General features: G+C 40.4%; 54 protein-coding genes, 1 long non-coding RNA gene and 2 other non-coding genes across 106 annotated transcripts; 23 read left to right on the forward strand and 34 right to left on the reverse strand.

Annotated features, from left to right (window-relative positions):
• Positions 1-590: 590 nt before the first annotated feature.
• Positions 591-11,303, forward strand: cnih2 (cornichon family AMPA receptor auxiliary protein 2). 2 transcript variants are annotated; one of them, XM_063894575.1, is made up of 6 exons: positions 591-1,521; positions 3,587-3,655; positions 6,528-6,575; positions 8,501-8,613; positions 8,692-8,835; positions 9,002-11,303. In XM_063894575.1, exons 1-6 carry the CDS (start codon positions 1,441-1,443, stop codon positions 9,027-9,029), a joined length of 483 nt encoding a protein of 160 aa, XP_063750645.1. In that variant the 5' UTR covers positions 591-1,440; the 3' UTR covers positions 9,030-11,303. The 2 variants fall into 2 exon arrangements, with proteins under 2 accessions (XP_063750645.1, XP_063750644.1); XM_063894574.1 differs by having other exon boundaries at positions 8,692-11,303.
• A 5,379-nt stretch (positions 11,304-16,682) lies between these two features.
• On the reverse strand, positions 16,683-28,449 carry tm7sf2 (transmembrane 7 superfamily member 2). Its single transcript, XM_063895682.1, has 11 exons — positions 28,357-28,449; positions 26,996-27,078; positions 26,597-26,793; positions 25,479-25,533; positions 24,808-25,002; positions 23,547-23,650; positions 19,777-19,896; positions 19,031-19,199; positions 18,858-18,938; positions 18,576-18,698; positions 16,683-17,305 (listed from the first exon to the last, which is right to left on the reverse strand). The coding sequence occupies exons 1-11, from the start codon at positions 28,398-28,400 to the stop codon at positions 17,145-17,147; spliced, it is 1,332 nt and encodes a 443-aa protein (XP_063751752.1). The 5' UTR covers positions 28,401-28,449; the 3' UTR covers positions 16,683-17,144.
• A 214-nt stretch (positions 28,450-28,663) lies between these two features.
• Positions 28,664-35,414, reverse strand: vps51 (VPS51 subunit of GARP complex). The gene is made up of 11 exons (XM_063895680.1): positions 34,753-35,414; positions 34,251-34,380; positions 34,009-34,155; positions 33,708-33,927; positions 32,080-32,977; positions 31,308-31,523; positions 31,087-31,170; positions 30,866-31,000; positions 30,634-30,755; positions 29,656-29,743; positions 28,664-29,581 (listed from the first exon to the last, which is right to left on the reverse strand). The coding sequence occupies exons 1-11, from the start codon at positions 34,930-34,932 to the stop codon at positions 29,321-29,323; spliced, it is 2,481 nt and encodes an 826-aa protein (XP_063751750.1). The 5' UTR covers positions 34,933-35,414; the 3' UTR covers positions 28,664-29,320.
• A 786-nt stretch (positions 35,415-36,200) lies between these two features.
• Positions 36,201-47,193, reverse strand: frmd8 (FERM domain containing 8). Its single transcript, XM_063895549.1, has 11 exons — positions 47,005-47,193; positions 45,705-45,796; positions 45,388-45,555; positions 44,054-44,155; positions 43,480-43,538; positions 43,174-43,340; positions 41,292-41,507; positions 40,560-40,683; positions 40,223-40,372; positions 39,210-39,438; positions 36,201-39,086 (listed from the first exon to the last, which is right to left on the reverse strand). The coding sequence occupies exons 2-11, from the start codon at positions 45,787-45,789 to the stop codon at positions 38,974-38,976; spliced, it is 1,413 nt and encodes a 470-aa protein (XP_063751619.1). The 5' UTR covers positions 45,790-45,796; positions 47,005-47,193; the 3' UTR covers positions 36,201-38,973.
• Positions 47,194-47,778: 585 nt separating this feature from the next.
• Positions 47,779-51,998, reverse strand: rom1a (retinal outer segment membrane protein 1a). Its single transcript, XM_063895593.1, has 5 exons — positions 51,909-51,998; positions 51,447-51,686; positions 49,803-50,233; positions 49,008-49,254; positions 47,779-48,688 (listed from the first exon to the last, which is right to left on the reverse strand). The coding sequence occupies exons 2-5, from the start codon at positions 51,594-51,596 to the stop codon at positions 48,482-48,484; spliced, it is 1,035 nt and encodes a 344-aa protein (XP_063751663.1). The 5' UTR covers positions 51,597-51,686; positions 51,909-51,998; the 3' UTR covers positions 47,779-48,481.
• Positions 51,999-52,660: 662 nt separating this feature from the next.
• On the reverse strand, positions 52,661-56,793 carry si:dkey-273o13.3 (uncharacterized). The gene is made up of 6 exons (XM_063895866.1): positions 56,587-56,793; positions 56,187-56,215; positions 55,373-55,534; positions 54,777-54,843; positions 54,492-54,596; positions 52,661-54,353 (listed from the first exon to the last, which is right to left on the reverse strand). The coding sequence occupies exons 1-6, from the start codon at positions 56,668-56,670 to the stop codon at positions 53,607-53,609; spliced, it is 1,194 nt and encodes a 397-aa protein (XP_063751936.1). The 5' UTR covers positions 56,671-56,793; the 3' UTR covers positions 52,661-53,606.
• Positions 56,794-58,355: 1,562 nt separating this feature from the next.
• Positions 58,356-60,944, reverse strand: LOC134872178 (uncharacterized protein DDB_G0271670-like). The gene is made up of 3 exons (XM_063895351.1): positions 60,394-60,944; positions 58,551-59,638; positions 58,356-58,498 (listed from the first exon to the last, which is right to left on the reverse strand). Exons 1-3 carry the CDS (start codon positions 60,531-60,533, stop codon positions 58,356-58,358), a joined length of 1,371 nt encoding a protein of 456 aa, XP_063751421.1. The 5' UTR covers positions 60,534-60,944.
• A 3,773-nt stretch (positions 60,945-64,717) lies between these two features.
• On the reverse strand, positions 64,718-69,331 carry zfpl1 (zinc finger protein-like 1). 2 transcript variants are annotated; one of them, XM_063896208.1, is made up of 8 exons: positions 69,103-69,331; positions 67,612-67,719; positions 67,413-67,524; positions 67,049-67,242; positions 66,313-66,388; positions 66,009-66,200; positions 65,741-65,864; positions 64,718-65,624 (listed from the first exon to the last, which is right to left on the reverse strand). In XM_063896208.1, exons 2-8 carry the CDS (start codon positions 67,711-67,713, stop codon positions 65,438-65,440), a joined length of 987 nt encoding a protein of 328 aa, XP_063752278.1. In that variant the 5' UTR covers positions 67,714-67,719; positions 69,103-69,331; the 3' UTR covers positions 64,718-65,437. The 2 variants fall into 2 exon arrangements, with proteins under 2 accessions (XP_063752278.1, XP_063752279.1); XM_063896209.1 differs by having other exon boundaries at positions 68,725-69,266.
• Positions 69,332-82,407: 13,076 nt separating this feature from the next.
• flrt1a (fibronectin leucine rich transmembrane protein 1a) lies at positions 82,408-127,689 on the reverse strand. Of its 2 annotated transcripts, none has more exons than XM_063895707.1 (3): positions 127,465-127,689; positions 99,045-99,273; positions 82,408-86,568 (listed from the first exon to the last, which is right to left on the reverse strand). In XM_063895707.1, exon 3 carries the CDS (start codon positions 86,495-86,497, stop codon positions 84,440-84,442), a length of 2,058 nt encoding a protein of 685 aa, XP_063751777.1. In that variant the 5' UTR covers positions 86,498-86,568; positions 99,045-99,273; positions 127,465-127,689; the 3' UTR covers positions 82,408-84,439. The 2 variants fall into 2 exon arrangements, with proteins under 2 accessions (XP_063751777.1, XP_063751778.1); XM_063895708.1 differs by having other exon boundaries at positions 127,461-127,689.
• A 24,402-nt stretch (positions 127,690-152,091) lies between these two features.
• On the reverse strand, positions 152,092-154,311 carry LOC134872180 (poly(A) polymerase alpha-B-like). The gene is made up of 5 exons (XM_063895354.1): positions 154,304-154,311; positions 153,216-153,269; positions 152,912-153,031; positions 152,548-152,684; positions 152,092-152,462 (listed from the first exon to the last, which is right to left on the reverse strand). The coding sequence occupies exons 1-5, from the start codon at positions 154,309-154,311 to the stop codon at positions 152,092-152,094; spliced, it is 690 nt and encodes a 229-aa protein (XP_063751424.1).
• Positions 154,312-154,419: 108 nt separating this feature from the next.
• LOC134872181 (poly(A) polymerase type 3-like) lies at positions 154,420-157,188 on the reverse strand. Its single transcript, XM_063895355.1, has 11 exons — positions 157,181-157,188; positions 156,738-156,890; positions 156,447-156,513; positions 156,140-156,331; positions 156,010-156,063; positions 155,788-155,899; positions 155,548-155,637; positions 155,229-155,367; positions 155,053-155,125; positions 154,821-154,941; positions 154,420-154,594 (listed from the first exon to the last, which is right to left on the reverse strand). The coding sequence occupies exons 1-11, from the start codon at positions 157,186-157,188 to the stop codon at positions 154,485-154,487; spliced, it is 1,119 nt and encodes a 372-aa protein (XP_063751425.1). The 3' UTR covers positions 154,420-154,484.
• Positions 157,189-159,313: 2,125 nt separating this feature from the next.
• On the reverse strand, positions 159,314-172,528 carry rps6ka4 (ribosomal protein S6 kinase, polypeptide 4). 2 transcript variants are annotated; one of them, XM_063895875.1, is made up of 19 exons: positions 172,005-172,528; positions 171,418-171,539; positions 170,197-170,268; positions 169,662-169,729; positions 169,287-169,437; positions 168,978-169,093; positions 168,167-168,274; positions 167,940-168,020; positions 167,090-167,193; positions 166,742-166,892; positions 166,480-166,641; positions 165,926-166,051; positions 165,299-165,432; positions 165,078-165,171; positions 164,097-164,267; positions 162,830-163,021; positions 162,584-162,743; positions 161,707-161,870; positions 159,314-161,609 (listed from the first exon to the last, which is right to left on the reverse strand). In XM_063895875.1, exons 2-19 carry the CDS (start codon positions 171,503-171,505, stop codon positions 161,349-161,351), a joined length of 2,403 nt encoding a protein of 800 aa, XP_063751945.1. In that variant the 5' UTR covers positions 171,506-171,539; positions 172,005-172,528; the 3' UTR covers positions 159,314-161,348. The 2 variants fall into 2 exon arrangements, with proteins under 2 accessions (XP_063751945.1, XP_063751944.1); XM_063895874.1 differs by having other exon boundaries at positions 171,418-171,768.
• Positions 172,529-173,195: 667 nt separating this feature from the next.
• Positions 173,196-182,014, reverse strand: stip1 (stress-induced phosphoprotein 1). Its single transcript, XM_063895876.1, has 14 exons — positions 181,865-182,014; positions 178,613-178,822; positions 178,373-178,514; positions 177,923-178,064; positions 177,410-177,575; positions 177,180-177,306; positions 176,802-176,904; positions 176,173-176,293; positions 175,934-176,030; positions 175,087-175,211; positions 174,959-174,995; positions 174,763-174,866; positions 174,260-174,435; positions 173,196-174,176 (listed from the first exon to the last, which is right to left on the reverse strand). Exons 1-14 carry the CDS (start codon positions 181,871-181,873, stop codon positions 174,104-174,106), a joined length of 1,632 nt encoding a protein of 543 aa, XP_063751946.1. The 5' UTR covers positions 181,874-182,014; the 3' UTR covers positions 173,196-174,103.
• Positions 181,173-188,320, forward strand: LOC134872527 (spermatogenesis-associated protein 22). Of its 4 annotated transcripts, none has more exons than XM_063895879.1 (8): positions 181,173-181,448; positions 184,896-184,989; positions 185,732-185,869; positions 186,062-186,251; positions 186,521-186,893; positions 187,006-187,129; positions 187,217-187,314; positions 187,907-188,320. In XM_063895879.1, the coding sequence occupies exons 2-8, from the start codon at positions 184,923-184,925 to the stop codon at positions 188,096-188,098; spliced, it is 1,182 nt and encodes a 393-aa protein (XP_063751949.1). In that variant the 5' UTR covers positions 181,173-181,448; positions 184,896-184,922; the 3' UTR covers positions 188,099-188,320. The 4 variants fall into 4 exon arrangements, with proteins under 4 accessions (XP_063751949.1, XP_063751948.1, XP_063751947.1 ...); XM_063895878.1 differs by lacking the exon at positions 181,173-181,448 and adding an exon at positions 183,936-184,792; XM_063895877.1 differs by lacking the exon at positions 181,173-181,448 and adding an exon at positions 184,443-184,471.
• Positions 188,321-188,395: 75 nt separating this feature from the next.
• LOC134871716 (LHFPL tetraspan subfamily member 7 protein) lies at positions 188,396-292,861 on the reverse strand. Its single transcript, XM_063894545.1, has 4 exons — positions 292,660-292,861; positions 292,119-292,579; positions 265,226-265,364; positions 188,396-190,557 (listed from the first exon to the last, which is right to left on the reverse strand). Exons 2-4 carry the CDS (start codon positions 292,473-292,475, stop codon positions 190,331-190,333), a joined length of 723 nt encoding a protein of 240 aa, XP_063750615.1. The 5' UTR covers positions 292,476-292,579; positions 292,660-292,861; the 3' UTR covers positions 188,396-190,330.
• Positions 292,862-294,386: 1,525 nt separating this feature from the next.
• akap10 (A kinase (PRKA) anchor protein 10) lies at positions 294,387-309,754 on the reverse strand. Of its 2 annotated transcripts, none has more exons than XM_063896054.1 (15): positions 309,505-309,754; positions 306,318-306,365; positions 305,490-305,675; positions 301,500-301,988; positions 300,587-300,685; positions 300,384-300,468; positions 300,115-300,238; positions 299,610-299,746; positions 298,395-298,539; positions 297,296-297,463; positions 296,969-297,078; positions 296,496-296,575; positions 295,781-295,833; positions 295,599-295,691; positions 294,387-295,516 (listed from the first exon to the last, which is right to left on the reverse strand). In XM_063896054.1, exons 1-15 carry the CDS (start codon positions 309,524-309,526, stop codon positions 295,511-295,513), a joined length of 1,845 nt encoding a protein of 614 aa, XP_063752124.1. In that variant the 5' UTR covers positions 309,527-309,754; the 3' UTR covers positions 294,387-295,510. The 2 variants fall into 2 exon arrangements, with proteins under 2 accessions (XP_063752124.1, XP_063752123.1); XM_063896053.1 differs by having other exon boundaries at positions 296,496-296,578.
• A 1,500-nt stretch (positions 309,755-311,254) lies between these two features.
• Positions 311,255-315,672, reverse strand: c11h11orf54 (chromosome 11 C11orf54 homolog). Of its 2 annotated transcripts, XM_063894494.1 has the most exons (9): positions 315,255-315,672; positions 314,557-314,625; positions 314,376-314,474; positions 313,463-313,536; positions 313,272-313,373; positions 312,759-312,935; positions 312,338-312,487; positions 311,792-311,908; positions 311,255-311,664 (listed from the first exon to the last, which is right to left on the reverse strand). In XM_063894494.1, the coding sequence occupies exons 2-9, from the start codon at positions 314,621-314,623 to the stop codon at positions 311,491-311,493; spliced, it is 960 nt and encodes a 319-aa protein (XP_063750564.1). In that variant the 5' UTR covers positions 314,624-314,625; positions 315,255-315,672; the 3' UTR covers positions 311,255-311,490. The 2 variants fall into 2 exon arrangements, with proteins under 2 accessions (XP_063750564.1, XP_063750563.1); XM_063894493.1 differs by lacking the exon at positions 315,255-315,672 and having other exon boundaries at positions 314,557-314,734.
• LOC134871677 (uncharacterized) lies at positions 315,348-322,039 on the forward strand. 2 transcript variants are annotated; one of them, XM_063894492.1, is made up of 5 exons: positions 315,348-315,717; positions 316,332-316,605; positions 316,691-316,824; positions 320,480-320,522; positions 320,601-322,039. In XM_063894492.1, the coding sequence occupies exons 1-5, from the start codon at positions 315,644-315,646 to the stop codon at positions 321,807-321,809; spliced, it is 1,734 nt and encodes a 577-aa protein (XP_063750562.1). In that variant the 5' UTR covers positions 315,348-315,643; the 3' UTR covers positions 321,810-322,039. The 2 variants fall into 2 exon arrangements, with proteins under 2 accessions (XP_063750562.1, XP_063750561.1); XM_063894491.1 differs by having other exon boundaries at positions 315,349-315,717; positions 316,329-316,605.
• A 1,007-nt stretch (positions 322,040-323,046) lies between these two features.
• aspa (aspartoacylase) lies at positions 323,047-331,673 on the forward strand. The gene is made up of 6 exons (XM_063894495.1): positions 323,047-323,434; positions 325,918-326,113; positions 327,925-328,018; positions 328,114-328,221; positions 330,285-330,394; positions 330,569-331,673. The coding sequence occupies exons 1-6, from the start codon at positions 323,193-323,195 to the stop codon at positions 330,758-330,760; spliced, it is 942 nt and encodes a 313-aa protein (XP_063750565.1). The 5' UTR covers positions 323,047-323,192; the 3' UTR covers positions 330,761-331,673.
• An 83-nt stretch (positions 331,674-331,756) lies between these two features.
• On the forward strand, positions 331,757-334,198 carry LOC134872182 (poly(A) polymerase type 3-like). Its single transcript, XM_063895356.1, has 5 exons — positions 331,757-331,801; positions 333,087-333,188; positions 333,264-333,317; positions 333,428-333,539; positions 333,695-334,198. The coding sequence occupies exons 1-5, from the start codon at positions 331,757-331,759 to the stop codon at positions 333,907-333,909; spliced, it is 528 nt and encodes a 175-aa protein (XP_063751426.1). The 3' UTR covers positions 333,910-334,198.
• Positions 334,199-335,609: 1,411 nt separating this feature from the next.
• Positions 335,610-469,444, forward strand: abr (ABR activator of RhoGEF and GTPase). The gene is given in 24 exon segments (XM_063894530.1): positions 335,610-336,654; positions 391,181-391,248; positions 391,250-391,363; positions 399,355-399,453; positions 401,346-401,531; positions 406,361-406,468; positions 407,777-407,837; positions 413,140-413,192; positions 413,863-414,003; positions 415,005-415,126; positions 417,266-417,434; positions 421,359-421,478; positions 421,711-421,786; positions 421,910-422,014; positions 424,559-424,633; positions 429,290-429,387; positions 430,077-430,208; positions 461,613-461,672; positions 462,097-462,206; positions 462,295-462,434; positions 463,273-463,407; positions 463,776-463,881; positions 466,079-466,232; positions 468,081-469,444. Coding segments are annotated over 24 exon segments (3,315 nt in total). The 5' UTR covers positions 335,610-335,849; the 3' UTR covers positions 468,159-469,444.
• LOC134871681 (protein FAM200A-like) lies at positions 451,540-454,413 on the forward strand. Its single transcript, XM_063894497.1, has 2 exons — positions 451,540-453,839; positions 453,978-454,413. The coding sequence occupies exon 1, from the start codon at positions 451,776-451,778 to the stop codon at positions 453,834-453,836; it is 2,061 nt and encodes a 686-aa protein (XP_063750567.1). The 5' UTR covers positions 451,540-451,775; the 3' UTR covers positions 453,837-453,839; positions 453,978-454,413.
• On the forward strand, positions 461,227-461,299 carry trnav-aac (transfer RNA valine (anticodon AAC)). Its single transcript has one exon. It is a non-coding gene; the product is annotated as a tRNA-Val (tRNA).
• Positions 469,445-471,097: 1,653 nt separating the features above from the next.
• On the reverse strand, positions 471,098-474,172 carry timm22 (translocase of inner mitochondrial membrane 22 homolog (yeast)). The gene is made up of 4 exons (XM_063894537.1): positions 473,897-474,172; positions 472,839-473,035; positions 471,654-471,726; positions 471,098-471,563 (listed from the first exon to the last, which is right to left on the reverse strand). The coding sequence occupies exons 1-4, from the start codon at positions 474,153-474,155 to the stop codon at positions 471,487-471,489; spliced, it is 606 nt and encodes a 201-aa protein (XP_063750607.1). The 5' UTR covers positions 474,156-474,172; the 3' UTR covers positions 471,098-471,486.
• On the reverse strand, positions 472,196-472,303 carry LOC134872822 (U6 spliceosomal RNA). The gene has a single exon (XR_010166869.1). It is a non-coding gene; the product is annotated as a U6 spliceosomal RNA (small nuclear RNA).
• A 632-nt stretch (positions 474,173-474,804) lies between the features above and the next one.
• Positions 474,805-549,550, forward strand: specc1 (sperm antigen with calponin homology and coiled-coil domains 1). 4 transcript variants are annotated; one of them, XM_063894531.1, is made up of 15 exons: positions 474,805-474,917; positions 491,122-491,306; positions 491,416-491,551; positions 512,724-514,243; positions 517,098-517,305; positions 518,125-518,198; positions 519,317-519,492; positions 523,589-523,752; positions 524,510-524,610; positions 524,712-524,787; positions 525,914-526,058; positions 531,563-531,665; positions 542,350-542,466; positions 545,207-545,266; positions 547,665-549,549. In XM_063894531.1, exons 2-15 carry the CDS (start codon positions 491,145-491,147, stop codon positions 547,752-547,754), a joined length of 3,132 nt encoding a protein of 1,043 aa, XP_063750601.1. In that variant the 5' UTR covers positions 474,805-474,917; positions 491,122-491,144; the 3' UTR covers positions 547,755-549,549. The 4 variants fall into 4 exon arrangements, with proteins under 4 accessions (XP_063750601.1, XP_063750602.1, XP_063750603.1 ...); XM_063894532.1 differs by lacking the exon at positions 474,805-474,917 and adding an exon at positions 484,581-484,679; XM_063894533.1 differs by lacking the exon at positions 474,805-474,917 and adding an exon at positions 487,996-488,107.
• On the reverse strand, positions 542,924-574,388 carry zswim7 (zinc finger, SWIM-type containing 7). The gene is made up of 6 exons (XM_063894538.1): positions 574,256-574,388; positions 573,009-573,030; positions 571,734-571,836; positions 566,179-566,283; positions 564,015-564,132; positions 542,924-544,294 (listed from the first exon to the last, which is right to left on the reverse strand). The coding sequence occupies exons 1-5, from the start codon at positions 574,338-574,340 to the stop codon at positions 564,022-564,024; spliced, it is 426 nt and encodes a 141-aa protein (XP_063750608.1). The 5' UTR covers positions 574,341-574,388; the 3' UTR covers positions 542,924-544,294; positions 564,015-564,021.
• On the forward strand, positions 551,306-563,727 carry adora2b (adenosine A2b receptor). The gene is made up of 3 exons (XM_063894536.1): positions 551,306-551,430; positions 551,589-552,054; positions 560,450-563,727. Exons 2-3 carry the CDS (start codon positions 551,735-551,737, stop codon positions 561,177-561,179), a joined length of 1,050 nt encoding a protein of 349 aa, XP_063750606.1. The 5' UTR covers positions 551,306-551,430; positions 551,589-551,734; the 3' UTR covers positions 561,180-563,727.
• Positions 574,389-575,378: 990 nt separating the features above from the next.
• Positions 575,379-635,894, reverse strand: ncor1 (nuclear receptor corepressor 1). Of its 11 annotated transcripts, XM_063895908.1 has the most exons (47): positions 635,742-635,857; positions 632,340-632,541; positions 631,970-632,145; positions 627,121-627,215; positions 626,515-626,722; positions 624,939-625,121; positions 623,920-624,033; positions 622,420-622,476; positions 622,213-622,265; positions 621,083-621,149; positions 619,196-619,368; positions 618,037-618,127; positions 617,043-617,221; positions 616,860-616,914; positions 616,398-616,505; positions 608,317-608,450; positions 606,983-607,278; positions 604,346-604,411; positions 601,641-601,777; positions 601,452-601,557; positions 599,171-599,603; positions 598,956-599,079; positions 598,128-598,305; positions 597,355-597,522; positions 594,516-594,682; positions 593,395-593,509; positions 593,012-593,097; positions 592,719-592,887; positions 592,266-592,391; positions 592,101-592,184; positions 591,767-592,017; positions 590,816-591,119; positions 589,992-590,219; positions 589,603-589,791; positions 589,055-589,195; positions 583,218-583,415; positions 582,617-582,752; positions 581,453-582,093; positions 581,193-581,309; positions 580,301-580,440; positions 579,968-580,182; positions 579,729-579,872; positions 578,985-579,130; positions 578,706-578,759; positions 578,420-578,614; positions 577,869-578,045; positions 575,379-577,768 (listed from the first exon to the last, which is right to left on the reverse strand). In XM_063895908.1, the coding sequence occupies exons 3-47, from the start codon at positions 632,078-632,080 to the stop codon at positions 577,482-577,484; spliced, it is 7,446 nt and encodes a 2,481-aa protein (XP_063751978.1). In that variant the 5' UTR covers positions 632,081-632,145; positions 632,340-632,541; positions 635,742-635,857; the 3' UTR covers positions 575,379-577,481. The 11 variants fall into 11 exon arrangements, with proteins under 11 accessions (XP_063751978.1, XP_063751982.1, XP_063751981.1 ...); XM_063895912.1 differs by lacking the exon at positions 632,340-632,541 and having other exon boundaries at positions 579,027-579,130; positions 635,742-635,894; XM_063895911.1 differs by lacking the exon at positions 632,340-632,541 and having other exon boundaries at positions 580,301-580,437; positions 616,404-616,505; positions 635,742-635,893.
• Positions 583,910-587,900, reverse strand: LOC134872551 (uncharacterized). Its single transcript, XM_063895919.1, has 2 exons — positions 586,918-587,900; positions 583,910-585,641 (listed from the first exon to the last, which is right to left on the reverse strand). Exon 2 carries the CDS (start codon positions 585,586-585,588, stop codon positions 584,206-584,208), a length of 1,383 nt encoding a protein of 460 aa, XP_063751989.1. The 5' UTR covers positions 585,589-585,641; positions 586,918-587,900; the 3' UTR covers positions 583,910-584,205.
• On the forward strand, positions 635,814-650,362 carry pigl (phosphatidylinositol glycan anchor biosynthesis, class L). Of its 2 annotated transcripts, XM_063895921.1 has the most exons (8): positions 635,814-636,323; positions 636,636-636,769; positions 637,512-637,611; positions 643,963-644,053; positions 645,142-645,209; positions 646,643-646,674; positions 648,981-649,114; positions 649,940-650,362. In XM_063895921.1, the coding sequence occupies exons 2-8, from the start codon at positions 636,697-636,699 to the stop codon at positions 650,066-650,068; spliced, it is 627 nt and encodes a 208-aa protein (XP_063751991.1). In that variant the 5' UTR covers positions 635,814-636,323; positions 636,636-636,696; the 3' UTR covers positions 650,069-650,362. The 2 variants fall into 2 exon arrangements, with proteins under 2 accessions (XP_063751991.1, XP_063751990.1); XM_063895920.1 differs by lacking the exon at positions 635,814-636,323 and having other exon boundaries at positions 636,448-636,769.
• cenpv (centromere protein V) lies at positions 649,523-653,467 on the reverse strand. The gene is made up of 6 exons (XM_063895922.1): positions 653,393-653,467; positions 652,667-652,707; positions 651,584-651,676; positions 651,263-651,332; positions 651,071-651,185; positions 649,523-650,528 (listed from the first exon to the last, which is right to left on the reverse strand). The coding sequence occupies exons 3-6, from the start codon at positions 651,673-651,675 to the stop codon at positions 650,374-650,376; spliced, it is 432 nt and encodes a 143-aa protein (XP_063751992.1). The 5' UTR covers position 651,676; positions 652,667-652,707; positions 653,393-653,467; the 3' UTR covers positions 649,523-650,373.
• Positions 653,468-653,558: 91 nt separating this feature from the next.
• On the forward strand, positions 653,559-660,603 carry ubb (ubiquitin B). The gene is given in 3 exon segments (XM_063895923.1): positions 653,559-653,813; positions 654,409-656,247; positions 659,845-660,603. Coding segments are annotated over 2 exon segments (2,529 nt in total). The 5' UTR covers positions 653,559-653,813; positions 654,409-654,416; the 3' UTR covers positions 660,543-660,603.
• A 1,548-nt stretch (positions 660,604-662,151) lies between these two features.
• On the forward strand, positions 662,152-669,941 carry p2rx5 (purinergic receptor P2X, ligand-gated ion channel, 5). Its single transcript, XM_063895259.1, has 12 exons — positions 662,152-662,369; positions 663,160-663,310; positions 664,055-664,126; positions 664,252-664,327; positions 665,085-665,169; positions 665,360-665,440; positions 666,569-666,710; positions 667,839-667,972; positions 668,057-668,150; positions 668,240-668,305; positions 668,913-669,001; positions 669,109-669,941. Exons 1-12 carry the CDS (start codon positions 662,176-662,178, stop codon positions 669,359-669,361), a joined length of 1,437 nt encoding a protein of 478 aa, XP_063751329.1. The 5' UTR covers positions 662,152-662,175; the 3' UTR covers positions 669,362-669,941.
• Positions 669,942-672,413: 2,472 nt separating this feature from the next.
• shpk (sedoheptulokinase) lies at positions 672,414-679,205 on the forward strand. Its single transcript, XM_063895260.1, has 7 exons — positions 672,414-673,045; positions 673,141-673,282; positions 673,722-673,896; positions 674,009-674,161; positions 674,306-674,481; positions 675,278-675,478; positions 675,757-679,205. The coding sequence occupies exons 1-7, from the start codon at positions 672,908-672,910 to the stop codon at positions 676,170-676,172; spliced, it is 1,401 nt and encodes a 466-aa protein (XP_063751330.1). The 5' UTR covers positions 672,414-672,907; the 3' UTR covers positions 676,173-679,205.
• Positions 679,206-694,553: 15,348 nt separating this feature from the next.
• On the forward strand, positions 694,554-706,347 carry trpv1 (transient receptor potential cation channel, subfamily V, member 1). Of its 2 annotated transcripts, none has more exons than XM_063894948.1 (16): positions 694,554-694,749; positions 697,039-697,272; positions 697,431-697,585; positions 698,080-698,232; positions 698,352-698,489; positions 699,567-699,865; positions 700,358-700,534; positions 700,624-700,779; positions 700,851-700,946; positions 701,031-701,101; positions 702,170-702,335; positions 702,419-702,485; positions 703,133-703,470; positions 703,553-703,674; positions 705,320-705,432; positions 705,521-706,347. In XM_063894948.1, the coding sequence occupies exons 2-16, from the start codon at positions 697,061-697,063 to the stop codon at positions 705,613-705,615; spliced, it is 2,358 nt and encodes a 785-aa protein (XP_063751018.1). In that variant the 5' UTR covers positions 694,554-694,749; positions 697,039-697,060; the 3' UTR covers positions 705,616-706,347. The 2 variants fall into 2 exon arrangements, with proteins under 2 accessions (XP_063751018.1, XP_063751017.1); XM_063894947.1 differs by lacking the exon at positions 694,554-694,749 and adding an exon at positions 694,866-695,226.
• Positions 706,348-706,674: 327 nt separating this feature from the next.
• On the reverse strand, positions 706,675-735,997 carry fam222ba (family with sequence similarity 222 member Ba). 5 transcript variants are annotated; one of them, XM_063894953.1, is made up of 4 exons: positions 735,867-735,972; positions 716,575-716,702; positions 714,241-714,572; positions 706,675-710,284 (listed from the first exon to the last, which is right to left on the reverse strand). In XM_063894953.1, the coding sequence occupies exons 3-4, from the start codon at positions 714,299-714,301 to the stop codon at positions 708,588-708,590; spliced, it is 1,758 nt and encodes a 585-aa protein (XP_063751023.1). In that variant the 5' UTR covers positions 714,302-714,572; positions 716,575-716,702; positions 735,867-735,972; the 3' UTR covers positions 706,675-708,587. The 5 variants fall into 5 exon arrangements, with proteins under 5 accessions (XP_063751023.1, XP_063751019.1, XP_063751021.1 ...); XM_063894949.1 differs by lacking the exon at positions 714,241-714,572 and having other exon boundaries at positions 735,856-735,997; XM_063894951.1 differs by lacking the exon at positions 714,241-714,572 and having other exon boundaries at positions 735,867-735,947.
• Positions 735,998-741,054: 5,057 nt separating this feature from the next.
• eral1 (Era-like 12S mitochondrial rRNA chaperone 1) lies at positions 741,055-747,221 on the forward strand. Its single transcript, XM_063895993.1, has 11 exons — positions 741,055-741,281; positions 742,267-742,425; positions 742,548-742,675; positions 742,759-742,836; positions 742,916-742,962; positions 743,056-743,117; positions 743,234-743,346; positions 743,873-744,172; positions 744,699-744,848; positions 745,536-745,616; positions 746,860-747,221. Exons 1-11 carry the CDS (start codon positions 741,176-741,178, stop codon positions 746,980-746,982), a joined length of 1,347 nt encoding a protein of 448 aa, XP_063752063.1. The 5' UTR covers positions 741,055-741,175; the 3' UTR covers positions 746,983-747,221.
• Positions 747,222-748,461: 1,240 nt separating this feature from the next.
• Positions 748,462-749,353, reverse strand: LOC134872615 (uncharacterized). The gene is made up of 2 exons (XR_010166830.1): positions 749,191-749,353; positions 748,462-748,785 (listed from the first exon to the last, which is right to left on the reverse strand). It is a non-coding gene; the product is annotated as an uncharacterized LOC134872615 (long non-coding RNA).
• A 9,765-nt stretch (positions 749,354-759,118) lies between these two features.
• On the reverse strand, positions 759,119-777,200 carry LOC134872096 (flotillin-2a). 2 transcript variants are annotated; one of them, XM_063895225.1, is made up of 11 exons: positions 776,982-777,200; positions 772,953-773,034; positions 770,347-770,437; positions 766,629-766,752; positions 765,766-765,884; positions 765,554-765,667; positions 765,322-765,441; positions 765,028-765,242; positions 763,959-764,142; positions 762,726-762,875; positions 759,119-761,802 (listed from the first exon to the last, which is right to left on the reverse strand). In XM_063895225.1, exons 1-11 carry the CDS (start codon positions 777,028-777,030, stop codon positions 761,752-761,754), a joined length of 1,299 nt encoding a protein of 432 aa, XP_063751295.1. In that variant the 5' UTR covers positions 777,031-777,200; the 3' UTR covers positions 759,119-761,751. The 2 variants fall into 2 exon arrangements, with proteins under 2 accessions (XP_063751295.1, XP_063751296.1); XM_063895226.1 differs by lacking the exon at positions 770,347-770,437 and adding an exon at positions 770,934-771,024.
• A 3,062-nt stretch (positions 777,201-780,262) lies between these two features.
• Positions 780,263-787,879, forward strand: si:ch211-283g2.1 (sodium- and chloride-dependent GABA transporter ine). 2 transcript variants are annotated; one of them, XM_063895223.1, is made up of 13 exons: positions 780,263-780,442; positions 781,402-781,536; positions 781,616-781,820; positions 782,897-783,029; positions 783,107-783,241; positions 784,014-784,117; positions 784,221-784,345; positions 785,227-785,339; positions 785,435-785,575; positions 785,667-785,766; positions 786,285-786,385; positions 786,478-786,645; positions 787,123-787,877. In XM_063895223.1, the coding sequence occupies exons 1-13, from the start codon at positions 780,316-780,318 to the stop codon at positions 787,273-787,275; spliced, it is 1,740 nt and encodes a 579-aa protein (XP_063751293.1). In that variant the 5' UTR covers positions 780,263-780,315; the 3' UTR covers positions 787,276-787,877. The 2 variants fall into 2 exon arrangements, with proteins under 2 accessions (XP_063751293.1, XP_063751294.1); XM_063895224.1 differs by lacking the exon at positions 783,107-783,241 and having other exon boundaries at positions 787,123-787,879.
• Positions 787,880-787,885: 6 nt separating this feature from the next.
• dhrs11a (dehydrogenase/reductase 11a) lies at positions 787,886-806,524 on the reverse strand. The gene is made up of 7 exons (XM_063895228.1): positions 806,157-806,524; positions 791,851-792,060; positions 790,510-790,604; positions 790,082-790,211; positions 789,531-789,623; positions 789,379-789,444; positions 787,886-789,288 (listed from the first exon to the last, which is right to left on the reverse strand). The coding sequence occupies exons 1-7, from the start codon at positions 806,286-806,288 to the stop codon at positions 789,247-789,249; spliced, it is 768 nt and encodes a 255-aa protein (XP_063751298.1). The 5' UTR covers positions 806,289-806,524; the 3' UTR covers positions 787,886-789,246.
• A 736-nt stretch (positions 806,525-807,260) lies between these two features.
• ggnbp2 (gametogenetin binding protein 2) lies at positions 807,261-813,944 on the reverse strand. Of its 3 annotated transcripts, none has more exons than XM_063895833.1 (15): positions 813,820-813,944; positions 812,904-813,028; positions 812,318-812,398; positions 811,984-812,237; positions 811,565-811,663; positions 810,683-810,796; positions 810,381-810,590; positions 810,090-810,264; positions 809,813-810,001; positions 809,562-809,697; positions 809,192-809,236; positions 808,966-809,091; positions 808,705-808,853; positions 808,411-808,620; positions 807,261-807,975 (listed from the first exon to the last, which is right to left on the reverse strand). In XM_063895833.1, exons 2-15 carry the CDS (start codon positions 812,994-812,996, stop codon positions 807,772-807,774), a joined length of 2,085 nt encoding a protein of 694 aa, XP_063751903.1. In that variant the 5' UTR covers positions 812,997-813,028; positions 813,820-813,944; the 3' UTR covers positions 807,261-807,771. The 3 variants fall into 3 exon arrangements, with proteins under 3 accessions (XP_063751903.1, XP_063751904.1, XP_063751905.1); XM_063895834.1 differs by lacking the exon at positions 813,820-813,944 and adding an exon at positions 813,224-813,244; XM_063895835.1 differs by lacking the exon at positions 809,192-809,236.
• Positions 813,945-814,324: 380 nt separating this feature from the next.
• On the reverse strand, positions 814,325-816,863 carry pigw (phosphatidylinositol glycan anchor biosynthesis, class W). Its single transcript, XM_063896245.1, has 2 exons — positions 816,724-816,863; positions 814,325-816,317 (listed from the first exon to the last, which is right to left on the reverse strand). The coding sequence occupies exon 2, from the start codon at positions 816,312-816,314 to the stop codon at positions 814,839-814,841; it is 1,476 nt and encodes a 491-aa protein (XP_063752315.1). The 5' UTR covers positions 816,315-816,317; positions 816,724-816,863; the 3' UTR covers positions 814,325-814,838.
• Positions 816,864-817,285: 422 nt separating this feature from the next.
• On the forward strand, positions 817,286-832,103 carry LOC134872441 (unconventional myosin-XIX). Its single transcript, XM_063895737.1, has 24 exons — positions 817,286-817,521; positions 818,907-819,054; positions 819,763-819,911; positions 821,415-821,528; positions 822,244-822,376; positions 822,683-822,752; positions 822,838-822,940; positions 823,030-823,126; positions 823,205-823,281; positions 823,615-823,705; positions 824,298-824,463; positions 824,678-824,751; positions 824,863-824,984; positions 825,178-825,291; positions 826,114-826,290; positions 826,376-826,513; positions 826,624-826,731; positions 826,835-826,905; positions 827,633-827,712; positions 828,806-828,963; positions 829,135-829,264; positions 829,482-829,567; positions 830,185-830,508; positions 830,592-832,103. Exons 1-24 carry the CDS (start codon positions 817,459-817,461, stop codon positions 830,703-830,705), a joined length of 2,907 nt encoding a protein of 968 aa, XP_063751807.1. The 5' UTR covers positions 817,286-817,458; the 3' UTR covers positions 830,706-832,103.
• A 76-nt stretch (positions 832,104-832,179) lies between these two features.
• On the reverse strand, positions 832,180-834,983 carry znhit3 (zinc finger, HIT-type containing 3). Its single transcript, XM_063895751.1, has 5 exons — positions 834,602-834,983; positions 833,568-833,599; positions 833,396-833,452; positions 832,652-832,726; positions 832,180-832,494 (listed from the first exon to the last, which is right to left on the reverse strand). Exons 1-5 carry the CDS (start codon positions 834,667-834,669, stop codon positions 832,316-832,318), a joined length of 411 nt encoding a protein of 136 aa, XP_063751821.1. The 5' UTR covers positions 834,670-834,983; the 3' UTR covers positions 832,180-832,315.
• Positions 834,984-836,756: 1,773 nt separating this feature from the next.
• Positions 836,757-847,874, forward strand: vkorc1l1 (vitamin K epoxide reductase complex, subunit 1-like 1). Of its 12 annotated transcripts, none has more exons than XM_063895748.1 (6): positions 836,757-837,589; positions 840,864-840,973; positions 843,270-843,328; positions 843,440-843,519; positions 844,048-844,204; positions 844,538-847,874. In XM_063895748.1, the coding sequence occupies exons 1-4, from the start codon at positions 837,267-837,269 to the stop codon at positions 843,494-843,496; spliced, it is 549 nt and encodes a 182-aa protein (XP_063751818.1). In that variant the 5' UTR covers positions 836,757-837,266; the 3' UTR covers positions 843,497-843,519; positions 844,048-844,204; positions 844,538-847,874. The 12 variants fall into 12 exon arrangements, with proteins under 12 accessions (XP_063751818.1, XP_063751819.1, XP_063751817.1 ...); XM_063895749.1 differs by having other exon boundaries at positions 844,055-844,204; XM_063895747.1 differs by having other exon boundaries at positions 836,758-837,589; positions 844,052-844,204.
• A 4,051-nt stretch (positions 847,875-851,925) lies between these two features.
• On the forward strand, positions 851,926-854,683 carry LOC134872289 (poly(A) polymerase type 3-like). The gene is made up of 9 exons (XM_063895528.1): positions 851,926-851,989; positions 852,105-852,296; positions 852,372-852,425; positions 852,536-852,647; positions 852,798-852,887; positions 853,068-853,206; positions 853,310-853,382; positions 853,494-853,614; positions 853,841-854,683. The coding sequence occupies exons 1-9, from the start codon at positions 851,975-851,977 to the stop codon at positions 853,948-853,950; spliced, it is 906 nt and encodes a 301-aa protein (XP_063751598.1). The 5' UTR covers positions 851,926-851,974; the 3' UTR covers positions 853,951-854,683.
• A 3,630-nt stretch (positions 854,684-858,313) lies between these two features.
• Positions 858,314-867,637, reverse strand: gusb (glucuronidase, beta). Its single transcript, XM_063895839.1, has 12 exons — positions 867,363-867,637; positions 866,314-866,499; positions 865,984-866,165; positions 865,595-865,737; positions 865,247-865,434; positions 864,324-864,476; positions 863,982-864,160; positions 863,080-863,226; positions 860,558-860,642; positions 860,059-860,235; positions 859,763-859,898; positions 858,314-859,078 (listed from the first exon to the last, which is right to left on the reverse strand). The coding sequence occupies exons 1-12, from the start codon at positions 867,585-867,587 to the stop codon at positions 858,927-858,929; spliced, it is 1,953 nt and encodes a 650-aa protein (XP_063751909.1). The 5' UTR covers positions 867,588-867,637; the 3' UTR covers positions 858,314-858,926.
• Positions 867,638-881,195: 13,558 nt separating this feature from the next.
• Positions 881,196-884,722, reverse strand: LOC134872476 (uncharacterized). The gene is made up of 5 exons (XM_063895796.1): positions 884,516-884,722; positions 883,516-883,710; positions 883,346-883,425; positions 883,206-883,260; positions 881,196-883,057 (listed from the first exon to the last, which is right to left on the reverse strand). The coding sequence occupies exons 1-5, from the start codon at positions 884,615-884,617 to the stop codon at positions 882,881-882,883; spliced, it is 609 nt and encodes a 202-aa protein (XP_063751866.1). The 5' UTR covers positions 884,618-884,722; the 3' UTR covers positions 881,196-882,880.
• Positions 884,723-907,529: 22,807 nt separating this feature from the next.
• ca4a (carbonic anhydrase IV a) lies at positions 907,530-917,047 on the reverse strand. Its single transcript, XM_063896177.1, has 8 exons — positions 916,841-917,047; positions 913,255-913,299; positions 912,377-912,541; positions 912,156-912,301; positions 910,864-910,956; positions 910,698-910,764; positions 910,444-910,607; positions 907,530-909,724 (listed from the first exon to the last, which is right to left on the reverse strand). Exons 1-8 carry the CDS (start codon positions 916,902-916,904, stop codon positions 909,545-909,547), a joined length of 924 nt encoding a protein of 307 aa, XP_063752247.1. The 5' UTR covers positions 916,905-917,047; the 3' UTR covers positions 907,530-909,544.
• A 3,228-nt stretch (positions 917,048-920,275) lies between these two features.
• mtmr4 (myotubularin related protein 4) lies at positions 920,276-962,962 on the reverse strand. 6 transcript variants are annotated; one of them, XM_063895510.1, is made up of 20 exons: positions 962,916-962,962; positions 959,096-959,196; positions 942,738-942,827; positions 937,879-937,995; positions 936,829-936,858; positions 936,204-936,286; positions 934,058-934,224; positions 933,348-933,444; positions 931,901-932,014; positions 930,033-930,214; positions 928,613-928,741; positions 927,945-928,056; positions 927,242-927,437; positions 926,406-926,591; positions 926,078-926,248; positions 925,225-925,379; positions 923,579-925,055; positions 923,318-923,428; positions 923,095-923,183; positions 920,276-922,029 (listed from the first exon to the last, which is right to left on the reverse strand). In XM_063895510.1, exons 2-20 carry the CDS (start codon positions 959,096-959,098, stop codon positions 921,852-921,854), a joined length of 3,687 nt encoding a protein of 1,228 aa, XP_063751580.1. In that variant the 5' UTR covers positions 959,099-959,196; positions 962,916-962,962; the 3' UTR covers positions 920,276-921,851. The 6 variants fall into 6 exon arrangements, with proteins under 6 accessions (XP_063751580.1, XP_063751579.1, XP_063751581.1 ...); XM_063895509.1 differs by lacking the exon at positions 962,916-962,962 and adding an exon at positions 960,179-960,348; XM_063895511.1 differs by lacking the exon at positions 962,916-962,962 and adding an exon at positions 960,229-960,272.
• Positions 962,963-965,223: 2,261 nt separating this feature from the next.
• hpda (4-hydroxyphenylpyruvate dioxygenase a) lies at positions 965,224-971,962 on the forward strand. The gene is made up of 14 exons (XM_063896201.1): positions 965,224-965,360; positions 965,496-965,522; positions 965,797-965,859; positions 966,802-966,906; positions 966,996-967,038; positions 967,134-967,216; positions 968,150-968,239; positions 968,322-968,428; positions 968,541-968,618; positions 969,417-969,579; positions 970,147-970,218; positions 970,302-970,424; positions 970,521-970,637; positions 971,677-971,962. Exons 1-14 carry the CDS (start codon positions 965,358-965,360, stop codon positions 971,788-971,790), a joined length of 1,188 nt encoding a protein of 395 aa, XP_063752271.1. The 5' UTR covers positions 965,224-965,357; the 3' UTR covers positions 971,791-971,962.
• A 1,074-nt stretch (positions 971,963-973,036) lies between these two features.
• On the forward strand, positions 973,037-974,634 carry LOC134872505 (general transcription factor II-I repeat domain-containing protein 2A-like). The gene has a single exon (XM_063895845.1). It carries the CDS (start codon positions 973,079-973,081, stop codon positions 974,348-974,350), a length of 1,272 nt encoding a protein of 423 aa, XP_063751915.1. The 5' UTR covers positions 973,037-973,078; the 3' UTR covers positions 974,351-974,634.
• A 6,091-nt stretch (positions 974,635-980,725) lies between these two features.
• On the reverse strand, positions 980,726-1,064,582 carry LOC134872612 (E3 ubiquitin-protein ligase RNF43). Its single transcript, XM_063895992.1, has 9 exons — positions 1,063,135-1,064,582; positions 1,011,211-1,011,324; positions 987,370-987,444; positions 987,133-987,267; positions 986,579-986,680; positions 986,295-986,465; positions 986,107-986,209; positions 984,116-985,618; positions 980,726-983,776 (listed from the first exon to the last, which is right to left on the reverse strand). The coding sequence occupies exons 1-9, from the start codon at positions 1,063,354-1,063,356 to the stop codon at positions 983,751-983,753; spliced, it is 2,451 nt and encodes an 816-aa protein (XP_063752062.1). The 5' UTR covers positions 1,063,357-1,064,582; the 3' UTR covers positions 980,726-983,750.
• A 1,190-nt stretch (positions 1,064,583-1,065,772) lies between these two features.
• On the reverse strand, positions 1,065,773-1,070,071 carry hsf5 (heat shock transcription factor family member 5). The gene is made up of 7 exons (XM_063894380.1): positions 1,069,937-1,070,071; positions 1,067,889-1,068,375; positions 1,067,348-1,067,673; positions 1,066,737-1,066,828; positions 1,066,235-1,066,609; positions 1,065,913-1,066,009; positions 1,065,773-1,065,810 (listed from the first exon to the last, which is right to left on the reverse strand). The coding sequence occupies exons 2-7, from the start codon at positions 1,068,365-1,068,367 to the stop codon at positions 1,065,791-1,065,793; spliced, it is 1,389 nt and encodes a 462-aa protein (XP_063750450.1). The 5' UTR covers positions 1,068,368-1,068,375; positions 1,069,937-1,070,071; the 3' UTR covers positions 1,065,773-1,065,790.
• A 24,974-nt stretch (positions 1,070,072-1,095,045) lies between these two features.
• Positions 1,095,046-1,096,627, forward strand: supt4h1 (SPT4 homolog, DSIF elongation factor subunit). Its single transcript, XM_063894496.1, has 5 exons — positions 1,095,046-1,095,229; positions 1,095,858-1,095,964; positions 1,096,046-1,096,101; positions 1,096,232-1,096,285; positions 1,096,447-1,096,627. The coding sequence occupies exons 1-5, from the start codon at positions 1,095,161-1,095,163 to the stop codon at positions 1,096,512-1,096,514; spliced, it is 354 nt and encodes a 117-aa protein (XP_063750566.1). The 5' UTR covers positions 1,095,046-1,095,160; the 3' UTR covers positions 1,096,515-1,096,627.
• Positions 1,096,628-1,102,313: the final 5,686 nt, after the last annotated feature.

A 1,102,313-nucleotide genomic window follows, 5' to 3' on the forward strand; every position in this document is an offset into this window, starting at 1 on the left:
ATCAAGCGTGATAGAAATATTTCACTCGCAGTCTAAGAAATTGAGGTAGAGACAGACGGAGACAGCAGACTCAGGAAACACAGTCAGAAAGAGACTAAACGAAAGAGGACAAAACAAGGAAAGGGGGAAAAGGGAGAAAGCTGGACTGATTGACTTCTGACTTCTGAAAGCTTTGGACCTTTTTGCTTGAGAACAGAAGAGATTTCAAAGTCAGAGTAAATGCGGCTCAACATGTAGATGTTCTGCACGTTTCTGGTTAAATCTCCCCCTCCTTTCCCTCTTCCCCAGACTTGAATAATTTACCCTGCAGGCCCGTCAGCAGAGACAAATCTAAATGTGTTTGGATAAATCTGGGGGATGCGTCTGAGAGAAAGATGCACAGAGAAGAATTGTGACATGGTGCCGACCCAAATTGACAGAGACGAGGAAAAAGTGGACTGTTCAGTGGCAGACACGTCTCCAACCAGACACAGGTATTCTCTATTTGACACTACAACCAGTGACCATATTATAAATGTTTGCTCAAACTACACTCAATATTTTACTCTAATCTCGAAGTCCTTGATGTGTGTAATTGGCATTGAAATGTAAAATAGTTCTTTCATTTGAAATTCAGATGTTTGCTGCTTTATTTGTTTTATTATATATTGTATTTAATAGCAAAATCAACAGTAATTTGATTTGTCAAGTGCAAAGCAATACCTTGTATCTTTAATAAATTCTCAGATTTGTGTTCCCATAATTGTAGTAATAAAATAAGTCATACTCAAGGAGGCTGTCTCTGTAAACTATAACTCACAAATAAACTGCCACCTCTGGTTGTTTACAACTGGGTTAAATGCGTCATTAATGGTGTTCTTGATTTAGAGCAACAGATGAAGTGAAAGCCATACGACTAACTGCTGAACTATCACAAGCCATAACGGTCTGAGACAATTATCCTCACTGTTTTTAAAACGCAGTGCTGTGCTTAGTATTGATGAGAATCCTGTGCTCCGGTTGTCAGCGTGTCAGTCACACACTTTGTTACTGTGAGGAGAAAATGTGTAGGCTCTGTCTAAAGACAAACTACATGAAGATGGAGGAGGAGGAGACAGACATTTTGCCTGTCAGAGACTAAAAAAAAAGGAGCATCGGGCAAACTACAGACAACTGTGGCTGCGATCAGACGTATAAGTGCTTCCTAAATCAAAGGGGTCATCCTGCTGTCAGATATACAAAAAGAGACAAAGACATGACTGGAAGCAAAGCTGGGTATTGATTGTGACTGAGTGCTCTACCTACTTGGAGCATACAGCCCCTGCTCGCAGCAGAGGAGGGGAAAGAGAAAATAACCTCTACCTAGGAGGGAGGCAATTGCCACAGAGAGATAGAGAGCAAGGGGAGAAATCCTCTTCCTCTCTCTCGACCCATCTCGTCTTCAGGCTGGCGGGCTCAGCCATGGCATTCACCTTTGCGGCCTTCTGCTACATGCTCACCTTGGTGCTGTGCGCTGCCCTCATCTTCTTCGTCATATGGCAGGTGAGTAGCACTGGAAGCAAAAATGTATGGCCTGTTAACGCTTCCTCCCACGCAGGCAGACAAACACATCCGCCTACACAAGGTTGTACAACACCAACAGGCATACTGACACCTCGCTCAGGTATTCAGGAGGCACAGTAATGGTATGGATAAATGTTCCCAATCTCGCCTAATTGTACCTTATATCTGACTGACATTTAAAATTGCCTTTTCGAAGTCAACAAATGCCACTTTATACCCTTCAATTTCAAACACCTACACGAAGCAGGAAATACATAATTAGTTGAGACAGACCACAGAGTTGCAGGAGTTGAAAAACATTGTGTTTAGTCTGAATTTGTTCACCTATTTTCATACAGTAACATGCTGGTTCATCAACAGTATAATTACCTGGAGCTCGTCTGACAGACAAATAGCCGGTGGCTCCATCCCTCTACAGTAAAGGCGAACTGTCATCCCAGAGAACTGACCAACAGTTTCTCAAACAAGATGTTCAGGCTTCAGCAAACTGCACCAAATGAGTACAGGGAGAAGGCAAAACACAATCATTATATTTCTCTCTGCCAGACTGTTGTGAATCTGTCTGCCGGCGGCATTTAGAGTGAAATTTGTACAGATATTGGCGCACACCGTTGCACTTGGACTGAACAAACACTTGCGGCTTTAATCTGCCACCTTTCAGCATTTGAATCCACGGAGGCAGGAATAATGTGAAATACAAAACGCATCATTATGAACATTAGACTTGAAATGACTAACGTACCAATTGACTAAGTGGGTGAGACTACATGTGAGTCAGTCAGTGTGTCTGTGCGAAAGAGAAGTCTAGCTCAGCGTTCAACCATGTGATTGAAACGCTTATCAAAGTATGATTATGTCCACCCCTTCCCCCAGTCTGCCTCTACCCACTGGTACAGCACCCCAAATCTACGTGGCTCTTAACCAATCAGAACGTTTGTTCAGTGCTATAGTAACCATGGAGCCCACTGAGGGGCTCACCGTGTAGCCATGGAAACTGCATCTGTTTACAACAGTGTGAAGGAACACGAGGGAGAGCCCTATAGACTCGTATGTGGAAATTACCAGCAGGGCTTTCTTCTATTTGAAACTGTATCAGTCATTGTTGACGCAAATCAGACACTCACTTATCTGCAAATAATGTCTGCTTTTCTATTGCTTCTCAATGAGCCGACAAAGATAAGCTCCTATATTTAAAGGCTCAGCTGATGATAAGCACAGCGGGTGGCCTTTACACCAAGACTTATTAGTATTTTTATTGAGCCATTAATCAGGGAGAGCTGGTGAGAACAATTACCATTCATACTCCCACACGGGGAGCAGGGACAATGATCGAAACATATATGAACAATTGAGTTATGTTCTCTACAGTGACGCTCAATTCAATATGAATGGTTAGTTGTTCTCAAACGGATGAAGAAACTAAATTGCTCAAGATTTTATACAGACCTCCAAAAGACCATAATCGTTTTAATTACAAACCACCAAAAAAATACTTATTCTTAGTCATATGACACAGAGTTTAATTTTTTCGATGTGAAGTGATGTTTAATCATCTCAGATTATGAATAAATAAATGATTTTCCCTGACAATGTCTGTGTATTTTCGCATAATTTCCAATGTGAACAAAATGTTCAGACTTTTTCAAAAGAGACAGGTTTATTATATTTTTAGAGTAGATGAAAAACAGGAATAAGCATTCATTTTAGCTCCTTAAAGGGACTTCATAATGACACATGACGCGTGTCAGGGGTCTGACAATCACAGTTTGTATGCATTTAGTATTCAATCAGCATGTGTGCTCGGGCAGAGAGAGCGATGTGGCTGCAGCTGCACAAGAAGCAGTGGGTGTGCAGAGCAGTAAACTGTTCTAGGAGAGCTACAGTGTTGTACAACAGGCTGAGACAGGAATATTTCTCGAGAGTGTGGTGTTGAAAAGACACCAACTATGCCTCTATTTGATGTACAATTACAGTATATGCATTCATTAGTGCCCTGAAGGAAACCCATTGAAAAAAACAAACTAACACGTCTGTTGTTTTTCAGATCATTGCATTTGATGAGCTTCGCACAGACTTCAAAAACCCCATTGATCAGAGCAATCCCACCAGAGCGGTAAGAACCATGCTGTTTCACTTCTTTCAAGACTGATCAAACCCTTGTGTGCACATAAGAATCCCATCTTCTAATTTCCAAGAAGAACCTTTACTGAAATACACATAAATGCTGTGAACAAATCCAGGGTTTTACCCCAAAAATGTTGCATTTGACCTGTACTCTATCAGCCAATATTACAAATAACCAATGCAGAGAAAAACACAAGTTTTGAAAGATTTTTTTTCTCGCAATCAGCACTTGTTAGCCTTTTATTTCCCTAAAAGGCTAACACCCTTTTATTTAAATGCAGTTTTGTGATTTTGGAAGGAAATCTATTTAGCTGCAGTTAGTCGTTTAAATGTTTGTACTTGCAGGTGATTGCCAGAGCAGTCATTTGCCTTGAACACTTGTTTGTATGCAGATTGAGACAATCAACCTTCTTTAAATACGGCCCATCGGCAAGATCAAGTACAAAGAGAAATGAAAATAAAGCTGCTGATGATATAATAAAATTCTCACAAGCACATATACATGGTTTCCCTCAGTGTAACAAAACTCGAGTTCCATCCGAAAACCTCTGTGTCATTCCTTCGCAAGCACAGACAATATCAGCATCATGAGTCAAGAACCACTGCCATTATTCATTTAGCAAGTTAACAGCAGCTGTGAATGTCTTTTTCACAAGTTAGCTAATGTTCTAGCAATCATGTGAACCTGCATCTGAACTGCAAAGGGAGAGTGATGAGGAGTGGGAGAGGAAACTGTGAAAGCAGACCGGGGGTGTGTGGAGGCACGCCGCCAGCTACAGGGGGGTGGACACAATAACTGCAACACCTGTAAAAAAATATAAAGCAACTGAAAACAGAAGCTCTCGAAATGCTGATGTTAAGTTTAGTTATTTCTGACAAATATCAAACATTAGAGGACAGGTTTGTTTTTAAAGGGACCCTATTATGCTTCTTCTGAGTTTCCCTTGCCTGTATTGTGTTCTATACAGTAGGTTTGTGTGTATGTAAATAGTCTGCAAAGGTTCAAATTCCAAAGTTTCTCTCCCAAACACTCCCCTCCTCCCCAAAACACCTCCATTGGACTCTGTTTATTTCCGTAACATAGTGGCATCACTATGTTACACTCACGTTTCTATTGGCCAGAGCTCCAACACATTGTATGTGATAGGCTCAGGGGAGGCACATCTACATGTAGGAACACAACAGACTCAACAACAGGTTTACCTCAGGAGGTTCATGTGCAAAGCCTTCGATTACAGTTGCAATAAAAAAGGAGACAAAGTGAACAAAACTCTGTTTGGCAGGTTGACGGAAAAGTGACTGAAATGTAGTATTATATTCTCTTGAAAAGCCTTCGGAAAAATAGCTGCTGTATTTTACCTCTCTCCATTAAATAGTCAAGCCCTTGACATTTCCTTCATTTAAAGCCTTCTGTCAGTGAAATCAATTATATTGTTCTCACCTGGTACTTAAATAGAGTATTAGTACGTATTATTCTCTATTCGTGACGACTCTCTTTGCCATTTATTTATTTTACTTGTTATGCATACTGTGAAATGTTCCCAATGCGTGTGATTAATGTCTAAAGTCATGTTTCCCTTGTTGAAACAATTACAAATTCATAGTGCATTGGATGACCTCTAACTAGACAGTTTCCAAGTTGCAAAATCCAAACAAAGTTACAGAAGGAAAGCAATTTGTAAGTTCAATTACCAACCATATAATGTAAAATAATTTAGCCGGCATGTCATATGAAATTCTAAAGACATTGTCTCAAGGGTAAAATTGAAGAGGCATGTAGTACAGTGATGGAAATTCAGACAGAAATAACGTCTGAAAAGGAAAGAGCTAACTGTACATATCAGTCCATTGGTGTGGTCTTTACATTTCAAAGTGTCATTGAAGGACATGCAAGCAGAAACAAAAGAAATTGACCATCACCAACAACTGCAAATAGACAGTGATGCTGGAAAGCCAGTGTCTGTCCTGCATGCTGGATGTTGTAGATTCAGGGCAGAATCTACTTTCAGCTCACCCAGGGAGTATGAATATATGTCCACAGTTTGAGAAAAGGTGCAGTGTGCCTCAGGCAAAGGGGAATCGACTTCACAAGGGCGTGATACCGGAAGCCAACATTCTGTAACCAAGACAGATGTCTTAATATGTCAGGAAATGAGTAAGAGAGTCCTTCCAGCTGATGCTATCTATAGCATATCAATGCTGCTTATCTAATCACAAAGTGAATGAAGCAAAACAAAAGAAAGATCCATCTGTTAAATACCTGGAATATTGGTACTTTTGTTTGCTATTGGGCACAGACTAATGCAGCTTGATGAATTACAGCATAACATATCATTGGCCTTGCTAGCTAATCAATAAACACCCAAATAGAACATCACCATAGAGGCCCTTAGGTGCTTGAAAGTGGAAGACAAATGGCTTTCATTTAGAAAAAATGATCACTGAGCCCTTTCACAGCTCACAAGAGACAAGAAAAGGTAACCTTTACTGAGAAGGGCTGATGTTCTTTATGTGCTGATGGAAAATTACCATTAAAAAATGGAAAACAATTTAAGAATTTTAAATGTAAAATTGGTGTTGTTTTGTCATTAAGTTATTATTTATTACAACTACTTCCCAGCCATATATTTTATCATAGCCATTAGCACTGACATTTAGGCAGGATTCTCTTGGTATTTGAAAGCTCTCATCGGATCTAGCTTTTGCATATTCTTGATGCATCACTAAAATGTGTCAACAATTGTCAGCTTCAAACAAAAGCATGAGTTATCTCAGCCTGGAGATTATCAGGGGCAGACACAATAAGTAAGTAGGATGAAGAACTATTCAGACGATTAATCAGACTCTCTTTACATTTGCAGAGGGAAAGGATTCTCAACATTGAAAGAATCTGCAACCTGCTCCGCAGAGTGAGTAATCGTTCTTTTTTTTTTTGCTGCTGGTGGATGACTAAAACAGAGTGGCTTCTACATGACCATTTGACTTTCGAGCCATTGTGACGACCATGATGCACTCTCATTAATGTCAAATGTTCTGTACAGCCCACCATCAGGGCTCTGCATTCACACTGATATGGACATTCAGTGTCACTGAGAAGGTTTTGTTTGTTGTGATGGGGTTTTTCATATCAAGGCATTCAGAAAGAGAACTCGATGTCCCTGAAAATAAATGTGACTTGCTGTGAAGGCCATTTTGACAATTTATGTGTTGAAAAAAGTTCAATAGGAAGGCTTACTTTATTATTAATTATAACATACAACAGAAGCTTTGATTTATCAGAGATGGGAGCATGCTAATGGTATTGGGCCAGGATAGAGGATTGAATCACAATTTGAACCATAACACATTTTAACTGCGTGAAAATGTGTTTTTTAAGGATTTCAATTAAGAGTTGTCATGGGATACACTGGGGTTATCAGATAATGTTTCAACATAAAGAATACATGAATGAGTTTAACATAACAACAATTTCTTAACTTACAAACATATTTATTTTGAAATAATATTTTTATGTTGTAAAAGAAATGGAGGTAACAATTGGCATGGACATTTCTGAGTATTGTGGAATTAAATAGTTATAACAGCTTATATAAAGTGTTGTAACCTACCACCATAACTATTCAATGAATATTAAGTTGGTTCAACTAAATAAAGCTTTTAAAGTTCAAAGCAAATTATGTTAGTTGTAGTAAACTAGTTGAGTTGGACAGAAATACTCTAAACAAATTAGAGGACGTGTGTTAATCATATTCTATGTAGGGGAAATGTTATTTGTAACATTAGCCTTTAACTGTTCTAGAGAGAAACTATTTGAAAAGAGGTACACATTACATATTCAACATTGACTTCTTTTTGTTGTACTTGGACATTTTGTATTTACTACTATTCAGTTTCAGACCCTGTTAAAGCCAACCTAGCCAGGAGGGTTATTTTTTTTATTAACCAATCAGATTTGTCCCATCAATATTGCCAATAAGAGCTGTAACGATCTATTGGAGCCAGGGTCGGTTCTGGAGGGGTAGCAACGGGAGCAATTGCACCCGGGCCGGTCTGGAGGGGGGCCCTAAAAAATAAAATAAAAATTAAGATTTCTCTCTGATCCTGCATTAAGTGTATCGCGCGATGTTGCTCCCGGGCCCAGAATAGCGCAGGACCAGCCCTGATTGGAGCAGTTAAAAGTTGCTGTTTCAAACAAAAACAATATTGCCAATTTAAAAGATGTTGTTTGTGAAATCTGTAATCAACATCAACCAAACAGCAGACAAAGTTAACAACTGGTTTGTCAATAAATTGTATTAAAAAGTTGACTCCACCGTGATGTTGTCTATTGGTTTGTGGCCTCATTTTGTGAAACTAAGTGAGGTCATCCAGCAGCGAGTCTGCCTACAGTTTTTCTCACATTATTGATAAAGGGTCACCATTGGGCCATGACCCATTTTGGCCATCGATCAAATAGATTCTGCAGCCAGAACTGAAGTAAATAACATACAGGTCTTTGGCAGATCTGCATTGGCTTTACTTTTCAGACCCTCAGGCTATGTCCACTTATTCTACCAACATCTCAAAAACAGTGAACATGTACGTGAAACTATATTTTATCCAATACTTTACTATATCTGCATTCGCAACTGCAAGCTATTAGTAACATTTACACCTTCTGTGTGAAAGTCTTTGCCTAGCAGTGTGATTCTTGTTTTATCAAGTGTAGTTTTATCCCAACATCCAGCCCATGCATTTTTCAGTATTTTCCCAGCAGTTGTTGAAGAGCAATTACTCATTAGTGTTATAATATGCAGACCTGTTTAACCTGACTTCCTGTGCCTGTTCTGGTTAGTTGGTGGTACCGGAGTACTCGATCCACGGGCTCTTCTGCTTGATGTTCATGTGTGCTGCAGAGTGGGTCACACTTGGCCTAAATATTCCACTTCTCTTCTACCATCTCTGGAGGTATAGTCCCGTAACAGATGTCTGACATGCTTTTGTATATCTGGTGCGAGCGTGAGCCAAAACTCTCCTTTTTTTCAGGTTTTTCCATCGGCCAGCTGACGGCTCAGAGGTCATGTATGATCCTGTCAGTGTGATGAACGCAGACATTCTCAATTACTGCCAGAAGGAGTCCTGGTGTAAGCTAGGCTTTTATCTGCTCTCTTTCTTCTATTATCTCTACAGGTCAGTACAAATTCATAATCTTGTCAATACACAGTTGCTTGATTAGGTTTCAGTGATGGCTTTCAGATTTCTTGCAATGTTCTGTGACCTTGGTTGCAAAAGAGCAGCACAATTACTGTTTTCTCCGTATTTTCCATCTGTTGCTACGGACTTTTTCCTGCTGAAGTATGGTCTACGCCTTGATAAGCTTCTAGCAGACAGGATATCTGGAGAAATAAAAGGAAGTAACAGTAAGAAAGACTCAGAGGAACAAATGGAGATATAAACTCTTCCTCTCTCCACGTAACTTTCCCAACACTGGTTTGGGTTGCCAACATTCTAAAATTGGACACACACAAGAAGACTAATCTGAGTGATCATTTGAATGATAAGGACTTGATTGTATCACTTTGATCCATACACTGCTGTTGGAAGACTGGACAAAGTTTTAAAGGAATAAAACAAAACAGAACGAGGACGCATCAGGTGTGTTGCCTTTGACCCATTATACGAATCAACAGTACATCTCTGAAGGGCTGGAGTTTTCCCATGCTGCTCTTATTGATCCAGTTGCTCAACTCACTGTGAATCTCCCAACACTTAGGGGCTGGACAAATTAAATAATATGTCTGTATTCTTTGACTTTGAAAATGTGCTCAGAGCAGGGTTGTTTTAGTAAGATTACATGTGCTTAAGATGAGAGACATCTGTAATACCAAACCACTGCTTTGATTGTGTTAGACGTACATATAACTGTAAGAAACAGGTTAGCTTGTATAGGAGGACTTTAAAGCACTGTAAGAAATGTACACAGCTGGCAGGGGAATAGAGATGAACCAACACAACATCTCCTTGAAGCCATCCCCTACCAAAAGTCCCATCTCGCACTGTATCTAAACAAAAGGAATAATTATAACTTTAACTGCAAGGGTCAGTGCTTGTGATGTACATTTCATAATAAGTATGTCCATAGCTGTAAGGATGTATTTTAGCTACAGGTTAATGCTTTCCAAAGAGTTTCATGCTCAGACATTTAATGCCAAAATCTATATCTGAAAAAAATATTGTGCCAAATTAAACGTCAATCGGAGCAAGTGAAAAGAAAGTGTGGCTTTTTCAACTATATGCTAAGGCCCTGTCAAACCTGTTCTTTATTTTCACTTTCTGTAACACACATTTCATTTTGGCACAATGTTTTTTTAATTGATGAAAAATTGAAAAAACATGTAGATCTGTTGTGGGTTTCTTTTAGTGACCTTTTTCCAGTTTATTCTAACTTATCAGCCTCTATACTATTGTCGTTTTTAGCACAGCAACTTTTCTCTGATATGAGGTAGAATTTTGCAATCTCATGTACAAAAAGCAATTAAAAACAGCAAACAAGCAATGTGATTCGATTGAGAAGACTTATCCATGCAGTGTTATTTGTGTATGTAATAATGGCGAGTGGGATACAAGTGGCAGACGAGACAATTAATGCCTATGACAATGTTTGAGTTTTTTCACAAGTGTAAAGGCAGTGATGTCCTCATCAACAATCATACAGACAGAAGTTAAATGTTGCTGATGATCAAGATTCGTAAGCAGTAAAGCCTTTCTTCGACTAGCCTTTGCTACCATGTGTTCATTAGTTTGATCTATGAGTAGATAAGTGATGGTTAAAATGTGTGATTTCAACGTCAGTAGAAAAGACAGAAGACACTGGAGCCCGAAAACAAGCTGTGTTTGTCATACGCCAGAAAATTCATTGATGCAAGTTTTTGTATCACCTATATTCAGGATTTTCATTCAACCCTAAATGCAGATCCCAGTTAAATAAATATTATTACTATATCTACAGAAATCATTTTCAAATTGTGTGTTTGTTAGCGTATGACAGGCCCAGCTACATTTCAATTGGAAGCAGACATAGAATAAGGCTGGCCGATTTATATATATTTAGCTGGTGTCAATAAATCCATTGAAAAGACTTGATACACCTATTCTGTCTGTGGCCCTTGGCCCCAAAATGTGTAATAAAAGTGTGAAAGAGGTTAAACATATATTATTTAACCTTGAAAGGTAAATAGTTGCCAAGCTGGGCACTATTGTTTTCAGAAGATGTCACTAATAGAAATGACAATTAGAGCATTTCACAGGGCCTATTTGTAGCAGCCGATTGATACACATTGCTGCACTAGTGAGTATTCACGAGTGACTTTATTTGCAGCAGGATCCTGATCCAGCACACATCCTTCCTATCTTAATGGTCTTTTCAAAGGATTTGTTGACATATAAAATATCCCCATTCTTGTCTTTTTAAATGATATTCATTACCAATTAAACAAGGTTAATGCACACACATTGCTTTCAAACAATATTCAAATGTACATGCTTCACCTTCCAGGACAAATAAAACCTTCAGTGTGGAAGATTCTCAAGTTGGAAATGTTACATTCTTGATCCCTTCAGAAATGATATTCCACCAGTTAAGGGATCTCTGAGGTAGAGCTTCACCACACACACACACACACACACACACACACACACACACACACACACACACACACACACACACACACACACACACACACACACACACACACACACACACACACACACACACACACACACACACACACACACACACAAAGAAAGTCCTGTGTCAATCACAGTTGTTTTTTATGTCACTTTGGAACAAATGAAGTGTTTTAAAAGAAACTGCTTTTGTAAATTTCAACCAAACTGCAGCAACTTTGATAATCTGTGAGTGTTCTTTCGCACAGTACACGCTGTGCCAAATAAGTGTTCCCATGAAGGTAATCACAGGACCCTGAAACCTCTGCCAACAATATGAGTGTATGAAGTCTGGACAATCACTATTAAAGCACAGTAACACGAGGAAAAAATGAGAACTGCCGCTTGGTTGAATGTCATTATGTAGTTGCTCTAAACAAAGCATTTTAGAAAAATTGTATTTGAGTATATCTATTTGTATCTGTCTTTTATACATTTGTCATCAATGTATGCTACAGTAAATTTGGTGGATTATTTTATATATATTAGGTTACACTATGACGTACAGTTAACAAAGCGATTCTCATGCCGTATTCTAATAAAACATTAATGCCAAAAAAAAATCATCTCCAAGTTTCTTACTTCCTGTCTGCTGAGGGTCAGTGTTTTTTCGCCATCTGTTAGGAGTTTTGCAGACGTGATGCTCTGCCAACACCAAAGATGAACTGAAAGATGAAAATATAACTCTGAGGAGGATGGGGGTTATTGGAAAGTGAGAATTCTGAGTGTTGCATTAGACGGGGGAGAGCACACAAAGGGCCACATCAAAAGCTGTCGAGAAACAGCTGCATTCAGAAGTGGTTTCAGAGACATTCGCACAAGCTCTTAAAAAGCACCAAAATAACTGCATTCCATGAACAGTCTCTTGCTGATGTGAAAAGAGCTTCTAGTGGAGAGGCAACAAAATGAGACTGATAGCCTTTCATTAATGTCTGCATCTCATAAACACTATACAGAATATCAAATTATAGAGCATGGGATTGGGTTGGATGACAAAAGTAATTTGACACAAAAGTACGTGTATATCTCTACAGAAAGAGATCACTTGTGAAATGAACAATGCAGTTCTATAAAAAGTAGTACATGTTCTTTATTCTGGATGGAAGTGGATGAAAGGAGACGCTGCGGTTAGTTAGCAGTTGAGTCATTTGTAGGGTCTGTAATGTTTGCCAGGTCTAAACAATGATTCAGACAGAGCAACACCGATGGCGTTTTCCCTCTGTTTGAAAAGGACATATCATTCCCTGTCCATTTGCTGTCACCATGGAAACTAAATTGTATTAGAAAGTCCTGTTGACTCACTCTGAGGCTCTCACTCAAAACGGACAAAAAAAACTATTCAAGTTTCACATGCCTGGGAGCATTTCTTTACTGCCTTTTAAAAAAATAATTCATATTCCATCCGATACATACGTACAGTATGTAACAGGTACATTTTTAAGGACATTTTTTTCTATGCATGACACCTGTTTCGCCCAGGATACATAACTGAGGCGATGCACAAGGAGGAACTAAATTAATAATGGAGAGCCTCCACACACACACACACACACACCCCCACAAACACACACACACACACACACACACACACACACACACACACACACACACACACACACACACACACACAAACACACCCATCTTGTCTCATCCCACGGTTCGCACTGTTTCACACTCACAATCCTGGGCTCTTCCTTTTTCCAGCACCCTCCACCACCATAATTGTCTCAGTGCCTTTCCCCTCTCTCCTACGTCTGTGCTCTCAGAAAGGTGTTACCATGGAAACTGGCTACAACTGATGGGGCTGAAACGTCACGATTGGCATACACAATTGGCAAGTGCACGCACAAGGCAGAGTTGCATGCATGCAGACACACACATTTTGCCTATTCATTATTATGCAAGACACTCCAGGATGTTGCATAGCATTATGGATGTTTAGAAATGCGTACATAAGAACATACAAGGTATAACGGCGACATAAACGGCGACAGAAAGCACACTGTCAGAAATGGATTCTGTTGAATAAGTGTATATATTTTGTCAAAGCTATTTTGAGCTGAAAGGTGAGAATGGGAAAAGTAAAAATGACCACCCTATTCACAAATCAAGCCTGCTTATTAAATTAACATCACATCTATTTTCCTTTTTTTTTTGTTGTGTTAGCTTTTTGGAATCCTAAAATAAAGGAGCAGATGTGCTGGCTGTCTGTGTCCAGGGATGTGTCAAACCTGTTCACACTTGTGTTTTTTATTTCGACAGTGGATCGTCTGTACAGACAGAAAGTTGTGACATTGACTCAGATGCTGTCTCATTTCTATAGAAATTCATTGCTTCTATCTGTAACAAGAAATATTCATTATTTGTTTTACAAAGCTTGACATTTGATTTGTCAGTAATTTGCTAATTTCCTTTCAAAACAAATCACAAAAAACGTCCTTTAAAATGTGTTTCACCTGAACCAAATCAGCACTGCCATTTATAAACTACCCCGATGTGTCTGTAGTCATGCTGGTGCCTTTGGTTAAGACAGGTTGAAGGTTGTTGATATATGATTAAATTCCTGAAGCTTTTTCAAAGCTGATTTTAAAAATATTATAATGATCTTTCTAAGATCACTGGTCTGCTTACAACTCAATTTAATATTACATAACAAGACCAAATCAGAACACATTTATAATGGAGCTTTTATATCGGAGGTTTCGCTGTGCTCCTTTTGTTCTCAGTAAATGTTATGACAGTGATTCATTTGAGGGACAACTCTAAAATAGTGAGTAACATCTAGGAAGATTTGGAGGATTTTATCCCTGACATTTTTAAAGTATTATTTTAATGAAACCAATCCATCTCTGAAGTCAAAAATGTGATTTATCTTTACAAATGTATGGTATGTCATGATATTATTATGTGTTAATGCTGTGTAAAGTAAAAAAATGTGTGGAAAAATGTCTCACACAATACAATACTAGGTTTTCAAAAAAAAAAGACAAAAAATGAAATAAATAAAAATTAGCTATGGGCACTACGGCGGGTGCAACAAGCGTTATAAAGTATCATAACATATCTTCATCCACTTCCTTTAGAACAATGAATCACAAGTTCTTATAAAACCTGTAATGGCAACATTTGCAACAATGACGATTTTTGTACTCTCCAGTCTGAGTGAGAGTCTTGCGCACCAACAGTCCTCCTCTGCTCTCAGTTCAAGTTCCCTGCTGTTGATTTTCATTGCATTACAGTCCTCTCAGCCTCTCGGCCCCACTATAACCAGTCCCTGTTTCCATTTCACAGTGACTTCGAACAGATACAAACATCAGAAAGGCCTCATTGAAGGCTCCTGAGTGAAGGCTGAGCCTTTAGCATGTCGGACCCAGCATGCATCTGTGTGTTTTTAGGAGTGCTTAATAAGTGGTTCATTAAAGCTGTGATAAATGAAGAGAGATTTAACCTTGTTTTTGAATATTGCATTGTCATGCTGTTCACAAACTGCTAGCCCCAACCCAGGTGTGACCACACCCCCCACACCATCTACCTTTATGTCAGTGAGTGTACTGAACATGTCTTTTCTCATGTGTCGCCTCTCGAGCTGTGATATACCTGCAGCCGCAGACACACAGCTTGTTCTCTGCTGCAGCTGTTAATACATCCAATTTCTTGTCATCAATTTCATGTGTCCTTTATGCAGAGGTGGAAGAAGTACTCTTCTGTACTTGAGTTGAAAGTAGAAATAACAGAGGTCAGGAATACTCTGTTTCAAATAAAAGTCCTGCATTCAAAAAGTTAGTCAAGTAACATACAAAAGTATTACCAAAAAGAGAAGTACTAATAATGCAGATTGATCCATTTCAGGATAATATCTCTGATATGTTTGTATAATTATTGATCATTAAAGTGTTCTCAAAGCTGGTAAAGGTGCAGCTAGTTTTATTGACTTTGTATACTGCAGGGTAGCTGCTGAATTTATTCAAGGTTTAACTAAAGTCTGATTTAACTGTTGATTATATTTCACATCATTAACCCAAATCTGTAACTAAAGGTATTAAACAAATGTAATGGAGTAAAATTACACAATTTAGCTCTGAATTTTAGTGGAGTAGAATTACAAAGTAGCATTAAGCATGGAAATACTCAAGTAAAGTACTAGTACCTCAAAATTGTACTTAAGTACAATACTTGGGTAAATGTACTTAATCACTTTACACGACTGCCTTTATGTGACTTAAATTCTTACTCTGAAACAGACGCAACGTAAAAATGAGCAAAGCATAAAACCTCAAACTTGTATAATAGTTTAGTAAATGCAGCTATTTGATTATTTTCCTTCATTGATCAATGGCACCATCAAAATTAACTATTGGTATCTGCATTATTATCTGCCATGTACCGCTGCTATGATAAACCAAATCAGGGAAAATAAATACACAAAGCGTACATACTTTACACACCTAAAACCCTAGAATATTATTAGTTTTTTCATCATGAATCCAGCCACCATGTAGGCAATGGCAGCATTATACTAAGCACATCCCTAATTAGCACTGAGTAGCATGAAAACAACACAAATAGCTTGAGTGCTGTGTAAACAAGGCTAGGGGTGTGCTGTTAATGGGCTTAAAGAGTAAATATTTAAGGTGTGCATTAGTGGAGGGCCCTTTCTTCAGTATGCGCACACCTCACTGACATATTATTTGCTGTGTATATGCACAGGGTTATAATTCAAAAGGGACAATTTATTGCAACAAATTGGGGGTCTTTTGCAACAAGTTAGGGGACTAAATCTGTATAAAAAAGGCAAACTCTTCCATTAAAATGATTTACTTCTTAGTAACCACCTATTCAAAAAACCTTCCTCAAGGTGATGCAGCATCCATTAACAATATGACCACTTACCTCCCACACAGTCAATCAACCTGCTCTGATTCAATGCTTCAAGTAGGAGCACGGCTTTAATGATTATTGAAGCCTTTTTTTTAACGAGACTCTGACAGCAGTTAATAATGCAGCCCATATACTTATTGTTCCCTCAGAGTAATTAGGGAACAGAGCATATTGAAAGCTGGAGCCTGCCAGATAAAGCCCAGCGGCTGAGAGAACGTTTGCCATTAGGTCTGAGCGCGGGACAGAGAAGCCATTTAAGCAGGACGATGATAACTAGTTGGAAAGGGTTATTAAAAACTGACATAGCTGTAAGCAGCTATCTTCACAGACTCAAAAAGGCTTTCATATAAATATCCATACAAACATTTGAGCCCAACGGAGGCTTTTCCCGGACATTCACTGTCTGTGAAGTAAATTAAATGATGATTCAAGTGTCATTTTGTGTTTTGTTTATTTTAAACAAATTTTACAAACAAACAAAAGTAGGCATTATTAAAAAAACAAGCATGGTAAAAATGCCTTTTATTTAAAAAAGGCACTGATGTTTTTATGGAAATTCATTTCATTTGTAATTTTTCTAGAGTTTTATTTTCCAATTAAATATTCCCATAGTTTTACTTTCTAACTTTTACAAAAACTAATTTTCTCCTCTGATTTTTATGAGAAAAGAATCCCAAGGCCTGTGCTGTTCAATATTCAACAACTTCAGAAATAGTCATCCATTGAACATCATGTCATATTTAAACCTGCAAAAGCACCAGATATTATTTGTGGTCTGTGAAAGTGAAAATGGATTCACATTTCAGGTTATTGCTACGTGAACTTGAAAATACAAAGGATGTTGTGAGACAGTTTTGAGACAGTTTTGGTCGTGTTCCAGCCTCCTGCTCTCCTGTTTAGTAGACATAAGGGAAGATCCTGTAGGGGACACGTCGACAGTATGTGTCCCACGCTAGTCCGTATTTGGACCTACACTGTCTCTCATCGCGGTCCTCTCGGTGAATCAGCAACACGGTGAAATATATAACATAAAAGTAAGGCAGGAGATGTGAGAATCCTAAAGAGAAGACAAGAAAACATGAAGCATTAGCAAGAATGACACCTTTTTCCACTAATAATATCATTGTTCGTGATGTGAATGGCATCAGAGAATATGTAATCAAGTGTGCCTCCTCCTCTGCAAATATCTGAACATTTTCTTTTGAATCTGTATTATACAAGAGCCCTGAACTGAATACAATTTAATTACGCTCCAAGTGTTTATTCTCCTAAATGGTCACAGAAAAACACCTTTCTGTCCTTCAGTCAGGGCCAGGATGTGACCACTGTTCCTCGTCAGTGCAGCTTTCATAAAGTCTTTTTCATTCGATTCCTTTTCTTTTTGATTGTATCATTTAGCAGTTTGTGACTTTTTTACAGTAGCATTTAAAGGCAGACAATACAGTATATCTCAATTGCAAAAGCAGCTACACAAGTGAGTCATATAGTTTGAATACCGATGAGCAGAATGTGTCAGCTGTGACAAAAGTCTGACAGCAGCCAGAAGAGGATGTGAATTTTCAACGGAACATAAGGCAGCTTACGGAGGAACAGAGAGAACACATTGTTGCTACCTCTAAGGCTTCTGCATCACTCCCAAACAGGGTATAATTATCTAATAAGGAAAGGAAGGAAATAGGATACATTTTGAGTTGCTACTGAAATGTCTTTATAGCACCGAATATCGTAAAAGGAAACTGAAGGCTAGCATATGAAGAATATCAGGTTTTACATTTTGTTAGCCTTTATTTTAGTCATGTCGTTCCTGATTTAAAGCAATTATGAATTTATATTTTCATACACAGTAATGGATCACATAATTATTTGAATGTGGTAGGGATAAACAAACAGAAACCTACCTTATTGAAAATAGCAATATTGATTTTACTTGTAAAATATAGACCGATATTTTTGTTATTACAGCTATAATACAACAATTGCTTTTTAGGAATTTATGATACTAACCATTAGGAAACAAATGTTTAATATTCTTTCTTTGAACAAACAATAAACTGTACCAAAAGGCACAAAGTAAAAGTAGGATTTTACATTTCAAAATGCTGTTTTTAATCAAATGACTGTATATATAAAAACCCTATTTTGCACAGCCCTAATTTACACATTGGTGCGTGTGCACGTAAAAAACTGGGTTTTAAACAGGTATTAGATGTAATACCCAGTCTGAAATCATCTTTATTTTTTTCTAACTGAGACTCAAAGACACTGTGTTGTGTCAGTGTGTCCTGCATGCAATAAGAGCCTTGCACAGGCTTTTAAAGATCTCTTACCACATGGCAGGGACCACGCGAGGGCCATGAGGAGGTCCCCAAGGTAATTGGGATGACGAACGAGACCCCACCAGCCAGACACCAGCAGCCGTTTCCCTGTTGCTGTGGCGATGGTCTCCAATCCTAAAAAGAAACAGGTAAATATTTAGATTTCGAGAAGTGCAAGTCACTTTAGAGATCATACCCAATATCATTCTGGTATTTAAAGCATGAGTTGCAGAATTCAGTTGTGAAGACAAGTGGTAGAATTTGTCGTGTTTTACGTTAAAAAGAAGGACTGACTTGCGACACTTGGATGCGTAGGGTCTCGTCTGAACTGGTTCTTCTGTGAGTTGGATTTTCTGAAAACATAATATCCAATACCTTGTGGCAAAGAGACAAATGTTAACATCAGCATATCTTCCCATGAATAAAACATGTTACAGCCAAATAAATAGGCGAGCAAACATGATTACCATTCAGTGCTATAATCGCTGCTGCTCCCAGTGAACTGAGGGCCTGTGGGTGCACAACCAGGAAGGCCGCCTGCAGGCCGTACGTGAAGGGAACCCAGGCCAGGTCCCCAAACACCAGCATGAAGCCAAAACCATCGTGCACTATGTCCATGGTGGTCAAAACTGCCTCCTGTTTAAACACAACAGTGCATGGCATGAAGGTTTTTTTTTGTTCAGGGACAGTACACATTAATAGCAGTTTCTGTAAATGCGACAGAGTTAGCAAAGAGATTATTTTTCATCGGTCATCAAGGACAGATGTTGTAAAGCATGGGGAGGCTAACAGGGGCCAGTGCCTCTATAACATAGAGCCTGGACCGCCCTGTGGCCCCCTTCCAAAAGAAGAAACTATGATAATACAATTTGTGACAGTGTTGCAGCAAAGACTGTGCTGGAACCTGGGCTAAAGTTTTTTATCAAGTAATGCATTTTATTGTAATTGAAACTAAGTCACTGCAACACATTTTGTTTCTAAAACAAATGCCAACAGATATTAGGAGAGAAAAAATAAGCTAGGTTAAGCTACATAAATAATGTATTTAATTAGGCGTTTCTGGTGTTACAGCAAACACTGTGCTGTACTTGGGCCACAAACAAAACTTAAATTGTGCACTTTGACTTTATATTGAACAGTGTTTCAAGTACTACAATCTTGAACACTGTCTTTGTCTCCTTTGTCCCCCAAATGTGCCACTTAGTTCTGTTACCTCATTCCATAGAGCGTCTCCCACATACAGCAGCTGGAAACTGTTGACCAGAATCATGGCGAGAGAAGGGGAACCTCGAAGCTCCACCTCCTTCATCAGCATGCCCAGGTTAATGACCACCTGAGGGTTCAAAATATTTATGAGCATCACGAGTTAGGACACATTTTTCACTGCATTCACTAACAGTATCATTATGTGAATCATGGATAAGAGTGAAAAAAGTTGTCATCAGGTCATAATAAAGTAACTATTACAATAGATTACAAAAAATATGTTTTCCCAAGATTCCAGCTGTAGGACCTGTTGCATGTCACCTCCTCACTGCCATCCTGCTTCTACACAGTAAAAAGGCCCAACATTTCCTTAAAAATGACATTTTACTATTACAAGCAACTTATAATGAGTGGAATAATATGAAGATACAAAAAGCAAGAGACAATATTACAATTTCATCTTAAATGTACAGGGTCAGTTTCTTTAGGTAAAGATTACTGTCAAATGTTTCCATGACTTGCAAAAATCAGCTCGCTGCATGTCATTTTTACTTTAGCACATTGTGAATTATTATTTTACATTTCATTTAAATAAAGACAGGCTGTTTTCTTTCTCTGACCCTTTGACAACCATTCAGAATGCAGCATTTAATAAATGGTGTTTTCATCTGTGATCCTGGAAGGGACTATCCTCACACATGCCTAGATAAAATGCAGGCAGAGTAAAAATTGAATTCTCCATTTATAAAAGGAGCATGTTACTCTGACCTGGCCTTGAGAAGACTATGAACTTAATTAGTATTTTAAACCAGATAATTTAGGAGATTTTTAAACATTCAGAAGGAAGCAAAAGAACTCCCACACACTGTCTGTAGCCAGTTGGTGGAAGCTTTTTCTGTCCTCTCCTACGCACCTGGCTTTATAACATTCACATGTGCAAAGGTTTTTAAAAAAATGTAAATAAAGGACTTTGATTATTTTACTGCCTCCAATAATGTCGCTATGTAATTTTTTTGTAAGTAGTGAAGATAAAGAGAACCTTGTTGTAATAAAAATTGTATCTGAAAAAGAAAAACTGAACAGGCTTTCAGTGGAAGACCATTTAGCACTCCCACAGGCATTTTACATTATCATTCATTTAGATAGATGACTCAGACTCAGGTAATGATGCCTGCCCTCCAACAAACGCTCACTGTGTCAGGTCATCAGGGAGAAAAGTTCTGATTCCGACTGCTGATTATTACGTGAGTTTAGAGGAGAACAACATCGCCCCCTGTGGGTCTTTTGGGGCTCTATTTAAATCACCATTAGAGTTATTAAATGTTCACAATTACAGTATGTCATTTAAGGTTTTAGTTTTAAACATACATTTTAAAGAGCAGGGTTTTTTTTTTCTTTTAAAATAAATTCTTGAAGTGATTTCTATTTGGAATATACATGTTTTCAGCTGGGACTGTATACATTTTCTTAAAGGTCACCTATTGTGCAAAATCCACTTTTTCATGTCTTTTATACATAAATGTGTGTGTCCCTCTGTGTTAAGAGATTAGGAAAGTCTCAGGAACAAAGATGCTCTCTCTTTTTTTGATTGATCCATCTATTCAAAAACCTGTGTGAAAATGAGCTGATCTGATTTTGATGTCACAATGTTTTTTTATCACCTGAATCCCCTCCCAGAGCACCATTGTGTTTTTTCAAACCAAATATCTCACAGAGGGGCATAGGGAGTGGCGGATCATTTTCATTTTAAGCTACAGACACAGAATCAGCACTTTTGTAACAGGGCTGAAACGGATTTATGGCACTACCATGCATGATCTGTTCGGTATTTCAGCCAAACACTCCAGAGCCATGTTTTGTATATATCTGAGACCTGTAATATATTGTTGAAAAAGAGTATAATATGGGACCTTTAAAGTAGTGGTGGCGAGGTCCATAGCGACTTGGCTTTGGAACCGGAAGTTCACGTGCCCAAAAGACCAAGTGCTACCTAAGTGTCACTGAGCAAGGCACCTTTCCCTACACTGCTTCCCTGGCGCCGTACATATGGCAGCTCACTACTCCTACTAAGATGTATCAAATGCAGAATGCCATGGTTTATACGTATACAGTGGGGCAAAAAAGTATTTAGTCAGCCACCAATTGTGCAAGTTCTCCCATTTAAAAAGATGAGAGAGGCCTGTAATTTTTTATCATAGGTATACCTCAACTATGAGAGACAGAATGAGAAAAAAAATCCAGGAAATCACATTGTAGGATTTTTAATGAATTAATTGGTAAATTCCTCTGTAAAATAAGTATTTGGTCACCTACAAACAAGCAAGATTTCTGGCTCTCACAGACCTGTAACTTCTTCTTTAAGGGGCTCCTCTGTCCTCCACTCGTTACCTGTATTAATGGCACCTCATTATCAGTATAAAAGACACCTGTCCACAACCTCAAACAGTCATACTCCAAACTCCACTATGGCCAAGACCAAAGAGCTGTCAAAGGAGACCTGAGACAAAATTGTAGACCTGCACCAGGCTGGGAAAACTGAATCTGCAATAGGTAAGCAGCTTGGTGTGAAGAAATCAACTGTGGGAGTAATTATTAGAAAATGGAAGACATACAAGACCACTGCTAATCTCCCTCGATCTGGGGCTCCACACAAGATCTCACCCCGTGGGGTCAAAATGATCACAAGAACGGTGAGCAAAAATCCCAGAACCACACGGGGGGACCTAGTGAATGACCTGCAGAGAGCTGGGACCAAAGTAACAGAGGCTACCATCAGTAACACACTACGCCGCCAGGGACTTAAATCCTGCAGTTCAAGACGTGTCCCCCTGCTTAAGCCAGTACATGTCCAGGCCCGTCTGAAGTTTGCTAGAGGGCATTTGGATGATCCAGAAGAGGATTGGGAGAATGTCATATGGTCAGATGAAACCAAAATAGAACTTTTTGGTAAAAACTCAACTCGTCGTGTTTGGAGGAGAAAGAATGCAGAGTTGCATCCAAAGAACACCATACCTACTGTGAAGCATGGGGGTGGAAACATCATGCTTTGGGGCTGTTTTTCTGCAAAGGGACCAGGACGACTGATTCGTGTAAAGGAAAGAATGAATGGGGCCATGTATCGTGAGATTTTGAGTGAAAACCTCCTTCCATCAGCAAGGGCACTGAAGATGAAGCGTGGCTGGGTCTTTCAGCATGACAATGATCCCGAACACAGCGCCAGGGCAATGAAGGAGTGGCTTCGTAAGAAGCATTTCAAGGTCCTGGAGTGGCCTAGCCAGTCTCCAGATCTCAACCCCATAGAAAATCTTTGGAGGTAGTTGAAAGTCCGTGTTGCCCAGCGACAGCCCCAAAACATCACTGCTTTAGAGGAGATCTGCATGGAGGAATGGGCCAAAATACCAGCAACAGTGTGTGAAAACCTTGTGAAGACTTACAGAAAACGTTTGACCTCTGTCATTGCCAACAAAGGGTATATAACAAAGTATTGAGATGAACTTTTGTTATTGACCAAATACTTATTTTCCACAATCATTTGAAAATAAATCCTTTAAAAATCCTACAATGTGATTTTCTGGATTTTTTTTTCTCAATCTGTCTCTCATAAAAATTACAGGCCTCTCTCATCTTTTTAAATGGGAGAACTTGCACAATTGGTGGCTGACTAAATACTTTTTTGCCCCACTGTATATGTACTGTTTACAACTTTTGTATCATTAGCTTTTTTAAACTTTTAATATCAGGACTGGAATTGTTCTGCTCTCCTGCAGGATGACTCACCCAGCCGATCAGACCCGGTCTGAGCTCACAGAAATACTTAAGGTCAAAGTTTCCAATCCGGGGGTTTAGCTCTCGTCCGATGAAGAAGTCATAAAGTGGATTTCCTGGAAGAACAGACAAATTAATGCTTTTAAAAACTCCACAGGAGAATTTGACACATGAAGTTATTGTGTAATGTAAATGTCTGCAAAAAGCAAGAAGACAATTACCATAAGGTTTACACGTGATGCAAGTCTGTGATGTCGTTAACTTCATCAGCAACTTTTTAAACAATATCAGCGGTCAGTTTATTTGCCTTTTTCTGAAACCAATTTTCAGTCGAAAGCTGTTTAGTTCTATTAGCTTGCATTGTCATATTACAATGCTTCTTTAAAGCAGACATTCCGTCATTGGAAAGCACATCAACATTTATTGCATTAATAAGGCTGCATTCCATTTAGATGTACAAGTTCAATGGTTACATGTCTGAGGCGAAAAATAGCCTGTGATGTTCAATCTACTGCATCTGTTACTAGGCAATGAGAAGTGTTCTTTGTGTAGCCTCATACCACCTGCCTGTCTCTGCTGTCTCAGTTATTTTCAGCAATTTCCTAATATTCTCAGAATGCCTTTAACAACAACCAGTAAAAGAGAGATATTTTTTTGCACATGTGACGCAAGCAGCTCTGCAAAGCTGTACTTAGCCACAGCATGCTCTGAGCATAATGTAGAATAATCACTCAACAGGTAAGTATAGAGCATAGGCTTAGCTGTCAGCAGAGAGTTAAATGTTAACTCAGGATAACTGAAATTAGCACCAAACACCAAGTACAGCTGAGGCTTGTTGTTACTAGTTGAAAAATGCATCTTTTTAGCAGGGATATATGCAGCCAGTGTGGTTAAATGTGCATCTTTCTTTCATCCATCCCTACAGCCAATGTATTCTGCTTACACCAACCTACATTCATACTAAGAAGCAGCTCAATAGCATGGTAGTTTGGCCTTGCTGATATCATCTCTTCACAAACTGGAATGTTAGCTAGCTTAAGCTGAATCACAATGATGGATGTTCTCGTGTTTCTTCCTACAGATGCGGCTGAGCACAGCGCAGCAGGTGTAGTGGGGTCAGCTTACTGGAAAGAGTGTTCACTTGATGCTGTTGGATAATTACCCCCAGGAATACCAAAATCCTCCAACAAACATTAAAAGAGGCCTACGAATGCATCTCCGGTAAGTGTATCAAAATAGTACTTTAAGGTGGGATTTCAACCTCCACTCTCACCTGTGTTGCCTCCCAAAGCAAGAGCATGAGAAGGAACCCAAAAGGAGCGGATGTAGAGGTAGAGGGAGAACAGGTATGACCCTGCTATTGCACACGCCGCCAGAGGCAACAACAGCTCAAACAGATACCCCAGAGGAGCCCCGAGCCCCAGTAACAACATCAGCAACACGCCGCAGATGCACAGGCTGTGGAAACCTGAGGGACAGAAACAAACAAAGCTCAATGCTGTGGCCCGGGGGGAAAGGGATAAGAGACTGACACAGGCCAGTGTGAAAAAAAGGTAAAAGTTGGGAAAGACGGAACCTTAGACTGTGTAACTAAAGTTAACTTTAGCCCAAGGTTGGATCAGTGTCGAGGTTAAAAGAAGATAGATAAAACACAAGATTAAAACACATTTTTGCATTGGACTACAGTAAAGTATTAAATGTGAAAAAGCATTTGTACTCAAAACTTGGGTAAAGATGAATTTCAAAATAATACAGCTACAATAATATTTCTACTAGATTAATGTAGACATATGTTTGCGGCACACTGATCCTCCATTACTATATACAACATGGTCATCAACAATTCTATATTTAAAATATGAGTACAACTTAAATCTTCAAAACAATACAATACAAATGGTGTTTTGTAACTCCCATGAATTTAAGAATGAATTATATAAATACCGTTTATGGGATACTTGAGACGCGTTCCATTCCTCAGCACTAATCCTTCAGACACCTGCAGGTAGATTCAGTCATTTTAGATCAGAACACATAAAACAAATCCTTTGTATGTGTTAATAAAGGGAACAGAGTCAACATTTGAATTAGTATTTAATCATTTCAATCTGCTGCTCTCTGGATCTCATGGGTGGGAAGATCATCCAAGGTCCGGGTAATTTTATCCTCTGCAGTCCAACTATTTTACTTTATCTCGCCACTGAAAAATGTTTAAGGTAAACGCTGAGTCCAGTACTTTTTAAACATCCATATGTCTCTATGTGCCCCTACTACGTTTTAGCATGCTACATTTAAACATGAATGTGACTTTATAGTCCGACATTTTTGGTAAATACTCCTTTTGTCTTTCTTGCAGAGTCATGAAGATTAATATCACTCTAACGCATTGTTCAATATGAACAAGCAGCAGGTCGGTTTGACTTACATTCAACACATCTTTCTTGACTCTGTTTGAAGGTAACTGTTAAAGCCAGACATTTGTTTGTGTAAAAAACACCAAATATTGTCACCTAATCATGACCTCTGTAGAGACTATAAAGACTACATTTCCCACAGCGCCAGCCTTTCAAGAGACATAGATATGGGAAACCTGAGAGGAAGAGACGTTGAGACACAGTTTTTAACTTAAGATATATTAGCCTACACAACATAAAGAAAGTAAGACAATCTTAGTTGTTTGTTCTTTAATTTGCCTATTTTGTTAGACTATTGGAAAGGCCTATCATCTTTATCGAATGTGTGTGGAAACATTTTTATTTTATTTTTATCACCTCAGTGGCACGACATCAACACATCATTGGAAGCCTAACAAGACATCATAACTGTAGGTAAAACTAATACATTGAAAGATAACAGAACTTTCTGTTTAAGGCGTTTAAGTGGACTTGATGGAAACAAAGGAAGGAAGCCGTGACAGTAACACATCCAGAGAAAAGCATCTTAATGATCGGGTCACATCTCTTCTTTGCTCTTCGAGATGCAGGACCTTATTGGTGTTTTCCTCACCACAGCTGGTTTTAATGTAGGTTGAAACTTGACCCCGGCTGCTGAGCTTGTCTTACCTTTCCTAATGGCAACACATAGAGGAGGGCGTGCAGAGAGATCCAGCCCAGCAGAAGCACAAGGGCCAGAGGGTCCCACAGTTGGTCAGTGGAGGGGAGGGCCGGGGGCCACTGTAGCAAACTGGCCTCAGGGGATCGACTCACACATATCAGGAACATCACCGTCAGCGGGAGAAAGATGGGTATGCATAATGCACCTGAGAGACGATTACAGAAAAGAGATGAATCATTGCCGACATACTGTCATTTTGTTAAGGTGATCTGGTAAGGTCGTTCTTAGCGGTGGGAAATGTAATAAGACAATAAAGTATACAGTTTAGAGCTAATGGTTATGTAGAGATCAAAACATCTTGAATAAAATGAAGGTAGGTGTATTGTGTTGGTGCTGCTGTCACTCACCCAGGGTTCCTCCAAACTCCCTCTCAGTGTCATGTGAGGGTCTTTGTTTGAGCACTTGACCGTTTGGTTTCATTATTTGTTTCCTGGGAAAATATTATGATGGATCAATGATGGTCAAAATAAAGACATTTGCAAAAGTAATTAAATGGTAATGGAAATTAGTAAGAAAGACAATAACAGAGGTTCATCATGACAGTTTAGTTGGTTACATAACATTACAACAGTAAACTGTAAAAAAAAACTAACTTTACACAGCGTAATATGAGGTATTATTACTGATTAAAGGCCGTACATATCCACACAGGGGTTTTTAATCACTATGAAGACACTAAACTGTACTGACAAGAAAGTTTTATCAGCAAAGTGAGAGTGAGACGCCAACACCCAACAAGTCATAAAATAGTTCAGTTAAATAACATGCAATAATGATATCTTCAAATCCAAAGTTTTTGATAATGTAAGGATCCCCTCCTGTGTGTTTGCTTGAACTTTTGTCTTAAGTATATTTCAATATATATTTAACAGAACAGGTGGAAGAAGTACTCAGATTGTGTACTTAAGTAAAAGTAGAACTACCAAAGAGCAGGTATAGCCTACTCTTTTACAAGTCCGACATCCAAAACTTGTCCCATTTCAGAATAATATATATTATATATTTTGCTTATAATTATTGATGCATTAAAGCGTTATCAAGACAAATGTGTATTTCCTCCAGTTATAATATAACATTTAAGAATTTAAGTGTTGATTATATTTCATATCATTAATGCAAACCTGCAAAGTAACTGAAGGGATACAATATGTAGTGGAGTAAAAGTACACTATTACCTCTGAATTGTGGTGGAGTAGTAAGCAAAACGCCATTCTGCCACTTGGGCCAATGGGCCACTTTCAATACTTAAAGTACCTTCGCTAATAATACTTCCATTGACATTTAAAACAGAACTGATTATATTTTTCCTGTCTTATCTTTGAGCAAAGACGCATCAGAAGCCATAGACCATTGCCAAAAATAATTAATAAAAAAGGCAAAGGGAATTAACAGTGTGAGGTAAAAGTGTGGGAAACTTGTAAATATTCTCTAATTTAGCGCATTTTTCAAATGTCTTGACATCACTTCAATTACCTCTTATTGTGACTGTGTTAAAGCACAGAGTTAAACTTCAGGTCACACCGCTGTTATTTCCTGTGTGGCCATACAGCTACATTTCTATTATGAAACATGAGACGAAAGGCCGTCTAGTTGTTGTCCCATCAGCTTGTGAAATAATCACAGCGCAAGAAACATTAATTGCAGAACAATAAGGCGCATATAAAGAGCAGAAATGATTGTTTGAGACTGAGTAAATGCAGTGTCTTACCGGCTAAGAGGTGTAGATGGGACGGTATTCCTTTTCTCATGCATCCATCCAGCAGCCTGCAGATGGATACGCCTCCAAAACACGTTGAATAACACAATGATGTCTCTCAGCCAATCAGATCACTCCGTGGTCATCAGAAGAGGGTGGAGAGAATAAGGCTTAGCCAATCAAATGAACGCTTCAGGTGGCGACAGATATACTGGGAGGAATGGCTGCGGACGTTGCGAAATACACCTGAATTACATTGATATTAATAAATGCGTGTGAATATTATTTAAAACGGGTATTGAAAAGGAAGAACACACAGTTTTGAATCTCACAATCATACACTTTAATTGAATACATACACATTATATCATTCCTACACTTATCTGTGGAAAAAATGCACAGAAAACAGAAACCAAACCAAACTGAATGCAAGAGTTACAGTAAAACTGCTGCAGTTACTTTAGTGTTAGACATGGACTAATCATTCTGCAAAACATCCCTAAAATAATGTATAAATTACAAGAGATTTCCACTTTTTCACTATGTTAATTTTCTGTAATGACATTAAATGTTATTCCTTTAAGGCATGCTTAAAAGTTTCGCTTTATCATGAATTATTTGTTTTTCCAACCTTGCAGATAGAGGAGATGAGAGGGGGTGTTTTCTTATAATCTATGTTTTGGAAATGACTTTTATATTATTACAATTAAGAACTGTGCACTTTGTATGTTAAATGCCTGAAAAATAATGTTTGTCAAATTCGTCAGTCAGATGTTTTATTTTCTTCAGACTCCTACAGTAATAAAAGTGCTATCCAAATTCCATATAACAGTATCATTTGCATCTGAATCAATACATTAAACAGTAATTGTGTCACAGAGTGTTATATCTCCGATACACGATTCCAGAGTTATTCTCTCTGTGTTTGTGATCTGGCGTTTGGAGAGGACTGTCTGGCAGTGCCGCACTTTGAGCTTTAACCCCGCTCACAGATGACCTCGATCACACTCTGCTCCATCGGAGCGGGATCCAGGCAGCGGTGGGCGGAGCTTCCCACTATCTCATCCAGCAGAAAGTGTACGAGGTTCTCGTCGGAGACAAAGCGCCACAGGTACATCTGCAGGTAGTGGCAGTCCACCTGGATCTGCTGCAGCCCATAACGGCCAAAGGTGCGCAGGCGGACACACTCCAGGAACGTCTTTAAACTGATTTTGATAATTCCCGTCATCACGGAGACCTGGAACAGTGAACATGTGTGTGAGAGATGTTTTCCACTAAAGACTAATCAGAAAAACAAAGACTTGCTCTCACCTTGTTGAACTCCACTGAGCTGAAGATGTCAATCCTCTCAGAAAACAGCTTGTGTATGTTGCTCAGTAGATTAGTATCCATGGGAGCGCTGCAGACAGGCGAAAAAGAAATTACTCAAGTGCATCCACAATTAAAACAATCTCCCTTTTGTTATGATTGAAGAAAACTCAGTAAGAATCTAACCCCAGGAGGTGAAAGTGAAGGATGTAATACAGATTAGCTGACTGCTTCCATTTGTATCTTACCCAGCCACTTGTATATGGAGAGAAGAATGCACAAGCATTAATGGTGGATATGTGATACGGGTGAAAATGTCAAGAGTCATGAGGAGTGATGTATTTCACCTTTTGATTTAGGAAATGTACATATTCTACATCCAAAGTATGCATTATTCTCCTATCGGAGAAATTAGAAAACAAAATGGACTCTTTAACAGCCAAATAATCAGGTATATGCTGTTTTTAAACACAGGAAACCACGCCTAAAATAGGCTTTGCACTCCTGTCCCAAGGCTAGTAGACGAGCATGCCTTTCTGTTGTATTTTGAGTCTGTCTTCAAAGACTAAAACCAGAGTTAGTGATTGTTGGAAGAGGGGAAAGACTAGATTCTTTATGTATTTCTTTCGAGTATGATTAGTTAGTAAGTTTCCGTTAATGAACTCTGATGTCTTTGAGGAGAGAAGATTCATTGTATGTATTGTACATTTATAGGCTACAATATTTGTTAAAAACTATGTTGGTAATTATAATCGAGGTGGAAAAGGGATCAAAATAAGGGTCATGTTTCCCAGTGATGACAAAAAGCCGATGGGTGTCAGTCGACTTTTGTCCAGTGGGAAAAAGAATAAAAACATCATTTGATCATCCTGTCTCTAACAGAGTCGGATCTGCTGTAAATGTATAAGAATGCAAACAAAACCAAAGTTGCTAGACATTCCCTTTTTCTTTTTTAATCGTGTGTATTTGCAGCTTTATTACCTGGGAGTGTAGCTGGCAGCGTAGCGGGCCTGCTGCCTGGAGCTGCTGTACACAGAGAAAGTCCTCTTGCTGGAGTCACTGCTGTGAGCTTTCCTCACTCCTTCCTCGTACAGAAGACCGACCTGTAGTAGAGCAGAGATGGTTCATACGACAGCGCACTCGCACACACTGATGAAAGCATAAAGAGTGGACTTGAGTTCATCACGCAGATGAAGATATTGTAAACCGTGACCTGCACATCTATCGAGGTGGTGTCCTCTACTACTCTCTTCATCACAGCTCGGACGTTTCGTGGCTCGATGGTGTTAACCCAGTCTCGTGTTTCAACGCTCTTTCTTAACATTTGGGAGATGATCAGGCCCTGAACCTGCAAAGACAATCAAGATAATATACACACTTGTTAGAAAAAGGTTACGTGTAGTAAGTAGGTGAATGTCACAGGTGAAGACCTACCTTCACATAGTGGTTCAGCAGTTTCTGGGCTGCCTCCCTTGCTTCTGTACATAAAGTTGTGACGGGTGTTACGGGACTGTGGTGCTGGGAAAGTACACAAAGACAAGACATGTAGTTAGATGGCAGTTAAATAGACAAGAAAAAAAACTGTAAAATCCTTTTATATTTACAGTGTAATGTGGAGTCATGCCGCTCGGTTTCAAGGTCCCGAGTTTTTTTACCTGCACAAGGAACTGTTCGTCTGTGAGAGTGAGTATGTAGGAGATAGTCGAGGTTTCATAGTCCAAGCAGAGGCGAGAGAGCAGCAACAGGAGGGCAGGAGGAGTCGAACCTCCCTTGTCGCCCGCAGTCTCACAGAACTGGCGAGAACACTGGCAAATAAACTTTATAAAGCTCACCACCAGGCTCTCACGCACACCCTGGCTGCAGAATTCACCCTGCGAGGAGAAGACACACAGCTGTCAATCTCAATATTGGGTAGAAAACACCTTTATGGGGGGGGGGGACAGCTGTTAAAGGGATAGTTTGGATGTTTTGAAGTGTAGTTGTATAAGGTACTTGTGTTGAGTCTGTGAATAACCTACAGCAGATGGAGGTCAGGAAGCCCCAAGCTGGGAGTGGACAAACAGGAGAACCGGCACAGAAGCTAAACAAGGCAAAAGCTTGTAGCCACCTAAACAGAAACTCAATCTCAGTTCAAATGTCGGCCTCAGTTCCCCGTCAGAAAGGGCTGCCCGACTGCAATAAAGAAATTAAAATATTCTAAATGAGTACACTAATTATTACTGATGAGCCTTTTTGTACGTGGCTCAAATGTGTGTTTTGCTGATGTCCCCATCTATAGCAGTACATTGCTTTTCATCTGTGCCATAACTCTTGCCTGTTTCTCGCTACTGTAGGTAATACACTGACTATGGAGAAGTACCTCATACAACCCCACTTCAGAACAGCCAGACCATCCTGTTAACTGTTAAATAGAAAGAAACTATTCACCTTAAAGTACGGCTTGTTGGAGAATGTAATGTCCTTAGCTGTAAAGAGATGCACTGATGCCAACACTGATTTAATCTGGTTGAGAATAGAGGCCGACAGGGAGGAGAGTAGCTCTGGCAGGCTGTTCGGACCATCTCTAGAAGACCCCCCTCCTCCGCCCACTGAAGCACCGGCCACAGAGAGCCGAGGTGTGGCCAGGGCCTGCCTCACATCCGTCAAGCTGTCCATGTAGAAGCTCTGCAGGGCAGCCAGGTACTGCTTCACTCGCTCTGTGGCTGCACGTATCACGATCTCAGTGCCCTTGGCTGGCACGGTAGAGCCTGGCAGCAGTTTGGTCACAGCCTGAAGTCTGCGGTGGAAGCGATCGAGGGCCCGGACCAGGAGGGAGTTATCTCCAACCCCCTTCTCCTCCTGTATCCTCCGCTCCACGAGCGAGAAATACCGAGCGGCCAGATCATCCACAAATGTGTGCAGTTTACCGTTTGCCATTTCTGGAATGTTTTTGGATGCGAGCTCACCTGTCTGAGCATGGCTGACAAACAGTTCTTGATAAGATGTGATTACTAGACATAAGCTGCTGACAAATTCATTGCAGCCTCTGTCAATGAATTCCAGGATGTCAGTGTTTGAGGTTGGAGAAAAGATAGCGCTGGCTTTAGGGGAACTATCAGCCGGAGATCCCAGGGATGCAGGGGATGACACTCTGCGTGCAGAGGCATTTTTCACGGCTGAGGCATACGGGTACGGTCTTATCTCTGCCTCCAGACCCTGGAGGTCCGACTCAAGTCGAGACCGCGCATGGCTCAGGAATTTATCACAGAGTTCCTCCGCTGGCTCATCCAACTGTAGCAGTAGCTCCACACACTCTGATAAATCTTTAGCGCTCGACCCACCATCCCTGAGAGACAAAATCAAAACAGGCAGAAATAGTTGATTCACAGAGAATCAATGTGTCTTTTAGCATGTTATGACGAATGATGAAATAGCTGTATTTGGGCACGTGTTTTCCTAATTTACTTTTTAGTTGAGGAACATCTGCAATAAACAGTGTAACAATTAGTTGAATCTCACTCAATTGTCCCCCCCGGATTCCTTACAAGGGACAAAATAGCAGCAATATCAAAAATAAGAATTTATTCATCTAGTTTTGTGCCTAACTTTAGATACATATCGGGTATAGCATTAATGTACAGATGTTGCCTTAAATGGCTTTTCGCTACCAAAGCAGATGTTGATCATCCTAACCCCTAACAACTAGTTAAGAGGAGTGAGAGTCAGTCATCAATGGAGGTGTAATACAATTAATAAAAATGTGTTTATTAAAAATTGTGAATCACTGGAAACACAAGAGGCTCGAGAGCATGTAGTCATTAATATGAACGAAATATATTAGGCTGAAGGGTCCTGTAGTGTGGGAGAAAAGCACAAGACCAAATATGACACCCCTTGGAGGAGATAACAATGGCAACGGTCTAAATAAATGTCATGTCATTTTCTATTTATTTAATCCTTCTGTATTTCTATACTTTTTACTTGTTCATGTCTTGTAAGCAGTAAACGTGACTTTTAATTGTAATGCTCTCTTGCAGTTGCATCTCTAATCTGAATGTAAATTGAGAGATTCCTACCTGAACTTCTGTCGAAGCTCCTGTGCCAGCTTGTCCATGATGTCGTGACAGTCATCCTGAATCCCTTTGAAGGAGGGCAGGTGGCTGTACTGCTGCAGCACACAGCGGGCAAGGCGGTGGGATCTCACTGCCTGAGCATAGGCCTGCATCTCCAGACACTTATTCAACCTGGCAGGCAGTTCAAACAGAAACTGCAACTTCCTTAACAGAGTGTGAACCCCTGGGGTGGAACAAGACAAGAGACAAATGTGACACAGAGTCCTCACAACTGACTCACAAAAACTGCCAGTTGGGGTCTCACCTGAGAGCTTTGTAATCTGTGCATGCTGGTCTTGAAGAGTACCACTGATCCTAGCGCTGAACTCAGTGATTGCCGACATGTTAGCAGACAAGCAATCCATTTCATCCTCCATCTTTTTGAAATCATTCTTCATCTTTCTTATGGTGTCTGGAAAAACAAGACGAGATGGTTTAACAATCAATCTATGCACATTTTAATGAAACATTTCAACAAGTGGAACAGTTATCCAGGCGTTCCCTCACCGGTGGCAGATATGAACTTGTTGTAGTTTTCATACACCAGCGTTTGCATGTCACTGTCCAAAGAGCGGATCTGCTTGACCATACAGGTCTCCTGGTCCATCAACTCCGCCAGAGAGCACTCCCTTCTTAGCTGCCATTGAACACAAAAGGACAGTCACAAACTGTTACACTGTTCAGTATGCATTACTTTACACTACTGGGTAACTTAACCTATAATAATGTGTGTGGATTTATACTTTGTATTAATAACCTAAGTTAAGTGTCCATATTGCCTGCATGTGATGGTCACACACTTACATGTGGAAGTCAACAATGATTGCTGAATGGGACTCTTCTTAATTCATTGGGTTCATTTGAATGTTTTGTATATTAATCAATATAATCGTATATAAGTATCCGAGGCCTTCACATTAGAAGCTTCGGGTAACACTGCCATTGGCACAGCGTTAGTAACATTATGCGTCACAGTGTAAACAGTGCACATCACAACAGTGGTCCTCACCTTGTTTAAGAAATGCTCGGGGTCAAAATGGGGCCCGTTGATGTCGCAGGGATCCAGGGACTGCGCCTCCTCCTCGGCCTTTCCTTCCTCGTTCAGTCCATAGTAGAGCTTCAGCATGCCGTGCACCCTGCGTTTCCTGTCGGCTCCCGAGTCCTCCGACACCAGCGCCTCACCGTCCATACTGTACCCCGGACAGCTGACGAATAAAATGATGGTAAACAAAAACAAATGGCAACCAGCTGGCAGGAGAAGGCTGACAACCACCAACCGAAAACGTTTTCTTCTTGCTCTAAAGTGACAGCTAATCGTGAAGCTAACCTGTTCTTGATAAGAAGGCTGTTAAATGATAATTAATTGGCAAATTTCGTTATTTGCTGTGACACTGAAGCAGCTAGCTTGAAAACGTCACTGTTCCGGGTTTGTAGCCTATCATGTGTTACGTTTTCAAAGAGTAAGTGATGTCAAGAGAAATGCCTACACTCACTGTTGTGGGGAATGTTCTTGTCTGACAGCACAAAAGTACGCTACTGCGCATATCCTAGCAATTAAATAACTAAAACAAGAAATAAGAGGGCTTTTTAAAAAAAAAGATTAGCTTGCTAATCTTAACTTTCAACCGAATTACAAGCAGCTAGATAAAAAGAAAGTCACTGTTTCCGGGTCGGTGGCCTAACCGGTGTTCTTCTTCTTCTTTTATTTTTATTGCGGACTACAAAATGTTACAGGGGCATGCCGCCACCTACTGTACCGGAGTGCGTCACGTCAAGCCGAAAAGACTATTTCTTTTAACGATTAAATTAAATAAAAACTGTTTCTAACGCTAAGTCTGTGTATTTTTTTTCTCATTGGCTACTTTAAACTCAGATATGCTATAAGTGGCATATTCAATCTGCGATGATGTATAATAAACGTTGTGTTAGTTACTTTCATGTGTGCTGGAAATCAGCCTCAACCAATATTTAGGGCAGTGAAGATATTGTTTACTATGGAAGAATGTTATCCTCACTGAATGTTGTTTATGTATTCATAATGTCGCAGAATAAATGTATAAATTGGATTAGTATTTTGTTTATCTATTTGGAATGGATTAGTGTTGGATCCTGTCTGGCCAAGAGGGGGCGACAGTCAGCGTTTGTAACTGAGGAAACACCTGTAGGCAGGGACTTCTAGTGTCTCTGAGTGACCTTGTATGTTGGAGTGGAAATAAGAAATGGAGACATTTGAACCCAGTATAAAGGAAGGGCAACAATCTTTATCTAGAAAAACCCTTTTCTTTTATTGGTCAAAGACTGAAAATCTGAAAAAGGCCATATAATAATAAAATAATAAAAGGTTTTCGGAGAAAGAGGTTAAGTGTGAGACATTTCTTTCTTCGGAGGTATAAATGTAATGCCTCAATAACAAAAAAGTAGGTGAAGAATTAAACACAACTTAAAAGATAGATAGGCCCACTTTGCATCAATTTATTTAAAAAAAAAAGCAAATTATACATATGTTAATGAAGGCAAATTGACCACTCCATTGAGAGGAATCACACTGTTCAACAGCAGCCCAGTGTAGTTATCCACTAAATCAATATACTCACATCAGCTACAGTATGAAATACGAAATGTGTGGTCTAGCTGAAAATGTGGAAATATATTATAAAACACAATTATATATATTTTTTAAACCATAGCAATAATATCCATTCCTGGTTTGCAAGCACCAAAAACACTCATTCAGACGCCAAGTGAGTAGAAACAAAAAGGCACTTAATGCAAAGTGACTGCTTGAGAAGACAATGACCTAATTATTCGCTTCCTTCTTGTGTACGAACAGTGACAAGAATATGAAAATGAAAAACAAATATTTTCTTGGAAAAGCTCACAAACCATGGAAAAACAAGTTTATAAACAGTGTATTAGTATTAATAGTGCAGTATCAGGTGTGTGTTGTCTGATGTGGAATGCCTATTCTACAATGTGACATGCATAGTGTAAGTTAGCAACATTAAGTGGACTGCTGCAGGTAGGTTACACACATAGCTGACATAATGAGTAAAAGAAAAGTACAAATATTCATCAGTTTGCATGCTGTGGAAAAGTCAGGAAGAATACATAATGTGGAAGGTAGTATTTGAAATGGCCATAAGTGATTAGAGCTTGTTTGTTCAGTTCACGAAAGATAGACAACGGCCTATATTAGTATTAAGGTGAAGTTCAGAGGCAAACGGAGGACTCTGACATGTTGTGGAGACTGAGGTCTGTCTCTGGAGCATTAAGGTAGCATACTGTGTTGCAGCACGTTAGAAGGCTTGCTTTGGTGTATAGACTGAGATTTCAACAGCATAGTCAAAAGTTATTGGTCAGGTGGTCTTCCCCATACAGTAGCCCTGTACTTTCAAAATCTATCTTAGACACTTCTACTGCTCCTGAACACGGTTGGAAAAGTGTCCTATTTCTAAACAAAAACAAATTAAAATGCAAAAACAGGAGTCATAAACCCATGCTTGTGTTTGCAATGGAAACAAATATTTCCACAAGGAGGTCCAAAAGTAGTAGAGTGGTAACAGTAAGGTAGTTTTGCATCGGTTTTACCGTGATAATCATGTCTGAGCTGTGCATGGATGATGTATTACTTTGACCATCGAAAAGAGAGGTTAAATTGTACTTAGCTCTCTGTCATTCCAAAAAAAACCCCATAGAACGGCTTCAAGAGAATCAGAATGCCCCTTACATATGGGCTTAATGCCTTCACAAATAAACGTAACGTCTCAGAAGGGCATGAAGAAGACTTGAGTTGACTCTACTTTTTGGTCTCGTGATCCAAAGAGCCTGTTCTCCTTTTAAACATGCTTACCATTCAGTAGCATAACTATAGTGATTTCATTAATAATCACAAGACTTTTTATTACCTTTTTTAAATTTCATTTCACTAACTTACTGTATGTGTGGTCTTTGACTAACTTGTTATTGCTGCAAATAAACTTATGGCCCCAAAGAGGCCTTGAAACTGTGGATGTGTACATTTAGATACAACTGGATGCAGTTAAATGTCCGTTTTATCTAATTCCTTTTTACATTCACATCAGTATTATTTTATATTCATTATAACATCTTAAAACAATGTACTGACAAGATGCTTCCCCAGCACAGACAAAGTGCTCCCATACGGACTCAGTAACAGCAACCACTCTACGTTTCTCCCAGTACTTTTCTAGCACTCCACCCTTAGATGAGGACAAGGCACAGGCAATTTGAGAAAGCAGAATAGTGAGAGCAGGCCCCTATATTGTCCTCTCAAAGTGTTTGTCATGTTGTCTGAGTGTGTTAACTTTCACAAAAAAGGTTGCATTGTGATATCAATGTGTTATGTCAAAGTCCCCCAAAAGAGGGTAAGCAGTGGTTATACTCTAACGAGGTTTACATTTTTGAATAGCAGTAAACGCAGCTCCCAAGTGCTGCAGAAATGGCAAAACGGTCATGAGATATACAGTCATCAACTGAGTCATGCTGTAGTGCCTAACTTAGACTCATGAAGTCTGATCATCCTATGTTGCTCAGAGAATGCTTGATTACCTCCGCCAAGGATTTTTCGAGGATAAGTTTGTTTATCTGTCAGCAGGATTAAGGGAAAACTGCTGGCCACATTTTCAGGAAATGTAGTGGAAGGGCTGTATCATGTGCTAAAGAAAAACCCATTCCATCCAAATCACAGGGTGGAAACATTTGTGCTGCATTCATAAAGTGTTTGAAAACTGAAAAAAACTTGTTCCAAATTGGGAAAATTCATAGAGACAGCTTTCACCCTTAAACACTGCTAGCAATAAACTACAACGCATCGTTGCTAATAAACATACTGCAGCTTTCCCAACACTGGAAACAGGATACTTCAGGTAGCATGTGAATGCTCCATAGGCCTTGGTGGGGGTCTGCCCTTTTTGAGTGTCATTATAGTTTCTTTATGTAAGGCTACCTAATAGAATAGTCACTTCAGTTCAACCTCAGAAGCGTAGCGGTTATTAGACCCTTTTTGTTTTTCACATGTCTGTATTCTCTTAATATAAACACAACTTCAGAAGATAAACATTGTTACTCACACCTAGATCCCTCACTTGGTCCTTTGCATGTTCATATATTATCAGTTAAATGTCTCCGGCTTGAATCAAGTCTTCTCCTTAAGTGTCAGTGTAAAGTGTTCAGGTTTGGTCTTTGAGAGGCATGGGGGCCTCTCGCGAGTTTACCCCTGCTCCAGACTCTCCGTCACCTGCACAGCAGAGTACGTGGCTACAGACGTCTGACGGCTGAAGAAGGACGCGGCTCGTTTGGGTTTCAAGCGTTTGATTTCTTTTCCTGAAAGACAATGGAGAAAAATAAAAACTTCTAAAGGGAGACTTTCTTGGTAGAGAAGTAGCTTATTCCAGAAAGGTTACACTGCAAGAAGTATTTACTACTATAGTCAAGAATTAGACTGACCATTGTCCACGTAGCTGATGGTGTTCAGTGAATGGACCCGACTGCACACCACGCTGCTTTGCCTGCGCAGCATCCCGCGCCGTCCTCCACGTCCGTTCTTGTTGTTGCCGTCTTGCCCCCCAGGCTGCTGATGTGCACCCACCTCTCCATCCATTTCAGCTGCAGCTCCTCCCTCAGACGCAGACCTCAGCTCCACACAGAACTCGATGAAGCCGCTCATTAGCTCTGCCTGGTAGACAAAAGAAAGAAGATCTAATATTTAAAGAGGCCCTATTACATTTCTTTGTGGTGTTCCCTTTCCTGTAGCGTGTTATATATGTAGGTTTCTGTGCATGCAAATGGTCTGTAAAGGCTAAAATCCCTGTTCCCTCCAGCGGGAGTTTCTTTCTCACACATACTGACGGAAAAAGCTGTTTTCAGCCTCATAAGTGTGGAGTTTTCTTGCTTTTCTCTGCTTTATATCACATTAAAGTGAATATCTTATCTACTAAATAAACAGCAGATACAGAATCTCGATATTGAAGATAGTAGTGTTTTGCCGCCCTACCTAAACTTTACATAAACATCATTGCCAGCCTTGGATTAGGTGTGATTATTTATCCTGTCTCAACCATTATGTAACCTCTCTTCACCATCTGTCGTCTTTTCAACCCAACAATCGTCGAACACGGATGACACATAAGAGTACAACAAAACATTTGAACTCCATTAGGTTTTAACACTTACATCGAGTATTGGGTTAAGAAAATATATGCACAGCAGCTGCACCTGATACTACAGCTCTCAACAACACCAGGTGCTGTGCGCTGTGACACACATAAAAGGACTACATCTGTTACAGCAGCAATACGTTTCTGAATTAATGATCACAGGGAAAAAAAGAAGCTGAACAGTGGGGCGATGTCAGTACCCATGCTGGCTGGTGACACTGTGTGGGCAGGAGTTAAATATAGTCTTATCAGATGATTACTAAATTCAATCTTATTTCACAAATATCTTCTTTTCTATTTCACCTGTTTTGAATAGATCTTCAGCAACTTGTTTACAGGAGTGCCGTCTTCCTCTCCATCAAACTCCAGCCACAGGATGTGTGAGTCCCCCTGCTCCTCAGGGTAGCTGTGGTCCCAGGACAGCTCGTTGAAATGCAGACCCAGTAGCACATGCTGCAAAAACATGTGTTTAACAGGAGAAATCAGATTAGTTTTCATAAAGAGAAATGCTCTCAACGCTTAAGCATTTCATTCGGGTGACATTTTCATTTGAACAAATATAACATAACGGGAAAAGGGAGGTAAGCATTGATTATCAGGGACATTATATGGGACGACAAGTTGATAAATGTGTGCTCACCTTCTCTTTTACATCCATCACATAAACCCCCTCCAGGCAGATCCCAACGTTGACAGTTTTGCGTTTGGTCCTCTGGAGAATCCCTTGCACTGGTTTGTCGATCTCTCCGCAGAAGAAAGCGCACCTGTTAGTGTAGTGTGTGTTAATAAAACACCTAATAAATATGAAGTTAGAGATAAAACCTAACATTTGAGGAGAAATTCAGAGTATAACTTAGCATTAATGTTGCTAACAAAAACTATGACTTTCAGCAACAGACATCAACTTTTAAAAAGGTAAATGAAGAACTGAAATGTAGCTCTAAAAATTAACAGTGAGTCTTTCCTATCAGAAAGTGATATGTATATTATACAGGACTACTTATTTTTTAAAAAGAGGACAAAATAAAGAGAGTAAACCTTTCAACTTCATGTATAACACTATGAAGAATAAAAATGACACTTTTGATACATTTTTCCTTTAACATTCTATGTTTTTATACATATTTTATTGTCTATTTTATTTTATCTCATCTTTTATTGGACATTTTACGTACACTTTTTAATGGCCCATGCTACTTATGTTTATATCATTTTTTATTATTTTATTCCCTTCTAAAATTGAGGAACTGTTATGAAACCTGGCTTCGATAAAATATTCAGATTCTTATTGATATAAAGACTAAAAAGACTAAATTTAAACTAGCTGCCAAAACTAACACTGGTGTAAATGGCTCATCACACAACTTCTTACCCATAGTAAGGGAGATTGTGACATGTGTTGAGGTACTGGTGTAGGAGCTGTGTGGGCTCTGGAGAGGTTCCAGCAGGTGTGCTGATCTTTCTGTACTCATCCAACAGGTTCTGCTCCAGCCCTGTCTGACGGCTCGACTTCCCTCTCAGAGTGGAGAGCAACCCCCCACTGCCCATGGCAACATGTACGGGCAGGAAAGAAGACAGCTTCTTCCCTCTGTGGAAAGCACAGGAGAAAAGGTTGTAGGTGCATCTGAGGAATTGTGGGGTTAAGATTACATTCAATTCACAAATGATTTATCAAAAAGTACGGTTTAATCTCGTGTTTTACAATGCTTTGGTTGCTCTGTATGTAGGATTTACAGGATGCAAGATGGAAACCATTAATTGCATCAATGCAATCCTTTCATGTGCAATTATGAATAGATTGATCAATTTCTCCTTAAATAATCTGTTCTGTTCAAGTCTGCAAGGCGTTGTAAAACTCAATATACAGGTTGTTGTCTCTCCTAAATCCCTCAATTGACTGTTTTTCATTCAAACTTATTACATTTATTTGTGTTTTTTTTGTTTCTATCATGACCCTGAAGAAATTAAAAGGTGCTGGTTTCACAATAACTTTCTTTCTTCTCAGCTTTGTTTTTTCAGGGACATAAAAAACAAATCCACTGATCATTGCCAAGAGTTCTTCTTAAAATGACCTCTTGGTCTTAAGTAGTATCTGCAACCAGTACTTAAAATACAAAGCATGTCTTCATCAGTAGACAATGATTATCATGTTGTTTTTCTCTTTTCCACAATAGTCCAATAGCATCGTCATTTGAGGATTTTATTTGAATGAATAATCAAAGATGTGTAGAAGATAAACAAAGGGCCCTTTCTTAATTCCTCTGCCGTTGGGAAAGCTTGGAACATTATGCTCAGTTTCATGGTCAGAGAAGAAAGACTAAACAGTGACAAACCACACAAAGGCGAATACACTGATACCCTGAGCAGAGCGATGAGACATTATCATAAATATCTAATCTCACATTTTTATTACCGTGTGCATATCCCACTTCAATCAAAAATGTCCTGTGCATTCTCTATAAATCATGAAGTAACACTGCCGTAGCACATTATCATCAACCTTTTTAGAAAAAACAACACCCCCTCAAACCTTTTCTTCAGTATTCCGGTTGATTTTCTTTGAATTTCAACATGTAGTCAGTGATTGTAATTTTACTTTAACTGTTTGTTAAAAGGACAAGATTTTTGCCACTTGTCCTTTTTCAGTGTCCATTTTTATTCTGGTACTTTAAGATGAATCGAGGCGACCTTTCACCATTTGACAAAATGGCAGATGGGGCCAGTACTTACTATTTCCTTAAATGTCAGATGTCAACTTTAAAAAAATGTCAATCTAAGCAAGTTCTGGTCTCACACAGAAAGAAGTCTGGGTGTGTTGATTATCCTAGTAGAAATTAGCATTTATACTCTTAAATGAAATTGTTTTTCTAAAAATCTTTTTTTTTTCTCGATATGTTTCAATGCCAACTAATTTAAATTGGCTTATTGGCATATTTGGAAATACCATACGAAGATATGACAGTTAGGCCTGTGAGATCAATATGAATCTATAACCAGGAGATCAGTCTAGCTTAGCATATACACTGGAAGCAAGGGGAAGCAGCTAGACTAGGTCTGAACAAAGGCTCAAGACATTTTATTTTTAGTAATATGCATCTTCTCATCTAGGAAAATGAGTGTAATTCCAAAAAGATCAAACTGTTGCTTTAAGAAACCAAGGGTTCAACTATGTACTTACCTGTACAATTCAAAAGCATTAGCAAACCCAAATCAAGACTTTGGTCAAACATTTGTAATCATCTTTTCCAGCTTACCTTATAGTAGTAGTGATTTGTTGCGCTTCAAGACCAGTTCCCTCATCGATAGCGAGAGATAAGGCTCCAAGTGTCGTCCAGTGCTCGGGGTCGCACGGGTATCGACCCATGAGGATGTTGCCCCTGGCCTCCTCATACAGGAGCCTGAGCACTCCCTCATCCTCTATCTGCTCAGTAGTGGGACAAAGACAACATTTATCCTTCAATTATCAGGAAAATAGGACTCTTAAGCAACCCTGTGTTGAATGACACGCGTTTAACAATTAGCTTACATCAAAGATTACTGAACGTGTTTGATAATAATACCTGAAGCTCTTTAGATTTAGGATAAAACACGTTCCGCCGGTACTGAAGACATGGTTCATCTGAAGGAGAAGCACAGGACCATGATTTATTAGGGTGGAGGCACCTTGTGTATTATAAGTTAGTACGATCGTCACTGTGGGAGAATTAGCCCAGCCTCCCGGAGTGGAGGAGTGATGGTATTAAGACAAATACTGTGGTAGACGCAGGAGTATCTAGCATCAGTCAAGCACTCTTAAAAAAACCCTCTTCTCTGACTCATAATCCTGCACTCCACAAAGATGCATAACAGCATTTAATTGATTAGGTAATATATTTGTGATTCTATTTTCGTTTTGTTCGTGTTAAGCTATCACTGTTGTGTTTTGTGACATTTGCAATGCCACATGGACAGCTTTGTATGCTAGGCTAGAACTTTATTTTAAAACATACACTGTATCCTTGGTAGACAGGATTTGCCAACATAATGTAGATACCACTTAACTGTTCAGTGTCGCTGAACATCCATAATCCCAACAACGTAAGCTGACATTGCTGCAGTTATATAAACACAGCATTAAATTGACCGAAAGCTCACCTTGTGAAATGTCTTCCTCTGAGGCTTCAGTAAAGCGATACAGCAAGTCCTGCCACTGACGGCACAGCTTGTATGGTTGATGCCTAGCCTTTAACTGTAATTCTGCGGATGAAAATGTAACAAAGTGAGATGTCTGTGTTTTCCTGCTGTAAATATTGTGTTGTTTGCAGTGGTGATACTTGAGCTGCTTACGTCAAAGTAAAGTTATCTTATTTTAAGAGTAAAGTTCAATTGTAATGGCAAAACCACAATCAATAGTTTGCTGTGACTGACTTGAGTTGTAAACCTTATTCTTCATGCCTTGAACATTAATTAAACATAGTGTATTGAACCTGCTTGTAGCATTGTATTGGTAATCCAAGCAGTATTGTATTGTGTAATGGATTTTTTTATTTCTGCTTGTTCAGGCACCAGATTTTACACAGAACATCCCCCACACAACATCCTACCAAAAATAACCTATACTCAGTAATATATTGTAGCCAGAATGTGATGTTTTGTTCAAGAAAGTAGGATTAGTATACACTAGGACTGTCAGTCCATTAAAATATTTAATTGCGAATTAATCAAACATTATTTATCTGTTCTAAATATCTTAAAAAGGATATTTTTCAAGTTTTTGTAGGTGGATAAATATGATTGCTTTATCGTAAATTATGTTTGTAATAAATAAACAATGTTTATTTATTATAAGTTATAATGTTATAATTATTATGAATTATAAATAATGTAATTATATTTATTCAAGACAGTAAACATCATTGTTATTGCAACTAAGTTAGGAATCTTTGTTACAGTGGCGGCTCTCCAAGGCTCCTAAGAAGGTCGTTTTGATTCCAGCAGAGCCTCATCCTCCACAGTGTTTACAGACCTACAGTCTGTAGCCACCATTTAGCTATTATGTTGTCCTCTGTGGGGTCTCTGAATCAGCGCTATACTTGGTCAGTGAGTGATATTTTAAACTCGGCGTACTCCGGAGGAAACTTAATTCATTTTGCAGCACGTACATATTACCTCGGTCTTTTCGAGGAAACCACCCGGCAGGGCTTTATAGCTCAACTTTCCATTCAAAAGTGACTTTTCTTTCTCCATTTGTGGTGTGTTTCTTCTGTGATCCACAACGTTACCATGGTTTGCTGATATTTTCTTAAACTATGGAGCGGGCCGAGGGTCACAGAACGCACACACGTTGAAAAAAATAGTTCTGTTAAACGGAAGGTGCGTTAACGCCGTAAATAACGCATTTAACTGACAGCCCTAGTATACACACATTGCCAGATGAAGAGTCACAGCCTTAAATTAGTGTAGAAGGTGTGGGGAAAAAAAGTCCTTACCGAGCAGGGGAGAAGACAACCAGAGAGCAAAAGCATCCTGTGCAGTCTCAGGAATATGGAGAGCCTCACGAACACTGCGGCCCAACTCCTGCACAGAGACACTGCCAAGCCCTTCTACTGTTAGGTGCACAGCGCTGTCACCACAGAGGTAAATAAGCACATCTTGAGCTGTGTGAACAAACACAAATAAACAAATATAAAGACACAATAAGCAAGAGAGAAAAAAACAACATAATGAAATTATGCATATTAGTTATCACTGAGGAGTGATTTTACCCTCCATGAGTTACATTATTAATATATAAGCTGCTGCCTACCACGTGAGAGAGTTGCAGAGGAAGCAACACTTCCTCTTTGCGAGTGACCATCCGCTGAATCAGGAGGAAAACTGCAGTCCTCCATCTTTACTCTGCAACACAATGGCCAATTCAAAAGTGATCACTATATATACACAGCAGTATTGCATGTACAATACAACACATTGTATTAAGGTCTTCAAAAAGTGTGAAAACATGAACTGGAAAAGTAGTCTATAGAAATGTGGGAGATGGGAGGAGGGAAAAAACCCTTAGTTAGTAGTTAGTTAGTATTTTTGTATTCACATGAACACTCTGCATATGTGGTAGTTTTCAGGTTTACACTTGTTATCTAAATGCATTAATGCAACAATCTTTAGCTCACTTCTACTTAGCCATGCATAATGCATTACCCACGCATGCTCCTAAGCTGCCTGATGTGGGACATTAGATCCGGAGGGACTACTTTTATGTACATGGGTGATGGGATTGAACGACAAAAGTGTGGCAATTCTCAGTAACTTTATAATGTTCAACAATCACAACAATTATCCATGTACAGTAAATAGGTGTTTGAGGTACTCATATCAACATTAGTCTCATATACCATAAAATAAGTGGCTAGTAACTTTTCTAGAGATTACAGATATCAGGAATATTTCTGGTGGGGTCTTCCACACGGACAAATGTAACATCATCCATGACCTCCACTCATATCTGAATAAACAAGTAATAAAGCAAATTTAGTTTCACTATGCACCAGCCCCCCCATGTGGCAGTAGCCTAAAAAAACAAAGACCCTGTGTACAATCACAACACCCGAGTCGACTACTGTTGACCTCACCCTGAGAAACCAAACGTGTAGTGTCCCCGACAAGTCAATGTTATTCAGAAGCATTTATATGGTACGTGAATGGGCTATAACTTGATTTATGATAGCCTAAATACAGAAGAGGTATATATAAAGAGACATATCACCAAAACGATAGCCCGTGGTACAAGGGCTAGCTAGCTAACTTCGTCCTATAGCTAGCTTTACATGCCCGAACCTTCTCAAACAATGTTTAAAATACCTACCCAACTAAATTCACGAAATATGCCTTGGCTTTAAGGCGAGTCAAGCGACCGTGCTAGCTAAAGGCGTATTAAGACACATAAAACATTATAGTGACACTAAGATAAAACAAAACGGTTCAGTCATCACTCCATGACGAGTTTGTTACTTTAATGGGTAGTTAGCTCCCTAATGGTGTTTTCCCCAACAGTCTGACATTATGTTATTAACAAGTAAAGGAACAAAATGTCTCTGCTTTCAACCTACCTGCCAGTTTAAGTAGATTCCCCTCCACTTGCTGCTTATGCGGATGGGAAGGCTAATTGTGTAAATACTGCAGCTATACACATCAGCTAATCAACGGTTAGATGAAACTCTCCCACTCACCGCTAGCCAGTTGTCTACAACTAGCTTTCCGGGCAACCGCAACAGTTAGAAATTGTGTGACTGAAGAATGATTCGCTCACTCTGAACGGCTCTTTACTGGGTGTGACAGTAACTCTCAAAGTCTTGAAACACCCATTTTAAAGAGGTATGCATACACGTAATAGACAATAAAACAGCTAAGAGAAAATATGTTCAAAGTGTGAGTCGGGGGATGATTTCAAATGATATGATTTCCAGACGGTGTACATTTTGAACGCTTTTACAAGGAACCGGTTCAAAAAGGAAGGATCTCAAAAATGTCTCCCTTCGTCATCAAAACGTCATTACGTCTGTATACGTGCGCACCGAGACAGATTCAAGTAATTTATTACCAGCCTAAGCTGCAGCCTTACTGTTAAATAGCACAGAACCTTTATAACATTAATACTTGTCTTTAATATACCTCAGTCCATAAGTCATGCATACCTTTCATTATAATGCTAGTAACCAGGGGGTTTTGTGTCGTTGTAGCCTCCCATAGGTGGACAGAAACATATAATACATGGGAGGTCTTACGAATGTTATGGTGATATTACACTTAAATATGATTTACTACCTACTTTGAGTAGAAGACTAAGAGGTATGCATGGCTCCAGAAAATCATTCAAGACCTGGTCATGTTTTTAAATTAATCTTTATTTAAGCTATTTACATGGGTTAATATTACAAATAGATTCCAGCGATCAACCAATAGTTTTGATTCTGGTAATAAAGAAAGTGTAGTATATTTATCTTTTAAATGAAATGACCTGCCCAGGGACATGGGTGTGGAACACAGACTTCTCGTCCAAATTTGAAAAGTCAGATCTCAAAATTATAATTTTTCCTGTTCTCAAATTTTCATAAGCAAACAAAGCAGTGGCACAGTTAACTGTCCATACATTCACCTGACGAAGGAGTCCAACTGCAAGGGCAGCACGTTGAGTATTAACAAATGGGATCAAAGGCTTTAGCAAGGTTTCCTAACAGGGGACACACTTAATGGCTTTAAATGCATTACTGACAATGATTATGTCAATCCTCATAATCCTATTGCTTTCACTAACAGGGAGAAGAAAGGCAGGTAGAGATATGCAACTTGAAAAAAAGTTTTTAGGGTGGGTATCTTTTCTGATGTTACACAGTATGTTGTTATAAAGAATGTATAGTAAATATGTATTTTACCATTTGATGGCTACAAAAACAATTGTTTTCTCTTTATATGTTCAATTCATATGAATGTTAAATAAGTATTGTCTTTATATTGAAGTCATACATTATCATTCATTGGTTGCGCTCTCGGTGTATAAAATATTCACATGTGTGTTTTCTGTGTGGTTTAGGGGGCAGCTGGGGCTTCAGAAGAGTCCTCATCCACCTGGTTCTTAAAAAGGAAGAACTTCATCACAGGATCGACAAATTCCATCACAGTGTCTTTCACTGATTTCTCCAGCAAGTACCCTTCTGTCTCAATCTCTGTGTTTTCATTCCCTTCCACTGCCTCCATGGCAGTCTGCAGGAATCGCAAGCTCATCAGCACAGAGCCCTGGGAGAGAGGAAGGTGAAGAAATGGGGGGAGAGGGTTGTAAAGGAGATTCCATTGGTGAGCATCATCAAGGACCCAAATTGCAGTGGCAATTGATAAATATACATAGATGTACACATCAGACCCAAATAATTGTGTGAGCAATGAATTGAGGTTCACTATCAAACAAGATTCTCATTAAAAACATTAAACAATGTTCAATACTGGTTTTAAAACAACTTGGTTGCGTACCAATGGATAGGACTTGGTATTATTCCTCCACCACCACCAACTTTGCTGAAATCCCTGTGAACATCACTTTAATTCTTGTATCGTATACCTGTAAGAGGAAGACTGACAGTACTCCAGCCCCAATGGTGTTCATCAAGCCCATGAAGTAGCTGGCCAGGGCCTCTCTGCAGCCTCGGAGGTACAGGTTGAGTTCCTCCGTTTGGTATTCATAGTTATAGTGAGCTGAGTTGTTTGTGAGCTGATATTGGATGCATGGCCTCGGAGAGCTGGGGTTACAGCAACTGAATGGGACTCCATCCACCAAATAACGACCATCGACGTTGCTCTTGATGCGACTAAGGGAAAAAAAGTTGTTTTTCAGCGTACATATGTTTTTTTTTTATATATATGCGTCCTCAGATGGGAGACCCATTAAATTGAACTCTATATAGTTCTGAACAGCATTGCATTGCACATTTTTTGCATTTCTGGTTCCTTTGTCTAGAAGAAATTGGGTTTTTTTCATAGCTTGTGTTTTTTTTCTTGGTTGGATGCCTGACATAATGTCTGTGCTCAACACAAGTTTAAGTGACTTTCACATTTAATTTGGACACACAGGGACCCTCATCTACTAAGGGGTATTGATGTTGAATTCATGCAATTGTGTTGTATGTTTATACGCTAACACTTGTTTCTTTTGACATGTACACAATGAAAGACATTTCATTTGAGAAGATTATCTTGCAGAACAAAATGTTCCAATCTCATAAACATGTGTCTGCCTCATAGCTTATTTTCTTCAATAATTCAAAATCCCAAAGAAAAAAGTGTAATGCTAACTTCGGGTTGGCCTACAAAGTCAAAGACAACTGTGCAGCACTCTATAATATTGTGCTAAACTTACTCTTTTACTTCCTTGCAGCTGAAATCAAGGTAGCGGTTGCTGATCCACTGGACCTCAAACCAGTCCCTGAAGTCATTGTTTCCACAACACTGGAATTCCATCTGCAGGCGATCGATGTTCTGTTTCTGGAAGCAGCGGCCCGGGGTGTCTGTGTCCTTGTAGAAGCGGATGCCGTTCCTCAGGCCGATCTTCAGAGATGACTCCAGACTGCCCTTCATTGCAAAGCTCATGATGACAGCCAGCAGCATGAGGACAGTGAAGAAGCAAGAGATGGCAAAATACGGCTTTAGCATGTTCTTCCAGCGAGAAAATCTCCCGGCGTCCAGAACATCCTGACAGATCTTTGAAGCAAAGAAGTTGATACCCAAAGAGGCCAGGCCAACAATCATGAGAGTGTTGGGCACAACATGTACGTTTGAGTTATCCATAACCTGTAAATAAGTCAGACAATAAATACATAAAAAAATTGCATTTGTTTGCTGAAAGGAAAAAAACATCAGCCTTATTAAAATGAAACACAATCTTTAAACAGACCTTTAGAAACACGCTGTTACTTTAAACTATAGAACCTGACAGAAATAAAGGGTGCTATTTGCCTTAAATTCCCCAAATTTCACCTAAAATACATACATTTTCAACCAACTACAAAACAATAAGATTCTACCAGACTTTAGACAGCTTTGTCTTTACAACTAAAGCTATATGTTACAGGTAACGTATAACATTTTCAGACTTTTCTTATCCTCATTCTTACTAAATATGCTAACTTCAGTGCAGATGATAAGATACAATTAAGTGTAAACTACAATGCAATATACATTTTGATATGAGAATGATTATATAAGCTTCATGGATTCTTTCATTTACATTTACATTCATTACATCAATCAAAGAAGATAACATATTGTTTTTCTTGTCGCAAAATCCTTACAATTTGAAATAATTATTTTGGGACAATATCTAAAAAAAATGCAAATAACGTAGTGAACGTTGTGAATGCATAGTTGTGCAAAGATTATGTTTTTGAGGGTGCAGATAATTAATAGTAGCAATAAGCAAAACAAAACTATGTAGGTTTAATACATATTATGTGATGACAGCATTCAGGAGAAGGGATTAGGGTGACTGAGAGTGACAAAGCCTGGTTTATTAAATTATGAGTCAGAATCCAAAGTAGGTCACAGGTGTTTTATCACTTGTTAGTCTCCATCAAGGACATTTCTTTGACAGTATGTTATATTTAATTTATCTGTTTAAGACATTCATTTCAAAATATCATGTTTTTAAATTGTCACAGTTTTAAGGGACGGCAGGCACACAGGGTATCTTGAGGTTATTCATGAAAATCTGCAAATTACAGTGTAATCACAAATCTCCTTTTCCTCAATATGTACTGAATAACTTAGAGGTTAGCTAAATAAATTGTCAAGAAAGTAATCAGACAAAAAACAACTTGGGCGTTTCGATTTTCTCCAAAGAAAAAACACAGGCTGACTACTTGTGCTGAAACATCAACACGTCACTCACTTATTTAACCATAAGTCATTGCTCTACTGATTATTGTATTTGGTTGATAAGTCACTTGTTTAAAAAAAATCTACAAAAACTTTAGAATCATAGGCTTTAAAGTTAAATCTTGAATACCTCTTCCCTCCTGCGGAGCTCCGTCTTGAGGATGCAGCCCAGGCTGAAGGTGAAAGCCCCGGCCAGTGTGGCACACCAGGAGAGGAGCCACAGTCCCTGAGCTAGCTTCACCCTTTTCTGAAAGGTGAACTTCATCTTCATCACCACCATGGTTGCAGCTTGGGAATCCGGGTATTACCGGGGGAATAGGGGAAGGAGAAGGGACCAGGCAGCGAGTGCCGATGCTGCGTTGCTTTGTCTGCGAGGAAGAAGGAGAGGTCAGAGGCAGGACGCTGAGGCTGAAAAAGCGAAGTTCAACACTAAATGCACAAAATTAAACTCAATAAACACACAGCCACAGGAAAATTGTTTTCTGAGAGATTCCCCCCCCCCAAAAAAAATGATAAAACCTGGTAGAGTAAAGTTTTACAGCTACAGAAGTGGTGCATCTCCTAAACATATGTGAGAGCATGACAATTCACCTTTTTTGTGTGCCCAAAAATAGCTGAAAAAGTCCAGTTATCTCCACTGACTGCAGTGTACCATCCAGCATGCCACACAGTGGGTTTGGCACACTGGATTTGGCATACCTTGATGCAGGGAGCTTCTTACCACTAATACCTACCTATCCAATTAAACTGGTCTCTGAATCCAGGCCATTGTCTGCTCAGCATCCATCACTCACCAGAGGGACATGGGTGACAAAACAAATCCAACCAGACAGGAAGATGGATATTTATATGCAGTATATATTACCTGTGTAACACTTAGCATCATGACCCAATTTTAAATGGAACTGGAATTGATTTGATATTATACAAAAATGCAATATGTTATGCGATATATTCATATTTTATTTTAAAATGTTATTTGTTACCCATAGTTTTTAGTGAATCTTTAAGAGTTAAAAGTTTTAAAAAATGTCAATGGTCAGCAAAAATGTTTAACAATGATGAAATGTAAATTACTCTTTGCTAAATTAAGGCAAGTTTCGAGCAGAATCGAGACAGCACAAGGGAGCTCTTTTCAACACACTGAAACTGATCCTGGTACAATGCCCGTTTTTTGCAAACCAAAAGCAGAATTCTATGTGATTTTAAAAAAAAAACGCGGTTCCGAACAAGTTGGCCAACAAAATACAGCATCACTTTATTGTCCATCTTCTATCATTCTATGCATTTATCAAGACAAACTTTCCAAAGAGAGTTGATTCAAAATAAAACAAACAGCTGAAATTATGTTTAATTATTTCTTCATTTGGTTTATTAAATGTTACATTGAGCATGGTACATGGATGATTTACATAAGCTTGTGAAATGTGTTTATTTGCAAGAATTTATTTTAAAAGGTTAATGAGTGTAACCTGAGGAAATAAGTTTTGCATGTACACATATTTAAAGCAATATTATATTTATAAGTTTACATTTTGTTATACACGCTAAGACAACAAGAAATTGATTAATAAGAGAGCACTGGATTTCTTTTCTTTTAGAATACGTGAAGCATACAACTTTATATAGCATTCAACAATACATCATTGAGGCTAACTACAAAAAATATATTTTATGATTACATAATGTTACATGCAAAAAAGCAAACAGATTAAAGACATGAACGAACAGGAAAGGACATGGTTATATTGATGATTATACAAAAAAAAAATACAAATCTATAATTTTCCATTAAAGGACAAAATCTAAAGGGATTATTTTTTTTCAAGAATAGGGGTTGAATTTATACACTGTTATAATTGTCTATCTTAGTCTTAATCCCTTTTGAGAATCAAATGAGGAAGCCCAAAAGTGTTAAAGGGGACATAGTGGGTTATAACTTGTATTTTGCATATTTACTGAAACATTTGATCATGCTTTAGTGTTCAAATGACATGTTATTTCTTTAACACTGCATGTCTGAATATACCTCCATTCACCCTCTGGCCTCTTACCACTCATCTTTAGCACCTGTCTCTTTAAGGAAGTCCTCAAGCTGTGGGTGGAGCTCTTTAGAAAACTACTAAATATTTGTTTTAATTAAAAGGTAAAGTTGAATCAAAACACATGTTAATTAGTGGGGCAGAAGCACTGATCCTGTGAAAGAAAGAGCTTATTGAACACTACTAATAAATAAAGCTAAAAGGAGTATAAGGTTTCAGACACAGTGAGCAGGGCCCTCATGTTTCTGTCACAGCTTTGTTCGTTCTGCTTTTATCCCGTCATTTGAAACCCCTCCTGTCCAGGCGTGCACCTCAGCCCTGCCCTGCCCCTGCTCTACACCGGCCTGTGTTCCACCTATAAAGTGGTTGAGCATCCGCTCTGCTGACTGCAGGCCGGCTAGATCTGCCTCTGACGGCCTCACAATGGCCACGTCCCTTTCGCTGCTGGTTCTCCAGTGATGAATGATCTCATTATCTAAATCCTCGGCGGCCTCGCCCCCTTGGTGGTGGAGGTCCATCATGGCCTCCGTTCCCCTTAGCTCCTTCTGCATATGATGACGTGCCAGAGGGATTTCCTCAAGGCTAGCGGACCGTATCAGCATGGCGGAGCCAACGTTTGGACTGGTGGTGATCCTATACGTGCCTTCACCTGTCAAAGCTTCAGACAGATTCTCATTGTGGATGGTGAACTGGAGATGAGGTATCTGCATTTGGCGCGCAGAGTGACGTCTGAGAATTTCCTCACCACCTGACTCGCTGTCTTTGTCCAAATCTGCATCGTGGTGTCTCCATACCTGACCTCTGTTGGATCCTGTCAGTACAAATCGTGGGGTATCATCTCCTATCTCTGACCAGTCGGATTCTTCCTCCTCTGGAACTGGCCCCAGACATTGGTCCTGCCCTCCAGGATTGGTGTTGTCGTACTCGTGGCTGTCCATGAACTCAGCTGGAGGTGGGGTGATGGGAAGAACCACCTGATTCATGGCATCACCTAACTGAATTAGAGTTCAGGGTGGTGTAGCACAGATGTTATCTTCAGTAAGTAGAGATTGCAAATAGATTTTTATTGATTAAATAATGCAGAGGTAACATATATCTTTCATTATGTGTATTTACTGAGGTAAAGATCTTACATTCAAGTTTTCCACACTGTTGGAAAATTTCGCATCAGCAAGGTGCTCCGTCAGTGCAGAAATACGCCGGTTCAACCGCTCACGTTCTCCTTCCATACCCTGAGCCTGACACAGAGAGCAGAGGATGCACGGTTGTCACAGGTCAACCTTTAGTAAGGGGGCAATGTACGTCACAATATCCCCTCCCAATAATTGTAATAACTTTCACATGTTTCTACAATCATGTTGATGTTTCTAATTACTTAAGCTCATGCACAAGAAACTTAGAAAGTCTTCCAATCTTACCACTGACTGAAGCTTATTCTCTCGAACACTATTAGTCTGTTGTGTTGATGAGCATTTTTCATGCAGTCTGAAATAATGTAAAGAAAGAGAGAAAAAGTTACTCAACAATAGATTGCAGTATACACACATGCTAGGGTTAAGTAATAACTGTGCATCATCTATTCTTTTAAGGAAAACAGATGATGGTTGGCTGATGTGAGTCTTATTCACATTTATTTGAATATTAACTCTTTCAGATATCTGAAATTGCTTATATTTCCATTGTATGAACAAATACATTACAACTACATGCTTTTAAAGGGAGTTGCATGTGCCCAACCTCATGGTTAATTGATTAAGCTTATTAAATATGATTTATGGAACCCCAAACCATCTATAAAAGAGTATACACTGACCGTTTGCTAATTAAGAAGTTTTAAATGTTTGGCACCATAGAAATAACATAGTGTGGAAAAAATAATCAAAGGGTTATTTTTGTATTTCCCTTAAGGAAAAAGACCAAGATGATTGATGTATAGTACATATGACTTATGATATGTGGGGAGCAAAGGGATTAAACTCAGAAGAACAACATTTGTTTTCTGCACATTCATTACCTCCCAAACTTCTCTGTAATGGTGCCTAGCTCCATACGAGTCCTCTGAAGTTCTGCCTCCAAAAGCTTCTGGCTGCTCATGAATTCCTCTCCTAAAGACTCCATCCTCACTGCGGTCTTCATCAAAGTCTGATGCAGACCTTCATTCTGCTCCTGTAGGATCCTATCAGGACATTTTCACAAAAGAGAAAGAGAAGTGAAGAAAATGTGAATCAGCATTTGATGGATAAATTTAATAATTTCCCAAAAAGTTTTAATAATTTTAAAAGGGGCCCTTTAAGCTTTTGGGGTTTTGTCCAAGTTTTCTACAGAGGGAGTTTCTCTCCCACACACCCCCCTGCCTGAAACGCCTACTTTGTCGACTTCCACGACATAATGGAATCATAATCGTAACACTTGTGCTACTATTGGCGAGGGCTCCAACATATTGCATCTGATTGGGGGGGTGGGACATCTCTAAGTGGTTGACCAATTACAAAAGAGCCAAGTCAGCTAACCGATCAGAGCAGACTGCGCTTTGGTTTCAGAAAGAGCGTGAACAGATGTGCTGCAGAACAGGCAGGATGAGAAAAATAAAAACTTTTTGGAACTTAAAGCATAGAAAAATGTCAGAAAAAGGCACAAAATAGAAATATAAACCTAAAAATGAGCATAATATGTACTCTTGAATCTATTTCGTCATCACTCACACTCTAATTTTATACATCCAAAACAATTTGAGTGAGCATCCAACAGGTCTATGGACCCTATCATGTTCATGGTTGTTATTTGGAATATTACCATTCACAATCTCAAAATAACTATATCACACTTACATGATTTTACCCAGTCCATGTATCTTTTCCTGCGTGAAAGAGAAAAAAATACTTTAAACGCTACATCAGAAATAATATTGATCATGACAAAAGAATAAATTGAACAAAAATTTGGAAAATAAAAGAAACTCCAAATCACTTTGGAATGTCAATTATGATTACCATTAGTTTGATGACCAATCTACTGTTCTGTAATCTAACTGTAATTTAGAGTTCATGGTGACATGCACACTGGTTCCCAAATCAATAAGCAAGCAAATGAGTGGAACATTATTACATAAGAATTTTATCCAGCATGTGTAACACAAGGAACTATTGATTACCAATAATGAGTTTATGGAAATACAGTTATACGGGATTTAATGAATGAGTATATGCTTAACCCAAGAGAAGGCCATACTTTTTGTAACGATGAGCCAGTGCAGCTTGTCTGTTCCTCGTCATGACTCGAGGGGCTGCTAGTACACCTGGGTAAATCCGCCATGCTGGAGAGAGTTGGGCTGCCAGCAGTATGCCACTTTAAATGAGCGTTGTGATCATCAGGATCATTAAGGTCCTCATGCTCAACAACTTTAGTTTTGGAGTGGGGATGGTTGAGATGTGGTTCAGTGTGATGTCCTTGGTTATGCCTTGCGCTATGGTCATCTCCATGGTGATGTGGATGCGATTCATTGTGGTGATCTTGATGGTGATGTCCTGTACTGTGGTGGTCTCCATGGTGATGCTGATGCGATTCACTGTGATGGTCTCCATGGTGATGTGGATGGGATTCATTGTGATGGTCTCCATGGTGATGTGGATGGGATTCATTGTGGTGGTCTCCATGGTGATGTGAATGGGATTCATTGTGATGGTCTCCATGGTGATGTGGATGGGATTCATTGTGGTGGTCTCCATGGTGATGTGGATGGGATTCATTGTGATGGTCTCCATGGTGATGTGGATGGGATTCATTGTGCTGGTCTCCATGGTGATGTGGATGGGATTCATTGTGATGGTCTCCATGGTGATGTGGATGGGATTCATTGTGGTGGTCTCCATGGTGATGTGGATGGGATTCATTGTGATGGTCTCCATGGTGATGTGGATGGGATTTATTGTGCTGGTCTCCATGGTGATGTGGATGGGATTCATTGTGCTGGTCTCCATGGTGATGTGGATGGGATTCATTGTGATGGTCTCCATGGTGATGTGGATGGGATTCATTGTGATGGTCTCCATGGTGATGTAGATGGCCTGAACTGTGGTGGTCTCCATGGTGATACGATTCATTGTGATGGTCTCCACGGTGATGTGGATGGCCTGAACTGTGGTGGTCTCCATGGTGATGCGATTCATTGTGATGGTCTCCATGGTGATGTGGATGGCCTGAACTGTGGTGGTCTCCATGGTGATGCGATTCATTGTGATGGTCTCCATGGTGATGTGGATGGCCTGAACTGTGGTGGTCTCCATGGTGATGCGATTCATTGTGATGGTCTCCATGGTGATGTACATCGCTTGAACTGACGTCTCCCTGGTGATGGGATGCACTGTGCTGGCGATGCAGAGAGCCTGAACTATGTTGGTCTCCATGGTGATGCGATTCATTGTGATGGTCTCCATGGCGATGCAGAGAGCCTGAACTATGTTGGTCTCCATGGTGATGCTGATGTGATTCACTGTGGTGATCTCCATGGTGATGTGATTCACTGTGTTGATCTCCATGGTGATTTGATTCACTGTGGTGGTCTCCATGGTTACGCGGAAGAGTTTTATTTTGATGGTCTCCATGGTGACGCGGAAGAGTTGTGCTGTGATGGTCTCCATGGTCACGCGGATGGGATTCACTGTGGTTATCTTCATGGTGGTGGGATTCACTGTGGTGGTCTCCATGGTGATGCAGATGGCCAGAACTCTTGTGGTCTCCATGGTGATGCTGATGTGATTCAATGTGATGGTTTCTATGGGGAAGTTGGTTTGCTTCACGGTGGTGGTCTCCATGGTGATCGGGATTTGAATCACTGTGCTGGTCCCCATGGTGATCTGGATGCGGTTCACTGTAATGGTCTCCATGGTGATGCTGATTCATTTTGCTGCGGTCGTCTCTTTCGGGGTGCCAATGAAATTTACTGTGGTGATTTCCATGGTGACCTTTAATGTTGGGGTGTTTGGTATGGTGATTGTGACTTAAACTGTGGTGATGGTGATGAGCATGGTCATGCTGGTGGCCATGGTGATGATGACTAGAAGGGCTACGATGTTTGCCTCGGTGATGTTGAAGAGTCGCACTGTGATGCTTTCCATGGTGTTGGTTTGGGCTGTAGTGGTCCCTGTGATGATGGTCACCATAGTGATGGTGACGGGATGAGTGATCATGGTCACCATGGTGGTGCCTTGTTTTCTGGGGAGTTTTGTGATGATGGTCATAACGTTGGGTGTTGCGGTTAGCATGGTGGTGATGATGATGACAAGAACTGTGATGGTCTCCATGGTGACGGTGATGGTAGTGTTCATTAGATGGTGATTGGCAGCGACTCAAGTTAAGGGGTGAGTCTGTAGAGCGGTGACGTCTATGGTCTTGAGAGTGAGAAAGACGAGCGGAGTGCTTGCTGCTACGGGAGAACCTGCTGGAGGTAACTGAGCCTCTACTGACAATCCGACTCCTTGGCTGTCTATTTGTCTCAGTGTTAGCTGCCCTACTTGATCTAACAGAGACATGTCCTGGTTTTTTGGCATCTGTTACCCCAAGAGTGGTGAGTCTCATCGGGCTGAGCACCTGTCGAGTGATCTCATTCAGAAAGGCAGAGAAATCCTTTTTTTCCTTCATTACATTCGTCGTAGCTTCACCTTTGTGCCTATCATGTTCAGTTCCATCTTCTTTTCCATGCAAGTCTCTCTTTTTGGGTCTACTGAGAGCCTCCATTGATTTTGCTTTGCGCAAACTCCCATCTTTTCCTAAGCCTTTTGTAGCCCTCTGTTTCTTCTTTAGGGTGCCCTGGGTGGAGCCACTCTGAGAGGACTTGTCTTTCTCCTTTCTTTGTTTGGCAGAGAGCCTGTTTTGATTACCTCTTTTATTTATCAGAGGGGCTGTGTCGTCTCCTTCAAAACACTTCTTGGAAATGTCAGTGCAAGACTGTGAATGCTTCTGAATTTGATGTCTATCTGAACACTTACTGCTGGTGTCAGAGGAAAGGCTAGTGGAAGAGGATGATTTTGAAGAGGAGGAAGAAAAGGAAGAGGAGGAGGAAGAAGAAGAAGACGGTGTAGATGTTGATGATGATGATGATGAAGGTGAAGAAGATGAAGAAGAGGATGAAGATGAGGAGGAACCAGAGGAGGAACTCAAGGACGATTCTGAAAGAGAAGCATGACGATGGTTGTGCTTGTGATGGTGATGAGTCTTGTCCTCAGCACGCTGATGGTCGGGCGGATGATCAGTGAAAATGCTGTCCTCTGCTGTTGATTGGGTGCTATTTCAAAAAGAAACATTATGTAAACACATGTTATAAAGAATCGCAGGGATACCAAAGCGAGGATATGTCAATAGTCATTAAACATCATTGATGTGACTTATTGAATGAACTACATAATGGTCTTTAGACTAGTTATAAACTGGACAGATAGGGTTTATATTACATTATGACTACTAATACTCACACACTTCAACAATCAACTCTAATAGGAAGTAAAAACGTACTGTATGCATCTTTAATTGTGCATGCTTCCTCATAACATTATATTGCTGATGGTCAGTAAAGTGCAATGCCTTTTCACACCTAATAATCCCTATGATGCAGCCTAGATTATTTTTAATGCGTGCAAATAAATTACACCTTACTTACCACCAATAATAAAAAGTTATGAGGTAGTTTGCATTATTATGGATGCAGCAGTGTGATCTTCATTTACTTACCTCACACATTAAAATTAATATTGCGCTTAAAGTTCATTATTGAGGTGTGTGTAGTTTTGTACTACAAAAGTGAATCAATTAGACATTCAAATTACAGTGTTTGGTTGATGAAGTGCATCAGGAAGCATTATTTGATCATGAGTAAAGAATTATGAGTGGATTTTAATTCACTATGGATGCTCTCATAATGCAGTATTGACACAAAGCAAACAAAATACAAGGAAAATATTTAAACATCATCGTCTATTCTAATATTAATCCCATCATTTATACACAAGGAAAGGCAATATATAATAAAAAAAACAGACTTACTCAGGGCTTTCATTGTCATCCGACTGAAGGAGCTTTTGGTGATGACGATGGCCTTGATGTTGGTGATGGGCCTTCATTTGTTTAGATTTGGAGGAAGCGGTCTTTCCGTGCCTGTGGTCTTTTTGTTGATGGTCGCCCATTTCAGATTTGTGCCCTTTAACTCCACCGGTGTCTTTAATGAAGATGTAAAGGTCTGAAATATTTTTCCATCAACTGGTGCTGCGTGTGCTGAGCGTGGTCCTTTAGAAACTGGCACGATATTGATCCCTGGGGAAATGTCATATAGTTTAGTTGCCTGTGACCTTATTGTCTATCTATCCACAGAAACAGTTCATTGAAGTAATTTAATACATATTTTTGTATTTTGTACTCAAAAATCACTATTTGAAAGTTATACGTTATTTTATAAAATACTTAATGCAATGCTACATACAATAAAAAGGCAAATTTAAAAAAGTAATCCCATGCAGTACGTATGTGCAAAATGCAGTCTTTTAAAAGGACAAGAAATAACATTGAACTCCAAAACCAACTACTAAGTTACTAATGCAAGTTCCTTCTAGTCCAGCAGCTATAGTGAATTAAATTCAGAGACACTATGTACATCTATCATGAAGCCAACATCTGTACTTACGTCATCAAAGAAGCCACAGGAATGAGACAATGGTGTTCAGTGAAACACAATAACTCCCTCTCATCATGCACTGTCTGATTGAACTGGGAGGAACGAATGACACCCACACACATCAATATATACTCCTGTGCCATCCAATGACAGAGGGGACCCTTCTTGCACGTAACTCCACTCTATAATGTTCTTTACACGATGGCTTATGCAAGTATGTTAAAGTTACCTGCACGAATGAGTAACATCATTTACTATACATGCTTCAAAACCAAAAAACAGATCAAACATAAAGACTATGGAGACCATGGCTGGCTGACACACATGGTTTGAAGGTCACGAAACAAAAATGGAATGAGAAGTAAGGAAGTTGTCTGTGGAATAAACACATAATAATGGTGTATGTTAAAGATGTTGGAAATGTCTTACTTTTAGTTGATAAACAAAGGAATAGCTCACATCATTTCATCACAGAGTTGGATCAAGTGGCAGCTGGGCTTGTTTGAACACTGATTTGGGGATTTGTTGGCACATTTGGCCACAAAGGAAACTGTTTATGTATAATTTTGAGGTGACATTTTGAGATATTCAAAACTGTTTTGAAGAATTAAAACCAACATTTATATCGTATTGATAATTATTATCTTTGTAAAATGGTCAAAAAGGCTAAAAACATTAGACTTTCTTACTGGAAAATTGCTTGAAAATATCACTTGTTTATATTTCCGGTACTTGATTGAATAAAATGTTCAACCTGTTTAAGTTTGTTGCTTTAGTTACATTTTTCCTGGTTAGACAAAAAATAACTAACAAACATCATGCCAGACAAATATTGCAGAGAGACAAGTGTGCCAACTAACCCCGTTCTCCCTGCAAAGCTTCCTGTATTTGCATTGCTGTTGATCATAACTCGAAATAACAACCCATATCCGTTTTCTTATATTACTTTTCTCAAAGTAATAATTTAGGATTGTGTTAGTCTCACGAACAGTGACGCACCATTATGTTCACAGTTTTGCTTTCCAGAGATCTCACCAAATCTGCGTGATGTTTTTATTTGGAAATGCCCTCAGCACATAATATGATTTAAGATTAAGATTCAAGATTCAACTTTATTGTCATTGCACAGAGTTCAAGTACTAGGACAACGAAATGCGGTCTCTGCATTTGACCCATCCTAGTGTTAGGAGCAGTGGGCTGCCATTATGTACGGCACCCGGGGAGCAGTGTAGGTAACCAGTGTCTTGCTCAGGGACACCACGGTGGCACTTGGTCTTTCGGGGACTTGAACTGGTGACCTTCCAGTTCCCAGGCCAAGCCCCTATGGACTTTGCCACCACCGCCACATTTATGAATATCTTAAAGGTCTAGAGTCAATGTACCAACACATAAAAAGACACTAGCTAGTGTTGTATAACGCGACTTCTACAGGGATCTTTTCAGTGCTCTTCTAAAGAAGCAGAAACGCTTCTGTATAACTTGAGGCATGTTCGTGGGTGGGTGCCAGGTGTCATGCAAATCTCCTCGTATAACTTTTTAGAATATAAAAAAATTCTCTCTTTAAAGTCAGAAAATGTTAGTGCTTGGCTTGCTTTGCGTTTAAGAAAATATTCCTGGCTGAAGGTCACGCTTAAAACCAGGCACTTTGCTGGAAAACAAAAAGAATAACACTCAGAATGTCATCAGGAAGACCATTTTTCAAACTATCAGTGTCATAATGTGAACAGGGCAGTTGAAAAGAATGACTGTGCTGCTTACAGTATTCATTTTATCTACGGTGTCAAGGTATTGATCAGGATGTTCCTATTATGTCAGTGCAATGGGCAACCTAATAACTCAGAGTTATTGAGAAAGACATCGAACTCCAATAGTGTGACCAAGGCTATTACATATCACTACGCATTGTGCCAATATATTCAACCACTTGTGATTCAAACCACTGTGCTATATCAAGAAATATATTAGGCAGTACAAAACAAATCTTTGTTGTGCATAGAAGAGACATATCCGTCATATTTTTTTTTATTCTCGCATCACGTCTATTCATTGCCGCCGGCAGGTTTCCCTGCATCAATGTAATATGGCTCAGAGCGCCCACCAATCAATGGGTGACACACACTGTGTGACTGTTTGGCAAACGCAATGGAAAGTCGGAAGAGGAAACTAACATTCACACGTAAAGACAGGATGTATTGGTGAATATTTAGAACACAGATGTCTACACTTGAAAGGGGGTTGTTACGAGGATTCACAAGGACAGCATGTGACAACATCACTTATAGTGAATGCAGTTCTTTCAGTACTGAAACAATCTTCCAGTGTCAAATGGAAGTATTTGCTGATCTTTCTCAAGCAATTTCAACAACTTTTAGGTGAATGAATGATGCTTTTTAATTTTCAACATAAGAAAAAAGGAAATGGGCAATGGGGTACAGTTTAAACTGATTATTAACAACAACAACAAACACAAAAAACATAAACATTGTTTTACTAGAGGGGTTACTGATGCATTTTAAGTAGTATGCAATAGGATCATATATTAGTAATAGAATGACAATATAAGATGAATGATTCTATGAATATTTACTAAAATGTCATTATTATTTTATGGAAGCAAATGCAGTATAGTCATTGTAGGCTCAAATTGACTAAATGTGAACAATGTCATAGATATACAGTAAGTATAATACATGATTCAAAGCTAAGCTCAAGCAGCAGAGCTAGTTCCCCCTGGTCTCCCACAGGAAATAAGGCTCCTGAGCTGGACTCACCCACAGGGAATGATGTTCAACAAAGTTGTAGAGAAGTTTCTGTCATTTCAAACCTACAGTTTTTTAGGTTTTTACTAAGGGACAGGTCGGTCTGCTTTTTAAAATAGTATAATATCCAATTTCCTCTCAGAAAAATAACTAAACAAGAGATATACAGTACTGTATGCAAGAACTTTTCACATCTGGTATAAGGCAATTACATGATGCAGAAAATCGGTTTCAAACAAGGCTGAAGATCAAAAACACTTTTCCCTATCTGATTTCCCTATTTGCATTCCACCACTGCATCTTTGGACAATGTTGAAAAGTTATCAAATAAAGATGGAGTTTGATCTGCAGATTAGGATCACAAATCAAACAAGAACTTGATAAAAATGTTTCATTATGTAACTACTCCCATTGTGTGGTGCATGCAAGTTATTCAGAGGTGGTCTGAGCCTGCTGCGACTGAGTGAAGCCCTTTACCTGCTACCAGTTGGGATACAACCTGCACCTCTTTCAATGTACATGTTTTTTTATGTTTGAAGAGAGACACAAGCAGGTTCCTGCTGTAGTGAACCACTATATCAGCGATTAATAAACAAGTAATGTTGTCAATGCAAAAGTGCAGTAGTTTCAGTATAGTATACAGAGACCCAGACACTGCATTTACTCCATTGAATATTCTTTACTTTGATAAAGTCTGTGATAATAAGCAGCATCATGCTTATAGCGGCTTTATTAGAACTAGGCAATAGAATAACATTTATGTTTGAGCAACAGCACTCAAATGTAATGAATAATTATAATTATTTATAAATATTCCCATATTTTTCTGACATTCTCAGTGAAGCAAAACGCAACTGACAATCCTTCACTGTAGCACTGTGCCCTTTGCACATCAGTATATAAAGAACATGATTAATGGACTTTAATAAAAACATAATACTTAAATTCTGCAGTTTTTCCCATTTTATTGACAGTCAAAAACATCAGGAAATGTACATACAATATTTGTGGCAAACCTAAAAACAATGCACTCAATTTCAGAAGTGATGTAGACACCCATAATAAGTTATGTATTAATATAGTTTGGAGCATTTAATTCCAGTTGTGAGGGCCACATCTTCTCTAAAGGAGAAACACAGCCACTGAGAACCAATCAGCAAGTGGAATCTGTTTGTCACCGTGGGACATTATTAAACGTATCATTTACATCATGACTTTTCTGCCAGCTAGAGATGTTGTTTCAACATCAGAAGTGTTTATTTAGTGTCTACAGAACTTAAAAAAACCAACTAACAGAGATCACTGACATATGTTAGCTGGAATTGTAAATATAAATGCTACCCCTCTTCTTCTTCATAAGCTTTCAAAAGCAACAATAACCGGGTCCCCCTCATCTTTGCACCGCGCCTTGATCACCTTCAGAGATTTTTTTGGAACGGGCCCTTCCCGCCGGGTCCCACAGCCTGATGTAAATGGAGGCAGAGATTGCCTCCATTCTCAAAAAAGGTGCACCATCTCTTCTTCATTCTCATTTAAGGTGGGTAAACGGCTCCCTCTGTTGGGCTGCCCATGACACTGAGAGTCCCATTTCATTTTGCTCTACAAAGTCATACTGTATATTCTGTTACACAGAGGAAAAAAAGGAACCAATGCTTGTTTCTCAGTTTTTACCCACACGGATGTTGGGGTTAAGAAGAGGATCTAGGTTTGGGTCGGAGCCGGCGGAGGCCCGTCCCAGTTTAGCCATGATGATGATCAACGTAAAGAAACCCAGAACTCCGACCACAAGGAGCATGAACACCCGCTGTTTCCAGGAAAGAGATGTCCGCTTTCCGCCTGTGCGATTTCTGAAAGGATAAACCATGTCAGAAAATCAGGGATTGCAATTACATTGTAGTGACTTATTCTTTGTGACAAAGCAGGAAAAGAGATCTGCAGTTCCACAGCAGATCATGATACTTACTTGAGAATTTGAGCAAACCAACTTAAAGTCGGTCGTCGCCGGTACTTGTCATCGTCAAAATCAATCTGTGTGACGGAGCTGTGACCAATGTCCCGCGTGTCGTAGATCTTTCTTGGTGATGATGCTGGAGATAAACAACAGATAATTATAGTATGTTAACAGCTTGGTTTGTGCAAAAAGGTGACTTAAAAATATACTATACCTTTAAGAGAAGCTGTTTTAAGAACAGTAGGCGATAACAGGTTAAGAGGGCTTGCCATTGCCTTACCTGTGTGTAATGTAATTGTGTCACGGGTTGTAGCAGTAGAGAAGTTGACCACAGACTGCTCCTGGATATTTGGATCCCCATTTTTACGAGGGACTACAACTTCTTCCTGTGCAGGAGATGAGACAGACTCTGGTGGTGGGTTGAGGCTGGGGTTGTAAGAGTTGCTGGGGTAAATATTACTTTGCTCTTGTGCTGTGGAAAGGAAGATAGTCAGATTAAAACACTTAACAAATACTGTAGATTAATCTTGTACAAAACAATAAACAGGCACATGTTGTTAAAACAAGTTAGCATCAAGGCTCACCATCAAGTGACCAGTCAGTATAATCAGTGACATCATGAGCTGTGGTCTCCTCAAGGACCCCAATGGGCTCTTCAATCTGTCGGTCAAATACAGCATTTTATTCAGACGATTCTTTGACCATTTCACCCAGGGAGCTGTCTCACAGTTGAATCATTGCAGTGGCGGAAAAAAAATGTAATATGGAAAAAAGGATCATTCCATTTGGGCTATTTTGCGGTACTACACTACTGTATGTGTTTACATGTAATTACTTACTTTCTACCAGTAAATCATTATAAAGTATCCAACCTATTTTATTGTAAATATCAGCAGATTAATAATGCTGTTATAAAAAACATTTGTTCACATCTCATGTCCTTTTAATATCCTTAGTGTGCATGAATAAATCACAATGAAGACTTAATTGAACTTAGCCTTAGAAAGGCTATACAACCACAACAACAACAACAACAACAAAAACAACAACAACGGTTTTGAATGAATATATTAATCTGAGAGCAATTGTATAATAACTATCAAACCACCCAATACCGATATGGACAGTTTCACATATGTGTCTAAACTTAACTGGGGCCACCCCCATTTTTTTTTATATTTCATACGTACAACAAACAACCAGTATACAAATTATTTTGAATGTGTACTTTCTTGTCACTACATTTGTGGTTGTTAAAGGTTGTGAGATCACTAAACAACAGATATAAACATGGCAACATAGCAATAAAAAGGCCTTTACCAGCGGCAGCCCTAAACCAGCTCTGGCCCAGTTAACAGATGACAGCTGTTCTTTCAGCACATCAGCAATCGGGCTGGCAAGGTTGGTAGGGGGAAACAGTGGACTCTGACAGGTGGGGCACTGATATCCCGCTGGAGCCGTGTGGAGGGGCAGTCGAGAAGCCAGGTTATTGAGACAGGACCAGTGAAACACATCTGTGAGAGGGAAAAACTGTTTTACATCACAGCAACACAACTCCAATCTTCACAGTTGTTATTTTAGAAACAAGTGTTTTTAATTCTATTGAAAAATGTGTATTTCTTTGACACAGTTGATCACGTATTTTCCAATGAGATTATAATAGACAGAAACCTGATAATCTTACCATAGCAGACCAGCCTCACAGTGTCTTGAGCATTCAGTGGAGTACTACACAGAGTACAGTTTGGATTGTAATCGCTGTCCTGAAGCCATTGCAAATATGACTGCACGATACACTGAAGGGCAAAGGGATATACAGAATATTATAAATGTTACACATTTTGTACAAACATAAATCGTCTGATACTTTTCCACTCACTGACCTTGTTGTGGTTGGAGACCAGGCAATGCTCGCACACATTTACACGATGTTCGAAGCAGAATAAATTGGTGACCTTTCGCTTGGGACACTTGCAGAGACCCATAGTCACCTGAGTTGTGGACAAACAAAAAAAGGGCAGGATTGTTATGATTGTATACAACTACAATTCCTTAGACAGACAATCTTAGTGCGCATCATTTTGTAAATTACTCAATACCTTTGTGTTTAGTATAACAACAGTTAGAAGTAAGAAAGATCTGTCTTGAGAAAAAGCATGCGACACTAAAAGGTAAAAATTCACTTATCCTGATTATTCAAATTGTACAGACTTAAATGAAACAATAGAGGCAAAGATTGCAAGGACTGTATATCTTCCCTTTACCCTGTAAGCATTTTCCCCCAAAAAAACATGGCTGTTTACATAATTGTTCTTATGACCTTCCTTCTATTCTTAACACAAAGTCATGACAAGAGTTTGAAGCCAGAGTGTTGTACACTGTGTATAACTGCCAAATCCGTTATAAATATGTATCATGAAGATAGTGAAATAATCAAATACGCTATAGAATCTTCATGTATTTATGCAGTTTACATATTGAATTGTTGTTCTGGTCTGGTAAAAATGAATTACATGTTACTAAATTGTTGTTGTGTTGCTGGTGACTGAAATAGCTTTACAAATGACCCACATTTATACCCAATAAGTAATTAGTTACTCAAAAAGTATGTGAAGTGTCATTTACAATTATATATGGATATAACCCAGCTATGTTTATTTCATCGTTATATGTGTCAAGATGAAAACAAAGATAAACATGTCTTTATGTTATTTATCACCAGACATAGTGCATAGTTGTTTTTTTACAACTGTACCCATACCAAAATGTTACGAAAGGGATCGATTAACCATGAATTTATAATGATTTTGAGTTAGTGCTCTTTAAGGAAGACCTAATGAAAAATAAAAACGTATTCCATAGCAAATAACACAAGATTTCGCTGGGCCAGTCCCAAACGAGGCTTGTAACCCGGTAAAGTATAATGTGGTTATAAGCAGCACATTTTGACACTTAAATCATGCATCGTTAAAGACCAATCAATTAAGTCAACATACCTATTATTGACTTATTAGGCAGTTATTGATGGCACCCCGCAATAGCTGCTCCTCATACTGTCCGTGGGCGTGATTTGTACTTCCTTGACTGTCTGGCTACTGATCTAATGGTGTGGTTTTTGCTAACTTCAAATAAGTTATCCTTCACATTTCGGTAAAATCGTTCTGGCATCCCTTCATTCTTCAACACAGATTAACACGTATTTATAAACGAAAACACAAGATCAGTCCCTACATTGATGTGAGCTAACATTAGTTAGCTGCTACCTAAGTTATCAGGTGAGGTAACATGGAGGTAGCGTTAGCAAGCTGATTAAGCTAGCTAGCAGTTATAGTGAAGGGAGTTCCAACGCAAACAATGAATAAATGACATTTTACCTGTCACACAGACTTCAATGAAACCCCGTTCGTTTTAGCTAATGTTGTAAACTGTCATTTAAGCTTCCTTGTCGAAATGACGTGGAAGGCAGGTCCAGAAGCTGTCATCAGTAAACTTCACTGCAGCTAGCTTCCTCTCTCTGTTTATGTGCCACGTCTCTTCCGCTTCTGCGTCTTCTTCGTGTGTTTCATTACAAACCAACATGTCCACTCTGCCACCTTCTGAGCCGGAGTGTTCGTTTAGATACAAAAACAAATGAGATAAAATGCCGTTATTTTTCAATTAAGTTATTTCAGAGTATGCTTTTTACGTAACCATAAAACTCTGTTGGATCGATGACCCACGTTTCAACTACATGTATTGTAGGCAAGTATTATAATCTCAACACCGCCATTTTATTTATTTCTTCTTCTCTTGTAAACTGCATATCCTCAATCAGTGTGAAAAAGCATATCACTCCACTTCTGTACTGGAAGGGATCTGCTTAATTATATGTGCACAGGCGCTTCATAGCATTCTAAAAGACACTTACACTGAGTTATATTAATGAATGTCATATGTGACCTCATTAATTGTGTGCTCAAGTTTCCTGAAGCCTTCTGACTTTGTGTATTCACAGAGATATGCACTATATGATGTCCTTATAACTTATTGGCTTAATGACAACACAAAATTGACAGCTTAGTGAAAATATATGTTTTCTGCACTTAATTAAAAACCACACTCGTATTGTTGTCACTGGTGTTACTTCAATTTAGGAATAGTAGCCTACGCTTTTCTCAATCTCTTCAGCACAGTAGATGTATCATTCCATCAAAGTTTATGATAAAGCGCATTTATTTATTTTAATCATTTTTGTTAAAGTGTCATTACCTGTTTGAACACTTGTATTTGCTATAAAACTTACATATTAACATGCGGTTATAAAACTATTCTTGAAGCAGTCCTTTAAATCCAAACTTCAATGACTGTAAAATTATAATCATGTCAAATGTGACACATGCATCTATTTACGTGACCATGTTTATGAGCTTAAGTGTGAAGAAGAGGCAGCTAGACAGCAAAAGAAAAAAGGATTGTGTTTGTTTTGTTGTGCTCTTGCCCTTTTGTACTTGGCACGTTTGTGTCAGATTGCAGTTAGTGTGTTTAGTCAGCAGATGGTGTACAAACTGACAGCCAATAAAATATTGGTTATTACCAAGAGTACACAGAATGCTGTTCAATCATTCAGCAATCAGCTTTGCCTGTGTAAATAAAGATAATAACCTTTCATCACAAAGTCAGATATAAATAATTTATGGGTTTGTGTAGATAAAAAGATGATCATAGGTCTATGTCTACAGGCCTATGAGTTACGGCAATGGTTTAATTAAAAGTAGTAAAAAGGCAGAGAAGAACAGATGTTATAACTATGTGTAGTTTTTCTTGTCAGAAGCAGATCACTGGGACTATCTGAATGGAGCAAAATGTGTCTTCATTAGATCTGATGGTATTGTCTTAATGAGAACATTTGAAGTTGGTCTCGCAGTCAAAGCCTGCCAAATTTCTCCAATAAAGAATGTAAGGGTCTGTAAATGCAGGAAATTACTTTTGGAAAACCTATAGGCCATCCATGATAGACATAAACAGTGTAACATAAATTCAGAGACGCTGCTTTAAAAAAATTGGGACTGGACCGCGTTTACTCTCAATCCTGCCATGACAAGCATTTTTTTAATGCATGGTAATCACTTCGATGTTAGCAGCAAGCTGCCTGTTCATGCATAATAATGACTTTTTATCTTAACAGTAGACCATGCATCTATGCTTGTGTGTGTAAATGGCCATGCATGTATTAGAGAGGGTTCCATTTTTTTTCCTTCACAGTCCACTGAACATGTGAATTGCCTGTAGAGGGATGTGGCGAGAGTACAAATGGGAAAATGAAAAAAAAGAAACAGCTATCGTCCAAGAGGGGATAAAAAGGAGGCAGATATGTTCTCAGCATCTTACAAGGTCTAAGGCACTGAATCAAATTAATGCCGCATAAAAATAAAAAGTGCTTAATGAACCATTGAATGTAAAATCCTTCTTCAAATTTGCTTAGCAGTGAAAAAAGAGTTACTTGCAAACTAATTAACTTGCCTAATTCTTTTAATAAAGTGACATTTAACAATTAAGTAAAGCATACTTAAACAACTCTGGATTTATGTGGGATTATCACACCGCCAGTGGCAAATTGTTTAATTTCTTTGAAAAACTCAAAACTAATATGAGACTTAATGACTTGCTGTGCAAATGAGCATACACTTGTACTGTCCTCAGTGATGACCAGACACATATAAATCACTGACAGGGGGTAAGGACATGTGGAGAGGGCATTTGAAAAGCACTAGAGCTATCAGATGGAAGGGAAATCTAAAGACAAATGACAGAGGCACTGGAGGACAAATCTGCCCTGGAGCTGAGGCAGCAGGGTCTGAAGGGGTCGTCTGGTTGGTTGGGAGGATGGTGATTGATTTAGTCTGGCAACTATTGATCAGCTATCAGCTCTATCTGTGAGGGACAGCGTGAAGATTTGGACATGGCTTGTTTAATCAATCAGTTCCCTGATGTTACTGTAAATGGATTAGCCCTAAATCAGAGCAGTGTGGTGGCTGATGCTTACTTGAATTATGACAGTTGGATGTGTAATACATACAACACATGTTGCATTGCCAATAAAGAAAAAAAGTCAGAAATGTAAACACTGTTCAAAAACACATGCTTGTTGACAAGGACATTTTATTCTCATTTTCAGGTTCATATTAGTATTTTGTGCCTCTACTGTGACATTTTTAGATAATTTTCAAAAAGGTATTTTTTCTCATACTGCCTGTGCTGCAGCACCTCTTTTCATCCTCTGTCTGAAACCAGAGCCAAGGGTGCTCTGATTGGTTAGCTGGACGGCACTGTTGATACTGTTAAACTGCCTAGAGATGTCGGAAATGTCCTGCCGCTTAGCCAATCACGTAAAATGTGTTGGAGCACTAGCCAATAGAACGACGAGCATTACGTTGCGATGTCAGAGAAGGAAACAATTTAATCCAACAAATTTGGTATTTTTAGCCTTTGCTGACCATTTACATGCCCAAAAACCTACATCTCACACTACAGAAAAGAGAAACCCAAAAATAATAATATGGCCTCTGTAATTAAACTCAGTTAGTTTAGTTAGTAACAATGATTCAGGTTTCTCACAGAAGATACTTTTAATACATCATAACATCTTGGTTTCTAAATAGCCTTAAATTCAGGCTTGCACATTTACAATAGCCCTGCTATTCTCTTCACATCTGCTCTACACACACATGCACCATGTGCTGGACACAATCTGGATGTGTTTCTTTCCTTTTGGGTCAACAGTACAGTAACTTGTTATTTTAAATAGGGCTTAACATATCAATTGGATTGGTTCAGCACTGAGGTGTTTATTTTGTTTAGGTAGATCTATTTTTAAAAACAGATAATGCAAATATTATTGACTGACCACATTTGAATTAGCTCAATCTATTTTAGCAGTGTAAAAAAATCACGTAAAGTGCTGTTGTTCCCTTTTGAAAAATTCAGAAAAAGTAAAAACAATAAACATTTATCTTAGAGAAAAAAACACAAATGCAGAGTAGAAATGGGTTTTATTCCTTAATCATCTGAAGCAATCTAAAACCCCTCAGGGGTCCAAGTCTCCAGGATGAAACTACTTTGTTTACCCCATTTCTCAGGGAGCTTGAGAACTAAATGTTCCTGTTTGTAGTTGCCGTGTGCTGTGTACTTCGTTAGTTTGTAGGTTTTTTTCCTTTGCGTCTTTGAAAAATGAAGCAAAAATCTAATTCAGGGTCATAACCACATCATTTAATTCGTAATGTAATCACACTGTGGATACTGTTACTTTATCAGGATGGTGGCTCAGGATCAAATCCATCAGGATTTGCTCTGCACGAAATTGGATTGAGTGATTGATTTATGTATGTCAAGTGAAGGGCAAAGTGCTGGACAAAAAGAAACCGCAGAGTGTGAGAGTGGGTCAGGGGAGGGGAGTCGCAGATATATGGATGAAGCATGGCCCCCTGATGGGGGACGGAGAGCATTGAATCAGACAGAGATAAATGGAGTGTGAGAGACAGAGAGAAAGAAATTCAGACATATGCCTGCTGACCTAAACCCTTTTTTACTCAACTAATCAATACAAGGAAATGCATACAGTGTGTGTGTGTGTGTGTGTGTGTGTGTGTGTGTGTGTGTGTGTGTGTGTGTGTGTGTGTGTGTGTGTGTGTGTGTGTGTGTGTGTGTGTGTGTGTGTGTGTGTGTGTGTGTGTGTGTGTGTGTGTGTGTGTGTGTGTGTGTGTGTGTGTTTGTACGTGCTTGTTTGGAGGGAGGAGGTTCTGTCTGTCGCTCCTAATAAAGATCAGAAACACAGTGACATTACCTCGGTCCTGACTCCTCCCTGGCCTTCCAACCTTTGCACATCCCTCTATTTAATTCTGTGCCCTGTAATCTTATAGAAGACTGAGAGGTCTGGAGCACTTAGACAGTCATCGTCACTGAGCTCGGCGAGGAAATTCGGAGTTAAAACGTACAACATCACTGCTGCACTATGCATCCTCAGGTTGTGAATATAATAGAAAGTGCATTTGTGCATTTGCTTTACTCGTGCATTTTAAAGAAATTAATAAGAACAAATAAAAATAAACAGTATATTTTTCTGTCTGGCAGACTCTATTTACTCTGTTCCTTTGGCTAAGACACAAAAGGCACCAGCTTTTTCTAAAGAATCATTTCTTTGACAGATGCCTTGTGCATTCAATTACTCTGAGCAATGCTTTTTTCCAGCAATCTCCATTTTCATTCCACTACAGCAATCAGCTAAAATGTGCTATATTCCACCTAGAAGACATCCCCTATGAGCCCTATTATTGGTTCCTCCTGCCGTTTAAGACATAAAAAAATTCCATACATTCCAATTAGGGAGAAGCCCCAGCATGGCTTTATGCAAATCCAAGGTGTGTAACGACCAGATTGATCCAACGTTCAACTATCCAGACTTCTTCAAATTACAGACACAGAGAGTGAAAATGCAAGCCCTGCATAATAAAACAAACAAAATGTTCCCCCGTTTTTTCTTTGAAATCAAAACAGGGACACACAAATAGCCACCTGAATCAGATAAAGCAGTACCTATAGTTTTTAAAGCAGAGAAACAGCATGCCTGCACGGATCAAGTGCTCTGGCTGAAAGGGAGTGAAGGTGTGCAGAGGATAAAGGCATCCTCCCTATCCAAACACTCAGCTGTTATTGGTCCACTGGATGGCCTGCAATCACTGTTTAAGTCTTCTGGGATTTATGAGATAGTAAATTAAACTGACACTCCCCAGAGTGAGATCCACATTGAGTGCGAGATGGCGCTTCCACTAAGATCTCATGATGGATAAAGAAACCTTGAGCAGGGTGTAGGAGATTGTGGTCCACCCACTTGATTGATTATTACCAGAATTAGACATTTATGACATTTGATGTGGTGCAGGGTGTATCCATCACTGTTAACTTGTCTGTAATTATAACACAACTAAAGCCCCCTAGAGGCTATAGTTGTGGACAAACTGATGCTTTGAGAATAATGCTAACATCAACATGCTTACATGCTCACAATGACAATGTATACATGCTGATTTGAAGGAGGACCAGTGTTGACTATCTTAACCATCTTAGCGTGTTAACATTAGTTGTGTTCTAGCATTTAGAATGCAACTGTTAGCATTTTCTGGAAACCAAGAAAGTCTGGTATAATGAGCCCAGTTTAGTAGATGTAGCACCAGGATTGTTGCCCTATGAGTCAAGCTCACTGTGAATAATTTGTGGAACTAAGGGCCATAAACCTGCATACTTTCAAGCAGGGGCAACTGGTCACAAATGAAATGTCATTGTATAGGAGTCTATGAAAACAATTCAAGTTCTTCTTATTTATTTTGACCTCTGCAAAGAATTTTACAACAAGTTAATGGTCTCGATCGCTTTTGTTCATGTGAACTTAAATTCAGCATGATGTTTATTGAGTATAGATTATGGTCCAATTTAGAATAAAATAGAAGATGAAAAAGGATATGCTTTAACGCGCCGATGGACCGGCCACTACCTGTGTTTTTGTCCAGGACTTTGACATTATATTGTGTTTTCAGTTCACACAACCAAATTATGAAATGTTGGTCGCTAAATGCTCTTCTAATGTTATAGTTGTACTTATCTTCATCCTCATGTCACTTGTGGTTGGAAAGAAATCAGATGGCTGTATCCAAAAATGTCAAACTCAAAACCGTGGTCTAGACACCAACAGTTGATGTGACTTTAAGGTGATATTCTATTTCTTTATATTTATAGACTTTAAGAAGGAACAATTGATTAATGGTAATAACATTGGTAGCTTTGTAGTGTTTCTTTCGATATGGGACAAAGGGACAATGGTAGGGTTTACAGGCTATAATCTATGAACTCTTTGTTTCGATGCAATGTCCAGCAGCTGTCTGAGAGTTAGTGAGCCATCTGTGACCGTCCTCACCCAATGGCTCTGGATGACCCTGTTTAACCGAGCTTAAAAGGCATTTGACCATTCAATGTCAAAGCTTGAACACCATATACATGTCAAGCCAAAGCCATGCTGAAACCCTGTGCATGTTTTTACATATACTGTATGTCCACCACACCATCAGATGCTTCATGGGAAGTACAGGAAAAAGGATGTGAGCCAAAACCCAGAGGATACTGTGGTTTCATCACACTTGACGACAATGATTTGAACATTGTAATGGAAATGTTCAGTCAGAGCGGACGGAGATGAATCATTAAAGTGATGTGTCAGCATGACGTACTCCGGAGGTGTTTGATCAGAATGGTTTGTCAAAAAGTCAAAAATGATTTATCATAAAGAGAAAATAACTCTTGATATAAAGATGAGTAGTCACTGTGAATGTGTCACAGCAATGTATGACTCAGGGCCTTGTTACAAAACGGTTGAAAGATCTACCTGCCAATGTAAACAGTGTGCCAGTTGCTAATGTCATTATGATTTAGTTTTTCATCTTTTAGATAATTAGATATTTGCCTTCTAGTTAACAGTAACATGTTTTGTTCTTCATGAATGAAGGTAAAAGATAAAGATATTTAATTGGTAATGAGGTTATAGGAGTTAGAATGTTGTTGGTTGCTGGGCTGCTGTGTGATATCAAGGCAACTGAGAATAGCAATGCAAATCAATGGATACTCTACACACTCCACCATTTTCTTTTCAGCAATTCATCAATGCAAATAAGAGAAAAGTGACAGGAAACACACTGAACAATACAGTCACTGCATCCTGAGAAAATACAACAACGTTCATACTTACAGAACAACAGATTGCTGTATTCAGCAGTTAATTACAAAGGCGGGTCAGGGCCATTTAAGGTAAAAAAAAAAGGCAAAATTATGCCGGAGAAGGGGGGGGGGGGCGTTATTCCGAGAAAAATACTTTGGAGAATATCCAAGCCTTTTTTCTTGTTAATTTACGACTTGCAGCTCGAGTGTTTTCTCAAAATATCTCTCCCCTGGCTCCGTATCTTGTTTGCCGTGACCTCCATCTTAGAAGAGCTTGTTGGCATAGTAAGAAGGCTACAGCGAAGTGTTGGTAATAAAGCTTTGTAAAACTAAAGTTTGATCTGGGGATTTTGCTCCATGAAGGGTCAGACAAACAGCTGTGAAAATGTAAAAAATCATTAGCTTTTATGGACAAACATTTCAAAGGGTAAGGTAAATGTGTTGAATTGTAATAGCACTAAACAAAAAAAATGTGAAAAATAAACCTTACATTATGTAAAGAATAAAGTGTTTCCCCGTCCAACAGCACTTAATCACCTGGAAACAAGACATCCTTTCTAAAAATATTTATTTTCCCACATTATTTTACAAAAATCCATTCATCAATCTGTACCGCTTATCCGAAGTCGGGTACAGTTCCAGTAGAATACATTTACAAAAACATACACAGGAAATATGATAGAAATCTTGACCCTTTGAACAACAGCAGATGTTTTTTTTTTACATATTAAGAACTTTAAGCAACCCGAATTCCGCAAGCAGGCAAATAAGCTTTCTCTTAATGGCATTAGTTTTATTAAGTGTCCTGCAGAGTCTATTTACTATATGAGCCCATCCAGAACAACCAAAGTAATATCCCCCTAATCTAATTGTAAAACAGCTAGGCTAAATTGTTTTACACAATGTAATTGTATTCCATCTGGAGGAGCCCTACCTTAGTAATTTGAGTCACATCACCGTGATTACTGCCACTTCAAAATAAATACTTCATAAGGATGTCAGGTTACCTAGAGTAGATGGGTGCAAACACATTCTTCCTTGTTATTATTTTTGATTCAATACACTCCGGGAGAAAAAACTCACACCTACACATTCTGTTTCCATTAAGTAATTCAATAAAAGCGTTATGACTTCGTACAAGCAAATCAAGAATAAGATACATGTTGTCTGCAGGTTGAAGTTGAACATATCTGAGAATCTTTGCAACACGTTGACTTTGAGACCTTGTAGCAGACAAGAAGAACAGGAGTGGGCTGATATGGTTATTACTGTAGGATCATTGTGTCTGAATGCAGGAAATTGTGGCTGATACATTTTGTTCACAGGCTATTATAAAAACTAAAAAAAGAACTGGCAGTTTAACTGTGTATCAACACTACTAACAATGACAATGAACAATGAATGTCACTCTGAAAGCGGAGACATCTGTCAATGCCAATGGTGAATACTTCTACGATGGTCCAATATATAGGAGGTCATTATTTTTGGTGAGTTTATGAGAATCAAGATGGACACTACTTAGAAAATGTGATGTAGAGTGTTTAAACAACATGTTAAATCTGTGTCGGAGATCATGTTAAACATGAGCAGTTGGCACTAATTGTTCGACAACAAATGAATGTGAAACATAAACCATATATCGAAATATTAACATAAGTGACACATAATTAGTTTGAACACCCCATCGTTTGGATGCCCTCCAACGTTTTTTCATCAAGTAATGGGTATATCAGGTTAGTAATTTTCTCCTGCTGACTGACCAACAGACAAGCCAAGGATAACCATTACCTTCCCCTTTGGAGGAGGTTATAACACTTTAAGCGCAGTTAAAACAGGTTCAAAAACATATACTGCAGTCCCAATACTTAGCGACAGGGTCATATTAATGCCACAGTCTCATCACTAAACTCAAGCTAAAGCGCTCAGCATGGTCTCTTGGGGACAGGGATTATGTCTGCCTCCCAATCTGCAGATGTTTATTGTTTACACGTCAAATTGGTGGTTTGTGTCGAGAGTGAAATGACAGTTCCACTTCTTTCCAGTTTCATCCTCATGACATCCTTCTGGTTCATCATAATCAGGTTACTCCTCATCATTTCCATCTCACATATCTGTGTGTCATTCACTTACAGACAATTTAGCATAGAGGATATTTCTTGGAGATTGGACTGCTTATTCTATTTATGCTGCAGGGCTTTGAGTTGTGATTCGATTTGTGAAGATGTAGCAACAAGAGTCTTGATTTAATGACTTGCAGCGACTTCTTTAAGTCTAGTAATGTGATATTCTCCAAAAAATAAAAACTTGTTACGCTGCTGAGTTTCGGAAAACGATGTAGCTTACTGCATTAAGCTACCGATACAGTTTGTCTCTCTGCTGAAAGAAATGTTATTGTAAGTGTAGTCAATGAATTATCCTCAGGAATTATCCAAGGCCTTCTTTTCGTAAATACATGCAGTATTATATTGCTCTTATCCAGGATGATCAGACTGCTAGCTAAACAAGCCTCGACTGTTGAAATCTTGGAAAATCATTATTAAACCATCTGCGTTAGAAACCGAGCAAGCCCATCTGCTCTGAGACTCCTCAATGACTCACACCGCCAAAATCTCCACCATCTCTTTCTGGCAATATACCCTCTTTTGGCCTCATTTCCTATATCTTATTTCTCATATTTAATTCCCCTAGCGTTTTTTCTCCATGGACAATAAGATTTAAAAGGGGCAGTCTTAAATCGTCCAGGAGAGAGACAAGAAAGAGGTTACTGCCCAACCTTCAGGTCACAGTTATTTGAGTTGTGATCCGGCTGACTGTTACAAAAGGATACTTTTTCATTTCTGTGAGCACAAAAGGGCCTCGAGAGGCTGAGTGCACTGTCAAAAGATCTGCAAAGACATATATACTGGTGTTATCTAAGATAACTATCAGGTCAGGAAGGGCTTTTCAATTATATAAAGGCTGTTCTAGAGCAAAGAATGGTCTTTGTTGTTGTACAACTCCCCACACTTATCATTGGCTGTTATACAACTGATTTCCAGTGGAAGCATCTTTTACATTACATGTCACTTATCAAATGCTTCTACCCAAAGTGACTTAAATACATTACAAACTTTGGACAATCCCCACAGGAGCAATTTGGGGTGAAGTGTCTTGCCCAGAGAAACAACAACATGCTGACTGCAGTGGGACTCAAAGCTACTCTCCCCTGATTTTAAGATCAGCACACTATCCCCCTGCGCCGTAGCCTCCCTTCTTCATCTTCATCTCCAAGGCAATGCGACTCTAAATAAGTCAATCTCGATTTCTCTGACTCAAAAGGGTACTTCACGATAAAGTAGGAGTATCTTCGTTCAAGTTTCCATAACTTTAAAGTAATAGTACTCCAGAAATATATTTCACAAACTCACAATTGACAGTTCAAAATAACAGGATAAAAGAAAAAGAATAAGAAAGGTAATCTCCAGATGCACCACATGTTCTTACCCAAATATGTTCTTACACAGGTGTGCTGAATGATGAGTCATTTGGAGGCATATGGCTGGTTGTTAATTGTTTGGGATAGATGGCCCCAAAAAAGACTGTAAGAAGAAAAAGAACATCAACAGTAGTGAAATCAGGATACTGTTAAATAAATCTAAAGAAAGGAAACATGATTTTCCATACCATCCATATTGGTATTACAGGAAACAAAAAAGATATCTGAGAGCTGCATGTTAGCCATTCAGAACCTAAACGCAACACATTTTACCAATGTTGTCTTCTTAATCAGGCAAAACATTTGTATGTTCTTGATTAAAAACATGTTTCCTGCTGTTGGACATACAGAACATTTAGTGGACTGTGAAAACAAGATGCTCTTTTCTCATCTTGGTATGTTGGATCCTATCTATGATTTGGTCAAAATCATTATGGGCCCATTCTCTTTTTTTATTCACACATTTCTTTTTTTATGTCAAAACCCGATGCTTACATTACCCACTAAGCAACTCAGTACAATGTTTGGTTATAGATTTGGGTTTGTAAACTCAGACTTCATTCGGCTCTACAAAAGGCTGTAGTAAAACCCCTTAAGATGTTAAGACACTTTGATGTGTTTCATAGGTAAACTTACCCTTTAAATGATATGGGATGTAAATGCATTTGTGTGCTTTTTCATTCAAGCTAGTTCTACCTCAACTCCACCTGTCTAAAGCCAATGACCGGATTCAGAGGAAAAGATTTGACGTTCCAGTGTTTTGCTCCCTCTTGGTTGTTCATTAGAGCCTGAGAGGAGCTATATATAAAAACTTTATATAAGCCCCTTGACATTAATTAACTTGTTTTAGATTGACTGACAGATTCAGCATGTATGAGGGAGGGGGTAATCCAATAGTCTTCCGTTGCTCTGCATTGGGAATTTAACTGCCTTTACAAACTGTTCTCAATGCTTCACAACAGCATGTGACATTGTTGATCCGTGCAGATACTCATTAAATATACCACAGACCTACCACCATCCCATGGTGGTAAAAAAGTGGCAGCACATTGCAGCTCTTCAGCAATCGAGAAATTCAAGTTGCATCTAAGAAGAAAGATGAAGCAAAATAAAAACAATGGCGGTTTTAAAATGTATAACTTAAGTTCGGAATCTGTGGTTCGCTGCGGTCCTGTTTTTTTTTTTACTATTCCAGAGGAACCCAAGCTAAAGCTGCATTCTTGATACGCGATTTTCTCTTTGCTCATCGTAAGGGTTGGGCGTGGGGCCTTGCGTTAGTTGCTGGTCCCCTGCTAGCTGGCTCCATTTCACATAGCTGTCATCAGATGGTCACACGTCGAAATGTCAGCGGTAAACAAGGTCATAGTTAAAATAATTATGACTTCGTGCACAGGGCATAACGATAATTTTGAGATGTGCGTGACAAAAAGGTGTGGCGCTTCCGCCTAGTCGTGAGGCACCGCTCTCTATAAAAACACGTTAGCTCAGAGCTGTTTTACTGCTTGCCATGTGAATGCAGATTAAGTGATTGTTGTTCAGAGAGGCTGCCTATGGGTTTTACATTCTCATCTCAATCAATGTTTGTTGTTTTCAAGGAAAGGATGTGAGGTGCTGTTTCTGTGTCTACAGCTTGCAATGACAAAATGTTTTACTTCTTTTCTTCCAAGCACAACAGCCAAAAATATTGTGAGCCCCAATTTCACTCCACATTAGTGGATGAATCTATTTTTTGGCACACGTCTCATTCCAATTTACAATGAGATATTGAAATTTCCAAAAGCAAATCGAGATAAATGTGTTTGTCTATTGGTAATAGAGTAATTTAAAGCCCGATGAATGTTTTTGCTTGCCACTGGATTCACCTCTGTTCTCTCCCGGTGAAAGATTAAAAATTCTAAAGAGAGCACATTACCCCATCTTTAATTAACAGGTTGGTCCTAACTTTGTTTTGCAAATGAAATAACTTTTCGTTTAATTAGGTAGTGGCTGTGTCATAGGTTGATGAAATTAAGAGTTAACAGGAGAGTATCCTGCTGAAACAAAGGCACAGTCCTATACGGATCTGAAATTCCAACCCAGGAGAGGCTAATTACTTGATTTCATCTTCCTTGATGAAGTTGTTTATTCAGAGTTGAGCTCGTACATCCTTGTGGAGTTCCAGGCTGCATGTAAACGTCAACTGAGCACAGCAGCCTGTTGACTCTTCTAAGCATCATTTTTAATCTCTGCTGGTTCCAAGTGTCCAGCCTTAGGCTGTAGCTGCAATGTTTTGTCCCAGAGCTACTCCAAACACTCGTCAAAGTAAAACAAAAAGTAAGGTTAATTTTTGGGAGAAAGCTGGATGGATTTTATCCCCTATCAATGCCTCTGTGAGTAATAAAATATTCAGTTTCCTCAGGCATGAGATGAAATGAAAGGTTGCAGTAATAACAAGATTATAAAACTTTTTTATTGATCCCCTCTGAAGATGAATTCATAAAGCAAATTCCACACATATCTCAGGTTCACATTTCTTTTTTTTTACGCAAAGTTATGGCACCGTTACTTTCTATAATTTCACCAGAAAAAATATTGATGTGGCTGTGGCCATTGTTTTATTTTATACAAATGATGAAGTACATGTAGACCCACTGTAAAATAGCAATTACACTATATCAACATTCCCCAAGAAAAAAAATTAGCCGGGCCAGTAAGATGTCGAAGCTAGTGATATCGGATGCAAGGAAAAATATACATTCCACTGACAGGTTGTCTGACACCATGGTAAACTCCGGCGGACACAACAGTCGAGGAAGCACAATTGGTTTCCCCTTTGGAAGCAACACAGTGATAAACAACTGATGGACAATATTAAACCCAAGGGGAGAAGCTGAGTATGACAAACAGATTTATGCATGGATGAACTCCACTGCGCCAGAGCCATCAATTCTCCATCTCTCGAAGTTTCTTTAGCCTCCGTCTCACCGCGCCTGTCATAACATTTATCCCTGCTAAGTGCTAATACATTTACATTTTTAGTGCTGCTCAGTAATAAAAGAGGTGGGATGCGTGGAGGCCTTTTACCATTGCTAAAACAAACATCACTGAACTCATCCTCGGAGGAGCCACCCCACCTTCAAAACTCCCCCGATAGTCCATCCACCACCCACTCTCAGCTTGGCCACCGCTCCACAGTGCAGGTCAACAGTGCTGCGGTTTGAGTCTCCTCAGTTTCCCTCACAGTTCTTGACATAATTTCAGGGTTCACTCACAAGAGTCTGCCTCACACAGGAGGATCCACATTTGTCCAGACTGGATTCTCTGTGCACGCTGTTGTCGTTTTAGGTTTGTGGAGGAAACATTTTGTAACCAAAAGTTATCAACTGAAGTCACAGGTTAAGCACACAGGCACAACATGGGGAAAGGGGGGTACAGGCTGGTCTCTACTGTCTCAGTTGACTTACATGCTAGTCTTTTGGGTGGGGTCTAATTTTCAAATGACATTTTATAAACAGTCTGAATCAAGAATTAACTATGCAGTATTTCATTAAACATGATCACATCTCCTATTGTGTTGATTTAAATCCACTGTCTTCAAATCAGGGTTTCATCAGTTACATGAGGGCAAAATATTAAAAGCAAATTTAGTAAAGACAAAACCATCACATACGGGACAAAATAAATAAATAAAAAGCTGTGCATGATTTGATTACTAACTAACCACGGATAAAAATAGCAAAGCATTTTTCAAACACAGCCCAGTTGGTACCTAAGTAAATTATCTACACGCTTGTGCTGCATCTGATCTGACACAACACTAAAATACTGATCTTAGGTGAATGATCTGGAGAGGTATAACCAAGGCTGACCAGCCATGATAAGATCTTCACTCTTCCAACTACTCAGTAAGGTAATAACAAGCCTACTTTAAGACAAGTGGTTATTGGGTTGTTTGAAATAGAACAATTCACAGCTTTACAAAGCCCTTTCCTTGGATAGCTGGTAGGGCACATCAATATAGTTGAGGCATTTTGAAAAATGACTTTATAAGACTACATACTGTGTAGGACCAGTGAGCAAGAAAATACTACCAAAAATGTTAGGTCATCATTTCTTAATCCATTTTGAATTGCCTGCTGTGGTGCCTGCGTGTGAGAGGAACCCTACCTGTACCTATGCTAAGTTTGACCTTTCCACAGTGTATACATTCTTTTCTTACATGCCACATGGAAAGAGCAGAGAAGAAAGCATACACAGGCCTTTACTAAGATGGTAAGGAAACAGTCAGCTGTGCATTTACACCTGGGACGTGGCTGCTGCTTCCTGCAGTGATCTGTTCCCACAAGGTTTCAGTTCCAGTTAACCACAAACAGTACTCTCAGTGCAGTGAACAGCAGGTATTTTGGAATGGGATACCAGTAGAAGAAGGCACAGAGGGGTGCTTCATAAGTGTCCATGCTAACGGAAATTGTGCATCCATACAGTTTACCAATAACACTGTGAACTGGATATATAGTACATCATGTGTAACAGTAGTCTATATCTGGGATTTCTCCTTCTCTATAGCCGCGGTTGGTGCCATGACCTGCATTCGAAACATTGTTGTCACCTTTGTACAGGCCAGTGCCATTAGAGGGGTATATGGTATGAATGATGTAATCCTCTCGTAGGGGTTTAGGCTGCATTGGCTGGCAGGCAGCCAGTGGCGTCATCTGGAACCCTGGACTGCGGATCTCCAAAATCGTATTGTCCTTCTTAGTGCCTGACTCAATGTAATCATCACAGCTCTTCTTTTTTCGCGAGTTGCTGCGAGTGTAGTGGTCACGGGTGCATAAATGCCCAGTCCTATGTCCATACCAGCAGAATATGCCAAAAATAAGAGCCAAGGACACAATGGCGGTAGCCCCACCAACAATCCCTGCCAAGGGCAGAACTGTCATGTGCTGTGAGTCTTCATTCTCATCCTCCTCCAAAGGGGTGAGGTCAGACGTTTCAGCTTTTGCACACACTTGAGCTTCATCGGAGTCAGCATCTCCAGAAATTGCTCCCTTGCTTTCAGAACTTGCAGCCAGTGGCACCATGCAAATAATGTAACTGGAGCGTGGTTGGAGGGAGGTAAGCAGGTACTCACGACGGTCCCCCCGCACCAGAGTCTCTGTAATTGATCCCATGGCGTTACCAGTTCCTAGTCGGAGCCAGCTCAGCCTAAAGGACGAGCTGGGTTGGGCCACGCTCCAGGTAACACGGACACTGTTGTGCGAGAGAGGCTTCACATTGAGGGCCAAGCTCTTCCCCACTCCACTGCTGCTGAGAGTGTAGTCTAAGCTAGAATCAGGAAGCCCTAGGCCAGGTCGCTTGGATCGAAGAGTGAAGAGAGAGCCTTGTGGAGGGGTGTGAGTGGTAGAGGTGTCGACTCCACCTCCGCCCATTCTGTCTCTGGTCCCTGCAGTCCTCACCATCTCACACTCCTCCATCTCGCTGGCCAGGTCTTTCAAAGCCATGTCACGCACTCGGTCAGGTCCATGGCAGCTGAGGCCTCTGACAGTGATGGTGTTACCACGGGCATGCAGCCAGTCATACAGCCAACGCAGGTTGCAGCCACAGTGCCAGGGATTGCCTCGCACCAGCAACTGGCCCAGGCTGTCAAGGTCTTTGAACAGTCCCCTTGGTAGGGTGGTCAGGTTGTTTCCTGACAGGTCCAATCTTAGCAGCCTGTGCATACCATCCAAGGAACCACGTGGCATATGAGTCAGGGCATTTTCCTGTAGAGACAGGCGCTGCAGATGGGCGCTGGGCAAGTTGACCGGTGGGGTCTGGAGGGAGTTACGGACTAGGGACAACTCAGTTAAGTTTGCAAGGCGGGAGAACGTGTCATCGGCAATGCGCTGGTTTGCCAAAAGGTTCCCGTCCAGGACGAGACACCTAAGTGAGGAGAGCCCTCTAAAGGCGTGAGTTGGGATTGTGGAGATTCGGTTGTCATCTAGACGGAGTTCTTCCAGGGAGGCAGGCAGCCCTGAAGGGATACTGGACAGGTGATTGCGTGAAAGGAAAAGCAGGCGCAACCGTGGGTTGTCAGCGAAGGCCTGGTCCTCGATGCTAACAGTGGAAATAGAATTGTCATCCAGGTGGAGCTTCTCTAGCAAGGGCATCCTAGCCAGTGCACTACGAGGAATAGTGCGTATGTTGTTGTCCTGCAAATGCAGTTCACGGATGGATGGTGGCAGGTGCACAGGGAATTCATCCAGTTCATTATCATACAGGTAGACCACACGGATGGCAAGCTGGCGCTCCAACGACGTGGGCAAACCTGGGTTGTTAATCTGGTTGTTCTGAAGGTAGAGGACAGATGCCGAAGGAGGAAGCGATGGGATGGAGCTCAGACCACGATCGTTACAGTAGATAAAGTCCTCATCGCACCTGCATACGGATGGGCATATCATGTCCCTGTCTCCAATGTACCCTTGTATCGTGGCTGAGGCAAACTGGAGCATGCCAGCACGTAGTGTCAAGCAGAGAAACAGCAGGAAGAGCCGAGCCCGCAGCTTAGCCACACCTACAGGTGCCATTATGGTGAACATAAGCACTGTCTCACTTCTCCAGGTGTGTTGTCAATCCTCAAATTCTCCCAGTGATTCCTGTGACCTCCATCCTGTGAAAGAAAGAGAAATTAGAGTTAGAATGGATGCACAAATGATTTAGTTAATAGGTAGGTAAGCACGTGAGGGTATTTCAGTTAAACGTTGCTGATTATTTTCAGACTGTACTTTTGTTCTTGTCTTTGTTAACAATATAAGTGTCTAAGAAAATGCTACAATTATTTTATCTTAACATAACACAACACACATCTTGCACCCATAACAAGATAGTTCTTGCTTTATAATTACTGGTCATATCATCAAGTTGTTCACACATGGCAAGGTCTTTGCAGAATCCTCTCAGCTTCTCAAACATTTATTCAAAGCAGAAAATAAACAAAGAAGAGAGACCTCCACAGTAACCCATCATAATGAGGAATTAGCAACAGTAATCCCTGATAACAGACAGTTAGACTAGACTTGAGCATGTCCTGTAACAAAAAGTTTGGAAAAGCAAATCTGGAATTGACAAATCAAATCCTACATTTAGAAATAAGCCTTGTGCATAAATATGTTCTCTGCTGCTGAATTATGTAGATAGATCTGGAGAGGTTCTATAACTCCATTAGGAGTTTCCAGCAGATGGCTGCATTAGCCAGACAGAGCTGTAGATACTTTTCATTATCAAGACAGAACAACATGTTTCAGCTCAGAGCCGTCATCTTCAATAGCTGAATTCTCATCAGGGAGTCAAGATGAACACAAATCATGTCTTCCTAATTTAGTTGCATCAAATTAAGTACCATAAAACAGTAGAGGAAATATTTAATCTGAAGTGAAATGCAGCGATGCGACAACTAATGAACTATTTGACCAGAACTGCTCTTTGGGAGTGTTCGTGAGTTTTACTCAGAACTTGATTGGCATCACAGTTTGCTGCTTTTATTGAATAAACTAATACGTCATAACATTAAAAATGTTATTGAATACAGAGATTGGAAAACTGGTAAACTGCAACAGAATGACAACATGAGCCCATTGCAGTGTTCGATAACCAGAGCCATTAGTAGAACCATTAAGGCCCACACAGCAGCAAACATGGTCAGGCTGTGTTATTGATTTCCTCACGAATCTGAGGTGATCTGCCACAGCCAGTCGGCTCTCATGTAAATTACAGGATTCCCAGGAGTGTAGGTCACGACAATTAACCAAATGAATAACAATTCTGCTGGAGGTTGACTTTGGTGAAAATAAATTTGTAAATATTTATCACAATATTGAAAATGATGAGAGAAATGATCGTTGACATTGCAATCATTTTCAAGAGTAAGGAATCGCTGTTCGAGAAACCAAACCCTCTTACAGTAGTTTAACAGTTTAATTCTGAAATAATTACTGTTCATTTGCTTTTAAAGAATTGATTTGGTTACAAGGCATACACACAATACAATAAATAGCTACGTTAGAATCCACAATTGAGAAAAAGAGAAGAAATAAAAAGAGAAAAAGGGAAACGATTAAAAAACAGATTGATAATACCTAATAAAATAAAGATTTTAAAAAAAAATGCATACCACATTACATACCACACTAGATACAACACATATACAAACATTTTCACATCCTTCAACCGTGTCATTATTAATGTATTCTATAACTAACCCATTTTCCCCATCTCTCATAAGGATATGAACTTGGTTTCTTGTTCTTAAGGTTATTATTTCCATCATAAATTTCACTCATCAGATTCTTCCATTGGTCAGGTCAAATTCTGATCATGTTTTTGTCAGGTGAAACTTAAATACATTTTGTGTACAAATAGAGGATTGTATTTTATTTTCCAGTGAGAGTTGATATGATATACAACCTTGTCTTTCACCATTATAGTATATTTCAAAGTAAATAAAGCCTATTGAGGTGCCAGTATGCTAATGTAGTTGGCAGTAAATGCAGTATAATGCACATTACAAGTGCTGTTATTAACAAAACTATTTGTAACTGCATTATTTTCCAAGTTCAAGCCTTACTATTACATATTTCTTCTTCGATTTATGGTCATCACCAGCAGATACAACATTTCCCAACACACTGATCATTGATTGCCTCTCTACTTCCATCCTTTTCAAGACACTGAAGATGGGTCAGTGCACTTTCATTGGAGCTTGAGGAGTACCATAATTACTAAAATATATAAAAAGATAGTTTTGTTTATAAACTTTGTGCAGTGGTTGATTATATGTCTATGCACCATATTCTGTGGTGCATTTTCACAAGATGGTGTATATGTGTTTGGCTGAGTAGTGCTAAAGAATGGATGACTTTTGATTCCCAGGGGCTTCAGCAGAGAGATCTTGAACAGTACAGTATTTGGGTCAGCCCTTTAAAAACAACAAAGATGTGGTGTGAGATTGAAGTGGTGCTGACTAGAGCCTGAGGGATTAATAGAGCATGTTGAGCTGTGAGTCTCTGGATTAATCAGGTGCTACTAAGAATGGCAGACGGTCATTTCAGGATGTGTTTGCCCTGTGGTTGCTCATTTTTCTTCCTCTATTAGAAAATGAAAGTATAAAAAGCTCTTCAGTGCTCTTTGTGTTTGTGAATTTTTCTGCTTCAGATGTGCCGTGTGTTTGTCTGTCCATGCACGATCAAATTGCAAAACATTAACCCATATGGGAACAATCTATAAGGTCACAGTCTACATTTCAGTTATCTTTAGAGGGGAGTGAAGCGGGGATGTGGGGCAATGTGTTAGCTAGACAGCCAGCCGCCTCAGGCACAGTACAACAACCCCCCAATCTAATACTGGAACCCAAGACTGGATCGATTTACATAAAAGAAAAAAAAAACAGGGAGGGAGAGAGAGGGACAGAAAGCAGCTTTGAGCAAGACCTTTGAATCCCATTTCACCATGAAGTCACCCACAGAGGAATAGGACTGGGAAATCTGGAAAAGCAGATTTTGGATTGACCCAATGGGCTGCTGATGTATCAGGAAATCCATTTTACTGATGGCTGGGAAAAGATAATAGTGGCCCACAGCTTATCTTACATGGCATGCCCATGGATCGCATTTTAGATCTAAAGATTGGACATGTGGAAGGGATGACGCAAAACATGATGGTTATGGTGACGACAGAAATAACGGATCTGAGACAGAAAAAAAGAAAAAGAGGCCAGACAAGCATAGCCTATTCAATCTGGTTAATCATAGAGGGTTTTATTTTTGTAATCATTCTTGAAATACTCTAGCTAAGACACCCTTTCTTTGCAATAATGTACACTAATCTTCAAGCTTTTAAAACATGGAGTTAAAAAAAATGCACTTTAATCCCTGAAAGAAACAAATAAGGCATTAATATGCAAAGCAGCATGGACAAAAAATGTTTTGCTTCCTTCAAAAATGCAAAAAAATGTGAACTTCATTGACACTGTTGCATCAAATAAACAATATGGTAATCATCATAAATTACTTTCAAGTGTGTTCAAGACAGCCCTCTGTATTCATCGCCTCACACAAATCAGTTTTTGCGTTCGTGGCTACAAATATATTTAAAAATATTTGCTTTACAATCCTTTTAAAATATCTTATTATCTTCTATACTTTGAAAATATGCCATGTGAGTATGCTACAGAGGCAGATTGAATGACATGTTAAAGGCAGATAAGAACAGATTTCATCCTAACCATACTAAGTCATTTTCGTCTTGGTTTCAGCACCAATTTCCTGCCATGTGGGAGTGATTGGATTTGCACTAAGCAGTTTCTCATCTAAACTGCTGACACACAGACCCAGGGTATGTGACATATGTGACATACATAGAGATTTGTGTTTCCGGATGAAATAACTTTTCCTATTTTTGTCATAAAGTATATGTAACCCAACCGAAGAATGCTGTATTTCCTCTTGTGTGAAAATGGATTACGATTTGAATTAAAAATTCCACCAAGAGCTTAAATTCTTAAATAACATGTACAAAAAAACAACTGTTTAATTTCATTTATAATAAATAACACACATTGGATCTGGCTCTCAAAAATTAAACCAAATCTTTCAATATGTACGAATATGAGAAGGCAATGTACTTTGAGGGAGCATGTTTGCAATCTATTGCCATTTAACATGAAAAACAGAGCAATAATAATCAATATTGGCCCTAAAAAGTATTCATATTGTACTTTTTCTTTGTCAATATTGCTTTGAAATGATCCTGCAGCAGAGTGATAGAGATAGTAAAGGAGCAAAGGAATTCTTGACATAATTCATATTAGGGGAAGTACTATTCTTTCAGCTTGCCTTTTGTTTGCTGTTTGTTATGCGGCTCACAGGGCCCTGATATATATAGCGCTGCAGCACTATAACATGTTTATTTCTACAGCACTGTAACGTTCTGTTGTGGTACCAGTCTAAGTCCCTATCCTTTCCTCTGCTGCTACTGCATCGGAATTATTTTAGTTTGGTGTGTCTTTCTCCATCAGCCAGATTACAGACCGGTTTGGGGAGTAACGAATGACATGTAAGGGGAAAAAATGTAACTGTATCCCTTTAGTTAAACAAAAAAGCAACTGATACCAGAAAACTATAAAGAACATATTGTGTTTGTTGTAAAAAGATAAGATCTGAGTTCTTCTCCCAAAAAGCATTATAGGGCCTTTTCTAAGGGCACCTCATGCATTTCATTTTGCAATCCCGTATTGTATAACAACAATAAAGCTCCAACCTTAAACATGCCTTTCTCATATTAAATAACTTCCTCTTCCTTTGTATGCCAATTAAGGAAGCAAAACAACAGGAAATCTTTGGAGCTATTCAAGAAAAAGGTCTTGATCTTAATGGAAGTGATAGCACAAGCTAGCTGTAAACTGAACCTCAGATGTGTCAGTCTGTGTCAGTGATCATAAAGCAGGCTTTGATCAACGCCGCGCTGACTTCTTAAATCATCTCCCCTGCTTTTAATCGTGATGCTTCTTCCAGTAATGTTGGTGCAGCATTAAATAGAGGAAACAGTTTATTCCTAAGAAGAGTCCTCTCCATTTTGAGAAACATACTTGATCACTTTAATGGGACTTTAAAGGCAAATTGATCTTCTGCCTTTTGAGTCAAGGAGTCGGGCTGTGGGTGTCACACTTGAGCTTGGGCTCAGATTTCTTTTTTGGGGAGGAGAGAGGGAGTTTTGTTAGCTCAATTGGTTGAATTTAAATGAAATCGTGACGACTTGCTAAATGCAGGGCTCTGGGGGGCACAAGCGACTGAGTCACATGACAAGGCTGTGCTTCCAAGGTTTAAAATTCACCCACATCAGAAAAACATCACGTGCAATAGAAAGATAGCAGCACTGTCAGGTTATGTCTGGCAGCCATACTGGAGATTAGAACGGCTGTAATCTCACCACTGCTAAATGCTGTGAGAAATGTATGAGTGTAAACCGAACACTTCACTGCCGCTAACTCTACCCGTCATGAAGGGAAAACACCTTCACGCATCAACAGCAGCAGCCCAGGAAACTTTGAAATATTAACCACTGCATCTTCCCTCTTTTTATTTGTTTTAATTTCATTTAATCATGCATTCTATATCCTTATCCTTTTGGTGTTGATTGAAAATGTAATCAGATGTGGCTGTATACTTTTAATTTATTTGCTCAAACAAATTATTTTTTCCTAGTGAGGAACTCAAGTCAGGTCTGTGTTTCTGTTTTGTGTCTAACTAAAAGTGATGTTCCCATAAAAGAAAATTTGATGTGTTTTTCTATATAAAGAGCCACATCATTTTTAGGTTTTTATTTATGTCAAAGGAAATGTTTTTGGTTATATTCCAGCAAAGGGAAATGTAACATTTCCAATACAGATATCGACAGTAAAGATTGGTTTATGTGTGTAAGAAGAAGGCTGATCTATTACATTATTACATTACATGTCACTTGTGAGACACGCTTATCCAAAGCGGTTTACATAATTTCAGTACTGTGGTCTATCCCCACAGGAGCAACTTGGGGTGAAGTGTCATAGCAGGGACACAACGACATGCTGACTTCAGTGCGACACAGCCTCCCTATATCAACTAATATTAGATTATTGCAGATTTATCACTATATTTAGTTTTTAGTTAGATTTATCTACAATTTGTACTTAGCTCTTTAAGTGCACTTTCCCGATAAGCAATTTGACTCAAGTAACATCAATGCATGAGTCTTATTTGTAACTGACTAATGTGTAAAACACACTAAAGCAATCGATCTGAATATTTGCTTGTGTTTTACAATAAAAAAGGTTTTATAATTGGTAGTAAAGGTAAGTTGTTATGCATGTTCCTTTTTTGATCTGTGTTTTGTTTTTATGTTACCTTAACACATGTTTTATTGTATTCATGTTTTTGTGTTCTTATTTTGAACTTTCCTTTTTTATTGTGAAACACTTTATGCTTCACAAAATGCTTACATTTTATTTCTGTGAAAGGTGCGATACGTTTTATCATTATTATCATTATTATTACAAGTAAGGTGAAGGGCTTTTTTTATTGACACAATTATAATATTTGAAATACATTTTCTTTGCTGTACATCCTCTCATACAGTCAGGCCACAAGGACATTTTACATCAAATTCACATTCACATTCTACAACCTCATCCACCCAAATAGAAAGTACAAGCAGATCTGTTTCCATCACATGTTGCTGCCATGATCTCAGCCTGCTGCTCCCAATCAACTGTATTACTCACCTCCCTGTCAGCTTATTCATATTCTCATTTCCACCCTCCAAAGCACAATTTACACTTACTTCAAATCCCACATGGTACTCCCCAAAATCAAAACATGTTCGAGCATGTTCTCATGCGTGCAGTGTGGATGTCTGAGAAACCAATTTCCACCTGCTTTGACTGTAAAAAGTACTTGTGTATCTCAGGGTTCTTCTCGATCTCTTTTGTATGTGTGACATGTGGAAACAATGAGGATGCTGCCTGAGAGCCACTTATCCTTCATCCTCACACCTTCCCTTACAATCCCTTTCTATCCACTGTTGCCCTTAAGGGATCATATTCTGCTCATTTTCAGGTTCATATTTGTATTTTGTGCCTCAACTGTGACATGTTCCCATATTTAAATGTTCAAAAAGCTCTCGATGGACCAGACCCAGGCGGCAGAAGCTGGCTTTGGGGACGTGGAACGTCACCTCTCTGGGGGGGAAGGAGCCGGAGCTTGTGCGGGAGGTTGAGCGTTACCAGTTGGATCTGGTGGGGCTCACCTCTACGCACAGCGTCGGCTCTGGATCCTTACTTCTGGATAGTGTTTGGACACTATTCTTCTTCGGAGTTGCCCAAGGTGTGAGGCGCCGAGCAGGTGTGGGGATACTCACAAGCCCCCGGTTGAGTGCCACTTTGTTGGAGTTTACCCCAGTGGACGAGAGGGTCGCCTCCCTACTCCTGCGGGTCATGGGGGGGAAAACTCTGACTGTTGTGTATGCTTATGCACCAAACAGCAGTTCAGAGTATTCAGCCTTCTTGGAGACCCTGAAAAGAGTCCTGTATGGGCATCCCGAAGGGAACTCCTTAGTCTTGCTGGGAGACTTCAACGCACACATGGGCAATGATGGAGAGACTTGGAGGAGTGTGATCGGGAGGAACGGCTCCCCCGATCTGAACCGGAGTGGTGGTTTGTTACTGGACTTCTGTGCTAGTCATGGATTGGCCATAACAAACACCATGTTCGAACATAAGGATGCTCATAAGTATACGTGGTACAAGAGCACCCTAAGCAGAAGGTCCATGATCGATTTTGTTATCGTATCATCGGACCTGAGGCCGCATGTTTTGGACACTCGGGTGAAGAGAGGGGCGGAGTTGTCAACTGATCACCATCTGTTGGTGAGTTGGGTTGAGTGGCAGGGGAAACCTCTAGACAGACCTGGTAAGCCCAAACGTGTAGTGCGGGTGAACTGGGAACGTCTGGAGGAATCCCAAGTCCAGGAGGCCTTCAACTCACACCTCCGGCGGAGCTTTTCAGGCATCCCTGTGGAGGCTGGGGACATTGAACCAGAGTGGGCGTTGTTCAAAGCCTCTATTGCTGAAGCTGCGGCGGGGAGCTGCGGTCTCAAGGTTTTAGGTGCCTCAAGGGGCGGTAACCCTCGAACCTCCTGGTGGACACCGGTGGTCAGGGAAACCGTCCGACTAAAGAAGGAGGCCTTTCGGGATATGTTATCCCTGGGTACTCCTGACGCAGTCGCAAGGTAACGACAGGCCCGAAGGGCAGCAGCAGCGGGTGTGGGAGAAGTTCGGAGAAGCCATGGAGAAGGACTTTCAGTCGGGACCAAAGTTGTTCTGGAAAACCGTCCGACACCTCAGGAGGGGGAGCAGGGAACCATCCAAGCCGTGTACAGTAAGGATGGGACGCTGTTGACCTCAACTGATAGTGTGTTAGGGCGGTGGAAGGAACACTTTGAGGAACTCCTGAACCCGACAACTCCGCCCTCTATGTTAGAGGCGGAGCTGGAGTATGAAGGGGGATCAACTCCAATCTCACGGGGGGAAGTCACTGAGGTAGTCAAACAACTCCACAGTGGCAAAGCCCCGGGGGTGGATGAGATCTGCCCAGAAATGCTGAAGGCTCTGGGTGTCTAGTGACTGTCATGGTTGACACGTCTCATCAACATTGCGTGGAAGTCGGAAACAGTACCGAAGAAGTGGCAGACCGGGGTGGTGGTTCCTCTTTTTAAAAAGGGGGATCAGAGGGTGTGTGCCAATTACAGAGGCATCACATTACTCAGCCTCCCCGGGAAAGTTTACTCTAAGGTGCTGGAAAGGAGGGTCCGGCCGATTGTCGAACCTCAGATTGAGGAGGAACAACGGATTTCGTCCTGGTCGTGGAACGACGGACCAGCTTTTTACTCTTGTAAGGATCCTGGAGGGGGCCTGGGAGTACGCTCATCCGGTCTACATGTGCTTTGTGGAATTGGAGAAGGCGTATGACCGGGTTCCCAGGGAGATACTGTGGGAGGTGCTGCCGGAGTATGGGGTGAGGGGGTCTCTACTCAGGGCCATCCAATCTCTGTACTCCCAAAGCGAGGCCGAGTGTGAAGCGGCTGGGATGAGGATCAGCACCTCCAAATCTGAGGCCATGGTCCTCAGCAGGAAACCGATGGACTGTCCACTCCAGGTAGGGAATGAGGCCTTACCCCAAGTGAAGGAGTTCAAGTATCTCGGGGTCTTGTTCTCGAGTGAGGGAACAATGGAGCGTGAGATGGGCCGGAGAATCGGAGCAGCGGGAGCAGTCACTTTACCACGCCGTTGTGACGAAAAGAGAGCTGAGCCAGAAGGCAAAGCTCTCTGTCTACCGGGCCATGTTCGTTCCTACCCTCACCTATGGTCATGAAGGATGGGTCATGACCGAAAGAACGAGATCGCGGTTACAAGCGCCGGAATGGGATTTCTCCGCAGGGTGGCTGGCATCTCCCTTAGGGATAAGGTGAGAAGTTCAGTCATCCGGGAGGGACTCGGAGTAGAACCGCTGCTCCTTCACGTTGAAAGGAGCCAGTTGAGGTGGTTCGGGTACCTAGTGAGGATGCCACCTGGGCGCCTCCCCAGGGAGGTGTTCCAGGCACGTCCAGCTGGGAAGAGACCGAGGGGTAGACCTAGGACCAGGTGGAGGGATTATATCTCTTCGCTGGCCTGGGAGCGCCTTGGAATCCCCCAGTCAGAGCTGGCTGATGTGGCCAGGGAAAGGAAAGTTTGGGGCTCTCTGCTGGAGCTGTTACCTCCGCGACCCTGACGGAAAAGCGGGAGAAGATGGATGGATGGAAAAAGCTCTTTATTTTTGTCATAGTGCAGCACCTCTTTTCACCCTCCTGTTTTGATTGGTTAGCTGGCCGACTCTGTTGTGACTGGTCAACCGCTTAGAGATGTCCCGCTGCTTAGCCTATCACATACGCTAGTGTCTGGGAGAAACTCCTTCTTGTTGGAACTTTGGGATTTCAGCCATTGCAGACCACTTACATGCACACAAACCTATATAACACACTACAGGAAAGGGAAATCTCAAAAGCGCATAACAGGGCCTCTTTAATGTTTCCATCTGCTGTGTTTTTCTGCATATTTCATTCCAGAGCATTACATCTGTTCCCTCTACCTAACTCCTGTTGATGCAATGCTTGCTTAATCCCATTTATACAGTCTTTATATCGCCACCATAGAAATCTAAAAAGGCAAACTAATGCTTTCCTTTCTTTCACTGATTAAAATAACAAATGTTGGCAAATCCCATCTTGTTAAAATCCCCTTTTTTCAAATCAAATCTTGCAGCAATTCAATTTTGCTAAATGAATTACACAACCAACAAATTAACGGATTGAAGAAAATGTGAGCCGGCGTTTTTTTCTTGTGAGATGGAGGTGCTGTTTAAAAGTACGATTATGCCTTTGTTTGGGTTTGAAGCTGTATAAGTTTGTCTTTCGCCATATGAGAAATCACAGTGGATTGATAGATACAGGCCGCCTCCAGGGCTCAGAAAATATCCTCCACTTTGGCTCCTCGATGTGTGTGTGTGTGTGTGTGTGTGTGTGTGTGTGTGTGTGTGTGTGTGTGTGTGTGTGTGTGTGTGTGTGTGTGTGTGTGTGTGTGTGTGTGTGTGTGTGTGTGTTTCTCCTGCATGAAACATCAGCTGAGGGAGTGTTTAGATCTTAAGACGCCTCACACAGTCATGCAAACTCTTCACACTTTATTGACTTCACACTTTTACCTCAGAAATCTGGTCATACCGGGCTCCAAAAACAAATTGCATTATTGTTGATAAATCTTTTACATGGCATATATTCGAAAATCAGTACTGGGATGTCACAAATTACATTTACTCACATACTTTTATTGTAACTCATATACTGTACTTTTTATTCTGACAGCTTAAATTACTTAAATTAGATTTAGATTATTAATTATTATGACATGTAAATCAACCAAAAAATAAAGATTAACCTTTAATATAACTATTATTAGCGTTTTGATTATAAGCATTTATGTTGCGTATTTGTTCTGATTGTAGTTATTTGTTTTTTACATCTGTTAACAGATGAAAAATAACCTCTTGGCTAACTAATTTAATAATGTGCAATCTCCCTGTTAATTTAACTAAATAAAAAATAACGTAACATAACACTGAGTACTTTCACTTACGGTACTTAAGTCAACTTTGATGCCAAGGCCTCTGTACTTTTACTTAAGGAAGATCACAAATGCAGGACTTTTACTTGGTATAAAGTATTTTTACTATTTAGAATTGCTACGTTAACTTAAAATAAGAGCACTTCTTCCACCAATGTCGAAACAAATAAATCAAGAAAACAAAATTCCTGTCCTTGTAAACTAATATGTGTTGGCTTTGGAACTGAAAAACAAATGGATGTATCATGGAGTTAGTCTATTTCATTAATGGTGTCGGATTTTGGAGCAACCTTTACTGATTGCTTTTTTTGGCCTCCTGCCCAAAAGGAGAAAATGAGGGGGATAATCTGTTTAACCGTTGATAAGTGATAGTTTGTTTAACGGCTTCAATTACCTCTTAATTAATTACTGGCACCATTAAGAAGGTGCTACAGCCAAGGCGCTCCTCTGGATTTATTTCCATTGGCTTTAGATTTAAGGTCTCGTAACTGTTGGAGTTAAACCAGAGGAACTTCCTTTATTCTATAGAAGAAAGGAAACTGCGGGTGTAGAGACAGTTGCCTTATTCTCGAGCGGAAATTATATTGCATTTTGTGCTTTTCATAGAAGCAAGTCTGTTGTAGGCTAATGCTTTAGAAATCTTGATCCTAAAACAAAGGTTCATTGAGTTAGCTTCACAATAGATGGTGTTTAAATAGCAGAAGCTCATTCATTCGAGACACAGCACTAAGCTTTCATTACTCATAATAAGTTCCTATAAGTTCTCATCTTTAAAAAACCCAGATTCTAAAGGGACTTCCCTTATCAGTGAGTGAAAAAACATTCCTTTTGCAGTAAACATTTATTTTTAAAATATAATTAGAACTAGTTGCGATGGGTTTTTGTACAATATTTTCCCTCTTCTGTTGTAAAACAAAAATATTAGGCATTATTAGGTATTAAAATACCAACATATAGGACAGAAACATTAGCATAACTGTTCATAAAATGTTGAGTTCTGGTCCAAATTGATCAGAAAGATATATTTTTTCATCGAGATGGACAGAAAAGTAATTTTAGGTTCTGGAAAAATCCTATTATTTGTTGAGGATTTACTTTCAGCTGACTCCTGGTATTTATTTTAAGAAAAGCACATGCTTAGTCTGTCTTAGCCAACAGACACAACAATCTAATTCCTTGTATGTGTAAACGGACCTGGCAATAAACTTGATTCTGATTCTTAGCACTCTTAAATGTTCTGTTACTTCATGAGGGGCTACATTTTAATAGCATTAGGAGACATACTGTACAACACAGGTGAGCATTTCAAATACAAAATACTTTGCTATGGATTGATGACAGAAAAGGGTATAAACTCTTGATATTTCAAATGCATGGACAGGAGGGATAACTGTATATGTGCTTACTCTTTGAAGTGGGGCTCCCAGGGAAGGAGGTGCTGTGACACCATTTGCCCAAACTTCCCAAGACGGCTCCTTCAAAGTCTGCAGGCTGTATTTTCTCTGGCTTTTGTTGACATGCAGTCCATAAACTCTGGTGCGTAGGGGTGCGTTTTTAGAAACAACTCCTTCTTCTGTGTTTTTATGTTCAGCCTTGGTGTCGATCAGTTGTCACAGCTGGCTTCAGATCGGTTCTCTGTGCAGAAGAGTGACAGAAAAATCAGAAGTGAACGCGGCTGACCGTCACTGCCAATCACATGTCAACTTGGTGTGATGAATCTTTAATGGCATTACAGATTTTTTTCTGTGTGACTGCCATGCGTGTCCTTTCTGTTTGGTTACTTGTATGCAGTGTTGCAATTTTTATCTTTATTACGTTTCGTAATCTCATCTTGGTTAGAGGATTAAAGATGTGATGTTTATTTGCCAGACTTTCATTACATTTATTAAAAAAAACAGATGTGTATTTGCAATCACAGAGAGTACATTTATTAGAAAATAAACCCCAAAAAGAAACTGAAATTGCTTGAAGAGATTTCAATGCCAAATATAAAGTTAAAATCTGCGAAAAAAACAAAAGAGAACTTTAAACTTAATGGCATCCTCATTTATGCTAAATCAATACCTTCATTAGCATAGCAATTCCTAGTTTTTGCTTCTAGCCTCACAAAATGACTACCTTACATATCTTGTATTTTACCCAGATGAGGTCTTAAAACTCCACCCTCACCCCACACTCTCCCCTGTCCTAATTCCACTGCCTCTCCTGCACATCGATGCCGATCGTGTTTCTTTCTCACAGCTAACATCGACTGCTTTGTGACATGAGACAGCCTGCCATCTTCCTTTGAGTCAGTTCCATTTACTCCTCTTGTCATGAAACCTAAACTCATCTGATCAGAGATCTCAAACTACAGAGTGGTATTGCTCCTTTATCATCTATTCCTTAACATGCTGCCTCCAACAAGCTCTTTAAAAGTGTTTACCAAGATATATTCAAAACGTATCCTTGGATATTGGGTTTTTAAAGTCTGACAATGTGGGGCTTCCTGCCTCAGAAAATAAATCGAGACAACTGCGAGTAAAGGTATGTCGAATTAGCTATTAGTATTTTCTGTTTGCCTTTTACCCAGACAGCTGTCACTGGATTACCATTATACAGTGATGGATAGAAACAAAGAACTTTTACTCAAGTACTGTAGTAAGTGCAATTTTGAGGTACTTGAGTGTTCTCAGATTATGCTACTTTATACTTCTACTCCACTACATTTTAGGAGCCAATATTGAACTTTTTACTCCACTACATATTTTTGTATGAGATACTTTTTAAGTTAAAGGTGCCATAGAATGCATCTATCTGGTATTTTGAATTGTTCTCTAATGTCTACAAAGAAGGTATATAACTTTGGATGATCCAAAAAATGTCCAGATGCGGTTTTACAGGCCCATTTACAACCCTATGATTTGGTCCTAGAATGAAACAAGCTGAATTGGCTGGTTTACAAGGAGCAATCCATGGCTGCCTCAGAGCCCATAGAAGCAAGTGAAGTTAGCGAAACTGTGAGAGATGAACCATGGAGGCTATTGGCATCCAACCTTACATGTTTGAGCCTTTATCAGAGGAGGAAACCGATGAATTTGAAGAACCGTTTATTAAAGTTATTCAAATGAGTTCTACATTTACCAGTTGGGATAAAAACACATCTTTTCATAATAGTAAATCAACACATTTACAATTCTGAAATGGGACATTACGCATAAGTAGTACTTTTACTTTTTGTACATTTAAGTATATTCTGATGCTGATACATTTGTACTTTTACTTAAGTTCAATTTTGAACGCAGGACTTTTACTTGTAACAAATTACTTTTACTTAAGTAACAAATCTGAGCACTTCTTCCACCACTGCTTTTATACTTAAGAAAACGTAAAAACTGTTGTGTTTCTCAGTTAAGTTCTAAAGAAATTCTCCTTGTTAATTATGACTTCTACGTTGATTTAAGAAAATGATTAGTGATTACATTTGAGTTTCTTTATATTTCTCTGAAGTTTAAAGTCAAGCTGAATCTAGAGCTATTTGTTCACATTTGATTTAATTTGAGTTATGACTCAGAGTGTAATTTTTTAAGCTAATTGCAAAGAGTTGTTATGTTCCTTAATTGCCTCTGTGGGCTGTGTGTCACAACCGTTGCAGCAAAACTGTTGATTGTGTTGGTGATTGGGTCAAATCAGTGAGATGAACTTAAATAACTATTATCATTGTTTTCTGTCACCTGTCGCGACACCTTTCACTTTCCCCCTCACACTTCTCATATCTTCTCTCATGTTTCTCCCTCTGTGTCTCCCTTCAAATCTCCCACTACCCCCTGGAAACCTCTAATGAGGATGTATGGACTTTTATTTGATATTGCAACTAAACTGCACCTGAAACAACAGCTGCATAATATTTGTGTAGTTAGAGTGCATCTCGCCTATGATTTAATTCCACTATACTATCAGTAATACAATGAGCTGTGATTAACCAATCTTCCATGCCAGGTGGCAGAGCAGCAAACTGAGTCAAATTAAAGTGACAAACAAGGGCATTACAAGGGTGTGGTTAGATGGTACTTATGTTAAACATAGATGTCAGAGAAAAAGGGCAACTTTTAACATCTGTTACAGCGAAAAACAAACACATTGTGAGGACATCAACAGATTTATAATCATAACTAAAACTGCACTCGGAGAGTGCTCTTTGCAAAATCTGCATTCGCATGCTCCTCTGACAGTTTTGACCTGGGTTTGTTCATGATCAAACCCTGTTCATGGAGCAGGTTTGGCCAATGAGAATGAGCAGTCATCACCAATGGGAGGGTTCGCTCACCAGCCCCTGCAATCAACATGTCAAAGTGTCCTTGTGCAAGACACCAAATGATGGCGCATGCATGTGAAAGTGGTCTCCCTTGATAAGCAGGTTGTATGGTAGACTCTGACTATGTATGTAAGTGTGTGCGAATGATGTCTGGTGTTATTGTAAAGTGCTTGAGTGGTTGCAATCCTTTTACCATTTTATTGTTCAGATAGAAAGTCCTTTTTTTCCTTATTTTGACATTACATGAATGTAGCACAAAGACTCTATCTTGCAATTGTAACAAAAGGGGATCTTGAACTGATTCAGATCCACTGAATTGAATAGGTTCTTCCATGGCCAATGAAACATCCTCCAAACAAGTTTCATGAAAATCTGTCCAGTAGTTTTTATGTCAGACCAACAAGCCTCCTTGGCGGCGGTAATAACCTTGTAACTCACTTTGGCTTGTAAGAGAAGTATTTCAAATAAACACAGTGGCATTTTGTAGGCGCTATAAGCTGAGATTGGGGAGGTACATGTAAAGGGTCTTCCTCTCCACGGAGGTCCAATGGGGCCAAACTGTGTCCTTTGAGTACACTAAGTCCCTTGGCACTGTCACCACATCCCATAATTCCTCCTATCTTTGCCATGACACTTAACTGACCTTTAGATTTCCAGCTCTGACACACAGGTTGGGTTGCGTATCTCCAATTTTCTTGCTGAAATCTTCAATTGGATTCCTGCCAAAGACCTCTCGATTGACCTTGACAAGCCTGAGCTGCTGTTCCCTTCCTCCGAAATCCCGCCCTTAACAAGAGCCGTCAATCACAGTGACACCCACACAGTCCCACCTTCCCAGACGGATGTTTGGTTTGATCTTAGACAACCAATTGCTAAAGCTGCTGTTGCAGATCTGCTGTGTGTAAAATCTGCTGAGTCAGGTGCAGCTTGTACAAACACTCTTTGTCTTCCATCTGGACTGCTGCAGTTCCGATCTGGCTGAGCAACCGGAAAATAACTGCAACATAACAGTTGTCAAACTCAACTTCAAAATGTGCTCGAGCTTCCAATTACAGCGATGAGTGGTCATATAGTGTATGCAGGGTAAGATACTTGAAACAGGCTTCACGTCAACATATTTACACTGCATTACCCACGTCCAAGTTTTGAGGCTTCAGATTGTTTTTCTCTAATGAGGAATTTACCAGCAGATCTAAAGTGCTTATAAAAGGCCTTTTGTTGTGTTCATGTTCAAGATACCAAATGATGGCGGATGCATGTGAAAGTGGACTCCATTGATAAGAACGTTGTATGGTAGACTCTGACTATGTATAAGTGTTTGTGAATGATGACTCATTTTAAAGAGCTTTGACGTGTTGTGAAGACTAGAAAAATATAGATGTAGTCTTTTTACCTTTTATTACTTACACAGGATTCATTTTGTGATAATCTTGACTCAGTGAATTGTAAGGAATGTAAAGGCCAAGTGATTTGGATCCACTTTGGATCGCCAAATCATACATCCTTCAAACTATTTTCATGAAAATCTGTCCAGTTTTTTTTAAATTATAAAATCGCGCTGAGAAACAGAACCTCCTTTGCGCAGGTAATTATATAATAATAGCTTTTATTATTCATTATCGCGTGTAAGAGGAGTACCTTAAGGTACATGAAAAGGGTCCGCATCTTCCTCTCCAGGTCCCTTGGCACTGTCACTATATCCCATAATTCCTCCTATCTTTGCCATGCTGATTTCCTGTCAACATGTTTACTCTTAATTACCCAACTCAAACTTTGATGCGTCAGATTAGTCTTTCTCAAATGAGGACTCAAACTGCATTTCTAAAGTGCTGATAAAAGGCTTCTGTGTAAATTTAATAGGCAGTATTTCCTGCTAGTTTATCCCCCCTTTTATCTGGTGAATAATAAATGCATGGTGAGGGATGGGGGGGCGTTAAGTAATAGAAAAAACCTAAACATTTTGGGAAGTATGGTTATTCACCTCTTTCCAAAAGTTATAGGAGAAGATTGTTACTCTCATGTCTGTGTACTAAATGTGAATGTATAGCCAGTAGCACTTTTATCTGAGTTTAACAGGAAGAAGGGGGCAACCTGTAAACCTCTAAAGTTCACTAGTCAACAAACTGTGTCTATTTACATGCAGAGAGGACATTTCAAAAGGTGTTGCTGAATGTATTTCTTAATTCAAACAGCCACAGGCTAGCTGTTTCCCTTGGTTTCCTCTATGCTAATCTAGGCTCTTATGTGTCTTAGTTTGGTACGGAGTATAAATACTGAAATCTGGATGACTGGAATTTGGGAAACAACTGCTCAGTCCAGAGTTTAATACACATTTACCAATAACTAAAATGTTCTTTTTGCATGATTTATATTCTATGTATGACCTGAAATATATCATGTCAGGCTTTAAGTAATGCATTGTTCAAAGGACCAGTGGACAAAGTCGACAATCACCGTGTGACAATCATGTGTGTGAAAACATGGGGAGGCGACTGCTTCTTAAGAGGTTAGCGTATACTGTACATGTATGCTGCAATAGCACGAGTTATGAAAGAGCTGAAGGAGAATTTCTTCATTGAAACAAGGGAAAACAGGCTGCGTGCTTCTTCCTTCATCCTATCAGCTACCAAGTGGTTTTTTTGCAAACAGTTTCCAATGACAGTTGATCAAATGGTTCTTCAATCTCTCTATTATCGTGTAAAAGCACTTAAAATTGTGCGTCATATACAATCATTTCTCTAAAATGTGGGGTATGGATTCAGTAAGACAATCGACCTGCGAGTTGCTTTTTAACACACAAGACATGTACTCTTCTCAGCTTACTTCCAGGAAGTAAGCAAACAAGGATATCTCCCAAACATTATCTATTATTCAAAGTCTAGAAAAATATGTATGCCACAAAGTAAAAAAAACAGCTTATGATCAATCATGTAGTGAACAAAATTGGGATCAGGTTACAATTCTCTGTTGCTTAGTCACTGACTCCATGTGGATACAAATAAAAGATTAAAATTGATGTGTTTTAACTTGTTTTTACCCCACTGTGATTTAATTGTGATAGACATCAAAGGTGCAGAACCTGACAGTGAAATGATTTGAAACACACACACACACACACACGCACACACACACACACACACACACACACACACACACACACACGCGCGCGCGCGCGCACACACTGCGCACACAGATACCCTGAGATGTGATCGGACTTTCAATGCAGCTGCACATAATGTCTATTCACCGACAAGGAGGTGGCGGGGGGCGGAGTACGCTGGGATGACAAAGATGACAGATAATTGAGACAAAGCTCGCTAAGTGAGATGATTTCACATGAACAGTTAGTGCAGACCTTCTTTCTCCATAACTGTCCTGAAGTTGTACTAGGTCTTTCACATTCAGTGCTCTCCCTTCTCCCTCTGAGGCCCGACTCAATGACGACTGAAAGAGCATTCTCTACTCCTTGTTAACTGAGGACTGCATCAGTCCTAATAAGAAAGCTTTTACACGGTTAATTAAGAGACCCTGTAATGCTCAATTTACTCATCTCATTCTCCTCTTGTCTTCTTTAATTTCAATCAGAATTAATCTATCTCTTTTTCCCTTATTATGTAGAGTCTTTGACATGTGCGTTGTGTGCATGTGCACTTTGCTCACTCCGGCTTCATTCTGAGCCTTTCTAATATTTTCCCTCATCAACTGCGCTCTCTGATCGTCTATTGCTTTCAACCCTCTGCCTTGTTGCTTACCCACGAGAGAGGAGATGGTGGGGAGAAAACTTGGACGAAATGGACATAGGGAAACAAATGATCTAGTTGGAAAGGATATTAAGATGATAAAAAGTTTCAAATAGGGGCCACAACACAAATATTGGCAGGGACTGAGCTGCTAGTGAATTATACACAGGAAGGGAATATAGAGAGGAAAATAGGGGCTGTGGAATAAGAGTGGGATGGTGTGAAGTGTAACACGGATGAGTAAATAGACCTACCAGCATTTAAGGAAAAAGAGGAAAAAGAAAAAGAAGAGGTGGGTATTTTAGCAGAAGAAAAAGGAGGTGGAGGTCGAGCTGAGGTTGTCGTTTTAAAACTCTGCACGTTTGAACGTTAATTTAAATGTATCCTCTGATGAATTGCCCTGAGATGATTTGTTTCCCTTACCATAACAACTGTGTATGCATCCCAGAGGGGCAGAAGCAATCCCCTAAATCTGTCAGCCATGTTTTTCATGCTCTCTGCTTTTGACAGTAATGAGTCGGGCCAGTATGATTGGCTGCTCAGCGGCTGATTAAAAGTAGTTTCCTCTAATACATGGATTTACTCTGACATTTCTAACACAGGGAATCTAATTGCTTCATAACAGTATAGGAAGTTATAATAATTTTCATTTGCAGTTCATCTTTTAGCTGTTTCACTGAATATTAAAATAATAGTTTCATCTTTAAAAGGTTAAAGAATTGTGAAAAAGGAGAACAAGGTGACAGATAGAGCCGATGTTCTATTTTGAAGGCTGAAAATAAATGTGAAAATAAAATGGGTAGCTCGTAGAGAAAATTATTGCCTGGATCTGCAGAGCATGATTTGGCAGTTCGGCCCACCATTTCACTGTTTTAGTTCACGTTTATATCTTGATTTAGCTGCAGCAGGCAGCTGTTTTTGGAGAAAAAGCTCAGATAAACCCACTGCACACTTCCTGCTCAGCATCAAAAAGCAAATGACGCATAGACACTAGCTGGTGAACACAGCGGAGCGTTTAGCAGCTAGAGATAGAGCAGGTATTTCCCTCAGGAGGTGGTGGAGACCAAAAACAGGGCTAAAAGAGATCTTTTAGAAGCTGGAGGCAGTACAATTCTGGCTTCTTTAATTTTAAAATGTAGCTGAATATTCTGAGGCTAGAATGAGTCAAGTCATCTATTAGCTATTCGATGGAGAGACTATTTGTATAATTTAATTGATTTTTCTGGTTCCACCTTTTCAATGTGAGGATTTTATACCTTTAAGAATCTTCAACAAAACTAAACTAAATATCTTTGGGTTTGGGATAATTGGACACAGCAAGACCCGAGATCGGAGATGAGACCTGTGATAAATTGTAGAAGATATTTTTCTGACATTTTATAGACTAGAAGAAAAATCGTGAATACAATTGGCAGGTTGATCAATAATGAAAATCATCCTAAATTGCAGCCCCACAAATTGGCTTATTGATTCACCTACAATTTGTTTCAGCAATTCTTCATAATGTCCTCAAAGGACACAAAGACCTCCTGAAAGTCTTCTAAAGCCCACAGAAGAACTGAAGTACACGTTACATTTGTTTTATTAAGAGGAATACTATACATCTTCCTGTAGTAAAAAGCTCCTTGTCGTAACACCGTTCATGAATTCAAATATTCCTATAGGAGGATAATCAGAAATGCACAAGTCAGGGCACACTGAATGTTGCAAGCGCACACAAGCGAGCCGCATTGGAGGCTGCTATATGACGCGTAGTGGGAGACAAATTGCAGCGTTGCAGACCGAAATGGTTCATGGCCTCGGCTGAGTCTGATAAATTCTACCCGCCTAGCTCCACTAATCACTGCAGCCTGTCACAGACACGCCCCCCTTCCCCAGAGAGACGACGAGCGAGCTCCTGATCTCAGGCCGGCTCAATGCCACACACACTCGCATGCATGAATTTCCTGCTAGACGGGTCACAAACTAATTTCCTCTGTTTTTCTCCCTGGTAACACAGCCCCCTGTTTTTTGGGGACTCATATGAAACCAGAAAATGCATAGTACAGCAAAAAAATCTCTGTATCTATCATTCGTAATTGTTTCTCTGGTCAACCCCTGTCCCACATATACACACAAACACACTCAGCTTGGCCGTTTGTAAGCTGTATTGGTGTAATTGATGCAATGACTGGAAATAAACAGGCAATTTAAGTGCTGGACACCTCACTGCTCTCTCTCTCTCTCTCCACTGCTCTCTTCAACCTTTCCTCTTTGTCTCCTCAAACACACACACACACACACACACACACACACACACACACACAACACACACACACACACACACACACACACACACACACACACACACACACACACACACACACACTGCAATATCTCACAATCGAACAAGCTGGAATAAAGGACAAGGTCAACAGGCTGGGGGAAAAAAAAAACGTGTGAGATGGAGGAAATTAGAAAGGATAAGAATAGAGAGGGACAGAGGGCATGCAGTAAAACAAAGACTAATCTCACAGATGACTCATGTCTGGATGGCCTGTTTAATGACAAATTAACAGCCCAGTGAGAAAGAGAGCAACAGAGTGTGATATAACCAAACTACCATTTGAACCATTTTCAGTTTCTGCAGCTGCTAGCTTCAGAGGCCTGCAGCTCACAGGAGGGGCAGTTCAGTGAGAGCTTTCACCTTCCAAAATGTATCTGGCAAAAAAAGTCTTCTCTCTTTGTATGATGGGTCGCCCTCACTGGACCACTCGGCCGAGCAGACAGTGTTCCAACCTCTCCTGCCTGCAGCAACACCAAAAAAAGAAGAAGACAGAAATAGCCAAAACTGATCTGGCTGCAGCACATAGTAGACTTCATCTTTTGTATGTGTTATGTGCATCTATATCCTGACCCATAGCAGCACTTGTAAATAAAAAAAGCTACATGTTCTTTCTTGTCATACTGTTTGTTATGTAATTCTGCATTGTCCTGTTAGCATCCCATCATGCTGCATGAATATTAAGAGGTGGCAGCCAGTTGTCTAAGCTACAGAGTTCACAATAAACAAGGTCTAATGATTTAATACGTCCTCATGTTGACATATCCCATGGGCGGCCATGCTGCCTGTACCTGAGGTAATGGGAAAGAGAGTCAAGCATAAAATGATAGAGCAGGACTTGACAAATGTATAGCAGCAGAAACCATAAACACATGGAAAAAAACAAGAGTTAGGGTTGCCATAATTTCTCCTTAAGGTTGCTCCATCCTTGTGAAAAGAGCCTTAAAGAACACTTTTATGTTCGTATGCAGGATGTTCTCATACACTGTTAGTACCGATGGCAATGGGCTCTGGCTTTTTTAGACGGAGGGTGAAGAGGTACTGCAACATAGGGAGTGAGAAAAAGAAAAAACCGTTATGAACATGAAATCATGGAAATATGTCACAGAAGAGGCAAAAAATACAAATGTCAACCTGAAAATGAGCTTAATATTTCCCCTTTAAGTAAAGACAACTGTGGTGTCATTTTAACCCAAATGTTGATTTATCGGTCAATTAACCTCCAAACTTCCGTAGCTTTTTTTTACCCAAAACCATAATATTTTTTTCCAAAAATCACAAAGTAGTTTATTTTGAGAAGACCGTATGAATTTAGCTACGCAGAAGAATGACACATTAAAAATGAGGATTTCTTGCATATCATATCATATAACAGTTGTGAGAGGACACAATGCACAATGAAAGGAAAATCTCAAATTAAATTAACAATATAAACATTCCCAGGACATTCTTTTGATAAAACTATTTTCGAGGTTGGAGCAGTGCGTATTATTGTTGTTTTTTGGATGGTAAGATTTATATCCCTGTATATGGGGAGTTCATTAAGAGGTCAATATGTGAGATCAATCTATGAAGTCGAACAAGTTTTTATGTCTATCATTAAACCTGTTGACCTCCATATAATCATCATTTCGTTTCTGGGAGGAAGAAAATCTCTATGTGTGAACACTGTCTCTCTCATGACCTTTGACCACAACACTGCGGCTCTGCCATATTTTCAGGACTGATGACATTTCCTCTCCTGCTATGGAAAATGTAGTCGTCATCCTTCAAAATGCCTGCCTTTGAGTCAACCTACAGAGCAACTCAACCTTGACTTTCTGTCTGAACATTACACCGACAGCAATTTTTCAGAACTAAATAAAAATGCATTTCTTTTACAAGATAAATCGTTTCAGCATAGCCACATTCTTGTTTTTAAATGCTTTATTTTTCCATTTTGACGCCTGTTCTTGAACTGCATATATATTTAACTGAGAAGTGTGTAAGGCTTAAGGGCACCAACAACACACCACACTTTAGCAATGATTTCAGTAAACCTGCTTATTAAATGGAGATGAGAAATGTTGGTTTAACCTCTGATTCACGGAGTTTCCAGAAGGACTAAAAGCACCTGTCGCATAATTTGTGACTCTTCACAAAGGAGATAACATCGCAAACTCTGATACAACACTTCAACACTTTTATGACACTTTAAAAATTTTAAGAGACACCATTTTCTGTGTCCTAAAATGCTGGTTAAGCATGGATAAAAAAACAAAACGCATGGAAAAAGCTTCTGTCTTTGTCAATCGGTGCCCAACAGATGAAAATGTGAACTGGTTAGGTTTAAATTCAGTTGAATAAATAAAGATTTGAGTCTGAAAGACAGGTTTGCAAAAACACCCCCCGCAGAAACAAGCTCTAAACACAACACTGCCATATTATCACCTTTTATGTTTTTTATTAACACATCCAACACTTACTGAGCAACATTAGTTTTCTTTTGGAGCAGGGACTGAAGTCTAATATTCACTCTCCTTTAGGCCTGTTTTTGTCTCCACCACCGCCTTAGGTAAAAATTGCAAGCTAAATACTCAACTAAATTCACCATCTACTGCAGTCTGTAAATGTGTGTGTCTACGCTTTGGTGCTCAAGAATAACAGTTTTGTTGGAGGCTAAAAAACAAAACGATGAGCTGAAAGAGGCTAAAAAGCTCTGTAAAATTGAGGACACTTGGCTATGAATCTAAATTATTATTTTTTGTGAAAAGCAGTCTTGTAAGATTGTCTAAATATTGATTATAGCAGCTTCAAGTTTGTATTGATTGGATCTTGCTTTTCAGAGGCATCATGGTGTTCCAGGATGCAACGAATGAGGTAACCAGGGTCAGGATCAATTCAAATATTTATAAAAGGAATACAGGCTTACTGACAGGTCCATGGTAGACAGGCAGAGTAAACAGATTAAGGACGGGAAAAATTAAAAAGCATTTTATAACTCACAATATTCTGGAACAAATCCCCTCATATTGTTATTGAAGAAAATATGGTTGGGATGACCAATGTCACAAAATATTCACACAATGATAATTTTGATAAATAATCATCAGTATTGTGAGTACAATAACTAAGCCGGTAAAGGAAAATAATTGAACAGCTAGAGGAGGTGTGACACTTTCCAAAAACAATGGGAGTAAATCGCATAACATTGCCAGTGGAAATATAATGTCAAGATAAACTATGTTTTTTGTCATGCCCTTCTGCTTCCAATTGTGTCTGTTACATCTGTTTTATGTCATTTCTATTCCACTTTAATCCACTCCTTTCTTTCTGACGTACATCCTCATTCTCCCTTGAAAGACTTCACTTCCTGATTGCAGCATTATAACTGCAGCCCCCTGAAAAACCACCCCCCCCCCACACACACACACACACACACACACACACACACACACAAACACATCCATAGGCTTTCTGCAGTGCCTCTACCTCATTGACCACAGTATAATACTTCATTAGCTATATGGCAGATTTTACCGTCTAAGTGAGATTAGCTTCCTTTGTCTCCCTTTATCCTCTGAAAAGCTGCCTGCCATAAAGCTTCACTCCAGTCACAAAGCCAATAACCTCAAAGTCAAGAAATCTTATGTTTTCCTGTCCTTCGTTTTTTTCATGCGCTTTTCATTCCTTTATTCTCAGAGAGTGTGCTTTCTGGAAGAGATCCGTGGCCATATGACTGATTGCGACTCTGACACTGTAAAAACACATGTAAGACTCCCAGAGGGGTCAAACGCTACAAATGTTATTAGTTAGAAAGTAAAGAAAGCAGACACTTGTATAAAAAGGGTATGATGTAATTTTCTAAAAAGCTCATAAATTATAAGTGTAACGTGTTTATATATTTAACAACTACCTACTGTAATATTTAACACCTACAGTATTAACAATCAAACTGCTTAAGGCTGTTCCATAAAGGGCAGCCATTTGTCTTTCTGTGCGGAGGAAAGTTAAAAGATTCAGGAGGCCGACCGCGGCCACAGAACTCCATTTTAAACCTTCAGAGAAATGTTAAGCGCAATTGATCATCGCACTTCATTTCACGAGGCACAAAGCCTGAAGCGTGGAGAGAGGACAGCTCAATGGCAGAAGGAGGGAAGGAAATCAGAAACAGTAAACCTGTCCATCTGGGCGCCGTGTGTGTGGGCTGCTGGTTATTGCACCCTGGTGGGGCTTCCACACTGCGAGTGGCTGATGTGTTGCTGTTATCTGACCCGGTGTGGGCGCTGCAACAAGCCAAGATTGCTTCTGTTCGCGTGAAGCTACGAAGTTTAGAAAAGGAGAGTTATTAATGTGTTTCTATACTACTTTACCATAGCAATGACCATAGCCGACTGCTCACAAGCACTAAATGGGAAGCATCAAACTGAAACGACAAAAAGAAAAACTACAAAAGAGCAGTGAACAAAAACATTTTCACTTTTATGATAAAGCGGGAATGGTTTTATGTCAAGACTGAAACGTTGTTTGCCATGTCCGAATGTCACATTTGTAGCGTACAAAGTGAACACTACTACTGTATAATAACTACTGTTGCACACCCAAGTTAAGCAACAGTACATCTTTAAACAAATATACAATTTCTTACTTTTTGTTTTATTGTTATTATTTCTGTCTTAATTGTTCTTATATTTTCGTTATTTATTTCCCTTTTTTTTGTATTCTTGATTTTTCTTTCATTTATCTTTTTCTCAGTAATTTTCTATTGTTATAACTCTGATGCATTTACGTTGCTTGTTCACTACCACATTAAGTGTTTACAAATACAAAATGAACAATAAAGTGAAAAACAACACTAACGAATCAGCCCTAATGAAGACTCTACTGATTTTTGCTTGAATCAGATTGAATTGACTGTAACCAAACAAGTCACCATTACAATCCTGATTGGTGCACATAAGTACAGGATATTGCCATTTCTTAACAGAGTCCTTCCTATTCCAAAACAGTGTGGGAAAAAAGCTTAGAAAGCTAAACCATGAAATAACCAAAAACTGTCACAAGCAGACAATGTGTTGTGGAGGATCCAGTCACATTTGAGTGAAAGGAAAATAGATTTTGAGGACCATTGAAAGCAACATGGTCTCTTTTTATATGACAATGAAACGGTTAAGAAAGGTGTTATAAAATAACGATTCACTTTGAAATTGCAATCGTATGTTTTGTAATACTGTATTGTTCTCAAAAACACTGTATCATTTTTTTAAGAATAGCTTACATGCAACGATTAGTGGCAGACTGGATGAGACCGCACAAAAAGCAGTGAAATCGAATGCAGATTCCACTGTTGTATAAAAATGTCACGTTTTTTAAAATCAGATTATATGCATATGGTTCAGTGTTCTTCACACTGTTTCCTTAAATTAGATTTTTAACAACTGTATCATGGTGTGTATCGTATAACCAGATTCTTGCCAATACAAAACCCTAGTACAGAGAGGACAGAAATCACAAACTATATAAATCAATAACTCTGGCAGATTTCTGTAACATGTTGAATTGGTACTAAGAGAGTTATAAGGCAATGCACAAATGCTCCCTTTTTTTTAACTTTCATCTTAAACCACTATTTTTTTAATGATTCCTTGCAGGTCTTCTTGCAGTGTAAGGGCAGTGCCCCTGCTTGTGAGCCATTTCTGTCACGGTTTGTAAATTATTCATTTAAACATGATTGACCAGGGGATTGAATTACGGGATTGATTGATCAGTGGGCTCGTAAAAAGGAATTCCAATGACCACTGAAACCTAAGTGTGACTTAAATGACTGAGGGGCGCAACAGCAATTCTGCAGGCCGATGTGCTCAACCAGTGCTGGCTGAAAATGCATCCTCTCTGGAATGGGTTCACAACATTCCCCATTCCTGGTGAGAAAAAAGTGGTGGAAACTGTTGGATATTTGCTGGAGGCAAAATTAAAAAAGGAGTATGTTTGAAGCAATGGTGAAAAATGTGGAAATGCGCCCAATGCATATCTGGAAAACAGTTTCTGTCACTTTAATGAAGAGGGTAAAGATTAGGGCTGCAACGAGCAATTATATTTCATTATCTACTGAGTAGTTTCTTGTTTATTATACTAATGGATTGTGTTCAAATGTCAGTAAATTGTGAAAAAATACAATTTTCAAAACCCAAGATATTCACTTTACTTTGCAAGCGAAGCGGGAAGCTGTTCATTTGGACATTTTGAGTGAAATCTAAACACACATAGTGGAATGTAGCTACCAGGGGCATTGTTATGATTAAGTCAGATCCGGGGCTTAGCCCAGCCCGGAAATCATACAGTAGAAACAATATAAAGTATCCAGAGAATACACAATATAAAATATAACGAATAAATAAGAACACTGCACCAATCTACCACAAAAGCAGAAACATATAGACATAGTTACTATATATATGTTGTTTTAATGTGCAAATGTATATAGTATCACATCCATGTGCTGATTGAGGGATGGACTCAATATACTCTAGGGGGGTCCTGGGGCATACTCCCCAGGTAAGACATTTTTTTACATCTTAAAGTTAAATGCATTGATCTGGTGCACTTTGAATTAAAGACACTATATCTATGGGAACTTTTCAACTTTTTTGAACCAGTTAACATTTCTTCCTTTTATTTATGCATATCACTCCCCCTTATAAACTGTTTCATTTTCCTATAGTATACATTGGAATGATACCATACCTGTTATTATTTATTTTTGTACAATTATAATAATTATATAAAAGTGTGCCTTAGAACTATTTAATATTTAGGATATAAATGGTGACCAACACGTTTAGACCTACAGAGATTACTTAAACTTACGGCAACTAGCTAAACACTGGAAGAGTCCTGTATTTCATCGAGGCAGAGCACTCTCACTTCCTGCCTGACTCAACAGGAGAGAACGCTTCCTCCATTTTGTTGTTGAAAAAGCTTCTTAGTTCCATTAGTGTAGCTAGCTACCACGAGACAGACAGACACACACACACACACACACACACACACACACACACACACACACACACACACACACACACACACACACACACACACACACACACAAATAGCCAAGTTTGAATGATACAAAAAGTGGAACCAAAGTACTTGGTAACATATTAATTTCGAGGGGCTTTAATGTATGACAGATGAAAACATCCTAGCTATTTTCTTTATGCTCTTTGTGTTTTTTAAAAAAGATCTTGGGATCCGAGGCTATATATAAAACGTCCGAGGCTATCGATGATACTGGTGGCTAGGAATGGTTAGATTGCTGCTGCATGTGTACACCTTTAACTGGCACTAAAAGCAACTTTCGCTCAGATAGCACATTTTATGTTTCCAGGAGATTACCGCAGCTGCTGTTTCTGTCTCACTCTCTGATTCTGCCTCTGTCTGTCTCCTCCATCAAAGCAAAACAACAAATCCCTGTATTTCTGTTTTTCCATCTGCGCCTCTCTTGCTTTATCCCGTAAGGTCCAAGTCTAAGCCTTGTGTTTCATTTATTTTTTATTTTGCGCATTTTTGTGTTGCATGACGTGCTGGACATGCTCTCCTTCTGCACCTCAATAATCCCAGATTACACGTTGGGATATTGAGTGTGTGTATAAACACTCCATTAAATGGCACACAGATTCTCATACTCTGTGTACTTTATGTAATCTTGTGTTTTACAATTTCCTCTCTACAACCAGTGACCTCTACACCACCATAAATTGTTGTAAAATTCTGCAATCGGGCCTCCACAGAGCACTAATCAAATCCCGCAATTTCCAAAGCCCCAATCTACATCAATCAGAGAACCTGACCCAAATGCCACTTTCCATTTAGAGTGCTGCAATGAAAAGAAAGAGAGGTTTGGCATTGGGGAATTCATGAAAAAGAGAAAATTGTGGGAATTATTAAAGAATCACTGCTGCTCCTTTTCCAACACTTACATATTCAGGACTCAGTATCAGCTGCGCTCTCTGTAGTGTGAAGCTGCTTTTATCATATATGTGCGTTTCTGAAAAAGAAAGGCAGCACATGTAGTTTGTATAATAAAAGGTGCTGTTTGTATATTGCAGAGTCATTACAGGATATGTGTTCCTTTAGCAACGTGCTATGAAACTCCTGAATTTAAAATGGCAACGCTTTTTTATATTTTATTCAGGAAAAAGAGAAAAGGAAGGAATAAAGCCGTACCGGGAACAAAGCAGAGCTTAATTATTGCTCGAGTCAAAACAGAAAAGAAACTATTCATAGCAGCCTTCCAGAAAGAATGAATATCCTCATCATACAGGGAATCGATTTTAAGCTGTCAATCTATCTTTAGAAAAAAATCTATTTAAATTTTAAATCAGCCCACATCTAATTTTTTTTTTCTTCAATCAATTCCTCTCCACGCACTGCTGCCTTCAATGGTGGATTTTATGGCCTCTGCCAGCGTGGACTCTGCCTCGATCCCGTCCCCGCTGGATTCATTTACTGGCCTTTTGTGGATGAACTGTTGCATGTTTTAATGGCCACATAGCACTGCGGCAGGGGGAAAGGTAAAGTGTGCCTTATGTGTTTAAGTTATCCAGAATAGCAGCAATAGGAGATCCAGAGCTACAGCAAGCAGGAGTCCCGTTCAAATGTGTATTTTCTCAACTCAGTTGGCAAATATCTGCACTTGTGTTGGCATGCCTGCTGTACCCTACCGGCTGCCAGCTGTCACTCAGGAAGACAGAAAGATGGAGGATGGAGAACAAGAGGAAGGGGGGGATAAAGGGAGTTGGTGATGATGTGAGGACATGAGCCCCACGGCTTTCTTTCTCTCTTGTTTCTCATTTGTCTCTCTGATGATAACCAAAAACATGGCAGCCTGAAAGAAGAGAGGTTGACATCAGAAAGGAAGAGGAGAAAATAATGCTGAGGGGAAAGAATGAGCATGATATGGAGAGGAAATAAAAAGAGCTTTTTCCATGGTAACGGTTGAAGAAGAATCACCACAATATAGCGATTCTTAATGCATTAGTATGGATAAGTGCAAGAACCATAAAGTAAACATATGTACCAATGTGTTATTTATGAATGCTTTTTTTTGAATGCATGGAATATGATGTGAGAGGTCTCGCCTTGATGTCAACTTGGCATTGCAAAATTAATTAATTATGAAATTCTTCCTCTGTTTATATCTCCACTCTATGTGTATTTTATGTAATTGTCAAGCACTTTACATTGGATTTATTCTATGAAATGTGCCATACAAATACATGTGTAACAATATTATAATTGCACTTGAGTAAAGAAAACAGGCTGCATGCTGGGGAGTCATTCACATTGTTAGAGGTGTGCTGCTCCCATTATGCTCCAAAAACAAGGACATTGGTAAACTAGTTGCTGTGCCTTATGTAGTTATTTTATTCGCAAAAATTTAAGAAAATATTGAGATTACTTGCTTTCCACTGTTATCTATCATTTGAGCTGAAAATGGTTTGGTCTCAGATGGACAAAACAAGACATCACCTTGGATTTTGAGAAACTGGAAGTGCATTTTTTATTTTTTTATTCTGTGACATTATCGTAACAAGTCTCTATGATGTGGCTCCATCAATCAAACTAGACATCATTTTCGCTTAGAAACCCTTTTGAAGAATGTCCGCATCATGTGTGGGTGCAATATACTCTATTTCAGCACATACTGTACATTGGATTTGACATTATTTGATATTCTTTGCTCTGCTGCAGCAGATTTACAGATTAATAGATTTCCTGAAGCCTTTCATGTAACATGCTCGGCCATGACACACACATACAACTGTCATATACCATCTCATGGGAAATATTAATATTTAATACATTTATGTCATACAAAGCAAACTGCGCTGCAATCTGCAGCTAGAGTGAACCGGACAGCGTTTGTGTGGGTATTCGTCGACACATGTCAGATACAGCTTTATTACAAACAAACTGAACCGAGCATGAATGCTTCGGCTTTTCATAAGACGCTGATTTCCGTGATTTATAGAGTACAAGGGGGCTTAACAGATCACTAAATCACTGGGAGACACATTCTGTGACTTGTGCTGGATTTAAACGCTTTAGTGTCTACAAATGTCAATACTATATTGGGCCAGAGGAAGCTTCCTCCATGTCTCATTTAGAGCCTCGACATAGGGAAAGAAAAATCACTGTTTGCTGCTGTTTGAAGTTAGGATGGGAAGGTCATTAAAAATCACTATTGTGACTTTTCATTTAAATCAAGCAAACAACAGCCTTAAGTTTACCTCGAATTCCACCAGTCTCTCCTTTGTTACACAATATAATTCATATGAACACTATTTCACTACACATACAAGTTTAAATGTAGCGATTTTCAAGGCTGCATGCATGAGACTGCATTGTCAAAAAGGTATTGTTATTATATACTCAGATAAAACCACATTTGTATGTTCTTTTGTATTGAAATCCAGTCATGAGATGCACATCTCAAAGGTGTCAGTTTGGGCATAAACCCTTCAAGAATGCGTAAGACAGAGCAAATTAAGTCCAAATGCCAGAACAACACATTTCCAATGGGAAAAGCAAGCAGAATGTTTGATTTACCACGTTGATGCATCGTGATTCTCCTGCATCAATGTAGCCATGGCCTGTTTCTAAAATGAAGGACAAATGAAAATTGAGTGAGGATGTAATTTCCCACTCTCTCAACATGGCAGTGTAATGTATGAAGGAGGAAATGATATTGCCTGTGGTCGAGCAACACAGAGGCTCTTTTGAGACAGAAGAACTGCGATTTAATTCCAGCTCAGTACGCTCTCACAAGCAGCTGCAAGCTATTGATGTCTGTTCCCACAACTATTGTTATTCCACTTTCAATTCACAGACTAGGATACCACTTTTAAACCCCATATAGCACAACGTCAATGCAATGGCGACCCCCCACCCCCACCCCCATTCTCACACAGCTTTTATCTGCGCAGAGCTTTCATGTGAGGATGAACCGGTCACTCTGCATGCACAGCCCAAGTACCGCTGCACAAAGCGTTACATCGCCTGTTTTCGGAGACTTCAAGAGGCTTTTTTTCCTCATTTAAAAATGGCAGGCATTCAAAAGAGTCAGAAAGACAAATGAATGCAGGAAGCTGTGTTTCTTTCGCCTGGAACCACAGTAAATGGTTATATCAGCGCCACAGCTGATGTAATCAGGGAAAGATATGCACAGCACACACAGTCCGAGCACGGCAGAGAGGGGGAGCAGTTCCTGTCTGCTCTTTCTACGCATATCATGACACTATCTGTGATTCACTATCAGAGTGTGAGCTTGAACATTGATACTTATTTACTAGTGGTAAACCAATTCATCCGGCCGATTATAGCCATTTAGAGCTAATTGGCATCAGCCTTTAACTGCTCTCAAGAGGTTAATGATTTATTTATTCTAGTATTTCATCCAGCCACCACCAGGAGAGGCCTCTACAGACACATTGTTTGTTAATTTGTTTTATTTTAGAAATGTTTGTCACATAAATAAAGTAGTGCTGCTCTTTGCTGTTGAAGGTGGACTAAGACTTTAATGATTTATCTGTTTAATAATTGGTTTTATGTGCAGCTCTACTCAAGCTGAGACATTAACAGTGTTACATAAACATTTTTTTCAGTTCAGCAATTTGGTTTCTCATTTGTTAGTAATATTTATGTTGCATTTATCTGACCCAAAAACAACAACACAAATATTTTGGCCTTGTGTGTCTGCATTGGCCATCAATAAACTCATATTCAGTCAACCGCCAGTATTCACCAAGCGCAAAGAGTCCAGAGGTGGAAGAAGTACTCAGATCCTTTACTTAAGTAAACATATAAATACTATGGTCTTAAAATACTTCAAATAAGTCCTAAATACAAAATTGTACTAACGTTCAGAGCTATATAGATACTAAGAGTCGCGACACTCTTTGATGTGCCGCCAGGGCAGTCACGTGCATGTAAACCCCGATAGTTCCAAACAAACGCTGCGCTGTCATGTTATTCTATGAGAGACAGACAGCAGCGATTGCGCTATTGAATGGTAAATATTAAAGAAAACACACACCTAAGCAGTTTTTCAGCTGCTATTGCATTATTGCATATTTGTTAATGTCAGTTTTGTATTTGGAGAGGCAGGGTGACAACGGAAAGCTGTGTATTACTTACATTAGTTTTAAATGTTGGGGGGGGAAAGCTTAGTGTTAGCATGGGTCGCACTACTGGCTTTAGTAGTTCTAACTTAACTTTTCCTTTCCATATCATTCATCTGATGATAGACGTCTCATGATTTTCATTTTAACGTAACTGGGCTGTTTTATTGATTCGTGATTTTGCTTATAAATTCCGATTCAACCATTAACCATTAGTTAATTTATTAGCCAAAATAAATTAACCCTTCCACCCTGATAATCAATCCAAATCCTGCTTGTTAGTTACCCAACATAATTATTATAAAAGTCACTAACGATTCATTACAGATCAGTATAGGCCTAAGCATCATAAAGGGCCTGTGATACAATATAAACAGTTGTTAATTCAAAAGAGGTCAATATTTCAGCAACTTACATCTGGAACTAATCGACGCGCCGCAATGTAAGTGAACGGGGTCCAACGCCCAAATGCCAACGTTTGGAACTATCTCGATGTCCATACCCCGGAAGTAGGTGCCGCCATTTTTTACAACGGAGGTCTATGGGAGTGTCGCAACTATTAGTATCTATATGGCTCTGCTAACGTTGAAGTACAGAAGGATCATCAGCAAAGGGTAGCCTATCTAAAATATCAAACGTACGCAGAATGGATCTTTTCCCATTATTACAGAATATTAATCCTTAAGTTTTTATCCTTAACAAATATAGTTTAATGTTGGAAATTGTCTTTGGAATAATTGAGTAAATGTACTTGTTACATTCTACATTCTACCTCTGAGTTTCTATATTGTACTGTCTTTACTTATACCCGCTCTATAGTGTATCACATTTCTAAACAACTGTTTACACTCATACTATACTAAATACTGTTCATACTGTATATACCTTTGCTTTACATGTGTCATATTTATACTTATAAATTACACTGCCCTTTACTGTTTCTATTGCACTTTCTGGTGAGAAGCTAACTGCATTTTGTTGTCTCAGTACTTGTACAATGTGCAGGGACAATAAAGTTAAATCTAATCTCAGCTAACTATTTCAATATGTATTCATTACTTCACATGCAATCTTTAGATGCTCTCTCACTAGAGGTTGGGATTAACTGATGTATGCCCCGCCATCACTCATTTTATGTTGAGCTACTTTTCCGGGGAAGCCTGATGTGAACCGGATGAATTTGAAGTCATGTTTAGGGTAGGGGGGTTATTATGGTTTCAAGGTTTCAAGGTTTTATTGGTCATATGCACAGCAGATACAGCGTATATGTTGGCAATGAAAATCTTATGTCGCGTGCTCCTCCAACAACTCAACATACATGGTGCAAAAGATAAATAAAATAGTGAAAAAGAGAGAAGAATATTTACAATATCAACAATACAGATTTGAGGATGTGAAATATATACATATGTGGAATACATTGAAAGTATTTAAATACTTTACACTGTTGAATGAGGAGGTATGGACAGATGCATATATTATGTATAACAGATGTGTATAATATATAGATATGTGTACTATAAACAGATAGTATGGCAGATGTGTATAATATATATATATATATATATATATGTATGTATGTGTGTACTATAAACAGATGTGAGTAGACATTCACACAGCTCAGGAGTTGACATGCTTTGGTTACTGCTCTTCACGGTGACATGTTAATGAGAATTAAAAAAAGATAATGTTTATGAACATCCATTTCGGTCTGTTGAAATGAAGATTGACTGTGTTTTTCTCTCGGTTGTGCGCGTAGGATATTTGACGATTGACTCAGAAAGACATAACCTGTCTCTTCTCATGGTGAAACTGACACCGAGTGTGACTCATAAGCGTGGCAGCACTATTAAACAACTTGCACTGTGTAATGTACCTTGCACTGTGTATGTAATGCTTATGGTCATTATGGTCTATTTGCATGATTTCAGTGCTTGACTTAATTACATTTTGATACTTGGAAATGGCATATGAAATTACATGTTTGCATGTCAATTTCCCGATCACAGCACCTGAAAAGATGTATTGTCTCTTAGGTGGCCTCTAAATTACATGCTAGCCCACATAATTAAAGCTGGTTTAGAAAATGTTTTTATTTTACTAGACCTGCTGTCCTATGAATTTCATCGCACAAAAATGACCATAATGTCTGTTGAAAATGTAGTCCTTTTCTGATGATTAATATTGATTCCTTTGTATATCATATTTCATTCTCATTTGCAAACAGCATTACAGCTATCAACAGCAATTAGAATACAATTGGAACAGTATTCATGTCCACTTGTGTTTTATTTGCCTTGGAAGGATTTCGGTTCGGAGCGCATGTGCTGATACCGCCATTCCTGCTCTGCCAAATAAATAGCACTCATAAAACTCAGGCGTCTGCTGCATAGGATGGCAGGAAGTTTACAATAAATGTCTGGATAAATCCACAAAAGAGAGTGTTGCCAACTTTCTCCAATGAAATACACTAATGGCTGCTCAAAAAGTCTCACATAGAAGGTGCTGCAATACCAGCATTTACATATAAATTAATAGGTATTCATCATCAGAATGGAAGGATTCTCAGCATGAAAAAGAGAGAGCTGGATTAGTGAGCTAAGACTGGGCTATAGAAACGCTTCATTAGCTGGTGGTAGAGAGACACATCCTGTCACAAGCTGCCCCCTTTTCCTGTCTCCGAGCCAGCTGACTAACGCTGCTCCAATGAGCCTCAGTTTTGTCAGCAGTGCTTCATCGTGCTGTTTGCCCTGCAAATGTACAACAAATTATTGTGTGGACATGGCCAAAGTAAGAGGCTGTCCAGCTCAGCGCAGGCCTTTGGCAAGGGCACCAACACCAAAAAAAGACCTCACTGGTTCCTAAAAGACTTTCCTTTCCTTCCTTTTCCGTCTCCCCTCTAGTACTCTCCCTGGAGAAGAGAGGGACTGTGTGTCTGCTCCTGCTCCAGAGAGAAGCTCAAGAATGGCTTTGTTCAAAACAACAAAAACAGTTGGATGCAAAGAGCAGTTAAAATATGACAAATAACTTCAAATGTGGTGCATACCCACAGGCATTTTGCAATAATTCAATCTCTTAAAGGTTGAAACTATTGCGTAAAATAAGTGTTCCTTTCATTTGCACACATGCTCATGTGTTGTATTTTGTTCCTGGGTAAAACTAGTAAGTATCTTGTATCTCCTTAATCACCTTTGTTGTATCAGATAAAACATGTATTTCTTCAAAACATAGGATAAGAAGAAAGATATAGATGTATCTCTCCAGGGAGCGCAAGGTTACGTTTTTAAGTGGATGAGAACATTTGGAAAGATACACTTTCTATATACTGTACACTGTACAAGAAATTGGTCGTTCCGAGAAAAAAAAAAAAAAAACCTTCATTTCAGCACCAATTTACCTCAAATTAACCAAATTAGTCCTGAAACATTGAGGTTTGTAAATAAAATAACTGTCATTATCAGAGTAGTATTTGTGTTTTGGTAATTAGTAACTGTACAGGTGGGGTACTGCAACACGGGAGATGGCGAAAGTCTTTTAAATCTAAATTATAATATAGTCAGATTAAATCCCGACAACAAGAAGTTAACAGTCAGCACATCACAGGTAACGTAATAAAATAACGCCATTTTGTAAAAGAAAAAATACATAGACGTCCCATAGTGGACGTTAGCAGATCTGGTGACGCTGTTGTGTGGATTAGCAAATCTATAGCAAATGCGCTAACCAGATTCTCTACAGAACTGCTGATCCAAATATTTTGCTCTTAACTGCCTCCGGGTGTCAGCAACACACACACCGAACTAAGTGGGACACCCCAATAAGCTATAGGAAGCTTTAGAATAGGGGCCCATACTGACCATAAAGACACACACACACACACACACACACACACACACACACACACACACACACACACACACACACACACACACACACACACACACACACACACACACACACACACCCATCATTATAGTGTAATGAGTAAAACTGGTGCTTTCCTTCCAAATAAATCTGAACTTTATTTTTCATGAGCTGTTTTAATCCTGCTTCTCAGTCCACCTCCAGTCTGTTCTGACAGGTTTCCACTGACTGCCCACCACAGCCACTGCAAACCATCAATTTTTCAGCTGTAATGGCAACAATGGGAAGCGGAAAGGCTGTCGCTCCTATAATGACTGTGCTGTCATGAATATAATGGCTACGCTGTTATGTTTTATGGACAGAAAGTTCACATATTTCCTGTGTGAGCTGAAAGTGCTGCAGCTAAGGGCAGCTAGCCTGGTCATCATCACTATCTGAATCCGTTATGTAGCAAGAAGGAAAAAGGTGGAACAAAGCCTACGGATCATTTCATTTGTGTCTTTCTGGTAAATCTTTGATGCATGTTTTAACGTTCACAGCCGGTAGCCCTAATGATTTGAGACTGGATTACTACTGGCAGCAACAACGTGAGTCTCTGATCTGCTACAGTCACAGCAAGGTGGATATTATCCAAAGACACAATAATGAATGGCTGCCTATATATTATGCTGCCTATTACTTAGCTGCTTTCCAAAAACATTATTGAAATCTGACACGTTTTTTAACCAATCTGTTTTTTCCTTTGATGGAATAAAGCTTAGTTCCATACATTCATTCTCTTTTCTCGCTCTTACTACTGCAGCTGCATCTAATCATTTGATTATGGGATTTCATTCTTTTAGTTGGGGTTAGGGTTAGAGTTAGGGTTAGGGTTAGCCAATTACATTTAGCCATGATCTCCAACAGCCAATCATTTCTCTGCAGTTATATCTGTTCTACTACCTGCTGCCATCAGCTGTCATTAAAAGATGATATTGCATCATACCCAAGAACCAGATTAAGCTCATCAGTAGTCCACTTCTCGTCAAACACAGATCTTCATCATTGTCGTAGACGTAATGGGGGTTCCTATTATTCTTACAGCTTTGCCTTCTACTTAAAACATATAGTATGGGGCCAAATCGCAAGAGACTTTTCACATTTCTCATCACTTCAGACATGTCAATAAATATTTGTTGCCTCAGAAATAAGTCTCTCCTGATTGAATTTAAGTAATTAAAAAGACAGCTAGGTAGTGCAGTCACTGTAAAACAGCCAGAACAACAGCAACAAAAACAAATCCAACAGGACCGCCATGTGCTCTCTCCAGATAAATCCATACCCCCATGCTCTAATGGGGTCTTGCAGTATCTATGGATGACTTCAAATTAGCAAATAACACGCTGCCAAGCCACACAAAGACCCTAACATCATGAATAACTTGCATTTAAATGTGCCTGATGTGGCCACAAATGAATGGATAAGAAAACCACACTATTTAAGGATCGTGCTGGATTATTTGGCATAAAATCTTCCATGCCAGGTCATTTCATGTCTCAATATCGATATACTGTATAGCACAAAATATTTTTTTTGAAATAACCACTACTAAAACCTTTATAATATGCCCTGTGAATGTTTTTCATTTTCTCCCATTTTTTCTCATTTTACTAAGAACATTAGTGTAAAATTACATGAGAGTTTCAAAGGAAGTTACAGCGAGAGTGGCAATTCAGTTTTAAGTATGAGTTAGTATGGTTTATTTTTGTTATTTTAACATTATTGTCTATAAAGATGTCTCGATATACGATTTTGATGCAATACGACTACTTTGACAGACTATAAAATATCATTTTGAGTTGTTGCTCAGCCCTCATCATAACCCTGTCTTCGTATCATTGTCTAATACAACTTGAAGAGGCTGCATTGTGCCTGAGATGGACAACCAATTGCAAATCACAATTTCTTGCTTATGTATTGATATTTGATGAAGCCATGCAAATGAAGACAGCAACCCTCTGCAGCAGTATCAGTAACAATGCAACTACAATGATTTTTTACAATCGTTTTAAAAAGGTACAGTCAGGTCATAAAAGTGAGCAATGTAATCAGCGAGGCCATACACCATGAATGCCATCATTACTGCCAGACTCAGGCTTCTGTGCCAGCGAGTCAGAGGGCAGTCCATCCAAGAATATCTCTTCCAACTTTCACAAGATGAATTCCTCTGGAGATGCCATCTGTTTGTCTATCGCCAGCATGCCATATGCACAGGTTAGATCAAGTTATTGCAGCAGGCATGTCTCAAGTCTCTGCAGTTCCTTATTGCTATGAGTCCTCACCAGTCTGTTTTGTTTTGCTTCTGTCAAGTGCCCCTCTGAGTTTCTCAAGCCACCTTCATTCTGATCTTCAGCAAACAGGATTATTAAATTAGTTTAATTGGAAATGTGGGTTTTGCACGTCATCAATCTGTCATAATCAGATCCTTATGTTTGAAATTTGGAGTCGAAAGAGCTACTGTTGATATTGATGGAACATTTGGATTTTTGCACACAGAACAAGATTCAAAACTGTTAGAATAGGACACGTTTTTCATTTGAATTCTGGATCCGATGAAGCACTCTGTATGGACACTTCCCATGGCTGATGCTCTGAAACACAACATGTCTATGTTACATGTTTAGATTTACTGCACATTTCAGCCTGCGGCATGATTACATCCAACTGTTTTACCAAGTTAATAGCAATTTAATGGGCATTCATGGTGGGAGGCACTGCTGCAGGAGTAATATATGCTGTCATTCTATACACAAGTCAGATAACTCAATGGGAACCCAGCAGTGGGGGTTGGGAGTGTGTGTGCACGTCCAGGTTATACAGAACTCACCAACTTTACAGTCATCACCTAGCCTTAAACCAGAATATTGGGCTATCGTTTATTTCAGTACATTCAGACGGTTCACTGAAAGCACTGCTTTGATGTTCTCCTCCAATAATAGTAATTAACCCAGACATTAAATACACAGTACAAATGTGTTAGAAATATCACAATAGGAAACTTACATTTGATTGCCTTAATATGCTGCTTTTTCTCTCTCATACCCCTCACTGCCTATTATAGATGAATGTAATTATGGTCTCGTTTCCTTTTTTCTGGATTTATATCCAAACTGGGCCCTGGAACCAGAGTCCACTGCTTGTATGTGCAGCTACAAGCCAGTTTTTCAATAAAACACGTTTCCTCAATCAAGTGGTTTGCAAAGAGCCGATTGCATTGTTTCAATCACAGAGCTGATTATCACTTGCACCGAGCCTCAATCAGGGGACAAATATGAGTCAAATACTTGTTGGTGCCATCATAATCAAACATTGATGAGCTGATCAATATTATTATTATATTTTTGGACAGATCGGATGATGAACGGCATATTGGCAGTCGGTGCACATCAATCAAGGCTCACCTACCGGATGGTGCTTCGTTTGGATGCCTCGTTTTCTCTCGGCTGTGTTTGATGCAAAGTCCCTCAGCTTTTGGCCGCCCTTTTTTCCCCCGCACGGGTCCTCCGGTGTCCTCCAGAAGCAGGTGTGACCACAATCTCGCCTTGTTGTATTCCCATATGTTGTCGCCAGCGCAATTATGAATGCTCCAGTTGATCAGTGACTGGATAGCCTGTGTGATCATGTGCTCCTTTCTCTCTCCCTCTCTCTGTGTGTCTCCTCTCTGTAACTGCTCCCTCCGCCCGATTATCTCCCCGCTGCGGCACTGGCTACATGGTAATACGGAGAAATAAAAAACGTGCTCGAGTCGCTGGCGAACTTGCGCGCCTTATTATGACAATTAGTCACCCGACCGGTCCGTGCTTGCTCATCCGTGCACCTCTGATCAACAAAAAAAAAAAAACTGCTGGATCTCAACTAAATCCGCTATTTGCAGTGAATAAATTAGCCCCAAGATGCTGCTTTATTTTCTGAAAGAAAGGAGGGAGAAAAAGCTCTTCAATGTGCCGGCAGAGGCTGGAGAAGAAGAGACTGAGGCGAAAAGGATGGAGAGGATTAAAGGAGAGGGAGGAGGAGGCTGCACATTTGTGAAAGCCTTTCCTCTATATGTTATGTGAATAACAGTGAGACACGGTGCATATTTTCCCAAGTCTCTGTCTCGCTATCACTCTGCTGCTCCCTGTGATCCACCTGAAGTGTGAACTTGTACATAAGCTACACAGATCATTGATAAAGCTGTAAATGTAAAGTCAACTCTCTATCTATCTATCTATCTATCTATCTATCTATCTATCTATCTATCTATCTATCTATCTATCTATCTATCTATCTATCTATCTATCTATCTATCTATCTATCTATCTATCTATCTATCTATCTATCTATCTATCTATCTATCTATCTATCCATCCATCTATCTATCTCTGCACCTGCAGTGTCTAGAAATCAATCCTTGTGAATAAATAATATCACTGGGAGTCTCACTTGCATTTTGGAAATGTTTTTGCTCTTGCTCGTCTCAGTCTCACTCCCTCTCTGTCAGACTGATGGATGTTTTTAGTTATGGTTTTTAATTAGTCCTCCACTCTGATCTGCGCAGCATGTTGGGCAGGTTATGATTCCGTCTAATCAAGGCAGTGTTAGCCCGAGCTTTGACAGCGAGTGTTTGCAAAGTGGTACACAAATTGGTCTGACATCTGCTGCTCGGGTCCCAAGAGTGGATGCGGACCCCGGCTCGCTGTGGGATGGGGACCTGGGCCGTGTTGTGAAACCCATCGCCAAGATTAAACCAGCTGCTTACATTTCAGTTGTGCATCAAAAACAATAATAGTTGGCTTAAGAGCACTCTACACATATTCTAGTGGGTGCAGCTCTGCCACGACTTTAACCTTAAGCAGAATGTTATACATAAAAGTCAAAAATGTAAGCAAAGATCATTGGCTCCTATAATTACAATGCAGAGCGTCAGCATGTAACATCAATGATTCAGTAGGACCTTGAAAAATGAAAAATGCAACTATACTCAAATGTTTCTCCTGCTTGCGTTGCACTTAATGTTATCTTGTAAGCTTCGGAATGATGCCTGTGTTTTCTCAGTGAAACAATTACTGTAACATCTGAGAGTGCTATAGCATGGAAAATGATGATAACCTTAGCCGTTTGAACAGAAAGCTCAAGAGAGTTTGGTGTAAATAACTTACAAGTGCGTGGCTCTCCTCACTGAGAGATGAAGTTCCACAGAGTCAAGGAGGCCTGTAACCTCAAATAACCAGTTTGAGAAAAAATTGTTCCTCAGCCCAATGACAGGATTTATCTGTCTGCTTGAAGTCTATCTAGGATGCAGTTTAATAATCCCTTATAATAATCCCTTTTTATTAAAGAGGTAGTTATGAAATGGGGTTGTCTAAGGTACTTTTTCATAGTCTGTGTAAGGTCTCCACACCCCTCATTTTGGTGGAACAGACTAGAGTTGGGGCACGGGAGCAAAGCAATGTACTGACATGGGCACGGTGGTGGCAAAATGTAATTTAGCAACCGAAAGTAATCGTTTTTAGTTCAATTCAACACTTCAATGTTTTACCTTTCCATTAGTCAGCACCTAAGTGAACCCACTTTATCCATCCAGACTAAGACCAGAAAAAGGTAAAAATGACTGTGTTAGTCAAAAGCTGGCTTGATCAGTTAGTTGGTTGGTATTTTGTGTGACCTGGTGAATTCGATCTAAGCCTTAAAAACAGCAAATCCACACATTAACTCAAACAAACGTAATCATTCAGGTATCGGAAGAGCAGCAACCCCTTTGGTTTCAAAGTAAAATAGATGTTTTTGTCAACGCAGTCTGGTGTCTTCGAAGAGAGCTAATAAAGTTATAATGGCTTCAGTTCTTAGTCGGAATGACTGCTGTTGCCCGTCCTCAGACATACACTGCTTAGTTTCTGCGATTGCCATCTCCTTGGGGTAAAACACAAAATTTTGATAAGGATCTCATACAACACAACAACAAAACATCTGAACTAGCTCTTTTGGCTGCCAAAATCTTCATCAAAATGTAACAACTTTGTATGTTTTGGTTGGTGGGTAAGAAGGCTTGTTTGTTTGTGTTTATAGATGCCCCTAGCAGCCCGTTAGTTTAGCTAAATGTTCACGCTCCTGTGTTACTAGATATACAGTATATTACATTGGCTGTGAGAAAAGCTACCTGACAACATGTGCAGCCAAGTCATCGATAGTCCAATCACTGTCATGCTGGCAGGTCCAGGTTTCAGTGGCTCTGCAGGCTGACTGTTGATTTTAACCGCTGCTGTGCAATCATAAGGTGAGCTGAGCATTATGGACTCTCCCTTATTTATTTGGCTGCCTGGTCTGCATAAAGAGAGGTGGTTTTATACTGGCTAATGTCCACAACCTTGTTTTATTTCACAGCTCGCCAGCATTTGATGTGAGCGTAAAGTTTGCACATTCTCAAATGTGCTAATTAAATGTACCTGGTTCTCATACAGGCTAACTCTGTTGTTTAGCTGATGACACTGCTGTCCTTGAAGGTATGTGTATCTGGCTTTTGTTCATAGCCAGCTGTTAAGATCGTTTTGTAATAAAGTGGCTTTCAGTCCATCCAATTAACTATTGTTTTGCTAAATGGGGTTTGCCATAACCATGGCTATATTATAATTAGACTGCAGATTGAAAGAGAGCTTCAGTGTAAAATACATACATGACACTGTATTATTTTGCTGTGTTTAGTATCTTTCACGCTTTTCCTAAATAATGAATAAATGGTCGAACTGGACGTACAGTTAATGTATTGTATATGTCCATTGTTATTATATTATTACATGTGTACACGTGCAATAAGTGCAATCAACCATGATGAACTAAAATCAAACCAGTGAGGGAGTTTCACAAGTCAAGGTATGAGATGACAAGAGCCTGGATCAGAGCCTGTGCTGCATTCTGGGTAATTATGTTGTATATAGTGTATTTGTTTCGTAATTGTATCACGTCAATGTGACTTCCATCAATAACACAAATGTAACCCATAATCCTAATATTTTGATATATCTGTGTACTTGTAAAGTCAATTAATGTTAAGCAGCATCATGAACTTACCTACTTGCATTTTAGTTTTCTTATGTTGGCTACCATTAGCTAGCTAAGCTGATGTCAATACCTAGCAACAACTAAAGGAAAAAAATGACAGGTAACATTAACACTAACAACATTGTCATAGTTAGCTTACTTTAGCTAACTAAGAGGGCAACACGTTTTTGTTGCTTAACTTTAAGTAACTTTTATATTAATAATTGAGGTTATTTTGTTTACCTCTGTATTAGTGGTGTAGGTCATTTCAAATAATAAACACTTATTCTGATGATGTTTCTGGTGTACACAATTTGAGAGACTTCCGTTAACCCAAGAGGAAACTGCAGTTAGTATTAGTTCAGGTTTATACATTTGAAGTATGTTGCAGTATTTTTCTTCACGATGAAATGCGCAAAATGGTGATTGAGTTCATCTTGTTCAAAGTCACCTTTACCCCCTTTATCTCTCAGAGTGCCCAACCAGCCCGCAGGACCAACCCCCTTACCCCCCCTTGTGACATTTTGTTCATCTTTCCCTCACCCAATGCCATTGCTCTCAAGCTATGCTGCATTTCTTTCCTTATCCTTACTCTCCACGGCGTCTCGGTGGGAGTGGGAGTATAATTACGCAGTCAGACAGTGTTTACAGACGCAAAAGCGCCTTAATTTATTCTAACAGTTAGCAGTAATTCCCCACTTTAATTTATAGCTCCTCCACCCAGTGGGAAAACAAGAGAAGCAGATAGTGAGAAGACGGGGGGAGAGGGTAGGAGCATATGGACAGAATACAATGTACTTCTTCTTACACATGTTAAAGCCATCATCATTTGTTTAACTGCACAGTTTTTCCCCCTGCCAATCTATTCAGGTTTTTACCCCACTCTGTAATGGAAGATATACAAACAAAAACGATTTTGATGGATATGTTATATGTAGAGGTTTCAGTGTTACGAAGCATAATGTGTAGCAGAGGTAAGGGGTTGTTGAGTTGGTCTTTAGAGTCATTTAAACAACACTGTGACTGAATGGCAATTTAATTTAACCAATGTGATACACGTCTCCTGTTGTAAACACGTTTTCAGCCCTGGTTTTGGTGTGGTTCACCACAAACGGGGGGACTTTTCAGGCCAACAGTCGATTACTCCTGTGTTTTCTTAACATCTAAGCCTCTCTAAAGCTGTGAACACTGGTGTGAAAACTGGCATTGATTAGATTCATACTGCCGCCCCAGAACAGCTTACAAAGGTTCTTATTGACTTTTTAGTGAGGCAATGTACAAAACCTTAATGAAGGCACAAAAGACTTATGTCAAGAAACCCAAGAAAAAGAGCCTGCTGGACTGCAGCAGCTGGTGCGGGAAAACGCCTATCCAACCCCAGCATGAAAGTGTAGCATCAAGGCAGAATGGAGAATTAGGCATGGGACACATTCGGCTGCCGGTCAAATATTAAAGCTAACTGCTAAAATATGTTGCATTGTTGGAGGAGTTCAGGGCCTGATATTTTCATTGCCATAACTACTTTAGCTACTGTGCATTTCACAATAAAAACTCTTGAACCTTAACATTTGGATTTCAAGTTATCAGAAAAACACGCTGATCAGACATCCAATGACTTAAAACATTCACCAGTTAAAATATATGGTTAACACAAACAACCAACAAATAATTGCTTTAAATTATATTTAGCTTTTGGCAGACAACCACAACTCTGACGCTGCACTAAAGGGGAAATATCTCCATAGGTAAACATATAAACAAAAAAAAACATAAATCTGGTTATTCTACATATTATGTTCGCTCAAAGAAGGCAAATTGCATTTATTGTAATTCTAGAATTCCTGCCAATAGCCAACATTAGAGCGGAGCATTAGTAAGACCATTAGTAGAAGTGCAGGAGTCAAAGCCACAGGGCCATGAAAATGAGTTTAACAAATCTGTGTGGCTAGAATGCTCATTTATAGTAGAGAAACACCAGACTAATTAATGAAACAAGGAAATTTGAGTGCAAGAGGTAGAAAGAAGATTATGTAAAGGGGAATGAGGGCTGCTTCAGAGGCCACAGGGTGGTAGTGGAATTAGAACATGAAGATATTACTTTTTAGGGAAACACACAGACGCTGATTGCTGTGTTGACTGGGAGCATAGAGCTGATTTCACCAATGATGAACCACAAGGGAGTAGTTGGCGCGACGTTGGGTGTAGCCACAGTTCCGTCGCCACAGGGAATGAAATGATCCTGTGCACTTCAGTAAATAAGCTGCATCTGTCACTGGTCACACATGTCAGCACTAAAACCTAACAAATTTGGCCGAGAGTTGTCTCATCTGGCAAGTCTCTCCAGTAATTACAGCAGACTAAATGATATCACTGGGTCGTCCTGATGAGCCAGACACTATGTCACTGTGACCTGGTTTCAGTCTTGCTGTAGAAACTAGAAGAGTTTTCTTTTAAAGACAGTACAGGCAATATGCAGTGATATATTTTGGAATTTTTAGGAAGTTTATGAAAGTATCGGCGTGTTTGGCCACCGTATAGTTCAACAGGTAAATCTGGCAGCCCATGTACTGAGGCAAGGTACCCAAGCGAAGGACCAAGGGTTGAATCCGGCCCAGGACCATTTGCTGCATGACAACCCTCTGTCTCCCCAATTTGTTATAGCTGTGATCAAAAGGGTATGACTCTTGATTCACAAAAAGAAAAACCAAAAATATGTTGAAACAATATAACATTGTTGTTTTTTGTTACTACAAGATGAAAAGTATGAAAAATACAAGATGTTACTCTCACTACCTTGAAATAGTTCACCGTTGTTGCATCGCTCTCCTTTATCACTGTCTGAACAAAACTAAAAGCATTTGCCACTGAAATATATTTTTGCTTTTCTGCTTCTTCAGGACCGTAAGGGTAGGGTTTAACCTGAGACGATTGACCACACAAACTAACAACCCACAAGTGTCTGATTATAATATTGCTTAAATCTCATTGGTGCATGGAAATGCGTGACATGGCATCTTATAAACTGAGCTCCGCCCACTTCAAACCAATGAGAATAGCACAGAAAAAACTAAACTTATACAAATCTTAAGTGATATAATGAAAACGGTTTAGAACTGGTACAAAATTGTGTCCAAGTAAAAAGCTGATTTGTAATAATAATGGTCAACCTTTAATAGGTTTCATGGTCAAATTTCAGAGACAATATCATACATCTACAACACACTGCAGCCATATGTTTCCTCATTTGACTTTTTAGTGAGGCAGCCATAAGTTCCCTCATTTCAGTGCAACATCATAACCTTGCGTAGTTCAACACCTTTTCTCATCTAACAAAGACATGACTTAAGTCAGTCAGTTATGTAGTCAGAGTGTTATGTTGGTATTAAATAGGAACATTAGATAGAAGCCTATGAATCTGTAAGGAGGAGGATCAATTAATTTTGTATTACGTGGATACTTTGTTTCTTGAGGTTTTTCTACACCCTATTAGGTAAACATAGTTAGTGAACAAAGGTATAAATCATTGCTGTAAATTACGAGAAAACCCCTCAAGGCCATAAAAACACAATCATAAAACACAATATCAGAACAGTTTGTGGATATAAATTCAGTGTACAGGAAGCATACAGTGAGCCATTTCACAACCACTTATACTTTAAATGGCTCAAAGCTTTCTTCATTTTAAACACATTTACATATTCACAATTGCTACAGTAAAAAGATTAAAAACCAAAGTTTAAATTTCCCTTCCTGTCACATCATCCAATTTTAAACAACGAGATAAAACTGAGAAAATCATGTAACACTTAAAGGACTGCTTATGAACTCTGGAAATTTCAGTCGTGTAAAAGTAATAATGGGTTTTGTGAGAACAATTTGTCAGATTTCCACCGTGCTATGAAGCCTCAAACTACGACATGTTCCCTCTCCCTCATTTACAAAGAGATTTCAATGTTTATGCCTTTAAACCATTCATCCAGCTGCTTTTTCTACCCATTAAAAGAAACATAAAATGAGCTATGGATGGATAAACCACGTCAATCAGCACTTAAGCAGGAGGAAAAAGAAATAGGTACAAAAAAAGGTGATAAACAAGCGAGGAAGGGAAGAATTAAAAGATTCATTTTAGACTTTAATATCCCTTTCTCCCTTTCATGCGATCAACAATCCATCTAGCCGTACTGCAAAGGGTAGTGATCCATTACAGCGTGATAACAGGCGTTGGGATGAAATGAGTCAGACCACTCCATTAAACCTGAAGCAGCTGTCATATTCCTGCAAACTAATAGATCCATACTGCTCGGTATAGTGTCCTTTGGGGTAATTTAAATACGTTTATAAAAGTGATATTGGTCTCATCTATTACGACTGCCCTTGTTTCCCCTACTTAACCTAATATTTCTGGGACCCTCTTCCTGCTGTTGTGGCTGGTCTCCTTCAGACTGCAGTGTTAAATTGCCATAGTATTTGGAATTGCCCCGCGGGATCGACGAAGGCACAACCAAATATTTACAGAGGAGCACATTCTTTAATCCACATCCCAGCCATCATTTGTCCCCTGCAGAGGCAGATGTGAAATATTCTTGGCACAGAGCACAGCAGAACGGGCACAGAAGAGAGGTAGTGAAAGTCAGAGTTAAAGAGGCTCAGCATTACCACATTTTGGAGGTTTAAAGCATTGTATTAAGACTGTATATATTCATCAACATCAACCACTCCCCACTAACAGAGACATTTTCAGAATTCAGCATGTCTATATATTAGTATTTTTTTCCATCCCTTAACAGAACTGACGTTGTTTGCTGAAAACCAAAGTGACCGCGACAATACGTTTCTCCTCCAATTCAGATTCCCATAACGTCAGGAGATTCCTAACCCTAATTTCAGACACACAATGTCAGGTGAATCTTTCGCTCGAGTTGAGGCAATATAAAGTGTATGAAGCCGTCTATTCATGTCACTTGCTTTGAGTAATGTAATATCACCAAACACAGAAAACCCCTCCACATATGGTCTGAACAAACCTTGAGTCAATTCCACGTTCAATGTGTTGCTGCTGGAAATCCTGCATGGCAGGTGCATGAATTGTGTGTTATTTGCTCCTGAAAAAAAGTCATTTTGCACAGAATTATATGTATTACTTTTGCTATGAATTAAAGAGTAACACAGTAGGAAACATGAGGCTGAAAGGCAAAGTAAGGGTTTGGGGATTCAACGTATTGCGTGACAGACTATGGCATTGTTTTAGAGGGGGGATCAATAGCAACACTAGAAAAATTACAAATCTTATCCTTTAATAGATTATCATGGGTGAGTAATTACCAACATAAATCTCATCACCCGACACCGCTGGGGACTGTCTGAATTACTTATCAAAGATTCCTCGTTGTTGAATCCCAATTAAAGAGTTAATTTTCCACACCACTGAGCTAACTTACCCTGTCCAACCACATACGGGACGGAAACAGTAGAGGCAAGGAAGGGAGACACAATCACTACAGAGGCATATTGTTGGTGGGGGTGGTGTAATACCTTTAGATTTAGAACTATACCGTAACGTGGACAGCATACATGTTTATCACAATATGTCCCAGCACAGAGAGGAGAGAGCAGTTGTCTATGAAATGGTTTAAAGATTTTTTTTAAATAATTGAATTATAGGTAGTATAAGCACAAGGCTGTTCAAGCTCCCCCCAGTAAAACTAAAGTCAGTACTTTCAGTTTTCATTAAGGCCACGCATCAGAGACCAAAGCCGTGGCACCCTGGGGTGTCTTATGGACGAGCTCAGGGTGCTGCGAGATTTATCGTTGTTCATTGTTTTTTAGTTTTATATTTAGGCAACATTTACGTACGTTAAATGTTCCCGAACAAATAGACAAAAAAACAATTAGTCACTGCGAACTGTTTCATATTCACTTACTCTGGATCTAATGCCATGACAACACACGGTAGCCTGTTGTCATAGAAACACAACACACTTTCTTGCTTGGGAGATTCTCAGGATGTCCACAGAAAAAACAAAACTACATTTTGACAATCAGAAAAACAGTTGGAAAAATATGACACTGCAAACATAGCTAAAGGAAATGCTGACACATCTCAGCCCTCAGCACTGTCTGACAGGAGTGTAGCAGAGAACACAAACAAAACAAATAGCAGACTCAACACTTCAGCTAACGGCGGAACAAGCAGGCTTTATGGTGCCGTGTGTTCCCAATATCATACGTGTGATGTGGCTCTGACCTCTCTAGGATAAAACAAGACAAAGACGGAGGTCATCAGTGCAGCGACACCAGAGGGCTGTTTCCTCTCTGACTTTATCAACCCCAGACTTATTAAAAAGGGCCCCTATTATGGCCACTATTGGCTAGCACTCCAACACAATGTACATGATAGGCTACTGGGCAAGATATTTCCGACACATCCCTAAGCGGTTGACCAATGATAACAGAGCCAGTTAACCAATGAGAGCAGACTGGGCTCTGGTTTCAGACAGAGGATGAGAAGAGGTGCCGCAGCACAGGCAGCATGAGAAAAATAAATACTTGTTTTAATATTAAAGCATGGAGACATGTCCCAGTAGAGGCACGAAATACAAATATGAACCGGAAAAGGAACCTAACATGTCCTCTTTAGACTGCATGCACCCTTTTGTTTGTTTCAATTGTTTGTACTTTTACATCGTAAATATAAGCTCCTTATAAATCTGAAGAGAATGTAAGAAATACATTAGCATATGAGTGTAGGTGTGGTCTCAATTTGAGACTTGACCTGAAAAATCCAAGGAGATTTGGACTGGTCTCGAACTTAAACACTAATAACTTGTGACTTCATCGGACTTACATTTTGACCTGGAAATACGTCAAACCTTCCCCCAAGCTCAATATTAAGACAAATGTGTTTTGTGTGCCAAAAATCAGCACATTTATCTTAATTTCCCAAATCAACCCATCAAAATGTGTGGGTCAAAATTTGAGTATATTATGAGTAACTTGACACTCAAATGGAGGACTCTTCATCCTTGAGAGCAAAAGGCTTCAGAATGAATTGTGACATGCAAAATAATTAATTGATCACACCTCTGCATTTAAAACTATTTATATATTATATACATTTTACTTGAACGATATAAAATATGATAGAATATGGTATGATGATAATTTTTGAAATTGATGAAACCAATCAGTATGTTTTATTAGTTGCTCAGGGTGCCATGAAAACATATTTCCTTGGATGGGGGGCTGTCTTTGCTGGTGCTGTTATTGTGTCTCACAGAAGTAGACTTTTGGGGTAGTCCTTTAACCATAAATCTACTTTTCAATATGTTATTTAGTCATTAACAAAACAATGAAATTGCCAGCTTCTCCGTTCTGTATTACTCAAAATTGAATATGTTGAGCATTTTGTGTGTTGACTGATGTAGCAATTTTATCAAATATCTCTCAGGACTTTTATAACTTGTAATTAGCATGTGTTTCAAATTAGCTTTTAGACAGCAACACCCGTATTGTTTTAGATTTGTGGGTTGTTTTGAAGCTTACCAAAGCTTAAATTCTTCTCCTTATGACCTTTTTACATAAGTGAGTAAAAAAAACAAATATTAATTTTCCTGCATGGATATTGTGTTATTGGCCCATTGACAGTCACACTTGCTCAGTGTTTTACATCAATATAATTTCAGTGATCCTGAGTCGTGGATCCTGAGTCGTGGCTCTGCCTGTCGCTGCGGTCTGTCCTGATGCTCACCTTACTACTTCTTTGATGGCTACCACAGGATTGTTGACATCCACCTGGATTCATCTTATTCTTATTTATAGACACATGCATTTTTCTAGCATTTGGACTATCTGCTCTATATAGACAAAAGTATTGGGACACCTACACATTACACCCAAATGCCAAATTCTTAGGCATTAATATGAAGTTGGTCCCCTCCAGACACTGATCTTAGAGCATAAAACACATTCTGTGAAAAGTGAAAGTTTCATTACAGACAATGATTAAACAAGGAGAAAATTAAAACCACGGGGAAATGCATGTAATTGGACCTTAACTTAATCATTAGTTCTTGAAATAATAATATAAATAGGTATATGTTTGCTTAGATCGATTATCTCCTATTTCTAAGTCTTCCTATGGATGTGTGGTACCTTTTATGTCCTCTAAGCCTGTTCTTCACTTTAGTGCTTTACACCTACTCGTTGGCCTTTGGACTTGAATAATAAGAAGCAGAGCACTATCCAGGGTATTTGTATGAATTAAGAAATGATGAAGTGTTGAAATAGCCTCAGCCTTAAGCGAAGAGGTTGGCAATAACCGAACAGCAGATAATAAATGCGAGTTAAGCTGACAGAAATGAGAAGGGTGCACGCATAGCAATATCCTTATCTGTAATTTAACGGTGAAAATGGTTATTGGGCTGGAGGAGATTGAAATGTTAGGTACCTTTGAAACTGGGTTATTTAAGGAAAGAGATTCAGTGGCAGTGACGGCACTCGCTCTCCCAGCAGGAGCCACTGGGGAGGGAACCTGAGGGCAGCTATCGATCCGAGCATCTGCTCTGCATGTGGGCAGCGAGCCTCTAGTGCCATACACTCCTTTATTTCCCTCTAACCTTTGTGAAATGGTTTTATGGCAGAGGGATGCAGAAAAGCTCCAGAGTTTTCGAGGAGGTCAGAGCAGCGTCCATCTCCCTGGTGCAGTAAATGGCTTACTGCCAAGCTGAGAGAAAAGAGCTGGATGTTGCTGTCATGGATTTTCCTTTAACACCTTCTTCAACCGTCCCTCCCAGGGCAGCAACATCTGCCAGGGCAACATCTGCCAGGACCTCAACGGGATTTATACCTGAACATTTACAGTAAATTAGCCTTGGCTGAAATTGAGCTCAACGTTGGCTTGGCTAGCTAGACATTTGAAAATATATTAGGCAATTTAAATTAGACAGGCAGGCCAATGGATTATTTAAAAGTAAAACATTTTTGAAACACCTGGACACTGTAGCTTTGAGCTGACCTCTCTCAAATAGCAGTATAAAGTGATTTTTGGAAGGGACTATTTTAGATATTTTAGATAGATAGATAGATAGATAGATAGATAGATAGATAGATAGATAGATAGATAGATAGATAGATAGATAGATAGATAGATAGATAGATAGATAGATAGATAGATAGATAGATAGATAGATAGATAGATAGATAGATAGATAGATAGATAGATAGATAGATAGATAGATAGATAGATAGATAGATAGATAGATAGATAGATAGATATTTTAGATAGATAGATAGATAGATAGATAGATAGATAGATAGATAGATAGATAGATAGATAGATAGATAGATAGATAGATAGATAGATAGATAGATAGATAGATAGATAGATAGATAGATAGATAGATAGATAGATAGAATCGGAGGATGAAACCCTCTTTATTAGTCACATACATGCACACAACAGAGCACACACAGTGAAATTGGTCCTCTGCATTTAACCCATCCTAGTACTAGGAGCAGTGGGCAGCTATCGTGCAGCGCCCGGGGAGCAATGGGGAGGGGGGATTGGAGGTGTCCGGTGCCTTGCTCAAGGGCACCACAGCAGGGCCTAGGAGGTGAACTGGGACCTCTCCAACTAGCAAATGTGAGGCCCTCAAAGTGTCTTCATATTTCCAGCAGCAGGACGATGAATGAGGTATTTAAAAATTAAACTGCAGCGCCCATGTTGATTGTAATGAATAAATTCCACCCAACCATCGCCCCCCTCCACAGCAACATTTCCTAGCGCCTCCTGGGGGGTCCAGAGGCGTTCCCAAGCCAGATGTGTTGTATAATCTCTCCAGCGTGTTCAGAGTCTACCCCAGGGTCTCTTAATGAATAAATTGCTATTCTAAAATGTGTTTTATGTTATGACTACTCCATGTTCTTTTCCGAGTTTGTCAAACAAATAGAAATACTAAACATATATCTTTATATTTTGGGGGAAATGTGCCACACATGAGCGCAGTGTATCTGTTTGTACCTCTGTGCAAGTGAGGATAAATACATGAAAATAACTGAGGCGATGCACAAGGAGGAACTAAATTAATAATGGAGATGCCACAACAGAGATCTCTTTCTTCATCTTGCATTATCACTACCCTCCTCTGAACACACACACACACACACACACACACACACACACACACACACACACACACACACACACACACACACACACACACACACACACACACACACACACACACACACACACAGCAACTCCTCCTGCACCCAGTGTATGAATCCTCTCGTTGGTAATTATTATGCGTTGCTGTTTCTGCACAAGGGCAAGAATGCATTTCATGTGTCCTTCAGCAGCTTATTGTGCCAGTTTCGGCACAAATGTGTCCCATGCATGCGTTGCCGCCGAGAGGCTTGAGTGATAGCTGTAGGCGCTCTGATAGCCGCTCTGCACACACACATCGGCTAAGAGCAATTTAGTGCCTGTTAATAAGAGCGGCGCGGAGACCCACAATAGAGTTGATTGTATTTCCTCTGAAATGCTGGTCCTGTGTGCTGCATGTGGGCCTTGTGCGTGCCTGTAAATGCACTCATGCATTACAAGGGCTTGACCCAGATCACAGATAGACATAATAATGCATGACAGGTTGTCCTTTTGAAAGCCCTGTGCCCTAAAAGGCAGACTGGCCATTCACAGTCTCCATGTCTGATACCCTTGTGAATAAAGGAGCAGTCTGCTACCAATGTCAGAGTTGTTCTTTCAATATCATCTTGTGTTCATCTGAATCTTTTATTACCACATATAGCATGTACTCTAACTGGTTGTTCCAACATTTCTTAGAAGCTATATGGTACATTATTTTTGTGAAATATTTAAACAATGTTTGTTGTTGCATCAAATGGAAGTATTCTATGTGTGTTGTGCATCATGTTATACATATTATCCTCCAATTCAGAATATTTGGTATTGTAGGAAATAGGTCGGTTATGTTTTCAGATACACCAAAAATAATTCACAATAACAATATATTGGTGCTATATGTAGTAACATTTTAAATAATGCTATCAGTCAAATGTCTCTTTTGTTTGTTTATTGTGCATCTTGTTTTTTGAAAAATGTATTGGCATTGGGGCAGCGAGAAAGTGAAAACGGACAGAAACAGAAATGATATAATAGGCGTTGGATAATTTACATTATATTATGGTATCAATATTTAATTAAAGATTTTGATGTAAACTTACATATGTTTGAGCAGAGTTTAAGAGATCATATAAGAAAATGTCTTCAGATTGAGCAACCTCAATGTGGGAGACTTGGTGCCAAGCCAAGATCCTATTACAGTTGAAAGAAGAGCTAAAATTACTCCGAGGATGTGCTCACACGCCAGGATGTAAACTTAAGTACAGTTTCCGTGGCATCTGTGACTATATCCAGATTATATTTATTCATTATACATGGGGACGTGTGAGCACAACATTAAAGATGCATTTGAACTGTTTATCCCAAAGACTTTTAAGGTGCTCCTCACCAAACAAATAAAAAAACTGTACTGTATTATTTAAACAATGGAACTGTACCACACATTCCTCTAATTTGAGTTATTCAGAGTTAATGAGACTGAAAGTATCCACTGAGTGGTGTCATCTGAAGGGCATATAGGAGGGAAAGTGACAGTCTCCTGGTAGAGCATTAATATTTTATAGTTCATGAACCAACTACAGAGTGAATGGTAATCCAAAAATGTATCTGATTCTAAGTCAACAAGATTTGTGCAGTTATTAATGTTGAGGGTTTGTGGAGGAGATAGACCAGCAGGGACAGCAGGCCCGCAGAGCAGCTGATACTGTAGGCTGGGATTTCCTTAAAACTCTCTGGAGGTACAGTGAGCATGCTGGGAGAAGAAAAGTGTTCTGGGAAAAAGATAAATCATTCAAAATGCAGCTCTCTGAAATACTGAAGCCAACCAGTGTGGTGGTTTTAAGAGCTCAGTTCACTGTAACTTAAAGCAACATGATTTTGTATTTTTGTGTTTTATCACCCCTACAGTTTCAGATTGCATTTCACTTATACACCGCTGTTGTCAATAAAGCTGCTGTTAAGTTAGATGTGCACTTGTTGTGATGAGATTATGATAAAAAAAACTAACATGTCTACACTTTGGCTTACACAGCCACACTTCAAACCAGTCCAACAACACAAGAGATAGCAAGCTAGCTAATATTGCTAACCCTTTCTTCTTTCTAGTGCTCCAAGTTCTGGCGGTATGGCTAACTGAGCTAACAGCTAACTAGCTAGCAGCAGCTACAGTTAGCATCAATTAGTGTTTAGGGTTACTTTTAAAAAATTAAAGCTTTTTGTTTATATGTAAATTCTAGAAATCAGCGACATTTGAAGTAAAGGACTTCAAGGTGAAAACACAACAAATATTAACTCTCAATACAATAGAATCCAGTTTCACCAGAATCAATTTAGAGCTGTAAGCGATACACAGGAGATTGTACAAATCGCTCACCAAAGTCATAAACCAGCATCATTCTCCTTATTAAAAGTCAATGTCATTTTTAAGTAGAATAGTTACTTAATGTTGCTTTAGGAAAGTAAGGAAACAGATGAAAATCACTAAATGTTTTTGTCCCATGTAGTAATGGTACAATTCCAGAGAACGTAATCCCAAATATACCTCAGTGTATAAATTAGGAATATGAATAAACAAAGGATTGTGGGGGTTGCAACAGTTGCAGTTTGTTCAGCTGAAGTTTCAGTTTTCATGTCAGATAATTCAGTGCAATAAATATAAAATTCACAACATGAAGGCTACAATAGTCAACATTTTTCTTTCTCCGGCTCCATCTGGAATACCTGATGCATGTTAACATACTCACTGCATTTATTCATGCCACTGTCTAATGTTCCAACCAAATCTGTGTGCTGGTTAGTATTCATCTCTCTCCATAATCTAGTCTGTTAACGTTTCTCGCTGTCTCCTCAAGCGTTTAACCTTGTCAGAGATAGGCTTGGATCCATTAAGATTTCTTGAAAGGGTTGAGCATTACAGGGCTCATTTAGAATGACTTCCATTTTTAATAAACTGCAGATCAGATACCGAGGAGGTGCACTTAACAATGCCGGAGAGATAGATATGCCTCATAATTTATATTATACAAAAGCTAAGGAAAATCTTACAGTAATTTCTACCCCCTTTCATTTCATTCTGCTCCTTCCTCCTCTTTGTGCGAGCTCTTTTCACGCCACACGCACTCAGTTTAACATATTCAACAAAAACAAAAGCTGCCTCGTCATCTTTTCATGATTGGTCTGCTGAAAGTATTTCCTTTAATATGCTGCAATAATGTTTACCTTTTTGTTAACAGACTTAGGTTATTTGTTTGAACACGGCATCACCGCTGCCAACTGAAGCTATAACAGTCTGAAAGGGCTTGTTAAAGTGGATGTTACTGTCTTGCCGGTGATATTTTACAACAGATATTAGGCTGGTATTTGTATCACTGCAGAATCCTGCCTAAAGGTGGACATGCGCTGAAAGGTAATGATCATATCTAAGCTGCACCAGAAATTATGGGAGGAGAATAAAGCGGGCAGGGTTAACAGAGAGTGAGAGGGGTGATGGGTGCCAGAGGGCATCGTGAGGTTAATGGAATTGGTTGCATAAAAAGAGAGGCAGGGAAGGCTGTTTAAATGCTATGTGAATTGAAAATGCATTTTAGGCCACTGAATCAATACTTAGTTTCTCTGTTCTGATTCTGTTATTCAGGGGTTGGAGAGGGCGGGGGCAGAGAGAAGCTCAAAGTAAAGACCTTTCCATCTAATACGTGCCTCCAGTACTCTCATAACAGAAATCCCATGGAGTCGAGATAGTCATACTGCTCTTTTTTCCCCTTTCTGAGCTTCAATGCTAGCCTCCCAGTCATTAAAGCGAAGTATGCTGCTGGAGAAATATATATACGTCTTCATCCTCTCCATTTCTCCTGTGTCGACCTGCATGATTAAGTGGAAGCAGCTTTGTGCGCATCGCATGAGTCACTTTTCTGACATCTATCCACTGATGTTAGCTACTGCAAAATTGAAGTTGCTTGTGTAAATGCCACAGAGTCAGAAGAGGATAAGATAAGAAGGAAGAAGTAGATGCACATGGCAAAGGATCCTTCTTTGTCGTTCAGCCAATGATGCATTCAACAATAATACAGAGTGAAAGAGGTTTCACTCATTAGCTGAAAATGATTATTTAACATACCGGTGGTAATTTACAAACTGTCGCTGCCAGGTGAAACAATCTTAACTTGTTGTTTTTAATAACCAACTTTAATTAGAGGAAGCTGTAAGCAATGAAAATGTGTTGACCCTTGGGTTAATGAAAGCTTTTCAACGCAATGACATGAACTGTAAAAATGCACAGTCATCCAGCTCAAAACTTCGACCCTGGCATTAAGGAGATCAACTGACACACATTATTTAAACAACGTCTGCTTCTAGCATGTTTAGCGTTCCTTCTGGCTTTTTGTTCAGGCAAAATGTACCATGCTGAAGAAACTACACCCACCTGAAAATGTAAAAAAAGAGCAATACGATGACTTTGTGTTTAAAGGGACACTGCAACAACTTAACAAGGCATATCCATGTCATTGCGGGAATTCTATGATAATCAGCAAATATAAGAATGGTCAAAATTGGTACAGTAGAGGCTGAGAAATAATAACTTGTATTTACTACTTGTATAGATCCAGTTTCAAAATGGCTCTCTAAGTCCTCAAATGCAAATATATTGTATATTTACAAGATGTTTCCTACATGATTAATGTGTTATTTCTTTATGATGATGTTCTCCATTTATAATACTGTTCTTGTCCAAAAGGAAAAAAAGGTCTCAAGCCTAACTTAACATAACCATGTTAACATCACTATGACAATAATTGGGCTATTTTCTTAAAGCTTTAGAACACCATCAGAATGCCTCACTACTAGAAACCTAGTTCTGAGAATATTACAAAGAAAAACATAACCTGTATAGTCATAGTGTAGTACATCCAGTTTCCATCACAAGGCCCAAGTGGAGATAGTGTCTTGATGCTTGTGCATTGACCTGTTTAATAGAGAAATCTAAGTCCATATCTGTGTGATCCACTCTGAAGACTCATCAATAAATAAGGTACTACAGCATGATAGTGCTACTTCCACATGTTTCTGCCTTTTGTGAGCGTGTGCTTCCAACTGAAAGAAGTGCACTCAGTTCTTGGGTTACTTCCAAGACGCACATCCTGTAATTTATGATTTTGATCAAGTGCTCCATTCAGATTTGTGTTTGTCATGCTCAATATATTACATTTATTCTGCAAATCATCCACCCGGGGTTTGATTTGATTAATGACTCAATGACACATTATATTCATGTTATCCACTGCTTCTCAATTGCTCATTGTGGCTCCTGTGCTGTCAGTGCCAAGCACCCTACTGACCCCCGGTGGTGCGGAGTTAATGGTGCAGCGCTCAGGACCACGGACAGCGTTAGAGCTCAGGAAACTTATCAGTGAACTAATAGAGCAGTGTGGTTTCTTAATGGGCATCACATTACCACAAACCACATATTTTAATAGCCTGTTAAATATGTGATTCAGCACTGTCATCAGTTGAGACACTTATTGTACAGTTTTTTATGAGATGCTTACATTGGACATCTGTTCACGAGCAGATACTCTCCAACATTACGTATTTTTTATTAACTAACGTGCTCTTGAATTGTCAGTGTAACCAGATATTAGAAATATATCAACTAAACTTAATCCCTGACTTATTTAAGTGTAACCTTTTTAGAAATTGTATTTTTTTATATAACGAAAACCTGTCATGGTGGCAGGTGGCCAGAAAGTTTCACTTTTTTTTCCTCTGTCTACAGTACGCTGCTGTCTTAAATGCAGTTAATTTCCTTGCGTCATTTGAGCTGCAATTTCTCACACTACAAGGACATGTAACACAGCAAGATTTTTGTCCACAGCCTTAAATGTATTGTATCGAGACGAACATGTATTATTTGCTACATTACAAATTTACTAGAAAGATAATAACAGCTTGTATGGCACTTGCATGGGGGGTTGCAGAACTGTTAATATGCTAAAAGTGACTATTTACTCCTGGCCTGTAATTCATATTTAATTCCATACACAATTTAATCATTGGTTTAATCTACCATGACATCAGAGCGGTTTTCCCCCCCTAACAGTTTGTTGGCATTCATTCTTGTTGTGTATGAAAGTGTGAGTCTTTATGTGTTTATGAACATGTGCCTCCTCCTGCAGAGACAAAAGTAATGCCCTTCAGAAAGTGCAGCTGTTTGTTAGTGAGGCGGTGCCAAGAACAGCGGCTTTTGCCGCAGCACAGAGTCTGTAGAATATGTGAAGTGAAGAGTGTGATTAGCCCAGAGACTCAGCTGGGAATTCATCTGCTGCCAGCAATCAATGAGCGGCCTGCAAAGCATGCCAATCAGATTTATCGGTTTCTCCTTGCTTTTGTGTCATCGCATGCATCATCACCACCATATAATATCACCTTTGTGGCTCCATGGCAGGGCCGTCTGGGTCAAACACTGACTGACACACAACAAATACTAATTCAACAACTGTATGGATTGCGTGAAAATCTAGGACAAGTATTCGTGGTCGTCCAAGGATGAAGCTGTTGTGTCTCGTCAAAAATGTTAGTCTTGTCAAGTTTCTTGTTTGTGTCATCATGCCCCATGTCTATGGTTGGTCATGTTTTATGTTTTGTTTAGTCATTTTTGTCGCGTCTTCCACTTCCTGTTTTATTTTGGTACTCACCTTCTGTGTCTCGTTCCAGGACTCTTGACTCCCTGTCATGCCCTCTTTGCGTCAGCCCCGCCCCTGATTGTTTCCACCTGTTCCCTGTTACCTCATGTTTAAATAGTCCTGTCTCCCCTTGTCTTGTGTCAGTTCGTCTTGTCCTGTCTGTGGATCATTAGCCAGCGTACCAGCATTTTGTTTATTTATCCTCCATGTGAGAGTCTTGAGTTCTTGTTTTTGCATTTTTGGAAATAAAGTATTTTCTTCATGCTTTAACTCTGTCTCCTGGGGTCGTGCATTTGAGTCCTACTACCTTGTGTTTAAAGTTCGTGACAGAACCCTAATAACTGGTCATCCCCTGACATTTCATTCAGCTCACATTTATGAGCAAATAAACAAATAGCATTTGTAACGGCCTCAACTGTACAACATGCTTAGTGCAGTGGGGAAATTAAAGCCACAAGGTTTGTGAATATATTCTTAAAGCTATAGGCCTACCTACAATAATTAAAAAATCAGCATGACAGCATTATCATTTTGTTGTCATGGGATCTGATGTTCTCTTAAAGGGCAACAAATCCTTCACAATGTATTTTACGGGTTGCTGGCTTGGTGAAGCATTAGAAAGGGTGTGATTTAGTGAGAAGGTTTAATTAACTGTCTTATCCTGTGTAATGAAGGTCTCCTATCATAAGGTGGTCAATACCTCTACAACATTTTCTGTTCTGCCCTGTGTCGGCTGTCCCTCCTGTCCTGCACTGTTAATTGCTGTCTTGTCCTGAGCAGAGGTGGATAAAGAACTAGAAAGAAAATTGTAAAACTACTGTGTAGAAATACACCATTAGAAGTACAAGTTCTGCCTTTAAAATGTTACTTTACTTGAAAGCAAGTAGGTATATACCTAAACTAAAAATGTCCATGTGCACAATAATCAACAAAGGAGTCCTATGGAGGCGTTTCAGGCGGGGGGAGAAACTCTGGATGCTTGGTGTTAGTAGTAGGAAATTAAAATACTCAAGTAAAGTATTTAATGGCAACCACTGGTCCCTAGAAATGTTTCGACATTTCATGAGGTCTAATAGGGACATGTGGCCTGTCTGATGTTAGGAATTTAAAAGTATCCTAGCTCTGACTTCCAGTGAGCATAGCAACACAGCAGCCACCTTAAGTTACACACAATTATGGATCCCTGCTAGCAATAGAGAACCGTAGAAACATTATTGTAGTCATTTTTGAAAAACAACAAATCTGTAGTAACTATCCTTAAAAGCCCACACAATGACCATTTCTGCATCCCTCTATAATCATATATTATTTACAGAGGTGGAAAAGTACTCAGATCTTCTACTGAATTAAAAGTAGAAGTACCAGAGTGTAGGAATACTCTGGTACAAGTAACAGTCCTGCATTCAAAGTGTTACTCAAGTAAAAGAAGATAAGTATGACAATCAAAATATACTTAAAGTACCAAAAGTACTCATTATGCCGATTGGCCCATTTCAGAATAATATCTCTGATATGTTTTATAATTATTGATCATTAAAGTGTTCTCAGAGCTGGTAAAGGTGCAGCTAGTTTTAATGACTTTGTATACTGCAGGGTAGCTGCTGAATTTACTAGAGGGGGAAGTGTTGACTATATTTCACATCATTAATCTAAATTTGTGAAGTAACTAGAGATATTAAATAAATGTAGTGGAGTACAAAATTTACCTCTGAATTGTAGTGGGCGTAGAAGTGCAAAGTTGCAACCAATTGAAATAAGTAAGTGCAAGTCTTTCAAAATTGTACTTAAGTACAGTACAGTACTTGAGTAAATGTACTTAGTTACTTACACCACTGATTATGTATTATTGCTTCCGCAATATTATCTTGAATTGTTCGAGAAAATGTGATGCCTTCATGGTTCAAGAAGAATCAATACTCTTAGAAAAATGTTGAATGAAGCGAAAGGTGGCCACGTTTGACGACAGCAACACGTTTTCATCATACTACAGACTCTTGCACACAGTGCAGTATAATCCAAATGATCACTATACAGAAATCTGCATTTAAGTTAAAAAGGTTCAAATAAACGCGGTCCCTTTAATTCACCGGTTGTGGATCATACACGTTTTGGCACCAAACTTTAAAACAATTAAAAGCCTGGTAACTTTTAGTCAAGACAAGCTACACATTGTTAGATCGGTTAAATTCTCCACAATTAATTCTTTCAGTTTATATTACGGACACAGTGAGTCAGATTTACCAGCATGGGAAAACAAGAGACCAAAACTAAAGTGTCGACACCCTACCTCTGAAGTCGTCATAGAGTCCGATTTTGTGTCCATTCCTCTAGTATTTGAAGTCCGTTGGGGCCCACTGATTAAAATAAACAAGAGTAAAAAAAGTAATCCAAGGTGTGGATATTGTCATGAGGTCCATTGCTCCCCGTCTGTTGCATTTGTACTGACATTTCTCTTGTTCCCGCAATCTGTTGTTGGGTATGCTTGTTTCCGTCAATTGTTTAGGGCTGTGCCAGCTCCTTGCTACCTGACAGGTGGTTGTAAAATGAGGATCTCTTAACCAATATGTTATGTAATTCCCTATGTTTTTGTAAGCATCAACCATAATGGTTTAAATAAACAGTTTTTAATAAAGTTTGTGCAATAATTTAAAAACCTATCCTTTATTGATGCTTGTCTCAAACAGAGTTGGGGGAAGTACTCAGATCTTTAGGAATACTTTGTTATAGTAAAAGTCCTGCATTCAAAATGTAACTAGAAGTAGACAAGTATTGGCGTCAAAATATATTTAAAGTACCACAGGTAAAAATACTTAGATGGCTAGATTGGTCCATTTCAGAATAATATCTCTGATATGTTTTGGTTATACTTATTGATGCATTAAAGTGCTATCAAAGCTGGTAAAGGTGCAGTTGTTTAAATGAATTTGTAGACTGCAGGGTAGCTTGTGAATTTACTCCAGGTGGATGATATTTCACATCATTAATCCAAATTGGCAAAGAAACTTAAGCTATTCAATAAATGTAGTGGAGTAAAAGTACACAATTTACCTCTGAATTGTAGTGGGATATAAGTAGAAAGTAGCAAAAAGTGGAAACTTGTGGTTGTTTTGCATCTATTTCTGTTTCTCTTATGTCTCTTAGACGCTTTGTGATCATTTGAAGTGTATGTTTAGGGTTATTCTGCATTCATTTATGATTTGTAATTCATGAAGACTGTCAGGGAATTAATTGAATATACTGTAATGGTGTGGTGGCAGTGAAAATAAGTGTGTGTGATCACCAAAACTACAATACAATACAATTTCATCAAATGCACTGAAGGGAATAAAATAAATCTAGTTTTGGTTAATGTGTATTTACAAATACACATTAAATTTAATGTTGTACATTTATACAGTTATATTTACATTTATATATATAGTACAATATATACATCTATTTACAAAAATCAAATCAATGGAGGCTGAGGGGGCAGCTCCTTCTCGTTCAGGTTCAAGTGGGCTTCAGCAGCTCAGTTCTGACCCTCTTGCTCGGTGACCCTGACTCAGCAGTGTGGGGTCTCTTGAGGCCTCCACTCTTTGATTGGCTGAGAGAGACTCCCTTGCTTGGCCGCACGTCAGATTTAAACTTCTTGGTGGAAGTTTCTGAGTGAGGCGAGCGAGACCTCTTTGTCGCCTGGTGACTCATCACAGATGGAGCAGGGGCCGCCATGGTACGGCTCCCTGAGGGCTTCAGTTCTTCACTGATAACCCTTCTGCCAGTCTCCTGAGGCAGATCCCAGCTAAAGCTGAATACCGATGTCACTGAAGCGCTGGAGATTGGGGGTCAGGTCTATGGACAGGTGTTTGCCCCCCTGTTCATTGAACACAAGTCCAATCAGCCACTTGGTTCTGATTGGTGCACTGAAACAGAAATACACACTAATGAGTTGACTTGGTAAAAAAACACTAACAATTAATGGAAGTGAATATTATTGGCTTCAGGGCTGCTTAAGAGAAACAATCAGCCACCTTGTGCTGATTGTTTCTCTGAAACATGAAGAAGTACACACCAATGAGTTGACAGAGTAAAACATTACCATTACGTTATTTCAAATTCCGTTAATGAATAATACTCTAGAGATCAACCCAAATATAACCATCAGGTCAGTTGTCCTTACCTGGCGTTGCCCTTGCTGCATTCAGGGTCAAGTGGGCTTCAGGTTCAAGTGGGCTTCAGCAGCACCGTTCTGACCCTCTTGCTCGGTGACCCTGACTCAGGAGTGTGGGGTCTCTTGAGGCCTCCACTCTTTGATTGGCTGAGAGAGACTCCCTTGCTTGGCCCCACTTCAGATTTAAACTTCTTGGTGGAAGTTTCTGAGTGAGGCGAGCGAGACCTCTTTGTCGCCTGGTGACTCATCACAGATGGAGCAGGGGCCGCCATGGTACGGCTCCCTGAGGGCTTCGGTTCTTCACTGATAACCCTTCTACCAGGCTCCTGAGGCAGATCCCAGCTGAAGTCCTTCTGGGACATGTATCGAGCTGATGTGGTCATCCCCTCTCTGAACATCTGACAGCGGTTTGCCACACTGTAGACTGCAACAGCACAACATACAAATAAGATTCATAATTTCACAAGACAATGCCCCATTTCTCCTGAAAATAGAAAAGGAAAACATACCGATGTCACTGAAGCGCTGGAGATTGGGGGTCAGGTCTATGGACAGGTGTTTGCCCCCCTGTTCATTGAACACAAGTCCAATCAGCCACTTGGTTCTGATTGGTGCACTGAAACAGAAATACACACCAATGAGTTGACTTGGTAAAAAAACACTAACAGTTAATGGAAGTGAATATTATTGGCTTCAGGGCTGCTTAAGAGAAACAATCAGCCACCTTGTGCTGATTGTTTCTCTGAAACAGGAAGAAGTACACACCAATGAGTTGACAGAGTAAAACATTACCATTACATTATTTCAAATTCCGTTAATGAATAATACTCAAGAGATCAACCCAAATATAACCATGAGATCACTTGTCCTTACGTTGCGTTGCCCTTGCTGCATTCAGGGTAAGACTGGACATTAATGTGGGCCCGGGTCACCAACACATGTCTCTCCAGATTTATCACCAGGTGTCGGATTCTAGACTCCACCAGGCCAACCCTGACAGATTGAACAAAACATCAGTTTCAGAGAGCACTACATTTGGTGGAAATACAATATCAAAACAGTTTTCTCCTCCAGAGAAAATTATGCATAAGAAACATTTTCATTGTAGACTAAAATGCCTAAATCTGTTCCAGTTTTACTTAACTGGCACCTCACTGTCTCTGCTCTGTGTACTCACCATGCAGGGTGCTGCTCCTCTGTAGCTGAGGCAGCTTGCAGCAGAATGTAATGCCTTGAAACACAAGAGACAACAATTGCAATACACGTCACAGCATTGAGCCTTTAAGCACAGGCTGGCATGTTACTACATTGATCATATTCATTTGAATATTAATCCTGTTTGAACAATGGTCATCGTTGAAGGTATTTCTGATATTTAAAACAGGCCAAGCTACAGCACATGGAGTAAGTTACTAAAATCAGGTAACTAGTCTTCATTTAGACACTACCCATTTATTTTGAAAGGTAAAACCAGTTGACCCTTTAGAAAGTGAGGTGGTTCTGGGTTGAATTAGTGTTTGTGTAATTAATGTTAAATCTCAGCAGCACAACTGCTCACTTCTTATTAAAGCTGGTAAACACATCATTAGATAAATCAAGGAAACTGCCTATCCAACTGTTCCAAAGCTGTGCAAATAAAACAAGACAGATCAAATCACACGGCAGATTTATTCAACTGGACCATATTACAATTTAAAGTCAGACAGAACACGTGAACAGCTTCTTAAATCTCCACATTTTGAGTGAACAACAGCAAACGGCACAACCTGGTCTGCACATAAAACAATCAGCATTCAACTATTAAATGAAGGTCTAATATTTCTTACAGGTTAAACTATTATCCACACAAACACATGATCAACTTCTTAACACTGCTTGAACAAAAGTCTGTTTTAATGTTCAGTTAATAACAGAAAACAGAAAACCACATATACACCCTCATTAAGAAACTGGGATTCATCTTTTCAAATCAAGTACAAATTAAAATCAGTCGCGCATTACAAAGAAAAAAACTGCAAATTACAAACATTTGCACGTTCATTCACAAAAGTCATTGAAGAGTTTGTGTTCAGGTCAAAAGAGAGTCGGTTAAAAACACATCCATCAGTTACATTCAGCAATATATAAAGAGTCTGCCTTAAGGAGCTCACATTCATATAAACTCAAATACCAATTCACGCACTATAAAGCACTACGTGTGAAAACGAATACACCATTAAGAGAAGATATGCAGAACAGTATTTTATACAGAGTGAATTTTCACACTGATACATCTTCATTAAGAAAGAACACATCATGAAAAACATCTGGTATAAAGATCTGCCTTCTTTGAAAGCAAACTTATACAATTACAAAAAGCTTTAGACATCAAGACCGTCACAAACATGTATACGTTTCAAATATCAGAGCTAAGAAGGACTGATGAACTAATTGGAAATGTCCATATTTAAGAAGGGCTGTGTGTTTTGTTCATCTTTGGGCAGATTATTACATACTTGTACTTCCTGAGGAAATTGGGCTTCTCAAAGAGTTTGGACCAGCTGGCGATAGTGTGGCCTGTGAGTGAGGAAGGGAAAGCTTGTTAAAAACGAATCCTCTTCGTGCGCAGAATTTCCTGTGATATTCTTGAAGATAGGAGTTAAACATTGCTAAATGGTGGCAACCTCATCCAAGTGGCAGTGCAGTGATTGAAGTTTAAATGCTTATTTCTGATTCTAAATAACAGGACAGCTCTGAGACTCTGCACTGTGAGCATCTGATGGATGTCTGAGTGGCTACATACCGCGCTGGATCTCCTCCTTCATGATGGCCAAGGTGGAGGGAGTCACATTGAATGCAGTGTTCTGCATTGGGTATGCCGGCGTGATGATGGGCATAGTGTGGGAGCGGTCTGCCTGATTAACCTGGAGAATGCAGAAGAACACAGCATGTTCAGCTTTCATGTGCTTTTGGGCAGATTGGTTAATTAACTGGCATATTTTGTATTTATAGTTTACATTCTGCTGAGTCCTTACCCTTGGATCCCACACAGGAAGGTTGAAATGACAGTCTTTTAACTCCCTCAACATGATGGGGTTCGGCCACTTCCTGTCACAACAAAACAAGATTTTTACAAAATATGGTTTAGTGGACTTTTGTTCTTCTGTTTTATTGTAAAGAAGGCATTTACTGAAGAAATGGGACAACTCACCACATGTTGTACTCCTTGAAAAACATTGTGACCAGGGTGGAGGCTGAGGCGGCTGGGTACTCCTGGCAGATTCTGGCTACAAGAATGGCCCAGGAAATGCCGCCCAGGAAACCCAAAGAGTTGGAGTAGATGTTTCTTTCTGAACAGAAACAAGAGGATGAGAGAACAGATTAAGACCTCCATTTCACAAAATTACCTCATGATAACACTGGCTTGATCTCATTTGCTCGAACCCACTGCAGATTGGGTAAATGAGGTTTATGTCTGTTGGCAGTATTTTCTGATCTATTTAGTAATACAAGGAGAGATCTCAACTCACGTTTGGCCCAGAGCTTTATGGTCCTCAGAGCGAGTCTGAAGTTCTGAATATTGGGCACGAGCCTGAGGATCTCCTCTGTTACTCTGTAGCCTACAGAACAACAAGAAGAAAAGATGAATATCAAATAGTTCCTGTAAACAAGGCAGACCAAAATACCGGACATCACAAAAGCATTCCTGAGTACACTGTCAGGTACTAAAGCTGCAGGATTCCCCAGCAGTTCTCTGACATGATGCTTACCGTTCAGACTCCTCACGGACTGGATGTCCATCCCCTGCAACCAATCCTCTCGGAGCAGGTCCATTCCCTCTGGGACTCTATTCCTGGCCACCCTGGCAAACACTAAGTCTATCTAAGATGTATCAGGAGCACAAAAACCATGATTAATACACATGCTGACAAACCCTTGATTGAAGAATACAGCACACTGCAGAGACAACAATTCTTCTTAAGTTAAATTACCTCAATTCCTTCAAAGCTCAGTTTGACCACAGGGACGAACGCCTCTTCAATGGCCTAAAGACAACAACAGTCAGTACCTCGCAACAGGGCAAAAAAATTACTTGTCATAATGAATCTCTTATAGACGTACTCTTATGTCTTTGACCTCTCTCTGCCTCTTCAGTTTTCCAACAAAAGAGGAGAAGAAGTCCTTCCTCTGGAGGAAACCCGGTCCCACACAGAGGATGTCTATGTCGGCACCTTTCGAGGCGACCCCCAGGTGATGGGAGCCGAAAGGGACGAGCTTCCCTCCAACCCTCTCTGGGATGATGTCTGGAAAATTCTACAATAACAAAAAATGAAACATAAACTATGTTACCGAAGCAGCAACACATTTCAAGTATCATTTTAGAGTTACTTTTGAAACAACAATATATTATAAGATAAAGATGTCCTACCTTTTCCCGACACATCTCTACGAGCCACTCTCTGAACAGTGACTGCAGTCTCTGGACCACATGCTCTCTGCAGTGCAGACAAAACATGAAGAGCATTTTCAGACTTTGTACTTCCTCTGAAGCGAAGCATGTCGTGGTCTCTTTCTTCTGGGCAATTGTTTGTTAATGTTGTTTTAAAGGAATAATACCCCCCCCCCCCACCCCAGAATGACTGTACCTTAAAAAGCATAAGCCTTCTCAAAGCTGTATTAATTACATGTTAATGATGACATGTGTAAACATGCATCCTACCTGTGTCTCAGCTCCACGTTGCTCTCAAAGCATCCAAAGGACTTGAGAATCTCGATCAAGTCATTTGCTTTGGCACACTCCTCCTCACGTGTTGGTGGGGGGGGGCCATACACCTTTTGTTGAGGTCTGAATGGAGCATTCCTTGGTCTTTGTCTGAAAAGGCACATATGGACGTTAGTGCACAATTAATACAACAGTTATGACAAGCAAATATGAAGGGAGGTATAATATATCAAGAAACTCTGGTTGAAAATAAGGGGACTCAACCCCCCTTGTGATAAGAAATCTGAGAGTCTTGATGTCAACTGCTTATATTAGTGTTAGCAAGTCCAAAACATTAACTAAACACAAGTTGAAGCAAACTAAACAAAGAAGCAGACTTGCAAAGTGTATCTTGCCTAGACCTTTTTGAAAAACAAGGAAAACCAGACTCAAGGACTTACCGAGGCATTGTCGCAACAATTGAGCTCACTAAGGTTGAAGTATTTATCAAGTTTTTGGAAATGACTTAGAAAAGGCTTCTCTCTCTCTGCAAATCACAATCTGTGAGTGTTTGTGACTGATGAAAGTTGGGAACACTGCATGGAATCGGTTGGAGCACTGTCCATATGACGTCATCTTCTGGAATGGAACTTAAGAACGATAACACCTGGTCCACTAAAAACGCCACGTGACTCCGAGCAGTTTATGTTAATTTTGTTTTAATTTTTTCTTTTAATAAAACGCATCATGTTACACATTTTAATGTTTAGTCTAAATACAAATGCTTTTATTGTTTGGTTTGGAATAGCTATTAATAAAACTAATATATTTCGAAGTACGATGAACTTTATCTTTAAGATAATTTGACATTGTACTTGTAGTGTATTGTATGTAATATCATAACTGTAGTCGTGAACAATTTAGAAATTAAACACTCTTAGGCATATTCTTGGAAATGATAATAACATAACATTAATACATAATTTATAAGAAGGTAAAACAACAGTAAGATTAACAATATAGTGACTCGTTACATTTCCTGTAACGATATAGTTTCGATACAGGAAATGGATATATGCAGATAAAAAGGAAAACATAAAAGGTTAACACGAAGAAGCAATCGTCAGTCTTTTGAAATATGCTTATGAAGTACGAGAAGTTGTTCATTATATATTAGGTGTAGCACAGCTGCAGCAGCTGTTCGTTGTTTGGTTATCCCAGTGCACGCGGACTCATTAGGCTACTTGAGTAGTAGTTAAACTCAATTCACACCATGGTAAAATAATCTGTGTACCTTCGCTTCAATTCTTTTCTTTCTTTAAAACTAACTTTAAAAGCGATTGCAATGTATTGATGGAGAAAGAACGTTTTTAGATATCGTGGAAATTAGACGAGAGGAAATGTTGCTGCTTTTGAGACAAGCTTTCACCAGAAGTCGAAAAAGTACTCACATCTTGTACTTAAGATAAAGTAGCTGTAACAAAGTGTAGGAATACACTGTTACAAGTACAAGTCTTGCAATTAAAATGTTACTTAAGTAGAAAAAGTATTGGCATCAAAAAGTACAAAAGTATTCATAATGCAGATTTCAGAATGATATTTATGTTATGATTATAATTATTGATGTATTAATATGATTATCACAGCTGGTAAAGGTGGAACTCATTGTAATCAATTAATTTACTGCTGGGTAGCATGTGAATTTAGGTGTAACTAAAGTCTGTTTAAGTGTTGATCATATTTGTTATCATTATTCCATAATAGCAAGGTATGTAACTAAAGGTACTACCTTAATGTAGTGGAGTAACAGTAGAACATCTATCTCTGAATTGTAGTGAAGTAGAATTACAATGTAGCATGAAATGGAAATATTCAAGTAAATTCCTTTAAAATTATACTCAAGTACAGTACTTGAGTAAATGTATTGAGTTACTTTACACCATTAAGTTCAAATATACTGGTCCCGTGATTTAAACAAATAAATGCCTAAAAAATAAAATATGTTTGGCTATTTAAACAAATCTGCATTAACAGTCTCAGTGGCACAGTGTTTAAATGAGAACATTTGAGTTAGAATTCATATTTGGGAAGTAGATCGCTTATGACTGGATATAGTTTTGGTATTTTAAGTATTTGTTGACACTTAAGGCAGCATAGGTAGGGATACTACCACACAAAGGACTATTTTGTGGGCCAAGTAATCATTTATTGCAGTAATTATATAAGATAGTTAAGCAGCTCCACTGTGCTGTAGGAACTGAAATATCAGCAGGTTGGAGGAGTTGTTTGCTTGAAATTAAACACTGTTAAAGAGGTTGAAATTAATCCACTTATGCCTTTGCTATAACATACTGTCACTACAAAATCCACTCAAGCCCTTTTCTTACCTTTCCTCTGTGTAATATGCTAAAAGTGGTGCCAATAGTCCAAACTTTCCCTCGCTCCGTTATGAAATAGTTATGATTTTTGAACGCTTCAGTCAAATGTGAAGATTGTCAAACTCCCTGCACTTAGTATCAATAATTCAAAGTCTCACTTTAATAATCAGAAACATTACCAGACCAAAAACATCAGTAAAAAGTCACACAACCATGTATTTAAAAGTGATGTTTATTTTTGCACCAACCCAAAAACATTGGCGCAAAAGATCAAATTCCCAGTTACGACATCAGTGACAGTGCATCTCGGTAAAATGGAAAAGCTCAGAAAAAGAAAGAGGAATAAAGAAAAGTATCATTTACTACAACAACCGAATATAAACACCAATTAAAGCAGTTTCTTAAGTAAAAATGTCAAACACAAACAACCAGTTACCTTTAAACAGACCAAGGCGGCAAGCAACAACAAGAAAATAATACAGTAAATTGTAATAATGCTCATCTGGTACAGAGACATTGGTACAACTAACCTCCCAGCACCATTCATTTACACTTGTGTATCAATGTATGTTCATTTGCACTAATTAGCAACTTCTTTGTGAATGAAATCGACACACATACAAACTCACACACACAGCTGGTAAACAACAATATCCAATTTAATTATCAATCCCATTACCACGGCATTAAATCAATTACATGTAATAAATATTAGCAGATGCACCTTTAAAGCTGAAATGTGTTTTAATTGATCAACTGACTGCAACATGTAAAAAAAAAGGCCAACAACATTGCATCAGATAACTAATAAACCGTTAAGAGCATTCAAATTTTAAATCATTACATTTTTTTTGTTGTTGCTGTAAATCAAGAAAGAGTATGTACAGAAGATGCAGGATGGTCTCCTCAGAACCATAATAAAGTCATAATTAATTCTCATTCTGTAACATTATTTGTGCTTCAAAGCCATATAATGTTTTAAAACCATGTGTCAAAATAACCATGGAGCACAAGCTGAGCGTGATTCAGGGGTAACAAATTCCCTGTATCAAATCAAATCGTATTTCTGATAGCTGCATATGGTGCTGGTCTGTAGGGGAAAACTGTAACACCTTTTTTTAAATTCATAAGCCCGGTGATGAACAAAAAGTATAAAGGGATTTTGCTCCGATTTACGTGAAACACTCAAGCTGCAATCGTTAGCATAGAAAACATTGTGGGTTCCTTAGTACGCCAGAGCTACCAAAATATAGATCTCACAGTTTATCATCACGACAGATTAGCATGCTAGAAATGTTCAGAACGGCAGAAACATGCGAGTCATTTACAGCAAGTAATGAGGAAAGAACGATTTCATGACTGAACACTTACTGCCACCTTTTCAAGCTAAAGTGAGTGCTTGAAAATACTTCTTTAGAGCCATCAATCACGATATGTGGCCCACGATGTGTTCAATGAGATCTGTGGCGACTGACTGCATCCAATAGAGACAAAGATTGTCTGATAGTGTACACAAATCATATTCTTTTCCATCTGCACTCAGTCCTTCCACCAATTAGCCTTTTTTTGGACCATTTACATTCTTAGCAAATAGCCTAAGAGGACACAATTTGGATATTTACAGAGCGAAGGGCCTATATGTGGCACAGCAATTGGGGCCAGATTTCTGCCAATCATATGTGTGGCAACATTCAAAACAACTTAATACAGTCAGAGAATAAAGCCTGTGAATTCCTGGAAGGATTTTCATTTGCTTTCGTGCACATTTGTGTGTGCTCACAGCGGCTCAATAGATATCTTCACTGTGTTGCTGTATATATGGCTTCTGCTCATTTATGGCTCCTTTTTCCCTTTATCCCTATTTGGTCAGGCACTGTTTCTGAGCCACAGTGAAAACAGACACACTTCTCATATTTAACTTTTAGTGTGTAATATCAACATATTATGGTAAGTGAATACTGATTAAGAATAGTTTTCTCAAGGCCAGACATGACTGTGCAATCTTAAAGATGCCAAACTTCCTTTCTTTTCCACCCAATCCAGAGAAGTAAAGCTTGTTTTGGGGAGGAAATGGCATGATGAATGAAGTTGCTGTTAAAACATGGAATTCAATTTTGTATTGAACACTTTGCACTTACTCAAACCAGTCTTTTGGTTTGTCAGAATGTTTTTTGGACACTGAGGATTTTGTGTAGCCAGTATAAGCACATACCTCTTCATTTTCCCTCGGATCTCTCCCCTGCCATTTAGGCTAGCTCTGCTTTGGGCTCACAGTTTGCTTTGGGCTCACAGTTTGCTTTGGGCTCACAGTTTGCTTTGGCTGTACTTTCGATGCTGTTGCAGAGGCCGAGGCAGAGGCAGAGGAGGAAGTGGAAGATGAGGAGGAGGAAGAGGATGAACTCCACCGGGTCTCCACGCCTGTACTTGTCATCTTAAGCTTTCTGCGTTTTGCAAGGGGAGCATTGTCAACACTTTTCAGAAAGAAGCCCTCTCTCTTGCCACGGTTGAAAGCCTAGGGAGGGAGCGAAACAAACAAAGAACAGTAAGATGCAGTTCAGGCGATCTTCTATTTTAAAAACTTTAATAAATTGTCAACACAATGCTTTTACCTTGTAGGTGGCGTTTACGTAGGTGCGGACAGTAGGTCCACTAGACTCCAGCACATCTGGAGTGCACAGAGGAGTGGTGGACATGGAGGCTCCACCCTGCAGCCAGCTGTTCTCCTTCAGATCAGAGAGTTTGAGACGCATCTCCGGGTCCACAGTCAGCAGGCCTTTAAGGATGGAGGATGGTTCAAAACAGTTAATAAAGTAAAAAGACAAGAGAAGAAGATATGACAGTGTCTCTGCAGGTGTCAGACTTTTTAAAGACCACACAGAATGAAATCTAATACTGGTTTGTCTTTTACGGTCATCATGGCAGGAGTAAAATCAGTAGGGTAGAGCATTTTCAGGTTCATATTTGTGTTTTGTGTCTTTACTGTGACATGTCTCCATGCTTTAATGTTCAAAAAGCTCTTTATTTTTCTCATACTGCCTGTGCTGCAGCACCTCTTTTCACCCTCTGTCTGAAACCAGAGCCCAGTCTGCTTTGATTGGTTAGCTGGCCGGCTCTGTTGTGATTTATCAACCGCTTTGAGATGCCACGCCCCCTAGCCTATCATGTACAATGAGTTGGAGCGCTAACTAATAGAAGTGCAAGTGTTACATAGTAATGTCACTATGTTAACCAAGTAAACAAAGGAGGCCAATAGGGAACTTTATATTAACTATGCAATTGTACTGTAGGCCTACATTTTCAAGAATTCATTATTCATGGATGGATGGATGGATGGATTTATATCAAATCCAATATGGAAACAAATCTTATGAGCCCTACAAAACCTCCATCACAATATCTAACAGGCAGGCTACAACAAAGCACATACTGCTTTAGTGATGTGATGTGGCCCTAATAAATGTGTCACCAACTCACTATATCACATACCTTTAACAAGCTCTTTGGCATCCTCCGACACACTCTTCCAGGCCTCCCCTTCCAATGAGAAATCACCCTCCTTAATTTTTTGCATGATGTCAGCCGCATATGATGAGGTCATCCCCCGCTGCTCACTCTGAAAAGGCACCTGGCCTGACAGCATGGTGTACTGCAGAAAACACACGAAGCGAGTCATTAGTACTTCAGTTAACCTTACTGATGTGAAAGAATCAGCAATTTTTTGGTTTCAATTACCAGGATGACCCCAAGACTCCAGAGGTCACAGGCTTTGTCGTATCCTGCACTCTCAAAAAGTTCAGGAGCAGCGTACTGCAGCGTGAAGCAGGGGGTCTGCAGGGGGGCGCTGCCTGCAGGGCACAGACGGGCAAATCCAAAATCTATTACCTTCAGCACGGAGTCCTCCCCCTCATCCGCAAACAACACGTTCTGCAAGGGAAACAGATTGAGTTCTATGATCACCACCTCGTATTTTTCTCTTTTTAACAAGCAAAAACTGATAAATACTAAGAGTAAATCCTAGTACTAGCACTAAATACTGAATGTTGGTATGTTCCTAAACTTACTGTTTGCATTGCTTGGCGTTCTGTTTGGTATTTTCATGCCCAGTGCAACACATATGGTGAAAGGTGTGAGTAGAGGGCAAACAGATGGGGGTTTCATTCAAACGAGGCAACGCATAATTAATTGGTGACAAGGAGTTTAGATGCCGTAGGACAACAGCTCTTTAAACATCACCCATCTGACAGAGACTCATCATTTGGTGATTCTGCCAGCAAACTCAACACTTCAGAAGAAATGTGAAGCAATTATGGAATAATGCAGATAAACAGTTTTAATTAAACACCCTGTAGCCTGTAAATGTATTTAGATTGGCATCAAAAATAAAAGTTTATGCGTTAGCGACAGGCATCTCCGTAAAACACTCTGCGCGGAGCTAAAAGTTAATGGGTGATTCCTACCACTATCTGTCATTCACAGATGCTTTATACTATACGAAAGCCTCTCCCCTTCAGTTAATTAAATCCCAAAGCCATCTGAAGCATGGGTGTGCGATAAATCTGCAGCCTTCATTTTGGAAAGTGCTGCACCGCAGTAGAGACATTATGCACTGCTGTCCACTGTGTTCGCCTCGATTTAATGTGCAATTGATGCTACCAAAAAAAGCAACATGCATACGTCTCCACATATCAAACTAGAACTCTGTATTTAGACAGTTAACGAGAGACATCCTCGGGGCACAAAGAACACATGCAGTTCATAGAGGAAAAAAATACTGAGAGAATTAAACTTCACTCTGTTCTCAAGCTTACTAATCCTCTCTCTCACCACATTACCCTGGCCAATAATCCCACACGCCATGGCTTCCTTTCTAATATCTTACTTCTCTGGAAACGTTTACATTTTAATTACTGAAATGTTTTTTTACTCAAGATATAATGTGATACCGGAGAATTCAGACTGAATATTTTGGAATTGATCAATTTATCAAAGTCCAGCCCACCTCTGGTTTGAGGTCTCTGTGCACAACTCCGGCCTCGTGCATGAAGCTGACAGCTGAGACCAGGCTCTGTAGCAGCTGACTGGCCTCCGCCTCTCCAAAGAGTTTCTTCCTCTTGATCCTTTCCAGCAGCTCCCCCCCTCGCAGAAGCTCCATCACTAAATATGTGTGGTACTGAGAAAGAAGAGAAAGAAAGAATTCATACAATGCTTTTGTTGTTGCACAGTGCTTTCCATCATTTAAAGTGCATACAGAAGGACCACAAAATGTAGGAAAACTTTTTCAAAATTGCCATTTGGACTTTAATGATGTGAAAATATCTGAATTAAATTAAATAGGTTTTATATATGCACTTGTTCAGGTTCATATTTGTATTTTGTTTCTCAACTGGGACATGTCTCCATGCTTTAATGTTCAAAAAGCTCTTTATTTTTCTCATGCTGCCTGTGCTGCAGCACCTCTTTTCACCCTCAGTCTGAAACCAGAGCCCAGTCTGCTCTGATTGGGAAGCTGGCCAGCTCTCGTATGTGTGGTCAACAGTTAGGAATTTCCCACCCCTTTGAATATCACATATAAGTGTTAGCCAATAGAAATGCAATGGTAACGTAGTGATGTCACTATGTTACTGAAGTAAACAAAGAAATCCAATGAAGGTGTTTCAGGCAGGGAGTGGGGTGTGGGAGAGAAACTCCCTCTGGTGGGAACTTTGGGTTTTGCAGACCATTTACATGCCCAAAAACCAATATAACAATACAGGGAAAAGGTAAAAAGCAGAATAGGGTCTTGTTTATATGGTTTTCAATGAAACTGTTAAAATGTTTTAAAAGCTATCATTCCCTCTAATATCATGAATCATATTACAATTGCAATATCAGTCAAAATCATCGCAATTAGTTTGTTTTGCAGATCACATACAGTATATGAGTAACCTATATATATTCACTGAGTCATGTTATATCATGTCATTGGTTTCCTCCTCTGTACCTGATCAGTGTAGACCTCTTGCAGCTTGACGATGTTTGGGTGACTCTCACATTGCCGCAAAGCAGCGACCTCCCGCTGGGTGTTTGCCTCCATCCTAACACAGTAACATAAATTATCAGACTCAAACGGTCAGCTTGTACATCCTTACTGTAAGATAAAGTTACAGACGCAAACTCTAAGCAGTAACTAAGAGGGTGCAACAGCATCACATCTCCACTCACCTGCGGCTGACGATCTTGACCGCGTACTCGTGTCCGCTTTGCTTGTGTCGGCATTTCCTGCAAACAGAGAAGCTACCCTCACCCAGGGGGGGTCCATGGAGACACAGCTCATAGTGCTGAAAGAAGTGGGATTCCTGAACAAAGAAGGGATGTTATGAGTCACAGTGAACTATTTAAGTGCTCGGTTTGTTTCTTTCATTTGTGCAATAGCAGTGTTTACAAGACCTGGGAAGTGTAATTGAAAAGGGTTTTGTATAAAATTATGATTCATAAATTGCATTTATACTGACATTTTGGGTTTTCTATTCTATACCAAACTGTGACACATTTTGGGTTATTTAAATAAAGCGGTACAAAGATGACTTGCTAAAAAGCTGATTATCCAGTCCGAAACAGAGACATAACACTGTAAAAGCACCTGATACTTGTTACATTTCTTCCAGATTGCCTCAACGTTAAGAAAACATGACAAAAACACAGTGTGAAATAAGGATCAAGTATAGATGCAGAGGTTTTACACATCGGCTTTTCTATAGCAGTGCAAAGAACAACCACGATTGCTAAATCCTTTAAACCATAACCCAAAATGTCTTTTAACGATAAGAACCACAGGTTTAAGTGACGCACCTCTAACATGGCACTGCGTTGGACAGAGGCTGAAGCTGGACGATCCGCACCAATATGGGATTGCACAAAGTCTCCCATCACCGCATTCTTGTTGAACAGGATGGAGGGAGCAATAAAAGAGTAACCCTGAAATGACAGAGAAGCAATGTTAGGTGTATAACCAAGTAGTAAACTTTGTAAAATCAGCTTTGAGAGAAAGAGAGAAACATTTGAACTCAACCAATTTTACATTTGCAGTTCTAGTACTTGACCTTGTGGTTTGGAATAATGTAAATCATAGTGTTTGCTGTTGTTGTCTAATGCTGCTTTAATAATTTCCATCAGATTGTTATATGTTGCTGACATATGACCACCTTCATGATGTATGGCACATTTTTGAAGACACTTTGTACTGATAACAAAGTTAATGTAACCCTTTTGCTTTTGCCTTGTAATTTTGATAGTAGGTTTATTTTCACAGTGAGAGACGGAATATCAAAGAAAAAATTCACAAACGTTAAAAAAAAAAAGATATAAATTGATATGCATTTAATTGGGGGAAATTAAGGACTGACCTGGAATAGGCGATCAGTGCTTGGCGGCGTGCTTGCTGGAGAGTAGACGGGATCCATCCCAGTGAACTCCTCAGCAAAGTTCCCCACGTCCAGTTCACTCTTCAGCTCAGGCTTGAATGGACTTGGCAACTTCTTTTGTGCTAGGTCAGCCCAGTTGAGTCCCTGTTAGGAAAGAAAGCGCAGATGAGGAGAATAAGGGAGGAATGAGAAGAGGTGACAGGGAGAGGGAGATATACGAGAAACAGTGGGCGGTGGGTGGGACCTTGAAGAAGGTATGTGCTTTGATGTCTTCAGACCCCCTTGGTCCAGAGCCCAGCCTCCTGTGAGGATCCTTCACCAACAACTTCCTCAGCAGGTCCTGAGCGATTGGTCCGATCATAGAGGGGAACGGTGGGTCACAGCGCAAAATACGTCTGACAGATTAAGGGTGGAAAATAGGGACAGGGAAATAAAATAATTACCATTTTGTTAAGATACGAGACAAGCAATTCAGGATTAGCTTTGAGAATTCAAGTTTTTAAATGTCAACTACCTATACAAATATGCATAGGAAATTGGTGCTAGGAAGGTTGATCATTTAAAACATGTTTTATGGAGATGAAGCACTCACTTTGACACCTCACTCTGAGAGTTCCTCTCTCCCTCCAAGGTAAAAGGTGAAGCACCTGTCAGAAGCTCAAACATCAGGATCCCAAGGCTCCACCAATCCACTGACTGAAAGAGAAAACAGTTTCAAATGTTTTAAATAATGAAAATAGGGTGAAATAAGGGCAGAGAAGAGAACCATTGTGTATTTATTCAGTGGAACCTGGGTTGTCTGTTATGATACTGACTGCCTTCAACCACAAAAGTTAATCTTACCCTTGAGTGTTTGACAATTTATCATTGCCTTGCAAATGCACCAACGTTTTCATGACTCATCATCAGGCTTTTCATCTTTGAATAGGCTCTATTATGCGTTGGGGGTTTTCCCTTTCCTCTGGTGTGTTATATAGGTTTTGGTGCATGTAAATGGTTGGCAAAGGCTACAATTGCTAAAGTTCACCCTATTGAACTCCTTTGTTTACTTCTGCAACATGTTGACATCCCTATGTAGCTACTCTGCTTCTATTTGTAGGCAATCCAACACATTGTACATGATAGGCTAAGGGGCGGGACATCTCTAAGCGATTGACCAATCCCAACAGAGCTAACCCATCAGAGCAGACTGGGTTCTGGTTTCAGACAGAGGGTGAAAAGAAGGGCTGCAGCACAGGCAGCATGAGATGCAAACATGTCACAGTGGAGGCACTATACACTATTAAGAAGCCTAAAAATGAGCATAATAGGGCCTCTTTAATTGCATATATTTCTACTGCTAAATGTGCAAGTCATGTGGATCTCAATGGAACAATTACTAAACTGTTACTTCTTTGACGTGCCCAAAACAACATGAACAAGACACACAATGATTTATTTACCTTGCCATGCCCAGATTTCCCCCTGATGATTTCAGGCGCCATGTACTCAATGGTGCCACAGAAAGAGTATGTCCTTCCCTTCTGTACAGAGGAGCAATGGAAGATAGAGTATCACCACAAAAACAAGTCTTATATAAATCAAATATTGTGATAATTGCTTGAACAGATGTTTTACGTTCCATGTATCACTGTTCACATGTTTAGGTTCTGGTATGATGTTTACGTACCTCTTCTTCCAGAAACTCCTTGCTGAGCCCGAAGTCTGTCAACACCACATGCCCTTCACTGTCTAGCAGAATGTTTTCCAATTTGATGTCTCGGTACACAATCCCAAGCTGAACAACAAACACAGTCAAACAATTAATCACCTAATGTAGTTGACAGTCACAGGAGAACATAGTAAACTTTTTTACAAACAACAAAACAGTATGAGCTATTATCAACGGGTTATTGTTAGTAATTGCCGCATTTCCCAATTCTGTAATTCAAAATGAGGATACTAGTCAGTAAAGATGCTTTTGTTTAGATTGCTTTATTTGAAGCTATCTAAAAAAGGTACAACTCATAAAAGTCAACAATCTACTATCTCAGTGTTTTGCAATCTCAAGGTTTTTATTTATTTAAATGCTGAACTGTCTAGCATCAAGGTCACAACTTAGAAAGCTACGGACTGCTGTTAATATTTAAAAACAGTGAACATGCTCATAAAGTTCTCAAAGTAAACTACATCCCTTTTATCCAGCTCCAAATGACAGAGAGTTATGGAAAATCTTGTAAAAAGTCAGGGAGTTGGTGTCTACCGACTCATTGATAAAAGACCACCAAAAATGGGACTTGAAAGATAATGTGAATTTCTGCTAAATTTGTGTAATTACAGTAAAACAGTTTGTTAATTCGTAAGGCTTCACAAATTATAATAGAATAAGTTGGTGTCTCTGTAAGTGTGCTTTGTCTTTTTTCTGAATCTTTGTATTTAAAAACTACTAAAATCTATAAATGTAGATTAAAATCACAGAGCCGGTGAGGAGAAACACCCACCTTGTGCAGGTGCTCCAGAGCCAGGATTATTTCCCCAATATAAATCTGCACGGCCTCCTCAGGAAAGTGGTCCCGCTGGTATAAATGTGTGAACATCTCCCCGCCGCTCACATAGTCTGTACCCAAACACACATGCAAATACACAGGGAGCTTAAATAGACAATTTACGAAACTTACCCAAGCATAAATGATGCCAACAAACAGACAAACAGTAGACCGAAACATGAAAAGAACATCTATTCAGCACTTCAAGACTGACGATCAGGAGTTCTTCATGTATGGCTGCAGTGTGTGTCATCACTCACTCACCCAGGATGAGGTGTAGTTTGCTCTGCGTCTGAAAGGCATAGTGGAGCGTGACCAGGAAGGGAGACTGGCGTATGTGCTCCAGCACCTGCCTCTCGGTGCGAGTATGCTCTGTGGTCTTTGCCTTTTGAACAATAGCTGCTTTCTTTAACACCTAACGGTAGTGATCAAAATCAAGTTCACATGTCAAATCATCATGAGCTGTGCAAGTAGTCACTATACAATACACAATACAGTGTGTGGAAAAGCAAAAGCAGTCATTGATTTACAATAAAATAAATAGTTTCTCCCTCCTTGAATAGTATTTTAAAGTTGTATCTCAGAAGGAATTGTTTTGTGATCCTAATTAGGTGAATCAGTTTAGAGTAATTGTCTTACCTTCATTGCATATAGCTGGCCCACATCGTGGCCGGTGTTCTTTCTGACCAAAAACACTTTTCCATAAGCTAGACAAAGACAAGGAAATACATCAGTAAGGCATTCAAATAACTTGTAGTAAAAAAAGGAGACTGAACTGGAATATATTCATAAGCATTCCTGCACATTAACTTTATTCAGGTGTTGTTTTGTTGATTAAAACAGCGTTTCACTTTTCTCATTGGGATTTATTGTGCATGACATTTAAAGCGTAGACATTGACAGCCTACCTTTGAACACACTGATAAATCCTATGCGGTCTTGATGATTTGCAATTCCCATAGCAGGATATGAATGTTAAAAAAAGTTTTACCAGAGCATCAAGTCATTAGGGATGTTTTTCATACAAGCTACCAAAAAAATCTATTAAAACTTTTAATTTTACCTAATATAATTATCCACAGCACGAAAATAAATGATGTCTGCTTTGCGTACATCTACCAAAGTTTTAACTCGGTTACTGCATCTATTTTTAATGCTTCATTTAGACACTTACCTCCAGTGCCCAAAACTTTGAGCAGCTCAAAGTTCTCCATGCCGACTTTCTCAGTGTGACCTGTGAGGTTGGCTAATGGCAGAAAGAAAATACTAAGATTAAAACATACACTCTTTATACCTCTGTAGCCTGCAACCACATACAGTACATTGTGGTTTAAAAACAGGGACAAGCAGACACATTTAAAAAAAAAAAAAAAAAGCATTAGGATCTCTAAAAATATGCCAAAAGACCCATATTCTTAAGAAGTACCATGTTTAAAAAGACCTACTTGCACTACTGTCAAACTCTGTTGATTGTGTCTAATATATGTATATATTACTTAGATTTGTTTGTATACCCCTTTTTTACTCCCACATTTTTTTTCTACGCTCTTATCTTTTTATGTTATATGTTCTTGTTTATATTTGCACTGTGGGACTGCCAGAAACGGTATTTCAATTTTCTGTATGTATAACACATGTGGAAACTTTGACAATAAAGTGGACTTTGACTTTGTGAGGGAATGAGTTTAACACAAAGTAATTCCTGGTTGTGACATTCAGAAGTGGACAAAAATAACATGTAAATGGCAAAGATATAATGAGAAGAAGAAGAAGAAGAACAAGAAGAAGAACAAGAAGAAGAACAAGAACAACAAGAAGAAGAAGAAACACATTAATTTGAAATAATGATTCAGTGTGTTGAAGATGTATTTAATTTGTAATGGCTGTATCCTAAAATGATTTATAAAATGTTTTCTTTCTTTGCAGATTTGCATCTATCTGGGATACAAATGTCCATTTGCAAACTATAAGCCAACAACCATTTTTAAATTTCGCCTCTCCTCTGGTCTGACAGTGATACTCTGAAACCATGATGGTGTGTAACACCATAAAGTACTAAGTAATGACTGACATTAAGTATTTTAATTGATAATATGATTTTTTGTATTAACCCAATCAAACAGAGAAGCAAGCATAGTTAGAAACAACTTACAGTATCATGCAAGTCAATCAAACATTACCATAAGATTACCATTATCAGATGATATTAAGTGTAGTGTATTCATTTCTAACTCTGCAGAGTTGAATAAACTGTCAACAAATCCACAATATAAAAAGAATATGTATTACATTAATGTTGAATAAATTGAATTATGGAATTAACTACAGTGTGTTGGGGTTTCTATAGGTTGGGTTACATAGCGTGTATTACGTGTTGATTACAAACTTGACTTACCATTGGTGATTTGATGCTTGACCGTGCAGGCCTTTTCATTTGTTTTTGTGTCGGAGTCATCACTACTGTCAGATGCGTCCCCAGACATAACTTGAAACAGGGTATAATATAGCCTATACAGACTGTTAAAGGTACACTTGGTAGTTAAATGTGTCTTGGTATATACAGGACGTTAAACTTATCGTTCAGCAATTACAAACATCTATTGTAGCTGCATTACGAAGAAAACGGGGATTACCGAAATGACCGGACAGCTGTGTTTTCTAGACAATACTGCTGTCCAAATGTTAATCCCCAAGCGTTCAACATCCTAATGTTTTGCATTATTTATCCCGTGTGATTGGATGAAATCTAGTATAAAACACAGACGAGAAGCTTTAGAATAACAACCTCTTACTGGCTGCTTTATTTCACTATTAGCAATGAAAAATATGATCACAACGGTAATTGAATATGTTAGTTACAATGAAGTTTAAGTGGCTAGCGTTAGCATTAGCTGCTTCACATAAGTCATTATTCATAAGTTAGCTCACGTTATTTAGGAATAACGTTAACGCCAGTTTTACAGAAAGGCTGGTAAAAATTACCTGTTGGTCGGTGCGTAAACACCTCCGTCGCTAGTTAGTTAGCATAATTGCTACAATAACAAGATATGTTACCTGTCTAACTAGGATGGCCGTAGTAATTTGGCAGGCTAGCAGCTAGCTAACAAATTGCTGCTTTTGCCCGTCCCAAGTTTGGACGTTAGCTTACGCTAATGTTTAGTTAGCAATGTCAGCTGGCTTCTTCTGATATCTATCAAACCACGCTGGAAAGGGTCAGTTAGGGTAGGTCCGTGTCGTCTTTGTCAACGCCACGTTAATAATTCGCCAATAAAAATATTAAAATCCTCACTTTATATTTTTTATCAGAGGGTAGCTAACTGCTAAAACCAGGATGCTTTCGACACAACCTGGGCGACGGTCAGTCACGTGAGCCGCCTGTGTAGGCGGAGCGACGTTCGAGTCCTCAGGAGAACAAGTTAGATCAGATCCTGTTTCAATTCTGGTGTAAGGATAATATTCCCATTCATTTGACCTCTGAGAAACAACTCATTCAACTCAACTCGGAAATGCCTTCTCTGGAAAGTGAGATTTGCCATACAAACTACAAATATCTCTCAACACTAAGCATTTACATTTACACAGGTATTTGTAGATACAATAATATCTCATTGCACTTTTTAATTTATGTATTGTAATGTTTTAAAATCAAACAAAACTAGACCTTAAAAAGCAGGTCTCCTACTGCATTGAGTCATTGTTTAAAGCCACCTTTAAATTACATAAAGTAACTATATTTCACTGTACATCTGATTTCTTTAAGTAAGTTTATTTTTCAATGACAGTTCTGTATCACCCTGTGAGAGTTCCTTGGTCGTGTGAAGTTTATCAGAATGGGACTTTAATGTAAAAATGACCCACACCTCTTTTTCTGCTGTGTTGTTCCCAGTGTGTAATTTGAAGCGTCAAACAATAATGATGTATAACAAAGTGAGATAATTGGGACCCCGGTTACACAACCAATAGCTGATAGTTTGCAGATGTAAATCCACCATTTGAGACCAGTCAAAAGCATCTACCACATGAATTAAACGTATTTCCTACTGCCTGCGCTAAAGTTAATCATGATCAGCAAATCAAAACACTGCAAGGACTGCTGTGCTAGGTCAACACATCACAATCTCTCTAACAGGGTTTTTCCAAAGTACTCTTGCAGAAAGCAACTGGCACAAAAACTTTGCCTCCAACATTTTAATTTGTGACTAACAGTATAATAGTACAAAACAATAACATGGCTGCCTTTATTCCTGTATCAACCTTGTTAATAATCAATCTTAAATCACTCATCAAGTTCCCTACTCTTAATAGAATCATGTAATGCACTTCCACTCCCAGTTACCAAGATCCATCCTCGAGCTACCAAAATGAAGGAAATGCTCCACACATTTCTGATATTAGCTGTGCACACATTATACATTCAACCAAAGTCCGCAAGGCTGAAAAACTAACCTGAAATATGTCAGATAAGTATAAAAATAATACCATACATGTGAGTGGCCAATAGATTTAGCTCTGTGCCGGCTGTGGGAGAAATCCAGGAAGGAGGTGAGCAAACCTGACAGCTCAGCTTTAAAGCACCATGTTTAGTCAAACTTAAAGAAACAAAGTAGCTAACAATGACTTTTGTTGACAACTTCAATTTGTAATCTTCATGATTGTTTATTTTTAATTAAGTTTTGTTTTAACTGTTTATTCCCTTAAACCCTGAATCATTAGTAATATAATATAGCAATATCTGCTTTTAGGGAGGATTTCCCATTTAACATGGCGTCTGCTGCTGCTGTAAATTGTGCCATTTTTTTTAAAGATGTAATGGAGCATCTGTACACATGAATCCAGATTTTTTTTCAGATAGTGTTTCCTGGAGCCCAGTTGAGTTTTCCAGTTGACACACAAGACGCTTTTTTTTAATACATTGAAAAAGTTGTGAAACTGATTTAAAAAAAAAAAGAAACCATACATACACAGTCTCAGGGAGACTTAGGACAATATAATGTTGAATTTGAAGGCAAGAAAGGAGGATGTAATATTCTGAATGTATTTGCACGTTGTTCCACTGTTGTCTTGGAGTCTCTTGGTTCTCGTCAACGAATGGCTATCAGTCCGACATCAATGAGTTTCTGAATCTTCTGAGCAATCACTGGATTCTTTAAGTGGCTGAGGAACGAGAGAGGAAGAAAAACATTAACTTATCTGCACTGAGAAACAGAAAGCGATACAAAAGAAGTTGCTAGACTTACTCGCTAAGCGCCTGAGGGTCCTTCTGCATTTGCTCAAGGATCATGCGCATGGCGGGGTCACTCATAATCTGCTGCACCTCGGGGTCAGACATGGCCCTTTTCTTCACGTCCTCGGGACTGTCGTTCCTTACAGACGACTGATTGATCATACAGCGCTGTATTCCCTCTGTGGCCTCCTGAATGTGGAGTAATGGAAGAAAAACAATTGATCATTAGCAAGCAGTCGTAAAGTAGTTTTATAGATTTAGGTATTCAGCATTTGCTCAGATTTGATTTGGTTGTTCCCCTAATCAATGCCTACAGATAACAATTAATTACTATGTTACCGCTTTTGAGAAAGAATATTGATTCCATTATAAATGAGCAAGTGCAATTAAGTCACACCTGAAAATTGAATAGACCCATCATTGGAATTGCAAACAAGGCTAGCTCTACTGGAATATGTATAATCACCTCAATATTTATTATTTTCCCAGGATTTGAGCAAGTAACCTGTGAAATACCTTTGAAGTAGGTTCAAGCTCCAGTGCTTTCTGGTAGACATCCATAGCTTTAGTAAAGTCTTTCATGGCCTCCAAGGCAGCACCTTTACGCGTGTATCCTTTGACTGTGGAAAGATGTATTTGAATTAGGTGCAAAAAGGAATTAATATAAAATGTGACAAATACAAGTATGTAAAATGTGAAGTTTTCTACTTACTGAAACTAGGCTCAAGTCTGATGCACTCTTCACAGTCCTGACAAACATAAAGATTATCATAAGGTCATTTCTTTGCTACTGGCGCTTTTAACCGACTTAAGAAGTAGTGTGGTGAGGATATGGTCTACCTTCAGGGCAAGTTGAAACTCCAACAGCTTTGTGTAGCAGGCAGCTCTGTTACTGAACAGTTTGGCATCCTTGGGGTTTCTCCTGATGGCCTCTGAGTAATGTTTCATGGCTAAGGGGTAGTCTCCTGTGGAAAGGAAAGTAGGAGTTCACCTTTAAACAAGTTCTTGAAGGTCCCTTATTTTGCAAAATGCACTTTTTGATGTCTTTTATACATAAATGTGTCCCGGTGTGTAAGGAGACTCACAAAGTATCAGAAAATACAACCATCTCTCTGTTCCTCCTTACCCACATCTCTAAAAACGGGGGTACAAACAAGCTGATCCAGATTTGCTGCTGATATGACATCATAACTGAAATGTGGGCTGGCTTTACATTGAACTCTCTGTCTTTGTGTATTCAGCGGGATGTCTGCAGGAGGGACTTGGAGTTGTTTTATATATAATACATATAATGTCTCTGTTCTAGTGGTAAACACTGAGAAGTGTTTCAGAAGCAATGCTTGATGTGGTTTGGAACATAATATGGGGTTTAATCACGACAGCATTTAGCTGAGTATCTCCTTTAGAAACTTCTCTCTTCAGACAGAGAGCTGCATGATACTGCAAAGGGGCGTGGCCAGCTTCAGCTCAGCTCAAATATAAAGCTACAGTCACAGATTCAGCACTTCAGGAACAGGGCTGAAATAGAGGGGGATGAGGCATGCTACAATGACTGATCTGTTTTGTATTTGGAGCACAACACTTCAGACATGTTTTGTATAGATATTGCCCTACAATATATTGTTCAAATATAGCATAATAGCAGACCTTTAAAAGAAGAATTAAAGGATTATCCTGTTACACATACCTTTTTGGAATGACTCATTGCCCTTGTTCTTCGCTTCCAGGGCTAAATTGGGGTCGATGTAGGCTACTTTTGCCTGCTCCTTTAATATCTTCTCGGCCTGCGGATCCAATCACAATATCAAGGTATAAGTCAAATGCCCAGTTATGTTTTTTTCCATCAGCTTGAAACTAAAATAATACTGTCCAATGCTGTGAGTGACAATAACGGTTCTTTCAGTTGGAAATCAGCTTTCACTGCACCTGTTGGCACTTCTTCAAGACGTCCGGAGTACGATGCTCTGTCAAACTCTTGTTGAAATACTGAACTGCTTCTTTGTATTGTTCCTGCTTGAAGTACGAGTTTCCAATCCTAGCCAAGGCCCTATACAAAGAGAAGGACGAGACGGAACAAGATAAACATGTTATTACATCAGAGCTGGAGTGCTTGCTTTCTTAATCAAAGAATCAAAAACAACCACCCAAAGTTAGGGAGCTTTTCATTCAAGTAGAGGACAGTTCAGAAATAATCATTCGTATGAAACAAAAAAAATAGAACAACCGTCCTACATCCACCTTTGTGCTTGTGACCAAAAATATTACGTTAAGTAGAAAGATTATTTGTGTCCTAATTAAACATCACTATGTCTTCTTTGGCAAGTCTGGAATAATAGAGGAACACTGACACCTCATGGTTCTTATACAACTCTTTTTTTGGGGGGCAAATGCCATCCAAATCCCAACCAGAACAGCACATTTATAAATTAATAAAGACCTTTTTTCCATACAAAATACAGGTCCTGCCCTCTCTGTTATGAGCCAGTGTGTGGCCACATTCACTCAAGTAAAGACATAAAAGAGAAAAGAACAAAAATACTTTTTACAGAACTCACTTTGCAATTTGTCTGTAGTCTTCCCGGTTCTCTCTGCCAACATCGATGGCCTTCTCACACAGCTCTCGGCACTTCTCAAAATCTCCCTTCTCAAAGTAAACAGCTGAAGGGACAACGAAACAGAGTACACATTTAAACGTGGTTGAAATTAAAAAGGTCATAGTAATCATGGCAGTTCCTACATTTTGGTTGAACTGAGATCAACTATTAGCAAGTTTAATGGGTCAATATATCAAGAACCAATAGTAAAGTGTGATTGGAACGGAGATTGAATACATTTTCAAATTTTATATCCAATGAATTCTGAATAGTCTGTTTCTGCACTTTATGGGTTAGTGAGCTCAAGTGTGAGGCCATCTTAAGTGTGCGAATAATTACCTCCTTGATTAGATATATACGTCATGTTGGTGGGGTCATGTTTCACTGCTTCTTCGTAATGTTTCAGCGCAGCTTCAAAGTCCTTATTCTTATATGCAGTATTACCAAGTTCCTTCTCCTTCAAGGCCTGTTATAAAAAGGAAATTAGAGATTTTTTTTAAAAAAAGAGATAAAAGGCTTGAAACTCATTAAATGTGAAACACATAATGAATCGGTTCATCACATTTTACCTTTCTCTTGTTTTCAGGAAGGTCTTCCTCTCTGGGAGGAGGGGGCTGAGCCTCTTTGGGTTTAGGGGGAGGAGGGGGAGTGGTCTCCTCTTCTTCATCCATCTCAGAGAGGTTCAGTCCCAGCAGCACAGACAGAGTGGTCATCACTCGGGGATCCTGCAGCTTCCTGCAAAACGGTCCACAGTATTCAGGGCTACCGCACGTTTTATTAAAATGTAACTTCAGTTTCTGATTTATTAAGATTTCATTAAAAAGGCTCCTCGAGTATAATGCTTGCGAAGGATTTTTGAGCTTCAACATAGAAGACGATCTTCCGCAAAATCAAAAAAATAAATGGAAATGACAGTGGGCTTACAACTACTAAGTAACATGGTACTGCTTTATCAGACTGTTTGTGCAAGTCTACCTGAAGTAAGTATCTTCTTGTTTATCTGTACTGCCTCAACATATCATTTGTCTGTCATTTATCAAAGAAAGTTTTTTAAAGTGAGACATTTCTGAAAATACACATACGTGCCAAGCTCTGATGGTTTGCTCCTGAGCTGCTCCAGCAGTTCTCTGTAGCTGGGGTCTGACAGAAGCTCACGGGTCCTTGAATCAGTCTCCAGCTTCTGATACAAGTTGGGCATGGCGAAGGGGTTCATCATTGATTTCTCTGGTAGAGCAAAAATGGATAAGTGTAATTGATATGAAAATATGATGCTAACATATTTTGCACGGAGCCAGGATTAAATACACCATAGCTTCCTCTGTAACCCCTACTACTTGTCCATTGTCTGAACGAATCACATTGCTCGAAACACAAGTGGACTGCCAACTCTGCTTTGGAGCGCTGACTATGCTATTAAAGCAGCCATCTTTATATCGACCCACGCACAAGGTAAAAATGACTCGCAGAAATCTCACATCATAGTACCATTTTTTCTGTAGAATAAAAATCATCAGAAATACGACAGTTTGTACCTGCAAGCCGGGCCTCAATGTTCTGTAAACCCTCCTTTAGCTGCTGGTTAGTTGGCTCTTGCCGGAGTCCCTCCTGGTAAGTTGCTTTGGCATCATCCAATCGGCCAAGAAATTCCAATGCTGCAGCTTTGCGGGAGTAGCCCTGGATGATTCGAAATGAAAAGAATATAGATTGCCTTCACAATTTTATTTGTTACTTATTTGGTTAACAGAATAATAGCAAAACAATTGACATCTCACCTTGCCCCAGTCAGACTTGATCTTGATGGTCTGACAGGCGTCCTGAAGAGCGTTCTCGTAGTTGCCTTTCTTGGCGTAGGCAGCGGAGCGGTTACTGAACAGGACATGGTTTGAAGGGTCAAGAGCCAAGGCCTCGGTGTAGCAGCGTACAGCCTCATCAATATTCCCAGCACTTAGCGCCTTGTTGCCCTGCTCTTTCAATGCTGAAACCTTAGAGCCAGGAAGAAAAAAAATCAAAGTAAGCAATGAGATAATTCACAAATCACCAGGAAGCTCTCCTGCTTTAACTTCTCCATCACGGTTACAAAAAGAAGTAGTAGGGAAGGCCTCTACAAAACTGAGGGGGGGTTAGTGTAATAAAGATCGGTAAATGAAATCCAACATTTAGAGAGCATTTTCGACTTCTGATCACTTTGCTGGCAAAAATCTTTCAAAACTTTGTCTGAAGTGGCCCTGCTGGCAGCGGAGCGCTGCAGTCTCTGCAACCAGAGAAAAATGAACACGGCACGGAGAAGTGTTCTGTCCGAGGCCAACACACAAACACCAACCTTTTAAATTGCGTTGTTCATATTTGACTGTTCAGGCCCAATCGTAGCAGTGTTATATGTTTTCCTCCGCTGTCACTGCAGCGGGAAAATAAACTGTAGCTATATACATGTTTTCATGTTGACAGGAGAAATGAGCATGCAGTCTCTGTTCATTTTTCCTGAGCATGTGTTTATAAATTCATAAACCAAACAATGGAAATGCAATGCTATTTATTATCATCAATGACAGGTAATAATGAATTATCACGGACAACAAGAACCAAAAGGCAACCACTGTCTGATGGAAATTTAAAATCTCCTTAATACGTAGCTGATAGTACAGCAGAGGAAAGAGATTTTGTAAAAATGATCTCTTAATATCAGCATTGACCATTACAAATCATATAGATGGAATGCCTAAACAAAAGCACTTCCACACATTCCCCCTAAAGATCGGATTACAGAGAAGACACTTTTGCGCAGCTGCCATGGCAGAACTGAAACAAGTAATGACAAACACTCAGCTATTAATTTCAGACAGGTGCAGCAAAGAGAGGGTCTGTTTATCTTCTTTATGTAGATTACAGCACTCCAGGAGCAGCGTACTCTTTCAGCCGTAACATAAGATGACTTGGTGGTTAGCTTATAGCCTCACAGCAAGATGGCTTCAATTGCTTAAGATGACCACGCATTTTTTAAAATGTACATCCCAGAAAAATAAAACAGATTTTTGTTCACATCTAAACCCAGTTAGGATACAGGTCTGAAAAGCATACTGATGATGCTCTAGAGAGCGGGAGATATTGAATATGTCAGCAAGATTGTCTTCCAACAACTTGTCACTAATACTACTTATCACACTGCATCTCCACAGCAGGTGACAGAATAAATTACACGCTAGCAGGAAAAACAAGCACTCGGATCCAAACAGAGGCTCTTGATGTTCAAACAATAAATGTGCATTATCATCATTTATTTAATTGAACCATTTCAATCCAAACCCTGCCGAAGAATGTGTAGTGTCGAATGGACAGCCTCACACTTCAAAAACCAGGTTCTGTATTATAAATGTTACGGGGAAAAACAATAAATAATTGTTCTCAGAATAGGTCATGCAAGGAAGGTACAAAAATATGCATTTTAATGAGGTCTGGTTATTCATGGTGATGCTTTCTTTTGGATTGTGCCATATGTGCATAAGAAATACCCAGCTTAGTCAATTTAGCCATAAGATCCATACATTAAAATGAGTCTGGAAGGATATTATAGTATAGTGGGGTTTTTTTTACCTATAAAAGGGTGATGCATATTAGTTCCTGTAATCTTAAGTAGCATCTACAGATAAGTTATGATGACTTGCCAGCAAAGGCATTAAAATATAACAGTGGTAGAAAGTAAGTTAGTCCATTTACTCAAAAACTGTACTTAGTATAATTGTGTGGCCCTTGTACTTTTCTTGAACATTTTCGGCTCATTTAAACTTCTATTCTACGAATAGATTCTAATTTTGAGATTCAGACTCAAAAATATATAAATTAACTAATAAATCATAATAGTATATTATTTTAAGTTTAGCAACCCAATAGTAAAGTTGTTCAAATTAGCTCAAGCTTTACCAGTTGCAGAATGAAGATGACAACAAAAAAAGCTAACTAGTCACTCATTATGTTCCAATGATAAAATACTGTGTGGCTATAAAATGGGTAATTCTGTAAAATTATAGCTTTCTTTACTTTACTTGCTCAAGTACGTTTTAATTCTAATATTTTTACTTTTACTTGATGCAATGAATCATAGTAATTTTACCTGTGATGTGACTCATTTTAAGTAAAATATATTGACTTCTTCCACCGCAGTATATTTATTTGATCGATGATATAGTTGAACAGAACAGGGACGGACGCGGCAGTTGACGACAAACTGCGGCTGTAGCCATGACAGCGGCGCCGTGTGCATCTAGAATGATCCCTGGTCTGAGTGCAGGCTGCTGAGGAGCCGATCCAAAAATACTCTGCAGCATGTGCTACTGACGGACCGACGCAGTTTAGCTGTCGGTATCCTGACACATCTCTTTAAACGGATATAACACTACTGGCTCCATGATTTGTATTTGTCCATTTGTCACCTTATCAATGATAGAGTTCACATGTGAGCTAATATGAGCTATGACACAATGATTACTAACTCGGGAGTTATTCAAAGCCATTATGCCGGTGATTCGTACGAGTTAGCAAGGCAGAGACAATGGCTACAGTGGCTGGCAAAAACCTCAGTGTGATATTTTCAACGATAGAGCACCCGTAAGAAGGGTAAGTCATATGCGCTAGCTTAACGTTAGCTAACCTTACAGCGTGCAATTACAAATGAGCGAGAACCTCACGCGGATGAACGATCAGTTAATCTAGTGGAATTGGAACGCTTTGAATTCCAGTCTAGTAACACTGCAGACTAGCATTGTCACAATATGGTGTGTTGGTTTGGTTAAAACCTTAATCAACTAACATCAGCCAAACAGCTACATCACATTACTACCGGATTGACGCTAAGCTAACGAGCTAACTAGCCGACTGATAAAGGCAAACAGTGTCCAGTTGTAGAAAGGTGTGTACATTACACTACTTAAGTATTTAACTTCATTAACCTCTACTCTACTCTAAATAGTATTGTAAAGATAGGGGAAATGTAAGGAAATAAAAAAATATGAAGATAGTTCTATGCCACTCACTTTCTCCATGGTGCAAGCATGAGGTTCCTTCCAGAAACGACTGCGTACAAGCACCTCCCCCGGAACAACACGGAGGTTGCCAGTTTGTGATGTAGGAAATACGCGATCAACGCTCAGATTTATGTCTCACCAGGAAAATTTCAGAAATTTCTGGAAGATCATGGAACAAAACAACAATCTGTTACACAACATGTGTTTCATGGTATAATTCTAAGAAGTACAGAGCTGGGGAATTGGCTGATAATAGTTATCGGTTAGTTGATCATCATGGCAAGACATTGGAGGGCAAACCTCACACATAATAACATAAAGGTCAATCATTAGGTCTTTCATGCCAGGTGGAAGAACCATTAATATTTTAATACTGTCATGAATGAAATATAAAGATGGTACAGTGTGGGGATTTATGGGAATGTATAAGCTTCAAAAATAACATAAAATGTTATAGTCATTAATCGATACTCATTATTTATAGGAGTTTATTTTACTTTTTCATTATATATGATGTACAGTACAGAAGGCCACCTTTAAACAGAAGGTGCTATGGCCATTGAAGACTACTTATAGGTTTTCCAATTGTATTCTTGTAATACAAGAAGTGTAAAGTGTTAAAAATTCATTAAAAGAATCTGAAAATCTAAACCCAAAGTAAACAATGCCTGTAGTCAAAATTACGACCACACATCCAAAATATATTAAAGAAATAATACCTGGGTTTTACCCCACCACAATTTTGGGGGATCTAGTACCCCCCTATATTACTTTCATTATGACTAAACGATGGAGTATTTCAGATACGTTTTTTGGTCAAAGCATAGTTTTCTTCTGGAACAAACTGCATAAACCATCTCCATAAAGACATCCTATTTTGTACCTTTTAAAAAAAACTTAAATTGATATACTCAGCTTCACACCTTGTTTGCTGATCCATAGTTTCTCAGAGGCAAATGATGTAATGGAGTCCAACCTGAATAGAACATTCATGCATCTGTTGCCATGGATTCATCGACCGACGAAACACAAGACAGAGAAGCCATATGTGACAAGTTCAGAGAGTGGCCTTTGGGCTCTCAGCAAGGATGCTATACAGACACACAGCTGAGGTTAGCCTCAGGCTCTGTGTGCAATGAAAGGCAGAAGTGAGTAGCCTTTGCTCTTGTCTTTACCCTATAGACCTTCTAGTGAGTTGTCCACAGCTGATGCAAATATGTTCAAACTGTTCTCAAGGCCTGGCTAAGTCAATGTCATCTGGTTCAGTGGAGTATGAAGGCTTGAAATACAGGATGACAAATTTAAACTACAGTACGTCAAAGTACAGCAGACTTTGCGTAGACTAATTTACCATTTGCATGAGGAATCAGGGTGATTTGATTACCTCTTTAATACATATTCCTCTAGAGATGATTAATCATAATATGCAGTCAGCAAAGAGGTGAGCCTGTAGTTTAGATGCTCTTTAAGAAAGTGAATTGGTCTGCTATATGTTATTGTTAAGCCAATAATCAGTGGATTAAAATGTTTCAACTGATTTATTTTTAAATTAGAGAATAACGCTTTTCTGTTTCTGAAGGTTTGTGTGCAGTGAATGTTTTTGTTAAAGACTCAAGGTTTTGTGCATCCTGTGAATTCTGACAAGAAAATCGAAAGGATGCTGACTATAAACATAACAATTTGACATAAAGATTTTTAAAAAATACTTATAAGGAATAAATATTGAATTCATATGCAGCCGCGGAACATATTAAGAGACCACTTTAGCCTTATCATTTTCTCTCGTTTTATTATTATATTATTTTGAGTTAAAGGTTTTTATTGTTTTTTGTTATTGTAATTCTCTAAAGTAGTGACCATTTTTCTCTGTGTTTGAATTCAACAAACACTGTACTGGCTGCCATACATGTAGAGATAAAGATTTAAGAAAAATTTGGAGTGGTCACTTCATTTTTTCCGGAGCTGTATTTATTTTAGTTCATTCAGACAGACTAGGTAAAACAACCAGCTGGCTGTGTGTTGTGTATATACTGTTTTGCCTCTTGCAAACAAAAGAAAGAGATTACAGATTATACATGCCAGTCTATAGAGAGACTAATACAATGAAATGTATAGTACAAAAAAACAGTATCCAGGTTCCATGCGCATAAAATATCCATATTTAATGAACGTAATATCTATTTCTGCTTATTGGCTAGATACCACCTACTCTTTGTTCATTCAAAAACTCTCAAGATGTTTTTGGTTCATTTTCAATTGTCTCAAAGAAATGAATAAACGTGATGGGAGGGTGTAAATTGTAAACGAACTTTGAAAATATGTCAACAAATAATGGGGACGATAGAAGCATACACTGTGAAGAGTACAATACAATTAGTGACGTGCCTGGAAGGTGGTGTGTTTATGCATTCTAAAAATGCACCAAATATTGGTGTTATACGTTACATAAACTAATGGTGTTAATATTTTCAACCAAAATTCATGGACTATTAAATCCTCTCTGATTAATATGGAGGAGCTCCGACTTTGCTTGAGGAACCTGAAGGCAACACCTATTTTGGCGCGTGTCGCTTTCCAGGGTGCTGAACGACATCTTACGGGAACTTTCTCAATTAGGTAGCAACTTTTCTTATTTTTGCCGATAGATATTTAGTAATAGATTTATTTACAATTTTCCTGGAAAATAATGTGGGCATGTAAGAGCAAAAGACAGTTAAAAACTTAGTTGTACGCTAGGTTACTTTACAGCTGTAACAGGAAGCTAGACGAGTTGTATAGAAAACAAGCTAACATTAGCTAACTATCATAAAGCTAAGCTAGCCAAAAAGCTGTGTACAGTTATTGCTAAACTGACCAAGCAATAGAACATAAACTGGCTTGACTCTTCAAGTCTATCCAACAGAATTAACCCAGCACCTGTTGACTTTCGAGAACAAAGTGAGTGACCAACATAAACCAGGACAGTTTTAGTGTATTATACTTCATACAGTCTATGGTATTGTGCAGTAAAAACGACTTGCATCTCTTCGTGTACCTTCAGGTAATACCCCCCTCTGAGGTTAGCTGGATGAGCTATTTTTCTCAAGCCACCACAATGAGGAGACAGGAAAACCAGCCACCCAGGCAAACAGCAGGTTTGTAAAATAGATACTTTACAACCTCTCACTGTTCAGCTCCATATAATAATGTCCTGTTGCATTACGTTAAATACGAACAGTATAGGAAAGTAACTAAGTCCATTTACGGAAATATTAACGTAAGTACTTGTTTGACAACATTTGTACTTTGGTGTTTCCATTTCAAGCTACTTTCTACTTCTACTACAGAACATTCCAGGGGCCAATGTTGTACTTTTACTCCACTATACATAAATCACATGATATGCTGATATAGTATACACAGTATTTCATGTATATACATCTGGTAAACATTGACAAACAAAAATACTAAAATGCTCTTACATGTATAAAAACAGGATAATATAATAACAAATAATAATATCATGCTGTGAAAATATCAATAGTGCGACAAATACTTTACTTAAAGTACACTTAACTGATACTACTTCTGTAGTTCATTTAATTCTGAAATGGGTGGCTGTGCAGAATAAGTACTTTGACTTTTTGCACTTTGAGTATATTTTGATGCTCATACTTTTGTACTTTTACTTATGTAACATTTTGAAATCAGGACTTTGACTTCTAATGGAGTACTTTAAAACCATATTATTTGTACTTTTACTAAAGATCTGAGTACTTCTTCTAACACTGAATACAAATAACTCAATACAAAATATTGTAACCCTAAAATTATAAATATTAACATTGCATGAGCAATCTGATATGTTGAGATGTGTCCCTCTGCTGTGTTCATCAGTCTGCCTGTCTGTGCCGCTGTTCAACCAAAAGAAAAGAAACAGGGTTCCTCTGACTTCTGCTCCCTCTGAGAACGAATTCTTCTCCCACAGTGAATACAATGCAAGCACCAGCTCAGCTGCACCTCACAGCACTTCAGGTGAAGCATTCAGACAGGCACTTTAATCTTACACTGTATTTCAGTCACTAGGTGGCAGTATACCCAAAGAAACATATATTTTAAAAAGCAATTGTTGCCTTTGTTGTTTAAAGCCTGACTGCTCAAAATCACAAGCTTGCTTTAACAAGGCTGCTATAAGATTTCCCACTGAGAATGTATTTTTTCCCTCAGGTACATTTGGATGTTACCAGGCCTCAGGTACGGCCTCTAGTGCTGCACAAAGCCACCAGTGGAAAAGGCAGGACATCCCACAATCTGCTCCACCCCAGCAGTATGTCAGCAACAGACCTGCTCCAGGCCCGGCACCTGCAATAAGAACATTTAAACCCATACCACATCCATACAAAGTTGGAGGCACAAGGTATCTTTTTATTTTTATTTGGTGACCGTTAGTGTAGGCAGGTAACCATAAATATGGGGACCACCACTGCTGACACAAACAAGCTGTCAATACGAGCCATAATTTCACTATAAATTGATTTGCTCATGACCAAAAATAATGTACCTGGCTAGCATGGAATATGTTTAAAAACACAGATCAAATAAACTAAAATGTTGTCATTTCAAACGTTGAATGTGACTGGTGTTTGGTGTGTGCTTGTTTTTTGATTTATATATTTACATTTTCAGCTCTCAGATGGGACAGCCCAGCAACTCAGGGAGAGCGAGGGAGTTCAGCCCGAGTGTAAACTCCACACAGAGCAAATTTAAAGATCACCACATCAGTGCGAGTGCACCAATGAAGCCAACGCCCCATACTGGGTTCTCTCCAATGGCTCAGCAGTCATCCTACAGACAGCCCTCTCCCACAAATCAGTATACCAAACAGCCGAGACCTCTGCCTGCTCCTGTCCCCCCACCCAGCAGGCCCTCTGCTCCACATGCAGCGCAGCCACAAAAAAACTCCTGGAACTTTACCAACAGCTTTGGCCCGCAGAGACTGCTCTTTGAGGAAAACAGCAGCACAATTAAATCTCAGGCTGCAAAACAATCTCACAACCAGGTAGAAACAATATCTGCAAAGTGTATAACTGATCATTTACATTTTTTAAAAATGTGCCAGTGATGTGTTATAGTATTGTCCTGATCACTGCAGCATTTGTATTTGTGCTCAGCAGGACAGATTTCCGACGAAGCCGGCCTTCGAGAACTCACTGAGGATCCTGACTTCAGTCATTAGTGGCATGAGACACTGGAGCCAGTTTAAAGACAAAGTCCCATACTTATTTGAGATATTTGGTCAGTTGAATCAGAATTGGCAGTTGATGCGACTATTAAGTATCTCTAAACACATTTCATCTGACAGGCTGTGCTCTCTTCCCTCAGCTACTCTAGACTCTGCGGTCACACTGGGTCGCCACGGAGCCAAGAACTTCCTCATGAGAGACGGGAAGGCGGTAGTGCAGTGTTTCTTCTATGAAACTGTGAGTTTCCCTTAAGCAGGGAATTATAATTTGTCTTGAGGTTTTTTCAGAAGACAATGTCCCGTTGTGCTGAGTCTACTCAGCATTCCACACTATAGTATCACTTTTTTCAAAAAAATGACTTGGTGTTATCCACGTTATAATGATGATTATGCTGAATTTTGTTATTCTAATTATATACTCAACAAGTTGCCCTATTAGTATGTATGAATACTATCATCATTATCCTTGGTTTGATTTAGAGGCTTTCACATCTATTCATATAGAGAAATCTGGAGGAATTACTGAATTATTTTGGATTCTAATTCTGGAGCTATGTTTCTCTTCTTCCTTTTCTCTTGACATTGTTTCCCAATGGTCCAGTGTTACTGTTATTTTGATTAGATAAATCTTGCATCAATGTTTTGTTCATTTAGTTTGATTCGTAATGCTTGGTTGATTGTACCTGTGAAGTGAGGTGTCAGGTTTAGTTGGTTAGGCTTCCTCGGGTGAAACTTTCTCACCTTAAATGAATGTTTCGGTTAATTAATGGCCCTTTTTTTTTAAGCTGCTGGAATTTGACTTGACTTAATTTACGTTATTGTTCCAACAGGAACAGGAACTGCCCCGTCTGATCCGTGGTCAGGTGCATCGCTGTGTCGGAAACTATGACCGCAGCAGAGATGTCCTGATGTGTGTGTCCGTCCGACCCGGCCTGCCCTCAGAGCTCAGGAACGCTCAGGAGGCTGTGAAGGCCTGCGATGCAGAGATGAGAGTGCTGGTCAAATTACTCACTGAGGTCTAAACTAAATTACTGGAGTACAAGACCGATCAGGAGAAAGTAAACTAGTATTTGATGAGGTGCTATATAGTAATAGATAACGGTAGTTAAAGGTAGTCGTTTAAAAAGAATGTTTTATGTATTATTAAAGTTAGTTTTACCTGTAAAGAGTGCTGTTGTGCTGTTATACTGAACTTTAATAGTTGAATTCTTTTGCAAAGGCCTGGCATTGATGTTCTTGTAATTCTTAAGCCCAAAATGAAATAAAAGCTTCTTTTTTTGTAAGTTCTGAAATATTTTTTATTAAAAAGCAAAGTCACAGAACAGCAAACATCATTTGGAGGTTAATGCAGTTAAAGCAAACACGAAGAGGTAATATCTCAAAATATATCTTTGAAAAACGGGGCAGTTAGGAATAATGTGATATCAAGTACAGTTAGTTTATTTACAGTCAAACACCACAATGGAAAAAAACAATCATACTACTCTACCAAAACAGCTTCACCAGTGCTGAGACTTTACACACAATGGATCACCAGATATCAGTCCAATGCAGTCATTCCCGCAGTCAGCACAGTATGAGGTCCAGGACAATACCAACACTCTCCTGACCTTCTGGCAAACATGGCAACATAATCACAGTCGCTGTCTTCATGTCAGGACATCATGGGAACCCAAATCCGGGATATATTCAAATATCAACTAATTAGCATAATCCAACCCGTAACTCAACACTAATACACACATAAACACCATCTAGAAGAAGCAGTCTAGCTTGATGAACTTGGCAGTGAACAGGGAGAGTAAGTGGAGAAGAAGACATTTTGTCCTTGGAATATGACAGGAATGGTGCCAGCGCTTTAAAGGAGAGGTGGATTGACTAAAACAAAAAAAAACCTTAGCTTACTTGAGGAGCTAATTATTATAAGCCACGTTTTACACATGTGAATAATGTGTCAGCTCAGCACAGATAACCAAAAGTTCACATCGTACAGCGCCCCTCCTCTGCCACTCAATTATCAAATCATGTAAGACTAGGATGCCAGGAATTAGTCTGTTAGCTGTATGTCACAACCTTTATTATAGCAATTCAAGGGACTTTCCTCTTATAGATAATTGGGGAAAATGTCTCAAGGCAAAATTAAAGACACTGCTTTCCTTTTTTCTCTGCCGTTATTCCTCCAAGGACATCACCTTTTTTTTTTTATCCTCCAGAACATTTTCTCAAGTTAATGAGATCATACTGCATCAAGTACAGGAGAAACACTTAACCTCTGAGGGGAAACATATCATAGAAAGAAAACACGTCACACAACACGATCCAACAGTTTCAGCAGAAAAAGATGACAACCTGATAATTGTATTAAACATTTGTCTTGGTTATGTTAAAAGGCACAAGTTGGTCAGATCACATTTAAAATCTAGATCAATTGTTTTACCATTAACAAAGCCCATCTTATCATGCATTTATTTTGACAAAAATCCTACACCTCCCTGCCTTTTGCAATCATTTTTTTCCTGAATTAGAGAGTTTAGTATTGTGTGTTGTAGACAGACAAACAATTGTTTTTTTAGCAAGCGAGTTACACTACACAAAACATTTCTGAGGAAAACGGAAAAGAAAGCAGTATCCCAACATAACATTTCTACAGATTTCCATTCGTCCTCTCGGCAGTTCTGATGCTGTGTCCTTTTCCTGAAGACAAAATTCTGAATTTGTCTTCTTCAGTCCGGCTGGTTCACTCCCCGGTTTCGATAACAGGGAAGGCAGAAAAAGTCTGCAGTGCCAAGATCCCTCAAAGCGTCAGATTTCTTTTTTCTTATATCAGTTGTGTTAAATCCAGACCATATATACAGTCCAAACGCTTGAGCACAATACATCCTCACTGGATGCATCTTCATTAATATTCTCAAAGTCCAAAACACTGCCACAACATCTCATGCGTCCACTCTCTTTAAGCGGCCAGCCTCCAGTCTGTTTTGGAATGTTACACATGTTGATGTCACAAAGGTAACCAAGGGGGGGAACACAATTTAAGCAAGTCCTGTTAAGTTGGTAGTGTTTTTCGTAAATCCTGGGAGGTCTTGATGAACATGATAACCCACAGAGTAATATTGTAAAACATTCCATTTAATGTCACAGAGCAGATGCAGGAAGACAATGTTCGAACAGCATCGCTTCGGGACGCAGGTGTCTCCCCTTGACATCGAGCCCGGGTTAGAGAGAGCAGGAGGGAATTAAAACAAGACAATGCACTATAAAAGCGTGGGCAGCGGGGTGGGGGACAGGTGCTCCTTCGGTGCATATTTGGCGAAAAAGGGCAAGAAGACGGTGAGCATTACTCCCACGATAGCCAGCATGTAGCCCCAGCCGATCCCGCACTCGCCGGCATAGTAGATGTCGGAGTCCCCGCAGAAGGACCGCACCAGGGAGGAGTTCAGGCCGAACGGGTAGACCAGCAGTCCGGCCCCCATGATGAACACTGAGGAGAAGAAAGGCAGGGTTAGATGGAGAACAAAACTAAACTAAAACACTTTAGTTTTAGAACACAGCATAACACAAAACAAAATACTGCCATATAAAGGTCAGCTGGCACAGTATATCAAGCCTGTTGCAAAATAATCTGGGAATGTGTTTGGTAGTTATTTATACTTTGAGCAACATATCATAAAGCTTGTCCAACCACCTCAATAATAGTAATACTTTAAAAATGCAGAAACTGTTGCATGCTTTTATTTCCTACCACTTTGATTATTTCTTTTGATTATATTTGACTTGTATTGTTAGCCTTCATGTGGTTTATCATTCACATATTTTAAAACATTTTCTAATTGTGAAGCACCTTCTTTGTGTTCACAACTGCTCTATAATTATACAGTTGTTGTTTTTTTTTAAGTGTACTCTTTTTATATTCCTATATGCACTGGATAATTACTTTAACACAGAAACACAAAGATATAAAACATGTTTACACAGCTAAAATTATAATTCAAAAGTTGGATCTTGCATAGGTAAACTCTTGTGGCTTCATTCAGAGTGAATATATTTAAAAGCATGTTAAATGATTGATTTCCTTAATAAAACACACATTTCTTGAGGTATCCAGTGTACTGCTGGGCCAGCAGAGAGCCACATGGGGGGAGTAGAGCTGTTGCAGAGAGAGCTCAGCTGCCTGACAGTTAAGTGTGAAATTCAGATACTTCATCAGTGCTGAAGTGCCTCCATTTGCACTCATGATTTGTTGCCTTGTGTTGCACATATGCAATAAATCATGACCTAGATAGTTTTATAAGTCCTGCAGTGGCCGAGCTTTTAATGTATTGAACAACAAAAGCGCTGATGACCTTTAACTGCCAGAAACTTCAAATGCAAAATGATTCATGTCTATAAAAATCCATTTGCACTCCTCATTTAAAAAATTAAAAAAGAAGCTCCTGGTGCACTTCTGCGATCAGCTTTCTCTTCCTCTCTCCTCAGCAGGCGCTCACTTTTACAAATTGAGTCTCGGGGCCCCATGCTGCCAAGCTGTTATTGACTCTGCTACGGGCTATCATTGCTGCTCTTAGTCATTCTGAGTGCCGGCTGGATTTCCATCACAATGCCAGGTGTCAGGGTGGTTTTTAGCTGAGGAGCGCTGGGGTTACTGGGGAAGCTTGAACTTGTAAAAGTGAGTAGAAAGCACAACAAACATATATATTAGTTTTGCTATTGATTTCAGAGGATGTCGGTTTTTCCAACTTTCAAGGGGGCTCATGTGAGGAGGACTCGGCAGAATCTGTTTGAGGATCACATCGATGGTTTGTGTGGGCAGTGAGGAGGAGAGGAAGCGTTCCCTCATGCTTTAGTTGCACACTGGGGGCTTTGAGATTGACTGTTAGGAGTGGAAAAAGGATGATAGGGAAGTGCTGTCTCACCTGGTGCCTCTCTGCGGACTTCATTGAGGGTCTTCCTAACCCTGCTCTCAGTGAGGCCCCATGTTTTATCTGCAGGGGCCCTGCCTAATGACACCTTAATGACCTTCTTTATCAAGCTATCATTGGCTTTTGTGGAAGAAACATAAAGCAAGTGCGCGGAACCCCAAGTCCTTTTCCCCGCTTGTCTAAAAACTGGGACACAAAATGGATAACTGATGAACAACGCAGCATAATATAGAGGACTGGGATCCAGGCAGCAGTGTCTAACAAGTGTCAGGTAAGCAGGGCGACTGTCTGCATCAGATAAGCTACAGCTCGAGCTCACTGGATCTCTGCAAGCTTTTAATGAGGAAGAGAACTGTCGAAAAAGCTGCAAGAGGCTAACTCCAAACGGATCAATTGCATCCTTCAGATCTGAGAGGGAGTGAAACCAAGCCGAATCATTTACACGTCTTAAAGGCGATTTTACACATCAAAGTGTGTTTACATGTCTTGTGGTGCAACACTGTTGGAGAAAGCCGCCTTCGGCTCCAGTGGGAGCTGTGTGGAGCCTGATAAATCGCCTTCAGTGATCGCACACGGGCCAAAGACTACAAGCTTACACAGAATCTCCCACAGCACTGATCACAGTCAAAGTTTGGGCAAAAAAAACAAGAACTTCTACAATAAAAAAGCCTCTTTATCAGTCATTTGAATGCGCTGATTCCAGACGTTACTGCACTGGATGCAAAATGCAGAACAATGAGGTCTACATTTTGTGACAAACGTTTTATTAAAAAGGTAGAGAAAGCAGGAAACGTTCTCACTGCAGGGTGGATCAACTTCATTTCAACAGGGTCTGACATGGCCCGGTAATCTAATCCTATGAGGATGGGCCGGGTGATGAAAGAGCCTGACATGACACCCAGATGCCATGCAGCGAGACTAAAGCCTCAGAGTGATTATTACTTGTGTAGCGAGGAGGCTGATTTACATGTGGACTGCAAGAAGGGAACGCCTCTGTGTTATTGGCAACGTTGTCTAAGTTGACAAAGGGACAATGTTTTCTATAACAGTACTTATGTTATGATAAAAATCAGCAAAAGACTATATTAAGCTTTAAAAAGTGATGATTAGTCAAAGGGGAAAGTTAATTAAAGAGGCCCTATTGTGCTATTGTTCCCCCCCCCCTTTCCTGTAGTGTGTTATTTAGGTGTATGTGTATTTACATGGTCTGCAAACGCTAAAATCCCAAAGTTTCTCTCCCACGTCCTCATGCAATGAGATCCAACTCCCCATTACTTTGAACAATCCCTTACAGCGGTTTTAAAGAGCAGTCCACAGGAGCCACCAGGCAGTAAAAAAATTACAAGTGCTTCCATCTATTACGCTGTACTTGACCACACGAGCGGACAGTTTATCCAACGCCCAATTATCGGCTTGCATTTGTAAGAATCCGAAACAGGAAGCGAAGTGCGGTCCTTTCTCCAAAGAGAGGATTAAAAGTGAGAAGGAGTGAGGAGAGTGTCAGCCTCAATCACATGAGCGCTGCTGAGTAACCGCGGCTATCACAATGGCTCAGAGATTATGAGGCTGGGCAGTGCACTAATGTGTCCCAGTTTCCATGAAAACTTTAAACGTAGCGACAAAGAAGGGGGGGTAGGATTCCAATTTGATTAGAAGTTCAACCTAAACCCAATAAAATGTTGTGCAATATACCCTCGTGCAAATTAAGCTTTACTTTTCATTCATTTTACTTACAATCTGTAAACAGTACCAGATACTTCTATCATTTGAAGTGGTCACTCACTAGCCACGTTATTAGGGACCCCTGTTCAACTGCTCGGTAACGCAAATATCTTATCAGCCAATCACATGGCAGCAACTCAATGCATTCAGGCATGTAGACAAGGTCAAGACGACCTGGTGAAGTTCAAACAGAGCATCAGAATGAGGAAGAAAGGTGATTTAAGTGACTTTGAACCTAGCATGGTTGTTGGTGCCAGATGGGTTGGTATGACTAGTTCAGGAACTGCTGATCTACTGGGATTTTCACGCACAACCATTTCTAGGGTTTAGAGAGACTGGTTTGAAAAATAGACTCTGAGCGTATATACTTAGTATTTTTTTCCAATGGTTTACTTATTTGTGATTTGTTTTTACTTATTGTCTTTTTTATTATTAAGAGCATGCCTACTTTGTTATTTTTTTATATGTAAGCCTATTTTCTTGCTTTATCTGCACTATACTTCTGCTGTTGTAGTCCCGCAAATTCCCCCGTTGAGGGACAGATAAAGGAATTCTGATTCTGACCAGTAGTTGTTTCGATAAGTTTCTCAAATCAAAATGTAATTGTTAATATCGTCCTTGATGTTTAGCTTGGATTTCTTTGAATGCAGCTTTGAAGTGCGCGCAGGCTTCGGATTGAGGGAGCAAATTATATCGACTTGGAAAAGGAAAAACATCCAGGAGCGTCCGAGAGAACTAGATTATATTTTTCATCAGCATCTGCCTTTTTTTTGTTACACCTAGCTGCAAGGCTGTGCAGCCCTTTGTGAACGCCAATGAATAGCAAACACCTTTATGTGCCTGTCTTTCAGATTTTGTAGAAAGGTTTTTTTGCATGTAGCAAGCCTCGTAGAGAAGAGAAACATTAAATGAAGCAGAGGGAGAAACATTGTGCCACCATACAAAGCCTCCACTTGTACAAAGTAAACTAACCTTGAATCTGGGTGAAACAGAAAGCCGCTCCCAGAGAGGGCGAGGAAGTTTCACAGCGGTGTGAGTGAGAGAAAGAGATTGAATGTGTTTGTGGGGACGGGAAGGTGTATGATAACCTGGCGCCCAAGCGTGACACTGAATCACTTTCATCCCAGAGCTCTTACACCGGCTTAGATTATTACACAAACCGAGACACACCAATCATAGGCTTACCCGTGTGTCGTATTCCGACATGTACCCCGGACTCCAGCTGCTGAAATCAGGTATGTCTGGAATGTGCTCTTGAAAAATGTCAGGAATCAAATATAGTGCAGCACCAGACATTCATACACCTTGTATCTTTTACAAAAACTCATTCTCCCCTAGATATAACTAATAAGAAATGCAATTCTGTGAGCTGCGGGGAGGCTTTCATTACGATGCTGAGGACCTGTGCTTTGGATCCAACTCGATTGCCACCGTGAGCTGACTGTCAGTTAGTGATGGGAAGGGTTGGATCAAACTAAACAGGAAATTTGTTTCCTACCTCTTCTGTGCTCTTTAATTCATGTTTTGATAGTGTCATTTGTCTGTTTGCTACAGAAGAGTACCATGGCCAGGCGAAGGGAAAAAATGATTATGCATGATTTTTTTATTTTGCATTACAACCTAAATGGTTGAGAATTACACTGAAAGGTTGTCAACAAAAAGTGGGTAGGTTGAGAATAAAGTTATATTGGTACATACAATCCCTGGCCACTATTAGGGACACCTTTTCAACTGCTCGTTCACACAAATATCTAATCAGCTAATCACATGGCAGCAACCCAATGCATTTAGGCATGTCAAGAGGACCTGGTGAAGTTTAAACGGAGCATCAGAATGAGGAAGAAAAGTGATTTAAGTGACTTTGAACGTGGCATGGTTGTTAGTGCCAGACGGGCTGGTCTGAGCATTTCAGACACCGCTGATCTACTGGGATTTTCTCGCGCAACTCTACAGTTTACAGTAGGGGTGGGAATCACCACGAAACGATACGGTACGATACGATCGCAATACTTAGTCTTGCGATTATACGATATGCTAAGTACTGCGATATGATATATTGCGATATGATATATTGCGATATGAAATATTGCGATATGGCGCATTTCTGATTTCTTTCTCCACTGACTCCATTTTTGTTTTGACTAACTTCCTGCCAATCCCACTGACTTTACCCATGGCCATGACAACACAATAAAAAGCTCAGCATCGTCTAGCGGATTGAAAATGCAATTGTTGGCCCCGGCCGTGGCGCAACTGGCTGGGGCACCTGCACCTTACGCCGGCAACCCGGGTTCGATTCCCGACCCGTGGTCCTGCTTTCCTGTCACTCTCACTGTCCTATCCGATTAAAGGCAAAAAGCCCCCAAAAAAGAAAAGAAAAAAGAAAAACCAATTGTTACCAACAACTTTTTATAGTTTATATAATAAAATATTGATATTTGGCATCCGTTTATCAATACAATATCGCAATGCAAAGTATCGCGATACAATGCTGTATAGATTATTTCCCCCACTCCTAGTTTACAGAGAATGGTCCAGTTCTGTTGGGGAAAAAGCCTTGTTGAGGCCAGAGGTCAGAGGATAATGGCCAGACTGTTTAAAGATGATAGAAAGGCAACAGTAACTTAAATAACCACACGTTACAAACAAGGTATGCAGAAGACCGTCTATTAACGCATAACACGTGGAGCCTGAAGCAGATGGGCTACAGCAGCAGGAGACCACACCGGGTGCCACTCATGTCAGCTGAGAACAGGAAGCTGGGGCTACAATTTGCACTGGCTCAGCAAAACTGGAAATTAGAAGATTGGAAAAATGTTGCCTGGTCTGATGAGTCTCAATTTGGAGTAAGCAACATGAAAGCATGGATCCATCCTGCCTTTCAAGGTTTCAAGGTTTTATTTGTCATATGCACAGCATATACAACGTATATGTTGGCAATGAAAATCTTATGTCCCATGCTCCTCCAACAACTCAACATACATGGTGTAAATAAGATGAATAAAATAGTGCAAAAAGAGAGAAGAATATTTACAATAATAACAATAAAGATTTGAGGATGTGACAATATATACATATGTGGAATACATTGAAAGTATTTAAATACTTTACACTGTTGAATGAGGAGGTATGGACAGATGCATATATATGTATGTGTGTGTACTATAAACACATGTGAGTAGACATTCACAGAGCTCAGGAGTTCAGCAGTCTTATAGCCTGTGGTATAAAACTGTCTCTGAGTCTGGTGGTCTTGGTCCGGATGCTGCAGTACCGTCTGCCAGACAGCAGCAGACAGAACAGATTGTTGCTGGGGTGATGGGGGTCCTTTAATATCCTACCGGCCTTCTTCCTACACCGCTGGGTGTAGAGGTCCTCCATGGATGGCAGCTCCGTCCTGGTGATGTGCTGAGCAGTTTTCACCACCCTCTGTAGAGTCTTACAGTTGAGGGCGGAGCAACTGCCATACCAGGCGGTGATGCAGCCAGTCAGGATACTCTCGATGGTGCACCTATAGAAGTTGCATAGTATCCTGGAGTCCATGTTGAACTTCCGCAACCTGCGGAGGAAGAAGAGCCGCGGTCGAGCCGTCTTGGATATGACCCTGGTGTGATGTGTCCATGTCAGGTCCTCACTGATGTTTACCCCGAGGAACCTGAAGCTCCTGACTCTCTCCACAGCAGTCCCGTCGATGGTGATGGGTGTGTGTGCCTCTCTCTGCCTCTTCCTGTAGTCCACAATCAGCTCCTTTGTTTTGCTGACGTTGAGATGGAGGTTGTTGTCCTGGCACCAAGATGTCAGGGCTCTGACCTCCTCTCTGTACGCCATCTCATCGCCGTCTGTGATCAGGCCGATGACGGTCGTGTCGTCAGCAAACTTGATGATGGTGTTGGAGCTGTGTGTGGCCACGCAGTCGTGCGTGAACAGGGAGCAGAGGAGAGGGCTGAGCACACAACCCTGAGGGGCTCCGCTGTTGAGGGTCAAGATGGAGGATGTGATGTTCCCCATCCGCACTGCCTGGGATCTGCCCGTCAGGAGCTCAGGATCCAGTCACAGAGGGCGCTGCTGAGCCCAAGGTCCCTGAGCTTAATGATGAGCTTGGAGGGCACAATGGTGTTGAATGCTGAACTGTAGTCAATGAACAGCATTCTCACATAAGTGTTCCTCTGGTCCAGGTGGGAGAGGGCAGTGTGGAGGGTGAGGGAGATGGCATCATCCGTGGACCTGTTTGCCCTGTAGGAAAACTGCAGGGGTTCCAGTGAGTCAGGGAGGGAGGAGGTGATAAAAGTTTTGACTAACCGCTCAAAGCACTTCATGATGATGGAGGTGAGTGCAACTGGGCGGTAGTCATTGAGGCAGATGGGTTTTGTCTTTTTGGGAACAGGGACAATGATGGTTTCTTTAAAACATGTGGGGACTACAGACTTGAGCAGTGACCTATTGAAAATGTCTGTGAACACATCTGCCAGCTGAACTGCACACACCTTGAGAGCACGACCAGGGATGCCATCAGGTCCAGGAGCCCTGTGTCCTTTTCAGAGATCTACTGCACTGGTAAAAACCAGTGAGCAGCGATCCTAGGCCTTCTGTGCCTCCACAGCCGGGGGCCTCTCAAAGCGTGCATAAAATGTGTTCAGTTCATCTGGGAGAGATGCAGACACTTCCTCAGCACCACTCGTTCCGCTTTCAGGCTGGTGGTGTTGCTGTCATGGTGTGGGGGATATTTTCTTGCCATACTTTGGGCCCCTTAGTACCAATTGAGCATTGTTTGATCACCACAGCCTACCTGAGTATTATGCTGACGATGTCCATCCCTTTATGATCACACTGTACCCATCTTCTGATGGCTACTTCCAGCAGGAAGACGCGCCATGTCACAGAGCTCAAATCATCTCCTACTGGCTTCTTGAACATGGCAATGTACTCAAAATGGCCTCCACAGTCACCAGATCTAAATCCTATATATCACTTTTGGGATGTGGTTGAACGAGAGATTTGCATCATGGATGTGGAGCACAAAAATCTGCCACAACTGCGTTTTGTTATATGTCATGATCCTTGTTTTGTGTTTGTTGTTTCCTGTTTTATTTTTGAAACGTTTTCCCCTCTTGTTTCATGTTCAGTTTCACTTCCTGTCTGTGTTTGCCCTCCTGTGCCTGATTGTGTCATTGTGCTCACCTGTTGCCCCTGTGTTTCTCCTCCCCTCTCCAGCTGTGTTTTGTCTTGTGATTACCCTTGTGTATTTAGTCTTGGTTCCCCTTTTGTCTCTTGTCCGGTTGTCCTCTTTCATGTATCAAGTCAAGTCTTTTTCATGTCCTTGATTTCCCTGGCTTACCCTCCCTTGTCCTCCCTTGTCCTTTGGTTTGTCATAGTATTCATTTGCTACTTTTCGGTTTTGTTGTACCTTGCCTTCTTGTGTTTTGTTAACAGCTTTTATTTAATAAAGCTCGCTTTTAGTTTGAACCCCCATACCTGCCTCCCCTTGTTTCCCTGCATTTGGGTCCTGCTACCACAACCGTGACAGTTATCATGTCAATATGGACCAAAATCTCTGAGGAATGTTTCCAGCACCTTGTTGAGTCTATGCGAAATGTTGAGAATAAAGTTGGTATGTTAAGAATAAGTAAACAATTTTTAAAAAACACGCTACTAGCTAGCTAATACACTTGGTTATTCTTTGCATTTAAGTTTGGTTCTCATATTGCGAAAATAAGATCCTCAGATTTATGTTTTGGAAAGTTTAAAAGTCTCAAGATTTCATATTAACTCTTGGAATGCAAATTAAGAAAAAAGATCTGTTCATCCTCAATAGGCATAACACTCTTCCGACAGTTTGAAACCTCTGGCAACTGCTTACCTAAAATATATCAAGAGTTCCTATTAAATGGTAATTATTATAACAACAGTAGCTCAGCTGGCAATCTTCTAACTAACTGTCTTTGTGTGCTCTTCTATAAAGGACAGACACTTTAAAGAGTTTTATAATGAGGATTTGGGAAAAGAAAGACACTTAGACAAATAAGACAGAACGTGTTATACAATATACGTTCAAGTCTAGCAGCTAGCAGGAACACGAATATATTAGAAGAGACTAATGCACTGCTTTTATTCTCCAACCTTAAAGTCAGGCTGACAGTCCACTCCCCTGATATGAGCGCAGTCACACATGCAAATGCAAAAACATTTGAAGAAAGAAGCAGAGAACCACAGTGGACCTTTTGGTGTCACTTACATCCTCCGTGTCACCAGCACCCACTGCATACTCTCACCCCTGAAAGAAACTTCTCATCTGGCTGCCGTCCAAACAGGGACATTATCTGCACTTCATTTCAAAGACACACGGAAAAGTACGCACATTAGAGCGTGGCCTTACATTACCAGCAGCTTGTTTGATGTCACATTTCCTCGCATACCAAAGACATCAACACCCAACTCAGCAGGAGGAAAAAAAACACTATTTTTTCCTCTATATATAAGTAATGCCTGCGTTCTTCCAGGTAATGTTGAAGGCAAATAGAAAACAACAACAAAATGCCTCTAATAAATCTTGATTCGCCAACTCAACACTTATTTGTTTGTGTTGCCGGCCATGTTTGTCATGGATGAAACACAGTGACAGGAAACATATGCTGGAAAGAGGTTGGGTAATTACAGACGCAGGCCTACAGCTATACATCAGAAGCAGTGTTCTTCTACCATGTTCTTTATCATGTTGTCTCCGATTCGCTTTCTGCATAAGCAAGCAGTTTCCACAAATAGAACAGGTGTCTAGTCCCATGTAGACAATAACCCAGATGTGATCGCGAATGCTGATGTAAATTGAGTTGTGGATTTACAGAAACAGCCCAGGGCGATCAACTGACCGAACTATACTCACTGATATATTGTATATACCTCTATTTTCATTATTGACTTCATTGTGGTTCATATTGCTACTTTATTGAGTGACTTATGAAGTGAGAAATGCCCTCCAAGTCTCTGAAAAACCAATGTGATGTCTTAAAATGTCTTGTTTTGTCAGTCTAAAACCCAGAAATCTTAATTTATATAAACTTTAAAACTGAAAAGTCAGAAAAGCGCAATATTTCATAGGCTATACAAATGTTTTCTGCCATTTTTGCATTAAAAATACTACTTGAATATACATACTGTCCGGGTAAATTGTACAGTTAAAACACTTGGGGTTCTACGCACGGCTTGACAGCAGCAAGTAAATCTAACAGATTAGAATCTAAACTGCGTAATTTAATGTGTAAATTGTGTGTGTAAATTGGAAGTACAGACAGTGTAAGTGTGTGTCCAGTAATGAAAGCATAACAAAAGGGCAGAGCGCGTAACAGCGGTGTGTCTCGAGGAAATTGCCTTTTCCCTGGCCACACACGAGGAGTATTTCCATTTCCCTTCTCTATCAGGCGAATGGAGATGGGAATGGATAATTTTTGTTTCTCTCTCTCTCATTGGAAAAACACTCAGTGAACACACTTTTTTTTCTTGACCTTGTGTCTGGCAGCAGGGAGAAGGAAGCCAAGGGGACGTCCAAAACAAGACAGCTTTGTTGAATACTCGATTCTGTCAATTTGGGCATTTTAGAGGTTGTTAATTCATACTAAAACACTGCTGCTAAGCAGAATACACCGTCGCTAAGGAGGATCAAGGGACTATGCGAGTCATATCAACCCGCAGAAAGAGTTTTGCTCCATTGAACATGAGCTGTGGGCAACAAACATTAGTTTTCTTCGTCAGAAAAGTAGAATCATTTTTGAATATTAATCAAGCACGGAACTTTGGATTCATGAAGGCTATACTGTCCCCAGTAACAAAAAGGAAAAGAGAAGAAGAGAAGGGAAGAGGTGAAAATATGGAGTGCTGGATGTCAGAGAAATCAACAGAAGCAGACAGACAGGAAGTAAACACTAACGGGTACACGATACGGGCTCTGGCAGTGATAAAAAACTTGTTAATGGAAAATAATTTGAACAGCTACAGAATCAGAGCTGCCGAAATCTTAAGTTATGTTGCTGTCTCTGCAGATCCAGCAGTAAGGACACAGTGAAACGGACTATGTTTTTCTTGGCAAACGCAATACTTTCATTTTGAATTCCATCAAATCATTTAAAAAACAATATTGTGCTTCTCGTCGGGATCGTGATCACCATATTTGTCTTCTTTTTTCATTAATGACCGCCTCGCTGGAGATTTACATCACATACAGCCCTGTGTACAAACTGCTCCACCAGAGTATTTTGTACATTGAGTCTTCTCCGTTATTTCGACCCCGCACGAGCTCAAGGTGAGGAATTGTAAGCGTAGAAGTTAAATATTTTGGGAGTTGTACTGTGGCAGCGATGAATCTCCAGGTATTCAGTTGAGACCTGGCGGAGCGTGGGCTTCAACCACAGGGACTCCATCCTTATGTGACGAGCTGTGCTCGCGTCTGCACACGGCCATGTTGATAAATAAGCTCAGAGCGCCTCTGGGAAATTATGCTAATGACGCTCCTCTGACTACCTACATTTCTCCAGACATTTGGCTTAAGGTGATCACGTACAGCGACTAAAACACATCTCGCTATCAAATGTTGCAGAAAGAGTTACTCAGAGACAACGAGAGAACATATAAAGAGGGAGAGAAAAGTTTGAAGGATTCATTTTGGTACATGGTAGTTCTAATATGTCTATTAATGGGTGTTGGTCAAATTGGCAAGGACATCAACAGGAACTCAGTTTTATTTAGAGCCAGTGACCACAAAAGTGTTAGCAGTTAAAGCAGTTAAGAAAGTGTTTACTTTTCACTACATATGCTTTCAAAGTTGGAGATTTAGTCAGTAGTTGAAGAGGTATTTGGATTATTTACTTTACTACACAAGATTAACATACTACATTAAAAGTGCTCAATTCAGAATGTTACCGAAGCGAAAGTACAGAATTAATATCAGCAAAATGTACTGTCACTATCAAAAGCATTACTTGGAATTTCCTTTTCCCCAATCGTATATTACTAAAGAATATTATAATCAGTATCAATAACAAAAAGCATTTTAATGTTTGCCAATGTGGAATCAGTTTTAGATACTTCGTAAGATCAGCATAACATTTGATTTATATTTGATGGGTAAAAAGTAACTAGTAAATAGAAGGGTTAAATGTAACACTATGCAGTAGTGTTTGGTGTTACAGAGTCTAACATTTCTTTGTCATTTATTTTATTATATTCACATAAATTATGTGTTCTTTATCTACCTAAATTTAATACCTGACTTGTTGGGCCTCAAATCATTGGGCGTAACATCCAAAATTCAGTCCATGTACCCATATGATTATTTTTGTGGGGACTTCCCCCCTTTATATTGCTTCGCTCACGTTTTCCTCTTCCTTTTTGTTAACGTGTTTCAGTAGCAGATTTAAGTAGTGATAAAATAAAATATAAAGTACAAAGAGTTTCAACATAGTACTTAGAACAGTACATGTGTGTATGTACAAGTTATATTCCACCACTGAATTTAGTCTGATTTAATCTAACTGGTTTGATTCTTTGATGCAGTTGTGAACACACTAACAGTACGCTCATGCAGACTAAAACAGCGAGTCTGTTTATAAAGTCATTAGAGATGGGTCAAAGGGAAAAAATGTCAAAAGCAATAATTAAAAGTCTGCAATTTCCTGCTAATAATAAATAAATCTGCATTTTATTTTATTTGTTCCGCTTTCATTTGTGCACTGTGAAACCCTTACCAGACAAAAAAGAAAAAAGACCAAAAGCATCAATTTCACTCTGATTCGGACTGGCCAAATTGACTATACCTTGTGTTTGGAGGAAAAATCAATTGTTGGGCTTTTCAGTTAGCGGAGGTGAGACAACACAGGAGTGCGTGCTCAGAATGACTACACAGCTGATCAGAAAGCACAGGGGAGTTACTCGTCAGAGTCCGAGTGAAAGTGACTTGTTAAAGAGCAGATCAAACCATTTGCTGTGGAAATGGTCCACTGCTGTCAATGGAGCCAGAAACCTGTTGACCTTGAGCACTGTTCGAAGAGATAAAAGACCGATAAGGAAAGTAAAAAAACAGGGAGTTAGGGGGGAGATTAGCAGGGCAATAAAACAGCGTGTGCTATCTTCAGATTGAGCCCAAAGGCCTGAGGACTGGTCAATCAGCGCTCAGTAATAGCTCTGTTTATCACAGACTCATTCTCACTGCTATAAGAGAAGACTGCAAAGGTGGTTTAAGCCCCCATCCAGAATGCATTTGAGCATGTAAGAGCTTTGTTATGTCTTAAAGACTTCTTCCAGATAATATCAGATGATTAAGTAGAGCTTTAATGATTCCTCATGTGGCACTGCAGCAACAAAAACAATGATACTGATAAGAACACAACAGAGAACTGAAGATAAGACCATAAGGACTTACAGTATGAGACCATATTGTGTTAACTCTCAACAGACACAGAAACAAAGATTCCGGGAGGAGGGATGAGAAAAGAATTTAAAGGAATAATTCAAGATTTTTGAGAATGTGCTCATACACTTATACAAAGACAGTCTGACAGGTGTTGCAAAGAACCGGGGTCATTTGTTTTCAGGGGCAGGTAGATCATGAAACAACTGCATAAAAATGAAAGGAAAAGTCATATTTTTTTAAAGATAGCGCCCAGTGGGTACAGGGAGAATAAAATAGGCCCAAGAAGGAACCCTGGGTTACCCCATATGGGATACACTTAAATGCAATGCTTTACTCATGGTGCAACGCTGATGTTAAAATATCTTCACTCAAGGGACTTACCTTGGAAATCATGATGTAATTAATTTAATGCGATTAATTTATCACCATATCATGTAATTCATTTGATTGGCAGAACCTAATGCTTTTCATTTTTAGAGGTGATAGTAGGTGGAATTTATTTGCATTTTGGACCACAGCAGGCTTACTGTTACACCTGTTTGTAGTCTTTATGCTAAGCTAACCAGCTGCTGCCTATATGTAGCGACCATGTGTGAGACTGGTATCAATCTTCCCATTTCACTCTATGGGTTTATTTTTAAAATTGTTAAAACTATTCCTTCTAAAGGGTTTGTTCAATGATCCTGTTCACGAACAAACATATTTTCTTATCTACACAGATTATGTGTCTTGAGTAACACAGAAAAAGAGATATTACTGTGGATTTTTATATAATAGTGTAATAATAGAGTGTGCAAAAGAAAGGATGCACAGCACTGCATGCAGCTGGCTGCACAGCATTATTTTCACAGCCTCCAAACAAAGACTCCTTCAGTGCCTCTCGGCTCCCAGCGCATGATGAGCCATCTGAACTTGTGCTTATGACTGTGAAGCTCCATCCTGCGAAGCACTGTAGCGATGACACATGAATCTCACACGCTGCATCCAATCTATCATCTTAATTACTTTCATTTCCATATCACCATCTATTTTTTTAGTGCAGCAAATTAATTTACACCTTCGGACAAATTGCTTGTCCTTGACTTCCTTATCACTTATGAGGCAACCCACAGCGCACTCGGGGTTTTGTCAGTGTACGGCCTAACCAACCCTAATCACTCCCTCAATCCATCCATCCCACTCGCAGATTGAATTAGCACGGGAGACAAAGTACCTCACATGCATGGATGGGAGAATAAATAATAATATTACAAGAGAGAAAGTGGCAGATAGATTGAAGACATCAATCAAGTGTGAGAAGTTGCACTCACCGTGACGATGAGGTGTCGTGTGAGGAAACAGTAAATGAGAAAACAGCGGTTTATCCGAGGAAACCTGATGGTGTGTCCCTGTGCTGCATGTGAGAGGCTGCTAAAGGGGATGTTGGTGTGTGTATGTCTGACATTAACCCTTTGTTTGTGTTGACAGCCTACGGCTCTGAGGCTAAGCCCTTAAGCTTGGTGTCTCCTGGGTGCAGTAGCTACCTCTGATCCAATATGGGGAATGTCAGCGGTGAAAGTCAAAATAACTTGAGGACACTGTCAGTTGCCGTAGAATCAGCCAGGAGAACATGCCACAATGAATATGATAAAAAAATGTAACGTAATTTAATGTCTTGAATGTACTATGAAAGCAGATAAAGACTACTAAATAAGGAACTGGATCAGTGGTTTCTGAATACAAGGGGCAGGCGGTGATGCAGTGATGTCATATTTTAGTAGGCCAGACCCAGAAGTTAGCATCACAAGGGCTTCCTCAACAAAAAGCCATGGGATCTTTCCCTTGGATTTTTGTATATCGCAGAAAATAAGGCGTGTGGCAAAAACACACTTATGATGCTTACTGATTTTGCTCAGCAGAAAAATATCCACGTATTAAAACAACTTTGTGACCTATTGTTAGCCTATAAACAAACTACATTACGGCTGCGCATCACCACCGCTAAGCTAAGGCGGCTAATGTTCGGAGTGCTGACCTATAGTATTTATTTTGTCACTTTTGAGGAACTGTTTTTACAATATAGACATTATGTAAAATCACGAGACCTTGTTTCAGGCATATAAGCAAAAACACATTCAAAAGAACGTAAACTTGGAGATGTGGGAGAACGAAGTTGAAAAATGCGAACTAATTTCTGGGTTCCTGCACCTCTCCATAGGGGTGGCACAGACACCCTTATGGAAACAGATTGGAGCCCACCCCACCTTAAGTCATAAGGTTTTTATAAATCAGGGTCCTTGGACCAAAGCATCTGAATGAAGTGATATGATGAAGCTTCTTTTAGAAAAGCTAATCAAAGTGACACTTAATAACTGAAAAGATTCACGAAACAACATCATTGCGTTTTTAGTCGTACAAATTAAGCTGGACTACATGGTCAAAAGAGTTTTCTCAATATCTTTTTTATATGAATTAATGTTGATGTTGCGATTCTATCCATAATGATGCTCAAATTATTCCTCACAACAAGCCTGGCTTTGAATTTGAGTCTGCACACATATTTACTCAGTTTACAAATGTACCCCTGTTTGCCCAACCATATTTAAAAGTCTCTAAACCTGCCATCGAAAAACACAAGCATAAAAACCACACAAAATATGTAATGGATATGCTGAATAAATATACATTTATACATAAACACTTCGTCTATTTGATAGAATACACTAAAGGACTCATAAACTCTCGCAAAACACCCTGGGTACAGTATAATGAAAAGGGCAAAATGCATGAATTCATGAGGTGGGACAAGAACAGGGTACTTATTTTCCAATTGACTGCGACACATTTTTCAAATTGCAGAGTGTATTTGAATGGGTTTCTTACGTCCTGGGCTTACAGAGCACTTTCATCACAAGAGACTAGCCTGTAACTCCAGAGAGGAAAAGTGAAACACTCCTCTAAAGGGGTTCACCTTGGTTCTTGTAAATTATTTTCTTTAACAACCAAAGACAGCTCTAAAAAGTGACACCGTGGCATCGTGCTGTCTATGAAAGCAGTGGTTGAGTATGAAAGGGAGGTGCACAAGGCTGCTGTAGACAAAAGCAGATCCGGCACAGTGCACCTGGGCGTTGTAACTATTTACAAGCTCCCATTAATCAGTGTGTGTGTGTGTGTGTGTGTGTGTGTGTGTGTGTGTGTGTGTGTGTGTGTGTGTGTGTGTGTGTGTGTGTGTGTGTGTGTGTGTGTGTGTGTGTGTGTGTGTGTGTGTGTGTGTGTGTGTGTGTTGCGGATGTGCCTCTTTGTGTTGCTTGTGTATTCCATATCTGAACATAATAAATGAATGTCCCTGTGTATAAATCTAGATCTCTATCCATGTCTAGGTGTGTTACACTGTGTGTGTATTAAAGCTGGCGGTGTTGGATTTGCGGTGAGAGGGTGAACGCAGAAAAAGACACAGATATGCCGTTAGCTGTTAATATAGTGAACTAAAATGATTTGATTTAGTAAAATACATTTAAAAAATAAAGATTAAAAAAATAACCAGGGATTTTTGGAAAATTAGTTTTCAATATTAATGGGCATTTACTGCTTTTTTAAGGCTCATCATCTAAGTTATCTAAGCACAGTGATGTAAAAACCTTTTTTGCAATGTCTGTCAGAGTTTAGCAGTACTTTTACCATCCAATTTTGGCTCAGCAATGTGCATTTTTAGAGGGGACATTTTAAGGCACGGCAGTTCGCCAAACCGTATGTGCTTACTAGTCATATTTTAAAGGGTATAGAGTAAAGGGTAGATATGTCTACCTATCAATGGAAGTGTGCAGAAAGGCAGCTGATGCAGAGTTTCATCCTTTGAGAGTGGATGTTGCAGCACGGAGGAGTCCTGCTATACAAACCTAGAAGGCCATTATTCTTCAATATATAGAATTCTTTATGAAAACTGCACGATGTAGATGGATTCCACCTGTGTTTGTGTGAATGCGGGGGGCAGCAACATAATGAATCCCTACAAGAGACACAGGGCCCTGCAGGGCTACTGTAATGAAGCTCTGCCCTGCCATCGCTCCCTGACCCAGTGGCATTAAGGAAAAATGGAAAGCATTACCTTCAGCCTTCACAGCAGCCTACCAAGTGGGGACCTGGAGCAGGTGTGTGTGTGTGGAGGGGTGTCTAGGAATGGGAACAGGAATGAGGTTAAGAAAGGTCACAGTGGGGGATGGAGCCCAGACAGGACTCCTACTGTATGTCTGACACAACAATGACAGGCTGAAGTCTGGAGAAGGTGTGTGTGTCAAGAGAAGAATGTATCTTATAACTCTCCGAACAACCTTAGCTCGGACACACGTTATTCCCAATGAACAAAAGGCCCACTACCAACTGGCTTTTGTTTTCTCTGGAGAATATTAGAATATTACAATCGGCATCAATAGAGTTTAGTATAAAAAAATCATCAAATTAATCCCAATAAGAATCTGGGATTTATCATTATAAATCACACGTTTAAAATAAAAGGTATTTACCTGTAATTATGGAGGAGATAAAACAAATAAACGTGCATTGTTGCAATGAATAAATGCATGACACACTGCTAAGAATATATCAGAGGTTTTTTTACTTGATTAAATCAGTATTTCTGAATCATTGGCATGTCTGACAATTTCCGACACTTGGCTAAAGCATAGAAAAGCAGCTGTCATGGAGAGCTGCTTTATTATCTGGATTATTAGCATATTGCGAGCACTATCAGTTCCCACAGTGGTGACCACGTCTGCACACACCTTCTCCGCTGTCTCCCACTTTCTGTGCAACTTCAAGAAAGCGGCACATGCTGTAGCAAAATTCCTTTCCTTCGCCTTCACCACCGGTAAAAAAATGAGTGTGCCGTTACCCCGAGGTAGTTAAATATCTCCTGTGCTCTCCAGTCAATGCATTAGATGTAGCTTGCGCCATTTCCTCCGTATTCTTTGTCTTTTCACTTACATACGATTCATAGTAAATCACCAGATTTACTGCAGCACCTTTGGGTCAAACTTGGTAATGTGATTGTTTGCCTGCATTCTTTTACGTGTTGCGATTCCCCTCATTTGAATGTAAAACACATACAATTGATCTATTTACATCAAACCCACCAGACTCCAGTCAGACAACAGTAATAATACCGCTACAGAATCAAATTGACCATCTTTCAGTCCTTCCACTGTTCAAACTCTGGTTGAAGAAGTTGAAAGAGAAACATTAAGTAGCAGATCAATTACATCGAAATTGAAACATCAAGAAAAAAAAAGGAATATTAGTCTATAAAGGAGTGTAAAACTATTTTCACTATTTTTGGTGTATAAAAATCTGATCAATTTTTGGTGGAAAGGGCTGTGTTAAGAATATTGTCAGTTATATTCCAGCAAAAGTCTCTAAGATGACTAAGAAGTGCCAAGAGACCTTAACAGCTTTGTGTTGTTCAGTGAGTGTGAGTGTGTGTGAGAGTGTGTGTGTGTGTGTGTGTGTGTGTGTGTGTGTGTGTGTGTGTGTGTGTGTGTGTGTGTGTGTGTGTGTGTGTGTGTGTGTGTGTGTGTGTGTGTGTGTGTGTGTGTGTGTGTGTGTGTGTGTTTTATTTGTTATTTTATCACATTTCTCAGTCGCATCTACAAGCCTTTGTTTGGAAGTGTAGAAATCTGCGGCACCCCAGGGGGAAGAGAACAAAAGAGAGGCTTTTGTCTTAATTCTCTACAAATGTTGGTTTTGTTGGCTGCCTTGTGTCAGTAGTTGCTGCTACCCACTCCTCTGCTGGTCTCTTAAATTGGAGTGTCACTGGCTGGAGATCATTTGATCAGCAGAACTCTGGGATCAGGTTCATTACAAGAGATGGAGCACCCCAGCAACCTGTCATAGATAAACCCTTTAGAAGAGGGTAAAGGGAAAAGGGAAAAGGGCTTCTTTTCTTTTGACTCTGCTTTTCCTTTCTTCAACTGTTCCGCTTCCTTGTCTTTACCTACTAGGAAACAGGGAAGATTCAGTGTAAATCTTTAATCCTGAATCAACAACTTGATTTAACCACTTAGCATTATAGACATACCCAGCTCAGAGGACAGAATTAGTTTTAATCATTTATTGATTTTGTCAGACTCCAGGATCCGAACAAGGTGGTGGATGTTTTGGCACTGTAAACAGTAGACACCCAATGTAGGCTTTTTCTTTTTCTCCAAATCACAACTAATATTTCACATGGATGCAGAGGTTCAGCTAGCAAGGGACAGAATAGCTGTAGGGTGTGTGTGTGTGTGTGTGTGTGTGTGTGTGTGTGTGTGTGTGTGTGTGTGTGTGTGTGTGTGTGTGTGTGTGTGTGTGTGTGTGTGTGTGTGGATGTTTATTGCTCTAGATTGGCAGGTGGCACCTTACATGCCTCTGCCAGTGTATGAATGTGGGTGAATTGTTGAATGCTGGCTTGTGTTGTGTTGTTGGGGCGCAGTATCTGTAGGCTAAACTTTACTGTGTGTGCTGTTTGACGATAAAAACAGCATTCAAATTTTCCATTTTTAGAGAAGTTGCTAAGACCACAAAACAGTACAGGAAAAGGAAACCCCTAAAAAGAATAATCGGGTCTCTTTAATGTCTTCATTATGTTATAAACCAGATTCAATGTATTCTTTCAAAACTCATTGCTCTTACATCTTTAATGATCTTCTGTCTTCCCGCACACAGGTGCACAAATACACACACTTCTTAATGACTTGTCTTGATGCTAATGTAGTAATTAAGGACTTTGGCAGCTCCTCTCAACCTCACACTACTCCATCCCATCAGACCTCTGAAGTATCATGCTCAACTCAAAAGGACTCATCCTGCTCTTTGATCAATCGCATCTTTCCTTTAATCAAAGAAGCCGATCAGAAATAATTCCTCCTTCAGCCTCTGTCAGCCGATAAATGGCTTCCATCTCTGCTTCAGATCGATCACAAGCTTTCAGATCTGTAAATGAAGGCTTAAGTAACAAGAACGGCCAGAGAGGTAATCAAGAAGACCACCGAGACACAAGGGGGTGGGGGGAGGGTGCGCTAATGTGGTGAAAGCATTTCCTTGGTTACAGCAGCCTTGGTGAAAGTAGTCCGAGCACACACACAAACACACACACCGGCCTGTGTGTGGCTGAGCGACATTTGGCCCTTCTTGGGAACAGAGCCTTGGTGACAGTGTTCAGGGTCAAAGGTTGACCTCTGTCCATTCTGGCGTGCCTCTGGAGCTTAATCACACATCCTTATTGTTTCGCCCCCTGAGCATCTACCATGGCAAAACTGACAGGATCAAAGACATGAGAAAGAGTATCCAGCAAAATGGAGGCAACTTAGGAAATGCTCTCTCAGAAGTAAATAATACATTAGTGTGTATTAATATTATTAGCATTTAAAGGCGCTTAATGAAGGTTTGAGGTGTGAAAAATTGAAACACACGACAGATTCTGTATTCTAATCTGCAATTTTGCTGACAGTATGCTTATCCTCCTCACACAACACACACCCTAATGGCATCATGAATCATTTATTGAGTCGTATGTCAACACCCACATACACACAAGCGAGTATAATTGCAACACCACATTTTATGATCAGTTGCACCCCTCTGGTTCACCAACACCTGGTTTCAAAGCTCCATTTCAACAACCCCCACCCGAGCCAGTGCACACTGAATGTGAGTTCCCATCCACCTGTTTTTTGTGCATTTTCAATTTCTGCATACAGATAGCTATAAATACTTTAGAAATACGTTTGCCAAGTCTTCACTGTAGCAGTCTAGGATTGAATCCTACCCATGGCCCTTAGCTGCATGTCATCACCTCTCTTTTCTTATTCCTTTGTCAATCCATTATGGCAGAAAGGCAGAAAAAGTTGTATAAAAAAATCTTGAAACATTCTTTTTTGATGCTTTACAGAGGCAAACAAGCTAGTTATTTTTGGATTAAAAAGAAGCGGAATGCTATCTCAACAGATATAGGGTGCCTACTGTAAATGATGACGTGTGAATCACGTTACTAAATAAAATGTATTATTATTATTATCACTACAAGGACCACTGAAGCTGCAATGTAATCTTCCTTACAGTATTCCATAAAAATGGAAAAAAATCATATTTCCATCCAGCTTTCTAAGTTGTTTTTTCTATATTGAGGTTCAACTGGCTTTAGTAACACCATCTTATAAACTTTTTTTTTTCTGACTGAAAATATTGTTACAAATGCTGCTAATATCTCTATGAACCAACAGCCAATTATCACATACTGTAACCTATTGAAAGAAAAAATCCATACAGTTCTTCTTGCCAATTTTCTCAAAATGAAATAAAAAATTGCGATTCATTTGGTTGGAAACCAGGTTAGAGACTTGCTGATTATCCTTCAATCACAGCATTGAAAACACTCTCTGGGATCACTGTGAGAGGGTGTTTGTCATGGCTGCTGAATAGTCACAACAAGGTGCAAGGTTTTCTTTGTTGCACGAACATTTTCCAGAGTACAACGATAAAAGGGTATCATATTTTAATGTTTTTTTAGTGGCCTTTAGGAGTTACAGATGAGTATGTTTGTGCTTGGCTCAGTTCATCCTAAAGCTGAATAAAAACGATTTAAGTCTGGAGGTTGCTGGGTATAGCACTGGGGATAAAACACCCTCCAACACTAAAAATGTCATACCTGAATATTTATCTTCCAAGTCTGGGTTTTGGTTTCAATCGGGCATATTGTCCCTCAGTTGGTTTGTATTTCTGTGCATGAGTGCAGATGTCCTATGATTGCTACTGGTGGTAGCACTCAACTGACACGCTGAGGTGCTTACACAGTGGCAGGCAACTATTAAGTGTTATCACAAGAGAATGTCGGGGCAAGCAGGGCAGCTTCAATAGAGCTGTTATCTTTTCCAGAAGCGGGAACAATATGTTGGTATGGGTATACGCATATTGCACAGGGCAAAGTCTCACTACTTGATTTTCTGCAAGCTATAAAAGAGTCACTACTGTATATTTTCTTTATAAATGTCACAGTTTGGTCATTTAATGTTACATTTCCACATCAAAATGTAGACTTGTCTACTGACAGAATTCCATATGTTTTTAATTAATTGGAAACTAGGAGAAAACTGTCATTTCAATTTAATGTAATTCAAAGCATTAGTACAACTTTAATTTTGTGGTTGTTTGCCAGAAGCTGTAATTATTTGTTATCCACTTTTAAGAAAAATGTTTCCAATTTCTTCTATGGAAACTGCTTTATTCAGTGTATTCATGGGTTTTAATTGCAGGACTCTTTGTTCAAGAGAGGAATAGACCCAGCAAAAACTTTCTGAGCGATAGAAACTGAAGGAATCATAATGATGGCTCTGGAAGTAAACATTTCCCATGATTCCACTCTAATACACAACAACACCAAACTCCCTATTTTGTTTTGATTTGATCGGGAGACCACTATTGGTAGAAGATTACATATTGTGCTTTTAAGTTGCATGTTGAGTTATAAACCCTTTTTTAAGCGCTTGTATTGAGGACTTCGACAATCGTGTAAACACATGCTTTATCTCCACCCAAACAGTCTCTGGAGCCTCTTTGCACTTTTTCTAGCACATAAACAAAACAATCTAAAGACTTAGTCATCAGAAGGCTTTTAAACATTCCACTTTATGCTCAACAAAAGGGTCTGTGGGAGGATGAATAGGCAGAAGACAAAGCCAGGTGTAAAACTGACTGGTCATGCTGTAATGACAAGGCGTAGTCCTTGTTATTAAGGCCTCCAATCAGCAAGTATCTCTTCTCCGTGTACAAACACTGTCTCCTCCCGAAAGCATGCATGTCTGGAAAAACCCTCAGTTAGAGGATGGTGACAATGCTAACCCAGAAATATGCAGGATTTATATTATTACAGGCTGTTGTAACCCTCTACAAACACCAACACACACACAAACAAACAATAATCTCCCGATTGACATAAACACTGTGCCGGGTTCCCTTGTGTCAAATTATCATGATGACGGGGGCGTTGATCACGCAGCACAAAGGCTGGTGAACATCTTCAGTGGCCACTTTATTAACCGCTTTATCACTGAGCAACAGCAGGAAAAAAAACACCCACCCAATCTCGCTTTTACACACACACACACACACACACACACACACACACACACACACACACACACACACACACACACACACACACACAAACTGTCCCTTTAGATTTAATGGTGCTGTGTCTAATTTGGAGGGGTGTTTGACGGACAGGATTTTAATGACCCAGAGCCTGGTCGAGGTCTTAAGCTGACAGAAGCATCTATAGGGCCTCTAACATGTCAGGGAGGTCTTTGAACCGTAATAAAAATAAAATATATACAGAGTGAGAGATGGAGGGATTGATATCATCATACCATTTAATTGAAGAGCCATGAATTACAAGCGGACAGTGCTGCAGGAAGTCCAAAAACCTGGGAATGAGTCAGCATTTTTACACTACCACATCCCACGCTCTGGACACAATGGGTTAGAGGTTAACAAATTTAAACATAAAAGTATGTCAGTTAATTTCCCAACACATGTGCAAGGTTTTAGTCTTAAAATAGCCGGTTGCAACAAGTGGCACTACTTAACTTCATCACGCTGAACTTTAGCTTGGTAGTGGTGATGTTGAAGTCATGCTTTTGTGATGTAGTTCCTCTATAGCCTTACATTATATTTAACTTAAATTTTAATATTTAAAAAAATCATTGAAATAGTGTTCATTTGTGAATATAATTTTGCAAAGCAGGCCAGTATCATAAACTTTAGTCTGACACAGAGATTATTTTGTGCAATAAAACAAATCTAATAGAGAACCCCATTGCCTTTAAGTCAACATAACAAGGGTAATTCTTAGTTGGTGAATAATAATAAGTATAATAACTTTATTTATACAGCATTTTTCAAAACAAAGTCACAACATGGATTAAGAACAGGCCCTTTAGTCAGAAACAAAGCATGCGGTCCAACCCACCCAATAAAATATACAGCGTTTCAACACTAGCAGCAGTAATACAAAATAAAGAAAGGAAAACAACTAGAACATGGATGTTGGCTGGTGTCATCATTAGTTAAAAGCTTTAATAAAAAGATGAGTTTTAAGAAGTGATTTAAAAGATGTCACTGATTCTTCCAGCCTCAGATAATCTGGCAGGGAGTCTGTCAGAGTTCCGCAGCTTTTGCTCATACGGGCACAACAAGTCAGGGAAGTGATCAGGAGCCAAACCGTTAAGAGCTTTAAAAGCAATCAGTCAAATCTTAAAATCAGTTCTAAAACAGAATGGCTTTTGTACAACACTACACCATCCCTGTGGCAATCTGTACAGTAACAAAAATATAAAGCATTTAAAGTGAGAAACTGGAAACCAAGTCAGGCCTTCCCCCCCTCCTCAGCATAATGCTGACACTGTGGGAGTACTTAGTAGCATGTAATGAGAATAACCATGCAGCTTCAGTCATGAACAGCCTAATTAGCCATTAGCATGCACTAAAAAGCAGCTATGAGACCATCACTGTCTCTACTCCACAATCCCCCACTGAGTTGATTCAATACAGCACAGACTCGGAGGATCCAAACTGTCAGCCTATCCGATGTCTCCTTCGACAGTTCAGGTCCCAGCAATGAGACCATGATAAGGATTCCCTTACGAAGCGTGGGTCCAACAAGCCCACACAAACTGGGACCTCATGTTCCTCTCATTATGTGGGTTAATTACGCTGAAGCTGTCTGCTGTTTACAAGAACGCAGCCATATGTAGTCCAGATTATGCTCATCAACACTTTGTGCTCAGAAGAATGGGCTTTAGCTTAAGTACAAGTACACGATCGTACACATCGGCCAGTGCGCATGCTCTGTTTTAATGTGGATTGTGCTCCCTGTCGTTAGCAATTTCCTTCTCTCTCTGTTTCGGGGCTAATTAAGCAGCACAATTTGGCTGAGAGGCGATGTACTGAGAAAGAAAAGGGTGTGTATAATTGGAAAAGACAACACTTGTCTACTATATAGTCAAAATAATACTGTTAGCACAAAAGAGAAGTTATTTTTTCATATGCCACATCCACAGGGTGGTCAGAGGTCTCGGTTGGCTGCAGGCAAACACCAGAGAGCACCAAGGACACATTGAGGAGGATTGTGAAAGTGAATATGTGCCATCTGGTTGAGGGACAGTTCCTCTCTCCGCTCACTGGTGCACCTTTCTGCCCTCGAACAGCTCAACTGGTGTCTGTAGGTTTGCACCGAATACATTTACATTCATTAGCTTTGACATTTTGCGATTGTGGCGCATTGACGTGCAGTTTGGCTTGTTCTGGGTGTGTGATTAGTTTATTGATGTCTGAGTTTGGAAAGCACTGAGTGTGTGTTTAGCCGCTAATGACGGTGTAATTTCGCAGAAGCAGAACCCGACAGAGGAGCCGCAGGAGCGATGCATCACAGGTGGACGGCCTCGTCAGCGGCATCATGGATTGAACAGCAAAGACAAACTGAATATGCAGAGGCTGCACTCAGAGATCTGGAGAGAACAGCGTGATGAATGTGTGAACTAAATATCACCATAAAACCATCTGTAAAGTTGGTCAATGAGAATGACCGGCCAATTATTGCATGGCTGGGTTCTTCTGAGTGAGCAAAACCAACTCAACTCACATATACCTGAGAGTGTGTTAAAGATAAGATACAATTCTCCATCAACTTACAAAATTCTATTGAGTCAGTTACAACTAAATTTTTTGTTCTATTGTGGTAATGTTCTTCAGTTATTTCTTGTCATACTCAACCAATAAAAAATCAGAAATGTACTGTTACACAATCAGAATTAGTCAAATCACCTCATCAGCTAGCTTATGATAGCTAGTTTAGCCCCTATAAACTACTCATACCAGACCAAAGTGAGCTTGAAACAGCAAAACTACAAGGAAGGAAGAGAGGACTGTTTATTGTTAGGAAACTTCTGAAGCAATGGGGAAAAAACTCAGATAGACACGGGGAGAGCTGGAACTTTGATGGCAAACACTTCAGGTTTAGCAGTTAACGGCCGGAGAATTGACAAGACATTTGCTGCAGCCACGAGTTGACTCAGCAGTTGTCCGACCAATTCTGAAGATCTCTTCGTAATCCGAGGTTTTAACCAGTTCAGAATGTATAATCAGCATTCCTTATCAGCGAGACAAAACAAATATTGACCCTGAATCAAACTAAAGCTGTCGTCTATGGAAAAGAATGTGCGCCAGGGAACTTACGTTCCAGATAAGAAGGGCTTTTACATGTCCCTAAACAATAAACTATCTCATGTCAGCTTGTGCTTGGTCATAGACTGGCATCAACAAAGCGCCCAAGCTGCACTTTCTTAAGGGAGATAACAGCAACCCCAAGGCTGACAGACCTATGCCATGGGAGCGCAGACAGAGGAAGGAGAAAAGGATGAACTGTGTCAAAGGTTAGCTACCTAAGCCAAATAAACAACAACCCTACAAGATTCAAGAACTACTTTCTGTAAGGTACAAAGGCAACATCGTCCAATTCAAGGATGGAAAGACATTTCGTTATGTTTATAAGACACAAGTCTTGCCTTCTGCACATTCTATCTATTCTAATAATGACAAATTATTTAGATTGAGTGAGAACGCTTCCATCACTTTCAATCTCCGGAAACTAAGGAGAATGTGCAGATACGCTTCTCTGAAAATGTCCGCTGACCATATGAGAAAGTGTCTTATGACACATTACAGAGGATTAAAGGGCAAATTGTTCTGCTCGATGCAAATATTGTGTTGTCTGATCCCAGGGTTATGCAGAAAGCCTCCACACACCACCAATTCCCAAAGCCTCCACTTTGTCCAGCCCTATAAATGCACAACCATGAATCCTACATTACACACCCTCACTAAGTAAATATGACCAGTGCGCCCAGTGCGAGCCAAAGAGTCTCTGTGTGCTTCCATCACTGCCCATGCCCGTCTCAGGGCCAGCCTGTACCCACCCGGAGTACCATCTGCTTTGGCAGTCAACTGCACCAGACCAGGCCAGGCCTTTGCTCCAACGAGGGGTGGGTCTGTGATGCAGGGTTCTCCAGATGCTCTTCAATCCAGCTGCAGCCTGTTGGCAATGTCATGGCATGCCCCTGGATTAATGATCCCCCCCCCATGCTTGTTCCTTGGGCTGCTGTCCCACTATCTGTATGGTGCCTGCCAAGCCCATTATCCATGCACGGTTTAAGTCAAAATGCCACACGCTCACTAACTGATCGATGGGGTCTTAAACAGTGGGGAACCATTTAAACAAGGAATGGGGGTTTGTGTGTGTTTTGCTGCATGTGTGTGTGTGACAGTTTTCTTGCCGCCATCTCATCTTTCCCAACCGTCTGTATGGATTTACGTGGCTGGCCTGTGGGCCGGGCTCCATCGATTACAAACAGCCGACCAATCATTTTGACAGACAGCCGGGTCGAGAGCGCACCTTGGCTTTTAATAGCGCTGTCTGTGATGCCCATGCTCGTGTGGAAAGCTGAGAACAGATAGTAAAACACTACAACGAACACAGACTGACACCCAGCAGGCAGCCACTGTAACCTTGTGTATATGCATGATGAGACAGACAAAGACGTAGACGCAGACAACCTCAGGCAGAACCAACACACACACTTAGAGGCCAAAACAAAGCTTATTCTTACTTAATTTTTCCTTGTCCTGTGTGTGTCTTTACTAGCAGGCTAAGACGCAGCTTTACTCAGAAAGAAAATGCAAATGACCTTGTCACATTTCAAAGTAAACACTGGAAAATTTAATTAAGCCGCCCTGAGACTTGGGAAGTGCTGTTTCCTTAGCCTTTACGCGTGCGTGCGTGCGTGCGTGCGTGTGTGCGTGCGTGCGTGTGTGTGTGTGTGAGAGGAGTGGATTGGATGCTTTTCTTGGAATCTTGTTAAGCCCCATTTCAATTCTGTAATTCTTAAAACTTGTCTGAATAATAAATCAAATTTGGCCGTAGCAAATTCAATTTCCAGAAATGTATTGGTGCTTGTGTCTTTCGGTTTTGTGAGTAGTTTTGAGTGCTTACAAGAAAGGCTTCATCAACATGCGCCTTGTTTTTCCACCTTGTGTTAGGGTGCTGTCTGTGAATCAGGCTCTTTGTCTGGCCTGCTCCATTGTCACCACCACTAATAGGAATTCACAACTGTTTAATAATTCACACTGAGGTAGGCGGCTAGAGCGAACTGTCAACAACACAAGCTCCTACCGAAATCCCATTAACTGCCAATGAATTATTCCCATATTACATCTGTCCCAGCTTCTTTCAAACACACAAACACTAAAATGCATCTGCACCTGTATCACACTTCTTCACAATATCCCTAATGGCCCAACACTAAGCAGGATAACCTGGAGGTCTAGCGGGACGCTGAGGCACTTTCCATTATTAGAGCGCTGAAATGGAGACCCCATTGGCCTTTGGGACGGGGCACTAAGCCCAGGGACATTATGATAATGGCGGGTGTGTGGGGAGTAGATGCCATACATGCTAATGTGATGTCTGGTGATACTGTACAATAACCTGGCTACAGGTTAGTCTCGATCTTTCTTGAGCCAAACATTACTTTCATTCTTATCAGAATTAATGTCCTCTGCGGCATATTTACGCCTCAAGGTTTTTTCTTTACCACTGATTTGTTATTGGAAGTGAAGCCAGAGAGGGCACAAAGGAATCTGAAGATCAGGGTGAAGAAAAAAGATTCATGTCAGATTGCATTTGCATTTCATATATTTGATTATACATTGCGCACAGTGATCTGTCAATTGATTACATTTTTTAACAAATCAGTATTTGATTAAATTTCTTTGACAATTGAAATTGAATCCCATTATCATTCAATTTATTTTGAATAAATCTCTACTCTCACTTAAATGTTTAAACTGGAGTCAAGTTGATACTGTGAGGTTGACTGTGGTTGAAAAGCAAGCAGTGGATAACACAGGAAGTCACTGCTCCCGGACAAGAAATATGCCTACACATATACAACATCAACCACAAATGGTTATCCTTCTTAACAGTTGAAGTTACGAAAAAAATAAAGGTTAATTTCTTAGCTTTTGATTGGAGGCAGATTTTGTCAGGCTACTTGTTTCAGGTAGTAATGCTAAGCTAGGCTAACCACATCAAACCTTAACCCTAACCCTTAAATGGCTAACAACCGCTATTTTTAGATTAAAATTGTTTGTTTTGTATGCTTTTTCAAAGTCCTGTGAGGTGTCTCCCATTGTCAGGGTACTTACATCTAACAAAATTACAAAATGTAATCGATGGGCACCATCAATTTAAAGCAACTCTATTTATTTCCAATTAAATGTTTTTTTTATATGCTTTAAAAACAGGTTTAATCAAAGTAGTACAACAGTTCATTATTCACTATATATTTAGTTTGAAAATAAAAATCCCTAGGTCTCTAGTTGTTTTTCGGATTGGTCGATGCAGTAATAACAAGTCAAGATGAATCTTTCATTATTAACCGTTCTGGGAGAGATGTTAATTTAGACTACAAAATTGTGTATCACAGTTATATCCTGATATTGAAAAACAGGTCCCATGGAAGAAGATAAACAATAAAATGTCATATATTAGACTACATCCCCTGTGCTGTGGAATATTATTTCATTTTATGAGACAGACTCTCTTCAGTGTTTCTGCATGAAACACAACAGCATTCAACAACACACAGGGAGTGGCTCTTTGTCTGTGCCTGTATTCAGCTTGCTGTGTCACACACATTCACACACTGAAACGCTCCTCCAGCACACAGCAGACAGGCCCTATTTGTCAGCCGATGAGATTATACCTTTCATCAGGAGCAGCTCAAAGCTCATGTGAAAGCTATATGGATTTCTGTTATCAAACATGTAACAGTCCGGATGCCCCTGGTTACCCAAGTGGAAAACTGGAAACGTCTTGGAATCCCATCATTCCCGTTATAATCTCTTTGAGGTAGATTGAGATACGTTAAACATCCCAAACTGGCAGTATTGAACACTTTGGCAAAAAACCATTTTCATTTTCAGTAATTGCTAACAGTGAACGAGCTATTAAGAAGCTGCAGCTCCGTGCTGAAATTGAATGCGTTTTATAACGTAAGCACCTGCTTCAGGAGCCAAGAAGTGTCACTTTAATACTGTCCATTTGCTGTAACTAACTGCTTCAATTGAGATAATGGAGTAGGGGCAGAGGGGTTAACGGCTTACATCACAGGCCATAGTCTCCGTGAAACGGCATGTTGTTTTCCTAAGCGGATGCTAAACAGTCATACTGGCATTTATTTTGTCTTCAGTAGCTCCTCAAGGTCCTTTAAACAGTTCCCATAATTATTTTCTTTCATAACCAATGGATGAAATCTTAATTTACCCTGCAGGGCTGAGGACTCGTTTGGTAAATATCCTCTGCTAATCAAGCTAAAACGGGAGCCTCATAGCTCATTCTTTACACAAGCAGCATTAGGGTTTAAAGCACTTGTACATGCTTAGAAAATGGACACCCACTGATTGAAATGTGGTTATCCTTCCAACCAAAAGCTGCTGGAGCTGAGAAGAAGTCATGGTTAAACTAACACAACTGCTGGACCTGCTGGGTTGCTGGAGGGTTTTGCTGACCCCGGTCTGAGTGTAACCTTTCCCGCTGTGTTACAGTTCACAAATCTATCTGCACTCCGCCCGGGGCCGTTTGGCATTTGTCACAAGCACTGGCATGTTTTGAAAAAAAAAAGCAAACATGTGAAGCGCAGGCTGCTACCCCGTCTGCAGCCTTCACCCACGGCGAAACATTAGCAACCGTCTTTATTAGTGCTATTAGGACGTCGTGCATGTTTTTCATATCGAGTGTTAATGTGAGGTTAGATTGATGGTGATGATGATGATGCTCGGCGCAGAGATCTTGCATCTGATTTGCAGAGGGTGACAATGAGGGCTTCATTTCCATAATGAATTCTCAACTCCCTCTTTGATGAGCTGTTGACATTGGAGAAAACAAGTGTTTCGTCTTCAGCAGATAAATAATGGAGCAGTGGAAAATGACCCAGTCTAGTAAATGTCTCCATCAGCACTTGATGTTTTCTTCTTGGGTTTGTAGTTCAGCAAATCCAACAGAAGTTTTAAGGCCAACGCTTACAGCTACAACTATCTAGCCTAGAGCTTTCTGTCAAAGAAGACAAAGCCTCGTCTCTGTTCCACACATATCCTTACGCCGCCCTTCCCATCACCAAACAGCCAACCTTCTAGCTTTATTGCCACAGAGCGACTCTGGCTAGATGAGATCCCCACACAGCTTAACATCTGGGCGCTTTGCCGCTGATGCCCTCATAAATAAAAGATAACTCCTGCCTACCGCGCACAGTCGCACTGGTATAAATCATGTATATGGATTTTCAGTTGGCTTTCACTCTCTCTTTCTCTTACAGTCCCACAACCCCCTTCATTTTATTCTGCCCCCTTTTTCCTTAGTGTTTCGTCTCATCCCTCCGCTTCTCTCTGCCATCACAAGCCAGCATGAAGTCCACCAGCCAATAGGAAGATGGCAGGTGATTAGGAGCTTCATGATGGTGGGAAGAGAAGCCACCTTTTCCTCGTCCTCCTCTAATTCAAAATCGTTACAGCTCGCCTCCGGGGCCAGGATGTCGGAGGATTGCTATTCGCACTTCGGGGAGTTGTCGTCTGTTTATTTACATGTACCCCTGAAGTCTGAAATGATGTGAGGGCGTACAGTGTGAAATACATCTATCAGCCATACCTGTATTCATTTTGTGGCTACAATGACAATCTAAAAGTCAATGAAGAGTTTAAATAGCAAATACAGTAGAGGAAATAAGTATTTGATCCCTTGCCAATTTACCCACTTACAAAGAACTGAACAGTCTGTAACTTTTATGGTAGGTTTATTTGAGAGACAGAATATAAAAAACAAAATCCAGAAATGCACATTAAAGAAAAGATTAAAATTAATATGCATTTAATTGGGGGAAGTAAGTATTTGATCCCCTTGCAAAACATGCCTTAGGGGAAAGAGGTTATCAGCCAATATTCTACAATACATGGCCCCCTCCATCATCCCCTCGATGCAGTGAATCGCCATGTCCCCTTAGCAGAGAAACCCCCCCTAAGCATAATGTTTCCACCTCCATGCTTGAGGCTGGGGAGGGTGTTCTTGGAGGAATAGTCAGCATTTCTCTTCCTCCAAACACTTGGTCTCATCTGACCACATGCCCTTCTCATAAGCCTTCTCTGAATCATTCAGAGGATCACTGGCAGATTTCAGACGGCCTGTACATGTGCCTTCTTGAGCAGGGGACCCTGCGGGCGCTGCAGGATTTTAATCCATTACGTCACAGTATGTTACCAACAGCTTTCTTGGTGACTGTGGTCCCAGCTGCGTTCAGATCATTAACAATTCTCTCCTGTGTAGTTCTTGGCTGACCCCTCACCTTTCTCATGATCATTGATGCCCCAAGAAGCGAGATCTTAGATGGTGGAGCCCCAGACTGGGTGGGCCATTGATGGTCATTTTGTGCTTCTTCCATCTTCTGATTATCAAACCAGTTGTCTCTTTCTCACCAAGCTGCTTGCTGGTGGTCTTGTCTTCTATTCCAGCCTTGTGCAGGTCTACAATCATTAGACATTAGTTCCACCATGATCACAAGATGTCTTTGGTCTTCCCATTGTGGAGAAGTTGTAATCTGATTTATTGACTGTGGACAGGTGTCTTTTATCCAGGTAAGGAGTTGACATCCTTTCTTAAAGCGAGAGGACTTATTTAACCGGTCCGTGGGAGCCAGAATTCTTGTTGGTTGCAAGGGGATCAAATACTTATTTCCCCAAATGAAATGCAAATCAATTTATATCTTTTTATTTAATGTACATTTCTGGATTTTTTTAATTTTTATATTCTGTCTCCATAACCTACCATAAAAATTAAAGACTGTTCAGTTCAGTGAATACAGGTATGGCTGATAGATGTATATCACACTGTACCCCCTCACATCATTTCAGACTTGTAAATGATTTTTTTACAACATGGCTGTATGGATTTAGCCTTTACCGAGATACGTCATGAAAGTGAATGTCCATATTTATAAAAAATGGTTAAATGATAATCTTTTGTACATTAGAGATACACCTTTTCTTTTAAATTATTGATAAGATTACATTTTGATACTGTCAGTAAAATGTACACCACTTTATTCTGAATTGTAGTGGATTTGAAATATGAAGTAGCAGAAAATAGAATAGAAACACTCAAGTAAAGTACTACTTTACACTACAGCTGAGTACAGACACGGCCCTGCAGACAGCACACTAACCGAAAAGCATTTTGATCTTACGAGGTGACCTACCGCTGGCATTTTAAACTAGTAAAAGCAATTGTGATATTATTAATATTAAATACTTGTCTCTTTAATAAAAGAAAAATCCTCTAGGAAAAGAAAACTAAGTCTAACTGTAGATCCGTTGTAGTTCTCTCCAAACAGGCACTGCAGCGGAAGAAAATAACAGCTTAAGCCACTGGGATTTCATTTTTGATGACGAAAAAGCTAAAGACACAAAAATGGGACGTGAATCAGCGACCCTTCGGTTCCAAGGCCAAGTCCCTACCGACTGAGCCACTGCCGCCCCTAACACTTTAAAAGAAAGTTTTAGGATGGAATATTTTCAGGGTTTAGAGCTCAGCAGAAATCAACAAAATAATATTCAATTACAAAGAATAGCTATTATATTATATTGTGAAAATGAGGTCTGAGTAATGTAGCATTGCCAATAATAAGACAACTTTATTAACGTTCAGTGTGATACTTTATTGATGCCTGAGGAAATATTCTTTCTTCCCTTGCCACCCTAAACCCCCAACGTCATATTGCCATGGACGCATTGTCAGGTCATGAAGACAAAACATAGACAGCATCATTCAGAGAAAAATACAATGAACTTAGAGAAAAATAGAGTAGAGGAGCAACATAGGCCATCTAGTCTGACCATCAACTGTCCATCTCAGGGTTTGTAAGGAGACGAGTGACTGAGTGAACAATCTAATGATCGGCAGATATATGTAATCCCCAAAGACAGGAAGTCCAAATCAGCTTCACACACAAAAAAAAACTAATTATGTGAAGTCTCCTTTAGCTGATGATAAAGGATAATTACTTTTTTTATTCCCCTTGCTAAGGCCAAATACATTCCCTCAGATGTGACAATGTAACCTTTAACGAAAACCGTGTGATGGATGAGGCCCCTCATTTTCCCTCTCACAATGATTACCGATCACTGTTTCCCCCTCCTTAGACTTAGACACACACACACACACACACACACACACACACACACACACACACACACACACACACACACACACACACACACACACACACACACACACACACACACACACACACACACACACACACACACACACACACACACACACACACACACACACACACACACACACACACACACACACACACACACACACACAATAACATAATCTATCCATCTTATTGGCCGGCTACAAACAAGTTTGTGCATGACACTTGAAAACAGAAAGCATCTAATTTCAGGACTTTTCCTTACTCATATCTTCTGATACTTACATCTGCTGCGTATGAAGACAGGATACAATTACAGAGGGAAGAGAGAGGCCTCTGCTTTATCTGTCCGGGAATAACCGTTTCTGACAACAGTGTCAGCCACAGACAATTCTCTGCCATATCTATCTGTCTCCGGTGGAGATACTCGGACAGTGGGAGCCAGTGATGAATGAGACATCTCCCCGTGTTTGATGCATATTCCTCGTCTCCAGAACAAACAATACAGACATCTAAAATGAATATCGCAGGCTGACGGAACACAGGAAACACAACTCACTTTGCAGGCATAAGGACCGACACAATAAGGAAACACATGCTCTAATCCTTAAAGGTCTCAGTGACCTTTAAAAGCACCAACGCAATACTGGGTTAACTTTACAGAAGAACCTAAAGGGGAAGAAACCCATCAGGGTACCAATCAAACTCAAGACAAGTTGACTTTTTCACCCTGTTTATGTTTTCTAGACTCTGCCAAGGCCGTTGGTGCATTGGTCCCGAGTTGGGAAGTTGTTATTCAGACTTTGGTTTGCACTTGACCTTTAAGTTGTTAAAACAACATGGACATTTCCAAGATAATGTGTTGTATTTTATTGCTTAAAGCGTTTAAAAATACTTTGACATCTGCTTCCAACTACTTTTGACTTGAGGCTTTGTTCACACAAATTTATCCATTCGGGAACTTCTTATTCTGACACCACATGAGTGCAACACATATCTCACAATGTGAAGAAAAGCAAAACATAATTAGTTTATATCAGACCCTTTATTTGTATCTGCTCCAAAATGTAATGGGTTTTCCTTGGCCTTGCTACATCGAATTTCATGTGGCAAATATTTTTTTCTGTAAATCTGCTCACAGACAAAAACATCTCCTCCATAGTGGAAATAATGAGCGTTATAATTTATACAAACTGCAATACCTTTTTTTATATTCATCCTTTTTCATATGCACATCGTGTTGTCCAACTAATGATATATTTATGACAGTTAAAACTCCAAATTGAGCTTACTGTGTGTAACATTAGGTCAAATAAATAGCCATGTATTAATACATAGTTATATCAAATTAAAAAACGGGGTGAAAGAACTACATTTGTGTGGTGTGATATAGGCCCTAAAGGTTTTTCTACATGATGGTTAGGGTTAAATTATCGCATCATTGCAGCACATGCAACTCATCCTCTGGGAGGTTATCTTCTTGACCCCGTTACGTTTAAAATCTTCATTTCGGCTTAAGGAAGCCTATTAACTTGTATGTCCAGCTTGACAGTAAATGAAATGAGACGCCTCCCCCCAACAGCCTAACAGCTTGTGTGAATTCCTACGAGTCTACAGACCAAGCTTACAGTACATGTCCATATCTGGTGCCTGCGCTTCAGCACTGACACTTGACAAATGTGGTGTCCCCTCTTAACCTGGTTACCAGCAGGTTGGCCAATGACGGCGGCTTTTCGCTGTTCAATGCCACCGAAATCCGATTATGTCTTTCCGGGGTGCATTCGCCAGACGACAGAGATGGATGGAGATTATAAACCAAGGCATCGGCCGAGTATAACATTTTTTAAAAGGTAAGGAAAGACATAAAAAACAGTAGGACTCAAGGATATCTGTGGTTACATATCCGCACTCTCAAGGTCGGAAAAGTCATAGTGGAGGACATAATATAGGGAGTCTGGCAGGTTGCCGGTGCTTCATCCCGCAACACCACCAATCTGTCTAGGAGACACATATTTTTATCTGGTGGATTTACTCCTTCCTTTTTTCCAGTATTGTCACCAACATTGTAACTGATGACCTTTAAATAGAAATAAATTCAAAGGGACAAGGAATCAGAGATTAAAAGAAGGAAGGGTGTTTGTTTTCAGTTAAGTGATACCATATAGTCCCAGTGGTTTGTATCCAAAGTAGCTAAGGAGGTAATTTAATCTGTGTAGAATAGATGACAAGGACATTGACCACAGTCCCCTATGGCAAGTCTGGCTCCAGGTGTCTAAGTCTGGCTCCAGGTGTCTAAGTGAGCATTTAACACTGATTCCTCTTAGGGATCGATAGGAGGTAATCACAAACAAATCCTCACCACGGCCAGAAACCATTATCACTGAGCACTGTTAAACCCTTTCATTCTTCCGCCTGTTATTTAGTGTGAATGTTGCACCACCACACATTCAGCCAAAACAGTATCAGTTCCCAATAAGAAAGCACCAGTGAACTCTTTCAAGCGAATGTTTGCCAACACAGTGTACTCTCTGGGAAATCCAATAATCACATTCCTACTCCTGTTTTGTCTTTCTGCCATTCTAAATTTCTGGAAGGCTCCATTCAGACACTGAGGACCATTCAGGCTCCAAACCCGCGTCTCCATTCCTCAATGGCTGAGAACAGGCCGGCCCTGGCTTTCTCTGGGAAACAATTAGCCATGGAGCGTCCGGGCTCGGCCTCCTTCACATTCAGCCTCGGTTTGATGGCCAGCCAGCCCCATGGCTTCATCCAAACACACTATCAGCCTATTGCCATGCAAAACAGCAGCTTTTTCTCCAGCCCTTCACCATCTCACATCGCAGCCTGAAAGAGGTCCCCCTCTTTAGCCCTTCTTTGTCCCACAGCAACTAATGCGTGTAATTTTTGTGCGAATGAGGAATGGCGACTGTGAGCAAACATACCTCTTTCAGCTATTATAGGATTTGGCCCATGTGGTGGGAGGAAGATTGGTAATTGTGGCCCAGTGAGAAAAACGTGTGAAAGACAAGGTAGCAGAGAGCAGTATGGGAGGGCTGAGGAGTTTGAGGCATTTAGATTAAAATAGGAATCCAAAGGAAAACAAGAATTCATTGTACACAACTGTTGCCAGACTTTCTCCCATAATACCCATAGTCCAATATTTCAAACTGTGAAATAAATTAGAAAGCTGTGAGAGAAGTGCTTTAGGCTGTAGCATCCTTCTGAATATAGCTTATGAAGTTTTAGGTTTGAATCTTAAAGCAGTTTCCAGGTTAAAGAAGCATTGCTGTCCTTTGTTCTCGCCAAACTTCCACACATGATTCAAAACGCTATTTCAGGCTCAACAGCAGAGTGAAGAGAAGTGGGATAAAGAGCTGGCATGCCTTCATTGAGGGTTTGCTTTATATGATTAAAATTGACTGGCACAGGGTGGAGGCCTCCACACCCACCCATAACAGATATTGAAGACCCCCCTGAGAGGGCATGCAGCCAGAGGCCTCCCTCAAGGAATGAGACAGGTTTGTAAAAAGCATCAGGCAGCCGCCACAATAAATTCTCTTCAATTCAGTCTGCTCTGTCCTTGTACCCGGGTACAAGTCAACTATTCCTATTCCTTTAGCTCCTTAAAAACCACTCAAGCCCTCCTCTCCATACCCCCCCACCCACTCCTGGAGTGGTGTGGAAATAAATATTTATCACATCAGAGTAAAGAAAGGAAGGCAGACAGAGAGGCAGGCAGGGTAAAACAGGGAAGCATGGACGGAGAGACAGAGACAGAGTCACTTGTGGTTATGATGACAACAGCTCGGCAAAGGATAGAAACTGATGGAAATGGAGCAGACAAAAAAACAAACAATTATTAACAAGAAAAAGAGTGTGGGAGAGAAAGAAAAAAGCAGCTGAAGCCTCACAATTAACGTGGTCAGTACCCAGCTGGGCGATATGCCACTCTGGTCAATTCCTCTCAGTGAGTTCTGGGAATAACCAAGTGTTTTTCTCTGCTCTGCTCTCTAAAAAAGAATTTCACAATTTTGTGTGCGATTTCACAACTCACATTCCACTTGCCTCCTCCTTCAAGTCCAAAAAAGAAATTCAAATCCCTTCCCTTTCCAAGGAGGCTATCATAATACAAACTATTGTGTTTAATAGAGTTTTGCAAGGAAGGAGAGCGATGTCTCTGTAGTAATGCTCAAGGTTATTGTGAACGCTGAGGGTTTATGGGTGACGGATCCATTTAGGATTTAATCCGAGAGGAGGATGCTTTCCTCAAACACTAGACTCTCCACTCAGGGAGGAGCACACTGCCTTGACTGGCCCACAACCTCATGACCTTCAACCCCAAGGAGAATGAGAGTCATGTGGCCGAGTCGTGGGAAGTGGGCTCAAGATTAACACTTTATTATAGTGTTGAAACAACCAGTTGACCATTTAGTCAATTGTTGGGAAATAAAACTCCAGTTTTTAAGTTAGGTTCAAGAAAATATTTGTAATGTTATCACTTGAATCAATTTGGTTTTAAACAGTTGGACAGAGAAAGCAATATTAGGATGCTAATCATACGAATTTAAAAGTAAACCGTGGTTGCGGGAGTTTTAAAAGAAGTGAGATAGTTGGGTGTGGTGAGTTGCATTATGGGAAATACAATAAAATAAAACAATGAACTCAGGATGTCTCGGCTTTTCTGATTTAAATGTAAACAATATTTTTGAATTATTTATCTTTTTATACTGATGAAGAATTGATTTATCAAAAGAAATATAGAATAATCAAGAATGAATGAAACCCTAACTTGCACAATCACAATACCCAATTGTAGCAAACAGATAATAACCCATATGCATCAATTCAACAATAAACGTCCAGAATCAGCATTTGGTTTGATGAATTTCTATCATTGTGTTTGCCTTTCCTATCAGGGTATAAATCCACTTTAAAGTTAATAGACACTCTTCCTTTTCTGACTTTAAAAGGGGTTTTAATAATGCAAGACTATTCCAATTCAGATTGAATTCAATCGTACAAATCATGTCCTGGGGCTTTTTCTTTTCCACAAAGTTCACACTCCACATAGCCAACCTGGAAAGGTCTTTGGCACTTGTATCCATAATTCTGAGCTGGCCATAGATAAAACCATTCTCTTTCGTATTTGATCCACCTCAATCCTCTCAGTATTATATTTTCTAATTAAGAAAGGTGTGAGCGAGCCTTCCCTGAAGTCTTATTCCTGACTTTCTACTTCCCTCTGCCATCATTTTACCTCCATCCTCTTCCTGGCTGCTTTCTGTTTCTTTCCATAATCATCAGTCTCATTTTCTTCTCTCCTATGATTCTTTTCGTCTGTCAACCTCTCTTCTCCTTCACTCTCATTTCCTCTCTGACCTCCTCTTTCTTTCTTTCATGGGCAGAGGGCTCCAACAGTAGAGGATGATACTTCGATAACAAGTAAAACCCAGAGAAAGCAGCAAAGGAGGTGACATGGGTAGTGGGAAAAAGAGAGTGATTCATTGCAATGAAAAAAGCAGAGCTGGAGAGAAAACCCTAAAGTTCAATTTGCAGTAATTCTGTTATCTGAGGCAGGCAGGGCTGGGTCACGGCTTCACATACAATGGGTCCCCTTAGTCCTGTCTTCCCCTTATCCAACACGCAACCTCTGTCGTATAGTTTTCTGCTGTTGGTTTGTGTGCAACCATGAAGCCCTGCAAGTGTCTATTTGTCCTTCAGAGCTACGATTCTGTCAACAGAGAGAAAGGGATATGACTGCAATGTCAGCCAATTTCAGTAAATGGGCCATATAGATGGAAAAGATGCAGTGGAAGACTTCACCAACAACTCTTAAGATATTGTTTAAAGATATCTTCGATCTGGGTGTACATTAAAAGGGTGATTTAGCATTTTAACTCCATGAAGCTGGGAGATAAACAAGAGACAGATTCTTATAAATGAAATGGTTGAAATAGATGCTTCAGAGGCGATGATGTCCTCCAAAAACTGTGGATCCTACATTTCCCATTGTGCAACTCAATAGTGTCCGGGCTTTTTGGCCAAGTTTCGTAATGGTCATAAATACTTTTTCTACATTGTTGAATTTTCCAGTTACGAAAATAACAATGAAAGCCCATATTTTAATAATTAGGTCCTAAAAGTTGTAAAATACAACTGAAGCCAACGGGAATGTCATTGATGATGGGAATGTCATTGGAGTGAATGGGTCATAAACCAAAGAATTGAAGAAACTTAAGTATCATCTGAGAAAATGAGGATACACGTTTGTACAAAACGCTGAATATATTTCGTCCAATTGTTTTTTTCAAACTAAAATGATCTCTTTGTTCTTTGATGATAACCCTCAATGACATCACTGTGGTCATTTTCCTAGATTTGTCGAAATACCTCAAGGGCAATTGAAAATATCCCCTCTAACAGTTTTTTAGAGGCCGAGTGTTACCCTCCTGTAACATTGTGACCCTTTCAAAGTGGCACACCAGGTCCTTATATTGCTGTGACAATAAATGCAAGCCATGATGGAGAACAGATGCCATGCAACGCAGGTCTGTGCTGCGGTACGTTCTCTACAAGATACTCACAGACCGACTCGGTGGAGCTGCCGAAAATGTGTTTTCACGACTTCCAAATTGCACTCAAGACTATTTCAGCGTTCATTAAGCCAGGCAGCCAGCACAAAGGTGTGACCTTCAATTACTCCCCTCCACATTCAAATTAACCATCTTTAGCAGCAGACGGAGGGTAAGAGAGAGAGACAGAAAGAGAACAAAATCACACATAAATCATTTTAATGCCGTAATATCTAACGCAGGCTTTAATGAGCCAGGGATATAAAAAAAAAAAACCACTTGTATATTAACCAGCAAGGTCATAATTAAAAAACAGGCAGAGCTGTTAAGTAAACAAATGAATAATGTATGCGTGCAGTGAGGATTTAAATATGTATCAGTATTGGTAGATAATATATATATATTTTTTTGCATCTGCATATTGAGATACGTAGCCTTAAAGCACAAGCCTACACTTTGTTTAGAAGGAGTGGTCAGTGGGGTGAGGGGCTGCTCATAAGGGGGTTACTGGAGGCAGTGGTGTAAAGTAACTAAGTACATTTACTCAAGCACGAATTTTGAGAGACTTGTACTTAACTTGAGTATTTCAAATATTATACTAATTTGTAATTCTACAACAATTCAGAGGTAAATAGTGTAGTTTCCCTCCGGTACATTTCTTTATTATCTTTAGTTACTTTGCCATTTTTTATCAATTATTTGAATTATATTCAACCCTTAGATCAGACTTTAGTTCCACCTGGAGTAAATTCACAAGCTACCCTGCAGTATATAAAGTCATTAAGACTAGCTGCACGTTTACCAGCTCTGAGAACACTTTAATGATCAATAGAGTATATTATTCTGAAATGGGCACATTTGCATAATGTACAAGTAGTAGTAATAGTAGTACTTTTGGTACTAAATGTTTGTTCTATTGCATGTAGTAACATTTTGAATGCAGGACTTTTACTTGTAACAGAGTATTCTTACACTCAGGTACTTGCATTTTTACGTAAGTACACGGTCTGAGTATTTCTCCCTTCTCTGCCTGGGGGTGAAGAACTGATATCGTCCATTGGGCTCGACTGGTCGGGGCAATGTGTTAGAAAAAACAGCCCACTGTGGAGCGGGGATTATTGAAATCTTCTCAGGCAGGGGTGTTTTAAATGGGAAAGGGAGTAGTGGTATGTGTGTATGTGTGTATGTGTGTGTGTGTGTGTGTGTGTGTGTGTGTGTGTGTGTGTGTGTGTGTGTGTGTGTGTGTGTGTGTGTGTGTGTGTGTGTGTGTGTGTGTGTGTTTGTGTGTGTGTGCACGAGTCACGGACAAGCATGAGCGCGGTTGCTGATGACATCTCCATGAGTTAGTAAATCTGCTGCTTTGCCCTCCTCACACCGCTGCTGCTGCTGCTATACTTTTGCTAGGGCAGGGAAGGCTAACAGCTGCTGCACTTAAACACACACAGTAAGTCACACATACGTACGGACACAAGCAGCGGTGAAAAAGCTGAAAATGAGGAAGTGCAAGCTGTGACGGTGAACATTAATGGGCAGAGCAGCTGTGGAATTAATGTGGCACATCTGGGGAGGAAGGAGAGGGAGTGAAGAGGAAGAGATGGAGGGAGACAGACAGAAAGAGAAAGGGAACGAAGATGAGGACAGGATGGAGGAGGTATCTTTGAGTTGACTTTCATTAATCTTTCTTGTGTCGAAGCATCTGGCTGAAGAAACAGACATGCTTGTCCTTGCCTCGTCTTTACATCTGACTTTTATTCAGATAAGAGAAATTAACCTTGCATCACATTCATTAAAACACACTCATTATTGCATGGACACTTCTTAGACTTAGCTTTTGCTCATGCATTTTTCCAAACAATAGGTGGGCAGCATAAAACGCTTTACCCTTTAAAAATAACATGCACTGCAAACATGAAAAGATTTTGAAGTAGGTGAACAGCACGGAAGAAAAATCAGAACATCCTAACAGAGCAGTTAACCCGACGGGAGAAGTTCAATCCTCAGTAGGGGGATAATCTTGAAAACTACCACTAGGTACCACTGCTTCAATAAAGCAGGAAGGTTAAGAGGGGATTAAATACTGTAACAGATTCATAACCAATGTATGCCCCTCTACAGAGGCACAGCTTTAAGTGCTAACCTGGGAGCCCCATCAAACAGGCAGCCAGAGGGCAACCTTAAAGGTCTCAGCCTCCCATCTCCGCTCTTTGTCTGTCTGTCTCTTGGGTTTAACACCTTCATTGAGGGCCTTCAGAGGCAAGAGTGAGCAATCTCCGCCCGCCTAGAATAGGCATCTCTGCAAGGTTTTATTGGAGTTTAAAGACTCAGACAGGCTTCAACGGCCCACTAGGTGGAAGATAGAGAGAGATGTTTGAACGTCTCCCTATGTGTGTGCCTGCATGAGAGCCCTACACCATCAGCAAGCTAAAACACATCTACCGGATCCGAAAAAGCTCTGTAATGAGCCTTCACAGTCTTGGAGATCCATTTTAAACCAGGCAGCTCCGAATATCATCGGAATAAGACAGAAACAGAAACAATGAGAGAGGAGATTGTTAAGGATGGGGTGAGAAGGGAAAAATCACAAAATAAACAGCTGACACTCTCTAGATAACCTTCAAAAGCTAAACATATGGTCTGTTGCTTTTTATCCGCACCATGATGAATGAATAAGCCTCTTTATTGGATGCTCAGTATTCACCTCAGCACCCCCTGCGCTCATTATGTTTTTACTCGGAGACTGAACATGGCGGAGAAGAAAAAATGACCGTACCAACACAGAGTAAATGTTGTTTTCATAGAAAAACAAGGACTTGAACTAGAATTAGGTTTAAGGAGGATCTCTACAGCCTGTCTGCATTGCATGGTAATAAGTTGGTGCAATGGAAGAACCCAGCCAGTTTTACATAATCTCAAGAGCAGCAAAGCAGTATGTTTAACACTGAGATGTGAAGAGGTTACCAACGTTCTTGCTGCGCAACATTAGCTTGATCAAAGGGCCGACTCCAAAACCTCAGGGTATGTCTTTAATATGGAGAGTGCCGAGGAAGTGGAAGAGCTGAGAGTTCACTTAGATTAAGACTTTGAGTCTCTGATGCTTCCTTATTTCCTATTACAGAGGAGAATATTAGCATTAACTATCAACGAAGTTATGAGCCATCAGCAAGGCAAACTTAACTGAGATGTAGGCCTTATTTGAGCCCCTTTTACACATGTACTGCAACACTGAAACTGTCTATATATTACACAGAGTGGCAGTATGTGAAAACATATATGGCGAAATGACTCAGACCCGACATTAGAGGGAATTTACCTGTCAGCATACTAAATCCGTGTATGTCAGATTTACGACGCGTAGATGACGTTTCTATAGTGGCTGGCTTGAAACACAAACAAATTAAACAGCCAATGGTGAATACTCTTTTAAGACTCATTTTAAATGCTTATGTGGAAATGAAAATGATAGAGCATTATGTTAACAAAATACTAATCATGAAATTGGTAATGATTGGTTTAGGACAGTGATGAAAAGTCATCCTTTGGGGACCATGAATGTGTGCACCAAATTTAAATGGCAACCATCTTAGTTCAAATTCATCAAATTGTATCATATCCTCTAGGGAACACAATTGTCTTTACAACATGCTGCTAGGTTGGGATGACACACAGGAAATAGAGGAAATGTCATTGGATTACAAAATCCATTAGCATTCATCCTCCAACAACCATGAACTAATTCACTAAATGAAATGAAAATCCATCCAATAGTTGTTCAAACTTAAGCGAGATGAAAAATACATAATTGTTAGTTATTGTAGTCTGGAACAAATGGGGGCCAATCTGCCCTGTCTCTGGAGCTATTAGCCACTAGCAGGGCTAAAGAGCAGAAATGTTGATATTTTGACGAAAACCTTTATTTTACGAGTTATTACATCCCAGCATTTTGCCTCACTTGTTAACCTTTAAAACTTATATTTTCCCTGGGTAAATATCAAGAGAGAATGTTTGGCAATGGCAGTATATGTTTACATAATCAATTCATGAAAAATGTTTACATCTTAGGGCTTCATTCTTTTGGTCCATTAGACAAATCAATGGTCGTTTTTGTCGGATAATAACTTACTACTAAGGCTATATAATATAATAATTTTTCAAAATAGGTTGTTTTCAGAAAATGTAAACGGAAATGTCGAACTTGTGAAACGCCAATAATGTGGAAATTCTGTGGGTAATAGGCACCACCGATAACCTTGGACAAAATCAAGAAATGGCAAGAGCTTTAGTTGTTTATGACAAAAATGTTGGCTAGGTGACCCCGGTGTTATCCTCTCATGTCCTGGACACTCTACCCTGGCACCTCCCCCCCACCTTTTCAGTAAGTGAGAACACATCTGAAACGGACCATCTCCTGTCATGTGCCGAAACAGAAACTCCAAACAATGTCTGGACCTGATTCTTCAGACGGTCTCCGGAAGTAATATGAGAAACAGGCTCTAATTGGTAGATTAATGGTCTGTCACATGTGACCTGACCGAGGGGTTAGGGTGAAAGAAGAGGGGACACGTTACCTTGCCAATATCCAAAGTTGGCACAGAGCTGAGGATAGAAATGAAGGATCTCTCTCTCCTGCTCTCCCCTTCACAGATATATTGTGCCATCAATCCCCTGCAGCGGAAGATGAATAAATTAATCTGGAATAAATGGCCTCCTGCTTGACACATAATCACAGATTAGGCTGGGTCGGCTTAGAGTGATGGATTGAGCCAAGATGGAGGGATGTGGAGGGCTAAGAAAGGCGGGGTTGAGGGTCACCCACATTAACTCCTACAGTGCAAGAGCCCCAGCACTGCCACGGAGCGATGAGGTGATTTAAGCAGATCTGCTGGCTCATCCCTGTGGTGTGATTCCGTGGGAGCCAGCGGCTAATGATGTCACTAATGAGAGGTTCATTACCAGGTCAGCCCCTTGGACCCGGCCATGTTAACCCCTTATCGCTATAAATCAGCTTAACTTGAAAGGTATGAATAAAGCTCTGAAGGCACTGTGCATCATGTTTCTTTAACTCTTCAAAAATATCATGCACATCCAGCCAATTGTCATCACCTCCCCGAAAACGCCCAACAGCATCCGCAGCATCCAGCCATGGCCCCTTGCTGATTATCTGCTGAGCGTAACATAATTAAGGTGAGCGGAGAGATTCGTCATGTTGATTTATCCCATACCTTACCTAATGAAATTTTCCCACATTCCCTTTTGAGCAAGTGGCTGAAGGGGGTGGAAAAGAAATGAGATATTGAAGACGGGGCGACCCTCCGCTCCCCTCGTTCCTCTATTTAGACGAATGAATCGTACCACTGTCCCTTTCATTTTTCTCAATTAAGTGTTTGCCATTTGGAATGCTTCCCAGCGCCACGATCATTAAAACCTTTGCATGTCAGACGAGGTTGAGGCGGAGGAGGAAAGGGGGCTGAGAGGCACGCTTAATTCAATTTCACAGCCGTCAGGGCTACCTGCCCTCATCGACAGACAGCGAGAATGCGAGGGAGGGATGGTTAAAAGAGGGAGAGATAAATAATGACAATAAACACACTATTCATTGGAAAAGCGCTGCCAATACGGAGAACACTTATCGACGGTACATATCCGTGTTACTGTCTGGTGAGGAGTCTTCTTCAGATCTGGTTTTTCTTGGAATGAGTGAAAGGAAATAAACTTCTGACAAAGTTTAAAGATCTATTTAAAAAAAAATGTGTTGACTGATTTAAAAGATAGCACTTCAAACTCAACAAGAAGGTTGACTACAAAGAGGAAGATATTTCCTGATTCTTTACACTGAAAGAGTTTTAGCATAAGATAAATTGGAATTGCTGAATAGAGGAAAAAAAAGAGCCTTGAGCCAACACTCATCTTCCTCATCTCAGAATGAAGTCTCTACAGTTTCTTTATCTTCCTCCTGATGCTGCATTGACCAGTGCATAAACTCTGAACTCTGTGCGCTTCCGCAGTTAACGTGATATATTCATCTGTCGATAGCGGGAATGCAGGGGGGAAAATCGATGCTGGTATAATACACTCACATTAACATCGGACAGAGCAGCAAACCCACAATACATTGGGCCTCACTGAGAAAAAATAAATGTCATCTTTCTTAATATTTAGCAGGCAGCATACGCAACAGCTGCAACCGGCACTAAAAGATCTTCCGAGGAAGAGAAGTTATATTTGCACGGTTTTGTTCTAACCACTGGTTTACATCAGAATAGTAAGTTAATTTTTTATGAGTGGGACAGGCCACTGGAGCGGTGGTTTGTGAATCCCTTAAGGTTTCATTTAGAGGGGAATGCTAATTTGTATCGACCCCCCGGTTGAGTCTGGAAATAAGGGATGGTGGTGTAGTGCTGCTGCCTTCCCAATACCATCACAATCAGAAGAAGGGAGAAACACCTCCGGTTTAATCACATTCATGACTCCTCCACCTGAGGGAATTGCAAACTATGGTCTCTTTCCCACCTGGGGTCCACATAAGTCAGTAAACAATTTTGAATTATTTTAAGACTCATTTTAGATGTTTACCATGTGGTCATAATAACTAAAGCGCATTATGTTAACAAAATAACTATGATGAAATAACTAATGATTGGTTTGATAAGGACAGTGATGACAATTCATCGTTTGGGACCATGAATGTTTGCAACCATATCAGTTAGGAGATTATCAAAATCCTCAAATTGTATCATACCCTCTAGGGAACACAATTGTCTGTACAACATTTTGCGTTACTGAATCTAGGTTGGGATGATACACAGGAAATAGAGGAAATGTCATTGGATTACAAAAGCCATTAGCATTCATCCTCCAACAACCATGAACAAATTCACTAAATGAAATGGAAATCCATCCAATAGTTGTTGAGACATCTCGCTTAAAACAAAAAGGAAAAATAATAATTGTTATTGATATTATAGTTATTGTAGTCTGTAACAAATAGGGGCCAACCTGCCCTGTCCCTGGAGCCATTAGCCACTAGCATGTTAATATTTTGACGCAAACTTTTAATTTAAGAGTTATTACATCCCAGCATTTTGCCTCACTTGTTAACCTTTAAAACATATATTTTCGCTGGGTAGATATCAAGAGAGAATGTTTGGCAATGGTAGTATATTTTTACATAATCATTCATAAAACAATTGCTTTGGTCCATTAGTCAAATCAATGGTGGTTTTGGTCGGATACTAACTTAATACTAAGGCTACTAATATTTCTTCGGTTGATTAAGCATTTTCAATAATCAGACTTATTTCCGACAAGATTAAAAGAGGTGATTTTGCATGATTCGTTGAAGAGAAACCCAATTTTACAGATATGTCCATTAAATCAACGAATCCAATAGTCCTCATCCACAGCACTAGTACCTCGGTGACTATTGATTACCCAGCATGCATCATGAGGCCAGTCTTGGCTTGACTTGTGTTCATGTGGAGCATGAGTGAAGCTGTTGTGTTTCCAGTTTGCCTCCGATGGGACTGAAGGAGTTTCAGGAGGCGCCAACATAATGTGTGTGCTCCTGTTCTCGCGGTGACCATCTCCAGTATCGAGCGCAGTCACCCTGCCGTCATGCACACATTGATTTATACTTCCCCCCTCCCTCCGTCTCCTCTCTCCATCCCTCCCTGGATGACTATATGTCGGCACTGGGTTGTCCAGGACGTGGATCGACTTTTAATATACGTCACACACACACACACACACACACACACACACACACACACACACACACACACACACACACACACACACACACACACACACACACACACACACACACACACACACACACACACACACACACACACACACACACACACGACACACACACACACACACACACGACAGTCTCCCCACCAGGTTTGATTAATTTGGCTCGTAACGCGTGTGAGCAGAGCTATCACCGGAATCCAGATGTTCCACAGCCCTTTTGTCTGCACACCCCCACTACACACACACACCTGCTTTCAACCCCTCCCTTTGCTTCTAGTAGTCGAAGATGTGATGCGGCGTGTACCATGCTGTTGTTCTGATTATTTCTCGAGGAGCACGGTGAAGATGCCTGAATCCAATTTCCCAGTTCTCTCCCTCAGTGTGGCCCGATACAAACTGCCAGCTGCAGCGAGCTCTGACAGAGATCCTGAATCCGCTCTTCACCTCTGAACCTGCACTTATCACAGAGCTCACCTGCTTCCTCTGATCCAACCTCCCAGCTTTTACCACTGCAGGGACCAAGGGAGAGTCTTGACACAGGAGCGAGGATGAAAGTGAATAAGAAATAGGGTTTAGAGGAGGGTGAGCATGAGGAAGATAGAGGACGGAGAGGGGATGATAGATCGTAGTCATTGGGAATGCAGATCAGAGAGTTGATAGCCACCCTTATAGATGGAGGAAGGAGGTGAAGTTATTCAGCTCAGATCCTTTACGTGCCAGAAACAGGTTTCAAGTGTTTGAGTGTGATATACAGTATGGTTTTACATATTTTCTGGGTCATTTATCTTTAATTATGATGCATCTAACGCCTTCAATCATCTGCTTCCTGTTCACTTCCTGTTTTTTTCTCCATAGAACAGAAAATGTCCTGTTTACATGGTAAATTATATTTAGTGCAACAGGAGAAGTTTCATGTCATACACTGTACATGACAATTAAGCAAATATATAATTTATTTTAGCATAAAAGTTCATGTTTTTCAACGTGTCAGCAGGAAGTTGACTCACTGCCACTGATTTTCATCATGTTTTTTCACCTTGTTATTTATTGAATTGTACTGTGTCCTTGGGCGCCTCCACATTAAATGTATTTTTATAGTTATTTTTTTGTATCCTATGTAAAAGGTGTATTGTATTAAATGACAATATTTTGGGGGATTTGTGGAGATAGTGGTTTATAAAAAAGAAACGTATGTCTTTTGAGTTTTTACTGAAAAAATAACGTATAGTTATTTTTTATAACTAACGTATAGTTATTTTTTACATTGATGCATCGCAGAATCTTAAAATAAGACCATTTGTTTTTACTTTAGGATTCCATATTGCGTTTTTATAATGCTTGCTGCCTTTTATTCAAGTTAGATTGAAAATAAAACTTGTTGCTAAGTCAAGGTAGGTAAAAAAAACTAGTATATGGAAACACCACATGCATGCATGATTCTGATAAGGAAACACACACGCAGAAACCAACAGATGCTTGTACATACTCACACACGCACACAACCCGGGGGTATTTGTATTTCTGAAGCATATGCGTTTCTGTTTTCACCAGTTGGAGTTAATACGGCTCCGTATCTCTATAAGCAGCTACAGTCTGTTCTCTGATGATCTGAGGAAAGCACACATGATTAACATGCAATTCTGTGTGTGTGTGTGTGTGTGTGTGTGTGTGTGTGTGTGTGTGTGTGTGTGTGTGTGTGTGTGTGTGTGTGTGTGTGTGTGTGTGTGTGTGTGTGTGTGTGTGTGTGTGTGTGTGTGTGTGTGTGTGTGTGTGTGTGCGAAAGTACTTTTCTTAAATACAGATAAAGACAAGGGCACCGACCCGCCCCGTCTGTTTCATTCAGCCAGACACAGAGGGAGAGGGGGTTAATCAGCGCGTTTGTTGGAAGGCAATGATATGAAGCTGACGTCTTGACAGTAACATCTTCCTGCTTTAAAAGCTTTACGGCTCGCTGTGTATTATTTGCATACTGATGACGCCGAAGCTTCCAGCATTTATATCCTTGACAGCAGTAATAAAGAATGCCTGCATACACACTTTGTTTATGTGTGGGCTGGTTTAGAGGCAAACTTGAGAACATACATCACACCCGGCGAGCAAATTAAAGGCACGCACATTTTCTCACACACGCAAACAAACAGCCAAGCCGAGGACGGAGTGTGGAGAGCAGCTCTGCTAAACTAGCTATGCTTCCATCTGTCCTCCAGTTGGTGCTGGTAAAGTTGAAACAAAGTCACAGCAAATCCCACTTCTGGTTAAGTATTGATTTTGAGTTGCAAGCATTTGGTTTACAAATTCATTTAAAAAAGGGGGGGATTATAGACTGTGATGACAAGTTCAATTCTCATAAGAAGAAAAACTTAAATATAAGCATTAGCAAAATCAACACCTAATGCTACCAACTTCATGTAAGCAACTTGATGGTCTTTTAGCACCAGGTTATTATGTTATCAGCTAATTTAATGGCAGTTATCAGCCGTTCAAAGGTCAAAAGGAGCCAGCTCCACCAAATAGTGAATTTATTCAACCATTCACAAGATTCATCACCACTTACATATTTAGTTTATTCTGTTAATTTAAAATGTATTCGATAGAGATACGTACCTTTCACTGTTGATATGTATATATTCACTGTTGGTTTATTTTATATGTTTTATTTTCTATTCATGTGGAATACCTTGTACAGTACAGGCTGTAACAAAGACAACTTCCCTAATTGGAATGAATGATTATCTAATCTAATTAGACAATGTGACCCTGGCAATGCTTTTTTTGTCTTTCTGTTGAAAATGTTTCATACAAACTGAGTTATTCAAAGACAAAACATTATCTTTTTCTAAACCTTGTAGATGGTTGAGTTCAAAATGCTCAAATTTCCTTCACTTTTACATCAAGTTGCAAAGAATTGTTTCACTGTGACAACATAGTATGAAAACTTTGGCCTGGTGCGTGAATGTCGTCCTTATTGGGTAGTGAAATCTGTGACACTGGATTTCATATCACGCACTGTTCGAGAAATGTTCTACTGTATGGCAAATGGTTTTAATTGATTTTGGTCAATTAGTTCAGTATTGTTGTATATTGTCCAAAAATGACCTTTTGGTTTGTCTTCATTTTTACAGACAGAGAGACATAATGTTGCTAAATTAATGTAGTTTTGTCAAGGCTGCACAAGGTTTGGATAAGCGCCCTCTTTAGTCATTAGTGCAAAAATAGGCAACAGCAGTAAAAGTCAACGCTACAAGCCTTTGTGAATAAAACATAAGGAGATAAGTCAACTACAACTCCCAGGGAGCATTTCAGTAAGAAGCGTTCATCCAGGAAAATCATTATAATGAGATCTTTAAAGTTTGTGAATTTACTGTGGGGAAAATACTTGTGGTATAACATTGGCAGCAGCTTGCAGATGTGAAAGAGCAGGCGGTGCAAGAGTGTTGCAGTACTTTCAAAATAAATACAAGTATTGTGAAAAAAAATATGGGCTGTGACAATATTGTTTTCTAAAGACACAAAGTCATTTTTATTCTTTTTTTAGTCTTTCCCCTTGTCTTGTTAGAGCAATCAAATACATCTGTATTGTCTGTGTGTTTGTGTTTGTCTTCCGAATGTTCGTGAGAAATCTGTAATGGGCCTGTCGTAAATGGGATGTTTTTGAAGCCAAGTGTAGGCCATGCTGAGTTGAGGAGAAAATAGGGCCATCATTACAAAGATGATAACTGAATGCAGGCAATAAATGTGTGTGTCTGTGTTTCCAAGTGTGTGTGTGTGTGTGTGTGTGTGTGTGTGGCTTAATACTGACAAACTGTGTGCTTTTGCTAGATAGATTGTGTGCAGCCAACGCTAGGGGCCAAACAAAGGAGAGTTGTTTATCCTTCTTCGCTTTATAGACATTACACTGTTGCACAATGAGCCCAAATTGAAAACACACACGCACACACACACACACACACACACACACACACACACACACACACACACACACACACACACACACACTAGTAGCCTTGTCACTGTATACATGACAAAGAGAATTGGCCTCACTGGGCTCATAGGATGCATGTGTGTGTGTGTGTGTGTGTGTGTGTGTGAGAAAGAGAGAGATGTTAACATGAAGAAGGACAGATTTTGCATAAACTTGATGTGACATGTAGCCATGGGGAGGTGAATCATGTGTGTGGGGGGCTGATACAGGTGACATTGTTTGCATGTTTTTTCATTTGAATAGTGTAGTTAAGGTATATTCTCAAAATGCAGAGAACCACGTCCTACTCTAGATTTTTAAATCAATATTGTGAGTCAAATTATTGATTTTATCATTAAGTAGTAATACATGTCTAGATCCTGCATCACCTGTCAGGGATCATTTTGCAAAAAATTAACCATTTTCTATACATGATCCCTAACATAGATTATACACTTACGATTCTTCAATAGATTTATTTAAATTCCAAGCTCTGAGAGTGACAGAGTGTTGACAATAGCGGGAGGAGAAGTACTTTAAGTTGTTTTAATAAATAAAGAGCATGTAATTGTACAACATCTTTATTCAGAACCAGCTTTAACTTTACTTTTATTTTAGACGTATTGCTGTGTGTCTGTGTGTGTGTGTGTGTGTGTGTGTGTGTGTGTGTGTGTGTGTGTGTGTGTGTGTGTGTGTGTGTGTGTGCGTGTACATCCCAGGTCTGACAGGCAGCAGAGCAAGACTGAAGAGGCAGTTACACAACCCGACACACGCACACACACAAACTGATGAAATCTTGCCACTTCATTACCCCTTTAAGGATGAATTTGACACCAACAGCAACTACTCACAGACACACACACACACACACACACACACACACACACACACACACACACACATACTCTCTCACACACACACAAATACACAGAACCCACAAACCACATATCAGGTCCTATTATTAACACATAACCACAACCTGACGCTTAATGTAGACCCTCACAAACAGAAAATACACTCTGAGAAGAATCCCAAAGAAACCTGGCGACCTGACTTAGTATGTGCAGACAGTATGTGCGTGTTTGCGCGCGCATGCACGCGCGTGTGTGGGTGGGTGTGTGTGTGTGTGAAAGCAAATAAAGTGAGATTGAGTGACACTCTAAAGTCGAATAACCAGGAATAAAGCCTTTTGATCAATAACTCCGAGCAAAGATGGACACGGGCAGTGAGAGGGTGTAAGTTCATTATTTGTGAGCTCGGGGATTATCCCTCGCCATTCATCCTCTGTACAACCCTCATCACCTGGAGAACAGAGAGGCATGATGGGAGAGCTGATCTGCATACACACTCCTATCTAGGAATTAGACCTGGGAGGTGAAGCTCTTCCCCTGCCTCTCCCTCCTTTCCTCCCTGTCTCAATTTCTTTGTTGCTCTATATTTTGTGTCCATCCATTTATTCCTCTCTCCTCTGCCTGGTGTGGGCAGCAGGGAGGTTCAGATTTCAGATAGCTGGCGTGACAGTGACATCAAGGCTGTGCCTGGGATCATCAGAGAGAGAGTGAAAGGATACTGGCAGTGACACACAGATCGTCCACGCACAAACGCTAACACAAACTCGATTGCAAACAGAGCGAGTAAGACTATTTGAACTGGCAGCGAGTGTGTGTGCGTGATGCATGGCTCAGCAAGGGAGTGTGTTTGCCAGTCATATCGGAGGGAGCACAGCAGTCCCAAACCTGCCAAAGATGTCTGACATCTTTATCCAGGCAGCCTGCCCGCCGCAAAAGCCTCCACCCATCCAAGTCACCTTGATCAGGAGGGAGATCGTGTGTCATGGATACTCTACACACACAGATACAGAATAATCCCCGAAGATGGAAAATGTAGCTCATCCATCTATTTTTGATCTGGGCTTGAAAACAAAAATCCTATTAGGAAATTACAGTTTATTAAAATCTTTGTACTGGCAACTTAAAAAATGACTTCATTTTAATGATGTACAACACCAGCAGCTGTGGACCACATCATTCTCTGACTTGTTTTGAAGCAGATAGAAGCCTTGCATGGCCAGCTAACAAATTAGGCTTGCTAATTGTGAGGTAAGGGAGTCATCAGCAATGGAAACCTATGTAACTTGGCAGAAAAGGGGACTAACCAGCACCAGAAACAACAACTCTATTAAAACTCTAAATACAAAGATGCACGTCAATCCTGTTCTTTCTAGCCTCGAACCAGATATGCTATCGAAGCACAATATTGAAAGCAGAGCAGTACTTTAAAACACTGCATGGGGCTGCGTTAGTTGGAGTATGTTGTTCAAGATGGAATGCGATGAAGGAATATGTCCAGTTTTAGCACCAGATTTGTGGGTTTTAAGGCTCACATCAGCCACAGACGCCTGCAGAACAGTTTGCAATAGAGGCAGAACTTAACAACTGGTGTAGGAATAACTCTATATTCTTTAGCTGCTAACTTGTGACCCTGATGTTTTTCCAGAGCCAAATGCGCAGCAGCTCCATTGAAAAGAATGAGGGCTGTACTTTTTCACGCAGTACCTTAAACTGAATCAGGATCTCCGGACCTGAACAGTGAAGCCAATTCCCCAAACTTGCTTTCCTTTTAAAAAGGAGGAAAACTGTGTTCACAAAAATGGGTCCAATTGTGTAAAACTTTCTGAGAAAATGACCCCACCTCTCACTTGATTTGTCACCTCATTCAACTTTTCATTTTGAATGCTTACTGTTCTTCCGCATGGTAACATTCAGATGTTAAGGTATTGTCTGCCATGATCAATATCTTGCAACTTAACAGCAAGTGCAGCTGAGGCTGATCGGAACCCTGTGTGGGTATTTGAATAAGTGAAATCTTTGACCTGTTGGTAGAGAGTAAGTAAGATTCATCCTATGGGAACCATTAATGTCCATGCATTCACCCCATAGTTATTGAGAAATTTCCATCTAAATTAGCATGGCTACAAACTAACTCAGGAGGGAAATGGATTCTGAACACTTCCTTTTGATCTGCTCTCACAGGCTACGTAACCAAGAAACCAAATAAAAGGAAGAGGTGGCTGGGCGAGGTAATGATTAAAAAAGCTGCAGGTGGGGAGAGACGGCTGTATCATTATTATTTATCAGCTCCTTATGGCTTGTCTAACACACCTGGGTTCATGTGTGCTACACAGAGCAGGGAAACAATAAGCATTCCTACACACACACACACACACACCTCTGCAGACTGACACATGGAGTTGCTGTCTGGTTGGGATTCTGATTTATGTTATGATTTGACAAAACAGCAGAAAAATCTTCACTTGACTTATCAGAGGCCAATTGATTAAATCAGCCCTTCAAACAGCCCAAACAAGTCAGGCCTATGAATCAGTGAAGTCCCACTCTAGAGGAGACGCTAATTACTCTGGATCCCTCTAATAGAGCCACGCTGCACCAATTAAAGACAACAGAGACACAGCGTGGACGTACAGAGCTCATTACTCAGGCAAACAACACGGTTCTCACAGGAAAAGTAGATTAATGGCACTACTCTTAAAGTACATACAGATTGCACAATGGGTGCAGGGAGAAATTGTGTAGTAAAAGTAAATATGATACACTGTGAGAGAGTTGGAATCATCAATCGACACCAAACACAAAATAGGAGAGAGAATTCTTTCAGTCCAGAGTCCTCGTTGCAGGCTGGGACAGCAGACTCATTTTAATTTCAAAGATTCCCAAAGGGGGAAATGTGCAGGGGGGAGGGAAGATGAAGAAGGCGATGGAGAGGGGGTGGTGATGTCAGAAGAGGGAGGAACAAAAGGAAGAGTTGAAAGAAAGAGCTAAAGAACAGAGGGTGAGTGGGGAACATATCTTGCAGAAATAATGCATGCGTGTATCATTTTCCTGTTACATTTCTCTTTGAGGCACAAGCGTAAGGCATTGTGGTGATAATTGCACTCACACTCTTGCTGTCAGGAGCGCGTCTGATCTCCTCTGGAACATCTCGCTGACATTTCCCTGCTTCTTTGTTTCCTTCTGAAATAGCGGTGGTCATCATTGAGGTCTGCTGTTGTATGGAAGTGGATCATGATTTGGTCTCGATTGTTTGTTCCTCACAGTTCTGACAGACTGTAATTCTGTTTTCACACAGAAAAACTTCAAAGTGTTACATGATTTTCCTGAGTATTTCTCTCAGAATTATATGAATACCGAGCTTCTCTTCGGTCATACAAGGTGCCGATTGTCCTTGTGACCTCTCATGTGGGTCGTTGACTCCCTCTGGCCTCTGCCTGCCCACACTCTGTTGAACAGCCTGGCTATAAAAGTCACTGTCACCTCTGTTTCCCATTTAAAGTCGTGTCCCCATCACACAGACTTCTGTGTTCCCAGACAGATGACTAACCATATATACTTCTGTCATCAAATCTGTAAATCTGTCAAAAACCATCATGGAGCCAATCTTATTTTAGCCATCATGGAGCTATATTTCCTGCCTATGCTGTCGATGCCCTAGTTTCAATACATTTTATTTTGCATTTTTACCCTTTATTGCTGTTTTATTCATGTGCTTTATTAATAAAACAGAAACTTATACGTCTCTGCGTTTCCACTTCCCTTCAGGGATCACTAAAGAGTGTCCTATCTTGCAAAGCCAGCGAGATACTGTGAATATAACTTACATTTCATTTTCAGGTTGGAAACTTTACAAGTGGAGGAAAATGTTTTTAAATTCAAAAGAATATGTAAAGACAATAATGCCCTGTACCCATTTAATCATAGGTGAGATATTTAACCAAATACACATTTGTCTCAATGGGGTAACAGAGGTGCTGTGCCTTCTTACTTTCTGCATGCGCCCTCAAACCAGAATGCTGATTTTTCCCATAAAATGTTAAAGTGATGCCAGAAAACGGTATAATTACTCCAAAAATATGATTGTGCCAAATAAAGCATCAAACGGCATAGACAAGGAGCTCAAAATAAATAGGGGATGGATTTCCAAACTGTGATTTCTGAATTAGATTTTTTCTGTAGAGGAAGTAAGGAAACCGTGACTCGGGATTTAATTGTTGTTTGTGGTGCAATTTCTCAGCAGCTTTAAGAAATGAAGAAACTATAATTCTCCACTCTGCTTTAATGCATTACTTTTGCCGGAAAGTGGGCGGGGCTGTAATTTTCATGACTTTAGCGCCCTCATATTATATTTTTCTAGAAAAAAAAACCTTGTGTATATCAACAAGACTTGGAGCAGAATTTCATAAAGGTGATTTGAGCTAATTTACTAGCATATTAGCATCAAGTGGTTAGTGGTTATTCTTTGCTGAAGTAAAAACAGTGTCAAGTGCCAATCCCTTGTTTTAGTAAAAGTATAGAAGTATTCAGCCAAATGTACTCAAAGTATGAACACAAAAAGTATTCATAGTCCATTTACTGTTACATGTGGTGTTTCTGGACTAATAGGAGCAAGTTGAAATGTTAAGGGATCACCATCCTCAGGGTGACATGAATATCAGTATCAAATTGTATGGTAATCAGTCTAACGGCAGTTTCACCAAAAAGTCATTAGTATTTTTCATCTGGGCACCATGAATCTTGTAAATCCATCCTATAATAGTAAAGACATTTCACAGTTTCTTTGCTATAGTGTGGTCTAGCTGAATACACAGTGTGTGTGAATATGTGGTGACAGATTGCGGGTGCTGGGAGACACTGGGGACCGACGACACCTCTTGCTCCTGTTGCTGCTGCTGAACGTGAGCCCTCGGCAAAGAGAAGGGGAAAAAAAACTATGTTTCACTGGTTTCAAAAACTCAGCCTCTTCTCTCTCTTTCTCTCTGTCTGGCTAAGTCTCCCTCGTTTGTCTCTCTCATTTGTCCTCTCACAAGAGACGGCATGTATCGCAAAGATGTCTTCTGCCTGAGAGGCTTTGCTGCCCGGCATTAAATTGCTTCTGTGTGACAGAGAGAAAGAGGAGCAATTTGCAGTTTCCAAGCCTCATATCTCATCACAAAAGGCGCTAAAAAGGTGCAAGACTCGCCGGCAAATGAACTTTTCCCTGAATCAGAAGTCATACTCATAACTTAACACGATAACTCATCCTCTGCTTTTGTATATCGAAGATTCAGCAGATTAATATTCACAAAATCCTGAAAAACTGTGGTTTCAAATTCGGATACTTGCTTTTGCAACAAAGCAGAAATTCCACAGGCGCAGTCTTTAAGATGAGCACTGGTCTAACGAGGGGAGAATGACATCCCGCGTTTGTCAAACTCTCCCAAATAAATACTCTACCTCCTTACTTTCCATCTCTCTGACATGCCTCGGTTAGAAGTTGAGAACCTGGGGAATTCCTGGCATGATGAAAGAATGCAGCTAACTCCAGAGTAAACAGGGCGAGGCCAAAACCAAGAGACCCCGAGAGACGAATGAAATCATTAATGCATCAAAGGCTGTCATAAGAATACAGTCTGAGAGTCTGAAAGTGTAAACACAGCAGATGGCGAGCATCTTATCCTTGGACGGGGCGCTGACACAGTATTAGCCCCTACTGAGGTTGTTTGTATCGGCCTGTCAGTGAGGAGGGATAACGGGAGGATATAGCTGCATGGATGAGGAGATCAAGCTGTGCAGACTTCACAACAAACACTGTGCAAACACCTCATCACAAAATATGATAATCAGTGTAAATTCAAAATAATTATTAGTCAGGTTTACTTTTTAGAGGGTTTGTGTCCATCCATCTTGATCAACTTTACTGATATAAAACATATACAAATAAAACACTGACAGATTTAGAAAGAATCACATCCTCTGAAACCAAGAATAATATAATCTCTGAGTTTCCAAAGCTTAATAACCTCCCCAGAAAACATATTTTTTCTGTCTATTGAACTAATAACACAACTGTTATCTGGAAAAACCAAAAAGACCCTACATCAATCAGGGTCTAAATATGTCTCTTCATGTGTTGCTTTAAACCTTTGCTATCAAAGAATGACTTTTTTGTATAAAATATTGGGTAAATTCCTAAAATTCCTTAAAATAACTAGTTGCAACCTCGACAGTTTTGAATGTAAAGCTTCTTGTATAGCAGCTAACTCACTGCTAAATCTTATTTACATTTCCTATGTCTATTTACTTAAATGTGTTTAGTCATCAAACGACATTCTCTGCACACGAGCGTTATCTTCCAGCCCGAGTCATTATTGGGTTAGTTGGTGCACTGGGCTCACATGAGGACACGGAGATTCACAGTCTGCACACAGACCAGCGTAAACTCTGAATGCTGCCTCACTCTCACCAGTGAGCGCATGTCTTTTTTTACCTTGGTACTTTCTGGATTTCTCAAAAGGGAGGAAATATTCTTTGTTTCTATGCCAATATTTTTGCTGTGGTCCATCATGTTTGCTGTTTGGCGGCTCCCATAAAGTATTGACTTGAACAACAAGAGAAGAATGTATTCAAAAGCATCACTACGAATAAAATATATTAAGCAATTGTAAAAATTGTTTGACCGTATGACAGTAATAGTTCCTTATATATCAGCCACTAGTGGAAGTTGAGTGGAAGCAGCAAGACCGGCACCTATAATAAACAGTATATGTACTGTGTAGTTTTGTAATAATTTTACAGTACATGTTTATTAAAATAAAATGTCCTAATGTTCAGCTACTCTGCGGATTTGTTTTTACAGAAAAAGAATAGCCAAAACTACAAAAAAAAAGCCACATTGTAATAGACCCTCAAAAGATTGAATCAGTATGGGCTGTGGTTGCAGCAATCTGAACTTGGGTCACTGAGAGAGTGTTGTTAGGCAGATTATATCCACCAACATTCTGAAAGTTTCCCAGTGACAGCTGAGCCAGTGTCTGGTACAGAAACGAGATAATTAAACAGACAATGAAGGGTGTGGTTGGGCAATGCGGCTGTCAGGGTGATCCCTTTTTATTCATGCTTTGCTTTCTCCCTGGCAGCCTCGTCTTGACCCCGTCACACGGTGAAAGACGTGAAATGAACAAGAGAGGCTGGTGGGGGGGAGGAACGGGGCTTTAATCCGTTTTTTGGTCCCAGACTGGCTGCTCGGCCAATCCGTCTTCCTCGCCTGTCTGTCTGCTCCTGCGAGGTACCCTCTTTAAACTGTAATCACAGCGGCGAGTGAGCTGAAGGATGTGTTGGGACAGTAAGAGACGCCACTGAGGGATGTGTTGGGAAAGTAAGAGAGAAGCCTAAAGACGGAGATCTTTCCCTCTCCTATCCTCTCTATCTTCTGTGTGTTTACTTCTTCACTGTAACAAATTAGATCACAAGCTTGAAAACATCCATCCCATCGGCAGATCAATCAACATGAGCAGGTGTGTGTGTCAAGCGTGGTTGCTGGGTCCTGATTGGCCAGCAGGCGCACCGGGAAAGTGACATGGCCAACCGATTGGCTAAAAATTGCCAAACAAATATTAAATAAACATGAATAGGAAATGCAACTTAAAGAATGGCCCAAGTCCCGGCCGTGGCGCAACTGGCTTGGGCACCTGCACCGTACGCCGGCGACCCGGGTTCGATTCCCGGATCCCACCCCGACCCTCTCTCCCACTTTCCTGTCACTCTCCACTGTCCTATCCGATTAAAGGCAAAAAGCCCCCAAAAAATATAATAATTATATATTTTTTAAATGGCCCAAAACAAGTTCCTAGAGCCCAAGGTGAAACATTCACGTTAAGATTTTGTCCAGATATTCGATACGCATGATTAACTATTCAAAATGTAACTCATTTTTTCATACAATAAAGCTGAGACAATATTTGAGACTTTTTCTCGACAAACCACAATTTGAATTGAGATGTAAATGTATGCAGCTGTCAGCAAGTACGTTAAATGATTTCCCTTCCACGTTTTATGCTTTAATATGCTCAATACAGTAGCTATAAGTCACAATCTGCTTCTTAATCCATACTGCTGGCCACATGTCAGTTTCATAAAACATCTTCACACACACCTAAGACACACCTCGAGTTCCCGATCAATTGCATATGACAAGTGGATCACCTGCTGAAAACACGAGAACAGATATCATTACGAAAGTGATCGATGGAATCAATAGATTGTGTGTGTGTGTGTGTGTGTGTGTGTGTGTGTGTGTGTGTGTGTGTGTGTGTGTGTGTGTGTGTGTGTGTGTGTGTGTGTGTGTGTGTGTGTGTGTGTGTGTGTGTGTGTGTGTGTGTGTGTGTGTGTGCGCGTGCATGGTCTCTCCTGGAATACTGATTTGAGCTCTACCTTCATAGTGAAATATGAGAGCTGCTTACAGATACGCTCAGAGGAAGAAGGCACATATCATATCCTTTTCCTCCGCAGAGGCAGAGATACACATCTTCCACAACAAAAGTATGTGTGCATGTGTGTGTGATATATAATCCAGACAGAGAGCAAACATCGCATGTGAATGTGTGTGAGCTCACCTATACTTTATGTCTACCTGCCTTTATTTGTGAGCAAGAGAGCAATGAAAGAGTGTATGTTTGATATAAGGAGGCACCGTGCCAACTGTGTCAGACTAGGTATGTGGTATGTGTGTATGCATGTGTGTGTGTCAAAGGGGAAAGCATACAACTGTGGGTACCATCTATATAGTAGTATGAGAGAAACTGACTCATTCAAAAGAAGCACCTTTATAGTAATACACACACACAGACACACACCATGTCTGTAAATCTAGAAGAATCCATATGTGCCAGCCATCTTTCACTCATGTGATATATCATAGCCTGAAGTCTGAGTCCATGCACAGAGGTGTCCAACTTTCTCATACCGAACATGTGAAAGCAACTGCGTATTCATCACACCACATCAGCTCCACGAAAACAGAAAGCATGGTGCATTGTGAGCTCCTTTCAGATTCAGCAAGCAACATATGATACATGAATAAAACCGCTGATGCCCGTCATGGACTGGATTAAAAAAAGACATAGTTAATGTGATGTCACCCATTAGTTTATAGACTACTGTTTTGGCATTTGCTCCGTGGCAATCTTGTATTTTGCAACCAGAAGGGCAAGGAGAGAGTGAAGCTAAGCAGAACCGACCACTGAACAAGACGTTTTTTGGCGACTAAAATGCTACAATTAACTTTCAAGAGCTGTAAATTTAAGTTGAATGGGTTAACGTTGTAAAATAAAAACACACACACCATCCAAACGGAATTAAACTGTAGTAGCAACCTGTCGTTTTCATAGACACCCTAAAGCATAAGCTGCTTTATAGTCAATTTTTTTCTGAATGGCACCATCATTTACTAAATGAACATCATGGTGCATTGAAAAAGACTTGGAAGTAGCAGATGAGATCATAAACTGATCAGGACAATGTTTACTGGGGCAATAAATCAAGTGTGAGAAGGGTCATGTTCTCATAGACCTCTATACAAACAGACTGCAAGATAATGCAAGTTTATGACTCTTCTGCAGTGGCAGGTGATCCACTTGTCATATGCACTTAATCGGCAGTTCAAGGAGTGTGTTAGGTGTGTGTGAACATGTTTTATGAAACTGACATGTGGCAAGCAGTATGGATTAAGAAGCAGATCGTGACTTATAGCTACTGTATTAAGCATATTAAAGCATAAAATGTAGAAGGGAAATAACTTAACATCATATGGGTATTAAAATATGAAGAAGGGTACATTTTCTCATAGACATCTATACAAACAGAGGATAGATAATGCAGGTTTTTGCATTGACTTTACTTTTCTGCCATGCCTCGTGCTGTCACTCAGTTATACAAGTGCAACTTCAGTGCCCTGCCTGAGCTATCGTTCTACCACACATACAGTATTTCAATATTATGTCATTTGTCCATCCATGTTTATTTTTGCATAATGCAGGAATAAACTCCAGAAGTACAGCTGCTTGTATAGAGTAAACAGGAGTGATACATGAATACATTATCTCAATATGACATGAATCAGATGGATCATGCCTGGACCGGGTGTACTTTTGTTGCCATGGCAACATCAGAACACACCACAGTCATAAACACACAGCTAATGTGTACAATCATTTTAACACGGTCATTGCTATCCTAAGGGATTCTACTTTTAGTTTGAATCCAAAGACATTTACATTTTAATGAAAATTATATGTACTAAATAGAATATACTCCATAAACTTTAGCAATTGTAGCATATAGAACAATATACTATACTATGCTTTGAGTTTCACACTATGCTTAAAACTCTGGTATAGTAGTATATGGTACATTCGCGAAGTGAGAGTATATTCTTGTTAATACAAGGGTTTATCATTTGAATTAGATTTTTTCGTGGCTTTTGCTGCTGAAAGGAGAATAAACTTGACCGGTATTTGCTGTTGATCTGAAACAATGCACCTGCTCTTTGACACACTCACTGAATCTACCGGATCTGTGCTCTCATCCAGCTGTCTCTACAGTCAGTCCCCAGCCGCCCTGCGCTGCTACTGATGTCCTTCTGAGAAATATTCCCTCTACTGCTCACTCCCTTTGCCTTTGTTGCAGACACTTGACAGCTCAAACATGTCCTGCCTCGCTGCTGATCCTTCCTTTTCATCTGTGAAGAACAGCAACTGCAGGGAAAACGGTTCAAAACTTATTTGGTCTCAATTTTATCAGCAGTGTAAACAGAACGACAAGAAATTACTGCCTTTGAGGTATGATTGCTTTCCTTTTAGCGTATTTTCTTTTGGTTTGTCCCCTTTCTGTATATTAACATAGAATACATTTTCAAAAATAGTTCCATGTTTTGAGAAAATCATAATTCTAGTTCTCATCTAACTCTGGTAAGAGAAATAATGAGCATTTCCCAGGTCTCAAATGTTTTCTTTGACATAGATAACATTTTGTTTTCTCATTGCATCACTGCCAAGGTGATCATGAACTTTCAAATGTCTTGACAAAGTTTATTGATACAGTTATGATTGTTGGTTTTAAAAACAGGACAGAAACCCCTCCCTACAGGAATACACAATAGGTTGGTTAGCATACTACATGCATGAACACACCTGAACACCATCCCCAGCGCTTTTTTATTCACTTAGCAGAGCTGTAACAACATTTGTTTACCCCATGCAAATGAGAAAGTCATAAACACAAGCAAAGCAATAGCAATAGAGCGGCATTGCCTAATCAATCACAGTGTGTGTAAGACAGGCACGGGCGCTCTCAAGCCCTCATACTGCCTACAAAAAACTCATTCCCAACAACACAGATGGCACAAACAAAAACACGCCAAACATGGCACCAGCTCTCACTCATCACTGCGCACTCAGGAGAAGCCTCTGAGCGGAGGATCAATCACTGCGTGAGAGGGGAGAGGATAAAACGACATAAGAGAAATGAAACTGAAAGGAAAGTATGTATAAACACACACACACGCACAATTATCCAAGTGTGTGTTTGTGTGTGTGTGTGTGTGTGTGTGTGTGTGTGTGTGTGTGTGTGTGTGTGTGTGTGTGTGTGTGTGTGTGTGTGTGTGTGTGTGTGTGTGTGTGTGTGTGTGTGTACAGCTAAGGGCCTAGTGTGGAGGAATAAAGCAGCTGCAATCCAACTGCACAGACACAACAATGACTCATCCTGGCTGCTGTTCATATCAAACTTGCACTAGTGGGAATTCCTAGGAGTAACACACGCACACAAACACACTCAAGTTGTATTGCTTTCACCATAACTGCGCCAGTCTGCTAGCATGAGCGTAACCAGCAACTATCAAAAATGGTCTTTGATTTAGTAAAAAAAAACACCTACAGATCATACCTCACAGAACACCATTTTTACAGTAAAAAATCAAGCCCTGTTGCAGTGAGACTATTAGTGGAGACACAAAGCTGTTCCCAGTTGAATCTAAGTAAACTTCAGATGTTGTTTTGTCAAATGCTATTTAGGCTTGAACTTCCTGTTGATACTCCACGCCAACATGTGTATTATCTTTCGTACAACCAAGAAGGAATACATGCAGAGCTAAGAAAGATTAAAGATGAAATATTAGGCTCCTTTTCATTTTTAGGTTTATATTTGTATTTTGTGCCTCTACTGTGACATGTTCCCATGCTTAAATGTTCAAATAAGGTCTTTATTTTTCTCACACTGCCTGTGCTGCAGCACCTCTTTTCAACCTCTGTCTGAAACCAGACTCCAGAGTGTTGTGGTTGGTCAACTGCTTAGAGATGTCCCGCCCCTTAGCCTATCACGTACAATGTGTTGTTGCAATAGCAGAGTGAGTGTTGTGTACTGAAGTCACAGGTGAAACATCTTAAAGAGGCTTAAATAAGGTCAACAATCATAAGGTTCCGCTACACAAATAAAGGATCAATAAATAAATAGATAAATAGCTAAATTATGAGAGTCTATTCTCTCTCACATGATAATTCCTGTAGTTAAAACAGGCTCAGTTATTTTACTTCTTTAAAAGTCTCTCATATGAGGATATTCTTGGTCAAGGTCAACTTACTGAGGGTATTTTTTTCTATACGCAATCAAACTTTATATTATCAAACCCCTAAAGGAAGGAAAAAAACAATAGGGAAATGCGGTCTCGTTACAGACAAAACCGGCATATCAATAGACAATGGATTTTCCTAATTTCCCAGTCTCAACTGTTTACATTCATTTGAAAATGATATTACTGAAATACATATTGAAGTTTTAAACTGTACCGACTTAAGGTCACAGACTTCTTTTCCCCATGAGCAGCAGCTTCTGGTTTCTGCAGTAAAGTGAGAAAAACAGCCCTTAAGTGCAGGAACTGGCTTCCACATCATCATCTCTGCTTGTAAGTTGCAAATGAAAAAAAGCAAAGAGGCCTTCAGAGGTGGAGGACTCATGTAATATGCATAGCCACTAGTTTCTTTGAGTGTGAGTGTGAGTGTGAGTGTGAGTGTGTGTGTGTGTGTGTGTGTGTGTGTGTGTGTGTGTGTGTGTGTGTGTGTGTGTGTGTGTGTGTGTGTGTGTGTGTGTGTGTGTGTTTGCCAGGCAGGCTTTCATGGCAGGATGACGGAGGAGCAGGAAGAGAAAGGGGACATGAGAGGAATAAGAAATAGCAGAACGTGTTTTTTGGACCTTGTGACGGTTCTCTTTCCATCAGTTAAAGGGCTGAATCGGTCCAGCAGAACAAATATGAAAAAGTAGAAAGAAATATAAAGTGCTGCAATTCCCTCACCTTACGTTTCAATCTGCCTCCGTTCATCTTCCTCTTCGCCTCTGTCAACATGTCATTTGTTGCTTGCTACCGTGACACACCTCAGGAAGGCGTGACAACATGCTAGGAGAGTTTCCGTGTGTTTAGAGATAATCAAAAGGGTTCCCAGCATATACAGAAGATAAGGAAGGTTAATTAATATTGTAAAGGGCATTAATATCAGAGGAGGGTGTTTTCTTTTTAAATACTGGTACTCTTGCCCCTCACATTTGATAAAGGGGAAAATATCAAAGCATAGGCGCCCTTTCAAAAGGCAACATTAAAGATAGATTAAAAAACTGTTGATCTCAGCCTGCCGCTTCCACAAAAAGTCTATTAGAGAGCTCTCCAGTGAATGAGAAGAAAATAGATGAACTGGACAGGATGGAAGTTCAGTCTTAATTACAGTCAGACTCTAATTCACTAGTGGACCAATTACTGGGTTTTTTTGGGGAGGGTGAGCGAGCAAATTCGAGTGCAGTCGTGCCTATAATTACGGTCGACATCAGATTTGACCAATGACTGAGTTTAGCATACGCAAACACACGCAGGCTTTTGATTCATAAGTACACATTAGGCCTAGTTTATCCATTTGCAATGTTGAGAAATGTTGTAATACAGCAGGCAAACATATTACAGAATGAATCAAACATGTTTGTAAAACGCTTTGTCGAGTTTGCAGATGAAGTGGCCGTGGAGTGTTTCTCCAGTAAATATTAATTATTTCTGTGTAAATCTCCTGCCCTGTTTAATTAATGAGATTTGTTAAGCTAGAGCACAAACCCAAGGAAAAGCTGTATGTGTGTGTGGGTGCAGATGGTGAGATGTGACCAATCACATTACTGTCAACAGCGAGGGGAAAATGCAGATCGGATTGAACAGAAAGTGACACATACACTCGCACCTAAAACACTGTGACTGACAAGACACACATCTATGATTAATGTCTATTGTCAGCACGCTGTGAGTCACAGGTGAGCGGGTTACAGTGTCAGCTAAACTGGGTCACATAAACAGAACAAAAACAAAGGCAGACACACAAAACAGCTTGTGTAAGAGCTACATCGCCTTTCATCCCCTTTGGTCGATCTGTGAGATTTGTGAACATGTTCTCCCTGCAAAAATATACTTTTAAAAGGCGCTAGAGCCTTAAGACAGCCTTGCCTCATGATGAAACAGAATGAAATATCAGCGATTGACCGAAAACAAGTAAAAGTAGAAGTTTTGGTCTTCTGATTGTGCTAAAGATGTGTTTATAAGGAATACTCTCCGCAAGAGGAGAGGATGAAAGAAAGAAAAAAAAAATCGGACGGAAAATAGAGTGACAGGTTGGGTGAAGGAGAATGGATTGACTACACACACACAGCATATTAAATGAGTGGGTAGCAGCATGGAGGGCGGAGCAGAAAACTTCTGACCAGAATTGAATGACTCCAAAACATCATCTGGCAAGGAATCTTCAAAAAAGAAAGTGTGCAATCGACCTGAGGTTGCTACCATGCGCATATGAAGAACTGGTCAGGAGTGGCTAGTTTTGAGCCTGCAGGGAGCTGGAAGGAGTTCCAAGATGGCCGACATAACCAAACAAAGCCTCAGTGATGTTTGCTCACTAAGAGGAGTTTCTCTAGGTGAAAGCCTCAGAATACTTATGGTGACATGACTGATGGTCCAATTATGCTTCCTCACGCTTGATGAAAGAAAAACTCTGTAAGTGAAGTTTAATTGTCGGAGGGAGACGTTCTGCTAATAGAGTCTGGCGCTGTTATCCAGCCTGATATGGAAAATGTATTCATCTGTATCGGAGAGGTGATTGACAGCTGGCACAGGAAGCATATGGGCTCGGGCGACAACAGCAGCACTGAAATAACACAGCAGGTGCTTTGATCAAAGCAACTTCCTATTTTCATCACCTAGCTTCGGAGGACATCTGCATAGCAGCTTTGCCCAAGGGAACGCTGACACAGCAGGCCCCGGCTTCCTCGGCATCAGCACAATGGAACTGGATGTGTGGAGGGAACACACAGGAAATAAACACCAAGCAGCCAGGGTCAGGGTATCAAAATAAAAATAACATCAACGGACTCTCTCTGATGGAGACGCAGATAAGGTGCAGTTTCTAGGGTTGCACAGGGGGGAAGCTTCAAAGGGAAATATCCACCGGGTACTGCTGGGGTTGGATGGAGTTTAGCTGTAAATTAGGAATGCTTTCTTCCACCAAAAGTTGGTTTGCTAAGCGAATGATATGTTAATTAAGTTTAAGAGCAGGAAGATTTGAATACAGTGCTGTGGATGAAACAAAGTAATACGTTCAGATACCAGAAAAATCATTTAGTTGTTTTTAACCTGCCTCTCCACACACTCAGAGACAAACTAAATACTGCTCTAAATCTATGGTTGTCAACATGAGGGTCGAAAAACCCTAATAGGGTCACAACATAAATCTAAGTGGTTGCAGAACAATTAATAAACTAGTAGTATTTTTGTTAATATAGCATTATTTGATTTTTTGTGAAATACTAAACTTACAAACTAAGTTAATACTTGATCATCTTTCAAGTTTTAAGTGTAAAATAATGTAATATAATGTAGGTTTAACCCTCTTAGTGTCCTCCTGATTGCCATACACCCTTTGTCCTCTGGGGTAAATAATGACCCCGCATGGTTTGACTGTTTTTTAAAGCATTTAGTATAAATTGTAAATCAATTCTGTGTTACACCTTTAGTCTTACCTTTAGTCTTCAGTACAACCCATTATCCCACATATTTCCCTTAGTTTGGGAATTCAGGGCCAATACCCCTTATTTTATTATATAAAAAAATGTCACAAAAGAACGCTGACAAAACGACACTCAAAGTAAAGCCAGATTTCACTTGTGGTTTGGCCTTTGTGCTATTTCTCTCCTCTTATCCTTCCATGTAGGAATGAAATACCAGCAACAAAAACATCCGACTGAACAGGTAAAAAAAAAACCCACTCATATTTCTTTCAAGGGCAGAAAACATAGCTTCAGGCAAATCCCTTTCAAGTCCTCAACCCAAGTAACTCCCAAAGACTCATTTTCAAACAAAAGCATTTCACATCAACAAAGAGAGAAAACAACATGCAATCACTGCATCACTTTTTAATGTAAGCACATGATGAAAATTATCTCCTTGTGTTCATTTAGCTTTAACCCTGCAGGAAAACAGCTGAGATTAAGCCTGTGTGTGCAGCGAATTCTTGTACATTCAGCCGAGTGTGACATGTCTTCAGCGCTGAACAGATAACTTCACAGCGAGAATCTGAGCGTTGTACCACAACAAAGCCCCAACGTGCTGCTTCTGAGAAATCTGAATAAAAGGGAAAAACTGGGGAGATCGGCGAGTCACAAGGTAAAGCCCCGGTTCTTCAAAAATTGGCTAGTCATCAAAGCGCATTAACAGTCCTGCATGGACTTATTTCTCTACCCATTAGGGTGTGTGACTTCATATATGAACGTGTGTGTTCACCACACATAGTGCCCAAGCAAAGAGCCGTCCAATCCACTGGTTCCTGACCGCTAAGAAGAAGAAGCAGATGAAATATGCATGACAGGAGAAAAAAGCTCCCCGCCTCAGCACACAGAAATGCTCTACTTCCCTCTCTGAACATAAAACATTGATGGCGGCGCAGCAGCTGAACCACTGGATGGAGCGCTGGAATGACCAGGTTGTGGGTTAGCAAGTTCACATCTAATTCTGGACCTCGCCCACGGGACCAGGAAAGAGCGGGGCAGTTTTACCTCAAGAAAGGGTTTTCCTAGTTCAAACCAGCCCTAGGCTTTCTGAGTGTGTGCCGCAAGACACGACAGAATTGTTGATATGTCAGGTCATGGGCTTCTAATTCCAAGAGAAACACTCCCCGGGCGTGCCTCCAACGGTACGTTCATGCTGTGTAACAGCAGTGATGCAGCACATGGAGCAGATGCTGTTGTAAATGAAAACAAGTATCTGTTTTGATAGAAGGGAGTGATGATCACCGTTTACAGGGAAAAGATCCGACATACAAGTGATGCTGTGATGCAGCTTGGTTAAGAGTGCAGTCTGGGAATAATGCCGACATATACAGGTATAGAGGAGAGGTATCGATCACTGTTTGAGCAGTAACTGTCACATGTTCCCTCATGAAAGGCTTAAAGTGATCATCCATAAGAGAGAAATGACAGTCAGAGTTTTCATAGCGTCTATTTGCAACACACACACACACATACACACACACATACACATACACATACACACACACACACACATACACATACACATACACACACACACACACACACACACACACACACACACACACACACACACACACACACACACACACACACACACACACACACACACACACACACACACACACACACACACACACACACACACAGTGCTGGAGAGAAAATTAACTAGCTAGAGTTGAAGCTCTTCTGGGACTTTCTCGTTTTAGAATCAATACTTTTAAATGTAATTAAGCCCTTCACAGCTCTTGTAGAAACATGGAACGACTGGTACAGACCCACTGAGAATTGACTTTTGTATTCATTATATTCTTTGATTATGTCTATTCAAGGTAAAATACAATATGTGTTAAATCATTTGAATCAGCTTTTGGACATAGACCTTCAGCTGACTGACTTTAACCCTTATGATGGTAGCATAAGCCACAAAAGTGAATATTTTTGCATTTAAAATTTGACAATAGTTTTCCCTTCTTTAATTCTACACCTTGTCGAGTGTGTGTCCACTTTCTACCAATTAAAACTGGGCTTTCCGGGTCCATTAAACATTTTTCAAACATATCCCGAACCCTGAAAAAAGTTATGATCATCAAAATGTCCTCACTTAGTAGGAGATTCCTCTTTTTAGTTTTGTCCTCATAATAACGTTCAGCTGTCATAAGTAGCGAAACAAACCATCACACACACACACTGAAATCTCTTGATGCTGTAAAAAAAAAAAAAAGCATGGGAATCAAGGGGGCTTGAATATGCAAAGAAGAATTTGACAAGCTTCTCATCAGCAGTTAATTTCTTCCAATCTGCTAGAAACCACACATACACACACCTTCAAATACAACACTGACGGCACAAAGAAAACCATTGTTCTTAATCTACTCGTTTCAGTTTATCAGCACTCTTTGGTAGCTCGCATCATGCACTCACACACTTGCAATGCTGGGAAAACAAACACTCTTGTGATGTGCCCTCCTCGGGGCTTTGTGGGCTCTGTGTGAAACCTCTTTCTATCGAGACAACAGTCGACCTGGAAACGAAACAAAGGCTCGTCGCTTCGCATTGTACTTTGCAAAGTCTGTCCCTGAAAAACACAAGGCTATGCTGCACAGAGTTGGATAACACACACACATGGCCTTCTCATACTTCCCAAAGAGACATTGATCTGAATCTGGAGTCCGACAGAAAAGTATTGTTGGTCTGAAACCAACTAAAAACACACCATTAACCCCGCCCTGTAAAAAGGTGCCGTTTTGTCAGTAAGGATTTATCCCGCCCAATCTATTCAGCCTCTATTATGCTTAGTTAAATGCTACAAGCAAGGATTTAAATTAGCTACTGAATATTCTCAAGCATGGAGGCTGCTGCAGTTAAACAAATGCAAGAGGGGAAAAAATAATAATTAAGTTCAACAGAAGAATAAATTGGATTAATTCAAACTCCGGCTGGACGATATATCAATACCAAATCAATATTGTGACATAAAACTAGATATAGTTCTAGATTTTGATTTATAATAATAGTGTAATAAGTCATCAGTGATTTTAGAGGCTGTGTTACAATGAAGTGATGTAATTTTTCAATATTCATTTTTTCCCATTTGGATAATACTTACATTACTGATCAAAATATCATGATGTAAACGTTCTGTGAAAGCACCAATGATGAAGTCTAACATATTGTCGCAGATCAATATGAGGGTATTTGGTTATAATATCCTAATATTTCACATCTGCCGTATTGGCCCGTTAATTCAAAGCAGGTTGAATTGCATAAATAAAACACTAAACAAGTTTTTTAAAATCCGGAATGTAGAGAAAATGGACCATGTGATGCTGCGCTGCAACACATACGAAGATATGCTGCTCTAACTAAAGCACACACACACAAAAAACACTTGTACCAACTGCTATTAAAATGGTCTGCTGCACAATGTGAATTTGAAGGCCGGTACTGAGAAGAGACATGAGCCGTGCCATATTACAGGTTTTTTTTCTTTTAATGCCCGAGCGCTGACAAGACGGCGCTTTGTTTACGAGACTGCTCGTCTGTTTGAGTGAAAGTGTCGGCCTGATAAGCCACATGCAACCCTGAACCAATGACCTGTGTTAAGGAGGCCTAATTGTGTTTTTTACAGCAGGCTTTAAATCCATCCCCTCCTTCCCTTCGCTCGTTCACCCCTTCAAGTGCTATGCAGAGTCTGGTTGCCTAGCAGCAGCTGTCCTCGAGTTCTTTCCATTGAGGTTTTCTTTCTTTTTTTTGACTGATGGGCAACAGAGTCAGCTTTTTTTTTTATAATTCTGGTAATAGACAGCGCTATCAGTGCTTTTGCAGGGGTGAAGATTGGATAGTGAAGGACTTGAGAGTACAACATACTCAAATACATTTCTAACACAGAACAAGGACCTAAAGATAGGTTGGTTAATGCAGTGTTTTTCCACCTGTTTTGAGTCACAGTACATTATTTACATTAAAAAGAATTACTGCGGCACACTCACAACCCAAAACATTACTAAAAGACTCATTGTAGCCTTTTACACTATATAATGATGATTTAATGAAAAGTCTCTCTATTTGCCACAAGTTCCGCTAGCTTTTAAAAATCTCTCTTTGTGTTTTTTCTCTTTAAGGTTTCCTGTTTCTCAGTGTGTATACAGAGGCTAACAAAATAGTCTGTGTTCTGGTTTTGGAGTGACAGGTGTTTGCTTTGGAAATGACATTTAAGATAGCTTGGGAGCATTTTCTACTTTGCAGCAACTAAATAATATATATTTGGACCAAGTAATTAAGATTGGACAATTTCCCACAACACACCTGACGATCTCTCAGGGCACCCTGCTCTACCACACCCACGGCACAGGGGTTGAAATCACTGGGTGAATGTATTTTGAAAAAATGTTGGTTATATTTGTTGAAATTCTCTTTACATCCGAACCGCATCCAGCGTACCCATGCTAGATTCTCAAGATTACACCCCCCTATCTTTAAAATGTTCACTTTTCTCGTTCTTTGTGTGTTTCTTCTGTACGTCTATGTTTGTGTTCACATCTTCACCAACCTGAAGCCATCTGCATGTATCCGGCCAGGGTGCAGATCCTCCTCTCACATCCTCCGCTGGGCAGGAACATGGTGATGATGGCCAACAGGGAGCTGACAGCCAGCAGGGCACAGCCTCCTGAACACAGCACCGCACTGGTCTGAGGAACACAAACACAAAACCTTGTCATTTATTTTTTACAGAAAGCAGACCCAACAACACCTTGACTGACAAATCAGGAAGCACATTGGAGAAGTACATGTTCTGCCATGTAGTCACAAACAAAAAGTGGTTTATGAAGGAGTAATTGTGGTGATTCCATTCTGTCAGAGGACTCTGTAACTTGTTTAATCTTTAAAAAAATATTCTCAGAATTTCTGCCCCAAATGCTCATACCAACATTTGTATATGTTGTAGAAAAACTGGGAAATAAATGCATCACTTGGAACACTTTTAAATAAAAAATGTATGAATTATTAGACATTATGATGCCACATGTTTAATATCACCTGGTCATAAAACTGACAGATTTTTGATTCATGTTAATATTCTTTGATTTTTGTGCGCTTTTCTACAATTTTGTGATTTTGTTTTGCTGGCTGGGAGTCTCCTTAAAATATATGATATGAATCTTCAAAGTAAACTAAAGCTCAAATAAATAAGACCAGAAGCACTAAGGAGCAGGAAATTGTCCTTGAGTAATTGTACTTAGTTACTCCTCATCACTGCGAATAAATGCCTACATGTTTCACCTGTCAAATAGTTACGAGTCACAGCTACATATGAAAGCGCTGCAGGAAGCCAAAAGTGTGTTTTGTTCGGGTCAAATTGTGCAATCTCTCAGTCAATCCAGCAAACAGGTTAATGGCTCTCAGCAGGAAAAAAGCCCTCCATGGCCAAACAACAGGGATCTGTCCCTATTCATTACATCTCGGCTTAATCACACACACAACAAACGCTGCGAGCAACAGGAGCAAAACTGAAGCTGGAGGCACTCACACACAAACAGATTCATTTGCACCTTTTCTGTGGAGCTTTAAATCCCTTCGAGCAGCCATCATAGGTTAATCTCCAGTAAGTTGTTCCCCTTAGTTTTTTATTTTACTACATTTTAGTCCCCTTGCTCTGCTTTTACAGACTCCTGGGAAAATGTGGCAGCTAAGTTCAGATCCCTACAGCAAGATAGCCCCGGGAAGATGTGTGTATCAGTGTTTCCCACAACCTGTGTGTCACTTTTTCCTGCATAATATCTCCAACAAACTTCAATAAATCTGCCACCGTTGACACGTTTTAAAACTTGTGTGTCCTGGACAAGTGTGACACGCCGTCAGTCAGAAAAAACCGCGCAGCCTAAGTGATTAACATCAGTGCTGATTGGAGAGAAATGTTTAACATGCACAGGAAATGACAGCCCCTAAAACACATGTGATTATGCATGGCCCTGATGTGACTGACGTGAAAGGAGGAAGGATGAAAGCCCTGATTTCCATGCCTGACAGAAGATTTAATTAGCTTGTTCTGAGTGTTTGGCAGAAAAGCAGAGACATTAAAGTGCCATAGTGTTGGAAGCAATAATGATGATTGTTATTTTGACCCCATATTTGTCCAGGTTTCTTTTTCCTCAACCAACCGCACGCATACACAAACACGCTTTACACACACTTGGCTCCGTGGGAACTGCTGTGAGTTAATTGCCGTGCACAAGGGCACCTTGAGCGTGGAAATTAAGCAAAGGAGGAACATGTGCAGAATGAAAACAGACTCCTTCAGGAGAGTGGTTTTGCTGCACCTCATTTAGAGAAAGATGAGAAGTGAAATTTGATTTAATGTATGGTTCAAATGTCGTCATTATTCAGAACAGTGATGGCGCCTCGTAGTACAGCGGCTGGTTATTTCTTCCTGTGAGATGAAGCAGGGATATTAACTAATGGAAGCTTTACTATGGGCCAGGCGACAGCAGTAATGATATTCATGGTCCCCACAGGATGAACCCTACTGACTTTATGATCAAGATCAGGCTAATTAGATACTAAATGCCTCTTTAGCTGCTAGCTTAAATGCTCTCCTATGTTTTTTATTCATTTTTAAAAATGAAAACAGGTGTCTGAAGCCAAAATTACAAGGAAGCAATACAGTATATTACCAGTTGGTTAACAATTCACTACACTATGGTATTTGGCTCCTTAAAAGCTAAAGAATTGCAGATTTTTGGTGGTAATTTTCAGGCTTGATCCTTGTGAGCGATCTCCTCCCCTACTTTATAATTTCACAAATACAAGATTCATCCATTACATTTTCATTGAATGTGCAGTTTATTTACTTTTTGTGTCTAAAGCAGTTTTTTCTCCATAGTTGCAAATAATGATAAGGTAACTCTGGTATTATTAGTTATATACCATACTGTATGTAAAATATGATTCCAGTGTTAGCTGTGTAGGATTGTTTTCGACCCATGTGATCCAAACATGTCCAATAAATCCCGAGCGTTGAATAGTTGTAACTTTGAAAATAAAGATTGACGTCATCACTTCCAAAATGTACAACATGGTTTTACTTACCAAAATATTCATCCCTAAGAAAGGAATACACCTTCAGCCTCATTCAAAAACATCAATAGAAGCGCTGAACGTAAAAAACATGGCCTAAAGCCATGGTTAATATTAAAATAAAGGTCCTTTAATACACCATAACCGGGACATAATGATAAAAAAAACATGCTGCCAATAGGAGTTCTTATCTCAGCTGCTCCTGCCCCAGCCATTTGTTTTTCTTCTTTCGAACCTGGAGACTGGAAGAGGGCAGAAGAGAGGAAGCTCTCTCTTGAAGATACAGAAAGTCATTAACTTCAGTGGGCTTTGTTCTTCTATCTCTCCCGCTGGAATGATATTCATGTATGCAGGGGAATGTCTCCTTTCTCTCCGTTGCTTGATCTTGGCATGCCTTGTGGGCTCCCAGTGTGCAGTCTACCTCCCACCCTGCTGTTCTGAATTCGACGCGACACGTTAAAGGTGAATCATGTCTCCTATAGGGGAGTAAAGCCTCAGAGGGGGAGGGCAACCATGTTCAGGTTTCTAAAGGTTCACTCACTAAACAATAAAAGACACGTTGCGATGTTATAGTGAGCAGGATTGAGTTCGACATTGACGATTGGCATAAAAACGCATGATTGCGTGGGATAAAAATGCTAATCTCATTGCTGTAAATGGTTGTAAATCTAAATATTTTCACAAATAAGCTGTAAATTCAGCTGCTTTTTACGTGTTTCCCTCATTTTTCCACACACTTACTTATCTGCAAGTACTTATAGATATATACACATGACATTTTCCGTGTGCCATTTAAAAACAGCCCGAGAGACCAACAAAGGCTATCAGAGCACTACACAGCTATTTTTACAGAAAACAACCAACATTTCAATCAATGGTGTCCTAATTAATCAAGTCCCAATGCTGTGTGTGTGTGTGTGTGTGTGTGTGTGTGTGTGTGTGTGTGTGTGTGTGTGTGTGTGTGTGTGTGTGTGTGTGTGTGTGTGTGTGTGTGTGTGTGTGTGTGTGTGTGTGTGTGTGTGTGTGTGTGTGTGCTCTAATGAAACAAACTCATAATCCCTAACACTTTTACTTACAATGCAGAAAGAGTGTGCTGGATGTGAGCACAAGTTAATTTGGTAGAAAATGAGCTGCAACAGCTCTGGTCCTTACAGTGATGCCTCCCAAATAGATTGTAATTGTGTGTTAATAACTGGTCGAACCGCTTAAACAGCTGGAGCGGGAGGGGAGAGACCACAGACTACACAATTGTGTAGTAAAGAAATGTGTTTTTTTAGTAAAAGACAGAAAAAGATTGGTAGATTTAAAACTTTTGCTTTGGTTAGTATAATGGCCACTCAATTTATCGTGCTCCGTTATGTCTGAATATTAAGCAGTCGCAGTGATTTTGGGGGTGAAAATGTAACAACGTTTGATCACTTGACCCAATATTATTTATCAAAAACGTTTGACATTTGGAGATTTCGGCAAGGATTTACAATTTCGTTCATTTGATCGGTGAGCAGACAACTCTGTTCTGTCAGTATACTGTTTAAACACAAACATCTGAATGCCTTTTGTCAACACTTTTTGGTTTAAAAAATGACAATAGAGATCAAACCAGCTCATTTTACGTCTAGTTTCGAAGCATTTTCTCACAATAATAAAGTGTGTACTACGGGAACTATCATCATCAGCTTTCCAGTCATACCCAGTTCATCCAATTCCAAGATTGTTAAGGAACCCCAGTGCACAGAAGTATTTGATTACACCATGTTTAGAATAGCATTTATACTGCACAGAGAAAAGTGTCTGATTGTTGCAAAAATTAAAACATTATTTAGCCCCCTTCCTTATAGGCGAGCATGACCTGCTGGCACCCTGGGGGAATTTAAGATGTTAAAAGTATGCCGAGGGACCAAACACAATTTATACCCGATTCACACAATAACCCGGGGGATTTGCCCATCGAGCACCAATTAATCCTGCAATAATAGTAACCAGCCTGGAGCATACAAGTGTTACAATGCTGATAAAATTCAGGCCTAAACGCACCCATACACATGTAAGACTACCTGGCTCCACCATAAAGAAACTTTATTGGTTTCCCACAATAAATGGCCCACATCTTAAGCCTGTTGGAGACCAATAACCGATACAAAAAACCTCCATCCAGCTGCTTTGAGTAATAAAGGGACAGTCTAAAGGGGACTCTTTGATTTCCAATTACATTAAGGGAGCCGGGGATTACACAGTACGGGCCAATGAAATTTCATTGTCCCCTCAATTGGGAGTTACAAGATGGAGATGGCAAGGCAGGTCTCATTAAACGCACTTTGCCTCTCCAAGTCCGGGCTGAATGGCTAAATTGTTTCAGTGCAGGGCTGCAGAAAATGGAGGATTTCTTCTGTCTGCTCATCAGAAGTGCCATGGAGAAGACACGGCTAATGCCCAGCCTCGGCCCTTGACAGAAATAACCCCCGCCACTTTACAATCCAATGTCTCGCCTTTATGGAGGACAAGAGGTGAGGCGAGATCCGGAGATAAGCAGACGTGACCAGTTTGCCATATTGCTGGACGGCTCTTCCTTTTGCATGTCTACTTTATTGTTAATATTTACTGGCATGCCATCCTCAGCCCTCCCATCACTAATCAGCATTCAGCAGCGTGAGAGCCCAGCGGTCGCGCTGAGGCATCAGCCGTGACGTGTTCTGCCTCTAGAAGCCCATTAACACTTTAACACAGCTTTGCCAAATATCTCCGAGCCACAAGAGGTTTTTCTGCTCCATCCACCTCCCACAATGCACCAGCCCAGACTTCTCCTGTCCGGTCTACTTTCTGTTAACTTCCCCTTGTACTTTTCCCCTCTTTTGGCTCAACCCGTGTCTTCATCTTTCAGAGGAACAATGACTGCAAGAGTTATAATACAATAAAAGCCTCCGCCTCTAAATGAATGTGCTGAATAATACATCCGTCTTCCTCATTGATCGTCACTGGGCGGAGACTGGGAGAGGGATGAGTGTGTGTGTGTGTGTGTGTGTGTGTGTGTGTGTGTGTGTGTGTGTGTGTGTGTGTGTGTGTGTGTGTGTGTGTGTGTGAGCGTGACGCTCCTCTGAGTGGCTGACGAAGCCTCGTGTACAGAGTGAATACGAGATGGAGAGGAGATGAGGGAGAGCGGGGAGCGGAGATTAATCACCTGACAAGTGGATGGAGTGTCCATTTGTGCCTCGGGGACAGGCTGCAGATAGGATGTGACATTCAGGAGCACTTAAGAGGACATGGAGGAGCTCGAATACACACACTCAGGGACGCACATACAGAGTCACTCATAGTTAGCATACAAACACATGTAAGGGGACATCATATGAATGGTTGAGACTTTGTCAAATCCCACACTGAGTACGACACAAAATGTTGGTGAATGAGTGAAGGCTGGAGAAGTTTAAGATACTTTGAGATTTATGTTACGTGCCATAGTGAGTTTTAGTAGTCCAAATCAGGGCAAACTTCTTACTTCTGTTTTTTTGTAATTCTGGTTTGGTGGCACAGTGCATTAAGATTACTGCAAACCAAAAAGAAAAACTACATTTGCAGAGCACGTGTACGAAGGACACAGAAATGTACTGTCAGAATGGACCATATATGTGCCATCAGCAAATAAAGTTTTTTTAAAAGCATTATGGAACACAAGTGCGCTGAGCTGTCGACCTGCTCTGGTTATCCTTTGAGATATGGCTCCGAGACACAATCTTAAATCATCTTCTGCCCTCAGGAATGGAAATAAATCTCAGTGAGAGATGTTTTTCCAAACAGAAAAAGACAAACTGTGTGCTCTTATATGCCTATATTTTGCTCATCTGTTTACCATTTGTTGCTAGAGATTAAGTAACAGGTCGCAATCTAGCACTAATTTAAATTAAAATAAAAACAACATCTAATTACAATTAAATTCACTGATATAACATTTGCCATATAATTATTTAAGTCAAATTGAAATATGAAATATTACATGTATTGTGTTGTGATTTTTGCAGTCAACAAAGATGTCTTAAATCTGTAGAATGTTATTTTCGGGAACTCTATATAGCAGAAGAGTATTTAATTTAAAATGGTATTTTGTCAAAGATTTTGCCCTTAGCAAATATTTTAGGAGGTCGTCTTGCGGTTTAAAAATGTCATTATGTAGAGGGAGATGCGAGGATTTTTTATTAAAGTAATGACATTAAAATGAATAATTTTAAAATGTTATACTTAAATAATTAAAGCCCTGTGCTCGAAGGTTCAGGTTTCTGCAATTTAGCAGACTTTCTTATAAAAACAACGTTCTGCGTTCAACTCTGGGCTGAGTCACTGAAGCCGTTTTGTGTTTATTTAAACCCGATGAAACACAAAACAAAGTGTACACAGTCTAGTTTAAATATTATTTCTGCTGTCTTTGCGATACCTTAAATACAAGCTTCCATTCAGTTCAGGCCATGAATTGTGACATTTACCAACTTTGGAATCGCTCCTCCTTTATAGTATCGATGTCGATATCTCTAATCTTTGCCCTTTAAGAGCCAAGAAACACAGAAACACTGGAAAGATTTTTCACCCAGGGACCCACACAGGATGCTCCCTGCTGCAAAGCAGTGCTTTAATGTGGTTAAAGCCGAGTCTTCGGTGTCACATTAAATGAAAACACAGGAACCTCTAGTACAGTCAGTGTCGCTTTCATACACACAAACACACACAAACAGACTTAAAGGAACTGGGAGAAATGCGATATATGAACCTTTGCAGGAATCACACCCACCCTAATACTGCCCTTTAAAGGCTTGTGTGTATGTGGCGTGCAGGGACTTGGATCAGTTCAGGGCAGGAAGTTGGGTCAGAGTCTCGACAGGCTGCACAAAACCCAACCTGTCATTTCTGTTCTCACTGCATCTTCTGTTAGGTGGATTGTATACACCAACCAAACATAGAGGAGCGTTTGTATCTGAAGCAGAGACCCCACTGTGAGTAAACACACTAATGTACAATCCTCAAAGCCGGATTGGATTTGTGTACGAAATATGTCACACTATTTAAAATAAAGTCTTTATTAATTCAGATTCTATTGGTTGAGTGTCATTTAACCTCTGCGTCCAATAAACACCGTAGTGAGTCGCTCATATATCATGAAGTCATCCACAGTAACGGGCTCAATGAGCTTTCTGTGTTTTGAACTCGTTGGGATATTACAATAACAGTAATTAAAAAAAAAAAAACCCTATTAAAAGAAACAAACATGATTTGATATTGTGTTAAAAAAGTAAACAGTGATAATATTGTTTAAATATTTAAAATAAATTGTCTTTCTTAATGCACTCGTAAATGTCACTCACCCGTCCTAGTTATGGTTACTGACTCTCTAACACCATAAACTGAATGATTTATTTCCCGGAAAAGACACAAAACGCATAATAACAAAGTTGAACATGAATTTAACTGGTATTGAGAAAACTATTTAGAAAACTTGGTATAGATCTTGTGTGAATTACCCTTGTTTTGTAGATGGCCTCTTAAACAATGTTATACATTTCAGATTATAATGCACTCACAGACTAAATATTCTAAACTAAAGTTGTGTTTAATAAAACTGCTTCAAACCAATTGAAATCTAGAAACATAAAGATGTGGTAGTCTCCATTCCAACATAGGAGTACTGATTGCATGTGTGTCCGGGGAGTCAATAGGTGCAGAACAATCATTTTTTAGCAGGTCAATACAGCGTTTTTTCCCCCAGTGGTTCAGATTAGCTGGCCTGGTTTCAGTTTGTCCACAGCTGCACCACCTGGAGACCAAAGGGACTTCACTTCTGGGCTTTGGGCTGATGAATGAACCTTAAATTATTGTTGATCAATGGGTCAAAGCTGCACCATGTCCTCATGCCCTTACAATCGTTTCACTCTGTTCACATTGACAGCAGCTAGTGTAATGTCTACGGCTCCATTGATATACTGTACACAATTGACTCTGCACATACCGCCGGAATCAGGACTTCAACTGAATATGGAGACATTTTTCCATAAGTTTCTTTGAAGTTTATCGTCCATACTTTTTCAGGATTTAACTAAATGAGCTGTGCAGCCAATAATAATAATAATCCAGAGGTAGAACAAATGTGCTGAAACACAATATTTGATGACTCTAGTGATGTTCAAAAGGAAACAATTGCAGCCCAAATGTTCCTAAAAAGCATAAAAAAGGTACCAAAGATAACTCCAGAGAGAAATTGTTAATGGGAAAAAGCTATGCCCCATTGTGTTTTTCAAAAAGACGTTAAGAAGAAGATTTGTTTCTCAGTTGTATGAATATAAACTGCCTCAGGTACCTGCCAACCTGCCAAAAAACTTCAGTGAGCCTCCGGTCCCAGAACTGCTGGAGAAAGACAGAAACCACAGCTGTAGTTTCACATCAGCGGCGGTGCACGAAGGGGAAAGAGATGCATGCTGGTATCATCCCAAAGGAGAATCATCTTTATGAAACACTCAGGTAGAGCAGACAATGACTCATCTACAAGAGACTGTTATGGAGGGCTATAGGACGCAGATAAAAGTGTCTATTTTAGGCGCATTGCTCTGTGAAAAATACCTCTGTTCTCCAAAACTACACTGCAGCCCCACTGATTCCCTGTGAACATTTAAAAGCCAAATAAATTCCATCCCTGATTCACTGTTGATGATGAGGGCTCCTGTGATGGGTTCCCTTTATAGGTTAATCAAGAATTGTATTACAAGTGATCAAGTGTCCATCTGGCATTGCTAAGCACCACCTGCCCACACACACCGGTTTACCAGAGCAGAGATCAGAGCTGCAGGCGTTTATTTCACTGCCCGCACAACCACCCTTTAGCATCTGTATGAGACGCAACAGGCTTTCCAGTGAGTTCAATGTAAACCTATCTGTGGCGAAATTAAACAATAGCGTGATGGACATAGTATTAAGATTCCATAAGAGTGTTAAGGGAGGTTTAGGGGATGAGTCAAACAAATACAATATTTGTGCCAAGAAAAAACAAAAGTTGTGGGTCCAGTTTGAAAGCAAAAGCTGGAAATGTCATCATGCCAAGTGAAGCTTTGTCACTGAGCTTGTTTTTCACAGAAACCATGTATTATTGTTGCCTAAACTAAAGATGTTCTATAAGTAAAGATAGCGAATTACATTAGGCCCCAGTGGTATTTAAATAAGATACTTCTCCTATCTCCTTAAATAGCATTGTCTAATAAATTTGAAGGTCTCCTATTATGCTACATTTGAACAACATATTGTAGGGCGATATCTATACAGAACGTGTCCGTGAAGTGTTGTGCTCAAAATACCAAACAGATCAGCCATTTTAGCATGCCTCATCCCCCTCTATTTCAGCCCTGTTCCTGAAGTGCTGATTCTGTGACTGTCGCTTTAAATTTGAGCTGAGCCGAAGCTGGCCACACTCACCCTTTGGAGCATCATGCAGGATATCTACTCTGTGAAGGGAGTTTACAACTGGGAGATAAATAATCAGCTAAACGCTGCCGTGATTAAACGCCATATTATGTTCCAAAATACATCAAGCATTATTTCTGAAACCGTCTGGAGCTCAAACGTTTCTCTCTCGCGGGGTTTAGCACAAGGATAGTACCTTTTATATTACACATACAGTGGGGCAAAAAAGTATTTAGTCAGCAACCAATTGTGCAAGTTCTCCCATTTAAAAAGATGAGAGAAGCCTGTAATTTTCATCATAGGTACACTTCAACTATGAGAGACAGAATGGGGGAAACAATCCAGGAAATCACATTGTAGGATTTTTAATGAATTCATTGGTAAATTCCTCGGTAAAATAAGTATTTGGTCACCTACAAACAAGCAAGATTTCTGGCTCTCACAGACCTGTAACTTCTTCTTTAAGAGGCTCCTCTGTCCTCCACTCGTTACCTGTATTAATGGCACATTTTTGAACTCGTTATCAGTATAAAAGACACCTGTCCACAACCTCAAACAGTCATACTCCAAACTCCACTATGGCCAAGACCAAAGAGCTGTCAAAGGAGACCAGAGACAAAATTGTAGACCTGCACCAGGCTGGGAAAACTGAATCTGCAATAGGTAAGCAGCTTGGTGTGAAGAAATCAACTGTGGGAGCAATTATTAGAAAATGGAAGACATACAAGACCACTGCTAATCTCCCTCGATCTGGGGCTCCACGCAAGATCTCACCCCGTGGGGTCAAAATGATCACAAGAACAGTGAGCAAAAATCCCAGAACCACACGGGGGGACCTAGTGAATGACCTGCAGAGAGCTGGGACCAAAGTAACAGAGGCTACCATCAGTAACACACTACGCCGCCAGGGACTTAAATCCTGCAGTTCCAGACGTGTCCCCCTGCTTAAGCCAGTACATGTCCAGGCCCGTCTGAAGTTTGCTAGAGGGCATTTGGATGATCCAGAAGAGGATTGGGAGAATGTCATATGGTCAGATGAAACCAAAATAGAACTTTTTGGTAAAAACTCAACTCGTCGTGTTTGGAGGAGAAAGAATGCAGAGTTGCATCCAAAGAACACCATACCTACTGTGAAGCATGGGGGTGGAAACATCATGCTTTGGGGCTGTTTTTCTGCAAAGGGACCAGGACGACTGATCCGTGTAAAGGAAAGAATGAATGGGGCCATGTATCGTGAGACTTTGAGTGAAAACCTCCTTCCAAGGGCAAGGGCACTGAAGATGAAGCGTGGCTGGGTATTTCAGCATGACAATGATCCCAAACACACCGCCAGGGCAACAAAGGAGTGGCTTCGTAAGAAGCATTTCAAGGTCCTGGAGTGGCCTAGCCAGTCTCCAGATCTCAACCCCATAGAAAATCTTTGGAGGGAGTTGAAAGTCCATGTTGCCCAGCGACAGCCCCAAAACATCACTGCTTTAGAGGAGATCTGCATGGAGGAATGGGCCAAAATACCAGCAACAGTGTGTGGAAACCTTGTGAAGACTTACAGAAAACGTTTGACCTCTGTCATTGCCAACAAAGGGTATATAACAAAGTATTGAGATGAACTTTTGTTATTGACCAAATACTTATTTTCCACAATCATTTGAAAATAAATTCTTTAAAAATCAGACAATGTGATTTCCTGGATTTTTTTTCTCATTCTGTCTCTCATAGTTGAGGTATACCTGTGATAAAAATTACAGGCCTCTCTCATCTTTTTAAATGGGAGAACTTGCACAATTGGTGGCTGACTAAATACTTTTTTGCCCCACTGTAGTTGCTCTAGTAAAGCGCTAGCTCTGAGTGTTAGCGATGCTTGCTAATGTAAACGCAGACCATAGTACTTCAAAAACAGCTGCGGAGTGGTTTCACCTTGGCTACCGTAGATGGAGGACGATAGGTTGGGACGTGACACGTGCGTGGGACATTGCCAGGAGTTCAATGTAAAGCCAGCCCAAGTTTTCCTTATTACGTCGTAAGGACAGCAAAGCTGTATTGTTTGTACCCCGTTTTTAAAGATGTGGGTAAGGAGGAAAAGAGAGAGGGTTGTATTGCCTGACATTTTGGGAGCCTATTACACACCGGGGACACATATTTATGTATAAATGATAGCAATAAGTGCATTTAGCATAATAGGGGACCTTTAAATTGTGTTTGGATAACATTAGATATTTACACAGCTAACAAGTATGTTAACCATTACAAATATTAGTGAGTATAGGTTGTGGCGACCCTTTGTGGGTGTTAGCTTAACATTTGACACAGTTTGCCCAATGTTAACGCGTTGTGTTGCCAGCTCTTGAGTGTTTTGCTCAAATCAGAGAAATCTGTGAACAAAGTCAAATTTCTCGAGATTTGTCCGTCTGGAGAATCAGAATGTTCTTAAGATATGTGGCTTTTGAAAACAGATCCATTATTGACTTTTAATAAGACTGGTCCGTTCATGTTCATTTCTCCCATTGGAGTTAAAAGAGTCAGACATGCCGTTGGTCTCCGAATGCAGTACGGCCGTGGCGAAACCCATGTCACGTTTTTAGGAAATGACAGTGTGCGGTCTCTAATAGCCACATTATGTCACAACGTCAAGTGTAACATCATTAAACACGCGTGAACCTTCTGTTAATGCCAAGGCTTCTGCCCAAGTTGCAAAATATGACAAATACAGACAAGATCTTGTTTTGCTGAGACACAGCTTACATATCTGCACCTCCCTAACCAAAGGCAAGCGTTTGCTGAGGTTCAGTATCTAAAAAGTTCCTATCCTCATAAATATACCTTCTCCTGCCATCCTGTGCCTCCAAACTACAGCATCATATCATATCATCATATACCTGGTGGGTGTATGCTGACTCCTTTCTTCTCCTGCTTCTTTTCTCTGTGTTTCTCTCTGCTGCTCTCAATTAAATGCAAGTTGAGGTCCTGGTGAGGAGAGAGAAGTGATGGAGGGGGGTGTGAAGGTTGAGGTGCAGGCAGGAAAAATAAAACATCTTAATTCCGCCTCTTCTCTCTCCTCTCCATTGCACTCTTGTTCATAATAGATCACAGAAGATCAGATAGGGGGGATCAAATGGCTAGTTTGAAATGTGTGGGATCCCTCGCCGTCTGATTTAATGATGACATCCTCAGAGCCAGGGCCAAAGGTTTTTATTCAGCTCCTATAATAGGCTGGTGGTGGTGGTGGGGGCTGTGATTAGGAGAAGAGAGAGACCCCAAGGCAAAGTTTCTTCTTTCTCTTCTCTTTCAATAGACAATCTAATGAATTGTAATGCAACTGATACTTCTGAGTCCGACCTCCCCTTCCCTTTTGCTTTTCCCCCCCTGAGTCTCTTCAGAAGACACCAGCTATGGAATTTGTCTTATTTTGTTTCTTGGCTTTGAAAGCAGATGCTAACAAGAAATGGACGCGAGGCATTCAGTTAAAATTAGGAGTAAAGTGTTGAATTTAGTAGAGAAAAAGAGAGGCGATAATTGCTAATCATTCCGTTTGCTCATTAGAATAAACCTGTTTGGCATCCCAACAAACAGAAGTAATTGGTGCACATTGACGCCCAATTCATGAATGGTGGTTCATCTTTTTTACATCAAAAAATACAGCACTGCAGGAGAGAGAGAGAGAGAGAGAGAGAGAGAGAGAGAGAGAGAGAGAGAGAGAGAGAGAGAGAGAGAGAGAGAGAGAGAGAGAGCTGTGGGGAGACTTTGAGATGAGAGGATAGGGGGAGAAATGCAAGAAACGATATGGGGGAGAGGAAGGGAGGAGCACTGTGCTGTTTCAAAGTGAAAAAGAAATACTCACTCACTGTTATAATAACACTACAGCCCACATAAAGGAAGTATCCATCTGTGGAGGCATTATCCTCCCAGAAGATGAGTCTCATTTAGTGCTGTTTGTAGTCAAACAAAATAAACCGGTTCTTGAAAAGCAGCACCAGCACACGTACTACAACTGTCACAGCAGAGATGAAAAGAAAAATATCTTTCTTGAAAACCACATGGAAATTAAGTTTTCATATGTCCTGTAAGTCTAATGCAGCATTTGTACAGACTTTAAGTATCAAAGTACCACTTGTAAGTCTGATCTTTATACATGGCTAACGGGAGAAAAAGCTAGAAGACGATTTGACATGATCCATTTTTTTGTTCTTTGAAGCTGGTTTAAAAACCATTTCTAACTGTATTTAGCACTTCAAAAAGTGCAGGATCTTTCATAATCTGCTGGATTATAAGGAGGTTTTGCATAAATGTACTTATTTTTAAATACAAATTACTGTCATGATGTAAAAAAGTTAATAGATTTATGATTTATGCAGTTTATTAAGAAAAGAGATATGATCTGTTTGTGTTATTATAGTACTTTACACCATAATCAAATAACAACTAAATAAATCACAGACACATAATTTGGGACATTAACTGAAATAAATACATTTAAATTTGACATACTTGTGTCATTTCAGTCGCTAGCATTAGCGTAAACCATGCACGCGACCTTCACAACATTTCTCAGTGGTGAAGGTACCCACGCCCTCTTTGGAAAGAAGAAGTTCTTAACATTTAATACTATTTCCGCAATTTGCAAATGTGTTATCTTTTGTATAAATGCTTTTGACTCATGTTGCCTATTTAATAAAGTAATTGCACTCAAGACAATTAATTCAGGATTAACAAATCAATTTTTAACTGCAATCAAAGATCTATAAATAGCTTGGTTTAACATGATTACTTTAGCTGATCATGCGTTAGCATGGATTAGCAAGCTTTCAGACATTTGTTTTATTGCGTATGTTCATCTGTTAATTACATTATGGCGATATTGGGATAAATAAAGTGTGGTACAATATGTTGTGTCAAAGACAGATGAGTTTGGAAATTAATTAGTCTAAAAGTGTTTAATCAGCAATTTGTAGAGGAGAACCACTTCTAAAGACTGAGTTACTTTCAGCAATCCAGTTTGATCTGGGTTGACTATTCCCAGAGGCCTTGTGAGTCTGCAGAAAAAAAAGAGGTAATTTTGAGATTTTTTTCAGAAATGTCATGAAATATTAATAGCCCTTGGCAGACTCGTATTTGATTACAAGTGCAGGCCTTCCTCCAGCATGAAGAGATATGTTTGTAAAAATATATTTTAGAGGACTGGAAGAGTCTACACCTGTAATGGAGAAGTTCAAGTGAGCGTGTGGGCTTCAGCAGAGTCCGTCCTTCAGCTCTCACACCCTCAAAAATCTCACAGAGCCCAGCTTGCTCTTGCATTTATTCATGATCTGCACTACCGCTAGTCCCAAGTGCACATTTCATAATTCATGCATACTGTACTGTAGCGACTGGAAATGCTATGTGCCTGCACCACTCAGCTTCATTGCATCAACCATTGCAGATTGGTCCACTCAGATTACAGTAAACCTCCCAACCCCACAAATAAAGAAGCAGGGCCCAATTTAGAAACGTTTTTACATAACTGAATTAATATCTGTTGTTTGAGAGTCAAACCACACCTCTACGGTTTTATCCCAGGGTGCAACAGTGCTCTCTTTTAGCTGTTAAATAAGTCAGGAATGTTCTTTTTTTATGCAAATCAAAAGGAAAGTAGATATCTGCAGGGCTAATAAATAAAGTGTTACCAGGTCTGGATCACAGTTGCATCAGTGTGATAAAGTGAGAGCGTCTGTTGCATGTTAAGGAGCCCAGGGTCTGGCCTATAGTGGCTGAAGGTGAATGATGAATGAATGATGTAACTGGACAACAACATGCTGCAGACCCGCTTCATCTTACATGAGGACAGTTTGTCGTTACACAGCAGGTCACTAATTAAGCTCAGTTTTGTGATTCAACAGCTTACGGGACGAACGCTGATAAATGATAAGCCAGTTCAGCTTGTGATTAACCATTAATAGTGCTTTCTTTAATGAGAATTCAGCTAAACAATTATCTAATTGCATGATTCCATTAACAAAGTAACAATGTTTAAGAGCATAAGTGAGTTTTGCAAGCCAGCCAGGAGCTGCTGTTTGTATTAAAGTCGTTATTTTAATGTGCACTAAAGGGAATAAACATTAAATGCTGGCATCTCTAGTATTCTGGTTTTGGAGGAAGAACAAACAGTCAGAGAAAAAAATCTAAATTTTAATCTGAAATGTAACACTGATGGACAAATTGTCTTGCATCCAAATGACTTAATTATGCGTCTGCTTTTACCCGTGCCAAACTCATCTTTTATTTTCTTTCTGTTCCCACTGTGGAGCTGCACATTAGCACAGCAGCAAACGCTTCACTGTTGCAGTGACAGCAGGAAATTAACTCTTCGGTAAGGAATAATTCCTCCCCCCAAGAAAGGGAACTTGCATCACACCAAACCAATAAGATTAGTTTATCTGTTTACCTGCATGTAACCGACGCCTGCTCAAACAGGATTGGTCAATATTGAATTGACCACAGACCGAAACAGATTCAGGTGCAGATATGTGTTGGTAGAGATTATGACAGTACCTGCACTTGCATATTTCTCTGTAGGCATAACCAGGTGCTGCATGTTTGAGGGGAACACCGACTATCATAGTTCCAAAATGCTGATTTCTTTAAATGTCTTACATATTTAAACTGCGCAAGAGCTTATAAAAGTTATTTCAAAGCAGAAATGCAGTGACGTTTCCCGTTATATAACACCAATAAAAGTCCACACGCATGGGACGTGTGGATGTTTTTTTTCCCTGAAGCCACGCGACTCGCTCCGGGATTCAGAGAAGTTGTGTTTGGTGGGATCCCAGGAGCTTTATGTTTTGATGTTGCAGGATTTGTGAGAAACTGAAAAAGTGGAGCAGAAACAACTATGTGGTTGCTGTGGAAAAATCACAAAATTAGAGTTTATAGAGTGGTGCAGGGATGACATATTTTTGTAGGTCAACCCGGAAGTAAGCTGCGCATGGTTTCCCTCGTCAAAAAAGCAATGTGATTTCTCCATAGGATTTTGGAATATTGTAAAAAATAAGATCTGTGGGAAACAAACCTGTTTGATAAGTGGCCGTTGTGTTCAGCCGGATAATCTCCACATGTCCACCCTACTTTTATCATTTTCAAATCATAAATCTAATCGCCAGAAGCTAAATGCTAACGTTATGCTATAAAAGAACTACAGACGAGTACAGCAGAGTCGCACGACTTCAACGTCACGCCAACTTAAGATCGTTTCAACTGACTTTCGTGCGCTTACATATTTTAACAAAGCTTTTCCTTTTAGACACACTGAGTTTAACTAGAAGTCCTGGCTGTTTCAATTAGCTACCAGTCTGATATCGTTTTACAAGGATGACGAAAAGAGTGTAGCAACGTACAACGTCCGCGACAACTTCTGTAGTCCTATTCAGCCACTTTCAGACACGTAAACTCTTTAAAAAATCACCCGTGGGGGGGGGGGGGGGGTCACTGCTGATGTATTTAATGTTGTAGAACAAAACGTGATCCGTCTCTTAAATTTGTCCATCACCGACCTTATTTCGAACTACCTTCCAAAAACCTACGAAGAAATCCCATTGACTCTGAGACGAGGGAACCAGAAGAGGTAAAATGCTAACTCACTTCCGGGTTTTAGGACTCATTCCTGCACCACTCTATTACAATTCAAAGAGCTGTATTCACTGTACTGGTGTGTTTTACCCTGAGTTCTTGTACTTGCATTCCCTGTGCTTCGACTACTGATGGAGGCCCGACTCGAGCGGCTACAGTGCATCGAGCCAAGTGAGCCATCAGTTATGTTAAAAAATAGAGAAAGGCTCCCCGTTAAATCAATACATAAACTACCCGCAGGATCCACAGTGAAGGCAGTGAAGGTGACAGGCCGGTTAACAAATGGACGGAGGCTTCCAGGAGCCCGCTGACTCGGCTGTTTCACTGTGGAGGGAACAGTGCTCCGTAACACCATCCCCCCCCCCCAATCCCCTATCAGTCAGACTGTGTCTACCTGGGAACTGCTGATCAGAGACTCTTAAATATGGCCAAAGAGTATAATTCATAAGAGAGATAAAGGCTCACAGTGTCCACACATTAGCTGGGAAATCAGCTATTTTGAATAAACTTTTTTCTGCACTGTTGGTTGAGTATTTTTGCCCAGCACTCACTCTTACACTAGCAAGTGTTTTGGCGTGCCCACTGCTTCTGTGAGAGTGTAAAAATATCAGATATGAATAGGAAGCAGAAAATACTCACACGCCGCGGGTACCGTCCATCCATCAAGGCTGATGGGATCATAAATCCTTCTCTTTCTCAGCCAGACTTATTTCCTTCCTGCCTCACCAAGATGGGAATAAAATGCAGATCAACATGTCCCCCACCCCCCATCTACTCCTCCTACTCCTCCTCTCTCTAAAAAGACACCTGTTCTATCCATCATCTCGACAGCTGTTCCTCTGCACTTTCAATTCCCGCCTGTGTACCGCGTTGACCTCTTGACCCGCCTCGCCTGCCCACACACTCCACAGAAATCTTACATTTCTGACCAAACCTGCAGGGTACGATTGGATTGCCTTGAGGAAGAACACATCTCAAAGCGAGGCAAAAGTAATCCAAAAATAATAATACGTAACTTTTACCTGGAAATCTATGTTTTAATCATGTGGGAAAACCCTGATAGGTCAGTCTCTAAGTCAAAGTGTCCTAAAATGTAAAAACCCCTTTAATGCTATCGATATGTAGGACAAAAAAAACAATTGTATTGCTTAAATATTCATAATGTTGAGTCAATCCTACAGTATTGACTCAACATCAAGTTATATGGTCAAAAATATTGTGATATTTTGACAAATGTCATATTTCCCAGTCCTTAATATATCTGCCTGTGATTGTGTCAGTGCAGTAGTGCTGATTGAACCTTGCTGATACAAACGATTCAAATCTCCCACGGGTAAATGAACTACGAAGCCAACATTTTTTGCAATACTGCAAACAGCTTTTTTTAGAACATTTTAAAAAACATTTCCTACCCTACATTGCTTCCATCCTTCTTCAAAACAGCACTTGGAGACCTGAGACCTGAGGCAAAACATTTTCATGATTAACTACACTTTAACAGGCTAGAATAATGAAATGGTTATCAAATTTCACAAGGCTACATGAGAAAAAGCCAACCATATTTTGTGTAAAAAAACAAGAATCAGGATGCCATCCAAGTGGCCCGCCCCATTCATCCCCAAATCTATCACTGTAAAACACTCCCTTGTATACACGCTGCCTACCATTAATTTTGTCACCAGTCAGACGGTGGCCTTGAAGTAAAACCATGCAAAGTATGATAATAAGCCAGCACACTACAATTCATGCAGGACTTGCTGTCAAAAAGGACAAAACATCTATCTCTCCTTCCTGCTTCTGCGGCGCCTTCTCCTGCTCTACGCTCAAGTTTTTTAAATTTTATTTATTTTACTGGAACAAGTCAAGGTGAACAGACAACCAATTACAAAGCACCACTAAATTATAATGGGCCGAGCCAGGGATATGTTTGTCTCGTAAAGCAGCGGCTATATGCTTTGACAGCAGCGAAGAGATGATGAGTAAACCTGAAAAACTACTTGGTCGGGAGAAGACGGTAGTAAAACACAACTCTCTCCTCTCGTATGTGCTGTGCTCTTTTTTTCCAAGCAGTTCACCCATAAGAGCATGGACAACAAAAGGCTAGATTAAAGGTCAAGAGAGGGCATGGTTGGGAAATGGATTTGAGATGATAGCCGCAATTTACAGGTGGAATTCCTATTAAAATCGGCCAAAAGGAGCTGAATATATATATTTTTTTAAATGGATGAAGGATGCAATCTGGCCTTTTGGAAAGTAACAAACAAAGCAATTTTATTTAGGTTTTTTCCCTGAGCCTACTTCTTTCTCTACTCTTCTAATGTCCTTTGGCATTTCCTTTCCTGAACCTCTAATTACTGCATCAGTGCTGACATGGACAGCCAGTGTACATCACATCAGCGTCTCTTTTGATCACTCTGACGGGTGGGAGATTTTCTTTTTTGTATGTGTGCGTGAATTTGCATTCCTCTTTTCATCTCGCTGTGTAAAAGTGCGAGGGTACATCACATCATACTCGTGTTTTCTAATCATACTCATGTGTGTCGTGAACGTGCCTCTGTAGAAAGCACCGTACATAACAGAATGAGGTCGGCAAGAAAAAGCAGCCAGACAAGTCGGCCTTTTGTTTTCTCATGCATAACCGGGCAGTGGACTCCCCACAGGGCGGAGGGGGGGGGGGATACAACACGTGCATTAGACCTCATAACAGGCTGACACACTTTTACACAAATGGCTTTCAACACAGAGATTCTCCATTAGCATTAAAGGAGGGAACTTTACTGCCACAGTAAATCTTCTGGTATCAAGTGCAATTCTGTTCAGTGAAGATTTCCCAAACCTCTGCTCGTCTGTTGAGCCACTGTATTTGTCAGCAATAGGCAAAGTATACATTGACACCCTTTGGAATGTGTGTGTGTGTGTGTGTGTGTGTGTGTGTGTGTGTGTGTGTGTGTGTGTGTGTGTGTGTGTGTGTGTGTGTGTGTGTGTGTGTGTGTGTGTGTGTGTCTTTCATTGGACCTATCGTTCCCCCCCGCGGGCCAGCTCAGAGCACAGACCCTTCACTTCTCTCGTGTTGTTCGGAGAGATAAAGGCCAGACCTTGTCCATCATTCTGTTATGAGGCAGCGCACTGTGCCTCTGTCTGAACCTGGTGTCCACCATCATGTTCTGCCTGGGAGGGCACATGTCATATCTGGTAAGAGACACATTTTTAGCAACAGCGCATTTGATATATCAGCATTTCCACAATTTCTAACATTCAATATGTGATATTAGACAGAGTTTAGTGGAGTAGCGGATCATGGGAGTTTGTCACTGCTTCTTCACTGTTCATCATTCAGGAGGCGAATCATGAGGGTTCCTTCTCTCTAAAACAAATGGACCCGGAGATTAAAACTGTTAGAAACACTTATTAAAGCAATTTCACATTAAAATCTGGACACAGGAAGGAGGGGCTACAAGAACATTATGCAAGCTTTTGTCTTTAATAAATGTATATCCTGAAGTCTGGTGACTAAAACCCTAATCAGTTTAATTATTAAGCTTCAAGAGACAAAGATATCATAGGTGTATTGTCCAAAATGTGGCTTTAAATGGATGTAAAGTTGATGTTTAAAAGCTTCCAACAGAAGAAATATGGGGAAATGTCTGCATAACAGGCAACCAAATGAAATGCACCAATAACTTTATCAAAAAGAAATGTTCCTCAAGGTTTAAAAATATTTGAAAACAATTTTTGTGGATGGATTATGTAAGACCCCAACTCAACCTATACGCAATTTCTGTGGGAGGTAATATCTTGAACGTCTTGTTTTCCCTGACTAACAGTTTAATGCTCAGGGATATTTAGTTGACTATCCTAAAAGATGTAGAAAACCAGAAGATATTCTCAGTGGAGAATGTAGAACCAGAGAATTTAGGCATTTTCTTTTAGAAATTACTCAAAGCGATTAATTCATGTTGTCAGGCCTAAATTCAGTCCCAATCATGGCAGTATTTATCAGCTCCCTATAGAGCTACAAAATACTTTATACAACTTGTATTCACATTGGCAGTAAAACTCCCCAGACTTGTAAACAGACTTTGATGTGTTCAATTGGTAGAGTCTCCCTTTAAGGGTACAAACATGATCGGGCTGGTGAGGAGAGAGTAAATCTTATGTACTATTTTGTTAAAGCTAAACAGCTGTTTCTCCCCCCCTGGGTTAACACTGTTTTTCTTACACCTTCCTATTGAATTAAAAAAAAAAAACACCTTCCCACAAGATTTTTAAAATGATATATCCGTGAGAAATTGGTACAACATCTTTAACCATGTAACTCGACTCATACCTTCATACCCTAAGGGAAATTCCACTGATGTACACATGAATAAAACCCTGAAACAAATACCAAAAACTAAAGTGCATCAATTGCAAAGGAAGGATTGAACTAAAATAGGAATTTAGGATTAGAGAAAAAAAACCTCCCATTCTCACACAGAAAAGTCAGATTATTCTACCTTTGGATAAAAGAACAATAACAAAACCATTTTGAGACCTCCCCAATCATTTTACCAGTCCACCACCAACGGGCCAGCCTCTGATGCTCATTTGAGGACAAATGGTGCTAATTTTCAGGTTCATATTTTTATTTTGTGCCCCTATTGAGACATATTTACATGCTTTAATGTTTAAAAAGCTCTTTATTTTTTTTCATACTGCCTGTGCTGCAGCACCTCTTTTCACCCTCTGTCTGAAACCAGAGACCAGTCTGCTCTGATTGGTTAGCTGGAGATGTCCCGTCCCTTAGCCTATCACATACAATGTTTTGGAGTGCTAACCAACAGAAGCACGAGAGTAAGGTAGTGATGTCACTATGTTACCGAAGAAAACAAGGTGTTTTAGGCAGGGGGAGAGAAACTCCCTCTGGAGGGAACTTTGGGATTTGAGCCATGGCAGACCATTGACATCCACACAACCTATGCAAAACACTAAAGGAAATGGAAAGCCGCAAGAGCCCTAATAATGCCTCTTTAAAGTGATTTCCACTATATTGAACTTCAGTAAGGTAAGGAGAAGGTGCAAAGTTGAACGATTCTTCAAAAAGTGCACACAGATATACCGATTAAATGTAACTTACCAGCAGGTACATCAGATCCATGATGAACTCAGTCCATTTGAAGTTCCTAACAGTAACCTGCTCTACACTGCAGAACGTGCAACAAAAGCAGTGAATATTATTCCACACCACAGTTTTACTTTACTACCTGTATAATATTTCTCTCACTGAAGCAGTAAAATGCAGATTACATCCTGACTTTTACAATGCTTTAAAATCATTTTGATTACTGCCAACAAATTGAAATAGATTTTTATGTAAAATCACATTCTCACACACACACACACAAAATACCCTAAAAGTACAGCATCATGTAATCATTATTTTCCTGTTATCCCAGAGTGAAAGACAAAAGAATCACGAGTGAATCCCATTAAATGAGTTATCTATCTACTTAAAACAAGTTCTGGCTCACTGAGTGGTGAAATGACATTTAGAGCATCTAGCAGGGTTTATGCACCAGTAAGTGTTCTTCATAGGTAGCTGGCAATTAGGCATGGTGAAACATCTCCAGTAGCGTCTATAATTCATCTTCCTGGCGTGTGAGGAAGGCAACGTGGGACTACTGTTTTGTCTCTTTTGTCAGAGGATTTCAATGGTAGCCAGTCACTTCCTCTTTTTTTTTCCCCAGCCTTGAAAAACTGCCATTTTCTCCGCAGACAGACAGAAGATGAACAGGAACTCAGACATTTTCCAATCAATGTTCCTGGAGCTTGGCCATGACTCATTTAGGCTTTAAGACGACCTTGACGTTCAGTGGGCATGTACCATGTGCCACCAGAGAGCCAGCAAACACACACAGTAAACCACCTCCTGTTTACACACAGAAACACACTGTTGTGTCTGGGCTGTAGGCTGGTTAGCACAGAGGCCAGGCTAATCCAAATACAGTTTTTAGTGCTGTGAAGCAGCTGAAGCACATAAGCTGTTAACAAGGTAAGGTGAAAATGGTTTCTGGCATGCTAACCTTCTCCTCTTTCACACTTTCCCTAGCAGCAGCTCACTGTGAACCCCTCCAACCTGGAGCCAACCACAGGGCCCGCACTTTAACACTCTCACTGAATTGTGTTCATGCATGTAAACCCTCATGTGTGCCGTGCCAGGACACAAACATGTTCGCACACCGCCACTGCTCTACATCTGCTCAGATGGCAAATCAGACAACCGAGCAGAAACTAGCAGAAGTCATACAAGGAATAATTTATGGATAAAACCACAAGGAGGGTTGGATAGCCTTATTGTTGTGGAAAAGCCTGCCATGATCAACTGAATGAATGGTTCATGGATCATATCAAGTTGCAATACAGACCAACTCCCAAAAAGCATCCAAGTTGTGAGAACGACTGTATTTGAAACTTCAAACAAATACGGATGTTGCTTCAAGGCACATGATGCCTTGCTTTTTGCCTTGATGCCGGTCTTTCCTGATGCCATTTTCAAAAGGTGCCAATTATGTTCATTTGTATTTAGTGCCTTTACTGTGACATGTCTCCATGCTTTAATGTTCAAAAAGCTCTTTATTTTTCTCATACTGCCTGTTCTGCAGCACCTGTTTTCAACCTCAGTCTGAAACCAGAGTCCAGTCTGCTCTGATTGGTGAGCTGGCCGGCTCTGTTGTGATGCTGATTAGAGATGTCCCGCCCCTTAGCCTGTCATGTACAATGTGTTGGAACGCTAGCCAAAAGAGTTGTAAGTGTTACATAGTGATGTCACTATGTTACATAAAGTAAACAAAGGAGTCCAATGGAGGCGTTTCAGGCAGCTCGTGCAAAAAAAACGTTGCCGGTACTACACCTAATTGCTTTGCTTTGTTCCCTCAGCTTGCATCAGGTTTAAAATTATTATGACATCATTATATGTGCTTCCATGATAGCATTCAATTTAATATGACATGTGGGGAGTGTTAATTGTTAAGCCCCATGCGTGCAACGCACACACAAGCACTTGTATATTGGCAAAATGCTGGTGGATTGCAACTTTAACATATTGCCAAACCCCAATAAACGCTAGCCTATATTTCACTTTTGTAATTAAAAAAACACACATAAAAACATGTCTTTAGGCAGTCCAACATAACAGTAAACATTTCAACAAAATTGTAGAGCAATAAGTCCCGCCAACTACCAACACCATTGGCAAATAACAAGCAAACTAATGTAGCAAACCGAACTGCAATCATCCAATCTTGAGTTTGTCAGATAGCATAAATTGCCGCCTGACACATGGGAATCTATCCCATCTCGACCGTCCTTTCCATGTGACAAACAGGGAAAAGGCGTGTTTTTGTTTGCCTCCATCCTTTAATGGAAGCAGGGCGTGCCAGCCTCGGGACGGCCAACACTGGACTGCAGCGCGGACCGAGAAAAAGCTTTTGACAACTAAGCAACAACAAGAGAGAACGCCTGACATAAACTACAGCACAACTAGCCTCTCAGGGAGCCTCCCCCTCCTCTTCCTCCTCCCCTGTCCTGTCCTGTCTTCACCCTCCTCTGGCTCCCTATAGCACAGCATCCACAGGGCTCAGCTGGTCTTTTCACCATCAAAACAACACTATTCCACTCCACGTAGCTCAAGATACAGTTGTGTTCTCCTAACGCAAACACAGAGTGACTGCTGAGGCGTGTGTGTGATATCTGTGTGTACAACACTGCTGCAGGTTTGTGTTGTTGACGATGGAAGGAACACGACGTGCACATCAGTGAGGAGTGGAGTAATAAAGTGGCTCTGATGAAAACTTAATGGCCCCTTCACCTTCATTAATGGCAGGATGGTGCGCCCACTGTAATGACACGTGTAGCTCTGTGCAGGAAAGCAGCTCCATCACACTCACTAACAAACTGCACAAGAAGCTCATAACTGGCCCCACTAATTCAATCACTGGCAACTCGCTAACTGGCTGAAAAAACGACAGATCTTATAGCGTGCTATACTTTGGTTTAGCAAAAAGGACGTGTTAATGTATGAATATAAAAAGAGATCCCGATCTGTTCCGTGTTTGCTCACCGCTCTCTATTTGCCTCACACCTGTGCTTCCCTGTGAGAAAAATCCCAGGCATTGCATTCTTCCCCTCCTCGCCTGCACTTGTGCTACAGTAACAGAAGCAGCAACTTATTAATATCTCTCTTTCAAATGCTAATTCCTCTTCATGCATAAATCATAACTGCAGAGGTGGCTGGTGTAGTGTAGCAGCTTTACATTTTTTTTAAATTATTTTAGTAGGGGGAGGGTTCCAAACCACCTGCATGTAAAAACAAATGATATCAACCCTTGCATGAAAAGTGAGCATCCCAGTTAAATGTCTGGGTCAAGGCCATTCATTTTGGCTCTAATAAGCTTGAAACTTCTTCAGTATCAGCAAAAACTTTATAAAAATCAACTTATAAGTCAACGGCTGATCCAACAACCTCAGATGCTCTTTTTCCAGCAGGTGTTTGTTACTGAATATAACTGCACAGATGTTTGACACCATAGGTAGGGAGAATGCAGCATGCTCCAAAAGTCGCCCATCCGCTAATTGGGTTCAATTTGACTTGAATAGAAGTTCCTGCTGGTGATGGAGGAGTCCTGATGGGTGAGCAGCCTGCCAACCTACAGTCACTTTCCGCAGCTTTGTTGTGTCTTTGGTCGTGCTGTGCCGCAGATGCTGCTCTGGATGACACAGCCGCAGATCAATGAATCATTTTTTTCTGTCTGCATCATCACCAAATCTGTCCTCCTGAAAGTTGATTCAGGAGGACAATCAGAGCCATTTGAAATATCTTGTTGCTTCATTGAGTTTGCTGTGACACATATGGTGCCATGCTGCATGTTTTTGAGCGACCACAGTTTGAGTTTTATCATCTGAGGTGTTAGAGTCAGAGTCACATCAGAGTTACTGTAGCTTTGCAAAACAAAAACAGCAAAACATTTAAATGGACCTTTGTGGATGGAATAAAAGTAATTACAACTGCTATAGGTTAAAAAAAATGTATAGATATATATTTTTATGGATGCAAAACAAACTTATTTCAATTCACGTCTCAAATTAAGAGTCATTTCCTGCAATTAGATTTTCTTGATTAGGTGCAGTCATTTAGACTTGATTATGATTAAAGGCTAGATGAATTGCTCCTATTCATTCATCTTTTGCTCATAAAGCCAACTCTTCTTTTCTGGTTCTTATAATGCCATGCCATTCCCACTTATTGGCCCACATGCTCTCATCCATCCACATGTGATGGACTTGTATGGGTGTGTTTGGTCGCCTACCTGCCAGGAGCTGGAGGGGATCTCTGCGAATTTGCCCAGTCCCCCGAAGGTGTAGCATCGGTACATGTGATCCAGAGACTCCGAGCAGTGCCACAGCAAGCCGAAGCTCACAGAGTCCTTGTTGTTGTGGTGGTGGTGGAGGTGATGGTTGTTCCTTAGCTGGTCCTTAACAATCCAGGCAGGGGATATGAAGCTGAAACTGCAGACGGCGACCAGAGCGGAGGAGAGGAGCACCCAGAAGCAGCCCACACAGCTGAACATGGTGGCAGCGTGGGGCAGAAAGCCCGGAGACAGACCCAGATCGATCCCGAACCCGGCTTCTTCTTCTTTCTTCTCCCGGCCCAGGAGCGAATGCATTTGGAGCTCACACTTTCAGGAGCAAGACTTCAACTTCAGCCCCTCACCACATCAGAAAATAAATCACTGGCACGCCCGCAGCGTGTGTCCCCAGAACATCAGCCCTGGACAGACAAAGCAGGAAAAAAACGTCCAAAACACATCAGCAGTAAGAGTGATGGTGATCAATTAAAGTCATCCGCACCTCCACTCAGCCTGGATAAATGCCCAAATCTGCCATACACACGCGCAAGTTGTTTGTCACACCCAAAAACTGGGTGCGCATTGGTCATAGTAGTGCAGCTGGAACAGCAGTTTTTAATTGAAACCCACAAACAAATACATGCCCCGCTGCAGGTGCCGCTGCTCTCCTCTGCTCCTGCGAGTGCACTTGCTCTGCCTCCGCGCGGACAACAGCGCACTTTGGGTTTCAGCAGGAGTGCGTCTGGACAAAGTCAAGCTCACAGGGGTTAAATTAGGTACTTCCGGATATGATTTTCAAAGTTAAGGCATGAGCAAGGCAGCAAGGAATTGAGGCAATGCTATGAACGTTGTCGCAGGAGAATAAAGAACGTTTAAATAATTCGTATTGAAGAGTCACTACACCGGTTTTACATGTCAATGTCAGTTGACTTGCTTTATGCTAAATAGGCTACATGCTAAGCTCTAGTTTCCCAAACTTTCAGAAAATATACCCAACCACATTCTCAAAGTAGCCTGCCACTGCAGATACCAAAAGTATAACGAAAAATAGTGACCTTGCCTTTGCTGTTCTTCTGGGTCTGTGACTAGTAGAATGAAGAAGCTAGCCTTGAAGCACCTTCTCATGTTCTTGCTAGGCGCCTCCATGCTGATTCAGACTCCTAGTTCTGACTCTGGCATGACAGTTTGGGATTCACTTGTAGGCTAATGTCCTCTTTGGGTCTGTATCATTAAATGCAACAGTACATGTTGATATTATGCTTTGTAGAAGGCATGGGGCTCGCTGTGAAACCACTAAGAGCACTTGTTTCACAAAATGACTTTTATTCTGAAGGCCAAGCCCCACTTTTCCGGTGTATAGCACAAATTTAGTTTAACTTTGTCGCGGCTACTTGTCCAAATGCACCTTGAACTTTGTTAATGCAAAGTATTTTTTGCATTTGTACATCTTTCACAGCACACCAATGTAATTAAAAGACAGTCAACATGTTTACATTTACGTTTTCTTTTTTTTATATACGAATGAAATTCTTGTCTCTGCATATCAAATACCTCTCAGCATCGACATGAACAGTACAATGGGTCATCTTATTATTCATTTTTGCACTAATAGCCACTTAATGTTCAACATCTCAGCCAATCGGAGCTCAGAACAGAGACTGTTAGTTTGTATAGAGATGGGCGTTGCCTCTACACGTGTAGGTAGTACAGTCTGGAAACCACATAAACAGCATGTAGCAATACACGAAACATTGGAACAATGTTCAGAGCTGATACGTTCCTGCACTGCTGTTATTTATACTTAGAGAAGTGATTACAATAGTGTGAAAAAAAGTAATTCAACAATTGAAATGTTTTATACTTAACAGAAAACGTTTTTGCCCATTGGGTTGAACTGCACTGTACAATTTATGGATGTCAAGACCTGTATAAGAGACGACAGAGGAGCCTTCATGAAAAGTACTTAGTCTTTCTTATGTCAAAAACAATCTGCTGTGTCGTTCATGTTGCTTTTTTGAGTTTTTCCCGAACACATCAATACAGTGAATATTGCCCCCTCCTGGTGAGAGGTGATAATAGTTCAACCTTATTCTGTTGGCACCAGGCAGGTTATCATATACTAATTACAGTATGTTAGTATTGTAAAAACAAATAATAAATTAATCAAAAATAAGTACAGCTGGCTAAAATAGCAATAATATACCAACTGTCAAAAAAAGAAGACAGACACACTTCATAATATATGTATTTAAATCAAACACAATTTAAATATATTATAGATTAAGTACACATACATACATACATACATGTCAGAAAACATTAGTGGTACATAGTACCAAGAGTCTTTTCTGGTTCTTTTCCACATGTTGGTAAGGCTCTAAATGAACAAAAAAATGTATTCACTGAGCACATTTTCCAGTTGAACAGTTTGGTCATCACTGAGATTTGTATCAGCGATGCAGTAAAAAAAAAAAAAAAAAAAAAAAAAATCAGAGATCAGAGATCACCATAAAAAAGGGCTAACATTAATATATGGGATAAACCAGAAATCTACATTTACATATATAGAACATTAAGGACATGGAGTTTGGAGTTTTCCAACACAACTGGAGCACTTAAGTTCAATAATAGGAGTATTTCTTCTTCTTCTAAGCTCTGTAAAAGGTGCCAGGAGTTTCATATTATAGGAGCTGAGCCGGTCCAAGGAACAAAGCTGCTCTCCTTCTGCTTCATTGTCACATTTCCAAAAGGTTCTACAGTACGCAAAAACAGCCGAGGTGGGACAGCTCACACGAGTGAAGGGCAGACGACATTACTCCGGGCGGGCTGCGGGAAGCGTATGCAGAAAACTGTACGACACTGATTTTTCATCTGCTTAAGCCTTACGTGGCTAACCCTTAAATTTCATCTAAAAACAAGGAATGCTTAAAAAAGGTGTGGGGAGGAGTGTCGTGAGGGCAAATTCAGTCTTTTGTCACATCCTCCATAGGTCCGAGATAAGAGAGACATTATTTCAAGACAGTGTCAAGTGTATGTGTTGTAGGTTTCCTTCCTTTAGGGGTGCCTTCAGTCCGACGTAAGAGCTTCACTTTGGCGACCTCACGCGTACCTTCGTAGTATTATGGAGTTTGGAAGATTGGTGCAAAGATGTACTTCAACTTTATCATGAGCCCATTCCTGAGCAATCTCTCACCCAAGCTCACACATTCATACAGACACATTGGGGAGATGATAAAATGCCTTGTTCATAATGAGATTAATGCAGTTCATTGTGGAGTGAGCCTTGTGTACAGTTTGTCACTGGTCGGGCCAGCGTCTGCAGGGCGTGAAGGGCCTTTGGTTCCTCAGCGGGGTCATAACTGCAGACACAAGAAACGAAAGAGAGAAGTTATTACGCACATCGCCGCTGACGAGAGGGACTAGCAGGTGAGGATTCTGTACCTTGGTGGACTTTCCGGGGCTGTCGTGACCTGACTGGTGGACGACGTCGTTGACGATCATCTTTGCTATCTGCCACGCCATCTCCTCCTGCGCCTTGATGGGAATGTCATAGCACAAACGTTAACCCTAACCTGCTTTTTATTTTAATCTTGAAGAAATATTTGATCATCTTGTGTCCTCACCTCGTCCGAGTTGCCTTGGACCCATTTCTTCATGGCTTGAGAAAAGATGGAACCTGAATGAAAGCAGAGGGAAGACTGAGTGAGGCTGCACATAAAACATATTAACAGCACATTAACTGCACACACTACAGGCTACTTTCACTTCCTCAAGGTGAGCTAAACATCACATATTTACACCGTTAAAAGGGACTTTTAGTTTGGCACAGTCATTCTGTAGCCAAAATATCTTGTACTTTATTCTAGACCAAGAGAAAACTCTCTAATATAATAAAAACATGTTTGTATGTTGCCTAATATTAAAATTGTAGCAGAGAACCTTTCTTGTATATTTCAGAATGTTTTAAAGAACATGTCATGGACAATAGGATTAGGGAGAAGATTATATCATTGAAGTATTTATGTGACTCTTCAGTATCTAATTTTACTTATTCTTTTTTATAACATATATTTCTCTTATTCCTGTAACTTACTTGCACCGTTATGTTTATTTTATCATACTTTTATTATGTTTTCTCATTATGTGAAGCATATTATATGTTGCCTTGTTGGAGGAGCCGGGATTGGGAGATTTTCAGTGCTCTGCTCACTATTGTGCGTATAGCAATAGAGTATTTTAATCTGTAATCTTACGGTAAGTTTTATATTCATAGATGCATTGTAGATGTTTTACACTGCACTGATATGACAAATATGACAAAGTGTGAGCATATCATGCCTTTGGATTTCTTCACGTCTGGCTCTGGCTCTGCCTCCCTGATAAACTGGCCCATCTCGTTCACCTTCCCGAATGTCATCCTTCTGAGAGAAGAGGGGCGGGATGAAGACAGAGCAAACAGACACAACTGCAATACTACTGTGTGTCTTTAATTTCAATCCAAATTCAGTGGGTGGGAAATAAATCCAGCAGCTTTGCTTTTCAATATCATTATTCTATTGAATTGTGTTTGTTCCAGATTCTTTACAGAGTGCTCATAAAACACTTTGACAGTGAGTCAATAAAAACAAAACAGTTACAAGCATTAAAAGCCAAACGTGGGCAATCAATGCAACATAAGAATAGAAGAGAACAACTTGAGGGAAATAACGAATAGATAAATTGGAGAACAGCAAATATCTGAAGAGTACATTTAAAGAGATGATGTCAAACACAGATGTAGCCCTCTGGTGCGTGAGACACACAGTACTCACCCAGCGTAAGGCCGCTGGTACAAGGACTCGGGGTCCAGGCTGGCGACGTCCACCGTGATCGCCTCGTCAAAGTTCTTCAGGATCTTGATCGCTGCCCTTTTGGCCCCCGGCTGCAGCGTAAAGACAACATGAACTGAATGTTAGGCAGCATTACGGGCAACAGTGTTTTCTTCAAAGACAACTAAACATCTGGAATACACACAACCCTTTCGGCATTTACCAAAAAAAAAGTCTTCATTGTTAGAGTAATGAGGCGGAACGGGAGTAAATGTCAGAAGGAACATCCCCACAGGGGCGGGGAGGGGGGTTAACAGGGGGGGGGGTCACCTGAGTCTGAGAGCCCTCGCTGGCATTTGAACTTGAACGCTCGTTGTCCGTGGGCCCGCCCTGACCCGGAGTATTGACATTCACAAACTCGTCCGCCCGCACAGAGTTGATGAGGTCACTCAGGTATTTGTAGTAAAGGTTGCTGGACAGGAAGCCTGGCATGTAGACCTGAACAAACGCAAAACAACGGTGACTATGTTAGGGAATAATGAGCTGCGTGATGTATTTCTGGGCACAAGTTACAAAAGGTCTGATTCTGACATTTACGTGCCGAGAATAGGGTTCAGCTTTCATTTCATTAACTTAAGGCAAGTGCATTTGTCAGCGGTGTAATAGGACAATTTGTCAGTGACTTACAACACAAAACCTTTAGGAGCATCCTATTAAATTACAGAAAACAGTTCAAGCAGATGACATAATAATTATGGAGCTAAAAGTTTTAAAGGGCAATGTGCAGTAATTTAACTTTTTGGTAACATTTTCTATGACGCCTATGTCTTAAATGCATTATAAACACAACTAAAATGTGTTATAATCCGCTTATAGCACTGTATAATAATAGTTATAAGCTCTTATAATTACCAGTATTAACATTACATACACCATAGTCGTGTATATGACATGACAATAAACCTTTGATCTTGAATCTGGTTTTTATTTTTTTCATTTAATCAGTCACTTCTGATGATCAATGAAAAGACACAGCTTCAGAGCTTTGAAACGTTTTGTGTGTTGTTCTTATTCTAGTGGCTAATACCCAACTCTGAACATAATTATAATACTGATTATAATGCATTATGATAAGATTATAATGTATTATAACCATGGGAATCATTAAACATTATGATCTTTTTAAAGACATGTCGAGTGACCAGCAGTTATGATGATACTTGACAATACAAGCTTTATAATGTGATGTGATAATCGTTTTAAAGCATTAGAAAGTGCTTGGTACTATAATTGTTAATTGCTATAAGCATAACATAAGGCATTATAAGCATGAGTATAAGTATGTTTATTAGACATTATAGACGAGGTTACAATGTTTATTTTTCAGGGTGCTGTATTGGTTATTCTTGAATGCTTCCCATTTCCGTACCTTCTCCATGGTTGTCCAGGCCTGTCTGAGTGGAGTGGTGAAACAGTCGGGGAGCGGCCCCCCCTCTCGGCAAATATTCGACTCGATCTCCATCCGAACAGAGTCGCCGAAGCCCAGAGGGTTAGTGGCCTGCAGTGAGAAATACCTGGAGAGGAAATAGAGCAATAAAAGACGGAGTACAGATGAGGCCATCTCAATTAGGATTTGAATAAGTACCCAAAATGCAACAGAATCCAAAGTAACCTCAAGAACTTTATTGAGGAAATTGCATTGGGAAAAAAAGCTGCAGTGTCAACACCTCTGGCTAGTAGGACCATGGCATTTACTAAATCTTTTATATTATCTTAATGTTAATGAAATGGTTAATCAGGGGAAATGTAACAAAGATATTCTAAAATTGAAAAGCAAATGGTCCTCTTATCTCCTGTAACTATAGACTGGGCTTCCTGTTCTGAGTTCTTAACTGAGTGAGGCAAACTAAATAACAAACTAATTGAAATGTCTCTCAGTGGCTGCAGATAATGTCAGGAATCTTGTTGGGAATTAAGTAATATTTGTTCAACTAAAATGCAGCTATAATCATGACTATGTTTTTCCTGTGGAAATATATCCTCTGGTTCTAAAACTGAGGGAGACTGGAACAGTAGGAGATATTTGATTCAACTTTAAGAAATATATACATTTCTCTTATTATTTGTCACTTTTAATTTGTAACTGTCCATGTCGGGATACTGTAGGAATGAAGTTTCCATGTCTGACTCCCTTCAACAGAACATTAATTCCACTTCAGGGCAATTGTTTCTGATACAAAAATATGTGTCATACATTTGCCGTTTTTTGTCCTCAAACCAAAATCAAAGGAAATAGAAAAAAGCTGAAAATCAAACTGCTGCAGAGGCACCAGGCAGAAACTGGTAGGTAACCAGGTAGTTTACTTCTCAGTTTTCAACAATCAAACCTGATAAATAAATATGACTTCTACCTCCTCTTTCGTCCTAAAATCAAACCAGTGCCTGAAGTAGCTTTCAAAACAAAGCTTAAACTACTTCCTACTACTAAAAAAACGGCAAGAAAATAATTGGTAACATTTTAAATATTACAAATCAATGATTAGCTTTAACAATGACAATAACTTAAATGATCTTTCTGGCTTTTGATCACAAATAGCTTTTGAAACATCAGGACAGGACTCTTAGAAGCTGAGTGTAGACCTACTTGTCGTAGAGGATCATGGCATCATTCTGAGCCTCCTGGCCGTCGTACTGGCCCTTTTTAGCTGCTAGCTGGTTCTGGAAGTTGTCTGCTGCTAGCCAGAACTGCAGGACATTCATCGCCTCCTCCTTTTCCATGTACTGCGAGGTGCAAGAGCACAAAACAACTCAACTGAAAGTCACTGTGTTTCAGGATTTACTGTGATCCTGTGTACACACGGACACAGTAAATAAATGTTTACTCCGACAACGTTAGGGACTCCTGGTGTTAATTGTTACTTTATTATAACAATAGTTTGGGAGTTATCTCTACTGAGTCCTTAGTTTATTATTGCTGTGACAACAGAAGTTCCCTGTAGCATACGTAAACAAACAGAAAGTGGTTTTGGGGTAGTGGCAAGAGAGGAACCCTTTTTTCAGTAATGAGGAGGCGCAGTTTGTGTACAAAAACAAACAGAAATTGAACAGTACTGCAGTGAAAAAGGTGTTTAATAAATGGGCCAACTCACCTCAGAGAAGTAGAAGAGAGCTGACTCACAGAACAAGATGTCAGCCAGGAACACGGAGCCACTCGTCAACACTTCGATCTGGTATTTACAGAAATGATGGCTCCGCAGGAACTCACTAAAGTGCCTGGATAAGAAATAGCAGGTGGGAAATGAATGTGAGGCAAAGTGACAAATGACTCTGGTTGCACTTTAGTTCTACTGTGGAAACACGTCGATAGGGAAACCTCTTTCCATTAACTCCTCCGTAAAATAAATGGAGAGACACTTACTGTTGCTCCAAGATGATGAAGACTACCGATTGTGCAACGACAAAGCTGTTTGGGTCCACCATGCCATCCTCTCCACATATCTTAGCTACACAGAGAGCAGACAGGAAGGGTATTTAAGACGGATGTATTACAATTTTTGTGATTCGAAAAACCACTTTATAAAATATATCCAAAAAAGTGAATTCCTAACGAGTGCATCTTACCCACGATGTCATTTCTGATGGGTTCTGTGATGGGGATTGGCCTCACAGCGTCTGGAGAGATGTACTTGGTGAAGATGTTAACTGCTTCCTTCTCTATACCTGCAGAACACAAGGACCAATAGTTTAGAAAAAACTGAAGCAACATAGGAGTGTTTTTGTGTCATCACAGAGTGGGATTGCCATGATAAAAACACTTTCTTCCTGGGATAACTTACCGTGTCCAACACAGATTGGTAAAGCCTCTGAATTTAAGAAAGTATTTTCACAAAAAAAAGTGAAACTGTAGATTTTGTCTACAATCATTTTTTCATTGAAATCACTTTAGGAAGTGATCTATGTGTGGCCTGTAAGAACAGCAGGAACTGATTACATGTTAAAACAGAATCACTAGAATGAAAGCAAGTCATCACTTCCTTATTTCACCCTTTGGGACGTTTGAATTGTCATAATTAGCGTAGTGATTTCTTAAAAAAATAAGATCCACAGGCCACAGTGACATCATGTTTTTGCCCACCAAAATCAAAGGCTTTTGTGCCGATTTTTATATTTTTCAGTTGAAGCCTGACCAAACATCAGACAGGGGTTATTTTATCCAACCAAATCATTTTAGGCCACTGGTAAGAAATATTTTTTCTCTCCACCACCCTCAGGAAATCGCCTCAGGTCAGAGTCAGGTGTATTGATACACAGTAGGTGCTAATTCTCAAATGATTCTTTATGATGAGTGCACTAAACAAAAATGCAGAGCCTCTTTATTTTGTTACGACGAAGAGACTGCAATGGCAAGGCGAGCAAAAGGGTGCCAGTCAAACATCACATCGCTTTCATTCTGTTTCCACTGCATTAGCCACTGAGTATGAAAACCCTTAGTAGACACATAATAGAGAAAGGGGGATGTTTAAAGTTGACTCACTTTTCATGAGTTCAGAGAGGTCTTGCAGCGTGCTGTTGGGCTGCACCTTGCAGGGAGTCCCAGTCCTGGAAGGGGTCTGCCTGCTTGGGGTTTCTGCTCGAGGGGTGCCGGGGCTCAGGATTGTTTCTGTGATGGAGGAGTCCCGCCGCTCCATGTGCACCGCCGGGCCTTCACTGCTACTTTCCCTGCTGAGAACATCGGCTGTGTGTTGGCCGAGCTGCGGGAGTTCCGGAGTTCTGCCCGGGGAGGCGGGCAGGGGCTCCGCCAGAGAGCTGTGTTTGACAGAGTTCAGGCTGTGCGCTCGCACACGCGACCAGCTGGTGGCCCGGAAACTCTCCGACTCCAACCAGAAGCGAACAAGGTGGTCGGCGCCCCGGTGTTCCATGAAATGCACGTAGTGAGGGATCGCCACGCTGTCCCGCAGGACGTGCTCCACCGTCTTAGACAGCCGGGAGCGGTCCTCTTGCTGATAGTTCACACAGGAGTGACCTGGAATAAAAATGCACACACAGTTAAGCAATCAACTTATAACTTAAGGCTTCGATTACAGCTTGGAAATAAATTAATATGTTGAAATTAGGATAGATGTAATATGAGATTTAAAATGTGTTAAATCTTATATGGCTTAAGGGTCTTTTCCTTGTTTTAAAGACTGCATTACATAAGGGATGTTTTCTTTCAAATTTCTAGGCCATTTTACCTGTTTTATATGCCTTTACTCGTTAATTTACTATATTCCCATCAATGTTGCTTATTCATCATCAGTGTCATTGTGTAAATATTTTTGTTTTACCACCAATAGTCAACCCCACAATGTCTTTCTCCATATCGCCCAGCCCTATCTTCAAAATAAGTAAATGTTGAAAGTTTATTGCTAGCTTAGGGAAATTTAAAAGATATAATACACACAAATAACTTAAACTTCTTTTAAGAAAGTCACTTTCTACATTTGAAGGTAATGGTAAATATGTAATCCAAAAACTGTGATGCTTTCCAAACATAACAAATGTCAACAGCTCTATGCAATTTTATTTTTTTAGATTTCACTCTTAAGGTGTTTGATTAGTGTGGATTTGTGTTTGCAAGATCATATACACTTTTTAGAGAAAATGTACATGACTAGAAGATGTATACTGCCTTAAAGTATTTCACTGGAATAAGAGACAAAGCAGCACACTTTCTATTATTTACAGGCTTCAACTTTCATAATAGAGTTGAGTAGCAACATGAAGTGAACAATAAAAAGTGGATTCTCCGTGTTCAGGTCTCATATTTCTCCTGCACATCTGATCCAGACTGTACGAACGTGTGCCTGTAGAGGTGGCTTTAGACTGTGCAATTTCACACATGATTTCACCCAGACAAACTTTTCAGAGGCACAAGTCAACATCATACAGTCATTATTGCGTGTATGAAGAGGTCAGCAATAACTGTGGAAGCCATAGCTCCCTTCGGCAGTCTCGAACTCCTGTACGGATGTCATATGATTTCAGTGTACTCTACCTTTAACAGAGAAAGCCTGTTTGAAGATCTTTAGGGACTGCAAGCACAAACTACCAGCAATCAAAATAAACAAGGGAGCGCACTCACTGAATATATAAAAGACACTTGCTGCGTTAGGAATAGGAGCATGTCTGCTGTAGTTAGTCTGAAGTGTGGGCTGAGGATTTGTGGTGTTATGTTTGCTGCTCTTTCAAAAACAATATGTGTGCATCACCCAGCGTGAACCTCCTCGCATCATTCCTTAAGATCACACAGTGACGCCACATCATGAGAAAGCGTCTGCCTCATTTGAATATCTTTTAAAAGTCAGTCACTGCTTTTACAATGCCCCCCTTCAACCGCTGTCAAAGGAGAGCAGGGAAATCATATGATCTCGTTTTACATAATGGTTCACACTGTCACTGCACTGTAAAGATGAATGATTAACTCCCACTAATATGTATTTAAGTCTCACTTTAGGTTGAACTGCCATGGCTGCCTACAAGCACATTTCTGAGGGGTTAGTTTGAGAGAAAACAATTCATATCTTTGTGATGTAGAACCTGGGGTTACAAGAGGGAACCAAGAGTGTTAAACAAAAAGAAAGAAAAAGGTAAACAAATTGAACATCACATGCATTGCCTTTGTTAAGGTAATGTGAAACGTCCCTGCAAAGCGCCCTATTCTTATTCATACTATTACAAACCCTTGCTGTTACTCACACTCAAGCATTAATAAGTGTGTAAGTCTCTTAGTGTTAAGGGCTTAAGGCCTTAGAGGGACGTCGGAGCGGGGGTCGAAAACATTTTTTTGCTTTGTGAAATGACCCGGAAGCATCTGAGTGGCAGTCATGATAAGAGCTGTTTGAATTCTCTAAATGAAGGGTGCTTCAAGTCTTTCTTTCCTATCCGCTTTAGCATAGCATATCCATTACCGAAGGAAATGTATTATAAGGCCTTCCCATAACCCCTAGTGGCAACAACATTTAAAGCCTATATAACATCCGACGTCACTGTTTAATTGAACTCTTATGAATAAACTGATCCTTCCTACGCGATGTTCTCTTTCATTACCTGACTTGTACAGCTTTGAGATCGTCACTGTAGCCCACTCATTTGCTGCATGTTCCATAAACACTAAAGACTGCTGTCGTCTGAATGGAAATTAATTCTATCAGATCTTTCCTTGACGTTTTCAAACGAGGTCAAGGAGAAGCATCTAGAAAGTAGACAAAGGATCTGATTTGTTTGACTATTCAAATCGCAACCTGTGATTGGGCCTAACCCACTTTGCCTTTTAAATCCTCCCTTTCCTTCTTCCTCTTTCCTTCTGGTGCCGATGACTTTCCATCTGATCTTGCTGTCTGGGCAGGTTCCTCCACCTGTCTGACTCACCCTGTTATTGTCTGGGCAACTTGCTCGGGCAGTTCCTGTCAGTGCTTGTCATTCCACAGGTCCTGCCACACTAAATATTCACTTCCTTGTATGTTTGCATCTAACGTAACCAGAATCTAATTTTAGAGCACTTTGGATAAAAGGGAGGAGCTGCTTTCTTACTACGTGACCCTGAGAGAGGAGAGCGTTATCCCGTGGAATGTCTTGGTGCTCGACACAGTCAGTGCATGACGTTGTGAAGATTATTGGAGGAGTGTTTGCAACATGCATAAGAATGTTTAAGACATTTTAGTGATGCAAGAGTCGGCTCAGGTATACTATAGTAACAGCACATTATTATGAGACACCTATTTTGTCCTTTAAGGTTAAACAGGAGCTTACAAATTAAACCAATATAGATCCTTCTATTGGTTTAATTTTTATCATTTCTATAATATTGAAATTTGTATTCATTTTTTTGTGTTGAGATTTTATTATTGGGCAGAAACATGCTAAGATTTTCCTTTTGAAATATTGTTTTTTCAATAAATCTGGTATGACTCAATTAATCAGTTAATTGTCAAAAATAAACTAGCAAATAATAAGTTAGTCTTTCTGTTACTTTTTTTTTTTATGAACAACTTCTCTGATTTTAGAATTTTAAATGTACGGATTTCCTGCTTAAAATGCATTATATGATAGTAGTACAAATATGTTTGGGATTTGGACTCTTGGTCTTAATGGTTAACTGGGAGTCTGGAAATTATGACGGTCATTTTCTTACATTTTCAAAAGATATTATATACTAAGGGAGAAAATGATAATCAAATAAATCAATAAAAATAATTGTTCCTCTATTACTGCATTTTCTGTTGCAACAAATGTATACAGATGCTCAATCAATCAAAAGACTAACTTGCTAATGTGGTGGTCAGGTCACGGACTAACATCAGACAACAATTTATGTATCAAGTGCAACCATTGAGCTATAGTAGACCAATATTTGGGTTCAGAAAGGCAAAGTGCTAATATGCTAGGTAAAACTCTTAGGATATGGGACAGGATATTCCTCAAATTGTTAAATGACTTGTGTTGTTCCTTCATCACTTAAACACAAATGAGTAAGGCTCTGTACCAAGATCTCCAAAGTGCGCAGCCTCCATGTGGCTCGGCTGTTTCTTGAGGATGGCGGTGCGACCCCGGGCGAAGGAGTCCATGTTTGCGGAGATGGCGTTGATGGCCACATGGCTGGGCCCGGCGGATTCCTGGATAGCATGGTGGTTCCTCAGGCCCTGTGATGGAGACTGAGGGCTGGGTGGAGCTGTGAGTGAAAGGGGAGACAGAAAATAGGCATTTAGTTAAATAGATAGAAGAACAATTGTACAATGATATCAAAGATCTATGTGTGTGTGGCGTCAGTGTGACGTGAATGAAAAGATCTTTTTGCATGTTTTCCAAAGCACTCACAGTAAGAGTGTAGAGGCCCTGAGGGGTGATGAGAGACAGACTGCTCAGTGTTTGTTTGACTGGGAAGTGTATCACTTCCCAGTCAAACACGAGCAATGGTAAAAAAAAAATAGTAAACCAGATAACACAAAAATAAATGCAGAACCGTTCTAAGTGAGCACACATGTAGGAATGTCTTTAATATAGCTCAAATTGACCACAAATGCATCATAGAAAAGCAGATAATAAAAACACTTGTCTTTAAATGTTATTTTACATTTTAAAATATATATTAATTTTTTCCCATTTCTTTTACTTACCAAACTGCTTTTTGATTGAAGGCATAAGCTATTGCATGTTTATTTGTTTTGTTTCATTAATATTTTCCCAAATAAAAAAAAAGGTATAGACAAATGGAGTCATCAAATAAAAAGTAATAAAGAGGAAAAGAAAATGTTTCACTTCAACAACATACTCTGGCACTTTCATTTCGTCACTGAGGAGATGATCAACTCACCTTTATTGACTTTAGCTTCTGTCACTCTCTCGGGTTCTTTACTTTTGGCTGTGGGGGAGAAAGATGAGAACTGGGTTAGAATAGGTGAAGCGTTTTCATTCACAATACAGGGCGTGACCAACGAGAAGTCCAACATAATGAGATACACTGACAGGTGAGGTAAAGGGATGGTGCTGTGTGGTGTCGCAGCGGAAAAAGACTGGAACTCACTATCTAGCTACACAATGACATGGTGAGGAGACGGATACGCTAGAAAAACAAACAGATAATTCGCTGCAGACCTGCGTCCTTGCTGCTCCTGCTGACGGATGAGGAAAAACAGGGAAGCTGTGTTCCGATACATGAAAGCCCTCTCAGTCCAGCTCATTATATAGCAACATTGAGAAGGGCTTTCATACTGTAAGTCCTTTAGAAGATTTGTGACCTTGGCGTTGAGCACTGGTGGGTCCTTTAAACTGCTGTAAAGTCGAGGGGAGTTGACTGACTAATGCAATATTATACACAGCATTATAAATCACATGCATAATGCAAAACTATTCAATACTCAAGGATTTGGTACCAGTCCAAAACTCTTTGGCCAACTGTTGAATAAAAACTGAAGTATGTAGCATGCATTCGAACAAATGCAGAGTGGCAGACATGGCAGCAACCACTCATTAGGGTGACGCAACATTCATATCTTTAGATTAGGCTGTTGTTTCAAAGGGCGGTAAGGATAAGTATCAATTTCAAGTACTGACATTACAAATGGAGGGAGGCCTGGGCACAAGAGCGTCAGAGTCGGTAGGCACTGATAGGCTGTCAATCAGAGGGTGACTTCTCAAAATCTCTAAGCTCAAAAACGTCCTCTTTGCAGAAGTGAAACATGGAAGGAATAATAAAGGATGTTTTGCAACTAATACATATTCATAGAACCATGGGGATGTGCTGTAATGAATGTATAATAAAATGAAAGCTTTTCAATAGATGCACCCATGTACGCGCACGCACGCATCGATACGTTCAGCATTCCCACAGAAAGCCTCACAAACACTTGACCTCCATGCATAATGTCAGCCTCCTAGTGAGAAAACTGTGACTGCCTGAAGATGGAGAAATGTTTATGACTGGACAAGCTAAAAAAGCGGCCTGTCTCGGCTAAAAGATAATATATAATAATCAAAATGTTCTCATACTGCCTGTGCTGCAGCACCTCTTTTCACCCTCGGTCTGAAACCAGAGCCCAGTCTGCTCTGATAAAATTAGCTGGCCGGCTCTGGTGTGATTGGTCAACACTTAAATGATGAGTCGGAAATGTCCCGCCCCCATAGCCTACCTATCACGTACACTGTGTTAGAGTGCTAGCCAAAAGAAGCGTGAGTGTTACATCGTGATGTCAACATGTATTTACAAAAGTAAACAAAGTAGTCCAATAGAGAAGTTTCAGGCAGGGGGGAGAGTGTGTGGGAGAAAAACTCACTCCGGAGGGAACTTAGCGATTTTAGGGCGGTGGTGGCAAGATCCATAGGATCTTGGAGCAAGCCACCGTTCCCTAAACTGCTCCCTGGATGCCATGCATAATGGAAGACCTGTGCTCCTAACACTAGTATGGGTCGAATGTTGAATGATTATGGGTATACTCTTCTCTCCTTCTTCTTCTTTAGCCTTTCTCAGACCATTTACATGTACAAAAAATGTATACAACTGACTACATGAAGGAGAAAATTCCCAAAAGAATAAGAAGGCCCCTTTAAAGAAAACAGCTACACCATCATAAGCAGTGAAAAACTACAAAATAATAACAAATACTTCCAAGTAGCTTTTTATGTTTTAACACTATTAGAAGTGCTTTGCGAAACTTCACAAAAAACGTGCACATATCAACCATGTTATAAACTAAGGATCCATCTTCCTTCCTGTCCGTCATGAGTATCCTCCAAGTTCAGAGCATAAGTGCACCCTCTCTCATTTTTTGTCAACTGCTGTGTCAGCTGCTTTGACCGCTGTAGCCTTTCAGGAAAAAACACTCATCTTCCTCTAAAAGATGAATAACTTTGGAAGAGTTATTACAATGAAGCTACAGGCAGTATTACTAAATTAAAAAAAGATACTCCAGTAGAAAATCAGTTTTACAATTACTGCTTTGTTGTGTCTGCCCCTTCTCATCTGTGTACTTTCTTTTTATCGACGACATGATTCATAAAATGCAGAGCTACTTGATGGAGATGTATTAGCTACACAATACTAAACTGCTGTGGTCTGCTACAATTATCCTGCTATAAAGTGAATTGTTCACTATGTTATGCTTGTAGGTTGTGGTGGTCCTTGAACCTTTATATTGAGGTGACTTTGATATTTATCTACCCTAATTGATATAAAGTTTGTGCAATAAATAAAAAGATGCATCTGCACTAGTCTACAAAAATAGAGCTGAACCAATGTCAAAACGATATCAAACTGTTTCGAGAAGACTTGCATATTTCAACCTGTATGAAAGAGCATATACATGAAAGCTGACTATACTAATATTATTTTACTTGGCAGCCAGAAATATGACCTCATCATGCTTTGGTTTATAACTAGAGCTTCAGGTTCAATTCCATCAGAGCCCTCTACTTAACGTTCAATGACGCTGACCAGTGATACTACCGTTAGCTAATTCCATTTTGGTCAAACTTTTCTCAATGAAGACTAAACAAATGTTCTTATATACCCTAACAACTCTAATTCAGATACAACGGACATGTAATAGCCCTTGTCATACTGGTTTCTGGTTAAACCTGTATGGAAATGTGTTGATAAAGCTAGCTAGCTGCCATAGCAAAGTTCGACACTTGTATAAATTGATGGCTATCACAGATATTGGTGCTCGTTGGAGTTTATAACATTTAGAAGCATTATTTTATGCAAACGGTGTCATGATGATGTGTCTAATTGATATCACACACAGTTGACAGCTCTTGTGGGTGGATTTAATTCCACCCTGGCTAACACTAGGGCAAGCAGGCTAGAGAGGCCACCGCTAAGCTAACCCTGTTACAGCAGCGGCACGGCACCACAATCAACGCTGTACCGCCGATGATTTACTCTCGGCCGCAGTCTCGACCACACTTAGTGCCATGTTACCGGGGACTACTCTGTCCTCAGCTGGACTTTCTTTGCTGGTAGACACCGTTGACGTTGCAGCGTTCAGAGGGAGCTTCCTCACCTTTCCTCTTGAAAAACGACATGACGGGTTTCACACTCTGGACGTTTCCTCAGCTCACTGACACCGTCCCGTGGATTCGCGGGTCCCTTCATTCAAATGCATCTGTTCTGTACACTCCTGAGGGGGAAACGGGTGATTATCGCAGCCCCAGTGAGTGCTGTCAAATTACAAATTTCTCCAAATCCAAACCCAGCAAAGCGGCCATATTGTCAATAAACGTCTTACTTCCGGGCTGGTGCGGCAGCAGCATTGTGGGAAATTATGTGTTACGTGCTGTGGCCAGAAGAGGGAGGTGTCTTCTTCCTCTTATATTTTAATGGCGGTTGGCAAACAAGAGGGAGTTGAGACGCTAAAGGATTTACGTCCAAATATTTATCATGGTTTATACCATTTAATTAATCAATTTAGCAAAATTCACAGTGTTAATAAACCCCCTGTCAAATGAATTATTGTATGAGGGTGTAATTGTTGTAATTGCTATGCTTTGTTTTTATTTATATATTTTTTCGTTATATACTTTTGTGTTTTATTCAGCTCTCCTGTATTGTGTTGTGTAGTTGATTGACATGATATAAATGTTTTTGCCAAGTACACTTTTTTAGTTAATAAAATAACATTCTAAAATGAATCTATGTAATTATTAAATATCAATATGCCATCCTTAGACATTTTAATGGACAAATTATTTAGTATCATTATTACAAACTTATCGTATCAACTTACCTAAATGTATGGACATAAAGATTCTTTGCCTCTTTTGTTGTAAATAACTATGTATAACATGTACAAACTAAATTGAAGCAATGCTTCAATCATACATTCCTAATTGTATACTATTTATGCATACCCAGTATGTGTTTTGCTTAAATTTACATATCAGGGCAATTTCCAACACCCATGATCCAAAGGTCAGTTTTCCTCACAACAATGACTAAATGTAATATTGCTGCTGCTGCTGCTGCTGCTGCTGCTGCTGCTGCTGCTGCTGCTGCTGCTGCTGCTGCTGACCATTTCATATTGATATAACTGTAACACAAAGCCATGTTTGTTTTCTATAACCTATTGTTATTTCTCATCATCAGCTTTCATTTTTCATATCTTGGAAAAATGTGTCAGTATGAATGAAAGAATTAGGGTAGCAGAGAAATAAGTTTAATCTAATTGTGGAATGAAGTATGGTAAAAGGAAACACAAATGGGGCTCATAATGATTTCTCAACAATAGTGAGAAGTGGAAGACAGTATGCTAAACAAAACGGGTTGCTTTCAGCTTTATAACATCCACGTAGATGTGTTATATTTTCTCTAAGGAAATCCTTATTTAGTTTTGTAATAATGTAATGTCCAGTTTTGACACTTCATTTTTTTTTCTTCATAAAAGATGACAAACAAGGTCTGAGGACAGTCTGAAAATGGGATTCATTTTTTTTAACTGATGCCTATCTAAGTACCAGCACAGGTGTTTTCATTTGTTCCTGATTAAACCTCTGCTATCACACCTCACAAAGTCAACTAAAGATCAAAATATCAGCCAATCACATTCTGTAAACACCTGTGTTCTCCTTAATATAAGCCTAATAAAGCAATTAAGTGAAAACACCTGTGTGGGTGCACTGAGGGTGTGCTTTCTCTCTGTGTATACATTGCATAGACAGCATTTGCACAATGTTTTAATTGGCATGTAGTTCATGGTCACAAATGTACTATACTTGGCTTTTTGAGTGAATGAGTGATGCACACAAACTAATGCATTCAGTGAAAAACAGTCCCTCCAAAACATTTTATTATATGAAATGTATTGATTTTGTTTACAATATAGGTTTTCTTATTTTCCCAGAACCAGAAACTAATAAGAGCCTTCTTTTATTTGGTCAAAGTCAAACTGATTATCTTGAATCAATTGTTGATAAACCAACCATCCAGATTTTGATTGCCAGTAAATGCTGGACTGCAAACATGATTTATTCATTCTTCATTCTTCCATCTTTCAATCTCTTCCAACTGCATGGGTGTCTTTGGGCCTGTCGATGCGGTACACAAACTCTGCAGGCATGAAGTAGCCAAGGTACTCCACACTGTCCGGAGTGGTGTCAATGTAGTAGTGACCACCTTCTCCGTGGTGGCTGAAGCAGTGTGTGTGCTCCACGCGTAGGTCCAGACCCTGGATACACACACAGCGAACACATGAACAGAACCAATACAAAGCAGCCCACTTTGCAAATGCACAGCTGATTGATGCTCATCTCGTGTCCTCGCCTCACTGAGATGCGTGTGTTTGCTTTACTCACAGGGTCTCTGGATACCAGCACTGACTGGCAGATGAGGGGGGCGCTGACCTCAAAATGCTTGAGCCAGTTGTTGACGTCATCGTTGGTGTCGAGGGGGCAGGCAGAGAACTCTCTTGGCTGCCCATGAGCATATACAAGGAAATATAAATATACATTAAGTTTCCAAAAGTATCAGCTGATTACAAAATAGTATATATTATATTATTGGATTTTAATTAATGATGAAATTAGGTATTTATACTGCAAGGTAGCATGTGCAAATATATCAAGGGATCAATAAAGTGTTTCCTAACCTATAATAACACATCATAAATAATGTATTGATTAGATGTTTTTATTCATTTGTAATATTTTGTAGAATCTTTATAAATAAAGGTAGTAAATGTTTGCCTGTGGATTGTACTGGGCTAGAGTTAAAGTTACATTTAAAAAAACTTTAAATTGTTACTTACTACTGATTACTATTCTGTACTATAATATATTATACTGTATAGAAAGTATTGTCAACCATTGCAACTAATAATGGGGCAGATGTTAAAAATGTACCATGATGTGGATTTTAGCTTTCCCTTTCTGGATGATGAAGGTGCCTCCCAGAGCCAGGCTTTTTTCAGGGTAGTGACTCTCCAGAGTGTTCCTCATGGCCGTCACCAGACTGTGGACCCCGGTTCTCTTCTTGGCCCGCACCTCTAGGACCTGCAGAGGCACCGGGTAAAGAGGACATGCCAGCTCAGCGTGTGCAGTCACTTCTCTTCTGTTAATGTTTATCCTTCCAAATGTTGGGAGCACATGAGATGGGGCTGAAGTTCACTCACAACAACATTAGCGGGGTTACTAACTTGCAGATAATTGTGTTTAAGTTCATATATAACCCAACCTGTGTTCACTATTTGCCAAAAGTAGAAAAAAATGACAGCGTTTTCTGAAGGATTCCCATATGATTGTTTGTCTAAATAAGACACAGTACCTTTCCAGACTTCCCTTCACATGCATACAGATTGCCCAGCAGTCCAAAGTTGCAGTCAGAGAATTTGTTGCTGTATTTTTCCTGCAGACACTGGCCATCGGCAGGATTGATGGAGGCGAAGTAGCTGCTGTTTACTGCAGGCTGTCCCTCCGCTTCGGTCAGAACCAGAGGCATCAGCTGGAGACAAAAATTAGTTACAACTTCTATTCTCCATTGTGTAATATAGCAAGTGACTCTGGCTAGTATAAAGTTAGTTGCTTCAATTTCACAACCCACCAACATTCTACTTTCGTTAATCCAATATTTTCTTTGTAATTATTCAACCTGATAAAAAAAAAGGTAGCATAAAACTAAAATATCTGACAGAAAACCTCACTGGTATTAGTTTTAAAGATTTTTGTGCATGTTATGCAAGATGATAGCTTATTCTGGAAAGAACTGTAATGCTGCACCCTTCTGGAAGCAAGTGAATGTATATTAGCCAGAGTCTGTGATGTGATGTAAAAATGAAACCTCTGCGTTCATTCCAACTACTCTGGAAGGGGCAGCTGCTGCACCAAGGACGAAGGCTCCTGGCAGCTCCAGCTCCTTTGATATGGTGTTCATGTTGTATTCCTAGATATGAGGAGAGACATCTTTTTAAAACATTACATCAACACAGGCTGTGGATCAGCATTTCCATGCAGTATTTCCATAAAATCTACCTTGTGCTTCTGAACCAAGGGGACCAGGTACGGCACACCACCAACATCAGTGATGCGAGGCTTTCCACACAAGCCTGCAGTGTGAGGACAGAGGTGATGTTAAGCGAAAACCAAAAGCACATTGACACCACATATTGAACTGAAAATCTGATCACTGCAAACAGCACACTTCTTCAGCAAAAAGTGCACATGAACTGATAGGACTATCTGAATGTCAATAATCATATCAATTGCCCTGCTTATAAAACAAAGACAACTATTTAGTCATCTAATGGTTTTGCAATAAATCAATAGGATCTATTCAGTGTTTGAAATAATCAGGTTTACAGTTCTTGTACATTCCATTTTCATATTGTCTACCATGTTGTGTAATTTGTAATAGTTTTAGGCAAATATACTTTTCAAAAGACATTGGCTTTGCAATTATTACTATTTTATAGATTACCCAATAACAGTTGAATAAATGTCTTTTGACCTGACAGAAATTTCTCATTATTAGATTGTGCTTTGCTAATATAGTATATGACAACTTCACAATTCTTATGGAATTAATTTTGCAACCCCTTTACTTTTTGTAATAATCCATCATATATATCTTTAACCCAACATCAAATAAATCTCCATTTTAAAATACTTATTGTTACTCTGTAGAATAAATTCTGCAATACATCCGTACTTGAAGAATGTGAAAGACTTTTAGAGGCTGATATAACTTGAAGTAAGTAAAAACTTAGGCTTAGGTGTATAACATTGTGCATACATTGTCAAAATAAACATAGTAGGGCATGCATGAGGGATCAGATTTTCACAATGTATTGATATTACGCCACTTAAATAAATACTGTGTATATCTTTTCTTTTACTGATACTGCACAATGTTGGAGAATGCAGTGAACTTGTCTGATGGTCTTACCTTTAACAGGAAACTGGAAGGGCTCTTTGGTGAGATCTGGACATTCCACAATACTCACCTGAACTTCAGCAAAGTTATCTTCCAGTCCTTCTTGTAATACTGCAACCAGAAATAGGTCTCTACCATAAGCATACACTGTTAATGAGCATTTTGTTTCATAAACATGCATCAAAGTCCTTACCACCACGCAGCTCCTGTAAATCTGGCGCGTGCAACTGAACCTTTACAGTCTTGCTGACATCAGCCATAACTGCAATTCAATGTAAAAGTAGAATAAGACTTTGAGAGGTAAAGGAACTTATTGTTACAGCGAAAAAATCTACAGTGTTGCAAACAGACTGTATATAAGGTTGCAGGCCAGCCAAAGAGTAAACACTAACAAGAAGGTTCCGGTGCAAAACTGTGTTTCGTGTAAATTCAGATGTACCTGCTAATAAATAATGTACATCAACATTTTTGAATTAGTCAATATAGGCACACTTAAAGTTAAATATTTAAACAAACAAAACCAAGCCATTTATATCCATCTGTAAAGACAATTAATTATTATTATTATTATTATCTGAAGCGTGAAAACACATGCATTTTGACCCGTTTTTTTCTCTCTAAATGACAATACTATTATTTGGGATACAGGATTATTGCTTTTAGTAGTTCGTAAGATAAAACGATGTTATTTTTTTCACACACAAAACAGAGGAACTGATTGTTTTTAATTGAATAAGTTATCACGTGAAAACGCGTAAGGTTTCACGTTTATAACAATAGATACCATATTGTTTTGCGTCATGGCGATGCACTGTTGTGGTGCATCTATTTATGGGGGAAAAAAACAATACCGTCAATGTACAAATACCGATTGAGTAGTTTCATATTTACCATGTGGCTCTGTGCAGTTAATAAACGGAAATAGAAAGAGGGAACCCTCTCGTTTCTTTGAGACACTTCCGCCTCTTCTTCGATGATTGGTCAGATGATCTCAATCTTCCGTCACGTTGATCACGTTTAAACACTTCCTGGTTGAGACAAAAACATAGTGTTGTGTCTACTTTTCTAAATTTTCTTTGTTTGGATGCAGTTACACGTTATTATACGAAATTAGCATTATTTGGTTAATAATCTTTCAGTTTCGATGCATTGAGTGGATTTATTTCTTGGCTTTGAAGAGCTCTAACATTTTGACCGCGTTGTTTTGAAAAATATACACAATGACCTGAGAAAATAGTTCTTTAAGTTGGAAAACCACCCCTCAAGGCTACGTTGGGAAAATGAGGCGGTATGTTAAGTCCTCCCTGAGACAGGGCAGAGATCCTGTATCTGAGGGACCTGCTGAAGCCGAGAGGTAAGGGCTACCTGCCTTACTAGTTAACTAGTGACACACACTTTATCTCACACAGATTTGTTTCTTACTAGTTAACAAGTGGAGGGCATTTTTTTCTCACTAGTCAGGTTCTTTTAAGAACATGTTAGACTTTGACCGTACATGTTACACATTGTTCTTACATATAAGGCCTTTCCTGCAACTAGTTTGAGCATCTGTATGCAGCGTGTTGGATTTTGATTCAGCATGTATGACTTTTTCACATGCCACAATAAATGTTGGGTAATGGTGTTAACTAACAGTAATAAATTCAACAACCTTTATATTTGCATAGTTATTCCAATATTTAATTACCTTTTGGCAATGTTTTTTGTTTTCAATTACTCCAAATACAACAACTCTGTGTGCAGTAAAAGGATAACAATATTTTATTTTCGTTTGACTATTTATCTTCTGCTGTAATTGAACCCCATTTCTCAGGCCCCGCCCCCTTTTCTCACATTTGTTTTATTTATTTATTTTACAAAGTACTCAAACAACTCTTTCTAAGTGGCTTTACTTAAACATACTAGATCCTCTTTGTCAGTTCAAAGGGGGCAAATTAAAATCTGCCTATGATGATTGTGTTTCAGCAGTGACTCTGGAGACAGCTTGTTCATAACTCAGAAGCCAGTACCTGAGGCTGTGAGATCAGGAAGAAGTACTCGCTACAGCTGGTGGGCAAAACCCTTATCTCCCACAGATATTGAAGAAAGCGAAGAAGACAAAGAATCGTCAGACTCCTACCATGGAGAATCCCCATCTGGCAATTTGCACAGAATAAAGAAAATCAGGTTGCCAAAATTCAGTTTCCCTTTCCGTGCAGAGCGGAAGCGTGTGTTGTTACGTGTACACAACGAACGCCTTCATGTAAGGATAACAAATAATGAAATGCATACACTTAAACAATGCTTTGCAAATGTAATGCAGTTCTAAATAGTTTCCTTTTTTACAGAGTTATCTGATGGGAGGCTTCTTTGAATGTGTCAGACTTAGAGATCTGAGGATGGGCTGTCAAACAACGAAGGATGTGGAGTCATCTTTACCAACTGTTGACATGGATGGGGAGCACATATCTCCATTGTCAGAGTACGTTTTTGAATGACCCCTTAATGTACCATCTTGTTTTCAAGGGAGCACGCGTTGACAATAACACAATTTTAGAACAAGAAAAAAATATATATAAACAAGATAATGAGGAGATACCAAAAGTCCAATGATAAGAATTAGAGGATCTGGAGCTCATGCTCCAAGAACAGCATGACATGGATAATTCAACCATAGAGTATACACTAGGGGTGTCACAATGTACCGGTATTTACGGTAATCGCGATTTAAAAGAAATGAAATATTGAAGATATGTAAATAATATACATATGATAATATCGTACGTAATCCAACGCCAGCAACTGTCTGGTTCAAACTCCAACCATAACGCTCCTTAACACTGGTTGCGCCACCCCGCCATAAAACAGAAAAAAGAAGACGTGGTAACTAGCTACCTAGCAGCTACTACCACAGTGTATGCTGTGCTGTGTGGTATGGCAAGCTGTTTGAGTATTTATTCCATATCCTTGATATCAGACGGCAGTTGCCTAAACTAGTTAGCTCTTTGACAGAGCTTGTTAGATATTTGGTCACACTAGTTTGGCACTTTGTTTTACTAGTTGAACAAAACATTTTACTAGTCATTATTTTTCAGCAACTAGTGGCACTTTTGTCCGACTAGTTCCTACATAAGCCTTACAAGTGACGCCAGGAGCTGCATTAGTAGCTCTAAAGTCCCAACGTGTAAGCTTTTTGACGAACTAGTGGCCCTCTGACCGTACTAGTGACGCTAAAAGGCTTACTAGTTAACTAGTGTGCCGCAAAAACTCTGACATGTTAACTAGTTACAAAAAAGAAGCAGAAAATTGGCGAACTAGTTAACTAGTGGCATACATTTTTCTGCACTAGTTAACTAGTAACACCCAAAATCACTCACTAGTTAACTAGTAAAGGCAAAAGGTTTACTAGAAGACGGCTCTTTTGACCTTACTAGTTAACTAGTGAGGGTCAAATGGCCTACTAGTTAAGTAGTGAACCTTGTGCCCTTACTAGTTAACTAGTGAGGCTCAAATTGTCTACTAGTTAACTAGTTAACCTTGTGCCCTTACTAGTTAACTAGTGAGCTATACATTTAAATTCAACTAGTTAACTAGTGAGGCTTAAAATGTTTACTAGGAGTACTAGTGGATCCCAAATGCACACTAGCTAACTAGTTGCACTGAACGCTAATGAGGAGGAGGGGACAGAGTGCGCTGAGGTCTCCTATTGGCTCTAAGCTAGACTGCCCCCCAGCCCACATTTTAAAATAGGTTTTTAAGAATCGGAGCTTAAATACACTGTGATTTTTAAAATGTGATCATATTTACAGAAATATAAAAGAAGTAATTTGTAATTATGATCATATGACTGTATATTAATTAGGTAAGAACATTGAAGATGCTGTTAACATTAGAAAGTTGCCTTCGGACTGCATATAGATCCTCTTCAAAACATGTTATCAAGGTGCAAGTTGAAAGGTGCTTGGATAAGTGTAGCACGGTCATAACAGCGGGACCTCAAAGATGGATAGAAAGATGGAATAACCCAATCACAGCATTCCTATGAGGCAGAGAGATCGCCCTGACTTCCGTAAATATTAACTCTAAGGCAAATATGGAGAGGACGTTTATACGGGTCTATCGTTAATGCCACGAGTGGCGGTGTTCTCACACACAAGCATACGCACACCTACACAAAAACACACACAAAGCGGAACAAAGCAGAGACAGAACAAGCGTTTGGACATAAAACACACTGACTGACTTATTCTCACACTAGGCACTAAAAACCGGACTGATGCGAGACTTCAAACCAAACATCGCAGGAGAACGGCCCCAAGGCTCTCCAGCACAGAGTGGAACACTGACCAATCAAAATCCGGATCCCCCCTTCTTCCTTTGCATACAAGTGCACGCTAGTTAACGCGTAGGACATATAAAGTGACACTAGTTAACTAGTGGGTGCATGTTGCAGCTTACACGTTAACTAGTGGATGCAAAAGGTTCACTAGTTAACTAGTTGAAGCCTTTTTATGTCTTACTTAACTAGTGAGGCTCAAAGTGTGCACTAGTTAACTAGTAAGGTCCAAAATGTCCACTACATACACTAGTGCAATTGTTTATGCCTTACTAGTTAACTAGTGACACACACTTTATCTCACACAGATTTGTTTCTTACTAGTTAACAAGTGGAGGGCATTTTTTCTCACTAGTCAGCCATATTGCCATCACTAGTTAGACTTTGACCGTACATGTTACACATTGTTCTTACATATAAGGCCTTTCCTGCAACTAGTTTGAGCATCTGTATGCAGCGTGTTGGATTTTGATTCAGCATGTATGACTTTTTCTTAAACTAGTTGATATTTTAAGCCGACTAGTTGTGGTTTTCGTTGCACTAGTACAACAAAAAGACTTACTAGTTGTCATATAAGTGCAACTAGTTTACTGGTGAATTGCTTCAGCAGTCATACATGTTGACTAGTGAATTTTTGACAATTCACAAGTAAACTAGTTGCGCTTATATGTGAATTATTTTGGCCACGATAACCGTGGAGTGAAAATCTCATATCGTGACAGCCCTAATATACACGTAGTAGGGCTTGTTGTGAATATATTTCGGACATTTTCCTGTTGTTTTGTATTGTAGTAGCTATTGGATACCCAGGGCTGCATAGTTTGCCATGTCCGACTGTCATCATAATTATTAAGTAAAATCATAATTCAAATTAAAGCTGCGAGCAGCGATGAGTGGGACTTTGACGATCTACGCAGGTTTACGCGTGTGTGTGCATATCTTTATATGTGTCTATGGTGATTATGCATGTGTACGGAACCCGTAAAGGGACATGGGGAAATTTTTAAAAAACTTAAATGTTTCTCGTGCGCAAATACAGCTTAACTAATTCTTGAACTGTCATACTGTCATACATAAAGAAACACAATCCGAAATGCAGGTCCTATCTCATGCAATATTTTGTTGCAACACCCTGACAAAATACTTTCTCATGATCACACAAAGCAAGTTACGAAACACAAGCTTACACTATACAGTTGTACAGTTATACTGTTCAGAGAGGACCGCTTATGTTTGTGTAGCCCTGGTCTTCCTGAGTTACACAAAATCCATTTGGGTTTATGCATCGATCATTTTCTGGATTTATCAGTACGAGAAACTTTCCAGTGCGCACGAGAAACATTTTAATTTTTTAAATTTCCCCATGTCCCTTTACGGTTCCGTACATGTGTTTGTGTTTGTGTGTATATATATATTTTTTTCCCTCTGGATTGTGGGAAACCGTACATACAAACTCAAAGATTGACAATAAAACTAACTGTGAATAAATCTGGTTTTTTTTAGTACCAATTTAGAGAAACCCGTCTTAATGTAACAATTAAAATAATCATTAAGAAATTGCCTGTTTTGTTGGTTTAAAGTAGTATAGAACAGCTTTGTACAAGTAGCTGATTTGATTTTGATAAATCTAGATTTATTTTTATTAAAACAAATGTCTATTTGCTGTATACCTTTGTTTCATTGTATTACTTCGCACAGTTGTATGGTCCCTGTAAATCACTTTTAACTGTAACCTATATGAATTGTGCACCACAGATAAAAGTTTGATTATAGATAATAAAACGCATCTTTTCTGTTACAGAGAAGACGAAGAAAGGTTGGATGAGGAAGACATCAAAGTCGTGGTAAGCCAGCTATCAAAATCTTACATCATAGTATATATCGTTTTGGAATTTGGCGTTAAGTTATGGTGTGTTTTACAGGAGAGGAAACAATTCCTGATGTCCTCAAAATCAAGCAGAAAAAAGAAAATATCTGCGGCAGAAGATGTTAGGCAGGAAAATGTAAATGGAAGCGTGGAAACTGCTGTGAGAGTGGAGGATTATTTGGCCTCAGGGAGCTGTAACATGGAGTACAATGGTGAGGACGTTGAGCAGTTTGGAACCTTTACCGAACCTCCAGATGCAAATGTTGAGACACGGAAGAAGAAAAACAAAAAGTGGGGGGGGAGAGAGGTGATTGTTACTACAGAGGAATGTGAAGAAGAGGAGGCACCTAATCGCACTTTAGATTTGCTGCAAATATCCCCAGAAAAGTTGGAGGGATTAGAAATCTGTTCAAAAAATGCTGCAGAAACTCAGGAAAAATTCAAATCCAGGTACGTCAAAAAGAAGGAGCACAAAAAGAAGCAAGCATCACCTTCCAAAGATGCTACTCAAGAGGTAGATACTCGTTACTCTCATGAAAGAAATGAAAAGGTTGATAATACCCAAAAAACAAAGGAGGGCCTTGAAGACCAAAATGCTGATCTGACTGAAAGAAAGAAGAAAAAGAAGAAAATATTAAACAGCAATTTATTTGAAGACCACGTGCCGCAAAGTGATGATTCAGTGTCTATGAAGGAAAAGGAAGAGAAAGGCACCTCTTCCTTCCTTGTAGCTGATGCAGAAGATAACGATGCACCCGTGGAACAGAATGACAGCGACGTCAGGAAAAAGAAAAAAAAGAGAAAGATACCAGTAGCGCAGGACAGTGTTGAAATAAATATTGAGCAGAGTTTTGAGGAACCAAACAAATGGGTGAAAAGGAAAAAGAAAGAAACAGGAAATAAAACCGATTCGGTGACCCCCACGGAAAGATTGAAAAGTGCAGGTGATGGGGAATTTTCTCCAACTGATGAGGCTGTGGTGTCGAAAAAGAAACGGAAAAAGAAGAAAAGGTGTAAAGCTGACCCATGCAATGTGATACAAGAGGATCCATCTGCCACTGAAGATGTTGAATCTCTAAAGTCTTCGCTGAATGACTGTAGCTCAGTTTCACATAAGAATATAGGCAAAAATGCTCCCAGTGCTGAGACTTTTCACTCAAAAATTGAAATGTCACCTTCATACAGTATCGTGGATAGCAAAAGTAAAAAGGTCAGACGAAGACTTCACAATCCAAGCAAGGATTTCTTCAAACCCACAGATTAGGTGAAAGGTAGACACCCGAACACACAAAATCACTGATACACTTTATCTATCACTTGCATGGACAGTGTTTTCAGTGAAGTTGTGAAAATGTCGTTTCTTTTTTGTATCAAAGCATTTCACTAACAACGTTCTTTACCTTTTTGGTGTTACGATAAAATGGGAAAATAATTTCTATTCTACCTACTATCAACATAACAATAACTGAAACTTCATTAAAGGATATTCATGAATTTGTGTGATCATTCTTCAATGAAAAGCAAAACCCTTTCTTGAGCCTTTTTTGTATTTTGTTTATAAAACCTATAAATCTGAACACCTAGCCATCCTCCTAATACACATGTGGCAAAGGTTTGCACATACAGTACAAGGAATTTGTCCTGGTGATTTGGTGCATAACAAAGCACACAGTGTAAGTGAAAGATTAAAATGAATTATTAAAATTCACTTTGATTGCAAATCATATGATAGTCTGAGAGTGACTGTCAGTGTTTGTAATAGCTGTTACAAAGTGCACCATAGCTCAGAACCATTCGTGAAGTTAATAAGTAATATAGTGCCACTGATATAGGTGAAACATTGGAAACGTATCTGAATCACTGCCCTCCATTGTCTTTTAAAATAATAAAAATATAGAGCCTTACAGTGGCAGGAACGTTCCATCTATGCATTGCTTTGGCCTGACTTTACTTTTTTTTACAAATTGAGCTTACTGGCTATGCAAAACAGAAGAAGGGACTCATTATCATAAGATATCACGTCATGCAACTTTTGAATGTATTTTTGAGGCTGAACCTTTTTTTTGTACAACAAAAGGGGCATTCGAAAGTCCCTAAAAAAACTGAAAAACGCGTTGAGATTGTGGTGTATTGTGGCACTGTTGTCTATGGAAGCCAAGTGTGCCACTATTCGCCCGTTCATTTCGCCCGTTTTTACGCGACCATTTGAAAGGTTGTTTTTTTATATGATAATGAGCCCCGACTTCTGATTTACATAGCCACTAAGTTCAAAGTTTCTGTAACCAATCAGTGAAGAGTAAAGCCAGACCAAAGCAATGTGTTGATGAAAAGTTCCTGACATTGTGAGGCCGTGCTGTGAATTGTACATTATTCCAGATTCAGAGGACTAATTATTAATTTGCCTTTGAATATAATCAATATATCAATAGAAAAACCGGGCGAACTAAACGGGTGAATAGTGGCACACTTGGCTTTCCATAGCCTTCCATACAACAAGCTAGCAAACGTTACGTAAGCGCGCAGCCACAGAAGGCATTTAAACACTGAGGCTGCGAAGATCCAGCTGGAAACTTTTCCTCTGCTGCTGACGCTCCAGAGACCTGTGTGTCTTCACCTTCACGATCGGCACACATTTCATCACCCAGACATGTCCTCTTTTAACATCAGCTCGAGCTTTAAAGAGGCAAGGAGAGTAGCTATTTTCGGAGGAACGCACGGGAACGAGATGTCAGGCGTGACGCTGGTGAACCTGTGGGTGAAAAACGGCGCCGAGATCCAGAGGAAAGGGGTCGAGACCAAACCTTTCATCACCAACCCGAAGGCTGTGGAGAAGTGCACCAGATATGTGGACACGGATCTGAACCGAGCCTTCTCCCCAGAAAACCTCAGGTAAAAACACACCACGCCTCGGGCTGTCGGTGTGGCTGGGTGTTGTTGTTGTTGTTGTTGGTGTTGGTGTCACTGTTTGCTGTCATGTTGAATGGAAACATTGCCATTACACCTATTCACATAAAAATCACGTATGAAGACGTGTTTTGGCTCCAAAAAAAGCTATACTGTAAATTGTCTGAATGGTCTTGTGGACATTTCTCGTTGGGGCTGTTTTTTGAGAAAAAAAAGACTAAAATCAAGGATCTCTAGATCATTGGAGGGTTTTTTTTATTGTGAAATGTAATGACAGTGCAACTATGCAACATTATTGACACCTGCCTGACACATGCAGGATATAATAACACATCTTCCTCAGGAAAGGTGTTAACAAGAGAATGTAAAACAATGTCTGGATTCAAATGGAAAATAACGTGTTACACTAGGATGCTTTTCAAAACAGGGGTTACACTGTCCCGCAATCAAACTGTTAATATCTCAGGTAGCGTGAATGTGTGTTTACCAATAGCCATGTCTATCCCACCACCTCCCCCCACAACAGCAGAGCAGCGTGTCCCGGATTTGATCTGACTCTAAGCCAGCAGGGAAAACGTGAGCGAAACGTGACCGAGAATTAAGATGTTTTTTTTGTTCATTCGTGCCTCTTCGTGTGCAATATAGCGGAAGCTTTACGCAAATGCTGGCTCATACAGACCGCGTGCATGAACGCACAAAGCAGTGGTTGGATAACATCTATTCATAAATCACCATAGGAGTCCTATAATAACATTCCCAAGGTTATTATGGTGTGTCCTACTTGGGGAAGTTGGAAAGTAGTGCTATCACGGTAATGTATCTATATGGGCTCAAACTTGGCCTTTAAACCTTGGGCTAGGCAATATATTGATATTATATCGATATTTCTATGAGACTATATAATGTGTTGGATTTTTATATTGTTTATTTTTTTCCTGCTTCTAAAAGCCACATCGTAATAATTTTCTATCATTTTCTGAATCAACCATATTGATGTATACTGAAAAACACGGAAACGTTACCTTTTAATTAAATGTATTATGTCAACAAATTCCACATAACAGTATTATGTGAGTTGAAAGAAATAATATTAAGTTGAACATAATCTTTTTTATTTGAAACATTATTGCCTTCAACTAAGAAAGAAAGATATGTACAATTTGTTGACGTTATACATTTAATTAAAGTCAACGTTTCAGATTTTTCAGTGTAGCAGTTCCTTTATCCTTTTAGTCAATATGTAACCAATACTGGTAGTTATTTAGCAAAACTCATAATAAGTAAATATTTGGTAAAAGCACCAATTGTCCACCCTACAATATAGTAACAATATCGAAATTGAGGTATATGGATACAAATAGTATTTGACTTTTTTCTCACCCAGCTTACAGTTACCGTTCAAGTTCTGTTGTTGTTTCCTTTTTAGGTATTTTACTTTGGATTAAGGTAAAGATGCTCGGATCGTTCTGTATGTGGAACAATCTGCCACTTTTTAAATAACCTTCAAAAGTGTTTTCTATACTTTCAGTTTGGCATGTCTGGAGGAAACCTATAAGAAGATTAACCACTTGAAGAGTCTTTTCTAAAAAAAAAGCCCATGGTGTTGTTTTCATCCACTTAAAAAGACTGACAACGCCGCCTTTTCCTTTGACAGTGTTAACTGCCCTCTCACTTGTCATCTGTGTGTTTGAGACCACTTGTATCAGCTGGGGCTAACTGTGCTTGTGTACTAATGTCCCTTCAGTCCAGACAATACCAGATATTTGCTGAAAATGGGGTCTAAAGAGCAGATGTGAGGGAGGCGAGACAATATGCACAGCAGAGGTGCTATTCTACAGTAGTTAGGAGAATGTCCTAGACCAGTTGTTATTCTGAAAGGCTTTTAAAAGGCTAAGAGAAAAAAGGGGAAGCTCTCATTCTGTGCTCAGGGCTTGTTGAATGTCTGTCTGAGGGGGGGAGGGAAAAAACAAAGTTTAGACTGGGCACGAAACAAGTCTTTCAAGGATTGGCGCAGACCTACAAGGCTGCAAAAATGTGGCTGGAATTTCTTGCTAACACTCACAAAAGGGGGCCACTGTCCTGCTGAATCCAGCTTTTTTATTCCAACCTATACTGCTATGCTAATATGAGGTTGAATCAAAGTTATAATCAAGACAGAATATGCAGTTATTAATGTTTTCTGCATGTGAAGAACTGTCGTGAATACAAAGCATACACAAACATTTCTTTTTTCAGACTTTGCTCTCGCGGTGACTGTGTTCACTTGTCGGTCATAGACATTTTTCCATTTTGGCCAACAGTCAGGTGAAAGTGTTACAGAGCATGTAGGACAAGTAGACAATAATTAACACGGTTCATATTTATTGTTCCAGCAGCAGAATTTAATGATAAGCTGTTGATGTGTTACCACCTTTTTCATCGCTGTATGTGTGGGTGTGTGTTTGTTTTTGTGTGTCTTTGCCCTGAAGTGCCCCTCGAGGAGACAACCAGCCCTATGAGGTGCAGAGAGCCCAGGAGATCAACAGGATATTTGGGCCCAAAGGAAGCCCAGATGCCTACGATGTTATCTTCGACCTCCACAACACGACGTCCAACATGGGCTGCACCCTTATCCTGGAGAGCTCCAAAGACCAGTTCAATCTGCAGATGATGAACTACATCAAGGTGACGGCCTCAAAGAACTATTGTTGAATTTTAAAACTCTACGGCACACCTTTCAAGGAGCACTCAATCAGTAACATTAGCTGTTTTTCAGGAGTTCCTTTTGTAACATTTAACCCCACACTAGGCACGTTGCAAGAACTGCTTTAAAAGGACGATAGATTGTCCAAGAAACATTTGCAATAAAGATGAGAGGATTGATAGATAGATGCTTCATTCATCATGAAGTGGGAAATGATTGTCAAAGTAGCAGTGTTGTCAAGCATTACACACGTTAAACATATTAAAAGATAAAAATGTAATAAAAAGTATATACAAATTCACAATAGAAAGGACATATATCACTAGAGTATCTGAATAATACACCATATATCGAGACATATTGAATAGATAATGTCTGTGTGCAGCCAAACTTTCAGGTTCGCGTCCACCCCTCACCTTTTAGGTGTTTGCACACATGATCTTTGCACTTTAAAATAAATGTTTTGCTAAAAGGTCCCTCTGGAGAGGTTCAGTTAACCTTTGTAGATAATACAATCACCAGTTTACCTTTACGCGTTAGACACAGTCATTTGAAGGTTCAACCATCCAAATACTTGAGCCTTTTTTCGACCGTTATGAGTCTGAGAAGATGTTTTTTGCAAAAGACGGAACAAACAGTATTTAAACCACAACCTAACATTTTCTTTAAGCACATTTAAAACTTTATGACCCATACATACACAAGCTGGCATACCTGTTTGGAATGTATTGAACTGGGTCTGTTATCTGTTCTTGTTCCTCTTCTTGCTGATCAACAAAAATGAAGGCATGCAGAGTAACACCAGGGAGGGAAAGAGCTGCCAAAAGCAACACATTCTTTAATTGAAAGGAGACAAAAATAACAGATACAAAGATAGAACATTAACCTCACAAATGACGACTTACTGTAACTAATTCAGAGACTTCAGTCAATACATGAGAACAAAATGCCTGTTAATATTTACAGCTTAGGATATCAAAGATTGTTTTACTCATTAGTCTTATGATGAAGGTCCACACATGTGATGTTGACAAGAATCACAAAGCTGCTTTTGCTGAAAGTGATTGTGTGCCTTTTACTACTGACTTATACTTAACTCATGAACATGGTCACTGTGTTTGCCGTTTTGTTATTGTACATTGGGTGTGACCATAAAGCGCAATACATTTTATTTGTGGCAAAAATATTGTTTTTTCATGTATTGGTCACGTTTAAGAATTTGGACTTTTTTTTTTGTATCATGTCCTCTATCAGAAACATATAGGCGTTTATTCTTCTACACTTTGTCTATCTGCGTCTGTAGATTTTTTTCATTATTTCGCGAAAAGTTAGCATTTGCATATTTACAGACAACGTCTAATATAAAATATAATTTCCCCATACTTGAAGGACTCAAATGCTAATGATGGTGTCTATTAGTATTACCTTTTTACCCTTTTCTCCTATAGTGTCTTACAAAATGTACGTTTTTTGAGATACTTTTAGGTAAATGCAATTTTGTCCCCAAAAAAGTTTTCTCCTGTTCTGATTTAAAGTGATACAAAGACAAATCTAAACTCATAATGTAACTGTTTTTACACAGAACAATCATTTTTAACTTAGTTTCATCAAATGTTCGGATTGGTGTTCTAGAAATGTATGCAAAGGCTCAAATATGTATGCCTCAGGTGCATCATAAATCATAAAATATCATAAAAAAAGGCTCTAAACTTAAGTTCAGTAATATACTGGTGCTGTTTAGGTATGTAATTATCTGAAACTAACTTCTAGCTTATTTGACTTTTTGTTGCAGAAAGCCATCTCTCCAAGTAGTTGTCTTGTTCTGCTGAATGAACATCCTCTTTTGAAATATTCCACTTCACGCTCTATTGCCAAGCACCCTGTTGGTGAGTCTCTCTCAGGCAAATTTCCCTTGGAACAATGGACCTTCAATTTACCCTGGACAATTGCATAATGTGTCTTCTGGTTTGTTTCATTGCAGGTCTGGAAGTGGGTCCCCAGCCTCAAGGTGTTTTGAGGAGCAACATATTTGAAGCTATGAGGGTCATACTGAAACATGCACTGGACTTCATTGAACTGTTTAATGAAGGTAAGGAAGGCATACCGATACAGCTTACAATTTTAAGCTATAGCACGCCACACTTATCAACAACAGGCCACGTCACAGGATTTGAAGGACTAGCTGTGAGATTGAAAAAAAACATGATTCTTAAAGTTTGCAGGAAATTAGTGTTTTCAAGAATCCGACTCATGTTATGAATCATATGTGTTATATAAAAGAAAAAGTTGACTACTTCCATGTTTGTTAGCCTCATCTTGACGGGAAACATTTTGTGACAAAACGCCCATGGCCCAGTCTGATTCATCCAGATGTACCCAGAGATCTGAAATGTACCTGCATCCAGTTCATCACGCTTTCTCTCTGCCCCTTAGGCACAAAACAGCATTTGCAATGTTTAGGCAGCTGTTCCTTCCTCTTTTACGTAAACATCCAGTCCGTGCCAAGTGTGAGTTGCAGTCTGTTGGTTTCTGCCCAGCCTGTTGAATGGCCTGCTTGTTGTTAGAGTCCGGCTGCCAATGGTGCGTTAATCTTCTGTCGTGGGGCCTGCACTGGTGCTGATGAATGCCCTGGCTTGGTTATGAATCAGTGTTCCTGCCCTTTGAAGCTGAACAGCGCCAAGAAACAACTTGTTCAGCTGTAAGAGAATACAGTTGGAACTTTCCCTACAGAATAACAATAGATTCAGGGAGAACACTGTCGGAACATTTGTCCCTTTTGCTCTGCGCTGCCACTTGCATATTAATACAGCCAAGTGGTCTTACACTTACTGCTAAAGCCTTCACCTTTACTGACTGAATGTGCAAGCTCTGCCAAAAACCACTGCACATCCTGTTTAGCTCTGGAGTTTGAATAATGCCCCTTTGGCACTGTGTGGCTCAAAAGTCCTATAATGTAGCTGTGTAAGAGATTAACTATACAGACAATAAGTATATATATTTACACATATAATCAAACATAGACACAAATATAAATAAAATGTATCCTTTAAAATCACAAGATAAATAACGTTTTATTTAAAATGTCCTCAAACAGATGTTAAATTGTCCAGTGTTTTGGTCTATGTCTTGCTTATATATTGATATTGACATACTATATATTGGGACAAAATAACATTTTTGACATACTATGGTTGTATGTATCCTGGAACGCTCAGTTTGTAAATGCAGCTACAATGCACACTAAAAATATATATTTTTTTAAAATAGCAATTTCAAACGTTTTCATGGATTATGTCCTTTATTTTAAACATAAAATATAATTAAATAAATTAAAGCTTAACTGAACTCTTCGTCATTAATTGCAAAAATCTTATTAATAATAATAATAATAATAATAATAATACATTTATTTTATAAGTGCTATTTCAGGTGCTCAAAGTCGCTTTACAGAGGTACATATAAAAGAAAGACAACAATAAATAAAGTAAAAGTCACATTAAAATCGAGGAAAGTATCAAAAATCACACATTAAAAGCCAGTTTGAACAGGTGTGGTTTTTGTGAGTCTCTTCAAGTTGGTGAGGTCAGTGCAGTCTCTGATGGGATGTGGGAGTGAGTTCCAGAGAGAGGGGGCAGCGACGGAGAAGGCTCTGTCCCCCGAGGTTCGGTGCTTGGTGTGGGTGGGGATGGATAGGAGGTTGGCTTCTGATGAGCGGAGGCAGCGTGAAGGGGTGTGGTGGTGCAGCAGGTCTGTGAGGTAGGAGGGGGCCTGGTTGTTGTGGACTTTTTGGGTGATGAGGAGGACTTTAATATTTACATTGTACATTTATATTAAGTCTCTTAACAACTATCCACATTATTGTTACTGTATACACACTCCAAATGAATACACCAAACATATTTCTGTCTTAGTAGACTACATTCAATATGGGTCATCTCATGCAGTTTTGGTCCCCTGTAAACAATGGTACTCAAATGAAGCACGTTTTTGTCTTTTTCTTCTAAGTTGAAATTGTTAACATGCATTAGGATTGATATTGCCTATTTTTTGTGCTTGTAGATTATAATGTCTATATCATAAAAACTTTTTGGGAATGTGGATTATCCAGGATGCTAACACTATTGGGGATGTTGCATTCTGTGTGCTGTTCAGGCATGGAGTTTCCTTCTTGTACAGTAGAAGTTTTCCGGGTCTTAGAGAGGATCGACTACCCAAGAGATGCCAACGGAAACATCATAGCTATGGTGCATCCCAATCTGCAGGTAAAAGTCTGAATCATAGCCGCCTTCACCGCCCAAATGTCTGACCTATTGAACCTGTAAATATGATTATGAAAGAGGAAATGAGACATCTCTGGTCACTCTGAGACTTTATTATTATTAGTTTGAGCAACATACTCAAATTACTTTCCCCGTGGTTATTGCTTGTTGTTTCAGGACTGTGACTGGGAACCGCTGAACCCTGGTGACCCTATGTTCCAAACTTTTGATGGAAAGACCATCCGGTTCCAAGGCTCAGGCACCGTCTACCCCACTTTTATTAATGAGGCGGCCTATTATGAAAAACAACAGGCATTTGTAACCACCAGGCGAGAAAGCTTGGTGGCCAGTTCGATCAGAAAAGTATGAAAACTGTTTGTAAAGGCTTCAAGGATTTTTTTGTTGGCCACAATAACAAATCTGTGTATAGACTTTTCTCACATAATAATGACGAGATACCATTTTTTACTCACTGATTTTTTTTTCTTCTATGCTTTTACTATCTCCTAACTATGCAAAGAACCTTTTTAAGAGGCTTTGCAAAAAAATCACTGTGAAAGTCTTTGATTTAAAGGCTGGTATATTGCTGTGGTAAGTATTTATGATACTGATGTTATTTAAATAATATATTTACATTAAATCAACTAAGTTTTTATAACCTTAAATGCCAGGCCTAATTATTGATGGCTTATAAATCATCATACAACACTCTTTAAGTTTCCTACTACTGCTCAGGACAGCTATTTTGGATCATAACCTGCAACCTTTGACCCAAAACTGTTGTTTGTCCTCTTATATATATTTGTAACATCTTTTGAAGGGTGTGTTTGTGGCCTTTGATACTACCTACCTGTAACTCCAGTGGTTGCATCTGTGGTGCTGTCCTAGTTTTGCCTTAACAGAGATTTCAGAAAAACTTGCACAACAAAAATTTGAAGTGAAATTTGTAGAAAATATGTGTTGGATAACATATTTTGATACGAAATGGTCCTGTTCCTCTAAACAAATGGGATGCAGTTTCAAACATGTTTTATAATATATTTGTGTCTATTTTGATATACTTGTATTGTATGTTGACGTGACGATTAGGATTCTCGGAGGGCATATGTACTTTTAATATTTTTTACGTCTTTGTTGTGTCAATGTGTATTGCTGTGGTGTTACGGTAATTCATTTTCCAATAAGAAATATTTTTGGTAGCACTATTTATGTGATTAGTAACGTTTACTGTCTTCAAGTCCTGTGGAAATGATTCAATCAATAAATGTAGTACAATGCTAAACTGTGATATTTAATTGTTTGTAGATGCACCCTTTCATAATGAGTTGCCTTGACTCTTCATGCTTGTTCTGTCAGTTAGAGCCAATGGTTCCCAACCTGGGGGTCCCGACTCCTCCCAGCATTGCCAAAGTTTAAATGGGGGTCAGGAAGCCTTCTTGATTTAAGGGGTTTGAGAAAAGTTTTCAAAAAATATAGGCATTTCGATGTAGACGTTATTGATTGATTGATGGAAACTAACCATCTTGTTTATGAAGTTTGGCTTATTATTTAACATTTAAACCTTTATTTAAAAGTGAAGACCATAAAAAAAGCTTGTTTTCAAAGAGCCTTGCCTCTCCGTTAAAAGTCTTGTCCTGATTTAGAAATGGTGGTGTAAAGTAAGTACATTTAAATTTAATCAAGTATATATATTTAAGTACAAGGAGGCACTTCCCTTGAGTATTTCTTCTTAATGCTACTTTGTTCTTCTATTCCACAAAAATGCAGAGGTAAATATTGTATTTTGCTCCACGACATTAACATAGGACCTTTAGTTACTTACTTTGCTGATATGGAATAATGATAACAAATATGATCTTAAGTTACACCTGGTTTAAAATCACATGCTACCCAACAGTACATTAAGTCATTCAAATGAGTTCCACCTTTACCAGCTGTGATGATATCAATAATAATAATCATTAGATATAATAAATATGATTCTGAATTGGGCCAATCTGTGTTATGAGTACTTTTACTTTTGGTACTTTAAGTATATTTTGATGCCAACACTGTTGTACTGTAATTCAAGTAACATTTGAATGGCAGGACTTGTACTTGTAACAGAATATTCCTACACTTTGTTACTTCTACATTTACTTAAGTACAAGATCTGAGTACTTCTTCCACTTTTGGTGAAACAGCTGCAACATTTATATACAGAAATTGTTATAGCTCAAGTAGTCTAATGAGTTCGTGTTCACTGGTGTAACGAAACAACGAGCAGCTGCTGCAGCTGTGCTACACCTAATATATAATGAATAACTTCTCCTACTTCATGAGTAAGCATATTTCAAAAGACTGACGTGTGCATCTTCATGTAATATGTTAGCCTATTATATATTCCTTTCTATCTGCATACTGTATATCCATTTCCTGTAACGACGTACATTCCCTACTGTGGCAGGAATAAAGGATTTCTGTTCTGAGTCACTATTGATAATTGTTTATTAACAATTGTTAATCTTACTGTTAATCTTACTGTTGTTTCATTAACCCTCTTGTTTTCCATTAATGATGGCATTCAGGTGCTATACAAATAAGGAATTATTGTTGTTAGTAGAATATGCCCAACATTGTGAAATGTGTTAATTGTTCATGACTAGAGTTATGATTTTTACATACAGTAGACTACAAGGACATTTCAGAATTTTAGATCGACATCCTCTGTGTGGGACCGGGTTTCCTCCAGAGGAAGGACTTCTTCTCCTCTTTTGTTGGAAAACTGAAGAGGCAGAGAGAGGTCAAAGACATAAGAGTACGTCTATAAGAGATTCATTAGGACAAGTAATTTTTTGCCCTGTTGCGAGGTACTGACTGTTGTTGTCTTTAGGCCATTGAAGAGGCGTTCGTCCCTGTGGTCAAACTGAGCTTTGAAGGAATTGAGGTAATTTAACTCAAGAAGAATTGTTGTCTCTGCAGTGTGCTGTATTCTTCAATCAAGGGTTTGTCAGCATGTGTATTAATCATGGTTTTTGTGCTCCTGATAAATCTTAGATAGACTTAGTGTTTGCCAGGGTGGCCAGGAATAGAGTCCCAGAGGGAATGGACCTGCTCCGAGAGGATTGGTTGCAGGGGATGGACATCCAGTCCGTGAGGAGTCTGAACGGTAAGCATCATGTCAGAGAACTGCTGGGGAATCCTGCAGCTTTAGTACCTGACAGTGTACTCAGGAATGATTTTGTGATGTCCGGTATTTTGGTCTGCCTTGTTTACAGGAACTATTTGATATTCATCTTTTCTCCTTTGTTTTTTTTGTTGTAGGCTACAGAGTAACAGAGGAGATCCTCAGGCTCGTGCCCAATATTCAGAACTTCAGACTTGCTCTGAGGACCATAAAGCTCTGGGCCAAACGTGAGTTGAGATCTCTCCTTGTATTACTAAATAGATCAGAAAATACTGCCAACAGACATAAACCTCATTTACTCAATCAATCACCAAGACACAGTAAAAGAGTAAACATCAGTGGTGTAAAGTAACTAAGTAGATTTACTCAAGCACTGTAAGTTGACTTGTTCTCCACTTGAGTATTTAATTGTTTGCTACTTTGTAATTCTACTCCACTACAATTCAGAGGAAAATCGTGTAATATTCCTCCAAAACACTCAGTTAATATTTTTTGTAACTTTCCATAAAATCCCTCGGTCAGGGGACATCAGTTTACTTTGTGACAGAAAATGGGTCTGTTAAAGGAAAAGGTTGGGAACTAATTTGACACGTATGTAGGATAGCACCTCCAGCCACTAGAGGGCGTTACATACTCACTTATGGAACCCTTATCATTGTGCATAAATCTTGACTATATTACTTCTTTGCACTGATTACAAAATATACATGCTCATGCATTATGTTTTATGAATCTGGATTATTGTATTTTAGAATTATTCATTAAATATTTATTTTTTTAAATATTTAAATAAAGTTGAAGGAAGCACTGCACGGCTCTTAAGGATCAAGAACACACACACACACACACACACACACACACACACACACACACACACACACACACACACACACACACACACACACACACACACACACACACACACACACACAAAACTGAATCCGTCTAGAAATATAACAGAGTACAATACAATCTGATAAAATATATATAGGCTACCACTTCAATAGCCTAAAATCCATTGTTAAATACATAACACACGGTGTGAACATTTAAATTTGAAGTAAAGCATGGTTGTTGCTTGACTGTTATAAGAGAGAAGTTAGATTTATTGTCAACTATCAACTGCTTCCACTTTACTAGTGGATGTTGCATTCAAGTGCTGTCGTTATTATTTGCACTGATGCGCATAATAGTTGGTACTCAAATATAATAAGATGTGTGAACATTTGATGATAACTTTTTTTTTATATGGCTTTCATACACTATTATGTTCTCAGTAGAGTTCAAGATTGTTGAGCTAAATAACTGTTGTTTCTTTACTCACAATAATTCGGTTTAGCATATTACTTTCTTTATTTTAATCTGTGATAACACATCTGACGTAATGGATGTTTTAATGAAAGCAGGTCAAAGATCTGCGGATAACATCTAAATGCAGCAGTGTAAAGTAAGTAAGTAAATTTACTCAACTACTGAACTTAAAAACACTTTTAAGACACTTTTACTTTACATGAGTATTTCATTTTTTTGTTGTTGCTTATTTCTACATCTACCCCACTACAGTAGGTAAATGATGCTCTTGTACTCCACTACATTTATTTAATATCTTCAGTTACTTTTTGGATTTGAATTATATTTCGAAAAATATATAAAAACACTTAAATAAGACTTCAGTTACACCTGCTTTACCAGCTTTGATAACACTTGAATGAATAAATAATTATTATCAAAACATGTGCCAATCCGTATACTGAGTACTTTTACTTTTGGTACTTTAGATATATCTCGATGCCAATACTTTAGTACTTTTACTTGTACCACAGTAATGCTACACTCTGGTACTTAAGTACAAGATCTGAGTACTTCTCTCATATCTGTCTAAATGTAAGGCCAGAGGAAAACATTTTATTTTACCACCTAAATCTGGTATGAAGGTGTGGTGCATAGATTTGATTTTCGTAAAACTATATAGACAATACAGGTGTTCGAGCAGCTCTTGAAGGCAGCACGTCTAGATACAGGAAGTCTCGAAAGTTTTCAGCGGAGTGGCAAACTTGTTACCCGCATCTCTCTGTGCACACACTGCTGTTTATGTGTGTGGGAGTCTGAAGATGGTCAGAAAACACTCGAGTTAATTGCGACAGACTATTTTAAGTTAGAAGGAGAGGAAGGAGGGTATTTTTCACAAACATACTGCTAACTGTCGGCGAATACACGGAACATTTAGCTTTGACATTTCTGTCTGACTGTTACGAGACGGCGTTTGGCGTAGATACCGTTCCTAACATCGAAATGTGGGAACAGGAGGAATTCGCAAAACACTGGAGAAATGAATTTCCCGACGGAAAAGTACCAACAATGGACTTGCAGACTGTTGAGGACATCGAGTCGGAGCTGGAGGCGAGTAAAGCCAACCTGAAGAGGCTGCAGAAGGCTCTGGGGGAGGAGAAATTCAAGGTGATCTATCTGCAGACCACCATGGCTCGGCAGAAGAGCAACGACCCGGAAAGGTTTGAGGGCAAAGATGAAAACTTTAACGCCGAGAAATGTGCCTTTTCTAAGACGGGGGATATTAGGAAACATCGGCGGAAGGAAGATGAGGGTGGCGGGCAGAGGACCAAGGTGCCTGACGTTGGGGGCGTGTGGCTCCACGCGGCAGGTAGTACAGCGGGTGTCATGAGCTCCTTCGGGCGGGAACGGGACAGGTTCAGCGGCAAGACAGGTAAGCCCGTCCCCATCCCTGTCCCGCCACGGAGGCTTGACATTCAGAGAGCGGACACGGCCCCACCTGTCGTCACTCTACTGAATGATAACGACGTGGGGAGCGACCGAGAATACGAGGATACGGAACTGAATGAAAACTTCGTCAGGAATAACTTGTTGGCACCAAGGATATGCGGCAGGGACAACCAGAGAACGTCTGGTGCCCGGCGGCCTTTCCGCCACAGCAGGGACTTTGACTCCGGAGACGACGGCAGGCTGTCCCCGTCCTTCCCGCAGATTCTCCGCAGAGCCTCCCGCGGCTCCGGCTGCAGCACCCCGGACCGGAGGAGTGACGGCTACCTGAGCTCCGACCATGAGGACTCCTCTTCTGCAGGTAAGGGTTTTATTGTCAACACTATCACTGCTCTTGTTATCCGAGATAAAATAGAAATAAATAGAGTAAATAATATTACTACTCACAAAATAACATGGTATAACACGGTGCAATCAAAGACAATGAGACCCTTGGTGATTATAAGAGCAAATGCACTCTTAGTGTAACAAGAGAAGACAGTAAGTAATTAAATTGCAGTAATTGGTTACAGCAAAGGGCAATACATAAGGGAACTAAACATCTTACGAATGGCAGAATGAATTCAATTAATTATGGCATATTTTAATAGAAGAAATAGATTATCAACAAATGCATGTGTTGCATTGGAATTGATCACCTCAGTGTGCACAGAGTGAACAGCTTGTCAATATGTTAGCACTGCCTCTTCACTGGTCTGCAATCCACAGGACAATTGATTGAAAAGGTTATGGGATGTCTGACTGCTGCTTCCTCCTGCTGCTGCAGCCAGCTCTTCCATTTGGAGCGGACATCATTAAAACAAGAGACCCTTCCTAAATTTGGCTTGGGACCAGACCTACAGTGAACTGCTAAGTGGCTGTCTTAACAGGGCTAACGCTTCATTGGGCATGTTCAGGTAGAGGCAAAACAGCAATAACAATAGTCAACCAGTACTGTTTTAATAAGATATTTCTTGTTTCTTGCTACTCTGCTCCAGCATCACATTTTCTTGAAATCACGTGGATTAATGGTTTACCTCAGACCAAGCCCATGGTATTCTGTCTATGTGGTTTTGGTGCAGTATATAAAAAAAGTCTAACAGAATGTATGTGCTGTTTCATTAGTGTTGACATTATGTTTCGTGTGAAGCAGTCTGCATTACTGTAAGTAGTCCCATCTAGGAGCCTGAATTGATTTCTCAATTGTAGCTATGGCCCAAAAAGGAAGTGGTCTTCTGCTCTGTTAGATTAACCTGAAGAGAGCTGCAGGGTAGTTTGAAGCTAAGAACTGAGACCTCAGATTGTACTTTTACCCCCAGATTAAGGCAATGAAGACAAGTGAAAAGGAAGCTACTGCAAGATTGTTTTGCTGACATGCTTTGAGTTACAGAGTGGATTGAAGGAATAGTTCAACATTTAGGAATGCATTTTTTTGCTTGGTTGGAGGAGAAGATTGGTTCCACTCATATGTCTGTGTGGTAAATATGAAGCTTTTTAGATATGTCACTTTGGTTTATTGTCTTATTATTATCATTATGTTAACACCACACCCATTGCAATTGGCCTCTTCCGCTAATTTAACATGGGTGTGGTTTATGGTATTTATGGCCGCTGTCGTATGTTCCAGGTTTGTGGATGAAAAAGCCTGGTTTGTATGATTTTATGTTGACCATACGGTCTTAACTTGGTTATTGTTGGTTCAGTTTTTTTGTTAAATATCCTAAAACTTGAACTTCAGTACAAACTTTTTTTTAAACACAACACAGCTAGGAACCAAGTTGAACCTCTAAGCGAAATCATTTATTGGGAATGTGTCACTACAAGGGGAAAACAGCTAGCATAGACCTTTCTGATGGTAACAGAATTAAAGCCTTACACTCTAGGGACCAGACTCATTTAAAAAAAACGACACAAAAATGTAATGTGTTTATTCCATGACTTGACATTGAAAACCGGTTAAAGAATTGCAGCCCCAATATAACCTTTATTTACTTCCCTGCCCCTGAAAAGACGGTATCAATGAGTTAACACAAATAATATGAAGGCTTATCCTGGACGTAGGATTCACAGAATTGATGGTATCCACTTCCTCAAAGTGTGGCAATATGACACAGATTGTCTGCATGCCATGAGTCAAAAGTCAATGACTAGCTTGAGTGTTGAAATAGATTGAGGAAGGCTTTTTGAGCAGACAAAACATTTTTTTGTAACACATCGATGTTCCCAAAGCTTTTCTACACTTTAATATTCAAGTATTATGGAAGGCGTAGTCGTTCTGTTAGCTCATTTTTATTTTCTGGGGTTCTGTTGATGGCTTAATGGTAACTATAGGGATTTACTGGATATTAACTGGTCTGGATTATATAAAAAGGATTCGGGGAAAAGCTTGACTTAGTATTTGAACATGAATCACAAATAAAGAAACATTAGCCATAGCAGAAAGACACATCCTATCATTCCTGTCAGTGTCATTTAGTCACCAGTGAAGTAAATAGTGACGCTAAAGAGGAATTTCATGCTGAGATCATTTTATTAAGCAAACCAGGAACATCTTCAATGTCATTCTTTGTTGAAATGTGTTACTTTATCATAATGAGACGCGAATATGTGGGAAAGGACTCTCGAAGAAAGCCATTGGACATGACTCACTGTGAGAGCCTCTTACATCTCAAAAGCTAGTCTTGTTTCTGAAATATTGAATGAACCAAAATCTGAAAAGAAAACAGCTGCTTTGTTTTCTTATTATGACACACTGTTTGTCTTCAATAGTTATTAAGGGGATGCATTTCCCATAAACCTGTGGGTCAGTAAGGATAAGCAGCACTTATGGTAAGTCTCTTAATCTATTCCATCTTTGTTCTCTGGAAGGAAAATGGTTTTGATCTGAACTGGGATAATCAGTGGAAAGTCTTGATTAAACAATAGAGGGTGTGTAGAGCTGTGGGAAATAATTTTGGGGAATCTGCCCGCTTGGCTGTGGTCAAGCTTTTTAATCGGAGGAACAGCAGTTGTCTGGCTCCTGGTCACTTGGCATTATGGGATGCGGTCCTCTTTTACTCCCACACACACAAACCAGCACTGGGCTCATGCCAGGGGTCTTGCTCATGCCGAGGCCTTTGTGTGTTTGCTGGGAAGGGGTCACCCATCAGGTTATGGTGTGTGTCTGAAGCCACAGGTCCGGCCTCTCTGTATGCTGTGATTCACCTCTGATTCACACACTGTGTTTCTCTAAACCGGGAGTAATCAGCTGTTATTTTAAGCTTTGTTGAATTTCTTGTCGAAAATCTCAATGAGCAAGTCTGAACAATGAAGTAGTTTTCTTTACTGGTGTTTGTTATGCATTAGCTTAATCTAGTTACGTAGCACAAAAACAATTAGGAGTGATAGACAGACACCAGTTTTTAGCTTTCCTAACTATTTAAAGCATTCTTAAGTAGAAAAAGACATGCTATTTGAAGCATGCCATTTGTGTTATTGTTTGCAAGCAAGGTTAAGGGAGTAAGTGTCAGTTATTTTTAGCCCACAGCAAAATGAATACATTTAGATTAGCATAGAATGCATGTTTTTCTCTTTGAACGGTAAACCCCCTTCCTGTGAAGAAGTCTTACTTTCTTTTAATGGTGATAAAGTTTCATACAGCTTGTGTGATAGATACTTAAAGTTAATTCTGTAAATTCATTAAGAATTGTTTGCTTTTAAGACACAGAAAATAGAGCAAAGTTTCCAGTCCCTCCTACCTACATCGCACTCAGCTGGTAGCAGAGAAAGTAGCCAGGCGTGAAAAATAGGACAACATAGTATTCTTAAGATACTGTATGTAAATATTTAGTTATGAAATTCTAGGCTTAAAAATGCAAGGCCTGATATTGTAATAAAAAAACAAACCTGTTGGGCAACATGTTAATATGACTCGTTGCATAAATAGTAATACTGATAAGAGATGTTTTGTCCTAGCAAGTATTTTGGTTCTTGACTGTAGACGGATCATTTTGGAATTAAAGTCTTTGGAGTAAAGGTCCTGTCAAAACATAAAATTAGGAAACTACATGTTTGATGTTAACACTGCAGTGAGTAGTGGTATTTGAGATAATCCTATTAGAGCCTAAGAGTAGATGCACAGATGTATTGTTGTTGTTTGCAAGATGACTACAAATATGTGATTTGTCTACCCATTTTAGTCCTAGGAATTATTTCATAAGATTAGTAAATGAATTACCTTCCCTAAAAATGTTTTTTGCACTTGAGCTTCTTGCACCACATGCTGTGTCATCCAGCTAATACTTTTCATGTCTTTGTGTATTGTAGGCATAATGAAGACATGGTTGATTGTGATCACTTGATGTGCTCAGAAAGGAGAACTGCCACAAAAACCTGTTCTTGTCGCTCTACTACACAGGGAATGCTGCATATGACGCACATATTACTTCTTTCCCTGTGGCTGGCTCTTTCTCCACTCAGATAAGCAGAGCTTGTCTAGGCCTGCCCTAAATAGCATGTGCAGCAGGGGAACATGTCATTTTGTTTCCATGTTAACACTGTAGTGTGAATGCTACTTTAGACTATTTGGTTTGTTTGGCTTTTTTCATAAACCAGTGGATTTAAGTTTTCAGGCTTTGAGGCTTCACTGTGTACACACTCCTGGTTTGTATGTATCATTACCGGACAGTTTGACGGCTCAAGTTACTACAGCGTCTTACTGCAAAGTTTTGTGGCAGAGAGTCCTTTCAGAGTGTAGGTAGAATATCACAGTATGTTTCTCTCACAACTCTCCGGCTCATCTGAGATATTTCCCAGGCAACTCTGCTGTAGCTCAGGCTGAAATATTTCTGCTCCTGTGGCATGTCAGTGTCTTATTGCTTCTTTATGGTAGCACATAAAAGGAAACACTGTGTATTATTAAAATTCCTAATATGTTATCAGAGAATCTGGTGCTGAAAGTTATTCATTGATCAGTGAAAGAGCAATGGTAAGATGCAGCCTTAAGTTCTGTGAAATCCTCAGACATGTTTCCGCTATTTTCTGGCATTTCATACACAAATTGTTAATTTATTGACTAATTAGAAACGCATCTGCTCTAAAACAAGCAGAACTACAGTACGTGGGGGAATGTACTATAAAACACTTGCTATCAAACTATCACTTATATTATTGAACCAATTGACAGAAAATACATTTGCAAATATTTGAAATTATTAAAAGATTACATGATTTGGCAATTTTCAGCCAAAATGCTGAATATTTGCTTGTCCCAGCCGTTATAATGTGAGGATATTTTTATATTTTGATGGTAAATTGAACATCTTTAACTGATCTATGGAAATAAAAAGCAATTGGATATGTCACATTGGGCTCTCTTTTTCAGTGCGTTTTGACATTTCTCAGACTTAATAATTAATCAAGGAATAATAATCGTAAAAGGTATTGATAAAAATGTGTTGCACCTCTTGTATTGTTTGTCTCTTGCTTCTGTTTTTACTCTAAATTAGTTATGACCCGCTTTGAGAGCTTGGGTTTTATTCTGCGATGATTCAACCAAATAGTGTAGCAGTAATGTGAACAATGGGACACCTTTTTTCTCATCAAATCTAATATCGCTCCAAAGTGTTGGCAGTCAAATAATCCATGCCTTTTAATCCTTGAAAGTACTATTTATGGTCTGACTCTTCCCTGTGTTGCCTTGGTGATGAATGAGTCGCCATGGTTGTGCAGGCAGGCAGACAGGATGTCTCTGTGATGGAGGAGGAGGTGTGGGTTTTGCAGCCTCATCGCTTGTTTTCTAAGATGTTTGCAGCACTTGACCCAAGTTCTTTATCAGAGGTGTGAAATGCAAGCGTTAAACAATTTGTATATGCCCACATGCAAACATAAAGGTCGGGATCTGCTTCCAACATCTTACATATACCTATACCCTCTGTATTCTCTAAAACTCTGGTGACTGGTACTGTATGTTTGGAATGGCTAACGGCTGACTTTAAGGGCCTTTTTTCATCTTAGCAGGATTTCCCTCAGTGCAATCCTGTCAGTCTGGTAAATGTCGCCCCACAAAAAAGTCCTGTGTTGTCCGCCGAAACTGTAATGAGTGATTAAAACGGTAAGGTGTTGAACCACATTTTCATACAAGGATTAGGTTTTTACAGACACTAACGTTGTTAAAGGGGCCCTAATAGGCTCATTTTCAGGTTCATCTTTTTATTCTGTGCCTATACTGTACCATGTGTCCATGCTTTAATGTTCAGAAAGCCCTTTATTTTTCCTGTACCTCTTTTCACCCTCTGTCTGAAACCAGAGCCCAGTCTGCTCTGATTGGTTAGCTCGCCGGCTCAGCTGTGATTAGTCAATCGCTTAGAGATGACCCTCCCCTAAGCCTATCACTTACAATGTGTTAGCATAACCTAAATGTATAAGCGCTAGCCAATAGAAAAAAGCACCATAGTGTTGTATGTGTTACAGTGATGTCACTATGTTACAGAATTAAACAAAGGGTCCAATCAAGGCGTTTCAGGCAGGGAACTTTAGGGTTTTAGCATTTTCAGACAATTTACATGCACTCAAACCTTCTTAACCCACTACAGGAAAGGGACAACTCCAAAACGCATAATGAGGCCCCTTTAACAATCTCCTGCACACAAACAACAACAATACACTTATTATAGCGACTTCACTGAACTCCTGAGCTGTGTGAATGTCTACTCACATCTGTTTATAGTACACACATACATATATATTATACACATCTGCCATACATATCTGTTTATAGTACACATATCTATATATTGTACATATCTGCCATACACATCTGCTATACATAATATATGCATCTGTCCATACCTCCTCATTCAACAGTGTAAAGTATTTAAATACTTTCAATGTATTCCACATATGTATATATTTCACATCCTCAAATCTTTATTGTTAATATTGTAAATATTCTTCTCTCTTTTTGCACTACTTTATTTATCTTTTGCACCATGCATGTTGAGTTGTTGGAGGAGCACGCGACATAAGATTTTCATTGCCAACATATACGCTGTATCTGCTGTGCATATGACCAATAAAACCTTGAAACCTTGAAACCTTCAGGAAATAAACTAAGTCGCTGAGAGGCTGAGGCCGGGCCTGGTCGCAATTGTGCGACACGCTATCAGAAAATGACATGTGGTACAGAACTACAGGAAATACAAAGTCTCTTTTTGGATGTGAAATTCTTTCAGTTCAAATGTTGAGTTGAGCAGCTGCACGATACAGGGGAGGCGGAGTGGTGGTTTTCCTGTCAGTTAGCTGATTCATACAGCTCTGCTTTAGCACTACTAAGCGAACAAACCACTGTGGGTCCTACATGAAGTGACGTCAATACATTGATCTCCGTGAGGTTGATTTTTTAAATGATTTTATCTTTCAAGGTTGTCAGTCCATTACAGTGAATGTCAGTTTTCTTGTGCAGTTTGCAAATGGCAAAGTTCAAAGCAATTCCACATCTTTTTAGATTTTCTAGCAGTCATTTATTAATTACAAAGTGTGTGTGTGTGTGTGTGTGTGTGTGTGTGTGTGTGTGTGTGTGTGTGTGTGTGTGTGTGTGTGTGTGTGTGTGTGTGTGTGTGTGTGTGTGTGTGTGTGTGTGTGTGTGTGTGTGTGTGTGTGTGTGTGTGTGTGTGTGTGTGTGTGTGTGTGTGTGTGTGTGTGTGTGTGTGTGTGTGTGTGTGTGTGTGTGTGTGTGTGTGTGTGTGTGTGTGTGTGTGTGTGTGTGGTGGCCACAGTGGCATGCATTCTTCTCCAACACTGTGTGTCCATGCACACACACTGTACCAGTTCATTACTCCCAAATTATTTTGCAGCTACTCCCACTTTGACTGAAGGGGGGGTCAGCAATTTAATCATGCACCCCCAAAAAATGTTTTAGGTTGATGGGTTTTTAGATTCCCGCATGTTGTATTAAACAACAAAGTGTGCAATATTGAATAAATAAAGACACTGTGATGTAAGTCATTTGGCTGCAAAAATCGTGTGAAATATACAAATGACCAACAATTTGTAAAATAATTCAAGTAATGATTCAATGTAAACCTTATGTAATGACACGAGTACTTTTTATTAGACATTTTTATTCCAAAATTAAGTTTTTGGAAATCTTATTTTGTCATTTTTTCCAAATTCCTACCCCCTAACCTTTCAGTTAATCACATGTCCCCTACCTTTCTTAAGCAAGCGCACTCTTTTACAAAATCTGGCGCACTAGCAACTGTTAGCTGAGCAACACAAACACTTGAGTTATTCTGTAGTAACCATCTACTGGCTGTTGCTGTATATAAACACCGAAACATTAACTAAACCTCCTTTGCCATTACGACTTAATGTTAGCTTAGCATGGCTTCTCATGCTAGCTTCTTAGCCTGATGACTAGCAAGACTGGCACAAAATCTTAACCTATTGCGCAATTATCAAAGTAATAAAAAGCTGTGTTACCTAGCCCCTGAGCGACCACCGAAAAATACTCTGTCTCTGCAGAGTTGTGTCTCTCTGTGAAAAATATCTACACTCAGAACTTTGAAGATGCAACTATGAATTAGCCAGCTAATGTTGGATTAGAACATTTCAGATAGATCACATTTTTGCAGAAAGAAGTTGCCACTGGTCAGCATGTGATAACATAATCTGAACAGCAATTGGTTCATGTTTAGGGATGTTATACGAAGACTGGGGTTGGTATTTGATCACTACAAGTTCCTTATTTCTAGAGCTTAGTATTTGAAATCTCAAACTGTGTACGTTTATTTACTGTCCTTTTTAAACTAGTTGTGTTGTGATTGCATTCTTTGCTCTTGTTCTGTCCCTGAATGTCGGGCTTTGTTTCTCCCTGCTGGTGTGACAAAGTATCACGGTGGCAGTGTTACCGTGTCAGATGGCAGCCTTGGGTGGACCATCACTTGGCTCAAACTTTTGGCTTTCACAGCGCTCACAGTAGGACTAGGCTTTCATTGGTCCCTGAACACAGAAGTTATTCTTTCTCAGCACTGCAAGACATCCTTTCTTGCAAGTCTTTTGTTTCTCCTTCTCTTCTGTGTCTCTTGTTAGGAATCTATTTGTGTTCTCAGCCTCACACCGGTAAATTGAATATTGGCCTTTACTGAAGTGAGACATTTGAAGAACGCCCGTAATAGATACACAAAGCCATTCTCAATTTTCTGTCCCAGATTGCACTGTTTAATGTCTTGAGGGACTTCCTTTGCTACGCTCATAATTTTCACTTCCTTCTAGATGCAAAAAGAAACGCAACATTTAAACAGATGTTTTACAACAATTGCATAATAGAAACTAGTTGTTGTATTTATGACGCGACATCACGTTTATTCTGTCAGGGCTAGAAAGCTTCCATACTCAGTTAGAGAAAGCAAAGAGTTTCAGGTCACACTAGCTCCCAAAGTGGGTATTAAGTGTCATTGTGTGTTTGATCCCATGAGGAAACACTAGCTGCCTCGAGCCTTCAGGTGTAGTGTTAACGTATGTGCACGGCATGAAGAAGATCACTCCAGTAGTGTTAAGGGGACTTCCTGTAGGACCACAACCTGTTTTGTTGGTTTGTCGGTTATAACCATTTGGCCCTGACAGATGACACAACACGTCACTGTTTGCTCTCAGGATTAGATGTCATGCCACACTAATTCTGCTACTTTCCTCATTTAATTGGATACATTGTATTTCTGTGGCTCTTTATAATCACCTTCAAACAAATGTGTGGTACATCATGTACTTAAGTTCTTTCACAATCGCTTACAGCTGTATCTGAGTTGTGTGACTGTTGTTGAAAAACCAACTATTTCTAAGTAGGTTCGTCGTATAGAAGCTTTTTTAAAAAAATCATTTTTGGGCCTATTTGCCTTTTTTATTTATAGAACATGAGCATGGACTGCTGCAGTAAGGACTGAACAAGGGACACCTGCTCCATGAGTGAAGTGCTACCAGGGGGCCCAACATAAACTTTTTAAAGCCCCACCCCTAACACAGCAAGCCGACCGTCGTCAATAAAATCAATAGTGTTTTAATTAAGTTTTTACATTTTCCAGTAGAGATGTGTGACAAATAGGTGAGATGGTACACCATGGCTCTCTGGTTCAGAGAAATAGAATCCATACATCTATTAACAAGATTAAAACCAGCCAATTTGGATGAATGAGATCCGCTGCTTGTTCCTCAAAACAGCTTTCACTGTTTGCTTTGTAACAAGTGTTCCTCTCATCTGTCAGTGAGTGTGTATTCCTGATGACACGGATAACCTGATTTCGGGAGGTGTGTCAACTGCCCAACCAATCCCTCTGAAGCTCCAGCGTCAAACGTACCGCATTTCATTACTAAAATTAAGCTTTAATCTGTTTTTATTTACCGCTACCTTGCGGGTTTATAAACACTCTTGATGACTGCTCAGCTCTTCAGATGGTGCTGCTGTTGTTTTCTTTCCCTACACTCACAGGCAGGTAAACATGAGAAATGTCCTGCATTCTCAAACACCTGTATGACATAATGCTTGTGAGAGCACACACCCAACTGGAGAGAACTTATGGGATGCCAGCGAGAAGGACACAGCACCCTCATGTGGACATATTTTAAAATTGGGTTGTGGTGTGTTTTGTTTTCATTCTGTAGTGTCAGTGTAGTGTGTGTCTCAACAGGTGTACATGCAACTGCAGCTGGTGTGTGTGTCTCATATGGTGCGTTCAGGATCTCTTTTAAGTTACAAATCCATCACTTTTTGATAGTCACAGTTTGGTATAATGAATTTCATTCAATATTGATTATCCTGCAGATAAGCCAACTTGATTATTTATTTCATGATAAATACTTTAAAAATGTATAAATTAACGAAATAGTTTGGGATTATTTTCTGTCAATCAACTAATTAATTAGTCCACATGTCTTCAACACAATCACTGTAGTTACGATAGACTTTGAGGGTAAAAGTATTTATTCCAGCACGCGTTTACATAGGGTAAGTGACGTGAGATTCCTACTTATGTAACCGCCATCGGTTTTTCTCTCCTGGCCTTAAAAATTCCTGTACATTACACATACTGAATGTCTTTACTTGAGCCCCTGAACCTGTGCTGCCAGAAACTAACACTAGAGTGCAGTAGTTCTTTATTCGGTCAGCTGGATTCCCTTTATCCTACAAATAAAGGGGTTGTGTGTCTGTGTAAGACACACACTGTATTAAAAGCTCCCAGCTATTTTAATGTGCAGTGCAATATGTCGATCTTACAAAAATCTTTGCACATCATTGACTGATGAAGATCTCAGAGGGAAGTGCTGCAGATGTAATATTGCATATTCACTTTTAATACAGTGTTTTTTAACCATATGTAATGGTTTTCTAAATACATGTTACCTACAACCTGGTTTGCATGTGTTTGTCCGTGTTACCTGATGGTGGCTTTGCCTTTCATATGCAGACAGATCAGAAATCAATTTGTCGATTGGTTACGCGCATGGTGCCTTTGTGTTAATATACACTCTTAAACAAACAAGCTATTCATAGAAGAGCAGATTCTCTTATCTCCTCTCTAGGTTGGTTTTCAGACAGGCTCCCCTTGCATGCGAGTGTTCAGCAAAAATGATAAACTCTAGCTTTTTCTGTGCAACAAACAAACCCTAATGATGAGCAAACTGCATAAATAACACATGCGACACATCTTACAGTGTGTGTGCACACATTTGAGTGTGTGTGGAGGGGCAGCTCTCTTTATCTGGTGTCTGTCCAATCACAGCATGATTCAGATGATTTCCACATTGACCTCAATAGATCAAAGTGAATTCAGCTGGCAAAGGATGAATACTCTCTCCTTCTATCTCTTTTTCTCTCTCATCACACACACACATACACACACACACACACACACACACACACACACACACACACACACACACACACACACACACACACACACTATCCTCAATCCCTTTGTCCCTTCTTGCGTCTTTCTCCTTGACACAAACGGGCACAGGATTGTATTCAAGGGAGTTCTATCTTATCGTAAAGCAGAGGCTGGTTTAATATAGAAACAGAAAAACACACACACACACATCACAGTGGTCGGCTAGACGGGTCGATTCACCATAATTGGACAATGAAGGAGTTTGGGGGGGAGATTCAGGGCAAATGAGGTGAGCGGGGATCTTGCCTGCCAGAGCACATGCTGTGACACACAGACACACACAGCCTTATGGTTTTCTTCTTTTAGCTGAAGCTTTGTCAGTCAGATAGAATAATGTTGAGTGATTACTTCAGAAGTGTTAACCATTTAAGTCATGTTAGACTATTATTTCTCTAATTACACACATAAAACACACTTTGGAATAGAGGAAGAAGGATTGGGACGATCACACACTTAATGAATGTGCGAAAGTAAAACTAAAAAGAATGGAGAAAAACCACGGTGATGATGTCAAAGGCGGATGACTTATTTCTGTAGTCTAGATAAAAGCTAAACCTATAGGCCTTATCCCTCCATTTTACTTTTAGGAACTAGCTGACAATAACAAACAATGAAAGAAAAGCCCCGGATGATTTCAGGCATTAACAAGCAGGCGTTCATCACTAGTGCACTCTGGGCTTTTTAATAATGCATAGTCATTGCTCGTCCCTGCTGCCATCTCCCCCAACCCCCAAAACAAAAAGATACTTAGAAAACATATAGCCAGAGAATTACCGTCCTACATCTCCAATAAATGTGTCCACACTTTGTGTCTCACACAGGGGAGCATGTACGAGTCCCAAAAAAGACTTCATCCACGATAAATTGTGCACTAGCTATATGCTGCACTTTGAGTTGCATAACGCCTGTTTTCAATAGTTTCCTTCTTAAAAGATCAGCAAATATTGGCAATAGTCAAATATATTTGCATTTCAATGCCAACTTTTGCAATAAAATATAGAAAAAAGATCCAGGACTCGACTTTAAAGTAATCTTTTCATCATATTTATTGTTTTGAGTCGTGCTAATGCTATCTATTGGATGCCATGAACTTTTCTACACATCCTAAGTGTTAATTGTAATATTATGATGGTCCCTCAACTTTTTAATAAGCTCCATCATAGGGTCACAACTGTAACTTGTACTTACTTTATATTTATATTGTTAATATATTAGTACGAATACCAAATAAGGGCCTCATAGTGAACATGATAGGTCTCTGATGTTAGCATTTGGTTGAAGCTCAAAAGACACATTGAAATGTAAAATACAGTGGGGTAAAAAAGTATTTAGTCAGCCACCAATTGTGCAAGTTCTCCCATTTAAAAAGATGAGAGAGGCCTGTAATTTTTATCATAGGTATACCTCAACTATGAGAGACAGAATGAGAAAAGAAAATCCAGGAAATCACATGGTAGGATTTTTAATGAATTAATTGGTAAATTCCTCGGTAAAATAAGTATTTGGTCACCTACAAACAAGCAAGATTTCTGGCTCTCACAGACCTGTAACTTCTTCTTTAAGAGGCTCCTCTGTCCTCCACTCGTTACCTGTATTAATGGCACCTTTTTGAACTCATCAGTATAAAACACACCTGTCCACAACCTCAAACAGTCATACTCCAAACTCCACTATGGCCAAGACCAAAGAGCTGTCAAAGGAGACCAGAGACAAAATTGTGGACCTGCACCAGGCTGGGAAAACTGAATCTGCAATAGGTAAGCAGCTTGGTGTGAAGAAATCAACTGTGGGAGCAATATTAGAAAATGGAAGACATACAAGACCACTGCTAATCTCCCTCGATCTGGGGCTCCACGCAAGATCTCACCCCGTGGGGTCAAAATGATCACAAGAACGGTGAGCAAAAATCCCAGAACCACACGGGGGGACCTAGTGAATGACCTGCAGAGAGCTGGGACCAAAGTAACAGAGGCTACCATCAGTAACACACTACGCCGCCAGGGACTTCAATCCTGCAGTTCCAGACGTGTCCCCCTGCTTAAGCCAGTACATGTCCAGGCCCGTCTGAAGTTTGCTATAGGGCATTTGGATGATCCAGAAGAGGATTGGGAGAATGTCATATGGTCAGATGAAACCAAAATAGAACTTTTTGGTAAAAACTTAACTCGTCGTGTTTGGAGGAGAAAGAATGCAGAGTTGCATCCAAAGAACACCATACCTACTGTGAAGCATGGGGGTGGAAACATCATGCTTTGGGGCTGTTTTTCTGCAAAGGGACCAGGACGACTGATCCGTGTAAAGGAAAGAATGAATGGGGCCATGTATCGTGAGATTTTGAGTGAAAACCTCCTTCCATCAGCAAGGGCACTGAAGATGAAGCGTGGCTGGGTCTTTCAGCATGACAATGATCCCAAACACACCGCCAGGGCAACGAAGGAGTGGCTTCGTAAGAAGCATTTCAAGGTCCTGGAGTGGCCTAGCCAGTCTCTAGATCTCAACCCCATAGAAAATCTTTGGAGGGAGTTGAAAGTCTGTGTTGCCCAGCGACAGCCCCAAAACATCAGTGCTTTAGAGGAGATCTGCATGGAGGAATGGGCCAAAATACCAGCAACAGTGTGTGAAAACCTTGTGAAGACTTACAGAAAACATTTGACCTCTGTCATTGCCAACAAAGGGTATATAACAAAGTATTGAGATGAACTTTTGTTATTGACCAAATACTTATTTTCCACAACAATTTGAAAATAAATTCTTTACAAATCCTACAATGTGATTTTCTGGATTTTCTTTTCTCATTCTGTCTCTCATAGTTGAGGTATACCTATGATAAAAATTACAGGCATCTCTCATCTTTTTAAATGGGAGAACTTGCACAATTGGTGGCTGACTAAATACTTTTTTGCCCCACTGTATATGTCCCAGTCTTAACCCTGTCCCTGTTTGATTTGCATTTATATTAGTGAATATTAATTTGTATTTCTAGTGATGACTTAATTCCATTCTCTCTCATTACCGAGACACATTCCATTTGTCGTAAATAATTTGTATTTCTGTGAATACTGTTTCGCTCCAGTTCTTCATTATGCTTTTCTTTCTGAAGCCACTCACATGGAAACATTTCCTGTATGTGCAGCCCCACTCTCTCTCTCCCTCTCTCTCTCATGTGCAAACACTAACAGTAGCAGGAGCAAACATTTAAAAAAAAAAAAAACACCCCCGCCCAAGTGTGTGGGCGGGGGTGTTTTTTAAAAGCTGGCTTTTAACATTTCCAGTTCGCTTTATTGTCCTCTACCAGTGCAGATCATGCAAAGAGGAGAAGCAGAGTGGCACCACACACAAAAACACACACTGCCATCTCTCACAGTGGGGTGATGGCTGGAAAATTAGTGTCAACAACAACATACACCCCCCTCCTTTCAGGCCTGGGGTTAGGATCGAAATGTAGAGAAGAGTAAAAGGGGTAGGTGTGGGTGGGGTTAGTGGAGTGGGTTGTGGCCGGTGTGTCTGGTTAGAACAGAGAGGATGGAGGGCTGGGGGGGCATTTTGATTGGCTGGTGGGCTGCAACACTGCCTTTTATTATACACACAAACTCAGAATAACAACATCTCCCTCCCAGACAAAACATAATCTATAGCCTTGAGATTTTCATTCTTTCATTGCTTAATAAAATAAAGTTTATATTAGTATTTTATTGATTTGTAGTGTTGTGACCTTTAACAATGCGAGGTAGGGCATTTGGCCCTAATGGAGCACTGTGCTCTCCATGTGACCTTTGTGTTCGATTTGAATATAAAATACCTTGTTTTCCAGTAATCAATATCTGATTTACACTTTCTTTTTCTACAGCACTTAGTCCAGGATGTTTTATCCACTTTTTAATTTTGACTCCCTGCACTAGAAGCTGTTTTTCAAATGCATGAAACAGGGATTATTAAGATGGCTTACTGAACAGTGTTTGAATAGAAACAGCGCAGTGAATAATCAGGTTCCCAGAGGGAGTATGTGGAGCAGTAAACTCTGATTTGACTTTGTGGAGCCTAAACATGCCTTAGAGCATCATGCAGTACATTGAGTTGCACACAGTGGGATTACATGCATGATCAAAGGGAGGAATGGATTTTGGGCTTTTTTGTGTGATGTAGTCCTTATTTCTCGCTGCACTGAGAAGTGATTGATTGTTTTTTTGGATTCTGGTTTGTGTTTCACCCCACATTAGTTGCACACTCGCATATGATTCTTTGCAAATGTCCACCTGAGTTGGTTTTTAGACACAATGCACCTCCTTTCCTGGGAAAACCAATTTTGAAATGGAGAAATTTTAGATTAAAATAGCCTGAAGACTAGATCTTATCCATTCAATCCTCCTGCTTGGCCTTTGCTATGCACGCACGCACGCACGCACGCACGCACGCACGCACGCACGCACGCACGCACGCACGCACGCACGCACGCACGCACGCACGCACGCACGCACGCACTGTTGCTGAATGTTGTTGACCTTTAACAAGAATGAACCGTTGCTTGTGTTAAGCTTTGTTGTTGTGTTAAAAAGAGCCAGACTGCCCCCCCAACATCAGCAGCTAGATACTACAACTGCCCTTACCTGAAGCAGCTGTGAAAAGTGTGTGTGTGTGTGTGTGTGTGTGTGTGTGTGTGTGTGTGTGTGTGTGTGTGTGTGTGTGTGTGTGTGTGTGTGTGTGTGTGTGTGTGTGTGTGTGTGTGTGTGTGTGTGTGTGTGTGTGTGTGTGTGTGTGTGTGTGTGTGTGTGTGTGTGTGTGTGTGTGTGTGTGTGTGTGAATCGGTTCATAGACGGTTAGTAATGGCTCTTTATACTACACAGCTCGACTGCCTATTAATATTTGATAAATGTAAGTTTGCAACGCTCCAGGAAGACTAACATGCGGCGTTGTGTGTGTGTGAGACAGCAAGAGAGCATGGCATGTGTGTGTTTTCTTTGTTAGGCTCTGCCCCTTGAATGATGGGGCATTTGGGACAACACAGGTATATGCTCACTTTGGTGGAGTTTGGTGTGTGTGTGTGTGTGTGTGTGTGTGTGTGTGTGTGTGTGTGTGTGTGTGTGTGTGTGTGTGTGTGTGTGTGTGTGTGTGTGTGTGTGTGTGTGTGTGTGTGTGTGTGTGTGTGTGTGTGTGTGTGTGTGTGTGTGTGTGTGTGTGTGTGTGTGTGTGTGTGTGCGCGCTTTTCCAACCTTGACTTCTGCATGCTTTTGTCATGCCAGGGAGATTTTGTTCCCTCATTTCTATTCATTAATAACCCTAATGATGCAGACTTACATTAAATGCCTTGACACACACACACACACACACACACACACACACACACACACACACACACACACACACACACACACACACACTAAACCTCTGGCTAGACGAATAAATGTATGCTATGTGTGTGTGTGTGTGTGTGTGTGTGTGTGGGTTTCCTCCAGCTGGCATGTAAGATCCAGACAAAGAGCGGTGCTCGGGGCCCCGGTACTCTGCCTGCTGAGGGTGGACGAGGAGGTTGGGTGGGTGGGTAGGTGGGGGGGTTGGTGTCTCCTGTCAGCCTTTGTGTCCTAATTGAAGTTTTTCTGCCTCTCGTCTTTCCTCCCCCATGCTGGTTAGAGGGGGATGAAGGGGGGAGGAGTGAACCTGACAGGGGTTTGAGGGGAGTGTTTCATATCAGGCTTTGTTGCAGCTGGCACGATGCTCGCCTCTAATTTCTCTCCTCTGTAGCACATAAACACAGAGGGCGCGGGGCTCGATGAAAATAAATGGCTCTGTGGTGGCGCTGTCAGTGGGACGCAACAGGAGAGCTAATGTCCCCATTAAAACCTGACGGAGAGATCCTTTGAAAATCAATAAAGAAGAAATTCTTAATTGTGTAATGACAAAATGATGATTTGATTATGTTCCTCACAGGATGTGCTGGTATGTCTCTATCTGTATGTGCTCAGGTCATGATAGCGGGCATAATGAAAAGCTCATTTACAGGAGGAAAAACTGCTACATTGTTGTCCTGTATTTTACCGTATATTATTTATTGTAGGAGCTGATATTTTCAGTAGTATCTGTCCAATAACCTTTCCAACCGATCATGCTTGTGTGTCTCTATCATGTGAGTCAGTGTAGAAGACTGGGGGGGGGGGGGCAAGTGGCAAGGGGGACAGAACAAGGCGGGTTTAGGTCAAAACATGACATCCAAACTAGTCATGGATCCTGCCTTGAAGACGCTGTGGAAGGTTTAAAGAAGTTAACAAAATCTCTCCTTTGAGTATGTTAAAGATTTTAATGATATGGCCTGCGATTAAAGAGTTTATGATGCTTTACAGATAGCGTTACAAATGCTTCTCTTGGTCACTGCTTGTACTTTTCTCATTTGAATTTTTTTTAGGCCTGAATTTTTTTTATTTTATGTCCTCTGTATTTATTGGCTATAAAACATAAACATTTTAAAAAAGACGTGACACCTTTTTTTCAAATGTCAGTGAGACTTGTTCAATAAAGAGAAAGAAGGTGGTGTGAGACAGTGAGGAGGAATTTGTTCTTTAAGTTTTTATTAATTTCTTATCATACATATTCATACATAATGAAATAGATTTCGCCAATAATCCATTTTTACAATAAAACATAAAAAAATAAAATAATAAATAAAGACACAACAGAAACCCCCCTAAAAGGAATGACTCAAAGAGAATCTAGAGGGGGAATTTAAGATTTATAATCAGATTTTCCTACTGATACTAAGAATGATCTAATAAGCTGTTCACCTAAAACATAAAAAAGACAGGGAATCTTAATCTTTGGATCCATTAAATGGCATCCCTTGAAGAGAGAAGACGCTGTTCATTCACATTTTACAGGAGCATCAATGGCACCCTGCCCTCATGTATCTCCTTTGAGTTTCTCTGCTTGAAGACACACACACAGAAATGTCAGTACAGAGAGCGAGAGAGGGGCTGATGAAACATTTGTGCAGGAGAAAGAGAGAGAGGAGGGGTGGGTGGGATTGAGCGAGCAAGCCAAAGAGAGAGAGGGAGTGCTTCTCTCTTCCCCTAGCAACGGTCTGTGGTGCTCGTCTCCAGCCTGTTGTTTTCTCTCCATCTGTGTCATACACACACACACACTCGGCTCTCTCTCGCTCGTCGGTCTGTTGGACCCTGGAGGTGTCTTTTTTGACATTTTTTTATCCTAAGGATTTTTTAAGCTTCTTTCTGCGACATGAAGGCTGTTCATCAAGGATAAGGAAAGAGAAGAGGCAACGCAGCAACAGAGAAAGGACGTAGCGAACAAGAAAGTGACTGAGATAGGGAGAGAAAAGGAGGATGGAGCCCCTCAGTGCTCGTGGCCTGCCCCGGCTGTCCTGGATCGACACCCTGTACAGCAGTACGTATCCCAGCATTCATCTATTCACCCCACACTAAATCACTTCCCATTTATCTATTCCGCTCGCCGTTACCTTTAGCCTCCTTCTCCGTCTCACAGGCTGCATGTTTGCCTTACACTTGGAGCAACGATCACTTTACATCTTTCTCAGGAGTTCCAATTAACGTGCATCACTGTGGCTGTCCATAACAACACGGTCCCCCCCCATTCCTCCCTCCATTCCTTCTTCTGCCTCTGTTCCGCTCTTGTCAGCTGTTGTGGGGCTTTTAGCTGGCTACTGGGCATAGAGGCAGGGGAAAGCCTGGAGAAATGTAGTGTGTGAGTCATGCTTACAACCTGGAAGAAGAACTTTATGTTCCATCCTATCGAGGTCACGAGCTGTCTGATGTTAAATTTTTAATCTGTTCTGTACATTGCTCTTGCTGTTGACACAGTGTGACATGTCGTACTGTAAGCTGGCTAAGTTTGCTGCTGTTTTCAGATCAGGTGTTACGAAACAAGGCTGAGAAAAAAAAAAAAAACATACCCCTGCTTTCCCTCCTCTTCTAAATCAGCTTGGCTTGGATCTGTTTTTTACTGCATGTTACAAATGGAACTGCTCCAGTAAAAGGAATATTTTTGATATGGATTATTTACATAAACCCAGATTGCAGTGATTATTACACACATCCCATTAGGTGTGTGTGTGTGTGTGTGTGTGTGTGTGTGTGTGTGTGTGTGTGTGTGTGTGTGTGTGTGTGTGTGTGTGTGTGTGTGTGTGTGTGTGTGTGTGTGTGTGTGTGTGTGTGTGTGTGTGTGTGTGTGTGTGTGTGTGTGTGTGTGTGTGTGTGTGTGTGTGTGTGTGTGTGTGTGTGTGTGTGTGTGTGTGTGTGTGTGTGTGTGTGTGTGTGTGTGTGTGTGTGTTGTCAGTTTTGGGCACATGACACAGCCTTTTGGGATTTGCTCTGCTGTGTCACCTTTGTTACCATGCCTTAATCTGTACAGAGGGAGTGAATAGGGGGGTGATGGTGTTTGGGATTTCAGTAATACAGAAACAGAAAGAGCCCACAGTACAAACATATTGTCAGAAGTGCAGTCTACTTTATCAGCAGCTGTTACTGTAGTTCTTCATAGAAGCTTAGGAGTGATAATGTCATCAGCTCACTGGCCTGTTCATTGTATGCTTTACACAAAAAGAGTTTGTATTTTTATATTATAATGTGTTTTTATTGATGCATTACACTTGCTAAATGAAGTGTGAAAATATGTACTTTCAGGATAAACATGTGTGGTTGAGGTGGCAAAAATGAGCTATTTATATTTAGTTTGATGGTAATCGGCTGTTAGTTTGAGCTGTTGGGGAGATGTACTTTAGTTGTAAATTATATTAATTATGGGAATGTTTAGAACTTTTCTTTAGGGTAAGCAAATTAAAAATATTTGTCACAATGTCAAATCTATACAACATTGCAGACTGTGCCAGCTGGAAAAACACAACTGTGTTTAATCAGCTGACTACTTATCCTGGTGAACCTGGAAGCTGGAAACGTATTTCTACCAGGCGATAATCTCACATTGGACTGAATATGGGCCATCTTTGTGTCCTTCCAGTCTGACTGCTAAGCTAAGCTAGGTTGAGAGCTGCATCGATGAGTTGCCTTTGAAGCATCAAGGTTCATTCTAGGTCTGACGGTGAAGCAATATTTTATAATATTAGCTTTTTGATTATGCTCTTTTCCATTTTCAGAAATGGATCAGGTCAGTTTAACTGGACGGTAATGAGTACCTTCACCAGGCACTCTTATTCTGTGTACTATTTTAATAATTGCTATTTTGGTCCTGGCATGATGTACTTCAACAGAGTTGAGTTCAGTGAGAGGATGTGTACAATAGGAGCATTTACATTACAACAGGCTCTATGCTGGCTTTATACCAGCTCTTCTGAGGGAAAAGGGCACAATCCTTTTATGCACCTGTCATTTCATCATCCTTTTGCTTTCATACCAACCTTTATCCTTTATTATGTGTGCTTTGGATGAAAAAATTGCTACTTCAAGTGCTGGTGAAGACACGCCTTCCTTCCACTCAGGGTAGTAGCAATAAACCACTTCTGCAAGCTCTTTGAGGCGCTACTTTAGCAGGAATAAACCACTGACCCTAAACCCCCCATTCACCAGTTGAAAGGCTATCAGCACACAACAGCCCGAGGTCCCACCCTTCCCATAGTCTAGTACTGTAGTGGATTACTCAAAATGTTGTTGGCCGTAATTGCATCCTTTCTCTTGTGTTAATGGCTAAATGTTAAGCTGTGACCACACATCCTCCACTCGCTGAGTAAAGTGGGGAGTGGATGCTCAAAGCCACAGCTGCCTTTTCCCCCAGGAGGCTGAAGTCTTTCTGTTCATCCACAGCTGATCAAGGCTACATTTCCAAATAACATTCTAAACACACATGTGCATACTAACTGCAGAATAAGAGAAAAATAAAATAAAAACAGAGCTGTATGCACTCACGTTGGTGTAAGTACACAGATCCCTGGCCCAGACCTCCCATCAGTCATCCTCTGCCCCATTTGTCCAGTCAGCAGCATAAGCGGTAGACTCCCAGGCGGCTATTAGTGTTTTTGTGTTTATGTGTGTGTGTCCGTTAGAAAATACTTCTGCAAAACCCTTTTATTTCCGCTCCATTTGATGCTGTACTACCTTTTTAGTCTTTGCTCTTGATCAAAGAAGTTTATCATCACTCATCATAATGTTTTATCAGTTTTATGCTCTTCTGCAAGGGGACATTCTTTTCTTCTTTTTATGACGGGATTTTTGGAGGGTTTAATGGTTGCACTTTTTCCATTATCATTCTCTAAAAAGCTCATTGGTTAGCCCTGCATTGCATTGGTTTGTGCTGACTAAGAATCTTCCACTGCATTTGTCCATCTACTCAATACATTTGTTTTTCCCCTTGATCAAAACAGTGTTAATTTGTCTTGCCTAGTTTGCACCAAATATTCTAGTTATTATGTCTACACATTGGTCCAGAATTGGCTGTTCTTTCTGGATGCTTTTGTCAAATTGTACCCTTGCTTCACTGACTCTTTGTTGCACAACTTGTTCAGACTGAATGGGCTGTTTGGGTGTTTGCGAACAAAAGGGGCAACAGATCAGAGAAAAGAAGGCAGTCATAAATGACAAAGTGGTCAGTGTTGAACATACTCCCTGTGGGAATACACTCTTCGCGCCTTATTGGCTTCAATAGTATACTGTTTCTCATATTGCAGATACAGTGTTGAATAGTGTATTTATTTATATTGCTGTAATAAAGTCAAATTATTGGCAGCTTCAGTTGAAAACACCAGATTAAATAAACATTTAAAAAACGTTTACAATCCTATTAACTTTAACACACGTTTACCATACCATTATTTCCTACTTCTGACTGGCAGTTAATGCTTATACCTTCAGAGAAATATAGAGAATTGTGCTTGCTTCAAACCCATGTGACGCTAAGGCAACATTAAAGTTAAGCTAGATTATGTCAATATGGGAATTTTGGCATGGCACAGCCGAGGTGGGACGTGCACATGCAGAGACATGCACGTATGTCAAAACGATTTTCCCTAATCCGAATGTGGCAGGCTTTGATATGTGTGCCAGTCTGAGAGAGCATTAAAGAAAAAAAGTACATCCTCACTTCTGTACATTCTGTCAGTGTGTTGAGTACTGGTGGTCAGCCCAGCAAGCCATGCTAAAATACCACTGTGAGTCAGTTGGCCATTTCCCAGTTTGTAAAGGGTTAACATGTGCTTTGTAATTTCTTCTGATAGTATTATGGAATAACATGTTTTGGTTGTGAAATAATTTGCTGTCTGTCCTGGCGCCAACGCAGTAGTGCGCTCTAGTGATAAAATATAAGAAATGTTGTGATGACAGTTCTCAGGAAATCCGTATTTGGGCCTCAGAGGGGATCCTGTTTGGAGTAAATGTAGGAAAAAAGCTGTTATAATAATGACTTAATGGTTTACCTGTGAATCAAAACATGTTTTCATAAAATGATATTAAAGCAAACCTTTTTAAATGAACATTAAGACGCACAAAATAAATGTCATCAGCTATTTAAACTGTTAAAGTCATGTTGATTGTCTCATTATTAGAGATAGAGCATTGGTTTCATAAGTCATCCATGGCTGTGACTGTTGGAATAGTGTTAGAATTTTGATTTGATTTGTCATTTACGACTTAAAAAAAGATTAAGCGGGACACTTGTATTCAGCGCATATTGGATCAATAGAAAAAAAACAGATGCTAACAATTCTCATGCTATGTCCCTACATTTCACCACACACCGGTGGGTTTCCCTGCCTGTCAACTGTTCTGGTCCCCCTCTGCTGCTGTGATGGATGGAGCCAACTTCATTGCTGGCTCGCTGCTCCTGGCCGACTCCTATCCAGTCCCAGTTCTGTCTTTAAGTGTTTAATGTTAGTTATTTGGCTGTCACATGGCCTGCCTCAGCAAACAGAGGCACAGCAGAGTGATTCTGGATGGCTTCCCAGCAGAGTGTTAGTAGTGGAGGTTAATACAATGAGGGATGTCTCATTTATCACCCTACAAATGATTTTTCGACCAAACCAATCGCATCTCTCCCAACCGTATTCTTCTGTATTTGCATAGCCAATGGCTGTACCCTTAGTTCCAGCAGAATCGACTCTTGATCGAGATTGATCATTTGTTGCTTGACCGCAGAGAACACGCCACAATCTAAAAGGTGCTCTTAAAGATCTGGTTTAATTTGAAGAAGCCACATATTGTCGCCACAAAGATGCCGTGTTATCTAACCCGCTGGATTTAACAATTATTACAAGGGATGTGGTTCAAGACATCGTGTAATTGGATCAATATTGACTATAGATAAACACCTCACACACTGTTTTTTTTTTTTACCAGATTTGTTTCATTTTAGCCCAGAGGGAAGGTCTCTTGTTTGTCACGTTCACATATGGTGAATAATGTTTTATTGTGGGTGAAGCCCCTTAAACAAAAAAACAATACATAAATCTAAATTGGCACAAAAGATGTAAAGACAAAAATACAAACTCAATGTAATACGGTAACAAACACTGGCTGACAGTTTTCAACGGACGGATACAGTCCCTTGAGACATTGACTAGGATAAAGTATTGACTAGTAAGGAAGTGGAAATCATTAGTGCCGCAACAAAGTGCTTGATGGATGACGCAACAAAACCGAACAAACTGTTATCTGGAATCAAACCCTGGAATCCAAAGTTAGGGAGATTTTAAATGATGGATCATACCATTATGAATCAACAATTGCTGTCTACACTACTGCTGCTCCGTTGTGGCGAAGTCACTATAAAATAGCCACTAGGAATTCACTTGTGTGTTGTGTTATTTAATCTGTGTGGTATGTCAGGCCTTGAATCATTGTCTTCCCGCTCTAAAAGCTCCTCCATTACGCTGATCAATACATGATGCTGTTCCTTCCCTTTTCTCTGCTGTAGCTATAGAAACAGACAGTGAAATTTGTTCTCACACACTCTGAGCGGGAAAAAGACTCCAAGCAGTTTAGTTATGTAATACAGTCATCTCCACTACCTCTTCCATTCTAGCTTCTCTGTTTTGTGCAAGCATCTTTTTCCCATTGGGCTGGGTAAGGGGTTCATGATTATGTAATGGACTCCACCTCTCCAAAGACAAATGGGGAAACAATTGTGTGATGCTGCTAAGGGACAACCCAAGCTTTGAGTTTATCACACGGAGAGAAAGACTGAGAGTAAAGCATTTAACCGATGCTCTTAACCAGCAATAAAATTCCACATTAATCAATAGATGTCATGTAAAGCATTTACAATTGTACTATAGATATTATTTAATCAGTCAGGATACATAATGGAGAAAAAAACAAAACACCCGATACTTATTCTGGCTGCAATAGAAAGAAGCATCTAATTATCACCAGGATGAAACTGTGAGGTAGTCGTGGGGTGTTCAAAATGTCACGTTACTATTATTCTACCTAATATAATTGGAATACATTAAATATATATATATACTTTTTTTCCTTCTTAACCATTATAAAGTGCAAGACAGCTTTTTCAAATAACTATTGAGGGTGTTCATGATTGTCCCTACAAAGGGAATTCACGACGATCGACTAATAATGTTTTTTTTAAATGCCCACACACCTCCTCCGTTATCATTTCCTCAGTGTTTCAAACCCCCCAAAAAAGCACAAAGGAAGCAAGCACTCATAACATTTCTAACTAGTCAATTGATATAATAAAAGTCATGCCGTTTTGTGCAGCTATCCATTACATCAATCTCCTGTCCAACTTTACTACAGAAGGGTCTCTGGTCTACAGCTCTTTATAAAGTCACACACAATTACACAATAGTAAAGCGGCACCCCCATTTAAAAGGTGAATGGTAATTTCTCATAGTTCCAAATGAGTGAATCCAGGTGAAAGAAGTGTAACAGAGATCTGGCCCCAAGTCATAACATTAACTTAGCTGCTTGCTCAACCACATCCCTGCTCCGGTCATACTTCTCGGTGGCACGGCCGCCTGGGTTCATTCAATGACAACCTTGTGAATAATAGATGAAGCTTTTGGCTCGGTTGGACATGTTGTTGTGGCTCTTTCACACACCACAGATAATCTACTGCCAAGACCTCATGTATCACTAGGGCGCAACGATTTTTCCAACCAATATTGTAATCGTCTTGTGGAAAACCAAATGTAACCAACTGTTTTCCAGCAATCCGCCTAGGTTAGTTATGTCTGGCAGTATGCAACTACATTATGTCACTGACAACTAACAAATGATCATGATGACATATACTGTATATATGACAGATTAGAGCAGCTTCGGCTAACGCTAGCTGCTAACTGTAGCTAAAAAGATCAGAGACCTGTTATAAATCTTGTGTTGTCTTTCCATATTCATTTGATAATTGAATATCGTAGTGATTTTATGCTTATAAAAACTTTGCTGGCATAAATATAATGTTTGTGATGAAACGTTGTGGTGTGACTAGCTTGATTGATGGGATAAAAACTCAGTCTTTTTTAAAATCTGTCTCCTGGACACTGTTCTCTCTTTTATTCTAAATATCTCATGGAAAATCTTGATGAAACCATCTTTTGAAAGAACATACCATACAGACAAATACATACTGCACTGTCCGGGAATGAGATATTTATTTATTTTTAGAAGACCTCATATGCCATCATAAGCAAGATTTTCCTGGATGCCACATGTTGTTGCCAGGATGTTGCCATCTTCACGTGGGTGAACGTCTGAAATCCTTTGTTGTGCTTGATGTTAGAGGGTGTGTCATGTGTCTGAGTGTGTTTGTGTTCTGTGAGTCTGTGGGGACCTTTACAATGTCCTGAGGGGCCTGAGGTGTGTGTGTGTGTGTGTGTGTGTGTGTGTGTGTGTGTGTGTGTGTGTGTGTGTGTGTGTGTGTGTGTGTGTGTGTGTGTGTGTGTGTGTGTGTGTGTGTGTGTGTGTGTGTGTGTGTGTGTGTGTGTGTGTGTGTGTGTGTGTGGTATGTTACTATGGACAGAAGTCATCTAGTAGGGCTATGGTAACCACCAACCCCTTCTTCTTTTGCCACCCATGCCCCCTTCCCCATCAGCCAATCGAAACAGAGTAACACCACCGTGCCCAGCCAATGGTGCGGCTGGCGTGTTTACGTGCTCCCGGAAGGCAGGGGCCACGATTAAGCATTCAGGGTAGTAGAGCAGAAGAGAGGAGAGGAGGGAAAACAAGGGAGGAGAGGGGGAGACAGGAAAGGGAGATGAAACCATTATGAGTACAGAGGGCTGATGGATGCACTCGAGCAACGACCAGTCTCCCAGACAGAGTCAGGTGAGCAATCACAAATGGGTCATGCATCACCTTAGGTTTTCTTAAATGGACTTGCACTCCTAAATCAGGAATATAAAACTCACTCTATAAATCTTTTTAGAAGCTTTCAAACCAAGAATCCATAAACCTGGAGGTAGGCATCTCTCTTTCCTATTTTTTTTAGTAGTGTGTAGTGTGTGTGTAAATGTTTACATGCGTCTCAGTGGGTTTCATTTAAGATAAACGGCCCCGGTAAAGGGTGGCCCTCTGGTTTCAGTAGGTCATCTTTCTGCTTGATGTTTCACGGCAGCCGGGTTGTTTTTTGGCATTAAAGAGACCCTCATCGAGAGAGGAGGGGAAACATAAGGAAGGGAAAAAAGGTTCAGTCAGGTAGAAGGGAAATGCATCTTTTATGACAAGTTTCATGGGAAGTGGTCGGAGCATGGATGTATAGAGAACTGGGAACACTGTTGTGTATGCGGGCACCCTTTCATTCTTACGATAGTTTTTCAGTGGTGCACGAAGAACATAAATACCTGGATCTTCCCTATGGCGATCTTCAGCATCCAATGGGCCCATACAGCATTTGCACTATCATATTCCTGAAACCCTGCCTCCAATCCACTTCATAACAGCAGCGTCAGCTCTGGTCTCAGCTCAATTAATGGAGAGGGAACATAACTCTGGATTCGGATTTTAGAGCATTTAACACGTTTGAGCACCTAATGATTCAAATACCCGCTATTCAAATGTTTTTACTTGGTAGTTGTTGTTTTACCTAAAAGAAAACAACTGATTTACAGATGTGTCTTTCCAAATATAAGGGAATTGGGAACCAATGGCATTACTTGACTGACACAGAAGTTTTGGCCACTAAGAATTGGCAATTTGCTTGAACACCTGTCCCTCTTCTTGGGTGGGATTACCAGACCAAATAAAAAAATGCGTCTTACTCTAGAAGCCATCAGTTAATTCTTTTGTTCCCAGGTTTTGAAGACTCAAAAGCCTATTGACTATTGGATAGTCATAAAACTGAGGTGGTGTTGAGCGCTGAAAATAAAAGAGATTACAACGTGCAGAGAAGAACTTTGGTGGTGTGTTGGTATACAGCCATTTGAAGGGATGCGTAAGTGAGCTTCTAACCTACAGAAGAATGGATCGGTTGAGAGGTAGCAGAGAGGCTTACATTTGACTGTCTGTTGTAAATGTAAGGAGTACTCAATTACATTTATTTATTGATGTGTGTTCATCATCTCACTGTTGTTTTCTCTCATCTACTCACCCGCTCCCTCTCTACACTTTAAATAGCATGCTGTCATAGTAACAGACTATGATTGGCATGGCAAGGCCACTCTTTAAAATTACTGTCCACTTGTTATTCAGCACTTAACTGTGACCTTTTGTAGATGGATCAAACTCAAAATCAATGGAGTGGTATCCACATGGTCTTTCGCCAGGCTAGTGTGTGTGTGTGTGTGTGTGTGTGTGTGTGTGTGTGTGTGTGTGTGTGTGTATGTGTGTGCTGACACACTCATGCCAGATGGCTTTGTGTCTCTGAGTTTATCAGGCATCATGCAGCATCTCTTCGTTCAATAAAAAACCTCTGACAATAAGGTCTGAAGATAAACGTTGCTAAAGCCAGCCGCATTGTTTTTTAAATGGTTTGCATTAACGGAAAAAAGCTGGGTCGGTGACATATACTTGTAGTCTGTACTGTTTGGCAGATTGTAACAGTAGGCTAATGGGTGCAAACACTGGGAGAGTCAGAGAAAACTGCAGAGGCCTTATAACAGCAGGTGTTTCTCTTTATACGTGCACTCCTGCCATCAATGCTCCAGGGAGGAGCTGCCACAGCATTGGATTGTTTCCAGCTCTTTTTGCTTTGTTTTTTTCGTCTACTTCTGTCCTAGTCACACAGTAAGCCATTACCATTGATTAAAAGTGTGCAGTTATTTCCATTTTGTCAACTAAGAAAATGAATGTGTTCTGTTTAAACAAGGGGCGTAGAGTAGTTACAACACATGATATTGAACCGTATTGTCCCCACTTTTGATTCCCACCTTCGGGCCTTTGTTTTTATCACACACCTTTCTCTCTCTCTCTCTCTCTCTCCATTTCTACACATCCGTCCGTCGAAATAATGCGAAAATCCCCATTAAAAAAAGAAGAAGAAAACCATGACTTGGTATGGTGCAATCATGTGCAAAAGAGTTCAGATCGGTGAGTTTGATATGCGCATGCTGATGTGGTAGACTGTTGGCAGATTTCCATTTTAACATTTCCAGGTCATCACAATTACATAATTTAACAAGCAGTCGACACATTTTTAGCAGATGTTTTACAAAGGACACCTTACAAACGTCTTCCATTTTGGGGCTGAATCAAAGCATTCTGAAAACTGCCTTTTAAAATACAGCCCCAGTCTGCTTAAGTAGTTATAAACAGAAGGGAAGTTTTATGTATTCTCACTTGGAGTGTACACCCACACACTGCCAGTTAGTTTCTATATTCATGTCTCTTTTTGGCCCCAATTAGTTTCCAGATGAATTTCTTCTTTTTCACAAAATGTTCCACCAATATTTGTCCTCACTCCTGTAGTGCTGCGTCTCTCCTTTTTATATCCAGAGATGCTCTCTTCTCCTTACATTTCTGATCGCTGTAATGTGAAGCATTGATCTGAGCAGCTCATATCTGACACACCTAGGCTGCTCTTAACTCATGCTTCCAATGTGCATCATACTCCTGTAATTAGGCCGAGGAGTGCAATAAATAGACATTGCTATACCTGCCAGGGTTGCCTCGAGGGCTGTGAAGGCGCTTGCATTTTAATAGCTTCTCTCATTGTTGCTCTTTTGTTTCACTGCACGGTTTGATACACTTTCCATTAGTGCATGCCCACAAACGACTGCAGAGGGTACTGCTGCACGCTGAGGTGTAGATGCCCACACAGTAGTACATCTTCTGTGCTGTACTTCAACGTGGGCGTGTGTTCGCAGTGGTTTATGTAGAGGATTGACTTCCTAGTACAGTACCTGCTTACAAACGCATGGAGGGAGGCGCAAGGTGGGAAGTGGGGTTAGGAAATACAATTTTGTGGATTATTGGAGGTAGGGTGGGTGTTTGTGTGTGTGTGTGTGTGTGTGTGTGTGTGTGTGCACCTGAATGTGACCTCTTGTGTGTGTGGCTATGACCATGGTTGCCCTAATCTATGGAAGCAGTGGGTTGTACCCAGCCATGCCCAGCTTTGGGAATTAAAGCCAGTTTATTACAATGTATAGTGGCTGGCTGCCATGGTAACGTTGGTTGGTTGGGTTTGAGGGTAATGGCAATTCATGCACGAGGCTCTGCAGTGGAGGGGGCCCTTATCTCTCGCTGCCTACAGGCATATGGCACATTAAGATATGCAGCTGTGGTAGATGTCTTTTTATTTGAGGGATAAATGCACAATACTGCCTTTCATTGGACTCCTCTCTGGCAGGTAAGTGCTCTGGATGTGTGTGCTTGATGTGTAGAGTGGAAAATGGGTGGATATCCTCATTAACATCATCTCAGTACGAGACTGGAAACCAGTTCTAAATTGTCTGGTCCATCGGAATCGTATGCCTCAGACGTTATTAATTCCTTTGGTATGTATCAGTGTGTTTCTCCGAGAGTTGCACACTGCCACTCTTGCTTCATGATCTGAAGCGCTACAGGAAGGACATATGGCAGAAATGAAGAAACAGTTCCAAAGCGTGACAACAGCGCTACACAATTCACTGTTAAAGCCAAGTTAAGCTGATTTTTTTTTTTGACTAACAACTCCTAAATAAGAACGAGACCATTTTTAGAATATTCTTTCAGAAAGTTGAAGGAGGAAACGATAAAGAATTGGATGGGCAGAATAGGTATTAGAATCAACTACATTTGATCAATTCCCGTCACTAATCCAAGCAGAGTGTTTATTTATTTATAAAATCATCTGTCTGCGTGGGTCAGATGTTTGATGCTGGATTGGCAACTCTTCTGTCATCTTCCATCAGCGCTCAAGGTTTCGGAACCCCCCCCCCTTTCTTTTTATCCTCTTAGTCAGAGCCTCCTCTCGTCTTTCTTTCTCCCTCCAGTAACTAATGTGTGGGAGTCGTACAGCTTATTGACCTTTTAAAGTGGGCTCTGCCTATTTCCTGATCACAGTAGTTAGCTCTATCCGGGGGGCCTACCCATTATCTTCTTGATCAGTCTGAGGGGACAAAGACCACGTTTTAACGGGATGACTAAAGTCATTCCGCGTGTCCTTACAGCTCTTGAAACCGGTGTATTAGCATCAGTTAGCATCACTGTAACATCAAGCCGGTAGAAAGTCCAGGGAGGAAGTCCTATTTGTTGAAACGCAAGGTGATATACAGTGGGGCAAAAAAGTATTTAGTCAGCCACCAATTGTGCAAGTTCTCCCATTTAAAAAGATGAGAGAGGCTAAGATAATTTTTATCATAGGTATACCTCAACTATGAGAGACAGAATGAGAAACAAAATCCAGAAAATCACATTGTAGGATTTTTAATGAATTTATTTCAAATGATTGTGGAAAATAAGTATTTGGTCAATAACAAAAGTTCATCTCAATACTTTGTTATATACCCTTTGTTGGCAATGACAGATGTCAAACATTTTCTGTAAGTCTTCACAAGGTTTTCACACACTGTTGCTGGTATTTTGGCCCATTCCTCCATGCAGATCTCCTCTAAAGCAGTGATGTTTTGGGGCTGTCGCTGAGCAACACAGACTTTCAACCACCTCCAAAGACTTTCTATGGGGTTGAGATCTGGAGACTGGCTAGGCCACTCCAGGCCCTTGAAATGCTTCTTACGAAGCCACTCCTTCGTTGCCCTGGCGGTGTGTTTGGGATCATTGTCATGCTGAAAGACCCAGCCACGCTTCATCTTCAGTGCCCTTGCTGATGGAAGGAGGTTTTCACTCAAAATCTCACGATACATGGCCCCATTCATTCTTTCCTTTACACGGATCAGTCGTCCTGGTCCCTTTGCAGAAAAACAGCCCCAAAGCATGATGTTTCCACCCCCATGCTTCACAGTAGGTATGGTGTTCTTTGGATGCAACTCTGCATTCTTTCTCCTCCAAACACGACGAGTTGAGTTTTTACCAAAAAGTTCTATTTTGGTTTCATCTGACCATATGACATTCTCCCAATCCTCTTCTGGATCATCCAAATGCCCTCTAGCAAACTTCAGACGGGCCTGGACATGTACTGGCTTAAGCAGGGGGACACGTCTGGAACTGCAGGATTTAAGTCCCTGGCGGCGTAGTGTGTTACTGATGGTAGCCTCTGTTACTTTGGTCCCAGCTCTCTGCAGGTCATTCACTAGGTCCCCCCGTGTGGTTCTGGGATTTTTGCTCACCGTTCTTGTGATCATTTTGACCCCACGGGGTGAGATCTTGCGTGGAGCCCCAGATCGAGGGAGACTAGCAGTGGTCTTATATGTCTTCCATTTTCTAATAATTGCTCCCACAGTTGATTTTTTCAAACCAAGCTGCTTACCTATTGCAGATTCAGTTTTCCCAGCCTGGTGCAGGTCTACAATTTTGTCTCTGGTCTCCTTTGACAGCTCTTTGGTCTTGGCCATAGTGGAGTTTGGAGTATGACTGTTTGAGGTTGTGGACAGGTGTCTTTTATACTGATAACGAGTTCAAAAAGGTGCCATTAATACAGGTAACGAGTGGAGGACAGAGGAGCCTCTTAAAGAAGAAGTTACAGGTCTGTGAGAGCCAGAAATCTTGCTTGTTTGTAGGTGACCAAATACTTATTTTACCGAGGAATTTACCAATTAATTCATTAAAAATCCTACAATGTGATTTCCTGGATTTTTTTTCCTCATTTTGTCTCTCATAGTTGAGTTATACCTATGATAAAAACAGGCCTCTCTCATCTTTTTAAATGGGAGAACTTGCACAATTGGTGGCTGACTAAATACTTTTTTGCCCCACTGTATAACTTTTACTTTGGATATGAATCACTCAAAAACAAAGCTCTTTTTCACAGGTAGATGCTTGTTGATTATATCTAGAATGAAATTGAGCTCAATAAAGACAATTTAGTGAATCATTTCAAGTAAATTAGCTTGAGTAAAAGTTTAAATGTCCTATTACTTTTGTGAAATTTGAGCCCTGCTAGCCATCAGTGTGTGGAAGGAGAGCATTGCTCATTCACACCATTCTATGATACTGCAAATAGACATGCATTCTTGCTGTTCCTACCTACTATATCCTGCATTCATGTGAAATTCATGTAGTAGCAATAGTTGTTTTTAGAGCATTAAGCTCTAACAGCTCTCAGCTTGTATCCAGCCTAGCTTATATCATTAGAAATAGCTACTGAATAGATTCAAACTAAGTAGTCTACTTAATTAAAAAATATTCCAACAACTTCACCTGTTTCTCCCTCAAATCACTTTTACAGAATACCCATAAAACAAGGCATTTGTCTTCAATTCAATTAGCTGTAAAACAATATATGACAGGCAGGTAAAGAGCCTTTTGTTAAAGGGTGAACATTTTCTATTTCATGATAATTTACTTTTCAAGGACCCCACTTAGATTAAAACATATTTGAGACATCAAATAGACTTCAGTCTTTCAGCATCCCTCGCGTAGCGCTTTGTTGTTATGAACTATCGTGTGACAAACATCTGTTTACACCGCTAATAGCGACTTCCCAATTTAAGGCTCCAATGACAGAAACTGTCATTGTGAAGTGGGACTTCTCTCCAAACATCTGCTATCTGTACACATGTGGCTGCATGTTCCCTGGTTGTTTGAGAGTCTGTATGTGTGTGTGTGTGTGTGTGTGTGTGAGTGTGTATGCATAAGGAGGAAGGTGGGTGTGTCTGCTGCATATTGATTGCTACCTAAACTGGATTGATTCCGGTTGCGAAGGCTCCTGGGGGGAGAAGCGTGAGGAACACAGTCTGTCGCTCCACATCTGCATCTCTGGTTAGCATCTGTCTGTTTTCATCAGTTTTGCGTCTGGTTTTTGGATGTTACTGGCATGAGAGACTTCAGAGCACCTGATGATTCTTGGGGCTGGTTTACAGATTATTTTTTATTTAAAGGGGTCATTCCTGTCAAGTACAGCATGAGTAACTTAAACTGAGGTTGCATGAGCTCGCCAGCTCTCAGCAAATGATATAAAACAACTTTTTATTATCACATTTGATGTTTTACAGCTCCCACTCTAATATAAATTGATTAATCAAGAAATATCAACATCAACTTTGTTACTAATCCAATAATCGTAAAATACATTGTATTTAAAAAGTGTAGAAAATGCTGTTTTCTGCCTGTGAATTATGTAGATTTCCTAAATTCTCTTTTTAATGTTACAATAAAAAATTTTAGGTTTTAAACAAAGACATCTGAATCAAACATCACCTTGGATTTTGAGAGCATTTTTATTTTAGTCCTTGCAATTATTCAATTTTCATCCTTACGGTTTAAATCAAATCTGTCTATACACTCATCAAAGCTCAATATTACATTAATTACAAGTTCTTTCATCTGCATATGATAGAAATAAATTGTTTTCCAGTGCTGCTGTATTGCTGCTGGTAGTGTCCTCAGAGTCTCGTGTCATTGCACTGCTGGTGAAATACTTTATGTTGATGAGTGGAGTAACAGGCCCGGGCTGGATAGATAGACCTTCATAAAGGCTTTTAATTTCCCCAGTGTCGCCTCTGGATTGATGACCGCGGGACAGGGAGGTGTAAAAGCCTACATGTACTCAGTCAACACACACACTCTCACACACAATGACCACAAATCTGTCAAGCCTCTGATGTCCTGTCATTCTGTCATGGCTCCATGGGGCCAAGACGACCAGTTGCTGAGCAGGAGGCAGCACTCTTGTCTTTTTATTTTCTCTCTTTGTCTCTGGAGAATTGGATCTGTTATGGTTGAGCCGTCTTTCAGCTTTAAGAGCAGCGCTGGAGACGCAGAGGAATATCTTGTCAACAACCCAGAACACACACATAAAATCACACGTACAGTAAACAATGAAAAAGCCAATAGAAGACTGTTGAATAATAAACAAGTGCAGACACACTGAGACTCTCTCCCAAACACTTTTTCTCTTAATGGCCTCCCTAAAGAAATTTGTAGGTGAGCAACAGCCCTTGTAAACACACCTCTCTACTGTGGTGTGTGTATTTGTGTGTTTGTGCGCTCCTTCACTGCAGCTATATGCTCGACAAAGAGGCAGTTTGCAGCGGTGTCCACTCAGTGATAGCAGGCTGCGGGGCATGATGTAATCCTTCTTCTGCTGAGGAAAAAAATGCTGAGCAAGGCAGCACATTACCCTGATTAAATTCTCACTGCAGCAGGAACTTTTCCTTCCCCTGACTTTATTAGTTCTCAATTTTTACAAAAACCAATCCAAGCTCCTACAGATACACCCGGCAGAGATGGGAACATGGCGGTATACATCAGATCCTATGGGGGCTGCACACAGATTATATTGGAAGTCCACTGGTGAATAAACGGTTAAGTGTTGAATTCTTCACAGTAGTTGTCGAGCAAGGGGGAAAATATGTGATTCCTCCTCTGACACTTATCTTTTTATTACTTTTTTAGCAAGTAGCATTTTGTTACACTGTAGCTAAACAGATATTTTTGATATGGAATTTTCCCTTTTGTTCCTGTGCTTGTTAGATCATTTCAACATCTAATGTTTTTTTTTACAAAGAAAATCATGTAACAAACGAACAATTAAGGCACATATTCCCAAATGAAATATGAGATTAAATGTATAATCCATGTTTTTGTAGAGTTGTAGTTCTCTTGTAACATAGCCGAAACTATTAGCCATTTTATTAAATAGTTCAAATTTTTTTATGAATGATACTATTTAGACCATAGTTCACTAACAGGCGGACTGCAGTCCGGGTCCGGACCCTTCAGCGACCTATACAGACCCGGACCTATGGCCTAATCAATACATTAATAAGGATTTTTATTTTGACGGGGCAGTGCCACTTTAACCAGCGCCAACAGGGGGCGAAAGAGACGAGTGAGCGATACAGGGAGATAAACACAAGAAGAAGAGACAAGTTAACGGGAGAGAGAAGACGGAGAGAAGAGTGAGGGGAAGGACGAGTAAGTGGGAGACAGAGAGAGAAGGCGGAGAGAAGAGTGAGGGGAGAGACAAGTTAGCGGGAGAGAGAAGACGGAGAGAAGAGTGAGGGGAGAAACTTGTTAGCAGGAGATAGAGAAGGCGGAGAGACGAGTTAGCGGGAGACAGAGAGAGAAGGCGGTGAGTGGAGCACCAATGAGCACCTTCACATGTGTATTGGAATGGCCCTGACACCATTTCAGCCCCGATTTCAAACCCTGGCCGGACAGGCTACAGCTTGGTCCTCTCACTGAACTAAAGACAGTCAGTGAGGGAGTGGAATATAAGAGGGAAAGAAAGACGCACCTTAAAACTGTTCAATTGTTATGATGTGTTCGGACTGATATGTTATATAACTGGCTGAAACTGTTAAGATGTGAAATGGTTAACAAAGAGAAAGGGAAACTCAAGCTGCTGCTGCTGCACTTTATTGAATTTTTCTAAAATTAAGCTCTTTTAAGATGCACACATTTTCAAGCTATTTTATTTATTCGCTCTATTTTATTTTAAATGCAGCCCGAGTGGAACATTAAAAATGTCTACAGTATTATACTGTATACCCAGTGGCGATTCTAGAGTCTGTTGGGGCCCCAAGCTAAAATTCCCAGGGGGCCCTTCCGACCGGTGCCTTTTACAAATGCTGCTTACGGGCCTTGGCTTGTGCAAATGCTGACACTATGTCCTCCAGATCCACAGACCTTCGCACACTGTGCTCTATTGAAATAAGAGCCAGTCCTGCAAGTCTCTCTTGTGACATGGTTGACCTGAGATAGGTTTTGATTCGTTTTAAAGCTGAGAAACTTCTCTCTCCAGAGGCAACAGTGACTGGAAGAGTTAATAGCAGACGGAAGGCAATGCTGAGATTTCCATAAAGATCCAGAAGCTGTTCCTTGTAAATGTAATCAAGCATCTCTCTTGGGGAGGCAGATACATGATCAGGAAAGGCATAGACAGCAGCCCTGATCTCCAGAACCAAATCCTCAGAATCAATGTCATGTAGTGTGTTTTCCAGTTTCTTGCAGCTGTCTTCAAGTTTGCCACCCTGAATATTTTTTGACATATTTTCTTTGGAGAAGATAAAACCATAAAGGGCATAAACATCCTCCATTTTTGAAAATCTTTCATCCAAACGAGTGAGGGCTGTGTCCACTAGGGGCAGAAAAAACTCTCTGTTAAAGTACTCATCTGGAGTGGACTGCGTTTCTTCTCTGCCCTCATACAGGAACTGCCTGGTTGTTTTCCGCTTTCTTTTTTCAGGAAACTTCATATCAATCTCTAGGTTTTCTGCTATCTCTCTAGCATCAGTCTGAGAGGCAGCAAGTCCATTTCCCCTGAAATTCTCCAGATACACTCTCACTGTGCTTGTTTCTCTTTTAAGTGTTTCAAGAGAAACTGTGGGACTCTGGAGAATCTTGCTGACGTGGTTGATCTGATACAATATGTTGTACCAGATTACAGTGCACATTACAAAACTCCATGTCAGGAGTTCATCCTTAATGCTGGTTGCTGTGGACAATGTCTCTGAGTCCTTCTTCTGCACAGAAAGTTTTTGGAGAGCAGACAAAGCTTGTATGATCTCCGGCAGGTGGTAACGCACCACTTTCACACTGTCAATCCTGGCCTCCCATCTGGTCACTGACAAAGATTTTACTGTTAACTGTTTGACATGTTCCTGTAAAACTGCCCAGCGTTGCACAGAGGAGCTAAAAAGATTATACAGTCTCTGGAGAACACCAAAAAGTCAGTAGTTCAATAACAGTAGTCATTTACTGTTGATGTTATGCTTAGATCATTATCTGCTCCACTTACCACTCTTTCTTTTTTCTTCATCATCTTTCTTTTCTTCTTCTTCTCACAACCAGATGGATAGCTCCTCTTCATTTTCCTCCAGCTTAGTTTCCAATTTAATGAACGAAGGCATCACACAGGTTAACGTGAAGTGGGATAACTGACCCAGAGACGTCACCCATTCACTTACGTTCATTTTCGAATCCGGGCGGGAAGTTGGGTTTCTGACTCGGCAAAGCCAATATCAATCAACATTCCATCCAATCGGAATATGTGTACGAAAAGACTCCCTTTATTTACGTGATGTTGCCTAGCAACGCTGCGCATGTGCAGTTGGAGAGTAGCACGTTTAAGTTCGCGGCCAAATAGTAATTAACGTAGTTTGTTACTATACAAGTTAAGCGCCTGTAACATCAGTGTTAAATGCGTATGTGCCGGTTGGTGTGCGCCGACGGCGATAAACACTTACTTTCATAAGGTAACTAGTAGTTGGCTTAACATGCCAGCTCTTGGGGGCCCCCTAGCGGCTCGGGGCCCCAAGCAGTTGCCTGCCTCGCCTGTTCACAAGCTGCACGTCTGTGTATACCTGTATAGTTCAAGGGACAATACATATTGTTGTTTTTGAATTGTACTTTGTTTGTTTGATGAGACTTGATTGATTACATGCAGACGTTGATACAGCTACTAGGTCACAGCTAATGTATATCACACTCATTCATAACGCCAGTTAGACATTGTGATGTTCAGGACCTTTGCTTGAGGAAGTTTTGAGGAAACTGGACCTCTTTGAATTTTAGTTAAATACCCCTGATTTAGACAATCACTCAATTGTTAAAGTCATTTTTCCAGCTTCTGAAATGTTAGGATTTAGTGCATTCCTCCTAACAAAAAGATTAACTGCATATATTTGTTGATTTGTCAGATCAAACTAGGTTATTTGGCCCTTTTTTTCTTTACTGTTTTTAAAGAAATGAGTGGTCAGTAGAACACATAAGAACAATGAAAAGCATTTAAAAACAGGTTGCATTGACAGAGGACACACATCTCTACAATCGTGCTGACTAACCATTAGGTTTAAACTCAGTATTGGTTAGGGGTGTAATGATTCACAGAATTCACTGTTCGGTACATACCTCGGTTTGGGGTTCACGGTTCAGTACAACAAGGAAAAGCAAAAATAAGTCCCAAATGCAAAATTCCAGGTTTGTTGTTATTTATTTTGAAAAGTAGTGCAAGTTTCAGTATAAAAATAAGGAACTCTAACATTTTGAATAATTAACTGTGTTACACAGTTAAAAACAAACCGCAGAGAGTACCACACAGATGGCCTTATTATCTATAATGGCTGCTCAAACAAAAAGGTTCAATAAGCTGTAAAACTAAAAAGAATGTCTTGACAGTATTACAAAATAAATGTTTCTATCACTTTCAATCACAGTCAATAAAAGGCACTACAGAACTGTATAACATCTGATGTCAAAATATAAAATAAATATAATGATAAATATAAAACAAAATCAAATCTGTGCCTTTAGGAGCGATGTCTAACATTTGCAATTCTACTATAACATGAATCTTAGGCCTATATTGCATATGGGCGCATAGCCGTTGAAATATATATGCCAATAGATTCCGTAGCTGATGTTTATTGCTTATGTTATTTTCCTACCACGCGCACACTCAAGTGCCTGCTGCTATTCAGTATCTGTGTGTGTGTGTTTGTGTGATGGATGGCGCTGTCAGCCCCATTGGCCCAGTGGACGTGTTGGCTGTGTGACGTATGATTTCTGTTGTCAGCCATCACATCACGGCCCATACCACTTACCACACACAACCTGCCCTTAAAAACACAGATTAAAAAACACTTTTAGGTATGCTTCTAAAGCTGGTGTGAAACTGCCATTTGTGTTGACTCTGACTTCGCTTTAACTGAAAAAATGTTGTAGTTAAACAGCTGGAGGCTGGCCAGAACGCCGAAACAGCAGGGTTCCTGTGATGTCGCCTGGCAGACGAGCTGTCAATCATCCGCCTAGTGTTGATGATGCAACACAGCAATGATTCAAGAGTGTTTTATACTTGCATGACTGACCAACAGGAGCGTGATAGGAACTGACTAAATATTATATATTTTAATTCTAAGCTGCTTAAGCAGTTTAACCGCTTAACGCCTCTATATTATATTGAGGATGTTTCTGATGATGAACAGGAGTGAGAATATGGTCACATTACATAAAACCTGAGCCGTAATGAACATATAGATCTGGTATTACTCTACGATTGATTTCTAAAGTTGTGCCATATTCAGAGTCAGTGTGTTTGTATTCTCCCTGCAAAGGTTTGTTGTTCAGTGTGGAGGGGGTGGGTGAATGAGGCAGTTTCAAACACCCAATCAGCTGACAGTATTCTCTGTGTGTGTACCCTCTGCTAGTTTATGACTCAGGCTGTTTCAGTTTTAAAAGTTTCTCTTGTCTTCTGGCACAAATAGGAACTATGGCTCCTTCCCAACAGTTTACTGGCATGCAGGACACATTTGCATCTAAGCAGCCAGTCGTCATGGCAGCCTTTGTCCTTGCCATGGAAACGAGGGCTGGTTATTGAGAGTGACGGGTGGATGTAGAGCCGTCCGTCATTCAAGGTTATCAGGGAGCGTGATGGGATCTGACATAAGGTGGAGGTCATCGGTTGGGCGAGTGGGTGGTTGAGTAGCAGGGACGGGACTGCTGATTTAACTGAGCTGTTATGCAACTATATTTTGATGTTATGACACAGCAGGGAAGAGAGAGGAACATATCCACCCACACACACACACACACACACACACACACACACACACACACACACACACACACACACACACACACACACACACACACACACACACACACACACACACACACACACACACCTGCATTGATTCTTAGAAAAACCTAAGACCCTCAACACACTCCAGAGCATATGAGCATTGTATAGAGCATCATGTTTTGTGAGTGACAAAACTTAGGTCCAGAGAGAGAGGAACATCAAATACATGATCATGTTTCCAGTACAACAGAACAAAACACTTTCGGAATCTGTTTTTCTGTTCGTTTGTTTTTTTTCTTTCTTCTAAATCCTATGAGTTACTGACGTTAAAAGATTATGTGGGCGGGCTTAACGTAATGACGACAGAGCTGCGACCGTTCCGCTTGTAGTCCCTGCCCGTCTCTGCTACATGTAAATAAAGAAGATGGCTGCTGCTGGCGAACAGCAGTCTTTCGAATCGGCACCACCGTACGCGGAACAGTTGCCCATGGACTCTTTTCCGTCGCTCTGACTACGTCACCTTCTTCGTTGCTCTGATTGGTTGTAGCGCTATCCTATTGCGTTCAGACAGAATTTGATAGACAACCGTTTATCCCGCCCCTCGGATTGAGCCCTGCCAATTATGTGTGCCCAGACTGGTGCCCAGAACTACAGGTGCCCAGACCTACATCTTCATCAAATACAGCTTGATGTAGGTCTGGTTTGCCAGGCTAGCAATAGCTTGGACAAGGTATGAAAACATTAGATATGTCACGAAAACTTGACAAAGCTTTTGATTTCAGTAAATATGTACACCTCCTAATTCTGCAAATTCTACAAATTACCATTTTTAGTTCTTTACAACCTATAAAATGTTTTGAAACTCTGTTGTGCATAATCATTTGGAACAGTGCATTTTGAGGTTTTTATTTTTGAAAAAAATACTGTTATCATTGGGAGGTTTGGAATGCATGTATACACGGTATGGTGTTTTTTTAGGCTATTTGTGGGACTGTTAGGGCAGTCTTTGCTTTCTCTGAAGGCAACGTTGTGTCCATTTGTCAGACACTGAGCCTTTGTATGTTCTCTTAATATGACCTTTTAGTTTAACATAGAAAATATTTTTGCTGAGTTCTGTTGACCTCAGCAGTTCAATGATAGTCACACTTCTAGTTCTCTGGTATCTTAAAAAATACTTTTCTGCTTTTGGATGACAGTGCATGTCTAGTTTTTTAATAGACATTTACAAATGAGTCTGCAATTGTACCATGAATTGGATCCCTATTTTATAATGACCAGGACGTGTTTAAGTACCCCAGAAACTATCCAGACAGTTCTAAATATAGTTTACCACCCATGAGTTCATGACTTGGTGGATTCACAGACCCTTCCTGTGTTAGCTTGCAACTACATGATTTGAATCATTTCCAAATGTTGAAACTCCACTCCAGCATTTCATTGAGGCTTTCCATTTCCAACAATTACTGACTATATTAACCGGAAATGAGTTTTGGTTCTTCCCTCATATTACAGTTAATACAAGGTCTAACTACAATTCCGGCACGTTCTGTAAACACCAGCACTCCTAGTTGTATGTTGCTTCCTCTTAGATTGCGGGAGTTCTTTGAATACAGCATTGTTGACCTAATTTGAATGCGATGTTGTAAAACAGTAAAAGTGTTCAGCAGTGATCAGCTCCAAAACAACTTCACTCCCGGGAAGTACAGAAGAGTGAGCTTCAAACTAATTTTGTTTATTATTTGAAGTGAAGACCAGTGGGACTTAACTTGTGACATAATGTTCGCCCGACTGCCTTGGTGATATGGATGCCAGTGAAGGTATTTAGTTCACACAACACACACTTCAATGGCTTTCTTCTTCGAGGCCGTGTGTGTTATTCGTTCTATCCTCTCCTCCAGAAATGGTAAGACATGGTGATGTATATCTGATCAAATACCTGGGAATATATATTTTGTGTTGGTGCTTTCCTGAAAGATACAATGAGATTTTTGTATCTCATAATTAATCATAAGCCATGTGGATATATTGACTAATTGGGTAAATTAACACAACAACTAAAACTGTCAATAACCTTTCTGTGATGCCTCCTTTTGAAACCAGGGAAAAGACAACACTTACAGCATATTAATACATATATATATATATATATATATATATATATATATATATATAAAAAAAATCTTATCTCATATGAAGATGTAAGTATAATATTCATATATTACCTTCGCCATAATCGGAACACGCTTGTATTTGACAACTCGTCCCCTCTGGACACGTATGAGCATGTAGGTCCGCTTGTGGTGATTGTGCCCAAAGTTGTATTGATTTCTCAAAAGGCTCTTCTTCCAATCCTTCCTCCAGTCAATCATTTTACTTGACATGATCCCCTCTTTAATCACATGTCATGTCCCTGTTCCGTCCCTGTGAAAAGCGTGTTTGGGGACCGCTCTATTGAACAGTAAAGAACACGTCAGGGTCGGTTGGATCGTCTGCACAGAAAGATTCCCCCTGCATCGACTGATGAGCAGTATTGATCTGACTGTTTGTCACGCACAGAGTCGGCAGGGTGCATTAGCTGACAGAGGCAGCAAACATTTCGCAAACCTGACGAGAATGTGTGTGTAGAAACACATGCGTGGATTAATGCACGATGAGCGTTGTGACTGCTGTGTGATGTGTTACTGTGACATCAGAGCTTCTTGTCTGGGAAAACCTGTCTTTTTGAACTAAATACATTTGAAGCAAAGCGAGGAAGAACAGATTTGTTGCACAGCGCCGTCAATGTTATATTTAAAGATGATTGGGAGCAGTGTTTGAAAAGGATTGTAGAACCACAGTGCTGTGACAGACTTATGGAGATGACAAAGCTCCCTGTGAAATAGTCTTGAGGGTGGGCAAGAGTCACATCTCAAGGGTCCAAAAATCATTAACAGAATTGTAAACCACCTCAAAATCTAGACCAGAGATCTGATCACAACTCAACATTAAAAACAGGAACAATTTGTGCTCATGAACCAAGCCTTCGTATCAAAAACTGAAAAAAAGAATTCTTATGGTCATGCTGTTCCCTAAAGAGTTTTACTGCTGTTTGTTTGGATTCTTCTCTATATTCATATATTGTCTTCCTCTTTGTCATCTGATATGTCATACATTATGGTGTCCTGTAAATAGCCCAATCAAATGTATAGACGTCTGTCTGATTCGAGAGAATTTCACCCGTAGCTCCGTCCTTTCTTCAGTAAATTAGTTAGAATAGAACAAGTGGTCAAACTGAGATCAGCTGACTTTAGTGTAAATACACATCCGTGACAAAAATATGTTAACGCAGAACTTCAGCAGCATTATCTCTGAGGAACACAAGTGTATTTGCTTTTCAATTTCAATTTCTTTAGAAGTATATGATGTTTCCTTACACAAAGGAATGAACTTAATGTGAAAAAGCTAACTTTGTTAATACATGTCTGCTTATTGTCAGGGAAGTAAACTTAATTTAACTGTAAATGTACTTTAGTATTTCCCTTTTCATTAACTCTGAAGTAAATCTGCTGTAGATCCTTTACAGCAGAGGTATAGTCTAGACGGATTTCAGAAAAAAGGCCTTTTATAAGAAGTAAGGAGCATTTATGGGTACAAGTCGGGAACCGGCCTACCTTACATATTTCAAGGGTGCTGAGTCCAAAAAAAACGGTACCCGGGTGAAATTTTGAGGTTTTGACCTTCTAATTTGCATATTAAAATGGCCGCCAAATTGCCCATCTTGCACAGTTATTGGACCATTTCCTCCTAGTTTTTTTTGTAAGTAGGCAATCAAGATGAGGAAATTAAGTTTCTAGATCGATAGTCAAGGGTCAAACAAGGATATAGTGGAGGCTCAGTGCCTTTTTTTTGTATATATATATGCAAAATACCAACTTTTAAGGTGAAATTAAGCATTATTTGTGTCATTTTTTAAGGCCGACATAAATATTAAATAAAAGTTACTCTGAAATTTTCCCTGTTGATATGACATATGATGTACACCATATTATATGATAACAAAGAAAAAAATCCATTGCAAGTTGTCTGAGATTTCATGTTTTTTTTTTTTTTTTTTTTGCAAATTAAGCATTTGTTCTCTAAATTCTAAGACGGGAAAAACCCAGGTGAATAGGGAAAAAATATTCAAAAAGAGACCACCATGAAACGTACCAAGTTGAATATTTAGATCAGTACATAGCATGGTCAGTCCCATCGCTGAGGACCCTTTGCCTGAGGTGAATTAACAGCAAAGAGGATCGTAACAGTTTCACACGCTTTGGTAAGTTTCCTGCTTTTTGATTTTTTTAGACAAAAAATGTCAATATTCCTTAGTTATTGATTGAGCTTGTTAACCCTATTTATCCAAAATGATACTTTTTCAACCATAGTGGGTCAAAATTGTGTATTTCAATGATATTGAGATGGCTAGCAACTGGGAGAAAACTAGCTAACAGTTAGCTAACAGTTTTGGAGGGGAAAAAAACAGCTAGCTAGTTTTTTTTTCTTCCAGTTGTGCCCTAAAGATGACCACCTCTGTTGATACAAGTTTATTTCTTATAATTCCAACCCAAACATAGCCCTGTGGCAGCATAAATCCCCCTACTTTCTAGCTAGCTAGCTAGCTAACAAGCTATCATAGGGCAATGGATGCTGGGGAGTGACTGCTGTGACAGGGCTAGATTTGGGGGGAGGAATTATCAAAAATACATGTGTCAACAGAGGTGGTATATCCTCAAAGGGCCATACCAGTTATGAAACATTCATGTAACATTAGGGGTGGGAGAAAAATCGATTCACATATACATCACGATATCTTTTTTGACGATTTTTAAATAGATCTTTTTCTTCTTTATTGTGCAATGTGCATTTGTTCGCCTTTTTTACATACAGAGAGTACAGGTTTTGAAAAGGGTTTAAGTTCACTTTATAATGGAGTATGTTAATTTGGCTCCTACAGTATTTGTGTGCAGATAAATGTTAAAATGCAGACTAAAAATCGAGAGAATCGGCAATATCGTAGAATCGTAATTTAAATCGAATCGCCATCCAAAAAAATCGTAGAAGAATCGAATCGGGAGAAAAGCATATCGTCCCAGCCCTATGTAACATTTCTTCATTTTCCAATCTACAGCTGGGATGGAGCCATCAAAAGGAGGCTTTCACATGTCTGAAGCATTGGGAGTGTAAGCTGTGACTTTTATTGTCTTTAAGAGAACACATTTTCTTTAACATTTTAATTTAGATCTTCTAAAGTAAATTTAAAGTTATTTTTCTTTGATTTTGCTTTTCAGCTTCAAATGGATCCAATAACAAACCTGGGAACAGAAGATGTCTGCCTTTTTTGTTTAAGCAACAAGGGGAGTCTTAGTAATGCATCTGACCAAGGATTGGCAAAAGCTAGGCATGCTGCCAGAACCAGGAGAAATCTAAATGACTCAAAGAACAGTGTTTTGATTGATCGTGTTGAAGATGTATTGGACTCCACTGCAGCCCAGAGTGTTGTATGGCATAAAATGTGCTATTCCCACTTCACTGATAAAAGCAAATTAGAACGTTTGCAAAAGACAGTGGGTTCTGAACATGCAGGTAGCAGCAGACAAACTGCACAAGAACATGCCTCTGAACTTGCAGGTAACAGCAGACAAACAGCACAAGCACATGACTCTGAACGTGCAGGTAGCAGCAGACAAACGGCAGAAGCACAGCCTTGCAGTAGCAGGCGTTCACTGCGAATGCAAATGGATCCAGTAGATTGGAGTTTATGCCTGTTCTGCCAAACAGATGTTTTGAAGAAACCATTGAGATCAGTAATGACAACAAACTGAGTGATCAAATTATTCAAGCTTCTTCTTTAGACCATAACATTTATGTTCGGCTGGCTGGAGTGATTGATCTAATTGCAGCTGAGGCAAAATATCACTTACCATGTTTAAGAGCATTCATCAGATCTACGGACAAGACAAAGCAGGCAATACAAGAACACTCTGGAAACTCAGACTACCCAGACCTTGCGATGACATGGCTATGCAAAGAGCTGCAAGGGGCAGCAGATAAAGGACATGTACTTCTTCTCGATGATGTCTGGGAACGGTATAAGGTACTCAGTGAAAAATCATCAACCACAATTCCACTCTCTTACTGCAGTAGAAGGGCAACATTTCGTGAAAAGTTGCAGTCACAGCTGGGTGACATCTTCAACTTTTTTCAACCTCTTGATAGGTGTCCATCCGAGCGAAAAACCATACTAATTCCGACAAAGTACGCAAATACGGTGGCAAATACAGCAGTGTTGGAAATGATGGATGAGGATGAGAGTGAGAAAACATTGCCTCAGTATGTGCCTACAGATGACAGTTTCTTATCACTTGTACATGTAGCGCTGAAAATTCATCAAGAGTTGATAGAAACCCCAGGCCATAAAGGTTTCTCTGTAAGTGAGGATGACGCTATTGCATGTGTCCCAGATAGTTTATATATGCTACTGAGACTAATCGTTGGTGGTCAAGAGGCATTTGAAAATGACAATTCTGAAAAGAATGAAGACCTTCTCCGTAGAAAAGTGCTGAGCATAGCACAGGACCTGATCTACTGTGTCAGTCGCGGCAGAAAATGGACACCTAAACATATCGGACTGGCTACTACACTACATCAGGCTACACGATCAAAACAGCTGGTAGAGTTATTCAACAAGGCCGGCCACTGTTTGAACTATGAGCAGGTGATGAAGGTAGACAATGCCTTAGCTGAGAGTACCTTAAAATCTATGGACCCAGCAACCGGTGCCATTATTCCACCAAACATGGTAGCAAATCGATTCATCCACTTCACTGCTGACAACATTGACATCCTTGATGAGTCCTTAGATGGAAAGAACACCTTTCATGCAACCCAAATGGCAGCCTGGCAACGGGGAAAAAAGATATAGAACTTGACATGCTGAAGCCCTCCACTAGCCGTACACTGGTTGTGCCAGATGTCCTGGAGAACCTGCACCACGTCAATGTACATTCTGCCACAAGCAAGCCAGTATTCACATCACATGTTAACAAGACCTGGTTTACCAGACCTAAAGGAGACAGTGAGTGTGTGAAACAAGCACAAGCAACAGACATGGCTTTCTTCCTGCGACGTCAGGATTCTGAACCCAAACCTTCTTGGACCGTTTTCAATCAGTCAGTCTCGTCAAAGGAACCAGAGCAGACAGCAGTAGGATATTTGCCAATAGTCCTTGCTCCAGCTCATGAGTATGATACGCTCAATACAGTTGTGAAGAGGTGCATGGCAATATCATCACATTTTGGCCAGGAGCATACAGTCATAACAGTGGACCAAGCTCTTTACTGCAAGCTCATGGAACTGAAGTGGTGTGTTGAGGAATATCAGGGCAAGTTAATCCCTCGGCTTGGTGGACTTCATATTGCAATGAACTTCCTAAAGACTATCGGAGATCACATGGCTGGGTCTGGTCTAGCTGAAGTGTGGCTGGAGAGTGGATTGCTGGGGAGGGTGCTGTCATGCTTGTCATGTCAGGGAAAGCATACAACAAGGGTATGAGAGCTCACAAACTGACCTTACAGGCCCTATGGCAGCTTTTGTTGCCAACATTCCTCGCGTTTGCTGCAGAATCAAACAAGGAATGCCATGATGAGATCTCTGCTATGGCTGCTGATGAAAATCCTGAAATGATTCCTCAGTTGATAACATATCTGAAGCAGGAACAGTTTGACAGTCTCCTCAAAGATTTCATCGCAAGTAAATCTGAAGATGTCAACTTTGTCTTCTGGTGGAACTACATGGATATGGTCTCAACACTGTTGCAGTTTACACGAGCTCAGCGTGATGGACTCTGGGAGCTTCATCTTCACTCCTTCAGCTGGATGTTGCCGTACTTCATGCGATATGACCACCTGAACTATGCAAGATGGGGGCCAGTGTATATTGCTGAGATGCACCAACTCCCAGAACCTGTACTATCTGAGTTCCAAAGAGGCAACTTTGTTGTGAAGCGGTCCGATCAACGATTCAACCAGGTCGATCCAGACCAAGCAATGGAGTGGATCAACGGAACAGGGAAAAAAGGAGGGGGGATCATTGGCATTACTAAGACACCTTCAGCCCTTTCCAGATGGACACTCTCCTACAACATGAGGTCCCATGTAGCAGAAGAGACACATTTGATGTTCAGCAACACACCTGAGAAAACCTACGTCCACAATGAAGCTACCAAATCCCGTGAAAAGAGAGACAACAGAGACGAAATGGCATTGGTTTTAGTCTTCAAAGGGTTCAAGGTGTTTGATTCAGTCTCCTCAGGCTCATTGCAAAATCTCGCCACGAAAGACGTTGCCACAGAGGCTATCCAAAGCTCATTACTTTCTGCCAAAGACCTAGGACAAGAAAAAGTGAATTCATTCATTGAGAAAAGGATGATTGTTCCTGAGGACAAAGATAAACCAGAGGTCCCAATCCATGCAACCCTACATAAGAGCAAAGCTAAAACATTTGCATCTCTGTATGAAGTGGCCAAAAATCCTAAAATCAAAGACAACAGAACTGTCATAAAGGCTGACCGAAACATTCTCAAACGCCTTGTTACGGCCTATGAGGCAGGTCGTCCAGTTGACTTACCAGCTGTCCTAAACACGAGCTTCTGCCAGTTCCATATCCCTTGCTGAAATGAATGGGACACTTCGCACTGGAAACAAGTCTGTATTAGTAAATAAGTTAACTGAAGACATAGTCTGTCCTGAGGCTATTGAACTTCCCGACATGTCATCTTGTCTCATCATAGATGGACAGGCACTTGTGGTTGCCCTTGGAAAGCCAGACAAAGCAGTAACATTTGGGGATCTGGCCGACACATTTGTCAGAGCAGTGTTGAAAGCAGGATGTTACTATAAAAGGATAGACGTTGTGTTTGACAGATACAGAGAAGAGACCATCAAGGGTGCTACCAGGACACGACGCACAAAAGCAGCTCAACCAATCAGACGACTTGTTGAGGGTCGTGATGTGCCTCTTCCAAAAAACTGGACCAATTTCCTGTCCCTCCCTGACAACAAAGCTGATCTTGCCAATCTACTCTCTGAAGAACTATGTGCTCAGGCACCGGATGATAAAGAGATAGTAGTTGCTGGTGGGTTCAGAGACGGAGGTTAGGTCATCAAAAGCAACAACCAACCTGACTCATCTGAGAGCCACACACGAAGAGGCAGATACCCGATTGGTATTACATGCAGTGCACTGCAGTCAGACACAGTAGTCGTGTCATCTAGAGACACTGATGTACTTGTGATTCTCGTTTCCCATTTCCCACACGTAGCATGTAAAAAACTCTGGCTGTTGTCTGGTACCACAAGGAAGCCACAATATATACCAATTGATGCTGTTTTTAACAAACTGCCAAAGGATTCAGCACCAAGCCTTGTAGCATTTCATGCACTAACTGGTTGTGATACCACATCATACATTGCAAGTCACACCAAAAGTACATCATGGAAAGTCTGGAAAATGCACCATCAATTGCTCAGCAACCTCGGAATTGGTGATCTCACGGAGGAGACTCAAAGATCTTCAGAGGCTTTTGTCTGCAGAATATATGATGTGCATAAAACAGACTCTGTTGATGCAGCAAGGCATATACTTTTCTCCAGGACAGGTAAACCAGAAGCAATGCCGCCTACAAGCGATGCGCTCCACTTCCATCTGCTGAGAGTACACTACCAGGCAATGGTTTGGAGAAATGCTCACTATGCCACACCTGAGCTTCCTTCACCCTTGGACATGGGATGGAAAGATGGTGATTCAGGACTACAGCCCATTCTTATGTCACAGAACCCAATACCTGAAAGTTGCCTGGAAATGATCAGGTGTGCCTGTAAAAAACAATGCACAACACGCCAGTGCAAATGCCGAAAATCGGGGCTGTTATGCACTGCAATGTGTACATGTCAGAGTGATGACCAATGTCCTTGTTTAAATGTGGAGTTGTAGTCCTCAAGCATACCAAGGCAATGGGTAACCAAAGAACTTGGAAAAGGACTGCAGAAAGAAATACTAATCAAAATGAAATTCCAAAGACAAATGGCACACAAGCAAACTAGAAAGGTATAAAAACAATTTACCAAAACAAGTGACCTATGGAACTTACAGAAGACAGATGAAAGCAAAGCAATTCAGCTAGAAACATGAAAGAAAATATACAGAAACAAGATGTGATCTGTAGAACTGTTCAAGGGAAGTTTCATGTTTTTTTTTTCCCTATTCACTTGGGTTTTTCGATGTTTGAATTAAGAGCATTATGCTTTGTTTGCATAAAAAAATGAATTCTCAGACAACTTGCAATGGTGTTTTTCTTAGTTATTATGTAATATGGAATACATCACATATCATATATACACTGGGAACATTTAAGAGTGATATTGACTGAATATTTATGTCGGCCTTAAAAAATGACACAAATAATGCTTAATTTCACCTTAAAAGTTGGTATTTTGCATATATATATACATAAAAAAGGCACTGAGCCTCCACTATATCCTTGCTCTGACCCCAGACTATAGATCTAGACACTTAATTCATCATCTTTGATTGCCTACTTACAAAAAAACTTGGGGAAAATGGTCCAACGACTGAGCAAGATAGGGAGTTTGGCGGCCATTTTGATATGCAAATTAGAAGGTCAAAAACTCAAAATTTCGCTCGGGTACCGTTTTTTTTGGATTCAGCACCCTTGAAATATGTAAAGTAGGCCGGTTCCCAACTTGTACCCATAAATGCTCCTTACATTCACTTTTTGGGTACATCCCGTCTAGTCTAGTATCCAAACTACGGCCCGGGGGGCCAAATGCGGCCCACCGGCCATTTTGAATCGGCCCTCTGCAAATTCCAAAAGTATAATGCAATATGGCCCACAAATTAAACTATTGCTTGTCTTATATTGTACTTCTCAAATATATATGTTCAAATATATTAATGAGCCCAATTTCAAATTAATTCAGTCATTTAAAATGTAAAACATGTTCTAACAAACCTTAGTTGATAAAAAAAAAATAATAACTTATTTCTATAACAAGCTTGAGATGTAACCTTCATATCTACTCCTATTAGAATCAATCTGAGGCTTCTGTTTTAAGGAATGAGCTGCCAACACAATAAATGAAACCCTAAAGACAGACGGGATGTAGGCTGTTTTTTTCTGAAAGCGTTTTCAAGTATCGCGCATTATTCACCTACATTTGATTTGTTTTGCTAACTTATAACTTAACTTTTGAGACAATATTCACCTCTATAAGTGACCCAGCTCTCCCTATATTTTCCTGTATGTGGCCCTCGGTGAAAATAGTTTGGACACCCCTGCTGTACAGTATAGCTGATAGTACTGAGACTGATCTATGGATTCATAGATAAAGCTTTTCTGTACTCTGTTGTGTTCTGTTTTTTGTCTGATCTCGGCTTCAAGACATTAATAATCGCCCTTTTTGTCTCTTTCCTGCTTTCATATTGCTGTTGGAGCTATATTTCGATTTATATTTCTGAATAGGTAAACATTTATTTTAGTAGTTTTTATGCTTTTATTTTGAAGGCATGTTTGGGCGCTGGGGGATTAGGGCTCCTGGTGTAATTATTGGGGACAGGTGGTGCTGGTGGTGGGAGTAGAGCACTAGAAGGCACATGCTTTTTTCACCAGGGTGATTCAGGCCACAAGAAAATCCACACTAATGGTTAAAGGAGATTCTTGTCTGGACTCGCATCCCTTACCCTTCGTAAGATCTGCTAACTGGCAGTTTTACTTTAAGTTAGTTATCTGTTTATTTTCATATGATTTTGGCCGCTACAATTGCTAATAAGATGTAATGGGCAGCAATAATGACCACTCACTCACCAAACACTGAACGCATACAAAGCTGACATTATTTGCATTAGGCAGGTGTCAGTAAGATAGAGCACACTGCTCACTGCTGTAACTCTGTTTCCCAGGATGGACTCTTCTCACACAGCAGCCACTATATTTATAAATTATTTCTGCCAATAATAAGGAATCATGGCATACATTTTCCAAGAAAAGGGAACTGACCCTTATGCGTGTCTAGCCATGAGTGCATATTTGTAGGGATGCTCTATTTTTGCAAAAATCACAATATCAATATCTCCAAATTGAGATCACGATTATTACACATCTACTTTGGAAAAAAGCTGTATTTTGTACATTTTAAGACTAAAGTTAAACTTGAAGAGGCTAGATCCATGAGTTACTTTTTTGTTGTCACCCTGAAGTTAACGCTGGGAGAGCGGCTCTAAATATATCCTCCTCCCACACCGAGCAGTGTGATCAAATTGAATTTATTATGACTTTTTTTTAATCACTGAACCTTATGTTGTTGCGTGTGTTATTTTCAGTTTTCTCATGCTTACATACACTCAGCCATCTTTAGCAGATTGGGACAAACTCGCCTGTCAAAAGGCCAGAAGGTGTGCAGAAGAGTCAGAGAGGGAACAGATGGACAAGAGGCAGAGAAACAAACACACACACACTTGGATATTGGGAGGGCAGATATTTTCTTTGACAAATGACCTCACCTCAGTGTTTTAACCCCGTCCTCGCATTCACGTCTCATGTTATCCTCATGTCATCTCGCAGCGCTTCAGCACTATTCTCTTTGCACGCTTCACTAAGTGTGCTCAGACCCAAGTGTACTATTTGCCCAACAGCTACACATGAACCATATGGTAGCTAACAGATGGATGGAATTTTCTGATTGGCAGGTGGGCGGTGCAGTGGCGGGGTTACGATGCGTGTCAGAGAGTGACAGACGGCTGCATGTCGGCCACTTTAGGCCTCCATTAGCATTAGCTTGTTGATGTGTGTTGTTGTCCCAGTGGGGATTGACCCCTGCTTTTATTTTGCATTTAGCTCCTGTTTGTGGCGTGTTGAGTTTTCTAGGAATCATTTGGAGCAGTCTTTTGATCAGTTTAGAGCATTTAGAGTAGTGGATCAGACACTTTTCTACTTTAAAGTAGGCTCAGCGATGCTCCTCCCACATTGGTAGCTTTTCAAGCATTGTGTTTTTTTGTTTGTTTTACAGCTGTCAAAAATGTTTTGCACATGCTTTGGTGGATGAACCTCTCCTATTCTAAGCTCATACATAGAATAGTCTGTGCTTTATCAGGTAGATTGACAGGATTTGTATCCAATCAGGGAACACAATGAACATCCTGGACAATATGTACTCATTATTTCTTGTAGCGGACTCAAAGGATATTTCACCATTGTCTGTGGTTAGACATTAGTAATCATTTTTGTTCCTTTTCTGGGATGTTTTACTAGAACTGTTATAGTTACTCTATGTTTCCAAAGTAACACACTGACAGTTAATGTCTATTTTCTAACTCCTTCTACATGTTTTCTATGTGTACCAACTATATGTATTGCAGCTTCTGTCTGGTTATCACCCTCCATGGGACATCTCTCCTCTTATAATACCAGCTATAATCAGATAGTAAACGTGCCAACCAAATATTTGTACAGTGTTTTTGGTTTTCTATTTATTCTCCAGCGGTGTTCTTTATAAGACATGGCAGCGGTTCTTTAAAGTCAGCATGTGTCCTTCCACTTGAGCTATTGCTGTAACTCAGGCCTAATGTAGAACACCTAAAGACAGTGATACATCATATTAAACCTATATAATCACGTGTAGAGTTTGCTGCTTTGAAGCATCATTAGTTCAGCCATGCTCGATTGTTTCATGTCTTGTTCCACTCATTCTTTAGTGTAGCACCAATAAGTGTTTGGTAAAGAGACAATGCATTGCTTGCAAATTGCTCTGAAGAAGTACTAGAGATTGTTATCAGTGAGTCATGTCTGTGAGTCACGCAGTGGCCTTGTTTTTCTGGTGAAATGCTAATCAGCATCTCTGTCTCTCTGTCCTGCAGACTTCAACTACAACACAGACGGCTACGAGGGAGACGTAGCAGAGGACGGCAAGTCTCAGGACGGCTCAGGAGACGCTGCCCTTTATAGATGAGTCTCCCACCATGTCGCCACAGCTGTGCGCATCCCAAGGGCCCGACGGAGAAGCGGTCTCCCCAACACCACCGGAGAGCCTGCTGGCAGGGGTAAGAGCCCACACACATGGCATGGACATGCTTATTTAAAGGAAGGAGGTACACATCAGTTGCAACGCTCTTACCTCCACTTATACACTCCAGCCGAATATGTGAAAATCCTGAAGGTAGTTTATCACTGTGCTAATTTATTATATTGAATTCCTTCACTACAGAGCACATCATAACATATTTATTCCATTGGTCAGCGTTGTCATGGTGTTCATTGGGATAGGTTCTTTAACTCTCTTGAGATTGAAGCTTATATTTTAACATGCAGTCTATTCTTGTAGAATTGTAAAATGTTAGTATCATAGTAATTAAAATGCCATTTACCCAAGCTAAGGATGATTACACATTATGGCCGTACACTGTTCTCCAACCATGTCATTTGTATCTAAACGTACCTACATATTTATGACGCTATAAACCTACTGCAAAGCAAGAAAAAATCTTTCCTAAAAACCGAAACCAAACTAAAATATTCAAAACATTTTTTTTAAAACTGTTATAACTTGGTTTAGTTTTTAATTCAAACTTGCCTTTCATAACCTTTCTATTGAAAAAAAAAATCAATATACTGACCTTTTAATCATAGCATCCAAAAAAAGGTTTTAAAATATCTTTCACAAAGTTAAATGTTTGTTTGAAAGAAATTACTCTTTGCAATTTTCTTTAAATCTCTAATATCTCTCATCGTTCCATCCTGTAAGGAGGGTATATAAAACAGAGCTGACGTGTCATCAGGCACATTTTTTCCTTGTTATTAATAGCTATTCGTCCTGTTAGCCGGCGGATCTGGACCCTGTGTAATTGTTAGCGATTAGCAACAACAGCTAAACTGCCTGCAGCACGCTGCAGGTGGTGCATTGACAGCAGCAGGAAATGACCACTGACCCACATGGGGTTTGACGGCACCAGCACTAATCTGCCCGTCTGTGCATGGAAGCAGAATACGTTCCAGGACTGTGTTTATTCACAAAGGTGTAGTTTGTAAATTAGTCAGTGCTAAAAACACAAGGTTCCTTTTTGTATCTTTTCATTTTCAGTGAATAGCTGTAAATCACATTCTGGAGGTGGCAATGTTCCCTCTGTTTATTCTGTCACATCCCTGGGTGTGTGAATAAGAAAAAAAAGGCATCCTCTGACAAATAAACCGTTGCTGCAGGAAATATGAACTGACTGATTACCATGGACTTTCCCAGTTAGCTTCCACAGACACCAGACATTAAAGCTGACAGAAGCTTTCATGGAATTGACTGTGACTTGTGTGTGTGACTGTGAGGGGGGAGGCTCAGCGGGAGGCATGTTGACCCTGATCTGAACAGAAACATACATTCACACACACAAACAAAGAAGGTAACCGGCTTTAGATTCACCCATCACATAAGGCCTGACTGAAAACACTGATTCTGAGTGACTCAGACTGATGTGATGTAATGAAAATATAACAGCTGGTTTCTTCAATTTGACAATAAAGAGGAACGGAGGATTTAACTGGAGTTAGCTTTTCCACTTTCACACTTTTTGTAGAAATACCCCACCATTTCAACTTTCCGCCTTTAAGGTCACGGCCCCCCTATTCTCTATTTGCTTTTCAATATGCCTTCTCTCTTCCATTACAGAAACACTCTGGCCTTGACCATTGGACTTATTTATTTGGAGTTGGACTTAGTTATAAATAAATACATTTAATAAGCTTATTGCTCTTTTAAATCATTGCGAGTGTCCCAGCGTCTCGTGTGTAAATGAAAATGTGTCTCCATCTAGTGGCCAGTTCGGGTAACAACAGACAAGACTGGACATTTTCCGGTTTTGTAAAAAACATTTACAATTAAGCCAATAATTTGTAACCTACAATAGTTGCCACATTAAGAGTTAATGATATTTTAATTAAAATAAATTCAATTAAAATCATTACAAAGAAATGTAGGGGAAGGGCTCAATCACTTTCAGATCTAGTGAATCGTGCAATAAATTGGTTTTAGGTTTCAAATAAGATATGTAAACATTTTTAATCCTTAAGCAGCTCCCATTGCGTGCACACTGTTGTCAAACTGTTTAGCTAGATAACCTAGAATTACAGTTCTGCTGCTGTATTATGTATTTATTAACTCTGCCTCCTGACCCTGACACTTTAGTGGCAAGCTGAGTCAGAGCACTTCATAGCAGCCGCTGGTTTGGCACTATAAGAGAGGCTGTTATTGGAGGATTTCTGTCCAACACTGCAGCCTCCAAAGGTCTTTTCCTATGAAATCGCCCTCTCTTTCCTCACTGCCTTGTTAAGTCGGTCTTTCTTTCCGCTGAGTTTGCCTTTCATCTGCTGACTTGAGAGAGCAAACGCTGACGCCTCTGTGCCAAGATGCATAAATTCAGCATGAGGATCGCGTTTGTAGAAGCTTTGAAAGTGAAAAGAAGTTTGAGATGCTTTATTTTGCATTTTGGGATGCTTTAAAACCGTTGTACCTTATATTAAAGTTGGTTGGATGTTGTAGTTCTGTTGCAAGTTGGTTGGTTTGAGCTTCATACATGAATTACTTAGCTGATTTTCTACATTTTCATTTTATCTTCTTTGCTGGATTTATAATTTGTTCCTTTCTGTCTTTCTTTAAGTCTCTTTCAAGGTTACTTCTTGTTTTCAAGTTCCTTTCTCTTCCCATATTAAGGGTTTGCAATGGTAGTGACCTAAAAATAAAAGCCATAAGTATAGATTTACTTTTGTTTCCCCCACGCGTCCAAGTCCTCAGGCTTGTAGGTTAGCAACCTGAATATATAGCCATGATTATGCAAGATAAAGAGTGAATAATTATACAGAGAGCCTGAGAACATGGGGAGGAGAATCTAAAGGCAGGCAGACTTCCTTTAAAGTGCCATCTACAGTTCAGGAGCTGGGTGTGAGTGAACTATAGTCATTCACAAACTCGCACACACTCACTCATAGTTGAATCCAAACACATGGGACAATTCTTACTTTCTATTATCAAGAATTATATATTTTCCATGTGTCTTTACTTCTACACTAACTCAAGCCCTTGTTCTTCCTGAACTAAACGGCTGTGAACTCTGTGACCTGTAATTAGAATCAGCCGCAGCAGCACATGAGACGATCTGTGCTCCCCATCCAAGGCTCTCTGCAGATCAATAAAGAGACAATGGGCAGAGAGAGGACTCTGCAACATTTAGTGAGAAAGAGGGAAGATGTATGTTTTGAGGAATTGGCTTTAGTCTGAAGATACGGAAGAAAGAGAAGAAGAGAATGAAGCGGAGCGACTCCCTGAGCACCACAGAAACAAACGCTCTATGCAGCCATCCAGGAAGTGGCTGGAGAGCGTTTGTTATTGAGGGGAGGGGCAGACGCAGAGGGAGGGCAGACCTCATCGACCGAGGTGGAACACACGCACACTCACACACACCAGGAAGCCCGGCAGAGGAAGGGGGTGGGGTTGCGTAGGCGGGGTCCTCTCCCTTTCTCTCTCTTGCTTGCGGTGTCCAGACGACTTGCTCTGAAGGGAAAACACTGATGTGTCCGGGCAGGCCCTGAAACAGAGGGAATCTCAGGCAGAAAGAGGAGAGGAGGAGGCGAAGGAAAGCAAAGAATCATGGAGGAGGAAGAGGAGGAGGTGCTGTGCTACTTGGACAGGGTGCTGGAGGAGGAGGAGGAGGAGGAGGAGGAGGGGGAGATGTTTGAATATGGAGATGGGGAACTGGATCACATCACCCCGACACATAGACAGTTCAAGGTGAGACGGCGGCTGGAGGCAAGGGGGATACACACGCACATATGCACACACATTTTTGCAACTCACACCCTGACCAGGCTAGACAGCTTGGCTATATATAGCTAAGTGGGAAGTGTTGTTGGTGTTTTGGGATGATGTGGCGTCACTACGTGAGCCATCTGCGCTGCACGAGTGTGTGTGACAGCCATTAGTGTGTCAGCCTGACGAGGCAGCAACTCTGGAGCACATGTCTCCTCACTCTGATGCTCTTTCAACCCGGCCTGTGTGTTTCTGCTTGTAACTTCTAAACGAAGTGTGTTCTTGAGCTGTGTGCTTGAGTTGTGTGTGTGTGTGTGTGTGTGTGTGTGTGTGTGTGTGTGTGTGTGTGTGTGTGTGTGTGTGTGTGTTTACTCGCTACAGTTAAAGTGACTGTAGGGTTGTGGTTCCCAGTCACTCTTCATATCAGCTTTCTTTATCAGGCAGAATAAGAGCAGAGGGCACCATAAAAAAGCAGCTTTCTCTCTCTATAAAAAGTAAGAAGAAGCACGCACAGGAGCAGGTTGCCATGGAAAAGTCCTTTCCCCGCTCGTGTATTTCTCATCTTGCCCTCTCGCCACACAGTAGCTCTTTTGTACAGCACAGGGAAAATATTCCCACTGTTGGAAAAAAAACTGTTTTCCCCTTCCTTCCTTTTTTCCATCTTGACGTGATATGTTTGTCGCAGAAGGAGTAAACTTTACACGCCACCAACGTGACCTTCTTTACTTTCGCATCACATTGCATTTGTTTAGTAGGGCAGCTGCACACATCATATCCAGGCCTTAAAAAAAGCTATGAAATCATGTTAGCTCTGTTATTGCAATAAAAGAAAAAAACATTTGCCTGAAGATGTGGACCCACATATGGTTTATGGGGCTTAAAATGAATGGTGAGCTACAGCAGGACCTGCATATCAAACAACTCAAGAGGAAATATGACTCATTTCGAGTGCTGCATTTAGTTTGAGTTCAAGTTAGAGGGAACATTTTCTTTCACTTTGTTTCAAGTAATACCGTATTGTTACAGACGCAGAGGCTTTCTCTATAAACAGATATGTGCAGGCAGACATTGTATGCAACACGACTTCAGTATGTTGGCCGTCCTTCTATCTGTAAGCCTGTCACAATAACTCACTTTGTTGGACGATTATTGTCCAAGAAGAAATTGCAATAAAATATATTAGAAACTGCATGATGCCACTGATATAATGATAACATAACTTCACAGTAAACCCTTTAAGTCTTTTAAGAACATTCAAACATCAGAATTTTAATTAAAATGTAAATATCTTAGATAAATAAATCATAAATAAACTAAAGCACACAACCATACAGTAAATGAATTGGACTTTCAGGATGTTTAAACAGAATAGGGCAATGTCTGCACCATATGTAAACAGACCTACATGTAGTCACAGTAAAGGGCCTGAGAGCAGGAGGCAGAGGTGGGAAGTAACTAAATACATATACTCAAGTACTGTGCTTAAGTATTATTTTGAGATAATTTATTTGAGTAGTTCAATGTTATGCTACTTCTACTTCACTACAATTCAGAGGTAAATGTTTACTTTTACTCCACTACATTTATTAAATACCTTTAGTTCCACCTGGAGTAAATTAACCCTGCAGTATACAAAGTCATTACAACTTTTACTTGAGTATCATTTTGAATGCAGGACTTTTACTTGTATTCCTTCACTCTTCATTTACTGAAGTACAAGATCTGAGTACTTCTCCCCCCTCTTCGTCATGTCTATATGTCAGCTTGAAGTCAGTCAGCAGGATGTATTGAACAATCAAGTGTTGCCAAGAAATTGGCTGAAATGCAATCTAGGAACCCAATAGCTATTGCTTCATGATACTTTTGATCAGACTTTTAAAAAAAAATCATTTCATTTGCATTGTAATGTTCTTTTGAAAGTTTGTAATTGGACTGTAAACACTGATGGGGATTTTTGATTGGCTACACAATTACCCCCACGAAATATTGGCCGTTGCCCACTAGAGGTTAAATTGCCGCCAGGTAATTCTGAGGTTGAATTGACTCGAAATCTGCTCGATAATGTTCCATTGAAAACCTTTGATAGCTGACTGATGCTATAATGTGATCACACCCTGATGGTTTGAGAGTGGATCAGCTGATTGACGTACTTCAGTGGACACTTTGAACCGTGCAATTAAAAGAGAATGATCTGCACAAATCCCTTCTGGGTCTTCTTCTAATTCTCTCTAGATGGTAACTTTTACTTTAGTGAACCAATCACAGGGAGATCAAGCATCAACGCTATCACTGCCAACAGTGTGGAGATGAAGTACAGGTGCACCTGCACTAAAGACTGTTGATCTTTTACAAGTTTTAACTACTAATACATATAACATTTAGTATATTCTAAATGTTGTGTTCTTTGCAGGTAAATATCCTCAGGGAAAACTTCTGCTACGTCTCTGCTTTTCCTCAGCCAAGTCATTCTTAATCATCCTAGTCCTGTAACCAGGAACAGTAAATCTAAAGTGTTCTGTTCCTGGTTCCAGCTCCAGTCTTGGTCATGATAGGGTTAAAACTATTTGATCATGGCTCCTTCTTGTCTTATCCGGCAGGTGTGGTGATATCACTGTGAGGATCTGGTCGTGTTAAATATTAACCTTCCTTTCTGCTGTCATGGCTGTCCTTTGGCCTCCCTTAATCACAAACTGAGACTTCTTCAACGTCACTCTGACTGCACTACTCCACTTTATTGCTGTGTGCGTTGGCTCAGCAGGGGGTGAAGAGTTAATGACAGGTGTACAGCTGTTCACTCACTGTTAGGCAATATGCAGTTTTCGTATAGAGGGATATTGAATGAGGATTGCCAGTGTAGATTTCACACATTGTAATGGTTTGGGTCAACACATTTTTTTAAATTCCATGTAAATATAGTGCCTTACATTATTAACGCAATGTGGGGTTTTCCATGATAGTGTAGTCTGACTCACCCAGAAGGTGTTAACATATTATTGTGATGAGTAAATGCATGCAAAGCAATAATGATTAACTTTACACCATTGCATAGTGCCTCATTTATTTAAAGCCGCCTTGGGGGTTTTGTTTTTCAGTCTCATTTGTTTATCTGCAGGATTAACAGAAAACTAGTGGCCCTATTTTCCTAAAACTTGGCAGACGGGTCTATCAAGGGCCAAGGAAGAACCCAGTACATTTGGAATTGAATCAGTGGGCGAATACACAACAAAACACAAAATATAAGCAACATAATACATATTTTGTTATTAAAAAAAAACACTAGTTTACATGACGCCTCCTCAAGTAACATAATTAGTCTACCATACAGTTGGTGGTCCAAAAATACTGTCAACAACCTGTTAACCATTATTATTACTATTGTTCTGAATCAGATGTACAGGCATCCATACTCGCATGAATATTAAAAATAAACGTCACTCATGTAGTCCAATTATTTGGTCTCTATGCGTTCTTTTAAGTGATCCAACAAAAGTACAACATTTGAAGATCCCTTTAATCCAGTTTATATTTAGCTCTTTAATAAAATGTTTAAACGCAATCATTTTTACGTGAGGTTTATAGTCTACAATACAATAGTTACACCAAAAAATGATGAATCACACGAATGAACATCAGGTGGTTTGGATGCGATAAAATACCCCAAGGTTTGAAGTGAAGGTCTGTCTGACTTAACGGTATGTTTTTCTGCTCTGTGCCCATTTCATGCTGGGATAATAAAACACATTCACAGTAAGGATGCCAAACATTTCACCTCAGATGAACTGTCTTTAGCTCACTGCTTGCAGCTACGTGTCTCACCTCTTCCTCTATGGAGTATTCTTTCCCGAACTACTGTTTTCCGTCCTATAGGGATAACAGTGTTAGTGTGTCTTGTTTTCTCTAACTCCTTAATGTTCCCAAAACACAATTAGGGTGGTAACTTCCCTGATATTAAAATAAAACACTGCCTGGAAGCACCAGGAGAATTTCCCGCAGAGGAAGCAAGCCATTTACATGTTTTACACTAGCTTCAATTCCCCAAAAACTGCTACGCACTTCTGATGTGCCAGTTCAAATCTCCTGTTAACCTGAAGTGGCGACTGCAGGAAATGAGTCATGGCTCTGTGATGTGGCGCTGGTTAGAAATTATTCCTGGATTTAAGTTATTTTAGCCAAGTGTGTGTATGTGTGAATTGTTAACCTTTAGGTGTTATAGGTTATTACAATTATATGTGTTTTATCCTGCAGGGAGACATAGAGAAAGGACTGGAAATGAAGAAACTGGTGCTGTCTGGTTTCCTGGCCAGCGAGGAGATCTACATAAACCAGCTTGAGGCCCTGCTACTGGTGAGACACACAAACAGAAACACACACATCAAAAACACACTCCAAAAACCATAGATTGGAGAGAAAATCATTTCAGTTTCTGACACAGAACCTTGTTTAGTATGTTAAGGCTCATGTAGGTGCATGCATGTTGCAGTGCTGCTGTTTTGTTTACTGTGACAACACAATTAGTGGTTAATGGTCAAACTCAAAGCAGGCCCGCAGTTACACAGCTTCCTGGAACAAGTACTGAACATGCTTCCCCAAAGCTAAGCTACTATGTCATATCCTGTCACTATCACTATCTGGTGCACAGTTAGTTTGACATCAAACTCTAAAATTGTTAAAGGACTTCCACTACTACATCACAAAAAGCTTTATTAAGCAGTCAACTATATATACAGAACATTTTCCACTAATACTAGTAGAAATCTAATCCAACTCTCAGTTCCTTCTCTTTCAACTCACAATGACACAATAAGTCATTATTCGATTCAACCGATAAAGAATTTGTTAATTTTTCTCCTCCCGTTATTCAGTTGTTTAGAAAAAGTCTTAAGCACACATCATGATCGCACATGTGTATATGATTTGCCCTCTTTATATGTTATATATATTTTATCTGTAAGCCAAGCTCTATTTATCATTTATGTATCAGGTTAGAGTCAGGCAATCAAGTCACTTGGCCAATCATTTTTATCCCAATAATTGTAATTGACCATGTGTAAATCACAACCATTACCTACTAACAAGCGGGAAAGTGTTGGATTGTGTATGTAACCCTCTACGTTAACCCTCAGATGATACTGGTGAATATAACCAGATCTCTGGATGCTGGTGTTGATATCCGAAAGCTAGCGTTAAATAATTCTTGGTTCTTTTGTTATAACGGCAGACTGCTGTAAATTACATTCAGACACACACTTAAATACACCACATCACTGTGCTTCTAAGAGACATTTAATTCTTCTCTCTAGCCAAAGGAACAACAGATGTAAAAATGCCATTCTCTAGTTTTAGACGCTCACTAGACTAGACTATAGATGGAACTCAGGCATCATTTAATTCTGGGACAATACTTTCAAGATGAGATACAATAACTTAATTTTATCATCAGCGTGCATCATGTAACATTTCCTGGCTGATAGTCCTTCAAATGACACTGATATGGATAAGGGCTTCAAGTTTTAGTGAGATGTTGAATATCACTTTGTTAAGGTGCTCCGGCTTTTATTCTGTACTGAGCTGGGGATTCGCCATTTAATTACATACATTTCCCCAGAATGGCATTGGGCAGCACAGATAACAGTACATACTCACAGAAGTAGTTATTAATAGTCACTACTTAGATATTACCTTCACATAAGTTAATCCATAATCACATGATGTAACATAAATTCCCTCCTTGTAACATTAATGTGACATGGATAGAATTTATGTTTCCATGACGTGAAAGTGTTTTTCCTATTCACTCTAATTGAGGACACCCCCCCAGCATATCCCCTCCACACTTCTGTGAATAAGTGAGTGGGCTTACGATCTGATTCGTCAGAAACTGCTCTGACGATTACAGTCCCCCAATGGCAGAGCAGACAGGCTAAGATTACGTGCTTATCACTGGGTGACACACACTGTAGCACCAGATCTGAAAGTTTCCGTTCAGACGCTGGCCCAATTAGGCCATCGACCGGCCAAGTAGCTGCCCAAATTGTACTCGCTATCAAAGCATGCTCCTAAATTAGACACCACTTCAAGCCAATGCTTATCACTTTGAACATGACACAAATATAGGAAAACTTTTCAAAGTTACACAAAATAATTTAGCTCTAGTGTGATGCTTCTCCCTATATTTACTGTAGATAATCTCTTTTGTGAAAAATACTAACAGTTCACTTCTGTCTGTGATCAAACAGCCCATGCGACCTCTGAAAGCCACAGCCACAACATCCCAGCCCGTCCTCACCATCCAGCAGGTCGAGACCATCTTCTACAAAATCCAGGAAATCTTTGAGATCCACAAGGAATTCTACGACGCCCTCCTACCCAACATCCAGCAGTGGGACGAGAAGGTCACCGTGGGGCATTTGTTCCAGAAGCTGGTGAGTTGTGGGGACTGAAACTACAGAGTGTGGGCCTTTCCCCCCCCCCCCTCTTTCCATCATTTGCAGGGTACATGTAAATGACATGATAATCGTCTGACTCACATTCACTCTTCTAAATTACAGTGAGTGTGTGTGCCCTCCCCCGAGTCTGAAAAGTTGCAGCCTCCATTCTGTAAAGCCATCATAATTGCGCTGGATTATGTTGCCTGCTCTCAGTAGATAATGTAACTACATCATTGTTATGGGTGTGCATGTGTCTGTGTATACAATTAGCAAGGCTCCAGGCCTCAGCTTGTCTCAAACTCAGCAAGCCCTCCCTCTGTGTTGCATCATTGCATTGGCAGATTTGCAGTGGATAATGCAATTTGAACAGGGCTCCTCGGCACATAACATACTGTAAAAGCTGCTTGCATGTTTGTGCGTGTCTCTTTTAGATACTCATTACATTTCATTGGCATAGAAAGGCTGATGCAACATGCTGAAATGGAGACTCTCAGCTGATGGATGAAAAATATATAAAATTAATAATGACTTCAGTGGCCATTTTCAACATTTGAATGTCCATAGCTGTATGATGTGAAGAAATGAAACACTGGCACACTGTGTCCTGTTTACCCCGGCCACGTCTCACTGTGTGTGGGCGCGAACAGGATATTGTGCTTTATAATTTCCCTGGACTGGAAACTCGACAGACAAACTGTCCATTTAGGAAAGTGTCAGTGACCTACTGTAAGCCTTTTTTAGTAACAAGGTTAAGCTCTTAAGGCACATTTCCAAGGGATCAGTAATACAAAACAACACATTTATTTTTATTGAATTATGGTTATATGCAATATAATCGTTAATAACAAGGTAAGGCTGTTCTTGCCTAAATAAATCCCTAGTTTACTAAATCATCATATTTTGTTCACTAATACTTTACATGATTTAATCATCAGATCTGTAAAACTGAGTGTCTCCACAATAAGAAATGCAAAAGCAGTTTAAATACTTTCCTAGCATCATTCCACAGCAATACTTATCAAGTGTCATTAAACAATAACCAGATAAAGATGCTAAACTGATGTCGGGTCAGAGATTAAATATGTCCATTGTTCAGCTCGCACAATGTTTTTGGATCTTAGAAGATGTCATTGATTGTTGCTAATGAGCTGTGATTCAATCACATGCCCATCATGTGAGATCCTGTGTGACAAGTCATGATCACACTTTTGTTTTGACTAGAGCACAGCTAGAAGTGTAATGCCAGCTCAGACAAACATCAAATACAGTACCATGACTAAACAACTGGGTTTAGGTCCAGAGGACATAAATAAACGAGAGTCTGCAGCCTAACATTAGCATGCCAACATGCTTACAATGACAATGGGGCTAGCATGTGTTGATAGACCATGCCACTGATTATAATACAAAAGCAAATGTCTACTAACCACAATACCATAATACACACATTAAAGTTATAGTATTTTATTTTAGTATTAAAGTGAGTGTTAAGAAGAGCAATGCAAGTCTTCAGAAACATATTTAAAAAGCATTTCTTTCGTATCAAAAAGCTGTTTTCCAAAGCTAAACCTTTTCCACTCCAAGGAATTTGATCATTTAGTTGGTCAAATGCAATGCTGGCAGGCAGAGGCTGCAGCTGAGCCCTATTAATGTCCAGAAGAAGGTGAGAGAAGTTGGAACTGCTGCTGGCTTTCATCCTGTTTTCTGTATCTGTGCCTCTATGTTGCTTCAGTGGCCTCCATGCTGCGGACAAGAATCATTAGGGAGTGAAGCAGCTAGTTACCCTGCCATCTGCACCCTCACACTACGGCTGACTAAATGTTTAGCTGCCACATGACACGCTCATGTACGCACATATAAGCAGCACAGATGGGAGCTGATGACTACACTAATAGGTGACACTTGGTTGTGCGACTCCTGGGGTCCACAGGGAGGAGAGGGTAGAGAAGGCCCTGAAACTAGAAAAAAGAATAACATTTCTACATGAGAGCTCTGCTCCTTTACGCTGCTGCTAAATACAAGCTAATATACCATTATCAGTCGGTCTTCCCGAGTGGCTAACACATTTCAAAGCTGTACAAAACCAAATAACTTATGTATATAGAATATAGAAAAATAGTCCAACATTCATAAAGTTACAATTCAAAACGGGAAATATTCCAACAAAGAGAAACTAGATTGAATTGGATGAATTAGGAACCTGACTACATATTCAATGCTAACCTTTGGTATGTTTTCATCAAATGCTACCTAGCTAGCTTGCTAACCATAGTCTCTTTGGTAACCTGTTTTCAACACATACAGTATGAGCAGCTCCAGCAGCCGCTAGCTAACTTAGCTTTTCTTTAATCACTAATTCCTAATACTGATGGCATGACATAATACTGATGATTTACTTAGTTATGCAAGCCGGGTTGTGGTATTTATCTGTCAAAACAAAAATGGTACAGTCTGACAAACCTTTTTACATTTAAAGTTGAGAAAATGTTATGGTATGAGAAGAGTGCTTATATCAGAAGTCATTAACCTGAGCATAAACCTTCATTTAGACTTCAATTTTAAATCCAAACATCCCAAAGCAGCTTTCTTTCATTTAAGAAATACTAGAAAGCTAAAGCCCTTCCTATCCCAACATTGACATTTTTTTTTAAATGTGGGGAAAAGATGTCAGAGGGTGGCATGATATTTACTAGCACTCATTTTGAGTCAAAGTTGTTTCACTTTGAGCTTTGGATTTATTTATGAATAACGTGTGGTCACAGAGGTGCTGGCACCGTTTGAGAATGAGTATTGTAGTGAAATCTCCCCGGTTTGATTTTAATCTCAACAGTGGTTGTTCACCTGACAATGCTCATAAATTTAGTTCTAACTTCACGGGGGAACAACATATTTCTGCAACGGAAGGCGCTATGGCTCATTGCAGACAGCAGAGTGCTGCACATACTGTACAGCAGCTGTAGTCCAGCATGTGCAGATTACAGATACTGCTAATTACTAAATACTCCTTATGCTGATGTCAGCTGAACTCTTTCAATGCATGTGTTGATTGGTTGGCTGCATTCAGTCTTTTAATATATATTTACTAAAAATGGCAGTTTGTCCTCTTTTACTGATCATAACCATATGATTTGTGCTTTAACACAAAGAGGCTTCCTCTTAAATTAAAATAACAATGTATTGTGTTCAGAGCAGTAGAACTATTTAGAAGATGTTAATAGGACCGTGGTTTTTCCTGCAGCGTTTTGCTGTCAGTGAGGATGTTATAAATCCACAGGAATCTGCCTGAGAGTGTCTCTTTTCTATTCAAGGCTCGAGTACTGTCCCCCCCCCCCCCCCCCCCTCTTTCTGTTTCATACCCCCCTCTTGTTTTCTGCCCCTACATTATTTTTCATGTTCTCTCCCAGAACTCCTCTATCATCAAGGAGTTGTTCTCCTATCTGTTACTTTGACCTGTGATTCTTGACGGTTGAAGTGTAGGTGCTATGCTCGGAGGGGCGTTGCTCAAAGTCCTGCGTCACAGTGACGGATGAACATGAAGGGTTTATACATGAGTGTAAGCAACATGACCATAAATGCCTCTAAAGCTGCACCATATATCAATTTTTAACATCAATATTTTAATGTGTGCTTGTACAATAGTCACATTGCAGAGAGAGATGTCCAGTTAGGCAAATCAACTTACCATACAACTTTTTTTGTGTGCAGGGAGGTTGCTGTTGTTGTTGTTGTTGTTGTTGTTGATCAGAAACAGCTTTCTTATTTATTATTTTCTCAGCACTCTGCTGACTGCATTGAGCCATAGCGCCTTCCGTTGCAGAAATATGTTGTTCCCCCGTGAAGATAAAACTAAATTGCAAAATAAAAAAATGTAACTGTCAAGTTTGCCAATATCGTGCACCTAATGACGTAATTGTGCCTAGTTTGTACTTCCCAGCCAAGCTGCCAAGTCAAAAACCTCTATCTTCGGAAATGTGATCATGCATGCGGATCTTTCCCTTCCATCCAAGGTTTTGGTTTTGACGAGAAGAAGTCTCCAATTATCCTGACAGATATGCACTGACACTTGTTTGGCTGAGTTATGTGTGTGTAAATCTTTCAGCACTGTGCTATGATGGTTATATCACAAAACCACTGTTGTTTCTTAGTCATCTGTTCCTATAAAGAATATATTGATCCATACAGTCTTCTTTTAAGTGTCATAAGAGGCCGGAAATTTCATGTCTCCTGTCTTGTGCCCAGTTAACCCTCCACTTCACACCCTGAGAGGAAGTGGAATGAGAGGAAATGTAAATACGAGGACAAAGTCGTACTCATTCACTTCATTCAGCTGAAGCCAATCCCAGTGCTTTAATAGAGTGCAGTCAGCTCTTTAGCCCAGCCATTCAAGAATAGCTGTAGCAGGATGCATATTCATGCTCTGCACATACTGTACAGTGCAGCAGAGCGGGCTGTTAATGAGAGAGAAAGTGAATCTGTAACGGTGTGGCACTATGGGAATGTGATCAGCCTGTGTGCATTGACTGTACTGTATGGGTAACTGTGAGCGATCGTTTTGCTGGTGGAGCAAGATGAACTACAGCACTCTCATCTCCATGCTAAATTCTGATGGGACTAGAAATTAATTAACCTGCCAGAGCCGTAACTGAATTTTAATATAATCATGTGACGATATGAATGTAAGTGGTACTGAAGGTGAAGACAAGTTGTTCTCACTTGTGATAGAAGATGTGTTATACAGTCAAGTAGTTAGTCATTATATCTGATTCCTTTTAAACAATTCACATCAAATAGAAAAATCCACTATCTTCTTTTTTCTTTTTCAGGCCAGCCAGTTGGGAGTGTACAAGGCCTTTGTGGACAACTACAAGGTGGCGTTACAGACGGCAGAGAAATGCAGCCAGGCCAACAACCAGTTCCAGAAGATATCGGAAGTAAGTTCATCCTCAAAATAAAAATAAAGGAACTGTTGAAAGGATCTAGGGAAGGAGACAAATATGCAGCAATTTTTTTTATTCTTGGCTTTTTTTTTTGCATTATGAGGATTTGGCAGAGGATGAATGTTCCTGTGTGATGGATTTTAACATCAAAGCATATTTTTAGACAGTATAATTAACATAAACGCAAAACAGGTCAAATCCTTGCTCCCTTACAATACATAACTCATTTTTAGTCGTGAATTATGGGGTAAGAAATCTGTTACTGTGTTAAGGTTTACTTCCTATGAAAGACATAATAGTAAGTGAACGAAACAATAAACCAATCTGTTATTTGTTCCTAAGGGTTGTAAACCATTACGTTAATCTTCTTCAATAACATGAATGAGAAAACTAATGCACATGGAGTGATGGTAGACGGGAAGCTAGGCGAGTGGAAACATCCTCTTTTACACAGGAAGCAGCAGGGTTTACAAGACATGTTGTCTTGTTTTGAGGAACACAATTAAACCCAGTAAACAGATTGATGTATGCTACACCTACATAGGACATTTCAGGACAGATTAGCCTTTCCCTTGACAACAGAAGGCTTTTACTGCACAAAAGCACCACAGTTTATCATCACATATCTCAAGCACGTGGATATATTCAGTATTGGGAGCCGAAATGATGGAGTGGGGGAGCAACTGACATTAACTCAAATCTACATTAAGGTTTAAAAGGCCTACAGAATACAACATGATACGTAGGAATAGGAATTTCTATTTAAACCAAAAGCAGAACTTTCAGCTTTAGGACATGATCATCCCTTTTTGACCTTTTACCACGCCCTGATGGGACACTTACATTGCAGAACTTCCGCAGACTGTATGAAAAGCTACGTACTGTAAACATATATGTGTATGAGTAGCTTACACTCTCTTCCTTTCTTTAATTTTGATCATTTACCCAAACAACGCCCTGTCTTAACACTAATCCGATTACAGAGCACTTACTGAAGCTTGAGTTGTTTTTAAATCAAATCCTGAATAAATATTAATCGGCGACCTTGAGAACCTTGAAAGACGCCTATATAAATCAAATGTATTATTATTATTATTTACCATGTGTGCTGTGGAGGTGTTTTGATGCTTTGAACCATCATTTACTGTGAACTTGTGAAGGGTGCATAGACCCGCCTCCTTCAGCTTGCTGCAGTGACCATATACTTCTATCAGCCTCAATGTGTGTGTGGGCGTGAGAGTGTGGTTGTGTGTGTGTGTATAGTTAATTACATTGATTATTCCACTCCTCTCTGTCTTTCAGAACCTCAAAGTAAAAGGTCCTAAAGACTCCAAAGATTGTACCACAATCGTCACAATGGAGGGTAAGTTGTGTGTGTGTGTGTGTGTGTGTGTGTGTGTGTGTGTGTGTGTGTGTGTGTGTGTGTGTGTGTGTGTGTGTGTGTGTGTGTGTGTGTGTGTGTGTGTGTGTGTGTGTGTGTGTGTGTGTGTGTGTGTGTGTGTGTGTGTGTGTGCGCGCATTGCTTGCTGCTTTAAGACTCCAGTCCTGCCCCTTCTACTTGTGTATGCAGTGGTGGGCTTTGGAAGGCAAACTGGCACGTGTGTGAGCACTTGCGCGCACACACACACAGACTCCCTTTTTCTCTCTGCCTCTCTGCCTGTCTCTCGGCAGGAGAACAGAGTGAGGAGAGGAGATGAGGGACATGGAGGTGCTTCTGGTCCTCAGGTTGTGTTGTAACTGCAAATACGGTAACGTCTGCATGATACGAGCTGCCGCCGTTCGATGTATAGACGACTTGGAGCGTTGTTTTTCCCTTTTTTCTGTCCTTTCTCCTCGAGCCGGGATGTCATCGTCTTTTATTGTACAGTGGATTGATTATCTTTAGTGTTTGCCGTGAAGTTGGGACACTTATAACTAAGCTGTCGGATTGATTCTGGATGTTTGGAGCTTTATAGTGTTCATATATTATCTCTCTGCTTTTCATTTACATGATACATTTGTTTCTTTTGGAGCTTTTGTGTGCTTGCTGAGTGATGATCCTCCGGAGCTATTAGTACTGGCATAATGCAATTATTCATGTCTTTTACCACACACTATGTACACAAGGACAGCTGCTTTTTTGTGTTTGTTTGTGTTTAGAAGCCAGGGCACGTATAGTCTATATAAGGACTGCTGGCCCCTCGTGGACAATACTTATCGCCAGAGGATCGGAAACAAGTCTGATGTGTGTGTGTCAGGGAATGAGTGTGTGTCATAGGGAGTTGGTAGATGCTTACAAGCCTTCTTTCTGCAGGGAAAGAATGAAATGTTTGAATTGTATGTGGCTTTGTGTGTGTGTGTGTGTGTGTGTGTGTGTGTGTGTGTGTGTGTGTGTGTGTGTGTGTGTGTGTGTGTGTGTGTGTGTGTGTGTGTGTGTGTGTGTGTGTGTGTGTGTGTGTGTGTGTGTGTGTGTGTGTGTGTGTGTGTGTGTGTGTGTGTGTGTGTGTGTGTGTGTGTGTGTGTGTGTGTGTTTGTGTCAATTGTCAGCATCATGTACCTGTGAACCTGTCTGTTAATCTATGCAGCGTAAATGAGGAAGAACATGCTGGAGGTTTTAATCACATTATTTTCTCGTCTTTACCGCTGAGGCTCAATGATCGCATACTGTAATATTGGATTGCTGTACTACCAGGTTGCTATGGTGGTTAAATAGCATGACGCTTGTGTATTATGCCCTCAACAATCAGTGTTTGGCAGCACTCAGGGGCAGCTGTTCTGATTAGAGTCTGTATCACATCTCCTTAATTACCTGGCGAGGGATTCCTCCACCTCAACAATTTTCTGTTCCCTCCATATTTCTGTTCTCGTGCTTTCTTCCAAAGTCCTTTCTTCTATGGGTGTAGATCTTTTGATATTTTATGATTAAATGACTTAATCTCCTCTATTCTGCAGTGGCTAATGATGGCATGTGACAGAGGAGCATGTGTGTAATGTTACGGAGTTGTTATATTTATATGGAAGTTGTATCAACGCAATAATGTTAAAACAAAAAAAGTCAAATTAAGAGAAAACGTGAGAAAAAAAGTCTAACAATTTGTACTATTTTGGAAAGTAATGTCAATATTTCTCAATTTCTAGTGACTTAAATAACACCACTTTATACTAAAACATGAACATGCTTGCTGTTCCGTTATTCAAATTGGTAGTCTTAAGCTAGCTACCTTTTAATTTCTCAAACATTTCAAAAATGAATTCCAACAAATTAATGCTGTAAAAGTTCTCAACAAATCACTCAATGATCGTTGACACAATTTTGACTTGGTGTGTAGGATTTTGTTTAAAAAAGCATTTCTCTGAACAATTAGCCCTTTAGGACTTTTTCCCGTACTCATCCACCGTCCTTCCATGCGATTTAATTGGACTCCAGCCAAATGAATTGCAGTTTTGTGTGTTTTCCTTATTGAAAAAAGTCAATTTGTCCAGCCTGTTTACATACTGTATAGCTCACTGTTATCTGCCTAGAACCTCTTAATGAATTGATGCAAATGGCGACACAAGTACTACATCAAATAGCATCTGACATCCATTGTTACATGTAAATGGGGACTGAACCCCTCCACACTATCTACTTTCTTAATCGGTGCCTGCCCTCTACCTATCTGTCACTCTGCCTTCTTCCTTTCCCTCTCCTATCACTCAAGTTGTGTCCTTGTCTGCCTCCGTCACGGCTGTTGCTTAACGTTGCAGACTGAGTTTCTTTCCAAATGAAAGCTGGCAGTCCCTGTGTCTTCGCTGTGTACCCCTGCAGTGTGGTGCTGTTTAAAGTCTATCCCTTCCTTATCAAAGATGATCAATCCGTCCTTCAGCCAAGTCGTCAGGGCGACCTTGAGAGCGGGACCAATCAGAGTCACCGACTTCCAATAATCCGCCTCTCTCTGTCTTCTCATCCCCTCACGTCCTGACTCCTGACTGGACTGTGAACCTCTCTGTTATTGAGCTTTCTCTTCCAGACTATCTCAGCATCTATTGGATGGATTGCTATGAGATTTTTGGACTGAGTAATGGTCGTTAAAGGAAGAATCATACAGACTTTTGGTAATCCCCTAACTTTTTATCTAATGCTGTCAAAAGGTCAAACATTTTCTCAACACTTCTGTTTTTGACCACATAGGTTCCAAGTTGCTGTACATTGTGTTTAGTCTAGGGTTTGTCTGTCCATTTTGTCAGCCGGATAACAGTAAATGTTCTTATCAGGGAAGAACCAATTAGATTTTAGAGGTGGATCCAAATTATGTTTGACTGTTTTACTTTAGTTAACTTTGCTACATAGGGCAACTGTACTGCATGTATGTGCCGTCAGAATCATTCAAATCAGTTGGAAAAATCACATGTCATCACATTACGCACAATAAAATACAACACATGTTCTTTGTAGTTCTCTGAGGAACATTTGAATTAACCATTGGCGTGCTTTAAAGTTAACACCAGCATGTTAGCATTGTCACTGTGACCATGTTAGCATGCTGATATTAGCATTAGGCTAAAAAAGTACCTTTGTTTCTGAGCAGCTAACACAACTGCTTACTCAAAAAGAACCAGGATGCAGTACCATTTTAGACATGCACCAAGCTAAACATACATAATCAATTGTGTTCTTACAGTTCCTTCATATACAAGCAGCTAACATACTAGCACCTAATGTGTACTCAAATGTACTCAACTCACCCCTGGAATTAGCCAAGGTAACCTAAAGTCCCCTACACTTTCCCAAAGTATCTGTATTTGAGTTGAATACAAAGTAGTACGCACATAATTGTGTTGGCAGCCTCTTGTGTTCCATGCAGGTCGAGCTGGATCTCCTCTGGGAGTTGGGGGCATTGGTTCATTGAACCAGGACAAGTAAAGGAGGCCGCATTATTAATGACCAGAGGCTGGATAAACTTCAAAGAGCATCAGCAAGGCCCCTCTAGAAGATTCCCTTTGGTCTTATACAGTTTCTCAGTGTGTGTGTGTGTGTGTGTGTGTGTGTGTGTGTGTTTGAGCATATAGGGGTGTATAGAGTTTAATATGGCAAGCCCGATCTGTAGATCTGAACATGTTCCCTATAGGTTTGTGCTCTGGCCTTTTTCATTTCTTTTAAGGAGATGAAAAAGGCCAGGATGAAGGAGGATGAAGAGTACAGAGAGGGATGAAGAGAGAGAACATGTCTACAGCTGATGGGAGCGATGTTGAATGGTTTAAACAGAAAAGTGTAACATTGGAGGGGAAGCGTATCACAGTGTCTCCCTCTCTGTCTGGGACGACCTGTCCTGCATACAGACCCATCACTTCTCTCTGTTTCACTTGGCTAGATTTTCTTCCCTCCGTTTAAAAATCAGTTGCTTCAAGTCCGCACTATAATAAATGGAGATTAGCTTGATCACTGAGTGGAACATTGTCAGCTGCTTTCCTATATTCAGATGCCCTTGTGGATATGTATTTATTTATTGTATAGCCTCTTCTGAGTTCATGTGCATTATTATATTGCTTGGTGACGCCAGTTGCATTATTATTTTGAGACCTTGAGACATTTTTTGGCATTTCATTACTGTTGTAATCCAGGGCTGACAGAGGGAAGAAAAAGCCCTCTCCTTTAACATCACACCCCCTCTTTTTCATATCTAAATGCGTTTCTTCCCATTCCTCTCTCCCTGGGGGTCCTCTCATCCGCCACCTTGCCTGTCGCCCATCTCCTTGGTGTGATATTTTTTCCCATCTTTCCCTCTGTCTTATCCGTGGGAGTTTATCACCTAGAGCTGTCGTTTATGTCAGATCTGTTCTCACCATCTCGGGAGCAAAGCCGTCCCCAGAGAAACCAGCAGAGTGCGGTGGCGGAGGCTCAAACTCTGATTCTATATATACTGTAGCATACATGCTTTTATGTTTCCATCCATGACTCTCCTAAAGTCCAGCACTTAACAGGAGCATACAAAACTGATCAAAGTACCACAACCAAAACTGTGTCTAGAAAGTGTAAAGAGTTTTGGTCTTCCCTCACATTTTCCTTCCTTTCGTATGATTCTTTTTTAAGTCTGGCGTGATCCCAGCCACCTTACCCAGCATTGCATTTTAAATACTGCTGTGTGTTTTCTATTGGAACACTTTTTTGAAAAATTGCTCTTTGTGGTTTATGTAGGAAGATTTTTCCTTTTGACATGTATTTCTAAACAGCCACAGATTCTTATCTTGTCTCTTGCGATTCATTTCTTGGAGTGGGTATAAAGGAGGGCATGGAGGGGTGACAGCTTGAATTAGAAAGACATTTTAATTGTACTCACAGTAATGATTTGAACAAATAAATTCGACAACGCTTGAAAAATTAAGTGATTGGCCGAAGTTGGTCTGAGACAGAGGCAACACTGAGTAAAAGTTCAGTCAATTCCAAGTCGAGACCAAGACCGATCTCTCATATTGCAACACTGTTTGGTAAACCGTCACTCATACATCATCAGTCGGACCATACAGTAGGTGCCATGTTTCACTCAGTAGCAGCTGAGTGGGAGTGTGTGTCCTTTTCAGAGCCGAGGAACTGTGACCTCCTGTGTGTGTGTGTGAGAGAGAGTGAGTGACTGCGTGTTACTGCGAATTCAGACTTATGTGTACAGGATGCGACACTGACTCAGATCCCTCCTCTTCTCTCCCTACAGCTCTCCTTTACAAGCCAATCGACCGTGTCACCAGAAGCACCCTGGTCCTTCATGTGAGTACAACAAATGGATTTCATCAAAGGATCATTCTCAAAGTCAAAGAACAACAAAAGGGAAAATTAACCAGTAGTAAAAAGTATTTCTATAAGAGGTTATTAGTTGTTTATCACAGCCTATATCTTTTGATCAGTTAAAGTTGGATGTGTCTTGTTATGTGACATGCATGACTAGGTTAGCATGATGCTGTCAGGAAGGCAACATGACCAGAGCATTTGAGGCATGTGTTCCTGAAAAAAACTCTTGTTCGTGTCATCCATGCAAAGTAAAAGTCGGTGAAAATTGGACGTGTTTGTTTTGGAGGGCAGATCAGAGCTCAGCCTCTGCTGTCCTCTTAATCATACTGCTATACTGATGAAAGCTGCCTCAATAAAGACAGGGAAATTAGATTTTCAGAGATTACTTAAGTATTCAATAAGAAAGCTGTGTATGTGCAGTTCAATTACCTTTTTAATGAGAAGATCAAATGCAATCAGAACTTCTGCTTATGCGAGGATGGGTTTTTGTAACGAAGTGGAAATGGAATTTGTATGAGGACTGTTGGACATTATTAGGCAAGGCAAGTTTATTTATATAGCATGAAGCAATTCAAAGTGCTTCCATAAACAATTCTTTCTGACATTTTATGTAACAGCAAAAATAATTGAGTTTGTTTGTGTGTTGCAGGACCTGCTGAAACACACTCCTAAGGACCACCCGGACTTCCCGCTGCTGCAGGACGCTCTGAGGATATCTCAGAACTTCCTCTCCTCCATCAACGAGGAGATCGACCCTCGCAGGACCGCGGTCACCACTCCCAAAGGAGAGGTGTGTGTGATTATTTATTCATGACTGCACTTTTCACCTTGGAACTGACCTTTTTAATTATCTATAAATAACTTGGGAAAGCCCGCACACACTGCTAGGTTAGTGTACTAAATGTCATAGAAATGTTATAGTTTTTTCTCCAGTACCCCCAGGTTTTTCCTGTTTAAGGGGTCACAGCATTGACTTTGGAGTTCTGTGTTGTGTCATTTGGTGCATGCTGAGTGTGACCCTGGATAGAGGGAAAATAATCAGCTTGTAGGAAAAAGGCAGCCAGTGTTAATAAACTACAGTATAGACTTTATATGCCTCACAGGTGTGTTTAAAATAATCTTCTGCCTGTCTATTCTTTTTTTTTAGTATTAAGTACATTTATGAATCAGCATGAACTCTCTTATATTTAATTTGGCTTTATTTATTGAACACATTTCATACAATGAGAAATACTTTACGAACACGGTTTGTTTTTGAAAATAAGGAATAGGCATTGTGCGTGCCCTTTAGTGATTACGATTGAGCAATTTACCTACTGTCTGTCATTTTCTCACAGCTTCCTCTTGAGCAACGAAGGCTTTGTCAAACATTTTCACATGTGCAGTAATACTACCCAAAACCTTTGATGTGTAAAGGCAGTGGACATCCTCTTTGATGTCTAACAGGCATCTAAGAAATAAGAGCACTGTTCGATTGTCAGGCCTTTAGGAAACACTTGAATAGTATATTTGTCTGCAAAGTGAATGTAGAGCTGATTGGTGAACAGTGGAGTGCTTTGATATTTGATTTGTTCTGAACATCTCTCAATCACCTCAAAGAAACCCATGCCCCATAATTTGAAGGGAGCAGTTAAAATCCAACTGGATATGATTACAAATGCCCTGATCTCCTTGAAAACAACATAATATTTCTTTCTTTCTTTCCAAAAGTCAATGCTGTTGTGTCTTGTTTATCAGCTCTTTGTTTGGGCTTTTTGGGACAACAAAAAGTGACATGAGGTGTTCTCGTAGGCTCGTCAGCTGGTGAAGGACGGCTTCCTGGTGGAAGTGTCGGAAAGCTCCCGGAAGCTTCGGCACGTCTTCGTCTTCACCGATCTGCTGCTCTGTGCCAAGATTAAGAAGACATCTGTGGGGTGAGAACCTCCTCCTCTCTTTTCATAACAATTACTAAACTAAAAGGGTCTCCTTGGCAATGTGGCAAAAATTGTCATCATGGTTATTTTTGCTCAATATAAAGATCATGATTATTTAACGTGATCATTTATTGGCTTTGGAAACTTCATGCATTTACTGCACAAAAAAAAAAAGTCTGTTTTTTGCGTTGAATTTTGAACTTTAAACTATTTTTTTATTGATTAAAAAAATACAAAAGGAATTAAAAAAATACAATTTAATACTATATTTACATTTAAATATATAATTTTCAAATAAACAAATAAGATAATCTGAGTCGTAGTGCACTTCCCCGACCTACTGAAGTTCTCTAAACATATTCTCAATATTTTGAGGAACTATATTCTTCCAGTCAGGCTCAATGAACCTTTATTTCTATTGTCCTGTTTTCATGACAGGCGAAGACGACAACATTTTGAATAAAAATAACGATGTTATTAATCTCCCGACCCTGACTTAAATGTCCCCTTTCTTAGTTTCTTTCTGTATGTCAGTCATTCTGCACTCTACATCAGCATGTCAACCCCCAACAGTGAAGGATGAACTACAGAGTGTCCTGGCTCCTCAAAGCAGGAGAACTTTTTGAAGCCTCTATAACAACAAAAAGGCTCTGGGCATTTTGCCTGATATTTTTGACAGTGTAGGAGAATAAAAAGCTAGGATAAAGGTATTATTCAAGAAAATGTGTACACACAGGCAGAGGGTTGTTGAGCTGAAGTTAGGAGAGGACACAAACAGTGGGGTTGTGTGTGTGTGTGTGTGGCTTGACACATGTCCATAGATTAAGCATCACTTTAACCAGATTGCCTGTCGCTTGCCTCGTCAGCACAGCTGTTAGTCTGATTGGATCTTACTCTGGTTCACATTCACCGTTTGTCTGTGTCATTCTCAGCTACCCCCTCGCTTGGACACATAGGGTTCCCATAACTACCAGAAGTGTAAATTGAATCATTATGGTCTGGTTACCACACACACACACACACACACACACACACACACACACACACACACACAGTTAGAGCAGCACAGCCATGCAGGGAGTCGGTCACCTTGGGATAATTCACGGAGGAACCCTGAATCCCAATTTATGATTATCTCCATTGTGGAATATTATATTGAATCTGCCGCCACATGTTCCACTTCCTGAGACCACAATCAATCTTTATTTATATTCCACCCTTGCTATTGTTACTGAAAGCATATGATGATATATTCCTTTTTTTTGATTCAGCTGTGGATTTACTTGAGCTCCTACAAGAGAAAATATGAATAACATAAAAATCAATCATCTGAGTGTCTGTGAAAGGTTTCACAAAAGAAGAGAGCACTGAGGGTGGATAATGGAGGGGGTGAAAAGATGAGAGGATCTGGATGGGCTTTGAGGGGGGGTAAAATAAATCTACTTCAATAGCAAAGAAAGTAAGAACCCATTTTTCCAGTTCAGCTGACAGTAACAGGGAAAGAAAGACCACCTTTTTTTGCAACCTAATTGAAACATAAGAACATGTTGTTTTCCTGTGTGGATTGTCAAACTGCTTAAATTAGCCTTCTGAGAAGGGTGCCTCGCCGGTAATGAGTTGACTGCGCTGGAATGCAAATCAAAGTCTTATTAGTGACGACTCTAATCAATCTTACAGTTTTATAATCTCTGCTGGGCGTGCATAATTTTTCATTAAATTGCGTTATAACAACAAAAACAATAACAGGGTGAACATTATTTCCTCTTTTGAAGCATTCTGATCAAATTAGTCCTGAGTAAATGTGGTTATTACAATTGGCTAAATCCTTTCATTTGTAAGTCTGGCTGGATATTTCATGTTCTTTCTTCTTTTTATATAACATTGTGAATATGTGAACATTTGTAATGATGTATGTTTATTACAGTAAGTCTTTACCATGGTGCAGTCACAAATAGGAATTCTTTATACAAATTAGACCAGCTACTTTCTGTCTGTATATTTGAACAGCTTGTCGTATCCTCAACAGTTTTCTTTGTTCTTAAAAAGGAGTTTATTGTATGATTCTTTGACGGATTGTGTTTCATATCCTCCTTCTCAACCCTTATATTCCCCCTCCTCTCCCGCTCTGTGAACCTTCAGTCGCCATCAGCAGTATGAGTGCAAGTGGTACATCCCTCTGGCGGACCTGACCTTCCAGACCCTGGACGACTCGGACTCTTCGCCCAGCATCCAGGTCCTGCCCGAGCACGAGATCGAGGAGATGAAGATCAAGATCTCAGTCTTAAAGAGTGAGATACAGAAAGAGAAGGTAATCCCCTTTTATTTTATTTCCAAATCATTAGCCAGGTTCCTATTATAAGAGACTAGTGACTCAGGTGGAAGGTTTTGACTCATATATTCCTGGGAAACTCTGATAGCAATCTATTTATTTATCATGGCATACTTACCCATATCAGTGAGTCCTTACTGGAAAACACTGCTTTTGTTTGTCTTATTCATGGTTTAATGCACCAAGTTGGGAAACTCTTGTGAGTGCGTAATATCTCAGGTATCATGAATATATGTTATTACAATAGGCAGTATTCACTTCAGATTTAATTTTACGTTCTATTCATCCTAATCTTTTTTACATTTTTACTTCTTCATTTTACTTGCACCATGTCCCTTTCACTCATTGTCTTTGGTTTGCAATTCTTTGTCTAGAAGTTAGTTGAGAACATTTCACCAGTAACAATGAAACAGACTTGCAGTTACAGGGAATAATAAAGATTTGCAATAAGGAAGCTGTATGAATTGAAACCCTCCCCTTCTCTCTTGCACTCTTTTATGACATATGTTGCACCGTTTGAGAGGCCTGGGGCTTCAGATTTGTATTGCCTTTGCTGTGGCTCTTGTGCAATGGCAATAAAACATTATAAATAGCGTATAAATATATCTTCAAACTCTTTTGCAGCCGAGGTTGAAGTGCTGCATCACACTTGCTGGCAAATGTTGTGCTATATTTCTATTCTTATCTGTGCTGAAACACTGGTTCAGCGCCTGAGGTTAAGAAAATAAAAGATGCCATGATCGGTCTACAGTCCCAAGTCTGTGCAGTAATCCACCCAGGCTGAACACTGACGGCTCCAGGAGCAGAGAGTTCCTGTTATTCCCGTCTCACAGCGATAAAGTCGCCCACCCGGGGCTCAGAGAGTGACCGCGGCTGGTGTTCAGAGCAGGTCGGAGCACAGAAAGATTGAGATGATTGTTTCCAGGCTCTGACTCACTGCTTCCTGCTGAGGCCTGGGAGGATGTGTGTGTGTTTTTGTTTTCCTTTAATACTGACAAGAAGCCTGAACTATATAAAAAGACCATCCCAGCATGGCACTCAATTTCAGGGGCTTATCCACGGTGTTTCCTGGGAAATAAGAAATATATCATTAGCCTGGTACCATGGTGATAGGAGAAATGACAGTCATAAAATGCCAGGTTCTAATTTTTAGAGGTCATAAAATGGTGTGTAAAGTAGACACAGAGCAGCCAACACCATGAAATATACTTGTGTGTATGTTCAGTCCGGTACTCAAGTTGTGCCTGTTGAATAACAACTTGTAATTTGATTTCATTTGAATATGTTTTTTATCATTCAGTGTCAAGAGTTTGAATGCACAAATAATCAATTCATGTCACATTTAAGTGTCCTCATATCATTTAAGATCGTAGTTACAAACATTAAAACCCTCACCATGTAAATAAAACCAACTGAATTCAAAGCGACAAAATCTTTTCAAGTTTGTCAATTTGATTCCAGATATTATATACAAACTAAAACAGTCTCTAACATTAAGCTTTGCTTTTCAACAAATCACTGAAAAACAGGTTTGCTTTCTATGTTTAAGGCACATTTAAACCAATGATCCTCTATCTTGGGATACATTTTTATTTTTGACCAACTGTCGTTCGTGGATGTAAACTGGAAGTATAATGCTGCCGTCAGCAGACATGTGGACTCGAGTCACATGACTTGGACTCGAGTCAGACTCGAGTCATGATTTTAATGACTTCAGACTTGACTTGATCAAATTCGGCATGACTTGCGACTCGACTTGGACTTGAATACTATTAACTCGAGACTTGACTCGGACTTTGCCTCTTTTACTTGTAATGACTTGACATGCCTCGAGTCAAAAGCTAAATTTCCTGATCATGGACATCCTTCCCTGCAATGCGAACCTGCGAAGCCCCAAAGACCGCAAAGTGAGAGAGCCGGCAGGCAAGTGCGAGCAATGCAATCATGTGGTGGATTTTGGCCTTTTTGGATTGGATCAGGGACCTAACCAGCGTGATTGGATAATCCCCGGGTTTCCCCTCATTAATATTCACGATTTCCCCGGATTTCATCTACGGAAAAGATGCAATTGTGCCACGGAAGGGAAGCCTAGTCGAGAGCTGTCCGTCTGGTCTGCGTCTCTCTCAGTTGCAATTGGCAGGTTTAAGATCCAGATTAGGTTCATGGTTGTGAATTATCTATGTAAATCGACTCTATAGATAACACGTTCATTCTACATGTTGAATGATGATAGCGTAATACAAATATAGGCTATACATACAATGACAAAACTGCCGTGGGCGATATGTTATCCGTATCCTTTGTTAAAATTAATGTTCAATAGCTCTATGCCAATGGGAACAACAGAACGTGCGCATTACATATGGACCAATGCGACACGTTCATTACGGCTGTGGACCGATAAACACTCAGTACCGTACGCACACCAACCGGCATTTGCGTGTTTAACACCTTGTTTAACACTGGCGTTACCGCCGCTTAACTTAAATAATGAAGAACTGCTTTTAATTACGACTTGGCCGAGATCTTAACGTGCTGTTCATGCGTTTCCCATGAATAGCCTACTACTATAACTCGGAGCGGAGCAGGATATAATGCGCATGTGCGACGTTGCTAGGCAACGTGTACAAAGGCTGGGGGGGTGGGGGGGGATGCCCCCAGACCCCCAGACCCCCCAGACCCCCCTACAACGGTTTAGTTTGTCACCTTTTTCAGCCCTTCTGAGTTTGCAGGTATGTACACAAATAACTAAGATTAGGGAGGTGTACTCTGTCTCTCTCTCTGTCTGTCTGTCTCTCAAGCGCCTACCCCCAGCACCTTTCATTGTGTGTAGTCATGCTGCTTAATTGTTATGCAGATTAAACATTGTTTTATTGAAATATTAGGTTTCTTTGTGATTTAAGCAAAATGTTGACCTACTGTAACTGGCATCCACTGAAGCATCAATGCCAGTTACATGCATCCACACAGTCCATGCCTCACTAGTCAAGGCGCTTTACCAACTTTAGGATGACAGTGGTGCCTTCCGTGCTCATACATTTCTAACCCACCATTCACACACAATACTTTGAAGGTCTTTGGGCACATGCGTATATACAGATATATAAAATATATGCATAGTTTAATCTGTATGTATAAAAAAATACTGAAGATTAGGTTGATATGTTGAAATTGTGTGATCGTTAGTCTGATAATGGCATTATTAAGTGAAGAGTACATGATGACTTGTTCAGGACTCGAAGAAGCTTGGGACTTGGACTTGGACTCGACTTGGCTTTGGTGTTACTTGGACTTGGACTCGACTTGCCCTTCTCTGTCTTTACTTGGGACTTGACTTGGACTTGACTGCTGAGACTTGGGACTTACTTGGGACTTGCCAAACAGTGACTTGGTCCCACCTCTGGCCGTCAGTTAGTTAGCTGTGTGCTACTACCTGACCCCTTTTTATGCATTTATTAGTGTACATTTTTGGCAAATTTGCACCTCAAAAAATAATCATTTAGTAGTTCCTGTTTGCGGGGAACCCATACATATACAATGGGCAATGACTGGATCATTTCTGATTAAAAACTCTCAAATGGGATAAATCTCATCCAAGAATCGAAATTGATTTCAGTGTCTTTTGTCTGCGAGCGGCTTTGTGGATGTTTATTTGCAAAAGACATTCTGAGATAGTGTAAGACATGCTGAATCTAAAAATAGTGTATCTGCGTATCTAGATTTGAGTTCCGAGTTACCTCATGCAGTATATCATGTACGTCCATTCAATCTCCCCTTCACTGCTAATCTGTTTTAGAGGCTGTAGAGCAATGTTTCATATTTGTTCTTCATAAATATTTCTCTATTTATGTAGTTTCTGGACTAAAACCTATTGTACTACTATTGTCCGTTTGTGTGTTTTAGAAAGCCCCGAAGGGTCAGAGTCGCGTGGACCGTCTGAGGAAGAAGATGAACGAGCAGGAGTCGTGGCTGCTCCTGCACTCTCCCACCATCCCTTTCCGCATCCACAACAAACATGGAAAGGTAAAGTGTTCATCCCATTCTGTCACACACTGCATACATGAAGCTGCAACACTTGTGTCTCACCACTAGAGGGAGACATGTATCTTTCATTAAAGCAATTGGAGATGGAAGTGATTTAGCTTTCCAAATGAAAATTCATGGTGTGAGATCATTTCACATCAAAGCTTTTTAATCATCCTCTTAGTGCAGAGAGGCGTTGATGTGTTTGACAGTTTTTTTTCTGTCTATGTAGAGCTACCAGTTCCTCATCTCCTCCGACTACGAGAGGTCAGAGTGGAGGGAAAGCATCCAGAAACTCCAGAAGAAAGGTAACAGCAGCCTACTGGCCTTTTCTGTCCTTAGTCAACTATGTCTCCTTCATCTGAAAATGGTTTAAAAGCACACTGTACCGCATAAAAGTAGAAGTTGTAACCAAGCTGTGTGTTTCTCAGATCTCCAGACGTGTGTGTTGAGTCCTGTCGAGCTCCAGGTCCTGACCAGTTCCTGTTTCAAACTCCGAACTGTGCACAACATTCCTGTCACGAGTAACAAAGACGGTGAGAAACTCTTCTGCTTTCTCCTTTATTTTTTGTACACAATCACACGCACACTCCTTCCTCTCTTCTTTTGATTTGAATTTAAATCCACACAAAAGCCCCTATTATGCTCTAAAAGCCACATAATGAGAGTGGGGGGGGCCTTGCAGGAGAGAATGTAGGTTACAATATGTTTCTCATCTAGCTCGTAGCAGTAGTCAATGCCTCGCAGTGTGCCGGCGGTGGCCTGCGCTCAGCTCTCAGGCTCCTCAATGTTTGTTTTTGCTCCAGATCTCCACGTTGGGGGTGACATTAAAGCCATCTGGCCAACCTGCTCTGATCCCCCCCTCAAAGGCACAAGAGTCTCTGCTTTCACGTGAACACAGACACACACAGAGACAGAGGACTCTGAAAGACACACTGTCTTGATCTTTCTCACATCACACAGTAAACATTTTTTTTTTAAATGCTTCTTATACAATCATGTCTGTGTGCAAGTGAGTCTTTATTTTGACATCCAATACCTTTAAAGTGCTGATCATAGCCATTCTTGATTTGTTATTTCTTATTCTGGTTAACCTCAATGGAACTGGAACTTTTTTCCAGCCAGCAAAGCAGTAGAGTACAGTGGATAAAATAGATATAATGGTTCTTTTTTTTCTTTGTTCTCTGCAAACCTCAAACTTATCCCGTCTAAGCTCTCACATCAAATCAGGATTTATTTACCTGTGCGTATTTCAGATTCTAATTCAAACCTTGCACACTCTGTGATGTTGGAATTTTGGAGAAGAGCCCCATTTTTTGGCAACACTCATTATTTCTCACTTATGGAAACGGCCTTGGTGAATGTCTGCTTTTTTCTGAGTGCTCTTCTAATTGAAGTGCCAATTCAACCATTCATTCGTTCAGCTGTAATACATTTTACACACTCCACAATCACAGGTCAAATAGAAAGAATATTAAAACTACAAAAGCACTCAGAGCACAGACTCTACCACAAGATAATGCATGTAGCTACAAAAAGATTCAAGGCCTATCAGGTTCAAGAAGTAGTTTGGTTAAAAATGTCCACTGCTCTACGAGGTTTTTACTAACTTGATTAAACCCTCAGCTTTCTGCTATCTAAGAGCTTTAACATTTGACTCCAGGTCGTTTTTCTTTTACTCCCCTGGGAGCTCATGTATTAATCAGAGCTCAGGCATCACGTCTTGTCTCAGATATTTAAAGCATTCCTCATCGTAAGGCAAGCATAAACACACACAGTGACACAGTAGGGCTTTAAATGCAGACCAGCTGTTTGAGAAATGTTTATCATAATTAACAGGATGGATGATATTGAAACCCCATAAATAATCACTTCCATTCGACTCCACTGTGAAGATGATCCATTATCACATATTAGGTCATGGACTTCCACAGTTTATTGTTCAGTAGGATGATAATTGAAAGAAACAGATCCCAATTTCTCTCTAAAAGCGGCACCTCGAACTTGAACCTTTGAACCCTGCCCCTGTGAAACTCCCTTGTTGCTCATTTATAAAGCACACACACTCACACACACTCACATTTAACCTGCTGGGCTGCTCTCCTCTCAGTGGCCCACAGTGGAGTCCTACATGTTTATTTACCAGGAAACAGCCAGTCTTCAGAGGCCTTTACCAAAGCAAGAGTGTTCTTCATGTGTCTGTCGGTGGGGAGGGGGGGTATCTCAGGCTACTCAACCAAAAGCATCCACCCACGAGCCTCCCGTGGGCGGCAAGCTCAGTTGTCATTTCAGAAGACCGTTTGTTGTTGTGAGGTCTCGTACCACTCAGACGAAAGGTTATGATAACAATTCATTTTCACTCAGGTAGTCAAATATCCTCCGCCATTTTGTGGTGCATTTGTTTTCATGTTTTGGCTCGCGCTTTCTGAAGTTGTATAATATATCTCCCCGGGAAAATATATTGCTAACTGTAATTTGATGTTATAAAGATAGCTGTATCCACAGTTTGGACCTGATTACTGGAATAAATGAAAAGCACCAATGAGTCGACAAATGGATACAAATAATGCAAAATATTTGTAAATGCAAATATTTTTGATGATTGATAGTTAAAGTAATTTTTGACACAGAAACGTATCTTTTCAGCCTCTCAAACATGAAGGTTAAGATAATAAATTAATATAAAGATAATCTCTTGGGAATTTTGACTGACAAAACATGAAATTGAAGAGAAACTGAGACTTATTTTTCACATGTTATATACCAAACGATAAATCAAATGGTCTAAAAAATAATTGCTAGCTGATCGATATAGGGATCAAATAAAATAATCAATAAAAAATGGTTGATTAATCAATAGAAGTCCTGGACAGAAACCTGTATTTGAGTGAATATTAGATAGACAATTTTGCGCTTGTGCCAAACAAATATCCATAGAATATATTAAAACAGTGGTGTGTTCAAAAAAAAAAAAAGGGAAATTGCCCTTTTTCTCTGTGTTTTATTTTCACACACGCTCATTCCGAATTACTTTTGTATACAGCCGTATTTACAGGTGGAACTGTGTGCTTCTGTTGCAGATGAGGAGACTCCGGGTCTGTACGGCTTCCTGCACGTGATCGTCCACTCTGCCAAAGGATTCAAGGAGTCAGCCAGTAAGTCCGCCAGAAACGGCATATTCATTTCTTCACCACACTTGTGCACACACTCCTGGCTCAGCATCCCATCGCACATAGCTGCCGTGCAGAATCCCGTCTGCCAGCAGAACACATGATCTAGTCAATCACTGCAGTCTGTACATGCCGTTTCCATCATGCCCTAACCCGACGCAGAGACGGCCAGATGGACATCTATAAGAGTTTAGATAGAAGAGAGAAAAAGAAAGTGGAAGCAACAGAGGAATTCCTGTGGTTGTTTTCATTTATCATCGCGTAAACACTGCAGGCACATAAAAAGGAAACAGAAACAACCAACCAAACTGCTGGCAGACATGATGCCAGTTGTCTCCGATCATACCTTACACAAAGGCTCCTTTGTATGCGTGCAGATACAGCTGTGTGTGTGTTTATTATCAGCCGTGTGTGATGTTGGCAGCACCGTGCAGACGTGTCAGTAGCGGACAGCTGCTGAGGTACACTTTGTGTCCTTTTGCACCAGTACACATATCAAATATCTGGGGAAAAAAAAGAGATGAAGAAATGTGATTTCCTCTGTTACCATGAAAGCTGGCCTGCTAGAATTTCCCGGGTAATGGGTTGGAAAGCTCTCTCGTCTGAAAGCTTGTTTGATCCTCAATGGAGTGTGGAGATCTGATGGGGTTTAAAAATGAAAGTGTGTGTGTGTGTGTGTGTGTGTGTGTGTGTGTGTGTGTGTGTGTGTGTGTGTGTGTGTGTGTGTGTGTGTGTGTGTGTGTGTGTGTGTGTGTGTGTGTGTGTGTGTGTGTGTGTGTGTGTGTGTGTGTGTGTGTGTGTGTGTTTTGGAGTTTGGGAGTTCACTGATACAGTTTGATGGCAGTGTGTCCAGTGAAGCATACAGAGGCAGGGTGGGGCAAGCAGGTTCACCCAACCTTTGTGTTTACAGCTACAGTTGTTTATCATCAGTAAGTCATGCAATATAAAGTATTTATAAAAGTTTGAGTTTTTTATTATTATCTTTTGTTGCATGTATTAGCAACTTCAAGCCATTTTCTGGTTTAATACAAATAGCTCCTCCTGTTGAACAATGCCCTGCTTCTTATTGCATTGAAGCAGGTTACAGTTGTTTCGACCCCTTTCAGCGATAGATGGATGGATGTGTGCACTATTTTTTAATATCCCTGCAGAGTCCTGATTATGAAGCCAGTCCAGAAATGAACATTTTTCTCATTCACAGATGTTTTGAAAAAACAGCCCTTGGATCATGGACTTGATTGGGGACATTATCTCCAAAATACCATCTGCAGCTTGTTAAACTCCCTCAAATACCACAAATTACTGAAATTACACAGTTTTATCCAGGTGTAACGTAATGATGGGATCAAATTGTCCTTTTTATGTAGAGGTTGTGCAGCAGTGTTGTGTAAACCAGCCTGAGTGTGTTGATTAGTTTTTGTTTTTTGTCCCATTATTGAAATGTCCATCATCGACTCTGCTTTAGACCTGCTGTGAGTTCTGCACAATAATTATGAAACAATTTCTTTCCATGACAGTGTGGGAACAGTATGGGCTTTTCATCCATAGGGTCTTTATCATCACATATTAAATATATATTATATAAATAGCTTTACACACTTTATTCAACGGTTCAGATTCACACTATTGCCTTTTTGTTCCTTTCTATGATTGCTTTCTTTATTGGAAGATCACACAAGCATATACCAGAATATTTTATTGAAGCTGAGTTATTTATGTCACAACGATCCCCCCCGCCCCCTTCCCAGTGGGAAAGGGCTTTAAATCTAGCCCAGGGACAAAGTAGTCAAACTGGGTCACAGAGGAAGGAGCTGGGAGTCTAGCGTCTCCTAAAAACTCTGAGAATAATACCCCCCCAAAAAATCGGTGGAAAACATGACCGAGATAGAGAGATGAAAAAAGAGGTTCACTTTTGTTCTTGGTTTATTTTTGAGTCTGTGAGAGAGTCAACAAGTGACACAGTGCATTGTTCCCACTATATGTGTTTGACAGCGACTGCAACCTGTTGCCCATGTGTTCACATCCAGATTGACAACAATTGTTAGTCATTATTCCAATTTTCCCAACTACACCTAGAGAGGTTTAAAGCTAATTCATTATAGAACTAATAATGGAGTAATATCAGTGTTGCTACCAGATAAAACAAAGTCTGACTAATATGCGTTTTCTGCTGCTGGTTGCTATGCAAACAATTTGATTACGCCTCTTCCTTCCTTTTTTTTTTATCCTCTTAAAGAAAAAGTTCTCCTGAAGCCTTGAAGTGAAACATACACAGAGGCTCCGGTGGCTGCGACTTGTAGCTGCAGAGACTCTGATTGGTTTAACTGATTATCACTTCCTTTTTCTGTGAACCCGCTGTTTGACCGAGCATTCGACACAGCCTCGGGCAAAGATTAGCCTCCTGTATGAAAACACACCCGAGGGCTGGAGTTCTCAGTTTAATTGAGATGGAAGAGGATGGTATGTATTAACCCCTGCATTTAGGGTCAGAAACCCCATGCCTGCCAATGTATCCCCCCTCATACTGGGAGCCTGACGGTGACCTGCCAGGAAAATAAAAACTTCCAAGCCTCGTTTAGTCTGTCCTACTTCTCAAAGCCCTCCTGGATCCGCTGGACACAAAAAGTCCTCTCTAAATATGCTCTCCCCGGTCTTGTTTGAATTCCAGGTCCTGGGCACATAAACCTGTTTCAGATGGAGAGGAAACCAATATCCAGAGACAAATGGGAGAGCTCAATGCACTTTTCCCTGCAGGATGAAGGAAAAAGACCAGTTTATATCACAGGGGTATCTCAAAGAAATGCCCTCACTATTTTTTCCGGCTGTTGTTCTTGCATCTGTGGGCTTCAGTATAAACTACCAAGATCAGCTTTGAACTCTGAAAGGTAGTATTTTGGGATGTTGAATATCAGAATCCAGCCTTTTAGCTGTATGGAGCGGGACAGCAGAAGTGTACGATAACAGCTTCATTTTTTATAAATATCCCCCAGATGGCCGCACTGAATTCTTCTCTTCTGAACCTCCTTCATACCACAGACTCTAATCTCTTCCTCACTGGTAGTGATTATGCCAGAGCCGTCAGGATGCTGAGAAAACAAACAAAGAAGGAATGAAACCAGATGGGAAGAGGTTCCATTGTACTGTATAGTTTTAGTTATATGAGCACATGTGTGAATGTTTGCTCACCCAGGTGGTATGCTTGGTATCTCCCTATAACGTTAACCACTCAGCTGTTCGATTTCCATCATGCGTTGTAAAGGGTTTTATGTGTATATGAGATTCACCTTCGCCTCAGTCTCTGGCTCACAATCTGGGAGACTCTCCCTGTGAAAGGTCAAGCAGTATATCCATCCATCATGCTGTCAGATGGAGGTTGACCCGAGGGACCGGGGCCCAGGCTGTGGGACGGACTATTGACACTTAACAGACAGCTGGCAGCCTCGTCTGCAGGAACTGCTACAGCAGCATTTAAAGGAACACATTAACAGACTTAATTGCTCCGTTTTAGAATTGAGTGTGAGACGATCCCCGGGGAGCGCCGGCTCTGGTACGAGGATGTAAAGAGAGAAAGAGGGCCTGAGTGATGTGTACACAAGGTCGAGATTGATGTCCTTCAGCTGACAAATAGCATATCGACATTTTAAAGGGCTACTTCCACTTTGCTGGAGTGAAATGTCAAGTGCACATTCAAAGAGGATACTAGAGTTAAAATCATACTTATTGTCACTGGCAAAGCTGCTGTACAGATTCCTCTTTGAATCAGTTGTACTTGAAAATGGGTACCGGAACTACCAGATGTAAAAGGCACTTTCTGTTGCTGTTTACACTTTTATTTGACCTATTTGATTTAGACTTCTCCTGTATTTTAAGAGCATTAACTTATTACAGAATTTTGTTTAATTTTTCCACTGCAAATATTGATCCGATATGGAAAACCAGACCAGAAATACTTTCATTCAACAGGATGTATAGTGAATTTGTATAGCTCTGAAGCAAATAGTAGATACATTTATTTGTTTGAAAGGTAGAAACTATTGTGAAAATGTTTCAATTGCTAAGTTACTTTTTCATAGGGCTGTACTAAATAGCTCAGAGTTCTAAAGGTTTGTGCATTCTCTTGGCGTTTAAATTTCTTTAAACTTTCAAATGCTGCACAGCTGTTTATTTGCAACCGTTTGCATGATAATTCATTGTGTTCAAACACAGTATTTCTGCACAGTTGCAGATAAAGATTAGAACAACTGTTTTCCAACTATCATTAAATAATAAACATAATTACTAACAGCCCTTTTTGAGTCTCACAATATTAAAATGTGACTTATGTGTACAAAAACAAATACTGTTGGCTGTAATTACTATACATTATCTCCCCACAATGACATCGTTGTCCGCTAAAGGTCTGTTGAAATGGCTGTAATAACTATTTAATGGCTCTACTTTCACTCCAGGATGATAAAAATGTGATGAATAAACTTATGTCATTTGACCTACCATTGTTAGACAGTATATGTTTCCAAGATAGAGTAACTGTGATATCTCGTAAAAGTACACACGTGCCTGAAGAGGCGCGACTGCTTATTCAGCGCTTTTCAGTGCTCAGTGTTCCTGATGGATCTGTCTATCTCCTGTGTTTCCCCCTAGATCTATACTGCACCCTTGAAGTGGATTCTTATGGATACTTTGTCAGCAAGGCCAAGACCCGCGTCTTCAGAGACACCTCGGAGCCACATTGGAACGAAGTCAGTCACCAAGACACCTCCTATTGTTTCTCCAACAAGCATTCATTTAATATAAGATCATATTTAGTTAGAGTTTAACTGAGTAAATCCAGATATAAAATCAAGCAAAATTAAAAACAAATCTCTGTTTATTAAAACATTTTTATATTAACCAAAATTAAATCCTGTTTTGCTTGCTGTATAGACGTACAGTAGTTAGTATCAAACAGTGGTTGAATTGTTTTCTAGCTAGCTAGTCAAAAAAGTTATTTAGCTAGTCATACTTTACTCATGATAACTCATGATAAAAATGTGTTGCCCGAATAATTAAAGCTAAATAAAACTAAATATGGCGTAAATCTTAAATTAGGGAATCTTGATTATTTAACTGCAAATAGTTTGTTTTTTTTATAGAAAAAACAAACTATTTGCTCTAAAAAACTATTTTTTATTGAAAAAATAACCATTAAGTGTAGTGTGAAATAACATGCATATTTTAAATTACTGTTAACATTTGGTGCAATGTCATTTCATTTTAAATCCAGGTAAAACCAGGTTAAATGTATTCTTGTTCAATTTTAGGTTAGGTTTAAAGTTAAGTAAAGGTGTACCATGATTTAAATATCAGGTTTAAAATGAATCCTTGTCGGTGTATTTTAGCCTTTAGCAAATGTTTTACTCTCCTTTTCTGTTTGTGTGTCGTTGACTAGGAGTTTGAGATCGAGTTGGAGGGCTCCCAGTTCCTGCGGATCCTGTGCTACGAGAACTGTTACGACAAAAGCATGCTCAACAAGGACGACAACGAGATTGTGGATAAGATCATGGGGAAGGGGCAAGTCCAGGTAAGAGACATCTGCTGAAAACATGCCATGGGTCTTATGGTGAGAAATGCTCCTATAAAAAACAGTCGTGTTAACTTGATCCTGCCTACAGAGTGGGATCTGTGGTTCTGGGTATTTCTGCTGCTCTCCTTCTTGATGTTTAGATATTGCATAAGCAGGGAGTCATATTTCCATTTTTCCAGAGCTTCTGTGGAAAATCTGTTTGGTCAAGTGAAGCTTGACTCCTGTCATTTCACCCGCAATTGAGTCAAATTGCAGCTTCTTCCGTTTCGTCCTCTGCAATCCAGTTGAATTAATTTGGGTCATCTCTGAGCAGCTGTATGACCTCATGTTTCTCTCAAGTGATGCAGGAGGTGAGCTTATAGCAGGTTATTTTTGAACCTGCTTGTGATACTTTCCAAACTTTAACAGAAGATATCAAACTTTTCTAGATTTCTTTGTTGCTGCTGCAAGTTGAATAACATTTGCTGGTAAAGAAGGGAGAAGTTGCACAGGGAATACAAATCTCCTGTCTGACATGGAGAGGAAGTTGCTTTGCATTTAAAGGAAAGGATGCATCTCAAAAAATATCTTATACATCTTTTGATCTGTGTTGTTTCTCCTCAGACCAAAGTTCCTTTTGTATATCTTTCAGACAATCTTTGAATGGAAAGAAAAAAAACCTGCCACATATTTGTTGTAGCATTTCCTGTTTGGCACCAGCAGTTTCCACGCCTCTCTCATTCAGTTTGATGGTTTGTGTCCTTCAGTGTCACCTTTGATTTCCTACGAAGAGTGAGTTTGCAGCACACAGGCATACTTCCTTTCTTCAGCTATATTAAATCCACATGCAGCTTTAGGAGGCCTTGTCATTTTTTTGTCATGTTTCTATAATGATTAATAGAGGCACCGTGTGTATGGAACTCTATTGATATTTACATGTCAATCGTTATGGGTGTAACGTGGTGGGAAATATTTAAACCTCAAGGGGGTCATGAGTTGACTCCTGATGGAAGGTGGCTGACCTATTAGAGGATTAAGATAAATAATAATGCACCTGCATGTACGTGTACACATTTGTTTCTATGTCTAAGTGTGTGAAGAAATTCTTAACTCAGGAATTGCACTTATTCACACACAACAGATTTTCTAATCAGCATTTTCCTGCCTTACCATACAGATGAGTAGCATAGTATTTAAAAAGCTTTCCTTAGTTGAAGCGACCATCCCAACCTTCCGAGTAAGTTACTGTGGTTCATCACTATTGTATCTTATATAACATTAAAACCCACCCTCTTTGTTATGGCTGCCAGTCAGAGAGACGAATGCTGCTGCCGCTGCTGGGAACATCCACTTCGAGCCAACAACTGCCAAAAAAACAAATAAACACACCACATGTTCTCTGGCTCTCTGTGAGAGGGGGAAAATAGAGAAGAGCAACAGAAATAGAGGGAGGAAGATAGAAAGGGGGAATGGCATGTTCCATCCCAGACTCTGAGAGGGTGGGAATGGTTTGTGGGTTTGTATATTATTATGTAGCTGCTAGCTAAAGACAACACGTGTTTTATAATTAACATGCGCTGTATGAACTTTGCAGTGCAGCAATATTCACTCAAGTATTGATAAGCCGATCAACAGAGAATAAAAGTAGTGATTTTGTTTATCAATTAATGCTTTTGGTCAATTTGAAAGCAGAAAACATTGAATTCTTAAATTTGACGGTTTTCTAAGTCATGAAGATTAAGATTCAAGATTCAACTTTATTGTCATTGCACAGAGTACAAGTACTAGGACAACAAAATGCGGTCTCTGCATTTGACCCATCCTAGTGTTAGGAGCAGTGGGCTGCCATTATGTACGGCGCCCGGGGAGCAGTGTAGGTAACCAGTGTCTTGCTCAGGGACACCACGGTGGCACTTGGTCTTTCGGGGACTTGAACTGTTGACCTTCCAGTTCCCAGGCCAAGCCCCTTATGGACTTTGCCGCCACCGCCCCACGTCATTATCATCAATGATAATAAATGACAAAGATAAATCCTTTTCTTTCAATTGAGTTTTCTCCAGGGCTAAGTAATACAATAGTTGCTTGTACAATCATGGGTAAACTGCAAACACTAGTTACTAATTCAGCGTATGATTTAAGGTGCCTATTTAATTGAATTTGGCTCAAGATCCAGAGCAACAAAACACTTCCTATTTACAATCCCAAAATCTCAAAAAATGTTTTGAAAGTACAATTCCAATTGTCCAATCCATGAACCAAAACATTTAAAGTTGTTTCAAGATAAACTTAACTACCCAAGGGGAACACTCACTTCCGTCTGTTTTGCCTTTGGTATATTGTCACAGAAACATGAAGTCCTGGGTATTTTCATCTGACAGCAGCATGTTTTCGTATGTGGTATTGTACGTTTGCAACAAGTAACTGTAAAGGACACCAGCCTGCTTCAAAGTCCAGAGTGAGTACCTAAAGGGACTTTCACTTGGGCCCCGAGCTGTTTGCTTTCCTGCTGAAGCTGAGTTTAGAAGGAGCCTCCAATGTTTTGCTTTCCTCTCTGGAGACCCTCTGATTTATTTAACAAGCTCGCTGAATACTGACAGACCGTAAATGGGCATACTGGGTTGGAAGTTTTCTTTTTTTACCCGACTGCTGTTATTTCACTTTATTGCTCTGTCATTAGAGGATGTTGTGATTCGGGCCAGAAGTTTTATTTTGAAGCTGTAGGACTTTTGATCCATTTTTACTTTAAATTCTACCTAAACGTCCCAGAGGTGTTATTGTCCACATACAAACACATAGTGAGAAGCGTAGGAGAGAGTCGACAGTAGCCCACTCATGTAAGCATGATTGAGTTGCTTGTCCACAGGGGAACCATTTATTTCCAGCTCTTCAGCCAGCAGACTTCCACTGAGCAGATAACCTCTGATCTCTAAGGTCACATCGCAAATCCTCTAATAAATGGCAACGACATCAGGGTTGTTCTCCCCCTGTCTCTCAAACTGGCAACAAATGGATTCTTAAATCTCAAGGGAGGCGAAATGGAAAATGTATCAGTATCAGGACCCAAAGCTGCTGCCTCCAGAGTGTTATACTTTTGGCATTTTGTCAATGATAGTTTTTTTTATTGTGTAACCATTGATTGTCCATCTTAAGACTTTTAACAGAAATCTGAGACTTTTGCTAGTATGATTCTTCATAAAACTCCTCATGCTGGGAATGTGTTCTACCTTACTTTAAAGGGACACCACAATGAACTTGAACTGTTGTGAAAGTGAAATTCATATCCTGATCTGCCCTATGTGTTGTACTATTCTCCTAAATGACCCTAATGTGTGGGCTGTCAGTACTCATCTTCAGAGGAGCAGTTATGTAACTGTTTAGGTTGAGAGCCCCAGAGCTTTGTGTAGCAGGAACACATCGTATCACCCAGCAACAGCAATTCTTTCATCCAGCAATCTGTGTGCGACATCTCAGCCTCCCATGGGCTCCCCTCTTAGGCTTTTATTTCTTTTCTAATCAGGGGAAGAGTGTGTTGTCTCTCATACACCCACCAGCAGCCGTTCAGTCTGTGGCATTGTTGAGGAACATGAGAGTCGTTTTGCAAGTAAAGTATTTCTCAAGGCTCTGGATTCACGTCAAAGTCGTTTTCTTCAGAGGTTATCAAAGTAGGAGGTGAAAGGAGCAGGTGCCATGTGCTTGTAATAACTAAAAGTGTGTTATTTTTGGGTCACCAGCATTTTAACATGATTAAAAGTTTGGGCCGTGTCTGTGACAGCTCATGGAGTTTTGGTGCTTTAAAACTATCATAATTCTTTATTGAAGTCACAGTTCAGCCGTATGCGAACACAGATATTTTTAGCTACAGTGTACACTTCATGAGTGTTATTATCTCTGACGTCCATGGCAGATAAACGCTCAGAAATCATTAAAAGAAGCTTCTTGTAACAGAACTTGCCTGAGCATCATAATGTTTTTAAGTTTTCTAAAGGTTAGTTTTCTGTCTATATCCAGGGGTACACCCTAACGGGAAATTGCTAATCGCTAACTGTACCAATCTAACACAGGCAATGTGGGGGGCACAAGTTGTAGAATGAAGAATTCACGACCACATGATGCTGACATTGACAATATGATTCATCATTTCCATGTCCTTCTCACATTGTTGCAATTTTTCATGCCGTGAATCTATAAAAGGAACTAGATGTTCTCTGCTGTGTCCCGTACTGTACGCAGCTCATTAGATGAGCTTATTATTCCTCATGAGTCACCATCTTCAGCAATCTCCCCAGCAAAGGGACACCACCTCAACCTCTTGAATTTTTCCTCCCATCATCCCCTAACCCACCTCTACACTGCTGGAGGTTGTTTTTTTTGTTTTCTTGTTCTAGCGTGAGCTCATGTCAACCCCCCTTCATTGGAGCAGTTTTGCTGGGCGTCCATAAGCAGTAAGTGATCGTTTTAAATGGAGATAATGGCAACCAGAGAAAATTGGGCATCAGTAGTAAAAAGACAAAGGGGGTGATGGAGCTGTTTGTTCCTGGCAGCTCTTATAGCTGAACAGGGGGTGCACGCATTAGCCCGGAGTAACTGTTAAAAAATACGGGTGCAGTGGGGTTGTAAAGTTTGAGGGAGAGCATCTAAATGCACTCTCATTCTTACTTAGGAGATGAAGCGCTTTCCTCTACATGAAGCATTAGATGCAAAGTTTGACATTTACATGCTACGTGAAGGCTTTATCGGTGAAAGTGCAGTTGTTTGGGCTAATTGCAGGCTGGCCATCTAGAGAATTAGCGGTGAAACATGTGGACTAGCGGCACTCAGCCGGATCAGAAAGTGCAAAGCCTCAAACCCTGATCTCACTTCTCAGCACTCGATCAAAACTTATATTTCAATGTCACAACATTGAATGTCACAACATTGAAATATAGCCTGGTGAGTGCATTTAGTTTCATTTACGGTATGTATAAACAGTGAAGAAAGAGCCAATAGAAATGGATTTGTAAGCAGATGCGGGATGTTTCCGTTAAAAGTTGAGATATTTCTTATTGTTTTTGGTCTATTTTCTGAATAAAAACCAAAGAAGTGCAGCACATAATTAACACAAATTGGAACATAATTATTTTTACTTTACTTTGCTTTCCATTTCTCCTGGCTCCTAGCTAATTGTTTTTTTTCTATGTATTTTCTGCTTTAAAAAATGTCTCGCCTCCAGGGCATGCAGGGCTGTTATGTAGTATTTGTTTTGAACATGGAGCTCTAAGGTTTTAATGAGGGTGTGTGTGTGTGTGTGTGTGTGTGTGTGTGTGTGTGTGTGTGTGTGTGTGTGTGTGTGTGTGTGTGTGTGTGTGTGTGTGTGTGTGTGTGTGTGTGTGTGTGTGTGTGTGTGTGTGTGTGTGTGTGTGTGTGTGTGTGTGTGTGTGTGTGTGTGTGTGTGTGTGTGTATTCATGCCTCAGTGTGTAGGTATTCATATAAATGAGTGTCTAATACATGGTGTCATCTATTTTGTTTCAGCCCCCCCTGTCATTTAGGGCTGTGATCTGTCATGTTCCACACTACACACCCCCTGCGGCCACACACACACACACACACACACACACACACACACACACACACACACACACACACACACACACACACACACACACACACACACACACACACACACACTCATAGCTGTCAACAACATTAACAGATGGGACTCTGCTGCATGTGTTCAGCCCCCCTGGGGACAAACCAGACTCGCATACACACACATTTGGGTGATGGGCTAATACATTTGAAATGATATCAATAACTTCAGTCTGCTGCATTACCTAGTGTTTATTAGCCTGTGTTTCCTTTGTCTGGCTGTGTGTGTGTGTGTGTGTGTGTGTGTGTGTGTGTGTGTGTGTGTGTGTTGGGGTAGGGGTTGTGGATGGATGGGGTACAACCATCCAGTAACAAAGAGCATCCATGATCTTATTGCTTTTTCCTCATAAACCCGCTTATTTTATTCTTTATGTTTTTGAATGAGGTTCATCCCTCATATTCTCTCTGTATTTGAGCGTATGCGGGTTCTATCTTATTGATGAGTCCCAATTAAGCCGACTTCCTCATCACACGATCCTTGATCATTGGTGCTGATAGCCGTGTTTTGATGGATTTTCAGTCTTTCCCTGTCTTCTTCCCACATAGAAAAGCTCCTCCATCACAACCTTCACTTAGACAGCCTTTGTTCCCACTTAAAACATCCACGGCCTGCCAACCACTTGGGATACGCATGCCCTAAATAACTACACACACTCCTTTTAAGCTTTCTTAGATCATGCAAACGTGCAGATGCTCACTGCTTTTTCTCTTTGTGAGTGGAATAGGAAAAGCCGCTGATCTGTCAAAGCTAGTTTCTGTGTCAGTGCGCAGACAACACAGGCACATTTGATTTATATTTGTCATCCAGCTTGATGCTTTTGTTCTTTTGTTTTTAACATAGACTCAAATGATCTTGACTAGGAGGAAAAAACATGAGGAAGTGGAATGTACTCTCAAAAGTCAGCTGCTGGACTCGGTACAAATCAGAGGCGTTGGACAGACTTTTGATTCAGCCAAGGATAAAAAGTGAACCTTGAACCGTGTAGGAAGAGCAAAGCAAATAAAGCTCTGCAGTAGCGTTTGGATGACTAAGGACCCAGTAAAAAAAAAAAAAAAAATGAAAGGCCAACAGATATGTTTTTTGCTATTTTTTACATTTGAAAATACAAACACACAGCTCAGAGATGTCTAGGGGAAGCAGCCTTTGTAATTGGTCCTCATTATAACATTACATAATGTTAAGGGAAGTGTATGGGATTGACAACAGATGCATGATTTCCTACGATGAACATGGACATGCATATGCAGCACACGTGGAGAGCGCGGTTAGCGAGACCCAGAAGAAAGGGAGATGGAGGAGGAACCAGAGCCCCAGATGGTGGCCAATTATGTGATGCTGAGAGTTAAAGTGGGAACAAAGGATCTCATCACAGCCTGAAAAATTAAGAGACTCTCCAGAGAGACATCGTGAATATTACCAGCGCCCTTTGTCTCGTGGAAGAGCCAGGGTTGGGGAAATAATTGGAAACAGTCTAAAGGACAAAAGTGTCATATTTGAACACGGAGGCTGTCGAGGTCTACAGATAAAAGCGTGAGAGGTGATGAGGGCCTTTCAGTCCAGCCGTAAGAGCTTCAGTTTTTCACCAAACGGGATCAGATACTAACATTTCCCAGTAACTCTTTATTGTTTCAGCTGTGCAGTGGCTTTGGAGACTTGAAGATAATAATAATGTGGAGGTTGGAGAACACAGAGAAGCTAGAAGGTGTCATTAATAATGACGAGTAGCCTCTGCGTTAAAACTCCGCTTTCTTTGTCACCCTGCTGTGTGTGAGCTAATATCCACTCTCACTCTGGGGCTACTGCTAGCTGACCAACAAATTCCAAATTGAATTCAGTTTTCCCCCTTGGTGCAGGGCAGTAATCCTTTCTTCTAATTCACACATAAACTTCACATGCCCTAGCTGCTCTCACGCTGTGGATTTAAAGGCGACCGATGGCGTTGGGGAAAAAGATTCACCTCATCCCTCTCATCACGGTCCCAGTCCGACTCTCTGTGGGGCAAAGCTCATTACACGCCTGTCTCTGCCTGCCCGCGCAGAGAGGCTCATCTCCAGGAGTGTCTGGGGTCTGTCAATTGCTTTGTGGTCAGTTGATGATAGCCCTGGGTATGTCAGTGCCTGGACATGTTTCTGTTCTGTTCTGTTTGATCAATAACCAGGGTTTACCTATTGTTTTAAGCTGGTATTTAATTAATACAATACATCATCTAAAGTTGTATCCCCTCTTGTATATTGCATTGACAACCTGGTAGATTATTGGGTAAATAAAACGTTGGACTTCAAAATCGATTTATTTTTAAGGTTGTTCTCTAACTTTAACAAAGGGGTTATTATTACAATAGTCGGAAAAACTTAAAATGTATGAACCAAAACATTAACACACCTTTCTATCACTAACCCCATTGCTTTTGGTCTAAACATAACTAACACTTAACCAAAATAGAGTCAAATCCATTCCTTTACTTTAGCCAACAAGCAGTTATTTTAGCTTAGCATACATACTGCAAACAGGGGGAAACAGCTAGCTTGGTTCGGTCCAAAGGTAACAAAATAATACAACCTCTAAAGCTCCCTAACTAAAGCGTTATATGTTGTTTGTGTATGTCGCACAACAAAGTGTTTTTTTGTTGGGCTATTTCTCAGCTTTGCATACTGACTTCCTGTAGTCGTTATCCTAAGCTAAGCTAACCAAACTGGATTTGATTTTGACAATATGTATCTCAATTGCAAAAAATCCAGTAAGGCTGTCCCATAAATGTCAAACTACTTCTCTTATCCCTCCATGCTGTCCTCCTTGGTGCTGTGTTGACTGGTTGGCTGCTCTACAGAGACACCCCTCGTTGTCTGAGCCTTCTTATTTTAATCAGATTTCATATCCATGCCCAATCCAATTCTCTGACCGCCACATGCAACTGTCTTATTTTTTATCCCCAAAACCCCAAGTGAGACCACAATACTTTTCCCCTCTCTGCATCGCTCTTCCTCCTGTTGTTGTTGGCGGCCTTTTGGCCCATATTAAAGTAAATGGGCCTCAGCAACACTCTGTGTCCCAGCATGGAGAGCCCGTTCTGGCTTTCAAGTGGTCGGTCAGGGGACCAGAGCCATTCATACTAAGATGTGATGGATTTCATTCTGAGCTGATGTTTGCTCCGGGATGCTTCAGTTATGAACCCTGGGGAATCTGATTTGACAGTTATGAAGCTTTAGTGTTTACTCAAATGCCACTTTGTTGGGCTTATTGTTTAGACGTTAGAGATGATTGTGCTGGAACCTTGATGCTTTCCACATGGCCATCGCTGGGGTCTGAGATTGAGTATTTGCCCACTGTGGTTCTGCACCTCATTATACAGGAGGGTTGTTCTGCAGGGGGGCCTGTTTGAGGTTAAGTTTTCGTCCCTTGTTATATGCTGAAGTGTGGCTGCTTGGGCTTTGTAAAAGTTGGATGGTCAGAGGTCGGCTATGGAGCAGTGTCAGTAAAGTTTGTAGGAATAATGGAATGGATCTTGGACAAACAATTTAGCAGTACTGATGGTTGCTTGTGTTTCAAAGTGTTCACCACACTTCCTTACTACGTCCTGTTTACTGTATAACGTTCCACCCTAAACGTCTTCTCCAGAAGCATCCGTATGAAGCATAGTGTGTCGGAGGGATTACTGACATCCTGGGTTTCCGTTCTGTAACCTCAGGAGAAGCTTTGCAAAACATCCACAATCCAATGAATGTATCAGCAGAAGTGGTTCAGATCTAATGATGTTCATGACCAGGGAAGGTTGCCTTTCCTGAGATGGGAGAAAGGGCAGAAATCCAAACAAACAAAGGGTTTGACTATCATGGTCATGAAAGGTATCCATATTTTCCCTCTTATTTTCCAGTCATGTTTCCATTTTATGGTTCATTCCTCTTGAAAATTCCAATATTTTGAAAGAGGAGCCTCAGCCCTGCTGTCTGCCAGCTGTGTGTACTGTGTACTCATTCGAAGGGCTCCTTTTAGTCCTTGAGCCCTACAGTCTTTGTTGAAGTTCCTTTTATATCAGTGTGTGTATGCCTCAGCAAGCTGTCTCTAACACTCATGAAGGAATACTATAATATACCAATTCTACAAACCTTTGGCTAGTGTTTAGCTTTTGATTCCTCTTCACCATATGCAGAAGAAACAGTGGCTGACACTTAATCAGTAGCTTGAGGTACTGCAGCTGTTATTTTTGGGGTTCTGCATGCAGTTTTTGCACGCTAGAGTGTTGCAGGGGCATCTGCTTGACTCCTGTGGTGTTCACGGGTGATTCAAGAGAGAAAGCCCCCAGCCACACAGACTGAATGTCCCTGTTAGACACTGAAAAAAGGAGAGGACATGAAAACTGCTGGCTAGGGGAAACTAACATATTGAAAGTGCGCCGTTGGCTTGTAGGGAGATTTAAAGTGAATGCTAGGTCCATAAATTAATAATTTTAGTCTGCTGCCATATATTTAAATAGTAACCTTTAACCTTAATACACGCTGATGTAGTTAACCATGTCCAGAAAAGCTGATTCTTCTGTGATATTTAAAGGGTCTTACGACACAAAAAATCCCTTAAATACTATTCAGGTTTTGCATGATTATCTTGATTTTTGGCTGTGACTTTTCTTAGAAAGTGTTTGGCTCACTAAATTCAGGTCATGGCTCATACCTGCGTGCTCGAGTGTTAGTTTTCCATCACTTCACATCTCAGCATGTGACCTTTCCACATTCCTTCCACTCCACTTATCAGAGTGGTACAAAGGCTCTCCATGTTTAATGTAAAGGTAGTCAGGTAGTGTAATACTGTGGTGACTCCCGACTGATCAGTGAGGATTGTTATCTTCATGTACAGAATCTACACCCAGGGAATTCATTGTATTTTATACATTTGGTTGTTGTTTAGTCTATGACTTCCCTTGGCATACGCTCTTCATATGGCAGGATTGGGAACAGTGCCAGGGGTTTGATCCTGCTTTATGACTTCCTGTCCCAGGGCGAGGGGGACAGGATGCCCATTTCCTGTTTGGACTGCGATCTGGGCTGGGGAACTTTCCGCAAAAGACCCTTATCTAATTTGTTTTTATTTTGATCAGTTACCCCTCCTACTCCTGAAAGTCCAAAACTGAGGGTTTATTAAATCATGTTTTGCATTTTGTTTATGCTTTTACAGTGTGCAATCATAGCTTATAATGCCTTGTTTTTACCAGTTCTGCTTTACAAATGTTAGAGCTGAACCAAACATTCCTCACTTGGCAGATATGCGACATACACTGTAATGAATAAACGATGTAAACATACAACGATAATGGTTACAAGTGGAATTCCACGCAGTTCAACCCTTTCAAAGACACAATAACAAAGCTCTTCATGAACTCTGACCTGCGACCTCACCCCTTATGCCTCCACAAATGAGGCTAGTAATGATGTAATTGTTTTCATGTGGAGGAAATGTTTCTAAAGTCCCTTCAGGCTTCATGCAGGGATGTTTGGAACTTGTCAGCTGTGTAAAAGATGAGGTCATTGCCAGTGCTGTGAGCTAGTGTTTATGGCCTCATGCCGGATCCAGCTCTGGTGTTAGAGCAGACTGATGGCACATGTGACGTGTCAGGGATCAAAGCATTGATCTTCTGCCCTTTTTTTTCCACACTAATTGGAATGTTTGTGGACAAGAATAGTTTGTGTGTACCTTGAAAACACAGCTTTAGGTAGGACATTATGATCAAAATGTTTATGCTAACGTCAATGTATTCACCTATACATTTTCTCTTATTAAACAAAACTTAAATAAAGCACAATTGGCCACTTCCACGTGCTGAAGTAAGCTGAAATGCACCCGTTTGAGGGATAAACACTGTTCTCTCCAGATCTGAGTGTTTCTCAGATGACTTTTTTTTTAAACGTCCCCGGCAGAATAATAAAATGTGTTGATCCGGCGGGGGGGGGGTGGTTTGCCAGCCAGCTCCTAGACTGTGGTACCTGTTCCCGCTGCTGGTGCTGCTTTCAAAGAGCTGTGTGGGTGTTTGTGAGGGAGGGCGCCTCAGAAGTCTGTTTCACAGAGTCACAAATTGTATGAATTATGTAATGTGCATTGTATAATAGCCGCGAGAGGGATGTGCGCTGTAGGTGTGTGTTCCAGGAGCTGCAGAGGAGTTGTTTGGGTTGATAGCATCTCTCATATCTTCTCATCTCCCTCCAGTATAACCTATAAAGCAGGTAAGCACTGGTTAGACAGAAGCCATCGAGATCCAGCCTCAGTAATCCGGCCTCTGGGTGCTTGGTAAGATCATTAGATGAAAAAAAACACTTTGTATCGTTTTTATCTCTGAATTGAAAGGAAAAGGATGGAGGATTAAAGTAGAAGAAATAAAAGAAGAGACTTAGAGAGAGGTTGGATACATCAGAGAAAAAACGTTTAACCACTGCTGCTCTTCAAAAGCCAAGAGGTGTTTACCGGGCTAACACTGTTACACAGAGACTGGCCGTCATAGCAACACAATCATCACGGTACTGGCAGCAGACAAAGGAGGTAGAGTCACCATTGATTAAATGATTGATTTCCATCTTCAAGTTGAAGGCTTCATCACCTGCTAATGAGGTTTTGACCCTAAACTGATTTTTTTTGTGTGGCTGGGACTGTGTGGATGATATTGTGAATTAGTTAGCAGAATAGCTGACGGCATTTTGAGGGAAAAGAAAACCCTTTAAAGATGAAAGCCCGGAAAACAATTTTTTCATGTCTCTCAATTGGGCCTGCTCTTGTTGTTTTGCCTGTTATTTGAGTCAATCCTACGCCATGCCGTGCATTATTATTATGTAGCGTTGCTCAAAGATAAAACAAAAATTGCAGAGAGTTTGATTAATACCACTTTCATGACTGAAAACTGAGTGTGCAGTACAGCCACAACCAGTTAGCTTAGCTTAGCTTAGCTTAGCATAAGGACTGGAGGCAGGAGAAGTTAACTAGCCAGCCTCTGTCCAATACCCACCATCCGACTCCTAATAGTTTTTCGGGATGATTATTTGCTTGACTGGGACGACGATACTCCATTTAACGCTTGGTGTGTCTGGAGACAGCATGAGCTAATTTTCTGCTGTCAGTTTAGCTTTAAAACCTTGCCTAGAGTTTTCTAGAAAGAAATCTACAGTACTTTCAAGAACACACCTCCCAAATATTTTCTTAAACTGTCGGAGCATTGAGTTGGTTTTAAATCAGGGAAGTTGGCAACTAAGACAGTGTTTGACTTTGATTTTCACTTTAACCACTGAGGGAAAACCATTTACAACCAGTTGCGTAACACTTTCCCATCTCACCTCATGTGATTCCAGATCATATTATCATCTCCTCCTCTCTCCTCCTTCTCCCGGCACATGTAATCTTAGGTGACTGTGTCCAGTCAGCCGTGGGTTTACACTTTAGAGTAAATTATTCATGCAGGTCAGCGGCGTCCTGTGAGGTATCCACTCTCCTCATCTCTGGAACTGGGTCACACTGTCCGGATGTAACACAGGCTTCTACCAGTCATCCCTCTTTAACTCTTTACCGCTAACAGTAACACTTGCACTAATCTTCCTTACCTATTTACTTAAAAATGTGAATTATTTATGTGAAGGAATGTGTTGTTTGCGCCCCCTGAAAAATATTATTTGGATAGAGACTCATGTCTACAAGATTGATCTTATCTTAAAATGCTTAGAACTTGAGAGTTTAATTCAAGGCTTGCATTTTTTGTTCTGTGTACTTGAAAGAGGACTTCAGACCGAGAGATCAAGGACACCTTTGCCTGCTTAGACGGATTGAACTGATGCAACGTTTAATTGCGACTGAAAATGTTATCTTAAAACCCATACAGCAAACAGCGAGCACCATTAAAAAATACTTGAACGCTGCACTGATGGCTTCCCCTATCACAATCTCCTCTCCTTCATGCGGCTAGATTTGATAGTGCTTCATGAATTATGAAATCTAAACTTTGAAAATTATTTTTCTTAAAAAGCATAACTTTATTTTGAGCTATTGTTATAAGTAAACTTGAGTTTCAGATCGGCTTGTCGTGTATTTAAAGATTGAGATGACTGGATCAGTTTTATTTGAGACATTTTTTTTTTCAAGTTTGGTGAACAACATATTTTATTTTGACTCATTCCTTCATGTAGAAATGACTGAAATCAAAAATTAAGAATTTACAATCAAAGAGAAGCAAGTCACAAAACAAATAGCCATTACAAGCAATGAGGTGTAAGACCATGAATAACAATAAAGAGAACAGGGCATGACCTCATCGTTTTTTGTTAAGGAAGGAGGTTGGTTACTGTGCCAGTATTTGCTCTTGCATTGCTCTACTCCACCACTCTTTCTGCTTTGTTTCCTCTTGCTCAGTTTTTGTTTCCGGTTCTCAGTGCTCACCTGCATACAAATGTACCGATCAGACTCAAAAAGTGAAGGGAACAAAATAGAAAATGTTTTCTGTTGATCATACTACCACAAACAAAATGTAAAGGCTTTCAATTTCCTTTTTATATCCTTTGTTTTCCCACCGTGTCTGAGAGGACACACACACACACACACACACACCACACACACACACACACACACACACACACACACACACACACACACTCCTCTTCTCATCCCGACCACACCCAACAACAGATTCCTCTCTCCCCCCGTTGCTCTCCAATCACCACTTTTGTTCCAAAGTGCTTAATAAGTGATGGAGCGGTTAATCTGAGGAAGATGCCCCCCCTCCCCTCTGATGGATCAGATGAAAGGGAAGCAGGAATAATCTGCAGAACACCCTAAGGCTGTGATTTCCCACCCTGCCAAAACCCCTCCCGCCTCTGCACTCCCATTTTAGCACTTCCACTGTACCCTCAAGGACCATCCTTCGAAAACACCCTTCACACACACACACACACACACACACACACACACACACACACACACACACACACACACATACACACACACACACACACACACACACACACACACACACACACACACACACACACAAACACACAAACACACACACCTCCTATTTCCCCCTCTTTTCCCTCACCCTTGACTGAGTGTAGCAGGAGAGATCAAAGATGTGGAGTGGGTCACCCAGTAAACATACTTATGGAGACTGTTTGAATCAAATCAGATTGAATTATCCGCTCACAACGCAGCTTGCAGCTATCCGAGTCACCCCCCCATCATGTCAGCCACATGACGCACATATTGAAAAAACAGCACTTTGTCATTTTTGATGAGTAAGTCAAATAAGCCTTAGGCTGCTTCCCCTGTCTTTTTAATTTCATCACTATTTTGATACCCAAGTCCCAAATGATCACCTTTGTTCCTCCATTACAGTAATTTATTGTTACAATTTGAATATACTGACACTTTCAGAGTCAGCGCCGCAGTTTTAAACCGACATGAACAGAAAGTTACTGTTAATCCTGTTCGTGCTTGAACAGTGGGTTGAATAAACAACAACAAACCACTATGTATTCACCCTTATTGATAATAAAGTTGCCTTTAACAGAAAGTTTGATTTGGGGGCAAACATACTAGCTTTGATTTAAAAAATGCCTACGGATTGACCATTCTTAGATGCAAAAGAAAAAAGAAGATATATATATATATATATATATATATATATATATCTATATATATACAGCTGCAGAAAAAATTAAGACACCACTGCAGCATTATCAGTTTCTCTGGTTTTATTACTTATAGGTATGTCTTTGATTTGAGTGATTTTTTTATATATGGTATTCTATAAACTACTGGCCTTTTTTTCTCTGTGTTGTTGTTCCATACAGAGATGAAGATTTAAGAAACATTTGGAGTGGTCTTTTTTTTCCAGAGCTGTATATTTGAGCTTTAGTCTGCAACTCACCAGTAATTTCAAAATCTAAAACATCATAATCTGAAATGCTCTGTGGAGTATCAAGCATGATACTCCACAGAGCATTTACATTTTTTTCCAGAGTTAGAGCCTGGAGTCAAGCAGCATGTACTGTAGGTTTACCATTTCTGCTTTTTTTTTTCAAACTGTCTCTGTGTGTCCTCTGAGTATCCACTTAAATATTATTGTTGGAATGCTCCTCAATGTCAAAATCTTTCCGTAACAATTTAATATTCCAGAAATATATACTGTACAGTATATACATTTTATTCAGGGCAGGGCAGAACATGCTGACCCCAGCTGGGATCTGGATCTGAGCCCAGGCCCTGCTTGCTGTGAGGAGAGCCATTGCACAGCTTTCTATTGGTACATCTGTAGTCGCTGTGCTTGTTACTGTCAAATATTCAGGATAACTCAGGATGGAATTACTGGCTAAAATGCTTGTGAAGTAAAAAAAACAAACATTGTGCCCTGCTTAAACGCACACTCAACAGTGAAGGTCTACTAAAAAACCTTTACAGGCAGATGTTTCCCAGGATGTGCAGACAATGGGGCTGACGGATATGCTTGAACACCAGACAGACTGCAGAGTCAGGTACATCCCGTGTATATCAGCCGGGCATGGACTCAGAGCTGCTCCATATTCATGTCGGAGCGCCGGATGGATCTTTAATTCAACTCGGGCTCTTCAAGGTTGTCTGTGATTGGAAGAGCAGCGTTAAAGCATGCAAGAGGAGGCCGGGAGAATCGCAGAATCAACAGAATCACACTGCTTGTCAGGGAGTTTAGAGTAGAAATCAAGACCTAGTTTTACCCTCCCCCTCCTCTCTGATCATATGGAGCGGCTGTAGCACATCTATAATTGAGAGTCAGGATGATGTCTGGATGTCCGAGCATAGGCACTCATAGGAACCGTCGGATCCCTCACCGTTTTAATGTGGGTTTATCTCAACCAACGAACGACCTTCTAAACAGACCAACAACACAATGGGGATCTAACAAATCAAAACTAATTATACAGCTCCGGAAAAAATTAAGAGACCACTTCAGCCTAATCAGTTTCTTCGGATTTACTATTTATAGATATGTCTTTGAGTTAAATGTTTTTAAAATGTTTTTATTGTATTCTATAAACTACTGACAACATTTCTCTGTGTTGGAATTCAACAGACACTGGAATACCTGCCATACATGTAGAGATTAAGATTTAAGAAAAATGTGGAGTGGTCTCCAATTTTTTGCGACGCTGTACACCTAGTGCGATCGTCCTCGGGTCTCTCATTTTTCTCATTGGTATATTAGAAGATAAATAAAATAAGGATTGGGGAGTTGGTGTGACCCACAGAATCAAAGAGCATTTAAACGCCACACTATCTGATGATCTGAGGTGTGATTGTTCCATCAGCACCAAACACGGCCCCACAAAACATCTCAAGAGCTACCAGTTTTACTAATGACTCTTTTCATTTTCTTTCATGTAGTCCAACTCCCGCAAGAACCTTTAATCTTATTTCCCTAATGGACTCCCTCCTTCTCTCCTACTCGCATCTTTCCTCCTTTTTTTTTTATCATTCCCATGTCTCCCAAGCTCAAGGCCCCACACAGTTCATCCTTTCATACTGTTAATTTATCTGAACAGAACATTTTTATCTACTGAAAATAAGGGCTCCTTACTCTGATCTTCTTACTCATGGCAAAACCCCGCAAAGCTGACATGGTTTGCCTCCAAGAAGTTTAAGAAAATATTATCCTTGCACATCGCCATCCTGTTATTATATTAGCATTTGAGTCACGTTTCGATCTGGGTTTTGGCAAACTGTGCGCTAACTGTGCAGAATGCTGGGACAGCTTTATTGCGTGTGGAGTGAGTGTGAGCCCACAGTTCTCTGGGTTAACATGTCTACATGTACAGTTGCCATGTTTTTAATGCAATGAATAGTGCATGAGCTTACATTAAACGGTGTAGCAGGGGGTGTATGCATGTACAGAGCGTGTTTGTGTTCCGCCGGCTGGAAAAGTGCATACGTGCATGTATGTTCACTCTATGGATTTTCTGATGTGATGTGTTGTGAAGTGTTGGACTCCAGTTGAACCGTTAGTATAGACGCTGCTTCTACTCTGAAGACGCCCTGTGCTCTGAGGACGATGTGTGTATAGACAAGTCTCTTACCTGGTCAGCCAAAATGATCAATTAGCCCTGTTTCTTGACCTATTATTTTTCGGGTAATTGTCCCACAGATAATTGAGATACAATTATATTTTTGTAATTTTAAAACCATTTAATGTCACTGATGTGCACCCTATCAAATAGCAATTCACTAATTATTAAAACATCTGAATTTTTGTGTGAAATTACAATATATACAAATTAATAATAAAGACAAATATTCAAAAATGAAAGTAGCTTCCACATGTCTCTGCACTGGAAAGCTCCCATTATTGGACCGTTCTGCTCATCTTGATGCATGTGTCAGCTGCTTGGTACAAAATGTATATAACTGCTAACATATATGCAGTAAAAATACACCCATCTATTACTGTATTCCCTTTCTCTGTCATCTCACCCAAAATATCTCCTGTCTCCCCGTGGGTTTTTCCCCCTCCCATTTCCAAAACATGGTTTTCCCAGACATTCTTTTAAAGTTGTGACGCATGGACAGTGTACGTCTCATAGTTACGAACCCTGGGAGTTAAAAATACTCTGTGGCAAGGGTTGGTTGAGGTCTCTCCCCCCCCCCGTCTTGTCGGTCACAAAGTCAGACATACAGGCTGTCTCCTGCTGTCTGACGCGCCCCGTGAAGACACAATGAAAGGGCTCAAACGTATCGATTCATTTCTGATTGCTTTCCAGATTTATTTTTTGGAAAGTACTTTATAAAGTCAAAGTTTATGTCTTTAAATCTCTTGTTTTTAGTCCAGAACTCAAAGATATTAATGTATCATTATATACAACTGAGGCAAACTGAAAACCTCCCTATTAAAGAGGCTGAAATCAGAGTACCCAAAAGTTAGCTATTATTTTCCTGTTGTTCGACTAATCTTTGCAGCTTCTAAAATGAATCTGATTTCTGAGGCTTGCTCAGAGCCAACATGGCTATAAAATGAACCACTCACACATTTTTCTGCTAGTATCTGCTGTTTTAGAGGGAATATAGATCAGAGTAATCATTAAATGCTCATCTAAAGTCCCAATATTCAACATCATTAGTGATGTTAGTATCGAATAACGGTTTCTCTGGAAATCACTTTTGATTAAATCAATATCTGAGGTTGACACAGTCAGCAGAGAATTATATTTTGTTTATTTTCTGCGCACTTAGAATGCATCTCTCTTGCCGCCATAGTAAACACAGCTTTGTCCCCCCATATCAGTACATCGAGGAAATTGTGCTCCTTTTTTCTTATCGGATTCCCTTTATGAATCAGTGTACAATCAGCAGACATGGACCTGAAACAGACTCTGAATCACAGCATTCAGGAGAGCAGCCTGCCTGTGTTACTCGTCTGGAAGATTTTAAAATGCGTCCTCGTGTCTGTGACCTTTCCCCAGCAGAATATTTCTCCCCCTTTTAATTCAAAAAGGATGGGACACGGCGGATGGAGATGGAATTTGACAGGCGTACACAGACTCCCCTGCCCTATATCGATCCATTATACAGAGGAATACGCCTTTTAAGAGCTGCCAGCTCTGGGGTGCCCTGTTGAATAAAGATGTTGATTTGCTCTGTGCCTCCCAGGATATAAAAAGGGATTGTGCAAGCAGAAATCCGAACTGTAGTAGCGTGGTGAAAATGTGGAGGAAATGGGTGGAAAGAAAATGGAGCTCTGACATCTGACAATGGAAAAGCTTTTAAAGCCTCCAAGTTTTCCAGTTTTTATCCACAAATATTCAGATTTGTCACTTTTCCCGTTTCACATCATCTTTCTCTTCATTACATTCCTCTGTTTACTCCCGTGCGTGCTGACCAGCTCTGGGAAAGGTTATCAAGGGGTCAAAGCTGTGAACAAAACACAGTGCAGCATTCACTACCTCCTTCACTCTCTCCTCCGCTTCTCTCGTTTCTTATTGACGGTTTATTGCTCCCTCCTCCCCTCTCTGGAGGTGTGTCCTTCAACATCTGGAGAAGCAGGGCTGCTCAGTGACAACGGGAGCTCACTCACTCCCCTGATCTCTCTCTCTCTCTCTCTCTCTCTGTCTCTCTCTCTCTCCCTCCCTCTCTCTCTGCCTGGCTCCGGCGCTCTACTTCTGTTTGCCGTTGTGGTCAGATAGCACAGTGCGGAGATGTTGGCAGCTGACTGTTGAATAAGCTCTCACAGGAATTATTCTCAGACTTGTCAAGGGGACCATGGCAGCATCTCCTCCTCCCTTTTATCACTCTTGTCTTTTTTGAACTGAATATCTGACGATCAGCTGTTGGAGACCTTCTTTTTTTTTTCTTTGCCTAAGTGAAAGGCTGCTTTGGGATCCATCTCCTTGTCGTAAGCGGCGTTCTCCCTCCACCTGCGTTTTGGTGTAAGAGGAAATTGTAAGGCTTTGGGATGACGGAGATTATGGTGTCAGATGTAAACTTGAACTCGGTGTGTGAGCGCCTGGAGCAGCACTGCTGTGTGGACCAGAACCAGCACAATCTGTCCAGCCAGCCACAGACCCCGGTGCTCAAGAGGCACAGCAACACCGGGGCCAAGCTATGGGGCCGCGTCCGCAGCAAGCTGCTCAGACAAAAGGTCTCTGGCTGACACACACACACACACACACACACACACACACACACACACACACACACACACACACACACACACACACACACACACACAAACACGTCACATGCTCAAACAAGCTGTGTTTCCTCTCTTTTATCATTTGTTCTCTTTTATTTATCACTGTGTCACTTCCATCTGTTTGCCTGGCCTCTCCTTTATGCTCGGTGTTTCTCTCTCCATGTGCGTCTTCTGTTCAGAGTTACTATTGTTCTTATCTGATGCCTCTATTGACCACATGAGAGGCAGTGATGCAGTGCTACGTAAAAAGCAAAGGTGGCTAAACTGACCTGCTTATGACACCAGCCACAGTATATAGCAACACATAGTAGAATTAAATGATCCATATAATAAAAGAACGTCTGCTGGTTTTCTCTCCTTAAATGATTGTTTTCTTTAAAAGATCCAATCCATGTGATGCTTCATACAGTAATGCATTCTTTAAAGTAGTGCTGCAGCTATTAGTATCGGAGAAAACTATTATCACCAACAATTTTGATAACCGCTTAATCATAATCCGTTAGTCATTTTCCATGCAAAAAAATGCTGTTTTCAGTCTCAAATGTAAGGATTTAAAGGTGTTTTCTTTCTTTTATTAATTAAACTGGGGTTTGAACTGACAACAAAAAAGATATTGGAAATGACATTAAAATAGCAGGCAGATTCATTGATTATACAAATAATTTTTTACGTGTTTCCTGATGTCAAAATGTTGTATCCACTTGTACAACATAGCAAAGAAACAAGGAAGCCTTATTATATTAGATACCTGGATACTATACTGTTCAATGTAATCGCCAAAAGGAAAGATTCTCTGTCAAAAGTAAACACTGCTGAGATGGATAAACAGTCCGTTTCCCACATCTTCTCTATTCCTCTCTTTTTGTGTGACAATCTCTTATTTCTCATTTAAATCCACCAATCATTCATATATGGTATTTCCATCTTAACTAGGTTGCTTGTGAGATTTCAGTATCAGTGTAGCTCCCCCTGGTGTTCATGTTCAGCATTGTCCTCCCCTGGCTGAGACGATCTGATGGCTCTTTGGCATTTTCAGCACAGATTCCACTAAGTCAGGGGTTTTCAACCGGTGGTCCGCGGACCCCTGGTGGTCCGCGGCGGCATTGCATGTGGTCCGTGACAAGAGCCTATGTTGATCAGTTCACCATTGTTTTTTTTAAATATAAATTCGCTTTGATATTTCAACACATTTCCAGAATACCGTTACATATCGTGAAAAATATGTTTAAAATAATATAAAGGAAATTCAAGCTGACAGAATGTAGCCTTGCGCCTATCCAGTCTATGGTAGCCTGTGATTCGCTAATGGTAATGAGTTGCGTCGCTAACCTCACTTATTATTCATTACGTACAGTCTTGCGAGCAAAGTTGACACACATTTATAAGCATAGCCGACGAGAGTATTTTAAGATAGGTTGTAGTACAGCAAACATTTGTTACATATGTACTAGTCTAGCTATATATCTAGCACCAATGGATCGTTTTGTAGTGAGGAAAGTGCCAGAGGGACAGGCTGCCATGACAGAGGGACAGGCCGCCACGATAGGGCAAGGACAGGCTTCCGAAGCGTCAACTTCGCAAAAAAGACGAAAAAGAAAATACAATGAGGAATATGTTAAATATGGATTCACAGTGACGACAGACAGAGCAGGAGAGGAGGTACCACTGTGTTTCGTATGTTCAACAATTCTCTGTAATGAAGCTATGAAGCCGTCGAAACTTACGCGGCATATGGAGACGCATCACGTCCACTTGAAGGCCAAACCCGTTGAGTACATGCAACAGATGTTGCGTGATTTCAAAGGACAGCAGGCTACCATGAGGAAGAGTGCAAAAATAAATGAAAACGCACTGAAAGCATCGTATCTGGTCGCTCTCAGGGTTGCAAAAAGTAAGAAGCCCCATACCATTGCAGAGCAGCTTATATTGCCAGCAGCCATAGATATGTGCAGAGCTAGGGTAAGCGAAGAATGTGCCAACAAATTAAAAACTATTCCGTTGTCAGACAACACAATCGGAAGACGAATTGGGGAAATGGCAAATGATGTCAAAGACCAGCTGATGGCAAAACTTCAGACAGTTCTGTTTTCCCTTCAAATCGACGAGACGACAGATGTTACTAATGATGCGCAACTGTTAACATTTGTGCGATACGAGGACAGTGGCACTATGTGCGAGGAATTTCTTTTTTGCAAACCACTGCCCGGGCGAACTACCGGTGTAGAAATATTTAAAGCACTGGACGATTTTTTCACGGAGCACAATATCTCGTGGCAGAGGTGCGTTGCATTATGCAGCGATGGGGCCCGAGCCATGAGTGGCAGCAAGACTGGACTGTTTGCGCATGTAAGGAGGGTGGCTCCGGGGGTAATTTGGACACACTGCCTGATTCATAGAGAGGCTCTCGCCTCCAAAGATCTCAGTGTTGAGCTCAGTGGTGTGTTTGATGTCGTTGTCAAGACGGTCAACTTCATAAAACGAAACGCATTGAATACACGCCTGTTTTCATCCCTATGCCATGACTTGGGAAGTGAACACAGCTCTCTCCTTTATCATTCAGAGGTGCGTTGGCTGTCTCGCGGCGCTGTGCTCGCCCGTGTGTTTGAACTACGCGGAGCTATCTACGAGTTCTTGTGCGAGAAGCATTCTGATCTGGCTTCCAATTTCAACGATAGTTACTGGTTAACTAAGCTGGCGTACCTCACAGATGTTTTTGCAGAGCTGAACAAGTTGAACAGCTCCATGCAAGGGAGAGATGCAAACGTCATGCAGCTCTACGAGAAGCTCGACGCATTTGTGAAAAAAATGTCAAAGTGGATCGAACGAGTGGAGAGCAATAACTTGGCGATGTTTCCTTCAGTTGAGGAATACCCTGACAGCACTGACATCAACGACACTATATGTGAGCATTTGAGGAAGCTTGTGCGTCAATTCGCAAAGTACTTCACTGATTCGGAAGAGTGGCGCCGTGACAGCAAGTGGATCCTGCTCCCATTCAGTGACGATGCATCAGTAGGGTCAAGTCTGACGGCTGTGGAAGAGGATAAGCTGATTGAGATGTCCACAGACTCTGTCAGGAGGCATATGTACGACACACAGCCCCTTGTTAAATTCTGGATAAGTTGCCAGACAGAATTTCCACAGCTTGCTGCAAAAGCAATGAGGTGTCTTTTGCCCTTTCCAACCACATACCTGTGTGAGAGTGGTTTTTCTACACTGGCGTACTTAAAGAATAAGTACAGGGCTAGGCTTGATCCAGAGAATGACATGAGACTGTCTCTGTCTACCATTTCGCCACGAATAGACAGGCTGTGTGGACTTCACCACGCCCAGATATCACACTGACAGGTAGGCCTAATTCTCCCATGTTTTCACTGTTACGACCCTGGCGGGTTTAGGCCCCGCCCTGTGTTAATGGTAAGCCTGTTCTCTCTCCCTGCTTTTCTCAATCTCTCTCTGCTTTTCTCAATCTCTCTGTCTCTACAGCAGGTGATTGGTGACAGGTCTGTCCTGGCTGGGTTATAAAAGCCCTGACCAGCCAGCAGTTGAGGCTGCCTTGGTCTTCATTTGTTGGATTTTGGTTCTCCGGTGTTGTTGGATTTTTGTTCTCCGTTGTTGTTTTGTCACACACCTAGACTGACTTTGCATGACATTTTTAGTTACTTTTCCCAATACTGAATTGCACAACACTTTATTATTCTTTATTCTTTCTTTAAAATAATCTTTAATTTAATTTAATTTAATAAATCTACTTTTATTATTATAAAATCTGCGTGGCCTCTCTTTCATGTTTCATGCATTGAGCTATGCATGTAACACCAAATACACACGCGCACGCGCAGGCACATCAGTGGGCCGCGGATTGCTTTCTAGTCCGAATGGTGGTCCCTGGGACAAAACCAGTTGAAAACCCCTGCACTAAGTCATATTAGTCAGATAACCTCGAAACATGTGTCTATGATATATAGGTTTTTAGTACAATTAGCATTGTAAGGCTGAACTTGTAAGTATATAGTTTATAACAGACATTTGGTTGCAGTATCTTAATCCTCACAAACTATGGGCCTTTTAATGTTTTTTGATTACATTTGAATCATGGTCGTTTTGTTTAACTTTTGATATTCACAGGTGGTCGGTTAAGATAGTTTAAGCACATGAGGGTTGGAGAGACGTGTTTGTGTTTCCTAATTACCTTGACATTTAGATCACAATAAGATGGAAAATGTATCCTATTATAGGATTGAGATTCCTTCAGGGAGGGCAATTGTTGTCAATTTAGTGTAAGCATTCAGGTTGGACTGAAAGACCCTTGAATTGAGGGATCTGCGGGAACACACACACACACACACACACACACACACACACACACACACACACACACACACACACACTCACACAGGCCTGGTATGGCAGAGTTTAAATGCAGGTTGTGGATTGTGACTTATGTGCTGCCACAGGAAAAGGGCTCCTTTCCTTTTCCTTTTTTTTCTCCTCCAGATGCTTTTTGAATCTGTGATAGAGGAGAAGCATGTGAGCCAGTTCTTGTTCTATGCATACCTCTGCACACACAGCTATATCAGAGTCATTTTTTTATCACTGTGTTTGCACATCTTTATTCAGCAGTCCTCCTCTTCATCATGAACACACTGCCAGCATTTTAAGATGTAATTTGTGTGCATAATAAACGGGTGCAGGACAAAGAATTTCAAGTTGAGATTTGGCTTGACCTTTGCTTTACATTATTCAACAGATGCCTGAAAAAGGCTGACCACTGTTTATTCTGAGCGGGATGAAACCGGGATTACAGACTTAACCCAGACTTTACTGCATTGACCCGAACGGTCCTGTATAGATTGATTGATTCTCCTCCTCTCTGTAAATGCCTCTCCATGTCTTAACACCAAAATAAGACGCTTGTCAATGGCGTCCATATTTGGCAACTTTGTGTTCAGTTGAATTAAAACTTGCCCTACAGCTATGAACCTGTTTTCCCTCACTGTTATGTAAGGTCTCATTCATCCTTTCATTCATTCCTATGAGGCTGTGACTGGCAGACCTTATGAGTAACTTAGATCCTTAGATCCTATCAGCTATCCCCTTTCCCTCTCCCTCCTCTACTTGGTGGTAAACTCTTATTTGATGGAGGGTGAGAGGTCATAATGTTAAATGATCTATCACCATCATGTGAGGCGGCAGCATGACAGGCTGCCCGTGGGTCCTTGAAACAATATATCAATACAGAATAAAACATATGACTTCGGTTTGGTTTGGATTGTTGTTTTCTTTGTCTGCCAGCAACCAGGATTATAGAAAAATGACTGGCCTGATTTTCATAAAAACTTGGTGCAACGTTGTAGCTTTGGCAAACCAAGACCCACATACATTTTAAAGGCAATACAGAATCATGCTTTATATTTCACTTTCTAACATGAGTCTTTTGTATGTTTTATTTGGCTTTTATCGATGATGTGAATTCCAAAATGCGTCTTTCCATTGTCTTAAAATCTATATAATTTTCTAACAACATGCTCACACCCATTATGAATATAAAAGTGAGTTCCTTTCTTTTGATGTTATCATGGAAGGGGGCGGGGAAAGCGGACTTTAGGGCATATCTTTTTCTTCTTTTTTTTTGTGCGTCGTTATTAACAGCGTGTTGGGAGGATGCGCGAGTGTACGGGTGTACACGGGGGACTCATCCTCGCTCCTTTATCCTGAAGCGCCACCTAATTAAGACACGGTGGGACGAGACGGAGGCTGGCTGGGAACATTAATTAGACTAGAACCAGACACAATGTATCATAAGTGTCTCAGCAAAAGAACAACTGATGATTAAGCCGTTAATCAACTATAGTCTGGCTTTTTCCCGAGGTGTGTTAAACCCTGTGTTGGTTTGGCTGATGACCTGTTTGCTGGCAGGTTTGCTTTTATTTTCTTTGTGGAGTAACAGCCTGGTTAGTGTGGAGAACAAAGGAGCTGTCATGCTGTCTTGGCGTGGAGGAGAATCCATTATCACACGCCATCATTCCACCTTTTACTGCATTCAAGCCGTGATAAAAAATGATGCTCTTCCATTTTAGTATGTTGATTAGTGCAGATTAAATTAAGGTATCATCCCTAAAATGCCAGCCAGTCCCCTAATGGCCTTTTTTTATAGGCCACATAAATCTCTGTCTGTACCCACCTGAGGGCATAGCCTTTTACTGGCCCCAATCCATCCCTGTGTGCGGGCTCTGGGATTGGTTAATGCGCTCCAGGAGAGGAGCGACAGGTCAGTAAAGCGCTCTGAGGTTGATACCCACACTGACCTCCTCGTGGATGAGTCCAGCTTCTCCGCTTCTGGCCGTTTGGAGGGTGGCTTTATTTTCAGCAGGGTGACAGCAAGGCATTAATCTTCTAATAATTAGGCGGTGCGAGTTAGGAGCTGTGGGATTCTGGTTCCTTTATCACACGCTGGTCTGGGTAAAGACAGAAACGTTTTTAGGGCTTACTGTTCTGCATGAACACGAAGATCCAGGCTTGAGACTTAAATGTAAGGAATGTGTAACATTTATCACAACAACCGTGAAAGAAGTTGCATTGCTCATGGGAGCCTTCAATCATAGTAACCCAAATTCTCTCCCCTCCTGCTGAAAAAACTGGTTGATGTGACATGAGAACTGAAGGGAGGCCCCTCTGATTATTTTATTGGCACCTGTTTCAAGACACATTTCACTTTATGGTTACTTTGTCCACTCTGTAACATAAAACATCTGATCCTGTTACATACAAATAGTGCATTCTCTTTGCTGTAAAGGTCACAGATAACTTATATTAGGAAGGTAGGGCCTATTTAATGTCCCCAGAAGGCAAGGGGGTTAGGAAGAGTGTTCCCGTGTGTTTCATATATGTTTTTTTATTGCATAAAACATAGCTATCCATTTTTAGGCTGATATCCATCTTTTCTTAGTAAATTCAAACTGAACATCACACAAAATAGCAACAACTATGGAATGGAAATCATTTACTGAATGAAAACCTTATTTAAGAGCATTTATTTAAGGGTATTTCACCCTTTGTACTGCTTGTAAGTGTAGGATAACTCATGAGTGTCTGTGCAGGCTGCAGGCAGGTTGGTGTTGCCTAAGTGTAGTATACTTCGTTGTTTTGCTATTTACAAGCCATATGAGAGAATCATACTGCCTGCAGAGAAGCAAGACTATGTGCAAATCACAAGCCTCTGCCGGCGGAAAACCCTGACGATTGGCTAAAACAAGGACGAGAGGGACAAAGGCAACATGGCAACCGACCCAACAAGGCCATGGTGACATCAGCTGCTGCTGAGTAAAGAGGCTAACACCGATGCACACATAAACACATGCCTATGTAGTTCATTTGTCTAAAAATAGTCATGCAGCTTGTACTCTGAAGCAAAGAAACTGCAGCCTGATGTGTAACTGGGGGGGGGAAGGCTCAATCAGTGCACAAACACTTCTGTAATCCTGCTTTAAAACCGTGCACTCTAAGATATGTTCTAATTAAAGGAGGTATAAAAAGCTTTCTGCAGCTGAATGAATATTTAATCAGCCAGAGAACAGTATTGGAAAACTGCGATGAAACACAAAGGACAAATTAAACAGAAATTCTTCAATTTAGCATATCAAAAGATCAAGTTGTGTTTGATTATTGTTGCCAGCGTGCACTAAAGCACAGCAAGACTGGGCTTATTACGTGTGTTTGGATTTTCTCATTAAAGGCTTTAAACACCACTTCAGTAACTGACTGTTTGGCACCATTTATTTTATTGCTTCAGAACACACTAACTTTTATTAGTTGTTTGTGTTAGATCTACATAATCAGCACTAGTTTCAAATCAAAGAATTTCATATTTCATATATATAAATATGCAAACAAGAATGCAATCGGCACACTGAAGTGCAACCTGATTAAATCTGAGTAATAAACAATAATAAAGACGGGGGAAGCTCAGTCTGTAGGGACTTGGCTTGGGAATCTTGGGAGGATAGCCGGTTCAAGTCCTGATCAGCCCAAAAATAGGGAGTGCGAACCTCGAGAGGTCCCAGTTCACATCCTTGGGGGCTGCCGTGGTCCCCTTAAACAAGGCAACTTTAATCTGATCATACAACCGAAGTCCCCAAGGTTTGAACGTGTTAATGTAACACCTTATGCTTGCATGGTTTTCTGATTCAGATTCAGACCTCTGACTGTCCCGCTGCGTCAGTCTGTTGCTGCTGTCGGTCTTTAATGTTGTATCTCTTTTCATGGCACATTCTGGGTTACCAGGTCAAGCCTCTGATTTCTATAGTTATCCAATTTTTCAGGAAACTCTTTCAAACAATAGACCCTCGATAGATGTTAATGTAAAGAGAGCTGAACTGACTTCCTGTTCTCCTCCTCGTCTTTCAGAAAGACAGAGCATGTGGGAGCTGAGCGACATGCCTTATCATATTTTCTTTGTTCTGTCCTCTTGATCAGTCAGGGGGCAGAGTACAGGCTGCAAGTACTTCCTGGCTCTCTGTGCTGCTTCAATTGAAGTTAAAACTCTGGTTGTGATATAATCTGTCCTGCTTGACTGATAGAAACTACAACCAGACTCAGAAAAAGATAATAATATCCCTCTACGGTTGTAAAGGAGGTCCATATTGCACTGCAGCCACATGCCTGCTGTTGCACTTGGATGATCAAAAACACCAAAGACACATGTGATAAGGATTTGTGTGTGGAGTCAGGAAAGTAAATGGGCAGCAGGCTAACAAGCTGAGCTCCAACCCTGGTAAACAGTCAGAGACATACAAAGTGAGCTGCTTAGAGTTCCCTGATAACTGGGGCAAGTGAAATAGTGAATGGCTTTGTCTTCTAAAGACACTCATTTTATTGCATCACTGATATAGTCCAGTTACTTGGATTTGAAATAACAAACATTATTTGAGGACACCAGCCGTGTCTTCCTCAGTCAAAAGAAACACATTTATTGCATTTGATGTGAGGAAAAAGCTTTAGGTTTGCACACTAACTGGAATGCGTACAAATCCTCGTGTACAACGGTTTGTTAAACTTGAAGTATTTCTGCGATTTGCTCCAGGCTGCAGTTCTGGCCTCTCAGTCGTATATCTTTGAGTTTTCACAGCACTACAAAGAGAGTATTGAGCCTGATTAGCTATACGATTTCTTTAAAAAAAATCCTTTTATGACCTTTATCGAAATTGCGATGTTTGGCATCCCCTTCAAGCATTTAAGAAAATCCGTCATTACATTATGTCAGCTTAATTGAGAGGGATGAGAGGGAACTAAAGCTTTGCTGGGTTGCTTTTTGTGGGTGTCCATTCTTTCTATCTACTTTGTTACATTCAGTCAGATTTAGACTGATACAATGAGTAAAAGTTGCTTTTTCGGGGGGCATTGCATGCATTTCCTTAGCTTCTCAATGTAGTCTCCGCTCTGGTACCTGCTGTTCTTTCCTGCCAGCTCTCTGGCTCAGCTGTCACTCAGGATAAAACCTTAAAACCTCCTGCCACTTTGATTAAACCAGCCAACTGGACACAATCCAGCTAAGTCCCAATTCATTTCTGTAAAAAGCAGTCTCTTGTCATGGAATATTTTGTTCCTAATTCTGACTGTAATATTTGGTATAAACTAAATCAGTTTGACTTGTGTAGAGGACTCTTCCGCCAAACTGTCAATCTGTTTAATTTCCTAGGAAAGCAAAAGGAGGGGAAACAAATTCCTCTCTAGGTATTTTTTTAATAAAAAAGGGTCCAGTTGAGGATACCGTTTCGAGAGGGGTCAATGAGTGTAACCACTGCCTGTAAAGGGCCCTCTTTGTTTTTACAACCCAATGCAGTACATTCATTTTTAATCAGGGTTTTTTATTTCAGAAATTAGCAGAGAGTAATAGGAGGAAATAGGTGGGAGGAACATTTTGTGTTCTGGAGGGGTGAGCAGTGAGTCCTGGCTCTTTGGCCGCCTCGCTGTGTAAAGACAGCATGATTACCTGGCCCTTGTCTCAAACCTGAGCCCTGCTGGGAAAACAGGCTTTAACGATAATAGGAATGCGTGAAACCCATGCCAAATGGCCTTTTTACGAGGTAATGAAATACTCTCACTAAGAACTTTTAATGGTTGCAGCCTCATGCTAACAATAAGAGAAATGTGCTGCCCTCGTGCTCACCCAGCAGTCGTTATTTGCTGTGAGTTGAGCACGTTATGATGCATGGTTTGTAATGACATAACTGTGTAGAGCAAACAGCCTATAAAAAAAGGCATTAGCTGCTGTGGCCTCCCGCAGCACTCACACACTCCGGGAGACCTAAATCAACAACAAACCGCTGTCTACCATGTCTCTGAAGGCATTATGGGACGTGAGATCCAGAGTTTGGGAATGTTCGGTGAAGTGGGCCAAGGGTCTTGGCTGATTTAGAGTTCTTGTTGGGCCCCTGAGAGACTGCTGAGGGGATATGTGGGGAACATAAGTGGGGTGGTTTTTCCCAAAGCAGACTGAGAGACTGCTGTTGTCAACGGCCACACGGACAGCTTCATTTTGATCAGGTTTCAAATGGAGCAGCGTAAAGGTGAACTCTGTACTCAGTGCGGATTAATCACAGTATCAAAGATCTTCTGCCCACACGGTCACTTGAGGTTAACCACATTCCTTTAGCTAGGGTTGCTCAATACATGCTTTGAATAATTGTCAGTGGGTGATCAGTCAATCGGGTCAGCTGGGCCTACCTGTCAGCCAGTTCCCGTAGTGTAGTGGTTATCACGTTCGCCTAACACGCGAAAGGTCCCCGGTTCGAGACCGGGCGGGAACAGTTTTTGTTTTGTATTCACCTGAAACATGTGGTGTGTTTCTCTTAAAGAGCAGTGTGAGATATTGTCCTTGTAAACATCCTCATGAAACTAAGAACAAGTAGTGGAACAATTATTCACCAAAATGTATGCAGTACAGGAACAGTTTGCTTTGTGGTGAATGAACATGCTGTGACTCTATATTGCTGTTCTCTTACTGCTATCATGTAATATGTGACTTTTCCAATCGTGACAATTATTATATGATGATTTTGCTTGCCTTATTTTGTCACATACAGTACCCTAATGTCTTCCTTTCTCTGTTGTGTCTTTCAGCTGGATCCTCAGACAGTGCAGTCCAAGAACTGGCACATGGACGTCATAGAGATGAACGGGGTGAGACACTAGCTTACATTATGACATGTGTGTAAACATTGTATGATATATATTGGGTTTGGCAAAGCCTATGTACGTTTTTCTGACAGCACAATGTTTTCCAACAGTCTGTATTCAACACTTCCTACACACCTGCAGGAAGAGAGAATTAGATTCAGAAATTTGTGTTGGTGTCCTCAAATGTACCGATTTTTGGAAAGTAGAATTTAGTCAGCTATATAAACAAAACTCCAGGGAGAAATTCTGTTTGGTTGTAATGTTTATAATAAGATCCAGTTGTTTGGATGTTTAGCTCGAAGATGTTGTATATTTCATTTCGAAGTCTTAACCTCTCTGTTTCATTGCATACAAAGAAAAAAATATATAATTTCTGGCTTCGTAGTGAAGTGCACTTTACTTCAACTGTGTTGTTGTTCATCCTCAGATCAAAGTGGAGTTCTCCATGAAGTTTACAAGTCGGGATCTCAGCTTGAAGAGAACGCCGTCCAAAAAACAGAGCGGGGTGTTTGGAGTCAAAATCAACGTGGTGACAAAGTAAGTCATATTTAGTTAATTTGACTCAAACAGGCTGTTGCTGTAGCTTACATCATCTGACTTTGTTGTCTGCTGTTCCCGTGGACAGGCGTGAGCGCTCCAAGGTGCCTTACATCGTCCGTCAGTGCATTGAAGAGGTGGAGAAGAGGGGGATCGACGAAGTGGGAATTTACAGGATCTCAGGAGTGGCCACTGACATCCAGGCCCTCAAAGCAGCGTTTGACACCAGTAGGAATCCTCTCCCTGTCTCTGTCCAACACTCTTTTCCATGAGCGATATTACTACGATTCACTGATGAGAATTTGGAGTAAATAAGAAGTCCATATTGGTGGTAAAAACAAAGAAAAACTGTTTAAGATAATGGGATGAACAGAGTGAAAGACAATGTCTAAGCTGACAGCTTGTAAACCTGCATTGAATTATTCATCCTGTCATATTGTAACATAACATTTAAAAGCTACAACTAATGGTGTCTGTCATTTTTCTTCTTTAACTGAGGAGTATTATGGTCTATAAAATGACAGAAAAGTGATATAAATGCCAATCAGTATTTCCAAAGCATAAGATGTCCTTTTTAGTCCACAAATGAAAGATATTGAGCTGTTGAGAATTGAAAACAACAAAATATCCACCTTAAAAAGCTGGATATGAATTTTGGCTACTTTTTAATAAAATGACTCCAAGCCTTTTGATAGGTAGTTAAAATAGAAGCAACTTATTATGAAGTTGCAAATGTATCATAAGTAAGTTATAGTGCATTTACTCGACTGTGATTGAAAATTATAGTTGTATATAAAACAGTTTAAGATGCAGCCCAAAGTTTTTTCATTGCAATTGAGGCCTTTGCTCCAGCCCCGTGTAGAGGAGAGAGTTGTGGGAACTGACTCTCAGTGATGCTCACACGGCTGCAGGAAAATCTTCTTTTTTTGTGTGCGTGTTATTCGTCTCTGTCTGCATCTTGGATTATTGACGGATGTCTCTTGCTGAAGCAGCAGCTGTGTTTATTGTCCGGCTTTAATACCGTAGCTCTCTTTCCAATGGCTCCTGGTTTGTTTCCGCTCTGCAGATACCAAAGATATCCTGGTGATGCTGAGCGACATGGACATCAACGCCATCGCAGGAACACTGAAGCTGTACTTCAGGGAGCTGCCGGAGCCGCTGCTCACCGACCGCCTCTACCCCGCCTTCATGGAGGGCATAGGTATGACTTTTATCCCTGAATCACAATTGGGTTTATTTCTTAGCAAGTTTTCACATGCAAGGAAATTGACTAGGTGTATAACGGTGCAAACATATAAGAGAGGTAGTATTGAGATAAGATAAACTTTATTGATCCCAAATTGGGAAACATTTTCATCACAGCAGCACGATGAAACAAGGCATTACAAATCATTTGAACATTTTAAAAAGTAGATAATAAACAAATAAAATATAAATAATAATCTCAAGATACATTGCGTGTTTGTGTCTTCAGTGGGGAGTTACATTTTCCCAGTTAAAAGAGATAAGAGCTGTCGTTGAAGAGCTGTCTTGCTGTAATTGGATGTGACTTCTTTCCCCCCGCTGCAGCGCTCTCAGACCCAGCAGCAAAGGAGAACTGCATGATGCACCTGCTGCGCTCCCTGCCAGACCCGAACCTCATGACCTTCCTCCCTCTGCTGGAGCACCTCAAACGGTACACACACACACACACACACACACACACACACACACACACACACACACACACACACACACACACACACACACACACACACACACAGACAACAGACAACAGACAATGGCTCATTGAGCTAATCATCATTTTTCTCACAAATCTCTGTCAGATAGAGCGGAACTTCCTGCTTTGGTCAGAATGACATATTCCTTTGAGTCCTACAGAGTATATTCACATATTTTTAACAATACATTTCTGTACAAAACACCCCCCTGAGGTTATAAACACAGTCCGCTTCACTTGATCAGGCTCAATCACAGAACAGTGTAAAGGTGAACTCTGTACTCAGATCTTCTGCTCACATTTAAACTTTGCCTGGTCTTTCCTCACTTGTTCCAATATTTGCACGGTCACTTGAGGTTAAACATCTTCCTTAAGCGTGGGTTGCTCAATAAATGCTTTGAATATTTGTAAATCAGTGCCACGTCTGGGCCGGGCAGGTCAGCGGGGGGTAGCTGTCAGCCAGTTCCCGTAGTGTAGTGGTTATCACGTTCGCCTAACACCCGCGGGTGACCCGTGTATACCCATAGAAGACTTTCTATTGGCCAAAAGCTTCCTCAAAAGACCGACGGTTTGAATCCCTCCTGACCCATTCAAAATTCTCAGTATTTGGTTGTCAAAATGGTGCTCCATCATGTGTACATCATACACAACAACTACATTTACCCATACAACCTTTTAAGTTAGAGTTTAATCACAGTTGTTTGGAAAGATCATGTGTTTCTTTTAGGATTATAATATAAGACCTTCTGATTTAAAGGTTAGAAATGAATTCTGGAATTCTTAAACACATTAAGAGTGCAGTAATAATAAACAAATAATAATGATTTCAGTAAAAAGTGTTCTACATCTTAACAAAAAAACTGAGAAAAATCTTTTAAATGATTATGAAAATAAGAAACTAATTTGAAATTATTATGGTAGTTTTATTTATATTAACCTGTAAACACACATATAGATCTAAGAGGAAAGGAAATAAAGCTCTATATAGGTTGGCAATGTAATATTCTATTTGAAAGCATTAAACCTCCCTCTGGCTATAAAATAGACAAAATACTGTAGTAATCAATTATTTGCAATGTACAGTAATAAGTACAATTTACAATTCAAGTGGTACTGTAGCAAAATATTATCAATAAAAATGGATGAATTTCAATACTACAGCAAACACAGTGTTAGACAATAAGATGTTTTAAAATGACACAGCTTACAGCTGTTTGACATGTTCAAAAGTAATACAAATACTGCTGTTAACTGTTCATACACTGTAAAGACATGTTAGTGTAGTAAAGTAAGCTAACAGGCAAATCTACTGTACCTTAGCTAACAACAAACCGAGCAGACAACAACACTTAAACCTACTTTATATAAAGGGTTTACACATGGGAAACGCTGCATTTTTACAGAAAAAAAAATAGCATGTCTTTGTTCAGCAGTTCCGTGATAATACTCCGTAAATTGTTCGAATAGTAGACTGTAATCTTTGGGCTGCTGCTGCTCGATCTCTACTTATCTGTTACTGAAAACGACGTTTCCCTTTCTTCTACGAAAAGGGGGAAACAGCGCCCCCAATACCATTTGTGGCCGGAAATATATTGCACCCGTAGTGTTAAGGACTACTGTAGAGAATGAATGGTAAAAGTTAAGAGAGTTAAACTCTACCGTTCGAGACCGGGCGGGAACAGTTTTTGTTTTGTATTCACCAGAAACAGGTGGTGTGTTTCTCTTAAAGAGCAGTGTGAGATATTGTCCCTTTAAACATCCTCATGAAACTAAGAACAAGTAGTGGAACAATGATTAACCAAAATGTATGAAGGTAAAGTTTGCTTTGTGGTTAATGAACATGGAGTGACTCTTTATTGCTGTTCTTTTAATGCTATCATGAATAAATTTGACTTTTCCAATCAGGGCAATTATTATATGATGATTTTGTTAGGCAGTCTCCTCTATGGGGAGAATGTACTTCAGGACACCACCAAGTTTGGATTCAGAGACCCTGATTGGCAGAAAATAACATAATGTGCGTTTAAGTAGATCTAATCAACTTCAGTGGTTATGTGAAATGTGTTGACATGACATACAGTGGAACCCTCTGGCTGTGTTCCCTTGTTCCTCCACCCTGACTGACGGGGCCTGCTGCTGTTTGTTTTTGCAGTGTGGCGGAGAAGGAGCCCGTCAACAAGATGTCCCTCCATAACCTGGCCACGGTGTTTGGCCCCACTCTGCTCAGGCCCTCAGAGTCCGAGATTGCAAAGGCTCAGCACATCACCTCAGCCTCTGACATCTGGTCACATGACGTGATGGCACAGGTACACAACGACACCTCAAAATGTCGATCTTTTCCAAAATTGTAGCAATTTTAAGACTCATCCATATCAGTAAAGAAGTGTAACCGTGCAGAGTCGATGTGACCCGGTGTGTACATGCAGATTTCCTTGTTTCCTGCACATGTTTTTCGGATGAATTTCCCTCCCACGCCGCTCGTTGATCCTTGTCACTGCGGTTTGCTCTCCCAGCTGTATTTAGGCTGCAGGCCATGCATTCATGTCTACTGAGAGATGAGTTTCCTGTGCACAAATGTCTTTTCTTGGCAGAATAAACACGACTAGAGTAAATCATCGTAAATGTGGCAGCATGCACACACAGGAGGCCCCGCCTCTCCATTACTGTGAAGCTCAGTGTGTGCGGGGTCCTTCTTTAAAGTTCTGACTGTTTATCATATGAGTATACAACATGTCAAACACCAAGGAACGATGCTTCCGCCACCTAAATACATTCTCAAGTGGGACGTGATGAATTCTCCGTAAAGTTAATATAAAAGTACCCAACTGAAAATAAATAAAAGAGATTCCTGGACATGTTTAGAGATTAGCAATGACTCGCTAAGTACACCTTCTCAGCAGAGTAAGATACAAAGTGTTAATTCAAGCAGCATTAAACAAACAGTAAATCAATTAAATGTTCCAGATGTATAGGAACGAGTATTAGGGCCAGGCATACAGTAAAAAGTTAATGTTTTATTGATTTAGCATTTTGGGAAAAAAGTAAATATGTGAAGAATAAAGTTTTTTGCGTTAAAGTGCTAGTACTGCTAGCACTTTGCTTTATACTGAAAGAGTTGTATGTTTATTCCTTACATTTCAACTGTTTTCTCAAAACTTATACTTCTCATTGGATGAGAAATAATGGAGGGGGGGAATTAAGCGATATTTGTGGAGCAGTTCAAGGGGGGACATTTGACTGAAAACGGGTGTTAAACATTACCAGCAGACATCAGGTTACAACTACCAAATGTAAATCACAGTCTCCAGAGAGAAAAACTTCTTACAAAGCGCTGAATGAGACAGAAGTCCAACATCAAAGCAGACAAACGTTCTATGGTCCTTACCAGTCCGAAACAAAACCCATAATAATCCTTGATAATTCACATAAAGAGGGAAAAGTCTTTCAGTTTTTAAGTATTCTGTATTGGGTTCTTTATTACGATTCAAAAGCATTGAAAGATATGACTGTCAGTTCATTATTTTGTAGAAGAAAGTAAGAGGACACCGATCAAAGTGACTTTGGAGATGAAACTGTGCTTCAATGATAAGCGTACTCACCCATGAAGCATCAATTAAAAGAAGGTAATAAATGACAGTTAGATTGATATCTTGAAGACTTCAAAAGCCCTGCATCCAGACTATTCTGGACTTCATTGTGTCCAAACTCAGTGTTCAAGGGCAATGTCAATCAAAGATCCATCCACCGTGACTTCCTGGAGAAGCAGTTCTCTGACCTCACACAGCAAAAAGTGAACGTTGTAGATGGTAAACCATTAACTAAAAATACACGTGTCTGTATTCAAATTAAAATAGTAAATAATATCATACAATAAAACCTCTTCAGCATGAAATGAGTCAAAAATGAGTCTAATGTTATCAGGTAGCTCGTTATTGGAACCGTCTCTGAAAGTTATCTTGTCTGCGTGGCTGCCAAAGGAACATTACTTTGTCCCAGTCAGCCTTGATGTTTGTTTATGTTTACCTGCAACTCTCAGTTCAGTTAAAAAATCCCATCCTCTGAGTTGCCTTGAACGCAGCACAGGATGGAGTAGAAGAACCAGGAGAATGTGGAGTATTTAGGAATGAATAAAGAGTTGTTCTCTCTCTCCTCAGGTCCAGGTGCTGCTCTACTACCTGCAGCACGCTCCCATCTCGTTTGTGGAACTGAAGCGCACCACGCAGTACAACTGAACAACACCCCCCCCCCCCCCACACCCCCCCACCCCACACACACACAAACACACATACACATCCCTCCTCTGTGCACCCCTGAACCAACCACCTTCTCCCCAGTCCTTGCAAAGAGATGGAGCCGATCCAAAGGGAAGTGGTGATGGATATTCCCGGTCATCTGTTTGTCACGTTTGTAATGTAAGGAGAGTGAAGCCCTCAGCGCCTCCCGCCACCAGGACCGCAAGGCATTCTGGGAGCTCATCAGGGAAACATAAAGGGGGTCAGGATCACGCGGTTTCATCTAGTGAGCACTTTCCAGGCGCCTCCAGCTTCTTTTTCCTTGCTCAGGGGCATGACAGAAAAAATTGGCATTTTCCTGTTTGATAATTCTGTTACGTTTCCTTTTCCTGTCGTTCTGGCCTGATGCATGTGGTGGAGAAGACCGGGGGTGTGTGAGTGACGACGTGGATGCACTTGAGTGAGTGTGTATTTGAAGGGACTATGAGAACTTGTGAGGTTTAGAAGTGGCTGGGAAGCCATCTTGATAAATGGCTGGTGACGCGTCTCTCCGTACTGACAAGACGAGAGAGAGCTGCCCTCCCCAGTGAGTCTCGGCCAAATTAGCCCTATTTATTTTAAATATATATAATATGTGTGCCTGTACAGTTCTGTGCAACTAGAGAAATGCTCAAAGGAGTGTGTTTTTTGAAGTTTATTCAGGTAGTGATGTTATTTTTAGTTTCATTCACCATGTCCATGGTTGGTAAGCTGTACTGAAAAGATGGACATAAGGTCTGCCAGTTAACTTCAGATCACTTTGTGGAGGAGAAAGGGCACTCTGGGACATGAGGGTTGTTGTGGGGGAAACACACAACAAATGGAACGCTCAGCTTTTTATTTCTCTCGTAGTTTCATTGCAAGCCTGTTCCAAGTGCAGTGTCTTACTGCACCGGTGTAATCGATAGAGTTGATTTGTGTAGTTGCCCTCATTGCATGTTCAGCTTGTCAATCAAACCAGGCCGGGTAACACAAAGGTAGGTTGTCTCTGCACGGCCTCTCCATCTCTGCTCTGTACAAAGCCCACCTTTCTGCTATCAAGCCTGCGACATATCTTAAAATACTGTAAGCACGGCTAGATGAGTACTATTTGATATTTTTAATATAAGATTCAAATAAAAAATAAAAAATGTTGTATTTTACTTCCTTTGAGAAGAATTTCAATATACTGTAATATTGAGGATTAAATGTCAATGTGAACTTTTCCCCCCATTTTTTTTTGTAAAATAAAAGTTACCAAAACACTCTCTTTGTGTCCGTCTGTGTCGATGATACTGTCTCAGGAAACAATGGAATAAAATCATCATAACATGTTACTGTTTGATATTGCTGATTTATTGAGTATGTGACATTGATATACATCCTCACACAAGTACACCATCGTCTATATATAATCTATAACATGTTGAGCCTTTTTAAGCACCTTTCACAGGATGTTACTGACATTTTTATACATTTTAATAATCACCTTGAAAAACATTAAACCACATTTGGAGATTTAAAGGTTGTGCACCACCTGGTGGTCACTTTACAAACTGTTTGAAGTAGCCCCCAGTGGGAGTGGAACTCGTGGCGTACATCTGTGCAGTTTAAATAGGAAGGGAAGACGTGCTGAACGCTGTAAATGCAGATTGGTGCATTTACAACCCACCGATCTGCTTGTTTACCTTAAGGCATTTTTGATTGGGTTTTCAAAGAGAGCATTTACCAACCAATCTTTATTTCTTGGACATTAAAACATGTGGATGGGTCTCAGGTCTCCACAGAGCACTTTCCCTGACTTAGAGAGCTCTATTTGTACAATATAATAATTATCACTGACCATTTTTAGTACAACCACTCTTTCAAGTTACATTTCGAGATTTACGTCACGTTTTACAGAACGAGGTTATAAATAGAAGCTTTTTCCGTCCTCTGTCAGTTCCCCTGAGGAGCAGTGGAGAGCTCTGAAGCCCAGGCAAATTCAAACCAAGGCTGTGGACCTGAATCTGCCACATGGGGGAATCCTCCGAGTCCATCCATTGATCGGAGCTCGCGGTGAACCTTGTGGGCGATAATTAGGTGTCAGAGCTCTCTGAAGGTGTCCTCTGTGGGATCTGGAGCACTCTTTCAGCACTATTTGTACAACATAATCACAGACCATTTTTTAAACACAATTACACTTTTCTGATAAACTTCAGTAGTAAGTTTTCCTTGGATGTTTTTATTTCTCATGATAAGCTAAATAAAGTACATTTGTTACAAGTTGTAGAACATGTTTTTTTATTTGCATTAATGGATAAAGCTGTTGTAAATTCATTGTGTAATCCGTCTGCTTCCATGATGCATAAAGTGGTGCTGGTAGTCATCCTGCTGACATCAGAGTGTATTTTGGATTTTCCAGAGAGCAAACTTTTAGATTTGATTTAGTATTAGTATTCAGATGTTTAAATAAACCGGCTGTATTTATTTTTAATATGTATAATATACAGAGGGTCAGGATGCAGAGCTTCAAACCCTGTAGCATTTATTCAGTATATGTAATGTGTTTATAGCTCTACTGAGCTGTTAAGCAATATTCTGCACTATTAAATTGAAATAAGGTTTTCTCAAAAAGCAAAACGTTATACTGTAACCAGCCTGACATTTTGAAATCCCACAATCCAATAATTTAGAACTAAAAGATGCGATTTTCTCTGAACACATCTGCACCAGATTTATAAATAGTTCACTCCAGGCTCTATGGGGTCTGGAAGGGAAAACCCAAAAATGTTGTCTGTCAACTCAAGTATATACACATTTACTATAAACATATTAACACATATTATATACATTCAAACTTGTATCAAGACTATAATTAAAAGCCAATTTTAGATTTCTGTATTTGTGGACACTTTTAAACTTCAAGAAAAAAGGTCTCATCAAGTTAACAAAAACATGTTTAATATAAATAATCTGGATCTGGGTTAGTTACACAGAACACACATCACATTAATTAAGTTTAATGAGTCTGAATCAAGGTGGTCCTGACTCAGAGTGAAGAGGAAATATGTTCAACATTTTCATTATATCTTCCACATATAGGCAGATCCACTCTGCTCACTGTCCAGAGGGTGTAGCTGATGTGTCTGTAGTAACACAGGGATGTTTCAGCCCATTGTGCACAGGAACAGGAACCCTCACTTCCCCAAAAATACATTACTTCTGCTTTCTCAGCTGTCCTCCAAGTGAGGGTAAATATTCACCAGTTGGATTCCTCTCAGGGCTCGTCCACACTCGCATCATTTAAGTCTGTACACTGTTGAGTGATTCACCGTAAATAATATTCAATGGCAGCGGAGAATGCAGCGAAGCCTCCGCATCCCAGCACCCCGGCCTTCAGACCAGCTACACAACAGGGAAAGAATACATGTGAGGACAACATAAATATACTGCCTTTAATTAAAAACATCTATGTAAATGTACCAGGTCACATACCACGGAATCCAATGGCTCCTCCGGTTACACAGCCGCTGTACACTGCGTTCTTCCAGTCAGAGACTCCTCTGTGCTGCGAATGAAAACAGACAGGACAGAAGTTACAGTCACTGTGCATTGTAAGACAGAGGGGATAAACCAGTTGGCATGCTGCTGAATCTGAAAAAAAGCTGTTTAGCACTAGAGGGCGCTGCAAGACCATTTTAAGAGAGGTTAAAAAGGAAAAACCACTGAACATCCCATAACATCGTAACAATGTTACATTACTACAATAATAATTTGCAAAGGAATTTCCTTGATAGTCAATGCTTTTAAAATTGTGCCATTAGAGAAGCCAATGAGTACATGAAGCCTTGTCACAGGATGCCTGTGCATTTTTTTTTTTTTTACAACACAGTTTCCCTCAGTTTTTTGCCCTTCATCGTCATTAATATGATGTTGGCATATTGAAAGTTCTTCACTTGTTTACTGATACACATTGTTGACCACAGTTTATGCATGTTGTCCTTTTGGGTGCTGGGATGTAAAACATGTTTTTTTTTTTAAATGAGGAACACTTCACGAATTTGCGTGTCATCCTTGCGCAGGGGCCATGCTAATCTTCTCTGTATCGTTCCAATGTGCTTTCGAAATAACACCTAAAACATGTTTTTAAACTTCCATTCCATTTTATACGACCCAGCCTTGTAGTCATTTCAATTCAGATACTCAAACACATTAGTCTGTTTATTCCCTGTTTTGCTAGAGCATGAGGGACAATCTGAAATCCTTATTTATACTTTGTTTTGAGCTCCGGTAAGACATACTGCTCCATACGTTTTTTTGAGAGCAATGTAAAAACAATGTTATCTGATTTGATTCTCTAAATCATATCACGCAGTCAACAGGTGTGTGGTATGGTGTTGTTTTGTTGACGAGATTGAATTGAATGTCCTGTTTTAAGCCATGTTGTGAAGCTGTGTGGTTATACATCATGAGTATGTCATCCCACCATCATTGGTCGCACATAGCGCTAACCGGACTGTATTTATGTAGCGTTATTCTAGTTTTTGCAACCTCTCAAAGCGCTTTTACATCCCATGTCACCATTTACCTATTCTCACACACATTCATAAAGAGGCAGAGGCTGATAAACACACAGAACCACAACACCGGATGATCCCCTCAACTTGCTGTGGGACTTACTGATTCTATGATGCACTCTGTGCAGGAGAACATGGCACCAACGATGGCAAAGTTCTTTGCGTACGACATCCCTCTCTGTCCCATGTCTTTGAGGACTTCTCGTGCTGTTGGAGTTTTCAGAGGGTCTTTGGGGTCAAAACCAACATTGGTATCGATGCCAGCAGTAAAAACACCAAAAGCTCCACCGAGGACAAAACCTGTGGGGAGGTACAAAAAAATGAAATGAGTGTCCGCAGCACATTAAATCGCAACAATATTAACAGGCGTGTGTTTTATGTATAAAGATACACTGTGTGTGATGTGTTTCTTGCCTGTTTTGTTATTAACTTTGACGAGTAATAACATAACGATTGTATTCGTTTAAATAGTGGATGACTGAAAAAACCTTTTACACTCCCTTCTTCTCCTGCACTGTAACTTCGTTTCATGCATTAAGTTGTCATTTTGTTTCATAGAAACTTGTAAAAATAAATGAGAAGCTGGCACAGAACCACATAGTGTTGTGTGTCTGTAATACAAGATATAGCTAACTCAACTATAAATAATGATGTTATTATAGGTTAAGCTAACCAGGAGTGTAATACTTATACTACTAACTTGGACTTATAACTTCTCACTGTACAAGTACTCTACACTTTTTTTTATTTCTAATTGTGTGAAATACTTGTTTTACATGCTGCTGTAACGAAAACATTTCCCAATTTTGGATCAATAAAGTATATCTTATTAGGTAATAATAAATAAACTCACCCTTCACCAGCTACACCATTAAAACGATACATATGCATCAGTAATTATAATACAATAATTAAATATACAGTACATGACTCTGAAATGGAATGCACTTCATAATCAACACTTTACTTTTGGTACACTGGGTATATTTTGATGCAAATGCTGTTGTAGATTTACATAATAATATTTTGAATGCAGGACTTGTACCCGAATATTTTTAAACTGTAATTTTGCCAATGAGTTCTTTTTTCACCGGCTCCACTTCTGGAACCCACGCACATACTGACCAGTTATCTTAATTTGAACGTGGTGTCTTTGCTTACCTCCAACACAGGCCAGGACAGCCTTGAATGTGCAGCTCTCCATTCCCCTCTCGATCATCTTCTGCTCGTCGCTTTTGAAAGGCATCGGCAGCCCCCCGATGATGCCGGGGCTCAACTCTTTCACGGCCCTCTTGTCCCCGATGAGATGCTCCAGGATCATGCTGTACTGAATCGGCGGGCTGTCCATACCCGGACCAGCCGAAGCTGGATCTTGTAAGTCAGAGGCAGCGGCTCCAGCGGCACCCATGGAGGCAGCCATGTTTTCAATGACAGAGCCGCTGTAAGTAAATGTAGTCAAAGATGAGCGGTGGCAGATTCGTTACATATGTAATGCTTGACGTCTAAAAACTGAAAGAGTTAGGATACAGTTCCAGCACATATTTTTTAATTAATGACGGCAAATCATAAATTGAGCTTTTAACGTTCTAGCTTTTTTCTCTCATGAGAATATTGTTTTTAAATCGAGCCAGCACATTCGACACAAAGTCAATCCATGTAACGTCAATCTATCATACATTGATTCTATCTTCATGAAACTCTAAGGTTATTATGGAGGATGTAGCTTGTTTTTTGTTGGATTATATATGTTATACATGTACTTCAGACATTGGTCCATAGCCTAGGGTTTAAATCTTATAATAGAAACACATATTATCCATCCAATAATGTCTCGTGTGTCAGACAGGTGTTGTACTCATGACATGTACATAAATATGTACATATTATCATGTACATCATTGTTGTACATACATGACTGGCTTTACACGAAGATACGTGGACTGTCTCAAAAGTGTTCTTGAACTATTTTTAAAGCGAATGACTTGATCAAGGGACAGACTACATTTCCCAGAAATCTACGCGAGGAGCAATGCGCCAAACTGGCTTCACGCGCTCCACCTACCGGTTCCTTGAGCACTGGCGGATGGTGACACTTCATGACTCCCGTGCGCGAGGCGGCGGCGGCAGAAGCAGCAGCATCCTGATCAAACAACAGCAGCAGCTCCGCCGTAACACTGCCCAGGTGAGACTAAGCTAGTTGCTAATTATCTTTCATTTATGACAGTCTACTGCATTTATTCCTGTTTTCACCATTTTGCTGAGTGAACATGTGTAAACTTTACCGTTAACGCTTTTGACGTGCGACATTACCGAAGCTGTCACAGAGTCGCTCGGTGTCTTTGGTCAGTTGAGAGAAAAAACAAAATGACTTTGATGACAGCTTGATTGTTAGCAGCACTTACAGTCACAGGATGGCTATGTTCCTTTAATTTAATGACTCAGTCTTTCTGAAGCGGACGTGTCTTCCTACGACAACGACTGCCATGAAATGAGCCAAAGGACAGGTTGTTTGCATGGTAATTAAACGTGTCACTGTTTGACATGTTAGGCAAATAGGTAGAATTTCATGGGCGCCTACAACACGTCGTTTTACATCGTCCTGAATGGTTCCGTGTGCTCTTTATTGTTGCACCATGCCAAGTCGTGAGTTCAATAGGATTCTTGCTCGACCATTACACCCCATTTGCCTAAATGTAAACATCCCTTACCATAAGCTCAATTCTGTTTCCACCTTGGTTATAACATTCAACAGTTATAATATTTCTGTTGCTAAGGGATGTCTGCTAGTGTAATGTTTATGTCATTCATCAGAACACCCAGAAAGTTCTATAACAGTTTAACTTTTTAATGTGTTATCTTCTAATCTTAATTCCCATCATGAAAGTCTGAATGCTGCTTCAAAGCCTTTTCCACACAGCCAGGATTAGTTCTATTTACAGGGTCGGCATTTATTTATTTATTATTTTGTAAGCCAAATAATAATTCATTAAACATCGCATCCAAAAATAAAAAGAACAAACGTATGGCCTATCCAATGTGGGAGGTTTTTTTTACTAGTAAAAAGTACCCTTAGATGCTAGAAAACCCAACTTCACACCAGAAATACAGAGATGATATCAGTGCCGAAAATGTGGACTAACTCAAACATTTTTAACAATTCAAATATTAACTTTTTACATTAAATTGCAAACATTTGTATAAATGAAGATGTTCTTCTCAGAGCTTTATGTGTGGTACACTGTCAGCTTCTCTATAGAGGTTATTATAATTAAATTCCCCGAATAAACATGCAAATGTGCCAATTAATCTCCCAATTTAGCTGCACTGCTAAGGCTTTCCTGTGAATGTACACTTCACATTTGCTGCCAATGGAAAGTTGCATTTGGAGGGACTGCAGTGCGCTGCAAGCAGTCCATCCAAATGCAGCAGTACAAATGGCGGATCTTCACATGATCCGCCATTTGTTCCTCATTACACCAGTACCATGTGAAGCAGTCAAACAAGGCCTTCTTGTTGTTAGTGTAGTTGTTTTTGAAAGGTGGTTGTTTTTGTGTTTAATAGGTCCTTAAATGCTTCATTAAAGCAAACTTTCCTGACTAAGCTCCTGTGTAAAATTCTCACCTAACACTTACTTGAAACTCACATAACTGAGGTGTTATAGAAAGTACTTTATAAAATTGTAAAACTTAAATAATTAACTTATAGTAATCTATTTGGGCCATTTATTTGTATGTATTTTGTGCAGCATAATTGGATATTTCTGTAGTGACCAAAGGGAAAGTGAAATACCCTAATTGCAGAGCCTACGTTTTCGTCTCGTGTTTATAGAAGAGACCAGCCTTGCAGTGGAATTGGCATGCGTCCCTAGGGATAAACCAAATGGGCAACAAATGACAGATTTCACTTTCTTCTGTTCCCTTTGATTACGCCAGTTGAATGGAGAGTTAAAAATGAGTCATTTATGGGGCAGTACATTTGAAAGTTGTTTGTACATAATTATACTCTTTGTTTTTTCTCATGGTCAACCATCCAAGAATGGGAAACAGTTTGAAATCGGTCTTTTGAATGACTTTAGGATAGAATAAGCCAGATACAAAACGGACCAAAGGTGACTTCTTGTAATGAGGGGAAGTCAGACACTGAGCAGAGTGGATACATGCTTCACATTTTCAATCCTTCAGTTTGAATTTGTTTTTGATTTCATGACTGTGTGTGTCAAAGGCAGAACCCTCTCTTACTGTGTCGTTGTAGAGCTGAAGCAGTGGATCTCCTTGTTATTTTTCTATAGCTGTTTTCCCTTCCCAGTTCAAGCTTCTGTCATTGGCTTGCTATTTATAGCCAGAGGTTATGTGGGGAGCATCCATGTCCGTTGTACAGCAGTGGTATTGCTTGTTTTGTTCGGAATAAGAAATACCTGGTGATCTCCTTGATCACGCTGCTCAATGGGAACAATTCAATATAGAAATGTGTGACTCTCTAAGGGAAATGCAAGATCACTTGTCATTGCTGTCACACACACTCAGGAATATCTCCTACCCGTGGTGCTGTCCTGGATTCACTTTTGATACCTTGAGACTGTGAGTAGGAAATTAGTATCAGCACTGGAGTCTTTCATCCACTTGCTGTATGTACTATGAAATGAGTCAGGGTGGGGGCAGGGTTACAACATTAAGAGTGACCTTGTCCAGCTGTGGTAAGATGTGTGAAAGGCAGATTGCAGGGATGGAATCCTTTTCACTAATTCAGACGCTGAAAGGCTTAAGGCACTGCATAAATACTCGGTATAGGAAGAGATATCTCCGTAATGATGACAAATAGGATCAAAATACCTTTTTAATACAAGACATTTTAACTATCATAGGCAGAAATAATGAAATAAATGATGGCTGAGTTCCATCTTTAATTTCATGTTTCTGGTATTGTGTGTGCTTGCTCACTGTTACCGTCAATGAACCCATGAAAGGAATGGAGCCATGCTTACTGTTAATCGTAGAGAAAACACCTGTTCTTTCCCTACTATGACCGTCAATATGTATGCAAAGCCTGCTGAATGTAAACTTGACGATCTGGGTCTCATACTCACAGGATGGAGGAAAATGCACACATTGTTAAAAATCATCAAGTGCTTATAACTTATGAGTTTATGAAAACTGAAGAAGTACAATCATTTTCACCTCCAAATATGTGGACAAACTAACCTTGAATTTATTTAATCCAAAAAGTTCTGATCAGGCATTTAAGATAACATCATGACATGTATATTTATACAAGTCCTTACTTTTAAAGAGTATGAGCCCCTTTATTTCTGCTCGGCAATACCACATTATTAGAAAATGCATCTTGGGGTTGAAGCAATATACAGTATGTGTCAGGGTGGGTTTATTAAACCGTTGTGAGTGACAGGGTCATATACGTGTCCCAAATATCATAAGCATCATTTTTACTTACTGTGATATTTCCTCTTTAGTATTGACAAGCGGCAGTTTGAGTTAGAAAAGTCTTTATCTCTAAACAAGCGCATGAGTAGACAGTGAACTTCCTTGCGTATGCTGTCAGAGCAGAGCAGTTTGTGGAGCCTGTGCAGGTCATCGAGTGCGCTGGTTCATAAAGGGATCCACAAAGCAACAATTTTTCCTGGTACATTTTTTCAGGTAAAACCTTTAAGAATGAACGGTCCAATGCAATGTGTTGCATAGGAGGCAAGTTGTCTTCTCGCCTTTTCAATGTTTTTAAAGGAGTGGGACTAACAGAGTGACATCACAACAACTGAGGCAATTCATGCACAAACAGTAGCCTAAATACTTGTTTTGTGCTCTGAGGTTAGCACTCTTTGCCTCCATGTTACCCTTTAATTTATATTTTATATCTCTCAATGTTGACCCTTTTTTTTGTAACAGAATATGTTCTCACCCTCTTCATTATGAGGATCCTAGGAAAATATGGACAAAAACACATTTCTCTTTCCCACTCTTAACCATTCAGGGAAAATGTAGTGTATACCAAAGTACAGTGCATGACCCTAGCAGAGAGTTGTTATCCGTCCTCGAGAGGCGAGGTCTAGTCTGCAGTTGGAGTGGCACATCCTTAACTGCAGTGCAGGAGGCTTTAATTGAGGAGATAAGAGGAGATGGACTGATGGGAGCAGGAATGAGCGCTGCATTCAGTCAGTTGAATAAATAAAAGCAGCCCTGTTTCTGACAGAAAGTGAGGCTGCTCAGTATTCTGTCCGCATGTTCATGCAGATATTTTGCCTAATATTTAAACTCAATGCTTTTGCCTCGCAAAGACACAGATGGCTCCCAGCCTGTGCAGCTTTGCCAGGATCCCTTCCCTCAGCTTTCTTCTAAAGGGCCATCTACCAAGACGCCAGTGCAGAAAAACAAACTGTGTATTGTGAAGTAAGGTAACGGCCAATTGTCTTTTTCCTCTGGGTACATTTTTTTAACATCCAGGAAACAGGCTGCATACTTCACAAGCATCACAGTCTAACTCACTGGCTCCAAGGAATGCTTTCTGGGTCATCTGGACTGAGGTAGAGCAGAGAATAGAGATGGCCTTTTAATGTGGTTGACTTCTTTTGCTTCCCCTTTGTCCAAAGAGCAAGATAGTGTCCTTCAGAACAGATGAGCAGATAATAGAGAGGTGGATCATTTGTAAATATACCATTCAGCTAAACAGGAAGAGCAAGTTTACAATTGTGACGTTTAAACATGCGTGGGGAGTGTATTTATAATGTTGGCCTGAAAAAGGTCTGACCTATTGTTATCTCTTTGTTGTCTCATCCCACAGTACAGGTTACATTGAACACACCCACAGCTCACATCAAATAGCTGTCATGCCACAAGTCTGTTTAGCCTATTGTTGCAAAGCTCGAAGCAGAGAGCAGTGAGTGCTCCTGTTAGGTTGGACAGTTATACTATTCATTTGCACCGACACTATGATGTTCCATTGTGGAAAATCAGTGGGCTCTCTCTGACAAGGTAGTTTTCTTTTTATTGCCCTGCAGTTCTCATGGACGCTATGCTAATGTGTCTATGGAAATACGCCCACTCGCTGTATATGCAGCCAGCAAGGCAGGCAGGAAAACAGATGAAGTTTCTGCAATGTGGCTTAGACTGTTTATCAGACAAGAACTTTGACACCACCAGAGCAGGAAGTGTGGCCCAAGAGGGAGCCAGGCTCTGAGAAAGATGAAATATTCAAGAAGAATATCTATAATCAGCTCCCATTACTGTACGCCTGGTGAACACAGGATAGACGTTTTTGGGACAAGGTGGGCACATTTCAAATCTTGAGAAATTCATGGTTTCACTGTGCCAAAACTACAGCATTTGGTCCACATTTTATGAAGAAATACATTTTGTTTATGTCCATTTAATCAATGTATTCCACACCATTCAGCAATACCAATAACAGCACATGTACACAAATTAGACTTTGTGCTTTTTGTTTTGCCTTTGTGAAGTAGACCATTGGATGTCTGAAATATCAAGGACATTTGAAACTTTTTCAGACATTTTATCAACAAAACTTTGAATGGATACAATAATTGGCCGTTTTACTCTCATGAAACATCTGTTGCTACCCTAGATGACTTCTCGTTTTTATAATCTTATAATGGCGTTTTATGATAGCCCAATTTATTGTATTAGTCCCTGTCACTGTAATGGCTTTGCCTATGGGTCGTTTTGTATTATGAAACAGAAAACTATAGCATACAAACCAGAATAACTGGTATAGAAGTTAGTGATCATTCAGGGCATCAAGTTTAACGGTTCATTTTAGTACATGATAGGAAGAAATTGCTAAATTATTTATTTCAGAACATAATCAAAGAGTTGAATAATATATCAGAAGTCTGAATGCTGAATATAACTTCCTTACCCTTATAACAACTGTCAAAAAAAATGAGTCAGCATCTCCCGTTTATTCCAATTTTCTGAAAGTTTGAGAACTGCTGTAAAAGCCCAAACAGTCGGGCCAACCACCTATTTATCTGAGATCAAAGGAAATCCTGTGTCAGCCGCTTCCTCTCTTGCTCTGCTTTCTTCTCTTCTCTCTTTGAATGTAACGAAGCTGACTCAAGCAGCGGCTCTCCTCTTTAGGCCGTTCCATATTCAAATGCTGAGTAGTTTTTCTGTGTTTTGGTTTGGTTAGTTATGTATCTTACTAAAGGCTTAGGGGGGGTTAATCTGTCTAGCAATAGGGCACATTGAATCAAAGTCTCCAGACAAAGGCAGCTTGTACAATAATCATTAGCCTTAAGCTCCTTAAGCATACATACCACTTGTGAACTATTGCATCCTTGCTTTATGTTAAGGCTTCTCTATTCCCAGGAGTGCCATTTAGACTGTTTATAATGGTTTGATATTTATACAGCTGTAGGCATTTACACTTTGCTCTTGCTCAAATAGCTACTGACTGCAGAAAATGTCACACATTTGCTGCATTGTTATGGTGCGAAACTAGGCTGCAACTTCCTCAATATTGCTTTTGGAATTAGAGTTTTCTCCTGTTGCGTACTAGTTTCAGATCCCTGCAGACTAAAGGGGAAACCCAGAGGGAGAGCAGAGACCGGCGCACAGCATGGGACAAACACTAATCCCACAATCTTCCTGTTTCATTCTGGCTCAGATAATGACTTTGCACACACATCTTCCCCAGACCCAGGTGCGGTACAGATGCCTCAGAGTTGCCTACGTGGCCAGGCTCCGTTAATACATTAATTGCAACAGTAATCTATTCTCTTAGCTCTAATGCAGATGTTGGTCAGATGTACAACTGCTGTTATGTTAGTGTAATATCAGTAGCAGCAGTAGCAACATATCTATATCACACCGAAGCAACAGAAAGATAATATCTGTCCTGCTCCTCGTTGTTATACGTTGATCTGCAATATTTCCACACATTATGGTCGGTATCCCGTTACATTATAGTTCAACCCAGAATAATACTGAAGGCACAAATAACAACAGGCTAAATTGTAATGCCTTAAATCAATGTATGTTTTAATCTGATTCTTGCAGAGCTTCTAAATGTAAAAAAGCATTCACCCTCGGATACAGTAATATCATGAAATATAAAACGGGTTGATAAAATAAAACAGTTTGTCTTGTTCCAGAGCCAGTTCATCTAAATCTTATATATTTTAAAATGTGAAATAACAGGCTACTATAAATGTTCACCATGCATAGTCCACAACTGAATCCTCTTAGTGATGCTCAAAGGGAAAGAAAGCTCTGACAGTGAGAACTTTATTTTATGCAGTTGAGTAGAGCTTTACAACATGCATTTTTTTGATACATGGGTTTAACATCTTGAAAATGGGAAACCATTCAGAATGCTTTAGTTCACTGAATATGTAATCCAGAGCTACATAACAGGAAGGCTTGTTTAATTGTTTGTGTATTTAATGGGAAGCACATAGCATAGTGCCACATACCACATCAAGAGCTAATAGTATAGAGCCAAAACATTAGTGTCCAGATGCTTCTAAATCCTGAATCCTGTGTTTGGAGCTGTCTTCATGTTAAATAGTTTGTAAAAATGTAGTTTGAATTCAAGTTTGTAGTCCTACAGTATCTTGCAAAAGGGACACTGGCATTCTTTCAGCGTTTTAGTCTGTGTGTGCGCATCATGGCAACATGTGCTACTGGAGACGCAAGCAGGAAGTACAGCAAAGCTATTTTGAGTATTTGCCAGGATTATGTCACCGCGATAACATCGATGCATTATACATACATGAAACTCTACAGGTGTTGACTTCATAATAAAGATGGCTGTGGTTTGAGCAATGGTGATGGAAGTAGTGGGGAAAGGAAGTAGAGCGGGAGCACCTGCCTCACCCCAGCTTTACACCCGTGGCCTGATTTGGTTGCAGAATTGTCTCAAGTTACAATCAATGCTAATTCTATGAGAGTAGGCTCTACTTTCAATGATCATGGAAAAAGCCATATTATAAGCAATACACTCAACATCTTTGCACATTTAACATTTCTTTTCACATCCTTTGCGACAGTGTTGTGTCTGTGCGGAGAGTCTGACTCAGTGCTTTTTCCTGAGGATGGAGGGAGGAAAAAGGAAGCGAATGAGAAGCATGCACTGCGTAGGAGCTTCAGTTTGTCTGCTGCCACCTCACCTAGTGAGCATCCAGCCACATTGCTCTATGTTCCATCATTATTTATTAACGTTTGGCCTATTACACACTCCAGGGGTAGCTGTATCCTGTTTCCCTATTCACACTTGGTCTAAGTGTTCAGTTATTATATATGCAAAGGGTCTTGGCAGTATTGAAGCTTATTCCAGTTGTAAATTCCTAGAAATGTCATCAAACATGAGTTGATTTAATGGCTGAGATGAGAAATGGTGAAGATGAGTGTACTGCACATTTCTGGTCTCTAGTGGCTTTTCCTCCTAGTTTATGCGCTAGATTCTATATTAGGAAACTTATACAGAGAACACCAGTTTAAAAGTCACATGCTCTTTGCTGCAATGGTGAAAGATAAAAGTGGTTTAGGTCACCCTATTCTAAGACTTTCCTCTAGCATCAAAGTCAGGGTGGGGAGAAAGTAATCCGGCATGCATTTTATTGAAATGTCTTGACAGCTATTGCATGGCCTGCTGTCTTTTTCACATTTCTACCATGCTCACCATGCCAAAAATATGTTGTTCAGCAGTGCATCCATCGATACAGGCAGGCTAGAATAGTAAACAAAGTCATGTTTGTCTGCTATACCTATACAGATGGCTTTCATTTCCCATATTAGAAGAAACATGAATCAAAACAGTGGTTGAACAATGACAGGAACAGTGCAATGTGTTGACAGCATTCAGCAAGGCTGCAATAAGGTAGTGGTAACATTACACAGCATAGTTAAAAGCATATATATATCATATCACAATCCAAATCTGTATCAGCAGGATGTGATTCTGAACTGTTTCTCAACCCTTTTGCAGCGCCCTTTTAAAAAATCTGTTTTTGTGGTTGTGTAGGGGTGTGGTCAGTCCAAGTTCCTCTGTTTACCACTTGCCACAAACTGAAGCCTGTTTCATCGCGTACCAGAGACCAGCAGCTTTCTAACTCACATGCTCTGCAGCCTTGGCATACCTTACGTTGTGCGGGATCCAAATTAGACCAGTATGGTAGAGCAAGAAATGCAGACCCCTCCACAAGTGATCCACCCTCACATCAAGAAGTGTTTCTCAGACAAAGAGTGACTTTGTGTTGATAGCTGGTGTTTATGCCCAGCCTACAGACCACTTTGGAATTGAAGAGCTCATAACAATGTGATAAATCAATCTTTATTTTTCAGACTCTAGAAAGTCAGACATGTTTTATTACTGAAGCAGCGCGTCGTCGCTTTACACGGCTGTGTTTTTTCAAACTAAGAACACAGTTGAACAGAGTTCTGTCTCAGCCACAAGCCATAAACACACATGGTGCCAGGTTAAATCAGATTTCAATCCACTGTTTTGAGAACAAAGTGCAGACACCTGCATTTCTAACAAAACGGTGAAGGGCTCTGTGATTATTTTAAAAACAGTTACCCTTATTCATGGCTCAGTGTTCTCAAAGCCATATGTTGAATAACTCTTCCTCCTCCTCATGGTCCATTCTCCCTTACTGTGTGTTCTTCAGGAGTAAGAAAAAAGTCTGGAAAAAGTGTGAGAGGAGAAAAACATGCCATGGCTGAGACTCTGTCCCTCTCTTCCTCTTTGCATGAGAGAGAGCGAAAGAGTGGATGGCTCATACAGCACAGCGGTTGGCAGCCTGCAGTACTTCCTCATCCTGACTGCTGTATTCAGCCATTGCTTCTGAACCTTACATTTCTCCTACAGAATCTCTGCATAGAGCTCAGCAGAGGACGAATATTTTGGTCTGTTGTTCTGCTTTGGGGCATGCATGCATAGGGCAAGCTCTAGGACAGCGTCTAGTTCAGAACACGTGAGTGAACTGCACCACTCTTTACAATAAACCTTCTCTCTGACACCAATCTGTCATCAGACTCTCAATGCTAAGAGCTTAACTTTCTTAAGCTCTTTGTTGATGTATATTGATGTATGTTTATCTTCAGACCTTGTGCTACTGCATTGAAGTGAGAATGAAAGTGTTTTGGATCAATAATTAGTTTAATGAATGGAAACGTTTGAAATAGGTAAAGCTGAAGTAACTTTATATAACTAGGTTAAAAGAAAGTCACTTAGAACATCTGCTGGTGCTGTATTTTAGCCAGGTTTCTCACATTTCTGTCAACCACTGAGAATAAAAAGAATGTGGCTAAAGCTAAACTTTGCACCTGCGAAGTATTTTAGGCAGGAGGAGAGCTATTCCTCCAAGGTTTTACAACTGTGGCTAACCAGAGGAAGCTGTCTTAAGCTTCATGTTATATTACTGTACATTATAATATATAAGGCTTAGGTTGGCCTTTTTAAAGCTACCCAATGAGCCATGCAGGAAAGAGCACATGAGAGGATGTGATGACGCACAGTGACATTCAACCTAACCTCTAACTGTACATCATGTTTTGCAGTCAGGAGCTTTGGAGATGCTTCATAGTTGATTCACTCACATTGTTGCTTTTGGTAGACAGGAAGTCGACAGGAATATCATTTTTAACACATTTTAAACGCCCATGGTATAAAGAAATAGGTTCAAACGTTGCTTTGTTGTGTGTTGCATTGAATCTTTGTAATGTTGTTCTTGTTGATATACTACAGGTTATTGATTGCAGTTAAGCATCGCAGGCACACCTGAATGCACTGAGCCTGACTAAGTAATACCACAGACACTTCTTTGCATGTCTGCAGTGTCCCTTCTGATCATTGATTCTATTTTAAAGATACCTCGCTGAACAGCATGGACAGGATGTTCCTTTTCACACACACTATTGAGTGATGGGAGGTAGCCTCCACTCCGAATCCACACAACATGAATTATTGAAGAGTAGTTGGCTTGGCCTGTCCTTCACTGTAGGCCAACCAGCATTTCATTTCAGAGAACGGTCAGGACCAGACAGCTTGGATTTCCCTGTGTTTTCTGAAGCCAATTGTGGTTGTGGCAACTGTCAAGAAGCTAAGTCATGTACACATACAAGAGGGTATTCCCTCTCTGTGACACAGTGCCAGAGTCAGTACTTTGGATTTTTAACTTGTAGCAAGTGAAATAATTATTGATCTTCTTTGTGTGATAAAAAGCAAATTGTTGACTTCATCAGGTTTGTATTGGATCACAAGAGAAAGAGAGATTTCATCCAAGGCCAACATGATAACCGTTTCTCTTGAGTCATTATCTCCTTTCAGCAGTCCAGTCAAACATCAACTGTCAGAAAGAACTGGAGAACCTTCTCCCTCGTCTGCGCCATACTCAGACTTTACATTCGTCTTCCTGTTTTTGGAAGCAATATAATTAGGGCACATGACAACCCAATACTTATGACCGTGGTGACCACCAGTTATATTTGGTTTTCTAATTTAAAGCAAAATCCACATTCATCTTCTTGCCAGCCTTGTTCAAAACCACAATATCATCAACATACATGTTTGGTTTGTCAGACCATGCAAGCTAGTCCTATTCGTTGGCGGGGTCGCTTTACAGGAAGATTTCCCTTTCCTACTCCGGGTCCAGTGTTCAGCTGCTATGGGTTGCTGGGTTGCTATTTGTCAGTATGTGGGGCTGTTTATTGCTGTGTCTCTATTTTGCTATGTTTGTATCTAGGTGTATACAGTATTCTTTTACCAGCTATGAAAGCAAATATCCCCTGGGATCTAAATGAATAAATAATTCACAAAGGGATGGTATAGCTTTTGTGAGGCCGCTAAACCCGCACAAATAAGACCAAAACAACCTGTGTGATTTTAAAATCATCCTCAAAGGGTGAAATACCACGCTATGCCAATAGCTTCTATTCAAACACATTTAAATGTAGTTCAAAATGTAGCTGAACATAAAAGGTACCAATACAAAATAATGACATTTGTTAAGGGCAGTTGACTACCAATACTCTCTTTCAACTACTGTAAACAATCAAATCTGAGTGCTAAGACATAAATGTTGCAGTGTTCATTGCACTGACAATTAAATATACAGTGGGGAGAACAAATATTTGATACACTGCCGATTTAGCAGGTTTTCCCACTTACAAAGTATGCAGAAGTCTGTAATTTTTATCATAGGTACACTTCAACTGTGAGAGACGGAATCTAAAACAAAAATCCAGAAAATCACATTGTATGATTTTTAAGTAATTAATTAGCATTTTACTGCATTGACATAAGTATTTGATACATCAGAAAAACAGAACTTAGTATTTGGTACAGAAACCTTTGTTTGCAATTACAGAGATCAGATGTTTCCTGTATTTCTTGACCAGGTTTGCACACACTGCAGCAGGGATTTCGGCCCACTCCTCCATGCAGATCTTCTCCAGATCCTTCAGGTTTCGGGGCTGTCGCTGGGCAATACGGACTTTCAGCTCCCTCCAAAGACTTTCTATTGGGTTCAGGTCTGGAGACTGGCTAGGCCACTCCAGGACCTTGAGATGCTTCTTACGGAGCCACTCCTTAGTTGCCCTGGCTGTGTGTTTTGGGTCGTTGTCATGTTGGAAGACCCAGCCACGACCCATCTTCAATGCTCTTACTGAGGGAAGGAGGTTGTTGGCCAAGATCTCGCGATACATGGCCCCATCCATCCTCCCCTCAATACGGTGCAGCCGTCCTGTCCCCTTTGCAGAAAAGCATCCCAAAAGAATGACGTTTCCACCTCCATGCTTCACGGTTGGGATGCTGTTCTTGGGGTTGTACTCATCCTTCTTCTTCCTCCAAACACGGCGAGTGGAGTTTAGACCAAAAAGCTCTATTTTTGTCTCATCAGACCACATGACCTTCTCCCATTCCTCCTCTGGATCATCCAGATAGTCATTGGCAAACTTCAGACGGGCCAGGACATGCGCTGGCTTGAGCAGGGGGACCTTGCGTGCGCTGCAGGATTTTAATCCATGACGGCGTGGTGTGTTACTAATGGTTTTCTTTGAGACTGTGGTCCCAGCTCTTTCAGGTCATTGACCAGGTCCTGCCGTGTAGTTCTGGGCTGATCCCTCACCTTCTCATGATCACTGATGCCCCACGAGGTGAGATCTTGCATGGAGCCCCAGACCGAGGGAGATTGACCGTCATCTTGAACTTCTTCCATTTTCTAATAATTGCGCCAACAGTTGTTGCCTTCTCACCAAGCTGCTTGCCTATTGTCCTGTACCCCATCCCATCCTTATGTGGGGTCTACAATTTTGTCCCTGATGTCCTTACACAGCTCTCTGGCCATTGTGGAGAGGTTGGAGTCTGTTTGATTGAGTGTGTGGACAGGTCTTTCTTATACAGGTAAGGAGTTCAAACAGGTGCAGTTAATACAGGTAATGAGTGGAGAACAGGAGGGCTTCTTAAAGAAACACTAACAGGTCTGTGAGAGCCGGAATTCTTACTGGTTGGTAGGTGATCAAATACTTATGTCATGCAATAAAATGCTAATTAATTATTAATCATACAATGTGATTTTCTGGATTTTTGTTTTAGATTCCATCTCTCACAGTTGAAGAGTACCTATGATCAAAAATGTTCAGTTCTTTGTAAATAGGTAAACTAACTAAATTGGCAGGGGATCAAATACTTATTTCCTCCACTGTGTGTATATATACATATATATATATATATATATATAGTATTGTGTGTTATCCTTAGTAATGTGAAAACAATTGGCCCCCTTTTCATGCAAATTAGCATCAGTGCAAACAAAGTCAGAAAGTTGTTTGGTAACTGAAGCTTTTTTTATATCAGGTGAATGCTCAAACTCTTGTATTTTAGGATGCATTCACGGGATAAAATAAATAAAGGAAGTTTCTCTTCAAGTTGTTTTGGAAATTACATGATAAAATGAGGTTAAATCCTAGTGGCATACACTTCCCTTTCCTGTGTTAGTTGCCTCATTGGAGGCGACTTTGGCACTCCTCACAAGACTTCAGACTCAGGCTGCCTCTTAACCCTCTGATCTATGAATTAACCTCAATTGCTAAGTACATGTACACAAATAATGCAATAATATGAAACTTTTTTGGACATATTTTTTGCATTATCTTTTGTGCATCAGACCTTCCGACATATATCCGTTGCAAGAGATGAATAAGTCATTTTGCTATCTGCGGCTGCAACTCATTCTTTGTGAATGTTCTCCCCCTGTCTGTCTCTCAAAGACATTTTGGTTTCTAACTAGGACATTGCAAAGTAAGTGGAACACAGTTCTGGCTCCTGAGGATCATATCTCTGCAGAGGAATATTGAGAGGTCATATTTGCAGAATTGAGTCTTGCAGTGGTCCACACAAAAGCAAAGGAGATTACGCTACACATGTAAAGGCTTTTACTCTATAGAAGGTTTGCATTTTCTAAAGGCTGGGTTTATGTTTAAAGTTAGTTTTTTGTTCAGTTCCCTTTCATTTAAAAAAAAAAAAAATCAATATAACATCCACTGGGACATCCTCAATTTTGCCTCACTTCCTCATTTGGCATTTACTGAGATCAGAGCAAGCTGAGAGCAAAGCAGTAAGTGATACTGCATCTTTGTAAAGTGATCTAAAGAGGTAGGTCAGCCCAGCAGGCAGGCAGGAGTTAGTCACAGGATCGTGCCTGCAGAGGTCCTCGTGTCATATGATGGCAAAACAGGGAGACGCATGTTCTCAAACAAAGTGCATGCAGTGTGTTCTCAATCAGATACGCCACTAAGCATACTAAGATATCTATGTAAAATGTACCAAATTAGATATCTGTTTGGAACAACATTTTTGAATGGATCTGTACAGAACAAGGAGTTTTTATTATGCCTGTTGAATACTGTTTTGAGCACCACCAATACTTATATTTGACCGTGATTTGGATACTGCACTAGTCCATAATGCCATTTAGATCATAACATTATTTGTAACACTGCCAACAATAGGTGTATACAGGTTTGTATTGTAGCATCCTCCTCTCTGTTGTTTCACTACACATTTCAGTCACTGCAGCAAATAAAGACAAGAATTCCAGTTTAGAGCAGATGGAAAAACTGCCTTCCCAGACAGCCATGCACAGGGTTCAGTCGATTTCGTGCTTGCAGAGACTAGAGGCTATCCCCATTAGCAGCCCTGTGCCGGGAGACAGACGATCAGGTTACCCCCTCCCTGATCAATGACTCAGCCCGTCAGCTGGGAGCTTCAGAGCTCTTTACCAGTACTCACTCTCCTTGGTTAAGTGCCCTGCTACCTCCTTCCATTTCCTACAGTTTCTCTTTGCCCAGATGAGCACATTTCCTTTCTACACATGAAATGCACACCTTTTAACAGCCTTTGTGACCACATCCTGCTGAAGCTGGGAACATTAAGCCATTACTGTACTGCTTTTGAACCATATTCCTCAGAAGAATGACTGTGGTTATGGTTGTAATCACGTACTACTTGATCTCTGGAGATTGTGTTAGTCTGAGCCGCTGAACAAATCAGCAGATAAGAGATGTTGTTCTCTCTCCTCCCTCCAGCAGGAAGTGGTTTAATGCTGCTGCTACCGGAATGACCTTAGCTTCCCTCAGAGGCAACACTTTGCTGGTTTATTTTGGAACAGCCACAACATACCACTAGGCAGTGCTAACATGGCCTCCTGTTCACATAAAGCACTGCCTGTTAGTCTGGGCTTCATCTTACATATTATGTTTCAGAGCTTCAGGATGCAAGTTATGGCTTTTGCTCCAAAATAAATTAAATTGCATCTGTAGTTTATATATTCTTCTGCAGCTGTGGTATCCCTCCTAAGCTCTATTGCAAATGTATATTTTTTATTTCTTTTAAATAATGTTGGTAACCTAACTACCTTTACTATCTTAGTCTGCCACACCATTGTGAAAGAGATAATCCCTTTAAACACTTAACAATCAAACAATTTATATATATTATTATTACTTAAATACTTTTAAATGTTCATTGACTTTCTTTATAACAATGCCTCTTGTTTTTTACTATGGATGTGTACTTGTTGATTTACTTTTATTAACATGTGCTTGCCTCTTTATTTATTATCGTAGTCTACTAGCAGTGTGCCTGCACAGTTCCCTGCTGAGGGGACTAATAAAGGAGTTCTGTTGCTGTTTGAATTAATGGATGAGGCTAAAAATATAGTTAGGGTACTATTTATACAAATATTTGAATGGTAGTCGAACACAGCTTTTGCTTCTGGGGCATAGACAGGGGGGGTAATGTGGTGCTTAAAGAGAGCAACCTTAAATGAGACAATACCAAGCATCAACTATACGTAAATACTTGAGATTCAAATGTAAAAGTTTGTTTGTCAACATTTTCCTCTCTTCTCTGGACAGGTGTGGTTAGCTGACGCGCAGCCATGATGAAATCGGGCGCCACCAAGGTGGGGCTGCCTAAGTCCGGACTCCAGGAGCGGACCAAGCAGAACTCCTTGGCTTCATCCTCCTCCAACACCACCTTCACACCAATGAAGACCTCCAGATCCTCCAACACACTGGCCTCAGACCAGCGCCTCAGTAGGGTTAGTCACAAACATACATAATTATAAAACAAATTTGAGCTATTAAAAGATTGACACAAAACATTGTTATACTTGATACTCAAAGGCTGTGCTGCTGTTTGTGTTACAGCTGAAAAGAGCCAGCAGTGATGATGCCTTGACGAAGCCTACACTGGGAGCGGCTGCCTCTGGCTCCCGGATGAAAAAGACTGTAACCACTGGAGCCATCTCAGATCTGGTGGAGGCCCGACCTCGCAGCCTGTCGGGTAGGGGACTTCCTGTCTTATCCGATATCTTAATAATAATAATGACCTCGTTTCAGAGACTTGATTCGACGTAAACATTTTGAAAATCAGGAAAAGTTCTGCAATGCTCTCAAATGATGGATGTGATTCATATCTGTGTCAGAGAGAGGAGATGATCACAGTGAACACTGCAGTATGAAAGTAATGCAGCTGACCACCAGAGGGCCACAGTACACCATTAGAGATGTTTCTCTTCCTCTTCACTCTTTTTTCTCTTCGTTTGGTTGGCATTGATGAGATGCAGGTGGCTGAAGAGGACTAAGGTTCTCTGGGTTTTGTTCCAAAACTAGAAGACTGGAGGCATTCATGGTCTACTCCTCTCAAAAGAACAGCTCAGCCACACTTATAGCAGGCTATATTTTGGATTACAAATGAGGAAAATTAACTTCTTTCTCTCCAGCAAGAGAAAAAATAATGTTTTTTTGGGCTGGCCTTTTGGTTCTATTTTGCTTTATTGTGTGCTAGTGTGCATGCATAGTATGTATTGATATTTTAAAGCTTAACGTTCTTTATTATTGCTTATGTGTGGAAAACTGTAGTTATAAAATAAGACACAGATAAATATCCCAAAGCTTGAATGAAAGAAGAACTTTCCTGACCATATGCTCTGTGAGGACACATGCAAACAGTGTAAGCACACATCATGGTACACATATACTGTATAGTTCTGCATATGGAAAAAATGTAGGATACTGTTTGAAACGTACTCTAAAGATAAATCCAACTAATAAACTAAGAGGGGATACATATTACATCCTCATTGAGAGTCTTTTCCAATGATAAAAAATTCCCAAATTGGGATCAATAAAGTGTCTGTCTGTCTGTCTGTCTGTCTGTCTGTCTGTCTGTCTGTCTGTCTGTCTGTCTGTCTGTCTGTCTGTCTGTCTGTCTGTCTGTCTGTCTGTCGATGAGGAAACAGGATTCATGCTGGTGCAGTACATCAGCTTTTAATAGGCCAAACCATTGTGAGCCACACCTGTGCTTCCTATCAAAGGGAATTTATTTTCTTTTATTGGTCAAGGTGTCAAAGTCTGCAATGGAAGATGTGTAGACTTTCTGAGGGGTTTGTTCCACCATTTTGTAGCCAGAATAGCAAACAGGCATGTTTTTGTTGAGGGTCACACTTGCAGTCAGGGTCTAGCAAGGATGTATGATGCAAGTCTCAGTCAACCTGAGGTCAGATAAATCAAGCAAAGATATGCGCTAGAGCTACACATGATGTTGGTAATGTACTTTCTGTGAGCTAGGTCTGCCACTGGATAAACAGAGCAACTACAAATAGAGCTGATGGAAAAACATGTATTACATATAAGACTAATGAGGCGGTAGGTAATGCCAGGGATTTGTTTGCAGTAATTAATGCTGTTCCCTACATCCTCTGAAAACCCTCTGTGAGTTAGGTGGCTATGTTTGCTTTTGGCGGCCAAACCACAGTTTGATTCTCCTTCAAAAGGTTGTTGTGCTAAAGCAAAGATAATCGAATTCTACCCGACAAAGCCTCGAGTGGAGCTGAGAAACTGAGCGAGGCTTTGGGTCTTTCAAACCCAATTAGGCTGTGGATCCATCCAGCTTTCAGTGAATTGGACTCTAATTACCCCAAGTTTGGCCGTTTTCACACCCAAGGACAAGGAGAGATTCCCACTTCCTGCTATTCATGATACATGTTCATTAGTCTGCACACACTGCTCTTTGCTAGCCCCTTTATGGTTGTCAACCAAAGTTGAGGATAGGAATATTGTTAAATAATTATTTGTATTGAAGTTGCAATTAACAACTTTGTAACTCTTGATGCCCAACACGGTCACTTTTTTTTCTACTGCCCTTTGATATTCATACGAACAAGCAGGACAGCCTATATGCTCATACAGTATATCATATCAAAATGATCCCAAAACAAAGACTGTGGTTATAACTTCTTGTGTTGACTTTTATTTTTGAAGTAGAAACCCTGACCCCAGTGCTAAGATAAAGGCAGACTGAAACACCTGGTAGTTTTAATACGCAGGCAGGTTTGATAAATGGTGTAATATTTTAGAGAAAATGTGTTTTTATATATCTTTCACTGTTTGCCTCCTTTGTCAACAGATCCTTTGCAAAGTTGTTTCAGTTCATTTGCCTTCTAGGGCACTTGTGTCTGGTTGCTTTTAGAGCAAAAAGGGCTACCAGTAATAGGCCGGTTGATAATGTGGGAGGAAATAAAAGGTCTGCTGTCTTGGTTCAGACTGTAAAGTCTCTATACTATTATTGTGTTACCTTCATAAGTATAGGAATAACTCAAGCTGTATCTGCTTCCTTTGTGTGCACAAAACGTAGCCTTCATTTTCCTGGGAGATCATACCCTATCGAAGATAAAATTGCATAGTGAAAGCGAAGCCTACCAACGCCAGTGGTGTCATTATTCTACATTGTACAACCAACATTTACTTTATAAGGATCAGTTAAAGCAAAATACATTGTCTATTGCCACTGTAAAGAAACTCTTCTCTAAAATAGAGTGGAGTTGCTGTTATGGAGGTACAATGTGCACCAGGAAGAGTAATACCCTTAAAAACATATTGATGATTTAATATCACCAAGCATGTGGAATTTTAAATAATGTTCCCATAGATGAAGCTGTTTTGTTCTGCACCTGGGCTGGGGCTCTACATCAGTGCACATCAAGAAGTATAACGACAGACCAAGAATGAATACGTCTAACAGGTCTCAAAAATCTAAATGATCAGCCAATGGAAAATCTGATCTGACACCTGAAAGAGCAGCGATGGTTAATCATGCATGCCAGCGGTGACAGTCATCGTTTAGCCTCCTGCTATCAATGTTAAGCCTCGGAGCATGAAGGTTCTGCTGACATGTCCACACAGAGGAAATGCCATGATTTGAATATAGATTGGGGTGATGATCTGTGGTATTTTAAACTCATTGAAGTTTTTTCTCTGAGAGTGTTTATATTTCTTGATGTAGAAGGGAAAGAGTCTGAAGTAAAATCTGTTTTGGGTAAAGAGAAAATTCATGGCAAAAATGCAGATACTCGAATACTGAGATTTGGTTCTATCATCAGTGTGGCCAGGTGTGTCCTTTTGTTAGCTATGTGGCAGTCAGGGGTTATTGATCTCTGTAGCTGCCTTCACATGATCGGGGTAAAGCGACTCTTGTTTTTCTATAGGGAGCCGTTCCCTTGGTGTGGCACACAAGTGCTGTCCTCAAAGTTCAAGTGATTCCAACTTTGACCCTGATTGCAGCTGTCCTTTCAAAGATAACAGTTGAATTTGACAGAGCTATTTTCTGATGATATGAACTTGTGCGGCGCTTTGATCTGACTGGTCGTATTCACTATGCTCTGTGTCCTACCTGAAGCTCAGACAAAATCATGTGATGGCAGATTAAAGCCCACTGCAGCAGAACTGTCATATCCCTCAAGAAGTCGTTGAGTTTTTCTCAGAGTCCATTCATTTTGAGTTTATTCATTTTGTGACTAGGCTGTGGAGAGATGACAAGACCCTCTGAGTGGTAAAAACCTATTTTAACAAATGGTTCATGTAAGGAGCGTTGCTGCTCACAAATGATGCATCTATTTTTCTAAGACAAAACAGTTTGTCATCTTGTTTCAAACTGTTATTGTACCCGCATCCCTGCTGCAAATTATGCAAATTAATTGTAGGAATGAGGACGGCAGCAGATGCATCATTTATTTTGTCAAGTTTGATTCAAACTGGGTCACACGCCTAAGAATCTGTGCATACATTGGAAAGCATAGACTCAAACAATAAATCCTTTATGTGATCATTTTGTGTGTGAAGACAGAGAAATACTGAGTGTTGTCAAATTTCTAATTGATCTGTGATTTCCATTTTGACTATCATCTCTGAAAATATAATATACCTTCTAATCTCCAGTTCCAACTCAAACAAATAACACATCTTACTGTAGTTATTTTTTTCACCAAATAAAATGCTTCTGTGTCTCTGTGATTTCAAAGAAGGCTTGGGCCCAAACAAAAAAAGATTCAAGCAAAGTAGGCTTTTAAAAATGTCCCTCAGAAAATACAGTTCACGCAAGTTGATGGGAGCCACACACACACACACACACACACAGTACTGACTCAGAGGGTCAGCTGACTGCCTGTCTGACCCCGCCCCTGCCCCCCCTCACAGCATGCCGTGCTAATGAGTCAAAACTGTTATTTTTGCTAATGGAGACTTTCCCCCTTTCCCCCCCATGGCACTTAACTAACTCTCCTGTGCTGTCAGACAACGGGTTAAAGCCCAGCCTCGTCCCGATGACTTATTTAAAACATTTCATCAATAATTCAGTAAAGCATTCACTTGGAACGTCCCTGTGGAGTGTGCCAGGAGAATAGACAGAAGCAGATAAGACTGTCCTGCTCTATAAATAAAACGCCTGGAGAGGACGACTGCAGGCCATGACTTTACAACTGGACACGCCATTAACAGGCACTCCCCTTCACCTCTCTCAAGGCCAATGTGAAATCATTCACTCAACAAAGTTTGGGGCGAGTTGGACATCAGTGTCATTTTCAAAACTGACATCACTTAAGGAAATTTAGCAGACTTTGCACAGCTCTCTTAGTATACATAAACTTTTTGTACAACTTATTTGCACATACAGTGGGGCAAAAAAGTATTTAGTCAGCCACCAATTGTGCAAGTTCTCCCATTTAAAAAGATGAGAGAGGCCTGTAATTTTTATCATAGGTATACCTCAACTATGAGAGACAGAATGAGAAAAAAAAATCCAGAAAATCACATTGTAGGATTTTTAAAGAATTTATTTTCAAATGATTGTGGAAAATAAGTATTTGGTCAATAACAAAAGTTCATCTCAATACTTTGTTATATACCCTTTGTTGGCAATGACAGAGGTCAAACGTTTTCTGTAAGTCTTCACAAGGTTTCCACACACTGTTGCTGGTATTTTGGCCCATTCCTCCATGCAGATCTCCTCTAAAGCAGTGATGTTTTGGGGCTGTCGCTGGGCAACACGGACTTTCAACTCCCTCCAAAGATTTTCTATGGGGTTGAGATCTGGAGACTGGCTAGGCCACTCCAGGACCTTGAAATGCTTCTTACGAAGCCACTCCTTCGTTGCCCTGGCGGTGTGTTTGGGATCATTGTCATGCTGAAAGACCCAGCCACGCTTCATCTTCAGTGCCCTTGCTGATGGAAGGAGGTTTTCACTCAAAATCTCACGATACATGGCCCCATTCATTCTTTCCTTTACACGGATCAGTCGTCCTGGTCCCTTTGCAGAAAAACTGCCCCAAAGCATGATGTTTCCACCCCCATGCTTCACAGTAGGTATGGTGTTCTTTGGATGCAACTCTGCATTCTTTCTCCTCCAAACACGACGAGTTGAGTTTTTACCAAAAAGTTCTATTTTGGTTTCATCTGACCATATGACATTCTCCCAATCCTCTTCTGGATCATCCAAATGCCCTCTAGCAAACTTCAGACGGGCCTGGACATGTACTGGCTTAAGCAGGGGGACACGTCTGGAACTGCAGGATTTAAGTCCCTGGCGGCGTAGTGTGTTACTGATGGTAGCCTCTGTTACTTTGGTCCCAGCTCTCTGCAGGTCATTCACTAGGTCCCCCCGTGTGGTTCTGGGATTTTCGCTCACCGTTCTTGTGATCATTTTGACCCCACGGGGTGAGATCTTGCGTGGAGCCCCAGATGGAGGGAGATTAGCAGTGGTCTTGTATGTCTTCCATTTTCTAATAATTGCTCCCACAGCTGATTTCTTCACACCAAGTTGCTTACCTATAGCAGATTCAGTTTTCCCAGCCTGGTGCAGGTCTACAATTTTGTCTCTGGTCTCCTTTGACAGCTCTTTGGTCTTGGCCATAGTGGAGTTTGGAGTATGACTGTTTGAGGTTGTGGACAGGTGTCTTTTATACTGATAACGACTTCAAAAAGGTGCCATTAATACAGGTAACGAGTGGAGGACAGAGGAGCCTCTTAAAGAAGAAGTTGCAGGTCTGTGAGAGCCAGAAATCTTGCTTGTTTGTAGGTGACCAAATACTTATTTTACCGAGGAATTTACCAATAAATTCATTAAAAATCCTACAATGTGATTTCCTGGATTTTTTTTTTTCATTCTGTCTCTCATAGTTGAGGTATGCCTATGATGAAAATGACAGGCCTCTCTCATCTTTTTAAATGGGAGAACTTGCACAATTGGTGGTTGACTAAATACTTTTTTGCCCCACTGTATATGCAATTGTACTACCTAAGACGAGAATGGACGAGTTCCTTTTAAGACCCAAATTTGGTTGTTTGTGCATTAGATGATCTCAATGGAAACCATGACTATCTTAGGAGATTATAAAGAATGATATTATTTCCATAAATATATTTGTCCTAGAAGTAAATAGATTTTGATTGTACTGTAGCAAATCATTGTGTTACATTGGAAGAATAGAAAATAGGATACAAAATGTACATGAATCATACTGAATTGTACTGGTACCAAAAAGGGACCCATTCAATGTTTTGTATCTCGGGTGGACAGAAATCTGATTTGCTCTAAAAAATGTTCTTTTGCTCTATTTTCTTGATTCAGTCTTTGTCCCCTCGTGTTTGTTTGGAAAAATGTATACCTTTTTGCCTTGAGGTAAAAGTTGAGATGTTGCTTTTTTACACCAAGATTGAAGATTTGAAAAGCTGCCAGTGTTGGTGTTTCTGCCGCATGCTTTCTTCCACCTGAGTGACATGTCTCAGCACTTTGTTGTCACATCATAAATCTCTCTCAGCGAGGAGACAAGAGTTAATGATGGGCATCAGCTCAGCTTTACAGCCTTCATTTTCCTGCCTTCCTTCCTGTGAGGTACATTTTAGTTTAGTATCAAAATAGAACAGTTTCATGTTATGTAAAACTGAGATCCAACTGCATCTCATGCGTGCTTCTTCTGCTCTGGTCGAATGCAAAGCTGTGCATGCTGAAGATTTACAAGATATATGCACCAAGTGTATTTTTTGCTGCATCATTCCCCAAATGGCCATCAGTCAGGAGCAGGCCATTTTTTTCTGTAAGCCTCCAGCCTCTGCTGTATGAAAGGCCGGCTGTCAGTGAGTGATGGAGATAAAGTTTCTCCCTCGTTTTTTTTGACACATGTGAGATCTGCCAGCCCCACCAGATGGACGATGACTTTCTATTCCCTATTCATTAGCTAAAAGCTTGTATTATTTCCCCATGGCACTAATACAGAGGCAGGACTGATTATTACATTTCATTGAGGTGATGCTTTAATCCAAAGCAACTTACAAAACGGGCATTCAATCATGTTTTTGTTGAGGGTCACACTTGCAGTCAGGGTCTAGCAAGGATGTATGATGCAAGTCTCAGTCAACCTGAGGTCAGATAAATCAAGCAAAGATATGCGCTAGAGCTACACAACTGCACAACTCAGACACCAGAGAAACATTCTGTCTGTCTGTCTGTCTGTCTGTCTGTCTGTCTGTCTGTCTGTCTGTCTGTCTGTCTGTCTGTCTGTCTGTCTGTCTGTCTGTCTGTCTGTCTGTCTGTCTGTCTGTCTGTCTGTCTGTCTGTCTGTCTGTCTGTCTGTCTGTGTCAGTGTCAGTGTCAGTGTCAGTGTTTAGGAGGCAGAAGGAGACAGAAGTATGGTTCTGTCTCATATCTGTCGGATGAATTAATCAAACACGCCCCAGTCCACCGGGAGGCCTCAGCCTGCACAAGCACTCAGCCATGACAGACACACACTGACACGAGCAGTAAAAAAACACACATGCATGTACACACAGAGGGACACACTCTCAAATATGCATGCAAAGTTACCCACACCTTTACCTTTTACGCCTAATACTGCCTTGTTCAAATCTGAATATTAACAATAGTCAGTTCATACTGTTCCGTATGATAATACACTCAGGCTGCACAATTTAGAAAAAATAACTAACTTGCCATTATTTTTAACTGATATTGCAATCAGATTCCAGTATTAGAAAGATGGAGCATTTGGTTATTGAACATTGTAATAAAATGATCATGGTTAGATTTTAAAAAGGATCTGTACTAAAGAAATATTTTTTATTAATTCTGTAAAACATCATTTGTTGGCCGGGACTTCTCCGCAGCACTTAATTCAGAATAATAATTTCACATGTTTTGCTTTGAAATATCACCCTTTGTTGGATTTGGATAATGCACTAGTCCATGTTGTGATTTACATAAAATCACTATTAATTGTGCAGCTATTTAATCATACGTTTGTTTATTATGCAGTATTTGCTTTCCTACCACTACAGTGCTTTTGAAGGCTTTGATCACAGCCCGGATTTCACACTGCATCCACGCATTTGGCATCAACTCACACCTGGCCCCTTTTTAGGTTTGTTGACCAGAGTTCTGGCATCCAGTTTGAAATTCCTCTCTTGTAGAAGTGTATGACCCCAGCAAGTCCCCTAAAGACGCAGCACAGAGAGAAATGGTCCTGCCAGATCCTGAAAGAGGCCCAGAGAGATGGACGCCCTGCGGTGAGGAGAACATTCTTAGCGGGATTAGAGGCATGTTTGTTTACCGATGTGGATTTGCTGCTCCGAGATGAGGAGAGGGGAGAATATTAAGAGAGGGAAGTGTTGCCACAGTTAATGCAACATTCATTAGATATAAAAAGGCTTGCAACTGGGTACAGCATTTCATCAAAGGGTTGAATATTCAACCTAACGTGGGCAGCATCATGCAAGACCTTTCTGGCAACTAGTGGAAGATTCTTCTAAAAATGCTTTTCTGGTTTGATCTGCAGTGTTTCTTTAAATACATATTGAGCAGAAATGCAGAGACCGCTTTAGATGTTGAATGCTTTATGATCCTGCCTTTTTAATTTAATTTTTCCATGGTGCTTTTCAACTGAAAACACGAAGGCAGCTCTGAGCTTATGCAACAGAGATGCTCAGCCTACTCTCTAAAAATATCAGAGCTTATCTGTGTCAAGTATGGCTTTCAAACATTGATGCTGCAGTTGAGAAGAATTTAGATGTACAGAACTTGGGTTATGCCCTTGGCTTTCAGTATTCTCTTTTCCCCATCACAAGATAAAGTGGCATAGTGAAGTCTCATTGCATCACTCATTGGGGTCAGGCAAACGTACAGCTTTCTCCTCAGATTGGTATGAATACAAAAATGTAATAAATAAATAAAACATATTTTTTGCCAATAGAATTATCGTTTTTTTAAAGCTATTTTTTATAGCAAACTACCTTTAGTGTAGATCAATAGCTTCTGACTTCCTTGTGTTTTGATCATCCAAGAAGGGTTCGTAACGTTAAAGATTGGGTACAGAAAAAAGGGAGCAGTACAACAGCAAATGAAAGGTCCTTTTCCCTTCCAACTTGGTTCCTTCTCATAAATATTCAACACGTGCATACATTGTGAATGAGAAAGCACAAAACACAACCTAGCTCCACCAACTCCACCAAAACTAGCACTCCACCCTGTCTTTATACACATGTAAGCACAGTCGCATACACTCCTGCTATTGTTCCGTGCTGGGCGTGCTGTAGGAGAGCATGCTGGCATTTTGTCCCTTACACTATCGTCCCCATTAAGACAGATTTTTTTGCGGGTTGTGATTTTGTGAGGGGACACGGTGTAAAGGAGACTTTGTGTGGGGTCCCAGGCTCCAAGTTCCCTTAGCAAGACAAGAGATGCCCTGTCACCCCTCTGCCAAAAATACAAACTAGTGCCCTAGCTTCCTTTCTCCCTGCTCCGCTTTCCTTCCTTCTTTACTCCACCCTTTTTTTTCTCACACACTCACTTGTCCTTTCTGTGCCAGTGAGAGGGACGGTTCATCTCCCCATTGTTCAACTGGTATTGGTGTGAGTAAAGTGGCTGGCAGCGGTGGGAGGAGGTGTGTGTGTGTGCTGTGCAAGCCACTCCCCCCTCTGAGCTGATTCCAGTCATCACAGCAATAATGAAGTGCACACGACGCTGCCAGCACGCCAGCCTGCCAGTGTGACAGACGGTCACCGCTGTGGAGCATACACACTCGCACACATTCTCGCACACTCGCTGACGGGACGTGCAGCCTGCCTCCTCACACATGCACACACTCGCTCACTCAGTCCTGGGAGAGGAGTGGAGCAAAGAAAAGAAGAATAGGAGGGAAGAAGAAGGAGAATTGTATGGCTTCCTCTCTATTTCACTGACCGGCGCTGGTTGTTGGTGCTGAACGGAGACACTCAAACACACACACACACACACACACACACACACACACACACACACACACACACACACACACACCTCCCCTGCAGCCACGGATTCTTGGATTAGTCCGCCCTGGTGTGGAGAGTGGGAGTCGCGGAGCAGACCAACATGGGGAACCAGGCGGGGAGACCGGAGGAGACAGAGTCAGGTCTGCTTCTGTTGATTTTGGCGGTTTGCCTCAGCATCTATGTTCCCTCTGTGTCTGTGTCTGTTGATGTGAAACGTAAAGACAGCCATGTGTTAAGTACAACAGATAATCTTCTGTCATGTCAAGTCTCAGTACATCTCTGACATGACAGGTCCTGACAAATGAATCCTGACTGAGTGCTGATTATTTTGCCCTGGAGTTACAGACACTGTTTAACGCGCTAGAAGTTAGTGGATCTCCTCTGTTCTCCTGCCGTTATTTGTGTGAGCATGTCCATGTGCGTGTCAATCACCTATCTTGTGTTTCTGCATTCAGTCGGTACATGTCTACTGTACTGTGTGTGTGTCACTGTCTGCACCTGTGTGTTCTGATATGCGGCGGGGGGAAAAGTGCTGAGTGAGATGCGCATGACAGTAAGCATGAGGGAACCTGCCAAAAGAGAGATGTTATCATCAGTCTCACATCCCCACTGCACCCCACTAAGATTTCCATTTCAAAGTCCCTCTGAACTGTACTCAGCAGCAACTTCAGCTCTTATTCGTCTGTAACCCCCCCCCCCCCCCTGCATTTCATTAACAAAATGAGCATTTGCATCTTAATGAATGCGTACAACTTGATTATAACATGCGTATAATAATCCCACACACAGCTTCATCATATTTTTACCCTGTGATATGTTTCTTTTCATCGTTACATAAATAGACCACTTGCTAGGGCAACAGGCACGGACACACACTCTATCTCTCACACACCCCAAACGCACAAACGATGTGGTATTTTGTCAGAAGTGGGTGTTAGGCTGCATGGCTTCATAGCAGTAGCGTGTGTTGCTTAAAGATAGAGCACAGTGGGCTCAGATTGGAAGGTAGCAAGCTGATGAAAGATTAGCTTCTTCCCGCACACACACAGCTGACAGTGCAACGTTAAGAACATCATACACAAAACAAAAGATTGTTGACTCAATAAGTAGAAACAAAGGAAGCTTTATTACTTTCTTTTTTTTTCTGCCAGAGTTGGGTTTCTTGCTCGTTGATGAATATGACTCCTGGTTCAAAATATTGATGATATTGTTACACATAGGTGGTATGTGGGGTTGAAAATGAGTCAAATGTTTGCTCAGCCATGTGAAAGCATACGCCATCATGACCACATAATCAATCATGTTCTCCATTCTGTGAGAAATATGTAAACTCTGCCTGGTCCATGAGCCTCAGTCAAACTCCACAGAATGGAATACGCAGTCAGCTATATTCTGAATTGATTGCCCGTTATTCATGTAAACTAGCACTCTACTCTTTCTCAAATGAGCCTCTAAAGCAAATGAGAATCGATCATCAAATGGTGTGATTTTTCATTATGCCTGCTCAGGACATTATGCTATAGATCCAAGAAAAAGAAGCCCTTTAATGTATTCTCCACAGTACTACTAAAGGGCATTTCTTTTTAGCAACATGTATACATTCAACTCTTTACATGAGATTCCTCCTACACATGATGGCCAGCTGTGGTTTGTCAGAATTCGGGGTTTGGAAAGTAGGCCCGTTCTAGATCTGGAAATTGGGAAATAAATGTGGGAACCAGTTCACATTTGATTGATGGAGTTATCTGTGTAGTGGCAGCCTAAGGAGTAAGCTGTCTGCAGCAGTGATAAGGGAGTCGTTATCAGAACCAAATTACGCTGAAGGCTATCACAGCAAGCCTTCTAGTCTCCTTTCTTGCTCGTCGGTAGAGCAGCCAAGATCCGAGCCTGCGGTCAGCACTGTTGTCGGCTGCTGATGAATGGGCTGTAATATATCGTCCAATAACAGTGGGTCTATTTTCAGGGCTACAACTCAAATTCAGTCTTGCCCATATGGGCGCAGGATTAAAGGAAACTTAAAACATGTTTGTGCAGTGAGGATAAAATAGGTTGTTTGGACTTTCTCATGGTCTTAATTTGGAAATTTCACACACTTCTGGTTTCTCCAGAATGTTGATGGGGATGCTTGAAGGAAGCTGTAATGTTTGAAGATGCTGCCAAAAACTTGGAAAGTAAGGTTCAGGGAATGCTATCAATATAGCAGTTAGTTTGTTGTCATTGGAAAAGGATTGTTGATTCTCTCCACACTGCAGAACAGAAATATGAAGTTATTATTTCTGTGGTACTGGTACAACATTTCTCAAATTCTATTACCATAAATGCACAATTAAATGTTGTTTTAAAGCAGTGTTTCTCTCCTTGTATAGGAAGATGTAATATCGGAAATAGATTTGTGTAATAATTGATGATCTACTGGGTACTTCTATTTTAGAATAAGATTTTTATTATACAGCTCCGGAGAAAAATTAAGAGACCGCTAGTTTATAGAATACAATAAAAGAAATGATTTAACTTAAAGACAGACCTATAAATAGTAAAAGCGGAGAAACTGATAATGCTGCAGTGGTCTCTTTATTTTTCCGGGGTGTACAGTATACCTGATTAGTGTAGGTGTGTACAGTACTGGATCGACATATTCCTGACATTCCTGTTAGCTTTGAGACACCTGTTAGTGCGGAACAACAAATGACTTTGTCAAGATAATTGGTGCTTGGAGTTTGATGACCTCACATAATCACCACCATAGCTCCACCCAACACCAACAAGAGCAGACGTATCATTTACCTTACCTTAAAGTGAGCGTCTTTTAAAAGTGATTTTATTGAGATGTGCCTGTTAGTCCAGCTAGAAGTCACTTCAGAGGCCCCCTTGCAACAATAAAGGAAGTCATATTTTAAAGTTGTGCTTTAGTAGGATTACGTTCCTAGTGGTATATTCCTTTCTTGAGGCAATTTTGATTCTCAGTTTTCACACTTAAACACATCTCTCTTGGGTCTCGTCTCAGACAAATGGCAACATCTTACTTAGTCTTTCCTAGAAAATTGGTATATTCTCCATTTATTGTTGTTATTTTGACAGATACACCATGGCATTGAAGTTGTGATACTGTTGCTAAAGTCTTATCTATCTAAGCCCTGATTTATTGTGCCTGGTGGGTACCGCAGACGAATGTGGAAATACGTAGACTTTTGTGCTATCTCAACCCCATATCTGAGCATATTGACATAGCGCAGGGACACCAGGAAGCAAGTTTGTCGAACTTGTGATAGCTGGGACACTGAGAGGAAGTCACATCAGTCATACTTTCCATGGCAGCTAGCAGTTGGTACAGTAAATACACCGGCCATTCCACAGAGCTTTGTGATGGAGGAGGAAGGCGTGTGCTGTTTAAATGTCCTGTTTGTGTAAGTAGAGACTAAAGCCTGGACATCAAAGGTATATGGTTTGTGTTATTAATCACCACTTAAGGGTTGAGCAACTAAAAATATGTGGATAAAAGTGACGTCCTAAAAATACGTATGTAAGCCACTAAGCCCAGGATCGTGTGTTCAATGCAAATCAACATGATATGGTTTGTGTATCTGTCAGCAGCTGGTGGTGGTTCGTCCTCCTTCTGGGCAAAATAATCCTGTCTTTCCAGCACTCATTGTGTCTTGAACAGCAAATCTGATCCCTATAACTTTCCGAGAGTGAAGCGGGGAATACAATGTCGATTTTAGGAAGTGGCACAGCGTAATTCATAACAGTTCTTGCTCAGTTTTAAACCCAGTTATTAGGATGAATTATTTGCTTTTCTTCAGGGTAAGAACCATCGAAATTACATGAATCTCAAAGTCAACATTCATGAATAGTTAGTTTGAAAGCAATGCATGAATTTACTTTGCTTTGTGTAACAGTTTGCTTGTCATTATGTTTGAAGCTGTATTTAAGATAAGGGAGTCATAGTACACTATTGAGGTCTTAATTTATCCGCAGATTAGGTTTTTTAATCCTTTTTTCGGGCAAACCTGGAAAGACGGTGACATCCTAATATGTTATGTAACGTTTATTACAAAGGTATAAGGCTAGGATGTAAGTCATCAGAGGCTTAAAACTAAGTTTAGCAATACTCATGACAACCTGTTACTCATAACACAGGCTGATCCTAGACCTGCAATCATGTCAAATGGCATATTATCATTCCTTCAGTTAGTCCTGAGTTAAACTGTTTTCCCTTTGGAGCAGAAAAGACATTGTCAGGTGGCCAGCTCATGATCTATTGGATAGCTCTGTTGGGTATTGGCTCCATAGGAAGTGTAAAGCACAGTGGATCAACATAAGGATGCTGTGTTAAAAGTCTTAGCATGCAGCCCAGTTAAAATGATTCAATCACAATGATTAAAGGAGCCAAAGAACGCAGGCCAAGTGGCCCTCTGTGGCCTGCCAGCTCTAATGCTGCACTTTCACTCTGTGCTGCAGATCATTTCTCAAGCAGGAAAAGCACCTCAGCTTAAATACACAGTGGAGTCTTTTTGTAAAGGCAGGGTTGATGGTTTGCCTAGTCAGATGTAGGCACCATTAATTAACACGCCACCTGCTGACATGATGGTCTGGGTGTGTAAGGCAGGGCGTAATTCAAACTAGAATTTGTAAATTCAAACTAATTCCGATCACTTTGAATGATAATGCATTTGAGAGATGATTCACGATATTGGAGGGATGATTTGGGGTGATCACCTTGTCAGTCAAGTCTGTAAAATATGATTAGCAATCACCGCAATACTAGAATGTTTTTTGAACACAAATGTAACCTTTAACAAAAATAGTTGTCTCTAGTCCATATTGGGATATCCGTTTCATTGCTGCACACCAGTCAGTCACCATAAATAAAATGCAGTAAACGCTTAACCATTTCTTCAGTCTTCTGCCTTCTCACAACATCCTTCTTCCTTTCAGACCGGCCACAACCAAAACATAAACTTCTATTAGCTAAATTAAGTTCATCTGTTAATTATTATTAAGTAAACCCACAAGAACAAATACCAACTCAGCTACTAAGCACGTGTCTCTGCTTGATAAGAAGACACGCAACCAGCTTGGACCTTCATTTAGTTATTGGTTAAAAAGAGCAGTATTTATTCATTTGTATGGGTGTGAGAGTCACAATATGGTATTTAACCAAATGTTTTTGGTTTTTTTAAAAGATATTTTTGGGGGCTTTTTGCATTTAATTGGATAGGACAGTGTAGAGTGACAGGAAATTCGGAGAGAGAGTCAGGGTGGGATCCGGAAAGGACCACGGGTCGGGAATCAAACCCGGGTCGCCCGCGTACGGTGCAGGTGCCCCAGCCAGTTGCGCCACGGCCGGGGCCTTTAACCAAATGTTTGTTGTCTTTTTGTATCCATTGATCCTGGGATGAACTACTCAGAAGTGCAAATAGCCATTACTATCCTCTGTGCAGTCAGTTTCTAAACTGAGTTTCACAGACAGGTGTTAGGAGGATGTCAGCCTTCATTTAATCACTGCAGCTTAAGAGGTTAACACAGTCATTGTGCAAGCACACATTGTTCGACTTACATGAAATGAAATGAGATTGCCCCTGTTTCGCATTCTTGTAAAGAGCTTATGTAGTTTATTTTTATCTGTGTCTTGTATTTTTTTATCACCTTGCATAGGATGTCACGTACTAGACTGAAATATTAACACTGTATTCACAAAACTTGTTTCCTTCCGTTATTTTTCAAACATGTCTCCCTTGAATTCGATGAGGTGTAGTACTACCTTATGGCAATTATGGTTTTCAGTAGCACATTGCTGCTGTGTGCAGCTCACCACCCAGGCTAATCTCTGCTCAGTCATGAAGCCTCACTTCTGCCTATCTTCCCCTTCCGTAAGGGGAAAGGAATGCCTGGGAGCCCCAGCGTCTGACTGATGGGCGCCTGTTGACCTATTTAGTGCCCTGACATTCGGACAACAGGAAGGCACACTGCGTACTCTCTCTTTCCTCTCCACTTCCACCTGAGTGAAAAACTGCACAGCACATTTCGTGGAACATGGAAGGAAGGACAGAGTAGCATCAGCGAGAGATTCCCATCCCAAGCTTGGTTTGTGTGGATGACGTGGCCAGTGCGTCATTTCGGGTGCCAACTCTCTGACACTTGACCACCTGCACCCATCAATTCATCACGTCTCCTCACCAATGACCCCTCCTGCTCTGCAAATTGAAGTCTCAGTGCACTTTGCTCACTATGCACTCTGTCACCTCTCGGCAGGCCGGCAGACTGTAGCTAACCGGCTGCTGCTGGACAGCGTTCAGCCACGCGGCTCCTGCTGTGATTTGAAAGCTTATCTTCATTAGACAGAAAGAAGCCAGCGCAGTGCAGTGCTGTGATCAGGAAGCTGACTCTCTGAGGAATAACTGAATGCGTTTGGATTACTGGAAGTCCCTCCATGAGATTCATTCAGATAATTAGTTAATGTAAACAGCACAATCAAGTTATATGCTTATGTGAAACATATGTTATTGAAGCCTGTTGACGTAGCTACGGTATTAAAGTGCTTTTTGTGTTTTTTCCTTTTCTGTAGTGTGTTGTTTGGGGTTTTGTGAATGTAAATGGTCTGAAAAGGATAAAAACCCAAATTTCCATCCAGAGGAAGTTTCCCTTCAACACTCCTTTGTATATTTCCGTAACATGGTGACATCATTATACAACACTTTTAATTATATTGGCTAGCACTCCTACACATTGTTTGTAATAGGCTAAGTGTCATTACATTTCTAAGTGGTTGACCAATCAAAACAGAGCCAGCCAGCTCACCAATCAGAGCAGACTGGGCTCTGGTTTGAGACAGAGGCGAGCAGAGGTGAGGAGAAAATTAGCATAATATTCACTGTCATAAGTAAATCCTATTCTAGAATAAGTGACAAAGTCTTTATAGTCCCTAGCTCAGTATTTTAGAAGAAATATAAAACAGTTCCTGTGAGATTGAATCTAAAGATCTGTGACTGTTGTTGAGAAAGACTTTTCTTCTCTTTCTCCACAACTGGTGTTTGCCCTTTGCTATCAATAAGAGCCAGACTCTGCAGAATGCCTGACGATTTATTAAATGCTATAGAGGACGATAGCTTCTCAGTGAGCCAGTTAATGACCCATTCCCCTCTTCCCCTCAGATTTAGTGTTTCTTAGAGGCAGCTATAAATGTTGCTAGAGCTGAGCCGGCCTACATGGAAGACATCACAAAATAAAGCTAAATCTTAACCAACTTGGTCAGAGGTATTTTAGAGAAAGAACGTTTTGCACACCTACAGTAGAAATAGTTTCCATACCATATAAAGATGTATCAGTGTGCTCTCTTGGACGCATTCTTTAACATTTAATTGTATTTAACTTGTATTGAGGTCTGTGAAACATGTTGTTGTAACTTGGCTGTGTGGTAGCTGCTACTTGTTCAAATATAATCAGAATGCAATATTTATCATGTCATATAAATGACTCAAGTTTATTTTGGTACCGAACAACATTCCTAATGTGAAAGCTGAACGGTGGGGGTGTACAGAAGGGGGAACAATTGTACTCAGGCACGGTCAAATGGTTTGTACCTAATATGAAGACGCCCTGAGTGAAATTAAATCTGACACACCTGCTCTAAAGGCATTGCAACAGGTCCAACTGGTCCCAGAAACAGGATGGCTTTGTTTTCACAGTAACTGGTTTTCTTGATCATCTTTTTCAAGATTCAAGAAGCTTTATTTATCCCGAGGGACATTTTTTGTGCTTGGTTGTACATTGAAGAAATTGCTGTTATCCATCAGTCACAAACCTTGATTTTTTTCTGTTTCTTTTGTCAACGAAAACCTTAGGCAGGCAATGTAATTTACAGAAGTGCACGTGCCCACACTCTGTCCTGGAAGACGTACTAACAGGTGGCCCCTGAGCGGCTCCTAAGGAGCAATTAGAGGTTAATTGCCTTCTTCAAGGACATCTCAGCTGAAGGGAAACTGGTCTCACTCTTTCTACACTCTGTTGCGACATCATCCTTTTTTTTTTAGATGCCAAATGTTTGACAAATACGTTATAGAGACTGTTTCTGGTGTTTTGACTCCTAAAATGAGCAACTTTAGGTGTCAGTGTTCTATTTGATGTCTCTTTTTTAGTGTTAGTTTAAGCTTTATCTAATATCAACTCTCTGGTTCCTGGCAGAGTCACGCTGCTCGCTGACTCTAAGTCTGGCAAAGTGGGCACTTGAGGATGTGAAAATAGAAATAATAAAGACTTTGCAGCCGCTGTGTTGTTCTTGGAAACCGGTTTTGAATAACCAGGGTTGTATTTTTATCTGCTATAGACACACTGATACACTGGTGGCAAAGTTATGAGCTTGATAAAACAATATTTGGTCAACTGTGGAATGCATGTTTTTATAATCCTTCTTTCTGGGAATTAAGCTTCAAGATATAACGGACAATGTTTTCCAGTGGCTGTTTCTTCCTCTTTGGGATCATGCTGTCTGTGCTCACTCTAGCATCTCGACTGGTGTCATGTGTGTGTGTGCATGATGCAGCTGTGGTGATGCCATGGTTAAGGGGGTCTGTGATCTGAATATGAGTGAGTTTGTGTGCTCAATATGGGGTTTATCCACTAAGAGCAAGAGGAAACAGAATATGAAGGAACAGCAAATTGAAAGCTGCCCCACTCCTGGCATCACTCATCCTCACGGGAACGGACTGATCTTAATTACGTTGGACTTTTCTTTCTCTCTTTTTTACATGTCCCTTGTCATTGGCACCTATAATGAGAATATGGCCATGAAATAAGCATGAGCTAAAATGTGTGTCGTATTTTCAGCCCCATCTGGATGATACTTAATGTGGTGCATAGTAAAAAATAATTTATAACACACAGTGCTGATTATGTCTTCCATGTGGCATAATATTTGAGTGCATGCTGTCCTCATTCTGTCAGTCATGGCTTCATCCTCGGTGAAGTGCACAGTAAAGTGACTGTAGATTATTTAGCTCTAACTTTAGCCAATCCATCGAATTGATTGGATTTAAGTACTGCCTTTTTTTAATGATTAAGATGGCTGCATCCTTAAAAAAATAAAAACAGCAATCTTTTGACAGGGATAGTTCTGACCACATTCATAACTAAATGAGCGGAGTGTCATTCTTTAGATTTTTGTGAGCCCCTGGTTTTCTTTTTAAAAAATAATTTGTTTTCTCAACTATTTAAGGTTATCATTCCATGGTCCACCTCACTTTTCAACCACAGCTGCACACTCTAGGAATGTTAAAGGGCTTTGTACCTCAGAAATTGTGCCAGTTGGCAGCTCCTGCCACATTTGCTAGTTTATTCAATAAGGGGATAGTGTTTGCAAAGTGCCTATCAATGGCAGAGTACTTAAAGAACCCACTGGGGTATGAGGATTTCCATCCCAAACTAGGCCATTTGTTTGTGGATTTTGTGTGTGTTGTAAATGATGTGCTGTCTGTCTCCGCACACAGGCTGTCTGTCTAGTCTCTGCTGTGTAGGTTTGATGATGATGTACGCATGTGAGAGACACAGGGCTGTCTTTGTCTGTGCATTGCTTAAGCTGCTTTGTGCCTGAGTGCTCCACGTGCACAGGGACCTTTGTCATCCTTTGGAACAAGCAGCCCCCTTGTGTCTGCATCGCTGTTTGCTGATGATCGGAAAAATTAACAATAAAACAGTTTCAGGCGGCACCCTGCTCACGCCGGGCATCTGTAAATACTCTTCATATTTGAGAGAGGTCTGGAAAAGGCTAGGGCCATGGACCCACGCCGATGCCTTTTTAAAATGCCACAGCTAAGCTCTGCTGCAGCGATGAATGACCCCGCGACAGACAGACAGTGCCAGGCAGATGCTCTGTTGTCCAAACAGAGAACAATATGTGAATAGGGTACAGTGACCAGCAACATTAAACTGCTGAATAACACAAGTATCTGAATGTGAGACAATGAGTCCATTCAATTAGTCTCATTACATGATGTTTACAAATCCACAGCCGCAGCATGTTTGTACGCTGACTCTATTGACCCCCCCGTTTCAGTCGAGCTCTGGTTATTCTACTGAGAAGTTTTATCTTTCAAACATTTCCTGTTCACTGTCCCACTTAGAACACATTTGCAGTCTTTATGGATGTTAATCTTATTAATGTCAATTCTTTTTTCCCTAAAAAGTGTGTATCTGATGTGATAATTCACATTGTTTAGTAACACAATAAACACATGTTTCCTTCTTGTTTTTTTTACATATTTCTTAATGCTTGTTTTCTTTTGGAAAATGTTTATTTTGGCAATATTTCCTTTTTAAATGAACCTGGTATTACTAATGTAGTTTTATTAACTTTTTTATCGTTTAGTAGTGAAGTTCATTGTTATTACTTGTTTCCAAAGTTTCACATTTTAACTTTTAAAGATGTATTTTTATAGTTTAATAGTTTGGATTTTATGAAGCATTTATGACTATGTGTCATAAAAGCTGAAATAGAGAAATGAATTCAAATCTTTCTGTAGAGTATTCCCTAGTTATAATGATAATACACACACTTATGATGCATTATTACATAAAGTACTACTTTAAGTGGTTATTTGGTGTTCTACGGAAAAATAGTAATTATAGAACGTTTTATAATGCTGTATGATTATTGTTATAAAACATTATAAATGTTGTCCTAATAACTATAATTAATCAGTGCTATAAGCAGACTGTAAGGCTTATAAGTTAGTGTATAATGCATTATGGACATGGGGTTCCCCCCCTTTTCACCTTAAATGATCAGCTCTGATGAGGCGGTTCTGTAACTGCTTTGTGAGTGGTTGATAGTAAACGTGGATTCAATCTCGTTGAACACTGTTTCAATATGTGCTTGTGTTGTGTTGCAGGTGCACAAGCAGCCAAGAAGTCTGGTATCCCAGCTCCTAGAGAAATCGCTTCTTCCATAACGAGAGACCGCATCTCTCTGAGGGACCAGCTCAGGAGCAATGCCACTAAGAAGATGGTTTCTAGTGCCAGCACCTCCAGCCTTTCCACTCTGGCAAAGCCCCCACGTAGTTCAGCCACAAAGTCCCGTGGAGATGCCGAGAGCCAGGAAAGGGGCTTACTGGAGACCCAGGTGAAAGAGCTGCTCGCTGAGGCCAAGGCCAAAGACATAGAGATCAGCAATCTCAGGATAGAGTTGCAGCGCTGCAAAAGTAAAGCCTCCACTGCTCCCTCTTCACCATCAAACAATTGTGTCGCCTGGGAAGAGCCTGCTGCCGATGGAGAGCAGGGACAGGTGTCGGAGGCGCTCGTGCTGGTTGGGGAACTGAGGGAGAAGAACGGGAAGTTTCAGAGAGAGCTGGCAGCGCTTAGGGAGGAGAACCAGACACTGAAAGAGAAGCTGCTGTTCTTAGAGGCCTCCCCTCTCTCTAGTACAAACACAAGCTCCCTGTCAAAGCCTTTGGTGAATGGTCTCCCCCCAGACTCCTTAGATCCACAGGACAGTCGCCCTTCTAATGCCAGCCCTCTGAAATCCTCCATCTCCTCTGGCTCTGACATCACCAAGGACTCACCATCACCCGACTCCTCGGAGTTTGAGAAGATCCCATCACGGTCAGAGTCAGAGAGCAGTGGCGTCAGCGGAGGGCAGGATGTGCAGAGGTTGACAGAACAGATCCACAAGATGGAGGAGAGCCACCACAGCACCGCGGAGGAGCTGCAGGCCACTCTGCAGGAGCTGGCCGACCAGCAGCAGGTGGTGCAGGAGCTGACGGCTGAGAACGAGCGCCTGGCCGAGGAGAAGCGCCTCCTGCAGACCTCACTCCAACAGCAGAGGGAGCGCATGGAGGTGCTGGTCCAAAAGAACGAGGCGCTCGCCGGCCGCCTCCAGGAGCAGGTCGAAGCTCAGGCACAGAGGGAGGAGGAGCTGGGCAGCCAGGGGCCCCGGCTGGCAGAGCTGGAGCAGAGGTACGGCGAGCTGGTGGAGAGCTCAAGCTTTGAACGGGAGAAGCTGGTAGACATCCAGCAGCAGCTTACAGGCAGCCTGCGGGCTCTGGAGGAGGAGCACCAGGAGGCCCAGGGCCAGGTTCGCCTGGTCAGAGAGGAGATGGACAAGCTGCAGGCCCAGCTGGACAGAGAGCGTGAGGCTGGAGCTCAGGTAGCACTGGCTTCAGAGGAGCAGCGGGCCACAGCAGACTGTCTCAGACTGGAGAACAGTAGGCTGAAAGCGCAGGTGGACATTGAAAGGCAGAAGGCTGGGGATCTGAAGGCCCTGCAGAGTGCCAGTGACAGCAGTGAGGTGCAGAACCTTCTGAAAACAGCCCATACCGAAAGAGACAGGCTGGAGGTGGAGCTGACGGAGCTGAGGCAGGAGCTGCTACAGGCCCAGGCCGACACTGAGCATGTGCGAGCCACAATGAGCAAGGTAGGAGGGGTACAAGCTTATTCTATCATTACTGATTTATAGTATAGGATTACTATGCCTTTGTTATATATTTACATGGTTCCCACGCATCATTAAAGAGGCATTAAATAAATATTCTAAAATAAGAATTTAATTTGTATTAAAATGCCATTGTTTTCGTGGCATTGCAAAATCTGAAAATAATTGGTAGCCTCGTTTGAAAAAGAAAAACATTAAATACATGTTGCATTAGCAGCAAACAGACATGGATATTGAGAAAAACCCCATTAAAAAATACATTTGGCTCCAAATGGCAATCAAAAGTCTTACATTTAATTTGCCTTAACTTTCAAGAACAGAGCATTAATTTAAAGGATGGGCTAATGAGTGAGTGTGTTTGTGTGAATGTGTGTTTGAGCTGCATAGAATGATAAAACACACTTCATGCAAGTGAGAGAGACAACATAAATAAATAAATCCACTCCACTGTACCAACAGTTTGGTCAAAATAATGCCTTAATTCATTGAATTTGATGTAAAAATGTGCCGGTGAGACATGGAGCGCCTGGGGATCTTTAAAAGACCATCAAAGACCTTCCTGGGACTATTGACAAGCATTTAATCTTTATATGTACATCCTTAATAAGTATTTATCTCCCAACATGACATGTACTATTTGAAGACGAATCTGATCAGTCTATTTAATACGTGACATCTCTTCATTGGTTGGAGAATGTCACTGCCCAGTACAAACTATTTACACTTGGCTGCTTCCATTGTGGAGTGTGTACAAGCCATGACTTTAATTATATGTGATTCACCGTTGAAACGTTTTGTTATGTTAGTCAGAGCTCTTTGTCTTGAGTTTGACTACGTTTTTAGGAGTTCCCTAAAGAACAATCATCCACATTTACTGTAGAATTTTTTTTAAAAGCAAAGAGATGTTCACTAGTTTAGAAACAGAAACAATACAATCCTTTTCAGGAATAAATTTAAAAAAGACCAACATGTTGTATCATTAGTCTGGCAATGGCAAATTATTGGAAGAAATTACTTAAGCCAGGCGACGATAACATTTGAATCATCCTTAGCTTTGTCACAACTTATTGAAAGTAACTTGACGACACTTATTTTCCAAAATGGTTCAAACCTGACCATTGAACAGTCTTTACAGCTGTTATTGGGGCCTTTACTTCACCATCACAGCACATTAACTAATGTCCCCTCAAATAGTTTTCATATGATTCTCTGTCATCACTTTGGTTTTCCCCTTAAACACCAACACCACAAAGGCTGGCGCTGTGTGGGTTTGAGGTCATGTTCGTGGTTGTTGACTCCAAATTTGAGGCGTGTCCCCGTTATTTGAGTGATGTCATTGCTGTTGGATTGTGACCGTGGTGCCAGCAGTAGGGTGGTCCACGAGTGTATGACCCTATGAGTCACGCTCATGTTCTCTGCCACATGGGTGTGAGGGTGAGGCCATTCCATAACTTCACACACGCACATCCTAATCCATCAGACCCACATGGTGTCCTGCAGAACTATATCACTTTCTTATTTTTAGTATACCATGCTCAGAGATCTGCTCTAGTGTCATTTCTCAGAATGACAGCGATCCACATGGTACACTGACTTCAGCTTCAGTGTAATTGGAAGTTAAAGCAATAAACATGTTTAGGCAGTCACATCCAATACAGACAGTACAGTAAAGTTTCAGTTCAATGAGTCACAGCCCCCACTCCTGTCAGTATTTACTCTGTGGCCAAATAGTCATTCGGTAAGCCCTGTGCTAATTTCTACAAGCATTTATTACCATTCACAACCATCAAGATCTACTTTTAAATTATTTTCTGAGATTTTTATCAGCGATTTCATTAAATAGGACATATTTTTCTCATTTTCAGGTTCATATTAGTACTTTGTGCCTCTACTGGGACATGTCTCCCTGTTTTAAAGTTCAAAAAGCTCTTTATTTTTCTCATACTGCTGCAGCATCTCTTTTCACCCTCTGTCTGAAACCAGAGCCCAGTCTGCTCTGATTGGTTCTCTGGCCGGCTCTGTTGTGATCAGTCAACCGTTTAGAGATGTCCCGCCCCTTAGCCTATCATATACAATGTGTTGGAGCGCTAGCCAATAGTAACGCGTGTGTTGCATGGTGATGTTATTATGTTATGGGAGTAGTCAAAACAGTCCAACGAGGCGTTCAGCAGGTGTGTAGGAGAGAAACTTCCCTGGTGTGAACTTGGAGATTATAGCCATGGCAGACCATTAAAAAAATAATAACCTATATAAGACACTACAGGAAAGGGGAAAACACCAAAAGCATAATAGGACCTCTTTAAGTGACGTGTGGAAGCCTAGGTGAAAAAATCTATTGTCTGACCACCAAAACTTGTATGTGTGGCAGTAACATAAAAAAGGATGCAATCATACCATAACATGTTTCAAGCCTGCTGTAATTACATTTTGGTTTCTCACACACATTGCTGGTATTCTTCATCCAGCCACTATAGACTCCCAAAACTCTTGTCTTGTTTTGTTTTTTGGGCGGACAGTTTCTTTATGTCTCATCTTTTGAATCCTTGAAGAACAAATGGAGCACTGCCCCACATGACTTCTGGAAGATATCATAAATAATTTTCCTATACTGAGCCTTGAGTGCTGCGGAGTGCTTTCATTTAATTAGTGCAGTGACAGCCAGCAATTACTCTCGCATGAAACACTGTCACTTTGTTATAACCAATATCTGTGCTAACTCATGATAATCTCACAAATGCACACACACACACACACACACACACACACACACACACACACACACACACACACACACACACACACACACACACACACACACACACACACACACACACAGGTGGAGGCCAAATGCCAGCAGGTTCAGGAGCGGGCCGAAAGGAGGGAGCAGGAACTGGGCAGCCGAGTGACTTCCCTGGAGGAAGTCGAGGTCCACGCTGAGAACCAGGTGAAGGAGCTGAAGGAGACCATCTTTGAGCTAGAGGACCAGGTGGAGCAGCAGAGGGCCGTCAACTGCCACACCAAGCAGGCCGTCCTGGACATGGAGAGTATGTTACTCTCACTGGATGCATCTTGTTGAAACAGTGTGTCCTCTTTTGTATAAAGGCGATGAATAAAATATTAGAAATATTTCAAAAAGGACCATGAAGTTAAATTAAAGCCTTCATAAAGGTAGGATATATTAGAATCAAAATACTTTATTCATCCTGAGGGGTCATTGTTTTTTGTGCCAATTGTGGCATTTTAGAATTAAATCAAATTAAAGATATATTCCATTTTTAAAAGAATAAAAAAATAATGACATACACATTAGAGTTTAAAGTAAGAGTGCAATAAAAAAAAACATTAAATGAAACTAATAAATGTATATAAAAATAAGTACATTCAGTTAAATGGCCGATAAAAGATAAAATAGTTAGATGGTTAATAGTTCAAATAAAATACAAATATCTATATTAACATAAGAAGTTAAAATAAAAATGTGCAATATACTACAAAATATGGCCTGTTGATTACAATATATACAGTGGTTGATTAGTGTTTATAAAATATTAAAGCTGAATTAGAAAACTTGCACAGTTTAAAAGGGTTGGCTCTTGTATCAGATGGCATTATTCAAGCCATTTATACTTTATATCTTACAGAGTAGTAACTGAGTGAGTATTACATGGCTCAATACACTGTGTGATTCAGGTCTATTATTAATGTAATTACAGTGATGTGACACATTTCTAGAAGTATTTAATATTGTAATAGCTGGTCCTTGTATGAGAGCCTTAATGCTCTAGATTGGCTGCTGCATCCTCGCCGCTGTGAATAGTGGATGTTGTTTTTTTTCTCAAAAACACTTGCATTTGTCATTGCAGATCTTGTCAAAAAGATGGAGGAGCAGAAAGCAGAAGCAGACCGCCATACTAAAGTCTTGAGTAGACAGATGAAGGTAGGAACGCTTTATTATTTAGCTCCTTTCATAACATCTGTGGTGACATGACTTGTTTTAAAATATCTGAAATCAATGCAGACTTAAGCCTACATAAGATACTTGATAGGTGTTTTAGGCTGTTTCAAAGTTCCAACAAGGAATGACCTGGTAACACAGTTTGAACTTCAGAATCAGATGTATCTTTCTTCTCAGTCTCTCTCTCTCTCAACCTTCAACCATGTAATGAAAGATTCTCAAGAAATAAAACACTGTACTTCTCGCAGGTTTGAGCAATGAGATGTCTCAACCATGACCCAGAAGCAGTGCATTTACAGTTAGTTATGAGTGATTGGAACCAAATATTAAAGCATACTGACACCAGAAATGGTGCTATGGAAGTGTTGATGCCTTTCTGGGTGGATTATCACTTTAAGGTCTAGTGCCAGAATGTTCCTGTGTTTTTGCCAAATGCATGACCTTAGAGTCATCTATCCAAGTATTATTCCAGGAGCATCCAGGTGGGCTGTTCAGACAGGCAGCTATGTATTTTCTTTGGTATTGATCCATGAACATCATGCTGCTTTTTTCCTTTTGAAGAATCATGCATTATGGAATGCACCAGATACCACGCATGTATTTTACTGTCAGCTTTTTCAAATGTATCTTTAAAGACGATTCCCAAAAACAAAAGTACATGGTACCGCATTGATTGTAGGCCTACATATTTTTTTTCTTTTCAGTGCCAAAGGCTCTCTTCTGTCTTTTTGCATTATTATGAACCAAACAGCAGCTGTTTCTCCCTCTCCTTTTTGAATTGATTTTCTGATTTGTTTGTGTCTGTAGGAGATTTTGAAACATATTCAGCCTTAGGAACTTTAATAATTGTTTTTAAAAAATCTGATTTTGGGTTTCGGTTCATTTTTTATTTCCACATATTTACAGTATGCTTCAAAGACTGGCTATAAATGCTGGTGTGTTTTTTGCTGAGTACATGATAAAGTAAATAGTTTGTTCATTAGATTTAATGAACCTGAATTGAACTAAATCCCCACAAACACTTCCTCTGTTTGTATGAAATTGCCTGGATGTTTCTATACTGATTATTTGCTGTTTAATCCATATTTTTGTGTCTTTAGGATGAAAAAGAAGAATGGCGTCGGTTCCAGGCGGACCTCCAGACGGCAGTGGTGGTGGCCAACGACATCAAGGTGGAGGCTCAGCAGGAACTGCGTACTCTCAGGAGGCAGCTGCAGGAGGAGCAGGATCGCAGTGCCAAGCTCTCCACGGACCTGGAAGCCCTGCAGGGTGTCAGGTACCAGCTCCATCATAATCTTTTTTTTTCCCGTTCCTCCCCCTCCACCATCCCCTAAACCCCTCTGGGCTCCTTGTTTAGCATCGGGCTGCAGCTCCTTTCTCTGACAACACAACTTGGGTATGAGATACCTGCCAGAGTCTTGCCAAATCCCCATCTACTGTTTATAATATTATATTGTATAAATATATCAAAATTGTCACTCATGAATGTCTTGCTTTAAGTCACAGTTGGTTACATTATTTAAAAAAAAACCTTGTCATGTAAGCTCTCAATAGTGCTTGAGACGGATAATATCTGAAAACATTATAATGTTTCTCTGCTTCCCCCAGTGCTCCTAAGGGCAATTGCAACATTTCATCGCAGTGTCAACAACTGCTTGTACATTTTTATTAAACTGTCAAACCAGGCACCGTAGATCAAATATGATACAGTAATCTGAAAGAAAACACAGTCACCGAATCCTTATTTATATTTGATTACTTCCTAGTTTGACAGTTTACCAGAGTTCACAAACAGTGGTTTACACTGTGTTTGAAGCTCCTCAGTTTGATTGGTTGTTTCTCTTTGGTGTGGGAGAATCTTCCAAACGCTATTTAGAGCGCTGGTGGGAGGTAGAGGAGCATGAGTTTTTGTATTCACATTATCTGTTTCAAGCACTACTGTCACCAAGTATTGACAGCAAATATGAAGAAACATATCTTCAGTAGAGTAACCAACTGTAGCTTTAAAAGGAAAATCTGTTATCAAACAGGGTAAATATTTATTAGTTCACGCAAGTCTTGTACGAGATGAAATCCTTGGTTTGTTAGAGTTGAGCTTCCTGGGATTTGGCAGACTCTGACGGTAAATTAGCAGTCTCCTGCAGTATTTCCCTCTGTGTATTCTCCTCCTTTAAGCTGCTGCCCTCTCTGTCTCCCTCTTCCACACTGAGCATTGCCCTATAGTATCATTTCGATTCACACTCCACACCAAACATCAGTGCATTGATTGGATAAAAATGATTATCATGAGAAGGCAGACATGGTGGCAAAAGCTGAACACAGAGCAGAAGCCAGTGTAACTGTCCATATGTCAGGCCAATGTATGGAGCTATTACAGGTTGTATGTAGTGGTCTTGCATTGTGGCCATGCAGTACTGTTATTGACATACTTTTAGAGAGTATTGTGTGTTGGTATTCTGTATATGTAAGTGTTTTTCAGCGTGCTAATGCCATGGTGTTTTTGACAGTTTTGTCCCCTTTCATTATCATGCCAGATCAAGGTCTTCCTGTGGCAAAGTCTGCTTTTGATATTCTACTCTAAAGAATTTTCTGCTTGAAAAGTATAGACCTCGATGCAAAACAATGATCTCTAAAAAACGTTTTCAGTCGCACTATATCAAAAACCTTGTGAGAGCAGCTTTAAGGCATAAGAAATAGTTGTATTTGGTTTAAAGCCAAATACTTCTGGTCCTTGTGAATTTACTACACTACACTCCAAGGTTAAATCAGCACACTCTCCCCCGAGATTAGCTGTTACGCTGCGTCCGCTCCCCACCTCCAGCAGCTCCCTGTGATGACCCTGTCAAAGATGTCCCTCTGACAAGCCTCCCTGTGTAACGTCCAGGTGAGTCCCCTGCCCTGCCAGCCCTCTGTCAGCCAGCCTGCCTCTCCCTCCCTGTGCTGCTGCTGCTGCTGCTGCTGCTGCTGCTGCTCCTGCTCACTGACTTCCTGTCTGTGTTTGGCTTCGTGTTGCTGCTTCAGTCTGACTCAGTGTGTCTCTCTGTATGCTGGCTGATTCAGGACCTTTTTTTTTGTTTGCTCTTCCTTGTTCCTCCATTTAAAAAGATGTATCTGGTGCCATCTGCTGTTCCTTGAATGAATAACCCTCCTACTTTTTTGGTGAAATAGCGGGATGGTCTGCACGGCATGACTGGATTAAACTCATGCTCTGCATCACGATACATTTGCATAGTATCTTCATCACTGGGTGATTTTTAGTAACACTAGACATTATGAGTGACCTTATTCATCCAATGAGGTTTGCATGGAACAGTTTTAAAAATCCAGAAGTGACCAGAAGAGCTTTTCATAATAACTATGTTAAGAAGACATGTAAGAGCTCACGTTTTGCTGCACATATTTAATATTTTCTTCATACACTATTTTCTTCATTCATCTTCCCTCTTCTTTTCTTTTCAGATTAGGCGCTGGAGCCACTTTTGATACCAAGACGGCCGTAGAAGGTCACTAGAGGAGTGCCCCCACCACGTGAAGACAGTGTTAATGTTGCACTTATTACCTTTCTGTGTCATTTAAAATGTATTGTGGGAAGTGTGGATGCAGTACACAAACAGTCTCCTGACACAGAGTCTGGCTTCCATTTATCTACATGTCTTTTGGAACCTTTTAAGTAATTATTATGTATTTTTCTTTCTGAATGTATTCTTTGTTCGTGTTAAAGAAATGCCATATGTTCGAAAGACTCTCCTTTCATACTGTGTGAAGCTGATTTGTGCCTTGAGATTGTAAACAAGGGAGGGATAAAGTAGGAAAAATACTCGATAAATATTGAGTGAGCGTCAAAGCTAAGCTTCAGTCAGACTTGTACTATCAGAAAGTCCATATTTTAAGGCAATAGCAATACAGCAAAATTGAGTCTGGTTGATATTGTTTAGAAAAACTAGGGGGCATGTTATTGTGCTGGTCCTCACATTTGCTTTTCTTACCTTTTTTGTATCAGTCAGATTGTTTTCACTTTGTCTGTTTGCTATAAAACTTGACATTTATGATATGTTGAAAAAGAAGATCCCACTTTTGGTCCTGTACTGCAATATCATATACAACCATTAGATGGCACCATTGGACACGCAATAACTGTACCATTGGGGACATCAATGTTGACCTATTGGTATCATCTGCTCTGTTACTGTTTGTATGTGTGATTCTGACCATTACTATGCTCCTTCTAAGTGCACAGAGTATTACTTCTCTTTTGCCAGATAAAATAACCAGGATGGGTTTGATGTCAACCACTGCCAAAATTAGATTTAGTACTGCCATAAACACAAACAGCTGTACCTCAGAGTCACTTTTTTACTCTCTTCAGACATACCAAAAGGTTGATGTTCCTTTTTAACTCAAAGACTAAGAAAACTGTGTACAGGCTCCTAAAAGGATAAGGTTTCCCTTCAGCACCACTGTCAGAGGATGAGTTGATCTCATTTTCTAGCATTTCACTTTTAAGCAACATTAAGTGACTTATACCTGTTGATCAATGTTGATTAAACACATTTAGAGATTTTTCAACATCCTTATTAACGTATCAGAGGAAAAATGTTCTGATTTCGCTCACCTTGAAAGTCACTTATCACACAGTGGATTTATTTCCTCTTTGAGCCAAACCCTTACACCATATTCTGTGTTGCTGTAGTATAATGACATGCTGCAGGATCTCAGGTTAAAAAGCCCGGTTTCTATCAGATATTTTCAATTTGTGCATTTTTACTAAAAGCCATATTGCTATAGCAGATGATAAGGTATCCGTGCTGAAAATATCAACATTTAGGTTTGCTCAAAAATACAATTTAGGAAAAATGAGATGTTAGCTGTGTAGTGGGTTATTCTGTGTGTGTAGTCAAGCCATGTTATGAACAATACAGTGATTGTGCTGTTAATTTATTCTTTAAAAAATCTTATGCCTGTGAAAGAATACATAAGTGCGATGTTTTACTGTTGTTCAATAGGCAAGTGAATAAATGAAATGACACCAGTTCCAACTGTGGTTGTGTATCTCTTTTCAGGAGGTAAGTTTTATGCAATGTTGAAATTCCTTACTTGTCACTGATAAAGACAAATCTTTCACTCTGTAGCCTGGATGCCAATGGTCACCAGAGCGATGGGTACAAAGTGTCTTAATGATTAAACTGCTCAAATCTGTGTTTCAAATTTAAATCTTTAGCTTCCTATCAACAGTATGATCACATGATCCTGTCAATACCCTGAGCAAACCTTTAAGAACAGTCCTTCAGTCTGATTAGCATGTAAAGCCTTTTCCCCAGGTGTATGTATGGTATATTTTTCTACACTGCAACCCTGTTCATTGTGTCTGTTAGGTCCCAAGGTGACGAGGTGAGGCTGTCCGACTCTGATATCAACCGTCAGTGGTGCGGTATCTCCGTGATCCCGACCACACCCGGTGATGCCAGCGGGGAGGCTGACTCTGAGCCCGGAGCAACTGTCAAATCTCTCATTAAGTCCTTTGATACTGTTGGACAGAGTGAGCACTGAGCACCCCAACACACACACAGACACACCCAAAGGAAATCCCAACACAGCAGCGTAACTCTAGAAGAGAACAGCTGGTCAGATCTGCAGCAAAGTAATGCAGCTGTGCAGGACAGTGATGGCTCTATAAACAAAAAGTGGACATTATAGGTATCATAATGGTAGATATTATTGCAGAAGTTTTTTGCATTAGGCTGCATAGGTGTTCCTCATAGATTCAAGACTGGATACATAATCTAAAAGTACCTTATGCGCCTTATAATAATACCACACTTTAAAATACCACTTTTAAAATGTTACTCAAATAGAAATATATGCAGTTTTTAACTCCGATATCACGCCAGTCTCTCATCTACCACCTTTTCCTTTACTTGTAAGTAATTGTACCATACTGTAAAAATACTAAGACTTCAACTTACGCATTTATGAGATGTTTTTACCAAAATTGTAGTCGAAACAAATCAGTAAACAGACTCCCTGACTCTCTTGTATAACCTATTGAGCTGACAATATACTATATATTTTTTAATGTATTTATCATACCTTTGAATGTTTTGCAAAAGATTCAATATCATCAATATTTCCCTCTGTCATGGGGTAGAGTAGAAATGCAAAAAATGGGAAAAGAATCATAAAAAGACTGAAGTAAAGTTCAGTATTTCCGTAAATATACTTGGTTACATTCCACTATGGCACATTTCAGTTCTCCTTTAATTCAATAATGAATTTGAATATGATCTGCTCTTCAGGTGGACCAAGCCTCACAGTTCAAATGCACTCCAGCCCCAGAAGCCTGCTGAGTGGGATCCCTGTACGCACTGCACCTGCTGCTGCAGTCTCCCCTATCCAGGTACACACCAACATTTAAAATTTAGAACAAATGAAATACTTCCTTAAAGTTATTCTCTGTTTCAGACTGATGAGATCTTTTTTCTGTTTCTGTTTTTTTAGAGACACACGTACATAAAGCCGCTATCAAAAACATTGGAAAAAAGAATCAACCATGGAGAGTTCTCTCTCCATCATGGTAAGTCACACAGAGGAGGTTTTAGCCAGAAGTCATGGTGTTTTATTTATATGTGTATTCATACCTCATTTAGCAGTCTACTCACTCGCTGCCTTGAGTTAATGGACAGCCAGCAGGCGTCCTGCTGAGTCAGCATTTAGGAATGAGCAAGGCTTACATGTCTGCACAGAGTTAAATAATAAGATGGGAAAAGATTATCATCATGGGGCTTCTGTTGTTCTTTTCTGTAGTTTCATGAATATATTGTCTGAAAGAAAAACACTGTAAATCTATGGAGGCCCAAAGGGTACTTTATTAAAATGATGCTGTAAACTTGAAAATGATTCAGAAGGAGGAGATTCTGAAAATGAAATCTCTAATGCCTTTTGATTTGCAAATGGTTAGAATTTTTCTAAAGGTTATTTTGGTTATATCAATATATTTTAATGTTCTAATTTGATTTGGCAAGTCTTTAAAAATGAAATATGAATCAGCTACTCAATATTCGTCTTTATGTTGAGATAGAATGTCCATTCCATCATGTGGAACTGACAATACAAATGTTGATAATAACATTCACACCCATGTAAAAATAAATGCTTTTTTGGAAATTCACTTTTAGGGGGACAGTCCCCTAATTTCAGTGCCTGTCATCACAGAGGTGGCATTTTGTTCGCGCTTGTGGCATTGATAAGAGGGGCTGGTGCTGACCGCCTTTTTTTAAATACACCTCAAATTGCTAGGTTGAATTATTTTCACCAGACAACATGATCAGACAACACGATGTTTGGGTCAAACCCTGGTAATTACTGGCTGAACAGAAACGGTACAACAGGTTTAAAAGTTGCATCACTGATTTCACTACCTGCCTTTTCTGAAACTAAAATAACTTTTCAAGCACATCTGTGTGCAGACGGGCATGTTCAGGCACGACTGAGGCCCTTGAGCAGAGCACTTTTGAGTATTTTGTGGACTAGCCTTCAAAAAAAGTGACCAGGTCAGTCAGGACACCTGGACTGCACAGTGACACTAAGTATTGTTTATTCAGTCCTAAAGTTACCACTGATGAATTTGCTTTCCAAATTATGTAGATGATGATCCCTCCTCTTCATGTCTCTCCCCCCCCCCCCATCCTTCACTCCCCCAGATAAGTTGTCAGGCTGTGGGGAGGACCTGAAACCTAATAGCCTGATGAGGAAGAGCCCTTCTCTGGAGTCTGTGATCAAAACCCCTGCCTCCTTCCGCAGCCGCACAGCCTCCTTCAGCTACAACAGAGGAAACAGCAAGCTGAGGTGTGCTTAATTATGTTTTTTGGGATTTACTGTGAGGGCATTCTGCTTGTTTAGCTGCGCGGTTTCATTGGAACTGGTGAAACAACCTCCTTTACTTTGAAAACAGCAAAACATAATTATTAGCTTCAGATAACACAACACAATATAATGACTTATCACAGGGACTCCAAACTGAAAGGTGTGATGTTAGTTCTTGATTTGTGCGGTCTTTAACACAGATCAAACACACTGACAAACCCAACAATGCCTCACTGTACCTAAAAACAGTTTCAGTTCTCCCTTTTTTTAAACAAGTTCCCCCTTGACATCTTTGACACCAGGTTATAGTGTTAATGCAAGTTTTGCTTAGCAACCTTGTTTCCCTTTTAGGTAACCACATATTTTACTGCAATTTGAAATGTTTAACTGACATACTTTGGAGTTGTCCAACTTGTATTGCCAAGGTGTTGATACAGAGTGCTTTAACATAGTAAATGAAGTTTCCACTTATCAGAAAGGAATGGAAGACAGATGTTAAACAAACATGCTTTCATCTTCTGACCTTTCGGGCAAACAGGCTTTTGTCATTTTCCTGTAAAACAGCCCCTCAAGTGTGCACTCAAAAACCAATAGCAGCACTCCATTTATAGTTAGGCCCCTGCTGCCACTGCAACAGGTTGCATTAGAGGGAGATGACTCGGTGTTTACATATACATGTAGTCACAGAGACTCAGTAAAGTTGCAGTCAAATACTTCATCACTTCATGGTTCATCACTCTTGACAACACTCTCAGCTTCAACCTACATATGTTCAGATGATTAATAAACATTGTACTGACAGTTATCAGGGATATGAAACCTGTTTGTCCAGGCTCACCTCTTCTTCCTCCACTGTCTTCATATTAATGAGCTGTCTCCTCTGTATTTACATTGTTATTATCATTAGCAGAAGAAGCCACACCATTCAGTGGTATTTATATAATAATTGAATGTTTTAAAAGTAATGTCAGCCTTTCAAAATGTTTACCTGCCCACTCATTTTTCCATCCATCCACTCATTCATCCATTCATTCACCTCACCATCCCTCTCACATGTTGCCATTATATTTGACAGTGTTTCTGTCATGCAGATCATGGGGCAGGCCTTTTCTCTCATCCGTACATTACCGTGTTTGGTATGATTTCAGGGTTATGATATATCTGTTCCATCTCTACTGATGCACTCTCCCCCCCCACTTGCAGTATTTGTTTGGACAGGGTGTTGCTGCCTCTAGTCTTGCTGCCTCTGGCCTCGCACTGCGCTGAACAGAAAACTAATGAATCTAACAGCAGAGCTGCCGTGACGTGTGAAATGTTTACCGTGCTCAGAGCAACAACCGTTCCTTGTGTCTTCCCATGGCCTCAGCACAAACCCCAGGGAGCAGACCCTCTGTAAAAAAAAAACTGCACATAGACATTTAACAGATTGATTGTACCTCTCTTAATTATTGTGTCTTATCCGAGTGCAATCAGTATAGTGTAAATAAATATGTGAGCATGAAAACATGGAGTTCAACATTTAAAATTAGGAAGTGAGGGATGGATGCTAAAAAATAAATCCTGTGCTAAAGCTTTACATCCCTCACAAGCCAAAGAGTACACTGAGCTGTATGCTGCTGGCTTCCCTCCAAAGTAATCTTGAGCCAGTTATGGGCTAACATAAATACAGTGAACAGTAATGATAATACAAGATCAAATAGCAAAGTTCACTTTGCTGATGGTTTTCATAGAGGGAGCATTTAGAAATTAAATAGAGAGGTATGAAGGGATAACTTTCCTTCTTTAATACGAGGACATATTCTAATTTTCTCCATCATGGAAAATGTGTGTGTCAAACTCAGTTTCACAAAGGAAAATTAGCATCACATCAAGGACCAGCCATATGACATTTATGCAATGATTTTATTTCATCAAATCATAAAAAGTCTTTGGTGATATTGTTGAATGTTCTATAAAGCCTCCTCTAAAACCATTAGATCCACATAAGACAGAAAACAAAACAGTTGCTTGGCTCACATTCAGTTAAGCAAAATAATACATTCTGATTACTCACATACAGACAGCTAACTCACAACAAACTGTTTTACATAAAATATGCCTACAAGGCTGCAAGTTGAAAGACTTTTTTGAAAAAAACTGAAAAATGTTTAGATTTCTCAAAAATCTCATCTTCAATCTGCCACATTAACACAATCAGTCTTTGCAATCAAGCAACACCCACATGTAGCTTATCTCATAGTTGTACATGTGGGCTTCAAAGATGACATGCTATTTAGTCTTAAATAAGCCTGTTTCCCTCCACCAGGCACCTGACTTACAGTATGTTCATCACTTCATCGATTCTTGGCTGAAAGTCCTGAGCTGTAGCCACTTTCAGAATGGAGGCAAAATGTTTGTCTGAGCGGTTGGATCCGTGTGCGGACATTTGGTAACACTTTACTTGAATGGGTGTTCATAAGACTGACATAGCATTGTCATAACCATGACATGACACCTGTCTTAAACATTAATGAATACTTATGACAGTTGTCGTTAAGTGTCATTCGGTAAGTTATGTCACTTTTGATGCAAAGGTGACATTGTTTGAGATGTCCTTGTCATGACAACTTGACATAAACCAAGACAACAAAACCGCCATAAACACGTCATAGCAGACATCCATATATGACGGGTTAATGTCGCGCTAAGATATGAAGCTAAACGTTTTTCTTAAGTTTGACAGTTAGGTCTGCTAACTGTGTCATGTCAAGGTTATGACAATGTTATGTCAGTCTTATGAACACCCATTCAAGTGAAGTGTTACTGGACATTTTTAATGTTCATTACAGAGAACATATGCTCACATGAACGAGTGCGCTGCTCTGCCTGGCACACAGGAGGCGTGCCTGCCGTTAAGCAACAACCGGCCAAGTAAAGCATAGTGAAACATAAACTGATAAGCTGGCCCGTTCACATTTCTCAGGGGGAATATTTGAACCCGTGGGCCTTGATTTCAACGGATGTTTTAATCTTTAGTGTTTTGTTATTTATAAAAACATGCAGTGTTAGTATTGTACTTACGTTTATTTACTCAAGCAGTGTACTTAAACATGTTTTATTTTCATGCCACTTTCTATCACACTACTGTACAGAAACCGGATTTTACACAAGGTATTTAAGGATTTAACATATACAGGGCTCAGCGTAAATGAGTACACCCCCTTCGAAAAGTAACATTTTAAACAATATCTCAATGAGCACAAAAACTAATTTCAAAATGTTGACTAGACCAATTTTAATATAGCATCTGTTACTTAACATGAAAGTAAGGTTAATAATATAACTTAGATTACACATTTTTCAGTTTTACTCAAATAAGGGCGATGCAAAAATGAGTACACCCCACAACAAAAACTACTACATCTTGTACTTTGTTTGGCCTCCATGATTTTTAATGACAGCACCAAGTCTTCTAGGCATGGAATGAACAAGTTGGAAACATTTTGCTACATCAACCTTTTTCCATTCTCCAAGAATGACCTCTTTTAGAGACTTGATGCTGGATGCAGAGTGATGCTCATCTTGTCTCTTCAGAATTCCCCATAGGTGTTCAATTGGGTTCAGATCAGGAGACATACTTGGCCACTAAATCACTTTCACCCTGTTCTTCTTCAGAAATCCAACAGTGGCCTTAGATGTGTGTTTAGGATCTTTGTCATGTTGGAAAAGAGCATGACGACCAAGGGCACGGAGTGATGGTAGCATCTTCTCTATCAGTATAGAGCAGCACATCTGTGAATTCATGATGTCATCAATGAAAGGCAGCTCCCCGACACCAGCAGCACTCAGGCAACACCACATAAGGACACTGCTACCCCCATGTTTCACTGTAGGCACCATGCATGTTTCTTTGTATTCCTCACCTTTGCGATGCCATACAGTTTTGAAGCCATCAGTTCCAAAAACATTTATCTTGATCTCATCACTCCAGAGTATAGAGTCCCAGTAGTCTTCATCTCTGTCAGCATGGGCCCTGGCAAACTCTAGACGGGCTTTTTTTGTGCCTGGGCTTTAGGAGAGGCTTCCTTCGTGGACAGCACCCATGCATGCCATTCTTCTGCAGTGTACGCCGTATTGTGTCACGGGAAATAGTCACCTCAGTTTGGCTTTCTACTTCCTAGATAACTGCAGTGAAAATGCATGCCGATTTTCTTCCACCCTTCTCATCAGAAGACTCTCCTGTCGAGGTGTTAACTTCTGTGTGTGAGATGGTTGCAGTTCCCTCTTTTTTAAGTTTATGTACCGCTTTTGCTACAGTATTCTGACTGATAAGTAAAGCTTTGCTGATCATCTTGTAGCCTTCACCTTTGCGGTGTAAAGAAATTATTTTCTTTCTCAGGTCTTGTGACATTTCTCTTCCATGTGGTGCCATTGCTAACAACATGAAATGGGAAGGGGTTTTCTTAAAGTAACACCCTTTTATAGTCAGCTGTCTGCTGGACACCTGTGTAATGAATAATTAGACTCACCTGTAGTTGATTATTGTTAAATTAGACATTTGTAGTCTAAAATTTAGCTTTGCTCCAGAGACTTTCAGTGGGGTGTACTCATTTTTGCATCGCCTTTATTTGAGTAAAACTGAAAAATGTGTAATCCAAGTTATATTATTAACCTTAATTTCATGTTATAAGTTAAACAGATGCTATATAAAACTTAGTCTTGTCAACATTTTGGAAATTGTTTTTGTGTTCATAGTATAAAAAGTCACAGGGGAAATATTTCTGCATTCAGCACTTAGTAAGGTACTTAGTACTTTACTTTAATGTCATTAATGATTATACTTCCATACCGTTACCTAATTAACATTTTCAAAGCAAGGATATGAATACTTCTTCTACCACTAGAGTAAGATTGTTTACAGCTGTCTTCCCATTTGAGTGTAAAGAGTAGTGCTTACCCTTTTCAACTTTTCTTATCTAAAAAATCATATTTATAAAAATAGCAATGAGTGCATTATGCATGTGGAACTTCCCCATTGGTCCCTGAGCGCCGTTATAACATATTCTTGGAACGAAACATGTGTTTTTAAATCAGAGCTGAATTGTTGTTTTGTCTATGTTTTGTGACTTTAATACAAGTGAAACAAGGTTTAGCCATGAAGTTCCCTCTTTCCAATTTATGAAACGAGAATGAGTGTGTGCCAGGGAAAAAATGAATCACCAGAATATTTTTTTTCCTTGCCACTAAATGCTTCCATAAATGTCACCCACGGTCAAATGATTTCCTACATTTGGCTGGAAACACATTTGTTAATTGAACACACAATGTTATGAAATGAGGAACTACTTACAGTAGCTGCATAATCACAGTGTTTATTAAGCTCACTTCCAGTCCATATGGGAAGATAATAACTGTTTCATGGGGTAGCCAAGCGCTACGCTTATCTTTCTCCGAATGACATATTGTAACCCCCCCCCCCCTTCTCTCTCATGTTTCCCTGGTGACAGTGTGGAAAGAAAGGACCCCTTGGCTGCACTGGCGCGGGAGTATGGAGGATCTAAGAGAAACGCACTACTGAAGTGGTGCCAGAAGAAAACAGAAGGCTATCCGGTAGGGATCAGAGGCCAGAGACCTCCTTCAAATACGTTGTTCTCTTTTTACTTTCACACCCTGCTGTCCTCTGCTTCTTCATTTCAGTGTCACACTTCTCAGGTTTTTATTTAAAAGTGAGATGACAACTCGCATCTCCCTCCCATTTATACTGCAGTATTAGGTTGCCCTCGGGTAGTTTTCTCAGCCATCATTGAGGAGTTAGAGTGGCATATTACAGTGTTAGCAGACACATCATTCACGCAGCTGTCATCTCACTGCGGATCTAAATCCACTGTGGCACAGAGGTAATGGAAACAGTGATGCAAAGCACCCAGTGTCACACTGGATTTATACATGCGTGTTTTTATATAGCGCTTCTTGTTTTTATGCATGTCCTCTTGTTTATGCATTGTTATTGTGTTGTCCCCATCTGTGTTCCCTGTGTCCATGGAGCCAAGTGCCGACAATCACCTGGCTTAGCTGCTCCCCTAATACCCAGTTTAAGGAGGCCGTTAAGCCCAATGGGATTAGAGATTTGCAATCATTGTGTTTATTTGCCAGCAGCATGCCAGAGAGCTAATGCTAAACTCTAAACTTAAGACTGGTCCCAGCCTGCAAACTCTAGATCAGGGAGAAAAGAAGGCGTTTCAGCCCACTCTGATGGGAGATTAATTAAATGACTCTGCTTTGGGGTCAGTCTACGTGTGAAAAGGCACGGGTGATGAATACTTCTAAAAATAGAGCTTTACTGGTGAGTAATGGTCTAAAAAATGGTATTAGTCAGCAGATCAATAGTTCCTGTTGCTCGAGCACGACACGGCTCAGTGAACTTTGAGTCACCCTCGCTTCACCTGAGGTCATTGGTTGTTTTTGATGGTCACAGGGTGTGTGTGTTGGCCAAAACACAGCAGATCCCCTGTGATGGAAATATCAGAGCAGATGAGATGGAGACTGGCTGCTCACGGACAGAGTGTCTGATGAGCTGCTTGATAAGATGCTGGAGCTGTTTACAGCCTGACATGAATCACGTCGTTCAGATTCACACTCTTTTGTTTGACATGGATCTTTCGGCAGGCGCTTAGCGATGGAAGGCCACTGCTGCAGTACACAAGTTGGGAGCTTTTGCAAAAGTAGTTTAGAGTTTATATTTTAAGTAAATGTTAAGCGCAATTTGAATATTTCGATATAGATTTGAAGGCTTTATTGTCATACAGTATGCACAGTATCTAAAGTGTATATGGAAATGATAATCTCAAGTCCCAAGCTCCTCCAACAGTGCAACATAATATAAATGAGACATAACACAACCAAATAAGATAAAAGATGATGTTGCGAGACCAATTTCTGAAAAAGCTACATACATGTCGGAAAAAAATTAAAACATTAAGCTAAATGTTGCAGAGAATGTCTTATGTAATTGCAGGAGTCTATATACATGTGAATAGAATAAGCTAGACAAGAGCAGAATGTCAAACTAAATATTATACAGTGAAATAAAATACATACTGTTTGTTGTAGTTGTAAATAAATGTAAGTGGCAAACAGATGAATGCTTATGAAGGCACTTCACAGAGCTCTAAAAACTGTAGTATATATGGTTTTGCAGATGGCCCCCCTTTACATACAATGTCCTCCTTCGTGATCCACTGACAGAGTTTTTCTTTAAGAATTGAAGGTCATACAGGGTAAATAATTGAAACACAGATGATCATTTTGTGGGTGAAGTATTCCTTTTAAGAACTTCGATTAAAAGTGCTCCAAAGGACACCGTTAAATGGAAACTGAAAGAGTTGCTAACAAGAAATGTGATCAGTCATCATTAGTAGACGCTCTAGCATCAAGTGAAGTGATTGTCCCTTTGACAGAAGTCTAGTGGAGTAGAGTTAAAGTAGAACAGAACTAACGCTTAGTTTCTTTCCACCCCTCCCTAAAGGTAAATGTTCTGTTGTAAAATAGTAACCCAGAAGAAATTTGCAAATCTCAGTTCAGGTCAGGACTATTGGACATGAAAACGTTAATGGAGCCTCATTCCCATTTAACCATGGAACCTGTGACCCCCTCTCACAAAGGGCTTAGCAACACAATGTGATTATTTGCAAGAATCAGGAATGCAGTAAGAAGATTTGACTGCTAGGAGAGTTTCAGTCGGTGGCATAAACACTCCCCGACCGGAGCTTGCTGCTACTTTGTGTTTGTGCATTTTTTATGTATTCATCCTGACCTATAATTTGATTTATACATAGACTATTTGGTAGTAGTGAACCTTAAAACATCTGTATTTAGAACAAGTGTGACTGCCACTTTATTGTATTGCATAACAAAAATGTATAATTTGCATACACGCATATATCAATGTCTGTGCCTAAAGAAAAACGCTGTTTATTACAAACAAGGTTGGGGGGTGTTAGTTTTAAAATGTGATCCTTTAACTGAATCAGCAATGTAATCTAAGCATCCCAATGTAACTGTAACCTGATCACAATCTGTTTGGATTACCTCAATATCAAATGCAATGCAAATAAATACAAGGTATATGCGCTATCAATTATTATTGTATTTATAGACAAAGAGAACAAAGAAAAAGAAAATGTGTTCTCTGTTCTGATTCTTTTTGCTTTTGCTTTTTTTTCTAGCAAAAACGTTTTGTTTGCATACTCAGGCCTATAGTCTATAGACCAGCAGTATGAATAAATGTTTAAAAAAGCTCAAACTAATTCTGAGTGATCAGAAAAAGTTCCATCTTAGTTTAATATATACAGTAGGTGGTGAAATGTACCCACTTTCATCATTTTTTTGTGACATTGTAATCCCAAAATGTAAGAACTGTAATAGTAATCTGATACGTGTTTTTAAATATCACTGGGAATACAGTTACTTCTTTTTAATCTTGATTACATAAACCCTGTTACTTGCTATCTTTTACTCCTGAACCCCGATTACATATACTGTATGTTATGTTTATGAAAAAGTCCACCTGGCCAAATACTGTATCTACGACACTTAACACTGTGAAGGAAACTGAATAAAGTGAATAAATGTAAGGCACAGTACACTGTAGGACTGTTTAAAGGGGACACGGGCAGAGGGGAGGATCAGGAGGAGGAGATGGGTGGAGTGCCACTCATACGTTAACACATCTGACATACATTGAGCAAAAGGTCCTTCTACTTAAATTCCAAATCATTTCCTACATATTTTTGAAGATTTGGTGTTTAACTTTCCCACAGAGATATGGGAACAGCTGTTTTTTAACTCTTGGGAATTTAGCTTTTCTGGTGAATTCCACTACCTTCCGCAGGGATTTCTGTTTTCTAGGATGCGTGCATATATATATATATATGTATAGCTAATGTGTTTGCGCATCATTTACAGTAATCGGAGCCCAGTAGAGTGCTGCTGCTTATAAAGACTCACGGCTATCTGAGGGAAAAAGGTTACTGTCAGAGGATGTGTTGCGCTTCATGTGTTTGCTGAAAAGGTCAGGATGTTGCGGAGTTATGAAGCCTCCGTCCGAATGGAAGTACGGGCCTAATGCACAGACACTTCCTGATCTGTCACACAGTTTGAAGCTCCAGGAAATTAACTGAAATGCAACCACATCCAGACGGCCCGCTCTGTCTTCCTTTTTCTCTGCCATGCTCTGTTCTGATAAAGGTTAGTGAGGTGTAGCTTTATCGATATATCCACATACTTTCTTCACCGCTGTGAAATAAGGTCAACGAGGTAATAACTCAACATTAATTGGCTCTTCCTTTCATTTGTCATATACGCTGGGAATCTTCAAGCTACATAATTAATGTTCACCATTGAAGAGACAGCTTTCCCCGTCTCTGTTCACTTTCAAAACAAGCTCTTATATCATGTGCCAGCACGGAGCCGGCGCTCTGTGAGACAAAGCCCATGGGAGGGTCAGCCCTGTGCCACTTGTTATTACAGTCCTATTGTTGGCGGACATTTCGGTCAAACAGCAGCCTAATTAAAGTGAAGCAGAAAGCGGGAGCTATTGTAAGCGTGCCGGCGCTGGTTTGATGTTTACGTGCAAGTAGCTGCCGAGGGCACGGTGAAGCTGTGTGATTATGGCTGTACACAAAGCCTGTTGTCACTCTAGGCACGTTTACTGTGATCACTATAGGGATAATAGCTGGTAATAACCACAGAGTGGAGATTAAGTTACATCACAGTGTAGGTTGTGAAGGAGTCATGTAAGATGTACAAAACTGAGGTGAAATATTGAGGATAACATTAAGTAAACAATATTATTTTTGCACCAATTTAAAGGGTTATTCAAAATACATTTTCGAGGAGTCTCTCTGATTGAAGCAGCATTTGTATAACTGAAATATCCCTCATCAAATCATGAATTGAATTGAGAAATCAGTGGTGATAAAATGAAGAGCAGTAACCATGTCCTACGTGCTTTATATCAGGCAGACAATGGAGAAGTGTATGTCTGAGTGTGTTGTTGTGATCATAGTGTGTATATCTATCGTAAAGCTCAGATAATGGTGAGAGAGATATATGGAACAACTTAAAAACACATAATATAAGGATGTTATCGCCGTCACTATGGAGATGAGGCACTTGAATCCATGAGGGGAACGTGTTGTGTGTGAAGGGGTGTGTTCATCCACCAGCTGCCTCCAGGTCCTTAGAGTAGTCGAACACGTGACCTGTGTTAAACTCCCACCGGAGGAGGAGATGTGAGCCCAGACAGGCTCCGACACCTCAAATGTCAGATTCCGGGAAATACAGATCGATGAGTGAGACCTTAAGCTCACTCCAATTGACTCGGGCCTCGGGGAGAACGAGCCTCTCACAGGAAATTAAAATTCACAAGGGATGCTGAGCATGTCAGAGCTGGAGTGCACAAAGACGTACTGCTTTTATCTGACCATTTTCAAAGCAGCTTGTATGACTCAAACGAGCACACTGCACGGCCTGAAACCGGAAGTTTACTGACTTCTATGTGTAATGCGTGAAAACTCTTTATTTAAATGGGCAGTGTGGTTGGTTTGCAGAAGCAGAATATCTACTGGGACATGTTCAATAGGCTTTCTAGATAGTCTCGCCTGTTGGAAATACTTCAGTCTCAGATTGTATCAGGCTCTTTGAAGTCTTAATTTAGGACAGCTCCGGACACTTTTTAAACTTTTCCCCCTCAATTAACCATAAAAGCCATACAAAAATAAAGATGTTGTTTGTTCAAGATGGGAACAATGAGCAAAGGCTCTGAACATTAGGCTCAGCTGGGCCATCCGGCCACGTCTGGGAAACTCTCTCACACACACACACACACACACACACACACACACACACACACACACACACACACACACACACACACACACACACACACACACACACACACACACATACATACATTGAAAGAACAGGAATGGACCCCCAGGCGAGGGTGGAATTGAGGTCAGACATTGAGGAGGGGAAGAGTGTCCGAGTTAAAAGAGTAACTATTACTTCAAGTTCTAATAATGTAGATTAAAGAGCTTCCAGTGAGATCATCAGAGTAAAATAAGAGATAACAACTGATCTCAGTAAAGGGCTCACTGCAGTTCATACATGTCATTATTTACCTTTTCTTTGTTACAGAACAAAAATAAAATATGCAGACCTCATTAAAAACATGTAGACGCACAAATGAAAGACCCAAGGTCATCTCATTGTGATGGCCTCTAAAGAATAGGAGTTTAATCTTAGCTTTAATGTTATCCATAAATAACTTTGACTGTGCTGTATTGCTTTTTTATTAATCAAAACATCAACAGCTAAACAATATCTTGGCCCAATTTGAAAAAAAACAAAACTAGTTTGAGGCTTTCATACCTACGTGCAAAAAGGGCAGACTTCTGGTAAATGGCTTTGATTTAAATACTTGGAATCAGGAGATTGATACTACAGAAAAATGTCCAGGATGTGGCTTTTTAAAAGGTCAAGAGACAGGGAGACTACTTTTGCAAAAATGATACACTTGGGATCAAAGATGCAAAGGCGTAATAGGAAAGACACATTGAGAGTGGAAACTAAATCAGTACAGCCAGTGCTTAGATTGGTCTGTTTCAAATGTAAAGATGATTCGATGCGGTAAAGAGTGGTATTATTTTGTAATAGCTGTGTTAGCGTATGGACAAATTAGTCGAATAAAACATTGCCATATTTCAACCACATCATTCTTTTCTTAGTTGTTCTCCATTTCTCCGCCTATCAGATTGAGATCTAGGACACACAGGAACTGCTTTGGTTGTTTGATAAACGAACCGAGTGATTTGTGATTCACCAGCACAAATAACCAAGATAATAAATCTGGGCAAAGGATGTTCTATCAGACTTCTTGTAGATGAGTCATGGAAAATGTTTCCCTTTTGTATGGAGCAACAATAAAGTGGTAGTCTATTGTATTTAGTGAATTTGCTAAATATCCTGTCCTTTTCCCATCATGAAAAAGTCTATTAACTGTATCGAGACAAGCTGAATGTAGATGGAGCAGGACTCATCATTTTCACCATCTCTGTGACCTTCACTGTTGTCCTGTCTTTATCTCCGGACCCCCGCCTGCCCGGGCTTTCATCCTGTCATTGCTTATGACTGTGATTCCTTGCATGATACATTAGGGCGATCCCCCCTATTCTGTCTCTCCCTCTTTCCCTCCCATTAGAAACTTTTCTCATCTAATTTTTGTTGTTTCCTCCTCCTCCGTGCTTACTCTTCTCATTTTTTGCTTCACATTTGTTTCCCGGTCGTTTGTCTTCTTGTTGCCCTATTCATTCAGTGCAGGTGAGGAGGAGAGATCCTGTGAGATACACTGAGATGAGCTCATTACTCTCTCAGGCCTGATGTCTCCTGCTTTCACCCATTGGATGGATGGCTTTTTAACAGACTGTTTGTGCGTGCGTGCGTGCGTGCGTGCGTGCGTGCGTGCGTGCGTGCGTGCGTGCGTGCGTGCGTGCGTGTGTGTGTGTGTGCGCGCGTGTGTGTGTGTGTCACAGTCATCCTCCATCCTTCCGTGCCAACTCGCCCGCTACATGGTGCTTTTGTGTTTTTACATTCTTTAACGGTGAGCTCAATATTGCTGTAATGGCACTTTTACATCTGGGTGGCATCGGTCATTAAAGCATGAAGCAGCTGGGCTTAACTCCATGGTATGGGATGTGACACCAGTCCGGTAGCATTTACATGTGGCAGCAGGGAGAGCACACGCATTGCTGCACACACGGTGTTAAAGTGTTGTCGGCGGGGTGTTTAGTGCCTGGCTCATGTCCAGCTGGTCTTTGGATTCCATTTCTAAACGTTTTACAAACAGACAGGATATGCTGTTCTCTGCCTTTAAAGTCCTCTGAAGCCTATGTCACACAGGTCTATTACTAATAATTGATACGTTAATCAACAGAAAAAACATTTACAATTTTCATGATCAGCTTATCCTTTGAGTCATTTTCTCAAAGACAAATGCTTGCGGTTTTCAGCATCTCCACTCTTTACTCTTGTTTTTTATAGTATTTTCCTGACTGGATAGTAATAAATAAATCATCAGTTGCAGCCCTCGTCGTCGTGTTGTTCTGTGAAGATTGAATGTGCATTTTCCTACAGGTTAAATCTTTGACACATTTGCTTATTAGCAACCAACTGTAGGTACTTCCTAGTTAGGAGTAGAGCTGTTGACGAACTATCGGTTTTCGTGGCTAAATGAACTCACAATAGAGACATTAAAGGTAAATCGCACAGATCTTGAGTCTTTTTTTAAACACCATAAGAATATTTTCAGTGCTGTCGCCAGATGAGCCCATTGTAGTCTTCATAACAACAGTTGTGGATGCGACAGTTCTGTTTGTATTTTATTACCTGATGAAGCTTTCCAGACTCATTTCCACTTAATTGAACTACTGATGCTATCATATCTTATCTGCATCCCACTTTGAGGAAGACCAAAGCACGTAAACATAGATAAATTCCACATTATCTCTTTTTTTCCCCTCTGTACAAGCCCCTGCTTCTCTCTCATACTCTCTTTCTGTGAGCCCTAAAAAGCCATGGCTCGGCCTTTTGTGCCGAGCGAGACGCTTCCTGTCGCTTGATGCTGTGTTTGCTTTTCTGAGCCGGCTCCCAGAGCTGTTGTTGTCCACTGCTGTTTTAGCATTCATGCCTCTCCCTCTCTTTCCAACCCTGACCAAATCCCTATCCCCCCCCCCCCCCCCAACACCCAACCAAACCCCTTTCCCCTCCCAATCCCTCCCTGAACTCCAACATACTTGCGTGGATTAAGACGTATGTTCTCCTCAGTTAACCCAGACACGCCGCACTTTGTAACCTCTCCTATCAGCTTATTAGTCATCGTTTATCTGTGTCTCAGAGTCTCTGGGGTATCAATAACCCCCTTCTGTGTGTGTGTATGAGTGTGCACATATCTCACACACTTTGCTGATAGAGAGGAGTGGGGAGTTATGAGAGGAATGTGGGCTGACGTGACTACACAGGTCGGCCCTACAGAGCCAATAGGCAGGCGGTGACTGATGGAGAGGAGGACTACCTCTGTTGAAATCTTCTCTGCTTAATAGAGCTCACTCTTGGGAGAGATGTGAAATGTCTTTTTAAATATATAATTATAGGAGTTTATTTTTAACTTCTTCTGGAGATTGTTTCCCTCAGGATAAAGAGGGTTTCATCCTCCGGTTCTATATCTATCTATATCTATATCTATGATCATAAGTTAATATGACTGTGTGATAGTTGTCTGTATTGCCGGACAATTAATGGTGAACATGAACAAAGCCTGAGCCCAGGACTACATCCTGTTTCATTCATACTGTATGAAGCAGCTGCTCCCTCAGATCCCATTGTGACCACGAATGCTCTGTGGCTTTCCCTAATGACTGAAGTTGGGAAACAATAATTGGCTGCACTCTCCAAACTTATTTAGTAGTTTAAAACATCATTGTTTTACTGTAAGGGATATTTAAACTCTATCCATTTCACATTTACAGTTTCAGAGCTACATTAATGAATATTTAATGATGAAATAAAATAAAACCTTAGATTTATTATCGCTAAAAAGACTAAGAGTCTCCAGCTCTGTTAACCGCTGTGGCTAATGAATCATTTTTCGCATTTTTTGTTTTCCATGTTGACCATTTAGTTTGGAGTATTGCTGTTGATAAGATATAACATTTTTACTATACGATTTTTCTGAACAACATAGAGAATCATTAAGGTGAACAAAAGTTTATGAGTGCATTATTACTAAGATTTGAATATTTCAAAAGGTACTAGGGTTCATCCTGTGACACCCATAAATGTCTATATGCTATATATAAGTTAAGGATCACATGGAGCCGTAGGCACCTTCTGAAACCAGTGACTGAAGCGATTGCAAGTTAACAGCAGCATGAGTAAGAATTCCATAACTATAAATCACTCTTGCTGTTGAGGCGAGATTTACATCGCATTTAAATTACAGCTCGTGTAAAACTGAAATAATCCTTGAAAGCACAGAAGATGAGTGAAGGCAATCTGTAATGACAAATCTGTCAGCAGGTCTTTGGAGCTCAGGGGGATATTCATTACTGCAGCCACTTAGATCTGTGATTTTTAATTTGTGTCCTCAGGAGCCAGAGCTGTGTTCTATCACAAAGTTAATTACATTCCCCTGGCGTCACCTGTATGAATCAGTCTCTGGTTGGATTAGCTCGCGTCCTCAGGGCCAGGATTGAAGAAAAAAAGGTGAAGAGCACTAGTAAACAAACTCAGGGCTGCCCGTCTTTAGCATCTGACCCGGGATAATGCTTTAGGTACATCATCTAAACAATTATGGAACCACTGTATCAGAGCAGACTGGGCTCTGGTTTCAGACAGAGGGTGAAAAGAGGTGCTGCAGCACAGGCAGTATGAGAAACACATTAAAGCATGGAGACACGTCACAGTAGAGGCACTACATACAAATATCAACCTGAAATGAGCATTATATTTCAGCCAAACTAATGGCATAGCTAGAGGAATGGTTATGTTGATTTTTCCGTTTGTCTGCCCTTTTGGTGCAGGAATAAATATCTCACCAACTTTTGAATTACATTTCTAATTAAATTCCTGGTCCCAAGAGAATCCATTGATTTGAGTGGTCCCCTGTGGCTGCTTGTACATGTGTATTAATGAGTGTGTTAGTTGTTTGTGAGTGCTAAATGATTTAATACTTAGCAAATTAGAAAATGTATCCGAAAGACACAGGAAATACCTTATCTATCCAGTAGGGAGCCTGCAATGCCAAACAATGGCCCAGAGGAAGTCTTTCCTCCAAACGTTCTACTTTTATCAGACCCTGAATACTCTGTGTAGTGTGTGAGGTGACAATGCTCTGTGAATCGCACAGAAACACAACAGACCGTACGTGCTGCTGTACACATTCAACAAGAGGAGAGATCTGAGAGGTCATCGGAGGCTTAAATGGGTTGCAAGGAGAAGATTATCCTAACTTCCCCACAAAGGAATGACGACCAGGCATTAATGGACTGAACAGCATATTATAGTATTCTGTTCTAATTCCCATTTTTTCTCTTGTGGCGTTTATATGGCCTGCTCATGTTGTAAAGAGGCTACTTGCTCCCTTTATGGGCACTTTAAGCTCATTATGTGTGATATTGATTTTGACTTGTTTGTGACTTCTGTGTTTTCTCTTTCCTCTACTGTTCTCACTCTACAGAATATTGATGTGACCAACTTCAGCAGCAGTTGGAGTGACGGCTTGGCTTTCTGCGCCCTCTTACACACATATCTGCCCGCCCACATCCCATACCAGGAACTCATCAGTCAAGATAAGGTAGAAAAATATAGGAAGATTGCACACAGTGACAAACTCACACCACTCACAGTTTAAAAGGTGGGTCAGTGCATGGATGGGGCCTGCCTACATCAGTCCCAGGGACCAAAAGTGTCAGGTCACCTATAAAATACCTCTGATAGAGTCATGAATAGACTCAAAATGACTTCAGACAAACATAACTCAAGAGATTCAGGTACGCTGCAAATAAACCAAAAACAACAAAAAATGTAAACTAAACTGCTGCAAAAAGTCTCAAAACGACTACAGACTTACAAAACTAATACATAGAGCAAGAAAATGATCAGAAATAAACTAATGCAATTTCAGTGTGACACAAAACCACAAAAAAAATGTGTTTTGAATTTGTGTAGGAAGCCTTTTGCATATCTCTTAAACTGCCCATTGGAAAGTGCCACACCTGCAGGTAATCAATTCAAAATAAGCACAGTAAAACTGATTGGCAATCGATTTATTTAAAGAAAACATGTACAGCTCATGAACCGAAGCTCTCTCCTCAATGTAGTCTTTCCTCACACACACACATGTCCAGCTCTGAATGCAGACTCACGTGTAAACTCGGCCGGTGAGCCACACATACGTATACATCCCGTTGTTTCGTGTCATTTTGCAGAACAGTGAAGTCCCTCATGTATTGTACAGTGCATATTGTAAATGTCACAGAGCCCCAAAAAAGGTCAGTGCAACAATGACTGGATGCTGTGCTGACAAAATCCTTTCCTGTGTAGGAGGTTGAGTTGATACCGATGAATCCCGAGAAAGCATTTGTTTTAGTAAGGTTTATTCTTCCCAGTGTCTTTGAGGAAATCTACCTTCAAGGAAGTACAGTTGAGAACAGCAAACAAGTTGCACATTCAGTGTCATGCCGTCCTCTCCCCCACATGCAGAAGTGTGTCTCCAGAAAATACCACACATAAAGCCACAGCAAGTTGTTGTGGAAAACGGTCTGAAAAATGCACGTATGCCAAGAGACAAATAAAATCTTTCCACCATTAAACTGTGCTAAAGTGGATGTCCTTTATGAGGCTGTATACTTTTTATAGGTCTGCCATGATGTCCACACAGCATTAAGAGGCAGCCTGAAGATTAATTATGAATGTTGATGATCCTGAGTGCAGGGCAGGCTGGGCACATGCTACAGTTTGGTGCTGACAGCGCTGTCATGCAGGTGGTTTGTAACTGTACAAACAGCATGGCTCCTCTCTGGGGGCCGCAGCTCTTTCAGCCTGCTACGATACTGAAACAATAGACACACACCTTTGACACATCCTACGTGACAAATGAGTGATATAGGAGTGTGCATCCGTTGTGTTGGTATAAGTGTGTGACATTGTGCTTATGATAGAATCTCTCTGAATAATTCAGTAGAAGCATGTTGGCAGTAGTCACTCTTGCTGAGTGACTTTTCCCGAGGCCCAAACAATGTAACCTTTTCCCAGAATAATCTGTCCTTCAGATAGTTCCTGTAATGTTCGGATATTTCTTAGGACCCCAAAGCAGAGACAGTAGTTTTAAGGTGTTTTAATAAAGAAAAAGGCAGGTAGTGAAGGCAGGGAGCTGCTGGTTGCAAAAAGTCCTCTCCGAGCTGAGAGAGACGTCCAAGGCAATAAATTGCACAAAAACTGCAGTCTGGAAAACACAAGGCTCGGGCTGCATAGAGGCACTCTGCATCAGCGTTTAATTATCTGTCAGAGGAGAGGAGGGAGCACCAGGCTCCTAAAGAAAAGGTTGATGAGGGAAGTGAGAACAGGTGTGCCTCATCTGCAGCCAGGTGAATACCAGCCACAGCTCCTGTCACACACCAGCCCTGCAGAGAGAGACCAACAGAGTAGTGGGGGGGTAAAGGGAACAAACACAACAGAAAAACCTTGCAGAAAATTAACAGTTCCATTGCTTCCATCCTTTTACAGTATTTAACATCCTACTATTATAAAGGTTTTAGGAAAACAATGTCATAGTCAAACTAATATTTGAGGTGAAAGACAGGTCATATCAATATCAGTTCATCATCCCAGTTGTCTAGTTGCATTTGAAGAGGATAGTTGGGAATGTTTTATATGAGGTACTGATCCATAATGTACAGTATATGTAATCGTTGTGACGGTGGCAAAAGGAAAACTTTTAGCAACCGAGAAAAATCAATATCAGTTTATGTGTACACTATGTTTAGAATATTTTCCCCACTTTAACTTGCAGTGAGCCTTTCCACTACTCAACTGACGCCATCATCTCCATCCATGCTTTCTTTTGACAGTGTCTCGTGGCTTTTAACAGAGAGAGACTGTTATAGACTTAGGTTTGTGTGCATCTTAATGTTCTGCAAAGGCTAAAATCCCTGTGTTCCCTCCAGAGGGAGTTTCTCTCCCACACATTTCCCCCACCTGCCTAAAACATCTGCATTGGATTCCTTTTTCGTTCCGTAACAGTGACATCACTATGTAACACTCATGCTTCTATTGGCCGACACATTGTACGTGATAGGCCATTATTTGATGGCTATACTAAAGTCCACAGTTTCATAAGGAGGTATAGAGCTAAATATAAGGAAGGCAGTTCATGGGGATGTTAATTCGGCTCAAAGTCAATGTCTCCTGAGTGTTTGAAAGGGTTATAGAAGTGTTTCAGGGCTAATTGATTCTGCTTGAAGCGCCATGTATGTGTTGCAGCATGTTGGGACGCAGTGAGTTTCACAGAGTCTTAATAGATTGTTTTCCCTCAGGTTCGGAATCTGACCTTGGCTTTCCAGGCCGCAGAGAGCATCGGGATCAAACCCTCTCTGGTGAGTTTTGCTGCCACAGACCTCACACACACACTCAGATAACACAGAGAGGCCCTTTGATCAGACACATTGGAAACAGAGCTCTTTAATTTGTCCAGCTTGTGGGATGCTTCAGAACTGAGATACCCGACAGACTCCTGACTGTCCCGAGCCTCGCTGTGACCCAGCGATCCCTTTTGCTAGCCTCAAGCCTGTTTTTAATGACCATGTCCTGAAAATCTACTCAATAAAAAAACAAACCTGAAACATAACTCAGATACAGTTTGACTGATAAGTGAGTTGTGAAAACATGAGGGGCTTCGTCACAAACGGGTGATTAATGACCAGCTGGTCCACGTAAAAAAATATTTAGATTCTGTGAGCACACAATCCGTCCATGTCTTGTAAAGTCGTAAACAACGTGACTTTCATATTTATTTTGAGTGAAGCACTGCAATGTGTTTACGGCAGCAAACGTGAAGGTGAATGTTAATCTCTTAAAGCAGCGGTTCACCAACCTTTCTCAACTCAGGGCCCACTTAAGAATCTAAAAAATATTTGTGGCCCACATTCAACCGTAAACAATACGGAGCCTAAGTAAAGCTCCAAGAGTACTTTTTATTTCAATTAGAAAAGGAGCCGGCCATCAGTAACAAAAAGACATGAGAAGGTAATAGTTAGGGGCTGTCTGCAATAGGCAGATTAATAATGATTTCATTAATCAGTAAATCACACATACAATGGTGCAGAAACAAACTCAAACATCCAAACAAGCCAAAACAAATGCCTTAAATGAATAGCCCTCCAAACACATATCATATGCACAGACGCTGTAAATGCAGCTGTAGGCTCAGCCAGAAGCACATGATTTAAATGAAGGAAAAGCAATAAGTGCACAAAACAATATAAAACATTGCATGCTTGCGGCTTTTTCCCCCCTTACTTGTACACTCTGATAGTTCTAGCTGTGGATGTTTGTTTTTTTAGCAAGCTAGCCTACCAATATACAGCCCCGGATAAAATGAAGAGACCACTCTCTCTACATGTATGGCAGCCATTCCAATGTCTGAGGAAAATTGTCAGTAGTTTATAGAATACAATTAAATAATTTTAAAAATAATTGAACTCAAAGACATACCTCTAAATAATAAAACAAGAGAAAATGATAATGCTGAAGTGGTCTCTTCATGTTTTCCACAGCTGTATATTGAATAAATCCTGATTGGTGCTGGGGGTAACTAACCACATCAAACCATTAAGAAAAGCAGACACATATTCAAATGTATTTCAAATAACCCAAACTGTTCTAACATGGTTGAGATCCTTTTGCTCATCCTCAGAAGTAAAAAGAAATACTCTGGTGAATCTAGTGATCATTCAGTTGAACAAACTCACTGCATTTTGGCTGTGGATTATGAAAAGAACGCCGTCCCTGACTTAATGTTTTAATAGACAGTCCCTTCACAGGAGCTGTTGTTTTAACGCCGTCATTATTTCTTTTTTCCTCCTCATTTAAACACACCTATCACTGCCAACAGGAATGTGAGTACTCGACAGTTTAGTGCTGACGAGGGCACACAGCTTCCTGAGCAAACAGAGGAACAATCTGCTGTGGAGGGAGCTGCAGGGAGAATGTGTTTACCCCTCAGACCTTCTTTTATTGGTGTAAAGACATTAATGGCCCTTTAGAGTCTTTTTTTACTGTTAGAAGTGTTTGCAGAGTATCCGATATATGATAAGGTTGAACTAATGTGACCTCCTTGTTCTTCATCAATGACCTCTCACAATCCATAACCCAGTCCAACAGTCCATTAGCCATCTGGACCTCAGGAGGAAATGAATTAGGCTTAACGGTTTTATCACAGATCATATCTCTTATTAACTCTCGATTGCGTGCTTGTGGTTAGAAGATCTGAAAGGGGAAACTTGTTCTCATGCCAGTGACTTCCAACATTTCAACTTCTTATTTCTCTGTTGCATAAACATTAGCATCAGACACAGCCCAGAGAGGAGCTGATGCCCCCCCCCCCCCGTTACGAGGTTGAGACATCGTGGAAATGACTGTTCTGAAGCTTCTGCATTAATCTTAGCCAAGGAAAACTGCTGTGACGCCAGCTGCATACGGAGTCATGTGAAAAGCTGCCTGACTCATCACTGTCGGCCACGATTAGTCTCTGAGTGGACATTTGCAGCTTCACACATATCGTCAGAGTGTTACATAGAGAGGAGTCTCATTAAACTGTAGATGACTGTCTTTCCCTGCAGAAAAAAAATGAAATTTCTAGAGCAAAGCGGTACATTTCTGAGAAAACGACCGTGAGTGTTGTCTAAGATTGCAGTACCCTAACTTACAGGAAAATCTCAGACCCTTGTTAACTCTTAATGGTTGTTCTTTCTCTCTCTCTTTGTGATCCATCAGGACATGGAGGAGCTGATGAGGACGGACAGGCCGGACTGGCAGAGCGTCATGCAGTACGTCTCTCAGATCTACAAGTACTTTGAGACCTGACTGACGGGGGAGCAGGAGCTGGAGACCGATGAACCGGAGGCACCACAGAACTTTTCTGTCACCGTCTGTCAGCGAGACATCCCCTGAATCCCTCCTGCTCACTGTCTGACACCAGAGACATGACTGAAGACATTTCAGAGGCTGATTCTCATATCTAACAGGGCGTTACAGTGAACGATGAGGCCATCATTTAAAAGACTGCAGTCAGGAAACACATTGCCTTCTTCATCTTTTCACCCCAAAAATAAAGAATACATGTATTTCCTCTGACCTATAGGGATATTTATCAACCTGGATAGTTTTGGCGTTAGAGATATCGGCCGTATAGAGGTCTGCCCCATTATTTTGGAAACAGATGGCACTCAACGTGGTGCTCAAAGTGTGAATAAGAAATACATTTGAAAGCAATGAATTTTTTCCTGAAATCATTACCCATTACTCAGGATAATCCAAACATGTTGTTGTTGGCAGTTTCATGTAGGAAATACTTCCTTCTGCAGGATAACAGCATGAAACTACTCATAGACTGAAGGCTTACGAGCATTCAGCATCAGCCGAGCAGCAACTTTAGCTAGCTTAGTGATGCTAGGTGAGCTAGCTTGTGTGTTGCGGAAGAAACAGAATAGTTCCTGACAGAATGTACATCTGTTAAAAACATTGTCTGTGGATTATTTTGAGTGACAGGGTAATGATTTCTGCAAAAACACATTGCTGATGAGTATTTCAAATGTTATTATTGGTTCCATCATACTGCAGAGAAGGCAGGCTTCTCTATGGGTAGTAACTCAAACACTGGGCAACTCGCAGCAGAACAGACTGATAAATAGCACTACAGGTCAAATCTGTATTTTAGATTCTTTCCCTTTAAAGTGTCAACTGAGGATCTGATTCACAGAATAAAAGCAGAGTATTGTGAGAAATACTTCTCAAGCTGTAGATAGCACTCCTGAAGGAAGATTAAGAATTTCTTTGTCTAAATCTTTCTGTTTCAAATTTCAAATAATTGACAAGAAAACAAACTTTCTCACAAAACCACATTCCTCCGTTTTTGTGAATCCAATGCTTTGATACGGTCGATACATGCCAAAAAATAAATTGTGCCAGAGTGTCTATGCATGGGGAGAGTGTAACCTCATCCCTCCTTTACTGAACAACATCAGCAACAAGGGAAAAAGTGTGAAGACAAACTTTCGGTAAATGTTTTTCCGTTGCTTTAACAAATCGATCAGTTCTCATACTGAGTGCTTACTGTGGTGCTGGAGTTAGCAGAGTATTAAACTGACAGATCTGAGCTGAAGCTTTTATATTCCCCTCTTTTTAAGTGTGTGCTTCCTTCAGTACACAGATCAGACGAACCCTTGCTGCTGTCTGCGATGCAACACTAACAAAGATTCAACACTACGAGAGTTACTGAATAGTTTTGTAGGAATATTTTTTATGGAAACAGATCTCTATGTTTGCATTGTTTGAAGGACCGGCTGAATCAAACTGTCCTCCCTTCATCAAGACTCTCTGTGGTACTGCTGCTGCTTGGCAAAATATACATATTTGGCATGCCATGTTAAATAATAAAGAGAGGATTACTTTTATATGTAAGAGTTGAGAAACAACCCTTTCTGTGTCACGGTTTACATTTGCAGATGCCCTTATGGTTTGAAAAATGGAAGTGTTATTTATTTATTTACAAGACTTGAGAAGTGAGATTGTGGACACACATCAGGGTGCAGTTTTCTATTAAAGGATGTCACATTTGAAGGCGTGTTGGATGGATATGCTCAATAAAGGATTGTCAAGTTTTATATTTAATAATTCACTTTTGTGTTATTTTTCCTTTACAGAGAAAGTCTTCTAAAATATTGAGATATTAAGAGTAAGACTAACAGGTTTCTGTGATGCAGCAAGGAAAATAAACATATGGTTATTCTCTGCAGGACTGTATCACCAGTTCAACAACACTGACCTTATGACAAAGGTATTCAAATGTTCCCCTTGGTCTGTGCAATGTTATGCTCCTCGGACTTCCCCACAAATGAAACACTGTAAATCCCAGAGGCATTAAACTCCAGTGATGGAGAGTATATTTACTCAAGTACTGTCGATTTTGAGTTAAGCTCTGGACAAAACTAAGAGACCACTGCAAAATCATCAGTTTCTCTGGTCTTTCTATTTATGTTTTTGAGTAAAATATATATATTTTATATTACTCTAAAAACTCCTGACAAAATGTCTCTGGAGACTGGAATGGCTGCCATTCATGTAGAGATTGAGATCCAAGAAAACATTTGGAGTGGTCTCTTGATATTTTCCAGAGATGTATTTGTACTTGTGTGTTTCCATTTAATGATACTTGATTCTTCTACTCCGCTACAATTCCGAGGCGAATATTTTACTCTTTACTCCACTGTATTTTTTTTAACGCTCGTAATCATTTTGTTCATAAAATACACATGTAAGCTTGTATGGTATGAAAAGGCTCTTACATGTACAGTATAAGAAACAGGATAATATAATACTCATAATACGATAATACTGTGAACAGATCCATTCTGCAAAAAGTATTCATGACACTTGAAGTATATTTAGCTGATAATACTTCTATAGTTTGTATTATACAGGATCGTTGTTCAGAATGAGTATTTTTACAGTTTGTACTTTAAGTAAATGTTGATGCTTATACTTTCTTTATTTTTACTTAAGTAACATTTACAAATCAGGACTTGTTCTTGTAATGGAGTTCCATAGTATTTGTCCTTTTACTTAAGTAAAGTATCTGAGTAGTTCTTCAAACACTGTTAACAACATTATTGAATCTAAAAGGCCATTTCCCACATCCAGCTGCAGTCAGACACGATCGCACACTTTATTTAGGATGCCACTAAAGGGGATCCATAGCACGATGACATCAAACGGAAAAAGGAAGGGACAACATATTCAACTTGATATTATACACTATTAAGAAATGAATGCAATACAATGGGTCTGAGGAGAATAAAAGCATCGATCGGAGGCTTTATAGCTCAAACTTGGTCTTCTTGATCCCCGACTTATTATGTGCCTCTCTACAAAACGGATCAGCTTATAAATACTACTTTAACTCTTACTTCTTCTCCTGCGTTTAAACAATATTCCGCAAACACTGTAACACGGGTAACACTGTAAATAAGTTTATTTTGGTCCCTTTTTCCTCCACGGGGTCCCTGGCATGGGGGGGCTGAACAACTTTAATTGAAACCAGGAGCAGCCGCGCGTGTCAGCGAGCAGTGCAAACGCGCGTGCATGTGTAATGTACGAACACCGTTGCATTAAGACTGAAATGGTTTAATTGGCGCGTAATTATGCACCACGGTCAGAGTGACGCTCGTTCGGGATTCCACCCAAATCTACCGCGTGTTTTGTGTGTGTGTGTGTGTGTGTGTGTGTGTGTGTGTGTGTGTGTGTGTGTGTGTGTGTGTGTGTGTGTGTGTGTGTGTGTGTGTGTGTGTGTGAGGCGTGGCTTCGCTGTGAACTGGATTTTCTCCCCCTCTCTTTTTTTCTTGTGTTTGCCCCCTGCGCTTCAAAACCTGTCGGTGGGAACTTGTGCGACACACTGCCGGCTTCAGATCCACCGATGAAGCGTTCCACATATCGCTGTGTGTTGATGTGAAAACACCCAGACACGATGTATAGGTTCATTAAGGTGAGGGGAAACAGCACAGTGGCTTTAATCTGTTAAAGGTGTCCACTCCTGCAGCAGGCGTGGGCAGGGTGGATGCATTTTCAAGCAGCTCCTGTAGCTTTTGTTTACTTTGTGATGTGTTTATCTTAATATGAGGTTAATCCCTTTCTTCCCAACAGATGGCTGGCTCTGCAGCTCACACTTGTGGAATACTCCTGGATTACAGCAGAAACACTCCTTTCCTCCTCTGGGATTAGACGCGGTGTTTTTTGTGGGTTTTTGAAATCAGCCTGCAGCTTTTAGTCCTCTAACACACTTTGCTGACATGAATTCGTGGTACATCTTTATTGAAGTAGTAATCGCGGTTCTCTCCATATCCGGCAACATACTGGTGTGCTGGGCTGTAGCGATCAACACCACCCTGAAGAACGCCACCAACTATTTCCTTGTGTCTCTAGCTGTGGCTGATATTCTGGTGGGGTGCCTCGCCATCCCCTTTGCCATCACCATCAGCATCGGCATCCACCTGGACTTCTACGGCTGCCTCTTCTTGGCCTGTTTTGTTCTGGTCCTTACGCAGAGCTCCATCTTCAGCCTTCTTGCTATTGCTATTGATAGATATCTGGCCGTGAACATTTCTCTGAGGTGAGTTTTTTTCATCACTAGCGTGGATTTATTAAGAAAATGCTTTTAGCTGATTAAAGTTATATCCCCAACAGACAAGACAAAGGTAAAGAAACAGAAAGTCTCTCATTAACTCTCATTTTGCTCCCCTCACATCAATCGAAGTCAATTAAACTCAAATTACAAGTGCCCTGTCCGTTGTGTGCCAAATAAGCAGACAACCTATTGACATCCTTTCATCCCTATCTGTATTAAAGAGCCCTACATTTTTGGCATTTTCCCCCTGTGTAAAATAATTGAATTGAGGCCCTAGAAGACGAGTATCTGCTCTGTGATCTCATGAATCAGTTTCCTGTGGCGCTTAATGCCTGGTTTAAAAATAGCCGGGTGAAACGCGGACTGATAAGCAGATAATACCTCCGTATGTGATGGTGGAGTGACACTTGGCAAACACTTTGAGCTACTTTATATCAGTGATTAAACATTTGAAGGGATTGCCAGTAGCCACCTTCACACAGGAACAAGAAGTCTTAACTCTGACAAGTTAAAGTCAAACCTTTGAATTTGTACTAGATATTCATAATATTTCATAATTCAAAATATCAATATTATCTTATATTAACAATGTTTATAAAGACTGGAATTCATCCCCATCACTTAGATCGTAATTTAATTATTAAAGCTTTACAGCCATCACGGGCATGTTTCAGAATATTATATTACTGTATCATATTTATCGATGCAATAGCAGGTTCATCACTTTATTGCAGCTTGTTGAAATGGAGCTCATTTCAATCACTTTACATGATGGGTATTTTAATCATTATTTATTGGATGATTAATATTGTGCATTATTAATCGGAATCTACAAAGTAACTAAAGCTGTCAGATAAATGTAGTGTAGTACAAATACTTCCCTTTGAGATTTAGTGGAGTAAAGTATAAAGTTGCGTAAAATGGAAATATCAGGTAACGCACAAGCACCTCTTATTCCTACTTAAGTACATTACTTGAATGAATGTTCTTCAATCACTTTCTCACCTGTTCTCCTGCGGCTCTTTAAAGATGCAGAGCTCTGTCATGGGTTTGATGCTGCACCAGGGGAAGCCGGCAGATCGATACCTGGCTCTGTCACTTCCATTCATCCTGATGGTTCAGGCCACCGTACTCCCCCTGAGGCGACCGAGGCAGCACAGTGCTGCTTGATATTTTCGTGAATTGAAGATTACACGCTTTATTATTAGATGGGAATTGTCTGTCCCTGTTGTTTTTGGCCTTTTGCCATATCAGAGTGTGGGGGTTTTCTTAGGGGTGACACTGGCTGCTGTGATTTGTTGTGGGCTCTCGGTTGTGGTTCTGCTGCCTGTTCTTGCCGTGGGGCTGTGATGAGCTGTCATTTCCATTACACTCGTACGCTGGCAAGAAAGGACAGTTTGACACTTAGTCTTGTTTTTTTTTTTTAAATCCTCCCGCCAACCAAGTAGCATGTAAAGTCCTCAATTGTGCTTCTAATTCTGACCACAGACAGAAGCCAAATGCGCACAGAAAGCCTCTGACTGCCTCTCAGCCAGGGCCATGTTGTTACATTCTCTGTGAAACGTTTTTGAAGATGACATTTGATAGTTTCCACTGAAACCCCAGCATCACTCACACTCACACACACACACACACACACACACACACACACACACACACACACACACACATACACACACACACACACACACACGTGATAATAAAACCGGAGTGTGTGTGCGGCTCACATTACATGTCCACAGTATTTGCCTGGTCTGCAGGCCATCACATGAAAGTGTTTTCACAGATGGTTTTAGTGGAAGTGAAAGGCTGAAGCCAGATGTTTTAAACCCCTCGGAATGACAGAGCTGCACACCCACTCAACGCTCTCTCCGAGCCCCCGTCGTTTGCTGTTTTCAGAAACCCCCTGGCTGTTTTGTCCCTCTTTCCTTGTCGGAGGCTTTTGGAATAACCTTTAACACATCAGAGACCTCAAAGGGTCGTCCCCACCCAGCATCAGGCCTGCCTCAGCATGCGCAGGAAAAGTAAGAATCCTAAATTTAATGCATGGTTTAAAGTTCTTCCTGTCATTGTTTCAGCAAATGATGAATGGTGGTGGGTGTGGTACAATGTCATCCTTAATATAAATCCTTCTTTATTGTTACACAATAATACAGATTTGTTTGAAGTGGGGTTGTATGAGGTACTCAACAATTACCAGTGATTTAGCTACCTTAAATGCCGACCAGTAGATGGTAGGTTATTTTGGCAGCAGTAGACCTGCAACGCCCATGTTGTGCAAGGTAAAATAACCGTTTTTGTCAATAAAGTCTGGTGGTTCTGAAGAGAGCTAAACAACGCCTACCATATCATGCTGGAACAGACTGGCTCACAGCACAGTAAAGCAGATACAAAATCCTTAATAAAGATTACACTTAAACTGATATTGTTTATTTAGTTTCCTAAATAAGTGCTGCTGCCCCTTTCCACATTAGTATAATGCATTACTTCTGTGATGGTGCTCTACTTATTCTCCAAACAGGGAGAGTGCCATCCACCATCTAGCGTAAGTAATACACTGAGTGGGGACAAGTACATCATACAACCCCACTTCAACACATCCAAAGTAGTATAAGAGTTGAAGAACCAGGCAAGGCTGTGTTTCTGATTGGACTAAAATCCTGTGCTCTACATGTATTGATGTTGAAAATGACAGGAACATGTGGTCCAACTGGTAATATGCTTTTAGATGCATCATCTTCACATGTTCAGTGAGGCATACAGTGACAGTTCCTCAAATGACCGGGGATCAGCTGTGAAGAACAGCTGTGATGTAAAAACCGATGTGTGATAAAGGATGTCAACATTGGTGAAAGGCGGCTTGTTTAGTAAAAACAAAAGAGAATTCAGTAGAACTGTATCTACACTTGAACATCTGTTGATTTACATGTGTAGGTTGATACCACCCAGGAAGCTAAGGCAAGGAGGCAGTTAACTTAGCTAGCACAAAGCCAAAACAGGGGGAAACAGCAACACAATCCACCCACCAGCACTGCTTAAACTCACCAATAATATGTCATATTTTGGGTTGTTTTGTCTTTTTGTGCTGGTTGTATTTCTGTCTGTTGGCAGTGAGACTCGCTGAAAGTGAAAGCAAGTAACTCCATGTATATGTACAGATAAAACTAACTACCTATGACATGTTTGTTAGTGAGCTTTAAAGGTGATAGGGTGTGTTTGAGCTTATGAACAAGCCAGACTAGCTGTTTCCCCATGCTTCTAGTTATTATGCTAAGCTAAGCTAATGACTCCCTACTCTAGCTAAGTACCACCTGACAGAGATCAGTCATTTCAGCCTTCTCATCTTAATTCTTGACAAGAAAAACATGTCCTCAAAAGTCAAATGATAATGACTTACTGTATATCTCTCCTTTAACTTGTCACCTATGTCTGCTAGAGCCACTGAGAGTTTTACATCAAGAGCTGTTGAACTGAAAAGTTGAGCAGTTAACATTCGTCAACAAACCAATTAATTGTCAACATTTAAATTAGGTCTTTTGATGATCACTGACTGGCCTATGTCATTTTCTAGGAAAAAAGTGATCTTAGGCTTTTGGGACTCACTGATCTGCATTGTTTTGACCATTTTCTGACAGTTTCTAGATCAACCAACTTTGCCTAATGCGCTACACTTATGATGACTATTTGCAGCAAGTTGTATCTGTTTGTATTATTGCAGTGGAACCAAGCTGACCTATTTTCTAAGAGAAAGAAAACTACCCATTGATCCTACAGCGTGTTTTAATACTTCAAGGATCAAGATGAGACAAGTGTAGCTGTTGATCTTGTAGCGAGACACACTGTTGCACTGTGGGAAAGCACGTCCATACTTCCCAGGAAAACATACAGAGATGATATCCTTATTTACCTTTCTCTCTTCTGTCCAAACAATTCTTATCTTAACTGGACCGTGACAGCTTTACAGTGTCTTATTAACCATGTCATACAACTTAGCTAAACTCACAAATAATTCATAAATGCTGCGTGGCTTTGTTAGCACAAGATGACTGGAGTGTGACTGTGTGGTGAGTGTGAACGGCCACCTGTTAGACTGTGTGAAGCAGAGCAGCGGACACGGCCGGATGTTTCAGAGTGTGTGTGGCCCGGCAGAGGTCCGTGGCCCCAGGCGGAAGCACAGCGACACAGAAAGAGAAGGGGATGTGTGGAGAATGGAGCAGGGGAAGAAAGCAAAACAAAGATAGATGCCAGCGTGCTGTCGTCATGCCAGAACTAATCCATTCAGCCTCCGCACAGAGAGAGCCGGTGGGGCGGGGGTGCGGGAGTTGGGCCCTCTGTGAAACGGGTCCCTGTGCGGCCGGCTGTACTTGTGATGGACAGTCAGAGGGGAGTAGGAAATGTGGAGGAAGGTGTGGAAATGTGTGGAGGTCATCCTGGTCTCTGAAGCTTCTCTTCTGTGGGCAGAGTGCTGTTTTATTCATGGCCCCCGGGGCAAGTTGCCCTACTCCCTGTGGGGGGGGGCGCATCACAGAGGCGCACACCACTGATGAATAATTGACTGTTGGGAATACAGTTATTTTAACCCAGGCTGTTTTTGGTCAGAGGACTGCAAATAACTTCTATTTTTCTTCATCGATTAATCTGCCCATCACTTTTTAGTCTGTGTCAGTGGCAGCAACTGCTATTCTAGTTCAAATTCAGGGTGATGTCGTTTCATGTGTTGTCTTGGTAGTCTAAAACCCCAAGTTATTCATTTAATATTATAGAAAAGTATAACAGCTTAAAATAAAACTGCCGTTTCAGCGATTTCTGCATCACAAATTACTTTCAAATGATTTTCAAATAGTTAGCCAGTAGCTTTTCTGGTCAATAATGTTGCTGCTCCGCACTAATGTCAGTGCTGTCATATTGTGTGGGAACTGCGGCTCGTTGAACACACTTCCTCGTTGCCTGGCTTCATTTGCAACCTGTCATGGGATTGCTTTATTTCATCATTTTATTTCTTATAAAAATCCCATTAAGAATCTAAGGCTAACAATATTTTGGTTATATAGACTTTACCTTAATGTCACAGAACTACTTAGTTTTCAAATGTACCAGCTGTATATAAGTATAACAGTATATATTGTGGTAGAATACACCAATACTCACACTGACTCAATGACTGGTATTTTTCATGTGGATGGCAATGTGTGAAACAACTGTCTAGATTCAAGTATTTATATATATTTCACTTGCTGAGCAGATGAAATACAGATAAAGTTGATTTTGCAAGTTGTTTCCACTTGAGATAACCTGACCTTTTACGCGTGATTTTTGGCTAACTGATAGCGTTTGTATCTGCATAACACTGCTTTCTCTTGTTTTCATTTGGCTGTAAACAGTTATGATGGCATGAAGCAAGGGGATAGAGTGTGGATAGGAACCGTTTGCGTTGTGGTTATGTGGTTTGCTACCTGCCTGCATATCTTTTATCTGATGTTCTGTCCTTCAACACTTTTGTTAAAGGATGTGAGAGTTTGCTGCGCTAATATCAGCATAGTTAAGTGAAACAGCAGACAGACTGAGCAGTTCTATGTTGTGGGAACTCCCCACACACTTTATATGCTTCAGACATAAACTATAGCTCACCATTAGTGTGCCTCCACTTTTTACATAATTAATCATGTCTTACTACAATACTTTCACTTTTTTTTGGGAAGAGGTATTCGATTGTCTCTATACATTGTAATTTATCCTGTGGACTTTTCCCTATCACTTACATTTTCATTTCATTTGAAAGAAATCACTTTGCAGCCACCATTAATCATTTTTTTAAATGATTAAAGCAATCAGTAACCCATATAGTGTCCATATTAGCCTAACTATTGTTTAGTGTACTTTAAATGTGAACCCATCCTTCAACATAATACACAGTTTTTTATTCATTAGCAAGTAAACAGTTATCAAAAACATACAAATGATTGAATGCTGATTCAATAATTACTTCATGATTCAGAGCTTCCTTAATTTAGTCATAATTATCCCATAATTAATTAATGGACTAATGGCGATTTATATCTATATTTATAATTGATTGTTATTAAAACTGCAAAAGTCACATTGGAAATGCTTATTTAGCGGGATTATTTGTGGCACCTCCAGCTCAGTCTGCTGTGTGTGTGTGTGTGTGTGTGTGTGTGTGTGTGTATGTGTGTGTGTGTGTCATTATCATAAGGTCGCTCGCCTGAGTCACTTCTAAGCTCATCTTGCCCGCAGCGCTGTGCATGCGATGGGGACGGCCAGGAGGACACGAGTGTGACTCGGCGCTGCATCTGAACACCTGCCGCCCATGAATTTCCTATTCAGTCAGGAGATGTCTTGATGTAAAACATTGAGAAATGTATCCTCTAACACTCAATACTCATGTTTATCAAAAGTGAAGAACATAAGATTAAATAACTAGGCCTATCACAATTTAGGGATCCCACTTAAAAAGTTTACGGAGCAAAAGTGTAAAAATGCTGTTTCATTGCCATGTCTTAACTGCTGGTGTGGCACGGTTACAGTATCTGCACATACACACAACGCAGTTAACCGACTTCACACCCCAAGTGAGGCATGTGTTTTTATATGGTGTTTGTGTGACAAAGGATGTGATAAGCTGTGAGACATAGCAGCAGGTGTCATGCTTTCATTCAGCAGCTGATGTTTTTCAAAGTAACCTTTGAAGGGGACATATTCTGCTCATTTTTTGTTTCATATTTGTATTTTGTGTCTCTACTGGGACATGTCTCCGTACTTTAATGTTCGTAAAGCTCTTTATTTTTCTCATACTGCCTGTGCTGCAGTTTCTCTTTCCACCCTCTGTCTGAAACAAGAGCCCAGCCTGCTCTGATTGGTTAGCTGGTGGGCTCCGTTGCGCTTAGAGACGTCTGTGTCTGCGTGGTGCGATCAACAACCTGCATCAGGATGTCGGTGTCATGGAGATGTGAAGTGTTGTATCTTTAACAAATCAAACCTCCTGTTTAAAGTGAATTATGTATCTTTCCTTCCCTTAAATTTGTGTATATTTTTAGCATTGCTGGCGGCGTGGCCCCATACACAGTAATGTCAGTCTGTCAGACATGCCTCAACAATTATTGGATGGATGCCATGAAATTTGTTACATACATTCATGTTCCCCTAAGGATAAATTATAATGAACCATTCCTGCGAAACTAATAGCAGTCCCATTAGCCTCAGCTGTGCCTTGTGTGCTAATGAGCAACAGTGAAGGCTAATATGCTAAACTAATATAACATTATACTTGCTGAATAACATGCTGACATTAGCATTCGTTTGAGCCTCTAGCCTTGGTGTTTCTTTTTTCAGACTCCTGCTTTGCCCCCGGCCTGGCTTCATTCATATGACTAAGAAGACTGCAATTTTGGGCAAAAGTGGTTCTGAATCAAGTGTCGTGTTGATGTTGCTGAGGGAAGGGGATAGGGTGCTTATGTTTGAATTGTTATCTTTTGTTGTGTGGTTGGAAAAAAAAGAAAAAAAGAGGATGATATTTCTTACAACACTTGAATGCAACAAGTCACAGCAATTCACCGTCCCACTTGACAATCCCTACCGCCCGCCATATTCTCGGCCATTATTAGGCCGATGTGTATTCTGCTGCACAGCTTGAGTTACTTAAGTGTAATGTGTCGTGTCGGTAGGGCAACACAAGCTCACTTTCTGAAAGCAAAAGAAGTTTAACATTCTCTGTGAGCTCTTCTCTAAAATATGTGGTGTCTCAAATCCTTTTCATGACTCTCACACAACTTCTCAATCAAGCCTTCTTAAAGTTCAGCCGGGCGACATGGAGGAAAATCAAATATCACAATATTCATGTTGCAACAAAATCACAGGGTGCTTTTACAAATAATTTACACCATAAGATTTTGGATACAATTACATAGTGGGTAAAGACAAATAATAATAAAACAACAGTCTGGGGATTATTTACTGCTATGCAGCCATAATACCACAAAAATACAATACTTTTGCTATATTACAATATCCAAAATCTAAGAGAACAGTTTGTCTCATATCACAATATTGATAGTATATCAATATCCTCGAAGGCCCAACTAAAACTTACCAAGTTCTAAAAAGAACTATCTGCTAGCTTTCATTCTGTTTGGATGTTGACACTTTAAGAAACATAATTTAAGATGCAGGAATGTAAAAATCAAATGAGCAATAGGTAAATATTCACGTGGTAAAATTGTACAAAAAAGAAAAGCACCAACAAATGTTTGTTGTATCTGTTTCACCTGGGATTGCCTCGATCTTGACTTGAAGAGCCAACTTTGAGAGATGTTCATCATTGTAAACATTAGTTAGACTTTAACCTCTGCTTTGTTTCCTCCAGGTACAAGGAGTTGATGACGGGAAAGACCGCCCGAGAGATCATTGCTATTTTATGGATCCTCTCCTTCGTAATTGGCCTTATTCCGTTCTTTGGATGGAACTTGAAGCACTCGAGATGCAACAGCTCTTTGGTGGACAACATTACGAACACCAGCATCGGGGAGCAGGGGCCTCGGGGGGCCGGAGACTTACTGCAGAGCTGCCACCTCGACTGCTTCTTCGAGAGCGTGGTGGACATGCACTACATGGTCTACTTTAACTTCTTTGTGTGCGTGCTGCCGCCGCTGCTCATCATGCTGGGCATCTACCTGAAGATCTTCACCGTGGCCAGGAAGCAGCTTAGACAGATCGAGCTGAAGTGTGTGGGAAACGGGGACAGCCACCACCACGGGCTGCTGCAGAAGGAGATCCGTGCCGCCAAGTCCCTCTCCATCATCGTCGGACTATTTGCCATCTGCTGGCTGCCCGTCCACATCCTCAACTGCCTCACACTGTTCTACAAAGACCTGGACAGGCCAGAAATCGTCATGTACGTGGCCATCATTCTGTCTCACGCCAACTCTGCGGTCAACCCCATCATCTACGCCTACCGCATCCAGGACTTCAGGAACACCTTCCAGAAAATCCTGACCCGACACATCCTATGCCGCAGGGAGGAGCTGTACCACAGCTCCAACGGCAGCAGGCGCAACAGAGACCAAATCCACATGACCATCGACCCTCTGCTATAGAGAGTCGGACTGAGTCTTTGACTCTCACTGAGGTCTAAAATGTTTACAGAACAAGGGGATGATATGTGAAGATGAACTGAGAAAACACGCCTTAAATGTTGACATTTATTTATGAATCAGCGGTTGGGCAGTGAAACGTTGAATGGCGAGTCTTACCTAACCCTCGCACCGTGAAGGATTTAAAAAAAACATGTTGAAGCTAACTGGATTTGTAGGACTGGGAACAGGATCTAACCCACATTCTATCATGCTATTTATCATTCTGAAGCCACTCCGTTTCAACTCTAAACACCTTTTATGCCCTGCTATTTTATATTATCAACAGTGTTTATTAATTTATTTATTAAAAGACCGTGTCTTATGAGAATGTAGGGATCAAAAAACGTTGTGTGGCTATATCTGTGCTCGTGGACCTAGAGAGGTACAATAGTAGTCTACATCTGTTGTTGTTTTTGCCTTGTGGCCGTTTAAATATTATTTTATGCTCATGACCATCACAAGCTCAATATAGATGAAGTGTAACACATTTTGATAATCAGCCTACAGATTCAACAATTCCACTTCTATTTTGTTGGCTTGTCTGTATGGTCAAATATTCTCAAAAGTAAATCTGTTAAACCACTACAGAGTTAAATGTAGTAATGAGCATTTGAAATTAAAAAGATACTTCATAAACTTCTGATAGGCGGACTAACGGAAGAAGAAGAGATTTTCTTTAACACAGTATCTTTACCAAGCAGACATGTTGTTGAGCTGTACCTTCAACTTTGCACCAGTGTGACTTTCTCCTGCTTGAGTGAATAGTCCAAAACAAAAGCATATATTGGAAAATGCCTAAAACCAAATAAGAACCAGGGGAAAATGGAAACATAAACAAAAAAAGCCAAATTGCTCTGCTTATCCCATGAATCATGCCCCTTCCCAAAATAATTGTGTGACCCCTGTGTGCTAAAAGCCAGAGAAAAGCAAAGTTTGTGGGTATTTAAAAAAACAGCACGATTTGATTACGATACGCAGCCCAAGATACAAGAAGGAATTTAGTAAAACACACCTCCAGAGCTGCTTCATGTGATTCCTGGGAACATTTCTTTAGAATGCAAATGCTCAGGCAGTATAGAAAATCTGGCATCGACAAGCCAGTGTCAAATTTGATGCCTCAAATCAATGCAATTTATATACTGATTTATTATCAGAGCTTCTGTTCACATGCATCTAGTGGCTTACATCAGTCAGTCTGGTGTAAATGAATGTCACTTACTGACAGACCCCACCCCCCCCTTCCCTCTCAAAGTCAGACAGTCTCAGCTGGGATCCTCAGGCTCTCTCCGCCCCGTTACTCTGTTCTCCACAAGCTGCTGCAGTCTCTCACTGACCTGAGATCAGCTGAACTTGAAAAAACTGCTTCAAGAGTTAACCTCTAAAACATATTGCACTGAGGACTAATCAAACTGCTAATGGGCTGACAATTTTAACTCTTCCATGCCTGCAAAGATGGGTCTTGAATAGTTTAATTTAGCCCCCCAATAAAACCTAGATATTATTTTTAGTATTATGACCTTTAAAGGTAAAAAAGAAAAAAAGGGGGGGGGGGGACCTGAGAAAATACCAATCAATCTTAACACAGACCAGATGTGACTTTTTTCTACTGAATATATGAATTGAATCTAAAAGAATTCTTGGACCATCACACCATTCTTTATTTTATTTTTACCTACATCCGAATATACCCGTCATACGACTGATATTTTCTCTGAGAGGAAAAACGTGTTCCTGTTTGCACTTAAAGGTGCTGGCATGCAGTCTGCCCGTTTGAGGCAACACAGCTGCAGCACCGAGTCAAATCTTAACGCACCTGATGCTTTACATCATTTTTTTGCAGGGGGGTGTGCATGTTCCCATTGAGCTTATGAAACAGAGCCGAGAGCTGATGAATCACCCAGACAGGGGTTGGTGTTTGAATTCGTAATGTGAAAGAAATGAGGGTGAACCTGAGAGCCATCACTACACAAATGAGAAAACACATTGCACTGACATTGTCCCGTATTTCCCATGTTGGTGTGCTTCATTGGTGTTGGTGTGTTGGTGTTGCCTTCACTGCTTCACTATCCCCCCCCGCCCCCCACCAGTGTACCACCTCTCACTAACTCCAAGGGCTAAAAACGGGAGTGTCCCAAAGTGTATGTACATTCCAATGGAGACATCTATACTGTAACTGCACTGTGACGTTGTATTGTTGTCGTTGTTGTGTAAACAATAAGTACTGTAGGTGTCCGACTTTCTACAAGCTATTGATTGATGTCAAACTATTGCCTTCTTTTGTGATTTTAAATGTGAGACAGACAAAACCGGGTTGATCTTATTCAACATTCCTGCCTTTCATTCCCGAGTACCTGTCGGTGTGCTGTAGTGTCGTTACTAATCAGGAAGCATCCACTGTGGTCAGCCTTCTCCCGTTCATCCAACACAACTGATATCGCTATTTAACATGATGCAATCTGTATGTACGGTGAATTATTTTGTTAATAAAGGCAATGTTTATATTGTTAAAGGTGAGTTTTTATTCTTAACATGTATACGATTTATATTTACAAATGACATGTCTCAAGTTTTTAAAAAGGACCTAAAAATAACATATTCAAAAACATGACGTTTCCAGTGACACAAGTGAAGAAACTCTTTAAAAAAAAAGAAATATCTGGTGTCTTACAGAGAGACAAATGAATGAGATTACACTGCGGTAGTCTTCCCGTCCCCCCAGTCATCTCTGGACCCAAAGTGTAGGTTGAGAACATCGGCTCTCATCGTTTAGGGTGCGTTGGCATGTAGTGAACATACCTGGGTGTCACGGGAGGGCTGTCCCACTCAGCACTGCAGACATCTGCTGATCAGACACGCTCTCCTCCTGAGTCACAGCCATGGCCTGACACAGGTACACAGCCAGGATGTGTTTACACTGTGGACAAAAGAGCAAAGACTCATTAAGAGACCGTCCATGTGATGAATGACACGTAGGGGAGGACTGGCGTTTCAGTCATTTAAAGTCAGACAGGAGAGGGAGCTGCTGCTGGGAATGTACCAATGGTTAAACACACAAGTTATCAGCCACAACGCAACTGTGAGGAGTATATCTAACAGCACAGTGATTATTGTGAGTGTATTATTTAACGGTGTGTGTGATAAATTAAACGTATCTCTTGCAGCTAAATGACACAAAGCCCTGCAGTTCGGCATCTGTGTGCATGAGTCAGTGAACCCGTGTCACTACTCATTATTATCAACATGTTAACCATTGACTTGTTGCCCCCCTCAGGCTACCCATGCATTTTAATGACATTTCCTCCACAGATTAGTGTCTCTACATAAGCAACGAGTCAAAGTGTGGTGGAAAGGACAGACGTTTGTGTGCTAGCTTCTGCTGTAGACTCTGTTTATCAGTCTGCTGTGGGAGGGGGGGCTCCTTTATCTGACCTCTGACCTACTTGTCAGAGCCGTCTGGACCATGTTTGGCCTTATCCAGTAATGTTGGAAGCTACAGAGCCACCGAAGAACAGGGTGGCTCCAGCGGGGGAGGACTGCAGAGAGAATGCTTCTCCCAGTCTCTTGAGCTTCATAAAGTTTTAACTTTGGATTTGGAGAAGCTTTTTGGTGTTAACCCTGGGCTCTAGTTTCAGACAGAAGGTGAAAAGAGTTGTGCAGCACAGGCAGTATGAGAAAAATAAAGAGCTTTTTGAATATTAAAGCATGGAGACATGTCACAGTAGAGACACTACATACAAATATGATAGTGAAAATGATACTGCTCTCCACTTTGAAATCTGATCCATCATGAGCCTTATCTTGCATCTTAGCTTCCACACATCACAAAACAACTCCATCTGTCTAGATTTAAAAGTTGCAGGAGAGTTTGTGAGTGTGTTTTCATGGGGAATGATATCAGAGATGCACACACAGGGAGTCTCCACGCTCTCTGTTTCTCACACTGATTTTAGCAGCATCCTCCAGGGAATAAACTTATCATGATACTTAAAGCAGTATTTAAAGCAACAGCCGCTCAGAATGGAGACACCCTTCTCTGACCAGAAACGAACAGAACCTGACCATATTACATCTGTTACACATATTTCATCGTGTGCTTTTTTGCACTTTTGCCTGGGCGGCAGTTTTCTCCAGGACACACGCATGATTGACAAGACACAATGTCTGTGGGCTGTCTCAGAGAGTCAATATGCTGCTGTACTAACAGTGTGTTGCGGATGTGTGTTTCTGAGTTGAGTTCACATATGCGGAACATTGTGTATGTGCTTCTATGTGTTAAGTGGGTTTGTCATCACGTGGGTAAAAAAAGAAGCTATAGGCTATATAAAATGTATTAACTCTATAACCTTTGGACTTGTTTGAAGTGGATATTGCAGATGGGAGGAAGAGTTGATTCAGGGTTCTCTGGGGCTCTGGGTTTCCCAGCACAGGCTGAATAAAGGTGAAGGGTGTATCTGAAGGCACTCCTCTAAATCTAAAACAGCAAGTTCAATTGTTAATCTCTATTTTTATGGTCTCCTAAAAGAGCATGAATATTATATCTAAATATCACATTTTTCCCAGCTTTGTCTGATGGGAGGCCGGCAGTCTCAGTCCTGAATTTAATCTATCATATAAAATCAATTAAAAAAAACAAGGTAAGCTTAGTTTACTAAAACTAAAGCAATTAAATAGCAGTTTTATTTTCTAGTGACTAAAAAATTAAGAAAATGTATTCTCAAATAGCAGTGAAAAGGTCATTTCTTTATCACCCTAACTTTTGGTTTTATCCTCCCTGCTTTGAAAAAACAAACATATGTCCTTTTTGCAATACCTTTCTTTGAAAAAGATAAACAACCCACACCTGAAAGTAGCAAGAATCTGATCAAATATACATAAAGAAAATAAAGTTCTAGCTAAGTGTACAGTACCAGCCGGATTCCCATAAGTGTTGATGTGCAGTCTGTGCCTGCTCGTCACTCACCAGCGGGCCCTCATTTCTGCGGAGCACAGTGTAAGCAAAGGCTGGACACGGGCAGTAGTGACAGGACACAAAGCATGTGTACAAACGCCCCGATCCTCCTATTACCTGCAACAGATCATGCAAAGCAAATGTAAATATATGACAATGCTTGTAATGGCCTTATTTGAAAGATCATTCACAGAGGCAAACATGAGTTTATTTACGATGGCGGAGGTTCACCAAATCGAGTATGATCACAATGCGGTTTTTATTGGCTGTGCGTGTTGCAGCTGAGAAACCGTGGTCTCCACTCCAGTAAAGCATGAAGGAAAAACAAGATCATTCCTGGATACCAAATGTCTCTCAGCTCGTCGAGACATGGGAGGAGTCAGCCATTCTCCTTTATCTCTCTCCACAACCTTAGCCATGACCGCTGGATCAAACCCAGTTTTACCCACCTCTGTTTTTAAATCAAATCTAATGCCAAATCTCAAAGTGATAAAACATTTATTATTATTTACATTACAATTTCTATATCCCTATAAAGTCCTCTGCAGAGAGACGAAACCAGAGATGATGTCATCTGCAGACGAGCCCTGCAGCTGCTTGTGTGAGAAATCAAACTGTTCACAAATTATATCAGAAGTCATGGTATTTTACTGGGATATAAGTGTGCCTTCTAAACCACAGCTGGAAGCTATCACGTCAAATAGACTGATTCGGATGGAATATCTCAAAGGCCACAGAGTGCGTTACCGTTTCAGGGTCACAAAACCAGCTAATGATATGATTTTAAATCCTTATTCTTTGCTTTCCAGCCTGGAGAGCCCTATTTTAGAAAATATATATACAGTCCAAAATCCCTGGAACTAAAATATTAATGCTTCTAAAAATAATAATTAAACATACTTTATTTATGCCTGGGGGTAAATTGGATTTCATAAAACATAGAAAATCATAGAAGTTGAAGTAAAAATTCTACATTCTATGAAAAAAATATAACAATAAGTATGTGTGTTAATACAATTAAAGATATTAATTCAGAAAAACCTGATTTTTGACTGACCTTTTTGAGTTGACTCTTTTAAAAGTTTCATAAAAGTGACAGAAAGCCGGTTGAGGTTTCTACCACCATCAACATCATTTCACATTAGTTATGTGGAGGAAATAAGATAAAACGATGCATTTTTAAACAAGTCGTATGTAGTTCACTCGGGGCCATAGACAGTGATTTAGGTCTCGTCCTGATGCACATGACACACGAGGACATTAAGTCTGTGGTTTAGCGTGACGCTTCAGAATAATTAATGCCTCCCAAGATGACAAACCTGGCTCCATTATTTTCCAGAGGTTGGATTAATCACCTTTCCCTGTGACTCACGAAAGCAAAAAACGTCTTCAACGTGACACTTCATTATAAATAAGACACAAAGAGAGACAGATACATGGGCTTAAGGCACCTCAGTGAGGGTGAATAAAGCTCCATGCAGGATGAGGATGGAAACAGTACCACTGTGGAGACCGAGCCAAGGACCTCTTCAGTTTCTAAAGACTCGGGTTGATTGAAAACCAGCTCACACTCCGGGCCTTTTTGTTGTAAACTGTCATCATAGATTATGTGGCTCTGCTGCCTCTCACACCGCAAACTGAAGCTTTCACTGCCTGGTGAGTATCCAGGTCTCCCTCAATATGACACTATACATCCAGAACCGCCATTCAGACAGTCGCTGCGGAAGGAACAGTTAAAGCCTCGGCAAAGCTCTGAAATGTTGGCTCGCACAGGAATACTTTTTCGGGGAAGTCGACAGCGGACACAAGGCCGTCCAAAGACCTGGCGCTCTGTCCCCTGGTTCCACACCACTAACAAGGCTTCAGGGAAGTGTAAAGCCCTGGGAAGCCATTTAGACTCACAACCACTGCATCTGTTCTCCAGCACACTGTATAAAGACCGGGATGACTAATACAGTAAGTGCTTCAAGAATGGCCTGTCTCTCATGCGAGTGCTGATGAACTACCTCCAGTGCCTAAAAGCCTTCCACATAAAGTTGTTTTACGTTCCTGCGACAGGACTACAGTTTGGAAACTTAGTGCCCCTAAAGACGGTATATTGAATTACAGCCACATCTTAAACCAGGCACTTACTTCCCCTCTCACCACCTTATCAAGTGATTTCTGCCATGAACAAACAGGATCTATGATTTTAAACTAAATACAGGGTGCTGAAAAGTTCATTCTAAAACATAAGGATTGGAACATTAGCCAAATTTCTATTATCAGGATAATTTGTGAATATCTTAATAGAATAACTTATTGTCATGTTAGAAAAAACAGGCTCATCCAAAAGTGCTTTCTAATAACATCTTGTTTTGTTCCAAAAGACAATCCAAAAACTTAGGGATATTTAAAGTACAATTCTATAGAAAAAAGCTTATTTATTAAGTTTGATGAAGCTATTTTTTTTCTCTGATATTTATAAATCAATGATGAAAAAAGTTGAAAAATGATCAACAGTTTAATCATTGGATGTTTCAGCACCCCACACTGTCCTCAACAGGAACCTCAATATTTAGTTGTGTAAAAAACAAAACACCATTTACAATGTTTGTGTCCATACAGTTGGAGTTTTAATATTGTTGAGCAAACATTACTCACTTCCTCTGTTTACTCAGAGTAAACACGTGAATGGTCAATAAATGTTAGAAATGACATATGATCTGATCTCTCATCCTGCACTCGTCACACAGAACACTTGTACAGATTCCTGACGGGTGTATGACTAATTGCTGTCCGGCTCTATCTTTTAGAAGAGCACCTTTTTCAGAAAATGACGTCACTGCTTTCACTCTTTTGGAGAGGATTAAAAACAGAGTCCAAAGATTATTCAAGTTAAGGGGAAACACAGAGCCTGATCATCAGAGTTGCATCTTCACCAATCTTGTATTTCTTAAAAATCTGTGATCGTCTTAAATTACATTTCATGCCATGCCATCCATGTTCTGGTTCCAGATATTCAGGTGGGAAGAGCTTGGTTGTTTTCCAGCAGCTGCTTTCTGAAGCACCCACTGTCAAGACTAATCTGAGAGTCAGAGAGCGGGGTAAGCCAAATATTATTGCAATAGCTTTGAGACAGCATTGGGACAGACACTTTGTAAACCATAGTCTCACTTAATGCATCACTAACGGTCCGAACATTAAACAGACCTGCCATCATCACAGGAGCAACACTCACTCCTGCTAATGCCACAAAAAATAAACCAGCAAGAGTAATAACAAAGACAAAGGAGAATGTTATGTGATATATTAGCATGAAGTCATGAGGTGACGCAAAACAGGAGCCTGTTCCTACATGCTGGCTAAGCATCAGGAATGTTTCAATTGGAATTCCTCAAAAATGTAACCTGACAATTGACTCTTTAATTAAATTCAACAATGCTTGGTTGTGTTGGTCTGAAACAATTGAAGTTTAAAAATGTTTGCACAAACCAACAAATGATTGTAATATATTGGATTATTTAAAGGACAGTTCTGTTATGCGTTATAATTATTTGAATTTTAAAAGATGTCCCTTAATCACTCTATTTAGATTATAAGATACATTTTACTTTTGTCTCTACAGTGAATATGAAGCAGTTCAGGTTAGCATAAAGATCTAAACAAGAAGAAACAGCTAAGCAAAATCCAAGAAAAAAAATCCAAGAAAAAATCAAGAGACCATTCCACGTTTTTCTTAAATCTTTATATCTACATGTATGGCAGCCATTCCAGTGTGTGTTGAATTCCAACACAGAGAAATGTGGTCAGTAGTTTATAGAATACAATATAAATATATATATATATATATATATTTATATATATATCATTTAACTCAAAGACATACCTATAAATAGTGAAACCGGAGAAACTGCTAATGCTGAAGTGGTCTCTTAATTGTTCCCGGGCTCTGTATATAGTTTGTTTAACGCATTCAAAATCCCAAAGCAAGCAGACCTTAATTAGCTAAGAACAGTTGCCTGGCAACTCCTCAAAGACATAGCGCAGCACAAAACCCATCGCAAGGCCACAATTTGTTGTTTTCGCACTGATTGTGTACATACTAAAATATACAGCTGTGTGCGAATGTCAGTATGTGTTAGTCATGTTGAAACTGAGGTGTTGCAGAGCAGCAAGTTAACTTACAAAATATTGTGAGTTTCAGAATGACAAAGCTGGAAAGAGTAATAAGTGCAGATTAGTTTTCGGTTGATGACTAATTGACAGTTCACAGAACCACTGTTACAAACTAAATATCACAAAGCACCAACATATTTGGAAAGTCTGACTCATGTATCTATTAAAGTAGTAGTAGTACAATAATACATATTTGTACTGTGAAAGTTAATTTGGAGATGAGTAACAAAAAAGTATAAAGCGCTTCAGAAACCAACTCGTTCTGGATTTGTTCTCAGAGAAACCAGAGCCACAAACAGAAAACAATAAAACCACAGATCAAGATAAGTTTAGGGGGGAAGAACCAACAGAATAATAAAAGACAATTGCATTTCCAGCATATGATGCTTGACCCCTCATGTCAGGCAGACCTTAAGGAAATGAGGCTAAATAAAACAGTGAAAACACCCACAATTGTCTGTCCAACAGAACAGAACACGTCACGTCTTCTTAGCTGCATTGAGCTGTTGCACAGTTCCTTTTATACATCTGTTTTTGCAGGGGCCTGAAGGAGTTTACAGGAAATTTGGGTCACAATGACCACAACCTCAGTGGGTTGCCTATTTCCTTTTAACTTTGAGGAGAGCAAGACTCAGTTCAAAGATCATACCCTGGGGATTTACTATCAGGGAGGCAAATCTAAATGTTCGCAATGTCAATTAATGATATATCTGGCAATACAAGATCGCATAACCTTTCTTTCACTGTTAATATCCACCTCTCAGTGCTTCTATTATACAATTATAAAGTGTCACATGCTAAATGAGCTTGGATGAGCACGGAGTGGTGTAGTGTGTGAGCCACGCAGGGACTTGACTAATGGATGTGCCACAGGATGAAAACATTCATTAAATTAAGACTTAATGAATGCCTGAGGGGACTTGTGTTAGATGTTTTAAATAAAACAATGAGGAAAAGGTCCAAACTAAAATATCAGAAGTGGGTTGACAGAAAAAAGTGCTTTACAGGGCAAGAGTTCACATTGTCTTTACAAATCAGGGCATCCATAACATCCATTATTCAAAGGGATGAAAATAATCCTGCTCACATTTATTTTGTTACTAAGGGTGGAAAAACGTAGCAGCATTATCAGTTTCTCCGGTTTTATTATTTATAGGTATGTCTTTTTATTTTTGTATTGTATTCTATAAACTGCTGAAAACATTTCTCTGAGTTGGAATTCAACAGACACTGGAATGACTGCCATACATGTAGAGACAAAGATTTAAGAACAATGTGGAGTGGTCTCTTTTTTCCAGAGCTGTATATTATGGTAATGATTAAATGTAAGGATAAAAAACATTTTACATGTAGTGTATAAACTGCAAGTTCAGTTTGAAAATCTCCAGATTTAACAGTAGATGGCCCACCTGGAAAGCTTTGCGTCCGCTGGATGATGACAGACAGGTGACTGAGTGCTGGTCAACCAGGTTCAGAGCCTGCAGCGCACACGGCCCGAAAACAAACTTCAGCCTGGAAGAACGAGGAAGAAACACAGACAGATATTTGACATGGTATATATACAGAAACTGCTGAGTAGCAGTTTGAAATTGTTTTTGTGAGAATTGGCAGTATGTTTTATCAGCCCCCGGCTGTGAACTTCAGGCACGGATAGTAGAAGAAACAGAATATCGGCCTCTTTAACAGACACTTCTACCCTGAATCTTCTAATTGTGAATCTAAAGTGAAGCTCTTGCGCATTTATCGTAGGACACAAATTCTAAAACTGTTGGTTTAAAGTCCATGCTAGAGATGGAAAAAATATTATTAATTAGTTTGAAACTAATCCAAACTGAAGCCCTTTTTGTACATTTCAGGAATCTATTTGCAAGTATTTCATTCTTCACAGCACCTCTTTTCACCTTCTGTCTGAAATGAGTGAAACGTGTGTGGGACAAAAATTAGGATTTTATCCTCTGCAGACCCTTTGCATGCACACAAACCTATATAACACAATACAGGAAAGGGAAAACCCCCAAAAGCATATCAATATGAATTGAATTAATGTTCAATGCAATAAACGGTGAGCTTGTTATCATGTCATCGTATTGTCAGTGGATGCATGATGTATATATTTTGAAGCAAAACTACAAACAAAATATTCACATTTCATAAAGTGTTCAGAAAAACATTGCTCTAAAATTGTATTATATCAGACAAAACTCTTGTAAGGTAATCTAGATTGTTTTAAAAATCATATTTTTCTCATGAGGTAGATTTGAGACAAACCAGGAGACAAATGTAAAAATAGAATAATGTCTGCCTGTGATTGACCAGAGAATGATGAAGAGCCCCTAAACCAAGGCTTCCCGACAAACAGACAGGATGTGGCCATGTTCGCCCAGACAGTGAGCAACCTTCACTCCCACCAACTCAACAACTATGTTAGCCAGGAACATTTCTCTGTAAAGACACATCAAAAACAGCATCAGGACATTTTGTCTAAGTGCTACGTCACTCTGTCAAACCCAGACTGTAAAAACAACGCCTGTCATCCTTGCAGTGTGGCTTCTGCACCTAACTTAAAACAATACCATGATAGATGAGGAAAAAAACGTGCAAAACGATGTGGTTGCAGGCTTTGTGGTACATATCTGTGATTGAAGTTAATTGATAATAATGGGAATAGTTAAATCGATACTTACGCAATAAGCAGGTCATCAGGAACTGCAAAAGAAAGAAAAATGAAAACATATTTTAAAATGTGAAGCTCCTAATGTACAGCAATCTAGTGTCCAGACAGTTATGGTGGGAGTCTGCTGACTTTTTAAGACAATACTTAAAACGACCACTGAAATGGCATTGGGCCTTGTTATGTGGCTGCATTACTGTTAAGTCCCTTGGCCTGACATCAGTATACAAATTAAACCAGCTCTTCCAAAAGCCACAGCTTCAGTGGGGTTTAGTTTGTTAGTATAATAAATGGTGGATGAACCAAAACCATTGACTTATAGTAACAAAGGTCCACTGAGGCATAGCCATTGTGATTTACTGCTTGGCAGGACATAATTCGTTATGGAAGTTATAAACAATACTATGCTGTGGTTTTTTTTTGGCCTAACCTTCCCATATTTTATGCTCTGTGTCGACCAAAACACTTCAGGACAAATGTATGCAACTTGTGTTAACAAACTGTAATGACAATTTAGATATGTGAAACAAAAATGTTTGTCATGTGTTCATTATGACAGGGTCATCACGTTGTTTATAATAATAAGCCCTTTTTTACTAAAACTATGGGCATAAATGATGGCTATATTTTCAATTAAGCGTCCCAATAAGCCAAAATGCGAGATAGACCTTTCGTTATAACTAATACAATATATGGTGCTTTAATTCCACTTAGCTGCTTCTTTGTCTGGTCATGACTTATTGGGACACACAAACGGAACAGAACCATTGTAAATATTAGTGGTACCAACTGAGATTTCCTAACAAACCAATATATGCTATGAAATGGTTCTGAAAAAGGACCTTTGCACATTAATTGGGAAGTCATCATAGAGGATAACAATCACAACTGTGCTTTCCTGTAAGTGTTTGCTGTGAAATGAATCCCTATGTCTTCAGGTGTGTAAGGCTTAACTACTCTACAGTGACAGAAGTATGTAACAGCAGCGCCTCCCACAGGCACAATATTAAACTACATCATAAAACAACAGTAAAAACGTAACAAATGCTGCATGAACGCTACTGTGAAGCTGCTTTTGACTTAATGTAAATTGAACTATTACTTACTAACTATGGTTGAGTTAACATTAACTTTGCTCAAATAGTCAAGCGAGTCTGTCACGTTCTGCTATAAAGCTAGCAGTGCTACAGCTACTTTCCACTAAACCTGCACGCCGGTGTTAATTGTCTCGTTTATCTCTCTTTACCAGAGTCGTCTTACTTTGGGAAGTTTCCTGGTATGCTTTTTGAATATCTCGGAAAAGCTGTTCAGCCACAGCAGGTAAGAGCGAACGCATTATCAACATGGATGTGTACTTTTCAGACGGTTTTGTTTCAGGAAGTCAACAACTCCGGTAGCCAATAAACTGCGACCAAATATATAACGAGTTCCGGTTTGAATGTCTGATTTCCCTCCAAAATAAAACCTTATTTAACTCAAGCCTTGTTTTTTTTGGAGACCCTTGAGCTTTTAGGCCTTGGAACTCTTTTTTTTCATTTTTTTTTTCTGCAGCTACATAGGAACATTTACTTTTGATTTTATGAGTTGCCAATAAAAGTCTATAAAATAGTCTTTTAAGGCATACATGATTTTAATTCATAATGTTTTAATATAATCTGTTGTTGCTCTATAAGGCACGAGTATCACAACTTTCCTTGTAATTTTTAACGAGAAAGGAAATTAAATAATAAATAAAAAGGGCATGGTTCCTTGCTATGTATTTGGCAAACATTTATAATTCTCATAAAGATGAGATCAGTTGTAATAGGTATTTAAAATAAGGAGGTCTAGCATGTGCAACAGGTTTTTTTTCACAGAAAAGATTTAATAATGTACCAAAATGTAAGTGTTATTGAGAACACAGATTTCTCCATTCCACATGCATTTCCGTGGTCCTGGTGCATGTCAGTGACACAGCTTACTGCAAGACTTGAATGGAATACAACCACATTTAAGTCATTAGTACTTTTGCTTTCACTGCTATGATGAGTCAAAATGTCTGCTGTGTATTGGGTCCATACCAGATCCCAGGAGCTGGCTCACTTAAATATCTTCAGCCAATAGTTCAGCATTATCTCATCCACTTTACCGCAGTAATAAGGTATTTGTGCATGGACAGGGCCTCTAGTGTGACTAATTGTTCTCTATACAATTTTATTTTTATGAACCGCAAGTTGTAATTGCTAAGAAATGTGGAAAAAATGTCTTCATTTTATATATCACACATGAAAAGGATCCTGAAGAGATGTGTAACATGTCAGTCAATGACAGTTGTGATTGATCAGGTCACAAGATAAAAAAGGAAAATGATATTGGTTAATTTAATAGATGGCACACCTACACATTTTTCAGTGGTGGAGAACTGATCCACTTTATTTGATTGGTCTGAACTCTTGTAATAGCCTACTAAGAGACATTGTGCGATACAAACATTGCATTTCAACATCATAGGATACACGGGTTTTCAAGTCTCAATTTCAAAAAGACAAAAAAAAAAAAAAAAGACGTCACCACTGCGAGTTTGATAGAGAGCTGAAAAGATGCTCCAATTCTTTTTCGGCTTCATGTCGGATTTCTTTAAGATTCAAGTTTGTAAACTTTTTTTTGTCATTGCCTTTGTAAACACATAACATCCCCTCCTAATCAGGATGGATGACGAAGATGTTGAAAATTAAAGTTCTGCACATGTGCTATGACAACTGAATCAAGATCAAAATAAAGGAAAGAAAGGAAAGTTTAGAACATAATGGATTTGTTAACTGAGCAAAGCTGAAAGACATGGTAGTTTTTCTCAATCGGCAAAGGAAAGTTACCGCCATTTATCAAATTGACCTAAAATAATTCATATTCAAAGCTGTATGCCTCTCGACTGAGACAATGAAAGCAAAGATTAAGTGGTCACGGTTTTAAACCACCATGACGGCAAACATTTAACGGTACCATACACTTAAAACTGTAACTGTGATGTGTCAACACTAAAAAATCATGTACCAGCTACTAGAAAAGACAGGACATTTCAACATCCAGATTTCTGTGATTGGTGGGAAAAGGTTAAAGCACATCTTAGTATACTCCTATGCTGGAGGTTGAATAAGTTACACAGCAGATAGTATGCTTCTTTTTTTTTGTCAAAAGCTACAAAGCAAAAAAGTGCAACAATGGTGCAGACCATTCTTTATGTTTGGTTAGTTTTGTCTTTTTGTGTAATGGAAAGACAATTTACAGAGTTCAGATTTTTGTCAGGACAGTATCATAAAAAAAAGAGGGACTACAGAAACAAATACAAACATCAAACACCAACGTATATCTCTGAGAAAATTAGTTAAAGCTGCCTTCTTTCTCAAGTCACAAGGCATGGCAAAACCTGACTTACTATTTTTTTTACCATGACAACATTTGAGCAGATCATTCTGGACAGGTTGGAAACTGCAGAGAGAGACAGCTACACACCACGGTTAGCTCTATTGAAAAAAAAAAAGCATTGGCTCACTTTAATTACTCAGACGGAGTCCAGGAGTAGTCATATCTTATCCGGCTAAATTAAGCTTATATCAGACTTTTCAACTTTCTGCTATGACACCAGTGTTCTCAACTTGTTTTGAAGACTTTTCTCGGTCTAGAACGGGGTGAGAAGTTACCGTTACCATCTGATAGTTACAATCCACGCATTATCTCCACTATGTGTTGAAGACAGAAACAAAATAAAAGATTGCTGTTTAATTGTTCATCTGTGTCCACGATGTTCAGGCTCGGTGGTGTATGGTGGCTGGCGTGCAGGGGTGGGGTGATAGCGCTCCATTCGTGGTCGAATACAAACCAAAAGGTCTCTCTCAGCGTTGCTATGGTAAAAATATACTGTAAGTGTGGGTGTAAGTTCACGGGGGGGTTTGGGGCGGACTGGGAGAGACCAACTGTGATACTCAAGATTACCCCCCTCTTCCTGTTTGAAGTGGATCAATTTAAAAGCGACATTAAAATAAGAAATAATCAAGTTAAGAAAAACACTGCAAAAGGTTACTCTATTTACAAACAATGATTTTCTCAAAGACAACGTATATCTTTACAGAAATCCCCAAAAAACAAAAATCTGAAATAGTCTCTTATGTCGTTTCTTTTTCATAATAAGTTCTTCATCTTTACTACAGCTCACGTCGTCCACTCGCTCAGGGTTTTATGTCTCCATCAGGCTGGGTGAGTGCTTCCAGACCAAAGCCAGTCTCGTTCTGGAGAGCCCTGCCTGTCACCAGCTGCTGCGTCAACTCTCTGCTAACAGCCAGGGGGCGCCATAGCACCAAAAATAAAAAGGACACCACCCCATCTACTTGTCACTCTCACCAGTCAGCGAAGATAGTTCTGGGAGAGGGGAGGGGGGGTTGGGGGGTGAAAAGACAAGCCTTAGCGCAGGGAGGCCTCTCTTCTGGTTGTCGGGGCTTGTAGCTGGTGGGGCTCAGTCGTCACTTTCAGACAGGGTCTCGTATTGCTCTAACAGCAGAGACTGCCACACCCGCTGCTGTGCCACCGGAGCTCCAACAGGAGGCGGCTGCAGCTGCTGCTGCTGCTGCTGTTGTTGTTGCTGTTGCTGTTGCTGTTGTTGTTGTTGTTGTTGTTGTTGTTGTTGTTGTTGTTGTTGCTGCTGCTGCTGCTGGCTCTGAATGGCGGGGGAAGCTATGGAGGTGGGTGGCGTGCTGCTCAGTATGCGCATGGTCAGCGGGTTGTAAGGGAACTGCATTGATCCTGGAGATAGATAAACAGAAGAGAACGATATTTTAAATGTCTCTGCCTTTTGTTTTACCAGAAGACCGTTTGTGTGGATCGCACAGGCAGGACAGCTCACCTGTGGATGAGGGTCGGTCGTCCCAGCTCCACTGGGCTTGAGTTTGGGCTTGCCGGTGATAATCTCCCTCGGAGTGGACGGAGGACACTGATGAGGGACGCTCGCCTCCGGCGTAGGCCTGACCCAGGTTGGGGGACTTGGATTTCCGGCTGTTGGCTTTGCTCTGCTTCTGCTTCCCTGTGAATCAAATACAGTCATATATTATCAACATAATATTCCTATTAACTGAAACGTCCCCGTCTAAAGAATGTCATAATAAAATCTGATTGGTATTGAACTCTATCTGTCTATCTTAACATGGCTCTGAATGGCTCATATATATTCCCAATAAATTTGAACACTAAGAGTACTATTTCCTTAAGTGAGTACCCTGAAAAATAACCTTTTATTTTGAAAATGTTGCCTTACATTATTAGCCTTCCTGAATTCAGCAACCCCATTAAGGCCAAATGGAATTATCCTTGTTTTAAAACTACATTTCATAGCATGTGCGACAAATTGTTGACCCTGTTGTGAACGCGTTTAATTCTGAGAATGCATTTGGTGCCTACCCATACTGGGAGAGCGGTTGGCCTCCTGGCGGACGTCGCTGCCCGCGCTGGGTGTGTTGTTGACGGCAGATTGACCCCCCTGATGCTCATCAGGCCTCTCCTCCAGGTTGCCCATCAAGGCCTTGCGGATGATGTCCTCTAGGCCCAGGTTATTGGCTGGGTCACTAAACGAGTGATTCCTTGGGTTGATGCTGCCTTCAAAAAAACAACACAACAATACAGACAATTAGAAACAGAGACTAGATCTAGAATGAACTGTGAAGTGTCAGAGACTTTCAACACTTACTGGAGCTGGTAACAGCAGGCAAGTTGAAAATCTCGGTGCCTGGTTGAGCATTTCCTGCAAGACAATATTTATTTATTTTATTTTGAATGTCTGACATGATAGAGCTACAAAAGATAAAATGAGTCAAGTTGTTTCAATGTTATCACATGCTTAATGAGCGTGAAGAGTTAAAGGGAATGAGTGAATTACACACAAATATCTTGCATGCACAAATATCAGCAGTTCATCTGATGCATGCAGGTTACCTTGAAGGGACAGGATAAGACGAGACCCACTTACCAATATCAGAATCACCGACACCAGAGTTGGAGTTCAACTTACGAAAGATCTCCTGCTTCTTGGATTTCACCATAGGCGAGGTGCTTTCCAGCTTGGTGAAGAAGGAAGGCAGATAGCTGACACTCCCCGGAGACCGCGAGTCATTCCTTCAAATGAGCAAAGGCCAAAGAGTCAAATGGCGGAGCGGGGTAACTGAGGTGAAACGCTGTTGGCACAAAGCCCTTTCAACTCGGCTGACAGGGGGAAGGTCCTGCCTGCTGGCGTCCATGACACAATTTGATCTACAGTCTAATGCAGCCGGCATCAAATGTCATGGCTATCATAGAAAACTAACTCCAGCGATGTGTTGGTCAGGTGTAAAACGCTGGCTATTTCATATTCAAACAGCATTCCAGCTGACAAGACATTCACATCTCGAAGAATGCAAGCTTCACACTTATTATGTTCTTTTCATTATTAATAATTACTATTTATATTTTTTCATTCAAAGTTAAGATTGTGTCATTTGACATTTAGTTCTTATTTGTTATATTATTTTTATTTAAGAAAAGTGTATTGTTATTAGGAAAAGAAGCATGGCAGTACAATGTTTTGTTATTCTTTGAAAAGGATGTTTTCTAAATAAAAATATTTAAACTGGGTCAGGTACTAAATTCCAGCAATGTTAATATAAATATTAGAACAGATTCTTTATCAGCTTCAGCTGTCGAGATGCACAACAACTTCAAACTATAACTGCTGTACCTGATCTCAGAGTTGTCAGCCTCTCGTCTCTGGGGTGGGTGCCCGGCCGCTTCCTGTTTCTCCATGCCTTGGTAACTTTGTGGTGGAGAAATGGGTTCATAGTTCTCCATCTGCCTGCCGCCTCGCTCTGGAGATTTACCAGGCCTAGACAGGGGGCAGAGAGGGACAAACGTTAGCTTGATGAGAAATAAATCAGACTCGCTGGGATGGTTTTACAGTTAACTGGACGGTCTGTGTACCTGGCTCTGGGCTTGTCAGGGGCGTTCTCTGGGGAGACTCTGCTGGTGGATCTCTGTTGGTGAGAGGCCGGGACCTGATTCTCAGGACTGTAGCGGCTGTGCCCCTTGGCCCGGCCTGACGAGGACACGGATGGCGCTGAGCTCTGGAATGTTGCTGAAGCTGAGGAGACTGAAGGAGGGTCCTGATTCCTGGCGAAGTCCTGGGTGATGATATGCTGCATGACAGGGAGTGACGATAAAACAGGTTAGTTAGGTACGGTGGCTTTATCTTCATGGTAAATCAAAATGTTGCTCCGCATCAATTTTATTTTTTAATTCTAATGTGTTTCCTACCGAAATGTGGTCTGCCAAGGTCATGAACCGGTGAGTCTTGGGAGCCTGGGAGTAGCTGTCAGCCTGGGAAGAGGGGGGCTGCTGGGGGGGCTCTGCAGATTGCCGGTAACGACTCATGTCGTAGGGCCGCATGCCAGCTGCTGAAGGTTGACATGGGACCAAGAGTCAGGGTGAGGTGTGGAGAGATAAAAACAGGGAAGAGCTTGAATGTGGGCCAACAGCCACCGCTCTGCATGTTCAGGGGACAGGAATAACTTCCAGTGCAGTCTCGTGACAAGTGCAGAGGATCTGTGTCTCAAATGACGAGGTCAGTGGGTGAAGTCATTTAAGTTAAGGTATGTTTACTCCACTTGCCAATCAACTAAATTTAGGCGCTGACAAAATGGATTCTGGTGATCCAAGTTCTAAAGGCTGGAATTAGTTTTCTCTCCTCTTTTTATGATTTTAAAAACAGGTGTTTTTTTCCCAGGAAAATCTTTCCAAGTTCTGTGAGAACTATGGTTCTGAAGGATCTTGTTGGTTTTTGTTGTTGCAATTCTCACTTTGGCCACAAGAGGCTGAGATGCACCAGTACTCCATGTTACCCCAAGTGAGACTAAATGCATCATGGTCAACTTCCAGGAGAGACTAAATATGTATATACACTAGCACAGGGTACATCATGATGTTTAAACATCATGATGTACCCTGTTGACTTTAGTTTATTGTGGCTTGAATGAGTAAAAAAACAAAATCAACAAATAATGATCCAGATGATTTAGAGATGCAAAAATCCCCTAAGCCTATGTCACATCACAGGAGACACAACTTTTTATATGAGAAAAGTGCTTCGGTAAAATATAACAGTTCTTATAAATTATTATAGGCTCAAATTGAGTTTGTGTGTTCATACCTGCTGCCTGTTGTTGCACTTCCTCTGGTTTCTCCTGTTGGGGTTGGACTGGGGAACTAGCAGGACTGATCACCTCGATGGTTCCTCCGCCGGTGTTATCGTATCGACTGGATGACACTGCAGGACAAGCAAGGACAAAGAGTTACTACTTATGTGAAGCCAAGGACACAATATGAAGGTTTGATCATGATTGACTGACGATGTCATTGTGATGCAGTGCAGCTATGAGCTGTCTGAGTAACATCATGTCTAACACTCACAGCTGCTGGAGGAGTCGGAGCTCTGAGAGCCTCGCTCTCTTGAGTCCTTGTCCGAGGCTATCTGCCGCGTGATGATGACGTCAATGAAGTTAGCTGCTGTGATAGTCGTCTTTCCACGAGTCCGAAGCTCCTCTTCGATGCGAGACTTTGAAGTTGGAGGGCCCTTGTCCTTAGCTCCTGGGCCTTCAGAGTAAGCTGGATGAGGCTTACCCCCTGGCAGAGACATAGCACCATATGGTGACTGCATTGAGCGCCTCTCTGCCTCGTGCTGCTGCTGCTGCTGCTGCTGCTGCTGCTGCTGATGATGATGATGCTGCTGCATCTGCTGCAGATGTTGCTGCTGCTGCAGATGCTGCTGTTGCTGTTGCTGCTGCTGCTGCTGCTGCTGCTGCTGCTGCTGCTGCTGCTGCTGGTGCTGCTGGTGCAGATGCTGCTGTTGTTCGGATAGGCTGGCTGCTCGCCTCACTGCAGCTGAAGAAGACATTTCGTCATCCCGTTCTTGTTTGTTCTCCTTCACCTTGGCAACGTCCATCTGTGGGGCGGAGGCTGCAGCGTCCACCAGAGCAGCCAGAGCGTCGGCTGCAGTGCTGTAGCGAGAGCCGCTCTGTGCTGCTGCTGTCGCTGCTGCTGCTGTATGAGGCCTGAAAAGGAAAAGATAAAGGCATCAACTATATTTCATTGTGTTTATTATAGAGCCTGAAATACAAACTACTCAAATCTTTGTGTTTTTAAAAGGGTTAAACTTTGACAAAAAAATGACAAAAAAATGAACTCAATGAAAAATGATACTGATAATGTATTTTATAGCAGTTGAAGAAATGGAAAGGTTGTCCTCTAAGGTAAGAAGAGGGAGTTTCCAAGAAAATATGACACTGCACTATAATGACTTTTTTGTGTTTTTTTTCCATTTTGACAAACTATTGCATTATCAACATAAACATTTTCAAGGGTTAATATTGTAAAATATAATGCAAATGTGTTAGTTATGATCAAGACTGAAGTTGATTGAACTAATTGTAGGAATTTTTAAAAAATGTAAAGGACATTTTCTTCCTCTGGGGACATCAGATACGCGTTTTAAAAAAGGGATGCACAAAGGTTATTTATAATTTAAAAAGTGTAAATGAGCCCATTTAAATCTAGGGGGAAAAGGAGGAGACTTACATCAGAGCAGTGATGACACTCTTGCCCTGGAAGATGCTGGGCCGCTGCTGAACCACCACCTCCTGCGTCCTAAGCGAGGGGGACGGGGAGTGCAGATAACCTCGACTCCCTGGCCGGCCTGGCTGCTCTGCTCCACCTGAAATGCACAATAACATGGGACATTGTAAAAGTGGGTCAAGTCACAAAAAGCAATCGCTGTCTCACAATAATTATAAAGCAATACATATCAGTAACTAGTTACTACAACTAGTATGTTTACTGTTCAGTGAATGTCACTTTTACGTAGGTTTTATTTTGTCTGTGAAACCAAATGTGTAGATGAAGTCATACATATACTTTGTTCTATTTGTTTTCTGTCTACTATGATATTCTGTCAACCAACTACCCAACTACATAAAAAAAGAGACTTGGAAAAATGAGTAGGTGGGCAAAAGAGAGGCACTTTTTTTGTAAATGATCAACTAATGACTTATGACAAGTCTTTTTATAAATTGTTTTTTTCTTCTCCGTAGAGTGGATCAAAAACCTTTTTAATATATTATAAAGGAATATAAAGATGATAATACTGAATTAAGGTTTTCACAACTTTTAAAAAGTTCACCTCCGCGCATGTATTCGTTGGTTCTCTCCCGTTCCCGCTCTCGTTCACGCATTTCCCGTTCCCGGTCCCGTTCCCTCTCCCGCTGCTCCCTCTCCCTTTCCTTCTCTCGCTCTATCTCCTGCTGCTCCCTGTCACGCTCCCTCTCCCGTTCCCTCTCCGCACTGGCAGCAACCGCGGCAGCAAGGTGGGCTTGGTGGCCTGAAAACAACGACAAAACACAACATTTATCCACAGGATATATCCACACACACTCTCAGCAGGATGGACTGGGATCCCTTTAGATATCTGAGCCAAAGGTTTATTGAATCCAACAATGCACAACCCTGGTAATATTCAGTGCAACAGCCCATCCAGGGTTCATTGCAGTGCTGCTGCTTTTAGTTGCATTTACTATAATATACTTCCAACATCTCTGGTATAGAAACAGTTTAAAGGCATTGTAATCAGTTACAGGGATTAAAGCAAAAAAAAATCCTGAGCCTGAACTTTTTAGACTCATGCAAACAACTATATACATGTATGCAGATTATTGTATAGTGTTCACAATGGTTCCCAAACTGGGGGCCATGGCCCCCTTCCGTGGCCGTGACCCCCCTGGTGCCCCCCTTTTGATAAAAACACTCTTAAATAGTGAATTTTGAGCATGCTGTAGTAAATGCACTCTGAAATTTAGGGTACATTAAAAGGACTGATTTACTTTTCAAACAGTTTTAATAAATCAAATAATTCAACAATTTCAACATTTCAATAACTTTGAACTTTGTTCATCAGAAATAAAATGGCAAATTAAATACACAGATGTTAATAAAACCAATAGAAAGTTATATCAAGTAATATCAAAACAAGTAATCAAAAACATTAACTCCTACATGAAATGATAACTTAAATCAAATAGAAAGAAATAAACAAAGTGCATTTGTATCTCCAAAGTACTTTTTAGTGGGGTTTAAGTTATCAAAACTAGATTCAAAAAATGAAACAAAGTGCTCTATTTTTTCCTCTTTTTTCCGGGTTCTGAGTCATCCGAACTCTTCCTTTTTCCAGAGGTAGTTGAGGCTATTGAAGAGGATTTCTTGGCTGGACCATGAAACAGAGAAAATAACTTTGGTTGCCCAGAGGATGCAGTGGATGGCCCAGAGGAGGAGGCAGAGGGCCCAGATGAGGAAGCAGAGGGCCCAGATGAGAAGGCAGAGGGCCCAGATGTGGAGGCAGAGGGCCCAGATGAGGAGGCAGAGGGCCCAGATGAGGAGGCGGAAGGCTTATTAGTTGCCCCAGACGAGGAGGCAGAGGGCCCAGAGGAGGAGCTGGATGGCTTTTTAGCTGCCCCAGAGGAGGTGGTGGAGGGCCCAGTGGGTCGAAAAGGTCTTGTTTTTGCAGAGGAGATGGTCTTTGGTGAAGGTCTGGTTGGTCTAGGTGAGGCAGCTGGCCTAGTGGAGGAAGAGGATGGCCCTTTTGATTTCTTCGCCTGGGTCACTATTCTGTTTGCCACCGCTGTAGACCTCACCCTCATGGCCTCACTCATCCTTTTCTCCCTCATTCCCTGTTCTCTTGCCTTCTTTTTCTCTAGGTGGAGTTGGTATGTTTTATAGGAGGAAAGGCAAGAATTCCTTAAAGGCTGGTCAATTAACATTGTTGAGGCCGTCCACTTCCTGGCTTTCATTGTTGACTTAATTATGGCGAGGCTCTCATACGTTTCCACATTCATCCTGCACCTGTCTGCCTCCAGTATGTCATCCATTATGTTGAAAGACCCCTCCACCAGCGGGCCTGTGAAAATTGAAAGAAGGGCTTTCACAAGTTTGATCAGGGTTGGGTATCTCACACCTCTTTCTGAATTTCTTAGAAGTGCCACCTGACTCCACCAGTCCACATCCACTCGGCTGTTTTCTTCAACATAGGTATTGGCCAGAGGTACCAGGTCAGCATCTATTTGGTATGCACGAACCTCCTCCCGCAGTGGGCCGAGTGCTTCAGGTGGAACCACATTAGGCAAGGCCTTCCCTAATGCCATGAATGCTGAACCTAAGGAGTCACACTGTATGAGGGATGGGGTCAGAGCCGAGAGTGAGGTGACCATGTGGTTGTCAAGGGGAAGGTTTTTGAGTAGAAACTCTGCTGCCTTCATGTAGCCCTCTCTGAGGGAGTTGTACAAGTTTCCAACCCACAGTGTCTTCGCCACACGGGCCTTGGTCATGGCAGAGTATCCATATTTTCCAACACACAGGGGTTTGTTAGGCAGCTGTAACGCTGCATCCCGTACATTGATCTTGAGGATCTCTTTGACACTCAGGGGGATAGCTCCTGGCTTCATGAATTTGCTTAGCAGCTCTCTTACCAGTGCCAACATTTCAACATGCAACAAGTGCACCATTGGTTTCTCATGTTGCAGTTTTTTCAGAAATGCCTGAAATGTTGGAAGGACACCTGTAAACATACAAAAAACATTTAGGCATGTTTCCATTAGTTGTAATTAAAACTTAGAACAAGACATCAGTTACTACTATGCAACTAGGTAATTACAGTACAGTTACTAACTATACAATGCTGTAAGGAATTCTCTTGAGGTGGATTACTTTTGTTGAAAAATAGACCTAACTGTTCCATTTGCACCTTGTCTTAACTAAAAAGCTATGCCATCCAGGAGAGCTGGGCCATTACCACCAAGTAATAAATAAATGTATGTAAACTAGCCATGGATTTTCCTACTCATTCAAGATACCTCTGAACAGGTCAATCAAGACTGTGAGCCTATCAAAATCTGTGAATAGCACAGAGATGCGTTCCTTCCGGCTCTGGTTTGTTTGGGTCCTGGATGCTGTGGCCTGTTCTCCTTGCAGAACCTCTATTCTGGCCCTTTCCTGAGGCGAGACCTCGTGCCTTTCAAGGACTTGTTTGAGTAACTTTCTGGAGTGCACACACACACACACCCACGTTATGCTCCCTCTTATAAAACCATATGGGGATTAAGGCTGCATGTTATAACATACAGCATTATAGACAATACACTAATACATCCCTATTTTATTTTTTTAATGAAAAAAAAAACTGTCAGTAATGCAATATTTTTATCATATCATCATACAGCATATAGCTGGCAGTTTCATGTGTTGCATTAACTACAGCAATACTATAAAGCCGTTATAGCCACTATTAAAAAAAACAGCTTGATTCTGCACTACAACACATTTTCTCATAAGGGAAGGCTATAGGCCAGAATATAACACATGTTCAAAAAAAGAAAAGAAAAAAGCTCCTTAAAAAGGAAGGTCGTTTTATTTTCGCGCAAGACAAAATAGTTATATATCAACTATCAATCCCAACGGGGTGCTGCTGAATGACAGCGCAAGGGATAAGACGCGGCTCGTAGGTGTAGGTTTCGGATGTTGTCAACATTTAAAAGCACGCATGTATGCCAGGTAACCGCACGGGTGAGCAAATAAAGAGGACCTCTGCTGTGTACTCTGTGTTATTTTGTGAAGAGTGCTCATAGAAACGACTAGGCTAAAACTACACAAGTCCCGACTTTGTGTCCGACTTTTACATTGGGTTTCGCCGCACACAAAGACAATCGCAATTGTCGTAAGGGGGGGTCTCAGCCGAGAATCGGACACGATAGTCGCGTATTTTGAGCCAGGCTGAGAGGCTATACTGTGACAAATACGATTTAATTCACACACATTTTTAAATGCTTTGTACCTACCTGTATTTATGCTCTTCGCCCGGATCCAGTAGGTTGTAGTAGTGCACAATCAGGACATCCAGGAGTTCTCTCACCCTATTGCACACCTCCAACATCTGCAGGAACCTGTTACTGATGGGCCTGATCAAGCTCTTCGGTGTAAAATGGAGTAATCTCTGGAATTCCGAAAATATTTCTTTCTGTTTCGGAGACTTCTCTATGTCATAAAACACATCCGAGCAGAAATCTTCCACCTCTGCCTTGAAAGGGCTCATCATGGCTTTTGCACCGTTAGAAACCATATGGACTGTGTCGCCAGATATATCCAGCAGGTGCGGGTTCTCCCTGCGCAACTGTGTCTCGAGACCGGACTTCTTTCCCCGCATAACCGCACAATTGTCCAGTAAAATACTGGTCACCTGCTGCAGCCCTAAACCATAGGACTGCAGCACATCCTTCAATTCCTGGGTAAGTGCTGCAGCATTGGCTATGTTCATTTTTCGACTAGCGAGGTGTTGCGTTTTAACAGCATTTTCCTCATTGTCAAAAAAACGAACAAGAACATTGAGGACTTTATCCATGTTATTATTGGTGGCCTCGTCGACGTTCAGGGAAAACATGTTGTTTTTCAGTTTGGTGGAAATTTGCCTTTTAAACTCAGGTGTTATCCCGTGAGTGTTGAAATAGCTGGCCAGCTGATTTGAAATGGACATTTTACTTAGTGCAATTTTATCTTCCGCTACTTTTTTACACAGCTCGACCAGGGGTTGTGATAGCGTGAAGGAGAGGTCGTGTTCTGCGAGAAATGCACACACCCGTATTTTTAACTCACACACACGGTCAGTTATGGAAGCCGGTACATCAGATGTTGTTGTTGCTCCTGGTAAACGCGTCGTGTGTGGGACAGCACGAACAGCAGCTAGGTGACGAGGGTCTGATTCGTGTTTACGAAGAACCTTTTTGCCGCTGGATGCATATATTAGCCTCCTGGAGCACAGCGTGCAGAAGCAAGCGCCTCTCACTCAACTTCTTACACCAACTGCTAAATGGTTTGCCATCTCGTCCAATCTCCTCCAGCCATACCCAGCGCCATTTATTTTTCAGACCTTTATCTATCTCGAGGGTATTTTCCCCTGGTTTCATGTACTGCATCGCGCCTGCTCCTATGCCCCTCTCTCCATTAACTACAGTCACAGCCTTCGTAGTAAGAGAGTAGGCCTATCTGTGCTACAGTTTAGTTGATCGAGGCGCGTTGTGTTAAGGCCCGCCCCGTTTTGCTTCTGATTGGCTAACACTGTTTAACATCAGAACTGGACAGCGGCGCTTCTTTCCTACCATTGGCAGAGAACGAACAGACTCGAAAGCCGTGGAGTTATCGCGTTTTGGGTTTAAAAAAAAAAATAATAATATTTTTTTTTTCCACTCCAAGTGCTGCAGGCCGGAAATCCGGCCCGGGGCCGGAATACTTTAATCCATGCAGTTAGGTTAAAATAATGTTTCCTTCTAATATGGAAATGAAAATGTAGACTAGATCACTTGTTTTCTAAGGTTTACTTGAATGAATTAATTCTAGATATTACAGTGTCAAAATTGACATAATAGAAATAATAATTACATGTCTTCACCAACAGCCTGTCGATTGTGAAAGACAGTGAAAAGTCTGGATTCAAGATAATGCCCAGAAGACCATTTAATGAATAACCATCAGTGATTGCAAGTCAAGCTCTTCTTCGAACTGGTGATGTTATATCATTATGTAACTTCTCTGAATTAGAGCTTAGTATTCTATAAAATGTTAACAGGAGCATCATCTACAGTGCAACTTACCCATTTTTTCCATCTTTTGCATTCACATAGTCTTGATGTGACTGCTTTTGTAGATACTTTTCACAATACAATAGTGTGCCCATTAAAATGATCTATGGAGGAGCATCATTTCTAAAGCTAAAAAAGAAAAACACACCGTGCAACAGACCGACAGATGTGTGAGAAATCCCTTCCAGTGTGATAGCAGTAGACCTGATCCGTCACTGGACAGGCAGAACCAACCTTTGCCTCCTCGCTTCAGTGCACTCACAGAGGTGTGAGGGAATATGGAGATCGTGGCGGGGAAGGATAAGGAAACACGTGTAGGGATTGGGAAGGGAGGGGTCCTCACCTTGAGATATGGAGGTTGGGTTGAAAGCCCTAGGAGGGAAAGGGGGCTGAGCTCCGGGGAGGTAGGCGATGGTGGGAGTACCTGTTCCCCCAGGGTGAGGTAACAGGATAGTTGGAGGCATCTGGGCTAGATCAATAATCCCTTTTACAGACAGAAGCAAAGGGCCAACGGTGAACAACAAGAACCGATTCATCAATTTTTTTTACGTATGAACACCGTATACATTTAGCTTTAACCCGTCACCATCATGTGTTAGTGCTCACAAATACAGATTGATCAGTAAGCAACAGGGCTGCAAAGGGGAGTGGAATAGTGGTCAACTTGTAAGAGGCAACCACTCAGCAAATGGAGATTTAGACCGTAACCAATCATGAATTGAGTAGTAGCCGAATCAGTTGCAGCCCCAGAATTAAGAGCAAAAATCAGCTTAATTTGACCAGGTCATTTGCTTCTGGGCGTCTGGAAAAAGGTAGCCACTACTTCACAAGCACACAATCTGCATACTACGCCCCCCAGGTAAAAGAGGGTCAGCTGGAGGAGGTCCGTACCTCCGGGTCCGGCTGCGTAAGGGAGCTGTTCCCGCGGTGACAACCCTCGGGCCAGGTCAGGTCGGATGACTTGCATCTGCTGGGAAGTGATGTAATCGTTGAGGATGGTCTGCCGTGTGTTCTCCATGGTGTACAGCTGGTACGTGTTGTGGTAGCCGGTTGGAGACGGCTGCCTGGGGAACATGAATGCTGTAGCAGACAACGAAAAACAAGAAAGAAACATTTAAAATACAAACAGAAGCCTTCACAGACACTGATCGCAACTGCTAACGACAATAGCTGAAAACAAACCCTGACCCTGTAGTGCCGATGAATGAAAATGTACCAAGAATCCAAACTATTATTATTTTGTTTCTCGAAGATGGTGGAAAGGTTTGGAAATACTGTACCAGGATCCAGCACTCTGTGGAAGGCCATGGTGGGGTCCAGATGTGGAGGCAGGTGTGCTCGGTACACTTCTCCAGGAACAACATGCCGGTGCTGTGGGTCAAAGGGGCTGTGAGAGCCCACAGGGTCACCGCCCGTCACTGGAGACTTGGAAGGGACACTTTCCCTCTGTGTCGGGGTCATGGCACTCTTTCTTTCATGTGCAGCAGATTTGGCAGAGCTCATAACACCTTTGTAGAAAAGAGAGGAACACACAAGGCTCTTCTAGTAAGTAAAAGCTTGGTTGAATGACAACTTGATAAATAATGGATATAGGGATGTCATTTTGAAGGCAAACCCTGGAGTTAGCATTGCACTGGTTCCCTTGACAACAGGAATTTCCATTGGATAACAGATTTTAGGCTATAAACAAACTGCACCACAGTTAAGACCGAGTCACGTACGTAAGCAACCGCCTTTTAAAGACTTGTTAAAACCTAAATTAACGACTGGGATATATACTGGGTAATTATACAAAAACGTGTGTCACAGAACAGACCGTTAACATCTGTGAGGCTTTTGTTTAGACCTCGTTTCATGCATCAAACTAAAAACCCATAGTCTTCAATGAGAAATAAAAGATTGCCAAATATCCTCAGCACTGAGTACATATTAATATAATTACTTTTACTGTGAATAAACTTATTTTATTAAAAAGATGACTAGTTATGCAAGACAAATGTCTAATTCAATTCTATTGAACTCTATAATATATAGTTTTGGACATAAAGATTGGGTGAAAACCAGAAGTTCAATAGTTTATGATTAAAATGGTTATGAAACCTACCCTCTGGTGTACGTCCCATCATGGGTGATCCTCTGGACCCGGGGTTGGTGCTGTAGTTGACAGGGGTCCTGCGGGCGTTGGCGTCCTCGTATATGCTCGGGCTAAGCTGGGACTTGTTAGCCTCCTGGTGGGTGGAGCGCAGGACAGAGGTGGAGTTGACCACCGAGTGGCGGACCGCCTTGCCCTCCTCGTATTTGGCTCGCTCCATGGCCTCCATCTGGGGCATGCTGTGGGGAAGCTTATTGGGACTGGTGATCAGGGACTTGACGTTGTGCTTGATGGTCGACTGGTTGTGAGGGTGAATCTGGTAAATGACAGCAACAACAAGTTAGTAACTCACTTATCACCAATAGGACTTTGTATATTTGTTGAAAAAGCATATTCAATATCTAAAAGGCAAAATAAAGCCCAATAAAAAAGCCATAAAGTTCACTGAACAGATCTAAAGAATCTAGGGCTGCACAATTAATTACATATTTATCTTGATTCCGGTTTTGGTTTTCTAATAATTAAATCAACATGAACAAATGCAGTCCTGATTTTTAAATGTGTGCTTCATTCATAGAAAATGCAGCTGAAAATATATTTAAGCGCTTCCTAAACTGACAGCCAGCCACCAGGGGACGATGGAGATGCTTTGGCTTCACTTTTTAGATTGTTGCTTAAATAAAAATATTTGTAGTGTGTTATTCATGCTACATGAACACTGAAAACACAACGGGAAAGTGTCTGTTCTATCGTATTGCCCTCATTGAACGAGTTGACCCAGAAGCACATTGTATAGGGTTAAGTATCAGAAGTATTTCATACTTATACCCAATGCTTATAGGGAACCTGATAAAGTTAATGAGGGAATCTGGGTTGTAATTTTGATGAAAAATAATCAGGATTATTGTGCAGCCTTGAAAGAAAAACAATAATAAATGTTGTCCACAGAGAAAATGGTCTTACCTGGGACATGGAGCCCTCCATACCCCTCCTGTCTGACATGTCAGGGGTCTTGCAGACATCCTGGCCGGACTGCTCTTGTCGGGGGATTTCGTGAATGGAGCGTCCCATCTCTTTGATAGTGTTGACTCCCTCATAGGGCTTGCCCTTGCCAATTCCCCCTTCGAAGGAGCGGATCGGTGGGCTCTCTCGCTTTATCTGCTTTCCATATTTCATGGCGTCTTCATAAGTCTCTGCAGCTGTTCTAGGTGTTCCTGTAAAGATTTGAAAAGTATTTTAGCCTTACCCATTATGATGCTACTGAGTAATGTATTATGGTCATTTTGAATGAGCTTACCTTGCATGATGGATCCAGTCATCATTGGTCTTTCCTTAGAATCTCCATGTAGACCTTCTCTGGGCAAGGCTCTGCTAATTAACCCTGAAACAAACGAGCGCACTCAGTATCCTAATACAAGACAAAAACACAGGAAGTGTATACTCGTTAACACTCAAAATGTACCCTCGATTGGAGCTCCTTCCCTGCCAGGGTGTCCCCTGCCCAAAGGTCCCTCCATCATGTCGTAAGTGCGTTTAAGCTCATGGGCGGTCCTGGGACTACGGGTGTTTTCCCTTGGGTTCTTGATGGCTTTAGGGCACAAAAATACAGGTTGTAGTTTATGTGCAAAGTAAGGGAATACTCAACAATTATTTCATGTATCAATAATAAAAGATAGGAAAGCATTGAAAGGCAAGGGAGATTCTGGTGATCCATTGATTGATGAACTTTTTGTTGTCCTCAGGTAAATCACCATCAAAAACACAGATGGAAAAAGTCAGACCTTAGAGAAAGATTATCCTGTTTGAATCTGTGCTGAAGTCATAGACACAGGAGAAAAGACTATTTGGATCACACATGGCACCACCAGATATACTTTCTCACTGGCCTCTCAAGGCTTCCATACTCAGCACTTACCGTCATAGGAGAGGATGTGACCACTCTTGCCTTCATAGATGACATGACCTTTAGACAGCTGGTCTCCCCTGGCCTTGTCTGGGTTGCTCATGTCCTCTGTGGCCAACTTTGTGATGGTGCCTTTCAGAAGGTCAGCAGCCATAATGGGCTGGGAAAGGGCTGGCGTGCCCTATTGTGCAGAAAAGAGGGAAAATGTAATAAAATAAAAAACAAAAACACAAATGAAATACATGACTTAAGGTCAAATCTACCAATTATCTGTCCATGTAATAACACAAAAAAACCTCTATTACCTGAGTGATGGACCCTCTCTTAGTCAGACCCTCGCCCATCTTTGCCGGGTTGCCTCTGCCGTCCTGCATGGACGGAACTGCTGCTCCTGGAGAATTACAAAGAGGGAAAAAAAGAGAATTAAGTCATGCACGGTTAGTGAATACCGTAGGAATAACTGTTTCAAGATTTGAATTCAAAAGCATACTTCCCAAAAAAAGTACTGCAATCAACACAGTTATCATACAGAAATGCTTACTTTACCAAGATGCTGTGATGAGAAAAAAAAACGTACGGCCTTAAACATGTATTAGTCTCTTTAAGCTGTTATTAACTAAGTTGGGTTGGAACTAAATGTCGAAAGCTGCATATCAGCTTAGTATTGTGACAGTGTGTGTAGTTCTACCAGGTTTGTTGGGATCCTGCTGCCGAGGCAGACCTAAAGAGATGGAGCCCACTGCGCCCTTAGTCCCCTCCGGACCGTAGACAGCATGGGACGGCAGGTATGTACCGGGAGTTCCCTGGAAAAGCAGGAACAGGAAACACATTTTAAAGGCAAGTCAGGGGTCCACAAAAACAAGAAAGTGTGGTAGCGTGATACTTTTACAGCTGTTAAACAAAAATACTAATTTTCCTAACCTTTTACAATGACCTAGGATACATGAGAGCTTACTGTTCACAAAACACCCTTCAGGACACAAGACACTAGAAGCCAGTTCAATTTCTGTAGAGGTGAGATGAAGAAAAACTAGCTGCATGCTGAAAAACCGTTCACCATGTGACTAAAACTATGCATCTGTTTCATGAGGAATTATTCTTGCTATCAAGTTTAATTCATTTCAAGAGACTAAAAAAAGTGTGGATATAATACTGGATCCATGGTTATGATATTGCACATTTTTATTAAGAATTAGAAATTAAAAACCAATGATCCCAAAACATTGGAAAAATCCACAATTTTCTAAAATACTAAAATGAAGCTTCCTGGGTTATACCTTCTGAGAAACTATTAACAGAAAATATCAGCCTCACTTTTCGTGTGGATTTGTGCTACAGCATCTGAATGGTGTCAAACCCAACAAAATGCTGCTAAACACTGCTGTGTGGGTCTGCTGTGAAAAACAGCTGATCATCCAACCCAGATGTCTTAAATCTAAGAGACACATTAAGTTGATAAATAAAATGTGCATTGTGGAGTTTTCTTGCAAGCAAACAAACAAACGTGTGCACAGAAACACATCTAACAAATGTGTTGAAGGTCATAACACCTTTGCAAAACAGAATGTTAGGTATGTTTAGCATTGTTTAGATTCATTCTTTATATTTACTTGCACATGGCTACATATATTATCGTGTTATAGCCACCAGTAGATCATGCGAATGGTGTAAAACCATTGGCAGGAATGTGTATTGCATCCCTCTGACACATGTGTCACCCACTCCTCCTCAGTGCTACAAGAGGTCAAAAACTCCAGGAGGGTTACTCCACTTGCTCAAACAAGCGATCAATCCTCTTTAATGTCTCACCTGGGAGATGGAGCCTCCTTGGATGAAGGAGGGTTTGTCGGTGGGCTTGGTGGTTGGAATGAGTGGAGGAGGAGAGGGAATGTTTGGAGGTCGACTGGGCCTGCTGAACGTCACGCGGACTCCATCTGCCATGCTCTGGACCAGCTGGTTCGGGGCTGGGTGGAGGACTGATGGGACAAAAAGAATCAGAGACGACTTGTCAGCATCTGAGCATTAGAAACAGCAGTATTAAACACGTCTTGGATACAAAATGAATCACAAAAACAACTTCTATCAGCTCACACTGCAACCTAGATCGGTCCTCTAAATGTTCCTGCATGCCAGACACCACAACATCAACACACCCAACATAAGGGTTCCATTAAGCACCATTTCCCTTCAAGAAGTGCCTGATGAAATATTCAGCTTAATTCTAAAAGTCTCCAGTGAGTGTTGACGTAAGCACTGAAGACCCCAGTTAATTGCCTATCCTCAACTTGATGAAACCTTGGCCCATGACTGCTGTCTGCACTACCATCTCCTGGGAAAGCCGAGGAAACAAACTGGTTTTGAGGATAAAGAAAAACACACACAAGACCGGGAGTAACCTCCATGCCTAATGCTCTACACTCTACAAAATCAGAAATGCAAATCGCTGTGAGAGAGCATCTCCAACAGAGCATGGACGTCATCTTCCTGCTGGCTCATGCAGGGACATACAGGTAAACCAGCAGCTCTATGACAAATGTAGGAATCCTTATCACAGGGAGACTTTGTGTCTAACATTAATATTCATGCTTCAATTTACCATTCACCAAAGCTAGGTGGTCAGGGCAATAAATATGTAGAGCATCTGCCAGTTCTTGCTTTGAATGTTAAAAAAACATATTCCAAACAGGATTGATTAACAAAACTCTAGTAAACACATGGTGGTACTTTGGATTTGTAGCAACCCCATCTACAAATTGTATAAATTGTATTTGATTATAAGAGTCTTATTTGTATCAAAAAGGGACATTTATTAATGATTTCTCCTTACAACAACACAGTAATTTCCTCTGTATATGTGGACTGTGAACTGTGAGTTGTTATCCTTTTAGCACATAGCTGTAAATTACATGTTCGATTTCATGTTTTGTTAGGGATAAAGAAACATAAATAAAAACATCTCTATTTATATTTAAGTTGTTGATTTAGCCAATGCTAGCAAAAATGGTACTTCCTCTGGTCTTATTAGTGTTGGAAATGGAATGACACCGGGGTTTAAAAGTTAATTCATGTTTCAAGATAAGGTGACTTTATCTTCATCTGCACACAAAAAAGAAAGAGAAAAACTGGTGATGATGGCAACTTTTTACTGGCAGTGATTCACCCACCATCTTGGCCTCTTTTTGGGACAAGAATGTAGGACAGAGGCCAAGCTTAGAGGGGAAAGAAGTGTGCTTGTGTTTCCTCTGCACTGGTGGACATACCAAAAATATCTGACTCATGCACTGACGTTCTCACTGCAGTTCTAAAATCCCCAGTCTTTCCTGTGATTCGTCCAGAAAGAGCTGGCTCATGCTTGGACTGCTACTGTATGGTACACGTGTACAAGCATTTTTCAGAGGTTGCACTGGGATACACGCTCTGCCTGGCCTCAAAAGCACGTAGCCATGATGCTACCTACAAGAAAATGCATTATCCATCAACAGACCAAAAACTGACTGCAGAAACACATCTTGGGCAGGATGACTAGCAAAGCGCCTCTCACATCAGCATTTCTATAAACTGATTTTTTGTTTATGTTCCAAACTGAATTTCTCTTGTCCGCTATATATTGACTAAATACATATAGTACATGGTAACCCCAATAGGGTTACATCTGCCTTGGGCCAAAGGAATTTCAACTGATCTAAGCACTCTGAAATCCCGACAATCCCAGATTTTGAGAGTTTAAAATCACAGTCCTCCTCTGCCACAACTTAAAATGAAGATAATCAAGTAATTATACTTATAAATACCAGCTTATTAATGTAAACTATGATGTCAATACATGTCAAATAAATAGGGATGTACCGATACATCGGTGACACATTGGTGAGACATCGACATCGGCCGATGTTAGTCCTATTTACCACCGTCGACACATCGGTAAAATAAGGTGACATCACCGATGGCAGTCGCCGATGTTTATGTTTTGCTACGTGACCGGGAGAAGTCGCATTAGCGTTGTTGTTTTTAAATCTGACGGACCAAATCTGAAGTCAGGGCATCATTTTAAAGGATTAAACAGTGACTGTAGGTCTCCCGTTACTTTAAAGTCATTCGGGGGGGGGGCGTCTCCTCTCCTCTGTGAGGAGCTGCTGCTGCACGCTGCGCATGCTGCAGGACTTCTGCCCCGTGTACCGGGTGTCTGGAGGATCGGTAAATTAAATCCATTCTTCAGTGTTCTTGGGAGGCCGTCGTATATATTTGTGACTTTGTTATACTTGCTGCTACTCCCGTTAACTTCCAGAAACTTACTATGGCTCGCTCAACCTCTCTCTCACGCTTACACATGCACACACGTATCCCCCACTCTCTCCCTTAAAGGGATAGGCTGCCTTAGTCTGCATTGTGCTACCACTACAGGTTACACAGTAAAACATCAGCCATCGGCATCGGTATCGGCAAAAATGTTATTCTTAACATCGGTATCGGCCGACATTTTTGCAATCGGTGCATCCCTACAAATAAATATTGTTATTGTAAACCAGACTATAGAACATTCTATTGTCAACAGAGTCAAATAGGTGCCTTCAAGGCTAGTTGGAATCAGCAAGAGAAAAGAGAAGGCAAGAAGGCAGGGAAGGAGGAGGTGAACATGTGTGCTTTTTACCTGGTGGCACACTGTAGCGGGAGGCATTGGGGGCGTTGGGGTCAGGCTGGGGTGAGACTCTGCTCAGCTCCCTGGGGGAGAGTCTGTAGGGAGAGCCTGGCCGACCGGAGTGCATCTCCTGGTCCAGAGCCAGCTTCATGTCATAAGGCATGTAGGGTAAGGGCTTACCTGCAGTACACAGGCATAAGGACAAAGGAGAGACAGCCACTATTAAAACGAGAAACTCCCTGCCGGTGAGCATCGAGCTGACCTGGCACAATAACACCGCCACCAGCATCCACACACACCCGCTGAATCCTGTGTAATAAATATCTGGGTGTCAGAGCTCAGCAGCTTACTGGCAGCTGCTCTGCTCTTCACAGCACTAAAAGGTGCTAAAAGGCTTTTCAAAAATGACTGTAATGTAGACTGCCAAGCGACTTTAGCACTTTCCTTTCCTAAGAGGCTCAAATACGTCAGCCCCAGAAGCATCGAGTGTCCTAAACTGACACACTCAAGTCACATGACTTCAAACCCCACCCCCCCACCCCACCACCAAAGTCCCCTCCATCAGCCCAAGGCATTTCAATAAGGGACATCAAAGCAGATTTTTACGTCACATGTAAACAGAGTTAGCTAACTTTGTATTAGTCCAGATCACCCTGTCCTATTCTTTAAGTGAACAAAAATGAACCCTCCCTATGAATAGTCCACAGCTGGCAGTGACGGGGAAAGAGGCTGATGGAGCGATGAACATGAAGGAGGAGGGATGAGGATAGTTTTTGTGCTCATACCATCTCTGTCTATAACGCCGGGGCTGCGGGTGTTGAAGGGCGGTCTTCGCTCCAGGTCTCCGTGATCCTGCCGCTGCTTCTCCTCCTGGTGCGCTGAATCGTGCACTGCTTTGATCTGCTGCTGCAACATGGCAAAGCCACTTATGGGTATGCCACCGGGGCCATAAGAACCAGGCATCTAAACAAGTTCAGGAGGAAAAGATCCAGATGAGTTGGAATGCAAGATTAGAATGAAGTGAGATATTGAGACATTGACAGTTTGCATAACAAACCTAAGAACTACTTTCACCACTCAGTTTGAAACCTTCTGCTTTTAGACTATTTACATGTCATACTTTAATCAAATCTTGGTAAGTCGAAATGTAAAGACTGACACTGTTGACAAACCCAAATACTTTTTGGGTTTTATATCAGGGCTCGTATGGGTTGTTTAGAGTAATATTAAAAGTTACCTTAAAATGCTCTCAAAGCCTGGTCATTACATCTAAATTGAGACTTTATTGCAATTCAAGTAAATAGTGTAACGGTTTACAGAAATACTCTATACTCACAGCAATTCAACTATATTGTCAATTTCTTTTTGTTAAAGCCATATTATTTTGATGCAACTACAGGGTTTTTTTTAAAATGTCAAACCGTAAAAGAGTTGTGCTCTCTGATTGTGTAGATTAAACATAATATGCTCAAAACATAACTCGTGAAATTGGAGCAATTTTATATTTTATTTTAAGACTTTGTATGAAACCTGTCATAATAACCTAAATAGGAAATGTGGGCATGCTTTCACCTGTGCCAGTGCGAATGGATCACTCAGAAACTGTGACTCACCATAGGTGGGATGGCAGCTGCCCTCTTCTGCATCTGCTGGATGTTGAGTTGGGGTTGTTTGGGTGAAGACACCAGCACTGAGCCCTGAGGGTTGAGCATCGTAGGCTTTTCCATGGAGAACATTCTGCAGAGGCACAAAGCAAAATGTATAAATGTAACAAAGCATTTCCCGTCCTTATAAACTGTAATTATGTACACAGAACATGAGAACACACCTCTGTCTCTCAGGCTCTGCTTCCACATCCTCGTCAGCACTGCAGGTGGCGCTGGAGTCATTATCCGAGTGTAGCTCCCTGTGCCTCTCGCTGTGATCTCCTTTCTCTCCTCTCTCCTTCATCTCAGGCTCCATCTTGACCTGAACCTCTCCGGTGTTCATGTCCGCGTCCTGAGGTTCGGTTTTGGGATGCACTGAGCCTCCGTAGGGACCCATCCTGGCCTTTTCCTCCTGAGACCCGGTCTCACTCTCTGGGCTTTTCTCCTCCTTTACACAGAGCCCTCCGTATAAAGGCTCCAGGCCCTTTCCATTACTGGCCTGACCTTTGTCCTGATCAGAGCAGTGAGCGTCTCCTGCAGCGCTGTCTGCCCTCTTGGAGTCTCCAGACTGAGATGGGGAGGGAGCGCTCTCTGTATCCGAGCTGTTGTCACCGCCTGAGGACACATGAGAGGAGAGACGCATGAGACTCATTCAAACTCACAAGACTTGTAAGTCAACTTGGATGCTCGTTAGGAATAAGGGACAAGCCAAATGAAATATATGTAAGAATAAAGGGCCTTTTAAACCCAAGAGATGAAGAAAAGAAAAATCATCACACAGCCGCGGTGTAATAATCTAAACCTGCTTTTTCATCCTTCCCATTATGTATTTATCTATGGTCTCGTTTTGCTTGGACAAATGTTATTGCCAATTTAGTTTTATATCTAATCTATGCTCAAATTGTGTTTGTTTAAAGGCATTGCTTCATGCCACTTAAGTTTGCCCGTGCTAAATCCAAGAATTAAATGATACAGAAAACAAAACTTTCAAAATAATACAAAAAATACAACATTCACACCAGAAGGTCATATTTTCTTAAGCATATTCAAAAAGGCATGCCTGTCTCTGTCACATATCGTCTTTTTGCAGCTGTTGCCATGGTGATGATTGTGCAGATGGTATGTCTATGCACAATCAGGCATTGTTTACAAAAGTGGATAAAGTACTATGATCCTTTACTTAATAAAAGTTAAATTACTATGGTCCTTTATTACTTACTAATGCACAATGGCCCCTTTAAGTATTATGAGCCACATCAAAAGTAGATGTACCCATTTTGCAGAATGGCTCATTCAAAGTTTTTTATTATTAAAGACGTTTCTAATATCCTGTTTTCACCCCTTGTCCATAGTTTGACAATGTGGAGCAAATTTGAGAGACTTTATAAAATATTAAATTGATATGTATTTACGTACTGCATCGTATCATATGAGCGTATAATGTGCATTAGATGTAAAAGTAACTAGTGATAAATACATGTGGTGGAGTTAATAGTACAATATTGCCTGTGAATTGCAGTGCAGTAGAAGTATAGAATAGCAAAAAATGGAAATACTCAAAGTAAAGTAAGTCAAAATAATACTTAAGTTTGGGACTTGAGTTAATGTACTCAGTGACATTCCCCCACTGATTATTTATTTCAAACCAAAATCACAGTACAACTAAACATCCTAATAAAAAAGACTACAAAGGCCTCAACCAGAGCTGAACTCATTGATCAGTTTGGGTTTCCATGGGAGGAAGACTGAAATGGCAGGAAACCTTGTGACCTCGTGCTGTTGCCGCTGCTATTTGTGAGCTACGAATCTGCTGAGCCTTACAATTACAACATGCTGATTTAAAGAATTGTAATATAACATTTGGCTAAAATCATAATCCCTTTCTATATCTAGCACGCTATCTTTACGTTTTTCAAAGTGTGCCCCCTTCACACAGGAAAGATAAAGACCTCTGGAGAGGCGGATCCAGGCAGGATCAAACAAATGGACCGGCACTTTGTGTTCAAAGAGCAGGCTTTGTTGAGTCTTCAAAGCCAAGAATTGTTATGCAACAGGCGCCCATGTACTCCGAATTAGTCCATATCTTTTATCTCGCCCTCTCCCCCCTTGCTTCCCCCCCCCCCATTTGATCCTTTTTTTCCCTCTCATTCAAAATTATAGTCAGCAGAGAGCAAACACCATCACCATCACCATCAAGCGACTGACATGACGATTCAGAGGGCATTTTAGATCAGGCTTTCCAGCTTTGCACAGTACTTAACGCAACGTTCCTTCTCTCCACGCTCTCTTTACTTGATACTTGGTAATCCGAGGCCCAAAGCTCCCCAACTCATAGGCAAGGACAAACATTTGATACAGAAACATATCAGCCGGCAGTGTATCCTTCAGCGAGGGAGCCAGTGAACAGCCCAGAGGGAATCGTGTGTGTCTGTGTGTTTAATGTCGAGCATATGCTTCTCTGACCTTCACTGTCATCGGCGTTATCGTCGTCATCCTCATCATCGGGTGATGCATTCGCATGACCTTCACCTTCACCTTGAGACCTATCGGCACGTGCCCGCCGTGTATCCTATAAAACAGATTATTTTGAATTATTCAGTACTGTTGCAACCACTCAGCGATTAACCGGAACAGAAAGCAACAGCAGGTTACCTGCTTATGCTGCTGGAGCAGGTTGTCCAGGTTGTGACGTCTCTTATAGTTGAAATAGAAGTTCTTGCACTGTGCCTCGCTTTTGGTGCCCACCATTTTGGCGATGGCGGTCCAGTTTCGCCCGTGCTCAACTAGCCCTGGTGCAGACAATGAGAGACGATTTAAAATTAAGGTTTGTAATGATGGAAAGAACACAAATTAAGAAATAACTGGTGTCAAAATATAAGATAACTCTATTTAAGACTTAAGATATCAACTGTATGCAGATTTACTGTATATATTTGTCAGTACTTTGTCATAACCTTTTTGTATTTCCTTAAATGCATATTTATTATATTTTTTAATACCGTGTTTCTGTATGCACTATTATACACCAAAGCACATGTATTGTTTACTTAGCAATGAACCAAATTCTGACTCTTTTATTATTTAAATAGGATTTAACTGAATGGCTCTGAAAGAAACAGCGGAGTTTAGCCACCAAAGCCTGATTTGACATTAAATACTTGTCATATCTGCAATTACACTGCATGCATTCCTATGAGTATTTTGATTAAATATAGGGAATTCGAGGCATTCTTAACCGTCTCATCTTGAAGTGGAAAATGCCACTGCAGTTGTTAGTATTATCGGTAGAGAACCTTTGCTATTGCTTCAAAATGACACCCGTCTGTTGCTATGGTTTGCTATTGCTCTTCCAGATTAACACATTAACACTGTCAATCAGCTCTGACGCCTGTCCCACTAAACTTTGAAACTGCTCTGCCAGGCCGCAGTGAACTGGATGAGTGCCATTTACCTTTGACATCAGTGCTTCTCTTCACTAAATCCTGTAACCCCTGTGACCTCCCCTCCCTCCCCAAGCCTACTGAGATGAGGGATGCTGGCAGCTTGACAAATCACCATGGAGCGAAACACAAAGTCTCATTACAGCTCCGTTAAAATTCAGGAAGAGGGGCATTAGGACAGAGTCAATCATCTTCTTTAGAGTTAGTTAAACCGTCACACAATCCAGATATGCAAGACAGAAAGACAACTAGTGGGGGCACATAATCAGGAGTTCTAGAGATTTTTGTTTTTTTGTTTTTAACACTTTAGCAACTAAATCTAAGCCGCACAAAACTCATGATTCATTTCATACAGAACACACACAACAAGAAACTTGTCCTCCCAGTTTTGGGACCTTGACGCTCCCTGTTCAACCTTGAATGTTACATTGGTCACATGGCACATAACAGCAAGTCTAACGACAGATGTATTATCAAGTGAATAACTTCATTAATTCTGCCCGATCTGAAAAGATGGCTGATTATTCCACTCCTCAGTATTATAGCATAACCATGGCAACAACCTACCCATTCACATTGCTCAAACATCCTTGACAAAAGTCCTTAAGAGGAGATGGTATCATCTTTATTTTAAAAGATTGGTTACATGGCATGACGAATCTAATTACTGTAAATGTCCAACTGCAACTTTTATGACGTTTATAATGTTTAATTTCTGTTTTAGTTGTAAGAGTTTATTGATTTCTACTTTCATATTTAATGGGAACTGTATGTGGCACTTTAGTTTTATATAAATTATAGGTGTACGGTTTTGAAAGTCATTTTGTGAAAAATATACATGGCCCTAATATCTCCTACTTCTTCAACAGCTTGTACCATGGAATATGATGATTATGGTTCTGACTAGCTTAAAATAGATTTGCAAAAGAGAAATCAAATGCAAAAAACGACTCGTTGATAAAGGTTAAATAAGATTGCAGGCTTAAAATGAACCACATTGACTACAACAAATATTTATTTTCATTTAGTTCCTTTTTTCTCGTTTAAAATGTCTGATTCATCCTCTAGTTCTCAGATGTGATCATCAGAGTTTAAATTCTTCAGATTACAGAAATGTCATAAATGGTAACTGTGCCAAACATACCATTTGTGGCGGGGCAGGATAAAAGTGACTTCGGAACATGCTTTGTCATATGACTAGAGCAGGTCTCTTTAGGAACAGCAGAGTTTAGCCACCTAATCCTAAATCAGACACATCAAGCACTGTGAGGAGATCACAGCAGAAATGTCGCGAAAACAAATCTCCAAGAGTCCTAATATATCCACATTAATCCTTTTATTTACTCCCCCAGTCTATGGGTTCTTGGCATTCAGGGATCTATGCGGAACAGCATATATCAACAAAGCCGACCTAAAAGGGGGGAGCAAAGGGTCTTGAAAGGCATATGACCTGGCTAATGACTGCAGCAGTGCAGTGTGACGCCAGTGCAACAAACATTTTGAAGAATTTACAAGAGAAAAGTCACTTTTAAAGAGGCCTTCACAAAGTCTTTGGATGTGAATAATAGATAGTGATGTTTGGAGGAAGCTGTAACACTCATGCTCCATTGCTTCATGGAAGGCCTTAATAGAACAGTTTGAAGGAAGAGCTAAAAGAGTGGAGCTAAAAGAGAAATCCCTTAAACTCTTCACGCTGTCTGAAAGATTCCAGCAAAGCACCAGCAGCAGTTTCTTTTAGCGTGACGTTCATGTAAGGCAAACAAACATCAGATAATGGGAAAAAGGAAAAGAAAAAAGACAAACGGGAAGAGGGGGGAGGGAGGAAAGATCGCAAAAAGAAGAGGAGCCACAGCAACACAGACAAAAAAGAAGGAAGACTGAGAGGTAAAGCGGGAGAGAAATAAAATGAAGCACTACCTTTTTTGGCGACCTCCATCTCCTCCTCGGTCCAGCGAGAAGTTTCTCCGGTTTCACCAGCACCAGCTAAACCACAGAGAGAGAAAAAGACAGAGCCCCATCAGGACTGACAGAAACACAGAGAGATAGAGAGCCCACGAGTGAGGGAGGGGGAGACAGACAGAGAGAGAGTGACAGTCCTTCTCTCAGCCGTCTCCTTCTCATGGCAACTAATCTAATAATCTGTTTACATTCGGGGGCTGCCGTGACCCCGCTCCCTCACTTACACTCACTCTCCTACTGTCGCTCTTTCCTATCTCTCTCTCTCTCTCTCTCTCTCTCTCTGTCTCTCTCCCTCCCTCTCCCTCTCTCTCTCTCTCTCTCCCCCTTCCCCACAGCTCCGAGCAAACCCTCCTCCTCTCTAATCCATGAGGGGGAGGGCCATGGTCAGCTGATGTAGTGCCAGACAGTGGAGGAGCTGGGAGCCCGGCCTCCCTCTTTGGGAAATGGCCTTGGATGGTGACAAATAGACAGAAACAACAGCCAGCCCAGAGCCCTCCCACCTCTTCTACTGTGACACTGCGCATCACGGACACACTCACACCAAATTCTAGCCTCGGCTTGGCAACACAGCTCCTACAAAATTCATAGAAGTGCAGAGTAAGTGTGGAGGGGGCCGAATGAACTTTAGCCCACTCTCCTCCATGGCACCTACCGATACTGTGTAAACATTTTGACCAATATAGCAGCAGATGTACCCTTGACATCAACAGGAGGCTTGAATGCCCCCCCCCCACTCAAAGATGAGGAGATCGTTTCACACTGTTTAGGCGGCTCCTACTAAAGGTTTCCCGGCTACACAGTCTGTTACACTTAGTTAAACAAATGTCTACGGCACTAGACTTCCTTTTCCCCGAGGCAAAACTCACATGTTCTCCCCGTGACAGGCTAGGCCTCTCAAGGGTGGTCATTAATCTCATGGCCTATGAAAACAGACAGCCAAGAGTGTAGTATCTCACCAAATAAAACACACACAACCCACTAGTTTTAAAAAGATCAAACTCCCACCATTTGCCCCCACTGAATCAGCAGCTTCCTGAACTCGCCTGGCACCATTTCAACACTTCAGAGATAGCTACCCTTTAACACCTAGCCCACTAACTTCTAAGAAGCAGCAAAGGATTGCAGGGGTTACTACAGGGCAAGCAAACAGACACGCAAAATACAGAATGCAGTCCCTCAGGGAGATTACAGTTCTGCATAAACCATGATACACCCAAAGTATCGGGCCGGAGAGGTCAAAAGTTGGAGAGGATGGAAGCACACACCGCAGATGCTTAGTTAATCACATTATTAGGACAGACCTTGCGTAACTCTTAACTGCTGAGAGGTAGAGCTCAATGGACAGCAGGTGGCAGAGGAGCAAAGCAGTAATCAACCATCCAGATTAAACGCCACAACAAGCTTAACCCACAGGGAATGGCATACGTGAAAATATGAGCAAAAAGGGTGGAAGAGCACAAGAGCCATGACAACAGAGCAGCATATTGCCATGGATATGGACATACATCGTCTTGAGTGGTGCAGTGCAGGACAGAGTCCGTCTGGCAATGTGTGCCTGAAAACTACTTTACCCTTTGAGGCTATTAACAGCTTATCAATGTATACATTATAAAGAGGGACAAGAAGCAGAGCATTATTCTGACATATCGTTAAACTTGTTAGGATCTATCCGTGGCTTGTTGCTATTCGATGTAAACATAACATAAGCCAACAGTATGAAGTTTTTTTCCTGCACTGGTAAAAAAACACTTTCATAAAAGTCCCAGGGGAACTATATTTGGTCAGCAGGCAGGTGAGAACAAAACATGTATTGTTGTTGTCTGTGGAGGATTCAGAAATTGAAATGACTGTGCAGTATTTTAACATCTGAAGCAGCTAAAAGTATCAAGCATTAAATCAGCAGCCAGGGTTTGTTTTTTTGTTTCGTTGTGAAAGCCTGGCACTGATTGCGCGGAATGTGCTTGCCTGGCATCGAGTACAGTCAAGAGACTTCCTTCGGGTGGATTTGTGATTTTAGAACTCAAACCAGTGCAAACAATGAAGCACTTTGAAATGAGTGACTGTGTGTTTAATCACGGGGGTTACAGATTTGCGGGGGTTTACCTACAAGGGAATCAATCGCTCAGGAGTCTGAGAGACAGTACTCGATTGTTATGGACATTTTCTTTTTTCTACAGAAAGACATTTAAATAAGCTAAAAAATAAGATTGGAAACCCTGGTCAGTAATTGATGCTTGCAAAAGACGTGTGCATTTTGGAATGTTGCATCAACTTAACAAATAACTCAACCAAAGGTAAGTAAAAAATGAACCTAATGTGGAATTTTCACTAATTTGTATTTTAAAAAAGTTCAAGATGTGACACAGCCATCAAGAAATGTGTAATGTTCATTTCTAAACCCAAACAGATAGCGTAAACCATTACCGCTACTGCTCGGTTAGGTTGTAACGCTAATCTGAAGCGGACACACTCTTTTCTCTACATATTTTGTGATTTTATTTCCTCCCTTTTGAATCTGTGGCACTAAGGTGTCGATGTGATATAAAAGAAAAACATTTTCAACCACCTCCAGAGAGCATCTCCAAGAGGATTTACCTTTATTAGCATCCATTGAAGCTACTGGAGTCTGTGGCTTTGCAGGCTCCTTCAGGGACTTCTGCATTGGATCCGGCTTAGGGAGCTGCGGAGGATCTGGCAAAGCAGGCTCAGGGGCAGGGGGAGGTGCCTCCTCAGCCGCCACAGATGCAGCCTCATTGGCCATGGAGCGTGTGGTGATCCTTCCCTTACGGCGGCCCTGGCTGTTGGCAGTCTTCCTGCCACGCGGCGTGTTTTGCTCCTTTCCGTCCTCGTCCTCCCCACCGTCACACTTGTCTTTGTCCTTGCCAATTTCCCTGTGGTTTTTGGAAAGGGGGGAAAACAGAGCTTAGGAGAATGTTGGTACAGCAAATATCTGTTCCGTTTTGACCCAGCAATTACAGGCCCTTACTGTAATCTGTTCTCCATGACTGAAAACAAACGAAAAGCATATTTGAAATGTCTACCCTTGAGCCAGACGGACTTGTTAACAAGTTGTCACACACACACACACACACACACACACACACACACACACACACACACACACACACACACACACACACACACACACACACACACACACACACACACACACACACACACACACACACACACACACACACACACACACACACACACACACACACACACACACACACACACACACACACATCACTTTATCAAGGGTCTGTGGATGTGAGATCTTACAATCACTGCACTGTCTGAGGTTCATTCATCATTTTATGGGACAATACAATATTTGGCATCCTGTTTATCACATGATTCTAACTCCCTAATCAAGTTGAACTTTAGGATATGTTAACAGTTACCTCCTGCGCCATTAATATTGTATAAAATATTGTTGATGTACACAAACTGAAACCTGGATTTCATTTTTTTTAAATTATGTGAATTAGTATCACATTAGAAATGCTATATTGAAATGGATAAATGTGATACAAATTGTTTGACTGAAGTGCCTTCGCCAGGAAAAAAAGGAATGACAATGTAATAGATATGCCATTGCCAAAAATGTTTGGGTGTATTACACATTACATATGGGGATTTAAGCCCTTAAGGAGGCCCTATTATGATTTTGGGGATTTTCCCTTTCCTGTAGTGTTACATAAGTTTTTATGTTAGTGGTCTGCAAAGGCTGAAATCCCGAAGTTCATGCCGGAGGGAGTTTCTCTCCCACACACTCCCCCCCTGTCTGAATTGGACTCCTTTGTTTACTTCTGTAACATAGGGACATCACTACGCTTCTATTGGCTAGCGCTTCAACACACTGTTTGAAGGGAGTATATTGGGAGCACATTGACTATTATGACGAACAATTATTCAAGACTCACCTAGAATCCTCCTTTTCATCTTTCTCTTCCTCGTCCTTCTTTTCCTCGTCCTCTTTTTTCTCAGATGATTTCTCAGATTTTTCCTCTTCGTTTTTCTCGTCTGACTTTTCTTCTTGTGAGGGACGTGTTATTTGCTGGAAACAAAAGCCAAAAGAAAGATGTAAGTGGTTTTCTTTTTGAATAAAACAAAAGCCATTAGAAAAGAAAAGGTCAACATGTAAAATGCAAAGGAGATAATACGTTTCAGTCTTGATATCAATGCTTCTATCTTCCACCTGTATGACACTATCTCACTGTAACCAAGAACACCTTCTGCCCAACCTTACGTTTTGCCCTCCTGACTTATTTAAACACTTCCTGGTCAAGTTCTCCAACAAGCTATCAAGAAACAGACATATTCAGATGGTAAAACAGAGCCTGCATTGGCCTTGTGAGCCCTGGGGACCATATGAAAATCTAAAACTAAAAGATATGGCCGTACAAGTCTACTCAAATATTCAGTTTGACAGCAGACATTACTTAAAGATCAATTAAAGCCATGCAACTTTTGATACAATCACCAAAATAATTAACTGATCAATCTGCTTTATTTGTAAGAGTGGAGTAAGGCCAGTTCTTATGGCGCATTATCTCTAAATAAATTGGTCAAAGAGAGAAAAGGGCTTGACCATGACACGCCGCTGCAACAGCTAAAAATGATTTCTCATACAGATCAGTATTTTAATCTAGAAACAGGTTGGAGGTTGAGTCCAGATAAAACCTGCCTTTGAGTTGCCATTTTTCAAAAGGGGAATTTTAAAAACAGATCCGACAGAGATTAAAGACATGGCAGCATTCTTTATCATCAGTGTTGGCGCAGTTACCACAGAAAGCTTCCTCCTGCCTCTTCCATGATAGGCTGTGCTGGAACAAGTCTGGCTATGCCAAGCCAAACATCCCATGCTGGTACCAGATGGGGCCAAGGAATGTGCTCCGCTCAATGGTAAGGCAAAAGATACAAGCTGAGGCAGAGAGGAAAGGCAGTGGGACAACAAAAAAAAAGGGGGGTTGTGGTCGCTTGTCTATTTTACAAAAACGTTGCTCTGCACACGAGGAGTCTGAAGCCAGATCTTACATTAAAATCTGATAAAGAGAGGACTGTCAACTTAACAAAAACGGGCAGTAAGAACCGCAACGGTGGTTTGAATTAGTGGCTGCTTTAGCCAGTGCTAACCCAAGACAGCTAATAATCAGAGGGGATTGGCCTTCTTGGAGTGGAGCTACATGACCCCCAAATCCAATCTACAGTATTGGAAAACTGCATGTGGTGCTTTTTATTTAGTCTGCTCCTTTTTTATTTAGTCTGAGGTATGTGTCAAATGTCCTAAGTAGTTTTATATTATACGTTTAATAAAAGTATTTTTTCTCCACTGCACTGCTGTCGTGATCTTTTAACTTAGCTAAGATAGTAAAATAGTTACTACAGGTCCTCCTGACTGAGCTCATTGTGTGCCGCCAGGAAACGAGAGTGCTGCATTGGGAGAAAAAAAATCTTCATTTTTTAGTCTCTTCTTATTTGTCAACATAAATAAATAGCGATTTTGGATAAGCTTTTAATTAAAAGAATATAGTTTAGTATATTGATAAAGTCATAGTGAGTGTTTAATGATGTTGGTATCGTCTGTTGTTTGTTCAGAGGGTTTACAAAATTAACACTTATATGATGCCATTTCGAGTTAACCCAACCTATACTGTTTCGATAACATCCTTTCCCTTGGGTTCTTTCAGAATTTGATCATTTGAGTCATGGCTTATTTATCAGTTTTCTTCAAAATCTGTTGCTTCAAGCTACTTTAGCATTTACTTGTTGATGTTGACTTGTTGCTCACATTCATTTTTAAATACAACGGTGCTATCTTCAGTTTTGGGTTCTAAGTGAGTTAACATTTAGAAAATGAAATGCTAAAAAAATCCTTGAAGTGTTAGAGCGTGGAGTGAGAGGCTCTGGTTAAATGGGCATCTACCAATCAGAGGTTTTGTGGTTAAACAGAATTCTTAAGCCCCTATTGCTCCTATAGGCGTGTAGACTATGGTATTGAAGTATATGCAAGTCACTCCAGATAAATGTTTTAGTGAAATGAGATGTAAACATATTCTTAAGTGGTATGACGGTTGCACCGAACAATATGATGGTAACACATGTTTAGAAAATATTGAATACTAAAATAGGATAGGAGCATCCACAGAATCACATGGTTTGAAGGGTTCTCCGGAAATGTTCGATGATGCAGCAGGACTGCTCCATTATTTAAGGGAAGCCCTGCAGAACCACAGCTCGGGTTGCAGGTTAACATATGCAGAGAGGAATATGTCTTGGATTGGGTCGTCTTGACTCATTTCCTGCCTGCAGAAGTCTGCAAAGCATATTTTTGGCAAAGTAGACTTTTTTTTGCAGAGCAGACCAGTCTGTTTTAGATCAGTTATCCTCTCCGTACATGTCCTTCAGTGAGATTCTGTTCTGGTTGGGTCAGCGAGTGCTCGTGTTTGCTTTTGGAGGTGGTCGTAGAGTCGTGGCATTCCTGCCTCTTCTCCCACACAGCGTAAAGAGCCCCTACAGAGATGTTCTCCAAACGTCAATGAGGCCCTGTGGTTCTGTGGTTTTTCAGTGTTTTTATATAAACCTCTTTTCCTGACCTGGCTTAAATATTTTGAGAGTTTTAATTTCTCCCCTCTTTCGCTGATTCACGAGTGCTGTTTGACTTAGGAAATGACAGAGCCACAAGTCAATCTTCCCTTTCCTACCACAGAACTTGGGCCACCTGAGGAATCTCTAACTCACGTCTAAGGCATATACCTTCAGGAAAAGGAAATTAAAAAACGACTATTGGATACCTTATTTCCCTGCAATTCATTACAGATTTGCTGATCATTTTGACACGTTTAATCAGAAAGAAAATCTTGAAACATTCTAGTAGCAGGACTAAAAAAAGGAAAATGACAGATAAACAAATGCATTTAGCAGCCGCATTTAACCCCAGGATCTATAGCATGCATTTGTTTTAAATAAAATGCACTATCCAGCCGATGGAAACAGTAGAGCGATCTTGGAAGAACAATTTGTCGTCCAGAGAAAAAGGTAAAAAACATCAGCATTAGCCACAGTTACCCTGGTTACTGGGTGCTCAGAAAGAGAGCAAAAATGCTCATCATCAGTGCGGATACAAACAGACGAAACTACTTGACTGCTTGATGAACTTTACTGCCAGGAAATTACGAGATGAGCTTGCAAGGAGCATTTTGCCCTTAGAAAACAACAGAAATGTGCAGGGTAATTGGTCTACCTTGTATATGTGATGCTATATATACATACAATCAAAACATATATTTTAAAACAACACAGAGTGGGATACATTAGGCTTAACTCTGGCGACCAAAACACGACTATTATCTCATTTACAATTCCAACACTGGTACTCTGTTTATCTTGCATTCTGTCATGTAACCACAAACACATCTTTGTGTTGAATGTGTTTTGTTAGCACGTTAAAAAAAAAATTGCCTGTAGCACTGTTTTCTTTTTTTGTACGTCAAAACAAATTTAAATTATCTCTGTACTTAAACTACATGTTTTGCAGCAATGGAAGCTGCAGTTTATGCTCTGGCATCCTCCACAGTACACGATCTGCTTCTCATTTGGTTCTCCTTACATGGCTGATGAACAGACAATCGATTAATTGTACGTGTATTGCTCAGTATTTATATTTTTTGTTTTAGAGCTTAGCAATACATCTAAAATGAAAATAGATCAATTTGTAAAAATACACAACTCTGATAACTACCACAACTCTAAAATGATTGAACGGGATCATGGGGCACTAAAAAAGTATTACTACATTCCTGGCACATTATTATGCTAAGCTGGCCGATACACTAAACTAAGTAAATCCTTTCACATTTTTCAGTATTTTTCTTGAATATAAATTACAGCATCAATTTATATTCAACAATCACTGAAGGATTGAACCTTTTCTAAAGTAAATAAATATTATCAAATAGTAAAGATTCAATATTAATTATTCATATAATATCATAATATGCCACACTGAACTGCAGCTTGTCTTTAACAGACCTGCATGTAAACAACCTATTAACATAGCAAAGTTGCATAAATGAAAAACAATTGGTTAAAATGTTGCTTTATGATGTAAAACGTTCTTAAGGATTACCCTGTCAGCTGCCACCCGGTCAAGTTGCAACTTCTACATTTTAAAAATCAGCCAATCAAGTGCTAGCAGCCAACACAGTGGGGGGCGTAGCATGGGCAGGTATCCACAAAAATGTGTACTCCGTGTTTACTGCTGTCTTTTACTTTTATGTTCACAAGCAGAATGAAAATATGAATTCATAACATAGATCCAGTTTAAATTCTGCTGATATAGGGGACTTCCATGTGCTCAAGGCATGTTACAAAGCGGCCAGCCTCACTAAGGCCGTATACACTTTAAAATAAATATCACATTAAAAATTAATTTCCTACAATTTCTCCTTTGAAAAGGGCCTACCACATAGCATTAATACATGCATTCCACACAGGCTTAGCTTGACTGTTAAATAAAAAACCATGGCTGCACGTGCCCTAGAAAAAAACTACCCTAAAATAGCCGTAGTTTGACTGCCTACATGCCTCAAGTAAATAGGCTAAGAAGCAAACTGCCTAAGCAACAGAGCAGTAAAAAAATACGACAAAAAGCAAGATACAGAACAAACAGATACACACAGATTGGTATCAACTATAAAGTAAACACATTGCTTTCAAAGCCAGTGACCTACCTGCAAGCTCATTTGCTGGTCATAAAATCCCCTTTGCTCTCCTACAGTTTACGGTTGTTGTAAATGTGAGTTTACCCTCCAGTGCTTCCATAGCGGAGGAAACGGTAGCAGTAGAGGGGCAGGACAGCACCATAGCAGAGCTCCTTAGAAGGGCTGCCGGGCCACGGCACTGCCGCACATATTCCGGGAAAGCGTGTCATCGGGCCGCTTAAGCCGCCCAAAGAATTGTCCATCTCACATGCACGCACTAATCTATGCAGGGTCACTCGAGGTAATCCCTACCGAGCGCGCTTCTTTGATTGGCACTCACAGCAGCACACTGAGTTTTTGGGCCTGTCAGATGGCTGGGCTGTACCAACTCAGCTATTTCAGAGAGGGGTGGCTTTTTATCTTTATCTCTCTCTCTCTTTCTCTCTCTCTTTCTCTCTCTCTTTCTGTCTCTCTCTCTCTCTCTCTCTGTCTGTCTCTCTCTCTCTCTCTCTCTCTCTGAGGAACAGAAGAAAGAGGAAATGGAAAACACACAACACACACTCAGCGGATAAGCTGCCAGCGCTGACTCTGTCTCGCTCAGGGTTTTTTTTTTCTTTTTCGCTCACCCTACATTCCATTGCTCTTGCTTTTGCTCACTCCGTCCTCTTCCTTCCCCCTCTAATGACTCATTCCACTCACTGCTTTTGTTAAGTCACACCAGTAGCTTCAAATCCACAACATCCTGAAGTGCATTAAGGCGAAGAGAAAAAAGACTTCCCTTACATTCTCCACTACCACAAGATGTTTTGGAAAAATAACTACAGCCACTTTGTGTTTCAACACTACAACATTGAAGAAACCACATTTAATGATTAAGAAACACTGACTGACATACATGCTTAAGTGCCAATAAACACGTTTTTATTATGCTTTGACCAATTGTTATAAAGTACATGTTAATTGCACAAGCTAATACAATAGAATTATGACATTGTAAGCCTTTCTTTACCTCTACAATTCTGTTGTAGACAGTGTTTTGGAAAAATGAGGATGCCTTAATGGAACAAAACCATTGGGTTCTGTGTAATGTTACCAACTTTTTCAGCGGAAGTAGCTGGCAATAAATCCAAAATTCTATTTGGTTTATTACATTATGACAATCAGTGGTGGAAAAAAGTAGTTAGGTCTCTTTATTTGTAAAAGTAATGATACAACAGATTAAAAATGTACACATTTGTTTGATACTAAAGTAAAAGTAAAGAAAGTAAATGTTCCTGTTTTATGACTTAAAAATTTAAAAAACTGTTTTCTTATTGTTGTAATTCTTCAATGTTGAGCAAATGCTGTTTTGATTTGTGCACCAACTACTGAATAAGTAGTGTAAACACATCATGTTATTTATGTATGTGTGTCAATACTTATACTTAAGTACAGTACTTGATCAAATGTGCTTCGACCAGTGAAAACAATATGTGTCATGGTTTTTGCATGTTGGCAATGTTATCGCACTTTCACAAGTATGAAGCCCAGTGGTTGGGAAAGGGAGGGGCCCGGTGCTGTTTGTATAAGAATCATGAGATTCATCGACTGATTCCTCACTGCAGTATTGGGAATAGAAAACTATATTTATTGTCATTTATTTGAGTTAATTTATAGTGTTTTCCATCTTGGTATGAATAAGAGGCTAAACATGTCACTTAAAAAGTAGTCTATTCCTCATTTAAGTAGTCCACTTCAGATGCTTCACTAGATCCTGTTCTAACATCGACAACTTTATATTCACCAATGTACAAAGGTCTGATATGAACAAGTACTGGACCAACAATCCTATTTCTGATTATCCATCAGAAATCGAGTGCCTGTCAGTCAGTAGAACTTAGAGAGAGATTTCTGTCACAGAATTGTCTCATAACTGCCAATGGGTCCGTACTATGAATGGTGCAAAACAGGAAAGGCTAAACATATGGCAGGGTGAATCACCCATGAAGAAATAGTACCAGTCACCATCTTTACGTTCTAGATGTAATCATGAACTCACGCGCCCTCGACCCCATCTCATTAAAGACACAACCGATCCACTGTGTCACACAGCTGATGTACCCGACGCAGAGACAGAATGTCCTGTACAAGGACTGTGGGTCAGTGAAGTAAGGAAGGGACAGGAAAGAGGAAAACATCCAACAGAATGAGTCAAATCAATATTTAACGTCTGCCAAGGGTGTATTGCAGGAAGGTACATCTCTTTCTGCTGGAAAACGATGGGACAACGATTATATAAAACAATCTGCTTACAACAAAATATCTCCACAGCTGTCATTTTATAGATTTCACTTTGACATCTCCAAAGTTCACATTCGAGATTGGAGAGTAATTTCGGTGAGGCCAGTTTGTCTCTATACTTTATTGTTTGACATATAAACCTTTATGGAGCCACGTGCAGCAGAATAAGCAAAAGGATAGGACGGATGGTAGTGTCTGAAATGAATCCAGCTTCTTATACATTACCTATTGTAAAAATAAACATACTTAATGTTTCCCAAAATTCCCTGTGTTCTGAGTGTTACCCTTGCCCTGTCGGACCTCTTGGCGCCACTGTGTGTGTGGAATATATGTTAATACTGTGCTTATAGGAGCTTAACACAGTAAATTACAGCTTGGTATGTTGGATGTGTCTATGCATGCAAGTGTGTCTATAGTGGTTTTGAAACAGAGCTACAACTAAGAAAATGTTCATTATCGATTAATCTGCTGATTATTTTCCAGATGGAGGAAATAATCAGCTTTACTGCTGGTTTATCCTCACTATAGTCTGGCCATTTGAAACTCTAATTGTACAGAACTGTACCGTATAGAAAGACTTGTTCTTGTTGAAGTATACTGTGCCTTTCACAGATAATGCTAATGTATCTTTTGGACAAACAAGTGAGTCAAACTGTAGCTATATCCAAATTATCCCAGGGTTGCTTGCTTAAAATTAACAGGAGAGCTGTGCCAACGCTGCTTCCTGCTTCACCCACTCCCCCATAAAGAATGACTGCAATGTAGGGGGAAAACCCGTAGCACTTGATTCCGTAAAGAGGTATGACACATATGTGATACATGTGGTAGACATAGATCTGTCATTAACTAGATGCCACAGTATGCCAAGGAGACATGGAACAGGTGTGGCAAAGTCACACAAACCCAAAGCTGTCATTAAACATGTTAAACTATCCCACCCATGGCTAAATGATGGTCTTCCATCGCAACTCCATTGTTTGCTCTATAAGGTTTGGAAAATAGAAAATTTTGTAAATTCTCACATTTACCTGGTTCCTTCCTCTCCGTCTGCCATAGTTCCGCCTCACCAGGGTCTTGTAGTTGTGGTTCTTCTTGGTCAAGTAGTAGTAAAGGACACAGTCGGCAACACACTGAAACAAGAAATGGCATATTATGATCATATGCATTGAGACTGGAAGGTACTAACTGTTAATTAGCGTGATAATTAATCAATCAATTATTTTATAGATAACTAATATGGGTAAATAGAAAAAACAGTTTCTTTGTCATTTATTATCCATTATTAAAGTTACAGTTTAAGCTCTAAGAAAGACATAACATTTGAGGTGGACCAATAACCAAAGGGTGAAAGATAATGTGGACAGTCAAGTTTATGAGTATTAAGTGGTTTAAGGTCTTAAAACCCAAATAGAGTGAGACATAAATAACATTAAATTCTACAATATACTTCAATGCACACGCAGGAAACTAAAGCAGCAGCATACCTTTCTCTCCAGATAGGAGGCAATTAGGCCAAAGTTCTTGGGATGTTGGACAAACCTAGAAAGAGATGCCAGTCATTACTCATGTGTCAACTCCAAAAATATATTAGTGCAAGGCCGAGGTGGCATTAGAGTCTATAAACAATATCCGCACTGCAGACATCCTGTGCCACAAACACAACTCACTTCTCCTTAAAGATCTCCTTCTCATGTTCGGTCCAAACATTCATAAACTGCCGGGCTTTGTACACCTTCATGGGGTCATCCATCAGGCCGTTCATGTTGATGAACCTCACTCGCCTCTGCTCAGTGTCGTACATCATGGGAGGGATGACGGACAGCTGTCTCATCTGTTTCTCGTTGTTCTGTAGAGCACAGACACAGATTGTGGTCAGTCGCTCTGATAGACTCTCCCTTGTTCAGTAAACCATCTTCCAGCCTTTGTGAATTGTTTGAATGAAATGTATTCCAGATGATGCAAGTGAAGAACCCCCTAAAACCTGAAGTGTTTCTGGAAATTCAGCAATTGTGTCAACCCCTACTAAATACTTTATTTCTCAGCCTCTGTAGCAGATAGAAACAAAATTCAAAAAGTATTTGAGAGCGTACAGCTGTGGCTTTCATGAGTGGCTTCTGCAGGTAAATCGACTTTCACCCCTGGGGTGCGGTTGAAAAAACTCTGTGGATAAGAGTGGTAATTCTCCGTCCTCCACTCGGTTTCAAAACCTTCGAACTCATGGTCATCATCGTCGTCATCTTCAAACATATGTCTTAACCATAAATCTCAGTCGATTGGTTCGCCGGGTTCAAAGTAGTCAACAATAATGTCTTCAGCGCTGTGCAGATCGTCAATATCACTACCTTCACTAACTTCAGAATTCCCTCCGCAGTAGACTAAGTCTGCCATGTTTGCTCGTAAAAAATCCAAACAATGCCACATGTATATTCTGATGCATTTCATTGGGCTAAGAGGCCGATAATTAATGCAAAATGTACCACAGAGCTCTTGTACCAGAAAATGACGTATCAGCTTTCCCGGCTTCAATGGTAGAATGACGCAACAGCGCCCTCGGTTTTAATGGTAGAAATGCGGCAACGCTTTCCCGGCTTAAATGGGTTAAGGCTGTTGTCATCCAGCCAAGCAGTTGCAAATTTACACTGTAATATATATAATACCCACCTCCTGCTCAGAAAGGCCATCTATGATTTCAGAGATCTCGTGCTCGCTTCTTGCGATAGTCGCAGAAAGGCCTGTTCCTCTCTGTCCAACCCTGCAGGAAACAGAGACAAACAATGGTTAAAAACATTTTTTTAATTACTCGTTAAATCTGTAGATAATAAGAGTCTCTTGTAGAATTGATTAACAGCCTCCTTCTCATGGTCTAGCTGCCAGCAATAAGTGCTGACATGCAAACTATTTACTTGGATGATTCGAAAATCAGCAACAACAAGACGCTTTACCCTCACCCTGACCCCATCTCCTACCCTTCCCAGAGGCTGGTAGACACCCAGCATCTCTGAACAAAATAGGCCACCACACACCAGCTTGTGCCTTCCATTTAGATGCTAGAGGAACAGACATCTTAAATAATGGAAGAGACCATTTCAACTTCACGGCTCGGCTACAGGACATGTCAACATTATTTATGCATCAAATGATTTCTAGAGTCAAAATAATTTCTCTCTACAGTCTCTGTCTTTGACCACGTCCTCATACTCACTAGATCCTTCAGGTTTTTATACTATACGAGTTTACTTCAGTCCTTTGCTGCTTTGCAATGTGAGGTCTGGAAGTCTACTTCAAGAGAAACAGCCTCTCTGTTACCAGTATGAAACAGAAACAGTGCTGGGCAATAAGACCCTAAAAAAACGTAGCAATATATTTAATATCCTTCCATCAGCATTACACGGAAAAGTAATCTGAAACAGTTTTGATAATTTTTGTAATTATAATTTGAGTAATATCTGAAGCAAAACTGCCAGAAGATAATGACCGGTTGCAGTTTCAAAAATGTAAATATTTTTTCTTTCACGATAACAAACTAATTAGGGGTTTGTCATTTTTTTCTTCATTTAAATGTTATTTTTTCAGGCAAACCAATCAATCAATTCATTGAGGAAATAATCAGTCAGGTTATGAATGGTCGACAAGGAAAATAATCCTTAATTGCAGGCTGAATGATATCAAGCTCCATCCAAGCCAAAGTAAATCTACCCATATGCACTGTCGAAAGGAGAAGAAAAAGGCGAAGTTGGTATTTGTGTGCTTCTGAATCAAGAACCAATATTAACAGAATGTATATCATACAAAAACAGGGGTTCACAGGTAAAGCGTGTACCTCTGGAAGCGCTCCTGCTGCTCTCTCTGCTTGCGGATCTCGGGGAATTGCCTTTCGTAGTACTCCCGTGTTCTGCTGTCCTTGGCTTTGCGCCTGGGGTTGTTCTCCATTCGATCAACCTTCTTCTCCCACGCCTCCATCAGCTGGTCGTAGCGCTGGCAGATCTTCTGTTCCTGTGTGCACAGCGTGGGAAATCAATGGGATATCAGGAGTGGGTGCCTGGCGCCCATCACTATGGTAAGAGCCAAGATGTCTTATTGCCAAACCATGAGCCAGAAGATTTTTACATAAAATATTATAATAGAGCTGACATGCTCGCACTCAAATAAAATCAGCATGAACATGAGTCTTTAAAACCACCGACTTTGATATGGATTAAAAGTGTATTGGGATTTTTCGGTCCTATAAAAGTTGACCTTCTTAGAGAGACTTACTTTAAAATGTTTTTCGAGGATAGTCCTTTCATTCAAATTGTCCTGAGTGAATACAACTCATTCTAAATGACAATAGATAACATGCATTTTGTACCATGGAGGTTTCTAGTGAAGCAATAGATAATGCTCAGTTTGTTGGAGGTACAGTAGATCTAACAGTAGATTTAGAAGTAGGAGAAATAAAATGGATAGACGCACATGGCGGCTGTGATTGTTGTACGTTAATCTTTTAAACTCAGCATCCTGACTGAGGCACAGCTTGTTCCGAAGCAACTGTTCTGTTGACAAATAGTTTTAAGGTGCTTGTGCAAATTGGTGTTTCAATGAGCACTAAGCAATGAGGTGAAGGGGTGGAAGGGTTCACATTTTAAGTGAAGATATGGAAAGATTTCTTTATTGGGAGGACAATACAGCTTTGTTTCCACTCTCTGCAGCGGGGGACCAACAATTCACCTTCCTCTTGGCACTTAGCCATTTGAACTCTGCCATTGTTCAGAGACCAAAGGGTCTGAGAGAAAGGTAGGTCTCACTAAGCCATTGCAATACAAAAAAAAGAGCCAATTGTTTCAACATGGGGTGATTCGGAAATATTTAAATTTGCTGGATAGTAAGAAAACAGCCAGAGAGAGTCGATCGGCTGGCGTATTTCTCAGATATGTTCTTCAATGTGACGATATTTATTGTTATACTGAATACAAAAGCACTTCTTGGCCTGCACAATACTTTTCAACAAACAGGGGAAACCAAGCCATTTCCTGTTGTACAAACGCATCAATGCATTATTTCTATTAGCCATGCTAAAAGCAGGAAGGCAAACAGGGTCAGTCGGTTCACCGCTTTTCTTAAGACTGAAATATGTCAACAACTTGAGTGCCATGAACTTTTGTAAACCTCCATGGTCCTCAGAGAATAACCGCCTGTAGTGGTTGGTGGTTTTATTTAAATATCTTGAAATTACTTTGGTGTTCCCTAAACTTTTATTATCACGTCAAACTTTCAATTGGCAGACACTTTTGAGTAAATACCAAACATCTTAAAACTTAACACAGACACCTACGAGGATATTTTTTAGGAATTATATATAATTTAATTTAAGATGACAAGAAGAATTAAAGCAAATTAATGCAGGTTTATTGCTGCTGGGTAATATTTAAACTGGGTTCTCTCCGAGTGTGAGATGCATACCAAAAATGAAAATGTGATAACTAGGGTATCTGGTGTGTCAATATTACATAGCCTTAAGTAAACAGGGAAGATACCACTTATCAAAAGCTTTAACAATCCCAATAATGTTCCGCACGGTCAGCTCAAGGCGCAGAGTGCAAACAGTCCACCAGGTATGGCGTGACAACACCGACTTTGGAAATGGGGGGAGTCTTTAATGTTGTGTCAAGAGTCCCGACACAAAGACATAGAACTTCCACAATGCTTATCTAACAGCCAGGACACTTACCCTCTGTTTACGAGCGTGGTTCCTCCTCTTGAAGAACAGAATCAGCTTCTTCCTCATGACTTGGTTGCTAAAAGAGAACAACACTTAAAATCAGTGAAATTACGGTATTACTGTGTTTACCAGAGAAAGTCGTGGTATTTACCATAAAGCATATGAAGCTGGCTAACACATAAATAGTACTGCCCTACAAGATATTCCAGCAACAAAACATCCAGTCAGTACAAAGGGAAGTCCTGGAGTCTACTTCCAGGCAGAAACGCCCACTTTTTTAATAGTGCTATTGTAATAAAACCCTAAAAATTGTTAAGAATCATTACATCTCCTTAAAGAACTAAATTCTCTATATTAAAGCTGCAAAAACTACTCGATTAACTAATATACAGAAGAATTAATCAACTTTGATCAATGATTTATTCTTTAAGAAATTCACTGGTTCCAGCTTCCAAAATTTGAATAATTGCTGTTTTTGTCTTACGATAATAAACTAAATTTCTTTGTGTTTTGGACTGCTATTTCAAAAAAATAAAGGCATTGATGACATTAAATATATGAACTTTGGCTCAGAGGAGTGTATGGTCTTTGTTTGTTTTTTTACAATTTATGGACATTTTCAGTGAAATCAATTAATTAAATAACTGAGGAGATAATCTTCAGATTAATCTTTAATGAAAAGTAGTCCCTTCAATTACTAAAGTATACCAAGTGAACATTTTTTAAGGTATTGAGCTTGATTTATTTTTCAACACATTTACAAATATATCATTGAAATCACTGCTGCAGCTACAACACACTTTGAACTCTTTTGCTGACGCATGATGGGGGCGGTAGGGAGAAACTATTTTGGCCGGCCCTGATAGTGTGTACATTCACAAAGAGGGGGGTCTCCGTTGAAATGGGTGGCTCTCCTGTTGCACAATGATAAGACTTTTTTATCCTAAATGGCCTGGCCTTAAAGCCCGTAACTAGCAGGGATATGATTTGCAATTGAAGAAGGATAGCAATCTGGTGACTCAGCAATCAGATAAGAAAGACATTTCAGCTGGGTTCATCATGCTGATGTCAGCAATTTCTCTTCAGCTGAGATGAGCTGACAGATGTTCATGAAATTCATCTGTGCAATGGATACTCACGTCTTGATGTTGTCATGGTACACCTTTGTGTCTGATGGCTGATTGTAGAGGGGCTAAGAAAGGAAAAAGCAGACAAGGGAAAGGAAGGGGGTTAATCATTAGCCTTTGGGCAAGCAGTAATATCTAACCATCTACTGAGCTAAGCAGAACCGTCTCCTCAGAGCTCATACAAGGAAAAAACACAGAATCATCTGTTAAAAAACGTACCAGCTCAACCTTAGGACCAAAACCTTCCAGGACTTTATGGGCCTCTTCAGCTTTTTTCTAGAAAAAAAAAGAAAGCGCATGTAAAAATCAAAAACAACACATTACACAAATCGCTTTTTTATGTGGGTTATACTCGTATAAATATAATACTTCTGGGACATGTTACTGGCTAAAGCATTAATAGAAGAGCTTCTATTAATCAAGTAGCTACACATGGAAAGGCAAAGTAAACATTTGTAAAATTGCTCTGGCAATTCAATTTTTTCAGTTAGGTAACTAATCAAGGGTATATTCTCTAAGATAAGAAAAAAAGAATCAAGTCAATGTATAAAGTTAAAATAAACAGAGTATGAGCCCTTGCAATAACTGCATTTAAAAGTGAGCAACTGCAAACAGCTTAGAGAAGCACGACTTGTCTGCTGCAGCATAACTAATAGGGTTGGCTAGTGACAGTGACCATTCTTGGATGGGACTGACAGCTTTTTCAAGATCATCAGAACAATACTGATTAAATCTTTATTTTCCCTTCCCATGAGCGTCATCTTCTGACTGAGAAAAACAAACGCAGCTGCCAGACGAATGCTGAGCAGGGTTTGGGAGCAGCTTCACAGCGTTAATGGCTAACTGAGGAGGAAGGTGTGTCTCAGCACTTTCTACCACAACAAGACATGAACTACACTGACCTCCATAACAACGCACCCCCTCATTTTCCTATTGTTGAGCTGAAACAGATAAGGATGCCTGCCTCTGAGCTTTACTTGTAGTTGAATGTATTAATTAATTAGAAAGGTAATACACATCTACCAAAATGAAACTGCAGTAAACATAAACATCTAGCATAAATATATGCATAAACCACTATGCCTTCCAACATTATTACCTTTTTAATGAAAATGAAACACTGCTTTGCTAAATGATGCTTTACATTAAAGCTATATCGAATTCATGAACACGAGTTTTTATTGAACAAAGTATCACTAGACACATTGACTTAGACTAACTCCTAAACTATATTTCCTGTAACTCCTCCAAAATACTTCCTCTAATTTCAACCTATCATGGTCTGCAAAGGCTAAAATCCCAAAGGACACTCCAGAGGGAGTTTCTATAGCATCAACAGGATCTTGACTAACATCACATATCTGAAAGAAAAATATGACTGATACAGGAAATGAACAGGCACCTTAGAGAGAAAACCAGAAGAAAATAAATTAGTGAGAGCTTTGCAACGAAGATCTTAAAGACACATGTTCAGCCTTCAGTTCAGTGCAAAATAACTTGGTTTCAAGGGAGAAACTAGTTGCCTATATTCGCCATGGTTATCTACTGCTTGAGGAGCTTGCCGCGGCTCTGTACAATTTTAGCTGGTTAACCCGGGCTGTTTAAATAACAAAAACAGACTCTTTTAGCTTTGAAGAATCACAGAGATGAGATAAAAAGAAATAGCTGCAGCACAAACAACATGGCCAGGAAAGTGTTGCTGTGTCACCGATGACTGACCCGGTTTTCATCGTAGATGATCTGGACTATGCTGCGATGCTTGTGCTCCACTGGGGGAGGGGTGGCTGGCTTTTCTGGCTCCACTGGCTTCGCTGCTTCCTCTTCCAGTTGTTGCTAAGAGACAACAAAAACATTTTGACCAATACAACACAAGACAAAATACACAGAGGCAATAGAGGCCTCTTTTCTTCCAGTCAACATCTTGTATGATTTTTATCTGTATTCCTTTTCACGTGGGAAAAGTGAAGGAAAAGTGAGATGCAGCTACACTGATGTGATCTCAGCTTCTGATAATATAAGGCCATGCAGGCATTATCAGATTACTCCATCTCTCTCTCTTGTTCAAGTCTTTTTTTAAGAACTGAAGAGTTGAGCTGATGAGTATTTGGTAGGTCAATGTTTACGAGTTAAAGGTTACGTCAACTACCAGGTTACAGAGACGAGATGAGTTCCTGAAATACCTAGAATAAACAAATAAATTCCTAAAAGACTTGGGAAAAAACACAGACTGGGTGAACTCCCCTAGCAAAGCTCATCTTACATTCCTATCTAACGAGGTGGAATTCAGGAGAAAGAAATTGCATTCAAAAAACAGAAACACGTTCTGGTGAAGAAAACAAGCCTGGAGAAATACTTTTTTCAGCACCTTATTTGCACATTGGTGTACAGTAGATGATTGGGACAGGATTATTAAGCCATTGATCTGTAGAGGTATCTAATGGCCCAAATGATAAGCTAAAATAAATCAGAAGCAAACTAGTCTGTTAACTTGAACATCAAAGGGCACAAGGTCCAAAGACTGCTGGAAAACCATGGGAGCTGACACCTCGTAGTAGTTGTCACATTACCTGTGTGCTTCATTTGGTTATCACTTTATTATCCTTACAATATTTCCTCTGAAACGGGCTGAGCAATATGTAGGAAGTCAAAAATAGCAAGTGAAATGACTTGTGACATGTTTTCTAACACCGCATACCTGATGTTACGTTCAGAGACAAAGGTTTCACAAGGTAACCAACCTGTTTTTTCTTCAGCTTGAAAATCTGCTGCTCCACTTTAGCGATCTCTCGATCCACACGGTCCATACTCTGGATCAGCTCCTCCTTGGACAGTTTAGAGGGAGACGCGTCCTGGTCATCGCTCATGTGTAGAGCATGTCCTCCTTGGGAAGGGGAATCTACTTTGACAGAGAACTGAGACTCCTGGCGAAAACAGGAGGGATAATTGAGTTACAGTGTAATTACAGCTAAAAACCTGTCAAAACAAAATGATTCTTCCCCGTTCTGCAGATACCATATACAAATGTTAACAGTCAGTGAGGGATTGTCTGGCAGAGCCTACATTTAGCTATTTAACTATTGCCTCCTTTCCACTGCATGGTTCTGTTTGACTGGACTCAACTCACTTTTGGTACCAGGTCCTTTTATCTATTTGTCTGTGTGAAACTCTTTTGAAATCAGCTTCAACGTGACACTTGCTTGCTATATCGGGATCCAAACAGAGGAAGGTTTGCATTTTCATCAATTGTACCAACTAAGCCTTTTCCGGGCTGCTATCTTTTTAAACCCGTGGTCGAGTTGATACTATACTACTTTTTAACATGTCTTTTAATGGTGGATTGGCTATCTAAAAATTGTGCTAAATGTCCCATATAACCAGGGGTGCGCAGGTACGCATGCAAACATCTGAATTGCATAACCTCACTTGTGCCACTGCGTACCTGATAGGTCAATAAAACAAAACACATATTTCGTCTACACATGTTTCTTGTCAACACTCAATGGAGTAAACTACTAGACATGTCCAAAAAACAAAAGACATTAAGTTACTTTGGCGTTTCGCTATACCTGCAAAAAAACATCACTTTCTTGGTCTGATTGAACTGGGTGCTGACTGAACTGCGCAGGACAAAACCAGCGTACTTGTTAAGGCAGGCTTAGATGGCTGGACGACAAAGTGGGTCTCCGTGTGCACAGACGAGGCTGCTGTCGAACTGCGGCAGTTTTATTTACAAAAGGGTGGAGCAACACACACTGCTCCAAATGTGCTGAGTTTAAACAGGGACAGGGGGGGGTGCATCTGCAGCATCTTCATCATCTACCATGCACGAAGTTGAAATAGATGACAGTGAAGGAGAGACTGAGGAGGACAGTGAGGATCATTTACTGAAACCACGCTGTGTGTGGGGTGAGTACCAAACACTGTCTCCTGGTACTCATCTGAGAACTCAATAAAAAAAATGTGCACCCCTGCATATAATGCAATAACGATTGTCTCTAACTCCAATTACTGTTCTGAATTGTTTAACTCCCCATTCTATTATTGGCTCAGCTCTCTTGGAACCTCAACCCACATATTAATAAAGGAGTACCAGGTATCATCCACGACTATTTAGTAGAAAACCAAGTTGAGTTCCATACCATGCAGTGGACTCGTGCATATTTCAAATCATAGAGTTCAGAAGTTATTGTTTGACTGTAAGTGCTGTAAATCAAACTATAAAAAAAGAGTCTTTGTTACTGTGAAGGCAAACACTTAACAAAGACCAAAGGGTCCTTCCTTTTTTTGAAGTAGTTGAAGAGGAATAGAGCCCACCTTTTTGACCTCCGCTGAGGTTCTGAGACTGTCCTGTATTGAATGGCCTATGGGCATGAGAATCCCCCCAGCAGTAGAAGGTTGGCGTGAGATGTGGGCTTCAGCAACAGTCTCCATGCGTGGGCGTTTAGAATCCAAGGCCTCATGCTCAGACTGCGCCGAGATGGAGTGAAACTGCTGTTCGTAACCATGGCGTCTCTCTGGAGGCCTGGGAACAACACAAATTCAAAACATATCAGAAGCTAGGTCTGGCTGTGCAGATGAATGTTTCCTTAACTGTGATCTTGGGAAACCCATGGCAATCTTAAGAGCCTGCCATAGGAAAAAATGACACCCAAACACAGCCTGTTGGGGCGGCTGTAGCTCAGGTGGCAGAACAGTCATCCACCAACATTTAGATATGTCCTTTGGCAAGACACGTAACACCGAACTATGTGAATGTGTGTTAATGTCTCCCTGAGCAGGTGGTACGTTGTACGGCTGCCTCTGTGTGAAAGTGTTTGACTGGGTGAATGCTGACTTGTATATGTAAAAGCGCTTTGAAGACAAAAAAGCACTATATGAAAGCAGTACATCTACCCTTATATTAAAGAATGTAAATCTTACCTTTCAGTTCCAGGGTGGAATTCAGACAATAACGATGGTCGTCTTCGACCCTGAGGATCTTGCATGTGAGTCCGATAGTCTGGGATGGAGAAATCCTGAAAGCAAGAGATACACATGAAAACACATTTTTAAGCAAATTTATCAAGGCCACAACAGGGGGGCGTTTTATGGTCATTTTCAGGAACATAACTGTATGCTGTGTCTCTACTGTGACATGTCTCCATGCTTTAATGTTCAAAAAGCTCTTTATTTTCCTCAAACTGTGCTGCAGCACCTCTTTTCACTCTCTGTCTGAAACCAGAGCCCAGTCTGCTCTGATTGGTTAGTAGGATGGCTCCATTGTATTTGGTCAACCACTTAGAGATGTCCCGCCCCTTAGCCTATCAAATACAATGTCTTTGAGTGCTAGCCAATAGAAGCGCAAGTATTATGTAGTAATGTCACTGTGTTAGACAAGTAAACAAAGGGGTCCAATCGTGATTTTCAGCCTCTGCAGACCAGTAACATGCACAAAAATCTATACAACACACTACAGGAGAGGTTATGTAATTATGGTAACTATGAGTCCCTCCTGCAAAGCTGCAACTATAACAAAGCACTTTCCAGATAAAGTATGCAAATCATTATGACAGATAAGAAGAATCCTGCCGTAACCGGGCAACACATCTGTCTTATGCAACAGATGCAGTCCGCCGTCTACAGTGACTCTCCCTCATAGGATCAGGGACCTGAAGCATCATTCGTTGTCAAAACTCTTCTTTTTCCTAAGTAATAACATCGGGGGCCTGTGGCTTTAAGGCACTCACCATTTAATTAGAACATCCCTGGCTCAAGTCCTGCCAGCGACCTTTGTTGCATGCCCCCCCTCTTTCTCTCTCCTCATTTCCTGTATGCTCTCTGCTGTAAACAATCTAATAAAAGGCAAAAAGCCTAAATGGACTCTATGAGCATTTTACCAGTCAGCAACAGCAGCTCTGAAAGTAACTTGAAGACACAACGTGAGCATTTTCACATCGTATTGCTTAATATTCAAAACGTATTTGTTGTGCTTAGTCCCCAATGTTAACATAACAAGGTTCTCACAATTATCAGTACAGGATGAAATGTGGAATAAGAACAGAACAGGAAGCAAGGCAAATCTTTGTCCCATTTTATAAAAAAATTCTAGTCAAAGTACAATTTCACCTTTCAACTGAATCAATGTAAATACAGTGGGGCAAAAAAGTATTTAGTCAGCCACCAATTGTGCAAGTTCTCCCATTTAAAAAGATGAGAGAGGCCTGTAATTTTATCATAGGTATACCTCAACTATGAGAGACAGAATGGGGGAAACAATCAGGAAATCACATTGTAGGATTTTTAATGAATTCATTGGTAAATTCCTCGGTAAAATAAGTATTTGGTCACCTACAAACAAGCAAGATTTCTGGCTCTCACAGACCTGTAACTTCTTCTTTAAGAGGCTCCTCTGTCCTCCACTCGTTACCTGTATAAATGGCACCTTTTTGAACTCGTTATCAGTATAAAAGACACCTGTCCACAACCTCAAACAGTCATACTCCAAACTCCACTATGGCCAAGACCAAAGAGCTGTCAAAGGAGACCAGAGACAAAATTGTAGACCTGCACCAGGCTGGGAAAACTGAATCTGCAATAGGTAAGCAGCTTGGTGTGAAGAAATCAACTGTGGGAGCAATTATTAGAAAATGGAAGACATACAAGACCACTGCTAATCTCCCTCGATCTGGGGCTCCACGCAAGATCTCACCCCGTGGGGTCAAAATGATCACAAGAACGGTGAGCAAAAATCCCAGAACCACACGGGGGGACCTAGTGAATGACCTGCAGAGAGCTGGGACCAAAGTAACAGAGGCTACCATCAGTAACACACTACGCCGCCAGGGACTTAAATCCTGCAGGTTCCCCCTGCTTAAGCCAGTACATGTCCAGGCCCGTCTGAAGTTTGCTAGAGGGCATTTGGATGATCCAGAAGAGGATTGGGAGAATGTCATATGGTCAGATGAAACCAAAATAGAACTTTTGGGTAAAAACTCAACTCGTCGTGTTTGGAGGAGAAAGAATGCAGAGTTGCATCCAAAGAACACCATACCTACTGTGAAGCATGGGGGTGGAAACATCATGCTTTGGGGCTGTTTTTCTGCAAAGGGACCAGGACAACTGATCCGTGTAAAGGAAAGAATGAATGGGGCCATGTATCGTGAGATTTTGAGTGAAAACCTCCTTCCATCAGCAAGGGCACTGAAGATGAAGCGTGGCTGGGTCTTTCAGCATGACAATGATCCCAAACACACCGCCAGGGCAACGAAGGAGTGGCTTCGTAAGAAGCATTTCAAGGTCCTGGAGTGGCCTAGCCAGTCTCCAGATCTCAACCCCATAGAAAATCTTTGGAGGGAGTTGAAAGTCCGTGTTGCCCAGCGACAGCCCCAAAACATCACTGCTTTAGAGGAGATCTGCATGGAGGAATGGGCCAAAATACCAGCAACAGTGTGTGAAAACCTGGTGAAGACTTACAGAAAACGTTTGACCTCTGTCATTGCCAACAAAGGGTATATATCAAAGTATTGAGATGAACTTTTGTTATTGACCAAATACTTATTTTCCACAATCATTTGAAAATAAATTCTTTAAAAATCCTACAATGTGATTTCCTGGATTTTCTTTTCTCATTCTGTCTCTCATAGTTGAAGTTTACCTATGATAAAAATTACAGGCCTCTCTCATCTTTTTAAATGGGAGAACTTGCACAATTGGTGGCTGACTAAATACTTTTTTGCCCCACTGTATATTTAACAATCCGGATACAAATGTATATTATGTCATTGAATTCCCTAATTCCTTGTTAATAGATACCTGTGCATCATTTTAATGTTAATTTTATTTTATTATCCTGTGTGGAACTATACTGTCCTGTTTTTTTTTTCAATCTTATGATGTTGCTACTTTAACAACTGAATTTCCCCACCGGGATTACTAAAGGTACATCTTATTTTAGTTATCTTATCTTATCAATGACTGGAACTACTAGCGCTGCTCCTGTCAGGAAAACTAAAAAAATAATGTGTTGATGTCAAGAAAATGATTCAAACCTTAGTAAATAGTAAAAGCCTTTAACCAAAAAAAAAAAGATTGGGTAAAGAACACATAAATGTTATCAGTGTCCAAACAAACCTGAACAAGCAATTGCAGTAACAGAAAACATTTCATAAGAGTTTTGTCCCAGATGGAAGCAAACAATCCAAATGCCCAGAAATGTCCCGCAGACAGTTTTCTGTGAAAGTTAGCTTCTAAGAAGTATGTCATTCCAAAATGGCTGACAAATATCATCCACTATTCACTACAGTCGAATCAACATGTGACTGGAAAGTGAACTGCAAATAAACACTTGACTGAGCTGCATAATTATGATTAGAATATACAAAATATTTGTTGAGTACTGAGACCATGATCATTGCAAAAGCTCACCGTAATATCATTTTAACAGAAAACTTGTTTATTTCAACCATGCCATAAGAATGAAAAGTTGATCCTCACAAAATGTCACCAAATTGGGATCAATAAAGTAGGCCTACTTATATCTATTCTATCTATTTCACAAGAAAATAGAATCATATAGATTTAAAATATCAATAAAACCAGAATCAATCAATAATATTAACACGAATAATATTGTGACTACAGCAAGACAGTCATAGAAAAATCTGAAAAATTCTGAATGTTGTTGACGTAGATAAAATGCTATTGCAGCAGCATTTTATCTACGTCAAATTCTTTTGATGTGGCCCAATATCACAAATTAAATATTTGGCTCAGAGGGCTTTACAGCATACGACCCCACCCTCTGAAAAGAAACTGTGAAAAAATGGGAGAGCCGCAGAGGGGGGATCCCTCTCCCAGGACACACAGTCGTGCAATATTTGGGTTTGGGCAAGCCTGGAACAGTGGTGGACCGAGATGGAGATGCCACATCCGATTTTATGTGAAGCAGCAAATAGGCCACAGAGAGGTCAGTGGACATAGCATTTTATATAAAGCCCAAAGGCTTTGTTTGGCTCTTAACTTCCGCCATGGCGGTCCCAAAACATGCTCAGAGAGGTAATCAAATGAACTCTGGTTAATCAGGTTAGTTATTGCAGCCGAGGCCAAATGACTTCCTTTACTAAATCTGGCTGAATGTAGCTTAAATCTGTCTTTGGGATGTGATACGACATAACAATCACAATGCATTTTCTTTCATTAAATCCTGAGCCAGTGATGTTTAAGAAACCACAATTATAATGTAGCTCTTAGCAGCCATACTGCTAATGTTTGCGATTTATAATATTTGGTTACTGTGTTTAGTAGCACTTATGCTAAACAGCTAGATGTTTTGGTACTTTATATTCTCATGAAGTGCTAGGGCTGCACGATTTGAAAAAAATAGCTAGTTGCGATTATTTTAACCAATATTGCAATTGTGATATGATTTGCAATACAAGAAAGAATTATCCTTTTTGAAAAGTAATTCAAAAAAACATAGTAAAATGATAATGGTGTGGTACACCTGTACCAACAAGCATTTCATTTTTCGTTTGTAGGCTTTCACATGTCAGGATCCAAGATGGAGATGAAGCTGTGTCACTACCTTTGAAACAAAATATCTACATTAAATATTATCATAGATGATATAGAAGTGGATTACTCATAGAAGTGGATTTACATATTAACTTTCAATGCCTCAGAGTAAAGTCAACACGTAAGAGCCTTCCATGTTGAGCGTGAGAGCCCAATCATGACAAGACAAAGTTAACCGTTGGCTCAGATACAACAATGCAGAAGGAAGTTATTTTACCTGTTGGTGGCGCGAGCCGGTGAAGGAGTACTGGACAGAATGTGCTGGGTAGCGGCCCTGCTCGTTGCTGAAGCTCCCCTGGGTGGGGGGGTAGCCCGAGCTGCTGGACATCCTGGCTCAGTGCTAGCTGCTGCTTCAGAAACGCTAGCTAGACCATGATTGGAGACACAAACCACCTGCAGCAAGACAGAAACATCACATTAATGTTTTGTAAGTCACCTTTAAGAGAGTAAGACGAATACTGAAGCCTCTGTTCTATTTTTCTATATTTTTTATGGAGATAATATATAGGACAGAAATACAGCAATAAAGTACCAAACAATGCTAATGCATAGTATTCATTTTATTTTATTAGACTCACAATACTTACCCCGGGTGTCAATATTGAGGCCGAGTGAATATTATGGGTCTAGTCATGTCTTTTATTACAAGGGCAAGCAGTCGTGATGACCTTATGGTATCCAATAAAACGATCTTATCCCCATCCAGATATGACAAGAGGAAGCAGTTCCTTCCAAGCTAATAAGGTTCAGAAAGTCAGACCCTTCTTGAAAATCTGAATGAGGAACAACCTTAGAAAAAGAATGTGCATACGAAAAACTATGTTAGAGGCTAAATATTGGATAGTATTAATAAAAAAAAGTGAGTTTATTTATAGTACGTGGTGTTGCTCCAGTGTCACAGAGAGCATTGAGTGTGCTATCAAGTTAGCATGCACTATAATGTCACCAATCTTACTTTGAGTATGCTGCTGTTATAAGACCAAGGCGATAAATAAGTGCAGTTCGGCATGACTTTTAAAATATTATGGTGCTTCCATGCAGGCGAGTATAAAGAACTGCCCTGATCATCGCTCTTGTTGCGAGTGTAGGTAGTACAGTAGGAATCAAATCCAAAAATACATCATGCATGGACGGTTATCTAAATCAAGGCTTTAAAAACCAAAAGTGCAAGGATGATCTTGGAACAACTTGTACACTCTGGGTTGTGCAGCTGCAGCCGTGGAAAACACCAAAACAGTATTTATGTGGGTGGAAAGAACAGCGGCCTGTTCTTCGAAAATGGATGACTGTGTAAACTGCATTTGACTGTTTAAGTTGTTTTCAGCCCTCATGCTTTGTTCTTCAGAGCTGATTTAAATACATGTCAAGCACTTGAGTTAATATTAAGCTCGAACAGGTTTAGGATTATTTATAGGAGTCATATTATTACATCAGTGTAACAAAAGTTCAGAACGTCCCTTAACAACCTTAATTAAGTATTTTGATCTGCGGGAACCTAATCATGCCTTAATCATGCCAAGAGCTCCACAAGTAGGTATTGTTTGGAGAAAATAACTCTCAGATACATTCAGTATAAACATATCAAACCCAGAAGAAGGAATTGCAATCAATTTATCTTACAAATACTTTTGACAGCATTTGTTTACTTCAAATGTTAGCAAATGACTGCAATTCTAATGAAAATACAAAAGATGGTAGAATTAAAAAATATATGTACTTCCATTCTCAAAACAAGAAGAAATGAAGACAATCCATGCAGGGCCAAAAAATATATTCAAATTAAGTTTGTTTAATAATAATTAAGACTAAAATGTGTGCGACCTAAATTCATCACATTTTAATTCACTTCTGATGTGTATCTGTAAAGGGTGTGGTCTCTACCTTCCACGCCATGCCAGTCAATCATATGAGCTGTGATAATGCTATTAACATCTCATTGTTTTTAATATTTATGTGTATCCAGGATTAACAAATAAATCCTCCACTCGCATTTAAACAAACATGATTGAATGATATTATTATTTTAGTCATATTTGCTCCACCAGTCAAGCAAATTGCTAAATGAGCGTAGCCAGGAAGCATTTTGACACCGTATTTTTCACAAACTCATAAATAAAGTTTTGGTCAAGTTATTTACAGGCAACAAGGCTATGCCTCACAAACACAGGATATTTCTGCGTCACTGGATTTTTTTTTTTGGGCTCCTTTTGTCCCTTCTTCCAGGGATCCAACAAATGAATCTGTGTTCTGCTGTCTCTCTTTTTTAATTCTAGGGCTGCAAGATTTACAGCAAGGCCACCATGCCAAGACATTATGCTGCTAACTTGGGATAAAAAAGTTACAACCATTGCCACCATAACCGGGGTGGGAAGCTGTTATTTTATTTCAATCCACAGGCCACATAGTTTGGTGGGTCCCATAATTTGAGATCCACTTTCACTATTTCAGAAATGATACTAAAAATATCCTAAGTGTCTTGTGAATAACATGTCGCATTGTATGTTTTAGGTTTTTTGCCATAAACAAAAAAAAACATTATAATTAACTGTTTAAAATTACATAACTGTTTATTAAACATTGTCAGCCAATGTTGTTATGTGCTATACTTTCTACCCAAAAAAAAAACCAGACAAGTGATCCTAAAATGTTTGTGAGGCTGCACCTTTTGGCTTCATGCCAAACGATAAGAAAGAGAAATGTGTCAAAAATATCAAAGCTCTGAAAGAGCACCCAGCAGACACAAAATATTAAGGCTTGACTTTAACTTTTTAACGTTTGGTTTCATTTTATTTACGCATTCATTTTTTTTCTAACCTGATTTGCACTGATACCAACAAAAATAACTAGTGTATCCAATATAATTGAAATCATAACTGATTACAATTGAATGTATGAACATGAGGTGATAACCACATATTTAACAGTATGGCTGACAATTAAAGAAACAGGAAACAAAATGTTCTGCACTAAGTTTTATCTCACAAGTGAGGCCTTGCTCCTTTACCAACACAGTATTTTGTTGTGCACTCCCAATGAACATACAAACAAATACTACTTTAAGGGTTCAAGCCCATCACTTTATTCTCCATATTAAGCCATACATTAAAAACCCTAACATCCTATTCATATACAAAGACTGAGCAGGTTAAAATGCGTTTGCTTACTTTCAAAATCAGCTGTTGTAGTCATGTTAACTATGGACTACCCTCTTTAATCCTGCTGTTGTAACAACTTAGGACATCCATAATGTGAATCATGTAATGGCCCTTTTCAAATTACAGTTGAAGCTGTATTCCTGTCTCATATCTTTAGAAATGAAGCATGAAGGTACAAAATATTGTGGCTACAGTATTTACTTCTGGGAGCTTCTCTACATCTTTATTGTATTTTTTTTTTGTAATTGTAATTCCATTGTCCCGAGTGATTAAAGGCATTTGGAGCGTAGAGGCATGCAGCTTCCTGTTATACAAATGACGGTATGCTTTTATTGTTTCACGGTTAATTTCTTGGTACAGTTAATTTTAGAACGCATTTGCGATGGTCTCTGATGATTTCAATTGCAAAGCCAGCAGCCATGGTGAACTTCATGCCCTCATACACGGCCTGGCAGTGGGAAATACTGTTGCTGTGTGTTGTTATTGTAGGCTGTTAACACCATACTGTCATATAAACGCAATTGGATGTGTAGCTTATATCTTGGGGGATGGGTCCGTTTCCACAACAGAAAGCCTTTCCGGAAATGCAGCAAAAACACGCACAATAATAAACGTCTGCCTAAAGGTATATGCTCCTTAAGCACTTCAATTTATTAATCCTGCGTCTAAGATGTTTGTTGTTGTCGCTAGCTAGCTAACTTAGCCTGAATTTCACCTTTGAATCCCCAACCACGTCGCCATCTTGCAAGGCAGATTTTCATCGTAGACCGGGGACTTAAAATTCCGTGCTTATTAGGCATGTTGCTTTCCTGCATTTTAGATATTTGTACTCACCTCATATTTAGAAAATATATCGGTGGGAGAGAAATGTATCCCCGGGCAGAAATATGTGTTAATTGTTGATTGTAAATCCGCGGGTTGTGAGCTGTGGACGACTGAGCAGACTGAAGGCTGCGCCGCATTTGTCGGTCGATGTCCTGACAGGGTAACATAAACTGGCTATACTCGGTTGCATCCACAGCTTACTGGAATTCCCCCAAAATGTCGTGTGAACAGTAAAAGAATATAAAGTATTTATTTTACAAAGTAAGTGGACTATTCTCTGATCCTTTTTGTCAATATTAAGACTTGACTCTTTTGTTTTTATGTACCTGTAAGGATTATGCGGTGTGACAGCTAAAACTTCCCCTCAAACAGAGTAACGTTCCTGGTGTTCGCAATTTTCATTTTTCAAAAATTCCAATTTCGCTTGGTTGATCTCATTTTTTACGAACGTTCAATGTACCCTTTATTAAAATACGCCAGAAAATAAATACGCTTCATATATATTTGTTCATTATCCTAAGAACTTTTTTTTAAATTCAAATGAACTGAGAAAGCGACAGTGACTCCATGGGACGGCAAACACATTATTATGTGAGTAAAGTGAGCAGCTATTGCTTTGTTGGACCTAGTTAGGACAGGTACTGCATTCTATAAAGGTAGAGTAACGTTAAATAAGTCAGACCGTCCTCTTTTATGTTGTTGTTTTTTTTGCACGTGGAACCATTGGTATGTTAGGATTTGTCTGTACACGGATTGTTTACGGTAACGGTCAAAAATAATGAGTGTTTATCTGGCTGCCTTCATAGTTTTATCCTATTTAGTTTTGATAAAATGCATGTATTATCGACATCGGAGCACTTTGGTGAAGTCGTTGAATCATGTTATGAACGTGTTAACAAGCAGAGACACAGTCGGGGCAGACATCAGAGCTCTGGTTGTAACTGCGCATCCGGATGATGAATGTATGTTCTTCGCGCCAACGATTATACGACTCGTTGAGTTAAAAGCCAGCGTACACCTGCTGTGTTTCTCAGAAGGTATGGTTTCACTACACTTTTAGTTGTACATTTAATGTTAACAAATAATTATAAAGTTATATAGGAATGATAATGAAGCATGAGGCTAGCTGCTAACAAACGGTAGCTAGTTTTAATCAGATGCTTTTACTGATGTGAGTTAATAGATAATAGTTTGCTAAAAATACACGTTAGGTTGAGTGTAAAGGAGATCGAAATAGCAGCTTCTGGAAGAAAGTGTTACCATATTATAAGTCATTGACTACTAAAATACAGATGAAAAAAAACTATGTTGTATTCACATAACAAACCTTCTACATTCAGGAACTTGTGATTTTTGAGTGAACTAATCATTCCCTAATGTCAACTACTGTACCAGTAAAGAAATCCAGTCTTGTGTTCATTGAACAAATCTCAACAGATGTTAAATTTGTATGACAAAAAACAGTGACAGAAATGTCAACAGTTACTAGTTTCCTTAACACAGTTGGTGTTGATTACATTAAAAGACAAATAAAAAAGGATTTCTGACTCAATTCAAAGACTCAATTTATAAATGATATGATGCATAGAAGCATTAGGATACAAGCATTTCAATGAAGCATTTTATTTGATTCCTTAACTGGTGTCAGATGACCGAAAAACAGCTAAAGAACTTATGGCCTTTTAATGTTATACCATTGACAGAATTAAAACTCAAGTTGGATTTTTCCTGCCTTTTATGGAGCATAATCGCCTAATTTGTCCTCTATATATTGTACAGGAAACTACTACAATCAAGGAGCTCAGCGTAAACAAGAACTTCTCAACAGCTGTGCAGTGTTGGGGATACCAGATTCAAGAATCACCATAGTAGATCATAAGTAAGCAAACATCTGCACCAAACATACAGCACAATGTTTTACAACTGAAAAACCTTTTCTTATGTGTTCCTTTCAATGTTAAGGTTAACTTGTTAAATAAATGTGTGTTAAACATGATTGTAGTGAATATGATTTGTGCTGGCCCTCAATATGGTTTAAAACTGAAGCTAGTTGTTGGCTTAAAAAATGACAAAGGAAAATATTAATATACATCTGCTGCCCTTAATTCAGGAGTCAGTTCTAAGCATGTATGCCTGTTGGGAGCCCATCACCCCCCTCCCACAAAAAGAACAAATAGAGCTGACAACAAATAACATTTATTCTTCCCACAACAGAGCCGATCTAGCCTGTGGCCTGATGTATAACTGCCTCCGTAGCAAAGGAAATAAATGAGCATGCCCCAGAGACGGTGATCAGTCTTCCCTGTGGGACACGGAACCCTCTAAGAAGCTTTTAAATTCCAAAGTGACATCAATCCATCTATTAAAATGCCCCTTGTTGTAAAATATAGTATAGAGCATGTTTTGGACATTTTCATTAAATGCAATCAATGTTTTTAGTTTATGTGTGAAATTCAGTACAAAAGATTAATTAACCAAATTATTTTTGGGAGGTTATTGCCTATTAACTAAATTATACTGTTTTCCTTTTCAATATTTAATTAAATAATTGAGTGGTGCTCAAATACAGTCCTTTCATTTATAGCCGTTGAGACAGGTATATTGGTGGAAAACATTGGTCATTTTTTATAGTGTTTCTTGTGTTGGCAAACTTTTGACCATATCTGCGCCTCAGATGTGGAGTATGAAATGACTGGGGATTTTCAAATAGATTTCTAAGTAACTAGTTGTCCATTCCAGGTTTTTTCCAGGAACTTAAAAGTTCATAAAATATAATATAACTTTTGTTTGCTAGCTCTCATTCATCTCAGATTACTTTGCAATAAAATGCATGAGACGAAGTCAGTCTGCAAAAAGTATCATATTTTGAATGTCATGGATGATGTACAGAAAAAGCTTTGGTTAGGATGGCGGGGTTGTAAACTCCTCTAAGTTAAAACAGACTTCACTCACAGCCACAGTGGTATTACATTCAAGCAGTAAGCAGAAATCCAAGCCAGAACTACTTGTAGGCCAAATTCTTCGAGGAACTCGTTATTCTTCCAGCAGTGGCTCAGTCAGTAGGGGCTTGGACTGGGAATCGTAGGGTTGCCGGTTCAAGTCCCCGAACAGACTTGAGAAAATATGGAAAGTGGACTGCTACTTGGAGAGGTCCCAGTTCACCTCCTAGGCCCTGCTGTGGTGCCCTTGAGCAAGGCACCGGACACCTCCAATCCCCCCTCCCCATTGCTCCCCGGGTGCTGCACGATAGCTGCCCACTGCTCCTAGTACTAGGATGGGTTAAATGCAGATGACCAATTTCACTGTGTGTGCTCTGCTGTGTGCATGTATGTGACTCATAAAGAGGGTTTCATCCTCCGATTCTATTCTATTCTATTCTTTTTTTATTGTGCTGTTGATGCAGCTGTAAGACTTCCAGTCTCTTGGCTCTGGATGTGGGTATTGGCGAGTTCAAGTTACTGACAAAGAGGTGGTTAAAGGTGATGTTGAAGAGGGGGGATTTTTTTTTTCCTGTGGAACAACCCTGCAGCTTCCCCTGAAATGTTTTGAGTTTCTAAGAATCTCGGGGCCGCCCACATTTCGGTCTCTACACGTTGGCGCAACAAGAGAGAGCTGCATGAACTCTAGCACTAACCTGGAGCTCACAGCAGTATGCTGGCAGCCTGCCCAGGTTGTCTGCTCTAGAGAAGTGTGTGTGTGTGTGTGTGTGTGTGTGTGTGTGTGTGTGTGTGTGTGTGTGTGTGTGTGTGTGTGTGTGTGTGTGTGTGTGTGTGTGTGTGTGTGTGTGTGTGTGTGTGTGTGTGTGTGTGTGTGTGTGTGTGTGTGTGTGTGTGTGTGTGTGTGTGTGTGTGTGTGTGTGTGTGTTAAATGCAGCTCTATCATCCTGTGCACACAGGGCATCACTGAACTTTGATCTTAGTGCTGTCTGCACTTCTGCTGAACTTGAGCGTAGCCCATTTTCCCTTTCTGTGTATTCTGCTGTTTGCTCTCAACGCAAACCTAATCAGCACTACTATGAGCCCCACTCACTCCCAAACAAGCTCTCTGTCTCTCCATCTCTCTCTCTTTGCTCCCCCCTCCTCCTCCTGCTCCTCGTCCTCTTGCCCGTCTGCTGAAGCCAACTGCCAAGGACTGTGGGATACATTTTGGCCATGATCTGAACACAGCTAATGTAGGTCATTCCAAGCTGTTTTTCCCTTTATGTGTCTGCATATTGTTAGCCACACTTTGGCTTTGCTCCTAACCTTCTCTGCCCAACTATGTGCATCCATGACTTTACCTCTCCATGCTTTTCACGCTCATCATTTTTTTTTAAAAAGAAAGAAAAGCATGCACTGCAACAGTTGGTGACCTTTTTTCATATTTACGCAAACCGAGAAAAGCTGCACAATTTCAATAGAATCGGTAGCCTTTTGCATCTTAAACATGTATTAGAGTCATGCTAAGCTGACTGGAGGTGAATGATGATGGATGGATAGATAGATAGATAGATAAGTACTTTATTGATCCCAATTTGGGAAATTTGATGCTGATTTAACCTAGTTGAAGTACCGATCAAGACTGATCTCTGGTGTTTTAAAGTGAAGTCAATAACTATAACGTCAAACCTGAAACAAGCACTAAGCCTTTGGAAATCAGACCCTTAGCTCAAGACGTAAGATTTGTTCTTAATTCTATAAAAGAAAAAATCTAGAGCAGCTCCTCACTGTATGTGGGATTTAAAATATTTGCTTTTTCCATTTATGCCACGCTAGTTATTATTTCTTTGAGATCAGAAACAAACCACACAAACCAGCATCTACTTATCACTGTCGATTTAGTTGGACTAGGTGTACATTTTGTTTAAGTTTTGAATCAAATCCATCTCATTGAGTCAGTTCATTTCCAGTCATGTCTTGGTTGAAACTCAAAGGTTACCTAACAAGTATTTGACCTCTAGGAGCTCTTCTTCTAGGAAGGGGTTTTGGTCTTTATGCACAAGGATGCATGTAACCCACTTTCCTGACAATGGATTCACAATATTCCACTGATCCACAGGTAGCTGTTACATGGCAAAATACATGGCAACGTGCCGTCAAAATCTGTGTATTAGTCAAATGAAAGCATGTATACATTGATGTAAAACGCTCAATTTAATATTCTTAAAAATACACTAATTGTAATTATCCTCATATAAAATGGTCTGGAATCTAGATATTAACAATTAGCCAGATCAAATGCATACTAATACATATTTATTTGCAGTATTGACTCATGTGATGCATCAGGGTAGTGTGCTGGGTCCACTGGAGTTTTGTTTATAAGCTAAAGTCTCAACCATTCAAGAAAAATGATATTGTGCAGTGTAGGTTTATGTTTCATAACGACCAATCTGAGTGAGACCTGCTGACTCACAACCAAAGCCTATGCTATGGAATTACAGGAATAACAGGAGAATTCTGTTTTAAAATAGGATTTTCCCTTTAATGCTTACTGAATAGGACAGCTGTGTAGACAGTATCTGGGGCCCCAGTGCATGTTGGGGCCTTTGTGATCAAGCTGGATCTGAACACGCTCTGCTGCCTCTCCACTTGCACTGGCCTGACCTCTGTCTGCTCCCTGTACTCAATTATAACTGCTCACTGCACACATCCAACCATCTCACCGTTCATTACATTATCAACCAGACTGAACCAACCCTCATACACCCATCTCATTTCTTTTGAACTTGTATTTCTCTCTTTATATCTGTAATACTTAGAACATTATAAAAAATGTTTACTGAGATATAATCACAGACTTTAAAATGTTTTTTTTGTGTATGTTAATCTTTCTTATGGATGTAAACAAAGACATCAGTACTGTGTTTGTGGAAAGGAAAGCCGTAATGACTTCAGTAACACGGTATCCCCTTAAAAGGTTTAAATATTCATCGATCATGGTAAAAATAGCCCTAGCTAATATATAGACACACGGCAGAGTGCAGTAAATAGTGGTGAGATGTTCCAGCCTTGCCACTGACCTCTGGTTGTGCTTTTATCCCAGATACATTTGTCACAAGCACACAGACACTGGCTCTCTGAATAGTCAAACAGTTGCTTTACTCAATCCTGCTGCTGGCAACAAACATGTCATTTTGTCCTATTAGCTTTCTCTTTCTATGAACAACCTCTCTTTCTCAACACCACTTACATAATTGTCCCCATGTTATTTTCATGTCAGTTTATTATCTCAAAATGAGTTAATATTGAAAAAACCTGGGACAATAAATGAGTCTAAATGATTGTGTAACAGTGTGTTTGTTGGTGTTGTTGCTGTAGTGTAACTGCCTCATTACAGTGTGATATTGTGGCAGCATTGTCAGTTTGTAGTGGCATCCCAGCAGTTCCCAGCAGGACATTATCTGACCGACGCCTGGCAGTTTCACAGGCCTGTGGTCCATGTGACCAGACTAACCAAGCCCTCTTTAACACACACACACACACACACACACACACACACACACACACACACACACACACACACACACACATACACTGAATCCTCCTTACTCGGCCAAAGTTCAACAACTGCATACAGATGCCTGCAAGCAATTACACATCCACATGCAAAGCTACAAAAGCGGAGCAGGGGAGGTTACTTTAGGACATTTTGCACTGTTGCCATGGCGAGGCTGACTCTGCCTGCATCCTGCATGAGAAAGGTCAGGTGTCTTGTGTCTTTTGTTCATTTTTCACACCCCCCCCCATGCAGGCTTTTGCTCTGTAAAATGTCTGGATAATAAATGGATAAATGCACTAGAGAGAAAATAGGGCCACATAAAAAAATGCACTGTAGCCAAGCTGTGAACTCGGTATGATCTTTTAATATTCATACACTTTTGCCAAATTCTCCCAAATTGATGTTATTGTTTTTATTAGGGGCCTTGAACATCAGTTCACCTAAGAATCAATTTCCCTGTGCCATCCCACACAACCATTATGATATGTCACCGTGTCACAGCAGTGCATTCACTCGATGACGGACAGTTTTAAACTATCTCTGAACCTCCGACCCTCCCGTCTTCCAACCGCTGCTCCCCATGACATAGCCGCCCCTCCACCCTTTTACACTGAAGGCTGACCCTCACATCACTGGCAACAAATAGATCTGTGCTTAATCCATCACTTCCCCCCTACCAGCTCAACTGTCCCTGCTCATTGTTAGCGACGAAGGGGAGGGAAGAAACTGTTTATGACCCCCCCACACCTAACCCCACCACCCATGTGCCACCCTCTTACATGTTATCAAGATCCTTTAATATACTTTTGATCTGGGATTGAATTCCATATTTATTTGAGGATTGACCGGTGCACAAAAGAGTTATTCAGTCTAAATCGTGGAACCTTGTATTTCTGATTCAATGATTATAATTCCCTTCAGGTCATCTTTAGATTCAAAGACAATTTTGTTGACCAAGCCTTTATGTGTTATACTGTAATGGTAGGACGATTTGGAGAGTTACTGAAAGGGATCACTTACAATCTTTGAGCAGAGGGGGGCTCAAAGACCATAGCAAAGGGGGTCATAGCAAACGTTTCCGTTTTGTCCTTTTCCTGACAGCTTCAATGTGGTCTTTCCAGGATAGCAGAGGATCTATCGCAACATCCAAGTATTTGTATGAAAGGACCTGCTTAGTTTAAGTGTTCAGCAACATGTCATGTCACTGATCTTTCTGCTCATCTCAGCAGACTGAGACCCCCATAGTTAGATTTTTTAAACTGTGATTGCAGTTTGGTTTTGGCTGTTTGTATTTTAAACAAAAGCAATCGGAGGAATCATAACTGGTAAACAAACTTCTTCTACTTAACTTCAAATGCGGCCTATCAAACATTAACTTTTTATTATGGTAGCTGGTTTCTCTTGAGTTCATACACTATTGAAAAAAAAAATCTCTTTTTTTAACTGAGAGGTATTTTTTGTGCTGAAAAGGAAGTATCTGCATGTTTAGTAGTTCACACACTTGGGTAGGCCAAGTGATGTGTTCTGTGTTGTCTTCTGGCTGTACTCTCAGATGAACATGATGGTGAGGGTCGTCTGACCCCTAATCCCCCGGACTTCCCAAACCTCATAAAAAAGTAGGCACCTGAGAGACAGCCAGCATGCTTATGTTGTGTAGAACTGATGCAAAAGTTAGATCGCAGACACAATGCACTCCTGTTTATCAGTAATATCACTTGGAAGATAACTAAGTCCTTTTTTCGCCCTCCAGAAAACTCCCGGACGATCCTAAAGCAGAATGGAGCGTCTCCCTGGTCTCTTCTTTAATTATGAAGCACATGAGAGAGCACTCCTTCAACATGGTATGCCCTGCTCCTCACTGAATTCTTTCTTTTCTTAGCAGTTTCCATCATTTCCTGTCAACAAACCATTTCCCCGCCCTTTTGCGTACAAAATCCATGTATTGCTTTCTTAAGTTTTAACCAGATGTTTTTGCACCTCATGTCTCAAGCTCATTATCCCACTTTCATTGTGGTCTGCATAGTATTCCTGTCACACTTCGTCTCTTTTTCTCCAGCTCAGACTGTATTTAGAGCCTCCATGAAAATAAGGGGAAACGGCCTTTGCTGCTGTAGAATGTTTGGATTCAACTTGGTATTTACTTAGATGCGTATCTGCCGCAGTTCCGTACTATTAACTAATGGGAATGTGGTTCATTTAAAAATCAAAGAGTTGTTATTCGGGCCATCTCAACGACTGCAAATTTAGTCAATTTCTGACAAACAAAAAGTACAGCAGCCATGACAAAAAAAACAGTTCTTAAGTCAAGTTTATCAAGTTGCTGATCTCTTTTTCTTATCAAAGATGACAAACAAACAAACATACTGTCTCCTCCCATCCTGTCAGGCTCTGCAGCAAGAATTCCTCTTGACCAAAAAGTAGGCTAGAGAATCATGTGTCTCTAAAGAATATGTGCAGCAAAAACAGAGATAAGCATCAAGATGTAAAATGTGCTTCACTCTTAAACTGAATTACATGTTTCCTTGGTCTAACACCACTGCAGTCTTTTGATTTTCTATTTACAGCTCATGAGGAATGAAAAGAAAGTGTTCTTGTATAATAAGTGTTCGTTGTAGACTTTAACTGATGCCTGATTGCAACGACATAGTCATGGTAGAATACGCCGGAGCATAACAAATGCCAAGTCTGTAGTCAAGCACTTTTTCTTTCCCTTTGACCTGGTTTTCTTGCTTCCTCTGGTGTGCAAGCATGCACACAGAAAAAGGCTTTAAATATCAGTTGTCAGCTGCCAAACAGCTCCACAGTAAAGACACAGAAACCCTTGCAGTAACCCAAGTAAAATCTTTTGCGTCCGTTTATTTAAATTCATTTTTACATACCCAGATGCTGTATTTGCACCCACACACAAAGAAACATTTTGTTGTTTCAGGTGCTGACCTTCGACGGGAGCGGAGTCAGCGGCCATGCCAATCACACAGCCATCCATAAAGCTGTCAGGTACTGAAAAAATATATTTTAAAGATGCCAAGTTAAAGACACCATCCAGATTGGTTTTATGTGCCTTACGCATGATGCCCACAGCCCTTTCCAAGATCATAAAACTTTGTCCAGGAAAGTGCAGAACATTTAGAGCCACATTAACAAACATCTTTCCAAATATTTCCTCGCACACAAACACGCACAATGTTTTTTAGAATCAGGCTGTTACATAGCTGAGAGGTCATCCAAACACAGTCCTCAGAGGCACTGGGCTGTGCTCCCAGAGAGCAGCAGTAAATCCTGTCCCTGAAGTGGTGAGGTGGGAGGGCAGCTCTGGTTTGGAGAGGCCAAACAAGCACGTTGCATCAGACTGTTGGTTAAAGAAGAGTGGGAAATGTACGTTCCTGTTCCCATAGTGCACTGATGCCTTAATTGTCTGGCTTGTTAGTCCTCTCAGTCCTCTCTGAGCCGGCCTTCATCTGTTGATAAGATGTGAGCTCTGCAAATGTCATATCTCATGGTTCCCAAACCCAGGGGGGCTGTTCACTAGTTTTGCAGTACTCTAAATCTCAGTGGTTTGTTTTTGAGTTCAGTCAACATGTAAAAGGGACAGTTCACCTACAAATAGAAAATAAATGGTTTTATTTTCTTACCTCTACTTTTTATTAATCTATATTAGTGTGGGTTGCTAAGTGTCAGGGATATTGATGTAGAGATGTCTGCCTTCCCCCCAATACAATAGAATAAATTGTCTCTTTCCAGAAAGTATGAGCCAGTTACCAAAAATGATCGTCATATCTAGTTGTGAGCAGTTTTATGTAGGAACTATTTTCTTTCTGCCAAACTACACCCAGCAACCGTGCAGATGGAAGAGAGCATTTTCTCATGGACGACTCCCTGGTGCAGTTTAGTAGAAAACAAATAGTTCTTACAGTAAACTGCTCACTGGCCTGTATCTTGAGTTTATTAAATGTATTTCTTTTGGCGTCTTGATCACCGCAAACAGAGTGCCAGCATGTCTGCTTTTTCTCCGATATAATGGACTTTGTTGCAGAAAAATCAGACATGCTTACATCTGATATCACCAAGACTCTATATAATTCTCCTATAGCAGCTCTGGAAATGCAAATTTGGAAGACTTGAAAAAGAGGAATTGAGGATTTAGTTTTTTCCTACTGAAAAGACAACCCTCCAGCTTTCAATACAACATGACCTGAAAGTTGATGCATACTGACTCTGAAGGCTCACAATTATTTACATTTGACTAATTTTTGTTGCAATCAGTGTTAAGAAAGCTCTAATCTTGGTTAAATATTGGGGAGGGAACTTCACATCATAGCCATTTACTTGTAGAGGTTACCAACACAAACCCGTAATATATCATCTTTGAGACCAATGTTTGCCCCTTCAATATTTCTACCCAGTAACACGGCTCCTTCCTCCATTTACAGCTATCTGGCTTCCACTGGACAAGTACCCAATGGTAAGTTGGATACAAATAAAACTTTGAAGTGGGTTATGACATTTGAGAATGTGTGTCCAAAGTATCCCTGGTTGCATTTACCAGTCCATTTTCAGAAAAGGAACCAGTAAGGTTACCCTTACGTCAATTCCTAAATCCTAAATTGGACTGCTTTTTCTGTTATGACCTGGTAATCCTTTCTTACGAAACTCGAACTAAATCCCCACAAGGATCATTTTAACCTCAAACTGAAAGTGTTTTTAGCAGGGATCAGCACCTGTATTGTTTGTTTGTATTTGATATGTATATACCTATTGTTGTGTTGGAACTTTGTGATGTGTATTGTGTATTTAGCTAAGGTTATACATGTTGTGGTGTGGCATTTCTTTGTGCTATGTACTTGTCTCTTTAAAAGTTATATAACATATTATACAGATCATTCTTGAGTATGGAATCACTTGTTCCCTCTCTTTTACATATGCAAAAGTCATGAAATTGTAAAAAAGTTAATTATGAGGCTTCAAGTAGCATTTAAAAAATAAAAGATACAGACTGATTCACACTCAAGCGAGACTTAAAGGACCTGACATGAGTAGCTGCTTCTCCAGTCTGCTGGAAAGTGCTGTAAACAGCTCAGGCTGGGTGCTGTGTTATTGTACAGCACCCTCTACTGTTCTAAAGGGGTGCATGATCTTTTGTTTCCAGTCCAAACATTTTGGTCTGTTGGTGGCAGCGTGAGCCCAGTCAGATATCCCGGGCAGCAGAAGTGGAAAAAGTACTTAGATCCTCTACTTAAGTAAAATTAAGTATACAGTCCTGAATACTGAAGTAGAAGTACAGAAATGTTATCACCTAAATTAACTTCAAGAATCTAGAGTAAAAGTACTCACTATGAGTAAATGAAGTGGAGTAAAAGTATGATATAAGTGGAAATACTCAAGTAAATATGTCAAAATAAGTATAAAACTTGAGAAAATGTACATTTCACCACTGACAAACCATTGTTGCAATACAAACATTTGTTTTTTTTACTACAGCTACATATGAGTATGAGGTGTTCATAGTTTCAAACTGATGTCAAATCAGTGTCTCTTTACATATCTACTGTCTAAGCATAATCAAAATGTAAGCCAATTAATTTCAACCTAGGTGGACTGAACTTTTGATTGATTTATGATCCGGTTTATATCCGCTTGAAAATAATCAGGACAGAAAGGGCACAACATGTTCAACAGACATTACTTTGCTAACAAGGCAAACATTAAGGCCCTGAGAGAACACCCACATTAAAGTCTGAGCAGACAGCATGATAAGAAACCAGCACAGGCCAGAGTAGTTAATCATGCATGAAATCTCAACTGTTGCACTGTGCTGGTTGAATAGCAGGAGGACATTATCATCTCAGTCCCGATGCCAGAGCAAACACACACTTTATCTTTAGTCTCCCTTGCCCTTTAAGCCTGCAGAGAGCTATCTTATAAAAACAGCAGGAGTCATTAATCATGCTCGCTGGTTATTTATACCACACGTCACCTGTTTGACTGGTCTTACTGTAGCCTGTGGGAGAGAATTACTGTAGCCTGATTCATAAAAGGTCTCTTTACTGGCCGTTCAGAAATTCTCCCTGCAACTTACCAGCAACTTTAAAGGGGCCATTTTATGCTAATTACCAGGTTCATATTTGTATTGTGCCTCTACCGTGACATGTTTTCATGCTTTAATGTTCAAAAAGCTCTTTATTTTTCGCAGACTGCTAGCCCAGTCAGCTCTGATTGGTTAGCTGGCTGGCTCTGTATGAGTGGTCAACTGCTTAGAGATGTCCCGCCCCTAAGCCTATCCCGTACAATGTGTTGGACCGCTAGCCAATAGAAGCGTGAGTGTTAGATAGTGATTTCGTTATGTTAAGGAAGTAAACACAGGAGTCCAATTGAGTCGTATCAGGCAGGGTGGGGGGGGGGGGTGTGGGAGAGAAAAATGCAGGCCACAAAAATGTACATAACACACTACAGGAAAGGGAAAACCCAGAAAAGCATTAAAGGGCCCCTTTAAGTGTTATGGGCCCAACAACATGCATGCTATAGCTGAAAAACTCACCATGTTGACACTGGGCTTTGTAACATAATGTCCTTATTAGCAAATTGAAAGTGACAGTTTTTAGGAATCGCCTGAGTGTAATAAAGAATAATTCTCTGACTGTTGTAACATCAGGCTGCTTCAGAACACTTCAAACCGAACAGTCTTAGAGAATGTCCTAGTTGACAGGTTGCTGCTGTCGTGAATTACTAACATATACTAATAACACACTCTGTCTCTGCCTGTCCTCCCAGACTGCTGTTTGCTCTCCCTGGTGACCGTTGGCCTCTTCAGGAAGTACATTTCTTTCCTGGAGCTTCCCTTCAGCTGGCTGCTGCCCTGCAGTCTCCGCTGTTTCATTGGCTCACAGGGTTACAGGCAAGCCAAAGTAAGCTTCACAATGCCCTGTTTGTTCGAAAGGCCTGTCACTGTCTCCTATTAGAGGGCACATGTGTTGAGCACATTCAAACAAGGCTGTAGGCAGTGAAAGACTGAAACGTTGACTTGTATGTATTATGTCAACAAATTACACATACTTGCATTAGGTTAGTTGAAGGCAATAATATTAAGTTGAGCCATATATTTTTTTATTTAAACTCAATAATATTGGTTTCAACAAATCTAATACTGTTATGTCTTTTCTAAGTTCATATCCAAATAAATTCCTTTTCAGAATAAATCAAACAAATATATTTCTATATTTGAGAGGCCGTTAACAGCTTGTCTAACATTTCTGCATACCGGTAACAATATTAACAAACAACTCATCACATTTAATTCTTAAAACAGTTGACGATTGTCTTTTGATGCATTTTATTTATAGAGCACTTTTCTGGAAACTCAAAGACACTTCACACTTAAAATATATATAACACAACATTAATTACGGACTAAAAGCAGTTTTGAAAAGATGAGTTTTGATTTTTGATTTGAACATGGTAAGATTGGGGCAGTCACGGATGTGTTTGGGGAGAGAGTTCCAGAGGGGGGGGCAGCGACAGAGAAGGCTCTGTCCCCCAAGATTCAGTTTTTGGTCTTATCGGGAAATGATCGATTATTCTTTGCAGCTTAACATCAAGCAAGTTTTGTATATATAAAATACAGGTAAAGTAAGTATAAGATATATTTTGAACACGATTGGGTGTTAACTGAGTTCCATAGTCAAATATAATGGATTACTTTGTACTCACAAAAGACACTCTTTTCATTTCAGGATGCCATGTATTGCCACCGCACCCAGCTCCTGTGGTTCCGTTACCTTTATATTACCATGTCTCGGTACATGTTCATCAACACATTCAAAATTATCCCACAAGGTCCAAAGAACCTGAAGATCTATTGAGTTATGAGATAAACTAATGCACTGACTGTTACTTTGTTTTCCTGCTGCCTATTTACTTGATAACTGTGGTAAAGAGTGAATAAGGGTTTACAAATCTGATGAAAGAAGACTCCGCGTTTTTTCGTAAGCACTTTCCATAAATAATGCTGACTTTTTGCTACTCAAAAATCTTCATTGTCATTACACTGTATAAAAGCAACCCTATTGATACCGTTTTTTAATCTTATGTCAAAGATAATAAATACTGTATATTTTTCTGTGATACTGATGATTAAAATAAGCTTGATTCTTAAATCACAGTGTTGTCATTGTGTGTCAGGCAGCTGTTCGTCTGCTTCAGGTTTAGACATATCTCTGATGCTCTTGTGATCCTGCATGCTTTCTTCCCACTTCTCCCCACAAAACCTCTCCACTGTGACGCTGAGGACAGTACCTGGATCCAGGCAGTGTGGAGCAACACCTGGGTGGTAAACAACAACAAGCAACAAAAGACAGCTTTAATATTTACATATGAAAAAAAAAAACACAGCCCACACCCATTATATAACACCATGGGGCTGAGTCAGGATAGGGTGTGCTGGAGGTGAAGAGAGTCACAAGGCTCTCTTTGTCATGCACTCACTGTAGAGTCTGGGCCTACAGTCTGTGGTGGATGGTCTTGGTAACCAATAACACATCTAATGCTAAACCTGTTTTGTCAAAGATTTGATATGGCCATCTTGAGGGTCTTTTATGCTGCTTTTTACATCAGCAATATACGACATTGACATTATATATTCTGTACCTTTTCTCTGATTTCTCTCAAAATGCAACATGGTTTATCATCTTATCAAACTTTTCTTTTATCTCTTGTTTTGAACATACTGTTTTTGTTTTATAAAAAATAGCACAATAAAGGGCTTTAAAGAGTAGACTGGGGTTGTTTGGAGTAAACACAGCAGGATGTTAGGTAACAACACATCAGCGGGGTGTGACTCATGTGTAAGCTGTTAGGGATCATACCGTATCCATCAGGGTTGGAGCGTGGAGTGTAGAAACTTTGAACTCCACAAGTCTTACAGAAGGTGTGTTTAGCAACGTGAGTGTTGAACGTGTATGTGGTCAGATAATCTGACCCCTGTAAAGGAAAACAAAATGAATTCACTTTAAAATTCTCTTCTGATTTCAAATAATCAAATGTTTGGCTTTAGTTACCTGTAAGAGTGTGAAGTGATTCCTTGGAACAATGAAATGATTGTTTTGTTTCTTTGTGCAAATGCTACAGCTGAAGAAAAACAGACACAATTCAGTATGTTTTTAACTTGCTATAAAGTCTACAAGTGACACATGTTGTTGGAAATGTCTTTACATGACAGTTTTGGGATCAACCTGTTTTTATTTAGCAAAACAAATATGATTTACCAATTTATGTAAAACATAAAACATGTCTTGGACAATCTAGTTTTTTTTTTTTTTTTCCAATACACAGATGTATTTATTTAAATTACAATACAATATAAGATTTATTTTCCGTACTTGCATAGGAAAACATGGAGGTATGGGGAATGTAGGACTTCAAATCTTACAGCCCCACAGTGGCAGCCGCCTGTGTGTTTCACCAGATCCATTCTGTGGGCATAAAGAAAATAACATCACAAGAAACAAATGTTCTTATTTAGATAGGATGATACTTCAGTCACTTTGATGTCAAAAAAAGACAGAATGTGTTTACCAAACTCTTCACCGAAGCTCTGATGAAACATGTGTGATGAGTGTCTTATGAAACCTGTCGACATGGAACTGAACCTCCCAACCAAAATTGCACATGTTGTGTAAAACATAATGAACCTAATCAAAGTCCATTAACTGATAAGAGTTAAATTAACATTATAAGCCTCTCTACTTTTGCACAGCTACTGTTGGGTCAATTAAATAAATAAAAATAAGTCACATTTGTTGCCATCAACCACAGATGACGGATTTATTTCATGTGATAATGTTTACACAACACTCAGCTATAGGCCATGGCTTGCTTGAAAGATCGTTTCTTCCTGGAACACTTTGAGGCAGTGCATAATTATTCCAAGCAGAAGGCAGGGCAAAGTACAAAAGACATGCACAAACACATTCCTCTGAACTCGTTCAGCCAGACGGCCCTGCTCTTTTGGAAAGCACTGGCTGGTGTAATGCATCACGGGTTGGGTATCATATGACAGGGTGCTGCAGGAGGGGTGGTGTTAAGGGAATGCTGTGACCCAAATACATAAATTAGGACTCTCCCTGTTGTATCATATCTATGACCCCAAAATAGAACCCCAGAAGGCTACAGACCCCATATGAGCTTTGATTTAATTTAGGTCACATCAAATCGCTGGATTCATTCTATATATCTTGCCAAAGTCCTGTGTTGGTTCTCTTAACCAATTGTGGAAAGCACTGACATAAATCTTAGGTGTAAGTTCAATTAGGTGGGTCAGTTTACTCCAGGTACAGATTACCAAAGTTTTATGTATCACTGTTTTTCAGTATCACATGAGCATTGACATCATGCCAGGCAGTTAGTCATGCGTACAGCCCTTTCCATAGAATCTGATAACTAGAAAGAAAGTAGATAAGTACTTTCTGTGTGTCCCACTGCTTTCACACGACAGCAGCTGGATCTGAAAAAAAACCAAAAGGCCATTGAAATCTATTTGGTCAACTTACACTCTGGCAGAATACAACAGTATGTCTTTAGACACACCAAATATGGTAATTCTGAATCTCAAACATAAATGTTCAGTATTAAGTCATTTGTTTATTGTGTATGCCAGACAACTGGTATCACCTAATTCTGCTGATCAAATTACATCTTTTGCAGAAGTGTTCAGGTTAACTTCAACTCTTTATTTAGATGGTGGTGTTGTTGGAAACCTGCTCGATATGGGTTGCTAATGAATACAAAGGAGACTAAAAGTGGTCAGTTAACAGTGTATGCTTCCATTTTGCCTCCAAGATCCAACCCTGCTGTCACAGCAGCTGGTAACGTATGTTTACCAAGCAAGTTTCCATCTGTTAACAGCCATGTATGGTGAAGATGAACTCAAAGTCATGTCTGCACATGCCCCTTTTTCGTGTCACATAAAGGCATATTCATTTATAGACCTGATGAGTTCCTAATAATATAACAAGTCTGACATTATTTATTATAGAAAGAGTTACGATTTAGAAAAGTCCATGTGTATGGTTACACTATAATGGCACAGAAAAACACGATCCACTGTCTATTCAGGTATTGACTAATTCATAAATATATATGTTCAAATCTAACTCATACATGTAAGTCGGTCGACAAACACTACTTACTGTAACACAGCAACCAATCGCTGGCCAAACAAACAATCGTGCAGTCCAATCAGAAGACCAGGGACGGTTTCTGTTGCTACGTTAGTTCCAGAAAATTCCAGAACCGTAGTGTAGAAATGTATATTATTCCGCCGCATAAAATAACCTTTACATCCATACAATTGTTTTTGAATAAAAATATCTTTATGCATAAACATGTGATGATTTGATACAATACTGAGATAATAATAATACCCTGAATTGAAAAAGTGGTCTTCCGAGTAGGTGACTACTTTCACATGCGGAAGGATACTCACAGATGACGTATGCAGTCTCTGGTATATAATACAGTGTTTGTCTGTCCAGCAATTTTGTACCACAGCATAAGTCGATAGAGGACTGCGCCAGAAAAATACACGAATATTAACTGCGTTTCTTAAACGTAAGTACATGTTTTTCTTCTGTTTTCAAGCTGCGTTGTTATTGGTTCGTCAACTACTGATAAATGGATGTTTTAGTCGCTTGTTTCATGCCACTGCGGTACAGCTTCGCTTCGGAAATGTGTCAGACGTTGTCTCAACTGTACATTAAATCGTAGTAGTACATTAAAGCGGGTTGGAGCCTTTATTTTTTAAACCGTATACATGTTACCAACGAGATTTAGCGTTGTCAAATTAGTGGTTGTCTTATGTTGGCATTGGCTATGACTCAACATTTCCACTATCCTCCATTATCGAGTAACGTTAGCTGAACAAAAGGAAGGTCAATATGATCTCAAAATGGCGCTGGGCTGCGATGGCTGCTCAGCTGCTGTTAACATTCATTGTGCTGATATCTAAATGTATTTTCAGCTCTTGATGTGAAATTTAATAGAATGCACTTTGCAAGTTAGACCTGCTGTACATCTTTTATATGACTAATAGGTATTATATACTAAATACGTGTACTCTAAACTATCATATGTAAGAGCCCGTCTATTATACCTGTTTTACATATTAGTTTTTGTAACATATTTTATGTTTTTCAATTTGACATAGGTACAAACATGCAGATCTTTGTGAAGACCCTCACTGGCAAAACAATCACCCTAGAGGTTGAGCCTAGTGACACCATTGAGAATGTCAAAGCTAAGATCCAGGACAAGGAAGGCATTCCCCCCGACCAGCAGAGGCTGATCTTTGCCGGCAAGCAGCTGGAGGATGGCCGCACTCTCTCTGACTACAACATCCAGAAGGAGTCCACCCTCCACCTTGTCCTGCGACTCAGGGGAGGTATGCAGATCTTTGTGAAGACCCTCACTGGCAAGACCATCACCCTGGAGGTTGAGCCCAGTGACACTATTGAGAATGTAAAGGCTAAGATCCAGGACAAGGAAGGCATTCCTCCCGACCAGCAGAGGCTGATCTTTGCTGGCAAGCAGCTGGAAGATGGCCGCACTCTCTCTGACTACAACATCCAGAAGGAGTCCACCCTCCACCTTGTCCTTCGTCTGAGAGGAGGCATGCAGATCTTTGTGAAGACCCTCACTGGCAAGACCATCACACTGGAGGTTGAGCCCAGCGACACTATTGAGAACGTTAAGGCCAAGATCCAGGACAAGGAAGGCATTCCCCCCGACCAGCAGAGGCTGATCTTTGCCGGCAAGCAGCTTGAGGATGGCCGCACTCTCTCTGACTACAACATCCAGAAGGAGTCCACCCTCCACCTTGTCCTTCGTCTGAGAGGAGGCATGCAGATCTTTGTGAAGACCCTCACTGGCAAGACCATCACACTGGAGGTTGAGCCCAGCGACACTATTGAGAACGTTAAGGCCAAGATCCAGGACAAGGAAGGCATTCCCCCCGACCAGCAGAGGCTGATCTTTGCCGGCAAGCAGCTTGAGGATGGCCGCACTCTCTCTGACTACAACATCCAGAAGGAGTCCACCCTCCACCTTGTCCTTCGTCTGAGGGGAGGTATGCAGATCTTCGTTAAGACCCTCACCGGCAAGACCATCACCCTGGAAGTTGAGCCCAGCGACACCATTGAGAACGTGAAGGCCAAGATCCAGGACAAGGAAGGCATTCCCCCCGACCAGCAGAGGCTGATTTTTGCTGGCAAGCAGCTGGAAGATGGCCGCACTCTCTCTGACTACAACATCCAGAAGGAGTCCACCCTCCATCTTGTCCTTCGTCTGAGGGGAGGTATGCAGATCTTCGTTAAGACCCTCACCGGCAAGACCATCACCCTGGAGGTTGAGCCCAGTGACACCATTGAAAACGTGAAGGCCAAGATCCAGGACAAGGAAGGCATTCCCCCCGACCAGCAGAGGCTGATCTTCGCTGGCAAGCAGTTGGAAGATGGCCGCACTCTCTCTGACTACAACATCCAGAAGGAGTCCACCCTCCATCTTGTCCTTCGTCTGAGGGGAGGTATGCAGATCTTCGTTAAGACCCTCACCGGCAAGACCATCACCCTGGAGGTTGAGCCCAGTGACACCATTGAAAACGTGAAGGCCAAGATCCAGGACAAGGAAGGCATTCCCCCCGACCAGCAGAGGCTGATTTTTGCTGGCAAGCAGCTGGAAGATGGCCGCACTCTCTCTGACTACAACATCCAGAAGGAGTCCACCCTCCACCTTGTCCTTCGTCTGAGGGGAGGTATGCAGATCTTCGTTAAGACCCTCACCGGCAAGACCATCACCCTGGAGGTTGAGCCCAGCGACACCATTGAGAACGTGAAGGCCAAGATCCAGGACAAGGAAGGCATTCCCCCCGACCAGCAGAGGCTGATCTTCGCTGGCAAGCAGTTGGAAGATGGCCGCACTCTCTCTGACTACAACATCCAGAAAGAGTCCACCCTCCACCTTGTCCTTCGTCTGAGGGGCGGGCAGTAAAGTGATTCACAATTCCATGTTCTTAACCTTATTTCCCCCAAGTTAACGTGCTACTACGTATGACATGTTATTCACACCGTATTATAAAGTTGTTACACATGAAAAAAAGTGTCAACCGTTACATGACCAAAGTTTAATGTTCATCACTTAATAAATGATTAAACTTTATTCCCTGGTTTTGTTCTTCATTTTGTAAATTTCACTATTCAGATCAGTACAGAAGCTAAGTCTGAAACATTATGTTCCACATTTAAATAATGGCGGTAGAAATGGGCTCTGGTACATGATGTTCTTTTAAGTAGAAAGTAGAGACCTAAAAAACAAAGTGGTGTAAAGGTGTAGTGACCTAAACTGCTCACTATAAGCATTAATTACAAAACTAGATGTATTGTCATCATAAAGCTAACCACATGCATATTTAAACCAAAAGACTTCGATAATGAAACTACAGTAACTGAGTGAAAATAGTCCTTGGAGTAATTCCTAGGTTGTACATTTTTAAAAATTTCCAGTATGTAGAGTGAAATAAGTGAACCTCTTAGCTCAGAAATCCTTTCAAGGAGTTCCACTTTCATGATGAAATATCACAGCAGGTAATAGCCCACAGATTTAGTAATTATATAATCAAAGTGGGCACATTTTCATTGCATATATTACTATTGTGTTTTTTATGTTTGAAGGTTGCTAGTCCTTAGATCTGAAACATCAATGATGGGTAAATCAAAACCATATTGCGTCCCCCTACTCTGAATAAACATCTTCACTCCTGTACAGTGAGCTTCACTATGAAAGGAAGTATTTTTTTATAACAAGGGTGTGGCGCCATCTACTGTCAAAAGGTTGAAGTGTTAGGGAAAAGGGAGACAAACGAGAAAAAATTCTCCCAAGAAACAAGGGATAATCGTTTTTGTAAACTGAGGTATAAAAAGTGCAGCAGTATATTTGTATCAGATTTCTGTTTGTGTGTATAGATTGTCTTATCAGTCTAACAGGAGTCCAAAGTGTCTCTTACAGTTACAAGGTTGGGTAGTGGGGACATGCATGACATTAAACCAAAAACATTACGTTTAAAGGTCAAGAATGCTTGTTTTTCAAATGGTGCCCTATATGGTTAAATCAGATAATAAATAAATTAAAATAACCAAAAGTAAATATATTCGTGTTAATTAGTAAGAAAATAATTATGTTTACCAATGACCAATAACATTTATATTTTGAAATATACAAAAATATATGTTTAATGTTGCATTTAACTTTTGATTACCTAGGGTGTCAAGCATACCATGACTTATGTATTGAATAATTTATTGAAGCATTGGGTTATATAGTTAGTTATACATTCTATATTAAAGTTGTGGCCCTTAAACCCCTAGTATTTTACATGTACAGTATGTTTAACATGAATATGTGACATTTGTAGATATAGTGTGAATATAGTGACAACTAAATCAAAAAGTGTTCTTCAATCGTTATGAATGTTACCTACTTTACATCGGAACCCATCAAAAAATTATGGTAAGGGATAACACTAGGTTCAAGGTTCAAGGTTTTATTTGTCATATGCACAGCATATACAACGTATATGCTGTGCATATGAAAATCTTATGTCCCATGCTCCTCCAACAACTCAACATACATGGTGCAAATAAGATAAATAAAATAGTGCAAAAACAGAGAAGAATATTTACAACAACAACAATAAAGATTTGAGGATGTGAAATATGTACATATGTGGAATACATTGAAAGTATTTAAACACTTTACACTGTTGAATGAGGAGGTATGGACAGATGCATATATTACGTATAACAGATGTATGGCAGATATGTGTAATATATAGATATGGGTACTATAAACAGATATGTATGGCAGATGTGTATAATATATAGATATATATATATATATGTATGTGTGTGTACTATAAACAGATGTGAGTAGACATTCACAGAGCTCAGGAGTTCTGCAGTCGTATAGCCTGTGGTATAAAACTGTCTCTGAGTCTGGTGGTCTTGGTCCAGATGCTGCAGTACCGTCTGCCAGACGGCAGCAGACAGAACAGATTGTTGCTGGGGTGATGGGGGTCCTTTAACCACTACAGTCTCCAGTGAGGAAAGACGTGTATAGTATGCATATATTAAGGATTGTGCAAAGGTATTTAGCATCTAATCCAAAACTAAACTGGCTCAGCATTATCTGGATAATTGGGTGACAGCGGTTTATCCTGCCAAATGCATACAGTATATCTTATAGCACTGCTAACTTGACACTCTGTTGACAGTTTTTGCAGCAAGATCAGGAAGATGTATGCAAAAATGAAATGACACCCTATCAATTCAATTCTGACAACTTCCAACACACAGTATATTTTACAAAGAGCAGCTATATTCTAACAGAAAATGAACAAATATATATATTATATAATTTCCACCTGTAATCTTTGGATTTGTGTTCGACTCAACAGATGGGAAAATAAGTAACAGGCATAAACAATACATATTTAAATTATGCAACCTACATTAATACTAATGGTTAAGGGGGTTTATTCATATTGAAAAATAGGCTTCTGATGTTAAAAACAATTATAACATTGACATAAGAGTCTTTAGGCTTTGAAGTGTGCTTAGTTTGTGTTAATGTAGCTTTCATTAACATTTAAAACAAAGGTTCTTGGTCATATAAGTTACTTTTGTGAATGTGAAGTAAAGCTAAGATAATAAACCTATGTATCATATATTACTGTTTTTATTTTGAATCACAGAATGGGAACTATTTGCCATTGCGGATGAATATTGCTCGATGACGTGTACTCTGCAGTACAAATGATCCTGTCCCCCTGGCAACTGCACAGTCAGAGAGAGGTGTAACTGAGGGACTTCAAGATACCGAAACAAATTGTAAGTAAAATCGTTCGTTTAAAGAACTGTTTCTAGAGTTTTTTCTGGTTAAATCCTGTATTTTATTACATCAATCTACAGCGTACATTTATTTTTAACTCTTTAATTTATGTTTAGCAGCTAGCTAACCGCTTGGTAAACAACTACTGTAAAGGCTAGCTAGCAACCTCAAATTATCATATATTTAAAGTACAATGTCCGTTAACCTAGATGACCTTATATTCTGAATTACGTGCTATGTTTATTACTTTATATATACTCGTCAAGTTGATACATTACGTGAAGACATTGGCTTACGTTATCTAACGTTAGTAACAAAACATTTCTAGCTGCATCGTCCATTAGCTGGTAACGTTAGTTGAACAAAAACGAAGGCAAACAACAATACCCTATTTAAAATGGCGCTGGTGCTCGAATCACCGACCTCCTACCAGTATGTTACCATGTATGTGATCTAGCAGGATTCTACACACTTTTATCACTTCTTTTGAGAATAAAATCGTAAATAAAGTGCCAAAGAATGGTGTCTGCATATGCAAAACACATCAAGCCATTTAACAACTCAGATATACCGTCCATTCAGACAGAAAGCGTCATTAAAGAAATAGCCCTATATTTACTTTCTCTTTATAGAATGACATTTTTAAAGTAAGTCTTTTTACATTATAGGGTATCAGTAACGTGTTATCATTTTTTTCCCACAGAGGCCAACATGCAGATCTTTGTGAAGACCCTTACTGGCAAGACCATCACCCTTGAGGTTGAGCCCAGTGACACCATTGAGAATGTCAAAGCTAAGATCCAGGACAAGGAAGGCATTCCCCCCGACCAGCAGAGGCTGATCTTTGCCGGCAAGCAGCTTGAAGATGGCCGCACTCTCTCTGACTACAACATCCAGAAGGAGTCCACCCTCCACCTTGTCCTTCGTCTGAGAGGAGGCATGCAGATCTTTGTGAAGACCCTCACCGGCAAGACCATCACACTGGAGGTTGAGCCCAGCGACACTATTGAGAACGTTAAGGCCAAGATCCAGGACAAGGAAGGCATTCCCCCCGACCAGCAGAGGCTGATCTTCGCTGGCAAGCAGCTGGAGGATGGCCGCACTCTCTCTGACTACAACATCCAGAAAGAGTCCACCCTCCACCTTGTCCTGCGTCTCAGGGGAGGTATGCAGATCTTCGTTAAGACCCTCACCGGCAAGACCATCACCCTGGAGGTTGAGCCAAGTGACACCATTGAGAACGTGAAGGCCAAGATCCAGGACAAGGAAGGCATTCCCCCTGACCAACAGAGGCTGATCTTCGCCGGCAAGCAGCTGGAGGATGGCCGCACTCTCTCTGACTACAACATCCAGAAGGAGTCCACCCTCCACCTTGTCCTGCGTCTGAGGGGCGGGCAATAAATCATTCCATGGTGAAGTGATTTAAATGACAACCTAACCCAATAAAAGATCAGTGAATAAATGTGTTTTTTTTCCTTATTTTGCACATTTGTTCTTGAATTTGAACAACAACATCGTTTGTATGGGTAATGTCGTGTTACAAAAAGCAATGTTTTTATGTTTAATGTAATTAGGAGTTCAACTGACTGGAATTACTAAGGGTAATTGTTTTCAATACAATAATTCATAATTTTAGAATGAACAAAAGGCTTCTGCTGGTTTATTATTTAAAAAGTCAGTGGGTTTAACTGACTGTTCATACATGGCATCTCGAATGCTCTAAACAATTTTTGTTAGGGTAAGGTTAGGTTTCCTGCCCTAAAGTTATAGTGGCTTTTATCAGGCAATGTTATCCAGGAAATCTCTCTAAATTGCACTTTGTAAAAAACCTCTTGGGTGAAATAAGTAAGGAATTCCAATGTTACTGCACACATAGGCCCTTTAATGAGGAACGAAATGCAACATTGAACCACTAGATGTCATTATGTTACTGTTAGTTAGCGCCTTCAATGTCTATAGAGTTGTAGTTACACATTTCCTCTCTCTTAACAGACGTTAGTTACCGTCACGTTTAAAACCTTGTGATTCTTATACCGGGGTAAGTTGAAACGTTTCTGGAAATACATACCAGAGAAAACATATCAAAATATACTAAGGAACAAAAAGTCTTCCCCACTCCGCTCTGCTGGAGGCAACATTAGCTGCTACTGACTCAACATAACTAAGCGCTAGCTGTGGTCGAGTGGCATTGTGGGTAATGTAGGCCACCAGGTTTTGACAAGGAAAAACAATGTTAAAAAAAAGTCCTGAATGAGGTAATAAAAGAATGTAAAAATAATTTAGGTGGTAATATATTCCAGTTTTGTGTAATAAAATACCTGCATTTATGTTAAGAGAAATAAATAGTAATACTAACAAAAGTAAAATATTAAAAATAATCTGACAGATTATTTTAATTTGTTTGAATAAGTATATTATTTATTAAACTGTAATTCACCCTGACATGCTGATATGGGTACGTACGTGTGTGTGTGTGTGTGTGTGTGTGTGTGTGTGTGTGTGTGTGTGTGTGTGTGTGTGTGTGTGTGTGTGTGTGTGTGTGTGCGCGTATGTGTGTGTGTGTGTGTGTGTGTGTACACAATTGATTTGCATGGCCATTGTGGTATCTTGGCCTTTGTTATTACATGTGCTATTGCATTTGTTCAGCAGGAGCCTGTCATAGCTGTCCTACAGCTGAAGTTACGCGACAAAGCATGTTAACAAAGTCAACAGTTAAAACCACTCGGATGTTGTGGACTTTGAGTTATTCGTCACACAATACCTCAAGTTTATCCCAAATGCCCAATGAATGAATAATTGGCAGTAACCTTATTTATAGAGTAGGCCCTATTATGAATATCAAAGCAATATTAGCCTTACTATAAAGTGACGATTAGGTCATTTGGATCCATCATTAAAGCTTTTGTCCCCTACACAGTTCAGAGAAGCTTGCAAGTTTGAAAATCGAGTCAAGCCTGCTGTTTTCATACAAGTGGTGTGTTTGAGGTTTGGTGTTGTGCAGCCCCTCTCTCAGTGGGATTGCCCGCTGCATGACATGTGCAGAAGTTCTAAATATCAGCTGGGAGTTGCTTTCTGTCTCACACGCCGTGCGGGAGGAATGGCAGGCTGGGGAGTCTTCTTCTTGGGTCTTCTAAACTACAAGACAGGGAAAATTGTCATCGCTCAAAACAGGAAAATCGGGATATTATTCAGACTCTATCAGCTGGCCGTGCTGGGATACATAATCGGGTGAGGTGCATGCTTTTGGAAAGTGATTCACAAAGTTAAAAATAGTTGAGCTAGCCGAAAGCGTTGACTTTGTTGCTGTTAAAGTGGCAGCGGCACAGGTTGCTTTTTTAAAGTGTCCCAGAAATAGTGGATGGGGGATTCATTAATGTGTCAAATGGCTGTAAATAGAGGACGTTATGGTATCCCACCCCTCACCTAATGATGTCATAGTGATGAAAATATGAGCAGGTGACTAGGACAGCAGGGTGACGGTTTATACTATCAGGTCTGACCTTTGAAACGTACTCGTTATAAATTGGTAACTTTAGAGGCTGCAGTGGGGTTATCAAATTATTTCTGGCTTCATGGCCTGTCGGGAGAGCTGCTCATGTTCACATGGCTGGATGTATTGCCATGCATTGATGTATCAAAGTACACACTTTATGGTTCGGCTTCTCAGTGGTGAATGTTTGCTGCTTTTCCTATTATTAATAATGTGCACTGTTGGTTGAACAATGGCTTTGTGCTATTTTTTGTGTATTTAATTGTTAGACAAAAAATTGTTTAATATATTAGTGTTGTGATGCATACAATATTCTATGACTTAGTCTAAGGTACAATTTCACATAAATAACACTTCTTTCATGTGCAACATGCTGGTGAACACACTAAATGAAAGATACAGTATATTGTGTTTGCTGTCAACCCATGGCCACAAGCGGCTGCTCAACAATCAAAAATACTGATGCACCCATGTTGATCTCCAAAAATGACCACAAACTAAATTTTGATGTTTGGATGAATGTCCCAGGTGGGTATTTGTGGTAAAGAAAGGCTACCAGGAGAGAGAAGAGGCCATCCAGACCTCAGTCATCACCAAACTTAAAGGTGTTACACTGACTAACAGCTCTGAGACTGGGCTTCACCTGTGGAGTGCTGAGGATTACGTCATACCCCCGAATGTGAGTCCATCCATCCATCCATCCATTCATCAATCAAGAAATCATTGTTTTGCAAGTTAGTCCTTAGTCAGGAAAAATTATTCCATCATCAATCCTAGGTTAAGATGGATCAGAGTCAAGTTCCCAGTTAAGTTAGATCAGTTCAAAGTCAATATTTCTTTGTAACTGGTGCCCAGCAATTTTACATTAACTCTTAATGCTCTTCTGCAGCTTTATTGGGTGCTGTTGGGTTGGTATAAACAAAGTGGATCAGGGGAATTGAGTCTCAACGTGCTGAAAATGAATTAGATATATTCACAAAATTAGAGAAATTAATTGATTTGTGCCACAGTTTTTGATGAACATACTTTGTTATCTTAGGGGTTTAAGGGGAACATATCGAGGATTTCCAAGTTCAAAGGCTCCAAGTGATGCCCCAAGTAACTTTAGTTTAAGTGGAAGTTTAGGTGGCCAGTTTTGTTTGTTTTTGTCAATTTGTGTAAAGTCATCTTATGTGGCTTTAGTCGAAATTTTCTAGGAAAAAGAGAATCTCAGCTCGCAGAATACCAATTAAGCTGTCAGAGCATTCCCCAATTACTCTCCTGTCAAGAGAGATTACAAAGCTATTAAGTGTCTGCTTCGGCCGAAATCATTAGGCTCGGCATCTGTCGCCACTGATTTAACAATGTTGAACTTCTCAGAAGTGTATTTTGTTTAACCTTTTGTTTCTCCATCTGATTGTCTGGGCCTGATTTTATTTTGTAGGGCGAGCAGGTGTTCTTCATAGTAACAAATTACATAGAGACACCCAATCAGAGGCTGGGGTACTGCGCAGAGGTGAGTATACATACAGAGGAATCTCGTTGTTGCATGTTGTTTTTGCCAATTATTATATCTGACATGGCTGTCGGTTACTGTGCCAAATTACCATGTCCACACAAATGCATGTTTACTTCCCACAGAGTTTCAAAGTCCCAGATGGACGATGTCAAGGTGATAAGGACTGCAACGAAGGGGAGGCTGTAACAGCCGGCCATGGTGAGTATCATTCATTTCACTCAACTCAAAATCTATGTAATTTAACCTGAATTACATGTTTACATAATCTGTCTGTAGCTTGAGATCTTTAATAGTCATCCCTGAAAATCAACACTATATTCTGCATGATAGAAAAATAACAGTTGCACCTCATTGTAGAATTGTGACCTTTCTCATATTCAGAGTGTCAGAGTGCTACTTCAATTTGAATGCTATCACAAAGTTACATTTAAATAACTAAATGTAAACATTTAAATCTTTTGTTTGGTTTAGACCTGTCACAATGTCATATTTTTCTTGCATGTTGTCTTTATTCCTGTAAAGTAGTTATACTTAATTGTGTGTGTGGGGTGTTGGGGATGGGAAACAAAGCAAGAACAGAAAAAGGTCACAATTTCTTTGTTGTTTCATTGTTTATGTCTTAGATACATTTATATGGATTGCATTGTTGAAAGAGCCTGGGAATTTTTGTCGTCGCTAAAACAATACTGTAGCATACGACAATAAAACCTATGAATCTTGAAAAAATGAAATGCTGGTTGATTATTTACACAATATTACCATGTGTGTAATATAAACATGATATCACAGTCAACATTGGTATATCGCGACAACCCGGCTTTACACATATTCTGTAAAATATAGATATTACACGTTTTATCCCATAACAGAGAATTGTTCCAATTATTGTTACATCTTCATACAGTATAATCAACTCTTTAAGCTTAGCTAAGAATCCTCTCTCGCTCTCCTTCAGGAATAAAGACGGGGTTGTGCATCAACAGCACTGGGACCTGTGAGATCCACGCCTGGTGTCCTGTTGAACACAGCAAGAGACCCACGTAAGAACAAGAACCTTTCTCTCTTGCAGAACTTTGGAAAAGTGCCATTTTGTGATACTGCATTGACACTGGCTATGATCCCTCATGGGGACTGAGATATTTCACAGGTTCTATTTATTGGTAATGTAGCCTGTCAGCTCCTCTTGTTTAGTTATTAATTCTCACAGCTGCCTATCACTCTATCTTCCAGAGAGCCCTTACTGAGCAAAGCGGAAAACTTCACCATCTACATCAAGAATTTCATCAGGTTTCCAAAGTTTGAATTCTCCAAGTAAGTGGCTGTTAGTGGCGCTGATTGCTTGTGGTTTTCAAGGCGTCATGACATCGACCACTGAGTGAGCTAAGGGGGGATATACATGCCCCAATGGCTGCTTTAAATAGTTTTTGTGTGCAGAGAGCCCTCTATTTATAGCAGGCTGTGCATTGCACCCGGTGAGACAGTGAAACAGTCATCTGAGAAGTCCTTGACAGCGGGCCTTACCCCAGACAGGTGTCCGATTGGAAGGGGGGGGTTTTGGCCTTTGCTGCTCTGCTATGGTCTGCTCAAGTCCTGCAAGTAAGGAGAGTGACGTCAGCCACAGCTAATTCATCAGTCAGGATCTTACTCTAATTACACAGCTATCCATCTTAATATGTTTTTTCACTAATCATGATATGCTTATGCGTAATGGGGTTTGGCTGATGAAACAAATCCCTGTTACTGTAATTGTGTTACTTGAAAGGGCTGCCAGCGCTACGTGTGGTAGACTGTGACACATCCAGCTGTACTGCAAAGCCAGAGAGCATAATGGTGTCAGCAGCATACACACGTGTCAGTTCAGTAAGTCATGGTACAAGTTAAGATGTTGATCTTTAGTCGGTGTATTAATACTAGATGGAAATCAGCACGCCACTAATTTGGAGAAGCAGACAGAAGTGCCAACATAGAGTAAAGGTCCTGGTTTCTTGATATGGCTAAAATAAGTATTGCTTTAATAACATGACATTGCTTTGCACTTCTGTCTGTTCTCCAGACTGGTGGTTTGCCAACTACCATTGACTTCACTGACTATGATACATCCACACTTTGAAACATCTGAACTATATCTTTTAGCATTGTTTGTGTCTAAGATAGAGATGGAAATGTCAAATATGCCAATATGAGAAGTTGAGAGAATTCTGTGACCCTGAACTGGCAGGAGCAGGTGGCTCTTAAGTCTATTGCCGTCTCGCCAACACTAAGATACACATGATAATTCCAATTCAAGTGATTCAAATGTTTTAACTTGAATGGAAGGTTTAAACATTTTTCTAAGGGTAAGGAAAACAGGATTTTTGTGAAAATAGGACTGGTTTTCACAGTTGCTGATAGTCTGACATTTTATACAAGTGCTTCATGCCTGCTATGCTGAACTTCTAGGTCCAACGTCCTTGAAACCTCTAACGTCAGCTACCTGAAAACATGCTTGTATGACAAAGAGGAACACCTGTACTGTCCCATCTTCCGCCTCGGAGATTTGGTCAGCTGGACTGGGAGTGATTTCCAGGAAATGGCTGTGCAGGTACAAAGTGTAATAATGTGTAAGATAAAACTGTCTGGGAGTTATTTCAATTAATGGCTTCCTCATAGTCATTTCAAAACACACCATTATAGACCATCACATTTAAGAAATATAATCCATTTGAGCTGCTCAGAACACACTTGTACATGATGTGCGCTGCAACAAACAATACACATATTGATGTAATGATAAGGGTAATAAGAAAATGAATATAGTGCAAGGAGAAAAAACTTTGTCAGCTACTTTTGTCACTCAAGTCATTCTCTATCTATCGCTACTTCCTGTTGATATCTGATGAAGAACATTTTCCAGCAAATGATGGTCATTTGAAAGGATCGAGGCTGGTCTGCTTGCAATGCACTGTTATTTGTTTATGTGGTTTTCGATCAAATCACTAATGCAACAATAGGAGTCTCATATTATGCTATAGAAAAGAGAGAGAAAGCATTGTCTAAAATGGATTTCTGCATAATTTATTTTCTAGTTACCACATACTAATACCCGTTTACGATTATTACATAGGTAGATGGGGAGAGTGATCATACTCAGACTCATACAAAAGATTTTCCGGTCGACAGATGAAGTTTAGATTGAGGTTAATTGAGGTACAATACCTGTTTCCAAGTGAGGCCATTGTTGTTGGGTAGTCTGTACTGTGTCCTCTCTCTACCTGTGCCCCACCCTTTCCAGTCACCTATGACCCTATTTAAAAAAAAAAAAATACAAGATCAACAATGTATTCACATGAACCAAACAATCCTTGTCCTTTTTTAAAAAACATTTTTGGAGGGCTTCTTTGCCTTAAGCTTTAGTTAGACAGGAGAAGGGGAGAAAAAGGGAACAACATGCACCAAAGGTCAGTCAGACAGATTGGAACCCAGCCTGAGTACATGGGGTGCATGCTTCACCAGATGAGAAACCAACTAAAACAACTTTAGGAAAATTTCTGCTGAAGAAGGCCAACAGAAATGGCTGGGAGCTTTTTCTAAATTAAGCAAGTGGACCATATGATACAGAACATGGTTTTAATTGGTTTCAATGACATTTTTGTCTTTATTTTGGTTACACACTTTATTATAGACCTATTATAGGAGCTGATGTTACACTTACACTATTGTTGTCCTTCAGGGTGGTTCTGTTGGAATTCTCATTGAGTGGGCCTGCGACCTGGATAAGGACTCTTCATGGTGTAATCCAGAGTACAGCTTTACCCGCCTGGATAGGAACTCAAACACCCCGGTCACATCAGGATATAACTTCAGGTATGTCCCTCCAGGCATTCAACAAGAAATAAATCTGTCAGCTCACTGGTCTCTGAGTCTAACCTGTCTGATTCTCCGCTCCAGATATGCCAGGTATTTCAAGGATGAAAATGGCGAAACCATTCGCACTTTGTATAAAGTGTATGGGATCCGCTTCGATATAATGATCAATGGCCAGGTACAGAAATGATGGATTCATTCTTTCCAGAGTGAAGGGCATTATTATGGAAATAAACCTACAGTGATTGCTTGTTATTTTGTTTGCAGGCTGGGAAATTCAATGTTATTCCCACAATAATTGCCATTGGTTCGGGCATTGCCCTGCTGGGTGCAGTGAGTAGTTTAATACAATATTATTATATAATTATTAAATTATATTGATGTGTCAGTGGATGATTGCCACTGTTTTTAATATAGTTACTTGCACGTCTTTATTGTTATGACAAGTTAAACAAGAAAAAAGTTCTACAACATATGGTGTTGCATAGATTTAAAATAGGTTTTTAAGTCAAAGAATGACCACTTCCTTTACAGTGACTTCAACCCAGCTTGTGTCTGCCTATCCCTCAGACATTTCCTTACTTCAGTTCAACCAACCACCAGAATAATCACTTGGTTTTTAAGTTATAGCGGTGATTCTGATTTTATTAAAATTATTATAATACGTTAAATCTATCAAAATATAATACAGTATTGTCCAAAACAATGTCAGTGAGTGACCAGCGACATTGAAACATACGATACTTGACTTTATGTCAAATGCTTTTTAAATAATAATATTGTTTGAAAGCATTATGAATATTTATGAGACCTTATAACTATAATTATACAGCAATATAAGCATATTATAAAGCATTATTAGTTGTGTTTTTGATGCATTGTGGACATAGCTGTCATCGAAAGTGCTACAGATATTTTATATAATATATTTTTCTTCCAGGGGGCCTTTGCATGTGACATGATACTACTGTACATGATGAACACAAGCTCCTTCTACCGAGACAGGAAGTTTGAAATCATCAACCCCAAGTATGACTTTCTGTACACTGTTACGTTGGACCTTTTTTAAATCAGTAATTTCCAAAACCATTCTCCTCACATTTATTGGCACATCTCTGTCACCCTGCATGTTACAGGAAAGAGCGGACCAAACACAAGGACGGGAAAACAGGACACCGGGAAAGGAGATCTAAGAAGCCAGCTGTGGACACAGAGGCTGGTAACTCCACCAATAAGTCAGAGGAGACAGAAGCCCTCGCAGAGAGTCAGCTGCCTGTGGACAAACGGGGTCCAACAGTTCCACGCAACGCAGGACAGCGATACCCTGCCAACCTCTCTAACCAAGGCACAGGGCCGCGGCCTCATATCACCTTCTCTTCGCAAAATTAAGTTTAAAAGCAGAGCAAGAAAAATCACCCGCAGCAGTCTGTTAGAGGTGTAACCAAAGAGTCAGACTGATGTCCATTCCCACCTGGCTGGCATGTCACTAGTCTGAGTGATGCTTGTCCTGAATATGTTGCTCCAAAGAAATTTTATTGTGGGCTCATGGGCCAGGAATCTGAAATACAGAGATGGTTTTCATCTTGGAGGCTAGGTCAGGGTCCAAAGCTGGAGTTTGGGAGATTAGGTCCAAAACAGGTCCAAAAATGATGATATGTCAAAGTTCTGTGGCTATATAGAGTGACATTAAATGAATCGCCTAAGACTTCAAAGGAATTGCCAAATATATACCTATTACTACATAACAAATTGAAGTAATTCATTGCATATTCGTTTCATGTCATGAATCCATTACTTCAAAGCTTTTTTGGCAGATGATCAAGCATCATTTCCAGTTTGTTTTTTTTGATAGGCCATTAAGACTTATAAAAAATCACCGCCAGAAAACCAGACGTCATACATGATTAATGAATCTCAAATTCAGCATAGGATACGTTAAATGCAAATGATAAATAAAACCGTAAAATGATTTGTGCTAAATCAGTTTGCAAAACAACTATGATTTTGTAAGCAGGGAGAAAATGCACTTGAATGCAAATCGTATGAAAATTTGTGAATTTTCTTAATTTGTTATTTTAGTTGGATGCATCATGTGCTGTTGTGACAGGAATGTGAGTGTTGCGCTTCATGTTGTATGTTGACATTAATATTGGCCATGCCAGAGATACAACACAATCATTATTTTAGTTATTAATGATAGATATCACTTGTAAAGCTTTGTGATGAGGTTGTGATGGGCTATGCAAGCGTTCTGTAACGGACAGGTTCACTGCAAATAGTGACCTTGTACTCAAACCCATTTATAGAATGATCTTCATTGTTGGAAACAACTGTATTTGTCACATTTATTTCATGATGTCAATGACTGACAAAAAAACCCGATTAATAATGTATACAAACAAGATGTAAAGAGGTATTTATTTTAATCAGTAATCATATTTGTTATAATTTAACCATAGTATCATACATGAAATACAATGCAAAGTGCTTACACCGTGTAAGGGTGTAATCTTTTTTGATCTATGTTACACTACAAACTACATTATCATGACTGTGGCTCTTATCCTGAGTGCAGAGCAGGAGTTACATGTTGGATAAAGTTGCTACAAAGTGTGGAGCAGATGGATAAGAGAACAGTATTCTGCATTCTATTTGAATGGACAGATCGTCCGTTTATTTAACAATTAATATTTGAAAACGTTTTTTTTTTCTAATGCCTTATCTACAAACAGCAGGGCAGACAATATTATTCGTTTATGTAGCATTAGATAGGACTCATTTAAACTAAACTAAATTCAGGGTTAAATAATGTTAGTACACATGCACCATTCCGTAGAGGAAAGTCCAGAACAGGACGTAAGTGAAAAGACCTCCAACAAGACCGCCGGTAAAGAGCAGCCTCCGTGATTTAAAACATTTGTTCCACCGCCGTCCGGCCTTCAGAATGAGCAGCAGAGAGAGGAGGAAAGAGGCGAGGAAATAAAAAATGAAGCCATAGAGTCCAGTCAGCCCGAGGATGCCCGCTGTTGCTCCGGACAGAGCAGAGACGGAGGTGCGGCAGTAGTCCAGCACGGCGGCGTTTCCCCTCACAGCTATTTCGCTGATGAACTGTGGTCCCTCTCGTTTGGCTACAACTCCTGCCATCTTGGATCTGGTCAGCAATCACAGGAAGGTGTTCCTGTTTCAGCAGAGATTCACACATAACAAGACCCATTACTCCAATAACCTGTAGAGTTTTAAATTTGATTTATTTTCACAGATATTCATATTACTTTGAAGATTGAGATATTCAACACAAAACCTAGGAGATAATCAAATGCAATAGGTTGTACCTGATCAACCTAATGCTAAAATCAGCTCCACCGCGACTGGAAAAAAAGGAAGCTTACACAATACTGAATCTATAGTACAATGTCGGGTGCAACTTCAATTATGAATAGTATCGATTAATCTGCTGATTATCATCTAGATTATAAATGGTAAATTGCTTTGTCTATAATTGTCAGAACATGGTAACAACTGTCAAAGTTTTTAAAAGTCCAATGTGATGTACTTTAATGTATAGTTTTGTATTTTTTTTAATCCTTTTGAAATGATTAGACTATTTTTAGAACGCTTGATGATTAGTTGACTCAACGTTGTAATCTAATATAGGCCTAATGTATTGCTATAATGACATGACACTGACGGGTGAGTCTGCTGCATATTAACTACATTAGCTTTTATAATTGACATTAGAAGATGAATTTGATTTGTAATATTTTTTACACGGTCCTAATATTTGTTCAAACAATCTAAATGCCTTTTCCACTTCCACTCCGTTTCAACTCAATACAAGTCCATTGTTACATTAGACAATCTAATATCTATAGATGTCATTAATTAAATGTATTAATTTAACATTTTAACATCCACATTGAGGTAAAATGACAAAACTCGACAGAGGTCTTAATACATTAAAGCCCCCTAATAAGAGCGACAAAGACAAAAGCTGTCAGTCTTGATGGATATTAGCCTAGCCAGTTACATATCAGACTGAATCAAAGTAGCTAACATTAGCTTATAATATAAAGCAATGTTCTGCTGACAGAAACAGAAACCAGACAAAGACAAAAAGGACAAGACTCTCATAAATAGAGCCTTATTATCAACTATCGACTAAACGCAGTAATGTATGACCCTTGGTGTTAGCCTAAAGTGCTAACCCGCTAGCATTATGAGCTAGTCCTCCGTGCTGCTGCAGACGGTAACTGATGATTCTCACCGGAAATTAAGCAGGGACTCGTTGGCTCCTCACAATTACAAACACATAATCTGTGTCATTGACTCCAAAGACCTGGAAATTAGAGCGTTTACAGAGAATGTCGGCTGGTTTGGCACGGCAACAGCACATTCATTCTCGTTCGGGTAACAATCCTAGAGAAGATTCAGCCATGTTCATTCGAAATGCATTGTGGGAACAGCCAGCCTACTCAACAATTTCGATGCGTTCCGTGCACACTAACGAATAGGAAATTCTAACTTTCATAATAGGGACCTACCTTTTGGTTTACTGTCCTTGGGTGTGCATACAAGAATAATCCACCTTTTAAACATCCAGCTCTACTGCATAAACAACAATATGTTTCATAAACCGCAGTCATCTGAGGAAAGCCACAAATGAATACAGTTAAACATTTAGGTTACCGGGGCTATTATTTACTATGCCTATGTTACCGGTTCAGGAATTCATCAGTTAATCGATTTGAATAATCTGCAGTCATATTGTCTTCAGAAAGGGCATTGTATGACTGTTTATGAATCTGGATGGAACTATTCGGTTGACTGTAAAATAAGACTTCCGACGTTTTACTTTGTCACAAATGCAGCAGAGTAGACTTTGCCTTGTCGTGATGATGCCGTACAGTTGTATCAACAATAGTTTCATCATCTGCAATGTCTGCATATATCCTGGGTTTGGACGTGGGCACCACGTCGGTAAAAGCCGTTTTATTAGAAACTGTCTCTAGAACGGTTGTCGCTACTCAGTCTTTGCCAACTGCGTCTGATATAATTGACCAACGCGGGGAAAAGGTGAGTGCGCATAACGCACAAAGTTACCATTCAACTTTCCCCTGCTGTGTTTTCCCTGTGTGCAACCTGGCTCTGTACTTGTTCATGCTGCACAGGCGAAAGAGCAGGACACTGGTCGGATCATCGACACTGTGAACCGGTGCATTGGCCTGCTGCCCGGAGACAAACTGCAGCATGTCAGGAGCATCGGGCTGTCCGGACAGATGCATGGGGTTTTATTCTGGAAAGCAAAGAGCGGTAGGACTTTAGGACTACCTGCGTGCTGCGTGAACACTGTTGCATTTCATAAAGTGTGGTCAATTGTGAAACAACCGCTGTAATACATGAGTAGTTTGGGCAGCAAAGGAACAGATATGTTAATTCCTGCAATGAAATATCAAGACATAGCAAACTACTTCAGATTCTGGTCTGGTGATGTTGTGGCTCATATACAGTATGTTTACATTTGCACAACTTGTATTTGCACATTAAGCTTTTACCTGATATTATCTTGTATATAAATGTGTTCTGTCATTTATTGTATCAATATAAAACAATAAATCCTTATTCACAAAGAGAAACATATTTCCTTAATTACTCCAAACACAAATTATCCAACGAATACAAAAGGGAAAAATGATATAGTATTCATAGTAAATCTATGCTACTGGGATATCTCCATATCTCTCTTCCCCAGGTTGTTATTGGTCCAAGAGGGATTTCTTCACAGCCAGAGACACTAGTCAGCTGATCACCTGGCAGGATGGGCGATGCAGCAGCAACTTCCTGTCCTCGCTTCCAAAACCAGACTCGCATCTTAGCCTGGCCACAGGCCTTGGCTGTGCAACAATCTTCTGGTACATGAGAAACAGGTCAGCATGCACTTTTGAAAACATCCCACGTAGGTGTAACTGCGCCCCCTTGATTTTATGATATGAAACTGAAGTTAGTATGTGTGGTTTTGCACACTCTGACCTTCTGCAGGCCAGAGTTCCTCGAGGACTACACAGTTGCAGGTACCATCCAGGACTATGTGGTGTCCATGCTGTGTGGTTTGGACGGCTGTGTGATGACGCCCCAGAATGCAGCCAGCTGGGGCTACTTCAACACCTCTACCAACCAGTGGAATATAGACATGTACGTAATGTTCTACATGCAAGAAACATTTTCTAAAGGGTTTGCATGCTTAGTGTTTGACTAAAATTGCTAAACTTTTTGGCATTGTACAGGGTTGTTATGCGTAACCTACATTAAAGGCCTCTGTGTGTTTGCATGCTCTAGTCTGAAGAGTGCTGGCTTCCCCTTTGGACTGCTTCCTCAGTGTGTGCCATCTGGTGGCTTGGCGGGTCAGACGTGCTCTGACTGGCATGGTATTCCTGCTGGTACACCAGTAGGGGCTGCCATGGGAGACTTCCAGTGCTCGGTCTACTCCTGCATGAGTTCCCGAACAGATGCAGGTGAAATAGGAAGTCCACTTATTTGTCCTGGGGCCAGGATCACACTTAATGCTTAATGTGAACTCTGTACTTTTGGAATGGTTATGCACTTCAGAAGAACGTTCTTGCAAATCAGAACAAAGTCTACACATTACGGTTGTACCATGACCTGTTTCATATATTAGATTAATCTTCTACTGCACTCAAAGTCAGATTAAGATACAGAAGGCCTCACCACCTCTCCTACATATAATTTAGTGTTCCCAGGGCCTTTGGTTGTTGTTTTTGTGTCTCTTTGTAGTCCTTTTATCTCTTTTTGTAGTCTTTCTTTGTCATCCTACTGTAGTAATTTTCTTTCTCTTCGTGGTTGTTTTGCCCCTTATCCTTGTCACTTTGTGTCTATTGTAGTCTCTTTGCAGATGCTTTGTATGGTTTTGTAGTTGTGTTGGTCTTTTTGTAGATTTATTACCACTGCAACAGCGATGCTGGTATTGTTTATAAGGTTGTGAGTCTGTTTGTCCAAAAAGAAACATTGCTCGTAGAGATGTGTTAATATACTTTAGATTAGAACAGAAAAATAACTAAAAGAAATGCATAGGAATAAATAACATATTTTACTTACTTTCTTTTAACAAAAGATTATAACAAAGGAAGCACAGCAGTAAATACCATTGTCTTAGTTTGTTGCACACACAGGAATTAATGCATTATGGATCAAGTGTTATCCTGCTGTCTGTGTCATTCTGTGCATGTCTTGTTTGGAGTTTTTAGTTGATATTCATCAGATGACACTTTGTATCCTCTCCTAATTTCTCAGTTCTTAACATAAGCACATCAGCCCAGCTGACTTTCGCCATGCCAGCTGACTTCAAACCTCCAGATTCTCCTCAGCCTGCCTCCTCCATCTCCTACTTCCCCTACTTTGAGGACTCGTACTTGGCGGTGGCGGCATCACTGAACGGAGGGAATGTACTGGCTACTTTTGTGGAGATGCTCACTTCCTGGATGAAAGAGCTTGGTATGTTTTTTTAGTATGCTCGTAGTGTGCTTCTTGGGGTGGCAGTGTTTGTTCAACACTTCGGTTCGACTAAAGTATCACAACTATGGATGTAGTTGTTATTTCAATAAATAACAACTTTCAATAAATAACAACTAAAAACAGGTTAAATTGAATCAAAAGTCAATGACAGCCCAAAGAGGGCAGTTTTTGGTAAACCTATGCCAACATTTTTTTGAGATTAGCGCCATTTAAGTGTTTAATCCAAATGTTAAACTGCACCTCCTCTTCCCTCGCAGGTGCACAGATGAGTGATTCCTGTCTATATGAGAAGCTGATCAATTGTGCCCTGAGTCAGGAAATGAGCGAGCTGAGTGTAAGTCCTACTCTCTTGGGAGAAAGGCACGACCCCCTCTGCCTGGGTCAGGTGACCAACATCTCCACTACCAATCTATCTCTGGGTCATGTGACCAGGGCCCTGTGTCACGGAGTCTTGCAAAACATCACATCAATGATGCCTGCTGAGCGTCTGCAGCAGGCGGGGGTCTGCCGGATTGTGGGCAGTGGGAGCGCCATCGCCCGCAATGAGGTGCTAAGGCAGGAAGTTGAGAAGGCGTTCTCTCAGCCGGTGTTGTACGGAAAAAACGCAGACTCTGCTGTTGGCGTAGCCATGGTCCTCTGTGACTTCATGAGAGATGCGTACATAATCAAGTGAACATTATAGGTAACTTTATCCAAACGCTTTTCTTTGGGAAAAATCAGGGAAACTGAAATGGTACAACATATTTTTCGCTGAATCTTAAAGCAAAGTTCTCCAGCTTGTATTGTTCCCTGAGGTTTTTAAACTTTTAGGACTCAAAGATCGCAGCTAACAAATGGTACATCCTGGCTCAAAACAACTTGAATGCAGCTGAAATCCCCTTTTTGAAAATAACTCCAACAACTTTAATTTCTGGGTCTATTTTTTAAAGATATTTTTTGGGGGGCTTTTTGCCTTTAATCGGATAGGACAGTGAAGAGTGACAGGGGCCGGGTCCTTCTGGGTCTATTTTGATGCCAATAAGCAATGTTTCACATAACATGATGTTTAATTAGGATTTAAAGCGTTAGCCCTTTGATAAGATGCTCATCATTCATTATGAAAAAACCTATTTAGAGCAGTGTGCAAAGAATAAAAAAACACATTGTGTTATCACTTGGTTTTTGTCCAGCAGTGGCTCAGTCAGTCCAGCAGTGGCTCAGTCAGTAGGGGCTTGGACTGGGAATCGTAGGGTCGCCGGTTCAAGTCCCCGAACAGACTTGAAATATGGAAAGTGGACTGCTACTTGGAGAGGTCCCAGTTCACCTCCTAGGCCCTGCTGTGGTGCCCTTGAGCAAGGCACCGGACACCTCCAATCCCCCCTCCCCATTGCTCCCCGGGCGCTGCACGATAGCTGCCCACTGCTCCTAGTACTAGGATGGGTTAAATGCAGAGGACTAATTTCACTGTGTGTGCTCTGCTGTGTGCATGTATGTGATTAATAAAGAGGGTTTCATCCTCCGATTCTATCTATCTATCTATCACTGGTTGCTCTCTGCACCAGCACAGCTGCAGTAACAGTAGAATGCGACGAGTTCATGCTCTTGCCCTCCGTGTTGCTGAAAGGTGTTATGAAGTGTGAGGTAGATTGAAATTACAGCACTGTTGGAATGCTTTGAATACAACAGATGTATGATATTTTATAAGGTCTACATGTTTGGGTGTGAACTGGGTGTTTTAAAGGACTATTTTTTTCATTCAGGGGATCTATAAGAAGAATCCTTAGCTAGAATTAGCCTCTCATTCGACTCTATGGGGCCTATAGTTATCCTAAAGTGAAGAATACTGTAGGATTTTTTTCTCCAGAAAGCTAAATGGTCTTTCGCTAATTGTTTTGATCGTTCCTCTGAAGTTTGGATTGCTCATTCACTGTCACTCACTTTTATCTATCAAGGTCTGGGTTAACATTTATGATTAGAGCTCTTCCTTGGCTGTTTTTTCATTTAAATTCTTTTTTTTCAATGTTGAACTTCTGCTACTCACTCAATGGGTAAATGTCCTTGCATTTTGTGCCTCAAATTCCTTGAATTTGTAAACGTCCCTGGCAGTAAACTTGATTCTGATTCTGATTTTATAAACTGTTTTTAATTTCTTCAGGCCTCTGCTGGTGCTTGGATGCTTGTTATTTGATTCTTTGGTTCTTCAGCGTAGTAAGAATCATGAAAAACATAGTTAGTTTAATCTGTGCAGATAGTATTTTTTATTGAAAAGTCAACATAAACATTGAAAGCACCAGGCTGTATAATATTAATCATGTATCATCATATAAAGTGTAGAGTTGGTCTGGTGCCAACCACTTTCAATGCTCAAGGCGTCCTGTGCCAAGAGTAACCATTTCACTGTACAAAGGCCTGTCTCCTGTAAAAGGGGGACCATTTTCTAATAGATATCACAATAAAACATAACCTTATTAAATATGTGCTCATTTGAACACATTACAAAAATATATCTGAAAATTGGATAAAGCCAGTCTCAAAATGGATGTTTGTTGTGTTGATATAAAAGTCATAGGGTTTTAAAAAGGGAATTAAGGAAATCTTTTGTGTCACTCAATAAATCAGATATACACTATCAAGTAATTCAAAAAAGTGATATTAATCATATGTGACGACATAATGCACTGTTAAGTTACAAGGATTTGTTTCTGGTTATCATGCTAACTAAGTTTGTTTGCTATTTGAAAGTAGAGTTGCATAATTGTAGTTTTATAATTGCATGTTGTGTTGTTTTCACATAAATTGCACGGGTAGTTGCTCCTTTCCACCACAGGGTTGCGCTGGAGAGTGCAGTGCAGTGGAGAAGGAGCGGAAGAAGAGCATCTTTTCTAAAGTTGTTTTGTCGTTGACGCAGTTGTACTAAAAGATAAAGTTGCCACGAGAGATAAAATAGAATTGAAGTCCGCTTCATTCTTGAAGTGCAACACACACTGCGAATGATATACACAGGGTGCGATTTGTAGGGGGGGATGGTGAGGATTTCCCCCCCTCTGGTTTTCCTATCCCTACCTCTGCTAAATTATTTTTATCTCCGGTGGGGACAAGGATTTCCCCCCCTTGATAGCGATGAATGCAACTTAACTGCTAGCCTACTTAAACTCTTGAAATCTAACGATCTTCAGTGTCTTTACATCAGAGTAGGCTATTCAGCAGCCTTCTGGCAGACGGTGCATATTTCTGAACGTCATCGAACACAAAAACATTGTAACATTTTTGTGCGGGAACTTCGCAGGAAAAACAGCGCTGAACCAAACATGAAACGCGTTCAGAGCAGCATATCATCTTACTTTACAGGACCCATTTGCAGAATTGTGGATAGAAGAGGGCCGAAATGCTGCAGACAATGCCCCGATAGGAAAAACGAAAAAGCCACCACAAATTTGTCACCAGAGCCGACTGTTTACTTTGTCTAGTTTTCCAGACCTGTCCCTGAGTGTTGACAGCACGTTGTGCTATTTAGTGAATTATTTTGAGTGTTTGATTTAAGTTAATTGGAGGGTCTTTTCATGGAGAGCATTGATGCTGTTCTATGGTGCTTTCTGCCTGTTAGTGCGTACGCATGTTTTTGTGACGTTGAATAGAAACATGTATGGGTTATTAAAAGTTTTGCCATGTTGTGATGGGGACTAATCCACGGACCCGAAAAAAGGGCCTGTCTACTTTTTGCGTTTTTTTCTCCCAAGTTATGCAAGTTAAAAGTCCAATGTTCTTGTCTATGAATAAATTAAAAAAAACATCCCCCCCTCTGTTTTTTTGTCAAATCGCACCCTGGATATACAAGTGAACCTCTCCAGCTTAATACTCGTATCAAGAAATTTCATTTTATGTTAAAAGTTTTATGAATTTGTAATTTTAAATATGCAAATAAGGAATTATCTGAGGCTTACTTTATGAGAATTTAGGAAATCTACAGACACAAATAGAGTTGAAATCAGAGGTGGGAGGAGTCTTTTATTAAAGTGAAAGGAGAAGTACCAAAGTAGGGGAGAGTGGGGACAGTTGCAACATTGCTGATTTCTCCAGTCAGGAATGAGCTAGAGTCATGACACTCCTACTGCACATGATCAGTAGGCCCCTCCTTCTTTCTGGAAGTTAACAGCCGTAAAAAAGTTACTTTTTAAAATGTGTTGTCATACTGTCTAAACTGTTTAAGTATAGATCTTTTTAGTTATATAGTTTTAATGTGCAGTTTCTTAGCTCTTAACAGACGTAGGTACCATGTGTTAAAGCTAATGTGTTAGGCTAGCATCGCTAGTTTTCAGATGGCTGCACATGGTGTTGCAACTGTCCCTCATGACAACAATAATGACAATTGGATCAAATAGATATAAAAGGCAATTCAGTGGTTTGATAAAGAACATATTTCAATTGCCAGGTATCTGCTCTTTGTATTTCAGCAAATTGCTTTTTTAAAAGTCAAACTAGGCTGCAATGTATCCTACATTTTCTGTTCAGTTTTTTCAGTATGCCACGAGACAGGAAAAGGACAACAGATAGAGGTGTCCCTCTACCTATTCTGTCCTTAGTTGCTGGTGTAGTGGGCAATGAATTCAGGACAGTGAGGTCTGTGGCAAAACAGTATTCAATTTGCCACACAACTCTTTTCCGCTTTATTAAAAAGAGAGAGAGGCTAGGTCCAGGAGAGGAGATGAGGACAGGTTACTGGACTCCCGGGAGGGTCTTCTCAGCCCAACAGGAAGATAGCCTGGCAGAATACCTATAAGAGCAGCTGATCTGTTCTATGGTCTCAGCACCAAAGAGGTAAGCATGAGGAAGGTATTAAAGCAGAGTTTAGGCCTAAAGGGAGGGCTGGTAGGGAGAATTATATACGAATATGAGACTGAAATAGTAAAATAAGAGAAATTAACAGAATAAATTGAACTCTACCTTTCTACCTCTATTTTCATTTACCAACCATTTTGCAGGTTTGTCAATTGGCCTTTCAACTGGCTGTCTACTATAAGTGCTCCTACCCTGAAACATGGAATGAGTGCTCTCTCGCTGGCCGGGATTGGTTAATGGGGTTCGTGAAAAGACAGCCCCGTCTGTCTATAAGGTGCCCTCAAGCTACCAGTCTCTCACGCAACATGAGCTTCAACCGTTACAATGTGTCCTTGTTTTACGACAATCTTGCCAATGTGCTTGACAAACACAAATTTGAAGGGAAGGATATATGGAATATGGATGAGACCGGGGTCACAACTGTCCAAGAACCATAAAATGTTGTTGTCGGGCGCAAAGTCAGACAGGTGGGGGCAGTAACATCTGGGGAGAGAGGAGCACTGGTAACAGTTGCATGTGCATGCAATGCATTAGGGAATATGATTCCACCCATGTTCATATTCCCACGGGTTCACTTCAAGGACCATTTCATCCTTGATGGCCGGCCTGGATGCATTGGAGCCGCCAATAAATCAGGGTGGATGTTGGAGGAACATTTCCTTCAGTTCCTTAAACATTTCCACCACCACACGAGGGCCTCACCAGATGCCAAAGTCCTCTTGATCCTTGATAATCGTTCCTCCCATCTTTCTGTAAGCGGAATAGACTTCTGCAGAGAAAATGGGATTGTCCTGCTATCTTTCCCACCCCATTGCTCCCAAAAATTAGAGCCACTGGATCGTACCGTTTATGGCCCCCTAAAACGTCATGTCAACACATTTTGCGATACCTGGAAGAGAAGCCACCCAGGCCTGACGATGTCCATCTACGACATTCCTGGAATTGTTATGTTGGCCCTCACATTGGCTGGAACACCAGTCTGGGGGTTCTGCTTCTTCTGCAGTTCCTCCAGTGCACGCTGGCGGTTCTGCTTCTTCTGCATTTCCTCCAGTGCACGCTGGAAGTTCTGCTTCTTCTGCAGTTACTCCAGTGCAAGCTGTGACTTCTGCTTTTTCTACAGTTCCTCCAGCGCAAGAGTTCTCACCTGTGACTGTTAGACCTCACCCCAGAGCAGGACCACGGAAGATAACAAAAGCAAATGGTAGGAAAAAAATGCAATACAGCCATCTTGACAGACACCCCCGAAAAGGAGTCTTTGGAGAAGGAGAAAGTAAAAGTTAAGAGAAAACCAACCAATGTTAAGAGAAAACTGACCAAAAACACATTGGCAACAAGTCAACAAACCAAGGTAGGCCTAAAGAAAACCGAGAAGAAAAAGCATACAGAGAAGGACAGTCGCTCTGAGAAAGAAGAAGATTTTTGCATTGTCTGTTTGGAGAGCTACTCCAGACCGAGAAAGGTGTGGCTGCAATGTTGGCAGTGCAAGACATGGGCTCATGAAGCCTGCACTGATGGTGGTTCCATTTACATTTGCCACAATTGTGAGTCAGATGGGGAATTGTTTATACTTAATGCTTTACTTAAAATAGTCAGTTTGTCTGCTTTTGGTGGTGTTACGAAATTGTTACTGCTTGTTGTTACAGTTGCAAACTTCAAAATTTTGAAAGTTAAAATGTATTTCATATCTCAAACATTTGTTCTGTAAATCAATGTATAACATGCTAAAAGAGCTGCAGCCAATAGTGCATTATTTAATTGTTTGCATTTTGATATTGCCCGGAACTAATGTTTTGTGTGTTTACCGCTGCATATTTAGTTGAGGGACGGTACAGTTCATAGTTCAATGAGTCGAGCGGCAGGTGCTCACAGATCTCCGCTATTTAATGTATCAATTATTGACGAAAGAACCTCTTTTCACGACAAGCGGCCAACGAGGTATTTTGTTGAAGTTATCTGTAAAATGTCATTTGTTTCATTTCGCGCCACAGCGTAATTGTGCATTGTCTGGTTTTTATTTGTTTTATGTACTGTATAGTTCTCACGGCGTTAACAAGGCATGAGTGGCGGGACCAAAGGTGGAAGCAACAACAATAAACGCCCGTTCCAAAGAACCGACCTGTGTCTGTGTCGTCGTGGAGAGAGCTACAGTGAGAACTCGACTGCTCATCACGGGTAGAAGAGAAGACATCACGGCAGCGGTAACGGCGCAGCGGAGATCCAGCATAACGGGAGAGAAAGCCCATAAGCCGTGGTAGGCTACGGACCGCTAGCAACGGTGACTAGACTGTGTTGAAAGTGCGACTTTTCAAGCCAAAGCCAAGAAGTGCTCTACCTTCAAGTTAAAGTGGTATGAGGAGTGGTTAAACTTGGAAATTGCCAATAAGGACTCAGGCCTATTAACCTTGCATATTGTGTTAAGCCTACATTTTTGGGAATCAATCTAATGTGCTGGTGTTCGTTGTTGTTACATGCTAAAAGGTTTACAGGGTTAGTCCACTCCTTAAGAAGGGTTTAAAGGGAAGTTTAATCCCATAAGAAAATTAAAGTTTTGTTTTGTAAATTTTAAAGCACACTATAAGTAGACATTAAGATTTGTTCGAATTGTGTGTTTTATGAAAGGTAACCAAGCTTAAAGGGGCACTTAAGCGACGTTTAAATGGTGACTTCACTTATTTGAAAACTTCGTATATGTGAAGAATAAGTGATTTAATGCATTTCTAAGCAAAATTATTGTTTCATATTTGTGCCAAAATTATTTCAGATGTTTTATTTTGTGAACTCGAAGTCTAGATAACTTTAAAGGCTACTACAGTGTTTTGGTGCACTACTGAAGTCTATATTCAGAATTTAGGCTTCCCACATAGGTTTCGCACAGTTTGTTTAATTTATAAGGTTAACAACATTCCTGGTTATTCACATTCAAGTTTACTGAATCTTACATTCACACATAGCCTTTGAAATTATCTCAAAATGTCTATCTCAAGCACAGAGACCTACCGTAAAAATGCCAAATCACCCACTACACTCGAAGCTACAGACACTACACTCGAAGCTACAGACACTACACTTGAAGCTACAGACACTACACTTGAAGCTACAGACACTACACTTGAAGCTACAGACACTACACTCGAAACTACAGACACCAAAGTTGCAGAAGAAGTGGAACAGCTTCGCAGAGGTGAAAGAACCCGAACCTTAACAGAGAAGGGAAAGGAACTTCAAGATGAAAGGCTGAAGAGTGTAAAACGTCGCTACAGAATCATCTACCAGAAGTGGAGATATCATGCAAGACTAGCTAAGGAAATATTGACTGATGAGGCCTCTAAGGATGAATTGGATGAGCTGATTGAGAATGTGGAAATATCCTGTTCTGATATTAAAGTAATTTATGAAGAGTTGCGTCAAATGCAAGCTCCTGAACCAGACCTGAGGCGCAGAGTTGACACATGCATATCGCTTTCAGGATTCATCATTCGAAAGGCAAAAGGGCAGCTTAAAGGGCATACAGCAGATGAAGAAAAGGAACCGTGGCCTGATGTTGGATCAATCTTAGACTCAACAGGTTCTCTATCAAGACCGTCTCGTCAATCAAAATGTGGTTCTTCCATCTCAAGCATCCACTCAGTCAAAAGAAGTGAGGCTGCGGCTGAGGCTGCTGCATCTCAAGAAGTTTTGGCAGTGTTGGATGAGCAAGAAAGAGAAGTAGTAGAACTTCAAAGGCTAGAGGCGGAACATTTTTACAGACAACAGGCAATACAAGACAAGCGCAGAAAACTTGATCGCCTAGAGGAGTTGAAGAAGTTGAACGCTGCAAGGGCCCGAGTAAAAGTCTACGCCCAAGCTGAAGGAAACTTTGAAACAGTTGACTCGCTGCATGATGTTGAATCGACAGGAGAACCTCACTTTCTTAATCTCCACGCATCTAGTTCCCCATTCATTGCTCAAGCGATGCCAGTCACAAGTCAAACCCTCCATGTCTCAAGTCCTCCATTTGTCCCTCAAGCCCCACCAGTTGCAAGTCTAGCTCCCTGTCCCCAAAGTCTGCAATTGGCGCTTCAAACTCCACCAATTCCGCAAGCGCAGAACTGCCCTGATCTAGTCAACATGCTAGCAGAAGCTATAAGCGCCAATCGCCTTCCAACACCAGAGCCTACATTATTCACTGGAGAACCTTTGAAGTACAAAGACTGGCGTCTATCTTTCGCAACGTTAATAGAAAGGAAAAACATTCCAAAGAATGAAAAACTGTATTACCTAAGAAAGTACCTAGGTGGCGCTGCAAAGAAAGCCGTTGAAGGATTCTTCCTACTGGGCACTGAAGAAGCATATGACTCAGCCTGGCAGCTTTTGGATAAACGCTTTGGAGACCCATTCATAATCGGGAAGTCTTTCAGAGACAAACTGCACGGATGGCCAAAGATAAGCTCTAGAGATGGCTGCGAACTAAGAGAATTTGCAGACTTTCTCAAGAGTTGCGAGGCTGCAATGCCCCACATCAAGACATTAGAAGTTCTCAATGACTGCAATGAGAGTCAAAAAATCCTTCTAAAATTGCCAGATTGGTTGGTATCCAGTTGGAACCGCAAAGCGATGGAAGTCAGACAAGCAAACGCCGGGTACCCACCATTCAAACAGCTTGTAGCTTTCATATCAAAGGAAGCAGATCTTGCTTGCGATCCTATAACCTCAGTACAGGCGCTTAGGAGTGTGGAAAGCGAGAAACCAAAGCATCCAAGAAGCCAAACCATTCAAGCAAAGACACTGTCCACAAACACAACACAGAGCAGCATCTCATCATGCATCTTCTGCAAAAGAACAGGGCACGTCCTTGCCAAGTGCAGAAGTTTCGTTGAAAAGCCAGTTCAAGATCGTGTAAAGTTTGTGCAAGCAGAGAAGCTTTGCTTTGGGTGTTTGAAGACTGGCCATCACTCAAGAAGTTGTGGTAACAAGAGCACATGTGAAAAGTGTCAGAAGAGACACCCGACATGTTTGCATGATGACAAGTTCAAGGAATATCAGAGGTCGACACCTCCAAAGACATACGACAAACTAATGGACAAAGTAGACACCAAAGAAATAGTTGCAACCGCAACTACTAACAGAGTCATTCAAGAAGACCTAAGCACATTAACATCATCAGTTGTACCAGTCTGGGTCTCATCCACAAGACAGCCAGATCAAGAAGTTCTGGTCTACGCACTCTTAGACACGCAGAGCGATACAACCTTCATCCTAGATGAAGTAGCTCAGGACCTCAACACAAACAAAGAGAGTGTCAGTTTACAGCTGTCCACAATGTCTACAAAGTCAACAGTAGTACCCTGTCAGAAACTGTCAAATCTACAAGTGAGAGGATACAACTTGGAGAAAAGGATTCCATTGCCATCACTTTTCACACGAGAGTTCATTCCAGCAGACAGGTCGCACATTCCAACTTCTGAAACTGCTTTGAAATGGCCTCATCTGGAACAATTGGCAGACAAGATTCCACCACCATTGGATTGTGAAGTGGGCCTTCTCATTGGCTATAACTGTCAACAAGCCCTCCTTCCAAGAGAGATTCTGTTGAGTGAAGAAAATCGTCCATATGCTGAGCGAACGGATCTCGGCTGGAGTATTGTCGGCTCCTCAAATCCAGAAACTGACTATGGTGATGCAATAGGAACCAGTCACAGAATCATAGTGCGACAAGTGTCACCTGCTTTGCAGCCATCTGTTAAGCTTAAGAGGGAGGTACACTTCGTGTGCAGAAGTCAAGTCAAAGAGATCAATCCAACAGACATAATCAAAGCTTTCGAATCTGATTTCACTGATGACACTGCAGATGACAACCCAGTTTCTCAGGAAGACCTTCTCTTCTTGTCCAAAGCGAAAGAAGGTATAAGGCAGAAGGAAGATGGCCACTATGAACTCCCGCTTCCTTTCAAGACGGATAAACCTAATCTCACAGACAATAAACAATGTGCAGTTCATAGGCTAACCTCATTAGAGCGACGACTGAGGAGAAACAAGCAGTATTATGAGGATTATGTCAATTTCATGAACGACATAATAATCAGAGGAGACGCTGAGATGGTTCCACAGCCTGAACTCGATAACCAACCAGCATGGTATATTCCGCACCATGGAGTCTACCACCCCCATAAACCCGGGAAGATCCGAGTGGTTTTCGACTGTTCAGCACGCTACCATGAAACGTCTCTCAACGACCATCTCTTGACCGGGCCAGACCTGACTAACACATTAGTTGGAGTGCTTTGTAGATTTAGAAAAGGTCCAGTAGCCATAATGTGCGATGTTGAAAAGATGTTCCATCAGTTTCACGTGGCAAGGGAACACCAAGACTACATAAGGTTTCTCTGGTGGGATAAAGGTGATCTGGACTCCAAACCCTTAGTCTTAGGGACTTGAGCAAGATGGCGCCGAGGATGGCTGCCGTGTCTCGAGCTCCTCAACAACCCCACATCTTAGTGTTTTTATTGTTTTACTTTGTTGGTTGTTTTTAACTTTTTTTGCAACATGCAAACCGCCCAAGCGAGCCCTATCATCCAATATGATAGAGAACAACTTTTACACATCAGGTCGCTGGTGGACAGCAATAATCCACGACGACCTGCAAACAATATGGAGAGTCTCCGTGTTTACCTGCTGGAGCTCTACCTGTGGAGCGCAGGAGGAAGAGACCACGAGGTTCCCGGGCCGGGGTCCTGGTCAGGCTGAGGAAACGTGAAAACAGGCCTCCTCTACCGAGTTTACTTCTGGCAAATGTCCAATCCCTGGATAATAAGCTGGACGAACTCCGTAGCAGGGTGGCATTTCAACGGGACATTAAGACCTGTAATGTTTTGGTTTTCACGGAGACTTGGCTCGACCCCACGATACCGGACGCCGCCATTGTTCCACACGGATTCTCCATTCATCGCCAGGACCGGACAATAAACTCAGGGAAGAGCAAGGGAGGAGGTGTCTGCTTCATGATTAACAACAACTGGTGCTCAGATGTGGAGATCATTTCTTCTGACTGTTCTCCCAGCCTAGAGCACATCATGATCGGATGCCGGCCTTTTTATCTGCCGAGGGAGTTCACATCTGTTGTTCTAACAGCAGTGTATGTTCCGCCGCATGCTGACAACACCACAGCGCTGGAGGAGCTGTATGGGATTATCGACAGGACAGAGACTTCTCGGCCAGAGGCCGCATTTATTGTGGCCGGGGATTTTAACAGAGCCAACATGAAGAAAATCCTGCCGAAATACTATCAGCACGTCAGCTGCCCCACGCGCGGTGGAAATACACTGGACCATGTTTACACTCCTTTCCGGCATGGATATAAAGCCCTCCCCCGCCCCCCCTTCGGCAAGTCAGACCACATATCTCTTCTTCTGCTCCCCGTTTACCGGCAGAGACTGAAGAGGGACCGACCTGTGACAAGAACAGTGCAGCGTTGGTCCGAGCAGTCTGACTCTGCTCTCCGCCACTGCTTTGGCATCACGGAGTGGTGTGTGTTTGAGGAGGACGATATAAACACACACACTGACGCGGTCATTTGCTACATCGGCAAATGCATCGATGACGTCGTGCCGCGGATTACTGTACGGACATTCCCAAATGAGAAGCCCTGGATAAACGGCGAGGTCCGAGCTAAACTTAAAGCACGGGCCATCGCGCACAGCGGCGGTGATTTGGATGAGTACAGGAATTCCAGGTATGCACTCCGGAGAGCTATTAGCAGTGCGAAAAGACAATACAGGGACAAGGTGGAGTCGAACTACAAGGGCTCCAACGCCAGAAATATGTGGTCTGGACTAAAAACAATAACAGACTACAAAAGGACAACGAGTGGTGCTGAGGAAGTGTCTGCATCTCTCCCAGATGAACTGAACACATTTTATGCACGCTTTGAGAAGCCCCCGGCTGTGGAGGCACAAAAGGCCCAGGATCCCTGCTCACTGGTTTTAACCAGTGCAGATGTGTGTAGATCTCTGAAAAGGATCAACGCACACAGGGCTCCGGGACCTGATGGCATCCATGGCCGTGCTCTCAAGGTGTGTGCAGTTCAGCTGGCAGATGTGTTCACAGACATTTTCAACAGGTCACTGCTCCAGTCTGTAGTCCCCACATGCTTTAAAGAGTCCATCATTGTCCCTGTCCCCAAAAAGACAAAACCCATCTGCCTCAATGACTACCGCCCAGTTGCACTCACCTCCATCATCATGAAGTGCTTTGAGCGGTTAGTCAAAACTTTTATCACCTCCTCCCTCCCTGACTCACTGGACCCCCTGCAGTTTGCCTACAGAGCAAACAGGTCCACGGATGATGCCATCTCCCTCACCCTCCACACTGCCCTCTCCCACCTGGACCAGAGGAACACTTATGTGAGAATGCTGTTCATTGACTACAGTTCAGCATTCAACACCATTGTGCCCTCCAAGCTCATCATTAAGCTCAGGGACCTTGGGCTCAACAGCGCCCTCTGTGACTGGATCATGAGCTTCCTGACGGGCAGATCCCAGGCAGTGCGGATGGGGAACATCACATCCTCCACCTTGACCCTCAACACCGGAGCCCCTCAGGGTTGTGTGCTCAGCCCTCTCCTCTACTCCCTGTTCACGCACGACTGCGTGGCCACACACAGCTCCAACACCATCATCAAGTTTGCTGACGACACGACCGTCATCGGCCTGATCACAGACGGCGACGAGACGGCGTACAGAGAGGAGGTCAGAGCCCTGACATCTTGGTGCCAGGACAACAACCTCCATCTCAACGTCAGCAAAACAAAGGAGCTGATTGTGGACTACAGGAAGAGGCAGAGAAAGGCACACACACCCATCACCATCGACGGGACTCCTGTGGAGAGAGTCAGCAGCTTCAGGTTCCTCGGGGTAAACATCAGTGAGGACCTGACATGGACACATCACACCAGGGTCATATCCAAGACGGCTCGACCGCGGCTCTTCTTCCTCCGCAGGCTGCGGAAGTTCAACATGGACTCCAGGATACTCTGCAACTTCTACAGGTGCACCATCGAGAGTATCCTGACTGGCTGCATCACCGCCTGGTATGGCAGTTGCACCGCCCTCAACCGTAAGACTCTACAGAGGGTGGTGAAAACTGCTCAGCACATCACCAGGACGGAGCTGCCATCCATGGAGGACCTCTACACCCAGCGGTGTAGGAAGAAGGCCGGTAGGATATTAAAGGACCCCCATCACCCCAGCAACAATCTGTTCTGTCTGCTGCCGTCTGGCAGACGGTACCGCAGCATCCGGACCAAGACCACCAGACTCAGAGACAGTTTTATACCACAGGCTATAAGACTACTGAACTCCTGAGCTGTGTGAATGTCTACTCACATCTGTTTATAGTACACACATACATATATATACTGTATATTATACACATCTGCCATACATATCTGTTTATAGTACACATATCTATATATTGTACATATCTGCCATATACATCTGCTATACATAATATATGCATCTGTCCATACCTCCTCATTCAACAGTGTAAAGTGTTTAAATACTTTCAATGTATTCCACATATGTATATATTTCACTTCCTCAAATCTTTATTGTTGTTATTGTAAATATTCTTCTCTCTTTTTCACTATTTTATTTATCTTATTTGCACCATGTATGTGGAGTTGTTGGAGGAGCACGCGACATAAGATTTTCATTGCCAACATATACGCTGTATCTGCTGTGCATAGGACAAATAAAACCTTGAAACCTTGAAACCTACAGAATGAAGGTGCACTTGTTTGGGGCAGCTTCATCTCCTGGCTGCTCAAACTTTGGACTCAAACATCTTGCATCGCAGGGTCATGGTAGATTCAGTGAGGAGTCCATCAAGTTCATCCAGAGAAGCTTTTACGTCGACGATGGCTTAACAAGCGTTAAGTCAGCCGCTGAAGCAATGCATCTCGTAGAAGAGTCAAGAGCCTTGTGCAGAACAGGAAACCTTCGGCTGCATAAGTTTGTGTCGAACTTCAAAGAAGTGATTGCCGCAATACCACCTGAAGAACGTGCCCAAACCAAGGATCCAGACATGGCCTTAGGAGAACTTCATATTGAGCGAGCACTTGGAGTTCAGTGGTGTGTTGAAGCAGATGAATTCCAATTCAGGGTTACAGTTAAGAAGAATCCACTGACAAGGCGAGGGGTTCTTTCGACAGTCGCCTCAGTCTATGACCCGCTAGGATTTGTGGCTCCCTTCATACTAGTTGGTAAACAGATCCTTCAGGTGCTATGCAGAGACAAAGTAAGCTGGGATGAAAACCTTCCAGAGCACATCCTGCCACGGTGGGAGTCATGGCTTAAAGATTTGCCTCGTTTAGCTGCCCTGAAGATTCCAAGAACCTACCTTCCATCAAGCTTCAGCGAGGTCATGCAATATGAGCTTCACAACTTTTCAGATGCAAGTTTCAATGGATATGGTGCATGTTCATACCTCCGAGCAGTAAGTGAAACAGGACAGATCAGTTGCTCACTTGTAATGGGGAAGGCAAGAGTAGCTCCTACCAAACTAACTACTATCCCAAGACTTGAATTGTCCTCTGCTGTGACTTCAGTCCGTAACGGTGACATCCTCAAGAGGGAGCTCGAGATTGATGAAACATCCTGACTGCCATGCTCGACAAGTCGGCAAGTAGACTCGTTACCGCAACTCTGAGGACATTTCTTTACGAAACAATGGCTATAATCAACAGCAGGCCATTAAGTGTTGAACATCTTCACGATCCTACCAGTCTAGAACCCCTTACACCCAACCATATACTAACCATGAAATCATCGGTTATTCTACCCCCTCCTGGACAGTTCTGCAAGGAAGACCTTTATCTGTGCAAAAGGTGGAAAAGAGTGCAGTTCTTGGCCAATGAATTTTGGCAGAGATGGAAACGGGAATACCTTCTAAACCTTCAACAACGACATCAAGAAATTCACAAGTGGATGACATTGTATACTTCAAGATGACAGCTTACCAAGAAACGAATGGAAGCTTGCCAGGGTAGTGGAAGCTTACTCTAGTGCAGACGGCATGGTGCGAAAGCTGAAGCTACTAGTCAGTGACACTACACTTGATAAGGGAAAATCACATAAGAGATCAGTTCACCTTGAAAGGCCCATTCACAAAGTAGTTACCTTACTAGAGGCCAACTAAGTCCCATAAATAAGGTCACATTCATTCAGACTTAAGACATTTGATTCATTTCATAATCTTTCTTTAAAAGAAATCCCCCATTCCAAGTTAATGAGTGATTTGGTGGGAGTGTAAGTGCTGTTGAATAAATATGTTCATGCTTCATTAGTAGATTTTGTGTTATTAATAAATAAATATTTATTTATTTGAAAGTTAAAATGTATTTCATATCTCAATCATTTGTTCTGTAAATCAATGTATAACATGCTAAAAGAGCTGCAGCCAATAGTGCATTATTTAATTGTTTGCATTTTGATATTGCCCGGAACTAATGTTTTGTGTGTTTACCGCTGCATATTTAGTTGAGGGACGGTACAGTTCATAGCTCAATGAGTCGAGCGGCAGGTGCTCACAGATCTCCGCTATTTAATGTATCAATTATTGACGAAAGAACCTCTTTTCACGACAAGCGGCCAACGAGGTATTTTGTTGAAGTTATCTGTAAAATGTCATTTGTTTCATTTCGCGCCACAGCGTAATTGTACATTGTCTGGTTTTTATTTGTTTTATGTACTGTATAGTTCTCACGGCGTTAACAAGGCATGAGTGGCGGGACCAAAGGTGGAAGCAACAACAATAAACGCCCGTTCCAAAGAACCGACCTGTGTCTGTGTCGTCGTGGAGAGAGCTACACATATGTACAGATGTTGCAGTTTTATGGGCAGGTAGGTGACATATATGGGTTTAATATATATATATATATATATATATATATATATATATATATATATATATATATATATATATATATATATTTTGTCTTTCTCATACAAACAGTCGCTGAGAAACTGAAGGAAATGTAAAAAGTGTTGCAACCGCCCCCACTCTCCCCTATACAGTGGGGCAAAAAAGTATTTAGTCAGCCACCAATTGTGCAAGTTCTTCCATTTAAAAAGATGAGAGAGGCCTGTAATTTTTATCATAGGTATACCTCAACTATGAGAGACAGAATGAGAAAAAAAAATCCAGGAAATCACATTGTAGGATTTTTAAAGAATTAATTGGTAAATTCCTCTGTAAAATAAGTATTTGGTCACCTACAAACAAGCAAGATTTCTGGCTCTCACAGACCTGTAACTTCTTCTTTAAGAGGCTCCTCTGTCCTCCACTCGTTACCTGTATTAATGGCACCTTTTTGAACTCGTTATCAGTATAAAAGACACCTGTCCACAACCTCAAACAGTCATACTCCAAACTCCACTATGGCCAAGACCAAAGAGCTGTCAAAGGAGACCAGAGACAAAATTGTAGACCTGCACCAGGCTGGGAAAACTGAATCTGCAATAGGTAAGCAGCTTGGTGTGAAGAAATCAACTGTGGGAGCAATTATTAGAAAATGGAAGACATACAAGACCACTGCTAATCTCCCTCCATCTGGGGCTCCACGCAAGATCTCACCCCGTGGGGTCAAAATGATCACAAGAACGGTGAGCAAAAATCCCAGAACCACACGGGGGGACCTAGTGAATGACCTGCAGAGAGCTGGGACCAAAGTAACAGAGGCTACCATCAGTAACACACTACGCCGCCAGGGACTTAAATCCTGCAGTTCCAGACGTGTCCCCCTGCTTATGCCAGTACATGTCCAGGCCCGTCTGAAGTTTGCTAGAGGGCATTTGGATGATCCAGAAGAGGATTGGGAGAATGTCATATGGTCAGATGAAACCAAAATAGAACTTTTTGGTAAAAACTCAACTCGTCGTGTTTGGAGGAGAAAGAATGCAGAGTTGCATCCAAAGAACACCATACCTACTGTGAAGCATGGGGGTGGAAACATCATGCTTTGGGGCTGTTTTTCTGCAAAGGGACCAGGACGACTGATCTGTGTAAAGGAAAGAATGAATGGGGCCATGTATCGTGAGATTTTGAGTGAAAACCTCCTTCCATCAGCAAGGGCACTGAAGATGAAGCGTGGCTGGGTCTTTCAGCATGACAATGATCCCAAACACACCGCCAGGGCAACGAAGGAGTGGCTTCGTAAGAAGCATTTCAAGGTCCTGGAGTGGCCTTGCCAGTCTCCAGATCTCAACCCCATAAAAAATCTTTGGAGGGAGTTGAAAGTCCGTGTTGCCCAGCGACAGCCCCAAAACATCACTGCTTTAGAGGAGATCTGCATGGAGGAATGGGCCAAAATACCAGCAACAGTGTGTGGAAACCTTGTGAAGACTTACAGAAAACCTTTGACCTCTGTCATTGCCAACAAAGGGTATATAACAAAGTATTGAGATGAACTTTTGTTATTGACCAAATACTTATTTTCCACAATCATTTGAAAATAAATTCTTTAAAAATCCTACAATGTGATTTCCTGGATTTTTTTTTCTCATTCTGTCTCTCATAGTTGAGGTATACCTATGATAAAAATTACAGGCCTCTCTCATCTTTTTAAATGGGAGAACTTGCACAATTGGTGGCTGACTAAATACTTTTTTGCCCCACTGTATAATGGTACTTAGTAAGTAAAAGTACTCATTATGCCGATTGGCCCATTTCAGAATGATATTTATTATATGTTATGATTATAATTATTAATGTTTTAATATGATTATCACAGCTGGGCGGAACTAATTGTAATTACTTTATTTACTGCTGGGTAGCATGTGAATTTAATCCAGATGTAACTAAAGTCTGATGTAAGTGTTGATTATATTTTGTATCATTATTCCATATCAGCAAAGTAAGTAACTTAAAAGTACTATGTTAATGTAGTGGAGTAGAATTACAATGTAGTATACAATGGAAATACTCAAGTAAAATTGTACTTAAGTAAAGTACTTGATGTGTTTGATACTTTTCACAACTCCTTAAAACAAACACCCGTGAATGTGTATTTTATTTGTCTTCTTTCCACTCATTTGACGGAAGAAACGGGGTGGAAGCTTAATAACCCAAACTCTCAACATTGAAACCTATAAGAAATCTATTTTTACTTGTGGTGTCTTGGCCTAGCTGTGAAAAAGGAAGTCATTATAAGAAAGGAAATGGCATGACTATATCTACAGAAATCTGCAGCAACTAGAAGGCATCATTTCTGCAAACACACAGTCACAGGACCACAGCAGCACTGAAAACACACACACACACAAACACAAACACACCGTTGTTATTGAAACTACTGGAGGCGCATCAGACACACAGGAAGCAAATCAGCGATTAAACAAAGGAAACTCGTTTAAGAAAATATCATGCACCAACCTGACTAAGAATAGTTGCATTTCAAAAGGGTAAGTTATACATTTAAGTTATTTTCAGATTGGATTTTTTTAAGGTCCTGATTGCGATTTCTTTCCAGCTAATTGCCTCAGAGGATAACTCTGAAATGAAATGTAAAGTTCCTCTCTCAATGGCATATGCCTCAGTTAAACTGCTCTCTAATTAGCTTGCCGTGAAGCAAATGTGTTCATGTCAGATAATACACTGGTATTTGTTGATTCCTTTGTGGTATTTTTTGCTGGCTTGGCATGATGGTCAATAACAGATCCTTTTAAGCACTCAGGCATGCAGTAATGTTCTCTGATATTCTCTGGGGGATGCCACCCTATCTCTGCTTCTTCCTGCTGTCTCTCACCGCCTTTACACTAAACGGTCTTATAAGGACAATAGGACTCACACATCCATGCAGGACAATGTTGTGTTTTTGACTTCAAGATCTCTAGTTTTTAAATCAAAAAGACAATCTGGTGCTGGAAGGATCAATTTGGGTGAGTAAGATCATGTGTTATGGTTTACCAGTTTTCAATAACAAGATTTCTTCTGGTCCTGAAGGATATTGTCAAACATCCAAGTCAGTGATATCCTCTTTGTTTGAACATATCTTTCCTTCTATTGTGATTTGTTATCACATATTTTGTACATTTGGACATACCATGCAGACATTTAAAATCATGCACAGCAGTGGTGTGGTTGATTCAATGAGGATATGGGGAAAAAAAGTATGGGAAGATGGACCTGAGTTCAAATCGTGTCTGTTCTTTTTTTTATAATTGAACTGCTGAAGCATAATAAGGGCAGTACTCCTGCTGCACAATGAACAACTAAGATGTTTGTCAATATGAAAACAAATGAATTATTCTTCAGATATGGAACTGTAAATGGTGTTGGACATTCATGGGAAATAGACTTTTCGAGAAATGAGACGAACAGTACACATTTCTCTGTTTTTCCATACATTTTTTTCTTATTTCTGTGCTATATGTTCCTCTTGTGATGATCACACTGTCATAAGAACTATGCTTTGAGTCACTAATTCCCCTTTTCGTGACAGAAAAAAGGAACAGAAAGCCACCAGGATCAGACTCCTATTATCCTTTGCATGTTTATTTGATTACAAAAAATATAATTGTATTTTTATATTTGATCCAATTGCAAAATGTTGTGTTTGAATAAACCCTACCGTTTATAATTGATTATTCTGCAAAGAAGTGACTACCAGATTAAGTGTTATTTGTTCTGCTCTCATGGAGATCTTCCTCTAAATACACTTCTTTGTTCGTCACTGTGGCTGAAACATCACATGTCTGGAAATATGTCTGTACCCTTAAAGGCTAAGAGGTGTTTCCTGTGGAGAATTCAGACCCAGCTGATACAACCGCATAGAAACTCACGTTAAAACATAAAACACTGAACACTTTGTCCTGCATGTTTACATCAGGGCTCTCTAATGCTTCTGGCTAGTGACACACTAGAACAAACTGTGTGTGTGTGTGTGTGTGTGTGTGTGTGTGTGTGTGTGTGTGTGTGTGTGTGTGTGTGTGTGTGTGTGTGTGTGTGTGTGTGTGTGTGTGTGTGTGTGTGTGTGTGTGTGTGTGTGTGTGTGTGACCGATTGACACAATTGCTAGGAGTACCAAGCACACAAAATCCATATACCGAAAATAAAACAGCAATAATAATAATAATAATAATAAATACATAAACAAATAAAGGGAGGAGGGAGTTGTGATTGTGATTACCTATTTTATTGCAAATCCTGGGAACAATTGAGATACTATATTGTTTTACAAAGTCTTCAAAACATATTCTTATACTCTGATGTAAAGGTATTTATTCTATATCCATAATGTGTATACATCGTGAATTAAGTTCAGGTGTATTTGATGCTTGCTTTGTCACCCGCTCAAGTCAGAAACATATTTTAGGGTTTTCTCAACCCTTCCCAAAATGGGTATCAATATTGGCTAAGGGATAACACTTCCGACATTAACAAGATGTAATAAAATATCTTGGGTCACTTTGCCAGCAAGTTCCCAGCAGTATTTTGATTGTGAAATATTCACTTAAGAAGTCCAGAAATCGTCTGATGGATACATAAGATAGACAAGTACTTTATTGATCCCAATTTGGGAGATTTTTGCGATATTATGTATCCAACTGTATTTTTCCCAATTTCTATTTAACATTATATTTCAACCATTTAAATTGTGGGAGGGAATCAGATGAAGTTCTCCATAAAGGAATCTATAGCTGACAAATAAACATCCCTGATCCGGATGGCTGTTGTCTAAATGATTTGCAGAGTACCGAAGCAGGAGGTTACGATGGAGAAATCCGAGATGTTTGGCTTCTCTTTGGAGGCAGACAACAGGACGGAGGAGGAGAAAGCGCAGCAGAGAGCGGCAAGAAAGGGCGGTGGTGTGGCTTCTGCCCTGGGTTTGGGCAAGGAGGCGCCCAAGTCTCCAATGGACACTGATTACCAGGAGGAGATGGAGACCCACAAGCCTGCAGTCAAGTTCAATCCCAACTTTAACAAGTGAGACTCACCATGCAAACATAAAGGGATCTTTGCCTGTTTGTTACACTCATTATAACAGGGTTCTGTGTTTTATCAAGCCCGGCGGTGATGATTAAGTTGGAGCTGCTTCCCCTTTTGTCCCACATGATGTTGTCTGTGACTTGTTATGTTGACAGAGCGATTCAAGGACTGGAGCCCAGTCCTCGAAGCACAGACGAAAGGTTTACAATCAAAAGGTTGTTTGAAGCGGTGGCCAGCAGGGACGTCCAAAAGCTGGATGGCCTGCATCGGCACCTGCATCAGAACTTGATGAAACTGTCCGACTCAGGGTGTGAGTGTCAGACCCATAAAGTAACATCCGTACACATGTGTTACCTCCCTCATGGATTGTTTTTTAGACCCCTGGGCACAGACATGCTCATTTGTAGACCTTTTGTGTCTTTTTATGGTTTTCTTGTCCTCATTTTAAGTCCCCTTGTGTTTATTTTGTTTATTTTTTGACGTTGTTTTGTTTCTCTCTGTGGTGTTTCTTTCTCTTTTGAATCATTGTGTGTCTCTTTGTGGTCGTTTTGTGTCCCTTTCTTTTATTTTTGAACCTTTATGATTCTTTTTGTAGAGCTTTGTGGTCGTTTTGTGTGTCTTTTTTGTTGTTTTACCTCTTTTACTAGTTATATTTTTCTCTCTTTGCTGCTGAGTCTCTTCCTGGTCAGCAAGTGTCTCTTTGACTGACATTGTGTATGTGCAGGCAATAAGGGCCACTGGCTCTTTGCCTGGTATGGTTGTCCAGATCTCCGTCCATGATCTTCCTGTTTGTTGCACCTGCAGATCAGTCTCATGGTAAAACAGTCCTCATGAAGGCTCTACTGCACCTCATGGATGGCAAGAACGAGACGGTGGAGCTTCTAATTGACATTTCAGAGAAGTTGAAAGATATTAAAATGTTTGTAAATGCGGCTTACACCAACAGCTACTACAAAGGTAAACTGAAGCAGAACTGTTGAGAAATTTAACTTTCAAGTCTTTCTTTGTTCTTTATGTGCTATTTATCAAACCTAGACAAAGAGATTTGAATGGTGAGACTTGATATATTCCCGCAGGCCAGACAGCTCTTCATATAGCCATTGAGAGGAGGAGTCTTTCCTATGTGGAGCTGCTGGTCAGTAAAGGAGCAGACGTCCACGCCAAAGCCTGCGGAACTTTCTTCCAGCCACATGATGGCCCCAACTTCTACTTTGGTGAGTCCATACTGCAACAGGGAGCAGCACCCTCCTCATGGGGCCTCACACAAAGATCATCTACTGACAAGATGAGTCACACATTGCCGCCTTTATTACTGAGTGAGAAACTTTCCATAGAGTCATGACATCTCTGGACAATAACACAAAGAAATACATTTTCAATACGGTATTTAAAAGTTCATATCTTATTATTTCCGTTAAATCTTAGATTTTACCTGGGCTGGTGTTAATGTTAATTTATTACAAGAAAGGACAGGCCATCACAAAAAAATTATCACTATGACACATTTGGCAATCACATTGATGAGTGTGTTGTGTTAAAATAAAGATGCAAAGATATTAAATGTATTCATTCACATAAAAGTTCCCATAAGTCCATTTGAAGGATGCCAGGATGGATGGGTCAAACAACCCTTTTCTTACAATTTAAGCTACAATTAATGGAGTTAATTTACATCAGTAAATAAAAAATTGTTAGCTCAGGTAACTGTAACTTACATCACATAGGTAGCTAACAAACACTCATTAATTAATGGCCGACTGTGGCTGAGAGGGTGTGCGGTCCTCTTTCAACCAGAAGGTTGTGGGTTCGATCCAAGCCGTCAACATGTGGATGTATCCTTGGACAAGATACTTGAGCTGGAGTTGCTCTAGATGGCATGGCCAATGAATGTTAGCTTCCCTAGAGCAAGTGGTATTGCTCTGTATGAATGTGAATGACTCATAGAACTGTATGTCAAGCGCTTTGAGGGGTCGTAAAGACCTGATAAAGCGCTATTTAAGGACAGTCCATTTAACATTAAATCCAAAAACACACCTTTCACAAGTGGTTATGTTGCCTTAACCTAACCAGGTAGTTTTTTTTACAATTGGCAAACTCAATCAATTTGTGACCTAATCCATCTTCAAATATGTTTCACTCAAACTGTATGGCATTAGTCTCAATGGCTGTTCTTGGGTGGGTTTGATGTAGATACAAGAATACATTGAGATAAAGTTGTATTAAATCAGTTATAGCCCACAGGGGAAAAAACCTGTAACTTAACAGAGTCTCTTTGTGTGTGTTGTCCTCAGGTGAGCTGCCTCTGTCTCTGGCAGCCTGCACCAACCAGCCCGATGTGGTAGAATTCCTCATGAAGAGCGAGTATGAACGCGCTGATGCTGAGCAAACTGACTCTCATGGAAACACTGTGCTGCACGCCCTGGTGGTGGTGGCTGACAACTCTAAGCATAACACAGAGTTTGTTACCAAAATGTATGACCGCATCCTCAAGACCGCTGCTGAACTGCACCACAAGTCAGAGCTGGAGGACATCGAGAACCACAATGGGCTGACGCCTCTAAAAATGGCTGCCAAGACTGGCAAGATCGGGGTAAACATTTCACCAGTTTCACTGTAGACAAAGCAGCATAGATACTGTATGTTTTGTGGCCCAGATACAAAAATCCTAGCTTCTCTGACAACGCAAGAAGTAACTTTTTGCGGGCCCTAGGATGACATATTACTATGGGCCAACCAGAAAGTTAGCATGGCTGTGGTTCCCTAAACTAAAAGCCAATGATTTCCAATATTCTCATTTAATTTGGGATTATTGCAGAAAATAACCTCTGTGGCAAATATAGGTTTAGAATACTCACAGGTTTTTATATGATTTATGAATGATGAAAATCAAGGGAACTGAAAGTCCAAAAAAGCCAGCGCATTTCTGATTTAAAAGATTTATTGATGATACACATTGAAGTGTTCTGTCTTGCAGTCTAGGTTACACTCTTAGTAGAAGTCATAATTTCAGTCACCATATTGTATTACCTAGATAAGTGTGATTCTCAGAAATAAATAGGCTCTGACTTTCATTTGTGTACAGCTTTTTTCACACATCCTGAAACGGGAATTCCAAGAGAGTAACACCAAACATCTGTCGCGTAAATTCACCGAGTGGGTTTATGGCCCCGTCAAGAGCTCTCTGTACGACCTGGCCTCGGTGGACTCGTACCAGGAGAACTCAGTGATGGAGATTCTGGTGTACGGCAGTGACATTCCTGTGAGTCTCAGCATTATAAGCCCAGTCTGTCAGTTGTTGTTCTATACTGTAACATGTGTCTCCTGATTTATGATTTTGATTCCTATCAGAACCGCCACGAGATGCTCCAGATGGAGCCTCTGAGCCATCTGCTGGAGGAGAAGTGGAAGAAGTTTGCAGGTCGAATGTTTTTCCTCAACCTCATGGTCTACATCCTGTACCTGATCAACTTCACCGTTGTGGCCTACAACAAGAAATCTGAAAAGGTGAGCTGACTCCTACACACTGTCTGATCTCTGTAGCCGATCTGAACTGACATTTCTTCTCTGCCCCACAGCCGCCGTTTTCCTTCGAACACACCACCCTGGATTACCTGTATGTTTCAGGCCAGCTAGTGACAGCGCTGGCAAACTGCTATTTCTTTGTCACAGGGGTATGTAGGTGACCATGTGTTGTTTTATTAAAATCACATCACAATCTTCAATGTTCTGATCAAAAATCCTACCTAAATCCCTAGATCATGGACATGAGGAGGAAACAGCCGAAGCTGCAGACGTTGCTGATTGATGGATACTATGAGATTCTTTTGTAAGAAGTAAAAATGTTGGATGTTTTGCCACAATACTGATGTTCTGCCCTCACTGTTGTTATGAGTACAGTTATGCAGATAGATAACTCCTCGACAAGTGGCAAGAGTTTATCTTCTTTAATAAGATGTTCACATCGACAAGTCAACAGAGTAAAACTGAAAGAAACACAATATACATAGGAATTAGGCACTTAGCTGTGATGCAAAAATATACATACAACGGCTCATTACATCACAAACATCACAAACAATCCACATGAATATATGTTTACATGCAAAATTGCTGTGTAATACACATTACAAAACATGTGCTGACCATGCATCAAACATATCACTGAATAACAATCTACTTTCCATAGAAACATCTAAATAAACATAGATATGACTTGTCCAGCAGTGGCTCAGTCAGTAGGGGCTTGGACTGGAATCGTAGGGTTCAAGTCCCCGAACAGACTTGAAATATGGAAAGTGGACTGCTACTTGGAGAGGTCCCAGTTCACCTCCTAGGCCCTGCCCTTGAGCAAGGCACCGGACACCTCCAATCCCCCCTCCCCATTGCTCCCCGGGCGCTGCACAATAGCTGCCCACTGCTCCTAGTACTAGGATGGGTTAAATGCAGAGGACAAATTTCACTGTGTGCTCTGCTGTGTGCATGTATGTGACTAATAAAGAGGGTTTCATCCTCCGATTCTATTCGTTATCCACTTATGAATATGTAAAGAACCAAACATACTTACAAACAATGCTTTCGACAACACAGCAAAGAAGGATGAATGCAGATTCAAACTTTAATATACTCATCTCTGTCCCTGTGAACCACTACTCACATGTGGGTATCACTTCTTAAGTTTTCACTGTAAGTCTTTCCCATTGGCTGCTACTAACAACAGAAGAAATAAAACAAAAAGCAACAGCACCACCTGCTGGCTGGAGTAACAGGGCGTCTTAGACAGCACAACTGACTCACCAAAAGTGTGACCCTTTAGGTGTATTTTTCTGTTGACATGTATATAATGAATTTGAATCGTTCGATTTTAAAACTACAATGCTGTGCGTTTGCTGTACAGTTTTGTGCAGGGCGTCCTGTTCCTGTTCACAGCCGGGCTGTATCTGTGCGGGCGGGAGGAGTACCTCAGCTTCATGGTGATGTGTCTTGCTCTCAGCTGGGTCAACATCCTCTACTTCTCCAGGGGCGACAGACACATGGGCATCTACAGCATCATGATACAGAAGGTAGTTCACACAGGGCGCACTGCACCATGGTGAGCATCACAGCGAACCATCCCCAAATCACTGTCCCTTTTTCTTCTCTGTAGATGATCCTCTGTGATATCCTGCGCTTTCTCCTTGTCTACGTCGTTTTCCTCTTTGGGTTTTCAGCAGGTAATCCCCTAAAATGCTTTTCGACCTGAAAAAAATATAAGTCTAAAAACTATAAAAATGTGTATTTTACATTTTACTTACTTAGTTGCTATGGATTTGGAAAGTAGGAGATAGATTAATAAATAAATACATTTTTGAGATATTAAAATGATCTTTAACGCCAATGTCTATAATTCCAATGCTTTGTAATCTGCTTTCAGCACTGAATAAGTGTAGTGATAACTACTCATAAATATTCGCAATGCTTTATAACAATAGTCATGAAACATTCGAAAGCATTTTATGACGACTTACATCGTAAAGTATCACTTTTTTCTGATGTCAGTAAATTGTAGTAAACGGACTTTTTTTGTTGTTGAGTGTCATAGTGTGTTATAATGCCCATAGTAGTATTAAAATATTATCTTTTTATGAGGCATTTAAATCCCTGTTATAGGTCATTAAAATAGAACAGGTGATAACAGACAATAAATTATTTAATGATATTTTTCTTTATAGAAAACTATAAACATTGTGAGTTATACCCAGCTTGTAACGTATTATAGACATGGGGCGTCATAGAAAGTGCGACATAAACTTAGCTATTGTCACTATGCCATAGTCGGAGGATGTACTATATGTCATCTGTTTCCCCTGTCCTGTCACAGCGGTGGTCAGTCTGCTCATAGAGCCTGGGAAAAACACCACTGTGCTTCCGACACCGACACCGGGAAAGGGTCGTTTCTATGTTACGGTTGCTCCTGAGGATTGTGTCAAGCCCTCCTTCAGTAGCATCTCCTTCACCACCCTGGAACTCTTCAAGTTCACAATCGGTATGGGGGACATGGAGTTCATCCAGGACCACAAGAGCAAAGAGGTCTTCTATGTTCTCCTTATCGGCTACATCATACTCACCTACATCCTGCTGCTCAACATGCTCATCGCCATCATGAACAACACCGTGGAGGAGACCACCAAACACAGCACCAGCATCTGGAAGCTACAGGTGAGTAATGCAGGGCTGTGGTGAATGCAGTGTCTGTTCAAAGCTGCTAGGGTTTGATCAAGTGTTGTCACTGTTTTATTAGAGAGCCATCACCATTCTGGACATGGAGAAAAGGCTGTCTTGCTGTCTGAGGAAGAGGTTTCGCTGTGGGGTGGAGATGAACCTCAGGACTGCCCTCGGAGAGGGCCATCGCCGGTGTTTCAGGTTGGTTAATATGGGTTCACTGGCATCAGTTACAAATATCAAGAGGCTCCATCAATAGCTGCATGTGACACCAAAGCAAATTCCTTGTATGAGTAAACGTACCTGGCAATAAACTTGATTCCGATGCTGATTTGAACGTTCTAAATGAAATGATACACAAAGACTGCCATAATTAATGTCCTTGCCCCATCACATTTGGAAATATACACAACTTAAATACATATCTTTAAACTAGGTTAGCAGTTGTTTTACAAGAAGTCAGTTAACAAGCTAGCTTTAAGCTTATGTTTCGCCCATTTGTATGTTTTTGTTGTTGTTTGTGAGCTCTAACAACGACCTCACCGGCACAGGTGCGGTGATTGGAACAGTGTAGCTGTACACGCTGTTTTTCTTTGGAAATAAAAGGTATTGAAAAAGCTAAAACTTTGTTGTTAATGGAGATTACATGTGTCCAATAAATTAGCCCAGTTAGCCAATCCCTCGGGGATATTGTGTGGCAATAGTCACCACAGCTAATAAAAAACTAAATCAAATTCAGAAGAAAGCTGGTGGGTTCCCTGAATGCATTTCACTCGGTGCAATCTGCCTTTTCTGCTCTCCACACTTACCTGCATGCAACCAAAGCCTGTTGAATACGATTGGTCACTACTACTTTGATTTCAAACATAAACCAGAATGCTCCCAGAATATTTTCCTGTTGCCTACAAACTGTGCATTATGCAGATGTTTGTTTATAGATCACTTTAGTCTAGATGGAAATAACTGAATCATTGGGTGTTCTGCACAAATACTTTGATTTAAATGATGAAATACTTGCTAAAGTAATGCCATTGTTATTAGCAACGGCTGCATTTTGTATTCAGTGCTAATTAGTAAAGGTTTGCATGCTAACATGCTAAACTAAAATGGAGAACACATTACACCTGCAAAAGCTCTGCAAGTTATCATAATCATTTTGAGCGGGCTAACATGATAATCCTTAAATACATTCAAACTAAAGAGGTAATAGTAGGTTTCTGGGACTGAGGGCACAATATAGTGAAGCGAACATATGAAACTGTCAACAGGAAACAGGCTCAGTGCACAGGGCACAAAGCCATGGCTGAAGAAAAGAGCACGCTTGATATGTTTTCTTAAATGTGCAGATGAAAAGCAGATGTGGTTGGCTATACTCTTTATATTTTCACTGCAAAGTAATGCTTTTTCAATCTGTCCAGTTGTGCTGAATGACACTTAATCTGCATATGTGTCTTGGAGGGCTTGTATACAGTAGGTGTATTTCCTGGTAATAGGATATTATGAGAGATTTAACACTAAAGTCATCAGACCTACATTTTTGCAGAGTATTTGGTTGTGAGACAGGTGCTGCTATTTTACAGAACCAACTCTGGGCCCAAGAAGTTTCCCTTGAATCAATAACCATGCCACTGCTGATCTTTTAAGCTGTGAAAGAAAATCAAGGTGTAGAAAGCTATGATAATAAAAAAAAAATCAAATCTGTAGGCTGGAAGATTCAACAAAAGACAGAGCACCATCGATTGATGCGCAGCACATTGGGCCCTTCACTAATTTGCGTTCTCTGACAGCTGATTGATGCATCACACAGCATACAGTAATTGGAGCATGTGTCCTCTTGTCGTCTCAGAGTGGAGGAAGTCAACTGGAACAAATGGAACAGCAACCTGGCCAATATCAATGAGGATCCGGGGTACTGGGATCGCGCCCAGCAGACTGCAGTGCACACCCTGCCCAACAGAGGTGCAGAACCATGATGCAGTAAACGTTTTTTGGGGGGTATTTCTGTCACAGGAGAGTAATATGTGAACATATCCTTCTTTATCCACAGGGAGGAGCTGGAGAGGCCTTTTCACAGAGGGCGCTCGCCGGCAGCAGGATTGTCAGTCCACAGAGATGAGTCCTCTTAACACCTTACCGGTCTAAAGACACACCAGAGAGCTTCACACTGGCTGCCCGAACATCATTTACATTTAAAGACAGCAAAGAAATGTAACTGTCAAAAGTATGAACTGCCTGTCTGTCTGACTGAAACTCCCGTCAGACTGATTTTAAATGTAGCCTTGGAGGCATTATTTCACTGAGCTGAAGATATTGTAGATATGTGTTCACCTGACACAACAGTGTAAGTTAGGAACAATTATCAAATATACAAAAATACATAATTGCCAAGTCATACATTTAATCCAAAGGCTTCTGCACATGCTGTTTCTACTATCACCTGAGCAGGATGCACATCCTCTGCACAAAGGCCAGCGCCTGCCTGTGTCACAGCTCCCAATCTTTCATGGAGTAATACTGATTACGAAAGGTGCTGATCTCGCCCCCTCCCTGCTGTGTGCCCTTTATACAAGTCCCATTTTCATCACAGCTAGACAAGCTAAATCTACTGCAGCCAGATAGTCCTGTGGCTTTCACAGCATGCTTAGTCTACTCTACTTCCTGTTTCTATTTAGCAGAGGTAAGCTCGGGTAACATGGCATGAAAGCAGATGACAGTCGTCATCTTTAGCACCATCAGGCCTCAGTTACAAATGGAAGGTGGTTAGGCGGCCTTTTGAGTTGTTCTCCATTTGTATGGCTGATTTTGTAAGACACATCTGTGAGAAACTTATGAGACTACCAATAAACCACAACCTGCCCAAGGTGTTTTAAATTGTACTGTTTTAAAGAAACTGCATGTGTTTGGAGCAAAGTAAGCATACAACTTGATCAAAGAACAATGGATTATAATGTATGAGTTGTGTGTGTAAATGGATGTTTTTATTTAGTTTTGCTGTTGATTCAAACCCCATTTACTTACTGTACATTATTCAAGACGTTTCTCAGTGACTTCTTCCTTCCTTCCTTCCTTCCAGTGCTAAATATTCACCCTTTTTGCAATCAGCTCATGACGAATGAAGGGAACATGAGAGAAAATGCACACCGTGTTCAGTGTGAGTTTCAATCAGTGTTGCAGATAATCCCAAACTACCTTTCAGACTCATTTCAAAGCATAAATTAGAACTTTATTTTATTATTACAATATTACAAAAAGAGTAGCACAACTCTCACTCTCTTGCCTCTCATCTGTCGTACAGAATGACACAAAAGAAAGGCTTGTGGACCTTCTTCCATTTCACAGCAAAAGTACAAGAAACAAAAGAATAAAATGAAATTTAAATAACAAGCAAATCAAGTATTATAAATAATCACAACTGCAAACTGAAGCTTGGAAACTTGGGGAAAAAATGATTACAGCTCAGTAACAACACATTGCTAAAATATATAATTACAAAATATTACTCCTTATCTTGCTCTCCATAATAAAGAATCTCTAAAAGGAATTTATCTGTCAAGTCAACAAAACTTCAATAAAATAAAAAGACCAGAAAGAAAGAAACCAATAAATTGCTGTTTCTGTGTATCCTTAGCATCTCCTTTCTCCTTATTATTTGGGGTTTTTCATTAAAACCATGCTCATTTTCAAGGGAAGTCCAAGGACCAAACACTTAAGGCTTTTTAAGGGCTGTTAGGGAGTTAGGTGAACAAAACATGGGCGTCATTGTGTTTATACACACACACACTCATACACACACACACACTCCCTTAACTCATCACCAGGCGACATTCACACACAATCGTTAAACTTTAGAGTTACAGTAGTCTAGTAGGTAAGCCAGTTTACAATAAAATAAACAATGCATTTGCTGTTTCACTTTAAACTTAAGAGTCCTTTTTGTTGTCCTCCAAGTGATCTTGCAAGTGATCAATTTGGTCTTTTTTCGAGCAGACTTCACATCAGCATCAGTAGCAACCACACATAACTTAATTCACTCGCTGTCAGGATCAAAACTCTGGCGAGGCTCGTTTCTACACAACATTAGTAACACTTTTATTCATTCTACTCCAGAGTTTTGTCCTCGTAACCAACCAACATACCCCCCTTCAATTACTGCAAAACAAATAATCTCAACATTCAAGTAATAGATTTGTCATGGTTACAAAAAGGAAACCGACACATAAATGGCACATCTTCATAACAGTGTGTCCTTGTTTACATGACTTTGGCCATTTTAAGGTTAATCTTTCATGACTTTTTCTGCACTTAACATTTCACAATCTCATTGCCAAACCTTCCTGGCATTGACAAAAAGTTTTTAGTTTTTAAACACCTGAATTCATTGCAGCATTTTCAGTAGGACAGAGCAATGCCTTTTCAACGCATCTGCTCCCAGCGCGAGCTTGACTATATACAAACAACCTGATTACATGCTTCCTTAACTGACAGAGAGGAATCGATCTTGAATAGTCCTACTATACAAATAAATAATTACATTTAAAAAGCAAAAAAAACAACAATGTGTACATGTGCGTGAGCTTTTCTTAAGTGTGTAGTGGTGTTGCACTGATTATTACTCTCTTTTGTCCTCAAATGATCTCTAAGTTACGTTGAGATCGGAGCGTTAACACCAAATCAAAAAGTAGTCAAACTGGTCTGAGCCAAAAATTCCTGACATGACCCTGTTTTAAAAAAACACCATCATTAGATGTCGCAGGTTTTCAGTGAGGGATCCATCTGTTTTTTTCTTCATACATGCATAAGAAAACACAACTGAAAGGTCTAAAATAGAAATAACGCAGGGTGTGTTAAGACCCAGGCACAGAGATAGTAAAATAGAGGAAGGAGGGAATGACACACACAGTATACACATGAAAAAGTTCCCTAAAGTGCCAGGTAAAAGCACTCATTCACAAAAATAAAAGTAGCAATTGATCACTTGCAAGATTTATATAAAAAAAAGAAATAAATCTGTATTAATTTACCCTCTTTAAGCGGTTTAAGTTATCAATGTACGTTTCCTTTCTTAAGACTAAACAAAGGGGGTTTGATAACTGTAGTGTAGATAAGGCCATAGCTTATCTGTACCCTGGGTGCTGGATGAGAGCGGTTCTTCCGTCCCCGACCTCTGGACCTACCCTGCTCAGAGGAGGCCTGTGCATCTTGCCCATCAGCCCTAGATTCTGATCTCGGAAGTAGGGCGTCTGGAAGTCCCCACCCAAGTAATCTGCCGTTTGCATCAGATTACACTGGGCGGAGGAAGAGGAGGAGCTCGTTCCTAGCATGTAATGGGGAGCCCCAGGGGGCCCACAGTCTAGCATGGTGCAGCCCCCGGGGCCCGCACCGTGGAATGGCATGGCTATGTCCTGAGACCCGGAGCTGTCACTGTTGGGTGTAGGTAGGATGCTGCTGTTCCAAACGTGGGACTGGAAGTAGTGGCCGTTGGTGTAGTGGGCCATGTGGCCGGGCATGCCGTTGTTGTTGACGGGTGGAGAGGGTGTTGGTCTCTCTATGGGAGGTTTCAGAGTGTAAGGCTGACCCACACACACCTCTGCGGGGTAGCCCATGCCCTTAAAATGGAAGGCGGGGTCCCTGGAAGGCTGCTTGCAGAGGTGGGTCCCACCGTTCTGAATGTGGGGAACGTGAGCCAACTGTTGCTGATTCCAAGAGCGGATCTTCTGCTGCTGCGCGCTGTGTTGTAGCTGCTGCTGACTCTGTTGTTGATGCAGATGGTGCTGCAGGTGGTGCTGCTGCTTGAGATCATTGTGGTTGGAAGGCAAGTGGTTCATAACAGCCATGCTGTGTGGGGGGTGGGCTACCATTGGCCCTGTGGCTTTCTCTTGGGGAACGATAATGCAGTTAGGTGGGGGATAGCCAGGGGTGGCGGGGTTGCTGTGCATGGACACCCTGGAGCAGGCGCTGATGAGCAGGTTGCGACCGATGGGGCTGGGGTTGGCGATCTGGCCCTCGCACAAAGAGGTGGCCCCTGCACCGTGGGCCCGAGCTTGGCAGAACTGGTTGATCTGATGCACGATGTGGCTCAGGTCGGCCGGGTGGCCCTGGTGCAGCCCGGCGGCCATGGAGAGTGGAATGGTTGAGGTAGAGACGGTAACATTAGGCGGTGCATCGCCATCCGGCAGCTTTCTGCCCCCCTGCAGGCCGTGTGCCGGCTGCTGCTGAAGGTGCTGCTGCTGCTGGAGCATGACGCCAGGGGGCCCTTGTGGGTGGCCGAGGGCCGGGTGCTGAGACAGAGTTTGGAGTCTGGGGGGGCCCTGAGTGTGCTGGGCCATGGTGGGAGGGTGTCTGAGGCTCTGGTTGTGACCCTGCTGCGGAGGGATGGGCATCTGTAGAGTCTGAGGTGGGTCCTGTTGAAGGGGTAAGCTCTGCTGGAGACGGGTGAGGTTCGGTAGAGCCGGGTGGTGGTTTAAAGTGCTGGTCGAAGCCACTTGGTAGGGTCCGTTGGGGGGGTTCATGACAATCTCGGGGTGCAAGCGAGCCCTGCTGCCGTCAAAATCTTTGAGGATGCCTTTGACCGTGGGTCCTTTGATGATGGCGAGGAGGCCCGTCTTGGCCTGAGAGGAGGGGTAAGGGCTGTAGCGCAGGCCCGACGTGTCCAGCCCGTTGACTGTACGCCGCACGTGGTTCCGCTGGGGGACCTTGACGCTGTTGGGGAAGATCTTGATGGTGAGGGGGTTATTGGCAACTTTCTTAGCAAATGCATCCAATTCTGCAGGGGTTGGAAACGGAGCGGTTCGCATCCTTTGTGTGGTGTCCCCTGGGGTGAGGACAGGACAAGTCAGAGGGGAATACAGAGACAGAAAAGGAAGGGACGAAAAGAGAGAGAAAAGCACAAGGAAAACAGACAACTTAATCCAGGTGGATATGGCACAGAAGAGCACAGCAGCTGTAATCTGAGCAGCTCAGAGGAACCTGATTTGGATAGCGCTCTCATATTCCATACCTCACTGTTATTCTACCAAAAACCATCACATCTCCCGGAGGACAAAGACAGATTTCCAGTCTCATTCTCAACTGAATTATTGTGGCCGACACATAGCCAGTCTAAAATCCAATTTTGTGGTGGCGTCTGTGACTTTGAGGTCAGGAGCTTTTAGTGGCCTTAATTGACGCAGCATCCGGGGAGAACAATAAGTGTGCGTCTGAGGGTGGGGTGGGGGTCTGCGATGCTTGCTATGGAATCAAATACTAAACAAACAATGAGCGAAGACAGCGATGGTCCCCAGTGGATGCTTTGGGGAGAGGGGAAGAAAAAAAGATCAACGCAAAGAGCAGAGCTCCATGACAGCAGACAAGTAATCAGACACAGCAGCAGCGTCTCTGATCTGCAGGAACACCTCCCAGGCCTCCACTCGCAGACATTTGTTACACCTGCTAAGCACCGTGGCTAAATTTAACAATGTCAATGTGACACTGTGAATACGCTTATGTGTTTGTGCATGTGTTAGTTTCATATATGGGCCCTGTTTGAAAATGTGCGACAGGATCATGCAGGTGTGGCTAATCTTGTCGGTGCTTAACGGGCCTGATTGAATTTTTCGATTTGCTCACTTCCACTCTCTTCACTCAACACAATAAAAGTCAGTGATAACTGTTTTAGAGAATGACACGCTCTCACTGTCCCCATCACCTCAGCATTAGCAGTCTGACCTACTTACACCACAGCTCTCAGACTGATGGACACAAGTGGAGCTGATCTGTGAGAAGGATCTGACTGGCTACTGAGCTGCTTTCATTATTTATGAGCAGGGGAATTCAGTTTAAAAAAGATGTCACCATTACAACATGCAGACTGCTTCTCTGTTGTCGAGTGAGCTGTAATTTGAAATGTCTGAATTGCTGGCAGAGCTCTGTGGTTTCATGCGGCGGTGCCCGTTACGCTCAGTCTCACAGCAGGCAGACTGGAGTCGAGGGATGAGGCATGGAGCTGAACTGCGAGCTTTGACACGGCTGCACCACGAGTTTGTGCCAAGCGGGTAATTAATTCCTGCTTTATTTGTGAACAGGAAACAATGGGCAGCGATGTGCGGGGGCCGGGATGGGGCGGCACACAGGGGGCCGCTGTGACCGAGTGCTCAGCCTGCTGATGGCAGCCTCATTAATGCAGGGGTCTGGGCCAAAGAGCTGGAGCTCGACACCCGCCATCACCGAGGCCTAATGTCTGCCGCTGAATAAATGCCACGGTAAGCAAACGCAGATAAATGAACCCAGGCTCACAGACATGCTGAGGATGGACTTCAGCTGTCAGACACAGGTAGTGATTAATGGCCTTGTTGGAAATGATGGGTTGTACAGTAACATAGAAGCAGACTAAATAAATACAAAAGCACACAATATTATACATCATTTATATTATGCATACATGATAAATGTACCCATTCTATGGAGGTCAAAAGCTGCCAAAAAACTAAAAAACCTGTTAAATAAATGAATATGCCTTATAATATACTTAAAACAACATTATAAATAAAGGTATTACTTAATGAAATGTGACAAATAGCTCTGTTTGTATTTGCTTCATTATTAATTGACCTACTTTATATTTTCAATATATTTATTTGCACTTTTATTTTTCAAAGGTCTGTATACATGTGTTAATTACATTATGTATAAATGTTCTATTTGTATGACTTCTTAGTCATTTCTATCCAAATGAGAGGGGCTTTCATTCAAAATGTATCATGAGTTCACCCTATTGGTTGATCAGCATAGATCCACACAGCTAGGTTCATACCTATACTTAATTATTTTATATTTTAGATACATTAATGCATATTCATTTGGCAGCCTCGGTCTTCCATAGTGTGCTATCAGTATATAGAGCCTGTGAGATTCTGGAACAGCCTCCTCTGCAACTGTTGTCAAAACCTCATGTAGCTTAAGACAGGGTTGTAACATCAGCTGTTGCAATGAATTAAACATCTTTTTTCACTTCATGGGGATAAAATTCTTTGGGATGAAAACCAGGATTGTGGACCACAGGAACTAAAAATGTAACATCATATTTCAGGACACCGCTCTGTGTTCCGAGAGACAAGCTGGATAAAAAGGCATTCACAGCAAGGAAAGGTGAAGGTAGATCAGAACACTTAAAAGAGCTTCAACAGCAACAATGTTTGGTTTTTTAATCTACTGTATGTAAGACTACTGTAAGTTTAAGTCTACTGTGTACCAAATGTCCTTTTTTTCACATTATGCTGTCATATTTTATAGCGTCATCCCCTAAAACATGGGGTAAGAATAGATTGTTTGTTATTGTGTTATAAACAAATAATTTAGGTGCTGTTATATGCCTGAGTGCCACCATTTTTTTGCAGCCAGAGGGAGAGAAAACAATTATTTGACCACTTTAAAGAGGCATGTCTTTCTAAAAACTGCAACAAATCTTTAATGAATCAATTTTAGACTTTTGGACATTGAGTTAATGGAAATGTTTAAATGACACAAGTCAAAAGTACCCTAGCACCATTGTCATTTAATCACAAGTGTAAAATACTAATAATATAAGTGTAACCTTATCTTTATGGGCAATCTGTGCAGAAATACTGGGTTTAAACAGAACAAAAAGAAGGAAAATGTTATGAATAAAGCTTCAAGGTTTCAAACTAATTCAACTGTGAAGAGTCTTCATAATGAAATGAAATGATTTTATATAATACCTAAGGATTGTGTATATCTTTATGTATGGTAGTAAGGAGAATTAATAATATTGAATACATAGCCTTCACTTGCTTTTAGATTGAGAAATATCTGCAGCGAGCCTGTAACTGTGTACAGAGTTATTTCTTTGTCCCTAGCACTTGTGAAATTAGTTTTATACTTAAGTTGTAAGACTCAGGCAAGTAGCAAAGAAAGCAATGTCAATGTCTGGAAACTGACCAATCCATTAAATTGGAAAAGGGATTACACATTGTTAACGAAGCTTAGACAGACATTTTGAGATACAAAAAAAAGCAAATCAGAATGAAGGCTTGAACAGAACGGCTATAAAATGTGTAGTGAAATCAGTAAATTGCTGTTTAGAATTTTCCCAAATAGTGGATAAAATCAACCTCTTGCTGTTTACAACTGTCTCAGGGTTCTGGCAGCTGTTGGTTTTGAGTTCTTGTAAGCAAATGTAGCTTATTAGCATTTCAACCTTAACCTGAAACCTGGATTAGAGAACAGCTTAAACTACCGAGGGAGGGTTAATGAGGATATGAGTGAAGTTTGTAGGCGGCTGCCGGTGGCTGTGAGCATATCATCTCTCAGATCTCCAACTAAGCACATTCCCGAGGAGAGAAACAGGGGAAAGAGGCCAGACTGGCCCTGCGTTAATTACCCCGCTGCTAGCTAGCTAGTTGGAACACAAGTGCACAGTCAGCAGGCACTAATTAGGGTTTCTTTTATTCAAACTACTGTTTTTATTGAATGAGGTTTAAGCAGCAGGGGGCATGGGCTCATGCTGCTGCAAATTGCAATTTTCACACAAGAGCAGGAAATTAGGTCTGAAGCTTCAGCATCAAATTAGACATGTGAATATCCCACATGAGGCCACCTCCGAACATTTTTTAAAGACGTTTGAGTAGAGCCTCCCATGCTGATAGATCAAAACCACAAGACCTTTTGAAAAATGAAGAATATTATAGGGAAGGAGAGGAAGAAAAGACAGTTGCTTTTGATCTCAGTAAGGATGAGTTTTGAAAATCAGCCAAGTGGCCCAGCTGTACTCACTGTTTGTTCTGCCTGTAAGCAGAACTGAAGACCAAGGGCCACTTTGTGGTACTTGAATCATCCTGCCTGGAGAATGAGCCGTTTTCTTTGTGACCCACTGTCTCTTTTCAAACCTAATCTACTCCTCCAACAGCCTTAACATTTCACAGCCATCGTCTGTGAACAGTTGATCCCTGATGATACATAGAGCAGCTGCTCTGGCCTTGCTTCTGACGGCAACCTGCAAGCTCGTAACTTTAAATGACTCTGAACAGATCCACCTGCGGGAGAGGAGGCAGGCATGGCGATGTTTTTTGGAAACAGAGGGAAGGAGAGTTGTCAAGGGCAGGATTCTGTAAAATAAGACTCTGCATTAGAGTGTTGCTGAAAGGATTGTGCTCGAGGCTAGATAAATGGGAACACAAATTAGAGTTAATTACGTAAACTCTCCATCCGTGCTTTTTCTTTCCGTGGAAGTCTGTCAGACTATTGAATAAAGATTTCAAGTGACAACTAGTCCATGAATTTCATCTAAAAGCAGCCAAGCACACCTCTCATGGAGTTAAGCTGTCAAATTATCCTCCATGCTGGGTTAACTATGGAGCTCAGCAGAGACACGGAGTCCTGCAGACAGCCAGGAGGGAGATGGCAGAGTGTTATTCCAGGGTTGAGGCCTAGTTTTGGTTGTGTGTGGCGGCTTAAAGGCACCTCAAAAACATAAAAAACGTCACAAACTGTGCACATCCAGAAGGGGGTCTACGGGGGACGGATAGTTGGTAGCAAGAGAGATGACTTGAGTGTCAAGATTTCTTTTTGTTCACTCTTTTCTCTGACTAAAGATTTAGACTAAAATGAAAAACAGTTCTACAGCTTTTGATGTAACACCGCGTCTGTTAATGATGCTTTGAAGAGCGGATGAAAAGGGAAAGCATTACAAGAGAAGGACGAGGAGGGGAAAAAAATAGATTGAAATTACACTTCCAGGACTGTACGCTCTGTCATCAAAATGGATTACAGCGTCGGGCAGAAAAACAAATTGAACTCCAGTTGCGCCTCTTGCTCTCATGTGTCTTGGCGTGTCACATAAAGGGAGAGCGGGGGAACTGTGTAGCTGATGGCTGCACTATGTCACAAGTCTGCCTGAGTGAGGCAACAGACGATGGCACTTAGCAGACTCCCTCACACTCGCTGATCTCCTGGGGGTTGGCTGATTACTGTGATTCTGAAATTACAGTCTTGATGAGCTGGAGCATTTTACAGAAGAAAAAAAACTGCTGCAAGAAATGGGTCAAGCTGGAGCTGAGTTTTCCACTCGAAGATAAACAGGCAGGAAGAAAAGGTGACATTTTTTGATGGAATAAAAAACTGGATGGGTTATGTTCAATGTCTGGGAAGTGATTGATCTTTTTGGTTTGTATGTAAAAAGCTCAGTGTATGAGAGATAAAGAAGATGACAGTATTTGGTGCAGTCATTGAGACCACACATGCTCACTGTGTCTTTGTTTGTTGGTTTCTTTGTCTGTTTTTCATGAATATTACAGAAAAACTACTACCAGGATTTTAATGTAACTTTGTGGAATGGTGTATCATTCGCCACCTATTAAAAAGTTGAGCCGATCCAAATCATGGGGCCTATAAAAGAAGATTTTTCCCTTACAGAAACTAGTAAAAAATGTGGATTGGCTAAAATATGGGTAAATAATTATGACACTTTCGCATAGAACAACGATGCAACACTAATTGTTACAATTTCTACAGTTTTGACAGACTATAATCTCCTCCAGGCCAGTTACTAGCCCCTCACACTGTCAAGAGTCCATCTTCTTTCCCAAGTTGTGAAATTCAAACACATTGAATTAACTGGGCCAGCTCTGACTAGTCTGCCATTAAAACCGGGGCAGCAGATTGCTTCTTAAATTCACTCTCATTACAAGATCATCAAGGCAAAAGCACTCAGCCGCAATCTGTCTACCAGTCTGACAGTGACTGACTCTTCCTGATGGTGAAAAGTACCCGAGATGGTTGAATCTAACACATGACTGCGGCAATAGTGTGGCACACAGACGGGAAAGACGTCTTGTGGCAGACAGATCTTCGGGGGGTGATGAGAGAGGGAGAGGGACCAAATCTCTGGCAAATTAATGGCACAGTTCATCTTAAACTTCCCTTCCCTTTGGAGCCCAAACATTTTCATTTTATCTTTATGGTTCTAACACCAGAGAACCAGGCCAGGGTTGGCATAGCCATCTGACGTAGGGCGGGTAGAGGGACTGTAACAGCTTGGTATTTTTGTGTGGGATGCTGGTGCTAGTTAGTAGTGTGTGTATGGTGTGTGTGAGAGATGGATATACTTACATTTCTGATGTCCAGTGTTCATCTGCGTGTGGGGGAGAAGCTGGAGAGGGAGTTCACCTGGCCTTGGCAGACAGGCCAGCATTTCACACAGACACTAATGCAACATGGGACACACACTTCTCCTCACACTGCGGAAAGAGAAAAGAGAGAGAGCGAGGTCAGCAGTCAGGCGTAACTGCAAGGCAGCACATGATCCAGAGGCTGGGTCCAGACTAATAGAACTCTGTGGCTGACCCCCCGAGGCTCAGGGCTGAGGGAGACGTGGTTACCTTTCAATTAGAAAGCGATTCACACCTGGAGCATCAGGTAAGGTGACATTTGATGCCAATAACAACTTCAATTAAACATCAAACAGCTGAAGTAAAACGGGCAGAGTGGGCCCGAGGCGGCGCAGCTTTAAAATCGACTCGGTTCCTTCCCCTTGCTCACCCTGCATGTAAGTCAGCTAGTTGGACCCTGCTACCTGCGCTTTACCTTTTCCGCCTCCACCAGACCGTGGCGAAGGAAATTAATGACTCCTGTACACTTGAAAAGAACACACTCGAGAGGCCTGGGAGCTGACAAGTTAGTGAGTCTAGGATCGATATTGAAGTCCTCTGGACCTCAAAGAGGCCTTTGTTTCGGGGGAAGTTAAACAATGGAGCTGGCTCACAATGTAGAGAAAGGAGATGAATAAACAGGGTTGCAAATCTAATAAATGCCTGCCACTTTTGCGCTATAACCCGATGTAATAAATAGAGGAAAACGTTAGCCCTGCTACACTTGGTTTACTGCTGTATTCAAAACCCCACAGATGCTTTGCTTAATCAGCACCAAAGAACAGTGAGGGAGCAAATTAAGTCTACAGAGTCCGCGCCCTCCCTCTTTCTTTGCTGCGTGGCATCAGAGGAGGGCGGCAAAGTGTGCACAGACGAACAGCGTCTATGAGAGAGGCAATTACCCACAAAACAACCTTGGCGTGCCTGTCTGCCGCAGGGTGATGGCTTAAAAGTGTCTTCCCCCCTGCAGGGAGAAGAGACAAGAGCAGGAAAGAGTGACAAAGTGAGAGAGAAAGGTGGAAAGAGGGAAGGACGGGTGGCGGGGCTGGGGTGTTGAGGGGGCTGCACTGGCTTTAAAAAGCAGGAGCTCAAAAAGGTCAGGATGACAGCTCATTTAAATCCTCCCAGCGAGAGGATAAAAAAAACAAGCCTTAATGAAGCTGCCAGTTCTACACAGATACCTGTGAGCGTTGCACCTTGGGGTGCAGCAGGGGCAGGGTGGCAGGGGGGAGGAAAGGAGAAAAGGGTAGAGTGGTGGGAAGCAACGCTGTATTCTTTGAGACAGATCTGAGGATTTAGGGTGTGTTTTGATGCTGCGTCACCTTTTTCTGTTGCCCAGACTCCCACCACTCTCATCCTCCCCCCCCTCTTTCCCCTGCTTTTTGATTTACAGCCTGGACCGCCATATGGCAGCAATCCCTGCCCTCGATTCAGCGTGTCACCATGCATTAACTTTAATTGGCCTGATATGTTATTCTTTTCCCTCGGCCTTGAAAAGGATTTTAGGTACATAGCGCCCTGATGTCAGCAGGCAAGATTTCCAGCACTCTCTCATTTATCAAGGTGCCAAGATTTCACACAAGGATAACAGCAATCTCTTTGACAACAGGCAGGGCAGGGGTGCAGAGAAACTAAATATCAAAAGGTGGCAAGAGACTGAAATGATGTCGGAAAAAAATAAACCACACAGCCTTATACTCGTCATTGCATTTTGTTATAGAAACACACATCAGCGCACTACAGGCAAAAAAGAAAAGCCAACAGACCATCAGTCCGCTCCCTTCCTGCCTCCCCCATAGCGCCCCTGAATGTCAGAAAGCTGTGCAGTGGGGAGCGCAGCGGCAAAGGTCAGCCTATGGTAATGCCCCAGCTGACAATCTGCTTTACAGGGCAGAGCAGGAAGAGATGAAACCCAACGGACAGAAAGCCTGACGTATACTGACTCGCCTATCAGCACCGCTGCCACATCGACTTGAAATATACATCACACGCCAAACACTGGCTCTTTCTTCAAAAAGGCTCACCCCCACAGAGGCCTTTACCAACACACAGACTATTTGTATCAGGAGCAGGATGACTACACCTGATGGAGTGTTGAATCCAGACAAGGACGGAGCTGGCTGACTCGGCTGGAGGCTGAGTCCTAATGGCGACCATACCGGGGGTTTAGCCTGGTCTGGACTGGGGATTTTTGTCACTCCAGCCATGCACACATCCTGGCCAATAGGTGTCTAACCCAATAGCTTAGTAGCCTTTGTGACACACAGACACAGCCCCTCCTGTCCGGAGTGGAAACACAGTAGCGTCTGTGGAGGCCAGCTGCGGGCCTGTGTGTGCAGCCCGGATTGGCCTGGTGGAGTTTAGCCAGGCGTCTCACACTATCAGCCCCATGCAGACAGACACCACAGGGTTCTCAGAGTATTAGGGGGGGCCCCTGTGACTCGGCAAGTCTCCACCAGCTACTTATAGAGCTGTAATAAAAGTGTGCCAATAACTGTGTCGCTTTCATTATAGACAAATAAAGGCGAGCAGACAAAGCGGGACTTGAGTAAGTGATGCGCATGGCTTGTGTCATGTGTCAAACTGCTCCCATAAAAGCTGACCTATATTTTCTTTTCATTCCTCGGCAGGGAAGGAGAAAAAGAAAGCCGTCTGAAAGTTTAAAAAAGTGCAAAGAGGATGAGACGGAAGCCATTTAGGAGATTAGACAGCTGACTGCATTTATGTTGAATCTTTTGATCAATGTCCTCCTCATCACCTACAATCTGCATTAAAATGTGGAATTGCATTAGGGTAATAGCATAGGAAATCATCTATTTAAATATCTACCGGCAGTAAGGCATGCGAGGGGTTGTGCTCCAGAAATAAGCTCATTAGAAGGATATGCACAGAGTTTGACAATATTAGACGAGAAAAACAATAAAGGGGGAAAAAACAAGGTGAAAAGTATGTTTGGTTGCTGGTTGAATATTAACAGCTTTTCTATACCAATTAAAAGCAAAGGCAATTAGGAGAACCAAGTCACCATGTTGTACGTTGCTTGTGCTAACGGCTGAAGCAGAGGAGAGTGGAGGAGAAAGCAGGCTGCTGTTATTCTAATTGCATGTTTACCCCCAGGTTATGGGTCTGAAATAGAGCCAAGAAAAAAAATTTGCAGTAGAAATTCAATGCAACTTCACTGTGTTGATTCTCTCAGGGACAGAGAGAGTGAAATTACTTTTCTTTGCAAGCCGAGTCTCTGAATAGAATGCAAAGAAAGAAAAGAAGCAGGAAATAAAGAATGGCTTTTTACCCTTGAATACCAAGTCAGCGTGTTCTGTCAAAGAAAGGGGAAAAAGCCTTGGCTCTGGAGCATGTTTGGAAGAAATGACACATTGGTATTGCCTACATTAGCCCATCAGGTTTTTACAAACAACAGTAGAAAAGGATTTCTGTTGCTAGCAGAGGGCCATGGGCATGTTAGGCTACGACAGGCTGGTTCACGGCCTCACACAATGGATCCTGATGACTGCAGCACATCCCGAGGCGGTTGGAACGGGCCGTTTGCTTTTTCAGTCAGCAGAGACCCCTCATCAACCCGGGCTGTTATCTCACACCAAAAGAGAAAGGGCGAGAGAGTGGGAGTCGGTCATGATAGTGAGAGGAGGGCGAAAAACCAAGAGAAGACAACAAACCCAATCTCAACTCGCACAAACATTGAGAGTCTGTAAAATAGTGGTTTCCAAGTTGCTAGACACGAAGTGTCAGGCATAAAACTGTCAAACAGGGAAGATGCTGCAGTAGTGTGGGGGAGAGGGAGACAGCTACTTGAGAACTACTCTTCTATACAGGGAAGGGAGGAGTCTGAGAAACAACTGTGAGGCTGTAGGAACCCTCAGTAGCTAACTGATGAAAAAGTGACAGTTCCCTGAGGTGAGATGGTGGATATGGAGCGGAGAGAGACAGCATGCCCCTGAATGATGCATCGTCCACAGTCGGTTAAATCTTTGCATACGTGTCAGATATGGAGAGTTGGTTTTCACAATGTCAACTCAGGCTGTTATACCATGAAACTATGAAAAGGAAAGACAGGACCAAAGCATGAGGCCTCTTCTTATCGGAGTGACCTCATTCCTCCACTCTTGTCTGTACATTAGTGGATTGGAGCCTGTGGCCTGGCCTCTTGGCTGATGTCCTCACAGATGAGAAGATGACAATAATGGTTGGAGGATGTAAGGGTGAGTAGATATCAGGCGTGAGTTTGCTGGCCTGGCTATCTTTGTCAGAGCTATGTCATGGCCATTATCTGTCCACCAAGTCAGCACAGGAGTCAGCAGAGGTCCATTCTTCAACTCAGGGTCAGTTTGACTAACAGCCACTTAAGCCCACTTGCCTTCCTGAAGAGCACTACAAATGGGGAAGGTAAAGCTAAAGCCTCTTTGCCAGAGCATTGTTCAGCTTGACTCGATTCACTTTTGGTATCAGTCCTGTTTTCTATTTAATTTTCGATAGCACTCCTCAGTATAGATGGAACTCTAAGCTGATCAATATAGCAACATTATTTTATTGGCAACCAAAGACAGGAACATCAATTGTACAGCTAAGTGCACGACTGCCACAAATGGTGAGGAAATAAAAATATTTGAGTTCTCCATTGACGGTAGCTTTGCCACGCAAAAGGGCGATTTTCTTTGACTAATAAGTGTTCTGAAAACAAACATAGGGTTAAGTTGCCGTATCATGCAGTTGAAATGCGGCAAAAGTGTGCTCACTCATGTCAAGCCTAGCCAAGGTCAGGCGGGCAGACAGAAAGTGCTGGCAGCGCCGCATGCATGGCGTCATGAATGCCAAAATGCCGAGGCCCCTTGCTGCGCCATTTGACAGACATTTTTACACCTGATAAAAAGCAGTGTGGATGGCCTGCCAAAACAGAGGGGATCCAAAGTGAGGGGTGCAAGCCTAGTTATTTATTTATCTGCTGCAAATCCATCTAGAGAGCAGCCAGAAGCTGGGCATGCCTCAGCGAGGAATAAGCCAGCCTAGTCTCAGACATGACAGTATTAAACCACTTGAGGGACAGGAGAAAATAGATCTGACATGTATTTAAAGAAAAGGAAAACAAAAAGTTTTCATGAGGCAGCTCTTTTGGAGGGATTGGATTTACTCAGATTTTTACAAAATCTCACGCTAAATGATGATTCATTTTATTTCAACTTGGTGGTTTTAATTAGAAGCAGATGTCAACACAGTGAGGGTGAAGTTAAACTAAATGCTAACATCAGTAAGCCACCATGTTCACAAAAACAATGCTAACGTATATCAGGTTTGTTGTGGTCACCATCCTGGTTGAGCGTACTAGTGTGCTTACATTTGCTCATTAGCAGGAAGCTGATGGGAGAGCCATTACTTCTGCAAATACTTGGACAAAAACCAAAGCATTTGACAAATACAAATATGGACTCGATTTTGGTGCAGTATATCCAACAGTTCTTGGGACATTAAACCATAATTGTGAGCCTGTTCACAGCACTGAAGGGAGAGTCTGGGTATCAAGAAGTACATTATATGTGAAACATCAATATCTAAACAGAAATAAGTGCCCATCAAGTCATGTTCACTAAATAACAACAACTTTCTTATGGTAGTGATGCTGGAGGAAAATTAAAGAGATCAATAAATGATGGGGACCATGAATGCCTGTACAACATTTATTGCCATTAGTTGTCGAGAGACGGAAGCCTAGGCGGTGGAAGGACCGATGGACCAAAGGACAGAGCCACATTAGTTTTAGATATGCCAGATGGCAACAGAAGAGAAATACTGAAAACCACAGGAATGCAAGTAAACAACACGAAAGAGACTCTTTATCCTCTGGAGAACCTTCAGCCTTCTGGTTCATCAGATCACACAACTCAGAGACATCGCTCATACATATGAGAGCAACACTGCTCCCTTTCATCTTCTCTCTGATGCCACCGTGTCCGTGTTATCTTCACATATCCCTATATCACAGCAGACAACAATGTGCTGAATCACATGCTGCCCTTTCAGATGCCAGACAGTAGGGTTTGGTACAGGACTAGGATGGTTAGGGTAAGAATAACACAGATATGCAGATACTACACTGCTGAAATCTGCTATCCATGTGTATGTGAGTGCAGTGATAGAAATCGAGGGAAAAGTAGCTTGCTTGTTTGAGTGCTTACATCACATTGTTGTGGAACAGGCAGAATGAAGGAACCTAAACAAACAGATGAACCGGTGTTGAACTGATGTATTTCAGATAGTACGTATACTAAGAAATAAATATGAATTACAAGTACTTTGTAGTGAAAAATGGCAAAAGCCTTGTAATTTCCAGCATATAACATTTCCCATAAATGTTGGAAAATAGACTTTTTCGGGCATATTCTAACTGTTTGACTGTAAGTCAGCCCGTCCCGCTCCCTGCTTAGTGGGAAATAACTCAATGTGCTGGGAGCTAAAGCGCTGCAGCATTGTTCCAGCTGGCAGAAAAAGGGGAAATGAAGATGGAGTGGTTTGATTTCATTTGTTAGCAGGTGCATCCATTTTGTGTTCCTCCCCACACCCACCTCGCCTCTCTCAGTCAACGCGCTTATCAGAAATTGGACACCCCAGTGACAAATTGAGCCTGCGATTAAAGGGAGAAAGAGGGAAGCTTTGTTAAGTGCCGTTGATTGGGATCCCAGGCTGCCCTTACACATCAGAAGTGTGTATGTGTGTGTTTGCATGTTGGTACAGAGCCAATAGCAGAGCTGACACCACCACCTCCTCTTCTCCCATATTCCCTTCTCTCCAGGTGTTCCCACGGCTTACATTTCTGCTCCGAGTGCACACAAACCCAAATCAATGCAGCTGTTCCCCCATCTCTCTCTCACACACATATACAAAGTACATGCATAGGAAATTACACAGACAAGCCTACATATGCAGCAGTGATTTTCCCCTGCAGGAGTATTGACTTCCTGTAGTATTTCCCATGTCTTCCTATTGACATGCACACTGTGTTTAACAGAGAAAAAAGTTAAGCCTCTGTGTGTTTGTCCCAACCAGACCCGTATTATTGACCCAGCATTAACCAGCCCTGGCCTGTTTGCCAGTGCTAGGCTGATTTAAGAGGGGGGTCAGAGCAGCTCAGCTAGGCAGAATGGTGCAAGCGCTGACTCTCACAAATCATCCTAAAAGGGCTTAACGCACAAAAACAGCTTCTAGTGTTACCCAGGCCTGCTGTGAGAGATGTATCCACTTAGCCATTACACTAACTGGCCTCTCTGCCTTATGAGCAGCATATATGCCAATGCAAATAAAGAAATAACCCTAATTAGACTTATGCTTGGACCACCCCTCAGGACTCGCTCAAACAGTTCAACCTTTTTTTATTTTGCATTAAAAATAACCTTGCTCAGTCTTCTTATTTATTGCAAGATCTCGGTTCAGACACCTTTTCCTTATCATCATCATCATCAACTTTTTTTATTAAGCCCTATAAAAACAGCCGCAGCTGAAACAAAGTGATGTTAGAAGCCAAGGAATAGAAATGGGTTTTAAGACGAGTTTTAAAAATGGGCAGTGAAGGGGCTTGTCTAATGTGCAATGGGAGGTCATTCCACAGATTAGGACCGGCAGCAGAAAAGGCTCTATCCCCTCTGAGCTTCCGTTTAGGCCTTGGTACCTCCAGGAGCAGCTGATCAGCTGACCTGAGGCACCGGGCAGGAGTGTATTTAGCCTTTATTTAACCAGGGTACTCCCATTTACATTACATTTCTCTTTAACAAGTGATACTTGGCCAAGAATTGAAGCATTGAGTAAGGAAACCTCGGGTTTGATACATGATATCCAGCATGTGAAGACAACGAGCAGAAGAATTAATGCACAACATACCATAATCAATTACCGCACCTTCATTTATTAACTGTGACATAAGTGTGAGGGGTGTCTAGATCTATACAAATGATCATCAACATTAGAAATTACGATGCTTAAATAACTCCAGGCCACTGAATCATTAATGAATCATGAACACTGACGGGTTTTAGTAAGCATCATTTTTAAATGTGTGTTTTGTTATTTACAGCCTAGTCTGTTATTGTGAGAAACACTCGGCTTCTGTCGCATTATTTTGAGTGGATCTTCTTAATGAAGACCAAACATTTTATGGAGGTAAATGGGTCGCTTGGTCTTCGTCAGAAAAGTTTTTTGAAGCCCTTTTTTCAGAACTCAAAGATACTCGGTTAACTTTCTAAGGGTAAAGAAACCAGAAGATATTACATTTTAAAATCTAGTATAAGATGATTTTGACTTTTTTATTTACTTAAGTACTCAAACCAATAAACAGTTATCAGGATATTTGGTGATTGATGAAATACTTAACAACTTAAACATACATCTCTGCAGATCTACTCTCAACTGGTGCAATGTCCAGAAGTAGTAGAAGGCGTTTGTCAGAAACAAATGCCTTCGTGCCACAAATGTACAAGTTTGATAAAAGCTGATTTGTCTCCATCCTGAGTGTGCGCAGGGCTGGTAAGGTCAGCCGCCTCCGTGGCAGCTCTGACATTCAGGCGGGCTTCCAGTGAGACCAATGAGTCCCCCTCGCACCTTCAGACCATCAGAGGAATAAAAGAGACAGAGTTGTGTGCGATGTGTTCCTTTTAACCCCGGCCACGCACAAGACATTTGTGGTGTTCTTTATACTCCTGTGTATTTGAAAGCCTTCTGCCCCCAGTTCTTTTCCCCAGCAGACTCAGGGCACTGCCAGCTGGTGGCTCAGTGGAGAGCCAGGCAAACACAGGCCCGGCATGGCAAACATCTCACCTCTGTGTCTGCATGGGAACATCTGGCCCTCACAGCCTCACAGGGCCTCAGTCTGTCTGACTGTGAGCCTACACACACAGTTAGTGTGTACCTGGTGTTGTCATGGCACCAGGATTTTTACACCTACACAGGTACTGGTTTGAATAAACAAACAAAACCTAAGTAATCTAGCAATGTGCAACACAACAACCACATCCCCAATTTGATTACTACACTGATTTAACAGCTTAGATAGCATCACAGGAATTCTAATATGATGCACTGGAGCTAAATAGGTTGATATCTTGCACACATGATCTCAGTTTCGTCAGAAGTCTGAGGGGGTTTGAATATTGAGAATGCAGTTACAGCTTGTTATCAAACCTTAAAACTTACGAAAACTGTCGCGTGCCAAAAGCTAGCATCGATTGTCTGCTCAGATTTGTTATCTTGGTTACTTATGCTTTGATCAAATTGTTTATAATTTATACCAAAATTGAGATTACCATTTTGTCTGGCCTGTATCAGTGAGATAGTCATATGAGTAATAGAGATAGCGGAGATGATAAAACTCTTTCCTATCGCTCACTTTCTCTTGCTTTCTTGCATCATGCCCGCTCATCTCAGATCTCCTGCGGCCATATAATGATTCAAGACTGATGAGGCATGCTCAAAGGTCCATGCGATTGAGCACAGTATTAATGCACCCAGCAGCAAATTTTTTGCCATCGACCCCCGTTCCCTGCAATAAGAACAGAGCCATCAATCAGGCCGAGATAGCAGACACCAGACACGGGCTGATGAAGTGGGGGACTTTGGAGCTAATGACAAATGGATCCCTCCGATATGGTCACAGTACACGATGACAGCCTGCAGAGAACACTTGACCTTAAGTAAAAAATCCTGAGACACGTTTTAACACTGTGCAATGCCAAAAATAGGAGAATATGCTGTTGCTGTTAATAAAGTGTGGCGATTGAGTGAGAATTCCCAGGTCGGTCAGGATGAGAGTCTCAGCTCCGTCACTCTCAGAGCACTCCTGACCGCCCAGCACTCCTTTGTTCTCACACCAAAGCTTTGGGAGTGACCTTCAGGAGGCCTGCTAGTCCTGCTAATTGGGGTCTCAACAGAGCACAGCATCCCCACCCCCACCCCCCGCCCCCCACCACCACTCACTGGAGGAGGGCTCGGAGGAGAGGGAGGAAGAGATATCAGGAGCCTGTGTTATCTTCTTGGTGGGAAAACGAGACGAAAAGGGCTTAAAAACAGAATTTCAAAACACATAACTAAATCTGAAATGAGTTCTTTGCAAGATGAGTGCTGCAAAGTGCTAATAAATAGGGCTGGTAAACAGAAAAACATTGCCCAAAAGTAATTTGTCTGAATTAGAATCGATCAAAAATTCTCCATACCTACTGAAAACCACATGTCTAGTTGTCTACAATGGACACTGTAAAAATAGATCATATAAATGGAAAGAGTTATCATTGTTTCTGAAGTGAAACATTTCACAATGTTACAAAATGACCACAACGATTAAGATGATAGACGTTCGAAGATAAAAGCAGAAAATTGATATATTGAACGCTCCTCACCGCAGTTACACATGCTGACTAACGGTCCAAAGCCCAAAAGATACTCGTTCCAATAAGCCAGAGAAAAGCAAAGGTGGGACAACAAAATGTTGGGCATTTTACATCTAAAAGTATTAGAAAAAATAATCAATTGTTAAATTAATTTACTGGCTAATTTTCTGTTGATTTACAATTTCATGAAATAATGGTTTCAGTTCTAGATTGTTATAGCATTGCAAAACAATCAAGTGGTATGGTCTGAAACAGTGGTCGGAAAAAGTAGTAAATATAGCCTAATATGGAACAAATACATGGAAACTTCACAGTAGCTTTTACAAAAACAAACTAGAGGCACTGTGAGATTGCAGACTTTTACCAAGGCCATTTCCACAAGTGCAAATTTAGAGTTCTAATTTTGGGCTCAAAGATACTTTATCCTATTGCCTTACATTTGGAAAGAAACGTCTGTTAATCTGTGGATAATTGCATTGAACTATATCAACTAGACAATATGCACACTTGAATGGTTCTGTGTAAATCACTAGGTCTTTCAATTTATTAAAAGCGCTAAAAGTCAAATTAAGAGGTATTTGCAATGAGGCTGCTGTGCCATCCATCCAGTAGTATTTCCTGCTAACAAACAACTGAAAAAGAAGCCCACAAACCAAACCAACACATAATCTCTTTGGCTGAGGTAATTAAATTTGTTGAAAAAAACATTGTGGTGTTCGAAAAAGTAAAAAGGCCCCCTAATGTGGATCATGGGTTGCTAAAAGGGAACGTGGCTCAGTCAGGTCAGTGCTCTGCTCTCAGGAACATGGAGGAGACAATGACACAGGTAATTTAGAGTGGGTTTGGCCAGGCTGCAGCTGTGGTCTCAGCCAGCCAACACAGCATCACATCAGGTCCACTTCCTATCAGTGCGATCAGCACTCAGAATAAAAGGGGTGGAACATGTACAGGAAGTAATACTGTAAAAACAAGATACTACTGAGAGCCTTTATGTTGCCAAAGTTTTAAGGGAGCTGTTTTTTAAGGTTTGATTTAGGGCAAAAGATACTGAAGGAATTATGGTGGACCTGGTAAACATTTTAAAGAAGGTTTGTGACAGATCCCGTGAATGAGACTTTGAGCAAGGGTGGCCATGAATACGAAGGTCTGCATTTAATTTGTTAATCCATCATTCCAATTGTACTGTGTAACAAAGGGGAGAGAAAAGTGGTGGGGCATTCAGAGGCAATGGAGCATGCTGAGGGGTGCGTGTGTGGTTCTCCATGGAGCCAGAGAGGCCGTGGCCCTTGGCCCTTAAAGCCCAGCCAGGGCTGGGGAGAATGGGCTCTGATGAGCTCAACGCAGGCAAGACTAATCCCTTCATGTCCAAAAGAATTGTTTAACTATGTTTGACTGATTAACCCAAACCCCTCGTTTGCACTTTACAATCTATTTGTTCAATCAAATCTCCTGCACTCATCATGCTGCAGTGTGTGGGTGGTTGGTTATGGTGAGGGAAAGAGAAAGAATGAGAGAGAGAAACAAAAGGGGCTGCAAAACAATCCGTTTGGTGAAAGCATACAGAAGTCAAAAGAGAAGCTTTTTTGTTCCACAGACAATTCTCTAAATGTACATAGCACATGAGTTCCTGCGCAGTTATTGCTAACATGCAAAGGTCAGAGGATTCTTGCATTGAGAGATTTCAAGTAGAAAGTCAGTGGTGGTGTGTAAGAATACCGCACTGGTTTTTACCAGCTTCATGGGAAAAGGGAATTTAAAGGCACCCTCCCCTGTGTGGAAAAGAGGTTGCCAGGAAGATTAACCCAGCTTCCTTTTATAGCCTCTGACAAGAGGTTAAATCACACATTACACTGCCTGAAATGTCTCCCAGTAATTAGATCAAGAATATTACTCTCCCTTCTTCCCCTTGCAGAGTGCAGCTGATCAAAGCCTAATGATGGTGTCAGTGCCATTGGCAGTACTGGCTGCCTAAATCTCCCCATCGGGATGGCAATCTGTCAGGGCCACAAGCCCCACTAAACAGCACAGGACGTGAGTACAATGGTGCTTGACACAAAGTAGACTAAATGAACCACATCTTTCACCAACAAGCCATCCATCAGCAGTGCACCATTAAAATTCCCCGTAATGATAAAACCTCTCTTTGTTTTTGGTGTAGGACTGGTATATGTACACTGTTGGCTGGGATGTATACAGTGAAAGGGTTGTTGGCAACAACTGTGAGTTTTATCTTAATAAAACCCTCCACTAGCATAGCTGCTGTCTTTCCATGCCAGAGCAGATCTAAGCAGCACCTGGTCCCCTTGATGGGGTGAGGGGATACTGGCTATTAATTACAGAAAGCCGACACGCAGCGCAGGCAATCCCTTGCAATGAGACCCTGGGATGTCAGATACAAGACGAATGCTTCTCTGTCACACAGCAACATGACCTGCCTCAGGACTCTTTACTCTGAGCACTTTCAAGTATGTCTTTCATATTGTGGACCACCCTTTTTCCTTTTCCCCCACTCCGTCTCTATCGCAATCACATTCTGCGGATGTCACACTACTTCAGGGAATATTTCCTGATTAATGCAGGATGGTTGTGCAGTAGCATGATGAAAGTTGACATTTTCTTTTCCTAATTCAATTCATTTCATTTGTAAACAACCTCGCCTCTGAATGTGTGCAGGCTGCAAACACATCACAACGGTCAATGCATTTCTTTGCTCTCTAACTCAACAGCTGAAACAAAAGGGGGAAATGGCAGGAGACATGCCAATCATTTATCGTTGAAAGATGTCTGACAAAAGAGGCCCTTAAAACTTGACAGCTTTTCTTTTTCACGTCAGTCCCCACAGAACAACCAGTTCCTAAAAAAGGGGGGCCCGGACAACAGACAACTGCAAGAGGTCTGACCCCGAATTTAACCCCATACAGGTGGCACAGGAAGCAGGAATGCTTTTCACAGGAGAAAAGACATGCTTTCAGAGAACATTTTCACAGGCACATTGCCATTTAAGTGTATTCTAACTATTCTAAAAAACAGGTCCCCTTGAACACATTATTGGTAAAGCCTCATTGTCAGTGTAGACTAAAGCTTCTGGTTAAGGCAGTTTTGAGAGTCTTCACAACATGATAGCAACACTGAATTATGCTGTGAAAGCTGTTCATCTCTAAGTGTTTGCAAAAATGTGAGGCAAATACTTAAAAAAGCTACTTTTAAACCTCTTAATGTAAAAGAAAAAACAGATTTGCTTATGTGGATTGTTCAAGAATCTGCCATTACAAAATCCTTTTAAAATAATCTCAATGCACAGTAATGTCAAGTAGGTTGTTCCAGCTCAGGAGAATATTACGTCCAATCACTACACATCTTAAAAGTTGAACTATGAACTGTAATTACAGCCAACATCCCCCCCCCGCAGAGCGACAACTGCATCTCTGCACATTCCAGGAAACGCACCCAGCTGAAGCCAGCAAATACACCAGAGTGAGGAGGACACACAAACAACGTAAGCTAGTTTGAGAGCTGCGCCGATGTTTACGGTCTCACTAAGTGCATTTCATCCCCATGCCATCCCAGCAGCAGCGGCATTTCAGCATGCAGTGCAGAGGGGGCTGCTGATGCCACAGGTCTGTGTACAGAGGGCTCAGTCACAGGCTGGAGAGACGGTTTGGACAATGTAGGTGTCAGACACTCTGCCTGTCTGGAATAACGATTCAGTTCAGCAGATACAAAACACCCTCTTGTTCCCTCATAGCGGAGGTTAAAAGAAAAACAGACTTGACTGTTTTAGGGTTTGCAACTGTTGAAAAATAATAAGAATTTCGCCTTTTTTTTTGACTTGGTATGTTTGCCATCAGGGAGAAAGGTCTGCTTTTGCTTCAAACAGCCTCGGAATGACATGCCAGAGATTAGCCTCTGAAGGTCACAGTCTTCGCCTATCCTTTCAGACGCTTTTCACAACACAACCCCGGGCCCTTTCGAACAACAGGAAGAATGTCATCTGGTTACTTTTCAAGGCACGGAGATACCATTCACTGTGGCCAACAATGGCTGCAAACAGGACTAGAGGGTTAAGAGGTTATAAAACGGCCCCATTCTAATCGCCGCTCGATCCCTCCAGTACAACACACGCACACAGGAAAAAAAACACACCCACACACTGAGGCCTGGAGAAGTGGTGCAACCTTTGATAAACTGAGGAGGGTCATGGCAAAGTGCCGTAAATTGACCGCTTCAGCCTCAGTCCCTCCCAAGTAAAGCTCATAACAAAGCCCCCGAGCTTGGCCTGCATGTAACTTTCTGATCTCCATCCTTTTTTTTTAAAAGGGGGATTTTAACCTCAAAATCATGACTTTCAGTGTATTATTGATTCAATGTGAGATCACTAGGCTGAGAATGAGGCAAGCATGTTGAAATGCAAAATTGTGGTCATCAAAAAAAGCACTCCTTTAAACACACACCCTGTCGAACATTTTTTTCAGCTATTCGGCAGGTTGTAAAGCCTGTTCCAAAATGACTTTTGGACAACAGACAGAGCTGAAATCCTTTACCAATTAAGTGTCTAACGAACCGTCTGAAATATTAAAAATAAAGCCCAATTAGCCCGCAGAATTTTTTGATCTCCTCCCTCTATAATCCTCTGGTAGCTTACTCTTATGTAACGTCTGAGCCAACTATGACACTTTGAGCCTCTCCCGCTGCCCCCTTCACTTAAAATCCCCTACAGCTTTACTCCAGCATTGTTGCTGCATTGTTCCTGACCTCGCAGCCCGGGTCAGACTCTGAGCCTCTCTGATGCTCGTAATGATGCCCTGATATGTACAGTTGGCATGGATGTAGGAAAACTGCAATAACCGCGGACATGCTAATGGCATCTATTAGGATTACTTAGTGATATGGAACTCGCCTGGCAACCCCTGAGCACGGAGGGTTGGTATTGGGGGTGGAGAGTGTCAGTGTTGGGTCAGTGATCCGATTGAAGCAGCCTTATCTTGTGCCATAAACAGATAACAGTATCTGACTGCTCTTCTGCTATTCCTGTAAGATGGAGGTGGATAAACAACCCTGTCGTCTCCAGTGCCTCCGAAGAGTCTGATCAAACAGATGCTGTCCTAAACCCTGCCTTGTTCCTCCTGCTGCTATGACTGCTGTTTTTGCCTTGAATATCCGCGGGAGGTTTAGATTCCTACCCGATTGCACTCAATCTGAAGACACAACAATTTCCGAAAAGCCCTTTGGTCTTGTAACATCAAGTTGGAGCACTCTCTGGCCAAAAGCTTCAGGTTTGCTGATTATGCAAGCTAACCCAGCAAGAGCGGGGCTTTTTATAATAATTGGACCTGCTGGCAACTTGCAAATCCATGCAAATTCAAGAAACACAAAAATGTGGCCAACAAAGATGCAAAGTCTATCTTAAAACCAGACCTATCACCTGTGGTTATGACACATTGTAAATCAACCCATGTGAACCAAACTGAATACCATGTAACAGCTGATCCAGAGTCTGAGCCCTGCAGACGGGTCCCTTGTTCTCTGAGGTATCCAAAAGTGCCCATGATGTCCTATACGCCTGCCCTGGATGGTTCATGTGACCACAGTTATTTACTCCCAGCCTGACCTGCGTTTGACCCTCCTGACTTTCGCACAAAAGCTACCAAACATCTGCTCTCCACCTAAAAACGATTCATATAGCTGGGAAGACATTGGGTGGCCTCACAGAGCCTCTCTCCAAGTGGTGGATGGCTGAGTATGGGCTGACAGCTGCTGTGGTGATGGGGGGACTACAAGGTGGAGCAGGCTGGCACATCACTGCTACCTGGGAAATCTCTGCCATGCTGTCTGGGACAGGGGGTCATCCTCATTTAGCAAATGGATGATATTCAACAAATGCTGCTCATCTAAAACTCCCGGGTTGAGGGAAATAAAAATCTGCTATGCAAATACAATTTGCAGACAGCACCTGCATGATATTTAACATACAGAAGCCCCCGCTGGAATACGAAAGGAAGAAATGAATTGCATTGACAAGAGCGTACTGTTACACATTTCCAATTCAAGTACCGTCTCTAAAATGCTACATCAAATGACTGGGCTTTGAATAAACCAAAATGAGCCAAGTGGCTCATTCCAGCACAGAAAATCGTTGCATCAAAAAATATGCTGTTTAGTCGAGCCATTTCACAGCCAACAATCACAGAATCGGGACCTTTGCTAATCGATGTATTTTAATGAGCTCCCACTGAATCCCAACAACAGCTGAAACATTAAATCGGCTCAGATTCTCTGGTTCACTCTTTGTACCTTGTGATCTGTTATTCATAGTCTTGCTCTGAAGTCTCTGAGAAATAAAACAAAGCTTTGATGTTATCCCCTTATTACTGCTGTGTGATACCAGCACAATGGTGGGAATCAGATTGTTTGGCTGTCATGTGGAGAATGCTGCAACCCAAAACATCAGGGACTCAGGCTCATAATGATTTTTCTCTAAAACCAGTCATCACTAACTAAAATCTGTTTAGCTATTTGGTAACCGGAGTTGTTGAAAACAGTGAGGTCTAGAAAACTGTGTGTGGGTGTGCACATCACATTCACTCACTCTGTTTACTACTCTTCTTAAAAATGTCCACCAAATTAAGCCTAGATAGGTGTGTACGTTCACTACAATGTGATGTTTTCTGCGATAGTTTAACCTTGTCTTCAGGCAATTGTCGACTGAGCGCTACAGCAGCCAAGATGCTACACAAGTATTTTAGAGGAAATTGCCCTCCTCTGCCTACAATGTAAATCAATATGTCCCAATACATTTGTCAGTGGTTGGCTGAAAAAAAAACAAAGCAACTTGCTTTCCTGTCAGTTTGCCCTCAGCAAAGGCTCTGGGGTTTGCGGTGACAGGTCAAAGAGTCAGCACATGACTCACGGGCAGAGAGACACTTTGAAAAGCCACGCAGAGCCCTAATTAACACATGCATTCAAGTGGTATTTCAATTTGGCAGAATGCTGTAATTTTCTACAATGCTGCAGATCGGCATTACATGAACAAATGAACCAGGTGCTCCTGACATTCAGGCTTAACTGCGGCCGTTAAGAGTCAAAGCTAACACACAAATAACACATAATTAAAGTAATAAATGCACACACAGAAATCCAAGTCAGACATTTACTTCTACTAGTGCAAAATATACTGTTGTTTGCCTAAGCTTAACAATATCTCACAGTAACTTAATGTCATTGCTGTCATTAGATGCAAACTGCCTTTTACAGATGGGAAGAGGCCTGCAGTCATTTGTTTTTAAGACTTAATTAATCTTCATTGTGCTGGGAAACATAGCACCTCAATGCAAAAAGGCTTCCTTCTACACAATAATTGCAGAAAGTCTAGGGGCCTGAGTTTCCCAGACAACACAGTCTGAAATTTAATTATCTGCTCTTTGGAAAATGTAGGGTGAGAAAAAAAGCTACATTGCAAAACTGCACTTTTGGCAAGTAATGTCAGGCTGTTATTTGAGTAACACAGGAATTCACTAAGCGCATCCTCCCTGCTGTTATTGACGAAACAGTCACCTTTGTAAAGGTAAAGGCAAGCTAATGGCTTTCTTCACAGCGACAGACACTTCTCATGCAAATGCACACTTAACAGTTTTTTTTGGTATCTTTTGAAATTGTATAGCGTTATCATCTCACCATGTGCAGAATAAACTCGATCACTCCCATAGTTCAGTCAGTCTCAGAAGTGTTGCTTTACTGCGGTTTTTTAAATCATATCCGTCAAGCTCCATGACATTATAGACCGACTAAATAGCAATAAAGCCAGACTCAGAGCAGGCAAAGATAACACGGACAGGCTGTGGAAACATTAACATTCCACCGTTTAAAGATCAGACTTGGAGGGGGAGAAACATCGATAGGATCCCATTAGTTAAGTGTGCCCTTAGGTTGCCCGAAATTTGATCAGAGATAGACCCTTTTTCCTTCCAGACACGAACCATTAGACGTTATGGCAACAAAAAAAAGCTGCTCTCCTCCTCTGAAACTACTCCTCCTGAACTCCTCCTCCTCCTCCTCCTCAGTGGTCGAGGTTGTGCGGCAGGATCAGGATGAGCTCGGTGACGTCAACCTTTTGTTATCACCTTTAACACTTTGCAAGGTGGGAACACTTTTCCTCTGTCGTTATATTAGGAGGTGCTATTTGCAGACGCGCTGAGAGCAAGGTGCGCGCACATCTGCATCATGAGAGAAGCCTTCTCTAAATTTGGATTTAATGCATGCAAGTACTACTGAGTGTATTCGATTCTACCACTGCGAGTCAACTTAGTGACAGCTATACCACACTTTATAATTGCACAAGATAACACACAACTTCTCCCACAGCTGGCTGGAAGTTATCATTTTCTCTTGAGAGTTGTTAGAAAAACAACCTGCACCATAAATACCACAATGATACAAATATAATCATGAATTGGCAGGCAAAGGGAGCTCGTTTTACTCCTCACTGCTTGTTGTCATAATGCAAAAAATAGCTCAACAACAGCTCAACGACACAATCCCAGTTTTGATTCAGGTAACACACCACCTTTAGGCAGGATTAAATGGCTACTTTAGTACCTGAAAAAAAAAAGGTTTGGCTCATAACAGACAGCAAGCCGTGAGATGTATCCACAGACAATACAGGGAGCAGTACAGCAGCTATAAAGATGCATGTTGCCAGTCGGTGTGCCAGCTGACTGCCCAGGCTTCTGGCTAGCTAACCTAGCCAGCCAGTCTGAAACATACACAGTCCCATTGTTGCCTCCTCCAGCTCTCTTAACATTTAACAATTTGAGAGGACGTCACACAGTATCATGCAGCAGCCTTATTATAAAGAGACAACTACTTACTCTCCGTTTACCTCTGCGAAAGGCATCGTTTAGTACGTCGCCATGGTTTAAATCGGACAGATTTTCTCCCGATGCCCTGCGCTGCCGAATCACTGCTGCTGCTGCTGTCTGCGGCAGCAACTTCCGGCGCATGCGCAGAGGCTGGGAGCCGTCCAGACTACGCTGTGCTCTGCGCAGCAGACTGAGCGGTTTAAAGGGACAGGCAGCGTGGGATACTATTGGACGTGTAAATACTTGTAGGACATTATTGAAGTTATTGTTAAAGCTCTACAACATCAAAATTCATTTACAACTTGTTTTAAGTTGTCTATTTTTCTGTGTTATTAAGCTTGGTTATTAAGCTCTTGTACTTTATTTGAATATCTTAAGTTTATGCTACTTACTTCACTCCACTACAATTCAGAGGTAAACCGTGTATTTTTAATCCATTACATTTATTTTGTACCTTTAGTCACTTTACAGATTTGGATTAAGGATTTGAAATGTAATCAACACTCAAATAAGAATTTAGTTGCACCTGGACTAAAATTCACATGCAATCCTGCAGTATACATCGTAATAAAAACTAGCACCTTTACCAGCTTTGATAATATTTTAATGAATCAATAATTATGATCAAAACATATGATATATATTATTCTGAAACCAATCTGCATAATATGCACTTTTACTTTAAGTATATTTTGATGCTAATACCTTTGTACTTTTATTTTAGTAACATTTTGAATAAAGGACTTTTACTCATCACAGAGTATTCTTTCACTCTGGTACTTCTACTTTTATTTGAGTACTTCTCCCACCTCTGTATATTACTAATAATGATTACTTCAAGGGGTGTTACAAGTGATCAAAAGTAACTACACATTAGTGAATGCTGCACCTTTTTAGCTTTTTAAAAAAAGATACTTTAATTGATTTTAATTGAATTGATGCTTATATTTTTACACAACATTTCAGAAGGACTTTTTTACTGCCCTTAGCCACTAGTCAACATGTGCCTGTACACCTACATTAAACCTATTACTTTTGTATTAATAAACCACACCTCTAGGCATTTACAGTGTTGTATGCAGGGGTACCACATATTCACTTGACTGTGTTTTGGGGAATCAGCTGTTAAAATGATACTGTCTGCATGGCATAATCACTAGGGATATGTGGGAAATGTCTTTGTATTTTTGTTGGAAAATACCTACTGAGGGACATACCAAATGTGTGTTGAGGATGTCATACATGTCACACAACAACAATAGAATATAAAGACTAAAACCCTGCCACACCAACTAAATGCATGCTTAAATAAGGGGGTCACCAGTTGTCCTTTTAAGTGTCAGCAATGCATCTAGAAAGGGTCTGTCAGAGTCCCTAATATACCAACATCAGAGTACCTTTGGGCTCTTGTTAGTTGAGAAGGAGTTAAAGTGTCCGAAAGTGCTTTATCATTTTGTGCTTTATAAGAACCTAAAATCAATCCTCAAGGTAATTGGAGAGCCAGAGCAGTGTGGCTAAAGTAGGAATAGGAGCAGTTTTTTCCCAGTCTTTGTTTTGGCAGCAGTTCTGAACTAGTTGAACTTTTTCAAACAGCCTTTTTTGGTAGGCCAGTAAAGAGGGCATTACAATACTCCAATTTTCTAAGTTGTGAAAACATGAATCAGTTTCACAGCTTTGTTAAGAACAACCTTACTTTTGCAGTATTTCTCTGGGAGATGCATGCTGTCTTGGTGATTTGCTAATGTGGGTTTCAAAGTCCTAAATTACTTTTAACTTCCGATTTAGTCTGGTGAGTTCCTCAGCCTATAACAAAATGATTCTTCCTGCATTCAAGCCATAGCAGCAAAACATAGATTGTTGTTGCTCCATTGTGTTATTGAGAGACAACAGACCAGAAGTGTATAATTGTAATACTGAAATATAAATGTATGATATGTTATACTCATCTGTTTCATTGGCACAAAATGTGGCCTTGAGCTGTTTTATCCTTGCATTTTGTATCATTGTTTTCTTCACATATTGTATTATGAAAGACAAAAGCCAGTGAGAAAACTCTGCGGTCAATAGTGTCATATGCTCTGTGATTTGATGAAAGGTTCTATTTGTGCAGCCTGATGTGTATGGCTCCCTAATCAAACACTTATATTTCTGTGACAACTCAAATAAATTACTCCATTACAACCGCCCACCTGCCCTCTCCACAGTATTGATGCCATTTTATTGCCAGAGAGAGACAGATGGACAAAGCTGAACATGGTGGAAAGTTATGGGAAGGTTGCAGAATGTGTGCCATGTCAGGTTAGAACCGGCACAAAAGTAATCAAATGAGACGATTAGAGAAAAGAATCACAGGTGTCCAAATGCACAAATGGCATTGTGAAAGATAACTCCATTGGCCTGGGTTCCAGTATGATCTGGGCTTATTACAATACTCCAGCCAATTTAGACCTGCAAGCTTCACTTCCCCCATCAGCAAGTGAAAGCGAGGAGAATTTGGTCTGAAAGCCCAATCACGCACAGCGCTCTGAGTTCAGCAGGTGGGGAAGTAGCAGCAGCAGGCTCCATCACGCAATAATACAAAGTTAATGATGCAGAGCGGTGTCTTTCTCCATACCGAAGAAAGACGTCAATACAGGATGTTTAAGAACGCTGCTCCTAATTACGCTTTTTAAATTCACCACCGACGTGAGTGATGATTTCAAAGACAGGCATTATTGATCCACTTCACAGACAAGTCCCATCGATTGCAAGTCTAGAATGAATAAAAGTTTTTTTCCCCCCTTTATCTCCCCCACTGAGAAAGAGATTGTACAATCAGAGCATCAGTGTGACCTATATGGGTAGTTTGGGAGCTAAATCACATCTTTTCAAAAGCAGCCTGAGCAAGGACGTATGCAGTGATTACTGAACGGAGGGACCTTCGAGGACAGCCAGGGCCTCGTGTGACGTAACAGTTAAATCTCACTGTTTTCACATTTATCAAGTGGGGAAATTCATCTATCCACTCATTAATCTGTGGGATGCTTTAGAAATAGCCTATCTGCGTTGGAGTCCACAGCATGAGAATGTTGAGGAGCTGCTGTTTTATAGACAGTCAGCCAGCTGTGAAGCATCACGCCTCTCACTGCAATCAGCAGTGATGGAGTGATGGATGCTCTGACGCACTGACAGATTGTTTTGTTTTTTTTGCTCCCTGTTAACATGCCCCATGGCTCACACTTATTATTCCCTGAACTTCCTCATGAGCAGCCAGATCTTCTTGCCAGTTATTGCATGTCTAATCCTAGACAGTGTTATTAGTAAATCAACAGGAGAGGCTGCCAAGGTGCACGGCCAGACAAAAAAAAGTCTGAGATCAGCTGCAGAACATTTCTGCATATTCAGGGAGATCTGACCTATTCAATATCAATACAAAGTGTTCTGTTAGAATTACAGAAAACAAGATTGATTAGGAATCAACAGTGCGCTGAATTGCAGCACCAGAGGGAGGGTTTCCATCACACCATGCTAAATCTCATTGGCAAGTGCACTTCAAATGGCAAAGTGGGCTGCAGCTTATGATTAAATGGTCTGCAGGCGAAGCCTTTTTGTCTTCTTTTTTTTTTAGAGGTAGAGAGAGCTCTTTCTGAAGGCCAAAGTTAATGCAGTCATAGAAAGAACTCTGATACACTCCCACGTGAAAGGGCCATGTGAGGAAAGCCCGGAGGGAGAAAAGGCCTTGAATGAATTTGAGAGGGAGCGAGAGGGAGAGTGGGAGGGAGGCAGATAGAGAGAAAGTTCAAACATTACTGATCCTCAAATATCCTTTTGGTTTCTGGTTCAATTGGAATTCGGCAGTAAGTGACTGCTAAAAGCTCCATTTTTTATTGTTGTCCTTCCATTGCGGCAGAGCTTTTAGAGTTAGATGATGACAGATTGTGAGCTACCTGATATCCTTCATCATCCTCCCCAGTGGAGGTGTTTGTTCCGCCCTGAGCAAGTCCTCGAGGACTAGCGAACAGCCGGCGTGTTTGATGGACTACAGGGAGACATCTGCTCTGCCATACAGAATGAAAACAACACGTTACAGTAATCAATCAATATGCAAAGTGTGTCCTTTTAGTGCTGTGATTAACCTTACACACGTCATGGTTATCAAGTCATTATGTCAACTTGTCATTGTGAATTAGTAGCCTACTGAAGAGCTGCGGGGTGTGAGAGTATGCAGTGTTGGCATAATGCTTTAAGCGTGGATGTTCAATTTATCCTCGACAACATTGTCACAACTGTGCTTTAAGCACCCTCAGGTATAAGCTCTGTTCTGTGCACTCAAGGGACAAGAGGGATAGAAAAAGTCTGCACGCTGCAATCTGATTTGTGGTCATGGGCGCACCATCCCTCACAAAGTAATCTACAGACTATCGCCCCACACATAAGATCCTTTGAGAGCCTGTCATCCTTTTGAACTGCCATTTGCTCATGTAGGTGGATGTGTGTTCGCATTATGATGAGCTGATTTTGGAATAGCTGTTGACCGTTTTTTGTCTCCAAATATCCTACCGGTTTACCCAAGTGGCTTACAAACTGGGGCCCCAGGTGCATTCTGGGATTTACAGAAAACATCAATGGAGTGTCTCCACTTAGTAGTAATTAGTGCAATGAGCAATTACATCAGTGTACAATCAACATATTTCTGTTTTTATTTTATTAAAACAAACATTAATGTATTATACTGTTCAGTTTTTAAGTTAAATATATGTCCCATTTGATTTACATGAATAGTGTTTGCTTATTCCTGCACTTGCACCTTTATGTTACTTATTTTTTCATGCTTTTTTATATCCTCATTTCATTTGATATTTTTAGCATATTTTATTTTGCACTATTTGAGGAGCCTGGGACTGAAGATTTGAAGACTTTCATTGCCACAAACTAAACTGTAACTATTGTGCATATCAAAAAAAGGATGTTATCTCTCATATCCTCATTTTGTATTATTTCCTTTTCCAATGAGCACTGTTGGAGGAAGTATTAGAACCAAGATTTGTATTGCCATGACTGCTTCTCTGTAATTACTGTCAATTTAAAGTCTAATAAGGATCTTGAACTTTCTACAAGACATTATGCTGGATGGAGGAATATGTTGTAGTTGACGCAGTGGTCGGAAGAGGGCGGTGTAGTTTCCACACGACCCTCTGTGAGAATCTCTTCAAAGCGGAAGACGTTTTTCTTTGGTCAAAACAACATGGTTCCCCCCGGTGATGGCAATGTGAACAAGCAGCTCTCACCTCTGAAACGACTTAAAGTTTAATATTATCTGAAATACAACAGTAACAGTGACTGAAGCTCCATGGCGCTCAGAGTGTGCTCGCGGGTTTTCAAAGACTCCGCCGTCCTCTCGAGACTGCAGCTCGGGACTGCTCGACAGGACAGTGCGTCATGGTTCCTAACAGCGGGTTAGTCCAAAACAAGGCTCTTTTATTTGTATTTTATAGCATGGACATGTATAAGGCTGTTAGTATAGCCTGGTATAATTACAAACTCAGCCTAGAGGCGTGCTCTGACGTTTATATGGAGCAGGGCGACACAATAAATCAGGGCACCTCTTTAACAAGCTGTTAGCTAATGCTGTTTCCATCAAAAACGCCTGTCATCCGTGGAGACATTTCGTAAACAGGGTACAGGAAGAATAAATGAATATTATGACAACATAAGTGACAAATGTGTGTATTTCCCTTTCAGTAGTATTCTTTCACCTGTGACTACCATGTATTTACAACACGCTGCATGAGTCTGAATTTAAACCCCCCACCCTGCACTCAAAAAATGTGTTTTTCACATTGTTACTGAAGTCTGTTTACATTTACTTTGGTGAAAAAAACTTTGGGTAATTGTATCACAAGTCTTCAGGGACACTATTGACATCGATTTGGAAGATGTGAGCAAAAGGACAATTAATTAAACATTTATTTTCATTTTCGATTAACAGTTGATTATTGTTCAGATTAATTTATTCATTATTTGGTCTATGAAATGTCCTAAAATAGTCAAACATGTCCATATCAGTTTCTTAAAGTCCAAGTATGATACATTTCTCGTTTTTGTTGGTCCAAAACCAAATAAATTCATGTAAATATGCCATAAAGCAGAAAAACACAGCGCATTTACCAATCAGGAGAGGATGAACAATTTTCTGCCGTTTTTTTACGTAGAAAATTGCTATAAACAATTAAACGATTATCGAAAACAAATCGGTATAGCACTTTCCTACAAGCAGACTTGCATAAAGGCATGCCATTATTTTTTTTAACTCAATTTGGTTGGGTTCTGTTGTTTATTTTACAAACAAATCGTTATACTGTGCTATAATAACCTCCTAGTACTTATTATGAATGAGTAACCTTGCAGTGAAGTGATGGAGATGTTTTTATGTGTTCACAGGAAACGCTGTCTGCAGCAGACGAGGGAGGAAAGGATTTATCTTCACTCCTGCTTGTTTTATTACATCAGATGCATTTCTCAACAGACTGAAGAAAGGCAAAGCAGCGGAGGCAGACGGCAGTTTTTATCGCCTGCCAGCGTCAGTTCAGCCAGACAGCGGTAATCAGAGATTTACATCCCTGAACTCGTCTGATAAACTCCTGCTGATGTCATTCTGCTGCAGATCCAATGTTCTAAATCCTTTCTTTGTTTGTCTAATGATTTATTTTGTTTGTTTTCAGCTGAACAATTATCCTTGTTACTGAGACATCCAGATCAGCCTGAAAACGCAAAGGTTTTGAAAGTGGCCCTTATAGGTGCCCCCAATGCTGGGAAGTCCACGTTGTCCAATCAGCTCCTTGGCAGAAAGGTCTTTTGCCTTTTTAAACATGCACATTGATGTTAATCTGAAGGAGTTGGTCAATTTGTGAAGTCAATGTTCATTTCTTTAAGGTGTTTGCCGTATCAAAGAAAGTACACACTACAAGGTCACGGGCCCTGGGCGTCCTAACAGAGGAGGACACACAGATAGTAAGTTCCTCATGTCCCTATTGTTATAATTAATGCCATTCTAAAAACCAAACATAACCCCATTCGTTTATTTTCCTAGATTTTACTGGACACTCCTGGTCTCACCACTGTATCAAAGGTCAAAAGGTGCTTTGTTATTTTTTAATTTTTTTAAAAGTCTGTTATCTATATGCAGTTTTATTATAACACATAATATGATTGGCTGCTCTGTTTCCACAGACACAACCTGGAGAAGACATTGCTTGAGGATCCCTGGAACACGGTCAAAGAAGCAGACGTAGGTATGATATCAATTAACGCTGAGCCTTTTTATAATTATATATAAGGTGTGGAGTTAACATTGAAGATGAAAAATAGTGCTGGGTTTCTGAGTTTTGGTTATTGGGTCCATTCCCAGTGGTAGTGTTGGTGGATGTGTCCGATAGATGGATGTGCAGCAGGCTTGACTTCGAGGTGCTCAAATGCCTGGCCAAGAACGCTGACATCCCTGCAATCCTGGTGCTCAATAAGGTACTCTTCCACAGAATGACACATTCATTACAAACCTGTTTAATGCTACATACGTACATATTGAAAGCAAGTCATGGATATTGTTTATTGATTGTTCTTTTCAAAGGGCTAAATAAAAGTTGGGGTTGGGTTTCAGCAAACTTTATTCAAACAGGATTAAATAGTGCATTTGTTGGGGAATTGTTGGTTGTTTTCAGGTGCAGATCAATACATTTGGCACTGTAATGAGTGTAAACAGCAGCAGGAAGGTGTATGGGAAGAGGACTCAATATAAACTAAAGTGCTAATGTAAATGGGAATTAAGAGACCCGTAAGCACAACATACAACAGTGGCTCTATGACACACAGGAAGAAAATGTTTTGCATACATGTGTTATACTTGGGTAGTATTAGGATCTGTTGACAAGAAGAGGAATATAGAATATCACCAGACTTTCCTTGACAACATCCCAGAACATTACAAGGAATGTTAACCTGCACTGAGGAGTCTTCCAGATATCTTCACTGAAGCTTCTCTGTTTCTCAGGTAGACCTGATGAAGGCTAAGGACCGGCTGCTGGACATCACAGCAGAGTTGACATGTGGAGAGGTGGATGGACGCAAACTGCGGGTCAGAAAAGTGATCAAGCCTCCATGGGCTGAAAAGAGGTCCGATCCCGAGTCATCGCCTGACGAGGACAACGCTGAGCTTGAAGGCGCCGTCGATCCGAGCACTGCAACGATCAAAGAGCAGCTGAAGGCTCTGAGGAGTCAGAAGGGCTGGCCTCACTTCAAGGATGTCTTCATGCTGTCCTCTGTGGACAAAGAGGACGTGGAGACTCTGAAGGTATACGTTAGATTATGGTCTGAACAGGGGAAAAAGAACAGGATGCATGTTTTTAACATAAACCCTTTTATTATCATATGAATACTTACTCACACCTCTATCTAAAGTCTATCATTTTGTATATTGTGGTTCAATCTGCATATTTTAACTTTAACTTCTTATTTATTTCTTCTTTTATTATTTTTATGGGATTTTTTTTACTGTTAATCTTTTGTCAATATGATTGTATTTAATTTATTACAACTTCTAATGTTTATTTACACATTTCTGTTCATTTTTATTTGATCCTTTTATTATTTCATATTTATTTGTATTATATTTTAAAGCAACTGTCACATTATCAGAACTATTCTGATTCTGAAAAGGTCGCACATACTTTAAAAGACTGTCCCTTAGTACATTTAAATACATTTCTAAGTCCTTGTTAAGGTTTACTAGATGCCTTAAATTCAGTATCCAATATCACATTTTCATCAGTGAGGGTTTATTTACTGATTATAACCATGCCTTTATCTGGATGTTGTAGAACTACTTTATGGTTGCGGCTAAGCCAGGTTCATGGCAGTACCACAGTGAAGTCCTGACCGACCAGACTCCAGAGCAGGTCTGCACCAACATCATCAGAGAGAAGCTTCTGGAGTATCTGCCACAGGAAGTGCCCTACTCCATCACACAGGTGAACCAGTTTCTCAAGGGACACTCAAAGTCACGGTTACCGATAAGTTGACAGATATCTGAATACACCATCCCACCTCCCTGCACTGATCCTGGGGATTACTCCAAGCTGACGTGTGCTTGGATGCAGCCATTTCCATTTTCATTGTTCCTTTTTATAACGCTCTGTATTTACTGCTACTGTAGGATGTGTCATTTGACAGTTGCTAATCCCTCCGTGAAGTTCAAATGTATTACAGTCTTCATATAATAAGGAATAACTCGCCACCTTTTGTGTGCATTTCCGATTGGCGCTGATGATACATGTATTTAATTGAAGTAATAAATTACTCATAGCAAGGTTTTTCTAAAGAAAAGCACAACACAACCTCAGTACTTTGTTAAAGAAGGCGGGGAGGGTTACTTTCCTTTAGTGTGTTACATAGGTTTTTGTGCATGTATGGTACATCTCTAGGTGGTTGACAATTCACAACAGAGCCGTCCAGCTAACCAATCAGAGCAGACTGGGCTCTGGTTTCAGACAGAAGGGAAAAAGAGGTGCTGCAACACAGCACTGGCAGAATAACAAAATACAGAGCTTTTTGAACATTAAAGCATGGAGACATGTCCCGGTAGACACAAAGTACTAATATGAACCTGAAACTGAGCCTAATATGTCCTCTCTAATATTTAAATCTTTCCGTTTCAGTCTATCGAACTCTGGGACGATGGAGAAAATGGAGAGCTGGATATTTCTGTGAAACTTTATGCCAAGAAAGACACTCACATGGTAAGTGCTCGCCACACATTTCTGGGTTTTTAAAAAGGGTCTCTTTGGATCGTGTATTAAAAATGAGCTTTGACCCTGTATGTATAGATGCATGTTTAAAGTATTTGTATTAGCATTTTCAAAGTAAGAGACGAATACATAAACCTTCTAAATGATTGTTTATCAAGATGACGACATTTAAATAAATGTTGATGCCAATGATGTGTAAAATGAATGAAGTGGAATAAACTCTATAAGAAACAGCACAGTGTAACTATTTTAAGACGCTGGGCCCGTTTCAGGCACGGGACTCTGGGAAATTAAATATTTTCCACCTGTAGCCTCTCTGAAGGCCTCTGATTTTATTTTGCCACTCCTGCATCTGCCCTGTTTTTACCTTGTAAATATTTGAGCAGCTTTCAAAACCATACATAATTGATGTGAGGAATATTTGAAGCTACATCTGCCGTGCTGAAATGTTTCATGGCCAGTGACCTTTAAGAAGACCGACCGACTTTCTTTAGCTTTTACAACAACACAGGAAGGACTTTCACAAATGCACAATTCACAGGGACGAGTCAACAAAGAGATCGAATATCATTTATTTTATGAATGGTTCCTGAGAGAAGGCTATCTTGTCGAGTTTCCTTAACTGAAATTAAAACGTTTTATAAATGTTAGAGGTAAATGCAGTCTCTGACAGGAAACAGGAAACATTTTTAAATTTGATACGTCATCCTTCGATAAATAGAATGTTTTCAAGATTAGGAATATGTTTGAACTTAAAATTATGCTCCATTTTAAGCTTGCATCTCTCACAAAAACCCAACGTATTTTTTCATATTGAAAAATAAAACAATCCCCAGGTCATAGTTGTTGGGTGTCTCCTGGCGCCTCACACCAGACGTGGATTGCAGCTACCAAAGCATGATCTTGATCAAGTCATAGTTAAAGTGATACTACACATTAGTTACTGTGAGTACAAAGTAGTTCAGTTTTCTACATTTATGGTAACAATTTTAATGTGAAGATAAAGACTTTGAGACTCTGAAAAATGTTGGTTAGTGCTCGAATTTAGCTTCTTAAAAGCTGTACAACACTGAAGCATTTTTTTTACACCTTATAACATCCTAGCAGCTATATGTCAAGATATCATACACATTTTTATTCACAGAGACTTTTATTTGGGTCTTTTTAAACCTTAAATACTTGGATACGCAATATTGACTGGTCCCTGATATGGCTGTGCTTCTTGTGTCCACAGCGGATGGTGATAGGCGCCGGGGGCCAGATGGTCGGGCGTATGGCCCGGGAGGCCAGCGAGGACCTGAGCCGCGTCTTCCTGAGGGACGTGAGGCTGAAGCTCTCTGCAAAGCTGAAAGTCTGAGGAGGATGGAAGCACTCAAAGGAAACAGATCCTGCTGGATTGAAGAGGTCTCTTCTGGTATTCATCCACGCAAAGACAGACATGAAAAGAGGAACTAAAGAGAGGACTCTCCTCATGAGCGGAGCTGTATGAAGGAGAAAAAGTGGACTCTAAATGTTGAAATTGCATCTTCTGTCTGCATGCATCAGTAGCAACCTTTCATGCAGTTTCAGAAGATACTATTAAAGATTTTTACCCTATTAGATGTTGTTATTACGGTGGTAGAAAAAGGGTGCCCCAACTGTAGAGACATTTCACACATAAATGAAAAGTGAAGGAAATATTGCTATTGAAAGAATACTTCACCCACATAATAATCATTTGCATATCAATTACTCACCATTACCTTGACTTTTGTAGTTTTTCTTGCATCACAGAATAAAAAACCCTGAAAATAGTCCGGATGAAGTATAAAAGAAAAGCAAACTATATCAAAACTCACCACAGTTAATAATCCGAGTTCTAACGCATGTATTTTCATTTAAACCTTACTTTATAACACGCTGTTTATGTGGAAGTCTATGAAGAACGTAATCACTTCAATTCATTTAAGCTTTCTGTGTTTCTTAATTCTCGGTTCAGGTAACACAGGGTGAGTAATTGATATACAAATGATGATTTTGTGGGTGAAGTCTTCTTTCAAAAACACAAGCTGAGAGAACTGTTGGCATTTATTTAGCAAAGATGTATTTTAGGCAGCAAAACATGACACAGACTCCCATCAAAAGGATGTTTTGACACGAGTCTGACAGCGTGTTCATGGCTGAGCAGGTTTGGCGAGCTTTGAAAAGGCCGGATGGTTTATCTTTGGCTCTCAGAGCTCTTTACTTGGCGGGACCTGCACCGCCATGTTCACTCAGACGTCCCTGATGCACCATCCACCCTGTTCCCTCCACTCCCACATCACTTTAGCCTTCTCCACCGCCTTTGAAGTGTGGCCATGCGTCCCTGAGACTATCACTTTTTTTGTTCCGCTGCTTTCTTCCTTTCGCCTCCTCCTCCCTCTGCTTTTTTGGCTCTTATAAAGCCCGGCTCTGCCCCTGAGGGTGAAATTGTCTCCCTTAATGGATGGCAATATGGAGCACTAACCTGATGCTAAAATGGGTCAGATAATGGTGATTGGATTCATCCCTGCTGCCTGTGAGTTAACTCGACGGTTACTCTATCCGGGGCATCTTGATGAATAACCAGCTAGTGGCCTGAAGAAGGGTGGTGGTGGGGGGGTGGGTTGAATGTCTCACAGAAGCCATGTCAGCCCCTCAGGCTCTCCCTGCTTTCTGCAACGCCTGCTCCCAACTGATTAGATAAGACGGTTGTGCGGCAGAGATCAGCACTTAGACAAGCTAACTGCTGCTCCCAAATATTATAGCAGACACACAGTCATCTTCAAACAGGATATTTAGGATGCTGAGACAGATTTAACAAAAAATAACGAGGCACTTGTTTGTTTGGAAGCCATACGCTTTATTTAACGCACATAAACATGAAAATATGTTGCTGTGTTCTTCCTCAAGGTCATCATGTCATTGAGTGAGAGCCGTATAACCCTTACCATTACTGAAACTCAGTAATGGTAACGGTTTGACGGCCCCCCCCTGCAGCAGTTAGGAGCCAGAGTGCGCTGATAGAGCCGGTGGGGGAATGAAACCCTGGATAGTACATCATCTATACTGTAGTGTCTCTTTAATAAACTTACAGTATAAGATGATATCCTGTCCGGGGCACAAGACATAACAGCTAGCAGAGAGATCCTGACGGGGAGGTCTGTAGGGCAAAGGGAGGGGATCATTAGTGAGGCACACAGTGAAGGTCAACCAATGGAAATGCTATTAAAAAAAATGTATTCAAATGCAAATTAAAATGCGTAATCCTTAATTACAAAGGCTGTTGCATAAATGTATTTTGTTTTATTTTTCGAACATAGAAAAGTGCAGGTAAATAAATAAGATAAAAAAGATTTACCTAAAAATATATACAAAAATGGTTTAAAAAAAGTAATATTTGTATTCATATTTAATTAATAAACCAACCAAAAATATCTCCTGTCTTAGCCAATTAAAAAGGCTTAAAAAAAACAACATCTTAAATCCTACACAAGCCTCCCTGTCACCTGCTGCAGGGGCCCGGGGCTCCGTGAGGCCCCATTGACCCCGTCTCTGTATCACTCACCTCCCATGCAGCATTCCATCCCTCACGTCCCTCTGGCACTTCGCTTCACGTGTTCATGTTTTATGGCTTCTGTGTGTCCCCGTCTGCAGCTCCTCACTGCTCTGCATGCCGGGCCCCGACACTTAAAGGCTCCTGGCTCATTAGCATATGGTGAGGAAATCTGGAGGGGGGGGGGGGAGAGGAGACACACAGCACAGGGGGACATTCTGTTATCTGGTCCTGACCTGACCGCCCACACCCTCATTACACCCGCAGAAAAATACCACAAGTCCCCATTTTATTTTTCACTAAATATACACTTGTATAAAAAATGAGGAGCAGGAATCATTCATTAATACCTTAATTTCATTTATTGATTTTATAGAAAACAGAGTTTACCATTTTCAATATCTACAGTCAAAAATAGTGTCCTTTATACCAGAGTTGGCTTTATACATGAAGAAATGTAACATTATATATGGTTTCCTTGAAACAATATATTTCTTATATTTTCTCAAATGTTTTTAAAGTTTAAACCCCGTCACAGAAAAACAAAAGTATTTTAAAAAATGCACATGATAATATGCAAATAAACAGTGTTATCCACTGCCGTTCCTTTATTATTATTTCAAAATACATATCATTTTTTCTTATGGCGATATTTCTTTGACTTTATTTATTCCATTGTTTTTGTATTATCACACATAGTTTACCCAAACATTTCTATATTTTAAAGTATAAAAATACAATAAGAGAAAAAATAACTTATAATAAAGGTAAGATAATTAAAGGGAAATGTTGCTATTAAAACTGTTAGATAAATAATATAAGTTAAAACCCTTTAAGACCTATGAAATAAATAAAACAATATAAATAATAAAGAATAAAAGACCATTTAAAAGCGGGGTGTCGCTAACAAAAAGCTCATTTAAAAAGATGCTGTTTAGAAATGTCCACTGAGTTGGCCTCTCTGACATTTCCTGGTAGGGTGTTCCACAGTTTGGGAGCGTAGTGGATAAACGGTTTCACCCATTTTATTTTGGGGGAATATGAAACCCTCTTTATTTATTTGTTGTCATACATGTACAGCACAGTAAAGCCCACACACAATTAAACCTCTACATTCCTCCTTGGAGGTTGGAGCAGTGGGCGGCTATTGTACATTTACATTCATCTCCAGATTCCCTGCACCTAATATGGATAGTCATACATGCCTTTATTTTTTTCAAATAACATCTTTACCATATTTAATGAGTTATTCCCTTTAATTAAAAGCACCCAGCAGTATGCAAGTTTCTCCACCGTGTATTTAAAGGCTTAGAGCTTTATCTCCCAGCGCGGTAACACATCTTTAGTCCTCTGAATCCCGTGGCCCTGGGATTTATACGTGATGGATTCATGCATTGGAATTTAATGCTGCGATGTGTCAGCTGATGTCGTGTTATCTGACTTATGAAACTCTTTTGCATGCACTCAGCTAGATTCCAAGATATGAAGAACTGAGATGTGTTTTTTATTAGATATGTCACAGGGAGGCCACACGTCAAATCCTCAGCATCAAATTATGACCGGGTGTAGTTTGTCTTTAATCCCTGACAGTTTGTCCCTTAAATAACAGACTGTCTCTGAGAAGAAATACGTCTTCAGGGGTTCTGCTCTCTGTGAAGTCATCTTTCACAATAAAACATATTGAATGTACAGTTATGAAAGAGGTCAAATAATGTCATATAAAAGATAACAAGAAAATAAACTTGATATTCTCTGACCAAAGAATACCCTTACACCTGAGCGTTTACACTTAAAGAGCATTTCAAATAAAGCGTAACCAAAATAAGAAAACTTAAATATAATACAGAACCACAACATCATGAATCAGAAGCAGATAAATAACACAACAAATCATATAATTGTCAGTTATTTCTTAGTGTTGGGTCAAATAAAGTGTAATAAATAAGCCACAGATATAGGAAACAACATTATGAATCAGAGACAGTCGTGTTTTTACTTTTTGAAATATGGGTAACATTTTGAATGCAGGACTTTTCCTAACACGGTATTCCTACTCTCGGAGCTTCTACTTTTACTCAAGCTAAAGATCTGAGTACTTCTCCCACCTCTGCCAAAATGTACTGAAATGTTTGTTTGACTGTAATAACACCTGCAGGATTGTCCCTCACTATATCGATTCCGCCTGTTACTGCACACCCCTAGTTATTGTATAAAGTCCATTTAAATTGTATAAGATGCATACAAAAAAAAGTCTGAAGGGGAGGGGAGGGTTTAAATGTATACTGTTCCCTCATTGCAAACCTTCAATACTTCCTGTAATTGCAATTATATATTATTGTACCTGGTGAAATGTTTTCAACTATATTCTTAGTAAAGACTTGCAAAAAAACCCTAACTTTTCATTCAGTCATGATCAGAAATGTAAGAATAAGGAAAAACAATACCATTGCATGTTGTCTATATACACATGTCTGTATTTCGTTCATGTAAAATTGCTTTTATATAAGTGAGTAACTGCTGTGTTTGTGGATGCTGTGTATTAACTGTTCTTGAGGACAGTCAGAGTTAGGCGGGACATGGCAGTTACCATGGTAACCCACTCCCTAGTTGGGGAGTAGGCCCTCCTGTAGGCGCAGATAAAGATGGAGGTGGGACTATCTGGGTGGTTTGACTCTTTATCTACTGCACACACGCTCCACACATTTCCACTGCAGCTCAGATAAGTGTTTCATTCTCAGCACATGTCAGGGCACAGAGGCAGGAAGCTGCTCTGATGCAACAGTTTAGTTCACAGATATCAAGTTTGATTCAACTGCAGCAGTTTGGTGAAGTTTTTCCTAAACAATCAAATCAAATCTTGATGCCATTACATCATGTGGTGTTCTCCATCCTCCATGTGTCCACCACGTTTCCAGCTGTGTCTGCCCTCACTGTTACATATGTTTTTATACAAAAGAAGACATACTTTATTAATCTCTTACAGGGAGGGGTGGCAGAGAAGAGAGGTTGCCAGGTACCCAGCGCCAGGGAGCAGTTTCGGGCTTACGTGCCTTGCTCAAGGGCACCTCGGCAGTGACCCAGGAGGTGAACTGGCACCTCTCCAGCTACCAGCTCACACTCTGTATTATTGTTATTATTCTTTTTCGGTCAAGTTGGGACGTCAGCCTTTTGGATCCAAGTACAATCGGCTACAGGCTGAGCCACTGCCGCCCACTGCCATGTACCTCCTTCCATAATAATACATCATAATGAATTAGCTGAATTATTTTCCATCATAACAATTTGAACCGGCAAAAGTAACTAACTAATGTTGTCCAGAGGTGGGAGAAGTACTCAGATTTTGTACTTAAGTAAAATTAGAAGTACCAGAGTGTAGGAATACTCTGTGACAAGTAAAAGTCCTGCACTCAAAATGCTACTCAAGTAAAAGTAGGGAAAAGTATTAATATCAAAGCATACTTAAAGTTCCAAAATTGAAAGTACTTATTATGCAGATTGTTTTTTTAAAGAAAATATTCTGTATGTTTTAATTATAATGATTGATCATTAAAGTGTTCTCAGAGCTGGTAAAGGTGCAGCTAGTTTGAATGGCTTTGTATACTGCAGGGTAGCTGCTGATTTTACTCCAGGTGAACTAACGTCTGATTTAAGGGCTGATTATATTTACCATCATTAATCCAAATCTGTGAAGTAATTAAAGGTCTTAAATAAATGTAGTGGAGAAAAAGTACACCATTTACCTCTGAATTGTAGTGGAGTAGAAGTACAAAGTAGCATGAAATGTAAAAACTTAAGTATGTCTACCTCATATATGTACTTAAGAATATAGTATACGTACTTAGTTGCTTTCCAACAGTGCATGTCAGAGGTATAAAACATATCGATTGTGTCTTATGTCTCTACCTGCGGGACTTTGCATGGAGTACTTTTTCCTATAATAGAGTATTTTTACATAATTGTACGGGTATTTTTATTCCATTCACCCTGAAAGATAGTGTGGCAGCCGGGTGTGGTTAGAGCGCCGGCTGCTGGGGTGAGGGGAGTGGCTCGGCAGGAGACCAGACAGCTGATCGGAATCAGGTAATCATTCAGTTAATATAAAGCATGTTGGTAACCTGGTTCTGGTCTGTCTTGCAGTAGGCTGGGTCCTGGGAAGCCGACACACACCGTCCTGGCCTTGCCCATCCTGGAAGTGCCGGGGAGCTGTCTTTTGTTTGCATGTTTCTTATGGAATAAACGCTATTATTTTTGCCCAACCCCGAACCCTTCCATCTCTTATCTTCAACCTGAGCGATCCTGCTCACAGATAGGTTGCCCTATCAAAAGTAAGAAGTGTCTGATAAAGGAAACATTTAGGCACCAGTGAACAACATGTGTCCAGACATGTGTTCATACAATAAAATGTTAATTAATTATTTAAAAATCATACAATGTGATTTTCTGGATTTTTGTTTTAGATTCCGTCTCTCAACAGTTGAAGTGTACCTATGATAAAAATTACAGACCTATACATGCTTTGTAAGTGGGAAAACCTGAATAATCGGCAGTGTATCAAATACTTGTTCTCCCCACTGTATATATGTACACACAACCAAAAATATTAAATACACAACCCTACAGACGAGCTTAAATACACAAATATATTTACAGGTATAAATAAAGGCACACAGGCGCGCGCACACACAGAAATGACCAACCACCTTGTCCTTAATCTCCATAAAAATTGATTAATTTTGTGAGTTTTTTCCGGACTACCTTGCCTTCTTTTATTTTATCTGTCTCCCGCCTATATGATTTAATCAAATTTTGCAGTACTACGCAGAAGCCATCTTTACCAGAACATGGACATGGTTAGCCTCAACACACATGTCAAACATGTGGCTGTGCAGCTGTGGGAAGAGATTCTTCTCAGAACAATCAGAAAGAACCTGGGTGACAATGGCTGCTGTTGTTCCTCTTCCCTGTGGGGGCTTTCCCTCATTGATTTTTAGAAGCTGCTGCATTTTTCTGTAGCTTGGCAAACTGCAGTGATGCCCGGTGATGGTTTCTGGAGGCCACCTCGGTCCTTCAAAGACACGACTCGATGCACCGAGTCATCTGAGGTCAGTGCTTGTGAGCAACGCATGCAAGTAACCTTCAGTTTTAACCTTTTAACAATGAAGCCTGTGATGTAAGCGATTGCTGCTTCTTTGTACTCAGACAGATTGTCAACATCTGGGTGTCATCCTCCGGCACAAGCACTTCCACCGGCTCCACATCCACCCTGCGTGCGATGTTCACAGCTGCAGGTATTGAGTCAAGGATTGTTGTGTTGTCACGAAGAAGACAGTTGCCTGTGCCCTTTTTCACCTGATGCCTTACAAGGAGGCGCTTGTATGCCCCTTGGAACTGCCTTACATTGGGGTTGTTGTAACCGCCACGTGCTGTAATTGCAGAGAAGAACAGCTCCAAGTGGTCCTGACTGAGTTTGTAGGTCAGAAAGTACCGGCATGGGGCAGCTGGCTGCTCTACAAGGTCTTCGTAGATGCCCATCCAACTTCTGCCACAAGCAATGAAACCATAGATGGGTGTCTTCTTCTGTGTGGCATGCGAACATAGAAGTTTTTTGTCTTTTCCTTTAAATTTGAGCCCAAGGAGAAGTGACTCAGCTTCTTCTAAAATACCCTTGGCACAGTGTTTAGTTGCTGGCTTGATGGGTGATTTTTGTCCTTTTCCACAAGGGTTGCAGCTGTTTAGGACGTCAAAGACCGCATCAATTGTGCGCAGAAACTGAACTGTGGCTGCACATCCACTGAATTGGGGATACTTTAGCTCCCGATTACAATACTCAAGGGCATCAGCCACACTGCTGCTGAAGAGTTGGGCTGCAAGATGGACCTTCATTTCCGATTTCGCCACTGAATGTGAGCCATTTTGAGTTTGTTGCCAAGACGCAAGCCTTCCTTCTCCTGAAGCTTGTGGAGCTCCTCAATGTACTGCCACCTTATTTGCTGGCCATCTTCTCTTACCAGAACCTCAACTGTTGAGAACACATTTCGAAGAAGCTTGAGCATGTGACATGGATCCAAGAGCACATGGACTTTTTGTAAGTGATCCTCAGGATGGAAAAAGTACGATCTCATGTCTATGATGTCCAAGTTGGCACCAAGCTCCCTGATCATTGCAAAGTTTTGGGAGGGTCCATCACATGTCAAGGAGACAACCCTAACTCCGATTGCATGAAGCCTAACAAGGCTCTCTCGGATTAAGTTTGCTTTCTCGGCTCCAGTCATGCTGTTGATAAGAAAGTAAGCAATGGGGATCTTCCAAGACTCATTGATTGCAACAACCATGAGGACCAATGCTTGTGTTGCCACATTTTCCAACTCACCAGCACCGATGTCAACATAGCCATGAATCTGGTCCCCACCAAAACTCAGTTTGCTTATGAATGTACATTTCATCCATCATCAATGAGCAAACTGTGTCTTTTCTTGCTTTCTTCTTCTCAGCAACATGACTTTTTAAAGCTATGAATGAAGCAGTAGTAAATCCAGGATCTGCAGAGATGCTACTGTACCATTTTCGTTTAGTCTGAGGATGAGGCCAAGCCAAGTGAAACTTCTCTCTGACATAGTCATAGGCCTTTGGAGAGTAGAAGTGCAGTGTAGTTGCAAATTGCTTGAAGTTTTCGGAAAACACTGACTTTGTTTGTAATCTTTGAAAAATCTCTCTGGGAACATCATCAAGACCGTCAAGAAGAGAGGCACATTCAGTTGAAATTAGAAGTTTCTTCTGAAGAACTTTTGTTACAAGTTTCAAGGAAGAAACTCTTGCCTTTAGTCTACTTGTCTGCTGGCTTTTTAACCTCAGCTTTTTACGAGCTGCAAATTGCTTTTCCTCAACTTCATCCGTTTTTCTTTGAAGTGTTCTTGAAGACTCAAGAACAACGTAGCAGTGATCACTCCCAGAACCGCTAGGCAGCTGTGATGACATGGTGTAAGAGTGACCTGATGCCGAGTCTGCCCGTTTTTCACACAGATTTTTTAGTTAACTGCTACTACCCAAACCAACATTGTCACACTCATTCACTGTCAGAGCAATGTTATCATGCACAACATCTTGAGCAACAAAGACCTGTTCAGGTGTGTCTTCCATCATCATGACATTGCTCTGATCGGCAACAAGACTGTTGGCACTACTCCCATTGTCTACATGTGCAACCTCCTCATTGCTAATTAGAACAGAACTAGCGCTGTCACTTACCTACTCATTGGTACTTACCAAGCCTTTTACTCTTGGCTGTTCGTTGCTCTTGGAGAAAGACCAAATGGTTGGCACAGCGGAGTTCTTCAGGCATGTCTTTCCCTAATAAAAGTAACAAGAATATATGAAAAAATATATATGAAATTATTGCAGAGTAAGTGGTTGTTATTCATAAGAGGATTGCATGTTTAAGTTCTGTAGATATTCAACTTTGTATTTTAATGTGGCATTTAACAGTGTACTTCCAAGACAATTGGAGTATGAAAGTTAAGTATGCAGTTAATCCATATTTCAATTATTGTTGCTATTATGACAATATTGAACGGTTCTCAAAGCTTACTGCCACTGTAGAATCATGCTATGTTCGGCTGTCTCACTTGGAGAATAACTTTTTGACAGACAGCATATGGGAATTTCTTTAGCTATTCTCACTGTATAAGGGTCTTTGCATTAAATGCTGTGAAATATGAAAGTTGGCAAACAAAATTGTTGTCATGTTGCTTGAATGGTAAAATTTGAATTTGGCCTTTTGCATCAAAGGAATACTTAACTTCACTGATGTGTCAGTAATTTCACCAGCGACAGCAAGCTGTGTCCTAATCAAGTATTAAGCAATATATTATGTTATTTATATGAATGTTTTAGGGTCAATACTTTACCAATGTAAACCAATAAGTTGCTTGATCCTTTGTAAGGTATGAAAAATAAATCGCTGTACCCTGGAGTCAGTGCTGAAGTGATGACACTCAAAGTGTTCACTGCACAGACGAGAAGACTTGTTAGGAGCCCAGTTCTGCCTCCTGATGTTGAGCATCCACTGGTCCAGCCTGTCTGGATCACCTAGAGTAAACCTTTACAAAAACAGATACGTAAAGTAATATATGTTAGGTTACATCCTTCAGACTTCTTAACAGGCAAACATTACAACTTAAATTACTTCAATGGTCAATGGGTCATAATCTTTTCTTAGCTTAAAAAAAAAGGACAAAAAGGTTGGACATCGCAGTCCTCCCATTATATCTGTCATGTGACAGTCAAATGCAGTCTTTCTATGCCATATTCATTTAAGTAACACACATCAACAATTAAAACAAGTACTTATATAGTCTGTCTTGGTAAACGTTAGCTACTTTGCACAATTGCTCCTGAAATGCATGCGTAACACTGTGTGAAACTTTTAACTGGTAATGTTGAAACAGTCTTTGTAATACTAATGCCTCTATATTAACGTTACCTACATGAATAAAAGAGACAATCAGCGAGAGGATTGTCTATTTATAGTTATTCTTAATGCTTGTCTTCGGTTCCAATTACGCCGCCACAGACAGACCTAGAGCTGGCTTGCAGCTCTGGCGGGAGGTGGAGAGCTCATGCTGTAGTAGTTTCTCCAGCGGCAAGTTGTCCGTGATAGCTCCCAGCAAAGACCGCGAGCTGAAGCTCTGGTCCTCTACTACCATCCATTACGTTTTTGACTTCGGTGTATGTCGGTTTAATAACCGTGGCTAACATATGCTCCCGTTTAGCATCGTGGGCGTCTTGCTTGAAGGCTAACCCACGGCTAATTAGCTAGCTAACGAGCTAATCTAACAAGTGAGCAGACGTTACTTTATACAGTTTATGGAGCAGACACACTGATAATTAGTGCTAACGGTGCTCAAATATAAATAAAATAATAATAAAATTCAACTTACCGAAAAAACTGGAGACCAGACTTCTTGGACGGTCTGTAAATACAATTAATCCCACAGCAAGCCATATTATGTCCGACAGGTCAAGTGCAGTGACTGTGAGCGGAGCTAGCAGAGCAGACAACTAGCGGCTAGCGCCCACTGACCACGCTTACCTGTCAATCAAAGCGACCACCCTCTTAATTATGCATAACTTTAAGCCTTAATATAATTCAAACGGGAGAGTTATATAGAAATTCCCCCTCCTCACAGTTGTCATGAATAGGGAAATTAGCTATAGAGACCAAAAGCAATTTTTGTACCATGCTGTACATGTTTATTTCTGCTGTAGAAATTGGCATTTTAACATTCACGAGTAGTGATTAACACTGCGTTAAAGTCTATGTAAATTGCTCTGTTTTGGAGACAGGCCACGGGGCCATTCGAGGAACTGCAGTTTTTGGCACTTCCGTATGTGTTTCACTGCTCAGCCCCGGACGTTGCCCCTTGGGTCAGACCCTGATGTTGGACGAGAGGGCCCGGCTCGCAATCTATAGTTATCTTTAACGACTCGTGGCTGAGTTGCTGTGGTACCTAAACGTTTCCACTTTGCAACTTTACAGTTGATCGGGGAATATCTAGGAGAGAAGAAAGTTCCAGCACTGACGGTTGTTGCAGCGGTGGCATCCTATTACAGGACCATGTCGGAGTGAGCTCTTTAGAACGACCCTTACTTTCACAAACGTTTGTAAAGGCAGACTGCAGGGCTAGGGGCTTGATTTATATCCCTGTGGCAATGGGACGGAATGAAACACCTGAAGTCAATGACTAAGAGTGTCCAAATCCTTTCTATATAGTGTTTGTATAAGCAGCAGTATTGTTGGATGTGTGTGTGTCCTCTGGTAGTGTTTGTGATGACTGCTCTCTGCAGAATGAATATGAACTGTCTTTATGAGGGGGTCACATCTGCTCCTGCTGACCCTCAGTGTTTAATATTTTATGTTCAATAAGAGACACACAGCAGTGAGTTCAACAGGAAGGGATATAACGTTTATTATAGGGCAAAATAACACACAACATGAACACATGCTTGAAATGCCATGCTGGATCGGCGCTTCAATAGGCCAGTGATACATGAGAAGCCACAATATCATTTTAATAGAGATGATTTCCATTTCAGACGAGAGTTAAGGCGTAGGTCTTTTAGTGTTTGGTCTTTCACCACATACTCTAAAATGATTCTGATTAGATAAAGAAATTATACATTTTGGCACACGATATGAAGGCCAAAGCAATGAATTGTCTGTTAAATGCTACATTTATCATCTAAATAGATATATCTGTGTTCCTTTGTACATTTGCAGTACAGAATGTTGTAAAGTACATAAAACAAGGTAGAAAGAGCTGAACATCATATATGCATAATACATAAGATTGTTTTACAGTAAATTCACAATATAACATCCCATTAAAACTCTACAGTTTATGATAAATAGCGAACAAATTGCTCATTTATGCATGAATGACCTCTTCATTGTTTAACAAAGGCACTGTGTACAGAAACAAAAATTGACTTTTGACATTACAAATAATGATCTAAAGTTGGTCATTCGGATGCTTTAACCTTTGCCCAGTCTGGAAACAAACAGAGTTTTGAACTAAAATATATAAAGACACAATGGGAGGGGCCACCTTCAAAATGTCAGACGTTTCTGCATTACTTCTCAAAATCGTACATAAAGAAGACAATGTTTATCATCCATTTTCAAGCAGTTGGGAAATGTGACAGTATGATCAGGTGATCTTTGTCAGGATTATGGATATTAAATGCTGCCTATCACTTGTAAAAGACTACTGGCTATTAAAAACGATGGTACAGAATAATACACACCGGCAGTTTCATAACATTATAATATCTACAGTAAGCCAGGCAGCATTTTACCAACATTCACAGCAGGGAAAAGAGTTGCAGAAACACATGAGAAACTGGTAAAGTAAATATGAAACTCAGTAATAGACAATTTCTCAGACCAACAAGCCACCAGCCTCATGTTTATTCACAGGAAATGATGATAAGTTGATACGATAACTTTTTAACCATCAGTGGCAAAACAAAACATAAAAAATGGTCACAGATTCTGTCAAGTGGTTCATCATCATTCATGATGTGATTTTATCAGAAGCAAAACACGTCATTAAAAAAAAGGGCAGCCTTATTTAAATGCAAGCTGATTGAATGATGTTACAAAAAGAATGTGGTATGAAAATAAAAGGTTAAAAGGTTGAGGCAGCAACAACAGGTTCTCAAATCCTGCGTCTCTCCTGCCCTCTAGAGGTTGGAACTGGTTGCAAACTGTGCGCTTGAGTGATGACGCAACACTGAAACAATTTAGACATTTCACATCTGGCTTCCAGCATTCAAACGTTTGTAACAGACTATACAGAGTCATTAGATTGACCTAATAAGAGAAAGGGATAAAAAGTTTCATTTGCAGCATCGACTGCTCGACATCACATTTACCAAACTGAACACCGCCCGAGCACATACACCATCAGCGTGTTTACGACCTCATCACATGCTTTTCTTCCAACTTCATGACACTTTTAACCCTGCTTTGTCATCACATATCGGGTGTAGGTCAGACAAGCGACACAGTGGCAACATAGAGGCCAGGGGTCACTGTTTAAAGTTACAAAACGTGACATTCGGGAAACTACAAAAGGAAGTGATATAAAGCTCACACCCTGAACGCCCACCATGTCTTGGGGTCCAGGGTCATCTTTTAAGGCTAATCTTCTCTAAGTATGGCTTTGTGTTATCTCTGGGTACACATACACGACAGTAGACACATCAGTTAGTAAAAGCAGATGTTATGAGAACAGGGAACAATATTAAAACATCGTCCATCTATATAACACAGTGATATACTAAAGCCAAACCACCTTCCTAAGGTTTGGGCACTTGAGTGGTGAACAGGCACTGTACATCAGAACGGGGAGAAGGGAAACGTGACGTGAGGTAAGAATTATCGTACAGAGGTTTGGTAATCCATCAATGCTCTCTGAGTCAGAGTTAATTATCGAGAAGAAATAGTAGTTTTAAAAGCAAAAGAGGGAATTAAAGCTGCATATTCCACAGTGGGCTCAGTCTACTACTAGGTACTTCACTGATTGAGGATGAATAACACCCGACTGGGAAGTGGTGCAACCCAAGAGGACAGTATTCAGATCTGGCCTATAAGTTAAGGCCTCTTTCCTTCACGACTGAAACTGTGGATGTGTTCCTTCTTAAGTCCACCACATTGAAAGTGGGGCAACTCACCCCCCCTTTTAAAGCATGTTTCGGATGACTCGTAGGACTGAACAGGATTGCAGCATATAATCCTAGCTATCTAGTGCAGTGTGATAATAATCAACATGTCTAAAAACTAAAAATCAAAACAACAGAAGATACATATAGACTGGTCCTATAGAAGTTAAGGCTCCAGCTTTTCTTTTGTATTCTTTAGAAAATTAAAAACCTCTTAAAATTAAAAAACTTGGTTGGTGTCAAGTGTTTCTGGTCAAAAGGCAGTTGCATAAGGGGTCAGAGGCTGACAAAACTCTTTTCATGCTTGAGGCAGATAAATGTCAGAAGATTGGGAGTCTCTGGCCTGACTCCTCAGATGGCTGTTTGGCTCTGCGGGCTCATCATCTTCTGCAGCATAGGGATCTGTGGGAACAGAGGAGTTGGGGGTAGAGAGGAGTAAATAGAAGGCGTTATAATAATGCAGAAACATCCTCCCTGTCATTCTCAACAACCAGCCTGTAGAAAAGCACAAAGTGTGTGTGCACAATGAGTGATCAGACGCTGACTTCTTTTGAAAACTCAGAGCAACCTGCTATTGTTTTAACCAGGAAGCTGAGGAGTATGATGCGACAATTTGAGTGCAAAGAGCAAGAACAGGATGTCCCAGATTTTTAAAGGAGCCCTATTATGATCATTTTCAGGTTCATATTAGTGTTTAGTATATTTACTGGGACATGTCTCCATGCTTTAATGTTCAAAAAGCTCTTTATTTTTCTCATACTGCCTGTGCTGCAGCACCTCTTTTCACCCTCTGTCTGAAACCAGAGTGCAGTCTGCTCTGATTGGTTAGCTTGCTCTGTTGTGATTGGTCAACCACTTAGAGATGTGTCCTGCCCTTTAGCTTATCACGTACAATGTGTTGAAGCTCTTACCAATAGAAGTACGTGTTTTACATCGTAATGTTAGTGTGTTACATAGTAAACAAATTAGTTAAATGAAGGCGTTTCAGGCAGGGGGGTCGGGGGAAGTGGGGGGAGTGTGTGGGAGAGTAACTCCCTCCGGAGGGAGCTTTGGGATTTTAGCCTTTGCAGACCATTCACAGGCATCCCACATAATAGACTACAGGAAAGGAAAACCCCTAAAGGCAGCTGTTGTCATAATATGGTGTTCCACTGAAAATGTAATTTCAAGAAAACATTTAGACTATCAACATTTTAATGGCTGCTCTTCAATCATTTTAAGGTTCAAAAATAAACACAGACATTTTCCAACAATCATCAGACAGTCGTACAGCCGACACTGGAGATAAAATAAGGTCTGATGATATGCAGCAGCGCCGCTATCACCTTAGACAGATCCACTCCGGTGAGGGCGTTGACGGAGACGGGGAGTTCAGCTAACAGACGGTTCAACTCTCCGGTCATGCGGCTGCCCTCTCCACTCAGGATGACAATCTCACCAGTCTTAGCCAGCGGGGCAGCCACCTTACTGGCAATCTGGTAAAACACAAGAGCATCTGTTACTTCTCTGACTAAACACTCCTCATATCACCATACATGACAGGAATTGACATGAACATATTCATTCACAGAAAATATCACTTGGGAGTGTTGTCCCGTTTTATCCTCACCAATACGTGACAAAATATTTGTACCCGAGTCATCAGCTCTGTTCAGTGAAATGCTTCAAAACATGTTGAGAACGTGCGGGAGAAGAGCGTTCCCCTTAATTTGAAAAACAAGTACTAGCATCTGTTAAGCAGAAGGGTTATTTGACTTTTAATAAGCCAGGCATGTTAAGGGAACATAGGAAAATGCTATTTTTGGAAGTATTAACTATTAACAGACTTTTCTCTTCACATCGACTTATTTTCTGGCATAAGAACATGACACCTGCACTATGTTTAATGCAGTTGGTTTACAATGTAATATTATGTCAACAATACATTGTGTAGCCCAAAACACAGACTGTCAGACACTAAAGGTCAGAAATGTCCCGATTTAAACCCATTAGATACACTATTGTGATCCCACAGCCTGGAGCATTACATCATGCTTTTTATATTATAAGGCTTTACATTTTTATCCCTGGCTTCAAAGAGTTTTAATATTTGGGTCCAGATAGAGACATCTATTTGTGTATTTCCCTATGGAACAAACACAAGCTATAACTTATAAAAGATAACCATAAAACAGCGGCATTATTTAAACTAATATATCCTGAAGGCATTGGTCATTTTGATCATAGTATGGCTGAAGACAGACAGAGGGGAAAGGAGGGGCAGCATGCAGTGAAGGGACAAGAAATCAGTCTTCTCCCTTCACTGCAGGTTGCCCTGATGTCCTCTCTAAAAGATGAGATAAGGACAACAGGGCCCAATGGTTAATCAACCAACTATGGTTACGTTTAACAGAATGTGTTTAATTGTGAGCAGTCACACGGGAAAGAAAGCTTTTTAAAGAACACACTGATGACTTTGGTGCCACCCCTCTAGTGGTGGAGACGTTGGGTAAACAGACCAATAAACCAGACTTCCCACATGTTTTTACACCACTGGTTTAAAAATGAATATCACCCACCATGGGCAGAGCCTCCAGCACCAGGGCTGTCTTGGCAGCCTCTCCATACATCTGGTAGGCTTCAGCCTTCAGCTTCATCTTCCCAGCCTCCGCCTTTCCAATGGCTTCAATGGAGAAGGCCTCTGCTTCACCGATGAGGCGGATCTTGTCGGCCTCTGCCTGCGCCGTCAGCACCGCCTTTATCCTGGGGTTAGGGATGGAGAAGGACAGTTTAGTGTTTACTGTCAGCAGTCAGTCATGTAATGTCCTGCAGTCACGTAGAGGAAACATATCATTTAATTAATTAATATTTAATATATTCATATTTATTGTGCTAATACAGAATCACAAAACATGAATAACCTAAACATGCATTTGTGTAGCTTTGTTAGATGGCATTTTTGAGTCATCTGTTCAAAATGTTGGTAGAGGGTCTCATTTGGATTCAGGACTGTATCTTTAATGGCCAGGACAATTAATGTTTTCCACATCAATTTCTTTCCTATTTGTAATAGTTTCAAACTTATTTGATTGGTTTTCAGGATAATGGAGATTAAGAAAGCAATTACCGGCTGAGAATTTGAAGATTTAATGCATGATTGTGTGCCATTAAATCCAAATAGGGTCTTCAAATCCAGCAGACCCAGCTCGTGTTGTAAATGTATTGTTTCTCCTGTTCTGAGTAATTGTGGTAAAGTAAATGTCAACAACTTAACTGTAAAATGACTGTTTTCTTCGAAGTAGTCTGGTGGCTTTGAGAGTAAAGATAAGTGCTTCAGTTCCTACTCAGAAAGGGCTTTCTGACTGAAAAGAAGTGGGGAAAATACTGTAAATATCGTTAAGACTGAGGGGCTAAAATCTATATGTTCTTCTGCCCCTGTCTACAGCATATTGCTTAGTGTCCTGCAATACTCCTTCCTGTTTCCTCAAACTAAGGTTGGTGCCATCCGCCATCTACTGTTGCTAATACAATGAATATGGATAACTACCTCACATAGTAACCCCACAGAAATACATCCGTGCCATCCCTTTAAATGATGAGAGGAGTTTGCTTTCACTATGGAAGATGATCTGTGTGGGAGCCACTCACTTGCGTCCCTCAGCCAACTGCTGCATCTTGTAAGCTTCGGCCTCTGCGGGTCTCTTCACCGTGGCGGTGAGCTCCTTGTCCGTGCGGGTGATCTCCTTATCCTCGATGGTGATCTGCTTCTTCCTCTGCACCACCTCAATTTCAATCTCCTCCAGACGGATCTTCTGCTGCTCCTTGGCCGCCTGCAGCTCGTACGCCAGCTGAGCCTCTGCTTTCTAAAGACACCGAAAGTTTAACATTAATACTTAAATATAATTCACAACATTTGAAAATCAAAACTATACAACTCTATACCTTCGTGTTCACTTCCTGATTGAAGGAAGCTTTCTGCATTTCTAGCTCTCGTTTGGAGTCGGCCATCTTTGTGTCGGCTTGGAACTTGACATCCATCATTTCTCTCTTGCACTCAGCTTCCTGTAAGAGACCGAGATAATGACATGGAGATGGATTATGAGGAGTTTTTTGCTAATAGCTATTAAAAGAATATATGTTTATCTAATGGCTATAATGTCAGAGCTCTTCTTACCCTGATACCAGCGTCTCTCTCTGCCTCTGCCACTCCGATGTCTGCATCCCTCTGCACTGCGGCTGTCTGCGTTTTGCCCAGTGAGCTCAAGTACTCCACTTTATCATACACATCCTGTTAGGACCATTAGGAAATATGATAGTAATGAAATACTTCTCAAATTACAAGCAGAAGTAGAATAGATAAAAGCAGGGTGAACTGATGAGTCTCACCTTGATGGTGAAGCTGAGGATCTCGATTCCCATCCGGCCGACATCCGGTGATGCCACCTCTCGCACCAAAGTGGCAAACTTATCTCTGTCCTGGTAAATCTGCTCAACAGTGAGGGTACCTGAGGGATGGAAACAGAAGTTAGTACCTTCCCATTCAGTTTTACAGCACAGTTGAAGTACTGTACATATCTACGTTTTGTGTTACTTTACCTGAGTCTTTTCTTTTGATCTTTTATTGATTCAACTAACAGACTCTTACTCAAGGACCATTTTTCAATGCAGGACTTTTATCTTAATTGAACACACTGACATTTTATGTGACATTGACCTCATTTGTATCATCTACCACTAAGATATAAAACCGTTGGGCTACAGTTCATGACCGCTTTTAAACTTCATATTTCAGACACCTGCTTGTCTGACCCTGAGGAAGTTAGACATTATCCATTTCCAACAGACATTTATCTGAATATACTCAACAGCCTGCCATGGTGATTATTATGATGTTTGTCTTCAGTGTTATTCTGTCCTCTTGTGCTCAAGCTGATCAAATTGACCTTACTGCTCTATAATACCACACCTGCCAACACTCATTGTGAGTTCAAGTCAGGCACGTTTAGCAGAAGTTAAATAAGCCTAGGGCTAAAGGGGAGGACTCCCTCTGGCGTGAACTGTGTGATTCAAGCCTTTGCAGACCATTTACAAGCTCAAAACCTACATAATACACTACAGGGAACCCCCCCCCCAAAAAACTATAATAGGGCCCTTTAAGATGACACTATAACAAATGATATATTTTGTCTACATTTGTTGGAAAACCGAAATATTAAGCCGTGAGAAATGACTTTGGAGAGAATACCCACCAAGGATGGCCCGCAGGTGACCCTCGAGGGTCTGCAGGATCACACTCTTGATCTCCACCACTGACTTCCCCAGGAACTGTTCGCAGGCGTAACCCAGCAGCTCATTCTCTGTCATCACTTTCACCTGGTGTCAACAAGGACAAAGAGTCAGCTGAACACACATCCACAAACACCAGCACAAATACAAATACAGGAAACAGCATGTGGGTGTGGCTCTCAGGAGGACATGATATGTACTAGCTTTTGTTGTGTCATCCAATAGTCTCTTTCTGTCTACTCAGTAAACACACATCATTCTTTATCACTTTTATACTGTCAGCAATGTGTGGAGAACAAGTACAAAAGAAAGCATGACATTTATTCAAAGAATTTAGGAACAATCTTGTACAGCCTGGAATGCATTGGAGCAATGGATGGATGCATAAAGGCCTGGCATTTGTGGGTTAAGGTGCTTCAAATGTGGTCATGCATCCTTGCTATTGACTTGGCTGTGTAGTGATGAACCGATGTTATTCTGATAGATACACTGACACAGGAGAAAGCACTAAATAAACAGCCCTGTGAGGCAGGTGCTGGGATGGAGGCCTGCATACACTTAGGGTTGATCACAGATTACACAATGGTTTGGAGAATATTTAACTATAAAATGGAGATAATGTATGGCCAGATTATTGGTTAGGTGAATTGAATGATTGGTTGGTAGTTTGATTATTTCTTTAAGTGATTCTCAAGTTAGGGTTGTAACGGTTTCACAGCACCATCATAGCAATGGTACTGTAGGCTGAATATGTGTGTGCCTTCACTTTAACAGAAGAGACATATAGTCTAATGCATTGCCAGTAATCAGCTCTTGATAAATGATAGATGTATAGGTGTCACCAATAGCAAGAGATGCAGACAATTTGACCCTCCATACCGTTATGATAATAGGGAAAGGCATGTACGTATAAAATAAATCGCTCCTCTAAACTGGCATCATGCAAGTGGATATATTTCCTGCCACTTTCAAGTGATAATTACCAAACACCTAAAATGGTGATGCAATGCCAATCGAGTTATTTACTGTATTTTTCTGTTACATCTTAATAACAGGATCATTTACAGCAAATTAAGGGAGGGGAATAACTCATAAGCGGGATCATTTACAACAAATTAAACAAAAGAAAAATCAACTGCATAAACCTGAGGTTTACGATATAAAAACAAGGACATTCAGTGACAATAACAGAAGTCACGTATACAGGCAGGAAAGGATCAAAATTATGTAAGACAGGAGGTTTTGGGTCATATTGTACTCCACTGGAACTGGAAGAAAAGAGAGAGTGAGCTGGGTCCTTAGGCGAGAGGTCTGCACATGGTTTTTGTTTATGCAAAATGCACTCATAACAGGGAGGAGGGCAACACAAAGTCGGTGAAGATGGAAGTCATTCCAAGGGAACTCATGTCTGAAAACAGAAAAAGGCTGCAGGCCCGCCGCACAAACACACACAGGCGAGCTCAGACACACAGCAGGGGGAGCCGTGCCGTGGCCGAGACATAAAGTGTGCAAAGGGAATCTCTTCCACTTAACTCTTGAACCCCCCCCTTCTTATTCCCCTAGTGACACCACCCTTCCTCCTGCCTTCTCCTAACGCACAGCTTATTCAAGATTCAAAACTAAAAAACAATAGTACAGGAAATGTATTAACGAACGGTGTCTAGAGCCCTGACAACTATTTCCTCAACGTTTTTATTTTATTTATGTGTTTAAAAAAAAAAGGTATTGAACTTTTTGGCTCATCTACAAATGACATGATTTTAAATGCTGTCAAAAGACCAAAACACTACCAAAATTGTGAATAAAAGGTGATTCAAGTGGAAGAGTTTAAATGATATTCACTTTACATAGTTAAAACTAAATTCTTATTTGACTTCATTCTTCTGTGTTTGTCTGTCTTAGTCAAATTCAGCATGTGTCTCTTTAACTTAACCACACACACACTGCTCTTGTTGCCATGGGACACATGCACCAAAATGTCTTTGGTTTAGGTTGGACCAATCAAACGACGGGCCTCTCTGTGAAGTAAACTGAGTGAGAGTGAGGCTGCTCAGCTCCCTACAGTGGGCTCATTGTCAGCAGGCATGCAGGACAACACAGAGAGGAACGCTGGCATGAATGTGGTCAAAATACAGAACTGATAACGAGACACCATCTTCTTTCAAACACAAAAGGAAATACTGACATGCCAGACGAAAAAAGGGGGAGCTGATTATGAGCATAATATCATTTGCAAACAGAAATGCAGAAGATAGCGTACATTATATTTTCAGGAGAAAATTCACCATAAAAATAAGTAACTTTTTAGACGTCTGTTTGTTCAAACACTTTAACTGATTTTAGGAATGACTCAAGGGACAATCCCGTCTCAGATATATTTTAAGTAAAGGTTTTGTCCTTGAACTACTTAAGCATTTAATATTACTTTCTATATCTTTGTCTAACTTTCTGTTGATTTGATGGAAAATTTAAAATAAATAAATATTGAATATCTGAGTAATAATCCATGCTATAAATAAAGAATATCATTTTCACGTATCTATTCCATTCCTTTATGCTGCTAACTTATTGTAGAGTAGATTTATTTATTGTTTATAAAAAAGGTGGAATTTTCTCTCACTTCTCAGGTTGAAAACCTAAAAAAAGGGTCTTGGCACTGAACAGGATTAAACAAACACAGCAGACACAATGAAAGCAAAAGATTCAGGTTGATATAGAAATGCACCTCTACACAGATCCCTTTCTCCTGCCAAAGTAGGACCAAGTTCAGACTGAAAATAACACAACAAAATAAATTGTGCTGCTCAATATACCAGTGAGATGTCCAAATACTAAACAGGAAGCCCAGTTTGAAGGCTTTTACTCCGTGCTACTGTCAGTCTGAATGTAGGCTTGGTCAGGTGAGTTTCTGCTAGGTGTATTATGCTTAATTAAGAGGGTAAATCATGCCAACATTGATTTGACTCAACATTTATTTTCATTAGGCCTGTGTCCAAATAGCACCTTTTTGTTGTTTCTATGAAAATGATATCTCAACAACCTATCCCCTCTGTTATATGACAGAATGGCATCGCCTACGTATTTGTTTGACGTTGTTTTTTTCACTTTGAGGAGCAACTGGAAGATGCTTGCCCTGTCAGTTTGTATGAATGAGCTTCACTGCTCAATCTGACAGCCATAGAGCGAGGAAGATAATCTGCGTAGGGTGATAAAGGTAAGACAGTCAGTGTCCACCTGGCCAATCCACTCAAAGAAATGAGCTTTTCAGTCTTAGTTATGGTAGGATCTGTATGAAACGCATTGTCAAACCAAGAGATTCCTCCGGTTTCTACAGTGATGACACTGGCACTTTTCTGAAATGTTTAAATATTTTTAACTGGAAGACAAAAATGGTGGTGCATAAAAACAAAAACCTGAGTGCAACGCTTTTTCTCGAGGTGGCAGCATGGAACGGCTTGGCTCACTCCTCATTAACAACAACTGAAATAAGGAAGCTGGAACTACATGGACACAGGCCCTTAATCAAAGGTAGAGGTGTGCCTCTAAACTTGAGCCCTCTATATGTATAAAACACCTGTGTTGTGATTATGGGGTGATGCCAGAGAAAGGGAGGTATGGGATGGGGGATGTGTGGGTTAGTGGAGTCTGAACTGGCATTCCCAGAAAAGTGTAGTGATTTACCTGAGCCACCCCAGTGACAGTAATAGCTACACCCTCCGCTGTCTCTACATCCTCACACTTGGGCTGCAGGGTCATAATCTCAAGCGTTATCCTGTTGAAGAATGTGGAAAAATAAAAAAAATAAAAATTGACATGTTCGGAGGGAGAGCAAAATGAAGGGAAGGGCTAGAACACACGGAAAAAAACAGGACAAAGTGAAACCATTCACCCAAGGACTCCAGATCACCAACAACGGAGCAAAATGAGATGCCATCGTCATTCAAATTTGAAGGATTTAGATTTAGATAGATATTTTTCAGCTTTATTCAAAATTTGGATTTAAGATTGGGTCGATCAAATTCTTTTTTTGGCCATTTCTATAGCATTCATTTATTGACCCCGTTGGCAATTGTGACTCAGAGTTCAGTTTTATTGGCAAAGCCAAAATAAGTGGCAGCTGACTGTGTCCCCTCCCCTGCAGAAGAAAAAGCAATGAAGATGAGAGAAGCAAACATAGTGAGCTTGTTAGTTGAACCTTTTTCCTGAGTCTTCCTTTGGCCGCGAGCACCAGCAGCCACTGCTTTTTGTTTGTTTTTGAAATGCATTACCTGAGCCACCCCTGTCACATCCAAGGGAACACCCTCCGAGGTTTCGATATTCTCACAGCGACAGAGGATGGTCATAACCTCCAGAGACATTCTACGCAGGCAGGCACGCAGGCAGGCAGGCAGGAATAGCAGAGGCAAAACAGTAAGTTGGACAACAGCTGTTAGGAATGTGAGTAACCAAGGTCAAGAGAGGGAGGGAGGAGGGAGGGGGTGAGGGACAACCTTCTTTCTCTGTTGGTTTTAGCCCTGAAAGTATTTTTTCTTGTGTGCCGCTGACACCTTACAAAGTCTTAACAGTTTCTCTTGTTTCTCTCTGTTAATAACTGTTCCTATAAACTGGGCCCAAGAGCAAGATCTGGGATGAGAACTGTTGTGTTTAAAGGATTATTTAGTCGAGAGATATTTGTACGAAGATTACACATTAAAGTCCTCTGAAAACAATCCTTATCTTTCACTTCAGTACTTGTGAGTTTAATTGTTTAAGTGAAATTAGGTTTTTTTTTAAACACGGACTGTCACGGACATGGGAGCTAAGAAGAAGAGAGGCTCTGGTTAACAGCTCTTCTGGCGCCTCCCACTTCTTTCCAGGAGAATTGAATCAATGAGTCACAGGCCTGGACATTAAATTGATTACTGCGTCATGAGCGGGAAGACACACAGCCTTCCCCCCCAGTGCGTTTATAATGCTGCCCCTATACACACACACGCACACACAGGGCTTTTAGCTCAAGTGACAGCCCTCTCTGTTTCTAAAATCCAACATGTGCAATGTTGACTAAATTGCAGGATAGAATAATGCGTGAGAGAGTAACTGGGACAGCCGATTTTCAAATCCACCCATGCATCAACTCTACTTTATCGTCTACCATTACGTTTCCTAGCAACGGAAGACAAAGTGTGATACTTAAGGGGAAATGGGTAACCTGAAGGAGACACACTTGGGTTTAGAAGGGATGAGATCAACGCCACACAAAGCAAAGCAGATTAGCAGAAAAGAAACAAAGAGACAGACAGACCCCCAAATAATACATAAATTACAACCAGGAGCTCAAGAGACAAGCATTGTAATCTAAGGAATACTGTAGGGTATTATTTTACAGATGGTACAACTATATCGGGGGCTGTTAAGCCACATGAAAGCGCATAATGTGTTGTTTCATTGCAATAAAGCAACTTTACTGACATTCAATCAGCAACTTTGAACAGTGCAACAACTCTGAGATCTCACAGGAATATATGGGGACATTTATAGGTGGTTTTAAACTTTACTTTGTTTGAAACATCACAAAAAACAGTCTGTAAGTCTATATCTTTCTTTTACAGTCTTTTAACTTTTGGGTAAGCGTTTGAATGTGGGAATTAGTTAGCTTTGTTAATATTATGCTTGTAACTTTCCCTGAACTCGGCCATTATGTACCATCTGTTTATCTTTCCAGTGTTTTCTCACAAGCTGGATCGTTGGAGCTGCATTTAACATCAACATACAGCGTTCAGGCCCTTAGTTTGTTTGCACATTTAGTAAACAATGTTAGACTCTGAGGCCTCAGCTTACAATGAATAATGTGTTTTATCTTCACTGAACTGTGTAAGATTAGGGAAAGATCAGGGTATCTGCAGAGACAATCTTAAAATATTGACATTTTAGGATGTATTTTCAAAAATGTAAAACATAAAGTAGTAGACGCAGTATAAATGTTATTATTGGTTGTACAGATATGTCTCTCAATTGATTGACAGAAACCCTTAGAACCCTCAAAAGCAGGGTAAGAATTTGAGGAAAATATGATTGGTAAGGGACATTAATTGCTATTGTTTTGGGGATGCACTATTAAAGCGATCTTTATGGATAAAACCAAATATTCTTCCAGACGTGTGAACCTGTTGTGAGGACCTGTAGATACCCTGTTCTAAAAAGCTTTCTGGATGATGTTGGGAGCACTGCGCCACTTTAGACAGAATTGCTCTCCATGGACGTTAAAGCATCGTCTCTGGTTTTGAGCCAGAGTGGAGAGGTCTTACCTCTGGATGTCAGAGATGAGCCACCAGGCCCAAGACCAGCCCCCCACAACATACGACTTCTGATCTGAGCCACAGCAGCCACCTGAGGAAAAAAACAGAGGAAATGGACGTCACACGGTTATAATCACCCGACAGAGGAAATAAAACAGGAGTAGCATCAGTTAATAAATGTGGGAGAGTTCATTTATGTTGTTTACTACAGACTTTTAAAGCAACTATAAATGCACTTTTAATGAAAAGAACTGCGTGCACACAGCTTGGACAATAACTGGGTTACAACAGGGGAAATATTAGATAACAGACTAGTTGTAACAAAGGTATAGATGGCAGCTGTAACCAAGACACAACACAAACTCACTTACAACACCAAGACAACTCTGAGCCAAACAAGGTGTGTGGCTAAAACCTTTTTTATGCAGGTTTAATATCACCAGCTAACAGTCAAAATACAAAACTTGTTTGAAATTTGTGGACATTTATAATATTCTTTGTGCACTCAAGTTAATTTACCACCTACAAAGAATGTCTGCATGTACAAAAGCATTTGAATGCATGCAGTATATTGGAAGGAATAGATTCATATGCAACTGTAGCATTGAGGTATTGAGAAACACACATCAGACAGTGACCTAATTAGCATATTCTGCAAGTGCTTTCTTAGCAAGTTGATCATGTGCTGTTCAGTCATAACAACTAACCATCCTCACTGTTCCAACCACAGTGACCACATCATTTCTCCTGTTACACTGGGGGCATGCCCCTCCCCTCTGGTTTCGGTTGCTGCAAATCTTTTGATTTGATATCACTCTCCTCCTTAAACACTGGTATGTTTCTCTCATCTGCTGTGTAACAAGCAATACCTTTTTTTCCAGCCTGGCAGGAGAGATGCATAACACCTGTGTGTGTGTTGTCCATATCATGGGTTTGATAATTACAGTAAAATGAATACATTTGATTATCAACACTAAACTGCAGCATGTTGTAAGATATAAAAAAATGTACACAACATTGGTTATAGTCTAAGGAACCCTTCTTTCTGTACAATGTAATTTGAACAACCCTATTCAGACTTAGGGTTACAAGGGGTCAGAAAATTGTCCAGGCAAAGTACATTATTGCACAGCTTCAATATAATAAAGTGTACGTGTTAATAGTAAACTTATTTGGTAGATAATACACAGAAACAGCAATACTAGGTTTTATGGCATGATTTGGCCAAAAATAACTTAAAATGAATGTACTAATCCATTCAACGGGAAATTATCAACGGGCTAAAATGTTTGTTTTGACCTGCATGTGACATGGTCAATACATGTGTTTTGTATTATAAAATTACCCTTTAATTTCACATTTTTCCAGTTATTTCCAGTCAATTCCAAGAGAGTGTATTACTCTCCAAAGGAGAAGTAAAAGTTAGACCAGTTTACGGATGTAGATGTAAAGAAAGACATATGAGTCTCAGTCAGTCTCTGGCCACAAACGGTCTGATAAATTAATCTCGAGACTTTAGTGTGACATTCCCAGCTGTCACATGTTAACTGACCGAGGGGGAGGAGCTGGACTATCTTTACTGACACATTCTCCCCTGACTACCAAACATTACAGCAAGACACGTTGACCCACATCTCTCACTCACATGCTGCTGATGTGTTTTAACATTTCCAGTAACAGGGTTTCTATTAAAAGACTTGTTTGAGGGTCCTACTGTGAAAGGTCAAGCCTATGAGGATAAATCTCACTCAGACACAGTGGCCTCTACCATAGAAAATACTCTCCTTGTGTGTGACTGAACAATATCCCACAGGAAACAGAAGCATTACAATGTGCAGAGCAGGAAACGGGACAGGGACTACTTGGAATACTAAGTGATTTTCTTACCCTAATCTTATAATGATGACCCATTGAGCTGGTCTGTCTTTATGTTGCAACACGTCTCTTGGTCTTGCCTGAAACAAATGTATTTGTACTTTGAACTTTGTACCAGAGTAGAAAGTCTAGCATGAAAATCTTCTTTTGACATGCTCTATGACAACTTAATCTGATGCAATTTACAAATGTTGTTTTAGTAAAAGGGGTGTGGATTCTACCATTTAAACCCTCATGCCTCCTGCCAAATGCCATGGCCATCTAAATTGGTCACAAGCTGAGGTCCTATAGAAATGCTTGGGGCAACACACCATAATAACCCCGGCCTACCAGCCGCATATTTGAGATTCCTGACTGCATTCACTCCACGGCTCAGGGGGGAAGACGCTATGTGAATGAATGAGATGTAAAGCAAGCTAAATAAATCCAGTCACCTGGACTCTAGTTTCCATGGTGCAGGGTTCTGATGTTAGGTAATCACAACATGCAAATGAGCAGGGTTATTTCTCATCTTTTGATTTGTGCTTTGGCATCTAACCGTGTGATTTCTTTTCACATTTGTGGAATAGCTCTGTCTATGAATCAGGAAGTACAACTTACGCCCACTCGCCTCTGCTCCCAATCAGAGTTTCTCTCTGTGGTGTAACTGACATGCTATTAAAAGTTTGTTCACAACGGAAAATCCTAATGCTGGTTTTTATTTTTTTTCTTCATCACAACCGTGTTATACATTCAAAATAGCCTAACAGATTTAGTTCTAACTTTTGGAAATGTTTTACAATATACTGAAAAACCAAATTTGGAAAGATTTCCAAAAAGAGGCAAAGGTCAGTAATTCCAAAAACTCTTTCGGTCCACCAAGGAACTTTATCAGAACAATGGAGAATGCATCAACATGATAAATAGATTGTATTTGTACTATGACTTTGGGACATACACTTCAAATTGTTCTGATCAGTTGTTGTGATCTGATTTTAGTGTCTTCGATCATCACATTGAATTTTGAATAAAAGAAAATCCAATGCCAGTCTTTCGGACCACCAACTTTTTCAACATTTCAAGGGACATTCTAAAACGCTAAACGTGAAAAGGCAAATGTAGCTTAATGTTCCAAGACGGCGATCAATGATCACAACATTTCTCTCAGATATGTCTTGTCATTAACACTTTCACCTGTCAAAAGATCAAAACCGAAATCCTATTATGGACGTTATAAATATTAAGTGTTTTCCTCTCCATTGAAGCCTATTATAAGGAAAAAGCTTGACGTAACTTAATGTCCAAAACAACAATCAATGATCATCAAATTTCTCTCGGACATGTCTTGCCATGAACACTTACACCTGTCAAAACCGAAATCCAAGGATTATGGACATTATCCTACATTAAGTGTTCATGGCAAAACATGTCCGAGAGAAATTTGGTGATCATTGATCGCCGTTTTGGGACATTAAGCCTTTTCCCGTTAAGCGTTTTAGAATGTCCCCATTTCAACAAAGGAGGCCGCATGAGATTAAGAATGTTCTTGTGGTCCCCGTTGCAGGCCTGAGAAACACCCGCTGATGGTGTGTTTCCCTCTTAATGTAATCATTATTTCTGCTGTATTCCTTCTGCGCAACAGAGCCAACCGTGCCTACCTGAAGACAAATTCAAGACAGCCTCTCCTTAGCCACCCATATAAAGATAAAATCACAACAACATAACGAAGCAAAAGCAGTTTCAAGAACACAGAGTCCAATCTAATCCACCATTACAGAAAAGGCAGGATAAACAAGATAAATAAAGCAGAATAAAGAGGTATATTTACTATGAGAGCCAAACGGAACAAAACGGAGAAGAAGCGTGAAGCCATAAACGTGTGTACAATATAGCGGATAACACGAAGCAAAAATACGACAATTTCCCAAGATACACACATTAAACACTGGGGGAGAAACTAGCATGTCTTATTACGGTGCAGACCTTTAACTGATACACTAGGTTATGTGGTGGTGTTATTTTTCACACGCAATGTTAACTTCTTACATGCTAATAAATAAAGGTTGTAAGACGTTTTTTTTCAATTGTTTTCCAGGGTTTTCATTCGAATAAAGCACTTCATCACGCCTGGCAGGAAGAGACCATGCTAGGAGCTACACATCGTCAACAAATGTTTAACGTTACCTGAAACCACAAGGGCCTCATTTGGTCCAACGGTGTGGCAGTTTCCCATTATATCGACAGAAAAAGACGTGTATCCAAACCTACTCGACGTTTACTAAACTAGTTTCACGTATAAACACTGTTTCCCCAGTTTTTTTCCACCAACTCCAAATATCGATGATATTTTTTTCAACTGGCGAGTCGTGCATAAAATCAACCGTTACACAAGATGTAACGTTTCCGGTTTGGATTTCAAAATAAAAGTAAAGTTGGTGAACACGTGGTTTGAATGTTTTTATTTTGAAAGTCACTCTGCCATACTTTTGTTCTTGTTTTACTGCGACTTGACACCGCTGATCACTCACCCCTCCCTTCAATTCTGCCCCTCCTCCACCGTAAGGGGATACGATTCCATAATAATAATAAAATAGGCGTGGCTGTTTTTCTATCTTCTCCCGAAAGTAACCTAAACGAGGGTCACTATAATTGTTCTCAAAACGACTTTTGAGTTTGGAAATGTAGTGTTTGGATCACATTGTGTTTTTGTCTTTTGGTTTTTATAACACGGTCTTAAATTGTGAGAGCCCCCAGCCCCTATGTACCGCCCAATGCAGATGGGAGATTTTTTTTGTGTGTTGTTTTACGGTGTGCAAAGAAATCTATACAGTGTCTTGAAATATCAAACTTAAACACTTTCTTCTATTTCTAAATAAATAAAAAAGAATCTGATATAAAAATGAGTGTATTCAAAGCCATGTATTGATTTCTGCCTTTGTTACCAAAACATTTGACAGGCTACTCTGCAAAAAAGGCGTGGCACACACTGCCCTCCTGCAGGATCAGCTTTTTGTCAACCCTATCATCAAAATAGACATGAGAGAATGCCAATAATTGCATGTTGTGACGATGAAATGCTTTCCTTGTGGGTGACTGATTGATGTGTGAGAGCTTTTGCTGCCATACAAAAGGATAAGACATGCTCCAATGCAGGAACAGGTTGGACCAAAGCCCATGCTGACCTTTCACAACCAGCATGGAAGAATCCCAAAACGGTATTTAGCATTGTTGTCACACGCCCTCAAAGCTGCATTCGAAAGTTTTCCTGAACGTGTGTACTGTGTACATTTCTAAAAAAAAAGACCATTAGCTTTGTTGTTCAGATAAGGGTGGTGGTGAGGGTCTTCAAGCACAACCATTATAAACAACCAAGGACACACTTCTTCAGATAGAAGCGAAATGAGCTATGGACATTTTCTGAATTGAACACAACCTTCTATATAAAAAATAAATAAAAATGTGTGCTTGTACTGGAATATAGCGTTAAGGTAGGAAGAACTGCCATTCATGCACCAACCTTGCAGGTGCCAAGCAGCAGACTGATGTGCCCACTTTATCCAGCAGGTGGCCCACAGACACAAACCACCACGATCACCAGCATGACCATACTCTCTCCTCTTTAGGCTAAATAACAAATCATTTCTGTATACTGGAAAGAGAAGAAAATAAATCAGATTTTTAAAACTATATGGGTTGTATCTATTTAATCACAAGGTACATTTACTGGTTTGAACTCGATAAAAACTCTCCTTTAGAGTTTTGCAAATTATTGAAAGGTCCAGGCATGCAGCTGTTGTGAATGAATAACATCCTACTTTAAAGGACTAGCTTGTTATGTACAGGAAGTGGATCAAAGCATTGCCACCATATCTGATGTCTCAATCATCCCACATCCTTACTCGCTTTAATTTGACCTCCTCCCCTCCATACTCCAGATGTATAGCTGCCTTTGCTTTCTCCTCATAAGAACTCACAAGAGGCTTTGTTTCAAAGTGAATATTGTTGTTTGACCACAAAATATAAATGTATACAGTACGCCAAAGAATTTATTCAATCGATACTGTAGTCTGAAGAAGGCAAGGCCAGTTTTTATGTAAGGCACATTTCATACACAGAGGCAGCTCAAGCTTGCTGTATATAATGACATTTTAGAAAGATATGAGTAGGAAGTAAAATGCCCAAAACTTATTGATACATAAATAAGTTAAAAATGAAAAAGGTAGGATTAATAAATCAGTATTTTAAAAAACAGCAACCGTTAGTAAAAACGACCAATAAAAATGAAATGTCAGTTAAAAGGGAGTGATGGCCATGGTCAAAAAGTGCACTGTGTTTCAACCATGGTCGGAATAATAACAAGTGGAACATGTTGAATGCCGTATGGATGGATGGATTTTGATATGATTAATTCACCTAATAATGTTGATTAACCCCCTTTTCCAAATACAAAAAACGATGTTTTGTTATCTCTCAAATGTCCACATGCACAATGAATAATTGATCTCTTATTAGCGATATGGGATACAGGAAACCAATAAATACCAACTGTATGCTGATTTTATTAAAGCTATAGAAAGCTGCTGCAGGGTTTCTCTTGTTGTGTTTCCTCAGTGGTTACATATTTAAATATCCATCAGCCCTATCTCAGCTAATCATAAAGGTTATCACTATAGGCATGTGTTTTGTTTGACAGTGATGACATCTCTGGAGGTTTGTGTTACAGAACCCTTGTTTCAGGTGTTTGTGTAACATAGCTAGTCATAAGTTACATGTCTTCTTTTGTCTTTATTGGGAAGCTTCAGATTTCCCATTGATGTAAATATATTGGTGTTTCAGAGGCAGAGCTGTGGAATACATACAATGTAATAATGTACAGTATATTACAAAATAAAAGTATATCTTTTTATCTAAGTGATTCAGTTGTTGAGTTTTGCCTTAAAAAGGTAGCCTTTTCCTATCAAGCTTGGAATTAATTTCACTTTAATTTCAACAGGTACACCTATATTCAATTTAAATATTGCTATATTTTTAACGTTATTATAGTTATCTTAAAATAGTTTTTTTTTAATCACAGTTCCAATTTTTTTTTATGTATGTATATGTATGCACCATAACACCAAGACAAATTCTATGTGTTAAACTACTTCGCAATAAACCTGTTTCTGATTTCTGATTCTGAGTGTTCACTCTGTTGAAAATAATTGATTTGGTCTTCAAAAGAGTAAATATTGTAGTATACAGACATATCCTTCTACAAAATAAGTGTAAAGAATGTAACAGTCAAATTAGAAATGTAAATCCTTTGTCCCGCACACATCTGATGAGTTTATGACACCTCTTAAGTAAGACATACACTTCCCTCTCTGTGTGCTTTGGAGCTGCTGTATGATTTCTGCTAAGCTAATCATTATGGATAATAAAAAGGAAGGTTATATCACGCTGAGTCACTATCATCACAGACAACCTTTTCATGGAGCTTGGGCCCAGATGATCGACACAGGGGACACAGGCAACAGACATGGAGCAGCAACCCAACAGACCGACATGGAGCAGGCAGATAGAGTTCACCCTGGCCGGCATTGGCTGTGCTGTGGGACTGGGCAACGTATGGAGGTTCCCTTATCTCTGCTACAGGAGTGGAGGAGGTGAGACACAAACCTGACCTTTCATCCTCAAACTGAGTTATGAAACCAGACCACCCTTTCTACTTGAACAGTGTCCTTTACATATTGAGAACTGGGTGTCAAAGGTTGTTCTTGTAGTTAACAAACTGTTTAGTTAGAGTGTTTCTTTAAACACTTTGTCTTGTATTGATGCTGATTGTTTTGAATATTGTTCAAGTTGTTTTGAACTTATCTTAGTGTGTATTTCATGTAAGAATATGTGCTACAAACCCATACAACAGTCATGACCAACGCAAATGTCCACTAATATGCTGATGACACAGTGATATGCTTTTCTGCGTGTATGCAAATCAGGCTCAAATCTCTTTCTCACCATTGCTCCCTGTATGATGGGATATGTTCAATGATCTGCCTTACATCCACCATTGACTGTTGCCATTTTGTTATTTATAAGGCTGTCTGTTTCCCTCTTACTTATGGAACTACATCCTATTAAATAAGTATGGGTATTTGTCTTTGCTCCCAGGACTCCTAGTAACTGTCCCAGAAGTCTGTACTGAACTGGGAAAAGGGTCTTTAAATATGCTGCTCCCTCCACATGGAATCAGTTGCAAAATCTCCTGGAGCTGGTCTCATTGTACTCATTTGAAAGGATTCTGAATTATTTTAACACGTGGCTGCTGTTTTGAATGTTGAAACATGTTCGTTTTAATGTCTTCATCCTTTTTATTTGTGCTGTATGGCCCAGTACACTATTTAAAAATACATTTTAAATGTAGTTGAATAAAAGGAAAACCCACTGTACTCTGAAATTCTGCATGTGCAGTCAGTTGGAAAACATTGACTTGACAAAAACACTAGACAAGATGAAAAGATTGAAAAACACCAGGGAAGGATGACTTTCACAAAAGTTAAATATTAGATACAACCATAAAACTGGGACAGTGTGTTAAAGTTAACTCGACATATCTTCCTGTCAGGTGCTTTTCTGGTGCCATACCTGCTCATGCTGGTGGTGCTGGGGATCCCTCTGCTCTATATGGAGCTGATTGTGGGTCAGTACACGAGGAGAGGGCCTGTCCATGCTCTGGCTAATGTCTGCCCACTGTTAAAAGGTACTCTGCGCCATTAATACATTTTCCCAGCCAAAATAAATATAAAATAAAACTGACATTATTTATGTTCCGTCCTTAGGAGTGGGCATAGCATCAGTGGCCATCTCCTTCATCATGTGCACCTACTACAACTTGGTCATCACCTGGGCCCTCTATTATCTCTTCAGCTCTTTCCAGTCGCCGCTGCCCTGGCAGAACTGCAACAACACCTGGAACACACAGAACTGCACCAGTCATGTCACCAACAGCAGCTACTCCTCCACAGCCAGCAAGGAGTTCTTCAAGTATGCTTCACTGTGTGGGAAAAAACAGCGCTGGTGGCTGGGGCTCAGAATCGTTATATCAGAGCAGGATAACAAAACAAAACACTAACTTTGTTTATTATATCTACCTATGTAAAATGTATTAAAGCAATGTGAGGGTTATCAGTTGAAGTGTGATAAGAGTTTGCCAAGATTATGTTGAGGCGTGTGTAATTCTTAACCTTGAACGCAAACTTAACATTGATGATCAATTATATTTGAAGATAAAAACATCCTTTTTTAATTTTTCACACGCTGATGATGTATTTGGGAGTAGTTTTGCAATATACTTTTATACTCAAGATAAAAAAAACCCATCACAACACAGCCACATGGAGGGAAAACAAATACTAAATATTTTTCTTGTGAGGCATCAGCATAAAAATTGAACTGACATGCCAAATGCAACTGAGAGACAATACCAAATGCTATTCAACACTCCATTAGGCTCTAATGTTATTTCTAAAGGAACAAAACTTTGTTGGATATACAGTATACTGTTTCTAAAATCTGTATTGGCAACCTTTAATTAAAAAGTTTACCACATTGTGAGTATAAACATATTAAAATCATTTCTATGTGAATTTAAGCAGAAATGTCTACAGGTTAATATTTTATAAGATTTTATAGCCTTCAAATCTGAATTTCTCGTTTTAATCGATGCAAACAATTCGACCGACTGATCAACACTTCCGACATCTGAAAAACAAATCATAAACCATCTCATCATACAACCATTTGCATCCACTTGCTGTAGAGAAGTTAGTGGGCACCAGATAAAAGGTTGCATATTCTGGTAGAAAGTACTTGGTTGATTAAAAGGATCAATGATCAGGAGATTATGACACAGAAACCAGTCTGGATCAGAAACATGAAAAACCCGAAAATGGAACCCTGTGGGACCCCATAAGCTAAGGCTTCCATGCCGCTTGTCCATTTGATTACAATTACACAAAATGAACTTGTTAATGTGTAATCCATTTTGAAGTATAATGTAAGGAATAACGTTTACAATATTAATTTCTACTTCTTTTTTTTTTTTTTGGGCTTCTTTGAAGAAACAAGATGCTGCAGCAGACCAGTGGAGTAGATGAACCAGGAACGATTCGGTGGGAGCTTTTCCTCATTCTCCTTCTGGCTTGGATCATCATTTACTTTTGCATCTTTAAGGGGGTCAAATCAACAGGCAAGGTGAGCGAAAACAGAGATGGATTAACGATGAAATAGACAGACAGTGCAGAACAACCATTGTTGGTCTCTGTTTGCAGGTGGTGTACTTTACGGCCCTGTTCCCGTATGTTATCCTGATTGCACTGCTGATAAATAATGTGCAGCTTCCCGGAGCATTAGATGGAATAACCTTCTTCATTGTGCCGGAATGGAACATGTTGCTCTCAGTAGAGGTACAAAAAAAGTAACAGGAGAAGAGGACCTTCAAATATCTACTTATTTTGGGTCAAACAGGAGATGCATACTAGTATTTGAATTAGCGTGGACAATGTGCACCTGGACACAGGCAAGCAAAAGGTCCCATCTTTCCTACATAGCAAAAAAACACACAGACTTGACAATGTTTCTCTTTTTGTTGTTGACATTTAGTGTTTATATGTAGTTGTCATGTCCATCTTTGTAGTTTTAATATGTTTCTTTGAACTTCTTTTGTGAGTCTTTGTAGTTGTTTTGTGTGTCTATGCAATCGTTTTTTTCCCCTCTTTGTGGTCATTTTGTGTTGCTTTTTTGTTGTGATGCTTCTTTTTCGAGTCGTTGTGAGTCTCTTTGTGGTATCTTTGCGACACTTAGCAGTTTTTCTTTTATCTCTTAATACTTGTTTTGGTCTCTGTAGTTTTCTTGTGTCTTTGTGAAGTCAGATTATATTTATTTGTGGTTCTTTTTTGAGGCTATTTGTACTGCCCCATTTTATAATCTTTTTGTATTTCTTTGCAGATTTTTTAGTCTTTTTATTATCTTTTTTTTTTGTTGTATTTCTTTATTTTGAGTCTTTTCCTTGTCTGTAGCAATGTGTCTCTTAGAGTGACATTTTGTAGGTGAATACCAGGAGGGGCCCTGAATATTCAGGCCTCTGAAATGTCACGTAATCCTACTGTGGGTGTGGGTATTGATCATTTGTACTGGCAGTGATCAGTGGGGTTGGATGATCATCCCTCTGTGTTGCAGGTGTGGGTGAACGCTGCAGCCCAGATCTTCAATTCCATTGGGATTGGTTTCGGCTCCCTCTTGGCCATGTCTAGCTACAACTCCTTCAACAACAACGTTCTAAAGTAATAAGCCAACTTCCTTTCATAGACATTGACCCTTTCCTTCAGCACGAATGTTCACTTGGCAGTTAGAAAGTGAGTTAAACAACATCTTCTCTACCCACAGGGACACCCTGACTATAGCCATCATCAACTCCCTCACCAGCCTCCTGGCAGGTTTTGTCATTTTCTCTGCTTTTGGATACATGTCTCATCTGCAGGGAATCCCTATCAGCGATCTGGCTGTGGATGGTACGAAAAACTAAAATATTTAAATAGATATAACTTATATCTTCAGGTCCAGGGAGATTGATTTGACTTTCCTTTTGGTTAAGAGAGTGCCATCTCTTTTCCTATGAGTTTGACAATTAGTGGTATACATGATTTTAATCAAAATAAAGAAAGATAGTTTGCATTTGTGAGGGTTTGAAGGGTTATTAACCAGTATCCATGCTAATCATGGCAAACTGTTTCGTGTCATTTTTCATTTTAGAAAGTTAATAAGCATAAATACAATTGAATGAAATATGACTCATATAGTTAATTAAAGGCTTGACGAATGGACAAAGGACAACTGAAATGAATGCTCAGCTTGTCATGCTTAATTACTGTTTCACATACAATAAACTGTTGATCAAAAAACAGGAGAAGGAAAAGCAATATATATAATTTACACTTTATGCATTGTTCAATTATTGTCAAACTCGAAATATAAAAAGAACATCATACACTCTTCAGACTCTCCCCAAGGTATATTTCGAAGTGCATGTGTGGTGTGGCATATCATTAATGCACAAAGGTTTAGTGAATGAGCTGTACTGTAAATTGATGAAATTATTTATGTGAGCCCAAATAAATGTACCTGTCAAGTTTAAGGGGTCACACGTTTGGGCTTTTTTAGGGATTCAATCATTATACATAGATACAAAAACACCAATCCAGCAGAGGATGTGACATATTTGGAAGTCAGTTATAATTCCAAGTATATGTTTTGATTTTAAACCTTTTTATTTGCAGTCAACTGATTTGTGCAAGAAATAATCAGATCATCATAAATTATCCATATGTTGCACTATCAATCAATGTTTTATGATTAAGAGTAGTTTTTCCCTAACCTGTGTTTGTGTATCCAGGTCCAGGACTGGTTTTTGTTGTTTACCCACAAGCCTTTTCCAATATGCCAGTATCTCAGCTCTGGGCTGTTATGTTCTTCTTCATGCTGCTCTGCCTTGGACTGGACAGCGAGGTAGACAAAAGGGGGAAACATTACAGTGGAAGATAAACGTCTCATTATTTGCAACGATTCAGAGATATGTGGTGACCCGTGTTTTTTTCTCCCAGTTTGCAATGGTTGAAGTGATGGTGACCAGCCTCATGGATGAATTTTATCAACAACTGAACAAGTTTTTCAAGCGGAAAGAGCTGTTTGTTCTCGCTGTCTGTGGTGCAGCGACTCTTGTGGGGATTCCTTGTGTCATGCAGGTAAGGGTAAACTTTAACCAAAGTAGGATTTCTCTAGTTTTCAAAATTCCAACTTACCTGCAGTTTTAAAGGAGTGTGTCTCTCATTGCAGGTGGGCATCTATGTGTTCCAGCTCATGGACCATTACACTGCTATTGTGTCCATCATGTTTCTTGCATTCTTTGAGGTTATAGCCATCTGTTGGATTTATGGTGAGCTTATATGTTCACTTGTGTTTCTTTTTCAGAGACCAGTTAATCTATGTCACCTCAAAAGCACTATTACATACTGTACTATATAGAGCTCTGAAAAAAAATGAAGAAACCACTCCAAATTTAAATCTTTATCTCTACATGAATGGCAGCCATTCCACTGTCTGTTTATTTCCAACACAGAGAAATGTTGTCAGTAGTTTATAGAATACAATAAAATTAAATAAAAATTCATTTAACTGAAAGACATACCTATAAGTAGTTAAACAACAGAAACTGATGCAGTGGTCTCTTATTTTTTTTCCGGAGCTGTATATGCCGTCAGACATGTATTAAAGAAAAAAAGCACAAAACTGAAATGTAAAGGCATCACCATACCATTGAGTTATTGTACTTAGTTACTTTCTACTTTTCTACTTATATTTACCTTTATTTCTCATTGCCAAATGCTGTCAAGTCTGTCAACATGCAGATAAAATACGCATTGCTCTTTTACTGAAGTAGCCTTCCATGCACAGGGGTGAATCGACTCTCAGACAACCTGGAGGAGATGACTGGAAAAAGAGCACACCTGTTCTTCAGACTGTGTTGGCTGATAGTTGCTCCCGTGCTAGTTGGTGTAAGTCAACCAATTTATTTGAATTATAACCTTAAAGCAATAATGACATCCATGTAAAACGTCTCACAACTAAGTGTTCTTCCTTCCTGCAGGTTATCCTGGTTTTCTCCATCATCCAGTTTAAACCAGCGCGCTATGAGGACTACGTGTTCCCTCCCTGGGCTCAGGGGGTCGGCTGGGTCATCGCCATGGGCTCCATCATCTGGATTCCTCTGGGAGCGGTGCACACACTGTGGGTGCTACCTGGCTCACTCATCCAGGTGACACACCTCTTTTATTTTTACCACATTGCAGATATACTGTACCTATGAGCAGAAGCGGAATATATATATATATAAGTGTATTTATTAAAGTGCTTTACGAAGAGAATAGTTTGAGATACTTGTACTTCAATACATCTCAAAACGGAATATTATACTTCTTACTCCATTCCTCTATCCTTTTTATATTAAACATATAATATGACTATAGGTATAAGTACACAGAGTATCTCAAATTGGAAAAACAACCACACTGAAATGATCTTACCTATGAATTTGACAGTGATAAAAACCGAATAATATACGTTTATAATAATATATTTTGATAATACTTGTGTACATTTTCTCAATTAACTTTGGGATAACATTTTAATTTTTACTTTACTTATCTGATTACTTATTCCTTCACTGTAATGTTCATATACAAAATGTAAAACCAAGCCATGTGTTATCATTATTTGTCCATTTCTTCTACAGAAACTGAAGCTGTCCATCATACCATACGCACTGGATGGAAAATCAAATATGGCTTACTATGAGAGGGGAGGAAGAGATGCACGTCCAGGCGTAGCTGTCATCAGCTCTGACATCCATCTAACTGAAAAACCTCCACTGCAGACAAACCTGTGATACCTCAATCCCTTGCATAACGCTCTAGGGAGCTCAATCACAAAATCTTTTTCAAACCTCTGGTAAATCAAACAGAGGTATACTTACAAAAAAAACTTTACATGATTGTGAAATGTTGTTGCTGTTTATCTGCCATGCATAAATGGGTAGTTTTGGAAGCCTGTTCATTAAATGTTCTCATTTTGGTTGAACAGTGTTTAGAATCCATTTTTGTTGATATCCGGCCAAAACGTCCGCTGGACATTTCTCTTTACTTTACTAAGGGTGCCATCTTTTGGCCATGTATGTTAATACAAGAATGAGTGTTGAATAATCTGAGGTGAAATGCTGCACTTTGTTTTTATAACATACATTTTAGCCAAAAGAATGTCAAAGTAATGCCACTTTTTGATATTCACAGTCCAAACAGCTGAACATTAACCACTGTGTACCAATCCATTGTGGCTGACTCATTTATTAGGTCAAATGCTACAGGGCACTGCTGATAAAAGAAAACACACTGGTAGTTAAAAGGGTCATGCAGTTCTGCCATGTCATGTACGGTGTTATAAAAACCCACAAAGTCCACAGCTTGTGTCTTATTTCCACAATGAACATAACTCAGCCATAGTTTAAGGGCAAATGTTTTTATTCATTCAATTAAGGAGACATTTCCACTGAAAGGTACATTTCTAGGGTATACATGTACACAGAGTTGGTTTCTTCCCCTATATAAGTTCCCAGTGTTTCTGTCTTGTAATTCCTGGTAAATGAATCCAAAGTGCAGAATGACTTATTATGCAAAAATGTGGATAGTAGAAACCCAGGTGCTTAAAGGGATATTTCAGAGTGTTTAAATGGGTTGTGTAAGGTACTTTTAATAGTCATTGTATTAACTACAGTTTATGGAAGTTGGCACGACCCCCAGTTTGGAAAAGCAGACAAGAGTACTACCATAGAAATTAAGCTGTTGATGGAACACGTATTTAGCCACCTTTAAGTCTGTATCAGTTTAAGTGGAATTTTTTTTTTAAAGCCACCAAACTCCACCGACAAAAATGAAAATAATACGTTTTACCTCACAGAACATAAAAGGGTCCTGTTCTACCACTGCCTTTAGTGTTCATTTGTGTAATTGTGTGACATTTCAGAAGTCTTTTTTCCCCCAAGACAATTTACTAATGTGATAAATTGTTCTAAATTTAGCGTACACTTAAATTCACATGTTTTATAGGTGGCTCAAAAATTCACAGACTATGGATAAGAACCTTATACAGCCCTACTTAAAAAAAACAGAACATTAAAGGGCACCTGTACTTCCCCCAATACCTTAAATGTGTTGAACCCTGGATAGCTCTAAACTGAATGTGCTTGTGAGAACATACTGTAGGTGGCGTTGTCAGGATGGACTGTTTAAGTTAGTAATAGTGGGTAAGACACAGTATCGTCTAGGGTTAGTGAGTATGAGACCACATCTACCTATGATCAAAAGGTTAAAATATTTATAAAACAAATTAAACAAAAAAAAAGTCATTCTTATAAACAGCAATTAATCTTTCCATTTTATTTCAAAAAAGATATGTCATATGACCTACAAAAAAACCCCAAAACATGTGCAATCAATGGCATACTGTTCCCTCTGAAGTGCACATGAGCACAGCAGCAGCGACTCTCTCCTTTTTATTTTTTTTTGTTCCTACTGTAGTTTGGAGTCGGCTCAGCTCAGGACCCGGGCTCAACGATTCACAAATACCAGGTTGCTGCATTCAGTAGTATTTTCCTAGTGGTTTTAACAAAGTCCACGCCCCATCATTTTCTCGCACAGCCTCCTTAAGGCTCCGGCCCTCATCAACCACATCCCCTGCAAATCCAACACAGCTGTAGTACATTTGTTAAACCCCTCCCCATGCCACCCCCCCCCTACCCACCCGCGCCCAGCAGAGGTCGCTAAGGAGTCACCATGGCTGCCGTCTGTCTGCTCGTGTGTCAATGCTATAACACCTGCTCCACCGGCCTCATCTGCACATCTCCAATCTGGTGGCATGAATAAAAAGGAGATCAATACAGGAACAAACCACCACTCAACATGCATTTAATGGAGGAAAATGCTAGAAATTAGATTACCTGGACATGAGGAGGGGCACCGAGGACATAAGTGACTGCACTGGCTATGTCTTCTGCTTTCAAACACTGAAAAGCGGCGAAAAAAAAAAACAAGTCTGAGGAAAATGAACTGATTTTCTCACTTTGTGAAATGCATCTTGTGACTCTCTTACCTTCATACTCTCATACACTGCAGCTGCTTTCTCAGGATCGCTGTTGTGATGCCGGAAAGCAAACTCAGTCTCCACTATTCCAGGAGATATACACTGCAGGGGAGGCAAACGCAATAGGAATTATTGCTTACTAGTTATCTTTGAAAGTGGATGAAAAGTTTTGTAGAGATAACTTTTTGTTTGTGTAGAACTCATTTAGACCACAAGAGTCTGTAGTTCCCCACTACCCCATGTTCCTAATAGGACTAAAATCAAAGCGTTAGATTAAAGCAGGGTTGATTTAAATACTTTTCATGCTTTTTTAAAACATGGTTTGATGATGCACTCTAGCTTCTTGGGGCCAAAATGAGTATTTAACAAACACGGACCAAAGAAAGTCCCTGCCAAGAGCTTTTTTATTTTCACTAATTTCCATAGATAAGCTGTCTGGCAAAGCTTTTCTCCCCTAAGAGCTTCCATAGCTCTCTGCATGTTCACTTCTTTATGTGATCCGATATAGGAGCATCCTGCTAAAGTAGGAACCTGCCCTCTGATGATAACATCTAACTCACTGTAGCCCTGATGTGGGTGTTTGCTTCTCGGAGCTCTTGCCGTATGCCCTCAGTCAAAGCAGTCACAGCATATTTAGTGGCACAGTAGAAATGCTCATCGGCACTGGACACCACCCGATGCCCACCCATACTGTAACAGGGGAGAGAAGAGTGGTTTAATATCATATACAGTACAGAGTCTCAAGGGGCTTTGCAGGCCCATCACAGTTCCTACAAATAGAAAGATAAATCAATCAATAGATCTAGATAACTCCACATCAGCATTATAATGAAAGATTTGTGAAATTGATTGACTGATCAATGAGTCCAACAGATGTTCCAGGCCCAGGCTAACAATGGACTGATACCAGCCTTTCACACTTTTACTGAGGTATTTTCAGATGACCTTTAACATTTGTTCTGAGATTAAAAGGTGATTTATGGCTTACCTGTTAATATTGATGATGTGGCCATCGTCCACATTCCTCTCCTTCATTGATTTGTAAGCCTCACGGGTGCAGATAGACAGGGCTAAGACATTCACCTGCATGGGAGGGGAAGAAAAAACTAAATATTAGTTGATATCATTCACAGATCTTAAAAGCACACTTCACACAAAAATCTAAAATGTATTTTATTCTTTCCTGTAGAGCTATTAATTAATTAATCTAGATTGTTTTGGTGGGAGCTTTTGTGCGTGGGGGGATGTCAGCCCCTAGAAGTACGACTTCTCACTGACATTATAGACGTAGACACTCGGCTTAAAGCTACAAAAGTACATCTGAAAAACTTAGCAGCAATGTCTCGTTCCAGAAGTTATGACCCGGTATGGACAAGAGGCTCTCCTGAGCTCACTTAAGACAGGAGATAGGACGACACCATTGTAGCAATCCTTTCATACATAGTTGAAATAATTTAAATAGTTTCTGCAAAAAAAACTGCTCACAAAGCCTGTGCATAATGTTAAGCAAATCCATTATCTGGAGAGTAAACATCTCCCTGGTACGAATGTCCAACACCTTAATACTCACACGTTAACAACTTATGCTGATAACAAGCTCTAAAGGTAGGTGGCAAAATATGCATTTCTTTATTTTGGGGTGAACTGTCCCTTTAAATGTGATTCCTCAATATAACTGAGTGTTATGTCATCGTGACAGTGCATCAGTTGAGCTGTTGGTGCTCAGTGGGTCACTGTATGAGACGAGCTGAACCTGCTCTTCCTGTTCAGCTAAGCTGCTCCCGCAATGACACCGATAGACGGGCAGGTTAAAGCCAACGTGGTGCGAAGATAGGGGGAAGTGACCAAACAAGGTCAGTGTACAGATTAAAAACAGGCTAATAATACACTGCTTTACACATCCATGCAGGCTGCCATGACAACAGATGGATGAGCGCTACGAATGCGGGACTCTGTAGGCAGGGACTTTAGAGCAGGGGGTCCGCAGTGGTCAAGAGCGCAATGAATCAGAATGTAAAAGTCCAAACAAGAGAAATAGGGCTTGCTTTCATTAGTGGGCCTCTTGACAGAGCCAATGAAGCAGCCTCTGAGAGGGGGGGGATCTGTGTGTGCACACATTTCTGCTTTAACTCTTATTCTGTATACAAGCTATACAAACACTTCCACTCATGCTGAGCCACCATCTCAGCTCCTACTTCTGCTTTACTGTTTGAGTAGTGCAACCATAAAATCAATACAACATAAACGGAAGAGTATAACATGTCCCATCCCCGCTCAAAATGAATGTTTTTTTATTTTCAGCCTAAAGCATATATTTGTGTCAACCCACATCGATCATGTTCCTCCAGCCCTCCGTCTTTCCGCTGAGCAGCGGCTCGTTGTGGGCCAGTCCGGCATTATTAATGCACACGTCCACGCCCTTGTGTAGCGTCTTGATTGCTGAAAACATGGACAGGATCTCCTCCTCGTTGGACAGGTCACACTTGTAAGGGATCAGCGTGCCACTGTAGCCTGCACTCTGACATTCTGCTGCCAGCTTCTAAAAAACATCAGACACAATTTCAGTTGTTAGAGGATCATAAAGCATCATTATAAATTGATAAACTGATTATCTGGACTGAAAAGGTAAGAGCTAGAAATAATTAACCTGCCATTATAAACACCCTACCCACTGTTCACAGAGGAGAGGCACTCATCAAACCAACAGCACATCAGTTGAAGGCAAGAAATAACCTGACAGCATCAGTGCAGCCAAAACCACAGTATGTGTTGTTTTACCTTCAAGCTATTTCAAATTATTTTTCACTTTCAAGCAATATTAAAACCCTGGCTGAGAAGAAGCAAGCTTTGCACTGATGGGATGCCTTTTTCTTGCTTGGGGATACAGCCGTCCTGTTCCTGCAAGCGGAGCAGGCTGCAGTCCAACCAGGTCAGCTGGCTGTGCACCACTGTAGGGTTTGATACAAGCCGACACACATCCCCTTGCCAGGCAGAGCTGCACCAGTCACCTGATGTCTCGTTTTTGGTGCCAGTCAGACAGGAAGTGAAACGGGCGGGGCTGGTGGTAGACAGAGATGGTGCACTGAATAACTGAAACACTGTCTGTTTGTGCGTCTGTGCAGCCAAAAGAATCAAACATGGGGCCATATTGAAAAATTCCCCCTCTCCATTTTTAACAACATGCCCGAAGCTACTGTCCCATTTAAACATAAGTACTTTTTGTGATGACTTAGAAGCTGCATCTAGATATTTCCAGCACAGCTACAATGGAGCAAGATGTGGTTGTTGTGTGTGTGATGTAAGCCAGTGGTTGCTAACCTTTTGTGTTAATTCATCCTCAGATGATCCAAGCACCCTGTAGTCTAGCGGCCCTTGAGCTTGTCTCCATTCTATAAGAACCCCCTTACTCTTCTGTGATGATTCGCCTACATGCTTTCTTGTCATCATATTTAACAAAACTGCTTATTAAATAAAAATCCCTTACAACTCACCCTTAATAGAAATGCATTCAAACTTGACATTTACACTTATAGCCAGTGAAACATTTGAATATTAAGACTCACTTCTCGCAGTTTCAACATCTTTTGTTAAGATAAGAGCTTTTAATGAGACCCATGCTTGTCTTTCATAAGCTTTAATAGTTCTGGGGGAGGGACACCAGGCTTATGAAAATTAATTTCAAAATGTTTTTGTTTGTGGGGAAATATATTGCAATCCCTAAATCTTTCTACTTACCTCCTGTAATCCCTTCAAGCACCCCTAGGGGTTCCCATACCCCCAGTTGTGAACCACTGCTGTAGTAGACACTAACTGTCAATTTCCAAATGACCATAAGAATGGATAATAAAGATTATTTTTATATCAACTAGAAACCAGAAAATATTTTTGAAAGAATCCTTGAAAAAAACCTTACTTTATTTCTCAGTGCACTTGACTGATGGCTTTTGGTCTGGATGTGAAGATAATTTAAATAATTGCAACCCAAAAAATGTGTAAAATAAGTTGCCTTCCCTAGCTTTAAAGTTAATGTTATAGTATTTTACCCAAGCAATAACATTTGAAATAGCATTAGTATTGCTCGTGACAGAAGCTGTCTACAATTCTATTTGTACCTATGAGCTGTTTATTCTTTATCATTTCAACCTTTCCTCTCTTACTACATTCTTTCAGTTGAGTTGGATGAGCTAAGCTAATGTTATTACATTGATTCTCCTCCCCCTAGTACCACTATAGTTGGGAATTGCTGACAATATCAACAATAAGTCACGCAAGGATACCGCAAGGGCTTGTTAACATCAAAGCGCTCGGGAACTCCTGCAACAAGTGATGACGGATCAGAATTCAGAGCAGCCATTTGACAAATTGAGTGTGTGACCATGGATATAAACACCCCGATTCCCCAAGCTGGCTAAATATTAAAATGTCATGTTGATAAAGTTCACCCGTGAAAAGAGTTTGGACATTTCAAACACAAATGTATCTTACAACTTGGCATGCATGCATAATCATAATTTTTACATGACAATTGAGGATTTCCATCTTGCCAAGATTATCTGAGAGGTCCAGAACGCAACGTTTCTCTTAATTTATTGGCAAGACGAAGCAGGTTGTTAAGGTAGTGAGTATTCAACCTGCAGCTTAGAATGTTGAGCCCAGTTTTTGGTGCAACTAATCCAAGAGAAGGCAACTGAAATGTAGGGACATCTAGCAGCCAGAAAGTGTTGGAAGAAAGCATCAAAAAATAGCATGTGTCTACAGTTGATGAAAGCTAATCATGTGGGATTATCTGTTGAATGTCTGACACCTGGACACAAGCACTGCAGCCGCTCCTAAAGAAAACTCAGTGTATGTAAAGCCTGCTGCTTTATAATCACCACCATATTGGATTAAGAGATGATTTTGCCTTCTTTTTTTTTCTTGACAAACCCGTAATAGAGCAAATGCATCCTATCTCACACTTGGGAGGGTGCAGATTTCCCAGCATTTCTTTAAGCTGTTTAACTGGGATTATCCAGAGAGAAGGCATTACCCCAATAAAGCTGTGAAAATGCTGAAACACTTGTTTCATCTGTAACGACTACAAACCTTCAGACCGTGTTGTAAAAAGGTGAACAATACCCTTTAGTCTATTATCTGAAAGTGAAGCTGTGTTCACTGGTCTGCGCCGCTGCAGTGATGCCTTCAGAGTTAAGTATGCAAGCTGCCTGTAGACCAAAGATCTTTACCTCACACTCGCCTGTATCCCTGAAGGGACAGGCTGTCAGGCAGGAAGACAGACAGACTGGTAGAGAGGATCTCCTTTAATCAGAAAGGAGGTTGAGGAAGCAATGCCAGTCATTAGTTGGGGGGGGGGGGGGGGGGGGGGGGGGGGGGGGGGATTGTGCTGTGTTACTGAGGTTTAAGTGGGAGCAGCAGAAAAACCAGGCTGTGATCTTACGCCAACAACAGGAAGTCTCAGGCTGTGTTTCTGTGTGAGCGTGTATGTTCTGGAACCAGCTGTAATGCTATGGCCAGGGCGGTTTCTGGCCACACCCACAGTGCTGTCCCACAGATAAGCAACCAGGACAGAAAATGCAGCAGCAACATTGTTGGCAAAGACTTTGTACACACCATTCATTCACCAAAATGAAACTGGATATTTGAAGGTTAGAAAAAATAATTGCCCTGAATGAGCAATGCCTCGCCCTGTCTTATCTGTGAAAGACAGAAAATTCTTGATGAATTGAAGTGAATGTTGGCTGCGGATAACAACAGCAAAACTAATATCAAAACACCAATTCTCATTTCTCCAGTTGTATGCTTAATGCATCACTAAAACCTTACTTTAAAACACTTCTTTATTAACAGTAGGGCTCCCCTCGATTAGTCGACTTATCGTTAGTCGGTGAAAAAAATATTCGCCGATTAGTCGAAAAAAGAAAAAGGTCCATCTGCGTGCTGCATGTGCTCTGACACCTCAGCTGGAAACCTCCTCAGACTTCATTCAGACCTGTGCCTGGTCCTTAAATTATGTCTTGGGCAGGATATCCAAAGTGTGCAATCCTTTTGAGCATGTAAGGGATGATCCGCTGGAAAAAAGGTGCCTCCGTATCCACGCCATCATAACAAAACACGGAGCCTTATTATCCCCGACAACGTGTGTTCCTTCCTCAGACTCCGAGGAAAACAGCAGCAGTGAGTCAGGCAGTAGCCTAGCTTTGTATCAACATATATAGACCTATAATATATAATCCTTCTGTGTTTAGAAAACGATCCATTCACGCTTTCATTTCAGGATCAGGGCGTAATGTGCGGAGGGGTTTTTGCCGACGAGCATATTTGGCGCTGTATCCATTTCCTGTGTAGTATTTATTGGGTTGTTATATTCAGATATGAATTATAGAAACTAGAACTAAATGCTCAGTGTGTGTGCTCGCTGCTTGTTCACACACAGATTAAGAATCCTTACCGGAGTTTCTACTGTTTGTACCGCTGACGGGCGGACCGCTCCGTCCGTGCGGTGCGCTGTGACTCTCATGCGCTTTCTACATCTACAATTTAATTTATATTTCAACGGTTAATTATTACAGTAGTATTTTATATTTAATGTGAAGCACAACGTACCATCCTGTTATAATAGGGTTCTTTATCAGCCTTTGAAACTGAAACCATTCTGAAGGGTGAAAACAAAAATGTATTAGGATTTTTTTTAAAAATAAATCATAATACATCGTATACGTGAGACGATTAGTCGACTAATCGCCTGAATTGACGACTACTAGTCGACTAGAAAAATCTTTAGTCGAGGGCAGCCCTAATAATTTCCCTAAATGAGCAATGCCTCGCCCTGTCTTATCTATGAAAGACAGAAAATTCTTAATAAATTGAAGTGAATGTTGGCTGCGGATAACAACAGCAAAACTATATATCAAAAGAACAATTCTCCGATTCTCATTTCTCCAGTTGTATGCTTAATGCATCACTAAAACCTTACTTTAAAACACTTCTCTATTAATAGTGTCAGATTAGTGACATGTACTGTTTATGCTGTAGGCATACGGCAACCTAAAGCATCATTATGTAACTGTTTAACCTTTAAATTAAATGTAGAAACCACACTAACTTGCTATAGGGAGAATGGGGCCTCTTTCAGTCACGCTTTGCGCTATTTCACTTTGGTGAGCAGGATTGACAGGACTAAGTCAATTTCAGGCAACTCGATCATATTTATTAGATTTATTTTCTGGTTTTCCCTTCCTTTGACTGCCAGTGATTAACAGTTACCTGGGGACTGGACACAGACCTTATTGGGAGGTCCGGAAGGGCTATAATGCTAACTCATTTACAGGTTTAGGACTTCCTGCACCACTCTATTAACGAAAGCGGTGTATAAGAGAAATGCACTTTGAAACTATAGAGAAAATGTTGCTTTAGGCGGGTTTAACGGCACACTTTTTAAGACAGGGATATAAAATCCCTCCCAATAGTGCTGCTAAATGAGCTTTGTGAATAATCAAATAAACCTGAAGATAATTGAGGGCAAAGTCTACTAGGTGCACAGGAAAGACACACCCAAATCAATCAAATGCACAATCGAATCAAATCAACTCATGACATTATGTAATAAAATGTTGTTAACGAAGAATTCAAACTCTGAATTAGGCTTTGCAGTTTTTTTGCCTTTTTGCTCTTCTGTGTACAAAAAATTCTAAAAGGTTTTATTCTCATATAGTTTTGTTCTTGGGTGGTTATGAAAGACTGAGCACACTGGGTTATGGCAAACACATTTCATGTGATTAATCGAGCTCAGACAGTCTTGATAAGAGCAACACAGAGATAAAAAACCTTACAAAAGACAAATGATGTTACAACTGGTCATAAAGCTTTCACATGTTACAGTAATGGGTGTACACACACCCACGCAACGCTCTCAGACACATGTTGACATGCCTACATGGTCACATTCACGGCCAGTAACCCCCTGCAGGGGGCTGTTATATAAGCGCTACAATGCATGGGGCATCATTGTCCCACACCACGTTCATCAATCATTCACCCACTCACGTGGAACTGGTGCAAATGGACCAGCAAAACAAGTCGCTCGGAGAGGGGAGGAAGGAGATAAAAATAAAGATGGCAATCCGCTAAAGGCAGACAAGTTCTAAGTGGTGAGCCAGATCAATAGCACAAGGCAGCAGGCATGAGCAGAGAGAGCAGAGAAATTTGATTTGTCTCAGGTTGACTCAGGAGGTCTCACAGACAAAAGATGGATTGTGTTATAAGGTATTGTGCTTTCTCTTATACTCTGAAAAGACCAGTAGGTGGTAAGAAAAAAAACAAAACCTCAAAAGATGTAATGCAGCCATAATTAGGCCAAAAAAACACACCCCTCTTAATTCCTTCCTGTCCCATTTTTAAGTACCTGTGACACACAAAACCATTTTGCCTGTCACAAAGAATTTTCATCCTCATTACTGAGAATGCTGACCAGTGATAACAAAAAGTGTGCGGCAAGAGGAGGAGCAGAGGGAGGGTTGACAGGCAGAAAGTGAAACAGAAGAAGAGTGAGGAGGAGAAAAATAAGCCTAAAGCTGATCAAAATGAGTTCAGATTTCTGTATGTTTTAATCTATAAGAAGGAGCAGAATCGCAGGACATGATGGGTCCTGCAAGTATATGAAAATCCAACACATACATGAATTAATAGACTTATTAGATGATTTTATTCTCTCTGAAATGTAAGCAACACTCCCCCCAAAAAGCCATGAACCAGAGAAACATATTATTCATTAATTGATGTATTTCTGTTCTCTGAGGAACACAACCAGTGCAGACACTTCATTCCACTAAACCCTATCATTCATTAGCTGAACTACTATTGTGTGAAATAAAAATAGACTTCAGAGAGGGGTCAAAGGTGAAAATAGGCTGTATAATAGCATTGCGGCAAGGAAGAAGGGATGGATGTGCATTATCTCTTCTTCACAAACTGAAAAAACAAAAAAAGGTCTAAAGGTTGGACAGGGCGTTTTTTTTACAACAACTTCTAAACAGTCCGAATAAGACAAAGAGATAGTGCTCTTTGTTAGGACCTACACTCATTGACAGCCTTCTCTGGAGTTCCGATCAAGCCCTAACCCTGAAGAGCCATAAACCTAAAGGCATGTGCCTGTCAGTCAGTAATTGAACAACAATGTTCTGCAAATGAAGACGGCTTTCATAACCTCGATACACTGAAGACACAGTAGGCAGCCTCGTGTTGTGTAACAGACTGGTGTGACCAGTGTGGTGGCATTTGATTTTCCCAAGTGATACAAATCAGAAAGAGGCAGCAGGACTTGTTTATTTCTAATAAGCCAGAAAACAGAGCGAGGATGGCATAACCAACATTCCATACTGAATAAACTAGAGAGCAGCCTTTTGTAACATATTCACATGGGCATCATATGATAAAAAAATGACTCTCCAGTTCTCTTGTTTGTATTTCAAACATGCAAATGGGTGAACCCTCACTCTTGTGAACCAGCAGGCGTCACGGCTTTCTCTCATGTGACGAGTTATTCCTGCACCTGATGCCAGACGCTAGAACAGCTTTGCTCTCGCCACAGGTCTGACGGCGGCCCTGATGCAAGCTTTGAGCCACATCATTATGCACGCTAAGTTTTTGAGCCTAGAGCAGACAACAAAAAGAGACATAGGCGGGTCTCATAGAGACAGTGTTGATCAGAAGCTTAAAAAAGAAAAACCTTTCAAACTGGGCCAGTCTGAGCTTTGTCTATTCAACATTTGAGCTTAGAATAGCCATAAAATGGTTCCAAAATCAAACAAACTCCCAGCAACAAATCCAATTTGGACTAAAAAACAATCCAATCTGCATTCTCTCTCATCAACCCCCTAATATTGGAAACACTGGGCTAGTGTTGTCTCTGTTTTAGTGCTCTCTTTCGCACTCTGCAACAAATATACTTTCAATAACAAGTGCTGGCCTGCTTCTGAAGTTGCACTTAGCATTTACGTGAAGTCCTCCCCCCCTAACACATCAGGCCTCTGCGTACACACAGACAACCTCACTATAAAAGCAGAGAAGAACTTTCCAGCAAGTCTTCAACCGAACAGGACAGGAAGCACCCCACATATCGTAGCAGGAGGCCGTCGGATGGAACATCAATGGCAGTAGAACCTTACAAAGATGATAAGCTCAGAGAGGACAGTGGTGGTGCCGGCTGAACGGCTCTGTGGGGTCACTGAGCCGTCCAGACCAATCACACGGCTAACTGTAGAAGTAATTTAAAACATTCCTGACATACGTGATGAGAACACGTTTAAAGGAACAGTTCAGATTGTTTGAAAATGGTATGAGGTACTTGTCTAAAGTCATTATACCAAATAGTTGATGACGGTTGTTACCCCCCATGCTGGACAACATTGTAGTAAAGCAAGCAATGTGCTGCTCTAGATGGGGGAAACAAAAATATATATATACATCAGTTTAGAAGTAGGATATTTCTAAAATGTTCTCCCCTCTTAACCGCGTCCTCAGGCAGCCCTTCCCGACAAGGAACTGAATCACTAGCGCTGCTTTGAAATCTTCCAGACTGCATTGTTAAAAACAGTCATTTTATTTTGCAGAAAGCATGATATGCTGGTAACCAGGAAAATAGAAAGTGGATCATATTACTCCACTGGCTACCTGTTTTAAAATACCTTTGTTGAAAAAGTACTGAATGAAATACAGTTGTGACCTTCTGCTACTTTGGTAACCAATCAAATATTTGAAATGAACTCCCATAAAACTGGAGGTCCACTGCAACTCTGTTCTTTGTGAGAAGGCTGAAGACTTCAGTTGGTGGCTGCCTTTTAATAAAGCAACCTTTTATTATACTGCACTGTAACTTGTATTATATTTTATTTCAACATGTGTTATGGTGGTACTATTTTGGCTCGTTAATGCCTGTTTTAAAATGTATTTTAAATTACCCTTTGTTATGTTCTTTTACCTCTCAATGCTTGTGGTGCTTTTTTATGATTGTAATATGTAAATGGCCTTGGTGCTGTATACAATAGAATGCCTTGCCTTAGAGTTAATGTACATAAAGTCAATTTCTGCATGCTCAAGTTCCCTGAAGTCTACAGATATTCCTTAAAACTAATTTTCAAGGTTGAATCGTCAGTTTTCTTGGCACACTAAATGAAAAAACTGATTTTTTATTAGCATTTCATCAGAAATCTGTTTCTAAATATCTGCAAGAAATCGATATCCTGAAAACAATTTAACCTGCTTCTTTGGACTGATACATACATGCTGTCATGTGTTACGTTGGTGAGAAGGTCGCTTCTCTTGGGGGCAGGTTCCTTGGAAACATGATGGATTATTAGTTAGGTATAAGCCTTTGTCAGCTCACAGCTCAAGTGGAAAACGTGCAGTCAGGGAAAAGCTTTTCCGCATGGGTAAGACAGAAGCTGAGCTGAAAAAAGCTGCGAGGTAACTTGATGAGCTCAGGAGAAAATTGACAGGGGAAATAAAACTGCAACTGGAGCGGTGAGGACAGCAGGGCTGTCATTCCTCCTGAAGTCGATGACAAGAAGCACAGCAAGGATCACGATGTTGAATCACAACGACAGGACTGTTCGTACTGTACTTGTTGTATATAGGCTTGATAGGATTTTTACAATATTGTAAAAAAAAAACGCTTATCTAACTATGACTTATCTCCAAAATGTCAAAACATGCCGACAAAAACAGGGAGGAGGAGAGGCAGTGAGACAAACAGAGTAAAGTTGTCTGACCTGACCCACTTCAAATCCTTTTTGGAGTGAAATCTATTCACTTTGAAACAACAGCCCTTGCTGTTCAGACACAACCTACAGAAGTGGGTGAGACAGTGTCAGATTTGCAGACGGAGAGAAACTGATTGCCTTTTATTGTGTCACCTCAGCGTTTGAAGCATGACTGAGCACCTTTTACCTCCCTCAGAACTGGGCACCAAATCAAAGTTGGCCAGCCAAGGTCCTAAATTAACCTCCTAGCTCACCTGCCGTGCCAAGGGCTTCAAGTTTTAATTTAGAATTCACTCGCTTACATAAAAGATGCTTAGGCAAGCCAAAAGAAAAAAAGTGGAGAGGCTGCAGTAACAGGTAACCAACAAGGGAGCTGTTTGATTTAAGCCAATGGAAATAAAAAAGGTAACAAAAGTGATTATAATCTATGTATTCAAATGCATCTCAAAAGGCCATAGGCATTGACTGTCAAGATAAGAAAAATAAATGAAATCATCTGTCTATTGCTCAGGGTTTGAGTTTATCTTATCCATCATTTTCAGTATTTCTGAGCACAATACTTTATTATCTTCTTTGGACATAATTTAAGCAGAACACTTTGCAAACTCTTTTATGCAAACCATAAATCTGTAAACCCCATTATGCATGTTTCCTAAATGTATCTCATCTCAACATGAAGTAGCTGAAGCTTTGAATTTTGATGGATGCCTCTATTGTTAGCTGCCTCAAAAGCATGTCAGTTTCACTTTAGCAGTTCAAAATGGTCTTACAATACCAATATCGGATGGTCCTTCTGCATTTAGCCAGAGCTGAAACAACTATGACAATGACGAATCCTTCAGAGAAATGCTGTACAGTGACTAGGTGTAAGATTATATCGATCACTATTAAAGAATGAAGAACCAGGATTTTTTCCCAGCCTGCATACTGTTGGACTCAAACCATACATTCCAGGAATCATTGAATGCAAAGGCAACCATTGAATTTGATTGATTATGTGACAAACCCCACCCCATCCTCGCCTCTGCCTCTCCTACCCCAAAGCAGCAGCAGCAGCAGCAGCAGCACTGACCCTAATCTGCATACCAGCCCTGACCTGCATAAAATGGAAAAGATAAAGAGCAATTTATGGATACCATATAAGATATATAGGCTAAATGAAACGCATATCAGACCAGGTTATGGAAGCTTAAAATCGAAAACAGCATTGTGTAACTTATCTACCAAATGTGGTAAAAGAAAACAATCGAACAGTAGTCTTAAATCTAATATTTGTGTTTTAAATGAGGGAATATCTCAGTTGAGGCGATCATCAACTGGAGTTATATTCCCATAACTGTGTATTTACTCCTGCTTCACCTTGTGCCAGGTTAGCAGATATAATAAACCCAACATATGGGCTATGTGGGCGTTCTGCTCCGAGAAAAAAAAAGAAGCATAATCAGCCAGTAACTAGATGTCCTGCTTTACAGAGTCAGATATAAGCTTCAGAGAATATAAGATCAGACTTATAGGGCAGATTTAATAAAAACTGCATTCATATAGTTACATTATATTATTCTCTTCCTGTTTCCTGGGGACGGATCAAACTTCACTTAATAACCCAAGCAATTATTCAGCTGTGCATTACTCCCACCACTTTGGGCAGCACCACTTGGCATTGTTACTGTATTACACTGAGCTTTTGAATTATCTGCTTTTTACCAACAGATATTTAAATATTAATTCACCACTGTATATATTGTAATATTTATAATATATACAATTTCCAACCCTGGAAGAAATGAAGCATTTCGGATTCTGGTTGCATCACTAAAATCAAATACTGCAGTGCCGGGTTGTTGAGAAAATGTACACACACGGCTCTCAATGGCACGGATTCAGAAAGCACCGTCCTATGTACAGAAGCCACTTTTAAACCTTTATATAACCATTGAGAATACATTGTGTGGAGAGAACTTATCTTCCAGTAAAATAAAAGCTTCTTCCACTTCCACTCTTTAATGCTTTCATAAGAGTTAATGAGAAGCTGTGCTGCTGCTACTTGGCCGGGTCCCTGTCCTCTCCATTCCTGCACAGAGTCCATGGTGACCACACGTCTCCCATTGGCCCCCACCTTTGCCAACTCTATAGTTTCACAGACAACAAAACAATACTGCAGCCAGCCACAACTCTACACTTTCTACCTGATGCGTTTGAACATACATCTATACATTTCTCCATTCCATTATCCTTTTACCGTGTCATCTTTTGGTGTTAACATTGCTGTGGGACAACATTGACAGTGCAAGTTAAGAAATAAACACCAAAAGAGAAGTCAAGAACAATCGCCTCGTGATGGACACTTGCATCACCCCACTAGCAGCATGCCAGGTTTGGCACAGCTACAGCAAGAACCCAGTTTACATTGCAGAGAGTACAATACAAGCTTTGTCCCTCTTCTCACACAGACAGCTCTCTGAGGTCTTGTACAAGTGATGAAATGTTTCACAGAATGGGAGACATAGAAACCTGTCACTGATATCATTCCCTAGTCCAAATATGTATGACTATAAGCTTTGGTAAGTCTATAGTAAGGAATAGTTACCAGCTCTTTAATGCTGTTGGATGTTTGTATCATGTAAAAAGGTACTATAAAGATTTGAAACGGTGTGACCTTGTTTCAGTCTTGCACAAGTCACACACAGGGGCTGAAGCAAGCTGCTGCAGTTAACTATTGACAGGAGGTGCCATGTGACCTGAGCATGAATGGAGTGAGGCGATCTATTGCACATTTCCCAATAATTGTATGCATGTATGGGCATGCGTGTGTGTGTGTTTGTGTGTGTCAAGGTAGGGACAATTCTTGCATGTTAAAAAAACAAAATCTAAATGAATCATGAGAGAATTTTCTAGAAGAAATTCTAGAAAGAAAAACTTTGAAAGGAGTTACACGCCTTCTTGTAAATCTTGATTACACAACACCAGCAGAGTTCCTGAAACTGATGTTGCTCCTTTAGCCAACTATGTTACTGCAAACTGTAAACAGAGCAACAGCATAAAGGGGTAGAACAGCCACACAGTGTCATCTTTACATTCGATGTAGGAAAACATTTAATTGATACGACTGCTACGATAAAATATAACCTGTGACGTATTATTTTAAGAATTTAAACAGATGTGTGAGGTGAAATTATACAGCGCAACAATTTAACATTCAACAACTATAGGCCTGCCAAGCTAAAGTTTTCTGCTTCAAGGAAACACAATAGCTGTCTAGAAGGTGGCTGAATCAAGGCCTCCACCACAGTGCTGTAGGCTTGGACATGTGTGGACTAAGGCTTAATTATTGGCTGAACGATAAGCAAGGTGCATTGCCTTATGGCTTATGGTTAGGCAAGAGTAAGAGGGGTGGGACTGCCGACACCTGCCCCGGAGGAGGATTCTGCCTTTCAGGTGATTTTTTTTTTTATTACAGCCATAAATTCACTGGTTCAATTTCCGCTTGTTGAATTCACATGCAGTTGAAACATATTCCACACTGGCATTAAATACTTTCATAGTTGCAATGAGAGCAGTAACGGACATGTAATCTCTTGTCTTTTATTATCATACCGGGAGAGATTTAAGCTCTGTCTTATGCAGCTATTTGAGCATTGACCTCAAAATGTAAATGTTATATGGTTCATAAAATAATGTTTGTTTCTTTCATCAGAAAGTAATGTTTCTGTACAAAGCAGTGCTGAATGATTTGGCAAAAATATAACTAATTTGCAGTTACTTTGACTGATATTGCAATTGCTAGATGATTCATGCAATTGAAGGAAATGATCATTTTTGCATGATTATTTTCTGGATCTATAGCATACAATTTGTAGGCCAGGGCGCATCTGCATCACCACAATTTCTAGTTCGGAATGGTATTTTGACAAATGATACATTGATAAATACATGGTTTAGACCTAGAATGGAGTAGATAGAACAGCATGTACACTGTGATTTATACGGCATGGGTCATTGTTAAATGGAACCTTTTTTGGTTTGCAGTCAGTTTTGACCATAAATACTATAATCCGGAAAGACATTCTTAAGACACCATTTTAATTACAGTGTCCCATAAGACTGGGCACACCATGAGCGTCCACTGGAAGCTTTCTGGAAGCTGCAGTGAGGTAATTTGATTCTATCTGAACAAACAGTTTGTAACTGTCAGACAGGCAGTAGATGCAGGATGACAGGGTGAGCCACAAGTTACTGTCCCACATAATAGTCAGCAGTTAGCAGGGATCTCCCTAGCTGAAGTGTCATACTAAATCCCTGCAGCTCTGCTGACCTCTGACCTCACTGGAGAAGGTTAACCAAAAGCAAGTCATTTCATTTAGCAAGGGTTAATAATAGATAAGTGTTAATGTCACAAAGCAGTGTGACATCCAGGTTTAAGAGCATCACGTTTACCTTGAAATTATTTAGTTAAAATTAGGGGTACATTAATATCTCTGTAATATTCATATGGGAAATCGATATCAGAAAGCTGAGGGGAATTAGCTGATTTATACTTATTATGATTTATCAAGTCCATCATTTTGTGATTTAAATTCAAATATGCTATCCTTTTAATTATGTTATGATTAATAGGGTACTTTATCTTGAAAAAAATTGGTTAATGTTGCCTATCATTAATTCAACATAACATGACATGATACCTAACGTCACAAACAGAATACGTCCATATTGTTGTACCTTTGGGGCTAATGGTTTTTAGCTGAAGTTGAAGGCTAATGTTAGCTAACAGTTCACGTTAGTTAGCTAGTTTGTTGTTGCTTGCACAGAGCTAGCTTGTTTCATTAGTAGCATAGACCATTGGCTGGCGGCTTTAAATGACATTAAATGTAATGCTTACCTCTATTTTGTCGACATTCCTGGCACAGCCAACCACCCTCATGCCCTGCTGGACCAGTGCCCGGGCCACAGCCGCTCCGATGCCCACGGAGGCTCCGGTCACCAGGGCCACTCTGCCTTTCCACCGCTCCATCTCCACTGTCTATACCGGTACTGTACGCGAAACAACAGCTCCTGTGCAGCTCCCCTGGCTGCTTAGTTCACACTGTCAAAGCCGCAGATATTAGTGTTATGTGCGATATATTCAAAGTGAGGGATGCAGCAGTTACAGCCTCCTGTCTCTCCTGTCTGTGCAGCATCCAGGACAGCAGCGGGCAGTGTGCCTGAGCCCGGATCCATGCGCTCCTCTGGGTGAAATATGAAGAGCAGTGGCGTGAGTAAATGTTTGGTTCACATCACCTCCCACTTTATTTTTCAGCCCAGGCGGCTGGGGGTCTTTGTGTGTGGTGATCTACCGCCACATACTGGGGAAAACTGGTATAACTCGCATGATATTTTCAAGTGATTCCCGTTATCAAAAGGGCTTGGTCGGGAATATTCCGAAATACCATCAATTCAGTTGTATTCAGAAGTGGGAGAAGTATTCGGATCTTGTATTTAAGTAAAAGTAGAAGAACCAGAGTGTAGTAATACTCGGTTTCAAGTACTGCAATCAAAATGATACTGAAGTATAAAAGTATTGGCAGCAAAACATACTTAAATGTCCAAAAGTATGAGTACTCATTATGCAGATAAATTACACAGTGGATCATAAAGATATACACTTGATCTGAAGCCTGATTCCAACCGTGATTAAAATACTGTACATGCCTCACATATTTTCAATCAGTTAAAGTTTATAATCTGAGTATTTTATTTAGAGATAGCAAACAGGCTACAGATTCTTCCGTTTCATACATTTCTTCATCACTTAATGTTCATGTAATAACTAAAACTGGCTCCAGACCATATCAAACCTCAATGAGTGTTTTAAATGATGTTATGCACACTCAGATTAAACTCCAGGAAAAAGTGGCTCACAGAATGTGAACCATAGTATTTATTTAAAGATAAGAATGCACATGCACTTATAAGAAAAAACAATTAAATACAACCAACGAATGTATAATGCATATTAATAAATATTCTTTATTTAGTAAATTCTGCACATTGCGCTCTTATCACACCCACATTTTTATTATAAATGGATGTTTATTCTCTGTAAAATCATTTATATTCAGAATTTCTGTACACATATAATAGTACAACCTTTACCACTACACTGAAGTGTCACCAGAGAAAAACAAAATTCAAAAGAAAAACATGAAATAAGACTCCTAAAATGTATCCCTAATGATTAGTGATTCCACTATGCACCTACCCAACAACCCTACACAAAACCAACAACAAACAGCTAGGCTTGGTCATAGAAAACAATTACCAGTGACAAAGTGGCAGAGAAATGAGATGGAAAAGTGCAAAATAGAGATGATGAACAGAAAGTAAAAATCACGTTCACTTTAAAGAAGAAATGACCAAACAAGACATCATATTTACTTAGAATTGTATCTATTTTTTGAAAGATGTTGCAGCAACGGTCACAAGTGTTTTTCCCAGGGAAGATGCCATTAGTGCAGTTAGTTGACACTGGTGGTGGTGAACCACTTTCCACAGACTGGCTTGCTCCTCTCAGTGGTGCGGCAGTAGTTGGTGAACTTCTCTTTCAGGAGCTGTCGGTACCGGTGGCGGTTGTTGTAGAAGGACTGGTTTCTTTCAAAAAATGCCTTGATTTCATCCTGTGTCAGAAAATTCTCTTCATCTGAAGCCACCTCTGAGTCATCCTGTAATAACAACAAAACAGGATATCAGCAGGTCACATTGAGCCATACAATAAAGGGTCTTAATCAATTCTTATTTAGAAAAACATGTGGGAACGCAAGAAAGCATTATTTTAAAGAATACACTAGAGCTTTCATACAGCAGACATTTGTAATATAGGAGTAGCAGCAACAAGGCCTTACCACTGTATAATATTCAGAAATGTTATTGTCATTTCTATTCTAAAATGTCAGAAATGCTCTTTTCAGTCTCTCAAATATAGAAGTTTCTTAGTTTCAAAGACACAACAAGACATTTCAAGACATCAACTTGGACTTACAGAAACTTGGATGGGAATTTTACACTATTTTCAGATTTTTTTAAAACAAATCAATAATGAAAATAATCAGTCATAAAAAAGACACATTGTCTTTAGTATTAAAAAAAAAAACACTGACCAGAAGTTCCACGAGACTTGTGTTTGCCTCTGGAGGCCCTGCATCGTGCCTGAGGTTATTGTGATGTACTGCCCACGGTAATCGTATTGCAAGGCTGGCAAATGGGCCGCCACATAGGGAGGAAAAGATTTCTTTTGTACGGCAAGTGTGTGATGTTGTTGGACTGTGGCCTGTGTTCTCATCTGACAAAGAGCTGTCACCTTTTTGTCCCTGTGGAGATGCGCAAACCTTTGTTGATACATAACGGTAAATATTCTGCATTCACAATGTGTCTTCAACAGTGTGTTCTCTTACCTGTTCATTGCATGAACCCTTGCCCTTCCTTTTCTTCTTTTTACTCTTGCATTGAGTGTTTTCCACAGAGCGTGGCCAGCAGTCCAGACAGCTGTCTATTCCATCCTCCTCCTTGTCTTTAGCACACTGGTGAGCATTTGAGTCATCTCCTGCAGAAGGTTAACAAAGACACACTGTGAGAAAAATAATTGAGCCACTCTATTGTATGTTTAAAAGACCCCGTTCAGCGGCCTCAGCATCTTTTAGCTGCTCAAACCAGACCTGCATCGTCATGGTTGCATATTCCCTCAGAGCAGGCAATATCAGATCCCTCCCGCGATCCTGTCTCACTGCCCTCCATGCTGGAAGAGTAGCCGCAGTCACTACCATTGCTGTGGGGAGACAAATCTGAAGAAATACATGGAAACATATTTAAATACAGACATAATGGCTTTTAGGGATGTCAGTGTTAGGCTGTCACTTTTTTGGCATTTAAAAATGTCCTGACCTGAAACAGCATGTGGAAATATCATGTGCTCCACGCTGCAGATGGCTAAATTAAAAACAAAAATAGGACTGTTTGTAGCAGAGGCACCTACAATTGTGGAGCCACATAAACTGTACAACCGTGTATGACTGCAAGAATATTTTCTGCCAATCCAGCAGCATTGTAAAATAGCTTTCAGTTTCATTAGAGGGTTTCCCAGATAATGACAGAACTGCATAAAAAAACTATATAAAATCTCTGGTCGAACAACAAGGTCAATATACATAGTTTAGTTTTAGTTCCATATAGTATACGAGTTGATTTTGAATTAATTCCAACAAATGACTTGTTAGTTCCAATGACAGCCTCGTCAGCCTCCGTGCATTGTTACCCTGTTTGGTGTTGTCAGGGCAGCTACAGGAAGTGCTTCCATTGGCAGCCACACTCTGATCACATCCGGTCTCCTCCTCCTCCTCATTGTGGCTGCCACAGACTTTGCAAGCGTCCTCAACAGACTCAAGTGAACCCTGTGACACACCAGGTGGGACAGACTTTTATAAATACATGCAAATGGATGTTTAGCTGCAGGTAAAAGCAGACTTCTTGAGACTTTCATGTCCCTCACTGTTGGAGGAGGATTACCTCTTCCAGAGTTTTCTCCTTGTCCTCTCCCTCCTGCTCAGAGATCTCAAAGCCGCACTTGTTTTTGCGACGATTTTTTCGCTTTTGCCTCTTCTTCTCCTGCTTCAGCTCTTTAGCCCTCTCCTCCTCTGACAGCTCCTCGACAAACTGCTCCAGCCGACTGAACCCCTGTATCTTCTCCACAGCCATCTGGTGGCATGGTAATATATAGATTATGAAACGGTCATTATGCATTTATTCTCTGTCTGAAATTATACCATTATTCCAAGTTTTGTACCTCAAAACTTTTACGTATTGCATCAATTCCCAAATGGAACAATATCTGCCAGGTCTGCTCCTCTGCTCTTAGCTTCTGCCAGATCCTGTGCAGCCGCTCATACAGGTGAATACCCAGACAGGTCAGGACTTCTTCTTGTGCAATGTCAATAGTCTTGGCATGTCGTTCTCTGCGTCTTAAAAAACATTACCATCAAATGAAAAAAAAACATGGCATTTTAGACTCCTAAAACTAAAGCCATCATTGGTAAAAGAGAGCTCTGTAGGATTCATGGTGTAAACCTTTACTTACTCGTAGCTTCCCGAGAACTCAGGCTCAGCCCGGCCGAGAAGGTGAGCTATGAAGTCGGTCTCGCAGCACACATGGATGTGGCGTTCGTGGGGGCAACAGCATAGTCCCTCGTATAAGGCGGCGCAATACCCTTTCTCTTTACTGCAGTCTAACTCCCCGACCAGGATGTTGTAGGCCCTCAGCACTTTGTTCTTACAGTCAGTGCAGAACCTGTGGACAGCAATGATCCACAAGGTTAATTTAATCCTTTTTGTATCACTGACACAGCAATTAAGAGAGAGGCTATGATAATAACACATTACCTGTGTTTACGCAAGTATGTCTCCAGTGTCTCTAAGAGACAAGCGCTATCAATGAGGACCACCTCATCCCTGCACTCCTGAGACATCAGCTCCCACACATCCATCCAGCTTCCCCTGTAAGCAGAAATACAAGTAGTATAGCCATGCCATCACAATGAACAGTCATCATCAGTTAAACCTGCAACTACTGAGTGTTTTGCCCACCTTTCGATAATAAAAATACACTGTATACAGAAAGATGCCTCTGGCTTCAGGGAAAAATGGGCATCTACCAATCGGAGGGTAAGTGGTTAAATCCCCAGCCCCCTGCAGTCAACATGTCAAAGGGTTTTTGGGCAAGACACTCAACACAACATTGCTTCCCTAGCCATGTAGTCTAAGGTATTGAATTATATGCAAGTAGGTTTGGATTCAAAAAGAGCCTGCCATGCAATGTAATACCCAACATTTGTAACCCTTTTAGGGATTTAAAAAAAAAAAACAATACCTTGCAGAATTCACACATCCAGCAGCATGGAGCAACATTAGCGTGCATTAGTGGTTGCATTTCTGACTACCTGGCATATCAAATACAAGTCTAATATTCTCTTTTTTTAGCTCTAGTTTTGTTCTCCACCAACTCTTGAGAGAAAATCTGTCTCATTCTTGGTTTCATCTCATGTTTAACAAAATGCTCAACAACATTCAAACTGCAAAAGAAAGCAAAACACGTGTCATCTTTCAGTGTAACTCTGAAAACATACAACCATCTTTGTTATCCCTTCACTACGGTTGGATAGAAGTTGACTTAAACACTCTGGTTCTGCCTGCTCAAATGCAGCCTCACAACCCAAACAGTCAAGGTTTTTTCAGCGAAAGATAAAAAATAGCAATTTTACTCACCCCAAAGGTTTAGGTTTATGTGTTTCTAAGGAGTGCAACTGGCATCGTTTGTTCTTTTTACTTTTTGGAATGGCATCAATCATGTCATTCAACTTTGACCTGAAAATTAAAAAAAAAAAACAGTGCAAGTTGTTCACAAATGAGACTATCCAAGAAGAAAAGGACACAGTGTCAGAACCTATTTTTACTTCGAATGAACATTGAATTAATTTATCTAATTATGAGGCCTTAAATTAATATCAATATAATGACTATAAGAAAACTATACACTTCTTAAATCAATATGTTAAACTTGTGTAGACATTGAAAGTAATTTAAAAAAAAGCATAGACCATCTTACTTTTATTTTGGCTGTTCTCTTTTGCTACACGGTATGATAGATTTGGCAGTGAAAAGAAACACACATGCTTGTATCTTACCCGTGGACGTAGAAGAGGGTGTAGAGCTTCTTTACATCTGCTAAACATGCTTTGGTGACAGAGAGCATGCCTGTGGGTTTTACTGTGAGGGGCTCTAGGGCTGGGTTCCCAGATTCGACTAAATGTGAGAAAAGGTGCTCCACACTTCGTCTGCAGCCCACGCATGGCACCAGCTGAGATAATGCACTGTACACCTCTCTGGAAGTCACCATCAGGGCGATATTCAAGTCCTGCTGCTTCAACTTGGAGTGATCCTAAAGTCAAGGAACAATACATCTGTCACCACTTTGCTTCTGTCAGCTTCTGTGTACGGAGAATTGCAAATACTGCTTACCTCAGAAAATTGTTTCCAATGAGACATGTTTATTTCTTGGCAGTCAACATTCATGACACTATCAGAAAATTCCATCACCATCTGATAAAAGAGAGACAAAATTATAGCAGGTAAAGTACATTATTTGTAGAAATTTGTATTTGCAAGCATGCTGATAAGTTTCACAAAGCAAGATTGCAGTCTTGGTTTTTATAGTTTATACTATATTGCCATGAAAGCTCTTGACACTGATTGGCTTGCAGATGTCTTTGTACAGAGCAGTTATATGCGTGACAACAACATTTTAGGTGTACAATAAAGATCCAATATGTCATGTGATCAAACAAGACTGATTTTAATTTGCTATTATCAATATTTCATTTACAGCTTTGGTTGCCTTATACATTACATAACAATTTTAGCAAAACTGTTTTGTCTCTCAAACATTGTTATAATGATCAGTGCTTGGTAATAATTTAGCCTTTAGTTCTGGACATGAAATCAGTCAGAGTGCTAACACCTGAGCCTAAGAGGATTATGATTAGCCACTTTACACATGTAATCTTCATGTTTTGTTGTGATCACAAATATGAGAAAGCTGACTAACCGTGAGAGAATCATCGATAAACAGAGGAATCTGTCTGGCGAGAAATGGGTAGTCCTCCTCTCCTTCCCTGCAAACTGCTACCAGACGGGCCATGACTTCTTCTAGTGGGCTGTGGTGCAGCTCGCCTGCAGGTGACACACAAGAAATCACATTAGCACAGGCTATAGCAAGCTAATGCTAATCTATTGCAGGTCATTGCATGCTAACTGTAATATCACCTTGTCAGCAAAAGCTATGTTTCCGACAAGCAGACAAGAAAACACGACACAAAACACCCACTATGTCCTAACGTTGATACCATCTGATTTAACGTTACTCACACAGTTGTAGTATAATGGTTTGCCTTGACCCAGATGAGTTAGTTAGCCCAACAACCTGACAAACGATAGCTTGAATGTATTAAGGCACATGACGCTTCAGTCGGTTATGTGTTTGAAGCAGTTTGAGCAAAACAAATTTGAATTACGACGATATGTTTACACCTTGCTATTTGCTAGGAAGGATAAAGCAGAAACGTATGGTAACCGGCTGCTAGCCAGTTAGCCTCCTAGCTAATTTGATTTGCCAGTACGATTTTAGAAATGTAGGAAGCCGGCCATATTCTTCGCACAATATGTTCATGCGATGAATGTAAAAGGAAGTTTATATCGCCTTAACCAATAACATATACACTGGAGTGTTGATGTCGTTTATCTACGCCCTGTCGATGCCAGCAAACTTGGCTAACTCACTAGTTAGCATCGCTTCCCTAAAAGGCTAATGTTAGCAAGCTTGTATACGGCTAATATAAAGTTGACTGGGTGAATGGCTACTTAGCAACTGTCAATGGGCTTTTCTTATTTACATTTCAAATATTTAAAATAGCATGTCACCTTGCCAGATAAAACAATAATTGTGACTAATTGTGTCCACTTACCCGCTACAAAAAGTTCTCCTTAAATAATAAACAAGTGCGACAGTGAGAGAGCTGCTACAGTAGCGTAATCTTCCTTACTGACTTCACCTTTGCCCTCTTCACGTCATAGCTGGCGCTATAGTGCGTGTGGCCACCAGGGAGCGCTTTATTGATATATTTGAGAGAAAATGTGTGAATACAGATAAAGTGTCATAAATCAAGTCTGTTTCAAATTATATTTATATTTATTTATTTCCACTCCTTGTTTCTGTATTAGATTTGAACCCTAGCCTATTTTTGGATAAAAAGAATAAGCAGGGAAGTAACAAACAAGAAAATAAGAATATTCCAATAACTTTATTTGTGGACCTTTCATACATAAAAAGGATATACATGCTTTAGAGTAAAGCATCCAAAACAAAATACAACAGAAATAAAATACAAAAAAGTTCATTAAAAAGCACAAGATTCAAGGCATTGCAATAAGTAGTAGAAATAGTAGCAAAAAAAGAAAATAAATCAGAAACAGAATCAGAGTACCTTTATTTGTCACACAGAGGGGAAATTTACTTTGTTACAGCAAAAGGGAAGATAGAGACAAACAAATAAAACACTATTAGAAAGGGCATGCACATAATATTTACAATGAGTGTGTTACAGCAGCATCAGTTTAAATGCCATTTTCCCTTTTCTAAAAAGATCAGATGTTGACATTACCCCTGCTAAATATATCATAAAGCTGATATCCGTTTTCGAGTAGGCCTTAATAAGCAGAATGCTTGACTTCGCAGTAATGACTGAGAAAACACAGGGAGAGGAAAATCATTTAAGAACACTGTGTTTTGGATTTATTGTATTTTATATTCCACGTCTTCATTTATTTTGAGACAGCATTTTATCAAGACATGCATTTACTTGCATAAACAAACATATAATTAACAGTTGTATATTCAACATCACAGTAAGTATGTAACATAAAATCTGCCTTCAGTGTTTTTAACTGTCAAAGTCTGTCTGAACCATGTTTGATAAATGCAATTTTACCAGAATTTCAAAGTTATTCCCAAGAAATGCAAAACCTGTATAACAAAGCAATTAGCGAACATGTAAGAAAGCAAAACACACACTGAAAATGAGCTACTGCAACTGAGTGTGTCCACTGTGTAGTTGGTTAAGCCTGTCATGACATTTGCGAGCAAGAAGAATAACAGCTGATTTCTGCTGACGGCTTGAACAAGACAGTGTCTTTCTATCTCGCCAGTCTTTTTGTCAGAGTCTGACTGTTTTTTATACAAATTCCATGATGAGGGCATCAAGTGACAGCCTGATGATCTTTTGGAAAACAGTAAAACCATATCAGCTGTACCAAGACAGGACATAAAAAACAAAGACTGAGCAACACTCCACAGGAAGAAAGGTAGATTAGCTAGGCGGCGAGACACTGGTTCCACAAGTGTCAGACATGCGTACAAAGCAGTGTACAGGACAAAACTTCCCAAGAAGAGATTAAAAAGGGTTTGGAGCCACTGTTTAACATTGGATCTTGGTTGCAATACATAGAGTCCAACCTGAACCCCTGCCATATAGATGGCTACGTAGCCCAGGACAGAGAATATGCCCTCCTTGTTAGCATGTAGAAAGTCCTTTTCTCTGTCGTTATTGTGGATAATGAAAGCCTTTAGGCCAGATGTCTCCAGAGTGAACTGATAAAATCCGCTGATCAGAAGAGCAACGAGCCATGATTTATTGGCAGGTAAAATGGCCAAAAGCACAGAAGCCACAACTCTGACAATAGCTAGTGTGAAGAAAAAGTTCCAATGGACGCCATATTCTGTCATATGCTCTTGGTAGCCGGACATCTTGAGGCTCAGTAGCCTTCCCATACCAAGCACAACCAGGGGCCACACAGACATGAGCTGCTTAGTGATGTGATTCATCTTGGATCCTGAGATGTTCTTCCCCCGTGCCTCTGGGCACACAAGGGCATTTGCAAAGACATACGCTCCAACGCCAAAGTCCATAACACCTGTCCCATAGGTTTCAGCTTTAGCATATCGCCTTGGAAAGACACTGAAGTCTACGGCAAGAATGCTGATGGCTGTTTTCACATTGACAAACACTCGAAAGATGGTCACAAAGGGAACTTGTTTGAATTGAACGTGGCTCTTGAGAAAGGTGCTGACAGTTCTCTGAGCAGATTGATTACCAACATGGTAGATGTACCATAATACAAAGGCTGAAACAACGGTAAGGCTTAAGATGACCTGGAGGAGAACATTGCTCAGCACAGTGCACGACAGGACGAGGGGAAGGATAAGCATACAGAAGTCTAGAATCAGGTGAGAAATCAATGGAAGTGGCATCGGAAGAGTCTTTCTTGCCTGATAGTAGATGGTCAAAATCAGACCTCTGTTAATGAGACATAGTGGGGCCAGAAAGGAGCCCATGGCTACCTCCTGCAGACTAGTCCCATTGAGGTTACTGATAAATGCTTCCTTGAGGTCCCTCTGAGACATGGCCTGCAAACAGTAAAATTATTTATTTTGACTTACATCAAAGAAACAAATTTGGAGACATATAAACCTTTTTAACAGACAACAACATTTAACAATATTTAGGACTATGACAGAATACAGGGTCCGTTTAAATACCTTCCTGATTCTGAGTCGTCAAAAGTGTCCCCTCATTTAATTTTTTAACCCTTGATTTCACATTTTCAGCTAAAGGAGCCTTTGTTTGTTGGCTTAAAAATACAAGATTGACTAGGAAAAGACTTAGTTTTCCCTTTTCCATATTGTATTTTATTAGCATCACTCACTACGACTCATTATTAAATTCTCATTGAATTATCTGATGTAGCTATAGCCAACTTCGACGTTTAATACGTTACCACGGTATTTTTGATTTCTAATGAACACTACTTACCACGGATTTTACTGTCAGGCTTCGGAAATTCAGCTTCGCAAAAACCTGTTTCACAGCATACCTGTTTGCAGTAGTTTGGGGGTCCTGTGCCTAACCCACAAGAATGCCTGCAGTGATACAAATGTAGAGCTACTATGCTTCCGGATTCAACCTCATGACGCATTCAAGACAACTCGGATTTATAGGAACTTCAAACCTAAACAGGTCCTGTGTCTAACAATACATATTCTGAATAGTAGGCCATTTGACTTATCTTAGAATAAGTATATCATGAATATGAAGGTCAAATAGCTCTGTTTCAGTATATACTTCAGGCAACCGATACATGAACTTTTGGATAAGTAAAAATATAAATTGAAAAAGAAAACCTCCTGATTTAAAGTCTGCATAACTTGCATTCAATATGCCTTTATGTCTCAGAAAGGAAAGATATAAGTTAGATTCATTTCAGAAAAAGAACGGTGTAATGTTCTGCCGGTGGACAGCTGGGACCCTGAAGCATCCTGGGAGGGCGGGAATACGTGTGTGCTTCAGGAGTTTGGAAGGCAGTCGGACAGGCAGCAGACACGGGAAGTTCTCCTTAAGGAATTTCTGACAGTAATGGAAAACATTGAGCCTCGAGACTGAAGTGTAGAATAACCACAACTTGGCTTATTTAAAATATAGGCGAGGTTCCTATTAATGTATTAGGCTGACTCTTAAGACGGACACGAAGGTAACGGTACCGCACATTAAATGACTTCTGCGGACAAACCAAGTCACGTTAGAGAAGGAGGACACAGGAATGGAGAGGGGACGGTAAGTCAGGGGAAGCCCCGGCTACAATTTATACACTTGTGGTTTTGAGGTTTTTTCCTTTAACAATGTTGAAGTTAACAATAAGTTAACATGGTACATTGACCTTGGGTTGCTTACCTTTATCAATGTTTACCGAGTTCTCACTTTTGATTGGCTGTTTCGTATTCAAGCGATAAGTATAACTTTTTATTAACGCGAGACTATAAAATGTATATGAGACCGAATAACAACACTGTAAAATAACATTTAATGCGCGGGATGAAAATAGTTCCCAATGTACCAAATGTGGTGTCATCATTTTCCAACGTTTTTCTACATTGCTTGTTGAAAGGTAATAATAACATGTTGACATATTTATTCAGGTTTCTTATAATGGCAAAAACAATTTAACACACAAGTTGAGGTGACTGTCAAATTGTTGTGGGTCACTTTTTAAAATACAGCATTAGTTTAGTGGCTTATATTTAAATAATGTCTGTATATTGGAGTAGGAGCCTGCTTGCAAGAAGACCAAAAAAAAAAAAACATTCACTAAATTGCCAGAATGTGGGCTTGAGTGTGGTGTGAGAACAGCAGCTATGGTAGAAGGTTAATCAGAACGTAGTCACAAACCCAAGAAGGACTTTGTTAATGTAATATTTGTCATGTGTATTGTGTTGTTTGTACATACAGTAGCCTGTTTATTCTTCGGCCACTAACTGGATTCATGTTTTTGAATGCACTGTTTACTCAGATATTCGGAATAACGTATTAAAAACAGAACATTTAGATCATAACCATTGCACATGGATTAAATGGCTGTAGAGGGTGATGGGATGTAGGTGAACTGTTATTGGATTAAAATGTCTGCACAGATCACCTGTCAAACTGGCTGCAGGTCTGGGCCATGTGACCTTGGCAGGATAAAGCAGACTACCATTTGTCAGTCTGAAGAGATTTTGACTGAGAGAATTACATATGACGCATGGACCAAAAGATTCCTGAACAAATGCATGTTAGCATTACCTTTTCTAAGATTATGGGCTGTTCTAGGCCTCTAAAATCAACCATGGTGCCAATGGATGATGTAAGAATGACATTTTTAAATGACAAATGTAATCTGTATGATTGTTGACGTTGACAGCTCTCTCAAATACAAAACTAAACACTAACACCTAACTATATAGAGTTGGATTTTTTAAAGCACGTCATAACTCATAAGGAATATTTAATGGATTGTTGTGATGTACAGAAAGATGGCATTTTGAGCCATAAAATAAGATTGTTTTCAATAACTTTATTCTTTTTCCTTATTCTGATACTCCCCTTAAAATTACACTTGACATTGCCATTACCAAAAAGGTCCCATTTTAAACGCAATGTCCCGTTTCGCCTCCTTCACATAGGTTAAAGGATTTGTCCGGAAAGTCCATTCTCCACATCCGTCCCTAAATGATTCACTGGAGGGAGACATTCAAGCCTTCCTGATTGATGATGACCTACTCCACACTTATGACGACCTCACCAAAGTCAACCCAGTCACTCCTGCAACAGGTAACAAAGGAGACTATTATGTCTCTTGGACCCTGAAACCTTAAATCACTCGATACACATGATGTATTATTTGGCTTGCTACTGCTAGTGCTTTTTCAGCCAAGTGACATTGATGTCTTTTCAGCTGTTATAGATTTGGATTTATGTTTGTTCATAAGGTTACCACTTCCATTAATTTTGAAGGCTTATATCTTGAATTCTCTACCATAGCATGTCAGTGAGTGGTGGATATGTTGCCTCAACTTTATTTACAAAACGTAGCCAGTACAACCCAATGTTTTCCAGCCCATTTCACCTTGGATTGCATTAGCAGCGTATTGTTTAACCATGTTAAGATTAAATCTGCAGGAATGATAAAAAGTAAAATAGAATGGAATGCCAGAATGACCGACTGCTATGCCACCAAACGGCTACAGAGTAAACAATGAGAGGGAACAAGATCGCATCCACAAAGATTATTTCCCTCCTCAAAATTTAAGAAGCAGTAGGGCCACAGGAAATGTTCCTTTAGATCAATTGGACTTATTATGCTGCATCTGCTATATGGATCTGGCTCTTTTATTTTCTTAAATGCATTTAATAGTAGACAAACATATGTATTCTATTTTAATGCTGCTTCCTTCTCTGGTATTCTCTCTTTCCTGTCTATCATTAGTAAAGTCTTTGCTTGTCTTTATGCCTAATGATATTTAATATTTTCACTGGTAGTGCTGAAATGCCTCCAGGCGAGGTACAGGGTGAAGGTGTTCTACACACATGCAGGCTGCACCTTAGTGGCCCTGAACCCCTTCCAGCCAATCCCAGACCTCTACACCCCGGATGTGATGAAGGAGTATCACTGCGCTCCTCAGCCACAGGTAATTACACAGTCAGAGCTGTCCCTTAAGACCCCACATACATGAAATCTAATCCATCGTGAATCAGAAAGTGGAATTTGTCTCAGGACAATTATTGACTCAAAATTGAGCTCTTATGGGAATTGTGAAGCTGTGTGCAAAAGGCGTCACCAGTGTTTGTATTGTCTTAGAGAACTGTCCTATTTTAACATTGACCAAACCATGATGGTCATGTTTTATCATGCTTTTTCTGAGAGAATTCTTTCCTTTTTCTTTAATAACCTGCCGTTTTAAAGAGCAGACACTCTCTAACTCGGATCATGAAGTGGTCTTGCAGAGTGATTGGTGAGCCACAGCTAAACTTGGAGACCCTGTACCTCAGGCAGTTACAGCGCTTGTCCAGCTTTATATTGGACGATGACTCCCACCCTCTGCACTCAGAATTTAGTCTTCTTCCTTCGGGGCGGAGGTTAGTTTTCCCACAGAGTAGAACAAAGCGGTATAAAAACAGCTTTAATCCGGCAGCTATCGCACAAAGGAATAAGTCGTAGCAGTGTCACACAGATGCCTATTTATTCATTTATTAACTTGGAATGCCCTTATTTGTACTACTGTTTTTTAAATGTTTTTAGATGTGACGGAGCAGGGGGTATTTTATTGTGTTGTTTTTAGAATGTATGTCAGGATGGATCCCTTGTCTTTTTATCTGCATACTAAATATATATATATATAGATAACCTGAACCTTTCTGTAATTAAACTGAGATTAAGTTCAAAGACAAACTTAAGAAGAAGCAGACACATTTAAAAGAACACACTCAGCAAGACAGAAACCACACCAGGAAAATGATTCAGATTATAAGCATCTCTTAATGGAATGCACAACTTTAAAAAAAGAAACGGTTAATGACTTAAAGTTAGAGAGCCAACATCACTGTGTACCTGTGGGATCTTGAAGCCAAGTGTTAACAGGATCAGTACTCTAATTACAAGTCCTAAATAAGAAGAGAGGTGTGCGGTAGTTTGGTTAGATGGTAAGGAGGTTCATCCAACCATTTAAAAACCATCCTGTGGGTAAATTGATTATCTTGAATCTTGAATGACTGTAGCAGTCATCTCTCAAGCTTAATGAAGCTGTTGTGGATGTGTGCTGATTTCTTAAAGAAATATAGATGGTGGTACAAGTAGGGTGGGGCTATGCTAGGTGCGTTGTGAGTTTGGCTTTTTCAAAAGGTATTTTCCTGGACTTTCAGGATTAAATCGTCCCAAACGTGTCAGCCATAAGCAATAATTCATCCTTGTGTCTGATGTTTACCAACTTTGTAGAGTTTCAACATGATAAAATAATCAACATTGTTGTTTATGTGGTCAAACATAAATAGTCTGGTTCCTCGTCGGCCTCCTTTAATTTCGAAACAGCTTCAAAGTTGAACTCATTTGACTCTGGAACCTCTTGAAGGCATCTCTCCCTTCCCTCTGGAATAACGTACATCTTTAATATTTCTGTATATTTTTATGCCAACAGGAGTTCAAACCACATATCTTTATTGTGGCAGAAGAAGCTTACAGGAACGTGCAGGGCCAGCTGGAGCCGGTGAATCAATCCTTGGTGGTCAGCGGTGAGAGCGGTGCAGGAAAGGTAAACCAACACATAAATGCATAAGAAACACAACCTATAACATCAATCAGTGGTTCAATCTATCAGAGTTTTATTTTACTTACAGTTCCACAGATTGGGCATTGGCCAGTTCACAGATTGTAGATTTAGGTGATTATAAGATGGATGGTTTCAAGAAGACTTTGATTTAGACATGCTTTGAAAATAATCACAGTATATCTGTCTGCAAAAAGAAATCCTGCCTCTCGTTTGTTGTTTTGGGCCCAGTACAAGATAGTAAAGGCAGCTTGGATGTGTTAATCTGATCTAATCTAAATCCAGCAACGCAAATGATTGTCAAACAGGTTAATTTGCTGCTCTGAATGCCCACAATACTCCCCAGGAGGGATTTGTCCTTCTACCTTAACAGCACCACTAATGATGGGTTGTTTTCAATAAACAGAAATGTTGCTGGTCCCAGCGTCTGAAATGTGAGAATCTCTCTTCTCTCACAGCCACCTGTTTAAAAAAACGAATAAAACATACTGCTCAAGGTTTTGGATCATTAATAATAATAAATCCTAAGCATGAAGAAATATGTGACATCTAATGACAATTTTTCATTATCTTTCCCATTTATAGATTATAAAACTAGTCTAGTGAGTAATTACTATCAGAAGCCTTTATCAGAGTTGATGGCAGTGAATTGGATCAGTAGAAACAATCTTGAGTGGATCTGTGATTTGTTTCTTTATAGACATGGACGTCTCGTTGCCTGATGAAATATTACGCCACTGTGGCGGCCGCCTCCTCCGTGGTGAACAGTCAGGACACAGTGGAGAGGATAGAAAGGAGGGTGCTGGACTCCAACCCCATCATGGAGGCTTTCGGTGAGTGATCTCTAGTTCACATTTAAGAAAAAGTTAGATTCCTTTTTTATCTGGAACCCTTTTTACCCATGTCTAAGTGAGTAATGGGCTATGGCCACTATTTCTCTGTAAAGTATTCTCTATAATGTTGTCAGATACAAAATAGCACTTCAGTGGACTTGGAATGGAATTGCAGCCCACTTCTGGACCAATTTCCCAAAATGTTGTCCCCATTAGTCACTTAACACAAAAACGGGGGATAAAAGGATCCGGGGTCAGAAATGTAACCTTTAATGTGTAAATAACCGCACTTTTCCCTCCCTGTAGGCAATGCCTGTACGCTGAGGAACAACAACAGCAGTCGTTTTGGAAAGTACATCCAGCTCCAGCTAGACAGGTACTCACAACTGACCCTGCTGCTCTTTCTTTTTCATCATTGCTTCAGTCGGTTTAATCACCAATCTTTCATTTCGTATCTGAAGGTGTCAGCTGTTAGTGGGGGCGTCTGTACAAACGTACCTACTGGAAAAGACCAGGGTGGCCTGCCAACCTGTTAATGAGAGGAACTTCCACATCTTTTATCAGGTGAGTTAACAGGGCTGCACTTGATTATTTAATGTTTACACAATCATATGTGTCTTAGATTTAAAGGCAGAGAGCTTATTTTTTTCCAGATGCTGAAGGGGGCCACAGATGAGCAGAGAAAGGAGTGGAAGATGCCACGTGGCCAACATTTTGTGTGGCTGCCAAATTCGGAAAAACCAGTAGAAGGTTAGTTTTTTCATCAGTATTTAGTCATGTTTTTATTCTATATGTTCTGTGGTTATTACAACCAACTTCTCTTTATAGAGGATTCCTTTCAGGAGACTGTCTTGGCAATGGTTCATCTGGGCATCAAAGCAGAAAGGCAGAGGCAATTATTCAGGGTAAGGCTCCTCAAGGGGAAGACTTATTGGCTTGTTTATAATACACTAATGTATTTGTAAAGAGGTGCAAGGACATTTACAAGGGTTAACGAATGTGGAGTATTTGATTACTATTATAACCATCCAATGAAGACACATTTTATATTATTATTACGTTTTTAGGACAAAGAGTTGATACCTGTGGTGTGGTTTAATACACACTATTTATTCTTTGTTGCTAAATGTGGGGCTAAAGTACAGTGTTACCCCTTCTATTCCAGTTTTGTGTACATTTTTTAAATAATCTTTATTTCTTTGTATTAGATGTCATTTCCCTGTGGTAATGCATTACAGATTCTATCAGGGATTCTGCAGCTGGGGAATCTGGATTTCTCTTCTTCAACGGATGAATCCAAGCCCTGTGACCTAGATGAGCAGTCCAAAGGTATCGGAAATGATTTTGTTTGATGTATCATATTGTTCGATTCCAGTTAGTTAGTGCCTAAAATATCCATTATCTAAAAATGTAAGGCTGACACAAATATAGTATAATGCTCAAGCGATGTATTTAAGTGAGGAAATAAAATCTGCTCATCCGTTATCAAAGTACAGTTGTTTTCTTTTCCGGGTTTGTGTCCTAAGAACAGGTGAAAAGTTTTGCTTGCAAAATCCTTCAAATTACAACAACAATTACCTCTGTTTTAACCTGTTTTCACATGTAAACGTACTGTTTAGTAAAGTAACTTGAAAAATAGTTCCCGGCAAACCTTTTATTTTCCATTACTGTTTTACAGAAAAATAAGGAAATTAAAAAGATTGAACTGGAAAGCCCTGTTTACCTGTTCTTGAGTCATAAACACATGAAGGCAACCTTTTTAGATCGGATTAGGTAAATGGAACACTGTCATTTATTTTCTTCTCATAGCTTCTGTGGACTATAACTCTGAACAAACATTTAATATGTGGTTAGCCTGCCGGCATACAGATTTCAAAAATTCAAAGTAACCAGTCTGCCTTCTACCCCTGCTCGGTTTCAGACTTCTTGCAGAGGGCCGCTGAGCTGCTGTGCGTTCCTGCTGAGGAGCTTCTCATGAGTCTAAGAGTGAGGACGCTGAAGGCGGGGAAGCAGAGCGTCATCAAGCCCTGTCCCCGGTCAGAGTGCAGCATGAGGAGGGACTGCCTGGCCAAGGTCATCTACGCCCAGTAAGAATAAGTCTCACATCAGCTAACACAGCAATGTTTCAAAGGACTGGTCATGCAGGAACTTGTTTTTGTCCTGGATCACTCCTCGTTTCTAACAAACACTCAAATGTGAAACCATCATGCCGTCTTGTTTACAATAAACAGTGAAGAACATGCATCTGTTAATCACTCTTTATATTTAAAGGAGAAAGGGATTGTGTCTTATTTCCCACAGGTTATTTGAATGGCTGGTTACATTCATCAACAACAGCATACGTGCAGACAAAGCCACATGGTGCAACTTTATAGGTAAAATAATGATCTGTCTCTGTATTGACTATAAATACTTTTATTTGTAGATGTAAATACCCACTTTTTATCCATACACTTACAAATTCCTCCCCTCTCTGTGATCTCCAGGAGTTCTAGATGTGTACGGGTTTGAGTGTTTCCAGATCAATAACCTGGAGCAGCTGTGCATCAACTACGCCAATGAGAAACTGCAGCAGCACTTTGTGGCTCATTATCTCAGAGCTCAGCAGGTACGCTCCCAGTTTTTCGTTTCCATGCAACTGACCTCGAGAGATCTGTAGTTTCTCTGTCTTTAAGGTGCAGGCCTCAGACATTCAGGAGCCTTCCCCAATCATTAGGAAATCTCCCTAAATAGAAACACTTGTTATACCTTGCAACATGTGAAGAAATCTGAATAATAATGTTAGTCTCTGCTTCTTCCAGGAGGAATACGTGTCAGAGGGGTTGGAGTGGTCCTTTGTCAAATATCAAGACAATCAGAGCTGTCTGGATCTTCTGGAGGGAAGCCCTGTCAGTGTCTTCTCTCTTCTCAATGAGGTAAGCTGTTTTGTTTGCTTTCATTTCAACAAAAAATGTATTTTTTGTTGAAATATCACAGTTTAAAAAGTAGCTTGCATAACCCGCACACTTAACAGCGAACAATACAGCACACACTAATAGTGGTAAACTGCACTCTTACTGCTCACTTACATCCAAATATATCTAACAATCCGAGACCAAATCTGTATACATCTTAACAGTTACCCTATCATTTTATATTGAATTTCTGTCTGAGTTATTTACCTTGTGTGAATCTGTACTGTTTTTCACTCTCACTCTGTTGCTGCCTTACTAATACTGAATTACCCATGGGGATAAATAAAGGTCCATCTTATCTTATCTTAAAACAAACAACAACAATATAAATAAATTCAACATTAATACAAAATAAAAAGAGACAGATTAGAGTGAATAGTAATAACTTCTTAATCTTAAATCACAAAGTTATTTGTTGCTTGTCAGCATGTTTGGGCACATTTAAATCATTCTTTAGAAAGAAGGATAGAAGGAAATTATGTTGTTTATGGATATACTCTTTTACATCAACGCCAATGTCATTTGTTTTAATAGAATGACCTACAAGTAATATCCTTCAGCTCTTTTAAACCTTTGTTTCCGTGCAGTCATTTTCTGAGCCTTTTCTTTTTCATTTGAATAGAATTACTTAAGTATCTGAAGTAAGTACTTTCGTAAGATACGACTTGTATATACTCTTTCTAATATAAAGTTACAAAGTGCTTTCACAGGTAGACACAGGGGCAGTGGGTGATGTGGAGTAGTAAGTAAGTAGGTTGACAACTTTTTGCATACCTGCTACAGGAGAGTCGTCTTAATCGAGCCTCAGACGAAAAGACGATGAAGGTGCGTTTGGAGAAGGAGCTCAGTGATAATGCCAACATCAGCTGGGACAAGTTCAGCAAACAGCCTCACTTCACTGTGGCCCATTATGCTGGCAAAGTCACATACCAGATCCAGGGGATGGTGGAGAAAAACAAGGTGTGTAATAAATCTGTTTAGATAGTGTTTGGAAAGTTGATTACTGATCCCATCTGCTCATTTCCTGCTGGATTTTGTGATTTAGGACCCGGTACCACCAGAGCTCATCGAACTGCTGCAGATGTCTGAAAACGCTCTGCTTCACCACATCTTCACTGACAAGGAAACTGTTAGTCCAACCAGCAAGGGGCTCAGTAAAGTCACTGTGGTCTCCAAGTTCAAGGTGGGAGCCAATTAAAGCTTTTATTGCCAGGGTTTAGCTTGTACAGGTCTGTAGAGCTCCTCCTGGGAGGGTGTTGTCATGGCACTGATGCCTTTAATGTCTCATGGTAGAACTCTCTGGAGAGCCTGATGAGGATCCTCCACACCACCACTCCTCACTACACTCGCTGCATCAAACCCAACCCCGACTGCAAGCCGCTGACCTTCAAAAAGGAGGAGGTACACACTCTGTTTTTCCTGAAGTTCCACTTGGCAACATTGAGATCCTTTTTATTTGCTCAAAAGAGAAATGTCCTAACTGATATTGTCTGTCTGCTTTCAGGTCATCATGCAGCTGGAGGCCTGTGGGATTGTGGAGACTATTCATATAAGTGCTGCTGGCTTTCCAATTAGGTGACCTTTGTTCCTATTTGAACTCTTAATCTTAAAGGTTCAGTTTACCCCAAATCAATAAAACATATAGGTATATCATCTTACCTGTAGAGCTACTTCTAAATCTAGTGGGATTTGGTTGGACTTGCCGAGTGTTGGAGATTTTGACCTTGCTGCATCTGAGTGAGTGTACTTCCCTTATCCATCAGTAGATGCCCGTTTCCCTCTGTACGATGACAAGGTAGTGAGTTTTCCTGGGACAGACGAGTGAATTAGCAGTGCCACCACTTTAGCCAACATTTTGAAATTGGGAAACACTTTTTCCAGGGAATTGATCAGAAGTCAGCAAGATGGGGAAAAAACCGTACTTCATATGGAGGCCTCTGAACTAATAAAAGTGACAGTAGATCGCTTTCAGTCAGTGTTCTAATCTGTCGAAATGATGTACAACCTTTGGATTACTCCCTCATTATTAAAAAATAGGTCAACAACAAAATATTTCCGGTTCTCTGGGGTGTCATCTGGTAGAAAGAAAAAAGACTCGATGTAAAACTGCTCACAACAAGGTCTCTTTCTGGAACAACATTGCTGTTGATATTTCCAACAGTTGTCAACTCACATTAAAATAAGCTAGATTTAGAAATAGCAGTACAGGTAATATATTTATGTTGGATTGTCGGGGTAGCTGTCCTTATTAATGCATTACTTGGTTTCTCTTGTTTGTTGACTTGTTATTTATTTTCTACAGAATTCCTTTCAAAGGCTTCATGCAACGTTATGGACTGATTGCAAAATATTCACATTTCAAGTCAGGGAGTCATTCTGTTGGTAAGTACAGTTTGTTGTGGGATGAATTTCAGTTTGATTTCTGCATATTAACTGTGGACAAAGAGTGATTTTATTTCCTCTCTTTAGGTCTACTGATTTATTCTCCTTTTCCTTCGTTAGACCTCTTAGTAAATGAGAACCCCAGACAGTTCTCTACTTTCCTGGGGACTTTCCTATTTGGTGTATATAACAAAATAAGCAACTTCTTATGATCTTTCCAGGTAATTGCATGCGCCTCTGAAGGCCAGTGCTTGCTTTGCATGTTGTTTCATGTTCCTGTTCTCATTCCTGATCAGTGACTGCTCAGAATTGTACTCATCTTTTTCATCAGCTGCTTTTTGCATGGATTGCAATGTTCATCCGTCCGGCTCTTTGTTCCAAACTGGAATATTTCAACAACTATTGGATGGATTGCAATCATGATCCTCAAAGGATTTATTGTACTAACTTTTTCTTTTTGGGCCACCATGATGTCGACACCTGAGCATTTTAGTAAAATGATTAAAACACTATTGGAGGATTGCCATACAATTTGGTGCACAATTCCTGTTCTCCTCAGGATAATTGACCAAATCTCCTGAGATCCCCTGGTTTACCTCAAATTGTAATTAGTCCAATAGTTGGATTTATGACCAAATGCATGCAACCTCACTGTAGCAATGTTGGCAAAGGAAGCTGCTCCTTTTTATTGATTGCTGCCAAATATAAGCAGATTTTAAGTATACATTAAAGGGACCTATTATGCTCATTTCAGGTCCATAATTGTATGAACTTTATGTATTGTATGTTCTTTGTATGGAGGGAACTCAAGGATTTTAGCCTCTGCAGACCATTAACATGCACAAAAACCTATATAACACACTACAGGAAAAGGAAAACCCCAAAAAGCATAATAGGGTCCCTTTTTAAATTCATAGTAATCATACAAGTGTTGCTGTTGGTTCTGATGGATATCTCTATGCTCTCACGCTTACCAAGTTTTTACCTGACTGAGTGACACACTGTCAAACAAATACGATGTGTTGAAAATAAATCCAGAGACAGGTAGTGCTGCTCTGCTCTTTCTTTAAGTACTGATTCCTCTCTGTGTTAGATGCGGGAGCTGGCGACATTCTTCGGCAAGGGGTGGAGAATCTCCTCAGCGTCGTGTTACAGCATGAAGCGTTCGACCCCTTGCGCAAACTCAACAGCGTGAAACACAATTCATGGGTTCACTGCGGGAGGACTAAAGTTTTTCTCACCCAGCTAATGGTCAGTGTTTAGATGTTTTCCTCACACAGGATTTAGTGAGTGTGTATAACACGAAGAAGTAATTTGCTTGTTTGGTAAAAAGTGTCATGCATTTCTTATCAATGTGGTCTTATTGGGGATTTCTCGGGTTCTTTTTTGGAGTACTGACCTGCCCTGGCCCTTATCTCACAGTTAGAATTTCTGGAGTACCAGAGGAAGAAGATCCTGTCTCAGTGTGCCTTCTCCATTCAGTGCTGCTGGCTGCGGTACCAACGCCGCAGACACCGCGCTCGCCTGCTGTCTGCCACTCTGATCCAAGCAGGTGAACTATTTTGATGCCCTGGCCGGATGCTCCTTAGTGGAAGCGGTTGATCTCTTTGGCCTCACCCTAATGAGTTTTACTGGCTTTGACCTGAATGTCTGGCCAACAGGAGCTCATCTGATTAACTTTTCATTAATCATGTGTCCACAATGCAAGGATTAAACCTGCAGAATGAATGGCTTAGTCTGATGTTGTGTGTGTTTTATGTCCCCTGCAGTGGTGCGGTCCTGGCTGGTCAGGAGGCGGCTCCAGAGATGGAACAGAGCAGCTGCAGTCATCCAGAACACCTGGAAGAAGTGGAGGGTGAGATTTGAAAATAATACATATCACATCTTGTGTTTTCTTCCGCCAAGTTGTATGAAATAAGGCTGTCAACATTACCTGCTAACGCTCCAGATAAATCTGGAAACCTTAACACAGGGTGATCACAGTGGCTCTTCCTAACAGCTGCTTTGTTGAAGCTTAGTGTCAGAAAGGTGGCTGACTTCGTGCCAATAATTCAGAAATCATGTTATAATACATTTTTGTAAACCCCAGGTTATGTCTTTATAGTTTGTCATGCATTTCTTTATCAAAACACTTCCCATGTATTTACTGTATATACATGAGAACAGGACGTTTTTACTCTGGTTTTTCACACTAACAGGCGACAACTAAGCCTTCTTAGCAGCGGCACTGCTGGCAACCACACGTCACATCTAACACATGTGTGAATAAACTATCATTTTGGATTGCATTTTTCCTCTTGGCTCTCAGGGCTTCCGTAGTCTGCGGATGGTATAGAAGTGTATTAATAAATCTAAACAGGAACCTCAAATAGCCAGATACCTTCACAATGATTATTGGTTTTAATTGGCACCATGAAGTAAACAAAAGTGTATTATGGATCATTTGTACATTTGTTTTGTTTTTTGTGGCAGGCAATATTAAAAGCCTTGGCTGAGAGAGAACTGGATGATGCAAAGGACCTCATGGAGGCGGACAGGCCAGAATTGAACCCCATCATCAAGGAGCGGGGCTCCGTGCAGCTTTCCTCCATCCAGGAGCCCGTCACAGTGCGAGGCTGGCCCATGGGCCTGGCTCTGGCCTCAGCCCCGTCCATCACCATGTCCCTGACTGCCACAGGATTCCAGAAGATGGTGTCTGTGATGGCCTCCCTCAACCTGCCCTCCCGGAGAGGGGATTACAAGTTGGAGCCCAACCAGTACTCGCAGGAGCTCGCTTCCATACGGGCCCAACCCAAGGTGAGAGCACACCCATGCAAATTCTTCCCAAATCTCAAGTTTTTTGTATATCGGAGGATTCTTACAATTTCGTTTCTACTCAGGGATCTGTAAAGCTGCACTATCAGCGGTCTCCACTTCTCTACGCTGACAGGAAGCCCGACATAAAGAGTGACATGAGCGGGTTCAACGCCATCCTGCTTGAGAAAACGTTGTAACAGCTCTGTCTTTTGCTGAACACTAATGTCTGATTACTTGCACACAGATTAAGGACAATCTGGCACAACTGTGCTTTTTCAGTGAAGCATCTGGTCTTCCATAATGTGAGACAGAGGGAACAAACCTGGCATTTTAATTCTGGCATTTAGTTAAAAAGTGTTTAAAGGGACCATTATCAGCTTCAACTTTTTAAATGATGCCAAAGTTGATCTCACTCGTTGTTATACACAGCTGCAAATATCTGCCACGCATGCACCGCAGTGATATTTTGAACTACCAGGATGTCTGGTAAAACAATGTAGTGTGCTGTGAACCGGACCTTATTAAGGTCTGTAGTCACAATCAGACTACAGTGACTAAAAAGAAACATTGACCTGTCACATTTGAGATCAGCAAATAGAAGACCATGATGAACAGAGTTGTGATTTTGATAATGTCACTGCAGGACAAGACAGAATCTTTTTTATTGGTCTTTGTCCCTCTCTTGAGAACTGTTATTTCATAGCACAACCTTTACACCTTTAAAAAAAAAAACAGACTGCAGGATTTCTATTATTGATGCCTCTTCAGAACGTTTGACTGTTGATCAAAGTATTTGGACTTTGAAAAGTGCCTCTTTTATAAGCTACACTCAAATCATAGATGGTCTTATTTATTTAAGGGTGATTATTTATGTGTGATTTGTATAGATTTATTTTGGGTGTAAGAACACATGGGTCGGATGCACATATCCGATTTTATTAGAACCAGCATTTACTTTGAAATTAATTTATGCTTTAAAGAAGTAAAGTATTGCACACTAAAGCACATATTGCACATTAAAACCATGTGTCTGCTCACATGCAGCAACACACAACAATTAATGAACAAGCAGACACGTCACTTATGTGACACAGGGAAGGAATAAACCCAGGTTTATTCAAATTGCTGCTTTTTTTTCAACAAGGGTCTTTCTTATAGGCACATCTGTCAAATGTTTGGCCAAAACACTGTGTGGATATGGTCCGCTGCAGAAAGTCCTGCAACACAATACCAAAGTGTTGTACTCCTAAGGTTTTGTCTCGGAGAATTATCATCAATGCCCTCTAGTTTTACTATATTCTTTTTCAAAACGTATTTTGTTTTTTAAAGTAACATGACAAAATTGCATTCATGTAACTAACATTGATGTTTAATACCATTCAAGCTTTTGGGTAGAAGGACAGCTCTTTTGTTATATTTGATATCATTTGATGACTCAATAATGTCTTCTAACCTGTTTCCAGCTGTTGATTTACTTAAATGTAACTATAAAAAAGGATATTGTTTGTCAGTGGTACCAAGGGATCAATGTATTCATTTGAAATATTAATATTTAAATGACTTGTTGAAATAAAACACTATGCATTTTCCTTTCATTTCAATGTGTGCTTACATCAGCAATTCAACCAAAAGCTACATTATGACGTCTTTATGTAGACTCAGGAATTTAAATAGTTTTAAAACATCTTAGCATTTATTTAAACACTATATACACAAACAAAAATACTGTTGCTTCACATGCTTATTCCAAGACTTTATACAAAAATATAATCACTAATGATCTGAGAGACAAACTAATGGAGGGATTTCATAAATCGCCACCTTCATTGGCTGTTAGCTTCATACACTGATCTGAAAATTCGACAAACAGGGGCTCCTGCATGGCCGCCTTCATTGCGTCGCCTTTGCCGTCTGCACTGTCGATGGAGCGCAGCAGCTGTCTCAGGTGGGGGTTGCAAAGAAGATCTTTAATCTCTTTGGACTGACCTGTAGAGAAATAAGAAAACATGAATTACCCAAGTCTTTTTTGGAAATGTAATTTTTGTGGCTATAAGTAAAAACAACTTAAATGGAGAAACATTTGATATGGGACGCTGCTGACAAACGTGTGCAGAGAAGTCGAGAGGTACTGTTGGATTAATACCTAACAGCTGAAGCTTCTCCAGAGGCACTTTATCGATGATGTCCTCTCCATGCAGAAGATCCTCCTCAGTCCTCTCTGCAAAGACAGGGACGCAATTGTGAAGTTAAATGGGTATTTCAATCTCACAGCCCTTCTTCGCTGTGACTTCCTCTGCTAAAGAGAAAATCTAAAATGTCTACTATGACTACTAACACAAAGAGTGAAATGCTCAGCTTTTCGGGAATAGACAACTATAGTAATACATTTTTATTATTTGTTTAAACACAGTAACTGTTCACAATTCTAGTGATTAAATAAGTTGAACAATTTTAAATGGCTTACGATAATAAGCACTAAATGGCACACCACCACCTATTATTTTATATTTGATTTGTGCTGAGACAGTTAAGCACAATTTGACAATTTAAAAAATGAGTAAGACAGTGGAATGCACAGCTTGGGCACAACAGATTATCACACAATACATTTTTTATTACCAGATGATAAGGACTATGGATGTAATTTGTCCTAATTCTGGAATTTGTAAATGCGTTTTTATCACATGAATAAAGATTTAATAAGATGAACAATTTAACACTGCGTGAGACGATAAGCACTGCAATAACAGAATTTAGAGTTTAAAATGTTTAACTTTGTCTAAATTGCACACCCCTCCCCCCACCTTTTATGATGAATTTGATTTGTGCTGCTTTTGGCAGATATGGACACACACAAAAAACAATGACAGGAATGATAAGGCCATACCTGTGTGGAATGAATCAGTAGCTTCAGAAACTTCAGAAACAACAGGAAGGCAAGAATCTGCGGCCAAAAAATGTAGATGGTGGATCAGTGGATGATGAGCATAATATTATTTCTTCTGAGAATGAACGCAGCTTGTCTAAACAGCACATCACTAAAAGACCCGCTTCTTTACCTTTATGCTTCTTGTAGCAGCCAAGTGAACAACTGAAGGAAAGGAAGAATGAAAAACAGGTTTATCTTGCAGATTACAATATTGACCTATGTGTAAAGCTGACTCAAGATAACACACAGTGACATCAGTACATACGGTACAAACAATTTGACGTTATATTATTAACATACTTTATAATGTAAACATGTTCCATTGTGATAAGTATTGCATGAACTCCTTTAGTTTGACACATTGCAAAAGTATGAAAATACAAGAACATGTTTCTTTCTTCTAAAAGCCTTTTAATTTTGTCATTAAAGTTATCTTTTATTGTATTCAAAAGGTGTTATTGTAGTTATTTGCATTTTGTAACTATCTTTTAAATGTTAGGACTATTATTAATAGGCCTATTGGATGATAATCCATCTGAACATGTATACTTTTTTATTTATTGAAATGTGTTTACAAACTAATTAAGGAAACTAAATATTGGGACATGTAAATGAAGCCTACATTATTATTGTACAAAAAGGCATTCCATTTGTTAATACGGGTTTCCTAACTTAAAACCTGAGTCATATCGTTCAAAGCAGCGGAGAAGCAGCTAGTGACCGTCAAAACGCAAACGGTTTTGACCTAAGCGGGCTCCCGTCCCATGTGTTGTTGATGTCGAAAATAGTTTTCAAGTGTTGGTTTTAGGGAGAATACTTTGCAGTAGTAGTTGCATGGTCTGTAAATATGGGCATATGTGTCTTTATATTATTTTAGTTACAGATGTTACTGCGTTTTAAAGTGAATCAGAGCCATGCTTGAAGGCCAGTATGTTTCAGCATTGTAACTGAATCGTAATCTAGCTTAAATGTCAACCTTAGCCCTTGGTCGATACGGCAGCTATTTGTATTTACTTTTTTAATTTAGGTCATACAAATCCAGTTATGGGCCTTAACAACATCAAATATGAGCTACTGTTTCCCCAATAACTGTCTTTTCACTTTAGCCAAAACAAGCGAATTGAAGGCTAGTTTAGATAGTTGTTGAAAATTCACGTTACTTACTATCTTATTTTGCAGGCTGGACATCTGTATTTCGGCGTATGTTCGCTGCACACACTGCAAATCTGCATCCTGGCGAGTTGGTGAAAAAATACCAACAAAGTGGTGCTAGCAGCTCATACATGTGTGTAGACCTGACCATGGGCTGTAGACCAGGAAGTTAAAGAAATTAATTCCGGTTGGGAAAAATTCCTTCAAAATAAAAGCATGTGACTTCGCCTACTGTATTTATTAATGCTTATAATCACTTTTAATTAATAATTTATTCTATTTCACATTTCAGCCGAAATGTTTATTTGTCAATTCTTAATCTTCATTTGTAAAACATTTATTTCCAAGCCGTGTTCGATAGGGCAAGGATTGTTTTCATCGAAAATAAGCTTAGAGACACCCCTAATAGGTCATGTTTTTGATAACGACCTTGACATTTTGAATAAAAAATACATCTCTTTCTAGGCTGCAGGCTTAAGCTTTTTTTTTTTAAAGACCTGCACCTGGACCTAATGACCTATCTAGGTATCTAGATGTGCATGACAGTCATCTGGGAAACAACAGAGTAGGGCCTTATTCCCCCTGAAAAAAAAAAAACTGGACATGGACAGGAGGAACACATTTTTGTGAAAAATGTAGATTGTACAGACACTATAGAAAAAACAGAAGCAAACATGTAATCCACCATACTAAACATAACTAAAATGGTTTTATTAAAATACAAATAATGTCTATTTGGATTCAGCTATGAGCAAAAGGAAAGACATAATCCAAGCTGGTTGAATCATCACCTATTTTTATTAAGTCAAAATACTGTATCATATCTTCAGCACCCACAGAAATGACTACATATATCTCTATATATTTACCAAGCACACACCACTGACCTATATTGCTCAACACAAACTATTTTTGCACCGGTGTGAGACAAGCAGGTTCTTGCTACAGAGTATGGAGAGCTGTCTCGTGTGACTGGGCATGATTACTGGGCATGTTCCCAAAGTCACAGCAGTCCATTCACTGGGTCAGGAACAGGGAAAGCAGAGAACCATGGCCATAGTCAACATCAGGAATCCAACTTTGTGTCCGGATCTGTGTGGAAATCAGAAATAAATGGTCATCACAAATAATGATATCAACAATTGTTTTTAATCTGCACATTTTTTTAAATCAATTTATACTTTGGTCTATACAATATTAAATAATGTCCAATACTGTTACCCAAAACCCATGTTGACATTCAACTTGAAAGAAATTCTCATATATGATGAAATGGAAACAGCAATTTTTTCCGTAGAAAGTGACCTAAATGAGAATTTGAGTATCTATTTTTTGAAGTCTTTTGTTTTTGTGTTTTTACCATCCTGGCCTGATTTTTATTGACCCATTTTCCAATTTAAAGGGTTCAAACCATAGCAGTTATTCTGCCTGTGCACAAACATAATAGATGAATAACAACATTCAAAAGGGAAATGTTTTATCTGTTTTCGGCTCTACCTATCGGATTGACCTAATAGCACACACAGCAAATTAGTATTTCCAAACATAGATTAGAGCAACCCGGACACAAAGGCAGGCGTTGTTCAACTCACATTTATGGGAGTTATCTGCAGGATGTTATTTGTTATGTAAACATCTTGGTAGAAGCTCGTTTTTTTCATGACAAGGAAAATGCTGAATACATTTGTGTTTTTCCCAAAAACATAAACACTTTTTCAGACTACAAAGGCACATTGTTACCTGTAAACATCGAGGATAGCCATCAAAACGAGGAGCTCTTGGTTCTCTTGCGCTTCACCTCGCTGTTATGATATTTTTCTGCAATCTTTCTCTCGTGTCCAGCGGGGCAATGGCGGTTTGTGTTCAGCTCGATTTCTCTCTTGGTTCTCCCTTTGCCACAAGCATGGCACGAGTATTCCAGCAGATTATAATAGTCATACTGGTCGTAAAATGTTTCCTCGAAAAAAACAAATCTTTCCATGTCTGTCGCCATTTGGAGACGGGATTCAGCAGTTTTTACCAGACGAGTCCAACAGCGAGTAAACAGCTGTAGCCAGCCAGTGTTTATATACATAGAGTCACGTGATCGTGGCTTTGCCTGAGGAACTACATGTACTATGCTGTAATAAGCATCGTGTGCTGTTTAAAAGAAATTATTGCTATTTATTGTTAGTTTGTTCATTGTTATTTCACTTGTATGCATGTTTGTCCTCCCATGTTACTGTAACATGTTTTATGATTTTTCTGTTAAGTAGTATGTGTGTTTTTTCTATTTCGTGAGTATTTGAACAAGGATGCCATGTGCATGTATGGCAAACCAAATAACACTCATTGCTGTAATAACACGTAAAATACGTTTAGCACTTTATTGACTGACTGACAAACTGACTGACTGACTGACTGACTGACTGATTGACTTGTTTGGTTTATGGTAAAAGTAATTGGTAATAATGTACATGGCACATAGTGAGGCTACACAATTGTTGTTGCAAGAATCTATTTAGTTTTTTTGTTGTTTTAAACGTATTTTATTTTTAACCGATCAATAAATGTGTGTACTACACTATGCCTTGGTTAGGTATGCCCTGTTTTACACAGTATATGTGTATGAGCCGACTTTGTGCTTGCATATAAGATGACTCTTACGTGTCCGCATAAATAGCCTTGCTCAGTGTTTATGTTCTGTTTTGTTCCAGCACACGGCCCGCCCCTCACGGTGTGGCACGTCCTTACGCTTTTCCACGTCGCAGTCCTGTCTCGGGCGAACTCCCTGCGTATGTATGCGTGTCTCCAGCTAGGCCAGAGAGTGATGGCGGCGCCCGTCCTGAGAGTGTCCACCCCTCGGTGGGAAAGAATAGCTAGGCTTCTCGTTTGCCTATTGGGCATACTGCTGTCTCTATATGCCTTTCACGTCGAGACAGAAAAGGCTCGGGATCCGAGTTATAAGGCGATGTGCGACGTCAGCATCTCCATCAGCTGTTCGAAAGTGTTCAGCTCAAGGTAATTTGAATTCAGCAAAGAGCGCTCAATGAAGCTGCTGCTATTGTGGCAACCTGGGAAGGGCTGGCGGTTCAAACTGTCAAAGGCTCTCAGCTAGCATCTACCGGCTGCCCGCTAACGTGCCGCTAAAGCTAAATGCAAACTATTATTGCCGATGTGCAGCGGGTTGGCGTTTAGTTAAATAACCTTTCTCGCATAAGTTAACTTTGAGCTTATCATTCAATAAGCAAATCATTAGCTTTCTAGCTCAATGAAGCTAACTTTGCTAACCGTCAGCTAACGTAACACATTTGTTAACGTTATACTTTAGCCAGTTAGCTATCAACAGTGAGTCGTCAGCATTATAAAACTCAATCAATGAGAAGGTTGCTGATAGCTTATTTTAACCGGTCCTACTGGATGCTGTCTGTGTATGAATGGATAGCACATCTGTAAAAGCAACTTTAGCACAAAAGTTGACCAGAGCTAATTCAGACTAACGTTGTTGTTGCATGTGTGTTGCTGTTGAATGAGTCCATTCATTCCGCAGAACACTGCTATGGTTTTTGCTGGTTAGCTAGCTTAAATTTGTCCATATGGGGCAACTTTTTAACACACTAGCTAGCTCTCGCGTTAGCTGTCACGCTGCTGTCATTAGCTTCCATGCTAATGTCACCGGGCAACTATCATTCAGTTCAAGGGGTTAAACCCGACACACCGGCTAACTAAAGGGACGGCGCATATAAATGCTCCAGAGGTCAGTGTGGAGGACTGTAGCAAAGGTGGATACCTTAAAGTTCCAGTTCTGCTTACCATCACACTATTTGACAGATAGCGACATGGGCATAGCTACATTAGTAAAGCAGCGGCAGGAGTTTTATTTAAGCTATGTATGTGTCGGAAATGAATCAGACTCGTTACTCACAAAGATGAGTTTGCAAGCATGTAGAATAACGTCCCTTAAGTTAAAATCACTTTTGTTTCATGAAAAACTATTTTTAATAGTTCCCATTCTAGCTTGATTGTGGGCAACTGTCAATGATTCAAGAGAACCCCACCTATTGAAACTATTTTGAAAGTCTTTGCAGGCCTTGAACGAAAACCCAAACATGGCTGGAATGTAACTTGTCTAGGACCCATTACATAGCTGTAGGATGAGTGACTCAGATAACTGTCTGAGTATAAGAGACTTCATCTTTGTCACCTAAAATAAGTTGTCAGCCATATGACTGACGTGTTAACACATATGAAACTAATCACTGAATGAAAAAAAATGAATGGCCGGTTTTGTGTATGCCTCTGTTAAAGACAATGCTTTGAAACACAAACCAGAATCAATAAATTGATCAATATATTGTATTGGTGAAATGTAATCAGATAGTGAAGGTTCTATGCTTCAATCCTGAGAGGTCCTTTAATGTGTCCACAATGATCTGAATGGATTCATCCCATCTTATTGAAAAACAAAAACAAAGTTATTCCAAAAAGAAGAAACTCTCCAGAAAAGGAAAAAATTAATAAAAATGAAATGCCAGATCCTGCAATTTTTGTATTGTCTGTAGTGAAATATAATTGGATGCATTTTAGCAAACCATAATTCATTATACAAAGAGAATAGACTTCTACAATATAATAAATGAAATCAGATACAAAACTATATATCCAATTTTTAATAACAAACACAACATCATGGGCTTGTAGTTTTGGCGAATAAAAATAAATAAAACAAAGTTCTGAGTTATTGATTCAGCTTATTATCTCCATGCTCCTGCAGCATATCCTAAACATGATTTATCTACTGATCTTCTATGCTGGAACGCTGAAACTGTCTTATTGATTAATTTGTCATGTTTCTTAAAGTCATATGGCAGGAGAATCTAAGTAAGCAAGATTCCATCAACTTCTTTGCCTGACTGCAGTAGTTTTTATGAGTTGTTGTTAGAATTATGCAAGAAATCACAAGCACTCTCAAATAGTTTGCAGCTCTACACAAATGAAAGACGTTCCCTTCTATGTGAAAAGAGTAATTGTTTAATATTTTTTATAGCATTATTAGAGCACATAACCATCTTATCTTTGGATAAGGATGTTGTGGTTTTCTTTGGATGAAATGCATCTTCTCCGTGTTGATGTTGCAAATAGAACTGTTGTTATGCAGGACAAAATTAAGACCTGGTCTGATGATAGAAGTTGAATGTCACACTTTTAAAACATTACTAATCGAGTTCTGGAAATCAGAGGATCTCATCAAAGTGGCTGCCAATTTGGGCTGACATGAAATAATTTGGTGAAACAACTCAGCCTTGATTGTGATAATCAAGCAGTGTCTGAAATAAATTTTTCTCCTCACCTACTACTGTTGCAGGTCCAGATTAGATTAGAAGTACTTTATTGATCCCACATTGGGAAATTGTTCTGTTGCAGCAGCATATTTACAATTGCACATTACTTTAAAATATAATAAAATAGGATAACACTTAAAATAGTAAACATAAACCATGAGTAGTTATTTTAATATCTATAGAAAACACATTTGAAAAGACACAGAATAAGTTAAAATACCCTGTTATAGACCAACTGACTACTTAACCGAAACAATGCAATGAGGTCTTTGAGTTTGGGTACATAATGTACAAATGACTGACTCTGGGAAACTGCTACAGAGTTTTTTTTTACGGTTTTGTAGTACAGCTGAAATGATACATTGAAATATAAATGACTGTGTTTTAAACCTTTGCAACTGGGGTTTCCTGCTTTAATCTGATTAAATTGAATACCTTTGACATTTGAAAATAAGACATGTAAAGGCATCACTGTGGGTTTAAATAAACTAGGTTGGACTTTTTTAAAAACCTTTTTATGACTGTTACTACACCAGAATAGGGATGGTGAACTACCAGTGTTGATTGATTATTAGCCGTAATATTTATAAATACATTTGGATCCAAAAAGAACCCAGCAGATTAATCGATCATGAAAATAAATGTTACGTACAGCTGATTTTTCCTGAACACTTTTCTGTACTTTTTTATTTGCCTTACCTAAGAACTACATTTTTCTAAAATGCAAACTTCACCCACCGAGCCGGGGTACTTCAGATTCCTAAAAATCAAACATCAGGACAGACCTGTGACTGTTTGCAATATACATGTTCTTTTAATTACATTTCTTTACATATACATATTTTGGTTTTGATTGTTCTTAGCTGTATTTTAATCTCCGTAGTTTGTTGCTTTTTGTCATCCTGAGGAAAAGTTGTAACTGCCTTCTCTGCTGATGTTCTTCTGTGGTTCAGGTGGGGTCGAGGATTTGGACTTCTGGGTTCAATCTTTGGAAATGACAGTGCACTGAACCAGCCCAACAGTGTCTACGGGATCGCTTTTTATGCCTTTCAGCTTCTACTAGGTAAGATGTCATTTTATTCGGAGCATTTCTTTGGTATTGCAAATTTAGGTGACTCAAAAATTTGCCTCCCTCTTTTATTGATGTATTTGCCAAAAATATCCCCCATGGCACATACATCACATCTAATAGTCATGTATGAATAAAAATACATAGTTAAACCGGAGTAACAGTTTTTGAAGCTCACCTGAATAAACTGCAATCACTATTGTGGTTTTTGGAGTTGATTACATTTTATTCTTACTAAGACTGCACAGATAACTGTGTAAATGTGGGTTTGAAAGAAAATAATAGAGGGGGGGACAGGGTGGTTTATTCCCAAAAGAAAACTCTTGAGAAGGATGAAACCTATGCTTAACCTGAATATTAAAAAATAGTAATATAACATAAAACCACACATTTTGAAACAAAGATTAATAAAGAGATTAATAAGACATACATTTCAGCATACAAGAAAAAAAACTTGAGGAACCACATGACCTCACTTTGCAATGTTTGATCAGTGGGAACATGATTTATCCGTAAGCAATCACATCATCCATATCAGCATGTTGTTTCCTTCTGAATGGTGGGCTGTAGATCCGCCTGGCCACCTGGTGCCGGCACAGAACAAGAGTTCCTTTTAGCCGCAGCAGTTAGCACTCATTTGCCTAACACAATGGCAGCCCAGTTAAGACAAACTGATACACAGGGTCAACATTTCCATATTAAAGCCAAGATCAGAAGTTTCATTATTCTTACAGCCATGGAACACCCAATATTTATCAGAAGAGACGGCTGTAGGATCTGCAAATTCAAGTTTTAACCTTTGATTAATGCCACTGTACGGCATGGGACAACAGTAAACTGTTACTGTACACTCAATGTGATAAAGACATAAAATAATGCTATAGCTGTGCCTTTTCCCATTAAATGTTCAGGAAGAGAGGTAGGCAATATGGATAAAATCCTCTCGTGCTACTTGCTATTTGGTGTCACAGTATGGAACATTTTCCAGCAAATTGATTGAGAAACTGAAATTGTATTAAAAAAAAAAAGTTTAATTTAGCTGGTGCTTAATTAGCTAGATTGTCCAAAAAAAACTCTCATAGAAATTCAAATCCAATGTATCTATAAAGCAGTCTTCTTGTTGATGTGCGACATTGCAATCAAGGCCAACATGACATACATGCCTTACAAAAATTGACTAATGTGTGTCACTTCATGGTATATATCGTCCAGCCCTAGAAGTGGAGAAAATAGAGATAAACTTGTAAAGTGTTGTGCTTATTTTCTATGCTCAAAGTATTGTGAACTACAACAGCTTTATACATTTCTGCTTGTGAGGGATGTTACCACTTGTATGACCCGCTGTAGTGGAAAGGTGTACTCAGATATTTAACTCATGTTAAAGTAGCAATACCTCTGTACAGTAAATGTTCTATTCACTTTACACCACTGGATAGCATTGCATGATATTCTATCACTAATAATCAAACAATGTGTAAAGCACTAATAATGCTGCTAATATATTAACGCCTCTCTGATTTCACAATGAGTCATTAAACCACTCAGATATGAAGTGTATTCAGTTTACAGCCGACCTGTGTGACTCACGCCGGCTCAGACTTTCCAACAACAGTTAAACTCGATATTCTGCCAGTATGAGAAACCAGGAACTACTGATGAGTTGATATCAACATTTCCTGTTACAAATATCCTGCCAAAAAGAATAGCAACTTGTGATATTATCCTAATTATCAAATGAGTATGCTTAAAACTCTTTAAATTGTTCTAAAGAAATCTGGAATCTCTCTACCCTACCTTTATTGTACAGAAAAAAATGAGTATTTCTATATTATTTTATATTTAGTGAACATCAAATCTTGAATAATGTATTTATTAAGTAGCAACATTGGCCAGTTCCTGTATGTTTTAAATCTGGCTCTATTTTCCCCCCACCCTACTAGTATAGTTAGCTAAAAAGCTTCTTAAAGTCATACTGTTTGGATATTCATGATTCATTAAAGTTCACCATGATTAACTTCCATCCCAACCAGGAACATAATATTGCAGCTTAGGTATGAAACAGCCTAATTGTTACTAATGAAACATCACAAGCTTGGCCTCATGTGACAACCGAATAATATGACCTGTGTTTAAGCTGAATGTCATCACGAGGTGGGCGGGTACAGAAATAGAAAACTGTCTGAGGCTGTATGCTCAGAGTCATCAGGTTACTTGTGTGTTTTAAGGTTATGTGTTTTTTCCTTTGTTTCAGTTATTTTGCCTAAGCTTCAGTTTGTGTTTCTTGCCATAGGAATGACTGTCAGTGCAATGGCCGCCCTTATTCTCATGACGACATCCATCTTGTCGGTGGTGGGTTCGCTCTACCTGGGCTACATCCTCTACTTTGTCCTAAAGGACTTCTGCATCATCTGCATCACCACATATGTGCTGAACTTCATTCTCTTTATTCTCAACTACAAGCGACTGGTTTACTTGAACGAAGCCTGGAAGCAGCAGCTGCAGGCCAAGCAGGACTAAAGCTGTCGAGAACGGCAAGACAAGTACGAGAAACAAACAAAAAGTAAAAAAAGAAACGTGACCTCTGAACATTTGACTTGCCACCAGGAGACCTTGCTTCCAAACGATGTTTATTCTGCTGTGTGTTCAAAAAAAAATGAAGAAATTTAACTTAAATGTTGGGCCTAACATCTCAATGTTGCAAACACGGAAGGATTTGTAAGTGAAAGGTGTTTTTTTTTGGGCTTTTTTTTCCTTCTTCCTTGTTTAATGTGTGTGTGTGTGTGTGTGTGTGTGTGTGTGTGTGTGTGTGTGTGTGTGTGTGTGTGTGTGTGTGTGTGTGTGTGTGTGTGTGTGTGTGTGTGTGTGTGTGTGTGTGTGTGTGTGTGTGTGTGTGTGTGTGTGTGTGTGTGTGTGTGTGTGTGTGTGTGTGTGTGTGTGTGTGTGTGTGTGTGTGTGTGTGTGTGTGTGTGTGTGTGTGTGTGTGTGTGTGTGTGTGTGTGTGTGTGTGTGTGTGTGTGTGTGTGTGTGTGTGTGTGTGTGTGTGTGTGTGTGTGTGTCATCAACCCGAGCAAGCAGATGCAGGAGGCCACAAAACAGATCGATGGAGGACAGCTCTCTTTTGAACAAAAAGGAACGCGGAATGGAGGAAAACGTGACATTAAAGGGGTTTACTTGAAACGGTTAGAACGGTCCTGTTACTGCACAGCGGATCTGCACTAAAACTCGGTAAAAGGTCCCAAAATTAGAAAAAAACCCTCATTAGGTCATCATACGGTTTGCAAATAAGGTTTAATGGCATGGTGGTGTTGGGGAGGGTGTGGGCATAACGATTAACGTTTATACAGAATAGTTTCTTTCATGTTTACACTTTGTAGTATGTTTCTTTTATGAAGAGGACCACTAAAAATAAAACACGGGACAATGTGAGATATTGTGTGTTAGACCAGTCAGATTGTTTTTTGTTTTTTTTGCAATTCTGTAAATAGCTGCTGAGCAATATTCCAGGCTAGATTGTGATTTAGTGTTGACACAAACCTTTTTTTTTTTTTTTTTTTTAAGGAAAACCTACCAACAAAACAGGGGGAAACATGAGTAAATCTGGAACAAAAAGCGATAAAGGTCACAGCTAAGTGGATGAGTGTGGAGATGTGCCCGTCCTGTACTCCTGGTCTGGCATGCAGTTCAGAGTTATGTGGATTTCTTTGTTGTACGTGGTAATTATGTCATCTGAAGCCACAAACACTCGTCTTTGAAACAGAACTATGGGTTTTTTTCACCAAGTTTGCAAAAAGGCACCCTCCCCCCTTTTTCGTTTGTTGGTTAATGTGTGATAAGCATTCCTGACACCCACAAAAGTGGGATCCATAAAGACTTATGTGCCTAAGAGTGTTAAAGTTTTTTTTTCAGTATAGCTGGGGCGGGTTAATGTCATGTTAACAAACGTTCTGGTTGTTGTTTTACTGTCACAGGTCCAAGGCTTTATTTTTATGATCAGTTTTGTAAATTAAGATACCAGTGAAGTGTTTCTCCCTCCCTATTAGAGTCTCACGAGGTAGCGAAGGCTGCTACACTGTGATTGTCTTCTGAAGTGTAGGGCGGCCCGGTGGCGGCGGCGTCTCTTATCTTTGCTGTTTTAAAAAAATGCTCATCTGGCTTTTTGTTCACTGTCCAGCCTGTATACATTTGATGTCAAATTGAACAGTAACGGTGATCTTGCAAAGCTGAGTTACAGTTCATTTGCAGGATGGGAACAAACACTTTGTCACGTTTTATGTTGAAGCAGCAGAAGTGTGACGAGGAGTAAGATTCTGAAATAATTCAACTCAGTATGTTAAGCCATATGTTGAGTTTGTCGGATGTCTCTGCTCTTGTAGGAAAGATATCCACAGTTTTCAAAAGACACAGAAGTAGTTGATCTTACATAGCAAGGCTTCTACAAAGTTAGGTCACAGAATGGGGAAAAGAGCAGCCACAGCTGGCAGTGGCTTTGCTGGAGTGAAGTCCACAGTTTTGTCAGTTCAGTTCAAGTGACAAAACAGGACCATTGTCTCTGTCATCCAACATCCACTGATCAAAAGTCTCCAGATGCATGGTACACTATCTCCGGGCTTTAAGCTAATGTTGGCCATCTGACAATCTTACACGCGCTGTCGATAGATCCAGAGCAGTCGTTGTAGTAATTGTGATAATGTGATTCATCTGTGGTGTTAAACCAGCTTGTTCACTGTTTCCATCACTGCTACTTCCCATACACCCTTCACTTTAACACAACTCTCCCGAAACTTTATTTGTGGCTTGTTTAAATATTCATGATAGCAACTTACAGGAAGGAAGTGTCTGTGACGTGCTTCCTGTGACACCATGAGGTCGTACCTTGTCTTTAAAAGTTTAAATGGAGGTGATACTCCCCGCCAGGATATTGTCAAAATAAAATTGTTGTCTGTTCATGCATGTTGGAAACGTTTTACTACTTATCATAAATAAGTTGTGTAGTGTTATTTTAGGCCATCTTCCAAAGCGTAGTATCATTATATTTGAGAGGGTTTTTCGGGCAGCAGACAAAGGTTTCCTTTCATTTTAATAGATGCTTCCAGCACCTAATCCTTCACAGTGAAGATGATGTACACTGCTCACTTCGTCAATGTTCGTCTGTTTCAGTATAACTGATCAATTCGATGCATTTTGGCAGCCTACTAGCTTAGTAACTTAATGGAATACTCCACCAATTTAGCATACATTCCAATAACATTTATTTAAAATCGGTGCAATTTGTTTTATTCCATGTATTCTTCTTCTTCCTTTTCCTTTTCCCACAGTACATCTCGACCGCCGACTGTTTTAGCCAGAGTTTTGGTTTGGTTTGCCCAATATGACATTCTCAAATGTCTTCTTTTGTCAAGTCTAAGATATTCAGTGAATTGTTGTAGAGAAGCAAAGAAACAAAAGAACATTCACATATAAACTGAAAGCAGATCATTTTAACATTTGTTTTCTTTAACAATCACTCAAATGGATTCCTATGATAGTTGGCGATCAATGACTTAACTACTCTTTTTTTTCTATTGCGATGCAAGAAACATTGGGATGGCTGCCAGAAAGAGACTCTAATGGTTTGCTTTGGAAAATGTTTGGCACTTGTGTTACGTGACATGATAGGTAGTAAAATAACAAAAACATGCAAGCACTATTGTCCTCTTTAAAAGAAAAAAAGTATAGTGCTCCATAAAATGATTTTAAACATTTGCCCCGGGACGTAACAAGTCATCTTTAAGATCTTCCTTCTACAGCATATCCTGGTCAGGCGAACATCGGGTTCTGTCAAGTCAGACTAATATTTTGGTCTTTTGTCTGGGGACGCTGTGCATTCATGTAGAAAGAGAAGTGTTGTAAGGATCCTCTTGCACAGATCAAACTGACATTACATGCTTGTTTTTGTGGCTGCAACTATGTGAGTTTCGACCGTAGTGGTGTACAGTAGGCGGCCGACCATTAGCTTCATGATTCCAGTCATACGCAAGCCTATTACACTAGTTGTGTGCAGTTACTTTAAAGAAATGGTTCAGGAATTTGGATGTTGAGTCAAAAGTTTGAAATCTTTGGCTGGTAACACATGTTGTGTGATGATTTTAAGGTCAAACAGAAAAGGTTAAAATGATCGATTAGTGCATTTTCATGAATTTTAGGGCCCTGAGGTATAACTGCCATGTTAGTTGCATCACCAATGCCAACAAAAGTGCCTTCTGTTTGATCACTAGGCCTTGAGCCAAAGACGAGCAACAGTAATAGCCTTGTAAAATGAAGAATGGTAACTGAAAAAAAGCACGTTTGCTTGCCTTCCTTAAGATTGAATCTGATAAATTGGTAATTCCCAAAGATATGATTTAAAATGCAAAAAACAATTCAACATTTGGCAGACAAAATGCCCCGTCAAATCAATGGTCATTCCCCTTTTTCCTTCCTGAACTCCACTCTAATTCTCATCTTTATTTTGTCTAGCTAGGACATGTCTGTTTAAACTACATGATTGTAATGTACTTTTTTCATCATTAATAGCACCCTTTAGCTGTTTAGACTGTTAACATTCTGGGTTACTTTAGTAAAAAAAGTTGAGGGGGTTGGAGGGCTCGGAATCCATGTGTCAGCATAAAATTTCCATTGAATTTTTTTGTGGAGGAAAACTTAATGGGTTTGCTTCTGTATTGCCAAATATGTTTTAAAATGCTGTATTTTCTTACATGGAAAAGTGTTACATGAATGGTAGGAGGGTGTGAAAAAAATAATCTGTTTAAATCCATTTTACCTTAAGGGAAAACTGTGGAAAAAGGTTGACATGCGAACATTTTTAATTGTCATTGTCATGTGGAAATGATCTACCATTAAAACATTCCCTCTGAAACTACTTGTCATTTTAAGTTATTTGAATAAATTGAATGAGTGACTAAACTTAAACAATGCTATGTAATGTTGTTACTCTGGCATTAAAGGATATTAAAGGGAATGCCTATCAGAAAAAAAACCATTGCTATGATTTTATGGTGTTAGACTTGTTTTAGTGATACATTGTCTTGGTCGGATCAAAATGATTTTCTCCTGTATATCCTTTACCTAAAACAGGCGGGAAAAGGTTTTACCAGGAAGAAATCCTAAATAATTGTAGTTATTTTAAAACTTCGCCAGTGGTGCACTCCGGTCTTGTGTGGCTAAAATGAGTATTACAACCCCAAACATTTTAAATGATCCTGAACCCTTTTAAACTTTTAAAAACCTGTTATCACAAGTGAAATATATACATCAAGAACTGAGAAAGATAACCCTGGCTAAAACTATATTTTCACCTGTTCAAAAATCCTTAACACCAAAATGAGAATGAATTAAATCAGCCTCTCATTTGGCTCTCAGGGCTTCCACACATTTTCTTGCCGGACATTTAAAAAAAGATCTCTTCTTAATGCAGTTCAAATTAAAGTTGGTGGGACAAAATCCACAGCCCTTCCTGTTTTAATCTTTTCAAAGTTTATCCAAACAATTAAAGAGGCTTTAGCAGTTACACAAATCAAGTCAATATGTTCCATTGTGTTTTCAGTACTAAATGTGCTCTTGTTACTTTCCCTCAATCACAGTTTGGCGAGGAAACACTCTCCAGGGCACAAAAGGGGAATACTGCTAAAGCTTCAATAACTTCACGTTAACTTTGAAAATATTTGCAGACTTTAATTGGAAGCACATTAGGAAATTAATTCATAATAGTTTAAGAAACCACCAAAACACAGAACCATACTATTTCCTTAATGCAACTTGATAGGGTCTAACCCCGGATGATGTAACCAGGACTATATTTTTCATTTAAAAAAGCTTCTCCAGAGCAACAGAAATCTTGCTGAAATGTCTTTCACAGATTTAGCAGTTGTGATTCTTGGAGTGAACTTATTGTAAAAAATGGTAGGGTGCCGCTCTGGGCTCATAACATCATATCAACATCATACCAAATCCAAAATGTATCTTTAAGCCTTCTTTAGAAATGTGCAAAGCAGAGAAGTAACTAGTTCATTTATTGAGTCAAAGTAATTTCACAGACTCTGGCGATGTTAGTGCTTGTGTTTTTTGTTTTGTTTTTTGACTTTCTAAAACCATCATATATTTAATAACCAAAAACAATACTGGATGCAGATCATATGCAATACAATGCTGATGAACTTGCAATGAAGTGAACATATACAACAGCCTTAACCTGCATGTCACTTTGACCAAGAAAAACTGTAATACCACTGGCACTGATTATTAATACATTACTTTCCGGTTGTGAAACAATGATTGTGTAAATAGCTATTGCAGTTGGACCAAATCCAAAGCAATCATTACAAATGGAGGGAAAAAAGTGCCTTGAAAGGACTTATTTAATATGTAATGCTATAGTAGCTGAAAGAAATGTAAAACTGAGTCTAAATATTCAGTATTTGTTCAGCTGTAACACAGAGGTCAGTCATGTGATGGGGGACACGCAGTCCCTGATGGTGAAAAAATATCTGATCACAGTCACAGCGCCATGCATAATGATCTTTTTCAGTTTACCTTCTTTATGTTATGTTGTTAAACCTACAAACAAACAAGAACACTTTAAAGGGGCCCTATTATGCTTTTATGCTTTCCCTTTCGTGTGGTGTGTTTGTATAGGTTTTTGTGAATGTAAATGATCTGCAAAGGCTAAAATCCCAAAGTTCCCTGCGAGGAGTTTCTTCCAGACGCATGAAATGCCTCAATTGGACTCCTTTGTTTACTACCGTAATATAGTGACATCACTAGTGGTGTAAAGTAACTAAGTACATTTACTCAAGTACTTTACTTAATCACAATTGTGAGGTACTTGTACTTTACTTGAGTATTTCCATTTGATGTTACTTTGTTCGTCTACTCCTCTACAATTCAGAGGTAAATATACGTTTACTCCACTACATTAATGTATTACCTTGAGTTACTTTGCTGATATGGAATAATGATAAAAAATATGATCAACACTTAAATCAGACTTTAGTTACACCTGGATTAAATTCCAAGGCTACCCAGCAGTAAATTAAGTGATTCAAATCAGTTCCCCCTTTTCCAGATGTGATAATCATAATCAAATAGATCAATAATTATAATAAGATATCATAAATAGGATTCTGAAATGGGCCAATCTGCATAATGAGTATTTTTACTTACTGAGTAACATTTTATTTGCAGGACTTGTACTTGTAACAGAGTATTCCTACACTTTGGTATTCTCTACTTTTAATTGAGTACAAGATCTGAGTACTTCTTCCACTTTTGGTGAAAACCTGTTTCAACATCGGCAACATTTCCTCTCCTAATTTTCTCGATATCTAAAAACGTTCTTTCTCCATCAATTAATTGCACTCGCTTTTACATTAACATTCTAAGAAAGAAAACCATTGAAACGAAGGTACAGTTTATTCTGCCATGGTTTGTTATAGCCCAAGTAGTCTAGTGAATCCGTGTGCGCTGGTATAACGAAACAACGAACAGCAGCTGCTGTGCTACACCTAATATATAATGGATAACTTCTCCTACTTCAGGACTCTTATGTGTGCTTCTTCATGTAATATTATATTTTCCTTCCTATCTGCATTCATCCATTTCCTGTAACGACGTAAATCCCCCGTTGTGGGAGGAATAAGGGATTTCTGAGTAACTATAATGTTAATCTTACTGTTGTTTCATTAAACCTCTTACTTTCCATTAATGATGGCATTCATGTTATTATTATCATTATTATTATCAAATGGATAATATGCCTAACATTATGCCATGTTTTACAACTGCCGTTATGATTTGAAAACACGTTTTTCTTAAAAGTTCATTGTATCACTTCAAAAGATACGTTTTTATTCATAACTATTGCAAACAACTCAATAAAGACATTTATATTTAGGCTTAAAATGTTATTGTGTAACGTGATTTACTATTTAAATAAAAGCAAAATTACCGCGGCATTCATACATAAACTGCTCGGAGTCACGTGGCGTTTTTAGTGGACCAGGTGTTATCGTTCTTAAGTTCCATTCCAGAAGATGACGTCATATGGACAGTGCTCCAACCGATTCCATGCAGTGTTCCCAACTTTCATCAGTCACAAACACTCACAGATTGTGATTTGCAGAGAGAGAGAAGCCTTTTCTAAGTCATTTCCAAAAACTTGATAAATACTTCAACCTTAGTGAGCTCAATTGTTGCGACAATGCCTCGGTAAGTCCTTGAGTCTGGTTTTCCTTGTTTTTCATAAAGGTCTAGGCAAGATACACTTTGCAAGTCAGCTTCTTTGTTTAGTTAGCTTCAACTTGTGTTTATTTAATGTTTTGGACTTGTATAGATGCATACCATTTGCTAACAGTAATATAAGCAGTTGACATCATTACTGTCAGATTTCTTAGCACAATGGGGGGGGGGGGGGGGTTTGAGTCACTTTATTTTCAACTCAACCAGAGTTTCTTGATATATTATACCTCCCTTCGTATTTGCTTGTCATAACTGTTTCATTAGTAGTGCACTAACGTCCATATGTGCCTTTTCAGACATAGAAGAAGTAAGATCGCTCCATCCAGACCTCAACAAAAGGTGTATGGCCCCCCCCCACCAACACGTGAGGAGGAGTGTGCCAAAGCAAATGACTTGATCGAGATTCTCAAGTCCTTTGGATGCTTTGAGAGCAACGTGGAGCTGAGACACAGGTAGGATGCATGTTTACACATGTCATCATTAACATGTAATTAATACAGCTTTGAGAAGGCTTATGCTTTTTAAGGTACAGTCATTCTGGGGGGGGGGGATATTATTCCTTTAAAACAACATTAACAAACAATTGCCCAGAAGAAAGAGACCACGACATGCTTCGCTTCAGAGGAAGTACAAAGTCTGAAAATGCTCTTCATGTTTTGTCTGCACTGCAGAGAGCATGTGGTCCAGAGACTGCAGTCACTGTTCAGAGAGTGGCTCGTAGAGATGTGTCGGGAAAAGGTAGGACATCTTTATCTTACAATATACTGTTGTTTCAAAAGTAACTCTAAAATGATACTTGAAATGTGTTGCTGCTTTGGTAACATAGTTTATGTTTCATTTTTTGTTATTGTAGAATTTTCCAGACATCATCCCGGAGAGGGTTGGAGGGAAGCTCGTCCCTTTCGGCTCCCATCACCTGGGGGTCGCCTCGAAAGGTGCTGACATAGACATCCTCTGTGTGGGACCGGGTTTCCTCCAGAGGAAGGACTTCTTCTCCTCTTTTGTTGGAAAACTGAAGAGGCAGAGAGAGGTCAAAGACATAAGAGTACGTCTATAAGAGATTCATTATGACAAGTAATTTTTTGCCCTGTTGCGAGGTACTGACTGTTGTTGTCTTTAGGCCATTGAAGAGGCGTTCGTCCCTGTGGTCAAACTGAGCTTTGAAGGAATTGAGGTAATTTAACTTAAGAAGAATTGTTGTCTCTGCAGTGTGCTGTATTCTTCAATCAAGGGTTTGTCAGCATGTGTATTAATCATGGTTTTTGTGCTCCTGATAAATCTTAGATAGACTTAGTGTTTGCCAGGGTGGCCAGGAATAGAGTCCCAGAGGGAATGGACCTGCTCCGAGAGGATTGGTTGCAGGGGATGGACATCCAGTCCGTGAGGAGTCTGAATGGTAAGCATCATGTCAGAGAACTGCTGGGGAATCCTGCAGCTTTAGTACCTGACAGTGTACTCAGGAATGCTTTTGTGATGTCCGGTATTTTGGTCTGCCTTGTTTACAGGAACTATTTGATATTCATCTTTTCTTGTTGTTGTTCTGTAGGCTACAGAGTAACAGAGGAGATCCTCAGGCTCGTGCCCAATATTCAGAACTTCAGACTCGCTCTGAGGACCATAAAGCTCTGGGCCAAACGTGAGTTGAGATCTCTCCTTGTATTACTAAATAGATCAGAAAATACTGCCAACAGACATAAACCTCATTTACCCAATCTGCAGTGGGTTCGAGCAAATGAGATCAAGCCAGTGTTATCATGAGGTAATTTTGTGAAATGGAGGTCTTAATCTGTTCTCTCATCCTCTTGTTTCTGTTCAGAAAGAAACATCTACTCCAACTCTTTGGGTTTCCTGGGCGGCATTTCCTGGGCCATTCTTGTAGCCAGAATCTGCCAGGAGTACCCGACCGCCTCAGCCTCCACCCTGGTCACAATGTTTTTCAAGGAGTACAACATGTGGTGAGTTGTCCCATTTCTTCAGTAAATGCCTTCTTTACAATAAAACAGAAGAACAAAAGTCCACTAAACCATATTTTGTAAAAATCTTGTTTTGTTGTGACAGGAAGTGGCCGAACCCCATCATGTTGAGGGAGTTAAAAGACTGTCATTTCAACCTTCCTGTGTGGGATCCAAGGGTAAGGACTCAGCAGAATGTAAACTATAAATACAAAATATGCCAGTTAATTAACCAATCTGCCCAAAAGCACATGAAAGCTGAACATGCTGTGTTCTTCTGCATTCTCCAGGTTAATCAGGCAGACCGCTCCCACACTATGCCCATCATCACGCCGGCATACCCAATGCAGAACACTGCATTCAATGTGACTCCCTCCACCTTGGCCATCATGAAGGAGGAGATCCAGCGCGGTATGTAGCCACTCAGACATCCATCAGATGCTCACAGTGCAGAGTCTCAGAGCTGTCCTGTTATTTAGAATCAGAAATAAGCATTTAAACTTCAATCACTGCACTGCCACTTGGATGAGGTTGCCACCATTTAGCAATGTTTAACTCCTATCTTCAAGAATATCACAGGAAATTCTGCGCACGAAGAGGATTCATTTTTAACAAGCTTTCCCTTTCTCACTCACAGGCCACACTATCGCCAGCTGGTCCAAACTCTTTGAGAAGCCCAATTTCCTCAGGAAGTACAAGTATGTAATAATCTGCCCAAAGATGAACAAAACACACAGCCCTTCTTAAATATGGACATTTCCAATTAGTTCATCAGTCCTTCTTAGCTCTGATATTTGAAACGTATACATGTTTGTGACGGTCTTGATGTCTAAAGCTTTTTGTAATTGTATAAGTTTGCTTTCAAAGAAGGCAGATCTTTATACCAGATGTTTTTCATGCTGTGTTCTTTCTTAATGAAGATGTATCAGTGTGAAAATTCACTCTGTATAAAATACTGTTCTGCATATCTTTCTCTTAATGGTGTATTCGTTTTCACACGTAGTGCTTTATAGTGCGTGAATTGGTATTTGAGTTTATATGAATGTGAGCTCCTTAAGGCAGACTCTTTATATATTGCTGAATGTAACTGATGGATGTGTTTTTAACCGACTCTCTTTTGACCTGAACACAAACTCTTCAATGACTTTTGTGAATGAACGTGCAAATGTTTGTAATTTGCAGTTTTTTTCTTTGTAATGCGCGACTGATTTTAATTTGTGCTTGATTTGAAAAGATGAATCCCAGTTTCTTGATGAGGGTGTATATGTGGTTTTCTGTTTTCTGTTATTAACTGAACATTAAAACAGACTTTTGTTCAAGCAGTGTTAAGAAGTTGATCATGTGTTTGTGTGGATAATAGTTTAACCTGTAAGAAATATTAGACCTTCATTTAATAGTTGAATGCTGATTGTTTTATGTGCAGACCAGGTTGTGCCGTTTGCTGTTGTTCACTCAAAATGTGGAGATTTAAGAAGCTGTTCACGTGTTCTGTCTGACTTTAAATTGTAATATGGTCCAGTTGAATAAATCTGCCGTGTGTTTTGATCTGTCTTGTTTTATTTGCACAGCTTTGGAACAGTTGGATAGGCAGTTTCCTTGATTTATCTAATGATGTGTTTACCAGCTTTAATAAGAAGTGAGCAGTTGTGCTGCTGAGATTTAACATTAATTACACACACACTAATTCAACCCAGAACCACCTCACTTTCTAAAGGGTCAACTGGTTTTACCTTTCAAAATAAATGGGTAGTGTCTAAATGAAGACTAGTTACCTGATTTTAGTGACTTACTCCATGTGCTGTAGCTTGGCCTGTTTTAAATATCAGAGATACCTTCAACGATGACCATTGTTCAAACAGGATTAATATTCAAATGAATATGATCAATGTAGTAACATGCCAGCCTGTGCTTAAAGGCTCAATGCTGTGACGTGTATTGCAATTGTTGTCTCTTGTGTTTCAAGGCATTACATTCTGCTGCAAGCTGCCTCAGCTACAGAGGAGCAGCACCCTGCATGGTGAGTACACAGAGCAGAGACAGTGAGGTGCCCAGTTTAAGTAAAACTGGAACAGATTTAGGCATTTTAGTCTACAATGAAAATGTTTCTTATGCATAATTTTCTCTGGAGGAGAAAACTGTTTTGATATTGTATTTCCACCAAATGTAGTGCTCTCTGAAACTGATGTTTTGTTCAATCTGTCAGGGTTGGCCTGGTGGAGTCTAGAATCCGACACCTGGTGGTAAATCTGGAGAGACATGTGTTGGTGACCCGGGCCCACATTAATGTCCAGTCTTACCCTGAATGCAGCAAGGGCAACGCAACGTAAGGACAAATGATCTCATGGTTATATTTGGGTTGATCTCTTGAGTATTATTCATTAACGGAATTTGAAATAATGTAATGGTCATGTTTTACTCTGTCAACTCATTGGTGTGTACTTCTTCCTGTTTCAGAGAAACAATCAGCACAAGGTGGCTGATTGTTTCTCTTAAGCAGCCCTGAAGCCAATAATATTCACTTCCATTAACTGTTAGTGTTTTTTTACCAAGTCAACTCATTGGTGTGTATTTCTGTTTCAGTGCACCAATCAGAACCAAGTGGCTGATTGGACTTGTGTTCAATGAACAGGGGGGCAAACACCTGTCCATAGACCTGACCCCCTATCTCCAGCGCTTCAGTGACATCGGTATGTTTTCCTTTTCTAAATTCAGGAGAAATGGAGCATTGTCTTGTGAAATTATGAATCTTATTTGTATGTTGTGCTGTTGCAGTCTACAGTGTGGCAAACCGTTGTCAGATGTTCAGAGAGGGGATGACCACATCAGCTCGATACATGTCCCAGAAGGACTTCAGCTGGGATCTGCCTCAGGAGCCTGGTAGAAGGGTTATCAGTGAAGAACCGAAGCCCTCAGGGAGCCGTACCATGGCGGCCCCTGCTCCATCTGTGATGAGTCACCAGGCGACAAAGAGGTCTCGCTCACCTCACTCAGAAACTTCCACCAAGAAGTTTAAATCTGAAGTGGGGCCAAGCAAGGGAGTCTCTCTCAGTCAATCAAAGAGTGGAGGCCTCAAGAGACCCCGCACTCCTGAGTCAGGGTCACCGAGCAAGAGGGTCAGAACGGTGCTGCTAAAGCCCACTTGAACCTGAAGCCCACTTGACAATGAATGCAGCAAGGGCAACGCCAGGTAAGGACAACTGACCTCATGGTTATATTTGGGTTGATCTCTTGAGTATTATTAATTTACAGAATTTGAAATAACGTAATGGTAATGTTTTACTCTGTCAACTCATTGGTGTGTACTTCTTCCTGTTTCAGAGAAACAATCAGCACAAGGTGGCTGATTGTTTCTCTTAAGCAGCCCTGAAGCCAATAATATTCACTTCCATTAACTGTTAGTGTTTTTTTACCAAGTCAACTCATTGGTGTGTATTTCTGTTTCAGTGCACCAATCAGAACCAAGTGGCTGATTGGACTTGTGTTCAATGAACAGGGGGGCAAACACCTGTCCATAGACCTGACCCCCAATCTCCAGCGCTTCAGTGACATCGGTATTCAGCTTCAGCTGGGATCTGCCTCAGGAGCCTGGTAGAAGGGTTATCAGTGAAGAACCGAAGCCCTCAGGGAGCTGTACCATGGCGGCCCCTGCTCCATCTGTGATGAGTCACCAGGCGACAAAGAGGTCTCGCTCGCCTCACTCAGAAACTTCCACCAAGAAGTTTAAATCTGACGTGCGGCCAAGCAAGGGAGTCTTTCTCAGCCAATCAAAGAGTGGAGGCCTCAAGAGACCCCACACTCCTGAGTCAGGGTCACCGAGCAAGAGGGTCAGAACGGTGCTGCTGAAGCCCACTTGAACCTGAACGAGAAGGAGATGCCCCCTCAGCCTCCATAGATTTGATTTTTGTAAATAGATGTATATATTGTATTATATATATAAATGTAAATATAACTGTATAAATGTACAACATTAAATTTAATGTGTATTTGTAAATACACATTAACCAAAACTAGATTTATTTTATTCCCTTCAGTGCATTTGATGAAATTGTATTGTATTGTAGTTTTGGTGTAATTCAACAACACACACTTATTTTCACTGCCACCACACCATTACAGTATATTCAAATAATTCCCTGACAGTCTTCATGAAATCATAAATGAATGCAGAATAACCCTAAACATACACTTCAAATGATCACAAAGCATCTACGAGACATAAGATGAACATAAACTGACCCAAAGTCTCTGTAAACAGAGAAACAGAAATAGATGCAAAACAACCTCCAAACACAGCGCAAAGGCAAACAATCAGTGGTGGAAAGTAACTAAGTAGATTAGGTACCAGACTTCAATTGAGTGTTTCCAATTTTTGCTACTGTGTACTTTTACTCCACTACATTTCAGAGGTAAATGGTATACATTTAGTTCTACATTTATTTAAGACCTTTCGTTACTTTACAGATCTGGATTAATGATGTGAAATATAATCAGCCCTTAAATCAGACTTTAGTTCACCTGGAGTAAATCCAGCAGCTACCCTGCAGTATACAAAGCCATTCAAACTAGCTGCACCTTTACCAGCTCTGAGAACACTTTAATGATCAATAATTATAAAACATATCAGAGATATTATTCTGAAATGGACCAATCAAACAATGAGCTTTTACTTTTGGTAATTTCATTATATTTTGATGCTACCGCTACTTTTGTACTTTTACTTGAGTACCATTTTGATTGCAGGACTTTGACTTGTAACTGAATATTCCTTCACTCTGGTACTTCTATTTTTACTTAAGTAGAATATTTGAGTACTTCTCCCACCTCTGTCACCATGTAACATTCCCACTTCTATTGGCTAGCGTTCCAACACATTGATACATGATAGGCTAAGGGGCAGGTCATCTCTAACCTGTTGACCAATCCAGCTAACCAATCAGAGCAGACAGAGGGTAAAAAAGAGGTGCTGCAGCACAGGCGGTATGAGACAAATAAAGAGCTTTTTGAACATTAAAGCATGGAGACATGTCCCAGTACAGACACTGAATAACTGAACATTAGCATAATATTGTGCACAAATTATATGTAAAAAACAACAACACAGTTTGCACAATGAGTTCATGTGTTGTCTTTAATAGCTTGATTCATATCAAAACTCATGTTCTTTCTGTATAAAAAATAAAACACTTATGATTGGACATTACATCACAGTACATGTTTTCAGTACTTTGATCCTTGAAGAGCTAAAACACGCTTGCTGTTAAATTCTCAGAAAGGACAGCGTGTGTTGTCTCAACAAACTCAAATACTATCCTCCCCTCTGACTGGAGGAAAGGTCATATCCATTTACCGATGAAGAATTTTGACCTTTTTATGATACATACATATTTATCAAAATATCCTGCACAAACTAAAAGTATAACACTGTCAGTTAAGTGTATCCTAAAACATCACAATTTGAATTCTTTTTATAAAATGTGAATTGCACTTTTGAAAACTTTTCTATAAATCAGCATCAAGAATTGCTGTGATTTCAGGAAAAATATGTCATTATAGAGTTGGTTGAGTTTATAATAAAACTGTTGCTTTAATCATAAATGTACAAACTGCAATGTTGTGAATGAATGAAGTGATAACTGCCTTAAAAAAAAGACAGAATTATACCAGCAAGTTTTCCATTAGGCTTAGTACAGTATATATAGCATGTGCATTTCCTGTGGCGGGTGTCAGAGTGAGCACGGGTACTTGGTCCAGGGAGGCAGTCTTCCCGTTTCATTTGCCAGCCTCCAGTACCTCTCCTTCAGGATGAATGCTGCCACTTTGGGCTGCCTCTGCCTGGTGAATACACCCTTCTTGTTGCCCACCACACGGGTGATCCCTGCAGGCACAAGACAACAGTCATGCACAGGAAATTTAAAAAAGGAACGCTTTGAAATGTTACATAACGTAACAAATTACATTACATATAGCTTCCACAACCATTTTATGCATTCCTGATATCTACAGGGAGCTTTTAGAGCCAAGTTGGCAACAGGTTTGCATTTGTTGAGGAATACCTGAGTCCCACTCGCAGTGAGGGAGTAGTGAGCTGATTGACTGATGCAGAGCGCAGTGTAAGTGTAGGGTTGAACAGTGTCTTTCTCACATCATTGTCCAACTAGTACTGATAAAAAGGTCTTACAAATTGGAGAAAAGGTTTCTGATGAATTGATAACTACAGGCAGTTGGAAAGTAGTGTGTGCTCTACACTACGGCCCAGGATACAAACATTAAAAACGCCTTCTCCTCAGCTGAGATTTTTTTGTCAGCTTGATTATTTTGTACAACGCTTTCTTGCGCTGTAATATGGTTGGCGGGTGAAGTTTGTAAAAGAAAATTGATTTTAGGCACTTTGAGAACCACACACGGAGTGGCTTTATTTTGGAGAGAAGGCAAACACCTCCAGCGGCGATATCTCCAAAACTCGGCTCCTGACACCAAAACAATCTTGATTGTTACATAGAACTACAGGAGCAGCATATAAACTGGGAGGAACAACAGCAGTGATCTCAAACTACGGTACCTTGTGCTGTCATGAAGTCTGCAAAGTTCCAGATGAGTTCACCGATCAAATATTGCTTCCTCTTCTGGTCGAATACATCGTGGCAGCTCTGCAGGACCACCTTCTGGTACTCCTCAGTAAACATCATGGGTGGATCCTAGAGAGGAAGAGAGACATTAGCATTAGCATGTTTCTGGGGAGAAAAATCTTGCAAATCCAAAACAGATTTAGGGAGGCTGAGGAAGAGCTACCGCTGCTACAAAAAACTAAGTAATACAAATCCTGGTGCAGTGCAGTCGAGGAAATAGAGTCCTTACACTGTGAAGCCCTGGCACCGCATCGGCTCCATATTCACTCTGGATGATGGGCTTCTGGTACTTTCCATACCAGTTCTCAAACTGAGTGTTGAGCTGAAGGGGAATGACCTCCAGGTGGCCGGGGTCGTGGTACCAGGAGAAGTAACTGTTTACGCAGATCACATCCACATAGGGAGCCTATGGATGAGAGAGAATACTAAATATGACTCTTAAAGATACTCTTCACAGTTTAAACTGTTGTTTATTAGTGTAAATTAGAGAGCAGAAGGATGATAACCCATTTTTGTTGTTTGTTTTATCAATGAAATGAGGCAAAATACAATATTTTCCCCTCACACTAGAGGCCAATGATGTCTATCAAATGTTGCTTTTGAAATGTATGATAAAATCAAATGTGGGAAAGTGTCAGTATCAAATTTTAAAATGTGAGTATCTCATATGTTCTGCATGTGTTCACTGTCTTCATGTTGATATTGGAGAGCATATCAGAAAAACTCACCCCTTTGTCCCGGGCATAATGACTGTTTGAGACGTAAGTGACGGCCCGGGTTGGATCCAGAGCTTTGGTGTGTTGTATTAAGGTCCTGTAATAGAAACCCCATTTTTCTTTCATGATAAAGTTTGGTATAGTCATTACAGTGACACAAAGCTAACTTTTGTTATTAAAACAATCAAAAAAGCTTTTAGGCCTTTGCACATTATGTCTATGTTTTCAGTATGTGTGTAGTCCAACAGTCATCCAGAAAATGTTGCACACAGAAACCATTCACACAGTCTGATGCCTATTATTATTCTATTTTAGCATATATTCCCAACACAAGGAGAAACGGAGTAAAAAGAAAGGATGTGCCTATGGATTGAACAACATTAGCAGGAAATGATCATTTAGCTGCTTAGAGCACAATCCCCACTACCTAATCTTTCATACATCCTTTGCTTTGCGATCAGTACAGAACATCTCAGTTTGTAAATGTATTGAGTAAACATGAACCATGAACCAGGGGGTGTTTATTTTGAAAATAAAAGAAATACAGACTTCATGTCTTAGCGTTGGACCCGTGGGCACACTCTGTTCTCTGCACACACCCTATGCTGCTTGACTCTGTGGGTACGGAGGTAGAGCAGGTCGAGTAAGCCTCAGGCTAACACTGGGCTCCAGCTGTAAGTGTTCAGGGCAGGTTCATGACTACTCATACTGCATTCCACACAAGAGGAAAAAAGGGATAGGCTCTGACTGAATAACAAACAAGTACTTCTTCTACAGTAACACTCAGTTTAGTGCTTTAAACTTTTTTGAAGTTTAGGATAGGATAGGATAGTTAGTTTTTGGGATAGAAAGGGAATAATCCTGCACCCAAAAGGACCAGATACAGTGGGGAGAACAAGTATTTGATACACTGCCGATTTTGCAGGTTTTCCCACTTACAAAGCATGTAGAGGTCTGTAATTTTTATCATAGGTACTCTTCAACTGTGAGAGACGGAATCTAAAACAAAAATCCAGAAAATCACATTTTATGATTAATAATTAATTAGCATTTTATTGCATGACATAAGTATTTGATCACCTACCAACCAGTAAGAATTCCGGCTCTCACAGACCTGTTAGTGTTTCTTTAAGAAGCCCTCCTGTTCTCCACTCATTACCTGTATTAACTGCACCTGTTTGAACTCGTTACCTGTATAAGAAAGACCTGTCCACACACTCAATCAAACAGACTCCAACCTCTCCACAATGGCCAAGACCAGAGAGCTGTGTAAGGACATCAGGGATAACATTGTAGACCTGCACAAGGCTTGGATGGGGTACAGGACAATAGGCAAGCAGCTTGGTGAGAAGGCAACAACTGTTGGCGCAATTATTAGAAAATGGAAGAAGTTCAAGATGACGGTCAATCTCCCTCGGTCTGGGGCTCCATGCAAGATCTCACCTCGTGGGGCATCAATGATCATGAGGAAGGTGAGGGATCAGCCCAGAACTACACGGCAGGACCTGGTCAATGACCTGAAGAGAGCTGGGACCACAGTCTCAAAGAAAACCATCAGTAACACACCACGCCGTCATGGATTAAAATCCTGCAGCGCACGCAAGGTCCCCCTGCTCAAGCCAGCGCATGTCCTGGCCCGTCTGAAGTTTGCCAATGACTATCTGGATGATCCAGAGGAGGAATGGGAGAAGGTCATGTGGTCTGATGAGACAAAAATAGAGCTTTTTGGTCTAAACTCCACTCGCCGTGTTTGGAGGAAGAAGAAGGATGAGTACAACCCCAAGAACAGCATCCCAACCGTGAAGCATGGAGGTGGAAACATCATTCTTTGGGGATGCTTTTCTGCAAAGGGGACAGGACGACTGCACCGTATTTGAGGGGAGGATGGATGGGGCCATGTATCGCGAGATCTTGGCCAACAACCTCCTTCCCTCAGTAAGAGCATTGAAGATGGGTCGTGGCTGGGTCTTCCAGCATGACAACGACCCAAAACACACAGCCAGGACAACTAAGGAGTGGCTCCGTAAGAAGCATCTCAAGGTCCTGGAGTGGCCTAGCCAGTCTCCAGACCTGAACCCAATAGAAAATCTTTGGAGGGAGCTGAAAGTCCGTATTGCCCAGTGACAGCCCCGAAACCTGAAGGATCTGGAGAAGATCTGTATGGAGGAATGGGCTGAAATCCCTGCTGCAGTGTGTGCAAACCTGGTCAAGAACTACAGGAAACGTCTGATCTCTGTAATTGCAAACAAAGGTTTCTGTACCAAATACTAAGTTCTGTTTTTCTGATGTATCAAATACTTATGTCATGCAATAACATGCTAATTAATTACTTAAAAATCATACAATGTGATTTTCTGGATTTTTGTTTTTGATTCTGTCTCTCACGGTTGAAGTGTACCTATGATACAAATTACAGACCTCTACATGCTTTGTAAGTGGGAAAACCTGCAAAATCGGCAGTGTATCAAATATTTGTTCTCCCCACTGTACATCAGTTTTTGTAGGAATGAGTATTTGATCCAAACAAGACTTACTTGAAATAGTATTCAGCAGGAGGCATCTCTGAAGCCGGCTCATTGGCTACTGACCACATGACCACGGATGCGTGGTTCTTGTCCCGGCGTACAAGCTCGTCCATGACGACCAGGTGATGGTTAAGAGAGACGTTTCTAAAACTGCGACTGCATCAGCAAGGCACAAAGATCAGAGGAACTGAGTTGACATCTTCCATTAAACTTTTTGTACAATTTTGTACATGTGATGAGTTACCTTTTCATCCCCTTAAACTATCTATCTTTGCCGGAATTAATGTTTTATTTTTTTGCATCTCCTATAGATGGTGTATTTCAATATTTCTATATTTCTGCATGATGGGTTCCCAAAATAGTCTTGGAATTGCATCCATTGGTGGTGCCTTGAAAGCTGTGAACATGATGACCCCATTATACTTATTAGTGACCATAATAGCCATTTCATTGGCTATACTTTGCTTTGTATAGAATGAGCTGTTGTGAGCTCTAGGAGGCTCATGAAACTCCACAAACACAAACTAAAGACCCAGTTCGTTTAATGGATATTTTGCTTTTCTAGGTATATTAACAATAAGGTTGGGTTTTTTTATAATTTATTTTGCCATCCAACGACCAGAGCAGAGTGGAAAAGGTTAACCTGGCTCATACCTTTACCCAAAGTTAATATGAAACACTTTCTTTTCAATACGCTGTTGAGAATTTGCAGCTTATTATTATTTACCAAAGTGGGTTTTTCCAATCTGAAATTTAGCCAGGAACTCAGGGTGTTCTGAAAACAGTCAGGAGGTTTTCAGGAGTAGGGATGATGGACTCCTCTGTCTCTAACAGTCACATGTTCATGCAGTCGCCCACTCTGAACCCTCAAACGCACTCAAAGGTCAGAAGATGAGAGCGGTGACACTTACATGTCTTTGATGCCCACCCCCGGGCACTCGTCTATCACCACGATGCCGTGGCGGTCACACATCTGCAGGATCTCCTCAGCGTAGGGGTAGTGGCTGGTGCGGAAAGAGTTGGCCCCCATCCACTTTAATAGGTTGAAGTCTTTAACAATAAGGGACCAGTCAAAGCCCTTACCCCGAATCTACAACACAAGGGAAACGGTGGGGTGGGGCGGGGGGGGTTATTGTAAGGAATAACATTTTTATATCACATTTCCTGTTTTTTTTTATCAGAAATATATTGTCTGTGTCTGATGATGAGAGCTCATGTTACAACAGATGCTGCTTCCCTCTAGTGGTACTCACATCAGAGTCCTCATGTTTATTGACTCCATGGAAATAAAAGGGCTTTTTGTTGATGAGGAACTGTGTGCTGGTAACGTTGACGGTGCGGATGCCAACTGCTAGAGTATACACATCCTCATACGTAGATCTCTCATTGGCTGCCATGAGGTGAACCTAGATGTTAAAGTGCAAAAGTCAGAAACATTTTCTTGCACATTTTTCAGGCGGCATAGTAAATGGAAGAGGTTGTGCTGAATACCCAACAACTAAAGCTCATCAATGAGTTCTAAAACAAGATAACACACAGGAAGGACGTGCAAAAAGTTGAAGAAGAAAAGTTTTGGGTGTTGAGGTGTGTTTTCTGTTCATTCCATTTTAAAGCACTAAATACACTTTCAAGCAAGGGTGCAAATAACAGAAGGTAAAATTGTCTTTTGATTTCCTTTGAAACATTTTGCAGGCTGTGATTAATCTGACCTATAGCGCTCTGACTTGTAATCAGATGCCTAACAGCGAAACAAATTAAGTTTCCTGTATTCACATGCAAAGAGACATCTGCTGTTCTCAAGTACTACAATCACATAAAGCATTACTATCATTACAGTGCTGAGCCTCAAAGTGTATGGCGGTAGAATTGGATCAATTAACATTATTGTATTATTATAAAAATGTAATTAGCTTCTCCTCCTGACTTAAAGGATAAATGATATTCATTTAACACGGTACACTATAAACAATGTTTTCCCTGCTTTACCCTCAGAACTTCACCCGCACCAGCTCAATATAGAGGACAAAGTGTGTTATCCAACTGGAGTAAATATGCTGTTACCTGCATTAAAAACCGCTTACACTATTTGACTAAAATAAAAAAATGGATTATTCTTTCTTAAGTTGACTGAATGTCTGTCACAAATATAGTGGCAGTGCTCATCATGCTGTCTTACCTCCATAGAGTAAAGGTAACCTGGACTCTCATGCATCAAGTACGGCCACCACAGATTGACGTCTACTACTTTTAGCACTCCAAATGGACCAGTGGAGGAGGCCACACACTGGCCATTTTTGTCCATCAGAGTGACCTTCAGTGTCGCTGTGGTAGCACCTTGGACTGATACCTTGTAATTGACTAGACCTGAAACAAAGGGCATAAACCTCTATGAACAAAATCACATAACTACTCTTCAGTCATTTACAAAAGTCCCATGTAGATTTATTGAGCAGTTTCTTCCTTTATTAGTTATTTGGTGTACATGAGTATTTAAATTGAACGTATGTGTTCATGCATTATTTACCAGTGTTATCCAAGAAGTCAGTCACCACAGTGATGTCATCCACATAGGCCGCAGGAGTAGTATACAGCAATACAGCTCGATGTATTCCAGCGTAGTTGAAGAAATCAAAGTAGGTGTTTTGCACAAAAAAGCCTTTAGGATACCTGTTGAGCAATAACCTCATTATCTACATACAAATGGACACACATTCTGCCTCAATATGACATCAAACCAGATTCGAAAAGCATCAGTAATAATAACGATGCAAACTTTTTGATTGCCATTATAAAAAAGTGGCTTACGTGAATCTGAGCAAATGAGATTTAGTTTGTTCAGTTATGTTAGCTCACATAATAATTTAGGCAATTGTCGTAAAGGGTTTTGTTTAAAAATAAAAAGCTTGAGGTTACTGGGTGCTGTCGTCCATGTGCTGGATGCTTCCTGGAGGAAGAGTCTCCAGAGTCAGTGTGTTGTTGACGGCGATGGTGATCCTGCAGGGCTGGGTTGGATCCTTCCGGATTAAAGTGCCTATCTCAGCCTCAAAAGGAAGATGTCCGCCGTTATGCTCTGTCACTTTCACCCCGTTAACCCACTGCAAAGCGTAAAGAATCCAAGTTAGCCTGATCACAATATGACAAGACATGGAACATGGATCACCAGAGCTATTATTTTTCCAGCAGATGACTAATTTTTCTATGTGTGACTGGAGTGGACTGGGGAAGCTACATTGTGATACTCACCACTATTGAGTAATAGTGAGCACTTCCCACTCTGATAACCACTCTTGTTCCTTCATCAGTGATCCAGCGGGCAGGCACCACCACCTCACGCTCATACCACACCCAGCCAATGAAATCTTTCAAAGTGGGGTCCTGCGTGATGTCATTGTAGCTGGCAGGAACTGGCATATCAATCACTGGGCCCGTCTAAGGAAAACAAAACAATAAAAAGGCAGTATTGTAGGCCATTTGAATTTTATTTACATTTTAAACATAGCATAAATTGCTTTATATGTTGTTGAAAACACCTTTGTATATCTTTTCCAAGAGTTTTATTAAGAAACTGGCAGTTTGGACACAAATGTCATGTTCTACCTATTTATAGCTTAAAATCTTCCATAATTTATAATGGTTCAATGGTCTTACATTACGGTGTTAACATTAAGAGCTGAAAACAATAATTACAGTCAGAACTAGAGGGGATAGGACATTTCCATTTCCTGTGTTTCATTAGTGCAATTCTCCTCATGACATGCACATTTGAATATGTTGGCCTTTGTCATAATGATGATTTGGAAGACGACATGTATATTGACACATTTTGTAAAAGATGTGCACAGGTCATTACATTGCAATGCACTTTTAATATGCCTTATCAAAGAAAATGTTTATGATCTAGAGATTTCTGCACGCCTACTAGGTGTATACACATCTATGGTGTAGCTACAGAAGAAATAGTGCGCGGAGGCTCACAGTGGTTACAAAGAAGCAATGAGGTTGTTGCTTCAGTTTCTAAGATGTGCATGGTGCCAGTCAACTGTGCTCTCTGGTGTTGCCACATATGAAAACACTGGCGATGTAGACTACATATGAATGTTTTGTTTTAATATTTTGTATGTTTTGATTTATTTGTTATTGCAATTGAGCATTTGAGTCAAAACAGAGGTTCAATACACTGGGGTTCTTTGACAGCCTTCTCGGTAACTTATATCTTAGAGTATTAAATAGTAATAAATCAAACTTTTTAAACTAAAACGCTTAATGTTTCCGATAGCTTCCCTGCTGCTCACCTCCACCAGGCGACTTTTGTACCATGCCCTGTCGAAGCCCTGGTTTCTGTCTGGAGACTTGTCAGCCCTGAAGTTCCAGAGCCCGTTCAGCTCCTTCACCTCCCTGGAGGAAGACTCCCGGGGGAAGAGCATGCCGGTCTCCAGCAGACATGCCACTTCAAACAGCGCAAGCAGGCACAGCACACGGAACAGCCCGGGCCTCTCATTTAAGATCATCCTGTGCATATGTGGTAATGCTGCCCACTCGGAAAGTAGCTCCGCAGTTTTCTTTACTGATTCAGTCACATGATTTGTTTTCCTAATCACGTGACTGCCGAGTAGCTTTATCGCGCTGCTTTCGCTTACTGTCGGAAATTGCTCAATGAAGAGGTGAGCAGAACTTCGCCCAAACCAAAGACAAAAACATTCTAATACATTTCAAACCCCATCATTGACTATAATATGATATATCGTATAGGGTGTTTATTTGATTTTTTAATGAAATGTTTTTCGAATTGGTTTGAATCTTATCAAACATTAAACCTTTGTCGTTCTACCCCAACAAATTAAAAGCCCTGGCTTGTAAATGGAAAAAAACAAAAGGATAAATCCACAACACGAGGAAATTAATACTTTATTCTAAATTCACATTATATTCTCAGCGGTGGTTGTAATCTCATCCTTTACGGAAGCAATGTTGAATAGATGACACTAGATGGCGCCAGACCCTCAGCAAAGTCAACGAGAGTGCAACAGAGTGCAGGAGCGTCTGTTAAACCTTTTGTATAGGTCTCCTGGAGTTGTGTACGGGTCGTTTGATTTAATCAATCTTATATGCTGAATATGCAAAATTATTGTATTTGCATAACATGTTTAGAGTTGTATGAATTCAGGAAAATAATATATGGGAAATTGTTGCATTAAGTATAAGGTGCAGCATTTTCAAAATTAGACTGAAGTACTCAAAAGTATTAGTAGAGTACTGTTTTTGTATTCCAAAGGATAACGTGATTTATAACATCAACTAACCATATTTCTAAATAATCTGACCCAAACTCGTTTTTTGGGGAGTAAATTCTTCAGCAGAAGGAGTATCCTATTGCAAAATCCTTAAAAATGTCCACTTCCTCAAACACTTTGTCATAGTAATAATACTGACCTGTTTATGTACAATATCTCACAAAAGTGAGTACACCCCTCACATTTTTGTAAATATGTTATTATATCTTTTCATGGGACAACGCTGAAGATATGACACTTGGATACAATATAAAGTAGTCAGTGTACAGCTTGTATAACAGTGTACATTTGCTGTGCCCTCACAATAACTCAACACACAGCCATTAATGTCTAAACCGCTGGCAACAAAAGTGAGTACACCCCTCAGTGAAAATGACCAAATTGTGCCCAAATAGCCATTTTCCCTCCCCAGTGTCATGTGACTCATTAGTGTTACAAGGTCTCAGGTGTGAATAGGGAGCAGGTGTGTTAAATTTGGTCTTATCGCTCTCACACTCTCTCATAGTGATCACTGGAAGTTCAACAAGGCACCTCATGGCAGAGAACTCTCTGAGGATCTGAAAAAAATAATGGTTGCTGTACATAAAGATGGCCTATGCTATAAGAAGATTGCCAACACCCTGAAGCTGAGCTGCAGCACAGTGGCCAAGACCATACAGCGGTTTAACAGGACAGGTTTCACTCAGAACAAGCCTCGCCATGGTCGACCAAAGAGGTTGAGTGCACGTGCTCAGCGTCACATCAAAAGGTTGTCTAGGGGTTAAAGGGTGTGGGGGGTCAGTCTGTCAGTGCCCAGACCATACGCCGCACACTGTATCAAATTGGTATGCATGGCTGTCGTCCCAGAAAGAAGCTCTTCTAAAGATGATGCACAAGAAAGCCCGCTAACAGTTTCCTGAAGACAAGCAGACTAAGGACATGAATTACTGGAACCATGTCCTGTGGTCTGATGAGACCAAGATACACTTATTTGGTTCAGATGGTGTCAAGCATGTGTGGCGGCAACCAGGTGAGGAGTACGAAGACAAGTGTGTCTTGCCTACAGTCAAGCATGGTGGTGGGAGTGTCATGGTTTGGGGCTGCATGAGTGCTGCCGGCTGTGGGGAGCTACAGTTCCTTGAGGGAACCATGAATGCCAACATTCACTGTGACATACTGAAGCAGAGCATGATCCCCTCCCTTTGGAAACTGGGCCACAGGGCAGTATTCCAACATGATAACGACCCCAAACACACCTCCAAGATGACCACAGCCTTGCTAAAGAAATTGAGGGTAAAGGTGATGGACTCGCCGAGCACGTCTCCAGACCTAAACCCTATTGAGCATCTGTGGGGCATCCTCAAGCAGAAGGTGGAGGAGTGCAAGGTCTCTAACATCCCCCAGCTCCGTGATGTCATCATGGAGGAGTGGAAGAGGATTCCAGTGGCAACCTGTGAAGCTCTAGTGAACTCTATGCCCAAGAGAGTTAAGGCAGTTCTGGAGAATAATGGTGGCCACACAAAATATTGACACTTTGGGCACAATTTGGCCATTTTCACTGAGGGGTGTTCTCACTTTTGTTGCCAGAGGTTTAGACATTAATGGCTGTGTGTTGAGTTATTGTGAGGGCACACCAAATGTACACTGTTATACAAGCTGTACACTGACTACTTTACGTTGCATCAAAGTGTCATATCTTCAGTGTTGTCCCATGACAAGATATAATAAAATATTTACAAAAATATGAGGGGTGTACTCACTTTTGTGTGATACTGTATATCAATTTACAAAGCAGTGGTTGATGTTTTGTGTCTACAACAGGTTCACTTTTGTATCAGTCACAGGTTGTAAGATAACATTGATTAGACCCCGATGGCCCTGGGGTGTCAGGCACTGACCATGAACTGCTGCTGCACCCTAGAGGTCCGTCTGCTGGTGATTCATTGTTGCCTGTAATTCCCCATCTCTCTTTCCCCTTCCCGTACACTATCTGCTAGGATAGGATTGTAGGCAAACAAACATGACAATGGTGTCAAATGTCTTAGTGACCCAAAAGGGTGAAATGGGAGTGATTTACATGCACTGGTCATGTAAAGGTTTTTGAAGAGAATTGTGATACATGATCTTAAAGTGGACATTTGTGGAGCAAGTATTGGGTTCAGAACTATGTAACCTTATTTCTGCAGATGTTTAGGGCAAGATGAGGACACAGAAACTGAACAGTTGTGTTGTGTTTTTATTACTTCAGTCTGAAACAGATTTTGACATGAGGGAAATGCTATAAATACATAATTAAACAGTGTTACAGACGGTAAGTCTATGTCATTTTAAAACTAATTTATAATAAGCTGTATGTGTTGAAATGAAGTTTTACCCTATGTATCTGTAGTCTTACTGAAAGGACCCACACTAAATGGTTTTTCTTATCGTGTATGTTTCTAAGCCCTAAATGCCACACATGGAAGTAATCCCACGTAACTTCCAAATCCCAGTGGGATTAAGACTTTTGCAGATTGAAAGGCGCCGTACTTTCTTTGTATTTATTTGTTTTTACTTATGATGAATGTCTGACATTTTATTTAACCCTATAACCCTCTGGTTCCCCTCCAAAATGTTCTTCTGATTCATTCTGGCTTTCTCGTTAAATCAAAAATAATTCACAGTGCCCATGTCATACCGGAGTCGAAAATGATTCCCAAGAGATAAGGAAATAAGCTGCATTTAGAAATCCATCCCATTAAAGTTATGTTGTCTGGCACAACAACTTTAATGCACTGTGCATCTTAAACACAATCAGGGCAGCTTAGTAATAAAGTGACACATCATCACAACAACCTACAGCGCTGCGATTCGCCTGAAATGAATATAAGGTTAATATTGAGTTCAGTGTTAATTTTCTGTTAATTTTTCGTGTTTCCTGTCATTTCCCCACCAATTCAGTTGGGATTTTTCAAAATAAAAATACTTTTAATCCATATTTGGAGCTTTTCCTTTGGTTCCCATGTCAGTGTTGTCTTTTTCTACATACCTAACCTTTGATGACAAATCCCTGTGGCAAAAATCAAATGGTCATTTCAAAAAGTATTCACGCCTATTACCACCATCTGGTATGATTGTTGACCTTTTATGATGCAGTTGTTATCCTTATGGCTTGCAATCTTCGTAAGGCAAGTCATGTGCTTTTTTTTGGGGGCATCCATGCTCTTTTTGTATTGCTGAAATGACACAAGTTTGATCGAACGTGTTTCACAGAGCATTACGTAACTTCCATCCATACTCACTTGGCTTCCCACAATGCCCTAATAGGAAGCGATTATTTTCCTACCTGCTCTTATTTTGTGGCTCATCATTTTTTCATATTCCTTTCACTCCAACCCCAAAACCTTTTTTTTTGCGTGGGTGAAAACACATCTCCGCCTCAAACAAAGAACCTTGTTACCTCAGCCATTTAGTTAAAGGAACAATCTAGTGCTGTGGTTACTCATCTCAGACAGGGTGTATCTTTCTTTTTCCATGAAAGTACTATCTTTGCAGCCTCTCTGATATAGAGCCATGCAGTTAAAAAGACACTCAATACTCAGAGGAGCTGAAGTCATAACCTTGACTGATTAAAACAAAATGTCAGAGTCACTGCCACTACAGACCAATGAGTCAGAGATGGTTTAGCATTTTGCAAATATGTCCTTTAGACCATTTTGTTGTCCTAAAAATGTTTTGTTCTTTAGGCTGTAGAATCGCAGTAATCGTCCTCTGCATTTACTCGGCAGTTTATGATTTTCGGATTAACATTGAGGGAAGGTTAGAGTATAGTATAGTAGAGTATTTTACACTGGAATTACAATTCCTACGTAATACTTAGTTTTAAGCTTTTGCACAAAGTCGTACTTTGCCGTTTTAAATAACTGAGCCATTTTTAGGGCTTTGTGTTTCTTCTTGTAGCGTAAATAAAACAATGGTAATTGTGTTTCCAATTTCTTTAGTTCTTCCTTTAAAAATAACAAAAATAATGGATCCAAATGCCGTTAAAGTACCGGATCAATAAGCAGTATTGGTAAGAGTAGTAGTACCATTAAAGTCTTAACAATATCCATCCATACACAAATCATTGATAAGTAAGCTACAGTATGTGTGGAATAGGAATGGAATAGTGATGTGATTATTTGCAACCTGCAGAACAAAAAGTAGTTAATGTTGATTTATATATTTTCATCAAAGAAATAATAATTAAAACATCTACTACTCAATTAAGTCTGAATTATTTCACAGTGGCACAGGATCATTTGCATACAAGCACTTTTGTTCAGGTTCAATCCATAAGACATACAATTATAGTTGGATCTTTTTGTCTTGATATTATAAGCAGAGAAAATGTAATGTTCGTACAACTTTATACAATTAATCCTTCCAATCTAGGTGGGAACCAGATTGGGGGGTCTTCCAATTACCCAAGGGGGCCTGACTGAAAAAGTTTGGGAACCACTGGCGTAGAAGAATATTTGTTTCACCGTTAGAGCATGATGCTTTTAGATGGCTAGGTTAAATCCAAATCCTATTAATGCATTATTAACAGCTTCGATGTTCAATAGAGGGGAAACAACAGTATCAGATTGTTATTGGCATGGTGTCATTAACTATGTTGTAGCACATGGAAAAACTGTTATCAAGCCATCCTAGTTTCTGCCTTGTTCAGACTGTGGTAAAGTCGTTTTCAATCAAACATAAAGTCAGTTCCAGAAGCCCAGACTGCAAAGAGAAAGCACTATTGATCAAAGAGAAGCCCTCCAGCTGTCATTTTTCTGAAATTCAGCTTACAAGTTATTTAAAGCTGTGTGACAGTTACACATGACATCGTTTCATTCCTCTCTCTTTGGTCGTCATTTTCTAAGCACGTTATTTTTTAATATTTGGCATTCTGTAGAAGATTTTTTGAATTTGTTAGTTGGCGAAAAATAAAAAGAAGTCCACAAAAAATAAAACAGTTCTGAAATTGGGGGCGCCGGTTCACGTCCCGATCGGACCAAAAAAATATGGAGTGAGCTGGCAGCTGGAGAGGTGCCAGTTCTCCTCCTAGGCCACTGCCGAGGTGCCCTTGAGCAAGGCACCTAACCTCTATCTGCTCCCTTGGCGCCGGGCACCGCCTCTCTGCTCTGCCACCTCTCCTCTGCATGTGGTTGTGTGTGCATGTATTTCCTGTGTGTGTGCATGTATATCCTCTGTGTGTTTAATTTGTGTCAACACAAGCAATTTCCCTGTAAGGGAATAATAAAAGTATGTCTTCTTCTTCTTCTTCTTAAATTCGGTTCATCCATGCATTATTGATAAGTAAGCATGGGGGAAGCTGAACTACAAAGGGTGGGAAAGAGAGATAAAGAGGGACTCAATTCCCCAAAGCCAGCATTTTTGCTGATATGCTTTTCACAATGTTGCTGTGCCTGGGTTACCGTAACCTCAGTGATGAAAGAACACACAGACATGTTCAGTTGTGCCGGGACGTAATAGTTTTAGTTCTGCTCGGGTTGCTCAGTTAAATACATTGCCTTCCGCTAAAAGAACACGTGCGATATAAAAAACACGAAAAAATGCAACAACAAAAAAAAAGAAAGAAAGAAAGATAGATGCTGGGAATGGGGTTAACATTTCTTGCTAATACCTATCATTATGAAACCTCCCCAGCAGTTCATGTTTTCTGACATCTTATGTTTAAATATGCACATGAGGCATTATCTTACGTAATAGTACTAATTTGCATACCTTTCCATAACAGAAATCTGAACAGTGGATAGTCGGGTTTACAATTCTTGTTTAGTTTTGTTGCGTATTATAGTCAAAGGTTTTTTGAAAGGTTTATCACTCCGTAAATAATAAATGACGGTCAAATCCTTGTTTTTTTTTCAATAATAAAATGCTCAATAAATAAGGCTGTGAATTAATAAATTAAACCAAGCCCTTTGTAAAAACCAAGTGGGAAGTTGGGTGTATTTGAGTGTAAATAAGGTGGAGATTTCTGTAAGTATATCACCATAACATCTCCCCAGTTGATTACTTACATAAAGGCAATTCTTTTTTAAATAACACGTTTTATGACATGCATTGTCAATCATTACTTTTGGGGAACAAAGATCTACAGATGCAAAGAGACAACATGTAGTAATATAAACACTAGTCTGAGAAGAGACATGTTATTTGCTCTCAAAATGAACTACAATCTTTTTGCCTGTAGTGCAAGTTTATAGAGCAGTGTGTGCATTCTGTGTCAATGATATGATGATGTTCCTAAATCTCCATCTGTGTTTTGTGTTGAAGTATAAAAGATTAGATATCAGTTTAGTTTCTTCATTCGTGGCTTGCATTCAGTTTTGTGAATGAACTATAACAGTGTTATTCCACACCATAACAGTTGTTTATCTGGTGAAACGATTACAGGCCCAGAGAAAGCTTACACATTCAAACAGTGTGGATATAGCCATCTAATAAACAGTGGGTAGGGTGATGAATAGAACAATCCTCTGAGAAACACATTAATGTCTACTGTGAGGGTCACTCGGATAGTTTAATGGGGAACACTGCCTTTTAGTTATTTCAATGGCCTAGGAAAGCTCAATCAATACCAGTGAACATGAGCTGCTCTCTCTCAAAGCCAGAAATCTGAGTAGTCTCAGACTTGCCATGTCATTATGAATAACGTCTGGGGATTCTCCATAGACAGTGAATGGGAGACTGACTTTGGGGACCTATAGAATGTTTGTTTTTGTATCTTTCTTTATGTTCCCAAATGAGTTGATTACATTACATGACTCTATTGTCAATAGTCAATTATTTATATTGTCAACTATAACTTATTTCCCTTTTCTTTGTCTATGGAGCATTTCCACATCCTGTTTATACATGATGACATAACAAATTTGAGTTTTAGCGCTCTAATCTTTGGATTTGGGAGGGATTTGTTTATGTTAACTATTTCTGGACTTTTTTACACTGTGTCTTAACTGAATGCAATGCAAGCAAGTGTCAGAGACATAATCATCTTAATAGCATTGTACTGTTCTTGTTTGCCGACGCCTTGTTTTCACTTGGTTCCTGCCCCTTGCTTTGAAAGCGCTGCAATGGACAAGGAACCACTGATAAGTGAAGATGAGATTAGAAGTTGATATTTCCTGAATTCACTACAAAATGCTAAATAAAATGGCAACAGGCTTGAGGTAAGACTGCCAGGGAGTTTCTGCCCAGTATCAGTAATACTTTGCTGTCTATATCATATATAACTTACAGTAAATATCCCAATATATTAAGTGTACGTTTAAAAAATGCTCTGATTTGAAACCCTTTTCTAATAATAGCGATGGACAGTTATTAACAGACGGCTGCTAATTAACTGGTTCCAGTGTGGTGCGGATGTACTTGTGTGTTTCCTGTAGTGGTCTCTGCATCCTGTCTCTTTTCATTGTCAGGAGTGTCTACTCTGCTTGGATAAACATGTACTGCTTGATGGCACATCAGATAAGGAACCATAATTTTGTGACTTTCCTCTAGACTTCTTCAGACCATCCTGCTTCAGAGTAGTCTGTCAGCATGTGACACTTAATCAGACCTGGACAAAGTATTTCAATCAGTAACACCCCACTGTAACAATATTCTGTAACGAGAAAAACACCAGTGTTAGAAAAAACCACAACAAAAGTATAAAAATGTACTAAATGTAGCAAAAGTAAAAGTGGTCAATATGCAACAGACCCTTTGAGAATAATTATATTTGGAGTCTTTGTGGTCCTGAAAGATAATCTGTTTCTGAAAAAAAATAGTGATTATAATGTGCAAGCGAAAAACATTTTTTCTAACAATGAATATTTAATAGGTCATCATAAACTGTACGTAAACTTAAGTGATGAATAATTGTAAATGGTTCCATTCCTCCTATTCTCTAAGTTTAATGTTTGACAGGATGAGAAACAATACTTTGTAGGGAATTCCTGTAAAGTTTCAGGAAATAAAAAGACAAATGACAGAAGGGAGTTTCACTTCACAATTATGCGTCAGAGTAGTAAGGAACTAGTTGTGCCAGTTTGCTACAAGGTCAGAGGGGTCATTTAGATAGCCTTCTCTCAGCTTTCTGTCACATACCACATCCTCTGTCATTATGTTGTAAAATACTGATTATTACGTGAGTTGAACATGATAAATGTGTGTCAATTCATAGAAGAGGCAGGAAACAGTTGAATTTAGTTATGAGCTTTCATACATTAAGTACGCTATGTGACCTTCTAGTAGCTAAAACACAAAGAGATTTGGCAGCAGAAGAGACAGATTTAGCATGTGATAACATTACAGATTTAAATGGTTGTGTTTTATACTCAAAGTGAATTAGGCTTAATATTGATTCTGTTCACGTTGCTTCTGTCACTGGTATGTTTTTGTAATCAATGCTATTCTTGGCCAATTTTAAACCTACTGATCTGCTCTTACAAATATCAATCAATGAAACTCTTCATTCTTACTTTGGAGAATGGTGTTTTATTGTTCCTAGAATCCAAAATTACTCGCTATAATATGCCTCTCATAATCAGTTTCTGGATTAGGATTGATAATTTATTGCTATGTGCTGCTTTGTACTTATTCAAGATATGTTTGTTATACATCTTTAATTAATTTGTTAAAATTACTTAATGCACCGTTGTCCCAAAATAGAGTAAACCCAAATAAGGGGATCCTACACTGAGGATCCGGGTGGGTTTATTCAGAGAGCAGTAGTGGCAGATTGTCTGTGTGGGCGCATGCATGATAGAGTAGGAAGTCATCTCTTAAGTCCCGCTGTGCTTCCCTCTGTGCCAAGCCTTCACACTGCCAAGGCTCCGGCTGTGATCAGTAGCCTGCAGAACGTCCACCACATGAACAGAGATCTGCTTGGCTCTTTATTATCGGCTACTTTCCTGCAGTAATGCTGAGTTTGAGGAGGTAACAAAAATAGTGCAGTATAAACACATTATACAAAGGCTTTTAAAAACAGTCATTTAAGAGCAAAGATAATGAAATAAACACAACAGGTATAAAATACATGAATAACAGTCACAGTGTAATGTTAGATAAGAACAGTTCAATTAAAAGAGGCAAAAAGAAATGTTTTCAGCTTGGATTTAAAAGTAGTAAGAGTTGCAGCGGCCCTGCAGGGTTCTGGGAGTTTGTTCCAGATATTTGGAGCATAATAACTGAAGGCTGCTTCTCCTTGTTTAGTTGTAAGTGTGGGGACAGAAAGTTGACCCGTTCCAGAAGACCTGAGACTTCTCGATGGTTCATAATGTAAAAGGAGATCAGAAATGTATTTTGGGCCTAAGCCATTCAATGCTTTATAAACCAGCAGCAGAACTTTGAAATCAATTCTTTGACAGACAGGAAGCCAGTGTAAAGACCTCAGAACTGGATTGATGTGATCCACTCTCTTAGTGTTAGTGAGGACTCGAGCCGCAACGTTCTGAATCAGCTGCAGCTTTCTAATGGATTTGGAGGAACCCCACATGTCGTATTTGTCCGCTCTGATGTGTAGCTGCCTATAGAAACAAGTGTTTCCTGTGCTTTAAGTAAGGTTCAAACCAATTTAAAACTGTTGCCAAAAGTCCCAACCCGTTTTCTAGTCAGTCTAGTAATATGTTGTGGTCAACAGTGTCAAATGCAGCGCTGAGATGTAATAATACTAACACTGAGATTCTGCCACTGCCTGTGTTTAAGTGGATGTCATTGAAGACCTTAACAAGAGCAGTCTCAGTGCTGTGGTGCGGTCAAAAGCCTGACTGCAACACATCAAAACAGTTATTTGCATCCAATAAATTACTCAGCTGTTTAAAAACTACTTTTCCAATGATTTTACCTCGAAATGGGAGGTTTGATATGGGCCTGTAATTATTCATTGCTGAAGCGTCCAGATTATTCTTTTTTAAGAGCGGTTTAATTACTGCAGTTTGAGTGAAGAGACCTGTCTACTATATGAAGTAGCTCTGAGGACATGCTATGAAAAACATTTTAGAAAAAGCTTGTAGGTATAATATGAAGGCAGCAGGAGGAGGACTTCAGATGTTGAATAATGTCCTCTAGGTCTTTATCATTAATCTGATGGAATTGTGTCATGGTGTTTGAATTGATTTTAAGTGGACACAAGGACAACACATTTGCTGTACCTGATACAGAAACACCGACTGCCCGTCTGATTTTCTGAATTTTGTCAGTGAAGAAGGAAGCAAATTCATTGCAGGCCCTGGTGGATTGAAATTCTGATGCTACTGACACTGGGGGGTTTGTTAGTGTCTCAACGGTAGCAAACAAGGCACATGAGTTGTTTGTGTTTTTGGCAATGATGTCAGAGAAGAAAGACTGTCGTGCCTTTTTTAATTCCAAATTATAAAAGTCAAGTCTTCCTTTATAGATTTCAAAGTGAACCTGGAGATTCTTTTTTCTCCACCTGCATTCAGCTTTTCTAGTCTCTCTTTTTTCTGTTCTCTTGCTCATGGCCTTTCTCCATGGAGATATTTGCTTGCCACATACCTCCTTTAACTTAGTGGGAGCAATGGCATCTATGACATTCTTAACATTTGAATTAAAAAGATCGACTAGCTCATTTACTGTGATGTTAGCAAGGGCTATTGTGGGAGAAAACTTCTGAACAAACATTTCCCTTGTGTTTTCAGAGAAGTGCCTTTTTGTGGTAATTTCTTTTTGAACATTTATTGTGAACAGAAATAGAGCTCTCAAAGAAGACACAGGAATGATCAGAGAGTGCAACACCAGTCACCGCAACCTCAGAGATGTTCAGACCCTTTGAGATGATTAAGTCTAAAGTGTGCCCCTTGTGCGGTGGAACCGTTACATGCTGAGTCAGTCCGTAGTTAGAACAAGAACACAGAACAGTTCTTTAGCCCCTCTGTCTTCGGGCTTGTCTACATGGATGTTAAAATCAGCAACAATGACTAGACGGTCAAAGTCAATACACATTATAGACAGCAGTTCAGCAAAGTCATCAAAAAAGCTAGCACAGTATGTTTAGGAACATAGCTTGAGAGGAGCATTTCAGCTGAAGGGCGACATATTCAAAAGATGGAAAGGTTCCATATGAGGTCTGCTTGCATTGAAGGGAATCATTCAAAATAGCAACTCCACCCCCTTTCTTATGTATTCTAGCCTGACTCATAAAACTAAAGTTGGGAGGGGTTGATTCGATAAGAACAGCTGTACTATTATTTTAGGTCTATCCAAGTTTCAGTTAAAAACATAAAATCCAGATTGTGCTTGCTGATAAAATCATTGATTAAAAATGTTTTTATTCCTAACAACCTGACATTTAATAAAGCTAGTTTCAGCTTGTTGAATACACTATCAGTCTGATTTTGTGTGACAAGCTGTGACTGATGTGGAATCGCAGCTAAATTTGATACACTAACAGTTGAGCGCTTTCTGTTTCTAGGCTGATTCACCGTTCGTAATCTATAACCTATCAACACAGATATCGGCCAAGCTATGGGCAGGCAGGGTCCCGGCATGTTCTGGAAAGATTTGAGAATGCCATACGCCCTTGAGCCTGGACCTAGCACATATCAGTTAGAGCTTGTTGTCTTTCTACACACACATTCTTATCAGGCTCCAGAGACAGCTGATTCGGTCTGGAAGGGGGAGGAGGTGGTGCAGTTTTGTTATGGATGATTGTGGTAGGCATGGTGATGAATGTACACATGTGGATAGACGCAAATTTGCTCCCGCGCGCAAATGACGTGATTGAAGGGGACTGCGTCAATTACATGTTTTCAACTCGAGAGTCAAATTCGCCTTGTGAGTTCTAGGGAAAGCCAATCAGCGTTGTGAATCTCAGCCTACCGTCACTGACGTTGAATCAGAAAACCAGACAGTAGCCGTTAGCTGTTAGAACACAGAGCTCACATCTCCTCGTATCTATTCAGAAACTGGGGAAAAGTTATTCATGTAGAAACCACAGACTGTCTAAGGCATAGCCTTCTCCCCTGCTGCAACGTGTGTGTGTGTGTGTGTGTGTGTGTGTGTGTGTGTGTGTGTGTGTGTGTGTGTGTGTGTTTATGCATCACGTAATATCTGTTCCCCACAGAAACAATGATTTACATAAAGACTCCTGTCAGAAAATGTAACCACTCAAGTTTATTGGGAGGCTCAATACTCCTTTCACTCATGGCTTCACAGTAAGTGATATGAAATGATCACTTGTTGATCTGGTCGGATAACCAATGATCTGTTAATAACATAGCCCAATGCGCTAAATAATTTGGATATCCGGATAGCCTATCGGTTAGAGTAGCCTAGAGTAGTTATTTGGTTTCCCCCATGAAAAGTAGGCCTCTAATCTCTGTGATCTAAATAAATAAAAAACAGCTATTAGGCCGTTTCCACTGCAGGAACTTCCGGGTAATTTTACCGGTCCGTTGGTGCGTGTCCACTGCAGGAACCAGCCCCGAAAGACATTATTCTCCCGGAACTTTTACTGGGGCTAACGTAGCACCTGGTCGAGGGTAGGTCGTATCGTATTACATTAGATTATTCCTTGCAAGAGGAACACGGATTACATAACCAAACATTTTTAATTTTAGTAATATATCAATTATTTCAGTAACTCCCAAACTTTCGGTTTTGTCCCTTTTGGGAGGGTCCAGATCCCTTTCAGGGGGGTCATATCGCTGTCTTCTTCTACGTTTCTATCAAAAACTAATAAATTATAGTTTTTTTATTTAAAATAAAAGGATTTACAAAGGAAATGTATATTGTTCCTGTTTTTTATTGTAGCTTATGGAAAAATCACACTTAAAAAACAACAATGTGTAATATTTTTACACCAGACCACCATTACATGTTTCATCTCGCGCACCCCCTGCTGGCAGCTCACGCACCACCACACTTTGGGAATCCCTGATCTAGAAAATTCGAACAGCTCTTATCATGGCGGTCACTTGGGTACTTTCGGGTCATTTCGCTCCGTCAGGCACCTTGCTAAGCTAAACTGATGGCGTTTCTCAATACCAAGAATGCAAAGAACGGACTTGTGTACTTGGGGAGAACGTTCCTGCGAGTTGTTCTTGGAAGAATTGAACTTGCAAGTTGAAGAGCACACAGAGCGCTGTTGGCGGTTTGAGACGATGCGTACTTGCTGGTATTGCGCAATACACAATTGTGGAGCTTCTCAACTCCCAAAACGTTTAAGCAGATTTTGAATTCGCCATCGATTTTCGTAAAACTGCTAATATTTGAAATCTAAACCCTTGATTTCTCGCCTCAAAGTGAATTTGTAGTGATGAAATAGCATACGAAAATAGTAAAAACGTACCGTTGTTCAATGGCGTCGAGTAATTTCCCGCTCCTCGCTTGAATGCCGAAATGAATGCTGGGATATATTTGCTGCCGAGTTAACATAAGTTAGCATCCGATGCATCCTTGGTAAAATGGGCGTGTCGAGAACATTTCCGGGAATACATCCGGGAGCTTTATCCATTCTTGGTGAAAGCGAACTTGGGTTTGGGACAGTACTTGGGCAGCAAGAGATGACGTTTCACAAGAACACGAGCACACGAGTACAGACAAGAACGCATATTCGTCCGTACCCCCAGACAGAGCGAAATGAAAATGAAATGAAAATTGAGCGGAAGTACGTAGGAGGGCAATAGGCTCTGTGCACCAGCCCCGTGACGTACTTCCGATCCGGCCAGTGATCGGCAAGTCAGTTTCCGGTTAACTTCCGGCTTCAGTGACGGTAGCGGGAAAAATGGACGGACGGAATAACTTGACTTCAGCTCTCAGAAAAAAGAGAAAATACAATGTGAGGCATAGTTTTAAGTTGCAGGAAAGGGAGGGTGGCTCAAACGAACATTGCTGTGTGCCATTTTGCACCGGATCAAGTCGCTATAATAGTGAAATAAGCTTCACCGCTTTCCAAAGGACCGCGTCCTTCGAGCGCAGTGGATGCAACAAAATCACACCACTTCATTCCTGTGATTAGCATTTGCCCTTGCACTTGTGAGTAATAGGCATGTGTTTTTTTTAGCTCCAATTTTCCTGAATTCATTTTGAGATATGGGCAGTCAATGTAGCTTTTGACATTCGGACATTTCATCTCAATCAAACCAAACTGACATGGCTCAGAAGTGTCAAAAATTAACCCATCTGGAGATGCCCCCATCCAAGGGGCGTCAGGGTGGATTACAAATCCACAGGGGTAGTGGTTGACCCTCTTCATCTGACAGTACTCCCAGATGGCATCTGCCTCCATTTCAAGCCCCCTCTTCATTGCTGAAGTCTGGCGGGTCCCCTGCAGTATCTGGTCAGCCAGACTCTCTTCGGCGCCTTCTCTGACCTGACAGATCTCCCTGAACCGTGAGGCAGTAAGTCTAGGCCTGCTTAACTGATGCCATTCACCACATGAACTTTGTGCTCTGGTAGCACACTCAAATGTGTGTGCCATGTCCCAAGTGACTTCCAGACTTTTGAGGTGTAGCTGTTGTGAGTCTCTACAGACGAACATGCAACTGGATGGCTGCAGGCGGTAGTCTTCAAGAGGCAGAGATGGAGGTGGTGGAGCAGCATGGAAGGACAGGTCTCTCTTGGCTGTTGGTGGTTGCTGATAGGACAATGCACTTCCAGCCTGAACCTGGAATTTCACAGCTGATGCCCATGCTGCAGATCATCGGAGCCTCAGCTGCGGAGAAGTCCTTAAACACCTCTGACACCTAGAAATGTAACCAATTATGATTATCATACCATGCATATTCCCAGTTTCTTCAATGAGAAAAATGCCCCAACTTTGAAACACTGGTGTAGGTGTAAGAAATTTGGTTGACATCATAATGTCCTGTGAATTGTTATATCCCTACTCACCTGAAGGACGGAGAGATCAGGTAAATCCCCACTGAGGGCTTTGTAGAGTGTGCTTCTAGATGGAGCAGAAAATGTACACAAGTGTCATACAATTTTTTTTTTTTACAAACAGTAATAAATCTACCATATTCAGCTTTTACCTTACACCCTCTGTTGTTGCTCCACACTTTGGCTTCGCAGATAGCACTGCCATCTTATCCACAGGGCCTGGCTTTACACCCTGTCAAGTTACATAGGATATACTTTAGGAATCACCAACATGTGTATAATGAATGTGCAATAGGTAAATATGGCTTTTTTCTTCACTTACCAAAGTTCTGGGCTTGTGCCATTGCTGCTCTCCCTCGGTACAGCTTAGCACAGGGGGCACCACTGGCAACTTGAGCTGAGAATAGTGGGCTGATTGAAACAGCAAAGCCACACAGTGGTTACATAAAGCTGCTCCAGCCACACATGTGCAGCTGTGGTGCATCAGCTCCACAGGACTGGAATCTTTCAGCACCACCTGCATAAGTAAAATGTCAAAGTTACTACTTGTTAATAATGGCTTGTTTAATTTTTTTCAATCATTCTTTTAGGACGCAATCTGTTTTTTTCATCATTTCTACCTGTAATAGCCACTGCATGTGCAAATATCACATGTTAGATTTTATATTGATACTTTCTTTAATATGCCAACTGCACTAAAACAATTTTGCTGATTCATTGCATTTGATTTGTGGTTGACTGATTTAATTTGATTCATGATAACCTAATACTGTACATACAACACCAGCTTGCACCTTAAATGAATGACTGAGTTTAAGCAGAACACAGCTAATGACAGTGAAGGCACAAGAGCCTGCAAAAAGAACTAGAATCATATTAATCAGAACACAGTAACCCAGCGGGGAGCAGCTAAGTTAACTTACCTGCCTTCTCTAGTCATTGTTTATATTCTACTAAGAGTTACATTCAATTTGAATTACCTTAGCTGAATTCCCAGGAACAGGGAACACTGGGTTATCAAAGCAACAGCTGTTTTCTTATCGATCCTAGCTTTACCATACACTCAAACTGTGAGGCTTATCAACTTTCTTCATGGATCTGTAACACAGTGCCCTGACCACAACTTCACCGGTGCCCTGATCTATTCCTGACACTGAGAGAGACATAAAGTTAATACATCTGAAAACATCTGTCTGCATGGCTAAATATCTTCACAGGTCAGTAAGGAATATATGATTAATACGAAAGTACGAAACAAACGCAAAGCTTAAAAGTAGCACTGTGGTAAGGTTAGCTGGCAAGTTAACGTTGCCACAACTTACCCTCGTACTGGTGTAGGTAACTTGAGATATAGAGGCGAAACCCCTTTTCCCTCTTGTTCTTGGGAGCAGGGGAGTGGGCGTCCACGATACGGTGAACATCATTTATTGATATCCTTGGCAGATTCTGTAGACATCTAGTAAAGTTCATGGTGCTGCGGATGAAGCCGGAAGTTAACCGGAAACTGACTTGCCGATCACTGGCCGGATCGGAAGTACTTCACAGGGCTGGAGCCTATTGCAAAATCATTACTTTGAAATTCTGAATCATTCATTTTTTCTTTTAAAGTGGAGATGGTTTTTTATAGGGGCTGTCAGATGTATTGTTCCAGTGTGCCAGATCTAGTTTTATTAGATCTCAGGATTTGTGTGGTGTAATTTCTCTGTTGTGAATGGGGGGGGGGAAATGCTTCCCTCCCCTGCATCTGACATAACAGCAGACTGGTGCAAGCTGCTTCCCCTGGACACAGTAACACAGGTGCATGGCAGCAGCTTCTCACACCATATCTCTGTGTGAGGTGTGAGAGCCGCAGCTGCACCGACCCGCTTAATCGATTTTAATTACAAGTCGTTATAGCCTCCCTGTCCAAACAGCGCGCATAAGATATACTGCTGAATGATAGCCATAACCTTGAGATACACAGGATCATTAGAGGATAGTTATGGATCACAATGATCTCAGCAGAAATTCAAGGCAATATCCTGTGTGTTCCCAATGTTGTTTCCTCAGCTAAATGTACATGTGAGGGACATTAAAAGCTAAAGATTAACTGTTTCACCACAACCTGTTAATGGCCATCACAGGTCATGCGGCAGCAGGGCTGTTTGGTGAAATGTAATAGCTGTCATGGGAGAAGGGCCGAGCAGAGGTCAGCCATGTGGATTTTGATGCCTCATCACTTTTAGTCACAGGAAAGCATGTGTACAGCTGTTAGCTGCTTGTATTTTTCCACCATACTGTGATTAATAATTATTTAAATAACTAAATAAGGAGTTGTTTGTATTAGGAGCAATTCACTTCAGGTGCTTTAAAGCTAAAAACTGTAACATTTCTGCATTAAAAAGGGCTAACAGACTAAAAACAATAAGCCTTTGTTATATATTTCATTGAGTTGTGTACTTACCCACTCAACATAACGGTTTCAAATTGGTCATCTGTATAGGCCCCCTATCCCTCTTGTGCATGCCTCAGAGTTGTGGTTGTTGGCCAGAATCTGTTATAAATGTACTTTTAATTGTTTAACTTGTACTTACTTATCCAGCTTTAAGCAAAGTTTATATGACACACTTTTAGATCTATAGCGGTTTGCCTTCATCAGCTGAAGGATTTTAGTCATTGGACTTTAGTGTCTGTAATTATCAGAAAGAAAAACTGAGCAAACATTAGCAGTAAACTTCCAGGCACACTGCCCTGCAAGGCAAACACAGATTTTTAGCAATTTAACACTGACACTGCTTTATTCAGTATTGTGACTGGTTTATCTGTTTTGGAGGGGGAGGAGAACTGAGCAAATGTTAGTGTTTAGCTTAATGCTGCATCCAATTGACCCCTGAAGAAATCTTCACTTTGAAAAGCTGACTGCAATGATGAAAATGGTGGTGGAGACAACTACTCCCATGATAACACGCTTTGTAACACGCTACTCCATCTTTTGTTATCTCTTTGATTGAGATAACCCTAGTGGGTATATTGTCAGTATAAAGAGGATATACAATTCTCATTTTGATATTCATATTTGTATTTTATGCATCTAATGTGACATGTCTCCATGCTTTAATGTTCAAAAAGCTCTTTATTTTTCCCACATTGCATGTGCTGCAGCACCTCTTTTCACCCTCTGTCTGAAACCAGAGCCCAGTCTGCTCTGATTGGTTAGCTGGCCAGCTCTGCTGCGATTTGTCAACCACTTAGACATGTCCCACTTCTTAGCCTATCATATACAATGTGTTGGAGAGCTAGCCAATAGAAGTGCAAGTGTTACATAGTGATTTCTTTATGTTAAGGAAGAAAACAAAGGAGTCCAATGGAGGTGTTTCAGGCAGGGGGGGAGTGTGTGAGAAACTCCCTTTGGAGGGAACTTTGGGATTTTAGCTTTTGCAGACCATTTAGATGCTGTTAATCTGGTGTTTACATGAGCAAAACGGCTTTATTCTCAGATGTGTCAAACATGCCTGGAATTCATTCAGTCATAGTTTCCTAAAATAGAAGCATTCTATTATAGGAAACTAACTCAGGGCAAAAAGGACGGATGATTACCCAGCTTACTTATCACATTGAGACAAATTAGGAAGTAGAACATGCACTCTGATCAGGTGATTACTCCCCATCTTTGTCTTCACACTGCCAGAGTGAATACGTAGCAGGAGAGAGAGAAAAACTGAGCTGGAGGGAGAAGAAAAAGTAAAGACAGGGAACAGGCATTCCTCATGTCATCTCTCACTGTTTTGGAAACACAAGCGCTGAATAATTCATAGCCTGTGGGAGGTGAATAATAAATACGTGCAAGTGATTAAAGTGTGCATGCTCATTAGCAAAGGAGATAGAGAGAGGAGGGCTTCCCCCGCTGAGAGATCTCTCATCTACTTAACCAAATACAAAGGTGCTAAAATCACACTTTATTTGGAATTAATTTGAAAGCAGAATTTTATTGCTTGTAAATCACAACATCCAAACATTCACAGGCTCTGCTCGATGCATTTTGTTTCCTCTGAAGCTCTCTGAATGCAGTGAAATTGTGTAAATGGAGTGAAAAGGAGAATCCATGTTTAACGATGGTGAATAATGCAGCGCTGCAGCATCACACAGAGCTTTGTCTGCACGCTGTTTGTTCTCTACAGGGAGAGGTGGGAGTAGAACATTTAGGTTTTATCTCCTCCCCAACACTCTCTCTGTTTCAGTGTGTGTGTTTTTGCATGCTAATTATTCTCTATGAAGTTGTGTGTGTGTGTGTCTATAGGCTGACACATCTGAGCCCATGTATGTGTAGTTGTTTTTGCGCAACATGGGTCGTTGGCTCCAGTAATATCTCACATCCACCCTCATGACACCCACTGTTAAGCGCAACTATTCTAAATATACACCTCACATGTATGTAAAAAAAACAACAACACAGCCCCGGGCAAGACAAAAGAGCACGATGCATTTTTACTTATCAAAGCGAGGTAGGAAGGATGTGCATGTGTGGAGGATATAACCCAAAGGTTTACTTGAAGCTGTGCAGAACACTAGGGAACAGAGTGATGTGTGTCTTTATTTTCTTGTATGTGAACGTGCACAGAAGCATGTATTATGACAAAACGGAGGATGTGTGTGCCAACACATTGGGCAATGGAGTGCAATGATCCGTGCTTATGTAAGACATCGCTGAGGGTTTCCCCTTTTTAAATGACACAAAGCAGCTTGGTGTCCATTCAGAATAGCTGCAGGAATAATTCATTCTGACAACACATAGACAAGGAAGAAAAATGTAAGTGTAAAGGCTTTCAGATCAGCAATAAAGGCCACACATTGTATAAGAATGTGTAAAAGGGTTTTCTTTTTAATAAACAGAAGATTACATCCTCATAATACTGAACCGTGATTGGCTGAAACACTCACTCATGGTTGTGTGGGTGTGTGGTTGTGTGGCAGAGAATCTTCCTCTGGAGGGTACACAGGGATGTCAGCCTTTGGAGACCATTTACATGCACTAAAACAAATAAGAACCTGTGATTGGCTGAAACACTCACTCACACTCACACAAATTCAGTCATTTATAGTTAGCATGAGCATGTTTAAAGATGTTTAGCAATGCTGTGGTTCTCCACATGTTATTGGCTGAAACACTCACTCACACTCACACAAATTCAGTCATTTATAGTTACCATGAGCATGTTTAAAGATGTTTAGCAATGCTGTGGTTCTCCACATGTTAATGTGCTTTTTTAAAAGAAATATCTGCTGCACAAAAACCATGACAGCAGTTAGACTTAACTAAAATACTTGAAAAGCTAAAACTGATGTTTCTGAGTTATTTTCCTGCTTGTGTGTAGCCTGTTCTGATTAGTTCAGAGGTCTGAGCCTCTGGTGTGGATCATTGTTCTCCAGAGTGAGCCACCATCATGGGGTCTTCAGCTGACAAAATAAAGCAATGTCCCCTCTCTCCATGCCTTCAATCATCAAAGCTCACCAGTCACATTCCTTAACATGATCTGAGAAAAAAATTCCCAGGAAAACTTGAAATGGATAGTATTGTTTTATAATAAAAGAAAGGATGCCTAAAACAACAATATAGACAAAGCCACTCATGATTATATTTACACATTGTTATGCCGTTCATCACATATGTATGCTGATGACATCATTTGTTATTAGAGGAGTGGTTAGTTGTGATCAGTGTTTGGCCCCCAAACACAATTGTATACTGAACTTCCTCTTCCTGCTTGTGAGAGGCAGGCGCTATAGAAGAGCGTTCACAAAGACACCGTCACAGAGGATGTCTGGGGGACCATTTCTCATAATACCACATGCACACTTTTACACACACACACACACACACACACACACACACACACACACACACACACACACACACACACACACACACACACACACACACACACACACACACACACACACACACACACACACACACACACACACACACACACACACATTCCTATCCCCAGTAAAAGTGCATGCCACAGACTGGAGGTCTCTGATTTTCTGAGCTCACGTGACAGCAGGTATTGACAGTGAACTCTACTCTTAGATAAGAGGACACATCCGTCAGCACATTTGGATGATAGGAATGGCCAACTGATTGTAATGTTTATGATAAAGCTCCTTTAAAAGATATGTTGGTGCCCCATGTTTTTTTTCCAGAAAAATTAATATCTTTAGCTAATTTATTCTAGAGAAATATCTGGATTTAGGTTGCGAAATGGCTTTTTTTGTCTGATCTATGTCATTGTAACATGGAATATAATCATTTGAAGAAAAGAAACACTGTTGTTACATTTCCTTAAGGAACATTTGGTCTATTTCAGCCACACTAGCTGTGTGACGATTGTCATTCAAATTGGTGCCAACATCAAGTCAAATTATTTGTCCAATACTTTGGCGCAAGACAAAAATACTGTACCTGCAAAAAAAAAAAAAAAAAAAGAAGATTTACAGGGAAAATGTATCATTCAAATCACATCAGATCACATCTATTTCCTTATGTGTCACCTTCACGAGCCGTATCTGGCATGCAACACTTACAGTGCCGCATACTGTATGCAGAAGTTTTAGCAACACATTTAGTGTAATTAATGTCAGATCCACTCGTCTCTTAATTGGGGCAGTGATATTATAAAACTGTTAATGAACACATTTTTTACCAGCTGATCTTCCTGCAAGTTGCAGCTGCAGCTGTGTTGTTTTTTTATCCTGGATCAAGTGTTTAATTCATGTATGTTTAAAGTTAACTTCTTATGGGTCATGAAGTATAACGCTCCGCTGTCAGTACACTTCTCCAGGTTTGTGATTGGTCAAATGCTGTTAAACCCGGCCCCTTTCATTTGAAAGCGCCTGTAGCTAGATCGCGATTGTTAGGCTTACATAGGCCACATCACTCAAACATATCCAGGGTATGTTGAACTGGCATCGTCGTACAGGCCACAGGGGTGTCCAAACTTTTTTCACCGAGGGCCACATGCAGAAAAACATACAAAGGGTTGGGCTACTCAATAGAGGTGAGGTATATTAAGTTAAGCTATAAGTTCTCAAAATCAATCAAATGTAGGTAAATTATGCTTGAAAAAATAGTGTAACACACACACTTTACATAGGGTTTCAGTTATATATCTATTTGTATAATATGAGAAAAGCACAAGTTTGCATGTGTGGACCATATTCCAATCATACTTTTTACATTTGCTGAGGGCCGATTCAAAATGGACAACAGGCCGCATTTGGCCCCCAGGCCATAGTTTGGACTAGAGATGGGTCATTCGCAAATGAATCATTTCGAACGAATGACTCTTTGAAACAAACGAACTGACCTGATTCGTCGATTCACCTTCCTCTCTTGCGTTCGTTCGTTCGTTCTCCCACGGACTAGTCGCTGTGCCAATCGTATGCTGTTGTCTGTTGAGTCTAGGATGCCCTCGTTGAATTTTAGCCAATGAGAGACAGGAATGCTTCTCGTTTATTCCTCTCTAGTCGTTCTCGTTCAGTCAGTCAGTCAGTCAGTCAGTCAGTCAGTATCGCTAGCGTAGTAGGCTAAATGGGGACTTGAAACCTTTTCATCAATATGATCTTTCTGCCAAGCTTTTAAACATGTTTGTCGACATATTGAGTTGTTATTTCTTTATTTAGTAGCCCTTGCTGAGAGTGAACAAAAAAAATGAAAATAATAAATTAGCGGATCATGGCATAGTCTACTCTATTAGTATTTACCTTCAATAAATGTCAAGGTGAATATACACATTATCCACTGTTTTGTTGTGTAAAAACTACGGTGTTGACTACGTCCAGCAGTGGCTCATTCAGTAGGGGCTTGGACTGGGAATCGTAGGGTCGCCGGTTCAAGTCCCCAAACAGACATGAAATATGGAAGTGGACTGCTACTTGAAGATGTCCCAGTTCAACTCCTAGGAGCAAGGCACAATAGCTGCCCACTGCTCCTAGTACTATGATGGGTTAAATACAGAGGACCAATTTCACTGTGTGTGTGAAATGTGTCTGCTGTGTGCATGTATGTGACTAATAAAGAGGGCTTCAGGGCTTCATCCTCCGATTGTGTTGACTGTTTCCATGATCGTTTGCGAACGAGGAGCTGAGAACCATGCATTCCATGATTCCCCGCTGAATGACGTTGTACCAGAAACGAACTGAACGATTGTTCTTGGCGAACTGAATCCCGGAAAAGAATCATGAAATCCATCTCTGACCTGATTCGTCGATTCACCTTCCTCTCTTGCGTTCGTTCGTTCGTTCTCCCACGGACTAGTCGCTGTGCCAATCGTATGCTGTTGTCTGTTGAGTCTAGGATGCCCTCGTTGAATTTTAGCCAATGAGAGACAGGAATGCTTCTCGTTTATTCCTCTCTAGTCGTTCTCGTTCAGTCAGTCAGTCAGTCAGTCAGTCAGTCAGTCAGTATCGCTAGCGTAGTAGGCTAAATGGGGACTTGAAACCTTTTCATCTATGTGATCTTTCTGCCAAGCTTTTAAACATGTTTGTCGACATATTGAGTTGTTATTTCTTTATTTAGTAGCCCTTGCTGAGAGTGAACAAAAAAAATGAAAATAATAAATTAGCGGATCATGGCATAGTCTACTCTATTAGTATTTACCTTCAATAAATGTCAAGGTGAATATACACATTATCCACTGTTTTGTTGTGTAAAAACTACGGTGTTGACTACGTCCAGCAGTGGCTCATTCAGTAGGGGCTTGGACTGGGAATCGTAGGGTCGCCGGTTCAAGTCCCCAAACAGACATGAAATATGGAAGTGGACTGCTACTTGAAGATGTCCCAGTTCAACTCCTAGGAGCAAGGCACAATAGCTGCCCACTGCTCCTAGTACTATGATGGGTTAAATACAGAGGACCCATTTCACTGTGTGTGTGAAATGTGTCTGCTGTGTGCATGTATGTGACTAATAAAGAGGGCTTCAGGGCTTCATCCTCCGATTGTGTTGACTGTTTCCATGATCGTTTGCGAACGAGGAGCTGAGAACCATGCATTCCATGATTCCCCGCTGAATGACGTTGTACCAGAAACGAACTGAACGATTGTTCTTGGCGAACTGAATCCCGGAAAAGAATCATGAAATCCATCTCTAGTTTGGAATAGCCTGGCTCCCGCCCTCCTACGTACTTCCGCTCATTTTTCAGTACTAGGTCATGGTTTTCGGTTTATTTGCGGGTTTTCTCCAGCCAATCTTTACCGGTCCAATCAGCGAACAAAGGGAGTGGCTGAGAACGATGACGTTCAGCTTGTGCGCGAGTTTGAGTTGTAGTTCAGCAATGGCGGCGGAGAAAGATGCGAGCGAAGCCATTCGGTCCGTTGTGGCAACGCTGCCGAATATCCAGAACTTAAAGCCGGAGCAACAACAATCTTTGCTGAGTATTCATTTTAAATATGGAATTTTTTAAAAATCAACACTTCAAAAGGTCATTATGAACTGTAAAGCTAAGCCTCCCAGCTCCAGATACATTTTGGGACACAACTTTGACAGTCCACACTGACCAAATTTAAAAAAAATGTCTAGCAATTTATTTGAGATGGTTTTCCTTTCAATGCAGTTATATTCTCTCATACACCACAGAAGTTGACTTCCTTTATGGCAACTCACACTTTTATTGTTCCTGGCAGCAATGTAACAAAGTTTTTCCCAGCTCTTTTTTGATGTTTGCTCCAAGAGACTTAATCAGTGTTTATGATCAGATCAACACAGAAGGGTTGCTGTTCAGAAGTGGTTGCCAGCACACTGCAGGGACTCCATCAGCTCCACTAGGCTGCAGGCCAAAGTTGTGACGAGTGACCTATCACAGACTAACTGCCTGAATACTGGTCTGGCCTGACTCAGCAGCCTTACTCTCCCTCTCTTTTGTATCCTGGTTTACTAAGAATGATTGTTTGCCATGACGTGACACAGTCTTGTTCCCCATTGTGCCAGGGTGGACAAGGTGTCTCTACCTTTTCCTCTTTGGGACTTTCTGAGGCTGTCTCACACAAACTCTACCTCTTCACTTTCCTGTGCTTTTCCGACAGGCAGGCACCAGGTCTGTTGATGGTATATAAAGCATGTAGCCATTGATTCACCTGCATGTGTCATCCGAAAATGATGGGAAAGTTACACAAATAATTAATCATTATGCTCAGATGTTGTTATATGAGGAATGTTTGGCGATGCAATTCCTGTCCTGGTTTCCAATTCATTGACACACCCTGACAGATATTAAAAGTGACCTTAAAGGGATGTTTACAGACAATGCTTGCTGGTATTAAATGTTTATATACATTATAAATGTATATAAACATTTATGTTTATATACATTATAAATGTATATAAACATTTAGCCAATTTGTATTTACCGTAATTTCCGCTATCTTTGCATCAGTGAATTTGCGGAAGTTTGAAACTTTTTCCTCGTAGTCGGGAGGGAGCTGCTGACAGACTCGTTTGTACCCTGATGGACAGGCCTTTACGTCTCATAAATCTTAGACACCACGATGGTCCACCTCTAAAATCCTCAAACTTCATTGCGGTGGCAATTGTTTTGGCTTTCAGTCGGATCTGCACAGTTGAAACACCTCGGCCGTCTGCTCTCTGTGTGTTGATCCAGTCTTCGAGCTCATTTTCTAGTTCGGCCATCTGCTTTTCTTCCCTCTGAAAGCTTTTGTTGTCTTTTTGCGCTGAGTTAGTTCCTCACGCTGCTGTTTCCAACGTCTTATCATCGACTCATTAAGGCCAAGCTCCCGTGCAGCAGCTCTATTTCCTTTTCCAACTGCCAGATCGATCGCCTTCAACTTGAAAGCTGCATCATATGCATTTCTCCGTGTCTTTGCCATGATGAGGGTGACAAAATGACTACCGTAATCAGAATGATGGGAAGTTTGAGCACGCTCGATTTACGTCACATTATGTGACGGTGCTCAGTTTTTTGTCTATTTTTTTTCAAAATCCCATTTTGGCGGGAAAAATGAAAGCGGGAAAATCCAATAAATTAGCCGCGTCATTGTATAAGCCGCGAGGTTCAAAGCGTGGGAAAAAAGTAGCGGCTTATAGTCCGGAAATTACAATGCATGTAATCAGGAGACAGGATGTGCAATGCTGTCTTTAAGGAAATCAGATGATGTAGTGTAAAGACCAAAGATTATGCTTAGGGAGGAGAATGGAGAGGATGTATGGAACCAAACTCAGGAAGTTCACATAGAAGAGGTTTGTTTGTGTTCTGGATACATGACTTAATCACTGGACACCGGCTTAAGAACCAATGATCAGGTCTCAATTTATTCTTGCAAGAAGGAGCAGAGTTAAATCACATACAGGAATATGGTTCAACTCACACACAAAAGGTATGCTGCTCCAAGGAGCAGAAAGTCACAACATGTTTATATAATCATCACAGCATCCCATAACATAGTCATAAATCGGTGTTGGAAATCGATGGGAATAGACAACAGCCGGATCTGCGCATGTAAGGTTTTCTTTAAGGATGTTAGTCTTTGCCCTCCAGAGGGTGATAGACGAAGTGTGAATGTCTTATTCTCTGTAGGTAAACAAATTAATCAAGTCTTGGCTCCTCCAGTCTTAACAGGAGGCAGCTGCAAGGTCATGCACAGTTCCAACAGTGTAAGATAACAATGGCACACAACAGTCACTGACCCTATATATGTATTAAAGGTCCTTTTTAAAACCACAATCTCTTCTAAGAAGTTCTGTTGCCTAAAGAGGTTCTGCACCGCAGAGTCTTGTGCATTGAAGGACATATCTTTGTTGAAGAATGCAAATCCTTTTTCGTAAAATATCACACTAATGTTGCAGGGGGATACGTTGCATGATGCATGGTGTTGTCAGGCCATCATGGGGTTTAAGGTTGGAGGTTGAGGGAAGGTTATGATTGAATGCGCAGTGGCAGCAGTGGGAAGAGGAGTTGTCATAATGAGAAAGTGCTGGCCTTATGCACAGACCACCCTCAATAAACAAACCATGCTGAAACATCTGGAACTGCTTGAAACATCAGCAAGGTTTAGGCTATTAGTACGACATTCCATGCAACCTATTTAATGAGATTAACTTACTCAGATAAAAAAAGACATACCATAGGTTTAATTACAATACCCTGCCTTTCAGGTGTCAGTTTCCTGAACATGCAATGACTAAATTGAAGAATATGAAAACTGCCGATGATGTATTGTTTTCTTTATCTCCAGTTCTCTAAGTCATCGACTTCCCCCCAACTGAAAACAAACATGATTGTGGGTGTCTATCTCACATCTTCCCAATGGGCTGGTTGGGTTGTGATATCACTGTCACTGTCCCTCACCCTGCACCCCTATACATATACCTAACACCCATGTCATCCTCGTGCCCTGGCTCCTCCCCACACATTGTGTCTAAGGCCTGAGGGTTTGGGTGAGGGTTTAGGTCTGCAACCTTTGTCTCAAAACAAACACTTTGAGTGGGCAATGTTTGGTTGAGCGTCAATATGTAAAGATCACCTTGGTGACAACCTACATAGTTTCAGGAGACTGATGTTAGCCATTGTATCTGGGCAGGTCATGCTTATTGTCAGAGGCCCATGCTTTTGTTAAATAATGATGAGTTTCCTGTTGCATGAAAGTTTTGACACTTATGTGAGAGTTAAACATGCTGTTTGTAAATCCTGATATTAGATACCTTTAATGGTTTCCAACCTTTTTTACACTCACAGTCGTGCTGATGAGCTTGCATACCCCTTTATTGTTAATAGTATACAGTATATTTTCCAGATGTATAGGCCTAACACTTTTTTTATTTTATGAAAGTAGATATTGTTAGATGTTTTCATACATGTTAATATTTATGTTTGTTTGGTTAGCTATCATACTACTACGACTGCAGGTGAAGCTGAATGTTTCCACCGTTAATCGATAACTTTGAATTACTATTCAAACATAGGTCTATTCAAGCTAACTTTTCCAAATGATTATTTACACATGTTTTAGCTTATCATTTCAAGCATTTATAAAAATGTTTTGCTAACTATTTCAACTAGATATTCATTAGTTTTAGCTAATTATCTTCCTTCCTTCCTTCCTTCCTTCCTTCCTTCCTTCCTTCCTTCCTTCCTTCCTTCCTTCCTTCCTTCCTTCCTTCCTTCCTTCCTTCCTTCCTTCCTTCCTTCCTTCCTTCCTTCCTTCCTTCCTTCCTTCCTTCCTTCCTTCCTTACTTCCTTCCTTCCTTCCTTACTTCCTTCCTTCCTTCCTTCCTTACTTACTTACTTACTGAGGTTGAAAGAATAGATGTTGGTTGCACTGGCTTGTCCATTGTAGGGAGACTTTATGTACAGTTAACTTTTTGTTTGTTGTTGTTTTAATAAATAAAAATATTAACGAAGTATTTCAACATTCAGAGTCTCTTTATAACAGTTCCTTGTTAGGACGATGTAAAGACCAGCTTTTGGGGGTTTTAAAAGCTGATGTCGGTGAGCACAAACAAGGTCTCTCATTCAACGTTCACTAGAGTCCCTGCCTACACCACTAACTGTCCATTGAGGTGTTGCCCTCAGTTAAGTGCACAAATCTGAAAATGTATCATGGAATTAAATACTTAAAAGCTGTTGTCTGTCATAATTGGATGCACAAGTAAATTAAGTGAAAGCTGCAGGGTAGGTTGACAAGCCCCCTGCCGTGGGAATGGATCAAGACATGGATATTGGGTAAAGATAAATGTTCCTTGCCTTAAAGGTAATTAGGCTCATCTAATTAAGAATTCCCATCCATAGTGAAACTAGATTTAATGAGCTGCTTCAGACGCCTCAGGTCTGCCTGCAGTACGTGACCTGTTTTACATCATTGTCAGCAAAGTATTTATTTTGAGAAAGTGTTTCAGAAAGCTGTCGCATGAGGTGCTGCTTCATTAACTGACATGGCTATGTATACAGTATGTATTTATTTTCCAATTCATATTGTCTATCTTCTGTATGTTTTTGGATATTTTTATTATATGTATTGTCTGTGTCTCAGTTTGTCATGCTTTGTACGTAGTTTATCGCACTTCTATACATTTTTGTATAGATTTGTTTTATATCCATCTGTGCATACCTCCTCATTCAACAGTGTAAAGTATTTAAATTACCATACAGTGTATTTAAATGCTTTCAATGTATTCCACATATGTATATATTTCACATCCTTAAGTCTTTATTGTTGTTATTGTAAATATTCTTCTCTGTTTTTGCACTATTTTATTCATCTTATTTACACCATGTATGTTGAGTTGTTGGAGGAGCATGGGACATAAGATTTTCATTGCCAACATATACGTTGTATATGCTGTGCATATGACAAATAAAACCTTGAAACCTTGTGTGTTCTGCTATTGTCTCTGTTTTTATTATACGTACAGCTCTTTGGGGCACGCTTTGTGATATTGTGCTATAACAAACTTTGATTGACTTGACTCGAATATTTGCTTACCATACAATTCAAAGGTCTTTGCCAGGGGGGTCAGACACGAATAATGTGCCCCACAATGGCGCCCCAGTTTATATAAATAAAACAATCTAAAAATTTCAGCTAGTGACAACATCTCATCCCATTCAGGAGAATAATGCACGGCAGGATGCGTGAATGATAAATATTAATAATCGAGGGGCCTCATGTTTTGAGAGTTGCTGGTTCATGACCAGAGAAACCCAAACATGCTTCGACAAATTATAACTTTTGTATGGCTGCACCAAATGGTTGCTGATGGTCCCAACTTAATCATGCTACTAAATTGTCATTTTTAAGGACTGTACTCAATGTATGTACTGTATGTAATGTGTAAAAAATGACAATCAAAAGCATAACATTTTCGTGGAGAAATTGCATCAAAATGAATTAATCAGATATCACATGTTCACATGAGATTGTTTATATTTTTCCTACTACTATTTAAAGTAGTTCACATTTGACCACAGACAATTATGCTTCATAAATGATTGAAAGCTTCAGAACAGCTTTATCATTTATATCCGTTTTTTTTCCTATTTTCTTTACGTCACATTTTGTCTTTTTTATTACGTCATTTATGACCCTTTGCATGGATTAACATTTATATTTTCAAGGTGAAAGGAAGTTATTATTTATGAATTTAACATGCACATTTTCCCTTTGTTTGTCCTGGTCTGGTGCTTTTTGTGCACGTTTCCCTGTGCATCCACCCATGATTTTATGAAGTACAGTATACCATAAGTGCGAAGAAGCTCCACTTCTGGATGAATGGAGCAGCACGTCCCTTAAGAAATGTTCATCATCTGAATAAGTCATGGTAAAACCCATATATATCCTTCCTGTATCCTTTTATTGGTGTAGACTGTGGCATTCATGATACAAACTGCCAATTCATGTCAATTCAAGCAGGGCTGCTCTGTTCTGAGTGTAGGTCTCCTGCAAAATCAATGTATTCTCACTGCTTTAAAGGGACAGTTCACCACAAAATAAAAAATACATATGTTTCCTCTTACCTGTAGTGCTATTATGACAACTAGATTGTTTTGGCACACAAAAGCCTGGTTGCCATCTAGTTCCATTTTATTTGAGGAAAGAAAGACATTTGATGGCAGTGTCTTTAACATCCAAAACAATCTAGATATATCAAAGCCCTTAAAAGGTGAGGTAAATAATATGTTAATTTGATTTTGGGGTGAGTGACTGTCCCTTTCTTTCTGTAGGAATGTTTCCTCCTCCCCCAGTGCAGATGTATGTCATACAATCCCTCTTTAACACCAGTAAGTTATGCTTGAGGGTTCCATGTCTTCTTAAGTTTGTATGATCTGAGAAATTCCCCGATCAACAGCCACGCAGCCTTCTGATGCTGACAAAATGTGTCATCTTCGCAGCATCACTTAGAGCAGAATGAGGACACTCACTTGCAGCTGATCACACAGAGAGGAGCTTCAATCTGCAGACTCCTTTGAAAAATTCTCTGCAGCTCATTCCTAAACAGCCCAAAGTCAGCAGAAGCCAGGGAAAGTGAAGCCCTCTGTCACCTTCAGGATAGCAGGCAAAAAAGGCTGAATGAACTTAAAGCAGATATCCGAGAGGCTCGCGGTGCAACAAACTGCACAGCAGCCAAGAGCCTGCTGGACAAACGGGGGGACTGAGTGTGAGGGATTAATATGTTCTGATTTACCAATTTATTGTGTTACAAATATTACAGCTTCATGCATGTCTTTCTGCCAACAAATCATGGTTGTCAATCTCTTACTCAGCCATATGCAATCCACAATATTTGCAGTTATTTTTACCACTGTGTTTGTACACACGGTAGTAAGGCCATCCTTATTTGTTTCTTGTATGCATACATGCACTGTAGTGTGTGTTTGTGTGTGTTACTTGCCCACCGAAACACTCAGTAACGTGATCCTCCAAATCCTGCCCATGCTTTCCCTTTGAAACCGGAGTGCCTGTGTAATTCAGCATAAAATTGAAGACGTTAAATACGATCTGCATCTCTGCGCCACAGCACACAGCAGCCCTGAACGTCACTCAGCTGTGAAATAAGTGCCTGATGAGGAAGCTGTCTCCTTGTTTTAATGGGTCACCATGACACTAATGACAACCCGCTGAAAACCAACTAACAGGAAGAAAAAGAGAGGAAAGTCTTAGATATTTCCTCTTTCCTTCCTCTTTGGTGAAGGCGTCATAGGTTAGGGTGTGCTCAGCCTTCCCGGTGAATTGGCAGCCACTTTTTTCTGTTATGGCTCCCCTGGGAAAGGTGCTGTAACAATATATGGAAGATATGTCACCAGCTTCTGGAAAGGTTGCAGCACTTTGCCACAGAGAGGAGAGGGAACACAAGTGTCCCATTGACCCGCAGCAGGCTTCAAAATATGGAGGCTTCAAAATATCTGCGTCACTGTGGAAAAATTGAATTTGCATTCCTAAAAGACTAGTATAGACCTATTTTCTGTGATTCTGTTTTGGGGATGTTTTTACCATAGTAACAGGATGGAGATTCCAGCCATAGGACGTGTTGAATCTAGATGAGCAAAAATAGTATCCTGTATCTGCCAAAGGCATGATTTAACGTCACCTAACTCTATTTATGAAAGTATCTTATTTATTAAATGCTCTATCAGAGCAGAATTAAGTTGCTGGTATTTCAAATCCACCATATACCGCTTAAAAGCATTTCATTTTCGAAACATTGGTTAACTTTTATTTTGAAACAGTCATGTTGTTGCAGTTTTCTTCAGTAAATATCAGACAACAATTCTGAGAGATCTGAATATAATGCATTGTATGGTTATGGCTGCATAAATAAAACATAATTCTTGCTGTAGGGTGCCTTTGAGACATCATAATTTTGGGATTTTTTTTCCCCATTTAATCTTAGGCTGTTTCCCAAGCTCCTGCACTTTTTATTAATGAACTGCAAGCAGATCCAATATACAGTATGTGCACCCGGTCATGGTCATAGTCAAAGTACAGTAGATTACATGCATTTTCGTTGCACAGTGATGAAAACATTTCAATTTTTTTAGAAAGATATTTAATATAAAAAGTCCCCTATAGCGAGAATGATATGATTTATATAAATGAATGTATTCTATTTTCCTTGAAAGTTAACGTATATAAACTTAGCATGCTGTATGTTTTGGTATGTGGACAATAATTTAAAATATATTTAATTCAGGCCTTTTGTTTTTTTTTATTGTGAAAAGCCTTCATATCAGTTTTGCTAGTGGTATAACAGGAGAATTACACTGCCCGACCAAAAAAAAAGGTCACAAGCCTGTGGGGGGCAGTGCTATGATCTGGGGTTGCTGCAGTGGGTCTGGTCTAGGTTCAGCAATGTGCTCAAAGAATGGGGTCAGCTGACTACCTGAATATACTGAATGACCAGGTTATTCCATCAATGGAGTTTGTCTTCCCTGATGGCACGGGCATGTTCCAAGATGCCAATGCCAGGATTCATCGGGCTCAAATTGTGAAAGAGTGTTTCAGGGAGCATGAGACATAATTTTCACACATGGATTGGCCCCCACAGAGTCCAGACCTGAACCCGATTGAGAATCTTTGGGATGTGCTGGAGAAGACTTTGCACAGTGGTCCGAATCTAACGTCATCAATACAAGATTTTTAAAAAATGAATGCAACTCTGGACAGAAATAAATGTTGTGACATTGCAGAAGCTTGTGGAAACGATGCCACAGCGAATGCATGCCGTAATCAAAGCTAAAGGCGGGCCAACGAATATGTGTGACCTTTTTTTTGGCCGGGCATTGTATCTTAGGGAAGTACTGTGATGATGACCTAAATAAGAAATAAAAGTAGCAACATTTTACTGAAACTCTGAACTAGTTTCATATCTAAACCATTTTAGACACTCATTTTAGATATTTAAAAGCCTGGGATTATACTGTTAAACCTTCCCCATTTTATTTCTGACTTGACTGTGAAAGTAAAAGTAATTAAAAAGGAGTTAGACAACTTAAAATTGTATTTTACAGCTAAAGATCCTTTTCATTATTTTAATAAGAAGTTACTCTATAAACAGTTTAAACTAAAGCTACCATTCAGTGTTTTTCAGGTCGACGTATTGTATGGGATACAGCTTGTATCTATTTTATTAAAGTCTTGCTTTTTTAAATCCCAGTTGCCAGGAAGACCATGACTGGTAAGAAAACACAAATCAAAACAGGGAACTCTGATCTGCTGTTTATGAGGAACTTGATTCATTCATTTGTTAACTAAAGCTAACATCCAGGGATGACCAAATCTATCAGCAATTACTCAGTTCTGCAATTTTTTTTATTTATAATGCCACAGGGGGAATCGGTTTGAGACTCCTGCCACTTCATACAGTGCTGAACCACAGATTGACAGAGACATGAGGAACCAAATACAGTTAAACTACCAAGTTAACCTCTATTCAAGACTCTATTTAGCGTTTTTAGCTTCTTTTGGCTTTGATCTTGGCTATTGCTGCCGCCATTTCTCACCTATCTGTACATCAACAGGAGGGAGGTGTTACCAGAAAAAAGAAAAAAATAGCAACCAATGAAACCCCTGCAGGCCTACACTCCTGCCTAACACATAACGTTAGCTGGTGAATAAATCTAGCTAAGCAGCTTTTCAGGAGAGGCTGAACACCAAAACATGGTCTAAAAGAGAATGAACATTATAATTCAAATAAATGCTAATATCTGCTGGATGTGAAATGGTCTACATTTTAAGTGTTAAAGGGTGTCAACTTGTCAAATTTCTGTTTTAATTTGCACATAGCCAGTGTGACAAGTTATGGATGAATGAGATTCCTATGCATTATCAGATCAGATGTACAGAAGACAGCTACAGAAGCTACACAAATATGAACAGATTTGTTGTAGCCTTGATGTGTACGAAGTATCATAAAACATAGGAGAAGAGGAAACTAGCCCTCGGCAGTTCACAGACAATGTGTAGGCTGTAAGAACATTTATTTATTTAATATTATTTTAACATGTCTTACTGCTTATCCATCTACTGAATGTGTTGGACAATAAGACAGGGAGCTGGTTCCCTATATGTGACAACAAGGTGAGGATTGTTGACCACTTCCCAACTATGCCAGTCACAGACTTCAAAAATGTCTTTAAAACGGGAAAACCTGATTCATATTTTTAGATTGCAACTGGATGCTTTATAGTTATATTTTTCTAAGGCTAATAATAATTTAAAATTGCATAAGGCTGGTAAAAATACTTTAAATGGATACTGAAAGTTCTTGTGGAAGACCCAAGTTCTATTTATTCACTTTATTTTGTACTAAACCCAACTACACACGTAGCTCAAGGACATTTCCGTGTCCTGTCTCATGTCCTCTCATCCTGCATTCCTGGCTGGCTGTGTGGCTTTCCTTCAAAATATAAATATTACTTTATGAAAAGAACAAACATTTTTTTTTGCTTCTCAATCAAACATTTGTCTGCTTTGAACAGGGAAGAGATGTGGGTATGTACGAGTGCCAAGGGCGGATGCCGGGTGGGATGTAGCTGGTGGGCAGTGAGGGATTGTCTTGATGTGACGGCAGGCAGCAGCCTTTCACTGTCATTGTGGCTGGTCAGAATATCTCAGTAAAAAATCAATTTATGAATGGAAAATTAAAATGCTCGCTGCTTCCTCACGGCTTTCTACTGAACAGGGTTCATCGACAGCTAGGACAAAGTTTTGGCACCAGTAGCAGGGCTGTTGAATTTTATTTAAAGTCATAGGAAAAGGACAGAATGTGCTTCATCACATCCTCATCTGTGGATTTGGAAATTGTATTGACAACATTTGCTAAGCATAGTCTTGGAAGGGATATGTGAGAGCAGAGTTAAATATGGCAGGAAATGTTAGAACCCATTCCTTTTTTTATCCTAAAAAATTAAAGAATTTACTAAATAATGTTTTATATGGTTATTGAGAAGATATTGTACACTGGTGATCTGTAAAGTACAATATTGTGATTCCTCTGCAGATCTTCAGGAAAACCTGCCATAAATTTGGTTCAGCCAGCATGTAGGTTCAATTTTTACAAGTAGCCTTACCGCCTTCACTGGCCTGTAGCCCCCAGAACAATGAAACCAAATGACATTGTTGTTGAAAATAGAACAACTTGACCATGTTCGCTTCTGGCTCTTGGTGAGCACTGATAAGGTAACTTTGTTTTTAAAAAGAGGGCCGTCTCTCTGCCCAGCCTTAACCTTCATCCTGTCGATTGACGCCATCTCCGTCCAAGTGTGCTCTCAGGTCATAATGTGAGTGTCACTTTCACAACTAAACTGCAACGAAATCAACTTCCTCAGTTACCTTTGTGCATTTATCTTTATATAATTTCATTGAATATCCCTTATTTTACTGTGTTTGCCTATAGGAACATTTTTACTTGAGCTGATCTAAAAATATCTTTTTGTGGCTATCATACAAAGTCTATGTCATATATCTATGGGCATCATGTAAATCAGAAACCTAATCTTATCTCTATTCTGTGGCACTATATATCAATATGTACACATAAACTGCTATCCTTGGATGAGGATGAACCATACCACAAGAGAAAAGTCACATAGCTATGCCCTTATGAACACTATAAGGTATGAGATATATCAGTACTCAACAAATAATGTGTTTATTCTTCAACAATACTTCCCATTTTATGTTCAGTTTTATGAAGCTGAGGAAACCATATGAATCAAGTTCACCTCAACTTATGCTCACATGTTCTCAAGTCAGTCTTAAACATATGCTAACATGCCAATATTCATTTAAAGAGTTTTTGGAAGCAGTCGATGTCCCTTCAATACATACTGGTCTCCTTAACCTGCTTTCAATGTAGAGTATCAAAATCCGTAATCATTCTGTTTAACAGTGCAGATAAAATTTAAAGCCAAAGATTGAGTAAGACATCCGTAGTCTGACTCAGGTCTGTTGCATGTTCCACAAAACACGTGTGCACTTGCAAGCCTGTGCATTTATTTTAATTTGGTGGGCAACGCTTGTGGTTGAACACGCATAGACTTAAAGGTTAGATAAATGTACATGTATCAAATTAAAGGCCCTCTTTTTGTGGGAGAGGAGAGGATTCCTTCAGGGCCAGGATGGACAGGAGGAAAGATAACAGAAACTGTTAAATCTATCTATGGTCATACAGTCACATGTACATTGTGACCGACTTAAAAAATCTGATCCTATCCTTTAAGGTTCTTTGAGTTAGGGGTGAGCCAATTGTGTTCACAATTAATGACAGAAATCCCCCTGGCTGTAGAAGGGAATTTTTTTAATTGAATAGTTTCCATCTATTAGTGTACCGGGGCTTTCTTCCATATCTGTTCATCAAACCGTCTTATCCCTCCATGAACTTTGGGCCAGAGTAATCAAGATCACTTTACCAAAGCTGCTGCTCCTAAAAGGGATTACATTAGTTAACCTATCGCTTCAGCTGACTCTCATCAGCCGGCTGCAGAGCCAGGTCTGTCTGCTTTACTGACTCCACTTTCATCGGGCCGACACTGGCAGCAGTAAGCCGCCTCTGCACAGCTTAGCTCATCGCCTCTTAACCAGACACCATTGTGCTCCACCTCAGAGGACCAGAGCTCTGAGCAGGATGCAAACAAGGCTCCCAGATTAAGACACCACAGCCCACTTTGAGGTTTTGACCGTAATGGCCTCTGACCTCCACAGCAATTGAAACTCAAGTGTTCTTGAAAGGAAGAATGACGTTTTTGAAAAGGCGTTTTAAACAAGGTGATTTACCCATTGTCTTGCTCTTTGAGATCAAAAGGTTTGAAGTCGCTTCACATTCGTTCCCGGCACTGGATGTAAACCGGTCAGCCGCTGTGTATGGATGACAGGATATTATCTCCACTGATGGGAAATGTATGCTAATGGCTGTAACAGTGTATGTGCTGTGATAGCTCCTAAAAAAGATATTAGCAGTAAATGGTCCCCTGCTGTTTTTCTGCTGTTTTTCTTGAATGAAAGCCATTGTGTGCTAAAGGACAAAGCAACATTCTGCTCAAAGCCTATCTCTCCTGAGTTCAATTTAAGAGGAAATGAATGTTTGGCCCTTGTTAGATTGCTTCCTCCAGCTTCCCTGTTGTTGGCTAGCTGCTGTGTGCTGCTACATGACGTGGCAGGATAGGAGTCTTTCCTCACGGTTGGCTAACGTTACATTATGACCGCCTTTGCTGGCAGACACCTCTGTGAGATATATCACTGGCCGCACAATAAGGTTAGCAGGTGAATCATTGAATTAGAGTAAAGTTCATTGGGCCACAGATATCCCTTGTTGACAGCTCTGCTCTGAGACAAACATTTAGCATCCATCAACAGACCATTAGAGATGCAAGAAGAAAGGACATCACCGAGCCATTTGTCATATGAACTTCGGAGTCCAGCGAAGAAGGGCCGCACATTGTCCAGAGTTTCCTTTCACACATGGCAGTAAACAGGAGATTGACTGTTTCAGAAGCCTTCCCACTTTGTTAGTTTTAAGCAAGGGATAACACCTGTGTAGAGGAGGCACCTCGCAACCCATAAACAATTTTATGTTTGGAATTTTGTTAATTTTCTTGCTGATCCTTGAATCTCTCTGACAATTGTGTCCCTTATATTGACAGAAATGTGTTGTCTCTTAAGTTGATCATTTTTTGGCCCTTTTGCGTAAATGACCCTTATATCCATTTAAGCCAGCAGCGATAGTAAACATCATCAATGGCAATTGCTTGCATTTAATTCCCTAAATAAAAGTGGGTTCCTTTCAAAATGGGTTAAATTGGGAACACACAAACTACAGGGAACTCCTATTCAACTGATTTGATCATTTGCATTCATAGATCATTCAAATAATGTCAGGGTTGCAGTGCATGTGTGAAAGGGTCTATAGAGACCCACTAAAGGTGACACTGTTTGTTTTTCTCTTGAACACATGGACAAAGAGCGGCCTAGTGACCTTTAACTGCAGTTGGATATCTGATGGGCTGCTGTGTGTGTTTCAAAAAGGGTCACTTTCAATATGAGGATGCCTCTGGTTTCTTCCACGGAGAATGGTGCCCTTTGTCCCGGAGACCCAAGGGACATGGGCTATTTGGAGGGAGATTTAGGAGTAAGTGAGGTTGTATGGGTGCTATCCCAGAAGCATGACTAGAAGACCAAGGTACCCCTAATAGATATTAAGGATCCACCCTTTGATCATCAGTCTGTCCTAATGCTTAACTGGAGAACCAATAGAGGCCCAGGCAGGGGAATGAAGGGGAGGCTTTCATTCAAGCTTTTGTCTAAACTTTGTCTTCGTGCATGTCTCTGTAAAGAGCTGGTGTCTTCCTAAGCCTGACCATCACAATAAGCCTTTTGATTCCTTAATGACTGTGAGAGAAAATCAAAAGAAGGGGGTAGGGGATATAACTTGAAGAGGATAAAGTTAGAAAAACACCTGCAATCTATCTCAGAGGACGTTGTTGTTTTGTAGACTTTAACAGGTTTTCTTAGCATAGAAAGGTATGCTGCAACACTTTATAACTCATCTATATGTGCACTTTGGCCAAAACAGACTCTAAAATATAAAAAAACAAGTCAATTAGAAAAGGATTAAGGGATTGAGATCTGTGAACCTTCCTAACAGACTGCAGGGGAATCAGACGGGAAAAGCGAGAAGCTTGTCTGTGTGTCTGAGCCAGCAGACAAACAACAGAGCCAGAGGAGTGTGTTCTGGTATCAGTTTTCACAGTGCGGAAGCAGAGATGCAGATCTGACGCTGAGGCTAAACACTGTTTCGATCACTGGTTCATGTGGCTTATATTGTGCATGTGCAAGCAAAAGAGACTGTCATTAAAAAGGTATGTAAGTATTTTATTTATTTAGTTCAGTCGGAACACATTCTCCATATTATCCATGACACTTCTAAGCATTACAACCTGACAATTTCATACGCTATGACATCATAAGAAAACTCGATTGTTCAACTTGATGCTTCATATATGGGTTAGCATTCATATATAAACTTTGCAGTACATAAATAACAATAACTCTGCGTCTTATATCAATATACACATTCAATACATAAATACATATTGTGTACAATGACACAGCATATAAAGATAACTTGATGCCTTATGAAACAATGGAAAATATACAGATTCCTTGCTTGATCCTCTCATAAATTCTTGCTCTCACTATAGAATACATAACATGTCCTCCTTAATAGATGAGTGAGAAGTCAGTGTAGTGTAATTCACAGTCGATAACATTCAGTGCATCCGAGACCCTGTAATACAAGCCATGAACGCAGTCACATGTTCTTTAAAATAAGCTCACTGGACGTCATGGGTCAAACATGGGAAATGTAGTGCCTGAGGTGTGTGTATACATTTGGCAAGCACAGTTTTGTGCGTGTGCAGCTTAACTCAAGCGCCCATGTTCACGCAGCTCACTTATCGGAACATCAAGACATGCAGTCTCATGCGAGTGTTTGAGATGTATATGAAAATAAAGATGTTAGGTTTTTTTGTGCAGGTTGATAAATGTTTCCCTGCGCCACAGAAGCCATTTACTTCTGCCTGAAACCAGACTGTCCCTAACTTGATTAGCATAAACATTAGCCTCTCTGCCCCGTTCACACCTGGTGTTTACATGCGTTTAGGGTGACCCCATCACACTTGATCAACTCTAAGTACAGAGGTGATTACTCCCAATATGCATTGAAGACTCATTAAGGTGTGATCACTCAGTCCACATTTTTAAAGCAAGGTTAATTAACACAACTTTCAAAGTTGTACTGTTCACACTGCACAGCTTTCTTTCTTGTAATCGGGAGGCTTGCAGTTGTACTTCTCATACTAGGGGATGAATTGGGGACAGGGGCTCACACACTTCAAGATCTTCCCTAGCAGGAATTTCCAGAGTATTGATTTCCAAAGTATTTTTTACTAAACCCCGTGAGAAAAGACACATGCTACAACGTAATACCATGTGTGTATCATGCCGCTTGATGTTGTTGTTGAATGTTGGTATGAACTGATGCATTAGGTATTTCGACATGTGTTCAGATCACTTGATGCCTATGTTAATGCCAGGTGCTAACATGGCTTCTGACTTATGTAGGTAAAAGACTGCAGTTATGAGCCTGACAGTGAATTCCCATGAAGAAATGCAAGACCTCACGCCCCTTAACCTCCATGCTTTCCCAGAGTTACTGCTGACTGAGTGACTGCACAGGGTTCACCTGATGGCCTCGGCGTGCGCTCCTGGACTTTGAAAGAGAAGCCAATCTGCTGACTCCTTTGACCGCTGGCTTTGAAATGGAGCGTGTTTATTTGACTCAGTTCTGCTATTATTAGCTCCATGCCGTTCACACGCCCCATTGAGAACTGCACATCACGTGCAAGTCATGAGGCTGACATTGGAACAAACATTGGCCACTGGTACTAACATAAAGCAGAGGCTAAATTTACCTGACATTGGGCAAGGAGGGTGGGGTCTAAAGTGTGCGAGTGTTTGCTGGTGTAGAATGACGCTGTGAAAATGAGGGCATGACTCAGGGATCTGGTGTTGCATTTGAATTCAGTATGAGTGCTTGGTAACCTGCTTTATGGCACATTCATAATGCTGAAATGAGACTTTGCTATGCATGCATGAATGCTGATCGAACCCTTACAGCACCATTCGTAAGACGTTTTCATTTTGTGTTGTAAGAGGGGAACACTGTGAGTCCTGCCTGCACTACGACGTGGTCTATCATCTTAGCTACCATGCGATGAGGATGTTACAAACCGGGGTTCAGCTAAGGAGTGATACAGAACTAATTTTGTTCATGGATGTCGCAGTGCAGCACAGAATGCTACTCTTTAGTTGGGTTGGGATAGTCCCAAGGCCGTGGCGATGGCAGCCATGAGGAGGAAGGAGCTGGCCAGGATAACTGCACCTCCCGACCAGGACACCTGCCGACCGTTAAGGGGCTGGACCGGCCTGAAGGTCCCTACCATCGACTTTCCATCGTGAAACTTGAGCTCAGAGAATGCCCGCAACTGGAGGAAGACAGAAGAGGTACAAAGGGTCTTAATGTCAGTACAATATTGAATTTCTTGTATTTTATTTGTGTATTTCCATTTAATATTCCTCTTTACTTTTCACTTTTCTACAGAGAGAGAAATTATATAAGAGGTTTTATAAATGCTTATGAAATACCATACATTGCTGACCAGGGCTCCCCTACTTTTTGGTATGTGACTGCTCACAAAAGAACAGTGTCCTGTTGGGGCCCCTTGTCACATTTTAGATGTCTATGAGGTCCGCCAAATACCATCACATTCCACCTTTAAATTCTCCAACAGAGGCACAATGAGGTAGAAAAGAAAAAAACAGTATTGCACTAAAAAAGTTAAAGGAACCTAGAAGAAGCTTTAGTATAGGTTCTCTTTTTTTCAGGCAAGGACCCCTTACAAGGTGATTATATACCAGGACCCCCACATGTATGTCCCTTAGAATATTTTAACCCAGCCTATTTATTATGCTTCAATTGTAATATGATCATTATCAGAAGGAACACAGGAGAAATTTGAGGTTAGAAAATAGTAATGTTTTAAGCAAGTCTGCAGAATCTAAGAGTTGCAGATCTGTTAAATTAGAATGTAATATATGAACTATTATAGACTATAGATTACTTCACTATAAAACAGACCATCAGACAGATATCTTTTTTTTTTGTTTTATAAAGAAGTGCTCCACTTGTATTCTTAATGCTAACCTGTTCCATGCTGAGAGGGATGGGACTCTCAAACAAGGTCCAAATCACAGCCTCATTGCACCCTGGGGTGGTCAGAGAGCCCTTGTAGCGGTAATAGCTGGTCAGATTCTGCTCAGCTGGGATTAGTTGTGCCAAGGAGATGGCAATCAGAGAAGTATTGTCCTCTGGAAACAGAAAAGCCACAGATTACATGTTGGCATCGGTGCTGAACTGTCATATCTTATGATTGCTTGTAATTGAACTTTGTAACTTACTTGCATTTCTGATGCTTCGCAGGGCATTTATAATGGGTTCATACTTTCGGTTTGCACTATTTGACTTCTGGAAACAGAAATACACATTTCACCCATTTGTCATTCTAATGGAGTCGGTTCTGTAAGGGCAGTTTGATTTCAACAATACAGGATTTAAAATGGTTACCTCGTAGAAGAAGCCAAGGACTGCAACTCCCTCTTGGTCTGATAGGGCTGTCGTCAGATCAGTGTACTGCTGCTTCATGTGCACAATGTGCAGCTGTTGAGAAAAAAATGCTGATGTTACCACTTTCAAACAAAGTCCTGTTTAACTGTCTGTGTAAAATAATAGTGCGTCCGCCAAGATTTATGGATTGGTTTTTCATATGTTTGCAGAATCACAAAAAAACTACAATACCCATTTCATAAAAACTTGGAGGAATGATGTGGTATTGGTCAAAGAATAACCCTAAAGTTTTAGATTGGAGCCCAATTACATCTCTGATACATACATTCTATCAGACTTTTGTTCAAGCTCTCTCTAAGTGCCTTTTGAGTTTGTAGAGTAGATTCCATGCTTTAAGAATAGAACATTTGACATATCAGTTTTCAGGCCAAACTTAAAATGTCTGAACTTGTATCTTTTAATGTCTTCCGCCGGTTCCTAAAGGACCGACAACAAAAAATATTTGGATGGTGCCTCTGCTCCTAATTATTTCCTATGATCGATTCCTTTGCTCTTGCACTTGGATGTTATTTTGTTCACTTGTGGCCCTATTTATTGTAATGTATTTGTATCTTGTATGTTGATGACGTGTGCTGCTGCCTTCTTGGCCAGGTCACCCTTGAAAATGAGATCACGATCTCAATGGGTCTTTTACCTGGTTAAATAAAGGTTAAATAAAGTTCACCTGAATCAGCTCTGTATCTAAATGTGAGCCAAGACCCAACAGTATTTTTTACCATTTAAATATTGTTTATATAATATTTTTTTGAGGAATTCCATGAAGACCAAAGTCATCACAAATATGCCTGTGTATCCAAAGCCTGAAATATGTCATTCTTCGTTGCCATGGCGCTCTATGTTTCAATAATCAGTGATTTATGAACTTTTCTGCTGCCATCAATACTCAGCTAATCGCTGAATGTATGTCAGTAAATAACTCCCAACAAATACATTACTCAAGCCTTTATAAAAGAAAACTACAGCTATATATCTGTGCCCTGTTGTTAATTATTAATGTGTAGAGTAGAAATAAAGGGGATTGGGGCTGGGAGCCAGTCAGGTAGGAAAGTCAGCATTGAAAACTGGACTAATGCATAATTGTCTTTTGTGAGAAAAAGATATAGTATTGCAGCCTTAAATGTAGAGTATACTGTATTCACATACACATTTGAAATGTTTAATCCATACAGAAAAAGAGACCTGACCTTTAACCTTCACTCAAGACAAGTTGTGTGAGGTTAAGGTTAAGATACCTCCATGGGATACTGCTCTCCATCGATGGTGTGTTCGGAGCCGGGCCCTCCGTTGTTGCCCCAGTGCAGGTGGAACTGCACCGCTTTGTAGCTGGTTGGCAGGCCTCCACCTGAGACGGTGCTCAGGTGAGGAACTCCAGCCTGAACTGCAGTAGACAAACACCAACAGTCAGATAATCACTGAGCTTCATTGATGGCTATCAGATGGAATGTATGCTCACCTGAATGGCCATTGTTCTTGATCATGCCTGTGAAGATCTGCTGGTAGTTATCAAACTTGAAAGGAGTCAGACGCTTATCCTTTAAAGTCTTTCTGGTGACGATGTTGATGGGAGACTGGGATCTTCCGTCACAGCGGCTGTTGGCTAGGTTCCACTTCTCTGGCACTAAAAGAAGAATAATACCAATTCAAAGCGACATTCAACCCCAAAATCTAAAAGCATCATTTTCTCCTAATTTGTAGTCTAAATTGCTGCAGTATTGGAGATAATGGTTCATCCATAGAGAGAATCCTTCTGGGTGATTTTACAATAGAAAGGAAATGGTTTGTGTAACAAAGCACCACAAGTTCACAAGTTGCATATCGAATAAAGGGATCATGATATCTGGAAAACAACATTGTTTTTGAATTTCTTTAATTTATTTTTTGGAGCACAACATGTTGAGTGCAATCTAATCCTATTATATGAGAAAGACGGTTTTTATTTATTTTATTTTACCAGGAGACTTTATGTGAGGGATTGTAAATACTCAACCACCAGATGTATTAATGGAGTACCACCTGGATCAGTCCACGGTTTTCTCCATTTTCTCTTTGGATTAAATATTGAACAAATCAAGTTTCAATCTTTTTCATTTGCAATTGCACACTATATTCCATGTTTTTTTGCACGATTATAACATAACTGTAACGCTCTATAAGTATTTCATTCAGTACTTAGTCAACCAAACATCAGCCCAAACAGTAATATTTTCTCAGATTGTTTTATTCTGTGCTGCGTTTTTTCTATATATAACTTCATTTAATTCGCTTTAAAAACATTTGAATAAAGCTTTATCCTAATCAAATAAAATTTCACTTATATTTTAAAAATCGTACCATTGCAAGGATGATCCAAGCTGAACTGTGTCTGATAGCACCAATCTGAAACACAGAAAATGGAAAATTGTAAAATTGTCACAGCAAAAAGATATACATGTATGACTTAATATCATCACTATATAATATAAACATCACCACTCTATATAATATAAACATCACCACACACACACACACACACACACACACACACACACACACACACACACACACACACACACACACACACACACACACACACACACACACGTACATGTGCACACTCACAGTATCAGCCAGCCTGCAGTGTTAACCTCTGTGTGACACAGCCTGAGCCCATTGTGATGGCAGATGTTTCTGCAGAACATATACACTCTCCCGCTATGTTGCCATGTGTATGCATGTGTTCTCCTTACTGCAAACAGTGGATTGTTCTCCTATTGATTTAACTCAGATGTTTTTACCGGCCATACAAACCCCCCTAATACACAGGAATTGTCTTCCTATTCACAAAACAGTAACTGTTTGTACTTTATCTTTCCATGCTATCAAAATAAACACAGAGCCAACCTCTAGCCTCAGGGAGGCCCGCATTCTCACATGTTTGTCTCGGGGTTTATTAATATTTAACAATTGGTTTGCATGTTTCCACGCCGTACTCTAAAACAAATATCTGCAGCTATCTCACAAATCAAATATTTATTTAGACATAAAAGTACGGGGAAAGTCTCCTGCTCTGTTAATAGTGTGTGGACTTCTCCCCATGTTTGAAACTTAACATTGTACATTTACATTATATTTACTTAATATTCCATTTCACTGCAGTATTTGTACATTTGTATATTTCTCATTTTATTTTGTGTTCTAATTAATTTTAATTAGTTATGCTCCTTGTTTTATTTTGCTGCTGCAATCAAACATTTCCCAGTTTGGGATAAATAAAGTATTTCTGATTCTAATTCTGATTGTGAAGGAAGTCTGTTGGTTTCTTTGCCATGTTGGTAAACTGTTCTGGCATGATAATGGCTACGGAAAATAAACACAGCAGGGGGTTGAACATTCAGATTGTATTCACTGGTGGCCAAGCATTAAAGAGATGCAAATGTATTCAATTTAATTTGATACTGTTGTTATTGTTGGAGGATTTGCAAACAAACAACAACAAAAGAACTAAAACTCCTAAAATCAGAGGTGTCTAATTAGTACAAATCTGACCTACCTTTACTTTATTAGGCTCATTATTTGTATGCTACTTTAGTATATTCCATGAGAAGTATCTGACAGCTTAAGTTACAATTTACTTTGGAGATTCACAAATACAATACACAATATAACAAATGATGCTATTAATTTATCAATAACATATTTACATCTACCCACCAGAACAGTCATTTCAGTAACATATAAGATCTATATTCTATTTAATTTTATATTTTACATTCTATATATATTGTTTATTCTTATCCTTGGAACTTTAAGTATTATGTCTATTCCACGACATTGTAGTGGGAACCTCATTATTTATTTAAATGTAGTTTAATCTCTAACAACCAGTAGTAAGGACAGAAATAGTAATATTTAAATAGTATAACAGCCTGGAGCTATTAACTTCCAATACGTTTTACAAACCTTCTTAAAATAATTCAAACTAATAAAATAAAGGCCTATATTTATATAACGTTTTCAACTCAAGACGTATGGCACAGTTCTGTTTTACTTTAACACCGAAACAGAATGCCTCCTCCATCACTGTCTGTGAGAAATATCCATTTTTGAGACTTGCTGTAGCGCGTATTTCTCACAGCCAATCAGATTTCTGTCCGCACAATTCTTGACCAATAAGAATAAGCGCCGGGTTTTGATCTCCGTTAGCTGCAGTGCAAACGAACAGAGAGAACGTGTTTCAATGAATCTGAGATACCAAGAGAGCAAAGAGAGGAAACTGTCGAGAAGAAAAAACAAAATGCAGTGCAAGGAAAACAATTACAGGCCATGTCTGCCTGCACGCCGCGGAGAGAGACGGAGCTTTTAATGCCATTGTGTCGTGCGAGCTAGACTGTGCTCTGCGGACGCGACATACACTTAACACCAAACACGATAGAAAAAAGAGAGAGAGATTGAAACCCGGTTATGGATTTGTTCGCCAAAACGGCTGTCCAACTTTGAGATTAGCGAGGTTCAGGGTCCCCACATGAGGACTGGTTTACACTTGGTCTTTTGTGTGGCCAATGCAATCACAAACATTGGAACGATCATTTGAAAATGTTTTTTACCGCAAAAACTCAGAAGCCTTGCTAAAACACACCGAAGCATTAGGCATAGCTCAGTCAAGGCGCTGCAGTGTGGAGGTGCACGCGATGCTCCTCCTCAACGCTGCATGCTGAGCGCAATGAGACACATGGAGTGAAAGTGAACTGGAGCTATTCCTGAAAAAATAAATACTGCCAAAATATTGACAGAAATATGTGTCACATAGGTGTGTTTTTTTAAACATAATTTAAGGATCAGTCGTATGGGCTGACAGCAAAACAATGTAAAACGCCTAATTTGGTAATATTTAAAAGACACATAAAAAGATCTAAATACTTGGAATTCAATCGAAAGTCGCACGGGACAGCCTGTGACATTTTCATTGAAATGGGCGCATTAGTTAACACATGACTGTAATGAAAAGGCTTCGTCACTTCCTCAGCCGCCAGTCATTACTTACTGACAGTTTACTCTAATCGAGTATCGGTGCCAAACCTCTGCGCTTTTCTGTCTAATTAACAAGTCACAATTCCCCGCTGTGAATTTGGAGATATTGGCGGCGAGCAGCTCGACGCGTCTCTCTGCGGCAACGAGGACCCAAATGCCTGCCATTGACTCAGTGTGTAGAAGAGCAGGTGCACGACAGGGGGAGAGAGAGAAAGAGGGAGAGCTACAGAGAGGGAGAGAGACGTGTTTCGGGACTGTGAGAATCTCAGCAGCTCGGTCGGGTCTGCCTGCTTTTGATTTTGGCTCAGCTGATCCAGGTTCTCTGTATCCTCTCGTGTCCTTGAACAGGGAGCTTAGACCTGCGGGTTGCAGATGAGCACGTCGGACACACATCAGTGTGATGGACATGGCAGGTGTGTGCATGCGTCACCCAGGCAGGTTTTGAGATGCTGGGCTTTGGTTAACGACATTTTTCCTGGCAGATCATCTCTCTCAATGTTTTTTCGGATTTCTGTCATTGAGTCTCTGGATTCCGCAATATATCAACTCCCTAATTCAATTGAAGTGCTTAATAAACAAGAAAAATACTGGTAAAAAGCAACTTCACCTGCTGCTGTCGTTCTGATTTATTAATGCACACTAATGTTTATTGCTCTGATGTTGCGCACAATTAAATAACGTATTAACTCGGTATAGAGCCTGCATGCTTTGATATAAAACAACATCACAGATTTTGATCAGAAATATAACAAATAGACTAAAATCAGGCAGAAAAATGTTTGTATTAAAAGTAATACATTCTCACTTAATTAACCAACAACATTGAACATTTTTTTTATATGTAGGACAGTATCAAGAGGTATCAACAGTATCAAACACTTATTTCCCAGCTATGAATGAAGGCACTCACCTCCTGCTTCTGTGCAGAGGGTCCAGCAAGATGCCAGCAGAGCGGGCAGGATGAGTTGCTGCATGTTGGAGGCAAGGAAACACAATGACTGATTTTTTCAATGTGATCGCATTCTTGCAGGGGGTCTTATACTTATCTATCACCATACTCCGACAGGAAAAGAAAGAGTGGCCCCTCCCCCTTCGGGCATCGCCTCTAATAAAGCTCTCCGTTGATCAGAGGGGGGCCCAATGCTCCTGGTGAGCAGGAACCACATGTAATATCGCAATCATTACTGTCATGGTGTTGATGGAAACACGTCCTGGTGCTGTGAGAGGGGACAGTGGCCCTGGGTGGGACCTGATGGTGTTAATCATTAATGCAGCCTGCCTGTGGCTCCACAGGTAAGTCAAGGTGGACCTCAGAGGTAGAGGAATATCATTATAGGAGGGCTGAGCCCCCCTACTTCCTCTTGTTTCTTCACATTAAAGGTTAGAGCAGTCGTTCTGTTTCACACTGTCACCATACTTGATGAGATTAGCATATTGTATCCTATTAGCTGGGTTCTTCTGTTTTTAATGTGTATTCATGTATAAGTAGCACACTTGACACCTTCGACAGCAATACAAATTATTTCATTTAAAATGTGTTTTATTTTTATTGTGCCACCTCCATTTTTATTGTTTTTAAAACAAATATCATGTCAAAGAGAATGCAAGAAGGAAAAAAAAAAAGAATATAAATAATATAGCATTCATAATTGTCCTCAAACATAAGTAAGAGTATTTTCAAAAAATACATGTACATTATCATAAGTACTTTTTACAAATGGTCCCATGGTCAGTGTTATACTCTGACTCAATATAATCGTGTTGTTAGTTTGAATTTTCATTTCCTCATAACAAAATAATAAGGCATCATGTGTTTATAAGCTTATTCAGCATTATGTTTTATTAACCAATCAGGTTTTAATCTGAGGTAACTTCAGCGGTCACATAAATGTATTGCAAAAATGAGTAAAATATTTCCATCTGAAATCTGAGTGGTATATTAGAAAAGTATGATTAAAAGTTATATTCATAAATATGATTACTGTGAGATTTAGGTGTTTACTAATTGTATTAGTAGCATAGTGTTTTTGCATATTGGAAAACTTTAAAATAAAGTTTAAATCAATATTATATTAAATTCATCTTGAGGACAGTGCTTACAACCACTGTATTTTACAACACTTGTCAAAACGTATAAGAAAACGTCAGATCTGAAAGAGGAGGAATCTTTAAAAAGCTTCACCATGTCCACGAAAACTTGGCCAGTCAGTGCAACGCTTTGCAAAATAAAGAAATCTCAGCATCTTATTTCAACTTTCTTACAAAAAAAGTTTAAGCTGTCACCTTTTTAATTCACTGGATGGAAATCTAGAGTACCCTCAGCTTAAATTATTGATCATGCTGAGTGAGTACGGTGAGGGACATTGAACTTCTTCATAAACATGAATCAGCTAGTGGCGTGTTTCTTCACAAGTTGTGGTGTGTGTGTGTGTGTGTGTGTGTGTGTGTGTGTGTGTGTGTGTGTGTGTGTGTGTGTGTGTGTGTGTGTGTGTGTGTGTGTTTGTGTGTGTGTGAGTGCACAAAAGCTTTTTCAGTGATCGCCTCTCACTTGCTTGTTTTAAGAAAAGTGCATTACTTTACTCTGATTCTTAGGAACCTAACTGCCTTTGCCAGAAAAAAAGGGAGGAATGAAGAAATCCTGAACTGTAAAATGAGGCAAAGACTTCTTCTTTTGCTTTACTGCGGTGCTGGTCTCTTTGCAGCCTTGCTTTAGCCTTGATAATAAAGCTCCATCTGGTGGAAAAATCAAGGCAACGCAATGCTGGGGTTTTCATTATTTCGTATCCCAGTGTTCAGATCCCTGGTGACTCAAAAATGTTACCTGACTTTTGTATTGTGCAGAGACATAAGAAGAACGCTGTTCAACTTCAACCCGAGTATACATACATGTGTGAGCAGGATTTCATTATATCAAAACATTTTTGGAAGTGATGGTTAAATATGAACATAAATAATAGAAGCAGCATCTTAATATGATAGATGGTCGAGGTTTAGCTTTTATCAATTGCTCTATATACTGATGATTCTAAATGATACTCAAAGTGTTGTGTTGACTGCACAACAAAAGTCCATTTGCCCTCTTTGGCTATTTGAGTTTTATTTGTTTTACATTTCTAATATATTTTCTGTTGGGTTTTTAGAAAATGGCTTAACAGCTAATATGATTTTTGTTATGACAGATTGTTATCATTTTATAGTTTGACTTGTATTTGAAATACTAAAATGTGACCTGTTATTTGTACTAATTATACTATATACAGTACTTCTTTCAAACATATGATTGAATGACTGTTTTCAACATATTTTAGGATTTCTTTTCGACATACACTATACTGTAAGGCATATTACATTTACAAAACAGCATATCATGTCCAACTAACTCATCTTTAATAATACCAGCCCATACCTCCACCTTGCTGTTGTATGAGTAGAAGAGGAGCTTCATCATCTCATAAAACCTTTGAAAAATCTGTCTTCAGATATTTGCTGGCCCAGTCTTGACGTTTCAACACATTTCTTGCGACCCTGTTGACTATTTGCAACAAAACGTGTTATGGTACTGTGACTACGCCCAAATATCTTAGCAATTTCAAGATCGCTGCATCCCTCTGAAATATTTTTTTTTATGTTTGACTTTTCACAAGTCAGTTGGCCCATTTCGCCTGAGGAAAAGAAGCTGTCTAATAATTATGCACCCCTTGATATAGGGTGCTGATCTCCTTAGGTCACACCCTCCCTCATTACACACAAACTTAACGCGATATGCTTAAATCAATACGCATTCAAGTTTATACAGCTTGGAGTTTGACAATATGCATACAAATTATGATATTGTCAAAATACTCACTCGCCTAATAATTGGGCACAGTTTTTGCTGTTTTTTGTAAAATTCTCTACATACTATAGTATTCAGTTAATTGCATATTCTTAACACAAACAATATGCCATGACTACTACTTTTTCAACAAACTAAAGTAGGACTTATTTTCATGAAGAATGAAAGCCTGTGTATGTTCTAAGACCACACTGAACTTGAAGACAGCGCTTGCTCTCTTTAATAGTCAAACAGTGTGTAATTGATTGTGGCGGGGGAGCTGTTGAACTCCCCTAACCACATTCTTCCATACCTGTTACTATATATTTTGTGTGGTTACATTTTATTTTGTTCTGTTAACCCTTGGTAAGTGGACTTTGAGAAGCAATACAAAAAGTGTCATTTACATTATGTTGTTTTATTATTATTCATGATCACCTGATTTTCTGGCAATAACTCTTTGGTCTCATTACTTTTTTTACCCATTTCCAGAGCTATATGCAAATCATCAATCAAGCTGGGAGATCTATCCATGATATAATCTTTTATTTTAACCCATGGGATTTATCTTTTACAGTGCATTTCTTTACAACAATTATTCATTAAGTGACATGTTTGAGCCACCACTACAGATCAGATAGCTATGTATGTTACATTTCTGAATTCCTCTTAGACATTTCGACTTCATGAACACCGTGTGGAAAAAACCTCAAATATTAGACAATAGATAACCTCACAGGTTAAGTAGTTCAGTGACATCCCATCATCTATTGAAACGTTAGCCTCTTATCAAAGCGCACCATCTGTTAACATTTAGCTTTCTCAGTGTTATCAAGTAGGTAACTATCTGTACCAATAAACATACAGAAAGGTGGCCAATTAGAAACCTGCTGCCATCCATCGGAAAGAAAAAGGCTTTAAACAAAACAAAATATGGCACTATTGTCTCAACAAACAGTAGACACAAACACATTATTTAAAGGGGACTGTGGCCAAACTCCCCTTTAAAGAACAAGAAACTCCTAGCACTTTGTTCGGTTTTTACTGCCAGTTAGCACTCGGAGGAGTCATCAGTCAGGTGGACATCAAGCTTTATGTGGACATTAGTAATTCATTCACAAACCTCAGCAGGAAAACCTTCCCTCTGTCACATTGCAGTACGTTCAAATGACATTTCGTCACATCAGACAAAGACATCACAGAGATCTGCTGTCTCCCAACATTATTGTGTTCTCTTCCTCTTAACACATCATTACACGTCCCCTGAAACAAACAAAACACGCATCGCTCGGTCCACGCACATCCCTCAGAATGTCACAACATGGCTATACTGGAGAAAAGCATTGATAAAGACAGAACCACATTGACTGTGCATATACATCATTTTGAAAACACATTGCAGCAATGAAACACATATACGACCCACCAAATGCACAAAAATTCGATCCAGTTATCCGTTACATAATACATTCAAGCTCCAAGAAAAAAAGATGCAATGACAAAGTAAACAGCAGATTTCTCCCTTTTGCTCAAGTTTGGTCTCAAATTCCCTCCAACACACAACAGCTAGTAGTGCACAAAAATAAGAATACAAAATTAGACTTTTAAATACTGTAGCAGCAATTATTTTCTTTTAAAGTTGAAAGCCTCCAGTAGTACAGGTAAAGGCTTCGGATTCCCCCGACACGTAGGAAGGGTGAGCGATTGTCCTCTGAAGTGCGAGACAGTGTCTGTAAGGAGGGTGCAGGTGTTTGGTACTAAAGGTGGGTGGACAGGTGGGAGGAGTGCCTCATACGGGGCACCAGGAGAGGGCTGAGCCGTGTGGAGGCAGCTGGACGCTGCAGTGCTCTGGGCTGAAAATGTCTTTGATCAGAAGGGGTTCCCCCGTGCTGACACGCCTCCATCTCACACTTGCCCTTTCCTTTCTTCCACCTCTCAAGACAGTCTCATAGTGCATCTCTTCTCCCAAACCTCTCAAAGAGTAACAATTCCTCCTCAACATCCTCCCCCCAGCAGCCAGAACCACAGCAGGTTGTGGTTACAACAGCTCATCAGTCCAAAAGGAGCAGGACAGAGCCGAGACGGGCCATGCTACGCGATGCTTCTCTCAGCTGGAGGCTGTGGCGATGGCCTTCTTAAGCTGTTGGCTGCGGATCTCGCGGGTGCGGGACTCCAGGAGCAGGTCGTGGCAGATGTTGCAAACCAACACTGCGTCATACAGCTGCTGGTCGGGGATGGGCAGCTTCAGGTGACAGCAGTCTTTACAGAACACATTGCCGCAGTTCCTGAAGAGCGAGAACACACAGGAAGTTAGACCATTCAAGTTCTGTGCGCTGTATTATAACCAGCAGCAAAACCTGAAGACTTTAGAAACACGAACATAACTGTTGACAGTATATTGTACAACTGCACACATCAGAAGCAGGTTGGAGCAGGTTGAATTATTTTAGAATGTTCCATTTGCTTTTACTACAGTGTAGTGTGTACGCACTTTACCTAATAAAGAAAACACGCTCTAAGTCCAATTTATAACATAGGTATGTGGTGCATGTCAGCCTCTTGTGGCTGACATGAGTATTACAACAATAACAACTATTGAATGATCTTTTTTTAAATCATGTAAAGTTTTAGCAGATAATCAGTTACCTACATTTACTGCAGTATGCACGTTGTCCTTCTCTATTTTCAGGGTATTTCTTAGTTTTTCAGCAGAGCAAATAAATAATTATATTGCTAAAGAAATAGCCTTTAATTCTGGAACCATGGGCCTCGCTCAAATCTGGGGTGGTTGCCTTGAGAATACAAAGTGTGTCTCTGAATTACAGTCTCCTAGTTTGGCAGAATTGTGCAGCAATAACTTTTCCAGGAGAAATGTGTGTCTAGTAAGCTCTCAAAAGCAAATGTTCATGTATGATGCTTTACGTGAATACACTAATCAGGAGGTATTAACGATAAAACACATTTCTTGAGACAACAAGCACAAAGGCTAGAAGGAATGAGAAGGACTAATTAGTCAATCAAAAAATATATTTACTTGCAATTTCAATAAGTGATATGGTTGATTGATTGTTTTGGTCCCAGATTCTTACATTTTTCTTGATTATATCCATTTTAAATTATTGTTAAATGCTAATTATGTTTTAAACTAGTAACTTCTAAAGACATTATGGTCTATTAACAAATTATTGCTATAATATCTTTTAATTAATTCTGAGTGATGCAAATTGCATTATTATTTTTAGAAACTATTTTTTCTTTCTTCTCTTCTACCTTTGATTTGTGACTGCATGGGATATTTCAGGACTCTTTGTGTTCTTGTGTGTATTAATGTAACCCCGCTGAAGCCCCACCTGCAGTGGTGACGTCTCTTGGCTATCCAAAACTCGCAGTCACAGTTGAAACAATGGGAGGCCATGTGGTCGGGCACCCACCTCGTGACCTGCACACACACACAAAAAAAATTCTATCAGAACAGTGTGCTGTAATAAGAGGAGCTCCTTGCCATACAGGTGAGGGGTAGGAGGGAAGAAGAGAAAGGTATTTGAGGCAATTAGGCACAAGAAACACACTGACCTCTGTGTCCTTGCTGTCCACTCGGTCCCAGCTGCCCTCAGACAGACGGTCCTCGCTGTGTGTGGACAAAGAGTCCTCCTCGTTGCTGTTGTCTGACTCCCGCAGACACGTCTGCAAACAGAGAGGGAATCAGAAAAAAGACAGGAGTGAGAGAAGAGCCTTCCTGAGGATAATCAAAAGTAAACATTTACAAATGCTGCAGACAGAAGGCAGCTTCTAGCACAGGGCTGTCGGGTGTTATTGTCAGCTTTGCAAACTCACAATGTCATCCTCGTAGTCAATGTCAGGCTCCGAGGGAGGGGTGCTGTACTGTTTACTCTCCAGCCTCATCTGCAGCTGCCGCACCTGCAGCCTCAGCACCTCCACCTCCTGCTTGTAGCCGGCCTCTATCTGCCGCAGCCTCTGCTGTACGGCATCCATCGGCACCGGCAGCCCATCGTCGTCCAGGTAAGCTGGTGCCTGGGTAGGGGGCGGGGAGCTGGAAGCGGAGGGTGAGGAGTACGACACTGGCAGGAGTTGATGGCCTGCCAGGGAGTAGCTGTTCAGGGCAGCGGCAGCGGGTGCATTGAGGGCGCTGTAGCCCGCACTCCTGGCAGCAGACAGCCATCCGGCTGGCAGGGGGCTGCTGGGGTGACAGAGAGCTTCTCTGCGGCAGCACTGGGACCCGTTGGAGATGGTGAAGCCTTGGGAGCGCAGCAACTTGCTGGCAAGCCGGCGGCTGTGGTAAGCGTTATGCTGCAGGGCCCGGCCGACCCCGGAGTGAGTGGCGCTGCTGCAGGCGGACTGCACTAAGCCCTGGACGCTCTCCCAGTGTGAGCCGAGCAGCGACAGGTCTGTGAGCTGGCTCTGGGAGATCAGGTGACGAGCGGCTGCCTGGGCGCAGTCCACAGGACTTACTGCAACTGTTAACTTGCGCTCTGCTCCTTTCACCTCATCTGTCCTCACTTCTTCTTGCTCCTTCTGGGGCTTCTCCTCAGGCTGCTCCTCATGTTGCACCTTGTGGTTAAAAGTATCTTGGGTGAGACCCTTGATCACTGCGGGGGTCTGGGTGAGGGGAAGCTCTCCCTCGTCTGTCAGAGTCTCTGTGGAGTCCTCCATGGGAAGGAGTGATGTCAGCTGCTCCAGATATAGCAGGTCTGCAGATTCTGGGAGGCCGTTTTCGTCACCCTCAGCGTGGTCGCTAGGCAGCGAGGGGGGTGCGGCGGATGCAGGCTCTGTGCCGTTGCAGGGGAGAGGTACGCACGGTGTCGTTTTACGAGAGGGTGAAGGGGGGCTCTCAACAGTCCTACAGGGGCTTTCGAGCGCCATCGGAGGAGGCGGGGGTAGCGGGTTAGTGATCTGGGGCAAAGCCTGTTGTAGGACAAGTACGGGGAAGGAAGTGTCAGCGAGCTCCACTTCTTTACTGATAGGGAGCGGGGGGAGAGGCGGAGAGGGCAGTGGCTGCGTGGTGAGACATGGCTCTTCGAGAGCGTCCTCACAGCTCTCTTCAGCTGGAACACACTCTGGGGTCTTAGCAGGACTCTGTGGAGGTTCCCCCTCACTGCTGTCCAGTATCGTGTCAGGTGAGGCCTCACCAGAGATGTCTGCAGAGGTTTCCTCTGTGGTCGGGGACGGTTCGGGGGCAGAGCGACCCTCCTGGCAGTGCTTATTGAGATTTGGGTCGCTGGAAGTGCGAGTCAGGGGCACCCCGTTCTCAAAAGCTGAAAGCAAATTGTCCATGGAGCGGGTCTTGGGAAGTCTGGAAATCAAAAATACACACAGGGTTTAGTTTTTCCTCACAGGTGCAGAAATCTCAGTGGTAAAATGATCTTTTTGTGACCCTAGAGGGCAGTGTGGCCCTCTCTAACGGGAGGGATCCCTGTGAGAACACTAAGTGCTGACAGCTCAGATATGCATCAAAAACACACCTGTCCAGGGAGCGGGAGGTGAGTTCGTCTCCGGTGACACTCGGGGGGAGGTAGAGCTCCATGGAGTCGTCCACAGCAGTGCAGGGGGAGGAGGTGGGCAGGTAGACGGCTGTCCACAGCTGTAACGCTCGTGTGTGGCAGACGGGCTGCAGCACCTGGCAGACAAGGACATCGCAGAAGGTCACCGTGAAGTCATTATGATGCCTGTTACTCTGTCAGTGCTTCTGCTGTGGGTGATGCATTATGAAAAGGTCTAAAGTTTTGTTAGAGATCCCTCAAACAGTAACATGATGGCAAAGGAGTTTTTGACAACACAATTTTAGAAAATATATAATAAAAATGTATAGATACTATGCATTAATCATTAACAACACACACACGTATGTTCAGTCCTGCACCGGGTTGGTTCCCTACAAAAAGGTTTGGTAACACGCAAAAAATATTCTTTTATAAATTCACGGTTAAGGGCATGGGTAGAAATATGTGGGTGGGGACCAGTTTGGAACAAACATATTTAGTTATTTTATAGAGAAATCAAAAATGATAATGCAGTTTATTTACTTCTTAATCAACTAATAGTATAAAGTCTGATTAGCCACCAGGGTTTTTCTTTTCCGCCAGTGATCGAGACATTACTGTAAAGGTCGCATTCAGATAATTGTGGGCAACGGGTCGATTCTTGTATTAGGCTCATCTGGTGCAGAATTGCAAGGACTTTTCCCTGAAGCAAGTCCCCTTTCTCCAATGACTAAGCAGGAAGCAACCTGCAGTTTTTTTCAGTATTTAAGCCTGAGTAAGACACATAGTGATGGAATCATAACTTCGTAATGAAACTGTAGAAAGTGCTAGGTACCATATCATGACTTGGGATGTAGAGAAAGTTCTGGAAGTTCTTGTTTCCATTGCGAAGTAGGGACCACACTGAGCAGGTGCGTTTGTAGATATTCCTCGCCTCCCTCTCACGAGCGTTGTTGCACAGGAAGGTGCCGTACAGACATGAGTATGTATGCTGCACCAACTTGACCTGAACACATGTAAGTCAGACAGTACATTTACATTCTTAGTGGTTGTCAGCAATCTGCCAATGAAATGTAAGATCAAGGTTTTTTGGTTATTTAACAAAAGTCTTTAGTCCTAAATAAAGAGATGGAGAGAGTAAGGAATGCTGTACGACCACCCACCAGGAAGGCCTCGTTGAACTCAAACAGGCAGGGGAACTGTTTGAGCAGCTGGTGAACACAGTCCAGCCACTGCAGGAAGACGGGACACTGCTCGCTCACGTCGTCTGCGTTCTCCTGGTGGCCGCAGCGGTCCCCGAACTTATGACCGTAGTCCAGCCACTCCATCTCTACAAGCAACTGGAAACCCTGTGGACGACACGCTGGTCAGTAACGTGATAAGATTACAGAGCAACAAAAAACTACACTCCTTTGATAGAGCATTGCTCTCCTATAAAACACTAACTCACACTGGACAACAGTAGAACTATGCAGCAGAATCAGAGATGTTTATTTTACATAACACTTTTCTCAACAAATTCACTCATTTGTGAACCCACAACCTATATTACCCACAATGCAACTTGGCCACAGACATTTCTGTCATAGGTAACAATAAGATATAACAGAAGTAGCTAATATAGCATTAAGTCGATACTCTGAATCATTGTGATATTATGTTTTGTAATACTGTACCAAGTTGATTTATATTTATTAGTTATAGAAATATATATATATATATATATATATATATATATATATACTGTATAAATAAAACAGTCTGTTTTTGATTTATATTGAATTAATATGCCTACTTTAACAATATGTTTTTACTGATATAATTGTGCTGTCACATCACATATGAAGGAAAAAATGCAGATCCCACTGTTCTGATTGGACATATATCATCCGATGACTGGAAAGATAACTTTTTTTCCTGTAAACAGACTTTGAAGTTTAAAATCTGTTTAAATCCTACAGTATGTAACATTCTCTGGCCACACCCTGCTGACTGTCACCTCTATTGTCCTGTAGTAAGGGTCCAGAAGGAGCTTTGAGAGGGCTACAATCTGGGGTGTACGGTCCCATCCGTCCGAACAGTGCACCAGGACAGGACGGCCATCCCTCTCAACAGCCGAACACACCAGAGTGGCTGCCTTCAGCATGATGGACAGGTGCTGCAGCCAACGTGTGCTCTCAAGAGCTGAAAGCCAGCTAGAAACACAAAGATGACTGATTAGATCCATGCCCTTTCACAATGAAGTGATCTGGAGCAGAGATACTGTATAAGTGTTTCAGCATTGGTTACTCAGGGTTAAGTTAGACTGGGTTATTATGCTGAAGAGAAAGGAGGCCTCTGAACTTTATCTATGGAGGCCTTTCTGCGTCATTACACATCTTTATCAGAATAACAACAAAGCTTAAAATAGCTTTGTGTGACGACAAGGCACTAAGTGAACATACAGCCACAAAATAAACACAATAGTAAAACGCACACAGCGGAGGAAAACACACACAGAAACACACAGATCCACTGTCAGCGTGTACAGACTGACAGCTGGCTGGCACAGCAGGGTGGGGACTAGACCGTGGAAGCGTTGCCATCACGGTGTTAAGTTGCTTTACTCTGAGGTGAAGCCATTAAAAGTAAGGAGGGAGGGGTTGGGGGGCACTATTGAAGGCAGAGATGCCCAGAGAGAAAGGTCAAACAGATCGACTCACTTTCCTGGATCGGGGATCTGACTGCAGACGGTCCTTAGGGCCTGGAAGCTGTTCCGGATGGCGTGGATGTTTGCCATTCCCATGAACATCACCTCGCAGTTGGGGTAGTACTCTGATTGCAAACAAACAAACAAACAACTCTGATGAAGGTCACATAACGTAAACAACAGCAGCATTGCGTGTTCAGCTGATGGTCTTATCTGGGTCAAATTAAACATTCATGGTGTTTATTTTTGGGTGAGGCACTGATGGCAGACTATCTTCCTCTCTATGGCTGTACGCAATGAATTTGTTTTTACATTCAAAGTTTCAATAAGATATTTTGTTTATGTGGTTGTATAGAGGTTATTAGATCCATCAATACAGGCCCCCCTCCCTGAGCAAACTGTTCCTTCACAGCAGTGAACATTTTGTTTTTGAAAAGCTCAATTACTAGTATAACATATAATAATAGAAGAAAATGTCAGCATTTCAGTGTTGATTTAAAATGAAAATGTCATGGTTGTGAATAAAACCTTTGTAGCTTGTAATGTTTGGTAAAATTCTAAATTCACTCTCTAGAAGTGTCATGAACAAATGTTGACACACACAATGTCTTTTAACTCTGATCTCAGACCTTAAAAACTGTCAAATAGTGTCAGACTTTTCAAATGTGTTGTTGTACCAACCTTCACATTCACAGCCCCCGCCCTTGGCTCTGTTGGCCACTGCGGCGGTGTATGAGCGAGCGTCCAGAATCAGCAGCTTCTGTGGCACAGTGTTGTCATTGCAGCCGGAGCCGCCCGTCAGAGAGGAGTCTGGAGGACAGAGAGAGGATTTTTAATTTAGGAGTGGAGAGCGTGATTGTGAGTCGAAGGAAGAGGGAGAGAGAAAGTGCGAAGGAGTAAATCAGAGAAGTGCCAGGGACATGATTAACAGAAACTGAATCTATCGGTAACCCGCTGAAAATCAATATCTCCTCCTGATGACACAACCGCAGTGTTGCTATAGGTAACGATCACAAGTCAAGAGACCTGCTTTTAAAAGCTACCACGGAGAAAGACCAGTAATTACTTTGAGGCTGCAACTACACTACTCTGCACTCAGTTAGTGTAACACTTCCTTTCAAGCCTGTCATCGAGCCCAGAGTGATGCAGTTAGAGATCCTTTCAGACATGCACGTCACACAAAAACGGAGTGTAAATAAGATGCTAATCGTTGTTTTCCTGTATATCACCATCCCACTTTGTAGCCTACTCACATTTCTGTAGCCAAGTGTGATTATAAAGATAACATCAATGACATGCACCTTCATTTAAAATGGGCGCTTCTCTGGAAAAACACCATGACTGTTTTAATGCTACTTAGTTCAATAGAAATAGTTTCCTCCATCAGAAAGCCTATGGGGATATCAGGTGTATATCTGTGTGTGTCTGCAGTTACTCTGGCATACTATTGGAACAATTAGTCTAATATTTTTTTACATTTATAACTGTAAGTTAGTACTTCTAGTTGTTGCATTGATTCACAATGTTTGAAAACCCCATTTTATTCAATGTTTTATATAGTCATGGGCTGCTGGGTTGCAATAGGGCATTTTCAGCCGATGTATTATATGATTTTACAAACTACACCTAATTATGAAGTAATAATTGATGGATTGAATGGTATATTCTTTGGCACTTATGTTTAGCATTTTATCTGTTGGTAGTCCACTTTAAATTAAGGAAAAGTAATGAGAAATTAGAAATGATTTGCTTCCTTGTAAGTCACATTCACACCCCTCGTTGTTCAATACCAACTATGTGCAATATATATATTTACTGTTAATAACTGTGCAATATATAACTGGCTGCTATATCTCAAAACTGTTACAGGGCGTGTATTTTGTGTATTTGTAAATGGTATTCATTTTTTTTCTCTGTACATTTTTTCATATTTTGTATCTTGGGTAATATTAAGCTGTCTTTGGCTCTTTTCCTCTGTGGGACGAATAAAGGTATTCTGATAAGGACATGTTCACATAACCAGCCAGCAAAAAACTGCATTCTTGAGAGCTAATGTGCGCTATCAGTGAATCTGAAAACAGAAATCAAACCAATGCTTTACCAAAATCACTATCGGAGGAGTCTGGAGCGTCCCCGCGTTGTCTGCAGGCCTTTGCTCCGGTGTCCATATGACAAGCCTTGGCGATGGATGTCACCAGGTACTCATCATCTGTGTTCCTCCAGCCCCACCAGCTGATCTCAGGCTGGCTGCAACGGGAGATCACCGCACCGTTCTTCTGGTGCCTGCAATTCAAGGTAATACTCACTATAGTGCAGGCGGAAGTAGTGTAACAGGAAAAATGCTGTTAAAGATATTGATGAAATTGTTTGACTTACAGTGGGGCAAAAAAGTATTTACTCAGCCACCAATTGTGCAAGTTCTCCCATTTAAAAAGATGAGAGAGGCCTGTTTTATCATAGGTATACCTCAACTATGAGAGACAAAATGAGAAAAAAAAAATCCAGGAAATCACATTGTAGGATTTTTAAAGAATTAATTTTCAAATGATTGTGGAAAATAAGTATTTGGTCAATAACAAAAGTTCATCTCAATACTTTGTTATATACCCTTTGTTGGCAATGACAGAGGTCAAACGTTTTCTGTAAGTCTTCACCAGGTTTTCACACACTGTTGCTGGTATTTTGGCCCATTCCTCCATGCAGATCTCCTCTAAAGCAGTGATGTTTTGGGGCTGTCGCTGGGCAACACGGACTTTCAACTCCCTCCAAAGATTTTCTATGGGGTTGAGATCTGGAGACTGGCTAGGCCACTCCAGGACCTTGAAATGCTTTTTACGAAGCCACTCCTTCGTTGCCCTGGCGGTGTGTTTGGGATCATTGTCATGCTGAAAGACCCAGCCATGCTTCATCTTCAGTGCCCTTGCTGATGGAAGGAGGTTTTCACTCAAAATCTCACGATACATGGCCCCATTCATTCTTTCCTTTACACGGATCAGTCGTCCTGGTCCTTTTGCAGAAAAACAGCCCCAAAGCATGATGTTTCCACCCCCATGCTTCACAGTAGGTATGGTGTTCTTTGGATGCAACATTCTTTCTCCTCCAAACACGACGACTTGAGTTTTTACCATCTGACCATATGACATTCTCCCAATCCTCTTCTGGATCATCCAAATGCCCTCTAGCAAACTTCAGACGGGCCTGGACATGTACTGGCTTAAGCAGGGGGACACGTCTGGAACTGCAGGATTTAAGTCCCTGGCGGTGTAGTGTGTTACTGATGGTAGCCTCTGTTACTTTGGTCCCAGCTCTCTGCAGGTCATTCACTAGGTCCCCCCGTGTGGTTCTGGCATTTTTGCTCACCGTTCTTGTGATCATTTTGACCCCACGGGGTGAGATCTTGCGTGGAGCCCCAGATGGAGGGAGATTAGCAGTGGTCTTGTATGTCTTCCATTTTCTAATAATTGCTCCCACAGTTGATTTCTTCACACCAAGCTGCTTACCTATTGCAGATTCAGTTTTCCCAGCCTGGTGCATGTCTACAATTTTGTCTCTGGTCTCCTTTGACAGCTCTTTGGTCTTGGCCATAGTGGAGTTTGGAGTATGACTGTTTGAGGTTGTGGACAGGTGTCTTTTATACTGATAACGAGTTCAAAAAGGTGCCATTAATACAGGTAACGAGTGGAGGACAGAGGAGCCTCTTAAAGAAGAAGTTACAGGTCTGTGAGAGCCAGAAATCTTGCTTGTTTGTAGGTGACCAAATACTTATTTTACCGAGGAATTTACCAATGAATTCATTAAAAATCAGACAATGTGATTTCCTGGATTTTTTTTCTCATTCTGTCTCTCATAGTTGAGGTATACCTATGATAACAATTACAGGCCTCTCTCATCTTTTTAAATGGGAGAACTTGCACAATTGGTGGCTGACTAAATACTTTTTTGCCCCACTGTATGTGTCGGTAACCCCACCTGTAGACCACCACAGGGATCCTCTTCCAGGATCTAAAGGAGCCCACACTCTCCAGCTCCTTGTCTGTGATCCATATTGGAACCAGAAGCTTCTGTGGGTAGCTGGAGCACAGCCTGTGGACAGGAAGGACATATTGTTTTTAGAGCAAGGTTAAATGCTGTTAGTAATGCTGCAAATATTTTAACACAAGGCTAACTTATCAACACAGAGTATTTCAGTAAAAAAACAAAACAAACTTCTTTGACATTCTGGTTTTCAGGGTCAATACTTCATCAAAAACTCTCAGCTCTGGCAGGGAACAATTCACAAAGTGCCTGACTCCATCTGTGTCCTCCCCCTCCCTTATGATCCTTTCTTTAATGTCTATTCACCTGCTGACTGTCTAAGGAATGAAGGGGAGGCAGAGTGTGTGTGTGTGTGTGTGTGTGTGTGTGTGTGTGTGTGTGTGTGTGTGTGTGTGTGTGTGTGTGTGTGAGAAAGAGAGAGAGGGAAAGTGAAACACTGTGCTGAGTCATGGGCCTCAGCAGGCTGCAGCTTGTTTAATTAGCTAGTTGTCCTGTGTGTCTCTCTCTCTCAGCAGGAAGTGCTCTGCTGGGTACTACGAGCAGACTGACCTTTTTTTGCAGTGTTTATTTACCCAGACAGCAAAGGAGAGGGTAGAGTCTGAACTTAGGTGTGTTTGTGTGTGAGTTGAATACTTGAATGGTCAGCGTGAGAGGTCAGAAAAGACAAGGTCAACAAGGATACACACTGAATCCCGATTTAGTATTAGTTAGCAAAGCAAACGACAGCAAATGTTAGCTTAAAATGTTTAGACTGTTTGGCTAACGGTAAAGCTACATTTAGCGAGTGTGTTGCCGAGTCGAATAAAGCTTAAGTGCAGGAAGAAGATATGTAGCTTGTGAAATTGGGTCCAATATTTATGGGCCATGTGATCTATCTGTGAGCACGTTTCCCTGAGGAGTAAAGAGACTCGGACCTGCCTGGTATGGGAAATGGCCTGTCCTTTTTTTCTTTATGGATTTATGAACATCTATTTTGCAAAGGACATCTGAGACAATGCTGACCTTAGGAAATGTGAGTCACACCGAATGTAATGATGACCTGATGACTGTGTGTAATGTCTGTGTGTTCATTTTAATCTAATTTAAATCCAACCTGACTAAAATCCTCCCAAATGTAACTGTAATCCAAGATGAATTTAAAACCCAGTTCTCTTTCAAGTGGGGAGATGTGCCGACACGCATACACAGGCTGTTAGTCACACAATCTGTTCAGTTTGCCGACATAGTGGGTACAGCATCTCTGTCACAGCTCTGTGAACGATCTCTAAAATGTGGTCAGTAATCATTCACTCTCTCAACATCCATCAGGACATGTTACAGTTACAACTGTCGCTGCAGGGTGGGAGGCTATGCTATTTACGCTACAGTATCTGTGACATACTTGAAGTTGCAGTTTATGTCTGACACTCTCCAGACGTTCTGCGTGTCGAAGCCCATCCTCTTGACCTCCATTTCCATTCTATGACGCACGTTATCCCCTGTGCACGGAGACAGAATGGGAGGAGGAAATTATTTCAGGAAAGTCAACATTCTAACAAAAATAACATATCCAAGAGGCATGATAGTTTTTATCTCTGTGCTAAGAGCTTTTTTATTTCAAACTGAACACTCATTTTCCAGGTTTTTGTGTCAAAGTGACTCGTGTGGCCAAAATCTTTGAAATTGGTGTAGTACTGAGAGAGAGCGCTGCAGCGGCAGACGTTTGACAGTAGGTAATCCTTTTGGTCATCCATTAGAATGACTTATTTGGCCACTGACAGGTTCAGATTTATATTTTAAATTAAGGAAAGAACCCTACAGAGAAAAAAGTTTCCATTTACCTTTTACGTGAACCTGTCTGTTTTTTACTGCATCTAACTAAGTCTTATTCAAGGCAAAGTCTTCTTGTGAGAGTTGACTCATAAAGTAAGTGATGGAAACACGAATGAGAGTAAAGACAGTATCAGTGTTGTCAGAATTTCAACAAAGTTGCAATTCTGGATTTTGAAACTAGACTTATGAGCCAGACTTGATTAGACACAACAATAAACAGACCAGAACAAGCAAAAAAAACTTGACAGTTTGCGTGTGTGTGTGTGTGTGTGCGCTGACCTGGGCGACAGAGATGAACGTGCTGGTCTTCATCATCAGAGTTGCCTCCCAGACACCAGGCGTGATAGGCGAGGGCGAACAAATCCTCCAGCCGGGACGGGTGAGCTATGGCCCGGGTGAGACGCTTCACCCACTCCTGGCACAGCTTGAACGTTGCAAAGTGGCATCTGTGGAGCGAATATAAGAGAGATGGGTGAGATTCAACAATTAACGCCTTGTGCCTCGGGATTGTGAGAAAAATTATGTCATTTCTACATATGCTCAGAGGCTTTTCAAGTGTGAAACTAGGAGTCATGATAATGCTGCTTAATGATGAGGAACCAAAACATCAATGGCACAGCTGCTGCTGAGAATCTGAAGCATCCACTGGTTTTGAACTCTACAGATGTCCATCACAAGAGATTTCAGTCTGAAATAAAAACAGGCTAGTTGTGTTTTACTCGAAACTCCTTTTAAAGCCATCTGTAATCATGATTAGTGCTGATTATACACTTGCCATCTGTTCTTGGTTAATACCACTGAGGCTGTCACATAAATAAGACAGGTCTAAATGCTACACAGCATTCTCTGATCACTTAAGAGCAGCACAAACAACAATAAATATGGCGTCCATCTGCATGAAAAAAATGAATGGTGGTTTGATTTTGATGTAATACTTCAAAGCAACATCATCAATTGTTGCTTCTGCTTTTCAGCCAATGTTTCTGTAAAATGTAAAAACACATTTTGCATTCATTATTATTTCACTGCTTTTTTTTACAACTATATTGCTTCATCAAAAATGCTTTTACGGATATTTGATTATTATTTTAGTTTGTTGAAAAGAAAACTGCTGATAACTTCCCAGGGCACAAAGTTAATTGACGATTTCAAATTGCAGTGTTTGACGACCAAATATTGAAAGAAATAATACAAATGAAGGGAGAGGCTTCACATTTGAGTAGCTGGAACAAGTGGCTGTGTGATGATTCATTATTATTATTATTATTTAACAATCAATTCCAAAAATCGCTTTAGATTAAATTCCTGCTGAGTAATTCCTGTTTCAGATAATTGCCCATGAAATATAATGGAATCAGACAGGCTGGACTTTAAGTCTATTATTGTCAAACACAAATGTGAACCAAAAGTAGTCGTAACCAAAATCAAAAATTATTGAAAGCTTGAAATACGTTTTCCCAGACTTTAAACCATTTTTATTGACAACCCCGTTATTTTGGTTACACCTACGCATCACAAGATAATTTTTAACTGTGAGGACAAAATACATGATCTCTATAATCACTAATGTCACTAAGTAATACAGGAGTAGAGGAACAGAGGCGTTATAAACATGACTTTATTATAACTGATCATCTATTTTTACATTAGGGACAGATTATTGATTGGCTGTTAAGCGTGAAAGTGTATAGAGGGTATAACATCTCTCCTCACTGCCAGACAGAAATTAACTATTGTATTATTCATTTATGGGAGTGCCAGACCACCGTACTGAATGTACTCTTGGTAAACCCTCTGAACCCAAAGCAGTTTCAGGGCTTTCTCTCCTGCTGTAACTCACTGCGGCCTTGTTTTCAACGCAATGTATGAGTCCTGCAACCCTATAGAAACAGCGCAATCTTGGCTAAATGCAAACTTTTATTTAATTCAGTTTTTAGTTATTTTATGAACATTAATGCCATATTGGCTTATATATACACAAGTGCTTCCAATATTATGTACTATTAAAGTTTTTGCCCAACCTCAAATTACAACCGCTCTCTTCCTCTGCTTTGTGTAAACAACCAGCCATTCAGTCTTCCCTGAATTTTTGTTGTGCATCTGTTGGTCTTACTCGAATCATTCAGAGCTACTATTTAGCTCTGGGGAACGCAGAATTTTATGTTATTTACAGGATCTAATTAGTGCATGCGGAGGACTCAAATGTGAAATGGTACATGTAGAATGAATAGTTAAAGCTTAGATTTGGTTACAAAATAATAAATCACAAAGAAATCGATGAAGGATCGTTCTGTCTGGCTATAATAGTCACCATTATTTATCAGATCTATTATTATTTTTAAACGATTTTGGGGCCAGAGGATTGAAAAAAGCATCAATCTGCTTTCAGGGTTAATAGTATGCGAGTGAGCTGGTTTTTCCATACCTTACAACTTTGGAGTCTTTGCAGATGATGTGCAGCTGGAACATATCTCTGCTCTCCACGCTCTCTATCAGCCGGAGAGGCACCTGCAGGGGGAGACAGAGTGCATGTGTCATCATCCTGATGGCCCACCGTCACAGCGACACACATCTGCAAAGAGGTCACGACTCTCTGGTCTAGTACAGACTGAAGTTAGGCTGGATACAAATATAACAGCGTAAGGCTTACTCTAAGCAGGCCTCTGCATTGTTTTCATCTTTGTCTCAAGACTTATTTTAAGATACCAAACAACAACTATAAAACGTGTTGTCTGCAGGACTGTCAACCCTGCTTTCTAAGCTTCCCTGTCAATTGAAATGGTAACGGAGATTTACAAAATCACCCACGCAACTTCAAATTTGATCAAACAAAATGCAACAGCACTTTCTGCACTGTGCATTAATGAAGATGCCTTTTTAGGAAACAGAAAGTCTCAAGGTCAGCCAACAAGCAGCACCACAAATATTTGTTCTCCTTTGAATGTAAATTACAATTTGTCCTCAGCGCACTGTAATTGTTTAAAACCAAGAGGGTGACTTAAGCTGTCTAGACAGTGGCAGAGGATGGTGTTTTATCATTTTGTACTCACAGATATCTCATTGTCCACACCTGGGAAGGTCTAAAACACAGTGACACCATGGAACACACACACACACACGCACACGCACACGCACACACACACACACACACATGCACGCACACACGCACACAGAGGGAGGGAGGGAAAGACACAAGACAGGAGGAAATGGAAAAACTATTAAACCATAAACATCCAGGAGAAAAAAAGGAAATGAAGAGTTAAAAGGAAAAGAACATCAAAGAGGTTGGAAGATAAGTGAGCGTGCTACTTGCAGCACGTGACCAAGCCGAATGGAAATCGTGGAGAGAAAGACAAACATGGACAGGAGCAAAGGGCAAGAAAACAGCTTAAAAGTAGGGAGGTGGGTTGTGAAGGGGGGTGGGGGTTGGAGAGAGAGATTGTGTGGCGTGCTGGCATTCATACAGAGTTCATCTGTGCTGCTGGGGTCAAGGCAGGAGTCAGGAAAGCAGTATGGTACGGCCTGCTAGCCGACGACGTTTGAACTACATTGCATTAATGTGACTCTCTGTTTAAGTAAGTCAAGGTGAATCCTTCTGGAAAACATGACTTGGTAATATGAAGGAGGAGAACATTCACTGCCAGTAAATGCAAACAATTGGCCCGTTTGTGTTTGACCAAGGTCTGACGTCAAGCAGAGTGGGCTAGTGGGCCCCAGTGCCAGTGTGGGCTGGGCCTTTGGAGCCTCGATGTCATATTAAACCTGTCCTGGCTGTAGATTGGTAGGGCCTGCCACTCCTGCGGTACAAACTTGGTACAAACAACTTCATGCCAACTGCGCTGGGGTATGACTGAAACCGATTTACGGGCAACCAATGGAAAAAACTTGTAGTTTTATTTGCCTGGTTAGCACAATTATGTGTTCTGAACATGTATACTACGGGGGGAGGGGATAGAGCTATGTGCACACACACTGCACATAATCGCCTCCTCTCTACGTCTATTGGCTTCCATAGATCGTACAGACACTGGTGCCGTTTGGACAGAAGTGAAACTGTTGTGGTACTTCTGTATGTTTATAGTCTGTTGATTTGCACTTACGTTGATAACAGAGTCTTTGAACTTGATGTGGAGTCTGTAGTTAGAAATGGCGATGATGGCTTCGTCTGCACAGCCAAGATATTCCACCCCTTCCCCCTGAAGAACTGCGAATGGCACCTGTAGAAACACAAAACAAAGCAGATTGTTGAGGGTTTTCAGAGGCAAAAACATAACACCACCACCTGTTTGTTGTTTTTGTTATGACTACCGGGAGTATAATCTTAACATTCACCTTTCTATTTTTAAAGCTGTGCTCTAAAGTCGAGGAGTCTACAGCCATGATTGCTGCTTTGAGAGGCTGAATTAAGGCAGAGTGGTGCTTTGAGCTAAATGCTTGGATGTTGATCTTTAGCAGGTTTGATGTTGAACATGTTCACAATCTTAGCTAAGCATGTTAGCATGCTAACATTCACTAATTAGCATTTACCCAACGTTCAGGCACAACCAAAGTTAGTACAATTTATGTTGCTAATTTAAGTCTTAAAGTGTGTCTCATGTAGTAGTCTAAAAGCCCACGCACATAAATAAACAAGCACATTCCTCTTATGCGACCAAAATACGTTTTAACCAGCACTTTTACAAAAAGAATCTGTAGTTTCAGAGTTAGTTGTTTCTTTCCAGGGCTACTGTAAAAAAAAAAAAAAGGAGGTGCAATTTGGTGGACTCTGAGGATGATCGCTCCCTCAAAGGGTGATCCTAGCTAACGATTACACACAATTCTAATTTCTAATCCAGCCAATGAATCCTATATCCAACACACAAGTTAATTAAGACACGATTTAACACTGATGAATTGGAAAAGTTGTTGTTTTTTTGAAGAGAAAAAACTATTTGTAGAAAGAAGTATCAAATGTCTGATTCTGGGTATCTTAACTGACACTTAAGTACCACATTGGCCCAAACATGATTCAGCACATTCATAACCAACAAGCTAGGTTAGTGCTTGCAAAGTACTGCCTGCTAGAAGCTGAACTCGTAGTGATGGTGGACATTACAGACACGACACAAAGGGGGCATAGGGGAAACAGTGTGTATGTGTAGCTGTCCAATTAGCACATAGTAGTTTTACAGAAGGACCTTTGTAAGCGCAGAGGGCTTGTTGGTGAGCCTGACTTAGCAGGCAGACAACAGGCAGGGCTGTGAGGGAGACTTTTCTGCATTAGTACTGATGGTACAGTGAGGGATCCCTAACTGTCTATTAACATTCTTGAGTGTGTCTGTTTTTTTACAGCCCAGCCAAGTCCAGGTTTTGGCTGCAATGAGACACACACGTTAACATAATTGGTTCCCAACAAAATGTAATTACAAAACACTCCTAATTTCATTCTGAGGCAGCAGGGTATTAGCTTTAATAGGCAACCGTGTTGAAGCGAACACAGCTACAATCGCCAACTTTGAATCACCATTCAGGATGGAAGCGTCCAACTATCTTCATAGTGATCTATTTTACACTGACCACTAAACAGACAATTATTATTGGACCTGCTTCACCAACATACTTAAAAATATATATTTTAGCGAAGTATAATGGTGCTTTAAATGAAATACAAAGCTTATTGTTATTATTATTATACACTGTCAAAGCAAAGACACAAACGGACAGGAACGGGCCCAAATGTAACGCAGGATATGTGAATGTGTGTGGCATTGTGTTGTGAATGCTCATCAGGGTTCAGATTCTTACGACAACACTGAAGTCCTGACGTTGTCAAAACAGAAATGGACACAGCATATTTTGTAGCTCTCTGTAGGCATCTGTCATAAATAATAAACATCTTGAATGCAGGTGAGTTTGTGCCCTTTTTAAAAAAGGTATACAGTATGTTGCTATGTTTAAATAACAACATTATTCCTGCATCTTTTTCTGTTAATAGCAATTCAATCCTAGGAAAAAAACTGTTCCTTATCGGTTCATACTGTTGAGGTTGTAGGTAACTAGATGCATTTTTGAAATAATGTGAATAAACACAATTCCTCCTGTGGTCAAACCCGGTTAAGGAACTCAATGCAAAAGGTCGCTTCACTTCACAGCTTAGTTTGGTGTGATAGAATGTTCTATGACTGCTGTTTATCAGGAAGTATTAGGCTAAGTACAGAGAATAACTTTCCAGTACCTTGCATAAAACACTTTTCTGGTCAAAGTGAAATAGTAAATTGTGTTGGGAGATATATTACTGATCAGGAACCAATTCTTAGTCATCACTTCTGTGTGATGATCACCATGCATGCACTGATGGCTGCTTTAATCATAGTCATTGGGGACCACCAATTGTTACTCTGGTCTCGTTGTTTAGTTGCTGGTAGTGAGGACAACACTGTTGCTTAGAAACAACATTACCTCATCCTGCATTAGCATGCAATGCTGAGTCACACAGAGGAGGGCCCAGTGGTGCATGTTAAAAGAGGACATGAAGTATGGCAGATGGGGATCTACGGCAAGATGTTAGAAAATCAGGCTTACAGGAAACAACATTAGCAAGCAACACGGTGAAAAGCACAGAGGCTGGACAAGACCGACAGACCCAGAAACACAAGTCAACCTCTACTAGTCATCTTAGGTTTTACAACTCATGCCAAGCCCATAAATCCAGTGTAAAATAAAACGGTTCTTGTCTTTTAAGAGTCAAATATATAGTCCACTGGCAAGGGATCAAAAAGCTGTTGATGACTGCTGATTCAAGCTCCTGACATTTATCACTGCACCTGCTGTTGCTCATCTCTAACTCAAAATGTGAGAGTGAGCCCTGACAGGAAGCATGATGAGGCAAAGAGGACAGATTAACCTGGGAAATGGAGCACGTAGTACTCTGCTCTCAGACACCAACACAGCCAAATATAGGCAGCAAGCCCCCTGGCACTCTGCACTAGGACTTCAAAAAAAGTGAAATGTTACAAATATCTAGCTCATCTAACTTTAAAGTAACAGGCACACAAACACTGCTGGCACGCAGATAAAGCTGATCTCGCTTGAGTTGTTAACTATGACAGAAGAAAAAGCTATAATACAATTTCACTAAATAAAAAAAGAAGATAAAGGATTCTTCCTGAGTCAGAGGACGTGGCCAATTTGCATTAGATATTATAACAGCAGCGGGAATGAGTCTGCGTGTTGCTCTGCTGTGGAAGAGACCCAACATGCCCTGCTGAGAGTGCCATAGTTAACATGCTGTACAGGCCGCAAGCTGCATTGAACACGCTGTGCTCCAAAAGTAGGCGCATGAGTCACCAGCAGCTAGCAAGTGCAGCAGAAGATACTGTGTCACGTTTTCCTCTATGAAGCCTTCAGCAGCAGAAATATTGGAGAGAGAGCCCGGGAGAGAATAACACTCTCTCACTTTTGAGTCGTGACTTCCGGTTTAAGCAGCCTGCCTGTGAGGACATGCACGTGTGCACACACACACAAATGCATGCTTGCATATCGGCTTGCACGCATACAGGGGGAAACGCAGCAGGGTAATAAATATGTTGCAAGGAATCTGCTTGCTCAGCTGTCAGGGAAACCATCATCGGATGCCCTCAAACATAGAGAATGAAACAAAAGCAGAGACAGAATGAGGTTAGAAACTATTTAAGTATCCTCACATTGCTTAGCAGGAAATAAAGAACTACTAGGAACTCAGTCAATTGGCGCGCAGCCCTTTTAATATACAGCTTCAAAAATTATTCAAGTAATGGATTAATAAAGATAATCAATAAATAATTTGATAGTCGAATAACTGCTTGAACTGATAACCGTTTCTTGCAAAATTCTCTTTTCAGTCACTCAAATGTCCTGCTTTTCAATGGTCTATTATAATGAGAAACTGTACATCTTTGGGTTTTTGACTGGGAGAACAAGACTCACTTTGAGAAACTTGGATGGACACTTGTTCTTTCTTTCACTATCACTTTAAATCGAATTATCTAGAAAATAATCAGCAAATTAACAATTACATGCCTATTTAGTAATTTTAAAAAAGCATAATAAGCATTCTTTCAACGGATACTCTTTGCAGGTTATACATGCGTTAGTTGGACAGCAGATAGTGACCCCCTGACTGCCCTCATTTACCCTTTATCCAGTTTCTCCAGAGACTTAATGCTCAGCTCCATTAACCAGCAGACAGCCAGAGAGCACCCCCTCAACACACCACAGGGCACAGCTCTAGTTCTCTGTCAGAATGTTGCTGCTGGCATCTTCACCGTGAAATAGACTTACGAATCCCTCACTTCAGTGACCTAAACGCTTTCTACCTGCCTCTTCTTTATCTTCTGCAGTAACTTCTGATTTTTGTTGAGAACAGTAGAGGATACAGACGTGTTTTGGGAACAGTCCTCTAAAGATACATCTTAGAATGTAAAAGTGTAACATTATAAGAGAGAAAACTTTCTCCAGTTCAATTGGAGTCATATTTGAGAGGGCTGAGATTATGAAATGTTTTTTCATGAGGAAAACACTTAAGTAATTATTTCAACTTGACACTAAGCCAACTAGTGAAGTGCTCTCAGTAGAGGGTAGACCTGAGCCTGGTGTGTTTTAATCTCCCCCGCCCAACATCAGAATCTATTCTCTAAATAAATAGTAAATAAAAAGTGTTTCTGCTAGAAGTATCATTCCTTATGTGCAGAACGTGGGCAGCGGCTGCCCTTGCATTTAAATATTTTAACATCATTTAATACGTCTTCATTTCCTGTACTGTTAAAGGAAGGCAGAGCAAGGACTGTGTCATCAAATCTCCTTCACTGTTTGTCCTGCTGAGGTATGACTCTTGTAATATCTTGGCAATCACACTATTAGCACATAATGAAGTCAATATCTGGAAGTGCTCCTGGTTGTAGCTAACATGTCAGAGCAGACAGACTAACACTGTTAAACTCACCTGAAGGCTTTCATCCTCCTTCACCAGCTCCTTCTGGGGGAACAGGTCCTTGGCCTTGATGTACTCCAGACTGGGAGGCCCTTCTTCACCCTGTCGGACACAAACATACAGCAGGGCCGGTCAGACACATACTGTGCTGGCACCAGGTCAACACAACAGCGTGAAACACAGAATAGAATATACAAATTAAAAGTAGGGAATCAGGATATAGGTTTTTCATATTCAACATATAATTATAAATGTACCTAATATTTTACATTGTAATGGAAGCACGCACCCTGTGGTTTATAAAATGCTTAGATGTAATTAGCAAAGATTGATGATTGAAAATTACATTTTCATTTCATTCTGACCTAAAAATCCCTATTGTGAACAAAAACAAAAGAACACTTCTTACTCTTCAAATGGTTATTTCATTCTTCAAGTTGGGTTTATGAAAAACATTCTACTGCAAACTGCAGTCCTGTTTCTCCTTCTCTGAAACTGTGAATAACCCACAATTGCACTGGAATGAAGCAAAGCAAATCTTCCATAAAACAAACCCAAAGGTAATATATCTCATTGAACATTTATCTGGGTTGACAGCCTTTCATGCATGCCAGGTGAAATTTCACAATCCCCACAAGTCCCTTCACAGAAGTCACGTAGGAGATTAAATATTCTCTACGAACGCTCCAAATCTGTGGGTGGCATCTAACCTTGTGTTAGGTCACCTAGGCAAGCTATGTTAAAAAGTTTACCACAATATTTTCCTTGATTCATTATGAATAGGATGCTAAAGGAGGGATGCAATTTTTACAACATGTATATTCTGCGTTCTTTGGCACAGTGCAGGTGGATATTGCATGAGCCAATGATAAGACATCCTGGATATGGGATGCCAGAAAGCGGTAGACTCTGTGACTGGGTGTTACAGTCTTGTGCAAACAATGATACTGGGACTTAGTAAAGTCTTTCACATGCTTGACGAGTTTTCACGAGTCATGCTCTTCCTTTGACCTCTTATAGGGTTTATACCATTTTTGAGCAATAAGGAAGCAATTCCTCTAGGTCAATGTAATCAAAGGTTGAATTTGAAATAGTTGGTGAAAGCGTTCATTTCAAATTTAAATACAAAATATATTAAGTGCATTTGAATGCAAAATGTAGCAGTATTTCTAAAAGTGGGAAAACCTGCAAAGAAATTAGGGGGTACTCTCCTTTTATAATGTCCTTTCGGTAGTCGACTGAGTTAGTGTTCCTACAGTGACAACTTCTCCTATACAAGTCACCAGGTGTACCCATTAGATTTGGAAGGCATAGAGATCATAGGCCTACAGGATGAGCATCTACGCAGAAGACAGACCAATAGAACTTTGCTAGTACAGATCTACAGTATCTATCAATCAATATATCTTCTACTTCTAAACCAAACATCGTAATAAGAGGGCTAATGGTAGCCAGGGAGCTGGGTGTCAAGATCGTGCCCAACAGACGTCTAACACTCCTAAACTGATCAGTCAACTTTAAGTGCTGTGCATTATCACGGCCGTCATTTCCTCCAAATGGTGCCTTGATATTCTTGCTAATGCTCCATATCCTGGTAATACAAACGCAATGTTAAAATGAGTTGGAAGCTTATTTATAGCATTCATGCAATGTCACCAGAATGGGAAGAATAGGAAAACAACCCATTAGTGTTCAAAGACTTTTTTTTTTAGAGATGGTTTGCCCCACCACTAGCCTTTTAGGCAAACATATGAATTTGAGAAATCTGACACAACCGTGTATATGTCAGGTTAGATAAACTGTTTCTATTAACCAACCATTTATTTTTTTCACATTGTAATTCTTCAACTAATGGGAAATATGGTTGCTGTCAAAAAATGTCTTAATATCTGATAAAGGATTAAAGCTCTCAAGCTCACACACATTTCTTTCCCCACATAGCTGCTCCTAATTAAAAAACAAGCTAATGAGGCTTTTTCCAAGTCTAACTGCACATAAAACTCCTTAGACCAGGGGTGCCCAACCAGTCGATCGCGGGCTGAGTTCCAGTCGATCGCGAGAACATTTTGTGTGTAGGCTATCCTCCTACTGTTGCGTAAAATAGGACTACATTAAAACTTCCAACTTAAAACATCTTAAATAGGCACAATGAACGGCTGATCGCGTGAAGCAGTGTGTAGATTTGTACAGCTATAGTAAGCTATAGTAAGGCATAATCAAAGAAAAAATCTCACGCGCTTCTTTCTATCTGCGCGCGCAGGGTATGGTTGATATGGTTGTTGTAACTAAGGACTCGGAAGGGCGCGAGAAGCTTGACTAGAGTGAGTGGATACTACCATGGCAGCTAAAAAATCTAAAACTTATCATTTTCATTCAGAGTGGGGGATTCTTTATTCGCGTATTCGAGTGCCAAGTCAATCTGTCTTATCTGCAATACAAATGTGGCTTTACCAAAGAAAGGGAATTTGGAGCGGCATTTCAAGACGGTCCACAAGAGCTACGATACAAACTTCCCAACTAAATCATCACTGCGCGCCCGAAAAGTCAAGGACTTGAAAAGTCATCTAGCAGCACAACAGTCCATTTTTACCAGGCCCAATACCACGAGTAAGGCTGCAACCATAGCTTCTTATCGTGTCTGTCGTGTTCTTGCAAAAGGAAAGAAATCTTTCAAGGATGGTGAGATTGTGAAAGAAGCGTTCATGGAAGCCGCAGATGCGCTTTTTGCAGATTTTAAAAATCGAAAGGAGATTGTGTCTGCTATTCAGGATGTGCAGCTATCAAGAAATTCTGTTACACGGCGATGCGAGAGAATGGCGGAGGATGTTGAACAGCATTGAGAAATGATATTGAAACATGTGAGTGTTTTTCTCTCTGCAAGTCGATGAATCCACTGATGCTGTGGATGTGGCTCAGCTATGTGTGTTCATTAGAATGGTTTTCGACAATATGAGTGTAAAAGACGAGCTGCTGACCATTTTGCCTTTGAAAGGGCACACAAGAGGCACAGATATTTTTCAGGTTTTTATGGAATTCGTTTGTAAGAGCAAGTTGCCCCTCTTCAAACTCATCTCCACACAACCGATGGGGCTCCAGCAATGATTGGACGTATTGCTGGGTTCATTGGATTGTGCAAACAGTCTGAATCTTTCCCAGATTTCCTGAATTACCATTGTATAATTCACCAGCAAGGGTTGTGCGGGAAGATTTTAAATATGAAAGACGTGATGGATGTGGCTAACAAGATTGCCTGTTCTGTTCGGACCAGGAGTCTGAAGAGGCCGGTGCAGAACAGACATATCTGCTGCTGCACACAGATGTAAGGTGACTCAGCAGAGGTACATTTCTGGAACGGTTTTCTGAATTGTTGCCCAAAATTAAACAATTTCCAGAAACGTACAAACCATGCTGAATATGCACAGCTAGAAGACAGTCAGTGGCTCTTGGATTTAGCCTTTCGTACCGATCTGACTGACAAGCTAAATAACTTGACACTTAACCTCAGACAAACTGCAAAGAATTTGACTGCACTCAGCTCCTACTGTCCGGACTATGAGAGACTAGCTTCCTCCTCTCAATGCCAGAAGTCCCACTAAGGGGGAGAACCACTTTTCCAACTTAAATTAGGCATTGTATTAATTGGGTTGTATGTTGTTGTGTTGTTACGGGCCAGTCCTAGGCCTACTTGTGCTTATTCTTTGCACGACGTACATTTACTTCAATAAATGTATTATTATTGTTAAAACTTGATCTTTGTGTCAGAAAATGGTGTTATTATATAGGTGCACAATTAATTGTGGCAACGCTATGGCTTTCGATATGGCTTGGTAGATCTCGACACACTATCAACTTCAAAAGTAGATCTTGGTTCAAAAAAGGTTGGGCACCCCTGCCTTAGACGAACATATTCCAGTCCATACTAAGTGCGTCATGTTCAGACTGGTACACTTGCCAGAACTCATACAAATCTCTTTGCAATGCAACGCCACTAATCTCTAGACCTTTGACCCGAGTCAGCCTTTGGCATCAGACTGATTTGACAGCAGTGCGTCATCAATTTTACTTATTTTCCCTTGAGAGTGTCTGGGCCATGACAGTTGCCATCAGTCAGAGGTGTCCTGCGAGGGTCAGGTCATTATAGGTTGATCTCACACACTGTTGTTGGGCAGTCTGAAACACCAGCCTGCAGTCCAGGTACAGACTCATTCATGTTTTTGTTTAAAAGGGAAAAATATTACTGTGGCGTGCCAGACAGCCATCATAAATCTCTGGAGGAGCTTTTGCTATACCACCTCCCCCTAAATTCAATGCAAATCAGCTGAGAGCAATTGAATCTTTAAACACACTGACGCGCACACACAGATCCTACGTCAATATTCCATCCACTCCCTTGGATCCCATATCTTGTGCTGCACTCCCTGGTAAATACTTGGAACCCTTTACTTAATTCTCTTATGGACCTGACGTTGCACTCCTGAAGCTCGCTGGAACACAGTGTACTTGAAAACAGCCAAAAAGGGCCAACTAACTGTTTAGATATCGTGTCGCTTCATAAATTCACAACACAGGCTATAAACACAGACTACCTTTAAATGATGCAGGGGTGCTGAACATATACACATTACTTTCCTGCAGATAACCTTGATATTTCAGCTTCATGAAACAGAGAAGACAGAAAAAAAAGGAAAATATAAATGGTCTCACTTCCACCCGACTCACAAAGATGGAGCTTGTCCTGTGCCCTACAAGGTTTTGCTTCGTCACTGCTCTGAGCCTGCGCACCCTCCCCCCACACCTTTGTCCACCCAGCAATCAGAAAGCTGGAGCTGACAGGCATGCGCACACTCACACGTACGCCTCCATGCATTTCTCAAATATTAATGTCGGAGTGTATAACACATGTTGTGTCCTGATGACAGGAAGTGAAGTCCAATGACGGGATCAGCTAGCAGCCGAGTAGACAGGCCCGATATAGCAGCCGAACAGTGAGGATGCATTCTGATGCACCTAAATAAGGTTTGAATGCTCTGGGGAAAGTATGTTGGAGAAACTGTCTTTGATGGAGTTATGCATGTGAGTGAATGGAAAAATGACAATGGTAGACACAGGCAGAGTCTTCATGAATAAGTGTCTGGTTGCCATGGATACAACAACCTCTTTTTCGATGCCCTCTCTTTCCGAACCTTTTGGAAACAATTTGCTGCTGCCTTTACTCACCAGCTTATTTACTTAATCTGACCGGGGCTTTGTCCTGGAGTTGTGCAGATTAGAGAACTGCTTCATTTTGCAGAGGTGACCTTTTCTCAATATGGAAGGGAACATGTGCTTCTATGTCTGCTTTTTAGTGTCCAGTTATTTGTAGTTTTGGAAAAACCAAATGACACAGCTTGGCATATTAAAAAACTGTTGGAAATGACGTGGGCCGATTGTAAAAAAGGATGCAATGCCGACGCAGAAAGAAAAGAAGTAAATATGCAATTAAAAACTATCAAAGCCAACCTTTTCTCAAGTTCTGTTTGTCAGTGCAGTCACAGTTTTAGGTCAAGCCCAAAGATGGCAGAGCATGACAAATCTTTTCAAATGCACTTCTTTCTCCCCGTCCTCTCTGAAACCATTTTAATATTTCATAGTCCACCATGTTCTAAATGATCAGTCCCATTTTTAGTCTTGGGCCGCTCTCAGAGAGCTGAGGGGAACTAGGCAGCAATTTCGATAAGTAAGCAGAACTGAAACATACAAAGTGAACAGATCTTTCCATGTTTAACCGACCGGTTCCTCTTAAGAAAAACAAAAGGTGACATTTAGCAGATGAAATGAACCGTTTAAAGCCTTCTCAAAAACAGAGCAAACAAGCACGGAAAATGTTGCATAGAAAACAAATCTAACTGGATAATATAATTCAACAGTAAAAACAGAAGGAGTTTAACTATGATTAAGTAACATTTAGGCAATTTATACTGAAAAAGTGTGCCAGGTATTCTCTCATTTGAATAACATTCTTTCAAGTAAGAAAAGGCAACATGCTCTGTCTCACATTGATGCATTCGTCCTCCACCAATACACTGTGGGATACATCAGCCTGAGATAGGGCCGCAACTAACAATTATATATTATTATTATAATAGATTGAACAGACATGTGTTTAAACTATAACATGACAGGAATACTTTCTGAGAGTCCAAGGTGATGTCTTAAAATGTCATGTTTTGGCAGTCCAACATCCAAACACCATCCCTTGAATTTGATATGAAAGCAGGTATTCTTCATTGAAAGACTGAAAAAAAGAAATGTCTTGCCATGTTTGATTGAAGAAAATACAATATACGATTATCAAAATGTGGGTGATTATTTTTCTGTCACTGGCTAATCTATAAATCAACTAATGGTTACAGCTCCATCCTCTGTGAAATAACTGACTGTGTCACATAAGGAATAGTTCTTAGCAATTGGCGTCAGGTAGGTAAAATTCCCATGACAGAACCAAGGGTGCAAGAGGTTATAGCCTAAAGCCAGCATATCCTCAAAAGGCTTTTGGCCTGATTCATTTAGCTAGTGGGTATAATATAATCTGACTCATGGAAAAATCAAAACAAATTCAATCAGGCTTTTTATAGTTCCATTTGATGCAGACAACATATCGCAGAGCGATATAAACATGATACATTGGAGATAGAGGGGACACTAACTGAAGAATGTTTTCCATCCCAGTTGGATAACAACACTGGCCAGGAGGATGTAAACTTAGCACAGCCCTCTTCCACAGGAGCAGACTGACAGAGCTGTTCCACAGAGGACGTGGACACTAAATTATACAGAGACTGACGCAGAAGAGGAACTGCCAACTCAGCTGCACCACAGATATATTAAAGGGAGATCATAAATTGTGTAATGCCGGGCTCTCGCTGGTTACAAAGAGGAGCAGGCAGCAGTGCTCTTCCTGATCCAGCTGATAAAACTTTACGATCAACGATTTCTCTGGAAGAAACAGGGACTTTAAAGAAGACCTTTACAAATGTTAACGATGATTGTTGTTTGAAATGTTGTCATTTTAGCATCCATACCTGCAGGTAAACCTTCAAGTTTGTCAAGATACACTACTTGTACAAGCACAACACAGCATACTGATTTATAATGCTTTTGGTAGTATGATCAAAATTGTTTTCCAGTAAGTGTTACTACTGCCATAGCTTTTGTCTGAATATATTTAGTCATGCTAGCAACATGGCTCTATGAATAGCAATATCAGCCTGTGGACTAGACTGAAATATATTAACAACTATTGGATGGATTGCTGTGAGATTTTAGTACACATTCATGGTACCCACGACCCACACATTCAAATATCTCAAAAATATAGTGAATGCAGTGTTTCCCATATACAGTAGCTCCACAGGCCAGGTTGAGAACCTAACAAAAATAATGCCATTGCAGTGTGCTTAAATTGCTGGGGTGTCCGGTAAAGACGGCAGGACAATCAAGTGTCTGTTATAAAAGTCAATGGGACAGGAGTTTGGTAGTGAACGACATGCTAACATGCTGACGGACACAGTGCTTTTGTATTTTTAGCTGAGCTAGTCCAGAGAATATTTGGAAAAAATGATTGGTGATACGGTTTCGCACTCATTTTTCTTTACAAAGATTTGCTTAGTGTTGTTATGTAGCCCCCCCCCAGTCCGTCTTATGTGAGTGAACAGAGCACCAAATATCGTTAAAAAAAAGCTTCTCAAATGTTAAACTGCCTTTCAGCAACCAATCGTATTTTAATTTGTGAGGCAATTTAGCCTTGTGTGCTCAGAGTAATTGAGCATGCAGTTAACACAGCAGCAGTCATAATTTTGTTTTAATCAAAACTCAACTCCTGGAAATGTCTACTGCTGTTTTCAGCACTTTTTAATGTGACAAAATAGTTGGTTAAAAAAAAGGGACTTGCTCTAAGATAATATAAGTTTAATGAAGCACTTAATAAGACAGTGAACTGTGGACATCACTTAAGGGTCAGGGGTTGACTTCATCATTAGCTAATTTAGGGGCAAGAGGCTAAGATGACCCTGTATTTATCCTAAACCATAAACCCTTTCACCACTGTGTCCAGATGCGAAATGAGAGAAACACCTGTTCTACCTCCCTCCTCTTCCTCTATCCCTCTGTACCAACAGCACTAAGTGCTCAATGCAGGTCCTCCACTGCAGTGAGCATACTTCACCACTCCGAGGCCGAACACAGTGTGCTCACTCCGAGCAGCACACACATCCTGCCTCTGACAGGCCCTCACTCTCCTCCCTGCCAATCAACCTAACGGCAGCTCAAGGCCGGAGTTCAGAGTAATAGAATAGCTTTTCATCATCATGCGCATGAGAAGACACAGAAGTGATTCAATTATTTGCATGTGGAGTGAGTGTGGGTTTCCCACCAATAACTGCAGCACTCACGTGTCGATCACACCCAACCACCCTATTCTCCACAGTTAGGCATACACAAGCATGTGAGTTATGGGTTTCTGATGGGCACCCATCACAGATAAAAACCAGATATAAAGCCTGTGGACTTACAAAGCAGTTGAGCATGGAGCAGGACACCCTTCCTGCGAAGCTCATGTCGAGGAGAGGCAGGGCAGTGCCTGAATGACACGCAGCCTATAGAGCAGCAGCACGACCAGAGCACGAGGAGCCGGCATAACCATTCTTCTCCCAGCCGGAGCCCGTCCCCCCCTCGTCCGCTCCGAACCCCTCTGCCTGCCGCTCCTCTCCTCTCTGCCTCCCCGCCAATCCGTCTGCACGTCCGCTCTTTCTCAAGAGGTGCTGTGTGCCAAAACGCCAGTCCAGACTCTCATTCAAGAAGCCCCCCCGCCCCCCCCACCGCTCCCTGAGTTGGGAGAGACAGCACGCTGGTGTCTGAAGACAGCCCTGTTGCCTTGCTGAAGGAGGGAGGATAGTCCATAAAAATTCAACTGAGAGTCCACACGGTGAGCTGCAGTGAGGGAAACAGAGTCATGGAATCACTGCAGATGTGCCGATTGAGATGTAGCGAAAGGATGGGGGAAACTGCTAGAAGAGAGAGCCGGAGCGAAAGGAAGACAGAGGGAACTGCCGGATGCTAAGCTCCACCCTCTGCATGCGCATCTACCTCCCTCTCTTTCTCTCACATTTCTCCCCTCTCATCCCTTACTCCTCCCCCCTCCTCCTTGTTCACCCTTCACCGACATCTCCTTATAAATATGCCTCTCCCTCAGCAACAAGGCGGTAAAGCCAGCCGCCGGCAACCAGGAGATGCTCCAACTGCCATGCATGTATCATATGATCGAGCGATTAGCGGCAGTATTATGTTGCTCTCGCTCAAGCAAACACACTGTCCGCTATAAGCTGTGTTCACACGCCATGCTGAAGCAAACACACACGGAGAACAGATATACACCCCATCCCTTGGTAGGACAGTATCCCAACACAGATCCGTTGCATTGGCAGCGATTGATCGTGCAGGAGGACAAATCGGGGAGGGGGGGGGGGGGGGTGGGGGTGCTGAGGAGAGAGAGTGTATGCGGAGATTTCCAGTGACACAGCATTCTACAGACACAAATTCCCCTCACCTGTGTCTGAGTGTGTTGTTGGCACTGTCCCACACAAGTGCAGTGCATCTTCGCAGTGAACAGTGCTCATCTGCAGCAGCTGCCTGTGCCTAAAGTCAGGGAAGGTCACTGGATGTATAGGGTGTACATATTATACAATAGGGGGACACTGAGCACTTCCCCCTCTTACCCCAACCTCCCCCCTGGTAGAGTCGTGACAGCCGCTCGCCTTCAGCTGTATGACCCCGAATTATGTAACACCTATGGCATAGTACACGCAGCATGATGTACGACGCAGCACTACTGAAATAAGGATTAATTTCACTGGGGGAGGGGCTGTAATGTCTTTCTGACATGGGAGCGCATAGTTCATGTATACAGTGCTTCGGTCCATAGGGTTATTTACAAGGATAACTATGATATAAAATTTAAGAAGCAAGAAGCCAATAAATAGTGCATGCAGGCAAAGAATGAATGAGAATAATACTGAAAAAAAGATCAGGTTTCTGCCTCAAAAAATAGATAACATAGTAAAGATTACAGGAAATTCCCTCGTTATATCATTTCGGTATGGATAAATCTTCACAAATGAAATATTACAAGGGTATGCTTATATAACGTATTATGTTCTTGAGTTACAGCCAAAAATGTGTTCTGTGGGTTCATAGTGACCTTGACTTTTGATCACCAAAATCCAAACAATTTCATCCTTTAGTCAAATTTGAAGAAATTCTGTCCGGGAGTTCCTGAGAATGGGACAGTTGGACAGACGGAGGGACAGCGGGATAACTTCATGTACAAAGTTTATTTCATGCAGATTTTATGGATCCAAATTCCCAAACTCATCATTTCTGAATGCCTAGTCTGAGTTTTCTTCAAACATATAATCTTTTTAATGGCAATATATTAAAAGGGGGTTATGCTTATGCTGCAGGAAGCATGATGCATTGCTTCTGTGTGACTTCCATCTCATCAGGTAAATGGACTCTGCTGCTATAAAGTGCACTTCCACAAATCAAGCAGGACCTTACAGATTATCACTTTCATGTCACATGGTAAACCTATAACATGCTGTATTTATTAACCCGGGGCGAAGGGAGAAGGGGATAAAGCATTAAGCTTTGCACTAAAGACAAATATTACAGCTTTACAAAAACCCTTATATGCGTTTTGAGTGCACAAAAGCTTTTGTGAGCTGTCAGTGATTAAGAAGTAGGAGAGTGTGCAATGTAACAATCTATGCCAAGCTCTCAGTCTCATGATGTGTGAAAGAAAGTCGCTCAGCATCACAGTCTGATGCTTTTATTTCTTTGGCTAAATCCCAATGATCAGGGCTTCTCATATACACAATGAGTGCAAACTCATCAGGTTTGAGTGGAAGGCTTTCTTTCAATTAGATTAGATAGACTATAGAAAATGTACATTATATTCAGGCTTTCATTTCATCATTAACTGTGAAATATGCTAAAATATGCATACTTTTTGGAAATTAAAAAAATGTAAAGACAAAAGCTGGAGGGAAAAAGTCTAAATATAGCAACGTAATTATAAAAAGGGACATCCTAATGTGTCCACAGTCCAAACACTGAGCTGCATATACCCCCTCTATGCCCACCCACGCAAAAGTGAGCACCAGATTTGGCCTCTTGTGTTTCAGGATTTATTTTAGGAAAGGAGGGCAGCCAGTCACCAACACGAGGGTTAGCCCACATGTTGACACAGAGCTGGATATAAATAATACAAAAGGCACTACCGGTCTATACGGAGCTATTCAAACTCCATACAGAGAGATAAATATTTGCACATTTGTCTTTTAAGTGACTTTAAAGGCCTTGTTATTTCAGAATGCTTGATATAATTTAGATCCATAATGTACAAGCTGTTTGATATAATTTAGATCCATAATGTACAAGCTGTTTGATATAATTTAGATCCATAATGTACAAGCTGTTTGATATAATTTAGATCCATAATGTACAAGCTGTTTGATATAATTTAGATCCATAATGTACAAGCTGTTTGATATAATTTAGATCCATAATGTACAAGCTGTTTGATATAATTTAGATCCATAATGTACAAGCTGTTGCATGAAACTATTTTGCAATTACAGTTTACAATAAATCTTTCCCAGCTAATTATAATTATTTTCTAGGTTAATGACTCTGGAATACTGTAACGAGTCCTGTTCGTAAGGAGTGTGTCATTACAGTTAGCTATGTCAACTCCGACATTTTAGCCCGAAGCAGGAAGTAGCTTAAGAGATGCATTAAACAAGCATTAGCATGTAGGCGGTGTCCAATGAGCTGACTACAAGTTCACAAGCTCACCCACATAACTTATGTCCATTCAGGCATTCATTTAAAATTAAAATCAGCAAACATCTTAAAACTAACAGTAGTTTTGGTCCACAGGCTCTGATAAAAGACACAACAATTAACAAAACAGCAACATTACTTTTAGCTGAATTGAATGAAAGGACAAGTATGAATCTATGGAAGCCCTGGGAGGTGAGGGAGAAAAAAACAGAAGAGAAAAATAGTTCAATGCGACTTGAAAATGGGTCACCAGCATTTTTTAAAAATAAGGTCAGGAGGACACATGTTTCCTCCTGACCTCCCTGACCTCCAGCGTGACAGGTCTACATTTCTCTTAGTATTTTTTCCTTTTCTTTTTGTTTTTGTAAAACTTATTTTAGTAACAGGCCAGAAAATATTTTTTTATATATATAAAAAAGGACTAAACGCTTCTTTTCTAAAATGATTGTTACATCATGACTCGAACACTTGTGTTTAGAGTGCATTGAAGAATTTAAATCCATGTGAAAAAATATACATGAATCCATGAAGTCCTACTATACCACATTTTAGTTCTGCACCTCAGCCCCTTGTGGCTGTCAGGAGTATTACAACAACAAACACAAATCCTCCAGACTAAAGTAATTCACCTATCAAAAGTTTTTTATCTCACACATGTCTCCCCAGATTAAGAGATGTAAAGATTATCCTGGGACAACTTCTTTTGACTTTTTAAGTCAAGAAAACAATTTCGATCTGAAACAGGTATCACCAAAATTATTTTTCCTCCTTGCCTCTAATGGCTTCTGCAGAAACCAGACACTGACAGCTGGCTGTCACGACCCAGAGCAGGGTCAAACAGTGCTAGAAGCCTAAGTCCCTTCAAGAACAAAGTTCACTCATAACAACCTGGGATGACCCCTCAGGCTTTAACTACAATCCTTGACAGAAAGAATTACTACATAAAACTGATGTAAACTTTATTCAAGCAGGTTCTCCTGTTAGTTCCCCCCACAGCCCCACCAAGGCAACATTACAATGCATCATGGGTAGTGAGCGCATGATAAAACAACCCCATTGTCCTAGTTTCCATGCTTGCATTCTCCTGCAAATAATACGGCAGCATGAGAAGACCACAGTGTGAACTCAATACTTCCCGTTTTGTTTTGGTGCAAAAGAAACTGGAGGCTGGAAAGAACTGGGGTGGGATTAAACGATCGTATTACCTGTAGAACAATTGTCTCACAGTCTCAACTGAAAAAACAAATTAACTGAGTTGCACCAATAAAATGAGCTTCTGTGCATCGTCATCATGGAGTAATTTGGCTTCAATCATGGGTTTTGCTGATCTCCAGTTATTGAACTTCTCACTTTTTTCAGTGATGTACAAAGATTATGGTGGGTTCAGTGCACCCGACACCTTATGAGCCAACCTCTGACCAGACTCAATTACACCTGAAAGAGCTCGACTACTTCTTTTCTATTTATTGGCGTGGCCCTTTTCTTTCTAAGAATCAAGTTCATTTTGTTATTACTCTCAAAAATAGAAATGACAGACATGGAGAAACAAATGATGAGGCAGAATCATCTTTTTGGTATCTTCCCAATAATTAAAGTGTTTTGAGAACATATCTGGAGACTCATACAGTACATCGGATTATTGGGCAGCAGATCCCAAATTACATTTTTGCCCCTTCATTTGGGTTATCAGACAGAACAGAAAGAATGCCAGGAAATGGCTAATACTACACAACGGTAGCAGCAAAACAACTAAATGTCATGTCTCGTTAATTGTTACCTATTAATATTAACTGGCTTGGAATCAATAGAGAGAACCGTGACAGGGAAAGACGTGGCAACAACTAATGCAATGCAAGATGAAAACAATTTATAAAATGTGTGCTAGTGTGGGACACCATTACTGCTTAAAATGTAATTAACCTTCCTTGTATTGTCTCTTTTGGCAAACGTGGAAAATGACATGCACATCATAAAGTGCTATATAAAGCCCCCTTACCCACATGTCTTATCTGCATATTGAGAATGTCATACCGCCTGACCATAATGTTGCTGCTCTGTCCCCATATGATATTAAACTTCAGCACAGGGGTAGCAGAGGTCTGCGTCCTCATTTTACGTGCCTCGGTGGGTACATTATATGTCCATCAGCCCCCGCCATCAATTAAGCCCAGAGCCCAACTGTGTGTCCCATAAAAAGGCTGCGAGCTGGGCAGCCGGCCACGATAGCATTCTTTGGACCCAGTTGACCAGAACTTAAGGGCACACATCCTCCTGTTACACTTCCTATTTCTGTCCCATAAAAGCTGCAGCCATGAGTTTCAAGAGGAATGTGTCACTCATCTGCTCCCTGCTTTGCCCCAAAGTTAAATAGTTTTGACTACACAATCTGAAATTCTCTAAAAAAAAAGGTGAAACTGAAGACCAATAATATTTATTATGAGAAGAAATGTATGTCTATGCACATTTCTTAAACTGAGCAACTCTTCACTTGTCGACATAGAAATGTGATAACTACCTGAGAAAAAATTGCAAAGCTTGCATGGCTCTTTTCAAATGGACGTAGAGTTGTGACCTGTAAATAGTTTTGCATAATGCACAGTACTATGCTTCAGTGCAATTACAACCCTTCGGCCCATGACTGCAGCATGATTAGACAAACCGCTGCTTGTTCCACAGACTAAGCATTCCACGGGAAACAAAAGTGCATGTAGCAACTTGAAGCTGCATGATTACTTCTCAATCTTTCTGTAACATTAAGCTCTGTTGTTATTTTACGCAATACAAAAAAAATGTCATCTTTTTGCTTTAGAACTGAAAGGACAGTGCTATCCTGTAGAGGGCAATCATTAGTAATAAACAGAATCTGATTTAGTACAGTATTGTTGTTTTGACACACCCTTTAGACTAAGCAAAAGCATTATGTAACTCATGCTGGTCATTAGAGGTTCACTGTCACTATTACAATCACTGAATGTGGATGTCGGGGTGTGTAAGTCCAGGCTGCGCGCATTAATACTTCAGTCACATATAACATGACGTGCTTGCTTCGAGTTGTACAGGAGACACGTGGCATGGAGGCTACATCAAAGATCTGGAACATCTGTTACCTGCTACACAAAACTTTACTGATGCACCAGCACGTTCCTGAATGAAACAAACAATTCAATAAAATCGGGGCTCTGCTGAGGAATCTACTGCTGGAGTAAAGAGGGACGGTTCTGCATTCTCTCACACCAATTCATGTTGCTGACTATTACTTCCACCAAGGATGGAACTGTTTTATGTTTTTTTTCAATTTCAGCAGGATTGTGCAACTAGGTAAAAGCTTGTAGCAAAGGGCGGAGGAAGATCCCATTAATGTTTTTGTTGTCATTCAAACATTTGGCCAAGGCACCTATGCTCTCCAAGGGCCTATCTAGTAGGAATACTTGTTAATCAAAAGAAAATCCAAACCTCATTTCAATGCAACCTGTAAGATTGGCAAATGCAACCACAGTTACACGACCCCCCCACTGCCTGCCAGGCCTAACACATGGGCACTTTTGTTAAGAGTCTAAGAGAAGCTAGAACCCCACCTCGAAGAATTGAACCCAATGTGGGAAGGGAAAATACAGAACAGGTATGTCCTTGTTTTAAATCAATCTTGATCACTTGGGTATGAATTGCCCACCATTCAAATTCTTAAACCTGGAGGATAAGCAGTTGCTCACACAGGGTTTCATTTTGATGATACACATTAAAAGATACGCTTCAGGATTTATTTTCCAAAGCTAGATCGTCAAACATTTATTTTCACCATCTGATGTGCAGCCCCCTCCTATGATCGAAACTTGTTTATTATTATTTAGTTTTATGCTACTTTGATACTAATACAAAATTACTTTCACCGTGTTTCCATATTTAAGTTGCAGAGGACTACAACTTACAAAGTCGACTGAGGTTCCCTGCAGCACTCAGATAAATGGCAATCGTTATCAGTGTTCCTTAACTCTATTGAATACATTTAAAAAATGATGTCTTATTTTTCTTTTGATTCATTTAATGTGTTATGATAGCCATTGATAATAATATTTTTTAGAAAAAATATAAATGTAATAATATTTTTCAGGTTTTCCATGTTCTATTAACAGGTGTGGAACATCCATTTAATAAAGAGGATGTTTTGGTACTTCTGATAGGCCAGTAATATGAAGTATCTTACATTAAAAGTACTGTAAGACACAAAAATAAATGAATAAGATGAAAAACTGGCACATAGTTTAAATTAAGAAGTTCAATAAACTGTGCAGCACAAGTCTGAGTAGTGCACTTTGTTGTTGCAAACACTACATTTTTTCAGCATGTAAGAGAATTGTGCCATTTCCTGTGTGAGTGTAAAAAGTTCACACTTGCCATTTCACTTTCATAAAACATATAAGGAGTTAAGAGCAACAAGGTGGATAGGAAACTACGGCAGAGTACTGTACGTATAAAGAGTGTGACTGGCTCACCATGCTGCCAGCCGGTGCTGTAGACAGTCGGTCCGGGCGCTCCTCTTCAGATCCCTCCCTCTCCTCCTGTCTACTGGGCTCTGCAGTGCCAGCGGTGGCTCCTGCCAACATAGAAAACACACTACCATCAGACATTGGGTGTGTGTGAGCATGTGTGGGCAGTTGAGGAGTGAATGATTGCATAAAGGGTTGGATTCCACAACCAACCTCAATAACAAGCAAGTTTAATGAAAGCTGGTATTAAAATCATAAGATGTGTAACTGTTGAAGAGGTAAAGTAAGGATTACATTTAGTTTCTTTTTAAACCCTCCTTAAATTCAAGCTTGGTTAAACTGACTTTGAAAAGCAGCACTCTATACAAATCAGGTCAATGTAAACACCCTCCAAACATGCATCGCTGCAGACAGACATGCAGGCACATGTGTGAAGTGTGACGATGGAAACCTTTGAGCAGCTGACCTGACCTGACCTGAAGAGAGACACTCTGATTTACAGGAAATGCAAACTCGACATTCCTCGTCAGATTATGAGCAGCCAAACTGATAACCGAAGGAGAAGTGTACAGGCGGCGGACAAACTCCACAACACGCCCAACACACTCAAGCTGAGTTGGCACTCGGAGGTAGATATCCTGTTCTTCCAAACGGTTGTACAATTATGTTTATACTGAATATCTGAACAGTGGCTGCTAACACAATAAACGGATAGCAAACTCTTTCAATAAATGAATACACAGGACATACTAAACAAATAATTACCGCATTACAGATATGAAAAGTAACACTGTGGTATTGCACTCTTCCTGTGCCTACAAGCTCATTCACACAGGAAGCTCTGTGTACGTTTAATAAGGAGAGTGATACACACAGACAAAACACTGAATACTTCAATGCGTTTAGGATAAGCATAATACATATATTACAAAGAAACAACTTGAAACTGGATCAAAGTTCTATCAGAGTGCTGTCGTCTCACTTCCCTACATTTTTTTTACCAGACACACCCCCCTTTGCACACAGCTCCACTTTTTAAAAAAAACATCCAACTCACGACAAACTGTTCAGAAAGTTGACTACTCTTACCTGGCCAAAGTGCTGAAACAGTGCACAGTACACGTTCTGTTGGTGTCTACCTTTTAAGGTTGAATTAAAGCACAATGCTTTGCAAAGTAGCAGTACTCTTCGTCTCCCAAGCACATACTGGTTGTAATCCAGTGCATGACATACTCCCTCCCTCCCTCCCTCTCTCTCTATTGCTCACTCGTTTTCCCTCCCACTCACTATGTGCCAGGCTTCTCAAAGAGAAAGAAGCCACACTACAGGGGATGGACTCTACATTCAGTTATCTCCACTCATGACTCATTCTACTGAAAGGGATGGCTTAAATTGCTAAACGGCCATTAATGTAGAAATAATCACATGAAGGCAATATAATGACTTACTGACTTAACAAAAGTTCAGCATCAGAAAATATAATACAATAGGTAAGAAAAAGTATCAACATAATGAGGTTTCAGTTAACAAATAGCAAAAAGTAAAGGTGACCTAACCCTTAAAGCTGCACTAATTGATGACATTTATGAGCACAGCAGCCTGACGCACAGGTTTACATTTCCTTCCATCTTTTCATATGTGCAATTTCAAACTGCACATAAAATGTTTTTCAGAGTATAACAAAACAGTCCTTGGATATCTTTGACATTTTTTTTACAGCAAGTGGCAAAAAGTTGTTGCTTTCAAAAAAGCAAAATGCAGTAGGAACATATTTGATAATTAATTGATGAAGTTAACCTAACACAGATCTGGCACAGCTCCTTTAATTACTTCGTCTTATTGCACCTTTTCCTCTAAAAGGATGATTGGAGCACCTTCTGCTTAGCTCGATTTACCAACTCCTAATAATTAAATAACCGTAATGAATGGAAATAAGTAATCATTCACATTTTGTTATGCCAATTTTTAGGATTTATTCATTTATTAACAACTCTATTATTTTTTTAAATAGAGTAAAATGTTCTCAAGCAACTTCTTTGCGACTGTTTATAACTCCAGTTATCACGTTTTGAGTGAGAAATTGCTATTTCTTTATTTCCTCAAGGCACAATCTTGGGAATTAACTGAAGCAAGAGACACACTTCATTGTGACTATGCTTTGCAAAACCTTTAGGGAAATTGTATCAGCTGAATTCAAATGTATTGTATCCAAACAAACGCTATTATTTCCAACATGATTTTTCCCATCACCAGACCCCAGTTTATAGGAACTGCTTGTGAAGGTAAAAACAAAACAGCTTAGTTGTTGTCAGTGTAGACAATAAAACCAAAACTCCACATACAGTGAACCGAAGGGTGTGTACCTCTGTATATAAAAAGGACTGGTGTTACCATTATTCCAGATATCAGTACACACCTTCCAGCATTATGCAAACCTAAGCATGTGGAATCCTGTCTTCAGATTCAATGTCACTGATAGTACTGTGAACTGTACATGATCCACATTCATTAAACAAACAGTACATTTCTGATGCTTTTAAGGTCTTGTTGCTTTGAAATCTCACAATCTGCAAACTACTCAATAGAACTTTTAGGGCTGGGTATAACTTAAAATATTAATATTGATTCAATATTAAATTAAGAATCAAGCATTTAGCCAGCTTGCTTTACTTCGAAGACTCTGGACAAAGCTTTAACATGAATAGAATGTCAGGAGTTTTGGGTGTGGTTGATCGCAGCAAGCCTAGGAGCCATTTATAACATCTGTAGAAAATGTAGCACCTGACTAACAGCTTTGTCTTTTACCTTCAGATTAATCCTAAATGTCCAGAGATGACGAGGTGTGATGCAGCAGATTTGGTATTCATAACTGTATCCATGAAGGTCAGAGTTATTGTTATAGACTTTTAGCTTTAGCACCTTATAAACAAGCTGAATGTATACGAAATGCATAATACCAACAACATACAAAATATTTGTCATGCAGTTGTGTTCAATGTGCTGTAATCAAAATGTGTTTACAGATCTAATAGAACATTCATGCTAAAAATATAGTTTATCAACACAAAACTATTATTATCCATCAAGCAAAAAAGCCCAAATGACTGCCACTTCTAATTCTCAGTCGTAATGATTTTCCACTTCTCTCTAGTAGTGAAAAATTAAAGATGGCAAAGGATAAATGATGTGCATTGTGAGGGCAACATCGGCATTAAGTATTAAAGACAGTAAAGTACACACACAGAAAGATAATAATAGTGTTGATCATCATGCATTCTGATGAGGTTTTTTAAAAAAAAAAACAGTTTCTCTTCCTCCTTCCTGAGTATAAAATAAAATTCCAGTCCTGTGGGGGATTCTACTGTTCCTCGAACAAAAACAGAAAAACTATTGATCTAGAAATATCCATCATTACCGGTAAGCTTGTCAGCTCCAGTGAATAACAGGTGCTGTGACAGGCTCGTGACAACACAACAGGTGTTAGCGTATGATAACAGTCATAAAGTTTTAAGAGGTGAAAGTGAAAGTGGACCACATCGTCATTACAGGCTGGCACTGTACTAGAAGGCGACTAGTTGACAAACCGAAAGTGTGCGTGCGTGTGTGTGTGTGTGTGTGCAGTGTTTGCATACGTTAGCATCATGCTAGCCGCCGGATAGCAAGATTACTAGAGGCTGGTGTGTCCAATTCCCTCACATACCAACAGAAAACGACACACCGCTAAGGCTCACACGGCCGACACTAGTTTGACAGCCTGGGAATATGTCAAGCTCAATATATTATTTAGAAGTTACTTCATTTTTAAAAGATAAATCGAGTTACTCACTCAGAAAGAATCAGCTGACACAACGGTGACTCAGTAGACTACAAGTCTTCCGCATTCTTGTGTGATGACAACAGCGCTGGCCAATCGTCAGGAAGGAAACTGACCATGTTAGACCAATAGCGCTACAGAATACGTCTCGGCAAATTAGAATTAAGAACAGTCAAGCAAGTGAATCGCACACACCCACAACCCAGCCAATCAGGTGCCACAAAGCTCCTTGAGCTGACCAATAGAAAATCACAGCGCGGCACAAACTGGATACACACATACACAGTAGGTACGTGCGCACGACCACACTAGAGTTATATCAGTCAGAGACCGGCAGGGTTTAGGCCTAATCTAAAAATAAATCGGTGACTTTTTTCAAAACCGAAATAAATAGATTTTAAAAAGACTTGAATCATATATCTCATATGTTATATGACGTGTCATGCCACAATAAACCGAAAATAAGCGGCAATGGAAACAGAAGTACAACAGAGAAGTAAGCCAGGGAGGTCGAAATAACCTTTAAAAGATCTCTGGTCCAAAATGTGATGATTTGCTCTCTTTAAACAGTCTGTAGATATTACATTGGTTACATTCAGTGAGAACTAGTGGTGGGTGTTTTTGACTTTTTTTGTGTAGTTAGAAGTGACAAAACGGTTAATTGATTAATAAATAAATAAAACATTCAAAGATATTCATATATATATATATATATATATATATATATACTTATGCAAATGTATTGGAATATGAACTGCATGATCCCTGACACAGGCAGTGGCATATGCACACATACATCTGGCATGCCTGGGACCTTACAGCTCTGTAGCTGCTGGGGAGAGACACTATTTCGGTTCATCAGCCTTGTCTGTGACAGCATGGAGCTGACTGCCCTCACATGGCTTTCAATACCAGTCAACAGCCACACAACACCTCACTCCCATATTTGCTAAAATCCTTAAGTGACCCCCCTTATGTCAATGTTTTTTTTTGGACCAAAGGCAAAGCTAATACTGCACATGCAAATGTTTGCTGTCATTTTGAGACTTTTTGATGAGCCAGGTGACAGTAAATAAAGTGAAATTTGTACCAGTAATGTAAAGTAAATGTAATGTATAAATTGTCAAATCTTGTTAGACTACTACTATGATTACAGCCTGTTTTTTAATCCTTATTTTAATGTGTGAGTCCTTATTCAAAGTAAATTAGATGCTATAAATGTAATGTGTAATCCCACAGAATATTAATAACATAAAATGAACAATTGTTCCCAATCAGCTAATTTGCTTGTCGAAAGTTCTGGCTGTTCTCATTGATTTTATAGTGGGTGATTGCTTTTCTGTTTAGATCAGGCACTGTTGCTCCCTCTGGTGGTGGACCTCAGAAACCAGAAGAACATCTTATAGGTGTGGAACAGGATTGTCTTTTTTTTCTGTCAACACTTTTACCACTGTATTTCTTTTCAGCGCTGCCTGCTTCCTAGTTCGGCGTTTCTTGTTCTAAATGTAATAACTATTTCATGATGATGTAATGAGTCTCAATATAAACAGTTATTCACCTGAGATTACTGCATGTCTACCTAGGAGGTATTGGTTCAGGCATAACATCCTACACTAGAATGAGAGTATACCTCATTATTTGATTTGATTTATTGTGAACGTGTTAAACAATAATAAATGGAACAAGAAAATGATGATACTGTACAAACTTAAGCAGAATCAAATTGATAAACAAACTATTATTGACTTATTATATAGTTAAATTATATATAAACAAATGATCTATCTGATTACACATTCGAAAAGGGGTGGGAAGAACTTAACACTTTTTTCCTATTTAAAAAAAATGTACATCTAAACGTATTTCTACTAATAATTATAAATAGATTATATAATTATTACTATATATTATTCTTTTATGTTGTGTTTCATATTTGACAAATATGAAAGACTATCTTTTTACATCTACCATCCAAAATACATTTGTTATTAAAAACAAACAAAACAAAAACAGAAAAACAACACATAAAAAAATACATAAAAGAGGTAAATGGTAATCATGGAAAGATAAAATAACAAACCAAATAAATAAACCGTAAACATACATTTATGATTAAACAATTACATCCCTGTATCTTGCGAAAATCATGTCCTTATACCTTTTTTAAAACAGTTTTACGTTAGGACCAGGCTATGAAGAGGTTCATGTGTCTATGTTTCTATGACGACTGAGGCTCAGAGGACTGACGAATGATTAGACACTGGACTCTGGCAAGATGACCAAACTTCTGTTCTCAAACTTTTTAGTTAAAGTACATCAAGGGAGGAGGCAGACAGGTGGGTGTAGATCCTAAAGGACCAATCACAGTGGGTCATCTGGTCAGTACTTATCAGCACCCCTGCACTGATTTTGATCTTTCTTTTCTCTAAACTGTGGCCCGGGTACAATCACAGCATGGTAAGAGAGTCATTGTGGAGTCATTATCACCGCTGCGTAACTGAGGAGATCATTATAACTTCAGTGGATAATGGCCAGAAACACTGTAGGACTTGGATACAGTTCTAATGATCTTTATCTTTTCTTTCTTCTTAGACAAGCTACACAGATAAAGGGGAGAAGGTAAGATTCGAAGTGCCAGTGGAGATGGACTGCGATGTTTTATGTAGTTTGATGTGTTATCAGTTCTGTTAGTTCTGCTGAAAAAGGCCTGATAATAGCCAAGTAGCTAAATGTTATATATAGATTATGCTGAACCTACAGCTAGAAAAAAATATGTATATGTTACTGAGAATATTGATGAGAGTTCTGGCTTTGCAGGAATGTGTTCTCCTCAAAACATTTTGTATGAGCTGAATAAATTCTACTTTTGCAAATTTGCCTATTTGCATTTCAGCATGCAAGGGGAAGGTTTGTCAAGTTTCATCATATCACCTTCTGGGTTGGCAATGCCAAGCAGGTCAGTATCTACACGCTGATATCTACTCTTCTCTCATCTGTGACAGTTTCAGGAATTCAGCACCAGTCAATTTCAATATTTTTCTTCGTCATGTAATTAATAATTGGATCAAGATGGGGTTTTTTCTGCCACATATTGTGTGTTTTAAAATTCAGTGTCCTTTTAATCAATTTTTACAGGTAAAACCCTGAGAAAAAGCATAAAAGATCGGGTTTGGTGGGAAAGGGCCATGTTTTAGTAATGTTTAAAAAAATAAAATAAATGTAAAAACAATTCTATACACAAAAGACATTGACTTGGAATGGAACTGTTGGTCTCCAAAGCAAATAAAAACAAGAACATTATTCCTAAATTACTGAAAAAATAATTTACAGAAAGTACCTAGAACTGTTTTAAGAAAGTACCTAGAACTTACCCTGGTTCCAGCTTTTAAAAATCTGAGGATTTGGAGCTTTTCTTTGTCATAAAGTCCTAAAATCTTGAAAAAAACAACAACAAAGAACACATTTTAAAAGTTCACCTTCAGCTCTCGCACCATACAAGGTTCTTTTCTCAAGATTCTTAGACCTATTGCATAGATAAGAGTACATGATCAGTAGTTTCATCATTTATTGTTTTAAATAATATTTTTTATTTATTATATATTTATATCTAATTTAAACGTGTTTTTATGGTTAACTAAATTCAGTTGAAGAGAAATGTAATTGACATTGTAGAAAACAGAATTAATCTGAATAGATTCATATAGAAAAACAAACTAATAAGTAAAAGCTCCTACACACAATTTCTCAGATTATTCGATACTACTGGTTCAGCAGACAGGTCAAACACACAGCAGTTATTGAAAACAACAAACACAGTTAATACATTTTAAGTAGGAGCTTCTCACCTTGTCATAGTTAAAATATGTCCTTAGTGAAAGACACTGTGATCACTTTGCAGGCAGCCTCCTTCTACTGTGATAAGATGGGCTTTGAGCCTTTTGCCTATAAGGGTCTGGAGACTGGCAGCAGAGAGGTGGTGTCGCATGTCATCAGACAGGATAAGGTATGTAGTCCGTCATCCTGTGCTGATTTAATTATCACTCAGTAAATCCACAATCAGTGATACACAACATCGCTCCTCTCTCCTCACAGATAATTTTTGCTTTTGAATCAGCGCTAAATCCTGGAAATGAAGGCAAGTTTTCTCATGACTTGAGAATAAATGAAAGATAAAACGACGTGCACAACTTACAGTCGGACTGCTTTCAACATGTATTTATGTTCCCTCAGAGATGGGAGAACACTTGGTGAAGCATGGAGACGGAGTCAAAGACATCGCTTTCCAAGTGGAGGATTGTGACTTCTTAGTCAAGGTACCAAAAGCCACAAGAGACACATCACGACCAAGAAGCGGCACAAAAGGACTTCCAAAAGATACAAAACAACTCCAAAGAGATACAAAATAACGACATACACAAAACAATAAAGATACAACGTCAGAGACACAAAACAACCACAAAGAGACACAAATAAACTAAAAAGAGACACAAAACAACCACAAAGAGACACACTACAACAACAAAGAGACATACAACAACATCAAAGAGCCACAAGACAACATCAAAAACACACAAGACAACTACAAAGAGATACATGACAACAACAAAGAGATACAAGACAACCACAAAGAGACAAAAAACAACTACAAAGAGACACAAAACAACCACCAAGTCAAAAAACAACTACAACAATAACAACAACAACAAAGAGACACATGACATCTAGAAAGCATCACATAATAACCACAAAGAGAAACAAAACAACCTCAAAGACACACACAACCAAAAAGAGACACAAAACCACCAAAAAAGGCTCAACAACTACACGGTCGGTGTGTCACCCAAGCCCAATTCAACTTATTCTGATTACATTTTAAGCTTTAAGTCTGTTCCAAATTCAAGAAATAACCCCAATTACGTGTATGTTATCACATTATGTGCAGTGTACTCAGTTTGTGTTGAAATAGGGTCAAATGTTCTGGTGGTGCAACAGAGCAGCTTTAATATTAAGCCTCATTTGAACTCTTTACCTCAGTCAAGGTCTGGCTGGAGCTATGGTTAAACTCTGTGTTGCCCATCAGGTGGCTACAAAGAGCGGAATCACCTCTGAAATTATTCAGATGTTAGGCTTTACTTACATGTAAAACAATATATCACAGCAGAAATATATTCTGTCTTCAGCCACTGGAGGGCTTCCAAGAGATGTCTTCAAAGAGAAATACTGTTAAGATCCTGTGTTTCTGACAGACAGCTAAAGAGCGAGGAGCTGTGATCGTGAAGGATCCCTGGGTGGAGCAGGACAGCCATGGGAGGATCAAGTTTGCTGTGCTTCAAACGGTACACACATGTTAAAGCCTCATGTTATTACAGATTGGACACTGGGAATTAATAACAATATCTGTTAATGATTTTCTTACAGTATGGAGATACAACACATACACTCGTTGAGTACCTCAGTCCCTACAAAGGCCTGTACCTGCCAGGCTACAAAGAGCCTCTGTTTAAGGATCCTCTGTTAGCCAATCTGTGAGTCTCTAATGTTTACAACATTTTTCCAAAGGGTATTTTCACTTTAGTTTTGTAGAACTTTTATGGAAAAATACCCATGCAATGATCTTTTTTCTTCATTTCTTTTAAGTCCACCGGCAGGTTTGCACTTCATCGATCACATTGTGGGAAATCAGCCAGATGACCAAATGGTGCCAATAACAGACTGGTAAGACTGTTTGAGCGCACGTACACACGGAGGGCACAGCAGACACATGGGGCAAAAGGACAAGTAAACACGACACACAAGGTCACTCCACCTCTGTCCCATGCAGATATAAAAGTTGGCTCCAGTGCAACATTACTGAAATCCTAATTCCAAAAAAGGAAAAAGAATTATAAAAAAAAAGATTGTGCTGATCCATTCTTTAAGTCGGGTGAAAAAAGCCGACCTTAGTTCCTTATTATTATTTTTCCATCTGTGACAGTAAAAAAAAAGTTTGGGCAGGATCTTTTGTTTAGCGTTTGTTGTTGTAATACTCATTTAAACCACAAGAGGCTGAAGTGCACCACTACCCAAAATGTCCTCATACACTAAATGACAGAATAGGTTGTTGGCCTTTAACTCCCAAAACGACATATATGACCTTTCTGCTCGTACTGGGACACACACACATCTTTTGTGCATTGAAAATATAACTCACCTGGAAGAAACATTAGTGCTTTCAGAACTAATATTAAGGTAGTGGTGCACATCAGCCTGTTGTGGCTGCTATAAGTATTACAACACTGAGAAAAAAAGATACTGATTTAAAAAGAAAAATCCCCCTGAATAGTTTTCCCACCCGTTTCAAAAAAGCGACTAATTAAGATCATCCTGGAAACCATAGATGCATCACCAGAGTTGAATCGTTCTCACATGTCTCTTGTGGCTCCCGTAAAAAAAAGGCGTATTTAAATAATTAAATAAGACTGAGCTTGCTCGTTTAGCCCATGCTTACATATTCTGTCCGGGTATTTTTTTTAGGTATCAGAAGTGTTTGATGTTCCACCGGTTCTGGTCAATAGACGACAAGCAGATCCACACGCAGTACAGCTCACTGAGGTCCATAGTGGTGACCAACTATGAGGAGACCATCAAGATGCCCATCAATGAACCTGCAAGGGGGAAGAAAATTTCACAAATCCAGGTGTGACTTCATCAGCTTATAGCATTGTTTCACAGGGGTTATCACTCTGGTGTAGCACAGTAGAGCAACATTGTGGAAAAGGTACAGAGATCATTTTACTGCTGTATTTTGCCAAATATTTTCTTTGTTGTATGGTTTTAGATTTGTTATGAGTAACTGTTGAATGCTGAACTCCCTATGGGAGTCAATATCAATTGTTATTTTCCCACCCACCCAAAGACACACTATATGGTTTCCTCCAATAGATCAGTGTTGGTTAAATATCTTATAAACAAGCATATTTATACATGACATAAAAACGTAAAATATGGTTGACATGTGGTAATAGCTTGTAATTTGCAAGTCACCTGCCCATTTAATGTGTTAACTGTAAAATATAAATGTTATTTGTAGTGTATAGCAGTAGTTTATTGCAGTTAGTCCCCATCAGCTTGAGGAACAGTTGTGCAATTAAGTACTAAATGAACTAAATCTTAATGTGAATTTCCCTGTGTTGAAGTGTGTGAAACCTCCTGGTTAACAGCCCTGTCTCAGTGCTTTTAGAGTTCTGCATTTCCTTCCTCACAGGAATATGTGGACTACAACGGGGGACCAGGTGCTCAGCACATCGCCCTGAACACGTCAGACATTATCCAAGCCGTGAGTGTCCCCACTTAATTTTCCAATTTGCAAGTAAAGGCAGGTTTAGGAAGCTGCTTCTCTTTTTTGTGCGCTAAAATCAGGTGGTGAACCTGCGCGCCCGAGGGATGGAGTTCCTCTCAGCGCCTGACAAGTACTACGACAACCTGCGGCTGAATCTCAAAACTGCCAAGATCAAGGTGAAGGAGGACTTCGACCGTTTACAGGTGAGGAGACGTGTCATTTCAGCAATCAAGAAATTATTTACAACCTTTTTGCTTGTGTCATTCCAAACTATAAATCTGTGTTCTTTTACTTTTAAGGAATTGAAGATCTTAGTTGATTATGACGATAAGGGATACCTCCTTCAAATCTTCACCAAACCAGTGCAGGACAGACCGACTCTCTTCCTGGAGGTCATTCAGCGGAGCAACCACTTTGTAAGTTGAAGAATTACTCAGATTATTATAAGTAAAGGAACTAATAGCACAAAAAATTAACTAAAGTATAGAAAGTACAAATATGTGTTGCGCAGTAAAATATTCCCTCCCTCAGTGTTTTACTACTGTATTGACATCTGGTTTGACATCTACTGTATTGATGTTTCATTTTCCTGCTGTCTATGTTTCAGGTTGTGCACATTTCTTAACATCTGCATACTGTAGGGTGGTTTAATGCACAGCAATGCTTCACATTCCATAAGATCATCATACGGTTGTACCTTTGTCGTTGTCCCTGGAGAAACACAAAAAACAAAAGTCAACTTATCATGAGTTGCTTAGAAAAAAAACTATCCTCTTTTGTAATCTGAAGAGTAACTACTCAAATGTTGTAGAATAGAAAGTACAATATTTCCCTTTGAGTAGTGAAGCACAAATATTGCAGAAATGGAATTACTCAAGTATAGTACATTGTAAATCGACTAAGTACAGTACTTGATTAAATTAAAGGCATGTGGAGCTGTTTCTGACCGTCCTCACCATCTTTAAGTCAGAGCCGACTGAACACCTGTTTGCAGCTCCCACCCAGTGTGAACAGTATAACAGCAGCCCACTTGTAAAAGCTCAGTAAATCTATCACAATTTCAGATTAAAAGGCTCCCTGCTTCACAGCGAGGGGGATCTTTGGATTGGATTGCACCCTGTGGCACTTCATTTATTACCTAGCACCCATTCTTCCTGTCAGAACAGGCCCATCATGTCACTCTCCAGCGTTTCACTGCAGATGTGGATACAATGCATGAAAGTGAGAAACTGAAGCTCTCAAAGCAACCACCCAACACTTGATCTGTTCATTATCCATGATGAAAATATTTACATGATTAATTTGCGAGCTACTGCGATATTTCCCAGTCACACACTTCAAAGTTTTCTTACTGTACGGTGTCTGAGAGAAGATCCCCATAGCCATAAGAAATGACACAGAAGACGGCAGATCTTTGGGTAATTAGCCATCTGTGTGTGCTTGTTCTCTCTCCAGGGCTTTGGGGCAGGAAACTTCAAGTCTCTCTTTGAGGCCATAGAGAAGGACCAAGACGCCCGTGGCAACCTCACTGTGCTGACACCCGACAGGCAGGCCAAAGCCTTATACTGATCCTCGCCTCCTGCTGCCAAACCACACCAAACATCACTGTACATTTCAACAGCACAGGATATCAAACACATGTACAGTGTTGATTATCTCCATGACAGAGCTGCAAGTGCTACTAGATATGTTGTCTATAGATTGTATGCTGTATGACTAAATAAAGAAACTCATATAGATGCAGGTTCGTTAGTATTTGGGAAATAGAATCATTTCTAAAGGACAAATTTGACAATTTGGAAAAAAATAGCTTGTTTTTCAAAGAGAACATTGATACCACTATGTACATGATGAATAATCCTGCTTAATTGTACATTATTAAAACATACATATATATATATATTGGAAAGAAAACACAACCTATTGTTTTTTTTAAAGAAGCAAGGTAGGTCAAGATGTGGGGATTAGAGGTTCTGGTAGGCAGGTTGTTTCCCATTTGTCTGAAGGCCAATTTCTCCAAAACCCATATAGGCCTAACGTCTATGCCAGACATGGGCAAACTACGGCCCCCGGGCCACATACGGCCCGTTAGGCTTTTTAATCCGGCCCGCCGAACTTGTCCAGATTATAGTAAAAACTCCTTCATTTTCCACTTTCCCTGCAATGCCCACGTTTCCTCAATAGATGGCACACTCTAACCACATTAACCATTATTGGAGTGGCGAATATTACCGTATTTCCGCACCATAAGGATTTTAAACCGCTTTATAGTGCGGTAAATACGGCACTCTTTATTTTCACTTGAGCCCTTCGGTGAAAATGAGCGGACCAAAGAAACGGAAAGTGGACAGCGAATGCCGAGTGTTTAATAAGAAGTGGACAACAAAATACTTTTTCACTGAAGTTCGATCAATGGCTGTATGTCTGATATGCCAAGAAACTGTTGCGGTTTTCAAAGAGTACAATATCAGCCGTCACTTTGCCACGAAGCATGCAAACTATGCTAGCAAGCAATCAACACAAGAACGGGTGGCTACTGCTCAGAGGTTGGCAGCTAATTTACAGAGTCAACAGAACTTTTTTCACCGACAAACTGCGATTCAAGAGTCAAGTGCCAAGGCAAGTTATTTGCTGGCATTCAAATTAGCAAAGGCTAGCAAGCCTTTCTCCGAAGGCCAGTTTTTGAAAGAATTGCATGGTTGAGACAGCAGGTCTCTTGTGTCCGGAGAGCAAAGCCAAGTTTGAAAAAATCAGTTTATCACGCAGGACAGTGACTCGCCGCGTGGAACTGATTGACGAAGATATGGTCAGTGAGTTAAACAAAAAGGCGGAGTCTTTTAAGTTATATTCACTAGCGATGGATGAAAGTAACGACATAAAAGACACTGCTCAGCTCCTAATTTTTATCCGAGGGATTAACGACAGTTTTGAGATAACGGAGGAGCTTTTGAGCATGGAATCACTGAAAGGGAAAACGCGAGGAGAGGACTTATATGAACAGGTGTCTGCTGTCATCGAGAGAATGAAGCTACCTTGGAGTAAACTTGCCAATGTCACCACGGATGGATCGCCAAATTTAACTGGAAAAAACGTCGGGCTGCTGAAAAGAATCCAGGATAAAGTGAAAGAAGAAAACCCTGACCAGGATGTTATTTTTCTTCACTGCATCATTCATCAGGAGTCTTTGTGTAAATCTGTATTGCAGTTTAATCACGTCGTGGGTCCAGTAGTAAAACTTGTTAACTTGATACGAGCAAGGGGACTTAATCATCGCCAGTTCATTACGTTCCTGGAAGAATCTGATGCGGATCACCAGGACCTACTTTACCACTCTCGCGTCCGCTGGTTAAGTTTGGGGAAAGTGCTTCAACGAGTCTGGGAGCTCAAAGAGGAGATTCGCTCATTTTTGGAGTTAATGGGGAAATTCGACGAATTCCCCGAGCTGAGCGACACAAACTGGCTTTGTGACTTTGCGTTTGCTGTGGACATATTTTCACACATGAATGAACTGAACGTGAAGCTACAGGGGAAAGATCAGTTTGTGCACGACATGCACACAAATGTGAGAGCCTTCAAATCCAAGCTGGTTTTATTCTCCAGGCAAATGTCAAACAAATCTTTCACACATTTTCCCACACTCGCCGTGCAGAAAGAGGCAGCCCGAAATGCGAAGAAATACTGCAAATCACTGGACGACCTGCACAGAGAATTTTGCCGTCGGTTCTGTGATTTTGAAAAAATTGACAAGTCACTTCAACTGGTGTCCTGTCCCCTGTCTCAAGACCCCGAAGCAGCACCGCAGGAGCTGCAATTGGAACTGATCGATCTTCAGTCTGACTCCGTCTTAAAGGAGAAGTTCAAGTCTCTTAAACTGAATGACTTTTACGCTTCACTTAACGAGACCACGTTTCCAGGCCTCCGGAGTACTGCACAGAAGATGCTGGTGTTGTTTGGCTCGACCTACGTGTGTGAGCAGACGTTTAGCGTCATGAACATCAACAAAGCCCATCACAGATCCAAGTTAACTGACCAACACCTCAGATCTGTCCTGAGGATTGCCACAACAAAACTAACTCCAGACTTTGATGCACTGGCAAAAAAGGGAGACCAACAACACTGTTCCCACTGAAATTGGTGAGTTTTTCTGCTGTGTTATAAAAAAATGCATATGGAAAGTTTGGATGTGCGTCTTTTAATTAAGAGCAATGCGCATTTACGCACAGCAGCGGTACAGTAGCTGAATTAACACGCCACACATCGCTCTTAATTTTAATTTTCAGCTGCAGGTAGGATATTTAATACAGCCTGTGTCCGTGTGCTTGTGAACGATATACGTGTACTATTTGCGTATGAAGGTGAGGGCATCCGTGGCGAGTTTGTAGAGCGCGCAGTCAAGACAATCCATCCAGGATTTTGCGGGGTTTAACACAAGTAGATATTATTGAGCTTGAATATTTCGTTGTGTAATAATATGTTTTGAATGTTGAAAGTGATTCAATTTTATCAACAAATGTTGATTTCTTTAACTTTGCACCTTCGATTGAAACTTATTAAAAACAGACGCTATCTTGATAAATCACAGTGTGTATGCTATTTTAATCTATTTACATTTCCTCCTCCCAGTATCGTGCAAAATAGTGTGTAAACGCCATATCTTGCATATTCCTTGAGACAAACTTATTAACTGATAAGGGCTATTTTGCTCATTTGAAAGATAGTTAATAAATTGGGTTATAGTGTTCTTACTGTGCTATAAGGTTTGCACACACTACATGTAATGCTTTAGTATATCCGACCCAAACACTCCATCCAAATGCTCCTGGCCCGGCCCCTCTGTCAAATTTTAGAACCCATTGTGGCCCGCGAGTCAAAAAGTTTGCCCACCCCTGGTCTATGCCAACACCTCAATAGTTCAGTCAACATTGGCTGATTTGAATGAATGAATGAATGGATGAATGGATGGATGGATGAATGAATGAATGAATGAATGAATAAAGAAAGAAAGAAAGTCCAACGAGTGTTATTCCTTCATTTGGTGTGTTAGGGACTTCACAGTCATAGTTGCGACTGAGCTTTTGCGTCACCTCACGCTGCCATTGCCTTGGCCGAACCTGGACCATGGATGTATAAAGGGAACTTGAACATACCGAAAGCGCCACAGCCAGCAGCTAGCAACTATCATGGACACTCTGAAATCACTCACCATAACAGTAGTCAGCAGTCGTAATTAAAAAATAAACCGGAAAACACATGTAGACACACAAGCAGTTTATGACACACACATGAAAACCATAAGAGCAGCCAGTGCCGCTGCTAGCCATTTTGGTGCCCTAAGCATAATTCCTTCATGATGCCCTCTCTCGTTTGTGTTTGTGTGAGTGGGGAGGGGAGGGGGGAGGGGAGAGGGGGGCACCATCGGTACCTTTGAGTAGTATGCCTAAAAAGTGCCTCATATTTCTATAGTCTACTGAAATAATTTCGGCCTTATAATTATTATGACGATTTTTCATTAGGCTATTTTTGGTGGTGCCCCCTCGACACTTGGTGCCCTACGCACAGCGCGTAATGCGCGTTATGGGAGCGGCGGCACTGAGAGCAGCGTTTTCGACCATTTTTACACCACTCTCACTAAGCACCCACCTTCATTACAGACGAGAGAAAGATGAAAGGATGTGTGCGGTGTCTTGACTTGAGTCGTTTGTTTCCTCTGAGTCCATTTCTCTTCACGAGCGCTGATTCGCTTAAACTGAACAGCCAATCCGAGTGATTTATTTTGCCGACACACGTTGAATCTGCGGTGGCAGGAACGAAATATGCCGAAAGTGCGAGACTTGCGGGAGACAGCACTCAAATAAAAGATATTTATGTAACATGTATAAATTATCCACTTTTGGATTTAAAGTAATCATGCTAAAAACAAAAATAAATAAGAAATATTGCCTTCTGGCAAAATTGGACTTTATTTAGCATGGTTTTCTTTAGGGGTCCTGCTTTAGCATTTTTGTACCACTCATTCTGTGTTAGCTAGACATAGCCCCCCCCCCCCATTTATCATACAATTCTTGCAGTCTACAAGCATTAGATTTTGCAACATATTGTACAAAAGTGTCCCCCTCTTTAGGTCGTCCTCTCGAGGAGTTATATCACGGGTGTCCAAACTTTTTTCACCGAGGGCCACATACAGAAAAAATATAGGGAGAGCTGGGTCACTTATAGAGGTGAATATTGTCTCAAAAGTTAAGTTATAAGTTAGCAAAACAAATCAAATGTAGGTGAATAATGCGCGATACTTGAAAACGCTTTCAGAAAACAACAGCTTACATCCCGTCTGTCTTTAGGGTTTCATTTATTGTGTTGGCAGCTCATTCCTTAAAACAGAAGCCTCAGATTGATTATAATAAGAGTAGATATGAAGGTTACATCTCAAGCATGTTATAGAAATACATTATTGTTTGTTTTTTTCATCAACTAAGGTTTGTTAGAACATGTTTTACATTTTAAATGACTGAATTTATTTGAAATTGGGCTCATTAATATATTTGAACATATATATATGAGAAGTACAATATAAGACAAGCAAAAGTTTAATTTGTGGGCCATATTGCATTATACTTTTAGAATTTGCAGAGGGCCGATTCAAAATGGCCTGCGGGCCGTATCTTGGACACCCCTGGGTTATACTGTACATCAGTGTGAAAAGAATACGTTTTCCCAGCTGTAGGCATCTATTTGTATACTACATTGGGTTAGTTTGGATCAACTGTTTAACTGAACACAAATCCAGTTCATCTAACACAGTGATACTCACTATTTTTTTCTCAAGAGCCACATAGGAAGAAAAAAGACAGGAGGAGAGCCGCACATGTACATTAACATACCACGCCTTTGCAAATGTGCACAAACGTCCACAAAAAAGACAAAAGCAATATCATTTCAATTAAGATATTTATTACCTTAGTACTGGGATGAGCGGAACATTGCTTGCATGGCCTTGACCTTCTTGATGTTGTATTTGTAATTTGTTGTTGCAATCACAGTGAGACATTCAAGATGAGCATTTGTCAGTCGGTTTCTCTGTTTCCTCTTGATAATGTTCATAGTTGAAAATGTTGACTCGCAGGTGTATGTGCTCACAAAAAAAGACATCACTTTCTGCACAAGGGGTTTCAAAGTGGGAAAACTTTCTTCAGAAACCAAACTCCAGAAGTGACCAACACCTTCTTTGAGTTCAGCTTGGAGAATGGCATTTGTTTGCAGCTCAACTATTTCACACTCCAGAGCAGCACGATCACCAGGGCAGAGCTGAGTGATGGATGGAGTGAGAGAGGTTACATCCATGTTGAAGGGGTTCTCAATAAAATGGAAAATGTTCTGTTGCTCAATCACGTCACTGAACCTGGACTCAAACTCAAGCTTCAGTTCCTCCCAAACTTTAACAAATCCAGTATAGCTGAAATGCTGCAGCAGTGATGGGTCTCGTGTGGTTGTTTCTCTCAGTTTGGGGAAGTGAATGAGTACTCTGTCAGGTATCCACAGAGCAGTTATTTTGCTTTTGAATGCTATGACTGCTCTCAGCATGTCACTTGGGAGCTTGTCTCTTCCTTGGAGTTGCAGGTTGAGAGAATTCAGGTGACATGTAATGTCAGTAAGGAGGGCCAGCTGCACAATCCACTGTGGATCTTTCAACTCTAGCTGTTGCTTCCCCTTGCTGTCCAAGAAGGTGCTGATCTCAGGAAGGAGGCTCAGGAACCGCTCCAGCACTCTCCCACGAGACAGCCATCTCACTGCATTGTGCAACACTAAGTCGCTGTATTCTGTTTCATAGTCTTCGATTAATTGTCGGAACTGTCTGTGGTTTAGTGGTCTTGACACTATATAGTTGACCACATGCACAACAACTTGCATGACGTTTTGAAATGCATGGTTTCTCAGTTTTGACACCAAGGCCTCCTGGTGGATGATACAGTGGAAGCTGGTGAAATTTGGCATTTCATCCCTTTTTTTCATGAGGCCAACAAGACCCTTCTCTTTGCCTCGCATTCTTGGGGCACCATCAGTACAGACACTTGCGAGTTTGGACCAGCTGAGATTATTTTCCTCAAAAAATGCCAAAAGTGCATTCAGGACATCCTCGCCTCTTGTTTGGCCCTGGAGTGGTAGTAAACACAGCATTTCTTCTCGAAAAGCGTTTTCTTTTGGGAACCTCACCCAAACGCACAGCTGAGCTATATCTGTGACGTCAGTGCTTTCGTCCACTGCGATGCTGAAAGAAGGTGCGGCGCGCAGATCAGCAAGCAGCTGGTCACGGATGTCCTTTCCTATATTTTCCATCCGCCTTATTATCGTGGAATCAGAGAGCTGTAGTGCTTTTAATCTTTTGATTATCTCTTGCTTGTTGGCGAAGTCTCTGAACACTATTTCAGCGGAAGCCAAGAAACAGTGTTTAACCGTTTCGGAGTCCGAGAAAGGTTTTTTGTCCCGGGCCAAAATCCACGCTATCTCAAAAGATGCCTCTGTTAGAAGCTCGGCAGCGGAGCTTGTCTTGTGGATAAGTCGTTGCTGCTCCCCAACTGAAGTAATGAGCTGTGTAATTTTATTCTTTCTTACTTCACTGCCAGGTGGATACTTTTCATTAAACTGTGGATGCGCTGTTCTGAAATGCCTTTACTCCTTTTAAAGCAGGCACGAGTTTCATTGCACAATAAGCACAGCGGGGTGTTATTATGGAGAAGAAACAAAAACTCATCCGTCCATTTATCTTGAAATTTCCTGTGCTCATCTTTTATGTTTCGTACCTTCCTTTTTTTACACTGACTTTCCGTCTGGCTGCTTGTCCCCTCGTCGGGGTCTGCATGCTGATTCTCACACTCTCTCCCCTCTCTGTTTCTTGCATCTGTCTGTGTCTCTCGATCTCCTGCATCTATTCTTGCAACTCTTCCATCTCCTGCATCAGCTAATTTCGGTCCCTTCCTAATTAAAAAACGATCCATTTTGTGATCACTGATTTTTGCATATCACATCCGACGTAGCATTGGCACGTGCGAAGTTCAAACGTTTAAGTATCTATACACCGATTCGGCGAAGTGACCGGAAGTAGAGCGGCCGCCATTGATGCGGTGTGCGTGCGGTGTGTATTTCGCGGTATTTCCATAGACAGTAAAAGGGATATTTCGCTGGATTTGTGAACGAGATTTGTGAAAAGCAATAATTATGCCCAGACAGTCTGGAAGGGCGTGTGCCGTCATCGGCTGCTTCAATAACAGCCAAAAGCTTCAATTATGTTAGAAGTCTGTGTGCGAGACACACAATTTAAGCGTAAAAGAGGACTGTCCATGTAGTAGACCATTTGGTCTACACCGCTTCCCTGGTCGTGTGGAGGATGAAGGTGTTCGGAAGGTGTGGATAGTAAACATCAACAGAAAGAACTTCATCCCAAATAAAAACAGCACGGTAAGTAGGCCTATTCTCAGTATTTTCTTGGTGAAGGTAATTAGCCTAGTTAACCATTGTGAGCCTTTGTTTACAGTGTGAACACATTTTAGGCTATGCTAACGTATGCGAAGGTCCGTGCTAAGGTAATGTTTGGCTAACGTTACATGTCCGTGATGATGGTGATTATCTGAAACGAAGCAAAAAAGTGTTTTTGTTTTTGATCACGTCGCAGCCATATCATGTTAATGAAATGTCATGTAAGCTTGCGTTAGCATGTTAGCTACAACAAACGTCAACACATAGCGATGTGTGTTGACAGTCTATTTTCTTGCTGTATCCTATTTTAATATGTCATACTTATTGCTGAAACAAGTATTTAATTCCAACATTAATAATTACATTATTTTTTAATCACGTGGGCTGTCCTTAAAGATTAAATGCTAGTTAGCATGCTAAGGTCAGTAAGTCAATTCAAAGGAAGCTAGCTGTGTTTACATCTCCTTCTACTTTCCGTTTACTAATATTTAATTATATTAATTCATGAATTAATATCAGTAATTTCAGATACCTTCATCAGTAACTGGAGGCCACTGTCTGACATCGTCCAACCAAGTAACTTTATTCATTTGGGGTTATGGTTATCTTGCTATTATTGATAGCATCAATGACTGTTGAATGGATAATGAGTGTAATGATTGAGCACGCACACCGCAGCAATGGCCCCGTCGCTAGATGGCGACATACACAAATCGCTCACCGAATCGGTGTATCGTTGCCAGGTACGGCGGCCCCTTTAGAACAAAAGTTAGTTCGGCTTTTTTTTTGTTGCATAGGCTACTTATCGGAATGCAGATGATTATGTTGTAGCGTTCACTATATGGTTCGGGAGCACATTTCAAAGGTTGTGTTTTTTTTAAAAATTATTATTAATATTTTTTAGGCTTGCGCGAGCCGCCAAGTAAAGCTTCACGAGCCGCATGTGGCTCGCGAGCCGCGCAATGAGTAACAGTGATCTAACACTTTGGGAGTTAAGAGAAGAAAAACAATCCTCAGCACAGAAGTTTTATTTCAAAATAATTTATTTGCATATAATTGGAATGAAGACAGGTTGATACATCTGTGATGGCACTGTTCCCATATAAACATTCAGTCTATACAGAAACCACTCTTTCAAACCTGGACAAAATGGATAAATATATTAGTAAATAAATATATTAGTGACATGTCACTATATTGAAATGTTCTATTATATATAAAATACAACACTATTTCATTTCTGTTTTTTTGTTTGTTCTCTTTTTGTACACAAAGTATCCAAAATATACTGACATATCCCTTAACATTCTGGAGGGATATTTACTTTACTCATATAAAAGGCAGTTTCAGCTCATTATTCTTGCAAAAACATACAAAACAAACACATAAACCACACAAAGAGAAAGATCTTGAACAGGATGAAATTATATCAGATATTCTGTGGCATACATTTTCATGTGCCTACGGTTTGGGGACGTTTTGTTCTTTAAATTATAAAATCTGCCCAAGCCTTCAAGTGATGCTATTAATTCAGTCATTACCATCTCACACAGAGGCTGTTTAGGCACCAATAATAACGGACAAGGACACTTTCTCTGGAGGATGCTGCGTTGACACATGAGGTTTTAGAACAAATGACTGCAGTTAAAAAAATCAGCATGATTGTCCAAAATATTGATTCCAAAATGAGTTCCACATTATGCCAGATCCTCTCACTTAATCTAAGCACATTTATTCTTATATTTAAGAAAAAAGGGGTTGCCAACACTCTCTGTGTTATAAGTTCACCGTGTTCAAGATCTAGCTTCTTTGGTTGGACAGGTAAGAGCTTAGTGTGTGGGGAGGTTCCTGAATGAGGATACTGAACAGTTTCTGTATGAATAAGGCACATATAAGGCTTTAGTAAGTGCTACTGGTTACATTGCGATACCCATGAGCTCTGTGTCTGCTGTTAAACTGTATCTGACTGCTGTTCAGAGAAACCCATTCACATTTCACTTAGCCATTAAGGGAAAGTCCACACAGAATTCTAATTCCTCTGATGTCAGATCATTTAGCCTAGCAGAGGAGTCTGTGTTAAAGATAACAAATAAAGCCATCTTTGACTATTATCCACACAATTTAAGTTATCAGAGTATTTTTTCCTGGACTATGTTCAGGCTGCCTGAGTGGCTAAAGGTGGAGAGAGGAAGGTAATGGATATTTAAACCTCCATGTTGTGGTATGTATTTTTCAAGGATGATGGAAGGAAAATGTAAATACTGAATTTAATGTATATAATGCCAATGTACCACAACACAGGATCTTTACCATGTGGGGTATCATAACTTAAAAAGCCCTGAGAGGCAAGTGAGAAAACAATTCTTGTTATGCATTATTTAATTCTGGCCTGAAATGCTGTATTTCCTGTGTTTATGACTTAAGAACAGATGACAAATAAGGTTTATTCCAGGAAATCTTTTCTGTCAGGGCACTATCAGATTTCCAGTTTACGATTTTTTAAATTTGGTTTTGTCAAGTTCTTAGAAAATGATTCCCCCCACAAATGTTAAATTATATTATTATAATTGTTATTTACATGTATATATCACAGTTAGTATGTATTGGTAAAATAAGGTTTAATCTGTGAATTAGGGGAGAAGATTGGATACAAATCAAATAAATATTTGCCAGTATAATTCTAGGTTTATTTGTTATACCTGTTTGCTATTGTAATACTCATTTTGACAACAACAGCTGATTATCCTGATCATTATATATCGTAATAGATGAACCCTTAATCATAAACACAGGAGATAAAACAACTAAGAACTTCACTCAGTGTCAAAATGTAAATTGCAGGGGAAAACTAACCAAGCTTTCATTAAACTGTTGCTACGGCAACTGACTAAGGATTGTGGGACTGTTAGGTGACATGGCTTTACTCTGGTTATTTCATTAAAAAGTCACTTTCTCTTTACTATAGCGGCAATGAAGGACATTTTCCTTGAGCTTGAGTTCCTGGAAGACAACGGGCGGGTTCAGCCTACACAACACAGCGATGAATGAGGCGTTAAAGCAGCAGAGGATATGGTTGTAATTATGGCCTGTACACTTACACTGATCGGGAGGTTTAACAGCACCAAACATGTGAAGACACCACTGGCAAGAGAAATGACGAGAACAAGTTTACACTAGCTTGTAATGACAACGGGAAAATTCAGTCAAACCGGTTCATTTTGAGAGGATAAAAAATAATAATTACAGACTACAAAAAAAACAAAACAGAAAATGATCCAAAACACAAAAAAACAGCTGCCATTATTGAAATAATGAAAAAAGGCCCAGGCAAGGCTCAGCTACCTCAGTGAACGCTCGCTGTTTGAGGGGCTGAGCATCTCTCTCCATTTTGGACAGGTCAGACTGCCAAGACGAAAACCTTTTGTTGAGTTTATGGGAGCTACATGGTTGTGACATAAAAAAGAATCACTACAGCAGTACCTTTAAAGAGCCCCTGTGTGAGGCATGTTAAGAATTCTGAGCTGAGGTAGGCTGGAGAGAAAAGCTTCTCTCAGCTGAGACGGGACTCAGCGAAGGAAGACGCAGATCACGAGAGTGAAAGATAGTACCTCTAAGATAAATCAAGTTACTTTTGCTTGAGAGTGAGTGATGCAGAGATGGAGTCACTTCATGAGGGCTCAACACCCCAAGCAAGGATATCATATCCAAAATGAATATTATTCCTATATATCTGAAGAGGAGAAATGCAGAAAAACACGTTTTGTCTCTTTGTGGCGTATGAGTCGTTTCTCCAGCAGCTCCCAAACATTTTAATAATTCAATGTATTTTCAACATTATGAAGGGTCTTCACTTTATAAATTCTTTTTTTAAGTTTTAGCATGATTCAATTCTAATAATTTCAATCCAACTCAGGCGAAAGAGCGTTTCAGTGTGTGGGTTCTGAATCCTGGGGGGAATTGCTGGTGGAATTATGTGGAAGACATGAGTGCGATAGCCAATGAGAGGCTTGTCCATTCTGGCTCCTGGGTAGCAGCTTGATAATCGGGGATGCAACAAGTTCTCACACACCGGACTCCTCTTCTGATCCTGTGGGCAGAAGAACAGCTCAAGTCATCTTCAAAATATAATTTGAAATAATACAGAAAAATACATATTTTTCAGGGCTGATGTTTGTATATTCTCTCACATTCATTTTCATAAAAACCTTTCTATTTAAAATAAACAGTCTAAGGGTAACGCTGTCGATACTGTACGGCAGAACATCAAATAGTAATGTTTTTACAAAAATCCATGTGTTCAATTCATCAAGACTTTTCTCAGTTTTTGGATTCTTAATGAACCATGCATGTTAGAAAACAGGGTGTAAATATTCCATTCAGTCCTAACTGCTGGGCATGTTATTAAAGATAAACAAGAGACACCCACCCTGATTGTGGTGTAAAGTTTGGCAGTACAAACAAATGTCTGTGTTACAGTCAGCAGCAGGACTGTGGTGGAACCTGCAGGGAGGCCTATCCATAGAGGCCCCGGGCCCCAAGAGCTGAGGCTCTGAGCGCGCCTGCTGCACCCGCTTTTGCCACACAACATGGGCCCCAGCATAGCAGGGCCACTCCTCCATACCCCCAGAGTCCAGAATAAGGGGCACGGGGAGCAAGGCGGGGTGCAGCTCAGGAGGAGAGCAGCAGAAACCGGGCCCCTGACCGTAGTGGATGTGAATGCTGCGGTCGTCCTGCAGATCCAGGCTCTGGTGGAAGCGAACGGAGGGGCCGTCGTGCACGCAGCCCCCCACTCGCCCAAGTGGAGCGGGAGGGTGTCCGTGTCCCTGGTGGCAGCAGTGGGGCTGGAGCTGTAAGGGGATCGGGGCGACCAGGACTGGAGGCCCTGTGAGGCTGCTAGGATCCTGACACTCCGCCCCGGGACTGGACCGGTCTGTGGGCTCTGGCTTCGGGCACTGGCAGGGGCTGTGCTTAGGGGGGCACACAGGCGAGTCTTTGTCCAGGACAGGAGCAGCAGAAGCAGATGCATCAGCGGGGGCCCCCTGCTCCTCGTCCGAGCCTCTACTTGGGCCCTGGCTGTGCTCCCCCTCCTCGTAGTGGTGGTGTCTGTGGCGGTGGTAGTGGATGTGGCTGAACACAGTCTGCGGCTGCTCCTCGGGGCAGCCCGCTTTGTTCACTACAGAATCCAGAGACCTGGGCCGGGCCTGGGCGCCTTCCTCTAGGCTGCTCCTGCGGGGCCCGCGCCCAGGACCAGGCCCGTAATACACAAACGGATCGTAGTCACTGCTTAGAGAGCTGCGGAAGGTGGACCAGCTGCCATAAACCCCCTGCAGGGAAACGTCCGTACAGTTGAGGACCGAGTCGCTGGAGGAGCCATGACATGGCCCCGAACTGGAGTCACTTGCTGGCCCATCAGCCAAGTACCCGCTGCGTTCTGTGTGGTAGCTCCCCCCCGAGCAGCTGCCGTCGTCCTGCCGGCTGTGGGGAGGCGCTCCACGGGGCTGCGGCGTGGAGGAGGCTGTGTGCTGCAGTCTGGAGCTGGACGCGCTGCGCTGTGCAGGGCAGGAGGAACGGTAGTTGTTGTGGCAGGACCGGCGGGGGGTGTAGTGGTGAGTGGAAGTCCTGCAGTTACCACTAATCCTGTGGGGCCTCCCGGGACCCTCCGCAGGAAGGTGGTATCCACAGCTGGAAGGGAGCGGCCTGCTGCTGAGGAAGCGTAGCGTCTGGGCGTCTACGGGAGAAGAGCCAGGGTAGTGGCCCAGAGAGGGGTACGGTCCTGAAGGCCCCCGAGGATAGTGGGGCCTCATAGAGAAAGGAATGGCGTGCTGGGGGAAGGGGTGGTTGTGTGGGCTGCTGTAGGACTGAGGGTGCAGGAAGCTCTGGCTCTGCTCCTGACTCTGTCGGCTGTTCCTCTGGGGCTGCCGCTCCGTCCCTGAGGAGCACAGCCGCAGTCAACAACAGAACACTGCAGGGTCAGGGAACTGCATTTATACATCTCACTGCAGATTAAACCAGGGCTAAGAATTCAGAGTAATGGCAACTAGCCTACTGTAACACTTTATAACAAACAGAGGACATGTAAGAAAATAAATTACGGAATCCATCTGATTAGCTTTCTCTCCTGTGATTATGACTTAAACAACATAACTGCATGGTTTTAGTCAGTTAGTTAGTCAGTCTCTGTAAATACAGGTGAAATAAAAGTTTTGGCAGGCTTTTTTTTGTTCTCAGTTAAAATGTTTGTATTATTACTCGATTAGGCCACAGGTTAATTTTAACATTTCTTCATGCACTCTTAAAACATATACTGTCAGCAGAAAAGTTTCTCTCTTGCATCTCAGGGCTTCTGGGGGAAATCCTAGTCTAATCACCACTATCTTTACCAAAACTTGACTGGAAATACTGTATGTGTTTCCTCACCCATGATGTTATGCATGCAGAGGGGACAGGTGCGGTGCTGCAGCAGCCAGGGGTCGACGCAGTCTTTGTGGAACTCGTGAGCGCAGGAGATGATCCTCAGATGCTGGGATACAAGTGAGGCAGAGATTAAATAGCTGACAGTTAAATTTACAGAAACATTATTCATCGCTCTCATCGTTTGATCTAACCTGTCCGTCCACAAAGTCATCCAGGCAGATGGCACAGACGGGGCTGGAGTTGGAGCTGCTGGCTGAGCCCCAGGCTGCGCGGTGCCGCTGGGAGCCTGAGCAGCCCTGCGAGCTGTACGTCTTGGTCTCCAGGCGACTGATGGCACGCATGGTCTGCTGATGGACAGAGTCCTGCACACATGAGAAGCCAGGGTTAGAAAATCCTTGTAAACAGATCCAAAGTGAAGACTGACACCTTTGTGTTTTAGTGTCAACAAATTACATATGTCACTGCTGTCACTCACCCAGGTCCGGTTGGACTTGCACTTGTAGCGGAAAGCGAAGATTAGGACGATGGTCAGAATCGCGAGGACAATGGTGAGCATGATACCAACATCGTAATGTGGCTATCAAGAGAAGAGGAAATGGGAAGAGAGCAAAAATATTTAATGTAAACCTAAACTCAACTTAATTAAAACATTAGGTGCTAAATTGACACGATTTTCATATTTTGGAGTAACATAAAAAAGACTGCGTACAACTTTTTAAATATAAAAAATATATTCAAACTTCAACTTCAAAAAGGTATTTTGTGAGAAAGCAAAGAGAAAAAAGAGGAGGAACCCTTAATCATCCCGCAGAGGGGAAATCTACATTCTGAATTTGACCCATCCCAGTGGGCTGCCATATGTATGGCACCCTGGGAGATGTGTAGGGAACGGTGCCTTACTCAGGGACACCTCGATAGCACCTTAGGGGACTTGAACCGGTTGCCACCATCGGCTGTAAAGAGACATCCTCTTCCCCCAGTTAATGTTAGGAATGTCAGTAAGATGTGAATGAGTGTTTCAGGACTTACCCATCTGGGCGGCTCCACCAGGATCTCAATAGTAACTTTGGCCTCCTCGTTCTTGTTGACCAAACCCATCAACTCCTCAGCATTCTCCGCGTTCACGAGCACCACGGGACCGGGGAGGGAGTCTGTTTCTCTCAGCTGTGTGTTTGTGAAGAGGAGGGTAAAGGACACAGACACATGAGTGTGCTTTTTTCCTCCCACATACTTTAAAGGTGAGTACACCAGTGGCTGTAAACTCACCTCGGCAGCAGCATTGGCATCATCACTAACATCAAAGATCACAGCCCGAGCTCCTTTGTCCAATGCCATACGAGCCTGAGGGAGACAGCACAGAGAAGACAGTTAAAAACCAAACATAAAGACAGCAGGACATCTTTGAGAGATGCATAAACTCATGTGACGTGAATAATGGGGAATTATTCATTAGGAAAGCTGGTAACCTGCAGGACAGAAAGGACCGCTCTTTACGACGAGACACATTCTATTTTTAATTCAATTTTTCTGCTTCCCTGAATTTCTATTATTTCTGAATTGTGTGAAATATACATCAAAAATAAATATTTTAGTTTGTATTTCTGTCTACAAATACGCCTTTCGCAGCTATAAACATTTCAGAAAACTTATGTGTGTAAAAGTACTACAGCGGTTTTATTTTTCACCTGTAAGGTCTTTCAAAATGTGTGGAATATATAGATAAAAAAAACATATATTTAAAGGCTGTTTTAATATATTCAAAAGAAGTGTTTCTTCTAAAGAATTTTGATCCTGGCTTTAAGTAGATTTCTGTTCTGGAAGAGGATGAAAAAAAACACAGGTTGATGAGATATTTGCATATTTAATCATACTATTTCAGAAAACCTGTAATAAAAATATCCTATTAACACCATAGCACTTTATTAAGAGTCCTAACTCCAGCACTAGGTGGCGGTCCTGCACTGAGCCTCAGGCCACACACACAGACCAAAGTGCAGCTCCTCCTCCCACTCCTCCACCTGACTGTAGGAGCCACACACTGACTGAAGTGTGTAAGCATGGAGCTGAAGGCGCAGCACAAATCTGCTGCCTGATCTGAACCGTTTTTATACTGCAACAAGAAATAATACAGGACGACATGACTGAGTGAAAGGAAAATGTGTTATAAAAGGGAACAGGTGGGACCAACAGACTCACATGTCATTTTACTGTCTTTTACAGAGAGGGATTTTAAATCTTATATCCTATTTTAACAGAAAGATATTCCAAACAAGTACAGCGGCACACCATGTGATTTACAAGTACCAGTTTCTAACCAGTTTCGCTCAATTGGACCATTAGAGTTAGGTATGCTAGTTTTTGGGGTCTTTATTTAGTCTAAGCTGTTTTCTTGGTTGTGAATGTCACTGTATGATACCTGCATTTTTTCAAATAAAGTAAAAATAAAAATATATTTAAACTATCTGTTTAGTGTATGGGCTCAACAGTGTTTCCCATTTTACATACTGTATCTGCATTATGTCGACCGTAGAGGCATCTCTATATTCTCAAATATATGCTGTTTATCTTATAATCATTGCTGATGAAACACTCTATGACATCTTTCGTTCAGTAGCGCTTGCTCTCTGAATCTTTTTCCGTAACAGTGCAATACATATTTTGGTTGGAGCAAGCTGAGGTCTATAATTACTCGTTCATTTTTACTATAATTACGTTTCTCTCAATCAAAGCATAACAGGAAAAGAGAATTTGCTATTTAGAAAAACAGCATATCGTCACTTTAACACCCAAAAATAGCCTTTGTGGTGTGAATGTATTTTCTGTATGTGTGTGTGTGCCCTCAAAAGGTCCAGAAATGAAGACAGTATGAAAACAACTAGCAGTCTTTTCATTAATAACTCATCACATGCTGTCAAGCGTCTGCCAACATAAGAAGTTTGAACACCCAACCACCGGGGCAAACACTAGACACACACACACTCAATGTATACAGTATATAAGGGATACTACTATGGGTGAACCATCAGAGGCCCTCAAAATCTCACCGTGATAACTAAGCCCGATACAACCTTACAGCTACTTTAAACATTTTGTGACAACGTATATTACAATATATTGCTTTAAGTTCGTTTGAACTGAATTATTATACAGTGCGTAGTTTAATTCTGACATTTGTTGATCCTCTTTTTGCTGATACTGTATTACCCATAACCTCCCTCAGCCCCATCAAGTGGACTGAAATAGCAAGTGCAACAAAAATGTTTAAATAGTATTTTCAATGATATAAATATCACAAAATACTGCTATTCTATGTTGTTTCCATGACCCTTAGATGATGCAGGGATTAAAAGTTACTGACGATTGAATTGATCGTGGTATATAAAGTCAAAGATGAATCTCGATTGGGCCAAATTCACCCACAACAATGTGTTTGTTTTTTATGCCTTTTGTAGCACTTGGGGATTTAGCAATAAAAGGTGCTTTACAAATAAAATGTATTGTTATTATTCTTCTCAGATCCCAGCACCAAATTATAGCCTTTTTTTGGGGGAAACCTTCAGACTTGGCTAAAATTGTCAAAATGAGTTTGTAGTGTTTATGTAGCGTTTCTGGAGGATATCATGAAGCCTTGTTCCGATAAAAAAAACTAGAGGGTAGTTATTATATCATTTTAACTGTTAACGGGTCACAGGAGAACCGAACACGTAAGGGTTAAATGAAAGTTCACTTAAACAAGATGCATGTACTACTGAATCTGTGATGCAATACAAATCTGTTTGTTAAGATTAATGGGATAATACCGAGGAAAGCAATTATTTTGGCAGGGGTTGGCCCATGCCTGCTGCAGAATTTAAAAGCAGCATGTGCACTGACTGTGAGATTGTGTTTTTGTGCATGATGAAGTGTGCAGCTGAGAGTTAACAACATTGTCCGCAGAACCGCCAGTGGTGGCCGTAGTGCTGACGGTCAGAAAGAGGTCAAATAAAAAAAATGAACATGTTCCCTTTGATCTGGCTTCCAGTTTTGTAGCAGCAGCCATTCCCCTGTTTCATCAGAACGGTAATTGTGGTACGTGCATGGGCCTAAATCGGGTGCGGTCACATCGGAGGAGAAAAAAGAAAGAAGCTGAATCTTTGACATGTGGGAATTTGCTTTACCTGGGGTTCAAAAGTTCTCTTACGCTGCAATGAGCCCAAACATCCTCTAATCGCGGTAATAAACGCAGGGAAGCCCAATGTGGTCAAACATGCACACACACACACACACACACACACACACACACACACACACACACACACACACACACACACACACACACACACACACACACACACACACACACACACACACACACACACACACACACAGTTTCAAAACCCCCAGTTTGAGAAAATATCATCATCATTTCTTTGAATGTCTACTGCTGTGGTTGTATTATTTTCTCAGTATTAGCAGTGAGCCACAGACCCAGAAGAGGCCGGACAGATCTCATTACATGATAAACAGAAGACTCTATATTTAACCTTTAATGGTGCAACGAAGAGCTGCAGTGCTAACAAGACAAGGAAGTGCAAGCACAACATCTCCAGGTCTGAAACACACATGTCTGTGGTTAGGTAAACAGTCATCCTCGTGAGGTGCCACTTGACAAATGTGATTCAACACTATTTGGCATCCGAGTAAACATTAACGACTCTCAATCGCAGCGGCGGAAATGCCTGTGGTTCACAGAGGTACACAGGCAAGACATCATCCCTGAGAAACTCACAAACAAGCCTTTTTTTTGGCAGAGGGTGCATCGGAACACGGGCTAAGTCTTGCTCTGTCTGATCACGCTGTGCAATAATTTGAATACAGGCAGAAGAGGAGTAGCAGAAGGTAATAGAGCTGTCACACACACACCTGAGGGCACAGAGTGAGGCCGCGTGGGGTCACACACCAGCAGCTCTGCACCCATAGACAAACACTTAAAATCTAATCTGGAAAAAAACTGGGAAATGTAATGTTTAAATTAATCTTTTTACTAAGTTTGCCTGCAGGTTTTTTTCAGATAGAATTATTTTATATTACTTTTATAAAATACAAGATATAAGAAATAAATGAAGTAAACAAATGCGTAGGACACCAATCAGAGAGTCCCATTGCCAATTTCGATTTTGCCCAAAATAAGCAAGATTTTCCAAACCTTCAATACTCACCCCCATCCTTCTTAAGCTTTGTTTGAGGCTCTGATATTACATATGTCCATTGGCTGCATATTTTTTTAGTATAACAGTGATTTTTTGTAAATTTGTACCGTAGTTTATTCCCTTTTCAGTTTATTGAAGTTAGGTTTATGTATAGACGTCCAACACTACAAATCTGCCTCACAGGGTTTTTGGCATTTTCCACTACTGTTACAAAGGCCTATTCTACACATCCAGGGCTACAATAGTGACAGTGTGATAAGATGACAGGAGTGAATGTTCACACAAACAAACCGATAGAAGATGTGTTATTTGGCGTGTCTCTAGGGGTGTCCACACTTTTTTTCGCTGAGGGCCACATACAGAAAAACCTACCAAGAGCTGGGCCCCTGAGTGATTGCCTTATAGGTTAAGTTACAAGTTAGCAAAATCAATCAAATGTAGGTATATTATGCCTTACACTTGAATATGCTTTAAGAAAAAAAACACCCTACATCACAGCTCTCCATAGGGTCTCACTTATTTGTTGGCAGCTCATCCCTTAAAACAGAAGCCTCAGATTGCTTATAATAAGAGGAAATATGAAGGGTACATTTCAAGCTTGTTATGCAAATAAGTTATTGGGTTTTTTCTTATCAACTTAGATTTGTTAGAACATTTTCTCAACTTTAATTGACTGAATTTATTTGAAAAGTGGGCTCATTAACACACGAATACTACTCTGATATATCTTTATACATATACAGCCCCGGAAAAAATTAAGAGACCACTCTTGTTTTATTATATACAGATATGTCTTTGAGTTATATTTTTTTCTTCATTTTTATTGTATTCTATAAACTACTGACAATTTTTCTCTGTTGGAATTCAACAAACACTGGAATGGCTGCCATACATGTAGAGACAAAGACTTGAGAAAAATGTTGAGTGGTCTCTTAATTTTTTTCCCGGAGCTGTATATTTAAGAAGTACAACATAAGGCAAGCACACGTGTCATGTCTGGGCCATATTACACTTTTAGAATTTGCAGAGGGCCGATTCAAAATGGACCCTGGGCTGTAGTTTGGAGATCCCTGGTCTATGTTGTAAATTAATTATCTATTTCAAACAACATCTAGTGAATGTCCTGGGAGAGGTTTCTTCTGTTATTCCCCTGATAATTGTGGGGTTTCTCTGGGAGTTTTCCTTGTGAGGAAGGACAGAATGTTTCTTGTGCTGTACACACCATGAAGCCCACTAAGAAAAAGTGTAATTTGTGCTACTTAGTTATGAAAAAAAACAATGTGATTGATCAAACCTTACTACGAGCTGCATTAGCTGAAGGAGGTTTTAACCGCAACTCATCTCGCATAAGTATCAGATATGGCTCTTGATGCGCCCTCCTCAGCATCGGGTGGCCTGCTCGGGGCCAGCCAGCACTGTTTGTTTACATCTCCAGTAAGAAGTGCGGTCTGCGAGCCAGGCCTGGCATCACAGTGTGTTCTCTCGACAGGGGCAGACACTAGCTACGCTGCTCTGATGTCTTTATTTCATGTAAGAGACGTGCCAAGGTTCTTCAGTCGCCTGACGAGATGGCTGTGCCTGTTAACGTCTCTGTGTTGTTCGTGGGATTAATGTGCCAGAGGGCGAATCCCCTTCATCTGCAGCCAACGTAACGGGGAGGGCAAAAAAACGGGGATATTACACAGACACACGTAGACACATTGAGTCTTGCCACAGAAAAACATCTGCTGTATAAGTTCAACATCTATGATTAGAGAACTATATTCAGAGTCCAAGCGTGACCCAGTGGCTTCATAACCTTTGACTTTAGAAAGCAGCAGATTTCAAATCATTAAAGGGGTAGTAAAGGCAATTATCTTGCACACTCAGAATCAAAATATGGCTGAGTGAGTCATTATTCACATATCGAGCCATAATTATTTGTCTATTACTCTGCCAGTGGACCGAGACAGAAGTCCTTCTTGTTTCAGGAATTATCCATACATTAATTCATGCTGCAAAAAGAGCAACAGTAACAAGAAAATCCTTGAATAAGTCCCAAATTCTATAAGAAATGGCCATGCTTGATCATTTCAACAGCCCACACTCCCCCATTAATAACAGAGGAATATTATGTCTCAATATTATATTATATAATTCATTTACAAGACCTTGAATGTCTTTTTTTTTCTTTACTGTCCATTATTCTTTATATGTATTGGATTATATTGTGTCATGGACTTTCAAGGGTAAGGAGGGAGGGGATTTGTGGGAGGTGGGGTAGGATGTGAAAGAAATTAAAAGTGAGGAAAAATTGTATCATAGTATCAGATAAAACAATAATTGACCAATTACTGCAAACTGACTGAAAAAACTGAAATGTTGACTTTAATGTGTCAACAGATTTCACATAACTGTATCAGGTTAGCTGAAAGCAATAATATTTAGTTTAAATACAAAATATTTGGTTCAACTTAATATTATTGCTTTCAACTAACTGTAACTAATACAGTTATGTGAAATTTGTTGACATAATTCACTTAATTAAAGTTAACGTTTCAGTTTTTGGAAGTAAGACGTTTCAGTCTCAACCTAAGATAATTAACGAGCATGGGAGTCCTTTAAAAGTCTTTGTTACATTAATCACACACCGGCAACAGTCCATAAAGCTGCTGATGCCGTCTTTCTTCATCTCTGATAACCTTCCGGATTCGAAAACACGCCACCAGACTCCATTTAACTCAATCCAACGTCTCTTTGCCCAGCGTGACTGTCCAGATCACTCCGTGCATGAGTAAATTATACCGTGGAATAATATGTGTGGGAATAAGGAGTGAGAGTGAAAGAGGAACAGGGAGGGGGAGGAGTGAGGCGTGCAGGCTGTGGTGCTGCTGCATTAAAGTGTGTAATGACAGAGTGCAGAGCTCCGGGCCTACAGGTCTGAGGCGGGCGCTCTGCTCTGTCATTTCTCCCGACTGGCCCGGCACACTGGAACCATTACTGAGGCAGCGGGACACGCCGCACAGCTAAATGAGGAGCAGACGGGGGCGAAGGCTGCTGGTGATAATAAGAGAGGGGTGAGGGGGGGACTGGAACAGGTGCAGTCTGAGTTGGTGTTGTGGTCGTAGTATTACTCGACCCCACAATAGGTCATTTAGTGCCACTAGGGCTCTGTCTTTCACAACAAAAGCATAATGAAGCACGGCATTCACTGGGGTGCAGCGCCTGCTGTAGCGGATCGGCCTGTGGACCCTTTACGTGTATCATCCCCTCTATCGGCCCCTTTACAATCCATCTCTCTAATAAAGGCTAAAATATCCCAAAACAAACATCTTTAAGGAAAAGGGAAAAAAAGAGGTGTGGGATAACTCTTTTAGAGTGAATAGGCTTTAACTCTAAAATCCTTTTCTTGCGCTCTAGCTACATGACGTTACTTAGACTGGCGCTAAAACTGACTCCACCATTATGGCCAAACCCTTTAAAATGCTGAAATTCAGAATAAAGAGAAATATTAAACACTAAAACTTAACTTAACTTACTCACTTATGTGTAATCAGGTAGATCATTTGTTTATATATAATTTGTAAGTTATTATTTTATATTCCTATATTTATATTAGTAATATTATTTTTCTTTTATCAATTTGATACTGCTTAAGTTTGTGCAGTATCAAAATTCTCTTGTTTCATTTCATTATTATTATTGATTTGTTTAATTATTATTGTTTTACACGTTCAAATGAAATCAAATCAAATAAAAACTTAATGTATTGTAATATACATGTTATATATTAGTACAATGTGCATATAAATGCATTATGTAAATCATCTCTGTGTATTTTATCTATTAGTGGACTTTTTAATTTAACTTCTTATGTTTTCATAATATAAGAATTTTATAACTTTGTTGCGCACTTTTACTTTAATTTCTTCTATTTACATAAATAATTGTATTATTATATATTTTTTACATATGTTATGATTAAATGGACCACCTGAAACCATGAAACCAAATTTCCCCCCAGGATAATAAAGTATTCTGATTCTTTCCTTGTTGAAAAAGTTTATTCAAATTACACCAAAAATAAACACACAGCTTTGCGTTAAATATTGTTTACCTAACTTTGATGCTGTATATTTAAATCTAATTGTGTGAGAATAATTGCTGTATGTGTGTGTGTGTGTGCTGTGTGATTGCCGGGTGTTCGCCACTGGCTGAGCAGCATTTGAGGAGGGAAGGGTGTGGCCCTGCTGGCTATCCATTACTCACAGGGGCACTTTGATGTGGGGCCGCTTAAGGGGGGGGAGTAATGTATGAAGAGGAGGGGTGGGTGGTTGTTCGGGCATGTCAGGGCAGGTGAGCAGATTCTACGCTCTCAGGAAAAGTATTGAGCCTGAGGGGGTGGGCCAGAATAACACAAACACACCTCCTCCTACTTAGAAGTCCCATTCATCCGGAACACACACACACACACACACACACACACACACACACACACACACACACACACACACACACACACACACACACACACACACACACACACACACACACACACACACACACTGAATCCAGAGCCTGGGCTTGGCTACCATTCCTGTTTAGAGGAGAGACACTGGAAAAAGTTATGAACCTGATCCGCCTGTCTGGAGGTAAGAGAGGTCATTTAGAGAACTCAGTGTTGTCGCTGAGCCCTCCCTCTCTCTCTCTCTCTCTCTGTCTGCACTTCCCTTGTCTCTCGCCCCCCTCGTTAGCGGGCCCTGGCTACACCGTGACACAAAGAAATGCAAAGCACAGGGTGATAGAGAAAGACCAATGTCATCTGATACACTATCACTCGCTAAACACATCCTCCAAACATCAAAGTGCTTGGTGGCAAGCGCCTGCAGCCTGGATGGGTACGGGGGGGGGGGCAGATGAGACTGATGTGGCTGCCTGTGACGACCGTGATGATAGAGCCCAGAGGCCATGACTCCATCCACACACGCCACAATGTGACCTCCCATTTCTATCTTTTAAACCCATCCAGCCAGGGCACTGAGAAGGCTATCTTCACAGGAACAGGAACAGCCAGGAAACATCTCAAGAAGAGAAACAAAGGAAACAGGGCTTCGAGTTTACGTAAACTAAAAGATGTGTTGCTACTTAAAGGAGAATTACGACATTTTGAAAATAAAGTCAATAAACTTGCTTTCAGGATAAATGTACAAAGAAAGAGCCAGGAAATGGTTCGCTGAGCTTAGCATTAAGAATGAACACAGGGGGGATCGGGTAATGGAAACACTGGTTATCCTTTTTCTATGACTAATCCAAAGTATTTTATTTCTGTTTTTTTTACTTTAATTTTTCTGAAGGTTATTTTTTAATTTTGTCAGGATGGTGTGTTGTTGTAATACTCATTTCGGCCACAAGCATTCATGCTTTTCCAGGTGAGTTTAAGTTTCCATAACTTCCCTACATGGAAAAATGTAACTCACCTGGAAGAAAAAAATTAAGCTAGTCATATTTATTCAGAAAATGAGATATTGGTGCCCTTCAGCCTCTTTGCACAAGTTACTAATACGGCAAACAAACCCTTAAAATTAGTTTAAATATCAAGATGAAAAAATATCAACTGTTTTTTTTTTGCCCCTTAGGGCTTCCGTATATCGGTCAATACTGTAAATGAAATTAAAAAAAACAAACGATAAGCACCTCTAAGGCTCTATGGAATAAAACTGGCATTATATCTTACACATTTTTTAGTTAAACTGTACATTACCAATCCTAACTGCTGCAGGAAATGTACAACTTCAACAACTACAGCTATTTAAGCAAATCATTCTAAAATTAATACAGCTATAACTTCTACTATGTGCTTTAATCATGGGAGCAGTTGACAGTAATACGTATAATTAAGTCAACCACCTGAGTTACATGTCAGCGAAGAGATGTAAAGTGTCTGGATCCACGGGAACACAAACATACCAAACCCCACCTCTGACGCCTTTTCTTTCACCCCTCCAAACATCTAGAGGGCCTTTTATTAAAACTTCAGCTGTGGAAGCTCCCACATGACAAACTGCCGGATCCCGCAGAGGAGCCACTATCTCTTTATTGTTGGTATTGCACCCTATCAAGAGATTAACGTGTGCATAAACCTCCTTTGAGTGGAAAAAGACACCCTTTTTTGTAGGCTTGGTATCGGTATGTTGATACATTCCTGTAGCAGTGATGAGACTGAAGGAGGAAGAGAAAGTGGTCGGTTTAATTTCTCTCCGTTTGTGGTTCAGCGAAGGAGTTTTTCCATCGCCGACGGACGGCAAAACAGAGACTTAGGGGAAGCCAATTAGAGGGCCTTTCCCGGCCTTTTAAGAGGCAGATAATGTTCGTGTTTTCATAAAGCATCCTGTTATTTAATCAGGCCTGTAAGTGAGAGCCTGACAACCCTCCCACAGTGGAGAGCAGACTCCCTCCTCTCCTCCCCTCCCATCATTCCTGCCCTGAGCCCTCCATCTCATTCAACAGCTCTTGTAAGCCTCCAGGAATTCATTCTTGGAACAGGCCGTGCAGTAAGCCGTGTCTTTCTGCAGAGCAAATACACAGACACACACACAAGCAGTCCAGTGACAGTTGAACACACATGCTGTCTGTAAATGAGATATACCTAGAATGAGGTTACGTTTAAAAAGTGGCCAAATCTGATTGATTTCACAAATACTGTGCATTAGGTTTCAGGTAGGTGAATGTGAAGATTGTTTAGAAGACCTCTCTCCTCTCTGTAGTGTATAAATCACACTTCAAGGCGTCTAAACCCCCGGGTAAGATCAATACATTTAGTTTTAATTTTAGTAAAAGCATGTAAATGATTAGTTGGCAGAGGCGGAGGAAGTATTCAGGGCATACACTTAAGCAAAAGTAGCATTACCACAGTATAAAAACATTCGATTAGAAGTAGGAAGTGTAGATAAGCAGGATATTGGCTGTAGAAGAAAGTCATATGATCTTCAAAAAATAGGGAAACATGAATGCACGTAAAACTGGCCCAACACATTATTATTTAAATAAACTTAACCGAGTATATCTTTTTGCCAAAATCTAACCATGAAGTTTTGTTTCAGTTCACAACCATGTGTTAAAAACTGCTACTGGGACACAAGCATTACTATGGTGGTGATAATAAAGAACATTCAATGGGCTAACATGTGTTTCTGCTGCTGGTTTGACAGGAAAGCTAAATGCTGCATGTTACAGCATATTAAAGTATTCATATTCAAACAAATCCACCATGATATTATTTAATATATCATATAATAGCACTTTCTGAATGTTCTCTGGCCTTTCAAATATTTTCACACGAAATGTGGGTCAATAAAAACAATCCTCAACATTTTAATTACCACACTAAATATCTACGAGGCGTTTAGCCCATGCAATTCTGGCTCTTAATAGCCTCATTGTACCCTTGTGAATTACATTCAGAAGAGCCTCACTGTTTGCCCTGTGAATCTGTTTTGTCAAACCCCTGCTAAAAAAGCCAAAGCGGAGAGGGGTGGGGGGCACTTGGCAATAACCTACCTGAGTCAGAGTTAAACAGGTTCATACTCAGTAGGAGAAGCAAGAACTCACTCCCTTCGACTCACAATACCTGTTTGCTGGTTTCCTCTAAACTCTTGGATATGCTCGGTGCTCGCTCTCTTGCCTGGGGAAGTAGTTATTGGTAACACAAACCTGTCTACTTTCCAGCATAGTTTTTGCAATTGCCCAAGCCTGAGGCTACCCAGAAAAAAAGAGAGTGAAAGAGGCAGAGACAAAGACAGAAAGAAGGAAAAGACGGAGAAAAAGGGAGACAGTGGAGGGACACGGGGAGATGTCTTTTTTTTTTACGGGAATGTTTCACTTAATCTCATAAAGGCCGCGTGAAAACCTCCATCTGTTTGCCCAGCAGTTCAAAAGAGACTCCACATGCCTCCGCTTGCTGCTATATAAAAACAACATTCTAATGCAGATCTTAAGGAGGGCCAGCGGCTCAGCCTGCACAATGAGAACAGGGATGTGCCAGATGCACCGATGGAGGATGGGAGGGTGGAAAGAGAATTACTGTAGAAAGGCAAACAGGGCGGTGGGGGGAGAATGTGAGCAGCATAAGGGCCTGGCGACCAAAAAAGTGAGGAAAAAGACGTAAAAGAGTCAAATCTAAGCAACACATTTTCCTGTCAACACTCCTGTTTGTGACCTGAGTCTGAAGCCTGAGACGGGCGGGTGCAGGTCCCCCTCTGGCCTCGCTGCCACTTCTCCCAATCAACCCATTCACCTCTCCACCTCTCTGACTCTCTCCTGCTTTCTCTTCCCCCCTCCTCTCCCTCTTCATGTTTCACTATGAGGCTTACCAGTCGCCTTTGTCATTAATAGAGGAATGTCCCTGGCTGAGAACGACATCTCGTGTTTTATCGTGGCTCTTGAGAGGGGATTCAAGGGCAGCGCCTTCAGAATCAGGGTTCCACAGAAAACTGGCTGTAATAATGACACATTCGGCGTGAAGATTGCTTCTTTGTAAGCCTGACTTTGAGTATTAATTTCAGTCTTTTTTGGGGATACGATCTACCAGAGAGAATTAACGCTCAATTTATTACGAAGGTAATTAAATGATAACATATAGGTTCCGACAACAAACTCTTTAGTATGCCAACATTGTCAACACTAGGAGGGAAGAGGTCTGTTACCACCTCACCTCCAGTAAGCACAGCACTCTCCTTGCTGAGTAATCACATATAGATAATAGAGGATTTTGATCCAATACATTCAAAGGTGTGTGAGACTGCCGTTACTATGATGCCTCTTTCAGGTTTTCCTCTGTACACCTCCAGGCCTTCTCTTTCCATAGCCAGGGCAAGACCAGGCCCGATCCCATCTGCAAAGCTATTTTGACAGGCAACCCCCCCCCCCCGAAAAAACTCAAGGGTTCAAACTGTTGAAGATCAAAGGACTAATACTGCAGTAATAATAAGTTACTGCCCTATGAACGCCTCATTCATCGGGGAAAGGCAGTGATATAGTACAGTTGTAACTGGAGGGCCATTAAGCTCTCATCATATGATCCTATTCACCGACCCCGTGTGGAAAAACATCTTCAGTTCAGCAGGCAGAGCAGGAACCGAGAATGAACTCCAAGCAGTGATGTCAAAAATCAGAGCTGATAAGGAAGGCCACAAAAAATCTGTCCAAAATCTTAGATCCCCCTCCACCTCACCTCAAATAAACAAACCACCCCCCCCTCAGTTGAAGGTGTCACCCAACCAGTTGGGATGGAAGCATTTTAATCAGAGCAATTTGGCACAGAGCGGGATCATCTTTCTTTATGAGCATGACACGGCGTTCTATTTTTAGTGCGGCATTTTTTCGTCTGTGCCGACGACAGCCTGATGAAGCCCTGACCGCTGCGCGCTCCCTTTGAAGTGACAAGTGAGAGATGTGCCGCCCTAATAAGAACGCCTTCAGATGCAAACACTTTGCATTCTCCAATAACAGTAGCAGCGAGAGGGTGGCATGCTCGCCCTCAGGGAGCAGATAATCTGCCATGCGTGCAGAGGCGCTCCCACGGGCACATGCACAGTGTTTATGCATGTTTATGTCTTCACAAATACACAGTGGACTTCCCTTTCTTTTGGGGGGAATACATTTTCTGGCGTCATTAAATATTATCACATTTAACCAACTGTTTCCAATAGCTAACAGAAATCCACATTTACCACTTAAATCCGCTCATTTCAAGGGTCATTTATGTGATAAAACTGTCAAACATGTAATGCTGGTTTGACTTAAAATGTTCTCCCTGCAGCCTTAGCAATGTAACTGAACTCAATTTAGAATAATCAGCCTTGCTGGAGTAGGCTGTAAAACCAACTGCAAGTTTGACGATATTATGATAAGACATTTTTAAGAGGAAGAAACCGCTGTAGCAGCAGAGATAACACCAAACCGACATGCAAGGCTGCTTTGTCTGTTTTAAAAACGCACATAAAGGTTCCACTCATGTTCTATCAAACCAAGGCAGTGCTGTATAGACAGGAGGCAATTTTAAGTCAGGGGTGGGCCATTTACCAACATAAATTCAATATGTGGAGCTGCAGCTTAATCAGGGGAACTTTAAAGGCACAGTTAGTATATTTTTTCTTTGTTTTCATATTTTCAAAAACTGTATCCTGACAGTAGAGCATTAGACACATTATCCCTCCTGCCAGTGCTCCTTGTTTATAAAAATGACATGGCAAAGGAAAATAACCAATCAGAGCCAAGGAGTCTCAAAATCCCTTTTTGAACTTTTACATTTATGAACTTCAACAAATAAGAAACTGGAGGGTGATTGGCTTTCACTGCCCTTTTGTTTTTTAAACATGGTGTATAGACGATACAGTAACCAAATCTCCAGTGGTGATTGGCAGTGCCTTATTATTTACATTGGGGCATTCCTAATTTGAAAAGGTCTTTATAATTTGTACTACAAAATATGTAATAACATGTACCGCTTTAGCAATTTTTTTTACGTTTGAGTCCAAAAATATGATCTTACTCTCCAGGTCACATGAAGTCTGAAAATATCTTGTTAGGCATCATATATCCCTCTTCAAAAATATTTAATAACAGGGCAATCCCAGAAAACATGGTTTTGATGTTCTTAACTTTTTATGGGAAAAGTAGGACTCTGGAAAACATATTATGCAGAACTTGGGACATATTTGGCAATCCAGACATATAAACATGCAGGTGATATTCCAACAGCTTCTATTTCCGAGAGGTACTTCCCCCTGAGCAGCCCCGTAGACATCTCACTGTTTGTGTATAAAAGTTTTGCGGTAATGCTGTCGACAAGCACAAATTGGACGGCAGAACCAGAGAGATGTGTCTGGCCAACTTGCCTACAGACACTATGTAGAGCCAGAACAGAGCCTGTGTGTCATTGCAGTGAGGGGAGTGAGAAAGGGAAGAGCAGAAGAGTGAGAAAGGGGGAGCAACAAGCTGCTAATCACCAGTCGCTGGGAAAAGGGAACCAGCTTCTGAAAACACCACATCACAAAGCAAACAACACATCTTCCAGATTTTATGTTCGTGAGGAGAGGACAGGTCAATGTTTAGCTTAGCAACGCTGGCACCAAGCGAGAACCCCCACTGAGGACCAGACATGCGGATGAGAGCTGCAGCCACAGCTGGGGCGTGTTACGCTGAAAATATTCCGACAGATGCCGCAACAGTAAAGTATGCACCTTAAGGCCAGGGAATTTTCCACCTGTTTAAGGTGACAGGATGAGTGGAGAGAGTGCACCAGAGAAGCAGACCCTCTTCAAATCACTCACACCTCGTTGCTGTGCGCGATGACAGCACTGAACTGAGCTGAATGACAACAATGCTGCAGGTCAAGGTGACATCTGTTTAGCTGTGACCTGCTGGCCTGAATAACCTCTGAGTCTCTCTGTGTTGTGATCCTGTAAACTTTAAGACCTGCAGTTCAAATGCTCCTGGTTACCTTAAGGTGAATTGTGTGTTGAGTAATAAGGTGGACTCAGTCTGAGCTATTTTCTGGGGTTTGAGATAGGAAACAACATCTCAGAAGAAAGCTAACGTTAACGCTAACCAGGGACGTTAATTACCAACATACTCTAATCAATTCATGCTTATGAACAAGGTGATAATTAGCTTGAGCCGAGTTGAGCTAAGCAGCGCTAAGTTTGCAAATACCTGCGTTAGTCTGCACTTTTTTGAAAAGGTTGTATGTATACTCCTGTTTTAAAGCCACTTAAAGAAAGGTCCATCTTAAAAAAGTCTCCAACAGTTATATATTTTCACATCTTTACTTTGTTGTCATCCCTTTCCCATGGGGAACTGAACTTGTTCTTCGTAAAGCCACCACACTCCATACATTAGTTTTAGCTCACAGCACGAGTGTTGCTGTTCTCTGCTGCCTCGATCGGTTAGTTGTTGTTATTGTGTGACTTTTGGCTCCTAACTAACGTTGCCTCCACAGCAGTACATTGCTTGGATTCCTTGCTGGTACTCCTGTTTACTTCTCTAAAATGGGAGAGTACTGCCATCTAAGTAAGACTAAGGATATAAACTGAATATATAAAAATGTCATCGTACAGAAACCTACATCAACTCACTGGGGAAAAAGTGATTCGAAAGGCTTAGAAATAGCCTTTTGACAGTACAACATGTGTACTACGAACCAAAGGTGAATGTTCAGATTTGAATACATATGGAACACCAGCCCAAAAAAACAATTGGGCTTTTAAACACCTGATCGATATGCGTGTTTGTTTACAGCTGTGTTTGCAGCAGCCTTGGGCGAGCTAGTGTTGTTTTGTATCCTTAGGAATGCATTCTTGAGATGCTCCATCAGGGGTGAAATGGGATGAATAGATGGGTGACAATAGTCTTCCAATCTCATTATGTTGATTAAAAAATTCCTTGTCCACATTTCTCTGTGTAGACTCACCTCTTTGCCCCAAGGTCAAAAACATCTAAAAAACCAACAGACTTTCCTGCCCCACGGCGAGACAAGGAGAACTAATCAGTGTGTGTAGATTTATCTACACACACTGCCCTATTCCATCCCACCTGAACCATCCATCCATCCATCTTCTCCCGCTTTTCCGTCAGGGTCGCGGAGGTAACAGCTCCAGCAGAGAGCCCCAAACTTTCCTTTCCCTGGCCACATCAACCAGCTCTGACTGGGGGATTCCAAGGCGCCCACCTGAACAGACAACTTATTTTTTCAGCTCAGTTTTCTTAGTGCGTCACACAGGTCAACAAAACCAGTGTTCTTGAAACCACAGGACTGGAAATGCTGAGCACACCACTTGTTTTTGAAGTGGTGACAAAAAGAGGAATGCACTTTCTCATTGATGAGAGAAACCTGAAGTATTCCTCTCATTGTTGAGCCGCTTTCAAAGCCAACTACTCCCTGAAAAGTCTCCCCCAGCATCGACAGTATGCTCCCCCACACACACACACATTGACAGATTTCACCATGTCTGTGAAGTCGCGCCACAACCAGCCTGTGAACTCAGGTTTTTCCTCTGATAAATGGGGACTCAGGTGGTGAAGGGAGGATACTGGCATCAACAACATAACTGTGTGAATACAGCAACTATCTTCAACTAATGAGCAGAAAATCTGAAAATTGTGTACAAGCCCTCAGGGACAGCTGAGGTCAACAAGCAGCAGCCTGAGGTTCATTTCAGTGAATGCAACTTGAATGACATTCCTGTTGCTCAGAGCTCTTCCTTGTCCAAAATATTCTTTGTTTGAGTCCCATGGGAATGTGCTCTGTCTGTTGTGACGACAATAGAAGACTTATCTCCCTGTTTTCCTGTCCTTGGACTTATGACACAGCAGATACTACACCAACATCCATGACGGCTGACGGGTCATTTTCACTCTCAAACTTTGTTCCAGATTTAGTTCACCCTTTGTTAGCCAACACTTTAAATATCAATGCTTGCCAGAGTTCGTTACTTAGTTCTTGTTTGATCAATTCTACAAGTAGGGTTGTTTTTGAGCAAAACGTAGTGTTACCCTCAAAAATGTCATGGCTGCGGACCAAAAATGTTGCCCAATATATCATACACTTTCAGAATGTGTATACTTGCTCTTACAGCTGCACAAATGATGATACTGATGGGAGTTTTGAAGGTATTTAGTCATAAACCCAATGATAATGAGCATCTATGAGTAGACCCAAAGTAAAGCTGGCATCAGAAATATGTTCTATTCTATTATTTTCCCAATTTGGGCACAAGTTAGTGAGATAGTTTGTTTAAAAGCAGAAAAGTAAACCTGATGCTAAGTCTAGATGCTAAGAGTTATTAGGATTAATCCTTTGAGAACCACGAAAGTCTGTAAAATTCCTGTATTTGTCAGGGGAGCTTGGAAACTTTCAAGAGAGCATTAAACTAGACCTCAGGATAAATGTAGAAATATTCTGAATATAAACTTGATATTGATTTTTTAAATCTAAAAGATGTTTTGCTGCTGGCTCCGTCTGAAGCAGTACATCGCCTTGCTCCCATGATGGTCTTTTTTGACTGAATGCGAGTCAGAGATGGGGAGTAACTAAGTACATTTACTCAAGTACAATTTTGAGGTACTTGTACTTTACTTGAGTATTTCCACTTTATGGCACTTTGTACTTCTACTCTACTACAATTCAGAGGTAAATGGTGTACTTTTCCTCCACTACATTTATTTAAGACCTTTAGTTACTTTACAGATTTGGATTAATGATGGTAAATATAATCAGCCCTTAAATCAGACTTTAGTTCACCTGCAGTAAATTCAGCAGCTACCCTGCAGTATACAAAGCCATTAAAAGTAGCTGCACCTTCACCAGCTCTGAGAACACTTTAATGATCAATCATTATAAAACACATCAGAGATATTATTCTGAAATGGACCAATCAAACAATGACTACTTTTACTTTTGGTACCTTGAGTATATTTTGATGTTAATACTGTTGTAGTTTTACTTGAGTAACATTTTGAATGCAGGACTTTTACTTGTAACAGAGTATTCCTGCATTCTGGTACTTCTACTTTTACCTAAGTACAAGATCTGAGTACTTCTGCCACTTCTGATGCGATTGCACTCTGCTAAATAAGTACTGTAAGTACCTCACACAACCACCGATCACACTATCCCTTTAACACTCCATGCCAGGGGGGTTATGATTCTGCTTGTGTACAACAGTGGATAAGGGCACGGCCTAACAAAGGGCCCATTGTTCAGCTTTATTAAAAACACTGAGTGTGGCTTCCCTTCTAATATCTGCATCATCATGAAAGGAACAGCAGACCGAGGGCACTGGCTCAGGAAAATACCCTCGCAGTCACAACACCGAGTACTTAAAAATAAAAGACAGAACACATAAGCTAATCACACTCCAAATGACATCATGAGTAGCGCCATAATGAGTGCACTGACTGAAGCGCAGGCAGTCATTAGGCTGCTGGACTCTAAGCAGCTAAGTACTTCCTCCTGAATTATCTTCACATTGATGTGCTCCGCGAAGACAGCGGCTAACTTTAGCAACAGAGGAAATGGGAGGGAAAAGCATGTGTCGTCGGGGTCAAAAAGGCAAAACCAGAGGTTAGTTAGCCTTGTCGTCTCTTAATATAGAAGGAATGACAATTACAGTGCGGAAGGAAGGACGTTACTTAATAGGCAGAGCAGCGTCACTTAACAGTTAAAAGCAGGACAAATATTTGGAACGTTCACACTGCGCCGTGATAGAAAGTGGGTAGATAAGCCAAAAGCTGCTTTAACATCACTTTTAAAGATGTTGCGTTCAAGACGAAATGATCCCACAAGAAGTAGAGGGAATATGAGAGGAAGAAAGGGCCTCTACCTTTTGCTCAAAGGACTGAAAAACGGATTTAGAAATGTCCCCACATGGTTTTTTAAGTTCTCATGCAGCGATTTACAGTTGATCTCATATCGGAAACAGTAAGAATGCTCCTAGGTGTGTGTTTTATATGCATCAAATATATAAAAAAAAAAGAGAAATCTAAGGTTTATAAAGTGGTTTCAGAGGTGCGTGGTCCTTGCCGGTCCATTAGGAAAGAGTCCAGCTGTGACTAACAAAGAGAAACCAAAAGTTATCCCTTTGAGGACAACCGTGCTACTTCCTGGCACGGGCAGGCAAATAATGATTTTTTTTTGGGAGACAAATCAAGGCAAAATCCAGAAGTCTGCTCACACTGATGCATTTCATTTGTACTAGCCAAAATGTCCATTGTGTACCTGCTGCTTTTTGCATTTGCTCTCAAAAGCTGAAATATTCCCCTTTTTTCCAGATGTTGCCCAGTGTTCCTCCTGCTCGGCTCGTCTCTGATGAACTGGAGACGTTGGACTTGGCTTCTGAAGGAGAAAGAGCCAAAAAGGCAGCAGCCATTGCATTTCCAGCCCCTGTCTTTTTCTAAAAAAACAGCAGGCGGGAATAGCCTGAGGTCAGAGTCACCCCCTACTATGTCTGACAATTAGACACAAGAAGACAAAAGCATTGTCATGAGGGCCATGATTTATTCCTCCCTCACTAGGCTTCCCTTGTTTTCAACCACTTCCTGTCACTGGGACTCCTCTTCCTGGCCTGAACGTTAAGACCACACTGGAAGACAGGTTAAACTATTCACATTAGTTTTAATGACTGATGAAAAGTGATTTTACATGTTCTTTAATAGAAAAATGTTGCAGGTGGAGCTCATTCTCCTTTATTTACTGCTAGGTTGCTAACATAAAATATTGTTGTTTAACAGTTGAGTCAAATAATGTGTTACTGTACTTAAGTACATCTTTCTGGTAACAGTACTTTACTCCACTACTTATTTTTCTGACGACTTTTTCTTTTACTTCTCACATTTTTAACACAAATACCTGTACTTTCTACATCTTACATTTTCAAAACAGGCTCCTTACTTAAGTTTTAATTTAACCATCATTTCCTGGTATCTCTAAAAAAGAGGGACCAATGAGAACTCCAGTCTATTCCCATCATCCTCCGAACCCGAAGCAGCTGCGGCGCCACTTTGGTTTTCTTTGCTTGTGTTCTAACTGGTGGTTGTTCACCGTTGAAAAATTCATTAGCTAACAATGACATTATTACAATTTGAAATGGAAAATCTTTGATGTTTCTATTAATATAAAGTGAGGTCCATTTACCAGTTTTTATCATAGTTTAAGGTGAATACACTCTGATTAATTGAATTTACTTTAATGGCAAATACAAGACATGCACCATTTCGGTGCATTCCTCTGGTCCCTGTGACTCAGCGGCCCCCTTTCTACTGGCTTGGGAACATTTTGAGAATGCAAACCTGAAGTAATGGGATCCAAAAACACACACACGCATATAGTATGCATACACAAGCGCACAAAACCCCTAGTTAAAGAAAAAAGGATTACTGCACAATCATACCAAAACCCTTTTCATCTGAGAGGAGCAGAATCAATAAGCAAGGTTTTCTATGGGACTCAACAAGTTCAGACACAGGCCCTAAACTCAAACTCTGCACTGTAAAAATTGCTTTCACAAAACGTGGATTCTTTAACTGATGCTGATTCATGAAGCTGCAGTAGGAGAAAGTCAGCTCAGTGTCTGAAGAAGCAGAGATTACCACATTTATTGAGAGCAAAGCAAGCCTGCCGTGGAGTTTACAGTAGCCCTCCTGGCACCGCTGCCACGCCGCTTTCTCGTTGAGTCATGTGTTGCTCCGTGACTTAGCTTGAGAACGTTTCCAGGCCTCGAGTGTAAACAGAGCACCGAGGCCGTCTAGTGGAAAGCAGACGGATCACTCCTAGCAAAACATGCTGGCAGAGAAAAGCCCATGGCCTCTTGCTCGTGTTGTGTTGTGTAATGATGCAAAACCACTGGAGCGGTGCAGGGTTTTCATTCAGGCAATTGCATAGAAACACAGAGGGAGAGAGAGAGAGAGAGAGAGAGAGAGAGAGAGAGAGAGAGAGAGAGAGAGAGAGAGAGAGAGACACACACAGAGAGAGAGAGCTGTATCTGCAAGACAGATGGAAGAAATAACTGCACAAAGAGAAGATTTGGATAGTTGGGATTTTAGATTCTTCTCAGTAAACAAAATTATATAACATAGGTTTAGTCGTTTTTAGGCATTTCAATGTGAAAGTTACACACAGTATAACTTGAAATAGTTTAGGGATCCTCATATGTTGTTTAATAATAATAATAATATCATTTTTTAAAGGGGCCCTATTATTCAAAGTTGTAGGTTTCATAGTTGTATTTTGGACCTCTACTTTGGGATTTCAGCCTTAGCAGACCATTTACATACACAAAAATCTATATTACACAACACAGGAAAAGGAAGACCTCAAAAAGCATACTGGGGCACTTAGGGGTACTTGTGTGTAATGTACAGTTTTCTTCTGAAATAGGACTACTTTCACTCAGGTAGCAGTACTTCTAAAGAAAACTGCTAATTTTCTTTGAATGTGTGAAAGAGGTGGTGGGTAGTCCAGAACGCACCAGAAAAGGTCGATGATTAAAAGCACTTTTTTGGCCCCGGCCGTGGCGCAACTGGCTGCGTCACCTGCACCGTATGCCGGCGACCCGGGTTCGATTCCCGACCCGTGGTCCTTTCTGGATCCCACCCCGACTCTCTCTCCCACTTTCCTGTCACTCTCCACTGTCCTATTCGATTGAAAGGCAAAAAGCCCCCATCACATCAGTTATGTTATGCACCATCACATCAGCAGCATAGAGATACACTTTAAACTTCCAGTTCTGTGAGATCCATTAGGTAGAAAAAATATGGAATTTGAGAGACAGCACATATCAGTGCAAATCAGCAAAGGAATCTCTGTTGTTCATGATGTCGTTGCGGATAAGATCCTTTGAAAACCAAAATAAAAACAAAGCACAACAATGAAGCCTTATCCTTCAAGGTTTTGCGCTTCACTTTGTTTGGTTTACAGTCTATTCTGAGTGTGTGTGGTGCAACACGAACCCTCTGTGGCCGTCGAGGTATCTATAGATCAGTGGGGCGGGCTGCTGCAGTCAGACTAAACTGTAAACAAGTCCCATCCAGAGACCACGGCTGACCCGGCACCGCACATCCCAAACCATCTGATTCATCCTCCTTTACAGGCCGACAGCAAGCTCCTCAACAGCTGCGTGATGAATCCCCAATAAATCCACTGCGACCAAAAGCTTTGAATCTCTCTAAAGGAAGCGAGGATGCAGGTGGCTGGAGTGGAGTTTATTGGAACACATACTTTCCAGAAGACCAAAACAACAAGACCCTGATGTCTTCCCCTCCCCTTCTTCACTTCTCCTGATTTCAAAGGCGGTCTGTGGGGAGGGGGGGTAAACACTCAGAAGCAACAGCCTTTTGTTCGAGGGCACTTTTGCATGAGGAAGAGACCGTGTTTTGTTTATGGGACAACATAGTGTTGCCATTAAGGCTTTAATCAAAACTGTTTTCTGGAGACAGCCTTGAGTGACACCCCCCCCCCCTTCTCCGTTTTTGGCCTGTTTGGTTTGGTTCCCAATGAGGGAGCAGAAACAGCAGGAGGAAGAAAGGAGCGGGGAAAGTGTGGGAATGTCTCTACATCGTCGCCACGGCGGGCAGTTCCTAAACATGGCTTTAAATTAGGGGAAAAGAAAACACAGGCTAAAAAAAGGCAGTCTCCTAACTATACTCCTGCCTGCTAATTTGTCACCGCTCGAAAAACAAGGGGAAAAAATAGCACCAGTTTTAAATCACACTGCTTTAGAGTTAGGATATGGCAGCAAGTGTGTATGGTGGAACACTTAAACACAAGGGGCATTTAGGTCAACTCCATCGCATATACATCTAAACCACTGTGGGTGGAATCCATGGCTGCGTCCATATTAGAGGGAGGAAGAAATGGAGAGTGTCTGGCTCGGGCTTGCTGGCCGGCTGGCTGGGATCGGACCAGTGACAGCTGGGGCTTGAAAGTCTTACATCCAAAGCCAGGGCTCACTGCCACTTGCTACATAGCAGCGCTGAGCTAAGCCCACCCCCTCCTATCCAAGCCTTCACTCTGAAAGATCACTGTCTTGAACAAAACATTAAGCTCCTGCCAAATAACTCACTCTTAAACCATCTTCTCTTTAAAGTCTACAGTAAATCCAAGAGCGGAAGGGGTACTGGACAGAAGACAAGATGGGAAGTATCTGTCTGCTGCCATGTCCGAGAGGGGAAGGGGTCACAGGGAGGGGATTTTTCTTAGACCTTTCAGCGGGGGAAAAAAAGCATGAGACATTTTCAATGCTGTGTGTGTGTGTGTGTGTGTGTGTGTGTGTGTGTGTGTGTGTGTGTGTGTGTGTGTGTGTGTGTGTGTGTGTGTGTGTGTGTGTGTGTGTGTGTGTGTGTGTGTATGTGTGTGTGTGTGTGTGTGTGTGTGGATGATCAGTACCTTATCGAGCAGCGGCAGACAGCGGGGTACCCTGTGCTCCAGTTTGACAATGGTGATGAAGTCACTCTCCTGTCGTTCATCTTCACTTGTGTTGCACAGAGACAGAGGGTGATACTGCAAGAGAAAAGGAGGAAAGGTTATTATTTCATAAGGGCAACTAGAAAAATCCCTCTTCACCAGGTGTTGAATCTCAAGGCTACCTTACAGTCAAACAGGCAGAAAAGATAACCATAGACGGGGGTTTATTCATCTTGTGTCTGCCTAACTTTATTACTAACTTGTTTTATTTGTCCTAAAAATACAGAACATTTTTGATTGTGTAAATCCACTTTCTTTTGAAATGATGACAATAAGATCAACTGACCACATTGATGGGTTCTTAAAGAGACAGTAGAGAATAAAAATGATGGCTGTTGTTTTTTTTTAACACAAAGAATGAGAATAACTGGAGAAAAACTGAGCTTTAATAATTATTTCAAATACCAGGGATAATTACAAGACATGATAAAACGTTTTTTAAGCAGATGGTGATAGAACAATTTAAAAGTTGTCACATATTTGAATTAATTTGGTAAACACTTCGTTTTCTGTGCACTTTTTCTGGACAATTTGATTTTTGTATGCTTATCTTTTAAAGCTTTGTGAAAAATGAACAATTATTATTAATTGTAAAGATATTTGTCTTGCGAAGAAGGGAGGAGATGGAAGTGGGGGGGACAACTTAATACAGCTGTAACAGAATATCAAAGACCAAGAAGAGGAGAAAAAAGTGTTCGGAACAATCTGGAGTTGAAAGAAGCTTTTATGTGTTGAATGAAGGCGTTTCCACTCTTAACTGTTCACAGTTGTTATCAAGAGGCAAAAACTTTAGCACCCTGAAAAATCAATTACATGGATGGTGATGTTCACTCCCTCTGAAAGCCTGGAGGACTGAAAGAGCCATAGATAGTCTTTGGTAGGAACATTTGATCCCCTCTGAAAGGGAGGAAATTCGTAGCTGCTGAAAGGCTGCATTTAAGAGCTCAAAGGATAGCAGCAGTGTTTGCAAGTCACAGACATGCTGTCACGGGTACGAGGTTGTCCAAAAAGGAGAAAACCGCTCCTATACACCCCGAACATCCCTCATTTTCTCACATGACATCAATAAGAGTGCCAACACAATGTTGCCCATCCTCGCAGATCACCATGAGGGGCCCGGTCACTGCGCTCACCCAGCAGGGCGGTCCCCCCCCTGCCCTGTCCTGCCCTGCCCTATAAGCCCGTCCCGGCATTGGTTCTGCCCTGGTGGGCCCCTTCATGTGGCTGTGGGCTGAGGTCATGGGACTCCCCCTCATCTCACCCAGCGGAAATCCCTAAATTAAAAAGACCCAAGGGTGACATCAACAGCTGGCACCCCCGTCCAGGGGAATTGACGTAATGTTTTGCAAAGGGCTTGTGCATGTCTGTCACACGGAGGGAGAGAGGAGAAAGAGACAGACTTGGGGGACCGGGGGGCAGGGCTCGTAGGTAGAAGAAGGAAGGAGGGGAACGCACTGGATTCACATACCACAAATAATTCCTATGATGTCTACTATATGTTGAAATGATGAAGCTAGTTGGGAAACAAGCTGGCCAAATCTCTTCTGCACAAACAGGACAAACCTATAAATGACCGGGGCAGGGGCACATTTAATGCAGGAAGAAGGAGATTTTAACATTTTTAGCTTAGTATAAAGTAAAAAAAATAACATAAAATACCATTATTGGGGTTTGATTTAGTAACAGAGTTTGTGTCACTGACAATTTGGACCAAAATACAGAACATTAAAAGTGTGGGGTAATAAATACATTAAATATGCAGCCAAACTTTGTTTTTATTTTATTTCTTGGGGCTTATTTAACTAACTTGCTTATTTAATCACATTACAAAGAAAATCCCTGTTAACTTTGGCCCAAGTTACAGCACAGAAAGTACTTTGCATGAACTGCATTATCATATATTTATTCTTTCTGAGGGGGGCCACAGGAGGGTCCAAGCTCCATGTTACAGGGGAACTGGCCCCTGTTGGTCCCCCCCCCAGAACCGCCCATGCAGCCAAGTGACTATAATTGAGCGTATAACCTTAGACTGTTTATATGAATTGGGCGTAGTAACTGTGATATCACCCATTAGTTTAGTTAATGTTTCAAAGCCTCAAGTTAGTTTTTTTGGCTGTTGCCATCTTGTTTTTTTAGAACCAAAAGTGACCAAAGGACGGAGCTCAGAACAACAAAACAAGACAATAGATGAACTGAAAACATCTATGACTGGCCTTAAGTTCTATGACGAACACGGACATTGGTCATAGTGACTCATTCACAAGGTATTACGGCCATAAAGCATGCACAGCATTATCGTCTAATTTACTCTTAATGAAGCAATCCTTTACTAAATTAAACATCATCCTGTATTGAAGAAGACTTGAACGATTGAGGAAAATATCTTGTAAGGAAAATCTTTAATGCGGTAAGAAATCAAATGAGAAATAGGGTCCTAGTTTGGTCATTTTTTCAAAGATTACACATTTCTATGATTGTGTTGTTAAATAAATTCACCGTCAGAATAATTTTAGAGCCAACTGGAGTAATTTGTATTACCTTAAGAGACGCAATGTGATTGAGAGTACAGGGAACTAGTCAGAAAGTGAGCAGAGTTGTCTTAATACTGTAGTTAGCTGAAGTGGAAAAAGACAGAACCTAACCCTAACCGCTAAAAACTGACAAAGACGATTACATTGGATACAAAAAGAAGTGCTACTTAACATTCAATTTACAATACAGTATGGTACATCAAACAGTTAAACTAAAAAAGCAATGTTATAGAGAAGAATAGAGAAGGCTATGGGTCATGGTGAAGAACTCAAAGACACTAAAACATCCCAGCATCAAATCCAGAACACCTCTCTCCACATCAAGTTGAAGGTGACAAATAAATTGAACAATCTTGGCTCCAGATCCGGCCCAGCATGATGTTCTCAGCCCCCGCCTGTGGCCTGAGAGGAAGCTCCTGTTAAGGAAGTCATGGTCTGGCCTGCATGCTGCTCTCCCAGCTGCCTCTACCAGTCCACATTTACTAGGCCTAAATTAGAGGCCTAAAGTTGAACTTGGCCCTTAACAAAGTAAAATAAAAAAATATTTTAATGGCTTGACTTCATTGATGCCATGACCTCTGCTCTTTAATGCTGTAGGTTTGTAGGAAAAGTTGGAAAACAGCTACTTTTAGAAAAGAGACCCGCCAATACGATGAAATGACAAGGGTTATTTTGAATCTTGAGGCTTAGTTGGTCATGTTTGGATCTTGTTGCGATATTAAACATGTTGATACATGGGACTGAGCAATCATACCTAATAAAGTAGATAATAATCCCGAAGCTGAGCCAAACAGGCTCAGAAGGAGCGGCTGGTTTGAGTTTCCTCCTGCTCTCCGAGGCTCTGAGGGCAACCACTTCCATGATCACAGTGTCTATGTTTTGCATTGTTGACAAGACTTAGAATGTTCTTCTATTTTAGATATGCACACCACTTATAAACAGATGGCTGCAAACTCTCTCCTTGTGCCACCATTGGTGCCATCTACCACTTAGAATCATGCTGCCACTGAACTATAAATGGCGCCCAGGACAGACTGAAACGTCTTCATTTGGTTTTTGTATGGCCCTGAGAAAAAGGGGCCTGGGAAACCGAATCACTGAGTCTCCATTTCACAGGGACTAGAAACCACAGGGCACGCAAACAGTTCCCCACAGACTGTTAACAATGCTAACTCCTCCGTTCCGCCTCCTCCTCCTCAATCTGTCTAGATCTGTTGCAAAACTGACGGGGACATGTCCCTCGGTTCCTTTGTAGGCACGATTAAAGGCATTCCTTTGCAGCTCAATCAAAGACTACCCCAAAAATATTCCAGGGCAAGAATCTCAACAGTTTGAAAAACAAATACATGGACAGAAAAAGGGGAGAATAAATAGTAGCTGTGGTGAGAAGTCAATAATATTTTTTTCCCCTGCGCTGAGCCTTGCGGATCTTCTTTTTTCATCTGCCAATAATCAGCAAGAGAGATTTTTAGTTCATCTCTTGCCAGCAGGGAACCAGGCCCAGGCAGTTATGTCAGTATGCGTTAGAGGGGGGGGGTTGCACCTCTCATCGAGTTCCACCACTCAATTACCAGCTGCTCAGGCCACTTCTCAAAAGACGATCGGATGAAACACTACATGCAAAAGTTATCAAAATGAAGCAGATTGCTTTAGTAGGCGATGAAAGAAATAAGAAATGTGATTATTGTATCGTACAGGATTTAATGGAGAGAGGGAGGGAGGGAGGGAGGGAGATTTCTTCAATGAAGCTCTGCCCTGAGGCCTGGAAAGCCAGCCAGGTTGGTGCACATCAGGGAAGATTTCAATCAACCCTGACACATGCAAGCTTGCAGCAGCAGCAAATACACACACCAGCTGTAAAAAAAAAATCCATAATATCCACTACCGGGGTTCTGACTGACCCACTTCCTCAGTGAGTGACTCCCACGTCTGGGCTCAAAAACGTATGAAATCTCTTTGTCTCTCATTCTCTTGAAAGTCCATTAAACACACCTGTTGTGCATGTGCGCACACACTTATATAAAAGTTATTTTAAAGGGAGTAAGAAGTCAGAGCTGCGGGTTTGGATATTGGGACCAGGCTTCAGATTCTGGTTGCACAATTTAACTGAATGTCAATATTTGCATAAATGCTGCCCTGTGTTATTATTAGACTCCTTTATTATGTAAAACTCGGTGAGTTAATTTGTGTTTTGATTCCAACCGACAGACTGAAAGTGATTTGGCCTCACTCATGACACGACATAAATTTATGATGCTATATCTGTCTCTGTGGGTGTAAATCAAAGCCTTTCACTTATTTAACTTGGCAGAAAATTTGGTAACGAGGGCAAATGTTTGGTTTAAGAGCAGGAAGAGCGGTCTCTAAAAAGAGCAAAGAGAGACCGCATGTAATAGTTGAAAGAGATCGGAATCTGGTTGCCCGGGATACTAAGCAACAATAACTTTGGTCCCTGCTAAGATTTGGCTCTCTGTACACGTTTGTTAAGTGATGAGGGAGCCTGAGGTGACAGGACGGGCTACGGTACTGACCCTTGCCACCACCCCTGCCCCCTGACTGAAATCCCTAATATAAGGGTTCATGAATGAGATGGCAGCTATGTATTGTTGCTGGAGGACATGCAGGTACTGGCATGAAGTGAACGAATGTGTTATACTGATCTATTGGTGCAAAAAGTCCGTCTGTGGTCCTGCAGTGAGTCACTCAGCACTCTGAGCAGCAGTGTGTGGTGGAGGAAGCATTGAAATTCAGACTTTCTCTAACTTTTTCCTATAATGTATCCCTTTAAACAAATAAAAAAATCAGCAAAGTTCCCCTCTCCCCTTTGAATACGTACAATACAAAGCTGCACCATTAGCGTCAGATGACCTTAACCCTGTAAGGCCCCCGGTTGTAATTTTACAACATCACTTTAAGCGATCCTAAAAAAGGTCAGCTATGTTTTGTGTTTAAAGGTCCTGCCATCCGGCCATAAGCTCACACAACTTCCAAATCTCAAAACCATGTCTTTGTTTTATTGGATTTTGATTTGTCAGATTCAAGTAAGTGAAATGCCTCAAATATTTGTTTTTTTTGTATTATAATGTCTAGAACATGTACATATTTAGTTATTGTGGAATACATTCATCACATTTTATTTTTGATTAATTTTATTCCATTAAAACATAACACAATTTCCCTAAAAACTTACAAAAACATAAAAAATGCACCAGAGGCTTCCTACAACAACATCTGAAAGGTCAAAAAAAGAAATGCTAATGTTTTTCTATATTTGATCAATCAATCTATTTACATTCCACATGCTTATTATCCATCACTAATGTCCTGGCCAGTTGCCATAAACTTATATTATTTAATGCATTAGTTAAGAGAAAACGTCTAATTATGTGTGTACGTGTTTGAATGAAAACAATGTCTTACTGTAAAGTAACTAAACTAACTAAAACCTGTCAGATAGATGTTGCGGAGTGAAATATAAAATACTACCCTATGAGATGTGATGGAGTAGAAAGAAAAAGTAGAAATTGGCATGAAAAGAAAAGTATCCTCACATTTGTACTTGAGTAAATACACTTGAGGTTACATTCTACATCAGTCTAAATCACAGCAGCACTGAGAGCCAAGCCAATTCCTTGGACCAATAATCAGGCAGTACTGGCTTCTACACACACACACACACACACACACACACACACACACACACACACACACACACACACACACACACACACACACACACACACACACACACACACACACACACACACACACACACACACACACACACACACACCACACACTCTGTGGTCCAGCCCCCAGTGCCACAGATGACACAGATACACACTCCTCAAGCAAACAGCCTTGCATCTCATGAGCCTACTCTAAGTAGATTGACTTAAAGGGCTGAAACAAGAGTGACGCCCGGTCGCCCGGTGCCAGGCACACTGAGTGAGGGTCTTTCTCTGGCATAGCATCTGGAAAAGCATTCTCTGAGGCCCTCGCCTCTCCTGTCTTTGCAAATGCAAACGAACAGGAGGCATTACTGCTTTGGTCCTGTCAAAACAAAAGGCGTGTCATCTTTCCCCCCGCTTTATTGACAGTGTCAGCCCCATATCCAGTAACGCTTACCACAGAGAATGACTTGGGGAAACGTGATCCTATAATGAGGCCTAAATAATTACCACCAGTCCTAAATTTGCCCGGGCGCTTTCTTTAAGTAGGAGTGCTTCCCCCCGATTCCAGGCCCGTCAGACTGTCTCTCTGTTCTATAAAAGGGATTAGAAAAGAGAGAAGAAAGAACCTGGAAAGGGAAGAGGAGTTGAAATTAAAGAAAGGAAGCTGAGGAGTAAGACTGAACATTGTCGTCAAACAAAGTTGTTGAGTACTTTTACTGGTGGTATGCCACATGAGGAGTGAACGCTTTTCCAAGTCAAGCTCTTGCTAATGTTTCTTTGCCTTCCACACTTTTTCCTTGTATTAAGAAGATGTACACGAGTTTTATGGTACCATGCACCCTAAAGTTTAATAACGGCCGATTTTTTTTATTCAGTGGGGAAGTTCTAATGCCCTTTACGTGAGAGCACTATTAAAGTTGTTCACAAGCTGCACAGATCGACAGGATCTTGTTTCAGATCCAAAGAATCAATGGACACACCCTACTGTGCACTCACGACTGATCTGTAATTGAACCCAAAAGTGTGACTGCACACCCACGTTGGTCTTTCCTCTCATTTGATTTATTACCTTTGTAAACATTAAATGAGTTTGTGGTCCCAATTGCTAGTTTCAAGCGTTTTTAATGCAGCTATCTATGAGCTGATCTCCAGCTTATTCAAACTACTTTCTTGCAAGGCGATACGTACGTGATTTTATTTCAGGAAATGCATTCCCCCTTTTCTGTCCTCAACACAAACTGTATCCATACATTCAACCAAAGCTGTCAGACAAATAATATCCATCTACTGACCAGTTGGATTTTTCACACAGGACTTAGTTGTGACAGTGAGACCTTCTCCAGTCCTGTTTAAAAGCACATCAAACATGGGCCCTTTGTAGTTTGTATTATCATTACAGCTGCTACATTAGCTTAATGACCCTTCTCTCTCTGACTGGTGACAAAGCACTCGCAGCCACTCAATGGGGTCACTATGGAAACCGCTTTAAGATGGAGCCCTGTGTCACCTCCACACTTCCTGACCAGGTTCTGTGGTCTTACACAAACACATATCCGCAAACCGATACATACACACCACCAACAACTCGGGCCACTCCATCAGCCTCAGGCCAGCGCTTGGCTATACATTTCAAAGCTCTGAGTTCAACATAAACACAGCACTTCCCTGTCATAACAAGTCAGTGGCTTGGTAACTCAACAGTTTGTTAGCATTGCAGTGATCCTTCTTCCCTGTAGAGACAGGGCCATATCCACACGTCCTCCAGGCTTCCTCCGGCCTGTCTTTGGCCTGCAGGACCGCTCTGCGACTCTCTCAAGTTCCACAACATCAGTCAGAGATAAAACCCACACTTTTAAGAGTGTCAATCACTAAAGGTTGGGAACGTAAGGTCAGCTATGTGGAAAGAGATTAGCCCGGAGAATGAGGAAGGGTGTTTACAGAAAGGAACTCCAACTTATAGGAGAATGGGACACAAAGAAACAGACAAAAAGAAACATGTGTGGTCAGTAAGAAGCTAATATGTACCCTAATTCATTTTCATTGTTCAACTGCAGTCAGACTACACATTGGAAGAACTTGTTAGAAGTACAGGGTTTTTCAGGTGTTTCATAATCATAAACCAAAGAATAGGACAAATTGAAGTCTAGGGATAAGACGTAAGAAAAAGTTATCACAACAGATGCTGAGGGGGTCATGATTTCTGTATCAAATCTCATGGTCGATCCAATAGATGTAAACATATATCACTGAAACACAAATGTCCCTCATATTGACGTTCAAAAGATGAAAAGTCAGGGTAACGCACAAGTCATCAGGGTACACGGCCTGGGAATCATGAATTTATACCAAAGTATGAACCAAATCATCCAGCAGATGAGAAGATATTTTACTGGATAGTGTTAAAACTTTGACCTGCTGGTGCTAGACGATACGTCACGGGATCACCAAGGTCAGTGAGATCTCCCACTGGGAACCAAATGTAAATCCATCAAATGGTTGCTTAGATAAGTCCCTACCAATCAACCGCTGACCCGACATCCCTGGAGCCTAGCTGCTAGCGTGGCTGAACGTATTTTAACCAGAACCCACAATCATTTAAATATACAGTATGTCAGGGCCTTCACTGATATTGGTATATGGAAAATGGTCTGACCTTAAAGGAGTTCAAACTGACTGAGAAGGTACCGTTTCAAAATCAAACTACTGCATAAAGAGAGACGGTCAGAACGATGACACCAGAGGAGGGTTGATTCTCTTTAACAAGCAACAGGTGCCTTTTTTAAACACTTCCACATAAAATTTAAAAAAACAGTAGACTGCTGGGGGTGCTCTGAAATGCAATACCATGTCCCCCCCTGAACCTGCCCACCAACATGTCTACTCTGTGGCAATGTGATGTTCTTAAAGAGGGTCAAACGTTATTATGGCGTATGAGAGGGAGTCATTTTCCCCCCTTTTTCCTTCCACTTTCAACTCCAGCTTTCCAACTGCTCTTCCAGTCAACCTCGTAAAAGATTTAAACCCCTAAAAAAGCAGCTTGAGGGCTGGAAATGGATGCCACTGTATAGAGACATATGCAGCCAATGAGCTTTCTTTTGTTGACAAAGCTCTGTGTGAGGACAGGCAACGCATGAAATGGTAAAAAAAACAAGTTTGGTTTAGTAGTCTGTTTTTCAGACAGATTACCTTGAAAAAAAGTCTGGTTTTCATGGAATTTTGGACAAAGGGTAACGTATGGGTTAAGGAAGACACAATTTAACTTTGGAGCGTATCTGATACATACTGTACATATTGTTTTTCACTTTCATAGACATTAAGAAACGGCAAGGACGTTAGCTTTGGTTTGTTACATCCTCAAACAAACCAAAGGAACTAAACTATTACATCTTGGAGCCGCTCTGAATTATGGGGTGCGTACCAAATAGTTTTTCATCGATGTAAACGGCTGAAATATAAGTTCTGACAGGTGGCTCTTTAAATGTGTCATGCAGTTCTACATCTTGTCTACCAGTTGGCAGCAGGTGTGCTTCACCTGTTGGCTGCTGTAGACAATTCCAACATAAATTTTGTATAAACGGTTTCAGAGAAATGTAGGGCTCAGCTATCGGGGTTAGGGCTTACACTGTAAATCATTTTCCCTCAGAGGCGTCCCCATCCTCCCATCTGTTCAAAACAAATGACTTAGCCCACTGACTTCCTCTTCCCTTACGTTTGATTCCTTTAACATCTGTCCTTGAGTATCTACAATTATTGTACACTGCAAAACGTTTCCATACTAACATGTGTAGTTGCATGATCAGCCTTAAATCTAATTTTCTTGGAAAGAAGAAATCAAAACATAACAGAAGCCAGAGAATCATTTCTTAGAAAGGTCTCTGCAGTGTCTCCCTTTTGGATGTGTCTCCATATAACCGCTCTTCGGTGTTTCTGCTGTGGTATTACCTACTCATATAATGTCTCTAATTTAAGAGAGGAGAATTGAAAAAGAGAGACGTATTTCTCCACGAATGTCACTGTCTGCCACAGTCCCCCTTCTCCACCCCACAGGGAATCCCATAATCACCTGCGGCCGATGTCGGAGAAATGCAGTCATAAAGGCAAAGAGCAAGTAAACACAACATCTAAATAAAGGGCTCTCTCTGTTATTTTTGATCTCCACAAATGTTTATGTGACCATATTGGCCAGGCAGACACACACACGCTGCATCCGTAGCAACCCTGCAGTAAATACTCACGAAAACACCAACAGAGAGTCGTCTGATGTGGCCGCCGATGGCTTGCAACACACCTTGTAATTGGCAGCATAATTGTTTTCTTTTTGCTGCTATATTTCACTTTGGCTCGGAGGCTGGCGTTGAAGCGGCCTGATTTACGGTCAGGGAATGCGCTGAGAGCTTTTCAAGACAAACTGGCACAGATGTTTCTGTCCGAGGGATGAGGGCTTGTGTTAGTGCGCCTGGATATCCACCTGAGTCCGTCAGTGAAGGGGAGAGGGAAGGATCAAGGGTCAAGGGAGGGAGACTGATTCTTCTGCTGTCCTGTGTAGGGGCTGGGAAAAATGATTAATATTTGGAGATTTCAGAGCGATTCAAAAATTCAAAAAGTCTATTTCTACAGCTTTGTTTCCTTAACCTTGATTTATCTATTGGTGGACAATAATCCTAGATACAAAGTCAAAGTTATCAGGGTTATAATGTGATTTAAAGAAACATTCATAAATATAAAATTCTAGTTATACAGGGTCATTTTATATATAATGTATATGGTAAATAAAATTCAGTTTGCTTTCAAAAATCTTATTTATGTACTTGGCAGGATTTTCTTTGCTAAATTGAAGGAGTTTTTCTTAGAAATATATACTTTTAAGTGTACTAGTGGAGGTTTAGCATCATAACATAACATCAGTGAGGACCTGACATGGACACATCACACCAGGGTCATATCCAAGACGGCTCGACAGCGGCTCTTCTTCCTCCGCAGGCTGCGGAAGTTCAACATGGACTCCAGGATACTCTGCAACTTCTACAGGTGCACCATCGAGAGTATCCTGACTGGCTGCATCACCGCCTGGTATGGCAGTTGCACCGCCCTCAACCGTAAGACTCTACAGAGGGTGGTGAAAACTGCTCAGCACATCACCAGGACGGAGTTGCCATCCATGGAGGACCTCTACACCCAGCGGTGTAGGAAGAAGGCCGGTAGGATATTAAAGGACCCCCATCACCCCAGCAACAATCTGTTCTGTCTGCTGCCGTCTGGCAGACGGTACCGCAGCATCCGGACCAAGACCACCAGACTCAGAGACAGTTTTATACCACAGGCTATAAGACTACTGAACTCCTGAGCTGTGTGAATGTCTACTCACATCTGTTTATAGTACACACATACATATATATTATACACATCTGCCATACATATCTGTTTATAGTACACATATCTATATATTATACATATCTGCCATACACATCTGTTATACATAATATATGCATCTGTCCATACCTCCTCATTCAACAGTGTAAAGTGTGTAAATACTCTCAATGTATTCCACATATGTATATATTTCACATCCTCAAATCTGTATTGTTAATATTGTAAATATTCTTCTCTCTTTTTCACTATTTTATTTATCTTTTGCACCATGTATGTTGAGTTGTTGGAGGAGCACGCGACATAAGATTTTCATTGCCAACATATACGCTGTATCTGCTGTGCATATGACAAATAAAACCTTGAAACCTTGAAACCTTGAAACCTTAGCATTACTTAATGTGACCTATTCTATTTGTGTTAACATTGAGGCAATCAGTTTTTATAACTATTCCTTTAGTTAAAAACCTGATCATTTTATACACACGTTACCATGCCTCCATGCCATGATTTGTCACACTCCTTCTTAAAGCTCACACTTTGAGTAGACCCTGAAGTTAGCATGTACCAAATCCAAAATCTGCGAAAAGTTTTTTAATGGGGAATCGCCTTTTAGACAAATCTTGACCCTAAAAATTGAATCATGAAATACCAAAAGATTTACAACCCTCTCTTGCGGCACACGAGATCCCACCCTTGACCTCTGAATTTTCCCTCCTTTTCTCTGAGAGTGCCTTGCTGTGTGCTGTATGCTCCAGTCCCAGCTGGGTCCTGTCTTGTTTTAACGGCCAAATGGACTGTACAGTTGTGTGTACAGAAGTATGTATGCACTATAAGGGTAAGGGCTGTTAGGGAGGGGGGGTGCTTGGGTAAACGACGCTGAGGCGTGGGCACGCGGCCAGGAGCAGGGAGCTCCTCGTGGAATGCCATGGAAAAATGAGACAGAGGAATGCAGACTCCACTGAGCAGTGTAAACAGGCCAGGCGGACAGAATGCTGCAATGCTGCTTTGAAGTCATCTCCCTATCACACACACGTCTACACACACCCACATGTACACACACGCACAATATCTGAACTTGTGACCAGCAGGTTCCGCTTTGTTTGGGCGCTGACATGAATGCAACTTTAAAAACACAGCATGTACAGTATGTGTGCATTTTCAGCCCAGCTCAATGTCCGGAACACACACACTATTTATTACTCAAACACAGATGCACTCACTTCAACACATGAGGACACACATGCACCCACGCACATGCCTGCGAAGTCCCACTCGGCACGTCCACACACACAAACATATACAGAAAGTCACACCTGCCCTCCCCTCTGCGGGCCGAACACTTCAAGGCCTCCGGCCGCGCTGACGACAGTGGGTTTTACAAGCAGAGTCCATCTATCTCCTCCAACTCCCCTCCTCCCTCCACTCCCAGTCCTGCTTCAATATGGCCTTTCAACATCTTTGTTGAGCGTGCGGCAGTGATATCAGGCGAAGAATGTCTCCGGTGTAGACAGTAGACACGCAGGCACCGGAGCCTCCACCTCAGCGTCTGAGCCAGCCGGCTGAGGAATCCACTCAAGTGGGCAGGTAAACACTGCTGCCCTTTGGATCACCACTCTCTCTTACAACCAGTGTGTGTGTGTGTGTGTGTGTGTGTGTGTGTGTGTGTGTGTGTGTGTGTGTGTGTGTGTGTGTGTGTGTGGGAGAGTGCTTGTTTAATGAGTGTTACATCAAACTGAAAATCATGATTTGAAATAGTTTTCAATGACAGAAATTTGGTATCTTCAGAAGAAGAAATAGATTTTCTTCCCCAAATCTTTAAGCTCTACGGTAAAATCTCATGTTTTAGTTTGATTTCTGTATAGCAGTTCATTTCTATATGAAAAAAATAACTATTCATGTTATATTATTTGAACTTTAAAAATGATCCATGTGAACGTCACATGATGAGAATAGAAACTAAAGAAAACATAAAGAAATGTAACAAAATCTCACTATTAATTACTGTTTTAATATAATATAAACATTACATTTGAACTATAATATGTAAAACATGTAAATGAATGAATATTTGCACATTCATATGATGCTATTTGTTTTCATCCTTTCATTTTTGTCTTGTGTGAAACTTGTGATGTCACTTCCATTTATTTTTCTGAGAAAACCAGGCATGATTACTGCCCGTTTTCTTAAATTAACAAGGGTGTACATCATTTTTATGTCATTTTAACAAATTATTACTCATATGTAAGAATCCAGAGAACCATGGAGCTGTTCACTGCCCTAGGTGTTGGTCAACACACTCTTCTGATTTTTCTTCTTTTTGTTATGCGTAGTTTACCACATGGCCTGTCACTGGAGCTGATATTGTTTACGGTCCAGGGCTAGTGGGAAATAGTGTTTGTGAAAGGCCACTAAAAAAGATGTGTAAATCATGGTATGAAATAATGTTACAGACTGCTTATTAAAACCAAATTCTTAATGATTTGTATACCGAAAGACATTGGAAGTGACACGTTCACTCTCAATTATTTACTCTGGCTTCCCATTGACATTGGCCATGAAGGTAATTCTAGCTAAACAGGCTGGGTAACCTGCATAATTAACTGTGTGTAGCGAACAGTCACACACCGACACACCACCAAAATGTTCTTCACAATTTCACCGAACGTTCATCATGCCTCCAACTGCAAGCTGTAATTAAGCCAAATTAAAATCAGAAGGCTGTTATTAATTGGTGTACTTTACAAAACATCAAATGTTCAGTACCAAAGAGAATGTCCCGTAGAATCACTACAGGCGGAGTTACACCCCTTCTCTCCATGTAGTGATTTAACTGAGGCCAGGGTTTGAGGATCCTCCTGCAGTAAATACAAACAGTGCTTATCTGCAGTGCCGGAAGTCTTAAATACTGCGCACAGTTGTATGATAACATCTGCCTGCTTCAACAGCAGCGCACACTCATCACCGCTACCACGAAACACTCAACACATCCATATACACTCATAAAAGTCTCTATAGAGTATATACACATAAATCACTTGTCCTACTTGGTAACATTATGTATACAGTACACACACAGACACTAACAAAGTAAAGTTGAGCCGTTGCTGCTGCCGCTCTGCCATAAGACGGCTTTCCTTTTCACTCAAATGTGCCATACAGTCATCAGTACACAGGCAAAGGCCATGAAGAAGCGTGGCATAATTCACCGACTGCAGACCAGACTTAGGAGAATAAATGTAGGAACGTTTTTCTGGGCTAAATATTTGGTAAAAAGTAGGAATGGTGAGAATAAAATCGCAAAACAAGAATAAAGTGGAACTGTTGAGAATAAATTAAAAAAGCCAGAAATAAAGATAGAATGTCGAGAATAAAGTTGGATAATTTAGAATGAAGTCGGAAAGTTGAGAATAAAGATGGAATATCAAAGAAAGCCAGAATGTCTAGAACTAGGGCGGCATGATGAGGAAAAAGTTGGAATCCTAGGCATAAAGTCAAAAGATGAAAGCTGAGAATAAAGTCTGAATGGTTTAGATAAACCTTTCCTCAGTATATACCCTAACGCAACATTCTTCTCAAAGGGTCCACTTGTAAAAGCCACATTTATTCCTGGCATTTTGACTTTATTCTTAAAATGATTCTCATTATTCTGCTTTTAATACCAAAATGCTAAATCAAATAAAACTTCCACATTTTTTTCTGCTGGCCCTACTCTTCTGTAGCAGCTTTGTCTGTAGATAAAGAAAACATCAAAAATATACTCCAAAGGCTCAAGAAAACAAAAAAGCTTTGCACAAATAACATTTATTCAGAAATCTTTCCTCAATCAAATATATTTGGCACATAATTACAGAAGGGGAAGACTATGTTGAGTGCATCGGGCCAGGCTCGATCTGCCTCAGACAACAAAACACAAGACGTCCCTCTACCGCAGCGGGAACATTATGGCACACTACTTCCTTCTTTAAAAGTCTTTCAGCAGTCTTTCCGTTCTCTCTCTGTATTCTGTGGGATGAAAGGTAGGAGAGCCCGGAACACTGCGCGGCCTGTCATCACCACTCCGCTGTCATATCATAAGGAAGCTTTTAAATTGGTACTTGTGCTGCCTGGCAGGGCAGGTCTGCTGATGTATTCTGGTAGCACGCCGCTAGATAAATCTCTTCAGCAGGGACAGTCTGTCTGTGATTTAGGGGCCAGCCGATACCGCAAGTGGGCACCGCTCCACGCCTGGACCCCAGTGACAGAGCGCTAGGTCAGGAGGGTAAGGTACAACACAACCCCAGCAGCAGCTCATCCACCTCAGCCCTGCCTCCTACTCTCCTCCTTCTAACCTGGGAGCTCTCTGGGCCCCGCAGACAAAACATTGCTGTTTTTTTGCAGGTTCTTGGCAGCAACAAAGAAGGCCTCTCGATTCAATAACAGGCAAAGCCAAACTGCACTCTAGTTTTGCATGTTTTTTTTTTAATACTATCATTGGCTAGGACTCATCGTCAACAGAGATTCTGGATCCTCGGCCCTCTGTAGAAAAGAGAAGGTATGTCCCTGACGGTTATTGTGCCTTACGACTCTCTAAGCCTCTGGCAAATGGATAAACCAGTCTGGGGTCGGATCCAGGGATCTCCTTAAGTCATTTCCTGATGGAATATTTATTTCAGTCCTTCATGGGTTGAGACTCTTCACTCCTGAATATTTTCTTCTGGGCCCCATCAAAACATTCCTCTATCTGTCCTTGCTTTATCTTCCGATGTAGATCTATCGCTGGCACTCTCCCGTTTTCAAATATGGTGGCTAACCCAACGGCTCTGGACAAAAGCCCAGGCATTCACTGACAAACACAGAGGGTTGGCAATCCTCATGGGCCTGACCAGCCTAGAGCCCAGAGCACGTAAACACCAGAGAGCTGCCACCAGGAGGGCTGGCGTCACATGGAGACGTTACTCATTACACAGGGATGTAGGAACATTAACTGACACGATGTATGGTTTAAGACCAGATTTTCTTCATACTGCTATCTTGTCTGATCATTTCCCCCAAAAAATAATACATAGAAAATATAAATTGCAGATACATTTTTTTATAGAAAGAAATACAAAAATGATATTATTTCTCCTTATGAAATATAAGAGTGTTTTGCTTCTCTGTTTTTTATATCAGAGTGAATGAATGTTTTTTAAAGTTAGACTGTCAGTCAAAAAAGAACAATAAATACAATTTAAATTAATAAAATAAATATGTTTTGTGTCAGGGTGTATTGTTATGCTATCTGTTAGTAATGCCAGATAAAGCACATATTTTTTATCACAAGCATCAAACGCACAGAGCTAGCCGAAACAAGCAAGAAGATGTGTGTTGCAAACGCAGTGAAACCCTCGATTTCAACTTGTTTTGGAAATGTGCCTTACACAAGTCAGAAGAAAGCCCCTAAAGCTCCCTGTTAAAATATGTTACTGTACATTGAAAATAAGGACTGATATATATATAAGAAACAATATGCTGTTTTTTTTTTCATGATCAATATCAAATTTGGAATATTTCGGAATATTAGTGTGCATGGAAACCTGGCCCCGTCACGTCTTTTTTGTAGTCAAAAATGTATGAATGGCATTCCTCTTTTGTACAAAGGAATTCAGATTTCCACTGCGGCATACTGCGGTTAGCGCCTGTGGGCAGGTCCAGGGGTCTGCGACACAAACAGGACCCTGCTGACGGAGACGGGGCCCATTCAGCAAGACAGATCAACTCATCCTCACAATAAAGACCTGGCTGGCACCCCCGCAACCTGATCTATTCTCTTTCCAGAGTCACTCAGCAGTCTCACATTAGACCTTTACACTTCCTCTGCTGGCTCTCCTTCCTCCGGCCCTGAGGGTGTCAGGACCATGGGATCTCTGTGTGTGTGTGTGTGTGTGTGTGTGTGTGTGTGTGTGTGTGTGTGTGTGTGTGTGTGTGTGTGTGTGTGTGTGTGTGTGTGTGTGTGTGTGTGTGTGTGTGTGTGTGTACACTGGACACAAAAGGAGGTGACCTCATACGACATGAAAGGAGACTTGAGAATCCTGTCTCAACTGGAGTCAACTGGAGGGTCCACAGTGCTGAAAGTTGCCTATTAACTGTCATACGAGTCATCTGCTGCGCAGCCTCGGGCACAGAAATAAATCCTGTATCGGGTTTTTCCTACCTTCTGTCCGACTGATCAAATCATTAAAGTTTATGGCTAATTGCACACTATTGGAAAGGAATGTTCTGCCGAGCAGCGGGCAGGTGACAACAACAATGTGGCAATAACTTTTCATCGCCTTTTTCCTGCAGCGGTGGGTGGGTCTGGGGGTGGGTTTGTAGCATTTATTGCTGTGTGAGGGGAGGCCACGCAGTATAACGTGGAACCAGAATTTCCTGATCCATTTTTATGTCAGAACCTTTGTAGGCAAGCCAAGAAATCCCTAGTGAACACACACCTGCACCGGGCGGAAAGAAGGAGGAGAGGTAGGATAAAAAAAAAAGAAAAGCAACGGAGAGTAGACCGCAGTAAATAAGTGCATAAAATTAAACCCCTGGCAGGGAAATGCTAAAGACTGAGGGAAAGAACAGCGTCCATTCAAGCTGCGCTGCTATGTGGGTGGGCCCGCAAATCAGAACCAGCTTTTTACAGGCCCGTCCCGTAGAGGAATCAGAGTGCAGTGTGGCAAAGGCCAGCTGCCACGCCGCCGCTTCAGTTCTCCCCGGGTAAACCACATCACAGCCAAACACACAGCGACCCTGACCTTTAGCAACACTCATCGCCTCTCCATTGTCACATCCCTCCCATTCACATTCACACCTGCTTATCATCGCAGGGTAATGGGAAAATAACAGAGCTGTGGATGGGGGGGGGGGGGAGTGCATCAACATCAAATTAGTTAAACAGTTGAAAACAAGTTCCACTGGGTGTTACCGTGATGTTTAACATGTGCGCTGACAGGTAATAATAAAGCAAAGGAACACCTACTCCCCCAGTAATCTTCTACAAAACATGATTTTATTTTTACGGTTTGGCTATTATGTAAAGAGCACATGTGAATCTCTGAGAATACTAACTGAAGAGAAATAAAATAAATGTTCAAGAGTTGCCACAGTGAGATTCTACTACAACTCTTGCAGCTTAAAAGGGACAACATTAAAAATATATATATGATTTTACTCAACTATTTCTGTCTACCAAACCAGTTTTTACAAGCCTTTGAGTTTCTTAAACTGCAGCCAGAGAATGCTATGGGATTTTGAGAAGCATCAAACCTTTTTATACATTTTCTGCTGTTTCTTGAAATCTTTTGAATGATTATAACTATATAATTTATTACAGCCCGATTTGAATCCAAACGGAGAACAACCTTAATATATTCTGCTGCCTTATGGTGAAATACCACAGAGTGCATAAAAGGCTAGTGAAGAGAAGCTAAGATGTTTATCGAATGTGGCTAAAACATCAGCATCGACAATGATTCTGTTGCATAGTGTGTAGTTTGGTTATAGTCTTTGCTCAGACAATATCCATAACTAAATATGTGGATAAATCAAGACTTTAATTCATTTCTAGGAGGCTACATTGGTGGGTGGTGTCGCCAATCTCTACCATAGTGTGCATCTCATGGTTGACTTCACATTGTGAGGATAAACACAAGTTATATTATAGTTATTAATTGCACTTATTTTGTGCTCCTCTCCAGTGAACTGTGTTTAACTACAAAGTTCACCGTGTAGTGTGCAGGTGTGTCATCATAAATCATGCAGTCATAAAAATATTAGGCCAGCAGTATGCAAGATAAGTAAAATGCACACTAGGAAGTGTTACGTTTGTCACTATAAAATAGGTATTCATAGTGATGAACTGTACCACATAGTGTATGCAAACATAAACATTATACAGAAATCACTCTCATTTTCAGACCAGATTCCTCCTATGTGATAAATACACTTATGATGACATTTGAACACATTAATCCAGTGTTGCATCACCCTTTATTTAATTTAATTTAATTATTCCATCTGTCTAAGGTGTGACTCATGGGATTAGGCTCTGTAATTGCAGAGGAATTAATTCTGTCTAAACTCATAAAGCATTAGGTAAGCTGTAGGTGTGTCCCTGTGCGTTTTCAGTATTCAAAGCAGTCCTGTTGCCTAGAATGAACTATTAAATCAATAGCAGCAGACATGTGTGATCCGAGCAGATGTTTAGTCATCATGACCCGCTGCCAGCCTATTATCGCTGCCATATGAAAGAGCCTGATGTGAGTCATTCTGATAGCGCTGGCTGCTGTGCTCTTCAAGTTAAGGCGGCATCATTATGACTTAAGTGGTTATCTCGGCTCTCTCTGTGATTCTTGGCGCATAAACAAGCACAACACGTCACTCAGGTTAACAAAACAGTGAAATATCATTAGTCTTGTTGTCCTACTCCTCTACCCTAATGCTCTGATATGTGTTCCATGGTTGTTTGACCCCAATCACAAAGCCGCTTGTGTATAAAAACAAGCTCAAACGTAGGTTTAGGTTTTTCTCTTTCAACAATTTGTTGTACTTTATTCAGAAAACGTCTGCAGACTCTGGAGAAGATAAAAATAAAACGAGGCTTGTTTGACAAAGAGCAGCACTGTGAAACAGGCGCTCTTGTTGTGTTACTGAACACTGCTCACCCCCGGGGTGTCTTTCATGTGATGGCTGTTTTACTGGGAGTTAGTTCCTCAAAGCAGGACACTCAAGAGTATAGGCTCTGATTTATAGCGCCAAAGGAAGGTCTGACCCCAGCCTTTCGTTCCCGTCGCTTTAGGGTGATTCCTTATTAATTCAATATTCGATAAGTTTGATTTTCCTCATAGTTTGCGTACTTTTAAAGCAGAACATAAGCCCAGCCCTCTAGACCTCCCACACAGGAGCAGTTTTATCACTACGCCTGAAGGTATACCACTAAAACCCTGGCTGTTCTAACTAAATACAGTAGCTCATAATTAAGATGGAAGTTAAAAACCATGGTACAGCAAATCAATTTTCTTTCAAACAACAAAAATGACACCTAAGTTGGCTGGCTTCTGTCGGTGGAAAACCATCTTAAAGATTAAGTTTACCATTTCACAAAATATGTGAAAATGTTGTTTTTGACATGGATTTGAACCAGGGTGTTTTGATGGATGAAAAACAAGTTGTGAATTTTGGAAATGACTACTGCCGTCATTTGTTTCCATCAACCCACTTAGATGCCTTTTAAAAATACATCTATAATGCGTTATGCTTTAGGTGGATAAGGGTTGGTGGTTATTAAAAATTAATAAAATGATCTCGGCACGCATTCAACAAAAAAGGGCTTTTAATATTGTCAAACTAATCAAAAGAAAAGAGGCAAAGCTCCAATAAAATGGAGAATAAACTTAGATTGTCTTTCATTTGATTATTTTGTATGTAATATAACTTAGCCGATATGTGTTTCTCTTAAAGGCCAGCACTAATCAGTACAACATTTTACACATATTTTGTATCAATAAAGCCAACAAGATACAACACATACCTCCCGAGATTCGTTAACTTACCTAGCTATCGAGCCAGGCTAGCTGTTGCCACATGTGTTTCTTCTCTATGCTAAGCTAACCAGCTGCTAGCTAGGTATTAAGAATGGTACTGATTCTCTCATATAACTCTCTGCGAGAGCAAACAATGATTCTAACAGCTTTATAATAACAATGAGCCGGAGGAAATGAAAAGAAAAACTGAGAAAATCTAGCCAAGGGGAGGAAACAAACAGAAAACCAAAGATGAGTCGCTGTAATTTAATATACACTACTTGGAGGCCGCTTAAATATACTTTATGTGGCTTTGTGGAATGGGTATGACGCAGTAAAAGGACCATCCACCGTCATTGTGAATACAGGCTAACATGTGTGTGGAGCTGCAACAGCTGCCTCCACCTCCCTCTCTGCTGCCGGTTTACTCCAGACATTCCTCTGACATAAAGGAACAAACACACTACACACATATATACTGAAACATAAACAGGACAAAGTCTGCATTATTTTGGAGTGGTGAAGTGATGTTGGCAGTGTTTCACGGTGAGTGTGTGTTCGTCTCGTTATGTGAACCCTACAGGCCAGACGGTTCCAGGAGGGGAGACGGGACCGTCACCTCAGGAGAGATGGATGTGCCGGGAGATCAGTGCAAGGGGTGTGAATGGGGAGGCGGGAAGGGAAAGAGGGGGAGGAAAGAGGGGTTTGTCTTGACATGCAGCCCCTCTGGGTAGATGGGCAATGACATCCAAAGCACTTCCTTCCTCGAACTCCCTCCGAAGCAACGTGTTGTTAAGGTAGAGAGAGGAAGACTGAGAATCTGAATGAGCGCCATTATCCAACATCCAGAAAATACATATCAGGCGGCAAAGACCGGTCAGTGAGTTGTTGGCACATCACCAAATATTAACATCCTTATAACCTGTTTCTGTCAAAAAAGCACTAACCTTGAGTCTGTCCTTGTTCTTTAGAGAGTACTGTATTAAGAAAAATCTAATCTAATATCAAGCTGCGTTTTTGGTTGATTTCAGAAAGAGCAAAACAAAATACAATCCCCATATTCTTCACTGAGCCTTGAAAACAGCGATGGGGAAATATTTAACATAGCTAAGGTTGAATTCAGTGGAATAAACTACAAATCTCGAGGGCATTATAAAAGCCCCACTGGCATGTGAAACCCCTATCGTCTGAAGGGAAGTGGAGCCGGCCCAGGGTGTTTTCCACATTACAAGCAGCCCTAATATCAAAGGAGATAACAATTCCAGCTGCGTCGCTGTCGGATCATCTGGAGGAGTCATCCCCACGCTGTGGCTCCAGCCCCCCCATCCACAGCCGCCACCACCAAACACGATGAGAAAGTACATTCAGATGCACGAAGGCAACAAGACATGTTTAAGCATTATTAGTCTATGAATCAAAACTAGAGGTTGAGCCAGGGCCCAAATGGAAGGCACCTTTCATTTAGTTTCCTGCCTTTGTAGCAGCTAGGGCGTGGAATATGAAGAAAAAATTATATTCTCAATAAAAGCTGTCGCTCTCCTCAGAAGCTTAATTAGAGGCTGAAGTGGTTGCACGCGATGGATCTGGCCCGGGGCAGAGGCCTGCGACAGCTGAGCTGCTCCCGCTCAGAAGAGAGCCGGCTTTCAGGCCCTGTAGGCCAATCAGAAAGAACATTTGGAGCGGAGCAGGCAGGTAGATAAAGGTATGAATCAAAAACATGCCTGTCAAACTGCGAGACCCCCAAGGAGAGAAAGATTCATGGCAGGAGCGTCTTGTGCCCTCCCCACGCATTTGTACTTTAGTTAATCATGAATGGCACGCCTTGAAGGGAAGGATCGACATTTTGGTAACCACATTTGTTTACGTTTTCCTTTAAAGACTTAATGGAGAACATCAATACCCCACTTACAATGTTATTGTAGTGAAGTACATGTGGTTTCATGTGAAGGCAAGATTAAGTTACAAAAAGTTACTGAGGAAAGTATTATTAACTTACAGTTAATAATCAAAATGGTGGTAGTTACAAAAGCATTGCATTTCAACATACTACTTTCCTTAAATAAAAAAAGAGTAGAATTTCCCTTCATTGTGGTGCTTGTTTACTGGCAGGGAAAATGCTAACAAATTGAAAGTGCAAAGAATCTGTTGGTAATGGAAGAGATAAACAAAGTAATAAGTTACATTACTTGAACTAAATAAATATGAAAACTTACATTAGTTAATTCATTAAGCTTGTCAGCTGTAACCAATGAAATGTATTAAGTACAGTCCCAATACTGATGCTAAATTTGTAGCTTAAACCACAACGGGTTAGCCTAGCATAGCATAAAGACTGGAAACAATAGTAGGAAGCTATGCCTATGTCTGCCTAGCAACCCCAATTTAGATCAATACTTGACATGGTAGGTCTCCCGGTGTTATCCAGATAATAACCTGGGACCCTTTCTCGGCCAGGTGCAGTGACTACCTACAGTTACCATGAGGTTGCCGAACCTTATCTAGGTCATATTTTTTTTAAATGACATCTCCACATGAGATAGCCAGAGCATCTGCATGAAAGGAGAATGTTGTTTTGGATTTATTTTCAAATATATTAAATTACAAAGACACAAAACCGTACCATGCAAACACTTTGCATGCTGATGATCTACAACGCAACTTATGAAAACTGAAAGACCAAAAACCTGTTCTTAATAGTATCCCTAATTGATAATGTGATGCAGAACAAGATGGCTATCTGTAAACATGAAGACCAGCTGCAGAGAGAGGGCACCAGAGATCCCTGACACACTGCTGGAGTCAGAGCAGCCGAGGGAGCAGGCCCACTGCTCACTGAATTCATCTGAAGAGAAACAAACACTACGCTGCATGAATGAAGGCTCAGAAGTTAAAGCAGTAAATTGGTGGCTCCTTTCCTGTCTTTCAAGCTGTCCGCAGATGTCTCATACAAGTACATTTAAAGAATACAGTACTCCAATTAACGAAGACAAATTCTAACTGAAGTGAACAAGAGTTTGTTTAGCAAAGTCCTTACTACGTTTTTCGTATAAAGGCAGTGCTACTCAAAATCTATACGAGTCACAATCAATAACCACAGTTACTTTTCACAACTGTGATGTTGATGCTGAAGCTTAAAAGCTACATTTTAAATCAGAAGGTACATTTTACACATCAAAGGTCTGTATGCTTAAAGGTCCCCTATTATGCAAAATGCTCTTTTTGTTGTCTTTTATACATAAGTATGTGTCCCCGGTGTGTAAGGAGACTCACGAAGTGTCTGATTGACCAGGTTATTCTATCAATGGATTTTTTCTTCCCTGATGGCACAGGCATGTTCCAAGGATCCATCGGGCTCAAATTATGAAAGAGTGGTTCAGGGAGCATTAGACATCATTTTCACACATGGATGGGCCACCACAGAGTCCAGACCTGAACCCGATTGAGAATCTTTGGGATGTGCTGGAGAAGACTTTGCGCAATGGTCCGAATCTCCCATCATCAGTACAAGATTTTGGGGAAAAATTAATTCAAGACAGAAATAAATGTTGTGACATTGCAGAAGCTTGTGGAGACGATGCCGTAATCAAAGCTAAAGGCGGTCCAAAGAATATTTAGAGTGGGTGACCTTTCTTTTGGCCGGGCAGTGTATAATACATATAATGTCTCTGTTCTAGCGGTAAACACTGAGAAGTGTTTCAGAAATAATGCTGGATGTGGTTTGGAACATAATATGGGGTTTAATCATGGCAGCGTTTAGCTGAGTATCTCTGTTAGAAATTTATCTTTTCAGACAGAGAACTGCATGCGCTCCAAAGGGGCGTGACCAGCTTCAGCTCAGCTCAAATTTAAAGCTATAGTCACAGAATCAGCACTTCAGGAACAGGGCTGAAATAGAGGGGGATGAGGCATGCTACGATGGGGGATCTGTTTGGTATTTTCAGCAAAACACTTCAGACATGTTTTGTATAGATATTGCCCTATAATATATTGTTGAAATATAGCATAATAGGAGACTTCTAAGTCTTAGAGAGGAATAGGCAGAATAAAAAAGAACAAGATTCTTATCATAATAAAGAACAAATTCACTTAAATATCACTGGCCTTGGAGTGGGACCTTCGAATAAAGGACTTTATTATGAGCAACTGTGGAAAAATAAAGAGCATGCCGGCAACAGACGAGCAAAGAAAAGAAAATAATCGCACATAAAAGAGAACTGATAAGCAAGGCAGATTGGCGATAAGAAACAAAGACTGTGCATGCAGAAACGCGCCAATACCAGGAAGATGAGGGCCGGCGATAAAAGACACCGAGCTGAAGGTGGCGAAACACAAGCATCTGAAATGTAGACAGGAACAGAATAAGACTCTGGGATAAAGAGGGACAGATTGGAGTAGGTATGTGTGTGTCTCACAGTTGCACCTGTGAGTTATCTTGGGTCCGTCACTGTGCTTCGACAGGCATCTCTCTAGGCTTCGCTTCCTCTAAATGGACCAGATGAATATGTAATCTGCCCCCTTTCATCCCAAGCCTTTATTTCCACACTGGCCACTTACAGTAGCTCGCTCTGCTGCTGATGGCGGTGGCATAAAAACGGCATACTGTAGACAAGCTACACAAAAGACGAGCTGCAGGGTCGAATCTGCTTTAGCAGCTAAGCCACTGAGCATAACAACAACCTTAAGACCGGACATTATGATACACACTGCTGGGTCAGATGGGAGAAAGAAATACGAAAAACATGTTTAGTAGTCCTTTCCTATACTTAGGAAAGGATTACTAAACATTATTATTTAACACCAAACACAAAACAACACAAGAATTCCATGCTGAAACATACCAACGACTCAACAATTACTTCTCCAGATTGTTTTGGCTTACTGTCCAGCCCCACACTGTTTGGAACAAATATAAAACTCCGTAGTTTTGGAATTTTAAGACTCAAAAACAAAAACACACTACATACCCTCTAACTGCACATGTATTCAAGACATTTAAGAAACACGACTTTAAACTGCATGCAGTTAGCGTCAGTCTTTTAGCCAAAGCTGACAGCATTGTTGCAATGTTTAAATTAGTTATGTAACCATAGTGATTACAAGCACACCTATCACAAGTTCAGTCTTGAAAACAAAAGGAAAATCAAAAAAGTTGTCCAGTTGCATAAAGAAAAATGACCTACTTCTTACTTGATTTATTACCCCAGTAAACATTTAATACGTTTATGGTCTCAATCTGTAGTTTGAAGTATTATTAACACAGCATAATGTTTATTTTGTAAATAATGGACACATTTTATTGCTACCACAAAATGTTATGATCTGGGTTTTTGTCTTAGAACTTTCATTAAACACTTTAATCGTTTAAAAATTACTTGAATTGACACGACATTCAAAACCGTAGTCCACAAACCAATGGGTGACGTTAAAGAAACTACTTCTTATACATTACAGGCTGAATAATTATCTCCTTTAAGCAAGGTCTCAATGATCAATCCATCATAAGTCATCGATCATCCAAATTGTGATTTCAAGGAAGCTTTTAATTAGAGATTGTCAAATGAACCATCAATTAAAACGTATTTGAATGTATGAATAATGTGACTCAGTTAGTCAGTAGAAATGGCGTCTGTTCCTTGGCTAACACAGTGCTGCTTAAAGACCCTAACGGAGCTCAACTACAGATTCACAAATCATCTTTTCTTATCTTATGTGGGTGATTTGAAGAACAGAAGTTTCATCATCTTTATACGGCTGAAATATGAGGACTATGGGACCCTCAGCAGAGATGATTTATCAAGTTCTACAGATCCTCGGAAAGCCCACAACAAACTAACCCCATTTGGCAAAAAAAGTAAGGCACCAGGGGTATAAAATGATAAGAGATCTTAGTGTTTTGACTGTAAGCGGCATCTGATAGGCCTTGATAATGCCTGAGGGGACAGTGGAGCCCTTGGGTTGAATTAAAGTATATACTGCAGACTGATGTTGTCACACACATGAAAACTTTACAAGCAGATATACTATATGAAAAAAGAGAAACATCAGAGACCAAATATGGAGCGCCATTAACAAAAATAACTGAAAGTAACTTTCACTTCAAGTGCTGTTAGATCTTTCATCTACTTCCTGTCCTTCTCCACCAGCATTTAGTTTTCATAGACTAATGTCTAGAAAAGATAAGAAAAGCACTTTTGTTTTCCTGCAGTCATGGCAAGCTGTCTGCTGTCCATCAGTCGACATCAAGCACTTCCAATGCCCTGGCCTCTACCTCCTCCTCCTCCTCCTCCTGTTAGAAACTGAGGCCGAAGATGGGCGCCATGCCAAATACACCAGATAGTTTCATCCACAGCTGCAAGCAGGCGGCTGCCCCGAGTAACAATGGAGTCCACTCATTAAAGCTAACCCGACTCTAACAAAGACAAGCGCGAGGAAAGAGCAGGAAAAAGGGAAAACATATTGAAAAAAAGCAGCCTGTGATGGAAGGAACTGAAGATGTGATAGGAGATGATATCAGATGCAAAAGATATGTGGTTTTGTATCCTCAGGCTATGCAGAGCATGCCTCCCACGTGCAGAGAGTAAACCAATCTTTCCACCCAAGTTAAAAACACCACTACTATCTGCAGCGACAGTGTGGTATCAGTCTACAAAACACTATGTTGTTACCATGCATGATGTAAATAAAGAAAATTCATATCATTCAACTGAGCTGGCAGATATTTACTCTGCTATTTCTTGGCAGGTAATTGTAACAAACACACTGGGAACTGTTTTTCAAATGCATGAATCTATAGTTAAAAGGATAACATACCATCAGGAATAAAACATTCTTTCCATGGCCAAAATGCATTAAAGGTATGTATGTTAAACTTTGTATGGAAACCATATATTCTTACTTAGACACTCATTTGAAAAACAAGAAGCAATGCTAGTGGTTGTGTCAGGCTGTACAGTGCTCAATGCTAACATAAGCTTGCTGACTTGCTCTTAAGGAAACCTGCTTTTCTGTTTGGCCATTGTCAATTGATAATCTGTTCAAAAAAGTGCTTCTAAAAGGAAAAGTATCATGAGAAACTCACTGTTTCAATGATTGTGCACATACATATAGCGGTATGGAGGCTTAAATGCACAGATATTGTTTTTAGATATAATGTGTTTTTTTAACATCAAAGCATGCAAACCTGTTTTATAAACTATTAACCAACAATAAAAATGTACAAAGCTAAAAAATAACCATGTTATGTCCCATTTAATCCATTTTCTTCCTGGTGCAGGTGGGCCATAATTATTTGGGAAAGAGAGAGACAATGCTAACATGCAGATGTTAAGTAGCAGGTCAAGTGTTTTTATTTTAATTTACACATTAGCTAATTAGCACTTAACACAGAGTGCACTAATGCTGACTGGTAGTCTAAGCATTTAGAGTAGAAGGTACAAAAAAGTACAAATAAAAATGTGAGCTGTTGTTTCCGTATGATTGTAGATGGAACCGTCAATTATTGAAAAAAGTGGTCAACATCAGCGGTAATCGTATTTCATTTTCTATAGGCTGTTATTGGCCTGGACATTCCTCCACACTGTTTGATTAGCCACAGCTTCAAACAGTCAAAGATCTCTTCTCTTACAGCTGACCACAGAAGCCTTCATTTCTTCCTTGAGGTCCCACCAGCAGCCTGTGTTTTCCTGAGGGGACTCGAACATTAAAGACTACTGCGTTCTATTTCTGACATATGGTTAACTTTTACAGAATTGTGCTCCGTAAACCAGGGGCCCCAAGAATTGCATGTATGTGTGTGAAAGAGAGAGTGCAGAGCAGCGGTGCCATGCTGGTAGTGCAGTTAGCATGTAGCACATAAGTTTCTCACCACATCCTTCGTTAGCAGTGTGGGGACATAGCTTGGTTCTGTGCCCGCGTAACCTGACGCCTGCCGGTAATGGCATTTCATGCTTTCACACGAGGCCGGACTCTGTGTGTGTGTGTGTGTGTGTGTGTGTGTATTTGTGAGAGAGTGTGTAAGTAGGGGAGGGGGGCGAACATCGAGGCTAGCATCTAACGGAGGCCTGGGCAGGCCGAAAGAGGGTGGGGAACAGCTGGTCTTTCATTGACAGGCTTTGAGTGCTGGCAGTTAAGATTTCACTCCAAAGTGGGGGTGTGGTGGGAGTGCTGGGCTTTGACATTGTTCCAACAGGAACCAACTGTGCTTGAAAATATAAATATAAAGAGTATTTCCAAAGAGTGTTGGGGGGATTGTATTGCCAAGCAGGAAATGATGCTGCCTCTTCAGACATCTAAAGCTATTACCACAATGATGATTCATGTGAGTTCTAGACAAAAGCAAACACCAATCATATTTTTTGGAAAGCAATGCTAACTGTGCCAAAGTTGTCAGAACTGAAATGTTGATTTATGATGTTTTGCCAACATAGCACCGCCTGTTACACAATAAAGACAGATTTTGAGTGCCGTAACCAACATTTGCAAGCTGGGTCCCGTCACATCTAAATTACTGCATCGTCATGTTTGACGACAAGAGATGTTAGTCAATGTGGACGTAAAAAGAACATATCAAAACAACATTTATATTGGCTGAAAAATGGCTATAGATGAAGATATGATGAAGATGCTCATGGATGGCGTGAGAATACGTTTACTTTGTTACGTGTCATACATAACAAAGTAAACGTATTAGGTGGGTAGCAACAATGTTGGTCAATCCCACTAGAAGTTCTACTTACAAACTTTTTTAAGGTCTAAAGTGATATTCATAAGAAAATGAATTGGTTCAGCCATGCTTTCATCAATTGTTTTTAATGTTGTGTGAATAAATGATTACATTTCAACACTAATTTGAGGAAATATATCTCAAGAGACATAAACTATGCCAACCTATAAGCCTCTTTATGCCATTGCATAAGAAAGACCAACAATCTTAAAACACACACGCACAACAACCCTTGAGTCCATTCATACTGTATGCTGCATGTTGTTGGATTCGGTATCAAGTGGAGTACATATTTTGACACCTCGTGGAATGATTCCATCTTGTTATTTTTAGCAGCCTGCACAGCTCATCCGTCATCTAGGAGGATGGTGTAGTGATTCCCTGCAGACTGGTTTCACTTAATGGCGTTTGAATAACACAACCATTTATTAAGTTACTTTTGCTTTTTGTGCATTATTTCAAGCAGAGGCAATGTGACGATCAGCGAAAGTACTCTGGAAGTCAGATGAGTGGAGGGGAAGGGGTGAATGGATGGGTCAAACTAACTCTTAACTTTCAACCAGGGGGCGGCTGGTTGTATCACCTCTCAAAATAAAATTCCACCGTTAATTGAGTTGAATATGTACTTCTGTTGGAAATACAACATTAACAATGTTTTAATCTGCGACCGTGCATCTATATGTTGACATCTTATGTACATAACTTAATTCACATAAAGGCATCTTTATGGGCCGTCGTAAAGCCCAGCGGTTACGGCTGGCCATTTACTGGGGCTCAGCCCCTGCTGAAGCGTACACAGGTTTGAATCCGGCCTGCGGTCCCTTGTCATCCCCTCTACCTCCCCCTTTCAACAGAGTCACTCTTCAATAAAGCCTGAACTGACCCCAAATATCTTTTTTTAAAAGACATCCTTATTTTGACCCAATTTTAGGAAACAATAAACGTTTTTTGTTGCCTGACTAAATGTGCTACTTAACTTACATACATAACTGAATGTACAAAACAAACAACCTTTTTTTTAAACCAAAATCCAAAACTCTGAAAAATGAGAATGGGGCATAATATCACACGAAATGTGAAATGTCCTCAAGAGTGTCATTCTATTTTTATGCCTTCCCATGAGATCACGCTGGTCCTCACCCAGAGCTCCCACAGCGCCCTGAGACCCAGCGACCTGCTCTGTTCCGAGGCCCCCATAGAACTAGGCCACCCAGTGAAGACATCAACATGCTGATTGTTGAGCTCCAGAACATTTACCTCATCTTTCACCCCCACCCCCATCCTCTGTGCACCGGCCAGTTGGTTCCCACACTCCCCTTGTGTAGCAAGCATCACTGCTCCCCAACCTTACCCCCACAAAAGGGCCAATGAGCAATGACCTCACTATGTAGAGGCTCAGTGCTCATGCACAACTCAACATGCACGCATTGTCACAAACACCTACATTTCTGCCCACATAAACAAAAACGTGGACACACAGCTACACACCTTCTCCATCAATGCCACCATCCCCCCTATCCCACAATGCCATGGTCATACACTCCAGCTGATACACTCTCCAACCTTAACTCAATTACTTTGGCTGTGTCACCATGACATGTACAACCACAGAAGGATAAACAAGTAATTCCCCGCAAACGTTGCCGAGGGGCTTTTTGTCAATCAGTAACAAGATGGTTCACCACCCAGATTTACCAACTTCCAAACACTAAAATGTGCATTTAATTTGACATTTCAGTATAATTAAGAACTATGGGACAGCAATGTTTTCGTGTTTATCAAGGTTACAGTGAAGAACATCTTTTTAGCATATAAAGACTTTTTGCAGCTCTTTGATGGTTGCCACTTATGCCAAATCAGCCCACATGTTATCTGATGATATATTATCACTGTGTCAACATAGTCATAAATTCTAACCAGGACCTGATTCATGACAGATTGCAGGCTAAGCACAAGACCCCGAACAATCAAAGCTTGCCATCTCTTCCAACTGTCATGATAAGTGATAGGGATGGGGCCATGAATGTCTTCACCTGACAGAAATAACAATTATGTTTTTCATTACCATCATTCCTATGGAAGGTGCACAGTCAAAGTCATAGCCAACTTGTGCTCCCAATGGCCAGTCCCAAAATGTTGTAAATGTCATGGATAAGGGTGTTAATCTGTCACCCTCAAGGAGGAAAATTAGAACGCAAGGTCTATGAAGAACTTAGTTCCTTTGTAAACAGTTTAATCCTAAACACATTTCAGCAGGGCTTTTCCAAGTCAGCCCTGGGAGGTCCCACGAAAGGATTCTTCCAAACAGAGCGGCTCTCTGCACCTCCAGATTGAATCCCCCATGCTGACGTTGCATGGACCCCACCTGTTAAGAAGCTGAAAAATATTTCTGATTCATTATTAAATTGTTGTGGGGCTACCGTGGCAGGTTGTGTAATTTTTTTCCCCCGTACAAATAATAAAGATTAAAGTAAAAACAGGATAATTATTACAAGGTTCTGCATGCATGAAGGCTTGGCGATTCAGCCGCTGTCTGAAAAAGGGTTTTAGAGTTGTAATACAGTATGAGACTGAGATTAAAGATACTTCCAGGTCAATTCAGTTGTTTAACTTGCCAAAGTGTTCATCTCTACTCCTTTTCCCTCATATTGAGGAAAGAGTCTTGGCACACAGCTGCTCTTCTAACTGCTTAATTGTGAATCCAGCCCCCCCTCCTAGGTTCTCAAGCTTCTTGGCAGAATAAAAGGCCTCTCTGATCAAAGGACCCAGAGACAGGTTCCAACTGAAAAACCTGCAGCTATCAAAATGGTTTGTTTACTCTGCATTGCCATGACAATATCAGATAAGAGATCTAAAAATATAGGGGCTAAAGAAGCGGCAGGACGACGACAGAGTGAAGCTTGCATGCTTCAATGACTGAATCTGTACAGCGGAGGAAACGGGGAGATAAAATTGGGAAATGCCTGTTTCCATTGCTACTGGAAACAAACACTGGCAACAACAACACAGGCCGGGGGTCAGCTCCTCAGTTAACTTCGCTATGGAGTACAGCCTGTGTGGATTACCCTTCAGTGAACTCAAGGATACATACTGGAGAATACCTAAATGCCTAAATGTAATCCATGTTTCTTTAAAGAAGGGGGCATAGCTGACTATTTCCAGTGCTGGAAAAACAAACTTTGATTGTGGTTTTAAAATAGCTGACTGATATAAATAACCTTTCATCTATTTACATTAGATAAGACATCTGAATAATGGTAAAACAACGAACAATGCAACGTTTCCAAGCCCTATCTCAAGAATGATTAACAAAGGGCTGTGGGACTCACAATAAAGTAAATCAACAACATTCATTAATACAATTTCAGTGAAATCTGCAACAGAGTTTCACCTTCTTTCTAAAAGCCACTGCTTAATGCTGCACTCTTATTTTTCGAGTATTCAATTTTTTCCCGTCATTTACTTCCTAGAATGTGAATGAGTACATTCACTAGTACTGTAGTTAAGTACAACTGTAAGGTACTTGCGATTTACTTTCTGGTACTTCATAATTCTACTTCACTACAATTCAGAGGGTAATATTTGACTCCACTTAATTTACCGCTTTATCTACTTTTTTTAGATTTCGATTATAGACACAAATTATAAACTCATAAATGGTATTTTTAAGGATTAAACTAGCCAGAAGTATTTTAAATAAGTAAAATGTGCTCCAACCAGCTGTGATCAAATGATTAATTAATCAATCATTTTATTTCAGTAACAATCTGCATATTAAGTACATTTACTTTTGGTTCTTTAAAAATGTTTTGCTGTTAATACATCTTTACCTTTGGACGTTTTTGTATTTCTACATTGTAGTATTTCTACTTTTTGTTCAGTAAAAGATCTGAGTTCTTTTTACACCACTGCTGATAAAAACACAATCAACAGAGTGGCAGGCATAAAAGCAGGTCACTGTTTTTCCATTATAACACAAAGTGTACTAGAGTTAACTGAAGCTATAGGTGGGGCAGAGCGGGAGAGCTTGAAGTGGGCTGTGTAGTGGAACACACCCCTGCCCCGGGGTGGCCAATAATCTCCAAGGAAAGTGTCACCCTGAAAAATGATTGACAGGCCACAGCTTTGACTGTTAGTGAATGCTAAGTAGGGAACAAGTACTGCATACCCGTGTAGCTCGGGAAACATAACTCACAGCTAGGGTTGCCTCCCATGTCTCCAAAGCCTTCCATTCAGACCACAGCCGTGCAATACTATACCTGCTAACAAGGCGGCCTGACATTCTGCATCCACTATTTACTTTCCACTGTATTTATGATCTGCTGTCTATTCTGGTGCCAACCTTTCTTATGTTCCCTTTTATTTCTTCCCATTAAAATGGTGTCGCTTTACTGTGTCAATGATTGTCAGGGCCCTGCGTCTGAACTTTGAACCAACCAGGCAACGGCGCTGTCTCTTGAGTGCTGTAAGGAGGGGAGGCGTGGGGAGAGGGCTCTAGGTTGGGGGTTAACTCGTTTACGACTCGCACCATAAAGCTTCCTGAAAGGTTGGTCGGGCTGAATAAGCAAGGATATGTTAACCTGTCACCTTCCTACACACTGACAGGACAGGGTCACAGGGAAACGGCTAGATGAGGGTGTGTGTGTGTTTTTCAAATTGTGTTCGTGCATGTGAAAAAGGCAACTACACATGTTTTTCTACTCTCCCAAAAGCAGGTGTTTGTGCAACCTGTCCCAGGAGAGGCACCCTGGCTACAGTGTTGTGAGATCGCTCCCACCTGTGAAGATCAAATATGAGACATTTATTATACAGGGGGGACTTATCTAGCGCTCCCTATCTGATGGGCTATGTAACGGAGAGGCCTTGGACAGATCCACTTTCACTGCCCTAAAAGGCGGGCGAGGTGACCCAAAAGGAAAACATTATGTGAGGAAACAAAGGCGTCATAGGCGTGGAGGAGAAACCCTCTAAAGGGTACTGCCCTCTCTCCTCCCTTTTTTCAAATCGTGCCTAATTAGACTGTTTAAAGCAGTTACTGTGTGTTCGGGAGGTAGTGAGTAACTGTATGATTTACACATAATTATGTGCTGGCAAGTGCAGACATTTAAACTGGAGGGTTGTAATTTTACTGTATTGTGGCTAACGCATCTTTGCGCACGTTGTATTGTGAAGTCTTTAGCAATACCCAACTGTGAGGTGGTGCCACTGTTTGTCCTCTGGGCACCAACCAGACACCAGTTCAATGATGTCAAAGCCAACTCTCACCTTACCAGCCTTTCAGAAAAAAGGTCATATGAAGCAACAGATCTACAGTGCTGCCTGCAAACTGTTAAATGAACAACCACAAAGAAAGTTTTACCTCAGGCCAGACTGGAATCAAACAGGAATAATGCTGATGCCCAGAGTGTAAAACAGCTAATGTAGTTGTCGTCAACACATCTAGAAACTGTACCTGTTTTGCAGAGGCGTGGACCCCAGTCACAAATTGAATGACTCCGCTTGAGAAAACAAATCAATGACTGTCCCTTCAACTCACATAAATACTACTTATTCACTGCAAGACAACCCTTAGATCCACTGTTGGAACCAATCCAACTACATCAAATCAACATGTAGGTGCAAAACCATTAAGAAGTAATGTTACCCTACTAAATACCAAGATTTTTGTCTTGGTCAACACAAAACAAAATGCAGTAACCAAAACATATGAGGAAAAAATGATAAAGAGGGTATGGTAAAACTAGTTTAGGCTTATAAAATCAAAGCTTATTACTCGACGAGTGCAATGACTTCACACTCCATAACTTCCATCTTTTACAGTGTAGAACCACATGGTCAAGGATTAAAGCTCCGGATCATTCTTCCCCTGGCATCAACAGAGGAAACACCTCAAAGTTAATTAAGCTACAGAGATAAGGCTCCAATGAGAAGCTAATGTCTCCACGGTTTTGTCATGGTATAAAAAAGGCCAGGACTTCCTGCTGGGGAGAGGAAGTGAACTTGGGAGAGGTAGGAACGTGGCGGGGGAGCAGAGATTATCTCTCCAAATTAACAGGCTTGGCTGAACCAACAGTGAAGTGTATGGCCCGAGGATATCAGGCATCACACTTTCAGATACACTCTGTGCCACACACACACTTCAAAGCACTTTGTGTTTACATCTCAATTATAAAGAATCAGATTCCAAGATTAATACACACACAAGTATCCGCACATCAAAGCATGCCGTCAAGAGTGCGGTGTTTACAGACAGACTGAATCTAAATGTGTGAGCACCTGGTTCAAGTATGATGAGGCAGCCACCTGATTAAAAAAGCAACATAATACACTGTGATAAACATTTAGATGGGCAAATATTCACAGTATTCACCTGACTGCTGATAGGTCCTCCAACACACTCATTCCCAACCAGCGGTACGTGTACCTCAGGGGAAATTATACATGAAGACTGTCTACGAGAGCGTGAAAGCTATTGCCTAAAAGTTACGGATTCATTGTCGGAATAGCTTGTAGTAATGGATAAATGGTCGAGAGTGATGGGTTGAAATAGCTAAAAGCAATAAATAAAATGTTGTAATGACTAAAAGTGATGGGGAGAATAATAAATAATTAGAAAGCTAAAAGTAACAGCTAGATAAATAGCTGAAATGGTTAGCTAAAAGTAATGGCTACATATCTGAAATCATTAGCTAAATGTAATAGATAAACGGTTAAAGGCAAAATAGCTAAAAAGTAACAGCTAGCTATAGCCTATGGCTGAAATTGTTAGCATAAAAACAATTGTTAATGTGTGAAAGAGACAGAAGTAATGGTTACATGTGTGAAATTGCTAAAAGTAATAATGCATATTAAATGATCTGAGAAGTTATCCGCTCCATTTACTTTATATTTAAATACAAATAAAGGCATATCTCCTTTTCTTGAAAAACTAAACTGAATGTTCTGGTCCTCAAAGGCCCAATTAATGATAAGAGTATATAATAACATCAGTTTAAAATTGTTTTCTTGTGATCGTGACATAGATATTTCACATAAAAAGCAAATAAATGGCTTTGCCAATGTCAAATTGGATTAACGTAGATAAAGATTCTATCCCTTATTATTTGGTAATTTTTCAAATCTCATTAGTTGATCAGTCTCCTGTCCATGGCCACTTCCTCAAGGACAGACTCTGTCAAATCAGTTGGGCAATCTGGCTGGCTCTCGGCTAAACCCTGAGTCTGTCATCTCAAGTTAACGAGATAATAAAGTCAGGATCACCATGGCATAGTTTATAATAAGTGATTTCTCAAGTTAGCAATATCATTTAATTGTTATCTCAGAATATTGGGCTGACAAAACAGGTTAAATCAGCACAAAATTGAGAGATAACCTGTTTGAAAAAAGTACACTGTTTGGAAATACAGCAGCAAACTTAAAAGGGATCTCATTGATGGTTTTCAAGCAAAAATGCCAACTATTTTGTGTTTGGCTAATGTATAAGTTCACTGGTTTTTATTCAGTAAACTGGAGGCTAGAAGAAGTAAACTTCTACACATTTTTTTATTTCCAGCTCTGGTGAGAAGGAAGACGAGAATCTCATTTTTAGTTATTCTAACTATCATATGGTTTCATGTCATTCACATTATTGCATCATTGCTTTGACAGGAACTTATAAAATTACAAAAGATAAACACAGAATTTAAACCCTATAAAACTGGATTTCAAGGGTTGAGGTGAATCACTCATGTTTTAGTCTTCTGGTGTTGTTGCACTCTGACCACACGAAGGGAAAAAAGCAAACATAAAAGAGATAATAAAATGAAGAGCGATTGGGTGAGGTACCAGCCAAGGACAGTTTAACCAACATGTGCATGTTCAAGCATGGGGATTATGAGAAGAGGAGTATAGGAGGAGGTAGAGGGAGAGCGATGCGGAGACAAAACAGGAGGGAGTGCTCAGATATTGCAGCAGTGCAGCCTGGGATAGGTCTTGAAGCAGAATGTGGCTGTGGCCTTTTTGGAAGGACTTCAGTGCTTGTAGTGCAGGTTTCCTTTGATAATAGGCCACAGTATGTGTAAGAGCGTTGGGCTGCAGCCAAGGTACACAGCCTTTTGGTAATAGTTAACAGAGTGGGCAAACAGTGGAAGTCAGCAGCATGGAGGTAGGTCAGAGAACTGCACTAGACAGCCCCCCCCCACACTCTCTCCAATAGATCTGGCACAGCACTGGGACACTTGGCTCAGCTCCTGGCTCGTAGGTTTGAAACACAGTTTCATAAAAATGCTGTTGACTCATATAGGACAAAGTGTCGTAATGTGCACTCAACAGGATATTCTTCATAAAACACTTTGGGATGTAAACAGCCCTCCAACAGGAGTCCAACTGTACCTGCTCTGAAAGCTGTCTACTTCCATTTCATGCCAGGCAAATACTTTCTGGAATATCGGGGAATAATGTTGCGATTTTAAAGGTTAATGGAGCGGATTGGAAATTAGATCAATCAGGGCTGTGCACCTACCAACACGCATTCATTCCCAGCATTAAACGATAAAGCCTCGCAAAGAACATTCCGAGCATGTACAAACACAGACGTGTAAAATGTAAAGAATGCGCAAAGGGACAAATTGGACACATTTGTCAATGAGGAGTAAAAGGGGGATGCAAAAGCAATGGACAATGCATTGTTATATTATAATCATCTTTACATAACTTTTAGTAATGTCACCATAATATCATTTAAAGTAATACAGTGCAGGAAAAGTCCTAAAACCAAGAAGGTGGTTAGTATTTTTACATTTTCCCATCACTAAATTGGGTTTGATGGGATTCTTGAGTTAATCGAGGTAAGCTTTACTTTTGTTTTATTGCCAAGTACTATTGAATACATGAAGATTGGCAAAGACTTGCTCCTGAAAAACATTTGGACCCAGTGTCATGAGTGGAACAATACATGTCTTCTGTGTCCACAGCCATTAGTGGCTGACCCTGTCACATCTCGTTTGGCAGAGATTATAAATGTTATGTTGTTTCTGTCACCACAATGTTAGCTCCTCTCTGTGATTCTACAAATTTAGAGGTAGAACTACGCTCATGTGTAGGTGTGTGTGTGTGTGTGTGTGTGTGTGTGTGTGTGTGTGTGTGTGTGTGTGTGTGTGTGTGTGTGTGTGTGTGTGTGTGTGTGTGTGTGTGTGTGCCTCTTGCTTTCAAGTATTCCCCGCAGTCCCAGACAGTCCAAGGACTCGTGAGTGGTAGACATGTCATTACCCAATCCTCTGCCAACCTGCAGCTCTAATCTCAGAGTGAGCAGACCAAACACCAAACCACACACAGCTCTGCTTTAGTCTTCAGAGCTGGCTTTCAGGGCCAGTGTGGTGTAATGCTGTGCTAACTCTAACCTAGGGCCCAGAACAAAGAGCAACACCATGCTCCACTCCACTCCCGCACAGTAATCTGGGGGTTTAAATAGCAGGCTGTCAGGGAATGGGGCTTGGCAGCTATAGTCACCAACAGACAGTGAAAAAGGAGCACATATGACTCCATGCAGCATGCAAACATGCCTTTTTGGCTGTCGAGGACTACTTTTCCGCAGCTTTGGAGCAGCTCCCACAGAGGAGGTTATCAGGTGAATGGCCCTGATGAGACATCATGGACCTGTTCCCTCAAATACAGACTGCCTTTTGATCTCCCCGCCTGATTCCACTGAACTACTGCACACCAAGGGCAGTTGACATTGAAACAACGAGGATGTTTTTTTACTCCAATGCAGCAGGAAGCCTAATGTTGCAGAAGGGGCAAATACACAGGTTATGTAACTCAGATGTAGATGATATTCCCCCAGCTCTATCAATTCCACACAAAGTCCCAGTCTGTGGTCAAGGCCATTCAAAGAGTGTAATCTGAACTTATTCCAAATGGAAAAACAACACAGCACGCTGGCATGAAAAAGCCAAGATAGTAATGCATATTTTGAGCGAGTTCAAAAATGAAGTCATTTGTGTTTCCGTTTCTGACTAGTGTTGGTTGTTAGTGTTGGCTGCAGACCACTACATGAGGGGAGTCAGCGAGTGTCCAAGCCTCTCTCTGAGCAGCCTGAACAGCAGTCAGTCAGCATTATTGCTGGGTGCCAAGGTATTTACTTTGGACAAGAGAGGGAGGCACTGTGAGGGACCGCTTCTAATTAGGAGCAGCCAGTCATGAGGTCATGGCCAATCTGAACGGGCCTCCTAGATCCGCAGTCCTCTCCTGAGGGCTGCTGGACAGTGAACCAGGAACAGTATGGGTTTTAGTTTTGTGAGCAGGCATCAAGATCACTGCATGGCTGTGCAGGGTCAGTTGTTCCAGCTGGAGTAATCTTATTTAACGGCGGCATTGTTATCACATGCTTCAAGGGGAGGTCTGTAATAGCCTCACAGTAGCTATCAAGGCTTCGAAACATTGTGATGAAGACCATGAAGTTCTTTAATCCTGAACAATCTGGTAAGAAGTATCCATGGTACACTCAAGTCAAATGATCCTCATTGTGTTCAATTTGTTTCAATTATTAAGGGGGTTAATCCCAACGTAACCAATGATTGATCAGATGTTTGTTCGCCTGTCAAGACAGCTTTTCAGGAATCGATGAATAAAAAAAACACAATCCTTAGAGGACCAGAGCACAGTCGTTCCCAATCTAAGTATACCTGAGTCGGATAAGACCTGTTGAATTAAGCAAAATGTGTTTAATCCAAACCAGCCTTCAGCGAAAGCAAGATCCCAAAACCATCAGCAGTGCTCTGTGAATTAGAAATCAGCCACGGTCAAAAATGGTACAAGTACAACTGTAAGGTAATACATTTACACGCTTCAAAGATAAATGTTGTCATATTTTCACCACTGGGAGCAATACATACACAGAAGATAATCTTGTTCTACTGTATTAAATATGAATAATTGCCCAAAAATGTACTAGCCATTACAGTATAATACCCATAAAGATCTCTATTGCAATCATACACTAAGTCCTTGAACAGCTCCATTTCCACGGATAATAAAATCTATACAGCATGTTGGGTTTGAGTGATTTGGATCTGGCCCGGGGTGCTTCAGTACAACATGGAGGCAGATGAAGTACTACAAGCAGACCTACTAAGTAGTACTAATGGCAGGGTAAAGACTTTTGTTAAATGTGTATATGTTCACGCAGCACCAAAGGCCATGTGACACAAGTTCTATTTAGTCTGCAATCACATGGGATTTTGTCTTTGCAGGTTTGAGAGTGCATGTTTTAATCAAAACTCCCTGAAGGGGAAGAGGAAGACTCTCACCTAAGGTGAATGGAGATGAACACATCAGTTAAACACACTTGTCTGGCAGACATATGAACCCTTTGTCTGATTCAGAAGCATGCACTTTTCATTTGGTCCAACTGAGAGAACAGCTATCCATCATGCTGGCAGGCATGTGACTGGAAGTATGATGATCAGTCATGTTCACAGAGAGCAATTATTCACCTCCCACTCACAGCAGTCATTAGTCGCAGACTACAAAGAAAAAGAACACAACCGTATTTCACGCAAAAAGGGAATGAGGAACTGACAGTTTCCATTGACAGTTTTTATTTTGCAATTCACTAACTGCTGAACAACATCTTGCTATTTCACAAAAGTCTTTCCCAAAAAGCAGCCTGCATTCATTCCAATGGCCAGCAGGTGGCAACTCCATTAAGGTTTAAAAAGAAGTCCAATTGACTAGAAGTCTATAAGATAACTACCACATTTCTCACTTGATTATTACCTGAGTAAATACTTGCCTAATTAGTTTATGGTCTCAATTACTATTTTCATGTCTTCATCAATACATGTGATTTTACTGTAAATTATCGGTTTGTTTAGAGTAAATTAGTTAATTTTTTTCTTGGTTTACACTCATTTTAGTAGAAATGTTTTTTGCAATATTAGCACCACAATTAATATGACAGTTACAGTGAATTACTGTTGCACCTAGCTAAACAAGCAAACTCATTAGCGCTAATTGCTAAATTAGAGATTCCTATGCGAGCCTTGTTACACTCCAGCGCCACCCGAACAAATATGACCGACACATTCATCAAACGCAATTCAATTCCTGAAAAGGGTGGGCTTTGAAGCAGTCAAATGAAACAGAATGTTCTTTTTAGCAAGTCTGGCAGTAAATAAATCATATGTTTGGCTACACCGTACCCTGTCTCAACAAAGCAAATCAAGATTTCTACCCCAAGAATTATTGGACCTGTTGGTTACCAGACTTGCTGTCCCCACCAGCAACCAAAGGTGTTGGCAAATCAACAAGGAGTGAAATATTGAAAAAACTTTAACCCATGCTATGAGCCCCCTACAAAACTTAACACATGGAAACATATCTGCCTTCACTGTCCCAACTTAAGCAGCTTACACGTTAAACCTCCTAAAAGTATCGAAGCATAAATGATTTAATGCTAAAACAAAGATTGTATAAGTGTGAATTCATTCCCTCAGTAGAACTAAAGGCACATCAGTCAGATTTTCCTAAGTTGTCCAGTAGTGGGCAGCTTGTTAATGTATTACTGGTTAGCTTCTGCCTATCCCATGTTGAAAAAGCACAAACACATGATGGGTGGCATGTGGCCTTCATGAGAGTGATAGTGTGTATTACACTACTGCAAGGCCATGCGAAGGGCAATATTTCAAATGTCTCGAGCCACTTCAGAGCAGTTTCACATTTGACAATTGCATTCAGCTTTTCTAATTCAATAAATCGGGCTCTGCATGAAGCAGGGAAGTATGAGGACCATTATCGCAACTAACACTGAAGCCTTTCTCTGAAGGAAAAAAAATGGGTAAAAAATGGGACATGCTGCTTGTTGTTTTGAAGTGACCATGTGACTTCTGCAGACATAAAGCATTTTTTTGTCAGCAGTGTTATCTCCCTGGATCTGGGGTTACAATATGGCTTTTGTAGTCATGCAGCCCTGAAAGATCTAAGTCTCTTTGATCCAGCTTAATAGAGTTTGGTAAATGATCTCAGTATGGGAGCTCCGCCTTCTGTGCACACACACACACACACACACACACACACACACACACACACACACACACACACACACACACACACACACACACACACACTCATAAAGACTCACTCATGCTTGTACACACATACATAAAGAATCAGACCGTCACACAGGTGAAAGCTCCTCTCCTTGCGGATCGTTGAGTCAAGCGCTCAAGCAGAAGAGCAGAAAATATGCTTCCACTCAGACTGCTCTGTGCTCACTGCAGATTCTGCTTTTTAACAATATCACTCTGCAGCTCTGGCACACATGTTCCTGCCACAAACATGCAGTCCAAATCGTGTTTAGCTTCTCAAACAGGAACCAAACAACTTAGTAATGAAAGTACATTCCTGGGAGGTGTTATTGCTGTATTCGCCAAAGCGGCAAGCACAGAGCAAAAAAAATTAAAATTGCCTGAGAGAGTGAGTGAAGGAGCCACAGGGAGCCAGAGAGAGGGAGGGAGTGTGTCAGAGAGCATTTATCTGTGGTATGGTGATGACTCTTTTCCTCCGACCTCTCAGCAAACTAAGCGCTTCCTGCCTTTTGAGTGCTTGTAGCCATTTCTGTCCTTGAAACTAAGCACATGCAATGAATTACAACCATTTTAAAGAGCTGTCAAGAAACAAGAGAGGGCTGGTTAGGGGAGAGGAGGTGAGGAGGAGGAATTTGAAGCTGCATTGTGAGAGGAAGAAGGAGCGAGACAAATAAGAGGAATTAAAACCTGCAAAGAAGCTTCTGAGCCTTTGATGTTAGCAGCTGGGAGAAGAAAAGGCAGCAAAGTAGGGAACTTAATGAAGTGGACACTTCAGCTGAAAGTAAGAGGTAATATTTCACCTGTCTACTGATAAGACAGCATGCATAAATTAGGTCCTAAATAATTACTTACAGTTGAGAATTCATTTCAAAACCATATTGCAAATTACACATGCAAAGAAAAACTAAGAGGCTAAATTGAACTTCAACAAACTGTGCAACAAACATATTTGCTTTGCAGTTATGCTTTGCATAGACTGGGATTATTTGTGCTTTTATGTTTACTCCATTAAAAGTAATTAAGTAAGCTTTTATTCAAGAAAAAAATCAAGCACAAACTGCACAGTAAACATACTTCTGGCATGTTACCTCTCGCTTATCTAGAAGCTAGTAATCTGTTGTTGCACGGTTGATAACGAAACTATTTCGAACGTAAAACGGATTGGGTAAGCAGTGTGTCCTATTTTCTTTAGCACTGTACATATTGTGATTATTGAAGAATCTTAATTGAAATGGCAAGACAAAACTGAAACATTTAAAGGTCCCCTATCAAGCAAAATGCACTTTTTGATGTATTTTATACATCAATGTGTCCCCGGTGTGTAAGGAGACTCACAAAGTATCAGAAAATACAACCCTGTCTCTTTCCCTCCTTACACACATCTCTAAAAACGGGGCTACAAACGAGCTGATCCAGATTGGCTTCAGTTATGATGTCATAACTGAAATGTGAGCTGGCTTTACATTGAACTCCTGGCAACATCCCGTCCACATGACAAGTCCCAACCTATCGTCCCCCTTATACAGTCACAAGCTGAATCCCCTCCGCAGCACCTCTGAGTGTCTGTGTGTTCAGCAGGATGTCTGCAGGAGGGACTTAGAGTTGTTGTTTATATAATACATATAATGTCTCTGTTCTAGCGGTAAACACTGAGAAGTGTTTCAGAAATAATGCTGGATGTGGTTTGGAACATAATATGGGGTTTAATCACGGCAGCGTTTAGCTGAGTATCTCCTTTAGAAACTTCTCTCTTCAGACAGAGAGCTGCATGCTCCAAAGGGGCGTGGCCAGCTTCAGCTCAGCTTACATTTAAAGCAACAGCCACAGAATCAGCACTTCAGGAACAGGGCTGAAATAGAGCGGGGTGAGGCATGCTACAATGGGGGATCTGTTTGGTATTTTGAGCAAAATACTTTACATATGTATGCATTGTATAGATATTGCCCTAGAATGTAATGTTAAAATATAGCATAATATGAAACCTTTAAAAGAAGACTGGAAGTCTACAGCCATGCTAGCAGCTCTGTAAGACTGCTCTCAAAATGAGATACCTAACAAGCTGATATTTAGCATATTAGCATGCTAACAAAGTCTCTATCAAATATGATTGCAGTCCATGAAACAATTTTCATAAACCATACAATAAATGTCTCATGGTGATAAAATAGGAAAGGTCAGGGGACCATCATTAGGATTGATCATTTGGGCACCATGAACATGTGTGCATAATTCCATGGCAATCCATCCAAAAGCTAAGATTTATTTCGGCCTGGACCCCAGTGTTGGAAAGTTTGACAGTACTATACTTAAAGCTACGTATTCCATTAGCATGACTACAAATTTAATAGTGGTTCAAATATGATTCATTTAACTTTTTCTCAAAAGCCAGGAAGAGAAGTTATTCTGATTGTTTCAAAATTCAAAAGGTGAATTGTGATATTTGTTAGTTTGCAAAACTAATCTAGAACATATTTCAATGTATTTGCCGACGTATACAAAACCTTCTTCCTTTAAACAAAACAGACAGTCAACTTCCCCACCAGTAGCCTCTAAATTCTACTGCCACATGGTGCAATTGTCATCTGTTACAACATGGTTCTCTGTAAATCTCTATAAATGTGGCCTTGATCCCCTGAGAAGGGATAGCTTGGCCTCCACGCCCGCCCTGGATCAGCAGGCTTTCCTCTGTACTCCCAGTGGATCGGTTTCCACTGGAAGGTTGGAGGACAGGTGCTTCACTTGACCTGCACTGTCAGGACAAATTCAGAAAGGTCGCACAAGATACCCATCTGACTAGGAATGCCAAAATGCCAAGGTATTCTCAACTGTTTAACCCAACATAATTGAATTCCACTGACCTCGAAAGCACCCCAGAACCCGCCTGGCCCTATTTCAGGTATGGTGCCATCAAAGAAAAATAAAAGTAATGCGTGTGTACGAGTGTGCATGTGTGCTTTTATAGTCAGGGGTGACTCACTGCTCTCCATTGTAATGGATGCAAGGCTGCACGATGGCACAACTTAAAAGAGCTGCTACTCCTTCAGTGCCCTGCTGATTTTTTTAGCGGGACAGACAATAAAAGAGCTCAAAAAGAAGAGCGAGACAAAGCCTGTATCATTAACTTTTCAGTTAAGTGTGTCTCTTTATGTGTGTGTGCTCCATTTCAAGATCCTCCACTACTTTGTTCCAACTTCAAAAGAGTGTGTGAATGAGAAGCACACACACACACATTGGAGGACGAATACGACCGATATGAGCTTTTAAAAAGCCAATGCCGATATTATAAGAGCAGGGCGGCCGATCACCAATGAATAATTATTCTTTTATTTTTTGGATGTGATAAAACACCTGTAAATATATTTAATGATAAAAACAAATGATGATCACATCATCACACTAAATAATCTAAAAAACGTAAATGTTCACATGTAAAGATGTCTGTACGATAGGCATTACTTGGCCTGATTAGGGAGGACTACCACTATATTGGACACGTCTAGAAATACTTTAAAAATGATGAAGTTGTGCTTGGCCTGCTTTGGTTACTTAAATGGATTAAGAATGATTGTGATTGGTGTTTGCCTGTGCATATCTCGCGCCATGGGTATGCAACAACCCATAAATGAAATAAATGATGTTGTATCAGACAGAAATGGCATTTGTGTGAACTTGCCCTACTTGACATTGCACGTTCTACGAAGTGACTTTAGTGCATGCGTACATTGAAATGTCCATGAAACGATACATCATGCAGCCATACTTGGTGCAGCCCTGAGATTACTATTTACTCTCCAACCCGCCCTGTCAGTGGGCCGGTTCAAGGACAAGTCCAGTAGTAATGCCTGTACCAGACTACATTGTGTGTGTGTGTATGTGTGTGTGTGTGTGTGTGTGTGTGTGTGTGTGTGTGTGTGTGTGTGTGTGTGTGTGTGTGTGTGTGTGTGTGTGTGTGTGTATGTGTGTGTGTGTGTGTGTGTGTGTGTGTGTGTGTGTGTACTTAGCATGTGTTTGCATGCTCTACATCCAAAAAATGTGGAATTACGCATGTGAATTTCTCGCACTGAATGGATGAGTGGCAGAATGTATACTGAAGTAACAGATACTTTCTCCTGTTATTTGCAAGAGGAGAGCTATGAAAAAGTAGAAAAGAATGTGTTGTATAACATTCATGAATTCCAGACCTGGTCTAATGACTTAAAAAGAAGGGGGCCAGCAGGATTAAGAGATTTGCCATGTTTCCCCTACCTGCCTCTCCCTTCTTCCCAGTGCCCTAAGAAACATCTCAGCAGCCATCTCTTGTGGAAGAGGCTGGACAGGACAGCACTAGCCCCTATTCCTGTGCTGCAGGCTGCAGCTTTGTCAGATCTCTGCTCAGGAGAAACCATTAGTCCACGGCTTGTCTGATAGGTTTGACACACGAGGGGGTCTGTTCAAGGCGAGAGCCAGAGGCAACATGGGATCGTGGTCTCGGATCCCTAAGAGGGAGGAGACGATAGAAAAGCTGTAGCAGGCCGCTGAACTGATGACCATATGGAAATACGAAAACACAACCACGTCTTCACACAGAATAATCCCCGCATCAACAGCTCTGAAATGTTTCATGTGTTATATGCTAGCTTTAAATTTGTCCCTGAAGAGCCTTCCTTTTTTCAACAGCTGGTAATCACAGAAAAGTCAACGTTCTTTTCAACAAGCGCTGAGGCAAAGCAGGGGGAAATTGTGAGCTTATAGCGACTTTATTCATAGCTTTATATAACTGCCAGTGTCGCCAAGGGGCAGATGGGACAGATGGGGACGTGATTCTACTGCTGTTTATGTTGGGGTATTGTATGGTAAATGTGAACTGAGGCTTGCAGCAAATTGCAGAGCAGGCCTGCTACTTTTACTGTATTGTAAAAAGACTTGAACTGTCAGTGAGTGAATTCATATGCAAACTGAACAACAATGCATGTCCACATCCCTGTTGGTATACAAAATCTTCCCAATCGTTCATGGATTTGGCGGCAAACCTATTTCCTGATACCTGTCTGACGATTCCTATACTTACGTTTCATCTACTAAAGAGTTCTCCCACTCTATGGAGTTCTTAAGGGTTGGTATTAAGGGTTTTTATGAAGCAAAGGCACCTCAACATGAATGCATATATTCATGGTATGCCACATATGAAAAAGCAAAGCTATGCACATCAGTGCATCCCACATGTAAAGCAGTGAGGAGCCCTGAGGAGTCCTGGACAGGCTGTTATCTCATCCAGGGAGATAGGAAGTATGAACAGGAAATAGAGAGGGAGGGGGAGGAGAGGGCCCATATGGGAAGTGCAGTGTAAACAGTCTCGGTTTTTAATCATCCCAGCTCACGTTCGGAACTGGACGCACTTTGATGTTCTCCCTCAGCGCCGCCTCCGCCCTCTCATCCCGCGTCCCAAACCGCCGAGCTGAGAGCCCGCCAGGGAAACATGCAGATAGTGTCCTCGGACAGTGGAGGGCTCGGGGAGAGACGAGGAGGCATTCAGTACCTTTTGGGACACTGAGAAGGGAGGCAAAAGAATGTGAAGTGGTGCAGAGTTAACTGGTGTTCAGTCAATTGCCTGCCCAGCCTTAATTATAGCTGATGTATTTAAGGGAGCTCTCAAAGGTCCATTCAAAAAAGTACAAAGACCAAAAAAACAGAGCGCGGAAGAAAAGAAAGTTAAGATTAAAGGAAAAAAGGTGGAGCTCTTATGATTGGACACAATGCCCACTGGAGGGTAAACTCCTTCTCTTAAAAGAGGACAATCGCTCAAGTTCAAAGTTATCCCAGAAACCTTTGCACTGCTCCTCTGCTCATAATGCAAGCTGTTTTTTGTAAAAGGAGAGAGAGTCAAAATTCCTCACCACTTGTATTTGTCCAAATAGTGCTGGCCAGAGCCCAGCCAGTGTTCCAATGAACGTGTTCATTCAGAGGACAGGGCATACTTCCAGGGAGATCACAGTTTAATAGATCAGAGAGATGTGCGTACCAAAGTCTTGTGACTTGAATACACTAAGGGGAAAAAAATGGGATTTTCTTCTATCCAAAACACTCCAAATGTGTTCCTCACATGTGTTCACAAACATAATCTAAAAAGGATCTAAATATTTCGAAAAGAAATAACTCCAGTTCTACAACACTTGTTTTCTTTTTTACTTTTGCACGGTGTACGTTTTTTAACCATTGTATGACTGATACAAAATAGTTTTTAAATGAAAGGGATGTTAAATGCCAGATACCAATTGTCTACATATCAACCTCCAAAATTAGATCATTCAAATAAAACAGCTCAAAGCTCAGAGGAGCAACATGTTAATCAACATGTGTGTGTGGCCAAAATGATAAAAAATATCTGTGGTTTATGTAAAGTGATTGGAATGCTTCAGCATGACCTAGAGTAAGACTGGGCTATCTTCTGGGACTCCCAGAATGCACTTGCTGACCTCCTAGAGAGGAGCTATGCTTACTAGAAGACAATTTGGCTTTGTGGTCATGATAATACATGAAGTGAAGACAGTTTAATCACAGAGGAGAGAGCGCAAACTAAGATAAAAATAAAAAGGACAAAGCCTGAGTGAGGCAGAGAATCTATGGAACTCAACCTCCTTTCCAGCTTTCACCCCCCCCCCCCCCCCCACACTCCCAATCCACTGGGAGACAAGGACATAAAGCGGACTGTAAAGAAGCCTGCAGAGGCAATGAGGACCTGTTGGAACAGGCCTGAGCTGCAACAAAGAGCATCCTGCAGCATAACACCACCTCTGTGCACTGAGGGAGCAGCCCTGACAAAACTTCACCTTCCTCTCCTCGGACAGAACCGCAACCAACAGCCTGACTTAGGGAGACAAGGGAACCCAAGAGCGGACACATGAACTGTACAGACTTTTTAACCTGCAGAAAGCAAGAAGAAACATGGATCTTATCAGCAGAACATTACGACTTGGCATAGATCAACTTTGAGTCTGAAGATGCACTATTGCACTTTTCTTATAGGGCCCCCCCTCTTCTATCAGTCAGGTTATTGCTAATGTTGCTCTTTGTTGAGCAGGATTTCTGTAGTCAATGTCTTCCAAAGATTTGGAAAACTTAAGAACAAGATTAGATCAGATGTATTTTATAGATCCCCAATTTGGTAGTTATTTAAACAAAATAGGTGCCTTTGCGTGATTTTTTGTGGAGAACCTTTACAGAAAAGTGGTCTTAATCAGCGGATGGAGTAGTGCAACACATCGTATTATTATTTTGTTGTATTGCTTTTGTCAAAGAGAGTCCCACTTTCTTCACACTTTTAACCAAAGCTGGAAAGATATCAGTTCCACATCCCTGATGAAGCAACCATGTGCTACCTTTCAATAAGTGGCTGAAGCTCATGGGTGACAGGGGGTAAATAGTATTACCTGTAATTCCTCTACAGCACATTTACATTTGGAACATAAGATAATAGCTGTGCAAGGTTTTATGAGTTAGAAAGATACAGAGCGCTGGAAATCCCAGGGAGTGTCTTTGATCTCACCTGCGCTGTGATATGCCTCCAAAACATGTTGTCAACATCCCACACGGACACATTAAAAGCCAAATCAGTTTTAAGTGGAAAGGAAACAGCAATGGCTTTTTTACACAAATGCCTAACACCTTTCTCTGTGGAGAAGCCATGTAAATCCTTATCAATTATGGCTAACTGTAGCATCTGGCTTGCCATTCACAAAACCTCCCACGCCTGCTGATTGAGAAGAGACAAGATCCTACAGTGCCTCAAATCTGTCGTCCCGTTTCTCTGGAGACGGTAAATAAATTGACACAGCTAGAGCTTTAAGGCTTGGGACCCTTAATCCACAACTGAATCCTAAATATGCACGCTGAATAGAGCGCATACTTTACATTAGCAAGGTAACGACATGCTTTTTTAAAAACCTACATTTTTAAAAAACAACATGTTTGCTCATATTAGGTTTGCATGAGTCTTAACATGATTTCAACCACACCTTCAAATCAAAAATGTTGGAAGAGCAATAGATGCCATAAATAGTAACTGCAAAATAAAGCTTTCATCTTTGTCAATCTTTTGACACACACAAAGAGGTTGGCAATCCCAACCCCACCCATGTTTTTAGCAAGGGTAAGTAAAAATAGATTGAAGACAAAGTAACCTCAATAACACCTGTGTGGCATCACTATTGTTCAAGGAATTTAGATTCACTGTCATCACATGCAGAGTGAGAGACTCTCATAAAGATGCAGTGTACCGTGTAACCCATGGCCACTACAGTATTGTGATGCAGTATAGCAACAAGTACTGGTGTTAACATCATTTGGTTTATGAGACAGTGGATGCTGTGTAAACAGTTATTTAGGCTAGAGAAACATGTGGGTCACTGCACAGGGGGAAGAAATGCACTAAGGTAGGACAGTGTGTCCTGAAAACTCTATTTCAAATGAATGCTTTTAGGTTTTGCTCTTTTATAATGTATGGACTTTGAAAGGTAGATTATTACTCTGCATGCCCCATTTAACTACATCTGTAACCTTTCTTAACCGCACTATGGGAGAACACTCAAGTTTAGAAATACTGTGCATTATCTGCATATTTCTACAGATGGAAGAAAAGTGGAACATCTACACTAAAAAGGTCAAGTGGAAGGTCCCCTGGAAAAAAGGGGGTTACAAGAGCGAAAGGCACAAGTATATTAAAGCAAAAATGATTCCAAGTGGTAAGGATGTCCAGCAATATTCTCACCTATCTACCCAATTAAGTGTCGTCAAACAAAGCAATACATTCCTAAGAGCTTTCAGGGCACTACTGCATGGGGAGCCCAGAGAGGTCGGGGGCCCCAGCTAGAACAACAGGTGCCCAACCGGCAGCTCTGAATTTCTCTTTTTAGTATGTTTGGGGGTAAGTGATGAGAAGGGATGGGCAGACATTAGAAATACATTGAGTGCTTTATTACACCTTACCTGCATTAGTTTTCCCTCCGCGGAGCCGGCACTTCCTCGCACGAACTCCCCTTGCAGAGTGATGGGCTTCCCCGTTGAGTCTTGATTCAGCAGTGACACCTTGATGACCGCTCGCAGTGCCGGCCGCTCGGACTCCAGGCCCGGCTGGCCCAGCACCACCTGCAGGGCCGCCATGAGCAGCCACGGCCAGAGCCCGGCCAGGCGCCGCTGGGGGACGGTCATGGCCTCGGCTGTAGCGGCGGTGCCCGGCCGCACATGGTGGACTTCAAAGCAGGCAAGCGCCGCGGGTAGAAAAACGGAGAAAATGTGTATATATGTATACGTCCTCCACTTCTTCTCTCCGCGTCGATGACTAAACAAATACAAACCAAACTTTTAGAGCTGGAGGACTGCCATCATAACTCATGCGTGAATGTCCTAAAACTTCCATTCAGCACCAGAGTTAATATTCAAACTCTACACGTTAGAGAAATGCAGTACCCACAAAGAATATCTTCCGAGATACAATGAGCTTGAGCTTGAAACTTTTATCCAGTGTCATTAATGTGGGTGGCGAAACACTGCATGCTCAAAGGCACCATGAAGACACGCTGTGTCGTGTTAGAGCTTGAAGTGTGCATTAGTTGTCCAGGAGCCCGAGCTTCACGATATACACAAGTGTCTTCTTTTGTAGCGTGTTTGTGTTACGGTTCAGCTGTTGTATCCTCTCCCCAAAGAACGGCAGGTCCAGTTAACACTGTATCAATATTCATCTGTATCCAAACTATTATTAATATTACAGTGCACACTAGTCACTGTACCTTACAATCACAGTTTGTGAGTTGCCAAACAGCGTGAGAAGATAAAGCACATCCTGTGGGCGCAGAGATGTCTGGATAATTCCACAAAAAACCGACAAGTTGAACTTCAAAGGCTTGGTTACAGGTTGCCGCCGGAAAGTTATAAGGCATGTTGACAGATAAAGCAGTGCCAAAAAGTTGGGTAATATTCTTTACAACCAAGGAGTTGCGAAAAAATAAACCTCAAAGAAGTTGTTAAATTCAGAACACCGCTCTATCTAATTATTAACCAAAGTAAATGGACCGTTGACTTACTTCGTTTATAGCTTGGTAGTTATACTGGTCCCAAAACCAAAGCGAATCCCCTAACTGACACATGAACTTACTTTCTACAGTCGGTGTTTATAAACGCTGTAAAAAGGAGAAACACAGGCATTCCCCTGAGTTCAGTGACTCCGCTGCACTGTAAGAAATTAGATACGATCCTCCTGAGAACACCGAGAGAAAATGAATTGTTTATCAAAATCATCAACGATCACAGAGAAGAAATACTACAAAAAGCCCGGAATAAAAGTGGTCCAAACTCCTAGTGGTCTCCATTGAAAGTTGTTAAAGTGGAGAGACACCGTGTACAGTTATGACACCGTCCCAAAAGTCTACCTCCCGGACTGTCTCTCGCTCCCCTGGGATCTCATTGACACTCTCTACCTGCTCTCTGTCCTGCTGCCTTCATGTGCCGTCAGACAGCTTAGTTTTGGAAGAAACGATACACATGACCAATCATGATGTGTTTGCGGGAGGATGGACTTTTGTCACCAGATTTGTTTTGGAGAAAGATAAACTAATTTAAAAAGTGATGTTACATGCATATTAATGATGTTATGAGGCAGAATACTAAGTAAAAGTTACAACGTGTATTTACTCCTATTTTCACGCAATGTGGTATCAAATTACAGTCTTTGATAATAAACAGCTATGAAAAAAGATCGGTGTTACAGACTTCCTTAAAGACTGTCAAACACTTACACGTTACAGAATTAATAAATACCTTAAAAAATAACGTAAGTGGAGCTTCCGAGTAGCACCTAAAGGCATCATTGGAGGCTGAGGGCGGAGCAGCCAATCATGAGCGGCACGGTCAAAACAAGTCCGTGGCTCCCTCTAGTGTACGCACTCCTACATGACCATCTGCAGCGTCAACAGGAAAACATGACTGTATGAAACACTATAGCTGAAGTATTAGAAGTATATTTAATTTTATTTATAAAAATTTGGAAACTTGCCTTTAAACATGCCATTTACACGTTTTAAAAACACTTGAAAAGGGGTGCAGAATAAAAGGAAGGATTTGCAACAACCAACTTGTCTCCATCACAAAGCAAACAATCAGTGAAGTATATTCAAATATACATTTTTGTTAAAAAAAACATCCAATCTGTTACAGCAGTAACTTGTTATGAAAAACACTAGCAGTTATAATATTAAAAACAGTAAGTCAAACATGTGCACATTAAAATAGGTGAGGCTGTTTGCCTTACTCCAACAATTCTGTATAAATAAACTTAAAATGACAATTCATTAAAAACATTGGAGGGCAGTTAAATTGAAGATAACACTGTTTTTAAAATGTAGAGTTCAAGCCTTACATTCTACGTTTTTTTTTAAATGTATCACTAGCAATTAGTAATAACACTACAATTAAAATGGACACAAATGTAAGAAATATTGCACATTTTGCAAAAAGATTTAAAATAGATTCAAATTTCAACACATCAACAAACATTTACACAAAAAATAAAAATACATGTACAATTAAGTTGTTAAAATGTAAGATTATCAAATACTATAGTGAATCTAGACTCCCTTTCACATTTCAATCAGATCAGCAAGTTGAGATCTAGAAGGAAAAAATTACAAACTGTTAGTGAACATTTGAAATGCCTTTTCTTTTCCCTGTTTTAATCGGAAAGTGCTACCTTGATGTTCAATAACAGCTTACCTAAAGAGTTGGTATACTCCTTGCTGTTGTTGGCATCGTTGGCCTGATTAGTTTTCTTTAGCGGCGAACTTTCCTCAACATCTATAAGCTCAGTGTCCTTTACATCATCAGCGGTTACGTGAGGGGCAGAGAGAAAACCACAGCACATCATTTACATGGCTTCTGCTAAGCTGCTGCAAATTGTCCCATAACAACCTTATCAAAATGTAAAAATACACATCATGGAAGATATTTCTGTTTGATGGACAGAACTCATCTAGTCTGTCCTGGCAAAGTCCTTTTATTTTAGAAAATATAGCCTTCAGGAGGAGTAGAGTCTTACCTCAAATATGTCATCTTCAGGCATTTTCTCAGGTACTGAAATCACAGACTTCTCTTCTTGTTTGTAATTAATCAGACCATACTTGGCTGACACAGCCATTATGATGGGTCCAGGGTTCAAAGGGTTAGCTTTCATGGGGCTGGTTAGGTTGTCTCCCATCATGCTGGTATTGGAGACCGGCACTAACACAGGGCCTGGCTTCTCTGGGGTCACAACTCTTATCAGGCCACTACTGGGTGGAGTTTGCATCACCTCATCGGCAATCTGGAAGATTGTGTCCAAGTTGATGTCACATTTTTTCAACTCATGGTGTTCCTTGGTCTTTGAGTCCCGGTGGGGGTCCAAATATGGACACATGTTCACGGGATAGCTTGCCTTCAACCGAAAAATATAAAGATTAGGCACAGTACATGTTCAACATACTCCATCTTCCTAAACCAAAAACAGATGTATTTCGAGGCCCTGATAACATGACACATGGAACACAATTCAATTCCCCTACCTGGTAATATCTGTGGGGAGAGATGGGCCCTGGCTGAAGTCCACCACATGCCATATGCGAAGCCACAATGTTTGGGTGGCAGCACTGGTAGGCTTGAAAAAGGACAAAAAATATATTTTTCGATTATAAAATGTAGGATTCGAAGTTAAAACCTCAATGTTTACACTCTCACAAAACATTATTTATTAAACACAGAGATTAGTACATTCTCATTTTAGGTCCAACTGAGAATTATTATGAGTGTTGATGAATTGTTTGGACTCTAAAATGTCAGAATGGTGATCCAGAAGTGTTATCCAAAACCCCAAAACACATGCTTAAATGTCTTGTCTTATATACAACTCAAAGGTCTTCGTTTTACTACCATAGAGGAGAAACAAACAATATATTCATATTTAAGAGGCTGGAATCAGACCATTTTGACTATATATATATTTTAAAAGTACATAATAGGTTAGCCTAAATGTCAATTAATATTTGTAGCTAAATGATAGTGCATTGTCAAATAAGTATATTTTGTTACTCATGCAAAATGTCAATAAAATGACGCAAACAATGTGGTTTATAACATTCACCCATACTCCCAACGCATTAATTGATGCCATACTCACCTGCGGCCAAGTAGCCCGGCTGACATTGTGCATTAGAACCAGTAAAAGGAAAATTGGAATTTCCATGGTTTGCACGGGCCAGTAAACTCTGCTGAAGGTGCACAGGATTGGAGCCTGTGGCGAGTCCAGGGTAGAGGTGGCTTAAGGAGACTGGTATCCCTTTGTCTGCAGCGAAGATCATAGGCGAAAGAGCCGCACCATGACCCCTCATCAGGAATCGCGGGGGAACTGGGGTTCCATTGTGCGATGTCATGCCCTGAGCTTTTTTTGAAAGATAAGGAATATGGGACTCCTGTTGTCGGGGGCTATGGCTAGTCAGCGAAGAACTGCCTGCAGAATCTGGCGGGAAGCAAAGAATGGCAAGCCATCAAACTACCATTTTTACACTGTAAATCACTTGAATAAAAATTGCAATTATAGACATTTGGTTCAGATGGAAGTAATAGAACGGATCCATTCCAGCCCATGACAGGTATAACAAATAGTTACATTTTACAGTTCACACCACCATGAGACTGCCCTGACAAGTCATGCGTAACACTTGCCTCTTTTTAAGTCGTAATCTATGCCAAAACTACCCCCATTGAATCGTACATATCGACTCAGGGGACGACTTCTCACGTCCAGACCAGCTTTGATCTTGGCCTTGTTGTCAGCAGTAAGTCTCCTCAGATTTGCAACAAATGCAGGCTTGTCTCGCTTGAAGTTTGGGTTTATAAATTGATGATATCCGGCCATGCATCCAGTCTGTTTAATAGGTTGATCGACTTTCTTGAAGCCATACAGATTAAGCTGACGGACAAAGCTTGAGAAGTTGGTTGTTTTGAAGGCGTCAGGTGAGGTGTTGGCTCCAGGAGACAGGATCTTTTTCTCAAAGAGTTGTTGATCAACAAGGATGACCTCGCCGTGACTGTCCCAGCAGATGCCTTCATTTAGCGGGTTGTTCACCAAACGCCATAGTTTTGCAGGAAAGTTCATAGGGTTGATCCAGTCAGGGATTGAATTGTCCCCAAGGTCCATGCTGTTGTCTAAAGAATTGGAAACAGAGACAAAGTTACATTACATACAGTTACAGTACATATCACAGCAGACACACATACAAAATAAAGCAGACATTGAAATGTTTAACATTTAACAATAATGATTTAATAATACAATAAATATACTTTAATTAAATAAATAAGGACAGACATTAAAAAATACCTAATAATTAGACTTTATGAGGGTTTCTATAAGCTCTGTTTCAGAATCAGAATATTGTCAAGTAGGTTAACACATACCAGGAATTTGTCTTGGTGCACACATATACATACATACATACATACATACATACATACATACATACATACATACATACATACATACATACATACATACATACATACATACATACATACATACATACATACATACATACATACATAAAACAAAAAAACAGTGTTTTAGTCTAGAACCTGTTGCTTTCTTACTGTTTGAAACATAGTTAAGCACTGAATTAATGTCCGATAAAATAGAGGCAAAGGGGGTTTTGAAGCTTTACTCTTCTGTTCATGAATAAAGAATGTTCCCAATAAAATAAAAAGTGAATACCGGTTTAGAGATGTGTTTCTCATATTGTCGAGTGAAGCGACAAAACTTCAAATAAACAGTCGCTAAAGGCTAAGGTAGGCTCATCCCTCTGACACGTTTCAACTAAAAGATTCCTTACTGAATTGTGTAGTTTAATGATGTTTAATAACTCAAATAAATAAACAAACAATAAGTGGACCAAACTGAAAGGTCCGGGCCAGCTCACCCTCTGTGGCATACTAATTACTGGCAAACAGCAAGTGGAGTAACAAACCACGGGACAAACGCCGGAAGTGATAAATACACATTTACAAACGCATAGAGTAACACTTGCTATTGAGTATGTATGTATGTATGTATGTATGTATGTATGTATGTATGTATGTATGTATGTATGTATGTATGTATGTATGTATGTATGTATGTATGTATGTATGTAGGCAAAAGTATACACAGAACAAAAGGGCATGTATCAGGCAAACCGTCATCAGTTAATTTCCGTTATAGTTGGTTTTAGCTAGCCAAATAAGCATTCATTCATAACCGTATTATTAACCGGTAAAGGAATTTTATAGACTAATTTCATAAAAGTTACAAAGCATTACCGTTAACTTTCGTTAGATAATAACCCACTTTAACTACTGGTTAAGTAATCTAGTTATGAAGTAAATTAATGAGCTAACGCTAGTTTAAAATGTACACTTTTGAGTATTTATATTAAAAAAATAATTAGCCTAACTTCTAACGAATTTCAACAATAGCGTTAACCCTGAAAAGGTTTTAAAGCTGTAAATTGTCAACTTCAACGTTACCTAAATTACCTCACGGTAGCATTAGTGGGAACGTTACTCAGCTGGCATAAGTCTATATGAACGTTAGCTCGCCAATTAACCTATCTCTACGAAATGACTGCAGCATATTACCGAAAATGATCGTTTGCATAAATAATTATAATATAGGCATGCATATTTGTGTGTCATGATACACCAATAAGAAATATTATTTATAGGTGAACTGTACCTGGATCACTAAACACGACTCTCTGCTTCAGAACCGTATCAAGTTCCCGATCCGTTGGAGCTGTTGGACTTCAAATCTTTCTGGGCTAACTGACAGTGTTCTAAGATATTCTTCAAAGAGGGCAGTTTATCACCTTATACATTAGAACAAACGTGGGGTGTCCCCAGCTATGTAAAGGAACTAAGTATATGTATTCAAGTACGGCAGTGCCGCTGCTAGCCATTTTGGTGCCCTAAGCATAATTCCTTCATGATGCCCTCCCCCCCCCCCCCCCCCCCCCCCAATAAAAAAACATTCGCGGAAAAGTTTAACTTTTTTATTACAAAACATATAAAACAATAGCAGCAGCAAACACACAGCAAAACAACAAACTTTTGACATTTGAAAGTGCTCAATGCACCTCTTCTTGGCCTCGTGCTCCCGCTTGAACGTATTTCAGCATTGACCCTGCATTAATTTAGAAATACGAAGAAAAAAGATCAGTATAGAAAGAGACAAAATATTCAAATAAAGAATCTTATACCAAAAAAGAAAATAAAGATTTAAAACTGAAAGCATGCAACCAAGGAGCTCTCCCCCTTTATTACTTATATATCAACTATTTGATCAATCTTATCTAATCTAATATAAAAACATTATAGAATGAGTTGCAATATTGTACACAATTTAATAATAATGTTTGCTTTATATCATTCATAATGGATATTTTATATTTATATCTTAACAACAGGAATAAAAGGAATAAAAGCAAAATGATACACCTTACACAAGACTATTAAACTCTACATTTAATTGAATACAATATGGTTAGGAGGGCATTTTGTTTACTACAAAACGTTTTTCTATTTCACCGACAGATGTCGTCCATGCCGATATAAATGCAATCAAAACGCCAGTTAATTTAGTCATGTATCTTCTGTCACTCTCAGATATAGCTAAGCTAGCTGTAGCAGTAGCTACAGGCTTCACATTATCACGAACCCTTTTCTGTCCCATTGCACATAGAACACCTAACCTTATTTATGTGAGACTGTAGCCTATTTTGCTGAATTCTACCGAATGACAATCCTAAAGATGGCCGTGGGTTTATTATGCATTGGCATTGCAAACTCCAAAATAAAATATACTTTCTCAAATGCTATGTAAACTTTTCTAAATGCCTGGCTAAACACTATTAATTTCACGCCACACAGTGATAAATGGTCTGAAGCCAGAATTGTTAGCCTACCTAGTGCAATGACTGCTAACTGTTACTGAGAAAGTATTGGCCACCGTCACGTCAAAATAAACCATAAACTGTCTACTATTCAATATCTAAAGTAAAGTAACGGCTAACTGGCATCAGTTACTTGCAAAATGCAGTTATAATTTTTAACAGCAAAATCTCAATTTAGCTTGCGCCTAAGTTATAACACATATTTGAGTTTGCTAACATTAGCAATAACGTCAGCTAGTTCAAGGTGTATGCATAGGCTAAGCTTTACACTAGCTGCACATATTTCCCGTATTTAAGAAAGATTAAACGTGGACACTTACCTGCAAGTGATGCACGGGCATCATCTCGCTGTTTCCTCTTTTTTCTTTTTTCTGCTCCTGACTCCTGTTGCCTTTTCATTTCCAAAAATGTCGAGTAATCCAAAAGACCACTGACAGCAAGGGCACCCACAGGGCGCTTGGGACGCAGATTGTGCAGATTGTGTTTTCGTTTGTGTTTGTGTGAGTGGGGAGGGGAGGGGGGAGGGGAGAGGGGGGCACCATCGGTACCTTTGAGTAGTATGCCTAAAAAGTGCCTCATATTTCTATAGTCTACTGAAATAATTTCGGCCTTATAATTATTATGACGATTTTTCATTAGGCTATTTTTGGTGGTGCCCCCTCGACACTTGGTGCCCTACGCACAGCGCGTAATGCGCGTTATGGGAGCGGCGGCACTGAAGTACGGTATGTAAGTACAATTTTGAAATAATTGGGAAATTGAGTATTTCCATTTTTTGCTTGGTATGTACTTCCCCACTTTAATTTAGAGGTCAAATGTGTACTTTCACTCCAGTTTCAGTCGCGTTCCATTTACGTCGGAGGTCGGAACTGGGAGTGACGTCACATCCGAGTTTATCTGCGCTCCAGTAAGACAAGTCGGAAAAGATGGACGGTCGCAGGAAGGCTGTTGTTGTATTTGCTCTTGCCGAATACCAAAAACTACAGAACAAATATGCTGCTCACTTGAAAAACTTCACATAAAAAGTCCACATAAATAGAAAACTACAGACCTAACACACTGTTTTGAAACATGTATACCAATGTTCAGAGTTGTGGACTCGAGTCACATGACTTGGACTCGAGTCGGACTCGAGTCATTAATTTGATGACTTTAGACTTGACTTGACAAAATCTAAAAAGACTTGCACTTTGACTTTAACATCAGTGACTCGCATTTGGACTTGGACTTGCCCCTTTTGACTCGAAAATACTTACTACTTTCCCCAAACCCAAAGATTAAAAAGTATGTTGACATTCGCCTTATTCACCTCGAACGTTCCACCGAGCCTGAGGGGTACACTTACCACTTCCGGGAGTTCTCACAACGCGATTTCAATGGCGCCTCACTGCTGTGTTCCCCAATGCACATCATCAAAAAGGAAAAATCTAACCAAGGACAAACTTTTCACCGTTTCCCCATCGATCATGGACTACGTCGGCAATGGATAGTAAAAATCAGAAGGGATCCTGGTCGTAATTTTAAGGTAAGTTTTATTGAGTTTTATATGTCTGCTGCTGTGAGGCTGAGCCGGCTCCATAACTAGCTTGTATCGCTAGCAGCTAGCCAGGCTACTGCTAGCTTGAACTCGCAAGTTTTAGTAGATAGATTAAGGCGGAGAGCCAGGTTGTTGAAATATACAGTCTAGTCCATTAGTAGTATGTTATTAAAATCTACCACCACAAATTCACTAGTATAAGCATATTCTGAGTGTATTGTTTGTATTAGCTTCTAGTCACAAGCTAACCTAGGAAACACATCACATCAGTTTTCCTAGCTAGGATGAGGATGTAGGAGTCACATTGAGTCTGATCAATGAAATTATACATGTTAAAATGTTTGTATGATTACATTTTATTAACTGATGCAGATAAACACATACACAAAAGTGTGTTCGGAGCATTTCCTCCAAGACTGCCTTGTGAAAAGCAACCCGGGGGATGTTGCAGTCGGTACTGGCCCACTGCTCCACATTTTGAATTGTTAATTCTGGCAAACAAGAAAGGTTGGTGGTCCACACTGGAGTTTCCATTGCTGGTGCTGCTGAATCTTCCATAGATCGTATGCGTCGGAGTCAAACTTCCGGGTTTGTGTACCCCTCAGCCTCGTTCGAGTTTCAAAATGGCCGCCAGGTGAATAAGGCGAATGGACAGCGCTATCTCTCTTTGCACCTGTGTGCATCTGTGTGCGTAACGTGTGTGGCATGACATCCAATCAAATTAGATCCACGTTGTTTTGATCTGACAGCAACCAACCAATGAAAGTACTGGACAACCAATGAGGCGGAACAAACTACAAGGCGCCAAGTAGGCAACAATGATACCACGGGTATTTTCGTTTGGATTTAAAAACTTTGAGGTGGTCAACAAAAAAAGAACTGCAGTCTGTAGAACATGCGGGATGAAGATAACAGATGGAGACGCAACAACTTCCAACTTCGTTCGACATTTGAAGTTGGACAAACAACGGTAAGTTTTGAATGAAAGCCAACACTAGCTTATTGGCTAATTGTTAGCTAGCTACATATCAATGAGACTGTAAACGTCACCTTGGCTTACGAGCACGCTAAACGGTATCTCCTGTGGGTTCACTATTTTGCACTTTGAGCCCCCTTTCTGGGTCGTCTTGGATGAAATAGAAATGTTGACGATTGGTCCAGTCTCCAGCTTTTGGCTAATTTGGAATCACCCCCTGCTTCAGAATGGTTGGCTACAGGTATTCATGACATTGTCCTTAAAACAACCCTAAACATTCGTTTTCAAGGATGAGCAACTCACCGAGTGGTAAGTGGTGTTCGTAGTTGTTATAAAAAAATATATCGGCGAAATATTTGGTTTCCATCCGTGTTATTTGCTATTGTGGAACTATGTTTTCAGATACCTCACTGAGTAGGCTATTAACTTCCGCTTGATATTTGGAATACAACATGGCAAATTAAACACGACAGAAACTGTATTTCGCTAAGACACTCGTTTTGGAACATCACCACTAACCAGTGAGCACTCGGTGAGTTGCACATCTTTGAAAACGAACGTTTAAGGTTGATTTAAGGACCGCTTTATGAATGCGCTTACATGAAGCATGGGGGACCAATCGTTAAAATGTCGGTGTCAAACACACTATTTCATCCTAGACAAACCAGAAATGGGGCTCGAAGTGCAAAATAGTGAACTTATCCATACTCATATTGTAAAAGGATAGTTTGGGATTTTTTGAAGCGAGATTGTATATACTTAGCAGCTAGTCAGTGGATATACACAGTAGACTGCTGCCAGCAGCAACACTAAAGCAAGCCTAATCCAATCAAGGTCAGTTTAATGTACTTTATGTTATAAATATGTGTACCATTTTAGCTTGCTGCCAGACGACTTTTTCCAATAGGAAAACTAAGTATATCTCACTCTCTCCAGCACACCAGATTCCATTGACAAAAATGGCTATTTTGCTTTGCAGCACAAAGGATTTGCTAGTCTACTGCTGACTCATTCAGGTCGTTTATGTAATTTAGGTAAATCACAACAGAGCTGACCTATCAACGAATACGTAGAATAGCACAGTTACATTTAATCATTGAGCCAGCAGTAGACCAGCAATTTCTGTGTGATGCAAGTCAAATTGCTGTTTTTGCCAATGGAATCAGGTGTGCTGGAGAGAGTGAATTAACAAGCATACTTCAGTTTCCTGTCCCAAACGGCTGCTTGATGGCAAGGTAAAGCAGGAAAAATATAAATTAATATAGTAAGTGTACACTGAAAATGGCAATGTATTTTATCAATGTAATGCTAAAACAAACACAATCTTACAGTATACAATACAATTCATAATAATACAAAAATAAATATTAACACTATTAGCATTGATATATGAGGAGATAGTTTCAAATGCAATTTATGTGTGGCTATAAGGGACTTTCTGACATCTGCTTACCTGTTACAGATTTGAAGAATACCAGAAAGGCATTCACTGTGTGCTTCCCCAGTGAACAAGAGGATGATGACGGAGATCACCTTGATGACCCTGATCTCTGGTGTGACTTAACCCGGGAAGAACAGCAAACGGTAGATGCTGCTATGGCAAAGAAACAGCGCCTGCAGTGTTTTGCGCATACTCTTCAGCTGGTGGTGGGAGACGGTTTGAAAGAAACAAAAGTGGCATGTGTTCTCTTTCCAAGTTATCAAAACTTAGCTCATTGCTGCACACAAGCGCAACATTCAAAGATGTGTTTGATAGGGAATTTGGGGAACAGAAAGGCATCCCTGCTGCAGTCAACACAAGATGGAACTCAACACTGAGGCAATTAAAGGCAGTTCTCCAGTGTGATCATCTAAAGCTCTGTGCCATTCTAGAAAAGGCTGGGCATAAGGAGTTGTCATTCACACCACAAGAGTGGAATCTGTTGAAGGAGTTGGTGGACATCTTGAAGCCGTTTGGAGAAGCAACTGATTTGACACAGGGAGAGAAGTTCGTCACAATCAGTGCAGTTGTTCCATCCGTCTTGTCCCTCAATCATCACCTTGAGAAGCTGAAGCCTCAAGTTCGTTTCCTGAGCGGCCTGGTCGGAAGTCTCCAGGCATCCCTGAACAAAAGATTTCTTGGGATCTTCATTAACGTGAAAATGGCCGGGACTCAAGATGGGATCACTGCCCCCTTTTCAGACCCAGTCTACCTCAAAGCAGCCGCCTTGGATCCAGCCTTTTCTCTGCTGTGGGTGGAGCACCATGTGCTTGTCAATTGTGACATCAAGGCAGAGGTGGCACAACAAGTTAAAGGTAAATATTATTGACTTCAGTGCAACTTTTTTTCTCGTAGTCTGATCTTATTGACAGCATCAATAATTGCATTTTTCAGTCTTAACACTGTATCACCAACACCAATGGTAATAAGGGCTCTTTTGTTTCTGCTGTTAAATGTTTTTCCAGAATTGATCCTGCAAGATGCTGCAGAGACTGAGCAACCTGTGCCTCTGGTTGATGAAGAAGAGCAAGAGGACCTTGGACAAGGAGAAGGGCTGTTTGCTGCATACCATAAGAGGCAGAAGAAGGATGTTGGGACCACTCCAGCACTACAGCTAAGTCACTACCTAGCCTCTTGGTTCAGCCTTTAAACATATCTCAGTCGCTCTTCCCTGGCACAAGACAAGAAGTGATGAAAGCATTCATGTGCTTCTCCACTGCCTCCACTTCTGTCTGCGGCCAGGGTATTCTTTTCTGGGCGGCTTTACCTGTAAATGAACAGAAAATGCACAGCGCTGGTTATCAACTCATTTAGTTAAACCAAGGTTTTCCCACAGTGCATTCACATAAACTGGGTGGTGTTTGCACCATGTGACCAATCACAGACATGCAAAAGACTACAGCGCAAAAAACGTAGGCGTATATTTTACACAAGATGAGCTATAATATTAAACAAACGTAGCTAAAAAATATAATCCAGACTATAAGCAACATACTTGCTGCTGCCAAATGCAGGAAGGGACACTGGCTAAAAAATGTTGACCTGTTATTAATGGGTTAATGAAACACCTCAATCAATAATCAGTAGTAGGGGTGTCCACTAACTTTTGGCCATATATATGTATATGCCACCATCTATAGTACACATGAAATTATGGGCATTCAACTAGGCTGCATTTAAATTGTCAGTTCAATATCTGCCACATGGATTGAAATAAACACTGGAAGATATTTATCGTCCACCAGTTTGGATATTGTGCTTGAACTTTTGAACAAGTGGGGAATAATCAATTATTCAAATAATATGAAATGAAATTCAACTACTTACAACAAATATTGCTTTAGTACTAGCATTAGTTTTTACAACAACTCTTGTTCACAATGAATTATTATTGGCTCTTACTATCCATCCATCTATTGGTTATGCCTTTAAACCTATTCAAGCTCTGTGTCTGGAATTAAGCCTTATTCATACACAGGGTGTGCTAAGCTGTTGCCTAGAGCATCACGAGTTGGAGGGCTGCAAAAGAGGAGTACGATTTATTTGTTGACAAATTTCAGTTTTCATAATGTAATTTTAATATATATTTTTTTAAATGTGTAAAATTTACCTTTGGAAGAATGTCTTACAGCACTGACTCCAGGAGATTCCTCTCCCTCTGCTGATGGCAATCTGCGTCTCTTTAGGTTTTGTGGGATTTCATTCCCCTCAGTAGGTAGAAGAGTCTCCTCTGCTGGTGGTTCTATGAAAAAAAAGGTTGTAGGGGAAATGGATCAACCTTTAAAAAATAAATAAATAAAATAATTGACCTAAGAAAATGTATAGTTTCCATTATACACATGCAGTAGAAATGTTGTTCATGCCAGTATATTTTTGATCCACTTGCATGACTGGGGCTGGACCTATTGTGGTGACCCTGACCAAGGGGATGTCATAGTTTATTTAATACAATTGTAGCAAACTACAGTGCTTATGTAAGAAATATACCAGAAGAAATGTGTACAACCTTCTCGATCATTCATCTTGCAAACCAACAGTAAAAAGATAAAACGACAAATGTGAACTTAAGCAAACATTTGTTCTATATTTAAATAACATTACACACCATCAACAGTAGATGCACAGTTTCCTTCCTCTCTGTTCCCTTTTTCTTCTTCTTCTTCTTCCTCCTCCTCCTCCTCTTCATCACCAATACCCAGAACTTTTTCTGTGGGAGATAGACCAAGTACAGATTATAAATGTGGTCAAGCAATTAGAAAAATACATTAAAAAAACTGTTAGACAAAGTAAACAACAAATAACATACCATCTGGACCTATAGTGATTTCATCCAAGTTCTTGCCATGGAACTCAGCTAATCTTCCTTGCTCAAGCGCCATAAGAACTTTGCTGACCTTGGCAAGTTGAAGAGTCTTCTCCGGGAGTCGATAGAACTCACGATGAACTCTTATATCATGACCAAGCAAGTTGGCCAGCTGGTCCATTTCTGTGTCTCATGTTTAGCACTGTGGAAAGGGTTGCAGCATGTTTTCTGAGTTTGGTTGAAGTCAGTGACTTTGGACACTTTGCACCACAGGTTTTGCAAAGCCACGTAGGCAGTCTGAACCACGGAAATGTGTCATCGCTGCAGGCCTTGCAAACATATAGATATTGTCTTTTAGAACCCCACAAGCCTCTATGCTTCACAATGAGTTCTAATGCACACAGCATTTTTGGAGTCAGAAGAATTGGAACTGGTCTGCCTCGCTTTCCCCTGATGACAATCCTTGAGAAATGTCTGCAAAGTTCTTTTTCCACTTCAGAGAGTGCCCAGTCCAAATCCTGGTGGGGATCAGAAGTGTCCCTTGACAAAAATGCAGACACCGGCATGCTTGCCACTTCTCCTTCCCTGCGTCGATTAAAGAGAATAGTCTGTGTTAAACACACCTTTGCCAGGTCCATCCAGGCTTTTGTAGAAGGACTTTCAGATAGTTCAGTGCTGCACTCATCTTGCATCGCACTGAGAAACTGGTGCATTCTTTGAACATCCCCAGTGAAGGGCATTAGAGTGGGCACATTCCACTTCAGCAATGTTCCTCAGGGCTGTTGCAGATATCGCGTTCCACTTCTCATGGTGGACTTCTTGAAACTCAGTGGCATTCTTCACAAGGTCTTTATTGTTTGTTATCAAACCATGAGCTTTTAAGAGTTTACTGATTTTGACCAGGGCATTCCCCAGTTTGTTTGCCAGTGATGGAATCAAGAACTTGCCAGTGTCACTATCATAGCCACAAGTAAACCTGACAGCTTTGACCATCTCCAAGTACTTGTTAGGATTTATGAAATCCTCCATTGTATTTAGAGTGGTAACCTTCCTGCCATTGTGAATCAACCTTCCCATTTCTCTCATCTTCTCTCTTACACACTGTTTATTTTTGTCTGACATCCCACCTTTGTTTAACAGGTGCTGCCCAACATCAGTAATGACATGGTCACTTTTTATTATATTTGTGATCGGATCAGGATTCATTGCACTGATAACTTTCCACAATTGTTTTCTTATATGTAAAGGCACAGGCCCTGTGAATTGACACATGGATTGAACACGATTCTTTCCGGGTTTCGGGGTAACTGATGCAGGTTTAAGTTTACATGTTCGCATGTGTCGCCACAAGACCTTTCTTGTAAAAAGTCCTTGGCAGTATGCACAATGCATGAAATCATTTCCCTTTGCTTCTTTAGTTGGTTGTTTAAAAGGTACTAGTTCCCCCTTCCCGGACTCCATAACAGCAGCATTGTGAGCATAATTGCCTCTGTTGCGGATAAAATCTAGCTGTTTCTTTCTCTCCTTTGACCTCTTTGGAAAGCTAAGGGCTTTAGCCACATCTGATTTTTCTTCGTGTGCTTTTTCTAGATGCCTTGCCATCTTGGCATAAGGCCTGCTGCAATACAAGCAATAATGTCTCTTGTTGTACACTCTATAGGCTACGAGCACAATGGAACTTCCGGCTAACTTCCGTGTGTTGCGTGTACGCTCGACAACTTCCGGTAGGTCGTGTTGTTGTGGTGATTTCCCGGAGATGCTAGTTTCAAGTTGGTGAGTAATAGAGTAAAATGTAGTACAATGAGCGGATTTCGGATAAAAGAGAGAAGGATGTCGTATCAACGAGTCAAAAAGTCGGCCCTACATTGTTGTGTACCCCTTTGTACAAATTCGTCTCGGTACAATAGTACTATTAGCTTCCATAGCTTTCCGGTTGATGTGTCTGTGCGAGCCGAATGGATGGTGAAGGTACGGCGGGACGACTTCATACCAAGCAAGGTTACTCGTGTTTGCAGCAGGCATTTCATAAAGGACGATTTTGTTGTCAATCCGGGGAAATTGAGGAGGTTGAAGAAAGGGACCGTCCCTGCTCTTTTTGCTTGGAATAACTTTCAAGTACCAACACCGAGGGCGAGCGTGTGGGAGCGGAGACCCAGAGCTGAGAGCCCTCCTTGTCGACCCAGAAGAAGAGATGGAGGTGGCTCCCCTCGCACCGGATCATGATTATTGTTTAACTCAAACAGCTATGATCGCGGATCAGTTGGCCGAGGAGAATGAAAGTCTTCGCCAGAAAATGAAGGAGATGGAGCTGCAAATTGAGGCTCTCCAGCTGCGGAGTTGTTTCGGATTGAGGCGATATGCCGGGTCAGACGAGGACATCCGATTTTATACCAGGTAAGTCGTAATTAAGGTTGTTTTGGATTGCAGAAAGCTGATACTGATATTATCATATGACACAGCACTTAAATACACGTCTTGTACCATATTAACTAGCCTGCTAATACCAGACTCTTTGAATCATGTAGCTGGTAGATGCTACTAGATGGTAGCCTACATTTTAACATTGATAGACTAACAATCACACAAGTCCTATACTTGAGTGAAAGTAAAGATGGGCTACACATGGTTAAATATGTCTCCGGTAAAAGACCACCTTACAAGAGTATTTTAATTTAACCACAGTGCCACAAGAGTATTTTTCTTCAAGTGTCAAATATCAAAAGTAAAATTACTGTCATTTATGATTAATGATATGATTAGGCCGGAAAATGTACTACCTACAGCACTCAGTCAGATGTTTAGGCACAGCCATTCGTTAAGTCTTCTCTTCATGTAAATTAGTAGTAGTAAAAAGTAAGATAATTGACCTTGTGTAACTAAATTAGTCCACCATGACTAACAATGTTATTTTTTTGTATTTTGTTTGAAAGATTCCATTCTTATGACCACCTGATGGCATTCTGGAGGCTCATCGAGCCAGCAATATCAAGGATGATCCGTGTGACAAGTGCCAAAGAAACATCGGTCTGTGTGGCAGAGAAGAAAACATCCCACAAATCAACCAAGTTGCTGCCAATAGATGAGCTATTTCTTTTTCTAAATTATTTATCAACTGGATGCACACAGAGAGAGCTTGGCCACCAATTTCCCACCCATCGAACAACAGCCAGCAGGATCATCACAACCTGGGCCAACTTTCTATACTGCATACTGGGAGCTGTGTGTATCTGGATGACCCCTGAGGAGATAAAAGCCAACTTACCTCCTGAGTTCAAGGAATATGCAGACACTCAGGTCATTGTTGACTGCACAGAGCTGCGGTGCCAAACTCCATCCTCACTTGTGCTACAGAGTGAGGTGTATTCACATTACAAATCACACTGTACCTTCAAGGCCATGATTGGCATGGCACCACATGGTCCTCTGACATTTGTTTCTGCGCTCTATGGGGGCTCTATCAGTGATCGTGAGCTCTTTAGACTGTCAGGCATCATACCTCTCCTCTCCCCTGACATGGCTGTGATGGTGGACAAGGGCTTCAGGGTGGACAATCTTGTGGCAGGAAAACTGCACAGGCCTGCCTTCCGCTCCAACAAGGAGCAAATGGCAGCACAGGACGTCCTGGAGACACAGTCAATCGCACGGCTGCGAGTTCACGTCGAGAGGCTAATAAGGCGGGTCAAAGAAAACAAACTTTTTGATACTGTAATCCCTTTGTCGATTTGTGGGAGCATTAACCAGCTTTTCACCGTAGCTTGCATCTTGTGCAATTACCAAAATGGACCTCTGGTTAAAGAATGGAGAAAACATAATTGCCAGGTAGAAATTTGACTGTTTGCTTCATGGCTGTCTGCTCCTCTTTTATTTATTTGACAAACAATATACTGATTCACACCACAATTTTGTTTTGCCTTACATATACTGACTTTTAATTAAATTATTTATTTGAAATCTATATCAACTTTATTTCCCTTCATTTCCCTCAAGTGGTCCTCACACATATTGAATATTGGTTTACAATCTAGCAATACATTGGTGTGTACACTTTAAGTGAAGTGGTCAATCCTAAACATTTTACAACTCCATAAATAAACTTAAAACAACCCACTTGAAGGCCTCACATTATAATGAGAAATCAACCAGAACAAGACATTTCTAAGGATTCATTGTTTACTGATCATACAACAGATATTTATGTAGGTATGTGTAGAAAAAAAAGAAGTCTGCTCTCTCTCTTATTTTTTGTATCACATCACTGTCCCTGTATATTCTTTGAATCAGGGTGTCTTCCTCCGCAAACACCACAAAATCGCACCACTCCATCCCCGTTAGGAGCAGCTGACCCTGCACCTGCCAGTAGCAGCCATGACCTGGCTTCAATTCCAGGTTGCCGTCTTTCATTTTCAGATGTGGATAATCCACATAGCTTTTAATGTTTGGACATTTTATTTACACAAGGCCGAATTCAGAACACTCTGTTGGGTCAAAGACAACCCCATCTGGGGATGTGCCTAACCAGGGTGTGTCAGGGTGTATAACAAAACCACAAGGGTAGTGGTTCACCCTCTTGAGCTGGCAATACTCCTCGATGGCATCATCTTCCATTTCGAGACCCCTCTTCATTGCTGCTGTCTGACGGACCCCTTTGAGCAACCGGTCAGCCATCTTTTCTAAGGTGCAAGGTTTTGCATGGCATATTTCCCCAAAATGTGATGAGGTGAGTCTAGGTTTTCTCAGTCTATGCCAGTCTGTAGATGCACTTTGGCCCCTAGTTGCACCCTCTATGTTCTTAGCCATTTCCCAGGTAACCTCAAGTGACTTGAAGTGCAGCTGTTGATGCTCAGAGAAAACAGACATAAAGCACGATGTTTCCAGTCTGCAGCCAGCCAATGGCAAATCTGGACGTGGTGGAGCATCAGGGTGAGCAACAGAGCGACTTCTTGCCATGGGTTGTTGATATGAAAGAGGACTACCTACTTGTACCAAACCCAGTGCACAGTTCACCAGTGGCACCTCACAGGTGATACCCATTGTACAAATGGTTGGTGCAGAAACAGGGGTGAACTCTTTGTAGATCTCTGACACTTTGAGAACAGACAGGTCCAGCAACTACTGGTGGCTTTGTACAGTGTGGACCTATATGAAAATTGGATAAACATCAGTAAGATACATCATGTAATAACTAAACATAACAAAACTACAGTTTTCTTGATTGGTTGAGAAAAGTAGGCCTAACACATTAATTAAAAGGCTACTAACTAGAAAACAAATTCTCACCTTACTCCCTCGGCCATGGTCCTCTGCTTTGGTTTGGCAGACATCATAGCCATCTTTTCGATGGGAATATAGGTCACAAATAGCAGGGATGAGCTTATGATGTTGGTGGGTAGATGTAGTATTGTAATTATAGTTACATTATTCCGAGACTTGCCATGGTTCTTGGCTTGTGCCACTGTTGTTCACTCTCCGTACAGCTCAGCACTGGTGGAACAACTGGAATGTCAAGCTGTGAATAATGTGCAGACTGGAAAAGTAGAGCCACACAATGGTTACACAACACTGATCCAGCTACACATGTACAGCTGTGATGGACCAGCTCTACAGGAATTGAATCCTTCAGCCCCACCTGTAGCAAGATGTAAAAAAAAAAGGGATTAATAATCTTTTTCTTTAGATTTGTTCTGTGTTGATGTTGTCAGTGATACAGTCTATTTGATTTGCAGGTACACATATTATCCCCACTTAAAAATTGCAGTATACCTAGCTAGACTCCACAGGTTCAAATAAACTTTTAGACATGTATTTTACCTAGCTGGGATGTTCAGCATACATGGGAAAGCAAACTATACTACACCACTGGTTGCTATCAGTGAAAACACAGTAGTAACATCAGCATACACTGGTAGATTATAACGTGAATTGGTTAACCTAGAGAGCAAAGAACCAAAATAACACGGTTAACCCAGGAACATGGGTAACTATCTTAACGCTACATTCATCCTACACTCAAACTGTGAGGTGGTTTTGACTCGTCCTTTGACGGATGACATAACGCCCTCACACACACTACTCCTGTCACTGGATCTTTCCTGGACAGTGAGGGGAAATACAACACCGAAATTAAAATACACACAACCAGTTGCTAATCGTATCAACATAACAACGTATTGAATAACACTTAAAGTATTTAGTACATCTACACGATTTGATTTAGAAGTATTTAGCTGCTAGATATTCAATGCAGCTCGCTAACGTTAACAGCTGAGCTGACAGCTGAGACGTTAGGTAACGCAAACAGCTTGACTTACCTTCAATGTTGTGGATGTAACTTGATATGTACAGTTTGAATCCCTTTTCACGCTTACAACCAGGTGCAGGTGAACAGTGGTCGACAATTCTGTGGACGTCATTCACGTCAATCTTTGGGAGACCTTGTAGACACCGGGTGAAATATGCCATCTTTTCACGATCAAAACCAAAAACTGCAGTGAACCGGAAATGGGTACGCGTACACTCAAGGCGCCGGAAGTAGAACTCCTTAGTTACGTGCACGTAGCCTATTGCCATTCCTTAGAATGGAAGCACCAACAACTATGCTGTCAAGCGTGTCCTGACTTGAGCATGGTTCTTCTGCTACAGTGGTGTCACAGACTGGGGGAATTTTTGAACCAGGGTCAGTATCACTATCTTCACTTTCTGCAGGGGTATCTGAGCAGGATTCTTCTGCACCATTAGCTTTAAAGATCATGTGGTCTGGTACTGTGCTGTCACAGAATTGGGGACCAGTTGAGCCAGAATCATTCAATAAATCATCAAGAGACTGTGTCCTTCTTATTTGGAGGCTAGTATCACTATCCTCACTTTCTGCAGTGGTATCTGGGATGTACTCATCCTCACTCCCTGAGATATCACTAGCTGAAGAATCATAAAGTTCATCAGGGTCCTCCAGATTTGTGAGCACGCTACTTATGACAGTACTATCGGTTATTGAGAGTTTCTGTATTGTTAATCAAGCCACTTAACTGAGAACTTACTATGATACTTTTAGTCCGTCTCAGTCTAGGACAGAGTAAAGAAGTCCTATTTTCATTTTGGAAATCTGTTCCAATCTGAAAATGAAAGAAAAAAAAACATTTTAAGGGGTTTTTCTCTTTGCAATGAAACAAAAATACTTACAAAAACAGTTGTAGAGTATAAAACTGAATCCAATTCACAGATTTTAAAGAATAAGGCAGTTGCGAAATGATTGTGTGAAAGTGGATGAGGGATAGTAGGGCCAGATTGGTTGAAATTTTTTTTGAATACATTTGATTAAAAATGACATTTTTCTTGGAAGGAAGTGGTGGTCTTTTTATTGAAAGACATAACATCTTCAAAGAGATACATTTCATATTACACAATATTAGAGTAATTGTGTCTGCAAAACTCTTCCGAATTAATTTTGTACTCAAATGTCTGAGGAGAAAAAGGCAGGGGTTTTCTCGGAGTAAGGACTAAGATTAAGGGTCAGAATTGGTATGAAGTTTTATGTTATGGAAATCTTACACTTGGAAAAAAACGTTAACATATTAACTTTACATTATTATGACATTGTCAACTTAAATTATTACGTAATTGATGATTTTACGTGACCGTTTCACAATTTAATAATTACTAAATTGAATCGAAGTTATTTCGTTATTGGTTCATACATTTTATTAAATATTGGTCAGTTCCTAAATGATCTGCTTTTGTTAAATTAAAAGTTGAATATTATTACTTATTGGCAGTAATTATATTATCTGCCCTCATTATTTTTTGTCATTCTGTTTTCACACACATTGAGTGAAACAAGCTTAATGGGGACATTTCACACATCATGTTGTGGTCTCTTTTGGGGACCAATTGCGTCTCGTTTGTACCAAACTTAACACACAGTTTCTACTCAACTTCGGATGTAAAGTGTGGTCTGGGGATGTCGTAAGTGTCCCAGAATAGAGTGATTTTTTATTAAAAGGAAAATCAGTTCAAAGGCCAAAAGCTGTTCAAAATATCCTATTTACATTAGCCTTCTAGAGGCAGTCCAGAAAACTGCTTGGCAGTCCTGATTCAAGATAGATTTCCATCATAATAAGCCTATTTCATTCATTTACCTGCTTGAGGGAAAGCTAAAGCAACATCTAGTGATTCAGAAATATTCCTGGTGTGAATCTGAAGTGCTAAACATGAATGTACCTCTCTGTTACTACCTATTAAGCCTATTAAAAATAAATACATTATATTGATTAGAATAAATTATTAATGAGGATACCCTAACATTAAAGTTATTCTGAGACATTCTGCAACAATGTAGTTGTGTCACATACTTGCATTCTCCAAGGGCAGTCTTCACCACCGTAGTCATAGGTTATTTCTTGTCCTTTTAGTATGTCATCTAAGGCAAACAAACATAAGTGTGGCTTCCCATCCACGTCGACTCTTTTCATTTTACAGTTGGGCTGCTTGTGGTCGTCGCTGACGAGCCGTCCGAACGACCCATCTTCCCTTGAGGCATCAATACTTTAAGTATAAAAATAAGAGGAAAGGGAAAAAACAGTAGTAAATGTCTCTTCCAGTTCTTATACTATAAGAAATGTTTTAGTTGAGATATATTTTAACCCCTTATGAAGTTCAATCCACTTTCAGTGCAGGACAAAACTGTTAAATGACATGACTGATTGAAGCCCCACATACTATATGTCAGACAATGTATAAAACAAAATCAGTGCCTTAGCTTTGCCTTCAAGCTTAGTGTTGAAGGACACAGTTAAGCATAACGAGAAAAGTTAAGGTGAAACTTCAAATCCTACCACCATGTCTTCCCTCGCCACTTAAATGAAAAGAGAAATCCAGCACATGTTGGATGATCAATGTGTTGTCTTCTCTGGGATTCTGTATCATTTACAAGGTCCCCTCTGTATTCCAAAATAAAATCTCCTGTTGAGAACTGACCAAGGGCAAATATACCACGCCCTGCAAGGCAGAATATGACATTTTCAATGGAATTACAAGTATCTGTCTTAGGAAATATATATAATAATAAAAAACATGTTGCAGATAAAAAGTAACATGGACATTAACATAATTCGACTTCATTACAACATAATGCTAAATACCACATCCGACATCATCTTACCTTTCAGTGCGTTGATGTATTTCACATCTAGTTTACTGGTTTTGTCAGTCTTTGAACGGACATGCTGAAGGGCATCCTTAAGGGGACTGACCCTTGGTGGCATTTCAAGACTGCAGAGAAATGTTCCAAAAATTAGATAGACGAGGGAAAGGAGCAGAGGAGGAGGGATGAGGAAAAGTAGAAAGGAAGAGGAAAGGAGGAAGAGGAGGAAAGAGAAAGAATAGAGAAGTATTTTGTCACAAATGACAGATGAGAGTAAAACATTGAGGACCTGATAGTGTGGTGTTGTTTACAACTTCAACAAATATGAAAAAAAATGAATATCCCACCATGAAAAGCAGGCACTTTCTGTCTCCTGAACTTTTTGGATTGTCTGTTCATAGCCAGACTCATTTCTTACTGCAGCATTACCAATTCTGAATTAATCAGGTTTAATCCAATTTAAATTTAAGTTGTGAATGAATAAATAAGTGATTATGTTTATTTGCTCGTGTAGAGATATAAGTCAGGACACCATCATATGGGGGACCATGCAGAATAACCACATTACTATAACAGGGGGGGGGGGGGCGCATTCAGACATGTGGTATTTTGCTTTGTTTAATGTAATATCTGCAGTCTGTAGACGATGACAAATCAAATAAATCAACAACTTTTGTAGTCTGGATTAGTGTATTAAACTAGCTAACTGTTTTGCTACCAACATTAACATACTGTCTCCTCTGGATAGTGTTGCGCAATAGCATGGACTTTAAATGAGGGCCGTAGGAGGCTAACGCGACGCTCAGTTTAAAAGCTGCGTGTTAAATCTGTCTTCATAAATACATAACGCCTCATAACAAATAAAACTACGACGTAGATTTAATCTGTTATTAAACATCATACTTACTGAAAACAAATCGCTCCACTGATTTCTGGAGTCCGTCTTGATCAAAACTTTAATTATCTGCACCTGACCTCAACAAAGCTAAACAGTAAAGCTAGACAGAAAGGAATGTACGTTCAACTTCCTGTGCATTTCAAATTAAAAGCCTGCCAGCGGAAACCATGTTTACACACAGAGATAGCTTTGCCTTTTTCAGTGTAAAATGTGTATCAAGATACTGAGCTATTTCATACTGCCAATAGCTGTAGTTTAGACCTATTAGAACTAGTATAATATGGTGGTGAGACTTAACCTATTTTTGGTTGCATTGTATTGAATTGTATTTTTGTATTGATTAATAACATTATAATAGCTTGACAGTCCTAATAAATAGATCAATATAAACATATAGATATAAAAAATACATTTTTCAAAATTAATTTATTACTAAATACAATGGAAAATTACGTGTCAATTACTTACACTAGCTATCTACTGGTTATTAAACAATCTATGATTACATAAATTAAATAAATAACACAGAACTGCTTACCTTGTGATTATCTTAGCTTCTCTTCTTAGCTCCTTTGCTCCAACATCTGCATAAAAACCATCTTTTCGCTTCCTTTAAGACTGAAAATGTCATATGCTCCTAAAACCCTTCCTAATGGGGACCAGGAAGTGGGCGGTACCAAACCATATTTGGAACATGTGCGTGTGAAGAGCGGTGAGTGCACTGGCGAGGTCAATCCTCTTGGGGCAGCACTGTGCGCAGTTCACGCACACACAGACATGGAAAAACATGCCGAATGGGCCAAGGCTTTACAGGCACCTTTAGAAGACTTCTGCAGTCATTTAAAATGATAATCCTCATGGGGACCTGATTTTTTGTCCCCAAACCGTCAGAGGTCCCCATGACGTGACTGTGTAAACAGATCAATGTCCCCAAAAAGTGATGAATACCAACACACACACACACACACACACGGGCGCTGCACAATAGCTGCCCACTGCTCCTAGTACTAGGATGGGTTAAATGCAGAGGACTAATTTCGCTATGTGTGCTCTGCTGTGTGCATGTATGTGACTAATAAAGAGGGTTTCATCCTCCGATTCTATCTATCTTCTACACACACACTTTTTTGGGAGTGAGGACATCTTGTAAAAAGTGGTGACATGTTTGAAAAGGTTAAGGTTACACTTAGGTTTTGAAATGAGTTAAAAAGACTGAAAATATTTTTTATAAAGCGGTAACACATTTGGAAAAGTTACATTCAACTGTTTTTGTGATCCTCCAAATACCTGTTTGAGGGTGAAGACATGTTTTTTACTTCAAGGCTAGATTTAAGTTTTAAGGTGAAGAGTGTTTTGCAAAAGTGAGGATCTTTAGAGACAGTTATAGTGCAATAAGCAATGGAAATACAATGTCAGCACTTTCTGTGGAAATTACATTTGCCTTTGTTTATTTCAAATGTGTTTGAACAATGTTCTAGGTTTGATAAATACATACAGATCTTAAAAGCACACATGATTTGTGTAAATATTATTTCTCTGTTAAAAGGACTCGAAAGGACTTGAAACTCGAACGGTAGGACTTGGGACTTGTCGGTCTTGACTTGGGACTTGAAAGCAAAGACTTGAGACTAACTTGGGACTTGCAAAACAATGACTTGGTCCCACCTCTGCCAATGTTTAAGGCCGAATCTAATCAAAATATGTATATGGGCCATTCTACCGAATTGGTTCAAAGTGCAGTCCCTCAACAAGAAAAATAATTTAACAAAACCATTAAGTCTTCAGACAAAGATATTTACTAAGAACATGTTATGGTATATTTAATCCCAAGGCATTAAATGAGATAGTGATAAGCTAAATATATACAAAATCATCATTTATAGGGTACTTTATATTGGGAAGTTGCTGTCCCCAACCCTGACATCTAAATTTCAATTTCTGTAAATAACACTTAAAACAATTTTAAGAATGTTTTCAATGGTGTGATTACAAATATCTTTATGATTACGTTTAAACAGAAGTTGAAATATTTAGAATTATTGTGGGTTTAATCTTTAAATTAAAAAACTATGCTCAAAAAATCATGTCCCCAGTTTTCATGTCACTACCGAAACACAAGAGTTTTAGTCCATTGGCTGAGCCTGGTTTTTAGCCACACCCCCTGCATTTTGGATTGGAAAGTGCCACAGCATCTCAGACCTTCATGGCTGAATGGTAAGTAGCAGAATCCCATACTTTTTATATAAATGTGTTCCAAAGTCTGAAAATCGGCGTGTAACCATAAGAATTGTCACTACCAAACACATATTCTCTTCAATTAAGAGAACTTTTTGGGGTTTTATGCAAAATATTATGTTTTTATGAGTGTACCCCTCTTCAAAGACATGTATGCTAGCCATGTGCTTGCTAGCATTCTTTAGTTATGCTCAAAGTTAGCTAGAATTGTCACTTCCGAAACAGTCACTACCGAAACATATGGTAAAGTTTCGGTAGTGACATGATCATTTTGATCTAGGCCTGCAGATCAGAAAAGGACAAGAAGTGCTACTAGCACTTCTAGCAAGGCTGATCAGACACCAGAGAATAGACCTGCAGGCAAGAGAAGGAGAAGGGCAAAAACCTCTAACTACAGAAAATTACAGAAACTAGAGCAGAAGGTCAAAGACGTGCAGCGAAGAGAAGCAAAATTTAAAAAAAGATGTCAGAGGTTAAAATTGAGGTTGACATCAGACAAGACATATTGTTCCCCAAGAACAAAAACTAATAATGATGTAAAGCAGCACAGAGTTCCTGCTCATATTAGAAAAACTCTGCTATTTCACAATACATTTATGCACCAAATGGAGAAAAAATACAAGTCTGTCAACTATAAACAAAAGCATGCATTTAGAAGAGCTGTCTCAGATAGGTTTCTCAGAAAATACAAACTTGTAAATTTGCTCAGAAAAACAGTAGGTATCTCCCACAAAGTCTACAACAAGACTGTAGACAAGCCACAGTCCAGGTTCAACTATCAGAGAAGAGGAAATAAAAAGACCATGGACATAGTCAATATGTTCTTAAGTCGAGATGACAATAGTCGGGCATCAGCGGGGAAGAATGAAACAATCACAGGTTTCAAAAAGATGAAACAAAAGAGGCTCCTCTCTGACTCAATGCTGAATTTGCATCAGAAGTTGATGCTGGAGATGCCTCAGAAGATGGAAGCCGTTCCACCTCAAGATCTGAGTGTGAAGGGACTCTGTCCAGTTGATGACGTCACTGAAGACCTAGTTGGAAAATGGTGTGTCATTACATATGACGATGACCCATATCCTGGAATCATTGAAGACATAGAAGAAGGTGATTTGTACATCTTTTCATTTTTTCCTCACAGATATCCAAATTACATTGATGATATTTCTCTCTTTCCGTTTATTCTCTCTTGGTCATTTTCCGTTCTTATATTCCCATTCCCTTTGAATCAAACTTTATCTCATAGTCTCATAAGATTGCAATACAAGCAATACTTAATACTTATTTCACCTGTTATCTGTGTGCAGGTGCCCTTGAGGTCAAAGTCATGCACAACAATGGGCGAAAAAAACGTTTGTTTTGGCCACGAAAAAGATAAAGTGATTTCAGTTATCAACTAAAATGTTATGATACTGATTGGTTTAAAGTATGGTCAATTTCATCAATCATCAACTCTGGAATCAAAATGATCAGTATTACGCATGTTACAAAGAAATACTGAATTAAGATTTTGATGACGTATAAATTGAACTTTGAAATTTGGTAAAAAATTCATTTTCATTAATTTAATTGTGAAAACCTTCAAGTCATATTTGTTAAAATACTCCTTAGAGGAGGGAAGTAAACACAATCTTATCAGATAAATAATAATATTGTTTTACTATAGTGTATTACTTTGTTTCGGTAGTGACAATTTTTGGGAGAGGAAAAATATTCCAATACAGTCTGAAAGTAAAATATAAAAATGGACTGTTCTTTTACCAAATATGTGTACTTTAGATATGGTATAATATATATATAGTCAAAGTTTTGGGAATAAAACATATACATTTCAAACATTTTCCCAACCTGACTTTGAACCAATTCGGTAGAATGGCCCATACAGTGGGGCAAAAAAGTATTTAGTCAGCCACCAATTGTGCAAGTTTTCCCATTTAAAAAGATGAGAGAGGCCTGTCATTTTTATCATAGGTATACCTCAACTATGAGAGACAGAATGAGAAAAAAAATCCAGAAAATCACATTGTAGGATTTTTAAAGAATTTATTTTCAAATGATTGTGGAAAATAAGTATTTGGTCAATAACAAAAGTTCATCTCAATACTTTGTTATATACCCTTTGTTGGCAATGACAGAGGTCAAACGTTTTCTGTAAGTCTTCACAAGGTTTTCACACACTGTTGCTGGTGTTTTGGCCCATTCCTCCATGCTGATCTCCTCTAAAGCAGTGATGTTTTGGGGCTGTCGCTGGGCAACACGGACTTTCAACTCCCTCCAAAGATTTTCTATGGGGTTGAGATCTGGAGACTGGCTAGGCCACTCCAGGACCTTGAAATGCTTCTTACGAAGCCACTCCTTCGTTGCCCTGGCGGTGTGTTTGGGATCATTGTCATGCTGAAAGACCCAGCCACGCATCATCTTCAGTGCCCTTGCTGATGGAAGGAGGTTTTCACTCAAAATCTCACGATACATGGCCCCATTCATTCTTTCCTTTACACGGATCAGTCGTCCTGGTCCCTTTGCAGAAAAACAGCCCCAAAGCATGATGTTTCCACCCCCATGCTTCACAGTAGGTATGGTGTTCTTTGGATGCAACTCTGCATTCTTTCTCCTCCAAACACGACGACTTGAGTTTTTACCAAAAAGTTCTATTTTGGTTTCATCTGACCATATGACATTCTCCCAATCCTCTTCTGGATCATCCAAATGCCCTCTAGCAAACGTTAGACGGGCCTGGACATGTACTGGCTTAAGCAGGGGGGGACGTCTGGAACTGCAGGATTTAAGTCCCTGGCGGCGTAGTGTGTTACTGATGGTAGCCTCAGTTACTTTGGTCCCAGCTCTCTGCAGGTCATTCACTAGGTCCCCCCGTGTGGTTCTGGGATTTTTGCTCACCGTTCTTGGGATCATTTTGACCCCACGGGGTGATTCTTGCGTGGAGCCCCAGATCGAGAGAGATTAGCAGTGGTCTTGTATGTCTTCCATTTTCTAATAATTGCTCCCACAGTTGATTTCTTCACACCAAGCTGGTTACCTATTGCAGATTCAGTTTTCCCAGCCTGGTGCAGGTCTACAATTTAGTCTCTGGTCTCCTTTGACAGCTCTTTGGTCTTGGCCATAGTGGAGTTTGGAGTATGACTGTTTGAGGTTGTGGACAGGTGTCTTTTATACTGATAACGAGTTCAAAAAGGTGCCATTAATACAGGTAACGAGTGGAGGACAGAGGAGCCTCTTAAAGAAGAAGTTACAGGTCTGTGAGAGCCAGAAATCTTGCTTGTTTGTAGGTGACCAAATACTTATTTTACAGAGGAATTTACCAATTAATTCATTAAAAATCCTACAATGTGATTTCCTGGATTTTTTTTCTCATTTTGTCTCTCATAGTTGAGGTATACCTATGATGAAAATTACAGGCCTCTCTCATCTTTTTAAATGGGAGAACTTGCACAATTGGTGGCTGACTAAATTATTTTTTGCCCCACTGTATATGTAATATTTTTCCCGGTATCATATAGCAAACTATTTGGAACATCCTTACAGTATTTTACAATAGGCTATTTTAAGCATTCCAACAAAGCAAGCCATGAACGTTCGCCTTGTTTACAGATTAAGCAATAACCTCGGGTTAGCCATTGTTATCAATACCGGTTGATAACAGCGCTCTGTGTCATATTTTGTGCATACAAATATCGTAGCAACATATCTTCAGATAGAAGATGAGCGGTACTTTATGTACAGGTGATTCAATGTGACACAAATAATACTGAAGCGCTAAAAATGTTATGTGATCAAGGTGTTTACTAGTGTTTACGTGCTGGGCAGCCATGTTGTGTGCGAATCGAAAGTTGAACTGGGGTATGGCGAGGTATCTCCGAGTTTCCGAGTAGGAAATCTGACCTGATGCTGCGTTCCAGTTGAAATTTCCAACTGGGAAGTCGGATACTCCCACTTCGCAGTTCAACTGGAACGCAGCATCAAAGGTTTTACTGTCATGAGATATTCAAAACTATGGTGTAATTATGTAACGTTCAAAAAAATTAGATAGCATGTTCCAAAACAGTGCAATTTACAAAACTTTAAAAAAAACAAACATTAAAAAAAAATAGTGCAAGCTCAAATGTTTAATAGTCTTATGCCTGTGTGATGAAACTGTCCCTGAGTCTGTTGGTGTTTGTCCACTTCATTTATTTAATACAGTTAGTTACTTTGCACATGTTGTATAATAATATGACATATAATCACACTTAAATCAGACTTTAGTTACACCTGGAGTAAAATTCCCAAGCTACCTTGCAACATACAAAATAATTAAAACTAGCTATAAATTTACCAGGATTGATAATACTCTAATGCATTAATAATTATAATCAAAACATATGATATGTATTATTCTGAAATTGACCAATCAAAATAAGTCAATTCAAAAGTTAGTTGCATATTGTCAAAAAACTAAAATGGGAAAATCCCTAAATTCATTTAAAAAATCCATTTGATGGCTGAAATCGGTTGAAATACATGCCCACATAAAGAAATAAAAAACAAGATTTAGTATACCCATAAGAATTTTGAATTACTTCTCACATGCATATACATTAACCTATTACATTCCTGTGGGCATTTAGTTTATTTGATTTCCAACATTTATATAACCTTGTTTTATTATCGTTTATGTTTTTGTTGACCTAAATTTTAACAAAATATATATTACAAAGCATTTTTGAAGAAAGTCTGTCAAGCAAGAAGTGCAATTTTTGTGCATTTCATGAGATAGAAATGTAACCTTGAATCTGATAGAGATTTATACAGATTTGTATACAGGCGCACAATAGGGACCTAAAGGCGCTGGTCCACAGTCAGTGACGTAATCCCTGGGCGACTGGGAAACATTCAAAACATTTATCTGTTTGATTTTTCGGTATTATATTGTCCAGGAGCCTAACGTAATGGCTTTGGAAACGGTCCCAAAAGACCTTCGCCATTTGCGAGCCTGTCTTCTTTGTTCTTTAGTGAAGGTAAACTTTAAAATGCGCAAAGATATATTCAAGATAGCTTCTTGCTAAGGTGTTAGCCATTTTTGCGCCGCAGTTATTCTTATCTTCTCTGTGTACTGTTTTAGTTTAATTGTGTATTATATATTATGTATTTGCTGAATGACACCAAAACTGACTGGTTAAACTCGTTATAGACTTGTTGAAAGTATGGTATTTACTTAATCCATCTCTAACAAACAATGTTGTTTGGCTAAACTCACACATGTAATGCTTATCACAGTAAACAAACTAAAATACAGTGGAACAGGATTTGATTAAGGTAGTTTTGGTGCACCATATCATGTCAGTTACGGTACAAGTAGCATTAGATGGAAAACGCTCATATGGTTAATTGATTAGTCTATCGACAGAAACATAGTTGTTTGAACATTGGTTAATCGTTACAGTTATTAAAACATTCAGCATCTGAAACTATAGGATTTCCTGCTTGCCTAATATATCATTGTAAACTTAAGTGTTTTGGTTATTTAGTCGAACGAAACAAGAAATATGAAGACTTTACGTTTGTTCTTCAGTTTTGATGGCCGTTTTTGATGACGTTTTATCTACTAAACGATTATTGGTCTATCATGTGCTCTCTCTCTTTTAGACCATTGACCAGTTTGAATACGACGGTTGTGACAACTGTGAGTCGTACCTTCAGATGAAGGGGAACCGAGAGATGGTTTATGAATGCACAAGTTCCTCTTTCGATGGGTAAACACTGACTGAGAATTGATACATTTAAATAATTTCAATGGTTTGAATGGTTTTCTTACCAACACTGTGGTTCCACAGTGTGATATCCATGATGAGTCCTGAGGACAGCTGGGTAGCTAAATGGCAGAGGATAGGTAAGGATGTTTGCCCATACTAAATCTAAATCTTTAAGAACCTGCCGTTTTTTAGTATTTGCTCACGTAATTGTATTGTTAAAACGATCGAGTCATAAAATATGTGTATTTGTTTTTCTTCATCTAACAGGTAACTTCAAGCCGGGTGTTTATGCAGTGTCAGTGACTGGCAGACTTCCCCCAGGTACACTTTATCTAACTGTAATACTTCAATATGTAGCTGATGGCACACACCTAGAAAGAATAAGTTTGGCTTTTTTTGTTCAGAATTTCCAATTTATTAAGTATACAATATACTATACTCATTAGTCGTTTGTGTTACTAACTTTTTCTCTTTTTCTGAAGGCGTTGTGAGAGAGTTGAAAAGCAGAGGAGTAATATACAAATCCAGAGATACGGCAGTGAAGTCATAATCCTGAAGTCCAGCACCAACACATATGAGCACGGGAGCTCACAGGAGATTCTTTTTTTAAAAGTTTTGTTTTTTTGAATAATTGTGAAAAATAAAGGTCTGTTTTATACAAAATGAGTCATTTCTTCAACACAGTAATGCAAACAGTTAGATTTACTGATTCAGGGACAAAAAGGGTTGTCAACAAAAAGCCAACAATAACATTATAAAAACTAAGGCTAGCCACAACTCCAAATTGAATACCAGATTAAATAAAAATGGAAATAGTTTGTAGTTTAAGAATTTAGTTCTTTGCTCAAATGCAAGCTCTTAAAGAATAAATTACTTAATTCCTAACCAGCATAAAAACAACTCTGTAAAGTGATGAAATTGGAATTTGAATGAAATTATGCCCATCTCTTGCTGATATTAGCATTTATTATTCTAGTCTAAGTTATATATTTAAAGTAGCAGTTCAACTTTACAACAGCAGAATCATGTACGCAGCCGTAACTCACCATTCTTTTTAGCCAAACAGAATAAATTGCACCAATAGATAATTCACTGTATTCTACTTATAGCTACACTAAAGAGAAGAAACTCAACAGTCTATTATCACTTTTTGGCAGAGGTGGAAGAAGAACTCAGATCTTGTACTTAAGTAAAAGTAGAAGTACCAGAGTGTAGGAATACTCTGTTACAAGTAAAAGTCCTGCATTCAAAATGCTGCTCGAATGTATTCTGGTCACTAGATGGTGCTTTTACCTGAGTACTGGGATTAGATGTAGTATTAAACACTACCAGCAGGGAGACCCATAAGCACAACTATTACTTGTGTAAAACAGTCTCATGATTCTCACATTCTGTCTGTCCATACTGTTGTTGAAATGATCTCCAGTTTCCACTCACTGCTGTAGTTACTGTTTCATGGCATAATAGATTGTAATAACATCTGTGCGTATTACTGTCCAGCTGTAGCTTCTGTTACTGTAGAGGAACATTTATGTATTGCTCCAGGGTCTGGCCTTTGTCTAAGATCCCTACAACCCGGTGGAGTTGGGTCATGCATGCACACAGAGGACTCCTCCCCGCACCAGGTGCTGACATTTATTCACAAAAGACTGTTAATGAGATGCTTTTATCTCAGGGTCTTACTGAACACTAACAAACAAATACATTTTGTATAAATATGACAAATATAAAAAATATTGTCAGAATATTTAATTGGATTATGGATTACAGAAAAGTCCTCTTTTACTCAAGTACTGCACAGCACAGCTTTGAGTATTTACATTTTCTGCTACTTTATATTTCCACCCCAGTGCAATTTGGAGAATTTCGGGACATTTACTTGGTACAGAGTATTTTTACACAGTAGTATTACTACTTCCACTCAAGTAAGAGATAATTCTAGTGATGTAACACACACACACACACACACACACACACACACACACTGGCGTGACCAAATGAGCACATGTTCTATCTTTTGAAAAAGAGGGGGAATTACAGCAACCATTGTGCAATCTCACACACACACACACACACACACACACACACACACACACACACACACACACACACACACACACACACACACACACACACACACACACACACACACACACACACACACACACACACACACACACACACACTTATGTATGTGTTTCTGTAATCCAAACTAAAATCTTTCTGATATCCTACCTTATACATCCATAAACATAATACAAATATTAATCCAGAGCAACTTGCACTATAATAATGTATCAATCCAATGCCATTATGTGTCCAAAGTAGTTTTCTATATATTCCTGTAGCCTGGTGAGACTGTATATTGTATACTGTATATAGAGTACTCAATTTATTCAACATTTACATATGTTTTATATATATACTCTAGCGGGGGGTGTCCAAACTGATGACCAACTGCGGCCCGTGCTCCATGTTGAATCGGGCTGCAGCAAATTCTAAAAGTTGCCCAGTCAGTAGGGGCTTGGACTGGGAATCGTAGGGTCGCCAGTTCAAGTCCCAGAACAGACTTGAAATATGTAATGTGGACTGCTACATGGAGAGGTTCACCTCCTGGGCCCTGCCGTGTTGCCCTTGAGCAAGGCACCGGACACTCCCCATTGCTCCCCGGGCGCTGTACAATAGCTGCCCACTCCTCCTAATACTAAGATGGGTTAAATGCAGAGGACCAATTCACTGTGTGTGACCAATAAAGAGGGTTTCATAATGGAACATGGCCCACACCTAAAACTTGTGCTTGTTTTATATTGTACTTCTTAAATATATAACACAGTACTATTCGTGTGTTAAGACCCATTTTCCAAAAAAAATCTGTCAATAAAAGTTGAAAACATTTTTCAAATAAATCTTAGTTGATCAAAAAAAAGCCCAATAACGTATTTGCATAACAAGATTGAAATATACACTTCATATTTCCCTTTATTATCAGTAATATCTGGCTTCTGTTTTAAGGAATGAGCTGCCAACAAAATAAATAACACCCTATGGAGAGCTGTTTGTTTTCTTTAAGCATATTCAAGTATCAAGCACACATTATACATTTGATTGATTTTGCTAACTTGTAACTTAACATATGAGGAATTATACCTGACCTCTGGCCCAGCCCTTAGCATATTCATCTGTCTGTGGCTCTCAGTGAAAAAGGTTTGGACCCCCCTGCTCTAGGGATATATATATATTTTCTATTGTGAATTTGTATATACTTGCTGCTAATGCACATTTTAATTGTATTATATTTGTATCATTTAATCATTTTTGAATAGAGTATATATCTATCTATTAAAACCTTTTTTTTTCTGGATATCAGAAAGAACAGGTTCAAAGAGCTGCCCTATTGCCATCACAAAAATAAATTCCGATGTATTAGCAGATTGGCAGGGAGTTTAAATTCAGTGAAATAACATGGACCTAAACAAAAAAGATGGCAGGAGGACCTTCAAATACCATGAACATGTGCCATGACCTAAATGAGTTATTTTGCGTTTACTGTAATGAACAAAGAATTGATGTTAAATCATGTTAAAGTGTCAGTAGAGAGTTTAATGCATCTGTTTTAACGACTATGTAATCATGTGTTCTTATGGAACGTGTCTCTTTATCGAAACTAACTGTGGCTAGGTCAGATGCTGAAGAAGAACAAGGTGTTAAACACAAAATATTTGCTTCTTCCTGCATCAGAGCTGATTTCAGAAGATGTCCCGTACTGCAGGATGTGAAGGAGTGGAACATGTAGATTTGTCACGCCGTGACACTGTGACCGTGTTTCCATGAGAAGCATATTCTAACAACGTTTCTGCTCAATGGAAACATCTCTCATACATTTAGCTGACACTGAGTTGCACTAAAGTAGCTCTGATAATGATGGGTTGAGTTGAAATAAAAACAACATCTAGAAATAAAAGCCTCTACTACCAAATGAATAATAATAAATACATAAAATACATTTATAGCTGTGACAATTTATTTATCTTTATATCTAATCATTTCCCATGTACATTATTTTTCTTTTATTCTCCCATGTTTTGATTTTTTTATCTTTATTATAGTTATTTCATTCACTTGATGTATTGATCTTTTATTTATTGTCTATTTGATAAAATAACTTAAGCACATTTTTTTTATTATTGGAATTTAATAGTTACATCTATTTATTTATTCAGTCTTTTATGTTTAATTTATATGCCTTATCTCAGAATCAGAAATGCTTTATTTATCCCAAACTGGGAACGGTTTTTGCTGCAGCAGCCAAATACAAAAAGAAGCAAAACAAATAACAAAATAGAACTAAAAAATACAAATAAAAATGAGAAATATACAAATATACAATTAAGGCAATGAAATGGAATATTAAATCAGTATAATGTAAATGTACAATGTTAAGTGTGAAGGTGTGCATGTTTAGTCCAGTTCACAAGAGAGGCTACGGAGCAGTGAGTTGTCTGCTAGCCAGAGGTGAATTATTGTACACCCTACACAAACAGTGATTCCATTTAATTTTATAAAGATTTTTGGCTGACCCCTATCATGTTATAAGGTAATATGAGTAAGCCAGGGCTCATAAAACTCTCATTCATTTCAAAAAGAAATAACTGCAACTCGCCTTCAATGTGAAAAAAGTTAATTCACTAAATCAGAAACTTCCTTACTCAAAAACAAACTTATTGTATAGTTTTCTTCTCAGTCTTTCTATCACCAGCTCAACAGAGAATTTCTGCCCTGAGAATCTCTCCAGTGGTTTGAGACAGTTAATAATCAAATGAAAAATCAGCCTGTACGCCTCCATGCTGCTTGGTAAGTTTGAGTGCATGTCTAGGTGAATGCAACCTGATTTATTTGTGCAGTTTGACCCTTTTACTGCTATGTAAAACTAGAAACAACACTACAATGCAATATTTTCTCTGGGGGATTTGAAACTTGTTTTTCAATCTGCATGTAACGAGAGCCGCCGAGTAAAAACGAAACTGAGAAATTTGTCTTAGTGCTGCAAGACCTCCACGACCGCAGCAGGCGTAGTCAGGAAGGCTTTCAGCTCCACCCGTGGGCCCTAGACACAGCGAGCGTTTGTACCAGCATCAGAGCGAAAAGAAAGGAAACACACCTTCGGTTTCACACTCTCAGGCCTGTCTGCCACAGCCTCATTGGTGCTCTCAACGGTGGCTTTTGCCCTTATTTGGATATGTCAAGGCTAAAGCTAAATGGAAGGTATTAGATCAGAAAATGAGGTGTGCCTCGAGGTTCATCGGCTGCCTGGGGACTTCTGTTAAAATAAGAGAAATGCTAGTGGAGGTTTTGATTTTTCTCTTTGAGAGGAAAAAAGTGGAGATAGGGAAGTGAAGGGGATGCGTTTCACATGGGGGATGGACATTATTAAGCGAAGGCCTCACACACTCAAACTTGTGTGTGTTGCATCAGGCTGACCCAACTTCCTGTCTCTTGCAGACTAGAAAGCAGCTACAGAACAGAGAACAGCGTGACCTATTTAAGGATGTCAATTTCTTTTCAGAAAAACCTGTGCTTCACTTTTGTCGCAGATGACACATCCAGGCCCTGAGTTTGTAACTATTTGTGAAATGTGTGCGCCTGCCGTGGTGGAAGTACTTACATTCTTTAGGTGTTGTTACCCACGTTGCTGTAATGTCCTTATAGGACGAAAATATCAATTATTTGATATTGATATTATTTTCTTATCATCACTAACACATTTTCTTATTAGTATGCAATTCTACCCCCTTTAAATATCAGTTTGTGTACAATTTAGCCACTACTTTGTTTTGATTGCTGTGGAAACCCCCCGAAACAAAATGTATATATTTCTTTATAGTATACTGATTTGTAAAGTGCTACACAAGTTTGAAACATTTTGGGGGATTTTTGTAAAGTATTTGACCTCTTTGACCTTGAAATTTCATTTAGATGGAGTCCATCTATTCATTAATGAACATATAAAGTAAATATTTGTATATCCTTGAGCTCTTCTAATATTTTGTGACTATTGCTAAAGACTAACTATTTCATTTTATTTTCTGGTATTTAGGGTTCCTGCTGTCAGGTGAAAAAAGTCCCTTTTTAAATGTAATCACGGACAGTATGAGAAAAAATGTGAGGTACTTGTACACTACTTGACAATTCCATATTCTGCTACTTGTACTTCAACTCCAATAGATTAATTTGACATCTTTATGCTCATTACAATTATTAATACATAATATAATCAGCTAAAGATATTGATGTATTTTAACAGATTAAACTACACAGCTGATGCAAAGTCATTCAAATAAGTCTTGCTGCA

The sequence above is a fragment of the Eleginops maclovinus genome, chromosome 11 (assembly GCF_036324505.1).
Source record: "Eleginops maclovinus isolate JMC-PN-2008 ecotype Puerto Natales chromosome 11, JC_Emac_rtc_rv5, whole genome shotgun sequence".
Classification (NCBI taxonomy): domain Eukaryota; kingdom Metazoa; phylum Chordata; class Actinopteri; order Perciformes; family Eleginopidae; genus Eleginops; species Eleginops maclovinus.

What these genes read in the sequence shown, in the direction of transcription:
- pigl (XM_063895920.1), top strand. Translation starts at nt 636,511, where the DNA reads ATGAGTGTTTATCTGGCTGCCTTCATAGTTTTATCCTATTTAGTTTTG. An exon ending in GAGAGCACTCCTTCAACATG is followed by an intron (nt 644,054 to 645,141) that starts GTATGCCCTGCT and finishes TTGTTGTTTCAG; the next exon opens with GTGCTGACCTTCGACGGGAG. An exon ending in GCCATCCATAAAGCTGTCAG is followed by an intron (nt 645,210 to 646,642) that starts GTACTGAAAAAA and finishes CTCCATTTACAG; the next exon opens with CTATCTGGCTTCCACTGGAC.
- LOC134872551 (XM_063895919.1), bottom strand. Translation starts at nt 585,588, where the DNA reads ATGGTGCACTTGTTGCATGTTGAAATGTTGGCACTGGTAAGAGAGCTG.
- vps51 (XM_063895680.1), bottom strand. Translation starts at nt 34,932, where the DNA reads ATGGACGGTGAGGCGCTGGTGTCGGAGGACTCGGGAGCCGACAGGAAA. An exon ending in ACAGATTACAAAGCTCTCAG is followed by an intron (nt 33,928 to 34,008) that starts GTGAGACCCCAA and finishes GTTCCACCCCAG; the next exon opens with GGGTTCACACTCTGTTAAGG. An exon ending in CCAACAAGCCGTACTTTAAG is followed by an intron (nt 31,524 to 32,079) that starts GTGAATAGTTTC and finishes TTCTCCTCGCAG; the next exon opens with GGTGAATTCTGCAGCCAGGG.
- pigw (XM_063896245.1), bottom strand. Translation starts at nt 816,314, where the DNA reads ATGTCTCAGAGGGACCTCAAGGAAGCATTTATCAGTAACCTCAATGGG.
- LOC134872527 (XM_063895879.1), top strand. Translation starts at nt 184,923, where the DNA reads ATGAGCTATTTTTCTCAAGCCACCACAATGAGGAGACAGGAAAACCAG. An exon ending in TGCACCTCACAGCACTTCAG is followed by an intron (nt 185,870 to 186,061) that starts GTGAAGCATTCA and finishes TTTTTCCCTCAG; the next exon opens with GTACATTTGGATGTTACCAG. An exon ending in ATACTTATTTGAGATATTTG is followed by an intron (nt 187,130 to 187,216) that starts GTCAGTTGAATC and finishes CTCTTCCCTCAG; the next exon opens with CTACTCTAGACTCTGCGGTC.
- adora2b (XM_063894536.1), top strand. Translation starts at nt 551,735, where the DNA reads ATGAATTCGTGGTACATCTTTATTGAAGTAGTAATCGCGGTTCTCTCC. An exon ending in GCCGTGAACATTTCTCTGAG is followed by an intron (nt 552,055 to 560,449) that starts GTGAGTTTTTTT and finishes TGTTTCCTCCAG; the next exon opens with GTACAAGGAGTTGATGACGG.
- LOC134871716 (XM_063894545.1), bottom strand. Translation starts at nt 292,475, where the DNA reads ATGCATTCGCTCCTGGGCCGGGAGAAGAAAGAAGAAGAAGCCGGGTTC. An exon ending in TCCCCTCCAGCTCCTGGCAG is followed by an intron (nt 265,365 to 292,118) that starts GTAGGCGACCAA and finishes TGTGTTCCTCAG; the next exon opens with ACCAGTGCGGTGCTGTGTTC. An exon ending in ATACATGCAGATGGCTTCAG is followed by an intron (nt 190,558 to 265,225) that starts GTTGGTGAAGAT and finishes TCTTCTCCTCAG; the next exon opens with TGTTCATCATGGGGGCCGGA.
- LOC134872289 (XM_063895528.1), top strand. An exon ending in GTCCGTGAGGAGTCTGAATG is followed by an intron (nt 852,648 to 852,797) that starts GTAAGCATCATG and finishes GTTGTTCTGTAG; the next exon opens with GCTACAGAGTAACAGAGGAG. An exon ending in GAAGGAGGAGATCCAGCGCG is followed by an intron (nt 853,615 to 853,840) that starts GTATGTAGCCAC and finishes TCTCACTCACAG; the next exon opens with GCCACACTATCGCCAGCTGG.
- mtmr4 (XM_063895507.1), bottom strand. Translation starts at nt 951,319, where the DNA reads ATGAGCTTCGCAGGAAGGGTGTCCTGCTCCATGCTCAACTGCTTT. An exon ending in AAAGACTCCAAAGTTGTAAG is followed by an intron (nt 934,225 to 936,203) that starts GTATGGAAAAAC and finishes TTCGCTCCACAG; the next exon opens with ATGCCACTTTGCAACGTTCA. An exon ending in AGTTCAACGAGGCCTTCCTG is followed by an intron (nt 926,249 to 926,405) that starts GTGGGTGGTCGT and finishes ACATGTGTTCAG; the next exon opens with GTCAAGTTGGTGCAGCATAC.
- LOC134872181 (XM_063895355.1), bottom strand. An exon ending in GAGAGGTCAAAGACATAAGA is followed by an intron (nt 156,064 to 156,139) that starts GTACGTCTATAA and finishes TGTTGTCTTTAG; the next exon opens with GCCATTGAAGAGGCGTTCGT. An exon ending in TGAGCTTTGAAGGAATTGAG is followed by an intron (nt 155,900 to 156,009) that starts GTAATTTAACTT and finishes GATACATCTTAG; the next exon opens with ATAGACTTAGTGTTTGCCAG.
- LOC134872096 (XM_063895225.1), bottom strand. Translation starts at nt 777,030, where the DNA reads ATGGGAAACTGCCACACCGTTGGACCAAATGAGGCCCTTGTGGTTTCA. An exon ending in CAGTTGGCTGAGGGACGCAA is followed by an intron (nt 764,143 to 765,027) that starts GTGAGTGGCTCC and finishes CCCTAACCCCAG; the next exon opens with GATAAAGGCGGTGCTGACGG. An exon ending in TGCTGGAGGCTCTGCCCATG is followed by an intron (nt 762,876 to 763,958) that starts GTGGGTGATATT and finishes GTGTTTTACCAG; the next exon opens with ATTGCCAGTAAGGTGGCTGC.
- flrt1a (XM_063895707.1), bottom strand. Translation starts at nt 86,497, where the DNA reads ATGTTCACCATAATGGCACCTGTAGGTGTGGCTAAGCTGCGGGCTCGG.
- fam222ba (XM_063894949.1), bottom strand. Translation starts at nt 716,656, where the DNA reads ATGCTGGCCTGTCTGCCAAGGCCAGGTGAACTCCCTCTCCAGCTTCTC. An exon ending in GAACACTGGACATCAGAAAT is followed by an intron (nt 710,285 to 716,574) that starts GTAAGTATATCC and finishes TCCTCACCCCAG; the next exon opens with GGGACACCACACAAAGGATG.
- akap10 (XM_063896053.1), bottom strand. Translation starts at nt 309,526, where the DNA reads ATGTCGTTTTTCAAGAGGAAAG. An exon ending in TGCGCACTTTGGAGATCTTG is followed by an intron (nt 301,989 to 305,489) that starts GTACAGAGCCTT and finishes TTTTTATTCCAG; the next exon opens with GTCACTCCTGTGTGAACTAT. An exon ending in GCCATGATCCTCTACGACAA is followed by an intron (nt 298,540 to 299,609) that starts GTAGGTCTACAC and finishes TTTCCTCTCCAG; the next exon opens with GTATTTCTCACTGCAGGCCA.
- cenpv (XM_063895922.1), bottom strand. Translation starts at nt 651,675, where the DNA reads ATGGATCTGGTGAAACACACAGGCGGCTGCCACTGTGGGGCTGTAAGA. An exon ending in CTCCATGTTTTCCTATGCAA is followed by an intron (nt 651,333 to 651,583) that starts GTACGGAAAATA and finishes GTTTTTCTTCAG; the next exon opens with CTGTAGCATTTGCACAAAGA. An exon ending in ATCACTTCACACTCTTACAG is followed by an intron (nt 651,186 to 651,262) that starts GTAACTAAAGCC and finishes TTTCCTTTACAG; the next exon opens with GGGTCAGATTATCTGACCAC.
- specc1 (XM_063894531.1), top strand. Translation starts at nt 491,145, where the DNA reads ATGATGAAATCGGGCGCCACCAAGGTGGGGCTGCCTAAGTCCGGACTC. An exon ending in CAGACCAGCGCCTCAGTAGG is followed by an intron (nt 491,307 to 491,415) that starts GTTAGTCACAAA and finishes TTTGTGTTACAG; the next exon opens with CTGAAAAGAGCCAGCAGTGA. An exon ending in CCGACCTCGCAGCCTGTCGG is followed by an intron (nt 491,552 to 512,723) that starts GTAGGGGACTTC and finishes GTTGTGTTGCAG; the next exon opens with GTGCACAAGCAGCCAAGAAG.
- hpda (XM_063896201.1), top strand. An exon ending in ATGTCATCAGACAGGATAAG is followed by an intron (nt 966,907 to 966,995) that starts GTATGTAGTCCG and finishes CTCTCCTCACAG; the next exon opens with ATAATTTTTGCTTTTGAATC. An exon ending in TTCAGCGGAGCAACCACTTT is followed by an intron (nt 970,638 to 971,676) that starts GTAAGTTGAAGA and finishes TTCTCTCTCCAG; the next exon opens with GGCTTTGGGGCAGGAAACTT.
- LOC134872476 (XM_063895796.1), bottom strand. Translation starts at nt 884,617, where the DNA reads ATGATGTTCACCGTATCGTGGACGCCCACTCCCCTGCTCCCAAGAACA. An exon ending in TTACCTACACCAGTACGAGG is followed by an intron (nt 883,711 to 884,515) that starts GTAAGTTGTGGC and finishes TTACTTATGCAG; the next exon opens with GTGGTGCTGAAAGATTCCAG. An exon ending in GCAACAACAGAGGGTGTAAG is followed by an intron (nt 883,261 to 883,345) that starts GTAAAAGCTGAA and finishes TGCTCCATCTAG; the next exon opens with AAGCACACTCTACAAAGCCC.
- LOC134872180 (XM_063895354.1), bottom strand. An exon ending in TGCAGCAAGGGCAACGCAAC is followed by an intron (nt 152,685 to 152,911) that starts GTAAGGACAAGT and finishes TTTTTTACCAAG; the next exon opens with TCAACTCATTGGTGTGTATT. An exon ending in CCAGCGCTTCAGTGACATCG is followed by an intron (nt 152,463 to 152,547) that starts GTATGTTTTCCT and finishes GTGCTGTTGCAG; the next exon opens with TCTACAGTGTGGCAAACCGC.
- LOC134872612 (XM_063895992.1), bottom strand. Translation starts at nt 1,063,356, where the DNA reads ATGACCGTCCCCCAGCGGCGCCTGGCCGGGCTCTGGCCGTGGCTGCTC. An exon ending in ATGCCAATGCTGCTGCCGAG is followed by an intron (nt 987,268 to 987,369) that starts GTGAGTTTACAG and finishes ACAAACACACAG; the next exon opens with CTGAGAGAAACAGACTCCCT. An exon ending in AACTTTACACCACAATCAGG is followed by an intron (nt 983,777 to 984,115) that starts GTGGGTGTCTCT and finishes TTCTGCCCACAG; the next exon opens with GATCAGAAGAGGAGTCCGGT.
- LOC134872441 (XM_063895737.1), top strand. Translation starts at nt 817,459, where the DNA reads ATGACTTCTGCGGACAAACCAAGTCACGTTAGAGAAGGAGGACACAGG. An exon ending in GTGAGAGCGGTGCAGGAAAG is followed by an intron (nt 821,529 to 822,243) that starts GTAAACCAACAC and finishes GTTTCTTTATAG; the next exon opens with ACATGGACGTCTCGTTGCCT. An exon ending in TGCCACTCTGATCCAAGCAG is followed by an intron (nt 829,265 to 829,481) that starts GTGAACTATTTT and finishes TGTCCCCTGCAG; the next exon opens with TGGTGCGGTCCTGGCTGGTC.
- trpv1 (XM_063894948.1), top strand. Translation starts at nt 697,061, where the DNA reads ATGGAGAAATCCGAGATGTTTGGCTTCTCTTTGGAGGCAGACAACAGG. An exon ending in TTCAATCCCAACTTTAACAA is followed by an intron (nt 697,273 to 697,430) that starts GTGAGACTCACC and finishes TTATGTTGACAG; the next exon opens with AGCGATTCAAGGACTGGAGC. An exon ending in ACAACAAGAAATCTGAAAAG is followed by an intron (nt 700,780 to 700,850) that starts GTGAGCTGACTC and finishes TCTGCCCCACAG; the next exon opens with CCGCCGTTTTCCTTCGAACA.
- hsf5 (XM_063894380.1), bottom strand. Translation starts at nt 1,068,367, where the DNA reads ATGGACCTTGGGGACAATTCAATCCCTGACTGGATCAACCCTATGAAC. An exon ending in CTCCCCACAGATATTACCAG is followed by an intron (nt 1,066,610 to 1,066,736) that starts GTAGGGGAATTG and finishes TTTCGGTTGAAG; the next exon opens with GCAAGCTATCCCGTGAACAT. An exon ending in GGAGTATACCAACTCTTTAG is followed by an intron (nt 1,065,811 to 1,065,912) that starts GTAAGCTGTTAT and finishes TTTTCCTTCTAG; the next exon opens with ATCTCAACTTGCTGATCTGA.
- eral1 (XM_063895993.1), top strand. Translation starts at nt 741,176, where the DNA reads ATGGCGCTCAGAGTGTGCTCGCGGGTTTTCAAAGACTCCGCCGTCCTC. An exon ending in GTCATGGTTCCTAACAGCGG is followed by an intron (nt 741,282 to 742,266) that starts GTTAGTCCAAAA and finishes ATGTGTTCACAG; the next exon opens with GAAACGCTGTCTGCAGCAGA. An exon ending in CAGAGGAGGACACACAGATA is followed by an intron (nt 742,837 to 742,915) that starts GTAAGTTCCTCA and finishes TTATTTTCCTAG; the next exon opens with ATTTTACTGGACACTCCTGG.
- tm7sf2 (XM_063895682.1), bottom strand. Translation starts at nt 28,400, where the DNA reads ATGCATGAGAAAAGGAATACCGTCCCATCTACACCTCTTAGCCG. An exon ending in GAGACGCTCTATGGAATGAG is followed by an intron (nt 19,200 to 19,776) that starts GTAACAGAACTA and finishes GTGTTTAAACAG; the next exon opens with GAGGCAGTTTTGACCACCAT. An exon ending in AGCGATTATAGCACTGAATG is followed by an intron (nt 18,939 to 19,030) that starts GTAATCATGTTT and finishes CTTTGCCACAAG; the next exon opens with GTATTGGATATTATGTTTTC.
- shpk (XM_063895260.1), top strand. Translation starts at nt 672,908, where the DNA reads ATGTCTGCATATATCCTGGGTTTGGACGTGGGCACCACGTCGGTAAAA. An exon ending in TTCTGGTACATGAGAAACAG is followed by an intron (nt 673,897 to 674,008) that starts GTCAGCATGCAC and finishes GACCTTCTGCAG; the next exon opens with GCCAGAGTTCCTCGAGGACT. An exon ending in TTCCTGGATGAAAGAGCTTG is followed by an intron (nt 675,479 to 675,756) that starts GTATGTTTTTTT and finishes CTTCCCTCGCAG; the next exon opens with GTGCACAGATGAGTGATTCC.
- LOC134871681 (XM_063894497.1), top strand. Translation starts at nt 451,776, where the DNA reads ATGGTAGCCTGTGATTCGCTAATGGTAATGAGTTGCGTCGCTAACCTC.
- LOC134872182 (XM_063895356.1), top strand. Translation starts at nt 331,757, where the DNA reads ATGGTTCCCAACCTGGGGGTCCCGACTCCTCCCAGCATTGCCAAA. An exon ending in GAGAGGTCAAAGACATAAGA is followed by an intron (nt 333,189 to 333,263) that starts GTACGTCTATAA and finishes TGTTGTCTTTAG; the next exon opens with GCCATTGAAGAGGCGTTCGT. An exon ending in GTCCGTGAGGAGTCTGAACG is followed by an intron (nt 333,540 to 333,694) that starts GTAAGCATCATG and finishes TTTTTGTTGTAG; the next exon opens with GCTACAGAGTAACAGAGGAG.
- LOC134872505 (XM_063895845.1), top strand. Translation starts at nt 973,079, where the DNA reads ATGGATGAAAGTAACGACATAAAAGACACTGCTCAGCTCCTAATTTTT.
- gusb (XM_063895839.1), bottom strand. Translation starts at nt 867,587, where the DNA reads ATGCACAGGATGATCTTAAATGAGAGGCCCGGGCTGTTCCGTGTGCTG. An exon ending in CTCACTATTACTCAATAGTG is followed by an intron (nt 866,166 to 866,313) that starts GTGAGTATCACA and finishes TACGCTTTGCAG; the next exon opens with TGGGTTAACGGGGTGAAAGT. An exon ending in CCTGCTGAATACTATTTCAA is followed by an intron (nt 860,643 to 863,079) that starts GTAAGTCTTGTT and finishes TTTCTATTACAG; the next exon opens with GACCTTAATACAACACACCA.
- LOC134872178 (XM_063895351.1), bottom strand. Translation starts at nt 60,533, where the DNA reads ATGGGCGACCATCAACAAAAAGACCACAGGCACGGAAAGACCGCTTCC. An exon ending in GATGACAATGAAAGCCCTGA is followed by an intron (nt 59,639 to 60,393) that starts GTAAGTCTGTTT and finishes TTTTTGAAATAG; the next exon opens with CACCCAATCAACAGCAGAGG. An exon ending in GAAAACAAGGCACCACCATG is followed by an intron (nt 58,499 to 58,550) that starts GTGACCATGATC and finishes CCATCATCACAG; the next exon opens with GGACCACTACAGCCCAAACC.
- frmd8 (XM_063895549.1), bottom strand. Translation starts at nt 45,789, where the DNA reads ATGGAGGACTGCAGTTTTCCTCCTGATTCAGCGGATGGTCACTCGCAA. An exon ending in CTAAATCTAAAGAGCTTCAG is followed by an intron (nt 43,341 to 43,479) that starts GTATTATTATCA and finishes ACTACTGAGCAG; the next exon opens with ATAGAGGATGAGGGAGTGCT. An exon ending in TGAAGATCTATTCAAAACAG is followed by an intron (nt 39,439 to 40,222) that starts GTGAAATAGAAA and finishes TTTGTCTACCAG; the next exon opens with GCAGAGCTAATGAGCGGCTT.
- znhit3 (XM_063895751.1), bottom strand. Translation starts at nt 834,669, where the DNA reads ATGCAGATTTGCAGTGTGTGCAGCGAACATACGCCGAAATACAGATGT. An exon ending in TACTGATTCATTCCACACAG is followed by an intron (nt 832,727 to 833,395) that starts GTATGGCCTTAT and finishes CTGTCTTTGCAG; the next exon opens with AGAGGACTGAGGAGGATCTT. An exon ending in GGAGAAGCTTCAGCTGTTAG is followed by an intron (nt 832,495 to 832,651) that starts GTATTAATCCAA and finishes ATTTCTCTACAG; the next exon opens with GTCAGTCCAAAGAGATTAAA.
- dhrs11a (XM_063895228.1), bottom strand. Translation starts at nt 806,288, where the DNA reads ATGGAGCGGTGGAAAGGCAGAGTGGCCCTGGTGACCGGAGCCTCCGTG. An exon ending in GGAATGTCGACAAAATAGAG is followed by an intron (nt 792,061 to 806,156) that starts GTAAGCATTACA and finishes GATGTTTTTTAG; the next exon opens with AAGCTGGCAGCAGAATGTCA. An exon ending in ACACCCACATCAGGGCTACA is followed by an intron (nt 789,624 to 790,081) that starts GTGAGTTAGATG and finishes CCTCCCCTGCAG; the next exon opens with TGTATATCTCCTGGAATAGT.
- ca4a (XM_063896177.1), bottom strand. Translation starts at nt 916,904, where the DNA reads ATGCAGCAACTCATCCTGCCCGCTCTGCTGGCATCTTGCTGGACCCTC. An exon ending in CTTGGATCATCCTTGCAATG is followed by an intron (nt 912,542 to 913,254) that starts GTACGATTTTTA and finishes TTCTTCTTTTAG; the next exon opens with TGCCAGAGAAGTGGAACCTA. An exon ending in TCCCTCTCAGCATGGAACAG is followed by an intron (nt 909,725 to 910,443) that starts GTTAGCATTAAG and finishes GTCTTCCTCCAG; the next exon opens with TTGCGGGCATTCTCTGAGCT.
- rps6ka4 (XM_063895875.1), bottom strand. Translation starts at nt 171,505, where the DNA reads ATGTCTGGGGACGCATCTGACAGTAGTGATGACTCCGACACAAAAACA. An exon ending in CAAACTACACCTCATCCTGG is followed by an intron (nt 169,094 to 169,286) that starts GTGAGTGAGTGA and finishes GTTTGGGTACAG; the next exon opens with ACTATGTGAGCGGCGGGGAG. An exon ending in GGAAATCTGGGCATGGCAAG is followed by an intron (nt 167,194 to 167,939) that starts GTAAATAAATCA and finishes TTTCTCTTTCAG; the next exon opens with TCAGTGGATTGGTGGAGCCT.
- timm22 (XM_063894537.1), bottom strand. Translation starts at nt 474,155, where the DNA reads ATGGCTGCCTCCATGGGTGCCGCTGGAGCCGCTGCCTCTGACTTACAA. An exon ending in TGTCCTGGCCTGTGTTGGAG is followed by an intron (nt 473,036 to 473,896) that starts GTAAGCAAAGAC and finishes ACCTCCCCACAG; the next exon opens with GTTTTGTCCTCGGTGGAGCT. An exon ending in AGGAGCCATTGGATTCCGTG is followed by an intron (nt 471,564 to 471,653) that starts GTATGTGACCTG and finishes CCTGTTGTGTAG; the next exon opens with CTGGTCTGAAGGCCGGGGTG.
- ggnbp2 (XM_063895833.1), bottom strand. Translation starts at nt 812,996, where the DNA reads ATGGCCCGTCTGGTAGCAGTTTGCAGGGAAGGAGAGGAGGACTACCCA. An exon ending in GAGTTCTCGGGAAGCTACGA is followed by an intron (nt 810,265 to 810,380) that starts GTAAGTAAAGGT and finishes ATGTTTTTTAAG; the next exon opens with ACGCAGAGAACGACATGCCA. An exon ending in CCCTGACAACACCAAACAGG is followed by an intron (nt 809,237 to 809,561) that starts GTAACAATGCAC and finishes TTTTTAATTTAG; the next exon opens with CCATCTGCAGCGTGGAGCAC.
- c11h11orf54 (XM_063894494.1), bottom strand. Translation starts at nt 314,623, where the DNA reads ATGGCTGATGTCAGCAAGACTGTAAAGGTTCAGTTGCACGCGCCAGAT. An exon ending in CTTCCAGTTTCCTGTTAAAG is followed by an intron (nt 313,537 to 314,375) that starts GTAAGACCATCA and finishes CTCACACTGCAG; the next exon opens with GCTTGTGTGGAAAGCCTCGC. An exon ending in GTGAAGGGAAGTCTGGAAAG is followed by an intron (nt 312,488 to 312,758) that starts GTACTGTGTCTT and finishes GTGCCTCTGCAG; the next exon opens with GTCCTAGAGGTGCGGGCCAA.
- aspa (XM_063894495.1), top strand. Translation starts at nt 323,193, where the DNA reads ATGTCCTCTTTTAACATCAGCTCGAGCTTTAAAGAGGCAAGGAGAGTA. An exon ending in TATTGCCAAGCACCCTGTTG is followed by an intron (nt 328,019 to 328,113) that starts GTGAGTCTCTCT and finishes GTTTCATTGCAG; the next exon opens with GTCTGGAAGTGGGTCCCCAG. An exon ending in TGGTGCATCCCAATCTGCAG is followed by an intron (nt 330,395 to 330,568) that starts GTAAAAGTCTGA and finishes TTGTTGTTTCAG; the next exon opens with GACTGTGACTGGGAACCGCT.
- supt4h1 (XM_063894496.1), top strand. Translation starts at nt 1,095,161, where the DNA reads ATGGCTTTGGAAACGGTCCCAAAAGACCTTCGCCATTTGCGAGCCTGT. An exon ending in ACAAGTTCCTCTTTCGATGG is followed by an intron (nt 1,095,965 to 1,096,045) that starts GTAAACACTGAC and finishes GTGGTTCCACAG; the next exon opens with TGTGATATCCATGATGAGTC. An exon ending in AGCTAAATGGCAGAGGATAG is followed by an intron (nt 1,096,102 to 1,096,231) that starts GTAAGGATGTTT and finishes TTCATCTAACAG; the next exon opens with GTAACTTCAAGCCGGGTGTT.
- stip1 (XM_063895876.1), bottom strand. An exon ending in CATTGAGGCCCGGCTTGCAG is followed by an intron (nt 178,065 to 178,372) that starts GTACAAACTGTC and finishes TTGCTCTACCAG; the next exon opens with AGAAATCAATGATGAACCCC. An exon ending in TCTTGAAGAAGTGCCAACAG is followed by an intron (nt 176,031 to 176,172) that starts GTGCAGTGAAAG and finishes TTGGATCCGCAG; the next exon opens with GCCGAGAAGATATTAAAGGA.
- zswim7 (XM_063894538.1), bottom strand. Translation starts at nt 574,340, where the DNA reads ATGTTGATAATGCGTTCGCTCTTACCTGCTGTGGCTGAACAGCTTTTC. An exon ending in ATACCAGGAAACTTCCCAAA is followed by an intron (nt 573,031 to 574,255) that starts GTAAGACGACTC and finishes TTTCTTTTGCAG; the next exon opens with TTCCTGATGACCTGCTTATT. An exon ending in GCGGACGCAAAGCTTTCCAG is followed by an intron (nt 566,284 to 571,733) that starts GTGGGCCATCTA and finishes GATCTGTTGCAG; the next exon opens with GTAATAGGAGGATCGGGGCG.
- zfpl1 (XM_063896208.1), bottom strand. Translation starts at nt 67,713, where the DNA reads ATGGGTCTCTGCAAGTGTCCCAAGCGAAAGGTCACCAATTTATTCTGC. An exon ending in CACAATTACATTACACACAG is followed by an intron (nt 65,865 to 66,008) that starts GTAAGGCAATGG and finishes GTTTATCTCCAG; the next exon opens with CATCATCACCAAGAAAGATC. An exon ending in TGGTTTGCTCAAATTCTCAA is followed by an intron (nt 65,625 to 65,740) that starts GTAAGTATCATG and finishes TTATCCTTTCAG; the next exon opens with AAATCGCACAGGCGGAAAGC.
- ncor1 (XM_063895907.1), bottom strand. Translation starts at nt 632,080, where the DNA reads ATGTCCAGCAGCTCGGGCTACCCCCCCACCCAGGGGAGCTTCAGCAAC. An exon ending in CCACAGAGTGCTGGATCCTG is followed by an intron (nt 589,792 to 589,991) that starts GTACAGTATTTC and finishes TGTCTGCTACAG; the next exon opens with CATTCATGTTCCCCAGGCAG. An exon ending in TTACGCAGCCGGACCCGGAG is followed by an intron (nt 589,196 to 589,602) that starts GTACGGACCTCC and finishes TGTCTGTAAAAG; the next exon opens with GGATTATTGATCTAGCCCAG.
- rom1a (XM_063895593.1), bottom strand. Translation starts at nt 51,596, where the DNA reads ATGGTGGTGATGAAGATGAAGTTCACCTTTCAGAAAAGGGTGAAGCTA. An exon ending in AGCTGCAAGGAAGTAAAAGA is followed by an intron (nt 49,255 to 49,802) that starts GTAAGTTTAGCA and finishes TTTTTCCCTTAG; the next exon opens with TCGCATCAAGAGCAACGTCG. An exon ending in TGTCAGTCTTCCTCTTACAG is followed by an intron (nt 48,689 to 49,007) that starts GTATACGATACA and finishes CCTCTCTCCCAG; the next exon opens with GGCTCTGTGCTGATGAGCTT.
- p2rx5 (XM_063895259.1), top strand. Translation starts at nt 662,176, where the DNA reads ATGTGCAGAAGTTCTAAATATCAGCTGGGAGTTGCTTTCTGTCTCACA. An exon ending in GGCTGTAACAGCCGGCCATG is followed by an intron (nt 664,328 to 665,084) that starts GTGAGTATCATT and finishes GCTCTCCTTCAG; the next exon opens with GAATAAAGACGGGGTTGTGC. An exon ending in CCAAAGTTTGAATTCTCCAA is followed by an intron (nt 665,441 to 666,568) that starts GTAAGTGGCTGT and finishes CTGAACTTCTAG; the next exon opens with GTCCAACGTCCTTGAAACCT.
- si:ch211-283g2.1 (XM_063895223.1), top strand. Translation starts at nt 780,316, where the DNA reads ATGGAGCAGCAACCCAACAGACCGACATGGAGCAGGCAGATAGAGTTC. An exon ending in GGATTCCTTGTGTCATGCAG is followed by an intron (nt 785,576 to 785,666) that starts GTAAGGGTAAAC and finishes CTCTCATTGCAG; the next exon opens with GTGGGCATCTATGTGTTCCA. An exon ending in AGCCATCTGTTGGATTTATG is followed by an intron (nt 785,767 to 786,284) that starts GTGAGCTTATAT and finishes TTCCATGCACAG; the next exon opens with GGGTGAATCGACTCTCAGAC.
- vkorc1l1 (XM_063895744.1), top strand. Translation starts at nt 837,267, where the DNA reads ATGTTCTGTTTTGTTCCAGCACACGGCCCGCCCCTCACGGTGTGGCAC. An exon ending in TCGAAAGTGTTCAGCTCAAG is followed by an intron (nt 837,590 to 840,863) that starts GTAATTTGAATT and finishes TCTGTGGTTCAG; the next exon opens with GTGGGGTCGAGGATTTGGAC. An exon ending in TGCCTTTCAGCTTCTACTAG is followed by an intron (nt 840,974 to 843,269) that starts GTAAGATGTCAT and finishes TTCTTGCCATAG; the next exon opens with GAATGACTGTCAGTGCAATG.
- LOC134871677 (XM_063894491.1), top strand. Translation starts at nt 315,644, where the DNA reads ATGAGGCGGTATGTTAAGTCCTCCCTGAGACAGGGCAGAGATCCTGTA. An exon ending in GGACCTGCTGAAGCCGAGAG is followed by an intron (nt 315,718 to 316,328) that starts GTAAGGGCTACC and finishes ATTGTGTTTCAG; the next exon opens with CAGTGACTCTGGAGACAGCT. An exon ending in TACACAACGAACGCCTTCAT is followed by an intron (nt 316,606 to 316,690) that starts GTAAGGATAACA and finishes CCTTTTTTACAG; the next exon opens with AGTTATCTGATGGGAGGCTT.
- cnih2 (XM_063894574.1), top strand. Translation starts at nt 1,441, where the DNA reads ATGGCATTCACCTTTGCGGCCTTCTGCTACATGCTCACCTTGGTGCTG. An exon ending in TCTGCAACCTGCTCCGCAGA is followed by an intron (nt 6,576 to 8,500) that starts GTGAGTAATCGT and finishes TGTTCTGGTTAG; the next exon opens with TTGGTGGTACCGGAGTACTC. An exon ending in CTCTTCTACCATCTCTGGAG is followed by an intron (nt 8,614 to 8,691) that starts GTATAGTCCCGT and finishes CCTTTTTTTCAG; the next exon opens with GTTTTTCCATCGGCCAGCTG.
- si:dkey-273o13.3 (XM_063895866.1), bottom strand. Translation starts at nt 56,670, where the DNA reads ATGGCGGATTTACCCAGGTGTACTAGCAGCCCCTCGAGTCATGACGAG. An exon ending in CTGGCTCATCGTTACAAAAA is followed by an intron (nt 56,216 to 56,586) that starts GTATGGCCTTCT and finishes TCTTTCACGCAG; the next exon opens with GAAAAGATACATGGACTGGG. An exon ending in AGAATAAGCTTCAGTCAGTG is followed by an intron (nt 54,597 to 54,776) that starts GTAAGATTGGAA and finishes TCTCTGTGTCAG; the next exon opens with GCTCAGGGTATGGAAGGAGA.